A 967448-nucleotide genomic window follows, 5' to 3' on the forward strand; every position below is an offset into this window, starting at 1 on the left:
CATAGTGATGTCATCAGTGATGTCATTTGAGATGTCATCAGTGATGTCATCAGTGATGTCACTGACCATGTCATGAATGATGTAATATGTGACATGATCAGCAGTGGATTGCGGGTGCGCGATATATAGTTAGTACAACTAACTATATATGGAATTTCAATGGTTTTGTGTGAGTAAAGTAAGTTTTTTTAAATGCTAATTCCTAACTATATATGGTTTATAACCTATGGTTTTTTCCGTGAATTTTCAAGGTTTTGTAAATGCTAATTCCTAACTATATATGGTCTATAACCTATGGTTTTTTCAGTGAATATATATATATATATATATATATATATATATATATATATATATATATATATATATATATAACATTTCTATGGCAAAATGAAAGCCCTTATTTTGTTCCTTTTCAAATTAAATGTATTAAGTGTTACCACTTTATTCCAATCAAGATGACTTCAGGTGTGCCATACTTTTGTCATAAGTAAGACTGTTAGCGTTCTAGTTGTTCTTTAAAACACTCTGGGACATTCTGTCACTGGGCTATAGTTGGGCTACATCTGGCTGATATTTGGGCTACATTTGTTTTTTTTGTCTCTGGCGGCCATCTTTGGGCTACATTGGGCTTCATTGGGCTACATTGGGCTACATTTGGGCTCCAACATATATATAGCCCAATGTAGCCCAATATATATTTTTCAAAGTTAATTTTCGTAAAAACCACTGGAGCATATATCTTGAGACATAGCAAAGGCACATCGGGCTACCAGTCCCTACAATTTTGCCAAGTTTCGTGGAAATCCATTCAGCCGTTCGAGCTAAAAGTGAGTCCAACCGCCCTATGGAAAACTCAATGTTAAAAACACGTTTTGGGACCCCCCTTTTTTCTCGGCCCCCGCTCGACGAAACCCCCCCAAATTTTCAGGGGCTGCTCAGAAACAAAATGTTCCATTTTCCACAAAATTTCAGCCAATTCCGTCCTCAAACGCCAAAGTTATTCAACATAGAATTTTCAAAAATCCCATAGGAAAAAAATCCTAACTATATATACCTACTGGCGACCGCCAGTAGGTAATATATATATATCCTACTGGCGGTCACCATTACGTCGTTGTATATCCTACTGGTGGTCACCAGTATGCAGTGATATATCCTACTGGCAATCACCAGTATGTAGTTATATTCACTCCACAGCAGGTGACTGGCAAAATCATTTATTTCAACAAGAACTTGTGTTTTATTCCAAATCAATGTCTCCATTCCCCGACGCGTTTTGGAGCCTCGCACTCTTTCTTCATAGGCATTCAGAATTCACAGGCAAATGCCGACTGACCACAATCCATTGCGTTGCTAATCATTTATTAGGCCTCCATTGTGCCTCCCCAATGGGTTAATGTTGCAATGCACGTTGGGATCTGTAGTCCGTTTCACACCCTATTGCTCCCTCCAGTGGGTCTATGTGAATTCTGATAATTTAAAAGGATACGTAATGTACAAGCCCTCCAGTGAGCCTTAGAATAAAAATCAAGTTCCTCAATAGTTTGCCTAGAGGGCCGCTAACGGAATTCGAACAGTTCATAATCCAGCAGCCCCATCTAAGTTCTCCGGGCGGTGCAGTCCTCCACAGCCAAGACCGCAGTGAGTTATATTTTGCAAGTTTGCCCTGTAATTGAAGACGCACTCCACAGCAGGTGACTGGCAAAATCATTTATTTCAACAAAAACGTGTGTTTTATTCAAAATCAATGTCTCTTTTTGCCAACGCGTTTCGGAGCCTCGCGCTCCTTCTTCATAAGCATTCAGAATTCACAGGCAAATGCTGGCTGACCAATAGTTTGCCTACTGTCAAATGTGACCAAAGTTGCTGGGCAGTCGAAACACGTTGTGTTATTAAAAGGTCATGGCCATGATCGACGTGGTCTCCTTGTACACCTCAATAATTCATGGGGATGGCGTAAAAGCGTGTGAATACTTTATCAGATCACGGTCCCTCAACCTATTGAGTTATACCAAAATGCTCCTCGAAATGATGTCCTTTTGCCTCACTAACAATATCTTCATCTTCGATGGCAAGTTCTACAGGCAGAATCAAGGTACTGCCATGGGGACATCATTCGCTCAAACATACGCAAATCTAACAATGGTCTTTTGGGAGGCAGAATGCTTGTGGTCAGAAAGGAACAACATCAACTTGGAGAGTGTGGTGCTATGGGTCCGTTATATTGACGACCTCTTCCTTATATGGGAGGGAGAGGAGGATGATTTGAAGGATTTTCTATCATCACTTTACAACAATGCCCTTACCCTACAGTTTATGTAAACATACAGTAGGAACTCCCATACGGATCTACATTGAGGATGAGAGAATATGTAACACCCTTGTGATGTCATCAGTGATGTCACTGACTATGTCATGAGTGATGTAATATGTGACATCATCAGCAGTGCATTGCAGGCGCGCAAGTTATAGCTAGCTCAACTAACTATAACTGATGAATTTCTCTGGTTTTATATGAGTCAAATGTTCAACTAACTATAATGTCCCTGAAACCTATGGTTTTTTCAGTAAATTTCTAACGTTTTTTAAATGCTAATTCCTAACTATAACGTCTGTAAAACCCATGTTGTTTTATGTAAATTTCAAAGGTTTTTTAAATGTTAATTACATATTTCAATATTTATAAAACCTATATTTTTTCTAATTATTATTATTTTGCAACTCTATTATCCTTTTTTTAACTTTAAAAATATGTAATGTTTATATCTTCCCCCAAAAATATGTATATCATTTTTTTTTTAGAAAACTACAGTCCCGTACCAAGCTTGATCAGCACGCAAATCCTATCCACCACATTTAAATGATGTACATTTCGTATCCGACCGGTTTGTGGCACCGCATCCCGTGTAACAACATATACATACGAGGTAGTGCCAGCTGCTTCTTTGGTATGCGACAGGTACGCACTACCAAGCCGTGCGTTACGCCATATGCGTATGGAGTCACGCCCACTGCGCTTTGCGTATGGGACAAGTGCACGCTGACACGCCCTGTGTTACATCATAAACGTCTGTTGTCTCACCGCGTACACCATTGCTTCATTTTTTTTGTCTCAAAACTATATCTAAATAACTTTAAAGTGTATATGAGAGCAAGCCATAATTAAAAATATTTTAAACATTTATATATTACTAAATGTAATTAACTTATATTATAGTAAATATATTTTCTCAAAATCACATTGTGTGCGGTCTCCTTGCATGCTGAGTGCGCGATTGCCATGTGACCATAAAAAAAGCATTTCATTAGTTCATAACATTTCCCATTGTAACAGTTGGAAAACGCCACCCACTTTAGTCAATCTCTGTACTTCATTTGATGAGACACACCTCTGCTGCATAGAGAGCTTTTTTCTAAACTTTTTGCAATGTACGCATATCGTATGAGTGGTGCAGACAGAGCGCACTGCAGCAATGTTTTTCCCTACAGAACTGCATCATCTATAATACAGACTCAATCTCAAATGTGAACACTGCTGTCTGCAGTGTAGGCCAGAGAGAGCGTTCAGCAAGGGCCCACAGCCATGTGGCATTGACTTGAGCTCCACAGTTTGCAGTACGCGAAGCAACAAAAAAGCATGTGCGGAGCCAGCCATGATGCATATGAGTGGTGCAGACAGACTGCACAGTAGCAATGTCTTTTCCTACAGGACTACCTCATCTACAAGACCGACTCGATCTGAATTGTGAACATTGCTGTCTGCAGTGTAAATTGAAGGCAGTACTCACAAAGACATCCATGAATACTTTTTCTCACTTCCTCTTCACAAAATACAACAACATAAATTACAGAAAACTCTGCAATAAATAAATCAAAACAATTTGAATTCCGATTTCTGCTGTCCACAGTGTTTGCACTTGCAGGATACATTTTGTCATTGTACTAAACCTATAAGTCATCTAAAAAAATGTCTTCAAGCAAGTATACTAAAAGGATAATGTGTACATTTCAATAGACATTGTAGTTACTTGACTACTGGATTCTGTAATTAAACAATCACCACTCGATCTCAATTGTGAACACTTCTGTCTGCAGTGTAGGCAAGAGAGAGAGGTCAGCAAGGACCCACAGCTATGTAACGTGGACTTGCTCTCCCCAGTTTGTCATAAGCAAAGCAACAAAAAGCGTGTGCAGAGCCTGTAATGATACGTATGCATGATGCAGACCTAGTGCACTGGAGCAATGTATTTTCCTACAGGACTGCGTCATATACAATAGCGACTCGATCTGAATCTGTAACACTGATGTCTGCAGTGTTAATTGAAGGCAGTACTCACACAGACAACCATGAATACTTTTTCTTTTTCTCACTTCCTCTTCACAAAATACAACAACATAAATTACAGTGAACTCTACAATAAATAAATCAAAACAATTCGAATAGCTATTTCTGCTGTCCACAGTGTAGACTAGTCAGTGTTCCTTTGGACTTGCAAGATGAATTTCGTCATTGTAGTAAACCTAGTATACTAAAATAATATTGTGTATATTTCAATAGATGTTCTAGTTATTTGACCACTGGTATTCTGTAATAAAACAATCATCAGTCGATCTAAATTGTGAGCCCTGCTGACCACAGTGTAGGCTAGAGGCACTATTCATTAATACCTCACAGCCACGTACCGTTGAATTTGAAAGCATGGAGTTGGTTGCACCAGATCGGAGGGGTACACAGAAATGATCATGGACTTGAACTTCTGACATCCTCAATCATAGAATCAAGACCCTGTTTCACTGTTCAGACCTGCTGTACCGCGGAGTACTCCACCGACTGGTGTCAACCAAGCACAATAATCATGTGCAACAGTTAGCTACGCAACCACAGAGTCTGATGCACCTCAACAAAGGCAGTTCTATGAAAATGAAGCAAGAAGTAATATTGGACATCTTCCATTGTGGGATCAAGACATCGTTCCACTGTTGGGACCTAGAGTAGGTTGCACCTGGTCGAAGGGAGTACCTTCATCTCCACGCTCAGGTGCAGTTGTAACATCGTCCATTGTGGGATCAAGACACCATTCCACTGTTGGGACCTATAGTTGGTTACACCTGGTCAGAGGGGGTACACAGAAATTATCACAGACTTTAACTTCTGGCATCCTCAATCAATCTGTTTCACTGTTCATCACTGATGACATCTCAAATGACATCACTGATGACATCACTGATGACATCTCATTTGACATTACTGATCACATCACTGATGACATCATTCATGTGATAATACGATGAACCTCTTCAGACTCTAATATAACCTTAGGTACACTCAGTGTAAACACAGACTCACAGATTGTCACTCATTCATGAAGTTACACACACACCTAGTCAGTCATGCAAACAATCAATCACACCTCCATTTCCTTAACTATACAGTTAAACACACCTTACTTATTCAAACATATACTAAAACATATTTACTCACTTATACAATCCTGGATACAAGTTCACAATGATCCATACAGCCACTCACACATTCACTGGCTCTTATGCACAGTTATTTATATATGTCAACTCTCACATGTACTGTATTTTACATATGTACTTACTTTGACATGTAGCACTGAGATATCTATTCACTCACCAATACAGTCATGCACACAGTCAACAGCCCATACAGCTGTTTCCACATGCACTTTTGAACCCATACATCTATGCAGAGAGTCATACACCTCCCAGCCACCCATACACACTCTCAGTCTCCCATACAAATACTTGGGCAACCAATCAATAACCCATATAGTTAATCATATAGCTACTGATCAACACATGCAGCAGATTACAGAACAACAGACATAATGATGCACAAATTAAGACAGTTTAGTCACTAACCCATGCACTCAGTGAGACACATTTAATCACTCACTCATACAGTCAGTCATGCACCTACTAAATCCTTTGTTCAGACACTTCTACATCCACTCATTCTTCAATATGTAAGACATATTTTAACTTTACAGAAACATACAGTCACTGGATGTTGTCATCAGTGATGTCATCAGTGATGTCATTTGAGATGTCATAGTGATGTCATCAGTGATGTCATTTGAGATGTCATCAGTGATGTCATCAGTGATGTCACTGACCATGTCATGAATGATGTAATATGTGACATGATCAGCAGTGGATTGCGGGTGCGCGATATATAGTTAGTACAACTAACTATATATGGAATTTCAATGGTTTTGTGTGAGTAAAGTAAGTTTTTTTAAATGCTAATTCCTAACTATATATGGTTTATAACCTATGGTTTTTTCCGTGAATTTTCAAGGTTTTGTAAATGCTAATTCCTAACTATATATGGTCTATAACCTATGGTTTTTTCAGTGAATATATATATATATATATATATATTATATATATATATATATATATATATATATATATATATATATATAACATTTCTATGGCAAAATGAAAGCCCTTATTTTGTTCCTTTTCAAATTAAATGTATTAAGTGTTACCACTTTATTCCAATCAAGATGACTTCAGGTGTGCCATACTTTTGTCATAAGTAAGACTGTTAGCGTTCTAGTTGTTCTTTAAAACACTCTGGGACATTCTGTCACTGGGCTATAGTTGGGCTACATCTGGCTGATATTTGGGCTACATTTGTTTTTTTTGTCTCTGGCGGCCATCTTTGGGCTACATTGGGCTTCATTGGGCTACATTGGGCTACATTTGGGCTCCAACATATATATAGCCCAATGTAGCCCAATATATATTTTTCAAAGTTAATTTTCGTAAAAACCACTGGAGCATATATCTTGAGACATAGCAAAGGCACATCGGGCTACCAGTCCCTACAATTTTGCCAAGTTTCGTGGAAATCCATTCAGCCGTTCGAGCTAAAAGTGAGTCCAACCGCCCTATGGAAAACTCAATGTTAAAAACACGTTTTGGGACCCCCCTTTTTTCTCGGCCCCCGCTCGACGAAACCCCCCCAAATTTTCAGGGGCTGCTCAGAAACAAAATGTTCCATTTTCCACAAAATTTCAGCCAATTCCGTCCTCAAACGCCAAAGTTATTCAACATAGAATTTTCAAAAATCCCATAGGAAAAAAATCCTAACTATATATACCTACTGGCGACCGCCAGTAGGTAATATATATATATCCTACTGGCGGTCACCATTACGTCGTTGTATATCCTACTGGTGGTCACCAGTATGCAGTGATATATCCTACTGGCAATCACCAGTATGTAGTTATATTCACTCCACAGCAGGTGACTGGCAAAATCATTTATTTCAACAAGAACTTGTGTTTTATTCCAAATCAATGTCTCCATTCCCCGACGCGTTTTGGAGCCTCGCACTCTTTCTTCATAGGCATTCAGAATTCACAGGCAAATGCCGACTGACCACAATCCATTGCGTTGCTAATCATTTATTAGGCCTCCATTGTGCCTCCCCAATGGGTTAATGTTGCAATGCACGTTGGGATCTGTAGTCCGTTTCACACCCTATTGCTCCCTCCAGTGGGTCTATGTGAATTCTGATAATTTAAAAGGATACGTAATGTACAAGCCCTCCAGTGAGCCTTAGAATAAAAATCAAGTTCCTCAATAGTTTGCCTAGAGGGCCGCTAACGGAATTCGAACAGTTCATAATCCAGCAGCCCCATCTAAGTTCTCCGGGCGGTGCAGTCCTCCACAGCCAAGACCGCAGTGAGTTATATTTTGCAAGTTTGCCCTGTAATTGAAGACGCACTCCACAGCAGGTGACTGGCAAAATCATTTATTTCAACAAAAACGTGTGTTTTATTCAAAATCAATGTCTCTTTTTGCCAACGCGTTTCGGAGCCTCGCGCTCCTTCTTCATAAGCATTCAGAATTCACAGGCAAATGCTGGCTGACCAATAGTTTGCCTACTGTCAAATGTGACCAAAGTTGCTGGGCAGTCGAAACACGTTGTGTTATTAAAAGGTCATGGCCATGATCGACGTGGTCTCCTTGTACACCTCAATAATTCATGGGGATGGCGTAAAAGCGTGTGAATACTTTATCAGATCACGGTCCCTCAACCTATTGAGTTATACCAAAATGCTCCTCGAAATGATGTCCTTTTGCCTCACTAACAATATCTTCATCTTCGATGGCAAGTTCTACAGGCAGAATCAAGGTACTGCCATGGGGACATCATTCGCTCAAACATACGCAAATCTAACAATGGTCTTTTGCGAGGCAGAATGCTTGTGGTCAGAAAGGAACAACATCAACTTGGAGAGTGTGGTGCTATGGGTCCGTTATATTGACGACCTCTTCCTTATATGGGAGGGAGAGGAGGATGATTTGAAGGATTTTCTATCATCACTTTACAACAATGCCCTTACCCTACAGTTTATGTAAACATACAGTAGGAACTCCCATACGGATCTACATTGAGGATGAGAGAATATGTAACACCCTTGTGATGTCATCAGTGATGTCACTGACTATGTCATGAGTGATGTAATATGTGACATCATCAGCAGTGCATTGCAGGCGCGCAAGTTATAGCTAGCTCAACTAACTATAACTGATGAATTTCTCTGGTTTTATATGAGTCAAATGTTCAACTAACTATAATGTCCCTGAAACCTATGGTTTTTTCAGTAAATTTCTAACGTTTTTTAAATGCTAATTCCTAACTATAACGTCTGTAAAACCCATGTTGTTTTATGTAAATTTCAAAGGTTTTTTAAATGTTAATTACATATTTCAATATTTATAAAACCTATATTTTTTCTAATTATTATTATTTTGCAACTCTATTATCCTTTTTTTAACTTTAAAAATATGTAATGTTTATATCTTCCCCCAAAAATATGTATATCATTTTTTTTTTAGAAAACTACAGTCCCGTACCAAGCTTGATCAGCACGCAAATCCTATCCACCACATTTAAATGATGTACATTTCGTATCCGACCGGTTTGTGGCACCGCATCCCGTGTAACAACATATACATACGAGGTAGTGCCAGCTGCTTCTTTGGTATGCGACAGGTACGCACTACCAAGCCGTGCGTTACGCCATATGCGTATGGAGTCACGCCCACTGCGCTTTGCGTATGGGACAAGTGCACGCTGACACGCCCTGTGTTACATCATAAACGTCTGTTGTCTCACCGCGTACACCATTGCTTCATTTTTTTTGTCTCAAAACTATATCTAAATAACTTTAAAGTGTATATGAGAGCAAGCCATAATTAAAAATATTTTAAACATTTATATATTACTAAATGTAATTAACTTATATTATAGTAAATATATTTTCTCAAAATCACATTGTGTGCGGTCTCCTTGCATGCTGAGTGCGCGATTGCCATGTGACCATAAAAAAAGCATTTCATTAGTTCATAACATTTCCCATTGTAACAGTTGGAAAACGCCACCCACTTTAGTCAATCTCTGTACTTCATTTGATGAGACACACCTCTGCTGCATAGAGAGCTTTTTTCTAAACTTTTTGCAATGTACGCATATCGTATGAGTGGTGCAGACAGAGCGCACTGCAGCAATGTTTTTCCCTACAGAACTGCATCATCTATAATACAGACTCAATCTCAAATGTGAACACTGCTGTCTGCAGTGTAGGCCAGAGAGAGCGTTCAGCAAGGGCCCACAGCCATGTGGCATTGACTTGAGCTCCACAGTTTGCAGTACGCGAAGCAACAAAAAAGCATGTGCGGAGCCAGCCATGATGCATATGAGTGGTGCAGACAGACTGCACAGTAGCAATGTCTTTTCCTACAGGACTACCTCATCTACAAGACCGACTCGATCTGAATTGTGAACATTGCTGTCTGCAGTGTAAATTGAAGGCAGTACTCACAAAGACATCCATGAATACTTTTTCTCACTTCCTCTTCACAAAATACAACAACATAAATTACAGAAAACTCTGCAATAAATAAATCAAAACAATTTGAATTCCGATTTCTGCTGTCCACAGTGTTTGCACTTGCAGGATACATTTTGTCATTGTACTAAACCTATAAGTCATCTAAAAAAATGTCTTCAAGCAAGTATACTAAAAGGATAATGTGTACATTTCAATAGACATTGTAGTTACTTGACTACTGGATTCTGTAATTAAACAATCACCACTCGATCTCAATTGTGAACACTTCTGTCTGCAGTGTAGGCAAGAGAGAGAGGTCAGCAAGGACCCACAGCTATGTAACGTGGACTTGCTCTCCCCAGTTTGTCATAAGCAAAGCAACAAAAAGCGTGTGCAGAGCCTGTAATGATACGTATGCATGATGCAGACCTAGTGCACTGGAGCAATGTATTTTCCTACAGGACTGCGTCATATACAATAGCGACTCGATCTGAATCTGTAACACTGATGTCTGCAGTGTTAATTGAAGGCAGTACTCACACAGACAACCATGAATACTTTTTCTTTTTCTCACTTCCTCTTCACAAAATACAACAACATAAATTACAGTGAACTCTACAATAAATAAATCAAAACAATTCGAATAGCTATTTCTGCTGTCCACAGTGTAGACTAGTCAGTGTTCCTTTGGACTTGCAAGATGAATTTCGTCATTGTAGTAAACCTAGTATACTAAAATAATATTGTGTATATTTCAATAGATGTTCTAGTTATTTGACCACTGGTATTCTGTAATAAAACAATCATCAGTCGATCTAAATTGTGAGCCCTGCTGACCACAGTGTAGGCTAGAGGCACTATTCATTAATACCTCACAGCCACGTACCGTTGAATTTGAAAGCATGGAGTTGGTTGCACCAGATCGGAGGGGTACACAGAAATGATCATGGACTTGAACTTCTGACATCCTCAATCATAGAATCAAGACCCTGTTTCACTGTTCAGACCTGCTGTACCGCGGAGTACTCCACCGACTGGTGTCAACCAAGCACAATAATCATGTGCAACAGTTAGCTACGCAACCACAGAGTCTGATGCACCTCAACAAAGGCAGTTCTATGAAAATGAAGCAAGAAGTAATATTGGACATCTTCCATTGTGGGATCAAGACATCGTTCCACTGTTGGGACCTAGAGTAGGTTGCACCTGGTCGAAGGGAGTACCTTCATCTCCACGCTCAGGTGCAGTTGTAACATCGTCCATTGTGGGATCAAGACACCATTCCACTGTTGGGACCTATAGTTGGTTACACCTGGTCAGAGGGGGTACACAGAAATTATCACAGACTTTAACTTCTGGCATCCTCAATCAATCTGTTTCACTGTTCGGACCTGCTGTACCGCGGTGTAGTCCAGCGACTGCCATCAGCCAAGCCCAATAATCATGTGCAGCAGTTAACTACGGAAGCACAGAGTGTGATGCACCTTAATGGAGGGAGTTCTGTGAAAAGCAAGCAGCAGGTAATATCGGACATCGTCTATTGTGGGATCAAGACACAGTTCCACTGTTGGGACCTAGAGTTGGTTGCACCTGGTCAAAGGAAGTACCTTCATCTCAACTCTCAGATGCAGTTCTAACATCGTCCATTGTGGGATCAAGACTAGGGCTGGGCGGAATTTGCGTAATCGTGTTATGCAAACTCCGCGAATCGGTAAAAAATCTCCGCGAACACGCAGAAATTCCGCGAACACGCGGAATTGCTTGTTCGCGATGCTTTTTTACTGTTTGCAATCGCTGTTTGCGTGCTCGGGGAGAAATATCTTGGGAACACGCATTTGAGAACGCGACCAAGCAAAAAATTTCGCGAAGTCGCGAAATGCAGAATTTTGGCCAATTTTGCATTCTCTGCAGAACGCGAAATTACCCAAATTCTGCAAATTCCGCAAGCGGAACGGAATTTACCGCCCAGGCCTAATCAAGACACCGTTCCACTGTCAGGACCTAGAGTTGGTTGCATCTGGTCGAAGGGAGTACCTTCATCTCTACTCTCAGATGCAGTTCTAACATCGTCCATTATGCGATCAAGACACAGTTCCACTGTTGGTACCTGTTGGACTACTGTGTTAGTAGTATACAGAGCACTCCACGTGCTGGGCCTCAGGCTGGACACTGTGTGCCAGTGTCGCGGTAGCCAGCGTTGATCTCAGGAACTTTCCGACCTCACAGACCTCAGCCCAGGACCTTCCGCCGGCACGTGGTTGGCCCTCTTTCACATAATACAGTAGCGAAAGGTGAACTGTGGGGCATATGTGCGTTGCAGCGGCCATGATGGTTTCTGGATACCAGCAGGATGAGAGCATCATTCACGCAGCCATCTTGGCTCACGGGGTCAACCTCATGGCAGTGTAAGCTGCGCAGACCTGGCAGACACGTTCGCCATTCCTGAGCAAAACCACACCCACAGAAACGTGCCGTTTATTCATAGCCCTACGCTAGACTTGTGTACGCCGAGCCAGCCCACTACGCTAAAATCTGGGGGGGAAGGGGCACGTACACGCTATCTTTTCATAATCTTCTCTACTGACTATACTATCATGGTTGTGCCCACGGTCTACTTCATTCAATAGACCATAAGTGTATGTTCACATGTACATGTCTGTGCCCTGCATACTCAAGTCTGTCTGGCACATCCCCTCAACACTTTACATTGTATACTTTTATAATCGAGAATCACTTCCTACCTTTGCACATACTTTTCTCCCGCATTCTGCATTGTGTGGCAGAGGTGCCATGCAATGTTTGGTTTGTATACATGACTAGCCACGGTTCCCACAGTACGTAGTGTCGTTGTGTCTTCTAGGTGTACATGTTGTTTGTCATGTTGTAGGTGATTATATAAGGTAGCACCTTTATTCACGAGCAGTGGTTTCTCCCATTTACATATCGGTGTCCTAAAGAGGATACAGAACTTTTTCTCACAGGTGAAAAGTGCGACCACAATGGCACTCATTCATTACTATCCAAGAATGCCCAACTGCACGACGCTTCTAAGCTTACAGACCCCAATCTTGCGCGCTTTCTTAAAACCACGCCAGCTCCCACAATCAGCCCAACATTCACACAGCTTTCTAACAGTACGTATCTGCTTCTCAATAACATGCACTCCAACGGAATAAGCGCTGGCATACCATCTGTCCTTACTGTTTCAAACTGAGTAACTTCCTGTGGCAATGTCTATTCCCACCCACACAAAACAACTCCCAAACTTCAACTTGACCTTCAAAACCTACTTTGAAAACAGATTTCATTAAACTAACCAAACTGAAACAGCTTTTGTTCAGAATAGAAGTGTCCCTCACTTCTGCAAAAGAAATGTATTGACTGCAGAAAACACAAACTTCAAGTAAAATACAGTCCCTTTTAAATACGAACCTCCCATTACACTTTGTGAATTGTTACACAATTTTCAACACATCTCACACTCAAGGTCTGGCACACTTTTTTAACACGGTCTTCTCCGGCCTTCTCACACTCTTTCAAACTGTTTTTGGTATAATACCAAACTTCATTTATTCGATCTTCTATGGAATAACAGCAACATTCCCCTTAATTCTCGCTCTCTTTGTGGCTATCCTACTACTGTTTTTGCTTGTAAAAAATGGCTCTGCTCCCTGTGCTAACAACCATGCCTGACAGAATATGCCTCTACACGAAGCTACATCAATAATGTTAAAAAATGGAACAACTTTTCGGCTGCCTGCCTCTATCTATTATCAGAGCCAGCTACAACATAACATTTATTTACACATATGTAATCTGCGTACAACCATCTTTTTATTGCAAAACTTGTCCATTAGACTGGCGGATGGATCTATGCCTTGCCAACATCCCAACAATCGCTCCCGATATCCAGCAGGTAATGGAGTATCTTGAAAACCATGAACTTGATTGTTCAGGCAGTGGAGAAATGGCGGATGCAACGCAAAAAGGTATTGTGTGGGAATCGGATTTCTGCGCAGCCGTGAAAGATCTCCTGCAACGTGCGACCTTTGACAACATCGCAGATTGCCTGCTAATTCAAATTGCCACTCCAACATTTGAGGAACATTACTGTCCCTTCGAGGATATTAATTGGATCGCTTTGATTTTCTCATACAATGGCAACAATGACCTCTTGGAACATTAAGCATCTCAAGCCGCTGAAGAACTTCTGGACTGCAATCTCCAAGACTTGTAAGAAATTCATGTTATTCTTGGATTGATTTTTTCCAACTTTTTTTACTTTTTCCTTTACATTTTTTTAATACACTTAAATTGAATTATTTTCATAAAATAACTTTGCTCAATCATTTGAACTCTGTTTTCATTATTGCCCCTTACGTCTGCACTCTAACCAGGGATCGGTGATGTATGGCCTATGCAAATACACTATTTACTTGCTAAAATAGCCTAAACCCGACATCCATTTTGAAACCATGTCTATTCTTTGTGTATACGTCTCTCTGCCTGCCTGTTATCCACAAAGCCCTTTCACACAAATGTACTCTTCTTCAGCCTGTGCTCACATGCTGGCAATCAAGTTAAAAAAAAACGACATTGTTTAGGAACTGGTTGGCACAGTATGGTAATCATATCCTACCTTTATTTTGATTATACAATTTAATCATTCATGTCTAATAGCTATTGTTCATGTCAGATGGAACTGTAGCTTGTAATGTGGAATTCACTGATGCAGGAGCTTCGGTTTGAATACTGCACTGTTTCTGGGGGATAACGCCGGCCGGGCTTTGCTCCGCTGAGGCGTTAGGATCCTGTCTTGTTCTCCCGTGCGGCGGACAGGGCTCTGCACCGCAAAAACTACAATTCCCAGCAGCCCCAACCAGGAAGACGCCGCCACCATCGTCAGCCGGCGCCAGGAGGCGCTTAAAGGCCAGCGAGTTACCTCGTCCCGCGAGGACGCGCGCGGGATGCGCCGGACGAAGCCCGGACTAAGGGAGGACAGTCTGTGACAGGTCGTGTCAGGGCTGGGCTGGGTCACGGTATCTGGCCTTGGACTTCCTGTACGCTTGATTCTATTGTGGAGTGTTATTTTAATGTTTTGTAGTTTGGCTTTATTTTAGGACATCTAATTTTATCTTGTTTGGTGATGCTTACCTGGGCATAGCAAGGCATACATTGGGGAACGGTCTCCCCGTTATCCAGATAGCCTCGCTAAAGTTTAGCCCGGTATTGGGCACTAACTGTTTTATTCTTAATTTAGGAAGGGGGCAGACTCTGAGTAGCACCCACTATGTCATTATCCAAATCAGATTAGAAGGTGCCAGTTTTAGCCACTCTGGATAATTATCTGTTAAAAAAGGTCGACCAAATTAATAAAGAGCGGCGTCGGTCCATAGGCAAGGGAAATCCTACCATCATAACAACTACTACTGTTTCACCTACACTGCCCAGTTCACCTATCTCTTTGACTACCTTCTCACTGAACGATAGTTGTATCCCCGCAGTATTAGACCCTGAAACTGTAGAGAATATTGCTGAGATTAGTAGTGAGGACCCCCCGGACTCGGTTATTGATGTAACTGCCCTGGATTTGACAAATGACCCCCCTGTTTTAAACCACTCGGTATTACCTACTCAGAGAGTATTAAGATCAAGTAGGAATTCTAGCAGGTTGTTACCAGCTAAGAGGGGGGTAATAGCAATAGTTATAGAAATAAAAAACGAGTAGACCTGACAACCTAAAAAATTGGTTGATGATCGGGCCGTGACTGCCTATAACACCATGGTCAAGCTTGATCCAGAGCAGTTAGATCAACTAATTAGCATCATTGATACCAAGATTGAGAAGATAGTGAAACCCTTACTGGATAAGTTGGATACAATAACCGCTGAAATGGTTAAATTAGGGGGGGTCTTGGACACACTCATTGACCAAAGGGGTTGCACACAAGTAATTGATAGGGAGTTGGGATCCATCACTGATACTCCAAAGGACCCTAATGTTGAACCTGGGCCAGAAGTTGTATCCTCAACGGTATCTATCCAGCCAAAGAGCAGTAAATTAGTTGCTGGCCCTACAACTGACTCAACAACTGTTCTAAAGAAAGGGGGAAAGTCCGGCCTAAATAAAGGGCCGATTAATTCCCAAGCCGATTTACCCCCCGATTGTGCGCCGTATGTTGCGGTCTTAACTAACGTCCCCCCCATTGGTACAACTGGGCATCCAAATAATTTTGAGACTCATGCTTCCCTAAAAAATAAAAACGTTTCATGGCTTAATCGGGAGTGTGGATTCCCAGTAGAACTATCAGGGCAGATTATCACTACTAGAAGAACAAACTGGATAGGCAGTACTTTGAAAAATGGCGATTGTATTATAGTGAATTTCCGCCACCCCCACCTTGCAACCACCGCCCTACTTAGAGCTTCTTCCCTCCCCTACCATAATCAGGGAATCACATTAAAACCCCTTGGTTATTTTTATAAGCATCTCAAGGACGAGAATGCTTATGCTCGCCACAGGAATAGAGACAGGGGTTATAGCACTATCAAAGTAAAGTATTTTTTATTGCTCAGTTAATTAAAACCATTGCAAATATTAGTACATGGGAAAAATAAAATTATAAAAAGTATAAAATGACTATAGGTTCATGATGTTAATAGTCATTGCTACAGAAATTTATACAAATTTTCCACTAAAACGTGAGTTAAAATCCGTGAGTCCCTTGGAGGAAGCGAGTACACGATGACAATAGTTTCGTGCGGTAGAAAGTCCTTGCTACTAAAATGTATACTGCTTTCACACCGTGTAACCCTTACGGTAGCATTGGTCCCTTGTATTCCTGCGATGACAGTGTAAAAGGCGATGACAGTGTAAAAGGCATTGCCCCTGGGTTTTAAGCATCGTTGTAACGTGCGACTTGGCTCACTGTTCAGTGCCCCTTTAATTTGCTTCTTGATTTTTACTGCAGCTGGTGTCTGCTGTCTGGCTTTCCTGTTTCTTTTGTACTTTCTCTAGAAATTTTACAAAATGGCATGCTAATTGGATGTGTTTTCCATCGAAGCAAGCCATGACCGCTTGCCGGCATGTTCTTATGCCCAGTTTGTTAAAGGGGACTTTTAAGTGTAATCTGCGCTCTGTGACCAGGCCTTTGCAGGTGCAAATTAGATGTTGAATGTCTTCTTTTGCGTTCCCGCATATTCTGCAGTTGATTATTGCTTTGGGCCTTTTCCATGGAGGGATGTGTTTTTGTGATGGGAGTAGGCCCAGCCGTAGATGTAAGAACTTCTCTTTGATGCTCCTAGTGAACCCAGCTCCTAGGTAGCTTTGGTTGAGGCTGCTTGTATAGCTTTTAATGACCATCCAGCCGTGCGCGCGATTGGCTAGGCTTGCTTTGTCCTCTGTAAATGAGATAGCTCTGACAGATTTGTTAACTAGCTGTTTGAAGATGTTATGGGACCCGCTGCACTTTCAGGCTTCTTGTAGGCACAAGGTGTTTATTGATTGGTTTAAATATTTTGCGGCCGCACTGTTGCTCTTTATTTCTATCTCTTTCCATAGGTAGAAGTTGAGACTAGCAGCTTCTCCTCTCTGAATTGTGTGCCATTTTTTAGCATAGGCACCCATTCGCTCCAGGGTTTGATTTCTTAGGCCAAATTCCAGCCTTATTTGTGCCGGCGAGGTGTAAGTGGGCAGACTGAATATCATTCTGATCGCCTTCACTATTGTGCTATTCAATTGCTGAGCGTCTCTCCCTCGTAGGCATTCGCTTCCATACGTTATGGCGGGTGTCAATTTTGCCTGAAGTAGGGGAGTGAAGCTTCGGCCAGCTGCTTTCGTTTTTAGGCCCCTTAGTGCTATCGCTATGCTGATACCCCTCCGTTTGATTGCTTCCTTTTGCTGTTGAAATGAGCCCTTGCTGTCCACAATTACGCCGAGGTACTTGTATTCCTCCGCTTTTTCAAGTGTGTGCCCTCCCATGTGCCAGCAGTGCCCTGCAGAAGATCTTTTGGCATTTATCCTCATTGTTTTGGTCTTTGTAAGGTTGATACTTAGGCTGTTCTCTGTTGCGTAATTAAAGGTTGTGCTGATTAGATGTTGTAGCCCTATCGGTGTTCTACTAATTAGGACAATGTCGTCAGCGTACATTAAATTTGAGAGAGTGAAGCCACCTATGCTTGGAGCATGAGAGTTGCTTTCATCCAGCTGCTGTGCAAGGTCAGACATAAAGATGTTAAATAATGTTGGCGCCAGCACGCATCCTTGTTTTAGGCCTTTTGTGGTTTGTATTTTCCTTGATAGGAGGTCTCCTGTTCCTAACTTGACTTGGACCCAAGTGCTCGTGTGTAATAAGATCAGCTGTGTTAGTAGCCCCGATGGAATGTTCCTGTCTTCCAGCTTTGACCATAGTAAATTCCTGTTGATGTTGTCAAACGCTGCGGCGAAGTCAATAAAACATAAGTACAAGGGCAGATTGGCTGTCTTCGAGGCGTCGATGAGGAGTGAGAGGGCCAGAATGTTTGTTGATGTGCCCAGTTCTTTTCGGAATCCTGTCTGGGTAATGGGAATTACTGCATTTGCTTCCGACCATTCCGTGAGCTCTTCTAGTAGAAGACCGGCATAGTATTTGGCCTCGTTATCAATTAAGGCTATTAGTCTGTAATTTTTGGGGTCCTTTACGTTGCCTTTTTTATGAATTGGTGCACTATCAAGTCCTGGGGTGTCTACCTTTAATCGCTTCCAACCGCTGAGTGGTCTTGAATCTAATGATTGACTGACATCTAGTTCAACTAACTCCTTTTTGGAGTCGCCAGCCTCCCCCAATTGTGATAAGGAGAGGAAAGATTGTGTGGAGGGGAAGTGTATACAAGCTAAGGATAGGGACATCCCTGTCCCCGGGGTCTTAATTGGAGAGAATATTTTTGGTCCAGCTAATGTGGAAGGGACGAAGGTACGCCTAGACATCATTGATGAAATGCCCAGTAATAGTAGTGTCAGGCCATTAACTGCCCTGGATGATGGCTCCAGCCAACAGGCCTGTCTAATTGGCAGTTGGAACATAGCGGGTATTGTGTCCAAAATGGAGTGCCAAAGTTGGCTAGAGTTTGTAAATAGTTTCGATATACTATGTTTCCAGGAAACTTGGTCTAATGAACACATTAACCTTAACGGATATGTTTCTTACTCTCTACCCGCTCTGGCATCTCCGTCAGGAAGAGCGAAGGGAGGGCTTTTGATCTTGATATCTGTGAAACTCCCTATTATGGTGAAAAAACATGTGCTAGTAGGCGCCCACTCACAGATGTTATGGTTGAAACAGGATAATGGCAGAAATGTTCTCTTAATTAACTTTTATAACAACGTCTTTGACAGTTCACGGCATCTGGTGGTAGCTGCTTTAGAGAGTGCCCTGGAAGTCATTATTATGGGTTCTAATATTGTTTTTGAAATAGTATGGGTAGGCGACTTCAATGTGGTGGTCTGCCCCCTTTCTGATCGTAGGGTATGTGGGATTGTTGACATGAATGGGGATGCTGATCTTCATTTCCCACATAACCAATATGGGGATTCACTGAACAACTTGTTAGCTGTCTATGATATGGAAATTTTGCCATCTGCTAAAGATAACTCTGGTGTCAGTATTCCTACCTTTACAGGACGGAACTCGAGTTCCATAATCGATTATATCTGTATGTCCTCTAATCTCATCTCTTGGTGTAGGGCGCCTAGGGTTTTGGATTCTTCCCTATATAGCGATCACAATTGTGTTGCCATAGAGGTGACCTTCTGGAAGGTAAATTCTGCCACTAATAATGGTGTTATTGTTAATATTGAACCCCATAGAACAAATGGGTTTAGAATTAGATGGAAGGGGGACAAAGCAGAAACGATGTCTGCTGCCATTGTCAGGAACTGTCTTTTGGATATCACTGCCATCCTGGATAGTGATGTGGACAGCAGAGAGATTGTAGCTAATTTTATTAAAATGAATGCTCTTACGGAGAAATTGATGACCAAAACTGGAAAGGGGAAACCGGACCAACAAAGGGCATGGTTTGATCATGCCTGTACCCTCGCACTAAAAAAGCTGAAGGAGGCACTGATTGCTAAACCGAGAGTAACGAGTGTGGTAAGACAGCTAAGATATATCTATCAGGAGGAAATCAAGCGTAGAAAGAAGGAACTGCAGCTGGAAGCCTGGGATAACTTGGCTCTGGCAGCGGAAACTTCAAACAATACGTTATTCTGGGCTACAGTGAATAGTCCGTTCTTAAAGGACGACAAAGTCCCCGAATTGACATCTAATGTTGATTCTGATTCCTGGGTCACTCACTTCTCTGGAATTTTTGACTCAGAGGGTTGGGCTAGGGATCGTGATGGTTCGTGGCCTGTTGCTCCACTAAACATTACTCTAACGGAAGTTAAGGTTAGCATTAGTGCCAGTAAAGGGGGTAAAGCCCAGGGCCCTGACAGGGTACCTATTGATGTATATAAATTTACCCCTGAGCTCTGGGGTCCGCTGTTAACCAAAGTTTTTAATGCTGCTGTCTGCTATGGGGTTCCTCCTTCGTGGGAGGAATCCATCAAAGTTCCAATTTATAAGAAAGGTGATAGGGGGAGGTGAAGAATTACCGCCCCATTTCATTACTAGACTCCTCTGTAAAAATCCTGAGCAGGGTGTTACTTACAAGATTGGAAGAGTGGGCCTCCTCTAATAGCATCCTTGTAGACTGTCAATATGGTTTCAGGAAGGGGAGGGGAACCACCGAACAATGCCTTAACCTCGAACTTTTAATAGGGAAGTATACTCAGGCAAAGTCAGGCTCTCTCTATCTCTGCTTTGCAGATTTGAGTAGCGCCTTTGACTTGGTGGACCATGGTATCCTCTGGGCCAAATTGTTAGAACTGGGAGCGCCCGAGGGCATTGTCTATTTTCTTGCACGTATTTATGCCAAACTATGTACGAGCGTCCGCTATGGCCCAAGTGGGGAATGTACACCCCAGTTCAGGATAGGGCAGGGTATTAGGCAGTGGTGCGTTCTCGCCCCCCTCCTTTTTACTCTTTTCATTAATGAAGTTGATCCAGTTCTTAAAACTATTGCGGCAGACGCCCCTAAAGTTAAAAATCTTGACGTCCCGGTATTATTATACGCGGATGACGCAGTGCTGCTGTCAAGGACACCCTTGGGTCTGCAACGTCTTATGGACAGGTTTTCTCTTTTTATTGGTGAACGTAAATTGGTCATTAACAAATCCAAAACTTATGTTATGGAATGTGGAAAAGGCAGGGGGAAACATCACCCTTTTTTTATTGATGGCCAGAAGGTCCAACTAGTGGACAACTTTTGCTACCTGGGCATAACGTTTTCTAAAAATAGGGGCTGGGGTTGTGAGCTTAATAACGTTCGGGCCAAAATGGCGAAAAGCGGACATGGGGTATGCAAATTTGCCACTAAACTGGGTGATAGACGGATTGCAGACATGCTTAAGATCTATGAGGCAAGATCCCTATCAATTGCAATCTATGGAGCAGGGGTATGGGGATGTGTATCTGTAGGTGGTCTCCAGGTGGAGGAAAACTGTTTCCTTAAAAGACTTTTGTGTTTACCAAAATCATCTTCTAATGAGTTAGTCCACAAGGAATTAGGAATCCCCCACCTGTCTGATGTAATTGCTTTAAGACCTCTAATGTTATGGCGTGCTGTGTGGGCAAAGGAAGAAACGTCATTAAATAGAGCCATTATAGGGGACTGTCTCTCCCTAGATAATTATCAAAAGATCCCCATGATTAAATACGTAATTAATACCTTTAAGGAGATCTTTGGAGTTGACGTCAAGGGGGACAGCCTAGCAGCCTCTGACTTGTCTAAAACTGAATTGAATAATGTCTTCTTAATGTACAAGTCTGAGCAGCGGCGATGTAATGGAGTTAATTTATCCACTAGTTCCTTCTATGCCAAATATAATGAAAGTGCGGGCTTCCAACTTTATTTAAAGCATGTTAACAGAGCGTCCCATCGATTTGTCTTGACTCAGATGAGGATGGGGATTGTGCACCAACTGGTGGCTTTCCCTTCCCTCAACAAGCATCCAGAGGGATAATGTTCATGTGACAACAGCTCCGCACAAAGCACTCTGCACTTTGTTTTGATGTGTAAGCTATACGAAAACCTTCGTATTGTCTTTTTAAAACCTATTTTTGTTAAGTTTGGCGTTAAGACAGTTCACGACGCCTTGAAACTGCATTTTAACTTAAATCATGTTGATATTTGCTTTTTTACTGCTTCTTTCCTCTTGAAAGCGATTAGGGCCAGGAAAAGTATGATCTTTTAATTATTTATTGTGATGTATTTTATATCATGTTTTTTACTGATGAATGTACCCTGCTTGTGTTTGCTGTGCTTTTATGGACATTGTTCTAATGTTCCGAAATAAAGCCTTATGAACTGAATACAGCCTCAGCTCGATGCCTTAGCTCTCTGCACAAGATTTTTTTTTTTGAAAGAGCTGAAGACAATAATGTATGGTTTGACCAAAAGGGTACCGAATGTGCTTCTCAGAAGCGCAATGTTTGTAAGCGTCCTCAAAGTTCCAATGTGGATAGAACTATTACCAATTCTGACACGCACAAGATAGAATCTACTGTACAACAGATTCCTGACTGTCTACTGTTGATCATTTTGTGTTACAAAAAAGCAGTACCAGGGTACCTAAAAAGTGTGGTGATTACATTTTGCAAAATCTTTTTTTTCTTTGTTTTCTTAAAGGATACATGTGGTAATCGTATCCTACCTTTATTTTCCCTATAGAATTTAGAGTCATTCAACTCTAATAGGTATTGTTGATGTCACATGGAACTGTAACACGTAATGTGGAATTCACTGATACAATAGCTTACGTTTGAATCCAGCAGAACAGCTTAGAGTTTGCCTCAGCTGGATGCCTTAGCTATTGCACCCTTGGGTCCATTTATGGCACTTAAATAAAGACACTTTTTATATAACTTTCAAACTCCATCACTTTATTACACACTGCCACTTTCTTACACACACCTGATTCCACCATTTGTCTTCTGTGGCATTGCAGCATTCTGCATTACATTCATCACAAAGTTAGCAGGGTATGCCCAGACATGGGTCCCTTGCTCACTTTGGCACTGGATTCAAGGTAGCCTGGCTGATGATGGATGATTAGCCAGAAACCGGTCCCAGGATGCTTGTTTCTGGTCCAGGGAAGACATGGCCTGGCAGTTCGGGCTGGACTGTTCCCATGAGTCACAGGGTCAGACTGATTTGCATATGGCCATGTCTGAACTAGGGTGGCGGAGTGAGCTAAAGAATGATGATGGATTAAACCCAGATCAGTTGACTGGGGATGAGTGCTTGCAATGTTCAACACTACGTCCATCATCCCCTTTGGTTATGATTGATTACCATCACTTCTACTGGCAGTCAAAAGTTTGAGGGGTTATACTTGGCATTGTGTTGTAAGGCATAGAAGGATGAACCATGGAACACTAGATTCAAACAACCCCAGATTCCACTGCTGAAGCCCACTAGGTCATCCATGCAGTTTGGACCCCCAAATCTCTTAAGTTCATTCAGTATCAATAGAACACTCAATATTTTTTAGGTATATGACTTGAAATTAAAATCAGGCCTCTCAATTTCATTAGTAGCAGGACAAGAAAACTTAGTGATGAACTGTCTGTCATTTAAATAAACATCAATAAAAAGCTATTGTTCAATAGCCTACGTTAGCAGTTTATATAGTAGCAACTATGATTTAAAAAGGTAATTTTTTTTAAAATATATTTTGTTCAGGGTGATGCAGCAAATCCACTCTGCCTGAAGAGACAGGCCATCAAGTTTGTCGGCCAGCACCCTAGGCTTCTTCCTCTCCGACTCCCTAAAAACACAAAATCAAGAATGTTAGAACTGGGGGTCTCTAGTTGGCAGAGGTAAGTACCACTGTCCAAATAGGGACCCTTGCTTCTAGTCAGGGTAAGGAGGAAACCCTCTGAGATAACCCCTGCTCATCCTCTAGGTAGCTTGGCACGAGCAGTCTAGGCTAACCAGAGGCAATGTGTAAAGTATTTGTACCAACACTCACAGTAACACAGTGAAAACACCACCAACTGACTCCACAACAGTTTAGAAAAATAAAGGTATTTAATCTAAACTACACAAGACCAAAACGACAAAAATCCAAACTACACAGTTCAAGAATATGGTTTCAAAAGAGTTCTTAAGGTTGCGTTAAAATTCTATACGTTGCGATAGTATAATCCACAGATGCGTGAAAAGTTCACAGTTGCGTCACGTTTACTCACAGTACATTTTAGTTGCAACAAAGTTCCAAAAGCAGAAGCTGGTGCGGTGGAAAACAAGCGATGCGTTGCTCCTGAGACCCCGGGGAGGCGATGCGACAGTCCCGCTGCAGCAGCGGACGTGTTGCGATGAATCCGGTCTGTATGGGGAGGAAGGCCACTTGTATGGATTCCGGTGCGTAGGTTCCGTAGGAAGTTTGTTCTCGCAAAGGCACGATGCAACGATCTCGTAGGGGCTGCGACGATCTCCGGGGCGACGATGCGCTGTCCAGCGGTGATCCTCTCTCTCGCAGCTCCTCGATGCGATGGTTCTGCGATGATGCTCGCAGCGACGTGATGCGGTCCGCAAGCAAGCTGTGCGGCGATCTCACTCAGCGACGACAGGCTCTGCGACGACACTCGCAGCTATGTCCGACTTTCCCGCACCGGTCTGGTGCGTCCCGCAAACGAAGGATGCGACGATCTCGGCCTTAGCAGTGGCGGGAATCTTCTCGCACTGTCGGGGATGCGCTCCGCAAGCGAGCGATGCGACACTTTTCAAATGCAAAAGTCTCTCAAGCTTAGTTTCAAGCTTCCCAGCACAGGTGCAACTTCCAGAGGCCCCACAACTGGATCAAGCACTCTAGGAAGGACAGAACTCTCTCAGCAGAGTTCAGGGAAGCTGGGGGTGAAGTCCTTTTGTTCCTGGGACTTCAGAACAGGGAGCCAGCTCTTCTCAGGCCCTTGGAGATTCCTTCAAGACATGGGACACAGCACACTAGGAAAGTCTTTCCCCTCTCCTTGGTAGCAAAGCAACAGCAGGTCAGTCCAGCAGAGCAACAGCAGGACAGTCTTCCTTCTTCAGAATTAGCTTTCTCCTTGGCAGAGGTTCCTTCTTGATTCCAGGATGATCTAATTTTCTGTTGTCAGGGGTCCTGTACTTATACCCCTAAAAGTCTTTGTTCTCTTTGTGCAAGTGGGCCCTGAGCCCGGTCTGAACCAGTTCTGGGTGTCTCCTGAGTACTTTGTTTTCCTGGCTTCTCCTTTCCTTTCAGAGTGAGGGGCAGGGTCGTCAGCCGCCCAGCAGGAGGTGGAGCCAGCATTGTGGAAGGCAGGCACAGCCCTATTCAGGCCCAGGTGCTAACTCCTCCCACCACTCCAGTTGCAAATGCAGTCATTCAGTCTAGGGCTGACTCAGCAGCCTCCTGGGGCATCCCCAGCCCCTGTCACTCTCAAACCAGACAGTCAATCCACAAACAGGCCAAGGCACACAGAAAGGTCAGACAAGAGATCAGCAACTTTCTAAAAGTGCTGTTCTCAAACACAGGATTTAAAAACAACCTTTCCTAAAAGATGTGTTATTAAATTCTGAGTTCAGGAATACTAGATACTTATGCCCTATCTTGTTCCTATGCGACGAAATGCTGGAAGTCACTGTAGCCAGCATCCCCCATGTTAATCTATGGAGCAAGATAGCCTTACAATAGTGAAAAACGAAAATGGCTGCCATTCACTACCAGAGCATGTCACCTGCACCAGTACATGCTCTACCTTTCACATACACTGCACCCTGCCCAGGGGGGTACCTTGGGCCTTCCATAGGGGTGAGTGATGTGCACAAAAAGGGAAGGGTTAGGCCTGGTCAGTGGGGACACTGACCAGGAGGACATGGCAGTTTCTAAACTGCACACAGGCACTGCAGTGGCAGGCCTTAGACACCATTTTAGAGCTACTCCTGTGGGTGGCACAATCAGTGCTGCAGGCCCACTAGTAGCATTTGTCATCACCAGCCCTGGCACACCCAGTGCACATTACTAGGGACTTCATGGTGATACAAATATGCCAATCAGGTATATCCAATCACAATATCAATTTACCTAGGCAGCACTTACACTCTGGCACTGATCAGCAGTGGCAGAGTGTCCAAAGCATCTAAACCAGCAAAAACGAAATCCAGCACAGCATCAAAAATACAGGAGGTAGAGGCAAAAAGATAGCGGAAAACCACCCCAAAGATGCCAGGTCTAACAAAGAACATTTGTCAGAGTTTTTTCCTCATTACCAACATGTGTGTCCTCACAAGCTCCATGTGGCCCCATAACCCCAACAACTGTGGCCACCCCTGTCCCCGCTTTTGTGACAACCAGAGCCATAACATCTGTTGTGTAGCTAGGACACACTACACCTGTGGCAACCCAGTTAAGCTCACAAGGCAGATTGCACAGGGCTGGGGCAGGAAATGCTGGGAGGGTGGAGGCACAGGGTAAGAGTATAAACAGATCCCAGTAATACCCTGTCAAAAAAGATCCTGATGCAAAAAAGATGCAAATTCTTTTTAATTCTATTTTTATGTTTCCCATATGCTGTCAATTTTACTGCTACCCATCTACGTTGGGGGTAACTTGGGGGTAACTATATCGCTTTTCACCCATGATAATGACCTTGTTTTATTTGCTCAAACCCCTATCGGTCTCCAGATGCTGCGATCCACAATAAATAAATATAATAAGTTGCATTTATTACCAATGAATATAGAGAAGTATATAAGGTGAAATATCAATGAATCGCCATATTGGGTAAGTAAAGAAACACGGTTCCTACTCTGCTCCACCATCTGTGACAATGAATCCATTCATAAATAAGGTCTGTTGGAGTGTTAACCGCTTTGCAGACTGATGAATCCTCGAGCTAGGTCTGCCCAATACCTGCTGTTGACAGAGCAAGATAGAGTTGCAATAAAGACATTTGTCAATGAAGCAAAGCATATATACATCACCTGTGAGCAATAGACGTAAATGCACTAGTAGCAGCAATTTGAGTAGTATTTTAGAACATTTCCAAACCTTTTGCCGCAGGTTTGAAAATGCTTTATCCAATTTGACATTTTGGAAGCCAAGCAAAACACATTTTTAGAGAACATTTAGGGAAAAACCAAGCATTATAGCTTTGTGGAAGACCTAAAAAAATATGTCTAAACTAAACAATGGAATTATTCTCTTCTCTCATTATATGACATTAATGCTGCTGCTTTTCCTTTGTCTGGGATCTGCAGAGTGTAGGCTTCCTATCAATTCAACTTAATCCTTTAGGAATAACAAGAAACGTTCTGAATGTATCCTTCTTCACTAACAAAAATGCTACCTTTATAACCCTGAAGAAGGAGACATTCCTTGTATATTAACTTTATGACCTGGTCTTCCTTACCTTGGCTCTTGATATTCAAGGGAGTTATTAACTGAGCACAGTGCTAAATCAGTGGATTAAGCGGTCCATATGATTTAACGGTGAAACCAATAAAAGTTTTACAATTGTTATAACGTTTCTCTACAGTGGCTACATTTAAAAAAAATGCAAACTAAATGTTAACTTTTTTTATTCTGCAATGAATGCCCACTGTGACATAGTTACAGGTGTGTAAATATATTGTTATAAGAGCCTTGGTAAGAGTTGAGAAGTGACACAAATCACAGCTTTTATAATCCAATGCCCTGAGGATGAGAATTTCAAAGGTGCAATAAATATTGCCTATTACAAGCCGTGACCTTTAAAATGGGCATTACAAATGGACTTTGGTGCTAGTGCACCAAAATTCTCATATAGCTGTATTTAACAATAATTTTCTGCTAGTAAATTTGGCAGGTTTATTCTGCAGAAATTTGCCTGGGGAAATTGCAGGGATGTGGTAATTACTACAAAGCTGGTATTAAGCTCTAATTAAATGTATCAAAGTGAGTGGAGATAGGCACGAGTGAAATTAAGCTTCTAAGATACTGGGTCGGTACTTCGATGGTTGTGCTACCAGGGATGGAGTTCATGTCCCATAAGCGCCTCTCCACCACGTCGTGATCCATAGGCAACCAGATCTTACTGAATCTGACTTGTACTCGTTGATTGGGAATAATTGTGTCTATATGTAGCAGTTAGGTAGTGTTAAGCCGCCATTCGCTTTTGTCTGCTGTAGCAAGTGTAAGGGCACTCTTCTTTGCGCTGTTTTTTGTTTACAAACGGTTGAAAAAAGGGTTTTTCAACTTTAATGGAAAGAGCTTGGAATAAATAAAACTCTATCGGGATAACGTGCTTTTATTAGTGTTATTGTAACTAGTCGAGGACATTATAAGTGAGGTCCATTAGGACAGTATAAGTGAGGCCCATTTATTTAAGTCACTTTTCGTCTTCTTTAGTAAGGAGTTGCATCTTTTGGATTTAGCTTCATCTCAAGATATTTAATTCATTTTAGTGACGACTTTTCTTTAAGTTTTTGTATGGTTTGTGATGTGAGGGTTCAATGTAATATCTCAGATTTGTCTCTGTTTATCTGGAAGCAAGATGCTGCTTCAAATCAATCAAAGGAAGTTATTAAGGGTTGTGCATGCAGGATACTCCATCAAAATATACAGAAATCCTGACTGCCAGATTACAAGTGTCAGAAGTCATAATGAACTTACAAAGTGGCAGACAGGACATCCACTATATTTGTGATGGCATAGCCCATCTGCCAAACTCTAAATAAGGGCTTTATGGTTGTAGGGACCACTGTAGCCTTTATTCTAGTTAAATTCTCTAGGTCCTTATTGACTCAATGGTTTTCCCCTTGTACTTGATTACTATTTACAAAGACCTTTTTTTGTGCAGTATTCCCCTCATATTTTTGGCTTCTTTAGCCCAACCCGCTTTTGTTGGCCATTGGACTCTGCAAACTTTGCTCCTGCTAACCAGTTGTAAAGTGCTTGTGCTCTCCCTTTTTAACTTGATGCAATTGGCATATACCTAATAGACATATGTAATTTACTTATAAATCCTCAGTAAATGGCACTACAAATATCCAGGGTCTGTAAATTAAATGCTACTAGTAGGCAGCAGCAATCATTCTGCCACCCACTAAAGTGGCCCACACAGTAAAATATGTCTAGAGGCACACAAAGGCAATCTGGGTGTGCACTATTAAATTGCCATTTTGACTTGGCAAAATAAACCTTTTCATTAGAGATATGTGCAATTTATAACATAGATCACCAAGGGAGCAAGTGGAACTTTTTAGCATGATATTGGCACGTGGGGCTTGCACACATCACAACTCATAAACACCATTATGTGAGGTCTTTTTAGTTGCACGATAGCGGTAGTGAAGAACAATTGACAAAGATGCACGAGCACAACTAATAGTTTGGTGTATATTCAAGATATTTTCTGGCCTAGACAGAAGTGAACACAGACTTCCCCACCTTTGACTATAACTTTCCGGGTTTTCTATTTCTTAATATTTATTGCTTCTAAAATATCATGTTCCTGAGGGGCACTACAGAGCTGATTGTACATTTTCTTTACGGTTCCCTTGACGAAGGGTAGTTTAAACCTGAAATGCATTGGGAAGACAAAAGAAGAAACTTGCATTTATAAAATATGGATTGTATGAAAAGCAATGTGATGTAACATTGTTGAAAAAATGCAAATAATTTCATAAATATAGATGTGATGAAGGGTAAACAGCCATTAGTACGCGGATGTTAGTCCGTGTACCATTACTTCGCAAGCGTTACAACACCAGCGATGTTACAACGCGTAGCCTTTACTACGCAGATTGTAACATCGCATGCGTTGTAACGCTTGCGAAGCAAAGGCTATCAACATCGTTGAATGGAAAAGGACACGCTTATGTTTCCTCACATCGACGTGCACTACTGACGCTGGAAGCCCGTAGAGGAGGAAACACAGCTGAAGGAGAAGAGGAACCGAGGAGAGAGGTAAGAAGGGCTGTGTGGTATTTAAGGGTTACGGGTAGGATCGTGCAGGGGGTAGTCTTTTTGGTTTTAGGGTAGTGTAGTTGTGTTTTTGTGGTGTAGAGTAGTGTATTTTGGTTTAGGGTAGTGTTGGGGAGGTTGTGCAGGGTAGTGTTTGGGAGTAAGGACAGGACTGGGGTAGGGTCAGTGTTGTTCTGTGGGTAGTGTTTTAAGGTAGTGTAGTTGTGTTTTTGTAGTGTAGAGTAGTGTATTTTGGTTTAGGGTAGTGTCGGGGAGGTTGTGCAGGGTAGTGTTTGGGAGTAAGGACAGGACTGGTGGTAGGGGCAGTGTTGTGCTGTTGGTAGTGTTTTAGGGTAGTGTAGGTGTGTTTTTGTAGTGTAGAGTAGTGTATTTTGGTTTAGGGTAGTGTCGGGGGTTGTGCAGGGTAGTGTTTGGGAGTAGGGACAGGACTGGGGGTAAGGGCAGTGTCGTGCTGGGGCTAGTGTTTTAGGGTTTAGGGTAGTGTTGCAGTGTTTGTGTAGTGTAGGGTAGGGTTTTAGAGTTTAGGGTAGTGTCATGGGGGTCATGCAGGTTAGTCTTGCGGGTAGGGGCAGGGTTGTGTTGGGGGAGGGTGTTAGGTTTTAGGGTAGTGATGTGGTGTTAGTGTAGTGTAGGGTATTGTTTTAGGGTTTAGGATAGTGTTGTGGTGTTTGTGTAGTGTAGGGTAGTGTTTTAGTGTGTGGACCAGCTTGGGGGTAGGGGCAGGGTCGTGCAGGGGGGTATTTTAGGGTTTAGTGTAGTGGTGTGGTGTTGTGTAGTGTAGGGTAGTGTTTTAGGGTTTAGGGTAGTGTTGGGGGGTCGTGAAGTGTAGTGTTAGAGTGTAGGGTCCAGGCAGGGGGAAGGTCATGTAGGGGGTAGTGTATTAGGGTTTAGGGTAGTGTAGTGGTGTTTAAGTAGTGTAAGGTAGTGTAAGGTAGTGTAGTGTAAGCATGATTTTATTGCAATGTTTTTAATTAGCATAAACCATAGTACATGTACCACCATATGCGTTATAAATGCATGCGCAGTTAAATTTTGCAAAGTAATGGTTTATGCTAAGTAAAAACATTGCACTAAAAGCATGCGAAGTAATGGTATGTGAAGTATCGACGTACATTTGTGATGGAACACACAGATTGGATTTGATTATATTTTGACTTTATTTTTATTGAACCTGAACTGTTAAACACAGTAAAATAAAAGGTCAACTACTTTCTTTTTTACCGAGAGTTTAATCATTGTCAGAACCTTCAAGGTCTAAGAGTAGTGCGCCCTGTATGTTATGTACATGTTTGTACTCTAACTAAGCATTGTTATTGAGGGGCTCAAGCAGGTTCTAATACAAGGCTGCACACATGTGAGGAATGGAGTAAATGTTATTTAATACTGTTATGAAAATGTTATGCCAATTAGAGTTCATATTGTAAAATAAACCTTTTTCCAGGCCTAGACCTTTCTTTTTAATGTGTATAAGCAGTCCCTAGGTTAGTCCCTGAAAGACCATAGGGCAGGGTGCACGGTATTTAAAAAGTAGGGCATGTATATTTGTTATTTCACATTCCATGACAGTGAATAACCATCAGAGTCATGTGGCAACGCTAGCTCTTCTATAGGAAAGTTACACTACATCAACTTTTAGTGCCTATTTTCAGTTTGGAAGCAACTAGAAAAATTATCAAAGTACTCGAATCATCATCATCAAAATCTTTATTTGAATAATATATTGGTCATGAAAGCACATAAAAAATACAGAGATCAGTATTAATAAACATAAAACAATGCAGCGAATACAATCAATAAAATGTTTGGAAAATCTAACATTACAGCAAAAAGTATTTTACATTGCATAACATTGCCTAAGTTTCACAGCTTCAATGGTGTAACTAAGTACAGCTTTTCAAATTTCTAGGGTAGCTAAAGATTGTATGTATCCCAGACCCTCTTTGTATGAAGTAGAATTCTTATGCAAAGGAATTGGACTTAAAACCTATGTCCTCAATGAACGGTATAAAGTGCAAAACAGCATAAAATGCACAGTAGATTGGGTAGAGACCGGATCACACTGAAATTTGGAAAAGGAAGCAACGCCAGAACTGGCCAGGGGAAAGCAGACTAAACAATCGATTGTATCTAATCTTAACCTTGTCAGATAAAATCTCTGCTGCAGATTTACAAACCACGTTAGACAGGATTCAGTGCCAGGAACATTAAACATTTGCATATAGTTAATAATTGTACATGAGTTAAGAGACTTTTCAATCCTAGACTTTTCTCACTGTGGGGCAAAGATCTTTTGAACTCTTTCCTTAGTCTGAACACCTATATCTTCAGGGGAGTTAAAAAGCACACTCAACCCAAGAGAATACAATCCTTTATGACATGTACCAGCCAAGGTATAGTGTTCATGTTGTGAAGATTTAAACAGTCTTTCAAAACTTCCCTGAAGAAACCAGCCCTGAGTGTGCGTCATAGTTTTACCCATAATAACAAGGGAGCTTTATTAATAAAAACTTGCAGAAATCCTACCCCCCCCCCTTCCGTATGTGTAATAAAACTTGGGGTAGATTTGGGTAAAGATCAAAATCTGCATAGAATCTTATTTTAAGAGATTTGCTCAGTAGTATTAGGTCTACTCTAGAATATGTGTGGTGAACATGGGAGATATAGGTATAATCCTTATCTGTAGAATTTCAGTTATCACTAGTTGTGTTTGAGGCTCAACTCTTTTTGAGGCGATTTGTGCCTTTTAGAGAAGGCACTCTTGTCCACCGCCCACTTCGCAGATCTGTTCTTATAGCAAATCACAAACCAAGTTGAAATCCACTGTCGTTAATATTTCCCTCCTCACTGAGTCTCCTAATGTAGAATATTTGCTGAAATCACTCTTGTGCAGAGCTAAGTGCATGTAACATTCCTACAATTAGCAGATGGCCCTCCATTAAGGGACAGTGGATCACATATCTTCAATCCAAGGCTGCTTTCGTGTCTGTCACTGTCAGTGAGATGCTTCTGCACATTTATTACAATACAACTTTGATTTAACAGGTGATTTTAAAAAATATATATTTTTATAGTTTTTTTCTACACAAGACAGGCACATTTCGTTATCAATTGGCAGTTGTACAGTCAGCAACATGGTAATAAGATAAATCGCTTTCAGTAGAACATCTCCTACATCCAATTATACAGTAGAAGGACTAAAATACAGTCCATAATAGTCGTTACACTTAAAACGTCATAGCATCAGCCCAATTCTCTGGAGATATTCATCAACGCCATTGCCGTACAACTGCAACTAATTACTCATCATTAAACAAATGGCACGAAATGCAATCCCTGTTCCTCCCACTTATCCCTCCCCCCTCCCTAATGGCATAACAAATATTTGTAGTTAACAATAATAATAAATCATAGCTGTGTCAGGAGTGGTGTGGCTCACTGGTTTGAGGCGGCAGACCCGGAAGCAGAGGACGGCCCAGGACCAGGGTTCTATCCCCGACGCGGCAGGGTCGTGGACCAGGGTCAGCGGACTCGATAATTCTCGCCTCGGTGCCTACTCTAACCAGGGATCACACTCGGCAACTCTGGGCATTGGCTTGCCTCATCTCCACAACGGCCCCCCACATACGCCGGGGATGCCTGGTTTCACCTTGGAGATACCCAGTAGGAACCATCTCACAGGGAAAGCCAGGACGGGTTCCCCAGCGGTCTACAGCGCAGAGATACTCCTTCGGGAGTCGATTCTAGCGCTTTAGAAACCCACAATTATTTTATTTTTTTAATTAACAGTAGCTGTGCATAACACAGTGGAACAGAAAGCAGCATTGTGGTGTCAGATGTGGTGTCATGAATGAAATCAAGAAGGAATGTCCCCACGAAGAATGGACAATATAAAAGTGTCCAACTTCAATGTGTATTTCCTAGAAAAAACCTATTATTTAACAGACAGCACGCCACCAATTGGGCGGGAAAGGCAAAGGTACAAGGTTTGGCGTTATACTTCTCCAATTCGCATTCGAGCTACAAGGTTTTATCACTGACACTAATATTTGAAGGAGACCAAAGTACAAAACATCAATCATAAAATACAATGAATAAAAGAAGATAGATGATTCCCACACTATGCGTTTTATAAAACTCTGTTACAATTTATTTTGATACAAAAACAATTTTACATCATCACAATATTTAAAAACATGTCATACAATTTTTAAAAAAATTTCATGTTACATTAAAAACACAAAAGAATCAAAAAAGTCGACGCGGCGTTTCGGTATTCTGGTAGTAGACCTTCTTCAGGACTGATTCTTATTCCAGTAGGATTTCTTATGACTACTGGGCACTGCTTTATGCTTTGCAAAAGGAATCCTGAAGTCTTCGGAACAATAGACCTGCCCCCGGTTTCTCTACACACTTCTTAATTTGTGGTGTCACTTATTTAAAGACGAAATATTCGCAACCCTTTCAGTTGTTGTTTATATTATTCCATCTTCTGCTGAGCAAGTATCTCTCTGCTCTGTCTTGGGTTATACATGTTTCAGGGTATTTGACCACCAGGAGGAGCCACCGTTCTATTGGTCGTGGTTGCCGTGTTATTGGCTATTCGATTTGGGAGACGGCTATCTCTTCATTAAGCCCCATTAATTCACGGTCGGTCCGTTTTCAATTCGGTCCGTTCCGCGATCATTAAGTCGGCCTCCCCGCTCCTCGGTTCCTGGCAGTCCGTCCTTGCTCCTTACGTCCGGGATCTTCCGAAACGTTTCTCGATCTCGTTATCTAGCACTTGGAGATCTGCCGCCTCCAGAAACTCCTGAATGACCTCTGTGCGAGGAGCCACTTTACTTTGATACAAATCATTATAATAAGCAAAGAACAGGTCATTAATCCCCTGCTGTGTGTAGTGGGCCTCCCCATCCAGGGCACAGAGTTCCAAGATGACCGTCCCCCTTCGGGATGCGTTAGCCAACCATGCCAATAGCGCCCCAGATTTATCACGCTGTGCATGTGCTCGCATAGCGTATTTTTTATAGTTGAAGCAACGTAATCACTCCACCTGTACCGCAACCTCTTCCCTTGCTAATAATAGGTCCTGCTGGTGGTCTGGACGCTCAAGCCTCTCCCTTTAAGTGTTCTGGATTTGTTGATCTACTCTCTCTAAATCTTGCAATAGCACTTTACGCACTCCCAGCATATAAGCTATGCAACGTCCCGATATTACACTCTTAAAGACGTCGTGTTCCACCATCAGCGATGAGGCAGTACCAGTGTTATTCTTAAAATAATCTATAATGCCAGTCTCTACCTACCCGCGGAATGCCCGGTACTCCAACAATTCTGGGTTTAAACGCCAAGTTGGAATTTTAGGGCGAGTAGGCAATAAATTCACACGTAGTAATAAAGGGTTATGGTCAGATAACGTTCTAGTGAGGTATTCGCTGTACTGTACTACCGCATGTATGTCAGGAGAGCAAAGCATCGCATCTAGCCGAACATGGAGGTCATGCAAGGCAGAAAAGAATTAATAATCCCGGGAGGTTGGGTGATGCGCCCTCCAGGTGTCTATCAGTCCCCAACTATGCTGCCATTCCCGCCTAATCTTGGAAAGAGCATGAGCGGGGGGATCCGGGAGGGAAGGATGCAGTCTATCCAGCAAGACATCCATAACATCATTTAAATCCCCCCAACTGCACTGACCCAGCCAAGAATGGAGCAAATTTCCCAGACAATTGCACAAAAAAGGCCGATTGTTCTGTATTTGGTGCGTATATGCTGCCCAATACTACGTCCCTACCATTTAACCGCCCTGAAACCAATATATAACGGCCCTCGGGATCTTTCAGTTGGCAAGTGGGTTGAAAAGGAACACCCACCCTAACCCATACCAGGACCGCTCGCGCAAAGGCTGAGTATGTTGTATAAAACATCTAGCCTCTCCATCTACGCTGCAGTGCCATATCTTCTTTCAGTGCAATGTGTGTTTCATGAAGAAAAGCCAGTTGGACCCCCCTACAGACTAAATAAGCATGTATTTTATGCCTCTGTGTCATTGTGTGCATATCCCTGACATTCCAAGATAAGCATTTCAAATCAGATAACGAACCCATTGCAGCAATCGCAGTGACTCCACACAGCTAATTCTAAAAGGTTCCGACATAGACCCTGTAACATCCCCTTACTGAAAAAGAAACAACCCCAACAACCCCGCCCCAGGACAGGCACCAAATAAACTAGCCCCCATCCAAACCACTCAAGACAGACTTCCCTCAAGTGACTACAGAGGAACAGTGGGGAAGAGTGGCTGTAGTCCATCAATAATGAAAGTGCAAAAAAAGACCACACCTATGCCCTACAATGTGCAATGCGCTCTCATCCCCGGAAGGTGTCACATCAACAATAGCACCCAACCCCCACCTAATCACAGCCCACACGCAGAGTCATAATAGAGCCCAAAGACATAAATCAATGACAAAAGGCACATGGCTCATCCAACAGCCCACAAGGAATATAAAGCAATGAGATAGGAATATTATTATTAAACAATATCATCATCAGATCTTGGTGTGACATGTGGCAATTGCAGTTCACTAGCTTGGGTCTCGTCCGTATCAGTGCCTGGAGCTGAACCATCCATTTCTGTGCTAGTTCCCGATCCCTTTGCAGGCTCCCGGAGCAATTCCGACACCGCGTGTAGCACTTCATTTCTCTCCCTCTCCATCTGGGAAGAGCTAGGCGTCTTTGAGGTGGGAGGACGCCATCGTGGCCCCGGCGACGCGGCACCAAACTCCTTGGGGGTATACTAGTCCTTGTGGCCCCAGCCGGTTTCTTGCCTGTCTTATAGGTTTCCAGCCAGTCCCACGCCTCCGACGGATCCACACAAAAGTGCATCGTACCATCCAGGATAATCCTCAGTTGAGCCAGAAACATCAGCGAATACTGATGTCTCTCATCACGAAGAGCCCTTTTGACAGTCAGGAAAGACGCCCGGCGACGTTGTACCTCCACCGTATAATCCAGAAAGATGGAGACCCTGCTGTTGTCCACCGTATATGGCCCAGCTGTGTGCGCTAGCTGCAAAAGATGGTCCCTATTATTATAATGAAGAAGCCTGGCCACCACTGGGCGCGGAGGACAACCCGGAGCCAACGGGCGAGCCGGAACTCGATGAACCCTTTCCAGCATGTAAAACTGCGTCAGCCCCTCCGGCACTACCGTGTCGCGGAGCTAGTCCTCCAGATACTGGACCATGTTGGACCCCTCAATTCCTTCTGGAAGGCCCAAAACTCGGATGTTGTTCCTCCTATTTCTCCCTTAGGCGTCTTCAGCCCTTTTCTCCAGTGCCAAAAACCTGTGGGAGACGTCCCCCACCTGGTCAGCGATGGTCTTCTGTGCCGGCTCCAGAGTCGCCAGGGAGGATTCGGCCTGTTACACTCTGTCCGCCAGCTTGGCATGCTCGGCCCGCAGCAGCCCCAATCCCACCGACACTGTTGCAATGTCCTGGTGTAGAGCCTCTCTTGTATCGGTAATAGCCTGGAGTATTCTGGACAGTTGTTCTTGTACCCCCGCATCCCCTGGATCCGCAGGTGAAGTCCGCAGTTCCTCATCTTGACCCGTGCCCTCCTGATCTGGTGGGCCGTCTCAAGCTTACCCCTGGGTTTCCCCATATTACAGCCGTGAAACAGAAATTCTATTGCAGACGGGGCGTTCTTCATTTGCAGTATTACCCTCTTCCCTGCAAGCACACACCAGTGCTCTGTCGACACCCAACAAGGCGGTATTGGGCTCACATCCAGCAGTTTGTCAGGCTCACCAGGTCACTCACCCCCCCAGTGCAATCCAAGCGAACCAACTAGGCAATGATCTAGTATTAAGTCCAGATGTCCTTATGGGCCGTCAGCTCTCCCGATGTGCTGTCGAGTAGGCCAGATCACACACGCAAGGAGCCAGTTTGGGTTCTTGAATTGCTCAGGCTTTTGTCTGTAACAAGACAGACCTGGGGGTAGCAGTATTGTACTTTGCAAGGGTCAGTGCACAGGGTGAGGAAGCACTCGTGGGCCAGCACTCACCCATGTGCACCCACGATGGTAGTAGGTCGCAATTGGGGGCCATGTGCACAACCAGGGGGCCACCCCAGTGCGCTCCCAGATCGACACCCTTCAGGTCATTCACCGCCGCCCTGCACAACCGGCCACACAGCCACAATGAAGAGCAGCGAAGCAGGCTCCCAGGTCGTCACCAGTCTCTGCACTTCCACTGCTATGGCATAATCAGGTGCTCACTGTTCAGCTGCTATCCCCCCATATACTCAGTACATCACTGACCAGGGCCGCGGTCCTCACTGCAGGCCGGGCAGTTTCTCCCACACGTTCCACAGCAGCCCATCCACCGCAGGTCCTGGCTGCTCGGAGCCGCCACCGCTGACACTCACTGCAAGTCAGCTGCTCAGGCCACCGCAACACCGTCTCCAAAGCGCCGCAGCACTGACGGAATAATCCGCAATACCCAGCACCACCGGGTTCAATGCGGCCCCCCCATGTAGCAAGTGGGACGGCAAACTCCAGGCTACAAATTCCGCCGCACCACGGCCACGATCTCACCACTCAGTTCATGAGCCGCCGCCACTCTCAGCCGACAGTATCAGGGCTCACCACGGGTAGCAATAGTTCTATATGCAGATCTACTCCAATCGCGCCACCATTGCCGCCACAGCAGGCACCGGCACTCTTCTCCAGGTCACCAGATTTCAGGTGTCCCAAGCCGGAAGCACAGGACAGCCCCTATGCAGTCTCCGGACAGGCCAGCGACATCTTGCTGCTCTCGGCCTGCAGTTCTTCACGGCCGCTGCCGCAGCCACACATCTCCAGGCGGGTGGAAAAAGGGCCGCAATCAGCCCACAGAGTCTCACACTGCCGTGGGGATGCTCCACGACTACCTCCTGGGGAAAGGGCGGTCGGTAAGCCAGATAATTTAATTTAACGGGTGAGTGATGAGTGGTAGGTCAAAAGATAACTCATACGCTTCATTGTGTCCTGAACCTTTCTGGTAAGACAAGTCTCTTGAAAACCCATTATATTAGACTTTAGGGGACTAATTGCTCTCCATATGTCCTTTCATATTTTCACCATTGTCTCCTTATTTTCATGCTAACAGATTCAGTGTAGTGAGGGCATCTTTGGATGCTTCATACTTGAAAGACATCACCAGTCTGAACTGCATTCCACCTAAACTTATCTTTGCTCCCCCTTGTAATAAGTATCTGTAGATAATTGCTCCCTCGCCCCTCCCCCTTTTTCTTCTTAAAATCAATTTACTGGTAGGAGACAGCCTATTGTAGACCAGACCTAGACTGTCACCCCCCAATACCCAACCAAACCAGTTAACAATTGTCACTCTCCTTCCCTGGTTGCACCACCTTAAGATGACATCAGCCTGGCATGGACCATCCTAGCCCAGCTGTTTTACAAACGTCAAGCTCTTAAGACTGCTGCTGGGACATTACCACTTTGAAGCATGTAGGTACCCATTCAAAGCACTTCAAATTCACCATATCCCCCCCACCTGTTGCTACTGATAATATCCAGCCTAAATAAACCCAAAGAGAGCAAAGTGTATGTCAGGTGGTGGGTTTGAACCAGTAATACATTCTATCCAGTTCTCAAAAACTTGAACATTTTCCTATAATGTCTCAGGATAAACTGACTCATCCTTCTGTTTCCACAGGTGCTTCTACATATTCCTTCAGTCATGCCTGCCTCCTCTCGGTTTCTCTCTTCGCCATCATGAAGTCACAGAAGTGGTCAAGAGTCTCCAGCTCAACTTTCTGTATTATCATTGTCTTCCGCATTATCTGAGTCCAACTGCAAGATTTTGGGCACATCCCTGAAGTTTGTGATATGGTGAGATATTTATCCATATACAAAGAAGCTCCTGAATGTAGTGGATTTTCCCATCCCTTATCAGCTGTGTAATGGGACAGAAAGTGGAACGTCTCTGTAGTGTGGCCTGGGAGGTCTTGGTTGAGTATACATGTATTTCCTTAAAACCTGATTTCTCCAAGGCTAAGTACTGGAAAGACATTCATCCTAATATTCTCCAGCTCTTCAGGTTTTAGCACCTTTGTTTTCACGGTTCTCCTCCACCAGTTCTGGTCGTTGCTCAGTGGCTATCTTTGATGCTTATATTAAGTCTGGGCTGCTTTCAACTTCCACTATTCTAGAACCATCCACATCTACATCTCTGTGTAAGTAATTCCCAGCCCAGCGTTGATTCAATTTCTTTCTTAAGATCTTTCTTTAAGTCATGTCCCTGAAGTCATGGCTCAAGATCTTCCCTTCATCATGACTGCAGGGTGTTTTGAAGTTCGTCTTTCAAAATCATCATCTCGCCTGAGATTCTCTGGCCCTGATTTTCTTTGCTCAGTGTTCCCTTTGATATGCTTTTAGTGTGGTGTTTAAAACCTGAAGGGGTCTTTCATTTTTTAAGTTTAAAAGCTTTATTAACAAATAAAATATGATAAACAAAATTACAAGAATAAAGTTTCTCAGTATATAAAGTTCATAGATAACATGCCAATAGTGATTGGAACTAAATGTAAAGAAAATACATAGTGATTTAAATTCATCAAGTACATTAAAAGCTTTGAATTACTTTTTCTTTTATGGGAAACGGGGAGACAAACACAGTTGGTGAATGGAGAACATCGTGAAAACTTAAACAACAATCAATTAGAGCATAAAATGCATCATTGAGTTAACAAAGACCTTGAATACCGGGCCAGAGTTTAGCCTGATTATAAATAGCAGTACATACCAATAAGATTAAAGTAGTAAAGAAAACAAAAGACAAATGAAGAAAGACATTTCCTTGTTCAATACAGCTAAAACTTTTTTGATAACATAACATGTGTTCTAAAGAATTCTTAGAAATAATTATTAAGACAGTTTGGTAATGTCAACCAAAATACATCTCTATTTACAGCAAGAGCAGGGTAGCCCATATATGCTCTATCCAGTACGTGGTAATAACAAATCACATACCACCAAGCTTTAAAAGAAATATTTGAGGAACATAAGCTATAGCCAACAAAACGTCCAACAATTTATTATTAGGTAGGTCTGTGTTACTAGCATCGATCATACTTCAAAAAAAAGGTTGGCAATATTACAAGGGCACACGGTTTGGCATATTACTTTGATTTGTTTCCAAACTTTATGCCAAAAGGATAAAGTATATGGGCACCAAAATACCATATATCTCACACCACCATTGAGTTGATCACACAACCTAAAATTTTACTACTTATATTTCAAGATAATGTAGCAGATAGGTATGAATGGTAAATAAAAAACAGCATCTCAGTTGTATTGCCCATTCTGGAGATTTTATAAACTTTAAACCAACTTTTATTCCAAAGTCGTATAGGCCAGGTAGTGTCTAAGGGCCTTATTATGAGATTTGAGGTCCATAGGACAACCAAACCCATGATGGCGCGATGGCTACCGCTGCACCACGGTCTGACCTCCCTATTGTGAGTTTGGTGGTCGGACCATCACAGGCCCCCTGAAACCGCCGGGGAACTGTTGTTCCCTGGCAGTGTTGCAGCAGTGTGAGGCAGTATTATGCAGGCAGCTGTGGCACCACCGAGCATATTACAAGTTTCCTCACTGCCAGTTTTTAGTGGCTGTGATCCCACCATGAAAAGGCTGGGGGTTAGGTAACTAAGGGGGCCTACATGGACCCCTGGTGCTTCAAAGCCATGAGAAGCATGTATGGTGTGCCCCCATCTGCATGTAACTCCTTTCCTGCACGGCATGGACTTTACAGTCCATACCATGCAGGAATGGGCTTTGATGTTCCAATTGTGGTGCCTTTTTAATAGGCACCGCCATGGGAACACCAAAGGATCACCCCCCAGACCAGGAGAAAACTCCGAATCTGGTGGGAGATCTGACAATGGGTTTGGTGGTCCTAGAGAGTGGTGCTGGCGTGGCAACTTACTCTAGTACTGCCAAACTCATAATCAGGCCCTAAGTCCTTTTTCCAATAGTAACTCTACTTTGAATTTGGGTCATAAAGAATTTGAAGTTGGAAGTTATTCATAAATGACAGATACTTTAGGATTAAAAGTCAAAATCTGAGGTAGGTCAAGGTACTAGAGGTTATCGCTGGACTACCATCCACTGAATAAACTGAAATGAATTCGAACAACTTAACCGCAACTGAAATTGAGGGAAATAAATAGGATCATCACCCTTAAATAAATGTATTACCCAGATGATACCCCTTTATCTCCATGTCTTCCAATGACTGGGTCTATTATATAGAAAATGGTGTGAGGAAGGTTTCTTCGGTATTGAGTAATAATGGTGAAAAGGGGGAACTCTTTTCCATTCAAAAGAAGCCTGTCATAAACAGACAGCTCTGTGGTATTGACAAAAATGCAGAAAATAGTTTTTTTAGGTTTAGCCAAATAAATTCTAGATTTCTTTTCCCCCATAATAAGTATGAATAAAGTTTTTTAAAGTGAGAACAAGAAATACTCACAGGGATTGTGGAACTAATAAAGTTTTGCATTTACACCTAACTTATTTAGGTGATGAATAAATAATAATTGGGATAAGAGACAACCTTGACGAACAACTCTTTGGAGAGAAAAATAAAGGGAATCTCTTCTGTTAACCATGACAGAGGCTTTGGAGAAGTTATAGAATATGGAAGTTAAAGAAATTATTTTAGATCCAAGACTGTGTCACTTTAGGTATTGGAGCATAAAATTAAAGTCTATTCTATCAAAAGTGTATTCAGTGTCCATTATTATTGCTGCCAAATGGTAATTAAAGAAGGAGGCTTTGCTTAAAACATTAAAAAGTAATGCCAATCTTCTTTTTATAAAACCTAATTGTTCCTACCAACTAATTTGGGCAAAAAGGAATTTATGCGCAAAGCCTATATTTTGGTATAGATGCTATTTTAAATATTAACAAGAGATATGTTAGACCTGTCATCCTTGGAGTGGTCTTCCCCCAAACTTTTTGCCTACTAACCTATAACTTTTGCTGAAATGTGTTTTTGTTTATGTGCACTTTCCTGCTGCTAACCAGTGCTAAAGTGCTTATGCTCTCTCCCCTAAACATGGTTTAATTGGCATATACCTCATTGACATAGTCAATGTACTTATTAGTTCCTTGTAGAATATTATACCATATACCCAGGGCCTGTAATTTAAATGCTACCAGTGGGCTTCAAGCACTAATTGTGCTATCCTCTTAAGTAGCACTTTAAAACATTTCGCAGACCAGCCATTGTAGACTGAACACAGTTTTAAACTGCCATGTCGACTTGACATTAAAACCTCTTTCCCAAGCCTTAAACTCCACTTTTATTACATATATGTCACCCCTAAGGTAGGTCCTAGGTATCCCATGGGGCAGGGTGCTGTGTAATTAAAAGGTTGGGCATATACTTTTAAGTTGTACATGTCCTGGTAGTGAAAACACCCAAATTCGTTTTTTCACAACTCTGAGGCCCCTCCCATGGGATAACATTGGAGAATCCTTATTACATTTAATAAGCTGTAATTCCTAATCGGTAGCAGGTAGCTATATCATGTTTGGTACCTTTGAAATTGTAATGATAAACTTGGATTTTTCATTACAATTCTTAAAATGTCACTTTTAGAAAGTTGGTATTTTCCTGCTCTTAGGCTTTTGTGGCTACAACCTGCCTTGGGTCACATGACTGAGTGTAGCTGACAGTTAGATTTTGTGAATTCCTCCTAGATCAGTCACACAATAGAGGGATTCGGTGTGGCTCAATGGGCCATATGGGGCATGGGGCAGAGCTGGGCACAGCCCCACTTCCACCTGACTAGTCTGTGTCTGCTTTCACACAATGGGCCTAATGGCCCAGCATTGCCACTGCAGCCAGCTTGAAGCCTGGGCAGGGGAGTCAGTAAATTCCATGCACTTCAAAGAACCTTTCCAGAACCTTCTCCCACGTGCTCGAAGAAGGGCACCGGGATACCAAAATAGGACCATCAGACCCACTCTTCAGTTTACCAATGGACCTGCGGAAGGCCTCTCACAGGAATGCCTGCTGCTGTGACCTGCTGTGCACTCTGCCAGACTGTTGCTGCACATGGAAGGACTGCTTTGCTGCCTGTAGCCAGTAGCCTGCATTGAACCCTTAGAGACCAGGCTTGAAGGTTGAGCCCTGCATCTTCACCTGATCACTGACATAATATAGAGACAACAAATATCGACATACAGAAATAGCAAACTTTAATATCACTAAGAAAAATATTGAGACCCTATACTTAATTTAAAACGTCACTAATATCGTATAAATAAATATTGATGTAAAAAAAAATCTAATCTAACATATATTGAAAACAAAATGTGAAAAACAACAAAATCAACAATATTTATTACATAAATATCATTAAAAACACAATATTTAAACAACAAAAAAGTAAAAATATATCCCTATAATAGCTACAATATATAAATAAAACATAATATTTTACTTAATCAAAATGATTCATTTAACATATCTTAAAGAACACCAATAGACTACTAATTTTACGTAGTCACAGAACCGCTTAATAAAAGGGAAAAAAAGACTATCTCGCTATAGGAATCAATTGGAAAAATAGCACAACTATTATAAAAATGTTAATAAAGTGTTCAAAAATGTTACAAAATCTAAAAATATGTGCAACAATTCTCTAAAAATGAATACAAAAATTGTAAAGTGTATATTAAATAAAGTTATAACATAAAATAATGTAATATATATTAAAAATACTTACGTTAAATAACAGTATGAAAATGTATTTAAAATATATTTGTGAAAAATATTTTAAAATGTACAATGTTTAAAAAAATATGAAAAGGAATATTTTTGAAAATGTATTCAGAAACTGTATTTGTATAAAAATCCTTTCTAATAAATATGTATCAAACGTGTTTTTTTCTTCAAAAAAAAAATATGGGCATTATTTCGAGTATAGCAGTCCTGGGACTGCCGTACTCGATGTGTTAGTCTGATCACCACCACCCCAGCGGTCCGACCGACGTATTAAGATGGTTGTACTGGGACCGTCAGCAGCTTGACATATGACCGCCGCCACTGCCAGGATTCTGGATCCCAATGGGGTGGCAGCGGGGAAGGCAGCAGTCTGTCGCAGAGGGGCTGATCCTCGGACCGCCTTGCAGATCACGACTTTCCCTTCCTCCAAGCATTTCATGGCTGTAGCCCAGCATGAAATTCTTTGCGCAAAGGCACATAAAGGGGCCCCCCAACAGGACCCCTGGCTGAATCTCCCGATGGGAGTGCATGGGGGGCATATGATGTAACCCCAAAAGTACATGATTGTGCATGCACTGTGTGGCATGCACAGCATGGTGCATTCCACACCGTGCATGGATAACCTGGAGGCACTGTCACAGCTGTGGTATGCTTGTACGGCTCTCCTATGGCCCAAACATACTGCTGCTCTGACACCACCACCATTGCACCGCCAGCCCTGGATTACACTAATATTCTGGTGGGTGAGGGACTGTGGGCTTGTTGGTCTTCCTGGGACAGCCATGTCGGTGTTTCAACTGGATGACCGACAAACTCATAATCATCCCTTTATGTGTACTGTGTTCTTCTAATACTTATTAATGTTAAAATAATACTCAATGGCAAACACCACCCTTTTTTATTATACCAAAGCAAAGACTACTTTTACAAATTATTTAATGCTACAAACATAACACATAATAGTCCCACTTCACTGTAAACAAAGAAAACACGTTCACTAGTCCCATTGCAATATAAATTACATCAAAGAAGGCTTAGGACTCTAGGAAGATTAAATATACTATTCACACTACAAAATAAAATAAGTCAGGGAAGGGCTTGGACTCTATTCAATTCGATTTTATTGTATGGTTAATTAAAACCTTTACAAAAGTGAAAAATGTACAGTGACCAATAATAAAACCGTATAATAAAAAATAATCGCTTAATATAAGCAGGGAGAGTTCAGCTGAACCATTAAAATAACAGGTTTGGATGCAGTCGTGGCATGTAACTAAGCAGGCTTTTGCACATAAGGGTTAGAGACACTGTGCAAAGATACGCAAAACACAAACCAGTTGTAAAAAAGACAGATCTGCACAATACAAACAGAAGGAATTCAGATGAGCCACATATTAAGGGGTAATGTAGGTAATAGATAACATTTTTGTTAACATGAGTTATAAACAGTGTACAAAGTACGCAAAACACAGACCAGTTGTGAAACGACAGATCTATAACAGTACTAACCAAATACATTAACAAGTCAAATGCAACCACTCCCACTGCCATAAAACTTATCTGAGGGCAGGTTTTGGACAATAAGGGGGTTATTAGTATGGCGATCCGCACACCATTTTCTACCGCCCGTCTACCATTTCCCCCGCCATATTACGATGGCAGAGGGGACCCCGGCAGACAGAAAGATCATCTGCCGGTTTTCCGGTGGTCGGATATGTGATCGGGCGGAAAAGGGCTACAAAATGGTGGCAGTGTCTGCAAGACACCGCCATCCATATTAGGATGCCCAGCGGTGCAGGGCTTTCCATGGCAGAGACACCACCATGGAAAGTCAGGCGGAATGTACTTTTGGGGATCCTTTGCTGGACCCCAGGGGTTGGGGTTTTAGGGGGTGAACTTCAGGGTTCGCATGGTACCCCCCTCCATTTGCATGAACAAGATGGCAGGCACCACGTGGTGCCTGCCACTTTGTGCATGCAAATGTACAACATGCATATTGTGCATTGCGGCAGGTGCTGTTGACAGCACCGCCCGCCACAATGCATTATATGCAGGATGCGACCGCCAGGTTGGCGGTCTCATCTGAATTTGCACGGGGGGACCGCCGCATCCGTGGCAGGCAGTCCCGGATGCCATTACGGTGGCAGGCGAACCTTCATAATGACACCCTAAAAGTGTTCAAAATCCTTTTACCACTTCAACATAAATAAAGTCAGAGAAGGTATAGGACAGTGAAGGGACAACATTTACTATTCCCACTCAAATCTAACTTTACTCAGCGTAGGTGTTGGACCCTGTAGAGGCAACATTGGCCATTCTCACTACAATAAAACCTATCTGAGGGAAGATTTTGGACACTAAGGGGGTCATTACGATGATGGTGAGCATGTCCCTGATAGGCTGTTGGTTGTGGTCTCACCGCCATCATAAGGTCATTCCCGAACCCGCCACATTACGATGTCTGGTGTTCCATGGCGGCTGGAAATTCTGACCGGCACACATCCGACGGGCTTCTTGAGCCCGTTTGTGCAGTGGAGGGCCTTCCAATCCCTGTATTTGTGGCAGTGCCTACCAGGCACTACTGTATGGATTAGGATGTCCCTACCCACCACCCTTGCCATGGGGGTTCACCTAAGAAAAGGCTGGCGGGGATGGACTGTAATGTAGTTTCTATATCCCTGATAGGCTCTGCGCATTGGAATAATAAACACTATAGTTTTGACATAGGTCAGTATGTCTCTATCGAGTACATTAAACTTAATTGTGTGTGTGCCCGCTAACTCAGAGGTCACTAGAAACTTTCTCGAATGAACTAGAAGAGATTAGTTTCTGACAACCGCATAAACATGACAACTTTGTTTCCCTTAGAGTCAGAACAATATCTTCAAAGTCGTGGAAACAATAGTAACCGTTTCACTCAGTCAATCGTGCATGCTTGGTTTCTACAGAGTTGCACAGAAATAGATGGACGGGCGTTTCAAACAAAAGGGTTTATTGAACAGTCTTATTTCTCATGCAAGAGATATGAACTGCTACAATCGTAAGACAGAATGGGAAGTATAAAATCTACAGCGTTAGCAGTAAGATGAAATAAAACTGTAATAGCATGTCTGGTAGATATGACATATATTCATTAAAATACATAAATAAATCACACAGGCTAAAATACTCATCTGGTGCTTCTAAAATAATCCTACCCCAGTGTACCTAACCTAAGTTTAGTTCGAGGGAAGAAGTAGGTGCTGCCTTTAGTCTGGTTTAGTTATGCCTAGAGCTGCCAAAAGTTTCTCTAGGATCTAATCAGCTCCATACCTTAGAATGAGAGAGGTTGGAATCTCTTTCCTGGGACTCGATCTCTAACACCCCGCAAGGGGAATCAGAAACACTGGAGCTGGATTCTCAGTGAGGAGGATGACAGCGTATGGTCAGTGTGTCAGTTGGGTACTTGACTTCCTTCTGGACTTGCTGTGGCGAGCGGCGTCATGCAAGTAGGCAGCCGCACCGCACCGTGCCTTGCCATAGCAAGTGAAGGTATATTTATACCGTGAAGGTGTTTAGGAATGCCAGTATTGGCGTAAAAGTCGGGCATAAGAACGTCATGAATGAACCCCTGAGGAATAGATGTTCATGAATAAGAAATGAGTTCTTGGAGAAATCAATATCCAGGCAAGGGGAAGTCGTAAAGGCTTCAGAGTCTGGTTTTCCAAGAACTCGTTGTGACGTAGACTAACGGATGTAAGTAGCCATGCCTGCATTTGGTTAGCATGGACAATGCCTAAATAAAGGCTGGATTTCTATGCCTAAATAAGGGCAATGTGAATTGTACCTATATAAGAGCATGGATCGGGAAGTTCATACGGAATTTAAATCGATACACAACACCCACTCCACTTTCGTATGTACGACGTTACTAAATCCTAAACATGTAATACATATCTAAAATATATCTACACACGAAGTGCTAAAACTATGTACAAAATATATTTGTAAAATGCATTAGAAGTGATTGTAAGTATAGAAAATGCATTGGTGCTGTACATATTAAGGCAATGTTTCATTCTAAATGCAAATTGAATGAATCATGAAAAACATACATTTATGAAATGGCTCGTAAATACAGAAGAAAAAAAGGGCTGAAAACATTTCATGTTAGATTACATAAAACTGTTTGTTTATGGACAAGGTCATATATTGTCTCTGGATGTATTCAAAGAATTATTGCTCTCTATGAATAGTTCTACTATAAGCAGTTTACTTGTGCCAAAAATGAAAAATACGAATTTGGAGAAAAAAAAATAATCGTAGGAAATAGTTCCAAAGTTATTACGTTGTTTTAAAAAATGAAGGTCAAATTCATAGTTTCTCAGAACACTGTGTGCCAAAATCAAAAGTCAGTATTAGGGCTTGGAGAAAACGTGAAATCTTCTATGTCTGTAGACAAAAAGCCATCTATCATTGTAGGTGACAGTTGGATTACCTCGTTTAGAAGATTAACTGCACATAGATGAGAAGCATCACCTTCAGCATTGGTCGCATCAGCAATTTTCGTATCGGATGTTACTTGCGCGCCTGTTGTTTCCTCTCGTACCTCAGCAGCAGCATTTTGCGTCTGTGAGATCTCAATGAATGCCGTCATCAGGCTTGGTAGACGCTGGGGACAACACAGAGCATGGGCTGTTACTTGGTCCAGCAGAGTATCGATATCATAGGCATGACTGATGGGAGTGTTAGACAGATGTCTAGCACTCATTCTTCACCGCAAAGTAGGCAGCGTAGAATAGGTAAGATGCATTCTTGCCAGATTGTTCTGAATGACAGAAACCATGTGGTATTTAATTCTCGTAGACGAGGTAAACCCAGAATTTGAATTATGCTCTCACAACACTTAATCTCCAATAGAGCTCTCTCTATGGTGCTTGGAGTATCGATGGTGATTTGGCTTGCCACATCGTAGCAGTAGGAGTAGGAATAGGAATCCTGCAACAAGTCCAAAAAGCAGTGGCAATTCACCAAACACAGAGTGCACGAAGTTTGAAGTATTCCGAGGACTGCTTGAAAAGGTGCTAACAGTCCTGAACATACGGTCTTAAATAGAAGTACAATACCGGTCGTTTCAGACATGTTTAATATACGTTCCAACATTTCTGAGAAATGTTTAGGGCAGTTTGTATTAAAAAAGGCATGTATCTCGGCAGAAGTCCTTGCGACTTGTAGATCATAGGTTTCTTTGCCCGATGTCACTGGTACAGTTTTTTCTAAAAGAATGGCTTTCATTCTGCTGAGAGTATCAATTCGTACAGAAGAGATGTTCAGGGAAGGCCATAAAGGCGACTCCCTGACTGTTTTGGTTTGTGGAAACAATACTTGCATATTCAGGTCCTTGATCTTGGCTAACCCAAGGCACGGCTTTTGTTGGACGGTGTCATTCAAAAACATAATTGGCTCAGGGATGATACAAGCTGTAAACAAAGCTTCTACCCCTGCACATGCCAATCTTTGGTTCCCCAGACAGTTTTTGTCTCAATGTTGTCTTGCCAAAAGTCGAAACCCTGTCTAGACAGTTGGGCAATAAAGGCTGCAGGATACATCTGTTTTGTATTGGTTAACATATTTTTTGTTCCTGTCTTGTTCACATTTTTAAAGTAAAATGATTCAGCATTTGATAAATTGAACCCTGAAAAATATGGAAATGTTACTGCAAATGTTTTTGAGCTACCCTTTGGAGGTGTAGGACAATGTTCCCATTGGTTATACATATATACATTTCTAGGCATTGCAGATTTGTGCAAGAAATGATGACCATAATGGTTATAACAATACATTTGTTCATAGTCTGATGAACCCTCTAAATATTCATGACTTGTGAATACTACAGGCATTTCTAGATCTGACATCATGTTATGGACAGTCTCGAAGTCCCAATAATCAGTAAAGGTACCGGAGGTGATAAAATCACTTTATGAAATCTTGAATAAGTGTGGAATCTTCAACAGCTCAGACGGGCCAAAAATGTCATATTCAGTTCTGTCCCAAACTATACCATCCGGTATAGGAACGGCTGTGATGTTCACTGCTGACAAGTCTCTTTGTTCACGATGGGATGATTTGTGTGGCTGGAGAAGTAAGTTCACTCTTTTACTCGCTGTATCCATTCACATATATCTTCCATTTATCAGCATGCCCAGAGTTATTACCAGAGCTAACAAAAGAAAAAAGACGAATATTCCCAAGACAAACCATAGTACATTCCATAGTGAAACCAGATAAGTTTTCTTCAGGAAATGAAAAAAGTCAGTCATTTGTTCTTTGAAAGTTCTTTTTGCTGGCGTCGTTTCAGGTTCGCTCGGATCCTCAGAAAATGTATCATAGTTAATAAAATAGTCAGAGGAAGTTCTGTCAATGGTTAGAATTGCATCCGGATTTGTTGAAATTGCTGGAACCATTTGATCACTTGTTACTTCGTTGTAGACGGGTGAATCAGGACAAACTGTTATTTGGGTCTCAATAGGAACAAGTTCCATAGCATTGTTGCTTAGTCCTTCATTTCTTACTGTAGAATCTTCAAAGATGATGAGTCTCTCAGTTTCAACCTCTTGGATTGTAGCTAGAGGAGTGCGTCTGCTACATTGCCGGAGTCCACTTGGCCTACTGCTTAGTATCAGCCACACAGTGTGGCTTGATCAGGCCGATAGACACAAATCTTCTCTCCTTTTTACCAGCAAGGGGTGGCAGTAGTACTGTTCTTGATCCGTGGTTTGCTAGGACATGTACTGGTTGTCTGTAAGAAGGCCCAAATTCCTTCTTTTCTGCGATCTTTTCTCTGACTAGATCACCAAGCTTTGGGATCCAGACAGGCCTTGCTGGGACGGTTGGTTTTTCCCCAGTGGTGGTTGGCTTCAGCAACACGTTTCTTTGTTTCGATCTTAGTTCATTTAAGTCCTGTAAAACAGCCAAATGATCTTTGATATCAAATTTCTTATTTTCCACCACTCTTCCATGACAATCAAGGTCCGTAACCAACATTCGTGTCCCAAAAAGGACCTCATATGGAGTGATACCCCCTAGAGAACTTCTTGGCAAATTGTTAAGACTACATTGGACCCCATAAAGATGTTTGACCCACCCATCACCCTAACTTAATACCCTAGCTGTTATAGACTGCTTTATGTCCTGGTTTTTTCTTTCCACAACCGAATTTCCCTCAGGATTGAATGGAGAAGAATACAGCAATTCAACGCCCAAACTGGGCATGTCTTCTTTGTAAGCTCGAGAGCTATACGCAGGGCCCTGGTCAGAGTGTAGTGTACCTATTGTATATGTGCCGATAAAGACTCGCAAATCTTTTATAACAGTTTGAGCGTCAGCCGAGCGCTGAGGCCACATCCAAAGGAACCTTGATTTAGTGTTTGTGGGACTACATTCGTCCAGAGGGAGGCCTGCACGTAGATAGTCTAATGCTGTCTAACAATGGTGTTTGTACTGGGCTGGCTATGCTGTAGTCAGGTATCTGGTGGCATTCTGTGCTGCAATCTCTGTTGCAGTCTATGCAATTAATCACAAAGATGTGAATATGTGCATTCATCCCTGGCCACCAGTACACCTTCTTTAAAGTTAGTATTGTTTTAAAGATCCCCTGAGGTATCAGACCCTCTCTCAGATGTGCTTCGTACATCAAAGTTGTCCTACGTACCATGTTTGGAATTTCCCTATCCCCCACTCCTGGGATTTGGGCCAACAGAACAATGTTCGCATCAATTATATATAAGTATTTGAGTGGAAATAATTGACAGCCAGTATTATTTCACTGTCTATTTTTGATTTTGAATGAGTGATTGCAGCTCGGAAGCCATTTGCACAGCCCCTTTTGCTGCTTCATCAGCCAATAAATTCCCTTCAACGTGAACGACATCACGTTGATGACTCAGCGTGTATATCACATGAGTGTTTTGTAGTCCGTTTCGCAATTGAACTACTTGTTCCCAAAGCGTTTTCTGCTTAATTGTGCCACCTTTTGCATCTATGAAACCATTTTGAAGCCAATTCTATAAATATTCATTGTAAGATGGAACACAGTAAAAAGAATCGCACACTATGAGTGTGGGGAATTCGCGATCCGTATTTTCAAGTGCCATTATGAATACCTGTAGTTCAGCTCGCTGAGCTGTAGTATCCCCTAGAGATTGCATTTTCGTGACCATAGGTCTGAATTTTCCATCGCGCATACGGCCTTTAACAATCGGTGATGCATCACTATAAGCTTGTTTACCCCCCGTAGCGGGTTGTACTGATCCGTCAGTATAAATTATACATTCATACTAGTCTAGAGGTAGAATTTCATCAGGCAGAGGACATTCATGTTCGTATTGCAGGAATGCTTGTGTTTTCAAACAAGGATCAAAAACGTATTCAACATCAGTTGCAGCAAGAGAATTACACCATTGTATCCATCTCAGATGTAAAGCTTTTGCATTTGGAATGCTAGCTTTTGTAACTGCCTCTAAGTCTCGTACAGGAGTTACGACCATAATGCTTTTCCCCTATGCTAGGGCTCTTTGTTTTGCTACAGCGGTCTGAACTGCTGTCAGAATTTTTTCTGTCGAAGTGAATTTAATTTCTGCTTGTGTGTAGAAATGTGATTTGTACGCAATTGGTATTTTTTCACCTTCGTTAAAAGTTAAGTAGGTGAATCCGCATTGACTCGGAATGATTCGGCTCACTAAGTTGTGTACGTTTACGCGTGTTTGTAAATGTTTGGTTGCTAACATATCTGTTTGAAGTGAACGTAAAATTTCTGTGTGTTCTTTTGTCTAATGTATGATTTTAAAAGCAGGTTTGATTAATTCGCAGAGAGGTTTAACCCTTTCAGTGTAGTTTAGAATGTAAGTTCTTCCAAAATTCAGGAAACCTAGAATCAACTGTAAGTTTTTCAGCGTTTTTGGAGGTTGGAGCAGCGCATACTTTTCTAAAAAGTTGACTGCCAGGCTTTTGCCTTCACTTGAAAGTTCATATCCTAGAAAAAGGACGCTGAGATGGGCAATTCTTGATTCATAAAAATTGAATTTATACCCTTCAGGGGCGAAGCCCAGTATAATGGTGTTCACCCTGTTCAAGTGCCTGTTCAGGTCATTGTCTGTCAGAAAGATATCATCGACATTTGACAATGCCTCGTCATCATAAGTTTGTAGTAACTCTGTTACCCTTGCTGAGAATAACCCCAGACTATTCTTTAATCTTTGAGGGAGACGACAGAAGTGACGCTTGGTCCCCATTATTGAGAAAGCAGTCTAATGCCTACTTTCAGGTGCAATGTTTTGACAAAAGTAAACCATTAGAAATATCTAATTTGGTGTTATATTTTTTCGGCACAATGTTATTCATTAATGCCGTACTGTGTGCATTTTGCACTGCACATGTTTTACAACAAGAGTTTAGGTGTCTGTAATCCAAAACTAGACGATATGTGATGTCTGGTTTGGAAACAGGAAACAAAGGAATGTTCATTGATGAGGTGCATGTTTCAATCACCCCTTGGTATTCAAGTTGATCTAAGACCTCCCCAACCTGTTTATTAGGGTCTTGCTTAATTAGGTACTGCCTTTGTGCATTTGGTTGATTTTTTAACTGGATCTTATGATGAGGTTAGTCCTCATCCCATCGTACATGATTTTTATATAACGCTGGGGCTTGGGCAACTGCCAATTTACTGGCATAAGTATATTTTAAATGTACTGGAATATGGTTGGAGACGGCTGGCATAATGATGTCTTTGCCATGTGGGCACTCCCTGACAAATTCTGGTGGCCAGTCTTGTTCTGCTAGAAGTATATCATAACCCTTTCAAAGTTGCTCCCAAAAGAGTGCTTTCACTTTTCTTGGTATGTCTCCCTCCATCCAGAGTGTCATTTCATATAACCTATGTGGAGAGCTAACCCTGATATCTGCAGTTTCAACTTCAATGTCTTCATTCAAGTCCACTGTCTCCAGAAGTCCCTTGAGGTTCTGGCGAGTTATTGATACTTCTGCTGTGCTATCCAACATTGTCTAAGCGCATTCTCCATTCTTGAGTTGTGTCTTCAAGATCCTCGGCATGTCTGATTTTTAGATCTGCTACATTCTTTTTGGTGAATTGAAGATTTGGTTTGCTTTTCTGAACGTGTTGATCGTCTTTGGACTTCACACGTTCTTCTTTTTGTTCTGACCGTCCTCTTCTTTTGGATGTCTGTGATGATATCTGAAAGGTACGAGAGGAACGTGTATTAGTATCTTGATACCTATCAGGTTTTCTCAAATTATCCCTATTCCTGAGGTTATACCTCCTTTCAGAGGGCTCCTTTTGAGGAGACTTACCTCAGGATTGAGAATCTTTCTCTTTTGAATGTTGTTTATTATTTTCCCACTTCTTTTTAGAAGAGGTAGGAGTGTTTTTAGTAAAGGCCTTTTCAGGACTTTCAGACAGTTGTGGTTTAACTGGTTTTCCACCCAAACTGTCTCTGCCTAATTCTTCATAGGATTTTCAATTATTCTGGCTAATTCTTGTGGTTGTTCTGTTAGATCAAATGCCCTTCATTTATGGTGGATTGCCACTGATGCTGCTTCTCCTTTAATATTAGATAATATTATTGTTGAGACCTGGGTAAAATTTTTCAGTAACTTCATACCTAAATTCAGAGCAGGCTCTACCCCATTTTCGTATTGAATCTGTTTCAGAACGTCAGGTATTACCACCATAGATGGAACACCATGTGTTTTAGTGTAGATAGCAGTGAAGAATGTGCCCCAAGTGGTGCAGTCTTCCGGATGTGGTGTTATCCCCAATGGTAAACAGATAGTTAGAATTCTATGTTTGACATAGGGACTGGTATTGGGAAATACCACTTCGATTTGAGTAATTGTTTGAGCTATACAGAACTGAATTTGTTCACGCTTTGCGGGTAGTTTACCCATGACTGCATGTAAAGTCTGTGGTGTAATTTTTAGTATATTCCCCTGGTGAGAGATTTGTTGCAGAATAACTAATGGAGGTTGGACTGTGAAAGTCCGCATGACATATTGGACCAATTGTCTGTAGATTTTGATCAACTCTTTGAGTTGAGTAAGTAATTCTACATCTGTCATTGTCTTCGATTTCAGGATGAGGTGTGTGTAGCCTGCTAAAACCGGCAATATTGCTCCTGGTCTACCTAGTGGACCGAGCCTGGTAATGTGATTTAAATGATTTGGGTAAATAAATTGGGAAGCCCAATAAACCCTTGGAGGCTTGAGCAATACAATAAAAAGTAATGTTTGCCTACAAGGGAATTTATTTGCAAAAGACTTAATTGAATATGGAATTACTTATAGGATTAGTACATGTGGAGCAAACCCTCATGTGCCATTAGACAACTTCCCTCAATGAAACTGATCAGCACAAAAAACACGGGAAATCCTAGACTTTTGAAGGTAAACATTTGTTAATATAAAGCAATAGTTAGAAAGGAGTACAAACACATGAATAAAGTTAGGAAAAGATCATGAAAAGGAAGTAAAAATAAATTATCCTAACAACTATTCCACAACAATATATAACATGACAAATCTCATAATGAAAATATATGTCGCAAGAGATTTGACACAGTTTCTCCGGAATAGAAGATGAGGTTGACGTTTTGGTCTTATGGCTTCAGTCCTTCAGACCATCTTCAGGTCAATAGTGTTTGCTAGAGCAAAACTTGTGTAAAATAGTAAGATGCAGCCAAAAACCATGAAACAGATCAATGGTCGTAAACGCCAATCTTAGTACTGCCATCTGTAGTGCGCACATATACTTTTAAGGTCAGCAGAATCATTCGTTTTGGGCAGAAGAACAATCTTCCATGCATAGTGTTTCTTTATTTTCTTCAGTTTCAACGGCATGGCGTGATGACCAGCGTGCGTCCGGCAATAAGGGCAGCAATTCCATATTCAATTAAGTCTTTTGCAAATAAATTCTCTTGAAGGCACCCATTACTTTTTATTAAATCTTTTAGGGCGCCTTTAAACCAGAGCTCATGCTCCTGGTATGTGAGTGGAATTTCAATATCCTTGAAAGGAATATATTCCTCGGGTGGATCATCTTCTTTGTAGAAGTGAAACAAATGTGTTAATGGATTTGATTCTGGGAATACTATCCATGAAAAGAATACCTCTGTCTGGTGATGTTCATGTGCCTCTATCATAAAAACTGCTCTACCACCTCTCGATGTTAGGCCATGTTTTATACGTTTTAGTGATGGCTCTCCTTAAATTTGGAGGAATGCTTATAGCATTCACATCGGTTTCAGTAAAACCTATTAAGTTAAAAGCTGGTACTGCGGCGTCACCTGTAGGTCCACCGGTTTCGGTGTTGTTGACGTTTTCATCGGCCATTGTTTAATGAAAATTGCCGCGCAAGCTTCAAGGGAACAAAGATAAGGTGCACAATATTTTGGAACACTGTATCTTCAATGTTGAAGAAACCAAAGAGCTAATACGTAGGATTTTTTGTCCTACTCAGCTATGGCGGATATTATCTCTACCCACTCCAGACGTCTTATGGAGTATTATGAGTAGAGGGTCTCTAAGAAAAACACGACTAAGTTACTTCAGTATCTAGCGTTAAATTAGTGCCTTACCAAACGTTTGGGAGCCATGTAGTGTAGTTCCTATATCCCTTATAGGCTCTGCGTATTGTAATAATGTACAATATAGTTTTGACATAGGACTGAGGTCAGTATGTATCTATCGAGTACATTAAACTTAATTGTGTGTGTGCCAGCTAACTCAGAGGTCACTAGAAACTGTCTCGAATGAACAAGAAGGGATTAGTTTCTGACTACTGCATAAACATGACAACTTTGTTTCCCTTAGAGTCGGAACAATATCTTCAGAGTCGGGGAAACAATAGATAACTGTTTCACTCAGTCAATCGTGCATGCTTCATTTCTACAGAGTTGCACAGAAATAGATGGACGGGCGTTTCAATAAAAAGGGTTTATTGAACAGTCTTATTTCTCATGCAAGAGATATGAACTGCTACAATTGTAAGACAGAATGCGATGTATAAAATGTACAGCATTAGCAGTAAGATAAAATAAAACTGTAATAGCATGTCTGGTAGCTATGACATATATTCATAAAATACATACATAAATAACACAGGCTAAAATACTCATCTGGTGCTTTTAAAATGATCCTACCCCAGTGTACCTAACCTAAGTCTAGTACGAGGGAAGCAGTAGGTGCTGTCTTTAGTCTGGTTTAGTTATGCCAAGAGTTGCCAAAATTTGCTCTCGGTTCTAATCAGCTCCATACCTTAGAATGAGAGAGGTTGGAATCTCTTTCCCGGGACTCGATCTCTAACACCCCGTAAGGGGAGTCAGAAACACTGGAGCTGGATTCTCAGCAAGGAGGATGACAGCGTCTGGTCAGTGTGTCAGTTGGGGACTTGACTTCCTTTGGGACTTGCTGTGGTGAGCCCCGTCGTGCAAGTAGGTATCCGAACCGCACTTTGCCTTGCCATTGCAAGTGAAGGTATTTTTATACCTTGAAGGTGTTTAGGAATGCCAGTATTGACGTAAAAGTCTGGCATAAGAATGTCACGAATGAACCCCTGAGGAATAGATGTTCATGAATAAGGAATGAGTTCTTGGAGAAATCAATATCCAGGCAAGGGGAAGTGTTAAAGGCTTAAGATTCTGGTTTTCCAAGAACTCGTCATGATGTAGAAGAACAGATGTAAGTAGCCATGCCTGTATTTGGTTAGCATGGACAATGCCTAAATAAGGGCAGGATTTCTATGCCTAAATAAGGGCAATGTGAATTGTACATATATGAGGGAATAAATCTGGAAATTCATACGGAATCTAAATCGATACACAACAGGACAATGGGGGCCCGTAACGTACCCTCCTTTCCCCCTGGCATATTTATTTGGGTGTTGTGGGGCACCTATGGTGGACGGACTGCAAATGTAATGACCCCCTAATTGGGTTAAATGTACTATTCTCAAACCAAGATCAATTTAGTCAGGCAACTTGATGGGGGGGGGGTCATATTTATTTTTCTCGACCTATCTGCCACATTTGATATGGTTGATCACCATATCCTTATTCAGCGTCTGGCTGAAGTAGGAATTGTTAACAAAGCCTCAGATATTTTTTGTTCATACCTAACTGGAAGAGAGCAATCCATCATGATGGAAGAACATAGATCGCATTTCTATGCCTAGCCTTGTGGGGTGCCTCAGGGATCGTCACTCTCTCCTACCTTGTCCAACGTTTACGTGACCCCACTGACTAAACTCATAAGTTCCCACGGTTTTAATGTTGTATGTTATGCATACTACATGCAAATAGTTATTCCTTGACATCCAAATCTGAGGAAGTGGCACTCAAATTTAATAACTGTATGAGTCACAATATTACATGGATGCTGGATAACTGTTTGAAATTAAATACCAGAAAAACTGGAATGGTTATGTTTGGAAGAGATACATCCATTTGGAACTCTACTTGGTGGCCGGAAGCAGCAGGTCCCTGCCCTCAGCCTGTCAAACAAGTAAAATATCTCTGAATCAAGATAGATGATCAGCTTACTCTATCTGACCAAGTAAATAACATCACCTCCTCATGCTTTTTTACATTGAAAGTTCCTTGAAAGATTTTACCTTTTATCCCCATGACCCTTAGAAAAACAGTCATTACGATGTCAGCACTTTCCAAAGTTGATTATTGCAATGCTCTCTACTTGGGAGCAAAGAGGAGTGTAATTTGTAAACTGCAGACTTTATAGAACGCTGCAGCCCTTTTACTCCTTAAAATTCCAAAATTCAGGCTCATAAGTCAAGCCGTTCGCGACCTGCACTGGTTACCAGTCCAGGCAAGGACTAATTTTAAATGCATGTGCATTTTGCACAAGACCCTGATTGGAGCCAGGTCAGCTTACCTCAATCAACATGTCAGGCACTACATACCACAGCGAGAGCTTAGATCAGGATCAGCCTCCCTGCTGGTTGTCCCGAGGATAAAGATTTTAAAGTGGGGTGGCAGAAGTTTTCTACATCTAGCCCCGAAACTATGGAACACAATGCCTATTAGTCTCAGAAAGCAAACTAATTTGCTGCTTTTTAGGAAAGCATTGAAAACATGGTTATTCACTCCTTAATCTTAGCCGATCCCTATGTTCCCTGCATAGATCAACGACAGCTAGCGCTAAGATGCCACGGCAAACACGCACTCTGCAAAACCCCTCATTTCATTTCATTTCAAGATGTTGGATACTAAAGGGGCATCATTTACTATTCCCACTCCAATCTAACTTAACTCAGGAAATGTGCTGGATACTATGGAGGCAACATTGTCCATTCCCACTGCAATACAACTATTGTTAGAGAAGGTTATCAACACTCAAATTGTTAAATATAATATTCCCACTCCCAAAATAAAATAAGACTGGGATGGTGCTGGACACTAACGGGGCAACAATTGTTATCCCTACTCCAAGCCAGCTTAACTCAGGGAAGGTGCTGTACACTAAAGAGGCAACATTCACCATTCCCACTACAATAAAACGTATCTCAGAGAAGATTTCCAGCACTAAAAGAATTAAACATACTATTCCAATTTCATAATAGAATAGGTCAAGGAATTGTGTTGGACACGAAAGGGCAACAATTACTATTCGCACTTAAAATGTAACTTACCTCACGGAAGGTGCTAGACACTGCAACATTGACCTTTCCCACTACAATAAAACTTATTGGCGGGAAGGTTTTAGACACAAGAAGGGTTAAATATAATATTCCCACTTCATGATAAAAATAAGCCAGGGAAGGAGTTGGACAGTGAAGGGGCAACATTTACTATTCCCACTCCAATCTAACTGAACTCAGGGAAGGTGCTGGACACTAAAGAGGCAACATTCACCAATCCCACACCAATGTAACATAACAATAACAATGTTGAACACTAAATAGACAAAAATTATAATACCCCCACTACTACAATAAAGGAAACCCAAAATATACCACACTGTAAGGTTAACATTTACTATTACCACCACAATATCAAGAAGCTGAACAAACATCTATGTAAGCATGCAATAAAAAACATATGTATTCCTAAATAAATCAAACCACATAATTTTTGATATTTATTATCAAAATATTTTTTTTAATATATTTCAGACAAAATTTGATGAAATATTTAATGCAGTCCACTATTCAAAAACATATTCTATATTTAATTAAAATTATATTCATAATTATCAATAATATAGTTAAAAAACCTTTTTGGAAATATATAACACATTATTTGTTTAACAATCATGGCAATGCCTTAATATTTTTTAATATGCTTCCTATTTATAAAATAATTTATCTAAATATTTGATACATTTTTTACACCTCACTAAAAAAAATCAAATTTAGTATCTAACAAGTTTACAATATTTTTTCCCATTTTTACAACATGCAAAAACACTTTTATTATATTTATTTACATAATACTATTCATTTAAAATATTTTTATAATTAACAATACAATAAATTATCATTTTTTGAGTTTTGTTTTAAAATTAATTTGTTTTATAAATAATTAAAAAAATAAAAATTCTAAAATAATTTATTTGAATTACAATTACTTTAATTATTTACAAAATAAATCCAAAGCCTTATCCACTATTAATCCAAGACCACACTACAAAGAACATTCACATTTGTAATGATTTAATTTAATAAATACACATCCAAAAAGAAACACTAATATGTTTTTTTTAAAATAGTCCCCACCTTTATTCCCAATAAACCCAACATCCCACAACTAAAATGTTAACAAAAATTCTACATTTTTGATTAAAATTAACATTTAAAAAATCTGCAATAATGCTTCATTTTATACAATACTTCCCACCCTTATCGCATATAAACCCAACATCCTGCTCCAATTTTTTTTAGATTTAAATATAAACATTAAAATATATACACTAATGCATTATTTTTAAAATACATCCCACCCTTATCCCCTATAAACCCACCATCTAGCTCCTAAAAAATATAGTTATACTAAATAAAATAATAAAACAAAGTAAATTACAAAAAACCTTATCAACTAATTACTAAAAAAGTTAAAACAATCACTTTAAATAAAAAACATATAAAACCAAAAGTACAATACATTACACACTATTTATCACTAACAAATGATATTACAAATAGAAATATTACCTGCATAGATTTCAAACACATTGATCTGAAATACAACACCTAAAATGATATTTTTGACAATGATATTAAAGACAACAATATTTATGTGTCATGATATGTTTGACACAATATTTATGTTACACAATATTTTTAATTTGATATTTTTTGAATACCTCTTCACCTGCACCCAAGTATCCCAGACTTGACTCCAAGTGCTAGTTGGCTGGCCTCCTGTTCAGAATCACAGGAACAGGCTCCCACCATCTTGAACCTGCACATGGGCCAAGCGTGAGGGAGTCCTAAGCACCAAAGGGGTGTCCCACCAGCCCTGCACCCTTGGCCATGGTGCTAAAGGTGCCCACATTGCCAATTTCCAAAACTGAGAACTTAGACAAAATTTGGTCCAAATGTGCTCTGAGAACCAGGAGGAGACTGGGACCAACCTGCTCGCCTATCCACCCGAGGTGCCGTGCATTAGAGCTTCTCATGCTACGTTCTTCTCCGCAGCTGGTAATCCTTTTCAGTGGTCCTTCGCCAAAGGGATAGCAAACCTTGTGGAACTGTCTTTGGCTACAGCCCTCTGCTTTGTCCTACTGGAGTTATTTGACTTCCATTTTGGCAACGAACTCCAAACGTAGAACTTTTGCCTGAAGCTTCTACCCAAGGCCATCCGAAGATGACGTTTCCTCTTCAGACAACTGGTGCAGCCTTGCTGCACTGTACTTTACCTGCTCAGAACTTTTTCTGCATGAATCTAAGTCCAGAGCTAAGCGCTGACCGGGCTCAATCCACTTCTTGTATCCAAACCACGCTCAATCACAGTCAGTCAAAACTTTCAACTTTGACCCGGTCTCACTTTACTAAATGTCTGCTGTTAGTGCATTGATCATTTAGGCACTAGTTTTCACTAAAACCTTTAATAATTCATAACTTTGATTCTACTGATTGGATTTTTATTGTTTTGGGATCAAATACTTTATTAAAATGTACTATAGATTATTTTGGGACTTTTCTTGTGTTGTGTTTTCATGTTATTACTGTTGGTGTGCGGAATAAATAGTTAACACTTTGCCTGTAAGTTAAGCCTGGCTGCTTTTTGTGCCAAGCTACCCAGAATTATTTTAGAGACTTTCAGTGACTTTCTGTGAACCACCCTGCAAGAGATTGTGGCTGTTGCTTGACCAGGGCTCACACCCCAGTTAATCAACAACCCAATTTCTCAGAAGATATCACCTATAACTTTTACACTAGGTAGGATCTTTGCCATCTTTGTGCATCAAACAGATTGTAGCTTCTTGGTGTATGTCATTAGTAGATTTTTAAGACGAGAAAACATGAAATAATTGTAATAATATTGGTATTAATTTTTTTGACATATTAAGATAAAACTTGATTGCGAACTCATCTGGGCCAGGTGTGTTGCCTTTCACAAGCAAAGTAACTCCATTCAGAATCTCTTGCAGATATATCCCTTTCTAGAGAAGAAAATCAATGTCACTAATAACGCCTTTTTCTTTTTTAAAGGACTTTAAATAGGAGTTAATGTGTGTTTGTTCTGACATGACTTCTGGAGTATACAGTTTTATTGAAATGTTTCAAATTCATGTAATATATCATTGTCTTTGATTATCTGAACACCTTGAGGACTCTGCATTGATACGTTGCTTCTTGATTTTGAGATAATTGGCTAACAATTTTTCCACTTTGTTACGTGCTCCATAATACCAAGCACAATTTTTTCATAGAAATGTAATTGAAGTACATCTTAGCTTTAATGAGATCTTTCAGTGCAACATCTGGTTTGGAGGAGTAAAATTGATGCTCTAAGTTTTTAATAGTAGCAAGCAATGTTTTATGCTCTTTGGCGAACGTTTCCCTCTTTCTAGACACATTCTGAATTATAGAACTGCAAGTGGTTGAATTTAATGTATCCCATATCAATTAAGTTGACATATTCGGATTGGTATGTATTTAAAAAAATCAGAAGCAAAGGATATAACAGTCGAGGAAACCTCAACATCCTTTAACAAGGAATTATTTAATTTTCATCCGTCCAAGTTATTCTACACAGGTACTAAGTGCAAATCATCGATAACGAAAGCAGGATCAGAAATCAGGATGGATCTTAGTTTCAACAATGTTTTGGGGCAATTGCTACATAAAATAATATTTTTTATTTATTTATTTTATTTGACAAGTTTTATATAGATCTAGCTAGACCCGGAGGTATCAGATCGCTTTACATGAAGATCGTTGCGTTACAATTTACAAATTACATCTGTTACAAGACCATATTAAAACACAGGAAAAATAACAATGTTACAGAAGTTCATTGGAAGGAGGGGGAGGAAGGAAAAATAAGCGGGGAGACAAGGGGAACTGTGCCGGTTGGGTAGGTGACGGCCGAGGGGGTGAACCAGGGCCGATCTCCTCCATAGCTGTCTAGCAGCTCCACCGGGCATCAGCCATGTTACTCAGGTTTCCAAGGTCAGGAATAACAAGACTACCAGTTTTGCATGGTTACATTAGTTACAGTTGCTTAATCAAACCTAGGAGAACAAGTTCCCAGTAGAGAATGGAGGGAATAAGTTAGGGGCGTAAAAACAGGGGTCTGGGAAGCAGATCAGTTCTGGTAGAAAGGCAGTGGAAGAAAAGTACTTCATGGGGCCCCAAAAAGTTAGAGTAAGCGGGACCACAACCCAGGTGTCGCCACCTAGTCACTTGGTCCATTGCCAATTTCAAACACCACGCTGCGTCATCTCGGCATCTAATTTGAAATTGTTTGAAATGGGTCCCGAGGGGAAATCCTTAAGATGTGGAGGCCAGGCGACATACTTTAGGGAGATTGGGGATAGAGTGTGGCCACTTATGAGTCTTACAGCAGCTGCAGTGCTGATTACGGATGATCACATCATTAATCAAATACTCCAAGTTTCAAAACACAGGCACCATCCTATGGTCAGGCTCAGCACTCATGAGAAATGTGGTTTTAGGTTAGAACTGCTCAGCAATAGACCACGCCCTACAAACAGGCACTGCAACTGAAACACTTGCCCAGGACTATAGGGTTCCAATGCGCAGTCCAGCAGGGGAAGGACAAGCACTCCCAGCACTTCTCAAATGATCGCCAACTTAGGGTCACGCCGTTCAAGCAATGATCGCCGGAACGTCAAGAACATACTGTATGTCTGCTGCGGAAAACTATACCTTAGCGAAGAAAAGTGAGCTCGCCATGAACCTCCAGTGACGGGCACTCGGAATGGAAATCAGGCCCTTGCTGTTTCCTCGGTAATGCCGCAATCACTGATGTTCTTTGCCAGCCATGTTAATACCATCACATTTTTTAGCAGTCGCCATCTTAGGGAAAGGCAGAGTTGAGAAGAGAACTGGGACGTGCTTCTGCACATACAGGGCTCAAAGAGACCAAAATTGTAGAGTGCCTTGTATGATGCATGCCCAGTTGAGTCTTGTGTTGAACTCTGTCAGAGAGCTATGCATGAAGAGGGAAACCGGAGTTCCGTTATGCAGCAAGCGCCGCCGATGAGCACTCCGCCATCTTGTGCTCAGCAAGAGGGCATCCGACCCGGGTAATTTAAGGCTGCTCCACTAGATCACTGCTTTGCACAACCGAAAATGCCCCACAGCATGCGGATACCGAAACTAATTCCAGGTCTTGTCAGATTCATTGATGTGCAGCGAAGGCTACATTGTTGTCGCCGTGTCAGGCAGAGAGACGCAACTAGGCAGCCGTCTGCTCTGCCATCAAAGCCACGCTCCACCGGTCATCAGCCATGGCCAGATTGGTGAATCGGAAGGACCGCGTTCCAAGGAATCTGATCTAATCTAGTCAATAAACTATGAGCATGAGAATGAAAAATAGTCTCTTAATGAAACAGTACAGGGCTTCAAATGATCAATCAGAGTGCTTTGAGAAATAGTGGAGAAGAATTGCTTGTTCATTTTATTAGTGATGAATTTGACAGAAAACTGCTGAACAAGATGGTCCACAAGCTGATTACAATCAACCTGTAATATGATGTAATTAAAACCTTTAATGTTCCATGGAAGGACTATGAATTATATTCAGATTAATCAAGATATAACCAATATGGTCTTCAATAATCAAAGAATATAACAGCAAAATAGATCGGAAACATTCAAAGCAAAATCTCACAAAAGGGGAAAGATATATGAAGAAAGAAGGAATAGGAAAGTTAGATCAGAAATTCTGTTAAAAAAATAAAAAATAAAAGGAACAAAATGTATTGGAAAAAAGACAGTATAATTCAAACAGATGATGACTATCTTTTTGGGATGAACAAGAGGTGGGAGTGGTGACAAAACAAAATGAAGATGACACATCTAGGGAGCAAGACGCACCAATGAGTGTATTGACACATAAATGAAAGAAACAAAGATGATACAAATTGTAAAAACCTGAAATAAGGAAAGGAGAGATTTAGCCGGCCACTTATCAAATCTAGCAGAGTGTGTGCTGCTACCACAGTCATAGCACTTTAAATTAGGGTTCTTTGTAGGGTCGATACGATCAGATTTGTTTTCATCCTTCTTCGAGTTCTGCTGTCCTGGATGCTGCACATATTTAGATTTAACATCAGATATTTTGTTTACTGTATCGCCACTTTTTTCATCTCCTGCGCTAGGGTAACTTTTGCATGCTGTTCAGATAACTCTGCTTTTTTTTTAAGAATTGCCATGATGTCCCTGGGATTAGAGTTTCCTTCGGGCCATAACCTTTTCTGTATATTTTGTTCTGTGCATAAATGACAATTTGCTTCCTCGCCAATTCATAGTGCAAGTTCCCAAACTAACAATGGTTTTTGAGAAGGTTGTTACATAAAATAATAATCTGATCTAATCTAGTTAATGAACCATGGACAGGAGAATAAAAAATAATCTCTTAATGAAATGGTACAGGGCTGATTACAATCAACCTGTAATATGATGCAATTAAAACCTTTAATGTTCCATGGAAGGACTTATCTTAAACTTTCAAGCTGTACCAGCCGAAAGAAATTTAAGAACTTTCACTTTCCCAAAATATTTACTTACTGATGAGCTGTAGGTGGAGACTATTAACAGGCAGCTTAAACTCTTTTTTCAAGAAAATAAAGATTCATCTACCCCTATAATCATCTGGGATACTTGGAAAGCGGTGGTGCGTGGTTTGACACTACAGTTCATATTACAACAAAATAAAAAGAAGCAAGATCAAAAACAATAAAATATATCGCTATTATTACAAGCTGAAGCGGCCCATATAACTGCAGTCCAATCGGGTTTATCCAACCATGAGGAGCTCTTGCAAAATCTAATTGATCAAAGGGTATCTGTTAAAAAAATACTTAGGGAAAGTATGGTTAATAGATTTAACAAATATTGGGCTACACAATATGAATTTGGAGAACATATGGGAAAGGTCCTCGCTCACAAGGTAGCGGATGATCAGGCCAAAACTTATATCAAAGCAATTAAATCATAAAATGGGATTTTATTTACAGAACCAAAGGGAATCTTAGGACAGTTTTTGACTTACTATAAGAAACTATATACTCCTGAGATTATAGTTAATGACCAAGACATACAACATTATCTCTCTAATACGAATTTGACAAAATTAAAAGAAGATATAACTACTATGGGTAAGGACATCAGCTGTGAGGAAATAATACTGGCAATATCTGCGTTACTCACGGGAAAAGCTACTGGGGAGGACAAGATTCCCTTGGAATTTTATAAAGTTTTCAAGGAACATTTAATCGAACCTTTTAGGGGCTTGATACAAGATATTGGCCAAAATGGAATAGTACCGGAATCCTGGAATTTGACTAGAATAGTGTTTTTTTCTAAAAAAGGATAAATCTCCAACTGAGTGCGGGTCTTATAGACCTATATCTCTTATCAATTCGGACGCCAAAATCTTTTCAAAAATTTTAGCATCAGCAATGATCGAACTCGTATCATGCCACCAACATGGTTTTATCCAAGGCAGAGAGACCACGTCGCACATAAACATGGCGATCTCCGCTTTTGATTTAGTGGAAAAAAAAGGGAGTCATCTGGGTATGTTGCTTTTAGATGCGCAAAAGGCTTTTGATCGGGTGGATTGGAAGTTTTTATTGGGGGTGCTGCAGAGGATAGGCTTAGGGGGGCGATTCAAACAATGGGTTCAAGCTTTATACTGTAACCCTTGTGCTAAACTAATGTACCTTGGCACATAATCGGAAATATTCTCCATATACAGGGGTACTCGCCAAGGTTGCCCACTCTCTCCTCTTTTATTTGCACTTTATATTGAACCTTTTATTTTTTCTTTCCAAGCCAACCCTCAAATTATTCCATTAAAGCAAGGCACAAGCACATTAAAGGTAACAGCCTATGCAGATGACTTAGCCATATTTTAACCTGAACCAGCAAGAGCAATGATTGAAATAGAAAAAGAAGGCAGACAGATTTGGTAAACTATCTGGATATAGGCTAAATGCACACAAAACACAGGTGGTGGTTAATTTTAATACAGGGGATAGTTTAATTGGGGTTAGCACGGTAGCTGTTTATTTAGGGGTTAGAATAACTTCGCGGGTTAGCCAAATAATCTCACTAAATTATGAGCTATTGTTTAAAGAAACAGCTTCCCTTTTAAAAAAATGGCACAAACTCCCGATTGGCATTATGGGTCGTGCAAATATAATCAAAATGAAGATATTGCCAAGATTCCTATATCTTTTCAGATCTATTCCCTTACGTATTCCCAATAGTTTTTTTAAAAGGTTGGATGGTCTTTTTAGTAGTTTCCTCTGGGGTTACAAGACTGCACGAAGAGCTATGTCTCTACTGAAGTGCCCTTTTGAACAAGGGTTGAAAAAATAAAGGGAACCCAGTCTTTTTTTTAATTTTTGCTGCTTCTTTTATTTAATGCAGATGCCACCCAACTTTTTTTGAATTCGTGGGTGTTGTGATATATTTATTTATAATCACATTTACAAGTTGCTTCACTTGAATCAATTTGAATAATAGTCCAAGGATTTTTTTGTCAACCACCTGAGGCTAGTATTGATGTACAATTTTTACAACACATATTCAAACAAACATTAAGACTACAAAACTATACATTACTATACATATTGATGTATATTTACATATAATACACAGCAGATTGTTGTAGAACCCTACTAACAATTTTTACCACCAGGCCCTTACTATATGACTTCGATGTAGTTGGGGAGTGGTTGCACTAGGGCATGCCTTTTTCTAGCACTTTTGTATACGAATTCACAAAATTCAACTAGTAGCCCTTAGCGCATTAAATGTTCGTGAATAAATCAGGTACAAGTAGGCCAAGTAAGCCAAGTAAGCCGACGCGTTTCCAAGCCTGTGTCTTGATCGCCAGGCTTTTCTTCAGGGCTTTTGTTAGATGGGGACCTAAACAAATCAAGGGAAATCTTATTTAAAAAGGGGACCTTTACATTTGCATCAGTATTGTGCTTTTACACCGTTTCCATTATGTATTACCTTTACAGATTGTAGGTCGATTCTATCATGGTGGGAACTCCTGGGCTTTCAATCATTCTGCAGGGGTAAGCGGAGCTTGTTATATCACTGCTCTATGTTTTTGCAACCAGCTGTCAAGAAGATTAAAAACACGATGCGACTTACATTTATGAAGCCTCGTAGTTGTATTATGAGGGGGAGTCTGGCGTTTGATTCGAATCCGTCCAGGCTGCTGCAGAGGGTTCTATTTTATGTAAGACATGGAAGGAACCTTCAGTCAACTAGCTTTGACTTGTTTACTTGGCGTTCGCAGTAATTAAAAAACGTAATCCGACTTACTTTTGTGACGCCTTGTAGCTGTGTTATAAGGGGAAGTCTGGTTTTAAGCTCGTTTCCATCAAGCCTGCTGCGGCGGGTTCTGTGTTACATGAAACATGGAGGAGACCCTCAGTCAACTATTCAGATGTTTGCAACTTTAACAAAGTGACAACCTTTAACTTGGACTTGCTTACTTGGCGGTTTAATCCGCAGTGCAGCCGCCGCTTTTTTTCAGTGCGCGAATCCGCCTCTGGCTTTCTTTTCATTAGTCTCGCGTGTAGCTGCAAAAGTGAGATTAAAGGGTTTTATTTAAAAATTGTACCGCATTTGCGCCTCGTTTACCCCGCGGTTAGCGGCCCTTACCTATTCATCTCCTGGACGCTCATAGTTTTCTCCCTTCTTTCGTGACAAGCTGGTGTGCAATGGTGAAGGATCACCTGACCGTTTGTATTTAATCCTGTCATGTGATCAAGGAATTGTGGGAAATGTAGTCCCGGGTAAAAATTTGTAAATCCGCGTCTTTACAGAGATCATCAGTGTACGATTCAGATTTCAAATTGTTCATTCAATCCTGTAATCACGCAGTTGAACTTAGCAATTAAGTATGCTTCTCTTTTTAGTAACAGAGTTTCAACATTTCCTCCTCTCGGGGGAGTTTTGAACAAGGGGGCATACATTTTCCAGACTTCAAAATGTATTTTTGGTCTTCTTTTACAGCACGTCTTCAGAGCTTATTAATTCCCTCATGTTCGACTTTTTTTATCAACTGTTATTAGGAGAAATTACCAATATGCATATTTATAAAACTACTGACCCTAACTATTTCAAGCGGGTTAGATTTAAGACGATACGGGACACTATCTTTATATGGAGAAATATTTTTAATAGCTGTAGCCAGTCTTACTATCATAATAAACTACCGTCGTGGTGCAATCCAATGCTCCCGGAGATCTTTCATGATAATATATTACGACAGTGGGCGTCGTTAGAGATTCGGGCATTAGGGGACTTATATGATCACGCAGGGCTTGCTACATTTGAGAAACTACAAAATCTGTTTAAACTACCAGCCCATATGTTTTATAAATATTTGCAAATTAAGAGTTTTCTCTGGACGCATTTGAAACTGACTAGGATCATGGAGTCAGATATATGGGACTTTCTATATCAGGACAGAGCTAAATGCAGGATCAGTTGCATGAATAAAATCCTTACTAGTAATTGAAAAGGGGATAGTAATAAATTAGCTTGTAAATGGAGTATGATACTGGGCGAAGAAGTTTCGGAAAAGGACATAGAGCAAAGTTTAAATATCGTGCGGAAGTCTGTTCATGCTACTAACCTACAAATGCAGCAATATCGTACTATTTGCAATCTGTATTATACACCAGAAAGAATAACTAAATGGGTTAATACCAGCCAAACTAGCACACGCACGAAGTGTCCTAAATGTGATCTCCAGACTGCAAGTTTGATACACATGCTTTTAGAATGCCCTAAATTGAAAGATTTTTGGCAACAACTGGCTGAAATCTGCTCTGAAAAGTTAGGAATTGAACTTATTATAAATACAAGGCATATCATGTTAGGACCTCGTATGTATAGTTACCAACAAAACCGGCTATTATTGATATTGTTTGTGATGGGTAGACTGGTCATCGCTAGAGCTTGGATTGATATACATCCTCCTAATATTAGGGATTGGTGGGCTCTGCTGAAGGAGACATATTCAATGGAACATATATTAGCAAAGTCTAGGGGCTTACAGGCCCAGAATAAACTTAACTCTGTTTGGGGACTCATTTCGGAATGTTTTTGATTTGATTTAGAATTATTGCGATACATATGATCTCTCTCGTATTATTATAACTCTTATACTATTTGAATATGTTTTCTCTATAAATATTTCTGCTTATTATTATTGTATAAAACTTTTGAATAACTGAAATACTGTTTATATTATCTGCTGACTTGTTGAATAATAAAGATATTTAAAAAAAAAAAGGAAGGACTATGAATTGTGTTCAGATTAATAATCATATAACCAATATGATCTTCAATAATCAAATAATATAACAGCAAAATAGACAGGAAACAGTCAAAGCAAAAACTCACAAAATGTGAAAGATACATGAAGAAAGAAGAAATAGGAAAGTTAGATCAGAAATTCTGTTAAAAAAGAAAAAATAAAGGGTACAAAATATAAGAAAAAAGACAGCAGATTTCAAACAGATGATGACTATCTTTTTGGGATGAATAAGAGGCGGGTATGGTGACATAACAAAATGAAGATGACACATCTAGGGAGCAAGACACACCAAATGACGTAGTGTATTGACACATAAATGAAATAAACAAAGACAATACAAATTGTAAAAACCTGAAATGAGAAAAGGAGAGATTAAAATACAAGTTAAACAGCCATATTGATGGTAAACACAGATACATGCAACAAACAATTGACAAGCAAAATATGACAACCATGAATATGAAATAAGACATAATTTTAGGACCAGCTATGCCCATGGCATCACTAATATTCACTCAAGCTACTTTACAATTACATGTTTTTTCTCTTTACATTTGCACACCCTTGCAAAATGGCCCCTCTAAACCACACAAAAAACATTTGTCTCATTTAGCCAGGCACTTATCAAATCTAGCAGAGTGTGTGCTGCTAACACAGCACTTTAAATTAGGGTTCTTCGTAGGGGCGATATGATCAGATTTGCGTTTATCCTTCTTCGAGTACTGCTGTCCTGTATGCTGCCCATATTTAGATTTACCATCTGATATTTTGTTTACTGTATCACCACTTTCTTCTTCTGCGCTATGGTAACTTGTGCATGCTGTTCAGATATCTCTGCTTTTTTTACAATTGCCATGATGTCCCTGAGATTAGACTTTCCTTTGACCCATAACCTTTTCTGTTTGTTTTGTTCTGTGCATACATGACAATTTGTTCCCTCAACAATTCATTGTGCAAGTTCCCAAACCAACATGTAATTGCTAGTTTTTTTAAAGCGGGGACATAATGTTCATATAGACTCATGCTTTTCTTGTTTTCTCAGGAAAAAAACATTCCTCATGACAGGTACACAAACAATGGGTGAAAAATTCTCATCAAAATTCAAAACGGCCAATATCAACATGTCCAAATCTCCAGCACTCCTCCCCTTTTTTTGAAGTTCGTTATATATTCGCAAACCTTGTGGACCTAAACAACCCATCAAAATCCTTTTCTTACTTTCCGGTTAAAAAATTCCATTTATGTTTTCTAAATTGCCTTTGTAGTTAAGAAAGTACTCTTTCCACTCACTCCATTGTATGACAGGCTCACCAAGGGTTGCTAAAATTCTTTGAGTGAGATCAGGTGCAATGCTGAATTAACAACTGATGGGATAGCTTCACTTCTAGACATATTTATAAATGACCTTTTACATCAATTATTATTTTAGGTTTATAATGTGAGAATAAAGATAGATAAATAGTTTGAGGCAAAACCATCAGAAGAAAAAACCAAACAACAGCATTAACCGGTGTTTGGTTATGGTGGAGCACTTACTTGTTCTCTCCAAGAGAAATATTAAATAAACACTAAGGGGGCCATTAAGATAGTATGGCGGTGGCGATCCGCCCGCCAAAATCCACTGCCCGCATGTAAATTTCCCCCTGCCACATTACCATGGCGGGGGGACCCCGGCAAATGGAAAGACCGTCTGCCGGTTTTCTGCTCGGTCGAAGAGTCGACGGGCGGAAAAGCTGTTAACATGGTGGCGGTGTCTGGGAGACACCGCCATCCATATTAGCATACATGCGGGGACATGCCTTTCCGTGGCGGCGTTGGGCATGCGGTTCCCAGCATTGGGGGCCTGTAGCGGGCCCCCAGGGATTCTGGGGGGTGGAGAGTGCACATGGCTGCATTTGACAGTACAACGTGGCAGGCATCGCACGGTGCCTGTCACATTGTACTGTCAAATGCACAACTTGTATTTCTGGCATTATGGCAGGCGGTGCTTTTAGCACCGCCCGCCGCAATGTCAGAAATGCGGGATGCACCCTCCAGTATGGCAGGCGCATTCTAATTTCCCGGGGGTATGGCAGGCGGACAAAGTCCGCCCGCCATACTAATGAGCCCCTAAATATGCCTTTTTGCCATACATTGGAGTGCTGAGTATACATTTTCTTTGAGCGGTTCCACTCCACTCAGTTCCGTTCATTGCCAATCGAATTGACCGATGAATGCATCTTAAGGTTCTCCTCTACACCGCTTGCCTCATAAAAAATATGGCTGCACACTATGGTCAAGATGCTGCGTGATGATGTGTAGGTAGGTGTCCATTCCTCTACATGGGCACTTGCAGACGTGCAGTAGGTGGTTGTTCTATTCCTCACGTCCTTTGATGATGTGGTCAACATTCTCCCATCTTGAGTGCAGCTCTGCTTCTGCACACCGTGTCTTTTGAATGCGTACCACAGATCTTGAGTCAGGCACGCTCGTCTTCGCGGTTCTGTATGTCTTCTGCAGATCTAGAGTGGGGCCTGCTCTTTTTCACGAGGTTCCCACCACGACATCTTATATCTGCTGAGTGTCGCTCTGCGCCTCAACCACTACTCACACTGGCTTCCAAGCAGGGCCCAAAATCACCAAATTAGAGGTAGATAATAGCCTTACCACGATGTTGGCTGTAGCGTATGATGTGTGCTGTAGCGTCGTGCAGAGACACCTCCAGAAAGGAATTTCAAGGCAAAATAAAGGTTCACCAGCAGTTCAGAAAGCAATTTTGCAAACAGCAAGCAATGTGTACTTCATAATCCGAGGGGTTCCCAAGGTTGCTCAGCTCATCGCCAATTTCTGTAGTAACCATGTACCCAGGTAAACTGTCTAAATTCTTCTTCATTGAGCACGCTCATAGGACACAGGTGAATCAGTGCAAATAGCAGTACTGTGCAGTTCCCTCTGTCCCAGTATTTCACACATCTACTTAAGTACCTAGAACATACTAAAAATTCTAATTCTAAATTCTGAATGACACAAATACATTTAGCGTGCCACAATTTCATTATCTTAATTCTACTCATTACTACAGTGACTGAGCAGGCAAACACAATGCTGGCTTCTACCCTTCTCTACCATCCAAAGAGCATGTCTCCCTCTGGTCTGACCTTCCTAACATTAAGGCCAGACCTCATGGCCCCAACGGTTGGAAGGCTCAACATAAGGCTGGTGTAAGTCATTGGCAGACAGATAATCGAACACCCTTCTCTCTCCTACCCATCACTACAGTATATGGGGAGGGCTGAAGACAATAAGAGACCAATGCCTGGGAGAGACAGACCATTGGTGGAAGCCCACTCCATCAATCTGGATGGGAGAGTGGTGGTGCCCCAATCACCACCAGCAAAGAGTGCAAGAGTTATACCTTACCTATGTTGCCGCAGGAGCATGAAGATGTGGACGTTGTCTGCCACTGGCATGCCGCATCAGGAATGCCTCTGTACTGCTGTGGGAGTTGGATTTTGGGGCCCAAATAAAGAGAGGACACTTGAGAAAGCATTGTGTGACATGCTGCTTGTTGAGCGGTGATGAATTGGCACGTTCGCGCCTTGGTCCTACACGAGAAACACCTGTTTAGCGAAGCTTTCCTGATCAATAGCTTATTAGCGCCTAAGTGCCAGTCCTGGTTTTAAGTTGAGGTACTTGGTTTTTAACCTATTTTTTTGTGGACACTTATGCCTGGGATCTGCTCTCCCAGAATGCAGCTCTGCCTCAGCCCTGATAGCTAGTTCCCCTGCCTTTTATGCAGCAGAGCATGGTTCAAGTCCCCTGGACTCTCCTTTCTGCCTTTTGGCTCCTCGCCCCGTTTTTGCCTTCCTCCATTTCTCTTCCTATTGTGCTTTTTCCTTCTCTCCTTTTTAGGTCTCGCCTGAGCGAGCGTATATGCTGTCTGGCGAGACATTTAGTGAGTGGGCTTTAAAAAGCCAACCACAGCCTTTTGTGTGGCATAGCGTGCGGTTCCGCGTACCGTGACGAGCCGTCATGGCTCATTAAGTGCATCGCTCGCGGGCACCGTTACAGCCCGCGATAACGATCACTTTCACGCGGCCAATGCTTGTTCTTTGCAGGTGCCTCCTCCATTCCCTACGTGTCCCTTTATCCTTTCATCTTTAACTTTCACCTTTACGCCACACAGGGTCATCGTCTTTTCTCTCACGTTTCTTGCTCTCCTCCTATCTGGACTTTACTTATTTTAGCCATGTGTTTAATTTCTTTCCCTTCTCTTCAACCCAACTCCGTAGGTTCGCTCTCTTCTTTTTACAGCATTGGCTCTCTAGGCGTCTTTTTCTGATCTTCCACTCTCTAGTGCAATATTCTTTCAATTTCTTTGCACTATGTTTACACAGTTTACCTGTTATTCACTTTCCAATTGGTATTCTATATTTTAGATCTAAGTTTTGATTTCCTCTTTACCCATTCACCATTGTCTGGGTTTATATGGTATTGTTGCCCTCTGTTCTCCAGCTCTCTTTATCTCCAGTTTCCTAACCCCTCCCCCTTTACCTAAGCCTCTCCTCCCCACATCCGCTGAGTGTTTCATGAGCCTGCATGGACGTGAACGCGCACTCCTCTTGTAGGGAAATCTGTGACGATAACACACGTAAAAGCGCAGGGGGGTGTCTGCTCCACTTCGAGTGCCGGATGGAACCCCGCTTCTCCCTTCCCCACTAGGGACCGGCAGTAAAAATAGTGTTGTACTCGTACTCCACACCCGCCCCCCCCAGCACCACTGCGAAGGACACCCTAACCCGAGTCAGCACGGCTTCATGACATTTGATGAACCTCTGTACTCCACACCCAAAACACGCATGACCAAAGATCTAACAACCGGAGGGTGGTTAGACACATTACAAATTGTCAGCTGCCAAGTTCGACACCATAAGTCAACCCCGACTTTTCACCACAACGTTTTGCATTATCGGACTTGTCGTTTCAGTTTAGAGTGCTGTGGGTTGAAAAGCCCTTATTGTCTCGCGGTGTTTACAGCTATCTTCCATTCCACCACAGGTAAGGTACCGTTTACAGTTTGCATTAAGCATTTTAAAATGTTGTTTTTTTCCACCTGTCTCATAAAGCGCACACATCTTCCTGAAAAGTTGTTTGAATGTCTTGGAAATAGTAGAGAATTGTATTTGATACATCTGTGGATGGGGTGCTCATGGCGAGGTTCCAGCATATACAGCAGCAGGTGCAACAGCACCACAGTTTTTGGGCCCATGAAACCCAGCTGGGATTTTACTATCCAACCAGTGGATAGACGGACGGGCTGCGGACAGGGGGGTAGTCATTATTGTATATACACGAGGGCCCAAGGTATCTATGGTGCGCTTAAGTGCCGCAGTAGCCCTAATTGGACTTTCGTATAACTTTGTGGCAGTCACAGTAGTTACGCTCCCACGTGTTTCTTTTGCTTCTCAGGAGTGTCTGCACCTATTGGCCTTCTATGTCTCTCTTTCTATTGATTTCCTCTTGATTTCCCTCACCTTTCCCATTATTTTATTTCTTTCTCTCTACAATGCTCTCTCTACCTCTTCCATTCCATCTATCAGCTTTCATCTCTCTTTCTATCTCCTTCACTGTTTCCATTCACTCTCTCTGTTTCCAATGTCTCGCTCATTTAATACATCTGTCTTACATCTGTCTCTCTCTCCCTATTTCACCATTCTCTACTTCTCCCTCGCCCTTTCTCTGTATTAGCCTCATCTCTCTACCTCATCTGCACCTCTTTTCTCTCTGCTTCTCATATCTTTCTTTTTTTCATCCCACCAGCTCTACCTGCCTCTCTGCCTCGCTACTTTGTTTACCTGACCTGTCATTCTGTGCTTCACCTTTTTATTTGTGATATTTCATTATAACTCACCTCTCTTCCAATCTTATTTCTCTCTAGACCTTGCCCCTCAGGTTGGCACCTTTCTTACCAGCCTACATTTAAAACTGCATTGGCATAACCAAAAGGTCTCGCCTTTTGGACCTTATAAGTTTTTAGCCATGCAACAGTTGATGTTATTGCACCAAGTATATTGTGCTGTATAACTAAATACTTATAAGGTCCCAAAAGCAAGACCTATTGGCTATGCCAATGCTTGTTTCATTTTTTTGTGCGTTTGTCTTCTTTTCTGCCTTAGTTTATTTGAGCTGCGTTTTTACCTTCTTTTCTTGTTATTCTTTTCTATTTCATCCATTGCCTTTTCTGTGCCCATTTTCCTGCTTTTTTCCTGCTTTCTCGCTGCTGTTGCCCCCGCGGTAACTCCTGCTCCTGCCTCCCTGCTGTTCCCACCCTACCCGGACTTAATGGTGGCTTCTACGTGCTGAGGACAAGCAAGACCCCCTGGGATCTGCTCTCCCAGCATGCAGCTCCGCCTCAGCCCTGATCGCTAGTGCCCCTGCCACTCAAGCAGCAGAGCATGGTTTGAATCCCCCGGACTCTCCTTTCAGCCTTTTGGCTTCTCGCCCCATTTTTGCCTTCCTTCACTTTTCTTTCCATTGTGCTTTTGTCTTCTCTCCTTTTTTTCATGTTATTTGTGCTTTTGCCTTCTTTTCTGCCCTAGTTTTTTTTAACTGTGTTTTTGTCTTCTTTTCTTGTTATTCTTTTCTATTTCATTAATTTCCTTTTCAGTGCATTGTTTCCCACTTTCTCACCACTGCTGCCCCCGCGGCCCATCCCTGCTGTTCCTGCCCTCCCCATACCTCTACATTATGGCAGCCGCACCGCTGGTGCTCCGAAGGCACAGCAAAGGCAAACCCGTCTCCGCCCCACCAGTGCTACAACTAAGCAACTCTCCATGCATTCAACCTCGGAAGAAACAACAACTGCCACCTGTCAAAACCGAACACCACACAAGGCCAGTTCTCCTGCCGACACTGCTACGGCACCTTCTCCCACCTCCAGACGCCCACCACCCACACAACACCAGCGCACACAAACCCCTGAGCTGCATCCTCCTCAATGTTCGCTCCCTGCACAGACATGCAGTAGAAATCTGGGACCTCCTCAGCACCCACTCTCCCGATGTTGCCTTCCTTACAGAAACCTGGACCAACGCCAGCTCCGCACCCGGCATAGCAACCACCGTCCCCCATGTATACTCAATCCAGAGGAAGGACCGCCCCAACCACCTGGAGGCGGACTCACCATCGTACACAGAAACTCCCTCTGACTCACCACCTCCAGCAATAATGACTCCAAGTCCCCCATGGAACACCAACATTTCCAGATCCAGATCAACCCCAGAACTACTCTACGCGGCACCCTCACCTACAGACCTCCCGGACCGCACACCACATTCACCACTACCATTGCAGACCTCATCGCACCCTACTCCATCACATCCACGGACTACATATTCCTCGGAGACCTGAATTTCCACCTCGACAACCCCATTGACCCCCAACACCACCTCCCTCCTGGCCAACCGTGCCAACATCAGACTGAGTCAGCTTGTCACCTCCCCTACCCACAAGGCTGGGCACACCCTCATCCCCATCTTCACTGGAAGGCACAACATTAGATTCAGCCACACTATGCAACCCTACTGGACAGACCATCACTGCATCCATTTCTCCTTCTCCAAGCCCACCACTCACAGGCCCACACCGTGCCCCCCTCACAGGAACTGGAGCAAGATCACCAAGAGCTCCTCAACTTCGTCCTCAACCGCGCTCCTCCCCCCACCACTACTGATGCCAACGCAGTGGCCAACGCACTCCACAGATGGATCACCACTTGTGCATACACTCACTCCCCTCCAGAACTCTGACAGACAACGCACCACGAAAGCTGCCTGGTTCACCACAGACCCCTGAGAATCCCAAAGAATCAGACTGCCACCCTACCTCTCTGAACCCACAGAGATCAGCTGCGAAGTACCCCAGGTATCCTCACTCAGCCCCACACTCTTCAACATCTACATGGCCACTCCCGCCAACATTGTCAGAAAACATGGACTCAGCATAGTGTCCTATGGCGACAACACCCAGCTCATCCTCTCCCTCACCAACAAACCCGACAGCACCAGACACAGCTTCCAGGAAGGTATGAAAGATGTTGCCTCCTGGGTGAGTGACAGCTGCCTAATGCTCAACACAGAGAAGACGGAAGTACTCGTCCTCGGATCCAAACCCTCAGCTTGGGACAACACCTGGTGGCCATCCACCCTCAGTGACCCTCCCACACCCACAGACCACACGTGCAACCTCAGCATCATACTGTACTCCTCCCTCACCATGCACTGACAGATCAACACCGTAGCCTCCACAAGCCACAACACCCTCTGTATCCTCCACAAGACCTTCAGATGAATCCCCCTCGAATCCAGAAGGATTGTCACCCACGCACTCATAACAAGGCCTCTCAGACCTCGCAGCGCATTTTGAGTATCCTGCGCCTGGGGCGAGTTCTGTGTGCAACTGTGTACATTTTAAATACCTATTTTGTCTAAATTTTCTTTTTTCTTTTTCGTTGTTAACCCCTGGTTTTAATCCCATATTGTAGCGCATTCTTGCACTTTAATTGGCATAATCACCGCTGCTTTAGCGGGTCTGTAGCCGGCATTTACATCCTTCGCAGCCATCTTGGGGGTACTTTTGGGATGTTTCGCGGCACCATCTTGTGAGCACTCTAGTGCTCAGGCGTGATCGCGATTCCCCTGCAAAAGACGGGGGTTGAGGCAGGTTCGGCCTTGACAAGGCCTCTCAGATCTCGCAGCGCATTTTGAGTATCCTGCGCCTGGGGCGAGTTCTGTGTGCAACTGTGTAAATTTTAAATACCTATTTTGTCTACATTTTATTTTTTATTTTTCGTTGTTAACCCCTGGTTTTAATCCCATATTGTAGCGCATTCTTGCACTTTAAAGGGCATATTCACCGCTGCTTTAGCGGGTTTGTAGCCGGCATTTACATCCTTCGCAGCCATCTTGGGGGTACTTTTGGGACGTTTCGCGGCGCCATCTTGTGAGCACTCTAGTGCTCAGGCGTGATCGCGAGTCCCCTACAAAAGACGGGAGTTGAGTCAGGTTCGGCCTTGACAAGGCCTCTCAGACCTCGCAGCGCATTTTGAGTATCCTGCGCCTGGGGCGAGTTCTGTGTGCAACTGTGTACATTTTAAATACCTATTTTGTCTACATTTTATTTTTTATTTTTCGTTGTTAACCCCTGGTTTTAATCCCATATTGTAGCGCATTCTTGCACTTTAATGGGCATAATCACCGCTGCTTTAGCGGGTTTGTAGCCGGCATTTACATCCTTCTCAGCCATCTTGGGGGTACTTTTGGGACGTTTCGCGGCGCCATCTTGTGAGCACTCTAGTGCTCAGGCGTGATCGCGAGTCCCCTACAAAAGACGGGAGTTGAGGCAGGTTCGGCCTTGACAAGGCCTCTCAGACCTCGCAGCGCATTTTGAGTATCCTGCGCCTGGGGCGAGTTCTGTGTGCAACTGTGTAAATTTTAAATACCTATTTTGTCTAAATTTTCTTTTTTCTTTTTCGTTGTTAACCCCTGGTTTTAATCCCATATTGTAGCGCATTCTTGCACTTTAATTGGCATAATCACCGCTGCTTTAGCGGGTCTGTAGCCGGCATTTACATCCTTCGCAGCCATCTTGGGGGTACTTTTGGGACGTTTCGCGCGCCATCTTGTGAGCACTCTAGTGCTCAGGCGTGATCGCGAGTCCCCTACAAAAACCTGTCATGAAGATGCGCAGCGGTGACGCGCAGAGGGCGTGCCGCCTTCGCGCCGGAGTCGAGCCAGAGTCTTGCCCGTCTGTGCCCGTTCGCGCACGATCGGGCCAGTACCCGTGGCGGGCGGCTGACATATTCATCTAGAGAGCTACAGCTATTAGACTCAGGTAGGCAGACTCTAAATTCAACTATTCTGACTAAATTAAAGGAGAGGAACATCCTACGACCCCTAGTTGCAGGTCCATTACTCACCCGCCCTCTCTGAAGTTTACTAGCCTGAATACAAGGTCGCTTCAAAAACATCACATTGAAATTTTTACTCTTCTTCAGGATGAGGATATAGACGTCCTAACCCTTACAGAGACGTGGCTAGGCGATAATTCATTACCCGATATTATAGCAGCCCTCCCAAATGGATACGACGTAGTTTGGCACAATCGTGCTGATAATGCTCGGGGGGAGGGGGGTAGCTATTCTGTTTAAAAAACATTTAACAGTCATTAAATTAATGGCTGAAACAGTAGATTCAGCGGATATACTTGGAGTGAAGATCACCTTGAATAATACCTGCCTTATTGTTCTCACTGTCTATCGTACGCCAAAATGTACGTCAGTGTTCAATGATTTATTTGCCCCTATCATCTCAGATATCTGTACTCGATAGAAAAAAGTCTTGGTAACTGGAGATTTTAATGTCCACTGGGATAGTTTCCGTAAAGATTTGACAACTCGACAGTTGGAGACCTTTATGACTTCACTGGGCCTAGGACAGCTTGTAGAAGCTCCAACGCATATTAAGGGTCACACCCTTGACCTAATTTGGACCTCTGATCCAGAAGTGGTCCTTATGAATATTCTACCCCGCATTTGGTCTGACCACCATCTACTCTATTGTGGCATCCCTATTGACAGTTACTTGTTCCAACTACCCCTGAAAACTGAAAAAGGGGGCGTGGCCAAGATGGCGGAGTGAGCGGACGTGTCTCGCCACAGCTCCTGCCAATGGCCTGATCTTAGCACCGGTTCCGGCGCCTTTTCCGACCGAAGTCGGTGCCCAAGGCTGTCGGAACTGTCCCAGCAACAGAGCGGACCCAGTGGGGGCGTTCGATGGCGCCGCGAACGGCGGCGGCAGCCTGCAGCGGCCCGGAGGCGCGAGGTGCCCATCCCCCCTCCTGCCTGGAAGCAAGGCCGGCGTGGTGTAGCGGACACGGCCGAGCAGAGCGGCCCTGACGCGGCGCCTCTGCGTGGCCTGAGGCGGGACTCGCCCGCGAACGCCTGGAGGCTGCCCCGAGACCCGCGACGCCTGCGGGAGGCGCCTGGAGTCCGGCGGAGGAAGATAGCCAGTCCGACGGGCGGAGGGGACACACGAAGGCACCGCGAGGCGCGGATGACAACGGAGGCTGCCTTCGGAGAGAAAGGAGGTGAGGGCGGCTCCTGGGCGCCGCGGGCGGCACTGTGACTGGTCCTAGGCTGCATTAGGGCGACTGAGGCGGCGGACCCCTCGGCGGGCACACCGGCCCGGGGTCAGTCGCACCCTGCATGCCTGCCTCTCTTCGGATTGCCTAAGCCCGCACCCGAGGCCTAGCAGGAAGGTGTCCCCACCCCCCACCAGCAGAGACTGTAGCCAAAGAGGCCTGCTGGCGAGCGGCTAGCTTGGCCGCGATCCCTAGGTCGATCAGGCCCGCCTCCCTCCCTGCGAAGTAAGTGACATCCGCCGAGGGACAGCGTTGGGGGGCCCTCTCAGACACAGGGGGTGTCCACGTCCAAGGCCGCCGTGCCCTTCCTGGTCCCGGGGTGCTGAAGACGGCGTCGTAGGGGCCGTAGAACCTGACCGCGCTACGCGGTATCCAACCCACGTGGCCTACAATCCCGGTGTGCAGTGACAGTGATTGTTGCCCCTCACAGGCACGGATATTTCCATACCCCGAAGCCCCCGACTCCCGCAGCTTGGACATTGCGAAAGGCGTAATACTACCCGTTGGGCGAAGGGTCAGAGGGGCGCGCTGCGACACAAGTCCAGGAGCCACAGTGGGGCACTCGTGCAGGGGAGGCCTGGAGCGTGCATTGGCCGCGGGGGGGCCCTTCGCCCGTTGGCAAGCTCACTGAGACGCACGACCGGTCACCCGGAAGGAGGTCACGGGAGTAGGAGTGATCGGCCCGCCGGGGAAGAGGGATGTCCACGGGCAGGCCGCCCCGAGGCAAAACGGTGAAGGAGATGTTTGCAAGTCGCACTCCGCTCCGCAGAAGGACGCCATGGCCCCGGCGCCGAAAAAAGCGGACCTGCCCCCGGACGTGGGCACGGAGCCCATAACAGAGGCCTTCTTAGAGTCCCTGTTTGCCTCCCTGCGTGATGATATCCAGACCTTCAAGACTGAGTTCACCAGTGAGATCCGTGAGATGCGGCGCGAGATGGATGGCATAGGTGAACGGGTGGCGGACCTGGAGGCCAAGGGCGACGAACGGGAGACGGAACTCTCAGCTCAGCAACAGGAGATTCTACGACTGCACGACCAACAGGTGGATCTGCAACTCCATCTGAAAGACCTAGAAAATCGCTCCAGGCGACATAACATCCGCATTCGCAATGTTGCCACGTCTGATGCCATTCAGGATGTATTTCGCTATGCCAGGGAGCTCTTCAACCACATGCTGGGGAGGCCGCTGGACTCTTCCCTGCAGCTTGATAGGGCCCACAGGACCGGTCCGCCCTGCGCGGCAACGGCGCCCCCGCCCGACATCTTAGTGTGCGTTCAAGACTACCGCACCAAGGAGGAAATATTACAGAGAGCACGCCAGAAGCACCCGATAACGTTTCAGGGCACCTCACCGCTGCTGTTTCAGGACCTGGCGTACACAAGCACCGGCTCTTCAAGCCGGTCACCTCCTTCCTACAACAGAAGGGCATTCCGTACAGTTGGGGCCACCCCTTTCGCCTCGTCTTCAGACTAGAGAATAAGCAGTACCAGCTGCGATCGGTCACTGAAGCTTGCTCTCTGCTTGGTATAGAGGCGCCGAAAGAGGATGCGGAGGCCCAGGGGTCGGCGCCAGAGACCGAGGGGAGGAGGCCGCAATGGAGCCAACAGCGGCGGCGGAAGCGAGTCAAGAAGCCACCGGCGACGGAGATCGCAGCAGGACAACGCACCGCGGTGGATGCAGTGGCCACGGACAGCGGCACCGGCCCCACGGGATGAAAGTTTCGAGACATCGATTGATTTGAACATCCGCTCTGGCCACCAGGCCGTTGGCGGGAGGAAGACTCCCGGACAGACTAGTAAGACTACCTTACTTTACCCCTTTTCTTTCTTTTTCGTCCTTGGATGAGAGACAATGACACTTTCTGGGGTAAACATTGACAGTTTGCAGTTGGGGGGGAGGGGGAGGGGAGTTGGGGTTGGGGTGAGTTCTGGGGGGTTGGGCAGTGGGGGGGAGGGGGGCGAGGGATTGTGGTCCATGGTCAGCGGGCAGTGTGGAGTGTCGGCCCCTCCGGGGGAGGGATGGCGGCAATGTGGGGAGGTGGGTGAGTCTGCCGGACGGGGCGCTGGGCACAGCACTAATGGCTATTTGTCAGACTCTTTCTCCCTGGATGGCTCCGGATGACTTTGTAATTCTCACTCTGAATGTGAGAGGGCTGAACAACCCGGTGAAACGCGAAGCAGTCCTCTTGCTCCTAGAGCAATCTAAGGCAGACATCTGCCTATTGCAAGAGACACACCTCCTAGCTAGGGACTGCCACCGCCTCCACTCTAGCAAGTTCCCGCTGCAATTTTTTTCCTCCTGTACGGAGAAAAAAGCCGGGGTGTCAATCCTGGTAGCACACACATTCAAGGGTAAGGTAATGGGTAAGATGGCAGAAATTAAGGGACGTTTGCTGGTTTACAGATTCACCCTGGGAGACCTGAACTACACGATTGGCTCGATCTACGGGCCCAATGAAGGCCAGAAGTTCCTACACACTGCACTTACAGAAGTGACTGACACAATAGACCGTCACATTCTGCTTGGGGGTGATTTGAATTTAGTCCTAGATAATTCAGTGGACCGCTCCTGCCAGCGCGCTAGCCAGGTGGGTTTTTTGTCAGCGTCGGGATTGGCCCGCTTGAAAGACCTTGGGCTTGTGGATACTTGGCGCGAGCTTCACCCAGGTGAAATGGACTACACACACTTCTCAGCAGCGCGTAGAACATATGCACGCTTAGATTACCTGCTTGTCTCCACAGCGGCGCATTCGCTTGTCACCAGTGCAGAAATCGGTACAGCATCCCTATCTGACCACGCCCCAGTCACGGTCACTCTGGCAGGGCCGAAGGAACGCGTGTGGGCAGGGTATGGCGGCTCCGGGACTCGTTGCTCTACAAGAAAGACGCGGTCGCCAGAATTCAGGGAGCCATAAAAGACTATCTGTCCCATAACAGTAACGGGGACACCGCACTGGCTATTCAATGGGCTGCACTCAAAGCTGTGCTACGGGGTGAATTTATATCGATTTCCTCCGCAGAGAACATAGAGCGCCAAGCCAAGAGGGACGAGCTCACCCAAAAGACCAGGGAGCTAGAGCAAATTCACAGGAGGACGGGAGCCCCGAGGATTTGGCGTCAATTAAGAGCTGCCCGTCAACAGTTGGCAGCATTGGACATTGACAGGGCGGAGTATGCAGCATTACGGCTGAAGCACGCATACTACACCGGGGGGGATAGATGCGGGCGTCTACTGGCACATAAATTGCGAACGGTTGCTCAGAAACGTGAGGTTAAAGAACTGAAAAGAAACGATGGTACAAGTATCACCGGAGATCGAGCAATAGCGGGGGCCTTTAGCGACTTCTATGCTACTCTATACGGAGCAGCCCCACCTGACTCGGAAGCGGAAACGGCCTTTCTCGAGGGGATCCCGTTACCAGCCCTAACCCAGGAGCAAATAGATGGCCTGGAGAAAGACGTCTGCCCGGAGGAGGTCATCTCGGAAATTTCCCGGCTCAAACTCGGTAAGGCGCCGGGGCCGGACGGCTTCCCGGCGTGCTTCTACAAAACCTTTTGTGTTCAGCTCGCACCGCTGCTGGCCAGACTCTTCACCTCGTTCGCGGAAGACGGGGCGATCTCCCGGGAGCTACTTGAAGCATCCATTGCAGTTATACCCAAGCCGGACAAAGACCACACTGACTGTGGGGCGTACAGGCCCATCTCCCTTTTAAATGTCGACCTTAAACTCTATACAGGGATCCTTGCCTCCAGACTGGGCCCCTGTATGGGAGGTCTCATTCAGCCGGACCAGTCGGGCTTCATCCCGGAGCGCCAGACCTCCTATAACACCAAACGGGCCCTCCATCTCATTGAGAAAGCATCCCGCACACAGGGCGAATACATGATGCTGGCCATCGATGCAGAGAAGGCCTTTGACAGGGTGCACTGGCCCTATCTTGAGAAGGTGCTGCTGAAGGCGGGAATGGGGCCCAAGTTCCGTACCAGAGTACTGAACTGCTATAAATTTCCCTCTGCCACGGTCAGGGTTAATGGCTTGTCTTCCCCATGCTTCCAGATTGAGAGAGGCACCAGGCAGGGGTGCCCACTATCCCCTCTCTTATTTGCCCTCTACATGGAGCCGATGGCACAACTACTCCGAACTGACCCGGAAGTTAAAGGCATTAAATTTGGGGTGGACGTCCATGTTATAAGTCTCTACGTGGACGACGTTTTGTTGTCACTCGCAGAGCCCCGGAGCTCTCTCCCTGCCTGCATGGCCGACCTAGACAGGTTTGGCAGTGTGTCGGGCTTTAAGGTCAATATGACGAAGTCGGTGGCCCTCGATCTATCCCTGACCATGAACATGCGCGCCGCGTTGCAGGTCCAATTTCCTCTGCAGTGGGCTACGGAAGCGGTTCCATATCTGGGCATCAAACTGGCGGCCTCCCTTCAGACCACGGTAGACGCCAACTACACCCACCTACGACAGAAGGTTAGACAGGAGCTAGGACAATGGAAACACTACCCGCTGTCCTGGTTAGGCAGGGTGGCGGCGATCAAGATGACGATTCTTCCCCAGATTCTTTACATTTTTCGCACTATACCTCTCGTTTCTCCTAGAGGTTGGATTAAATTGATGCAGTCGGAGCTCTCTCAATTTATCTGGAACGGGAGGAAGCCGCGTCTGAAAGCTCAGATAGCGATGCTTGCCCCGAAACAGGGAGGGATCGGGATTCCAAATCTAGCCTCCTACTTCCAAGCGCCGCAATTACGCTTCATGGCGGAATGGGTCCAATGGGAGTCCGGGAAGCGTTGGTTATTCCAGGACCAAGCGGTGGCAGGGCGCACACTGCAAGAGATCCCGTTTATGCGCAAGATACACAGGACCCACAACCTGTACGCGTCACACATTACGCGAGTCCCACTGGAGATTTGGGATCAGGTTGGAGTGGAGCTTGGTCTCACCACCACCCCTTCACCTCTCACCCCCCTCCTTGATAACCCCGACTTCCAGCCGGGGCTAGATGGGAAGGCCTTCGAACGATGGTGGTCTGCTGGTTGTCGCTCCCTTTGCCAGGTGTATGGTCCCGAAGGGATAGTCCCCTTTCCACAACTACACCAGGACTTCGGCCTCCCGGAGTCCGAGCGACTCCGCTACTTCCAAATCAGGCACTGGGCCCTTAGCAAGACAGTGAGGGCGGAAGCGGATGGGCGACTGACGGATTTCGAATAATGGCTGATCACACGCAAGTCAGACAAGCAGCTAATCTCGGACCTATACAAAATGCTCACACACAAGTACACCTACAGCGCGAGTAGGGCTCGATGGGAGAGAGAGATGGGGAGGTCCTTTACACATAAGGAGTGGGAAGGAATATATTATAGAGCACGACACTCGGCGTACCATATGGGGCTCACTGACACTCTCACAAAGGTGGTGACCTACTGGTACTACACCCCAGAACGGCTATATGAAATGGACAGTAGCAAAGACCCCTTGTGCTGGCGGGGCTGTGGACAACTGGGTACTCTCAAGCACACACTATGGGAATGTAGCCTTCTGCAGGACTACTGGTGTCAAGTTCTGGACGACGTAGATAAACATTTCGACACCGAAATCCCACGCTTCCCTTCCTATGTCATTCTGGGGCTCCCGAATGCACTGACCTATCCATTACGATCACGAAGGGGACGCCTGATAGCTATAGCTCTGGGTTCGGCGCTACGAAACATCGTAGCACACTGGCGCACAACCCTTATCCCCACGTATCAGGGTTGGCTCCATCGACTGTGGATGGTCCTGGGTATGGAAAGACTTTCTTTGTATAAGGCGGGAGAGGGGGCAAAGTATGCTGAGCTTTGGCAGCCGTTTCTGGCCCTCCTGTCCTCGGAGTTCATAGAGGTCACCTGCCCGAGGTATCTTAGATTGTTGAGGCTGATAGAGACTGCCCTGGAGGAGAAGGGCACCAAACCCGCCCTCAGGTCGGGAGAGTGATGATGTACCACCAGCTGGAATGAGACTGTGGACCGCGGGGGGGGGGGGTGAAGGGGTATGGGGGTTGGGACTGTTGGGGTTGGGCAATGGGGCGGTGGGGTGTTGGGCACGGGGAGGGATAGGTTGGTTAAGGCAGGGGGGCTTGGGGATGATTGTTCAAGAGTGTGTTGACGAACTGCACTACCAGGCAACAGGGGCGGGCTATATTACACGCCAGCGACAGTGGGTGAGGGTTGGCGGAAGTAGCTAAAGCGGCCCTGAATAGCACTGCAATGTTTGAAACGCGGCCGGCCCGTGTTGGGTTGTAGGCGGCTTGCTGTGTATCATCACGATCTTCTACATACTGCATAGTCCTGATCCCTCTGATGTAAACGAGTCCCAGCTCCTATTGAAACGATTGGCAAGCGCTCTTGATTGTTGATGCCTGTACTGATTTGACTTACTCAATAAAAATATTTAATCCTAAAAACTAAAAAAGTACGTCAATGGAAAAAAGTTGACTCTAAAGCCTTAACTGATGTCCTTCCTAAATATATGCAACCACTGGCCTCTTATGGTGATCTAGACCAGGATTATAAGGTTATAACGCGGAATCTTAGCCAGGCCATTGACTAGATAGCACCTGAAAGGGTACAGAAAATAAAGGGTGTTGGGAAAGGGGCCCCATGGTTTACCCCTCCTTTGAGGGAACACAAAAGAAAGCTTCGCCATCTTGAGAGATGCTGGAGGAAAACAAAAGACTGCATAGATCGGGAACAGTATAAAATATCTCTGAATTTATATAAGAAGCTCATTTTGTTAGCAAAAGGTGAATATTATGAAACCCCTATAAATAATGCAGACAATATTCAGAAAGAAACTTTAAAAATTCTAAAAGAACTGAGCAAGAAAGAAGAAAAATCAGAAATAATGATAGATTGTAATACCTTTCAACGTTACTTTCTTGAGAAAGTGGTAACCATTCTTTCTGATATTAAGAACAGTACCTCCAGTGGTCCCTCTTCATTACAGGTCTCTCAAGCTTCCCCGAAATTCACCATCTCTAGTTTTCCAGGTATAGATTCTATAACCCTTGGGCAGCTTATGAGTAGAACCAAGTCAGGTTCCCCTGCGGACCCATGCCCCCCCGGTGTCTTTTGTCTGGCGCTCCCTGTTCTAGAGGACCACATTATCTCCCTTCTTAACAATTCGTTAGATACCGGCCTTCTACCAGCTAGCTTTAAAGAAGCACGAGTCAAGCCCTTGATAAAAAAGCCGGGGGCTGACCCGGCTATTCTAAAAAACTATAGGCCAATATCCCAGCTGCCTTTTTTGTCCAAGATTCTGGAACAACATGTGCTGAAGTCCCTGTCTTCATTCCTGGAATTACACCATCTACTCCATGAGCGTCAAGCAGGGTTCCGTGCACATCATAGCACCGTGTTGGTGATGCTTTCGGTGCTGGGTGAGCTCAGAGGCATGGCTGACAGTAAGAAACCAAGTGCCCTGATACTTTTAGATCTATCAGCGGCATTTGATACTGTCAGCCATGCCCTGCTTCTGGACAGACTGGCCGCGTTTGGGATAAAGGACCTAGCCCATCAGTGGCTAAAACCCTTTCTTTTGGGGAGGACTCAGAGGATTCAATTGGTGGATTGTATATCTGAGGTGGGTACTCTTGAGTGCGGAGTCCCACAGGGCTCTGCATTGTCCCCACTTTTGTTCAATCTTTACCTGCAACCACTGATAGATTCTTTGGCAAGCATGGGCTGCAGAATTTTTAATTATGCCGACGATACTCAGTTGTTACTGAGTATTGACAGTACGGCATCTGCACAGACCCAGGCCCAGAATATACTTAGATATACGGTCAGTTGGATGACGGCAAACTTGCTGAAGATAAATCCGGAAAAAACTGAGGTTTTGGTGGTATCAACTGCTGCCTCGCCCTGGAGCGATTTGTTCTGGCCCCAGGAACGTGGCCCCACCCCGAAACCGTGTCCCAATGTAAAAAGCCTTGGTATTAAGATCGACCATGAGCTGACAATGGCTAGCCAGATATCTTCTGTTGTTGGGACCTGTACTAACTTAATTAGGCAGCTACGCAAGCTAGTCCCCCTACTTTCTTTAACCATTCTCCGTACTATTGTCTCAGCCCCAATAATTTCAAGGATAGATTATGGGAACGCGCTCTATTTAGGTCTGCCAAAAATCCTGACTAATCGCTTGCAGGTAACTTTGAATGATGCAGCACGATTCATTTTCAGACTACCTAGACAGACCCATGCCTCCCCATTATTGCGCAGGCTACATTGGCTCACCATAAAGCAAAGGGTGGAGTTTAAGAGTTTATGTACTGCCCATAAGGCAATCTATGGGCAAGCGCCTGCCTATATTAAAGAACGTCTCTGGGTCTATAATCCCAAACGAACGCTTAGGTCCTCTAACTCCCAATTGTTGTCCTGTCCTCGATTCAAACTGGCAACCAAGGGAGGGAGATCTTTCTCTGTTCTGGTCCCACAGATGTGGAACAAACTACCGGAGTCTCTCCGTAGAGAAGTAAATCTTCTGCACTTTAGGAAGTCGTTGAAAACACTCCTGTTCAGGGAAGTTTTCGGCCCTATTTAAATAATGCTGTCACATATGTACTTTCTGTTCATTTACTCAGTTGTTGTTAGTGTCATCTGTCATGAGTGCCTAGAGACCTGACGGTGCTTTGGCGCTATATAAACCCCAGTTAACAATAACAATAACAATAACAATAACCAGTAGGCTGGACTACAGAAACGCCCTCTACACTGGAATAAACAAATCTCTACTCCGTAAACTCCAGACTATACAGAACACTGCAGCTAGACTTGTCCTTGGCATCCCACGAGAGCACCACATCACCCAACACCTAAGAGAACTCCACTGGCTCCCTGTCAAAAACAGAGTTACTTTCAAGCTCCTCACTCATGATTAAAAATACTTCATAACATAGGACCCCAATACCTCAATAAAAGACGCTCCTTCTACACACCCAACAGAAGCCTCCGATCCGCCGACCTTGCCCTAGCCGTAATCCCACGCATCCGCAGAGCGGGAGGGCGATCCTTCTCCTACATTGCTGCCAAGACCTGGAACAAACTCCCTCTCAGCATCAGACAAACCCCCACACTGCAATCTTTCGGGAAAACACCTCAAGACCTGGCTCTTCGGGTGAGACGAAGCTACACAAAACCCCCCCACATCCCCCAGCGCCTTGAGACCCTCGCGGGTGAGTAGTGTGCTTCACAAACCCCTGAGTGATTGATTGATATATATGCCCAATCCAAGATGGCTGACAAATACCTCATCACCATTACATCACTTCCTAGTAATCTTGGCTACACTGGATACTGTTCAGTGCATCTTTATTTTGCTACATTGCTGCTGGCTCTGGATGGTTCACTTGAGGCTAAAGCTTCAACCCTATCTTTGTTCCTGTTTCCCTAATTGGTCGCCTGCCTGATGCCAGAGGTTTTTTTTTTTTAAATCTGCTACGCTGGAACTGATGCCCCCAGTTGTTCAGTTGTCTGTTCTGGCTCTACCGTCAATTCAAATGACCGCCGAATCCGGTGAAACTTAGCCCCGGGCCTTACCTTGGAACCAGGCAAAGAAGAGCTATTTTTTCTAAACCAAGACCGGTTATGACAAATATGCATACAAGGAATGTGGGACGTATCACGGTCTGCTGCCAGGTCAGGAAGGAAATACACAAAGGAATGTTTATTTTCCTTTGAATGAAAGGGCCATGTTTTATGTGATTTACTATTTGGATGGGCATGATGGGCCACGTGTATGAAGCCTTTTTGAGGTCGCAAACTGGCCCATTCACAGAATTGGGCCGTTTACGACCGGAAAAAAGGCTTTTCCAATGTACCAAACCCTATTGCAAAATGGGTTAGCGATTCGCTATTAGGAAGGGGCGTGTTTAGGGCATCCCTTCCTAATACCAATTTGCATTCGTATGTAGGAATGTTTTGTGCTGAAATGCGGTCGCAAATCATTCATATTTTACCACCTACCTCAAGTAGGTGGTAAGCCAGTTGCAAATAGGAGGGGGTCCCCAAGGGACCCCTTACCCTTTGTAAATGTATGCAAAAACTTTTTTATGAGCAGGCAGTGGTTCCACAGACCACTGCCTACTGTAAAAAAAGAAAAAAGAAAATGTCATTTTTTTTTTCTAAATACAACCCATTTTCCTTTAAGGAAAAGGGCTGCTTTTTTTCAAAAAAGATTGCTTTATTCAAAAGCAATTACGGACATGGTGGTCTGCTGACCCCAGCAGGCCACCATCCCCGTGATTTCAACAATTCCTAGGGGGTCGCAAATTACGACCTACCTCATTAATATTAATGAGGTAGGTCAATGTGTGACCCCCTATGAATCGCTATATGAAACTCTTGGAGTTGCACACATTTGTAATAGCGATTACCTAATTGCAATTTGCAGACAATTGCAATTAGGTAAATTCTAATACAAATGTTGATACATGTGGCCCGACGTCTTTTGAGATTATTACTGCATTAATACCCTGTGCCGTTAGTCTGGATTTAGTCCCCATTCTAGCAGAGCTTAATGCACTGAGTAAATTCAGCATTCCACCCAACAGTGTATGAGTATTTATTTGCTGGGGCGTGTTATAGCCAGCCTTTGGCATTTGAACCAGTGCTCGACTTTGGGCAGGTCTTGTGTTTGTGGATTCCATAATAAAAAGATAAAACACTTTTTTTGCCATATATCATTGCATTTGGCAATGAGTCATGTGGAAGCTGATAATCTGGATGCCTTCCCTGAAACTACTGGTGGGTTCTCCTGCCCCAGCTGTGTGGGAAAGGCTGAAGAGCAGGTTTTGCTGGTGTGGTGTGGTTCTCGTCTGCCCAAGGGGATTGTAGTCCTTATGAAGCATATTATTATACCATCTTTCCGTGACAATACATGTTTTGGGTAAAATACCTTACTAATTAGCCATTCCATCATCTTCTTAGGATATAAGCCTACAGGGGGTAATGACATCGGGTTGTGTGCATATTATTATATTGATAGGATGATGCTAACAGTATCTTCTTACAAAGAAAGGCATATGCGACTTGGGACTGCACATAATAATGTGAGCAATTCACTAACTGCTTGTACTCTGGGTTGCCATCCAAACTTTCTATATGTTTATTGCCACATTTATTTGCCATGTAGCAGGTTATTGAGTGCTCTTACCCAGCAATAGTTTTCCAAACACCCACACTCAGCAATTTATTTCCATGCATTCTCACCAGGTAATCTCCTTCTCCAGGCACAAAATCGTAGAACCCTGTCTCTCCTAATGAGCAAGTGATGGATTGTCTACATGCCTTGGGGCCATGTCAGTTCCCAAGGAAATTTCTACTGATATGCCAACAGTTGTAACAAGTTATGCAAGGTGATTTTACATTGCTGAGCCGATCAAAGTTCAAATGTAAGCTAGTATACCTTTGCTTATTGTGTTCATTCTTGTTAGTGTTTGTAATAATTATCATGACTATTGCAATCCATAAATTCCACAAAAGGTTAGTGTATAATGTATCCTAATTAACAACATTACATCTTGCATGTACTGATTTAGTGGTGTGGGGGTCTGAAATAGTCTAGGGTCTTGTTACTTTACCAAGGAATCTTGATCACACTCTGTAGATTTTCCTTGTCTACCAGGTAGTGAGAGAATACTAGCCTTTTGGAGGAAGCATAGTAAACGTACCTATGTGACACAGGATCCATTTAGTGGCTGCAGACAATCCTGTCATAGACTAACAGGTATTGATGTGTTTCCCTCAGCCTTTCCCCAAATATTACACCTGCTGTCGAAACAGCACATAAAAAAGTCATCTTTTGTTATGTGAATTTGTAGAGCATGGCTAATCACCTGTGAGGGTATCAAGGCGTTGAGCAGGGCAGGCCTGACGAGGGAAGAGGAAATCATGCTTGTTTAGTCCAGAAGAGCCATGTCTTGAGGGAGGGGAAGTTTCTGGGGTGTTTCAAGAGATCGTTACAGGTATTGGCTGCGAGGTATGAGTAGGAGTGCCTTCTACTTCTGGTCTTCTTGATGCAAGGGAGGTTTGCTCTTGCCTGGAAAACACATCAAAGTTATATGGTGGCTTGGTAGAAGTTGAGACAGTGGTTGAGGTAAGCTGGACCAGTGTTGTGGAGAGCTTTGTAGGTGTAGGTGAGTAGTTTGAACTTACATATTTCCTGGACTAGAATGCGCAGGTGTGGAGGGATGCAGTTATTTTGTGGGATGTTCTGTATGAGTCCGACGGAGGTGTTCTGGGCAGTTGGGAGTCACTGGGATTCTGATGTAGATGGTGTTTCCTTAATCAAGTCTACTTGTGATAAGTGCCTTGGTGAATGTTCGTCTGGTGTTCAGTGGGATCCACTTGAAAATATTGCATAGCGTTCGCAGAATGTGGAAGGATGATGAGGAGACAGCGTTGATCTGTCTGCTCACGGAGAGGTTGGTGTCCAGGATGATCCTGAGGGAGAGGCAACCTAGGGGGATTGATTGTTGCCAAAGATTAGGACTTTTGTTTTGTCTGTGTTGAGCTGGAGGCTGTTGTTTTTCATCCAAACAGCGATGTTGCTCATCCAGTTGGGGATGTTTGCTTTGGCGGTGCTGGTTGAGTCAGTAGGGGAGAGGATGAGCTAAGTGTCATCAGCGTAGGAAACTATGTTGTTGCCGTGGGATCTGACCATGTCTGCGAGGGATGTCATGTAGATGTTGAAGAGTGTTAGGCTGAGCGACAATCCTTCAGGGACTCTGCAAATGTGTTTCTTGGGTTCTGAATTGTAGAAGGAAGTCTAACTCATTGAGCTCTGTCAGTGAGGAAGGTGTATATTTACTTGGGGGTTGGTCCACAGATACCTAAGTGCTGAATCTTTCTGATAAGTGTTTTGTTGGAGACCGTATCCAAAGCTGAACAGAGATTGAGGAGGATGAGTGTGCCCGTTTCTCCTCGGAAAAGGATGCTTTGATATCACAGGTTTCCCTCAAAGAGGGCTGTATCTGTGCTGTGGTAGGTGTGAAAGCCTGATTGAGAGCTGTCTAGGAGTTGATGGAATTCTAGGAGATGTGTGAATTGGGTATTGATGGCTTTCTTCATGACTTTGGCAGGAAAAAGCAGTAGACGGAAAGGTGATGGTGGTTATGGAGTTGTTGATGATAACGGTGAGTGCGGGTAGATGATGGTTCTTCCAATGTTGTAGATGAAGTGGGTGTGTGGGTCTGAGGGGGCTCCTGAGTGGACGGTATTCATCAGGCCTGTGGTTTCTTCATTCAAGAAGGCCTTCCAGTTGCTTAGCTGCTGTCTGGCGATAAGGGAGGTGTGAGTTCAAATCAGTATGTTGTGGGTCAAATGGTTTTTAGATCTTGGCAATCTTCTGTTTGAAGAAGTTTGAGAGGCTGTTGCAGACTGCTTAGGATGGAATGATTTTGCAGTTGGCAGCTGCAGGACTGTAAAACTCCTTGATATATACTATATGAAGTAAGCTAACATGACGTTAGTTGATATTTCTTCTTCCTAACAAAACATAGTATTAATATTCAGCAATTAAAGATAGTATGAAATACAAACCTACTACTCATTTGAGACTTATCTGATCAGTGCCGGTCATCTAATTATTTTTCTCCCCTGCTTTAGTCAGCCTTGAATGCAGACTAGCCTGCCCATAAGAAATTCCCTCTTTCAGCTCTAAAGCATGTAGGTGAACGTTGTAAGGAAGGGGTGGGGTCATTGTCAGCTTCAGGACCCTGATTGCCTGGAGTCGGGTTAAAGGGTCTTGCTACCAGAGTCATCTTAATAATTTTTCAGGCCCTTGGCAAGACATTTTTAGGAGGGCCCTGTTTTGCAACTACTGGATTTTATTGCACATTTTCTGCTAATTCAAGCACTCACAATGTCATAATATTGAGTCATATGTTTCATTTTCAGACAAGGGATCACTCAAAAACTGCCAAAATATGTCTTGGATGGCATCTCAAAATCCTTAAACTTATAGTGGATATTGTGAAACAGAGTCTGAGGTAGAGGTAGGCAGAGAGAGAGAAAGAAGTTGACATGTAGAAATAGAGGTGACACAGAGAGACAAGCCTCGGCAATGCTAAAAGGCCTCACCTATGCAAGAGCTATTGGCTTTACCAATATATTTTAGCCTGGTTGTATACCAGCCTGGCTGCTGTTCAGCATGACTAAAAGTTAGTGGCGAAGAGGAGAGTAGCGTGGAGTGTTGTAGAGTGGAGTGGCAGAAAGTGTTGCATATTGGAGAGGCAGTGTGGAGTGGCGCAGAGTGGCATACATTGGAGTGGCATAGAGTACAGTGGACTGGTAGGGAGGTCCCCACGTAGAGTGTTGCAGAGTATAGTGGCGTACAGTGCAGTGATATTGAATTCAACTGTGTACAGTGCAGTGTCGAAGAATGCTGTGACATAGATTAGAGTGCATAGTAGAGTGCAATGATGCAGTGGCGCAGAGTGGAAGAGCACAGATTTGAGTGGCGCGCAGTGGAGTAGATTAGAGTGGTGTAGAGTTCAGTGTTATATAGTTCAGTGGCTTAGAGTACAGTGGCATAGAGTACAATGGTATAGATTGGAGAGGCATAGAGTGCAGTGCTTTAGAGTGGTGAAAACTTAAGGGGTGTACAGGGCAGTGGTGCAGAGTAAAGTCAAGCAGCATAGAGTGTGGTGATGTAAAGTGCAGAGTACAATCGAGTAGCACAGAGTGCAGTGGCGTAGAGTGGTGTAGGGAGGAGAAGCAAAGAGTGGTGCAGAGTAGATTATAGTGCCGTGGAATGCAGTGGCATAGTGTGCAGTGGCATAGACTGGAGTAGAGTAGAGTGGAGTAGTGCAAAGTAGAGTGGCGTACAGTTCAGTGGCAGAGATTACAATGTTGCAGAATAGAGTGTCAAAGTGCAGTGGTGTAGAGTGGATTAGAGTGGCGAAGAAAGGAGTGGTGTAGAGTACAGTGATACAGAGTAGAGTGCAGTAGTGTGGAGTGCAGTGACATAGTGTAGTTATTTAGAGTGCAATGGCATAGAGTGAAGTGGTTAAGAGTAGAGGGGCTTAGAGTGCAGTGACATAGAGTGGAGTTCTGCAGAGTAGAGTAGAGTGGTGAGGAGTAGATTGTGTCAGAGTAGAATAAAGTGACGTAGAGTTAAGTGGTGCAGGGTAAAGTGCAGTTGCGCAGTGTGGCATAGAGTGTAGTGGCATAGAGTAAAGTAGTGTAGAGTGATGTGGCGCAGAGTATATTAGAGTGGTGTGCAGTGGATTGGAGTAGAGTGCAGGGGCATAAAGTTGAGAGTTACAGAATAAAGTACATTGGCGTAGAATGTAGTGGCATAGATTGCAGTGGCGTAGAGTGCAGTATTGCAGAGTGGTGTACAGTGGAGTTCTGCAGAGTAGATTGTGTGGCTTAGACTGGCATGATGTAGAGTGCAGTGATGAAGAGTGAAGATGTGTAGAGCAGAGTGGCAAAGAGTGTACTGGCATAGTGTAGAGTGGTACAGGATAGAGTATAGAGGTGTAGAGTGCTGTGGTATAGAGTGCAGTGGCCTAGAATGGAGTGGTGCAGAGTGCAGTGGTGTGGGGTGGTTTAAAGTGGAGTTGTGTAGAGTGGAGTGATGTAGAATGGAGGATTCATGGTGTGGTAGCACACCACCATTAAGAAAATACATATTCAATTGAAATGAACATTGCATATGCACAGACATACAGTTGTACTAATAAAACTATACAGTGCACAGAGAAAAATGTGTGGAAATTGCATCGTCTGGTGTAATGATATTTTTTATCGTTTTGAAGTATTGGTTTGCAACACACTTAAGAAATAATAGAAAATGTGCTTTATTTGTGTTCCTAATTCTGATATATTCTGAACTACTTACACACTTCATTTAAATGTTCTCATGAGCAACCCCCAGTATCGAGCCAGATTGTCATATAAATCCTCTCACTTTAAAGTCAGAGAATGAAAAGTAATGTGTCTTTGTGTAACTTAACTGGTGCTCATGTAAAGCCCTCCAATACCTTCGGGTCGAGTATGCACTATATAAATCTGTACAGAAAAAAACAAAGAAGACAGCTCCTGACATTTGACTTCAGTCTTAGAATGCTCAGCAAATTTGACGAGATAAGAACAAGATTTACAGGCCTGTTTACAGAAAGGGAGCACTCAGAAGGATACTGTAAATAAGGCTTTGGCAATAGAATTGGAACACGAGCTGGACAGCCTAAAACAAATAAAGCCAGCAAATGGAAAGCAAGAAAACTTGAGTTACACACCACAAAACCAATGGCAAACAACGAACAGAATGCATTCCTAGGTCAATTTTGTGAATGCACCCAAGATGTCTTTAGCAAGCCAGACAGGCTGCAACCTAAACAAGCATTGGCATAGCCAATAGGTCTTGCCTTTGTGACCTTATAAGTATTTAATTATGCAACACAATATCCTTGGTGCAACATAAAATGTTGCTTGGCTAAACACTTATAATGTCCCAAAGGTGAGACCTATTGGCTACGCTTGTATTAACTATACATTTCAAATTTTGGCTTCATCACCCATTTAACGGAGTTATGACGCAAATCTGCAATTTTTAATAACTTTACACTGATTTTGTGTGTAGCCCAAAATAGTAAAGTTACTCAAAAATGTAAGAATAAATGTACTATTAGTAAATCTACACATCTAGATTTACCGTTGTAAATAGGCCCCTGTGTCTCGATACAGGACAAGTTGGGATTGGAGTACACAGCAAAGTCATGGTTAGCACCCAGTTTGTCAAGTTCTCAGACTTGAAGATAGATATCATCTAGTTAATTTACTATTCTTATATTCTCTCTTGGATTCGGTGCTTGAGGTCATGATAATTTGGTTGCTTGCTAGGGAGGCAATGTTAAAAAAAATATTTGGAACCTCTTGCTTCTTTCCTGCCCAAAGCAAATTATGGAGTATTTGGCGAGGTTCCATCAATATAAACTACCAGTCATATAAAAGGCACGATATATTAAAAGACCTTATCTCTTTCCACCAGTTTCTCATTAAAATCCACTCTGTCTTCAAGACAGCCTATGTGGCATACACAGTTATCCTCCATAATACCCCAAACTACTTTGCAAATAAATCTTTAAAATCAGACCACACACTACACAGACATGATCAAAGATTCGGAAAAGAGAAAAAAATACAAATAACTTGTAATCCGGCTGTATCCCTAAACCTTACAATCATTCAGGTTGCCTCATGACTATCCCCTGCTTTTCACCAGGCCCACTGGAATTCCACGATTGTGGAGGGCAGAATTATGTGACAATGATGACTAAACTATACAACAAGAAAAATCAAATTGTGCAACACAATGCAATACATTTTGTCATCGTTTTACAATATGATTATGCTTTAAAAAAAAAAATTAAACACACTTAACACTGTCTGGGCTAAGGTTCCACCTCATTAGTAACAGTTTAATGCTCCTTTACAGCAATAGCCATGTGAAAGGTGACCAGTCAATGTTTGCAAAGGTTCTTCCACTGCACAGCAACACATGTAGCCGCATTTTTAGTAACTTTTGATTCGTTTGAGGAAAAAAGAATGGAAAAAAATAATGTTTTTGGGTCACATATGCAAATTATGCAGTAGGTGATAGATTAGGTGGCAAATACAAAACTATGCAGAAAAAAGCGAGGGCTGCAGAATTGCTGATTCCGGGGGCTCTGCTTTATACTAACTAGGTAGTACATTAAGCAAACCTGATGACCCCTTCGGCCTCAGATTGGAACTGCTGCTCCAAAATACATATTAATTCAACACCTTACTGTTAATTCTCTGAAATCTCTACCACACAAGACCCTCCATGTTCTCAGAAGTGTAAACCTATTATATGCACTGACTCACTAGTTGAATAGGATATTACCCAAGATAATTAAGCATGTTTTCCACAAAAACTGACCCGACATGGCAACCGACAACCGGACATCAAGCGGAGACTCCCGCCAACCGCAGCACAGATTAAAGCTGTGTATCAGGCGCAAAGTGAGCTGTGGGAGCACGGGAGGAACCGACAGTACAGAGCCTGGGTGACAACGTTTGCTGGGACAGACAATGATCAGTGGAGAGAATAAAGGAGATCCGGTGGAGGCCCTCGAAGAGGAACGGAGGGTGAGGCGCCGACGCCAGAGATGTGAAACTGGTAGGGAAGTGACATCCTCACCAGTACTCCCTGCCCGCTGGACTCAGTGCAGAGATTGCACACTCCCCAACGAGCATCGAGAAGGGAGCTGCGGCAGAGACCTGCTGCTTGACTCACCCTTCCAGCCTGCACCAGTCCTGGTTGCTCAACAGCTGCGACACGGACAGAGCCTCTGTGTGCCGCGGTTGTGGGCCCAGACCGAGAAGCTCAGACTCAGATGCGGTCAGGAGAAGCATCAACACTGCCATAAATTGAACTAACACGGAAGGGGCGATCATGCAAAGAGGAAAACAACCCTCATCTATCGGCATCTTGACTGCATGTTGAATACTCGCAGCAGCCATCTCCGAGCATCCGCTGGGATAATGGTATGAAACTGAAACGAACGTGAAACAAGCACGCGCGCCTCGCGCTCACTAATTGGGGGAGTGCGGCCCAGAGCAGGGAAGGGCAGCGTTTCCCTTGCAGAGCGAGCGCGATAATTACTACCAGAGGGCGCCGCTCGCTCCCGCAAGGGAATAGCCAAACGTGCAGGCGTTGCATTCAAATCAATGCAACGTGTGCACGTTTTTGCAGGCAATAGTGTTGCGATGGCTATAGGTCTTTTTCCTATGTAGCGCATGTGCGCTGCGTAGGCAAGACCTAAAAATCCCTTTTGCAGTGAGCTGCTTTGAAAATGGAGACCCGGGGAAATTGCCCACTTCGCCCATGCTTTAAAACGTCTCTGCTTGACACACTGGAGTGGCACAAATATTTACATACCAACCTGCTGCAACTTTGTGACTTTTATGATCAGTGCACATGTCAATGCGTTTCTTTTTCTGGCCTGCTGTGGTCAACCTTGAACTGCAAACTAGCCTGCCCCCTGAGAAGCAGGTCCCACTGCTTGCAGGGCAACGTGTCGACAAAGATCATGGTGGAGAAGGGTCGGAGTCGCAGTCAGCTTCTTGACTAATTGGCAGGTGTCAGAGTAAAGTCGCTTTTTCACACGGAGTGGCCCAAGGTTTGTGCGCTAAGTGCCTCGCCGTTTTGACAGCTGTCCAGGAGGCCAGTAGGGAGGGAAATCTACCAGATCAAACAAGGAGCACCGCACCTATTTTCTTAGGTAACCGGGTTTTCATGTGGAAACATTATGGAAAGCACACTTGGCTCCTAATATGCTTGCTAGAGTTTCACGTCTAAAAAAATCCGTAGGATCAAAGTATAAAAAGGCAATAAGTAGATATATATTTTTTTTTAAATAGGAAGAGTCATTTAGATGTTAACTCTATAAACTAGGGGGCAGATTTACAAGCCCCTTGCGCCACTTTTGTGCCATTTTTAACATTGGAAAAGTGACGCAAAAGTGGCGCAAGGGGCTTGTAAATATGCCCCTAGCTATTTTGCTTACATGCAGACTACTTCTATATTAATGAGTTGCTCTCACAATGATACGGAAAAGGATACTTTCATTAAAAAACTATTTTAATTGTTATTGCTTTTCTTCAAGGAATGTATGACTTTCCTTATGTAGATGAGAGAGTAATTTGTACAACCAACGGATACTATGGTCGATGGTCACCATGCTGGTTGTGCAGATGCGGTTAACAAAGAAGAGGTTTTAGGAATAACAGTCAAACTCATTCTGCTTCTCAGTAATCATCTAGCCACTATTAAGGGTCTTCTTTAACACGGCAGGATGCAATGTACAGTCAGGGAAAGTGGAATTTAACAGGAGAAAGTGCAGGCTCATAATCCTAATTCTAACTCCCTCTGGTTACCCGAGTGTCAATGTCAAAAAACTGAATGCCACAGTGAATGTTCCTTGTCTGCAGTCGCTGAAACTGGAGCCACGATCAGCTGTTACCTTCACTAATCCCATATGTGGGTGTCACTGATGCTTAACTGGGCTGTTTAAACATTTTGATCGAGGTGGCAAAGCGATCGTTTATATTCCACAGTACTTAACAAGCTTTCAACCTTACCGAAGATGCACAATTTATTAATTTTTAGAATCAAGAAATGTGTGGAGCCGGAATAACTGTGAGCTCGATTGCAAAGCAGTGATACAGTCTGCATCAAAAATCCAGACTTGAGGTCTCCTTAGTTACTGAACCCAGAGAAGAGAACTTGGACAACACAAGGGAGAACAGTCAAATAACTTAGCGTGCAGAGGGGTGAGTCTTCTTACCTCCCCCCTCCGCCGCCCTGTTTTTTGCTCATCTTCTTAACCCCTACATTCGATTGACGCTCCTACAGGGACACTGTCAATTACTTTATTAAAAAATCCGTACAAAGTTTCATTTCCGGCTTTAAGAGCATATGGGACTATCACAGCCCCCTCTACCACTGGCTCATACATAGGCCAGAAGAAACGGATGTGGTGAAAATAAGTAAGTCTTCCTCACTACTTCATTCTCGAGGTGTTTATGCTTTACCAAATCTCTTCCAAATGTTGGTCTGTACTCCTACTCAGCTCCATACACTTTTTTTCTTAGTCCTTCTAGCTACACTTTCCGGTCCGTGTACTAAAGGGCATGTTTCTACAATTGGCCTACTCTATCCTTCGTCGTAATGCTCTTTTTCTTTGAAGAGTCTTACCAGCTTTTCCCACTCTTTTAACCTATATTCCCTGCAAGTAACAGTTCGCTTATACTATATTTATGCTCACAAGATCCTCGAGCATCATAAGCCACATATCATAGGAACGCCTCACCCTTACTTCTTTCGTTTATACTTTTTCCATAGTATTTCTCGAAAACTTTCCAGCATGCTTCAACAATTTTTACCTATTGTATGTTTCTTTTTTTCAATTTTCTCTTCTCTTTTTCTATTGTGCACTTTTTAGTGGTGTTACTTTCTTATAAATGTATTCATATTTTTCACTGTTGTCTACGGGTTTAGATATTTTTGGAAAATTATTTTCTGACATACAGAACAATCTACCACACCTTTTCCATGGGAAGGAGGTATTGGTCTTGGTTTCCTTTTATTTCTACTGTACACAGCCCATTTGGCATGGGTATGTGTGTTGTTACTGGTTAATACCTTGACATTTTCAAATTGCTGAATTTCAGATGTCTGTAATACACTTGTTCATTGTTGAACACAAAATTTGATTTTGGAGTTTTAAATGTGGCCAATGGTGCATATATTTTTGCTTATTTGCTGATTTATTATGATTCTGTGTCTCACTTTTGTAATTTTGATTCCTTACATCACTCTCCTACAGCCTTGAGAAAGTCCAGTAGGACGAAACAAGTGTTGGCTATATATGGACAATTTATTTACTCTATTTGGCTTTCTTGTACCAAATATGCACCTGTCTTAAACCAAGAAACTGTTGAACTTTGACTTTATTGTAAATCAGTATAAGTGTGGTCTGCTGCCATTTTTGCTTGTATTTTTGTTAAGGGGTCACTGTGGCCATCGGTATGGATGACGCCCGTGGGTAGCAAGGGATCCCTTGAGGCAACGTAGTAGCCCCATTTTTCACTCAAATTATACTGGCACTATTAATCCTCAACCATACTGAGACATTTGGATGTGCAAAAGCTCATTGCACTGCTACCACAATTTTGCATTATACATACCCACGCTTGTTAACTTTGCTAAAAATAAGGACAGAAGAGGAGCACAATTTATAGATGCAGTGCATGATTTAGGTGTACGCTCACTAAACGTTGGCTTTTTAACTGATTTGCCTGCACACCTCACTTATTACGCAAACTGCAGAAGTGTTGCACTGGATCATACTTTCATATCTGCCTCTTTTTTCCACAATTTTTAAATATTTTTTAACATTAGTGCGCTCTCAAAGCGCCCAATACCGAAAGTCTCGTCCTGCACTTCCCATCGCTCTCTCCCAAATGAAATACGGAAAGTTAGTAGTAGTATGGCAGGTATTAAAAATTAAAAAAGAATTACATTGTCACCATAAACCAAAGTCCGATTTCATAAGTGAGTACATACTTCCCTTATTCAGCCATTCCATTAAAAATGTTCTCCTCAACCCTTTAGTTAGCGAGCAAAACACGACAATCAAGGACCTTGGCAGCCAGCTGATCGCTGATAACCTATCTTGTGTACACAGTAGAAGCAAGAATCCCAAAGAGGGAAAAAAAGGTATATAGAAAACCTAGTCATAAGAACGTGTCGAATCTAGTTGAGAAGATTAAAAATGTTAAAACTCAGTATAATAAGGCCATTTGTGCAGCAAATGTTGAGCTAAGGAGAAAAATGGATCAGTCTTTTCACTCTATGGAGGGACAATAACCCCTGTACATTTTTGGAAATAAGTGATTGGTTAGACAAGAAAGCAGGTCCTTATGTTTATGTTTTAGACTGAGTAACTCATTATACGCCATCTGCATATATGTATGTTTGGCAAACAACTTCCTAATAGTCTCCTTAATGGTAACAAAGTAATATTACAAGGGTCATCTCGCTCAAATACGGATATTGACCAAGTTGCAGGTTTTCCCCTAAATATAACAATATAGGGGGCACTTGGATAAGTCGTTGGGAATGCTGCTTGTCGACAAGAATTATAAGTGACATTGGGTCATGAATTCAGCAAACCTCGTACTACCACCTCAGATGCGCTGGGGGGGGCTAAAGAGTGACCACTGTCTGAATCAAAGGCTGGATTTATGCAGAGATTGAAGTAGCAAGACTGGGCTGAGGGTTCGGTGTCGAGAGGCAAGCTGGTTCTGGTGGCAAAGAGGGGAAAAACTGGTTAGGGGTATGAGACAAGGCACACAAAAGACATCATCGAGTTGATGTCATAAAGCACGTCTATGTTACAAATGGAAAAAGAACAATTGGCTAGCTTGACTCCAGTGGCATGGAGAGCATGGGACCCACTTCTGGGCATAACCTTCCCCCTCAGAGGGACAAATGCAAAAATAACTTTTGATGGACAGAATACTGAACAATGTCATACATTCACCCCAGTACAGACATCTGGGCCTAAATCCATTGTTCTTTTGCTCCCTGTGCCATTCCAGTTTAGACCCAGCCATATGCAAATCAGTCTTGACCCTGTTCCCAATGGGAAGAGTGCAGCCCGACCTGCCAAGCCAGGTCCTCCCTGGAATGGAAACATGCATCCTAGAACTAGTTTTGGGGTTTCACACCTCATTAGCCAGACTAGCTTGACTCCAGTGGCATGGAGAGCAAGGGACCCACGTCTAGCCATACCCTTACCATTTTGAGTGAAAAATGCAAAAAGAACAATTGATGGCCAGGATGCTGAGCAATGTCATACATTCACTGCAGAACAGACATCTGTGCCTAAATCTATTGTTTATTTGCTCCCAATGCCATTGCAGTTTAGACCCAGCCATATGCAAATCAGTCTTGACCCTGTTCCCCATGGGAACAGTCCATCCCCAAATGGCAAGTTTGCATATCGCTTTTTGCACTAAGTGGGACGGGTATGCCAAGCCGTGGGTCCCTTGTTCACTGTCCCACTGGATTCATGCTAGCCTTTCTAATAAGGGGTAATACTCCGAAACCAATCTCAGGATACTTTTTTCTGGACCTGACTTGGCAGTTCAGGCTGGACTGTTCCCATGAGGAACAGGGTCAAGACTGATTTGCATATGGCTGGGTCCAAACTGGGGTGGCGTAGTGAGCAGAAGAACAATAAATTTAACCCAGATCTCTTTACTGGGGGTGAACATATGATTTATACAGCATTCTGTCTATCATTTGTTTGCGTATCACTTTACGCCTTAAGGGGGATGGGTATGCCCAGATATTGGTCCCCTGCTCACAGTGCCACTGGATTCAAGCTAGCTTGGCTGATATGGGGTAATACCTCGAAACAGATCCCAGAATGCTTGTTTCCGTTCCAGAGAGGACCTGACTTGACAGTTCGGCCTGGACTCTTCCCATGAGGAACAGGGTTAAGACTGATTTGCATATGGCTGGGTCCAAACTGGGGTCCCTAGGGGCAGAAGAACAATGGATATAACCAAGATCTATTGACTGGGGGTGACTGTATGATTTATTCAGCATTCTTTCAATCATTTGTTTGCTTATCACTTTTCGCCCTAAGTGGGCCCAGACGTGGGTCCCTTGCTCACTGTGCCACTGGATTCAAGCTAGCCTGGCTAATGAGAAGTAATACCCCAAAACCATTTACAGCATGCTTGTTTACGGTCCAGGGAGGACCTGGAGTCGCAGTTTGGGCTGGAATGTTCTCACGAGGAACAGGGTCAGTACTAATTTACATGTGGCTGGGTCCAAACTGGGGTTGGCGTAGTGAGCAGAAGATTGGGGAATTTAACCCTGATCTCTTGAGTCGGGGTGAATGTATGGTTTATTCAGCATTCTGTGTATCATTTGTTTGTGTATCACTTTTTGTCCTTTTCGTGGTTCTGCACAGACTTGGGTCTCTTGCTCACTGTGCCACTGGATTCAAGCTAGCCTGGCTGATGAGGGGTAATACATCAAAACCGGTCCCAGGATGCTTGTTTCCGGTCCAGGGAGGACCTGGCTTGGCAGTTCTGGCTGGAATGTTCCCATGAGGAACAGGGTCATGACTGATTTACATATGGCTGGGTCCAAACTGGGGTCACATAATGAGCAGAAGAACAATGGATTTCACCCAGATCTCTTGACTGGGGGTGAATGTATGATTTATTCAGCATTCTCTCCATTATTTGTGTGTGGATTACTTTTCTCCCTAAGTGGGATGGGTATGCCCAGACCTGGGTCCCTTGCTCATTGTTCCCCTGGATTCAAGCTAGCCTGGCTGATGAGAGGTAATACCCCGGAGCCAGTCCCAGGGTGCTTTTTTCCAGTCCAGGGAGGAACTGGCTTGGCAGTTCGGACTAGACTGTGCCCATGAGCAACAGGGTCAGGACTGATTGCATATGCTGGGTTCAAAGTGGGGTGGCGTAGTGAGCAGGAAATGGATGATTTTAACCCAGATCTCTTGACTCTGGGTGAATGTATGATTTATTCAGCATTCTGTCTATCATTTGTTTGTGTATCACCTTTCACACTAAGTGGGATGGTTATGCCCAGACGTTGGTCCCTTGCTTACTGTGCCACTGGACTCAAGCTTGCCTGGCTGATGAGGGGTAATACCGCAAAACCAGTCTCAGGATGCTTTTTTCTGGTACAGGGAGAACCTGGCTTTGCAGTTCAGTATGGACTGTGCCCCTGAAGAACAGGGCCATGACTGATTGCATATGGCTGGGTCCAAACTGGGGTCACGTAGTAAGCAGAAGACCAATGAATTTAACCCAGATCTCTTGACTGGGAGTGAATGTATGATTTATTCAGGATTCCGTCTATAATTTGTTTGCGTATGACTGATCGCCCTAAGTGGAATGGTTATGCCCAGACGTTGGGCCCTTGCTCACTGTGGACTCAAGTTAGCCTGGCTGATGAGGCGTAATACCCCGAAACCATTACCGGGATGCTTGGTTTTGTTCCAGGGAGGACCTGGCTTGGCAGTTGAGGATGGACTGTTTCCATGACGAACAGGGTCAAGACTGATTTGCACATGGCTGGGTCGAAACTGGGGTGACGCAGTGAGCAGAAGAACAATGGATTTAACCCATATATCTTGACTGGGGGTGAATGTATGATTTATTCAGCATTCCATCCACCATTTGTTTGCGCATCACTTTTCATCCTAAGTGGCATGGGTATGCCCAGACGGGGGTCATTTGCTCACTCTGCCACTGGATTCAAGCTAGTCTGGCTGATGCAGGGTAATACCCCAAAACCAGTCCCAGTATGTTTTTTTCCGGTCCAAAGGAGGAACTGGCATGGCAGTTTGGGTTGGACTATGCCCATAAGGAACAGGGTCAAGACTGATTGTAAACGGCTGGGTCCAAACTGGGGTGGCATAGTGAGCATAAGACCAGTGAATTTAACCCAGCCGGTCCATAAATACCCCCAAATACTTGGAGAGTCTCTCACCCTGATGTGTTAGAATTTACTTTTTTTCCCCAGTCCACAAATCTCATTCCCGTATTGACTATATTTTTCTCACCCAACACGCTTTGCAGTTTATGACCAATTCATAAATAGGTTCCATTCTTATTTCAGATCACGCCCCAGTTATCCTGGATATGGATTTCCTGTCTCCTTCTCCCACCTCTCGTCGCTGGCACTTTAATAACGCTCTCCTCTTAGATCCACAATTTGTTGATCAATTTACACTTTTTATAGATGAGTTCTTTCTTAACAACCTTTCTTCTACTCCTCAATTTTATCTTATTTGGGATGCTTTCAAAGCCGCTGCTAGAGGTTTTATCATTGATTTTGTAGCTCGGAAAAAGAAGAAAGCCCTTTCTGATTCTTCTCTCATCCTTAAACAAATTAAAATACTGGAACATCAATATTTCACCACTAATTCTGCAGACACTCTTTCTTCCCTCATCAAAGCCAAAATGCAATTCAATAAACACTCCTGGGATTCCACTTGTAACCAGCTCCTTAAATTTAACGCAGAAATGTATGGCGGACGAAACAAAGCGGGCAAATCCCTGGCCAATTACCTTAAAATTAAGAAACAGAAATCTAAAATTTTTACTATTACTGACAATTCCGGTGTTCACCATACTACTAATGCAAAAATACTTGAATGCTTTGTCCAGTATTATACCTCCCTTTACACCCCTGATTCTACTCCTACCTCCGCTTAAATCGATTCCTTTTTCCAATCCATTCCTAATTCCTCGACAGATCTTACTTCATTGGACATTCCTATTACAGAAACAGAAATTATTAATGCAATCAATCTTCTACCCAAGGACAATACTCGTGGTCCGGATGGCTTCGCGGTTTGATTTTATATCCATTAAAAAAAATCTTTAATACCACATTTGTTTTAATTGATTAATCATTTTATTCACGAAGGAGAGTCAAAAGGATCCTTTACCCAAGCAATGTTATGTCTCATTCCTAAAAAGGATAAAGATCCTTCCCTTTGTAAAAATCATTGACCCATTTCTTTGAGAAACACTGATTGTACATTTTTTGCCAAAATACTAGCCATTCGTATTAATAATGTGATTCCTGATCTTATTAACATCTATCAATCTGGTTTCGTCAAAGGGAGATCTATAACCGACAATTCAAGAACACTCCTTAACATCATCCATCTTGCATCTAAATTGGATTCACCTGTTGCAGTCATCACTTTGGATGCTGAAAAAGCATTTGATAGGGTGAGCTGGGATTTTATGTTTGGAGCGTTAAGATGGCACGGTTTTAGTCCCCCTTTTATCAGATTTGTTCAATAACTTTATTCCAACCCCTCTACGTCTATTTGGGCTAACGGTTGTCAATCTCAATATTTGTCTTTACGAAGAGGTACTAGACAAGGGTGCCCCCCGTCCCCAATTCTCTTTATTCTTGCCTTAGAATCTTTTCTTGAAAAAATCAGGTGCTCTCCTTTATACACTGGCTTGCAATTTAAAGATATTGATATTAAGTTCACTGCCTATGCAGATGATATTTTGCTTTACATCTCTAACCCTTCCACTTCTGTGCCGACTCTTTTTTCTTTATTACAAGAATATTCCTCAGTCTCAGACTATAACTGAATGTTGATAAGTCTGAAGTTTTACCTTTAAATAAATATTGTCTTCACATATGTTTCATTGCTCCGGCTTTGAATGGAATCCTAAGAGCATCAAGTGTTTAGGTGTTCTTTATACAAATACTATTAAGGAAACCATCCAAATAAATCACACAGAAATACTTTAAAAACTCTCTGCTCTTGTTGAGAGTCAGTCCCCACTTTTCCTATCTTGGTGGGGCAGACTCTCCACTATCAAAATGATGCTCCTCCCATTGTTAATTTCTACCTTCCTATGCTCCCAGTTTCTCTTCGCTTTATTTTTTTAGTACCATTAATCGTTCCTTAACTAAATTTTGATGGAACAAACGCAAAGCTAGTATTTCTCTCTCCCGTCTTCAACAACCTAAAGATTTAGGCGGAGGTAATTTCCTCAACATTAGTCGGTACCACTCTGCTTTCACATTAAAACAAATCTGGCCTTTTTTAACGGGCTCCCCCGCCCCTCCCTTGACGGCTTGGAGTTCTCTAGAACTTGCTCGCCTCCAACCCTTTTAATTTCTTACGGCTACCCGTATATCTCAACCTACGAAACGTTTTATTACTCCCATAATTAAACATTCCAAAGCTCTTTCTCTTTCTTTATTTCGTTCTCATCTCTCTCCTGAAGAATTTCTGTCCCATACCCCGATTTGGTACAATAAATGTTTAAAGATCAACAATAGAGCACTCTTTTGGAAGGAATGGATTGATAAAGGTATTATCAATCTTGATCATTTAATGAAATATAATTTACCAAAAGAGTTTTCAGATTTTCGTGAGTCGTTCAATATCTCTAATACTCACTCTCTTCAGTATCCCCTCTTGAAAACCTCTCTCCTCCAAATCTTTTCACAGGATCACACTTCAGCCAATCCTGCTCAAGTACCCCCCTGTGCACTTGACTTTTCTACCCCACTTAAAACCTCTGCTATCTATAAACTACTCTCCCGTCCTTTAACAGACAGATCTAAGTCACCAACAGAATTACTTTGGGAGACAGATTTAGGCCAAGACCTCTCTCCTCAGCTCTGGGACTCTGATTGGTCCAAAATTCATACTTCATCCCGTTCTGCAAGCACTACGCAGACTTTAATTTGTTTTCTATAATAGACTTTTCCTTACCCCCTCTGATTTGTTCACATTTAAATTAGTAGAATCCAGGAAATGTTGGTCATGTCCAAGTGAGAACAGTGATTTTCTTCACATGTTTTTTCACTGTCCATTAGTTAAATCTCTATGGTCCCAGATTTGGTCCAAATTAAATATTATCCTATCCACCAATTTCCCTTTTGAGATTATACACATATTTTTAGGGGGCTCTTCACCAACATGGAATGATCACTGTAATGTACGAAAATGTATAGATGTATTTATTGCCATTTCTCTCCAAATTATTACAACCAATTGGAAAGACACCTCCAAAATTTCTTATCTTGCTTGGTGGAATTTGTTATGTCACCATCACAGATTAGAAGGCTCATTTGCTACTTCCATATCCTTATCAATTAAAATAGACTTATTATGGTCACCTCTCACAGCATATCTCTCCACTCATGCTCCTTAAAGGCCTTACCTACTTACATACACAGCGTTCTTTATAATTTGTATTTTTCTATTACCTATTTTAATAAGGATGCTGGTATTAAATCCCTTTCTCTTTTTTTTCTCTTTCTTTCTCTTTTCTCTTTTCTCTTCTTTTTCTCATTTTCTTTTTTCCTTCCCTTTTTTAATAACATTTTAAAAGCCTTTTTTTCTCTATGTATAGGTTTATTTCCCTTTTTTGGACTGCCCTTACAAATGTTATGTTCTAATATCACTTTATATTTATTGTAACTTATTTGCTCTTGTACTGATGTTTTACTATGTTTTCAATAAAGCTTCTAAACATAAAAGAAAAGCGCCGGGGAGGTGGTGGTCCCCCAGGGCTCATAAGAGCCTTAGGAGCATGGCCCCATGTGCTCCCTTCTTAATTATTTTTAATCTATGTGTATGCCCCTGGGGCACTCAGGGGATGTGCTTTTAAAAAAACAAATTCCCACCAATTCATGGACCCACTGCAAATGCGTGGCAACAATAAAACAAAAATACTTTTTGCCATGGCAGGGTCTCAGGCCAGGGGGTTCAGGGTATGTCTACCCTGCCCCTTTTCTTTTCTTTTGCAAGGCTGTGAGTGGCGTGGTGTGGTGTTAACTGTTTAATGGGGTGTTGACCGCAGGCCTGGCATCAGACTAGACCCTGCAGGAACCCTGCCACACATGCCTGAAGGTTGTGTGTGGCGTGTGGTTGGGTGTTTAGATGGTGGGCCACAGGGCCTGGCTCTGCGGCCAACCCCCGCCGAGCACAGCCAAATGATGTATGTGGTGTGGGGTTAGGTGCATATAGGCATTAGTCCACAGGCCCTGGCCACAACCCTTCTAGCAATGTACGGCACAGGGTTCAGTGCATATAGGGGTTGACCGCAGGAGGAGGGCTGTGTGCCCCTTCCCTTTAAACATAATTCAGGCCCTGGGGAGCCCAGCCCAGGGCAAAACATGACCTGGGGAGGTGGGCTGTGCACCACTCTCCCTTTAAAAATACTTCAGGCACTGAGGAATGGGTCCTCAGGCTGAAAATGGCCTGAGGAGGGTGGGACTCGTGGTCCCTCCTCTTACAAAATAATTCAGACCCCAGGGGATGGGGTCCCCTGGACTACAAATGGCCTGGGAAGTTGGCCACGTGCCCAACTCCCCAATAAAAATAAATATGGGTTGTTCCCCGGTAGCAGGGAGGAGTGTGCAGCAACTGTCCATTATTAAAGGGCACTCACCCAACTGCTACTACTGTGTGTTAAAACTGCTACTCTTGAGTATAAATGTTGCTAGATTATATTTACAGCTTAATAACAGTATCTATCATTCATTTTTTGCCGTGCAACATTCAACCAACCAGCATTCTTCCTGCAAACATGAGGTGAAGCCATTATGAAATGGGTCACATGGTATGGTCTAGTTAATATTTACCTTATAGCCCCAGTTGGCAAAAATTGGACCCAGATTGCAAAACAAAAGCCCTGTTGTTAAATCTTATTTGCATTGACAAGCAAAAACGGTAGTCATGGTAAAATAATCTCTAGAGAGATTAATTTAATATTATGATGGAATGTCTCAAGTTTTATATTTGCTATCAATTTTCCCACGAGCCAAGCTACACATATATATTTGGGCACTGAGGGTACTTGCAACTAGCTATGAGTTTGGTGACATTACATAACACTACCTCAGAGACAAAGTGAGTTAGAGATGTACCAATAAAAAATTACACAATATTGCCAAAAGTATTCAGAGCAACCTAATTTCAGTAAGGATGTGTAGTAAAGGGTTACAGTGTAAGTCAGCAGTTTGTTAATAGTAGCGAATGCAGGGTAAACAAGCTCTGAAAGGAATAAAGAGGAAGTTGCTCTAAGAGCTGGATGGTATGTTAGAGGTTTTCCATGTGGTTCAATCTACTTGGCCAAATAATAAGTTGTGCCCAGCTATTAAGAAGGAATGCTTCATTTGTATTGAAGCAGGACATTTTGCAAACGTGTATACTAAGGGGATCAAGAAGGTTACTGTAGTTCATGAAAACATCAATTCACTTAGTAGATATGGATATTCTTGTGTTATGTGTTGAACTTCAAATAATGGCTTTCGATGCTTTGGATGAGGAACTCTACAATTCACCAGGGTGTGAAGTTGTAACTCATGGGCTAGGATTAGAAGTCTTAGCAGGCACATGGTCTCCTTATACATAATATCTTATGTTTACAAGAAGTGGGGTAAGGGACGATAAGAAACCACTGGTGAAAAACCTACTGCATATTTTGGGTGTACCGTGTATGTATATGCCAGGGCATTTCATGTGCACTATCCAGTTAAAGGATACAAATTAAAGGGAAGATTTTTTGTGGACAGAAAGGGTTAGCATGTTTTGATTTAAGGCACTAAGGTAAATTAAGAATCTACTTGGAACATGCTGCAGAAACCCCTGTCTTGTGTGAGTATGAGTGTTACTTAGAATTGTCAAATTAAAATGGAGCTTTTTCATAAAGACCTTGACAAATTAAAAGGATTTTTGCATAAGATTAAACTTAAGAACAGCACCATTACTTGATCACTGTGTGACTTACCATCAGGTTGCGCTAACATTAAACTGTAGACATCTCACCACTTTTGTAACACCAGACCATTCCCTCTATATGTAAGGCGACCAAATGCTTTTGGCATCAGCTGCCCTTACGTTCCAGAAACTGATCTATGTGCTGTTCAAGGACATAGGGGAATGACATTACAACTTGACAAATGTAAGTTCATGGCAAAGCAAATGGAATAAGTAGGTCTCAATTTAACTAATATAGTGATAAAACATAAAGACTGTGTGATTACGGCTGATTGCATTTCTAGGAACATTTTACTACTATGCATATTCCTTTCAAAGTTTAAGGCTGTTTTTCAATTTTATTTTAAATGCATACACATATCTGACGATTAAATCTTTGAGGAGTACATAAAAACAGGCAAAACAATACAAAAACAAACTATTTAGAATAATAAATAATTGAGATCAACAATATAGGGCCATATGTAGGTAATCTCTATTTACCTATTCTTAAATACCGAATTTTACTGATTCGGTATTTAAAAATAGGTAAATGGGATGTAGATAATTATTCGGTAAATGTTACCGAATCGGTAGGATTCGGTAATTAAGAATCAGTATTTACCGATTCGGTAATTCCCATTCATTCATATGGACCTGGAGGCCCATAGGTATGAATGGGAAGCCATTCATTATTACCGATTCAGTAAATGCCGAATCGGTAATAGGGGGCACATACACCCTGTTGCACCCCTGAATCGTGCATGTGTGCACATGTGGCACACATACATGCCCTAAGGGCATGTATGTCTGCCACATGGCACTGTTGTAAAAGAAAAACATTTGCTTTTTCTAAGGTTTTCGATATTTACCACCAACTTGTAGTTGGTGGTAAATAACAAATCCTTAACTCAGAAAAGCACTAATTTGAGTGCTCCCTACATTACGGATTCGGTAATTTACCGAATCGGTATGTTAAGAATTCGATAATTTACCGATTTCTTAAGTTACGGATTCGGTAAAATACCAAATCCTACAATCATGACACCTACATTCCAAATGCCAAATACCAGTCGGTAACGGCCGAAATTCGGTAATTTCGGCCGTTACCGACTGGTATTGAGCGACCTATATCTGGCCCATAATTCCCAATAGTAGTCCATTACATTTGAGAAAAGTCAGCCAAGCAAATAGCCATGGATTGTCCTTCAATTTAGATTTGAAGAAGTTGAAGACAGTAATGTGATGTAGAATTGGCGACAGTGCATTCTAAAACTTAAATCCGGAGACAATAAGAAGTTTACCGCCAAATTTAGCACTCTCAACTTTGAGAGGTCAGTTTCAGGTAAAGTAGTTCCTATACACAGTTCTTGAGTTAGGGGGCAATCCTTGGAACGGTCTTCAATGTTCTGTTATGTTAAAAACATTTATAAAGCGCACATACACCAACCTGTTTCATAGCGCTGATTGAAGAACATACCTTGAAGCTCATAAACTTATTTATATGCTTGAGTAAACAACCATCTTTTTATGAGTTGTCTAAATCCGGAGTAACAGGCCATTGTTTCTGATATTAGATGGAAGGCAGTTCCAGAATCCAGGGGCTAGTACAGAGAACTTCGCTCCTCCTAGCCTCTTCTTCTTAAAAGAGGGGAATGACCAGAAGGTTGAAATGTGAGGACCTCAAATTATGAGGAGGACCATACCTATGAATGTGTGAGGAGATGAACTCAGGGCAGTTGCCATGCAGGGATTTAAAAATAGTACGGCAGATCTTAACACCTTGGCTGCTAGGGAGATTTTCCTGCTGTGCTGCATGACCTACATTTCCCTTTGTTCATGACGAGCTCAGCTCGTCATGAGCACACGATCAGTGTACTGCATGACGAGCTGAGCTCGTCATGAGCAGCGAAGGGGTTAAAGCAGGACGCTGTTTCACCAGTAGCCAGTGGAGCTTCCTCATCAAAGGGGTGATATGACACCTCCAGGGTTGTCAGTAAACCAGTCTGGCTACCTAGTTTTGTACCAGTTGTAGTCTCTTTATCAGGTATTCGGGGAGACCAAAATAAAACAAATTCGCATATTTGATGTGTGCAATTGCTAATGCGAGAGCAACCTGGACAAGGGTTCCAAGGTAAGAAATCTTCCAACTTTTCCGATCATCCGGAGCTGAAAAAAATAGAAGGAAACTACAGACCCTACCTGCGGCTTCATAGAAAGATTGTTACCAATAAGAACTCCTAGGCTCTTTTCTGAGGTTTTAGGCTGGGGGGAAATGCCCATTTTGACAGTCCCAAAATTGGAGTCCTACGGATTTTGAGAGCCTTCAACCAAAACAAGCCCCATCTTGGCAACGTTTAGCTTAAGTTGGTTGCTATTCATCCAGTCACAGATAAATAGCATGGCATTTTAAAAGATCAGGTTTGAATCCTAGGTGTTATTGATTGCTGAAAGAAGTTGCATTTCATCAGCATAGTTGAAAATGTGCACATTAATTTTCCTTAAAGAATGTACCAAAGGGTAGATGTATAAGTTAAAAATATGAGGGTACAGGGCCGTTCCCTGAGGTACACCACAGGTCAGTTTGACCTTAGGAGAGCCAAGACGGGACAGTCAAACCGACTGGGAACAATCTTTAAAAAAAGCCACAAACCAGTTGAGCACCATTCCCTGGATGCCCGCGTCCTCAACACAGTCCACCAGAAGTCCATGGTTGAGCGCATCAAAGGCCGCAGTTAGGTCAAGGAGCACAAGCTCCTGTGTAGTGCCCCTGTCTGCCTCTTCCCCCATTTCATACAGCATGGTCAGAATTACGGCCTCAGCTGAAATGGGCAGAAGCCCGCCTGATGGGGATCGAGAAAATGGGATTGCTCAAGGAAAGAGCAAAGACAGTTGGCAACGTGTGCTTCTAACACTTTATCCAGAAAAGGAAGCAATGAAATGGGGCAATAGTTAGTCAAAATGAGTGGGTCTGTACCAGTTTGTTTTCTTTAACAGTGGGACCCCAGTTGCTTCCTTAAAGGCACTGAGAACTAGGCCCTGAGTTAGAAAGTCATTAAGTAATGATAAATCGAGGTCAGGGAAAACCAAGAATACTTCCTTTAGAATTTGAGTGGGGCAGCTGTCACAAGAAGAGCCATATTATACCTCAATCAGTTAGTCAGAAAAGTGTTAATTTAGCCGAAAAATGGGAGTTCCTAACCGTGGCTGGTGAGTTCCTAGAGGAGGAGCTTAAGGTGATGCTATACTTGATAGCATTAATTTTTATCAATAAAAAGGAGTTAAGTGCTTCACAGAACAATTGAGTAGGTGGTATTTTTGCCGTCACGAAAATATATCTTTGGATTTGAAATCTTTCAGAAAAAACTGGTGGCTTTAGCTGGAAGAATTTCTGTATTGTTTAAGCTGAGCCTTTTATCTGGAGAGTAGTTCCTTTGCCTATTGTGATCAGTGCGATGGAGAGCAAATTTTGGTCAATTTAAGATTGTTGAAAACCACATCAGAGCATCATGGCGCCAGCCAGCTTACATTTCTAAGCGGAGCATAATTATTTCTGGTATCTACTGACCATGCAGTGATATTTTCCTCAAATTGGTCTATATTAGTGTGTTTAGTAGGCAGGGATATAGCTGATTTGAATTACAGAAGGCATTGATTATAGAAGGCATTGATATTGATATGAGACCAATTCCTGGCTAATGGCCCAGTACTGGCTGGAAAATTGAATTGGGACAAATTGCTAAGAGTGAACTTAATTAGAAAATGGTCAGACCAAACACAAGGAGCGATTGTTAAGTAGTCAAAGTGAGGTGGGTATGTCCTTTTATGTGAGCAGGGACATCATATGCTGTTCGAAATTCAAGCAATTTAGTAGTTCAGTTAATTCCAGTGATCCTGGATCATCAGTCACTTCATTAGCCCAATTACCAGAGGTTTAGTGGGGTCAATCACCAAATGGGTGATATAATCTGCCATTCAAAATTAAGGCCATTTTTTTTAAATTGAATCTATTGCTTAATAGGATTAAGACACTACATTATTCTGAAGAGGGTTGCATTTTCTTTATCTAAACACAATCCTACTTGTGAGGATTTGTACTGCTTGTGGGTTACATACATTGTATTGCACTGCATTCAAATATATAGCAGAGCAGTAAAAAAATCTTGATAAAACACTGCGCCAATCATTGGAACTAGATGGGAAGTCATTTGAAAGAATAAAAATTTTAGACAAACGAAAAACATGGAAATTCGCTACTTTAGTGACCTTGGCACTCAGCAATCAAAAGAAATGGATGGATCAATTAAAACACCAAGATTTCTTAATGAGTGCAGAAACTTCGGGCATCATCCTGTTCACAAGACCAGAAATCTGGGGCACGTTCAAAATGTCTTGCAAGCACATCATCAGTTTTGCTAACATTGAAACATAAGTGGTTGATGGTCATCCACTCTCTTTTGGGCAAAGATGTAACATAAATGACAGAGGCAGAGTTTTCATACAAATCACCAACAATCTGAGTATCATTCACTTACATCTATCTGAAACTTCTGACCATGGGCTGCAATCAGTAAAGAAGGGACTAATATAGATGTTAAGCAGTAGAGGTGAGAGAGAAGAGTCCTGGGGCACACTGGAACATAATGAACGGTAAACAGATCTAAGCTGGACAAACTGGGCACACTGGACTGGAGACTTTAAGATCAACAGATACAGTCATGTGCTCTACCTTCCATTATCATTTTAACCTCCAATCTGTTCAACGGTGCAATATACAATGATCTAACAGATAATAGAATAAATGTTGCAGAGTGACCATAGTGTTGTAACAATAGACCCTTTTCTTGTGTTTCCAGAATACTTGTTTCTGTACATCAGTGAAGTAAAAACACCACAAACATCAAGTAATTCTTACCATAGTACAGCATCTGGCTTGTCATTATCGTTTGTACTATTTTTGCTAACAATACCTATCAGATCAACTTCAGTTTACTGGCAACTTGGGATGAAGTATTTCTTTACTTAGTTGTGTCTAACAATAAAAAATAATTACATTAAAAGTACTATCATAGAAAATCTGATTGTATTATTGACCAGGGGTGTCAAGTATAACTCAAAGGAACAACCCAGTGTAGTTATGTCAAACCTAAACAAGCTATTGATGGGGCGCCTGCACTCAAAACGTTTTGTCTAATGTGGTATGCATTTTGACTCTGGACAATAGAGGTGTGGGTATTAGGACTGTGTTATCGCAGATACTTAAAGGGGAAACAAACACTGGTTTTGCGTCTTGGGACTTCTGACTCACAGAAAGATGAACTGGTCTGCTCTTTGTCAATTAAGCATTTCAAGACATTACTTTTGGGTAGGGCATTTGTGAACCACACTTAGGGCCCGATTCATGTCTTGTTAGGAAAGCATACCGAACAACTTGGTTCCGGAATGGTTTCCTGTACGACTCGGATCAGGGGAGTCTGACTGAACGAGTATGATGCATTTGTATGCATCCGGATACGATTCATTAGGGCTCCCATTGACTTCAATTGGAGCCTGTGTTCCGAACAAGAACACAGACTCCCATTGAAAACAGTGGTGGCTGGGGAAAACCTTGCACCCTGTGAAGGGCACCCCATGGTGCCTGCCACATTGTGCATGGTTGGAAAGAAGGGTTCCTTGGGTACCCCCTTGGGCCAGATCCAGAGGTCCCTGGTTGAAGGGGGCATGCTATGGGCCCCTAAAACTGATTCCGGCAGTCTTTTCTTTCTGGGAAAGCCAAATTGGAAAGGCTGTCCGAATCGTTCATCATACTTGCTCGCTTGGAAACCAAGACCATAGAGGTGTACCCATTGGCTCTGTAAAGGCTCGATCTCTCCGAATGCCTTTCAGACCCGATTTGGTCACTGTTAATGGTTTCCAGGCATTGTACTAGGTCGTTCGGAACTGGGAACGATTTGCTCAGAAACAAGGGCTCCTGATAGGTTTAGGCAAAGCCAAATCCGATTTGGAGCCCTTCCGACCGAGATCGGAATTGACCCCTTCGTTTTGTATCCATTACTCAAAATGTGTGCGTAATGAAGTGGGAAGTGCCAACACCACATAGCACCAAGTTAGGGAAGGGAAGTGGGCTAAAAGGAAGACACCAAGGAATGGGTGAAGTATGGTAAATATTGCCATGGAGTGGTGTGAGTGCAGGCACTATAACAAAGGTAGATCCCAAGACGGGCAATTTAATGCCAGGGGGGTAACACGAGTCAAGGGGCCGATAATGAGACCCTTTCTCCCTGGCAGTAGTGCTGTCAAAATAAAAGCATTCCATTTTGTTTTTGAAAATGCCAGCTGGTGATTGGTCAGGAGAAGTTGAACTGGCTAGGATGTCATTGCTGACTGACCAATAGCAAAAACCTCTGCATGAAGTTTGATGGAAAGTGGGAACGTTTTTCTTTTTTCCCTTTCTTTGATTGCCTTCACCTGCATAAAGGGCGTTTAGAAGGCCATGTTCATTCAGTTATCACAAGGCAATCTACCTTCGTGGTGGCTCTGTTTGACAGGTTATACTATATGGGAGATTTTCAAGTATTAATGATGGATTACTCATTACCAGAAATAAAGACCCCCCAGTAGCAATTCGGAAAAACATAAGCATAGCATATTACCTCTATTGGAATTCATAGTGTAGTGCCTTTTTCTATATTAATTATATCAAATACCAAATCATCTCCCAATATGCTTGCTTCTCCTCACCTCTGACAAGTATGGTATTGATGTTATAGAGAAATGTGTTTGTACACTAAAACCATTTTTTATTATTTTATAGAAAAATAGTACAAAGATACAAGAGGATGAATACAATAAGTAATAGATATCCACCATACATTGATTAGTCCTCTTATCATATATAGCAGTGGAGCATATGGAAAAGCCTTAAAAATGTTATAAGCGCAATCCGCTCCAGGTTCAGGCAAGTGCAGCTTAAAATCCTTCACCGTACCTACTACCCTCGCACACACCTCTATGCACGGGGAAGGTGCCAGTAGGCATCCTGCGTAAGGGGCTGTCAACAGGAGGTCAGCTTCTTTCATATCCTGTGGTAGTGTCCAGAGATCATTCCCTTCTGGACGAAGGTCACAGACATCATGTCCAAGGTAGTGGGGGCGACGGCCCCAATGGAGCCGCAGTGGCTTTTACTGCTGATTAGGGGGGACGCTGACGCTCCCGCACCCGCACTGGGAGCAATGGCAGCGCAATCTTGACTGGTGCCAAAGAGCTGAAGAAACTGTATACAAAAGAAGGGGGTGCGCTAAGAAATGGAAGAAAGTGTGGGCGCCCTGGCCCAAGTACAGGGGAACGGGCGCACTCTTAGAGAGATTGTAATATTGCAAAGGATGGATTGCCCCTGTGGTTCTCTGATCTGCACGTTATACTTACAGTGGTATTGATTCCTAATGTGATATGTAGACACTGCTTTGTATTGTATGGTCTCATGAGCATTATTAATAAAAAGAGTTAAAAAAAAAATAAAAGGAATGTTATAAGCATGGTATATACAAATACAAATGCTTTTAAGTTATATTTTATTGAATGTAAAGTCACACTGACCTCACTAATCCTTCTAAAAATAGGGGTCTATATTTATCTCAGTTGTTTTCTATCGGGGTTATTATTAATAATAGACATATCTAGTCTAAACCACAAAGATAAAAATTGTAACCACCAACAAAAATCATTCAGCGGATCTGAGTCTAGTCACGACCTAGCAATACAAAGCCTGGTAGTTGGGATCATAATTAGGCTATATCGGCATAGTGTGAAGATAGTTTCTCGGAAAAAATCAAAGATAATTGGTTCAGAAATCGGAGCAATTAGGACCCCAGTTAATGTAAAAATGTCATGAAATACCTGTTCCTAATAACTAAGCATTATTGGCAAAGATATGAATTTTGTCAGCTGACAGAAAGCGACATTGAAAGCAAGCTAAATTTTCATGCAGACCTACTCACAAAGTATTTTAGATGCATAATAAATGTCTTGAATTACTTTACAATCATGTGTTGTGACATTCAGATATTTTAACATTGATTACTAAGTTTGAGAGTGTATTTTATCGTGTCTGTGTTAATATCCTTACCAATCTTGTTTGACCATTAAGAGCTAAGGTTGAGAGATTGCTAGGGTGACCCAGCAACAGCAATTTACATAAATCTCCAATCAATCATTTATTTTTTTGCAGGGTGCCAGAGTAATTCAGTTGCTGGTATACAATACATATTAAAATTATTTGCAGATTCTCTGTAAACTGTTGTCACATTTGAACGTTTAAAAAATGCCTGTTTGGGGAATAGAATATCTGGATAAGACCTAGAGCAAGTGCATTCGATCTGCCACAAATAATTGACCCCTCACCTGCAGTCTAGAGTTAGCCCAGTGTGTTGTGGGCTATTAAACAGAAAGGCTATTGGTAATGTGAGTTCAAATAGTTGCAAAGACCAACAGTGTTTTAAAACATATGCATCAAAACTTCGGTCGCAGACTAGCCTCTGCATCAATGTAAGTGTATTCCCCAAAAATCCCCTAGACAAAGACACGGACTGACATTTTATTTTATTTGATGTATTGGTCAACTTTTGATGTTTTTTTCTGTAGGAAATTCAATTAAAGACAAGCAGGGATCAGCTTATCTTGCAGTATAAAACAAGGTAAGCAGGCTCAGAGAGGGAGTGCGTAGGAGGTGGCGGAGAAATAGGAGTCGCAGTGTATATTCTGTGCATGTTGGGACAAATGAAACAAATATGGAAGGCTGGTCCCCGTCAGTAATGGCAGCCTGCAGGGAGGGCATAGGAGTTATAGCCCTGCTAATTATGTAGTGTAGGCACAGGCACTTCACACCACAATTGTAAGGGTACTTTTCAGGACATACTTGTTATTACAAGCACCTGCCATGAGCAGTCCAGAAAATCACTAAACATATCCCTTTCAGTGCAAAATAACTTAAACATACCTCAGTGGAAGCAAACCAGAGTTTAATCATCTCTAGCATCTGTGCCACATCCTGAGATCGCAGTTCTGGTAGGGTGTCATCTACAAGGATAGTCAAGCAATTGTTGGTACAGATTTTTTGCTGAGTGCTGTTTGGATTTTTTCCTCAAACTTCTTGATGATTTTTAGAACCGCAGCATTAAATATGTTGTTTCTTACTCAGGGCCCGGGTGGCCCGGACCTGGGGGCTATTGGTGGTTCTGAGATTCACAGAAGTGCCCCGGGGAGCCGAAAGGGTGGACACGTGATCAGGAAATGTGAGAGACCTGCTGCAAGTGGTAGACCGAGTCAATTCCACCCGCCGACACCCGAGTGAAGAATGAACACAACTACAGGAAAGCTGGTTTCTCCTTCATTTTGCATTGGCCTATATGGTAGCCCCAGCTCCCTTCTGGCTTGTCTCGTCTCTACGCCCTCCCCACCACCTTCTTTGTTAACCTCTATCCTCGTAGCCTATGTATCTATTCTAAAATGGTTTGCCCAATCTTTGAGACCTGAGCAACATGGCTAATGCCCGATTGAGTTGCTAGACAACTAATGAGGAGATTGGCATTGGTTTCCCCCTCGACCGTTACCTACCCAGCCGGACATTGGACACAGTTCTTCCTCATCTCCCTGCTATGGCTTCTTCCTCCCCTCCTTTCCTATAAATTCTTTAAACCTCGTTGTTTGTTTACTATACCTTACTATGCTATTGTAACTGATGTAATTTGAACGCAATGCGCCTCTGTTACAGTGCTCTGATACCGACGGGTAAAGCCAGCACTTTATAATCCTCTTGATGTACCTTCTAATGCAACGTTCCCCTGGTTTTGCGCTCTGATACCTCCGGGTCTAGATAACGCTATATAACCTTCGCAAATCAAATACACTTAAAACTGTTTTTTCCTGATCGCAGAGACCTGAGCAACATGGCAGATGACCGGTGGAGCTGCTTGACAGCTAATGAGGAGATTGGCCCTGGTTTCCCCTTGACCGTCACCTACCCAGCCGGACATTGGGCATTGTTCCTCCTCGCCTCCATGCTATTACTCCTTCCTCCCCTCCCTCCTTCGAATTATTGTAACATTGTTTGTGTTTACTGTACCCAACTATGCTCTTGTATCTGATAGCACTTGTAATGCAACAATTCTAAACATAAAGCGCTCTGATACACTCTTGGGTCAAGTTCGCGCTATATAAAACTTTAGAAATATATATATATATTTCTTTAAATTAAGTTGGATACCAGTAAGACATACATGTCCTCATAGCCTTTTTGGTCCTGAGGAGAACCCCAAAGCAGCAAATTCGGGGTTCGAAACGCGTCGACCATCCTTTTTTAGCTAAACAAGTGTTAAAATCAGTCCTTCGATGGTGCACCTCTAATTGGTGTCGTTTAGAGATTAATTGTATATTTTGTTAAGGTTGCACTTGGAAGTACATCATAAATATTTTCCTGTTTGGCTTTTGTTGTAATTGTATGGCGCAAATAAGTGTAAAACATTGAGAAGTGTTTGTTTGTTGGCATTTCAGAGTGTTAGTGGTTTGGATGAATGGTAGATGTGACACGTTTGAATGGGATTGAAAGAGAGGTTGAAAGAGAGGTTGAAGTCTGGGTGTAAATAAGTTGTAAATATGAAGTGTATTGCTGGTATGAAAAATAGGTTTTTCATTGTTTGTCTTTTTGCTTAAAAATTTTAAATTGATCAAATACTTCTCACTTGATTAAAATATGTGAAAATTTGAATTAATTTGGATTAAAGTCTATTGGAATTAACTGCCCAGGCTGACATTGATTCAATTCTATGCTCCAGTTGAAAAAGTTAAATAAGCATCAGTATTGGCATTGTGATTTGTTTGTTTGATACTAGGTTCAGCCTTACTGATTGGAGACAAAACCCTTCATTGTTTTTTGACAGTAAGAGGACAAAAGCTACCCAAAAATAAAATCAAAGAATCAGAAGCGGCAATTTACCTATCCGCCCTTGTGGATCCTGTAGAAACAAATTACTCAGTGTGGGCATTTAAATTGCCAAATAAACGTGTTTTATATACATTCAGCTCTGTTGGAAAAAATGTAGGGTAAGTATAAAGTATTGCTTTAAAAGGGGCAATATGATCATTTTGGTCAAATCACATTGCCCTGTGGGGCCTATTGGTAGCCTGTTTCTCATGTGTCCAAATTATTAGTCTCATAATTCACTGTGATTAACAAATATATCCTAGAGGATATTTGAATGTCCAAGTACAGAGCTGAATCACTGTGTGTTTTGTCCTCAGATGGTAAAGGGCCATTGAATTTTATCTGAATCTAGGCTATGTTAAACTTATATCCGATCCTGAAATAAAGCCAGATTGCTGTGCCTCATCCTCTATCACTCTAATAGTTTGCTGTGGACCAAGGAGAAAATAGGTGCATCGTCCACATAGGCTGCAACAATAATGACAGCTGAGTTCCAAGTCAATAGTAAAAGTGAAGGTGACAGCTTGCAATGTCTCAAACAGGGTTCTAAATATAGGGAGAATAACTGGGGAGACCCCTGGCAAGTTCCCCTGGTAATTGGGACTACTTCAGATGTGTCCCCAATATACACCATTGTAGCAGATAAGCCTTCATAGAGTGGTTTGTATGTGTTGGTCTAAGCCCTCTCTGCAGGGTCGCCCCTAAACATTTTGCCTTCCCTCTTCCTGTTTTCTGAATTTGTTTTTGTTTGCATTATGACTCTGTGCTTTTTACCACTGCTAACCAAAGCTATTGTTCTCTCTCCATAAAACATAGTAAAATTGGCTTACACCTGATTTGCACATATAATTTACTTATAAGTATATGGTAGTACAGATAACCAGGGGCTGTAAATTAAATGCTACTAGTGGACCTGCAGCACTGATTGTGCAACCCACTAGAGAAGCCCTTTAAAACGAATCTATGACATAATATCGACATACAAAATTATCGACACAAAAATATCGACATCAAAAATATCGGAGTTATATCTTCATAAAGGTAAGTACAAAAATATCGGGGGGAAAATATCGTAGTACAAAAATATCGAAATTAAAAATATCATTTTTTAAATGTATTAATAATAATGAAAAAATAATTTAAAAATACATATAATTTTACAAATATTAAATAAAAACATTAAAACATATTTAAAAAATAATAACTAATACATATACATTTAAAATAAATTAACTCTACATATAAATTAATATATATACTTACTCCACATATTGCAACAGTAGGAAAAGCGTTGGATAGCGTAGGGCTAAAAATTACTATTCCCACTCCAGAGGGTGCAACAGTAGGGAAAGCGTTGGATAGAGTAGGGGTAAAAATTGCTATTCCCACTCCAGAGAGTGCAACAGTAGGGAAAGCGTTGGATAGCGTAGGGTTAAAAATTACTATTCCCACTCCAGAGGGTGCTACAGTAGGGAAAGCGTTGGATAGCGTATGGGTAAAAATGACTATTCCCACTCCAGAGGGTGCAACAGTAGGGAAAGTGTTGGATAGCGTAGCGGTAAAAATTACTATTCCCACTCCAGAGGGTGCAACAGTAGGGAAAGTGTTGGATAGCGTAGGGGTAAAAATTACTATTCCCACTCCAGAGAGTGCAACAGTAGGGAAAGCGTTGGATAGCGTAGGGGTAAAAATTACTATTCCCACTCCAGAGGGTGCAACAGTAGGGAAAGCGTTGGATAGAATGGGCATAAAAATTACTTCCCACACTACTCCCCCTTTAACACACAACACTCTACACATACAAAAAAGCACAATTAATATAAATATCAATTAATCAATTAATAACAATTAATATTATTAAATTGATGTAATTATAAATGAACTAATTAACACATATTAATTACCAATTAATTAACAATAAATACCAATAAATAAATACAATCTCTTTAATTAATGAAATTTAATTATGTCACACCCTATTCCCCTATAAACACACAACCCACTACACATAAATAAATCACATAATTTAATCACTTAATAATAATTAATTACCAATTAATTATTAATTAACAATAACAAAAAATTAAATATATTAGAACATTAATTCTAATTAATTTAATTAACGAATTAATAATAATTAATTACCAATTACTTATTAATTAACAATAACAAAAAATAGTAAATACTACTGCATTAACTCTAATTAATTGAATTAACTAATTAATAATAGTTAATTAGCAATTAATTATTAATAAAAAATATTTAAAAAATATTAATTAATTAATTGTTATAAAATTACTTCCCACCCTATTCCCCTATAAACCCACAACCCGCTCTGATACTAAAACGCAAAATGTAAACAAAATTACTAATTTTCAAACATACATTAAAAAACATATTTAACAAACATATAAACAACATAATAAAATACATAACACTAAACAAAATTTCGATATTAGTAACATACATACCTTAAAAACGATATTCTGTCTATCGATATTTTGCACATCGATATTCTATACCATCGAAATTAAAACATCGATATTATTGTATGTCGATATTTTAATTTCGATATTTTGTCTCTCTACCCTTTAAAACATGTCTCAGGTCTTTCATTGCTGCCTGCATGCAGGTTTAAACTGCCAATTCACCTGGCAAATAAAACTTGTGCAATGTCTAAAACTCCTTTTTTTAATAAACATACGTCAACCCTGTGGCAGCCCTAAACAGCCAATAGGGCAGTGTGTGGTGTATTTAAAAAGTCTGATATGGGGATGTGGCCAGCAGCCAAAGGCAATGGCCGCTCACTAGTGCGGCTCCATAACCCTCACCTGTAATCCTGCCAAAATCCGTCAAAACTCTTGTTCCAAACCCAAAGTAATTGACAGCATAAGCCCTGTGTGCCACAGGCTGCACCATCAGTGATTCAACTCAGCAGAAGCACCGAATAACAACATCTAAATTTGAACGATAATGGTGTGAAGCGGCAAAGAAAATTGCAGTCTATAGCCTCGATCACCTGCCTGTGCGGGCGAACGTGAAACAACAGCGACTCCTGCATCAGGTACGGTCGGCGGCCTCGCCGATTGCAGCTGGGGAGTGTGGGAAGCACAACCCTGAGGCCCAAAGCAACATCAAAACACTGAGGTGATTGAGCCGGCGCTGATTGCCTGGGCTGCTGTACGCACCGGGCAGCCGATGTCTAGCCGCCCAAGTGAGTGATGAGTGACTGACTCAGAACGACGTGATAAAGTTTGAACCGCCCAGCGAGTTCAATTCAAAATTTGCTGAAGCCAAGGCTGCCGGCATACTTTGCCCTCACCAAACACACCACTAACTGCCACTCAGCAGGCGAAGATTGAGTCACAAATAAAGGTAACACAATGGGAGTCCGCGGACTCGCCTACTTGGGGAGCCGGGGTCCTAGTGCTACAGTGGCAGCATCCACAAAGTAAAGTTGCCTGCCTAGGGGTCAGCGACAGCCGGTGAGAGCAGAAAAGCTCTGGAGCACAAAGTGGTTGGGAAGCGGCACCTTGACCAGAACTGAGCCTACGACAACGCGCATCGCTGCAGCAATAAATACCTCAAGGGAGTGCGAAGGTCCGAGAGGCGCAATTTGGGTGGTCGCGTTGTGACGAAGAATTTTGATCGCGCTGACGAAGATCGGTGAGTGCAAACAAATGGGGGCATCATGGAGCCTGTGTAGATTAGACGGCGCCGGAAGTTGAAGCCTGCAAGGGTGGTTAAGCTTTGGGCTAGGCGCCACCAGAAACAAACACGAGGAGATCGGCTCAACATTGGGTTGGGGAAGGCAAACCGCTCTGCACACTGAGACCGGTCTCCAGGGACGCCATATCGATACTTGGTAGTGCTGGAGCGTGCGGGGCTTGGATCACTTTGCCTTCACAGTGAAGGCCGACAGACCCCCCTGATGAGAAGGGAGAGAAAAACGGCCAGTGTAAAGCAGATTGAAGAGGGGTCTGAGGATTGCTTCAAACAACAGTATCAATAAACACCACTTAGAGAAGTGTCCACCCACCTTCATCACTGTAAAAAGACCACATCATATTGGACCGCAAGAGTACACTGGGGCCCGGAATATACTGCCTAGTCTATAAAACAGAGTGCAGACACATGCTGAAGTGCTAACAAGAAAATACCTAAAACAAGAGAGAACGCGGCTTGTCCATGATCACTGCTTAGGGTGTGCGCCCAGCAGGGCACAGAAACAAGGACCTGATCTAGAGGCAAAAGTTCCTTGCCAGGAAACAAATATCAGGAGGGACTGCTGGGGGGAATGTAGACATCATCCCACAACCTGACCACCGGATGAATGGAGAAATATACAGTCATGAACAAAAAGTGGCAAACTGAAAGGGAGCAATCACATATCACTCGACCTCAAAGAGCTAGGTCAATTGATAAACAAGACATGCGCAACACTATATACCATGAAACTGGGAACCTCAGGCGAGCTGGTCAAATCCCAGTAGCCCCCCGCACAGCAATACCACATGGGGGTGGTTCAGCTGTTAATACTCATCTCTACTCTATTTGGATCGGCATCTCCCCCTTCACAGAAATGCAAACAACAGCAGATATCCACCAATATAGGCAAAAAGGAGACAGCACACTGGAAAAATAAACGAAAAGTAAACAAAAAAGAAAGACTGATTACTGCCAAACCAACACCAGACAACCTCACACGTAATATTACCAACTGGACAGTAGTGCTTAACAAATGTAGAGAACCCCAACAGGCCACGAAGGGCGCAATGCCGCCAGGCCGGCGGCGTGGAGTACTGCGCAACACTCACGATCAAAATCCACAGTACACGAATCACACAAGTCAAAATGGCTGTTGGTAAGGGCGGAAAGACAGCATTGCAAACAAAACTGGATAAATATGCCTGGACTTAAGGCGGAGATGAACAAGAAACCGCAAGTGCACATGAACAGGCCTGCTCTCCAACCGGAGAGCCCAAACTTACTCTACAAGACATTATGACTGCCATTAATAATGTCTGCACCTCCCTAGAACCAAGACTAGACGCAGTAAATATAGAAATCTCTCATGTTAGAGCTAATCTCTGAAACATGGACACCAGGGTCAAGAAATTAGAGAAAACATTATCCAACAATACAGTCAGCCTTGCACAACAAATTCAAACCAAGCAAGACAGGATGGAGGCCCTGCTGGACGACTATGAAGGAAGGGCACGCCAAAATAATATATGCATCCTAGGGGTGCCAGAACATGCAGAAGGGCCAGCAACAGATCTATTTGTCCAAGACCTATTCACCAAACACTTGCATTCAGCGTGGCTGTCCAATTATTTCTTGATTGAAAGAGCTCATCGAGCCACAGGTGGAAGGCCAAGACCTGGGCCCCCTCCAAGACCAATAAATGCAAGAGTTTTTAACTTTCGAGACCGGGGTGCCATTTTGCAAACCGCACGCATCGCCCTACCCAAGAAATTTGAAAACAGCACAATCACCTTCTTCCAAGACTTCACGATCAAAGTGCAAAAACTACGCCGAAACTTCCTGGAAGTCAAAAAAGAACTAAGAGATAAGGGCACCAAATATGCAATGCTATTCCAGGTGAAACTAAGGATTGAAACAGATGGGAAAAATTGGTTCCTCTCCACTCTGGAAGAGGCTTGGGACTGGCTCGATGGCTGTCTACAAGTCGGGACCTCAGACAAAGATGGACACTCAAGGCAAAAATGGAATCAGACCAAGTAACCCCGACATATTGGTAACGACACATATAAGGGCCTGACAGAATCAGAAGTGAAAGAATAAAGCAACTTTCTGGCCGTGAAATCATCTAACACCACTTAGTCACTGAGTAAAATGACTCTGGAGCACCTACCGGCACTGAACTATCACACTCTACTGTGTTGCAGGTAGGATGGGTCCAGACACTGCTTCTCCCGGCGTGCTGAGCCACGATGGGAAGAAGCTTACCAGCTGGATCCCACTGAAGGAAGATCAATGTGAAGCTGAAGAACAGAACTTGTCAGTAGTACTGCACTGAGTAGGGTTGAGTGGGATTGGGGAGGCACGGCCTGGTCACGGACCTCATCTCATATTTCTGCGGGGGCGACAGGTACTCTGCAAATTTGGGCAGCAGGGAGGGGAGATTGTTGGGGAGGGTTAGTTTTAAGTCTCAAGACACTTACAATCACACGCACCTACGTCGCTAATGCAGGTCTTCTCAAAGACATACTCACAGGCAGCATGCGGAACAATATACAGACCCTCACCCCAAAAGATACCCGACACGGCAGATAACAGTCACTGCCTGAAACCCCAGCTAAACTAATGTCAACAGGACTCAAGGAAACCACTCTCATAATCCTTACATGGAATGTCAATGGACACGAAGTTAGGCTGAAAAGAGGAATAGTACTACAATATCTTAAGAGACTAGTCCCAGACATAGAAACCCACTTAGTCAGCAATAACTATAAGGCATTGAATAGATGGGGATATAAGTTAGAGGTACATGCCGGCTTTACATCTGGCTCTAGAGGGATAGGTATACTAATCAGAATAGACTATATCCTGACACACACTGCAGACATAGGTAAATATAGAGAAGCCTGATGCCATACACAAGGCATGTCAGATCACTCGCCTGTCCAAGTCACTCCCTTGTTTGACAATCACCAACAAAGAAACACCATAACACTAAATCCATGGCTCCTCGAGATCCCAAATATAAAAGATACCCTGAAACAACAAACAGACCTCTATTTTAGAGAAAACATGGGCTTGGTGAAATCACCACAAATAATATGGGAGGCCTTCAACACAGTGTTAAAGGGCCAAGCCTTAGCATGCCAAGTGGGGCACAACAGGGAAAGGAGAAGTAAAAAGAGCAACTTGAACTCGAAATACTAGACAGTGAGACAGAATACATTCAAACCCCCAAAGAAACGAACAAACATAAATTAAACATCAAACAACTTGAATACAAAGCTCTGGCAATAGAGGCCACTAAAGCCAAAAATATGGCAACCCAACACAAAATATTCAAACTAGGAGGTAGAGCGGGTAAATTGCTTGCTTGGCTAGGAAAACGGGAACAAGTGGAGTGCTGAGTTCCATCTTCCAAATTAACAACATATCATCAGATATCCACAAGAGATAGCAGAAGCTTTTGCCGATCATTACGAAAGGCTCTGTACCCCTGTCGTTGAAGCCACCGCAAAAGACTTGCAGCAACTGCGCACAGATATTCCCCTGCTGACCGTGTTGACCCTGTCTCCCGAGTATAGGGACTCGTTGGAAGGAGATCTTACAGAGGAAGAAATCGGTTCAGCAATTAGCAACATACAAGCAGGGAAGGCGATGCCGCATCCCAGACCACACCAAATTTGTGTGAAATGTTCCGAGAAAGTAACGAGGGAGCTCTACCCGAATACCTAAGACTGGCTTGTATAGTGGTCATACACAAAAAGGGACCAATCTCCTTAATAAATGTAGAGGCCAAAATCCTCGCTAAGAAAATGGCCTACTGACTTGCTCCCATCAAGATAGTACATGCGGACCAATCTGGCTTAATGCCCGCCCGCAACACTGTCTTACATATCCGTCAACTACATAACGTCCTAGGTCGGAAAAATACAATAGCGGAAGACAGAATTTCTACTGTTGGTGACCTGGAGAAAAGAGGGACAATTCTCAGTTTCCCACACCTACAAGAGATAGGATCTAGCCCAACAGGAATTATTTCGATATATGCAAATCCGACAAGCACTTATCGCAAATATCCCTGCACAGGGGGAGGCACCGGAAAGTGTCCCCACTAGAAGATAGGCTCTTGTCCGAACACATGACCAAGAAAGCAATATCCCTGACATTCCAAAAACTGTGTAATAACCTACCCGACCCACTCACACGACTCAGTAATCACTGGCAGGAAGCCATTGGGCCGCTTGAAGATGACGAGTAGCAAGCAGAATTGATGTCTCCCGTGAGGCAGCCATACCACTCAGACTCCGTCTTATCCAGCTCAAAATTTTACATAGAAGATACCTAACTGGGGCCACGCTAACTAAACTAGGGCACAGGGAAAACACATGTTGTCTCCGACACTGCACAGAGGAAGCAAAATCCCATCATGTGCTAGGGAGCTGTCCCACTATATCATCATTCTGGGGAAAGATCACATGACAAATGCAAAATGCAATGGGGAAAGAATTCACACTAACACCCAAATTGGGATTCCTCAATGTATGGGATGCTACAGATTTCACCAGTATAGAACAACAATGGGCCACACTGGGATTCACATTGGCAAAATGTAATATAGGTATGCGATGGGGGACAGAGAACCCACTAACATGAAAGGCTGAACGAACGACATGGACAAAGGCATGATTGCAGAGAAAGAGGTTTTCAAAAGTAGAGGCTGCCCCAAAAAGTGTGACAAAAAGTGTGGGAAATGGAACACATACAGATCTGTATCTCCCCATCTATTGAACTGGCAGGAGGGAACAAGAATAGGAACCAACTTACAAGAATCTGTATCCCATAATGCCGCTGTCACGGGTGTCTTTGCTGTGTTGTGAACTGACCTTTGCTTAAATTAAAAATTACTATGACCTGTACTGTATTATCAATTAAAAGATGAGTATTGGCCGGAAGTAGGGATGGGCAAGCGCAAAACTATGGTGGGTGGATCAAAGGAAACTTCCTCAAAAAAGCAAAAAAGAAGCAAAAGTCATTAAGCCCAGCAGCCGGGGGTGGTACTTGATCGCATTGACAAACTCCTAAAAGAATGTGAGGTCCTTCTCGACCCTCCCAGCACTGCTTCCTTGCCTAAATCCACCCATGCACAATCCCCTTCAAGTCTCACATCCCCGGGTCATATACCAGCTATGTTAAAAAAAAGCTGTAGATAAGAACAAAGTACTTGACAGATCCACTCTGCATCACAATAGGCTTGACTGTGGGGATGGTAATGTTTCAGCGACCATGGTAGATTTGTCTTCCTTCTCCTGCAGTAATAGCTTTTCACCGCTGCTAGAGTACGCAGATTCAGAGGACTCGCCTGTCACCTCAGCTAGTGTAGTGCAAATAAAGAGGCCACAGATTGACACATGTCCAAATGTGGATGCCATAGTATCCGATAGGCCAGCTACGAATCCAACTAGTGCTGTTGCCAACTGCAGGTCAGTCCACCAAGTCACTCACCTATCTATGCCCATGAAGCATCCACACAAAGATCGTTAGTATCACAAATAACGGAAATCAGAGCACTCAAAGCAGTTGTAGGTAGCCTCACAGTCTCCCTGAGTAAGGCACACACAGACATCCAGAGTATCAAGAACCAATTGCAATCACAAGCAGCTACCCAGGAAAACATTCAAGGGGGCGCATGTAGTACGAGGCAGCCGGAAGGGGATTACACCAGACACAACCCAGGAAGGCTAAGCAGTGAACACATAGCTCAGGGCCCTACAGCTGATCCTCCCACTATTAGTCAGTCTAGTCATCATAGAGGGGTAGGCCAACTTAAGGCTGACAGAGCACAACTTAGTAATTTTAGTAAGGTGGAAAGCCCTCTGAAAGGGCCTACATGCCACCTGACAAATTGCACACAAGCGCCACATAGTGTAATTAAGAGCCCAGACATAGGAAAGACAGTTTATTTAGTTATTTTCCCAAAGAACCAATCCAAGCTACAAAAAGAGGATGAGTGCTCTCTAATTAACAGATGCATCCATTGGATACGGAGAGTGAGAGGATGTCGAACCATCATAAGGAAAGATATTACTGGGGTCAAAAGGCAACCCAGTTTGGGGGACCTGTTGATGCTCATGAGGTGATTGCACTCACCCTCATGCACCATGATCTGGTGGAAGATGTTGTGGCTTTCGACTTACGCACCAAACACTTGGCCAAAACTAAAATAAGTTTCAACTATAACCGTCCTGAAATGGCAGTAGAAACAAATCGATCACCCCATGTATCCCTCCAAATCAATGGGTTGCCACTGAAAGAGATTGATTGAAGGTTTACCCCATCTCCAGCAGCCCCTTGCATTCAGGTCAATATTCCAGTATGTGTCACTAATTATCCTCTGCCGTACCCTGATGAAAACTCTCCAGCAGAGAAGACCTGTGCTGATAACGTAGCAAATGAGACAGATTGCATCCCACAGACCACTACCCCAGTGGTCGGGTCTTTTCCACTCTACAAACGAACACCACGAAGGTTAGTAATATCCTCATGGAACATTTCTGAGCCTCAGTTATTGTTATTGTTATCTGGAATTTGTATAGCGCCAACTCCCCGACAGGTATCTAGGCCCTTCTGACAGATGTAGTAACAACAATTAAGTGGATGAGCAAAGGTACAGATGTAACAACCTTGCTCAAATGGAACAGAAAGCTTCCTTAAACAAGAGCGTTTTTATGACTTCCTGAAGTGGAGAAGATTCATTTCTTTGCGGAGGGGCTCTGGTAGTTTGTTCCACATCTGTGGGACTTGGACCGAAAAGGATCTCCCTCCCCTAGTTGCCATTTTGAAACGCGGACAGGACAACAGTTGGGAGTTGGAAGACCTCAACGCTCGATTGGGGTTATAGACCTCAAGCCATTTTTTTATATAGGCAGGCGCATGTCCATAGATTGCCTTATGGGCGATGCATAAGCTTTTAAATTCCACCCTTTGCTTTATGGGGAGCCAATGTAGCTTGTGCAGTAATGGGGAGGCATTGGTCTGTCTGGGTGATCTAAAAATTAATTGTGCTGCATCGTTCAAAGTAACCTGCAGGCGGTTGATCAAATTTTTTGGCAAGCCTAGATAGAGTGCGTTCCCATAATCAATCCTTGGGATTATTGTTGCCGAAACAATAGTTCGGAGCATATTTAGGAAGAGTAGGGGAACTAGCTTGCGCAGCTGCCTGATTAAATTGGTACAGGTTCCAACAACAGAAGATACTTGGCTAGCCATTGTCAGCTCATGGTCGATCTTAATACCAAGGCTTTTTACGGTAGAGCATGGTTTCGGGGTAGGGCCAAGCTCTTGGGGCCAGAACAAATCGCCCCAGGGCGAGGCAGCAGTTGAAACCACGAGGACCTCCGTTTTTTCAGGATTTATTTTCGGCAAATTTGCCGTCATCCAGTTCACCGTAAACCTAAGTATATTCTGGGCCTGGGTCTGAGCCGATGTCGTGTTGGCAATACTCAGCAACAGCTGAGTGTCATCGGCATAGTTAAAAAATCTACAGCCCATGCTTACCAGGGAGTCTATCAGTGGCTGTAAAAAGAGGTTAAATAAGAGTGGTGACAGTGCAGAGCCCTGCGGGACTCCACACTCAAGAACACCCACCTCGGATATACAATCCGCTAATTGAATCCTCTGGGTCCTCCCTAACAAAAAGGATTTTAACCATTGAAGTGCTAGATCCTTTATCCCGAACGCGGCCAGTCTGTCCAGGAGCAGGGCATGGCTGACAGTATCAAACGCCGCTGAAAGATCTAAAAGTATCAGGGCACTTGGTTTTTTACTGTCAGCCATGCATCTGAGCTCATCCAGTACCGAGAGCATTACTAACTCGGTGCTGTGATGTGCACGAAAACCCGCTTGATGCTCCTGGAGTAGATGATGTGACTCCAGGAACGAAGACAGGGATTTTAGCACATGTTGTTCCAAGTTCTTGGACAGAAAAGGCAGCTGTGATATTGGCCTATAGTTTTTCAAATTAGCCGGGTCCGCCCCCGGCTTTTTTATCAGGGGCTTGACGCGTGCTTCTTTAAAGCTAGCTGGTAAAAGGCCGGTGTCTAGCGAGTTGTTTAAGAGGGAGAAGATATAATCCTCTAGAATAGGGAGCGCCAGACAAAAAATTCCAGGAGGGCAAGGATCTGCAGGGGAGCCTGACTTGGTTGTATTCATAAGCTGCCCAATGCTTATAGAATCCATATCTGGAAACCTAGTCATGGTGAATCTCGGAGGGACTTGGGGAGCCTGTAATGCGGAGGGGATATTAGGAGTAGCCTTCTTAATATCTGACAAAATGGTTGCCACTTTCTCAAGAAAGTAACATTGAAAGGTATTACAATCTATCGTTATTTCAACCTTTTCATCTTTTTTACTCAGTTCTTTTAACATTTTAAAAGTTTCTTTCTGTACATTAGCTGCGTTGTTTATACGAGTTTCGTAGTAGTCCCCTTTAGCTGACACAATACGTTTTTGTATAAATTCAAAGATGTTTTATACCGGACTCGATCTGTACAATCTTTTGTCTTCCTCCAACATCTCTCAAGATGGCGAAGCTTTCTTTTATGATCCCTCAGGAGCGGGGTAAACCAAGGGGCCGACTCTTGGCGTCAATGCTCAGCCGAGAGCGGTCCGCGGGCGGAGGGAGTGGGAAAAGAAATAGGGGACACAAAGGGTGCAGCAGGATATCTCCAGGCGTCTCCAATCAAGCCGAGAGCTCTAATTTTAAAAACGTGCAGGTACAATTAAAAAGAATGCCAGAGATCGGCAATAGAGACCTCCCGGCTTCCGCCTCATGAGGGGAAATGCATCTGTCAGTAAGCACTCGCGCCGGCGAACAGGCTCCTTATGAGCGGTACTAGAGCGCGTCACCCGCCCGGCCCACACTCAATATGGCCACCAGAACCCGGGAGACCGACTCTCGGCGTCAATGCTCAGCCGAGAGCGGTCCGCGGGCGGAGGGAGTGGAGAAAGAAATAGGGGACACAAAGGGTGCAGCAGGATATCTCCAGGCTTCTCCAATCAAGCCGAGAGCTCTAATTTTAAAAATGTGCAGGTACAATTAAAAAGAATGCCAGAGATCGGCAATAGAGACCTCCCGGCTTCCGCCTCAGGAGGGGAAATGCATCTGGCAGTCCACGTGAGTGTCCCCTGAATGGAACTCCTTTCTTGAGGAATGCAACATATGTATCTTTCAAGAAACCTGGCTAGTTGAACTACAGTATCATCTGCGCTACCTATACTAATTTAAACCAGCCATTCGAGGCAACAAAGGTCGCCCGTCGGGGGCTTTCAATCTGGGTTAGGCAGAATATTGGCCTTACCATACATGTACTGCAAATGGAGAGCAACAACATTTTGGGGTAGCACATATGGCAATATTGATATTTATAATATCTATGATAGAGGGCATAGCGGGGGAAGAAGGTTGGGAACAATTTCTGGTTTAGATGAGCTCTTACATAACATCTCCTGGTCGCCTCAGTAGTTTTAGGGGGGACTTTAATTTAACTTTTGAGCCCCTCGATAACGGGGAATTTGATCCAGTGGGAGAGGAGGATGAGCAGTGGGGCATTACTTGTCTGGAAATACCCCCAATAGAAAGATGGACAGAGGCAGCATTACAGATAAAGGCCCTAAGCCTAGAGCATGGCTGCAGGGCAGTTAATGGAAGAACAAGATCTGACACGCTAGGGGCACACATGTTTAGCAATGGTCATCACACAAGCCGTATTGATTACATGTTAATCAGTTTAAAAATTTGGCATCATAATCACAAAAAGAGACCAGGGAATGAGCCTTTTCTGACTCCCCTTTCGATATCTGAAACTCACAAAAGAGAGAAGAACAGTAAAAAACAGGGCCAGGAAAGAAAACCTGAGTTAAGTTGTAAGATTCCTGTCCCCTGTGCTACCTAATAGTTATTACTAAACGAGAAACATGCGAGAGAAGGAAAGTAGAAAAATGTCTTAATACTGCCCTCACCCATTATGCAGTGGCATGCTTCATCATATGGCCTCTGCAAACGTCCAGGTGCAGACCAACACACAGGACGGACTGCTGTTTTTTTGTATATATACAGTCGTGAGGGAGGTGAATAGAAGGTAGAAAAAGGAATTTAGTGATAGGGAAGAATATCCCCTTGAAAAGGGATCTCAAGGGCAGAAAAAATATTAATTTAAACTGTCTAAGGAGATACCTATCTATTACCTGTATTCTTGGATCCCCTTGGTAAGATTAAAAAATGAAGTGATTTGGGTATATACAGGAAGGGTAACAGCCCCTAGATCCCCACTGCAAGTTCCAATATGTTTCGGCCTTCCTATTTAGCCCCCTTGGGTCAACGAGGCCTTCTTCAGGGTGTGGATACCTTGGTGCTAATGGTCTTGGTCCCCAATGTGGTCTTATTGGCAATCAGAATTTTATCCATAAAAAAATAAATCCTGATACACCTTTGTGGGCGTGGGAGGGGAGGTGGACATGGGCTCGGAAACAGTAAGAGGCTGAGGACCCGAGTATCTCTTTAAACTGGGTTTTATTTTCAGGGTGCGCCGGGTTCGAAAGGTGAGTCTCTCTCGTGCAAACTCCAGGTTGTCCGTGGTGGCGGAGTCTTCTGGGTAAGGTATCTCCTGTCGGATGACTGCTACTTCTACTCCGGTACGCCGTCTCCGGACCCCAGGGAAAAAGAGACCAACACAGCGAAGCCGTTAGTTTATGGCTTGATACTGGCGTACCCGAATTGGGACCGAGTGGTTGTGAGGGAGCACACGTGCTTTGTACAGAATGTCCGTGCTTGTGCTCAGGGAGGAAGAGAGTGAGGAATGCGGGAGGGGTAAGGAGGGGTGAAGGGTATGGGAACAGACACGGGAAAGGCACACACTGGGATATCTACAATATTTACAAAGGGGCGTTCTTTTTCCCCACCCAGGCTGCCCAACGCCGCCGTACCTGAGAAAGCCACACTCCTCCCTCGGGAGTGTGGCACGGCGGAACACGGGGTCGTTGGCCTCCTGGCTCTCCTTCTCTCTCGTTTCTCTCATCCTCTCCGTTCTCTCCTTTCTTCGTCTCCGGTCCCGCTTCTCCGCTTCCTTCTCCGACCTCCGGGGTGATGACACACCTCCCATACAGGACTTCCTGCCCTTTGACCAGTCTGGATCCTCCGACGTCAAGAGGGGGCGGAGTCTTATCCCGATCGTCATATGCCCAGTTAAAGGCGCCGGGGTCATTTTCACCGTCTCGTTCCGATAGGCTGTCCCATTCTGCCCTTGGAGTGTCAGTCTGCGGGGAAGGAGGGGAGTTAGGGACAGGGTTCCACCAGTTTGCAAGGCCTCCCACCCCGACCCGGTTACAACCTTCTACTTTTCCAGTAGGATGTACATTTTCTGTAAGGGAAACAACACATACATATTATCTTTTGCTCCACCTCAGAAAGCTCTCTTTCTACCATTATAAAATAATCCTCGCTAGTACACCTCTGTGTTGTGGTTTGTTTTTCGACTATTCGGTTGATCCACCACAGTTAAAAGCATGCTCATGCGGTTAAAATTACACAGGCACCCGTGTGATTGTGTGGGCACATCAACTGCCAAGCTCTTAAAAAAGAAAGAGGGATTCTCCCGTTCCTGAACCCATTGGATAAAGCACAGAAAAGAGGAATACCCCAATCCTTTGGTTAGAAGTGTGTCTTACCCAAGTTTACAAATAATTTTCTAGACCCGAGACCGTCGTGGGAACGCTTTTGGCATTCTTTATAAGATATGGTTGTGAAAGACGGAACTGAGAGCGACCAAAATCCACTATGCACCACATTCACATTTAATGATTTACAAGAGAAATCACAAATTTCCAACGTATTACTTACAGGTGAACTGTCACTGACCAATGATATGCAACACCTTAAATGGCCAATGGTAATCGAACGACCAGAAATAATATCAGCCATCAATTCTGACTTGGAACACACTCTAACTGAGATGGTGTCCTCTCATTGTGATCCCTGCCTACCAAAAGAAATAACACTATTACACAATACTCCATCCGAAAGAATACATTTATATTTCCAAAATCCCTGCCAGCCTAAGGCGAAGGGAAACCAACAATAGCAACATTGGTATAACAAGGAGTTCAAACAACTTAGGACTGTTGTCCCCTGTTTTTAATCATACCGACTGGGGGTCAGAATAAAAGAAGCATCACCCACTAGCCACACCTTTCTTCACCTCACTCCTCCCTAGCAGAATTACCTGCCTCACATAGTCATAACATTCAGTGCTCCTGCGTAATTCGTCTGCTCGCAGCACACCCCGTTCCGTAGCGGAAAGGAAGGACCCCATGATGAAGCATGCCACCAAGGGGTAACCCTGATGGGTGAGGGTTTTACGGAAAACTGTATGTTTTCCCCCAAAGTGAAGTAACATGGAAACTAATAACTCCACACAGCAAGAGGCTGGGTTCTTTGTATAGTTTTTAATAAGATCTAAACTGCTTCCATCAAATCACTGAAGGAAGGTCTTCTCCATTAATGATAATGAATCATGGTTCAGTCCTGTTGGGACTTTTTAAACTGTCAATTATTTATTTGTCCTAACTTACAAAAATAAAACTGTGTACATGTTTCTTAACTTATTTCTAAATCTCTTCTCTATTTTAATATATATTTAGCTGTAACGATTGTATCCATCTATTTGGTTCTATTAGCCATTGTTTCAACTGTGAAATGTTACTTTTTATGTACCCAGCTTTTATCACATTTACTGTTGAATAAAGCTTACGTTGACTTGAATAAAAAGAATGTTTTTTTTTTAAAAAAAGGCTGATGTGTGCTTTTAGGTATCATATGCACTGGTAGTGATAAACCCCAAAATGTGTTTTTCACTTTTGTGAGGCCTACCATTCCCATAGGATAACATTGGGTTCCCTTATTACATTTAGTAAGTGATAACTTTGGATTGGGAACAAGTAGAAATGTCATGTTTGGTCTAACAAAAATGTAATTTAAAATGTTCTTTAATGGTAAAGTCTAATTTTAATTCACAATTCTGAAAATGCCACTTTTAGAAAGTTATCATGTTCTTGTCCTTACCATTTGGTTCCAGAAGCATGTGATTAGCTGGCATCTGGCCTTTGTGTATTTCTCCCAGACATTGAGACACAGGGGGACTAGATTTTAGCAGGATGGCATCCTGCTAGAATCGCTGGGGCAGAGCTGTTCCCTGCTCACTTATACTTCAAAGGGCTGGAACTTGACACTAGGTTTTTGTCACTCATGACCACTTGGAGCCTCTACAGGGGAAGGAAAGAAGTTTCCACAGCCAGATGTGGGAGTGGCCTAGAAGCTTCTCCCACTTCAAAGGCTGGCACCATGTATAAATGTTGGACCCTCAGACCAACACTTCAGGTCCTGCGGAGAATACTCAAAATGACTGCCTTGTATTCCAGAGAACTGCCCTACGGCTTTAGGCCTGCTTTGTACCCCAGAGGACTGCTATACTGCTACCAGAGTACTAACCTACTGCTATCAGAGGACTGTACTGCTGCTTGAAGTTGCCATGTACCCTCAGAGGACTGCTCTAGTGATTGACCCCTCTTTTGCTGCTTTAACCCAGGACTACCAGACTGTCTCCAAGTGCTAGTTGGCTGAGCCTCCTTTTCTGAGGTACAGGGACACAACAAGCTCCAACAATCTTGAACCCTGCACCTGGACATTGCTGAAAGTGAGGCCTGCCCTCCAAGTCATGCCCAACCAGTCCTGGACCCTTGGAAATGGTGTAAAGATTCCCAAACAACAAAAACCTGAAACTTGGGACTTGGAACATTTTTAACCAAAATATTGGCCTGAGAACTAACAGGAGTCTTTGGGTTAAGGAATTAAGCACAGGTTAATTTAATGACTTTTATGATTCAACCTGACAGGGATTGTGATTTGTACTTAAGAAGGATCATCGCAATCCTCAGTAAAAATCTAAATTTCCTACAGTATGCATGAGAATACATGAGCCGTAAGCCATACCAGTTAGTGTTGCCCATACAAATTGTTAGGAGACACTGTCAAATGTATTCTCTGCATTCAATAGGATCCTCCCATCTGGCACTGCCAACGGCTAGGCTTTTTGAACTGCTGATATTGTGTGGGTGGTAGTGTCGCAGAGGGAGACAATATCATGCTGCATCTGATATACACAATTATCAAGTCTTGATCCTTCTCGATTGGAAAAAACTTTAAAATACGTTTTAGAGACAACATTAATAAGTGATATGGGTTGAAAGAAAGAATCGAGGCTTGAATTTATGCCTTTTTTCAGAAACACTGCAAAAAATGTTTCACACCACGTCAACTGTGCCGACCAACCTGCTTCAAGGAACTGAAGCAGATGTAACAAATATGGTGACTGAACCTTAATTAACACTTTATGAAACTCAGCGGGAATAGAGACAAGTCCAGCCACCTTTCCATTCGACATAGAAAGAATTGATTTTCTGACCTCTTCTAAGGTTAATAAGGACTCTAAAGTATTACTCACAGTTTCCATGATTACATTTGTATTCACTGGTTCAAAATTCTTATTAGTACCTGATAGGGAGGCAGACATATCATCCTTATATAAATCCATATAATGTTAAAAAAAACTATTTGGGGTACCAGAAATCGTCTATGCCTAAGAATCTATTATAATTTTCATATGTCTGCTATTATCCTGATCCTTCACCTGCAGTGGCAATATGCATTTCATATTATTTGCTAATCTCAAAATGCTTAAAGCCAGTGTCTCTTGCCAATCTAACTGCTTTGTTCCAAGTTGACTTCTGAAGTTCAGTTTTAGTCAAGCAAATGAAAAGTCTCAAGCTTGTAAAGGCCCAGAATGGGGCTTTAAATAAAGAGGAGCAATTTGCCTACCCACTCTTCTGGCATTTTGAATTACTGAATTTATGAGTAAATTACAAAGTGTATTAACATTATGTTTGATTTCTCTATTCTTATATACAGTAAAGTTGAGAATTGTATCTCTAACTAATGCTTTCTTATTATGTCACACCATAGCGGGAGTAGAAGACCAATTGTTTACAGAAAAGAAATAGCACACATTTTGGACATATATTCTTCCTACTAAAAAGGGTGGGAACATACTGCCTCACATGTGAGGCAGTGTGCTCCCACCTTCTTTTTGTTTGAAAAGGGACTCTTGAGCTAATGAGATGACGTGCTCTGTTTGATCACCTGCGCCCAGTGATTGGTGCAGAGATCTGAAAAGAGTTTGGGCAGAATTTCCAATAGCCCCAAAACAATGTGTTGTTCTTTACTGAACAAGGACAAGTATTCTGAAACAAGCATCTAGAGATTCACATTACTGGCTGCACCAACAAGGGTGAACAACTAAAGACTGTCATTGTAAGTAAGTGTTATCATGCACTGCATTTACCAACCTGCCCTGGGGCAAACAGACAGCTGTTGAGCATATGCGTCTCAACTGGCCCCGAGATTACTGGAAGTCTTCGCAGAGGCTTATGACACCGATCAATTGCCTCCGTCCCTTTGAGAGGCATTAATAGTGATGCTCCTGAAACCCGATAAGTCCCCGAAAACATGTGAATCATACCGGCCGCTTTCCATAATAAATATAGACGCAAAAATACTGGTCAAAATGATTGCAACTAGATTGCAACCCTTGGTCCCCTTGCTGGTCCTCCCGGATCAGTCTGTTTTTGTTACGGCACGCTCCACGACACATAATCTTCCCACTGTTTTTTCGACATTACATTATTTCTCTCCAGACTTTCAAGCGGTTGCTGTACTTTTAGATGCAGCAAAAGCTTTTGATTCCTTACAATGGTCATACATGTTTACGGTATTACTGCGGATGGGTTTCCCCCCCCCCTTTTTTTTTGCAATGGATCAGGGTACTATATGACGACCCTGTTGCTAGGGTGCGTGTAAATGGGTGGGTCTCCTCACAGATTCCAATCAGGAGTCTCACCCGCCAAGGTTGCCCGCTGTCCCCCATTCTTTTTTCGCTTGCCCTTGAAGCTCTTGTCTGTAGGCTTCGGCAATTACATGGTGAGGCCGCGTTGCGCTTCCGTCAGCGTCCGCTGGTGGTGTCACTTTACGCGGACGATATGCTGCTTTATGTGCGAGATCCCGAGGTACATCTGTCCGCACTGCTCCGGGAATATGTCAAATTTGAGCGCTTTTCTGGCTTGGGGATCAATTGGTCGAAATCAATGGTCTTCCCACTCACTGAGCACACGAAAGAGATTACGCTGGACTTCCCGTTGACTTGGACATCAGACCCTGTAAAATATCTGGGAGTCTGGATCCATAGGGAACCGGCGGTGGTGATTTCGGAAACCTATGGGCGGGCAATCGCGAATATTACAGACAGAGCCTAAAGATGGGCGCACTTACCCCTTTCGTTGGCGGATCGGTTAGCAGTCGTCAAGATTACTTTCCTCCCCAAATTATTGTATTTCTTTATCAACGTCCCTATAAAACTGAATATGGCATTTTTTTAAACTTTACAATCAGTGCTTTTGACATTCGTCTGGAGGGGGGAAAAAGTCGAGATTTGGGTGGGATCTTTTGGTGAGACCATTTTAACAGGGGGGCTTTGAGGCACCAGATTTCAGACTCTATTATTTGTGTGCTCAGGCGCAATTCGCCCATTATTGGCACTACCCGCAACGCTTCCAGCCTCACGTGGCCATAGAGGCGGATACGGTACTTCCTATGGCGGTCCAGGCGGCGACACTTTCCGGTGGCACTGGTGGTCCTAGGACCGAGATTAGTCCTGTGCATTGTACAGCCTGGGCCTGACGTCAACTTGCAGACAGAGCTAAATTATCCTATTTATATGCCCCGTTATTGCCACTAGCGTCTCATCCGGATATCTCGGCTGCAAGCTAGCAGCGGGCTCTTAGTGAGTTGGCCAAGGCGGGGGTTGTGAGACTTGGAGATCTTTACGACAATGGTCGCTTCAAATCATTGCATGAGGTGCGCACGGGAATGGATGGTGGTTTCATGTTGGGGTTCATGTTTGTGAGAGTGAGGCAAGTCATCCAGGCAGCATATCCGGAGTTCCCAGCAGAGCCTACCACACTGCGGGCCTTGCAGACAATGTTAGCAAGTACTGAACGCCAGGGCCTAATCACCAGACTCTATAATGCCTCGCTACACGAATGTGAGCAGCAAGAGAGTCCCTCGTTTGTGAAGTGGCAGAGGGTGATGGGAGACGCTTTCACTCTGGAAATGTGGGTGATATGCTGCAAGCTTACTGGCCCCCTGACAGCGAATTGTAATTTGTGAATTATACATTTTAAGTTTTTGCACCAACTATATTACACCCCGGTAAGACTCTTTAAATATGGTTTGAGAGAAACTGCCAATTGTGTGCGGTGTGGAGGAGCAGATGCAGATTTTGTGCATGTGGCATGGCGCTGTGGGCGTGTGTTTGCATTTTGAGAGGAAGTGACGAAGATGCTAGCAGATATCACGCAGGAGCTGGTACGTTGCACCCCTGAACTATGTCTACTAGGGTATGTCCAATGCTTTAAGCCCTGTAATAGGCGACTCATCGCTATATCCACCCTGTTTGCAAAACGAGCTGTGGCACAATGCTGGGGCGCAAAGGCGGCTCCGACCAAGAAAAGATGGCTCCGTGACCTGTTATATTGTAAGGCACAACTGCACACATATGATGAAGAGCTTCCTGAGGCGTCCCGCCCAAAGGACTTTTTGGCTCCATTGACAGCTTACTTACTCACTTCTCCAGACCCTGAGTAATTCCTTGTACAGTAGCCTGTGTTGACTTTCTGATCGGACTTCGTTTGGTTCCGAATCATGCGCCATAGGGGAAACACTACTGGGGCTCTTTGTTGTACATAGACTTTGATTCCCGACTGTGATATATTTCGCTCCAGGTCTCTTTACGTGACCGTTTCAACTACATTGTATATATATAGTTACATGTGTGCTTGTGCTATTTTGACTCTTTGTGGGTCCCAGCCAGGGTTGGGTGGGAAAGGCGCGGGTGGGGGGTTTATTTCACATTGTTCTGTTATTGGTAAAGCTGATGATGTGATGCCAGTACTATGTGCAGATGCATATCTTTTTTGTTGGATTGTTGCGTTGCTTTCCAGCTCCCAGCAGCAGAAAAAACCTCCAGGGGCCCCATACAGTCACAGGCACTCCTGGCAGGTCAGAACTCCCAGAAAGGAAGTTCAGGGTAGCTGGGGGTGAAGTCTTTGTGTTCCTGATACTTCAAAGCAGGAGGCAATCTCTACTCAAGCCCTTGGAGACTATTCTAAAGCAGGGGACAGAGCACACAGCAAAATCCTTCTCCTTTCCTTGGCAGAAACAGCAACTGCAGGCCAACCCCAGACACACAGTGAGGGCAGTACTTCTCCTCAGTTTCTCCAGCTCTTCTGCTTGGCAAAGGTTCCTCTTGATTCCAGAAGTAGTCTAAAGTTATGGGGTTTTAGGTCAATCAATCAATCAATTAGTACTTTATTTGGCATTTAAAATCAAATGCATAAAAAGTTCAGATAAAAATATAACAACGTGCCAGTAAGTTATCATAAAAAGCTTATGTTAAAAACATTTCCATAAAATCCTTAAAAGCAGCATACATCAACTCACTAGTTCATCTGTGTCTTGATGCACTTGAATTTGATTGTTCTCAGCTTATAATGCAAGGTTTCGAATTTGAACACCTGTTTGCTAATCTATGATTTTTTAGGGCTGCACATAAACAAGAAGCCACCACCAAACATACATAAGGTGTCTCTAGTTGTAAAATAACAAACAGTGCAGTGATGCAATTACGCAAACAAAATATCTTCAAGAGTGGAATAATACATCTTTTCCTCTCTGTTTCGTAATAATGGCAAAAATATAATATGTGTACAATTGATTGTGGTGAGCGGGAGTCACACGGGCAAAGACCCAGTTGGTTTTTCAGAAAACAGATTTGCTGGATAGCCCAGCATTAAGGTTACATAACCCAGACGGAACGTTATTAGAATAAAGCGATGGCGATTATTGGTCACACAAACAAGATATGACGATGGGCCATGCAAAAAAGTGGGTCTCTTATTATATCTAAATACTGTGGCTTTATTTTTATTTCTATTCTCTCATTCTTGTGCACATTTCTCTAGAAAATAATTTATTAATTTCACGTTTGAAAGGGTTTCACACTGCACGGGGTCCTCATAAAGGGCCCCTAACCCCAGAAATTCCAAAGTACGCCTTATGAAGTTTAGCCATGGAATTTTAGACCCATAAGACAATTTTATAATATCAATTATAACGCGTTGATTTATCTGTACTGCCTTCCGTTTCCGAATTGACAACCGAAGTAACAGAGGGGCCAATTTAATTGTGTCGGAAATATAGGATAAGCCTAATTCTTTATGTGTAATTACATTTGTACACGCCTTTGGATCGGACAGTAACCTCTTAATAAATCCATCCTCTATTTTATGGAGGCTGTCCACATTGGCTGTGCCCCAGATTGCTGCTCCATACGTGGCCACAGATACAGTTTTTGCCATATAAATTTTGACCATCTCTGGTATTGGTTTGTTACCCAAATTCATTGCCAACCTGAAGATTGCGGCTATGCTTTCATTTATCTATGTTGCTCTTGATGACACCATCATTTTCCAGTTTAAGTTAATATCAAAAATAATGCCTAAATATGAGAAATTAGCTACAATATCAACTTTTCTATCTTCACCAGCATCATTTACTTTCTTTTTGCCCTTTCCAACACACATAATAAAAGACTTAGCATTAACATGTAGATCAAGATTGTTCATGAAAGATACATAATTGATAATAAAATGTTCGTGCCAAAAGTACCGCATCATCTGCGTACAGCAGGATGGGGAATCGGATTGCACTTGCAATCGGGGTATCTATTACCTTTTGAACCAGATGCTCATTTAACTTGTTGGTGTACAATGAGAACAGGAAGGGCACGAGTACACAACACTGCCTTACCCCATTTATAATAATAAAGGATCTGGTGCATTCGCCCAGGCTACCCTGTTAAACCTTCCCTGTGGCTCCTGTACAATGGTCAAGTAAAAAAGATTATTGCTGCCTCCACCCCCATTTGCTCCATGACGTGCCACAACTTGTTATGATTAACGCAGTCAAACGCGGCAGAGAGATACATGAATGCCATATGGAGATTCTCTTGCTTGACCTGTGTGTATTTTCCTGCTTAAAGTGGCAAGTTCAGACTTAGGTCCACAGTCGCTCTGCCTTTCCTGAATCCATATTGTACGTCCACTAGGATCCCCTTCTCAAGTGCCAAATCTTCCATTCTGTTTAATAATAGACGGCCCATTACCTTTGCCTTACTCAAAATTAATGCAATTGGCCGATAATTTGCAGGATCGGAGCCATCACCTTTTTTGTATATCGGTACAATAATAGACTGTTTAGGACGGAAGAGGGTCCATGATGCCAATAGCATTGAACACTACAGTGAGTAGGGGGATCCAGAAGGTTCTGTTATTCAGGAATACATCAAGAGGTACCCCATCTGGTCCTGCTGACTTTAACGACAATACTTGTGCCAGTGCACACTCTGGCTCATCCATGTTAAAAATTAGGGGGGGGAGTATTTCTTTCCCTGTCTGGCCCTTCTACAATACTACTTGTGTTGGGCCTTTGAAAGACTTTTTGAAAGTGATCTATCCATTAATTGTCATCTATTAATATATCTGTGGATGGGCCACCTGCCTCTTGTAAAAATGGGGCATTGACCACTTCCCAAAAAGATTAAGGCCCTTGTGGGCTAGTGGGCTGGGCGGACCGGAATGACAGGCGGGGAGGCCGAATATAGTGAGCTATGTTCAGTGGATTTATTGTTGAACAGAGTACAAAGTTAATCTCCACAGGGTGGTATGAGGGAGTCTCGGCGGGAAGCGTAGGGCTGAGATGGTCCATAGGTAGGGAAGGCTCCGCAGGGAATAGTCCTCGGCTGGGCTGAGGTCGTCGTGGGATGTGCCGGACACTGGTACTCCTCGGAGGTATACAAGGGAGAGAGAATACAGGGGTTAGTCCAGTTCAGCAAGGACTGTCGAGTACTTCCACCTGCACCGGGGAGTGAGGGAACCGGAAAGCGAGTGTGGGGAAAGGCGGTTGGGGTAAGAGGGGACAGGACCAGTAGGAGGCAGGGATGGGAAGAGGGTGTTGACTGTGTCAGGGATCAGTGCGCAGGAGTATATACAGTGCCCGTGATACTTCTCTATCGCTATAGCTAGTGTGGGGTGCTCGTGAGGGCCTTCTTTTATACAATAATTACAATTATATACAAGGGAACACGGAGAAAGGATAGTGGTCACTCACGTGCCCCGCCGCAACTCTCGTCCGAGTTGCGGCCGCTCTCCAGCCACCTCCGGAGGCCGCCACCAGTCCTCCGACCAAACGTCTTCTTCCTCGTCCTCCTCTCCGCACTCCTTCTCCGCTCCGCTCTCCGTCAGGGGTTCCACGCCTACCGCTGTCTCCTGCCACGGGTCCGCTGGTGTGAACGCCTCTCCTTCCTTCCCCACGGCTTTTCTCTGTTCCGGGTCGTTTTCAGTGGAAGAGCTTCCGGGTCCAATGATGGTGGTTTCCGGGTCATCGACTGATGCCTCACTTCCGGGGTCATGTGGGATCGCTTCCGGTTCTTTGGTCGGGGTGATTGTTGTCGGCTCCTGGGGGCAGACAGACATAGAGAGGAAGTCCGATGGGTAAGTGATGCAGTACGCCCCGTTGTACAGGGGGGGGGACCCCTGTCTGGAACGCCGCCCCGGCGGGGTAGGGACGATTGCTTCTCCACAGCCCTCATTTATGAAAAGTGACGCATCGCTGCAAGAAAACAGCGATGCGTCACTTTTCATTGCGCCCTCTTTGCGACACCAATGATGCGTCACATTTGCAGTATGACACATCATGTTGCAAGGAGTTACAGATACGTCAGTATTTCTGACTTATCTGAAGGTGCAAAAATGACGCATTGCTGGAGTGTGTCACAAAAGTGACCAAACTCCAGCAATGGGTCATTCAACATGGGCAAGTCCCATGTTAAATATGTCTGCGTCAGTCTTACGCCTGCCATGAGGCAGGCGTAAGATATTAACGCATTTGCCTCCTTGAAGTGGCGCAGTGAAATCTTATAGATTTCACTGTGTCACTTCTACAACCCTTTTTTGCGTCGGAACGCCCTCCTGCATTCATTATACCTGGCGCAGGTATAATGTGGCGAGAGGTTTAAAAAGTGACGCATTTACCTAGATGCGTCACTTTGTAAATATGGCGCAACAAGGCGCGTTTCTTACACTCTTGGTGCGTCACAAAAAGTGACGCACCGGCAGTGCTAAAGTGACGCACGGGCTCATAAATAAGCCCCTTAGTATCATTGTCAGTAGCCGCTATCCTTAATTTCCCCCATGCTTCAGATCTTGATTATTTTTTTCGCTCTTCTATCGATCTTTTATAAATCTCCCTCAGTTTTTTAATTTGTAGTTTATCCCTTGGTTTAACTTTTAAAGCATGGCGAAGGTTAACAGAAGCTTTTTAGCAAGTTTTATCAAACCAGCAATTTTGTAGCTGATTACTTGCACCCGATGGGCGAGTTAGTTGTTGCTTAATGCCCTCTCAGATCTTCGTAAATGCTGTAATTACTTGAGGTTTGTTTGTTAAGTGATTTAAACAAGACATGGCCTATTTATAATTCATCTGTATCAATTGGGCGAAGAGGAGCCCTTCATCATTCTTGCTCCACCTTAAGGAATAGCCATTGTGTCTGGCTAGGACAGGTTTAGGAATTATGGTGGTCTTTTTAGTTGTACATTGATCTTTCAAAGGCAGCATTAGGGAGATATTAGCATGGTCATTAAATCTCGTCATCCTTGTATTTACCTCCGCTGCATTATTCTCACAGCTACTAGATGTTATTATATGATCTATCACTGAAGTGACTTCCCCCCTGTAAAAAATCAGGATTATTTGACCAATATTCGGGGTTCGCTGTGTCCTGATCTCCAACTGCCATACCATTAGAAGGTTATTCAGAGCATTTCCATAGATGGTGAGCGAAAATATCGTTTATACCCTCGTTTTGTGAGATTTGTTGGCAGATATGGTATTCTCTATTCGTGCATTTTGCTATAGTAAAGTTGCCCGCCCATATACAATAGAGTGGTTTTACTTGTGTAAATATTATGTCCTCTAATGTTTCTTCGAGGTCCTTTACCACCTCTTGTGGGTTCACAAAATTGTTATTATAATAGTTTATTATCAACCATTTAAACTATGGGTGCTATCTAACTTAATTATGTGAAAGAACTGCGACTTATTAGCAGAGCATACCACTTTGTTATGTTATGTTATGTTACTAAGTTTTATTGAGCGCGAACAGCTGCCCCAGCAACGAGGCGTCCCGGCGCTGACCCATAACAATAACCAGAGGGAGGGAGGGAGAGAGAGGACAGAAAGAGATTAGGATGGGGAGAAAAGAATGGTTTTAATCGCCTTGCGGAAGGCCAATAAATTGGTCATGGAGCGGATATGGGGTGGCAGGGAGTTCCAGAGCCTTGCCCCCAAGACTCTGAAAGAGCGGCCGCCTATTCTGCTTAGCCTTATACGTGGGGTAACAACCAAATTTTGCCCCGAGGAGCGTAGGGCACGCTGAGGGGTGTAAGGCTCTAGGAGAGGGCGCAAGAGACCAGGGCAGTCAGTCTTGAGAATTTTAAAGACAGTAGTGAGAGCTTTGAACTGAACTCGGGCTTCCATACGCAGCCAGTGTAGTCTCTGGATGGTATTTCTAGCAGAGCACCTGCGAGGGAGGCCTACAACTGCCCTGGCAGCAGAGTTTTGTATGCGTTGTAGCCGCGCCATCTCAGCTTTGTTAAGGCCAAGGAAAAGGACATTGGCGTAGTCCAGTCGAGACAGAATGGTAGACTGGACAATCAGCTGGCGCGTATGATGGTCAAAAAAGCCAAGAATTGGATGAAGGCTCCTCAACAGGCCCACACAGGTGGCAGCAAGTTTCTTAGTGTGGGTCTGGAAGTTAAGAGCTGCGTCCACCCAGACGCCAAGGTTTTTTACCACGGTTTTGGGGGGAGGGATGGGGCCCAGTGCAGATGGCCACCAGTGATCAGTCCAGTAGTCGGGATTTTTACCTAGGAGCAGCACCTCCGTTTTGCCAGCATTCAACTGGAGGCAGTTGTGTGACATCCAGCGTGCGACTTCCTGTAATCCGTTCTTGAATCTTGCTGCTGAGATCGAGGGGCCTTCGGACAGGGAGATGACCAGCTGGGTGTCGTCGGCGTACGACACCAGCGTCAGGTCATTAAATCTCGTCATCCTTGTATTTACCTCCGCTGCATTATTCTCACAGCTACTAGATGTTATTATATGATCTATCACTGAAGTGACTTCCCCCCTGTAAAAAATCAGGATTATTTGACCAATATTCGGGGTTCGCTGTGTCCTGATCTCCAACTGCCATACCATTAGAAAGTTATTCAGAGCATTTCCATAGATGGTGAGCGAAAATATCGTTTATACCCTCGTTTTGTGAGATTTGTTGGCAGATATGGTATTCTCTATTCGTGCATTTTGCTATAGTAAAGTTGCCCGCCCATATACAATAGAGTGGTTTTACTTGTGTAAATATTATGTCCTCTAATGTTTCTTCGAGGTCCTTTACCACCTCTTGTGGGTTCACAAAATTGTTATTATAATAGTTTATTATCAACCATTTAAACTATGGGTGCTATCTAACTTAATTATGTGAAAGAACTGCGACTTATTAGCAGAGCATACCACTTTGTTATGTTATGTTATGTTACTAAGTTTTATTGAGCGCGAACAGCTGCCCCAGCAACGAGGCGTCCCGGCGCTGACCCATAACAATAACCAGAGGGAGGGAGGGAGAGAGAGGACAGAAAGGGATTAGGATGGGGAGAAAAGAATGGTTTTAATCGCCTTGCGGAAGGCCAATAAATTGGTCATGGAGCGGATATGGGGTGGCAGGGAGTTCCAGAGCCTTGCCCCCAAGACTCTGAAAGAGCGGCCGCCTATTCTGCTTAGCCTTATACGTGGGGTAACAACCAAATTTTGCCCCGAGGAGCGTAGGGCACGCTGAGGGGTGTAAGGCTCTAGGAGAGGGCGCAAGAGACCAGGGCAGTCAGTCTTGAGAATTTTAAAGACAGTAGTGAGAGCTTTGAACTGAACTCGGGCTTCCATACGCAGCCAGTGTAGTCTCTGGATGGTATTTCTAGCAGAGCACCTGCGAGGGAGGCCTACAACTGCCCTGGCAGCAGAGTTTTGTATGCGTAGTAGCCGCGCCATCTCAGCTTTGTTAAGGCCAAGGAAAAGGACATTGGCGTAGTCCAGTCGAGACAGAATGGTAGACTGGACAATCAGCTGGCGCGTATGATGGTCAAAAAAGCCAAGAATTGGATGAAGGCTCCTCAACAGGCCCACACAGGTGGCAGCAAGTTTCTTAGTGTGGGTCTGGAAGTTAAGAGCTGCGTCCACCCAGACGCCAAGGTTTTTTACCACGGTTTTGGGGGGAGGGATGGGGCCCAGTGGAGATGGCCACCAGTGATCAGTCCAGTAGTCGGGATTTTTACCTAGGAGCAGCACCTCCGTTTTGCCAGCATTCAACTGGAGGCAGTTGTGTGACATCCAGCGTGCGACTTCCTGTAATCCGTTCTTGAATCTTGCTGCTGAGATCGAGGGGCCTTCGGACAGGGAGATGACCAGCTGGGTGTCGTCGGCGTACGACACCAGCGTCAGGTCCCATTCTTTTGCTATTTCGGCGAGAGGCTGGACATAAAGATTGAATAGGGACGGGCTGAGCGCCGATCCCTGGGGGACGCCTTGCTCTATGGGGTGAGGCTGGGAGGTGAATGGAGGGGCCGAGACCCGAAAAGATCTGTCCGTCAGGAACGATCGGAACCACTCTAAGGCAAGGTCTTTAATTCCTATGTCCTCAAGGCGTTTAAGTAGGATAGAGTGGGAGACCGTATCAAAGGCTGCGCTGAGGTCGAGTAAAATCAGCGCAGCACTTTGGCCGGCATCCAGGATATCCCGAAGATGTTCAACGGTGGTCAGCAGGGCGGATTCGGTGCTGAATCCTGGCCTGAAGCCATTCTCTGTGATGGATCTAAGATTCGATGTTGCGTCATATAGTTGGCAAGAACCTTGTTCACATGGGCTTCTGCCAATTTTGAGGCCCATGGAAGCAGTGAAATTGGTCTAAAATTTTCTGGTTTGGATGGGTCTAGGGTAGGTTTTTTTAAGATTGGAGAGACCCATGCCTGCTTCCAGCAAGTGGGAACCACCGCTGAGGTGAATGAAAAGTTAAGTAGGGTATTCAGAGGAGGGAGGAAAAAATCCAGAGATTCTAGGAATTTGTCGGTTCTCATGGCGTCTGTGGGAGAGCCAGATTTAACTTTGGAGCACAGTTTAGCAAGTTCGTCATGTGTTACACTGGGGATGAGGGACAGACTGGGAGTGTCAGGCAAAGGCTCACGAGGTTTGGAGGTGTCCGGAGGGTTCTGAGGAAAGATGGTATAGATTTTCTTTACCTTTTCGGTAAAGAAGGTGGCAAGTTCATCGCATTGTTGTGCGGAGGTAATACATGGGGCTGGGATGGAAATATCTCTAAGTTCTTGAACAATTTTAAAGATAGTCTTTGAGGGATTTGAACTGGAGCTGATTGCTACCGCATAAAAGGAAGCACGGGTGGTGCGAACCGCCTTGTGATACAACCTAAGTTTTAGTAGGTAGGCGGCTTTTTCCGTCTCCTTATATTCTTTCCTCCACTGGCGTTCGGCTCTTTTGCAGACTTTACGCATGGTTAAAAGATTCTCGTTGTACCATGGGTTAGAATGAGTGTTACGAGTCTTGGTCCACTTTGCAGGGATTAAGGAATCAAGTCCTGAGTTTATCCATTTTTGAAAGGCCGTATAGGCTGAATTAATGTCTCCGTCAGAGGGGTTGAGGCGGAAATTGCCTAGTTTATTGGTAAGATCGCTAGGTTTCAGTTTATGCCAGGGTCTCTTGTATCGGGAGCTAGTTGGGTTTTTCATAGTCGAGTCTCTGATCTTGAAGAAGAATTTGAAAGAGAGTGGTCAGTCCACCCCATGGGTTTAGGGGGGTCAGCCAAGGCGTCTGAAAAGTTGGAAAAAACAAGGTCCAGTAGGTGTCCGGCGGAGTGAGTGGAGGTTAAGATGAGTGGGCTTAGCTGAAGGGCGGTGAGATCAGCATGGAGGTTCTTAATAGTAGAATCGGTCAGGGAGTCGAAGGGCAGATTGAGGTCTCCCAGGATGGTAAAATTGGGGGAGGATATCACCAGAGTGTGCGCCACATCTAGGAGTTCCTCAATGAACCTGGCAGTAGGGCCGGGGGGTCAGTAAATATAGAGTCCGGATAGAGTGAAATGGGGACTAGTAGAGATTTTGAATCGTGCGCTTTCACAGCCCCAGATAGATTCCTTTTCAAAGGTACAGTTGTATGCCGATCTGAATATCACAGCTATCCCCCCACCCCTGGATTTAAATGAAATGGTGTTAGATATACAATTCAACAATTCCCCATTAGCTCTTCCTTTGGTCGATAGGATGGCTGGGGTATTAAAACATCGATACCAATTAACACAAATGGGGTCCACTTCTCAAATCTCGTGGAGGCATAGGATTTGATGGGTTACGACTACATTATACCACTCCTTATTGTCTTTTTTATTTTTAGAGCCTGCTATGTTCCAAGAAAGCAAGGTATGACAGATGTTAATTTTTGGAATATCTCTTGTAAACTCAGGACTAGATGTCAAATCCTGGGGCTAGAGTGTATTGCTAGCAAGGATGAATTAGCAGGAGTAGATGATTGGGCAATCACATCAACCCTTAACCTAGCTTCAAATGGGGTTACCATTGCCAGGCTTTGTAAAGGGGCTTCAGGCCTTTTGCATTCTTCCTCATTGTAGCCAATTTCGGGTATCACAATTAAGGGTAGTCAGTCGCAGCTATTTAGGTCTGTTAAAGCTGTACATCTATTGGAAGTGAATAAAAAGCAGTTGTACCCCCTTAATGGACAATTCATTCCATTATTCTCCTATGGTGAGGCCCTGAGCATGAGGGATCTATGTGTATACAATGGCTTGTAAAAGAAGCCCAATGTGATGGCATAAATCTGTGAGTTAGATGTTCCTACTGTGGGGAGTAGGATTAATATTTCCCCTACTACAAGTGTGTTATCAAAATTCAGTACCACGCAGTCTCCCTCGATTGATTTTTTAGAAGTGCCTACCCAAGAAATTCTTCTTGCCAGGATTGGATGTCCATATACAAATGGTGGAAGTCTTACAGTCTTGGTTAGCTAATGCCTGGATTTGTCCATCAATTGGGTGGTTGTTTCTTGTTGGTCTGATGTAAGAGTCGGGACATTTACCAGTATTATCACATATGGACATGCAGCGGGTGGTAAACTTAGGACTCCTAAACTAGCATGCCCCCTTATTCAAATTCCTTATTTTATGTCTTTTGTCGGAGCTGTTAAGCTCAACTGGGGATTGCAGCCTCTCCCTCAAAGGGCCCCTTATACAGGTGTTATCTACCGCCTAGTTATCAAATTCCCTCATCTCTACCCTCACTTCACCCCCTCTATGGAAGTCGTGCACTGTCTTGAACTTGGCCCATTAGTATCCTAATTTCCTCAGTAGGTTTAGTTATCACACCTATATTAGGTTTGCCTATAGGGTGCTGAGTATTAGGGTACTCATTACTAGATGATTGCACAAGGATTTCATCTCTGTTTATAAACACCCCATCATTCGCTGTTTTGTCCGTCATCAAGGTTTACAGCAATCTTTCCAATGCAGTTAAACGTAACAATATGGGCTGTAGCAGGGCTGTTATTTTCTCCCCCATAGTCTCCTAAAGGGATTGTTGTGTCATTGCAACTGGTGCGGTTGGCTGTGGTGTGTACTCTGTGATAATTAGGCTTGGGTCGAGTTCCTTGTTTTTTTAGCATTTTCAGATGTGCTGAGCTTTTGAGGCTCTTTTTCCTCTTTGATAGTGATTTTCCCTTTGCTATAACAGGGGGTATAGGACTAGGGCATAGAGCTGGCAAAGACGTTACTAATAGTTCCAAGTGGTCTGAACCACAACCCATGCCCGTACGTCAATGTTTTTCAGTACCTCATTTTGACCAGCCATATACTCTGTTGAGTTACACCCTACCCCCCCCCAGTGACAGTCTCTTTTCAGTGCAATTTGATTGGCAATGGCTGTGGTGGTTTTTAGCAAAAGGAATCCAGTGTAGAGATATACCCTCTCTCAGTTGTTGCTGTAATGACCTTTTTCTTCCCCATGTTGTCTTCCAAAGATTTCTTGTTTCACGAGTTATAGGGGGGCCCAGCCCAGCCTCTGCCAGGCTTTGCCCGGGCGCTGCTCATGCGCGTCCCGTGCTGTGGGAATGTAGCGGCGCTTATATGCACGTGTCTGCAGCTCCTCCTTTGCAGCAGTGAAGGTTTGTGAGACTAGGAGTCCCTGCTGGTCCTGGTCCTGGCACAACAAGATTCTCTCGCGCTACGGGAGTGCAGCGGCGCTTTTATGCATGTGTCTGCAGCCCCTCCTTCTTTGGTTTAAGGTCTAATACTTATACCTCGAAATGTCTATGTTCTCTTTGTGCAGCGAAGCCCTGAGCCCAGTCAAAACCAGTTCTGTCCTCTCTGGAGCCGCTTCCTGGCAGGAGGTGGAGACAGCATTGTGGAAAGCAGACCAGACCCATTCAGGTGAAAGGAAATCTCCTCCCCCTACTCTAAATGTAGCCCAGGTCTATTCAGCCCATCCCTAATTCATCAGGCTCTCAGGAGCCACTGCTCCTCCTCAGCCTCTGACACTCCAAACCCAGACAGTCAATCCACATCCTAACAGAGGCACAGTGGATGACTAAACAAGAAAATATCTACTTTCTAAAAGTGGTATTTTCAAACACAGAATGTAAAAATCACCCTCACTGAAAAATACATTTTAATGTTCTGAGTTCAGGCATACTAAACTTTATTTTTCTACCTTGTTCCCAAGGGCAGTTATGTTTAAAAGATGTTATAAACAAACTCCCAATTCTATCCTACGGGAGCAGGGAGACTTGCAATAGGGAAAAACAAAGTTGGCAGTAATTCACTATCAGGACATGCCACACACATACTAGGACATTTCCTACCTTTCACATACACTGCACCCTGCCCACAGGGGTACGTCTGGCCTACCTGACATGTAAGAAAAGGGAAGGTTAGGGCCTGGCAAGGTGCACTTGCCAAGTCAACATGGCAATTAACAACTGTGCACAGACACTGCAGTGGCAGGGCTGAGTTACAGTTTCAGAACTACTAGTGTGGGTGACATAATCAGTGCTGCAGGCCCACTAGTAGTATTTAATTTACCAGTCCTGACACACTCAGTACACTTTACTAGGGACTGACCAGTGAATCAAGTATGCCAACCAGGGAGAACCAATCATAATAACAATTTACACAGGGAACACTTGCACTTTGACACAGATCAGCAGTGGCAAAGTGCCCAAAGCACCTACGCCAGCAAAAACGAAATCCAGCACAGCATCAAAAATACAGGAGATAGAGGCAAAAAGTCAGGAGAAACCACGCCAAAGATGCCAGTCTAACAGACATCTTTTTGGAGCACAGGTTTTTCAAGTACATGCACGTGTAAGTTCTGTGGGTAGAGGGTTTAGAAATTTCATAGGTTTTAGCACCCCACCAATATCTTCCCAACCAAATGCACATGGATCTTTCTGCATGATCCGAAACATTTGCACATCTTCTGATCAAATACAATGCTCTTTTAATGTATCCACATACAGAACACAGCAAACACAAGGAAATGATGGACAGAGTGCTGCAACTTTTCAGACACTCACCTCCAGTCACAGATCTGGGTTGAATCCATCGTCATTCTTTAGCTCTCTTCGCCACCCCAGTTTAGACCCAGTCATATGAACATCAGCCTTGACCCTGTGCCTCATAGGAACAGTCCAGCCCAAACTGCCAAGGCAGGTCCTACCTAGACCGGAAACAAGCATCCTGGGACCGGATTCGGGGTAGCACCCCTCATCAGCCAATCTAGCTTAAATCCAGTGGCAAAGTGAGCAAAGGACCCACGTCTGGGCATACCCTGCCAACTTAGGGCGAACAAAGCAAACACAAGGGGATGATGGATGGAGTGCTGAAACTTTTCAAACACTCACCTCCAGTCACAGATCTGGGTTGAATCCATCGTCATTCTTTAGCTCACTTCGCCGCCCCAGTTTGGATCCAGCCATATGCAAATCAGTGTTGACCCTGTGCCTCGTGGGAACAGTCCAGCCCAAACTGCCAGGCCAGGTCCTCCCTGGACTGGAAACAAGAATCCTAGGACCGGTTTCAGGGTAACACCCCTCATCAGCCAGGCTAGCCTGAATCCAGTCTATAGACTGGGGGAGAATGTTTGAATTGCTCTGCATTCCGTCCATCATCTGTGTGTCTTTTGCTTTCTCACCCTAAGTGCACCAGGTATGCCCAGACATCGGTCCCGGGCTCACTGTGCCACTGGATTCAATCAAGCCTGGCTGATGAGGGGTGATACCCCGAAACCGGTCACAGGATACGTGTTTTCTGTCCAGGGAGGACCTGGCTTTGGAGTTTGGTCTGGAGTGTTCCCATGAGGCACAGGGTCAAGACTGATTTGCATATGGCTGGGTCTAAACTGGTGTGGCATGGCGAGCAAAAGAACAATGGATTTAACCCTGATCTATTGACTGGGGGAGAATGTTCAATTTGCTCTGCATTCCATTCATCATCTGTGTTTGTTTTGCTTTCTGGCTCTAAGTGCGCCGTGTATGCCCAGACGTGGGTTACGGGCTCACTGTGCCACTGGATTCAAGCTAACCTGGCTGATGAGGGGTGATTCCCCGAAACCGGTCCAAGGATGCGTGTTTCCAGTCCATAGAGGGCTTGGCTTAGCAGTTTGGTCTGGACTGTTCCCAGGGTCAAGACTGACAACAAGGGTATTAGGTTCAGGTCATATTTGGGTCCATCATCGGTATGGATTCCAGAGAGCTTTAAATAATCTGCTGAGAAGGTCCCTGATTGGTCGGACTCCTTCTGAGGACCTTTTTGGGGTTCAGATGTATGTCCCAGATCTGAAATTTGGGGACAGATGTATGACCATTTCATTTTGGAACTCTCTAATTGCGATTTTTGCCACTCGCAATAAGGGACTCGAAAAATGTGATGTACTAATGTGTATCACATTTAGTGATTACCAATTGGGTTGCAAATGAAAGACCTGTAATCACAAAGCTGGTGGCCCCAATATATTTTGTTAAATATCAACCTTTTACCTTAAAGGACAGTGTGACCACTGCCTGCTTTTAAAATATGTTGGCGCCCACATACACAAAAAGGAAGGGGTCCCTTGGGGAACCTTTACGTTTGCAAATGGGTTACCACTTCCTGTAATTATGAATGTTTTGCAACCACATTTTGGGCGCAAAACATTCATATATGCCCCTGTGACTTGCTATTAGGATGGAACCCCTTCTTAATACCAGCATGCAAACCCTATTTTGCTAGTTGGTAATAGGTTACTCTTAAGGGGTCGCAAACGGCTTGATTCTCCATTTGCGACTGCTAAAACGGGTCATAAATCTGGCCCATAGTTTCATCTGCAGTCCATATTATACAAAATTACATGTCTCTCTTACAGCATGGTCAGAGTCAGCTCAGATCGATTATGCTATTGAGTTGGACACTGCAGGTTTTAAAATCAAACAGCTTGCCATGGAAACTCCTGATTGCAACAGACTTGTTTTTGCCATTTAATTTAATACATACACTGAAACTGATGGTGAAAAAAGATGCCAGAATCACAATGCTGAATATTGAGCATTTAAAGACATTGCCTTTCACAGGAGCTGAGACGCCATCTGAAGTCCGGCTCATTCACAGAGTTATTACACTATCTATATCCACATTTCAGTTTGTCTGGAACACTTTCAAGTAGGAAGATATGAACCTTTTGGGGAACGTTTTATTCATAAACATGGGTATTACCTTTCAATTACAAATGTCTGAGTGGAGAAACTGAGGTTTTCGTCAGCAGAAACAAATGTAAAACTTTGTTCGGCCAATCATTACTTTGTAAAGAGGGAACGCTTCATTGTGCATGTAATGCTTCCACGGCCAACCTAGCGTGTTATCTGAATTTCTTAGATTCAACATGTTTTTAAGTTACTTTCTAATGAAAATTACTTAATCCTAAAGACCAAGGTTAAAACCAGGAGTACTATACTAGTTGATGATTTCCAGGGTTGTTACATGCTGCTACAAAGCACCAATCTCTCCAAAACACAACATTAGAGAAGTTACAGTATGGCCTTCTATTCTGATTTTTAATGTTAACTTTAATAAGTTGAGTAGATTAAAAGCCTTTTTGTTTCGACAGGATGTTGCCTTAACATCTGGTAGAGAAACATTTGATCTCCAAGAAGCAAGGTCTTCTTCTGAAGTACAATCACTCCTGCACACAAACCTGCCTCAGTATTTTTTACATCACATATTTAATGCTTCAAAAACCCAGCGGGTGTGGCACACTTTTTTAAAGCGATTGGGTCTGTCTTTGTTAGCCCCTTCCAGACTACAATTGAAGTGATTCCGTCCTTTTCACACTTGTTGGTTTCAAGTGTATTTACAGGGCTACCGCTGGCTTTCTTCATGCTCTTTGAAGTTTTGTTTTTATTTTTACTGCCTGGAATGTTCCACCTCTAGGACAAATGGTGATAGAATTGCCACATGTCCTGCAGTGTCGTGAAAGTATGATACAGTAGTCTATAGTGTACTTGCTCCAGGAACTAAACAGCAACTGGTCTTTGTCCTTTCAACCTGCATGGTTATGCTGCGTGCAACCTGTGTTCCTCTGTATATTTCAAGTGCTCACTGGATCACTGTCTTGCTCTGCCATTGGATCGATCGATGGACATGGAACTGCAGATGCGTCCATTGAGGGTTCACCTTCAGTGCTGTCTTATGAGACTTCTTTTGTTGCAAGATGCCTACAAGATGCATTTGGTGGTTGTAGAAGGGCACATTTCTCTAAGAACTGTCGGACAAGGCTTTTGCCTTCATTGGAAAGTTTGTATACCAAAAATAGAACACTAAGACAAGCTATTTTCCTGAAAATTAAGAGCCTGATATAGATCTGGGCTGATCTGGTCCCACCATCCCTTTTCCACTGCTTTCTCCACCCACCTACTAGGTGGTCCGCCTGCTCAATGTAGATGCTGATGGGTGTACGGGCGATAGTCTAGCCCAGTGCCGCCGACTCCGTCAGAATTTTCCTCCCCCGTTAACAGTGCCATAGGCAAAAGCAGCTGTCAGAGGAAGACCACCAAGATTTCCATGGGACCAATCACGGTGTGCCTTCCCGCCGATTTTACTGTGGCAGGTAAACCTCCACACCTGAGGTGGCGGCATCAGAGGTACCAACAGTAGAAACCTACCTTTTCTTTCTTTTCCACTTCCATTTCCGACATGAAACCGATCGTCCAAGCCCTTCCTTTGCTGATGCTACTTGATCATAAAGCAAATCAACCCTGTCTTGGTCAGAATCGAAGGTAAGCTTATGTTTTACTTGTTTCCATTTGCATTAGCTTTGTACTCATGCAGTTTGAAATCTCTATTCCAAGCAATAATTTTCCGACATGTAATGCATATGTGTGTAATGTTGTCATTTAAGAAATTTTAAGAAAGACACCTGTTTTAAATTATTTTTAGTTATTTTCAAATTTGGTGCATGCGTCCTTCATGTTAATGGACACTTACACAAAAGATGACATTAAACAAAATGTATAATGTCTTCATACAGGTGTGTTTCCTTATTGTTAGTCAACTATCAAATTCTAAACATATGCATTACACATTTTTTTGAATTATTAGAATTTTATATAATTTCACTAGACAAGGTAAAACCTTTTTTTTTAAATATACGTAAAATCAATGTTAGTCATAAACTGAAATCTGTTTATTTATGTATGTAACATATCTCCCTGTCAAGTGCAGTTTCTGTATTTTATTCAATTGTAATTATTTAATTTTTTGTATGTGTTATGCATATGTGTTTATTTATTCACTTATTAAGTTTAAATAAACACACCTGTATTAAATTGTTTTTTAAATGCACATTTTTGGGGGTATCATGATGAATGCTTGCACCAAAGTTTTTATGTCCATCACAATAATTTTTTACTAGTGCATGGACTTTATAAATAAGACATTTTAAAAACGGTTGTATTTCCTGTCATAATAGTAAGACTTTCGCAGACCCAAACCAAAACTCTGCCTAGTACCATACCTCCCTATACTGACCACACGAAGGCCTCTCAATACATACTTCCACTAGGGTCCTCAAACTCCATATCATTGATAGATCCCGGACCGTTTTCACTCTATGACTCCCTGAGACCAGTGGTTGTCCTGCAATGCAAGCTTCCACTGGAATCCTTCACCCCCATACCACACGTAGCTTCTTGGCCACTCTTAAATCTTGATTCTCTAAAAACCATTCTACCCAAAATCAAATCTGGCTCACCCAAGGACCCTCTCCCAATTTCCATATTGAAGCAACTAGACACCTCCCATCTTCAGGTGATTCTAAATGTCCTAAGCACTTCACAGCTAGAGTCCAAGGTGCTGGCACTCTGGAAACATGCCATGGTGACTCCCCTCTTGAAGAAACCCCCTGCTGTTCCGGATATTTCTGGCAACTATAGACCAATTTCACTTCTTCCAGCCTTTTAAAAAATTCTTGAAAGGCATATTAATTTCCACCTCTCTCAATTTACCGAAACAAATAATATTCTCCACCCCTCTCAATCCAGCTTTCAAACTGGTTTCTCCACAGAGACAGTACTGTTAGGAGTCACTGAAAGACTACGGCAGCTTATGGATGCCGGTCAGATAGTAGCATTAATATTGTTAGACCTCAGTGCGGCGTTCGACACCATCTTCCACTTGCTCTTAATCCACACATTGAAATCTTTTGGTATATGTGGTCCAGCTCTTGACTGGATTACCTCCTTTCTTAACAACCGTACTTTTCAAATTTCTTCTGCTTCAGCCTGCTCCAAGGTTCACATATCCCCTTATGGAGTTCCCCAAGGTTCGATCCTGAGCCCACTGCTTTTTAATCTGTAAATCAGACCGTTTGCAGACATCGCAGATCAAGCCGGTCTAACGCTCTTCAACTATGCTGACGATTCACAGATAATTGTTTCCCTCTCTAACTATGACCCTTCTGCTCCCTCTCTTCTCCAACAGGGTCTTAGTAAAATCTCTACCTGGATGAGTCAAAATCTCCTCAAATTAAACGGAGAAAAAACCGAAATAATAATTCTAGGAAAAAATAAAGACCTTTGGAGTCAAATGCACTGGCCAGCTGAGATGGGTAATCTCCAAAAGCCCTCCAGCCACGTCCGAAATTTGAGCATCATAATTGACGATGCACTGACCATGCAACAGCAAACAGTGAAAACCACTGCACTTTGCTTTACCATCTTAAAATGGCTCAGGATAATTATTTGGATGTTACCGGCCGCCACCCTAAAAAACCGTGATACACGCCCTCATCACCTCACGACTTGATTACGGGAACATACTGTACCTGGGATCTAACAAGGCAGTTACCCGTAGACTGCAGCTGGTTCAAAACTCTGCGGCTAGGCTCCTCTGCAGGGCACCCAAAGCCTCCTCTATATCGGAACATCTGCGTGATCTACATTGGCTCAGGGTGGAGAACCGTACTAAGTTCAAAGCCCTGAGCTATATGTTCAAAATGAAAACTGGTACTGCACCTCAGTATCTTCAGTCACTTGTTCTCCCCTGTGTTCCCACCCGCCGTCTGAGGTCTGAATCCAATTGTACTTTTGTGGTGCCTAGAATCAAACTGGCCAGGATGACGGGAAGATCGTTTTCCTATTTGGGTCCGTCCCTTTGGAATACTCTCCCCCTGGGTTTACGTAAGGAAACTGTCTACACTACGTTTCGTCGAGCCTTAAAGACTTGGTTATTCAATCAATAACTCTTATCTGTTTGCTCTGCCTTCTCTCAACACAAAGTCGGTCTGACGCCGGGAAACCCTTTTTGGGTAGCTGTTGCACCCTACAAATTCAAATAATAAATAAATGAATAAATTGTAAGTACATTTTCATCATTCATATTATGACTAACTTTGTCAAATTAAAATCTTTTTATTTTTAAATGTGATACTTCTCTCATAAATATGTTATTTAAGTCAAAACATAAAAGGAGTACAAAAGGCTTTCCCATGACAAAAGGCTGTGGTTGTGTTGCCCATTACTTGCCTCCTACACATACTGCCAAAGGGTAACTCCCTCAGGAAGGGGCATCTACTGGACACAGGGCAGGCACCTCAAGGATCTTTCTTGGGAGCGGTGGGTTTAAGTTTGACAGTGGTTAAGGACAAGTAAGATGTGAATTTGGGACGATTACTTATAGGAGGGGTGGGAGAGGATTGGGTTTTGGAGGTAGAGGGAGCTGGAGTGGGTGATGAAAGTGTGTCTGTATGTTTGGCAGTTGCATGTGGGTCAAATGTATGTTGTATATGTTTGCATGTGTATTTTTGGCAGGTGTTTGGTATTCGGTGAGTGAGTACATTTGCTTTTAGTTGGTGTTGTTTGTGTGTTGGTGTACTTTTGTGTGAGTGTGTTTGTTAGCTTATGTGTGCTGTTGAGGTGGTTGGTGTGGTTGTGGTGCATGTGTCTGTATGTTTGGCCGATGCATGTGGCTCTGGTGTATGTTGTGTATGTTTGGATGTATGTGGTTTGGCTGGTGTTTGGTATTCTGGTGAATTTGTGTTTTGTTTTGGTTGGTGTCATTATGTGTGTATGTGTGCTTTTGTGTGTGTTTGTTGGATGAGTGTGCTGTTGAAGAGGTTGGTGTGATTGTGGTGCTTGTTGGTGTGGTTGTGGGTGTGGGTATGGTAGTGGTTGTGGTGCTTGTGGGTGTGCTTGTGGTTGTGGTAGTACTTGTGGGTGTTCTGGTGGTTGGTATGCTGGTGGTTGTGGGTATGGTGGTGGTTGTGGGTTTGGTGGTGGTGATTGTGGTTGTGGGTGTGGTGGTGGTTGTGGTGCCTGTGGGTACAGTGTCAATACTGTGTGTATGTGTTTGTGTTCCTTTGTGTGTTTGTGTTTGTGTGTGTGTGTGTGTGTGTGTGTGTGTGTGTGTGTGTGTGCGTGTGTGTGTGTGTGTGTGTGTGTGTGTGTGTGTGAGATTGTGCTGCTTGTGTCTGTTGTAGTGGGTGCCTGCAAGAGAGTGAGTGTGCTTGGGCCAGGATCTGGAATTTAGGTTGAGGAAGGGACCTGAGTTGGTGCAGAAGGTAGGGCTGGTTGGGAGTCTTGGAGGCTGGGGTGAGTTAGGAGGCTATTTTTTTAAAAGTGGTCTCTGAATGCCAGACATTGAAACATGAATGGCATCCATCAATGCATTTGTTGCATTTGGCAGCTAAGGCCCTGGATGCCATTCACTATCGCAGTCTGGCCTACAGAGATGCTGCAGAAGAGGCCAATAGCCTCCTCACTCAGCACACCCAAGCTAACAGGGGCAGGGGGTGATGTGCCTGTGGGGAAGGAGACCCCAACCCTGGTATGGGGCCAGGTTTGGCCAACTGGGGGGGAGCAAGAGGGAGGGTGGAGATGGGTCTCCGGGTGGTGGACAGGTATTAGGTTGGTACAGTTCCTGTAGGGTCCACCACCACAGGGGACTTGTCACTTGTGGAGGCCTCCAAATAGGATTGCGAGGTGGTAGTCTCCGTTCCAGTCCCATCACCCTACACGCCACTGTGTCCATCTCTGTCAGATGTTTTGCCACTTGAAACACAGTGGCCAGCTGCTTCCCCACCTTCTTGGTCAAAGTCCCCTTCACCTGCTCCTAAAGATGCTGTAAAGACATATACAATAGTTTTATTATATTTGTTTAAATATAACTGATCATTATTTTTTTCTAAAACATTTTAGAAATTGTCATATTTCACCTGCATCAAGGCTTTTAAACTTTGGTTTATTGTTATCATTATCTCATGCATGGAGGGAACATCTTCAGAAACCATTTGTTCACATCTTTGTAGTTTCCTATTATTGCTCATATACTATTTTTTATCATTTCTCTTAACCCTTTTCAATTCTCTCCAGGAACTGTTTAACACATCAGAATGGTATTGGTTTGTTGTTTTGAATAGTGAACTTATATGACCCAAAAAAGTAATATAAAGCAAAAATCCCTTTGTGCATTGTGTGTATAAGGTAAAAAAAGCTGTTCTTTTTTATTTTTACAAATAGAAATATGAATGAATGTGTGTCAATATTTACTGCAATGCTGTACCAATATTTATATGAACTGAAAGCCTGTTTCATTTGTTTGAGCATTTCGCAATGGTAAAACTTACTTCAAGTAACTTGAGGATTTTTCAAATGTTGAAATTATTTTTATGGATGCGGTACTTAAGTTGCTTATTAATGGGGGCACCAACCTTTGTGCAGTTCTGTCGGCTGGGGACAAGTATCTGCCAATTATCCATGTAATAGTCTTTCTTTCGCACTTTGGATTAGGGAAGGACGTGTGTAAAGCTGCTGGCCTGCAGTTTGTACTTAAATTAGCACCGGAGGAAATTGCCCGACCTGTGAACACGACCAACCACAAAGAAGCAGCAAGAGCCTTGTGCAAGATGGCGATGCGGTTTTTATGAGGAATGGTGAGCAATACTGCTGGGCTGAAAAACGAGCCCCTAACTTCTTTGCGCAGCCTCGTGGCGCTATCTTCTTGTCAGCTGGCATCGGGCGTTGGGGCATTGCAAGTCACATAGAGAGTGCAGCTGTGGGACCCTGTAGTGTGCCGTGAGTAAAGGATGGATGGCCTGCTGCGTGCCGTGAGACTCGGTGTGCCCAATCCGCCCTGGAATACCCGGGCCCTCCAGAGGGCGCAGAACTCACCTTGCAGGTGAAGAGAAAGGGGCAGCTCCTGGGTGCAGAGAGGCAGTGCTTACAACTAGAACACTGGGACTTGCTGCGCACTGGCTTGGAGAGGAGGCCTGGGCAAAGTGCTGTGAGTGCAGAGTGGCAGTGAAAGAATAATACTGATTCCTAGTGGTGCAGAGGTCTTTGAAGCGGCCGAGTGCTGTGAGGGCTGTCCAACGGGGGCCACCAGACTGTGAGAGGGGAGGCGTGACCGAGCACTGCTGTGACCTGGTGGGGTGCCAGGGGACTGTAGCATCGTGCTACAAGTAAACACAGACACTTCTGGTTGTATGACTGGAGCTTTATTCTATACATCCAGTACCTTCCCTGTCCCTACTCTAACTGACCCTCATCCTGTCCTGACCCCTCCTCTTCCCCTCAGCCCACCTAGCTCCGCCCCCTAACTACTAGACTGTTAACTTCATTACAGGGACACACATTGATCTACATTAGTCCGTTGCTCACCTGTAGTGGGCCAGATGACATAGGTTACTTGTGTGGTACACGAGGCTGCTTGCATGTACCAGAGAGTGGCCTGGGGCTCATGGGGATCCGATTAGAAAACAGGCTCACAAAGCAGCTCACAGATCAGCCCCACAGCTTGGTGTGAGTCTCGCTGAGCAGGGTAGAGCTCTGATCTACACACGACTCCCCGACAGTGGCACTAAATGATATTGTGCTCGAGGAGGTCAACTCTCTGTTGTCCTGCAGTAGTGGTCTAGTGGCGATTGCTGAGGAGGCCCTGGGCTCCCTAGTTTAAGGAAGATACTGCAATGAGCGCAGAGTACTTACAGTGCAATAGTGAAGCAACTTGGCTAGTTCTCGGCAAAGCTTGAGTTGCACTGAGCTTGGTTTCCTTAGCAACCTACCTCACCTGACAGCAAGTGGAAACATGGAGAGACCTTCCTCTCTGAACTCCTGTGGGGGAGATTTGTTTATTTTAGGACTCTGTTGCATTCCTACCCCCCCTAAGCATATAACAGTGACACCAGTACTGAACAGAATGGGGAAGACAGATAAAAAACAGTCCCCCTCACATTCGAGCCTAGACGAGCAACTAGGCCCCAGCATCACGCGCTCTCAGACTCTGAGCAGGAGTCACACCCGCAGGATGCCACACCTCTCAAGACTACATTATTAGCCATGCAGAAGAGCCTGCAATTGATTGACGCCAAGATAGACACACTGGCTTTAAGGATGGATAATATGGTCGCAAAACCTGATAAACAAGCGACACAAATTGCTGAAGCAGAGCAACGCATACCAACTGTGGAAGATTAATCTTGTACGGTCGCCACTAAATGTTTGAATATGGAGAAAGTGCTGGAACTGATCTAGCCAAAAAATGAAGATTTAGAAGCATGCTCACGGAGGAATACCCTTCAGAATATAGGTGTTTCTGAGCCCACCAATACCGGCCACCTTGAAAACTATGTAGAGAATCTGGTGAAAGTCATTTTTGGGCCAGAGCAGCCGTTGGCAGTCTTGATAGAGAAGAGGGCACACAGGTCACTAACAGCGTGCCCGCCTCCTGGAACCTCCCCAAGGCCCATCATAGCTAAGCTGCTAAAATACTGAGATCCTGACGTTGTCCAGGGAAAAGCAGAACATTAAATACCAAGGGTTTGACGTGGCCTTATTTTCAGACTTCACTGTTGTGGTGCAAGCTTTGCGCAGGTGAAGAAAAAACTGCAGGCTACTTATATTCTACGCTATGCTGGTTCCGGCTCGCCTCCAGATAGAGCACGGCGGGCACCAGAAGATCTTCACCTCACCGAAGGTGATATCTCAAATCTGTCCAATGTTTTTAAAAAAGCCCACCTCGTTCTCCTTCCTTGACCCCAGATGCTTAGCGACCGGGGAATACTAAGCGAAGTGAACTGTAAGTAAGAAGAATTGTATGGAACAAGTGTATATGAGCTTGTGCAGGAGAGCTGTAGTGGCTTTGTCGGGCGCTTGACCACTTCTGTGCCTTGGATTACGTCCTCTACCATGGCGATCCTGTGTCGAGGACATAACCATTACGTTTAGACACCTACCCATTGGGGAAGTGCTGGTGCACCCCCTATGGGGCACCCACCCACAAACCCCCACTGAGGATAGCAGTAGAAGAGCTTCCACTGCCACCCCTGATCACTCCCCTTGGCGATCTGATGACGTCAGCATGCTCACAGCGCACAAATGTCATCAAGTGTTGCACTGGAAAAGCCATTTACATCCAGGGAGAGGACGTTATTTGGTAAATCTTTCTGGGGGGGGGGGGTTCCAGGACTTTCCACCTGCGTCCATAGAGAGTGGCGTTCTGCTCCGTGATCGCAGGTGGGGCATGTTGTATATGTAAAATTTATTTTCAATAAAATATTTTGAACAAAAAAAAAAGAAATCCACATGGCTAGACACCAGGGATATTAGTGGTATTTGGGGAAGCGACCCCGAAGGCAAGGGTTGCTCCTCGGGGCATATTTGATCCGTGTTTCACCCCCTGGGAGCTGAGTCTGACGTTTTTTTCAGCAGATCTGCCCCAGGGATTTATTTTACATATATTTATAAGGGAGCGACCACTTGGGCCAGCCCCTGGACCACCATGGATTATTTTTATCTGACGCATAATGTTTTGGTGAGCGACACCTTGGGCAAGGGTTGCTCCGTTTTTGGGGTCTAATATTTTTGCTGAGTTTGCCTCTCTTGAGGGCAGAACGGCCGTATATTTTTAGGCCCATCTAGGGGGTAAGAAGTCACTAGATCATCAGGGATTTCATTAAATATGGTGCATAATGTGTTGAGGAGTGACTCTTGGCCAAGGGAATTGACCTTGTATTTTTAGGCCCATCTGTCCCCAATGGGAGCAGAAGCTACTAGATCACCAGGGATTTTATTATATTTGGCGGATAATATTTTGGAGAGCGGCCCCATGGCCAAGGGTCACTCCCCTTTTTTGGGTGAATATTTTAGCTGTGTTCTGCTCCCCCGGGGGCGGATCAACCATATTTGTAGGCCCATTTGCCCCCAAGTAGAGCAAAAGCCGCTAGACCACCAGCGAGAAAAAAAGTTTGGCTGATGGTGTGAGTGTTTTGGCGTTTGGATAGCTGTGTGTGGACTGCCGTTTGGCTGGCAGTGTGTATGGCTGGTATTTGAATCGTGATGGGCAGACGTCATAGTGTTTAATAATATTAACTGTTATTTGTTGTCATTATTTATGATCGTAATGTTTTATTTCTCCGTTTTATTCTAGTACAAAGCTTTTGTTTTCCATTTGGTTGCAGTTTCGGCACTGGTTGATCTACAGCAGTTTGTGTAGTTGTAAGTATTTGGTAAGAAAAGGTTTGTTTACTCCAAATGAGTATCAATGACCTACATGAATGTGTGTTTTTGGAAATGCTGTAATAATAGCAGCCTGTTTAACTTCTGTTTGAATATGTGTGAAAGTTTCCTTCTATTTGTGCACAATGTGTATTGTGCTTCCTTGGTGTAATTTTCTTCTGTTTTTCTTTTCTAGTAGGATATCGTTGACGCTTGCTGTGTCTGTGCAGAGTAGGTGCTGGTGAGTCTAGCTGTCTTTAGCAAGTGAGTGGTATTGTTTTACAGTATTAAGGTCTTTGTGTGCTTTGTACTGATTGACTTTACCTTGCAATTTCTATATGTATGTAGACTTGCTTTTTGTTTTATAAATCCACACTTTGCTTATTACTTATTTTTCACAATGTTGAGTATTGTTAACTTGTTCATCATATTACTTTTCTTGGTAAGGATTATGGCTGTCCACAGGATGACCGCTCAGCAGGTTGTTGGTATTCTTTTTGAGTCTTCTTCTGACCATGAGTATGAGACTGACTCTTCATCTAAGGCAGAGTAGGAAGGCCAGGAATCTAGCAGTGAATTTTCTGTCCGAGAGGAATCATCTGATGATAAAGCCACTCTCAGTGAGGATGAAGTGCCGCTTTTATTGGGAGACACTGGTGCGCCTATAGTGCAGCAAGAGGCATCTGGATTGCAGCCTGGGGCTGCAAGACTACTCATTGGAAGTGCTGGACTTTGGGTTGACCCAAGCATAGTGCAGTCGATGTTGCCTGCCTTTAGTGGTGTTGGAGGGTGTTGGAGGGTGTAAAGTAAATTGTGAGAACTTTTTGCCTATACATTTTTTTCAGTTGTTTATGGATGATGTATTTTTGGATTAGATTGTAGAGCAGACTAATTTGTATTCTGAACAGTAATTGAGGGACAACACTGACAGATTTAAGCCCCAGTCTAGAGCTACCTGTTGGACTCCCACAAATCTAGATGAGTTGAAGAATTCTTGGGTTTAACTTTTTTGATAGGCCTGATAAGGCAGCCATTACGGTCTTCATATTGGTCTACTAATCCCTTGATGACAACGGCTATATTTCCCGCAACCATGAGTCGTAATCAGTATTTGCTTCTTTTTCGGATATTGCATTTTTGTGATAATGCTGTGGCATTGCCACAAGATTACCTTCATTTATTTATTTTAAAGGTTTTATATAGCGCTGGCTAGACCCGGAGGTATCAGAGTGCTTTACATGAGTATCAGACAATAATTTCAGGTTACATCTTTACAAAGGTTACACAGGTATTAGAGCATGGCAACATAGTGACAAGTAAGGTTGAGATGAACAAAAAGGAACATATAGGTAAGGGAAAAAGAAAGCAAGGGGAGATATTCTGGGGAGGGGGGTAGGAGCAGGGGAAGTAGACAGAGAATGGAGGAGGGAACGAGGAGGGGAGGGTTAGAGAAACAGCATGGCAAGAGGAGGGGGAGGGTGATGAAGACACAAACCAGTAGACGAGTCAAAGCTGCGTCCAAAGTCCAGTAAGCTGTGATCCCAGGAGAAGTGGTATCATTTCCCCATTCTGTTGCGAGAGGCTCCCTTTACGCAGTGGACTCTCTCAGAGGGATCTCTGAGACTCCAAGGCCTACATAATGGATCCTTCCCCAAAAAGGGAAGAGGGAGTGCCTTGGCAAGGGGTGCCATACCATACCTCAACTGTGAGTAGCTCCCTAGGTGCTGTGGACTCTCTCAGTGGGTTCGTTGAGACTCCAGTGTATATATCTTTGACCTTTCCCCAACAAGGGGAGAAGGAGTGCTTAGTCAAAGGGCACAAAAGGACAGGGGGCTAGGCAGTGTAGCACGAGCAAGGGGAAGTTTCAGGTGAGAGGGGATAGGAGCAAAGGAAGTAGACAAAGAACGAAAGAATGCTGAATGGGAACAGATAGATAGGAGGCAAGGAAAAAGAAGAGTAACAGAAATATGATGAGGGGGTGGGCGAGACAGGGAGATGGGGAGTTAAACTGTACCCAAAGTCCGGCTGGGTAGGTGACGGTCAGGGGATGAACCAAGGCCGATCTCCTCAATAGCTGAACAGAGCAGCTCCACCGGGCGTCGGACATAGTGTTCTTGAAATTCATCTCCCCTGCCCCCATACTCTGGCATCCCCACTAACCCACAAGTCTATAGACTCTATTGTTTGCCCCTTGCCCTGTGATCCTCCCCTGATCCCATCTCCTCCTTCTACCACTTCTTATGACCCTTCCTTAACTCCACAAGCCTCCCAAACTTACCCTCCCGCATTATCACCTGCTAACTATCGACAAGCCACCCTACCCCTCTCCCCTCCTTGTTTCTGCACTAAATTGCCCCCAACTGCACATAACCCACTACCTTCTCTTGTAACTCCCACACTCACCCCCTTATGGCTCACCATACCTCCCCTTTCCCTCCCCAGCCAACTCCATCACACACCCCCATCACTCCCCTGATTCCCATTATACCGTCCTACAAGATCACTCTTCCTCATGCCCTAACCAACACTAACAATAACCTGAGAATCCCAACTTCTCTCCCCGCTCTCCGACTAATCTCCCCCTCTGTAACTCCCCTCCCACCCCCCAGGTTCCCCCCTTCTGTTAATCACCCTCTCCCAATAAAATTGGACACCTCCTGAACCCAATTGACCACCTACATTCCTCACTCCTTACTCAATCACTCCTTAATATTGAACTACACCTCTCAACCCTTGTCTTAGAACTCGCCTCCCTCAGAAATGATGTCTCTCTATTCTCCAGGAACTACTCTCTGGATCTCACCCACCCACTGTCCCCTCACATAATTTCAAAACGCCAGATTTCATAGTGTCTCTCACTTCCCCCTCAATCACCTCTCCTTCTGTTGTTCCTAACACTAATTTTCCGCCCAGCCCACCCCTCCATCAGAACAACCAGCCCTCACCAGACCCCCTAAAACTCACCAATGTCTTCCCCCCATACACCACTACATCAACCTCCCCCTCTCATCTTACGTCCTGCCCAGTGTCCTATTATCCTGACCACGACCCCCCCTGTTTCTCCCTTGATTGACGATCTCAGCACACTTGGCCCTCCACCCTCCCATATCCATCCATCCCCACTTGACCCCCATGACCCCTCTGATGACTTTAATACCCCACCTCCCCCTACCTCTTTGGTGATCCCCCCCCACTCTGCCATCCCAGTTCTTCTGGGAGTGAACAGATACCCCCTATTCCCTTCATCACCTAGGCTCCCTCAACAACTAACATCTATCCCCCTATGTCCCTCCAATTTACACACCGACATCTTACCCCTCAGCTGCATGCTGATAAACTGCAGATCTGCCTCATATCACGCCACGGAAATAGCGGAAACCATTCTCAGCTATAGTATCAACATAGCTTTCTTAACAGAAACATGGCTCAACCCCCACTCCACCTCTATCCTTGATATGCTCACCCCTCCTGGTTATTCCATCCTTAAGAAAGATAGAATTGATCAAGTTGGTGGTGGCCTTGCCATAATCTTTAAAGACGAACTAAAACTTGCGCAGGTTCATCTCCAAGACCCAGCTTCCTTCGAATACATCTACGCTAATCTTACCACTCCTGGTTCCCCTACTATCCGCCTACATACCATCTACCACCCCCCCGGTAATCCTATTCCCTTCGCCGAGGAGCTATCTGACCTCATTATCCAAGCATCGCTCTCCAACTCCAGGAATCTCTTCCTTGGGGACTTTAATATTTACTGGAATAAAACCAAAGACCCTGCTACTAACCTCCTTAAAGAGACCATGGACATTAATGACCTGACTCAACTCTGCCAATCTCCTACTCACTCTAAGGGTGCCACCCTTGATGCCATTATCTCTAGGAAAGATCTGGCCTCCCTCTCCAAGATCATCCCCGTAGACTGGTCTGACCATCACCTTATCCTCTTCACCATGAACAGCTCTACTACTTGTCCAACCCCTTGCTGAAGTTTACAAATGAAACAAACACATAATCTTCACCTCATCTCTCCCATAGCACCACTGATCTAACTGATCATTACAACAATTCCATCCTCGAAACCCTTGACCAAATTGCCCCATCTAAACTTAAACCACTAAAAAACATCCCACCCAAATCCTGGTTCAACTCTGACCTAAATAACGAAAGACGTGCCCTCAGGCAGTCTGAACGTACCTGGAGGAATCAACCTTCTTCTTCCAACTTGATACTCCTCAGAAATGCCAGAGCCAACTACAAAAAGCACCTCTTCAATGAGAAAGCCTCCTTCCTTCGTTCCCAACCTGACAAGGCTAGAAACCGCTCCAGAGAACTGTTTAACATTGTCAAAAAACAAACCTCCTCTGGCCCTCCAAAACTATTAGCTACCGTCGAGAGATGTGAAGAGATTGCTAGCTTCTTCTCAAATAAAGTCAACCAGATCGACCTATCCTTCTCCACCCCCCACCACTTCCCCAACACCACCCTCATACCTCACCTCCCCTCAGCCAACACACCCCCCCAGCACTCCTACGATACCTCTGCCCACTTTCCTCCCCTCAATCCTCCCTCTCTCTCCCCCAACTTGACACCAATTCCATTATCCTCCTACCTAAAAACAATGCCTCTTGGAGTGAATTTTGCCCTATTTCTGAATACGATGTTCTCAACATCATTTCCAAACTCAAACCCTCCTCTTATACCAAAGATCCTCTTCCCGCTCACTTGGTTCAGGAACTTAAGCACATCATTGCCCCTATATGGACCAACATGATCAACTCCTCCCTAGTTAATGGCAGTGTTCCTGCTTCCCTCCAACTTGAGCAAATCACCCCTATCCTCAAAAACACAACAGTGGACCCTAATAACTTAAACAATTTACGCCCGATCTCAAATCTTCCCTTCCTTTCTAAAGCCCTTGAAAAATGTGTCCTGTCACAATTGGATAATCACATTGACACTTTCAATCTCCTTGACGATTTCCAATCTGGTTTTAGAAAGGGATGCAGCACGGAAACTGCGATGCTCAACATTACTGATGACATTCACCGCTCCCTGGATAGAGGCAAATCCTCCCTCCTCATCCTCCTTGACCTCACCGTGGCCTTTGATACTGTTAATCATTTCATCCTTCTGAAAACTCTCAAAGACCGCTTCGGTTTAAATGGCACTGTCCTCAAATGGTTCACCTCCTATCTCCACAATAGAAGCCAACAAATTAAACTGAATAGTTGCCTCTCCAAACCACAACCTGTCTCTCTGGGCGTCCTAGAAGGCTTTATCCTCTCTCCTACTCTTTTTAACCTCTTCATGGAACCCCTCGCTACTATTCTCAAACAAGCCAAAATCAGCTACCACCTCTATGCGATGACACGCAATTATACTACAAAATCAAATCACACAACGACATCTTACATCTTAATGATGCCTTGACCAAAATTCAAACCTGGTTCCATCTTAACCACCTCAAACCTAATCCCCAAAAAACTGAAATCATCCTTTTTGCTCCCAAAAACAACCCTCTGCCTATCCAACACTGGATTGCCGATATCAAAGCACTTAATTGCCCTCTCACTACTTCCAACTCTGTCAAATCCCTTGGCATCAGCATCGACCAGAATCTCAATCTTATCCCACATATTAAAAACGCTGCCAAAGGTGCCCTTTTCACTCTACATCACCTTAAAAAAATCAAACCCTTTATTCCAATGGACGCCTTTAAAACCATTGTACAATCACTTGTCCTTTCCAGAATCGACTATGGCAACGCCACCCTTGCTGGCACCCCCAAAGTCCATCTTGCCCCGATTAAATCTGTCCTCAACCTGGCGGCCAGACTTATCTGTGACAGTAAGCGTTATGATCACATCTCCCCGGTCCTCAAAAATCTCAATTGTCTCCCAATCGAAGGCAGATCCACCTACAAGATTGCGTGTATCACTCACAAAGCCCTTCACCAAAACACCCCCTCGTACCTTTCTGACAAACTCCAAAAAGCAGGATGTACTAGATCTTTGAGGAGCACCAACGCCCTTGTCCTAATCCCCCCTCAGAACTAAAAGAAAAAGACTCAATCATGTTCTTTCTCGGGTAATGCCCCATCTATTTGGAATTCTCTTCCCAAAGACCTTCGCTGCAACCCTTCATACCCCCTTTTCAAGAAAAACCTCAAGTTGCTGCTTCTCAACAAATATTGGGGTCCTTAATTCTTATTGAACTATCGGTCCATTTACTCTTTGCTGTCCTATCCACTCTCCCTTACACTACCTTTCCTACTCTCGCTTCTCAAGAAAAACCTCTAGCTGCTGCTTCATAACAAATATTGGGGTCCCTAATTTCTATTGAACTATCTGTCCATTTACTCGTGGCTTTCCTTCTACAATCTCTCTTCCTACTACTTTTCCTACTCTCGCTCTCCTTCTTTCTCCCTCTAACTAAATACTTAACCCCCCTATTTTACTCTTTCAACAGCTCTCTTCTCCTTTACTTGTTCTATAAATTTACTCCTTCTTTTCCTTTTACACTTGGAGGACTTTATCACCTAGTCTATGTTAAAAATGTGACGTTTATTGATTTTCTTTTTCATGATGTGTTAAGTACCCTGTAAAGCGCTCTGATACTCTTGTGTCCAGTAGCGCTATATAAAACCTTTTAAATAAATAAATTAAATAAATAAATAAATAGGATCAGGAGTATGCTCAGAGATTGTTATTGTGCATTGTTTAGGTGGTGGTCGCTTCCACCCCTCGTTCACCTCTGCTCCATTGCTGCCTCTTTGGTCTGTTTGCTCTGCCCCAGGGTCCCAACAGGCGCTCCAATCCCAGGCACATTCTCTACCTAGTGACGGTAGCAGCAAAGAATTGCAAGACCTTGTTATTTGAGGCTCTTTTGGGTGGCATAAGGTGAGAGGTTTAACTCCCTTCTCAATTACGCTTTATAATCCCTTAGGGATGACATAAGATCTTCCTTGGCGAGAACCATGGTGGTCGTCCCTTCGCCGCGGTCTAGAGGCCGGAGTTTTTCTGCTGGCGGGAAAAAGCTTGAGACCTTATTTGATGCTCTAGTTACCATCTTCATCGGTGGCATAGAGGCTGACCTAGCCCGCTCTCCACTGTTTTATCACTGGGAAGCTTGAGCGGGGGTACCGGGTCTTAATGTATCCCTTGGTTGTTGGCCGTCGAAGGAACTTGGCAATTGCGGGTTATCCGGGTCCTTGCTAGATCAGTCCTTACGAAGCGACGACTTCCCAGTGGATTAGTAGGAGGCGTGGAGCGAGATATATGTGTTAGGCCCCACTGAGTATTCAGGACTTTCAGAGGCTGCGCGCACTGGAGATCGGAACGGCCCGAATGGCCTGCCCGGTTGCTCCACTGGTGGGGCTAGCTAAAGCTCTGCAGCGCTCAGTGCACAATCAGACCTGCGACATGTTGAGATCACATCAGACAGGTGACAGGCGAGAGGTGACAGGCAAAGCAGTAGCGAAGATGTGCAGTGTTCCCAGTGATAGCTAGAGCCTCCCCTATACCGCAAGGCGCCACCTCTGTTGTCCGCAAACACACCTCAGGCAGCTACTGGGAATCAATATTAAGTCCTGCTCATTACAGAATCATTGGGGTAAGCGCTGCCGGCAGGGAGTAGTCGGCGGGAGAAGTAGGAGATGGAATGGTGCCCGTTACGAGTCTAGCCGCCATCTTAGGGACAGGCGTGTCTCTCTAATATGTCAGGAGGAAGAGCAGAGAACGCTTCGCCCGTCAGATGGGACACATTTGGGGTTTGCTGCCGTATTCCATGCGTGTGCCTTTTTAGAGGGTTCTCCGGTCGTCCGCTCCGCCCCGCCTGCACAGTTTCTCCCGGAACAGGGGCCGTCGTATTGTCGCACCACCTGACGACCTCAATGGCATAACCGTCACCTCAGGTGTTGCGGTATCGCAGCGGGTGTCTGGGCCCATCTACGGCTGCCAGCGGTGAGGTCTCAACACCGGATTTTCCCTGCGTCATTCGGAAGAGTGGCGGCAGCCATTTTGGACAGCTCAAGCATCTCCCCAGTAGAATTACCGCACGGCTCACAGGGGCGATCTCGGATGGATGGGGTTATTGGCGCACTTACCCCACTCTCTCAACCTGTGGAGTGCCACCAGTTTCTCAATCTGCCACGTTGTCATAACAGGCACTGCCCCACCGCTGCAAGATGTCAAAATGGCGGCCGCCTGATTTTGAGACACTTCACAAAGCTGCACTTTCAAAAAAGGCTTTGAAACTCTGTTGGTATTCTGCAGCACTCAGCATGTAGACCACTGAAATTATTGCCACCACGGCGGGCCCAGCCCTCAGGAGTTTGCCGCTGTTCCCTTGTCACAGGTTTTACACAAATGGCTGCTGCAATCAGGGTGCGGCACTGCACCTTGATTGTGATTTTAAGGTTCTGCCTGTCCTTGATTTCTTTGTAGATCAATTTTCAGAGATTTATTTGCCAAGGAAAGAAATAGCTGTGGATGAGTCTTTGGTCCTGTTCATAGGCTGATTGTTTTTTGGCAATACATTCTGAGCAAGAGGGAAAGATATGGAATTAAGATGTATATGCTGTCTGAGAATAGTGCTGGATATATCTAAAATGTCATGGTCTACAATAGGGATTCCACTATTGACCACCCTGGTTGTCATTCCACTTTTGGAGTTACAGAGAAAATTGTGTGGGAACTTGGTGGAGGGTTTTTTAACAAAGGTCACCATTTATACGTAGATAACTTTTACACTGGTTTGCCATTACTCAGGGAATTTTTCAAAGTGGACACTGTTACTTGTGGCACAATCCGTTCTCACCGTAAATGTTACTCAAAAAAGCTGATTTGTAAAAAATTGAGAAGGGACAGTGCAGTGTCTCACGTAGTGATGAATTTCTAGCTCTGAAGTTTTCTGACAGGAGGGATGTCTATATGCTGACTACCATCCATGATGAAAGTACTTCACCTGTGACTGTTTGGGATCAGGTTGCTTAAGTGCACAAACCTGTGTGCAATTTAAACTACAAAAAGCACATTGGTGGTGTATATCGAGTAGATCAGAGGTTGGAACTTTACACTGATGTTCGCAAAACGTACGTTTGGTATATGAAGTTGGATTGTTCTCCAGAATCAAAGATTACTTTTGTTCAGTTTCAGCAGTCTCTGATAGGCAGCCTTGTTGTAGTGGAACAGGGAAGAGTTCCAAGAGAAGCAGTAGTGGAGGATGTGGCTAGATTGAAATATCACATTTGTATTTTCAGCAGTCTCTGATAGGCAGCCTTGTTGTAGTGGAACAGGGAAGAGTTCCAAGAGAAGCAGTAGTGGAGGATTTGGCTAGCTTGAAAGATCGCCACTTTCCTGATCACATTCCTCCCATGGTCAATCAAAAACGTTCCCACTATGAAATATGGAGTATGTTACTGAAGAGGTATTCGGAAGGAGAGTCATATGTACTACCTCTATTGTGGTTCTAAGTCTGGGGAGTGTGTGGCCACATGCTTTAAATTGTACCACACGCAACAGAGTTTTTGGTTGTAACCGTGAGCATAAAGTAAACTGACTGCTCTGTATGGTTTTATATTTTTTGTTCAGATTTCATAGTTGCCATTAGTGTGATGTATTAGTTAGAGCTGTTGTGTTTGTATTTATAGTTTCGTATATATTGCCTATTGATTTGTGTTTTCTTTTTTGTATACAAATTGTGATGGCGGTGTGCATGGACTGGCGCTTGGCTTGTGGAATGCGTGGATTGGTGCTTGGCTGGCGGTGTGCTTGGACTTGCCTTTGGCTTGTGGTGTGCGTGGGCTAGAGCTTGGCTGGGGATGTGTGTGGACTGGTGCTTGGCTGACAGTGTGCGTGGACTGGCAAATTGGCTGGCAGTGCATGTAGACTGGCGCTTGGCTGGCATTGTGTGTTGACTGGTGCTTGGCTGGCAATATGTGTGGACTGGGGCTTGGCAGGTGGTGTGCGTGCTCTGGTATTTGGCTGGCGATGTGTGAGCATTGACTTGCTTCTGGTCACTACACACCCTGCTAGCTAAACGCCAGTGCACACACTCCTTCAACCACCAGCCGGTATGATTGCTGTGTCAGTTATGTCGGCGTATGAAAGTGATTGGCCCTTGAATAGCGCTGTCTGTTGATGTGAGTGTTGTAATGTGCTAAACCAGCGGCTTGCAGAGTGAATGCTCTTGTCTGTGTCACGTTTGAAAGGTGTGTGAACGGCCTGTAAAGAGATTGGTGCCTTGCCGCTGCTTTACGGCTCATGAGCAGGGAGTCTTTGGTACAGGTTTTCAACCTTTCAGTTATTAACAGTGCATTTGATTTTTGTGAAGTCTCTTGTTAATACAATTTTACACTCTGAACCTTCACTCACCCAATTCCAACCAGTATGTGTGTGTACTTGAGGAGTGTGAAGTAACATTTGTGTTTTCTGTATTACACTGCCAAGGTGTACATTGTCTCAAGGGAAAATCTACCAATCCTAGTTACTTTTGTAAACTAAAAACCCAGGGGAGTACAGGGTGATGTGCCTCTCGTGTATTACAACACGTTTTCTTATATACAATGCCCTGCAAACCTCAAACAGTGACTAAAGTCACACATTTTCCTTGCATTACTGTGCTATATTCTTCCAGAATCAGAAAGAAACCACAGATGTCCTACCACCCAGTGTTTCTCCAGGTCTCACGATAAAAATGATACCTCATTTGTGTTTGGTTGGCCAAGTGCCTTTGACAGAGAAGGGCTTAAAACGTACTGTGGAGATATCTAAATGATCTCTCACAAAACAACCTGGTTTTGCAAGGAGGGCACCTGGGTTTTGGTCCCAAACTCACTGGCCATTTAGGAAAATGTACCAAACTCAGTCATTTCTGAAAACTAGACACCTTGGGGAGTCCAAGGATGTGTAGCTTGTGTGGATCCCCCAAAGTTTTCTTACCCAGAATCCTCTGCAAACTTCAAATGTAGCTAACAAAATTACATTTTCTCACATTTCTGTGTGGGATCACCGCGCCGGCACAAATTACCTACCACCCAGCTTTCCTCTAGGTCTCCCAAGTGAAATTATACCTCACTTGTGTGGGTGGGCCAAGGGCCTGTGACTGGGAAGGGCCACAAACGTAGAGATTAACCACTTGGATGCTAAGGCTATTTTGGATCTTCAATGTAATTTCCATTGAAATCAATGGAAACTCCATGACGAGCTGGGCTCGTCATGAGCGTCGAAGGAGTTAAGGGGATAGCACAGGTAGCTCTAAGCACTATATTTTTTTATATAGGTTTTAGGCTGACTCTGCATTAGACACCCACACAAGTGAGGTATCGTTTTTATAGGGAGACCAGGGGGAACGGTGGGTGGTAGGAAATTTGTGCTGTCGTTGTGATCCCAGACAGAAATGGAAGGAAAATGTGATTTTTGTAGCTAAAATTTGAGGTTTGCAGGGTATTTGGGGTAGGAAAAATGTTGGGGGCTCCATGCAAGCCACCCATTCCTGGAATCCCCCGGGTATCTAGTTTTCAGAAATATCTGGGTTCGGTCGGTCTCCCTGGATGGCTGCCAAGCTCCTGAACAAAAATGCAGGGCTCTCCCTTTCAAAACCAGGTTGTTTTGTGATAGAAAATGTTGATATCTCCACAATACATTTTGGGCTCTTCCATGTCGCAGGTACATGGCCCACCCACACAAGTGAGGTCCCATTTTTAAATGGAGGCCTGAGGGAATGCTGGGTGTTAGGAAATGTATGTCCGTCTGGTGATCTCACAACTTTCCCAAACAGAAAAATGAGGAACATGTGGTTTTTTAACTTAATTTAAGGTTTCCAGGGGATTCCTGGCAGGAAAACATTGGGGGATCCACACAAGCCACACCTCCCTGGACTACCCCAGGAGTCTAGTTTATAGAAATGTCTGGGTTTGGTAGGTTACCCTAGATGCCCGCAGGGCCTGGGACCAAAAACGCAGATGACTCTTTTGCCAAACCAGGTCTTTTGTGATCAATAATTTTGATGTCTTCATAGTACAGTTTGGGCCATTTCCAGCCGCCGTCATTAGGCCTACCCACACAAGTAAGGTACCATTGTTATCAAGAGACTTAGGGGAATGCTGTATGGGTATATGTTTGTGGCTCCCCGCACATTCCAGAACTTTACATCATAGAAATATGAAGAAAATATGTTTTTATTTACAAAGGTTGAGGTTTACAAGGGATTCTGGGTAACAGAATCTAGCGAGAACCACACAAGTCCCCCCATCCTGAATTCCCCTGCATGTCTAGTTTAAAAAAATGTACAGGTTTGCTAGTTTTCCCATGGTGCTGACCGAACTAAGGTCGAAAATACACAGCTAGGCACATTGAAAAAAGGGTCAAAATTCTGTGAAAAAATGTGGTGTCCATGTTGCATTTTGGGCCGTTTCTTTCTGCGGGAACTAGGCCTACCCACACAAGTGTGGTACCATTTTTATCGGGAGACTTGGGAGGATGTTAGGTGGGTAGAAGTTTGTGGCTCTCCACAGATTCCAGATTTTCCATCACAGAAATGTGAGGAAAATGTGTTTTCTTTTACAAAATTTGAGGTTTGCAAAGGATTCAGGGTAACAGAACCTGGTGAGAGCCACACAAGTGACCCTATCCTTGATTTCCCTGGGTGTCTAGTTTTCAATAATGTACAGGTTGGCTAGGTTTCCCTAGTTACCGACTGAGCTAAGGCCCTAAATCCACAGCTAGGCACATTGCAAAAAAAGGGTCTGTTTTTGTGGCAAAATGTGATGTGTCCACTGTTTCCTTTTGGTCCATTTCCAGTCATGGGCACTAGGCCTATCCACACAAGTGAGGTACCATTTTTATTAGGAGACTTGGGGAAATGCTGGGTGGGTGGAGGTTTGTGACTCCCTGCACATTCCAGAACTTTCCATCACAGAAATGTAAGGAAAATATGTTTTCTTTTTACAAAGTTTTACAAGGGATTCTGAGAAACAGAACCTGGTGAGAGACACATAAGTCACACTATCCTGGATTTCCCTGTGTCTCTAGTTTTCAGAATATACAGGTTTTCTAGAATTCCCTAGCTGCCACCTGAGCTAGGGCCCAAAATCCACAGCTAGGCAAATTGCAAAAAAAGGGTCAGTTTTCACTGGAAAAATCTGTTGTGTCTATGTTGTAATTGGGTCGTATCCTGTCGCGGACACTAGGCCTACCCACACAAGTGAGGTACCATTTTTATCTGGAGACTTAGGGGAACACAGAATCATAGAACAAGTGAAATTACCATTTGTTTTTTTCTGCCACTACCCCATCTTGTTCATCGGAGGGGAGTGCCCGCTGGCCCCGACCTACACTGCTCGCAAGTGGGCTGTCCCTACCACCAAGGATCAGTCTTGGCAGGAAAGGCGTATGGATATTGGGAGGAAGCCCCCTGGCGAGGACACTATACACACACCGAAAAGCTTGAGACATTACCGGATACCCCCCTCTTGCCAGAACTAGGGCAATGTGGCTGAAGAGCACCCTGCATCCAAAGAAGGCCATCTCATACTGCTGAATATCGTGGATATCTGGCCACCCTGAGTCCTCCACAGTGGACCATACTACCCCTTACTCCTACCTAGGGCCTCAGGGGACGTATTAGCCCAGCCACCCGGGTGGCGTTCACATCCACCCTAACATGAACGCTCACCCGCTGTCTGCCAGCTGAGGGACACAATCGGAGAAGCTTGCCCACACGTGTGGAGACCCTGATGGGCAACTCGGGATGCCTTCAGGCAAGATGATGAGCAACCAGTGAGACATCTCTTCTTCACAGAAGAAGTAAAGAAGAGCCGCTCTGCTCCCGGTGCCCAGAATAACACTCCTCCGTCATTGAGCACCCCTCAACCTGCCATGGCTTCTGCCTTGGACTCCACCATGGAACGGATTCTTCATGAAATCTCATCTGTGGGCCAATGGCTAGAAGGAATGAAGACGTCCATGGCCGCCCTTGCAGCAGAAACCAAGTCTATCTGCTCAGACAGAGGAGGATTCCAGAACCGTATGGACAGTCTGGCTCAGCGTGTTTCTACAATGGAGGCCCGTATTAACACTATCCCAAACTGAGACCAACAACTCCTCTACCTCCGTAGCAAGGTTACGGACCTGGAAGATAGAAGCCGACAGGACAAAGTTAGGTTTTTGGATTTCTGGAAAACATGGAGGGCCCGATGCATACCCTTCCTTGGACCCATCCTGCCAAAGCTCACCCGCTGTTATATGGGCCCTTAGGGACATTGTGGACATTGCTAAGTTAGCATGAGCTTTGCTGCCATGTTGCTGCTTTTGCGCACGTTACTACATGACTTTGTTTTTGCAAGACTCTGTTTGTGCCTTTCACATGAGAACGGGAGGCTTTCGTGTTCCCTGCCTTTCCTGGAGTTTAGTCTGAACACGATGTGCAGGGTCCATCAACAATGCCCCTTGTTATTCCGTTTCATGTCATATCCTAGCACCTAGACATAACTTGTTACACACAGCTTCAGTACTGAAGACCCGCACTTTGATGATACGTTGTTGCATGTTGTTTTTAACACACTTGGAGAAAGTTGTTCCATGCAGAAGAGCTCTGCTTTTCCTATGATGTAAACCTTACACTCAGGCTTTAAGGTATAGGGTCTGCTGTCAAAGCCCAGAGATTGTCCTTTTTATAAAATAAACTTCTTCTTACCAAGGGGAGGGTGGTCAGGCCTAAAAGCCCTTATTTCCACAATCTTTAAAAAATTACTTCTCCCTTTGTATTCTATGGAATTGTATCAATGCTAACTGTGCTGAGTTTATGCATTTTGCTGCTAGTAGCGGCACATATACTGTACTGTAGAGCACGATAGTTTAAATAAACATTTTGAACTATTTCAGTGACTCTGCCTATTCTCATTGTGGACAAGTACGAGTGAGAGAGCGAAAGAGTAGGCCTTGCTCCTGCGATTTCTGAGAGAGTCAGGAGTGTTGTGTTCTGGGTTGTCTAATCATTTGTAGCTCCATGATATTTGCAGGAGAACGAATGAGACACTATAGCTAGTCGGTTTGGGATTTTGGGTACTGATGTGGTAGGATGGTACACCCCTAATCATTGAGGTCCTGTTTTCTTGCCCATAGTTCTGTGTATGTGCAGAATCCCTGCAACACCCCCTAAGCTTTGATCTGCCACTAGAGATGCAGAGGGGTGGGGCCGCCTAGCGGAGGTACCCCTCTATGCCCGCGACCGCTCATTGCTTGTTTTTTGCACCATAACCTATCCCGCCAATTGATCGATGCACGTAAAAACTCTAAACAGCTCCACAGAGTCACAAGAAGTCTGTAGGAGAGACAGACCGCTATGATGAAGGCCGGTCCAACGCCGGGTCGGTAAAGCCGCCGAGCAGTAGAAGGGCGGTGTCAAGAAATACAGTCACATGGACACTCATCTGTCTATCTGCGGACTGCAGAGCGCAGGGATACAGGCCGGTCGTGTGCCGGATCAGCTGGGCCCAGCTACTGCTCAGCGGCTTTACCGACCCGGCATTGGACCGGCCTTCATCATATCGGTCTGTCCCTCCTACAGATTTCCCGTGACTCTGTGGAGCTGTTTAGAGTTTTTACGTGCATCATATTCATTTCCTCAGTATCACTGTGTTTATTACTATCTCCTGTCCTTCTTTACCAAACAAAAATTACCTGCACCGTGCAGTCCCTGTCTGGATCTCTTTTCTCATTTGGAAAGTTGTTTGACTGTGGATGATCGAATACGTGGAGTTATCATTCAAAGAACATGGACATTTGGAATTTGCTTTTAAAAGAACTGATTTTTAAATATGTTTTTTGGGATTGACTGAAAAAGAAGAAGGATACAGGATTTCTATTTCAAATTATTGGAGATGTTTTTTTTATGGCTTTGGATTTAGTTTTTGGATAAAGAAGATTTTTGAGAAAAAAAATTGGAAGAAGACTTTTTTAAGAAAAAAATGGTATTCGATCTTGGATGACTGTTTTTTACACCAATGGACTGCATTTTTAAATTATAAAGAATGGTTTTTAAAAAAAAGGTTTTTTTAATTGTTGAACATTTAAAAAAAAAAGAAGAATGCAAAACTATTTTTCAATCCTTGGTTTGGATTTGATGTTGGATTTTACTTCCAAATGGATTTATTTTGGGATTAAAGATGAAGAAAAAGAAAGAAGACTACTAAAGGTAAGGTGACCCGACGTTAATTCAAAAATAAATTTAGTAAAATGAAAATGCCAATTGAGTTGAAATGTAATTTTAATTTAGGGCAAAGCAGGAAAGAATGTGTGCATTTAAATAAAAAATGTAGTATGTTAGCAACATTATCAATGTAGTCTAAAGCCACACACAACGAAAACTGTTGTAAAATAGCCAATAGTCTCTCGGACATTTGTTTAGATTTTTGTGAGATGCGTGGGTTTAGACTACCTGTTAATGTTTGAGCGATTCTCATTTCTTGGAAACTTTGCTCCTTCTTCAAAGTTTCCAAAAAATGATTAAAGTTGGGGTGAGGTTTTCCAATTGTATGGTTGAAGGTGTTATGCCATCCCTCTATGGCATTGTTTGTTTTTGTTTCTCCCTCTAAGCAGCTCGTGTGGCAGTTCCACCACTCCACATGGAAACGTGGTGTCCTCCTGCGACCCGGCCTGCTTAGACGTCCAATCCATGTGTCCTCAAAATAATTTAGTAAGGGTGCCAATTTGTCTTCGTTTTCGTGAATAAAATCTGATTCTGTAATTGCAGTGTAGTACTCGTCTACACTTTCAGGAGGAACAAAGCAAAGAGCTGTTAGTTTTTTAAGTTCAAACTGTAGTTTGCTATCTGATGAATAATCTGCAACGAGGGATGTTTTTTGAAGTTTACGCCAAAATGCCTGGGAAAAATGAAAAAAACATCCCTGAATTTGTGTATCCGTGTACGTTTTGGTGATCACATTAATCATTGCAAATTCAAAATCAACAGTTATTTTCCTAGGACTTTTGTTTGATGTTTTGCTTTTAATCACTGATAAAAGTTCAGTGTAGGTTGCAGATTGTTTATCAGGTAGCAAACTATATACTAAGGGAATAACATTGTGATTAATCTTTGCATGAATGGTGTAAATTTGAGTGAAAGGATGGGGTGTACTTTTAAACGTCCCATCCATCTCTAATTTAACAAGGTTGCGGGGTGTACTAAAGATAAGAATACGTTTTAGAGGGTTTTGGTTGTCATGCAGGAGGAAAGGTTCTTTGGTAAAAGAAACAGAGAGTTCAGGAGGAATTTGAATGTCAGAAAAGGTATGAGGAGTTGTAGTATGTGTCTTACTTGCCTGCTTTTGTCTTTGGATAATCCTTCTCAAATTGGGAATTATAGGCATACTGCTAGCTACATGACTGGGGACATGCTGTGCAACCTCTCTTAAAATAGAACCTGAAGTGTCATTGGAGGTGCATGCAATTTCTTTCATTTCATTGATTGTTTCTTGCACCTCAATCTCCATTGCAGAGGCAGAGTGGTTATGGTCAGTTGTTTTAATGATGGTCTCTCCAAGAGTAACAGCTCTGCCACTGCAATGGGATGAGTAATATTGCACACACCTCCAATGTCTTTGTGGTTCACTTATCCTCTCTTTACAATATATATATCCAGCATGTTTTAGTAAGCGGTTTCCTTTCTTGGATTTGATGTATGATGCAGTCTGTTCAGTAGACATAATGGGGCACATTAGGATGGCGGGCGGACTTTGTCCGCCCGCCACCCTAACAGAGAACGGGACTGCCCCCCATAAGGGCGGGGGTCCCGTAGGGGGAATTAGGATGTGCCCGCCACAGTGGCGGGCACATCCTACATGTTTATCTTTGTGGCGGTGCGGTGCACTCAGCACCGCCTGCCACAATGATAAACATTTCAGCACGCATTTGCATATGGAAAGCGGCAGGCACCACAGGCCCCTAAATTTAGCCATCGTAATATGGCTGGCGGTGTCCATTGGACACTGCCACCATATTATTCCATTACCGCCACGGTCGCAAGGCGACCGCGGCGGTAAAGCGGCGGACGGTCTTTCCGTCTGCCGCTGTCCCCCCCGCCATCCTAATATGGCGGGGGGGATCCAGGCATTGGTGTTGGTCGGATTGCCTCCGCCAGGCCGGCGGTGGCCACTGCCAGCCTGGCGGAGGCAATCCGCCCGACATCATAATGGGCCCCTATCTGTTAAGAAAAAGAAAATAATTTGCAATTGATTATTTTTGTATTACAGTTAAGTTTATTTAAACAAATTTGAATATCTGTACTCTATGCTTCACTTTGCCTACTGCTACACCTTCCAGAAATTAGAATAGTCAATTATAACCCTACACTATCCATCACTTTCCCTACTGCTGCACCTTCCTGGAGTTAGAATAGTAAACTATACCCCTACATCATCCATCACTTCCCCTACTGTTGTACATTCCTGGAGTTAGAATAGTAAATTATAACCCTACACCATCCTTCACTTTCCTTACTGTTGCACCTTCCTGCAGTTAGAATAGTAAATTATACCCCTACACTATCTATCACTTTCCATACTGCTCCACCTTCCTGGAGTTAGAATAGTAAATTATACCCCTACACTATTCATTAATTTCCCTACTGCAACACCTTGCTGGAGTTATAATAGTAAATTATACTCCTACACTATCCATCACTTTACAAACTGTTGCAACTTCCTGGAGTTAGAATAGTAATTTATACACCTACACTATCCATCACTTTCTCTACTGCAACACCATCCTGGAGTTAGAATGGTAAAGTATACCCCTACACTATCCATCACTTTCCCTACTGCAACACCTTCCTGCTGTTAAAATAGTAAATGATACCCATACACTATCCATTACTTTCCATACTGCTGCACCTTCCTGGAGTTAGAATAGTAAATTATACCCCTACACCATCCATCACTTCCCCTACTGTTGTACATTCCTGGAGTTAGAATAGTAAATTATAACCCTACACCATCCTTCACTTTCCTTACTGTTGCACCTTCCTGCAGTTAGAATAGTAAATTATACCCCTACACTATCCATCACTTTCCATACTGCTGCACCTTCCTGGAGTTAGAATAGTAACTTATACCCCTACACTATCCATTAATTTCCCTACTGCAACACCTTGCTGGAGTTATAATAGTAAATTATACCCCTACACTATCCATCACTTTACAAACTGTTGCACCTTCCTGGAGTTAGAATAGTAATTTATACACCTACAGTATCCATCACTTTCCCTACTGCAACACCATCCTGGAGTTAGAATGGTAAAGTATACCCCTACACTATCCATCACTTTCCCTACTGCAACACCTTCCTGCTGTTAAAATAGTAAATTATACCCTTACACTATCCATTACTTTCCGTACTGCAGTACCTTTCTGGAGTTAGAATAGTAAATTATACACCTACACTATCCATCACTTTCCCTACTGCAGCACCTTCCTGCTGTTAAAATAGTAAATTATACCCATACACTATCCATCACTTTCCCTACTGCAACACCTTCCTGGAGTTAGAATAGTAAATTACACCCCTACACCATCCATCACTTCCCCTACTCTTGTACATTCCTGGAGTTAGAATAGTAAATTATAACCCTACACCATCCTTCACTTTCCTTACTGTTGCACCTTCCTGCAATTAGAATAGTAAATTATACCCCTACACTATCCATCACTTTCCATACTGCTGCACCTTCCTGGAGTTAGAATAGTAAATTATACCCCTACACTATCCATTAATGTCCCTACTGCAACATCTTGCTGGAGTTATAATAGTAAATTATACCCCTACACTATCCATCACTTTACAAACTGTTGCAACTTCCTGGAGTTAGAATAGTAATTTATACACCTACACTATCCATCACTTTCCCTACTGCAACACCATCCTGGAGTTAGAATGGTAAAGTATACCCCTACACTATCCATCACTTTCCCTACTGCAACACCTTCCTGCTGTTAAAATAGTAAATTATACCCATACACTATCCATTACTTTCCGTACTGCAGTACCTTTCTGGAGTTAGAATAGTAAATTATACACCTACACTATCCATCACTTTCCCTACTGCAGCACCTTTCTGGAGTTAGAATAGTAAATTATACACCTACACTATCCATCACTTTCCTAACTGCTGCACCTTCCTGGAGTTAGAATAGTATTTTATACCCCTACACTATCCATCACTTTCCCTACTGATGCACCTTCATGGAGGTACAATAGTAATTTATACCCCTACACTATTCATCACTTTCCCTACTGCAGCACCTTCCTGGAGTTAGAATAGTAAATTATACCCCTACACTATCTATCATTTTCCCTACTAATACACATTCCTGGAGTTAGAATAGTAACTTATACCCCTACACTATCCATCACTTTTCCTACTGCTGCACCTTCCTGGAGTTAGAACAGTAACTTATACCCGTACACTATCCATCACTTTTCCTATTGCTGCACCTTCCTGGAGTTAGAACAGTAATGTATACCCGTACACTATCCATCACTTTCCCTACTGCTGCACCTTCATGGAGTTAGAATAGTAATTTATACCCCTACACTATCCATCACTTTCCCTACTGCAACACCTTCTTGGAGTTAGAATGGTAAATTATACCCCTACACTATCCATCACTTTCCCTACTAAAACACATTCCTGGTGTTAGAATATTAAATTATACCCCTACACTATCCATCACTTTCCCTACTGCTGCACCTTCCTGGAGTTATAATAGTAAATTATACCGCTACACTATCCATCACTTTCCTTAATGCAACATCTTCCTGGAGTTTGAATAGTAAATGATACACCTACACTATTCATCACTTTCCCTACTGCTGCACCTTCCTGTAGTTAGAATAGTAATTGAAACATTTACAGTATCTATTAAGTTTACTACTGGTTCAGTTTTGTGGGTTTTACCTTTTTAGTTTGATCAAGTAGAGTCTTTCAAGATGTCTTTTCAATTGCTCTTCTTTGATGAGTTTTATTAATAAGAGGTTTGTGTGTTTAGAATGAAAAGATAGACCATTCATTAGCGTTTTGACCATTTTAAATAATGCATTTTATGACTTTGTTTCAATTGAAGTTTATTTTAACTTTATTGTTCTGCTTATTGATTAAGATATTATTCAAGGTTGTGAAAATGCATTTTAATTAGAAACAATGTGAAACCAGTTTGCATAAAAACATTTTTGCATTGCTTACATTTTGAATTCAGTTTTATGGACATGTTTAATGAAGAAAATGTTTATTTGTGATTTTAAACATGTCTTACCTTTTGTTCTTTACTTCGGCGTTGTTGTCTGTTTGATTTGGTTGGAATTTCAGGTCGAATTGTAGAGTCGATTGGGTTGAATCTGGTAGAAAGATACAATTTGAGGATTTTTATTACAGATTGTTTAATAGTGCTATGTTTTGTTTTGGTGGGAAAAAATGGTTCGTTAATAACATGTCATAGGTGTTTTCAGGGACTTTATTAGTATTATTTACCTTTTTTTGTTTTTTTCTTTATTGATATGTTGGCTCTGATGTTCAAGTTTTTGAATTTCGTGATCACTGTAAATGGTTAGACAAAATAATACATGTTATTTTAAATATTTAAAACCCTAGGTTTTAAAAGGAAAAAACAACATGTTGATTATATTAAATTTTTACTCATTTCACATTAATCTATTTCAGTCAGATCATTGTTTATAAAAACTTATTTCACATTTAAAACTCTTAATATTTTTTTTGCAGGTAACTAACTGCATCCCTGTAAAAAAATAAATATTATTGAAATAATTTTTAATAAATTACCTTTTTAAAAGGTCAATTATGGCATTTTTTTCTAATTTGCAAACGATTTGTGGATGTCGTTTTTGAGTCCTTCACATGTAATGATTTCTCTGTTAAAATATGAAAAGTTTAAATCTTTAATTTTTGACACATTTTAAATCTGAAATGTTACAATATGATTAAGCTGTAAAAAAATTCTTAATTATTTTACGAATATTTTTTAAAAATTATAACTGTGATATTTTGCCCTGTGAAAAATAATAAAATTATAGTTAAAAATGGGTTTAAAAAACACTGTTACATTTGAAAGATTATTTTGCCAATGAACGACATTAGAACATTTTCATTTAACCCAACAACTGTATATTATTGAAAATTAATTAATTTAAAAAAAATATACTTACTTCTGTGAAAAATTAATTGAAATGTCGATACGATTGAATGTAGTGATGGTACAGTTTTTGAAAATCTGAAATTTAAAAATGTTTAACATTTTTTATTAATATTTCGATATTTTAAAAAAATGCGATGTTTACTTGTGTTTTACTGCACACTTACTAGGTTTTATTTATGGATTTATTTTCTGTTGAGTCGAGGTCATCACTGTGGCAAAAAGGTCAGAGGGTCAGTTTCTAGCGACTGTTCTCTCTGGGAGTTGAATAACAACTGTTATCAAAATGGTGGCTTACTTGTATTTATAGGTTTTTGTGAGTGTCTTCTTAATTTTTGAGAAAACCATCTTTTAAATCTGTTTTTTTTTACATTCAATTGATGTGAAAACGTGTAATTTAAAATATCTATTTTAAAGTGTGTGTTTTACTTTGACATAGCGTTTTGTCCTCCATTTTGTTTAGAGTCTCGTGCTGTTGTTTTTATGAAAAGAGTTGTAGGACTCTCGTTATGACTTCTTTTCTAAAATGGCGGGTATGTGTCTGTTGTTCTGTTTATATTCTTCATAGTTACGGTTTTTAATATAATTTTTATTTATTTTTAAAAAAAATATTTGGTAATACATTTCTTATGCATTTTTGTATAATGAAAAAATAAATTTATTAAATAGCAAGTACTTTTTTTAATACTCGAGTATTAATTTTTTAAAAACCTGTGCTATTTTTAAGAATTACCGTTTAGTTTTTTACTACATTTTAATACACTTCCCCACCCAAAACCCCTATTTTCCCTGCATCCCGTGCCAGGAGTTATTTTACAAAATGTAAAATAATATATTCAATTTATAATATATACGTTTTGGTGGTATGCGTTATATTTGTTTGCGTTGTAATGGTACTTTTTCATTAGTATTATTATTTCGCGTTGTAATGGGATGCGTTGTAAAAACATGCGTTGTAAAGGTACTTGCGTTGTAAAAAATGCTTTGTAAAAGTATGTGTTGTAACATCATACATCCGTTCTGTGTCCCTGCCGCTGGATATGAGTTGGCGGCTTTCTCAGTTAGACATTTCATAGAAGCATGTCAGGGCCTGCAGATTTCCATAGTTAACACCCCTCATGCATAAGCTGCCCTTGTCCATAAGGCAAGATTAACCTTCAGTATGCCAGACCAGCACCAAACTTGCACTCATAACAAGCTTACACACACATTTTCACTATATCTTTTGCACTCTTTCTTACCTTTGTACTCTGTCACACACACACACACTGACACTCACACTTCAATTAGTAAACTTGCTATTTGCTATTATTGAGTCAGAATAGCTTGCCCTGATGCTTTACCTGCCTTGCCTTTTAGTGAAACTTAATAAAAACAGATTCTCTATGTTTTTCAAAATAATATTATATTGCCTTGTCAATGTTTGTTACAAGTATGATGTGAATGAAAAATGCACTTCCTTAAAATAGCTGTGTGGGGCTTTTATTTGGGTTCATGTGTGGATCAAGCAGTTACAGTATTGGAAGTGAACTAATACACATTCTAACATGTAGCATTACAGCATCCAACTGACCCGATGAAATGCTTGACTTCTTCTGCAACCATGGATTTCATCCAGTAACACATTACATTTTGGTGTTTTTGAGAGTCAACTTGCAATGTAAAAGAAAACTACATGTCTCGCGATGAAGCATTGTGGTGAATGGAAAGCCAGGAATGGCTGAATCTGACACACGTTCCTAAATCCACCACCATACCCCAAAGCCTCCGCCCTAGTCTCCCTCTTCGCGCCATCCCACATTCTCAGTCCACTCTCCCTTCTTGCATCAGCCCCGTTGTTGCAGATGGAATTAAGTATGATTCTAGTATCACAGAAAGAACAGGTATTTTTATGGGTGCCTTTGTAGAAATGTGTAGATTCATGAGAGTTGAGCAATTTTTATATGTGCACAGTAATAGGTGTGCTCATGTAAGTGCTGGATGATGGTGAATAGAGTGAGGGACTGCAGCATGAGTTATGCGAGTGTAGGGTGTAAAATGTGCTAATGTGAGTGTCGGGTGAGCTGCATGAATGCGACGTAAACAGAGGGCCCTTGTGAGTGCAAAGTGAGAGGAGTGCATGCAGAGTGGGGAGCAAGTGCAAGGTGGTGTGAGCTGAGTAAATGCAGGATGCGTTATGTGCTTGTGTGTGGTGCATGGTGAATGGCAAGAATGAAGGGTGATCTGTGAGAGTGACTGGTGAGAGGAGTTAGTGGCGTGTTCCTAAGAGTTTCGACAGACTGTTGTCCCTATGTGCAGGTAGGATGAACATGGTGTCTGTATGAATGCAGGCTGAAGAGTTTGTCCATGTGAGTACAAGGTTAAAGGAGGAAGTGAAGAGTAAATGGTGTGAGTTCAGGGTGAGTGCTGTGCTTGTTTGTGTGATAGGAGTGCAGGGTGAGTGTTGTGCCCATGTGAGTGAAGATGCGTGTGAAGATGTGAGTCAAGTGTGAGCTGTGTGAGTGTCAGGAGTGCCTATATGAATACACCGTGAGCAATGTGATAGTGGGAGAGTAGGGTGAGAGCAGTGACTGTAGGGTTAGTGATGTGACATGAGTTTGGGTGTGCATGAAAGTGCAGAGTGAGAGAAATGAATGCATGGTGAGAAATGTGCTTGCTTGAGTGAGAGTGCAAAGTGACAGGTGAATAAAGAGGCACATCAGTGCAGGGTGAGTAGTGAGCTTGTGTAAGTGCAGGGTGAAAAGCGCGAGTGTATGGTGAGTGGTGTGAGTGCAGTGTGATCACTGTGAGTTCAGGGTGAGCAGTGTGCTGATGTGACTAAAGGGTAAATAGAGAGAGAACGGCGTGAGTTCATGGCGAGGGACGAGTGCATTGTGGTTGCTGTAAGTTCAAGGTGAGCTGTGTGCTTATGTGAGCGCAGGGTAAAAGGAGGAAGAACGGTGTGAGTGTGCCAGCTCCAGACCCTGTAGCCCCTGTACTAGACAACTGCAAAGCTGAACAGGCGTTCAAGCATCAATTGCAAGATGGTCACCACTGTTGTAAACTACAAAAACATGGATTCAGGTTCACATCGGCCCAGATGCAGCCTAGGAAAATGTTGGTCTATAAAGTTTTCTACTTTGAATTTACAAATTGCAAGCCTTGCTGGCAACAGACTTTAGCAACATAAAACGTGCTGCACATAACTGAACGTAATCAAACTCGTTTCAATGAAGAATGTACCATATGTTAGTCTATACCTGCTGCACAAAATGTTTGCTGGTTTTGTGGAATTTTTTAACAGTGCTCACACATGCTTGTTGCCACGTCTGAGCAATTACCAACAACAAAGTGTGACTGAAGCTTCAAATATAACTAAGCTCATATAATTACAGAAGCTGTCAAGTTTCTCCCCCCACCTAGATTTCAAACTTTGAGACCAATGAGTTATCCTACAGCATTTCAAATTATTGGGGTATTAACAGAGGCCATTGGCCAGGGTATGAACTCTGAGCTGTAAATCCCGCAGAGAATGCCCCACCATCCTTAAACTGGATTGTCTATAAGGCACTGAACATCAACATAAATGGGTCCATTACGATGTCGGGCGGTTTGCCTCCGCCAGGCTGGCGGTGGCTACCGCCGGCCTGGCAGAGGCAAACCGCCCGACATCGCTTGCCCAAATCCCCTCCGCCATATTAGGATGGTGGAGGGGAAGGTGGCGGTGAAAAACACCGCCCGCCTGTTTACCGCCCCGGTCGCCTTGCGGCCGGGGCGGAAAACGAGAAACATGGAGGCGGTGTCTGTTAGACACCGCCCGCCATATTACTATGGGCTTTTCTCAATGGCTTTCCGTGGCGGCAATGCCGCCACGGAAAGGCATGTGGTGTTCACTCTGGGGGGCCCCTGTGGGCCCCCAGAGGAAGGCCAAAGCGGGGTGGCACATGGGGGGGTACCAGTGGTACCCCCCTGCCTTTGCATAATCGAAGAGGCAGGCACCACGCGGTGCCTGCCTCTTCGATTGTGCAAAGGCGTGCTTTTGTTTTATAACATTGTGGCCGGCGGTGCAGTGAGCACCGCCCGCCACAATGTTAAATTGAGGAATGCGCCCGCCACTGTGGCGGGGGCATCCTAATGGCAATTTCGGGACCCCCGCCCTTTAGGCGGGCGGTCCCGATTTCCGCTAGGGTGGCGGGCAGGCAAAGCCCGCCCACCATCCTAATGTGCCCCAAAGTGTGGCAGCAGTTTGCATGTGGAAGTACAGGCGCTTCAACAGCTGAGCACTGATTTTGAGGCTACGCAATAATGGTCACAGTGTTCAAGAGCAACAAAAGCTTGTACATTTCTAAAACAATTAAAATTGCATTCAACGCCTAAAAATTAATGCCCTCATAGAAAAATAGTTGTTCAGGTTTAAAAGATTACAACAAAGCAGTATGTCATAACTCTGGAAAACCAACATTAACGGCTAAATTACAACAAAAATGAAAATTAAGTAACAATATATTCTTAACAAAATGTTCTCCTGCAGACTCTGTGAACATGGGGAAATGTGTAGACCCTACTTGTGAGATGCCTTTTCACTACATGCATTCCCCCACTGAGGCAGTAAAAATAAAATAAAAAGTGAGAACTTTCGAATAGGCAGAGTGGGGACACATGGGATGCTGGAATTAGTCAACAAAACAACAAACCCTCCTTAGCCAGTTCCACAGGAATGTAAATGCGCTTTTGAAGACCTGTGAAAAACGTGTGTGTGTTAAGAGGCCAGAAACAGCAGCTCGAGCTGCAACAGCAGCCCGGGCTCAGACACAGGACGGGGGAAGGAGGAGGGATGGGAGGGGCAGGGGTGTTAAATTCCTTTTAGGCCCGTCAAGCGTGCAGCCTTATCACAGGTATCTAGAGGCAAGTCCCAGGGTCATCATTATGCATAGAGCTTTCGCGCCCTAATGGCCCTGTTAATCACAGAGGGGAATTTCCTTTGTCCCCTCGTCCCCCCCACTCTTGTCCCCCATGTCCCCCACACTCCAAACTCTGGGGGGGATATATCCCCCTTGTCCCCCACACTTCCTACGCCCATGTGTATTTGGGCTCAATTTAAATAGTGACTCACCCATGCCAAAGCCTGTACTGAAGTCTTTTTTAAAGAGGTCTGTAAGCACGATTAGTACAGCAAGAGATATAGCTTTAAGTCATCCTAAAGTTCGTAACAAGGTGATCCGTGTGAGTGCGACGGGGAGCAGACCCCAGCCCTATCTCTCATGGAATGTTCCACATGGCATCAGAAGGTTAATACTTCTTTTAAGAATTAACCTGTTGCCCTTGAGAGACGTAACGGACATTTGGGAAAAAACTCCTAGAGAGGAGAGAATTTGTGAACTGTGCCGCTCCCAAATACAGGATCTCAATCATGTGCTATTTGTGTGTCCAGAACTTTTAAGGGCAAGGCGTATGTTTTTGAGACCCTCTTTTATTAAATTTAATATTCGTTCCGCTGATGAGGCCTGATCTTTTGTGTTTTCCCCTCCTAATGAAATGATCTGCATTGAATATTTCAATTTTTTTAAACATTTCTGGCTATTTATTAGAATTTCTGAATTTTAGTTCAGTTGGTATGTGTAATGTTTTGCTGATTGCTTAAGGTAGATTTTTGCATTTGTTATAAAGCATGTTTCTTTTATTGTATTGGTGTATTTTTGTGGACCTCCGTTGGAGTTCCGTAACAAATAAACTAATTGACTTGACTTGACTCCCATGTGTACCACCGCCAACCGCAGATAGTGCAAGAGATGCACCTCATGCGCTCTGCCGACTTGCGTGTGCGGCTAGATGGGTTACAGTCCGCGTGGCCTTATCTTAATCGTCATACTCCAGGGGGGTCCTAATTTTAACAAACAAGGACCTTCAGTTCACATTCACGTACTCTAAAACAAACAATCAGGGACGCTAACTAATAATACAAGGCAGTTTGTGTAGCAGCGCAGTAACTATCATCAATACATACGGGCCTAATATAGATGGCTCTGAATTTTATAATCAATTAGGAGGGCCGGCTCTCTGACCTGAAACACACAGCAATCATCTTGGGAGGGAACCTCAACACGTATATAGACCCTACATGGGACCGCTCTGGCTCGACAGATTGGCAGGTAAGCACTCAACCCGAGTTATCCGTGACACTATGGAGGAACACAAGCTTATAGACGTTTGGAGGGAGAGACACCCACTTGCTAATGAAGGAACATCCACCTCTTCTGGTCACATAATATGGCCAAGACTGGAGAATTGGCTGGTGTCGAGGGAGGTGTGCATATGGACAACAACAGCCATACTCCATTTACCCAGAACACTTTCAGACCATTCACCTGTCGTGCTAGAAATAGCAATCCCACGCATAGATGTACACAAATTACATGTAGGCTGCAGGCCCCATTCTTACTGGATCTGTACTTCCGTGAGAGGTAATTGTCCATTATTTCAAGGAGAACAAGAGCTCTGTGAATAGAGCGGACACGCTGGGGAGGCGTTTAAAACCACAATTGTGGGGTTGCATTGGACTCTAGGCATGAGAGCTGCAAGCCCTCCGCTTCCGGATGCAGTCTATAGAGAATAGTTTGAAAACCCTGGAAAGGCAGTACGAGGCGTGCCCTTCACCAAGCACTCTAGAAGATATGAGAGAGCACCTGACTGAATACAATGATACAGCCACACAAGACATGAGACATATGTCCAGACAGTAGGTGGGGACATCCTACAGTGAGGGTAGTCGACCAGGCTAAAAAAATAAAAGCACAATCGGCGCATGCTTACATCGCGGGAATTGAGTCCAAGGATGGACTGGTGTACCATGACACCCCAGCTATTATGGCGCTATTCATGGAATTCTACTCCTGTTTATATGGGCCATGAGTTGCTGTAATAGTAACTGAGATGATCTCATAGTTGGATGAGGTAAATCTAGTGTGGCTCTCCCCGGGGCAGAGGGGATTCCTCATACAGCCAATACGCTTGTTACCGAATGGAAAAACGTCATGTTTTGATGGGATCCCTATCTAATTCTATAAGGAATTCACAGATTTGCTGGCACCAAACCTGCACACGATGTATACCAAGGCCTAAGAGAAACGAATATTACAGACAACACTACGAGAAGCTCGTAATAACCCTTTTAAGGTCTGGCAAGAACCCAGAACGTTGCAAATCATATAGACTGCTATCCCCACTCAACATTGATACTAAAATACTTGTGAAAATTAAGGCTGCTAGGCTCCAGCCACTACTTACTGCCAGATCAGTAAGGATTTATTCCTGATCTATCCACTTCACATAACCTTCGCCCACTGTTTGCAGTTATGCATCAATTGGCCCCTTCACTCAAAGTGGCGGCCATACTTTCAGATGCCGCAAAGGCATTTGACTCTATACAGTGGGATGTCATGTTCAATCAATCAATCAATCAGGGGGTTTTGCGTACATTACTCACCCATGATGGTCTCAAGGTGCTGGTGGGGGGGGGTGCACGAGCAGCTCTGTTGGTGACTCGAAGAGCCAGGTCTTGAGGTTCTTTTTGAATTGATACAGTGTCGGGCTTCATTGGATGTGGTGCGGGAGTTCGTTCCAGGTCTTGGCCGCGAGGTAGGAGAAGGATCTGCCCCCTGCTCTGGCCCTGTGGATGCAAGGGACCGTGGCTAGGGCGAGGTCAGCAGAGCTGAGGTTTCTGTTGGGGGCGTGGAAGAGATTCGTTAGTTGATGTATTGGGGTCCGGTGCTATGGAGTGCTTTGTAGGCGTGTGTGAGCAGTTTGAAGGTTATTCTTCTTTCGATGGGGAACCAGTGGAGGTCACGGAGGTGTTGGGTGATGTGGTCATGTGGTAGAATGTCGAGGATAAGTTTGGCTGCGGCATTCTGGATGATATGGAGTTTTCAGGGGAGTTTTTTGATGATTCCTGCATTGAGAGTATTTCCATAGTCCAGTCTGCTGGTGATGAGTGATGGTCTTCCTGGTGTCTGGGGGATCCATTTGAAGGTCTTGCGAAGTATGCAGAGGGTTCTGAAGCAAGTGGAGGACATGGCGTTGATCTAGCGGTTCATGGTGAGTGAAGAGTTGAGTATGATGCCGAGCTTGCGTGTCTGGTCCATTGGGGTGGGTGGGTTTCCGATGGCGGGAGGCCACCAGGTGTTGTTCATTGCAGAGGAGGTGGAGCCAAGAATGAGGACTTCTGTTTTCTCTAAGTTGAGCTTCAGGCAGCTGTTGCTCATCCAGGTTATGATGTCTTTCATCTCTTCTCGGAAATTGAGCCTGGTGATGTCGGGTTCCTTGGTGAGGGAAAGGATGAGCTGGATGTCGTCAACGTATGAGACTTAGTTGAGTCCGTGTTTTCTGATGATGGTTGCGAAGGGGGCCATGTAGACGTTGAAGAGCATGAGTCTGAGGGAGGATCCTTGGGGAACTCCGCATCTGATCTCAGTTGGTTTGGAGAGGAAGGGCGGGAGACTTATTCTTTGTGTTCTGCCTGAGAGGAAAGATTGAATCCAGTCTAAGGCTGTTCTCTGGATGCCGGCGTCATGGAGCTTGAAGGCTATTGTGTGATGGCAGATGTTGTTGAAGGCTGCTGAAAGGTACAGGAGGATGAGGGCTGCTGTGAGGCCTTGGTCAAGGAGGGCACGATTGTCATCGGTGGCGGCTATGTGGGCGGTCTCGGTGCTGTGGTTGCTGCAGAATCCAGAAGCAGAGGTTCACTGTGCCGCATTGTATAGGTATGCCTCAAGTGTTTTTTGCAGTGTATACGCCTATTATATACAGAACCAGTAGAAAGGTTGCACACCAATGGCAATATATATTGAACTTAATAAAGATATGCAGGGGAACCTGGCAGGGATGCCCATTGGTGCTGATATTATTTGCAATTGTGCTAGAACCCTAGCGTGTAGTATACAGAAAAGACATGCAGAAGCCGCACTGAGATTTCGCCTCTGCCCCCTCACCATCTCCTTTTACATGGACACCACGGTGCTGTACATCAGAAGCCCAGATACACAACTAGCACCCCTTATACGTGAATATATTCAATAGAAGAGATATGGGTATGAGTATAAATTTGGATAAATCAACCATACTCTCTTTGACGCAGTGCACCTAACCTCACACTTTAGACTTCCCCCTTGAGTAGTGTTTTGAACCGGTCAAATACTTTGGAATGTGGATATTTAAGGACCCTGAAATCATCATCAGACAGAACTAAGGACTATGGACAGGTGATCTGGTCCATTCCTATGAACAAGGTGGCCCACTGGATGAGACTCCCTCTGTCATTAGCTGACAGAGTTGCAGTCATGAAATTGGTCATCCAGCCCTGATTCCTATATCTCTTCCTTAATATCCCTATCTTTTTAACAAATGCATTTTTCAGCACTCTTGGATCCTGTCTGATACGATAGCCTGGGCAGGGATGCAGTGCAGATGTAGCTGGAAAAGACTCACTAGGGGATGTATGACAGTACAACGCAGTATAAAACACCGCAGACCATCACAACGCAGGTTTTACAACTCAAGTCGTTACCACGACTTGCGCTGTAGGGTGCTGGATTTTGGAATAGTAAGATTTACTATTTCAACACCAGCCTACGTACAGTAGGGAAGGTGCTGGAATAGTAAATTTACTATTCCTTAGCCTAGAGCGCCCTCCAGCGCAAGTCGTGGTAACGACTTGCGTTGTGAAACCCGCGTTGTATACTGCGTTGTAAAGAATGTTCCCCCTCACTAGGCCTTATGGGCAGGGATGATTTGGAAATCCATATATGTACTTATACTACCTAAGTGCACAGGCATAGTTTGCACACTATTGGTACTTCTCTATTACATACTTACCACACCTAGCAATAGAAAGCAACACTGCACACCCTATATCACTTAAATCCATTTTATCGCATGTATGGGCGGCTGTTTCTAGCCTGGAAATCAACACAATTCATAGCACACAAAAGCCTTGTGGGAGTCGAGCGCAAGGGCGGGAAAATCTCTGCTGTATGCACCAGCAGTGCCATTATTACACCACTCTGCCATATTAGTCACTCAGGAACCTAGAGCGCTTGCTATGTTGTCAGAGGCAGGGCTTAGGCAATTGGGGACATCTACCCAGAGGGGAGGTCTTATTTTACTGGATGCACTTGCACTAACACAACGTAACACTCCATTGTTGGCGCTCATCTATCCCCAACTCCGGGAAGCTTTGAAAGCTTCATATCCACAATTGCACCGCCCATATTGGGGATGTTGCAGATGATGCTCATGTGCGGCTCACGTAAAAGACTAATACCACTGTTGTACAATGTTGCAGAAAAGAATGTACCTGATGGCCAGGTCAAACCATTAGATGAGTGCAATGTTGAGTTAGAGACACCAATGTCCCAGGAAGACTGGGAGTTTTGTTGTGCACTGGCAGGCCGACTCACAGCTAATTGCAATTTAGGAATTATACGCTTTAAATACCTACAGCAAATCTATCACTCTCCACTTTAATTTACAGTTATGGGGCCATATGTATGAAGCTGTTTTGCGATCGCAAACACTGCGCATCGCAAAAAACAGTGTTTGCGATCACAAAACAGAGTGTTTCTATTTATGAAAGGGACCCGCCGTGCAAAAATGTTATTCGCAAGTTTTGCGATTAGCAATTTTGCGAGTCACAGAATCTGCAAAAAAAACTGTGAATTCGCTATATGCGACACGTTATTTGCGATATTCACTAATAACCTGATCGCAAATAGCGAATTTGCAAAGAGATGTAGGTAAAAATCACAAATTGCGATTATGCAAATTTCGCAATTTTGCACATTAAAATTACCACCAACTCTGAGCAGGTGGTAACCAGGTGCAATCTATTTAAACAGGACCACAATGCTACAGTGGGTTTCACAATGGCTACGCTGTATGTGATAGCCAGGAGGCTGCGAATCAGAGCTGCTGCACAGAGAAGGAGACGCCAGGAAAGGATCTTCAGAGCGCCATCACCCTGTTCCAGCAGACCGAGGAGGAGATCCTTGTGAAGTATAGGCTGGACACAGCCAGCACAATGGACTTAACAGAGGAGCTCAAACCCATATTACAACACCCCACATGCAGGGCACGCATCATGCCCACCCATGTACAGGTCCTGTGCTCACTACACTTACTGGCATCAGGGAGTTTTCAGGGGGTGATAGCTGCAGCAGGAGGGGTCTCCCAGAGTTCACTGTTGCGCTTCTTTCACGCTGTCCTGGATGGAATGATACAGAGGCTGCATCACCACATCCAATTCCCCAGCACACAACAGGCACTAGATCAGACTAAGCAGGATTTCTACCAGATAGCCCAATTCCCCCACGTAATTGGCTCCATGGATGGGACCCATGTTGCACTCTCACCCCAATCACAGAATGAGTATGTGTTCAGGAACCGCAAGTGCTATCATTCCTTGAACATATAGGTAGAGTGCAATGCCAAACATGTCATCACTGATATTGTTGCTAAATAGGCGGGCAGCACACACAACTCATTCATGTTTCGCCACAGTGGAATATACCGACGACTCATAGATGATGAGTTTGGTGAGGGCTACCTGCTAGGTAAATGCATGGCTTTCATTCACACAATCAGTAAAGGTCTGAGGTGGTAGGACAGTGTTTAACCTTATTCTTGTCACCCTGCAGGTGACATTGTGTATGCTGTACGTGACTTCATCCCGACTCCGTACCTGAATCCAGACACTGCAGGGGAGCGGAGGTATAACAGCACTCACAGAGCCACACGCTGTGCCATGAGAGAATATTCGGAATCCTGAAGAGCCGTTTCCGCTGCCTCCATAAGAATGGAGGAGCACCACAGTACAGCCCGAGACGTGCTGCAAAATCGTGGCCACATGTGCCATGCTACACAACAGCGCCAACAAGAAAGGCACCCAAGTGGAGCTCACAGATTCTGAGTCATCAAATGAGGAGGGCGCAACTCCACGGTGCAGACCAGCAGGTGGTGTTGGGCAGCTGCTGGGTGCCAGAGACGAGACGAGATGACACAGAACTATTTCTAGGTGACTAATGATGGCACGATGACACAGATTGGTGCACAACTGTATTTTTTATTTCTTTGGGTGCAGGAACATATCTGTCACACAGCCTGACGTACACCTAATGCGTGTCACAATTACTTGCACATGTTATACCCACAGTGCAAGGATGTCGCACAAACATAAGTCTACATGAAATGCGTTGCCTCACTCATTGTCATGTTCCACTGATGCCACTTCATCTCCTGCGGGCACAGCCTGTAGCCCCTCGCTCAGGGTGCTCACTGCTCTCCCTTGAGTTATCGTTTCTACTCCCCTGCCACACACCGCCATCTGTTCTGGGGAATTGGTGGAGTGATGTTGCTCATGCACGACTGATCCTCTCTCTCCCATGAGCTCAGGGGTCCTGTGCCACCTGTGGCAGCTGCCCGCAGCTGGTCCACGGCATGCATCACCTGCACCAGGCCCTTGGCCACATCCTGGCAGCAGTGAGCCATTTCCACCTGCATGCTTATACAGCAACATGCCAGCAGGGACGTGGCAGTACACAGGCGGTTGACAGCCTTGCTGTACATGTCCAGCCAGCTGTGGAGACGTTGTCTCTCCCTGCACCTGGCTGCCCGGTCTCTCCTCATCTCGGCACACAATCCTTATAGTGCACCTGTTCTGTCACTGAAGCCATCCCTCATCTCGCTCATGTTATGGTTGTGTGAGGCAAACTGACGCTGTATTGACAGCAATGCTTTTGCTTGCAGGCGCTGGAGTTTCACCACGGTGCCTTCAAGCCCGCCAAACACAGTGTGTTCATCTACGGCAGCAGCGCTGGTGGACGGCTGTGCCCTGCGTCTGAACCCACTTCCTTCACCATGGTGGTCAGGGGACTGTGCTCTGTGCTGTACTGGGCGCTGGCCCTGGACTGGCTGGGCTTCTCCACTTGTGTCCTGTGCCTCCAGCAGTGGGAGTGGTGGCACTAGCGTTGTCTCCGTGGCACAGGGATTGTTGGTGTGTTTTCCTCCTGCTCCTCGTGCCCTGCCTGGTCCTCATTATTGGCTGGCTCCTCACCTCCTGCACTGTCTTTCTGTGTTTCAGGTGGTTCTGTGAATGTAAATGCACACATTAATTTAGTGTCCTGCCTCGCATTGGTCAAGCAATACTGTTTTGGGAATTTGAGTTGCATGAGTACTATCTGTCTGGTGTTTTTGCCTTTCCTGACTTACTCATCATGATTCTACCTTGCTGTGTCTCACTGCTCCACTGTTTGGTGCATGTGACTACATCTCCCATAATGCATTGATGGGTGTGCTTGTTAACATGTACTGGAGTAGCATTTCTGAATTTCTGTTTAGTTTTTGGGGGTTCCCTGAGTGTGTGAGTGAGGTGGTATCAGGGGAGTAATGGCATGCATCTTACCTTGTGTGGTGTTTGGAGGGTCAGAGCTGTCTAGGTCAGCCACGCCACTGACACTCTCTGGCTGAAGGGTGGCCTCCACCAACTCCTCAAGGAGCGTGGACTCTGTTGCAGTGGCAGTTCCCCCATCAGACTTCTTTGCCTCGACCAACCTTGTTGCCACCTTTTCCTTCGATCTGTGGCGCATGTCATACCACCTCTTGCACAGGTCCTCCACGGTGCGGTGGGTCACGCCGATGGCATTTACTTTCTCCCGGCTATCCTGCCATATTTTCCTTTTACATGCCTCTGGTACACGTAGGAATTTCTTCCCAAAGAGGAGCTTATGGCTGACTACCATTTCCTCAATCATCACCTTCTGCTCCCTCTCACTAAACTTCTGCTTGTTTTTTCTTCCAGCTTCCTTTACAACATCTCTCCTGGACAACAACTGCTGCAGACTAGCTGATGATAACAGTCATTTTGTGTTGGAACTTTAAAAATGGCTTTTTGCCAAATGTACTGTGCCAGAGCATATGAGAAGGATATCAAAAGTAAATGTTGTGATGTCACACCCTGTGTATATACTTATGCTGTTGAAGAAATTCTAAAAAACTATTTTGGGAAGTTTCAAATTACTTCTACAGCATAAGAAAATTAATAGGGCAATATACATTTCTAATCTACTTTAGAATAGAAGTAAAAAAAATAACAATTTGACTCCAAAATATCTTAAGTTATTTTTAGTTTCTTTTAGCATTGTGAAATGATTTAATAAAATATTCTGGCTTTCAGTTTAGTCAAATATTGGTACATCACAGTAAATTTGAAAAACGGTGAATCATATATATTTTCAAAAATATAAAAAATGCACATTCCAATATGAAAAAGATTAAACCTTGATGCATTTCTAAAATGTCCTAATGAGTCATTTGTTGTGCTTGATATTGAGTTTTCCAGATGGGATACTCTAACATATATGTGATGGAACATTCCATCTATAAAAGTCAGTTTAAGTAATCTATTTTTGTTCATTATTGATTTATCATCTAGACACAACAAAGGGTACACAAATAATGTTTTGGGGTATTTGTTACTCTGTCACCAATGAATTCACATTCCTGTTCATTTTTTGAAAAAATGTATGCCTATCAAATTCATTTTTCATAAAACAGACTGGCTTACATGCATATATGTGAAGGAGTAAGACATTGTGCAAATCTGTCACTTTTACCATAAATGAAATTAAAAATGTATTTTTAATATGTTGTTAAATAATAATGTAGTGATTTATTGTTGTGTTTCCAGTCATTTCGGGTCAAATACTCACTCTTGTTTGTTTCTAATACTAACACACAATTGTGACATTTGAAACCTCCATTGTATCATAAGTGCATTTTATACCATGTCACCTGTAATAGGGCTAATGAAGCACCCTTCACAATTATGACAGAGCATCACACCTGACAATTAAAAATGTTGACCTGTTTGGTACAACAGTCCCTCATCACGTAAAATGAACTCATGTATAATTCTTTTTAGGCAGGCATGTGTCTGCTCAAATCAGTTCTACCGTAGTGATCAGAAATATATTGATATCATTTTCCACAAAATAACCCTTTCGGGGGTCGTCCGACATCACGGTGGCCATGTGCAGAGGACTGCCGGGGGCCATCCGAACCACACTCACCCATTATTTCACCCGCATGGCGGCGGTATTCGCGCTGCGGTCAACTGGCTAATATACAAAATACATCATCATACACCTTGTACAAAACTTACACCTTCAAGAACTCTTCTTGTGCGCTGGATATATGTTGACCTTAATGCTGATGCCATAATTTGTTGCTGCAACAAAAAATTGTAATTAAAAATGAAAAACTAAAAAAAAACGTACTCCTTTGATGCTGCTGTCAGGCTCTTGACTGTCCATCAAGCTGGGGATAGGCCACTGCAAGTATGAGGGCCATTAGGGGGCAGGGTGTGGCCCACATCTTTGGCATGTTGGTAGAACTGCCCAAGTTGGACTTTTGCTGACTTCTTGGTCCAGCGTCATAGGTCCTCTTGTCGCTTCCTGCAGTGAATGTTGAGCCGCCTGTAGATCTCCAGGCACCTGAACCTTCTTGGCGATGGCCTTCCAGATCTCCCTCTTCTGATGGGAGTTGACCTGTAGGGATACAAAAATTGAAAACACAAAAAACATTTTTGCTGCTTTTTGTTTGTTTGTATTGATGCAACACAATTTTGCCAAATCAATCACAAGCATTTTCAAAAAGTTACAACAGCATTTTTTATTTCTTTTTTTAATAACATTTAAAACAAAACAGTTTTAGTAACCTGTTGACTAACCTTATCCCTTTCTATGTCCTTAATTTTGCTAATCCAGGGCAGTGATATAATTTAGACTGAGTTATTTGGGGGATAATACAAACAGCAAAGATCAATTTTATTTGTTTTTGTTTTTGGTTGTGCTGGCAATAAAGGATTCTCCTCTATCTCCCCTTGGTGGCCTCTATTTCTCGCCCTTGGAGAAACCCTCTGACATTTCACGAGAGTGACAGCCAGTAGCGTGCTGCCGGAGGCCCCTGCATCATAAGTTGGCCCTGGTCACGCTGGCTTCTCTACTTTGGTGGAAATTACTGTATCCAGGTGACTGGAAGGACTGGGGCTCGCCTTCGGAGTCGGCAAGCGAAGAAAGCAGTGTTGGAGTCATTGCACCTCACGACGGGCAGGCTGGATTCCTGGTTCCACCCCTGCTAATGAACTTGCCGAGTATCCAAGGTTGGTGCAGTTTAGGGGAGACGAGGAGGCACCGGCCGTGCAACATTTCAGTGACTTTGGACCGCAACATTCCATCCACCCCCGTTGCTGGGACATGCAGTCCTGACGCATTGGGCGTCCTGCATGTGCTCAAGTGTACAGGAAGTTGGACCGACGCTGTTCAGGGGGGCAGAGCCTGCTGTCACCTGGCAGGAGGGGCTTTGATATTTAAATCAGTGATAAACGCCCGCATCCTGTCACAACCATCTGGTGCTGAAGAGGCTACACATCAAGCCGAAATGCATCCGCCCTGTTTTTGGTTGTGCTGGCAATAAAGGATTTTCTCGCCCTTGGAGAAACCCTCTGATATATATATATATATATATATATATATATATATATATATATATATATATATATATATATATATATATATATATATATATATATATATATATATATATATATATATATATATATATATATATATTACCTACTGGCGGTCGCCAGTAGGTAGTTATAGTTAGGACCTAGTTTCCATAGGAAATCCGCAACATTCTATTGGTAATAACTTTGGCGTTGATGGACGGAATTGGCTGAATTTTTTCCAAGAAAATGGCCAGCTCTGCTCCGCTCCTTCCCTGAAAGTTTGGGGGGGATTTGTCAAGCGGGGGCCGAGATAAAAGGGGGGTCGCAAAACGTGTTTTCCCGATGTTAATTTCCATAGGGCGGTTGGACTCACTTTTAGCCCGAACGGCTGAATGGATTTCCACCAAACTTGGCAAAATTGTAGGGACTGGTAGCCCGATGTGCCTTTGCTATGTCTCAAGATATGTGCTCCAGTGGATTTTGAGTAATTTAGGTTAAAAAAAAATATATATATCTATATGCACGCCCCGGTACGCGCACCGGGGCGTGCACCAGCGCGCTACGCGAGTTCGCGAGCGGAAAGCTGATTGGCTCTCGGGTGTCTGTCAACATTCCAAACAGTCCGGAGCGGCCGCCATCTTGTGTCTCGGTAGGATCGAGACACAAGAGGTGGCAAAAACAAAGGGGGAAATGACCAAAAGGGGGCAGGGTAGACCCCCCCGACCCCCTAGGTTTGATGTGGGGGACATAAAAGGGCCCCGCGGGGCAAAAAAATTAATTCTTTTTTTCGATTTTCGCGGGGGGAGCGCCCGGTACGCGCACCGGGGAGCATACCGGGGAGCGTACCATGGGGAAAACCCAGTGAAACAGTAAAATAATAAATTAAAGTGCTTAGAGGTAGGGTAGCTCTGAATAGAGTTGTTGTGTTTTGTGGGTGATTTAAGTACCAACATGTAGGTACCAATGCAGAGTCTTAAATTCAATGTACACCGTCTCCTCTGTAGATATCTTGCATGTTGTTACAGAAGTTATTGTGGTATTTGGAATCCATACCATAGTCTGTCAGGAAAGCAGAAACAGATCCTTTAAGCACTCCCTGAGAAGCCTTGGGGATCATGGGTAGTCTACCCTGCTCCCTTATGATGTTTTCAAGTATTACATTTTACTCTCTTCTGAATCTACACAAAATTGGCGGTGATATGGTGCATTAGAGACAGACAGTGAGAGAAAGGAGGCAGGAGATGAAAAAGAGATGTCAAATACACATTGGAGATAATATAGTGGGAGAAAGGAAGTAACTATGAGTAAACTTACCAAGTAACACAAAAAAGTTGCACAGTATACTGTAAGTCTCACTTTATATTATAATCATTTTGGTACTACTTCATGAATTACATATAAAAATGAATAATGTCTCAAACAATTTTTAATTATTAAATATAAATGTATTGTTCAGAATTTTCATAATTTAATAAAACTTCCAACATCTGATTATCTGGAATCTCCTCAAAATTTTTATTGCATGATTCAATGGTTTCTAAACAGTCAATTAATTCTTGGTCCAGAGACTCATCCATGAAATCCAAGTCAAGAAAATCTTCTTCAAGAATGTCCTCATCCTTAATTTCAAAAGAAATATTAATGGTCTCTTCTTTACCTTCCATTTTCTTGCTGTAAATTGCATAAAAAATAACTATATCAGTAGAGTTAGGGCACTGTTGGGTTTAAGTTCAGAGAGGTACTTCTAAGTTTTTAACAGTGAAGTTATCTTTGGGCAGTGTATGGTATCAGGCAGGAAGTAGAAATATAAAAAAGTGCATGTGATGAAGCCTAAGTAAATTCATAATTATACCAGAGAAGCCTAACTCAATCCATAACTATAACAGAGAAGCCTATCTCAATCTATAACTATAACAGAGGGACAGTAAATAACTAACAGAAAACGTTTTTCAAAATTAACTTAAAGTGCACAACATAGTTCTCCTTACAAATTAACAACTTACCTTTCAGAAAGCAGTTGAAGTTTTGAGAGAAAATCCTTTATAAATGTACCTCAGGTAGTACTAGTCAAAATGGCCATGTTTCCCTCTCATTTTTCATATGTATTCATGTACATAACCAATCAAATGTCAGCACATAAAAATACAAAACGAAAGTAACATTTTAATTGGTTGTAAATTCTAACACTTTCATATGTGTTTTTGTCATGTAATTTACCTCAGGATATTTAGACAGGGCTACAGCCCAAATGGCTCAATGGAATTCCACCAAATTTGGGAAAATGGTAGGGACTGGTATGAAGTAGGGCCTATTCTATATTTGGTGAAAGTCTCTCCAGTGGTTTTTATGTAAATTAACTTCCAAATTTTTTGGGGAGCGCTTACCGGTGCGCGCCCCGGTACCCGCACCGGCAGCGCAACGGGAGTCCTCCATCTTGTGTTTCGGTACAATTGAGACACAAGATGGAGGACAAACCACGTTGGGAATGGGTAAAAGGGGGCACGGTAGAGACCCCCTGACCCCCTAGGTTTTCTGAGGGGGGCTTAGGAGGCCCATATAGGCCAACATTTTTTTTATTTTATTTTTATTTTCGCGGGGGAGCGCCCGGTACGCGCACCGGGGAGCGTAACGGGGAGCGTACCGGGGAGCGTACTTTGGTGAAAATTAGTGAAAAAAGTTAGAGTAAAATATTCATTTTGAGTGATCAGAGGAAGGGTAGCCCTGAAAAGAGCTTTTGGGTTCTGTGGCTGATTTAGGTACCTACAAGTAGGTTCCAATGCACAGTCTTAAATTCAGGAGGAATATTCTATTCCCCTCATCTGAGAAGTGCACACCATCTCCTCTGTAGATATCTTGCATGTTGTAACGCAAGTTATTGTTGTATATTGAACCCATTCCATAGTCTCTCATGTAAGCAGAAACAGATTTATTCACATGTTTCCGTGCTTTCTCAAATTGTGGACACAATTGGTTGGACCACTTCCATTTCTGTCTTTGGCATATATTGGAATATACCAAGGCAGTTTGGGGAAAAAGTGCCATCAATTGCTCAAAGGTGTCCTTTAAAAGCATTTCCAGACCTACCCCAGTCAAAGTGCCTAGGTCATTTCCACCACAGTGCAGAATTATGAGGTGAGGGTGTGGCAGATGCAAAAAGGTTTTCACCAGTGGTATCAATTGGTGACATCTCAATCCTCTCTGGCCAATCCACTTGATGTCCACATTTGGTAAATCAAGGTTGTGAACATTTCTGATAGCTGCGTACCTTTGAGCCCAGTGGATGTAGCTATGTCCAATAATCCAGACAGAATACATGGTGAGAGGAGGTTTTGGGGCAGTCAGATGAAGTGTGGAAATGAAATGGCAGTTGGAACAGTAGGAGTTTGCAAAAAAAAACTGTGGAGTTTCAGTGCTCTTGAATCACAAGCAATGATTGGTGGATTCAGATAGTTGAAAACTGAAAGTTAGGGTGCATGGTTCTGTTATTATTATTATTATTAGGGAGTTTTGTAAAGCGCCTGGTGTACGCCTACAGGCGTGTCCCCGCGCTATAAGTAGTGAGGCAAGCAGTGAGACAGTCAGCACCACCGTCTATCGTCTGAATAAGTAAGTTTTAAGTTTTGTTCTAAACAAAAGTTCAGATGACTCCAAGCGTAACTCTGACGGAAGGCCGTTCCATTGCTTCGCTACCAAAAATCTGAACGACCTTCCCCCCATACGCACTTTCCTAATTTTAGGAATTTTCAGAAGACCCATGCGACCTTGTAGGCTCATATCTGGTCACCAGGCTCTGTAACGGGACAGGGGCTTTGCCACCCAAGATGCGATGACACGTGGCCAGGGCTCTGAAATCCACTCTGCTCCTAACAGGAAGCCAGTGCAAGGCCTGGAGTGCTGCCTTAGAGGAGGATCTTCTAGGAAGCCTTAGGATAAGGCGAGCAGCAGCATTCTGCAGCACCTGTAGACGCTTGAGAGCCTTTCCCATGGCCCCCAGATACAGCAGATTGCCGTAATCCATACGAGCGGTAACTAAGGCATGCACCAGCGTCCGACGAGCAGAAATGGGCAGGAAGTCCAAAACCTTTCTCAGAGTTTTTAGGACTCCAAAACAAGTCCCCACCACACGTCCAATCTGGGGCCAAATGCAAGGTCAGCATCCAGCCACACCCCAAGGTTCCTAACTTCCTGGCAGGGGACAGGCGTCTCTCCCAGGCAGGGCGGCCACCACGCCGACGTCCACACCGATGGGCATCCCCCCACCACAAGCACCTCGGTCTTGCTGCCATTAAGATTCAGGCAGTTGGCGGACATCCAGGTTGCCAGTTCTTGCATGCACACTCTGAAATCGTCCGCCCTCAGACCGGGTGCGCGCGAAAGGGAGATGACCAGCTGAGTGTCGTCGGCGTAGGACCCCAGACGAAAGCCATAGCTTTCCACTATGGTCGCCAGCGGGGAGACATACAGATTGAACAGGGTCGGGCTCAGGGACGAGCCTTGCGGCACGCCCTGGCCCAATCCAATCTCCCTGGAGTAGCACTCTCCCTGGCGAACCTGGAAGCATCTGCCTGTCAGGAAGGATCGGATCCACCCAAGCGCAGCCCCTGAAACTCCTCCCTTATTCAGACACTGTAGCAAGGTGGAATGAGCTACAGTGTCGAATGCTGCGCTTAGGTCGAGAAGGATCAGGGCCATCATCTGGCCCTCGTCCACTCCCTGCCGTAAGGATTCTACTGCCATTAAAAGTGCTGACTCAGTCGAATGCCACGGACGGAATCCGAACTGCGAGTCATGAAGCAAGGAGGCTTCCTCAACAAAGCCCATGAGCTGAAGGTTTGCAATTTTTTCAGCAACCTTTGCCATATAAGGCAGAAGAGAAATAGGGCAAAGATTATCCAGCCTATCATAACTAATATTGGGCTTCTTTTGCAGCGGAAGGACTACCGCCCACTTCCAGGCCTCAGGGACAGAGTGAGTCCCAAAAGAGATGTTCAAAAGATGGCGGATGTATGGCTCCACGTGGGCAAACTGCCCACCAAGCGCCTAGGGGTGGTAGGATCTTTTGGGAGCCTGATTTTATCGAGCCACAGATCTGAATGAGATTTTCAGTGGGCGGGGTGACAAATGCAGTTAGCATCTGATGTCCCCCCTAACCCCACGATTCTCTACAATCTCAGAGGCTATGGTTGCTTGACTAGGGAAGGCCGTGCAGATAGTTGCCACTTTATTAGCAAAAAACTCGGTTGCAGCTATCCACCGTACAGAATTCCTCTGGGACTGCTGCTGGCTTCCCAACCGAGAGAGATTTATACATTGAAAACAGTTCCTTCGAGGAATTCTCTGCCTCCTTGATCCTTGTATCAAAATGTTGTTTTTTTGCCTTTCTAATTAATCTGTGATAGTTGCGCCTGCTTACAAGATAATCCATCCTGGTTTGAGCAGCATAGTCTAATCTCCACCGTCTTTCTGCGCATTTACATGCACTCTTTGCCGTTCGCACCTCAGCAGTATACCAAGATGCCGATTTCAGGGCACGTCCCTCAGATCTAATCGGGGCGAGCGGGGCAACCAAGTCTAGCGCAGCCAAGATGCACATATTCAGGTTCTTTTTAGCTGTCTCCACGTCCTCACCCCCGGGACACCCCCCATCATGAGTGCCTCACTAAATCTGTCTTGGGAGAAGTTGACCCATCTTCTCCTTTGGTGATGTAGTGCTACCTGTTCCGGTGTTCTCGTTCCAGGAATGTAGATCGAGAAGGGCACCAAGTAGTGATCTGACCAGGGCATAGGTACGGGAGTAGCAACCTTCACTTGTTCCCAGTTGGCAAAAATTGGGTCTAGCAGGTGGCCCCGTAAGTAGGTGGGAAGTTTGCCTAACAACTCAAGTTGAAGCGCACTCATTGCTTTACAAAGATCCCCGGCCATCTTATCCCCAGGACCGTCCAGGTGTAGGTTAAGGTCACCCAACACCAGGAACTTATCCGTGCACAGGGCAACCTCTTTAGCGCCTTCGACCAAGCTATCAACAAATTCTGCAGCTGGGCCAGGAGGCCTGTATATCAGGAGGCCCTTCACACTATACCTCCCGTTAACCTGAATGGAGAATTCTCCCGCCTCACTATTCTTAATATCCATCGGCTCAAAATGGCAGCGTAAGCCCTGTCGGGCAACAATGGCTATCCCTCCACCTCTCCCTTTCGGTCTGTCTTGCCTGATCAGGGTATAGCCCTCTGGAATGGCTTCAAGGGCCTCTGGTGAAGAATCACAGTCCAGCCATGTCTCCATAAGGAAGACTAGATCCCATCGTCTTTCACTAAGGAGATCATGGATGTCCAGTCTGTGCCCACGCAACGACCGGACATTTAACAGGCCACAAACCAGCTTATGATGTTCTTTCTTGGGCGGCTTAGGCCGATCGAAAGAGAACCGACAATGCTTACAACCCGAACTCTCCTCAACCGATACGCTATGCAGACAAGATCTGCTAGTGCATGAATTGTGGAGGGACAGCAGGTCGTCTCCGCTCCAACATAAATGACCCTTCTTTGGAGCAGGGGGCATGGCCCTGGGCCGCAGTCGGCCGCGGACGGGTGCAGACGGGCTCGAATTAAGCGCGACTTCGGCGTGCCTTCGTTGTGCCCGCTGCGCGTTCGTGGTTGTATCCGCCTTTTATCTCTACAGCGTGAGTGCCTCAGGATCACTAGACCGCTGACCGGCCCCCTGCGCACCGGAAGTGGCAGTCTCGACCTTCCTCGCCCTCCGCGCAACGGTGCTAGCCACCGCGTCGGACCAGGGCGGGAAGGAGGGAAGAGATCAGCCCTCGGCGTCGGAGTCTATCAGGTAAGCCTGCAATTCAATCCTGCAGAGCGCGTTTCCCAGGGAAGCCTTAATCGCTGTCCCGTGAAGCCTCTGTGCCAAGTAATCGCAGCAGCTAGTTTTAAAAGTAACAGTGCATTTACTTAAAACAAATTAAAAATTGCCTCAGCGCCGAGCACAGTGGCTGTAGACACTGCCACTGCCTACTCACCACAGCGCGGCCGGCTCCTTCGGTGCCTTTTATCCCTACAGCGTGAGTGCCTCAGGATCACTAGACCGCTGACCGGCCCCGCCGCGCACCGGAAGTGGCAGTCTCGACCTTCCTCGCGCTCCGCGCAACGGTGCTAGCCACCGCGTCGGACCAGGGCGGGAAGGAGGGAAGAGATCAGCCCTTGGCGTCGGAGTCTATCAGGTAAGCCTGCAATTCAATCCTGCAGAGCGCGTTTCCCAGGGAAGCCTTAATCGCTGTCCCGTGAAGCCTCTGTGCCAAGTAATCGCAGCAGCGAGTTTTAAAAGTAACAGTGCATTTGCTTAAAACAAATTAAAAATTGCCTCAGCGCCGAGCACAGTGGCTGTAGACACTGCCACTGCCTACTCACCACAGCGCGGCCGGCTCCTTCGATGCCTTTTATCCCTACAGCGTGAGTGCCTCAGGATCACTAGACCGCTGACCGGCCCCCCCGTGCACCGGAAGTGGCAGTCTCGGCCTTCCTCGCCCTCCGCACAACGGTGCTAGCCACCGCGTCGGACCAGGGCGGGAAGGAGGGAAGAGATCAGCCCTCGGCGTCGGAGTCTATCAGGTAAGCCTGCAATTCAATCCTGCAGAGCGCGTTTCCCAGGGAAGCCTTAATCGCTGTCCCGTGAAGCCTCTGTGCCAAGCAATCGCAGCAGCGAGTTTTAAAAGTAACAGTGCATTTGCTTAAAACAAATTAAAAATTGCCTCAGCGCCGAGCACAGTGGCTGTAGACACTGCCACTGCCTACTCACCACTGTTCTGTGAAAGAAGTAATTTGAATGGTTAAGAAAAAGTCATTTAAAGAAACATTGCACTGGATAAGCCGGTGTATTGAGAGGTCAAACATCCTTGCTGAGTTCATTTGCAACATTGTAGAATAAACTTTTAAACCTGAGAGCTCAGTGAGGAGCAGGCAGAAAGGGCTGAGGGGAGAAGGGTATTGGTTTTGAAATAGTGAGGGAAGAGTTTTAATTGGTTAACATGAGGAATATGTATGTAGAATTAGAGGTTTTCTGTGCCATTCATGGTTGCAGTGTCTGGAGTGCATACCTTTTGCTCTGCTAAAGAAATATTGGTGTGTGGTTCTGACATTGTTCTCAATCTCCCAAAGCATTTGTAAAGGTGAGTAATGATTCATTTAATATAGATAGAGACTTGTATGCTCTATGGAGAAGATTTGGAAGCACATTGTGGTTTTTTAATGTTGCTTTGTGTCATGTTTTTTGATAATGCTTGGTAAAAAGATTTTGCTGTATAGAGAAATTGTATTTTGTAAAATTGTGAAGTTTCAATAGTGACATGGAATGCTTGTACATAGGACCTGTGCTGTGTTTCTTAAATGTGATGTGAAAAACGATTTGGGCGGAAATGAATGGCTTTTACATTTTTGAGAAGGAATAAATAGTGTCTGCATGATTAAAGAAATAAATTTGAACCTTTCACAATGATGTCACCTGTGTTAACTCAGATTAGGAAGCAGATTGAGCTTCTTTCTTGTTGGTTTGTGTCATGTTTTTTGATAATGCTTGGTATTAACATTTACAAGATAGAGGAATAGTATTTTGTGAAATAGTGAGGTTTCAGTAGTGAAATTGAATGCTTGTACATAGGACCTGCGCTCTGTTTCTAAAATGTTATTTAAAAAACGATTTTGGGTCAAATGAATGGCTTTTACATTTTTGAGAAGGAATAAAGAGTGTCTGCCTGATTAAATAAATATATTTGAACTTTTCACAATGATGTCACCTGTGTTACCTCGGATTAGGAAGCAGATTGAGATTCTTTCTTGTTGGTTTGTGTCATGTTTTTTGATAATGCTTGGTATCAACATTTGCAAGATAGAGGAATTGTATTTTGTAAAATAGTGATGTTTCAGTAGTGAAATTGAATGCTTGTACATAGGACCTGCGCACTGTTTCTTAAATGTTAGTTAAAAAACGATTTTGGGGCAAATGAATGGCTTTTACATTTTTGAGAAGGAATAAATAGTGTCTGCATGATTAAATAAATATATTTGCACATTTCACAATCATGTCACTTGTGTTACCCTAGATTAGGAAGCAGATTGTGCTTTTTTCTTGTTGGTTTTTGTTATGTTTAATGATAATGTTTGGTATCAACATTTGCTAGGTAGAGGAATTGTATTTTGTAAAATAGTGAGGTTTCAGTAGTGAAATGGAATGCTTGTACATAGGACGAGCACTCTGTTTCTTAAATGTTATTGGAAAAACGATTTTGGAGCAAACGAATAGCTTTTACATTTTTGAGAAGGAATAAATAGTGTCTGCAAGATTAAATAAATATATTTGAACCTTTCACAATCATGTCACCTGTGTTTCCTCAGATTAGGAAGTAGAGTGTGCAGATGAGGTGAGGCATGTCCAGGGGTGCAGAGGAGGTGAGGCCTGTGCCCAAGAGTGCAGTGGAGAGGACTCACCTCCTCTGACCCTTGGACAAGCCTCACCTCCTCCGTGCCCCCTGGACAGGCCTCAATGTATTGGGTATAATTGATGGTAACAGGGTGCAGATGAGGTGAGGCCTGTCCAGGGGTGTAGATGAGGTGAGGCCTGTCCAGGGGTTCAGATGAGGTGAGGCCTGTTCAGGGTTGCAGATGAGGTGAGGCTTGTCCAGGGGTGCAGTGGAGATGAGGCCTGTGTTCAAGAGTGTACTGGGAGAGAGGCCTGTCCAGGGGTGCAAAGGAGGTGATGCCTGTGTCTAAGAGTGCAGTGGGGGAGAGGCTTCATGAAGTCCAGTCCACTGCCCTCTTAGACACAGGCCTCACCACCTCTGCTCCCCAGGACAGGCCTCACCTCTTCTGCACTCCTGGTCAGGTCTGACCTCATCTGCATCCTATTACCATCTATTATACCCAATAGATTGAGGCCTGTCCAGGGGGCTCGGAGGAGGTGAGGCTTGTCTAGGGGTCAGAGGAGGTGAGTCCTGTCCACAACACTCTTGGACACTGGACTTACCTCCTCTGCACCCCTGGACAGGCCTCACCTCATCTGCACAATCTGCTTACTAATCTGAGGAAACACAGGTGACATAATTGTGAAATGTGCTAATATATTTTTTTAATCATGCAGATACTATCTAATCCTTGTCAATAATGTAAAACCAATTCATGTGCCCGAAATCTTTTTTAAATAACATTTACAAAACAGAGCACAGGTCATATGTATAAGCATTTCATTACACTACTGAAACCTCACTCATTTACAAAATACAATTCCTTTATGCACCAACATTTCTTTACCAAGCATTATCAAGAATGTATTAGTCTCTATTATATTCTCTTCCTGACTTACTCTATTTTTCCACCTGTCCCCTTCTAACACCCTCTCTCTGACTTATTCCTTTTTACATCCTGACTCTGTGTTACACTCTCTTACACTCTCTCTTTGACTTACTTTCTCTTACACCCTGTCTCTAATGTATTCCCTCTCTCTCTTTTTTACAGTGGTTTGTTAGTCATACTCTCTCTTACATCCTCTTCCTGATTTACTCCGTCTTACAACCTTTCTCTTTGTAACATTCTCTCCCTGACTTACTCCCTATTACACCTTTTGTCTGTTTTACACCCTCTCTCCCTCTTTCTGACTTTTTTATTCTCTTATTCTCTTCCTGTTACACCCTCTGTCTGACTTAGTCCTTGTTACATCCTCTCTCTGATTTACTTCCTCTTACACCCTCTCTCAAACTTACTCTCTCTCTCTCCCTTTTACAGCCTCTCTCTGTTTTAGTCTCTTTTACATCCTCTGCCCTTCTAACACCCTCTCTCTGTCTTACATCCTCTTACACCCTCTCTCTGTCTTCCACCCTGTTACACCCTTTTTCTGACTTACTCCCTTTCTCCCTTTCTTTGACTTACTCCCTCTCCCTATTACATCCTTTCTCTGTCTTACAACATATTATACACTCTCTCTGTCTTACTCCTTCTCTATGTTTTACTCCCTCTATCTGTTTCTTTGTCTAACTCTCTCTGTCTCTTTGTGTTACTCCATCTAGCTCTTTTTCTCTGTCTTACTCCTAGTTACATAGTTGCTGTGGTATAAACTTAGATATGTTGTAAACTAGTGTTTACATCATTTGCTTATTGTCATTGCTTTGTTGTTTGGTAATATTGGTCTATAATGTGTTATTTTTTTTCTTTACCACAGATTGAAATCAAGATTTCAATAGTAAGGAAATATGCCCTCGAGGCAGAGGAGAAGGAAAGATGCCAATCGGAAAAAATCAAAAACAGCAACGGAATTAAAGCACTCCCCTACAACAAATACTTCAAAAAACACAAAAAAAGCTCCTGGTAAGACAACTAAGTCTTTTTTTTGGAACATATGTAGATAAAAACAAAATGTTAATGGAAATGTGAATATACAGAAGGAGAGAGCAAATTTGAAAAGGAAGGAGAGGCCCCCCAAAAATGTTACTACTGGAGCAGGAGAGAACAGTATGTATAGGAATAGAAGGCAAAACCAATTTAGGGACATTCGTAGATGAATGTTTCGCAATAGGGTAGTTTTAAATTTGTTAAGAAAGGTAAACAGAGAGCTGCTTTTTACAAGAAAAAGAAAAGTGCAGAGAAGATTGTTGATCAGGCTTTTGAAGTTAAGAAAAAATTATTTATTTTAGTAATCAATAGAATTAGGATACAAGGCAATTGATGTTTTCAAATCAAACAGTAGATGCAAAAGAATAATTAATCGGACTAATTTTTGTGAAGTTTTTTCTGGAGAATGGATGCATAGTTCAAGTTGTGAGCCATTTTTTAATGAGGAGAGTTACTTCCAGGAGAATGTTTTGGTGCATGCAGTTGACACCAGTGGTCGAGCATGTGAGGTGAAAGACGGTTGTCCGATTGAAAAAGAGAAACTTGTGTTAGAGATGCAGAAGAGGTGTTAGCTGATGAAGTTTTAGGGAGACGTACTAAGGGTCCAGTGTACACTTGGAAGTGTAGTAGTATTTGTAGTGTGCGACAGGATTCAATCGATGTGCTTCGTAATTTCTTACGTACATATAGTAAGAAAAGTCTAAAACAGAAAATGAAGATGTTGCAAGACTTAGATCCTTGCAGAGTGAGAGAAAACACAGGTTTGCATGGGCATTCACTGGCTTGTCTTTCTAGAAAAGTATGTCAGAGTGTTTTTCATCATTTTAGGATGTTAGCAGTGCATCATAATAAAATGAGGAGATTAGTGAGAAGGTTGTATTATGCAAAAAGTCCAGCACTTAAGCTTAAACAGTTAAACATTGCTCTTTTGCATGGATCTGAATTAGATGTGAAGAACATTTGTGAAGAAATTGAGTTTTGTTATTTTGGTGAAAAAGAGGACAGTGTAGAAATTGACACAGTAATAGAAGGTAATGTGGAAGACAATGTACAGATTTCAAGTACAGAAAAGTTTGACCAGGAAATTTCCAAGTTTAAGGCGAAATCAAGTGAAAGGCCAAATTTTAGTTGTGTGTGTTGTCGACGAACTCATTATAAGCATCAGACTAGATTAGTTGATTTATATGTAAAAAGCGAAAAGGTAAATAATAACGAGTGGAAGGATTTTGCAACTTATTTGTTGGTAGAAAATTGTTTTGATTTGGGTTCCGATCAACGTATTTGTAAATATTGTTATAATAAATTAAATGAAAACAGAATGTCTGCTAAAGCTGTTCATAATAATATGGAGTTGGTAGACATTCCTTCTGAATTGATGGATTTAAATACCTATGAGTCTATTCTGATTCAATGTGTGCATCCTTTTCAGGCTATTGTTCGCATGGAGCCTAAGATAGGGAAATTGCCTCCTTCAGATTTACAGAGAGGATTAAAGGGAAGAGTTGTTTATTTGCCTCTAGATTTCAAGAAAAATATTGATACAATTGGTGTACAAAAAGTGGAAGAGGAACCTCTGGTTATTCTAGTTAATGGGGTTCCGACAAAGAGTAAGAAAATCTAGCAAGATTTAGTGGATGTTAAGAAAGTCAAAAAGGCAACGTTGTATTTGGTCAAAAACAATGAGTACTACAAACATGTATGTGTTGGAGCAGAGGAAACAGTTGCAGAAGAAGACAGTGATTGTTCAGCCGGCCAAATTGAAAAATTTGATGTGTCTAGAAGTGAAGAAATATATGAACATTCATCCTTTGCATTCCAAAGAAGTAATGGGGAATGCAATTGACTTGTTTCAAATGAAAGCAGCAAAAGGAAGTCCCATTAGTGTATGGGAAGAAAGTTTGGAAGCTCGTTGTTTTCCACAGTTATTTCCAGCAGGTCAAGGTGGACGATATGACGATCGACGAGTTCAAATTCCTGCATCTGAATACCGGACTTTAAGATTATATGCTGAAGATCCAAGGTTTCGTCAATGCATTCCGTATTTGTTTCATCTACTGTATGAAAGTGACTTGTCTGGGCTTTCTTATGCAGTGAACCATATACTGAAAAGTGGACCACATCTGCAAAAATTTTCGGCGAGGGACTTTATGGAGAAAGTCAATCTGCAAGACAGTATTTTGGAATCTCAGCTAATCAATCTCATGGCATGTCAGCGTGGTACAAACGAGTATTGGTTCCGTCATCATGGGGAATTGAAATGTATGCTAAGAAACTTAGGAACTCCTACATGGTTCCTCACTCTTAGCTGTGCTGAGTATGCATGCGACGACTTACTTCAATTTCTACAAGAGGCAAATGCAAACATACAAAATATAGAATTCAAAACACCTGGAGAACTGTGTTCTTTGGATCCAGTGAATGTATGCAGATTTTTCAATCATAGATTTGAAGCTATGATGTCTTTTATTACCAACAAAAAAAATGCTCCCCTTGGAGAGGTTTTGGATTTCTTTTGGAGTAAGGAGTATCAAGCGAGAGGTGCTCCTCACATACATATGTTGTTATGGATTAAAGATGCACCCAAATTTGGAACAGATTCTGATGACACAGTGATGAGTTTCATTGAAGAGTATTCAACATGTGCTGTTCCGAAAACTACCGAAGAAAACAGTTTAAGGCAACAAGTTTTACGCTTTCAATCCCATCGTTGTGGAAAGTACTGTCGTCGAAAATTCAGAAACAAGGACACGTTCTACACAAAATGTCGTTTCGGGTTTCCACGACCAGTGATTTCTAAAGGAAGAGTAAATAATTTGATGTCTTCTCTGCGACATACTGTGACGAGGAAATCACCAAAAAATACATAAAATTTAAAAAGAAACGAATGATTCAAGTACATCAACGACTACAACCCAGTGATTTTATCCATGTGGAATGCTAACATGGATATTCAGTTCGTTGCTGACAACTCTATTGCTGTGGCTCGATATGTGACGTCTTACATCACAAAAAAAGAAAAGACAGAACTGAAGGAAATGTGGGAGGACATTTCACATGAAAAGAGTATAAGTAAACAATTATACAGTTTCAGTCTGAAGATGTTGTTGCATCGAGAAATTGGAGCATATAAATGTTCTGATCGGTTATCATCAGCAAGTCTCTATGCCAAATCTAGAACAATCATTTGGGCGAGTCAAGGTCTTGCTGCAACACGAAACCGAGTTTTGAAATCTGTACAAGAAATTGAGTATTTGGCGGAGAAAGAACCAAACAGTACAGATATTTTGAAGACAAACATGTTGGATACATACTATCCAAATAGAAGTAGTCATCTTGAGAACAGTTGTTTGTATGAAGTTCTGCAAAACTATAGTTATAAGAGGAACATCACAGAAGATATCTATAATGGAATATATGCTGTCATTGGGTGTGAAGGATGTCTAGTGAAGCAGAGAAAAGGCCATTTGATTAATCATCGAAAATTGAGTTGCGAATCTCCAGACAAAAGGGAATTTTACTATTTAGCTCTTTTGCAACTCTTTAAGCCATGGCGTACAGAAGAGGAACTACTTGGAGATTTTCTCTGTTATGAAGATTCTTTTAATGCAACCAAGGATACCATAGAATGTCCTGTTTTTCCAAATTATCTGCAAATGTTGAACGAAGAAATGGAGCAAGAAGCCACAATTGCTGTAAAGATTGCTAGAGACAGTTCTCAAGACAGTCAGAGTTCTACTTCATTGAGTCAGGATCCACTAGGAGGACCAATTATCCAAAATGAAGCTGCCACTGCCATGGATGAGGTGGAAAGAGCTATGGAACAAGCTCAAGAGGATGTAGTTAACTTAGAAGATTTGGTGAAAAAACTAAACGTTGAGCAGAAACAGATATATGACGAAGTCACAGAACAGATTGAACATGGATTCAGTCATGAGAAAAAAGAGTGCTCATGTACATCATTTAAGCCTGTCCGACTGTACGTGAGTGGAGAAGCGGGAACTGGAAAAAGTTTTCTGATTAAAGCAATTGCAACTTATCTGCAGAAAAGGACTGAATCACCGCTGTCTTGTGTTGTTACCGCTCCAACTCGGCTGGCAGCACATAACATTAAAGGGATTGATTACTTTACATCGTTTACTGATGCTACCAGTTGAGCATGATAATAAATTGCAATACCACAAGCTATCTGGAGATGCGTGTTCTGAAGTTTCCAGAGTCCTGAAGAAAATGAAACTTCTTATCATTGATGAAGTAAGCATGGTCTCAAATCTAATGCTTGCTTTTGTGCATTTGAGAATGCAAGAAATTCTTAGAACAGAGTATGATGTGTTATTTCGAGGGAAACACATTATTGTTTTTGGAGATCTACTGCAGTTGACTCCAGTGAAAGGACAACCAGTGTTTAAAATGCTCACGCATGAAGATACCAGGAAGTGCCTAGGAAGCATTGGAAACGTTAAAATATGGGTAAATTTCAAATATACAGAGCTGCTTCAAAATATGCGACAGGCAAAGGATGAAGATTATAAAAATATTCTACAAGATGTAAGAATCTGAAAAGTAAGTGAGCATGGGAAAGAAGCTTTACATGTACGATTAATTTCAAATTTGTATCCAAATGAAAACATTCTTCCAGAGAATATTTTTAAGAAAATTACTGAGAACAAATCTGGAATATGTTTGATGCCAACTCTGCAAGAATGTTCCATCTTCAACAACAAAATATCTTCAACAACAAAATGTTAAAGTTAGAAAATGAAGAGATTGTGCAACTGGAAGCTATAGATAAAATAGAGCATATGGGAGCAACAATTATTTTGTCAGAAAATTTGAAATCAAAATTGGATTCATTAGAGAAGAGTATATGTAAAACTGCTGGTTTTGAAAAGACTCTGAATGTGTGTTTAAATTGTCGTATCATTTTGAGAAGGAATTTAAATGTTGAAAGAGGTCTGGTAAATGGAGCAATGGGTCATGTTGTTGAATTTCTGAATTACAGAAATAGAGATGGAATTGAATTTTTAAAAATTAAATTTGATGGCATTAAGCAAGTACAACAAATCAGTCGTTATTCTGCTAGATTTTTGCTTGTAAAAGACGTACATGTTCGCCGAAAACAGTTTCCTGTTTGTTTGGCATATGCGGTGACAATTCATAAATCTCAAGGTTTAAGTGTAGATAGTGCTTTGGTGAACTTTGGAAGTTCTGTGTTTAAAGAGTGTATGGCATATGTGGCATTATCACGAGTCAGAAATTTATCAGGATTGTACTTGATTGAGTGTGATGAGACAAAGATTTGTGCAGATATAGATTGTGTTAAAGAATACAATAGGTTAAGAAGAGAGTATGCTCCACATTTGGCTCAATATCCTCTGTTTGAAAAACGTGTGGTAGGCCGAAAAAGAAGAAATGAGAATAATTGCAGTGAGGTAGTAGCAAAAAGACAAAAAGTAGATGAAACTGTAATTTTAAGCAGAAAGAAAAAGGATTCTGTTGAAGATGTTGTTGGATTTCAGGTTGAAAACAGTTCTGGTGTCAACTGCTATGCTAATGTAGTGGTTAATGTTGGTTTTTTTCTTCAAACTTTACAAGAACAGATTGTTGAAAATCGGGATCAAAGATTTTGCTGTTTATTGAATTCTGTGTTTGAGAAATGTAGCAGTGATAGAGCAAAAATAGAAAGTGTTTCAGAAATTCGAAATCTTTTAGACATATGTTCTGGTCAAAATCAATTTTCACAGAATATTCAGCAGGATTGTCAGGAATTTTTAATGTATATGTTTGGTGTATTGGAAGATGAAGGTGTAGATGTAGAAAATCTTTTTGGCCTTTCTTATCAATGGCAGCATGACTGCGACAATTGTAGTTTATCAAGTAGTACTAAAATAGACACTGAAAGATTTATATATTTGACTTTACCAGACTGCAAATCAGTGTCTTTTAATAATCTAGTTAAAGCAGCTGATCACAATATGGTGTGTACCCAATGTAAGTGTGCAATGCTGTCAGAATCTCTGACAGAATATCGAGGCTGAAAATATCGACAGACAAAATATCGACGTTGGAATATCGAAGGCAAGTATATCGACACCCTATCTACAACATGGTAAGTACAAAAATATCGAAACAAAAATATCGATGTTAAAAATATCGTAATTAAAAATATCGTTTTTTTAAAACAAAAGTAAAATTAAGCAAATAGTACTTATATATTTTAAACTTATGTTAAAATGTGTTATAATGTTTAAAATGAATAAATAATACATATTTACTATTAAACATTTAATTAAAATTAATAATTAAATATATAATATATACTTAAATAATTATAATATATACATTATTTCTTAAATAATTATAAAATATTAACAAATACTACAATTTAAAAATACATCAACACTCATAAAATAATAACATAAATAATAATAAATAATTATATTTATTAAATAACAACAATTAAATATACTTTCTATATTTTTAAAATTAATTAAATACAACATTATGTAACATCTTAAATACATAAATAAATATAAATAATATTGAATAGCATAAGTGTAAAAATTACTATTCAAACTCCAGAGGGTGCAACAGTAGATAAAGCGTTGGATAGCGTAAGTGTAAAAATTACTATTCCCACTCCAATGAGTACAACATTAGTGAAAGCGTTGAATAGCGTAAGAGTAAAAATAACTATTCCAACTCCAGTGAGTGGAACAGTAGAGAAAGCATTGGATAGCGGGAGTGTAAAAATGACTATTCCCACTCCAATGAGTGCAACATTAGGGAAAGCGTTGGATAGCGTAAGAGTAAAAATTACTATTCCCACTCCAGAGAGTGCAACAGTGGGGAAAATGTTGGATAGCGGTTGGGTAAAAATTACTATTCCAACTCCAGTGAGTGGAACAGTAGGGAAAGCGTTGGATAGCGGGTATGTACAAATGACTATTCCCACTCCAATGAGTGCAACATTAGGGAAAACGTTGGATAGCGTAAGAGTAAAAATTACTATGCCAACTCCAAAGGGTGCAACAGTATGGAAAGCGTTGGATAGCGTAGATTGGCTAATTACTATTCCAACTCCAGAGGGTGCAACAGTAGGGAAAGTGTTGGATAGCGTAGGGAGAAAAATTACTATCCCCACTCCAATGAGTGCAACATTAGGGAAAGTGTTGGATAGCGTAAGGGTAAAAATTACTATTCCAACTCCAGTGAGTGGAACAGTAGGGAAAGCATTGGATAGCGTATGGGTAAAAAATAATATTCCAACTCCAAAGGGTGCAACAGTATTGAAAGCGTTGGATAGCATAGGTGGGAAAATTACTATTCCAACTCCAGAGGGTGCAACAGTAGGGAAAACATTGGATAGCGTAGGGGGAAAAAATACTATTCCCACTCCAGAGAGTGCAACATTAGGGAAAGCGTTGGATAGCGTAAGGGTAAAAATTACTATTCCAACTCCAGTGAGTGGAAAAGTAGGGAAAGCATTGGATAGCGTATGGGTAAAAAATGATATTCCAACTCCAAAGGGTGCAACAGTATTGAAAGCGTTGGATACCGTAGGTGGGAAAATTACTATTCCAACTCCAGAGGGTGCAACAGTAGGGAAAAAATTGGATAGCGCAGGGGGAAAAATTACTATTCCCACTCCAGAGAGTGCAACATTAGGGAAAGCGTTGGATAGCGTAAGGGTAAAAAATAATATTCCAACTCCAAAGGGTGCAACAGTATTAAAAGCGCTGGATAGCGTAGGTGGGAAAATTACTATTCCAACTCCAAAGGGTGCAACAGTAGGGAAAACATTGGATAGCGTAGGGGAAAAAATTACTATTCCCACTCCTGAGAGTGCAACATTAGGGAAAGCGTTGGATAGCGTAAAAGTAAAAATGACTATTCCGACTCCAGAGAGTGCAACAGTAGAGAAAACGTTGGATAGCGGGTGGGTAAAAATTACTATTCCAACTCCAGTGAGTGGAACAGTAGGGAAAGCGTTGGATAGCGGGTATGTAAAAATGACTATTCCCACTCCTAATGAGTGCAACATTAGGGAAAACATTGGATAGCGTAAGAGTAACAATTACTATTCCCACTCCAGAGAGTGCAACAGTAGGGAAAACGTTGGATAACGGGTGGGTAAAAATTACTATTCCCACTCCAGTTAGTGGAACAGTAGGGAAAGCGTTGGATAGCGTTATGGGTAAAAATTACTATTCCAACTCCAGTGAGTGGAACAGTAGGGAAAGCGTTGGATAGCATATGGGTAAAAATTACTATTCCAACTCCAGAGGGTGCAACAGTAGGGAAAGCATTGGATAGCGTAGGGGGAAAAATTACTATTCCAACTCCAAAGTGTTCAACAGTTCGGAATGCCAAATAATAAATATTTACAAAATATATTACACATAAAAAATTGTAATTTTTTACAATTAAATTACTTCCCACACTATTCCCCTATAAACCCACAACCCGCTCTGGTACTAAAACATAACATTTAATAAAAATTAACATTAATTGCCAATTAAATAATTAATTTATCAAATAAAATAATTAATTGCCAATTAATAATTACTATTAAATTACTTCCCACCCTATTCCCCTATAAGCCCACAACCCACTCTTGTTCTAAAACATAGCATTTAATAATAATTAACATTAATTACCAATTAAATAATTAATTTATCAATTAAAATAATTAATTGCCAATTAATAATTAAATAAAACATTTAATTAATTACAATTAAATTACTTACCACCCTATTCCCCTATAAACCCACAACCCGCTCTGGTACAGAAACATAACATTTAATAAAAATTAACATTAATTACCAATTAAATAATTAATTTATCAAATAAAATATTGAATTGCCAATTAATAATTACAATTAAATTACTTCCCACCCTATTCCCCTATAAACCCACAACCCACTCTGGTACTAAAACATAACATTTATTAAAAATTAACATTAATTACCAATTAAATAATTAATTTATCAATAAAAATAATTAATTACCAATTAATTATTACAATTAAATTACTTCCCACCCTATTCCCCTATAAACCCACAACCCGCTCCAGTACTAAAACATATAATTTACTTAAAAATAAATGTATTAATATATAAAAATAATACACATATAATATAAATTAATTTAAATACTTTACAAAAACATATAACACATACATAATAAAAATCTAAAAAATAATACAAATATCGATATTAAGAACATCGAAATTAGTTACATCGATATATATGCTATCGATATTACTAACTTCGATATTACTTACATCGATATAAATTAATTCGATATTACTTACCTCAGGGTCGATATTCTGTCCTACGATATTCTTGACATCGATATTCTGTACCTTCGAAATTTTAAACACGATATTTTGGTAGGTCGAAATTTTCAACTCGATATTTTGACTGTGTACCATGCTGTCCACATTATTTATACAAACTTATGGTCAGTATGTCATTTTAATGTTCCAACGATGTAGACCTGATGGAACTAAATTGACAACTTCTATTAAAAATTTCGTGGCTTCTCAGTTATCAATTTCAGGAAGAACCTTTGCAACTGTAGCTATTATTTATCATGACGGTCCTTCGACAACATCAGGGCATTACACATGTTATTTAAAATGTCAAAAAGGGTGGAAGCTCTGTAATGATACTCATTTGACTTTCAAACAACGTTTGCCTTTTGACTTAAAAAATTCAGACCTAGTGTTTTTAGAACCAAATTTTAAGTAAAGGTAATTGGCCTATGAAGACGGGAGCAGTTAATAAAAGTTAGTTTGCTGTTTAAAATTATATTGTGAGTAAAAGTGATCAAGATAATATAAAAATTCTAGTTGTCATATAGGTACTGTAAGTGGATCTCATAGTAAGTGATATCAGAATTATAGGAAATGTTGAATATGAGTGAGCCAGAGATGGAAATATGAATATTTAAACATTGTAAAAATGTTGTATGAGCTTTTCTTTCAGAACGGTAATTTCAGAGTTTGTTTTGAGTAATTTGAAAACATACTGATACATCTGACACTATTTGGCCTTAAGGAAAAGTGAAGGAATGAGCAAAGCGTCATGACTGAACACAAGGAGGAAATGAAAACATTGAAAAAAAATTCAGATGTTCTTGGAGCTTTTCTTATAGAAAGTCGATGAAATGGAAGTTTTAGAGAACAGCAGAGTATTTTCCAACAAAAACGACCTTCATGATGTACTATTTGGCTTAAAGGAAAAGTAAGTGAATCAAAGATTAGTGTACATATGTGATTTTTAAGTTGATATGTTTTTTTAAACACATTCTTTTAGATTGTGTTTTTTTTCCCGCTGTCATATGATGAGTAGTTTGAACTCACTGTTTTTAGTGAAATTCAATATATTCTGAGAACAGCAAAAATAAACTATCTAACATGTTGTACAAGTTATTCTATAGTTTGTAGTGTGTAATTTAAATTGTATTCCCATTGTCTCACACTCACTTTCCTTTTTCCACCCTCTTTCAGCTCTCTTTACTCACTCACACTGCCTTTCTCTCACTCTGTTTCACCCCCCGTTCCTTTACTCCACTTCTTTCACAACCCCTCATTCCCATTTCAACTGTCTGCATCCCCTCTCTCCCTTGCACCACTTTTCAGCTTTCAGTCTCTCTGCTTTACTTCCCTTTTCCGTCTTTTCCTTCTTTGCTCTTTTAGTAATTCCTCTTTACTCACTCACCTCTTTTGTCGCACTCTGTCACTATAACTCACCCACTCTCCCTCACTTATCTTTCTTTGCTCCTTTCTTTTGTCCTCTTCTCTCTGTTTTTCGTTCACTACCTCTATGTCCTCAGTCCCTCACTCTCCTTGTGTTATGCTCACTTGTGTTTATCTACCTTCTATCATTTCTCTTACAACAACTTCACTGCTCCTCCCTCATCGTTCTTCATCCCATTTCTTTTACTCCGGTTCCATTACTACACCTCATTTCCTATCTTTCAGTGTCCTTCTCTTTACTTTCATCAGCGAATCACATTCTCTCAGTACCACTGCTTTAGTCCTCTTCCCCTCTCTTTCCTTCTTTTGCTCCCTTACTCATTTTCCTTTCCTCGCTCATTGTACTCCACTTCACTCAGTCCTTCCCTTAGTCCCTCTGTCTACTAACTTCCTCACTCCTTTTCCCTCAATCCTTCTATATTATCCTCACTCCCTTCATCCCTTCACTCTGTGACTCCCCTTCACTCACTCTCAGTCATCTTCCATTCCTCATTCTTGTAAATGCATCCTCAATCAGACTCCTTTCCATCTCAGTCATTCCCCTTTTACTTACTCCTCTTTCCTGATTTAGTTTTGCTAACTCATATTCTTTTAGTATCTTTCTTACCTTCAGTTCATTTCTCTCTCCTTCTCTTCCTCTCTGTCACTGAATGTATCTGCCTTACTCTTAGTAATTTGCTCTCCTTCTATTTCTTTTTCCTTCTTTTTGTCCTTCTACATTACTTTATTTCCCTTTCTGTGTCCTTCACTCTTACTTTATTTCTTAGTGCACTTATGATTTTTAACCTCTTGACCTGTCTCTTCTATTTTAAAATATATATTTTACTAATTATAACTTATTTTTTCTTCTCTCTTTCACAGATACAAAGTGTAGTAAACACATGTAATTAAGTGTCCATTAATTATATGGTAAGTGTGACTAAAAAAATGTAGTTTGTCATCACCCTTTGTTTTAACCTCACTACTATTCTCTCACCCTACCTCACTCCTGTTTCCTTACTCTGCTTCCCTCACTTATTCTTATCCTCCATGTTTACTCCTCTTTTCCTTACTCTCCTACCACATACAACTTCTTTCAGTCCCCCTGCTTTACTTCCCTTACCCTCTGTTCCCTTCCTGCGCTCCCTCACTCATTCCCTTTCCCTTACTCACTTACTCCACTCCTCTCACTCCTTCTCTCAGTCACTCTGTCCTCATAGTTCCTCACTCCCGTTCCCTCACTCTGTCTCTCTTACCCTCACTGTCTCTGTCCCCTCACTCTGTCACTACTCTTTCGTCATGCTCACTCCCTATACCTCACCCACACTCCCTCACTTACCTTTCTTTGCTGCTTCACTCAGTCCCTTTCAGTCACTCCTTCCTTTACTCTCTCTGTCCTTTCTCTCTGTCACTCCCCATGTCTTACCCTTATTCACTTTTATCCACCCTCTTTCACCCCTCTTTACTTACACTCACTGCTCTTTTCTCACCCTCCCTCACCGCTGTTCCTTTACTCCGGTTCTGTCACTACCCCTCATTCCCCATCCTTTACTGTCCTTCCCTTTACTTTCAACACCCACTCACATCCTCCCAGTACCTCTGTTTTAGTCTTCTTCCTCTCTCTTCCCTTCTTTCGCTCCCTTATTCATTTTCCTTTTCTCACTTACACCCTATTACACCGGCTCTCTGTCTTACTATCTATTACACAGTCCCTCTGTGTTGCTCCCTCTAGCTCTCTTTCTCTTAACATCACTCTCTCTGTCCCCTTTCCTCATGCTCACTCCTTCATTATTTTTTTTTATTTTTTTTGGGGTGCGCGCCCTGGTGCGCGTACCGGTACGCGTAACCTGGAGAAAAAAGAATGACAGTTTTTAAAAAATGTAGCATTTTTTTTTATAAATTGGAGGTAGTTCTAAAAAGAACTGGTTTTTTAATTCTTTTTGTTGTTTTATATTTTTTTAATGTTTTTTGTGAACATTTTTTACTTTTTTTGGCTTTTATGAACAATTTTATATTTTGTTTGTAATTTTTATGGGGACAAACAAAAAACAGGGAATTGTAAACGGCTCAACTGGAGCAAAAAAAATCAGGAAAAAATTAAGGTTTCTTTCTGCAGTTGTGGTTGTCTCCAGCACGGTTGATGAGTTTAATACTTTGCTCTCCATAGGAAATTGTAGTCCCGCAAAATTTACAAACTATTTTAAAATCTCCAAACTGGGGTTGGATATTTGGGACCATCTCCCTTGTCTCTGGACCCGATGTAGTGGGTTGTTTGTTTTTGGAGGTGCTGGGAGAAGATTGGGGAGGGTTTCTTGTTAGCTCTTTGACCTCTGCCGCAGCATAGTTGTTTGGGTGCCTGCGTTGCATATGGCGCATCATTGTATGGTCGCCAAATGAATACTTTTTTGCAGGGTTCCCCCTGGAAAGTACAGTGCCACAGATGAGACATGTCTCTTTTGCAGCATTTACTTTCTTTTCTCCCCTTGGGATTTTAAAAAACTCCCACACAAAGTGCTCCTTAGGTTTATAGGGGGTATTATCTTCAGGCAGGAACTGCCTCTCCTCCTCCTCCTCCTCCTCTTCTTCTTCTTCACCACCACTGTGGTGTTGTGGTGGTCCTTGTGGTGGTGGTGGTGGTGGTTGAGATGCTCCTGCTGCTGCTGCTACTGTAGCCATTTCTCAGGTCTGCAAACAGGTCTTCCTCAGTCAAAGTACAAAGTGAGAATGAGGAAAAAAGGTGGGGGTTTCATCATTTGGAAAAAAAAACTGCTCTGAACCAATGAAAAGTGTTATTTTCAGGTCACATGACCCGACGCGCTTACGCTACGGCCCGGGGCGCACCCGGGGGCGCTTACGTAGCATGATCGTATGCGCTCGGGCGCTTCCGGGTGCGCTTACGCGGCTACGCGATACGTCACGATGATGTTTTCGTTCGCGGCAATAGCGCAAACGGGACGCTCACCGGTACGCGCACCGGGGCGCACCGCAAGACTGCGCTTACCGGTGCGCTTACCGGTGCGCTCACCGGTACGCGCACCGGGAGCGCTCCAGGGCATAAAAAATAAATAAATAAATAAACATGAACAATATACATAAAAAAATAGTATTACATAAATATACAATAAAGGATTCATTATAAAAAACATTACATATCGTAGCTATAGAAATTTGCTATTAAAAAACCTTTGATATTCACTGAAAAAAACATAGGTTTGAGGACCTATATATAGTTGGGAATTAGCATTTACAAAACCTATGAAATTCACTGAAAAAAACATAGGTTTCACACCAGTTATAGTTAGGAATTAGCATTTAAAAAACCTATTAAATTCACTGAAAAAACCATAGGTTTGACACCAGTTATAGTTAGCCTGCGAGCCCCCAGAGTGAAGGCCAAAGGGGGGTGGCACACGGGGGGTACCTGTGGTACCCCCCTGCCTTTGCATAATCAAAGAGGCAGGCACCCCGCGGTGCCTGCCGCTTCGATTGTGCAAAGGCTGCTTTTGTTTTGTGACATTGTGGCAGGCGGTGCAGTGAGCACCGCCCGCCACCATGTTAAATTGAGGAATGCGCCCGCCACTGTGGCGGGCGCATCCTAATGGCACTGTCGGGACCCTGCCCTTTAGGCGGGCGGTCCCGATTTCCACTAGGGTGCCCGCCCGCCATCCTAATGTGCCCCGTAGTTTCTATTTTTGAGTGTGTGTATCAAAGGTTATATTAGGGTGAGAGGAGGTCTGCCACTCTATCACAAGGATGATGTCATTTGTGATGTCATCAGTGATGTCATTTGAGATGTCATGAGTGATGTCATGAGTGATGTCACTGACCATGTCATGAGTGATGTAATGTGTGATGTCATCAGCAGTGCATGTGGGCGCGCGAATTATAGTTAGCTGAACTAACTATGACTGTGGAATTTCAATGGTTTTTCCAGTGAATTTCTAAGGTTTTTTAAAAGATAATTCCTTAGTGTAACCTGCCTGAAACCTATGTTTTTTTTCAGTGATTTTGAAAGATTTTTTCAAAGACAATTTTTAAATGTATTAATTGTTATATTTATTTCTTTGATACTGATTTACTACATTTTTTAATCTATTTATTTTTAGATATCTTATTTTTTAGATTATATTGCACATTTTTTGTAATATTTTTTTTAAATATAATATATATATATTTATATTTTTTTAAATATTTTTATAATATATGTTTTATTCTTTTTTTTCAAATTTGTTGAAGAGTCACGCATGCAAAACGCCCTTTTCTCAAATACTGCGCGGAACGTAGCCGCCATGTTACCATTGCTCTGCAGGATCCGCGTAGGGTGTACGATAGGTGCGTATTTTCATGCGCAATCACTATGCGACCCAAGCGCATATGCAACATATACGTATCACACTACACCATGCGCACGCGTTTCCGCATGACGTCACCTACGTGTTCAACGTGGTGGGTGCGTGACTTTCACGAAAATTTTGGGATATACAAAAAGATATATATATATGTATTTAATCAAACATATTAAGGCAAAAAAAATAATATTCTTTTAGTTTTCATAAACTTATATTACTTTTAAATGCACTTTCGCGAAGTCGCACTTGGTGCGTGCTGCGTGTACGCACCCAACACATATCCCATGTGACAAAAAAAGAGATTTGATTGGTTAATAACACTTACTGTTGTAACTATTGAACAACCCTCCCCATTTTAATTACTCTTCTTAGACCTTCCTTAGGAGAAGACCTGTCCTGAAAAGAGCATCACTTTTCTTCATTGTAAACCTGAATTCCTTTTTTTGAGACAAAAATGGCTACACCACTGCAAGAATCATCTGATTCTGATGATTTTGTTGCTGAACAATTTCTACCAGAACCTCCCCCTCCCGAAGGATACAACATATGGAAATGTTTTACTTATCCAGAGGGGCAAAAGAAATGTAATTCCACCAAAGTAACATGCAAGATTTGCCAGGCAGTACTGTCCAGAGGCGATCCAAACAAGAAATACTGCTGTGGCATTGCTAGTATGCGCAAGCACCTCCAATCCATGCATCCTGTGAACTATGAACTGTGAACTATGCTCATGAAGAGTGTACAAGACTGCGCCAAAATGCACCTCCACCAAGGGCAATACCGCGTACCTCTGGGGCATCACCTTCAACATCACCACCAGACATACGTCCCCAATAATCAGTAGACCTAGTTTGCAGAGCTTCAATGCTAGTTTTTTTTTGTATTCCCTCAATGTTTGTGGTTTTGTTCGTCCTGTTAACTTTTTTTTCTTTTAAAAAAAACGAAAAAAACATTCAACAAATCAAAAAACTATATAAAAGTACAAACAACAAAAAAAAGTTATTTTCAGAACTAACTACTCTGGTTAAAGAAAGAGCTATATTTATATGCTTGTGTGTGAAAGTTTACATAAATGTATATGTACTGTATAATTGATTAAAGAATGCATTTGTGGTATATGGTAAATGTATAAGTGCAGAACTATAAGGAAGTGCGGTAGCATGACACTGTAAGCTCTTTAGCTACAGCGTGCTGAGCTACTTCCGAAGCACCAGGATGCAACATATGTACATAAATATGTTGGAAGTCTGTGCTTCCCTCTGCACTGCTGCTTAAACTGCAGACATGTGGTGTTTGTGTAGCGTAGGGTGTCGTGTTGGGAGTAGGGTTTTAGGGTTTAGGGTAGTGTAGTGGTATTTGTGAAGTGTAGGGGTTGTGCTGCGGTTATGTATTAACATTACACTATGACCACCTTAAGCACAATTATCAGTAGTAATCACCAAAAAATTCCAGGTGAAGTTATCAGCAGAATGCTAGGAAAATGTTTACCAATATTAAATGCTTGTAATCAAGTAAAATTCAAATCATCACATTCAGTGTGCCACAAACGAAACTACCACAGCAGTAAGTCTCCCCAACTCAGATTTAAAGTTGATAAACATGTTTCATGTGACACACCCACAGGCCAACGCTGCAGCTTCCACATGTTTCAACACCCTCCACATACTCAGCAAGACCTTCAAATGGACCCACCCCCCGAATCAAAGAAGACCGTCACCCATGCACTCATCACCAGCAGGCTGGACTACGGGAACGCCCTCTATGCTGGAATCAACAAATCTCTACTCCACTTCAGACTGTCCAGAACGCCACAGCCAGACTCATCCTCAGCATCCAACGACAAGACCACATTACCCAGCATAAACGAGCACTCCACTTGCTCCCCGTCGAAAAAAATAACCTTCAAGCTGCTCACATACACCTATAAAGCCCTCCACAACACCAAACTCCAATACCTCAATCTCCTTCTACACCCCAAAAGAAACCTCCACTCCGCTGACCAGGCCTTGGCCACAATCCTCTGCATCCACAGAACAAGAAAGGAGGCACACCCTTCACCTACATCATGGCCAAGACCTGAAATGAACTCCCCCTCAACATCAGATGAAGCCCCACACTGAAAGCATTCAGGAAGAGCCATAAGACCTGGCTTTTCGAATGACCAAACCTGCACAAATCCCCCCACACACTCCCCCAGCGCGTGGAGACCATCACAGGTGAGTAGTGCGCACTATACATCCCTGATTGATTGATTGATACGCCACCACAGTGTGTGCTTGAGTGTTATCAACAGGCCCTGCCATTGGTTTAGCTGTCCATAACTCTTAAGGGTAGTGAAATGAGCAGTGATGCCTTCTTTAACATACACAGAATGTCTGAAATTGGCTTGGTTTGGCTTCACCTCTGAGAGCTACTTTCAGGGTGCTGGTGAGCTACCAGTAGCTCACGAGCTACTGGTTGGAGACCTCTGGTATGCATAGTGAGTGGGGAATTGTAGTCCTGAAGCACAAATGTGAAGGTCATTACACCACAACATGCATAATGCATAGCACTTTGAAGCACTCCATTCCCTAAAGCCTGGCTCACTGCATGAGTACATGCTTACTGACTGAATGATTGCAGTGATATAAGGAAAGACACCGGGTGAATTCTTAATTGGTTGACTTTTACTTTAGTGAATGAATTACTTCATGGTACTGAAAGAGTCACTATGGGATTGCAACAGTAGTCATACTGTGTTTGCTGGAGGATATGGATAGTGACTGGGGAATTGTAGGCCTGAAGCACAAATGTGTAAGTGGTTACACCACTACATACATAATGCATAGGAGTTTGAAGCACTGCATGCCCTAAAGCCTGGCTTACTGCACGAGTACATATACTTATGTAACTGCAAACACATCAACCAACCAAATCATTCTCTCTCAATTTTCCCAGATGAACACTGACTCACAGTGTGATTCTAGATAAATAACAGTATCCCTTGGACTTCACTTAAAGGATTACTATATGCTACTGAAAGAGTCACTATGGGATTGTAAAAGCAGTCACAGAGTGTTTGCTGGAGTGTAAGGATTCTAACTGGGGAATTGTAGGCCTGAAACACAAGTGTGAAGTGCGTTAGACTACTTCATGCATAGTACATAGGGGTTTCAAGCACTACATGCCCTAAAGCCTAACTCACTACAACAGTACATGTACTTATGAGTCTGCAAACACATCAACCAACCAACCACATCAACTTTCCCAAATGGACATTGATTCACAGTGTGATTATGGACAAATAACAGTGTCCCTTGCAGTGAATAAAGGAAGATTAAAAATATTAGATAATTAAATGTATTAAAACTCGGAGTAATGGAATTAAATAAATCAATACTCGGATATAAATTAGAATAGTCGCAGTTTAACAGAGAGTATCTCTGGCACGGCATGCAGGGAAAATAGGGGTTTGGGGTAATGAAGAATAATAAAAAAAAGGTTAAAAAAAAGTGAAGTTACTAGAATAATAAGTTAAAAAAAAGGGGAATGAATGTTAATACTCGTATTAAAAAAAAAGTAACCTATAAAAATGCTTTAATAAGAAAAACGAGTTTAAATAAAGCATTTTAGAAATTATACGAAAGTTAAAATGTGTGGAAATAAACACGTGACGTACTAAAACAGTGGAAATGAGAACACCTGTCAACTGAAAAACGTGAGTTAAAAGTGGGAGGAGCAATAAATTGATCTCATAGACTGTTAAACAACCGAAAATTATATAAACCACACCCGTGGGATGATTAGTTTCATTTCAGAGAATCAATACAGGCGAAGAAACTACAAGCAAGGTAATGATTCGGGGCTGCAGAAGCATCTTGAGAATATCTTTCATTTCCTCAGAGGGAACATATTGTTAATGTATATTTAAAAATACATAAAACATTATGTCCCCTCCAGAGGAGTTGGATGACTTTCAATGGAGGAAGGAAAGAATATCGAAGAGAGGTAAATTATGTAAATGGGTATATGTTTGATATTTTTAAAAAAGAAAGCAAAAATATTTAAATGAATATAATATGTACTATGTTTAAGTTGAAATGGAATATAATAACGAGTTGACAAATGAACCATTACAAGAAATATAGGTTAATTAAGGAATTACTACGTGCAAGGTAATGATTAGGAACGATGGTATCATCTTGAGTTTATCTTTCATTTCCACAGAGGGATCATATTGTTAATGTATATTTTAATTTACATTCAACTGTAGATACTTCAAGTGGAGTTGGATGACTTTCAACAGAGGATTTGAAAGAATAATAAATAATATTTATTTTAGTATGCAAGTATTTCTTAATGATTAAAAAATGTACTATAAAAACACTATCGATTCAAAAAGGAAATACTTTGCAATAAAGGAAAATACTCTTTAGCTTCTACAGTGAAAATGGGATAAAAGTATTTACATTGAGTAGTGCTTTTACCACTCGTGAAGAACAGGAGGAGTATCATCGTTGGCACTTTTTTTGAAAAAAATAATATAATTATGTCTTCAAATATTAATTATTAATGCTTTACATTTTTAAATATGATTGTAAAATTTAATAATGACATGAAGTGTACATAAAAAAAAAATATGAAGTAGTGAGGGAGTGTTTGTCACAGCACTTCTATTCTACTTTATCTGAAAGTAAAAAAAGCCAAAACATTTAAATAAAGATGATGGGGCAACACTTATATAATGTAAATGTAAGGAATGAGTGCTTATGATAAAATAAAAAAAATGTGGTTTGCATTTCCCCATGTGATGAATATAAAAGACTCAATAAAAATATTTTGAAAACTTGTGCATTTTTCTTTCAAGGATGGTTTGAAGAATTATACATTTAATGAAAGGACAAAGTACTCCACACTAAAGGAGAAAAGTCAGCACAATTATGATAGAATAGAAAATAGATTCATATTTTTAAATACATTTACAGTCATCAAAGTCGTGAGCAGAGTACACAGCTTAAGTTAAAAACACCCTACCATAACTAGTTTTTGAAACGCATTGTAAAATAAAGTGCGTCACAAAATGGGCTACATACTTGGTGAGGGTATTGTAACGTCACATAGAAAAAGCCAATCAACATTAGGATCAGGAAGGTAGAGTTAACCAAACAACAGCCAATCAAATGTTTTTGAAAATCTGCGCAAGGAAAGGGATTGGTCGTTATTACGTCTTCTTACAATGCCTCACAACCAATGAAAAAGAGGTGTAGAAAGTTTCTGTTTTTAACATACGAGCAAATCAGATGACCTTACAAGTACAAGCAGGGGGAGGCAATTGTTGCTTACAATAAATAATAACAATAAAAAAGGGTAGTTTAAAAGAACACTTTAGAATAAAACACACGTGTGTTAGATTAAATAAAGTTTACGAGGTGAAGTATAATCAACAATCTTTAAAAAATGAACGGGAAAATTATCAGTCATGGCGTTAACATTACCGCTGCATTAGCGATCAATCACATCACTTACGTTTCACCACTGTCTGCCGCTCCTTCACTTGCAAAGTTAAAAAGAACATGTGTGACATTTGCATAACAAATGTAGTGCGATGCGAATTATTGAGGATCACTTGCTTTCACAAGACCCCGAAAGGCTTCTTGAAGAATAAGTACGCACTTATCTGGCAACCCCATTTAATGATTAACCAGGCTCCTAAGGCTAAACACGTCGGAAATCATCTCTCGTCACTTTCTGTTCGTCCAGGTTGACCGTGAAAGTGCGTGCCTCCTTCTCCTTTAACTCCTTTCTTTTTCTTAGTAATTGTTACTCATACACTATCCAGCAAATACCCCACAGATGCAAACCCCTGGATTTGCAATAGTAATTGTTACTCATACACTTTCCAGCACATACCCTACAGATGCACCACCTTGGGGTTGGAATATTTTTTTTTACTGATACACTACCCTGCACATACCGTACAGATGCACCCCCTTGGAGTTAGAATAGTAATTGTTACCCCTACACTAACCTGCACTTACCCTACAGATGCACCCCCATGGAGTTAGAATACTAATTGTTACCCCTAAACTAACCTGCACTTACCCTACAGATGCACCCTGCTCTCTCTTACAAAATCCAAACCAGATTTACAACACCCTTGCACAACTTTCCAATAGAAGCCCAAGTTCACACCAGAACATGGGTTTCTATTGGAATTCACAAGACCATGTTATCAAGCCCATTAAAACGGCGATAATTTTTGTCACCCTGCTTGATAATATGCCCCTTAGTTTGGATTTTGAAAAACAGAGCAGTGAAATCTGTTCTCACTTTCAAAATCCAAACCAGATTGCTTTTCCACATGCAAGTTAACATCTCCCCATGTGGAAAAGCAATGCCGGCTCCCGAAGGACGCGGGGAGCCGGCGGGACCGTGGGGGCATTGTGGCTCCCCCACAGTCCCCAACATTTTTTATAAGACCCGGGGATAGGGTCCCCATGGATATTAGAAATTACTGTAAAATTAGAAGTCGCGCACCCTGCGCAGCGCTCAGTGCGGGCCCCTGTTGTGCATACGCTGGATGCACGGCTCATAATCTGTAGGGTGCGCGACTCCAGCGCCTTTGGTGCATAACTTCTACGCGTTTGGGAGCTGGCATTGCTTTTCCACAAGGGGAGCTACTAACATGCAGCTACCCATGTGGAAAAGCAACCTGATTTAGATTTTGAAAAAGAGAACAGATTTTCTTGCTATGGGAGGGCGGGATGGACACCCAGGGACACTGCAGGAGCCGACCCTCAAACAATACATAAAGCCCCTGGGAGTGGTGGTACCAGGGCCTTTTTTTTTGTAGCCCCGGGGGGTAACGGGGCCCTTGAGTGCTCCAGGAGGGGGGCCATGCCGTCCCCCTCCCACAATACATAAAGCCCTGGGGGGGTGGTCCCCGCAGCTTTGGGACCTTGGACCCCTCTCCCCACCATTTTTTTTTTTGCCCCGGGGGTGACAATCCCCGGGGCTGGGGGCCCCTCTGGGCACCCCATAAAATGTAATAATTTTGCCCCCGGAATTTAGCCCGTTTTATTTTATTTTATTTTTTTACGGCAGAATCCGCGCACCCTACACGCACCTGCCGGGTCTTTTAAAAAAAAAAAAATTGTGGGCCCTGGGGGTCCTTCTGGGACCCCCTAAGCAGGTCTAGAGGGTAAAAGTATTTCTACCCTGCCCCCTTTCTACGTTTTGCACACATATTCCACTGACTTCTTCAGCCTCGCTTCTACCGAGGCACAAAATGGGTGGCAACAGTTCCTGGTTTCAAATGTTGACAACCACTTGACAGCCAATTAGCATTCAGCTTGTGATCGGAAGGGTGCGCTTATGGTGTGCTCATGGTGCGCTCATGGTGCGCTCAGGGTGCGCAGATCCACCGCGGCCATAGATATATAAATGCCTTTAACTGTAATTTTCTCAGGAACTAATGAGCAGATTGACACCATTTAAGCAAAGGGCACAAGTCTGAACTGAGGATTACATCTTTGCCAAATTTGGTGTAATTCCATTCTGCAGTTTGGGCTGTAGCTTGACGAATCATCCCGAAACTTTCGGGATAGGAGCAGACCAGAGCTGGCCTGAAGTTTGGAAAATTTCGCAAAGATTTATCGATCGGCGCCAAAGTTATTGGGAATAGAATGTTGCAGATTTCCTATGGATAATAGGTCCTAACTATAACTACCTACTGGCGACCGCCAGTAGGTAATATATATATATATATATATATATATATATATATATATATATATTCACTGAAAAAACCACAGGTTTGACACCAGTTATAGTTAGCTGGAAATTTTACTGATATAAAACCAATGAAATTCCACGTTATAGTTAGTTGGACTCACTATAACTTGCGCGTGTAATGCACTGCTGATGACGTCACATATTACATCACTCATGACATCACTGATGACACCATCCAGTGAATGTGTGTCTTTCTGAAAAATAAATATGTGTTATATATGTATATATTATTGAATATCTTAGTGAATACATATATTACTGAGTAATGCTTAAATATTTCAATATATGTATTAGTGTTTCACTTTGTGTATAAGTGCCTGCATGGGTTGGTGAGTTGCTACATGTGTATGTATATAGGTTATTAGATGTTTTTCTTAGTATCAGTATGAGTGTTTGCATGGTTTGGTGGGGGTATTACTTACTACATAGATGCAAGAATGGCTGAGTCTCTGTTTGAATGTGTTTTGAAGACAGCATATGTGCAGGACTGTATGGGTGGATTAGTGTGCATATGTCTGTGTTAGTGAGTGAACGACTGTCTTATTAGTGTCTTTATCAGTAACTACATATGTTTTAATGTAGTATATGTGAATATTGATGTATATAAATGAGTATATGTGAGAGTGAGGGATTGTAAGAGTTCCTGTTTAAATTAGTATGTGTTTCTATAAGTGATTTTTTAAGAGAGTAAGTATGTGTAAGTTTCCTTAGAAGTAAAGTGGTAGTGTGTGTATAGCTGTTTATGCAAATAAATGGATGTTCAATAGTTTATTTGCATGTGTGAGTATGTGTGTGAATAACTTTTGGATGACTGTCGGTGTGTAACAGGATGTGTAGGTGTATCACTACATATGATTAGTGAATATATGTATGAGTGAATATATAGAACTGTTGGTGAATTAGTGCATGTGTATATAGATGGTGGAATTATTGAATTGGTTGTTGTAACTGGTATGGGTATCTCCATTTTTTTAAAAATTTTAGTTTCTATTTTTGAATATGTGTTTCAAGGGTTAGATTACAGTGAAAGGAGGTCTGTCACTGTGTCACAAGGATGGTGTCATCAGTGATGTCATGAGTGATGTAATATGTGACGTCATCAGCAGTGCATTACACGCGCAAGTTATAGTGAGTCCAACTAACTATAACGTGGAATTTCATTGGTTTTATATCAGTAAAATTTCCAGCTAACTATAACTGGTGTCAAACCTATGGTTTTTTCAGTGAATTTCATAGGTTTTGTAAATGCTAGTTCCTAACTATAACGTGTGTAAAACCTATGGTTGTTTCAGTGAATTTCATTGGTTTTTAAAATGCTAATTCAGAAATATCTCGTGTATGCAACCTATACTTTTGTCAATAAAGTTCTGGCAATATTTTTTTCGGAAAAAATCAATTTTCTTCACTGTTCAAGTTGCATAGAGACTCCTTGTAAAGCGATACAGAATTAGAAAGTCTGTACCTTGCCTTTTTTTCAACGCATTAAAATTTGTCTATAAATAAAAATAGCCTTTCTAAACTTTCGTGCACGACCCGGTGTGCGCACTCTCGGCAACAGTTCTCAATAAAATGGATAGCGCATTTCCAAGCTTTCGTGCGCGACCGACTGCGCGCAGCCGCCTATATATTTCGTGAAAACTTTGCAATCTGAACTTATTGAATTTCTTCATAGACCCATCAAAGAACTTATAATACGTCAAAGAGACTAAACCTAGGCTTCTTTTTTAATATTATGAAAATTTTCATTAAATGGAGCCGAATGTCTTTTTAAACTTTCGTGTGTTACCGAATGTACACACCTTGGTATTTAAAAAAAATATATAAAAGGTTTTATACTTTAACAATTGTATGCTTGAATCGAGCTCAAAAGATATATTAAATCCGAATATGTTTGAATTTACTTCTTTTCACGTTTTGAAACTTCGCTGAATTAGACCGCTACTTCCAAATGACGTACGTGACTAGATACTATCACCGCGTACACGTCCTGAGACGCGCATGTGAAGTCATGTGACTTGAAAACAACACTTCCAATTGGTTCTTAGTAGTTTCTATTCTGCAATTTACACGGAGGACTCCACCCACTTCCCTCACTATCTTTTGTACTCTCAAAAGAGAACAACGTTCAACATCCTTCGGAAGACTTTGCTGAAATGGCTGCCGCCCCGCATTCATCTTCCGAATCTGAAGGAAATGAGCGACTACCTTTAAAAAGAAAAAAGGAATCTTTTATTTGGCAATTTTTCACTTATCCTGAAGAACAAAAGAAAGTTAATGCGCCAAAAGTTACCTGCACGATATGCAATAAGGTTCTCTCAAGAGGAAATCCAAGAAAAAAATATTCCTTTTCCATACATACCATGGTGCGGCATGTCAAACAAGTGCACCCTGTTGAATTTGCAAAGGCATCGACAAGAGCCCTGGCCACGCTATTACCATCAGAGGTGGCCAGCACATCTTCTGGTGGACGACCTGTATCTCCATCGAGTGCTGTGATGGACTTGAGACCATATCTTGCAAAGGTGCACATGAAATGCAACGAGTGTGGAGAAATTCTTCTGTACGGAGAGCAGAGCCTCATTCTTACTAAACTAAAAATTGAGAGTCATAAATGCCCCGAGAAAAGATAAATTTCTTCATTTCATTTTGATCCTGTGTCACACTTGAAAATGTTGTTGCACGTTTAAAAAATAAAAAACAACATAACAGTTGTTTTAAAAAAAATAAAAAAAAAGTTATTTGCAGAACTAACTCATTGTACCAAAAACAGCTCCAGGAGCATATTATAAAGGGCGTTTATCTCCCCTTTTTTGGCTTTCGATCGTGCGCTACCGTGTGCGCGCACCCGCCTATATATTTCGGGAAAACTTCGCGATTGCAACTTATTAGATTTCTTCATAGACCCATCATAGAACTTATACTACTCAGAAGATATATTAAATCCGGATATGTTTCGATTTACTCCTTTTCACGTTTTGAAACTTCGCTGAATTAGACCGCTACTTCCAAATGGCGTACGTGACCAGATACTATCACCGCGTACACGTCCTAAGACGCGCATGTGAAGTCATGTGACTTCAAAACAACACTTCCAATTGGTTCTGAGTAGTTTCTATTCTGCAATTTACACGAAGCACTCCACCCACTTCTCTCACATCTCTACCGTGTTATCTGCAATTGTGAACATCAAAAGGAGCTGCGCTACGCCCCTGTAAGAGGCCTCACTCCCACTGCTGCAACGGCTTAGCAGTCCTCCAGATGCACAAGAACAGCCCCTCCGATCCATTGAAGTTCTATGTCGGTCTCAATACCACTTACGAAATGAAAATAAGCACTGAAGAATATTTATGCTGTAGCAGGAGGAGTACTACATGCTTGCAGATGCATTCTATTACCTATAAAAAAGTGAAACACCCACGCTTCAATCATATAGAATACTTCCTCTAAAGAAACCTATGAATAACTTTCGAACATCAGGTTAACCTTTTTTTACTCTCTCATCATTGTTAAAGATAAGTATTTACAATGCTATATTAAACAATGCCATGGTTTTTCCTTTTTAATTTTAAAAATCTTGCAATCTTTCACAAACCCAATACTCATGGCTTATTTTTCGTGACAAAAATCTTGCAATATTACATACCTACATAGAATAACAGAAAAAACATAAAACTACAAAGGCCAAACAGTCTACTGAACGCGGATTTGTAACCTATGGGGCAGATTTATGTTAACTACTTCATACCCAGATATGCACCAGTTAATGTGCACCACAGTATGCTAGTGCTCCGTTACCCATGGTGTGCCACATTTGAAATGTGGCGCACCATGGTACAAAAACACCATACATGCGTAACACATCTGTGCTGAAAAAGTAATACATTACTAGAGTTGCATCGCAAGTGTGATGCAGCTCCAGCAAGGCTCACCAATGCACTATATTCACAATACTGAGTCAATACCTACGCCTGCTACAAGCACATGCACAGTTTTGAAACAGCAGTGGTCTGAAAGTCACTGAGTGAAATATCAAGCATTACAGTCAGCCACTTTCAAGACGCATTCCTTTAGAGGAACACTTCCTTATGGTGCAGGGCTTTAGAATGTGACATATCTCCTAGATCCATAACATTGTAAATATGGTACATTATTTCCACTGTCATTGTATTAAATAAACTGACGAAATTGTGGCGCAAAGAGACGCAACGTCAACATAAAGCTGCCACAATGTGTTTTAAAGTGCCCTTTAAATTACAACCAACACTCTCTTTGAAGAGACTCCTCAGGTTTTTTTAACACCTGTTAAGTCCTTCCATGCTCATGACAGAGCCGCTCCATCACGAGCATTGCTTCAGCTGTCCTCAGGATAGACCAGTTTTGTCATGGGCTTGCCGCTGTGCTTGCACAACACTAATATTGCGCCTCCATGACACGTTCTATTGACTAAGCAGAGCCATGACAGAACCACTGTATCATGAACAAATCTCAACCGTGGCTCATGAAGGAGTAGCTCTATCATGAGCATAGAAGTACCACTCAGCCCCCTAATGCTGTGGCAGAATTCCCACTGCAGCAAATAACTTGAACTCCTGGAAAGAACAACATGTAACATTTAATATCATTTCCCACCAATGTTTTCATATATCAGTGTTGTTGAACTCACTCAGTGAAATGTCGCTCATTTCATTAAATCACTTTTAAAGCATGCCTTATAACAATGCACCCAATCCTATGTGGAAGTGCTTATATTAAACATGACATTGCTTTAAACAGGATAGACAAAGAAATGACACAGTGATGTAAAAGTTTCTTTATTTTTTATACTTACCTAAAAAATAATAGAAAAGTAAAATACATTTCTTTTAAAAACGTAGTACCTGTGGAAGAAAAGTAAAAATAAGATTATAATGTACATTTCATAAAATAAAAAAAAGTAGGAGTCAATAAGAGAGAGGCAGAGAAAACTCTCGGATGTTATTAGTTGTACTTACCTTATAAATATAATATCTGTGGAAGACAGTAAAAAAATATGTTTTAATACATATTTCTGAATTCAATGTAACAAAATAACTCAAACAACATATTAAATGGTTTATTTTTGCTGTCCTCAGAATACATTGATTTTCACTATAAACAGTGATTTTAATATTAATCATCATATAACAGCGGGGAAAAAAAACACAATCAAAATGATTGTGTTTAAAAAACCCACCCAAAATCTCCATACATATTATAAATACCTGAAAAAAACATATCTTAAATGTTTTTCTCAAATTCGCAATTTCTTGAGTAAGCACACTACATCTTCCACAGTTACAAACTAATTAAACTATACGACCTATTTTTAAATATATCTCAAAAAAACACTGTGCAAGTATCTCCTATAAAAATCTATCTTAAGTATACATTTTCTTCTCTCATACCTTTCCGCATGGCCAAATTGTATAAGTTAACTCATTACCTTTTAAATACCTCTCCCAAAAACTTGAGTCCATATATGTTCTAAAATAATTATCTAAAGTACTCATTTTCTTCTCTCATATTTTTCCACATGGCCAAATACTATGAGTTAAGTAGTTTTTTTCTGAAATTTCTTAATCTTAATCTTATCTTTTCTTTTGTGAACCTTTACAGTAAAAATGTGTAACATGTTTTATACCATCAAACATTAACTAAATTTCTACCTGATGTTATCACTATACCAAACACAAATTTCATTTATAGATTTGTAGACCCTCAGTCACATGATATTTGTAAACAAGAAAGTTTCATATCTTTACAGTATTAATCTTCCTACAGCAAGTGATTCTACTGAAATTTGGGTTCCAAAAATAGCAGATAGGAGTTAGTTAAGGCAAAAGGCAAACGTTTCTTAAAAGTCAATTGGGTATCATTGCAAAGCGTCCAGCCACTTCCACACTTCAAATAAGCTGTATAATGTCCTGATGATGTGGAAGGCCCTTCATGAAAAATAATGGCTACAGTTACAAATGTTCTTCTAGAAATAGATACTTGAGTAGCCACAAAATTTTTAATTAAAGTTGACAATTTACTACCATCAGCTCTGCATCGTTGAAACATTAATATTACATATTGTCCATATCTATGGATAAATAAAGTTGATAACATTTCAGACTTACATTGAGAACAGACCATGTTCTGATGCGCATCTTTAACTAGTTTATTAAAAGACACTTCTTTACAGTCAGGTAATGTTAAATATATAAATCTTTCACTGTGTATATCAGTACTACTTGAAAATGAGCAATTATCACACTTATGTTCCCATTTATAAGAAAGGCCAAAAAGATTATCAATATCTACACTTTCATCTTCCAAAACTGTAAACATATACATAATAAATTCCTGACAATCTTGCTGAATATTCTGTGAAAATTGATTTACTCCTGCACATATGTCTAAAACATTCCTTAGTTCTGAAACACTTCCTACTTCACTTTCACCACTACTGCATTTTTCAAATATAGAATTTAAGGAATAGCAAAATGTTTGCTCCTGATTTTCTACAATCTGTTCCCTTACATTTTTTAGAAAAAAAACAACATTAACTACTACATTTGCATAACAGTTGACACCAGACCTGTTTTCAAACTTAAATCCAACAATCTCTTCAATACTAACCGTTTTCTTATGCCTACCAACAACAGCTACATCTTTTTTTCGTCGTTTCTCAACTACTTCAGCACATTTCTCCTCATTTTTCCTTTTCTGACCAACCATACGCCTTTCAATTAAAGGATATTGAGGTAAACTTGGAGCATATTCTCTTCTTAACCTATTATACTCCTTCACACAATTTAAATCTGCACTAATCTTTGTCTCATCATAATCAATTAAATAAAGTCCACATAAAGTTCTAACTCGCGATAAAGCAACATATGCCATACCCTCTTTGAATACAGTGCTTCCAATATTTACCAAAGCACAATCTACACTTAAACCTTGAGATTTATGAATAGTCACTGCATATGCCAAACAAATTGGAAATTGCTTCCGGCGGACATATAAGTCTTTCACAAGCAAAAAACGATTTGAACAGCGACTAATTTGCTGAACTTCCTCAATTCCATCAAATTTTATTCTTAAAAATTCAATCTCATCTCTATTTGTATAATTAACAAAACCAACAACATTACCCATTGCTCCATTTACCAATCCTCTTTCTACATGTAAATTTCTCCTTAAAATTATCCGACAATTTAAACATACATACAGATTTTTCTCTAAACCAGCAGTTTTAGATATACTTTTTTGAAGAGAATCCAATTTTAACTTCAACTTTTCAGACAAAACAAAAGTACTACCTTCATGCTCTATTCTATCTTTAGCTTCCAGTTTCCTAATTTCTTGATTTTCTAAATTGAACATTTTCTCATTAAAAACTGAACATTCTTTCACAGTTGGCATCAAGCATATCACTGATTTATCTGCTACCTCTATACTATATATTTTCTCAGGTACATTATCTTCATTAGGAAACAGCTTTGAAAGTAATCGTGTTCGTAGAGTGTGTTTCGCATCTTCAGTTAGTTTTCCAATCCTGATATCTTGAAGAATATTTCCATATTTAGTATCCTTTGCCTGTCGCATATTTTGAATCAGTTCAGTATATTTGAAATGTGACCATATATTAACATTTCCAATACTGCCCAGGCACTTTCTAGTCTCTTCATGCGTAACAGTTTCAAATACAGGTTGTCCTTTCACTGGAGTTAGTTGGAGTAGATCTCCAAAAACTATGACATGTTTACCTCCAAATAACACATCATACTCTGTCTTAAGTATCTGTTGCATTCTTAAATGCACAAAAGCAAGCATTAAATTAGATACCATGCTTACTTCATCAATAATAAGAAGTTTCATTTTTTTAAGCACTCTAGAAACTTCAAAACAAGCTTCTCCAGATAGCTTGTGATATTGTAATTTATTTTCATGTTCAACTGGCAGCATCAGTAAACGATGTAAAGTAATACCTTTAATATTATGTGCTGCCAATCCAGTTGGAGCAGTAACAACACACGACAGTGTTGACTGAGTTCTCTGCAGTAAATATGTAGTAATTCCTTTAATTAGGAAACTTTTACCAGTTCCAGCTTCTCCACTTACATATAATCGAATAGGTTCAAATGACATACATGAGCAATCTTTTCTCTCATGACGAAAGCCATGCTCAATGTGCTCTGTCACTTCATCATATATCTGTCTTTGCTCAATATTAAATTGCTTCTTTAATTCTTCTAAGTTGATTACTTCCTCTTGACCTTGCTGCATTGCTCTTTCTACCTCATCCATGGCGGTGGCTGCTTCATTTTGGATAATTGGTTGTCCCAGTGGATCTTGACTTAAAGAAGCCGAACTTTGACTATCTTGTGAACTATCTCTAGCAATCTCCGCTGCAATTGTCGCTTCTTGCTCTATTTCATCCTTCAACATTTGCAGATAATTACTAAAAACAGGACATTCAATACTACTTTTAGATGCGTTGAATGAATCTTCATAACTATCAAAGTTCCCAAGTAGTTCCTCTTCTCTACGCCATGGTTTAAAGAGTTGCAAAAGAGCAAAAAAGTAAAATTCTCTTTTGTCAGGTGTTTCGCAACTCAGTTTCCGATGATTAATCAAGTGTCCTTTTCTTTGCTTCACCAGACATCCTTCTTGTCCCATTACAGCATATACACCTTTATCAATGTTCTCTGTAACATTCCTTTTAAAAGTGTAGTTTTGAAGTATTTCATACAGACAAATGTTTTCTAGAAGAGTACTTCTATTTGGATAGTATGTATCCAACATATTTGTTTTCAGAATGTCTGTACTGTTTGGTTCTTTCTGGGCTAAATATTCAATTTCTTGCACAGGTTTTAGAACACGGTTTCGTGTTTCTGCAAGACCCAAACTCACCCAGAGAATAGTCCTTGATTTAGCATAAAGATTAGGTGATGACAATCGGTCACAGCATTCATATGCTCCAATTTCTCGATGAGACAACATCTTCAAACTGTACGTATACAATTTCTTGCTTAGGCTCTTTTCATGAGAAATGTCTTCCCACATCTCCTTCAGTTCCGTCTTTTCAGATTTTGTGATGTAAGACGTTACATATCGAGCCACAGCAATAGAGTTGTCTGCAACATATTGTATGTCCATGTTAGCATTCCACATGGACAAAATGACTGGGTTATAGTCATTTATATATTTGGATTCTTCACCTCTTCTTAAATTGTACGTATTTTTAGGTGACCTTCTTCTGATGTTATGTCGCAAAGATGACATCAAATTGTTGACTCTTCCTTTTGAAAGTACCGGTCGTGCAAATCCAAAACGACATTTGGTGTAGAATTTACTCTTTGATTTGAACTTTCGCCGACAATATCTTCCACAACGATGATTTTGAAAGCGTAACACTTTTCCTCTTAAATCCCTATCAGTTGTACTATTAGGTATGTCACAAGTGACATACTGTTCAATAAAAGACAGTACAGTCTCATCCGAGTCTCTTCCAAATTTAGGAGCATCCTTGATCCATAACAGCATATGAATATGAGGAGCACCTCTTGCTTGGTATTCTTTTCTCCAAAAGAAATCCAGTACTTCACCAAGAGGCTGATTTTTCTTGTTTGTAAGAAAATACATCATAGCTTCAAATCTATGATTAAAATATCTGCAAACATTAACCGGATCTAATGAACACAGTTCTCCGGGTGTCTTGTAGTTTATATTTTCTATGTTTGCATTCGCCTCCTGAAGAAATTCAAGTAAATCTTCCCAAGCATACTCTGCACAGCTTAGAGTTAAAAACCATGTTGGTGCTCCTAAGTTTCTAAGCATGCACTTCAAATCTCCATGACGACGGTACCAATACTTATTAGTACCACGCTGACAAGCCATTAAATTAATTAGATGTGAATCCAAAACACTATCTTTCTGTTGCACTTTATCCATAAATTCCTTTGCTGAAATATTATGCAGATGAACTCCACTTTTTAAGATATGATTTACTGCATAAGAGAGACCAGATAAGTCACTCTCAAACAGAAGATGAAACAAATATGGAATGCATTGGCGAAACCTCGGATCTTCTGCATATAATCTTGTTGTCCGGTATTCAGATGCAGGAATCTGCATAGGTCGATCATCATATCGTGTACCTTCACCTGTAGGGAATAACTGTGGGAAACAACGACCTTCCAAACTTTCTTCCCACACACTAATAGGATTTCCTTTCGCCTTTTTCATCTGAAATAATTCAATAGCATTCCCTATTGCTTCTTTGGAATGCAGTGGATGAACACTGTAATGTTCATAAATTTCTTCACTTCTGGATAGGCCAACTTTTTCAATTTGTCCAATAGACAAATCACTCTCCTCTTCTTCACTTACATCTTCTTCTTCTACGTATACATCTTTATAGTACTTATTGTTTTGAACTAAATACAACGTTGCCTTTTTGACTTTTCTAACATCCACTAAATCTTGCCAGATTTTCTTACTCTTTGTAGGTACACCATTAACTAAAATAACTACAGGTTCCTCTTCTACATTTTCAACACCAATTGTTTCCATATTTTTTTTAAATCAAGTGGCAAATATACAACTCTACCCTTTAATCCTCTTTGTAAATCTGAAGGATTTAATTTACCAGTCTTAGGCTCCATACGAACAATAGCCTGAAAAAGATGTACACATTGGATCAGAATAGTCTTTAAATTCATCAATTCTGATGGAATATTTATCAACTCTAGATTATTATGAACAGCTCTAGCAGGCATTTTATTTTCATTTAATTTATTATAACAATATTTACAAATACGTTGCTCAAAACCCAAATCAAAATAGTTTTCCACCAACAAATAAGTTGCAAAATCTTTCCATTGAACATTACTTTCATCTTCACTTTTTAAATATAAATCAACTAACCTAGTTTGACTTTTGTAATGAATGCGTCGACAACAGACACAAGAAAAATTTGGTTTCTCACCTGCAATTACCTTAAACTTTATTATTTCCTGTTCAAAATTTTCAATATTAACATGTCCAACATTTTCTAACACATTTCCTTCTATAATTATATCAGTCTCTGCATTATCTTCCTCTGGACCAAAATAACTTACCTCAATTTCTGCACAAATCTTCTTAACATCTAATTCACATCCATGCAAAAGAGCACTATTTAACTGTTTAAGTTTAAGTGCTGGACTTTTTGCATAATACAACTTTCTCATCAATTTTCTCATTTTAGTATGATGCACTGCTAACATCCTGAAGTGATGAAACACACTCTGGCATATTTTTTTAGAAAGACAAGCCAGAGAATGACCTTGCAGACCTATTTTTTCTCGCACTCTGCAATGATCTAATTCTTGCAACATAAAAATTTTTTTTTTTAGACTTTCTTTAGTGTACTTACGTAAGATATTGCGAAAGAAATCAATTGAATCCTGTCGTACACTACAAATGCTACTACAATTCCAACTGTAAACAGGAACATTAGTACGTCCCCCTGAAGCTTCTCCAGCCATCACCTCTTCTGCATTTCTAACCACAATTTTCTCTTTCTCAATTACACATCCCTCCTTCACCTCGTATCCTCGACCACTGGTGTCAACTGCATGCAACAAATCGTTACTTTGAAAGTAACTCTCTTCATTAAAAAATGGTTCAGACGTTGAAGTATGCATCCACTTCCCAGAAAACACTTTACAAAAATTACTCCTATTTATGTGTCTCTTCCATTTACTTTTAGCTTTTAAAACTCGTATTGCCTTATTTAGCGTATTTATTCTATTAAGTACTAAAATAAATAATTTTCTTTTTGTCTCAAATGCGCGCTCAACAATACCCTCTATATATTGTTTCTTCTTAAGAAAAGCAGATCTTCTTTTAGAAACGTTCTCCTTTTGTAATAAATTTGAAACTACTCTGTTGTAAAACATACGCTTCCTGATTTGGCTAAATTGATTCATCCGAGTTTTACTGTACAGATTTTCCTGGCTCCTGATTCCAGAAACATTTTTATCTTTGGTTCCATGTCTCCTTCTCGATACTGGTATACTTTTTTCCTTGTGCACTTCAATACTAAGATTTTTCCTTCCACATATTGCTCTCAAAAACTTTTTGGTTTGCTTACCAGGAGCACTCTTCTTTTTATCCGTCCTATGTTCTTTTGATACTTCTTCAATTCCTTTCTTCTTCAAATTGTAAGTCCGTTTATAGAGCTTTCTTTTTTCAGTTCTGGTCGGCATCTTAATTTAAGATTTTGATGAAATTCTCAATCTGTAAAACACAAACATAACAAATAATATAGTTGACTACTAGCATATAACGTACAAATTTAAACCACAGATTCATTTTCTAAGTAGAATAAAGAAAATAACAGAAAGTCTCTGAACAGAGTAGGAAATCCTGTAGTGAATGTTGGTTCTTAATTTTATCACACTCCATATCTGTTTTAACATTATAGACAGTTTTTAATTCTAATTTTTAAAGCATACAAACAGTACACTTTTTTCAAGAACTATGGGTCATCATAGATGTTTTAATCTTTTTTACTACAAACTCTTTTACACTTCATCAGAACATGTCTTATCACTCTCCTAAAGCACATCAACGACGAATAGGACAAGAAAACTCTCTTCAAGAATGCTTTACTATCAAAAAAAAATTTATTTATTGAAATCTTCATAATTTTCTAGAACTTCCACCATTATATCATCAGGGACTTCTTCAAGTCCAAAGTCCTCATCTCCTTCTACCATCTCTAAGTAAGCGGAGTCTAAAGACATGTCCATAAAATCATTTTTTTCATCTATTTCCTCTTGAAAGACTGCGTCTAAAATATCCTCCATCACTTCATTAACGATTTCAAAATGAATTTGTTTCTCTTCTGAGGAATTCTCCATAACTAGACTCAGTTTATTATTCCGTATCCTTTTAAAAAAATATAGAGACTAAATTATATCTTTTTTCATAAATGTGTAACTTAAAAGTACCTTTACTAATTTTTAAACTACATATATTTTTATAATTTCTAACTTATTAACTCTATATATTTTAAGATACCACGTTCCTCTTGTTTTGAAAAGAAATTGGCAATATAACCCTAAACATTAACAGTAATCTTTTTTTCCATTAAATAATTACTGTTGTTAAAAGACATTTTACTGTAAAATTTCTTTTTAGATTTTCTAGATATCACAAATATTTATAATCTGTAGAATTAATTTTTAGAGATCCATTTTTTCAGTTCACCAGTACAAAGAGTTATGTAAACTATATGCACTCTGAAGAGAAGGCTCACACTATACAAACCATAGTATTCACTTAACAGATTACTACTTCCCACAGAGACAGTTACTTTTATGTTTCAACAGCATACTCACCATGTAAAAGTCATAGCATATACAAAATGTCATACTAAGCATGAAGAACAACCTCATAATAAACCTCTGCATGAATATGTAAAACAATGCCTATACATAGTATAATCACAGATATGCAGGAAAGATACCCATCACACCTAGAACCATATCATAATACCGCTCTGTAAATAAAGGAGAAAAACTGCCAAACATAATGCAACAAGATTTCAAAAATCATGAGCACTTCACAAGATTTAAGTAATGGAAACATGAAAGAATTATAACCCAATGATCCGTAAATCTGAACTCCATCAAAAACAACACATGCACCAAGCCCATTAAAAGATAATTTCGACTGTCAGTGGAGAATATCTCAAAATACATATCTAGTATAAACAGATACAACCCATGTCAATAATTCAAGATAAAATCATATTCCAAAATGAAATTTTACAAACATTTAAAAAAATCTTCTTCATTATTTTCATATGCACCCAAAAAAATTGCCTATGCAAAAATACCAACTCACCTGAAAAAAAGAATATAATTCCTCAAATTGTATAATTCAGAAGGCAGGTTGTTGCTTTTCAGCACCAAACACTGTAAAAAAGAAAATAATAAAATTTAATTAACTTAATACAGACTTATTTCTTACACAACATAGAGCCATTATAGCAAAGAACAAGCATAACAGATAAATTCCCCAAGATTCTCTATCATTACAATAAGATACAAAATGTCTCATTTATGAAACCATTGTGCCACAGATATATCACTTTTTCCCATGTTAAAACTCATGCACCAGCAACACAAGGCCTTCATAACTAAAAGCCCATGTGACGGAGAACAAGTGCATAGACAGAAAATACAGGGCCAACCATGGGCATATGCAAGCAGTACACCTGCACAGGACCACCAAACCCCAGGAGCCACCATATTAATATATATTCTTAATATAATAATCCTCTAAGGATGCATACATATTTGCGTGGCGGACCATGGCATGAATTTGGCGTGCTCTGCCTCTGTTCCACTTCCAAACACCTTGATCCACCCCCCCCCTCTTCAGTGGGCTGCACGCTCCACCCCGCCCAAATCCCCTGTTACAGAGCCCCCTACCTACGCTCCCTGCCCAGGGCTGCCATGAACCTATACCCGCCCCTGGAAAATGTATAAGACACAGCAACAGTAAAAATCAAAGAATAGGCAACATGCACAAAAACTGCACAGTAGATAAAGAAACGAGGGGCATATTATCAAGGGGGTTTATCTCCACTTGTTTGGCTTTAAAAGCCAAGAAAGCGGAGATAAAATTATCTACCTATTACGTAGCTGTCACTAACACCAGTTAGCGACAGCTAGTAGGAGATACCGACCATCTTGGGCCCCACTTTGCATGTCAGTGATATTTATCACTAATGACATGCAAAGTGGGCGAACAGTTGGAAACATTTAATTTAATTTAATTTAGTTGGAAACAGTCGCTAACATCGCTATCTCCTATTATCAACTTATGGAGATATTCGTGCTAGGCGCGAATATCTCCAAAAACTAACACCTGCCCTGAGCAGTTCTTAGCCATGTTATCCAATGGGAGGTGGATGACATGGCTAAGAGCATTAGCTCGGTAATCCATAAATATCGCTGACTTTTCAGCGATATTCATGCATTGCGGCCGTTTTTTATCGCATTTGCGATAAACCTTAGTAATACCAAGGTTTATCTGCGATAAAAATTGCCGCAGCGCAGCGGTACATTTTTGTCTCTAACCAAGCAATAGCCATAATTATCGCTATTGCTTGGTAATATCCCCCATATGTTTAAGATAACCCCATTGAAAAACATGTAGTAATTTTTTTAATCTGCCATTCATCTAGCCCTCCACGACCGCTTTGCAAACTCCTGCTTTAAACCTTTACATTTCATTTTTAAACCATACGCACGTTTTTTTTCAAAGCTGCATATTAAACGCCTAAACATGTATTTAGTCGTCCACATGCAGGCACTTTCAATTACATGACTTATTTAAGTGGAATCCCTGTAATGTTGCATATCTTTCCAAAAATACACCAGTGCCTATTATTATAACGATTTTTTTCATTCTTCATCAGTGATATTATTTTTTACATATAATGAAAATCACTATGACTTTTTAAACGACAAAGCTTACGCGGTAAAAATCACTCTGCATTTGCTTCCCTTTAAGAATGTACTTTATCTACCCCACGCATGTGAACCTTAATGTTTTCATCTGGCAGCGAATTCCGGCCTTGAATTACAAGACATGAACAACAGCCTTATTGTCACAAAAAGAAGTTAGCGTAGCATCTGTTCGAACATATCTTTCACTTAGCTAATATTCACAGACAACACCATTCCTTATAAAAGAGTGGCCTTCCTTTACAATTTTCTGAGGTGACTCCCTTAATATTAAACGCATCCTCCACTTCAAGACAGGCTATTTTTTTTATACCTACTAAGCAATGATTTAGTGACCGGACTGCCAAAAATTATATCAAGTCATTCTGCTACTCTTCACTCCATGCTCTGCGACCTATTTCTGTGGACTTCCTGTTGAACTGCCAGTGCTGCGACGTTTGTGTTCCCATCTCGTTTATTTCAAAATAGATGTCCCTCCTGTCTTCGCAAACAAGCCGGAACACTTAGAACCAAGGGGCATATTATCAAGGGGGTTTATCTCCGCTCTTTTGGTTTTAAAAGCCAAGAAAGCGGAGATAAAATTATCTCCCTATTACCTAGCTGTCGCTAACACCAGTTAGCGACAGCTAGTAGGAGATAGCGACCATCTTGGGCCCCGCTTTGCATGTCAGTGTCAAATGTCAAATGTGTACAACTCGACAGGCTATACGTTCCACACGTTGACTCGATAAGAGAGATGTTTTTGTACGACTTGAGTTATGATCGATCGACCGATGGAATGAGGAAAGAGGGGGTCTGAACATGGGGGCATATTACCAAGCAATAGCGATAATTATCGCTATTGCTTGGTTAGAGAGAAAAATTTACCGCAGAGCTGCGGCGATTTTTATCGCAGATAAGCCTTGCTATTACCAAGGTTTATCGCAAATGCGATAAAAAACGGCCGCAATGCATGAATATCGCTGAAAAGTCCGCGATATTCATGCATTACCGAGCTAATGCTCTTAGCCATGTTATCCACCTCCCATTGGATAACATGGCTAAGAACTGCTCAGGGGCAGGTGTTAGCTTTTGGAGATATTCGCGCTTAGCGCGAATATCTCCAAAAGTTGGTAATAGGAGATAGCGATGTTAGCGACTGTTTCCAGTCGCTAACATCTTGGCACGCCCACTTTGCATGTCATTAGTGATAAATATCACTGACATGCAAAGTGGGGCCCAAGATGGTCGCTATCTCCTACTAGCTGTCGCTAACTGGTGTTAGCGACAGCTAGGTAATAGGGAGATAATTTTATCTCCGCTTTCTTGGCTTTTAAAGCCAAAAGAGCGGAGATAAACCCCCTTGATAATATGCTCCTTGGTGCCTCTTTGTTTACGACGAACAAGCATAGATATAACACTCCCTTACTTAGAAACGACTCACTTTCTGAACCCAACACTGATTTGCGAACGATCCAACACATTACATACATGCACCTCTCGCCATTTTGTCGGTTTTGGCGCGCTTTTTTTCCCTTACACAATAGCATAACAGAAACGTGATAGTGCTTCGCATGCAGAGAGCTCATTGATAAAGACATAGGGGCAGATTTATGAAGGCCTTGCGCCGCCGGTGCGTCACTTTTTCCCATGTTAAAAATGACGCACCGGCGACGCAAGGCCTTCATAAATCTGCCCCATATTGTCTAACCACTAGCACCGTCGCAGTTCCGCTTCACTCAGTGTTAATGACTGCTCCCACGCTTCTACAGACCAGACGCTATGTCGTATTTCACTCTTTATCACGCTTTAATCTCCACAATAACAAACACTTCTCCGCCAGCCACCAGACAACACAGTGCAGATGCAGAGGCACTAAGTAGTGAAATACAACATACCCTCTGCTCTATGGAAGCAACCGAGCGGTAATTCTGAAAGAAAACATTCACTAGCGCTTCAAAAAAGCATTTCAATTATATAAATAGTTTTTTAAAAACGTTCCAACTACTTAGATGCGACTATCTGTGTGTGCCTCCACAGCAAAGTTCCTCAACCCGGACTGAAGGCAGACACAGACAGACACACACACAATAAGATAACACAGGGCAACGGAGACGGAAAACAGAAGGCAGATGAAAATGCAGTCAAACAGCAGGAGTGACAGAGATATTTTTATATTCAGTTTGATACCTCAAATTACGAACACATTTACTGCACAAATCTGTGTACAACCTCATGGTCAGAACTTTTCATTTTATTTTACTCGACCACCTCCCCCTCTCACCCCACCAGTACAAGCCGCGGCCACAAACTACAATGTAATTTTGTCCTCTGTCAGAAAGTTTAAGAATTCATTAAGCATTACCACTTTTTCAAGACGGTATCACATGTAATATACCAACTTTTGATTTTATTTCACTCAACCACCTGCCCCTCTCACCCTACACCCACCAATGCAGGCCGCGTCCTGAAACCGCACTCTAATTTTCTCGTGTGACAGAAAGTTTAACATTTTTTCACGACGGTCTCACATGTAATTTACCATTTCTCTCTCTATCTGCATTATCTGTCTCTCTACTAATATCATTTTTTCACTTCATAAACAACTTCTCTCATTATATATTAAAGCTTCAAAATCACACAAATAATTACTCTTTATATTACACATATTTTATACTTCATATTTCACATTTAAATTAAAAATAGTTTTAGAAATACAACACATTATGACAGCCAAAAATGAGTTTAGTTTCAAACTATGAAGAAAATCAATCATTGTTTGTGAGTAAACCATATTTTACTGTACATGACAAAACAAACAGTTACAGACTTACCTTTACCAATGCTTTGTACGATGTACAACAGTGACAGTCACAAAATAGATATTCGTTTGACGGAAGTCTCAATTATGCTGCTATCACTGCAACCAAAATTCAATGGCACAGATATACAGTCAATACAGACTCTTATATGTCTCTTCAGCCAATCATATTTCCTCCCGCAAAATTTTGTATTCAAATTTACATTTCAGTTGGTTGTCCCTCACAATATTTTCAATGTCACATAAAAGTCACCCATGACCCACTGCCATCTCTGGCTGTTTCCATGGTAACACCTCATTCTGCACCTGGCTGAAGGCACAGGTCAAAAGTTCATATCTCAACGTTCTACAGCAAACTAACAACACTGTTTTCCCTCCAAAAACACCTGCCTATCCACAGCTCTGTTACATGTCATGTCAAACAGAATCTTCCTCTGCAACATCAGACTCTGCATCGGTACTTACTTAAGTAAGTAAGTAAATCGTTTATTGTGATGATTATTTAAAATCTTACAATATTACACATCTCAGACAGTACTTACTTATAAATGCAGAAAAAACTCAATTAACACAAGGGCTCTTTTCAGAGCCACCTTATATCAAACCACTCAAACTTCTGATTTACCTCCATTTTCACACTCTTGTAAATAGGTGTGCGCGTCCGAGTGCGCGCACCCCGCAACTTTATAAAAAAATATATATATATATTTTTGCGTCTAAGGGCCTTACTGCACACCCTGAGAGAACCTACGCAGCAAAACAATCTCTACCTTCTTCCCTTTCCATGTTCCAACGCTTTGAAACGAGAATATATTTACTCGCGCGCACCCCGCAACTTTTAAAAAAAAATATATATATATATATATTTTCTCGTTTAAGGGCCTTACTGCACACCCTGAGAGAACCTACGCAGCAAAACAATCTCTACCTTCTCCCCTTTCCATGTTCTAACGCTTTGAAACGAGAATATATTTACTCGCGCGCACCCCGCAACTTTTTTTAAAAAAATATATATATATATTTTCGTGTTTAAGGGCCTTACTGCACACCCTGAGAAAACCTATGCAGCAAAACAATCTCTACCTTCTCCCCTTTCCATGTTCTAACGCTTTGAAATGAGAATATATTTACTCGCGCACACCCCGCCACTTTTTTCCGGAAAAAAAAATATATATATTTTCGCGTTTAAGGGCCTTACTGCACACCCTGAGAAAAACCTACGCAGCAAAACAATCTCTACCTTCTCCCCTTTCCATGTTCCAACGCTTTGAAATGACAATATATTTACTCGCAGTGACAAAATGGCGGTCAACACTTCCTGATTTCCTTTGAATCGAACGTTAACAGACGTCACGCAGCAAAAAAAAATTCCGCTCGAGTGCGCGCACCCGTCCGCGCTTATAGATATATAATTGACTTTAACTTTAATTTTCTCAGCAACTACTGAACGGATTTACACCATTCCACAAAAAGCGTCATCTGCGAGCCGGACTCTACAGTTTTGCCAAATTTCTTATAAATCCATTCAGCCGTTCGACCTGTAGCCATGTCTAAACGTCCTATGGAAAATAACATGGAGAAAACACGTTTTGGGACCCCCCTTTTATCTCAGCCCCCACTTCACCAATCCCCCCCAAATTTTCAGGGAAGGAGCGCAGCGGACCGAGCCATCTTCTTTGAGAAATTCGCAAAGATTCATCCACCAGGGCCAAAGTTAATCCCAATAGAATGTTGACGATTTCCTATGGAAACTAGGTCCTAACTATAACTACCTACTGGCGACCGCCAGTAGGTAATATATATATATATGGCCCCACCCATGGATCCGGCAATGAAAACGGCAGTGCTGAGAGCCACTGTGCCCCACGTTGGGTGAGCTCAATTGCCAGTCTTACCCCTGCCTAAGAAACTGCCGGGACTTTGTGGTTTGTGCAGTACGGGGAGCGGAGGAGATGACAGCCACAAACTTCACAGGTGAAAATGGCCCGCTTAATTTCATCCACCCCCATCTGATTGTGAGACCAGCCCACAGCATTCTGGACATTGTAGTATTGACGCACTAAGGCGTCCTACAGGGAGAACTAACAAGCAATTAACAGCACATGCTGCTTGGGGGGCGGAGCTACCTTTTCACCAGACAGGAGGGGGAGAGGTATTTAAACCGATCAGATTGCCTGCCTCCTGAAAAACCATCTGGCGCTGACGAAGGCAAACCCATGCCGAAATGCATTCGCCCTGATATTTGGTTTTAACTTTGGCATTAAAAGAACTCCCTCCGCAGACTCCCCTGTGTGGTCTCTCCCTTTTTGCTTCAGAAAGGACTTTGTTCACATATTTGGCGCGAGCTCCAGTAACGCGCTTGAGGGACCCCTGCATTACAAGTGGACCGGACCGAGCTGGCTTTCCGCTTCTGTGGAAACATTTCGTTCCCAGGCTACTGGGATGGTCTGGCCCCACCCATGGATCCGGCAATGAAAACGGCAGTGCTGAGAGCCACTGTGCCCCACGTTGGGTGAGCTGAATTGCCAGTCTTACCCCTGCCTAAGAAACTGCCGGGACTTTGTGGTTTGTGCAGTACGGGGAGCGGAGGAGATGACAGCCACGAACTTCACAGGTGAAAATGGCCCGCTTAATTTCATCCACCCCCATCTGATTGTGAGACCAGCCCACAGCATTCTGGACATTGTAGTATTGACGCACTAAGGCGTCCTACAGGGAGAACTAACCAGCAATTAACAGCACATGCTGCTTGGGGGGCGGAGCTACCTTTTCACCAGACAGGAGGGGGAGAGGTATTTAAACCGATCAGATTGCCTGCCTCCTGAAAAACCATCTGGCGCTGACGAAGGCAAACCCATGCCGAAATGCATTCGCCCTGATATTTGGTTTTAACTTTGGCATTAAAAGAACTCCCTCCGCAGACTCCCCTGTGTGGTCTCTCCCTTTTTGCTTCAGAAAGGACTTTGTTCACATATTTGGCGCGAGCTCCAGTAACGCGCTTGAGGGACCCCTGCATTACAAGTGGACCAGACCGAGCTGGCTTTCCGCTTCTGTGGAAACATTTCGTTCCCAGGCTACTGGGATGGTCTGGCCCCACCCATGGATCCGGCAATGAAAACGGCAGTGCTGAGAGCCACTGTGCCCCACGTTGGGTGAGCTGAATTGCCAGTCTTACCCCTGCCTAAGAAACTGCCGGGACTTTGTGGTTTGTGCAGTACGGGGAGCGGAGGAGATGACAGCCACGAACTTCACAGGTGAAAATGGCCCGCTTAATTTCATCCACCCCCATCTGATTGTGAGACCAGCCCACAGCATTCTGGACATTGTAGTATTGACGCACTAAGGCGTCCTACAGGGAGAACTAACCAGCAATTAACAGCACATGCTGCTTGGGGGGCGGAGCTACCTTTTCACCAGACAGGAGGGGGAGAGGTATTTAAACCGATCAGATTGCCTGCCTCCTGAAAAAGCATCTGGCGCTGATGAAGGCAAACCCATGCCGAAATGCATTCGCCCTGATATTTGGTTTTAACTTTGGCATTAAAAGAACTCCCTCCGCAGACTCCCCTGTGTGGTCTCTGCCTTTTTGCTTCAGAAAGGACTTTGTTCACATATATATATATATATATATATATATATATATATTATATATATATATATATATATATATATATATATATATTACCTACTGGCGGTCGCCAGTAGGTAGTTATAGTTAGGACCTAGTTTCCATAGGAAATCTGCAACATTCTATTGGGAATAACTTTGGACCTGGTGGATGAATATTTGCGAATTTCTCAAAGAAGATGGCTCGGTCCGCTCCGCTCATTCTGTGAAAGTTTTGGGGGGATTGGTGAAGTGGGGGCTGAGATAAAAGGGGGGTCCCAAAACGTGTTTTTCCCATGTTATTTTCCATAGGACGTTTAGACATGGCTACAGCTCGAACGGCTGAATGGATTTATAAGAAATTTGGTAGAAAGGTAGAGTGTGGGTCGCAGATCACGCTTTTGTTTAAATGGTGTAAATCCGTTCAGTAGTTGCTGAGAAAATTAAAGTTGAAATCAGTTATATATCTGTAAGCGCGCACGGGTGCGCGCACTTATGCGGGTGTGCGCGAGCGGCATTCTGATTTGCTGTTTAACATCTGTCAACATTCGATTCGGAGGAAATCAGGAAGTGTTGTCCGCCATTTTGTTAGTGCGAGTGAATATATAATACAGAACAAAGGGTTAGTACATGGAAAGGCGAGAAGGTAGAGATTGTCTCGCCGGGTAGGTTTTCTAAGGGGGTGCAGTATGGACCCTGAACGTGAAAAGACCATTCTTTTGGGGGAGAAAACATTTGCGGGGTGCATGCATTCGGTCGCACACCCCTATTTACAAGACTGTGAAAAACTATAGTGGTGAGAATGGAAAGGGAGCAGGGTGGAGAGTGTTTGATTTGGTAGGTTTCTTGAGGGGTTTATTAAGGATGAGGAAAGTTTAAAAGTAGCTTTTTATCGTAAATAAGTTACGAGGTGCGCGCACTCGGTCGCGCACGTCGATGAAAAAACATAAAGAAAGATGGAGATAAATTACAAGTTTGAGTGTTTAGATGTAAGGTGGCTCTTAAAAGAGCCCTTGTGTTAATTGAGTTTTTGTAGAACTTATAAGTATGTTCCGATGCAGAGTCTCATGTTACAGAGGAAAATTCTATTTCCCTCATCCGTGAAATGAACACCATCTCTCCGATAGATGCCTTCCATGTTGAAACGTAGGTTGTTGTTGTACATAGAACCCATGTTATATTCTCTCAGGAAAGCAGAAACAGATTTATTTACATGTTTCCTTGCTTTCTCAATCTGTGGACAACATTCATTGGACCAATTCTATTTTTGTCTTTGGCATATATTTGAATACACCAAGACAGTTCGAGGAAAAAGTGACATCAATTGAAGAAAGGTGTCTTTTAGAAGCATTTCTAGACCTACACCTGTTAATGTGCCTAGATCATTCCCACCACAGTGCACAATTATCAGGTTAGGTTCAGGGAGATGCATAAAAGTTTTCACCAATGGTATCAATTGGTGACATTTTAATCCTCTTTGCCCAATCCACGTAATCTGCGCATTTGGTAAGTCAAGGTTAGAAATTCGTTTGTTTGCAGCATATTTTTCACTCCAGTGAATATAACTGTGTCCTACAAGCCAAACCTTCATTTTCAAGGTAGATGCAGTAGTACTCCGATGGGTTCTGGAAGTGGAATGGCAAGTAGATGGTGAAAGTCACGATAAAAAAGTGTGTGAGGTTTGGTGTTAATGAAAAACTGAACATGATTGGTTAATTGATATACATCAAGATTGAAGACTACGCTGTATGTTACAGTTTTTTTTACAAACAAATCTTCTATTGGTCGTGGAAAAAAAAGAAATGTAAAATAAGAGTGGATAGGCAGGTGTGTTTGGAGGGAAATTACCGTTTTTGCTTGGATTTAGAACGTTGAGATATGAACTTTTGACCTGTGCCTTCAGCCAGGTGCAGAATGAGCTGTTACCATGGTAACAGCCAGAGAAGGCAGAGGGTGAAGGGTGACCGTTATGTGACTTTGAAAATATTGAAACGATAACCAACTGAAATGTTAATTTGAATATGAAATTGTGCGGGCACAAATATGATTGGTTGAAGAGACATATATGAGTGTGTATTGACAGAAAACCTATGCCATTATTCTTTGGTTGCAGTGATAGAAGTATTATTGAGAGCTCCGTCAAACGACTATCGTATTACAACTATCATTGTTCTACATCTGATAAAGCATTGGTAAAGGTGAGTGTATAACTGATTGTTTCATGATGTACCGTTAAATGTGGTTTGATCACTATATTTGATTTTTTGAGTTTGTGTGTGTGTAAGGAAGCACATTTTTGAGTTACATACAGCTTGAGATAATTTCAACTAATGTTCCATTTTATAATATCAATGTTTTGGAACATTGTATCTTTGTAATTATTACATAAAAATTACGATTAATTAATTTGATTAAGGATAGTGCAGTTCAGTCATGTTTTTAAGTTATGAGGTACTGTTAGGTCTATGAATTAAATGACACTTAGAGACTGATCTGCAACGAAATTAGGGGGGGAGGGAAGGACGTAAAAAAATAATTTTTTGTAGGGGAACATGAACGTGTAATCAGTAGGTAGAGTAAAGGTGGAGGGGGTCAAATAATGGGTAAAAGAAGTGCAAGGCCAAATTAATATTGGAATAGTTCTTTATAGAGGTGTGAAACGCTCAGGTGCGGCTCTGTGTGTATCTGGGATGTGTGTTATTTTGGGTTTCCACAGCAGACTTGAGGTGGGGGGAGGGGTTGAAGTTCTGTAAAGTTAATGGAGGTTGTGCGCCGTTTCTTCACTTTCTTTTAAGTCTGAATTATAGTTTAGGATGTATTTGTGGTAAACTAAATAAAAAGAATATAAAATGTAATGAAATAGACAGAAATTAATAAACATTTGGGAGCGTTTAGACATAATTTGTAAAGTTGGTTACCGTTAAAAAAAAAGGAATTGGTAGAGCATTGATAATGCATGTAGAGAGACACAATTGTTGATTAAATGTTATATTGTTGAAAAAAAAGTGGTAAAGCTTTAGGTATTTTAAAATTTAAGTTTGATGAAAAAAATTACAGTATGGCTTAGAGCCGAGGGATGCAGTGGTGGGGGTGGGGTGAGAAGGAAAGGTGTCCCAGTATAATCAAATGAAAAATTGTGACCATGAGGTTGTACAGAGGTTCGTGGAGTATATGCTTTTAATAAATTGAAGTAGAAGACCAAATATATATAGAGGTTTCTGTGTACCACAATGTGAGAGACCATTTTTATCTGACTCTTGATTTCCATATCAGTTGCTTTGTGTTATCTTAGTGTGTGTATGTGTGTGTGTGTGTGTGTGCGTGCGTTCAGTCTGAGCTGAGGAAGTTTGTTCTGCAGGCAGAGACAGTTGTTACAGTGGAGATGAAAGGGTGATACGTACTGAAATAGGATATAGCGTGTGCTCTGTGGATGCGGGGGATCTGTGATTAATACACTGAGTGAACCATAACTGCGGCCAAGTTTTGTTACAGTAATAAATAATTTTTTTGTCAGAGGTACGATTGATGCTATGGTTCACAACTCGTAAAGAAAGGCTTGAGTGACCGTCGCAGGCCAGCGGGTTAAAGTATGAGAAATTCAGGTTGACAAAAGAAAACATGATTTGAGTGCAGTTGAGATTACGTGAAACACATGAATACAGTTTTAGAATATATTATTGCAGTTGTAAATATGAGTTAAAAGAGGGAACGTATATTTTTCAAATTTTTATTCAATAATGCAGTGTTTTGATACGAAGATTTTTATTTAATACAAGTAAACATAATATAAAGAAAATAGTGGGAAAAGTTAGTAGTTCATAGAACACAAATGATGGAAATGTAGTATGAAGCAAAATGAATAACGTATAAAAAAAAAATGAAAAAGCCTCGCAATGAAATATATTTAATTATATTGCATGCAAGAAGGTGTGCTTTGATTTTAAATTCTGTAATCATATACTCGAGCAGTCCTGTGGCAGAGGACTTGCTCGCGGGTGGCATTTGACTTTTGATTTTAAAAATACCTTTGTCTTTCCATCGCTGACTACAAGCAGCCCAGCCCAGCCTCGCCGTCCTGCTGATTACGAGCGCTGGACGCTACTCTCTTTTTAAAAACCCCTCCCAACCTGCCCTGCTGACTCCGCCCACCCTGGTCATCAGCCTATTTAGGCTCCGCCCCTTTTTCGCCACTGTACTCGAGCAGTCCTGTGGCAGAGGACTTGCTCGCGGGTGGCATTTGACTTTTGATTTTAAAAATACCTTTGTCTTTCCATCGCTGACTACAAGCAGCCCAGCCCAGCCTCGCCGTCCTGCTGATTACGAGCGCTGGACGCTACTCTCTTTTTAAAAACCCCTCCCAACCTGCCCTGCTGACTCCGCCCACCCTGGTCATCAGCCTATTTAGGCTCCGCCCCTTTTTCGCCACTGTACTCGAGCAGTCCTGTGGCAGAGGACTTGCTCGCGGGTGGCATTTGACTTTTGATTTTAAAAATACCTTTGTCTTTCCATCGCTGACTACAAGCAGCCCAGCCCAGCCTCGCCGTCCTGCTGATTACGAGCGCTGGACGCTACTCTCTTTTTAAAAACCCCTCCCAACCTGCCCTGCTGACTCCGCCCACCCTGGTCATCAGCCTATTTAGGCTCCGCCCCTTTTTCGCCACTGTACTCGAGCAGTCCTGTGGCAGAGGACTTGCTCGCGGGTGGCATTTGACTTTTGATTTTAAAAATACCTTTGTCTTTCCATCGCTGACTACAAGCAGCCCAGCCCAGCCTCGCCGTCCTGCTGATTACGAGCGCTGGACGCTACTCTCTTTTTAAAAACCCCTCCCAACCTGCCCTGCTGACTCCGCCCACCCTGGTCATCAGCCTATTTAGGCTCCGCCCCTTTTTCGCCACTGTACTCGAGCAGTCCTGTGGCAGAGGACTTGCTCGCGGGTGGCATTTGACTTTTGATTTTAAAAATACCTTTGTCTTTCCATCGCTGACTACAAGCAGCCCAGCCCAGCCTCGCCGTCCTGCTGATTACGAGCGCTGGACGCTACTCTCTTTTTAAAAACCCCTCCCAACCTGCCCTGCTGACTCCGCCCACCCTGGTCATCAGCCTATTTAGGCTCCGCCCCTTTTTCGCCACTGTACTCGAGCAGTCCTGTGGCAGAGGACTTGCTCGCGGGTGGCATTTGACTTTTGATTTTAAAAATACCTTTGTCTTTCCATCGCTGACTACAAGCAGCCCAGCCCAGCCTCGCCGTCCTGCTGATTACGAGCGCTGGACGCTACTCTCTTTTTAAAAACCCCTCCCAACCTGCCCTGCTGACTCCGCCCACCCTGGTCATCAGCCTATTTAGGCTCCGCCCCTTTTTCGCCACTGTACTCGAGCAGTCCTGTGGCAGAGGACTTGCTCGCGGGTGGCATTTGACTTTTGATTTTAAAAATACCTTTGTCTTTCCATCGCTGACTACAAGCAGCCCAGCCCAGCCTCGCCGTCCTGCTGATTACGAGCGCTGGACGCTACTCTCTTTTTAAAAACCCCTCCCAACCTGCCCTGCTGACTCCGCCCACCCTGGTCATCAGCCTATTTAAACATCTCCCCATGCGTCAGAGCAGCGGACGAGCGCAGCGGGCGCGTCGGTGGCGCGCCGGAGTCGCGCCAGAGTTAAGCCCGTCTGCGCCCGTCCGCGGCCGACTGCGGCCTAGGGCTACTACCCCTGGTCGAAAGATCTACTGGACTAGGGAACAACTACTTGGTTTCCGCCCCCACACTGCCTCCTCCTGTATGCACGGGATGATGAGCAGCGACAGGGTATGCCCTCATTGCAGCTTTCGCATGACTACTATGCCGCGGGACACTACGGAGCAGGCACTGTCCTGCGGCCTCCTGAATGTCAGGTCGTTACGTAAACACAGGCTCGATGTGTTCGAGCTGATTACGGAAAAAAAACTTGATTTACTGTTTCTAACTGAAACGTGGTTAGATCAGTTTTCCGACTCTGACATTATTGAAGCTACACCGGAGAATTACTCCTGGGTCAGGCAAGATAGGCCTGAGGGGGTGGGAGGGGGGATTGCGATTATCTTTAAGGACACTTTGGGTTGCTGCTTAGAACGCACGCCGATCATGGAGAGTGAGGCGGGTCTCTTCTCGATTAAAATTAATGGGGCCATGACGCTTAATGGATGTCTGGTATATCGGCCCCCAGGGGCCTGCACTAAGTTTAGGGAGAGCCTGTTAGAAAGCCTCATGGAGGCGACCCTGCGCAGGGATAAATTTCTCCTTTTAGGAGATCTCAACCTGCACCTCAACTGCCCTGAGGCTATCGGGGTTGAGGATTTTGGTCGGGACATGCTTGCCCTGCAACTGGACCTGAAACTTAAGTCGCCTACGCATCGACTGGGACACCTCCTGGACCCGGTCTATGCTAATTGGGAAGGTGTGGAAGTGTCAGGTGTTGAACCCTTTCCCTGGACCGACCACTTCCTGGTGGCATTCTCCATACAGAGTAGAAACTCCAACAAAACCAGCCAGGTACCCGCTAACTATCTTAGGAGGAAGTGGGCCAAATTCTCGGTGGCAGCTTTTAACCAAGCCCTAACTAGGGACGGTTTGCCAGGGGGTGAGGACATAGAAACAGCTGTCCTCAATCTGAATCAGCGCATTACGGCAGCGCTTGACCAGACAGCCCCACTCTGCCGCCCTACTACTACAGGCGCCCGGAAAGATCGCTCAGCTCCTTGGTTCAGTGCTGAGTTGAGACTGACAAAGGCAGACTGTAGGCGGGCAGAAAAAGTCTGGAGGGTGTCTTATGACAACCAGGCCAGGGATCTATTTCTGGAAAAAAGGCGCATTCACCACAGGCTGATAAAAAAGTCTAAGGCAGCCTATTTTGCGGAACAAATTCAGGGGGCGGAAAACTCTGCCAAGGAACTTTTTGGCATCTATAAATCCTTGACGTCGGTGCAGGCATCTACAGAGCCGGAGAGCTGCTCTACGGAGTCTTGTGACCGAATTGCAAACTACTTCTCCGCTAAAGTAGAGAAGATTTATTCAACTTTCCCTATTCGGCCTATAGGGCTGGACCTAGAGGAAGCAATAGGGCACACAGAGACGGCAGGGCATATTACACGCTTTTGCACCCCTCCTCCTGAGGAATTATTAGTGGTGTGCCGCTCTGTAAAAACAGGTTCCCCGTGGGACCCGGTGTCGCCTAAACGCTTGGCAGACAGTCTGGTAGTCCTGGAGCCTTATATAAGGCATATCCTCGGTGTATCTTTCGGGTCAGGGAAGCTGCCGGTCGGATGGAAACAGGCGGTGGTGCTCCCGCTCAGGAAGAAACCACATTTAGGCTTCGAGGTATTAGAAAATCTGAGGCCCATCTCCCTCCTGCCTTTTCTGTCAAAAGTGGCGGAAAAGGTGGTTAATATCCAAATTATGAAGCACGTAGAGGAAAGGGGACTGCTCCATGCGACGCAGTTTGGTTTCAGGCCACGTCATTCCACTGAGTCCGCCCTCCTCATGGCAACGGAACATCTGAGAGAGGGCGTGGATGCAGGCCAAACTATGGCTCTGATCTTGTTGGACCTCAGCGCGGCGTTCGACACTGTAGCACACAACATCTTGCTACAGTGTCTGAACAGAGGTGGCATCTCTGGCACCGCGCTGAGATGGATCCAAGACTTCCTCAATGAGAGAAGTTTTCAAGTCAGGCAGGGAGACTGCTATTCTAGGGGGGTGCCTTTGGGCCAAGGCGTGCCGCAGGGCTCGTCCTTGAGCCCTACCCTTTTTAATTTGTACGTCGCGCCTGTTGCATCGATCGTGGAGAGTCATGGCCTCCAACTAGTCTCTTATGCCGACGACACGCAGCTGGTAATCTCCCTGTCGCAGGCGCCCTGTCTTGCTGCCGATGGCTTCCGTTCGTGTATGAAAGATCTTGCCGAATGGATGGCCAACAATTGCTTGAAGCTGAACGGCAGCAAGACAGAGGTGCTGGTGGTAGGGAGAGCCCAGTCTGCCTGGTCGCCGGCATGGTGGCCCTCCTGCCTTGGCCCCACCCCTACCCCGTGCCTAGAGGCGCGCAATTTGGGGGTATGGTTTGACGTAGGGCTCCCCTTTGGCCCCCAGATTAATCGGGTGGTGGGAGTCTGCTTCGGGATTCTGAAGAAGCTGAGAAAGGTCCTGGACTTACTCCCGCTGGAAGCACGTCAAACCCTGGTTCATGCCCTGGTAACAGCTCGGGCGGACTATGGGAACCTGCTGTACCTGGGAGCGCCAGAAAAAAGCATGGCCCGGCTGCAAGTGCTGCAGAATGCGGCTGCACGGCTGATACTCAGACTGCCAAAAAGGGCGCACTCTAAGGCGGCCCTCCAGCAGCTACACTGGCTCCCTGTAAGGAGAAGAGTGGAGTATAAAGCCCTATGTACCTGTCACCGTATTTTGAATGGCAGGGCACCCGTCCCCCTGACGAATTTGATCGAAGCCTACATACCAACACGGGCACTTAGATCAACAGGGGGTGGCTTACTGAGGACCCCAAGAATTAAGAAGGCCCGCATGGGAGGCAGGTCTTTCAGATATTTGGCGGCAACTTACTGGAACAAACTGCCAACGGACCTGCGTCTGGAACTAGATGAGGCCAGATTCCGGGCAAAATTAAAAACCTATCTTTATAGCAAATAAGGGCCCGTGATGTCTTTGCTCCCTGTCATCTGTCTACTCCCACTCTCAGCGCGTGGACACGCCGGTGTGCGTAAGCGCAGCGCTCAATAAATGTCCCAATAATAATAATATGAAAATATAATTGGTTAAATATCACTTCATTAACAGTTAATTTTCAATATACGAAGCAGTAATAAGCTTGTAGTATGGTATTGTCAAAGGAAATGAAAAACGCGCCAAAAGGTAGATTTTGACTTGAGGTGCATGTATGTTATCTGTAGGAACGTTCGAAAATCAGGACTCAGAATAACTATTGTTTTGATATAATTTTTTGAAAGGTTTCAGTACACAATGTGTGATACAGGTTGATAAGCAAGGGTAATATCAGGGTAATTATAAACTTTTCAATTGTGAATGAAAAATCTTTCAATAGCCATCAATTAAAAGCAGCACATGTGTGTGAGGCGGAAATAAGGAGTAGAAAGGGAGAATGGTGATAAACCATATACAATCATATAAAAAGTCATTGTAACTATAGACATTTGTGAAGGCACATTTAATGATATTTTACGCAGCCTTGGTACGACAACATTTTAAATCAGATAAGATAACATAAGGTAGTGATTTGTTGTAATTAGAGCATCATGAAATGTTTTGAATAAAATCAAGGAGGTGTGGAAAGAAAATTAAGTCCACATAATTAAAAAAATTCACACCAGCCGGAAATTGCAATGTCCAATGTTAGTAAAGTCAATAGGTCATCTTTTATATAACATATAAGAATAAAAAAAATAAGTAAAATTAGGAAGGTAAAAAAAAGTCAAGACGTCAATGGTTTGCAGAACAGCTATACTTCCATTGAATAGGCAAAGTAAGTGGCAACTGCTTCTAATAGAAAGTCATTGTTATCATCCGAAAACAAGTCAGCCATCCAATTTAAAAGAGGAAATGAACAAACATGGTGTCACGAAGGCCTGAAGTTCTCTCACAGGAGCAGTCCAGAAGCTGTACCCAATCACCCCTCCACCAGTGACTCCGCCTAATAGGCAAAGTAACCAGCAGAAGGGAAAAGGGGAAGTGGATAAGAAAAGAGACAACTTGAAATCTTCTGTCACCCCCTTCAGACTGCGTTATGTAGGAAGTCTTGCTGTCTGTGTTACACGGGTGCCTAATACACAAAATGGGAGAGAACATAAACAACAACCCACCTTATGACGGTACACTCTTATAGTAATAACCAAACTTGTCCTACCAGAATTTCCCAAGTTATTGCCCCTCTTCTGTGGAGATTAGATAGACTGCAGGATTTTCTTATCTGAAAGAATAGGACTCAACATTACTATTGCTCTACCTTATGACAACCTCCTCCCCACTAATGGAGTTTCTGTTACCTTGAGAATATCCTGCAAGTCTTTTATAGGGATTCTGTATGTAGTTGCTGGTAAAGAACCTTGTCTTTGCAGCAGACTGAATTTCAATCCGGAGCGCGCAAAAAGGTACCAGGTAGGGAAAAGGGGGGGAAAGGAGAAATTAGGGAAAGCGCAATGAGGGATTGCTTAGTCTTACTTGCAGCAAGAAGGTAGTACATTCAGTTTTTAGTTTTGCTTACTACTTTCTTCGTGATGCAACTCTTGGTAATATTCGAACTCTCTATCCTGCTGGTGCTCTCCGTCGTGGCTGATACCCTGAGGTGCTTGACTCTCCGTCGTGCTTGATTCTTCTTATGAACTCCGGCTTCACCTCAGAATCTTTAACTAGGATTGACTGGAAATGCTGAATCTCCGTAGCGGTCAGGATATCCGCCCTTAACTGTGGGAGCGAACGTAATTCTCGCTACGGACCTGACTTCTTATATGCTAGACCTTAGACTACACTAGAACTTACTTAAATAGATAACCGCTTTTCTACTTCCTAAACTCCTGTCACGAATACAGACACGGAGCAAGGAATTTAGCGGCCGCCTCAGGAAACAAACAGTTGAAGTGCGCAGATTCAAAGCTGCGCGCGGGGCTCACTGACTAGACCTGACGCTGCCTTGAGTTTAACTCTATGTCCACAGCAGCAGCCATCTTAGGAAGGGACTTTACTTACAATGTGAAAACTATGTACAACCTTAACTGTGCGTCTCTCCTAACGATAAGGGTGCCAGACATTCACCCAATGATGTCTGGAAACAGTCTTTACCCTCCTTACTGATTTGACACCTGATAAGGCAGCAATTCGCAAAACCCTGACACATGGTCATTAATTAGTGGAGCCTCTAGTTGCATCAGAGGGCAAGTCGGTGAATTTTCAATGTAGCTGTGTGCCAAGAAATCTTGCGCCGTTGCGAATATATTCCAATGACCCAGAACTCCATGTATCGCTGCAAAGGCCATAATCCCTCTGTCGGAACAAAGCTGTTCATGATCAAGTAATGGATTCATGAGATGATTGTAATTCACTTCAGGAGACACCGAGTTGCAGAGACATAAGTCCAGGGCCCACATGAAATCACAGCTCAGGCAATGAAATACAGGTTGCACACAGGTGAAATAGGAAAATCGAAATGATAATCCATATGATGCACTCAAAGTTGCGAGTGGTAGGATGCCATAGTATTCAAGCATACAAGTATACCTCCCCCCTCTGTCCTAGTGACCTCTCTATTGTCTCTCCTGATGCCTCTGACACAGTCCTCGCTGTCTTACTTGTTACTATCTGCTTCCCTCTCTGGTTTGTCTCACTTCCCTGCCCTTCTCTGTCCCTCCCTTTGGTGCTGTGAATGTATATCCAGTCATATCCCCTCCCTATGTATATAGAGATAACTCTAATCACTAGTATATGCAGTAGACCGTTGTGCTCTCTTCGATTTCTATGTGACTCTTAGAGTATATCCATGTGTATCCCCTCCCTATGTATATAGAGATAACTCTAATCACTAGTATATGCAGTAGACCGTTGTGTTCTCTTCCATTGCTAGGTGACTCTTAGAGTATATCCAGGTGTATCCCTCCCTATGTATATAGAGATAACTCTAATCACTAGTATATGCAGTAGACCATTGTGCTCTCTTCCATTCCTATGTGACTCTTAAAGTATATCCAGTCTTACCCCTTCCCTATGTATATAGAGATAACTCTAATCACTAGTTTATGCAGGAGTCCGCTCTGCTCTCTACCATTCCTATGTGACTCTTAGAGTATATCCATGTGTATCCCCTCCCTAAGTAGATAGTGATTTCACTAGTATATGCCTAGAGTTTATCGATTTGTATCTCCTCCTTGTGTGACTTTATCTCTTGTACATTTGCAATTTTTTTCTATTTGTACCTTTTTATAACGCATGTAATCCTAAGTCCGTATGTTTTCAACTGGTTCTTATGTAAGTCAAAAATGTGCAAATTCTTTTTGTACCGTCAGTCCTTATGTTTGAAACTGGGTCCTATGTAAAGCGCTCTGACATCTTCGGGTAAAGTTCGCGCTATATAAAATCGCATAAATAAATAAAAAAAAAGCATCTTGTGGTGAAATAGTTCTAAGTGTTCCAGCTCGTTTCCAAAGGCGGGACGGACCTCCATTTTGTAATAACGAAAATAGGAATAGAAAGGTTGCAGCTGCTGGTAATAGATGAGGATGTCCAGAAACATAGATCAGAGAGTATGGAGTGAGAGTAGCAGAATGTCTTTAAATAATTTGGTGGAAAAAAAGCACAAAACCATTGGTTAGTAGTTGTAAAAAAATTAGTGCAGCTGGGAAGTGGAGGAGCGTTAAAGATTATGAGAGTCACCTTAGAAAATTGTAAAGGAAGGTCACTATTTAATAAGATATGCAGTTTTCTACGAGTGTTAGCTAAGTGAATGAGATATGTTTGTGAACAGATGCTCGGGTAGCTTGATTTTGGGACAATAAGGCTGTTGTTCAAGTTTTGGGATGGAACTTTGAGTTCAAGGTCGTTTTTTGCGCCCAGATGCACACATGAAGGTTCTCATGCGTGGGTGGGTGAAGTTAATTTTTAGAGAGAAACATATGCAGAGTGACTACTTCAGACTAAAGCTTGTCGTTTAAAAAGTCAAACTAATTAACATTGCTTGAAAATAAATAGTTACTGTTTAGTGTTATGGTAAAATTAAGCATTATAGGGGATACCGGTGTACCTTTGAAAACACATGCAATATTACAGCGCTTTATGTTAAACAAGTTATGCAATTGGTAGTGCTTGGATGTGTACGATTATGTGCGACATTGATATTTTTGACAGTGTGGGCCTCATTTATGAACATTTTGCACTATAGATGCGTTTCTTTTTCTCATGTTAAAAGTGACACACCGGTGGCGCAAGGGCCTCATAAATAAGGCTCTGTGGGGCAGATTTATGAAGGCCATGCGCCGCCGGTGCGTCACTTTTTCCCATGTTAAAAGTGACGCACCGGCGGCGCAAGGCCTTCATAAATCTGCCCCTGTGTACTTATGACAAATGGAGAAATGACGTAATGAAATGATGTTAGGTGAGTGTAGTGTAATTACGGGACGAAAAACATTTAAAGAGAATTACATTTAGTGTGGAATAATTTTAAATTTTTTCCACAAACTAAGGTATAAAAATATAGTAACTGTGTTAGCGGAACTGTAAGTTGAAGTTTGATAAAGATTAATGAAATAAGTAAATTTTGGGGAATTTAATATGTGCAGATAATCTTTGAGAAAAGGTAATAGTCTACAAACTTGAAAATAGAGGTACGGAATCCAATGCGCGCACCAAGTAACTTTTTATGGAGAAAAAAAAAGTTTCCGTCAAAATCAGGGTCTATACTGGACTACCTGATAAAACTTACTCGGTTACATAATCTGTACCTTCTGTCCTTTCCATGTTCTAACCCTTTGATCAGTACAATACATTCACTCGCAGTTACAAAATGGCGGCGAACACTTTCGGATTTCCACTGATTCTAATGTTGACAGACGTTGAGCAGCTAATTATAATAAATGCTATAAAAAACGGTTGCAATGCATGTATATTGTTAAAAAGTCAGCGATATTCATGCAATACCGAGCTAATGCTCCTAGCCATGTTATCTAGGTCCCATTGGATAAAATGACTTGATCAGTACAATATATTCACTCGCAGTTACAAAATGGCGGCGAACACTTTCGGATTTCCACTGATTCTAATGTTGACAGATGTTAAACAGCAAATGAGAATTTTTTAAACTGTACATTTTTGTAAATTTATAAATTAGGCAAAATAAGTAAAGTTAAAGATCTGAAACGATCTTTAAGTGTCGTCTGTCTTTGCACCATTAAATTTAACTTATAAAGCATGTGAATCATAGACTTGTAAATAGGGTTGCGCGATCGAGTGCGCGCACCACGTAACTTTTTACTGAAAAAAAAAATGTTATTTTGGCGTTTAGGGTCTATAGTGCATTCCCTGAGAAAACATACTCGCTTAGATAATGTGTACTTTTTTCTCTTTCCATGTTCTCACCGTTTGTTCGGTAGAATATATGCAGTCGCATTAAGAAAATGGCGGCAACACTTCTTTATTTCTTCCGATTGGAATGTTGACAGACGTTGAGCAGCTAATTATAATAAATGCTATAAAAAAGGGTTGCAATGCATGTATATTGTTAAAAAGTCAGCGATATTCATGCAATACCGAGCTAAAAATTTTAGCCATGTTATCTAGGTCCCATTGGATAAAATGACTTGATCAGTACAATACATTCACTCGCAGTTACAAAATGACGGCGAACACTTTCGGATTTCCACTGATTCTAATGTTGACAGATGTTAAACAGCAAATGAGAATTTTTTAAACTGTATAGTGTAATTACGGGACGAAAAACATTTAAGGAGAATTACATTTAGTATGGAATAATTTTAAATTTTTTCCACAAACTAAGGCATAAAAATATAGTAACTGTGATAGCGGAACGGTAAGTTGAAGTTTGATAAAGATTAATGAAATAAGTAAATTTTGGGGAATTTAATATGTGCAGATAATCTTTGAGAAAAGGTAATAGTCTACAAACTTGAAAATAGAGGTACAGAATCCAATGCGCGCACCAAGTAACTTTTTATGGAGAAAAAAAAAGTTTCGTTCAAAATCAGGGTCTATACTGGACTACCTGATAAAACTTACTCGGTTACATAATCTGTACCTTCTGTCCTTTCCATGTTCTAACCCTTTGATCAGTACAATACATTCACTCGCAGTTACAAAATGGCGGCGAACACTTTCGGATTTCCGCTGATTCTAATGTTGGCAGATGTTAAACAGCAAATGAGAATTTTTTAAACTGTACATTTTTGTAATTTTAAAAAATAGGCAAAATAAGTAAAGTTAAAGATCTGAAACGATCTTTAAGTGTCGTCTGCCTTTGCATCATTAAATTTTACTTATAAAGCATGTGAATCACAGTCTTGTAAATAGGGTTGCGCGATCGAGTGCGCGCACGACGTAACTTTTTACTGAAAAAAAAAATGTTGTTTTGGCGTTCAGGGTCTATAGTGCATTCCCTGAGAAAAAATAGTCGCTTAGATAATGTGTACTTTTTTCTCTTTCCATGTTTTCACCGTTTGTTCGGTAGAATATATGCAGTCGCATTAAGAAAATGGCGGCAACACTTCTTTATTTCTTCCGATTGGAATGTTGACAGACGTTGAGCAGCTAATTATAATAAATGCTATAAAAAACGGTTGCAATGCATGTATATTGTTAAAAAGTCAGCGATATTCATGCAATACCGAGCTAATACTTTTAGCCATGTTATCTAGGTCCCATTGGATAAAATGACTTGATCAGTACAATACATTCACTCGCAGTTACAAAATGGCGGCGAACACTTTCGGATTTCCACTGATTTTAATGTTGACAGATGTTAAACAGCAAATGAGAATTTTTTAAACTGTATATTTTTGTACATTTAAAAAATAGGCAAAATAAGTAAACTGAAAGATCTGAAACGATCTTTAAGTGTCGTCTGCCTTTGCACCATTAAATTTTACTTATAAAGCATGTGAATCACAGTCTTGTAAATAGGGTTGCGCGATCGAGTGCTCGCACCACGTAACTTTTTACTGGAAAAAAAAAATTTGTTTTGGCGTTCAGGGTCTATAGTGCACTCCCTGAGAAAACGTACTCGCTTAGATAATGTGTACTTTTTTCTCTTTCCATGTTCTCACCGTTTGTTCGGTAGAATATATGCAGTTGCATTAAGAAAATGGCGGCAACACTTCTTTATTTCTTCCGATTGGAATGTTGACAGACGTTGAGCAGCTAATTATAAAAAATGCTAGAAAAAACGGCTGCAATGCATGCATATTGTTAAAAAGTCCGCGATATTCATGCAATACCGAGCTAATGCTCTTAGCCATGTTATCTAGGTCCCATTGGATAACATGACTAAAAACTGCTCAGGGCAGATGTTTGCTTTTGGAGATATTCATGCTTAGCGCAAATATCTGCAAACTTCGTAATAGGCGATAGTAATGTTAGCGCCTGTTTCCAGTTGCTATCATCTTGCCACGTTCACTTTAGGATATCATTAGTGATAATTATTACTGAGAAGCAAAGTGGCGCACAAGATGGTTGCTATCTGCTAATAGGTGTTGCAAACTGGTGTTAGCGACAGCTACGTAATAGGGAGATAATTTTATCTTCGCTTTGTTGGCTATTGAAGGCAAAAAAGTGGAGATAAACTCCCTTGATAATATGCCCTATTTGGGGGAATTCAGAAAGTGTGAAGCGTTATTATGTTAAAAAATTCCCTGCACATAATGTATATGTATTTACATAATAAATATAGAGAGTAAGTTTGTGTTGTAGTGCTTATCAAAAATATTGCATGTAGTTTCTTGGTAATGTTTGTTAAATTATATTGTATATAGTGATTGATTTAAAAAAAATGTAGGGGGGAAAATTTGATAAAAAAATGTGGTTCACAAAGATATCTTGGGCTTTATTTATGAAGGTGTTGCGCCGCCCGTGCGTTATTTTTAACATGGAAAACAGTGACGCACCGGTGGCGCAAAGATTACATAAATAAGGCTTCTTAAACATAGACTTTATGATATATATTGGATAGAAAAATAAGGAATGTATATGATAGGTATGATATTTGGTAAAATGGGTGTATGTTGTGAAATATATATGTGTGTATTATGTTAACTAAAATTCAGTTGTGTATTTTTTTAGAGAGTGTTTGGTGCTGAAAAGCAATATCCTGACGTTGAACGTGACAGTATAGAAACAGAAAATCTTTTTTTACAGGTGAGTTGGTAAAATTAAAATGATAAGTTATTTGTGAGAAGATTATCATAATATGCATGTTTTAAAAAAAAATTAACACTGCTTCTGTTATACATAACGGTTTTAATTTGTACTTTAAACATATCTAAACATGCTTGTAGTACATATGTATTTTGAAATACAATTTTATACTCAATTGTTACCATCTTTTGATTGGCCAGGTTCATGTGTTATTTTATATACAGTTTGGGTTTATCTATTCTTTGACTGTAAGAGTTTGCTGTTTACCTTGGTTAATTTTTGCTAAGTCATCATTAACTCTCAACTTTATGCTGTATCATTTGTGTACAGTAATGATTGAGTAATTATAGAGGTATATTATGATATGGCTGTTGGCGTGATGGACAATTTGGATGCATTTTTGTGACTGTACTATCTATTTGCATTCTATTATATGCATTTGCAGAAGTGTATTATGATGAGGTCAGTCGGACGCCATCGAGGGAGTAATGGTAGGGCCTGGGAGCGAGGGAGGGGGAGGTGTAGGGTACAGAGATCTAAAATATGATACATAGATAAATGTAGGAAAGTATATATTTTAATTAATAAAATAATTTTTCCAGTGTACACAGCATCGCAATTTGGAATGTAGTGCACACTGCAAAATTTATTTAAATAATTAAATTATGTATTTACTACATATTATCTATATCCTGGTTTTTAGGTCCCTCCAGCAAAGATATTTCTCTCTTTGTCTCCCTGACGCACCATAATTGCCTCCACGAGTTGCGACTCATTGTGGTTTCATATGATTATGATGAAATGTTTTACATTAGATTAAATTTACATGACGAGTATGTTGTTAAAGGTAAAAGCAACTGCCTCTGTGGGAAGTAGCAATCGGTTTAGTGATTGTTTAATTGGTATACTGTGAGTTATTCTTTCACTTTGAATACAGTTTGAATGACAGTTTATAGTGGTAAAGTTAAAAATAGATCTGTACAATAAAATTAGAAAGTGTTTAAATAGTTCTACAGCCTGAAATGCAGAAAGCAAATTTCACAGTGAAATATATTTCTGTAGCACAATTGTAATTTACAAAATTAAATAGAAACCTGTTAATCTCTAGGATAAAAGTATCTGTTTCTTAATAAAATAAAGATAAAGGTATTATAATAATCAATGTAGTTAATGACTTTAAAAGTATGAAAGGGTATGTAGTGAAAAGATTACTCAAGGTAATCATTGGTTAACTAATTATAAAAAAATATAATCTAGTCTTTATATTTTTTTAAAAGGAGACAGAAGATAGAAAATTAATAAAAACATGGAAGATTTGAATGAAAATGAGAATATCAATTTTGAAATGGCACAAGAAGTCCTAGAAGAAATACTTGAAGGAGTATTTGAGGATGAGATTTCATCTAAAAATGAGGACTTTTTGGACAGCACATTTGACAGTGCATACTTAGAGATGGTGGAAGAAGAGAATGTGGAAGAGGAAAATAACAATGAAATATCAGATGAAATAATGCTAAATGTGATTCTAGAATATGAATTATTAAATGGATAAAATTATTTATGATTAAATAAAAAAAATTAAAAAATATTATTGTTGTACTCTTAATAATTATTCTCTTTTTTAGGAATGACAGTAAAAGTTGTGCAAAGGTGGATAAAAGATTAAAGTTATAAAAATTAAAAGTATTAGCATTATCGACAATGCTTGAAAGTCAGAATAGTACTTATATGTCTCAAGAAAAATAAATAAAACAAAACATGTGTAAGGATAACATAGATATGGAGTGTCACAAATTTAGAAACAATATTCAATTTAGGATTTGCTTCTCTGACCAGAGACTGTTTCTTTGTCTTTATTCAAGTTATAAAATCAAGTATTGCTTATAATTTGTATGGTATATGGAAGTAGGGGTCTATAATATTTTTTAACTTTTTTCAAAACAGGTTATCATTGACATCAGAAACATCAATCAGTATGCCGACGAGAAATGAGAAAAGAAAGCTGTATAAAAAGACATACCATTTGAAGAGAAAAGAGGGACAAGATTTACGTACACAACAAAGGACGGACAAAAACAAGAGTGCTCCTGGTAAGAGCAGTAAGGAATTTTCAAAAAAATTGTGTCAGAGAAAAAGTCAATTGGATAATATTGCTAAGGAAAAACAGTTTTCAGGATCTACAAGGAGAAATGGACAAAAAAAGAAAACTGTGTTGGAAAAGAGTGGTGAAGAAAATATGTACAGTAAAAGACGTACAAATCAATTTGCGGAAATAAGGAAACGTATGTTTCGTAAGAGAGTTGTTATGAATTTATTACAAAAGGAAAAAGTTTCTAAAAGGAAATCTGCTTTTTATAAGAAAAAAATATATAGAGGACGTTGTGGATGATGCGTTCGAGACGAAAAAAAAATTGTTTATTTTAGTGCTGAAAAGAATAAATACAATAAATAAGGCAATTAGAGTTTTAAAAGCTAAGAGTAAATGGAAGAGACACATAAATAGAAGTAATTTTTGTAAAATCTTTTCTGGTAAATGGATGCATACTTCAAACTCTGAGCCATTTTTTAATGAAGAGAGTTACTTTCAAAGTAATGAGTTGTTGCATGCAGTTGACACCAGTGGTCGAGCGTATGAAGTAAAGGATGGCTGTCCTATTGAGAAAGAGAAAATTGAGGTCAGAAATACAGAACGGGAAATAGGTGGAGAAGTTTTACAGGGATCTGTTCATGCTCCTGTTTATAGTTGGAATTGTAGCAGTATTTGCAGTGTGCGACAGGATTCAATTGATTTCTTTCGCAATTTCTTACGTAAGTACACTAAGGAAAGTTTAAAGAAAAAAATTGTACTGTTGCAAGAATTAGATCGGTGCAGAGTGAGAGAAAAAATAGGTTTGCAAGGACATTCTTTGGCTTCTCTTTCAAAAAAAATATGCCAGAGTGTTTTTCACCATTTTAGGATGTTAGCAGTGCATCATACCAAAATGAGAAAATTAGTCAGAAATATGTATTATGCAAAAAGTCCAGCACTTAAATTGAAAGAGTTAAATAGTGCTCTTTTACATGGATGTGTATTAGATGTGAAGCATATTTTTGCAGAGATTGAGGTAAGTTATTTTGGTCGAGGTGAAGAGAATGTACAAACTGATGTAGTTATAGAAGGAAATGTGTTAGAAAATGTTGGACATTTTAATACTGAAGAATTTGAACAGGAAATAACAAAATTTAAGGTCATTGCAGGTGAAAAACCAAATTTCACTTGTGTGTGTTGTCGACGCATTCATTACAAAAGTCAAACTAGGTTAGTTGATTTATATTTAAAAAGTGAAGATGAAGATAATACTCAGTGGAGAGAGTTTGCAACTTATTTGCTGGTAGAAAACTATTTTGATTTGGGTTTTGAACAACGTATTTGTAAATATTGTTATAATAAATTAAATGAAAATAAAATGCCTGCTAGAGGTGTTCATAATAATCTTGAGTTGATAAATATTCCATCGGAACTGAAGGATTTAAATACTTATGAGACTATTTTGATTCAATGTGTACATCCCTTTTCAGGCTATTGTTCGTATGGAGCCTAAGACTGGGAAATTAAATCCTACAGATTTACAAAGAGGATTAAAGGGTAGAGTTGTATATTTGCCACTTGATTTAAAGAAAAATATAGAGACAATTGGTATTGAGAATGTAGAAGAGGATCCTCTTGTTATTCTAGTTAATGGTGTACCTACAAAGAGTAAGAAAATCTGGCAAGATTTAGTGGATGTTAGGAAAGTGAAGAAGGCAACGTTGTATTTAGTTAAAAACAATAAATACTATAAAAATATGTATGTAGAACAAGAAGATGTAAGTGATGAAGAGAATAATGATTTCTCTACTGGACAAATTGAAAAAGTCGACATGTCCAGAAGTGAAGAAATTTATGAACATTACAGTGTTCATCCACTGCATTCCAAAGAAGCATTGGGGAATGCAATTGAGTTATTTCAGATGAAAAAAGCAGAAGGAAGTCCTATTAGTGTGTGGGAAAAAAGTTTGGAAGGTCGTTGTTTCCCACACTTATTCCCAACAGGTGAAGGTGCGCGATATGATGATCGTGCTATGCAGATTCCTGCATCTGAGTACCGGACAATAAGGTTATATGCAGAAGATCCCAGATTTCGTCAATGTATTCCATATTTGTTTCATCTTCTCTTTGAGAGTGACTTATCTGGTCTTTCTTATGCAGTAAACCATGTCTTAAAAAGTGGAGTGCATCTACATAATGTTTCAGCTAAGGATTTCATGGATAAAGTGCATCAGAAAGATAGTGTTTTGGATGCTCATCTAATTAACTTAATGGCATGTCAGCGTGGTACTAATGAATATTGGTACCGTCGTCATGGAGATTTAAAATGCATGCTACGAAACTTGGGAGCACCAACATGGTTTGTAACTCTAAGCTGTGCAGAGTACGCCTGGGAAGATTTACTTGAATATCTTCGAGAGGCGAATGTAAATATTGAAAATATAAACTACAAGACACCAGGAGAATTGTGTTCGTTGGATCCAGTTAATGTTTGCCGATATTTTAATCATCGATTTGAAGCAATGATGTCGTTTCTTACAAACAAGAAGAATCCACCGCTTGGTGAAGTTTTGGATTTCTTCTGGAGAAAAGAGTATCAAGCTAGAGGTGCTCCACATATTCATATGTTACTATGGATCAAGGATGCTCCCAAATTTGGAAAAGACTCAGATGAAACTGTACTGTCTTTTATTGAGGAATATGCCACTTGTGACATACCTAACAGTACAAGTGATAAAGACTTAAGAGGAAAAGTGTTACGGTTTCAAAGACATCGTTGTGGAAAGTATTGTCTGCGCAAATTCAAAACAAAGGATAAGTTCTATACAAAATGTCATTTTGGATTTGCATGACCAGTACTTTCAAAAGGAAGAGTGAATAATTTGATGTCATCTTTGCAACATAACATCACTAGAAGATCACCCAAAAATACTTATAATTTAAGAAGAGGAGAAGAGTCCAAATATATAAATGACTACAACCCTGTCATTTTGTCCATGTGGAATGCCAACATGGATATACAATATGTTGCGGACAACTCTATTTGCTGTGGCTCGATATGTAACGTCTTACATCACAAAATCTGAAAAGACGGAATTGAAGGAGATGTGGGAAGATATTTCTCATGAAAAGAGCCTAAGCAAGAAATTGTATACATACAGTTTAAAGATGTTATCACATTGAGAAATTGGAGCATATGAATGCTGTGATCGATTGTCATCAGCAAGTCTTTATGCGAAATCTCGAAGTATCCTGTGGGTGAGTTTAGGTCTAGCAGGAACACGAAACCGTGTATTGAAAACTGTGCAAGAAATTGAATATTTAGCACAGAAAGAACCCAATAGTACAGACATTTTGAAAACAAATATGTTGGATACATACTATCCAAATAGAAGTACTCTGCTAGAAAATATTTGTCTGTATGAAGTTCTTGAAAAATACACATTTAAAAGGAATATTAGAGAAAATGTTGAAAAAGGTATCTACGCTGTAATTGGACAAGAAGGATGTCTGGTGAAACAAACAAAAGGACATTTGATTAATCACCGAAAACTGAGTTGCGAAAATCCAGACAAAAGAGAATTTTACTATTTAGCTCTTTTGCAACTCTTTAAACCATGGCGTACCGAAGAGGAACTACTTGGAGAGTTTATAAGTTATGAAGATTCTTTTAATGAATCTAAAAGTAGTATAGAATGTTCTGCTTTTAGTAATTATCTGAAAATGTTGAACAACGAAATAGAGCAAGAAGCAACAATTGCAGCGGAGATGGCTAGAGAAAGTTCACAAGAAACACAAAGTTCAGCATCGTTGAGTCAGGATCCACTGGGAGAACCAATTATCCGAAATGAAGCAGCCACTGCCATGGATGAGGTGGAAAGAGCAATGGAGCAAGCTCAAGAGGATGTAATAAACTTAGAAGATTTGGAGAAGGAATTTAATCTTGAGCAAAGACAAATATATGTGGAAGTGACAGAGCACATTGAGCATGGTTTTCGTCATGAGAAAAAAGAATGCTCATGTATGTCATTTCAACCTATTCGACTATATGTAAGTGGAGAAGCTGGTACAGGGAAAAGTTTTCTTATAAAAGGAATTACTGCATATCTACAGCAAAAAACTCAGTCATCATTATCTTGTGTGGTGACAGCTCCAACAGGATTGGCAGCACATAATATTAAAGGTATTACTTTACATCGTTTATTGATGCTGCCAGTTGAACATGAAAACAAATTACAATATCACAAGCTATCTGGAGATGCTTGTTATGAAGTTTCAAGAGTTCTTAAAGAAATGAAACTTCTTATTATTGATGAGGTAAGCATGGTATCTAATTTAATGCTTGCTTTTGTACATTTAAGAATGCAGCAGATACTTAAAACTGACTATGATGTTTTATTTGGAGGGAAACATGTCATAGTTTTTGGAGACCTACTGCAACTAACTCCTGTAAAAGGACAATCTGTATTTGAAACTGTGACACATGAAGACACCAGAAAGTGCCTTGGCAGTATTGGAAATGTAAATATATGGTCACATTTCAAATATACTGAACTGATTCAAAATATGCGACAAGCAAAGGATACTAAATATGGAGATATTCTTCAAGTTTTAAGGATTGGAAGACTAACTGAAGATGCAAAAGAAACTCTACAAACTCGATTAATATGTAAGTTGTTTCCCAATGAAGAAAATGTACCAGAAAAAATATATAGTAAAGAGGTAAAAGATAAGTCAGTTATATGCTTGATGCCAACTCTAAAAGAATGCTCAGTTTTCAATGAGAAAATGTTGAAGTTGGAAAATCAAGAAATTAAGAAACTGGAAGCAAAAGATAAAATAGAGTATGAAGGAAGTACTATTGTTTTGTCTGATAATTTAAAGTTAAAATTGGATAGTCTACAGACATCTATATCTAAAACTGCTGGTTTAGAGAAGAATCTGTATGTATGTTTAAATTGTCGGATTATTTTACGGAGAAATTTACTTGTAGAAAGAGGTCTGGTGAATGGAGCAATGGGTAATGTTGTTAGTTTTGTAAATTACCCAAATAGAGATGAGATTGAATTTTTACGAATAAAATTTGATGAAATTGAGGAAGTTCAACTAATCAGTCGCTGCTCAAGTCGTTTTTTACTTGTAAAAGACTTGTATGTCCGTCGGAAACAATTTCCAGTTTGTTTGGCATATGCAGTGACTATTCACAAATCGCAAGGTTTAAGTGTAGATTGTGCTTTGGTAAATATTGGAAATAGTGTATTCAAAGAGGGTATGTGTTGGACTTTGGCCCTTAGGGCAGGTTCGTACTCCTGTATTAGCTCAGACCCCTAGGTTCCCTGTGTGATCTTGTCTCCAGAACGTCTGCCAGAATGGAGCTGGTTTTTGATTTCAATGATCTAGCCACATACGGTGTGTGGGAGTTGAGAAAGTTCTGTGAAGAGAGAGGCATAGGGGCGGATCAGTCAGGCTGGTATGCACTTAGGAGATGCATGGTCAAATGGCAAGAGGATCAATGGGATCTTGAGCGCAGTGAGGAAAGGGCCCGGGCCTCACACCAGGAGGGTGGTTGGTCTGTGGGGAGCCCTGAAGATTCAGAAGAGGAAGAAGAAGATGACAGCACCTGGATGCCAGTAGAGAGTGAGGACCCCATAGATAGGGAGTCCCTTGCTGGGTCCAGCGTAGGAGGCAGCGCCTCATCCCTTTCCCTGTCCCCAGAGGAGCTGGAAGATAGGAGGAGAGAAAGGGAGCACCAGCTGGCTTTAGAAAAGCTCAGGTTGGAGCATGCCCAAGCTATGGCGCAGCTGGAGCTTAGGAAGCAACAGCTAGAGACCGAGAGGGTCTTAGCGCAGGAAAGGATAGAGGAGGCTGAGAGGGCCTCCACCAGAGGCAAAGTAGCTCTGGAGGATAGACTATCCCCTGCGCGCAGTTTTAATTTTCTGGATTCCCCAGGGAGGGCTGAGTCCAGTGGTGGCAGCTATCTAGATTTCAGCGTAGGAATTCCCAGTACCCAGAGCATGGTACCTAGTTCCCAAGAGGAGGAGAACAGATTGAAGTTCAGGAACCTTAGGAAACCTCCTCACCAGCAGTGGAAGTATTTTGTGGACGACTGTTGGGAGGCAATGTGGGAGTGGCTGGCGGCTAACCAGGACGATGAGGAGGACGGAGTGGTGACTATGTTTCTCAAAGAGCAGTTGCTCAGTGTTTGTTGTCCAGAGTTGCGCCAGCACCTGTTGAAGTCTGAATACTTTAGTCCTTGGGCGCTTGCTGAGGAAGCAGAGCGCTGGGAGAGTGCTAGAGGTTCTCTAGAGTCATTGGTGAGTGACTCCAAAAGTAGTGGTTCAGGTATCTTCCAGCCCAGCGTGGTGGAAGAGGCTCAGTGTAGCCCAGCTAGGTCCCAGGATAGCGAGGAGGGTGTAGGGGCTCACTGCCTGGCTCAGTGGAGCAGGAGTGAGGGGGAGACCGAGGTTCCCCAGACGCCCGAAGCCCTGCCTCAGGACTTGGATGGTTTCTGTAGGGAACACCAGGTTGGGGACCTAGGCTGTCCTGTTAGTCCACTTGAGGAAGATCTCTTAGTGAGTAGAGGACCTGGAGTGTCTGTAACCAGAGCTCCTGTGGTTCTAGAGGCTGGCAGTACCGCTCCGGTAGGGAGGATACAGGAGTCCAGCGTGAGGAGTGATTGGGGGATGAGTTCCCCAGTGGATGCACCAGTGGACCAGGGACTAGCCAGTTGGGCTAGATCTTCTTGGGGGGACCCGGGTGGCGCCACTTCTGGTCTGGGGGATCGTCCCGCACTGTCAGGTGGACAGGGGATGGGAGATCTGCGCCAGACAGACAGCCACACAGCATATGTCTCATTTGTTAGCCTCAGGGGGATGGAGTGTAAGTCCCCAGAAGTCCTGGAGTGTTTTCCCCACACAATGCTGGCTCCGCCCCCCTGTGGAGAGTCTAATGACCCAAGCCCTGCCAGTGAATAGAGAGGGTGGTTGAGGTAAACAGAGTACTCAAGAACCAGCTGCGACTGGTTCCGCCCCCACTCTGCACCCTTGAACAAAGGAATACACTGTATAAAAATGGGGCTGTGTCCCCACAGAAGTTGTTCTCTTCTAGGATCCTGAGGGGGCTGTTGCTGCTGCTGCTGGGCCAGAGGACCGCCACTTGGGGTGTCTCCCTGCCTGGAGACCCAGTGTGCTGGCTCTGGGCCCAGCCTTGCCCCCCTGGAAGGACTTTTGCTGGACTTTGTGGTCCTATAGCGCCTGGGGGTGCTGCATTAGATTGATAGCGCTGGGAGCGCTTTTCTTTCCCCTTCTAGCGCTTGAGAGCGCTTTATTTTGCATTTAGCGCAGGGAGCGCTCTAAATTGCCTTTCAGCGCTAGGAGCGCTTTACTTGTGGAAGCCGGAGCCCACCCGGCGTTTTGCCCCGCTCCGTGCCGATTTTAAAGTCCTCTGGCAGGTGCCCACCCTGCCAGGGACATTGCCGCCGATAGCGAGAGCCCACCTCGTCTTATATTTAAATTAGAGGGTCACCGCCGCAGCCCGGAGTGTTTTGAAAACGTTGCCGGGCCGCTGCCAAGTGCGACCCGGAAGTCCCGCCTCCACACCTCCAGGGCCGCGCTGCCATTGGCGGCCCCCGAGGTCTGACCCGGAAGTCAGGCAAGCTGCTGCGGGACAACAGGAAGCGGACGGGAGTCCACCCCGCGCTCCTGCAGCAGAAGAGAGAAGCCGGCGTCTTCCCTTTCCCCCCCGGGCTGCCTAAGCGAGGGAGAGCCCAGGGAGAAGTGTCCAGAGAGCCCCGAGGAGCGGGAGCTCTCGTGGAGCAGCCGCCCGCCGCACGAGACAGCCGGTGAGTGCCTGGAAAGGGAGAGGGGCGTCGGGACACATTGTCGGTGTCCGCCCCTCCCCCGTAGCGCGACCTCGCGCTTTGTGATTTAGAGCCCAGAGAGGCTCGTAAAGGCGGGGGCATTTACTGTATGTGAGCCCGAGAGGCTCAGGGGGCATATCGTGTGTTCGAGCCCCGAGGGCATAATTTGTTAGTTGAGCCCGAGAGGCTCCAAAGTGCCCACTATTATTTTAAGAGCCCCAGAGAGGCTCTAGGTGCCCCAATTTTGCTTCGAGTCCCCAGGAGGGGGACTCCAACGGCGGCCATTATTGATTTCGAGCCTAGAGAGGCTCAGGGGGCCATTCTGTTTGTTTAGAGCCACGAGGCTCTTGGGGGACACAAGTGCTTTGTCCAGAGCCTGAGAGGCTCCAACGTTGTCCCCACCAGCATTGCACCAGTTGCCCAGCACTTTGTGGGCAACTGCCACGTTTAGGCCCCCTGACATTGGGACAGTTCTGGTGTTCCTGCCTATGGACAGTCACAGGTGGTGACTTGTGAGTTTGGCGCCATTGTTATTGTTATGCACCTCTGAATGTATTGTTGATGCATCATGTGTTTTCCTCCCTTACACCTCTGAATGAATGTTATGCATTGCATCATGTGTTTTGTTCTTACACCCCTACAGGTATTGTGATACATAGGTGGTTGTTTTCTCCCTAGTACAGGTGGTGCTAGTGAGGTCCTGTTACCAGTAGTTACTGGTTGTGTGCTATTTTGTGCTAAAGTACATTTATATTTTACCTTCTAAGTGCTATTTCTGAAAGTGCTACTTCTGATTCCTGACAGTGGTCCAGGTGGCCCTGTCTTGTAAATATCCCCTTGTAAATTCTGCCCGTGCCTCTGGCACATTGTAAAGTGTGTGTTTTATCTAATGTGTTTTCGTGTAATACAAAGGCTATTTTTATATAACCTTGTGTGGAGTTTCCTTTGTGGTGGGCCTTTGGTTGTTGTTGCTGGGGTGCGTGCGCAAATACTTAGCCTACATCGCCTCCAAGTTTAGCCTTGCTGCTCGCGCCACGTTACCTAGAGGGTGAGTAGGGGTTATCTTGGCGTGTAACTCCCTTGCCCTGACTTGGGAGTGGTGGTCTCTGACTGACTTTGGCGAAAGCCCTGGCCAGCCGGGGATCCCATTTCCAACAGTATGGGATATGTTGCTTTATCACGAGTTAGAACTTTATCTGGGCTTTATCTAATTGATTTTGATGAGACAAAGATCAGTGCAGATTTAAAATGTGTACAGGAGTATAATAGGTTAAGAAGAGAATATGCTCCACATTTACCTCAATATCCTTTAATTAAAAAGCGTATAGTTGGTCAGAAAAGGAGAAATGAGAAACAATGTAGTGAAGTTTTAGAGAAAAGAAGAAAAAAAGATGAGACTGCCATTGATAAGAGTAAGAAAAACATAAGTTCTACAGAGATTGTTGGATTTAAATTTGAAAATAGGTCTGGTGTCAACTGCTATGCAAATGTAGTGGTTAATGTGGGGTTTTTTCTAAAAAGGTTACAGGAACAGATTAGAGAAAATCAGGAGCAGACATTTTGTTGTTCTTTAAATTCTGTGCTTGAAAAATGTACTAGTGGTAATAGTGAAGTAGCAAGTGTTTCAGAAGTAAGGAATGTTTTAGACATATGTGCAGAACTAAATCAATTTTCTCAGAATATTCAGCAAGATTGTCAGGAATTCATTATGTATATGCTTACAGTTTTGGAAGAAGAAGGTGTAGGTATTGATAGTCTATTCGGCCTTTCTTATAAATGGGAACATATTTGTGATAATTGCTCATTTACGAGTAGTACTGACATACACACAGAAAGATTTATATATTTAACATTACCAGATTGTAAAACAGTGTCCTTTAATAAATTAGTTAAAGATGCATATCAGAACATGCTCTGTTCTCAATGTAATTCAGAAATGTTATCTACGTTATTTATTCATAGAATGGACAATATCTTATTTTAATGCTTCAACGATGCAGAGCTGACGGAACTAAATTGTCAACTTTAATTCAAAATTTTGTGGCTTCTCAAATATCTATTTCTAGAAGAACATTTGTAACTGTAGCAATTATTTTTCATGAAGGGGCATCTATATCATCAGGACATTACATAGCTTATTTGAAGAGTGCAACTGGTTGGACGCTGTGCAATGATAGTCAATTAAGTTTTAAGAAACGTTTGCCTTCTGAGTTAAGAAATTCTTATCTGATATTTTTGCAACCAAAATTTCAGTGAAATTAGTTGGACGACTCAGAGTAATACTGTAAAGATATGAAAATGTGTCCTTTAGAAATATGATGTGATTAAGGGTGTTCAAATATGGAAATGAAACTATTATGTGACAAAGTGATAGCATCAGGTAAGGTTTCATTAATGTTTCTGGAAGACGAGACGTTGGAATTAACTTATACTATTTTGCAATACGGAAAACAATGAGATATGGAAATGTTGACTTAAGATAAATGTTTTTAGAGTATACTTACTTGGAAGTTTGTGGAGATGTACTCAAAAAAAATGATTTAACTCATACCATTTGGCCTTGCGGAAATGTATGAGATATATTAATGTGGAATACAGATAAATGTTTCTAGAACATACTTACTCGCGAGTTTGTTGAGAGGTACTCAAAAAAAAAAAGGACTTATCTGATAGTATTTGGACATGTGGAAAATAATGAGTAATCAAAATGTTGACTTCAGATAAATGTTTTAAGAACATAGATGCACGGTTATTTGTGGAGTGGCATTTTAAAGTAACTGCTATACTTTAGTTAGTTTATAATTGTGAAATATGTGGTGTACTTACTCAAGAAATTGCGAATTTTTTCTAGGTATTTATAGTATGTATAGAGATCTTTTATGGGTTTTTTAAATACAATCATTTTGATTGTGTTTTTTTTCCCCGCTGTTACATGATGATTACTATTGAAATCACTGTTTATAGTGAAAATCAATTTATCTGAAGACAGCAAAAATAAACCAGTAAATATGTTATTTAAGATATTTTGTTACATTTGATTTAGAAGTATGTATTATAACAGATTTCTTTATTGTCTTCCACAGAAATTACATTTTTAAGGTAAGCACAACTAATCATATCTGAAAGTTTTGGGTATCTATCTCTTACTCTAATTTTCTTCATCCTCTTCCTTTGATAATGGTGTTTAGATATGGTTATTTTCTTTAACTCATGCTTTTAGTTTTACATCTTTTTTGTTAGCATTCTATTCAGTCTTTCTATGTCTTCAGTTTCTAACTTACGTTGCTTTACAGAGAGTCACCTTCATTGATCTTTTATTGGCTTTCTTTCCTGAATCTTAATTTCTTTCTCTTACTATATCTTACAATTTTTTCCCTTACTCTGCTATCTTTATTTATGAATAATTTCCAATCTAAAATCTATAGTTTAGTTTTCTCACCCTACTTTATTTTTGTTTATATGTCTCTGTTATACTACATGTTTGTTTGTATTTTATTCATCTTCTGTTACTCTACCTTTTGACTCTTTTTCTCTTAGTGTTGATTCTTTATTTTATCTTTCTCTTTAAGATATTTAGGTACTCTTACTCTGTTTATTTCAGAGATTGTTTGGTTTGTGCATTATCACTAATCATACTCTCATTTTGGCTATCAGTTTACTTTGCTTCAGACTGTGATTCTTTGAGTGCTTTTATTTCTTTCAAAATATTCTGTCTCGGTCTCTTTCTGTCCTTCTGTTTTTTGTTTTTTCACTTTTTGGTTAAATCAATTCTACTTAGCTTTGTTTAACCGCATGCGTGCGGGCGGAATTCCGCTCGCACGCTGAGATATGCGAAAGCGCATGTTACGTGACGAGCTGGGCTCGTCATCAGCGTAGCAGGAGGCTACCTCATGACGAGCCCAGCTCATCATCAGCGTCGAAGGGGTTAATGAAATAACACAATAACCATATTTTTACTTTTCTTTCACAGATACCATGTTTTTCAAATATTTAAAAAATTTCATTTATTACTATTTCTTAGGTAAGTATAAATAATAAAAATTCTTTTTAAACCCTGTGTTATTTCTTTGAGTATCCTGGTCATACTAGTGTTGTGTTTTATGTAAGCATTTCCATGGAGGATCAGCTGCACAGTTACAAGGAGTGTCTAAACAAATTACTGTAAGAAATGAGCAACATTTCAGTCACTCAGTTTACTAATGTTGATGTGTAAAAAAATTGCTGGTAAATGTAATGTATTACAGAACTTTTTAGGAAATTATCAAGGGAGTTTTATTCTGTATTTTTAATTTTAAAAGGCAAGATAGTGCAAATAAAATTGTCTCAGTAGTATGTAGCTGATGCTAACACCAGTTAGTGACAATTAATTATAGATAATAACTATATTGGGATTTGCTTTGTTTGTCTGTGAAATTTAATATATTGACATATAAAGATAACATTGCAAAATGTGAATGTAAGTGTTGTTGTTTTCATGGCTTTACGTAGGGTCGGATTGGGATTTCATATCTTCCCGGGCAGTGACAAAAAAAGTGGGCTAAATTCATGAGACGTGGTCCATATTTAATGGGTGTGGTCCACATTCAAGGGGCGTGCCCTTTTATGAAACACCATTTGCATATACAAGGCATGAAAGTGGGAGGAAACTGTTGTTCCATAGGACACAAGACCAAGGTGACAATGGTAACATGGTGAGCAACTAAAACAAATAGCAAGGCCCTTTACTGTCACAAAATTATTTCAGCCCTTTAACACAGAAGCATTTGAAAAGCAAAGAAGCCGGCGCTATTACTAACCGACTTAGGGGCATATTACCAAGCAATAGCGATAATTATCGCTATTGCTTGGTTAGAGACAAAGATTTACCGCTGAGCTGCGGCGATTTTTATGGCAGATAAACCTTGGTATTACCAAGGTTTATCGCAAATGCGATAAAAAACTGCCGCAATGCATGAATATCGCTGAAAAGTCAGCGATATTCATGCATTACCGAGCTAATGCTCTTAGCCATGTTATCCACCTCCCATTGGATAACATGGCTAAGAACTGCTCAGGGCAGGTGTTAGCTTTTGGAGATATTCGCGCTTAGCACTGACCATGTCCTGAGTGATGTAATATGTGACGTCATCAGCAGTGCATTGCACGCGCAAGTTATAGTGAGTCCAACTAACTATAACGTGGGAATTTCAATGGTTTTATGTGGGTAAAACTTTCAGCTAACTATAACTGGTATAAAACCTAAGGTTTTTTCAGTGAATTTCATAGGTTTTTAAATGCTACTTCCTAACTATAACGTGTGTAAAACCTATGGTTTTTTCAGTGAATATATATATATATATATATATATATATATATATATATATATATATATATATATATATATATATATATTATATATCACGCTCAATTCCCTCGGTGATTCTTTTCGAAAATCAGCACTCGTAGACAAAAGGGTAATGCCTTTCCTGGGTTTTATTTTTACAGTGTCAACAGACGCGTTTCAGCTACAAGCCTTCGTCAGTGTTGTCTACGCGCGCCTGGCAACCAAAACATTTAAAGGGATGTCATGTGATCAGATTCACATTTAGAAGAAGGACTGATGTGCTAGGGGTCGCGCCATATTGGATTGTGCAAATGCTGTAATAGCATATGTACAATTCCATGCTCTACAAAGCATAAAGCCGTGTATCGGCCAGTCATCCTAATGTTGGGGTTTACATATTGATCATTGCCTATGTTATTTTACATCCATATTATTCTATATTAAAAATTGACATTTAACGATGAAAACATTCGTTGGTCTCAATGTTGCCGTGTATCGGCAGGTCACCCCATAATGGGGATTCTTATGGATGACTGGCAAGCCCCTGTACCTAGGATGAGAAAGAAGGGCACAGCTCCCCTTGGGCTCAGTCTCAAAATATTTCACTTTCTACCGCACTTAAGCACATAAAGTTATGCAATCCAAAGTAACTAACTACTGTTATTATTCTGATGCATTACCCACAATTCGACACCAAGGTTTAGATGAAAAGTGATTAGACTAAATTCGAAGTCATATAGATCATCATCAAGGTGGAAAAAGAGTTCATGCATGCTCTTCTTTGCTTCCAGCCATATCTCAAGATCTCCAGCAAGATTACATTTCAGTCATAGATCATATTTAGAGATATTCATCATCCTCTGTCACTCAGTTGTCAATTAGATCCCTGGTATGTTGCTAGTATCCATCTAGCACAATTCAGTTCATCCAGTCAATGACGTTACTTGCCCAGGTGTACTGCGAGCTCTTCCCCGCTGTTCAGCCCCAGCGGTGTCTTGGTCATCATGTCAATTATGTACCTCGATTCAAGGCGTCTGAGCTGTTTCAGCCTATCTCCTCCCCTGATGTTTGCTGGAATGTAGTCAAGGCCAAAATATTGGAGTTTATTCCTGTCCTTGTTGTGTTTTTCACAAAAGTGTCTTGCAACCGGATAGGCTGGGTCAACTCTCTCAATGGCCCGCTGGTGCTCAAGTATCCTGATCTTTAAGGGATGAATCGTGCTGCCCACATATCGAAGGCCGCATGGACAGACAAGGCAGTATACCGCAAAAGGTGTGCTACATGTGAGAAATTTCTTGATGGGTCTACTAATCTCAGCTCCTGCCACCCAGTATGATAGAATCCTTCTACTCCCTGCGCAGGCTTTACATTTGCCGCATGGAAAGAAGCCCTTCATTTCCGCCAATCCGCCGGCCTTAGGTTTCTTTTTTTCATAGTGGCTTTTCACCAAGTTGTCTTTAAGGGACCTTGCTTTGCGGAAAGTTATTAAGGGTTTCGGAGGAATATCCTCTTTGATGACTGGATCCGTCAGGAGCACGTGCCAGTTCTTTGAAAAAATTCTTCTCAGGCTCTGTGACTCAGTACAGTAAGGTGTGATCATCCTGAATTTTCCACCTGTATCTGTCTCCTTGTTCGGTTTAGGCTGTAGCAGGCTTGCTCTTGGCATTTTTCTTACTCTTGTTAAGGTTTTGGTGAGTACCTGAGTGTCATACCCTCTTGCAGTGAATCTTTCGATACAGTTTTTTGCTGCCACTTCAAAGTCCTCATTCCTGCTACTATTTCTTTTCAGTCTCAGTAGCTCCCCATAAGGGATACTTTGGATGAGTTTCATTGGATGGTTGCTATTCGCCATCAGCGTGGAGTTTCCGGCCGTAGGCTTGCGGTATAGCGAGGTGTGCAATTTGCCTTCACTCACAAACACTCTAAGGTCGAGATAGTCCGCTGCCACCGGACTTACTGTCCCAGAGAAGTGTAAGTTACAGGTGTTATTGTTCAGGACCTCGGTATATTGATGAGCCGTCTCCACCGTCCCTTGCCACACGATGAAGAGGTCATCAATATACCGGTACCACCTCACTACTCTACCTGCCACCTGTTCGTCCTTCTCAAGTGCCATGGGCACCCGCTCCTCCCACCAGCCAACGAATAAATTCGCGTAGCTGGGAGCAAAGCAAGTGCCCATCGCAGTCCCAGACACTTGAGTGTACAGTTGGTCATCGAACAGGAAGATGTTCTTGGCGAGGCAGAATTCCACAAACTCCAATAGCATACAATTATGCAGTGCATATCTTGCCGGTCTCTTGTTCAGAAAGTGTTCAATCGCGGTTAACCCCAGTTCGTGCTTGATGTTGGTGTACAAACTGGTAATATCCAATACCATTATTAGATATGTTGGGTCCCACACAAGATCCTCTATTTTGACTAGAAAATCCTTTGTGTCTTTCACATGAGACTTCAGTTGTGTCACCAGGGGATAAAGGTAACTATCGATAAATTTCGACATGTTTTCTGTTAGGCCATTGATTGAAGATACGATTGGCCTCCCTGGTGGTTCAGTGGCATTCTTATGCAACTTTGGTAAGTGATAAAAGGTGGGTATTGTTGGGTTATTGCTCCGTAGAAAGATGTTTTCTTCACTCCCCAACATTGTTCTCTTGTACCATTTATTCACTAGTTCTTCGTATTGCAAAATGCTCTCCTTGTATCTCTCCATCTCAATTTTGTGGTAGTAGTTTGTATCTGAAAGTTGTCTGACTGCTTCCTTATGATAGTATTCTCGTGTTAATAGCACAACGTTACCTCCCTTGTCTGAGGGCTTTATAATTATATCCTCCTCTTCCTGCAAGGATTTAAGTGCATTTCTTTCTTGTGTTGTTAGATTGTCCTTCCAATTCGATTTGCGGGTTCTTTGATTCCCCCTCATATCCACCAGATCTTTCAGTACTGTTTCCGAGAATGCATCAATTACGTCCCACGGCATTACTGGACAGAAGGTTGAGGCAGTTTTGAAGATGCTCTCCTCCCTTTCTTGTTCGATGTTATGTTGTCTAGCTTTATCAATTATAGTTTCATTCTGTGTAAGTTGCTCAAGTCTCAGATTCTCCAGAGTGTCAATGACCAACGAATGTTTTCATCGTTAAATGTCAATTTTTAATATAGAATAATATGGATGTAAAATAACATAGGCAATGATCAATATGTAAACCCCAACATTAGGATGACTGGCCGATACACGGCTTTATGCTTTGTAGAGCATGGAATTGTACATATGCTATTACAGCATTTGCACACTCCAATATGGCGCGACCCTAGCACATCAGTCCTTCTTCTAAATGTGAATCTGATCACATGACATCCCTTTAAATGTTTTGGTTGCCAGGCGCGCGTAGACAACACTGACGAAGGCTTGTAGCTGAAACGCGTCTGTTGACACTGTAAAAATAAAACCCAGGAAAGGCATTACCCTTTTGTCTACGAGTGCTGATTTTCGAAAAGAATCACCGAGGGAATTGAGCGTGATGTGAGCGCGGGGCCCCGCCGCCGCAGACTGCACCCACTCGCGAGTGACCCGTCTCTTCGGCAGGGAACAGAGCTTTGAATATTACAGGACGGGCACCGCCGCACCCGCTGCAGCGTGACCACGTGAATTCGAGGAAGACGGGGGTCGAAGCAAGGACCTTAGCGGCATGTGACACATGCGATTGGAAATCTTCCACAAAAGCATTCAGGTGAGCGCATTTGAACTTTCACATTAGCGGGACATAAGCGGCAGAGTGACAGTAGACAAGGTTTGGGTAAATGCCTGCCTGGAGCACAGTGTCTGAAAAAATCACAGCTATCACAGGATATGTACTGTGAAGACGCGCGCAGAGATGCAGCGAAGGGGATGTTCAAAAAGCAAGACACTGTAACCGCAAACACCAGCACGCATCCGCCGCTACCAAAGGCAAGAACCAAACTGGATGAACTCCTCACGAAGTTAGAAAGACTATACGAGCGCGAAGTGCGCAAATGGTGGGAGGCAACGAGCCTACAAAGCTATATTGACGACAAGCGGGTTCCCAGAGGATTAAGGGTTTATACCATCCCGTCATACGAAAACCCTGACCCCCAACTACTAACCGACTGGGCGGAACACACTGCCAACTACTGCGAAGGTACACTGCATATATTGGTTAAGTATGCTTGGAGCGATCGACAAAAAGCACTAGCGGAGATCGCACTAACAGAGGACGAAATCCAGAAAGAAGGAGATGCAGATACAATAGCGGCATTGAGGGAACAGATGAAAAGTAGACTGACTAAGTACGAGGAAAAGATCAAAACCAGAAAGCAAGAGAAATATGCCAGAGATGAGAGCGACTACCTGCAGGGGAGAGTGCTAACCTTTGCAAGGAAATATGACGCACCTAGAAAGGAGGTAATACGGAAACAGGCCTTGGGAACAGTCTCACCAGAGGTTACATCAGAATCGGATGTAACAGACAACGAAACTGTGGAGAGTCATCTAAGAAGACCAGCATCAGGAAAGGCAAAAGGCGGCCAACCCCCCTCGCCTCCCCTTTTTCACCGCGAATGCGATGTGATACGCCAGGCTTGGCTACGTGGAGGCAAGGTGAAACCACCAGACAAGTTAAACGAAGGACCCGCAGGGCCGAAGGCGGCCGGAAGAGGAAAAGGGCAAACGTGGAAAGGCAAGAAAAAGACCCACAAACGCTAGGTTTAAAAGACTGCCTCACGGTAGTAAACCTCACTCCAAGACACTTAACAAAATCGGAAGAACAACTTCTAAGTTTGGGTCTGAGCTTCTGCCCCAGTAATAAGAGCGAGTACACCCAAACCAGGATCGATTTATACAGTTTCATCAGAAAACTGAAGTTGCATAAGTATCACAAACTCAGAGCAGCAACCAAAGGTCCTATACTAACAACAAAAAGAATGACGGCCACGGATATATTATCATGTGATGATATAAAGGTCATTGACACTCTGGAGAATCTGAGACTTGAGCAACTTACACAGAATGAAACTATAATTGATAAAGCTAGACAACATAACATCGAACAAGAAAGGGAGGAGAGCATCTTCAAAACTGCCTCAACCTTCTGTCCAGTAATGCCGTGGGACGCAATTGATGCATTCTCGGAAACAGTACTGAAAGATCTGGTGGATATGAGGGGGAATCAAAGAACCCGCAAATCGAATTGGAAGGACAATCTAACAACACAAGAAAGAAATGCACTTAAATCCTTGCAGGAAGAGGAGGATATAATTATAAAGCCCTCAGACAAGGGAGGTAACGTTGTGCTATTAACACGAGAATACTATCATAAGGAAGCAGTCAGACAACTTTCAGATACAAACTACTACCACAAAATTGAGATGGAGAGATACAAGGAGAGCATTTTGCAATACGAAGAACTAGTGAATAAATGGTACAAGAGAACAATGTTGGGGAGTGAAGAAAACATCTTTCTACGGAGCAATAACCCAACAATACCCACCTTTTATCACTTACCAAAGTTGCATAAGAATGCCACTGAACCACCAGGGAGGCCAATCGTATCTTCAATCAATGGCCTAACAGAAAACATGTCGAAATTTATCGATAGTTACCTTTATCCCCTGGTGACACAACTGAAGTCTCATGTGAAAGACACAAATGATTTTCTAGTCAAAATAGAGGATCTTGTGTGGGACCCAACATATCTAATAATGGTATTGGATATTACCAGTTTGTACACCAACATCAAGCACGAACTGGGGTTAACCGCGATTGAACACTTTCTGAACAAGAGACCGGCAAGATATGCACTGCATAATTGTATGCTATTGGAGTTTGTGGAATTCTGCCTCGCCAAGAACATCTTCCTGTTCGATGACCAACTGTACACTCAAGTGTCTGGGACTGCGATGGGCACTTGCTTTGCTCCCAGCTACGCGAATGTATTCGTTGGCTGGTGGGAGGAGCGGGTGCCCATGGCACTTGAGAAGGACGAACAGGTGGCAGGTAGAGTAGTGAGGTGGTACCGGTATATTGATGACCTCTTCATCGTGTGGCAAGGGACGGTGGAGACGGCTCATCAATATACCGAGGTCCTGAACAATAACACCTGTAACTTACACTTCTCTGGGACAGTAAGTCCGGTGGCAGCGGACTATCTCGACCTTAGAGTGTTTGTGAGTGAAGGCAAATTGCACACCTCGCTATACCGCAAGCCTACGGCCGGAAACTCCACGCTGATGGCGAATAGCAACCATCCAATGAAACTCATCCAAAGTATCCCTTATGGGGAGCTACTGAGACTGAAAAGAAATAGTAGCAGGAATGAGGACTTTGAAGTGGCAGCAAAAAACTGTATCGAAAGATTCACTGCAAGAGGGTATGACACTCAGGTACTCACCAAAACCTTAACAAGAGTAAGAAAAATGCCAAGAGCAAGCCTGCTACAGCCTAAACCGAACAAGGAGACAGATACAGGTGGAAAATTCAGGATGATCACACCTTACTGTACTGAGTCACAGAGCCTGAGAAGAATTTTTTCAAAGAACTGGCACGTGCTCCTGACGGATCCAGTCATCAAAGAGGATATTCCTCCGAAACCCTTAATAACTTTCCGCAAAGCAAGGTCCCTTAAAGACAACTTGGTGAAAAGCCACTATGAAAAAAAGAAACCTAAGGCCGGCGGATTGGCGGAAATGAAGGGCTTCTTTCCATGCGGCAAATGTAAAGCCTGCGCAGGGAGTAGAAGGATTCTATCATACTGGGTGGCAGGAGCTGAGATTAGTAGACCCATCAAGAAATTTCTCACATGTAGCACACCTTTTGCGGTATACTGCCTTGTCTGTCCATGCGGCCTTCGATATGTGGGCAGCACGATTCATCCCTTAAAGATCAGGATACTTGAGCACCAGCGGGCCATTGAGAGAGTTGACCCAGCCTATCCGGTTGCAAGACACTTTTGTGAAAAACACAACAAGGACAGGAATAAACTCCAATATTTTGGCCTTGACTACATTCCAGCAAACATCAGGGGAGGAGATAGGCTGAAACAGCTCAGACGCCTTGAATCGAGGTACATAATTGACATGATGACCAAGACACCGCTGGGGCTGAACAGCGGGGAAGAGCTCGCAGTACACCTGGGCAAGTAACGTCATTGACTGGATGAACTGAATTGTGCTAGATGGATACTAGCAACATACCAGGGATCTAATTGACAACTGAGTGACAGAGGATGATGAATATCTCTAAATATGATCTATGACTGAAATGTAATCTTGCTGGAGATCTTGAGATATGGCTGGAAGCAAAGAAGAGCATGCATGAACTCTTTTTCCACCTTGATGATGATCTATATGACTTCGAATTTAGTCTAATCACTTTTCATCTAAACCTTGGTGTCGAATTGTGGGTAATGCATCAGAATAATAACAGTAGTTAGTTACTTTGGATTGCATAACTTTATGTGCTTAAGTGCGGTAGAAAGTGAAATATTTTGAGACTGAGGCCAAGGGGAGCTGTGCCCTTCTTTCTCATCCTAGGTACAGGGGCTTGCCAGTCATCCATAAGAATCCCCATTATGGGGTGACCTGCCGATACACGGCAACATTGAGACCAACGAATGTTTTCATCGTTAAATGTCAATTTTTAATATAGAATAATATGGATGTAAAATAACATAGGCAATGATCAATATGTAAACCCCAACATTAGGATGACTGGCCGATACACGGCTTTATGCTTTGTAGAGCATGGAATTGTACATATGCTATTACAGCATTTGCACACTCCAATATGGCGCGACCCCTAGCACATCAGTCCTTCTTCTAAATGTGAATCTGATCACATGACATCCCTTTAAATGTTTTGGTTGCCAGGCGCGCGTAGACAACACTGATGAAGGCTTGTAGCTGAAACGCGTCTGTTGACACTGTAAAAATAAAACCCAGGAAAGGCATTACCCTTTTGTCTACGAGTGCTGATTTTCGAAAAGAATCACCGAGGGAATTGAGAGTGATGTGAGCGCGGGGCCCCGCCGCCGCAGACTGCACCCACTCGCGAGTGACCCGTCTCTTCGGCAGGGAACAGAGCTTTGAATATATATATATATATATAAATATATATATATAAAAATCAGCTCCTTGCAGTATCGCTTTTACGCAGCCACATCAGCATGCCAGCAACGAAGAAGACGGACCAGCCAGGTACAGCAAGATGTTAAATTTATTTTTCACAGAGAAACAGCTACGCGTTTCAGGCCAACTTGCCCTTGTTCACACTGTAATTATACTGAAAAACAATTGCGTTTTTTATATGCTTTAAAAAGTGAACACACCTCTAGTGATGACGTCATAAGTCACATGATCATAGACATAGACAAAAGGATAAATATCTACTCTTTCCATTCGTTGGTATGCAGTTAAATATTGCAGTAAAAGGGATAAATCCCAAATAACTTCAAAATTCAATAGAATTGATATTTGAAAACCAAATATTTCTGTATAAATACATATATATTATTTAGTGCAAAAACTGATAGTCAACGAAATTGTTCCATTATTATGTCCATAAAGTGACTGGTGCAATATTTGAGAAAGCAGCAATTGAGATAAAGTGCATGTGGGAATATGCAAAAGATTGTGCAAAGAAAGCAAAAAGTGCATACTGCATAGTCAAGAAGTCATTCAATATATACAACGCAATATTCCCAGGTCCCTGAGTCGGTTGCATTAAAATTTACTAAAACGTTCCTAAAAAGCAGTAGAAATATATACAAGTATATGTAAACCATGAATCTCAACAAAATATGCATCGAATCATGTGTAGACATAAATAACAAAAGAGAATAGAAGAATCATCATACATTTATAAATAAGTACACATATCTAAAAGTGCATAAATAGAGCAAGTAGAAAAAGTAGTGGAAATTTTCAATTTGAATGAAGATGTCATTATCTGAAAATAGAGAAGAAAAATACAAATTGATGATGTAGAAGTTAAAAAAAGCTGAATCAGTATATATAAATAGATAAATAGATAAATATATCCATATCAAAAAGTATTTACAATCTTTCTCTCTATATACATCATTGTTTAAATAACATATAGCAAACTTAATCAGAAAAAATAGGGAGCAACCCCTGTAGTATCTAAAGAATACGTTGACATGACAAATGTATCGCAGATGGTTATAATGTCACACTCAGTAATAGGGATCCTAACTACTGAGTGTGAAGTAGCTATACACATAGTGGATAACATGGAAGAGAGCAAAGAACCTAATAATATATATATATACAGTACGTTTATATATAATGATGCATCTCTTCCGTGGTATTTAATCCATTGGGCCATCTACTGTTGAATTCTAGGATCATTTTACTTTCCAACTGTCTGAGCATAAGATCTCGATCCCCTCCTCTTCTTAATAGAGGAATAGCTCCCACCACGAAGTACTTGAGACATGACACGTCTTTATTGTGAACAGTCTTGAAGTGGCGGGCAACCGGGTAAGCAGGATCACTATGGATAATGGCTCTCAAATGCTGCAATATCCTGACATGCACCTGCAGCCTGGTACTACCAATGTAGTTTAAGCCGCAGGTGCAAGTCAGGACATATACAGCATGGTCCGATTTACAAGTGTAGCTGCCATTAATGGTCCTGCCTTCAGGACAAAAAGGGGTCGAGTAGCGAGAGGTATTTATTCCAAATTTACAGGCTCGACAGCTAGAGCATTTACGAAAACCTCCAGCTGGCTGAAGCCATATTTTCTTCTGCTTTAGCTCAGGTGCTGCCTTGTCCAAGGATGAACCCATATTTTGAGCTCCTCTGAAAGTGATTACAGGGGACTGGGGAAGCGTAGGCCCTAAGATGTTATCACTTAATATTATGGGCCAATTCTTTTTCATAATCGCTTTAAGGTGTCTATCCTCTTTACTAAAGGTTGTTATCAAGCGTGGACATTTGGGTTTAGAATTATATTTGACAGAGATAGCTTGAGTATCACTTTCTTGTTCATTTTGTTTAAATAAACTTTCTCTAGTTCTAAGTTTAGACTTATCAATGGCCACTTTGAGCATGTTATCAGTGTATCCTCGAGCTTTAAAACGGACAATCATTTCATCTAGACAAGATTCAAAATTAGTATTGGTGCTGCATATGCTTTTTAGTCTTAAGATTTCCCTGTAGGGGATACTGGAAATGGTGTGTCTAGGATGCATGCTACTCGCGTGTAAAGTAGTGTTTCCAGTGGTAGATTTTCTGTGTAGTGTAGTATGAATAGATGAATTGAATACATACATCTCTACATCCAAAAATTGCATTTTTGTAGCATGAATATGAGCAGTAAAGTTCAAATTTAAAGAGTTAGTGTTTATCTCTCTAATAAAATCATTAGCTAGCTCAACACTTCCTTCCCATAAAATATATATATATGAATTCCCTCACCCCATACTGCATGACAGGTAATACAGTGACTTATTGCAGCTCGCCCTCCTCCTTACTCTCCTTTATTACCTCCCTTCCTCCTTCCACCCCCCCTTCATTGTTAAGTACAGTTAAATTTAATGGTGTATGCAATTTAACGTCAGGGAACTTGACGAGAAGACTGAAAACTACTGCCCCAATGGATGCATATAATGTACTCTTGGAAAGTGCAGGGAAAGATTTATTGGGAATTTAGCTACCGCAATATAACATACTCCAAAATGTAACTTAGTGTGACATAAACAGACAACAAGGTATTGAATGGAGCCGCATAACAGTTAGGAGACAATTAAAGGTGTTATAATTTCTTGCTGTAAAGAGGATAATAATGTATAGAATGTGTGTATATGATAAATGACAAAATACCAATGTTTTTGAAAGATGCATTAAAACACCAATAAAAAGATGTTTAATAAATACTTAGATATGTGAATTTGTATTATAAATATAATAAATATTCAAAAATAAAGTATTGTTAATTTTGAAGATTGCACATGAAAATAATAAAAATATACATATATGTGTATATGCACATCAAAAATGAAACATGGCATCAAACAAACACACAACGTATACTAAAATTGTGGCGTGGTGTCATTATAATGTGTCTAAAAATACACACTATAATTATTCTATGTAATTTCAAAAGAACAAACACTTCACTTCAATCACTACACTTCACTCAGGAACTAAAAGGGACAATATAGCCTGTGTATAAAAAAACACAGGCTTAGTCAGAATGACATTTTCATTTTAAATATGTACCATTTCCTCTGGTGAGCCATATAAGTGGCAGTAAAGGGACAGGACCTTCGCAGCCAGCATCCCCAGCTCCTCTGGCGAGATATTTGGGGCCCTGTCTCCTGCTTTTCCTGGCATTGTGGTACCCAGACGTCATAAACAGCAGCAAAATTAGAAGAGGTGTTGTTGGTTGCACTGTTAGGAGGCAAGTGAGCCTTTCTTTAAATGCAGCATACATCTAAACAGTGTGTAAGATCATCACAGAGACGGACGCATCCATTGGCTTTTTTTACATTCCTTTCACATACTTTAGCCTAAGTCTGTGTCTGTTGTGGAGTTTCACACTATCTCCACAGTTAATTTCCACCAACTTATGTCTTATTGGATATGTTCTGATGGCGAGATCACCCGTCTGCCATTTTAGATTGTTAAATAGTGTGTTTGTTCATTTTAAAATCCGTCATCACCACTCAAAATGGTGGCTAATTTGTTTACATATAGAAAAGGCTAATGCAATTTATTTGTTAAGACAAAAAGCGTATAATGTAGTGGTTATTGTAGTTAAATGCGATAGTTGTGTGGTTTTGTATACACTTCTATAGACAGAATTTTTTGGGGAAAAAAGAATGTGTAAAGAAAACATTTAAAATGTATTATGTATGGGGGTGTGGCCAAGGCGGCAAGCATGGCGGACGCAGCCTAAACGAGCTCCGTCCCGCCGGCGAAATATCCTGGTAATTATCCTGCGTTGCCCCGACCCAAAGACGCCCAGGCTGGGTGGTTGACTGTCGGAGGCGGGGGGGATCCCCGGTGGGGATTTGGGCGACCTCAGAGCGCTAATCCTGACGACCTGAGCCCTGTGACGGTGCGGCCTGCGCCACACACTGAATCCAGGACCTCGAGTTTGGTGGAGTCCGGCCGGAAGTGCGGCGCCCCTGGGGTCGGCGGAGTGAGGTGTGCCCGCTTCCATTTTCTGCCACAGACAACTTGGAGCCGAGGACCCCGACCGAGGACCGACACACAGCAAGGGACTGCGGAAGGGTCCCGGCGCCGCCCTGGGTTTGGGGCACCAGCGGATGCGGGGTAAGCTGCCATAGCTTGGCGAGCGGCTTTGGGGGGAGGGGACACTCCCTCTGAAGCGGGCCGTCTCCAATCGGCGGTAGAGTCGGACCGCAGGAGCCCAGTAGCCCGGGGGTCTTGGGGGGCTCCTGCCTTCTTTCCGCCCCCCCCCGGCGGGGGTCTGAACACCGAGGCGAGGTGTGTTGCGGCTGCAGGTGGCGGCTTGGTGTGGGCCCGGTTCGGTCGGTGGACCGCTGCAATACTCATACGGGTGCCTTCGTTCAGCGGCTAAGTCGGGCCGTGGGGTAGGACCTCTTCTCCTTCAGGACTGAGAAGTGAATAGCCGTCTGCTGGGCTTGGACCGTGGTCTGGACGACAACGCTAGGAACGATAGAGGGGAGGTCGGATTGTCTCCTGCTGGCCCTGAGGTGGGCGGTGTGGAACCCCGACGGGGGGCGCACAACACTTTGAACGGCTATTAGCTCTTGGCCAGAGGCTGGGTGTGTGTCCGACGCTGGGGGACACGGTGTTAGTAAAGGCGCCAATAGTTGGGGGTGTCGCCGTGGCGGAGTGAGATGGTGAACCACTGCGAAAGACACTCCGGCCCCCTAGGTAGCTAGAACGTGACCCCCCACAGAACTCGAGGGAGCGGAGGAGATCCTATCGGTGGTCCCCGGCCGGGGCGGGGGGGCACCTGCCTGGCACCCCCACGGCCTGCTTGAACTCTACACTCGTGCCCGAGGCTCACCATGACGAGGGGCGGCAACAGTGGCGGCACCACGAAACAGGGCCCTATTGACAAATTCACAGGGCCGAACGGTGGAGCGGGGGCCTACGGAGGTCAACAGGGACCGGGACCGGATAATGCGGCCCTTATGGCAGCTATAACGCTATCTAGAGACATGCTGGACGCAAAAAATGGGGCGGTTGGGGCCGATGTCACCTTGCTCCGACAGGATTTGCGTAATGCTGTTGCCCGTATCACTGAAACTGAAACCAGAATCACGGGGGTGGAAGATGATGTGGCGATTCTCAAGAAGAAGGTGGCCACCATGGAAGGGATTCAGAAGGGACTTGCGCTCCGGGCTGAGGATGTGGAAGGGCGGGCCCGGAGGAACAACCTGCGGTTCGTGGGATTTCCGGAGGACAGTGAGAATGGCAACATGGAGGCATTCCTGACCCAGTGGCTGGAGGGGTGGCTCCCCCCGGAGTCCCTCTCGCACTGCTTTGTCATCGAGCGAGCGCATCGAGCACTTCTCCTGAAGCCGCCGGTGGGTGCTCGCCCTCGACCAGTGATTGCCAAACTGCTCAATTATCACGACCGAAACACTATCCCGCGACAAGCTCGCGCAAAGGAGCCCCTAATGTACGAGAACCAGAAAATACTGATATTCCCAGAATATACTAAGCTGGTGCAGCAGCAGCGACAGTCCTTTACTGCAGCTAAGGCGCGACTACGAGATCTTAAAATCCAGTATGCCCTGCTCTATCCGGCCCGCCTACGAGTGGTATTCCAGTCCCGGACCCAGTTCTTTATTTCTCCAGAGGAGGTCTTTGCATGGACAGATGAGACGGAGCAACTGGAGATCGCGTTCCCAGAAGCGCCCACCTCCCGTGAGGTGACGACGGAGGACAATAACGCTGCTGACACTCAAATTCTGAAGCCCTGAGGCCCTGTGCTACTCTGTGACTTTCTGGCGCAAGGCCCTGAATGGCTGTTGACAGACCGTGATGGTACCGGGGGCGAGGATAATTCTTGAGACTCACCACCAGAACCCTTGCTTAACAGTGAAAGTATAGAGGTGGGGCATGGGTCGGGAGACACCTGAGAGAGGGCAGACATACCCCCGAGGTTAGCAAAGTTAGTTGGGTAAGGGGTAGGCTAGGATTGGGTGGGTAGTTGGTGGGGATCCATTGGCGTAGTGGGTCTCTAGCCTCCCGTTGGAGGGTGGGGATAATCTCCACCGCGACAGGTACTTCAATGTTGATGAGGTATGGGGAGGGGGGATGGTGGGGGAGTTGTGGGCATGGTTTGGGGCGAGGGACGGGTAGGGGGGCTGTTGGGGGGGAACAAGAGGGGGAGGGTGTTGGAGTAGGAGTTGGTGGGGTTGGGGTAGCTGCATTGGCACAGTGTCCATTCGAGTCCGGTTTAAATTTTATGTCTGTGTGTGGCCTCTGACACCTAGGGCCCTGAACCACCTGCCCATCGATGGCGGTTGACATTCACGAGACAGGCCTTCCACGGGCATCACTGCGTGTTGTGAGTTGGAATGTGCGGGGGATGCTTGATAAAATAAAGAGAGGTGCAGTCTTGCAGCTAGGGAAGAGGGAAAAGGCGGATGTGCTACTCTTACAAGAGACGCACCTCCTGGGAACCAAAACCCTTAGCCTACAACGGTATGGTTACCAGCAGGTATTTCATGCTGGCTTTGTGAGGGGGTGCCGGGGGTCGCAGTTCTGATACATTGCAGGTTGTCCTATGTACATAAGACGCAATGGACAGATACCCATGGCAGATTTGTGTTCATTAAGGGAATGGTGGGGGATGAACCCATGGTATTCGGTAGTGTGTATGCCCCGCCCCCGCTGCAAGAGGCCCTTATAGAAAAGCTGTTCGATATTTGGGCTAAAATCCCAAATGTGTTGGCAATAGTGGGCGGTGACTGGAATGATGTAATGAATGGGCGGATGGATCGTTGTAGACCCGGAGGGGGTCTGATAACGGATACTCCCACTAAATTGAGCAGCATGGTGCAGGGAATGGGTTGGATAGATACATGGCGATACCAACACGCTCATAGCCGCGAATACACCTATGTCTCTGCAGTCCATAAATCCTTTTCCAGAATAGACTACCTGTTTATTCCCCAACCCTGGATAGGGAGGGTGAATTCTACATCCATACTCCCGCGCGGCCTGTCGGAGCACTCCCCAATAACGATGGACTTGCTTCTAGATAGGAGGCGGCAGCCTTTTAGATGGCGCCTATCCACGTGGCATTTGCAACAAGACAGTTATCAGTCGCATATGAGGGAGGCCATAGCTCAGAATTGGGACAACAACGATAGGCCCGAAACTGATGACATAACCTTATGGGAAGCTCTGAAACCCGTGCTCCGTGGCGTGGATATTGCTTGGTGTGCTGCAGACCGTAAGACCCGTAGGGGGGTTATAGAGGAGGCAGCGAATCGGGTCCGAGACCTAGAGGAGGAGTGCAACACAGGGGCGGATGTGGATGCTGTAGGGCAACTGCTACAGTTGCAGCAATCATATACCTCTCTACTGCTGGATGAGGCTCGTCAACTGTGGTTGGCTACACAAAGTAGAATATACCAATGGGGAGATAAATCCAGCACGATGCTTTATAGGCTCTGTCAGGGTACCTTCCAGGCACAGTCCCTGCCGGGACTTCGGGATGAGGCTGGGGATCCGGTGACGGCCCCAGAAGATCTGGCCACTAGCTTTGCGCATTATTATGCGGCCCAATACACCCCCCGGGAGTCTCTTCCAGAGGCGGATGTCGATAAATTCCTTGCGGACCTTCCGCCCCGGGCGCTGTCAGATGAAGGACGTGCTCGGCTTGAACTCCCGCTGTCGGCTGAGGAGCTGGGCGCGGCGCTAGGAGAACTGAACACTGGTAAGGCCCCTGGGCCCAATGGCTTCCCATGTGAATTCATGAAAACATTTCATCTCCAGTTGGGGAGTCGCTACAGAAGGGCACTAGAGGCGGCCAGAGAGTGATGTCGCCTTCCGGCGGACTGGCGACACGCTGAGGTCGTGGTCGTTTTGTAAACCTGGGAGGCCTCCTGAACGACATGAATCATATAGGCCGATATCGCTCCTAAATGTTGAGGCGAAAATACTGGCGAAAGCCCTAGCCAATCGTCTCCTCCCGTATATTTCTGACTTAGTTCACCCAGACCAGGCCGGGTTTATGCCCCACAGGGCAACGAGACACAATATCAGACGCGCGCAGATGGTGGTGGAGGCGGCGTGGGCTGCCAAGATTCCGGCGGCACTCCTCCCGGCCGATATTGATAGAGCTTTCGACTCGCTGGGTTGGGTCTATCTCCGTGCGCTCCTGTCTCGCCTGAACCTTGGACCCCCATTTCCTTTCGTACCTACAGCTGCTGTATACGGATCTGACGGCATCTGTGAGAGTGGCGGGAGCAGTCTCCAGCCCCTTCCCTATAGGTCGGGGCACCCGGCAGGGCTGCCCCCTTTCACCCTATTTATTTGCCCTGGCCATGGAGCCGTTGGCGGCGTGGGTGCGGATGGACGCGCAGATGCGAGATGTTGAGTGGGAGGCGGGGCCGTCCGATAGAATCGCGCTCTACGCCGATGACGTCCTTTTCTTCCTCACAGACTTAAGTAGATCGGGGCCCAGGGTCCTCGAAATAATGCGAATATTCGGCGAGGTGTCTGGTCTTCACTTAAACGTATGGAAATCTACGCTGTGGGTGCTAGGAGAGCATGGGGGCCTAGGATCCTGGGCGTCAGCATTGCAAGAGGCGGCTGGAGGCATTAAATACCTGGGCGAATTCCTGACAGATGTCCCTGGAGTCTCTTGGGCACGCAATGTGTTGCCTGTTTGGGACCGCGTACGTTCAGATATGAAAACATGGTCCAGGATGCCCCTGAATATCTATGGCCGCTCGGCCATATTCAAGATGGTGGCTCTACCGCGTCTCCTCTACCAACTGCAAAATCATCCATATCCTATTTCGCCACGGTGGTTTAGACAGCTGAACTCGGCGTTGAGCCAGTTCCTTTGGGCTGGTGGGGTGGCGAGGGTGGCACTCCGCACTTGCTTCCTCTCCACTTATTGTGGGGGCTTAGCCACATCAGACGTTCTGTCTTACTACCAAGCGTCTCATCTCTTAGTACTAAATGAATGGTGGTATGGGGACCGGGGCGACCCGGCCTATGCCCTTGAGAGATACATGATGGACCCGGACACGATGCATACCATTCTGTACTCGGCAGCCATAAGAAAGAGGCTCCCGGTGGTTACCCAGGTGGTCTTCCGGGTGTGGCGTGGAGCTCTACGCCGAATTGGGTGGTGGAACACATTGACGAGGGAAACCCCGTTGTGGCACAATGGGAGGCTTCCGGCACTGGCGTCCTTACGGGGATTCCGCGGCTGGGACGCGATTGGAATATCGGCATTGGGCCACGTCATGAAAGGCACGACCCTTAAATCGTTCCAAGCATTGAGAGGGGAATATAATATGCCCCGAACTCAGTTCTTTAAATACCTGCAGTTCCGACGCGCCTTGTCCCCCGCCTTAGTCGGCTTGGAATCCTTGCCCGAGTTTAGCCCCCCTGGAAGCAAAGGTGTTCATGGGGGAATTGGAAAATAAGAAAATATCTAATATATATCAGACACTAGTTACGCACTGTTCCTCTCCCCTAGACAGGTTGCGGTCCGTATGGGAGGGAGATATAGGTGACTTGGAGGAGGAGGACTGGAGAGAAGCCCTCGAGGACCCGAGGGGGGCGGCTGTTGCTGTGCGCCTGCGCTTTATCCAATTCAAGTACTTACATAGGGCCTATTATACTAGGGACCGATTGTGGCGGGCTGGTCTGATTGCCTCCCCTGATTGCCTGCGGTGTGGTCGTGCGGTGGGCACCTTCATGCACACGGTGTGGGCGTGTGATAGATTGATGAGGTTCTGGACCGGTGTGTGGGATTGCCTGTCTGAGGTGTTGGGCTGGGACCTCCCCCGCTCACCGAAGCTGGGCCTTCTTCATCTTATGGAACAAGTGGGAGGGAATATCTATAAACGTCATCTGCTGCTCCTGGGCCTTACAGCGGCTAAAAGAGATATAGCTCGGGCCTGGAAGGACCCCAGGGCTCCCTTGGTAGGGGTGTGGAAGAGGGGTTTGGACTTTTATATGGGGCTGGAGCGCCCCGTTTTTGAGGCCAGGGGTTGCCCCCGAAAACATTTTAAAATATGGAAGAGATGGGCGGACTATAGAGGACTGTGGCTGGAACCGCCAGCGCAACGGGATGCTGATGCAGAACAATTGCTTGTTGACCCTGGGTGAATCGGTACACACATCGATTGTGTTTTAACTATGCTCTTTACTTTTGGACCACGTAGACACTGTGCGGGGATGGGGGTGGGTTCCGGGCGGGGGGATATAGGGGAGGGAGTTGGGGGAAGGGAGTTCGGGGGAGGTCATTTACATCAAAATGTTGATTGAATTACTGGTATGTGATGGATATTTATCTGCACACTGCTCCTCTGGCTCCTGGAGAGCAGTGCCCACTTTGTAATCCTTCAACAACAAGAAAATCCTATAACATTGTGTTCTGGAAAAAAAAATGTATTATGTACACTTTTATTTTTTACAAAAAATAGACATGCAAAAAAAATAATTTTAAAATAAATAAAATAATGAATGTCTTAAATTATGTAAACAAAATCAAAAACGATTTGAAATGTGTTTTATTTGAAAATTATGTTTGCAAAAATGTATAACAATTTTTTTACTTTTAAATGAAGACAAATATGAACCCAGAGAGAGTGAGGAGACAACATCCTCAAGTTCTGAGCCCATTTCCAGACCTTGTCACCATGGACGAACAGGATATATTCAAAATATTCCGATTAAATAAGCAAACTTTTCTTGATTTATGTAGTCTGGCGAGGGCCAGATCTTCTGCCTCACAGTAGCCACAGCAATAACACAAATAGTGAAAGTAATGGCAGTAATCCATTTTGTGACCACAGGATCATTCCAATACACTGTTGCAAGATCTTGGAAAGTCACAACCAACTTTAAGTGCTGTGCAACAAGAAGTTCTGTATTCAATGTTAAGACGCATTAACAGCTTCCATGAACTGAGGATTTTGCCAACGTGAAGGAAGATTTTTATGTTTTGGGTCACCTACCATATGTGGTTGGAGCAATTCATGGTACACATATTGCTTTGGTGCCACCACACACCAGAAAACAGGTCTACAGCAATCGGAAAAACTTCCATTTAATCAATATGGAAGTAGTGTGCTTATCATGTTTGGAAAATCAACACATGATTTCTTTGTACTACAGAACAGGACCATACCCCTGCAAATGTCACAACTTGAACCTGGGAGGACCTGGCTTGTTGGTGAGTATAATCTGTCTATACATTGAATTGTTAATTTCAAGTTTAATAATCCAAAATAGTATATACATTTTTGGATTTTTTTCTGTTTCTTATAGGAGACTCAGCTTATCCTAACTGACCATGGTTGTTAACACTCCTGAGAAATCCGACAACGCCAGGGGAAGTCTACTTCAATGAGGCCCATGGAAGAACATGAAGTTCAGTAGAGCGGGCTCCTAAAGGCCAGATTAAAACTGGTAGAACCCTCCTCTACTCACCCAATAAAATGTGTAAAATCACCATGGCATGCTGCATGTTACACAACATAGCCCTGCGATGGAACATCCCGTACATTGCAGAGGAAGTAAACAATGATGAGCCACCTGGTGTCAGGATTCCTGCCACAGTTCACCTTTCTTGACTATCACAATATTCCGGCATGACTCATATCATTCCTCCCAACACTTATAAATGAACAAACGTCCTGTACCCAGACTTTTGGCCATATTACATGCTGTTGGTAGTAGCTAGCTGCAGCTGGTGTTTCCCGGTTTGCTCGAAAAGGCTTAACAAATGTTTTACCATACATATGCAAGGTCGGGTTTCAGGTGTCATGGAAACATCCAGAAAATCCACCAAAATAAGCATCAAACAACCGGCACAGATGACCTCAACTTGAACCTTCTGAAAGACAGCCCTCATAAAATTAATATCCTGCATATGTTCCTTGCTATAAGCTATTAGAATGCAACCTTTGTGAATATTCTAAAACACTTTCTAGAAGACAGCCTCATCAAATTAATCATCTGCACCTGTTCCTTGCTATAAGCAATTAGAACACAACCTTTGTGAACATTCTGAAGCACCTTCTAGAAGAAAACCTCATCAAGTTAATTATCTGCACCTGTACCTTGTTACAAACAATTCGAATGTGACCTTTATGAACATTCTAAAGCAGTCTTATTTATAGACCGTCCACATTTTTCCCCTTCGCTTAGCCTCTTCCCCTGCCACATACCTATTTTCCAGATTCCAGGACCCTGTCTTGCCGGCTCCCTTGATCCTCCATCTTCGACCTCACTTCAAAGAAAGTTCTGCATTAGTCTTGCACCGGGATGGAAAAAAGAAGAAGAAAAGGAAAGATGCATTAACAGACTTGGTTTTACCCTGCGCTGAGTTTAGTTGCAACATTGTGCTGCGAACAAAGGCAACCAGTGTTTTGTTCAACTTGCACATACTGTTGGCAGGGCTCTAAGGTGGACTTGGGTGTAGATAACCCCATCCAAATTTGCTTGTGGGTTTGATGACAAAATCATACTCACTACTATTTCGAAAATGTTGATAAAGGAGCCTCTACAAACAATCTAAATGAAAACAAAACAACAACAAAACTAAAGGTTGGTGGGGATTTGAATAGCTTTCGTGAGGTGAGACCTTAAGACATAGAGTTAATATTAGACTAAATCCTTATTATTTGTTTGTTTATTGGTACCATATCTGCCGGTACCATTAATCTGACTAGTGTGAATACCTTCTGCAGTCTTTCTCTTGCGGAGTTGAGCCACAGCATCTTTGACTCTACACACTCTCTCCATCCCAACCCACTTACCCTTGGATTTGTCACCGGACCTGTGACTCCTCCTGTAAAGGGAGGGAAAGTCTCGGGAGGATTTGAGAACTAGTTTTGCAGCCCCATTTGAATCATCTGTGATCCGGGGACGTGGCTTATGACACCTATGTGAGGATGTTGATATGCCACATGAAGAGGAAGGAATAGACTTAAGTCAAAATGTTATTGACAACTTCTTCACATGCATGTAAGTATATATTCACATACTATTATATTACATTTAAAACCAACTTTTAATCTAATGAGAATAAAAGTCTGTGCTAGACATTTTTCAGAAAAGGAGTAAATCCACGGCAAAGATGTGTGTTGATCTCAGTTTTGACACATTGACTACTGTGTTTATTTACATTGTTTACCTATGATTGTTTTTAGGTAATGTGTCCTCAAAATGTTACATATGTAATGTGTCTATTTTGTTATGTCATACAAATAAATTATTTTGTTTTAATCTGTTTTAGGTTCCTTCACCAAGTTATCTTCATTTGGACATTTCAAAGTTGTGACATTTGCTGTTATATGCTACTGCTGCGAAGTAGAAAGGGAACATGGGTAATCCTATGAAAGACACACACATTTGAGTGTACATATCTTGTTCAAGGACAACTTTCACAGTGATTGAATTATATTTCTTAACATTGCATTAGACTTGTTTTCTGTTGATGGTTGCCATAAAGGCAATATGTGCTGGTTAAATTGTTCTAAACACAAGTGATAGGCCACCCAAAGCATACAACTGTCCCTACACAGAGACAAAATTGCGATTCTCCTATTAACATGACCAGAGAATCTGGATTTCATTAAAGACACGGAGGCTGACATTATGCATTTATCCTTTAATAGCATTTATCCTTTAATAGCAACTCACACAGCCGCACTACATCACAAAGGATAAAGTTCTAGAGTCATAACAAAGGATGTATCTAGGAGATGATCTGCCTCTTTTAAAAGAATCGCAGCAGGAAGAACTTCAAAAGGAACTGAGAGATCCGGGTAACGGGAAACAACTTCATGGGATGAAACATCAAGGAAGAAACTTCAGCAAGTCAAAGGCCAGCCGGTTAAACGGAGTTGCCTGAAAGAAAGAAATGAGTAAGAACCAAGAGCCTGAAGAGCAAACTCATCACATGGGCATAGCAAAGATTAAAACCAATTGAAGCAATTCATAAAATCATGCACAAATACAATATATCAAAGATGTAGATGTAATAAGCTCAAAGACACCCCTCAAGTTGTAAAAGGGAGGAGGGAGGGATAATGTCAGCCTCCGTGTCTTTAATTAAATCCAGATTCTATGGTCATGTTAATAGGAGAATCGCAATTTCATTACAAGACCGGAGGCTACATTATGCATGTTCGTAGCCCCGAAGGACCACCTCAGACATATGCTCGATAGGCTTACAGTAATGATGAGCAAAGGTATTAGCATTTGACCAGTCAGCAGCTTTCAGAATATCATCCAACTTACCACCTGACCAGAAGGACTTACTGGCCATAGCTCCTCTGACAGAATGTGCTTGGAACTTAGAGAGGTCAACACCAGCAAGCTTCATGGTAGATTTAACCCATCTAGCAATGGAGGTGGAAGAAACAGGTTTGAAAGGTTTCACAAAGGAAACTAAGAGTTGATTTGCGTCATTGGGGCGCAGGAGAGACATCCTTGCGTCATATTCTTTCATGCAAGCAACCACACAAAGTTTAGGTAAGGTGTCAAAACGAGGATAGAAGATAAAATCTGACATCGTTTTGGTTCTTCTAAGTAATTCGAACTTGACACCAAACATATCATAACATCTATTTGAAATGTCTAAGCTTCTGATGTCAGATACCCTCCTACAGGAAATTAAGCACAAGAGTGTAGCAAGCTTAAAGGAGAGAAACTTTCTATTAAGGGAAGAATTATCTGGCCAGGAACAAAAAAGGTCTAAAATGCACTTGACATCCCAAAGGGTCTGGTATTTAGGTCTAGGGGGTCTCCTTAGTCTTATACTCTTGAGGACCCTACAAATGATAGGATTTTTACCTACCGATTTACCGTTGATAGGAGCGTGACCAGCAGAGATTGCGGATCTAAAGCAGTTAATAGAGCGATAGGAAAGGCCTCTGTCAAATTGTTCGACCAGGAAATTAACGATATTCACGACAGGAGTCTCCACGGGATCCAGACTCCTTTCCAGGCACCAATGAAACCCTTTCTTCCAAATGCTGTTGTATCTAAGGTGTGTCCCAGGTGCCCAAGATTCTCCGAGAAGAGAGAGAGCTGTCGACGAAAGTCCAGACAGCTCGTTGGATTGCCTGACACTTTCCAGGCAAGAAGGTTCAAATTCCCCTCGAGAATAAGACGGTGATCTTCCCCGTCTGCGTTCGAGACCAGGCCTGGAGAGGCTGGGATCAGAAAGGGAATGTCGCATGCTAGTTCCAGGGCTGTCGGGAACCAGGCTTGGGACGGCCAAAAGGGAGTTATTAGGATCAGGGGGCATTGATCCGATCTGACCTTCTGAAGGACTCTCTGAATCATGGCGAAAGGAGGAAAGGCATAACCCAGGAAGTGGGACCAGGGTTGGAGAAACGCGTTCACAGCAAGAGCGCCCGGGTCTGGCATCCAACTGAAGTAGTTGGGAAGTTGGAAGGTAAGCCTGCTGGCGAATAGATCCACGTCTAAGGGACCCCAAAAGTGGGAGAGGGAATTGAAGACGTTCACGTCGAGTTTCCAGTCCGAGAAGTCTATAAGGATTCTCGAATTCCAGTCTGCTGAAATGTTCGATTTCCCGGGGAGATATTCCGCCCTGAGGGAGATTTTGTGTTCCAGACAGAACATCCACAGTCTCCTGGCAAGGTTGGAGAGATCCGCAGATCTCGTCCCTCCAAGGCGATTGATATAGGCCACAGCGGAAACGTTGTCCATCTTCAGAACAACGGACCTCCCTTGGATGGAGTGTTTGAAGCTCATAAGAGCGTATAAGCCAGCCGTCAATTCCAGAAAATGTATGTGTTGGGAGGATTCCGATAGGGTCCAAACCCCACCGGTGTCCTGGTCCCCCAAACGAGCACCCCAGCCATGAAGGCTGGCGTCTGATTCTAGGACAAAATCCGGGGATGAGCCGAAGATAGCTTTGCCGTTCCAGGCGTCTAAGTTCTCCAGCCACCAAAAAAGCTCTGTTCTCGCATCCGGATCCAGAGAGACAAGGTCCCCATACCACAGACCTGAATTGAGGGCTTTCCTTTTTATTCTCTGAAGTGCGCGGTAGTTCAGAGGGCCGGGAAAAATAGCCTGGATGGAAGAAGAAAGGAGCCCAAGAAGTCTGGCTAGTTCGCGGAGAGTTAAAGACTCTTGTTTCAGAACAGACCTGATCTCCTTCCGGATCTTGGCAATCTTCTTGGCCGGAAGAAGGAGAAGACATTTTGTGGTGTCTAGAGTGAAGCCGAGGAATTCTATAGTTCTGCAGGGAGAGAGCATGGATTTGTCTCTGTTGATGATGAACCCTAGGCTCTCTATCAGGTTCATGGAGGTTTCTAGATCTCTTAGGAGGTCTGAATGGGATTGGGACATGATAAGAATATCGTCCAAGTAAATGATGAGGCGGATACCTCTCTCTCTTAGAATTGTAACAACACACTTCATGATCTTGGTAAAGCACCAAGGGGCAGAAGAGAGGCCGAAGGGAAGAGCTTGGAACTGGTAGAGATGTTCCTTCCAAGCAAATTGAAGGAAGGGTTGATGTTCCTTGTACATGGGAATCGTGAAGTAAGCGTCCTTCAGGTCTAACTTGGCCATCCAGTCCCCTTCCAGAAGGAGATCCCTCAGGAGGTGGATACCCTCCATTTTGAAATGGCGATAAACTAGGAATTTGTTGACTTCTCGAAGGTTTATTACGGGTCTCCAACCCTTGTCCTTTTTCTGAACGAGAAACAGTCTGCTTATGAATCTTGCATCGGACCAGGGAACCTCCACTATTGCGTCTTTTTTGAGCATGGAAGCGATTTCTTCCTCCACGATCTTTTCTTGATCTTCTGAGAGGACGAAGGGGTGGGGTAAGTGTGACTGGAGGGGAATCTGTAAGAAGTCTATCTTGAAATCCATGACGGTTTCTAAAACCCATGGGTCTTGGGTAATTGAATCCCAAACATGATAAAACTGTTTTAGCCTGCCCCCTACTATGGGAGGGATAGAAGAAGGAGGAGTAGTACTTACTTGTAGAGTTGGAGGTGTTGGGAGCGCCTCGACCTCTTGAACCACGGTTTCTCGGGCCTCTTCCTCTTTGGGGGAAGAAGGGTTGTCTAGGGGGGTAGAAGCCCCTTCCTGTTCCTCTGAAGGATGAGTAGGGTCGTTGGTTGCCTCGGCCAGAAGAGCGACCCCTTCTACCGGCCTGGCCAAAAAGGTTGGTGTTGAATACCCGTCTCAGGTTGTTCTGGGCTCTATCAAGGGCAGTAAAGGTGGATACGTATTTGCCAATCTCTTTGATTATGTCCTCTCCGAAAAGAAGGCCTTTGGGGTTCTGGGAGGGTTCCTTCTCCGCCATGTCACCTAATTTGGGGTTGACTTTGTTCAGAATAGATCTCCTCCTCTCAATGTTCAAACTAGAATTGGCGTTGCCAAGGAGAACGATGGCCCTTTGGCTCCAACCTCGAATGAGGTCAACGTTCAAGGGGGTAGAGGAGAGGTGGGATTGTTCAGCCATATCTAGGATTCTAACCAAGGGTCCTAGGACGTCTAAAAGTCGGTCTTGGCAGCCCTTGAGGGCCCTCTCCAATCCTTTTCTAGGGTCACGTCCTAATTTAAATAGGAATTTAATGAGGCTAGGGTCTAGGTTTGGAGTTTGGCAGACTCTGTCATCAATGGTAGGTCTGGGGGATTCAGACCTCATTGTGTTTCTGGTGTTTCTATCCAGAAGGTTTCTCAACCAGCGTGTAACAAATTTGGAAACATGATCCTGCGGGAACCATTTTGAGCTGTTGGGGTGAGAGATGTTTAGGGGGGAAAACATCTCCTCTCCAATAGGGTTTAAAATAATATTTTTTGGGGTAGGTTCCGGATCGAATTGGGAGTTAAGACCATGTTGGACCTCATCCAGGTCAAAGACGAACTCGTCTGAAGGGTCTTTGGAGGAGTTGTCATCCAAGGAGGAGGGAGAGGAGTCAAGACCAACATTTCTATTTGTTTGGTTAGCACTATTCCAAAGTGTGCCGCGAGGGGCACCATACATATTTGTGCCGCCATGGGCACCGGTCAAGGGAGTGTCCCGAGGGACATCAGGTTCAAGTGGGGCGCGGTGGCCTCCCATCCAAAGTGAGGTGCTAGGACCTCCTGTGCTTTGAAAGGCGCTAGGGCCTGTAGTGCTTTCGCAATGTTTGGTCTTTTTGGGTCTCTTACCGTGTAAGGGGAGATCCTGGGGGTCGCACGGTCTTTTAGAGAGCATGACTTCTCTGAGGGAGGACATCATGCAAGACTTAATTTCTTGTTGCAGAAATTTTTTAAGCGAATCGTCAATGGGGGCAGGTGAGCTAGCAGTGGCGTCATCAGAATCCATGTCAGACATGGTGTGGTGATGAAAGATTATTAACAGGTAAGATAATAATCAAATCCCCTTTTTCTCCTCCTTTTTTTTTTTTTTTTGAGGTTAAGTCTCAAGCTACTCCCCTTTTTTTTTTATTTTTTTATATATAGGTAATTATCCCAGGCTGAAAGGGTAAAGGGGTATAATTATGGTGAGTAATTATGTAGGTAATTATCCTAACCCCAAAGGGTAAAGGGGGGTATAATTAATATGATAAGTAATGGGTAAAGTTAAGGCTCATAAAGTCCTCAGCAAAGTATTGATAAAACAAAGGGACGCTTATTATGAAAAAAGCGTGTTTAGAAATATTCCTAAATAAATCTGGGAAGTGAGCGCAGTGGTCGTATGTCTCCGGCGGCTGAAGCAGAGCAACTGACAAGCTAAATCAGTCGTGCTCGAGCTCAGCCGCCGGAGGAAAGGAAAGTGGCTTGGAAGGGGAAGCACGCAACGCGGGTGTTGCGAGCGTGCTTTCCTCTAAGCCAAAAAAACAGGAAGTGGAGCGAAATCGTAGGCGCACCTCCGCTGAGTGAAACGGAGATCCGACGCGCGTTTCAAGCGGCGAAAGGCGAGAGGGAAGTCGGAAAGACGGTATGAAGGGGAGCGCGGTCGCGCGTTTTACATGGGAAAAGGGGGGTGGACAACCATAAATTGGAAGTCCATTGGGAGGGAGGGTGGTATGGGAGGGGGGGAGCCTGCGCCACCCACCACCATTAAAATCTGTGCTGAGACACGGAGTTAGGGGAAAACCATCGCAAGGTTACTAGAAAACGCTGCATATAGGTCTCAAATAAGCACAAAAGTACTTGGCTTAAAAGGGCAGTACAATACAATAAAATCAAAGCGACATAGAGATATAGAATTTAACAAAATACAAGTCTAAGCTTAAAATCAAGGAGCAAGTAATAGTAGTGACTTATCTGCTGGCGAGCCGCTTTTAAAAGAGGCAGATCATCTCCTAGATACATCCTTTGTTATGACTCTAGAACTTTATCCTTTGTGATGTAGTGCGGCTGTGTGAGTTGCTATTAAAGGATAAATGCTATTAAAGGATAAATGCATAATGTAGCCTCCGGTCTTGTAATGAAATCCACATTTTGTGTTAACTGCATGAAGCTTTTGATATGTCTTATCATTGAAGAAAATAACTTCTTGCAGCACACTACTTAAAGTTGGTGGTCACGTCCCACCAGATACTGCAACAGTGTATTGGAATAATCCTGTGGCCACAAAAGGGAGTACTGCCATTATTTACTATTGGTGTTATTTGTGTGTGATTCCTATTGTGAGGCAGAAGATCTGACTACAGCTGATAACTTAAATCAATAAGAGTTTGACAATTTAATCTGATTTTTGTGATCATATCTTGTTCTTCTATAGTGTCAAGGTCTGGAACAATAAATGTAAATATTGCAAGACATTTTGCATTATGCATGGATTCTAATGTATTAGAAAAATATAAAGAACAAATCTTTATTCAAATTTGCACAAATACTAGTGTTTGATTTGTGTTTTTTTTATTTTTTTGTAAATTAATAAAAATTGTGAAAAACATTACCTACATGGAATTTATTTATGAATAAACAATCTTTAAATTTAAACTTTGTATAATGTATGATGGAACAAAAAAAGTGAACTAATAGAAATAAGAAATACAACACCAGTCTTTGAATTATTTTTGTGAGATTTGATTCAACAAAACCAAATAAACTAAAACAGGATGGGAACAAAAAATAAGCAGAAAAATTAAAAAGTCAATCATTGTGAATTAAACTATTACTGAAGATCCCACGTTGTTTGAAAGCCAATGTACAATGTACAACTGGCATCAAAAAGGTAAGTGTCCCGAACAAAGTTCACAGAGTGAATGGTAGTCACGTACTGGGAGACATTAGTTTCTGCATCTCTTGCTGGTGGAGGTCCTGCCATACTCTCCTGGTGCTCTTGAGGAAAGTCCCATCCTGAGCGGGACTGCTGGATCCATAGTTGTAGGTACTGAGCTGGGTGCAGGAATTTCCTGTTGTGGTAGAGCCTCACTTTCTGTGGCTGAGGCAGATGTAGTAAGCCCAGATATTGCTTGACCACAGAAAGGGGAAAATGTTGCTCGAAAAGCCTTGCACATAAGGGTAAAACAATCCTGCAGGACCTCAGTCGGGAGCCCAAATTTGAGTTTAGATTTTCCATCTGAACATTGTGCTCCCTCTGCAATTGCTTGATCTCTTGGAGCTCTGGGCAAGTTAAGTGATCCAAAATCTTGGTTGGTTGATGGTGGTGTGGGTGACAATGAACCCAGTAGCCTAAACTTTACTGGCCCACAGATTCCCTCCCAAAACCCCTACCCCCACTACCCTGTGCCCTTGACCCAGCATGCCCATCTCACTGGTTCCTGGCAGAACTGGAGATGGTGTTGGTGGTGCTGGGTCAACAGCAGCAAGGACTGGGGAACACACGATTGGGGTGATGTTCCTTTTAGACACAGGAAGTAGAGGTAAGCAGATGCTGAGCTGTGGTAAGAGATGGGTTGGCAGGTGAAGTTGTGGGCCGAGTGAGACTCACTGTAGCTGTCTGCCCAGGCAGACCAGATGGACCAGCCTGATCCTCATCATCCAGAATTACAGAAGTGGATTCCTCATTGAAGGCTTATTCCTAGTCTGGAGTGGAGGTATCTTCAGTAGCAGTGGCAGATGGTTGTCCACGTATTCTGGGTGTTGGACCTATTATAAATAACAGTAACCAATATGTTAAAAATCAGGATTATACATTAAATTATGTAGAAGCAAAACATGAAGCAACCTGAAAGGAAAAAGTGAATTAAAATAATGAATATACCTTTCAGTAGTATTGTAATACATTACAAAAACTGTTTAAATTACATAAAACACTACTTCTAAATAGCAGGTAAAATGATGTCCTGAAATCGAAACAAATTAAGAAGCTTACATACATTTTGCACACATTCAACACAACACAGTAAAGAGGTAAAATGAGAAATAAACCATTCCAAGGCCAAGCAGGGTAGACAATTAAATATTAAATCACTTAGAAGGATAAATAACTTTTGTCATCATATAAACATTGCAAAGTACATTAATATGAAAACAACTTATACACAGTATACAACCATACATACATTTAAATGGGCTCAGTGCAATCCTGTCACCCTGACGGCAATGGAGTAATGTTAACCAGCAGAGCAGTCCCCCGCGTTGACAGCGGTGAGCTACTTCCATGATTAAAAACCCTCTGTCAACATGGACATGGATCAGCCAGCCCACGTCTGAATACATTCTTGCATAGAAAAAGTGTGCTGCGATTATTAGGCAGAAGAAACAAAGTATTGTGATCGACATTACAAGAATGATGAAAAAGATGAACAGTTCAGCCATTATAGAGTTACTATGTTTACAGCATGCTGTACTCTTATCTAGAGCTCCCTACATTAACATGGGCATAGTGGGAGTACCCTTCTGCCAGATCCCGGATATCCTAACCCCCATTCCTGAGTGTGATGAATCTGGAATCCACCCTGAATAGAACAGGCTATTGTCCGTAGCTGGGTATTGATAAGAGTCAGGACTGCATCTCAGTCACAGCACGTTCGGTCCACGACAATCTAAGCCAAAGTGCTCCTCTGCCAATTGTCCCGCAGAGTGAGTTTATATAATCAAAGCCCTGTTCAAATCGCACTGTGTCAGGAGTGCAGTGCTGGTGCTATGATTAGTCTAGAGCTGAAGAGCTGTCTACATGTAGACAAGAGTATCTTGCTCCATGTGCTTCTATCCTTGAACAGAGGGCCTCATTACGATGGCGGTCAGAAACCAAACTACCCGGCTCCTTGTAGGATTCAGTTCCAACCGACTTGTGGTCGGCGATTCTGCCCGGCCGATTATGATGCTTCCGAACCCCGTTCAGAAGGACTCATTGACTTCAGTGGGAGCCTGTGGGAGCCTGTGTTCCAACCGACAACACAGGCTCCTATGGGGAAAATGATTGCCTGTGGAAAACCTTGCACCCCATAGTACCTGCCACACTGTGCATGGTTTTACAGGGGGGTCCCTTGAGTACTCCCCCAACCCCAAACCAGAGGACTCAGGATGAAGGGGGGCCTGCTAGGGGCCCCCAAAGTCAGTTTCCAACAGCCTTTTTTGTGTCGGACAGACCAAGTCGGAAAGGCAATCAGAATCCGACATCTTAATCAGTGGGTAAGAAACGCCATCCGTGGAGCTGTACGCATCGCCTCCGACCGGCACAGGTTCTCTGATTGCCGATCGGAACCGATACGGAATGACTGGACGGTTCCCCTTCCAACCGCGCGCATTGTAATCGGCCGATCGGCATTGTTTCCAACCAAGTCGAGTTGTGCATATGGGTTCCGATGCGGTCTAGGGGAATCTGACTGTCGGTCGGAGGCTTTCGGAACGACATCGTAATGAGGCCAGAGTGTACAAATAAACATGATAATAGTGCTTGCTAAGAAATGAACAATGTGTAAAATGATTTTTCAGTATAAGCATAAAGCATGTTAAAAGACACAAACACAAAAACAATCTCAAGCTAAAAGGAATTGAGGTAAAATGGAAACTGGCCATGGGCTCTGTCATGCCTCACAACAGTAGTTTATACCATCTCATTCTGTTTTCTAGATCGTCCATCTTCCAAGCAAAATCCTTAGTTGTTTTGTCCTGTCGTCTAACTTCGATGTTCATTGAACTAATTCTGAGGTCCTGTAGATTAGCATGTGAACCTATCTAGCCATTTTACAGATAGCAATTTCGGTCTTAAGGTGTAATGTTTTTAACATGGCACATTCCTTTCTATATTCTTAACTATTTCACAGAGAAGATTGTAGCTGGATAGCGTGGGGTGAGAGTGTGAGACTTGAGTACTTGATTTGTAATTATTCAGTGGAACACTTGAGCAAAGAGATTTGAAGTTGTTGCAGGAAAACGTCTTCTTCACTAACTTAGACCTTTTGGTTCTTAGGCTCTTTCCCCATTGTGTCTATTTTATTCATTGTGCCACCAATCAGTTTCTACAACATCAGAATCTGAGATATTGCCAAAGTCAGCGTCTGAAAAATTGGACAATAAGAAGAAAGTCTCCGGCTTTTCCAAACTCACTGCACCGAAGTTGGCAGTATTACTGAAGTTCAAAATCCCTTCACTCCCTTCGGCCATGTCCTTATCTTGGTTAATCATAGGCCTAGACCCTAGTGTAGATATTTTAGTACTGGTAGCACTGGTTGTTGTGGATATTATAGCAGATTATTAGGCAGAAGAAACAAAGTATTGTGATCGACATTACAAGAATGATGAAAAAGATGAACAGTTCAGCCATTATAGAGTTACTATGTTTACAGCATGCTGTACTCTTATCTAGAGCTCCCTACATTAACATGGGCATAGTGGGAGTACCCTTCTGCCAGATCCCGGATATCCTAACCCCCATTCCTAATATTGCTGGTATCTATATCAGTGGTAATGGGAGTGTCAGTATGTGCAGCTGTGCTACTCCAGGTGCTGTGCTTGTAGAGGCAAATAGTTAATTTCAATTTTCTTGACCTCAGTAGATCCCTTTTCTATTACTGCATTGGTTCAAGGAGTCTCATGTCTAGAGATTGAGACCTGCATATCTGTACAAGTCACAATCAGAGTAGAAAAAACGTTAGTTACCTTCATTTTGCTTATGATTTGAATATCCAGAGAATCCACATAATTCCCACTTTCAGCTGGCAGAAGGGGGCCAGAAGCAGTAACCCCAGAATGCTCTCAGGAGTCAGCTTTCTGATGCAGCTGTTCTTCATTTGCAATATCCTGTGAGGTCCTGTGGTGGTATGTGCTTCCCAACTGCTCCGGCCAAGAGTGGCATCACTGCGGATTGCAGTGGCTACCCATAATCCCGTGAAGGAGCCGCCAAACAGTTCTGTGATTTTCCCATGAGCTGGTTGGCTCACTTGACCCGCTCTTGTGTTTTAGGGCCCTGGCATTGTTTTACCAGCATGTCCACATGCATTAAGAGCCATCATAGTGAGAACAGTCTTCTGCTGATCTGAATATAATGAAGCTCCAGGAAACATTAAGCTGCTGTTCGAGCTCCAGAGTGGCACAGTAGATCCTCCATCAGGCTGTGTTCTAAATCCATAAATACTGCCATCAACACCACAATGAGGACCATCACGAATTACCAGGGAAGTAGGTGGGACAAACAGAAATCAGTACATGCATCTCACAGGGATATAGCACAGCTTTGTGTTGCATGCACTGTCCTGTCCAAGAGTGTCTTGTCAGCCAGACACCAACCCTAACAATAATACTTCTATCAAGGAATTGCCAATATTTGTTATCCACAGTATGTGATTGGAGGCCCAATGTTGCATTATTTCCTGTTTGGCTAAGATCAAGATCACGAACAGAGTGCAGATAGCATTCCTCTTCAGCACTTTTTCCCCGGGCAAATTAGTGTGAAGATAGGGGATCATTCTTTGTATAAGATGGTATTAATTATTTTTTTAACAATAAGTCTGCAATTTACAACAGTTAGTAAGAAATGCATTAACCGCATGCGTGCGGGCGGAATTCCGCCCGTACGCTGGGTTTTGCGAAAGCGCACTTTACGTGACGAGCTGGGCTCGTCATGAGCGTGCGAGGAGGCTACGCCATGACGAGCCCAGCTCGTCATGAGCGTCGAAGGGGTTAAGCTGACTTTTCCCGTAGTACAGTTATCACCTTCCACAGGTATCACCTTTTCTTCAAATGCCTACTCTATGTTTCTTCAGTTTAACTGGGGTAGCAGGTTTGAGGTAAAATACAACTTATATTGCATTTTAGAAGTTTTTATTGCCATACATTGCAATCCTAACACATGCCAAAGAATCATGCATGATGATAACAAAATGGGATAGATTGTGTATTTTAGCTTAACTTAGAGTTGTGGGTGCTACATATGCCCCCAACGAGTTGCCCAATTTCTATTAAGAAATCTGGCACTCTCTGCTGATGGAGTTATTGTAACAGTTTAACATTTCCGGGATCTAAAGTACATGGCTCAGCAACTGAACAACTGCCCCAGTATTACTTACGAAACAGACAGGACAATAAAAATAACCCAGCTACTCCACTACGCCAGGGTAGAGATCTACAAACTCTCTGTTGGCACAGGTGACAAAACAGTTTAATGCATTGTGGCTGGGGTGTTAGAGAAACCCTTTAATGAGCAGCTCAGCCCCAATTATGAAAGGTTCATCCTGTGCCAATCACAACAGGAAGATGGTAGATGCATGAACAGATTCTCTATATGCCCCTAAACACTGGCTAGCCAACACATAGAGGATGCAACAATAAAATACACATATACAAAAATAATTCAAAGGTGCTGATTGTCTATACTGTGCAGTATAAAACTTTAATAATAATATTAACATTACAAATTAAATCTGATTTGAAGAAGGCAAAACCAACTTCCATGACCTGAGGATACAGACGGTGCTGGCTCCTCGCTGCCAATTAATCCCTGGCCACACCCAACTGCTGCCTGCACCCTGATCCTGGTGTGAAGAGGTCCCTGGGTGGTGGTGCTCCTATGGGAGCCCCCAGACGTCGCCCGGAGCGCTGTGGATTGAACCTTGACCAGAGAAGGAGGACAGCGCCAGAGGACATGGACCCAAGATGGGGGCCATGCTTTGTTCGCGGGAGCTGCACTGAAGTCTGCTTCATCGTGGGTGCCCCTGACCACCTCCAGCAACCACAGAGGAACCCTCAGGTAGTCGCAGCCCCAGTGGACTCCAGAGGTGCCCCAGGTAGTCGCAGCTCCATTTGGGAGCCCTTCAGCTTGCTTTTGTGGGTCGGCATGAGGGGGTGGAAGATCACGGCTGGAACTCGGCTCCCCTCATTATAACCATCCAGCTGTGTTTGCAGTGGCTGTGCTGAAACTTGTTTCCACCACCCTGGTGAAACCCCCCTGGGAGACCTTAAGTTTCCTTCACAAGTTCTGGTGAGAGAAGGACAAAGATCATGGCCAGATCCCAGCAAACTTCAAGATGGCAGCCCCGCTTTGTTAGAGGTGGCTGCAATGTTACCTTGCATCTGATGGATCGCTCCCAGCCCCCTCTCTGAGATTGGGGCGCACTGAGTGAGGGGTCACTGAGTCCCAGCAATATTGTGTGGATATTTGAGGGACAGACTGCTCCTTTAACCTGAACATTTGTATCAAGATCTCACCATCCTCCTCTTTGGCCGGGCTGTTATTATATAGGCCTCCAGACTGCCCAGTAAGCTGTTTGCCAGTTCTTTGCGATATTATTGCTCATCTATTTGACAGTTCTAGGAGATTTTAATCTACACACTGATTACCACAGCTGCTCCCAGGCTACCCAGCTTCTGGAAATATTGAATGGCCTTAATCTCAAGCAACTGGTTACCTCACCTACCCATAGAGCGTGCCACATGTTGGACTTGATTTTTTCAAATAACCCTATTCTTAGAGGAGGGGTTCCTTTGCATCAGACTTAGACGAACCACTTCTTGGTATCTTTTATTTTTAGCTCAGAGTCTAGGCCTCCAATATACAGGATTAATACAGCATCTTGGTGAAACCGGAGGAAAGTCACCAAAGTAGGACATGGGCCTGTATTTCAAGAATCTGTGCCACAGTTGACAGGGAATCCTGATAGCGATTCATCCTGCTTTAATGTTTGGGTTACGACACAGTTGCCCCGCTAAAGCCAGCAACATCCAGTAGACTTAAACCTTTAGCCCCTTGGTTCTCTACTGAACTAAGAATGTAGAAGAGCCTCTGTAAAAAGCTTGATAGGGTCTGTAGAAAAGCCTACAATCCTGTAGCAATAGGCATCTATAAAGAGGCTCTGAAAAAATATAACAGACTAAACAGAGTAAGATGAGGGAATACTTTGCAAATCGCATTAAGAATTCAGATAACCCTGCCAAAGAAATCTTTAAGATTGTAAAAACCTTCACGAATCCAATAGCTATTGATAGCACGTTTCTCTCCTCTCTTGCTCTTTGCTCTAGCCTGTCGGATTTTTTTGAGGAAAAGATCCATAATATCTTTTCCACTTTTCCCATGGATAGGAAACCTACTGTTCACTGGCAAACTCCGACCTCCGATTCCCGCATTTCCGTTTCAGAATTCCTCCCTATTTCAACCAAGGAGTCATTGAGGGAGCTATCAAAGTGCAAGTCTGGCTCTCCTGGTGATCCTTGCCCTGACCGTTTTTTTAGTATGCTAGCCCCTTGGCTAAATCCCATATTAAATCAGATTTGGAACTCCTCCCTAAAATCAGGCATCTACCCTGCCACATGGAAACAGACGTTCCTGTTGCCATTACAAAAAAAAACTGAGGCTGACCCTGGGGTGCTCAGTATCTTTAGACCTATTTCTCTGCTGCCAGCTACTGCTAAAAGTTTAGAGAGGGTGGTTCAGAAACAATTAGCAGGTGTATTAGAAGCTAACTGCCTTCTACATGATTCTCAAGTGGGTTTCCGAGCTGGGTTCAGCACGAAGACCGCTCTGTTGGAAGTCTCCAAATCAGTGAGAGAGTCTGTGGACTGGGGTCATCTGATATGCTAGTACTGTTATACCTGTTGGTAGCGTTTGATATTGTGGCACACCCGATCTTGCTTAGGAGACTGAGCCAATTGGGTATGCATGGGATGGTATTGTCGTGGCTGCGGTGGTTCCTAGAGAATGGGTCCCAAAATGTGTTTCTTCATCCTTCTTTATCTTCACAGAAACCTCTGGTGTGAGGGGTGCCTCATGGTTCGGCTCTGAGCACGCTGCTGTTCAATATTGACCTCGCTCCACTGGCCACCCTTATTGAATCTTGGGGTGTGAAGGTAGTCTCCTATGTGGTATTCTCTTTTAAAGAACATTATTAGGCAGCATTTCATAACTTCAAGAATTGCCTGAAAACCAACTCAGACTGGATGAATGAGAACTGCCTGAAATCTAATGCAGACGAGACTGAGGTCTTGTTCTTCAGTCAGACATCACCCCCTCCACCTAATCTCTAGTGTCCCAAGGAGCTGAATACGCCCCCAATTCAGGCAGATACTGCTAGAAACCTGGGAATCAGGCTGGATAAGGATTTATCATTTACGACTCAGGTGCATCACATCTCCTCTACTTGCTTCTGGAAGCTGAGATCCATTAGAAAATGTTTACGCTTCCTACAGGAGGAGTGGCGTAAGATTACGGTTCATGCTCTGGTGACATCACAGCTGGACTATGCCAACTGCCTAGATATAGGGCTACCTGCCTATTTGCCTTGTAGGCTACAAATAATTCAGAATTCCGCGGCAAGGCTGATTCGGGGGGTACCCCTCCGGCAACATATCTCCCCTTACCTAAGACAATTGCACTGGCTCCTGGTAACCAGGAGGATAGAGTTCAAGTCACTGGCCCTGGCCTTTAGAGCCACTTGGGACATAGGCCCTAGGTATCTCTGGCAGAGGCTGCATTTCAATCACCAGGAACGGGTCCTGAAATCCAACCACCTGTGGCTCCTTCGGGTTCCACGCTTTTCTAAAGCCCGACAAGGTGGCAGGTCTTTTTTGGTAAAAATAGCAAAACTCTGGAACTCAATGCTGGTGCACCTACGCCTGATGGAAACTGAATTAGAGTTCAGGAGGGCTTTAAAAACCTGGCTTTTTATTCAGACATAACCCCCTGGTCGACCCTTTAGTTAGTCTGCTGTTAGCGCCAGGTTACCTCTTCTGAGGTAGTTGTGTGCTTTAGAAATGTTTATTACATTACATTAACCACCGGCTGACCCTGGTGATTTGTGGTGCTTACACCAGTGAGGTTGGCAGCACTGCTTGTAGTGCAGGGTCCGTGTAATCATAGTCTGTCAGATGGAGCATCCTTTTGGGTGCTGGAGTACCAAGATGAGAGGGCCTTTGGCTCATTCTGACCAGTGCAGGGGCCTTCGGGGTGACCTAGCTTTTTCTTCCCCACACAGCGCAGGCTCAGGGTCATGGCCCTGCTGTTTCCCCCAGCACTGGGGGATAATGTGGTGGGCTGGACGTGACTGACCACACCTGGTGGGAGGACGACCTCTGGTGTGGACCTAGGGTAGAGAGCTTGCCGTGGCCCACTAGGGTGCTGAGTACCCCCCTTTTTTCTGCAGAATGGTTGTTAACATTGCTCTATTGAAATACCCCCTGTAGGAAGGTAGGATCCTTCTGCATGGTTACCCCCACTTTTTGCCTTGTGCTAAGTTGTTTTTGACTAGTCTGACTGGGATCCTGCTAATCAGGACCCCAGTCTGTCTGCTTTCTCCCTTAAATGGTTATGCTCAATACTCAGGTACATCCCAAACTGGATACTGGGGTACCCTTATCAGTCCCTAGGATATGGCACTAAGGTACCCAGGGCATAGGTACCCCAGAGGCCTCCCATAGGCTGAAGCATACATTATGCCACCCATTGGAGACCATTCAAAATGGAACTACTGGCCTGCCATTGCAGCCTGTGTAAGTTGGTGCTAGCACCACTTACCAAAGATATAGGTTTCCTATATCTAGGATCACTGCACTTAAACCCTATAAGTCATCTTGATAGCAGGCCTTATCAATCCTTTAGGCAGGGTGCTTGGTTCTAAGTGTGAGGGTGCCCCTGCATCAGCAGAACACCCTTACAGCTTTCTGAGTCCATTCTCCCGGGTTGTAAATGAAGCTGCCATATACTATATAGAGGGGCATTGCGTAATTATGTGATGACCTTCTCGACACTGGCTGCAACAAATCCTATCATGTTTGGTATCAAACATGTTGGAATCTGTCACCTTTTTCTTTGCGTATCCCCGTCTGGGGGTTTAATAAAACAGATGTTGAAAAGAAAAAAAAGAAAAAACATGTTGTAATCATATCCCCAGACCGTAAATGGTGTAGGAGGTAGGATTCCAAGCACTGGCCGAGCCATCCGTTAGGCTCTCAGTGTTCCCGGTGCTACCCTTCTAGACCCGGACAGCACAAAATGGTTGCTGCCGACTAGAGACGTGATTCTGCCCTCCTGCTGCTGAGCCAAGTTGAGCAGGGGAAGGAAGACCAATAGGCATCCTGTCACAGGGAGGTGTGACCACCTCCCAGACAGGATTTAGTGTATTGGGGCCGGGTGGGGCGCTTTCCTGCACCACTCAGTCTGCATGAGGGGCACACTTGATGTCCCCATGCATAGTCCAGTTCAAAACGGCTCCGGGAGCCATTGGCTTCCTCCCTGGCGCAAAACTGAACAAAGGACATGGGAGTAACCTCCCCCTGTCCAGGCCCTCACCAGGGAGGGTCCCCTGAATCATCCTAACCCTTTCCTAAGAGTATTTAAGGGTTTACCTGAGGCTGGGTCCCTAGATTCGTTGTGGGACAAGATTTAGATCAGACACCACTTCTTCTTCTACCATCTGAGCACTCTGGACTTCACTGGGCTTCGTTTGGGGTCGACTTCATCTCCCTTCCAGTCTGCTGCATCATCTGTGCCTGTACACCATACAGGAACCTTCCAGGGACTGTGGCATCAAAGACACCTGAAGGAATCTCCCTCGAGGTGAAGGAGTCACTTCCCTGCATTCGCAGGCACCGCAACTAAGTTGACCGGTCTGCTGATCCTGAGCTCCTCCAGACCCAGTAAGGTTCTGCAACACAGGTGGTGGTTCTCCACAGCTCTCAAGGCCTGCCCTGCCCTCTCACCAAGTTTGAGGCCAGTATCCCTCAGGGGCTGCAATAACAAACCCCCTGTGCACTGCATCAACTTGCAGTTGCAAAGGCTTGTTGGCTTCCTTCCAATAAGATCTCCAGTGACCAGAAACTACAGCCATACTGCATCGTTTTGCATCGTGGCCTGCATCTTTTGGTGAGCTGCTTGAGGTCCTCTCGCGACTCCAGTGCCTCCGGCCTGTGGGCAATTTGAGGTTAACCTTTGTTTCTTTTGGACTCCTCTGATTGTTCAGTGCCTGCCTGACTTCCCTGCTTGTGGTGAGTCCCCTGGACCTTGCTGGTACCCGACATTGCATCTTCTTTGACGTCTGCTTTGGTTGCATTTACCAAGGCTTGTTGGTGCTCCCGCCAGACGCCGACCCGTCAGCACTTGAAATCTGACGTGAAACAGCTCTTGTACCACTCCTGGTCTTCCTCAGCATTGCCTGGTCCTCACAACTGTAGAGTCAAGGTCATCGTCATCTCTCATGCAACACCAAATATCGGAGGGCATTCGTCTTCCAAGTCTCCTGGTCACTCCTGAGTGACATAGACTCTGTCCCCTCTGCTTGTATGTACCTCTCAGCTAGAATCCACCTTCGGGCGTGGCCAAGCAGCATGGCCGACAGGACGTGAGCTCCCGGCCGTCGGACCCCGAAATCCTGTCTGAAAATCCTGATCGGGCTCCTAGCACGTTAAATCGGGGGTGGATAGCACCCCAGAAGCGGTTTGTCCCTTCGTGGAGCGGAAAGACCCACGCACACGCAAGTACAGCCATAGAAACTGCCGGCGCTGAGGTGCCCTGGGCCTCTATCCACGCGAGGCCGGGGTCTGAGGCCTGTTCCGAAGAGGAGACGGGGCGGCGGAGTTGAGCGTCACCAGCTGCTCGCGGCGCCCGCGGCGCCATTCACCGGACGACGGAGCCCGCTGCCATCTGGGGCTCCGTATTGGGGGAATCTGGGAGGGGCCCTGCCGGAGCTAATTGCACCCGGTGCCGCCTGTCGCCGACTCTGGGGCCGCGGTGGCGGTAGCGGAGACCGGCCCTGATTCCTTGTGCCTCTCCCCCCGCTTTGAGGAGGAACTGGGTCGCTCCAGGAGACGCTGCTTGGAGGGAGAGGCCCCCGCCGGCTCAGAGGCCCCCGTGGACTGTCACTGAGTCTGCAGCAGAGAGATTGAAGGCAGCCATTTTCCGGGATGGGCCCTGTTCTGCGGCTGCGTACCTGCGGAGGAGGCGCCCTGACTCCAGAGGGTGCGGACCTTCAGACCGGCGGAGAGCCTCCCCTGACCTGTTGGGGGGCCCGCAGCCCTTGGGTGCCCCATCGCGGCTCGCCCACAATACCTGTGGTGCCCCCGGCTGGAGGAGGAACTGGCCTGCTGGAAGGGCACGGGCGCAAGCCGGCGCAGAAGGTAGGAGAGGGCTCGGGTTGCCCAACTGGGCCTGAGAGCCTGGAACAACCGGGGACCCACATCCTGAAGGGTTTCTGCCAACGCTGGCCTCGGCGGAGCCCGTCCAAATCCCCGCACCCTTGCCGACATCACCACCAAAAGAGATCCCTGCCTACAACACTCCCTGAACGGATTGGATGACACGGGTGACGGGGCCCTCTCCCGGGGTCCTCCTGCAGCGCAAGCCCTAGGTACTGGCCAAGGCGGGATGGATCCACCTTCGCGAAGATACCGAGTGTGTCCTGACCACCTCGAGGCCCTCCTGAGTCGCTACCCTGCAGTTTTACCCCCTTCAATGGCCGTGCTGGAGCCGCGGTGAGGAGAGAAGGGTGGGACCTGTGCCCCAGCTGGGGTCACGTTCCCTAGAGAGAAGTACTACATTATGGCAGGCATCTTCTGGCCAGTGGCAGATAACTAGCGGAGGAAGGGGGACCGGCTGAGTGAGGCTGCGAACTGTATCTGGGATCTGGAAAGGCGAGCTGCGCCACATAACAGCGGGTGTTCAAGGGTACAGCCCTTGTAATCCCTCCGGAGTGCTGGTCACGACGCTTGGTGCTTTGGCAATGAGCTAGGAGAGGATGTCTCGCTCCACGCAGCCCAACACGATAACGCAGTATACCACCCAGTGGCTACCATCACAGCGGATTATGCGGCAGTCGGGGCAAGACGAGGGAGCTGAGGCCCCTGGCGAGTTGCTAAAAGCGATCCAGGGGTCCCACACTGCACTGGAGCGGCAAATAGAAACGGTGTCCATCGACGTCAACCTGTTGAGGACGGACCTCCGAAAAGTTGTGGACAAAGTCTCCGACGCCGAGGGAAACATAGAACAGCTACAAGGTGAGGTGGCCTCACTCAGGAAGACGGTCTCCCAGCTGACGGCCACGACGGGAGCCCTGGAGCGGAGAGCGGAGGATGCAGAAGGAAGGGCGCGCCGCAGCAACATCATGGTTCTTGGGGTGCCAGAACGGGCAGAGGCGTCCAACGCTGAGCGTTTCCTAGAGAACTGAATTCGCACTCAGTTGTGCCCCCCTCTCAGAGGTCTTTGTCATTGAGAGAGCTCACCGGTCTCTAGTCCCCCTGCCGCGGCCGGGCGCCCCACCGCGGGCTCTCATTGCCAAGATTCTGAACTATCGAGACAGGGACTGTATTTTACGAGCGGCAAGGAAAACAGCGAATCTCACCTTTGAAAATAGTAGAATCTCCATTTACCCGGATTACACCCAGCAAGTCCAAGAGCAGCGGAAGTCCTTCCTGGGAGTCAAGAAAAAGCTCCGGGAGATGCACCTACAATACATGCTGCTATACCCCGCCAATCTCAAGGTGCTGTCCCAGGGAAAGGCGCACTTCTTCGCCTCTCCGGAGGAGGTCTGGGAGTGGCTGGAGATCAGGGGAGACGACCTCCCACCAGGTGAACATGGGGGGCCACGCGAGAAATGGGGAACTCGCCCCCCACGGAAACGCCCCAGCAGGCGGAGACGCCGCTCCGAGGCCTCAGAAAGTGAAGGGAGCCACATGGTCACTGTAGGGGATAATGGGGCACTGCACCTGTCCTGGTCGGACGCCGAAGACGAATCAGGGGCCCTGAGGCCACAGGAGCCCAAAGATATACTGGTCCCGGAAACACTACAGGTCACGGCGGAGAGCACGGGGCTCACGGCTCCGTCGGTCCCAGAAACTGGGTGGACCGGGACTCCTGAGGCTGCAGGTCCTTCTTGAAGAGACCTATGGACTGAGGGTGCTACATTCCTGACTAATGGCAGGCCCTCGAGCAGCGTTGGGCCCCCTTCGTAAAGTGGTGCCCGTGTCACATATCCTTTTGTAGGAGGGCCTCTCCGTTGGATATTCTATATGTATGATTGAAGGCGGGGGGGGAGTATGAACAGGGAGTTGAATGAGTTTGGAACTGTACTGACTAGTTGAGCCCGGTGTGTAAGTTTTGTATTAGCTTTGGGTCTGGCAGGGAGCTGGGAGGGAGGGGGGTTTCTCCTTTGTTTTTTCTTTTTTCTTTTTTCCTTGATTGTGTCTGAGTTTATTTGCCTCGTTAGGCGAATGGGGAGGCCGTGCACGTCCTGGCACCAGCAGGGGAAGGGCATATTGGCGTATATGGTTGTTGCTGATATCTTGCTCATGGGTGGGGGGGGTTATTTAAAGGGGATGTTGGGGGGGACAGTTTTAGGCATTATTGGTTTCACAGATCGGGCACTAGTGGGGACACACTCTATGAACTGCCTGACTCAGCAGGGTGGATTCTTCTGGAAATCATGGGGTATAAGTTTATGAGCTGGAATGTGAGGGGGTTAGGCACATGCACTAAATGATATAGAGTCCTCTCCTTCCTTCGCAGACAGAAAGTATCCATAGCTTGCTTGCAGGAGACCCACCTGGGGGAAGACGGGGCACAGAAACTGGGGAAAAAATGGCGTGGTCAACTATTTCATGCGTCCTTCTCTACATATGCTAGGGGGGTCCTGGTCTGGGTGGCGCCCGGGGTACCGTTCGCAATCCAGTATATGGAAGCTGACATTCAGGGTCGCTACCTGCTTCTTAGGGCCAAGCTGGATGGCAGGGACCTGGTGATCTTGAACTCTTATGCACCCAATATTGACGACCCGGCGTTCTACGGGTCTTTGCAAAACGCTCTGATTCACGACCTGGGCACCCCGTTACTTTGGTTTGGAGACTTCAATTGCATCCTTGACCCCGAGCCTGATAGATTCCCACACCGAGCAGGTACGAAGCCCCGCATGACTACACAACTTAAAGAGGTGATGGAAAATGTGGGGGCAGTGGATGTCTGGCGTCTCAGACACCCGGCACAGAAAGTGTACACATGCTTCTCCCTCACACATAATACACACAGCCACCTGGACAGAGTATTGATAGCAAATGCCGAAACCACCATGACAATAGATATAACACATCAAACCCGTTTCCTGTCGGACCACTCCCCGGTGGCTTGCTTGGTGAAATGGGAGTCTCAGGTTGTCCGCCTCCCGGTAGATATCCTCCAGGACTAGGTGGGAAAAGATCACGTGGGTAAAGCCATCGCAGATTATATTGACCTTAACTGGGGACAGGGCAGCGTGTCCTAGGCCACCAAGTGGGAAGCCCTGAAGGCGGTAGTGAGGGGCGCCTGTATGGAACTCACCTATGGAGTCCGGAAGCAGCTACTCCAGGATCTCCAAAAAGCGGAAGGTGCCCTCTTGAGCGCCCAACAGGTGGTGGACCCTGACGAACCACAGAGGCGGGAAGAGCGGACCACCTGGACGCAGCTCCACGACACCCTAGATAGGCTTGACAAATACACCCTAGGACACTATCGGCAGCGCCTCCACAGAGAGGGTGATAAGTCAGGGAGGATCTTGGCCTGGATTCTGAGACGGGAACAGACCCCCGAGCGTATTGTTGCCCTTAGGGACAGTGACGGCGAGTTGGTCCACTCTGAGCAGGCCCTCCTGAAGGTTCTCCATTCCCACCTACAGCAGGTGTCCTCCGCGGATCCGAACATTTCTAGGGCCTCTTGTCTCCCCTACCTACAGGGGCTACCTTTCTCGAGACTCTCGGACTCAGACTGGGAGGAACTGGATGCATGCATTACGTTGCCTGAGGTTCATGGGGCATTAGCCCACCTACCACGTGCCAAATCTCCGGGAAGCGACGGGTTTCCTTTGGAATTTTATCACGAATTCAGGGATACCTTGGCCCCACTCCTTTTTGCAGGTCTACCTGGAGGCGTTCGAAAGGGAAGAACTCCCACAGAGTTTGGCCCAAGGGGAAATCTGTATGATCCTCAAACCAGGAGGAGACAAGCATGACCCCTCCTCCTATAGGCCGATCACTATGATAAACTCGGATATCAAAATTCTCTCGAAACTATTGGCCAATAGGCTGGCGCCCGACATGGCATACCTAGTACACCAAGACCAATGCGGCTTTATCCCCTGGCGCAACACGGCAATGAACCTTAGACGGTTGGCCCACATCCAACATGAGGTGCAGAACAGGGAGGAGCAGATGGTCTTGGTCTCCGTAGACCTTGCCAAGGCCTTCGATACCATCGACTGGGGATACTTGCAAGAGGTCCTCCAGACGTTGGGCTTCGGGCCCAACTTCGCACGCTGGATTAGAATCCTCTATGGTTTCCCTGGAGCGCGGGTGCGCCTGGGGGGTGCTAGGTCGGAGGAGTGGCGGCTGGGTCGGGGCACGAGACAGGGGTGCCCCCTCTCGCCACTACTCTTCGCTCTGGCTATGGAGCCGTTTGCTGTTAAGGCCCGTACAGAGCTGCAGCAGTGGGGTATTCAGGTGAGAGACACCTGCAATGTCCTGTCGTTATACGCGGATGATGCTTTGTTTTACTTGAGGGCCCCCCAGTGAGGCGCTCCCGAGGCTGTTGCGCCTCCTGGATCAGATAGGTGACGTGTCGGGCCTGCGCCTCAATCGTGATAAGTCCCTTATCTTCCCTTTATCCGGCTTTGACGCGGTGCCCCTAGAGGACTTACCGGAGCTTGGGCTAAAATGGGAACAAACCAGTTTCAGGTATCTGGGAATACATGTGACCTCAACTGAGGAGCAGTCCCTCGTCCGTAACGCGGATAGGGTGCTTACGTCCCTACGGCAATCCATATAATTTTGGAACACCTTACCCCTGTCCCTAATGGGGCAGTTGGCAATCTTCAAAATGGTGATGTTGCCTAGGATGCTGTATGTCCTTCAAAACTCCTTGTGTCCCCTTCCTCCTAGGGTTTTCCGGACCCTAAATACATTGCTTACGTCGCTGCTCTGGGTGGGGCGGCGCAGCAGAGCGGCCCTAAGCACCGTTGTGCGCTTCTTTGAGGAGGGAGGGTTGGAAGCTCCGCGCTTCGATCTCTATTATTATGCGGCGCAGCTCCTCCCGGCAGCCAGGTGGTTTTTGGATACAGACGTGTGGGAGACACGACTGTTAGCGGGTAGGGCTTCGGTACAGGAGCTCTGGGTGGCGTTGATGCGAGGGTCCGGAGCGAACGCTGCACTCCCTTATGTGGTAAGGCACACGGCTGCAGTTTGGCAACGCTTTGTTGAAAGGGTTCTGCGTACGGCCCCATTCCACAGGGAATTGCCGATTTGGATTTTGGCACCTATGATGCGGCATATGTCCTTTCAGGCATGGAAGGACGGGGATGTGAGGTCCTCGCTGATTTGTACCCCTCGGAGAGCTTTTTATCCTACGAACAAGCGGAGGAGTCGTTCGGCCTTGGGAGGGGTCAATATCTACATTATCAGGAACTGCGCTCAATAGTTATCCTGTGGCAAAGGACGTAGATTGATTACCTAACTCTATGCAGCTATGAGACGCGATTCCGCCCCCCCAGTGCCGCCTACGTGTGCGGCTTGGGAGGCGGACTTAGGGGCCCCCCTAGACCAGGGACAGCGCAAGCGCATAGGGCTTTTGACACGGCGGGTGTCCTGTAACGCGCGCTTCAAGCTTATTCACTTCAACTTCATGCACCGCACCTATCTCACTCCGAAGTCGGTGAGTCGTTACGCAGAAGACAGGAGGGAAGTGCCCCAGGTGTGGTGCGGGAGGTGCGGGATTCCTACACCTGGCATGGGAATGTCCGCTGGTGGGAAGTTTCTGGATAGGGGTAGTCGGACGTATAACGGCTACTACAGGTCTCCAAGTTGAACTATCCCCCCTGCACTGTCTGTTGGGATTAGTACCCAAACCTAGAAAAAAGAAACTTCCATTTAAACTGTTGCATTTAATGTTGGTGCTGGCTAGGCGTAGAGTAGCCATTACTTGGATGGGACAGAGGGCCCCTGGGGTGGACATTTGGCTTAAGGACGTGAGGGAATGGACCCTCGCAGAGGAAACACACATGCAAGCCACCCGGAAAGATGAGAAATTACAAGATGATTTGCTAGCATGGCGTACAATGTGTATGGCGGCTCTCACTACTGACGAACAATCATCACACAACGACTCAGAAGGGACCAGTGGTGAACTTTTTTCGGCACCAGGATCAGAGTCTGAGAGGGAGGGTGGGGGGGAACATTGAGGGGTCATTTGCGATAGGTGCAGTATGGGGCCTGACCGATCTCCTTCACGATGTCCACAATGCATTGATTCATACTAAAAGTACCACATGAACTCTGTAAAAACTCTTTTCTCTGTTTCAGATGTTGTCCTAACCTGCAATGTGCCATAATGAGTCTGTCGATGTTTTTAATGATGCCTGGAGGGGGGAGGGAGGGGGAGTTCCTGTTTTGTATCTGTAAAATTGAAAATAAAGTTAAAAAAAAATAAATTAGAATCCACCTTCAGATTCTACCGGACACGTTCTCCTTCTTCAGCAGCAGCACTTTCCTGAAGTCCTCCATTGGGTTCAACAGCGGTTTCCAGCATCACCTCACACCTACCCACCCGGCTTACCTGGTGTAGGTACCGTGGATACTAGGGTATCCACGGGTGGGGTGGCTCTCCAACCTTCTGTCTTCCACATGGTTTATTCAGGGTCCACTGGGAAGGGTCCTTAATCTTTAAAATTCCAACCGCAACTAACACGTAGAGTTGTACGGAGCACATGTTGTGTTCCCACACTGCACATGCTCTCTGTGGGGTCCCTATCTTCTCCCCTTGGGTCGTTCCTTGGGTCCCCAGCACTTCTACATCCTCTCAACCTTGTCTTGACCCGAGTCACGGGTCTTATACCACTTTTTTAGTATATAGTTTGGTCCCCCTGGGGCCCACTGTGTATTCTGTGCTAATTACTGTATTTCTATGCAAAGTATTGTGTGCATTGTGTTTATCTCCATGAAGGAGATCTCAAACATGTTAGAGAGCATTATATAATAAATACATATTTTTATAAATACATTGTGTGATTCTTTTTCACTTAATCTATACTATAGGATTGCATTCTGGTAAAACAAGCTGCTTAACACTTCTTCAGGACTAAGCCTGAAGACTGCTCTCCACAGCTACCACTTAGAGAGCTGTCTAAGGTTGTCTTAGACATCTTAAATCACCATAAGAGTTGTCTGGAGTGGTGCAGGGTGCCCATTTACATTAGTGGACATCATATACCAGGCAAGCTTCTCAACCCCCCTTTTACTGCCGCACTACCAGGTGGATGGCTGCCTGTTTCCTGTGCTGTCCACGATCCAGAGGTTTACGGCATTGCCCTTCTGCATCATTTTGGGGCTGGCTCAACTTTGTGAGAAGCCTGTTGACATGGATCATGCTACCCTTCATGGCTATCATAACTGCCAACCTCCTTCCAGCCTGCTCTCTGCTGCAGAGCATGGATGGCGGAGATGGAGGGAATGTTGTTGCTGGAACATCACTTGGGATCCTTACCAATGGCTTGTGTTACTCCTATTTAGGTCCTTATTAGCCTGTTGGTGGGCTAGTGGTGGGCCCACCGCAGTGCGATCGTGGCTGGGTGGTAGTACTCCATTCAGTTTTTCTTTTGTACTCCCTCCTTCTTTACTGTGGTAATCATGGGGTGCACATAGAAAACCAAAGATGATGCACCCTTGGGGGCCTCCAAGAGGGGATCAAGCAGGACGCTGGCAGTTGTGACTTGCCATATATAGACAGTTCATTTGAGAAACTTCTGGCAGCAATGCATGCTTCCGTGGAATGCTTAGGGGATAAAATAAACTCCATCTCAGTTTAACTTTGTCTCATTCGAGAGAACTCCCTTAAGATTTCTGAAAAGCTCACTACTCTGAAGGACACTGCTAATTCTCTGACCCCTGCTGTCAATCTGTGGACCTATGTATCTCAGTCCTGGAAGCCCAGAAGCTGTGCCTGGCTGCTCTCCTTGACAATCTGGAGGGGCATGCCCACCGGAGCAATGGCTGCATCATGAATTTGCCAGAGCAAATTGAGGGTCAATCTCTGCTGGTTTATTTGGAAGACTAGCTGCAAGAGGTGGTGGCCACAGAAGGCCTCTCCAAATTCTATGCCTTAGAGTGGGTGCATAGAGTCCCGGTGCAGCCAACTCGGCCAGAGGTCCTGCCTCGCCTGGTGGTTGCCTGCCTCCTGCACTTTAGGGACAGGAATTATCTCCTGCAGCAAGCTCGGGCACACAGGCCCTTTGTAGTGGACAATATAAAGGTGTCCTTATTATACGACTTTACCCTTCATGTCCAGACGCAGACGGCATCATTCTTGGTGGTGAAGCGGAAACTATGTGATCTACGGCTTGCTGTTCTCTGCTCGACTCAGAGTTTTGGCTGAGGACACGCTCCATTTCTTCAAGGAACCCTCTGTGGCATGGGATTGGATTGAGCTCAATCACAGAGGTTCTGTGCAGCCCGATATGCAGGAGCTGCAGTGGTCCCTGTTCCCGCAAAGGCAGAGATCTTGGCACAGGGGGACACCTCATCCTTCTAAATCTCAGGTGGCAGTAAAACTATCAAAAGCAGTGGAAATTGCTGCCACCTTGGGAGCCAGTGAGGCCTCTTCTTGACGTCCCCAGATCTCTATTGCTCTACTTGCTTTGGGGAATTCAGTTTGGCCGGGGCTGGAGAATATACTACTGGGGGTCACCACGGGCACAGTTGATGACCTTGTATGGCACTGGATTGAATGGGGATGTAGAGTAACTTCACATTAGTCCTGTTTGCACAATGTTAGCTGCATGGTTGTTTTCTCCTGTCTTGTTACTCTTTTTTTTATTTTGACACTAGTGAACCTGGGGGAGTCAGGCGGGGAGACTTGTGAGATGTGTCTTCTGGCATTTGGTTGACTGAGTGTCCTTCCCCCTTATATCCTTCCGCTATGGATTTAATTGGGTCTTCAGGCCTGTACTGGGCATGTGTGCCCTGCGTGGTGTGCTGTTTGGACAGGATGTCTCAGTCCTTGGGAGGTGTTAGGGCTCTTCTTCATTGGTTGTGTTCCCTGTTCTTCAACCTTATCTTTGTGCAGTGGCAGTTGCACGGATGTGGTACCTGCATATTGGGACTGTTGGGTTGGGTTCGGCTCAATTGAGGGGGGCATCGTGAACCCTCTTGCTTCCTTTTTTCTGGTCCATTACCAATGGCGGCTCAGATTAGATTGATCATATGGAACGTGCAGCGCCTTTCCTCACCCTCTAAAAACCATAACGTGCTATCTTATTTGAACCGTAGGGGAGCGCATATTGCAGTCCTGCAGGAAACACACTTCGCTGAATCTGAGGGGCGGACTGTCCATCCGGGGGCGTTGGTGGGGGCAGCTCTATGAGACCGCTTACTCTGCTTTTTCAAGGGTGCTCTTACCTGCGTAAGACCTGGGGTCTCTTTCACTTGCACAGGGCTGTTTTCGGCCATGATGGCCATTATGTCTTGGCAATGGGTCACCTGGATGGTAGGGATGGGGCTATACTGAATATCTATGCCCCAAATGCTGACCAGGCTTTGTTTCTGATTGCCTGACTTCTCTCCTGTCGTTGATGGTTGCCTATTTGGGAATAGTGGGTGATGATTTTAAGTGCATAGTGGATCTTGGATTGGATAGATTACTCCCACCCCTGCGTGCTGCATCGGCGGGTAGGCTGGAGGAGGTGGCTCACTCTTGGGCGGCGCAGCGGGACCTTGTTGACTGCTGGAGAGTACTGAACCCGATGTACCTAGTATATTCATACCACTCTTGATTGCACAATCTTGAGGTTCAACCCAACAGACTTTATACCTGCCAGGTGATGTGTAGTAGGGTGGCAGGAGTGGATTGTCTGGCAAAATTGTATTCTGATCACTCCTCTGTGTTATGCATCCTCCAGTGCTCCACACTTCGACCCAATGTCCTAATAAGGCAATTGGGCCTCGTGATGCCTCAGGATCCGGCTTTTCGGGCATTGTTGGGTTAACATATTGAGGCAATAGGGTTCAAGGTTTATTCATTTATTTGCATGGTTAATTAAAACCTTTGCATCATTAAACAGCAACATCACACCGACATATAAAACAATTCCGCAGTTCAATGACCAAGGGATCAAATTTAAGAATCATTACAAATAGATTTTTAAAAGTATTCTTATGTGCAGAATAATGACAGATCTACATGGCAGTGATCCAAACATACATAAACTGACAATGACATGCAGGTTCCACATCCCTACATCCACCACTGCAAAAAGATAAGGATGTAGAACAGAGAAAACAACCAATGAAGAAGATTCCCCAACACCGCCCAAGGACTAAGACATGCAACATCCTGTCCAAGCAGCACACCACGCAGGGCACACCAAGGAGCCAAGTAAAGACCCGAAGGCCCAATTAAATTCATAATGGATTACAGAATAGATTTAAATTACTTATGTGCAAAATTGTCAATTTTTCCGAAAGAAACAATGGATCAAGGGGATGGCTCGAAACTTAAGATGACTTATGTGCAGTATAATTAGTTATTGAGCAAGGCTTTTTTTTCCAGATCTTTGTATGCAGGCTATTCCTTATCTTGAGTCTTATTTATATGTAGGTTGTGGGGTTTTAGCTTTAAACCTATAATAACTGATAAAACCCCACAGAAAGAGAAATGGCCCTCATCAGTGAAATCATATAAACACTGAAAAAACACCTGTACAACCACAAACTAAATGCCATTCAAAGAAAGGAAAAAGAGAGGGACATGTCATTTTTTTTCTTCCTGAACTGTAACTTTGTTATACAAGCTAGCAGTAAGAAAGACTGGGCTAGCATTATTCTGCTTGAGTTTTGATGTTTAGGGATGCCACTAAAATATTGTTTCTTCTTCCTTTTGCTTTTTTCAGTTTTGTGGTCTTTGGTCTAAAGATGCAGGGTTTAGAAGCATGTTTTAGGTCTTGTTTAATTATTTTATAAACTGTAGAGAATCAGGAAATATCAAAATCATATTTGATATTTTGGCTGTGTTTGATTCTTTCACTGATAGGTAAATGGCTGGTTTCATAAGAATTTTTCCTAATATATGTCATCACATTTACCCACAGAGAATGGGTAAACACCCTTAATACATCAGCCTCCAGTTTCTAGTGGGTCAGTATTGATAGTAGGTGAATTGCCAACACCTCAGGCTTTAAACATTCAATGCAAGGTATAGTGACAAGTATATGTAAAAAGAGCGCTGTCACCAAGCATCTGGGATAGTGGTGAAAACATGACACCAGACTTTTGGAAAACATGGAACGCAGTGTCACTTGTAATGCTCTGAAAAAAGGTTATTTCCAAATTCAACAAGGATTGGAGTGATATCGTTTGTATTTGCAGTGATTCCGCTACGTATATGAAAAGGTTGTGTGATGACCTGTCAAAATTGATACCTGAACCGAAGTGATTCACTGTAAGAGATCCTTACCACTTGTTAGATGGTTTGCTGAAAGCATCTTTACAATAATCAGAGTTAATGAGGGATGCTATTGACATTTTAGTCCATTCTGGTGCACTGTTTTCTTATGCACAGGAACTAAAATGCAAATATTTATAATTTCGTGCTTTGTGTGGCATCAAAGAAAGAGTCATCCCAACTGTGTTCCTTAGCTGATGGTACTCAGTCCAAGGGGCTATGAATGCTATATTATCCATGTGGCAACCAATTACCGAATTTTTGCTGAGTGATGATGCCAAAGGCAAGAAATGTGAGGATCTTTGGTTGCATATTGATAGTGATGTGAAAAAAGTACATTCTACTGCATTCTTAGATTTTTACAGGAATACATAACTGCTGTAGTGGACATTATAAAAATATTAGAGTCTGAAAAAACCCTTGTCTGCCAAGTGTTCAGCATAATTGGTGTAGATGGGAAACATCTCCTTGAGAGTAGGCTGGGCAACACCTTTAGTGACTTTGGCACTGCAACATGTTCCATGTTAGGGTGCTTGCCACTTGGTAAGCAAAGCAATGTTGAAGAGCAATTCAGGAACGTTTATTTTACAATGTATGAGAAATGGCTTGCAATTATGCATAGAAATGTCCCTTTGTCACCACCGGCATTTGAAGTCACAGGAACCTCACTGTGGTACAAGTTCTATATTCCTTAAGTAAAGGGGAATTTCCTCAGTAGTTTCAAAAGTGCTGCTTCATTTTTGACCGCCTCAAAAACTCTGAGGGCATGAGCGCCCAGCTCAACTCAAATGTTGCAGAACCTGCCCTGAGAATTGCAATCTTCAAGTGCACCAGTATTGTCATGGAAAGAAATGTCAGTGGTCAGAGTTAACAAATTGTGTACTGGCTGTTTTGGTGTTTCCCGTACCAGATGCCAATGTTGATATGGCCTTTTCACAGAAGTTTACATGGGAAAGAAAGAGCGAGCGCACATGAACAAAGACTCACTGAAGAAGTATTGTATGGGGTACTTCAATAAATGTAATTTGCAAAAATCTATTTGGACCTCATATACACTATACATACACTGTCTATATACCATGTGCTATCAGTGCAGAAAGAAACAACAACAATAGCAAAATGTTCCATAAACACCGGAAAAACACTTTACTGTTGTTTTTAGTGGCACGAAAATGTGTAACCACTGATAACAACAGTTTTTTTAAGGTATTGAAATCACGTGAAAATACTGACAAAACCCCACCAGAATTTACCAAAAATAGAAACTGAAAACAGGAAAGCCTATTTATACGGGTAGCAACAATTTCCTCCTTGTACTAGTGTATAGCTGACAATTGTTGCCATTAGTTTCTTTTCTGCCTTGATGAGAAATCTCACGAAACGACAGTTCAACTGTAAATCTGCTGGGGAAAAGCAGGACAATACTGGATGCCTGCATTATCTGCTTCCCTTTTGGTAGAAAAGTTGGTGTGACATTACTTTTCTCTCTGCCAATAATTTCTAACAAGTGCATAAGTGCACCAGATCTTCTTTCCCCAATGGTAGAATATCCATTCGATATCTCAGGAATTTTTCTTTTATTAAATTAGAACAACCTCTATGGAAGTAGGGTTAGAATATGGCTGTGTCATAGCTATGCAGCACAAGCCAACCATGGGCTCTGCCCGCCACTGCTGACTTGTCCTCGATTAGCGAAGTTTGATGGTTTTGTTTATCACCTTTTTGAAGCTGGGGTGGGTTGCAGATGCGGCCAAGAAATCAAGAGAGGCCAAGATGAGGTATATATTCATTGAGGTAGTCCTGGGCGGGTAAACTGCTTCTGGTTGTCAGTTCCAGCCATAAGTGCAAGTTTAGTGTTTTTGGTTCGGTGTTCTTAATTTAGTGCCAGCCGTTAATATCATGGCTAGAGCATTGCCCGTCCTTTTCAAGGCATCATTCTGCAGTTTGAATTATCCCTCTTTTACAATAATGATTCCTAAATATTTATATTCAAACACATACCCTAAACATTGAGAGGCGATGTACCAGCTTGATAGTTTTCATTTTTTGCTGTTCATAGACATTACTTTTGTTTTATTGAAGTTGATTTTAAAGCCTTTTTCAATTGAATAGGCAAGGGTGGCATCAAGGAGATGTTGCAGTCGACCGGGGTGTGACTTACTAGCACCAGGTTGTCTGCATTGAGGAGATTGGAGGGGGCTATTCCACCCATCTGTGGGGCATGCGAATTGCAGCAGTCCAATTGTGTTGTTAAGTTGGTTAGAAAGAGGTCAACCTACTTTGTATCAATCACCAAGCAATACATGGAATGGGACCACTCCTCATCAGGAATAAAAACACATTCAACAAAGAACCACCGCTCTAAAGAGGCATCTCGCCTTAAAATCCCAAGATACAAGAAAAAAACCATGGGTGGCACATCCTTCTCTGTTCAAGCAGCCAAACTATGGAACTCTTTACCTCCCAACATAAGATCCACAGACAACCACCTTATCTTCAGAAAACTCCCCAAGAATGGACTCTTCCCCACATAAGCACCATACGCAAACAGAAATTTACAGCATATCCCTCTGTATATACACATTTATTTTCACTATAGATATGTACCTATCTTTGTGTATTGCTTTGTATACACATGTAGAATAATTATGTTGTTTTAAAAAAATAATCATCTTTGGTCTACATGTACTTGCTTCCATTGTGCATCTATGTACCTCCATGTACTTGGATCTGTGTGTCGGTAACTTTACTCCTGAAAAAGCATATCCAATGATCTACCCTATTTCTCATCCTGTACCTCTATCAATATCTTTAATCTACATATACTTATCTCCTTTATGCATCTATATACTTTCAATGTACTTATAGATCTATATATTGATGACTTTCTTCTAATTTAGCATTTCCAATGTTCTGCCCTATTTCTCAGCCTATACTTCTTTCAATATATCTTCTAGCCCAACTTTTTGACTCATCTCAAACTTCTTTCTACTACACTTTCCGATGCACTACCCTATCTCTCACCCTATACATCTATCAATATATCCTCTACATCCACTCTCTCATTTATCCCAAACCCCATACCACTACTCTGACGAGGGATACTGGCCTCAATCTTGGTGAGAGGACAGGGCAGGCCTTGAAAGATGCAAAGAACCACCACCTGTGTTGCTGAGTCTTTCAGAGGAAAGGAAGCCCACGATCAGCAGTCTGGTCAGATTAGTTGCAGTGCCTGCAGATGCAGGGACGTGACTCCTTCACTTCAAGGGAGATTCCTTCAGGTGTCTTGGATGCCCACAGGACTTGGTTCCTGGTTGGTGCATAGGCACGGACCTTGTAAATGTAAATGTAAAATGTACAGGAATTTATATAGCGCAAATCACCAAGCGGTTTCTAAGCGCTTGCTTAGGGAACCCGTCCTGGTATTCCCCTGTGAGATAACCCCGGCAGGGTATCCGCAAGGTGAAAGCCAGGCATCCCGCCGCGAGGGGCCGTTGTGGAGATTAAGCAAGCTATTGCCCAGAGTCGCAGAGTGTGAACCCGTGAATCGAGTAGGCACCGGAGCGAGAATTGTCGAGTCCATGGACATTTTAGGACTCAAGACCCCGCCGAGCCGGGAATTGAACCCTGGTCCCGGGCTGACCTCTGCTTCCAGGTCTGCCTCCTCTAACCAGTGAGCCACACTTCTCCACAGACCTTGCAGCAGACGAGCAGGGCTACAAGATCAGGAGCAGCGACTCTATTCCCTGTTGCAGCCTTGATGCCCAAAGCAAAGTCCAGAGTGCCTAGATGGTAGAAGAAGAAGTGGCGTCTGAATGAATCTTGTCCCATGATGAATCTAGGGACCCACCCTCAGGTAAGCCCTTACGTAACTGTCATATGGCCGATAGGGACATTGTCGACATTGCTAAGTTAGCATGAGCTCTGATGCCTCTTTTGCGCACATTACTACATGACTTTATTTTCCAAGACTGTGTTTATCCCTTTTACATGAGACTCAGACTCGACAGACTCGACATCCAGGTAACAGAGACCTAGATTGCCGCATTGCTGGAGCGTGCGGCAAAAGGCTCCTTTGATTTTATCCACTTCTGCACAGCAGACCCTGCGCTCATTCACTTTTGCACCAGCTAAAAACTGCTTTTTAAATCTCACAAGCACTCACCTTGCTAATCTCCCCCTTCCCCGGACCACCACTGACGTTGTCAGATTGCTGTGGAGGGAAGGCGGGACCGGAAGTGATTACTACTTCCCCTCGCTTACGACGCAGGTCAGCAGGCTAGTTGTTCTGCCCACCCTGAATATAAAAACAAAGCTCTCACTCGCACTGGCAGACTCGACATCCAGGTAGCAGAGACCTAGATTGCTGCATTGCTGGAGCGTGCGGCAAAGGGCTCCTTTGATTTTAACCACTTCTGCTCAGCAGACCCTGCGCTCATTCACTTTTGCACCAGCTAAAAACTGCTTTTTAAATCTCACAAGCACTCACCTTGCTAATCTCCCCCTTCCCCGTTCCACCACTAACGTTGTCAGATTGCTGTGGAGGGAAGGCGGGACTTGAAGTGATTACTACGTCCCCTCGCTTGCGGCGCAGGTCAGCAGGCTAGTTGTTCTACCCTGTTCTACCATAAGAGCACGATGCCACTCTGTTCGCGCAGCGGGCGCGCTAGCGGCGTGCCAAAGGCAAGCCCATCTGCGCCCGTCCGCGCCAGACCGGGCCCAGGGACAGGAATCGTTGCCCCCTCTCCCTCAGCCCCTAGAATGTACACTCGGGAGGCACTACTACAACTCAGACAAACCCCAAATTCTCCCTGCCTCAATACTATCTCCCTGGAGGAAAGACAAAGCAATTGCACTCACTGCTCCTACACCCTTCCCCAAAAGACAGGTCTATCCCCCAGCGAGCACTCAATTAGCATGGCCCTGCTAAACTGCCGGTCCTTACCCAAACATTCCGTGGAAATCAATCTGCTTCTCCACGACACAGAACTTGATGTTCTGTTTCTGATAGAAACATGGCTATCCCCTAGCTCAGAGCCAGACATCGTTCAAGCCCTTCCCCCAGGATACCTCATCCAACGCCTTGACAGAGCCAGCAGGAAAGGCGTTGGGGTCGCAATCATTGACAAAAATCACTTGTCCTGCCGCATACTAGACAGCCCGATTCTTGATTGCGAAAACGCTCTTTTTTCCATTCAACTCTCCCCTTTAAAAGTACTGTCGGGCATCCTTCTGTACCACCCACCAGGAGCACACAAGCAGTTTTACAACTCTCTGATGGAAGCCACCATCACAAGAGCCTGCTACTCCCCCAACTTTACAATACTGGGAGATATAAACCTCCACTTTGATGACCCTTCGGACAAAATGGCAGGAGACGTACACTTGACCTGGCTTCCTACCACCTTGCTAATCTCCCCCTTCCCCGGACCACCACTGACGTTGTCAGATTGCTGTGGAGGGAAGGCGGGACCGGAAGTGATTACTACTTCCCCTCGCTTACGAGGCAGGTCAGCAGGTTAGTTGTTCTGCCCACCCTGAATATAAAAACAAAGCTCTCACTCGCACTGGCAGACTCGACATCCAGGTAGCAGAGACCTAGATTGCTGCATTGCTGGAGCGTGCGGCAAAGGGCTCCTTTGATTTTAACCACTTCTGCTCAGCAGACCCTGCGCTCATTCACTTTTGCACCAGCTAAAAACTGCTTTTTAAATCTCACAAGCACTCACCTTGCTAATCTCCCCCTTCGCCGTTCCACCACTAACCTTGTCAGATTGCTGTGGAGGGTAGGCGGGACTTGAAGTGATTACTACGTCCCCTCGCTTGCGGCGCAGGTCAGCAGGCTAGTTGTTCTACCCTGTTCTACCATAAGAGCACGATGCCACTCTGTTCGCGCAGCGGGCGCGCCAGCGGCGTGCCAAAGGCAAGCCCATCTGCGCCCGTCCGCGCCAGACCGGGCCCAGGGACAGGAATCGTTGCCCCCTCTCCCTCAGCCCCTAGAATGTACACTCGGGAAGCACTACTACAACTCAGACAAACCCCAAATTCTCCCTGCCTCAACACTATCTCCCTGGAGGAAAGACAAAGCAATTGCACTCACTGCTCCTACACCCTTCCCCAAAAGACAGGTCTATCCCCCAGCGAGCACTCAATTAGCATGGCCCTGCTAAACTGCCGGTCCTTACCCAAACATTCCGTGGAAATCAATCTGCTTCTCCACGACACAGAACTTGATGTTCTGTTTCTGATAGAAACATGGCTATCCCCTAGCTCAGAGCCAGACATCGTTCAAGCCCTTCCCCCAGGATACCTCATCCAACGCCTTGACAGAGCCAGCAGGAAAGGCGTTGGGGTCGCAAACATTGACAAAAATCACTTGTCCTGCCGCATACTAGACAGCCCGATTCTTGATTGCGAAAACGCTCTTTTTTCCATTCAACTCTCCCCTTTAAAAGTACTGTCGGGCATCCTTCTGTACCACCCACCAGGAGCACACGAGCAGTTTTACAACTCTCTGATGGAAGCCACCATCACAAGAGCCTGCTACTCCCCCAACTTTACAATACTGGGAGATATAAACCTCCACTTTGATGACCCTTCGGACAAAATGGCAGGAGACCTTACACTTGACCTGGCTTCCTACCACCTCCTCTTGAAAAAACAGTTAGCCACACACGTAAAAGGCCATTTACTAGATCCCATTTTTTCAAACATCACCGAGCTAAAAACAAGTAAGCCCCTCCCCATCCCTTGGTCATATCACTTCCTAGTACCATTTCACTGGCAAACCACCACTGAACCCCCTCGCAGGCCTCCACCTCGCCACCCAGAACGCCCATGGTCAAAACTTGTACCGGAGGACTGGAGACGCAAACTCGAAACCACCACCCCCTCACTTGAAACTGACCCAATCTTAGCAGACGAGCAATTCACTGCATGGATTGAACACTCACTAGATCAAGTTCTACCAAGAAAAATCCCAACTAAAAAAAAGGGAACCTTTAAATCCCCTTGGTTCACCCCAGAACTCCAAGATCACAAAAAACAATGCAAAAAACTCGAACGCTCATGGAGGAAAGACTGGGCCCACAACAAACAAATGGAATACAAAGCAGCCATCAGAACCTACATAACTAACCTAAAAACAACCCAGGCGGCCTTCTTTGATGAAAGAATCCAAGCCTCGGCCAATTCCTCTAGAGAAACCTTCCGTATTGTCAAAAAGCTTCTGAAAATCTCAGACCCACCACCCGTCACCGACCCCTCAGCTTGCAGATGCAATGAACTAGCAGAGTTCATCTCCACTAAAATTCGAAATATTCTAAAAACACTCCCCGCCCGACACTCTACCAGATCACCCCCCGCAGCCCCCGTAACCAATGCCCCCCCTCTTGGACTCCTTCTCCCCCACAACTAGGGAAAAGCTCCCACACATCTTAAACTCAATCAAAAGCGGCTCCCCACTCGACCCCGCACCTTTCAACATCTTGAAACTTGCGATACCCACTATCACCCCCGTTATCATTAACTTGATCAACTCCTCCCTAGAACTAGGCACCGTCCTCCCAATTGGAAAAGGGCCACAGTTAGAGCACTGTTGAAGAAAACCCATCTGGACCCCTTAGAGCTGGGCAACTACCGGCCCATATCATTACTACCTGGAATTAGCAAGGTGGCCGAGAAATTCGTTAACCAACAGCTCTCCGCCTTCCTTGAATGCAACACACTCCTTCACCGCTTACAGACAGGCTTCCAGCCTGGCCAGAGCACAGACACCGCCCTGATGGCAGCGGTTGAAGAGGCACAAACGATTCTGGACGCAGGAGGATCTGCAGCGGTGATCCTCCTGGACCTAAGCGCGGCCTTCGACACGGTGGACCACTCCATCCTCGTCCATCGTCTTAACTAAATAGGAGTCACTGGCTGAGCCCTATCCTGGGTCAAATCTTTCCTAGAACACAGAACCTTTCAGGTAGCAGAAGGCAACATCCTATCCAAAGCTACGCCACTCCAATGTGGGGGGGCCCCAGGGCTCCTCCCTGAGCCCTACACTCTCAACGTATACATGTCCCCCCTTGAGGAAAGGGTAGCCCCCTTCGGCATTACCCTAGTCACATACGCCGACGACACCCAACTCGTAGTCTCCCTTAATCAGACGGACCACTGCCAGGAGAATCTTTGTTAGTACCTTAAAGAAATTTCCGGATGAATGAGCAAATCTCTCCTCCAACTGAACAGAGACAAATCAGAGATCCTAGTGCTAGGCAACCAATCTAAGCTTCTGTGGCCATCGTGCATGGGACCAGCCCCCGCCCCAAAAAAAGAAATAAAAAGCCTGGGTGTCTGGCTCGATCAAGACCTCAACTTTCAAACTCAAGCCAGGAAAACTGCGGGAACCTGCTTTGGTCTCCTACATACCAAACATAAAATTCTTCCCCTTCTACCCCCCCACTCGAGAAAACTGCTCATTCAGGGTCTCATCCTGTCTAGACTGGATTACGGAAACGCCCATTACCTTGGCGCTCCGAAATCGGCCATAAATAAACTTCAACTTGTCCAGAACTCGGCAGCTAGGCTGCTAACAGGCACAACAAAACTTTGCTCTGCTAAACCGGCCCTAAGCTCCCTACACTGGCTCCCAATCCCTGAGAGAATCAATTTAGAGTCCCTCTGCATCATTCACAAAATCCTACAGGACAAGGGCCCCCCAATCTTGAGATCCCTGATCACACCATACAAAGCCAACAGGACACTTAGATCCGACCACCTCCTCCTGGCAAACGTACCCAGAATCAGGAAGGCCCGGGCAGGCGGTCGCCTGTTTTCATACAATGCCTCCAAGCTCTGGAACTCCCTGCCACTCAACATCCACAGTGAAACCAACCTACTTAAATTCCGCAAACTCCTGAAAACATGGCGGTTCCCTTAGGTCTCCTCTGTTCCCTAGCCAATTCCTCGAGTCCAGCGCTGGGACGCCCCCGGGTAGCCAAGCGCTTTACAAATACAATTCCAATTCCAATCCAACTGTCTGCTTTGTGCGTTCTCTATCTGTTCCTGGAGTTTAGTCTGAACACGGTGAGCAAGGTCGATAAACAATGTCCCTTGTTATCCTGTTCTGGTCAGACCCTAGCATCTAGACAAAACATGCTAGCACAGTTGCAGCTGCTGAAGACTCGTGCTTTGATATTATGGGAATGCATGTTTGATTAACACACACTTGGAGAGGGACCTTTCTGGGGAGAAGAGCCATGCTGTTCCTATGATGTAGATATACCATCTAGGCACTAAGGTATGGGGTCTGCTGACAAAGCCCAGAGATTTTCTATTATTATATATATTTATTTATTTATTATTTATTATGCATCTTGTACCGCGCAAACTAAACCCGAAGGTGTCAAGGCGCCTACCAAAAAAGATCAGAAAGCAGGGCGCAACTACTCATACGCTTGTACAAAGAGGCGTGTTTTGAGGGCAGCTCTAAAGGTCTGAAGGGAGGGAAGGGACCTTAGCTCCAATGGAAGATCGTTCCACCATTTTGGAGCCAAATAAGAAAAAGCCCTGCCGCCCCATCTGGTTTTCTGAATGCGGGGAATGCGGAGAAGAAGATGATTGGAGGAGCGGAGGTTCCTGCCAGGATTGTAGTAAGACAGGATGGATCCAATGCCTGTAGGGCTACTTTTCGCCAGAGCCTTATAGACCATACACATGGACTTAAAGACTACCCGCTCCTTTATCGGAAGCCAGTGAAGCTGCTTCCTGGCCAGCGTGGCCGAAGAGCGTCGGGGAAGATCGAGGACAAATCTGGCTGCCGCATTCTGGACTACCTGCAAGCGCTGCAGCTGACTCTTATTCAGTCCAGCATACAGCGCATTCCAGTAGTCCAGACGAGAACCCAAAAGGGCGACAGCAAGTTGTCTTCTTGCCTGCAAAGAAAGGTAGTTCCTAATCTTCCTGAGGATGTGGATTATATATACTTCTTCTTACCAAGGGGAGGGTGGTTAGGCCTTATAGCCCTTTATCCACTGTCTTTATAGGATGACATCTTCCTTTATGATATATGGACTTGCTACAATGCTAACTGTGTTGAGTACATGCATGTTGCTGTTGGAAGTGGCTCGTATACTGGGCTATATAGCACAAAACTTAAAGTAAACATTTTAAACTATACTCGTGTCTCAGCCAATTTTTATTGTGGACAAGTACAAGTGAGTGAGCGAACGGGTATGTCTTGTTACCGCGATTTCTGAGAGAGTCGGGAGTGTTGTGTTCTAGGGTGTCTAATCATTTGCATCTTCAAGATTGCATAGGAGAGCGAGGGAGACACCATAGCTAGCCAGTCATAGGATTGTGGGTAATGAGGCAGTAGGAAGGCTTAGCCCCTATACACCAAGGGGCCGTATTCCTGCGCATAGTTCTGTGTATGTGCAGAATCCCTGCAACATAGCGCCACCAACGTTTGGTCTGGTATTTAGCTGCGAGACTCCTGAGTAGTGCTTGTGCATGTCCACAATACCCTCACTTCTGTTTCGAGAGACCGTTGTGACAGCGTAGCCTCCTATATTTGAGATCTTATAGGTTTTTCAAGCTTGAATTTTAAAAGGTCGTTCTTTCCGTATTACCTGTTGTTGCGCTGCCATTCATAGGTTCCTGGTACTGCTCTTCATTTTGTTGTTGAAGCGGATGCAGCACATCGCTTTGAAGTCTTCTATTCTTTTTTTTATAATTCTTTTTATTAAACATCATCGACAAATATGGTGACTTTTATATACAATTAGGAGACAGCATACATAGCAAGCATCCCAACTAATACACAGAATTTCTATCACACAGCAGAATGTGGACAACACTTAGGGGGGGCGTAAGGTGTCTGTCCTATTCTAGTGGCAGCGGGGGAGTGCATATGTCTCCCCTGTATGAATTCCACGAACCCCAGACATTGTTCCATTTCCCAGGGCAACCTCTAGCCACATAGACCGACTTTTCACGGAACATGCACCAGTCCAAGTCCTCCCTCCACTTTGTTCTGAGCAACATTCCTTTTGGCTATCATTAATGCTAACGCTACCCTTTGCTTGCTGCATGCATTGAGGTCAGTTGGCTCCCGAATGTTCAAGAGGCATCTTCGAGCCACTGGGCACAGTTCTGTCCTTAGTACCTCGTTAAGTGTGCGATGGACGCCCAATAAGTCTGTGCCAGTTCACACTCCCATAAGATATGGAAAAAAGGTGCCTACCTCACCACACTCAACTCCCCATTTGTTGCTCTAACCATACGCACCAGTCTGGGACCATCTACAGAAGTCTTCTATTCTTGGGTCACATTTCCGGCAGTGGATGGAATCAATAATTTGTTTCATGAATATACTGCCACTGCGCTTCCGCTGGATTATCAACCTTATAGATCTCTTGAAGTTCCTTTGACAGCTACGCAGCATACCATATGGTTTAAAAGCCCTTCCTCACCCTTTAACAGCGGTCCCTTATCGATTCATGGGGACACGTGGCACATTTTGGCTGGGTATACACCACATCCAAATTACCTTAAAGTTACTGTCGCAGAGCTACGCGTATTATATACGTAGTTGATACGTGTACATAGGGGTGTTATACAGTTCATGACGTGCAACATACAGGTGGTACAGCCTGGAGTTGCTGCACAACCGCCGGGACATGGTGGTCTGGTTAAAAATGTAAAATCAAAAAAGGTAGGGTGCGCACACCAAGTGTTTGTGACAGCTCTAAGGAAGTTGGCGCGTGCTCATGGGATATCACCCCCTGACTGGGGTGTCCAAGTAACAACAAGAAGTGGCAGCCAGTCCTAGGATTGTGGGTAATGAGGCAGTAGGCATGATTAGCCCCTATACACCAAGGGGCCGTATTCCTGCACATAGTTCTGTGTATGTGCAGAATCCCTGCAACATAGGGCCACCAACGTTTGGTCTGGTATTTATCTGCGAGACTCCTGAGTAGTGCTTGTGCATGTCCACAATACCCTCACTTCTGTTTCCAGAGACGGTTGTGACAGCGTAGCCTCCTATATTTGAGATCTTATAGGTTTTTCAAGCTTGAATCTTAAAAGGTCGTTCTTTCCGTATTACCTGTTATTGCGCTGCCATTCATAGGTTCCTGGCACTGCTCTTCATTTTGTTGTTGAAGCGGATGCAGCACACCGCTTTGAAGTCTTCTATTCTTTTTTTTATAATTCTTTTTATTAAACATCATCGACAAATATGGTGACTTTTATATACAATTAGGAGACAGCATACATAGCAAGCATTCCAACTAATACACAGAATTTCTATCACACAGCAGAATGTGGACAACACTTAGGGGGGCGTAAGGTGGTTGTCCTATTCTAGTGGCAGCGGTCGAGTGCATATGTCTCCCCTGTATGAATTCCACGAACCCCAAACCCTGTTCCATTTCCCAGGGCAACCTCTAGCCACCTAGACCGACTTTTCATGGAACATGCACCAGTCCAAGTCCTCCCTCCACTTTCCCATCGTAGGTGCTTGACGAGCTCCCCTGTTCTGAGCAACATTTCTTTTGGCTATCATCAATGCTAACGCTACCCTTTGCTTGCTGCATTCATTGAGGTCAGTTGGCTCCCGAATGTTCAAGAGGTATCTTTGAGCCTCTGGGCGCAGTTCTGTCCTTAGTACCTCGCTAAGTGTGCGATGGACGCCCAATAAGTCTGTGCCAGTTCACACTCCCATAAGATATGGAAAAAGGTGACTACTGGTGTTACTGTGAAGATGTTATGAAGATGACCTAACTTTCATCCTGAAGGATTATTTTTTCATCATGATATTTGAAGAGAATTAATAAATTTCTTTTTAACGATTTCAAACATTGAATATTGGAACTTTCAGATTTTTGGTTTACATTAATAACACACATCATTGTGTTCAGACACGCTGTGCCCAGGGGGCTGTCGCTGAAACCAGTGCCGCACTTCTTGCTGGTTAAAAATGTCCCATTGTGATTAACTCAGCCATGGGCAAACGTCCTCAGGACAAACTGCCTAATTGGGTAGCTGAAAAGTTTGAACAACTTGAAGCTGTTTTTCCAAATACCTTGCCTGTTAAAAAACACAGGATTTTGACCATAGTCTAAAGGACTTATTCCCGAGTTAGCTGATTGTAACACTTGGGTAAAAGTGTTTGCAGCAGTATATTCACAGTGTTTTGGCATTCCCTCCATGACCGTTCTCCCTTCAGTGATTAAACGTGTTCAAAATGAGCATGGAGCCGAAGCGACCCTGGAGTTGGGAATGAGACTGGTAGGGGTGTTCGATATTGTTTGCGATATGATCCTTGCTAATGTAAAGTGTGAATCTGTAAGCTTGCAGGTGGCTCAGTGTTTGTAGAATGTTGCTGACATAGTCAAACAGCCTGAATTACCAAAGATTATTGCTAAAGCTTATTAAACCTTAGGGCGCAATAGTCTGCGAGTTAAGCCTTTTACTCAAACTCAACCAAAAGCCCAACCTGAGAAAGATGAGCACCTGTTCTTTCCTAAAGAGAACTGGAATAAAAATCACTGGCAGCAGCAACAGAAGCAGGGTTCGAGTGATGATTCACTAACACCTGAAGCTTCTGAGCGTAAATATGATGTGTGTGACCGTGCTAAAATTAAATCTCCAGAGAGATTTCAAGTCCATGATCAGCGCGCTCCTTGTTCTTTACAGGACCCATCGGATTCTCAAGTCGGTGGTGGAGAGTGCCAGGATCACAGCAAAGGCGCAACCGCTCAGCAGAGACGTGATCTGCCACGCCAGTTTGACGTAAAAGCCAAACCAGTGGGATTGCCTCTTTTTAGACCCCTGTATCAGAAGAAAAAATTGCTGCTTTAACAGTGAAGTATGCCTCAGACAGTGAGAACCCTACTCCTATATTGGACATGGGCAGCGATACTCCACGACAGCGCGGAGGAGGTTACCATAGTGCGGGAGGCACTGTGCCATTGTCTGGTTGCAGGAGCAACTTATACATTCATTACAGTGGAAACAGCAGATACACGAGTTGCACCACCTGATAGACTATATGAAATAGTCCTCCAGATTGAAGTTGATATAAAGAATACAATTACTGAGGTTTTCTGGGAAAATCTCACCTCCTCGTATGACATTTTGTTGGCGGAGGCGGAGTGGCCTCCACCATTTGTTCTGATTTCTTCTCAAGGGGAGGAGGTGAAACTTCCGAGTTTTTCATGTTACGTCCCTGAGGAAGCTAAACAGGCTTATGCAACTGCAGGAGGACATACATTCCTGATTATGCCCAGCGTATCAAACCGCTTTATGTATTATTACAACCTTCGTATTCTGCTGCCAGCTGGCTTCTAGAAAAGAACTGTATTCTTCAATCTTTGCAATCAGATCTACTTGTGACCAACTTCTTGTTAACCCGTGATAATTTTATGAACGTGGTCATACGGATTGTGCCAGGGACAGTAGGTTTCAAACACAACATTTAATGAAGGTGAGACAGTACCAATTGCATACAAATCACATTTGTACACAGTAGCAGAAATGTGGTTTTCCAATGTTGAAATTTTTTGACTGCGGTCCAAATGGTGATTCTGAAAGATTCTGTAAGAACGATCTCTGGCGCAGGGGAAACGCATTCTTATGGTTTTGCCTACGTTAATGTTAATGTTAACTGCTGCTTCTCTAGCGCATATTCACCATCAGGTCTCTTAGCGCTTTGAGAGAGGGATCTAATACCCAAAACCCACTGCAGTCTCCAGGAGCATGCCTGACAGATGATTAGATGGAATCTAACGCCTCCCTGAACAGAAGCGTTTTGAGGCGTTTCTTGAAAGGGAGGAGAGTGCATTCCTTACAGAGGTTATCAGGTAGTGTGTTCCAGAGTTGCGGGAGCAGGACAGAGAGGGCTCTGCCTCCTTTGGATTTTGGAATAAACCGGGGAACTGCAAGCAGGCAGATCTCGGCGGACCTGAGTTTACGGCCTGGCACATAGTTTTGGAGACGCTCTTCAATGTAGGTCGGCCTGGACGTAGATTGCTTTGTGGGCAATACAAAGGCTCTTGAATTTGGCCCTCTGCTTGATGGGGAGCCAATGAAGCTTGCGCAAGAGAGGGGTCACACGTAACCTTCTGGGGAGCCTGAAGATCAGCCTAGCTGCATTATTCATGGTAACCTGTAATTTGTTGGTTAGTTTTTCCGGTAGGCCGATGTAGAGGGCGTTCCCGTAATCTAATCTGGACAGGATGGTGGCTGATACTATCATCTGTAGAGCTGCCGTTGAGAGGAGGGGGGCGAGTCTCCGCATCTGTCTCAGCAGGCCAATGCATGTACCAGTCTTTGACGCAACTTGGTTGGACATTGAGAGAACCGCGTCTATCTTGATGCTCAATCTTTTTACAGTTGTGACCAGCATAAGGGTTGTGCCCAGCTCTTGAGGCCAGAAGCGGTCACTCCAGGGGGTTCCTTCCCGGGGATAACCAGGACCTCAGTTTTGTCTGGGTGACCTTCAGAGAGTTTGTCGTCATCCAGTTCACGGTGTATTTGAGAATATTTTGAACCAATGAAGGGGTCTTCTGGGAGGTGTCGATCTGGAGGATGAGCTGCATGTCATCCGCATAGTTAAAGACTAGGCATCCATGCGCACCAGGGCTGCTATCAGAGGCTGGAGGTAAATGTTAAAGAGGAGTGGGGACAGTGCTGAACCCTGGGGGACGCCACACGTCAGGGCCCCCCTTTCAGACACCTGATCCCCAAGCTGGACGCGCTGCAACCGCCTTGAGAGGAAGAATTCGAGTCACTGGTATGCCACCCCGCAGATGCCCAGCTCGGCAATGCTGGCTAGAAGCTGCGCGAGATTGAACATATCGAATGCTGCTGACAAGTCTAACAGCACCAGTGTGCACGGTTTCATTTTGTCGGCCATGATTCTAAGCTTGTCAAGCACTTATAGCATTACCAGCTCTGTGCTGTGGTGGGCCTGAAGCCGGCCTGCCGCCCTTGGAGTAATAGGTGTTCCTCAAGGAAGACCGCAAGTGTTTTTAGGATGTACTGTTCTAAAACTTTCGCCAGGAAGGGAAGCTAGGAAATTGGTCCGTAGTTTATAAGAGTGGCACCCTTGGCCCCGGGTTTTTTCAATAGGGAAATGACCCAGGCGTCCTTCAGGCCAGAGGGAAGGTAGCCTGTCTCCAGGGAGCGATTAAGTAGGGTGAGGATCTGTCTTTCAAGACCTGGGAGGGCCATGTGAAAGACCCTTGGAGGACAGGGATCTGCATGTGAGCCTGAATTAATATGGCTTATCAGGCCTGAGAGAGAGGCTGGGTCTAAGTTGGGGAAAGAGGTGAGCTGGTTAGTCGGAGTGAGAGGCATGGGGTGCTGTTGTAGTGGGGCCTGATGGGTCGGGTGCTCTCAATCTCAGCTAGGATGTCCATGACCTTATGAAAAAAATAGGTCTGGAAGGCGTTGCAGTCTACTGGTGAGGCCGGGGATCCTAGTGTTGACTTCTGGCTGAGTTCTTTTAATATTTTAAAGGTCTCTTTCTGTTTATTTGAAGCAAACGTGATTCTTGCCTCGTAGTATTCAGCCTTCCTAGTCATAATGGCCTTTTTATATGAGGTAAGCAAGAGTTTGTGGGCAGCAAGATCCGCTTGACTATCTGATTTACGCCACCTCCTCTCAGCTTGCAGGAGGGTTTGCTTCCTGCCCCTCAGTTCTTCATTGAACCAGGAGGCGGTCCCTTGACTTCTGATACTACATATAAATACATTTTTGTTGCAGTGGATTTGTGCACTAGATTCCTATGGGGTTGACCACAACGCAGTGCTGATGCTCGAAATGTCATTAGAGATTTGCGTGTCTTTGTCGGGACGTTTGCCTGTGGCACCTTCCATTATGACCAAGGTCCGACATTCACCTCTAAGGCATACAAGGAAGCAATGAGGTCTTTGAGGGTGCTGTTGCAGTTTTCGTCTCCATACAGGTTTGAGAGCAATTCCATAGTGGAGCGAATGAACTGTGACTTAAAGCAATCTTTGACAGCTAGAGTCTTAGGTACTGGCAGGACTGGCTGACTCATTTGTATGGGGTTCAACCGGCACTTAATAATCTCCCAAGAAGATCTCTGGGTGGGAGGACCCCATACGAAATGCTCTTTGGCATTAAAATGTTGTGCCACACCTTGATGGTCTAGACGTTGTGGCAGCTGCAGCAACATTTGACGTAGATAACCATTCTACTATGGTACAGGACCTACAAAAGACCCGTGACAGCTTCACCACAGAACAGTCACCCTTTTCCACTGACCGGCCGGTTGGCTTCCTAAGATTGGGGATCTGGTATGAGAAAAACACGCGAATAAGAAAGAATTTGGTCCCTCTTATCGTGCACCGATCCCAGTTCTTGATTGAAGGGTACTTGTACAATGATTTTACCTCCTTTGTCTGTTCGCAAAGAAAATAGATACATTTCAATTGACAATGTCAAACTACACCATATGGATGATTCTGAATCGTCTGACTCCCAGTATTTCAATCAACACTATTTCTCTGAATCTGATGGCTACAGCTTCTTTGACTAGTGCTCACGTTGTGATGGGAGAGATGGAAACTAGTATTTACTTTCTGCCTGTTGTACCCTCATCTTCCTCCAATGCGGACGTAGAGTATACTTAGCCTGCAGATGAGTCCCATGTTGAAGTACCTGACAGTCCTTTAGATCATCCATATGAATCTGCACAGCCTCCTTTAATGAGCTTGGGAGCAAGTGGCTATTATGCATACCATATGAGCTTCTCTTATGATTCTTCTTCTTCGTCCTTATCAGCAACCACTTCGCCGACGCGTACCAGTCTTTTCATCTCCTGGTTCAAAAAGACTTACCTGGTCCCGCCTTGAACATACATGTGGCTGGTACTCATACTCATTTTCCTTTTCATGTGAATTGGATTTGTGACAGTATTTTTCTTGCTAATGAGTGGTGACTATTTACCAGAACGCTCTGCTGTGAAGTTGGTGGATGGAATTCTGGCTCCCTATACATCGCCCCATATCATGAAACGTGATCAAGCCCTTGTGAACATTTCCGCCTTCCCTTTTGCTGATGTCATCGTTTGGGATAAAGTTGCTTTTGAGATCCATGGCCCGACTAAGGTCCTCAAGATACAATACGTGTTTCACGTTTCACTAGGAGATGTGGTGACACAGGACATACATTCAGATGATTGGGATATACAAGCAGTACATTCATTGATTTCTGATTAAAAGTATTATGCTGCATTTGATGCTGAGGATTTGTAATTGAATTCGGCCAACTATGCAGATTTATTCTGTTATCAACATTATGGCCATCATTTTTTGCATAAATCAAATACGGTAAGACCTGTTTTTAATTTTACCCAGTGGTAATATTGTCCAACTCCCTTAAAGGGAAGTTCTCAAACACTCCGGGGTAAGTTCACCTACTTTACTGATTACAATCCGTCCAATCCTAAATCCGAATTTTTATAAATTAAAATTGCCAGCTCAATCTAAATTTATGTTGTCTCACACAAAATGTATTTATTCTAATTCATTTAGGTCTGATGTGGCCTTACATGGTTACGAATACTGGAAAGTCACCATTGATTTAAAATCAATTTGGAGCACTAAACCTTAGCAGGTCCGGGGAACTGAGGCTTTGCATTGTGCATGTCTCAATCCAACTCAAATATTGTTTTTGAATGACACGATACAACAAACTACTTGTTTTGGCTTGGCTACAGCCAAAATCTTGAATAATCCGTTCATTCCGTTATTGGATGAGTATAATACTTGCACTAAGCACACCAATCATACACTGGATATCATACAAGCCCTGTTTGGAAATGGCAGTTTACATTTCTCTGACATTGACCCCCTCAGATGGTTGTTGTGGCAAACCAATTCCAATGCATGTCAACTGAGTTTTCATATTGCAACAACAGGTTTCACACAGACTAGACCTGATCCGCGTTTCCCGCATTGTCATTTGGTCACCACGTATTCAGTGGGGAAATTGTGTCAACAATGGTTGGGACACCCCACACTGTCGTCAGTAAAACAACACCTGTCACTCTTGTCAAGCGTCATCAATTTGGCTGATTTTATACTGGGTCCTAAATCACCTAGATCAAAATGCTATGAGGCTTATAATGAATTATGGAAACTATTACAGATGGAAGCAGCGTTCTGTCTGCGTGAAACTGACAAAGCTTATTTGGAAAAAGTTCTTGCAGTTGTCGACAATAGCATAAACACATTCTCGTCCCGTATTTATACTCTTGATAATATTGTTTCATCTGTTATTGAGGCCCAGAGTGAAGTATCTGTATTGTACCATGGTCAAAATCAAGTGCGATCTGTAATGCAGTTTGCATGGACATTGCAAACTCACAAAATGGGAAAAGTACCATGGGATTATTTGAATACTTCTGCTCTGTTTTTGCCGTTTAATTTAACTAATAAACAAAGGTGTGTGTCTATGAAAGACGCAACATACACCCTCTTACACATAGAACAATTAGAACATTTACCATTTTCAGTAGCAGAGACTGATTCAGCTGTGTGGTTAATTCATGGCGTTATTTCTCTGCCATTTTTGGTTTCAGTTCAAATCTTGCATGAAACACTTCCCGATAGGCCGCTTTGAACCCTGGGAAGTATATTTATTCATAAATTGTGGTCCTTGCCTTTCACCTACGGATGTCTGTGGGAGGATAAGGACGTTTTCCTAACAGGGGAGCAGTGTGATTCCACAGTAGGACATTCCCTAGTTTACAAACAAGTTAAATTGCACGGCGCTTGTAACGTTTCAGCCCCTAATCTGGCTTGTTTTTTAAAAGGTATGCCCGTCCCAGCAATTATTCCAGCACTCACATTGCTTTCAAATGGTAGTTATCTTATTTTGAATAACCACGACGGCTGTGGCTTAAGGGACGGCATCCCGTATATTGTAAAAATTTTGCAACGTATTACTTCTTGCAGCAATGTCCTTTTTCCACCCCTGCATGGGATTGTAAATAGTTCACTCTGGCCTTCCATTACGACTTTGAAAACAGATTTTAATAAACTAAGCAGACTCAATGCACTATTGTTTCAACAAGAAGTGGCGCTCACATCAACGTGAGAGACCTTTGAATTGCAGGTGGCGAGAACCGCAAATGAGATACACTCACTGCTGAATACCAATCTCCCACTTATTTTGGGGAAATAATACACCAAATATTTAATGCGTCTGATAATGAAAGCCTTGCATATTTTTTTTTAATTTGTGGGATCGGCCTTGCGACCTCTTTTCAGACAATTTTCGGAGTAATACCGGCCTTTATCCATTCTATTTTTTCCAGCGCCTTCGGAGGTTTACCCTTAATGCTACCCCAGGTGGGTGGCGTGCTGGTACTTCGGCTCCTGTTACGCAATGGCTGCCTATCTTGTGGTACTGTACAGACTCGGCCAATTGCAACTGTACCGTGACCTAATGCAACAACTTTTTGGATGCTTGCCATTGGCGATGCTTGGCGTAAGTTATGGACTAACTTTTCGCTTCACAAACTTTACTTGCGTGCAACCTGTGTTCTACTGCCGGAGGTGCCCTTTCTATTGGGCATTGGCTTTATGCCTCTCCAATGCGTCTGACACAGACCCGAATTATGATCTGATGGTGGGTCCATTACTGGCCCATGACCAGGCTTGTTCTGGGGATGGCCGTTTGATGTTTGTGGATGCACTTGGAGTATTGGCTGAATGGAATACCTGTGCGGCTGTTCAGCGCCTCTTACAAAGGAGTTTTATTGAATATCACACAAGTTGCCCAGATATGCTCTTGGAAGCATCGGATTACAACTAACATGTGTGTTTCTTCGAACTGCTTAACTGGATGGCATCCCTTTTGCTACGAACGATAGGGATGCCCTTTTAGAACAAATTGCATTCCTAAATTGACGTCATTTGATGGATTATCCAAATTCACCTTGAATCACATTTTAAACTAAAAGTTTTTTTTAATTTACTTGCAGATTTTTCAATTTACAAGCATTTTCTGACTCTGCTTATCTTTTATCTATATGCTATAAGCAGACTGAGTGGCGCTGTCAAGTGCTCCCACCCGGCCCCAATACACTGAACCCTGTCTTGGAGGTGGTCACAACTCCCTGTGACTGGATACCTATTGGTCTGCCTTCCCCTGCTCAAGCTTGGCTCAGCAGCAGGAGGGCAGAGTCGTGTCTCTAATTGGCAGCAGCCATGTTGTGCTGTCCAGGTCTAGAAGACTGGTACCCGGAGCACTGAGGGCCTAATAGAGGGCCTCTACAGTGCTTGGAATTATACCCCTACACCGTTTACGACATGGGGGTATGATTCCAACATGTTTCCCTTCCCTATATATAAAGAGATAACTCTAATCACTAGTATGTGCAGTAGACATTTGTGCTCTCTACCATTCCTATGTGACTCTTAGAGTATATCCATCCGTTTCCCTTTCCTATGTATATAGAGATAACTCTAATCACTAGTATATGCAGTGGACCTTTGTACTCTCTACCATTCCTATGTGACTCTTAGAGTATATCCAGTTGTAGCCCTTCCCTATGTATATAGGGAACTCTAATCACCAGTCTCTTCTTTGTGTGACTTTATATCATGTACATTTGCAATTTTTTCTGTTTGTATCTTTTATGTAACGCATGTAATCCTTAGTCCTTATGTTATGAAACGGGTTCTTATGTAAAGCGCTCTGACACCTTCGGGTAAAGTTTGCGCTATATAAAATCACATTAAATTAAATACCAAACATGGCAGGGTTCGTTACAGACAGTTTTGAGTTGGTCATCGCGTAATGACACGGTGCCCCTCTATATGTTATATGGTTGTCTCACTTGCAACCAGGTAGAATGGACTCCGAAGGTGTAGGGGTGTCCTGCTCATGCAGGGGCACCCTCATACTTAAAACCGAGCACCCTGCCTTCAGGATTGAAAAGGCCTGCTGTAGGGGTGACTTATAGGTTTTAAGTGCAGTGACCCTAGATATAGGGAACCTATATGTTTTGTAAGTGGGGTTAGCCCCAGCTTACACAGGTAGCAATGGCAGGCCTATAGTGACAGTTTGAATGGTCTCCCATGGGTGGCATAATACATGCTTCAGCCTATGGGGGACCCTTGGGGTACGTATGCCCTGGGTACCGTAGTACCATATACTAGGGACTTATAAGGGTACCCCAGCATCTGATTAGCAGGGTCCCAGTCAGACTAGTCAGAAACAGCATAGCACCAGGCAAAAAGTGGGGGTAACCATAAAAGTATAAAAGTAGCTCCTACTTTCCTACACTGTTGATTAGCGATACAAGCCGATCGTTTTTTGCGCTTCTTATATCACCGTGTATATGAATCTGTGAAATAATGGACCCTCTTCATGGGACTGGGATTACTGCATTCTCTGAAATCTGCTAGAAAAATGGATCCAGTTTCGCTGATCATTTACTGGCATCCTCCTTTAAGAGTGCGGGTGGTAGCTCATTGGGGCCCGGGAGCCCCCTCTGGTCTCTTATCTGTTTCTTTATTAACTGTGTAGTTACTATCGCGGAAACCGTGGCCGAATACTAGAATGGCCATTGACGACCCGCTGGCCTTTCCTTTTCCTGTTTTTAGAAGAGTCAGGTGAGATTTTCTCTAGTGCAACATCATGACTTTGTCCCTCCTTGAAAAGATTGAAGTGTTCATACAGGAACTTTACCCGGGCTTCTTCGGTCAGATGAGAGCGGATCCCTTGATGGGTGGGACGTTGTAACATTTTTACTTTATACTAGAACCATGCTTGGTCACTGCCTTTTATGCCAAAAGGAGAATTGCCCAGAGTGTATCTTCTCCTTCCCTTTTAATAGAAATTTTTCTATCCAAACTTGGTGGTTCACGATTGTGTACGGCGACCTCGAGTCAGCAACGATAGAAATATCTACACCGCCTATACACATTTCGCAAACTGTTTTTTTACTGCCTGTGCCCTGCTTGTTATCATCAATGTCAAAGATGAAATCATCATCGATATTTAATACAAACATGTTCATGTCATCCTCATCGGAGAAATTAGAATCTTCCCCATCATCATTTTCAACTTACTTAACTGATTTAGCAGACTTTTTGTGGCACACTTTTTGGAAATGAGCCATAACTCCACAAAAGGAACATTTATACTTCTTGGCTGGGCAATTTTTATCATTGGTTAAGTGGTTCAAGCTGTCACACCTATAACAACGTCTCTTTGTAGTGCTGGATTTGTCAAGGTTCCTATTGTGGTTTGGTTTGTTGACGTTACTAAATCTATCTTGTTTGGGCATCATGTCACCCACCTTGGCCACAATGGTGTCCTCTTTTCTTTCCTTACTTTCTGCAATGACAGCCTTAGCACATCTACCAGTGGTTAAGGTTAAAAAAAAATCTTTATTTAGATATAAACATATATCTTTAAAAGAAGTTACATAGTTCACAATGTACAGCGACTGTTAAAAACAAGAAGAAAGCATATAGCAGTTAATATACGACAGTATAAAATAAGAGGTAATCCAATCTTGGGCCTCCTTAATTCAGAACTGTTTAAAAGAAATATAAATACACAAGGCGAAAATGCTTTTCCCGTCAACCCTTTTATAAAATACCCGTTGCCCATGATGCCGTGCATGCAGAACCGTCATCAGTCCTATTTCAATGATAGGATTACATTTTATCCCCCCTCAAGGTTAAAAGCTATTGTTAAGAATATCAGGATTAAAAAATAGCGTTAGCTGGACCCGATTTGGTTAAGGTTGCGGTAGGCCAGCTGAATGAATTTTGTGAGTTTTATGTTTAAAGAGGTATTTTCGGGGTTCAAGGCCACTATGGTCGCTTGCCTGCAGGATCGGACGACCAGGTTGTTCCAATCGGCTTTAAGTTTGGACCTGCGCTCGGAGTTAAAGGCTGGGCAGAGGCAGACCACGTGCATCAGAGTTTCAGCTACTTTGCCACATCCTCTGCAAGTTACAACCTCTGACGTGCGTCGCCATGCAGGTAAGTCTTGCAGGAATCGTCAATTACCCATTCTAATAGCGGTAAAACTGCGTTTAAGATATAACGAGTATGTGCAGGCCAAGTAAGAGGCAGAGACTAACCGGCTGTATGAGTTTAACAGGGCCCAAGCGTGGCTACGTTTTGAAAAATGTGCTTTATCCATACTAAGAGATTTCATTTTCACACATTTTTTAATACCCGTTTTAAAAGCTGTCTGACCGGGGTTAAGCGCCCATAGTTCACTCGCTGAAAATTGCTGAATTGCGTCTTTGAAGAGGCGACCGAACGTTCCACCTGAGTTATTCCGGGAGATTTCTAACCAGACTAAGGATTCCAGTGTGCCTGGATCTGCCTGTCTCAGTTTATGGCAGAGGTTCAGGTATACCCCAGTGTCTGAGGCATCGAAATTTAGTAGACCCAACTCTAGTCTTATCTGAGCGGCAGAAGCGGACCTTGGCAACTGGAGGACCTTTTTATAAATGTTGGTCGTGTGGCTGTTCAAGGCGGTGTTCAGTTTACCCCTGAATGTTTCCATGCCGTATGATAAGGTGGGGCCGATTTTAGCTCTCATTACTTCTAACAAGGGCATTAGAGTTGGACCTGAGAGTTTTTTAGAGAGCTTGCCCAGTGACACTGCTAAGGACGTGGCTTTGACTAAGATCTCTCGACGCTGCTTTAAGAGATTGCGTCTGGAGTCCAGATGGACACCTAGATATTTGTACGATTGGCCGATGACAAGGGGTACGTTGTTAAATGACCACCCGCCGCCGGTGTAACGTTTTTTGCCAAAGGGGACAACTTGCGTCTTCTTTAAATGTACCTCTAGCTGGTTCGTTTTCGTATAACTGAGCAGTTTGTCCAGGAGCCTTTGTAACCCAACCCTCGTAAGGCTGAGGAGAACCAAGTCGTCCGCATACAGTAGGTTGCTTAGCGATTGGCCTCCCACCTTTGGGGGGTGGCTATTTGTCTCGTCCAAGGTTGTCGGGAGGTCAGCTATAAACAGGTTGAAGAGAAGGGGGGCCAGAACACATCCCTGCTTCACGCCCCTAGTAGTCATTATTTTCCGCGAGAGATGTGTGCCGGACCCCAACTTCACCCGAACCCAGGTACGGGAGTGTAATTGGATAATGGCCTCTAACAAAGGCTCTGGAATCTGCCACTTCCTCAATTTTACCCATAAGGCAGCCCTGGGGACACTATCAAATGCTGCTTTGAAGTCGACAAAGCAGCTAAACACTGACCTGGATGTTAAAAAAGCTTTGTCGACAATGGTTGATAGTACTAGCAGATTCGTCCTAGTCCCTGAGTTGGCAGTGAACCCTGTTTGGGTCATCGGCATTAGGTTCTGGTCTTTTACCCATAGTCTCAAGTGTTCCAAGAGTAGGCCTGCGTAATGCTTTGCCTCATTATCCAAAAGGGCGATGAGTCTATAGTTGTTGGGTGAGGCACGTGCTCCTGATTTATAAATTGGGTGGATAATGGCGCCCCGCCATGAATCAGGAATTGTGGATGTTCGCAGAGCGTAGTTGAAGAGGTTTGTTAGGGTACTTGACCAGAAGGGAATGTCCGATTTGAACAGGCTCTGTGGCAGTCCATTTGGGCCTGGCGCACCATCGGCTCTTGCTTTTGTTATTGCTTTGGCAACCCCTTCTTGTTTCGCTTCTGGGTCCTCGTAAGCGGGGTGAGTGGACTTGGTTAGTTTACTCCGCTTAGTACAAGGGCCCGTATCAATATCGTGTGGGATGTTACTACCAATGAACCCAGGATGTACAGGAGACTTAAAGTGGTCCGTTAGAAATAAGACCCAATCTGATTCCTGGATGTTTGCAGATCCCAACATGGATGTACTGCCATTAGACCGATTGATTAGGGCCCAGAATTTTCTGGAGTTTCTGCTCTTACTCTCCCATACCAACGTACACCAGAATTGGTTGTCGTGTAATCGCTTATCTTTTCTTATAGCCGATTTGAACGATTTTTGGGCCATTTGACAGAGCATTAAACCGTCACTATTCCCCGGGGATTTTGCCAATGCACGTAGGGCATTATTTCTGTGCTTCTTGAGTGACTTGGTTAGAGGTGAAATTGAAAACTGACGGGCATGGGTTGCCCTTTGAGGATGTGATTTTGACGGAAAGAGGTTGGTCAAGTGCGAGCAGAGCGTCGACCATGTTGCGGTAGGAGAAGCCTCTTGCTTGATTCCTTCACTTATAATGCCCATGCTTACGTGGAGGATGTCCGGGCTGATGGCTTCGCTCCACTTGAGGCGCTTTAGATTTTCCATGTGTATACCCCGGCAGGTTGGGGGAGCAGGTTTATGAGTAGCTGGCTTTATATTAAGGGATATGACCTGGGGCCTATGGTCCCTTTCAGTTCGTGGACTAATGTGAAAATTGGCTAACATTTAAGCAGAGTGGCGTTGCAGATGGAATAGTCCAAATAAGATTGTTTTCTACCATTTGTCCAGGTCCAGTTTGGTGGAGTGTCATCTGCCGACCTACCATTAATAACAAGAAATCCTGCGCTGTAGAATCTCATCGCACAGAGTTCGCCCAGCCCACATTGGACTTGGTTGGGTGGAACGGTTTGAGTCCTGAACTCAGTAATAGGAAATAAGAAAGGCCCATCTAGTTCTGCTGGGTCCCCTTGGAATAGGTTGGTGTTAAAATCCCCCGTGACGATACAATCTGAGTTAGGATAATTCACAACTAACTCGTTCATGATTTCCATTAGACGTGCCAAGTGGGCTTTTTTTGTGCGTGTACTAGGATTAATGTACACGTTTAGAATAAGAAGTGGGCGGTTTTTCCGACATGTGTTGATTTTTACCCCAAGTAGCCAGTCCTCCTCGATGGGTATACGTGTATTTGAACCTTTTATAGAGTCTGATATGTAAATTGACAGCCCGCCTTTAGAGTGACCAAAGCGGCTGTCCCTAAGAGCTGGTTTCCATAGCTCTAAAAAGCCGGTGACTGGGCTTCCCTGTGTGGCCCAAGTTTCCTGCAAGACTATTACTGCATGGTCACACAAGAAGGCTAAGGTGTCCGGGTTGGTAATTTTTTGGTGGAGGCCGCTGATATTCCATGAACAGATTTGAAAAGTGGAATCCACTGGTGGGTTGGGTACAGTTGTTAGTGCAGCTGCTGGAAGGATCGGCTTGGTCGGGTGTTTGTTGTTGTCACCCGTTGTTAATGATACAAGAGGTAATTCCTTTATGTTTGTTGACAGGATGGATGGAAGCCATTCCCATGATTGGCATACGTCTTTATTTGGGGCCGTTTTTAGCGAGGTTTTATGGTCTTCTTCCGGTCCCAACGCATTTTTTAATATCGAATATGGTTTCAGGTGGTCTTTCCGTCTTACAGATCCAGCTTTTTGGGGTGTTGTTGGCTGGTATAGTAATGCGGTTGGGTAGCCTGGCGTGGAGTATTGGGACGTTCGAATGCCCCATTCCCTCAATGTGGCCTTGTGTTCCAAAAACACACCTACCCAGCTGGGCGACTTGAGGGTCACCAGGGTTACCTCCGACGGTTGGGCACCTCTTGGAGGAAGGAATTCGATAGATTCTATGTCATCTGAGGTCAAACCTGCGAACCCCGGAATGCCATCTACTAGTTTTAATATATTTGCTCTGTTGAGTATGTCCTGGCGACCCTTCGATGTGTATTCAGGTGCCAGTAAAATGCGAAAGGATGATGGTGCCTTAGTGGTCTCCATGTGTTTTCGACTTGGAGCCCTCTCGTTCAATTTGCTATTTAGAGGACCGCCCTCCCATACCTGCTTCACTTGTGTCTGACATTGACGGGCTTCCCCCAAACACAGGGGCCAGTGAGTTCTGCTCTTCTGGCAATGTCGATAACAGTTTGCAAGGGACTCTCTCCTTTAGCCCACAAATTGTCTTGAATAGCGGTATTTGACCCTTGCATCCCTATTTGATATCGTACAAATTCATCATGAAGACCACCGAAGCGACATGTGATGGCTAGGTTTTTTAACACTGCCACATAGTCATCGATGGATTAGTCATGCCCTTGTTATGTTATGTTATGCGAATTTATTAAGCGCACAGATGCTCCAGCGAAGGAGCGTCCTGGCGCTCGACAAGGTAGCAGCATAACACAACTAGACAGCACAAAACAAAAGAAAGGGCACTAGGGAAACAGAAACGTTTTAACCGCACGGCGGAAAGAAAACAGATCCCCAAGGGCGCGGATCGCCGGGGGCAAAGAGTTCCAGAGCAGAGCAGCACGGACTTGAAAAGACCGTCCGCCAGCCCTGCACAGCCTAAAGCGGGGAACAATCACAAGTTCAAGGTCAGAAGATCTTAAAGCCCGAGTGGGGACGTAGTGAGACATAAGTTTAGACAAGATTGCGGCCGGGGATCCCTTAAGAATTTTATAAGCGACACAGAGGACTTTAAAACGAATTCTCTGTGCCATCGGGAGCCAATGCAACGAACGGAAAACATTAGTGGTGGGACAGAATCTTGGTAATCCCACGACCGCTCGTGCTGCCGCATTCTGAACCCGCTGAAGGCGACTGATTTCCGCTTGGTTCAGGCCCACTAAGAGGGAACTAGCGTAATCCAGCCTTGAGATCACTGTGGCTTGGATCACGAGTTGTCTCGTGGTGGCATCGAAGAACTTAAGCACGGGACGAAGTCCCCGCAGGATGCCAAAACAGCAGGCCGCCGTACGTTTGGTATGACAAACGAAGGAAAGAGTGGGATCCAGCCAAACCCCAAGATTTTTAAGCTCGACAACCGGGGTTGGTGTAGGGCCGAGATCTGATGGCCACCACCTGTCCCCCCAGAGTTCCGTTCGCTTGCCAAAAATCATCACCTCGGTTTTACTAGCGTTTAGCTGGAGACAGTTGTCCATCATCCAGCCGGCGACCGCCCGAAGTCCTTGTTGGAATCTGGGGGCATCCACTTCCGCATCCCCGCTGATCGTAACCGCTAGCTGGGTGTCATCGGCGTATGACACCATGGTCATACCCCACTGCCTGACTACCTCAGCTAGCGGTCTTACGTAAAGATTGAATAACGTGGGACTCAGCGAGGAGCCTTGAGGAACCCCCAGATCCAAAGGATGGAATTTGGACTGGTAGGGCGGTACAGCCACACTAAAGGAGCGATTGGCAAGAAACGAACGGAACCACTGGAGGGCAGGGCCAACAATACCCACTTCCTCTAGACGACGCAGAAGGATGGGGTGGGACACGGTGTCAAAGGCGGCGCTCAGGTCTAACAACACCAGCGCCGCCGTTTGACCCGCGTCAAGCACGGAACGCAGGTGTTCTACCATATACAGTAGTGCCGTTTCCGTGCTGTGCCCAGCTCGAAAACCATTCTGCGTCATGTCTAGGATGTTGGCCTGAAGTAGATGACCCGAGAGGACAGAGTTGACATGCGCCTCTGCTACTTTAGCAGGCCACGGCAGAAGTGATATTGGTCGATAGTTCTCAGGTTTGCTTCCATCCAAAGTTGGCTTTTTGAGAATAGGCATAACAACTGCCTGTTTCCACTTCAGTGGAACTACGCCAGATGTAAATGACGTATTAATCAGCGAGCAAACCGATGAGGTATCATGCAAGACTAGGTCTTTAAACAGAGCTGGGCACAGCGGATCAGCCGGGGACCCAGACTTCACCTGTTGAGCCAGTTTACTAAGACTTTCTGAGGTTAGGCTCAGGATAGAGTATAAGGTGTCAGATACCAACGACTTAAGTGGTCCCTCAACAGACGGGGCCGCCGATGGAAAAGCTCTATAGATGGAACGAACCTTTTCCAAAAAGAAATCCGCCAGAGTTTCGCAGTGAGCAGTTGAGCTCTGGTAGGTCGTAATCACCTTTTTGGTAGTGAGATCTTTCAACACCTTAAAAATAGTTTTGGAGGGGTTATCACTGGTACTGAATTGCAGGGCATAATACGCCGCTCGGGTTCTGCACACTGTCCGATGGTACAATTTCACAGTGGCCATATACAAAACTTTCTTATCGCTGTTATAAGTTTTGCGCCATTCCCGCTCTGCGCGCCTACAGGTCTTTTTAAGTGCCCGCAGCGAATCGTCGTACCACGGGCTGGAATTCCTTGCCCCAAATTTACACAAAACTATTGGAACAAGGGCGTCAAGCGCCCTAGTTACCCACTCACAAAAATGGTCATAACCCTAATCTGCTAACTCAGTTACCCCAAGCGGGTCGGAGGACAGCAGATGGAAAAAGTCGTCAAATTTCAATTTGTTCCAACACCGTCTAGGGCTAGAGAATACCAATGGTACGGGTGGCGGAAGAGGCAGAGGGCACTAGATACATACCAAATAATGGTCGGTCCAGGTCATAGGTATAGGAGTGGAGGTGCTGACTTCCGTTAAGTTGGTAAAAAAAGGGTCAAGGGTGTGGCCACCTACATGGGTGGACTGCGACACCCGCTGAACCAACTGAAGCGCCTCAAGATCTGCCACAAAGCTGGACACGGCAGGGCTAGATAGATTATCCAGATGTAAATTCAGGTCGCCATGGATCGAAAAATTAGAGCAACCTGCAGCCAATGCACTGATGGCATCAGGGAGAGCCGACCTAAAAGCCACTTCACTCCCTGGTGGGCGATAAATCAAAAGGCCCGAGAGAGCAAAGTTAGATGTGATAGCAATCTTAAACAGCGCGCTTTCGCAGCCCGAGATGTTTTGCCCTTGCCAAACACAAGAAAAGCAAGACTTGACTGCAAGGGCTATCCCCCCACCTCTGGAACCTCGGTTGGTGGTGTATACCGAGTATTCAGGCGGGAAGGCCAAATTCAGGACGGCCGTATCAACATCCTGCAACCAAGTCTCCGTCAAACAAACAATGTCCGGCAGTTCCTTACCTACGAGGTCAAAAACATCTTGCTGATGTTTGACCAGCGACCGGACGTTGAGACTTCACAGGGAAATAGATGGATTAGGGCTGACCGTCCTGGCAGTAATCTCATTGCAACACCTTTCCAGGGGAGCGGGGAGTTTAAACTTCCCGCAAGTGCATGAGAACGGGCCACACAAAGGACCAACCCGTGATACCCCACAGGAGCCATGCAACTTGTCAATAGACAACAGCTTGTCTCTGCTGTAACACAACATTGTGGGTCTCAGAACGTCCGACACTTAGGGACAGGGTCCTGCCACGTCCAGCGCATCCTGACGCGGACGGGCGCAGACGGGCAGGACTCTGGCACGACTCCGGCCACGCGAAGGCGCGCCCGCTCCGCGAACCCGCTCCGCTAGGGGAGGAGCGTTAAGTAGGCGTTCCCTCAGAAACTCATGCGCAGTAAAGCGCAGGCGAAAACTAGCGCCTCTACCCCACTCTAAGATGGCGCCCAGAGACAACCCACCCCAGGCACCGGACCCGCCAAAACGGCGGTGCAATGACAATTACCGTGCAGGTGAGGGGGACACAATCCTTGCTTACTATGGAAGAACTTATACCTGTCCACCCCCACGCAAACAGTAGGGTTGTAATAATTGATAAGGTCATCAACAGCATTTTAATATGTCTCCACCATCTTCTCCTCTTATTTGCTTATTAATTCTTTTGTACATTTTTATGCCCCCTGCACTCAAAAAATGCATTAGAATGTTGTACTTTCTTTCCTCAGTGAGTTCCTACTCATCATCTAGAGTGGAAATGAAATGTAAAAAATGTTCTCTCCACTCTTCCCACTTGATGGGTGGTTCAACTGCCCCAGCTTGAAACGATGGAGGGGGTGTCAAATTTAACAGGTGTCCTGTAGCCATTTTGGAGTTGGAAGGAGGCAGCAGTTAATGTCTAGAGAGTGGGAGAGTTACAGGGTGGGGTGGTAAGGGTGGACCCTTTCTTGACAATGCCATTAAGAGTACAAGGACTGTGGATATGCTTACAAATTGAATGTACCTGATTACTGCCACACTGTGCCTATCAGCGAAGAGAGGCACCCACACAATGGTGTACTTTAAAACATACTTCCACTTTGCCTTTGATGTCCTCAATGAGTCGAGTGAAACTCAGTGGTGCTAAAGGTGCTGCGTAGATACACAGAGGTTTTGTGAGGGAAAGCGGCTGAAGGAAACAACAAAATGGCGTCACTTGTGTCGTATGTGTAACAACATCAAAGATGATGGAAGGAGTGGTGCGGCATTGTAACAATAATTTTTCTTCATTAAAGATGGCCGCCAAATAAGTAGCGTTGCACGTCACGGTTGCTGAGTGATGGTTGGATATAGTTGGAGTGAAGCAGTTGGCTGACAGATTACTGTTGAGACAGGAGAATGTGACAGGAGGCTGTCTGCGTGGTAATATCAAAGCAAATTCTAAATTCAGCAATTCCTTTCTTACTTAAAATTTCAGTTCATACGATCGAGTAGCGGATGACACGCTGCAGTTGGCAAATGACAGTTTATACAGTCAGTGCTTTGAGAAGAGTAGAAATATGCATCCAGCTTTAAATGTCGTGAAACATCATTGTAGCCAAATAAAAATGTTCTTGACCCCGCAGTAAATTTCACACAACAGGTTCATTTAGCGTGCAAAACTCTGTTGTAAAATTGAGCCCTGAAATGGGATACCAATCATTTCAGAAAATTCTGTTTTTTAAATGCCTCCCTTATTCTTAGTGAAGCTGCGCTTAATCCTGTTAATCACTCACCTTGCGAAGTGTAGGTGGCACCAAAAGGTGGTGAGGAGTGTAATCCTCACTTCAGAAGAATTCGTTAATTTTTAAAGATGGTGGTGTCCATGTCGCACGCAGGCTCGGCTGTGTTCGAAGATCTCGTTGCCAATTTGTACAGATGACAACTCAGGTAAGAGTGAAACTGTAATTTATTAGCAACTTCCAACACAGAGTAAAGTGGGCCAGTGAGGACGACCTGGAGAAGCGTCCGGTTGCGGTGATAATCAGCTGTCGTCTGGTCAACATTCCAGAATGCTCAGCTGATGACAGGGAGGAGGGAGAGGATGGGTGGTGAGAGCGGACAAAAGGGAGAGGGTAAACCCAACACTATCGATCTTAAGCTTCATTACTTGGTAGCGCAGCTGCAGTGGGTGGCTCATTGGAGGTCTTATCTCTGGAATGGCATGGCACGGGTACACGTAAGAGGGATCGCCATCCAAAGACCTGTTTGACTAATGTTTTATGAGGCTGGTACCTGCTACTAGGGTGTGGAATATGAATGTTTTGATAAGAACTACATGTTTTGTTTGGGCTAGGACACTTAATAGGATGCACACGGCTACTTCATGCACATGTGAGTTTCCACTGCTGGGTGCCCGGCGCTGTGAGCGACCAAGGGGGCTGATCGGGGCTCCGCAGGTGGATGGAGGCTGGGGTCACGGTACTAGGCGATTTCTTTGTGGGGCCTGAATTATGTTCCTTCTCGGAACTCCAGAAGACTTATGACCTCCCAGTGGGGCAATTTTTATGCCACAAGGTAAAAGTACATATAATACATGAGTGGTGGGGATGCAGAGTTGCAGGACCACCAGATCATGACTGTTTGCGTCTTTGTTTCCTCATTCCAGGGTGCATTAAGGCACTCTTGCTACTCTATAGGGCTCTCCTGAAGGGAGTGCAGCCGGACCAGGCACAAATTCACTCTCACTGGGAGGAGGACATGGGGACACCCTTATGTAATTTGGCTTGTTTGAGGGTGCTGGAGACTACCCCTAGGGTGTCTAGAAATGCTTGCTTCAAGCTCATCCAGTTTTAATACTTACACCGGGCTTACCTTACCCTCGGCGAATATATACTATGTTGCCAGCTGCAAGGTTGGCTTGCCCTAGATACTCTGCAGAGAATGCAGACTTTTTCTATATGGTATCGGACTGCCCACTGTTGTTGCCAATATTCCACCACTTGTCCTCCAGCTGGTCAATGGAAAAGTAAAAAATTACTTGCATAAAGAGCTTTTTCAAACATTTCTTTCATTTCATGGACCTAACAACGTTGTTCTACTAGCAATGAAGTGTCACTCAAAGTGTCGCACATATGGCATTGAAATGCCACACATACATACACAGAAAACATGAACATTTCTCTCATAAGCAAACTAAAAACTTGAAGCTACGCGCAAGTCTTTATCACGGAGGTAGATGACTCTGTCCACACAGTTGAAGCGTTCCTCCATCCCTCTTCCCGCCCCAGTAACATTATCGCAAATAGTACTGGTTTACAGTTACTCCCTCACCTGAAACCAGTCTGACCTTACTCCTAACATTATGTTATTCCATAACTGAATGAACGACCGTGATTTATAGATATTAACACAGCACAGTGGGGATATCGGGTTGTTGGCAAGTTATCAGACAGTGCAGAGTGTGCTAATAACATCTAAATTTGGCTGAGGGGGTCGCTAGTCAAGTTATCAGACAGTGCAGAGTGTGCTTGTCATTGTACACAAAGAGTATATATATATTACCAACTGCTGCGAACCTTTTCCCTCCTGAGGCGGAAGCCGGGAGGTCTCCCTTCTTTTCTTTGCCACCTTTTTAGCTGTGTGTATTTTACTTTGTGTTTCAGTGATTTTAATACTGTGTGCATTTTTAGGAGCGCGCCTGATGTACTAGCGTGCTGCTCCTTTGAGTGAGACTTCCTAGCGCTTTTAAGCGCTTCGCCTGCTCCCTTCTTCTTACCTGGGTTTTCAGACCGCCCTCGGCCGAGTATTGACGCCGAGGGCTGGGATCTGTTTCGGGCCGCCATCTTGGGGGTAGGACTCTCCGCCCTCGCGCTCTAGTAGCGCTACATAAAGCTCCTCCTTCCCTCCGCGCAGCAGACGCGTACTGCGGACGCGCCGGATCTGCGCCGGAGTCGCGCCAGAGTCCTGCCCGTCTGCGCCCATCAGCGTCCCGGAGGCGTGTGGCGTGGCAGGATCTCTTGGTCGCTACTTCTCTTCTCCCTGCATCAATATGCTGTCGTATACATCCAAGGAGCTCCACTTCTTGCGCTCTGTGGAGGTCTCCTGCCACTCTGTTTTTCCTGGCCGTTACAGGGGCAAATATAAATGCCCAGGCTGTAATTGGCATCTGACCAGTGTTCTCCCTACCACTTCCCACACGAAGGAGTGTAGCATCAAACATTCTTGTTTACTCCTTAATACTAGGTCGCTGCATAGACATACTCAGGAGATTTTTGATCTCCTTTCTACAAACAACCCCACTTGTCTTATGCTCACTGAGACTTGGCTTAATGAATCATCGCACCCGGACATAGCGGCAGCCATTCCATCTGAGTACATTATGTATAGACAAGATAGAGCTAAGGGAAGAGGGGGAGGAGTCGCCCTTGTTGTAAAAAAATCTTTCACGTGTGCAGTTGTGCCCACGCAGACCATCACGGGTGCCGCATCCCTTGCCTTCACCCTGTCCCTATCACCTCAACAAACTGTGAAGGGTCTCTTAGTATATAGGCCCCCTGGTCCTGTGGGGTCTTTCTTTGAGGATCTCCAGCAGGTCTTGTCTATACTAGTCCTTAGATCGGAACAGTGCTTACTGCCGGGAGATTTTAACCTCCACATGGAAGATCAGCAGGCTCAGGATGTCGTTAAGTTGCTAGATATTACATCTGCTCTGGGCCTGCTCCCTTATCTCTCCGGCCCGACCCATGATAAAGGTCACACATTAGATCAGGTCTTCTCCACCTCACCAATTGTGGTTACTGCACTCTTGCCGGTACTGTGGTCCGATCACCATCTAGCTCATTTTCAAATATTTGGCACTGAGAAACCATCTATCAGGGCCTCCCGACAACTGGGAAGTAATTATAGGGCGTATCATCGGGTATCTCCCGACATGTTAGCTCAGGCCCTGGTGAACCATCCTCCTTTCGTCACGGGTGATCTGGAGCTTGACCTAGACACCCTGCAGTCCTGGCTCTTAGCTAGATTGAATGAGCTAGCCCCTCTACAGCCACCTAGATCTGACACCAAGCGGTCCTCGGCTCCCTGGTTTACGGCAGAGGTCGCCTATTCCCGCAGACAATGTAAAGTCGCTGAACGCGCATGGAGGGCTCAATATGACGCCGAGGCAAAACGGACCTACAAATCCATGATGAAATCTTATCATACTTTAATTGTACAGGCTAAGAAGTGCTACTTTGCCAAAAAAATTGAGGAAGCAGCTAACTCCTGTAAGGAAATCTTTTTGATCGTACGAGAATTTACCACCTCGCGTTCGATCTCAGATCAGGAGGCGCCTGATGAGAACTGGGCAGACACTATTGCCAATTTTTTCACGACCAAAATTAGACAGATTCAGGATTCCTTTTCACCGAGACCGACAGCTGATCCTTCGATTCTGTCTAATGAGATAGCTCACCAGCCTATCTCTGGTCCGGCTCTGTTGGACTTCCCGCCTCTTACAATTGCTTCATCTTTAGCCTTGATGAGGAACCTTAAATCTGGCTCACCATGTGATCCCTGCCCGGCAAAATTTTTAGCCAGAATGGCAGATGTTGTCAACCCATTAGCCAATCCTATTCTCAACCTTTCACTGAGTCAGGGAGTTCTGCCACTTTCCTGGAAACAGGCTATGGTGATTCCTCTCCTCAAAAAGCCTAACCTTGCCCCAGAAGTCCCGTCCAACTATCAACCAATTTCGCTCCTTCCAGCACTGACTAAAATCCTGGAGAAGCACGTCCATAGCGTGCTTTCCAACTTCCTGGAGTCAAATGAGCTTCTCCACGCGTCTCAATCGGGCTTTCGATCCAACTTAAGTACCGAGACGGCGCTTTTGGAAGTCTCAGAGATTGTAAAGGAGGTGCTGGATGACGGAGGCAGGGTGATGTTGGTCATGTTAGACCTGTCGGCGGCTTTTGACACCGTCCCCCATGAGGATCTCCTCATAAGACTTCATGACATCGGTCTAGGGGGGACGGTGCTCAATTGGTTTTGCTCCTTCTTAGCCAACTGCCGACAAACGGTCTGGGCCCCTCCTGGATCTGCCGAAATGCCGCCATTGGGAGTCGGAGTTCCTCAGGGCTCAGTATTGAGCCCGACTTTAATTAACATCCTTATGACCCCTCTGGCGACTTTGGTGGAGTCCTACGGGGCCCAGATCGTCTCATATGCCGACGACACCCAGCTTCTCTTCACCTGCCGTAAGAGCGAAGAATTCGATGGGGAAAGTATCCGTGAGTGCCTTGGGGCTGTTTTTCATTGGTTCCATCTAAACAGCCTCAAGTGCAACTCGGATAAATCAGAGATACTTTTCTTTGGATGTCCCTTGGAACCAGACTGGCATGGTTGGTGGCCTGCCGACAAGTTCCCTCCAGCTCAGGCTTCCAATTGGGCCAAGAACCTGGGAATCAAAATCGACAATGGGCTTACGCTCAATTCCCAGGTGGCTACCCTTACAGGAACTTGTTTCGGCATCCTCCGGATGCTTCGAAAGTTTTTCCCTCTGTTGTCTCAGGAACACCGGAGAATAATTGTACAGGCCCTCATTGGATCCAGATTGGATTATGCTAATATTTTGTATCTGGGTCTCCCAGAATACCTTTTACAGCGTATGCAGGGGACCCAGAATGCTGCAGCACAAGCTATTTTCGGCCTGCATCGTCGAGCCAGTGCCTCTAACCTGCTGCAATCCCTCCATTGGCTTCCCATACGGAAGAGGATAATGTTCAAGGCCTTGACATTAGCCCACAAAGCACTGCATGCCACGGGTGCAAAATACCTACAGAAGAGGCTGGCTTTTTACCGGCCGACGCGATCTTTAAGATCGGAGTCCCTAGCACTGGCTGCAGTTCCACGTATAAAGAGGGCACGCCTGGGAGGGCGGTCCTTTAGATTCCTGGCCCCTCAGTTGTGGAATTCCTTACCCTTGTCCTTACGGTCCACATCCAATCTGCTGGCCTTTAGGAAGGGTCTTAAGACTTGGTTATTCTCTGATTAGAGCTCTGCTTTCCTCATCCTATGTTTTAGCTTTCTGTGTTGTTATGTCTTTTAGTCTCTTTTCTGGGTCTGGAGCACAAAAGCGCCGGGACACTCCTTTGGAGTAGCCGTTGCGCTATACAAGACCCATAAATAACATAACATAACATAACATACATACATATATATATATATATATATGTATATATATATATATATCATCACACACAAGAGTTGCCCCCTCGGAGAAGCCACACAAAGGTAGGTATTCTTTACGTTTTATTTTCGGAAGTTACAGCTCAGCTGGTATGACATTCTGCATTAAAAAATAATCCAAATCGCCAACGCGTTTCGTGCTTCCTAGCACTTTTTCATAGGCAAGTCATTATTCAAACAGCGCAAAGCAGGGTGTGCACTTTTTATTTCAACTTCTGATTACCGCCCCATTGGGCGTCGCCTCCTCGCAGAGCCTCATGGTATCAGTAGTGCACATTAGTCCTCCTCTAGTGAGTTGCAAATTGCGTTGTCACCATTAAGAACTGATGAAGCCCCAGTGGGTATGCAGAGTGTCCCACTCACACTGCGCTGTATGTAAACACCTTCCAAAACGACCTCCTTTCCCAACGCGGTGATTTTCTGTAAATGACACCACAGGACCGCTTTCATGCAGCGGAGCTTCTCCACGGCCGGACCAGCCGTAAACATTTCATCACACACAAGAGTTGCCCCCTCGGAGAAGCCACACAAAGGTAGGTATTCTTTACGTTTTATTTTCGGAAGTTACAGCTCAGCTGGTATGACATTCTGCATTAAAAAATAATCCAAATCGCCAACGCGTTTCGTGCTTCCTAGCACTTTTTCATAGGCAAGTCATTATTCAAACAGCGCAAAGCAGGGTGTGCACTTTTTATTTCAACTTCTGATTACCGCCCCATTGGGCGTCGCCTCCTCGCAGAGCCTCATGGTATCAGTAGTGCACATTAGTCCTCCTCTAGTGAGTTGCAAATTGCGTTGTCACCATTAGGAACTGATGAAGCCCCAGTGGGTATGCAGAGTGTCCCACTCACACTGCGCTGTATGTAAACACCTTCCAAAACGACCTCCTTTCCCAACGCGGTGATTTTCTGTAAATGACACCACAGGACCGCTTTCATGCAGCGGAGCTTCTCCACGGCCGGACCAGCCGTAAACATTTCATCACACACAAGAGTTGCCCCCTCGGAGAAGCCACACAAAGGTAGGTATTCTTTACGTTTTATTTTCGGAAGTTACAGCTCAGCTGGTATGACATTCTGCATTAAAAAATAATCCAAATCGCCAACGCGTTTCGTGCTTCCTAGCACTTTTTCATAGGCAAGTCATTATTCAAACAGCGCAAAGCAGGGTGTGCACTTTTTATTTCAACTTCTGATTACCGCCCCATTGGGCGTCGCCTCCTCGCAGAGCCTCATGGTATCAGTAGTGCACATTAGTCCTCCTCTAGTGAGTTGCAAATTGCGTTGTCACCATTAAGAACTGATGAAGCCCCAGTGGGTATGCAGAGTGTCCCACTCACACTGCGCTGTATGTAAACACCTTCCAAAACGACCTCCTTTCCCAACGCGGTGATTTTATATATATACTCTTCGTGTACAATGACAAGCACACTCTGCACTGTCTGATAACTTGACTAGCGACCCCTCAGCCAACAGTAGATGTTATTAGCACACTCTGCACTGTCTGATAACTTGCCAATATAAAAAAAAAAAATATATATATATATATATATACACCGCAATAGATCACAAGGGCAGCGGATATGCCAAACTGCGCTGAGGCTGTAAAGGAGGAGGGCGGTATTATAACTGTGCAACAATGAAACGTGTAAAGAAATCACACCTTAAAAACTAGACCGCATCACTTCATATTCTGACGCTTCATGCTGTCAAGTTGACGGCCACGTTAAGTGTATGTTTACTGTACCTAACGGTCGGAAGGGCGGGGCTTAAGAGAAAAGGGCGAACCCTGAGCCTCTGTTCAATTCTTCCATTGGACGTAGATAGTTTACCTACACCACAACATGGCCGCCTCCTAAGCCGCATGAGAGCCCGCCCACATAGCAAGGCATTTTATTTAGATGCTGTCAATGGTCAGCTGTTCATGAAGACTGTAGGAGGATGGCTGATGTAGGCCCTCACCAGTGACGTCACCACTCACGACAGGTGTCAATCACCAGACGTGCTCCTCCCGCCGCCGTATGTAAATGAGGGCTAGTGACGTCACACGCAGATGGAAAAGGGAAGAGGCAGAATGGCTGCCCAGTGCCGGAGCCCTCGGTGCTCGGCGGAGAGGAAGGGGTTCCGGCGGGAGCTCGACTCCTGGCGGCACAGACTTATCCACTGTGTAGGTAAGAGAAAAACGCCCACAGCTGCCTTCGCAGTTTCTCCTGAGGTCCGAGATGCAGCGTTGCTTTCCACGGAAGTGAGCATGTAGGATGCCAAAGCAAGAGGTGGCCAACGGGAGTTGGGGGCGGGGGGGAGTTGGGTTAAGCCGTCGCCCCTGACCCACTCCATCATAACTCCCCTGTTATCTGGTGAGGATGACAGTTTTCGATAAACCTAACTGGGCCGCCTGAAGGCATTTCCACGCCGGCTTCTTTGCCCCTCTGCATCCGCCTGTCATGGGGTTTGGAGGCTGCCGTTGTTTACATGCCCCGTACCCGGAAGAGGGGTGGTAGAATAGATGAGGACAGGGGAATCTTAAACTGAAAAAGGCCTACCTGTATCCGTCTCGCGGCCTTTGACGGTTGGACAACGTGAACTTTTATTTTTCCATGAAAGTCCTGCCTCCAGGGAATGAAGGATAGGGGTGCGACTGTCAATGTGATACTAGCTCCCCCTTTCGTCGCTGGGCTTGACAGTGTATTTGCTTTCCGAGCTGTAGTTCTGTTCAAACTTTGTACTGTAACTAGCGCGAGCGCCGACGCACTCTAGGAATAGGACTGCCGCAATCCTCAAACCGTTGCTGTGTATAAGCCCCCCAATCCGCCGTTTGACACTCAGATTTATTTATTTTTCTCTGATGAACCATACGAGGACCTCCGTTAATCTTATGTTCGAAACACTATCTAATAAAGAGCTGGCTGCTTTGTTTTTTGCCTCCTTCAGTCCCCTCCTTTCGGTAATCGGCTGCACACTGCCCAGTGATAATGGCAAGGGAGGCCATGGAAGCTAACACACCCCTCTCCCGCCTTTGAACCCGGGCTCCGATCCTTCAAACTTCGCACTGAGCGCTCCCCCGCCCTCTGCTGCTTGCTGCTTTCTAGGAAGCAGCAGCAGCAGCTCATCGACGGCAGGAGGCGGAGTGCGCGCTGTTCTCTGGCCAAGTGAAGCCTCTTTTTGTTTTTTTTCTTTCATCAGATCCACAATCTCCATTGTTTTTTCCCCTTTTCAGTTTACCACACAAACTGGCCGCAAAATCCCTCCTCCCTTCGCTTATTTTGCTGCATGCACCTGATCTCGTCCCCTCCCTCCCCCAACTGGTGGTGATCTGCAGCGGTGCATGTTCATCATTTTATATATTCGAAAGCGGAGCGATATCTGCATCCTGTTGCCAGTACCATTATGGTTTCAGCCATTGCCACGCTGTTGTCAGAGGGTCAGGCCCTTTAATTGCCACCCCCTCACAAAATAATTTGGCCGTGAAGTGGTGGAGAAATGTTGTTTAAAGTCAAATGTTCATGGTGTTGACTTTAAGTTAATCGGGACGGGACTGTTCATGTTAAACCGCAATCGGCACGAATAGGTTCGTCGTGTATTCTGGCAAATTGACCGTAGAGCCAAGTGAAAAACGATGTTTTGGGATTTCCGGAAACCTCTGCTGAAAACAAAGAGAAACTGGCTACTCTAGGTATGTCACTACTTTATTTTAAAATTAAGTTAGACTCTTAAACGCAGAGATTTTAAAATGTGTAATCTTTTTGCTGTCACGGTAAGGGCCTTTTGCAACACCCAAAACTCATATAGTTTAGTGACATGTGTATTTGTATACCGCAGAATTCATTCGGGAAGGTAGCCTGCCGTAGCCAGGATTCCCGATTTCCCTCGATTCTATAATAATATTCTGTCAATGTTAACCGCAAAATATAGCAATCTCTATCAGTCTTGGTGGTTGGTCGGCGTTGGTCGAAGCTCGTGATAGTTAAAAATCTCAAGAGCACCAGTGTTTTGACGTCTGTAGATAGCCTTTGTTAGAGAATTTGAGCTTCGCACCACTAATAAATGCGCGTTTGTAGTTGACATTTTGCATCTACAGAATATATTTCCCCAGTTTCAGGGCAATGTTGTTGATGTTCTGTAAGTAAGACTTCAGTGTGCCTCAACTCTTCCGTGGAGTTTATTGGAACCAGCCCATGGTAACTTTGTGTCAGAATAGGAGGGGCTGTCTGTATTATTGAGATTATATGAATGTGCTGGTATTTTGGGAATGCTGTAAAGAGGTCCGTACAAATTATTTTATATCACATTGGTCAAACTGGATTCCCGACAAGCGAATATTTTTGAAGCTTTTTCAATCAGTCTATGTAGTTACATTTTACTTGTTTTAATCTACTGTTTATATTACACTGAACCAGGCCCTTTGCATGCCTCTTAATAATCTAAAAAGTAAATGCATTTCCTTAAAAAAAAATATGATCATTGTTGAATGTCTCATGACTTTTAGAGTTCTGTATAAACCTAATAGTGTTCTGCGTATTGTATGGGAATGGTCCCAATCAATGCTTTTTACTGGCCTGTTGCAGTATGAAGAGATGTTTTTGTTCCTCCAGTATCTTAAACTTGCTGTTTGGTCCTGAGTTATTGTGGGAGATTTTCACCACTTTAATGTTTACAGCAATCTACAGTTGATGTTTGTCACAGTTATTTAATTTCTATTTCTCTCTTTTATCCAACCAGCAGTCGATTGATATATCTGGAAGACTTTGGATTTCAGCATGTTGAAGTTTCAGACGGACCTGATTTTTATTAGTTTAAAATATTTTGTGTATTATAGTCACATTTTCATTGCACTTAAAACGTACAATTTTTTCATGCATTTCTCAAATATAACGTTCATGGATTCTGTACAATCCCATTTTTTTTTTTTCCAAGACCTAATTCCATAACATTTCTATAACAATAAAACAGAACTGTGAATAAAATAACGTCATGGTTCAACTGTAAACATTGTGCCTTTTCATACATACTAACAGCTCTGTTGCGCGCACAATTGATTTTTAGTCCTATATAATCATCTAACTTTTACTAAAAACAACGAAATGGGGAAATAAGCACCATTTGCTTTCATGTTATCTTAATACAAACTTCCCTTTGTCTTCTAAATAATGTGACGCCACATTTGCCAGTTAGGATTTACCCAACTGGCACTTGTACTGAATCTTGCATTTCCTCCTTTTGAAAGGTTGCTTCCATTTGATAATATTGAAGCATCCCAGAAAGAGTTCCTTAACAACCTGCCTCTTCACCCGTAACAACATACTGTTCGTCAATCGAGCATGTATCCATCTTTTTGGACACCCACTAGTCGTACCCAACATTTACGATTTGCAGGAAGCTGTTTGACATCTTGTTGCTATTGTCGCATCGATAGGCTTCTGATCTGATTCCTTACTTATTTTATCATTTCACTTTTTGGAATTATTTACTTTATAATGGTGATGTATTTGGTTGCACATCTCACTATATATCTTTTAGTTCCATTATATCCAAAGAGTTACCATTTAAGCCTCGCATACATACAACATTGCTCTTGATGTCTTGCCATGTCCAAGTAATGCTTAAACAGGTAACCTGCAAAAATAAATTAATACACTAGCTTCTTTCTTCCTCTGCTTCTATTGGGTATTAAATAAGTTTGTTAAAAAAAACACCTTCTTTGCTGGTTGTATTCTGCTATGTGTGCTACGCAATTAATCTTTTCTGGCAGTGCAGTAAAGTCCGATATCCACGAGAACTTATGATTGCAGTCCGTATTTTTTTTTATATAAAGTGGAAATATATGCCGTAACCTGTGTAAAAGGCTACTGCACTAAACCAAAATATCTCACCTGTCCATGAGGGCGCGCTGTTTCTTGAACATGTGTTGAAAGCAAATACTTCTTTAAGCGTACAGTAGCGTGGCAGTTAAGTGAGTCACTCCAAATGTCATTTGGCAAGTTCAAGACGAATTTGCCTGTACAGGGACCAACGGATGCAAGCCTAGGAGCGTGTCTCCATGTGTATACATTTTTCTCCCTGGCGAGAACCACAATGAAGTAACATTAAGCTAAGTTTCATTTTATTAAATGTTTTCCATACTTTAAAAGCAACACGCAGCATTGCCAACAATTATGCTTTGTTTTGCCACTTTGTAAAGGGCACCACGATTGGGCATTCATCTCAAAGTAGCAGTACATTGTGAGTTTCCGGAAACGCTGACCACCTGTGTTAAAATCTTTATTAGTTTCCTGAAGATTAGAGTCTGCATTTTTGATTATTCATAGTTATCTGTCTCTATTAAGAGGGTTGCCGGTCACCATATTGTCTTTTTAATATTGAAGATTATTGAAGTTTGGGTTGATTTCATTTTAATTACTTGTGACCCTCACATTCTTTGCATATTTTTCTTCCAGCTCACTTAGAATCATGTTGAGGGAAACTGTCAATTGAGATAGCAAAAAGGAAGTGAGGCCTCTTATATTCACCCTTGGTGGACAAATGCTCAGTACATTTGCAAAAATATTTCTTGAAAAATTGTTGCTGCCGTGTTTCTTCGTAACATTTTTTGTACAAGTTTATTTTTTCCTCATCCAGGCATAAGATGTTACCTGGAATTGGTGGGGAATGCTTTGGTAAATACTGAAGCCCAGATTTTAGGATGGGTACGTTGTGCTGCTTTGAGAAGTTTATTATGGCCTGTTGTATTCGTAGGTGTATTAATCTCTAGTGGTTGTGTCCTTTAGTGTATCTGTTAGAGGTTGCTATTTCTAGTGAAAACAAGACTACGTGTCGTACTATGCCATTTTATTGCATCCCTAATAGAGCAGTCATCCCGTCAATCTTAACACCGGCAGCTTTGATATTCATTTTTTTAATTTTTATTATCACTCTTGTGGGGGGGGGAAACACGCTTGCATTTAAGCAACTAACAACCATGTAGATGCTCTCCAAATCAACCCACTACATAGTTTCTCATAATTTATGTTTTAAACTTGCATCATCTGTTGCTTTGGGGGCGGAAGAGGCTGGTGAACACAAGGCAGACAGTTCTGGCTGAAACCATTTTACTTTCAGTGCATACCCCTTCTCAGCACTCACAACTGTAGTGTGCCAACCGACACAAGAATGCCCATCTCCCCCTCACTCCAAAGCCTTCTATTTCACCCATAGGCCTCAGATCTTCGGGTGCAACCCATGCTTCCTTAAACACACTTTTGCACTGATCTGCGCACCTCTGCCAATTTTTGGGGATGGACGCTAAGCCTCATTTGTGAGCTGAACCCCTTTTGGCAACCATTAGACCAAGGTAGCAGAGGGGGTACTTTTATTTGTCTGCATCTATGGGATGCACTCTTGCAATGTTGGCTGCAACCGTTCAGACTGTGTATATAATTCTGCAGCTCTACAAGTGTGTAGGAAGTTGATTTCCTTCCTTGGTCTTTCTGTGCAGCGACCAAAGTCTTGAAAAAAGTCCCCTTCGGGTAAATGTCATACACAATACAACAATTTGCCTCATACACCCTTTACGCACCAGTCAGATGAAAATGAACAGAGAGGAAATGTAATCAAACATATAAAAACATAAGTTAAAAAAGTGAAAATGTATGCAGAAAATCATTAAAACAAACGGAAGCACAGTGTATTCTATCTAATTCTTGTACTCCTTCCCTGACATATGCAATAATATTAAAAACAATGGCAGTTATTACCAGACAGTCACATTACATATAATTCAAAAAGAAAAAACAAAATTGGGAATACAAAAAGGAAAAAATAATTCTTATTTTTAGGGAAACACTACATCAGTCAGGCATAGATCAATTGTGATTATTGAGGTTATTCCAACTATTTCATTCAGTACAATTGTCTCCTCAGACATAACGTAGTTTACTCTTTTAGAAGCATCAAATTCTGTGCAGCGACCAGTGATTGCTTGCCCCATTTTGTACGACCTGCTAATTATAGTGATCTTAGCCTGGATAAGACTGGGACTTGCTTTTATAGTCCTCTCTCCGCGGTGCCCCAAGCCTGTCTACCAGTGAGCCCTACATTCTTCTCTCATTTACCCCCAAGGTCACCCAGAAAATCAATTATTATGCATTAGTCGTGATTTTTTTTTATTTCATCCCTTGTCATCCTTTCTCCCAGGACTCTATCTGTGTGAGTGGCATCAAGTAGCTATCTTCTTCCATTCATTTGTGCATGAAGAAAGAGCAAGTTGAGCCTGTGTATGGTAACTTTTGCAATCTTGGCAACTAATTTTTCTCCCCGAATAACCTCTTGATTTCCCCCCCCAATATCTACTAAGCCAATAAGGTCGCGCCATGGAAACACTCTAGTTTCACGTTCTTTTTGCACTGTTACTTTCACTTGCAGAGTTTCTTTTAAGACATTTTAGTTGGGTTTGATAGTATATGTAGTGAGCGTTGATTGACCAGCGTCTTTCAGCTACTGGCTTGAAGCCTTGTCACTCGTTTCTTTTCTCAGCACTGTGGGATACTCCTGTCACCCAAGGCTTTTGGATATACTTACACCTCCACTTGAGTACTTAATTCGAACTGCATGAGGGACTCTGACAACTTTACAATTGTAGCCTTCGCTGTACACTTTTGCTGGCTCGCTATTGTTTGTCTAGCTCTTTTGTGCTCTGCTTTGCGTTACCAAATAAAACCAACTTGCTGGCTTTCCCAGTGCTTGTTTTACCCTATTCTGTGGTGGCTATTTTCCATGTTTTAAGCAGTGCCCACAATTGTGGCTGTCAGCAAGGCTATCTCACCTCTGTCAAATACAATGTAAATAGGACCTAACTCAAAGACCAGTCTAGCCTATTACTCTGCATTATGTGTTGTGCTTATTCGTTTTGTATATAGTTGAGAGGTCCAATAATACTGCCATACATTTGGCCACCCATTACCACAATTTTAAGCTGGCCGATAGATCATGTTCAACTCAGTACGTGGATCGCCTCTGTCCTACTGCAAGTTTCTGCATTCCCCTTAACAGTAGCTTAAATTGGGTGTCCCAGACTGCATAGCTGGTGTTTTTCGGGATCTCTATATTTTTGAGCTCAGCTGTAATTTTGAAAACAGCTGCCTTACCCAATAGGGAGAGGGGCAGGGTTCTCCATAGACTTACCTCCATCCTGAAAATCAGTCATGATTGCATGTAGGTTATGTTAAAGGTCTTTTGCCCTTGTGTAAACTCTGTTCCCAAATATTTAATGTTCACCCAACTTGTATGGTTGCCTCTCTGCGTCAGTTATTTTGTCTCCCAGTCTTTAATTATTAGTGCGGAGCACTTGCACCATTTAGGTCTTGTTTAGTGAAATGCTTGCAGAATCATGAGCATGGTCTTCTCCGTGTCTACTGCATAAGGGAGGTTGTAATCTGAGTACAAAGCCTGTCCTTGGCCTCTGCTGCTGTAAAAACCTGGGTGCCACTGTTACCCAGTTAAGTTGCCTTTGTGAATAAGAGCAGTGCAAGAGTACAACCCTTCCTCCTACCTGTATTAAGTCCTGACCGTTTGCATAGCACCCCATTGTCCCTTCCTGCCAATGTTTTTGTGTAGATCAGCCAAACCCAGCAGCAGTGGTTTCTGTATTTTCTAAATGCTCATCGCTTATTCTCTGCTCTGTAGGGTTTAAATCCATCACATTTCCTGATTAGTTTTTTTGTGTGTAACTTGGATAATTGTTTATGTTGTAGGGGATTCGTTGTTCTTAACCACCCTAGTTCTCATGCACTAGTTGCTGAGACAACGAATCTCATTATCAAACAACTGGAGTGGTTTCTTACATTTAGCCAGCAGTACCAGAGTGCCTTTGCCAAACAAATTGGACCTTATAGTGGTAATGTTTTTCGAGTATCACTTATCTATTACCTTATCCCTATTTCCCCTTATTCTTCAACATTTTTTATGGCTTCATTCCTCATTGCCCCCAAACTTCTCCGAGGTTCCTATGTTTCGCTTTTAACTTTTAGTGGTTGGAATAAATTAAGAACAGAACTATAAGAACCTGATTGTTGTGAGTTCGTATCTTTGGAAATTTGGTCAGGAGAATACAATCTATTAGTTTGTTGCCAGAGAAAAGTTTAACTTTGCCTCAAGCTACTTTTTGGAGCTTCTGATATTCATAATGACGAGGTATTAGAGTGCTGCATGCATGACATTTTTGTAAAGTTTTTCCCTCTCTGGAGTCTTGTACAGCAATTCTTTTTAAAATGTGTTGTACATTAAGAACTATTTGAAAATGGGGGGGAGGGTGGAGCGGCTCAAACGAGTCTCTCACCTTATGAACCACTGCTATAGTAGATATTTTATAACTGTGCAAAAGGGCAGGGTAGAAGTATTTTTGTGCCCCATCTGTTTGTATGTAGGACCTTCAGAGCTTTCTTGTTTAAGACTTCCTTTGGTGTATACTGGCAATATTATGCAAGCAGTAGTTCTATGAGAACCTATTCAGCCAGGTTTTGAGAGCCTTATGAAATTTACAATGGTCGTTCTCCATACGTAGAGGGAGTGAGTTCCATAGGGTGGGGGCAAGATGTGAAAAGGATCTTCCGCCATTTCTGCCGGTGCAGATCTTGAAAGGGGTGAGAAGATATTGTTGGTGGATCGGAGAGTTCTGGAGCAGTTATACCTGATCAGTTTATTTGCAAGATAATGTGGATCATGTCCACTGATGGTTTTGTGGACCAGACAATTAACCTTAAATGTTATGCGTTTTCTCATTGGAAGCCAGTGGACAGCTCTCAGACTTAGTATCGAGGGAGATCGGGACGGTAGATTTAATACCAGTCTGGCAGCAATGTTTTGAGGGACCTGTAGTTTGGTAAGGAGCTCTTCGTTGATGTAGGGCGTTTCCATAGTCTAGCCGACTGATGATTAATCCTTGAACCAGCGTTATTCGAGATGACAATGGAACCCATTTGAAGTTCTTACGAAGGCTGCACATTAGTATGTAACAGATGCTGGCCACATGATTGACAATCACCTCTCCATGACTGATCATGTCAATCAGTACTCCTAGGTTACGAACTACCGACTTGGGTGAAGGACATATGCCGAGATTGGGAGGCCACCAGTTGCTCAACCACAAAGTTTATGCTTTGCCGTAGAGTATGATTTTGGTCTTACTGGCATTAAGTTGCAGATGATTGTTTAGCTTCCAGATGTGTACATCGGACATACCAAACTTCGATTCAGGAAGTGTCAGTCAGGTCTGGTCCTAACATGATTAGCAGCTGAGTATAGTCAGCTTATGATGCTGTGTGCTTTTAATCACACTGGCTAGGGGTGCCACATACACTGGCTAGGGGTTCCACATACAGATTGAAGAGTGTAGGGCTCAAAATAGAGCCATGGGGGGGACACCTGGTCTATGGGCTGGTTGCTTGAGACTAAGGTACCCACATGCACTTTCGAGCTTTGGTCTGTCAGATAGCTCCTGAGCCAGTTCTGTGAGGTGCCCCTGACACCCATCTCCACCTATGTACAAATAATTAAACAAAGTGGTAACCTGATGACTGCTTCCATTTGAATGTGATCTGTTACAATATGTGCGGTTCAAAAAAAGTGTGCTCCTGCAGAGACAAGAACTTTATTATGTTTTGGTTGGCATTCAAGATCAATGATCTGCTTCCTCAGCCCAAGTACTGGAGAAATGGACCTTTACAAGTGCTTAAGTTGTAAATAACTGCATATCTGATTTTTGTTTTTTGTTGTTTTTTTTTGTTATTTATTTTGCTAACCCCTCCAACCCACAACCACTTATACTCGTGCTTGACTACCTTTCATTTGTCTGCTCTACAACCAGGCTGACTGGACGTTGGCTTACACAGCAACTGGGAATATTTGCAACTGTCCTTTTTGTTTCCATGTGTTTTGTGGAAATAAGAAAGGCTGCCAATACACTGAATGGTGATCCTTAGCCGTTGTCTTTGTTTCCATGTCCTTAGTGTAAATAAAGAGGTACTGATCTTTTGTCTCCTGCAAGTCAAGAGAGCAGCTGACTAGGAAAGTGAGGTATATGGCAGAGCTCTGGTCTCCCGTAATAAGTGCTGGTGGTAGTTACCAATGAAAGCCGCTGTACCTGATGTACTTTTAAAAGCTGATGATGAAAAATTAGTTGAACTCAAAAGTATGTTTGAGAATGCTGCATGATTTCATCCTGTTTTTGGGTCCACTGCAGTGGTTTTGTAGCTCATTTGGGAAGCCAAAATAAATAACTTTTTTACACTCTACCTGTGACCACAACTGAATGCAGACCAGGTCTTCTTTGTGTTTGAAACTATGCAATTGAAAACATTTGAGGATGCAGTTTTGAGGTGAATGCTTTAGTGACTGTTCACTTGTAGGAGAGCCATGGTTAAACTAACTAACATTCCCACCTTTCTTGTCATGAGGCGGGGTGGGGTAGTGTGTTTTCATAAAATGAGTATTGGAATAATGGGTTGTCCGACTAATCTTAGGGTCCTGGGTTCTGTCTAATTCATTCTTTAGTGGAGGTGAGTGAAGGAGGACTGAAATGTGTAGTAGACCTTTTTCCAGCTCTAGGTGTAATGAGTGTGACCTTAGGTTGACGCACATTTCATTGTAGAACAATGACCGTGGTGTGAACAAAAGAACGCCCCAGATTCTATGGTTTTACATCAGATGTATCTGATCTTCAACTACTCTCCATTGTCCTAAAATGCTTAAATCTAACAGTGATAACACAAATTACGCTGTCCTCTTTAGCAATCTGCATTTAAAAGCTGTGTGTGGGGGGGGGGCTCACCTTTGCTTCTGTACTAATTAAGAATGTATTTAGATTAACGGACTGCTCAACACATTTTGCCTAGTTAAAAAATCTATCTATGATTGTCTTGAAGTTGATGATGATCAACAATATGGGAAGGGTTCTAAAGCCATTTTCGCACCAATATTAAGTCCATTATTCCAGTGATAAAGATTACTTGCAGTGAGAATTCGAGATGATTGCAAATTACCTGAGAAGTTGGTGTTAAAAAAAATGGCCCCAAAATCAGATTGTATGATTTATTTTATTTTTTCTGATTGTATGATTTATTTTATTTTTTCTCCCCAGACGATCACTATGTCCCATGCTACTTCAAGGGATCTATGTGTATTTGTGAATTGTTAAAGACCAAAGAAGTACAGTGTCTGAAGGATAGCAAGGTGAATTAACACCTTTCTCCAAATAGAACATTGCTGCATTACGTAGGTTTGCAGAACGATACAGCAGTGAACCACAGGTGTACTTTAACAAAACCTTTGACACATGAGACCCCATACATTTGTTTGAGTATAATATTTAGTGAAAACGAAACTAATTTTTACCACCAGACCATCATACAACTAACCAGATTAGTGTTGGAAGAGGGTTTCTGGCCATAGTTTGCCAACCTACGATCTAGAGTCCTTACAATCATTGAAGTAGCAATTAATTCCTCTTGATGCTAGCACATTCTAGAGGATAATGAGTAAAAAAACAACATAGCCGAAAACACACCAGTAAATCTGCGACTTATTGGCTTAAAAGAAAATGAGGGTTTTCTAATGGAGTCCTAGTTAAGAATTGGCAGACGTAGAATTGTCTATAAACAAACCAGTTTGTAAAGAGGTGTTGGTTAGAATACCTCCTAGTGAAGTGTTGCTCAGATATGGGTTTCCCTTAAAAATGAAGGCCTTTATCAACAGTCTGTTTAATTGAACGCAGCTGCGGAGAGAGTATAGACTGTCGCGTCTGAAGACTCCATGTACAGAAGTTTTGGCCGATCATATACAGTTTGTGGTACAATAAACCGATTTCACATTCTTAGAGCATGTGGGTCCGGGCATAGTGATTAAATCATGAATACAATCGTCTGATAAAGGAGATGGATGGCTCTCGACCTTGAGGAGAGCTAGTGTGAGCCAGTGTGTGTTTCCAGATGTCTGGCATGGGGCTTTGCGTGATCACTGTGGTGTGCAGACTGTCCTAATTGGCTGAGTGTTCCTGACTACATGTGGTGTCTAATATTGTGATATTTTGGAAATGTGCCTCTGGCCAAATGTGTTTATTAAGGCCAGTTTCCTTGATCATCCTATTTGCGTGATCGATCAGGGATTTCCCTGTTTTGTCTTTGGGCTTAGTGTAACCCCACCTGTGACTTTGCAATCGGTACACCTGGGTTTGGGTCACGGGGCCCGTCTGACCACGTTTCTCTGATTCGTGGTTGATGGGGAGGTCCTCTTCGGTGAATTCGACAGCAGTGATATGAGTTTGTTATGGCTAGCACATGGAACATGGCAGTCATTGATATATTTGCGGACATTCTTATTAGTATGGGTACAGTTGGCATAATGTATATTGACATTACTTTTAATGGCATTGATATTGGTATGTGTGCATAGTTTATGGCGTACATCGAAATTGCATTTATTGGTATTGCCACTGTTGTGCATGCAACTTTCATGGTGTGCATTCACAGATTAACGAGAGGACTTGTTGACTTAATTATTATTGCTGCTAAAGGGTATTCCATGTGTTTGTGAATCACCACTGAGTTTACTAATGACAGTGATATTGGTGTTCTTTCTCAGAGAAAGATTTGCCTGCCGTTAAGACTACATAAGTCAGTTATGTCTTATTATGTGACATCATAAAGTCCTATGACTGTGTTCTTTTTGCATAACTTACTACTCCTCAAGTATTGACATTCTACATATTCTTGTATATGGTACAACGACCCCCCCCCCCCCACCACCACCACTGTTTGTCTTTTTTGTGTTCTTAGTAACGCCATGCCTCTTGTCACTCATCTTTATGTAAATGCTTAAAACAAATTTGCTGAGAAGCGGAGTTAATTCTAACCTAGGTTATCTTCCCTATCCCCAAAAAATGTAAGGATGCAGTATGTTTATAGAAAGTCCCTCTCCATGCCTTTTTTTTTAGATACTTCCCTTTATTCACCGAATAGTTTAATGCTGTGAGTCCTTGGCTATTACAAGGATAACGTGTCTCAGAACTAGTGCTACCACATCTTGAGGGGCTTCTAGCTTGATTCTAGTCCACAGTTGTTGGTAGCAGTCCCTGGAAGCTGCCAAGGAGGCTTGGTGCAATCATTTTGTTTTCTCATGTTGCTGCCTGAGTGCACTCCAAAGTAGATTGGCAGACTGGTGCTTTAAAGCAGCTGTGCCCTGCTTGAGCTGTTGCTCAGTTATGAAGCAGGAATGGGCCTGCTTGGGCCAGTAAAGGTACTAGTACAGTTGCCGCCTCAACTCGGCTGATGCATCCCTAACTGGGCCAATAGTCATTGCAGTTGCAACGCCAACTGTGCTAGTGTGCTCACATAGGCTTTATGCAGTTCCCACCAGGTACCTTCTGAGTGGCTGGTGGACCCTCTGCAGCACGGTGGCTCCTTGCTTTGTTATTAGTCCTACTTTTTCTCAGTGTGTGTGATTCTCCTTGAGTCTCCTCCTGCAGACACAGGTAAACTACCCTCCCAACAGGCAGCCTTCTTGGCACTTGACATGCTCCTCCAGGAGAGAGAGAGAGAGAGAGAGATATGAGTTTTCTTCACCTTGGCGCTCTGAAGCAGTAATCTGGGATAGACAAAAGAGTGGTACCACCCTAGAAAGTTCTGCATCTTGAACAGAACCTGCCTTGAACCAAACCTTGCCAGCAACCACATGGCAGCGTTCAGCAAGAACTAATCAGCAGCCCCTTCGTAACAAAGGTACTCCATTTCTAAAAGTAGTCTTGCCGCCGTCGTCCTCACTAGTGTCTACATTTGCACCTTCAATTCCCAGGACTGTAAGCTGTAAACTTCCACTGTCTGGGGAAGCTGAACTCCATTTTCTTGTGCCGTGCCAAGCCACGGTCATGTAAAATGGGTTCTACTGGCTTCAGTATGAACTCACATGGTCTTACCAATGCACATGTACTACATACAGTACAGTACTCGACATACACACAATGTCAGCACAAAGTTCTGGGCATTCATAGACCTGCTTTACAGAAAAGGAGCCTGTAGGTCACATTTGATGACCAGATAAAAATTTCTGCCTATTATCAATCTTAAACAACTATTGGTAACGCTAATAGGACTCACTTATGTGAGAGCTATTGGCTTTGCCAATGTCTTTTAGATATGTTGTACTCCTTCGTGGCTGCTGTTCAGCATTGCTAAAAGTTAATGTCCTGGGGTGGCATAGGGGTAGAGTGGCTTTCAATGGAATGGCGTAGAGCAGGGTTTTCCAAAGTCTGTCCTAGAGGGCCGGCACCTATGCCAGATTTTTTTTTTTTTGCATATCCCCATTTAGATAAATGCAGTTATCTTAAAAATTTGGCATGGATCTGGCCCGCCAGGACCGACTTTGGAGAATCCTGGCATAGAGTAGTACAGTTGTGGGTTTCAATAACTAAAGCAGCAATGGAGGTGGTAGAAAGGGTGAAGGCAACATAAATAAGAAGCCGAATACCTGTGTCTAAAGTAGAAAAGCATGTTCAGGAAAAAATACCAAAAAGCATATACAATTTAAAAAATAAACATACTTTCAGAAGAACAAAGGCATGGAAGAACACATGTACTTAATCCATACTCCAGGGAGTATTTAACACAAGACCCAAAGGGCAACCTGCTGTAGCTAAGCAATCGTAAAATTGCAAATGAGTGACAATGAAAACTAATGGTATGCTCTGGGTACATTGGAAGCCTACTGAATTGTAAACCATACATCTTGCAGCACATATGCTGTGGAGGCGAGATCTTAACATGGTATATGCCACCACTGCTTTGTGTACTGTACCCAGGACAGAGACAGCAGTCAGTTATCCATTATTGGGGAAAGGGTTAGTTTGCCTTTCTTGCTCACATCGCAGTACCATGATCTAGGATAGTCAGACAGGCCTACGCCCGTCTAGTCTTGCTAGGGCCAAATATAAGTCCACTGTACAGATAGGTGAGGGAGGGGCTTTGCTGCCTGTGCGCCTTCTGGGTGCCCTCAACAAACACCATGTAAGGGTGCTGCCTGATGGCAACCCCCACCCCACCCCATTATTATTTTAATAGTACATGATGGTATCCAGTTTGGTGGAGAGCAAAAACATTGTGGCACATGTCATTGTGTTTGCATAGCAGTCAATTTATGGAGTCATATTGTATTCCTTTAGATAGGTGCCCAAAGCGGAGAATCAATCTTCAGAAACAAGATCACTAATAATGCCAACGTGCCAGAAATGCTCTTCTAGTGCATGGCTGTCATTTCAGGACTCTTCCTGTTTGCAGGAACCGTTATCCTGCATAAAGTTGGCATCCACTCCGAACCCATTGCCTCTGGTGGTGGGTCTGCTGAAAGGGTATCCTTGCATTCAAAATGAGTACTAGAACCGAGGGGAAGGTGGCTATGACAACCAGAGTATTTAACTGATGTACTGTTAGTTTTTGCCTACAAATCGTCTCTACTCATTCTTTTCAATTCACTTTTGGGTCTGTGTTACAAGAGACGTTTTGATTTTGTTTCAGTTACTTATAAAATATGCTTACAGGGCCTTTCAGCAAGCCTTTGTTATCCAATGGGCTGTAATTTTCTGAAAAATGTCAGTGCTCTGTCCATCTCCTTGTGTTTACTTTGTTCGCCCTAAGTTGGCAAGGTGTGCACAGACGTGGGTCCCTGTCTCACTTTGCCACTGGAATAACGATAGCCTTTCTGATGAGGGTTGTTACCCAAAACCGGTTCCAGGATACTTGTTTACGGTCTAGGGAAGACCTGGCTTGGCTGTTCGTGCTGGACTGTTCCTATGAGGCACAGGGTCAAGACAGATTTGCATGTAGCTGGGTCTGAACTGGGGTGGCGAAGTGAGCTAAAGAATGATGGATTCAACCCAGATCTGTGACTGGGGGTGAGTGTCAGAAAAGTTTCAGCGCTCCGTCCGTCATCGCATTGTTTTGCTCTGTTGACACCGTAATGTTTTTTTTTTTTTGGGGGGTGGGGGGGGGGGGTTCTCTGCCTCCTACTGCATACAGAATGGGGCAGTGGGTCAGCCTACTTAAGCCGTTCTCTAACGTTGGTGTGAGTGGAGGAGTTCTGCTCTTTCACTGGGAGTACATTGAAACACAAAGTAGCTGTTCCCTCCAGTTTCTAGTGACTAATATGTCAATGTATGCTTTTTGAGATAAAAAAATATTCTTGCATTTTTATTTTTTATTTTTTATTGACATGGGACAAGTAGTTCCACAGTAATAAAGTTCTGCAAACACCATGACAGAACAAGCACCTTCACAAAGCTAAGAAGCTGGCAGCCAAAAACAGGCTTATTGACTTTGCCAGTGTAGATTTCTTTCTCCCCTTTTTCTAATCTAAGGAGGAAACCGGACCAGGTCCCTATCCTGTGTTGCTCTTTAGAAGAGGACTTTCAGATAATGCGAACTGTTGCCCGTTCTTGCCCCTCTTATTTTTGACAAACTACTGCTATGGGTGTTTATTTTGCAGTTTAGGTGATAAGTGTTAAACTTTAGTTCCCAGTGCATATCCTTCTTTCAAACACTTTTCTTTTCTGATGCTCTTGTTATTGTGTTGCTTTATTTCCATCTTTATTTGTATCTGAAAGATTTTTTTCACTTTTGCTGCAAACTTAGTCTAATCACCTGTAGTTACTTTGAGTACTTACGTGTCGATCAGTAAACAAACCTCATTTATTTTTTGGTGGTGTGCTTCGGGGTAGATGCATATGGGGGTTGGTCTAGCTTTTTGCGATTTCAATGTTTTTAACAGCTTTAAGATCAATGAACAAGTGATATCCATCTGGAGTTTATTTCTTAGGCAACCAGATTATGCTGTATTTAACATAGAAATAGAGTTTTCAGGCAGTTTTCCGGCTATTGACTAGTAATTGCTGTAAGTAAGCAATCTGATTTGTAGAGCACTGAATCAACTGGATTCTTCAATTAAAATGCAGTTTCTTCTGTCTTTTCAGGTTTCGAAAGTATTTTAGAAGGGCTTTATGGACCAGGACTTCGTAGAGACCTCAGTTTATTTGACGGTATTTGAATTTTAATTGTATAAGGATACCATACGGGGAGTTTAAGTTGTTCTCTCTTACCCACAAACCTTGTCATGCTTCTGCATTGCACATAGTATATTAATTTTTTCTTTGCCCTCTATCAATGCACTATCAAGCTATTATTAACTATCAATGTATTCTTTCAGATTCCGACGTTTCTCCTAGTTTCTTAAATCACAACTGGTGATTTAGTGGTGCAAAGAGCTTAGGAAATGGTCCGTGACACTCCATCAGACAAATTATTTAGTGGGCTAGTCTGAATTGGACAATGGTGCAACGCAATCCTTGGGGGAGGGGGGGTGTAGTGTCGATCCATATGGGTGAAATAAAGTTTACATTTTCAACAAAAAGGTACTTTTACTTCTATAGGCATTGCTTCACTAAATGCACTTTCATTATTGTCAACATTTAAGTGTAACCTGGAACTTAACTGAGGCCACAGGAGAGTTTCCTTTTTGTTTTTAATGCTAGTCTTTTAAGTAAAGGTGATTTTGGAGTGTAAGTATTACATTAAAGCTTACCAAGCGCAGCTTCATCTACTTCAGCCCCTATATCATTGCTGTAGTCCATTGAATTTGCCCATCTATGGTCAGTTTATGATAGGGCAGTAGCCTGTGTTTTTTTGTTTTTTTTTTAAATGGAGTTTAGTAAACCTTTCTGAGAAACTGCCCTCTTTAGGTACCATATATGTTTCTGGACCCCTAGGTCGAGAGCCTGCTGCTCTCGGGAGACTGAAACCATGCACATCCTGGAACGAGGTGCCATGCCTCTTCCCCCATGATGGGCAGGGTCTGCGAAGAGGAAGCTTCAAAGGCTTGCTGCCTTTGAGAGCTTCCCCAGGCCTTTTGCTGCTTCGGGCAACTGGTCACCACCACTTATGATCCCCGCATTGGGCAAGAGAACCAACGGGAAAAACTAGTCGCGAAGGGAGGTGTGCCATCCCCTGCCAACCCCACTTCTCAGGTGGGGGAGGCAAAGTGAATCACAACGCTCAGTCCCCTCAGTCTTGCAGATGGGAGGGGGGGGGACCCAGCGAGCCAGGGTGATGCTTATTCCCCCCTCCCAGTGGAGGGTGGCATAATAGGGGGTGTACCCACCCCAGGGACGGGACCCAGTGGTCCCAACCTTTTACCTACCTGTAACGTCCCTAAATCTAGTGTTTAGGGGCACCCCTGAACCCTGCTTCCTCAAACAAGAAACCGCAAGAAAAGAAGGACCCAATAGCCGTGTTGAGGCAAAGAAGGGAAGGAAGCTCTCTACCGTTGCCCAATCCCTACCGGCCTCTCCCCACCTCGAACCTGCAGAAGTGAAACTACAGTGTCCTGCAGCCTCAAGAACCCAGAGGACATGCCCTGCCTTCAAAAGAAAGGACTGTCTCCTGTGAACAACTGATTTAGTCACCAACAGACTCCAGCTCTGACGAGATCCGCAAGTCTGCACTCGACGCCCGTGTTCAAGTGGCCCAACGCCAGGAGGAGGTCTCCCTGGCGATTCTGACCCAAGATCTGGTGATCCCTGACCTGCCTCAAGCCGACACCTGCAGCCTCAATCCGGAAGCCTGCCCCCCAACTGCGACCAGGAGCTGGTAAGAAGATCCAACCCATAAAGATACCCTGCACCCCAACGCCCCACGGCCTTGGGTGGCCAAACTGATTGTCTAACCAACCCCCAGCATCCCAACTTACCTCAAGTGGTGGTCTCACCCAGAAGACCTTCATCCTGAGTCTGCAGTCGGTTCGCAAACCGGAGACCCCATTGAAAGCTACAGGGCACCCCACGCCAAAACAGCACTCTGCACCTGGCTGCCCCAGTGCTTCTTAGGGTGCACCTTTTTGTGCTGGCTTGAGGTCGGAGGGTTACTCCTGTGCCTGTGCTACTTAACCATGTCTCAGGGGGGCTCTTGATGCTGTTGATTAAGATAAAGTGTCTTCTAGTGACCCACCCCGTGGCTGTGTTTGTTGTCCTAGTGTGACATCTTTATTATTATTTGGAGTTTTATATAGCGCGCGGTTACCCTCTGGCATCCCAGCACTTGTCCAAGGCTCCGGAGGCTCATAATAGAAAGAAAAACATTAAGCGGGGAACAGGTGGGTCTTGAGTAGTTTCCGGAACCGCATAGTACAGGTCTCAGAACGTAGATTCAAAGGAAGCGCATTCCACAAATTGGCCGCGTTCACTGAGAATCTTCTGCCACCCGTCCGGGCTCTTTTCACTCTGAAAGTTTGCAACAGATATTTATGATCCGAGCGCAAGGCTCTGGTAGCCTTATAGGGGAGCACCATACTCCCCAAAATGGGAGGTCCCTTCACCTGAAGGATTTTGTGAGCCGTACAGAGGGATTTAAATTTTACCCTCTCCCGCACCGGAAGCCAGTGCAGTGCTCTTAATGCTGGTTTAGCTGACTGCCTCCTAGGGATGTTCATCAGCAGCCTTGCTGCTGCGTTTTGCACCTGCTGGAGTTTATTGAGCGGTGCTTCCGGAGCGCCCCAAAAAATCGCATTACTATAATCCAGCCTCGATACAATTAGTCCCATGATGAGTAATTTCCTGGAAACCGGTGGAAGAAGAGGCAGGACCTTACGGGCTGACCGGAGAAGGCCGAAACAGACTCCTGCGTTTTTTTTTTTGGTATGTGTCTTAAAAGATAAGTCCTGTTCCAGCCACACCCCCAAGCTCTTGATCTCCTTTTTGGGGCTTGGGGGATCGCCAAGACAACTAGGCCAGCTGCTTGGCGGCAATGAGAGCACCGAATGGCCCAACAGCATCATCTGTTTTGGAGCCATTCAGTTTTAATGCTGAGTTGCACATCCATGTGTGCACCTTGGACAAGCATGAGTGAAGTAGGTCAGGTTGATTCACCAGCTGGGAAAGAGCCACCACCAGCTGGGTGTCGTCAGCATAACTGATAGTTTTAATACCGAATGGCGCCACCACGCCCTCCAGCGGGGCCGATATAGACATTAAACAATGTAGGGCTCAAGGAGGAGCCCTGAGGCACACCACACTGGAGGGGGATCGATGCTGACTGTTCACTACCTTCCCAGACTTGATAAGTCCGGTCGCTCAGGAAAGACGCGAGCCACTTCAGGGCAATCCCTGTAATGCCTACATCTGACAGCCGCTGGAGCAGCACCTGATGGTTCACGGTGTCAAAAGCCGCGCTGAGGTCCAGGAGGATCACTGCCATTGATCCTCCTGAATCCAAAATGCTCCTGGCTTCTTCCACGACTGCCAGAAGGGCGGTGTCCGTGCCGTGGCCTGGCCTGAATCCCGTTTGGGAGTCCCGCAACCGTGCCGTGGCCTGGCCTGAATCCCGTTTGGGAGTCCCGCAACAAGCCATTAGACTCCAGGAAATATGACAGTCGACGGTTCACCAGTCTCTCCGCGATCTTACCGAGCCCGGGAAGCAAGGAAATCGGTCTGAAATTTGCTAGGTCAGATGGATCCAGACCAGGCTTTTTCAGGAGGGCCTTTACTACTGCTTTTTTCCAACTGGGTGGCACCACCCCCTGCATAAAAGATGAATTGATGAGATCAGTTACTGGGGCGGCGATGGTAGTTGCTACCTGTCTCAAAAATCTCATCCGAACAGGATCCCTAGGCGAGCCACTCTTCATGACCCCTAGCACCTTAAGAACTTCGTCGGTGGTCACTGGTCCAAAGGCTTCAAGCTCAATTTCCACAGCACCCAGCTGGTTAACTATATCTAATTCCTGGGCCTGTCGAGGTAGGGAGCTTAAGATATTTTCTACTTTCATGTGGAAATAGTTGGCCAGTTCCTTACATTTCTCTCGGGGACTATCATGGTTAACCGGAGGTTCGGGGATTTTCAGGAGATCTCTGAAAACTTCAAAGGACTCTCTAGAGGAGTTAGCAGAATTGCCAATTCTCTCCTCAAAGAGCTTCGCTTTGGCGTCCCGAAGAGCGGCTTTATATCCTCTAATTGCCGCGCGATACTCTTTCCGGCTGACCCCCCCCCCCAAATCCTTTCTCCAAATCGGCTCCAACCTCTTGCAGCCTTTCCTAAGAGTTCTCAATTCCTGGGTGTACCAAGGGGCTGAGCCCACTCTCTTCTCCCTCTTCAGCATTCTCTTTTAGGGAGAATGGCGTCCAGGGAGCTGGTCAGCCAATTTTCCAGGTTCACATCTGCAATTATTGGATCCAACACTGGGCAGGGGCACGTAGCTTCAAGGATAGCGGTCCAGCTCTCTACTGGCAGCTGTCACTTCTGTGAACTAGAATACTTTGGTTGTGTCATGGCTACCCTGTAGACAGCGGCTGCCATCTTCGGATTGAATCCCTGAAAATGTGTGATGGTCATGCGCCTGAACTCTGTGGGAATCTCATTTAACACCCAGTTGAGGCAGACTATTGTATGCTGTTTGTATTGTGCTTGATTGGAGCATATAGGTGTGCTCTTGTTTACAAGTGGTGGTGTAGAACAAGCTACATATAGAGATGAATAGCATCTATGCTCAAAGTGACTCTGTATACACAAAGTGTCTGTTGGCCTTACGTTTGTCTAGTTTGAACAGGTTTTATGCACACTTAGGATGCTTCTTTCTGACATCACTCTGAACTGGTGTGTAAAATGGCTTATGATATTACTCAGTTGGTGTTTTGGAGTCTGCCAACATTCAACATGGCAACTCCTAGGCGGTTAACCAAGGATGAGAGCGAGAGGGAGGTTCAGATTCAACAACTACCTCCGGGCCCCATATAAAGGGAAGAAGTTGTGCATGTATTTCTTAAAATAATGGGCAATCGTAATGAGACTCTGTTGTCGGTCTTACTATTGACATCAAGACCATTACTAGACTTTGGAAACAACTAAACCTATGGTTCATCCCCTCCCCCAAGATTTGTACAGATTACAAGACTTATGCCGTGGACTAGCCCTGACAACACTGTTTTTCAAAATTAATCACTGGTTCCTAATGAACGAGTGATTGGAGGAATGCTTTAGGTAATCTCCATTACAGATTTACTTAGAGCTGTATTCCTGTGCCAATACAGATGAGATGCAACCGCACATATCAGTCTTTGTCCTTTTCCAGCAGTACAGATCCAACTTGAACTGCCATGCTAGATCTCCTCTAGACTAGTAGCACAACCCTAGTGGAGCCTGACTGCGAGGGGCAGCTTTGAGCCTTTGATGGAGCAAGAAGAGGATAATCAACATAGTGGCCCAGTCAGACTTTTAGAAGTTTATCGGATATTAGGGTATAAAAAAATAAAATGATGATGTGGAATATTTTTCATCCTTTTGCAAAATTCCTCCCTAAAATACTCAAGCCAGGACAGAAACCAAAATAACTTCCACATTGTTAGAATGTCCCTGAACAAAATTGCAAACCAGTAATCTCTGAAAGGTTTGGAAAAGAACTGGTGCGCAGGTCCCCTCATCTACTGATGTAGGCTAATGTTCCCTAGCATTGGTCCAAGACCAGTAGACCAGACCTAAAGATGGTAAATAAACAGTTTTCAGTACATGTGTCCTGGAAGGCATGTGTAGAAGAATCTATCTGGGAGGAAGAAGTCCTACATTTTAAGATTCCATAATATGACCGATCCAGGTTCGTGAAGTGGAACAGTTGTGCTTACAAATGAAACCGTAGATTTACTTTGTTTGGACATTTGTGCCCAGTAGTGGTATGTGAACGCAAAACAAAATGTGTATATAGAAGTTTGCAAAGATACAAAACCAAATCTTGTTGGGACTCTTCCATTTAATGTGTTTGTAAAAAGGAGGAAAGTGTCCAATAACTTACCTGGAACAGTTCTACAGGATCATCTAATAAAAGACTGTTGTGTGAGAAGATGACCACATTCTTGATAGCTGTTTACTTCATATATGCTGTGAAGTGCCTGGCTGTGGTGCATGGGTTGGGTTGTATTGTCACTGCCAGATCAAAAAGACCTCCTACAATCCGGCAGCACTGTGCCTATAGTGGATGATTTCTTTATTGTCCAAGGAAAATTCAAAGGGACTTAAAACATTGCACATAAATAAGGCCATCCTTCATGTAGCTCAGTGTCACTCCATTTTCAAACCAGTCACTCTCCAAACAAATTAAGTCTATCTGAGAGTGGCAGTACCAAATCTGCAAAATCAGAATGTTTAGACGTGTGTAGCGAACACAACAGTGGTACGAGATACTTATAGCGACACACATTGGTGATGTGATTGTCTAGTATTTTCAAAAATAGACCTGTACGGGGTTGTCACATCGTTAGAACTGTACTTTAAGTCAAGGTACATTGCTGTTGCTGTTAAAATATAAATTAAACTTTGGCATCTGAGATTCTCCCTAGCATTCATGAACTGAATAGCTGTGGAATATTAAAGATCTTAAAATGCCTTTCAATTTGTGTTTTTTTTATTAAAAAAATTTGTTTAAAGCGTTGCCTATGTTTCATATTTGAAAACATTGACTCAGCAGCCTCACTATTTCAGCTTATTTGTTAAACGGAAAAAGGCAGTAAAAAAACATAGCTTAGTTAAAAAAAAAAAAAAACTGGACTGTGCTTTCAGGAGCCCAGAATGTCAATTGCTGTGTAGTGTCCCTGAACACTAGGCCTTCTAATTTTGGCTTAAATTGTACTACCTTTTGGTAAGATTTCAGAAATAAAACTCTTGCACCTTTTGCTGTTTCTTTGCGCTCCGATTTATTTTTGCCATGTATTTTATTTGCATGTGACATGCCATTCATTTGCCAATCTAAAGTCCTGTACATTTTATTCCCACCTAACCATACTAACAGCAGTGTTCCATGTACGATGCCCATGATGATATGAAGTGTTTACTAAGGATTTTTTTTTCTACGAGGAAAGCAACATATGTGCACTTCATAACCAGTCCAAATTTATGGATCTAAGTCCAGGGTAAAACCTGTATTAACTCCTGTGTCCATTCAAATGCTGTCAGAGATCACCTTACACTCTCATGGAAAGATCCAAAAAGGGCAAACTATGTTTTCCAGTATCAAAGCATTCAATGACCAAATCAGCCGCTAAGATGTAGGCACAAACTCATTTTGCATGGAGGAATCTTCCATCAAGGGACATAGCAGCAGTCTCCGATGCCTCAGGACATGCCTTTGAGTGGTCCTTTATTCCTAGTCACATACAAAGTATGAGTTGTTTCTGCAGCGTCTGCTGTTCATTGAGTAATTCCGTGCTGTCTCCGCGGAACCTGGAACACTTTCAATGCATTCAGAGAATCCAGGAAAAAGATCGTCTAGTGTCCATCATGGAGTTATTTTCCATTCATTTATAGTGTAAACTGTCAGCATTTTATTTTCCTGAATCATGCTGATAAGAACTGCAAGGGGCATGAACTGCAAAGTTTACAACACTTTGTATTCAACATCTCCAGGCTCAGACCCCTTTTCCTATGACAAATGAAAAGACAGCCTGATAGGCTAACACTAGAAAGCACAAAATGGGATCTGTCCCGTTAAAAATTCCAGAGGGCCCCTAACCCACAATGCACTGCAGTGGCAGTTTGCCTGTGAGATTTTTTTTTTTATATCTCCCTCTGAGAGAATCTCAGAACACCTGGGGTGTTTAAAAAAATTAATAATAATAATTTTACAATTTGTTTCTGAAGAAAGTTCTGTCAGTGCCTGCGCTCTTCACAAAGTGTCCTTCTGTGGCAGAAAGAAAACTTCATCTGACCACAAGGTTTGTGTGGAGTTTATCACCTCAACACCACACAAAAGGATGTGACCTTTGCAGTAAAATGTCAAAAAGGACACTTAAGACAAAGAAGGCATCAAATTCGTGGATGGATGGAAAATTTGAAGGCAGACAAAGTTTGGAGTAGTCCCACTCTTGTCGCTGTTCTGAGAAATGGCACAAAACTGATAGACTCCCTTAAGAGATCTGTCTGAAAAATCTTGTTCTGCGCACCATCCTCGTATAATGTCAAAGCCTTAGTCTGTCTACTTCTTTCCTTCGATAGAAGGCTATACGTTGAGAGGTCTACACCATTGACAGCAAAACCTTCCTCAACGTCAAAAATGGGTCTGACACCGCCATCACGCTCTTTTTGCGTCCACCTCATTTGATAGAAAGACCGTATCTATATATGTCAAGATCTCACCTTTCGGCTTCAGGTTATGTCCTTCGCCATCACGTCCTTGAACGTCCGAATCACGACGGACTTTGGTGTCAACGCTCAATTTCAAAGACCTGTCTCTCCACCAGGATCTCTAGTTTGTTTAAGACTGTGTACACCGTCAAATACCCCTCGCTCTACGTCTAATATCGTTCAGCTGGAGATCTCTTCACATTGTTCTTGTTCATTCCAGTGTATGGATCCTTAATCACCCGAACAAGAGGCAAGTCTTCTGCCAATTCGTACCATTATACCACCTTCTGATCCTCCTCCGGTTCCTTTACAACCTTTAAATATTTCTCCTGTGCAAAGGTGCTTGAGCAACCTATGTCACCAATTCTCAAATGAAAAGCTCTATCACATACAAAAACTCCCACAAGCTCTCAGTATCCCAGTCGTTCATTATTCACGAACACAAACAGGATCTCCATATTCCTCCAGTTGATGATATCACAACATTTCAAGACGCTTTAGTCAGGGGAGCAGCTAAACTCCACATCCAAGTTGATACTCCTCAGCCATCTGTTTTTTTAATAATGGAAACTTTGCAACCTAGAGCTATATAGAGGCCTCTTACCTCTTCTTCCAGGCTTTTTTGGCATTGTTAAAGACATTTGACTCCAGCTATTGTAAAATCTACAAATCAGAGGCTGTTGAAGAAATAGAAACCTCCGCCTCTAGATCCAGACTTACTCAAAACTGATCCTCAACCAGATTCCATAATTGTCACAGCAGTGCCCAGAAAATACGCTTCTTCCCTGGAGACCACGGCACCACCTGGAAGAACAGATGGATGCTATCCAAAAGAATGTGTGGTACAGCATTGTCACAATGCCAATTCATTAGCATTGTTGGGTTTATCTTATTGGGTGATTTGGGAAGGAAATCTTTCAAATCTGATCTACCATATCACAGGCAACAAGATTTTATAGAGAGCTGATTGGGGGACTTTCTCATCTTAAATCAAACCAATGCCGCGTTCGACTCAGTTGGGCTTTCCTCTACTGCTTTTTCCCAAGGCTTTTCCTCAAGACTTGTGATTGGTTAAGGCTTTTATCTTTAAAACCAAACACTCAACTAAGGATTTCTAATCTCTCTTCGGCAGAGGAAATGCTGCACATTAAAAGCTAGTGAAAACACTCAAGCAGTGGGTTTAGAAGAGCAAAGTTTTTCAAGCAGTTTAAACGTAAGCAAAACGTTTTCTACCATTGGGTTCAAACCTCTAGGTGGCTCCACCAATATAAAACCCTCAAAGGTCTTTTCAAAACAGATACCAAATAAGTTCTTCTCCACACAAGCCCTCGCAGAACAAGGGAAAAAGTTCTCAATCGAAGCAATGAGGATTACATATCCCCTCAAGTTGGGTGGAGTGGTACAGTTATTTGGAAGGAGTGGACAAACATTACAACAAACAAATGGGTTCTAAATATTCAGAAGGATTGTGCTCTTTGCGTCACCACCAGCCCCTCCAACAAACCATGATGGCCTTAAGCAGGAAACCACTGTCCTACTACACAAAGCCATAGAAGTAGTCTCCATGAAAGGCACGAGTTTATTCCAGATATTTCCTGGTCAAAAAGATAAGTCACCTATACCCTTTTCAGCCAATTCTGGATCTCTGGTTTCTCAACAACTTTATAAATAGACAAATTCAGAATGCTTTCACTGTACCAAATGTTTCCGCACTTGAGCTCTGTGCAGTAGATATACAGGAAACGTATTTTCACATCCCCATAGTAACACGTCACAGATAATTTCTCAGGCTTGTAGTGGGTTCACACCGCTATCACTGCAGTACTCCCCTTTCGTCTGAAATCCGCTCTACAAACTTTTCAAGTGTATGACGGTGGTTGCGGCTCAACAAAAAGTTATTTTCGTATATCCATGCCTGGACGACTGGCTCATCAGTGCAGTCTTTTCACAAAGCAAAGGAAGATTATGCCACCACATCTTCTCTCTTGGCAAAACTAGGTCTCTAGGTCATTGCAGTCCATTGAAATGCTGGTTTGGTAGCTCCCTTTTCTAGGACCTACTCGACACTCAGTGTGTCTCCGGAGAAGTTTTCTTTTTTCTTCAATTCAAACAATGTTCCCAATTCCTACAGCAGACCAGGCCAACGGTTCGCAAGGTAGCATCTCTCCTTGGATCAATGGTGTCCTGCATCAATAGAGTACTGAAAGCACACTTCTATAGGAGACCTGTACAAACTTGTCTGGAAGATCATTGGCCTCCTAGAACATGCCTTTGAGAAGATCGGATTCTCCTAACAACGAATGCACATCAATCCCCGCATGGTGGACCAACTAGCACAATTTGAGGGGATCCATTTCAGAAAACACTATCTCGGACTATAATCACAGGTGAATCACTAACCGGATGGGGTGCTCACATAAATGATCTAACCATCCAAGGTCTGGGGTCCTAAAAGAAATATCACATAAATCTGCAAGAACTAAAAGCAGTTCTACTGGCTCTCAAAGCTTTTCTTCCATCTCAAAGGACCTGATGATTCAAACTGGCGACGCCCCTATGATGCTTTACATCAACAAACAGGGTGGAAGAAGGTCCATATAGCCATCTTGCCAAGCTCAAACACTGTGGCATTGGTCTCCAGCGAGAGGGCTCTCTATCGGAGCATTCCACATCCCAGGAGTTCTAAACGTGGAAACAGATTTCCTCCGCCATTTCATCAAAGAAAACCATGAGCAGGCCTCCACTAAGTTGTGAAATCCATCTTTCAACAATGAGGCACTCCACCTTTGGATCTGTTTGCTACTGCCCAATACCCAAAATGCTGAGACTGTATCCAGGGCTCTCGAACCTGAGTCTCTGGGTAATGCCTTTTTGATAGACTGGTAGAACCCATTTGTGTACACCTTTCCAATAATTCTAAGTGTGATCCAAAAGCTACTGAGATTATGCATCACAATGATTCTCATGGCTCCGCATTGGCTGAGACATTGGTGTTACACTAAATTTCTCCACTTGTCCATAACCTACAGCAAGCGTCTCCAGCTTAGACAAGACCTTTCTAAACATCAAGGCAAAAATCTTTACCCCTCAATCCAATCATTGAATTTGGCAGCATAGCTCCTGAGGTCACACAGTATGGACAACCAAATCTTCCAGAAGATTTCATGAACGTTTTTAAAGCTGCGTCCTTCAATGGATTTCGATGCTTTTAAGGGGAAACGCTTCTGCATATGGTGTTATACACAGAACTATGATCCCATCACAGTACAGGAAGATAGCATTCTACCGTATTTACTACATCTAGCCAAATCAGGCCTACAGCTGTCCTTCAGGAGCCTATATAACCTGACGGCTTTCACTGAATATCATAAATCTTGAACGTAAGTCTTTTTTTTTTTCTTCTTCAAGATTCCAATTGGTAAAGACTTTATAGTGGGTGTCAAAGGCTTTTCCTCATGCAGAAATCCTTCTACTCCTTGTTTAGTATAGTGCTGTCTAAATTAATGTGTCCGCCCTTCGATCCGTAGAGCATTGCTACTACACTTTTATCAGGAAAAACTGCCTTTTTACTTGCAATTACCTCGACTTGTGGAGTCCGTGAATTGCATGTCTGTCTTCTGTGGAACACTTCAGTCTTCCATCACAATAGGGTAGTTTTATTTACACACCCCTCTGTTGCCCAAGGTAGTTTCAGAAGTCCACCTCAATCAGTCACTCTTACTACCTTTTTTTTTTTTTCCGAATCCTACCCATTACATTCTCTCAGTCTTAAGTCCTTCTTTTCTACTTACTTTAAAATCTATTAGTCTTCCCAACAGTTCCTAAATTATGGGGCTATGAGATGAGGTTTAGCAACCTGTAAACAATCCGTAGATAAGTGGATAGTTGCATGCATTGCCCTATGTTGCCAGATTGCCAACAAGTTTTTACCAAGTAAACCTAGAGCTCACTCAAGAGGAAAAGCTGCTACAACAGTTTGGGTATTTAAAGTCCCTATGACCAAGTTTTGTAAGCTTTGCAGTTCATGCCTCCTGCAGTCCTATCCGCATGCTCCAAGAAAATACAACGCTGATAGTCTACTCTATAAATGAATTCATGTATTGATTTGGTGTTCTGGGGTGAGCGCAGGCAGCATGAAATTATTCAAGATTTATGACTTCATGAAAATAACTATAATGCTGAACTGTACCTATAGATATGTAACTTCCTTCTGCTTAATTGTTTTTAAGAAATTCTGGTGAAAACCTGTTACTACTCCCATGGCAGAAAAACTTCTCCCTGAGAAGTGGACTTGCACTATACGAACGAAACCATGAATTGGAGACACGTTCTCGCACCTTCACCACTGGACACGACTGAGGAAAGACCGATCTGTTCATAAAGATTTCTGTTCTTTGCTCGAAGCTGTTTCTAACCAATGCTTTCTCGCAGCATCTCTAATATCCCATTCCTATCATCTGTGAAGGAAATTCGAAGCAGGACTGCAGATTTAGAAATCCTCTTCACGGTGATTCCTGTACTGTAGTACTTGCTCTTTAGCTAGCTAACATGAGCTACTCAGCCAGCCCCTCAGTTATCTCATGCCATGCTCCAATCAATCATGTAAAAAAAAATTATGGTAGAAACTTGGCCGGCAAGCTGGATAAAAAAATGCTTGCACTGGGCCCATTCTTCCAACTTTACAGAAACCGCACAAAATGGCTTTACCTTTCCTCGCTGAGGGGATAGCTCCAAGTAGGATTGGTGCCCCGCTGCTTCCCTGCCCTGTTACGAATTCCTGGCTGAATTTAATGATTTCTTTGCCACTTGCAGGTCACTAGTTCTGAGAGTAGGTTGGCCAAGCCTTTAATCAGTGTAACAAATGAACAATGTTATGCCTAGGAAAGTCGAAACCTTGTTTTCCATGTACTGGTGACCTAGATGTATACATTAAGGAGAATCTTTGTCAAGCTTGGGGTTATCTTAGTTGTAGAATTCTTTATTCTGAAGACTTCTTTTAATCCATGAATAGTTTACCTTTTATGTTCGTTGCAACTTCTTTCACCTGTGACCTGTGTTCCCTATAGGATGCGTTATTGGGCACCCATTGAGCCTTTGTGCCTTAGAGAGAAGCAGAGGGCGCACAGACGGGAAAACAAAAATAGCAAATATGCCATCCAGTTTGTCACATTTCTTGGGAAGTGTGGCCTTTTACATTCTGCCTTAGGACCCTACCTCAAAAGCCTTAGAACTCTGTTGCCTTGGTCTGTTCACTGCATGAGGTAACATTTCTTCTATTTGCACAAAAGTGAAGCTTGCTCCTGTTTCAAAATTTTGACTTTGTGCTGGTTGCCTTCCTCCCATGTAAACAAATTCTGGCTACTGAAAACCCTGCTGCACCTGCCCTTTAATTTTGTTGGACTTCTGGAGTGCTGTATGGTCGAGAAGATTAGTGTGCTTAATGGGTAAGCTAATGCAAGATGCTTCCTTTGATCTTTTGCTCGGGGCCTCGTGTCCAGCAATATGAGCAGATATTTCTAGCCTGCCTGAGTCCGATACCATGTCGGTTACAGGAAAGTATAACCTGTTTCCGTTCTACAAAATTGTTACATGAGCTTGAGGGGTCGTTTTAAACGTAATTTTTACAACTCATAAATCTGTAAATTCAGCTCTTGGGCAATCAAATACATGAAACGTTTTGTTTCATTTCATTGTGCAAATGAGTTTCCGTGCAGCCTCAGAAGCGCATTCTGAAGAAGCAATGATCTGCAGGTCACACTCATAAGTAAAGTGTGGTTCTAAAGGCACTGCCATTCGATAATACTTGAACGTTCATTGCATTCTACATTGCCCACTGCACAGGCTCTTGGAACCTGCGTCTGTATGATATCATTCATTGTATGTACACAGTAATGTTTACGTTTAAACCTTCTGATGTCATGACTCTTATTGCAGCTAAAGAGGTGAGGCAGCAAATACTAGGAAATGCACATGGCTGCAGCGTGGGGCTGTGATATTCAGACTGCACAGGTGATAGTGTGTACACAATACACAAGTACAAGTAAAACGTGGGCTTGTTAAGAAATGTAAATTCTTACAAATCTGATACAAATTGCATTACAAGATATAAATACCTGGATTGTAAAATCCTGGCCATGATATACTCCTTACAACCCTGCTCACACATTTCCGCTGCAACCTACAGATTATTGACCATATCTAACAAAGATGTTGCTGGTAACATGCGATTTGTTTTTTAAAGACACATATTCAACAGTAGGTCAGTAAATTGAGTAATAATGACACTTGTTATTTACAGCTCTTCAAACAGCATAAGTATGGTATAAAGTCTATACAAAAATTAGGTATTTAAAAAAATATGTATTTTTATCATCCGTTAATGCCTTATTGGTCCCTGCAGCATTTTGCTCTACATTCCTATGGCTGCTTGACTTTTCAGAAACCTTTATTAAGTGTGACCAGCACAACAGTTGTTTTCCTACCCTTTGTGTCGCCAAGATAACTTGCTATGATAGAAATGAAACTTCAAACCTCCCAGTTTAGTCTGTTCTGCTATGAAGTCGGTACGGGCTGTAGGTGTCCCTCTCAATTAGAGCTGCTTCGCAGCTATTCAAGACATGAGCTTTTCTCCTTTATAATGAGCTTTTCTCCTTTATAATGAGGAAATAAATTCTACTGAACGCAAACTCGCATAGGGCAAGTGAGCTTCAACATGTACTGGTACATAGTGATACAATATATTTGTAGATCCTATTTATAACAAAAAAAAATGGAAAGTTTTTTAAATCAGTTACTATTTATTTAAACCTATTCGGCTTTAGTGTTCGCGTTAGAGGACCTTTGAGCTAGTTTTCACTAAGAAAAATACCTCTAGAAGAGTATAGTACATTTCATATTTATTTATTTATTCAAAGTTTTATATAGCGCGAACAAGATCCTTACAGATATCAGAGAGCTTCACAATGACAGGGTTGGGGCAGTAGGAATGAACAGAGATAGTGGAAGCAGAATAATAGTCACTGACATGGTAGGATAATAACATACATAAAACATATCAATATACAAACAGGTAAACAAGTAATATGAGACGGCACCAGTCATTGATCCCACTACATCGGTGTTCAGGTACACCTTGGGTGTGTGGATGGCTTATACCAATGACTTAGTGTAGAGAGAACACTGAGTGGGGGCATCGGGAGAGCGAATCAGTAACCCAAAGTGTATCATATATTGGTCGGTATTAAGAGTAGCGTAATAATGTCCCCCATCAAGTAGAAGTATAGTGCCAAAGGACAAGGTGAACAGAGATACAGAGCAATGCAGAGTCTCTGATCCAGCACCTATAAGGTTCAGGAGATCTTGGCCAGAAGGATGGTTTTCACCTCTTTCTTGAAGAGTACAGTGGAGGAGATAAGCCTGGTTTCAGGAGGGAGGGCATTCCAGATCCTGGGTGCCATTCCTGAGAAGGAGTGCTTGTATGTTTTCTCTTTCCGGAATCTACGAGGTTTCAGGAGTAGATTTTTTGTACTCCTATTGATCTCGAACCTCCTGATATAGACAACTTTTGAGCGAGGTAGTTGGGTGCATTGTGGTGCACGGCCGCGTGTGTCATAACTGCAATTTTTAGCTGTATTCTAGCTTCAAAAGGCAGCCATTTTAGAGACTTTAAGTCTGGGGATATATGCGAGTGTTTTCTTGAGCCAGTAATGAGTCTCGCGGCAGCGTTCAGGGAGGCTCTTAAGGGTGCTGTTGTGGATAGCGGGAGTCCGCTGAGGGCCACAATTCCGTAGTCTATTCGAGGGATGACTAGAGCTTGTACAGCAGTTTGGAAGTCTTCGGCAGGGAGGAAAGGTTTAATTTTCCTCAGTGTGTTGATTTGGAAATTAGCTCCTTTTGTGGCTTTGCTAACGTGCTGCTGCATGTTGAGCTTGGCTTCGAGTGTGATGCCTAGGGATTTCGCCGAATCCACGATGGTAGGTTGGACATTGAGTGCTGTTAGATTATTGAGCCAGGTTTGGGTGGTGGAAATTTTCGCCGGGGGTGAGATGAGTAGGAACTCAGTTTTCAGAGCATTTAGTTTGAGGTGATTATCGGCCAGCCAAGATTGAGTGTTAATAAGTGTGGAGTTCAGATGTTTTATATCTTCCGGGGATTGTAGCTTTAGGTAAAGTTGTGTGTCATCGGCGTACATATGGAATTGGACATTGGAAGCTTGGAGCAAGGTGGCGAGCGGTTCCATGACGAGGTTGAACAGTGTGGGGGAGAGGGAGGATCCTTGTGGGACACCTAGATCTGCATGCACAGGTGTAGATAGCACATTGTCGATCTTAAACTTCTGAGACCGGTTGTGAAGGAAGGACGAAAACCATTTGAGAACAGTTCCCAATAGACCCATTCTAGTGCTTAGCAGCTCCAGCAAGTTCTCATGTTTGACCGTGTCAAATGCTGAAGAGAGGTCAAGAAGGATGAGGAGGCAGGACTCATTGCGATCAAGAATTTGGAGGGCGTCATAAATTATGTGTGTCATAGCTGTTTCCGTGCTATGTTTCGCTCGGAAGCCTGATTGATGAGGGTTGAGGAGGTCAAATTGATCAATGTGTTTTGTTAGTTGGAGTTGGACACATTTCTCCAGCAGTTTGGCCAGGGTGGGGATGTTGGTGATGGGTCGGTAATTGTTTAGGTCAGACGGATCAGCTGTAGGTTTCTTGAGTATAGGCGTGTCTTGCCCCACCTTGAGGGAGTCTGGAATTAGGCCTTGTTGTAAGGAGCTATTGATGATTTTGGTCCAGAGAGGGAGGAGCAAGGGGATGAAGTCTTTTACAGCATTAGCAGGTAGGGGGTCAGTGAGGTGATTAGAGGGCTTCAAGGTGCAGAGCAGTTTGTGTATTGCTTCTTCCGAGTAGGTATCGAAGTACAGCCAGGATGCCTTGTTTTTAGGTTGATTGTTAGACATTCTGGTGTGGTTGGGGAATCGGCTTACATCCATGAGGAGGTCATTTCTTATGTTGTCAGTCTTTAGCTTAAAGAAAGCAGAGAAGGCTTCACAGTGTGGGGTGTCGCTTGTTGTGCTGTTTGATTGTAAGGGTTGTGTCTTTGTTTGGGTCTTGATTAATTCGAACAGCTTTCTTGGCCTGTTTTTTGCTTGGTCTAACTGGCGGCTAAAGAAGTCCGACTTTGTGCGCTTTATTTTCCTGAAGTAGGCATTTCTCTTGTTCTTAAGCCTTTTGAGGTGCAGTGCTGAAGGGTCCGATCTCCAGGTGCGCTCTGCCATTCGCATAGTACGCCTGTCGTCATTGAGTCTATCGTCATACCAGGGGTTAGAAATTTTGGTGGAGACTCTTCAGTTGCAGTGGGGCTACTTCATTGACTATTGTATTCATAGAGTCAAGGTAGTGGTCGGTCAGTGATTGAACATCCGAGGCACCTGAGGGGGGAAGGAGGAGATTGCTGATGCGTGGAGGCAGGGTAGAGGGGTTAAGATTCTTCATGTCCCTTTTCCATGTTTTGGATTTGATTGGTTGAGCCGGGTTAGGTTTAACTTTTTCATTGATAAAGAAGGTGATAATGTGGTGATCTGACCAGTCGCAGGGTTGGATCGCCTCCAGTTGTGTAGAGTTCTCTTTGGCGATGATGAGATCGAGTATCGAGCCTTTGTCGTGTGTTGGTCTATCGCATATTTGGGTGAGGTCAAGCGCATTAAGGAAAGTTTTGAGACTATTCACCACTGTGTCTTTCTGATCGTTCCAGTGGAGATTGAAGTCGCCCAGGTAGACTTGGGTGGTCTGCCGACCGGCATTGGAAGTGATCATGTCCATGAGTTGTTGGGTGAAAATGAGATTGTCACCAGGCGGGTGATAGATGAGATGTAAAGCACAAACTTGTTTGCCCTCGCTGGTGATGTCGAGGCAGAGGAGTTCACAGGAGGAAAGGGAGGGGGAGTTGACTTTAGTAACGGAGATGTTGCTCCTAAAAATGCATGCAATTCCCCCGCTCGTCTTGCCAGGGGACCTGTCCAGCCTAATGATGTGATAATTGGGGGGGACTAGTATGTCCATAATCGGGGTAGAGGCTTCAGTAAGCCACGTTTCCGTTAGAATGGCTAGGTCCAGATCCATAGCTGAGACGAGATCAGCGATGTTGGAGGAGTGTCTCTGGGCCGATCTGCAATTGAGTAGGATGCATTTGAGTTTGGGAGAGAGAAGGGTGGTCGAGCTTTCTAGAGTGAGTGGAACTTTTCTGAGGTTGTTAGGGACGGAACCTCTGAGTATTGGGAGCCTCAGAGGGTTTGTAAGAATTGTGGGTATGGGGATGTGTGTGTTGGATATGTGTTTTACCGGACCTGGGCCATAAGAGCGTAGGAGAGGGCATAGGTCGCGGTCCGACAGTGGGTTGAGGACGCGACGGGGGCGCTGGGAGTTATTGCGAACGGGGATAGTCGGCCAGCGCGGGTGTCGTTGGAGGCGAGGGTATGTAGGGAGGGTGCGTCGTTTGTAGGGTAGAGGGATGGTGGGAGGTAGACTGGGCTGTGAGGAGAGAAGGTCTTTGATTGCGTGGACATCTTTTTTGATTTGTAGAATATCCTCTTTGACTTGTTGGAGGGTGGATAAAGTCAGGTCAGGAGGTGGATTGGGGATGGTGTTGGTGGTGAGAGCCATTGGTGACTGGTTGAGTAGTGAGCTGGAAAGCGGGCATGGTATCGAGGGGGGGGGGATATACTAGCGTTGTTGGAAGGTTCTGCGGTGCTAATGAGTGGGATGGCATTCAAAGTGTGGGCGTGTTTGTGGGCGAGGGGTGTGGGTGACGTAGGCGGTGAAGGCGGTGGGTGGGAGGCATAGGTAGCGCCGTCAGTGAGAGACGGTGCTGGTGAGTAGAAGAGTGAGTGAAGGCTGAAGACAGTGGGGGAGACAGGAGGGTAGTGAGGGCTGAGAATAGGAGGTGGGAGAGAGGGGGATGCTAAGGTAGGGGAGGCGGTATGTTCTGTATGTTTTGTTGGGAGGGTGAGTGTCGTGGGTGTGGGGAGGGAGCTGGGGAGGGGGGGGTGGATAAGCTCCGAGCGGTGGTGTGTTCAGATGGTGGCGTGTTGTGGGTGGGGGTTATGTCAGGTGTGAGTGTCGTGGGTGAGAGTGGGGAGGGAGCTGGGGAGGGAGAGGGGTCTGCCGTGGGGGGGGATGGGAGGGGGGGGTGGATAAACTCCGAGCGGTGGTGTGTTCAGATGGTGGCGTGTTGTGGGTGGGGGTTATGTCAGGGGGGAGAGGGATGGGGGGTATGAGTGGGGGTAAAAGGGGTCATGTTAGAGGGGCGGCTAGTATAGGAGGTGGAGACATTTGTGACTGTCCTTGGGGAGTGTGGGGCGTTAACAGCAGGTGGGCCATTTACTGGGGTGCTGGGGGTAGAGGTGTTGTAGGTGGGGGCTGCAACGTCAGGGGTGATAGTGCTGGTGGAGTTCTGGGTGGGGGTCCGCAGCTTGGAGAGGTGCTCTTTGACCTTGGGGAACAGGTTGTCTAGTAGTTCCAGGTTCTTGTCCGTGGATTGAATTAGGACAATCCTGTTATTGTAGATAGTAATGGTAGCCCTGCCAGGGAAGAGGTGGGAAGGTGTGATAGAGAGAGTTGGGCCATGAGCTGTTTTCCTGGTGGTGGAGACGGTGAGTAGGGTTAGGAACGCTTTTCTCCATTGGGCTCTGCGTGAGGTGTGGAAGATGATATCAGTATTCAGGGCTCCATTGCCCGGTGAGAAGTAGGTGTCGGCAAAGGGTGTTTCGGGGTGCGACCTCAAGAAGTTATGTTTAAAACGTTTAGTGGCTTTTTTGGTGAGGGTGGAAGGGTAGTTAATTCTAAAAGTGTGCTTGCCGTTGAGCTCCATTTTAGAAAGGCTGTGATGTTGGGTGTAGGAGATAGGACGACAATAACAATTGTCAGCCGTTGGCAAAGGAGTGACACTAGTGAGTGACCAAAAGTATAAGAGGTAGAAGTCAGTGCATCCAGGAACAAAACAGTGCGAAGGTGCAACTTACATAATGTATCCTATATGCGAGGTAGCAGTCATCTTACACCATGTACAAAATATGAGAGGTAGAACAGGTTAGGTGGAATCAAATCAAATTTACCCATCAGAATGTAGGAGGTAGCAGCGGCGTAGTCTAGGTGTAGAAAGTGGCTGGGTGCAGCTTACACGAATAAACGAAGTGAATGAGGTAGAAATAATCAGTGCAACATAGTGAAGTAGCTGACATCGAAGAACCAAATAAATGAGGTAGCGAACCGTGAATGATGGGGATAAAGGTGAGATAGGTGCAGGTGCAGCATGAGGTAGCGATTGGTGCAGAACCGGGGAGGGAAAAGTGAAATGGGTGCAGTTTACGCAGAGTGTATAGAATACTCGTAGAGGTATAAAACTGCAAAATAGGGCGGTCACTTAATCACACGAAGATACATATACAATACAGGTACAAATACTAATATAATACTAACAGAGTACTATATGTACTATAAAGGTCTCACCAAGAGGAACTTTCGGGCTTAAGATCTCACACCTGGCAAAGTAGATGCACCAAGTTTGGGATTCTCGTAATGAGCCATAAAATAGCCTTTCCCCGTTTCACCTGCTCTGTACGAAGTATTACAACAAGAGTGCAGCTATTTAGCAGTAAGTGAATACGTGCATCACTTAATGTGTGTGAACTTTTAATGAAAATTCTCCTTTTACTTAATTTTTTTCCTCTGTATATTTATTCCTTAATGGTGAGAAATACCGCCCAAGACCAACTCCATTTTATATAGAGCCCTTTCTGCTCAGTTACACTTAATTGAGCTGGACACAGCGTGGAAAAGAATGAAGTCTTTGAGGGTAAGATCATTTTGCCTATATTTGGCTTCCAAATATGTGACTGACGCAATTTAACAAGCATTGGCATAGCCAATAGGTCTCTCTTATGTTTAGCCAGAACTTTTGGCTATGTTGTAGAGCTTTGTGGCGGCCCTGCATTATGTTGAAAACTTTTGATAAAGTTTTGAGCATTTTTGTTACCTTTATACAAACTAAGACTACATTATATACAACTGAAGAACCTGATTAAAAATGTTTAACATAAAAAATGTCTTCTACTTATTTTGTACTTTAACTGCCGCCAACTTCTTCCTGCCTGTTCTAATGCTTGTTTGTTACAGAAAAAAAAATTCTGGAGAGCGGGACAATAATGGGGGAGTGGATGTTGGAAAACAGTAATTTAATTAGAACACGATCAGTGGACAGACACCATCTGAGAATCGACAGGTTCCAGATTCCAAGGGCAGACTGACGTGATGCTTAGGTGGTGCGCTGATGCAAAATGGTGGTGCTGGTGAATGATGTTTGGTGCCCAGGTGGTGACGCTATATTTTGTGGATTGATGGTTCATTGTGGAGTTGAAATATGTTTGGTGTGTAATTATGCGGTGTGTATTGGAAATGTGTGGAGGTGAATTGTGTGGTGTTGAGTGAAATTATGCTTAGTGAAATTGTCATGGTGTGGAGTGCATTTTGCATTGAGTGTAGTGTAATTATGTAGCAAATTATGTGGCGTTGAATGGTCTTTGGAGTGTATGTTGCAGTGTAAATATGTAGCATATAATTATGTGGCACTGAGTGGTATTTTGTGGAGTGTATGATAGAGAAAGCCAGAGACTGGGATCATGGGAGGGTGCAACTGTTAGTTGCTGGTAGGCTGAGGGGGTTGATTGGGAAAGGGATAGATACGGATGTGCGGGATGAGCGGGGGGAGAGACACCATGGGAGGGCGTGGGTACCAGACACTGGTAGGGTGAAAGAGGTAGTTTGGAATAGGGATAAATATTGATGGCCAGAGGTAGGCAGGAGGGGGGGGGGGGGGCTTCGGAGGCCGGGAGTACCTATGCTGGGTGCGCACACGCAGGGCCGCAGTTCACTGCGTACCTGTACCATTTTCCAAAATAAAAGCAAACGGCCATTAATCCAAATGTCACCCGTGATCTTGGTAAGATGTTATTGTGCGGAAGGAAATAGCCCCATCACTTTCTCCCATACGCACAGACTAACAAGTTACTTACCTTCGGTAACGCTTTTTCTGGTAGATACAGTATCTGCCTGTGGCTTTCTCACCTTGTGAATATCCCCTTGCGTCAGCAACATTCGAAAATTCTTTTGTAGCTTCGCGACGACGTCACAGGATCGCGCGTGACTCCGATGACGTCACCGACACCATAAGAGGCCCACGCTGGCGTGATGTCAGTTCCGCCCTTTTTTCCGTGCCGTCGAGGCACCCAGACAGACCGACAATAATGTTAATAGATATGTACACAGTATACAATAGTCAATATAACACACACAGTGTAAGGACAATTATTGTAATTCAAGAATAACATGTATACATTAAAACATTGCCATTATCTAAGGTATAGAAGAGTGGACAACGGGGAGGCGGGTGGGCTTGTGAGGAATCCACAGGCAGATACTGTATCTACCAGAAAAAGCGTTACCGAAGGTAAGTAACTTGTTCTTCTGATGGATTCATCTGCCAGTGGATTCCTCACCTTGTGAATAGAGTACCACAGCAGTCCCCACTCCTGGAGGAGGGTGTCCACTCTACTATACCAGAAAATCTTGAAGGACAGAGCGCGCAAATGGCCGTCCCTCATCTCACTATCCAAGCAGTAATGCTTTGCAAAAGTGTGGAGGGAGGCCCAACTCTCTGCTCTACAAATGTCCTCTACAGGGACACCTCTAGACAAAGCAGATGTTGACTACTTTGCACTAGTAGAATGAGCCCTTATACCCTCTGGAGGTTCCCTACCAGCCAGGGCGTAGCAGATCTTTATGCATAGTATGATCCATCTTGAGAGTGTGCGCTTGTGCACAGCCTGTCCTTTCTTGCAGCCAGCAAATCCAACAAACAGCTGGTCATCCAACCTGAACTCTCTTGTCCTGTCCAGGTAAAAGCTCACCACCCTCTTAGGGTCCAAGCGGTGAACTCTCTCCTCCTCCTTAGAAGGGTGAGGGGGAGGATAGAAGGTAGGGAGGGTAATGGACTGTCTTAAATGGAAAGGAGTAACCACCTTAGGCAGAAAAGCAGCCCTAGTCCTAAGAACCATTCGTTCAGCATGAATGGTTAAGAATGGGGGCTTTGAACTAAGAGCTTGAAGCTCACTTACCCTCCTTGCCGAGGTAATTGCAACAAGAAAAAGACAAAAGTCTCAAAGGACACCTGTGTAGAGGTTCAAACTGAGAACCCATTAAATATGTAAGAACCAGATTCAAGTCCCATTGAGGCACAATAAAAGGAGTAGGAGGAAACTTATTTGTTAAACCCTTTAAAAATCTCAATACAACAGAGATTTAAACCAAGATGGTTGATCCGGTAAACGGATAAAAGCCGATAAAGTTGATGGATATCCCTTTACCGTAGCAACAGCAAAACCTTGCTGCGCCATTGAAAGCGCAAACTGAAGTATTTCTGACAACCGAGCTCTCAAAGGATCAACGGAATTATCTCCACACCAGGATACAAATTTAGACCACCTATACGAAAAGATGGACTTGGGTGGAGTCACGCCTAGCTGATAAAATGACATCCACCACATCAGGTGGGAGAGAAAAGGAATTCAGGTTGCCCCGTTCAATCTCCAGGCATGAAGGTGTAAGGTCTGGAGGTGGGAGTGTAGAACCTGCCCCTCCATCTGAGAGGTCTGCCCTGAAAGGGAGATGGAGCGGTGGGCACGAGGAGAGGTGGAGAAGATCTGTGTACCACACTTCTTGGCCAATCCGGGGCGATCAATATTACTTGGGCCCGGTCTTGGCGAACCTATCTCAGAACCCGGACGAATCCAGGGTATGGAGGAAACGCGTAAAGGAGTTGCGAGTCCCAACTCAACTGAAACACGGCTCCCTGCATCGGAAACTGGAGGCTGCAGAATGACGGGCAGTAAGCATTCTCGTGAGTGGCGAACAGATCCACCTGAGGAGTCCCCCACGTCCGAAAGACCTGGCGAACTACCTCTGGATGAAGCCTCCACTCGTGGTCGGCTGAGAACTGACGACTGAGACTGTCTGCACGCACGTTCAGAACTCCGGCCAGATTAGCCATCAGACCAATCTGATGATCCTGAACCCAGGACCAGAGACGCAGAGCCTTTCTGCAGAGACACTGCAAACCTACTCCTCCCTGCTTGTTGACTTACCACATCGCTGTGGTGTTGTCCGTCAGGACCTGAACCGACCGCGAAGGGAAGGGAGGAAGGCTTTGAGCGCCAGACGTATTTCCCGCAATTCCAGAAGGTTGATGTGAAGCAACCTTTCCTCTGGAGATCAAAGACCCTTGATCTCCAGATCCCCCAGATGAGCACCCCACCCTAGAGTGGACGCATTTATTTATTTTATTTATTTTCAAGATTTGTATTGCGCGACAAATACCCGGAGGTGTCTCGGCGCATATAAATACTTTATGGGACAAAGGCCAGCTGGTGGAGTCATTGATCAAATAGCCAGGTTTTCAAGGATCTGCGAAAAGCCATGAGCGTGGGACACGTTTTAATAGCTATAGGAAGAGAGTTCCAGAGTCTAGGGGTTGCCACCAGGAAGCGTCTGTCTCTCCAGGTAGAAGTTCTAGTACGGGGGACAGGTAATGCGAAGGTGGAGGCTGGTCGCAGCGATCTTTTGGGGGCATAGATCCTAAAGGCGTCTCTGAGGAAGCGAGGCCCATTCTCATGTATGGCCTTGTAAGCGATACAGAGTGCCTTGAATTTAATTCTGCTCCTGACTCGTAGCCAGTGCAGATGTCATATGGCCAATGAGGTTGCATGATGTTTAGGAATACCAAGAAGGACCCTTGTTGCCGCATTTTGAACCGACTGCAGTTTATTTAGGATTTGTTCTTGTTAGTTAAGAAAGAGGGCATTGCTGTAATCCATTTTGGAGAAGACCAAGGTGGTAACCAATCTTTTCCCTGCTGAGGCCGGGAGGTATGGGAGTAGTTTTTTAATTTTCCTCAGCATGAAAAAAGCAGATGAGACCACCGAGTTAACAATATGTTTAAAAGATAACTTCTTGTCGAAAATAACTCCCAGGTTTCTGACCTTGGCAACCGGGACTGGGGGAGGACCCATTTGCTTAGGCCACCAAATGGGAGACCGGTCCGGAGAAAGGTTGCCAAAAGTCATCACCTCTGTCTTATCCGAATTAAGTTTCAAGCAGTTCCCCGACATCCAGGAGCAGATGGCAGGCATCCCCTCCTGGAATCTCGAGGCAACTGCTGGGCCATTCTTATGTACAGCCAGCACCAACTGCGTGTTGTCTGCATAGGTGGTTAGAGACAACCCGTGTGCCTTTATGACCCTCGCCAAATCCGCTATATATATATTAAATGTAGGGCTTAGCGAGGAGCCTTGGGGCACACCGCAGGGTAAGGTGAAGAAGGGTGAGTAAAACTCCCCCAATCTGACCGCCTGCGTGCGGTTGGCCAGGAAAGATGTGAGAAGATTTTTGGCCAGATGGTTAACCCCCAAAGATGCGACACGGTCGATCAGTATAGAATGATCGACCGTGTCGAAGGCGGCAGACAGATCCAAAAGTATAAGGACTGCCGCCCCCTGCCTTGGTCTAAAATGGCCCTAATTTCATCAGAGGCCTTTATCAGGGCGGTTTCAGTGCCGTGGCCCTTCCTGAAACCAAATTGCGTGTCATCCAGGAGTTGATGTCTATCGATGAACTCTGAGAGCTGCTGATTCATCAAAGATTCAAAGATTTTGGCAGGAAAGGGGAGACAGGCAATAGGTCTATAGTTGGCTGATTCTCCCGGGTCAAGAGGTTTTTTTAACAGTGGTCTTATGACTGCTCTTTTCCATGTATCTGGGTAAATCCCGGTCTGGAAAATGTAATTGCATATATCCGTCAGAGGAGGCGTGATAACCTCTGATATAGAGTTGGATATTGAAGGTGGGCAGGGGTCCACGGGGGAGCCTGACCTGATAACGGTGGTAAGTTTGCTAATTTCTTGAGCCGAAACTGCTTGAAAGACGGAGAAGGTTGGTTTTGAGGAAGGAAGCAAGGGATGGGCAATGGAGATTTCAGGACATTTAGGGGGGGGGAGAAGGTAGAGTATATATTAGTAACCTTGGATGCAAAGAAGGTGGCTACAGAATTACAAAGATCTTGTGTGGCCTTAATGGAGGGGCCTGTGGGGGGATTGGAAAGGGAATTAACAACTTGGAACAGCTTCCTGGCTGAGTTCTGAGCAGACTCAATTAGCGATGAAAAGTAGGCGCTCTTGTGTGAGGCAATAGATCTTTTATATATTGCCAAAGCGTTTTTGTAGGTGAGCTTCGCTGTGGGGCAATAGTGTTTTTGCCAGTGTCTCTCGAGGTTCCTACAGTACTGTCTATGAAGTCTGAGGTCCTCCGTGAACCATGCTGCAGAAGGCACTGCGCGATTGGGGGAAACACGTTTGGTCGGGACTAACTGATTGGCCGCCTCCAGGATCCATTCTTGATACCGTGTGGACCCTAAGCATGGGTCTGGAAAGGCCTTATATAGGGCATTATTAAGGGTGGCAGAGAAAAGTGGAATGTCAAGGTTTTTCCAAACTCTGGTAATTTTGGGGACGTGTGTTTTAAGCTGAGGAGGGTTAGGATTATGAACTCGTAAGGTAAAGACCACTGCAAAGGTGGTCTGACCACACTAGCGGAAGAACCGTGAGCAAGGAGATATCCTGGTTGTTAGTGAATACTCCAAGAATGTGTCCTGCTTGGTGGGTGGGGCAACTGACTAATTGTCGGAGTCCCGCTAACTGGAGATCGGCAATTAAGTGGGTAGTGTCTTTATCCCCTGTGGCTTCAAAATGAACGTTAAAATCACCAAGAATGGAAAAGTCACTGGTTTATAGAGATAGCTCTGTAAAATGGTCTAGAGACGCAAGAAAGTGTGTGCGAGGACCGGGGGGGGGGGGGCGATATAGCAAAATGCCTTTAAAGGCTTGATTATGGTTGAGTGATATAGAATAGGCCAGAGCCTCGCAGTCAGCGTGCCGGATAGGTTCTGTAGTAACGGAATATGAGGCTTTATAGATAATGGCTAAGCCGCCTCCCCTGCCTACCGGTCTGTCAAGTCTTGTCACACAGAAACCATGGGGCGTGGCCGTGCAAAAATCTGGACCAGAGGCCGCGTCCCCCCATGAAGAGAATATCTAGTTCCTGGTCCGTAATGCACTCCCTGATTTCCAGATGGTGTTTAGGAAGGGAGCGGGCATTGATCAAAGCCATGCAGTAAGGTGGTTTATGCTCCTGGGTTTTAAAAGGATGACTGGTGGATGAGAGGGGAGGGTGGATTGTAAAGCCACAGCCTGGGCAGAATTTGGGGGCTGACTTGGGGAGTGGTATTATTTTGCATCGTTGAGAGCTCTTACCGGTGTTAAGATCCCTTAAATGTTTCGAGGAGTAACGCAGGCGCGTACCAGTAGTGTGGGTAGTCCCTGGACCAGGGGGTATGGCCCTAGGCCCGGTACAGGCGCGGATGGGCGCAGACAGGCTTGCCTTAGGCGCGCCTGCTGCGCGTCCTAGGGGGCATCCGGTTTTTATGCCGGTGGTGGTGAGCAGCTAGACTGCTAACCTCGGCGCAAACCGGAAGTGTAGTTTTCACACTTCCTGTGAGGCGATCAATCCCTCCACACAATCTGAATGCTCAGTGGTGGACCGGGGAACACGCCTATCAGAGCACAAAGTAAGTTCTCAAATCAAAATACTTTAAGAATGTGACATTGTTAAAAACCGCTAGGGCGTTTTAGTACAAGTCCGTCGGCGATTTAAAAACAAATATAACACAAGTGAATAGAACTTCAAAGTAATGCTAAATAGCTGGGCATTGCAGGCAACGCTCCGTTCAGCGTGGTGGTGTCTCAAAAAGAATCCACGAGCTGAGTGAGTCAGTGGTTTTTATGCCGGTGGTGGTGAGCAGCTAGACTGCTAACCTCGGGGCATCCGTTATCACTGTGGCCACCGCTGGAGGCAGTTGAAAGGGCTTCCCTTGAGACAGGTTGCCTTCCGCTCCCCACAAAGTTAGATCCGCTGCAACATCTCTGGAGATCCTCACAGACTCCCTGAGATCTCCATTGTGTTGATACCACTGCCTGCAGAGGCACCACTGAAGCGCCCTCATGTGCCAGCGTGCATGGTTGACAATCAGAATGCAGAAAGCCATCAGACCGAGCAGGCAAAGGACCTTCAGGACTGGAACGACCGCTCCATTGAAAAATAAAGGTATCAACTCCTGTATGTCGCGAATCCTTTGAGAGAAGGGAATGCACGACAAACAGTTGTGTCCAGTTGTCTCTTGCAGATGATGGAGCACTATCTCTGGAGACTCTGCTTTGATCGGCCAGTTGTCCAGATAAGGGAATACCGGAATCCCTGACCTTCTGAGATGTACAGCCACCACAGCCATCACCTTGGTGAAGACTCGAGACGCAGTAGTAAGACCAAACGGAAGGACCGCAAACTGGTAGTGTTGCGACCCCACCGTAAAACGGAGATAACTTCCTGTGCGACTTCAGGATTGGGATGTGAAAATACGCATCCTGCAAGTCGATTGACACCATCCAGTCTTCTTCCAGCAGCGCTTGAAGAACCTGCGCAAGGGTGAGCATCTTGAACTTCTCCTGTTTTAGGTAAAGGTTCAAGATCCTGAGATCCAGGATTGAACGAAGCCTGCCATCCTTCTTGGGGATCAGGAAATACCGGGAGTAGCACCCCTGACCCCTTTCCTGCTCTGGAACCACCTCTATTGCACCCTTTTTGAACAGTACCTGTAGCTCTTCCTGAAGGAGCAACAGATGGTCCCTGGCAAGGAGGGTAATTGGGAGGTAATTCCCGAAATGGAAGAGCATGCCCATTCTCTACGAGATTAAGAACCCAAAGATCTGATGTAACCGGTTCCCAATCCCGTAGAAAATAAGTAAGCCGACCCACATGATCCGGAATGGCGGATCTAGGGCTGCTTTGCTGTTGTAGATGGGGGGTGGGTATTAGAGGAGGAAGTAGAGGAGGAGGAGACTTGACGTCCACATGGACGACCCCTTTGCCTACCCCTGTAGGATTTGTACAAAGGATTTTGTAGTTGCTGCTGTTGGTTCGGTTTATAGGAACGAAAAGTAGACCTTCCAAAACCCTTGTACTTCTTGGTAAAAGAGCCCTTAGTCTGCAGACCCAAAGATCTTGCTGTCGCCCTGCTATCTTTAAACCTTTCCAAGGCAGCATCAGCTTTTTTCCCCGAAAAGGCGTGTGCCATCAAAGGGCAAATCCATCAGAACAGCCTGAACATCAGTTGAAAACTCGGAAGTCTTTAACCAAGCAGCTCTTCTAGTGGCAATCAAAGACCCCATGATCCTAGCCACTGAGTCCGCCGTGTCCATACCACTTTGTATGACCTGACGAGCTGCAGCCTGTGTCGGATACCACTTCACTAAAGTTCTTCCTATCCTCCTCAGGAAGCTTAGATGTTAACTGCTTCACTGTGTCCATCAAAGCATGAACATACCTGCCTAGCAGACAAGTAGCATTTGTGGATTTAAGGGCCATACTACTTGACGAACACCTTTTTCGCATTTTGATCTTGCTTTTCTTTATCTCAGGGAACCTGGGGAAAAGCACCTGCCGATTTATTTGAACAAGCAGCCTGGACCACCAAACTCTCTGGCATGGGACGAATAGACAAGAATTCAGGATCTCCAGGTGCAACCCTATAGCGTCTTTCAGATGATTTTGACACCGCAGGAGCAGTAAGAGGCCTCTTCCAGACTTCCAGTATAGGTTCAGTTAGAGCCTCAGTAAATGGTAGAGTTGGCTCAACCACAGAAGACTGAGAATGGAGAACCTCCGTAAGGATGTTAGACTTGTACTCCACAGATGGTAAAGTCAAATTTAAGAGTTCTGCAGCTTTCTTAATCACCACATGGTAAGGAGCCACATCCTTAGATGGAGTACCAGATACAGAGGGCAACTGCCATTCCAGTGAAAAGTTCCAAACCACTTGCATCCTGCAACTCTTCAAAATAATCCTCCTGATCCTGAAGTTCACCTTCTTAAACCTCAGGTTCCTCATAATTCCCCTCCTCCGTAAGGCGCTGCGCTATATGCCTCGACCACTCTATCCAAATCGACGTCGTCAGATCCGGTAAAGACTGACTGAGTCGGAGCCGGTGTCGAATGAGGAGCTGGAGCCGCCTTTGAAAGAGAAGCTGGAACCGGCGTCGAACGTCGATTTTTGATCCAGAGGTCGCTCGAAGCCGGCGACGCTGTGTGCGGAGTCGATGACCTCGGTGGAGCCGACCTATGCCACGGTGGAATTGGCACCAGCATAAACGACAAGAAAGGCGCCGGAGCATAAGCTTGAGGCACGCTCAGATTAAATGACAATGGACCCATGCGACCAGCCGGTGCACCTGAGGGGTACATTGCTCTAGCATAAACACCATACATGGCGTTTAGAAAATGCGAAGGGTCCTGACCTGGACCAGGAAACTGAGGGTACGAACCCACTGGTTGCCCCTGAAGAGGCTGTACCGGATTCGCCTCCTCCTGTTCCACTTGTTCCTCGGGTTAGTGTACCAGAGTCGGTGAATCCTGAGGGGCCACAACTTCCTCTTCGTCATGTACCGAAGACTGGTACGACTCCGGAGACTGATTCGGTGTAGGAACCCGAGACTGCAAAGGCGAGGCCTCACCTTCAGGCTTACGAGCCGGAGAGGGAGAAGTCATACCCTTATGATGTCTTTGAGATGACTTCTTTTTCGAGTCCGAGTCCGACTCCCTGCCGGAATGGTGTCTCGAACTGTGCTTCTTCCTCTTATGCTTATTCTTCGAGGAACCCGAAGCTGACCTCAAAGCCGACTCCGACTGCGACCTCGTCTTCGACTTTGACCTCGAAGTCCTCTTGGTATCCTTAGCCTTAATTTTGGCAAGAAGGAGTTTAGCCTCTCGTTCTCGAAAAACCGTTAGGTTCATCTTCGAACAGGAACGACAGCCCTTGACGTGTGATCCGAGCCCAGACACCACAAACAGTCACCATGAGGATCAGTAATGGACATCATCCTGGCACACAAGTCGCATTGCTTAGATCCTGTCTTCTTCAATGACATCTTCGACGGTAGACAGCACTCCAAACAGATACAGAACAAAAGTTCACAATAATAACCAAGTTACTATCCGCACAGTAGACGAAACAGTTAGCGTCGACGCGGAAAAAAGGAACTGACGTCATCTCGCTGGCCTATTATGGTGTCGGTATCGTCATCTGAGTCGCGCGTGATGCCGTGCCTCTGTGGCGGCGGCGCAAAGCTACAAAAGAATTTCCGAATGTTGCTGACGCAAGGGGAGATTCACAAGGTGAGGAATCCACTGGCAGATGTATCTATCAGAACAGTGTTTTCAAAGCCTGAGATAGCTCAGTGGTTTGAGCACCTGCTAGATACCCTAGTGTAACTTGCAAGTCACTGGTGTGGGTTTTATCAGGGCCAATTGTGGCAGTCAGACTTCCAACGTCAGTTAAATACTTTTGTATTGGTAATAATAGCAGCAGATGCTAAGTGCTAAAGTGTGGTTCAGTTTGTATAAAGCGTTTTGTAGGGGGTCAGGGTTTTCATGCACTTTGACTAGAAGCTGAAATGACTTCCCTCTGGTTCTACTGGCATTTAATTCTTATCTAGCTGTGGTTGGGATTTTGAGCTGTGTCCACCACTGCTTTTGATCTGACCGTTTAATGCATTATTGCTGCAAGTTCACAAAAAATTGTCTTTGCGCCCTGTCCGCATATCCGCTGGAGGCCCGCCCCAAACAAACCAATTTAATTTGCTTCGTAGAGACTTCAGAAATGTTATGAATTTAAAGAAATTGGTTCTGTGGGTTAGCCTGGTGTTACTCATGTCAACCTCTCTTCCCAAGCCACCCCACAGCCGCATGAATAAGATACAAATGAGCGTGTCGGGTTCTGAGGTACCACAGCTGGGTGGCAGCAGGCTTGGCTGCTAATCCTGACCTGACCCCTGGTTTCCTCTTGAGCAACCGGTTGATCTTCGACAAATCGTGTTGTTGCCATGGGCTTAAGTTTCAAAATCAAAGGCTGAAAAACAAAATTATCGAAGACACTTATGTTTTCTGATGGACGGGGCTTGAATTGACATAGCAGACTGTCACCTGAGAATACTCTAATGCAGTGTGAAATGATGACTCCATGCCGCAGGACTTTCTAAAAGATCGGCAGGTTGCAAGTTTGTCAATAGAAGGTAGCTCGGTGGGTTAGTGTTCTCATCACTGCAACTTCAATAAAGTGAGAACAATTGGGTCGGGGAATAGAAACTTCAGCTTGTGTGCAATAGGAGCCATCTCAGTGTGCAAGGCATACTATCACCCTGAAAGGGCTGACGCAGCATTTCATGATTTGGAGGTCGACATCTTGTGTCAATCGAGTAGGGTGAACAGATGTAAGTCTGTAGCATGCGCTATGTATAATATGATTGTCATCCTAGTCATCAACTTTAGTGATTATGATGACGGCCAGTGCAGGTACGCAGGGAGTTACAACCCATGACCCCGTGTCACGGTAATGAAAGCTACTCTGCTCTCAAAGGCCAGCACCCGGGCTCCCATCACCACCCTCCAGCAAAGAATGAAGGACCGGAGAGCTGCAAAAGCGGCTTGACGCGGACCACTCAGACGTTTGGCGCTATACAAGGCGAGCTACTCATTGGATGGCAATATGTCTGAAGAGCGCTCGATTTTGTTTTATTGCTTTTTTTTTTTTTGTCCCACACACTACGTTTGTCACCCTGGGTTATTTGGGTGCTTTCTGTACTACCTCCCTACAGCCTGGCAGTCATGTTGTGCCACGGGCTGGCATTTGCCTTGCATGTACAGGTCGCCCACCATGGCAGGGCGCTATCATCAGCCTGGCCATTTGGCATGTAGTGCACCTCACCACAAAAGCAGGAGAAGGAGAGCACGTGAGCCAGTGACTAAAGTCTCGGCTGGAGAACTGGACCCTGAGTCTTACTGCGTGATCTTGGTCCGCTCCGTTTCTTCTGCATGCTTGATTCCTTCATTCCTCAAAGCTGGAGTTTACAAACTGGCATTGTTTGATTTAAAGTGGTCTATAAAAGCTCCATATATACGTATTTTAGAGGGACACGCCTCTTTACATAGAGCGAACAAGCCCAGGAGTTGTGCGCGCTAAAAGGGGGGAAAAAAAGCCCTAAGACCTTAGCCCGAGGCAGTGTTTATAGCTACCAAGAGGTTTTTTCTTAAGAAGAAAAAACAAGCGAGCAGTATCTGTTTCCAACTACCGCAAACGCGATAATTGGGAACCAATGGGATTAAAGCTCGCTCCGGACCCTAGGCCATGGAACAAACAAGGTGGGACAATCATGCACCTTTTGCGTGCTGTGTTTTTAAAAAGACACATGCACAGGCCAATTTAAAAAAAAAAAAAGCACACTCGATCAGAGCGCAAAAGCCCTAACTTAATGCAGCGCATGTGCGTTGGCTCAGGCGAAACCTAAAAAGGACTCCCTTCCTTTTTGCTATCTGATTATGATCATAATCTTGGCTAGACTTTTCTTATCTCTGATACGATCCACATCCAAGCCAATTGCCCTAAATATTTGCAATTGTCTATTGATAGTGGATCTTCAATACTTTCAGTAAGGCACACAGTTCAGAGAAGTCTGACCGTAAACCTGTTTCTGCAACTAAAGAAAAATAATTAGAAGGAACATTTCCCATCCTATCCTTTTTGCCTGTGTTTGAAATTTTACCACTTGTCAGATTAAAACAAATGGCATTGTCTTAAGAAGTTGGATGAAGTATAGTAGTATTTGGAACCGCTTATGCAACACGTTAACCATTCTTAGAAAAATGCAGGTGTGATTTTTCTCTTGGAAGAGAACGTTTGGTGAGATTCTCCAGAAGATTAGTTGCAGATGAAGTGACTGTACACTGATCAAGGTTAAAAATGAAGAATATAATGAAAAGAAATAAGCGGATCTCACTGAAGGGGTGACCGCGAAGAGTATTAGATCATGCAGAACTGTTTTCATATTTTGGGTACATCGTGCTACTGTAACAGTGCCTCCTGCTTTTATAATGAAAACATTTTTGACAGTTCTGAACCTGAATAATTTAAGTCGGCTGACCGCTTTTATTGTCGTCCTATCTCCTACACCCAACATCACAGCCTTTCTAAAATGGAGCGCAACGGCAAGCACACTTTTAGAATTAACTACCTTTCCACTCTCACCAAAAAAGCCACTAAACGTTTTAAACACAACTTCTTGAGGTCGCACCCTGAAACACCCTTTGCCGACACCTACTTCTCACCAGGCAATGGAGCCCTGAATACTGATCATCTTCCACACCTCACGCAGAGCCCAATGGAGAAAGGCGTTCCTATCCCTACTCACCGTCTCCACCACCAGGAAAACAACTCATGGCCTAACTCTCTCTATCACACCTTCCCACCTCTTCCCTGGCAGGTCTACCATTACTATCTACAATAACGGGATTGTCCTAATTCAATCCTCTGACAAGAACTTGGAACTACTAGACAACCTGTTCCCCAAGTTCAAAGAGCACCGTTCCAAGCTGCAGACCCCCACCCAGAACTCCACCAGCACTATCACCCCTGACCTCGCAGCCCCCACCTACAACACCTCTACCCCCAGCACCCCAGTAAATGGCCCACCTGCTGTTAACACCCCCCCACTCCCCAAGGACAGTCACAAATATCTCCACCTCGTATACTAGCCGCCCCTCCAACATGACCCCTCTTATCCCCACACATATCCCTCTCCCCCCTGACACAACAACTCCCACCCACAACACGCCACCATCTGAACACGCCACCGCCCGGAGTTTATCCACCCCCCCCTCCCATCCCCCCCCACGGCAGACCCCTCTCCCTCCCCAGCCCCCTCCCCACTCCCACCCACGAGTCTCTCACACCTGACACAACAACTCTCACCCACAACACGCCACCATCTGCACACACCACCATTCGGAGTTTATCCCCCCCTCCCATCCCCCCCACGGCAGACACCTCTCCCTCCCCAACTCCCTCCCCACTCCCACCCACGACACTATCGCCCTCCCAACAAAAGATACAGAACATACCGCCTCCCTTACCTTAGCATCCCCCTCTCTCTCACCTCCTATTCTCTGCCCTCACTACCCTCCTGTCTCCCCCACTGTCTTCAGCCTTCACTCACTCTTCTACTCACCGGCACCGTCTCCCACTGACGTCACTACCTATGCTTCCCACCCACCGCCTACCTCACCTACTTCACCCACACCCCTTGCCCACAAACACGCCCACACTTTGAATGCCATCCCACTCATAAGCACCGCAGAACCTTCTAACAACGCTAGTATACCCCCCCTCGATACCCTGCCCGCTTTCCAGCTCACTACTCAACCATTCACCAATGGTTCTCACCACCAACCCCACCCCCAATGCACCTCCTGACCTGACTTTATCCACCCTCCAACAAGTCAAAGAGGATATTCTACAAATCAAAAAAGATATCCACGCAATCAAAGACCTTCTCTCCTCACAGCCCAGAGTACCTCCCACCATCCCACTACCCTACAAACGGCGCACCCTCCCTACATACCCTCGCCTCCGCCGACACCCGCGCTGGCCGACTATCCCCGTTCGCAATAACTCCCACCGCCCCCGTCGTGTCCTCAACCCATTGTCGGACCGCGACCTATGCTCTCTCCTACGCTCTTATGGCCCAGGTCCGGTAAAACGCATATTCAACACACACATCCCCATACCCACAATTCTTACAAACCCTCTGAGGCTCCCAACACTCAACAACAGAGGTTCTGTCCCTAACAACCTTAGAAAAGTTCCCCTCACACTAGAAAGCTCGACCACCCTTCTCTCTCCCAAACTCAAATGCATCCTACTAAACTGCAGATCGGCCCAGAGACACTCCTCCGACATCGCTGATCTCGTCTCAGCTATAGATCTGGACCTAGCCTTTCTAACGGAAACGTGGCTCACTGAAGCCTCTACCCCGATTATGGACATACTAGTCCCCCCCCAATTATCACATCATTAGGCTGGACCGGTCTCCTCGCAAGACGGGCGGGGGAATTGCATGCATTTTTAGGAGCAACCTCTCCGTTACTAAAGTCACCTCCCCCTCCCTTTCCTCCTGTGAACTCCTCTGCCTCGACATCACCAGCGAGCGCAAACAAGTTTGTACTTTACATCTCATCTATCACCCGCCTGGTGACAATCTCATTTTCACCCAACAACTCATGGACATGATCACTTCCAATGCCGGTCGGCAGACCACCCAAGTCTACCTGGGTGACTTCAATCTCCACTGGAACGATCAGAAAGACACAGTGGTGAATAGTCTCAAAACTTTCCTTAATGCGCTTGACCTCACCCAAATATGCGATAGACCAACACACGACAAAGGCTCGATACTCGATCTCATCATCGCCAAAGAGAACTCTACACAACTGGAGGCGATTCTACCCTGCGATTGGTCTGATCACCACATTATCACCTTCTTTATCAATGAAAAAGTTAAACCTAACCTGGCTCAACCAATCAAATCCAAAACATGGAAAAGGGACATGAAGAATCTTAACCCCTCTACCCTGCCTCCCCACATCGGCAATCTCCTCCTTCCCCCTTCAGGTGCCTCGGATGGTCAATCACTGATTGACCACTACCGTGACTCTATGAACACAATAGTCAATGAAGTTGCCCCTCTGCAACTGAAGAGAGTCTCCACCAAAATTTCTAACCCCTGGTATGATGATAGACTCAATGACGACAGGCGTACTATGCGAATGGCAGAGCGCACCTGGAGATCGGACCCTTCAGCACTGCACCTCAAAAGGCTTAAGAACAAGAGAAATGCCTACTTCAGGAAAATAAAGCGCACAAAGTCGGACTTCTTTAGCCGCCAGTTGGACCAAGCTAAAAACAGGCCAAGAAAACTGTTCGAACTAATCAAGACCCAAACAAAGGCACAACCCTTACAATCAAACAGCACAACAAGCGACACCCCACACTGTGAAGCCTTCTCTGCTTTCTTTAAGCTAAAGACTGACAACATAAGAAATGACCTCCTCATGGATGTAAGCCGATTCCCCAACCACACCAGAACGGCTAACACTCAACCTAAAAACAAGGCATCTTGGCGGTACTTCGATACCTATTCGGAAGAAGCAATACACAAACTGCTCTGCACCTTGAAGCCCTCTAATCACCTCACTGACCCCCTACCTGCTAATGCTGTAAAATACTTCATCCCCTTGCTCCTCCCTCTCTGGACCAAAATCATCAACAGCTCCTTGCAACAAGGCCTCATTCCAGACTCCCTCAAGGTGGGGCAAGTGACGCCTATACTCAAGAAACCTACAGCTGATCCGTCTGACCTAAACAATTACCGACCCATCACCAACATCCCCACCCTGGCCAAACTGCTGGAGAAATGTGTCCAACTCCAACTAACAAAACACATTGACCAATTTGACCTCCTCAACCCTCATCAATCAGGCTTCCGAGCGAAACATAGCACGGAAACAGCTATGACACACATAATTGACGCCCTCCAAATTCTTGATAGCAATGAGTCCTGCCTCCTCATCCTTCTCGACCTCTCGTCAGCATTTGACATGGTCAAACATGAGAACTTGCTGGAGCTGCTGAGCACTAGAATGGGTCTATCGGGAACTGTTCTCAAATGGTTTTCGTCCTTCCTTCACAACCGGTCTCAGATGTTCAAGATTGATAATGTGCTATCTACACCTGTGCCTGCAGATCTAGGCGTTCCACAAGGATCCTCCCTCTCCCCCACACTGTTCAACCTCGTCATGGAACCGCTTGCCACCTTGCTCCAAGCTTCCAATGTCCAATTCCATATGTACGCCGACGACACACAACTTTACCTAAAGCTACAATCCCCGGATGATATCAAACATCTGAATTCCACGCTTATGAACACTCAATCTTGGCTGGCCGATAATCACCTCAAACTAAATGCTCTGAAAACTGAGTTCCTACTCATCTCACCCCCGGCGAAAATTTCCACCACCCAAACCTGGCTCAACAACCTAACAGCACTCAATGTCCAACCTACCATAGTGGACTCGGCGAAATCCCTAGGCATCACACTCAACGCCAACCTCAACATGCAGCAGCACGTTAGCAAAGCCACAAAAGCAGCTAATTTCCAAATCGACACACTGAGGAAAATTAAACCCTTCCTCCCTGCCGAAGACTTCCAAACTGCTGTACAAGCTTTAGTCATCCCTCGAATAGACTACGGAATTGTGGCCCTCAGCGGACTCCCGCTATCCACAACAGCACCCTTAAGAGCCTCCCTGAACGCTGCCGCGAGACTCATTACTGGCTCAAGAAAGCATTCGCATATATCCCCAGACTTAAAGTCTCTAAAATGGCTGCCTTTTGAAGCCAGAATACAGCTAAAAATTGCAGTTATGACACACGCGGCCGTGCACCACAATGCACCCAACTACCTCGCTCAAAAGTTGTCTATATCAGGAGGTTCGAGATCAATAGGAGTACAAAAAATCTACTCCTGAAACCTCGTAGATTCCGGAAAGAGAAAACATACAAGCGCTCCTTCTCAGGAATGGCACCCAGGATCTGGAATGCGCTCCCTCCTGAAACCAGGCTTATCTCCTCCACTGCACTCTTCAAGAAAGAGGTGAAAACCATCCTTCTGGCCAAGATCTCCTGAACCTTATAGGTGCTGGATCAGAGACTCTACATTGCTCTGTATCACTGTTCACCTTGTCCTTTGGCATTATACTTCTACTGGATGGGGGCACTACTACGACACTCTCTTACCTCTGACCAATATATGTTACACGTTGGTTTACTGATCCACTCTCCCGATGCCCTCACTCATTGTTCTCTCTATACTAAAACATTGGTATAAGCCATCCACACACCCAAGGTGTACCTGAACACCTCTGTAGTGGGATAAATGACTTGTGCTGTCTTACATTACTTCTTTACCTGATTGTATATTGATTTGTTTTATGTATGTTATTTATTTATTTTTGGGTTTTATAGAGCGCACGGCTACCCCCGAGGGGGTGTCCCGGCGCTAACAACTAATGAGCCCAGTAAGGGAGGTATAAAGACAGAGATTTAAGAGGAAAACAACCAAGTCTTAAGTTTGCGGCGAAAGATGGATTCAGTGGGGACAAATCTTAGCTCCAAGGGGAGATTGTTCCACAGTCTGGCTGCTGATACTCCAAATGCTCTACCGCCTACTCTAGAGAGGCGGAAGCGTGGGACAACCAGGAGACGTAGACTATTAGATCGTAAGGATCTAACGGATTGTGATAGAACAAGCCGTTTTTTCAAATAGCCTGGGCCGAGGTTGTTCAGAGCTCGAAAGGCAAGTATCAGAATCTTAAAATGAATTCGTTTTGCGATAGGAAGCCAGTGCAATTTTGTGCGATAGGACGCTACAGATTGTCGATAAGGAATATTTCAAATCAGTCTTGCCGCGGCATTCTGCACGATTTGTAAACGTTCAATCTGATACAAAGGGGCACCTGCGTAGAGACTGTTGGCATAGTCTAAGTGAGACGTGATTAATGACTGGACCACAGTTCTACGAGCATTTAGTGGAAGGTATGGAAGAATCTTTTTGATCATACACAATTTCGCAAAACAAGCAGAGGCTGTTTTGTTAATTTGAGGAGTGCAGGAGAGGGTGTTATCAAACTGGAAACCCAGATTGCGAACTGTGAGAGCTGGCATAGGGGGAGGGTCAAGAACCGTTGGCCACCACAGGCTAGAGGGAATAGTCGTTTTCTGATTAAAAAACATTACCTCCGTTTTATCAGTATTAAGCCTGAGGTGGTTGGTGGTCATCCAGTTACAAATGTTATTCAAGCACTGGCGAAAGTTGGCAAAGGAGGTGTCAGAGTGATCCCTAAAAGAAAACACCAGCTGAGTATCATCAGCATAGGAGATCACTCTGACTCCCCAAGATTATTATTATCCTTGTTATTACCATGTTATTGACTATTATCCTGCTCCCATTATCTCTGTTGATTCCTACTGCCCCTACCCTGTCTTTGTGAAGCGCTCTGATATCTGTAAGGATCCTGTTCGCGCTATATAAAACTTTGAATAAATAAATAAGTCTGTGTAGGATTCCAGAGTGCTTTTAAAATAGATGTTTCTATATCATTTAGAAGCCTTAGTTTAAAAAAGAATAGCCAGTCAATTTAAGATTACCTCTGCTATCAAATATTTATCATCCTTACTTCCTTTTTTAAACCTGGTCTTCCTAAGCTATGGTCTTGTAAGATTGAATTTGAGATGATGTATACAATGCAATGTTTATCGGATTACCTAATCTCCAATTCAGATTGCTTTCTAAGTTACTTTGAAAAAGATTTTGTTTAGGATTTCAGTAAAGGTTCCCATGGTGTAGGAAATTGTTTACAAGCAACGGTTTGGTTTAATTTTTAGGTTGAGCCTCGAATCAGCGCACATGCACTGCTCTGTGAGGCATGCTGTAACCCCTCTTTGTAGTTTGAACGCACCCATCACACACCCACTGATTTTCATTGGTTGCTTGGTCTGTCTTTATAAATTCCATAGTTTTCGCTCGTAAATATAGTACATTTGTCCCGCATTTTTTGTGTTTGTTTCCGCCCTGCGGACTACCCCTTCTTAATGGATCCTTTCGCGATGGGCCATATGTTTTGGTACGTGCACTACTTTTTTTTTTTTTTTTGCTTTGGCTGGTTTTGTAACTTTACTGTTTGTTTCACTTTGCTCCAGCCCCACCTCCAGCCATACTTTGTGTTGCCTTTCTTAAGCCTCTCCCTCCCCAGAAATAACTGCCTGGGGAAGATGTGTGTCAACTGTTTTAATGGTCACCGCATGCTAGTATTCAAAACCGAAGTAAAGCCATAGACTGGTGGACGTGAACTGAAACGGAAAAAGCTCTACACTAAACGCATGTCATCAAACACACACTGTGAGCATCTGAATTGGCGGGAGAGACTAAACACTCTGTTTTGGGTCAATGATGGTGTTTTAAGGCGGCAGATAGTTTACTGCCTTTTGCTGTGTGCTTTTTAGGTCTTGCTACGAACGCAGCGCATTCACTGCGTCGCTAGCGAGACTATTGCTGCGCTTTGGTGCTGGAAGGGGGACAGGGGTTCACGCGCGGACAGGAGATGTGTACTCCGTACATGTGCACATCTTTTGTCCGCGCGTGCCTACTCCCCTCAGCTGAGAAACCGGCGGCACAGTGCACGCATCGCGCACCTTTCACTTTCCCTCCCTTTACTATAAGAACCTGGATATTCCACGGCCACGGCTTGCCTTTTCTCCTACGTCAATCGCCGAACATTTGAGCAGGGGGAGAGCTGCTTTGTGAAAGTTGAAGCAGTTTCCCTTGTTATTGCCAACCGCGGCCTTCATCACCAGTAGGGTTGACTCTGAGAAGAAGGCCTACGTGCAAGGCTTCTGCAAGCTTATCGGCCTGAAACCGAGACTCTGCTGCGGGGTGCTAAGGATGAACGAGCTGACATCATATTTGTAGCAGAAAAGGCATATTTTATACATGGCACCTGGCTGACACCTCAAAGCCATGTCTACATTTTGTTCTTTAAAGATGGCTTCTAATATGGTCTGACACAACACTACATGAACGGTAGTGGGTGATGGTGTAAGCCAGTGCATAGGGCAACAGGGCAGCTTTAAAAAGCACTGACTAGCAGGCCTAAATGCACGTGTCAAGTGCGTGTACACAGTGATGTTTAGCGATTGTCTCATGTTTGAGGGGTGTATGGGTAGGAGTTTGGAGTGACAGGGACCGTCCTATTAGTCAAAGGGTTTGATTGCTAGCTGTCAGTATTTTTCATTAAGGGGGGTGTGGTGTAACGACCAGAGCTGCCGACTTTGGGGCTGGGGAACCAGGTTCGAGTTTCGGCATGGCTCAACATCTTGTCATTCTGGGCAAATCACTTCATCTCCCCGTGCCTACCATAAAATGAATGTGCCCTTGTGTAAGGTAACTGGTGCTCATGTAAAATGCTCAGATACCTTCGGTCGAGTTCGTGCTATACAAAACTGCAAAAAAAGAGTAGGGTGAAAAGTGATGGTTTTAACCCTGGTTCTCAACACGCACTCATTTGGGACACATCACTGTCCTAGTTTTCAAAGTGTGGCAAGATAGGTGGAGTAAGACAATAGCACAGGCAGGTGCTAGCCATTTTGGGCTAGTTTAAGTGATGCAGCCCCTTTCCCAGCAACCTGTGCGGTCGGCAGCCAATGAGAGAGCATTTTACTCATGCTTGTGCTGCCCGGTAGTTAGGCAGCTGCAGCACGGGTGGACATCTGGGAATGTGAGATGCAGAAACCGAGAGCCTGTCACTGTCTCGTTACCTCGTGGACAGCTATAATTACATGCTGACCGAAAGAAAGTGCTTGTGTCGACTCCTCCGTTTTCAGCACATCTGTTTTAACCAAAGGAGTAGAGGGCACTTACAATGTGCAATATTTGTCACAAATATTTTTATCATCCAGGTAAGTAAGATGAGGAAAAGTGATATAAGGAAAGGTTCGCATAATTTCCCATCTTTGCTGCAATGACTTCTTTAGCATAAGACACCGAGGCACTAAGATGATGCGATCTGAAGATGAAGTTGGGAATAGTATCAAAGTAACTGCTCGGAACATGATCTACCCCATGTTCTTCTAAGCACCTACAACATTCAGTTAGGATCTGCAAATTTGCTCCAATTTATCATGAAGCCAGCAGTGTTGTTTTTCAGAATCAAAAATGAACTTTTGAACTACTCTCTAGAGCCAACATTAACTTTTGCAAAAACAACATAACCATCCACAACACAAACGGAGCAACATGACACAACCTTACAATATAGAACTTAATTTCAAGTTCTATCCATTGTGGTGGTTTACGTAATCTGGCACCTGGTTTCTGGTGTCAGATATAACAAGCATTTGCAATGCAATCGGTCTCACAGTTACGAGTGTCAGCTATTGGCATTGTAAATTACAGCCTTTTTTTTGATGTTTTAAAAAACAAATAAAAGGCATTATTATTTGCTATGTCAATAGCTCAAACTCGCCTAAATGCGAGACCTATTGCATCGCAAATGCTTAACTCTTCCATCAGAATCTGCTCCGCATGACGTCCATGATACTGTAGGTGCATTCCTCAGAGCAGCTGTTTTAGGTTTCTTTACATCTGCGGCTGTGTATAAGGAAGAGTATCTCATTCTTGGGTTCCTTTGAAAAATGCTGTCTGACTCCGCTTCTCTGCTTTCACTGTGCCATTCTCACTGTTTGCTTATCTGTGTCTTGAGTTTGCAAATTGCCCCAGACCAATACCTCCTCTGGCCTTGACCTGGAAGTATTCTCCTAACTGGAGAGACTGTAACCTCGTAATCTACCTTTCTGATGGACACATCTGCCTGTGAATTCCTCACCTTATGAATATCCCCTGCGCCAGCATTCCACGGAAATTTTTCCTAGCTCTCCACACCGACTAGGTTGTCACAATGCCATGGCTCCACACGCGGCTCCGCATGACGTCACTGGAGCCATAAGAGGAACACATTGGCGTGATGACATCAGTTCCCTTTTTTCCGCGCTGATGAGTTTTTTCTGGGACTCTCCATACTTTCGACTCGAATCTTTATTTCGATTGTATGTTTCTCTTTTGGTATGTCTTCCCTGAGGAAGTCTGGCTTTAAGCCCCGTAAAGAATGCGGAGGTCATGTCGATCACGGACACGCTCAAAGACTCTTGTGTTTGTCGTCTGACCATGACTTCAAGGGCTGTTCTTCCTGCAGAAAGATGAACTTGAAGGAACTGGAGGCCACGCTGTATATGGCCAGTCAGTAAAAGATAAAAAGGGGTCGAAAAAGGTCTAAGTCCAGGTCATCGACTTTACACGACTCTAAGAGAAGATATAAGAAGAGGCGTGCTTCTCGGCACTGGACGTCGAGAAAAGGACTTTGTCTCTCCTTCTCTCTCAGGTGACTGGTTCATTCTCCATCATAAAAGGGGACTCCGGAGCAGTCATCGACGCCAAGATTTTCACCGACTCCAGAGAGTGTATCTAATCCGACTGATGCTGAGGTTCCTGCAGCTCCACCTGTGGCTCTAGCGGCTCCAACTCCAGAGGTGCCTCAATTCCCTCAGTTTCCGACGCCAGGATCGGATCCATCGCATTTTCTGAATGCGATGTATGTCTTGTTCACCAGGGCCTCTTACCCTCTGGTGCACCTTCACGTCCCATGGGTCCTTTGGCATTTAATTTGGGTGTGCCTCACCAGTATCCACAGGCCCCCTTTGTGTCTTTCATGCCAGCAATGCTGTCCTGGCATTTTCCGGCTCCGAGGATGTCTATGCTGTATGGGCAGTCCCCGGCTCCATCCTGTGAAGCTTCTCGGATTCGATCGGCGCTGGCTACTACAGTGGATCCTCCAATGCGGAGTGTGGTGCCGCTGATGCCGCAACCGAAGATGCGCTCAAGGAGAGAGGCGCAGAGGTTGCTGTGGGAGGAGCAGTAAGTACCAGTTTGAAGAGAGGGAGGAAGGTGAAGTGTATGAACCAGAAGATGTGTTTGAGGACTTGTGTGAGGCAAGTGGACTTGACACTGCTCTAGAGTGGGACTTTGCTTCTCAGAAGGCTTCCCCCTCGTAGGAGGTTGCTCCCTATCATTCTGGTATTAGAAAGGGTGCAGAACATTTGGATTTGCAGCTCCCTATGGATGAGTATAAGCCTAATCTGCTCACAAAGGTGCTTCATTCTCCATCCTCGGGGTTGAACCACTTTTACCATGTATTGATGCACTGACTGAGCCAATCCTCGATGTGTGGTGCAAATCTTTATCTGCTCCTGCGGTTTCAAGATCAGTGTCCAGAAGATATAGACCTGCTCCTGGGGATCCAGTGTTCCTTTCATCTCGCCCCTCTCCTGAGAGCTTTGTGGTGCAGGCTTCTTCAAAGCAGTCTACAGGGGCTTTTCCGCAGGCTCCAGCTGACAGGGATTCCCAAGAAGCTTGAACAGTCTGCGAAGGTCTTTTCTTCAGCTAGCATGGCACTGAAATCTACCAACACCACTTGTCTCTTGGTTAGATGTATCCATGCCCTTATGGATTCTGCCAAACCGCTTCTTCCGAAGTTGTCTGAGGAAGACAGGGGAATTCTGAGTTAGCTGTTGGCGAACTTTCAGGCTGCAGCTTGTCAAGTCATCCAGTCTGGTCTGGATACCGCAGATTTTGTTGCCAGGGTGATGTGTTCATCCATTGCAACAAGACATGCGTGGCTGAGATCTTCTGGTTTCTCTCCCGATGTTCAGGCTGCTCTTCTTGATCTGCCTTTTCATGGGGCTAAACATTTTGGAGAAAAAGCGGATTGTGCCCTGCAAAGGTTTAAGGACAGTAAGGCTACTGCAAAGTCTTTGGGTCTGGAATCTCAAGCGAGGTGTTACGGTTATATACTAGAAGTTACAATCAGCCTCGGCTGCAACAAAACCCCTTGTATAAATCCTATAGAGGTAAAGGCAGAGGTAATCTACGTGGAACCGGACATCAGCTGCCTTCCTTCCTCCATCCCTCCTCCCGTAATGCTGGGAAGCAGCACTAGATCTGCCATCCTGAATCATGCAGGTCCTGTGGGAGGTCTGCTTACCCATTTTCTACAGGAGTGGAAATTGATCACTTTGGACTTTTGGGTTTTAGATCTGGTCGAAAATGGGCACGCCCTTCCCTTCAGGGAATGTCCCCCTCCTTATCCTCCTTGCCAAGGGTTCGGCACAGGATCATTTACTTCTCCTTCAGAAGGAGGTTTTTGCACTGTTACAAAAGGGTGCAATAGAGGTGGTTCTGGAGCAGGAAAGGGGTCAGGGATGCCACTCCCGGTATTTTCTGATTCCCAAGAAGAATGGCCGGTTGCGTCCTATCCTGGACATCAGACTTTTGAATCTGTTTCTCTACCAGGAGTGATTCAAGACGCTCACCCTAGGGCAGGTTCTTCAAGTGCTGCAGCAAGAGGACTGGCTGGTGTCCATCGACTTGCAGGATGTGTATTTTCACATCCCAATCCTGAAGTCGCACAGGAAGTATCTCAGATTTTACAGTTGGGTCACAACACTACCAGTTTGCAGTTCTTCCGTTTGGTCTTACTACTGCACCTCGAGTCTTCACCAAGGTGATGGCAGTGGTGGCTGCCCAATTTAGGAGGTCGGGATTCCGGGTTTCCCCTACCTGGATGACAGGCTTCTGAAGGCAGTCGCCAGAGATGGTGCGTCATCCTCTGCAGGTAACTCACCTGTTGAACAAATTGAGTTTTTCAATAAATTTACCCAAGTCTCACCTAGTGCCCTCACAGCACAACCTGCTTATAGGGGCAGTACTGGATACCACTGTGTCGAGCTTACCCGCCTCCGCAAAGTATTCTCAATATTCAGGAAATGATTCCCTTGTTTTACAATGGAGCGGTTGTTCCAGTTCTGAAGGTCCTTCGCCTGCTCAGTCTGTTTGCTTCCTGCATTCTGTTGGTCAACCATGTACGCTGGCACATAAGGGCATTTGTGCCTTTGCAGGCAGTGGTATCAGCACAACTGAGATCTCGGAGTCAGTCAGGATCGTATGAGAAGCTGCAGCAGATCTGTCTCGGAGCGTGGAGGGCAATCTGTCTCAGGGAAAGCCCTTCCACCTTCCTCCATTGGTGGCCACAGTGATATCGGATGCTTCTACCCTACGGTGGGGTGCTCATCTGGGGGATCTGGATATCCAGGGTCTTTGATGTGAAGCTATCTCTCCTCCGGAGACACATCTTCTGGAATTGTGGATGATACTTTTGGTGCTGAAGGCCTTTCTCCCTTCCATTCGCGGTCAGTCGGTTTAAGTTCTGACAGACATCACTGCCGCTATGTGGTACGTCAACAAGCGGGGAGGAGTAGGGTCGTACCATCTTTGCAGAGAAGGGTTGCGACTCTGGTCCTGGGCTCAGGACCATCAGATTTACTTGATGGCAAATCTGCCCGGAGTGATCAACGTGCGTGCGGACAGTCAACAGTTTTCTGCCGACCACGAGTGAAGGCTTCATCCGGAGGTAGTTAGACACGTCTTCCAGATGTCGGGAAGTCCTCAGGTGGACCTGTTTGACGCTCTCGAACGCGCACTGCCTGTCATTCTGCAGTCTCCAGTTTCCGAGGCAGGGAGCGTTGTGGGACGTGTTTCAGTTGAGTTGGAGCTCACAACTCCTTTATGCTTTTCCTTCCTTACCCATCATTCCTCTGGTTCTGAGGAAGCTTCGCCAAGCCCGGGCCCAAGTTATATTGATCGCCCCGGATTGGCCAAGAAGGGTGTGGTACGCAGACCTCTTCACCTTTCGTCGCACCCTCCACTCAGTCTCCCTCTCAGGGCAGACCTCCTCTTGCAGTCGGAGGGGCAGATCCCACACCATCTCCACATCCTGCACCTTCATGCCTGGAGATTGAACGGGGCAACCTGAATTATTGAGCTCTCCCACCTGACGTGGTGGGTGTTATATTATCGGCCAGGCAACACTCCACCAAGTCTGACTATTCCTATAGGTGGTCTAAATGTGTTAATTGGTGTAGAGAGAAGTATATTGATCCCTTAAAAGCTCATCTTTCTGATGTACCTTGTTTTTCGTTATATTTAGCCAAGCAGGGATGTGCTGTGGCCACTGTGAAATATTTGTCGGCTTTATCGGCATTTCTTTGTTTACTTGATCACCCGTCTCTTTTTAAATCTCCAATATGTTTAAGGTTCATTAAGGGGCTTTCTAACATGTTTCCGCCCACGCCTTTTATTATGCCTCAGTGGGAATTGAATCTAGTGTTAATTTTTTTTAATGGGTTCTACTTTTGACCCTATGTATAGTTGTGCATTGAAACTGCTGACATTTAAAACTGTCTTCCTCGTGGCGGTCACCTCGGCAAGGAGGGTGAGTGAGCTTGAGGCTTTGATTTCAAAGCCTCCTTTTCTGACCATACCTGCTGAAAGGATGGCCCTCAGGACCAGGGCTGCTTTTCTGCCTAAGGTGGTAACTCCCTTCCATCTAGGGCAGTCCATTACCTTTCTTACTTTTCATCCTCCCACTCACCCTTCCAAGGAGGAGGAGCGGCTTCACCGTCTGGACCCTAAGAGAGTGATTAGTCGTATGAAGGGCAAGGTGGTGCACATGCACACTTTATCAAGGTTGATTATCTTGTGAATCAAGATTTGCAACACTGGCTGGTAAGGAGCCTCTTGAAGGCATTCAAGCTCATTTTACCAGGGCTAAATAGTCTACTTCTGCCTCGTCCAGAGGTGTTCCTGTGTTGGACATCTGTAAGGCCGCAAATTGGGCCTCCCTTCACACTTTTGCGAAGCATTCCTGCTTGGATTCCGAAGTGAGAAGAGATGGCCATTTTGCGTCCTCTGTTTTGCAATACTTTTGGTATAGAAGGGTGGATGCCCTACTCTGAGATAGGGACTGCTGTGGGATTCTATTCATAAGGTGAGGAATCCATAGGCAGATGTATCCATCCGAAGAACAAGTTAGTTACCTCCGGTAACGCATTTTCTGGTGGATACAGTATCTGCCTGTGGATTCCTCACTGACCCACCCCCATCCCCGTTGTCCACCCTTTTATACCTTAAAAGAGGTATTGGTTAATATGTTGTCTCATATTGTTGTTTTGTGTTGCCTCTATCTGCCTTTGTGTAGGTTTGTAGGAAATGTTTGCTTTCCTTTTTCACTTGACACTGAGTAATCGTGTGAATACAGTGTATGCATTGTCTCTATGCTCTGTCCACCCGTTTACCTCGGTGGCATGGAAAAAATGGGTGGAACTGATGTCATCACGACGACGTGGTTCTCTTATGGCTCCAGTGACGTCATGCGGAACCACGTGCGGAGCCATGGCATTGTGACTATTTCGTCGGCGTGGAGAGCTAGGAAAAATGTCCGCAGAACGCTGGCACAGGGGCTATTCATAAGGTGAGGGATCCACAGGCAGATATTGTATCCACCAGAAAAAGCGTTACCGACGGTAAGTAACTTGTTCTTTGGAAACTTGTATAATTAACTCTTCCAACTCCGACAATAACTGGCGGAGAGGTTGGTCCAAAAGTCATATGACATTGCAAGGGACTATACCATGACACAGGGTCTTGGGCCGGGGCTAGTACAGTGAAATCAGCGCATAAATGTTTCATATGAAAGCCATCCCAATAGGTTTTCCCAATAGGTTTTCCCAATGCTTTGGCAGGAAAAGGAAAAAAATAAATGTGGGGAGTGCTCCGTGTGGAAGGTGACTTGGTATATGCTGTCCACTAATTAAAGTGGGCACCTTGAACCAGTCCACACGACCCTTATGATGCATGAGGTCAAAGTTAACCTTATTGAAAGCTATCCTAGTGGTACCTATGGAGAGCAACCTTCAGGCCTAATCTTGAAAGGATTGTAAAGCAGCTTGTTTTACCAGAATATCACCTCCTAAATGACTAAACGAAAGGAGAACCACAGTGTTTAAATAATGTGTGTATTAGTATAACACTCTACTAGTCTCTGTGAGACTAGGGCACAAAGCACACAATACTGAATCAATAGAACATTCATAAGTAGCACAATCCACAGGGGCCTCCACGGGCAGACCGGACCATATACTAACCAAGTGGTTAAACAGCAATGACTTGATTAGAGACACTGCCTAGAGCACACAGAATTGCTGGGACCCCAAGGAACCACCCAGAGGAGTGACACGGAGGACCGGTGCAGTGAGGAAACTCAACTGCGTGCTCCGTACAACTCTATGGGAAAGTCTCGGTTGCAAATTTAAAGTTTTAAGGACACTTCTGCAAGGACTTCGAGCAAACCCTTTGGAACATAGGAGGTTCTAAGGCCAACCCACCAGTGAGTACCGAGGTACCTTGTTATCGATCACTGAGGAGCCGGGTGCATAGGGTTCAAGTGGTGTTGGAAACCTTTGTCGGTTTCATTGGAGAGCTGCTAAGAAGTACTGCTGCCAGGAAGGCGAAGTGTCCAGTGGAATCCAAGCCTGGATTCAAGATGAGAGGAACCGGAAAGCAGAGGGGACAGTCTGGGTTACTTCAGGTGACATGGGGCTCGGTAGTCTAATGCCCACTGATGTCTGGTGCTTCAGGGTGCGAGGAATGGTCGCTTGACTCTGCAGCTACGGGGACCAGGAGACGTCGGACGATCAGAATCCGGAGGTGAGCTGTCCCACAAAGGATTTCGAGTGCCGAGGGGTTGATGTCTGGTGGGAGCACCCAACCAGCCATGGCAAATGCAACATACGCATTCAGAGGAAACAGGTTATGGAGTGGACCAGCAAGGTCCAGGGGACTCCAAGCAACGGAGAGTCAGGGCATGTCTGGAGCAACCAGGTAAGCCCTAGAACAAACCAGGTGACCCTCACCAGGACCCACAGACCAGTACACACCAATATCGTCGTGTGGGGGAAAAGTGCATGCACTTTAACACTAGTTAGCAGTGTAAAGTGCTCAGAGTCCGAAGGTCAACAAACTGTTCAGCTCAAGGTTTTGGGTGACATTTCAGAGGGCTGTTATCCAATATTTGTTCACCAGTTTCTCCACTTTATTTCATCTTGAACGGTGTTGGGGCCCCCTCACATTTGTCATATGTTGTGATTCCTGGATATTAGATATGCCTTTTTTTTTTTTTTTTTTTTTTGTTTTAAAAATTTTTTTTTATATTGGGACCCCCTCCAATATAGGACGTTTTGCCTGCAGTTTATAGTGTTTATGGGTCCAGGCCCAGTCTTGGATTTCTTTTTTTCTTTTTTTCGTAGTTCTTGCAAAATATTGCCATATTATCTATTAACAGCTGCAAGGTGTTCCCACGTTTTGCCAATAGAAATTACTCATGAGCATTCAGTAGTACTTTAATTTGGATGCCATTCATTTTGAGAATGTACTATTTTGTCGCAATAGCTCCAGGAGGTTGACATGCATGTCTATTAGTACTGGTACTTTCAAGCATTCTTGATTTGCTCCAGTGTTTGAAATCTCCTGAACAGTTATCTTTATTTGTCATATTGAATGTAAGCTGAGGGGGTGTGGTACTGAAATTAAATTGACAAGTTAAGTATTCATGACCAAGTTTCTTAGCTCTTCCCAGAGAAATATCTTTCAGACAAATCGTACGCTTGCGAAAAGGCAGCATAAAATATCCTTCTCACTGGCAGCATATTTGTCTGTGCTTGGGCCACAGTAAAGAGGCCTGCCCTAAATCTAACTTCTGGGGAGAGCATGGTTTCCTCCACTGACCATATGTTGACTTCGAGTGCTTCTTGTGACCACACGTGCAGACTGAGATCAGAAGGAAATATGTCTGTGCGCGGAGGTGGTGGCCTTATAGTGGCCCTGAAGTTACATCCGTAAGCGACTGAACTGATGCAGTGCCCCATGCTGCCACCTGTCCGTGTGAGAAGAGCTTTAAGCTCACCAGATCCAGTCAGACACCTGCTGGAAAATTTCAAGGTGAGGAACCTGCAGTTAGTCCCTACCAGAAAAGATTTTAACTATGGTAAGTAACTTGTTTTGTTTGTCGCATCTGGTATATTGAAAGCCGCCACCCGTAAAAACGTCGTATCCTTCTCTGTAACAGCATTTACTTTACGAAAGCTTTTTTTTCTTCTCATGAGCTGTTTAATATAGCTGCATGTTTCTTCTACTTTTGGCACAGTTGAGTTTGTAAGAACTCTTTACTTGTGGCACATTCTCAAGCTAGAAGATTGAGGGCTGCCTCTCCATTCTTTAAGAGCTGGGAGAATCTTTGGGTCTCTGCTGCCTGGCTGTCCACGGTCTGCACTCTTGGACAAAAGGAACAAGTTACTTACCTTCGGTAACGATATATCTGTAAGAAACATTAGTTAGTTGTAGATTACTTACCTTAGAATTACCCCTAGGTGTCAGACTGGATCCGTAAAGTTTTTTCGACAGCAGTACCTCTGCGCGTCGGAAGGTGGCATATGTTGGCTCCGCGTTAGTCATTGGCGTCGTGTTGCCGGGATGACGTTGTGGCAGCTACTTAGATGAAGCCATCGCGCGCTGACATCCGTTCTATACACTACTTTCTGCACCAGAAACTCAGAGCCATTTAAGACACTGACCACTTGTGAACAAAACTAGGGCCCTGAAAGGATAACCTTAACACTAGAAATCAGTTCGCAGAACGGGGAGGATGGGTGGGGCGGTAAGGAATCTATAACTAACTCTTGTCTTACAGATATATCGTTACTGACAGTAAGTAACTTTCATCTGAAAAACACGTTTGTTATAGATTCCTTACCTTAGAATGGATACCCAGGCAATACCAACCCCGGAGGTGGGTCTGTGAGCCAAGTTCACACCAGAAAATCCTAGAGAACAAAATGGCCAAAGAAGCAGTCTCTCTGGACTGGACTGTCCAGGCATTAGTGCTTGGTGAACGTGTAACGATGCCCACATAGCCGCCTGACCGATGTCATTCAGAGGAATGCCTTGTCCCAGAGCAGTAGTTGCCCCGGTGGAGTGGGCGTTCAGCCTCACTGGAGGCAAGAGAATAGCATGTTTTGATACACAAGATGACCAATCAGTAGATAGTCCGCTTGTGTACAGCCCGACCTTTCTTGGTACCTACGTACCCAACAAAGAGCTGGTCATCCACACTAACTGTTTGGTGTGATCCAGATAAAAGGAAAGCGCCCATTTTGGGTCTAGACGGTGGAGCCTCTCTTCCTCTTCCGAATGAGGCGGAAAGAAGGTGGGCAAAGTGATGGTCTGCCCGATGTGAAAGGCACTGACTTCCTTGGACAAGAGGGATGGAGGAGTTCGGCGGCCAATTTTGTCCGGATGCACAGACAGAAAAGGAAGCCTAGAAGAAAGCGCCTGGAGCTCATTCACTCATCTGGCAGAGCCACCAGAATGCAGTTTTAAGAGTTAAGTATCAAAGGACAGTTGTGAAGCGGCTCAAAGGGAGCGCACATCAGATAAGTTAAAACCAGATTAAAGTCCCACTGAGGCATAACTAAGGGAATAGGAGGAAAGATGTTATGCCTTTCAAGAAACTATTTACAACTGGGGACTTAAAAAGCGAAGTCTGATCTGGAAGACAAAGGTAGGCAGAGATGGTCGAGAGATAGCCCTTGATAGTACCCAGAGCAGAGCCCTTCTGGGCCAAAGAAAGGAGGAACAGAACCTCAGAGGGACAGAGCGGGGATCCACAGCCTTTGCTGTGCACCGTGCCACAAATTTGTTCCACCGGCAGGCGTATACCGTCTTAGTGGATGGACGCCTGGCTGCCAGAATTACATCGCAGACTTCAGGAGGCAAGTCAAATGACGTCCACTCCCGCTGCTCCATCTCCACGCAAGGAGGTGGAGGCTGGACCAGTTCGGTTCAGGATGCTGCGACAGATCCTCTCGAAGAGGCAAACTGGTCGGAGCATCGATAGCCATGTTGAGCAGCTCAGGATACCAGATTCTTCGTGCCCAATCCGGAGCCACAAGAATGACTTGGGCCCGGTCGTGCCTGACCCCCCCCCACTGTCCAAAGAGACCTTGCACCACATCCAAGTGAAGACTCCATTCGTGTTCCATCATGCACCTGCGCCTGAGAGTCTGCCCTGGCGTTCAGTGAACCTGCCAGGTGTTGAACCACCAGGGATATGCCCTAATGTTCCAGAAATGTCCAGAGGCAATAGGGTCCACAACCCCACCCTGCCCTGTTTGTTGCAGTACCACATGGCGGTGGTGTCAGTGAACACCTACACTAATCTTCCCTGAACAGAGTGAAGGAATGCCTTGAGTGCAAGATGGATCGCCTGGAGCTCCAGAAGGTTGATGTGGAGCTCTGACTCTGGCGAAGACCAGAGGCCTCTGATCTCTGGGGGTCGTGGTCGCACTCCAGGCAAAAGATTCACACACAGTGCGGAATCAGTCACCAACATCAGTCAGTTACAGGAACCACATGCCTTGAAGCTGGGCATCCCTCGTGCACCAGGAGTTGATGGACTCAAAAAAAGAAGTCCACAGAAGTAGAGAAAAAAATCTGTCAAAGTGACTGGAAGTACCGCTCTTCCCGGATCTGCGCTGGCTGCCACAGAAAAAGAGCACTGACGTCCGCTCACGAGGGCGGTGTCTACGTAGCTGCCGCAATGTCATCTCGGTGACACCACGCCAACGATTAACGTGAAGCCGACCAGTGCCCCCTTCTGACGCACAGAGGTACTGCTGACAAACTTTCCAGATCCAGTCTGACAACAGGGGGTAATTATAAGTAAAGGAATCTAAAACTAACTTGTTTCTTTCAGATTAGCATAGTCCTCTCAGGGGGTATTGGAATGTAATGAAATATCTACTTGTCCATGGGGCAGGTTGCTTCATAAATCTACTTGTCTTGTAACAAAATCCACTTGTCCCTTTGTCATGTAGTGCGGCGACAAATTATGGCAGTAATCATTATTTAAGAGCTCGGATATATCCTCTCCTTCCTATCATAGTAGTGTTTGAATACTTGCAATCCCCTTATTTTGGCACGTTTCTGCAGATCTCCCCTCTCTCCCCTCTGAGTGACAGCATTCTGCACTTTCACAGGGAGCATATTGGCACCCAGTCGTTTTATACAGTGCCACTAACTACTATGACATTGTGTGCTTTTTGAGCCCAAAACATTTTTTTGCTTTTGCCTATGTATGTTATAATGGTGAGGCACCGACAGCTTCCACACCAATAAAGTTTTACAAAAACCATGCCAAAATATGTCACACATTGACTAAACTAAAAAGCTGACCACCAATTTCAGACCTACTGGCTTTGTCAATTTTTTTTTTGTTTTCCATAATTTTATTGAAACTGGTTACACTGACTTTTCCATTATGAATATTTTTGGGAAATACTAGCATGCATCAACACATGTTACTAAATGATGCTGCAAAGAAAGGGTATCTGAAATTTTACACTAGTTAGCTAAATGTTTTTTTCCTGCTTTCCTTTTTTATGAACATTTTATTTTGAAAGCAAAGAATAGTCAATCTTGCTTTTCAAGCTTCTGCAAATATTTGCATCAAATCGGAGCATTCTGGGAGCATTATACATAGCCTCATATTGCTAAACTTTGAAAACGTGTGTACACATTTTTATACTGGAGCCACTGTCAATAGTGCAGTCGGAGGATACAACATTTACTTATAGCGCTCACCCTAATAATAAAGGCTTTCAATTAATGAACCATCAATACAAGTTTGAACAGCATTAACTTATGGACAAAAATATAACCTTTACTGCATACAGTGCCCTTCCCTGATCCATACTGTGGTAATGCAAACTGGTAGCCAAAGGGGTTGCGCTGCAGGGGGTTGAGCCTACTTGTCCCAAGGACAAACTACACATGAACACTTGCTGCCCTTGACCCCAAACAATATGTCCTGGGTGTCGGGCTATAGGATTTCCACACCCCTGTCCTCTGGAGAATATCAGTTGCCTGTTGTCTTCTGTGAGATGCCATGGATTAAAAGTGATCTTTTCTTTCATGCTGGCAATATTCTTTTCTTTACATCATGTACTCCTCCTTGTCTTAGAATAGTTAATTTACCACAAATCACCATTGTTTTTTGTGATCTATTCCGCCTGAAGGAATTAAGGTGACGCACAAGTTTCACGTCTTGTCAATTGTTCTCTGCCTCATTTTTTAGTTTAGATTGATGGCATGAGGTGTGAGAAAATATCTGAATTTAACTAAGATTCTCAGTGCCTTCCTCCGAGCCAGAGATGCAGCTTGTCAGTTTTGGTTTTGCAGAATGTCATACTTCCACTTTATCTTCTTTCCAGTCTATGTAACTGTGTTGCTCCCTACTGTTTTTACAGAATGTAGATGTTGCTGAAACTCTGTCCCACCTATGAAACCAGTGATGGTCCTTTTGCATAATTGCAAGCAGGAAAAATATTTACAATTTTGTGCCTTAGCATCACGTCTTCTCCCCTTGAACAATTCAAGTTTTTGCTGACCGAAAATAATTATAATTTCCTCTTCTTGCACTGTGCAACAATTTATAGGTTATGCTCTTTCATGATCTATTTAAGTGCTTCACTGAATGTGTTTGCCATTTGTTAGGGCACCTCTTCATTCTGACATTTACTAATTTCATTGCATTGCTGATTTGTTACCTGTGAAACGTGCTACTTCCATCCCTTGCTGGAAAGGACCTGCATGTCCTAACCTATCCTCAAAGCGTACAACCGTTTTTTCTGTATCTCTAAGCGTCCCCATGGCATTCCTAAAGTCTAACAGTTCTTTCCAGCACCACCTCCTAATCCCAGCAGAGTTCACCAACGACTTGGAAGATGGGTTATCAGTATTGGACAAGAAAAATGACCCAAAGTAATAAGATAATAACTTACAATGGACAAAAAAGTGCAAACTTACATAATTAACTCTTAGATGCATAGATCCGGTATTCAAATTCCAAGAATTGAGAGGTTTAGTTTTTGAGAACTGGTCCAGGTACCATATCTGACAATGTTGTGCAAATGTTTGCCTGTTGAACTTAATAACCTTCTTTTTTTTCTTTTAGACTGTGAACCAGACGAGTTGACTGACTGGTGTATGGATGACAGATGTTCATTTTGTTGCTTACAGAAGGAAACTGTCAGTGTAAGTATCCTTGAAGATGCCTTTTTTTTTTTTCGTGAAAGTATGTATTAGTTTTCAGAGAAGTAACTTGGAATATAAAAATAGATGGTGGGAAGTGTGAGCTTCAAATGTACCGCCATAAATTATTAAACTCCTTTAATATTCTGTTTTTCGCCTTTTTGCTTTCAAAATGATTGAATTTAATGTGCTGTGGATTCGGCAAATTAAACTCATCCCTCATGGTAAGACATTCGGCAGCTTTAAGTAAAATTGTGCCTCTGCAATGAGCTTTTAGTGGCTGAAAACGTCTGTAAAAAAGGCATTATGCTGCTTGTTTTTGTAGGACTTGTTTCTTTAGGGCTCGCACTGCGACGCAATCACGAAGCGATTGTCGCTGTGGAGCCCTATTGTGATCAGTTTAGCTTTCAAGGGGAGACAAGAGACTGTCACTCGCAGCCTGCCGGAATCTGATCAGGTCGCGTGCATAAACGCGCGCTCCGATTCCGGCAGGCTGATCCCCGTCACACGCACATAGACACACACGCAGGCACACAGACACACGAGCACACACACGCCGCCCCCCTCCCCCCTTGCGGGCAGACACACGAGCACACACACACGCCGCCCCCCCCCTTGCGGGCACACACTGACACACGAGCACCCACACGCCGCCCCCCCCTTCCCCCACGAGCACACAGAGTGCCGATCTTACCTTGCGCATCACCTGTCACTTGCAAAAACCCATATCCCTCTGTCTCGAGCGCTGTCATTTGCAGCCTATTGTACCCGGGAAATAGGCATGGCCCGAGCAAAGAAAATGCACCACTAATCCCCTGCCAAACCAAGTTAACCTGTCATTGCGCATGCGCAGTACAGACCCGGCGCAGGCGCACTCCTGCCAATTGCTGTTCGATGGGCAAACTAAGAGTCTGGCCCGGCAGGGAACAGGTAAGAAGCAGCCAGAAGGAGGGGAAACACCGGGGTGGCTCAGGGCAGGGGCAGCGCATTAGAGGGAGGGCAGTTAACGCTCGTGGCTGGCCGTGCACGGGCAACGCTTGTTTCTTTTGCTATAGCAGCAAGCGCGTGACGAGTGGATGCGTGTGTACGTGCACCGGTATATTACTGAAACTGCAGGAGTCACCACCAGCAGCCCCTCACTTGTTTATTAAAATTGGACTTTTTCTGTCCCTTGCCAGTGCTCGTCATTTTCAGCACACTTTCCGTTTTGTTTTTTCATTGTTTACAATAGTGGCAGTGGGAGCCACACACACCACTCGCAGGATGCTGCCCTTGACTGCGTGCCATGCGTGCGTTCCCTTCTATTTTTTTGTCACAAGGCTCTTCTCCTGTTCATTTTATTTCCCTTTCATTTTTTTGTCAGAATGGCAGTGGTGGCCGCCACACACATCACTAACAGGAGGCTAATAAAATCATACATGCCAACATTTCAGAAGAGCAAAGTGGGAGATTTAAAAATAAAAATCTGGAGAATGGGGCCTTGAATTGGGTTACTGACATATATGGCCTTTGGAAGTGTGCTGCTGCAGGATTGGACATTTGAAACGCAAATGCACGTTTTTTTTCTTACCTTTCAGAAGCATGGAGGAGCCCAATGGCAGGCAGAGAGAGGGTAATGCAAGTGTTGTGCACTGGCCTGGCAGTGCAGGCCCCCCGGCCCCCGTGTGGCAGCCTGGGCTGAAACAACTTCCCAGGCACACCCACAGCCCTCCCTCCCCCCATAGTACTTCACAGGTCTTTTAAAGACAATTCCCTTGTTAATAGCGCTTTGTTGGTTTTCACCCCTTCTAGAACACTTGCACGTTACACACTAAATACAAGGCCCTGTCAGTTGAAACCAATCGGGGTTTTGCTTGCAGAAATCGGGAGGCGAGAGACTAGCCTTGAAATCGGTAGTCTCACGCCTGAATCGGGAGGGTTGGCATGTCTGATAAAATGTCCATTGACGTCTGCACTGCAGTCGGTGTGTCAGCTGGATGTCTGGGCATACAAGGTGCTTCTTGTGTTAATTTTCTGCACAACAGAGACGCTGCCCTTGACTGCGCGCTATGAGCTTAGACTCCCCATGACTAAAAAAGAAGGTGCCAGTCTGAAATGCAACTGGTGATTATGTAAAGAGCTCCGATATAAGAGTTCGCACTACATGAGGACCTTGTTTGTTTCTTCATTGAATGACTGAGCAAAGCAGAGAGGATGTGGCATAACTGCCAGCGCAGCCAACTTTGCAGCCAGGGAAGCAGGTTTGGCTCTTGGTGTCGGCTCAAACATCCGGTGATTCCGGGCAAATCACTTAGACTCCCCGTGAATAAAAAAGGTGCCGGTCTGAAATGCAACTGGTGATCATATAAAGTGCTCTGATATACTTGTGGTCGAGTTTGCATTACATAAAACTGCAAATAAATATAAGAGGATGATACAAAAGGAGAAAATGTATATATGTGAAACTACCCTCTTTTTAGGGATCGAATATCCTTTCATTAGAAAAAATTCAATCTTTTCTATCAGAAAAGCCCTTTACAGCAGTTCAGTTTAATCGTAAATCAGAAAGTTTCACTTGTCATGCACCCAAATCTTCTACTTTATGATTTCAAATGATATGCGATAGGCAATTTTTTTCAAGAAATAAACACCATTCAGCGTGCCCAAAAATTGAGTAGACACAATATCAACAATGGTTCTGTTGGGCAAAAGATTTCTTCTAGTTTTCATGTATCATTTCATTGGTTTCTTAATCAGCAGTATCAACTTGCTTTCAATTTATCGAAATATGAATACGCAAACCCAAAACAACCAAAGGGAACTGACTGGTTTCACAAGCAGAGAGCTGAATGACTGACGCATCGCGCTGCAAGCAAGAAGGAAACTGGACGCTGCAACGCTAGTTGGACCGAGTACATCGTGAAAGAAGACATACGCATGAAGAGTCTGCGTCATCGAATTACGAACTAGGATGACCACTGGAACCAGAGTACACTGCCATTGAACCCGTGGAGGTCTGGGTCTGTCCCCATATCACAGACGGGCACCCCAGAGGTGACATCAGTCTTATTCAACCACAATCCCCCAGTCCTGACGAAGATCTGTTGTGACCCACGAATCGGGCGTCATCAGGCGTCATTAGGGTCGAAACGTCGACGGTTAAAGAAGTCTGTGGACCAACACGGAATATTCCACAAGCAATTGCCAACTGTAGTGGCACATAGGAATATTTCCAATTGAATACTGCTTTGGCCGCTTTTTAAACCCCAACTGTTCCTTCACTTGTACATATTTCACTGTTTACAATTTCACTGCACGACAAATCACTGCACTAATATGTCACTATCAATTTTCTCTGATGCGCCGTTGTAGAATTTATAAATGTATATATTGATTTTGTTGTTGTGCCAGACTTTGGAAATGAGTTCACTCATGGGGGCAGAACCTATGTGTGCAGGGGAGTGTGCCATAGTCAGTATGGGGATCAAGTATGAGTCAGGCAGCAACCACTTGTTTGTGTCTTTTGTCCGCCAGCAGCCTTCGTCGTCCTTTAAACCCACCCGTGCCCACTCAGTCAGTTCGTGAGGTGTGCTGGCCGACTGGATGTCCCTAATCGTTTCCCTAGCGTCAGTCCATTTTTCTGCTTGTGACCTGGTCACATACATATGTGTCGTCGTCCTATTCTCAGCTGTGGTTCGGGCAGTGATGTCGGCCAGTGCGTTTCCCTGTCCAACTAAGTCCGTCACCTTCTTGTGTGCCTGGCATTTGATCACTGCTAATCGTTCGGGGAGGAGAACTGCTTCAATTAGGGCGGAGACTAGATCTCCGTGGAGAATGGGTGTGCCGTGGGACGTCAGGAATCCCCTTTCCCTCCACAAGAGCCCAAAATGATGAACCACCCCGAAGGCATACTGGCTATCCGTGTAAATGTTCGCTGTGGTTCCTGCTGCTATGATACATGCTCGTGTGAGAGCAATTAGTTCTGCCGCCTGTGCGGATCGTTGCGTGATACGGGCTGTTTCAACTACTGTTCGGGCTGTCGTTACCGCATAGGCAGCTGAGGTGGTGCCGTCTGGGAGTTTGATACAAGAACAGTCTACCCATAGTTCTCCATCAGGGTCTGTAAAAGCAATGTCTCTGAGGTCAATTCTACTCCTGGTCTGTTTGTCCGTGAGGGTCACACAGTCGTGTATAGGGGGCACATCGGGGTCATTTTCAGGCAAGGGCAACAGTGTAGCAGGATTCAAAGTCGTGCATCTCTTAAGAGTGATATGGGGTGCAAGTAGTCAATTCGTATCCCGTCAGTCGTGCACTAGTCAGGTGTTGAGTCTTGGTCTGGTTCAAAAGGGTGTCAACTGCGTGGGGTACTAACACTGAGTTTGAAAGTACAATTCCCTCACTCTGACGGATAGAGACAGCAGCGGCGGCTACTGCTCGAAGGCAGGCAGGTAAAGCTCTGGCGACTGGGTCAAGAGTGGCAGAGAAGTAGGCACAAGGGTGTTGTTTGGAGCCGATGGGCTGAGTTAGAACAGACAATGCGCATCCCTCCCTTTCGTGAGTGAAGAGAGAGAAGGGCTTGGAGTAATCTGGCGTTCCTAGGACGGGTGCCGAGCAAAGGGCGTCTCGCAACTCCTTAAAGGACGCTTGGCATACGGGGGTCCAAGGGAGTGGGAAGGGAACATCTTTGGCCAACAGGGAAAGTAGGGGTTTTATGACGAGACTGAAATTTGGTAACCATTGTCGGCAAAAAGAGGTAAGGCCCACCAATGAACGGACTTGCTTCTGTGTTTTTGGGATGGGGGTGTCTAGGATGGTTTGGATTCGGTCGGGTGTAAGTTTCCTCCCTTCTTTGGACAGGAGATGGCCTAGGTATGTCACTTGAGGTTGACAGAACTGCAGTTTCTTTTTGGAGACTTTGTGGCCATTCTCTGCAAGAAAGTGCAAGAGCTGGATAGTGGCCGTGATTGCAAGTGGAGTGGTGTCGGCCGCCAAAAGGATATCATCGACATATTGGATCAACGCCACTCCATCTGGTAGCTGGACGGCGTCCAGCTGTCTTTTGAGGGCCTGGCTGTAGATGCTGGGACTTTCAGTGTAGCCCTGAGGAGCTCTACAAAATCGGTACGAACTGTTTTTTAAGGTGAAGCCGAAGAGATAACGGCTGTCTGGATGGATGGGGATAGAGAAAAATGCATTCTTGAGATCAATAACTGTGAAGGTGGTGGCAGTGGACGGGATGAGGGTCAGAATGGTGGTGATGTCTGAGACTACGGGCACTACCACTTTGTTGACTTCTCGCAGGTCGATGATGAAGCGGTACGCTTTCTCATCTCCCTCACCTTGCTTCTTAACAATGGGTAGGATAGGGCTGTTGCAAACATTACTAACCACTTCCTCTACCACTCCTGCATCTACCAGGGACTGAATAATCGCTACCAATGCCTTCTCGCCTTCGGGCTATATCCGGTACTGTGGGAGTTTCGGGAGTATGGCGTCTGATCGAACAGTTATGTGCACAGGATCGATCATCATTCGTCCTACATCCGAGTCGTTTCTGGCCCACAGGTACAGGGGTAGGGTGTCGAGCAAGGTAAGATCAGTGATAGAGTACATATGTCGTGCGGGGCAGGATCTGGACATGCTCGGGTTGTCGTACAGGATGACTCGGACTCCATCTGGGGAACACCTAATAGTAGCTCGGAAATGTTCAATACCCATAATGGCGTCAGGGGAGTTGGGAGGAGAGCAGAAATGTTGTGTCCGTGGGGTTGTTTCCTAGGTCAAAGGAGATAGGTACAGACAGGGGATTAGTGGAGGGCGTTCCATCGAAACCTATCGATGTAATGTGTGAGCCAGACAAGGGTGCCCTTGGAATCAGTCGCTTTGATAATACACTACGTGTCGCTCCAGTGTCTACCAAAAATGGAGACTTTGTACCCAGGACCTTAGCGGTGACGTAAGGACCTTGCTGGTCAACACAGAGCTCGACTGGATCCCTCCCTCGCCCTTGGCAGTCCTATGCAAAGTCGTGAGCATTGTCGCAGCCGGACTGTTGGCACTGATTCTGTCGGGGGCGGTCAAATGTGTTCGGTCTGCCAGGTCGGTTACTGTTGGTGTCGTGGGTGTGCCCTCGTCCCTGCCCTCTTGTCCTGGGGCCATTTGCCATGTCCCTTGTCTCGTTATTCTTAATCGTTTCTCGGAGGACCGGGCATTGAGACTTCCAGTGGCCAAATCCTTTGCAAAACGCACACTGGTTCTCATCGAGGTCTGTTCGTGGAGCGCCGGGTGTGGGTGTGCGGTCTCTAGGGGGTGGATTTCTAGGGGCATTCGACTGGTAGTTTCCCCTATACTGTTCCCTTCCTCTAGGCACTCCCTGTAATTGAGCAATCATCACTCGTTCTTTTAAGTCCTTTTTCTTTCTCTCAGTCGCCCTCTCGTTCTCGTTCTTTTGGTGTTCGTAATACTGAGCCATCTGAAGGATAGCTGCAGGTTTGGAGGCCCCCCAACTACTCTCGCTTGTCTGTAACTTCTGGGAGACCTCTTGTAATAGCCCCTTTACGTAGTTTTGCACGAATAGGTGTTGTCCGGTTGCGGTGGTCATGTCTTGGCCACTGTAGTTGGAGAACACTGTCTCAAATCGGGAGAAATATTCTGATACGTCTTCCTGGGGTTTCTGACGGCAAGCCGTGACTATCGACCAGTCTACCTTTTTCTCTGGGATCAATGTCTTTAGCTTCTGCACTATTTTGTCCGGGAGTTCCAGTATGTCTTTTACAGGTTTCTTACCGGGCTCTCGCTGCCTATCTAGTTCACCGAGTTGATTCCAGGTATGTCCGAACAGATCTGTGTGGTTGGCCTTCCGGATTCGCTTCCACACGTCAGCCGGCAGACATAACCCAAAAAACAAATCAATGTCCGCTAGAGTCATTATGGTTGAGCCCAAGGCTGTACTTAGTTCGGTATAAAATGCTGTCGGGTTCTTTCTTAAATCGGGCAGGGTTTGCCTAAAGGTTAAAATATCTTGTCGATCCCATGGTTGATAAACCCAGTTGTACACAACCCTCCCTTTTGCATCTGCGTGGTTAATATCGTCGTTTGTTCCCTGACCTCTTGGGGGAACCCAGTAGGGGGCGGCTTCTCTGATAGGCATCATAGTGTTGGCTACTTCTAATGGGGGCTCAGCCGTTTCAGAGACTGTGATCTTGACCTCTGGTTTCTGTTCAGTGAGGTGGCAGAAGACCTCAAGCGTTTGCATGAAGAGGTCCGTCACATCATGCTCAGTCCCATCTCCTACATCGACCTTTCTATATAGAGCCGTCAGTTTAGCAGGACCCTTAGTTTGATACCTATCCTCGTATGCGTTCAGGGTGTGGAAGCTGAACCGTAAAATGAAATGCCGTCTGTGGCTACCGGCATGTGAATTGTACATATCCATCGCATATTCTTCGCTCTCCTTCCGTTCTACCAGTGTCTCTGCTATCTTATCAATCCCATCCCGCTCGTCTTTGCTCAGCCTATTTGGTCTGGCTGTTGGCTGCTTGCCAGTCTCGAGTTCATCTGATGTTGTTACCAATGTGGCCGGTGCGAAGGCCGTAAGGGCCGGGGCACTAGCGCTAGGGTCACCCTCGCCCGCACTCAGGACTGGTAGGTGCTGTGCCAGTGGCTGGCAGGGGGCATAAGGAGGGGGCATGTAGATGATCGGAGGACCTAGCAGTAACTCGTCGTTTGCCCGTTGTTTGGAGGGCATCTCTGGGTAGAGCGTAGAGGGGGTCCTAACAGGGCATTGGCCTGTCGACCCTGATTCTTGCGTTTGTGTAACTTCCTCTCTCCTTATCTCTTCATCTAGTTCCTTCGCTGCCAGGTGGGCTGCCTTTCGTAATTCTTTCCCTATTTTTGTTTCTTCTCTTTTCCTTCGTTGCTCTGCTTCTTTGCGCCATATGCCGATACTATTGAGCATAGTGGGTGTTGCCTTATTTATTCTAACAGCTGCTTATAGCGCCTTTATTTTATGATCATCAAAGGAACCTATCAGTGGCCACTGACTTTCGGGGTCCTTTTTCGTATATTTATGCCATAACTTACTATAAGCTATAGCGACTAGTCCTTGTTTAGTGAACATTCCTTATTAGGGGTGCCTTCCAATGGGGCTGGATGGTTCATCTCTAATAAGCGGTCCGGGCTGAACCAACTACTGACCAATGGGGAAAAGATAGGCATGACGGGTTACAACGGGGACAAAAGTCTGCACTACCTATCCTTCACTACTTCGCGAAGACTAGACAGAATATTTCTATTCTACAGTATTCGCAAATAGGGAATACCCAAAGAGAGAACCAATATCGAACAATTAATGTTTGTTCAATCAAACAATCAGTGGCGAGAAAGAAATAGGCACGACGGGTTACAACGGGGGCAAAAGCCTGCGTTACCTATTCCTCACTATCTGCAAAGGAGTACAGAATACTTTTTACCCTTCCCCGTTTGTAGACAGAGAATTCTCGAGAAAAACAATCCTCGAACAAACAATGTTCGGGCAAACAATCAATCAGTGGGGGAGAAAAGATAGGCACGACGGATTACAACGGGGGCAAAAACCTGCGTTACCTACCCTTCGCTGCATGCAAAGGAAGAGAGAATACTTTTATCCCTCTCAGTTTGCAGACAGAGAATCTCCAAGAGAACCAACAATTCGGAGAGTAATACTAGTATTTTCTAATCAAACAATCAAATATTTCTTAGTTTGTCGTGTTACACGACCTTACCCGGACCGTATGGACAGTTTCTCGTCTTCCGCTTCCAGCGCCCGATCGTCCTCCACTCTCTGTTACTACCGCGGCACTCCTGATGGTTCCCAGTCAGGACCGTAGATCACTCTGGGAGAGGTCTGCTCGGAACCAGTGAAGTTCAGATGATCGGCTGTCAGACGAGGGTCTATCGGACAGGAGCTCTTCCGATCGTTGCAGTCGTTCACTCTGTCGTTGGGACCTCTCCCACCGGATCCACGTGTCGCTGATGGGCCCCACGTTGGGGACGCCAATTGAAGATCAGTACTGTGGTCAGGCGATTTAGTCGATGTCTCTTAAGTAATTTTGCCCGGCGTTAAACGCCTCTAATACCTTATGAAGATTATCAAATAAAGAGGCAGGCGCTGGAGACAGGAAGACAGGAAACACGTTTTATTCCGACGGAGCAGAACACATCAGATCAGACAACAAGGTATCGTCTCGAGGTGCTCTGACAGCCTTTCTGAGGCCTGGCCTTTTATACACTGGTTTATGACATGTGACCACTCTTTATTACAATAAAGACATTGTGAAGTAGTGAAAAATGACAAAAAACAACAAGTGATGGACTGAATGTGGATCAATGTCACACACTCCCCCAGTCAAAAGATCTGGGCCCAAATCCATTGTTTTTTTGCACTCCACACCACCCTGGGTCAGATAATGGCTTTATGCAAATCAGCTCTGACCCTGTTGCCCCATGGGAACAGTCCAGTCCGAACTACAACAGCCATATCTTTCCCAGACCGGAATCAAGCATCCGAGGACCGGACCGGTTTCGAGGTAACACCTCTCTTCAGCCCGGATAGCTTGACTCCAAGTGGTGTGGAGTGCCTGGGACCCACGTCTGGGCATCCCCAGCGCACGTAGGGCGGCAATTGCAAAAAACAACAAGTGATGGACTGAATGTGGATCAATGTCACACACTCCCCCCAGTCAAAAGATCTGGGCCCAAATCCATCGTTTTTTTGCACTCCACACCACCCTGGGTCAGATAATGGCTTTATGCAAATCAGCTCTGACCCTGTTGCCCCATGGGAACAGTCCAGTCCGAACTGCAACAGCCATATCTTTCCCAGACCGGAATCAAGCATCCGAGGACCGGACCGGACTTGGATTCAAGCAAGCCGGGCCGAAGACGGCTGTAATGCCAGAAACCGGTCCCTGGAGGCTTGTTTCCTTTCCAGTGAAGAATTGGCTTGGTAGTTTGGTCTGCCCTGTTCCCATGATGCACTGGGCCAGGGACAGACTAATTTGCATGTAGCCAGGTTCTGAACTGGGATGGTGCAGTGAGCTAAAAAACGGAGATGGATCAAGCCCTGATCTGTTGACTGGGTAGGAGTGTTCTGATTAACTCAGATACTCTGTCCATCACCACCCCCTTTTTGAAATTATTTTGGCCACCATAAGTGTGGAAGGGTATGCTCAGACGTGAGTCCCTTGCTCACTGCACCATCAGGATTCAAGCAAGCCGGGCCGAAGACGGCTGTAATGCCAGAAACCGGTCCCTGGAGGCTTGTTTCCTTTCCAGTGAAGAATTGGCTTGGTAGTTTGGTCTGCCCTGTTCCCATGATGCACTGGGCCAGGGACAGACTAATTTGCATGTAGCCAGGTTCTGAACTGGGATGGTGCAGTGAGCTAAAAAACGGAGATGGATCAAGCCCTGATCTGTTGACTGGGTAGGAGTGTTCTGATTAACTCAGATACTCTGTCCATCACCACCCCCTTTTTGAAATTGTAGTGAAAAATGACATCCTCGGTACCCCCCCCGGTTCCGGCTCATTCCAACACGTGGCTACAGTAGAGGTCCTCACCCCCCATACAACAGGAGGGGGCTATCACGCAGCTGAGTGTTTCGCCGATTCCTTTGGAATGTGTGCGCCTGATCGAATCTCAAGGGGTGGGGAGGTCATGATTAATAGTAGCTCATTTGAAAAGGGCCGAGTGCATACAGTAGTGGGCAATAAACTGTATCCTCAGGCCAAGGGATGACCAGCGGTTCGTACAGACAATCGGACTCAGAGGAAGGGGTCATCAAAGGAGAGGTATTCATGGAAGGAAAGGAGGTGTTGGTCAGGCTCGGGGTGTGATTCCTAGAGACAGTCATGTGGAAGAGGAGGGTTCATGACTTGCGCATGTGGGTGCGGGGTCAGCCAGAGTGCATGGGGGAGGCTTGCAGGGTCAGGGGAGTGCGCTGATGATCGATCGGGAACAGGGAGACCATGGTACCTAAAATGGTTATCGTGTATGTTCATACGTGGGTCTGAGGAATGGACAAGATGGCGCAGATGTTCAGTTCACGAACTAAAATTCCACAAGTGTGGTGTAATTTAGTTGCGCTGTATGGCCTGGTGGGGGGTAGTTCTATAGATTCAACCTGTTGGTGGTTCAACAGTTTCTTGAGTTTTAGTTGTGCAATTTACAACAGTGCAAATGGCTGTTAACTTGATGGCCCTGGCGTCTAGCATCCTGGGGGACACAGGGTGGGGAGGGTGGCGGGGGGCGGGGAGTTTAAGACTCAACCCTGCAGTGAATATGGTGAACAGAGTTCGTATTTTTACATGGAATGTCCAAGGGCTCTGAGATTACACTAAGCGCTAAAGGGTCCATTTCTTTCTAAGACGTCATAAGATTCAAATTGCCTGCTTGCAGGAGACGCACCTTGAGGGTTTTGGAAGTTCAAAAATTGCAGGAAAAGTGGAGAGTTAAAGTACTCTCTTCCTCTTATTCTGCCTATGCTCTTTGAGAGTTTGCAGGAGGTGCATCCTATGCACAGGTGACTTTAACAGTGTTTTAGATGGTGGGAGGTACTGCTTCCCTCCTCGGTATCGTACCAAACAATTGATGGGAACCCTAGAGAGGGCAATGCAGAATCTAGGCCTTTTGGATTGGTGACGCATGTTGCACCCGGATAAAGAATACGTGCTTCTCGGACCCATACTACCTACAGTCAGTTGGACTGTTTTTTGGTGGGTGGGCTGGAGCACTCGCATAACCGTGGTGTCACATATGGCTAGGTTTTTGCATGCAACGTATGCCCTCTGACCTACTCGGACATCACATGCCAAGGGGCCTTACGGGCCTCCATAGATATGTATACTACTCTCAATTGGGGTAATATGGATACCAGAGCAGTTTAATGGGTTGCATTGAGAACAGGATGCAGCCTTACTGCTACAGTGTTACATATAACAGGGTTGAACCCATAAAGTCAAAGGGAACTGGGTAGATATTTGTTATGGACAGAGGGGTCCCAGACTTGAGAAAGCAATTAGTATACAGCATACATTTAGAAATACTCAATATAGATGAAAGAGAAAAAAAGAACAAATCACCAGTACGATGTTTTTTTATTCACAACGCACTCATATCAACCTTTTTATGGTTAAACGATCAAAAAAAACTTTGTTTTATCAGATAATTTTGTGCCCACATAGGAAAAGGGGGAGGGGAGTGCTGTGAGGGGATTAGGTGAGACAGTTAGGACTCAGTGTTCATTGATATGTGACATAAACAGCATAAGTCAAAGTTCATGTATATTTCTTGGGATGGTCCCCATAAATCGGGGCCACACAGAACATGCATATATCAATACATTATATACAATCAAGCTCCTAAATCGCTGTATATATCCTGCTGATGGTAGGAGTTGATAGGGTAGGCAACAGTAGTTTACGTTTCGACCCTAAAGATATGTAGGGCTGATTGCCCTTACAACGTGAGTCTTCATCAGGACAAGCGGGGGAACGGGGGGTAGGAGATGGGGCCGGTGGGCTGACCTCCTCGCCAATGTCACAGGCAGGATGGCGTCCGGCGTGTCAGAAATGACTCCGTGAACAATCTTATTTTCGGGAAATTTCAGCTTGGATAGATCAGTTCAGCTGCCCGTATCGATTTGATCAAAGTTCTAGGGCATGTACGTGGTCTCGAGGCTGTGGCTCATCGCGTCTCCGTAACCTGGTTACGGGAGACGCAATGAGCCACAGCCTGGAGAACTTTGACTTATGCTGTTTGTCACATCAATGAACACTGAGTCCTAACTGTCTCACCTAATCCCCTCACAGCACTCCCCTCCCCCTTTTCCTATGTGGGCACAAAATTATCTGATAAAACAAAGTTTTTTTTGATCGTTTAACCATAAAAAGGTTGATATGAGTGCGTTGTGAATAAAAAAACATCGTACTGGTGATTTGTTTGGTTTTTTTGTTTTTTTTTCTCTCCTCTTACTGCTACAGTGGCCGACCTCTAAGTTGGGGAACCAGGTTTGAGTCTCTGCAACGAGGCTCAACATCCTGCGATTATTGGCAAATCACTGAATATCCCCATGCTTAACAAAAATGAATGTGTCCATCTGTAACAATTGGTGCTCATGTAAAGCGCTCTGATACCTGATATTCTCTGGTCTAGTTCATGCTATATAAAACTAAAAAATAAATAAATAATAAAGTGGTGCCGTGAATGCATTCGTATTCTGTGTGGTATGTTGAAGGTTAATAGTGGATTTGAAAACCCAGGAGGACTGCCTGGTAGAGTTACAGAAGTGGGAGGTTTGCACAGCATGGACATGTATAGAAACCATGGAGGCTCATAGGGAGGCTTGCTCCCTGTTGGGTTATGCTAGATAAAACAGGCCTTAAAATCCACCTGCAGTTGTTAAACGGGGAGGGCGACAAATCTGGTAAAATCCAGGCATGGATTCTTCGGCGTGAAACGGAGATTTGCCCTATTGTAGTGATGCGCAAGGGCATTTACAGAGTTGACGCCAGGTTATTCTGACAACCTTATTGAACTATTTTAAATTGATATACCGGGCTGGCCTGCTGTAAGCCAAGGGTAGAATTGATGGGTTCCTGGCTGGGGTGAGACTGCCCAGGTTGCGAAGGAAGGCTGTGTTAGAATTGGTGGAGGAACTCACTGTGGTTGAGTTGTGTGTGTGGCCATTAAGGCATTGAACCGATCCAAAGCCCCTGGAGGAGACTGAATTCCTTGGGGGAATCAATCATGCGTATTCCTCGGTCTTCAAAGAAAAACTGTTAAATGTTTATCTGGAAACCAGGAAGAAGGGATGTTTGGGATGTAAGAGCCGGATTAGGCCATATAGTCTACCTGGTATGCCAAAAGCAGTTTGTGTCAAACATATACCCCAGTATACTGTGTCCAAACCTTTCTCAGTCCAGCACCACGCACTCCATCACTCTGTGCCGCCGGTGAATGTTTAAGACGGTGGATCTCTCGGGCACAAAACCATTCTGGTCTGGATGTACCATTCTGAGAATGTGTTTATATAGTTTGCACACTTATAATCTTATAATCCAATCACTGTATTGTTAATGGTCGATAAGAGATCAGCACTAATGGCTCCTTGTCTGGTTTTGGTAGGGATACGATCAAGGAGCCAATCTTCTGGTCGTCTTGGTGTAGTTCTAGCAGTTTAGGAGCAATGTGGTGTTCGTACACCTTATTAAGTTTATTCGGGAGCCCTTAGTGTCTGGTTTTGTTGGTCGCTGTGCCCCTAATGGCTGCCTTAACTTCCTTTAAAGTAAGGGGACAATTGAGCTCATCAGACTATAGACCACTCTGAAGGTCACGGAGCCAAAGGAGTGCATGGCATTGTGACAGTCCACAAGCAGAGGGTCCTAGAGGGCTTGATTATGCTTGGTGAATGCCTCATCGATCCTTGGCCAGAGTTCCCTGTGGAGTCACGACCAAGGTGACCGGTATAGTCTGATTAGCACTGCGCAATAACCAGGCCAATAGGCAGCCAGATTTGTCACTGTCTGCATGCGTCTTGGCCTGATATGCACGGAAATTGAGAGGGTGTCCTTATCCCTGTAATACAGGACCCGGTATAGAATTGGTCTGGGGGGAGCCACCGCTGGGACACAGTGGGCATGGTCAGTCAAAGTGGGCGGTTAGTTGGTCCGGAGCGACCGCCTGTGAAAGCCAGGTCTCAACACTTCACCGGATCACCTTCTGCCCTTTGAGGAAAGACCACTATGTGAGCATTATTCCGGCACGAACGACCTTCGGAATCCTCCGCATGTGCTTCCAGCGCCTTAATCCTGGTTAGAGAGCAGCCCTTTTCTATCGAATTCATTCATGGACTGGTGGATTTCTCTAATCTTGTGTTCAGTATTAGCAACCCATTCTGTCAGTTTCCACTGGTCCTTGCATAGGAGCACCAGCTCAATCACCACTGCTTATTTCTAGGGCGAGGGCCCCAGCGGTGAAATGGATAGTGGCAATTGGGGGGGGGGGGAAGAGTTGTAATCTTCCCGCCATAAGTACAGTCACTGCGGCAGTCAGGGAAGAGCTGCAGCCTCACCAGCTGGCCACTGAAGTGAGAATTTGTGGTCTGCCAAGAAGGTAGAAAGCAGACGAGGGCCTGAGGAAAGCGGGCCACCATCCACTCTACAGCCCTTGCGTTCCGGACAGTATATCCAAGTCTTTGCAGCAGGTGCTGCACGCCGTTCCAGCCTCTGTGCAGTTTGAGTCCTCCGTGGGGCTAGGCCGCACTGACTGATGCAGGCACCCCTCTGTCGGCAGCGTCCCCAGACCTAGGGAGGCCATGAAAAAGGCCCTGTCAGCCTCCAAAGCCTGAGACTGCTATATTCAGTCACCCAGATGTGGATGGTGGCAAGGTTATGTGGATCACATGTCTCCCGTCAGCACTACCTTGAAACCCATCCGCCATCTTGGCTAGCCACACTGCCATGAGACTTCCTTTGTAGTATTGCGTTGTGATTTAAAATCTGGCATAGCTCATAGGTCCCACAGACTTGTTGACTTTTTTTGAATGATTGAAAGTAACTGTGCTTGCTTTTTAAATAATTCCCAAAGTTAAGATATAGTTAAAGATGAATGAGTAGTTCAGTATATGTATAGAGGAAACTCTTTTCTAGAGAACCAATATTGCTTGTTTGTTTGAAAATGTATCTTTATTTTGGAGAAGTCACTATATAACCAAATGGACCTCAAAATGACAATGTGTATCTTGCCTGTACAAATAGTGTTTTGAGTAGTAGTGGAATACTATTGGTTTCATTGCCTCTATGTGGGTTTTTACTTTTCTTAGGAATGTACCCCCACGGTTTATTCTTCACAGTCCACTCCTACTGAGGAACGGTTATCTCAGGTTCAGTACAATGCTGACAAGATTGAATGCCAAGCAGAGAATTACCTAAATGCACTCTTTCGAAAGAAAGGTAAGAAATGCCTAAATGCACAGCTCAACAATAATACAAATGTTTGATTGAATGTTCTAGATTTTAACATTCAAATAAGGATTTGCCATCATGGATTTTCATTGATAGTCAAAGCTTTTAATACCCTCGCCAGTGTACAGGATTCTGCAACATTTGCGTTTTTCTTGTGTGTGTATAAAACAGATTGTGCTAGCATTCCAAGCAGTGCTGAATGTTCCTCAGTGTTTTTTATCAGTATGCTATTGGTAATTCCCTATAGCATTGTGGTATATGCAGTCATTGCATCCTCCAATCCCTTTTTTAAATCTTAATCTCTCCAGTATTGGATCCTTCATAGATTCCCATACTTAAATCCTCTCCACCATGGAACTGGGAGTCCCTCTGACATAGTGAGCCTTACAATGTTAAACCTACACAGAAAATCTTTTGTGTTCGAGGCATATGGGCTGCAGACCACACACTATAGAATTAGATCACCATCTGGTGGTGGGCCCGGATGATTACACTTTGTTGTCTTGGAAGAGTCTTTGGGCCAGATGTAGGTAAATTCATTTTACCGATTCTAAAATACCGAATTTTACCGATTCGGTATTTCAGAATCGGCAAATGAAATGTAGGAAAAAAATCTGTAATTTTTACCGATTCTGTAAAATTCGGTATCGGAGACTCTGTATTTACCGACTCTGTATTTACCGACTCTGTATTCCCCATACATTCCTATGGGCCTTATTGGCCATAGGATTGCATGGGACATACCGAATCGGGACATACCGAATCGGAAAACGAAAAAAACAAAAGTGAAATCAATGAAGGCAGCCAATCGGGTGCGAACACACTCCCCCTCCCTACCAGGAAGTGGCTACCCAGGCAGCTCCAACTAATGAGAAGGTTCTGGAGAGGCAGTCAGAGCTGAGCAGAGTCACAGAGCAGCAGGGAGAGTTATTTGAAACTTTACCAACTGAAAAATGGCAAGCAGCAGTGAAAGCCAAAAGGCAGAAAGAAAGAGGAAAATCAAGTTCAGCAGCATGGAGCTGCAGGTACTTGTGGAGGAGGTAGTGAGGGTGCACAACAAACTTTTTGGCAGGCACTCCCTCACTGTTCCCGAGTCTGCCAAAAGAAAAATCTGGCTGGCAATTGTTGAAAAAGTGAATGCTGTGGGAGTCACAACCAGGAACACGGAGGACCTTAAAAAAGATTCTATGACCTCAGGAGCCTCACCAAGAAGAAAATGGCTGAAATCCACAAGCAGGCAGGCCTATCCGGTGGAGGCAGGAACACAGCCCCCCCCTGACTGACCTGGAGGAGTTGGTGACCTCAACCATTGAGGCAGACAGTGTCAGCGGACTGGGAGATGTGGACAGCTCAGCCAGAGCTGCAACAAAAAAAGGTAAGACGCATGCGCAGCATTACACCCCATACTAACCTTCTTCCCTTTACCCTTTGTGGACAAGCAAACCCCAGTCCAGTACTGCTAGCACTATACAGGAGCAATGCATTATGGGAAATGTAGTCAGCAAATGTAAGACCATGTGCAACAGCGCAGACATCAGCAAGTTAGTGAAATGATTGCAGAAAAATGAAAGTGAAATGTGTAAAGCATTTATTGTAGTGACTGTGACACAGTAGCACTCAGTTGATACCCGCTTATTTATACCTAGGGGCCAAATCAGGCAGTCGACCCGCTGACACAGAAGGGACTGCACCAGAGAGGGAGGAGACTGAGGAAGCAGGTCCAAGCCAAGTGCAAGCCTCGCAGGACGAAGGTGACACAACTGGCATGTCCGTGGAAGATGACACTGTATGCACCCCTGAGCTGTTGCACTCCCCCACAGCTTTCCCAATCCCCTCACTTGCAATTCTCACCAGAAATGTTACCATCACTGCTCCAGTCCACTCCTGTAACCCCACCAGCCAGGAGGCGTGTCGTGGGCCCACTACCATCAATGGAGGCAGCAGAGGGTGAGGGGGAGGCTCAAGTCACCGTGGATGTGAGTTCAGCAGCACTGCAGTCCACAAATGACAGTCACTTCTCGCAGAAGACAGCGCAGACCCAGCAGTGCAGGTGGACGTGGTGAGGGCACTGTGTTCCGTGGGCTGGAGGGGAGCATGGTGCGCATTCGAAGGATGCAGGGCAAATCAATCCAAGCCTGCCAACGCCAACTCAGAGCCCTGAATGTGCAAATAGGAGACATGGGGAAGGGCATGAGACATAGTGGAGGCGAATAAAGAAGTTGCCAAAACAAATAGGGACATTGCAGCAGGGATGCAGCAGATGAGCAACTCAGTTACGCAGCTATGCTCCAAACTTGATAGTGTCACACACAAGGCACAGGGATGCCCGTGCCCACAACACGGCCATCAATCGCTTGGCCACTGCCACATCCCTGCTATGCAGGAGAGGCATAAATATGCAGGAGGCATTGACTCCGAATACAACTGAGGTCACCAGGGGCATGGCCAGAATGAAGAGTGCTCTAGAGGCAATGTTGATTTCCCACACAGCACAGAATCCTGCCCTGGATGTGGCAGAGGGTGATGACACTAGCAGCCGGAGCAGCATAGCAAGCACTAATGTGGAGACACGGAGGAGTACCAGGCGCCAAGCTGATGCTGCAGGGCATGCTGAACAAAGCAACAACATCCAAGTGGCTCAGGGAAGCGCGGGCGCAAGTGACATTACCGTTCATGGGTGAAGTAACCCGGGACATACAGTCCCCACGTGTATAATGTTTTTTGTTGCACTTAAGTGCTTGAACGTTGTGGCACCATTAAAATACGTTGGTCCCATACACAACCTGTCTGTGTCTCATTACTTACTCAGAAATAGTTGCGTGTAATCTCCTCACGTCTGTATCTGCCATCACTTGGTGTTGACACTCCAGCAGGTTGTGTTTCAGGCACAGCAACCTTATCGTCATGATCCTTAAAGTCTGACAACTCCACCTCAGTGCTCTTCTTCACAGCAAGGTTGTGCAACATAGCACAGGCAGCAATGATTTTACAGCAGGTGATGGGGGTATACTGCCGGGCACCTCCACTCTTATGCAGGCACCTGAACCTGCTCTTCCATATACCAAAGGTACGCTCCACAATATTTCTTGTGCTTTTGTGGACCCTGTTATATCTCCTTTGGCTGGGTGTTGAGGGGTTGAGGTAGGGGGTGAGTATGAAGGAGCGGAGGGCATATGCACTGTCTCCTAAAAGGAAATGGGAATACATTACTCACATGCATACATGTACTTCTTACTGCAATAGGTGTTAATGGGGTCGCACACTGTGTCTTACCTAGAAGGTATCCTTCACCAAATTCCCCTGCTGTCAGCCGTGCATAGATACCGCTGTTTTGAAATATGAAGGAGTCGTGGGTACTCCCAGGAAATTTTACCACAAGGTCAGTGATGGCGCACTTGGCATTGCAGATCACCTGCACATTGATGGTGTGGGTGGACTTTCTATTCCTATATATGTATTCGGTGGTAGCAGGGGGACAAATGGGAATGTGGGTGCCATCAATGCAGCCAATAATATTGGGGAAACGCGCCATCAGATAAAAATCAGTTTTTGTTTGGAGCAGCTCTGCATGGCTTAAAGGGAATGTTATATACTGGTCCATCCTCTGTACCATGGCGTCAAGGAATATGTGGAAGAAGCGTGACAGGCTGCTCTGGGCCACCCCACCTACCGCTGCAACCACACTCTGGTAACTCCCAGACGCAAGCAGGTGTAGGTTGCACAGCTCCTGCACGTGGGGTGGAATGGCGTGCGCCCTTGGGGTAGTGTGCTCCAACAGTGGGTGGAGGTCCCTGATGAGGTCCAAGATGGTGTCTGGGTCCAACCTGTACCTCTGGAGAATCTCTGGCTCTGAGCATGAACAAGGTGATCCTCTGTCTAAAGATCTGCTCCTGTCTCTGCTATTCCCTCTCTCCTTCCTCCTAAAGCCGTAGCCGCCTCGCAGTGACATAGAATGCCACCATTGTGTAGAAAGTATTGCATTTTGGGTCCTTTTTTATAGGCTCCACCTGATTTCAATCCATGGTAAATACAGACTCTTAAATACCGAATTTCAAGCAAATTCGGTATTTAAGAGCTTACCTACATCTCAATGTTCAATTTGACCACTTCTTATTTACCGATTTGGTATATTTACCGATTTGGTATATTTACCGATTTGGTAAATTTACCGATTTGGTAAATTTACCGACTCGGGCGATTTTCAGTCCCCTACATCCCAAAAGCACAATACCAGTCGGAAACTGCCGAAAATACCGATTTTCGGCCGTTTCTGACCGGTATTGGGCTACCTACATCTGGCCCTTTGTCTGCTGTGTGACTCTTCCCTTGGATCGTAGTGCGCATGGGCATAGACTCCATCCTCAGATTGTTTTGGTTTTTTTTGCCATCGGGCTCTGATGTGTTCATTGTTCGGTCCCGTTACTGATCTCTTTTCAAACCCATAAATTCATCTACAACATCGATATCGTCTTCGACACTGATTCCGGTTACCCGCGTCAAAGAAAGGATACACTTCTCGATTCCAGCGTCCGTCGGGCCCAACTGCGCCATTGGGCCTTTGGCTCAAGGAAAGAACACCCTTCAAGTAGTGCCCTCAGTGTGGACACAAATTTCCCCACACTGACCTTCATGAGGTTTGCAACCTGTGCTTGTCTCCAGAGCACGAGAGTCAAGACTGTGAGGCCTGCGCTTCATTCCGGTCCAAGAAAACCATCAGGGACCGTCTAGCTCTAAGACCTATGGAGCAGTCATCGTCGTCGACACCAGACTTCATTATCGACGAGGCGCCGATCAAGGTAGATGCCGAACAGCAAGAAGACTTCTCTTCCGAAGCTGAGGATTCAGCTTCCGGAGACTAGGATCGATCCGAAGATGACTATCTTCTTCCAGCTGGTCAATAGGTCATGGGTAAGAGCGTCGACCCTGTTCACCCCACCATATCTGGACAGGCTTCGGTTTTTGCGCTCTCTACAGTCTCTGCTGGCTGCAGTCAAAATCCTTTACCTATCCTGACTCCTTTGTCGCATCATCCTAATCTCTCCCATACCTACTACATCTGAAATTGGTCAACACTGGTTCGGCTCAGCTAGGACCCGGTCCGTGGTGGCAGAGCATCACTGCTTAACCGAGCCCGGCCGCTGGGGGACGGGCCCGGTGTGCTGCGAGAGACTCTCCATAGAGAGTGCGGCACTGTCTCTCCGCCGCAAGTGGTGGTGCGGGCCTGCCCGGCCTCCTCTGGGGGGGGGTCATTCCAACAGACCCTGGCTCCGACACATGCAGGACTGCTCACTGATTGGAGTGTGGGAGATATCCGACACTGACTTCTTTTAACCTGCTGCTCCTCACGACATTGAGCCCAAGTCTTTGCCACAACCAATCAGCTCTCTGCACCCTCTAGAACCCTCTCTGCAGAGCCAGTTCTCCTCAGATTTTCACGGCACGTCGTGTGGAAGGGAGTCTCCCTGAGTGCCTAATCAGTTTTTCCTTCAGGATGTCAGGAAGGCCTTGTTCAGGCCTTGCAGGACATGCGATAAAGAGTCCATGTTTATGATCAACACAAGGACTGTATTTATTGCCTCTATCCTACTCATGAGGCACGGAATTGTAAGATTTGCCGAACCTTCCCTTCTAAAACCCTAAGGGATAGGGAGTCTAGAGTCCTGTTATGGCTCAAATCTTCTAAAGCTGATGATGATGATACAGCTTCAACATCAAGCAAGAGAGCAAGATCTCAGGAGAGTTCATCAACTAAGGGGAGAAAACCATTAAAAACCTCCAACTCCACTCCTGGTCATTCTCAAAGATCTCCTTCAGCTTCTTCAGGACCTTCTACTCTAAAGGACTCTAAAACATAAAACCGTGAGTAAAAGCTGCTCTGTCTCTTCAGCTTTCTCTGTATCTACCATAACATCTTCAGCGCCGTCGTCGACGGCTACTGTTTCTACTACTGCCATCACCTCACCAATCCTGTCAACTAGGATTTCCATCGTGACTAAAAAGAAAATAGTCGACGAGAACCCAGTCGACGGCATTTTCGTCGTCGACTAAGTCGTCGTCCATGCCGTCGACGACTGCCCCGTCGATGAAGAAGTCCAGCCCGTCGACGGGATAGTCATCGACGGGCTGGACTTCTTAGTCGACGTCGAACCCTCCGTCAACTACGAGTCCGACATCGAGTCCTCCGTCGACATCTAGTCCTCCGTCAACATTGAGTCCGTCAACGATGCCCCCGTCGACGACGAAAGAAAAGAGCCCATTGACAGCTGTACCATCCACAGCACTGGCAACAACTTCAAATAAATCTACCAGCGATGCAGATATTTTCAACGCCTGTTGCATCCAAGAGTTTCCAGCTCAGATCTTACCAGAGACAGGAATACTCCTATATCTCGCCACTTACGCCTTCTCATCTCTTGGACACTTGCACGCAGTATGATGAAGGAGAGTATGATGATGACGAGAATGACGGAGCCTTTGGAGTAGCTCGCCATCCTTCTGACCTAGTTATAAAATGTCAAGACGACGATGAGGATTACATTGCGCACTATTATCAGGAGGACATTGTGGTTCCTCATCACGCAAGTTATCCACGGACTGCAGATACCAGCCATCTGCCTCCTAACCTCATTCAGGACCTGCAGGCCATGTTGGCTGACTACAGGCAGCGATTTCCACTGCAGCAGGTCATTTCACTGCCTACGTCTGCGGCAGGACCAGACCCGATACCTCCGCCTCAAACTCCAGCGCCCATGTCTCTGGTCAAAGACACACACCAGCCTGCTCAGCCTCCCCGTATGCCTGATACGTCCTTGGACGGAGAGGTAGAAGGAGAACTTCCTGAGAATCCTCCCTTGTATCCGTGGGATTCATACGTTCTCCCCATGCCATCTCCGTCAACTCCGCAGCCTCTGACTCACCACCTGAGGACATAGGTGGATTCCACAATCTCATTCAAAGAGCTTCGAGCAGGTTCAAGCTTCCAGTTACAGTAGAACAATCTGATTGCTTTCGACATGATTTTAAAGAGTACACTAGAAAAATGTCCAGAGCAATTCCATTAATTGATTACATCTGGAAAGAAGGCATCAAAATAATGAAGAATCCTGCTTCCGTGCCAGCTGTGCTACCACGGATTGATAAAGTATCTCGCTACGTTCGACAGTCCATCTTGCCTCGTGGACCACCCAAGACCAGACTGTTATTTCTCAGGCTGCACAACAAAGGTAAAAAAATCCAGCAACGCCCATCACTACTCCTCCGGATAAGGACTGACTCCCAAAATTTAATCTTGGCTACTAGACGCGACCCAGTGCCAAGAACAGGCTTCATATTAGGAGCAGATGACACCCAGCATCCTGACCCAAAGACCTCTTGGATCACTCCTACTGTACTTTCGCGCACACAATCCTATCCCTAGACAGTCAAATATAACGAATTCCCCCATACATGCCCTGACCTCAAAGCCTGGACCCCCCAGAGCTTCTATAAACACGCCCAGGTTGAATTAGGAGAAGTGCCTTTTCCCAAATACAAGTGTGTATATTTGTCCCAGTGCTTATCATTCGGACTCCGTTTGTCTTCAAGTACATATGATTGTCATAGTCTTATTTTTGATTTTGCTGCACAGCCTGGTTGGTTACTTTCAGTACTTGTGTATTTAGTTCTGCAATTCTTCCCCTTGCTCTTTCTTTCTCCCTCTTCTCACCTCCTTTATTATATATCTGATAATTGCAAGGTATACGGCATGTATGGTATCACGATCTTCTGTACATCCAGTCTCTGTTTTGCTTTGCTTCTTGTTGCAAATGCCAATAAAGACAACTTAAAACAAATGTTGAACCCCGATAAAATAGCAAAAAGGAGATTGAAGAGGGAAGGTTGTTACCTGCTGCCGCAATAAGAGGGAAGAGGAGAGTTACTTTGGAATTATATAACCCGTTATTCATATGCTTACCTGTTTGGAACTACATTTTCTCCCTAGGTTTTGTGGGAATGTTTTTTTTCTTTTTTAAATCTGTTTTGTTATTTTGTGGGTGAATACACTGTTATAAGCACAAGTAATGAGCACTCCATTGCAATACAGATTGACCTACAGTACACAGCATTTCCTGTACAAAATAGTTTACATTCCAATGTCCATCCTAGTTGCACAGGTATTGGGCGTGAGGGCAGGTATATGAGGCTTGCTACGCTTGGATGTGTGAACCAGCACTTGTCAATGGGAGTGGAGGAAGTAATTCTGTGTGATAAATGTGGCATATCTGTTCCGTCTGCTCCTGTAGGTAGTTGGAGGCAGTTGAGTAAGGATTAGGGGCAAGCAGTTTGCCCCATCTGTGGTGTGACCACCTCTGCTATGCAAGGGTGGATCTGGGTCTCATGGCTTACGAATCCACTGGTGAAGTAATGGCAGGAGTATGTATATCTTATGATTGTTTGCCCTGAAGGTCGTGTAAAATAGTGGCCCAAATCGCAGTGATGGGCATTTTGCGGAGGCCTAGAGTTTTCAGTGTGCAGTGCCATGCCTTGCGGCCTTGTCGACACCAATAGTGAGCGTCTCCAGGCTATGGAGGTGTGGGCTGTCAGGCGATTTCCACCTTCTTGTAATCTGGTGTTTGGCTACTAGCCTGCCCAAAAGTGGGAGGTGAGGTTTCTAGCTTTTGCCTCTGGGTTAGAGATGTAATAGACACACCTCCCAAGTGTGATAGGCTGCGACTGGTGCAGGCAGTCAAAGAAGTGTCTGCCATCTTGGACTGCTAGCACACTCCCCCCACCCCCCTCCGTGTGGCTTTTTTCTTGTTGAATCATATGGCTCCTGTGAATAACGTGAAGATTGAAGGTGTAATCCTCAAAACTAAGCCACATGTCAAATTGATAGATGGTCAGGAACTAGGGGAACATACCGCTATATGCCCCCACATCCCACCCCAATGCAAGCGTAGACCCTGGATCAAGAGCACTGTTCTGTGTAATGCAAGTGGGGTTGGGAGGCTACAGACTTCACCATTTATGGCCCTTTAGGCAGTAACCTTTCGTAAGTTGAGATTTTGTTTAAGCAATGCTTGAAATGTAAAAAGACAGTCCACAAATCCATTAGGCTGTTCACTAAAATGCTAACATTAGCTTAAGATGTCCCACCGGATATTGGGCCATTTTACTATTTTGCCTGCACTGCAGCTTCAGATCTCTGCATTCGGCTGTATAATTGCAGCAACCTCTCATTACAGCACTGGCAACAAAGAACGCACACCTAAAATAAGCCAGACATGGTTTTCCAAATTCTTGTTTGAAATATTTTGCAGAAGTTCAAAAATAAAACTATCCTTTTCAAGTCTACTTTCCCAAACTGTTCCTGGGGTCACTAATTTGAGACTGTGGATGTTCCCATTTTTGTTATTTACTGCCTTTCGTATTTGTGATCTCTTACATAGGTTTATGCAGGTGGCATTTGAATTTGATGCATTCTGCAAGCAATTCATAGATGAAACTTTAAGCAGCAGTAACATCTGTTTTGTATTCAGCATGAGAGTTCAAATACATTTTGCATTTCACATCAACACATACCAGTTACCTAATTTTCTTTTGCCATTCAACATATTCCCTAACTTATGGTGACCGACACTATAATTAACTTTCTATAAACTGTTCTCCCTCATACATCCTAAAACTGTGACCCTTTCCTCTATCTAACAAAACAAAAATATGTCTCCACAAGCACCCTTTGTCTTTTAGTGACTTGTAATAACGTTTGAGTAACTCTGCAAATTCAAACATTAGTTCAAGTGATCTTAATCTGCATGTTTTATGGTTAATAATGTAAACCTGCTGTTTTTAATGTTTATTTTATGTATTCCTTTAGATCTTCCTCAGAACTGTGATCCGAACATTCCCTTAGTTGCTCAGGAATTAATGAAAAAGATGATACGTCAGTTTGCAATTGAATATGTTTCAAAAAGCCGAAAAATCCAGGAGAGCAGAAATGGATCTTTTATCTCAAATCATACATGTAATGGTGTCAAAATGAACCAAACTCTTGTTCAGGAAGAACAGGACGGGCCCTTGGACCTTACTGTTTCACGAACTGGGGAACAGAATATGAAGCAAGGTAAGGTCTTAAGGGCTTTTGGTGTGCTAAAAAAAAGTAAGTGGGCCATATTTGTTCTTGTGTACTATTCAGTTTGTTGTCTCTGTGAAATCTTCCCCTCAGAATGTATTTTCATGTCCATTCTCTTTCATTGCATTAGCAAAATGAGCTCCAAAGTTGGATTTCTGATAGATACATCTGCCGTGTGGATTCCTCACCTTGTGAATATCCCCTTGCATCAGCAACATTCGGAAATTCTTTTCGTAGCCTCGCCCCGACGTGGACTTGGACGTCATAGAGACACGGCATCGCTCGCGACTCCGTTGACGTCACCGACACCTATAATAGGCCCACGCCGGCGTGATGACATCAGTTCCCTTTTTTCCACGTCGTCGACGCTAACGGTTTCGGGAATCTCAGTAGCCAACTGCTACTTTGTTGCCTTTTTGTTACCACTTTCTGCTTCTTTGTTTCTTGTCTCTTCGACGATGTCGACCAAGAAGACCGGCTTCAAGCCCTGCAGGGAGTGCGGAAAAATGATGTCCATTACTGACCCGCACCAGGACTGCATTTGGTGTTTGAGCTCTGACCGCGATGTGGATGGATGTTCGTCTTGTCTGAAGATGAACCCGAAGGCCCTGAGGGAAAGAGACCAAGCTCCTGGTAGCGAAGCTGAAGGCTGGAAAAGGAAAATCGTCGAGTTCTCGTTCTCGAAAGGCGAGGTCGAAGTCCAGATCTGGATCTCGAGAGGAGTCGTCTTCGAGGTCCGCTTCAGACCATGCTTCGAAGTGGAAGCATAAGAAGAGGAGGCATGAGTCCCGATGTCGTTCCGGTAAGGAGTCGGGGTCGAGGTCACCGAAGAAGGTACGTTCTAAGGTGGTTATGCTGGATGTCTCAGAGCCTGAAGGTGAGGCCTCACCTTCGGAGTCGCGTGTGCAGTCGCCGACTCTGGCTTCGAATCCATCTCCGGCGCCGGCCCAGGAAGAGGAAGAGGTTCAGGTGGATGTGGATTCCGCGCCTGCTGAAGAGCCGAATCCGATCCCTCCTCAAGACCAGCCTGAGGGTTTACAACCACCCTTTCCAGCCCCAGGCCAGGACCCATCAGCGTTTCTGAACGCTATGTATGGCGTCTTTTCAAGGGCGTGGTACCCCTCTGGCGAACCTTCGGGTCCCATGGGTCCTCTGGCTTTCAATCTAGGAGTCCCTCACTCCTATCCTCCTGCTCCATTCATGCCCTATGTGCCGGCTCCGACGCCGCCATGGCAATTTCTGGCTCCGCCGAAGCAGTCTACGCCGGTTTCTCCTGCTCCAGAACGGCCTCGAGAGCATCCCACTGGGCCATCGGATTCGATACTGACGTCTATCCCGACTCCGGCGGTGCCGTTGGTGGATCCGGCTGCGAGGCGTGTGAAGGCGAGTTCCAGAAGGGAGTCTCAACGCCTTTTGGAAGAGCAAAGGTATATGGAGTCACATCCTGATATGGAGGACTGTTTTGAGGAACTGGCTGACGCTGGTAGCCTGGATTTCTCTCCGGAGTGGGAGTTGCCTTCAGGCTCTGATACACCTTCTAAGGATGTCCAGCATTATCATATGGTGATGAGGAAGGCTGCAGAACTTCTGCAATTAACTTTGCCAATGGTGGAATTTAAATCCAATCTTCTCACTGAGGTTTTACATTCGCCTAGTTCTGTGGTAGAGCCATTGCTTCCGTTTAATAACGCCTTAACGGAGCCCATTTTGGAGGTGTGGAAGAAACCACTGTCAGCTCCTGCAGTATCTAAGAGTGTGGCAAGAAGGTACAGGGTTGCACCTGAAGACCCTGCTTTTTTGACGTCTCATCCTTCACCAGAGAGTGTAGTCATTCAAGTAGCCTGCTCCAAAAAGAATGTGAGTGCCTTTCCCCAGGTACCCTGTGAAAAAGAGGCAAAGAAACAAGATCAGGTTGCTAAAAAGACCTTCTCCTCTGCAAGCATGGCGTTGAAGTCGACTAATGCCACTTGTCTGGGGAGGTATGTGCATGCCCTTATGGATTCTTTGCGTATTCTAGCTCCTAAAATTCCTGATGCCAACAGGAAGGATTTTGAGGAGGTAATTTCGGATGCACAGGCAGCGGCTCGCCAAGTGATACAGAGTGGTCTGGACACTGCGGACTCGGTGGCGCGTATCATGGGCACTGCTGTCGCCACTAGAAGATCAGCTTGGCTGAAATCCTCAGACTTTTCGGCGGATGTTCAGGCGACTTTGCTGGATCTTCTGTTTGATGGATCTAGTCCCTTTGGGAAGAAAGCTGATACGGCCCTGGAGAGATTTAAAGACAGGGCGACTGCTAAATCTTTAGGTCTCCAGATCAGAGGCTCTTCGACCATCAGGAGATTCGGGGGTTTCAGTCGCTCTTCCTTTCGGAATTACCGACAAGGTCAGCAGCAGCAACAGCAGCAAAATTCCATGTACAGGTCTTACAGGGGAAAGCAAAGAGCGCGTCCTCGTGGACATCAAGTCTCTTCCTCCTCCACGTCCTCCAACCCTCCAGCCTCAGAAAAGCAGTCCTAGATCCGCCATTCAGGATCATGTGGGTCCGGTGGGGGGTCGGCTTACCCATTTTCCACAGGATTGTAGAAAATGGGTATGCCCTTCACTTTCGGGAATTCCCTCCCAATTACCCTCCTTGCCAAGGTTATTGCACGGAGGAACATCTGTTGCTTCTACAGGAGGAAGTGCTGACTCTGTCTGTTAAAGGGTGCGATAGAGGTAATCCCAGAGCAGGAAAGGGGTCAGGGGTGCTACTCCCGGATTTCCTGATTCCCAAGAAGGATGGCAGACTTCGTCCAATCCTGGATCTCAGGATCTTGAATTTCTATCTGAAACAAGAGAAATTCAAGGTGCTCACCCTTGCTCAGGTTCTTCAAGCGCTGCTAGAAGAAGACTGGATGGTGTTGCTCGACTTGCAAGATGCGTACTTTCACATCCCAATCCTGAAGTCGCACAGGAAGTACCTCCGTTTTACGGTGGGATCGCAACACTATCAGTTTGCGGTCCTTCCATTTGGACTTACTACTGCGCCTCGAGTCTTCACCAAGGTGATGGCAGCGCATCTCAGAAGGTCGGAGATTCCAGTATTTCCCTATTTGGACGACTGGCTGTTCAAAGCAGAGTCGTCAGAGTGCTCCATCATCTGCAAGAGACAACCCAGTTGTTGTACAGGTTGGGTTTTTCGATAAATGTACCCAAGTCTCACCTGGTGCCCTCCCAGCGCAACCTGTTCATAGGTGCTGTACTGGACACAACTGTATGTCGCGCATTCCCTCCTCCTCAAAGGATTCGCGACATACAGGTAATGATTCCTTTATTTTACAATGGAGCGGTCGTTCCAGTCCTGAAGGTCCTTCGTCTGCTCGGTCTGATGGCTTCCTGCATTCTGATTGTCAACCATGCACGCTGGCACATGAGGGCGCTCCAGTGGTGCCTCCGCAGGAAGTGGTATCAACACAACGGAGATCTCATGGAGTCAGTGAGGATCTCCAGAGAAGCTGCGGCGGATCTGTCTTGGTGGGGCGTGGAAGGCAACCTGTCTCAGGGGAAGCCTTTTCAGCTGCCTCCTCCGGTGGCCACAGTAATAACGGATGCATCCACTCTAGGGTGGGGTGCTCATCTGGGGGATCTGGAGGTCAAGGGTCTTTGGTCTCCAGAGGAAAGGTTGCTTCATATCAACCTTCTAGAATTGTGGGCGATACGTTTGGCGCTCAAGGCCTTCCTCCCTTCGCGGTCGGTCGGTCCAGGTCCTAACAGACAACACGACCGCGATGTGGTACATCAACAATCAGGGAGGAGTGGGGTCGCAGTGTCTCTGCAGAGAGGCTCTGCGTCTCTGGTCCTGGGTTCAGGACCATCTGATTTGTCTGATGGCGATTCTTCTGGCCGAAGTTCTCAACGTGCGTGCAGACAGTCGCAGTCGGCAGTTCTCGGCCGACCACGAGTGGAGGCTTCACCCGGAGGTGGTTCGTCACGTCTTTCGGACGTGGGGGGACTGCTCAGGTGGACCTGTTCGCCACTCGCGGGAATGCTCACTGCCTGTCATTCTGCAGTCTCCAGTATCTGATGCAAGGAGCCTTGGGGGACGTGTTTCAGTTGAGTTGGGGAAGACCACTCCTTTACGCGTTTCCTCCCATACCTTTGATTCCTCGGGTTCTGAGGAAGATTCGCCAAGACCGGGCCTAAGTCATATTGGTCGCCCCGGACTGGCCAATAAGGGTGTGGTATACAGATCTTCTCCACCTCTCCTCTCTCCCGCCGCTCCGTCTCCCTCTCAGGGCAGACCTCCTCTCTCAGATGGAGGGGCAGGTTCTACACCCCCCACCTCCAGACATTGCACCTTCATGCCTGGAGATTGAACGGGGCAACCTGAATTCCTTTTCTCTCCCGCCTGACGTGGTGGATGTCATCTTGTCAGCCAGGCGTGACTCCACGAAGTCCATTTATTCATATAGATGGTCAAAATTTGTCATGTGGTGTGTGGAGAAATCTACTGACCCTTTGAGAGCCCATTTGTCTGATGTTCTCCAGTTTGCCCTCTCTCTGGCGCAGCAAGGGCTTGCTGTTGCCACAGTTAAGGGCTATCTTTCTGCGCTGTCGGCATTTCTCTGCTTGCCTGACCAGCCATCTTTTTTTTTTTTTTTTTATCTCCTGTAGTTTTAAGGTTTTTGAAGGGCCTCACAAATAAGTTCCCTCCTACTCCTTTTATTGTGCCTCAGTGGGACTTAAATCTTGTCTTGACCTTTTTAATGGGTGCTCCCTTTGAGCCTCTTCACAAATGTCCTATGAGGCTTTTGACTCTTAAGACAGTCTTCCTCGTTGCAATAACCTCAGCAAGGAGGGTAAGTGAGCTTCAAGCTCTTAGTTCCAAGCCCCCATTCTTGACCATTCATGCTGATCGAATGGTTCTTAGGACCAGGGCTGCTTTTCTCCCTTTCCACCGTGGTCAATCCATTACCCTCCCTACCTTTATCCTCCCCCACACCCTTCCAAGGAGGAGGAGAGATTACACTGTCTGGACCCCAAGAGGGCGGTGTCCTTTTACTTGGACAGATCTAAAGACTGTTGTTTGGATGACCAGCTCTTCATTGGGTTTGCTGGCTGCAAAAGAGGAAGAGCGGTCCATAAAAGAACATTGTCAAGATGGATCGTCCTCTGTATAAAGATCTGCTACTCTTTGGCCAGTAAGGAACCACCAGAGGGCATAAGGGCTCATTCTACAAGGGCTAAATCTTCAACCTCGGCATTGGCTAGAGGTGTTCCAGTAGAGGACATTTGTAGGGCGGCAACTTGGTCTTCCCTCCACACTTTCGCGAAGCATTACTGCTTGGATTCCGAGGTGAGGAGGGACGGCCACTTTGCGTGTTCTGTCCTTCAGGATTTCCTGATTTAGCAGAGTGGACACCCTCCTCCGGGAGTGGGGACTGCTTTGGGACTCTATTTACAAGGTGAGGAATCCACACGGCAGATGTATCTATCAGAAGAACAAGTTACTTACCTTCGGTAATGCTTTTTCTGGTAGATACAATATCTGCCTGTGGATTCCTCACTGACCCACCCGCCTCCCCGTTGTCCACTCTTCTATACCAGTATATCTGTATTGTATTTATTTTATGGTCAAGAATATGTGTTATTTCGAATGTTTGCTTCACACTGTGTTATTTTGACTATCGTGTACTGTGTATGCTATGTACACTTCTACTGTCATTGGTCCGTCCGTGTGCCTCGAAGGCACGGAAAAAAGGGCGGAACTGATGTCATCACGCCGGCGTGGGCCTATTATCGGCGTCGGTGACGTCAGCGGAGTCTCGAGCGATGCTGTGTCTCTGACGTCCATGTCCACGTCGGCGCGAGGCTACAAAAAGAATTTCCGAATGTTGCTGACGCAAGGGAATATTCACAAAGTGAGGAATCCACAGGCAGATATTGTATCTACCAGAAAAAGCGTTACAGAAGGTAAGTAACTTGTTCTTTGGGATCATACATGCCCAGTTGTATGTGAACAGTTGTTAGGCCTTTAACTCCCTAGAGAATTTTCATATGTTCACAGGAATTGAATGTGCACGACTGGCTTTCTAAAATTCTTTGGGTTGCAGGTCTTGTTCTGGGTCTCTGCAAATAAAAAATAAATATAAGCAAATTCCCAATGAGCGGAAATATTTATGGCACACAGTAGTTAGTTGAGATATGGTGTTGGGGTAGGAAGGGAGTGATGGAGTGCAAAACATTTGCATATGGTATCTGCACTCTACATTTCGATTCCTGTCCGATCCGTCTCTTTTCATTGTAGAGTCACATTGGCGTCACTGGTGAAGTCCATTTAACAGCTGCTCCAGTGAATGATTCGATTATGCTACATAGCCCTAACCATCAACGAAAGGGGAGGATTGGGATGGGTATGTTGACTGGGTGAAATGGCCACTTTAAGACCTCCACCTTTCCACTTACAACTCTTATTCCTTGCCTTTATTGCTGGTATCTCCATTTATCCAGTATTGGGGTATTTTTCATAGATTCATATTCCTGAATCATTCGCCGAGGTGGAAGTCCCACGGTAAATAAAATAGCAGTTCCAAAGGTAAATAACAGTAGTAGGCCCTAAGGAAAAGGCCAGAGGCCCAAATCCTAGTAGCCTATCTACATCATTATGCTAAAAAGACCAAAGTCTTTGTCCCAACCAATCAGCTAGCAGCACCTTCTAGAACGCTCTCTGAAGAGCCAGTTCTCCTCAGATTTTCACTGCACGTCGTGTGGAAGGGAGTGCCCCAGAGTGCTACTCAGTTTTTTTCTTCATGTCTGACAAGAAGGCCTTATTCAAACTTTGCAGGACATGCGACAGTCTATGTTGATGATCAACATAAGGACTGTATCTATTGCCTCTACCCCAAGCATGAGGCTAAAGATTGTAAGATATGCCGAACCTTCCCTTCAATAACTCTAAGGGGTAGGGAGGCTAGAGTCTTACTGTGGCTCAAGTCTTCAACTGAAGAGGATGATAGAGCTTATCCAGTGTTGGGGTATCTTTCATAGATTCACATGCCTGAATCCTTCCCCGTCGCCGAGGCGGGAGTCCCACGATATATAAAATAGCAGTGCCAAAAGTAAATTACAGTAGTAGGCCCTATGAGAGGCCTGAGGCCTAGATTGTAGTAGCCCATCTACCTCATTATGCTAAAAAGACCAAAGTCTTTGTTCCAACCAATGAGCTTACAGCACCCTCTAGAACCCTCTCTGCAGAGCCAGTTCTCCTCAGATTTTCACCGCATGTCGCGTGGAAGGGAGTCTCCCTGAGTCTTTACTCAGTTTTTTTCTCTACTTCAGGATGTCTGACAAAAAGGCCTTATTTAAACCTTGCAGAACATGTCAGAAAAATTGGTCCATGTTGATGACCAACATCAGGACTGCATTTATTGCCTTTATCCAAAACATGAGGCAAAAAAATGTAAGATCTGCCGCACCTTCCCTTCCAAGACCTTAAGGGATAGGGAGGCCAGAGTCCTTTTATGGCTCAAATCCTCTTCTACTGATGATGAAGACAGAGCTTCGACCTCAAGTAAGAGAGCAAGATCGCAAGAGGATTATCCAAGTGAGGGGAGAAAACATGTTAAAACCTCCCACTCCACTTCAGGCTCTTCACAGAGATCTCCATCATCTCTCCCTGAAGCCCCAGCTCTCAAGAAATCTAAAAAGAAAACCGAGTAAGACCTCTTCTGTCTCCTAACCTGTGACTACCATCTCATCTTCTGCTCCTTCGTCGACTGCTATGATTTCCACCACAGCCATCACCTCTCCTGTTCTGTCTACTAAGATCTCCATTGTGACTAAAAGAACCCTCGTCAACTATCTGTTGACGACTGTCTCGTCGTCAAAGAAGCACTCGTCGACGAAGACACCATCAAAGCCCCCGTCGACTAAGTCATCTACAGTACCGTCGACTAGTGTCTCGTCGACAAAGTAGGAAGGCCTGTCGACGATAAGCCCGTCTATGGTCGAGTCCGTGGACGGTGGTCCCGTCGACGGTCGAGTCCGAGGACGGTGGTCCCGTCGAGTCCGTGGAGTCCCGTGGACGGTGGTCCCGTCGAGTCCGTGGACGGTGGAGTCCCGTGGACGGTGGTCCCGTCGAGTCCGTGGACGGTGGAGTCCCGTGGACGGTGGTCCCGTGGACGGTGGAGTCCCGTGGACGGTGGTCCCGTGGAGTCCCGTGGACGGGCGAGTGCATCCGTCGACGTCTGCCTCGTCGACTATGATCCTGTCGACGACTAAGATGAAAAGTCCATCGATGGTGAATGTATCTTCCTTACCCTCATCATTGACCATACCATCTACAGGAGTAGAACCCGTTTCTAAGTCTTTAGTGCCGGTGCACACTTTCTCAACGCATATCTCTTCGAAAGATTTCCAACTTAAATCTTTCCAGAGACCAGACTGTTCGTATATCTCACCACTTACTCCATCTCACCTCCTCGACACATATGTCCAAGAGGACGATGACTATGAAGGACCTTTTGGAATAGTTCATCATCCTTCAGATCTGAACATTAAATGTCATGAAGATGAGGAACATGACGACTACACGGAACACTACTATCAGGAGGATATTGTTGTACCCTGTGTCAAAAGGGCAAGAGACTGAAAGATTGCCCTTCGACAGGAGTTGTCCATGACTTGGTAAAACTGATTTTTCTACCTCTCCCCAGATTGAAAGAGGACCCCTCTATAGGTTACGAGCCTTCATGAACTAATGACCGATGGACCCCCCCCTCCATTGCGAAAGTGGTACACTCTCCATGATTTCGGCATTATTGGCATCACCTCACGCCATTTCAGCCCCATGTGGCAATAGAAATGGAGAGGGTCACACCTCTACCACTGAAAACGGCCATATACGCCCCATACAAACGACCCCATGAAGAAATAGATACAGTGGAGACAATGAGATGGTCGTGGAGAGGTATAGCTAAAAGAGCGCATCAAGACTTACTATACGCACCGTCTGTGCCCATAGGAGATAACCCATTGATAGGTCTTTTAATGGATAAGCCATCAGGTTGAGAGCACAAGCACACAAACTAGAGAAAGGGGGTAATCTTCACCCGAACGGAGAGTTCCTATCTGTCACATGTGTGGAGTGCAGGCGCCCACTGCCTCGGTTATGCTTCTATACTATCAGCTCAGAGCGGCATGCAAAGCAAAATTTGCTGGGTTTCCTGCTGAACCCCCCGCCTTGTCAGCATTCGAGAATGTCTTCGATAACCCATCTAACCCCAAATTAATTACACCCATATATAGCACGACACCAAGAGATCACACTGTAACGAAAACGTCTAGAGAGGATTGGGAAAGGGAGGCTGATTTAACTATAACAGAGGAACAATGGCAATTTTGCTGTTCTCAGATGGAACAACTTTCACCGAACTATAGACTACGCTTGATTCACTTCAATTTTCTACATAGACTGCACCGCACACCGACACAGCTACACCGCATGGGGCTAATTGCTGGAGATTTGGAGCGCAGGACTCCACATTTGTTCACCTCGCATTGGGCCTGTGGGCCTATAGCAGCCTACTGGACTGACATAGTTAAGCACGTAGGGTATATTATACAAGTAGTTATACCAGAAACGCCATTGGTGGCGCTGCTAGGATATGTGAAGGACGTCCCGAAGGGAAATCATAAGCTTGAGGCCATGTTGCTGTTAATGGCAAAACGCCAGATAGCCATACATTGGAAAAAACCAGCGCCTCCCACGATTGCTGGGTGGATAAAAGCAGTCACTTATTGTAGAGATCAATTTTCCACCTTTTGAGAAATTATGCTGAGTAGATCTTGTCCAGCTGACATTTGGGAACCCTTTGCGAGGTGGGTGGGATCAGGGGGAGGAGACTTATAATTGGAAAACACACGTGGGGTGAGACATGGAACAATCACAGGGGGAATGGCTGATATTGAGGAACAGAGTCAAAGCGCAAATGGTATAGGACGGGTCTGATACCGAAATATGCTGGCTGCTCGTAGTCTACTGAGGAAGGTCAGAATAGTGCATTAGTAGATGCTGCCTAGGAAGGATTGAACATAGCTTAATGGGGGTTGGGGTGGGGGGAAGGTTTGTTTCATTTTTGATTATTATAAAATTTGAGATGACATTACTTATATTGCTGGGATATATGCTGACAGGAATGGTACATTTGTATGATAGCGCTGCCTGCCCTCTGGGTTCTTGGCAAATATAGCTATGTGAAGTGCACGATGCCACATAGGCCGCCGGCCTCAGGGATGTGGCAAAAACAGGGCTGTGTACGATCCAGTATATGCAATAAAGCTCGTTTAAAAAAAAACTATTAAACTTTTCTTACTTGTATATCGACATGACCACATGGGTCTCAGATGTAATGGTATATGGCTTTTAAAAATCGACCGATGGGTCTTTACCTAAATGGAGGCAGATCACGGAGAATAAGACATTGGAGATCTGTCAGTAAAGGACCTTTCGAAGGTGGAGGTACATTAATAGTACCCATGTGATTGTGGACCATACTGCAGCTGGTACCACCTTGATCGATGCCATTACAAATATGTATGGTATTTCTCACATTTTTACATTATAATTTTTGCAGAGAAATAGCAGGGTGACGATAAGTAGGTCCTTAAGAATGCCATGAACCATCAGGTTGTACAGACAAACATGTTGACCTTACTTTAATAGGGAATATCTATACCCCTATTTTTCACTTGGCTGTTTTAGCTCTAACCATTGGGTATACTGATTAAAGTAGATTTTGTATCCCTTGAATTAATTTGAACACACTTTTTTCACTTTATTTGCACTCTGCCCCTCACTCTGACTTCCATTGGATGATTTAAAAACAAAACACTTCACACTCCTCTCCTAATAGGAAAGTTGAAGCCCACACTGTGAACCTTGCGGTCAAAGTGTGTAAGAGGGAACCCAATGATGAAGCATGCTTTGGGTGAGTGAGGGTTCTCTTCTTTATAAGACTAATGCCCTACGTTTTCCTTACTCCGACACCGTGATACTTTACACATTGCCTCTAAAGTTAAGACTGACTGCTCTTTGTCAAGATACCAGAGGGTGAGCACAGGTTAATTTACGGTGTGTATCTGACTCACCCTCACTAGGCTGGTGGTACCTACACGGACAGGGTGCAAACCTCTGCCAACTGTTCATAAGGGTGGGCATAAGTTATTCATAACAGTGGACATAACTCGCAAAATTCAGTGTTGCATTATCATGTGGAATTATCTATGAATTCTTTGAGATTATGCATATTTACGGGAGAAGAGTAATTCTCCATTCAGTGCTGTTTCTTAATGAAAGAGTGCCCACTCACATACAAAATGGGCACTAAAATGCATTTTGTGCTAAGGAGTAGTTCTAAATGCTACAGAACATGAATAGCAAGCACATGCACGCTAAATGTGCTTTTGGGTTAGGATTTTCTCCTGACTTAGTCCCAGCATTTACTGCTATTTTCTAAATGCAAAATGCACCCTTGTATACAAAATGGATGTGACGTATCCCATGTGCCCATAACTCTAATGCGTTCAAGTTTACGAAAGCCACGCCTAGAGTGAGTTTAAGTGAGAGAACCTGAAAGTGCATGTCAAAAAAAGTCCTGACACAATATTAAAAAAATGTGATGGCCATCTTAAAATATATTTTGCTTAAAATCCTGAATAGTTAGGAGCAACTCGAGATGTATGTATGTATGGCGCAACATAATGGAAAGTGTGGTTGTATACCGCTTGAAATTCTGAGCAGATAAAGTTATTTCTAGATAGATAGATATATATATATATATATCTATCAATCCATACATGTATAAAGAGCTGCAAACAAATTAAATCACCGGATAGATGGCATTGTCCAGGAAATGTAGTCCATAAGAACCCAATATGGGAAACTTTTATTGACAGGCAAAAGTGGTGGACATCTTGAAATGTATAATGTATCCACAGGTAGTTATACAAGACACTGTATACTTTGTGCTTCATGTTATTATCCAAATTCAGGTCCATACCCTTCAGGGATGTTCCCACATAACCACATAGCAAAATCTCAGGAAAAAACAGCTACTGTATGATAGAGATGGTATGACCCTCTCTGGAATTGTAAGGAGTACTTCAAACCCATGCACTCCATTACCCAAGCTTCAGAACACCTCATCCTGTCCAAAATCCTAACCAGAATGGCGACACCAACAAGACACCCAAGACTCCAATCTAACCAGGTACAAATAAAGTCATGCCTGCCATATAGCTCAAACTTTAAATTTCACATGGCGTGGAGGTGACCCACTAGGAGTTTCTGCTTGTTATGTTTATCCATGCGTTCCTTCCACCAATTTATATCCATCTATACAGTCAATCATGAACAAGCGAAATGTACATTGATACTCCAGCTACAAGAAAACGAGAGAACCTAGATTGGAGCAAAAAAATATTTCAAAACCATTCAGTTTCAGTCTTCATCCATCTACAAAAGGGTGGGGTGGAAACCGTATCCAAATGTGATCAGTTTTGGACTCTTGTACTGAGAAATCTTTATACTGAGATCTTTAGAAAGTGTCCTAATCCAGCAAATACATTTAGCCTCCATTTGCCTCAAAAGTAGATCACCCCATCCCCTCCACTGGTACCTGCAACAATATGATCAATTACAAGGAACCAGACACCATGATCATCTAGGTGGGCCACTCTGTAGTGTTCAGACATGGGATATCTTGTGTCCCCATTTGTAGCTCTACGGTATTCCTGTATGCGTAGCTTGAGGCAACGGTATGTAGTACCCGCATAGATCATGCTGCATTTGCAACCAATCACGTACACACCAAAGGTTGTGTTACATTTAATGAAGTGTCTAATGCTGTATTGCTGGCAAGTATTAAAACTAAAAAGCTTGTTTTTGTTCTTTCCATATGAGCAAACGTTACAGGAATTGCATACAAAGAACCCCCTATATCCCCCCCCCCTCGCTCTAGGAGGTAGCCAGGTACCCTTCTTTTGTATGGTTGTAAAATAACTGACCGAGGTATCCCTTAATGCAGAGCCCCTCCTGTAAGTTATAGAAGGGCATTTGCCAATGAGGTCTGTAAACCAGGAATATCAATTAACTGGTGTCGGCTCCTCTTTAAAACTTTAGAGACCTTATCACTATACTATAAACATCAATATCCTATTTTGGGCCTCACTGTTTGTCCACTGACTAGTCTATGAATGTTCTCGCGAGGTATTCTCTGTGGCCCACTTTAGCATGAGCGTCAGGGGTGCATAATATTGCGTCTAACCGCACATGCAATTCGTGTAAAGCGGAAAAATATGAATAGTCCCGCTCCCCCATATGGTGCTTGCGCCATGCGTCCACTAACCCCCATCTATCCTGCCATTGGCGCCTTGCCTTGGAGAGCCTGTGTATAGGGGCTTTGGTCAATGGAGGGTGGGACCTATCCATTTCGATATCTGCTATAGTGTTGAAGTCACTCCGCCCCACCCACTCACCCCTCCCCAGCACTGAGCCATTCAGGTAAGGCGCTAATCTCCCAAACAGATAATTAAAAAAGGATATCTGATCAATATTAGGGGCATATATACTTCTCCAGTATTAGGGGTGTCTTTCATAGATTCACATGCTTGAATATTCCCCGTCGTCGAAGTGGGAGTCCCACGGTACATAAAAATAGCAATAATGCTAATATATATATATATATATATATATATGTAATAACATAATACATGATAACCTAGAGATAATATACACTGAAAAACCTCTACAAAGGTTCTTCCATAGGAATACATTATAAGAGAAACTCATTTGTAACATATCAGAGTCATTATGTTAGTCCAAACTGCAGCCAATCAGGCTCAAGCACCCTCTAGAACCTTCTCCTCAGAAGCTCAAGCCCTCAGATTTTCTACCGCACGTCGTGTGAAGGAGTCTCCCTGAGCTCTGCTCAGTTTTCTTCAAGTTTATCACTTCATTGTTCTTTCTACAAGATGTCAAGTAAGAAGTCTTTGTTTAGACCTTGCTCTTCCTGTGGCAAGCTACGTTTGTTTGAAAAGGACCCCCACCAAAAGTGTATTTACTGCTTATATCCAGAACACAAGGTGGCTGACTGTAAATTCTGTAGAGCTTTTCCAGCCAAGACTCTCAGAGACAGGGAAGGTCGTCTTCTTCTGTGGTTGAAGCGCCTTCAGGACAAAGAGGATGTCTTATCAGACGCAGAAAGTTTTCAGTCAGGCTGTTCTGTCGCTTCCAAGCGTGGCAGTGTTCAGGAGTTACCTTCTCCTTTTATGAAGAAAAAGCTGGCTTTGACAGTGGCACAAGTACCATCTGTGGCGACGCCCACGAGACCTGGCTCTCAGGCGGCATTTCCAGCCTCTATAAGTGTTGTTACACTTATAACACCGCGGTCGTCGACGACCATTCCATCGAAGTTGGCTGCGGTGTCTTCGTCGACGACTTCAGTGACGACTTCGTCTGCTTCCTCGTCGTCGACGATTGTTTCGTCGGCGTCTTGCACGTCAACGAGAGCTTCTGCCTCGTCGACGATCCCAATTGTCTCGTCGGCGAAGAAACTACCGGCGACGAAGAAATCATCGTCGACGGTGAAGGTTCTGACGTCGAGTTCTGCGTCGACGAAGGTCCCGTCAACGCTGACAGTTCCGTCGACCAGCTCGTCGACGACTTCCGTACCGTCGACGAAGGCTTCGTCGACGAAGAAGATGACATCCAAGGATTCGTCGACGACGATTCCATCGACGAAGAGTCCGTCGACGAAGATTCCGTCGACGACGGCACAGTCGACGGCTGAGCCAAAACGCTCGTCGACTATTTTGAAGAAGGCATCGTCTCTGACTGCTCCATCGTCGACGACCGCTGTCGACACAACTGGCTCGTCGAGACGTCTACGTCAACACCAGTTTTACCTTTATCTTCAGGATCACGCCCAGAACGTGCAGCATCCACGTCAGTGATGGGTTCTTTCGCCACTATGCCCCTAGTGCCTTTGCCTTCTACGACCAGTTGCAAGGAGTCTACTCTCCAATTGCCATTCTACTCTCCAGCCACCCTCACCAATGATGGCTACTGACCACGAAACAGAATCCATTGGGGATGATGATGATGTCCTTGGCGATGCACATAGTCCATCGGACTTAATCATTAAATGTCAGGACTCAAGTTCTGAGAATGATGAGGAGGACGTTGACCAGCAAGATGAACAATATGTTCAGGTTCCTATGGCACATTTTCCGGTGTCTTTGTTTTCCAACCTCCAGCACATGCTGGACGACTACAATAGAAGATTTCCTCCGACACCTCTGGGTACACCAGCCCATGCAACATCAGAGACGCCTGGCCCTACTCACCCTCAGCACTACAGAGCCAGAACGACCCCGTCCTGCTGTTCCCACAATTTCGCATCATGTTGCTGCGGATGAGGCGGAGTCGGATAGAGAGGAAGGGGAAGTACCCCAGGATACTGATAAGGACCAGGACCCAAATATGGCGGACTGGTGATTCACCTCCGGTTGACATCGCTAGCTTTCATGTTTTGATGAATAAAGCGGCGGACCGCTTTAAACTTCCGAGAGCACAGCGACAGGAAGACTGTTTTCTCTATGATTTCAAAAACCAACCTTACAAACAAATCCACACCACACCATACCTATTATCGAATTTGTATGGAAAGAGGGTATAAAGATCATGCACGCTCCTAATTTCTTGCCTGCTCAACTCCCTCGTCTGGAGAAGAAATGCAAAGCTCCAGTTGGATCCCCCGCTTGTTTGCTTTCGCATCCTAAGCCAGATTCCGTGGTAACACAGGCGGCGCAACGACGATCACGTAACCCTGCGACTCCTATCACCACTCCACCTGATAGAGGGTCGGCGTTTGGATGCAATTGGGAAAGAATTTTCATCCATGGCGTCTACGTCAGTCTGTGCCGCAAATGCTTTGGCCATTTTGGGTCGTTTCGACCGGCAAATGTGGTCGGATTTTTCTGCCCTGGTATCCCTAATTCCAGAGGCGTCCAGAGCGGAGGCGCAACAGATCCTTCAAGATGGCATGAGGGCATCAGAAGAGATGATCGACTGTGCGATTGATGTGGCAAGTACTGGTTTCCGTATCCTTGCCAGTGCTGCGGCGCTCCGCCGTCAGGGTTGGCTTAAATCCACATCATTTAGACAGGAGGTACGGTCGAAGATACTCGACATGCCATTTGACGGTGAGTCTCTTCGGCTCTCACATTGATGAGGCACTTGAATCAATAAAGAAAGACACCGATACGGCAAAGTCGCTGGGATCCTTGCAATTCAAGAAGCAGCCCTTTCGTGGTGCGCGTGGACGAGGCTCGTCTTCAACCACTTTTCGAGGAGGACATTCTCAGTACGGCCAGTACAATCAAGGAAATCAGCGTTACTCCAACCAGCAGTCTAATCGACAGCCTCAGTCTAAACCCTATAGAGGAAAATCAAATTATAGGGGTTCCACCAACAAACGCCAATGACTTTCAGGTTGCACACGGAGTTGGAGGGAGAATCTCGCAGTTTTATTCCCAATGGTCTCTGATAACATCGGACCAGTGGGTATTAGACATTGTACGCAAGGGTCACGCCTTGGAGTTCACAGATTTTCCTCCAAATTCTCCTCCATCAGGTCCGCCACCTCCCCATTTCGAGGAATTGCAACATCAAGTTCGTCTTCTAATAGAGAAGGGTGCAGTCGAAGTGGTTCCTATATCTCAGCGAGGGACAGGTTTCTACTCACGGTTTTTCCTCATTGTCAAGAAGACTGGGGAGTGGCGGCCCATTCTGGATTTAAGAGCACTCAATTTCTTTCTAAAACAACAATCTTTCCGCATGCTGACATTATCGGAAGTCTTGCGACTTCTCTGCAGCGGAGATTTCCTAACAACAATAGAACTGCAAGACGCCTATTTTCATGTGCTAATTCTCCAACAGCATCGCCAATTTCTGAGGTTCAAAGTGGGGCACATGCACTACCAGTTCAAGGTGCTACCTTTTGGCCTACGATCGGCACCTCGTGTCTTCACGAAAGTTTTGGCCCCTGTCATGGCTCATCTGCGTCTTCAGGGAGTGCAAATCTTTCCTTATCTGGACGATTGCCTTCTGAAATCCCCATCCCCTCAACAGCTGGCTCACAACACAGATCTCTGCCTGCAGACGTTCGAGTCACTGGGTTTGACCATCAACATGGACAAGTCACACCTTGCTCCGTTGCAAAGAAGAAACTTCCTGGGAGCGATTCTAGACACGGACCTGTCAAAAGCCTTCATCCCTCAAGAACGACAGCAAAAGATAGTCCGTCTGGTCACCCTCATCCGTTCAAAGCAGTCAGTTTCTGTGCGGACGTTGAAGTAGTTTCTGGGGATGGCATCGTCCTCTATCGGCCTGATCCCAAATTGCAGGTTACGCACTCGCCCTATACAGGAGGAATTGGACCTGCAATGGCGCCAAGTGTCAGGGTCTTTCAACGACCTAGTGCGAGTCACATCCCGCATGAGGGACAGTCTGCTTTGGTGGAAACAACCATCCAATCTAGACAAAGGAACTTCATTTCTAGTCCACTCCCCGGATCTAACGCTGACCACAGATGCATCCATGGAAGGTTGGGGCGCTCATCTCCTAGACCTTTCAATCAAGGGCAAGTGGACGACGGCACAGCGAACCTGGCATATCAACAGGCTGGAGTTGATGGCGATCTTCCTAGCGCTCCGATCCTTTTTGCCCGTAGTGCAGGGAGGGTCTGTGCTGGTGCAAACGGACAACACCACCAGCATGCACTACATGAACAAACAGGGCGGCACAAGATCTCAGCCACTGTCTCGACTAGCTCAAAGGATCTGGGATTGGGCTCTTCATTATCAAATTTCTTTAACGGGGGTCCATCTGCCGGGGGTATCAAACATCCTTGCGGATTCTCTGAGCAGGTCCACGTCATCCACTCACGAGTGGGAATTACATCGACCTACTCTGGACATGGTCTTCCGCTGTTGGGGTCATCCCATGATAGACCTTTTTGCAACCCCACTAAATCGGAAGTGCCCCGCCTTTGCGAGCTGGCATCCCCATCCAGAGTCCAGCGGAAATGCCCTTCTCATGGATTGGAGCGGCCTTTTTGCTTATGCATTTCCTCCAATCCCGTTGGTGCCGAGAACGTTGTGGAAGATGCGCAGGCAATCCTGCCACTTGATCCTGATCGCCCCTCGTTGGCCCAGACAGGTTTGGTTCTCAGAACTTCTTCTGTTATCCCTATGCGCTCCCATTCGTCTGCTTCCACGTCCAGACCTCCTGACGATGGACGAAGGTCAAATTTGCCATCCAGACCCAACCACGCTTCAGTTATGGGCATGGAACCTGAATACATCGAATTCGTAAATTTAGATATGCCCCAGGAATGCAGAGACATTTTAGCTTCTGCTAGAGCTCCATCAACCATTAAAGCTTACAAGCTAAAGTGGAAGCGTTTTTGTCATTGGTGTACTGCATCCGGTGTCCATCCAGTCAACTCCACTCCGGAGCAACTTTTGCCTTTCTTTTTGAGCCTCGCTCAGTCTGGTCTCTCTCATGCCACCTTGAGAGTCTTCTGGCAGCTATTTCGCGTTTTCGACACGATGGTTCATCGTCTCTCTGCTCCTCCAGAATAATCAGACAGTTCTTCAAAGGTCTCTTCAGGAAGTTTCCTCCTATTAGGCTCCCTCCTCCGGCATGGCACCTCAATGTGGTCTTGTCACAGCTTATGAAGCCTCCTTTTGAGCCAATTCACAGGATAGACATCAAGTTTCTTACCTGGAAGGTTGCATTGCTTTTGGCCTTAACATCTTCTCGTCGTGTAAGCGATCTTCACGCTTTCACGATCAAGCCTCCGTATTTACAAATCTGAAAGAAACAGGTTAGTATTAGATTCCTTACCTTAGAATATCCCCAGGCGTCAGTCTGGATCCGGAAACTTTTGCGTAGCAGTACCCCTGCGCGTCGGTAGGCGTCGTCTGCAGGCGTCCCCTGCGGCTCCGCGTCGTCGGCGTCGTGCGCCGCGATGACGTCGCTGGAGTATATAGACGCCGCCTCCGCGCGCTGACGTCAGTTCTTCTTTTTTCCGCGCCAGTTAGCGCAGATCCGAAGAGCAGTACTCCGGTCTTTTGACCAAGTTTTTTGTTGATTGATCTTTACGGTGCCGGTAGGATGCCCGGTTTCAAGAGTTGTGACGAGTGCGACCGCATGATGTCGGTCACCGACCACCATCGACTCTGCCTCCGGTGTCTGGGCGCGGACCACGACGTGGAGTCCTGCGTCGACTGTCGGGCCTTGACTGGAAAAGCTAGGCGGGAGCGGTCCCGCAAGCTTCTCGAACTCCGGTTGTCGGCCCCGCGTCGAGAGCGGTCCCGGTCCGGTCGGAGGTCGAGGGAGCGGTCGAGGGAGCGGTCGCGGAGCCGCCATGGGCGCTCCGGGAGTCGCCACCATTCCTCCGGCTCGTCAGGTAAGCACAAGAAGTCGGGGCGTCGCCATCGCACCCCCGACTCCCCCCGACGCCCGCGTGCTGCGGCCGGGGGCTCGGGTGACCCCACCCCCGCGGTCCCGCATGGGTCGCCGACGCCGTCTGCCCCACACCTGTCGGTCCCTGGGGAAGGCGCGTCGCGTGAGGAGATCGAGGCCTTCCTCATTGCTATGAGGGCGAGGTCTTCTCCGGCGGGGCCTTCGGCGCCTACGGGCCCGTCGGTCCCGTCTGGGGGCCCGAGCGGTTCGGGTGCTCCTGCCCCGGCGCCGCCGGTGGCTCCGGCCCCGGCGCCGCTGGTTCCCTCTGGTTCGTCGCCGGCTGGTCTCCCGGCCTCTCCGGCGTCGGTTCCTGTGGGCCAGCCCATGGTACCGCCCCCGCGTGGTGCAGCGACTCCGCCGTCGGCTCCGGCCGGCGTCGGGTCCCCGGCACCGACGCCGCGCGGCGCCACCCCCCTTTCCTCCCCGACTCCGGACTCGGAGCCGGACCGGCGTCGGCCGACGCCGGACCCGACGCCGATGGGGCCTGTTGACCCCGATGTCTATATCGTCGACCCAGAATATGGGTATGACGAGGAGGAGTATGGAGAGGGTTGGGAGGGGTCTGAGGACCCTCTATCCCGTGCCTGCCAGTACGATGTGGACTGGGTAGGTGATCTGGGTGATGCCAGTGGCCTGGACGAGTCGCCCAACCCTGGGTTTGTCTCTCCGTCCCCTGTGGCGTCCGAGGCGGGTGCTGCCTATTCGGTGGTCCTGATGAGGGCTGCCAAGGCCTTACACCTTGAGCTCCCCGTCGCGAAGGTCAAACCGAATATCCTGACGGAAGTTTTTAAACCGCAGTCATGCCCCCAGGAGCCTCTGCTGCCGTTTAATGAGGCCCTGACGGATGTCCTTCTGGGCACCTGGTCCAGGCCCGCCTCTGGTGCGCCGGTTGACCGGAACGTTGCCAGGCGTCACCGTCCCTGCGCGGACGACCCTGCCTTCCTGTCCACCCATCCCTCCCCGGAGAGTCTGGTGATCCAGGCCTCCACTTCGCAGTCCGCATTTCCGTCGGCTCCGCCCGACCGGGAATCAAAGAGGTACGACCAATTCGGAAAGAAAGTGTTTTCCTCTTTGAGTGCTGGGCTGCGGTCTTGTAACACCGCGTGCCTCTTGGGCCGCTACACCCACTCCCTGTGGGATACGGTCGAGGAGTGTTTGCCGCAATGCCCCCAGGAAGTGCGGGACAAGCTCACCCGGGCCTTTGTTGAAGGCCGGGATGCGGCGCGGTACTCGATCCGTTGTGGTCTGGACACCACGGACTCACTGGGACGGGCCATGTCCACTACGGTGGCGATTCGTCGCCATGCCTGGCTGAGATCTGCCAACTTCTCACCAGACGTCCAAAATACGCTTATGGACATGCCATTTGATGGCAGTCGCCTATTTGGTGACAAAGCGGACCACGCGCTGGAGCGCTTCAAGGACTCCAGGGTCACGGCCAAGTCCTTGGGTCTCTCGACCCAGACCCAGCGCCAGCAGACGGGTTCGTTTCGGCCCTTTCGTGGCCAAGGGAGAGGAGGTCCCACACGTGCTGCCAGCCACGCGGCGCAGAGCGCTCCCCAGCGCGGTGGCGCCCGTGGTTTCCGCCGTGGTGGCGGTAGAGGCCAGCGTCGTGGTCAGTCCACGCCTCCCTCCGCTGCGGCATCCAAGCCTTCCTAGTCCGAGCTTTCGGGCTCACGTGACGCCAGTGGGTGGCAGGGTTCGCCATCACCACTCCCGCTGGCGCGCGATAACATCGGACAGGTGGGTGCTGCAGCTTGTCCGAAGGGGCTATGCCCTCCCCTTCGAGTCCACTCCTCCAGCCATGCCACCGCAGAACCTCCGTGTGTCGGGGGACCACTTGTCACTTCTGCAGGAGGAAGTTACGGCCCTCTTGGCCAAGGGGGCCATCGAGCGCGTTCCTGGGCCAGAAGTAGGGTGTGGTTGCTACTCCCACTACTTTCTGGTACCCAAGAAGGACAAGGGAGGCCTGCGTCCTATCTTGGATCTACGGAACGTCAACGGCTTCCTCCGGAAGGAGAAGTTCAAGATGTTGACTTTGGCTCAGGTCTTGGCTGCTCTAGACCCACAAGACTGGATGGTAGCGTTGGACTTGCAGGATGCGTACTTTCACATCCCCGTCCTGCCGGCCCACCGGCGTTACCTGCGGTTCACGGTAGGCCACGAGCATTTTCAGTTTATCGTGCTCCCATTCGGCCTTACCAGCGCCCCACGGGTGTTCACGAAAGTGATGGCGGTGGTCGCAGCTCATCTGCGCCGGTTAGGGGTTTCAGTCTTCCCCTACCTCGACGACTGGCTGTTGAAGGCGGGCTCGCCCCAGACAGTCGTCCACCACCTTCAGATGACGGCAGACCTCCTGCACGAGTTGGGGTTTTCCATCAATGTGCCGAAATCACACCTGTGTCCCTCTCAAAAGCTCCTTTTCATCGGAGCGGTTCTCGACTCGGCGCAGTTTCGGGTTTATCCCCCGGAACGGCGGGTCCGGGATATTCAGGCTCTGATTCCCATCTTTCAGCCGTTATCCCGGGTTTCGGTCAGGTTGACGCTGCGGCTTCTGGGGCTGATGGCCTCCTGCATCCTTCTGGTGCATCACGCCAGATGGCGGATGCGGGCTCTGCAGTGGGACCTGAAGTTTCAGTGGGCCCAGCATCAGGGCAACCTATCCGACCATGTCCTGATCTCGGAGGGCACTGCGAGACAGTTGCAGTGGTGGCTTACAGACCGCGATTGGGTCAGGGGCAGATCCCTCTCCCTTCCCCAGCCGGAGCACGTGGTTGTGACGGACGCGTCCCTCCAAGGCTGGGGTGGCCACTTGGGAGAGGCGGAGATCAGAGGCCTCTGGTCTCCGGCGGAGTCCCGGCTCCATATCAACATGTTGGAGCTGCGGGCGATTCGCCTGGCACTGAAGGCATTCCTCCCCTTTGTCAACGGGAGTGTAGTGCAGGTGTTCACGGACAACACCACCGCCATGTGGTACTGCAACAAACAGGGCGGTGTGGGGTCGTGGACCCTTTGCCAAGAGGCTCTGCGCCTCTGGCAATGGCTGGAACGTCAGGGCGTGACTCTGACGGTTCAACACCTGGCAGGTTCTCTGAACGCCAGGGCGGACGAACTCAGCCGTCGGTGCTCGGTGGATCACGAATGGCGTCTGAACTCGGATGTGGCGAGAGGCCTCTTTCAGCAATGGGGAGAGCCTTGGTTAGATCTATTCGCCACAGAAGAGAACGCGCAATGTCATCAGTTCTGCGCGTTGGAGTTTCCAAGACGGCACTCGCTCGGCGACGCCTTTCGGCGCGAGTGGAGTTGCGGTCTGTTGTACGCCTTTCCGCCTATACCACTTCTGCCCAGAGTGCTGAAGAAGATCAGGCGCGACCGGGCCCAAGTTATCCTTGTGGCTCCGGACTGGGCTCGAAGGTACTGGTATCCCGAGCTACTCAGCATGACAGTCGGTCCCTCGATCCGCCTGCCCCTTCAGGAGGACCTTCTGTCGCAGCAGCAGGGGACGGTCCTCCACCCGAACCTGTCCAGTCTCCACCTCCATGCGTGGAGATTGAGCGGCGACAGTTGAGGCCATTTGACTTGCCTCCTGAAGTCTGTGATGTCATTCTGGCAGCCAGGCGTCCCTCCACAAAGTCGGTATACGCCTGCCGGTGGAACAGATTTGTGGCATGGTGCACAGCAAAGGCTGTGGATCCCCTTTCTGCCCCTCTATCTGAGGTTCTCCTCTTCCTCCTTTCCCTTGCCCAGCAGGGCTCTGCTCTGGGCACTATCAAGGGCTATCTTTCTGCCCTTTCCGCCTTCTTGAGGCTACCTGATCAGCCATCTTTGTTCAAGTCCCCTATTGTGTTAAGATTCTTAAAGGGCATCACGCACATGTATCCTCCAGCTCCGTTCGTGATGCCTCGGTGGGACTTGAACCTGGTTTTGACTTTCCTGATGTGCGCTCCCTTTGAGCCCCTTCATTCCTGTCCTCTCCGTCTTCTCACCTTAAAGACGGCCTTCCTGGTAGCCATCTCCTCTGCCAGGAGAGTGAGTGAGCTCCAGGCTCTTTCTGTTCAACCTCCTTTCTTGTCTGTTCATCCTGATAAGGTGGTTCTTCGGACCAGACCTTCTTTCCTGCCCAAGGTAGTCTCTGCTTTTCACATTGGGCAGTCCATCACCTTGCCCTCCTTCTTCCCGCCTCCGCATCCTTCAAAGGATGAAGAGCGGCTCCATCGTCTGGACCCAAAACGTGCGCTTTCATTCTATATGGATCGCACACGCCAGTTCCGGGTGGATGACCAACTGTTTGTTGGCTACGTGGGTGAGAAGAAGGGGAGGGCGGTACAGAAACGGACCATCTCTCGGTGGGTCGTCCTGTGCATCAAAGCATGCTACTCTTTGGCTCGGAAGGAGCCTCCTGTTGGGCTGAGGGCCCATTCCACTCGGGCCACGGCGGCTACTACTGCCCTGGGCCGGGGAGTCCCTTTGCAGGACATTTGCCAGGCGGCCACGTGGGCCTCGCTGCACACCTTTGCGAGGCACTACTGCCTGGACAGTCAAGTCCGGAGGGATGGCTTCTTTGGCCGTTCGGTCCTCCAGGACTTTCTGGTGTAGGTTGTATTGGTTCGCAGACCCACCACCGGGGTTGGTATTGCTGGGGTATCTATTCTAAGGTAAGGAATCTAATACTAACCTGTTTCTTTCAGATGAACAAGTTACTTACCTTCGGTAACGATATATCTGTAAGAAACAGTAGTTAGTATTAGATTCCTTACCGCCCCGCCCATCCTCCCCGTTCTGCGAACTGATACCTAGGGTTAGGGACATCCCTTTCAGGGCCCTAGTTTCAAATGGCACCAGTGTTGGTTCTCACATGGCTCTGCGTGTTCTGGCGCGGAAAAGCTGTGTGCAAAGAACTGACGTCAGCGCGCGGAGGCGGCGTCTATATACTCCAGCGACGTCATCGCGGCGCACGACGCCGACGACGCGGAGCCGCAGGGGACGCCTGCAGACGACGCCTACCGACGCGCAGGGGTACTGCTACGCAAAAGTTTCCGGATCCAGACTGACGCCTGGGGATATTCTAAGGTAAGGAATCTAATACTAACTACTGTTTCTTACAGATATATCGTTACCGAAGGTAAGTAACTTGTTCTTTAAACCCGATGGAGTGTCTCTTCGTACCAATCCCTCGTTTTTGCCAAAAGTACCTACTGATTTCCATTTGAACGAACCTGTCTTCTTGAAAACTTTTTTCCCGGATCCAAGATCACCGGCAGAACAACGACTACATTCCTTAGACATCAAACGTTGTCTAAAGTTTTACATTTCCAGGACTGCCCCTTTCCGCAAATCCGATCAACTATTTGTAGCATATGGAAGAATGCGGAGGGGACACTCAGTGACAAAACAAACAATTGCAAGATGGCTCTCAGCAGCCATATCCTTCTGTCACCAGCAAGCTGGCAAGCCTTTACAGTGTTCAGTGAAGGCACATTCGACGAGAGCGATGGCGTCATCCACCGCTTTGTTTGCTGGGGTGCCTCTACACCAGATTTGCCGGGCGGCGACATGGTCAAGCAGGCACACTTTTACCAGACATTACTGTTTGGATTCCATCAATGAAGCGGATACCGCAGTGGGGCAAGCAGTGCTTCGTCATCTTTTTAAATAAGGTGAGCCCTCCATTTCTTTCTGTGATTGCTATATGCTTTTAAGCTGTATTTTCTTGTCTTCCAGTTTGGAGAATGTGTTAGCAGTAACCTCCTGAACTGGGATTGCTATCTATTCTATTCAAGCATGTGAATCTATGAAAGACACCCCTAATACTGTAGAAGAACAATTGTTACTTGCCTGTAAACAGGTGGTTCTCCAGTATTGGTGTCTTTCATAGATTCACATGCGACCCACCCTTCCTCCCCTCAGAGGCTCTCTTCTCCTCATACGCTATTATTACTAGTGCTACGAAAATCTGAAGGCTTGAGCTTCTGAGGAGAAGGTTCTAGAGGGTGCTTGAGCCTGATTGGCTGCAGTTTGGACTAACATAATGACTCTGATATGTTACAAATGAATTTTTTCTCTTATAATGTATTCCTATGGAAGAACCTTTGTAGAGGTTTTTCAGTGTATATTATCTCTAGGTTATCATGTATTATGTTATTACATATATATATTAGCATTATTGCTATTTTTATGTACCGTGGGACTCCCACTTAGACGACGGGGAATATTCAAGCATGTGAATCTATGAAAGACACCAATACTGGAGAACCACCTGTTTACAGGTAAGTAACAATTGTTCTATGTCACATCTAGGCGACCTGCCACTACCCCAAACCTCCCTTCCGGATCCACCAAATATTGTCTGCTGGAATGGGACTCCCGCTCTAACCCATATCAGGGCTCCCCTCGCAAAAGCTGAATGTCTTATAAAAAAGTTGCCCCCTCAATCTACTCTTCAATGCCAGCCCTACAGCCTGGTTGATATGAGTCTCCTGCAGAAAGGCTATGTGAGCACCCCTGCACACCAAATAAGCATGCACTTCTCATCATCGTTTGCATCCCCCGCACATTCCAGGTAATGCATTTGAAGTCAAATAATGTCCCCATGCTGGAATCTAAGTACCACAATCAACCTTTCCTGTCATACGTACACACTGGTGACCCGAACTGCCCTACAAAGATACCCCAATTTTCTCCAACAATCCTTCTGCAGAACAGGCCCTACCAACTTAGTACCCATCCAAACTGACACATTAATTCCTCCTCCTGGTAGCTACTGAGGAACCACAAACAAAAATATGGAGGCGGCCTAGAGCCATAGAGGTTCGACCTACTATAATACCTTTATTCTGCGCGGTATCCCCATTAATAATTAAGCCCCGACATTCCTTGAGGCAATGTGATGTAAGGGAACCATGCAATTCAAACACCTTTCCACCCCTGTCATCCCCTCCATCTTTTGCCCAATAATCGTCCACAGGGGGGTGATTAACTAGCAAAGGACAAAGCAAATACTCCGCCCCCCCTTCATAAGCACTCATAGTGGTTCTGCAATATTAGGCATTAACCATCTCGTCCGCTGTCCCAGGGGGTCACTTGATGTAAATCAACACTTCCCGTGTCCGATGCATCAGATTCCAATCCATGGATTCTTTTTCCGATTAAGTCGCTTCCAGTGGCGTTGCTTCTTTCCCTTGAGATATTGCTGTGACTGCCAGTGATGCGGCGAGCGTTCTGTCTCAGTTTGAGTCTCCGTGGGTTTTTGAGCTCGAGGGCGCCGTCCTCTCGCTCAAAAAATGCGCTGCGACTGGCGCGGCCCCTCTGCTGGTGCACCCATACCGCGTCCTGCTCCACCCGTGACCGCTCTGTAAGCTTCCAGGCATCGTCAGGGTTGTTGTGAAAATGTTTTACCGTCCATGGCCACCCTTAGGCGCGCAGGCAACATCAAGTACCGGAGGCCCTCTACTTGAAGCGCCTTCTTGACCTCCAGGAACGAAGCATGGAGAGGCTGTATTTCAACCGTGTAATCCGGAAACAGCGCCACGTTACAGTTGTTTACTTTGTAGGGGGCCGATGCCCGGGCCTTGTTCAGTAGGAGGTTCCTATCCCTATAATGGAGTAGCCTTGCCACCAACGGCCTGGGTGGCCTGCCAGGCTCTAGTGGCTGTGCTGCACTCTGGGCCATTTCTAGGGTATAGAAAGACGTTCGGCCTTCAGGGACAACCTCAGTCCTCAGCCAATTTGCTAAGTAATCCACCATATTGCCCCCTTCCGGCAGCCCCACCACGCATACATTATTTCTTCGGTTCCGCCCTTCACCAGTGCGGTCTCACAATTAACCTCTTGTGCTAGGCGTGCTGTTATCGGGTGCCAAGCCAGCGCCTTTGCCAGGGAAGTCTCTCCACCACCCCGCAGCAAGTCTCACAGTGCAGGGGTGCTCTGATATCTAGGGCCTCTCCCAGCCAATACCTGGTTACCAGTCTCTACCACAGTTTCTCTTCATTTTCGGGGGCCCAGGCCTGGTAAATTTCTTCCATCGGCTCACTCCACTGCATTCAGAGGTTGGGGCTACGTCTCAAGCTCCGCACCCAGCTGGGTCACCTCGCTACAGGCCCCTCCTCTTCAGCCAGTGTGCCAGTGCGCCTTCTTCCCCTTGTTAGTGCAGCCACCGGTGGTTTACCCCAAGACTTAGTGTGCTAGGGGCTATGCTCTCTACTCAACCCCACGGCAACAGTCCTTACCTGCGGAATGGCTGAGGTGGTAATCTAGTCCGGTATCACCTGCTCCAGCGAGGCCTAAAGCTCAGACTCTTCATGGAGAGCTGCCATTGGGTTATCTGCCGGCCTCTTCTTCCCGGCTCTGTCACTACCCGCACCACTGCCCGGCCTCCTTCTCACCAATTTGTTATCCAGGGGCCACTCCTCTGTGAGGTCTCCATCTGCCAGTAATGCCCCTCAGTTACTGCCGCTATAGCCAGAATCTTCGGTGGTATCCGCTACAGTCTACGGGCGCCCAGTCAGCTGGCTACAATTCTCATAATTGAGCACAGCAGCGCCCGCCGGGACATCCCTCACCATCGGGCTCACTGTCCGTCTGTATTTAAAAAATGGCGTACCGCGCTCTGAGAGGGCAAATTCGCCACACATCCACTTTCCCCGGACGTGCCGCAATGTAGTGTCCGGGGGGAGAAGCGCCACCCGCTCCGCCGTGCGTCACTGCTCTACCGGTTGAGGACTGTGCTCTGTTGTGTCCTCCCAGCAAGCCTCCACTCCGTTGGGCCCCTTCGCATCTGCACATTGGCGTCAGCAGCAGGATCTGAGTTCCCAGTTCCTCGGTACAGGTACAGTAGTGGCCCCGACTGCATTAGGAGCAGGCAGCACTCACCGCACTCCACTACGCCCTCGCAATCTTCTGTTCACCTCCGTTAGCTCTGCCACCAGTTTCACGAAGTTGTCATTAGCGCATCTTGGCTGATCTGAGTGACTGCGTCTCCTCATCAGGCTGCTGGTCCGGGGGGGGGGGGAGAGAAAGGCGTTCTACCTCCCAAAGCAAACGTTCTTGACGCCCACAAACACCATCACAGGTCCTCCCGGGGTCTATTTCAGTTCCCTAAACAGGATAAAGAGTGGGGTCGGCATGAAGCTCCGAGCTCACATGACCGTTCTCATCAGCTCCTTCGCCACGCCCCGTCAGAACTATACTGATTGCAACAGTTGCCGATGCAGTGGTGTTACACCATTCTCCTTCATACGGTGAAAACACTTCAACCAAAGTTGCCTTTCAATCCAGTCTGCAAGCGTAGATTTACAACCCCAGCCTAGCCTCCTTTAACTTGCAGCATGGCTCCTGAATACATTTTAATAGAGCCTCTTAAATTTTATGATGGTCTGTATGGATATTCAGAAAGAATTAAAACTGCAATCAACTCCTTCAGCCTATGCATTCAGCTTGAAGTTATTCTCCATCTTGTGTATTCCTGAAGATTTCAATCCAATGTGTCAGGAGGCATGTTAGCTTTTCAAATGCATCGTTCTACGTTGGTTGCAAGGTCCATCTATTAAAGGTCTGCCTTGGAGCCACTACCACTTACAGAAAAACTGTATCCATTTTCATTGCCCCTGTAATATAGGTTTGCTTAGAGGGCCTGAAGATAATCACTAACGTGTTCGAGACATATGAGCTGTAGATCACATACAATGCATAGATCGCCATCTAATGTTGGGTCTGGATGTTTGCACTTTATTTTTCTTCGAAGAAGTCTTCCTCGTCACGAGGTAGGTGACTTTTCCTTTAAGTGATAGTTAAAGGGAGTTTGGCCTTGCCCCCGGTTCAACTTGCAGTCGATGGAACAGCCGGCCTACCACGAGCTCTCTGATCGAAATAGGGTTTTTGTCAATAAACACGATACGCAAAGAATGGAATACGCGATCGGGAACAATACCATCGAGGGTGAGTGGTCTACACACCGAGGGAAACCGAAGGATCGGCGTCTAACCTGAGCGCAGCTAGTAACATCTGAACCCGATGGCGGAAAACAGCAATCTGAAGATGGAGTTGATGACCATGCGCAGTATCACCTAAAGGAGAAGTCGCCTACCTCATGATTAGGAAGACTTCTTTGAAGAAAAACGTTGTGCTTAATTGGACACAAAGGACTATGAGAAACTGTCTAATAGAAATAAGCTAATATGAGATTGTGCATGTGAAATGGTGCTGCGGCAGTAGGAGCAGCTAACTACTGTCGCTCTGATGACGATTGCGTGCTGATGTTTATATTGCATCCTTCACTGTCTTTGCTTTGTCATGTATCGTAAGGAAATGGAATAACATGAAGACCAATAAAGAGGTTTAAAAAAAATAAAAAAGTTGCAGCTAGTCACGTCTGGAAAAGTCTCCTTCAGCATTTGATATCCCTGTAGCCTCACAAGCGGTCATCCAACTAAACATTGGAGTTCACTTTGGTGCTGTTTACAACTGGGAGCAAGTTCAGCCCTTCGGTCTCCACACATTGCACAGGCAGTAAATCCATGCCTTTTCTTGCACAGGTCCAGATGTGTTTTTATAAGCTGGGGGTAAGGTGCCACTTCTTTTGTAGGAAGCATTAGCCAACCGGTGACTGACTCCTGGGCAATCCCCAACTATTGGGCACAAAATTCCCAGGGTCAACCCACCCTCTTCTGCGGCACATATTGTAGAGGGCTTTGCCTGGTTGCGCACATTGCTATGTTAGCATAGGCTTTTCTGATAGATACATCTGCCAGTGGATTCCTTACCTTGTGAATATCCCCCTTGCGTCAGCAATGTTCGGAAAATTCTTTGTAGCACGCCGGTGTGGACGATGTCATAGGAATGCGGCATCGCACGCGACTCCGTCTGACGTCACCGACTCCTTATTAGGCCTACGCCGGCGTGATGACATCAGTTCCCTTTTTTCCGCGTCGGTTTCTGGGATCTTCTGTTACAGATAGAGACTTTGTAGCTATTTGTGTATTACTGTTTCTGTTCTTCGTTGAGGATGTCGTCGAAGAAGACGGGATTCAAGCAGTGCGGCTCGTGTGCCAGGATGATGTCGATTACCGATCCACACGATGAACGCTTGTGGTGTCTGGGTTCAGATCATGACGTCAAGGGCTGTCGATCCTGCTCTAAGATGAATCCTAAGGCTCTGCGAGAACGGGAGGCTAAACTTCTAGTAGCCAAGATTAAAGGTAAAGAAGCCAAGATCTTCGAGATCAAGATCTAGACGCTCGAGGTCGCGATCGAGATTGAGGTCGCGGGCCAGATCGGAGTCGGCGTCTGACTCGAAGAGGAAGTCTTCCCGAAGACATCACAAGGACTTTGTGTCTCCTTCTCCTGTTGGTGAGCCTGAAGGTGGAGCCTCGCCTGTACGGTCTCTAGAGCGTTCTCCAAATCCTGAGTTGGAACCGAATCCGGCTTCGGGTCCGTCTTCGGAGCATGAAGAGGTCGTGGAATTTCCTCAGACACCGACTCCGGAGGATGACCTGGAAGGTCAAAAGGGTCAGGAGGAGCCGAATCCGGAGCAGCCTCCTGCGGAGCCGCCAATGGGTTCATACCCTCCCTTTCCTGGTCAGGACCCTTCGCTGTTCCTAAATGCCATGTTTGGTGTTTATGCGAGGGCAATGTACCCCACTGGAGCACCTGCGGGCCCCATGGGTCCTTTGTCTTTTAACTTGTTCCCCAAGCTTATGCACCGGCGCCTTTTCTACCATTTATGCCGACGCCATATCCTTCTTGGCTCTTTACGGCGCTGCCGAGGTAATCGACTCCTTTCACGGCTTTGCCGGCTCCGGAGCGACCTCTGGATTTGGATCGGAGCTCGACGCCGGTTCCGGTTTCTCAACTTCCTGTTGTTCCTGCTTCTCGTTCGACTCCGAATCCGGAGTCGTTACCGGATCCGATGACTTCGATTCGTCTGGAGTGGTCGAGGCGTAGAGCCCAGCGTCTCTTGGAGAAGTATGGGGAACCTGAAGTGGAGGAAGGCGAGCTTCAGGGGCATGAGGATTGCTTTGAGGATCTGCATAGTGCAAGCAATCTTGAACTTTCTCCAGAATGGTGGTTGCCTGTGGTTTCAGATGCACCCTCTAGGGATGTGGTGCCATACCATATGGTAATCAAAAAGGCTGCTGAATTGCTGAATTTGACTTTGCCTACAGTGGAGTTCAAATCTAATATCCTCACGGAGGTCTTACATTCGCCTTCTTCAGTTGTTGAGCCGACTCTGCCATTCACTGAGGCTCTGACTGAACCGATTTTGGAGGTCTGGAAAAAGCCTTTGTCTGCACCTGTGGTGTCCAGATCAGTGGCGAGGCGTTATAGGGTGGCTCCTGGAGACCCTGAGTTCTTGTCTTCTCACCCTTCGCCGGAAAGTATTGTGGTGCAGGCCACTTGTTCGAACAGGTCAGCAGGCTCTTTTCCCCAGGTTACTGGAGATAAAGACTCCAAAAAAATTAGATCAAGCTGCTAAAAAGGTTTTCTCCTCAGGTAGCATGGCTTTAAAATCAACTAATGCTACTTGCCTGCTAGGAAGGTATGTGCATGCCTTAATGGATTCGGTTAAGCAGTTGTCAGCTAAGCTTCCGGAGGAAGACAGGAAAAACTTCAATGAGGTTGTCTTGGACACTCAGGTGGCAGCCCGCCAGGTTATTCAGAGTGGCATGGACACGGCGGACTCTGTGGATAGAGTGATGGGTTCTTCAGTGGCCACCAGAAGAGCCGCTTGGCTAAAGTCTTCAGAGTTTTCCGCTGACGTTCAGGCTACTCTTATGGATTTGCCTTTTGACGGAGTGGGCCTCTTTGGGGAAGAAGGCGGATACGGCTTTGGAGAGGTTCAAAGATAGCCGGGCGACGGCTAGATCTTTGGGCCTGCAAGCGAAAGGCTCTACCACCAGGAAGTTCAGGGGCTTTGGCAGGTCCTCCTTTCGTCCCTTCAAACAAAGCCAGCAGCAGCACCAACAACAAAACCCTCTGTACAAGTCATACAGAGGGGTCGTGGACGTCGGGCCTCTTTCTCCTCTAATACCCACCCCCCACCTACAACAGCAAAGCAGCCCTAGATCTGCCATTTCTGATCATGCGAGTCTGGTAGGGGGTCGGCTTACTCATTTTCTACGGGATTGGGAATCGGTTACATCAGATCTTTGGGTTCTCAATCTCGCGGAAAATGGGTATGCACTTCCTTTTCAGGAGTTCCCTCCCAATTATCCTCCTTGCCAAGGTTGTTCGGAGGACCACCTGCTTCTCCTGCAGGAAGAAGTCCTGGCACTGTTCAGAAAGGGTGTGATAGAGGTGGTTCCGGAGCAGGAGAGGGGTCAGGGGTGCTACTCCCGGTATTTCCTGATCCCCAAAAAGGATGGCAGACTTCAACCAATCCTGGATCTCAGGATCTTGAACTTGTATCTGAAGCAGGAAAAGTTCAAGATGCTCACTCTTGCGCAGGTTCTTCAAGCGCTGTTGGAAGAAGACTGGATGGTGTTGATCGACTTGCAGGATGCTTATTTCCACATTCCCATCCTGAAGTCGCACCGGAAGTATCTCCGTTTTACGGTAGGGTCGCAACACTACCAGTTTGCGGTCCTTCCGTTTGGACTTACTACTGCGCCTCGAGTTTTCACCAAGGTGATGGCAGTGGTGGCTGCGCATCTCAGAAGGTCGGGGATTCCTGTGTTCCCCTATCTGGACGACTTGCTGATCAAAGCAGAGTCGCCGGAGAAGGTGCTCCATCATCTGCAAGACACAACTCAGTTGTTGTATAGGTTGGGTTTTTCGATAAATGTACCCAAGTCTCACCTGGTGCCCTCCCAGCGCAACCTGTTCATAGGTGCGGTACTGACGACAACTGAGTCGTGCATTCCCTCCTCAAAGGATTCGCGACATACAGGAAATTATACCTTTATTTCACAATGGAGCGGTCGTTCCAGTCCTGAAGGTCCTTCGTCTGCTCGGTCTTATGGCTTCTTGCATTCTGTTGGTCGTCCATGCACGCTGGCACATGAGGGCACTCCAGTGGTGCCTCCGCAGGCAGTGGTATCAGCACAATGGAGATCTCGGGGAGTCAGTGAGGATCTCCAGGGAAACTGCGGCGGACATGTCTTGGTGGGGCGTGGAAGGCAATCTGTCTCAAGGAAAGCCTTTTCAACTGCCTCCATCTGTGGCCACAGTGATCACGGATGCATCCACTCTAGGGTGGGGTGCTCATCTGGGGGATCTGGAGGTCAAGGGTCTTTGGTCTCGGGAGGAAAGGTTGTTTCACATCAACCTTCTGGAATTGCGGGCCATACGTTTGGCACTCAAGGCCTTCCTCCCTTCCCTTCGCGAGCGGGCGGTTCAGGTCCTGACCGACAACACCACCACGATGTGGTATGTCAACAAGTAGGGAGGAGTAGGGTCACGGTGTCTCTGCAGAGAGGCTCTGGGTTCAGGACCATCAGATTTGTCTAATAGCAAATCATCTGGCCGGGGTTCTGAACGTACGTGCAAACAATCTGTCAGCAGTTCTCGGCCGACCACGAGTGGAGGCTTCACCCAGATGTGGTTCGTCACGTCTTCCGGACGTGGGGAACTCCTCAGGTGGACCTGTTTGCCACTCAAGAGAATGCTCACTGCCAGTCATTCTGCAGCCTTCAGTTTCCGATGCAAAGAGCACTGGGGGACGCGTTTCAGTTGAGTTGGGACTCGCAACTCCTTTACGCGTTTCCTCCCATACCCTTAATTCCTCGGGTACTGAGGAAGATTCGCCAAGACCGGGCCCAAGTTATATTGATTGCCCCGGATTCTCCCAGAAGGGTGTGGTATACAGATCTTCTCCACCTCTCCTCGGGCCCGCCGCTCCGTCTCCCTCACAGGGCAGATCTCCTCTCCCAGATGGAGGGGCAGGTTCTACACCCCCACCTCCGGACCTTACACCTTCATACCTGGAGATTGAACGGGGCAACCGGAGTTCCTTTTCTCTCCCGCACGATGTGGTGGATGTCATCTCACCCAGGCGTGACTCCTCCAAGTCCATTTATTCTTATAGATGGTCGAAATTTGTTGCTTGGTGCGGGGAGAAGTCCGTTGACCCTTTAAGGGCTCGTTTGTCCAATATTCTACAATTTGCACTTTCCTTGGCCCAGCAAGGTTTTGCGGAGGCAACTATCAAAGGTTATTTGTCTGCCTTATCGGCTTTCCTTTGTTTGCCAGACCAGCACTCTTTATTTAAATCTCCTATTGTTTTACGTTTCATTAAGGGCCTTACCAATAAATTTCCTCCTACACCTTTTTATTGTATCTCAATGGGACTTGAACCTTGTTCTTACGTTCTTGATGGGTTTGCCTTTTGAACCTTTACACACATGTCCCTTGAGACTTTTGTCTTTTAAAACGGTCTTCCTGGTCGCAATTACCTCGGCAAGGAGGGTAAGTGAGCTTCAAGCTCTTAGTTCAAAGCCCCCATTCTTGACCATTCATGCTGAAAGAATGGTTCTCAGGACAAGGGCTGCTTTTCCGCCTAAGGTGGTTACTCCATTCCATTTAGGACAGTCAGTTACCCTCCCTACCTTTTATCCTCCCCCCTCACCCTTCCAAGGAGAAGGAGAGGCTTCATCGCTTGGACCCTAAGACGGCGGTGAGCTTTTACCTGGAAAGGACGAGGGAGTTCAGGTTGGATGACCAGCTGTTCGTTGGATTTGCTGGCTGCAGGAAAGGAAGATCTGTGCACAAGCGCACTCTTTCAAGATGGATAATATTATGCATCAAGATCTGCTACTCCCTGGCAGGTAAGGACCCTCCTGAGGGTGTAAGAGCTCACTCTACTAGAGCAAAGTCTGCTACTTCTGCTTTATCTAGAGGTGTACCTGTTGAGGATATTTGCAGAGCTGCGACTTGGGCCTCCCTCCACACTATCGCAAAGCATTACTGCTTGGATGCCGAGGTGAGGAGGGACGATCACTTTGCGCGCTCTGTTCTCCAGGATTTTCTGGTATAGGAGAGTGGACACCCTCCTCCGGGAGTGGGGACTGCTGTGGGACTCTATTCACAAGGTGAGGAATCCACTGGCAGATGTATCTATCAGAAGAACAAGTTGCTTACCTTCGGTAATGCTTTTTCTGGTAGATACAGTATCCGCCTGTGGATTCCTCACTGACCCACCCGCCTCCCTGTTGTCCACTCTGCTATACCTGAGTTTATGTATTTTTATATATATATATATATATATATATATATATATATATATATATATATATATATATATATATATATATATATATATATATATATATATATATATATATTGGGTTTTTCATACCTTTGCTACGCATTGTGTGCAGTTTTGAATTTTATGTACTATGTACACTGTATAATTGTATATCTACTGTCATTGGTCTGTCCAGGTGCCTCGAAGGCACGGAAAAAAGGGCGGAACTGATGTCATCACGCCGACGTAGGCCTTATAAGGAGTCGGTGATGTCAGCCAGAGTCACGCGTGATGCCATGCTCCTGTGACGTCGTCCACGCCGGCGTGCTACAAAAGTTTTCCGAATGTTGCTGATGCTGGGGGATATTCACAAGGTGAGGAATCCACAGGCAGATACTGTATCTACCAGAAAAAGCGTTACCGAAGGTAAGTAACTTGTTCTTCAGGCACTTGGAAGAATTCCGTTTCCAGAGAAAGAGCTTCGGCAGATCCTGATGCTATTCATTCCTGCTGATCTTAGAGGTCTGGGGGTCCCCCACACAAGCCTAAGAGACCTTCTATATTTTATAAAACATAGTTCCTAGCAAGGGAGGGTGACTTACTGGGCGCTATAATACCTGCTTTCACCATCATTGTAATATGATTTCTCCTTTTGTGTTTTATGGAGTTGTAACAATACTGATCATATGATTTCTAATCATATGTCTGCTTATGTCAGCAAAAGTACTGCATCTTGGAGCACGTCGTTAAAATAAATATTTTAACCTTTCCCGTGTTTTTTTTTTATTTTTTTACTCCTGTTGTGGAGAGTATAACGAAAGAGTGTACTTGCTTCCCACCATTCCTGAGTATAACCTAAGTCATGTTTTGGGTTGTCTAATCATTGGTTCCTTTGCTATAGGACGAAGAGCTAATGTAACACTGATGCCAGCTGGTTAGGGTTTCTAGGTACTGGGGTGAGTTTATTTCGTCCACCACAATTAACTGAGGCCCTAGGTCACTGCACGGTTCTGTGTAGGAGCAGAATCTCTGCAACAATATTGTCAGTCTTTCTGCAACTTGTCCCACTGTAGTAATCTTTAGTGAAATGTAACCAAGCAGAACCTTTGTTGTCTGAGAAGGCTAGCTGCCCAGCTATGGGTGTCTAGGGAAATCAGAAGTGCAAAACTCCTCCACTATATCATATTTTTTTGGAGCCAGCTCCCCTTTCAAGTGTGATGGACCATGGCTGGCTACAGGTGACCCTGGATGAAAGGAGAATTCTGCCCCAGGTCTCACTGTCAGCTTAAGTATGAATGGGCAGGCTTCACTCTGGCCTCCCAAGATAGTGGTGTTCCCAATCCCTCCTCAGTTGCTTTCACAGAGAGTTTGAGAGGCATACATCATATCTAGGCCTTCATGCCAAAACAACCAAACTGTTGTTTCTGACCCTAGGTGCATTTTTCACATCTCCTCAAGGGGAAGCACTGACAGGACAGTAGTTTAATAGATCATGTAGCTTATTCCAAACCAAGGTTACCAAAAATAGTATTTTAATTGTACTTTAGTTTTTCTGATCATAATAGCTACAGCCTTATGCAGTGAAAATAGCTTTTCATTGTTTAGTCCCTAAAAAAACTGATTGCAGAATAATGGTTTTATTAGGTCACACCACGGTTTGGCACATGCCAATATATCTGGTATTTACAGAGTAATCTGATTGTGGTGCTAAGAAGTGTAGAGATGCACCACACTACCCAATATGCATCAAATACATTGGTGAAACACCTCCTTTCTCATAAGAACTAATGTACCGAAGCACTACAGACTGGGTTTTGATTTTGAGACATGGAATATACGAATATTTAGGTTACTGTTTTGACTTTACTACTGTAGGAAGAAATTACAGTTTGTTTCATCTTCTAGGAGTTACGACTTCTTGACCAGACACTAGATTTGTAATGGGTTTTTTCCACTCACTCACGTATATGTATATATATATATATATATATATATATATATATATATATATATATATATATATATATATATATATATAATTTCTTTTTGTATACTCTTTAATATAGGAGGCTTATCAAAACACTCCTCGACAAGACCACTTTGAGATATATATATATATATCAGATACTCTGCTGTCTCAGCTGGGCGAACTCTAGTGTCATAAATAAATAATTATGGTGATGACTCCAGCTGACACCGCTTCTTTAACTCCTATTAGGGCTGAACTGGTCGTTCTTTAGAACGAATTAGTTCTTGTTCTCTCATTTGCGTAATGGTGGAAACTTTTGAAGAAGCTTAGCTAGCAAATCTACATGGACAACATTGAATTTACTCAGCACTTTTGTTGTAAGTTGTCAACTTTAATAGGACAGGCTCACAACTGTAGGGATCTGTCTTGAACTCGTTCTTGAATTTACCATTATCCAATATGTTCTTTTAGACAACATGTCCAATGTACTGATCAGCTGAAAGCTAATTCTACGGTGTGGAACAGTGGAATAAGTTTTGAAGACCTGGGATGTCATTGCCGTTCTACGCTCTGAGTGCAAGTTAAACACCAGCTTTACAACTGATCTATAATTCTAAATCTTCGATTAATAAACAATGGTGGGATTTTAACTTTTGAAAATATTAGGTTTTTTTCTCTGACCAGTTCAGGAATATCTTTCTTAACCAGGCCTGTTGACCCATGGTATCGTCACAAGTTTTATTCCATTCTGGTTAACTCCCCTTTATACGATTGACCTTTATCTTAAGGCAATCCCTTTTAGCTACAGAGTTTATCACCTGTTCACATTCTTAATTTCTATATTATTCCTCACTAATCATTGGAGCAAAAACACTGCTTTAAACCTTTTTCTATAAACATTCACCAGGGAAAAATGTTCTCTTGCTTGGATGTTCTTTTAGCGCTTGTTCGCATTGAAGAGACTCTATTTTCACGTGGTAACTTTATTCATGGTTCCCAACAACTGTTTTTCTGGAGTAGACTCAAATCACGGTTTATAAAATAATCACACAGTGTATGTATTTATACACCGAATGTTTCAATTACACAAATATTTACTTGTATACATATGTAATTACAGCCTTGAAGTCACATGTGTGACGAAATACTTGTTGGCTGTATATTGGACTACAATACAAGTTTCTACAACAAATCTGACTCCCGTTCTCTTATTTTGGGGCTTGTAAGAATTTCATGTTGGCAAGCTCAATATTGTCCATGTGTCACTTTTAAAAACCAGGCATCCTACCTTGTGGGCTACAAGGCCTACTTGGGTGACTTGCTCTTTAAAAGTTGAGTTCCTTCCTCTCATTGTTTTGATGGGTCCACCAGTAGATTTAAAGGTTGCAGCAGTCCGACTACACATGTTGGCATAGCTTCTTTTTTTTATTTTTTGGGTCAGCCTAGCAGGGTAGCACAATATGTTCTGCAGTTCACAGGTGGCATTTAACCTTCAATGCTTTGTATTTTTGTACACTGTATACTATGGCCATACTGGAAACTTAACTTGGGGAGTAGCCTCTTTTACCTTATGAAAGGGGTTGGGGCATATACACAGGGGTTGGGGGCATATGCACAAGAGACTATCAGAAGTACCCCAGTGTACAGAGATTTTTTTTTAAAGTAAGACGTTTTAGTGGGAACTAGTTCAGAATACCTCATTATAGTATCTGTCATGGATAGCGGTATCGATTGCCCATTATTTAGGCTGATCTGGTTAGTAAAAGTGAACTTTACATTACCTAGAATGCACTGGTTTGTTTCATTTTATCATAGTCACTAGAACTTACCCATCTTTTCTTCTGAAATTTGTTTAGGCTTTTCATATGAACCAGAATATTTCTTTGCCTCTCAAAGAAAAATATTAAGTCCTTTATCTGCTAAAACTACCTCACATAGCCAGATATCAAGAGATGGCACAGCTTTTATCTTGACAAAACAATGATTTTGAAAATGTACTGTAAACTACAGTCGTATTAGGGCTATTGTGTCTACAAAATGGTGAATTCTTGGTGAGATCTATGTTCTCATGCACATCCTTATATTGTTAAAAAAAGCTGTTATATTCCTTCAAGGTAAACCAGAAGGCTTGTTCTACATGTTTGAAAGGAGCCTCTTCTGCTTTAGTAAGAATCTTTCTGTTGCTGACACTTGCAAAGTGGTTAATTGGGGAACTGTTTTTACATTTACCGAGTCTACTCCTTGGTCTGAGGGTCCAGAGCTGATACCAAATATATATATATTTTTTTATTACCATGTTTTATAATCTTATAGCTTGAGAGCTGACCGGATATTTTTGCTGTTTGCTGAATATCTTCACTGATTTCAATGATAATCCTGTAATGGAGAAGGAAATATGACTTTCTTGTAAAGAGTTGGCATTGGGTGATTTATTGAAGTCCTAAACAACCTAAGCACCTTCATGTCAAATGTTTTTGTGTGATCAACAAAGCATTGGGATTACGTAGACTTAGTCACAAAGTGGTGCAGCTTCCACTATAAGGCATCATTGGATTTGAAAGCTTTTGGTATGCTTAAAGGAGCAGTTTCAAAACATTTTGCAGTTGCCGCCTATTTGGCTCACTTTTTCTAATTGTCTTCGGTTTTTCGTTCTGATTGAATCAGCAAAGTTAATGTTTCAGCTTTTCGGTTTACTATTACTACTTGCATTTTATCTGAAATGGTTTTTAAACCACAAAATTCAGACATTTTAATCTCACTAATGCTCCTGTATTTATCTGCTTTTAAAAATCAAAAGCCTTGTTTTAAAAAAAATATATATAGAATTGGAATATTTATATTACGATTTTTCATCCGCACATGGGGGGCAAGAGGGGTGACTGTTATTTTGTTCAGAACTTCAGTTAAGAGTTCTACCAAGAAGGCGTAGGATTAAAAGTAAATATCTTTTCCTTTCTCGCCTTAAGAATAATTCAGTTTATAATACTATCTGTCAGAATAATGGAATCATTTGGTTTGGATTCTTTTTTTTTTTTTCCTGTAATAGGAGATGGTGTGCTAGATCTTTCTACTAAAAAAGCAAGCTTGTGTTCAGAAAAAATGACTACATTGGATTCCTCATATGAATCTCCATTGTCGCGGTAAGAAGCGTTTTGTTTTTTAATGCTGAAGTACTTTTGTATATAGATGTTTTTAATAAAGATCTTTTGTTGTCTCAGATTGAAAAAAGGGGATGATTTGTGATTCTTGTAGTGAAGGATTGGCAATACCGAAATGAGTTTGTACTATTGCATTTCATGTGCTTCTTTTTCTGTTGAGTATTTTCCTCTTTTTCTTTATTTAAAAATGTTTACAATCAAACTCATTTGAACTTCTAAGTATTCAAAAAGATAAGTTTAGTCTTCAACAGGCAGCTAATAAAGTATAGACACAGAATTTGGGAAATTAATTGGTCATAAAATACTCAAGGATGAGACCTGAAAACCCTTTAAGTTTCTGTTGCTTTGGAAGTGGGATATATTTACAATTAATTTTAGAGTCTTTATTCTCTCAAAGTATTCTACAGCACAGGGAAAGGTTTGCTTATTAATGTAAAAGGCGATAAAGCATGGTTTTATTTATCTTTTAAAACAGACTATAAAGTTATATGGTTATCTGTGTTTTGTAATTCAGTATAACAAGATGAATATAAAATGCTGTGTTGTGCGCATGCGTGTGCTTACATTTCTGTTGCACAAAATTTAAGGGGGTTGACTCTTTTATTACTTGTTTAGCGGTAACGTCACGTTTCTACTAACCAAAAAACTTTAGGATTTGGAAACTTAGTAATGGATTGCTAATTGCATCACCATATTTATAACGGTTTTGCTCTGCAAGCTACTGTCAGAGGAATAGAAAGCACACATGAATAATATGCATATACTGAGCTATGACTTTAAGATCTTGGAAGGGCTGCTGTAGAAGCTTGTTTGATTTACTCACTGACCTAGCAGGATTGTAGCTTTTGCTATGATAACCAATAACTGCTACATCTCAAAGACATAATGACAGAAGCAGTGATGTTACCTAAGCAAGACGTTTAATAAAGGAGTGGACTGTCCCCTACAATAGCTCTTTACAAGTCTCTCATGCATCAGTTTACCATCGTTTCATTCCATCCATCCAGGAGACGACATAGAGACCGAGAGGACTATTTGGAAAGAAGTGCTGAGTTTGCAGATGGTTTACTTTCAAAAGCTATGAAAGACATTCAGTCAGGAGCATTGGACATGAATAAAGCAGCCATACTTTATGGCATACCTCAGAAAACTTTATTTATCCACTTCAAAGCCTTAACAGCAGGAAAACCTGCATATTTTAAAAACAAAACTCGAAGTTTTAATGATAGTTATTTGTATAAAAACAATAAAGAAACCTGTGAAGTGCTGCAAAAAGTAGCCTTGTGGGCAAAAGCTCAAGCAGAGCGCACAGAGAAAAATAAGCTTAACTTACTTGAAACCTCAGAATTGAAATTCCCCACAGCTTCCAGTTACCTCCACCAGTTAACTCTTCAGAGAATGGTTACTCAGTTCAAAGAAAAACATGAAGGACTAAATTGTGAAACGTCAAGTCCTATTGTACAGTTGAAAATTCCTCAGGTACGAGTTAGTTCTGTGCCCAAGCCACAACCTGACACGTCTGGTCTTCTTGACGTCATGTATCACGTTTCAAAAACTTCATCAGTTCTGGATGCATCAGCTCTTCAAAAACTGAAAAATATTTTACCTAAACAGAGCAAAAATGAATGTTCTGTGCCTGTAACTCGTTCAAGTGTTGATCCCTACATTATTCATGGAGACCTCTCGCCTCTATGTCTTCATGCAAAGAATGGAACAATTGATGCTTCTTCTGATCATGCAGATGATCTGTGCAAAGATAATAAACAGCCAAGGAAAAAACGTGGACGCTATCGACAATATGACCATGAAATAATGGAAGAAGCAATTGCTATGGTAATGAGTGGCAAAATGAGTGTTTCGAAAGCACAAGGGATTTATGGGGTACCTCACAGCACTTTAGAATACAAAGTTAAAGAAAGGTCTGGAACATTGAAGACTCCACCGAAGAAGAAATTCCGTTTACCAGATACTGGTTTATTTAATGTGACAAGTTCAGGGACTGGCAGCTCTAAAAACAGCAGCAATCCTGTATAAAATAAATGTTAAATTATTTTGTATATGTAATGTGCACATGTGTACATATACAACTGTGTATGAGAGACATTCCCACTCTGACAGGAGATATGAAATTATACAGTTCAGAAACCACATACCACATACATGCCTTTAAAATTGTTTATTCAGGGTTTTCACTGTGTTCAGAATTATATAGTTGCACACTTAATTTTGATAGTTTGTATTTAATAAATTGTTGTACAAATAGGTGAAAATATTCAGGTTTCTTTCATAGTCCAGCATAAGTTTGGAAACACTTGTCACGTGAAGCATTAACGTTAAATGGTGAAAATCTTTCTTCTCCCCAATCATTCTGTACTCCCATCGCTATACGGGATTTTAATACTGTGATTACTGGTTTGTAACTTTTATAATAACTAGGCACTCCAATAAGTAGAATCATGAGAAGGTGTTATTCTTTTTTTAAAGAATACAAATCGAATTCCATACCAGTGAAACAGGTTTGTGCAGTATTAATAATATACATTTCTAGCAGTCAACAGTTAGTTCACCTTCCACAGTAAATAAAATTCTATTTTAATTTTAAATTGTTTTGTAGGTGAAATATAAATGTATATTTTAGGCCAAATTCTTTTGGCGAGTAGAAAATAATTGGGGCACATGAATTACACCTTGTTGTAATGTATACATTTGTTTAACTGACAATTATAGTTACAGACCCAGTAGCTGTAGAATTTTTTGAATGACTATTGGAAGATGTAACTATAATGGGACGCCTCTGAGGATTATTTATTAAAAAAACTTTCTTAGTGGGCGAGGAGAGAATTTCGCATTGTTTAAAAAGTAAGTAGGGATGCAACTTGAAGCTTGTTCATAATGCATAGAGCATACATCGAACAGTTACGATTTCAACGTGCTGTTTAGGTGATGTTATGACTACTGAACATTTATTTTAGTTATTGACTGTCACTCTTGCTACTGATTGACACACTCTTGCTACTGAACCTCACTGTAACTAATTCAATTGCTGCTGTGACTTCAGAAATTATTTCTGTTGGACAAAGTATATATATCAGGGTCTTATTTTGGTGGGCCAATACATGTATCATTTTGCTAATAACCAAATTTACAGTTTGTTCAGGGTCTTGATAGATTTACCTACATTTAAAAAGCTTTTGAACTTGCAGTTGCTTAGTGTGAAACTGAGCAGTTCATTTTAACTTAGTTTGAAAGATTTCATCTTAAGGTTGCATTTATATAAATATTTGAAATATTTATATTTGTTTGTATGAAATGCATATTTCTGGTGGTTTAATGTCAAAGTACTTATGTGAAATTATAAATCATACTTTAGTCATTATCTTCTGTTAAATGGCTTGTTTGAGTTGTCCTCATTAACCACAGTAATTCATGCAAACCACTAAAATAACAATTTTGGGGGTTTCCTTACACATTTTGCACAGCCTGTGTTTTGTACCCAATTCTGTGTATGCATTTTTATTTATTGTATGTAATTTATTCAAGAATGGACTGATCTAAACTCCTATTTTCTACTAGTGTCCTATATTACAATGTCGAATGTGGGCTTAAACCGCTTACATTTCCCTTTAATATTCTAGCACTCCACTAAGAGTTTAAAAATATCATCACTTGTTCAACCTAAATACAAGTCTGTTATAGGACATAAATATGTTAAATTACTTTTAGTTGACTAAAAAAATAAGTTGGCACATAGCAGAGAAACCAGGGAGTGATTGACTGTTTGCCAACCTAAGCTGTGTTTTGAGAGCGAAATCATAATGGTAGGGTCATGACTTTTACTTTTAACAGCAAAGCCATATTTGATCCAAGACATTTGGAAAAGTATTGTCACTGGTGCAATATCCCCCAGCAGATTTTTTCTTTAGTCTGGAGCATAATGGGGTCAAGTTAGAAATGTGTATTCAATTTGCCTAAATTGTTCGGTGAACTGATTGAACTTACCCGAACTTTTTATCAGACATTATCAGAAATATAAACTGTTAAAGCATACTTTGCAAGCAACCTTAGATTTTGTTTGATTTATTTGAAAGATGACCTGACAAAGTAACAGGAATCACAGAATCAGGGATATTTTACTACTAATGGAAGTCTTCAGTTGTAGTTTTTTAAAGTCTAATTTACAGATCTCTATTGCTTGTATTAATGTTATGGTCCTATTAAAATATTTTTAGATACATTTGTGTTAATGTTTGCTGCTTTTAAAAAAAAATCCATGCTCTGAATTATCTGGCTGCACGTACATGCCACAGGTAAACAGAGCAAGGGCTGTTTCCCTCAGCGCATTCTAATGCAAGTAGTTTAAATTTTAAATGTCAATATTTATACATACTGATTGAGACTCTGTTGAAGATTTCTGAAACTACAGGTGTCTGCCGACTTTTGAAAAGGTAAAAGCCAACCACATACATGCTTTTGTCTTATTTGAATGTTTTAGAACTATTTTATATTAAAATAAAAAAAACAGTGCCTCTGGTTTTTAAAGTCGTTGGTTAAACCATTGTAGTAGGTAAAAACTATTTTATTTAACGGTTATTTAATTTTAGCAACATTTGTTTGCATTTTAGTTTGCGTTTCAGATTTTTGTTTTTTAATAAGTTTCCATTGTCTCAGTAATCTAGTTCACTGCGGCTACTTTGATTCTTAACAATTTTTAAAACTGATTTTAGGCAGTTATATTTATGCATAAATCAATTGCACTATAAGTCATGCATTATTTATTTGAATTTCTTCTAATGAATTCTGTGTTGTGTTGTCATTGTACTGTAAATGTTTGTTATAAAAATGATTGTATGCTTTTAATAGTTAATTTAACATGTTATAGGCTGTAATTTGTAGTGAAACATTTCAATGCTTTTGCATATAAAATTTCAAACCACATTGTGTTGAATTGCTCATTTTGGTTAAATAGTGAATGGCTTGTTTAGCTTACTCTTAATCTGTCGAATCATTTTGGGTGCTGTGAATGGATATAGTGGCACAGCTGGTCTTTCTCCAATTTGATGAACAAATGTGCTGTGGAAAAAAACATGCTTGATCTTTATATTTAAATTGGTCATCTCACCAGTGACCTATTGAACCTGCAGATTTTATTTGAAATGTATATATCTTTATTCGATTTTTTTTTTTTTAATGGATACATCTGCCTGTGGATTCCTCACCTTATGAATATCCCCTGCGCCGGAATTCTGCGAAAAACTTTCCTAGCTCTCCGCACCGACTAGGTCGTCAATGCCATTGGTCTGCACCCAGCTCCGCATGACGTCACGAACCATTAGAGGACCACGTCGGCGTGATGACGTCTGTCTTCTTTTTTTTTTTTTTTTTTTTTCTGCGCTGTTGACGCGAACTGTTTTTTCTGGGACTCATTCTTTCGTCTGGATAATTTGTTTTTTCAATTGTATCTTTCTCTTTTGACGTGTCTTCCCTGAAGAAGTCTGGCTTTAAGCCCTGTAAGGAATGCGGAGGACATATGTCTATTACTGACCTGCATGAAGGCTGCCTTTTGTGTTTGTCTGACCATGACGTCGAGGGCTGTTCTTCCTGCAGGAATATGATCCCGAAGGCTCTGTAGGAACGGGAGGCCAAGCTGTATATGGCCAAGGAAGGGAAAAAAGGGACGAAAAAGGTCTAAGTCATCAACTTTGCATGACTCCAAGAGAAGACTTAAGAAGAAGAAACCTGCTTCTCGGTGCTGATTGTCAAAGGCTGTGGAGTCTAGGTCGCCTTCTCCAGCTCCTCGACGTAGAGGACTTCATCTCTCCTTCAGTGTCTCCGGTCCATTCCCCATCACACAAAGGGACACCGGAGCGTTCACTGGCGCAGAGGTTCTCGCCGGGAGTGTCGAATCCGGCTGATGCTGAGGTTCCTTCAGCTCCTATGGATCCACCTGCAGCTCCAGCGGCGGTTTCCGGAGGTGCCTCATTTGGATCTCTAACCGGCTCATCTTCCACAGTTTCCAGCTCCAGGTTCAGATACATCGCATTTTCTTAATGCAATGTATGGCGTTTTCGCCAGGGCCTCGGACCCCTATGGTGCACCTGCGGGTCCCATGGGTCCTTTGGCGTACAATTTGGGTGTGCCTTAACAGTATCCACAGGCCCCCTTTGTGCCCTTTATGCCAACGATGGCGTTCTGGCACGTTCCGGCTCCGATGATGTCGACGCCGTATGGGCAATCCCCGGCTCTCCCCCGAAAAGCTTCTCTGATTCAATCGACGCCGGTCACCACAGTGGATCCTTCTATGACTCTGCTCACGGAGCAGTCGACGCCGACAGTGTAGCGCCACCGACACCACAGCCGAAGATGCACTCTAGGTGAGAGGCGCAGAGGTTGTTGGAGGAGGAGCAGTACCCGGATGCGAGGGAGGCAGGAGAGGTGTATGACAGAGGATGTGTTTGAAGACTTGTGTGTGGCAAGTGGACTTTACGTTTCTCCTGAGTGGGACTTTGTTTCTCAGAAGGCTTCCCCCTCGAAGGAGGTTGCGCCGTACCATTCTGTGATCAGGAAAACTGCAGATCTTTTGGATTTGCAGCTTCCTATGGCTCAGTATATGCCTAATCTTCTTAGAGTTGCTCCATTCTCCTTATTCGGTGGTTGAACCACTCTTACCATTTAATGATGCTCTGACTGAACCAATACTTGAGGTTTGGAGCAACCCTCTGTCTGCTCCTGCAGTTTCAAGATCATTGTCCAGAGGGTATAGGCCTGCTCCTGGGGATCCAGTGTTTCTTCTTACCCCTCTCCTGAGAGCTTGGTGGTACAGGCTTCTTGTTCAAAGCAGTCTACAGGGGCTTTTCTGCAAGCTCCCGCCAACAGGTATTCAAAGAAGCTGGCACAGTCTGTGAAAAATCTTTTCTTCAGCTAGCATGGCTCTGAAATTTACCAACGAAACTTGTCTCTTGGGTAGATATATTCATGCCTAAATGGACTCTGCCAAACAGCTTCTTCCGGAGTTGTCTGAGGAAGACCAGGAAAATCTAAGCGAGGTGTTGGCGGACTCTCAGGTTGCTGCTCGTCAAGTCATCCAGTTTGGCTTGGACACAGCAGATTCTGTTGCCAGAGTGATGCCAGACGTCCATTGCAACAAGGAGAACTGTGGTTGAGGTCTTCTGGATGCTCTCACGATGTACAGGCTGCCCTTCTTGATCTGCCTTGTGATGAATCTAGACTTTTCGGTGAAAAGGCTCATTCTGTCTTGCAAAGATTTAAGGACAGTAAGGCAATGGCTGAATCTTTAGTCTGCAATCACAATCGAGAGGGCAGGACGGTGTCAATCGACTTGCAGAAAGCGTATTTTCACATCCCAATCCTGAAGTCTCACAGGAAGTAACTCCGATTTATGGCTGGGTCGCAGCATTACCAGTTTGCGGTTCTTCCGTTTGGTCTTACTACTGCAACTCGAGTCTTCACCAAGGTGATGGCAGTGGTGGCTGCCCATCTCAGGAGGTCAGGGATTAAAGTTTTTCCCTACCTGGACGACTGGTTGCTCAAAGCGAGTCCCCAGAGATGGTGCTTGATCTGCGGGTAACAGCTCAACTGTTCCACTTGGGTTTATCAATCAATGTGCCCAAATCTCACCTGGTGCCCTCCCAGCGCAATCTGTTCATAGGGGTGGTACTGGACACTGTGTGTCAAGCATTTCCTCCACCACAAAGGATTCTCGACATTCAGGAGATGATCCCTTTATTCCCCAATGGAGCGGTTGTTCCAGTTCTGAAGGTCCTTCGTCTGCTCAGTCTGTCGCCTCCTGCATTCTGGCACTAGGGCACTCCAGTGGTGCCGCCGCAGGCAGTGGTATCAGCACAACTGAGATCTCAGGGAGTCAGTCAGGATCTCCAGAGAATCTGCAGCAGATCTATCTTGGTGGAGTGTGGAGGGCAATCTGTCTCAAGGGAAGCCCTTCCACTTTCCATCGGTGGCCACAGTGATAACGGATGACTCTACCCTAGGGTGGGGAGCTCGTCTGAGGGACCTGGAGATCAAGGTTTGTGGTCTCCAGAGGAAGAGTTGTCTCATATCAACCTTCTGGAATTGCGAGCGATTAGTTTAGCGCTCAAGGCCTTTCTCCCTTCCCGTCATGGTCAGTCGGTTCAAGTCCTGACGGACAACACTGCCGCAATGTGGTATGTGAACAAGCTGGGAGGAGTAGGGTTGTACAGTCTCTGCAGGAAGGCTTTATGACTTTGGTCCTGGGCTCAGGACCGTCCAATTTGCTTGATGGCAAATCTGGATGGGGTCCTAAATGTGCGTGCAGACATTCTCAGTCGGCAGTTCTCCGCCGACCACGAGTGGAGGCTTCATCCGGAGGTAGTTAAACACATCTTTCGGACTAGGGGAACTCCTCGGGTAGACCTGTTTGCTACTTTCGAGAATGCGCACTGCCGTCATTCTGCAGTCTCTGCTTCCGCTGCAGGGTGTGTAGGGGGACACGTTTCAGTTTAGTTGGAGCTCACAACTCCTTTGTTTCCTCCCATATCCTTAATTCCTTGGGTTCTGAGGAAGATTCACCAAGACCAAGCTAAAGTCATATTGATTGCCCCGGATTGGCCAAGAAGGGTGTGGTACACAGACCTTCACCTCTCGTCGCACCCTCCTCTCAGTCTCCCTCTCAGGGTAGACCTCCTCTTGCAGTCAGAGGGCCAGGTTCTTTACACCCCACCTCCAGAGCCTGCACCTTCATGCCTGGAGATTGAACGGGGCAACCTGAATTATTTTCCTCTCCTGTCTGACGTGGTGGACGTTATTTTATCGGCCAGGCAACACTTCACCAAGACAATCTACTCCTATAGATGGTCAAAATTTGTTAAATGGTGTGGATAGAAGACTTGATCCCTTGAAAGCACATCTTTCTGATATTCTTTGTATTTTGCTTCATTTACCCAGCAGGGTTGTGCTGTAGCCACCGTTAAAGGATACTTGTGTGCTTTGTCTGCTTTTCTTTCTTTGCCTGATCAGCGGTCTCTTTTTAAGTCTCCTATAGCCTTAAGGTTCAAAAAGGGACTGACAAACCTGTTTCCTCCCACTCCTTTTATTATGCCCCAGTGGGATTTAAATCTAGTGTTAACTTTTTTTTAATGTGTTCCTCGTTTGAACCTATGCACAGTTGTCCTTTGAGACTGCTATAATTCAAAACTGTCTTCCTTGTGGCGATCACCTCGGCCAGGAGGGTGATTGAGCTTCAGGCTTTTGAGTTCAAAGCCTCATTTTCTGACCATACATGCTGAAAGGATGGTCCTCAAGACCAGGGCTGCTTTTCTGCCTAAGGTGGTAACTCCCTTCCATCTAGGGCAGTACTTTTCCCTCCCTACTTTCTATCCTCCCCCTCGCCCTTCCAAAGAGGGGGAGAGGCTTCATCGCTTGGATTCAAAGAGGGCGATTAGTTTCTATTTGGATAGAACAAAGGACTTCCGTCAGGATGATCAGCTCTTTGTGGGGTATGCTGGACGTATGAAGAGCAAAGCGGTGCACAAGCGCACTTTATCCAGGTAGATCATCATGTGCATCACAATCTACTACGCTCTGGCTGGTAAGCAGCCTCCTGAAGGCATTGGAGATTATTCCACCAGCACTAAATCATCTACTGCTGCCTTGTCCAGAGGTGTTCCTGTGTTGGACATCTCTAAGGCCGCAACTTGGACCTCCCTCCACACTTTTGCGAAGCATTACTGCTTAGACTCCGAGGTGAGGAGGAACGGCCATTTTGCGCGCTCTTTTACAAGACTCTCTGGTATAGAAGGGTGGACACCCTCCTCCGGGGGTTGGACTGCTGTGGGATTAAGGTGAGGAATCCACAGGTAGATGTATCCATCAGAAGAACAAGTTACTTACCTTCATAGTGCTTTTTCTGGTGGATACAGTATCTGCCTGTGGATTCCTCACTGACCCACCCGCATCCCCGTTGTCCACTCTTTTATACCTTAAAAGGAGGTGTTGGTTAATTTGGTGATTTCATGTTGTCATTATGTAATACCTCTATTTGCCTTTATGTGGGCTTATTTGAAATGTGAGCTTTCTTTGCTTTCTTATTTCGATGTGCACTGGGTGTATTTGTGTGAATTCGGTGTACTATGTATGCATTGTCTCTATGGTCGGTCCGCCCGTTTTACCTCTGTGGCACGGAAAAAATGGGTGGAACTGATGTCACGCTGATGTGAACCTCTTATGGCTCCAGTGACGTCATGCGGACGCGTGTGCGGAGTCATGGCATTGTGACTACCTCATCGGCGCGTAGAGTTAGGAAAAATGTCTGCGGAATGCTGGCGCAGGGGATATTCATAAGGTGAGGAATCCACAGGCAGATACTGTATCCACCAGAAAAAGCGTTACTGTGAAGACAGGCTATTTATGATGCTGTTGCACAACTGTACTCTGCTCCCTTTCTAATGGTACAGTTAAATTAACACAATTTAAAGATTGTTTTTCTTTCTCAAAATGAACAGAAGTTGTTCTGATTAATCTTCTATTACAGGGTATTCGTTTTTTATGCAGCGAGAGTTGGCTAGAAACATCCTTTAGGCACTCAGACCAAAGCTTTTAACCAACAGTTTGACATCAGTCTGGATAACTGATAAGAATCAATTCCAGAAAGCGGGGTACTCATTCAGCATTTTTAGCAGTGGTGTCTTGGCCTATGTTTTCAACATTAGAAAGCGCCACCACAGTGACCAGCCTTTCTTATATTTTAGCACCACAGTTTGGCAAAGATTGGCTGATCATGAGTTTCTTAGAGTTAGGAGAGGCTGAAGTCTTTTGTAAGAGAGGGACTCGAAGGTGACTTAGCCACATCCTCAAACACATCAACAATCTGGTCTGTGCCAATGCAGGTCTGCAAATATTTGATTAGAACTTTTTGCTGAACAAAGTCGAAAGCTGTAAACGGATGTAAAAAGTCAGCTACAAAATTGTTCTCAAATTTCATTCTAAAGTCAACTAGATGTTCAGTAACACCTGCTTTGCTTCTTGGTGCAGTCAGCTGGGTTGAGCAGAGTAGTGCTTTCATAAGACTGCAGCTATTTAATTCGGTCTTGTTCCAGAATTCACTGGATACTGCACTTTGGAAATTATGTATGTTGGGTGATTTTACTGAAGGTTTCTTTAAACAAGGCATAACAAAGAATATTTTCAACAAAATTTAGGACTATGGGCCATTTCATCGAGAGGTAAGTGTATTCCGAGTGGCGACCATCTCTTGAAGCATTGCCAATGCGCTAAGGATATGAGCCGGGCTTTTATGGTCTGGAAACCCCAGAATATTTGCTCTTGGGGATTAAGATATTAAATTTATCTTGGATGTCTGGTTTAAAGTGATGAGGTTTCGTATTATAACTTTTCTGAGTGTCATTGTTTACAATTTATTCTCTTATTAGAAAGCTTACATTGAATATTCAGAATATTCTGTATATTTCTGGAAATTGAGTTATATGAATTAAGTTATTGGTATATTGAGACTTGAAAGTTGCCTCCCAGATCCATCATTAGGTCTGTCACGTAACTGAAGTTTAATTCTGTAGTGCAGTATTTTTATTTTTCCAGTAGAAGTTTGTGGTAGTGCTGGATCTCAAAAAGGTTGCTTTATCAGCTTGTTCATGTTTGTCTAACAACCATATGATTTTCTTTGTTTTTACTTATTCTTTGTGGAAATAAGAAATGGTTTATCACAGTGGAATTTGGTTGTCTAATGTCACGAAAATCTAGCTACATCTGTGGTTGTAATTACTTAGTATGCAGTCGAGTGAGAATAGAATGCTGAGATCCTATTAAAAAAGAAATCCATCTAGATTATTCCATGGCCTCGTTTTTGTTTTATCGTACATCTTTAGGAAATTGGTATGTCCAAATTTATGTAGTTGAAGATTAGGTATTCTGAGTGCCTCTGTCCAATCACTGGTTGTTACTTAGTGCATCAAATTTAATGTTGTCCCAAAAACATTTGGGCTACACATCCCTATCACCCCACTCAGATGTTGAAATCTCTTTAACACCAAGTGTTTTCTTCTGTGGAAAAAACGTAGCTACTAGGCCTATAAAGACATTATTGAATTGGGTATAGAGGTATTGCACGAGGTTTTGCTAGAAGTACATTAAGCAGCAACATGTCAGAAAATCATGAAGTCCCCTTCAGTGAATTTCCTGACTGATCACCACTGCAACTAAGCATTTGAATACTTGAGGGAAAGGCAGTGAACTTTTGATGAATTGATGAGGCTCATTTCTAGAAGCTTATTCCCCTGACCACAGCATTGCCCTTCAAGCTGACTTTAGGCTTAGAAGAATGATCCCAGTCTCCCGCAAGTGCTGTAATCCATGGTGGTTAATTACCTTGTGTAACCTGTAAGAACAACAACGCATGGAATAAATGTGGAGACAAAATGTATTTCAAACCGCATAGAGCAAGATCATCAACCATGACCTACAGTCACTGATCTTGGCAGTCTTGCTCCAGAATTCCTGCAGTATAGGCATTTGAATATACCAAAAAATATCAACAAGAGCGAGGGCATGAGTGGACACTCCTATACCCAATGATGAAGCATGTCACCAACTAGTGGTGAGTGAGGGTCCTTTTACAAAGAGACTTGTCTTTCTCTTTTCCTTTAAACACACAAGGGCAAAGGTTACCCATTGTGGGTGTTTCCTTAAGCTGGTTCACCTTTTTATGGTGAGGGGTAAAATAGATTAACATATATTTTCTTTCTCACTGAGTCACTCCTAAGTTGTTTATGATATTTGAATATACCACCCAAGCAATATAGGTGTGCTGAGCAGACTTATTGCAGGTATACTATCAATCGTGGATTTGTAAAGCGTTGCAAATCACCTGTGGTGGTCTCAAGGCGCTGGAGTTGTTGCTTGCTTCATGGTGCTAAATGTATTCGTACAACCAGGTCTTGAGTCCTTTCATGACTTGCTGGAGCAGTGGGGTGGTCCTGGGATGCAGGAGAAGGTCGTTTCAAGCTTGGGCTGCCAGGTGTGAGAAGTAGCGTCCTCCAATTTTGCCTTTGCAGACCTGCGGGGTGTCCGCAAGGAAGAGGGAGGCATATTGTAGGTGTCTGGTTGGTTGGTCGAAGGTCAAGCGTTTAATGTAGGCATGTCCTTTGTTGTTCAGGGCTTTGTATGCGTGGGTCAACATCTTGAACTGGCATCTCTTCTGGATCGGGAGCCAGTGTAGCTATTTCAGGTGTGGGTTAGCAGTCATCCATATTTGGACAACAGTGGGGATGATTGAGCTGAGTGCCCACTGTATGATGAGGATACCTGATATGTGGTTCTGAGAGATGCCTGTGGACTTGCTCCCTCTCCAGATACTGGGTTGCCCCAGTCATTTGGCGAGCTGCTGAAATCCTTGACAATCCCCTCCCCACAATGGAACCTTCTGTCTTTCAATGATGCACTTGTACTGTCATGCTCTGGCACTGCAGCCAGTTGCAAAGATGCACACCGCCATAGACATGTTCAGGTAAGCTTGATTTATTTTTCATTTTCTTTTTTTTTTTTTTAACTCTACATCCAACATTTGGTTGTGCAGGCATCCACCAACAAAGTGAACAACGCCTTTCCAGCTACTCCTCCAGAGAGAGAGAGACCAAATGTATGGAAACACTTAAGCGGTTATTTTAATCGCCAGCCTTGAGGTCACTCAACACCTTCTGCATCCTCGGAGATTACTCCCCTGTACTCTGGGACCTTGTTAATGAGATCTTACCAGCCGTCCCAGAAGACTTACAGGCTTCCTTGATGGAAATTGTTCTGGATGGCTGGGATGCGGCTATGTTTATCTGGTCAGACCTACACCACTGATTGTTAATGGTGGGCTATTGGGAAATGTGTGGTGCTTCAAGGACACGAGTGGAGGAGATCCACAGACCTCTCTGGGGACCTCCAGGCATCCCTTATGGACTTTGACGGATTCTTACTGTTTGGCTCTGGAGCATTTTAAAGATCAAAGTCACGTGTGCTCCTTGGGTCTTTCAGCTGAAGTTTGGTGGTGCAGAGCTGCTCTCTGAGGCAGGGTTCACCACTTCCTCCAGGGGCGGCGGAGCATCACATCCAACGGGTGTGTCCCATCAAATCATCCAGTGTTGCGCTCTCCCATTCCTTTTTGACCTGCCACACCACCCACCTGCATCAGAACACCTTTCAGAGTACCATCGGTTCATTGTGCTTCAAGAAATGCATGCATTTTTTTTGGCCAAATGAGCCAATATCTGAGTACTGGACTCAAATGTGGGGAGTGTTACTACCACTTCCTCATGTCAAAGTAGGACTAAGATATAAGTCTTTTTTTGGATCTGTGACCTCAATGCAAGGGCAAATTCAACATGATCACGCTGGCCCAAGTTCTATCTGTCCTATATCCAGGAGATTTGATGTTGGCATTGGACCTGCAGGAAGCCTATTTTCATATTCCTTGCTTGCATACCCACAGACTATCTGCAGCTCAAGGTGGGCAACAAACATTTTCAGTTTGACGTGCTCCGTATCAACTTCACCTGTTCCTTCGGAGGTTCAGAGGGGATGGCTGTAATTGATGCTTATCTTCGGAGATCGGGTGCCAGTCTTCACCTAGCTCAGCAACTGGCTGCTAATCGCAGGCTTGCCAAAGTCAGTTGTTGACCACTTCCAGATGACTGCGAACCTTCTAACATAATTGGGGCTCGCAATCAGCCTGCCGCAGTAACAGCCAACTCCTTCACAGAGGCTTCTGTTTATTGGACCCATTCTAGATACAGTCCGCTACTCTGGATCTGCTAGTCCAGGACATTTGTGCTACGCTCCCTATGGTTCAGCCTCTGTTCTGGTCTCCTCAAAGAGGATGACTATCAGGCTTCTTGGCCCACTGGCATCCTGCATCTTACTCACCGACTATTCCAGATGACACATGCAATTTCTTCAGTGGAATCTTTTGGCCTCCATCCAGGTTTTGGAGGAGACTTCAAAAGATCTGTAGTGGTGACTCCTCAGCTGCAGTTGGACTGGCAGTAGACCAATTTCACTACCCCACCCAAAGTTGATGGTGGTGACTAACGCCTCGCTGCTGGGATGGGGTAGTCATCTGAGAAAGATGGAGATCTGGGTTTTCTGGTCTGTGCCAAAGACCACCTCCACATTAGTTTGCTGGCACTGCGAGAAATCCGCTTGGTGCTGAAAGCCTTCCTGCCAACCATAAAGTGGAGGCAGGTACAGGTTCTCTTCGACAATACCACCGGCATGTGGTACTGCATCCAGCAGGGCTGAGTGGGGTCCTGTGCCAGGAGGCTTTGTACCTCTGTAACTGGTTGGGTATCTGGACAACTCCCTAGTTGTAAACCACATGCAAGGATATTTTAATTCCAGGACAGGCAAACTCACCCGGTGACTCCTAGTTGATCAAGAATTGCAGCTACACCCAGAGCTGCATATGGCATTTTTTTGACCATGGGGAGAACCCGAACTCTGTGCATTCTCGACAGTGGTGAATAGACCATGTCTACACTTTTCTGCATTGGTGTTCCTAGAAGACTCTCCCTCAGACTCATTCAGACTAGAATGGAGCACGGCACTCCTTTTATGCCTTCCCTCCACTACCTCTCCTGCACAGAGTTCTAAAGCAGATCAGGAACAAGTGGGTCAAGTCATCTTAGTTGCTCCGGATTGGGCCAGGATACTTGGAACTTCTGGGCATGTGCATCTGTCCTCCGATCAGGCTGCCTTTTCTGTAGGACTTTGTCGTTGCAGCATGGCTGGGTCTTTCCCCTAGGACTGCGCAATCTGCACTTGCATGCTTGGAGATTAAGTGGCAGCAATTTGCTTCTTTTGAGGATTTTTTTATTTTTAAATAATTTTCTTTTCTTCTGAATTCAAGATGTGATCTTGGTAGCCACGTGCCCCTCCACAAAATAGATGTATACCGGGCACTGGGATAAGTTTGTGGCTTGGTGCTACACCTGCCAGACAAATTGCAAGGCAAGCTGGTGGATGTCTTGTTTGTATTATATTTGGCCCAGCAAGGATGGTTAAAGCTTACTTGTGGACCCATTCAGCCTTATTTACGATTTCCGGACCAGCCTGTCTTGGTCAAGACACCTGTAGTGATGAGATTTCTTAAGTTTACAATGCATATTTCTGCCAAAAGACCTTTGTCACAGTGGAATTTAAATTTGGTTGTCAATTTCCTAGAGTGGATCTCTTTCGAGCCGATGAACAACAGTCTATTGAGCCTCTTGACCTAGAAAGCAACATCAGCACGTTGCGAAAGTGAGCTTCAGGCCCTATTGTTCAAGCTTTCTGATGCCACCTTTTTTCCAGACAAACTGGTGTTCAGAACTAGAGCTGCATACCTTCCAAAGGTAATCTAGCCTCTTCATGTCCGGCATTTCTTGTTGCACCTCATCCCTCGAGTGTGTAAACGAGGCTCCATCGCTTGGACCCCAAGTAACTCCTATACCCTGGGAACCATCCCCTAACTTCAAGTGGTGCAGCCATGCACCAGTTAAGTTACCCAAAACCCTCTCCTCTGATGCTTGCAATCCAAGAAGAAATAATGCCCTCCTCTCTGATAACCATCTCCCTGAGGTTAACTTCCAAAACTGATGGGAAATTAAGCATGTTATTCCTCATTATTCAAAGTTCTGAAAATCTCACTTGTACCGTGGCACCCAATCGCTTCAGCTCATTCATACATTTTTCCCTTCTATGGACCTACATGTCTGACATTACAGAATATGCAAAAGCCTGCACAGACAACTTTGCCCTGCAATTCTACCTTCAAGATTTAATGTCTTTGTACTTAACAGAATGAAACCCTCCTATTAATTACATTGCTGTCATGCCACTAAAAATATAATTAAGCTTATTTGAATGTACTTGTGTCATTAGTGGTTTCTGCTATTCAGTATCACTGGGTAACATTACATACATTTTTGTGGATTTCGCAAAAACATTGAATAGGTTTTTGGTACTCTGTTTAATCTCTGCAGATGGTACATTCAAATATGACCTGTTTAGAATACTGCTAAGATTTAAAATGTCCACACTTGCTGATTTACATATACAACCTGCTTGAGTTCAAATTGGATTACCGAATTTCATAGTCTACCAGTTTTCCATCTGTTCCTCTTTTGTCTCATTTTAAGGAGGTCTATTCTTTATTTTCAGCCAGTTTTAGGAATATTGTGAACCACACTGGCACTCTCGCCACCCCCATTTCTTTTAGATTTATGCTATACTGGGATTGCTGTATTCTCCACATGACCCATTTGGTCAGTTCTTCATTTCATTAGGTTAAATGTGGATTGTTCGGTCAGAGTCCACTATGGGGTATTTTGTGTAAGCAGCTCAGAACGAGGTTAGTATGGTGAAATATGTTGCATTGAATGCATTAAAGCCTAGCATTCCAGAGACGCGGATACCTCGGGCAATTCTTCTCGCAGAACTTGCTGCAGGCTCTTGAATGTTTTTTTAGTGTCACCGTCACATTTTTGTGATACCCACATTTGTCCATATCATGGTCTTATAATGTGGCTATTTATCAATGCAGCTAGTATTACGCAATATTCACCTGCATGCGTGGAGACTAAGGGGCAACGATTGCCCCTCCCCATCCCCATCCAAATCCCAATGCAAGATGTGATCCACAACGATACGAGCACGGAGGAGCAGGGAGGCCAAAACTATTTATACAGGCTCATTTGAAAAAGGAGTGGGATAACCCCCCCTCGGAGTGGATGAAAAAAACTACCTCCATCATTCAAGTGCAAAGTGTTTGTGTAATTGTGATTCCGAATTGAAGAAGGAATCTGCTAACCGCATAGGAAGGTGGCCGAATAAATGAAATACGGTGGCTCCTCCGTGACAATTTAGCAGCACCCATGCCCCCATCAAGGCTCGTCATGTTAAGAGACGAAAGATAATAGATATTCGCACGGTATTTCCAAACCGACTCTGAAGTCCGTTGAAACAAGGCTTCTTTTTAAGATTGCAAGTCATTAATGTCAAATGTCCTGATGAAGGTGCAACCATTTTAATTACACCGAAACGCCGCGTCGACTGTTCTTTTGACTGTTTTTCATTATTGTTCACATATATCATATGATCAGAAAATATATTTTTTCTAACAAGGTTTTTTAAAAGTTTTTTTTAATTTTAGAGTGTAACCCTAAAGGGAGGTACCACAATAAATTGTGTTAATTGCTTTTAAGATTTTTGTTGTATATGTTTATTATTCAATGTGTTTTAAAGAAAGTGATGCAACTCCATAATATTATCCTGTCAGCCTACCCGATTAGACATTAGGGACTCTCCTTAAGCTAGTTCTCCCTCATATCTTATTCCAAATCAGCATTCTGAAAAAAAATTCTGACCATCACAGGGTCTGATTTTCTGTACGGTCTATTCCCCTCCCTGTGAAAGTTACCAGGGGAACCTTCCGCAATACTTTCGTGAGTTATGTGATCTTGGCTACTACACGCCCTTCCGCAAAATGGATCTTATGCTGGGCACTGGGATACGTTTGTTATGTGGTGCTACTTTTCTCAGACAGACCAATTGCAAGTTTAACTGTTGAATGTCTTGTTTTATATTTGACCCGGCAAGGACGGGTAATTGTTGCATATCGGCCCTTTCAGCCTTATTTCCATTTGCCAGACGAACCGTCCTTGTTAAAATAATCTGTTGTGATGAGCTTTCTTAAACATTTAAAATGCATATTTCTGATAAAATACTTTGTCGCAGTGAGACTTGCATTTGGTTGTCATGTTCCTAGTGTATCGATTTCGAGTCGATGCGTAATAGTCTATTGCGCCACTTGACTAGGTAAGCACCATACTAGCATCCCTGGTGCACATGCCTTTTTTGAGTCTGTAAAAAACAAGACTTCACTCCAGAATTGGCTAGCTGAATTCGTTGATTTATAGAGGTTGTGGCCTTTGCCCTCCTTTGCAAACAGTTGCATTTAATGTAATTACCCGCTGTCATTGCCCTCATGTACAGAGTCTGAGAAACCCATGCAAACGACTTGATTGTCCACTACCGCTGTGCAGTTAAATAGTACAGTTTGAAGTCTCAAGTTCTCCCTGCACCCTGTCACCAGTAATTGCAATTTACAGAGTTAAGCCCATATCCTTTGCATGTATCTAATGTAACCTATGGATGCAGGCTGATTTTTGTGGAATACTGGAAGAAAAAAAACTACTGGGACACAATATCGGCGATCATGCTGAAAAGCTGTATTAACTATAATTTGCCAACCTCGCTACTGGACCAATTAAGTAGCGTTAGAAGAAAACTAATTTTAAGAATGTAGCCACTTGTGTTGGGGTAAGGAGTAGATCTGTATAGATTACGTTTTTGTTGTCCAGGAGATGTTTCCGTACTAGTTATTTTCTGTATTGCCGCTGCTAGAGGTTACAGTGCCACTAAAAATAATAGCAGAGCATCAATTTCTGGTTTATATTTCGAAGCGCTGACTCCTCACTTGTCCCGAAGGTGCCAGTCTGGATCTGTAGAATTTTTGACCAGATTTCCAGCCCACCTCTTTGCTGACTTCATATCGCCTTGAAAGTGAAAGCACATATAAGTGACGCACCTGTGTCCCTTAATTTGCTTCTTCTTCTGACTAGTATATTGAGCTCAGATCCTAACTTTGTCGGTCTTCCACAACTCCAAGAACTTTTCACTGTGCTAGGAAATGATGTCCCCACAAAAACAACTGAATTCAGACTGCCACAAATGAAGGAAGCAGATAACCATCACACAACTGCACGTCTGCTTTTGTTACCTGGACTCCAGGCATAGCGCAGTCGTGTGATAAATGCACCGGAAGGCGATTTAAGACTGGAAGGTGAAGTTGTATGTTGCAGAAAACAAGAAGTTGCTGTGGTCTTCATGTTGGTCTCGCTCCGAGTTGCGGGCTGTTCTCGTAAGTGCTCTTCTTCCAGCTAGAAACCCTCAGGTAATTCTTAGTGAAAGCATAGCGTAACTCAATCTTTCCCATCATTCACACTCCAAAGTCAAGGTGCATGAGAGGGGTAAAGATTTAAATCACGGGCCATTGATTTCTCCTCCTACCAGTGGTCAAAGTGGGCGGGATCGGTAGGGCACGGCGTGCGCCTACTTCTCAAATTTCAGAGTCCGTTCCCTTACTTCCTTATTTTAAATATCCCTCCCGGACGGCATTAATCCCAAGGCCGATACTTAAGGCTCCGCTTTTGGGGAGGGGCAGGACGGGCAGAGAAGGAAAATGAATCTCTTTTCCTTCGTGCCCAGAGAAGACAAGGACAGTGTCCAGTTCTCCAGCCGTTGGCAGCTGCCCCCTCCCCCTCCTCTTTCTGTCTCCCTCCTTCTCATTTAGTGAAAACAGACTTCAAGAAGCAGGTATTACCTTCTATTTATCCAGTATTAGGGTATCTTTCATAGATTCACATGCCTGAATCATTCCCCGTCGTCGAGGCGGGAGTCCCACGGTAAATAAAATATATAATAGCAGTGCCTAAAATTTCTTGTAGTAGGCTAGAAAAGCCTAAAGGCCTAACTAGGCCTCAAAACTTAGCAGCCTATCTACATCATTATGTAAAAAGACCTGAAATATTAGCCTCAGCCAATCAGCTGTCCTCACCCTCTAGAACCTTCCCAGCTCAGGCAGTTCTCCTCAGATTTTCACCGCACTTCGTGTGTAAGGGAGTCTCCCTGAGTGCCTACTCAGTTTTTTGGATTTTCAAGCTTAAAATGTCTGAAAGGAAAGCTCTTTTCAAACCTTGTGGAACCTGCTTCAAGAAGAGAGTCCATGTGGATGACAAGCACTCTGATTGTATTTATTGCCTACACCCTTCACATGTGGTGAAGGACTGTAGAATTTGCCGTACCTTCCCTCAGAAAACCATCAGGGATAGGGAGGCAAGGGTTCTTTTGTGGCTAAAGTCTTCATCCACTGATGAGGAGGACAAAGCCTCAACTTCTAGCAAGAGAGCTAGATCCACGGACAATGCTTCTCCTGAGAGAGAGAAAATGTTGAAATCCTCTCAGAAAGCTTCAGAACCCTCTGAGTGCATCGGCTTCTTCACATGTGAGTACTACCCAGACCAAAACTTTCTCTGGTGTCTGTACCTACTACTACTTGGACTTCTACCTCCTCTTCTACTTCTGTGGTTACCACTTCAGCTATCACGTCACCTTTGATGTCTGTACCACCTTTGATATCAAAAACCAAGTCAGTCTTTGAAATCCTTCTCTACGAAGGCTCCATCGACTAAATCGTCTGCTCCGTCGACGACCGCAAGGCCGTCGACGAAGACATTGTCTCCAAAAGATTCGTCGTCAAAGACATCATCGACGACCTCGTCGACGAAGATTTCGTCGACGAAGACGCCAACATCGGACACGTCGACGAAGGCGTCGTCGACGAAAGCACCATCGACTACCCCGACGACGAAGGGCTCGTCGACGAAGACACCATCGACGGTCCCGTCGACGAGAGACTCGTCGACGAAGACACCATCGACGGTCCCGTCGACGAGGGACTCGTCGACGAGGGACTCGTCGACGAAGACACCATCGACGGTCCCGTCGACGAGGGACTCGTCGACGAAGACACCATCGACTGTCCCGTCGACGAAGGACTCGTCGACGAAGACGCCGGCGACGGTCCCGTCGACGAAGGGCCCGCCGAGGACGGCCTCGTCGACGACTGCGTTATCGACAATCTCAACATCGAAGGACTCGTCAATCACAATACCTTTGACGACCTCGTCGACGGCAAAATCTTTAGCATTGGCAGCGCCGTCGACGGAGAATCCGTTTACTGGGACTTCTGCTCATCGGCTGCACGGTTCCCCGCCAGCAAAGATACAATTCACTCATTTTCAAATGAAAACTTACAAAAGGCAGGATTATTCACATATTTCTCCGCTTTTGCCATCGCACATTTTGGAGACATACATGCAAGGAGAGTCAGATGAAGGGAAAGAGGATGATGACCCCTTTGGGATTGCCTGTCACCCTTCTCAATTGCATATTAAACTTCAAGAGGATGATGAAGAGGAGGTTCAGGAGCAATATACGCATGACGTCTATTCCACTCCATATCAGTCACCTCATTCTAGACTTCCTCAGTCTGAAGACACAACACATTTGCCAACTTCCTTAATACGGGATTTGCAAGCTATGTTGGCAGATTATCGCCAGAGATTTCCACCCAATGAGGGTGCGCCCGCTGGGTCATCTGCTCCGGCTCCTGTGCCACGACCTCCGTCGCCAAGAGCTCCTTTGTCTCCACAACCACGTACTTCACCAATTCCTCAGGTTGTGGACAGTTCGTCCTCTGATGGTGACGAAAGTAGAGAGGAGGGAGAATTACCGGATAACACTCCAGTGGACCCTTGGGAGGATTATGTCATCCCTACACCTTCTCCGCCTCCTCCCCGTCCTTCAGACTCTCCGCCTGAAGATATTGGGGGTTTTCACAATATTATGCAGAGAGCTGCTAATAGATTTGAATTGGTTGTCACAGTTGAGCAGTCGGACTGCTTTTTACATGACTTTCTGGACGAACTGTTTTCACGTTGGGGGGGCCCCATCCATCGATCTGTTTGCGACTCCTCAGAACGCCAAATGCCAGTCCTACGCAAGCAGGGATCACCATCGGGGATCCTTGGGAATGCGCTTTTGATTGCCTGGTGCGGCGCATTTGTTTACACCTTTCCACCTATTACGCTGATCCCGAGACTGATCCGCAAGCTCAAGGCGGAGCCGTGCAGAATAATTCGGATTGCACCAGCATGGCCCAGGCAGTTTTGGTACACAGAGCTTCTTCTCTCCCAAGATCAACTGATTCTCCTGCGGCCTGTTCCATGGCAATTAACAATGGCTCACGGGCAGGTTCTGCATCCAGACCTGAGGTCACTACAATTGACAGCGTGGCTCGAGAGTTCCAGGGTTTGAATCTTTCAGGAGAATGTAAAGACATTTTAGCCCAGGCCCGAGCGCCTAGTACGAATAAAACCTATCGGACGAAGTGGAAGAGATTCTGCCTTTGGTGTCGGAGACAAGGTCTACATCCATATACTTCTGCACCGCACCAACTCTTGCCTTACATCCTTTCTCTTGCTCATTCTACGAGGTCAATGGCTTCATCGGTGGCTCTATTCTCAGGTGTCCCGATCAAGGACATATGTAGAGCGGCGACATGGAGCAGTGTCCACACCTTCACTAGCCACTACTGCTTGGATTCTTCTGTGAAAGAGGATGCGGCAGTGGGCCAAGCGGTCTTGAGGAACCTTTATTAATAAGTCTGTGCTTTCCTTTCTATCCCGCCTTAATGTATTGCATATTTTGTATTACTTGTTGTTGTTCTGCTTTGTGATGCCAATGTGTATCTGTTTTCTTATCAGGATTATGTATGACATTTACAGGTACACAAATGACAAAATATGCTTTTCTCTTTACTGCTAGCTATTCTGATACAAAGCATGGGAATCTATGAAAGTTCCAATACTGGGGCAAGAAAACAAGTTACTTACCTGTAACTTTGGTTCCCCAGTATTGGTAACTTTCATAGATTCCCATGCGCCCACCCTCCTCCCCTGGGAAAGCTCAGCCTTATTGTCCAATGATGTTGCTGTTCACAACGGCTACGAAATCTGAGGCTCTCAGGAAGGTTCTATGGGGCGAGGCTGCTCTGATTGGCTATTGCAAGAATGTGGTCTCTTTGTGCTTACTACGATGGTATTTTTTATTTACCGGGGCTCCCATTCCGACGACGGGGAATGATACAAAGCATGGGAATCTATGAAAGTTACCAATACTGGGGAACCAAAGTTACAGGTAAGTAACTTGTTTTCTTATCTAGGCGTTCAGGTCACTTCAGATTTAGGTCAAGTCATACAATTGAATTATGATCCTTTGTTGAAACTTATGATTTCTAAGATGAAGAACTGGCATAAACTTTCCATTTGCATATTGGTACGCTGTAATGTCATTAAAATGATTCTTACCCAAATTTCTAAATCTATCGCAATACCATTGCGAGTCCTGTTTTTTTTTTTTTTTAACTTGAGGGGCTATTGGTAGTTTTATTTGGGGCTATAAACAATCATGACGTGCTATAAGATACCCAAAACTCTCCTATAAAAATGGAGGATTCCAATTACCGGATTTTAAAACTTATTTTGGGCCTCCTATGCACAACGTTTGCATGATCTTCTCTCCCCTTGGTAATGATACAAGTATGTTTTTATATAGGATTAATAATCCAAATTATTTCAAGATTATGGTGTAAGACTCTCGGATACAGTATATATTTGGCGTGATATTACTACTAAATGTTCTTTGCCACTGATGCATTTTAGTTTCGCATTGTGCATTAACCCCCTGTTACCGGAAATATTCCACGATACTCATGCTAAATTATGGGCAGGATATGGCATTAGTCCACTTGGACATCTGTTTAATACTAACGGGTTTCATACGTTTGAAGATTTACAAATGTTATCTGGCATTCCCAAGAATATGTGTTATAAATACTTACAAATAGGAGATTGTTTATGGGGAAGAAGAGATGCACGACAACCCAGCCGATCTCATATATTGGCCTATTTGCACTCTGATGCAAAATTGGCAATTAGTAAGACCTATCGGTTATTCTCTCAATTTTGGGAGAATGAAGGTTCAAAGCTGGGAGTTAAACGGAGTGAGCAATTGGTTCAAGATATTAGCCCTGGGGATATTGAAGATGCGCTTGAGACTTTAGGCGATTCGGTACACTCAACTAATTTAAAGCTGCAACAGTTTAAAACTGTATATATGCTATGCCATGCTATACTCCAAAACAAATTTCTAGCTGGGCATCTGCTAATGGGACAAACTTGAGTGATAAGGGCAAGTGCGCCAAGTGTGGATTGATTGCTGCAGATAGCCTACATATGTTTGTTACCTGTCCTGATTTGACAGCTTTTCAGAAAGATGTTATGTATATAACAGGAGACTGCATAAAGATAAATATACTATTTACAGAAAGAGTGTATGCTTCGCTATAAGACAGTTAGATTTTGGATTAAGATCTCTTATATCGGTCCTTATAGTGACAGCGCGATTATGCATCGCTCAGACTTGGATTTCCAGAACACCGCCTAGGGCTCTAGAATGGTGGGGAATGTTAAGAGAAATATTGGGAAGAGAAATGGCTATAGCGAAGACCAGGGGTATTCGCTCTGGGATGAAGTTTTATCGAAATTGGGGACCCATGCTAAATCCAGGGCTATAAAATATAAAATGTCCGGTATTAATGAGCTATTCTGTTTTTAATTCTTCAGTATTGTTTTGAATGTATGGACTCTTTCCACTGATCTATTCTTTGAACAGTATTGTTATTGATTTGTGGTTCAGGTTTTCTCCGGGAGATAAAATAAAAATGATTAAAAATAATAAAAGGATATTGAAGATCCAGTGTGGCCAAATTTGAATTGACCGTGGCATAGGTATGAAGTGTTAGGCAGAGCCAACTTAGCAGTGAAGGCTCTGCAAAGAATAGTTGTTGGGGTAGCAATGCTGAAACCATCCAGCAGATGGTGTCATTACGTATTTCACAGCAGTTGTCAGAATCAGTGCAGTTGTGTGCCAGAGAATCATAAAATGACATATTAGTTCATAATTCCCATGCAAAACATATGAGGGTTCTCATTAATTATTCTCCATCCATTCACAAATGAGATGCTGGCTACCATAAGTTTACAGATACTGAGGGCCTTGCATGAAAGGACGCCCCAGTAGGTTTTTTGGGGTAGGCTGGCCATGAACTGACCATCTCCTGTTCACAAACAAGTGGTGTGTAGTTGTGCTGTATTTTCTCGGGTTGGTGAGGTGAGCCATGTACCACCCTCGGGTTCATTGGAAATCTTGGTCTGGTGCCAGAAATAACTTCTCAATTGTGGTGTTAGGTGTATCTTTTTCACAGATCTGATGCGCAGTGGTCCAAATAGCAGTGAAGGGGTGGGTCAGCAATTTTCAGTGATGGACTGTAGACTGAGGACACAATTGCACAGCCTTGCAGTTGTCGACGTTGGTCTCCCTTTCTCTGTTTCTTGTGTGGATCACTTTCAAAGTGCTTGGATGTTCAGTGCATCCCTTGCTTATTAAGGAGTCCACGTCGTCTACTCTACCTTCATGTGAATCACTTTAGCCAATCACAGAAACTGAGATGTGGTATGAGCGCTCCAACAGAGACCAGCCTCCAGGCATGCAGTCAAGCCCCATCTCAAGTTTCTTAGATTGTCCCTCTAATACTTGCAAGAAAATTGAGTATTGCCTACCTCCTCCACTACTTCTTGATCAAAACCACATACTAGCAACTCAATAACTTGTCAAGCAAGAACTCTGGATTTAATTTGGAATTTATTTTATTAACCTCTGGGCTTTAGAACTTGTTGCACCAAACAAGACCTGAACTACTTTAGCTGGATCAATTAAATTATTTTACAAACACAATTTGCAGGTATTGCCACAATACCTCATTGATCGTCAAGTGTGTCTGATGGCAATGTAGTTTCCTCCTCAAAGCCTGAGAGAGGGATGGTGAAATTATGGACAGGTGTCTGACTTTGCTGATATGTTCACAAATAATATTTAATTATTTTTAAATATTGCTGAACATACTGGCCCCGAATGTGGGAGTACTGCTGTTCCAACCGACAGGCAGAGCGCGACCGTAGTAGTGCCTCAGTTCAAGTGTTTCCCCCTCCTTAACTGCCTCTTCATTTTTTGGGGATTGGGGTAATACTGTAGCACTATGTCAACGCCCACTCTAGAGAAAATTGAGACTGTAGCCCTTACCTCTTTTCTTTTTTAATTTTGCGAAATCTCCGCATGGTCAAATAACTGGTGCACCACTTGCAGTGAAGCAGACATCAGTTGAAAATTCTTGCATTCAGATTTGTGGTGCTAAATCTTCTAAACCCAATGACATTCCCTGCAGTGGCATTAGTCTAAACTACTGTCCTGTTAGTTTTCTTAAGGTATGATTTTAATTTGAATACATTTTCATTTACTAATTTTAACATGGATTGTAACACTAGCCTTAAATCAAATTGCACTTAACCTTGATGTAACACGAATGCCAATCCTAACTCTAATTATTTTACATTTTATTACAATAAGAAATTAATAATTTTATTAACACCATTTTACATTTGTTAACTGAAAATATTCTTCTAAACCCTGCCATAATACGAACCTTAACCTTTAAATATTTAGAGCACTTGATTATTTTATTCATAACAATACGATCCCTGACATTTAATAAAGTAATGTAATTTGAAATGTAATAGTAACACTTGCTGCTCTTTATTTTATAAACTATTTTGTATCAACCCACATACTTAATAAAATTAAATACGATTTATTGAAAATGAATGTAGTAGAAGAGTTGATGTACTAATAATCTCAGTGGCAATCGCTATAGCTCTGTTGATGTAGTGCCTCTTTGCTTTTCTTTGCAGCCCTTGGCACAACATCGAAGTATCAATCTCCCATTCCTTTGCATAACATCCACTCAAATGAACCTTTTCTATTTCCACCTTATTTTGGTGTCTTGGAAAGTAATCTGAATAAGTAACAAAGCACCAAAACACTGAAGATGTGATTCTATGTCTGGACCGGAGGCCACGGATTATGCTGTACTTTCTCCACTTCATTTTTATAGTACCCTTTTTTTTGTTTAAGTATTAACCACATTTCCCAGAAACCACAGATATTGGCAAAAACAAAGAACAGACTACGCAGTCCAGTGAGTCCCATCCACCAGTCAGAAACCGGGATCGTCCATATAGTTCCTTGTCTCTGTCCTGGGAATCTTTTCTTCCGTGATCGCAGCCAAGCTCAGTACTAGTTTTCCTTACTCTTACGCTATTGCAATGGTGTTATTGATTTAGGCACTGTTTGGGTGTATGAGTGGTGCGTCATGGGACCGATTTTCGCTCTAAACATTCAAATCCTTGTGTTGCATGGTGTGGTCATTTGACCACTAGGTGGCAGTGTTGTAGCACGATTTTTCTATGGTTTGTGATGCGCAATTTTGGAATTCCTTTCAGGACCCAGAATCGTGCGCTGCTTGCCGGTGCCTCTGCCTGCCCCTGAGTGACGCACTCGATTTGTGAGGGTCTATTCAGGCTGTGAGGCCTGAATTTACATTTTGACACCCTGTGCAAATCCATGGTAGGTTTGTTTTTCTACGCTCCTTTGGGGGTTTGTATGGTATCGGCTGGTTTAACTGCATTGATGAGGACATGCTCCCACGTGGCGTACCTTTAAGGAGTTTGTATTGTCCAGGGAGGGTAGTGTTCCCCGGGGCTTGGAAACTCATTAGAATGTGGCTTTGCCCAATATTTAATTACTGGTCCCCAGCACTTGAATCCGCAGTGCCCTAACTCTGTTTGGAGGCTGTACACCCTTGTTCTTGCCTAAGCTCTGATTATTGTGCTGTAACTTCTGCTCTCTACTGTTTCTGCCGGGGAGTGTTGTAAATTATTCCCCCTAGTGCTAGGAACATTTCAGATAAAGTGGATATGCAGTGGGATGAGGATCCCCTAGCCTAGTTTACCCTGGGATGATTAATTTTGACGCAGTGGATGCGTCCATTTACAGAGCAGTGGAAGCGGCAGTGGCCCCCTGGGGCAACAGATTGCGCAGGTATGCGACTAGTGGGCTCAGAGCCTGGCTGTCGCGCATCCAACACCCGGCTACAACGCAGATACCAGTTCAGCTTGCGCCAGACAAAAGTCTGCGGGTAGATCATGACACCTTTGCACACTTACGTGAAGTGTTTCTGGGCCAGAAACATCCCCCAACTGCACCTTACAACACTGCCCCTGCCCATGGTCTCCCCCCATCTTCTGTCCAGATCAATCAGCCCGGGAATGATGCCCAAGGGGACATGCATGAGGAGCTCTGCTCCTCCGGGGCCTTGGAGCCCTTCCCCTAAGCCCTTGTCTACTGAGCCCCAGATCGTGGAGGAAGGATCGATTATGCTGGACCCAGAACAGATCCTCCACCCTAAGTCGTCCAAATGGACCCCTTCCAATCCTGTAGCCGTCAGAGAACGGAATGTCCTCGTCCCTTTCTAGACAGCAAGGTAGCTCAAACCTCGTAATTTTACCCCAGGGTGGGCCAACTTTTTAGCTAAATGTATTAAGGATCCATATAAGTGAATAGGTAGATTCTGAGGGCAGGAATAGATAGATTCTGAGGGTGTGCCAGTGTAAACTCTTGCACGCCCTCTGCCCCATAACTATGAACCTAAATATGGCAGGAGATGCCAGAGCTTCAGGTGCCCTCATTTACTCAGTCTCTCTAGTTGGGCTCAACGTGCAGTGGTCTCCTTGGGCAATGCTTTTTCAAAAATGATTTGATCAGCACACATGAAAGGTAAGAAATCCGTTCCACCATGTGAAACTGTTACATATTCCTTTATTCTTTTAATTCTTTTCTTTGCAGGTAGCCAATACGTTTCGTCATATTTAAGGACTACAGGGCTCATCAATTGTCTGTTTTATTGCATGAATAATCCCTCTACTCAGATTGGGTAAACCTTGCAATACTCCTATCTGTGTCCCTATGGAATAGGAATCCTTGATCAAAGTAGCCCTTGTCACTTTATATTATTTTAGGATTTTTCAAAATAAACGGCAGCCTCAGTAGCTGTCCTTATTTCATTGTGTTCTTAGTGATGTAGATGTAAAGGAATGTATCTGCTTATCGTTCCATCAATATCTTCTCTTCTGGTCAGCAATCTCAGTGGGGCATGTGCCAGTGGATAGTTTTCCAGTTAGGGAACACCTTTTTGTGTGCCGCTAGCTTCGAGGTATCGGGTTATCCATTCTGCCAGAGCCGCGATACACGGAGCATTGGGATGTTAATAGGGTGATTAACCTTTTCTTGTCATGGCAACCGAATAGGTTCTTGTCGCAAATTTCAGAAAAGCTAGCAATGCTTCTATGTTATATATCGTGCATAAGTGTTTCTTATTATTAGATCCCTGGACATCACAGAGCGTGGATTTTTCTCCTATGTGGTATCTTAACATTTGTAGACGTACTCTGGTTATTGAATATCCGGCATTTCCGCAGTCTCCCAAGTGCTGTGTGGTGCAGTGTTTGAAAGTCTGCGAGGAGAGGTCGGTGGAATTTAGGCCTCCAGGTTAGAGGCAGCTCCTTATTGGTCTCTGAAACCTCACAAGGCGGTTTTAGCACTCACCATCACGCTGGGTGCGATGGGTCATGCAGGAGATGGGCATAGACCTTAAGAAGTTTGAGGCCCATTCCGCTAGAGGGGCGATGGCCTACAAGGGTTTTAGTCTAGGTGCACGACTAGAGAACATTATGCATGCTGCTGATTGGTCTTCTGAATCGACCTTCAAGCCTATTATAGATATGGCTCATTTGGTAGTAAGTAAACTTTAAACTAGCATAATCCGAGCGTCCGTCCTGACAAAGAATGAAACATTTCCTAGTTATCATAACAGAGTGTCCGTTCTAATAAGGGCTCGGAGGCGAGGATTATACCACCCGAGGATGTGAGATCCGGGCCCCCAACGGACTAGTAAAAAGTTTTGGTTTGTTTTATGCAATGTGTTCATTATAACATGACATTGATTGTTGAATGTCTTCTCTTTGCATGTAGAGGTCTCTGGCCTCGTTGGCAGTTGCTCACTACTTTGTGTCCAATTCCAGTATTGATTCAGTTTCTTTTGTCCCAGGCATGGATACTGGAAAACAATGTGGAGGAAAATACTAATGACGTGACTTGTGCGATGAAAGAGGATTCCCAGGACAGACAAGGGACTGTATGGAGGATCCTGGCTCCTGACTGGTAGATGGGACTCACTGGACTGTTATCCTTAGTTTTTCCCAAATTCCCTGTGGTTTCTGGGAAATGTGGTTTGTTAATGGCTGCTATAAAAATAAGTGGCAAAAGTGTAGCATAATGCTCGCCTCAGAGGTCTTAATAGAATTGAAAGTTTGTCACAATAGCTTAAAAAAAGTCATTATACAAAACCAGAAACGATCATCATTTGGTTTTAGCAAAATCAAGAATGCCCCCTTGGTAAGTGATTTGCTTTAGTGACTTCTATGGCCACATAGGAGTGAATTGTAGACCTATCTTTATTGGGCTTCATCTCCCTCCTGGCTAATAGGTGACAAAGGGGGGGCACGGTACAAAAGACCATCCAAATCGCTGCAATAGAAAGTTTGAGTGCACATTGCTCAGCCTGAATGTCATTTCTTTGGTACAGCATTCTGAACAGTTGGAGATTTTACAAATGATGCAATTGGCAGGCTTCTTTATCTGCATTATTTGCCAACACACTGGGTCTTATTCAACAAGAAAAGTTTACGTGAGGAGATCTCTGCGCACATTGTTTTCCGCCTCGACTGAGAATTCTGCCTGGATGCGGTTTACCAGTTCAGGGCGAAAATCTCCACCCAGTCGTAGGATTTGAGTCTCTACCATTTACACTACGGGATGGAAACTCTTACCACTGAAATTATGACTATAGTTATTACAAATAACTTTACAACCAGATTTCTAATTTACACCTGTAGGGGAATACCTCCAACGTTTATGGAAAACTCCAGTTGAAAAGTATAGGTATATAGCTTTAACTTGCCCACAATCCTGCACAACTGACTATCATTAACACCGCAAAGACTTAAATTCAGCCTACACCCTGGACTCTGCTTCTTCCTCTGAGACTGCTTTAACCTGCGGACACCTGAAACCAGATTCAGCCTGATAGACTACCATACTCAATAGGAACTTCACTGAACAAACCGCCTTTACGGTAGAACATTCCAGTGAGATACATTCTGTCACCATAGAGCCTCATTGGACACAAGAAGGTGATGTAGCAGGATTTGGCAGACTCTGTCAATGCATTGGGGGTGGAGGAACACAACAGGAAGGGTGTTGAAAAATAGCGGGACAAGAGAATGGGAGTGCAAGGTAAGTTTACAAGAATGTAGGTAGCAAAAGGCCTGGATCCCATCTCGCACTCCTTGAAGAGCGTATTCTCTTTACAATGCTCCTTGATCAGTTATATCGCTTGCCTACCTGTTCCAAGAAATCCCAATGTAAAGCTATGTAAGAATACCCCCTTCAATTTTAATTTTATTTCCTAAGTGTCCCATTCTTCCCCCACTTTTACACAGATAGGTAGACATTTTGCTTGTAAACACGGAGTTTTTCCACCCAAGAATTCTAAACTTATTTAAGAATAGGCTAATTTAGTATGCATTGTTAGAATCTGCTAGAGCAGACCTTCCTTAACGAGAGATTTTTTTGGAGAGCAAATATGCCACCGTTTATGTAGGGTACTGGGATTTTATTACGGTTTTTAGTGATAGGAAACTGTATCACCAATTTAGGGTGGGTACTCTCCCAGTTAACTCATTTACAGGTAAACGGTGCTCTAAGATTAGTACGAAATGTCAATTTTGCCCGACTCAGATGAATCTATAGCGCATATTCTATTCATCTGTCCAGTGTATAAAAAAACCGAGGCACATATGGTTGAAACCCATTTGCATGTTTAAAGGCATTAATACTGATAATGAAGCACTTATGATTCTAAAAACGGACAGCACGGAATCAATTGTAATTGCGGTTGCCAAATTTCTACACTGGATGTGAGCAATTCGTGCTCAAAAGTTGAGCCAGAGTTAAACTGTCTTTTATTGTTATTTGCTGGTCTTTTACATTTTTTAACTTAGTCACTATCAGCCTGTGGTATCCACTGTATTTTGGCTTGGGATTTTACTGACACTTTTATTATATTTTAGCTTTATTTATGTATAACATTTGTATATAGGGATGGGATAACTTGTGGATTTATAATTCTGTTATGTCAGTTTTCTACTACTACGGGAATAGAATGTTTAATATTTTAAATGTAAATGTCTTTTATGATTATGTAAATTGAAATAGACTTATCGAATCGTATCTTTGCCCACAAGGCTAAATATTCCAAATGCCTGTCCGTCAAACTGTAAGAAACTGGTTAGTACGACCACTGTCTTATCATCCACTTAAGGTACAGCAGACCAGCAATAAGCCCTTAGAAATCTTTTGCACTTGGAAGAGCTTTAGCAGCCTTCATTGCTGTCAATGCTGGCATTCCATCAAAATTATGAGGACATTCTAATTTCTTTTCTGACAAAGCAGATGCATTAAGGCAATCTCTTGTTCAAAATAGTTTTGGAGTCTTTTGAGACTCAATGCTCTGTTTTTCAGACCCCCCCCCCCCCTCTAGAATTTCCACTACTTGGGGTTAATTTTGTCAAAGGAAAAGTTTTATCCATTGTCTGGTTCCTCCTACTGCGGTATGTCCAGAGAAATTCTCTAGGTTTCTTGCAACCGGTATGGTACCAGTCTTAACCAGATTCAGCAATAGCTCTTTGAGTTTGAGAGCTATGCCATACACATGGAAGGTCTGGGTTGTCTCGTTAAACCAAATTTATGCCAATTCACAGGGTTTGGTTAACTACCGTCCAATCTTTAACAGTACCTACCATTATTTTGGTTGCTCAATTTTATTAAAAGCGTTCCTGTGTTTTGGAGCACCCTCGGAGGGTTCTATTTTCAATGTCTTACATTTGGGCTGTGGAATAAGCTCCCTTTCTCACTTCCTATTTGATTTTCAGGAAACATCTTAAAGCCAATTTATTTTCTCTGTCTGATCTGGTTCACCTAAAAAAAATATTCTCAGCTCAGTGCCAGGACACTAATGTGAGGTAGCAGCGCACTCTTGAAAATAAGAATCAGTCAACCAATGTGTCTAGGTGTGGATTAGTCCAGTATAACAAATGGATGACCAAGAAAGGTAAGTTGTTAGCAGTATTATTTGTAATATGTATAACCATCGTTCTTTGTCTTGTTTTTACATTTTTATTAGTTTACATAATTAGGTCATTGACCTGGATCGAGTTTTATTTATATATATATATATATATATATATTTTTGGAGGTATAAGATTTTACTTTTAATACTTTTTGTATTTTCCCCCGATACAACATACTGTTTTTCAGTTGCATTAATAAATATGTATGCTTTCAATATTAACCTTTTTGTCATCTGTTTCTGTCACTTATGTTTATTATTTTTAATATATATTTCATAGTTCCTTGGTAATTCTCGTGTCCTGTCAGTTTGTCCACTGTCTTTTATCTTGCAGATCTGTATAATCCTATTTATGCCATATCTACGACACATTTTTTTATTATGCAATGTATGAAATATGTAAAGGAATTTTATTTATTTTATCTACACAGCTTCATTTATCTAGTGGGATTTGGCGTTAATGCTTGATGGACGGTACGTAGTAAGACATATCTTGGTAACAGCAGTTCATCCCTCTATCGGGTAAGACTACAATACTATCTAATTGTTACCCATTGACTTCTCTTACATGTATCTGTAGGCTGATTAATTTGCCTTTCTGAATACAGATATAATATATAATATGTGTGTGTTCGTTATGGTGTAAGTGATTGCATCCACCAGTGTTGAGGGTAGTAGCAGTGGATGCAGAAATGCAAAATATAAATCCTCTTTTACTTTTAGCTCATGTGGACCAAGAGCCTGACAATGATGATTTACCAACCACAAGCAGAGGGTGGCCTGCAGTACTGGGAGGAAACTCCATTCTTCTCCAAGCCACCACATCTGCAGCTCCACAGGTGTTGCCAAGGGCGTTGTCAAGATTTGCGTCTTGGATGAGATGAAAACATCCACCCAAAACATGGGAAAGTTACAGCAGGAACATCTTTGTCGAGGTAGGAAGATGCAAGGCGACATACCTTGGCCACGCTGATGAGACAGGCCCTATTCTAAAGGTACCTGCGTCAATTAGTGCATGTGCCGCAGTCATCCAGAACTCATCAACTTGTATGGCTCACCATCTCGCATATTAGACCCAAAAACCCACCTGCACCACACACAAACCCACTTCATCCCAATCCACAACCTCACCCTCCAGTGTACATATGCAGTACACTGGTGACATCAGCCACCAGACTATTTTCTCACAAACCCTCACTTATCTGCTTTCATATCCTACCATCACAAATCTTTAGATGTATATTTGTTTTGTTTTTTTAACCTTTGTAAATAAATTCCAATTTTTGCCTACCATTTGTTGGTGTAACTTTAGATGTGTTCATTTTCCTATACACTAGTTGCAAGAGAAATTGTATTGTGCTACGTATTCTGTAACGTTTGACATTTTCCTCTAATGCAAAGAAATTACAACCTTCAACAGGCATGACCACATTCAGGAAAAAGTAGCAATAAAGTTGGAGGTTAAAAGATATTTAAGTATTTTTGTTTTAAATAATTTTGTTTTGGTTTTTATATTAAACTAGCTTGCGCGTTGCTGCGATCTCAGAAGAAAGGAAATTCAAGGAAACTCGTTATACCATTCAATTTACATTGTTTCATTTTTATTGAACCTTATTAATTTTAATATGGAAAACATTTCAAAGTGTCATTTTAATTCTATTTATTTATTCGAGTGCTTGTGGATACACGATTTTTTCTTTTTCCGTCTGGTGCGTACATCAGTATTTAAAAGATTATGAGGGCCCTGAGGGGCCGATATTTAAAAGAAATTTATGCCAGAAACCTTCGCGGGAGTGTACTCAACAACTTCCCAAAGTTTCCTGGCGATCGGATGAATGCTGTTTTAATTCTATTTATTTATTTATTCAAGTGCTCGTGGATACACGATTTTTTGTTTTTCCGTCTTGTGCGTACATTAGTATTTGAAAGATTATGAGGGCCCTGAGGGGCTGATATTTAAAAAAACATTATGCCAGAAACCTTCGCGGGAGTGTACTCAATAACAAAGTTTCATGGCGATCGGATGAATGGTGTAGTAATGCATAAAGGACAGACAGACATACATTTAACACGTTTTTATTTATATATATATATATTACCTACTGGCGATAGCCAGTAGGTATATATAGTTAGGATTTTTTCTCTATGGGATTTCTGAAAATTCTATGTCTAATAACTTTGGCGTTTGTCGACGGAATTGGCTGAAATTTTCAGGAAAATGGCACATTTTGTTTCTGAGCAGCCCCCGAAAATTTGAGGGGGTTTCGTCAAGCGGGGGCCGAGAAAAAAGGGGGGTCCCAAAACGTGTTTTTAACATTGAGTTTTCCATAGGGCGGTTGGACTCACTTTTAGCTCGAACGGCTGAATGGATTTCCACAAAACTTGGCAAAATTGTAGGGACTGGTAGCCCGATGTGCCTTTGCTATGTCTCAAGATATATGCTCCAGTGGTTTTTACGAAAATTAACTTTGAAAAATATATATTGGGCTACATTGGGCTATATATATATGTTGGAGCCCAATGTAGCCCTAAGTAGCCCAATGTAGCCCAATGTAGCCCAAAGATGGCCACCAGAGACAAAAGAGCCCAAATGTAGCCCAAATATCAGCCAGATGTAGCCCAACTATAGCCCAGTGACAGAATGTCCCAGAGTGTTCTAAAGAACTAGAGCGCTAACAGTCTTACTTATGACAAAAGTATGGCACACCTGAAGTCATCTTGATTGGAATAAAGTGTTAACACTTAAAACATTTAATTTGCAAAGGAACAAAATGAGGGGTTTCATTTTGCCATAGAAATGTTATATATATTACCTACTGGCGATAGCCAGTAGGTATATATAGTTAGGATTTTTTCTCTATGGGATTTCTGAAAATTCTATGTCTAATAACTTTGGCGTTTGTCGATGGAATTGGCTGCAATTTTCAGGAAAATGGCACATTTTGTTTCTGAGCAGCCCCTGAAAATTTGGGGGGGTTTCGTCAAGCGGGGGCCGAGAAAACAGGGGGGGTCCCAAAATGTGTTTTTAACATTGAGTTTTCCATAGGGCGGTTGGACTCACTTTTAGCTCGAACGGCTGAATGGATTTCCACAAAACTTGGCAAAATTGTAGGGACTGGTAGCCCGATGTGCCTTTGCTATGTCTCAAGATATATGCTCCAGTGGTTTTTACGAAAATTAACTTTGAAAAATATATATTGGGCTACATTGGGCTATATATATGTTGGAGCCCAATGTAGCCCAATGTAGCCCAAAGATGGCCACCAGAGACAAAAGAGCCCAAATGTAGCCCAAATATCAGCCAGATGTAGCCCAACTATAGCCCAGTGACAGAATGTCCCAGAGTGTTCTAAAGAACAACTAGAGCGCTAACAGTCTTACTTATGACAAAAGTATGGCACACCTGAAGTCATCTTGATTGGAATAAAGTGTTAACACTTAAAACATTTAATTTGCAAAGGAACAAAATGAGGGGTTTCATTTTGCCATAGAGATGTTATATATATATATATATATATATTTTTGGACAAATGGAGCAGCACATCCAGGATTTTTTAAAGCTACTTTATTGAAGCTTTCACCCCACCAACGCGTTTCAGCCTCAACAGGCTTTGTTCACGGTCAGTAAGTCCTTCAACTCTTTTCACATTTATACTAGCCCATTTTAGCCATTATGAGGCATTATGGGATACGTAGTTTCACATATTTTCAAAAAGGTTAATTAACAAAAAGAAAGACTGGTGTTATTCACATTTAAACTTTCTTAGGTGCATATTCAATTCATATGGGCATTTTAAACAGTTCATGAGGGATTAGTTCCCAGTCAGTTTTTGATGGTGATTGGGTATAGTACCCTGTAGAGTTCAGATATACTCAGCTGGTGTCTCTTAACAGTCACTCCAAATGTATGTGGAGGTCTTCCCCAAAGTTCATTCCTCTTGGCATTTTGGTACGAAAACGGATGATTAGCCGCGACTCCATCTGTCTCAGTTTTCTAACTGTGTCACCGCCTCTTTCCGTTTTCGTGAGCATTTTGAGTCCATAAAATCTCATGGTTTTCCAATCACCGTTCTGGCAAGCATTGATGTGTTTTGCTGTAGCGTAGAGCATGTTTTTGTTTTTCACTGCTCTAATATGTTCCAACATTCGTTTCTTCAACATGCAGGTCGTGCTGCCTATGTACTTGCTACCACATTTACACTCGATCACATACACCACATTTTTGGATGTGCATGTGATGTGTTGGTCAATCTGCATCATCTTGCCATTGGGTTCTTCAACTGATTTCTTACTCATGCCGATCTTACAGGCCTTACAACTGGAGCAAGGCTTGAATCCTTTCCGTTGATGTGTTAGCCAGTCAGTTTGTAACTTGGCTTGGAAGTGGCTTTTCACCAGACAATCCTGAAGAGATCTGTTTTTTTTGTAGGTTATTTGTGGTTGTTTGCCTACTAGCTCTCCTATATCTGGATCCCCAGACACAAGATGCCAATATTTCTTCATTTTGTTGGCGATCATTCCACTTTCCTTATTGTATGTGGTTACAAATCTCGGCGGGTCATTTTCCACTGCTTTCTTCGGTTTTTCCACAAGTAGTTCCGTTCTTGTTTTTTGGTCAACCTTCTTTTTACAGTTTTGTAGGACTCGATCGTGATATCCTCGTGACTTGAATCTCATCATGCTTTCATTGATTTTTGTTTCAGCATCGTCCAGCATAGAGCAATTTCTTTTCAGTCTGATATATTCCCCATACGGGATGCTCTTTATCAGTGCTTGTGGGTGAAAGCTTGTGCCATGTAGCACACTGTTGGTTGCTGTCTTCTTACGGAACAAGGTGGACTCTAATTTGCCATCTGAAATATAAATTTCAGTGTCCAAAAACGCAATTTTCTTTGTGCTTGTTGTGCACGTGAATTGTAGGCCCACTGTATTTTGATTCAGTTTGGAAAAGTAAATGCGAAAATCAGAGTCCGATCCATGCCAAATTATAAATAAATCATCTATGTACCGGACCCACAATATGATCCGATCCAGATCTGATTGATTGACTGTGTTCCAAGCAGCGGTTTTCTCCCACCAGCCCATGGTGATATTGGCATAGTTGGGAGAAAATGAAATGCCCATGGCAGTCCCACACTCTTGTTTGTAAAGCTCTTGGTTGAATATGAAAACATTATTTGATAAGCAGATCTTGATCATTTTCAAGAGCATATTGGTGTGCTCTAAGGTTGAGATGCTTCTCTGTTTCAAAAAATATTGGCATGCTTCCATACCTACATCATGTCTAATTGAAGTATAGAGAGAAACAACATCTATTGTTACTAATAGATATTCTTCATTCCAACTTATATCCTGAATTATTCTTAGAAATTGTCCAGTGTCCTTGATGTAGGAAGGCATGCTTTGAGCGATTGGTGCCAGAAATTTGTCCACATACCTTGATAGGTTTTCGTAGATGGAGCTGCAGGAGGACACGATTGGTCTGCCGGGAGGGTCTATTAATGTTTTATGTATTTTCGGCAGAAAATATATACAAGGCATTGTTGGAAAGTCTATGTTTAGAAATTTTTTCTCATCATCATTTAATAATCCCTTTTGATGCCATGCATCCAGATGTTCTTTTAGTTCCTTTAGCATCTTGGCGCTTGGATTATTGGAGAGTTTTGAGTAGTTTTCTTGTTGATTTAGTTGTCTCATGGCTTCTTTCTTATAATCGCTGGTATTCATTATTACTAGGTTGCCCCCTTTATCAGCGGGTTTAATAGTAATTGAGTCATTGTCCATGAGTGATTTTAGTGCTTTCCTTTCCTCAGTTGTTAGGTTTTCCTTGCTGTTGTTTCTTGTCTTTTGTAATTTATCCAGCTCCTCATTGACAGCATCCGAAAATAGATCAATTTTGTTTCCTGGTGACAGAACAGGATAAAATCGGGACTTCCTTCTTAACCCCGTTTCGGGTCTCTCATTTGTTCTTATTTCCATTTGCTCTAACAATTGGGTGTCTGAAATTTCTTGATTCTCTTGATTGAACATCCTTGCAAAGGTTTCTCTGATGTCAGGTAGTTGTTCAATTGTGGTTATTGTTTCTGTTTCCTGATTGCTCTCATCTGGATTTTCACCATTTAGAATAGGAGATTTGTTCACATGTATTTTTGCTAATTTTAATTTTCGGACAAATTTGTAGAGGTCAATTTTAGTTTGAGTGTAATCGAAGTGAGATTCAGGGCAGAATGACAAGCCTTTGTTTAGCACTTTTGTTTCCTTATCGGATAGTTGGTGATTTGATAGATTGACAATTAAGTTCACTACTTCCGATTGCGTAGGGGATATTGCCTTCTTGCGTTTGGATCTACGGGTTTTTCTGGCGCGGGTGCGGGTGGTTGTTGTGTTGGTACTGCTCTTCCCCGGCCTCTTCTTTGGAATGGTCTTCTTCCCCTTCCTCCGCCACGTGAAATATTCTTTTCCAGATTCACTAGCGTTACTTCTTCTAAAACAGACAAGTTTTTTGTCTGGGGTGTCTGACGTGTGGTTCCATCTTCACTTACGTCAGATTCACTTGCACTTGAAGGTATTTTGTATGCTGGGTAGTTCTTTTTTAAGTTGTCATATCGACGTGCAAATGTCAGAATTCTGCCACATAAATAATCCTGTTCATCCCGTTTGAACTTTCGTTCTTTTCTTTCCTCTACCTCTTTTTCATATAAGTCCAGCTTTTTCTCCATTTCTTGTCTCAGTTTAGTCAGTTCATCCTGATTAGTTTCACTTTGTAATTTGTCCTCAGTCTCTTTAATCTTTGTCGTTAGTTCATCAAGGTCTATTTTTGCGTGTTTAATTAGAATTCTCATCATGTTCAGTGAGCAGATGGTGTTGTTTTCTATCCATTCTAGTATCAGTATTCTGCACGTCGATATGACAACTTAAAAAAGAACTACCCAGCATACAAAATACCTTCAAGTGCAAGTGAATCTGACGTAAGTGAAGATGGAACCACACGTCAGACACCCCAGACAAAAAACTTGTCTGTTTTAGAAGAAGTAACGCTAGTGAATCTGGAAAAGAATATTTCACGTGGCGGAGGAAGGGGAAGAAGACCATTCCAAAGAAGAGGCCGGGGAAGAGCAGTACCAACACAACAACCACCCGCACCCGCGCCAGAAAAACCCGTAGATCCAAACGCAAGAAGGCAATATCCCCTACGCAATCGGAAGTAGTGAACTTAATTGTCAATCTATCAAATCACCAACTATCCGATAAGGAAACAAAAGTGCTAAACAAAGGCTTGTCATTCTGCCCTGAATCTCACTTCGATTACACTCAAACTAAAATTGACCTCTACAAATTTGTCCGAAAATTAAAATTAGCAAAAATACATGTGAACAAATCTCCTATTCTAAATGGTGAAAATCCAGATGAGAGCAATCAGGAAACAGAAACAATAACCACAATTGAACAACTACCTGACATCAGAGAAACCTTTGCAAGGATGTTCAATCAAGAGAATCAAGAAATTTCAGACACCCAATTGTTAGAGCAAATGGAAATAAGAACAAATGAGAGACCCGAAACGGGGTTAAGAAGGAAGTCCCGATTTTATCCTGTTCTGTCACCAGGAAACAAAATTGATCTATTTTCGGATGCTGTCAATGAGGAGCTGGATAAATTACAAAAGACAAGAAACAACAGCAAGGAAAACCTAACAACTGAGGAAAGGAAAGCACTAAAATCACTCATGGACAATGACTCAATTACTATTAAACCCGCTGATAAAGGGGGCAACCTAGTAATAATGAATACCAGCGATTATAAGAAAGAAGCCATGAGACAACTAAATCAACAAGAAAACTACTCAAAACTCTCCAATAATCCAAGCGCCAAGATGCTAAAGGAACTAAAAGAACATCTGGATGCATGGCATCAAAAGGGATTATTAAATGATGATGAGAAAAAATTTCTAAACATAGACTTTCCAACAATGCCTTGTATATATTTTCTGCCGAAAATACATAAAACATTAATAGACCCTCCCGGCAGACCAATCGTGTCCTCCTGCAGCTCCATCTACGAAAACCTATCAAGGTATGTGGACAAATTTCTGGCACCAATCGCTCAAAGCATGCCTTCCTACATCAAGGACACTGGACAATTTCTAAGAATAATTCAGGATATAAGTTGGAATGAAGAATATCTATTAGTAACAATAGATGTTGTTTCTCTCTATACTTCAATTAGACATGATGTAGGTATGGAAGCATGCCAATATTTTTTGAAACAGAGAAGCATCTCAACCTTAGAGCACACCAATATGCTCTTGAAAATGATCAAGATCTGCTTATCAAATAATGTTTTCATATTCAACCAAGAGCTTTACAAACAAGAGTGTGGGACTGCCATGGGCATTTCATTTTCTCCCAACTATGCCAATATCACCATGGGCTGGTGGGAGAAAACCGCTGCTTGGAACACAGTCAATCAATCAGATCTGGATCGGATCATATTGTGGGTCCGGTACATAGATGATTTATTTATAATTTGGCATGGATCGGACTCTGATTTTCGCATTTACTTTTCCAAACTGAATCAAAATACAGTGGGCCTACAATTCACGTGCACAACAAGCACAAAGAAAATTGCGTTTTTGGACACTGAAATTTATATTTCAGATGGCAAATTAGAGTCCACCTTGTTCCGTAAGAAGACAGCAACCAACAGTGTGCTACATGGCACAAGCTTTCACCCACAAGCACTGATAAAGAGCATCCCGTATGGGGAATATATCAGACTGAAAAGAAATTGCTCTATGCTGGACGATGCTGAAACAAAAATCAATGAAAGCATGATGAGATTCAAGTCACGAGGATATCACGATCGAGTCCTACAAAACTGTAAAAAGAAGGTTGACCAAAAAACAAGAACGGAACTACTTGTGGAAAAACCGAAGAAAGCAGTGGAAAATGACCCGCCGAGATTTGTAACCACATACAATAAGGAAAGTGGAATGATCGCCAACAAAATGAAGAAATATTGGCATCTTGTGTCTGGGGATCCAGATATAGGAGAGCTAGTAGGCAAACAACCACAAATAACCTACAAAAAAAACAGATCTCTTCAGGATTGTCTGGTGAAAAGCCACTTCCAAGCCAAGTTACAAACTGACTGGCTAACACATCAACGGAAAGGATTCAAGCCTTGCTCCAGTTGTAAGGCCTGTAAGATCGGCATGAGTAAGAAATCAGTTGAAGAACCCAATGGCAAGATGATGCAGATTGACCAACACATCACATGCACATCCAAAAATGTGGTGTATGTGATCGAGTGTAAATGTGGTAGCAAGTACATAGGCAGCACGACCTGCATGTTGAAGAAACGAATGTTGGAACATATTAGAGCAGTGAAAAACAAAAACATGCTCTACGCTACAGCAAAACACATCAATGCTTGCCAGAACGGTGATTGGAAAACCATGAGATTTTATGGACTCAAAATGCTCACGAAAACGGAAAGAGGCGGTGACACAGTTAGAAAACTGAGACAGATGGAGTCGCGGCTAATCATCCGTTTTCGTACCAAAATGCCAAGAGGAATGAACTTTGGGGAAGACCTCCACATACATTTGGAGTGACTGTTAAGAGACACCAGCTGAGTATATCTGAACTCTACAGGGTACTATACCAAATCACCATCAAAAACTGACTGGGAACTAATCCCTCATGAACTGTTTAAAATGCCCATATGAATTGAATATGCACCTAAGAAAGTTTAAATGTGAATAACACCAGTCTTTCTTTTTGTTAATTAACCTTTTTGAAAATATGTGAAACTACGTATCCCATAATGCCTCATAATGGCTAAAATGGGCTAGTATAAATGTGAAAAGAGTTGAAGGACTTACTGACCGTGAACAAAGCCTGTTGAGGCTGAAACGCGTTGGTGGGGTGAAAGCTTCAATAAAGTAGCTTTAAAAAATCCTGGATGTGCTGCTCCATTTGTCCAAAAATAATAATTGGGTCTGGATCCGACCCCTGAGCAAGCACACGCTGTGGAGCGCTCTCTAACTCCTGCTGGATCACATTGTTTTTGGATATATATATATATATTCACTGAAAAAACCATAGGTTAGAGACCATATATAGTTAGGAATTAGCATTTAAAAAACCTCAAATTCACTGAAAAAACCATAGGTTATAGACCATATATAGTTAGGAATTAGCATTTAAAAAACCTTATTTTACTCACACAAAACCATTGAAATTCCATATATAGTTAGTTGCACTAACTATATATCGCGCACCCGCAATCCACTGCTGATGATGTCACATATTACATCATTCATGACATGGTCAGTGACATCACTGATGACATCACTGATGACATCTCAAATGACATCACTGATGACATCTCAAATGACATCACTGATGACATCTCAAATGACATCACTGATGACATCACTGATGACATCTCAAATGACATCACTGATGACATCACTGATGACATCTCAAATGACATCACTGATGACATCACTGATGACATCATCCAGTGACTGTGTTTCTGTAAAGTTTAAATATGTTTGATATATTGAAGAATGAGTGGATGTATAAGTGTCTGGATGAAGGATTTAGTAGGTGCGTGACTGACTGTATGAGTGAGTGAATAAATGTGTCGTACTAAATGCATGGGTTAGTGACTAAACTGTCTGAATGTGTGCATCAGTATGTCTGTTGTGATGTAAACTGCTGCATGTGTTGATCATTAGCTATACGAGAGGTTATATGTGTTATTGATTGGTTGCCCAAGTATTTGTATGGGAGATTGAGTTTGTGTGGGGGTGGCTGGGAGGTGTGTGACTCTGTGCATAGATGTGTGAGCAGTTGATTCACTAGGTGTATGAGTTCAAGAGTGCATGTGGAAACAGCTACATGGGCGGTTGACTGTGTGCATGAGTGTATTGATGAGTGAATGGATATCTCAATGCTACATGTCATAGTAAGTACATATGTAAAACACAGTACATGTGAGAGTTGGCATATATAAATAACTGTGCATGAGAGCCACTGAATGTGTGAGTGGCTGTATGGATCATTGTGAACTTGTATCAGGGATTGTATAAGAGAGTAAATATGTGTTAGTATATGTTTGAATAAGTAAGGTGTGTATAACTGTATAGTTGAGGAAATGGAGGTGAGATTGTTTCTTTGCATGACTGACTAGGTGTGTGAGTAACTCCATGGATGAGTGACAGTGTGTGAGTGTATGTATACACTGAGTGTATCTAAGGTTATATTAGAGTCTGAAGAGGTTTATCGTATTAGCACAAGAATGATGTCATCAGTGATGTCATTTGAGATGTCATCAGTGATGTCACTGACCATGTCATGAATGATGTAATATGTGACATCATCAGCAGTGGATTGCGGGTGCGCGATATATAGTTAGTGCAACTAACTATATATGGAATTTCAATGGTTTTGTGTGAGTAAAATAAGGTTTTTTAAATGCTAATTCCTAACTATATATGGTCTATAACCTATGGTTTTTTCAGTGAATATATATATATATATATATATATATATATATATATATATATATATATATATATATATATATATATATATATATATATATATATATATATATAGATGAGGCGGTTCTTGCCAATTGGCAAAAGGAAAAAAATTGTAACTTGCCTCAAGGAGGGAAAGCGAGGATGGAGAGAGAGGGCAATGGAGAGAACGCATTTCAGAAATGTCAGTTAACAAGTCTATTTACAAAGACCAAGGGTGTACATAGAATGAAAGTTCAAAATGTCCAACACCGATATTCCAAATAATTACAGACCAAGTTCTAACACAAATTCAGTTTTAAAATAAAGTCCAACAGAAATCTAGTCAGTTGCCCAACAATGGTGTGTCAAAGAAGTTGCTCTGGGTTGGGGGTAAACAGTGTTAAACTGTCCTATGGCTTCTTTTACACCACAAAAACAAATCCCCCCCCTCAGACACAAACAGCTAGCCTTAATAGACAGGACCCGCAAGCCACTGAAGTAATTAACCCACTGGGGTAGGTGTGGTAACAGAGGAGAAATAATTATAGACTTTACTACAGTCACTGCAAAAAACTGGAACGCTCCTGGAGTTTCCTATGATCACGTGGCAAAGATGGCATATAAAAAAGCCTTAAATTTTTAATAAATTCAAGCGCTCCTCTGAGAACTATTTCTCCAATAAGATCCAACTAGCGGGGTATTCAGCTAAAACTCTCTTTAAAATTGTTCAAGAGGTTACTAAACCTCCCCCCCCCCCCCACTACCAGCACAGTGCTCTATACTGCTGCTCTGTGCGCAGGACAGTCTGACTTTTTCAGAATAAAATCCACACTATATATACACCTCCTTTCCTCTCCCACAGTCCACCTCAAAGCCTGCGGCTGTATTGGTCAGCAATGATGTAATGAGCACTTTCCGCGACCTCTCTGCATGCTTCACTGCGAAAACTCTTAACTTGTGAATCAGGTTCAACCGGCGATCCATGCCGAGCTCAGTTTTTTAAACGCCTGGCACCCAGTATTAATACCCCACTAAATCAGATTTGGAATTCCTCGTTTACCTCAGGGATTTTCCCGGCAGTATGAAAACAGGCTTACCTTCTGGCGATACTAAAAAAAAAACAGATGCTGATCCTGCTGCTTTTAAAATTTTTAGACCCATTTCCCTGCTACGAGTACCTGCAAAAATTCTCGAACAAATAGTCCAAGAGCAACTCTCCTACCATCTGGAATCTAGTAAGCATTTCCATGACTCCCAATCAGGGCTGGCTACAGCACCGAGACTGCCCACCTTGAAGTATCCAAGAGTACTTGCGAGAGCAGAGATTTGGACAAAGCAGCAATGCTTGTGCTACTCTCTGTCCGCGGCCTTTGACATGGTTGCCCACCCCATTCTTTTGAATAGGTTTTTAAGGCATGGTTATTCAGGGCACGGTTTTGTCCAGGATCCGGTCCTTTCTGGGGGAACCGGTCTCAAGTCTTTCTCCGTTCTTTCACCTCTGACGAGAAGCCCTTGCTCTGCGGTGTTCCTAAGGGCTCTGCCTTGAGCCCTCTCCTCTTCAATGCCTACCTTTCACCTCTTGCAGTGCTGGTGGAATAGTGCGGGGTGAGAGTGGTCTCCTACGCTGATGACCCCCCCAAACTGGTGTTCTCCTTCGAGGCACACTCGGAAGCTGCCTTCTCCAACTACAGGAATTGTATGAGTAACATCTCTGCATCGATGTATTTGAATTGTCTCTTAACTCTGACAAAACTAAGATACTTTTATTTAACCAAAAATCTAGCTTTCTCTTCTCGTCTGTCTGCTTCAGTCTGCCTCAGCGCCGAGCTACCCCCATTGGGGGTAGCTGTGCGTTCAACAAATTCCTTAATTAATAAATAATACAGTGAGTGGAGAAGGGTGGATTTGAAGACGAGACTTCGAAGAGTCGGTGCGCTGGTATTTTGCGTGACACCGTTGGTTCCATCGACTGCAGGTTGACGCGGGTAGGCTAGACTGCCTTCCATAAACTTTCCATTTCATAAGATTATTTTAAGTAATTCCGATGCGCATTAGAAAGGGAGACTCTATCTAACAATACAGTCAAGGTTGAGTATCTTGCGTGCAGAGGGGAACCGAAGGAACTGTGTAGAACCGGCTTGCAACGATAGACGTCCGAACCAAATGGCGGAAAAAAAACAATCCAACAATGGAGTCGATGCCCATGCGCACTATCACCGAAAGGAGGATTCACCTACCTTGTGACTGGAAAGACTTCTTCGAAGAAAAACAGCGTGCAAACATCCGGACCCAACACTAGATGGCGATCTATGCACAGCATATGACTCTACAGCTCTATGCCAAGAACAGATGCATACTGGGTAAGTAGCATTTTCCTTTTGTGGGAAACTGGAGCTGGCGGTGACTCCGGTCCACTTGGATCCAGAGAAAATGTGTAGAAATCGATGAAATAGTCAGATGCAGTTCGATCTGTTTTTGGTACCTCCGCAAGTTTTGTTGAACTTGCGCATGTCTCTTGTAGAGGCATGTTGATGTTGTTGGTGGTAGATCAAATTGATATCTGTTTCATTTGTGTTGTGATGTTCAATTTCAATAGGAACGAGTCATTTCATTGTTGGTAACGCATTACCAATTATAGTAGACTCTTCAAATGTTATCAGTCTTTCTGTCTGAACCTCCTGTATGGTAGCAAGGGAAGATCGGCATCTACTCAGGAGCCCATGCAGGCAACTATTCAGAATCAGCCACATAGAAAAATATTAGTCTTCACTTATCTGATCATACCACACTGTCTTGCTGGCAAGAGGCGGAGGAAGCACTGTTCTTGTTCCTTCGACAGCCAGGACAGGTACAGGCCCAAATTCTTTTTTGTCCACTATCTTTTCTCTGACCAGATGCCTGACCTTTGGGATCCAGGCAGGTCTTGCAGTGACTTATTTTACTTCCCTAGTGGCGGTGCGTTTTACTTGGACGTTGCTTTGTAGTGCCTGGAATTCATTGAGTTCCTGTATAACAGCCTAACGTTTATTGATGTCAAATGGATTTTCATCTGCCACTGTGCTGCCACAATCTAGGTCAGGTACCCACATTCTCGTCCCAAATAGGACTTCGTAAGGGGTGAGACCTCCTAGAGAACTTTTTGGCATGTTAAGTGCCCTCTGGACCCCATATAGGTGATTGACCCAACTACTACCTGAACCGAATACCCTTGCTGTTAAAGATTGCTTTAAGTCCTAGTTTTTCTTCTCCACCGTCGAATTTCCCAATTGAAGGTATTGAGTGGAATACTGCAATGCAACGGCTAAACATCCCATGCCTTGTAAGCCCTAGAGCTAAACGCAGGGCCATATTTAGAATGTAGTGTGCCAACTGCGTATATATCCCTATGAAGAGCAAATCTTTCATAACCGTTTGAGCGTCAGCTTAGTACCGAGGCCAAACCCACAGGAATCTAGAGCATGAATTTACCGCCACCAAGATGTACTTGTAAGCCCCATCAGGTTGTAAGGGGCTGCAGTGATCCAAATTGACACAAGCGAGACTGTCTGATATTAGTAATGGTGTTTGTGCTGGACGTGCTACAATGGAACCCTTCATCTGCTGACAGATGCCGCACTTAAGGACAAATGCTTTTGGGGGCATGGCCGAGCTGCAAAGTGGCTGTTTGGTAAAGAGGCTCTGCCGGCCAAGCATTATCTGTCATTTATCTGGCAATCTACCACCGATTCCAGCCTAAAACGAGAGAGATTGTGTGCGTTTTTAACTGTGGCACACATTGGTGCGTTTGAAGCAGCGGAGCGCTGAAGATTGCCGCAGTAACCTTACCTCGTGGTCCCACAGCCCATCCCCGGCCCGGGGAGCGCTCTACAGTGAGGTATTAATAGCGCATCTGAAACTGTGGCTAACCGGAGAATACTGGTGGGCTGCACTGGAGTAGTTTAAATCTGCTGGGAACCTGCACAGTGACTTTGGGGGTGGCTGCAGTCTACACAGACGTGATCCTGAAGTGCTAGGGGGAGTGTTCGAGGAGCCGCAACAGTCTGGAGGACCCTGCCGGCAAGCGGTCTGGTGAGTGGCATGCCTGTGGCTGAATCTGCCTTTACTCCTGGGCGGAGGCGGCCGCCGAAAGAGCGTGCGGCACTGCGAGGTGCGGGTGCAGCCTTTGATGCAACCCCCGGCACAGGTGTAACTGGTGTGCAAGGCGACCCTCAAAGTGGAGTACCTGCTGAGATTACCCCGTGGCTTTCAAGGGGACCGTGACCTTGCTGCAGCAACGTCCTGTGCTGGACTAGGTCCTGGGGCCAGACACTATATAGTAGGCAGCACAGTATCTTTTGACTGGGTGAGTGTTTGATTGGTTCAGATGCTCCGTCCATCACCACCCCCTTTTGTACCGCTGCCTAAAAACAGCTGCGTGGCAAAAGGCCGCCCTGCAGGGACTTGGCATACAAGTGACAATCCAACATACTCCAACCACGAACCGGATGGACATTTTGTAACTGGGCCCGTAGCTACGCCGGCTTGTGAAGCGCACAACCAGAGGGGGGCCAACAATGGGGAAAACCGACAACAAACAGGCCAAGCTGTGCATTGATAAATGCCTCTCTAGACAACAGGACACTAAACCGGTGCCACCAGCAATAGTGCCAGAAACGCAGATGGACTCTGACCAAAAAGATATCAGTTCCATGCTGCGTGATGCTAAGGTCTGTGTGCGTGTGATAGACTCAAAACTGGCCTTGCTCGCTGCTCGAATGGATCACTTATCACAAAAGGTGGAGAAGCACTTAAACGGAATCGACGCTCTTGAAATCAGTGTTGGATTCTGTAAACTGTCGAGCAGAGGCACGGGAACAACTTCTTCGCATGGACAAGGTACTCAATGTTATAAGGGCAAAGAACGAAGACCTCAAAGCAAGATCGCGGAGAAATAACATCTGCATAAAGGGAATTCCAGAAACCATGAATATAACTTCAATGGTAAAATACATAGAAGGGCTCTTAAAAGACCTATTTGGGTCTAACCTGTCCGCAATGTTCCTGGTGGAGCGGGCCCTATCACACGCTGGGCCCGAAGCCTCTTTCTGAGGCCACCCAGAGGCTCTAAGTACATCACAGCGCTTGCTACTCTGGACCACAGTGTGATGCTTCCTCCACCAGCCTTTCTAGACACAATGAGAAATGTTTACATGCAGTTATATACATCCCAGTCCAACCCACCTGACTCTGTTCTGCAAGACTATTTTGACTCCATAGAACCCCTGTGGCTCAGCAGAGCACATCGCAAGTATTTAGATGATCCATTCACAGTTGAGGATGTGCGTAGGGTCAAAAATAGCCTGCCGGCGGACAATGCCCCAGCGGCGGACGGTCTTGCGGCTAAATTTTATAAGGAATAGTCTGTTATTTGCCCCCCTCCTCCTAGTAGTCTACCAAGAGGCCTCATTGGTGGGAGCCCTGCCCAGGTCCATGCGCGAGGCCATCATCACACTGCTAAAGCCTGACAAAGATCCCTCGAAGTGTTATTCGTATTGTCTGCTCCCACTGATTAACTTAGATGCTAAGATTTTCGTCAAACTACTGGCCCATAAACTTCAGCCGTTGCTCCTGTTAATTGTGGTACTATTATTAAGTTTAGACACGCATTTGGCTCTCTGTATGTCTTTTCTCCTTTTATTTTTCAGTATTAAGTCACGTTGAATATTTCATAAATAATGAGCATTCCATTTAAATGTGTTGAGTAAATTATGTCCAGGACCATTCTGTGTGCTATATTATCTTATACCCAGGTCCTTTGACTTTCTCTGGGTCATACCCCATTTTCATAAATGGCCTGTTAATTGTCAGGCCGGACCAATCTGGATTTTGTGCAGGGAAGGTCTTCCTCACATAATCTTAGAACGTTATTTGCGTTACTACACTATCTCACCCCTCACTTCCCGGCGATTGCGGCACTCTTAGACATCACAAAGGCTTTTGATTCTTTGGAGTGGGGGTTCTTGTTTCCGTTTCTACACAGGTTGGGTTTGAGTCCTCTATTCATACAGCAGATCAGACTTTATACACAGCCCATAGCGCGACTTAAGGTCAGCGGCTTGATATCTGAACCCATAACCATCACCAGAGGACCTAGGCAGGGCTGCCCTCTGTCGCCTTTATTGTTTGTGATAGCGACAGAGCCAGTGGCAGCCATAATAAGGCAACACCATGCAAATCGGGGATTGGGTTTACCACGAGAAGGATCACGGTGTCGATGTACGCAGACAATATTACTTTATATATGACAAACACCCAGGGACAACTTTGCACCTATGAAAAGGGAGCTGGTGCGATAATGGGGCATGTCTGGGGTGGTGCTTACTTGGAGTAAATCCATCATTATCCTGCTGACAACAGAGACTTAGGCCTTTGACACTGAATACCTGATAGCTTGGGTGGATGGCCCGATGTGGTACTTGGGCGTCTGGATCAGTAGCAACCTGCAGGAAATCTGGATGGCCAACTACGGTAGGGCGGTGGACTGGATGGAGAGGAATGAGTGAGGAGGTGAAGGCACTCTCCCTTTCTCTGGCCGGCTGCATTGCTGTAACGAAAATGATCATCTCGCCCAAATTACTGTATTTATTTATTCATGCATATTCGCGTTCCAATTACGGTACAGTTTTTCAAACGCCTTAGGTCACTCATGATCGAGCTGTTATGAGCGAGGGGACATCGTAGGACATCCTGAGAGATACGGACTCTGCTGCTGGCACAGGGGGGGGGGGCTGGGAGTTCTGGACTTCGCTCTCTATGCCTACAGTGCCCAGGCACAATTTTTACGCTTTTGGGTACACCCCATACCATTTCTGCCACATGTGGCAATTGAGATAGACAGGCTAGCACCACTCCCCTTACGTACAGCACTCTACCATACATATAAATGCCTGTAGATACCACAGAAACCTTGCTTTGGGCATTTGGAGGTCTCTGTCAAAGTGCAAACACTGACACATTATATGCTCCCTAAATGCCATTGGCAAATAACACACTGTTCCCACCACTCATGGATGGCAGGGCGCAGGCTCGCGTGCACTTACACAATATTCAGACAGGCTAGGACCTATACCCAGGGGATCGTTTCTTAACGCTACAACAAATGTGTGGCTCCGCACCTCATTCAGCGCTGGACATGCTGCTATATTATCAATTACGTGCCTTGTGTCGGGGCTGATTCCGCACATTTCCAAATCCACTTTCGACGCTGCCGGCACTCAAAAAATTGAATTGGGCCACAAACTAGTATCTCGCATTTACACCAAAACGGAGAGATTTTCCCATAGTTGTGCCAACATCGCGTAGAGCACAGGACGAGAACCTGGGGTGGACATCACAGACGAGCTGTGGGACTTCTGCTTTAGACAGTTGGAGCAATTGTCTCCCAACTACCGCCTAAGGCTCATCCACTTAAAATATATTCACCGCCTGTACCGCACTCCTACACAGCTCCATCGGATGGGGCTGCGGCCAGATAACTGCTGGTGGTGCGGGCCTTCCCAAACGACCTTCCTCCACCTAGCTTGGCAGTGTAGGTCTATAGCCAACTTTTGGCTGAAAATACTGTATCCTAGCAAGGACATAACTGGGCAGGCGCTGCCTAGCACACCACTGGTGGCGCTGCTGGGGGTTGTTCAAATTATCCCACCGCAGTTGAGACGGCTCATAGCAATGCTACTGCTGCTGGCAAAGAGACAAGTGGCCTTGCACTGGGGCACCGCTTCCCGCCCCCCACCCCCGACCACAAGAGAATGGGTCAAAGATGTCACATACTGTAGGGACCAATTGTATTGCTATTGGGAATTATTACCGACACAATCACACCCCAAGGACGTCGGGCCCATTTACAAGTTGGATGGGTTACGCTGTGGCGGATGACCCCTGACTCAACAGGCACTGGAGAATGGACCTCAGTCCGCACTGGGTAAAAGTATGTTGACACTGTTGGGGCCGAAATGTGATAATGATCTGACCTGCATGTCAAGGTGTAGAGGAGCGAACCACTGGACTGTATTCTACCTTTTGCACTGTGGATGCATACCAATGTTATATTGTGTGTTTTGTCTCCCTGGCCGGTCGGTTGTCCTGATAGCTAAGTAATGTACTGCAATATTGTGTTATTGTTTAATGTCTTATACGAAATGCCAATAAAAACAATTCCAAAAAAAGGGCCAGTACATTTGTCTGTCTTGTCAAACCTGGCCACCAATAGCATTTTTTCAGTAGAGAAACTGTTGCGGTAATCCACATTTGTATATTTTGTATAGCGCACAATCACCCGTTAGGGTCTCTAGGCGCTGGGGGCCGTCGGGAAGATTAAGCAAGCTATTGCCCAGAGTCACATGGTGCTGGGCTAATCTGCCGCCGGAGCCGGGGATCGAACCCTGATCCCCAGATTCCAGCGTCAGTCGCCCTGGCCGCGGCGCCACACCTCTTCCACAATCCTAATCCCTGCGTGTGCAGAACCCAGACTCTCGTGTGCAGCTGGAATTAAACCTAATCTGTGACCCATATTTGGTATAACTCCATCCTCCACTCCTGGAAGTTGAACATTCAGAATATTTTTTTCTTCTAACTTGTAGAAGTACTTGAGTGGAAAGCTTTTTGGCAAGGCTTTACTGTTTTTGCGTGAAGCAACGACCGCTATCATTGTGCTTTCGTCTATTCTTGTGCTAGAATGAGCGGCTTCATTAGCCAATGAATTCCCTTCAACTTGAATGCCATCTCGTTGATGTCTCAGCATGTGTATCACGTGAGCTCTTGGCAAGTATGTTTTTTAGCTCTGCTACTTGTTTCCAAAGCAATTTGTGCCTTGTTGTGCAACCTTTTGAGTTTTTAAACCCATTTTGACCCCAGTAGTGATGATATTCCTTGTAAGAAGACTGGACACAGTAAAATGAATTGCACACTGTAAGTGTTGGGAATTCCTGATCTGTTTGTATTGGTGCCAGTAATAGGGCTTTGAATTCTGCCAGCTGGGCCGGGCAGTCTCCTAGAGACTGCGTCTTCGTACTGCTAGGATGGAACTTGCCTTCCTGCACACATGCTTTTAGAATCGCGCAAGCTGCGCTGTATTGCTGTTTACTTCCTATGGCAGACTGAGCAGAACCTTTGATGTAAATGTATTCATACTGATCCAGAGGCATTATTTCATTCAGGAGAGGTTATTCTTGTTTGTACTGCAGAAATGCTTGACTTTTTAGTGTAGAATCAAATTAGTAGTCTGCATCTATTGCAGTGAGAGAATTAGCCCATTGTATCCATCGTGGATGTAGCGCTTTTGCATTTGGAACTCTAGCTTTTGTAAGAGCCTCCAAGGCTGGTACTGGAGTCACAACGATTTGTTTCCCCTGTGCTAGTGCTATTCCTCTTACTACTGCAGTCTGTACTTCTGACAGAATTGTTTATGTAGGTCAGAAGCAAAGTGCATTTCAGCGTTTATGTATGAGTGTGATTTGTATGCTATGGGTACTGTTTCACCTTCATTGAAGGTTAGGTAAGTTTACCCTGATTGACCCGGGATTACATGGATCACCAGATTTGTGGTATTTACACGTGTGTAGGTGTTTGGAAGCTATCATGGCAGCCTGTAAGAAACAAAGGATATCCGTGTATTCCTGTGTTCAATGTCGATTGAAATATCAGGTCTTACTAAATCATAGAAAGGTTTGACTTTTTCTGCGTAATCCAAAGTGTATGTTCTTCCAAAATTTAGTAAACTTTTCAGTTTTTTTGAGGTTGGAGCAGCGCACACTTTTCTAAAAGGTTGGCTTCTAGGCTTTTTCCTTCACTTGAGAACTTGCATCCCAAAAATAGGACATTGAGGTGGGCTATATTTTACTTTTTAAAGTTGAATTTGTAGCCCTCTGAGACGAATCCCAAAATTTATGTTCACCCTGGTCAAGTGATCCAATAAATCCTAATCCGTTAGATCAATATCATCTACATAGGACAATGCCTCCTCATCAAAATTTTGAAGTAACTGTTACCCTAGCTGAGAACAACACAGGGCTATTCTTATACCCTTGGGGCAGTCGACCAAATTGACACAGAGCCTAGGGCTGAGAATGCTGTCAAATATCTGATTTCAGGCGCTATATTTTGGCAGAAAAATCCGTTTGAGATATCTAGTGTTTTGTATTTTTCTGCACAGTGTTTATTATTGCGGCACATTGTGCATTCTGTACTGCAAAAATCTTTGTGCATGTGTTCAGATGTCTGTAGTCTAAAACTAGACAGTATGAATTGTTAGGCTTCATTACGGGAACCAAAGGATTATTTGTAGAAGAGGTGCAATTCTCTATTACACCTTGGTATTCAAGTTAATCTAAGATCTCCACGGCTTGTTTTTTCGCTTTTTGTTTTATTGGATACTTTCTTTTTGGAGTTAAGTTGTTTTAACTGGGATTAAATGGTGAGATGACTAGCCCACCCTACATGGTTGCAATATGTTCGAACAAGCGCTACCGCCCACTCTTGCACGTGTGAATGTTTTAGTGATAATGGAACATGGTCGGAAAAAGCAGGTACAATTACTGTTTCTCCCTTAGGGCACTTCATAACAATCTCAGGCGGCCAATCTTTTTCAGCCAAAAGGATGCGATAGCCATAAGTCAGGTTCTTCCAAAAGAGACCTTTAATTTTTCTGGGTTTGTCCCTGTGCATTTGGAGTGTAACCGATGTAGGACACTTACCCTAGGATAAGGTGTCTCCACTGTGATATGTTCATTCAACGCCGCTGTCACCAGAAATTCCATCAGGTTCTGGCAAGCTATTGTTACTTCTGCTGCGCTGTCTACCATCATCAGAGCCCATTCCCCGTTAAGAAGTTGAGTCATCAGTATCCTTGGCATTTCTTATTTTAAGGCAAGCTACCTTATTCTTTTTAAATTGAGGTTTTGATTATCTTCTTTCTTGATTTTATAGTCCAAAGTACGGTGTGTATCTCTAGACTTTGTTAGTTTTTCCTGTCTGTGTTCTGACCGTCCTTCCCGCTGAGTTTTTTGATGAACCCTGAAAGGAACAAGAACAGTATACTGATACCTGTCAGGTTTTTTAATGTTATCACGATTTCTAAGGTTGTATCTCCTTTCGGAGGGCTCCTGTTGATGTTGAGGAGACCAACCCCTTGATTGTGATCTATTCTCTATTCTTTTGTTTTTTTATTGTCCCATTTCTTCTTGGAAGGATCAGGCGCTTTCTTAGTGTTATCCTTTTCAGGACCACCCATGAGTTGAGGTTTTGTTCTAGCTCTCTACCTAATTCGGCATATGTACCTTCGATAATTTTAGGTAAATCACGCTCCTGTTGTATAGGAGTGAAATCCCTCAAGCGTTGTCTTATCGCCACTGCTGCTGGCGCCTCCCCTTTTATGTTAGCCAACATAATAGTTGAGACCTGGGCAAAATTTCCTACATTTCATCCCTAAGTTCGGAGCAGGTTCTGCTCCGTACTCAATCTTTATCTATAACCATACATCTGGTATTACTGCTAATGATGGGATACCATGAGCTCTGGTATAGATGCCAGCGAAAACTGTACCACAAGAAGTACAATCCTCTATCTGGTGAGCTATCCCCGTTGGAAAGCAGATTTGTTAGCATTCTGTTTTTCTTGAGGGCTTATGTGTGGAAACACTGCCTCTAATTGTGCTATTTTCTGAGATATCCTGAATGGCATTTGCTCACGTTTAGTGGGCATTTTACCCATAACTGCGTTTAGCTTTTGTGGAGTTATTTTAGTTGCAGACCCCTGAATTTGTCCTGCTGGTCCTGCTGGTGTAGCCCTTGTTGGCTGAAGTGAATGTTCTCGTTACTGTCTCAAATTTCTGTAAAGTTTTATTATTTCTTTGTGTAGTGGACGGAAGTCTGCTATGGACTGTCAATGTCTGGATGCAGTGTGTAAGCTGATGGGACCTACCAGGTGGCTCCGTCTCTGCCGAGCGGATCGAGTCTCTCTTTATCTGTTGTGTGTGGGAGGCGCCTTTAAACCAGTTTATGTGCTACTGGTACTTAAGCGGAACTTCAATGTCCTCATATGGAAAGTATTCCTCTGGTATTTCATCTTCAGTGTGTGAATGAAATGTATTTGTGCATCTCTGTCCTGTATGACTCGTGTGCCTCAATCACGAACGTTCCTGTCCCACCCCTTGCTGTGACTCCATAGTCTGCTAATTTCAAAGTACGGGCAGGACTAACATTTTCTGAAATGTTAATATCACTTTCCTGCTCACCTTCCCCTACTGCATTCTCATGTAGCGTCCGTGTTGTCTTCAGTCATTGTTGAAAATGTTTCAAGGAAACTGAGGTTTATTCACAATAGAAACTATTTGTCCTTCAAGCTTGAATAAACCTACAGCCAAAACATAGGATATGCCTACTCAGCTGGGGCAGGTTTTTCCTTCCCACTCCAGACGTCTCTGGGTAGGAAATGTGAGTTGGGGTCTCTGAGAAAAGCACTGCTGAGCTACTCCGATTTTACCGTTCAATAAGAACCAAACCAACGTTGGCAGCGCCATGTTGTGTAGTTCCTATAAATCTATATAGGATCTGCACGTTTAGACCACAAACTGGGGGATTGGTGTTCAGACTGAATCCTGACACCCTTACTGGGTATGTTCGCCTGCATACCAGCTAACTCACCGTACCACTGTAAACTCCTCTTACCAAGGAGGGAATAGTTCCTGGCAACTATCGAACATGACAACCTTGTCCCATTGGGGAAACAGTACAGAACTTTTCCTTCAGTCTTTGAGGTGTGTTGCATGTTGCTCCATCAGTAATTGGCCATGTGAGGTACTTCACTTACTTTTGAGGCTTAGCTGGTGTAGATTTGCTCCTGTTTTGTCAGTAGAAGTGGGTATAACTTTTGTGAATATCCATTGTCTTTCTCTTTTGTGAGTATCTGCATGTGCCTCCCCAAGCCCTTTCTTAAATTTACCTTAACCCTAATCCGTAGTAGATAGAAATCCTACATTTTCCAACCACTCTTCCTTGTCCATCTCCACTCCAAATTTTCTGCTAAGAAATAGTGCAAGTGTAGGCAGAGATCTCCACCTGCATATTAGTGAAAAACATTTGGGTTTTTAGGAATTATTTTTATTGATGTACAATTTTAGCAAAGCTATAGACCTTCCCATTACCCCCCCCCCCCCCCCAAAAAAAATTTCATGTGGATACTTAGGAAAGCTTCATCTATCTTGCAGTCAGTCACACAGTGCCACAAATGTATAGAGCCAAGTATTGTGGCCAAAAAGTGTTGTGTAATTCCTATAAATCTATATAGGATCTGCCAGTTTAGACAACATTAACTGTGGGATTGGTAGCCAGACTGTTCCATACACCCGCTCTGGGTATGTTCGCCTGTATACCAGCTAGCCCACAGTGCCTCTGTAAACTCCTCTTACCAAAACGAGAATAGTACCTGGCAACTATTGAACATGACAACCCTGTCCCATCAGAGATCGTGGAAACGGTACAGTACTTTTCACTCAGTCACTTGTGCTCACTTTGTCTCAGAGATACACAGAATAAACAGTGAGGACGTTTTTCAATAAGCATTTATTGAATCCGTGTCATTCTAGTGTAAAATAGGTGTGCTGAAACAACCATAAGACAGAAACCGATATAAAAGATTATAAGCACTAAACGAGTAAATGGATGGTAGATTTCTACCATAGTGCTAAAACAATGAATACAGTCAGGTATATAAATACATGACAATAATATTGCATACTCCTATGATGCAACCCTAACTAGATGTACCCAAGTGTACCTAGCATGTATATGTAAAGCCAAGAAGCCCCCTAGCATGAAGCCAACCACATTACCTGGTGTGAGAGAATGAAGGACCCCATCTTGGTCTCGAGAAGGACACCCCGCGAGGCATGTCAGAACACTGCGTGCTGGAGTGTTTGCCTGCAGAAACCTCAGCGCCTTGCGTCAGTGTTAGCATGCAAGTCTTTCTCCTCTGCCTGCCCCAGCAAAGATATGGTGTATAAATACCCAAAAGGTACCCTCTGGGTTCTAACTTAGTGTCCTGTCGGTTGAGGATGACTGAAGGGATGAACCTTATACATAGTTATAATGCAGAAGATGGTAGTCCTGCTGCAATTCTGAGAATCCTCATGCATAATAAATGAGGCTAATTTTCTTGGAAAACCACACAAAATGGATGCAGCACCTATCTAGGCAAAAGGTCAATACCAAAACCCGTTCTATAGTAAAATGGCAGCGAAATGTAGGTGGAAGGTTAGGTGACTACCCGTGCCTATATTGGTGTACATTAAAAAACATAAGTGTGAGTTCATGGGTCCAATGGGAGATGGGGAACCTCAGTTGGTGGCTGCTAACGAGCAGGCCACAAGGTTGCAGGAGCAACCTCCTGGTGTTAGGCTCAGGGCAAGCAGGGCTCAGATTTAGCAGCCAAGGTGCACCCGCAGCTGCACAGGGGTGGCAGGGTGCTGTTTTGGCATCTGGTGCCCTGTTGGTTTTAATGGGGATTTGCTGGTTGCAACAAACACTGCAGACTCTGGGACGAAGATCTTCTGGAGGTGACCCCCTGTTGGAGAAGTAAGTTGGGATGTCTGGAGATGCTGGGACACCGTCGGTTGGGCCACATAAGGCAGTGGGATGTCGGTGCATGGGTGTCTTAAGGTGTCAGTTTTTCTTACCAGCTCTGGTCGCGGTCCAGGGGGGATCCTCCTGAAAGGGGCTCCAGGTGTCTATTGGAGATTTGAAGCTGTTCAGAGATCACCAGATCTCAGGTCAGGATCGTCGGGAAATCCTCCTTGTGGTGTTCGGCCACTCGAGCTGTGGGCGTCTGGTGCAGATTTGCAGATTTTGCCAGAGTTTATGGGCGAGCAAATCCAGGGCTCATGGGAGACAAACTCTTGGTCTGAAAAGGCAGGGCAGGTCCTCCGTGTTATTTGATGCTGGCTGCAGGACACACCGGGATTTCTCTGGAGCAGGTTCGAGTTGGGGATAGGCCGGTAGGGCTGGGGCCAAGTCAGCGGACGTCCCCCTCCTCTAAGTTCAGCATGGCTTCTTCGGTCCTCTGGTCATTTCTTGTCTGAGAATGCAAGGTTTGGGGTTGCCCCTAAATACCAGATTTAGGGGTGTTATAGGTAAGTAAAGGTCAGGACCAATGGGTACCTTCCTTGGGGTGGGTACACCCCCTATTATGCCACCCTCCAGTGGGAGGCAGGGCATATGCCTCTCTGGTTGGCTGGGTTCCCGCATCTGCAAGATGGAGGGGACTGAGAGTTGCTTAATCCCACTTCCCCCACATGAGGGGTGGGGTTGGCAAAGGTGGGCACACCCCACTTGGTTTTCCTGCCGATTCTCCTGCCCAAAGTGGGGGTCAGAACCAGTGGGGTCCGTTGCTGGAAGCAGCAAATAGCAGGTGTAGCTCACAAAGGCAGTAAGCCTTTGAAGCGTCTCCTTTGTGGGGGAGGAGGCTTGGCACCTCGTCCCAGGATGTGCATTTATTTATTTTATTTTGAAAGTTTTATATAGCGCGAACAAGATCTTTGCAGATAACAGAGTGCTTTAAATAAACTGGTGGAAGGGTAGGGGAACAAGGGGGCATAGTAGGTAGGTAGATCAAGTTCATGTACATAGCAAAAATATTACGTATAGTACAGGGATGAGGTAGCAAGGCTAATATACTAAAATATATAGACTAATATAAGTCAAAACACATGTGCAAAGGAATATATAGGCTATATCATAATAAAATACTGGAATACTGTTCGCAATGTAAGTCAAACGCATTGTTCAAGTGTATTTAGCCATAAGGATACTTTTGACTTCTTTCTTAAAAAGAAGGGAGGAGGAGATGAGCCTCGTTTCAGGAGGAAGTGCGTTCCAGATCCTGGGCGCCATTCCAGAGAAGGAGCGTTTGTAAGTTTTTTCCTTCCGGAATCTTCGCGGTTTCAGCAGAAGATTGTTTGTGCTCCTGGTAGTTCTGGACCCGCCGGAAATTGTCAACTTATGAGTGAGGTAGCTGGGTGATTTCAGGTGAATAGCCTTGTGCGTCATGCAGGCAATTTTCAGCTGTATTCTGGCTTCAAGAGGCAGCCAGTTCAAGGATTTGAAGTCAGGGGAGATATGCGAGTTTTTTTGATCCAGTGATGAGTCTCGCTGCCGCATTTAGTGACGCTCTGAGGGGTGCAGTTGTCGTTAGGGGGAGGCCGCAGAGGGCCACGCTGCCGTAGTCTATGCGAGGGATGACTAGAGCTTGTACTGCTGTTTGGAAGTCTTTTGCTGGAAGGAAGGGTTTCAGTTTCCTCAAGGTATTTATTTGGAAGTTCGCCCCCTTAGTAGCCTTGCTGATATGCTGCTGCATGTTGAGGTTGGTGTCAAGTGTTATGCCTAAGGATTTTGCTGAGTCCACGATGGTCGGTTGGACATTGAGTGCTGTTAGGTGCTTAAGCCATGTTTGTGCGGAGGATATTTTCGAGGGAGGTGAGATTAGGAGGAACTCAGTCTTCATAGCATTGAGTTTGAGGTGGTTATCGGCCAGCCAGGATTGGGTGATTCTGATCGTTGAATTCAGGATGTCTTTGGGGGAATGGACATTGAGATATATTGGAGTGTCATCAGCGTACATGTGAAAGTGTACATTGGATGCTTGTAGCAGGGTGGTGAGAGGCTCCATAACTAGGTTGAACAAAGTAGGGGATAGGCAGGATCCTTGAGGGACACCTAAAGATACCGGTACTGGGGAAGACATCAAGTTTTTGCTCTTGAATTTTTGAGACCTGTTGTGTAGGAAGGAAGTGAACCAACGAAGCACAGTCCCAGAGAAGCCCATTCTTGTCTTTAGGAGATCGAGTAAGTTCTCATGTTTCACTGTGTCGAATGCTGAAGAGAGATCAAGAAGGATGAGGAGGCAGGTATTATTTTGATCTAAGATTTGGATGGCGTCGTCAAATATGTGAGTCATAGCGGTTTCAGTGCTGTGCCCTGCTCGGAAGCCTGTTTGGTGTGGGTTGAGGAGATCAAACTGTTCTATGTGCTTTGTCAATTGTAGTTGGACGCATTTTTCTAAAAGCTTGGCGAGAGTGGGAATGTTGGTAATCGGACGGTAGTTGTTTAGATCAGTGGGGTCGGCTGTTGGTTTCTTTAGTAAAGGTGTAACTTGTCCAACTTTGAGGGAGTCCGGGATGGTTCCTTGTTGTAGTGAGCTATTGATAATTTTAGTCCAGGGTGGGAGTAGCAAAGGGATGAAGTCTTTTACGGCGTTAGCAGGAAGAGGGTCAGTGAGGTGATTGGATGGTTTTAGGGTGCTGAGTATTCTGTCAATTTCTTCTTCAGAGTAGGTGTCAAAGGATGACCAAGTCGCATTGTTTTTTAGTTTATTGGGAGTTATGCAGTTGGGTATTGAGTAAAGGCTTGCGTCATTGAGGAGGTCGCTCCTTATATTGTCAGTTTTTTTGTTAAAGAAAGCTGAGAAATCTTCACAGGAAGGAGTAGTGCTCACAGTGTTGACAGCTGGGGGTAGTTCCTTAGATTGAGATCGGATTAGCTCGAACAGTTTACTTGGACGGTTTTTTGCTTGGTCTAGCTGGAGTCTGAAGAACTCTGATTTTGTTCGTTTTATTTTCCTGAAATATGCATTTCTCTTTTTCCTCAGAGTTTTAAGATGCAGTGCCGAGGGAACTGATCTCCAGGTGCGCTCTGCCATTCGCACAGCCCGTCTCTCTTCATTGAGACTCCCGTTGTACCAGGGGTTGGATATCTTAGTGGATACTCTTTTCAGTTGCATTGGAGCGGCCTCATTGATTATTGAGGCCATGGAGTTGAGATAGTGGTCTGTTAGGTCCTGGACGTCAGTAACAACGGTAGGGGGGAGTAGGAGATTGCAGCTGTTAGGGGTAGAGAGTTTGGATTGAGTTTCCTCATGTCTCTTTTCCAAACTTTGGGCATGGCGTATTGTACCGGGATGAGTTTTACTTTTTCCTTGATGAGGAATGTGATAATATGGTGGTCTGACTAGTCACAAGGTTGTATTGAGTCAAGTTGAGTGGTGCCTTCTTTGGAGATGACCAGGTCGAGGGTAGAGCCTTTGTCATGTGTTGGGGTGTTGCAAATTTGAGTGAGGTCAGAAGCGATAAGGACATTTTTGAGGCTATTAACTACTGCGTCACTGCTATCATTCCAGTGGAGATTGTAGTCACCAAGGTTGATTTGTGTGTTTTGCTGTCCTGCGTTGATTGACATTGTGTCCATGAGTTGTTGGGAGAAGAGGAGGTTGTCCCCCGGGGGGTGGTACATGATGTGTAGTGAGCATACAGGTTTGTTCTCACTGATGACATCAAGGCAGAAGTATTCACAGGAGGTAAGAGAAGGGGCGGTGACTTTATTAATAGAGAGGTTGCTCTTGTAAATGCAGGCGATTCCACCGCCTGTTTTGTTGGACCTGTCAAGTCTAGTGATGCAGTAGTTGGGGGGGGGGGGGGGGGGGGGAACTAGGATATCCATGATAGGATTGGAGGATTCAGTTAACCATGTTTCAGTTAGTATGGCCAAGTCAAGGTTCCTAGACAGGATGACGTCAGCGACCTCCGTCGAGTGTTTTTGGGCTGATCTACAGTTGAGAAGTGTGCATTTGAGTCTGGGGGTGCAAGGGGAGGTGGAGGGGTCCATAGTGAGAGGGACTTTAGTGAGGTTGTCGGGGACAGAGCCTCTGTTGCTATGCGTGGGGTGCCTAATAGGGTTGGAGACAATCGTAGGGATGGATATGTGCGTGGTGGCTAAGCTGTTTTGGGTTGCCGGGACATTTGTGCTGAGTAGGGTGTGTATATCGCGGTCCGAGAGAGTCTTGATTGCGCGCTGGGTGCGGTTGGTGGTATTGCGAGAGGGGATGGAGGTCCAATGTAAGGAGCGATTAGGATGTGTCTTGATGGTGCGCTTAGGCCTGTTGGAGGTTTTGCGAGAGGGAATAGAGGTCCCAAGTATGGGGTGCCTAGGATGTGGGGGGGAGTTGATGATTCGTTGAGAAGTGGTGGAGAGGGGGGGGTGCTCTGTGTGCGTGAGGAGTAACTCTTTGAGCGTGTGGAGATCTTCTTTCACTTGGAGGAGGGTGGTCATGATTGCGTCCAGCGTGCCGTTGGGTATGGGGTTAGAGTTATTGGAAGGGTAATCAGTAACAGGAGGGGAGAGGCAAATGCGAGACGTGAGGCGACTGGTCAATGCGGGGGGCAAGTGTAGTAATGGGGGGTGAGAGTGGGGGGGGATATGTTGAGGGGGGAGTGGGGACCAGGAGTGGAGGGGGAGCTAAGGGTGGGGAGTGAACTGTTGAGGGACGAGTGGGGGTTAGGAGTGACGGGGGTGCATGGGGTGGGCGGGGAGATGTTGAGGGTTGGGTGTAGGTCTGGAATGGGTTGAGTGCCGAGAATGGGGGGGCGCTGTTGGGGGAGGAGTGAAGGCTAGGAGTGGCGGGAGTGCAGGGAGTGGGGGGGAGATGTTGAGGGAGGGAGGGGTGTATGTCAGGAGTTGTTTGAGTGCAGAGTAGGGGGGGAGATGTTGAGGGAGGAGTGGGGGCCCGGAGGGGGGAGCAGGGAGTGGGGGAGAGAGGGCACTGTTGGAGGGGGAGCTAGGTGCGGCGGGAGTGTAGGGAGTGGCGGGGGTGGCGATATTGAGGGGGGATTTGGGATGGCATAGTCGGGTTATGAGGGTCAGAGGCGGTGGGTCGTTCTGAGACGTTAGTTGGAAGTGAGGAGTTCTGGTTCAGTTGGATTGGGGTATGTGTGGAGGGCCGATGATTGGGGAGGTGCTCTTTGAAAGTGGGGAACAGGTTGTCGAGTAGTTCCAGGTTTCTGTCTGGATTGAATTAGAACAATCCCGTTATTGTAAATAGTAATGGCTGTACTGCCTGGGAAGAGTTTAGATGGTGCGATGGAGAGAGTTAGTCCATGAGCGGATTTCCTGGTGGTGGAGACGTTGAGTAGGGTAAGGAGCGCTTTTTTCCATTGAGCTCTGCGTGCGGTGTGGAAGATATCAGTGTTCAGGGATCCATTCACCGGAGAGAAGTAGGTGTCGGCAAAGGGTGTTTCAGGGTGGGACCTCAGGAAGTTGTGTTTAAAGCGTTTAGCGGCTTTTTTTGTGAGTGCGGGTGGGTAAATTATTTTATACGTGTGCTTGCCGCAGTGCTCCATGTTAGGATGGCGTCAAGGCGGGTGTGGGGGAGTGAACAGAGTAGATATACAAGAGCACAGGTAAATGCAGACAGTAAATTACAAATAAATGCCGATAATATGTCACATGGGTCATAAGGGATAAATGCAAACACTATGTTCCATGGATCAAAAGAGGCACTAGCGAAAAAGCAAAATATATGTTAGCAGCATACACAATTATATAATAATCAGATATGCGTATAATACAGATGAACTAATGCAGCAAAATACATACATATGCCCACAGCAAGTTAAGGCGTCAAGTGAACTAATGAGCAGCCAGAAGTGTAAGAGGTAGCGATCGGTGCAAAGTAAATTAGGTGTAGGTAAATATATCCAAGACACAGTAGAAGTATAATACTGCAGTAAAGGCATACACTAAATGCCGATAATATGTTACATGGGTCAAAAGGGGAAAATGCAAACACTATGTTCCATGGATCAAAAGAGGCACTAGTGACAAATCAAAATATATGTGTTAGCACCAAGATACAAGTAGAAGTATAATACTACAATAAAGGCGTACAATAAATGCCAATAATCTGCTGCATGGGTCAAAAAGGGATAAATGCAAACACTATGTTACATGGATCCAAAGAGGCACTAGTGAAAAATCAAAATATATGTGTTGGCAACATACACATTTCACACACAAATTCTATTGCTCAGCAAACTGTTCAAGATGGCTGCCAAAATAGTGAATAAGGCAGCAGTGTTAGTCCTTTGTCTGTTATCTGTATTCAGAGAGATCAGTTTCCCTTTCTACTGAGGGCGAGTTAGTCCTATTTCTATGTATATGCTTCCTAGTTGCTGCTTGGTGGGGAAGAACAAGACTTATCTCAGCTTAGGTGACCCTTGATCTAGTTGGAATGCATCCTCACGGTCAACTCGGTGCGTGGTGGTGCAGGAGGGGATTTATTTCTACAGTTTTATGGCCCCAGCCATTTTGAACAAAGGAAATTTGTACCGGCGAACGAGGTAGATAAATACCTTCTTGTAGATCTCTATGTTGTTACCAGCAAGTGTTGCAAAGTGATGCACACAAGGAACACAGCTACAGCGCGCAGCGCCCACTGGCAGGATTACGTGCGTGCAGCCCCTTCCGACTTCGATAGGCGTTGTTTTAAGACGCCCTATTGCCTGTTCCCTCTCCTGTGGTTCTCCTGGACAGCGCCGTGTTGCCATGTGCACTCCCGTCCGCCTCGGTCTCAGAACTCAGGCATCTCCGCTGGTCGGCGGTGCAACCTCCGTACACCTCAGTTCCCAGCGTGCACGTTGTAGGCTCCAGTCTTCCGTTGTCAGTTATCCACCCCGGGGCCCGCCCGCCTCAGTGCTCCATTCCCGCCGCTCCTTGGGCGGCGGTGCCCCTCCTCTGATCGTCTCCGGCTCCCGACACAGGCGGGGACGGTTCGACGTTCCTCCGGGCAGTCCCGTCCTCCCCAGGGCTCCGCTCCGTCAGCCGCTGCTCCTGTGGCGGCGAAATACACCTCTGCTCGCCTCCCGCTGAGTGGAGTAGACCGGAGCGCTGCTCAAAACACAGATGGGGCACACCGGAGCCGCTTTAGATACCCATTGCTCCGTTCTCGTCGCTCCACAGCCTCCCGTCGGAACGCTGCCCTAAACACTCAGACAGGGCACACCGGAGCCGTTCTAGGTGCCGATTGCACCTTTCTCGTAGGTCCACTGGGATGGGGGGGGGAAGCCTCCCGTCGGCTCTCCCTCTATCACCCGCGCCGGATCTGTCAGCGCCAACTCCCGTCCGCTTGTCACCCGCCCCGGCGGCTCCAGTGACACTGATCACTTGCCGGCGGTGATTGCGGGCAAGCAGGGTAACTCCACACTCGAGGGCACTGGGATGCAGTCGTCTGTCAGGAACCTCCCAGGCTTCCTCAGCATGGTTCCGGTCTCAAGTTCATACCCACCAGTACCGGTGCAAACGAGGTGATCTTCAGGCGGGTCGGGTTCTCAACTCTGCTCCCGTCCAGCCGTCCTGGGTTCCGCCGAGGCTGCAGGGGTCCCAGCCGTCACTGCTGCAGGTACGTGTTTTACGGCGATCTTCCAGTTACTTTTAGAACCAGTTACTTGAGTTCAATCCAGTTACTTGTTACGATCCAGTTGCTCGTTTTTCTTGCCGACGGTGGTGCGTGCTATCGGGGATAATTCCAGGAAAGGGACCCCCAGCACTAGGAGCTCCGGATCAGAGCTCCTACCAGGCGGCCATCTTTGCGCTATTTGTTTCAGACCCCCACTTGCGCTATTTGTTTCAGACCCCCACAGATTTGCGCTATTGTTTCAGACCCCCACTCAAACCCCAAACACTTAGACACTGTAGGGGTACAGGGGTCATGTACCTGTACCCTCACCACTGGTATAGTGCACCCAGCTAGAGGTGAGGCTGACCTATACCAGGGCAGTGGGTTGTAGGCATGGCACACAGGGATGTGCCATGTAGACTCTTCACTTTGTGCTGCGCCAAAACACACAGCCTGCAAGGGTAGTGTGTTTGTAATGCTACAGTGCCTCTAAGGGTCGCACAACTAGTGCTTCAACCCTTAGGGGACTTCCCTGGCCACCTTGCCACCTACGGTACCATTTACAAGGGACTGACATGTGGCCAAAGAGTGCCAATTGGGTTTGGTATTAATGCAGTTTTAGGGAAAGAAAATAGGCCCTGGTTACATAGCTGGCCGGAACCCAGGGCACGCTCAGTCAAAGTACATCAACAGTTTGGCAAAAAGTGGGGGCAACTATTACAATAAGAGGGCTCTTTCTTACTACCTGTGCCTAAAAATTTGGAATGTTCTTTGTGTAATCCATCTCGATGTACATGATCTTCTAGATTGTGTCCAAATACCCTATGTAATGCACAGCACTTCGTTGCGTCATAGTTAGGTTTGTGCTCTGTAGATACCAATGCATTTATACACAGTCATCTATTTCCAGAAGATTTCATCCTTCATGGGTTGTTCCTTCAAAAGACTGGCAATGTGAGTGTTACTTGGTAACTGTAGGAATACTGGCCTTGCTTGATTGTTTTAATTAAGGTTATTAGGGCTGGTCCAGTAATTGCACTATCGTACATTTACTCAATATTTTTCCAGCCACAAGTTGAGAGCTATAGAGTTTTGCAAATTCACCAAATGTCTTCAGAGGCATTTGATAATCCCAATTGTATGCCGTTTCCAGTCAAGATACTAGAGGGGAAATATCTCAAGCAGGAATTGGGTGAAAGTGGGGGAAAGGTTAATACACAAGAGAAACTGGTTAGGTATAGTGATCACATCCAGACCATAATGGAACCATTGCTTAGCAATATGGGACAAAAAGACCACAACCATACACTTCACATGCAAAATGTACAGTTGTAGAACTTGAAGACCGGTAGCTCACGTCATGTGATATCACCCTTCAATTGGCTCAGGATGTCTATGATCAGCTATGAATTTGACCAAGAACCAGTTTCGAAGCCCCTGAATTCAGATGCGAAGTATCCAGACTGAGCCAGACATTCTAAAGTAATGGTGGAAACATGGTAAAGAAGTTCAGCATGAAGGCCTCTCAGAGAGGCCAAGCAAGCAATAGCAGGGAGAGGAAAGCGGCGTACCCACAAAAGTGCAGGGACGTGAGGTCAGGTAGTGAACTGATGGCAGCGTGAAGCCGAAGCATGCGACATAGCCAGGCCCCATGCTTTCCTCTGTGCCCTGTAAGCCCCGCCCCATTTCCCGAAGTGCCTTCTCTATAACTCTTATTCTGTGATGAGTGGCATACCGCCATAGTCCTGTTTTCCATAGCTCGTTTCCTGACCTCTCAGTACTCTGAAGAATGCCTTTAAGTCTGGTTGGTGGTGGAGCACCTTCCTTGTCTCATTCAGTGTCTTCTTGTCTTCAGTCCCTTCATGTAACTCCTAACAAGAACTTTTATTTTTAGCAAAGTGGACAGTAACAGCACAACCTTAAGTTTCACCACCGCATTATATCAGACTACAGGATAGGATCTTTGGTCTAGAGAAGACCCTCCTCTGTTTTGCATATCGGATTGACATAAAGCATTGGCAATGCTAATAAGTGTGGCTTATGAATTGAAGTGCCTTTTGTGTCCTTGATGAATTTAGGCGCTCAATAAGACCCCATTCACTCGGTCAATCATCTTTGCGCTCATCCGTCCATCCATAGACTCCTTGAATTCACTTTCAGTGCAATAAAACACACGCACACTCAACATTGATTGGTATGGAGGGCTCGAAGAGATCCTGACACTATGGCAGGAAGACCTCAACAGTGTCATGTACACCATGAGTTAGGTTGTTACAACCATGACCAACACTGGTAAGACATCAGTGGCATTATCCTACTTCTACATTACTGGAATTTGACTGACACTTGGTCCATTAATCATAGGCCATCGCATATCACTCTTCCAAGGTGGCACACTTGCATTTGGGAATTCAGATGGCTGCATCCCCACTTGGAGGTTGCAGGCAATTTCATTGCCAGACACTGCCTCTGAGATGCCATCAAAGGTCAAGGCCTTCCTGCTATCCACTAGTGCTGAGCAACCACATAATTTAGTTCAAATTCCAGTGCACCCAGCCCTCCCTCCATGGGCAAGTGTAATTTGCATGGTAAAGTTCTCTGTCTATGCCCACCCTATTGAAAGTGTGACCGCATCCTATTGATGTCACGAACCAAGTTCATGGTAATCCTACTAGGATGATTGAAGAAATACAGGAGTTATTGCTTTTCTGCCCGTAACCCACCCCAATAACGTCAACTTCACATTGGCTGCAGTACTCTTTTCAATCCCCGGGTCTACCTGAACAAGCTCATCAGTGCATTGAATGTTGAAATTTGCTACGATGGAATGGGAAATGCCTGTCAAACTCTGAAAGGTGTGCACTTATTCTCCAACTACAAAGTCACCTAAAGTCTCATTGCCCGCCCGTGCCCGGATTTCTAGGTCTACTGGTCTGACAAGACTTATAAGTCGATAGTGTCCACAAAGGTAGGTGTGGTGTGTAAACCACCTTTGTGTTTGTACGACTTCAGTGTCTGTTCCAGAAATATCTGTCCAGATTCATTCATTTAGGATAATTTACAAGTCTGTTTTTAAGATCGAAAAATTGAGTTGAGCAAATTTTGTTTTTGGTGCTTTGTGACACTCCAGTAATCTTTGGATTCTGCAGCATTCCAGGCTTTGACCTATCCTGCAGCTAATACAAATATGAAGCCACATTTAGTAGTTTATCTCTGACAGCTGTGTTGGCCACCGTTACTTTGGCTCAAGCAACCATGGGGGTTTTCTGGGAACAGTTGGCGACTAGGCCCTGTTTAGTTATGCTCCTGACCCAAGCTAACAGTCACCCGTTTAACAAGGAAAGACTTCAAGGCCTATGATTTTTCAGTGGCCAAAGTACCCTTCGTATATGCATGCAAGCAATGGACTGGTCCGGGAAGCACCAGTGTTCCTCACTCTCCAGTTTATGCCAATCCACCATGTATAGGAGTTGTGCATTGTTGTAGCAAGAGGTGATACTTTGGACACTAGGTCCTCCCTCTTCAAAGGGGCAGAACATTAGCTTCACTGTGGTTCTGGGACATTGCTGAGTCCAGATAAACTTGGTAAAGAGCTGCTGAATGAGACTTAATATGCCTCTAGGGGAGAGCAGCAACCTTGTGCCCCAGGAAGGACAGACTGGTGCCATGCCGCACTAGGAAATCTGATTTCAGCTGGAAGACCAGGTTGCTACAGTTGTCCTTTACCGTTTTAGTAGTTGTAGGAGTTATGTTCAGTCGGTAATACCTTTTACCCACCGGAGCGAGAATTAGAACTATAGTTGAGATTTCTCCTCAGAAGGCAGAGCCAGGCTCAGGAGCTTAGATTTGTGTATATTGACCTAAAACCCTGAAGCCTTCACGAATCGCTGAAGCTCCGACAACCCCACTGAAATGGATGTCTCAGGGTTGACCAGGGACTAAATAACATAATACGAATACATACACAGTTTATGTTCTGTTTGGCTGACTGTTACCCTACTTAGTATGCTTTCTAATAGCTTTGGCAAGAGGTTCCGAATACAGAGTGAAAGGAGAGGAAAAATCGGGCAACCGTGCCTCCTCTCCCTCCCATATTCATTCTGAGGACATCAGCAAGCCATTCATCCTGATCTCTGCTTAGCGAGTCATGATAGCTACTCAATACCCATGAAATAGTTTTAGGGTTTACTCCCATATGAGTAATGACTGCTCTAAAGAATGTCCAGTGGACTCTGTCAAGTGACACCACCCAGGACAGCCCTCCCACCCCGCCATACTTTATTTATCCACTGGTATCTGAGCAGTTGCGGCCCAGGATAAAGCCATCCTGGTCCAGTTTCACCAAGGAGGTCATGCAACTACCTAGGCTGTGTGCTAAGGTGTCCGTCCGCAGTTTAGCATTTATGTTGAGCAGTGAGATTGTGCAATAAGAGAAGAGCTGGGGGTCCTTAACTGGTTTATGTATGACTGTGGTAACTGTTTCTATTATGCTAGTTATAGATCGTGTTCTCTCATTTGACTGGTGTGTGGGTGCATGTGGGGTTCAAAGGGTAATCCAAATTGATGCGTGTTCTGACTGTGGCAGCCACCCTATCTTGGCTGTCCCTACCTAACCCAAGACTGTCAGGGAACCCAGGAAGTGATCCAGTGTAGCTTAGGTTTTATAGGCAGCTGAGCAATGTGTCTTTGTCTAATTTCTGTGTAAAACATGCCACGTGTCACTCAGCCCCACCTCTTGTAATCGTACCATCCTCTCTAGAGACACTGCCCTTTGTTGTCTCTTTCTGAGCCGTTCTTCCCTTCTCATTGTTCATGACCGGGTTAAAATCACCTCCTAAAAGCGCATCTTTCTGAGGGACTTTAGTATATGTGTAGCCACTGTCCTGAGGAACTTCCCTTTGCCTGTGTTTGGGGCATGCTCTGATGCAGCCATAAATATGTAGTCTCCAAGGGATAAACGGAGTGCCAGTCACTTTAACATCCTCAATTATCCCGGTCACACACACCCCCATCCCTTATCTGACAAAACTGAACGTATTCTGAATCTGTCTTTTTTTTTGAGCCGATGGGTCTCTTGAAATAAGGGGATTGGACTACCTGTGTCTCTAAGAAAGGACAGTTGCACCCCCCATTTGGCTCGAGCATTGAGACTTCTGACATTGAGGCTCAATATTTTAAGGCTGGCCCTCCACAAATACTCTGGGCACATTCATCACTCACCTGCACCTCCAATCTGGTCCCCGTGATGCATAGTCAGCCGCTTGTGCTAGTGGTTACAGGACACCTCTCCCCGCCTCCACCGTGCCTCGAAGAACAGTCACAAAACATGAACAAATTGCATAAATCCAATTCATATTTTACCTCTGGCTCAGACAAATTGAGGCATTCGGTGTCTGTCGCTTGATGTGGTTCCTCGTCACCAGTTCCGGTTATGTAAGGCCCCCATCTCCACCGGGTCATCAGGATTGCGTTGCAAGTCTGTTCTCCAGCACTTCCCCATTTCCCATCTTCTTAGCTAGCAGTTGCTTAACCCCTTCCGCGCTCAAGACGAGCTCAGCTCGTCATGAGCGACGACGCTCCTACGCTGATGACGAGCTGAGCTCGTCATGTAACGTGCTTTTTTTAAAAACGCAGCGCGAAACGGGAAAACCGCTAGCGCGCATGCGGTTAATTACTGCCTGCCTCTCCACTGCCGCTATGTCCTCTGATGGCTTTCTTGTCATTCATGAACAGAGCTTTAATCAGTTTCTAAGACCTCCCAGTGCATGGTTTATCCCTGGGATTAGCTTCAGTTGCAGGCGGTTCTGGTTGTTTGCCAAAACCTGAAGTGTCTGACACCATACGTCCTCTGAGTTAGACCCTATGTGAGCCCCGCACCCATTGTAGAGAATTGTTCCTGGACACTTTATTTTCTCCTGCTAAACTTACACCACCCAGACCTTAGCCAGAAGCTTTCACATAGGCAAGCCAAAAATCTTCTTTAAGTTTCTTTGCCTCAAAGTTTGGTATTACCTGTAGGTCCTGTTCATTCCAGGGCTTGTGCTGAGAGTGCAATGATTGACCACTTAAATAAGCGATACAGATTAGGGAATACGCTCCAAACCCAAAAAAATTCAGCTAGTTATTGCAAAGTCCGGAGAAAATCTAGGATAAAAATCGTTAGCACACCTTTTCTCACAGGCTTAGTTTCCAAAGTCCTCATGGTATAAGACTGCCCGGAGTTTCCAGGACACTTCAAGTTTTTCATTGTCTGTTGTTTTCTAAATTAAATGTTCTTGTTTTGGAGAGAGGGTTGGTTGAATGCTCTCATAAGTTAAAACGTAGTGCATGCTAACATTTACGTTGTCTTTCACTCCTTATATCCCCTGCGGTACAGAGTTAATTGTTTCGAATATCCCCCTGTTGTGCTACAGAAACAGTCATATTGCATTGCAGGTTGTGTGAAGGGATAGGGAAGAGACAATCTGCCTAGGACCAGGCTTCTCTGCCTTCCTTTATGTACAGCACAATAAAGGGAGGTACAAGGATTAATGAAAATATTATTTTGCACTATTTTCATTTAAAATTAGTGATTATTTGGTACAACGTTTGTGCTAAATCAAGCTTCAAAAAGGTTTTATTTTTAGTTTCATATTGTAGCAAAGGCAAATAATTCTGGTTTAAAAGTCCATATCGAATGCTCCACCATTTCCCCTCTGCCTCACTTTTATATTTGTATTTTTGACCCATGTGCATCTATCCAGACCTAGTTTTATAATTTGCATCCTGGTACTTTTAGTTCTGCATCTTTACAAATGCAAGACACGTCACAGAATGTAAAGAAATCCAGATCGAATGTGACAGTTTGAGATCATTGCAATGTTTCCTTCTGCTAGCCAAAACTTTCTGAAATGGGGCACCTGCCACAATCTCTGAAGCAATGTCTGTCTTGTATATAGTCTCTCTCGCCTGTTGAAGATGCCCATTTATTCATTCTGTTGGTTCGTGCCTTCATTACAGGGCTTTTGTATCTGTGATCAGTGCCAATATTTAGTCCTAAAGTTCTCTTGCTTGTGCTGGTTTTTGATTTTGAAAATGCAATCACCCTTGTCTAGTAGTACCAGGTCCAAAGTTTGGCCCACCATGCCGATGTATGGTGTCGGATTGGGATTACAAGTTTATCCTAGCAAACAAAGGTTAGTTGCAGTTGACTTCTTTCATATAGATCCGAATTTATTATTGAGAGGATATTTAGGCCTCATCTGAAGAAGACTAAACGAACGTTAGTTACAATCCACTTCTTTCATGTAGTTCAAAATTGACCATTGAGAGGATTTATGATACACATTTTTGATTTATGATTCTTATAAAGGTTAGTTGCTATTCACTTCTTTCATGTACTTCAAAATTAACTATTGAGGATATTGAGATCTCATCTATAGAGGACTATAAAATGCTGTATTTTGATTGTTACACCAGTAAGAGGGAGGACAAAAAACTCAATTTGGGAGATGCACTTCTCAATGGTAGACAAAGTTGTTGAATGTGATGGATAATTTCTTTGAGTTGGTTCTTTTTCTTGCTCAGTTTCGAGAGTATGTCAACAAGTATGAATCAATCTGGACTGCCCCAATGCTGCTCCGGTTTAGGAAAAAGTTAACGATGCCGATCTTTAAACCACACTATGTTGCAGGCCTGGTACAGTACATTTCTGCTCCCAGAATCCAGCTACCTCTCCTAACACTCTTTGACTATTTTTGCCTTTGATCCTGGACGTGCTCCACTGCCTTTTGGCAAGGTTTGTGTTATATAAATACCACATACATATAATCTAACCCGTGGGAACTACAGGCTAAGGGTCTTTAATCAAGACTGTCCGATCTTGCATTGAGAAGTTTGCATCGATGGGATAATTACACATCCGGGAGAATGGCTGGAGATGGTCCAATGAGGTCATGTCTTTCCACATTCTTATGTTTTATTTTTTAGGGAGGGGCGCGGGAGGTAGGACTTTTATTGTTGGGGCGTAGGGAACACTAAACTCAGGAATCTGATAGATCAGCTTTTGATCAGTGATTTCCAAAATCACTGTGCAACAGGGTGATTGTATAAGGTATGAATGTGCTCTTACACAGACGGATACAGATTGGAATACAAACCATAAAGTATTGGGTGCTGTATCTAAGAACGAATGAATGAATGGAGCAACATTTATGGAGCGCATGGCTACCCTGGGGCATCCCAGCGCTAACAGGAGCAGAGAGGGACAGCACAGCACACTTAAGGGAAGAGCCAGGTCTTCAATGATTTCCGGAAGACGAAATGGCTAGTTTCTCTCCGTAGGCAGACGGGAAGAGTATTCCACATTTTATCAGCGTTGTAGGCGAATAGGCGGCCGCCACTTCTGGCCCTCTTAATCTTGGGAACAGCTGCCATATGTAAATCGTCTGAGCGCAGCCGTCTATTTGTCACAAGGCTGGACCGTGGAGTGGTTGATCATGGGGCCTTTCCCGGTTAGCGTCTTATGGGCAATGCACATAGCTTTAAAGCTGAATCTCTCCCGAACAGGAATCCAGTCGAGCAACTTCAAGGTGGGTTTTGCGGATTGCCGGTTCGAGATCCCCATAAGCATCCTTGCAGCCCAGTTTTGCACCTTTTGGAGCTTTGTGAGGGTAGAGCCTGGAGCTCCGAGGTAAAGGGAATTCCCGTAGTCCAGGCGGGAAATAATAAGTGCCTTTACCATAAGCCTTTCCCGAAAAGGGAGAAGAGGGAGCACTTTACTGAGCTAAGATCCTGCTCCAGCCAGAAGCCTAGACTCTTCATCTGGGTCTTAGGGACCGGGCCCTTACAGTTTGGCCAAGTATTATCTACCCTGAAGAGGGATGGATTTATTTTATTTATTTATTTTATAAACTTGTAAGGCGCAACAGCTACCCAAAAAGGGTTTCCCGGCGCCAAAAATACACAGCACAGAAAGTGGGGAACCATCACCTAGGTCTTTCAGGATTATTGATCGAACAACCAGGTTTTTATTTTTTTCCTTAACTTGGAGTCGCTCTCCTCTTTGCGTATATGGAGGGGTAGTGTGTTCCATATGGATGGACCCTGATGGGCAAAGGATCTCCCTCCCATTCTGGAGAGCTTGAATCTGGGCACACAATACGTTGCTGCTGAGTGACCGCAAGTTTCTTTTTGGGATGTAAGGATGGACTAATGCCTGAAGGTATTTTGGTGCAGTGCCTGCTTTTATTTTAAACATATAGTTTAAGGCCTTGAATCTAATGCGGTTTTCCACTCTGAGCCAGTGAAGTTTACGCAAGTAAGGGGACACGTGGGTATTTCTAGGTATTTGACGAATACGGGCAGCCGCATTTTGTATCATCTGAAGTCTCATTATTATTCCTTTATTGGCACCTAGATACAAGATGTTCCCGTAGTCAAGCCGGGATGTAACTAAGGCGTTGACTACTGTTTTCTGCATAGTGATGGGCAGCATCCATTTTTTTTTTGTAAATATTTTTTTATTGCAGCAAGAGCATATAATCAAACAGCATGTTCCATCGCCTCTCCTTGGTTCGCCTGAGGTGTGTCGCCCCTCCCCCCAGTATTACACAGCCATTCAGCTCACAACCCAGAGGTCGAGCGGCAATAACACGTTGGGAAGAAAAATTTAACAGGGGCGTTCAGTACATGCCCGCAGCCACCAATCGGAGGAGGAATAACATGGCCGCTTTTGGTCCTAACATTCTCTACTCCCTGTCCCAAAGCCAGGTGAACCAAGAGCCTCTTGTCACCCAACCTGAACAAACCCCCTCCCCTCGCCCACAACACCCTCAACCCCAACTACCCCTCCACCCTCACCCAGGACCACCCCTAATAGCCCTCCCACCCCTAGCCAGACCCCCCTCCCCCCCAGGCGTGCCAGAGTATCGTCCAATCAGAATCTTAATCCCAATCACAGGACCAGATCCGGAACTTATTACCAGGAGTTATCAGCTATCATTCGTAAGTCCTCACAGTGGAACTCAAAGGTAGGGAAGCAGCAAATCAGGTCTAGACCGTCCCCCCGTCTGACGGGCGCTCCGCCGGAGCCAGACTATGTCCCGGGGAGTCCTCCTCCTCCATGTCCACGAGAGTGAGTCCCAGGACCATCCCCTCCCACGCCCTGGCCCTCTCCAGTGCTGTGTCGTTGCCTGCCCTGAGCGCGGCTCGCAGGCGAACCTCACCCTCACATCTAGCCCACTTATGCAGTTCAGACCTCCAGCGCCCTATCACAGGGCCCCGGGACGCCTTCCATTGGGACGTGATGGCTCGCTTCGCCAGGAGAAGCCCCAAGTCCAGAAACTTGCTAGTGACTTTATTTTTTGAAGTGTGTGGGAACCAGTGTAGTATGCAATGCGCCATGGTGAGTTGCAGGTCCCTTTCCGTCACCTCCCTTAGAACCTCCACTACTTCCTCCCAAAAGGGCCCCAGCTCGGGACACGACCAGAACATGTGTTGGAAGTCGGCGGGATCTGCCGGGCAACGTGGGCAGGATGCCGGGTGGGCCGGGAAGTATGTATGCAATTTATCAGGGGTCAGGTAGGCCCTATGCAGGACATAAAAGTGCACCATCTGGAACCTTGCGTTGCGTGTGCTATTTCGGGCCCCCTCCAGTATTCCCTTCCATGCCTCCTCGGGGATCTCAATCGCCAAATCAGCCTCCCATTTCGCCTTCAAGGCCAGCAGTGGAGCGACAGATTCCGAGACCATGCGACGAGACAGGCACGCGACAGCCTTGACCGTCCCTGTCATCATCACGATGTACTGGCAGCCCAGAGACAATGGTGGCTCCGACATGCCCGTTCTCCAGTGTCTGTGGATCGCCGCCGTTAGGGCCGCATGAAGGAGGAAGTCCCCGCCTGCCAACCCAAAGCGGTCCTGGAGGAGATCAAAGGGTAACATCGCCCCGTTTTTGTACAGGTCACCCATGGATGACAGCCCCTGCTGGTCCCATCCTTCTAGCCCGCGCCACGAGCCCCCATGCGGAAGTGCCCCGCAGAGCCCAAGAGGGATCTCAGGTGCGTACGGAATCGCAATACCACACCTCCGGTGATATCTGTTCCAGCATTTCCGGGCCGTCGCAAACTCCTGTGTGAGGTGGAAATCCCCCATCGGTAGACCCAGTACGATCCGCGACAGCACCTGGACTGGACCCGCCGGTTCTCCCGATCCGTCTGTCCCTCTCCTGGCCCGTGCTACCCATTGCGTCAGCCACTGCAGCTGTGCCGCCAAGTAGTAGAGCTCGTAGTCCGGCAGTGCCAGCCCGCCATCCGCTCTAGGGCGGAGAAGTGTGGCGTGAGCCACCCTGCGCCTGCCTGCCCCCCACAAAAAGCCGATGACCATCGATCGCAGTCGCCGAAAGTAGCTCGCCGGGATCCAGATCGGGAGGGTCCCGAAGAAGTAAAGCAATCGTGGTAAGGTCACCATCTTGAGCAGCGCCACCCTCCCATGAGTGATAGCGGGAGCGTGCCCCAAAAGTCGAAGTTCCCTTTAGCATGCCTGATCGCCGACCCGATATTCCCCTCAAGGATATCGGCCCTGTCGTGGAAGATCGTGGTGCCAAGGTATCGTAGGCCTCTCTCCACCCAAGTCACGCCCTCCGTTTCCTGCGGGCACTCTCCCCGCGGGCGGGTCGGAAATAGGTGGGATTTCGCCCAGTTCACACGAAGACCGGAGACACTGCTCAGCGACTGCAGGAGAGTCTTAGCACCACGCAGAGAGTTCGCCGAGTCCGCCAGGAACATCAGCAGATCATCTGCGTATAACGCTATGTGGTGTACTTGGCCATAGACGTCCAGTCCCTGATACGCCCGGCCCAGCCGGGCTCGTGCCGCAAGGGGTTCGACAGCCAAGGCAAATAGTAAGGGGGAAAGAGGGCATCCCTGACGGGTGCCCCTGCCCACCCTGCACATCTCAGAGATAACCCTCCCTGTCCTGACTCTCGCCGTCGCTTCTTGGTAGAGCAGTCTCGTCCAACCTACGAAGCCTTCCCCAAGGCCCAACGCTCGTAATACATGGAATAAGTAAGGCCATTCCAAGCTGTCAAACGCCTTCTCCATATCGACAGCGAACACCACCGCCTCGTCACCATCATAAGTGTCGGCCTCCAGTATATGTAAGAGTCGCACATTAAGCGCCGTATTGCGGGCCGGGATGAAACCCGACTGGTCCGCATGCACCAGTTTGGACATGTGAGGGAGCAAACGCGCCGCCAAAATCTTGCTCAGGATCTTGTAATCCAGGTTAAGCATGGACAGTGGGCGGTATGCCGATCTGTCCCATGGTTCCTTGCCCGGCTTCAGAAGGGGGACAATCAACGCCTCCCTCGTGGTCTCGGGTAGACAGCCCAATCGCCTCGACTCATTGTACAGCCACGTCAGTCGGGGCGCAAGGAGGTCCACGTAGGTGAGATAGAATTCCGCAGGGAATCCATCCGTGCCCGGCGTCTTATTCCTTGCCATACTCTTAATGGCAACCCGTACCTCTCTCTCCACGATCTTGTCCCCGATCCGTTGCGCATCCTCCTCACCGAGGACCGGCAGGTCCAGATCCTCCATAAAGGTCTGGAACTCCACCAACGAAGGGAGGACCCGGCTGCGGTATAGTTCAGTATAGTAGTCGTAGAACGCGTTGATCCCCTGCTGATCGAATCTCGCCGCTCCCGTGTGGTCTCGGAGCTCAAGGATGACCGAGCCCCGGCGGGCCGGGTTGGCCAGCCAGGCCAGGAGGTCCCCCGATTTGTCGCGTTCCGAGTGCGCTCGTGTGAGGTAGGCTTTGTAGTCAAAGCACCGGAGGCGCTCCACCGATGCCGCCACCGCCTCTCGCGCCCCCAGCAGGTCTCCGTGAGTGTCTGGCCGCTCAGGTCTTTCCCTCTCCAGCCTCCGCAGGGTCTCGTCCTCCTTCCCAATTTCGTCCAGAAGCGTTTTCCGCACTCCTGATGCCGTTGCTATGCATTGGCCTCGCAACACCGATTTGAACGCGTCCCATTCCGTTACAGCTGAACCCGCCGTGCCCGCATTCACCTGAAAATAGCCCTCTATGCCTGACGCAATTGTGGTCCGGAAGAGCTGGTCATCCAGACCCCACTGTCGTTGCCAGGCGGAGCGCGCAAGTGCAAGTCTGCCAGCTGGTGCAATCTGTAGGGGGGGGGTGGGACCTGTCCAGGGTAACGTCGGCCACGCTGTTAAAATCGCCGCCCAGGAGCAAGGGCTCCATTAAGAACTGAGCCAGTTTGTGGGACAAAAGGGAGAGGAAAGCAGGTTGGTCTACATTCGGGGCGTACAAACAACCCAGGTTAAGGCCCCTCCCGTCCAGCTTGCCCCGCACCATTACGTATCTCCCTTCCGGGTCAATTACCTGTTGTGTGCACAGGAAGGGTACCCCCGCCCGTACCCAAATGGCCACCCCCCGAGCATAGGCAGAGTAACCAGTGTGAAAGACCTGTCCCCTCCAACGCCGCTGCAGAGCCCTCCCCTCCTTATCCAGCAGATGTGTTTCTTGAAGGAAGGCGATGTGAATGCCCCGCCTGACCAGATAGGAGTGAATTTTATGACGCCTATGCATCGAGTGCATCCCTCTGACGTTCCATGTGAGACATTTGTAGCCTAAGTCGGATCCCATGGCAGAGACCACCATGTCCCCATCCCCCTCTCAGCCACCCCTCCAGCACGCCTAGGCCCCCCCCTTGTCCCCCCCCCCCCAACTTGTACTATCAACCTACCCCAACTCCCACTCCCCCGGACAGATAACCAACATGGAAACCCCATCCAAACATAGTTAGCAAAAAAGCGTATCATTACAAAATAGGGCTGGAGTGGCGGCAATGCCGGCTCCAGACAGGCCCGAAGACCCCCGCCCCCGCCCCACTACCCCCAGCAACCAACAGGAGATGTCCCCCGACTCTCCCCGTCCCCAAGGTCTCAGTAAGAAGTCCCAGTGGGCAGCCGCACCCCACAGCATAGCGTCCTGAAGCGGCCCTCCTCCGCCCACACATCCCGGTACCTTACTCATGTGATCGATGTCCCGCGAACCATCTCAGTCCAGGATACCATCCGCAGTCTGGGGAGTCACAACCGGCAGGTCTGTCTCGGACAACTCATGCCCACTGCTGGAGCCAGGGCTGGGAGCACTGGCCTTCGACTGCTCCGAAGCACTACTGGAAGGGCTGGCGTCCCCCTGGCTAATGGTCGCCACTGCCTGCACCGCCTTGGCGCGTTCCTGTTGCCAGTCCGATGGGGAGCCAGGTCGTCCCGCCGGCGGCGTCTCCGACGCGTGTCTCCTGGGGGGGGTCCTCGTAGCGCGGTCCTCTGCCGACGCCCCTCTCGAATCCAGCCAGCTCCAAGCCTCCTGTGGTGTCAGGAAAAAGTGGGTGCGCTCTCCTGCGACCACCCGCAGCCGCGCCGGGAACAGCATAGCGTAGGGCAGCTGTAACGACCTCCGTTTCCTCTTGACCGCCAGGAAGGAGGCCCGCTGCTTTTGCACCTCTCTGGTGAAGTCCGGAAAGATCATGATCCGACTGTTGTCGATGCTCAGGTCCGGGATGTCTCTCACTCTCCGCAGGATATGGTCTGTCCCTGAAGTGCAGAAGACGCAGTACGATCAGTCGCGGAGGCGCACCCGGTTTGGGAGGATGCGCAGGGACTCTATGAGCCCGTTCAATGGCAAAGAACGACGAAAGTCCCTCCGGGGCCACCTCTGAGCGTAGCCAGCCCTCCAGGTAGGTGACCGCGTCTCGCCCCTCGGCTTTTTCGGGGACCCCCACAAGGCGAAGATTATTGCGCCGAGAGCGCCCTTCACTGTCCTCAGCTCGGAGCTCCAGCACTCGTACCTTCTGCGCCATTTCTGCCAGGGTCGTCTTTAGCTCCGCCACGTCTCCTGGCAAACTTTTCAGGGTACCCTCGGTCGTCGCTACCCGCTCCTTCAGCTTTTTGTGGTCGTCCCTTAGCAGAGACAGGTCCGACCCAATGGTGTCCATGCGTTTCTCAAGGGCCTCCCGCGACGCCACTATCGCCTGCATTATGTCCCCCCAGGGAGGGGTCCCGCGGGCGGGATGGACTCCCGGCCCCCGGCGGGACTTCGTCCTCTGGGTGCCCTGGGTCGTCCAGCTTCAGTGCCTCGAAGCCCTTCTTCCTGCTGCCGCGTGTCATCCTGGCGGGCAGTTAGCGTCGCGTGCCCCTTCCAGACCCTGGTCCGCCCCACGACCTTCACCCACTCCGATCTCTGGGCCCTCGCCCCGTGGGGACCAGTCCGTGCAGTAACCCAAGTGCTGGGGCTCGCTCCACCAGGGTTGTGGGGCACAATAGTCCCGGGTCAGGGCACCTGACGAGGTTCCCGCGTCGAGATTGCTCAGGCCGGATGTGCACCTACGGGCCCCAGTGCTAATGCGGCGCACTGGTCTCGGGCGCCCCCGGGCAGGTAGACGCTCTCTCCCGCCAATGCGTCGCAGGGGCGGGCAGCCAGCCTCTCACCCCCTGCACTCTTTTCTGTCGACACTCTTGTGCTGTACACCCCCCCTGCGGTGTGGGTCCCTCAGGAGTCCCCTCAGTAGGGCGGACCAGGTGCTCTGCGCCGACCCAGAGTCCCTCACAGACCCAGAGACTCCGCAGTCAGTTCTTCAAGCCGGTCTTCGTGTCCCGGCCGGCGCCATCTTAGGGTCAGGCAGTGAGGTCGTCCTCTGCCCCGCAGCTCCGTGCGCGAGGATGTCCGCCAGCTCTCCTCACCTCCGTTTGCGTTCCGGAGGCAACTTCGATAGACCCCAGCCACCACAGCATTAGGGGAGCTCTCCCCCGCCTCGTAGGCTCCGGCGCCAGGCGCGTCGTTACAGGACGGCGGCCGCCATCTTAGGCGCTCTCATCGCCGGGTGCCGCGCTCACCGCTCTGAGTGCGGCGGGGGTAGTTGCAGAGGCCCCCAGACCCCCAAAGTCTCACTGCGCGTCCCTGAAGCTCTCTTGAGCACTCGTGGGGGGACGGAGCGCGAGTCGGGGCTCAGGATATGTGGCGGTGTGAGGCGGGCACGGAGGAGCTCCGGAGTCCCGCTTCCACCTACATCGGCGCCTAAACCACGCCCCCCCGTGATGGGCAGCATCCATAGTAACTTTTTGAGCCATCTTAGGATGGTGAAGCAGAGTCCAACCACTTTGCTGGCCTGTTGCTTCATGAACAACGCGTTGTCCAGGATTACCCCCAGGTTCCTAGCATGGGAGACTGGTGTCGGAAGATTTCCCATCTGGGAAGGCCAGTGTAAGGCATTCCATAAATCGGGCTGTTTACCCATCAAGAGGATCTCCGTCTTGTCTCCGTTTAATTTCAGCTGGTTCAGTCATCCAGTTGAAGATATTCTGGAGACCTTGTTTGAGCAGAAATATTTACAACAAGGGGTGGTGAGGGACAGAGTCTCTGAATTAAGCAGAATACTCTCACCCAGTCAAGAGATCAGGGCTAGATCCAACACCGTTTTTTAGCTCACTGCACCATCCCAGTTTCAGAACCTGGCTGTATGCAAATTAGTCTGTTCCTGTTCCAGTGCATGATGGGAACAGGGCAAACCAAACTACAAAAGCCAATTCTTACACTGGGAAGGAAACAAGCTTCCGGGGACCGGTTTCTGGCATTACAGCCGTCTTCGGCCCGGCTTGCTTGAATCCTGATGGTGCAATGAGCAAGGGACTCATGTCTGAGTATACCCTTCCACGCTTAGGGTGGACAAACATATTTACAACAAGGGGTGGTGAGGGACAGAGTCTCTGAATTAAGCAGAATACTCTCACCCAGTCAAGAGATCAGGGCTAGATCCAACACCGTTTTTTAGCTCACTGCACCATCCCAGTTTCAGGATCTAGCCCTGATCTCTTGACTGGATTCAAGCAAGCCGGGCCGAAGACGGCTGAAATGCCAGAAACCGGTCCCCGGAAGCTTGTTTCCTTCCCAGTGTAAGAATTGGCTTTTGTAGTCTGGTCTGCCCTGTTCCCATGATGCACTGGGCCAGGGACAGACTAATTTGCATACAGCCAGGTTCTGAAACTGGGATGGTGCAATGAGCTAAACGGTGTTGGATCTAGCCCTGATCTCTTGACTGGGTTAGAGTACTCTGCTTAATTCAGAGACTCTGTCCATCACCACCCCTTGTTGTAAATATTTTTGTCCACCCTAAGCGTGGAAGGGTATACTCAGATGTGAGTCCCTTGCTCATTGCACCATCAGGATTCAAGCAAGCCGGGCCGAAGACGGCTGAAATGCCAGAAACCGGTCCCCGGAAGCTTGTTTCCTTCCCAGTGTAAGAATTGGCTTTTGTAGTCTGGTCTGCCCTGTTCCCATGATGCACTGGGCCAGGGACAGACTAATTTGCATACAGCCAGGTTCTGAAACTGGGATGGTGCAATGAGCTAAAAAACGGTGTTGGATCTAGCCCTGATCTCTTGACTGGGTTAGAGTACTCTGCTTAATTCAGAGACTCTGTCCATCACCACCCCTTGTTGTAAATATACTTGTTTGAGCAGAGACGGAGATGATGGGTGGGATTCTGACAGTCTGAAGATCTGAGAATCATCTGCATACGTCATGAATGTTAGTCCAGATTTTTCCACTAAGTCCGCCAGGGGTCTTAGGTAAAGGTTAATTAATCCCTGCGGTACTCCATGGGGGGAATTGACAGATCCAGAGCATGCAGTAGATGATGCAATCTGGAAGGTCCGTTGGTCCAAGAAGGATTTGATCCATTTTAAGGCATTGCCTCGAACTCCGTTTTTTTTCTAGCGTGATAAGTAGGTTTTTGTGCGACACAGTATCAAAGGCTGCGCTTAAGTAGAGTAGAATAAGCGCAACCGTTTGACCGTCGTCTGTTTCCGGATGGTTTCTGAAACTCCCAGCAGGGCGGTCTCCGTAGAGAAACCCGCACGGAATCCTGATTGGGTTGGATGGAGAAGGGAATTTTCTTCCGCAAATATGGTAAGGGCAGAATGCACATGTCTCTCCAGACATTTAGAGAAAGCTGGGAGAAGGGAAATGGGTCTATAATTAGTTAATATTTATGGGTCTGCTGTCGGTTTTTTCAGGAGTGGGGTTACTATGGCATGTTTCCAGAGGCTGGGTACTTCCACGAGCTCCAATGATGAATTTAAGGTATCAACAATAATTTCAAGGGAGGGGGAGTCTAGCACTTTCATGATGTTTATAGGGATAGGGTCCTGCGGAGAGCCTGATTTGATAGTCTTCATGATGGATTGAAGGGTATCAATTGTAATGGGCGGCCAGTGTTGTAAAGTCTGGTTAACAGTGGAGGTATACTCCAACTCTTGTTTTGTGATGGTATCAACGTTGTTCCTGTCTATTTCAATGAGTAGTTTCTCTATTTTGTCCGAAAAGAATTGTGCGAGGTCCTGACATTGCCTATCATTCAATGGGCGGGCCGGGGCTGTGGTTTGAGCTCCAGCTAAATCTTTAACCGTGTTGAATAATGTTTTGGGTTTATTCACAGCTACAGTGATGGTATTAGACACATATACGGCGCGTGCATTCTTACATGCAGTATGGTATAGGTTCCTGGCAATTTGGTACCTTTTTTTCTTGTCGGGAGCAAAGTCTTTCCGCCACAATCTTTCAAGTACCTTAAATTTTTTTTTTCCTCTTTAAGTGAGTCATTAAACCAGGGGACAGGGGGGCGGTGACTGTTTCTCTTAGTGTTTAGGGTGGGCAGGCAGGTCTCAGCCGCTTTGCTGAGCCATTGTTGCGTGGCAGTTGCAATGCCTTCCATATCTTGGATATTATTTGGTACATTTGTGCTGAGTGCCGTGTTAAGTTTAGAAATGTCTAGGGTTTTCCAATTTTTTCTAAATGAAATCTGGGGTACAGGTTGAGAGGGAAGTGGCAGGTGGTTTCAGATTAAATTTAATTAAATGGTGGTCAGACCAACATACCGGGGTTGTGTCCTGCCAGATAAGTTCTGAGAGATTAGAAAGTATTGGGTCAAGCAGATGACCAGCCTTGTGGGTGGGTCCAGAGTTAAGGATATTAATACCCAACGCTGACAGATCTTCTAGCAAGTTCATACTGGCCGTATTAGACTGGTCCTCTAAGTGTAGATTGAGATCTCCAATAAGAAGTTTTTAGAGGCCAAGAAAAAAGGGGTGATGTGGTCCGCTAATTCGGACGCCCATTTAGTACCATTCCCAGGAGGCCGGTAAATTAAGGAGCCTGAGAACGTAAAATTGGGATTCAAGCAGATTTTAAAAAGTGTAGATTCACAGTCTGAGATCTGTAGCGTCTCAATTGTACATGTGAGTGTTTTATCATAAATAACAGCAAGCCCACCCCCCGTTTTCAGGGGTCTGTCCTACCCGAGAATCGCATATGTTGCAGGAAGAGCAATGGCCACGTCCGGACCAGAACCCTCGTGTAGCCAGGTTTCAGTGAGGAACAATGCACTGGGTTAGTCCTCTAGCAGCAGGTTAAGAATGTCCAGCTTGTGTTTGGGTAAGGAGCGGCAGTTTATATAGTAAAAAGTAAAAACTTCATCAGTGGGACGGATCTGTTTATGACACTTCCTAAGTCTTGATCTACGCGGAGGGTAGGGTTGAAAGGAAGATATTGTAAGACTGCAATTAGGGCAGACTGCCTTACCAGTGTGTGGGATTTCTAGTAGGGTACAGTCGGCATGTTTCCTAGGTCGCAGTGCTTTCAGCTGATCGGATGTCAAACTCCGTGGAGATCTTGCATATAAGACATAGCCCTCTGTCCCGTCCTGACACGGACGGGCACAGACGGGCTAGTCTTTGGCGAGTCTTCGGCGCGTGGACGGCGCTGATGCTGCGCATCATCGCTGCACGTATTAGATGACATCAGTATTTTGTAGAGGCCGTGCTATCAATCAGCACCGCCTCCCCACACTCTCGACCAATCGCTGCCCGGCACCGGGAGGGAACCCGGAAGAAAGGTAGCACCCTGCACCCTCCACAACAATCAAGCCTAGCGCTTGCGGTGGACCGGGGTAGCAGGGGCGGCAAGGATCGCCACAGAGAGGTCTACGAGTGGAGTTAAGTACAGTTTTAAAAACTAAAGTGCATCCGTGCAGTTAAAATACACAAATACACACACAATGAATTAAAATATCGTGGTCGCGCTCTCAGTGCAAATCGTCAATCAAATACACAAAAGCGTTAGGTTTCATCCAATTTCGCGCAGCCCTCGCCAAGGAGCATCAACTCTGTCCTATCACCATTTAGCTTTAGGTATGATTGAGGCATCAATTTGACTACTTCTTCTAGGCAGAGACAGAGTCCGAAAGAGGTCTTGTCAGCGTGGTTTAGTGCTACGACCAGTTGGGTGTTGTGAGCAAAAGTTACTATATGAACCCCAAATGTGAGCACAATCTCTGCAAGTGGAGTCATATAGACATTAAAAAGATGACTCAAGGACGACCCCTACGGGACTCCACATTGGAGAGGCAGAGGTTTTGAGGAGACATTACCCTCAAAGACCTGGAAGGCTCTCTCGTCCAGGAATGATTGCAACCATGTTAGCGCTACCCCAGTCACCCCCAAACCTCGATGTCGAGTCGATGGATCAGAATTTGGTGGTTGACTGTGTCAAAGGCAGCGCTAAGGTTCAAGAGGATAAATGCTGTTGATCCTTCAGCGTTGGGAATCTTTTTAGATTCTTCGACAACTGCCAATAACGCAGTTACAGTTCCTTGGCATGGGCGAAAGCCCGTTTGAGAGGGATGAAGGAGATTGTCGAGAGTTCTGCATTAACCTATTTCTTGCGAATTTATTAATCCCTGGGAGGGGAGAGATGGGGCAAACGTTACCCAGCATATCCGGATCAAGGCTAGGCTTTTTCGGGGTAGGCTTTACCATCGCTCTTTTTCCAAAGGGGTGGGACCGCTCCTGAGGAAAGAGGCATTGATAAGGTCAAGAATGACCGGAGAGATTATTTCGGACACTTGACACAATATATTGGGTGGTGCTGGGTCTGTAGGCAACCCGCTCTTTACAAATGCCGAGATGGTATGCAAGGAATCACAGTCCATCAGGGAGAAAGCCTCAAGGAGGTGGTCTCTTTTCTGTAGATCCTTATCCTCGGAGTGGAAATTGTTTAGACTGTCCACCGGGGAGAATGATGCATAGCTTGTTTGGATCTCATTATGAAATTAGTTTGTGAGCTCATTACAACGTTGGTTTATCCGGGAGTGAGGTGGCTTTAAGTAATGGTTAGCTGACCAGGAGATTTTCCTCATAAGAGACCTGGGCAAGTTTGATTTCGGCTTTGTATGCTCTTATGGCTTCCTTATATACAGTTTTTTTGATTGACGAGAAGTCCTTTCTCCAGGCTTTTTCAGATTTCGTGCACAACTGTTAAAGTGACTGGAGCTTTAAGGAATACCAAGGTGTCCTGTTGGGTTCCACTTTAAGTCTATGGTGTCTTTTTATGAATGGAACTAAAGTTTCTGTAGAACTTCATGGTTGCATAGTTTAAAAAGCTAAGACTTGCTCACACCTGAGGCACTATTGCTTCAATGTTGAGTTTTCTTGCCGCCATGGGTATCCCTTCATTGAAGGTTGTTCTGCCTGGTGACGTTCTAGATTGGAAAGAATCCATAGATGTTGGACAATACAGGGTTAGTACTTTGGACTCTGATGGGATCTTCATCAATCCACATGGTGATGTCAGAATGCCTCTTGCATCTTCTGGAATGAGATTTCCCTCTGGGTTTTTGGTTCTCTGGTCTAGAACAAGGGTGTTCCTGTCCTTGACTAGAAGGACTAAATGACCTTAACTTGTGTATGAGGTCGCTGGTTCTTTTTAACCTCCAGTGGTTGTCACATCTCGTCTTCAGATCATTATTTAGAAGAAAGTGCCTGTAACTGTGAGAGCAGATTTTGCTCTATGCCTCAACTTCAAGGGCATCGTTAGTAATGGGCATCTTTGTTGCTAGTGCGACTTGCAGCACTGATTAAGAGTGATAGTACCTTACTGCGGTCGGTGATCCCAGACCTTGTACATCTGGACCAAACGGGTTTTTTGCCGGACAGAGCGACTAGACTGAACCTTAGACGCACCCACAATTGGCTGCAGGAAGTGCGGGGAAGTGAAGAACCACACTGGTTTCTCTCCCTTGATGCTGAGAAAGCCTTTGACGCGGTTCACTGGCCGTTTCTAAGGGCTGTTTTGCAAAAGTTTGGTTTTGGCCCTAGGTTCCAGAGGTGGGTCCAGCTCCTCTACACTGCACCAAGAGCCAGGGTGAGGGTAAATGGGAGGCTGTCGCGTGAATTCCAGATCCAGAGAGGGACCCATCACGGCTGCCCTTTGTCCTCCCTCCTCTTTGCACTCACTATTGAGATACTTGCAGCCAAGATCCGACAAAATGCGGGCATCTCCGGCTTTAGGAGAACTGACACGGACCCCGCACAAGAAAAGATATCCCTATATGCGGATGATATACTCTTGTATATTACAAACCCAGAGACCTCTGTCCCGGAGCTATTCCGGGAATTAGAGCAATATGGTGGGCAAGCGGGATACACAATAAATTGGCACAAATCGATCTTGTATGACCCGAGGGGACGAGGCTGCTGGGGGATGCTGCCGGGGCAACTACTGACAACGGTGGAGGGCTTCCAGTATCTTGGAATATACATCACCCTTGATAAGACACTATCATTCCAAAAAAACTTGGAGCGGATCATACTGAACTCCATGGCGGATATGGACCGCTGGAGGCAGCTCCCACTTACACTCCTAGGTCGAGCGGCCATGTATAAGATGATTATCCTACCCAAGTATCTATATGCCCTACAGAATGAATACTATCCGCTTCCAGCAACGTTGATAGCTAAAATTCACTCGGATCTGAGAGCTTTTCTCTGGCTGGGTAAGCAACCTACAGTGGCCCTGACTCCAGAGACACCAATACAGTGGGGTGGGGGGGGGGTGGGGGAGGGGGGGGATCTCACTCCCTAACCTGGAGGCCTACTACTGGGCGGAACACATGGTACCGATTAACGATTGGCTACATGCCCCGGCAGAACATCCCACTTATGCCCTAGAAAGGCTTAAAATGTCATCACAGAACTTATTATATTATCTTTATGGGGGCACCAGACTGGAACCGTTCCCCTCAGCGACGGTTATTATGCTACTTGCATGGACTAAGGCCACAAAACGCATGGGATGGGAGAAGAAGCCCACCCGGCAAACACCGATATGGCACTGTCAGTGGTTAACAGAGCTAAATAAACTAGGAGGCTTCCGAAGATGGGATGACATAGGTATTTCCACCATAGGAGACGTGATCGCCAAGGGGGAACTGAAATCCTTTTTGGTCCTAAAGTCGGAATTTGGGCTTCATCACTCACAGCTCTTTAAATATACGCAGCTGCGACATGCTTGGAAGGCCCAGAATATCTAACTAAGCGACATCCCGGAATATGCACCTCCGGAGGGATGGCTCCTCCAAGAACGAATCCAGGGGAAGGCTGTCTCTCTCACATATAAAACCTCAACTAACAATATGCTAGGTGATCTGGCGAAGCTTAGACAGACATGGGAAACGGAGGTGGGAGGCATGGATGACCTAGACTGGGACATAGTACTAATGCGTCCCCGGGAGGTGGCAATTAAGTCGAGACTACGCCTTATTCAATTTAATGTGCTTCACAGAACCTATTACGATAGGGTGCGACTCCATAGAATGGGGAAAATAGAAGACACAAAATGTCTTAGATGCCGCCAAGATGACGGAGACTTTTATCACACCGTATGGACATGCGACATGATACAAAACTACTGGACACACATCTTCACAGAACTGGGGGAGGTTCTGGGGGTCCCGCTCCAATAGGAACCCAAGCTGGCATTACTGGGTATGACCAATGACGTGGACCTACCGTGTCCACTCCTCACCTTCCTGGTACTAGCATTAGTGGTAGCGAAAAGAGATATAGCAAAGTACTGGGGGTCGCCGGAGTCGCCAGGATTAGAGGAATGGTGAAGAGGGTTGGACCTTTACATGGCAGCCGAGAGAGTGACTTATAAAGCAAGGGGGTGCCCGAAGAAATTCCATAGGGTCTGGTCCAAGTGGCGGCACTATCATGGATTGGACGGGGGGGGGGGTTATGAGGGAGGGGACTTAAATACCTGGCAGTTCGGTCACGAGAGCACCTCCAGGAAGACTCCGGGTGGGACACAAAGAGATGATTGTACTTTGAATCTGTAGACGTTGAACCAGTGTGTTACTTATTGTGACAGAGATTTATAACTTTGGGGTGGGTGGGTGTGGGAGTAGAGGTATATGTACTGCTGATTACATGACTGAAATGTTGAGTTATGATAAAATGCAAATAAAAATATTTTTAGAAAAAAAAGTGATCGGGCCTCGACTTTGAGACTACTGGAGGTATTTGAGTAGGTCTCAAATTCACAATCAGTTTTGTGGTAGGTTCACTGTATTGTGCAGGCTGCTAAACATCCTTCTCATAACTGGCATTTATATGCCGCTAATCCTCCCAAGAGATCTGGTGATAAACATTACAATCTCAGTGGCTTGGTGTCCCAAAAAGTAAATACTAAACATTTGCGTACCATTGCATGACTTTTTGCTACTGCAGGGGGCATATATGAAACTAGATGGATTAAGGACAGAGCATAGTTGAGTAAAACTACTATGGTTAAAAGTACAATAAATGCATCTGAGTAAAGTAAAATACCAATGTAAAGATGACCAACGAATCAAAAAGTCAAGGGAGGCCAAGCTTTAAAAAAAAAAAGCTTTTAAAGAAAGCCTAGGTAAAGGGCACAGTTGGTGTTCAGTGATGCATTTTTTTTTTGTAGAATGGTGTTCTGAAATAAGTGAGATAGAATGACAATGTTGAAATGCTTTTGAGTTAGGTTATAATTTGTTTTTAAATATCTCTATATTGTTTTGGGTCAATACTCAGCAGATGTATTTGTAACAAAATATTGCCGCGAAAAATGCCTTCTGAGTCCCTCCACATAGGCAGAGATAGTCCATATAGATTAGTATTAGAACTATCTGTTACTCCTGAGCCTCCCTACCAAGTGACCAGCAAACTGTTGGTTCCAATCTGAGCAGGAAATGGTATGAATTCTATAGGTAGTCCGTGTTCTTCTTGTCATGCAGAACATACCAGGAAATCGTTTAGTTTTATGTAGCTTGAAACCACCAAGTTGTATTAGCAAGTTTACATCCTAACATAGTAAAAAAAAGTATGAAAAGAAGAACATGGCAATAACAGGTAAGAAGTGCAGTAGTCTGAGGGTAGAAATATGAGAAGGGCAAAATTAATCCTGACTAAGTGGAAAAAGCAAACCATCGAAGTAAAATGAGCAATTATAGGGGTGCAGGAGGAAATGGCATGTGCGGGGTATAAGTTGTAGAAAGAATTATTCGCCAACAGTTTAAGGAGAATAATTTAGTTCCAATACAGTATGAATAAGTGAGTTTTTAGCTTTTTTGAAAGAGTAGCATTTGTTGGTGTGAGAAATAAGAGATGGGGGGGGCATAATACTCAAACGTTACTAGGGCCCAACTGTTATAGCTGGGGTCTTTTCCTTTTGGTATCCTGGGTCCCCATACTGCAGACCCGTTAAACTGGCAATCCAGTTCCCCTTTTACTTGACTCTAAGGATAATGAGGCAGAGCAGTCTCTCACTCAGGCAGGTAGCTGCTGTGGGCTACAGGCTCAGAACTCAGTAATGCAAAATAAATAACACTTAATAAAATCAGTGCCCAGCCAGTGCTTTAATACATTAAAAAGTAAATACTATGTACACAATTACAAATATCTGGAAGGTGGAAAAACTAACTGCAAAAGGGCCTCACAAATTACAAGAGCACATTACTAAGAAAGTTAGCAAAGGTCAAATGGTCTGCCCCTAAATCCCAATTAGATTGCTTATGCCAGAGACACCTATAATAGTTTGTGTCGGCAGATCAGTGTTGCTCCAAAATATTCCAAAAGCAAATGTGATTGACATAAATTCCATAGTAGGCAATACAAAACATTGTTTGAACCATTAAACAAGGTTGTCCTTTTGTACTTGCACAAAGGTATAACGCTACTCTCAGTGCTACAAAAGCCATGCATTTCATGGGTTTGATTTTTCTAATCTGCCTTCTCCCTGTTGACTAATCCAAAGAGCTTTAGAGTAGTAAACCTCCAAAATGCTGTTGGGTGCTTTTGGGAGCAGCGGGGGGGGCTTATCACCCGCAGCCTGTACCCTAAGAAAGTATAGGTAGAGGATTCGTCTTTTAATGGCAGCAACATTTTAAAAATAATATGCAATGGCGCTTCTGCTCCAGTGGTCCCAGGGCGACCCTACAGCTCACGGGTTCCATTTGGGATAACTGTAAAATCACTTGCCGAAGTAGTGGTTTTCTGGTCCGACTTTCCTCAGCCCTGAGGGGAACAGTCCAGTCAATGAGAAATGCTACACTTTAGTGACCTGTTGGAATTGAACTATCTCTAGCCACAATGACATGATTTTAATGGCATTGATATTTTTGTTCCCTTGGAAGTGCACTCTAGCCATCAGTAATGTTCTTTGGGCCCTCTTTGCCTCTAAATTGCGCATCCCTTTTCTTGATGGTTTTAATGATGCCTTTTACAGCCTCTTCGAATTCTGCTGCTTCTTCATGGGCCCCCAACCCCCTCTGTCCCAGACGTTGGTGATCTCCTGACTGTGGTCTTCCTGCAGTAGCACCCCTTGGTCCTCACTACAGCACTCCCAAGCACCCATTCTTTAGCCACTTGCAGATTGCCCATGTTTCCATCACTACTGGATGGTCAAAGAATCCCCTTTCCTTTAGGGCTCCCAGTGAGTCCACACTGTAGTGCACCCTTGTGAGAGGTAGGGACTAGTGACCATAGCAAGGAGACTGATTACAAGGATACAAAACATTGGGTGGATCCAGTGCTTAATTTGTAAAATATGAAGTGCAGGTGCTCAAATGTTTGGAGGCCACACTTACTTTTCTTGGGCTCCACCCACTCTATTAGCGCCATTCACATCCTCAAGTGGCTCTGCTGACAGACCTACTCCTGTCAGTTGTTGCTTTTGCACATAAAATGTAAAACATATTAAGGCATGGCGCAATTACATTACAAATTTACCAACGCAAACCATGGACCGCCGCTTAAAGAGCCTCTAAGACTATGAGCTCATAGATGTGCAACTTCTTAGGAAAAAAGGCAAACAGTTAATTTAACATCCCGCTTTTCATTATATCTCGGAAACTGGAGCTAAAAGTCTTCCAAGGCCATGCAAGCAGGAACCTCAATCTGTTGCTCTATAGGCCTCTCACTGATCTTTGAATTCAAGAACCAAAATATGTGGATTTATACTAAAACTCACAACTGCTCAAATGTCAGGCAATGGAGCCAAGGCCGTCAGGCGTCACCCACAGTCAGTGGTTCTAAATTCCTGCCTGTGCCAGCCCTGAGAGCGGGCATTCCAGGACTGCCACAGCAGCGAGACAGGTTGATGGCAGAAACTCCCCAGGATGCCCGCTTCTGTGAACTTATGATGTGGGGGGAAACAACATTCTGGAAAGTAAATCAGACTGATACAAATAATATATTAATTTCCTTCCCTTCCCAAACCTCTACCTGCCCCACTTAGATCTCTCGTGACACCAGAACTGCGGTCTGTGGGCGAGTAGTGAGTCAATCAATCATAGCTTTTGTATAGCGCGCTACTCACCCGGAGGGGTCTCAAGGCTCGGGGTGGGGGGGGGGGGGGTCTGCTACTACTCGAAGAGCCAGGTCTAGAGTGACTTCCTGAAGGAAAGGTGGTCCTGGGTCAGTCGGAGGTGGATGGGGAGGGAGTTTCATGTCTTGGCTGCCAGGTAGGAGAAGGATCTTCCTCCAGTGGTGGCTCTGCAGATGCGTGGAACGGCGGCGAGGGCAAGGCTGGTGGATCGTAGCTGGCGGGTGGGAGTGTAGAAGGTCAGGCGGTTGTTGAGGTACCTGGGGCCCAGGTCGTGGAGAGCCTTGTGTGCGTGGGTGGGTGAGGAGTCTGAACGTGATCCTCTTGCTGACGGGGATGTCCAGGATGAGTCGTGCAGAGTGAGCATGGACTGGATACTATGGCATGCAGCTTGTCAATAGAGGCTATGAGCTCCAACGCAAAGACACGTAGCCACGGTGTGTTATTCTCCTGTACTCATGGATCTTCATAGTTACTTAAAGAAACCCAAATGAACAACAACGAGTTACTGTTGCTGCAATGCATATATCCCATTCATCCATGCTCAGTCAGCAGCATGCTTGCAAACTTTTTGTAAGAAGTGGTTCGAGGCATATGGGCTGCTGAATTCATATCTGTGCTTAAATCGCCGCCTAGTGTTGGGTCCGGATCATTGCACTTTGTTGTCTTGGAAGAGTCTTCGAAGTATCACGAGATAGGTGACTCCTCCCTTGGACTACAGTGCGCATGAGCATCTTCTCCATCCTCAGATTGTTTTTTTCCGCCATTGAGTTCGGATGCTAACTCCTATTCTCCAACTTCGGAATCGAAAACAAAACTTTCTAAGGCCAAAAGGCCTTCCACTTCGACGGTATTGTTCTTGCTCGGTACCTCTTCACTTGATCCACCTTTCCATCTCGACTCGGTCGTCGAGGCGGGTCGTTGGGTCTTTTCGACGCAGCGTGAGCCTACCGTCGATGGAAATAAACCCGTTTAAAAGGTGCCCACAATGCCACTCCAAGTTCCCACATACTGACACTCAGTATGCAACGAGTGCCTTTCCCCAGACCATAGGGAAGAAACCTGCCCAGCCTGTGCCCAGTTCCGATCGAAGAAAACAATACGGATCCGACGGGCCGCTAGGCAAGAAATGCAGCGACAGGCACCGGAACCGGACAACATCTTCGATGATGACCAGGAACTACCGGACGCTCCAGACTCGGACCTAGAGATAGTCACTGTCCAGGACTACTCGGACTCCGATGACGAGATCCCACCGGGGCAAATCGTGAGTACACTGCCCCCTACACCAATCAGCCCGTTACCAAAGGCTCCGGTCGAGGCATCGCCAAAAGGCCTTAGCCAAGATCCTAAAAATTGTGCCAGCCCCGCCATCCGGCTCGGCACCGAAACCTTCTAAGACCCCCGGGCCAAGTACCATCACCCCAATGAAGGTTCCAGAGCCAAAACAGGTCGTCGACCCGAAGGGTGTCAAACCGAAAAAGGCCGTACAGCCCAAGAGCGTCGAGCCAAAGAAGACTATCGACCACAAGAAGGCCGCTCAGCCAAAAACTGTCGACCCCAAGAAGGTAGTCGAACCGAACAAGGGCACGCAGCCAAAGGGCGCCGAACCAAAGAAGGTCGCCGACCCGAACAAGCCTACTGCTCCTAAGACCGTCGACCCGGCAAAGGTCACCGACAAAAAGGGTGCCGTACCAAAGCCCGTAACAAGGCCAGAAAAACCTGCCGACCCAAAGGCAAGTGCTCCGAAGACACCAGTCGATCCGAAAAAGAACATCGACTCTGAAAAGGACAGTCAACCCAAAAAACCTACGGAGCACAAAAAACTTGTCGTTCCGGTCGACCCAAACTCCCTCGTCGACCCGAAAAAAAGGGCACGAGCCGAAGAAAACACCAAAAGTCGTCAACAAACAAGGTGTTACCGACCCAAAAAGGTCTAACACGCAACCTAGAACTGTAGAGGAAGAACTCTTCCACCCAGATCCATCAGACGACCAAGCAAAAATATGTAGAAATCCAGACACTGGGAAAGTTACTATCCTGCACAGGAAGAAGAGACCACTGGACACTGGCTCTCATTCCCCTATTCCATTAAAGAAAAAGGACTTTGGGACTTCTCCCACTAGACCCTTCATCCCTTTTCAGCCTATCATGCCTACTACACCTTTTGTTCCTTACTCTCCTTCTCACCATGGGGACAATGAGGGTGACATGGGGGACGAGCCACAGCCTCAATATGACTTCCCACAAGATCCTCAACCACAAGAGGAACCATGGGAGGAGCCAACAGATCCTTACAACACCCAACCAATCCCTGATGTGCCCTCTTACCCAACTAACCCGTCACCTACTGATGACACCATAGTCTTCAACTCCTAGACAGGGCAGCACAATACCATAATGTAGACATGCATAATGACCCTGTCGAAGAAGACTTCTTATTTGACACCTTCCCTACTTCAGAAAAAGTGTCAGAACACTCCCCATGTTAAAGGGAGTTCTAAAACATGCACCTGACATATTCAAAGATACAGCCAGGTCACGGGTAATCAATCCCAGAATAGAGAAAAAGTATAGGGCAGCTCCTCCAGACCCTACTTACATCAGAGGGCAGTTACCACTAGAGTCACTGGTAGTGGCTAATGCATGTAAAAGGGCCAACTCCCAAACCGGGGAAGCGCCTCCCCCTGATAAGGAATCAAAAATACTAGAGCCATCAGGCAAAAGGGTTGCAGAACAAGCCTCCAACTCTTGGAGGATTGCTAATACACAAGCCCTACAGGCTCGTTACGACAGGGCGCATTATGATCAACTAGAAAGCCTAATGCAACTCCTACCTGAGCCTTTTAAAGCACAAGCTGAGGACCTCATACAAGAGGGAAAATTCATAACAAACGCCTCCATCAAATGCGTGCTTGACGCAGCAGACCCCGTAGCTAGATCAATTAACACTAGCGTCTTACTACGCAGACATGCATGGCTGCGTAGCTCAGGTTTTAAGAATGAGGTGCAGTCCACCATTCTTAACCAATCAGTCAATCAGGACTTTCTATTTGGGCCTGCTGTCGACACCATTTTGGATAAAATGAAAAAAGACACCGAAACCGCAAAATCAATGGGGGCATTGCAATTTCAACAACACAGAGGCTCCTTTTGACGATCCTCATACAGAGCAACTACACGAGGAAATACCTCGCAAACATCTGCCTCATACAAAAGTAACACACAGGGTTCCTTCAACAAGAATACAAACAGAGGAGGCTATAGGGGCAACAATAATAAGGGAGGAGGACGTGGAGGCAATAACACCAGAGCCTCCACTGCCACAAAACAGTGACTTCATCACGCTACCTCCAGACCACCTAACACCGGTCGGAGGCAGACTCCAACAGTTCCTACCTGTCTGGCACGCAATTACCACGGACAGGTAAGTGAGAGAAATTATCCAGTTTGGTTATTGCCTAGAACTGACTTCTACACCACCAAACATACCACCCAGACATCGTCCTATGTCCACGAAACACATCACCCTGCTCCAACAAGAGCTGAAATGCATGCTGGAAAAGGGGGCCATAGAGCCAGTCCCTTTCCACCAGCTAGGGACAGGAGTATACTCCCTATACTTCTTTATTCCCAAGGACGGTTCTCTCAGATCAATATTAGACCTCAGACCCCTAAATCAATATATTCTATCGGAGCACTTCCATATGATTACACTACAGCAAGTGCTCCCGTTGCTACAACAAGGAGATTTCCTAGCAACACTAGACCTCAAAGATGCGCACTTTCACATACCCATCCATCCAGCCCACAGAAAATATCTCAGGTTCACAATAGAAGGTCAACACTACCAATTCAAGGTTTTGACCTTCGGGGTTACCACGGCTCCAAGAGTGTTTACAAAATGCTTAGCGACAGTTGCGGCACATCTCAGAAGGCAACACATCCATGTGTACCCTTAACTGGACGATTGGCTATTACAAGCAAAATCGTACCAACAATGTGCAAAACACACGTCACAAACGCTTCAGTTGCTGCACGACCTAGGGTTCTCAATCAACTACCCAAAATCGCATCTGCAACCATCCCACACACAGCAATACCTGGGATCCACTATAAATGCCTCAGTGGCAAAGGCATATCCAAACTCAGCAAAGATAGCCAGCATGCAGATACTCATTCGCAAATTCCTGCCACAACACTCTGCCAGCTCGAGTCTTCATGCAGCTCATAGGCATGATGGCCTCCTGCATATTCATTGTCCCCCATACCAGACTCCAAATGTGCCCATTACAAGAATGCCTAGCACGGCAATGGAACCAGGCTGGACAACTAAAGGACCTAGTGTTGGTAAACAGTCGCGCTCACAACTCTCTGCAGTGGTGGAACCCACAAAACCTTTCCAAGGGGCGACTGTTCCAAGAACCGGTTCCACAACTAGTACTAACAGCGGACGCATCACTGACAGGCTCTGGAGCCCATCTCCTTCAATACACAGTACAAGGGCTCTGGACAAACAAACAGAAAAAGCTGCATATCAACCAACTAGAGTGGATCGCATGTATTTCAATGTTTGCGTCTAGCATCTAAAATTGCTTACATAATAAATACCGCTGCACTGTATAACAGGAAGTCCGTCATTTATACAAAGTGCTTGTTAGAGGAATTTGCATCGAAACCAACAAAGGAACTAGTATATAAGCAGCCTAATGCCACGTTTACAAGAGTTTATTTTCCCCTTATGTTCTGTGCATTTTTCCCCTGCCATTATGTATTTGCAGGTCCATGAAAACAATTCCAGTCAATGATAGATGGCCTTTGAACTTTGAAACCAGTCCTATGGATCTTGCCACATTTGAATATTACATTAGAGAAACTAAAATCCACACTGGCACCCGTAGCAGGATGCCGCCAACTTAGCATTTGGGTGAATGAGCGGCAGGCAGGCACTACTGACTGTCAGTGAATCTGAATGAATCACTGATGGATGATGATCAATCATAAACCGATCCAGTTTGTTAATCGAATCTAATCGTCAATGTGGAGCCAAGCCGACGGAGGCTAGCTCCTAGCTGCCCCGCCGCTCGCACTGGGCCCTCCCTCCCCTACCACCACGGTGATCTGACGACCACCCGCTCTAAAATAAAAAGCGACGTTGTTTATTTGGCAAGGCAATATTGGCATTGGTCGCTAGATGGTTAGAACAGCTACTAGTAGTACAGTACTACTAAGTAAGTTAGTCAGTACTAACTTAACTTACACTGCATTACCTGTGTGGTGGGCCCGGCCGGTCGTCGGGGACTAGGCGGGCCGTGCCGCGGGGGACACACTGGGTGCACGCACGGGCTTGCCTTTCTTAATAACTGATATTAGGCCTTGAGCTGCAGCTGCTACTGCTACCAGACATAGTACTGCTACTTACTGGCTGATGATCGATGCCCGGTCTCAACGCAACTCCACGGTCGTCAGGCCGACTTGAACCCGATGACTTAGTGAGCTGAGCTGCGGTGGTTATGCTGGGGCGTGGCATTGTGAAAAAAATCTGCGCACATTGCCGCGCGCACAGCCCCTACCCCAGTATACCCAAAATAAATCTAGAACAATTCAGTGTCCTCCTGCCTGCGGCCCGCCCACAGGCAAGTGGCTAAAACCGCTGAGGCTCGCAGTGCGGTGCCGCCATCAAAACAGTTATGTATTTCAAAATGTATTTATGAATAATGGATTTCCTCAGGGTAGCAGGCTAAGTGTCCAAGTCCCACAGCAGCACTTTTAACCGCCGGCGCTGTGACTCACGCAGGACAGGAGATGTGAACAACATGCAGCGGCTGCACAAGAGTACAGTAGTAAGTTAAAATTGAAAAATAAATATGACTTGCGCAGCAGATGCATGCTGTAGACTGTAGACCTGGTCCTGTCAAATAAGTGCCGGTGCTAAGCACCGGCACAAATTAAGCCCTGGGTGGATGCCTTTACACCAGACCAGTGTTAATCCACCCATTGTGTCTGTCACCGTCCTGTGGTTCCTCTTTTCTCAGTCTCTGCCCTTGTGCAAGGTTTTTAAATGGAAGTTGAGAATTCTAGAAGGTTGAAGTCCCTACCCAATCCAGAAATGCTACATCACCCCTCAGTTGACATTTCCTAGGAGTAGCACCTAGGCTGTCCAACTGTCCTGCACTTCACTGGGATTTTTCAAAATGGTGGGCTGAAGCAGGTTGAGAGACCTTTCCTTTGAATCCAACTCTTCCAATTCAGAATTGGTTACTCCCTCTAGAACTTCAAAGTAAAGTCGTCAGGTGAATGGTGCCAGTCTTACTGTCCTCTCTTTTTCTACTGTTTGAGCATCTTGCTTAGATCGCACAGAAAGATTTGTCTCCCACTTCCCTTTCATCTACTGTGGGAAAGCTAATCACTCAGAATGAGTCTATTCAGGGGGAGGGTTTGATTTGTCAGTTAGTCAGCAGAGTAATTCACTTGGCTCAGAAGGCTAGTTCAAAACTTAAACCGCTTTCAGGCCGGCTCATGGGAATTTGTAGGATTATAAATTACATAAACTACACCTATATGAAAAGCTGTCAAAGGATATGCTTTTCGGAATTAGAAGATGTAAGAAAAGCCCATTTAATAGCTTTTCTACGTCATGTCAATCAGAAGTTACATTTCAGCTATATTTTGCCCAGTGTAAAAATAGTTACAAAACTACACATTCTGCATTTCAGCCATAAAGAAAGGGGATATTTCCTTTTGGACCAGAAATTGAAGTGTACAACTTCAGCAGGGCATACCCAATTTAATTTGGGTCCTGTCTACAACAGTGCTACCTTTGTATAAATACCAGGCAGAGTTAGACACGCATATACTTTCTCTGCCTTTACACATGCTCAGACATGACACCTGTATCACATACAACCATGCTATGAGACTGTTTCAAGGCTTGTGATGGTCTCAGTTAGGGGTTTTCCATCTGCAGAGTCCTCACTTGATAAAGCTTGTTTGCCACTGGATATTGTCAGTAAATTGGACAGATAAGGTGATTTGTTCAGTTTGAGGGTTTTGTAACATATTCCTGACCTTCAATTTGATTCAAGCTTCTAAGTGTGACCTGTGAAGTTTACCCAAGTATTGGGGAAATGTGGCAACATTTCTTTTTATTTGATGGTAATATTGCTTTAGATCATTACCTTAAGAAAGTAAGAAATGCTTTGCATTTCCCTGCAATCTAGCCATGAAATGCATAGGGCATGAGCTGTGAATTTTCTACTGACTTTGTGATGAAAGGTGTGGTTTTATTTGGGGGGTGGGTGAGCATTAACTAGAGATTTGCTGATTGAACCAACTTGTTTACTTATGGTACTAGTGAAATAATGTTGTCCAATATGAATCCTAGTGATTTTACTACAGATATGGATGGGGAGAAACTGTCTACTCCGAGTTATTTCAGGGTCAATGTTGTCTTTGGATTTGTGAAAGATGAGAAAGTATTCAGTCTATATAAATGGAGCTCATGAAACATAACGATGTCATTTTTTGTATTGCTAAATCGATAGTCATGTCTTGATGCAATGTTTACTTCAGTTATAGTTGTATATCTTCCACATATTAATGAATTTAGATTAATGCATCAGAGGCGTTCATGAGCCCTAGATCTTAGCCACACAACGTTTTAATCTGCCTATAATTGATTGATATCTGGGTCCACATTTAGCTTCTATAGGATTGGTGACATTTGTCCTGTTCTCATACAGCTCAGAAACCTTCTTTGATAGTGAGGCATTAATATTAGTAGATCATGCTGTTTTTTTAGGTGATAGTTTGATTTGATAATATTTTCTCAAATTCTTTGTAGTAATATGTTGGCCGTTGCTGTTTCTCCATTTAGTGGAGATATTCTGGAGATGTTGGCAAAAAGGTTTCCCCATATCCTCCAATGCCTAAGATAACTTTCTTTCATGGTAGTTTTACACTAAGATTTTTAAATGTGTTCAGCAACCCTACACAAAAATAAATTGGCTTTTGAAGAGGGCAAGACCGCCTCCATTTTGCCCTCAATATTCTACTCATCCAGTGAATGTAAATTGCTGATGTAAAATATCAATGATGTTGAATCAAGTTATTTGATTGAAGTTTCCATAGCGACATAGTTTGTACGGTGACATTTTGAGCTGTGAAAATTAGAATCAATTCTACAGGAGACCACACTGAATCCTAGATGGGAAGATCCACATGAAGATATTTATTTAAACAGATTGTGTACCTCAACAAGACAGTAGGGTTCTACATGCCTTCCCATCTGATATTTTTATGAGACATTTAGCGGTTAAGCTGAAATGTCATATGCATGCCCTTTTCTCCTTGACTCCATTGTAAATAGTTTATTCTGAAAATGCGTCCTGCCCATTTTATTCCATGTAAAGCCCTATAACAACCTTCTGAATTTTCTGCACTATAGAAAATGTATGTGGTCCAGACGTTCAGAGACCGACCTGATTCATACTGATCATACATGCGAATCCAATGGCCCTTAGCATCTTGGATCCTCAGAACATACCTCATTATCCTCAATGACGGTTCCAGTGCCCCAGTCTAATGGAGAAGGTACTTCATTTGCATTTTCTACATCTGACCATATGATGTCTTTTAGAAGAAAGACTAGTTCCACACAATTTAGAACGGTCAGCCAGCACGGCACCCTTCCTCAAACCTTCAGGTTATGGAGACCCTATCCCCATAGATAAATTAATAATTTGGGGAGGGGGTCACACAACCCTCATCTGAGTCTTGTTGTCACATGTATAAATGGAGAGGAGCTTGTGGCCCTCCTCACTGAGCCTCTATATACCTTGCCGGGTACCAGCCCCCCGCAACCCTTCCCCCCCCCAACCCCCCTTAAAAAGTTAGGGAGGGCCATACACATTCCTCCCCATTCCAGTATTGGCCCTGGTGACCCATTCCCTGAGGCCCGATACTGAACAGTGTCCTTGGTGAGTCCGCTCCCTGGATACTGTGGTACCATGCCCCGAAAGCAGGCACCCTGCCTGCACTCTCCCAGGCACGGAACTCAACTTTACTCCCGCCTGGCAGGAGCAGTTACAAAATGTTGCTCCAGCCCGGGTGGGAGCAAATAGAAAATGCCGGCTCGCGCCACCATCCAGTATGATGCTCCCATGCAGCCCCAATGACACCCTGCATTCTGAATTCCCTGAGCAGGCACTTGGGCACCCAGCTACAATATAGAAAGTGGCTGGCTTGTGCAAGTGGAGCTTCCCCCTTCAGCCCCAAGCGACCCGTGCATTAGAGGTACCCCTGTACCCCTGGTGGGCACCCACTTAACAGACTTGCCAGCTCATGCCAGTACCCACTACTGGTGCTGGCTGGGGGCGCTGGCCTCTGAGACCCTGCCCCCCCACTCCTCAGCCCTCAAAGAAAATGTATAATGTGGGTGTCCCATGTCAACAATCGGACACTGCACAACATTTTTTTTTTTTTTTTAAAGTGAATAATAACTGAGCGGCAGAAGTTGCTACTTTATAATGCACTGCTGCGTGAAGGATCGCCCAGTAATACCCGCGAGTGCTATTTATATTTTAAGTCTCGCTTTAGCAGCAGCGTGCAAGCGCTGCTCATTCTGAGAGGCATGCAATAGTAGGGTATGGGAAGCAAGCTTCCTTCACTCTGCGCCCATATATTTCATTGGCTTTTGTCTTTGTCCTTCATAAATGATGTCTTCTTATTGATTATGATGCTTGTTAGTCCTGCCTTATTATGCCATGTCTCATTTGTACCCTCTCAAGGCTATTTGTCCCTTTACTTGGAGTGTCACACTGTATGGTTTATGTTATTTATAAGCACTATTTTTTCCTGCTCACTCACCGCACTTCTGTTGTCCTTCCCTTCTTGCACTCCCGCTGTCCGTGCCTACTCTCCCCATCCGCAATTCAGTAGGTCTTGCGTAAATGCATGTCCTATTGCATTGCAAATGCTTGTTGTTTTTTACTGTAAACCTTGTTTTAATATTTGATGTGTTTCCTTTGTTGTGTTTAGAAGAGCTTTTTTTAGTTCTGATCTCAGAACAATTGGATAACTTAATAGCTGTAAAAAGCCAGGGACGAGACTGAGGCTCCGCAGTCCCCCGGATGTCAGTGAGCAACAGTGTTGTATCTGCGCATTACTGCCCCCACCCTCCTGGAACTACTCCGATAACAGCACGTTTTACAAATACCTGATGATGTGGGACTATACCGCAGACCTATCAGTTTCCTTCTGGTCCCGTTGTGTCTGTCAGTGCATTGTTTCTCTTCCAGTTCCTGCTGCTGCTACAATTGTACGTCTCCCAGGAACTCACAAACCCACAGCTTCTCTACACCTGCTGTGTCTCCGCTTTGAAAAGTGACACCACCACATGATGAGTCCCTTTTGCATTTTTTTTTGTAGTGCTCAAAAATTTTACTGAGACGGTCAGTCTCGTAGACCGCCCTGGTTGTGGGCCTTTGGGTAGCACAAAACCGCATTAAGTTTATAGCCCTGGGCAACATGTGTCGCAACCAGTGGTTGAAGTGGGGGGAAAAAGTAGGGGAACTGTGGGCAGAGAATTAGAGGGCGGGAATGAACTGTGGATTGGGTCAGTGGGCGGAGTCAGAGGTGTGGCAGAAATAGCAAAATATCTTAATTTTTTGTATTTGTTTCCCATTCCCATTTTTTAGGTCTCGCCTGAGCCAGCGCATGCGCGGCTGTGGTGAGACATTTAGTGAGTGGGGCTTTAAACAGCCGACCACAGCTTTTTGGGTGGCACAGGCACGAGCAGAGGCACCACCACAGCGTCACTCAGCACGACCACAGCATCACTCGGCACCACCACAGCGTGACTCAGCACCACCACAGCATCACTCTGTAACACCACAGGATCATGTTAAAGCGCAACAGCATCAATCGGCACAACCACAGCATCAGCCGGGGCCGCAACAGCATCAGCCGGGGCCGCCACAGCATCACTCGGGACTCACTATATGCTACCTCAGCATCACTATATGCTACCACAGCATCACTATATGCTACCACAGCATCACTATATGCTACCACAGGCAGCATCACTCAAGGCCAGCACAGCATAAATCAGGGCCAGCACAGCATCACTCAACGACCCCACAGCATCACTCAGTGCTTCTTACACTGTTTTATTACAACTTACAAGCATGCTGCACAGCAGCCCCACTTCTCTACTGCACAGCTTAGAAACCTTGGCAAAGTCAATAGCTCTATCTAAACACTCATAAGGCCCCCCAATGCATAGCGATAGTTCTCGCCTTTAGGACATTTATAAATGTTTAGTTATCCAGCACAATATCCTTGATTAAAAAACATCAAGTGTTGCATAGCTAAACACTTATAAGGTCCCAAAAGCGAGATCTATTGGCTGTGCCAATGCTTGTTGTATTTGTTTCCCATTCCCAGTTAAAGCTTATTACGTTATTCAGTTTAACCTATTGGATACACATTTTTATTTAAGTTTTAATATGAGTTATTGATGTTAAAATACATTCACAAATTGGAATACATTTCCAATCACAATGTCCCAAATATCCTTAAAAGTGGCATCGCAAGCCATTTGTCTCCCAGCCGTGGAGTTTATCAGCACTTCTCCTCCCTCTTTACACAAGAGCAGTTCAAACATGTATGGCAAACCATCCAAGTTTGCAAATGTTTTCCTCATAATTATGGCTCTGCCATATTTGACACATAATACATTGTCTACTGCATAATTTGACGATTTTAACTAGTAAATTGTTTATATCTCAAACCGATCAATAGTTCCTAAAAAATGTGACTTGTGCTGCTGTGAAGTGGCGTGCCCTTTGCAAAGGTTGAGTGGTCACAGTTCTCACTTCTGCAGTTGTATGTTCCACTGGTACTAATAAGGACAAATCTTTGCAAATGACAGTTGGCATGTGTAAAAATGTCAAAATAATAAAGTATCAGAAAATTTACAGCACCACTAATACCAGTGTAGGATGTCAGAGCACTTTACATCACACAGACAATCAATCATACGTGTGTAAATCACTGTATAGAAAATTTGACATATGATAAAGGACTACAAGATTTAGGAGTCGCATGACATTCATACTAGTAGGCAGAATAGTTTAATAGTGATTGGTCTGGAGAAACACAAACTTAGAATTTAAACGTAATACCATGGTTGAGGGTTCTCTTTAATAATCAGAATTGAATTCTACCCAAATGAACCCTTTTTTGCAACATTACGATAATCAAAGACTGGGGAAAAAACCATAACGCTGTAATTTATACCTAGCAGTTTGACTGCAGCTCTTACATGACCGTTAATAGCTCACTGTTCTAGGTTAGGATTTCAAATTATTAACTGTAAGTAAAAAATAGGGTCTCTCTGACAAAAGCAGTGACCCACTGACCTATTTATATTGTGTGCACTTTGTGAACTGCATGGTACATGTTCTTAGCAGCCGGCCCATTAAGCCTCTGCGCTTCCTTTCCATGAGTTAAAACTTCCACTAGACAAAACACCATCTCTCTCTACTAAGAACATTGATCACTGGAGTTATCATGACATTTTTGTTGTTGCTGAAAATTGTTGGAGGGCAGGAAGGAGGCAGCAAGTGCTTTTAAAACCATATACATGCAAACACGACGCCCCCACCTGAAGTTAGCACCAGCTGCGGTCCGTGCAGGTAACAGCGGTGGGGTAAGGGTAAGGGAGGAATTCGAGGGACGATGCAGAGGGGAAATTAATTATTAATTTAATTTTCCCTTGTCATAGTCTCTTGAAATCCCCCCTTACTCTGCCTCACTGATGTTACCTGCACCGACCGTGGCTGGTCAGCCCCGCGGTCGCACTGCCCTAGAGCCACCCTGCTCAAGGGTCCTGTTACCACAGTAACCGTCACAGTCACTCTATGGTGTGCTGCTTCATACGCCTGCCTGCAAGACTGGAAGTGACCTTCAGAATGAATTGTGGCGGACAGGCCTTCAAGGTTAACCCGCAATTGCCACTGATGGGGTCCTCCTGCTGGTGCCGAAGACACCAGGGCTTTTAAGACCTTGCGGGCCTTCTAAGGTTCAGCATGGTAATGTGCTCCCTCCGGGGTAGTGGACTGGTCATGAAGGCTGAGCCTGGTTCCCCAGTTCCAAATTCTGCAGCTCTGACCATAGTTCCACATCCTCTCCCCCACTGAACACCGTAATGCCCCACTGAGAGAAACATGCACTTCACTGACCCGCTATAAACACCTAGATATGACTCATTGCAAATGATGCACTAGACCAGAACAATATGCTGCCTAAAAAAAAAATTAACAACATCCTAGAAAAGGCAAAGACTCATAGGGAATGCAAGAGTAAGTATGTGAAATGTAAGCAGGAACAACATCGTTACCTTTTTCTTTTTACACTCATTATATAGAAATTAGTGAGTGCTTTTGCCTGGAAAGTTAAGGCCATGACAGGGCCCAGAAGGTACCGGTTTCAATACCCATTGGTTATATCCTTACAAAACATAAGCAGGAAGGTTTAAAAAGACCACGTCACTGAACACAGAGCCGCGGTACACATATTGTTTACCAATAGTCATTTTTCATATTTTGAATTATATTTTTCTCCACCCTGAAACTGCACCTAGAAATAGAAAAATGTCAGAAAAAGATTTCCAGCACAGGTTTTTTTCTTTTTTGTATCCTTTTTATGGGGGAGAAAATAAACGAAAGGAGGAAAGAGAAGGTAATACCTGCTTCTGTTTTCACTAAATGAGGAGGAGGGAGACGGAAAGAGATAGGCAGCTGGCTGGAGAACTGGACACTGTCCTTGTCTTCTCTGGGCACAAAGGAAAAGACCGATTCCTTTTCTTTCTCTGCCCGTTCCGTCCCTCCCCAAAAGCGGAGCCTTAAGTATTGTTGCAGGGTTTCTGTACTCACACAGAACTGTGCACAGAGGAGTGGAACCTCGGCAAATTAGGGTGTCCCAAAACTTACCTTAGCAACCAACTCACCCCTTACCGAGCTAGCTACAGTGTCTCATTGGACATATCAAACTTCCAATGTTTAGACAAACCAGAACATGAACTTACAGTACCTCAGGGTACGTGGGACTCATGAACACTCTTTCGTTATATTATCATTACAAACCAGAACATGGAGTAAAGAAGACACATGTGCATTTGAAATGTTTATTTACTAATGCCGTCTTCTCAGGCGCAGTATCTTAGATAATACAAGTATACTTATTATCAGTAGCAAAATTATCAGCATAGTTACTAAGACATAAAAAGCAAATGGTGACAGCATGTTAACATGCTGTAATGAATAAGAGTTAACAACACTTATATCTCACCCTCCCTAACACATATATTATATTATTAGCTAAGAAGGTCTCTTTGGGTTGTTTTAGGGCGGGCCCATACCTTAGTGTCCTAGCATGAAGGAATCACATCAGCATACACCAGCTCTCTCTGCATGTGCACCGCATCAAGTGTGTTAACTATTCTCGTGCAAAGCAATATCAATCCCGCCTCAAGCCCAAGTTGGCAAAGGCTGCACTTGTGTTATGACTATGAAGGCGTGGAGATCAGACCTCATAACAATTCCATATCGTGTTGCTCCTGAAACTTCAGCACTCTCCGTGCAGACATGGTTTATGAAACAAAACTGATATCAGAGCAATAACATATTATTCTCACATACACCACGGCAAACCACTAGGTTGAAAGCTAAGTCAACAATTAAGGGTCGTGTGCAGAAGTTGCAAGAAAGGAAAAATGGCGTTTAAATCTCAAATGTACCTATGCTAACTTAACACGATATAAGGATATATAGGAGCTATATAACACCCCCCCATGATCCGAGAACGGACTAAATAAGATAACAGAAGTGCCATCACATGAGAGCAGAATCCAACAATAAACGAGCATGAATAAAAATTCAATTATAAAAACTAATGCTAAAAAATAGCCCACAAGTATAATGTGGCTCAAGCCAATAGGCAAGCAAAAAATAAAATGTCTTGACCAAAAGTCAATAAAAGCAAGGAAATGCTATTAATCAGCATGTCAATTCGAGGCAGTGTTTATGATAAGACTGTATATGAAAAGTAAGCTGCAACAGCCTCCAGGAGGAAGTCACTGTCCTCATCCGAAAACAGTTCAGCCATCCAATTTAAAAGATGAAAGGAACATACGTGATCTCCCAGCACCGGATCCTCTATAACCATCAGAGGACAGCTCGGTGGGTTTTCAAGAAAACTTCGTTCCAAGAAATTTTGCGCTGCCGACAACACATCCCAGGGACCCATTAGTCCATGTGCCACCGCCAAGGCCATAATCCTTTCGTCAGAACAAACCAACTCGTGAGCAATGATAGGACTCATCAGTTGATCAAAATCGACGTCAGAAGATATCGGTCCGCAGAGACACAAATCAATGGCCCAAAGGAAATCACAGGTCAGGCAGCGAAATACAGGCTGGACACAGGTGAAATAGGAGAACCGAAAAGATAATCCAAACGCCGTGCTTAGAGTCGCCAACGGCAGTGTGCCATAATAATCAAGCATGCGGTTGCGAAACCGCGTCAGTAGCAGTTGAGCGTGGTCTTGCACAGGAAGGGCATCCATATTTAAAAAGGCAGAAAACCACCAAAGCGCCAGCCGCTAATGCAAGTAAAAACGGGAACCCTCCAAATAAGGATGAAAAAATAGAGTGGAAGAAGGCAGGGATGACTCCAAAAATCTTCTCAAAGGAAGTCACGAGACCACCGCTAACAACCTTAAAAAAATGTGCTAGGCCCGTTGTGGAGGATGCGTTAAAGATAGAACGAACCATGGCTCCGAAATGCAAAGGCAAATCAGTATTTAAAAGAGCCTGAACCTCCGTACGGGTGTTAGCAATGTGAAGCACGAAAGTTTCACGGGCCGAGCTCAAGGCCACCTCTTTCTGGGACAAAAGAGCTCTTATTCTAGCCATGCCGCTGAATTCTGCTCCCAAGGTCGGTATCTGTGGCCAAATGGAAGACTCCCTATGTTCACGTGTGGGAGGATAAAGAACATTTCTGCAGCAAATAACTCGCTCACTTACTGTTACTATGAAAGCTATACCTTTATTTAACCCACAACAGTTTTCATTATTGAGCATTAAATAACTACCATTCTCTAACAATTTAAACGTGGGGATGATAGCAGGAACTGGCGTGCCCTGTAAAACGCAAGCCATATTCGGTCGGTCCTTGTTACATGAACCGTGTAACTGTATGTGTCTGCACATTAAAGAATGATCTGGCGTCTCAGTACACTCATCCCCTGTTAGATAAACCTCCTGTTCATCCTTGAAACATCTGTATGTGTATGGGAGTGACCAGACCTCATGAAGAAAACCGCTACCTAAGGGTTCAAAACGACCTATTGGCACATATTTCATACAATTTGAAAACTTATATAATGCAAAAGGCAGTGTTATTAAACCGTGGATAAGCCACGTAGCAGCAGTGGCTTCTGCCACAGAAAAAGGTAAAGATTCCAACCTTTCAATATGTAGCATAGAAAAGGAAGCATCACGCATTGAAAGCAAGCGTTGTTTGTCTGTCAAATTAAACGGTGCAAATAAAGAGGAAACGTTCATGTATCCCCAGGGAACTTTACCCATTTTCAGAGTCTGAAGTGTCCATGCAAACTGCATGATTGACCGTAATTGATTTTGACCATGGTATAATACTGACACTTCATCATGCACAATATCAACAACAGACGACACAATATTATCTAATGTGTAAATTCTAGAGGAAAGCACATTAATGCTATTGTCAACCACTGCAAGCACTTTCTCAAGATTCGCCTGATCAAAAGCCCTAAGGCGTGAAGCAGCCTCAATCTGTGAGAGTTTCCAAATTTCATTGTAAACCCCATATAACCACCTTTTCGACCTGCCACTAGCTGGGCCTTTAATGAAATCATTCAAATCCACGTCTGCATTCAGTTTGGAAAGGTGATACTTAACCGCAGGTAAAGTTGAATGTTTCAGCCAAGCTTGACACAGCTTGCCCACAGAGTAAGAGGTGACAGTATGACTCAAATCAAACCGGGGATCAGATCTAACCGTCTTAAAACCGTCAGTTATATTTAAAAATCTTTTTTGGCAAGAATCAGCACTACGGTGCCAAAGCAGCCAACCCTTGGGATTCATACTGGAAATGTTAAAGGAGGAATTAAGAAGCAGAGCCTGTATGTCTTTAATGGACAATTGAGTAAAATTACTCCAATCCTCATATTCCTCCAACTCCGGGAAAGACGGGGTGTTTAACCTTTTAGATGTAGCCAATCCAAAGCATGTGGTCTGGGAAATGGTTTCATTTAAAAACAACATATGATTCGGGATGAGACATGCACGGTGCAAAGCCTCAGTGCCTCGTACCTGCCAGGCCCTTGAACCCCAAACCGATTTAAGGTCTATTGTTTCCTTCCATAACTCATAGCCCCCAGTAACTAATTGATCTAGGAAGGCCGTCGAATACAACAATTTTGTATCGGTAAGTCTAACCTTGGACAGTGGCTGTTTTTGAAATTTAAAATAAAAGGACTCGGGATTGGACTGATTAAAGTCAGTGAAATAAGTATACTTTTTAAGAAACGTTTCTGAACTCCCTTGTGTAGGTGATGGGCAATGCTCCCACTGAGTAAAATTAACAGCATCCCTTCGGGAAGATGTCTTGTGTAAGAAGTGATTGCCATAATGTAGGTAACAGAACAATTCACCATAATTAGCAGATTCTAAATATAAATCCTCAGCATCAAAAGCAGCATAGTATTTCAAATCAGAAAACAAACTTTCCACAGCATTAACATCCCAATCATCAGAACGAATGTTTTGTTTCACCACATCCCCCATATTCACTCTTAGTACATTAGGAACATTAACGACTTCCGTTGGGCCATGAATTTGAAACCGAACTGCATCCCACGCGATTCCATCCAGAACAGGCCATGCTGTGATGTTAACCAAAGTCAAGTCTCTTTTTAATCTGTGTGTAGAACGTGAAGAGGAAAGTGGGGCCAAAGTTCCATTTAAATGAGTAATGCAAGTTCTCTCCTCGACATAGTGTCCATTCATAATTCGAAAAAAATAAAACACAAAACCAATTGACATAAAAAGGTAAACCGAAAAAAGGACCAGCCAAATGTATATCCAAGGAGGTATCAAAAAATGTTTTTTAAACAGGCTAGCATATACTGCAATTTGAGAGGGTTTTTTCGAGGCAAGGGAAGCAGAGTCAAATGAAAATCTGGATTCCGTGGCTAAACGAGCTTGCAGGTCAGGCATGGACAAATCAGTGGGGTATGTATAGTCCAATTCATCAACGTTAGTTCCGGGTAAATTATTTAATAATGGACTGGAAACAGCAGGTAATTCGATGGCCACTTCAGGTTCAATATTAGAAGCAGTGGGCATAATTGAATTTCTCACAATGGAAGGACAGGAAACAGCTGGTGTCATGCTAAGAAGAATCGGCCACTCTGTGTATCTTGACATTGTCAATAGAAATAAACCTGTTTTCCTTACGACCTGGAAGTGGTGGTAAAAGTTCTTGTGCCCTTCACTCCAAGCACTGGGACTGGAGCTCGATAGGAGGGACCAAACTCTTTCTTATTGTCGATCTTCTCTCGAACCAGTTCTCCAACTTGGGGTAGCCAGCCAACTACCGGGATCTGCAACGCATCATCCGCTGTGGAGGGCAAATGTTCCTTTGCAAGACTGTCTCTGGTCTTTTGTAGTTTCTGTAAAACATTGCAATGTTCATCTGCGTCAAAGGAAGTGGCGCGAACCACAGAGTCTAGACCGTCAAGGTCAGGGACGTACATCTTGATGCCAAAGAGCATTTCGTATGGGGTCCGCCCACCCAGAGACCTTCTAGGGAGATTATTAAGAGCACGCTGCACGCCATAGAGGTGAGCCAGCCAGTTTCTGCCAGTGCCTATAACTCGGGCTGTCAAAGATTGCTTTAAATCACGGTTCATTCGTTCAACTACACTATTACCCTCAGGTCTGTAGGGTGACGAAAACTTGACTTGGACCCCCATCGAAGTCATGGCATCCTTATACGCCTTAGAGGCGAAAGCCGGACCCTGATCCGAATGGAAGGTACCACAGGCAAAAATCCCTATAAAGATACGCAAATCTCTAATGACAGTCCGCGAATCAGCGCTGCGATGTGGCCATACCCACACAAAGCGTGTGCATGAGTCAACTGCTACTAAGATGTACTTATATGCAGTATCAGATGAAAAAGGACCGCAGTGATCTAAATAAACACAGCCTAGCGGTTTATTAGAAATGTACAACTGAGTCTGTGGCGGACGCGTAGCAGTTGAAGGTTTAATCTGCTGGCATATGTCACAAAGAAGGACATAATCACGCGTCTGTTTGTACAGTCCCCGCCACCAGAAACGTAGTTGTAATTGAGTTACAGTGGCCGAGACGCCCGCATGCGCAGACGCCACACCTTCATGAGCCGCTGTAATCAAGTCTGCTCTGCGATCCGAGTTGGGAATCAGCCGTTCCCCAACATCAGGAATTGTCACAAAAGGAACCTTTTCGGGACTTAAGTGGTATTTATACTTCGAAGGGAACCCCGCAGGATGTTTACTTCCCTTCTCAGAGGCAGCAATCGCTGCCAAGATGTCGCTATCAATCTTGGTTTTAGACCTAGTAACTGCTGCAACTAAGTATGTAGATACTGCTGATTTCGCTGCTTCATCAGCAAGCGAGTTGCCAACAGCGTGAACTCCTACGCGCTGATGACCGAGAGTATGAATCACATAAACGAGTGGCAACATAGCCTTAAGCTCTGCCACTCGAACCCAGATCATTTTATGTTTTATTGTGCTACCCTTGGAATCATGAAAATCATTTTGAATCCAAAAGAACAAGTTTTCATTGTAAGATTGGACACAGTAGTAAGAATCACTTACAATTAGAGTAGTAACACTTGGATCTGCGTACTCCAAAGCTAGTAAGAGAGCACGAAGCTCCGCCAATTGTGCGGTGCAATCGCCCAGGGGCAACGTGTGCACTTCCCTGGAAATGAACTCATCATTCAACATAGCACCGACCACAATGGCGCATGCGGAAACGTAGGCATGTTTAGAGCCATGCGCAACCTGCGCCGACCCATCAGTGTAAATGATGCAATGGAAGTCCTCCAAAGGTCGCATAGCCAGAGGAGCAGGATGAACGAATTCATACTGCAAGTACTCTTGCGACCGTAAGGAGGCGTCAAAAATAAACATGACATCCGTGGATGACAATGACGCAGCCCACTGAATCCACCGAGGGTGCAAAGCTTTCGAATTCGGTACACTGGCTTTCGTGACTGCCTCCAAGTGAGGACAGGGTGTTACCACTAGCATGCGTTTCCCCTGAGACAGTGCTCGTTCTTTTAGAATTGCCATCTGTACAGCAGTTAAAACCTTTTCCACTGTGGGAAACCGCATCTCAGCCGAAGTGTACAAGTGTGACTTGTAAGCAATAGGTACTGTCACCTTCATTAAAAGTGAGGTATGTGAAACCCACCGTCCCAGGAATTATTCTTATTACCAGGTTGGTGTGGTTATCACGAGTCAGTAAATATTTAGAAGCGAGCAGATCAGCCTGCAAGGATTGCAAAATGGCTGAATGCTCAGGCAGCCAGCATGATTTTGAGAAAGTTGGTTGTATCAAAGCATACAAAGGCTTGATACGCTGGGCATATTCCGGAATGTAAGTTCTGCCGAAATTCAAAAAGCCCAGTAAAGTAAAACGGATGTGAAGGGGTTAAGGCATGAACGATAAACTACTCGAGTGTCATGATATAAGACCACCGAAACCGTTGGGCGCCATGTTGCAGGGTTTCTGTACTCACACAGAACTGTGCACAGAGGAGTGGAACCTCGGCAAATTAGGGTGTCCCAAAACTTACCTTAGCAACCAACTCACCCCTTACCGAGCTAGCTACAGTGTCTCATTGGACATATCAAACTTCCAATGTTTAGACAAACCAGAACATGAACTTACAGTACCTCAGGGTACGTGGGACTCATGAACACTCTTTCGTTATATTATCATTACAAACCAGAACATGGAGTAAAGAAGACACATGTGCATTTGAAATGTTTATTTACTAATGCCGTCTTCTCAGGCGCAGTATCTTAGATAATACAAGTATACTTATTATCAGTAGCAAAATTATCAGCATAGTTACTAAGACATAAAAAGCAAATGGTGACAGCATGTTAACATGCTGTAATGAATAAGAGTTAACAACACTTATATCTCACCCTCCCTAACACATATATTATATTATTAGCTAAGAAGGTCTCTTTGGGTTGTTTTAGGGCGGGCCCATACCTTAGTGTCCTAGCATGAAGGAATCACATCAGCATACACCAGCTCTCTCTGCATGTGCACCGCATCAAGTGTGTTAACTATTCTCGTGCAAAGCAATATCAATCCCGCCTCAAGCCCAAGTTGGCAAAGGCTGCACTTGTGTTATGACTATGAAGGCGTGGAGATCAGACCTCATAACAATTCCATATCGTGTTGCTCCTGAAACTTCAGCACTCTCCGTGCAGACATGGTTTATTAAACAAAACTGATATCAGAGCAATAACATATTATTCTCACATACACCACGGCAAACCACTAGGTTGAAAGCTAAGTCAACAATTAAGGGTCGTGTGCAGAAGTTGCAAGAAAGGAAAAATGGCGTTTAAATCTCAAATGTACCTATGCTAACTTAACACGATATAAGGATATATAGGAGCTATATAACAGTATCGGCCTTGGGATTAATGCCGTCCGGGAGGGATGTTTAAAATAAGAAAGTAAGGGAACGGACTCTTTGAAATTTAAGTAGGGGCACACCGTGCCCTACCGATCCCGCCCACTTCGACCACTGGCCGCACCACCACAAGATAAAGCTGGCCAGTTAGGCTGCACAAAGTCTCTGTCCTGGGACAGCGAGGTGCTTCCTGTCCACTCTCTGGAATCGCAGCATGGGTCGTTCCAGGCATGGGCAGAACTGGACTTTGTAATTGGTGTTTTTGAAAATGAATGCTTTGCATGTTGGAACGGTGGCCATGCAGCTCACGTCTGAATCTCGGTTTACCCAAACAGGTGATCACGTCCCACGTTACCTGCCTGGGAATATGGATTGTGGGAGTGAAAAATAAAATTAGATGTAAAAACATTGTAACTCAGCCACCAAGTAAGGATCTCCGGGTGGGAGTGAGGCGACAGGTAGGTCGAGGAAGATGAGTGTGAGGTGGGAATTGGTAGGGCACAGGCACTGTAAGTACAAGAAGCAGGTGTCAGCAGTAAGGAGGATTTACAGGGCTGGTAGGGCAGGGTGACGATGGGCTCAGGAGGCAGATGAGCCAGTAAACCCCAGAGGGTTGCCCATTCAGGTGTAGTTGGGGTGATGCTGTGATAGCATGGGATAGTCTCTACGGCAGCAGAATCATGTGCTTCAAATAGTGTAATTTGTACACTTGTTTCGTTAAAGCAGACTTTCCCACAGTAGTCTGTGTTTGTCACTCTCGCTTAAGGTCAAACCATGTTTTTCAGTACTACTATGTACAGGAGGTATCACTGTGCCTGTCTGGCTGACTTCCGCCTGAGCTGGTGAAATTCTTGGGAGTGAGCTCTGTCTACAGCTCGGTTGCTCGGCGCAGCGGCCTCCCAGGCTGCCAATGGACAGAGTGACCTGGGAGAGACTAACTAGATGGTGCCATTAAAAGCAGGAACCTCTGAGGAGACAGAGCGGCAGGGACAGCCCTGTCTGATGTATAGTAGACCGCCAATATCACAGGAAGGTAACTAACTCTACCTCGGTGTCCTAAATTATTCCTACACAGAAATAGTTATTTCCAGGAGGCATTGTGAGTATACCGCGACCACGATGAATGACTCAAGAGTCAAACGCTCTCTGCTGACATCTCCTGTGACCTGTAGGTCACCAGTTTGAATCCCCCGATAAGCCAGGAAGGCTTTCATCAATCAGAAGCTGATGACTGGAGTACCATTAAAGTGTTGGATAATATGTAAGTGTGCGAAATCAGTATCCATAGAGTAATACACATCAATAACTTTAATCAGAAGTTGAACTCTAGGCCTAGCCACAATTTTAATTATGCGGCCAAATTCTGGAGTTTCGCCAGTGTGAATTTCTCGAACATTTGTGCTTCACAAATTCTCATTACTTTCTGTAAGTGAGCGTGAGCATGCGTTCACGAAAAAAAGCCTTGCAAGATATGAGTGGGATTCGTTCAGACAAAAGATGTGGTGCTGAGGTATATTTTCCACTCTTATCCTTCTTTTTCTGCTAGACATTTTCTCAGGCGTTTTATTTTTTGCAGTTTTATATAGCGCGAACTCGAGCCGAAAGCATTGGACCTTTACTTGAGCACCAGTTACGTTAAACAATGACACATTCATTTTTTGGTAGGCACGGGTAGATTGTGATTTGTCCAGAATCCGTCCCTGCCGAGACTCCAACCTGGTTCCACAGTTCCGAAATCGGCAGCTCTGACCGTTACCCCACAGTTAAAACATCCAGGCATGGTAGTAGCTTAACCAAGAACTATACAACATCTCACACCCCTGTTCAACACAACATGTTTCTCATTTTCAATATTTTATCTATTTCGGTCATACGTGCCCTTCTTATTCAGTGATGGTGCTTTCAAGATAAGGAATGCAGCCGCCTTAGGAGCACTTTCTGCCAGTGGCAAATTACTGCAAAAGGCACGACCAATTCCCTGTTTTCAGTGTGTGGAAGAAGCTGTTAAAATACTCTTTTGCCTGTAACGCTTTGATAGTTGAGGAGATTTAAGGTCACAATAAGGTCTGGGCGGCGAATTCCGCTCCGTTCGCGGAGTTTGCAGATTTTTCCGCACGGCGGAGCGGAGATTTCCCCTCGTTTGAGCTCACCAATGGTAAATTGGCGAGCGTGAGCTATTTAAATCCAACCCTAGACTGCTCCAAGAGATTTTTAAACACTGGCGGCTGTGGATGTTCACTCACCCATCAGGTATGCACAGTACTTCTCCCTCACTCTCTATTCGCTCTTTGCACTGTTCTTATTCTTCATCCACCCACTATTGTTATATTTGTACATTGATCTTTTTCACTGGACAAATTCGCAAGTCAGCCCACATATCTCCCAAACCTGGCACTTCGCTCTTGTGGGGACCTTTTGCCCCATCAGAAGATTGTTATTTCATGGCAGTGATTAGGAGTTGCAGGACGCATATTTAAGGTTTTAAGGTCCTTACTGGTAGAAATCTGGCTGCAACTCCAGACTGAATGTAAAATATTTATTCCAAGAAGTTACGGAGCAGATCACCACCAGTTATACAGTAGGGTGAATTCCACTAAAAAAGTATAGATATTTATTTTTCAGCCACAATTGTGAATTCATCCCGTTTCGTGATGGCGGGCACTTGCCAAGAAATTATGACCCCTCCATCCACAGTCTCCGGTTAATGAAAGACTGGGTGCATGTTTTATTTAGGTTTTGGACCTTTAATGCAAATTGGTCCCTTTATTCCACATTGGTCCCTTTATTCCACCATAGTGTTAATGGAACTAGAACTTGAAGTTTAGTGATAATGTTATGAGGGAATTATTTACATGTGATTTGACCAAACCAGTCCATGGTTATTCCCTTTGCTGGGGTTTATGCTGTAACCGAATAAACTTACTTTTGGATACTAATCTGTGTACAGCTATACTATAGTGCAGCTATCAATAGTGTAGCAGGTGCAGTGGGGCCAGGGCTGTGAGGGGCCGAGTGAACCCTAATTATGGCTGAATTTTGCTCCCACACCGGGATTAAGGAGGCTGATTTTCCTTGCATCAAGGCCCGTGCCACCCTCGCTATGCCACTGTATAGCACTTTATTTAGTCTAATGAGCCGTTTTTGCTTTGGAGTTCTCTAAAAATAAAGATTTTTGGTCATTTTAGACTTTAAACATATCCCAGAGCGTGGAAAATAGATGCCTGAGATTCCAGTTGTGTTTAACCTTTTAGACTGTAATGGCAAGAAATCAGTAGGTGAACATGCGTTCTAGAAAAGCGATTAACATAAATGTAAACTTGGTTAAATAGTTTATTTCTTTAAAAGTGTGAGTGATGCTAAAACAGCAGTATGCAGGCTATCGTTAGTTCTGCAACTCCTACCTCACATTTAAACACGTACTGGCCCCTGAGTGTCCACTCCACTTTCATCAGTTCTAAACCTATGGTACTCCTAATGCAGGGTCAAGATGCAAAATTTCAAGCGGCTCATTTTCGGGGCCCTGAAGAATATACCTATTAAACTAAAATGAACGCCTTTTGATGTTCCCGGTTACATTGTTCGGGCATGGAAAGGAGAAAAGCATATGTATATTTTCACCATATTTTGTAAGGTTTTGTTTAAGTATGGGCGAAATTTGCGAAATCGAATTTGCAATCCACGAATTTGTGCAAATTTGCGGATTTTTGTTTTTTTGCGTGGGTGGCGGAGCTGTGGCGCACAATAACTGGCTCATCCCTGGGGATGCGCCAGTTATTGTAAATCTGCCCCTATACATTTAGCCAACGAGGGAGCACTTACTGATTAGACAGTAGAAAGTACTCCAGTTGAGTAGAGGTATTGCACAAAAAGGTGGCATCTTCGTGGAAAAACACGCAGGGCGGGATTCATTCTGCCCCCTGTTGGACTCGTTTTTTGTGCCCTTCTGCCCTCTGTTAGACTCGTTTTTCCCTTGTTTTTCTGCCCTTCTGCCCTTTGTTAGACTGCTTTTTGTGCCTTTCTGCCCTCTGCATCACCACATCACTCAGCGCTACCCCAGCATCACTCAGCACCACCACATTATCACTCAGCAGCACCACTACATTATCACTCGGCACCACCACATTATCACTCAGCACCACCACAGCATCACTCAGCACCACTCAGTGCCACCACAGCATCACTCAGCACCACCACAGCATCACTCAGCACCACCACATTATCACTCAGCAGCATCACCACAGCATCACTCAGCACCACCACAGCATCACTCAGCACCACCACAGCATCACTCGGCACCACCACAGCATCACTCGGCACCACCACAGCATCACTCGGCGCCACCACAGCATCACTCGGCGCCACCACAGCATCACTCGGCACCACCACAGCATCACTCGGCGCCACCCCAGCATCACTCGGCACCACTCTGCGCCACCCCAGCACCACTCTGCGCCACCCCAGCACCACTCTGCGCCACCCCAGCACCACTCTGCGCCACCCCAGCACCACTCTGCGCCACCCCAGCACCACTCTGCGCCACCCCAGCACCACTCTGCGCCACCCCAGCACCACTCTGCGCCACCCCAGCACCACTCTGCGCCACCCCAGCACCACTCTGCGCCACCCCAGCACCACTCTGCGCCACCCCAGCACCACTCTGCGCCACCCCAGCACCACTCTGCGCCACCCCAGCACCACTCTGCGCCACCCCAGCACCACTCTGCGCCACCCCAGCACCACTCTGCGCCACCCCAGCACCACTCTGCGCCACCCCAGCACCACTCTGCGCCACCCCAGCACCACTCTGCGCCACCCCAGCACCACTCTGCGCCACCCCAGCACCACTCTGCGCCACCCCAGCACCACTCTGCGCCACCCCAGCACCACTCTGCGCCACCCCAGCACCACTCTGCGCCACCCCAGCACCACTCTGCGCCACCCCAGCACCACTCTGCGCCACCCCAGCACCACTCTGCGCCACCCCAGCACCACTCTGCGCCACCCCAGCACCACTCTGCGCCACCCCAGCACCACTCTGCGCCACCCCAGCACCACTCTGCGCCACCCCAGCACCACTCGGCGCCACCCCAGCACCACTCGGCGCCACCTCAGCATCAATCTGCGCCACCATTCAACAACTGGTTCAAATATGTTCTCTCAATGTTTCAAACTTTATTACAAATGTCACAAAAAGATGTTAATAATCCACTTCTGTTCTTGGATTTTCGTCACAATAAAATACACTGAACATAATCTTCACAAAAGTTATTTACAAAAGTTTAAGCTATTGCCATTATAAATTACAATCACTTTTATTTAAGTATTAATTATTTTAAAAAATTAAAAGCCTTTGTAATATCAATACAGCTAAGTCACGTAAATACAAAACATGTTGCATTACAAATGCTATAGGTGTCATTTGCGAAAGTTATAACTATTGGCATTGTAAATGACAAAGCTATTAATCTATTTTCAAAACCAACACATACATAAAAAAAATTGTAATTTACAAGACCAATAGCTCAAACTTTCCTATGCGAGACCTATTGCATTGCAAATGCTTGTTTTTATTTCTGTCAGTGCTTCCTGTTGAGGTTTAATTTTCGTGACAGGCGCCTCATTGCCTACTTGTAACTATTCTCTGACCCTGCATCAAGGGTCAGAGCAGGGTCAGAGAATAGTTGCAAGTAGGCAACGAGGTGCCAGGAAGCACTTACAGGCTTACAGCAGCAGGTGCCCAAGTTGAAGTTAATTTCTTTGTAACCCTTTTATAAAAGGTTACAAAAAATTAGCTTTAACTTTTGCACCTGCTGCTGTAACCCTGTAAGTGCTTGGCTGAAAATTCGTCCCCACTGATTCGCGGATTTTACCGCGATTTTGCGAGATTCGCGGATCGCTAAATCACGGAAAATCCGCAAATTCCGCGAGCGGAACGAATTTTCAGCCCATGCTTAGTTTTGTTTGCAGGTTGTATCTCCCCCCCCATCCCGCTCCTCCCCAAAATCATATCTTTACATCTTCAATGATTTTTCTGTAGATTTGAATTCGTGCTTGGAAGAGTTATGTTTAAATTGTGACCGTGCAGAAGCTCAAATGTGGTTGTTGATTTTTAGATGTTGTTACAATGGTTGTTTGGTAGCCAGCCATAATGGGCGCTATTTCGATGAGGGCTTTATTTCAAAGGGTCAGCTTGTAAGACCTCTGTTGTAACCTTCATGGAAACTTCAGGTCCCTCTACACGGTTGGTTTCAAATATTATGCCATCAGTCTTCAGAAAAGTACTGAGCATCACTTCTCCAGAGCCTTCAACTTAACTGATCTACTGTAATTCTCCCCCTCATCCCAAGGCCAATGTCTGGAAGTGAGAGACACTCATTACCAATTAGTGTGGGTTGATGTGAGAAAGGGATACTTCAACCCCCCTGCGCGCAGGTAATTTCAATATTAGTGACAAACTGGAGTCCACAATCACAAGTTTAGCTATTGCTGGCGTTTGCCTTAACTTGGTATCCTCATCATGATATCCTTTTTAGGTCCCGCCTCGGCAGCAATTGCGCTGTCTCTTCAAGACGTGTTGTTTTCACAATATGGGCTTTAAGCTCAGCCCACATTTGTCTTTAGTAGTCCCTCTTTTTCTACTATTGTAATCTCCCATGAGGACTGCCCCTGTTACATGTGACTTTACTCAGTACGTTTTATTTTCAGTTTCTGAGCACTCTTTTCTTAATGACTTGTTTATCGTAGCTGGAGTTAGACACATAAGCTACGCACCTTCAACACACTTTCTTCAGGCTGCAGCTGCCTTCTTCTCCTTCTTCCTGCTTGTTATTATTTATCTTCGGTGGCCGCCCACTTTCTTTTCAATTGATTTACTTTTGTAGCATTCGCACACACCGGGCTTTAGCTTCACACACTGAAAACTTAAGTGCAATGTACCGCAAATGCTCCAAAATTGATTACATTGAAAAGAAAGCCTGGTGGCCGTGCCTATCTTTTCTATTTATTTACTTTTGTAGCATTCACGCCACGCTTTAACTTCCTAGGATTAAGCTAAAGCACTGAGTGCCACTGATGCTACAAAAGTAAATAAATAGAAAAGAAAAATGGACGGCCGCCATGTTGCATGGTGCATTTAATTTGCTTTGCCAAAGCCCACTCAGATGACATGCACTTTCAAGGCCCCAGCTTCATCCAACTTGTGCTACTTTTAATACCAGCTGATGCACACTCAATAGGTTATAGCTTCACAACCCTGCCGACTATAATGCATTTTTTTAAACTTACAGGTGAACTTCGATCGGACGCTGGGTACACTGTGACATGCTTTTATGCTTACCCGACTGAAATTTATTTTCAAGCGCTTCACTTTATACTTTTTCAAACTTCAACCGTAATGCATTTTAATTTGTATTGCTGATATTTTGGATAAAGAAAATAGATGTTTTTTTATATATATATAATCGTGAACAAGGCAGCAGTGACTGCTGAAACCGTAGATGTAATCCTCGTTAAAATAAAAAGCACAAAAGTGTCTAACTTTACCTGGAGTGCTGGTTGATTATTTCAGACCCACAAGTAATCGTATAGCTGATATATATATATATATATATATATATATATATATATATATATATATATATATATCAGAACAAAATACCAAGGTTTGGCCACGACGGCGCAACACACTGGCACAGACTCCAGTGAAGATGAAATAGAAGATACGTTTATTGCAACATCGGGTCCAAATGATGTGTTTCGGCTGCCGGACTGTGGCCTTGATCACATGGCGCACTGCATGTGATAAGTGAACTATATAGGCACAGTAGTGTTTTTACTATGTTCACACATAATATACAGTGAGTATGAGTTTTACACCATCTTTCTGACATGAACATCGTAATTTGAAATCCTGCTTACAGTAAGTCAAATGCAAATGGCTGAACTGCTGACACGTAACAGCAAAACAAATGACATGAATAACAGACTCCAAATCTTCTCGTCATATCAATACAGACTAATATAAGTGCATCTGTGCAAGACGCAAACCAAGACTTTTTAGTAACAATGAATGGTTTTTTCCAAGTAGACCAGCCAAATATAAAGATTAATAGTAAACACTTTTATCACAGGAAGACTCAATGACCACAAAAGTAAAAAGACTTTGGTCACCATTCCCGAACTGGGGAGGCAGGTGTCTCATGTTGCTAATGTTAATGTGGCTAGTGGGACGAGCGATTGTATCCAGGATCAAAGTGAGGAATTAATAATTAGCTCACAGAGAACTGCGAATGAAATGGAGTCGCAATGCGTTTCAAAGCAAGTACAAAAATCTGGGTGCACAAATGCATAATGTACGTGTCGGCATGCAAGCAAAAATGTATCCTGAGTAGGGACTGCCTGGAAAGAGCCATGGTTGGTATGTTTTAAAACGCGTTGGTGCCAACGTGCAATGGATAAACATCAGTGACAATAAGAACAGCAGGAAAGTGCTTGAGTGCTGATAAAGTGCATTAAAACAGTGTTGATATAAAGATTTGTACTAGAGTAAAGACTGCTATTTAGTGCTCAGTTATGCTTGATATGATGGTGGTTTAAAATCAACTGTAACTACCAAACAGGCTTGGCGTGGTAAGTCCAGATCAAAAAGGATTATGACGAGGACATAACTGTGTCACAGTTACAGCCGGAACGTGTATGACACAGGAGTAAATGATACTCAAGGATAACAAAGTTAAAACACACACTGTAGAACAGAGGAAAAAGTGGGAGAAGTGAATGGACCATGACCATAGAAACAAGAAGCCTAAATGCATATTGGATCTAACACATGTCCAGGGCGTGCAGAGCGACATAGTCACAGGCACAAATCCTAGTACACCGCAATACTCTAAATAAACTGGGGCAAACTCCGTGATATCAATACATAGAAATAAGCACAGTGCAAAAATAAATTGGAGACAACAGAGAGATAACCTCAAGACAGTGCATGATATAATGGCTAGGAGCTGAATAGCCACTAGTCTAAGGGTTCTATAGAAAGTTATGTAGATCCTTGCTAGTGTTGAGGGCCGTGGGTGCTTTGGTGAAGCCTTCAAGGATGTAACCGGTTTCTAGCTGTCGGAGGTGTTTCTCACAGTTACCTCCACGTCTTGGTGGGGGTACATAATCTATAGCAAAATATTTCAATTGGTCATGGTTGTTGTTGTGCACATCCTTGAAATGCCTGGCTACTGGGTAAGTGGGATCACTATTAACAATCGCCCTATGATGTTGGAGGATGCGGAGGTGAACCTGTAGTTTGGTACTACCAACGTACCTTAAGCCACATTTGCACTAAAGTACGTATACCGCATATTCTGTTCTACAAGTGAGTCTGTTTTTGATGGTCAGTGGTTCCTTCCTAAAGGTGGCATCAATCTGGGTGATGTTGCTTCCAAATGTACAAGCTCTGCAGCTACAGCATTTGTAGAAACCCTTAGTGTCAGGCAGCCAATTACATTTGGTAATGACTTCAGGGCTGCTTCTGGCCAATGCATCATGCATAGAAAATGTGATGTCCGGACGTTGAGTTACAAAAGGCCCCAGAATTGGGTCAGGTTTAATAATCTTCCAGTGCTTGTTGATAATACATCTAATGGCACGTTCCTCTGTGTTGTATGTGATGATGAGACAGGTGTGAACAGTGCCTGGACTATCTTTCTCATCCAAATTGTCAGTGGATTAGTAATGGATTTCCCAATCACAAGTTCCTCTCTGGGTATAGAGTTGGCCCTGTTGGTAGCCGTGATTATGCGGAGTTTAGATAAAACCCGGGCCCTGAATCTCTGCTGTGCCTCACTCTGACATAATGCAAGATTGTTGGTGGAGATGCAGATTCTGCGTAAGCAAAGCATTTCACCATAAGGAATGCTTGCAATCAGAAGTCTAGGGTGAAAGCTAAAGGCATGCACGGTAGAATTGCCTGCAGTGGGTTTTCTGTGAAGGTTGGAGGGCATTGTGCCGTTGGAAACCTATAACATGACATCAAGGAACACTACAGAGACGGTACTTATGTTAGCATTACACTCAAGGTTTAGATCATTAGCATTCATTTCCGATATGAAAGACATAGCGCTTCTAGTATCACCTCTTCAGATAACAAAAACATCATCGATGTATCTCAGCCAAGTTACAATGTGATTATTCCATGCATCAGAGTGTCTTGCCATGAGAACCTGCTCCTCCCACCAACCCACATGAAGGCATGCGTAGCTGGGCGAAAAACAGGCTCCCATGGTAAAACCCCTGAGCTGTTGGTAAACTTCCAACTGTAATGTTTTTTGAAGCACTTCAGTTTAAACGTTTTCCACATGTCAACGAACGTTATGCAATACGTAATAAATTAAGCTCATGCAGAAGGGACACGTAGTGGTAAAGGGTCTCCCTAGCAGCTTGCAGAAGCGACAACTAGTGGTCGATTGGTGCTGTTGCAGCCTCTTTAAAGGGACATCTTAGTACACTGAGCATGGTTCAGATTCAGTATGTTAAGCAATACTCCGTCTGTAGTGCACCTCCTGATTTGTGGGTGCGTGCAAAAAGTATGGCTAACATGCTACACGGCTAAACACGTATAAGATCTCAAAGGCAAACACATAGATAAAAGACATTATCATTTACAAAGCCATTAGCTCTAATTCTACCAAAGTCGAGACCTATTGCATTGCAAATGCTTGTTTTGAGCTTGGTGATGTCCCTAGAAGGGGCAGGGGTACAACTAAGCACTTAAAAAAAAAAATAATAATCTTTTGGTAGAGCTGCAGGGAGTGTAGCAGCCCCCTAGCATCCCGTATCCCGGGTCATTGTATCCGTGACCCCAGGTGAACATACAATATGTTTTTTTTAAAGCACTCCTGGCTGGAGCTCTGTGCTGTTTTGCCGGAGTGCAAGGCCCTCTTATGCTTTTTTTATGATTGCATTTGGTGGGCTGAAAATTTTAAAGAGACTCGGACAAGTTGTTTTAATCTAGTTATCGATACATTTTGTGGGCTGAAAAATGTTAAAACTCGCAATTTTTTTAAAAACAAAATAGAAGCGACTCGGAGATGTTGATTTTTTATTTAAAACATTATTAACAATTTTTATAATAATCACTATTTAACATTGCACTGTGTGATTAACAATATTGCTGATTTTTGGATAAAGAATATAGATGTTTTTTATTTATATATATATATATATATATATATATATATATATATATATATAATCAAGGTGGCTGTGTCCACTGAAACGTGTAATTCTATCCAATTATTATTAAATTTATAATGCGCAACAGCTACCCAAAAAGGGTTTCCCGGCACCGACAAAGACTAGAAGAAGTATCAGCTTAACTTGTCTACTGACTAAAAAAACCAGATCTTGAGAGATTTACGAAATTGCTTATAAACAGTTTCACTCCAGATGGTTAAGGGAAGTGCGTTCCATAATAAGGGACCAAGATATTCAAATGATCTGCCGCCCATCCGAGACAGTTTAGTTCTCGGCACAATACATTTCTCTTGGGTAGATGAACGAAGACACCGGGAGGGCACATATGGGCTGACCAAAGACTGCAGATATAAAGGAGCAGTTCCCACTTTGATTTTAAATATATGGCTTGGGGCTTTTAACTTAATTCTGTTCTCAACACTGAGCCAATGGAGATCCCGCAGATGACTGGAAACAGAGGAAAATCTGGGGACCCTGCACAGTAATCTTGTCGCAGCGTTCTGTACCGTCTGCAGTCTACAAGTCACTACCTTGTTAGAACCAAGGTAGAGAATGTTTCCCTAGTCCAGCTTTAAAGTAATCAGAGCCTGGACTACTGTTTTTTGAGTTAGCTGGGGCAACATCCATAAAATCTTTCTTAGCCACTTCAAGATGGTAAAACATGTGGAGGACACTTTGATTGCTTGATGGTGCATCGAAAGCGAGTCGTTAATAATAACGCCTAAGTTGCGGACTTGGCTGAAGGGCTGAGGAAGTGCTCCCATTTCACTAGGCCAATGTTGTGGGCCCCAGAGATCTTTATTACCCAGAATCAGGACCTCCGTCGTCTCTCTATTGAGTTTTAGGTAGTTGTTTTGCATCCATGATGCAATTTTACCTAGGCCAAGCTGAAGGAGGGAGGGCCCGGCTTCGCTTTCCATGGAGAGAGAAAAATGATTTGGGAGTTGTCAGCATAAGAAAACAAGGACAGTCCAGCCTCTTCAGTGACGTCAGCCAAAGGTCACACATACAGGTTAAAAAGCACGGGGAGAAGTGTAGAGCCCTGTGGCAAGAAGTGATAATCAGAGCAAGATGTTGAAGAAAACGTTTGAAAACTGTGATTAGTTAAAAAAGATATTCGCGGGGGCGTGGCTTGGACAGCCGGCATGGCGGACGCAGCTTAGTTGAGCTCCGTCCCCGCCTGCCAGAAATCTGATGACTAATCCTGCCTTCCCCACCCTAGAGCGACCCGGAGGGTGGTATCCTGCATCGGAGGCGTGTGGCTCCCCCGCCAGCAGGATTCCGGCGGTCTTGGAGGGTCGGGGGCCCAGCAGCGGCAGACTAGAGCGGTGCGGCCTGTGCGACCTACTGCGGTCGGGGACTCGAGTTTCGCGAGTCCCGGCAGGGGCCCCGGGGACGCAGATTGTGAGCAGCGGCCCGCGTTGGCAGGGGTCCGCTGTTGGCCAATTGATCCTGGTGGTGGTACCGAGGGCCCCCGCAGGCTGCAGCTGTCTCTGGGGACGAGAGGGCCCTCGACTCTGACTAGAAGAGAGGGCAGCGGAGTGCTCAGAGCTGGGGCGCCCTCCCTGTGTGATCTCGGGCCCCCGACTTTGAGGTGAACCCCCCCCCCCCCCGGACGGCGCGGGCCGATTGCAGGTGGGGCCCCCGTCGCCTTGGTGCTCCGGGGGCTGGATAGAGGCGACAGTGGAGAGTGTGGCCTGCGCCGCAGGCTGATGCCGGGGACCTCGATTTTCGAGAGGCCTGGCGGTGAAGGCGCCGGAGGCTTGGCCCTAGTGGGGTGAGCCCAACTTTATTGGGGCCGACGCCGGATCCGAGCGGCTCCCACTGCAACATCTGAGGGCCCCACAGTTGGAGAGGTTTCCAGGGGAGACCGGTGAGCCCCGGGCCCAGGAGAGAGCAGGGCAGCTTGGCCTGGATAGAGAGGTGGAGCCTGAACTTGGAGAGCCCTGGTGCGGTATCCGACTGTGGATTTGGTGTTGGACTTTCCCAGATGGCATCGGCTGGACAGCCCAGACAGTACGAAGGTGTGCGGCGCCTCCCCACCCCTCCCGGGTGTGGAAGTGGGACAGTCCTGGGCACGGCAGTCCTGGTGGGGGCCTGGGTTCAATCGAGTGGAGGGCCGCGGAGTGCGAGTTGACTGTGTTCCCGGATCGGCGGTTCGGCGGCCGGGCTGGGCCGCGGTGGGTCCCTGAGTGGAATTGCTGGCTACCCACCCAGGAGATTTGGCAGTAGGACTTTGTGTTATACCGCCTGCGTGGCCATGCCACGTGGCGCGGGTGGCGGGGGGCCCCCCCCAAGCATGGCCCGATTGACAAGTTTACGGGGCCCAGTGGAGGCGCGGGGGCCTCGGGTGGACATCATGATGCCGGGCCAGACAATGCGGCGCTTATGGCGGCCATCACTCCTCAGTCCCGGGACGCGCTGGAGGCTAAGATTGGAGCAGTGGGTTACGATGTCATGCTTCTGCGCCAGGATCTTAGGAACGCGGTCTCCCGCATTACGGAGGCCGAGACCCGCATCGCTGGGGCGGAGGACGACATTGTGACCCTCAAGCGTAAAGTGGCCAGCATGGAGCCCTGTCAGAAGGGCCTGACGCTCCGTGTGGAGGATGCGGAGGGGCGCGCCAGGTGCAATAACCTACGCTTTGTTGGCCTACCGGAGGGTTGCGAAAAGGGCAACATGGAGGGCTTCTTGACGCAATGGCTTGAGAGCTGGCTTCCACCAGATACTTTGTCTCGATGCTTTGTAATTGAGCGGGCACATCGGGCCCTTGTGCAGAAACTGCCGGTGGGGGTCAAGGCCGCGGCCTGTGATCGCTAGGATATTGAACTATCACGATAGGGACATGATCCTTAAACAGGCCAGAGCGAAGGAACCATTGATGTTTGAAAATCAACGTGTTCTGATATTCCCAGACTACACCCGTATGGTGCAACAACAATGACAGTCTTTCACGGCGGCCAAGGCTTGGTTGTGGGATCTGAAAATACCATATTCCTTACTGTATCCAGCCCACCTACGGGTTGTATTTCAGTCACACACGCATTTCTTTGAGTCCCCGGAGGAGGTTTTTTCTTGGACAGATGAAACGGTGCGGGTGCGAGCACACACCCCTCCGGGTCTGGACTCTGACTCCTCTCGTGGTGAGTCGCAGGCGTGGCCCCACCGAGAGGCGAGAAGGAAGGACAACTGGCGGTCCAGGTCCAGCCAGCGGTCTTCGCCGGGCCGTGCTTCTGGGAAGGAGAAAAGAGCAGCTGGGAATCAGATGTAGGACAATTGACCGATTCGAGGGACATACTGTTGATTACTTGCATTTGCCATACACACTTGCGGGTCGCGCCCTTGGGGGATTTTGGCCCTAACACCGTGGGGGTGACACATGCCTGGATAGCTTGGATTCTTCAGCAGATTACCCAAGGGTGGTCGGGGTGGAGGGAGGGTTCTTTGCGGGCGGGGGGGGGGGGGGTCCCCTAGTTGTGGGTAGGTAGTTGTAGGGGGGTGGGGCTATTTGGAGGGTAGGGTAGTTCATGAGAATCCATTGAGGTGGAGGGTCATCGACCTCATGTTGGGGGTGGGGACCTTGCTACACCGCGACAGGTACTTCATTGTTTCTTGAGGTATGGGGTGGGGACGGGGGGGGCTGTTTGATGTTGCATTGGGGGGGGGGAGGGGGTTGCACGGTTCGGGCAAAGGTGGTTGAGAATGCACTTTCATGGCGTGTGTTGTGGCTATTTGATCCACGGGGCCCTGATGTCTTGCCCAGATGGTAGGGTCAGTGGGCCCGGGGGCTCGATTCGTGTCCTCAGTTGGAATGTGAGAGGAGTGCTGGATAAGATAAAACGAGGGGCAGTCCTGAAGCAGGCCAAGAGAGTGAGGGCAGATATAGTGATGTTGCAGGAAACTCACCTCTTAGGCAATGAGGCACTCTGCCTTAAAAGGTTTGGCTATTATCAATTCTTCCACGCCGGCTTTACCAAGGGATCCAGAGGGGTGGCCATCCTATTGCACCGCAGGGTCCTATATGCCCACTCCACTCACTGGGTGGATACACAGGGCCGCCATATCTTTGTTCAGGGTACTCTAGGGGAGGAGCCCATTGTGATCAGTTGTGTATACGCCCCGCCCCCTTTACAGTGGTCTCTAGTGGAAAAGATCTTTGAAGTGTGGGCAGGCATTCCGGATGTCCTAGCAGTGGTGGGTGGAGATTGGAACGACGTCTTAGACGGTGCACGGGACAGGCACCGGCCCGGGGGAGGGAGTGTGGCAGTCGGCTCTACCAAGTTGAGTGATATGATCAGGAACCTAAATTGGGTGGACACCTGGAGGCACATACATGGAGCGCAGCGAGATTATACCTTCGTATCCGCAGTTCATAAATCCTTTTCCAGGCTGTATTACATATTTGTCCCCAGGGCGGTCATAGGTAGAGTGGAGGCAGCAGACATACTGCCACGTGGATTGTCCGATCACTCCCCCACTACTGTGGTTATTTGTCTAGATAGGCTGAGACAGCCATTTCGCTGGCGTTTATCCGTCTGGCATCTGCAACTGGTAGATTATCAAAAGCATATGAGGGAGGCCATAGCTCACTACTGGTCTCACAACTGGGGGACTGTGGCGGATGCGACGACACTGTGGGAGGCGATGAAGCCCACACTGCGGGACGTAGATATTGCTTGGTGTGCCGCGGCTCGGAGGAGGCATAGGGAGGTCCTGGACCATGCGGAGGCGGAGATCAGGGAACTGGAGCAATCGTAGTGGCAATGAGGGAGAGGACCAGACAGTTGAGCAGTTATTGCTGGCACAGCAGTCATATGCCTCGCTTTTGTTGGATGCGGCGCGGCAGATGTGGCTGGCGACCCGAAGTAGAGTGTACCAATGGGGGACAAATCAGGGACGGTACTCCATAGACTGTGTCAGGGCTTCTTTCAAGCTCAGACCCTCCCGAGGATTCAGGATGACACGGGGATATCACGGATCCCCAGACGCTAGCTAAGGGTTTCGCGGCCTTCTACGCGGACTTATATGCCCCACAGGAATGCGTTTCCGCAGAGTTGGTTGACAAATTTATAGCGGATTTACCGCCGCGAGCAGTTTCGCATGCAGCCTGGGACCGGTGGCGACGGTTCGCTCTGCAGGGCTCCAGGCGGCGCTTTTCCTGGCCGACATGGACAGGGCGTTTGATTCGCTCAGCTGGACATATTTGTTCTCGCTTCTGCCCCGACTAAGCTGGACATATTTGTTCTCGCTTCTGCCCCGACTAAATTTTGGACCCAACTTCATGTCTTATTTGAGGTTGCTGTACACTGGCTTGACGGCCTCGGTCAGGATAGCGGGGGTCCAGTCCTCGAGTTTTGTCATCAGGAGGGGCACCAGGCAGGGCTGCCCCCTCCCGCCCTACCTGTTCGACTTGGCTATGGAGCCATTGGCTGCATGGGTCCGAATAGATGCGCAGATAAAGGGGTTTGAGTGGGACCGTGGCTTGTCGGACAGGATCACTTTGTATTCGGACTATGTCCTGTTCTTCTTAACAGACCTCAATAGGTCGGGCCCCCGTCTCCTGCGCATCCTGCAAATCTTTGGCGAGACCTCCGGATTGTTGCAAAATTATCCATATCCTATTACACCTCCCTGGTTCAAACAAGTAGACTGCGTCCTCTGGCAGTTTCTTTGGGTGGGCGGCCCGGTCCAGGTGGCGCTGCGCACATGCTTTCGGTCAACGTATTGTGGGGGCTTGGCGACCTCCGATGTCCTCTCCTATTACCAAGCTTCGCATCTCCTAGTATTGAATGAATGGTGGTATGGAGACAGGGGGGATCCGGCATATGCCCGGGAACGGCTCCTGGTGGAACCCCATACATCCATTACAACGCATTCCATTACAACGCATGCCATTACAACAAATTTTTTAAAACTACCTTTACAACGCATTCCCTTACAACGCATACTACCTTTACAACGCATACCATTACAACGCATAACATTACATTGCATGTATGGTAAGTGTTGGATAGTGTAGGGGTAAAAATTACTATTCTAACTCCAGGGGGTGCAACAGTAGGGTAAGTGTTGGATAGTGTAAGGGTACTATGCGTTGTAATGGTATGCGTTGTAATGACATGCGTTGTAGTGGTATGCGTTGTAGTGTCATGTGTTGTAATGGTTGTGTTGTAATGGCATGCGATGTAATGGATGTTGCGTTGTAAAAGTTTCGTTGTAATGGTAGTGCGTTGTAAAAGTTGCGTTGTAAAGGTTGTTTCCCGAATCGGCCATCCTCTCAGATATTTTCACTACTCCCTACGGAGTACCACCGGCTTCAGTACTCAGCCCGACCCTGTTCAACAATTATCTGAGTCCCCTAGCATACATTGTACAGGAGTTTGGCTTGTCAGTTGTTTCCTATGCAGATGACACTCAGTTGGTGGTCTCTGTGTCAGAGGAGATGAATTCGAACCATCTCTAGCTTGTACCATGCATAGAAAAAATCGGAAAATGAATGGCTAGCTGTAGCCTAAAATTGAATGGCGACAAAATGGAGTTGATGTTCCTGGGCAATGGCCTAGGTCTGCAGGACGGGATCAGTTGGCCTGGAAGTTAGGGTCCTTCCTCCCCGCTCCTAAAAGATCCATAAAAAATCTGGAGTTGTGGCTAGACCAAAATCTCTCCATGGAAACACAAGCCAAAACATTATCGGCAACCTGTTTCGGTATACTACGGATGATCCGTAAGATCATGGACCTAATCCCAGAAAATGCTCGGAAGACGGTGGTCCAGACAATGGAGGTGTCGCGGCTGGACTACGGCAACTCCCTTTATCTGGGTTCTCCTAAATATGTGACAGACAGGCTTCAGGTGGTCCAAAATGCTGCAGCCAGAATGCTCCTGAAGATCCCTAGACACGAATCAGTGAGATCCTCTCTGAAAAAGCTGCATTGGCTACCCATTCGATCCAGGGTTAAGTGGAAGGCCCTCTGCTAAGCAACGCAGGGAAGAGATACAATCCCTCATCTCCTCGTATGTCCCTAATAGGTCCCTCAGGTCGTCATTCGATTTCCTGATGAAAATACCAAAGATAAACAGATAAAAATGGGATTCAAGATCCTTTTCACACCAGGTCCCAAAACTACGAAGGTAGTATTGAATCACCCTAACTTCTTCATGAAATACTGCCCAACAGTCAGGGGTGTAGCTCCAGGGTGGCAGGCGGTTGGGTTGTGGCACACCCCCTAATATATTGATTCTGGTTTGATGTTGGGTTCAGGGGCCTCCAGTCGATCTAGCTGTGTCTGTGGCCGGGTTACCAGTTGGATTAGCAGCCCTCATGGCGCGCAACACTTCCATGAAACTTTGCAGAGTTTTATAAACTCACCACTCCTTTTCCTTCTCACACGAAACAGTCCAAGGATAAACAAACACAAGCTTTTATGTGGTACAGAAACTCTTTTAAATATAAGACTATTTTCAGATATTTTTCCATTACAATGGCAGTGATGGGTGCGAAATCTCTGCTTCACACCTCCCGAATCTAATTGACTAAGCTACACCCCTGCAATCAGTATATCCTAAGCCCCAGGTTCCCCCTCTGTAGTGGAGAGCTAGGACCCACTTAAATCAGGGCAAATGTTGACCATTCGATTTGGAGAGTACAGTTTGTGTTTACGAACAGGCATATCATCGGACAGTACCTCTGGGTCCATTACTGATTGTCATTCCTTGGCTATGCGAGCTATATTTACATTTCTTGTTAACGGTGCTATTTACACTTCCTAAATGGAATTTTTTTTAAATCCTTAATTTCTCTGCCTAACAACAGTTTGAATGTAGTATAAGTAAGGCTGAAGTCTACAGCATTATGGATAGAAAACCCAGTAGAAAACAGGGTTTGATACATTTCAACAATGTTCACATTTGATTCCAGTGATTTGGGCATTAGGCACAAATAAGTTGGAATATTGTGTACTGATGAATAATTCCCATGTAGCCAGTGCCAGGCAGATCATTATCTCCATTAGCAGTATCTTACTAGCAAATATAGACCTAGTTCTCGAAGTGTATTTGAATGTCTCCTTCTCTTGAGTTTTAATAAAGCTCCTCCACCTTGGTAAAGTATGAAAGAATGGCATATTAACTGCTCATGGCAATCCTTGCTGGCTAGGTTTGTAGCATACATGATGATTAGCATAACATTGTAAGTCCCAGCAGGTCCTTGTACTCCTGGGTACCTGCCATCAGTGTCTGCAGTCGCCTAAGGCATATTGAGGATTTGAGCAAACTAGAGAATGCTAGTGAGTTCATTTCTGCACCTTTCCCTGGTGTCCTTACTCCTTCTGGGTCTCGTTTCTCTGTGCATACCAGGCATTTCCTTTCTGCAGCTCTTGCTACTCTCTGATTATTTCTTTTTAGCGCATGGTTGCTACTTCAATGTATGCCCAAGGGTTACTTTCAGCTGTTCTTGTTTTGTTGAGCTCCCCTTACGGGCTTGCTTATTCTTGGCTGTAGGCATAACCTTCAGTGTTTCCAGCTGCCAATTTGCTTGCAGTACCATCCCAATGGCCCATTGCAAGTCGACACTTTTTCAACCCCTGGCTCGGGATGTCCCTGTGAAGCCCCTTCTCCATGTTTCCTTCCTATAGTACTAAAAATTACTTTTGAGCAAGAGGGCTACATTCTTTCTTTTTTCTTGCTCGTGTTCAAATTCAGGAGAATTCCTCTTTTTTTCGTTGCAAGTTGCGTCAATCATGAAATGTGACATCCACTTCAAATGCTAGCCAAGTTGGGAAACACCAGACATGCCAACGAAAATGAATCATGCATATGGAAGACTTAGCAACTTTCAATACCTTTCTCTGTTGGTTTGGTGGTGATTTTGACCATTCCCAGTGTTCTATATTCACCAGCCTCACAGCAGGTAGTAGTGTGTGCTGTGTTACAACTTGATTAGTTTTTGATGGCCTTCTTAAAAAGGCTGCCTTTTTTAGTGTTTCAAGGGTACGTGCTTTAAGATGATGAGGTGAACAGTTGAGTGTGATTGGCTATCTTCATATAGACCATGCCAGTTCAAACATAATTGAAACAACCAATAGCGCGACTCCTGGCTTCTTCATCCTAGAGCGACATTTTAGGACGACTTGGGAAAGATGAGGAAACATTGTCGTCGTCTGAAGATCCCACTGGATATGCAAGGCTCTGACAGATTTATTTTCTTTTAGGCAGGCTGGATAAACAAACCCACAAGCCATCCTGTTCAAAGCCCCTCTCTCCATAACATGGTATAGCAGGTATGTGGGAGGAGGCTGCCAACATTTTCCTTTTGTTACTGTCACCGGTTCACGTTTGCCCCTCTAAAGCAAAACTGGCCTGCAGGTCTCCTGTTAGCCTCAAGTTCACCCCTGTAAAGCAACTTTGGCCTACACAGCGCTGTTTGACTTGCATTGTACTGAAGAACCATAACAATTTACAGCTCATCCTACCTGTAACTGCTTTCTGAGGAAGCCTAGGAAAAACGGCCAATACTGGGCATAAGCTCTTCTTCAGGATAGGAGGGGTGTTAGACCCGAAAACAGCAGCTTTTTGATTGCCTCTGGTTTCCTGCCACGGCTTGAACGAGTAAGTTGTACTTGTTTGTATCCGTCTTCAGAGATGTAGTTTGAGTACTCTGAGATGCAGCCTGTTTTCTCAAAGCTTTTGACTTAGTCTATTTTGACAACCTTTTTTTGTGTCTGATAATGTTTTGGTCGCAATTGTCTAAGCTGCTTTGGATACCGAAGTTGCACACCCTTGTTATTGGACCCATGTTGAGGTCCCGCCTACAGACTGATGCTTTTAGCATCATCCTGAGCTCTGTACGCATTTTTCTTCTTGCCGCACTCCTCCTACACCCATCCGCTGCAGGATCCTACAGCATTTGAGTCGAATACGATGTTGCATTGTCTGGCCTCTAGTAGAACATTACCAACAAATAGGACATTCAGGATGCCAAATCAAATGACAAGTCATTGGTAAGTTCAGAGGTCAGAAAGAGTGACAAACCTTTCCCAAACCTTGACTTTGTTGGAATGTTGGTGGATTGGTTGATGGAACTCTACTAGCACAAGCGTGAACATAACCGGGAGACAATACAGGGACTTGCAATGGCAAAAATTCACTGTGATAGATTTGATTATCCTTCTATGAGAGAACAATAAAGTGTTTTCAGTTTACCCCCAGTTCTTTGGGTGATGGTCTCCTCCTTTCTCTTACTACATCTAGACTTATTGGTTGGGTATGTATTTTTCTTTGGTGCTTTTTCCTTTTTCTATATTGTTTGTGAGATTTTGAGTACATATGCATCGATTGGTAGTTATGAGACTTTTTCTGTGAGCTGCTTTGTTCAATGTTCTAACCTTGGTCTAAGGGCAGTTTGTATGCTCCACTTGGTTTTTATCCATGCGTAGATTAAGTCCTCTATCACTCTCTACCTGTAATTTCTGCTAAGCAGATATGGAATGTTGCTCATCGTTAAGGTATCGTGGGTGGAATTTAGGCTACTCGTTTCAAAGGTTTTCTGTCCCTGTATGCTTTCTGGAGCACTGTTCATCTTGAGTGGTGTTGCCTTCTAACCGGTTTGATGTACATTGTTCGCTTGGAGGCTTCGGTTCGGGCTGGGCTGCTCCTTAAATTGCCCACGGAGATTGGTTTGAATGCCCCACTACGTACACTTGTTTGATTAAGTTGGGCTGTCGTCTGTTTTTTGAATGGTTCTATTTGTAGCAATTGGACTGGGCCGCTCCTTTAAATTGCCAGAAATTGCAGGTTAAAATATCCCACTACGCGCACACTATCAATTAGGTTGGATTGCCATGCTTCTTTAAATGATTGGTGCTATAGCTTTTTATTGCTTTTCTTTGCTAGTCATAGCCTTATTTGCACTACATATCCCAGAATTCCTTATAGCATCCGCTGTGATTGGGTGAATCCGGTCATCGATTCGCTGCCTGTCTAAACAGATTGTTCGCCTACAAATACCGTTTAGATTGATGGGCGATGTGCGTCCGCTTTTATTGGATCACTTCCTTGCGCTTTCTTAAGCAGCGGATAAACATGAAGTACTCACTTTTGGTAAACTCTTGCGCCTTGCAGGGGCATAACTAGACCCAGACTTCGGGGGAGGGGAGGAGTGTTAAGACTCCCAGCCAGGGCTGGTCCTAGCACTCGTCACGCACAGTGCAGCATTCTTTTTTGGTGACCCGCCCCATTTCCTCCTTGTCCATGAATTCCCTCACAACCACTCGACAACCATGCCCCTCATCTCTCTTTAGCCCCTTTCTGACAAGTATATATATATTTTTTTAGAAAGCTACTCGTAGTTTACTCTCACTCAGTTTTGTGGTCTGCATTGTTCACATTCTTTATAGCAGACACATTAACCCTCTGCACTGTGTGGGTGACAGGAGTACCCATGTGAGTGCACAGTGAGCGATGCAACAGTGTGAGTAGGGTGAGAGGAGTGACTGCAGGGTAAGTGAGGTGACCATATGAATTTGGGTGCGGATGTAAATGCAGAGTGGGACGAATGAATGGTTAGTGAAAGGCTTGCTTGAGTGAGATTGCAGAGTGAGCAGTAAGAGGGGACTGGTGAGTGAAGTGTCGGAGTGCAGGGTGAGTAGTGTGCTTGTGTGACTGCAGGGTGAGGTACATGGTGAACAGCGCCAGTGCGTTGTGAGATTGCAGGGTGATCACGGTGAGTGCAAAGTGAGCGGTGTGCTCATGTGACTGCAGGCTAAGTGGAGGGAGACCGGTGTGAGCTCATGGCGAGTTGCATAAGTGCAGGGTGATCATTGTGAATGCAGGGTGATCATTGTGAATGCAGGGTGATCATTGTGAATGCAGGGTGGTCATTGTGAGTGCAGGGTGGTCATTGTGAGTGCAGGGTGAATGGTGTGAGTGCATGGTGATCAGTGTGAGTGCTTTGTGATCGCTGTGAGTGCAGAGTGAGTGTGGAAGTGGAATCTGATAATGAGGAGTGAGTTGTATGAATACAGGGTGCATTCCTACACAGTTGAAGTAACTCAGCATGTTATAGAGGGCTGGCGGTGGGTTTCAGATGAAAGTTAAACTATTGCTATTATGGCATTATTCAGGGACAGGGCCGGACTGCCCATAGCATACACTCTGCGTTTTCTTGGTGGGGCGGAAGCGTGGTGGCTGGTTTTGCACCGGTGGGGCCGCGTTTGGTACAGGGGGCTGGTTTTGGAGCAGTGCTGCAATATCGGCCTTCTGTACCAAAAGCAGGTGCAGTATTTTCCCTGGGGACCACCAGCCCCCAACCCTGCCCGCAGCCGACCTGACTCAGTTGCCAAGGCCAGTTTGCGTTCCCAGTCCAGCCCTGTTCAGGGATCGAGGGTGGAGGAAATAAATATTGTGCTCATCCTGCAACAGACTTCCAGTCTTGTGATTAGGGTTGCCAGTTCATTATATTGATGTCCCAGACGGTACAAAAATAAGCAGTTGCCTAAAGCCTAATTTTCAGCACTTATCTGTGCCTACTTGGAACATCAAATATAAAGAGAAAGCATTTTTAGTTGTGTTCTAGGGCTGCATGAATGATCCATGCCTGCTAATTAAAGGGAACAAAGACTGAAAAGTCACATTACAAATGAATACATACAATTTTATTTATAACCAGTGCTTTAAATGGGCCGGTACTAAGTAACGGTACTTCCGAATTATTTTCCCATCCGTACCAGCACTTCTCTGTAGCCAGGGAGAGTACCTGTACACTGATCAATGGCACAGCAGGCTCAGGTTAGGTTTCTCCTCCAGTGCACAGGCCGCTCTGCTTAAGAGTAGCTTGTAATTAACCGAGCTGTGAAGTAGCCTTTTGCAGAGGTGCTGCTGACGATTCCAGCAGCACCCATTTGAATGTTCCTAAATTGCAGTGGTTTGAATGGGCTTGTCACGCTGTGATTAACAGGACCTCTAGACAGACCCTGCCATGTCAATCAGGTGCGCAGCAACCATTCGGGTGAAAGTGCTTTAGCCCACCCCCCTCCTCCCCTCTGTGAGGTATGTGAAATGAGCTGGGGCCTCCAGTCAGTAATCTAGTCTCATTTAGGCTATGGCAGCACAAAACAGTGCCCCACCTTCGTCGAAGCCCGTTTTCTTTTCATGATTTTGTTCAGCACAGGAGCTGCTTCACTTTGTGTGCTCCTCCAACACTAATCGCTGTATTAACATAACATCGACTGCCCTGGGTAATGGCTTCATGGGTGTGACGGTAGCCCTGCCCTTAGGGCAATGAATAGCAGGGAACCTGCAGCACTCCAGGAATGAGCGCCCATGACAATTGGTGATGTATTTGGTTGGGGGAAAGACAAGATGAACATAGAAGGAAGTGGGGATGTAAAGAAGTGAGGTGACAGGTGAAGTTAGGAGTCCCATTTTTCAGATAAAAATGCCAGATATTTGAGTTCTGAAATCATATGGGCTTAGAAATTGTATTTTAACACAAATTGTGTAAAGTCAAAACTCTGGTACATTTCTTGTTAACTTTAATATATTTTTCTTGTGATCAAGGGCCTTCGGGCCTCAAAAGCTTAATGGCTGCCGTGCATTTTTTGTCGGTTTAAATGAAATGAACATTGAGATCGCTGATACTGTGGTCCGCGCTCCATTTGTTCCAGGAGAAAAAAAAGAAAATTGTGGAGTCCGAGTGAGATCTATATAATCTCCACAAAGTGATCCTGATTTCCGGGACACTTCTCACAGCGGGTGCTCTGCATAAGGGCCGGATCCTGGCCCCGAAATTCCACTATTACAAAACCATTGATGCGGCACTCAGAGATTTTCAAATTGTGTTTATATGCACAACTCAAGTTGAGTTGTGCAAATAAACGCAATTTGAAACTCTCTTCACAAGAGCCGCTTCAGTGGTTTTGTAATATATAAACACCCTGCTCCAGGAGGAAAAGAGCACGCACATGAAGGATACTATGCTCAAAGGCATTTTATTCCTTAGGGCCTCCTCCGACCCGTCAACACAGAGAGGCGTTTTCGGCTGACAAAGCAGCCTTCCTCAATCTGGTGAGCATCATCTTTCTAAAACATTTATAGATGATCACAATCATCCTTTACTTCCTATATTAACAAGATACAAACAATGCATACGTTCACGCAGGTACATTCTCATAAAATGCATTTGATAGCGGAGGTGGTCACAATAATAATTATAAAAATGATTTATAATCCTAGTAGTCCAAATGCATAGTGCCCAGTGCAATATTATACACTCTTAGCCCGCATAGTGCATCATTGGACCCCCACCTTCTACCTGCAATATGAACATTTAACCATTGCACCAACGATGTATCTTTGGCAATGAATTAGAACTGCTCATCTTGTCAAGTAATAATATAAAATATCGCACACATTTCACTTGTGATACTCTAAAACACTGTAATCTACTGCATGAATGTGATGTATTAGGGAGCTAAAATGACATGCAACTGACCCTTTGATTAGCGTGGAGAGCACTTGAAGCTATGCCGATAGATCCCACTCGTAATTAAAATAAGATAAGAGGACTAGCTAAAACATATCGAGTTACATATCAATAAAGCAACTGCCTTGCTGATAAAATATACCACACAGTGTGTGTTGAGGAGCTCTAATGTACCCCATACTTAGTCGGTAACAGTCAACGGGACTTCCAGTCACATAATGCCCGTTCTCGCTCACATCAAAATGGACATCAACCATTCCGTAGGCTTCGAAAGTAAATATAACGTCCTAATAGACAGTTCAAACCTGGCCTGCACAATTAGGCAGGAAAGATACTAATACAACCACGGCTTCACCAATGTCCTCCAAAATCTGCCTATATATATATATATATATATATATATATTCAAAACTGAATCCTGACCGCCAAACGTGGCGGAAACAGCAGGCGCGGACCTCTTCAGCAATCAGCAGTGCTTAAGCATGAACAGGAGCCACAGCGCGAAAATGCGTTTTCAAAAATCCATATTTATTTTGCAAAGAATGTAAGAGCCAGTGCCCTCCCTGACGCGTTTCGCTCCGCGAACGGAGCTTGATCACATGACGCGTCAGGAGTAGGACGTGCATTAAATTCACATTAAAAGCCCAAGCGCCTAAAGAAACAGGACGCAGGGGTGGCAAGAAAGCAAATGAACGTGTAAATCAACATTCAAAACATTATTGCACTCAAAATTGATTATTTACATAAATAAAGACTGGGGGGTACAGAATCACTGCATAGTGCACAGAAAATTGTACCTTGAGTTGGTATATAACAATATAGCATTGATAATAAAGCCTCAAAACCAATTAAGAACTCGACGCTTTAACCTAGGGACCATAGCGATTAAAAAACCAAACAGACCATATATATCACAAGAATAGCATCAAAAATGATAGAAAATCAATAATGATAAACAACTCAATATGTGAAAACAGTCCATTGCTAGTGCATTCATAATGTATATGTATATGTATATATAATATATATCCTACTGGCGATAGCCAGTAGGTATATATAGTTAGGACCTAGCTACCATAGGAAATCTGCAACATTCTATTGGGAATAACTTTGGCGTCGGTTGAGGAATTTGCGTGTAATTTTCCAAAATGTTGGCCAGCTCCGCTGCGCTCCTTCCCTGAAAGTTTCGGGGAGATTCGTTAAGTGGGGGCTGAGAAAAAAGGGGGGGGGTCCCAAAACGTGCCTTCCCCATGTTAATTTCCATAGGACGTTCTGACAAGGCTACAGCCCGAACCGCTGAACGGAATTACACCAAACTTGGCAAAATTGTAGGGACTGGTACGCAGAAGTGCCTTTGCTATATTTGGTGAAAATTGCTCAAGTGGTTTTTATGAAAGTTAACTTCAAAACCACATATATATCTGGGCGGAGCCTAACCACACCTCATCGTGAGATCTGATTGGCTGTCAGCACTTCATCCAAGAAGTGTTGGCAGCCATCTTGGGACCAATATACATGATAGCACCTCATTAAAAAGCAGTGCAGTTAATAGGTTTTAGGTCTTTAGTTACATTATAAATCATTTGTTGATGGTACCATACTCATTTTAGGAATTGTGGTGTGTTCTAAGGTGATTTTACCATGTGAAAAAGCCTTCTGCTGGGATATCATGAATCCTGTTTGAAAGAAAACTATTATCTCATGCTTTTCCCACAGTGGTTTGGAAGGGGATCTATAAGCTAAACTGAAAGCATATTTTCTGTAAATTCACATTATCTTTCTCAGTCATGTGAGAATGAAGTCTGACATTCTCAGTAAAACATGTACATCCAACAAGGACAGACTGTCAGTTGATTCCTTTGTGTTTTACTTGCAGCCTCCTAGAGTGTTCTAAAGAACAATTAGAGCGCTAACAGTCCTACTTATTACAAAGGTATGGCACACCTGAAGCCATCTTGATTGGAATAAAGTGGTAACTCTTAAAACATTTAATTTAAAAAGGAACAAAATGAGGGGGTATATTTTGCCATAGAAAGTATGATTAGTGCTGCAGAAAGAAAAATTAGGGCACATTTTGAGTGACTTCCCAAATCCTCTTCTATTTCATAAAAAAATTCTGACATGCAGTCTCCCAAGATGGCCACCAGAGACAAAAGAGCCCAAATGTAGCCCAAATATCACCCAGATGTAGCCCAAGAATACTCCAATGACAATGTCCCACAGTGTTCTAAAGAACAACTAGAGCGCTAACTGTCTTACTTATGACAAAAGTATGGCACACCAGAAGCCATCTTGATTGGAATGAGGTGGTAAGTCTGAAAACATTTAATTTAAAAAGGAACAAAATGAGGGCGTTCATTTTGCCATAGAAAGTATGATTAGCAGCAGACTTCCCTGGTGAGCAGTAGCTTTACTACAGTGATCTAATGAGCAACTAGAGTGCCAACATTCAGAATTTATGGCAAATGTGTGACACATCTGAATGCCTTCTTGATGGAACCAAAGTAAACAAGCATTGAAAATGCAATAGATCTCGCCCTCGTTTAAAGTTAAAGCCATTCTGTTTGTAATGAGGTGGCTTTTTAGCTTTGCTTTTATTAGTGTTTTTAAAACTTTCATGTAAATAACATGCATATGTATGTATATATATATATATATATATATATATATATATATATATACATGCATTTATATTTGTATTTATATAGATATGCAGATTATATATGTTTATATATGTATGTGTGTATATATATATATATGCGTATGTGTGCGTGTAGAGAGGTAGAGACTAGTAGAGAAAGGTAGAGAGGTAGAGAGAAGAGAGTGAGTAATAGAGTAGAGAGAGAGAGTAGTAGTGAGTAGTAGAGAGTGAGTAGCAGAGAGAGAGTAGTAGAGACTGAGTAGTAGAGAGTAGTAGAGAGTGAGTAGTAGAGAGTAGTAGATAGTGAGTAGTAGAGAGTACTAGAGAATGAGTAGTAGAGAGTGAGTATTAGAGAGTAGTGGAGAGTATTCCAAAGTTTGGCACAACACTTGCACAATAAGTCCAATCAAATCATATCACTTAGTCCTTATTGAAGCGCTGAATCTTGGTGTATATTCAAATGCTTTTATTTTCCTTAAGTTTATGTACCACAGCCAGCTAACGCGTTTCGTTCTGTACAACAGAACTTCTTCAGGGCGTTCTTATTTCCTTCAAGTTATGTCGGTATCCTGTTGTCATATAACTAGATATTTCTTCCAAATGTTAGACGAGGCGTAAGTACATTCTTATTCAAAATGACTAGGTATCAATTTTACCCACATAATTCGGGCAGACTTGAGTAATTTATAGCATCCTCAAAGTCAGTCTTTCAAAAATTCCAAAGTATAGGACATGATAATCCAAATCCAAATGTTTCTCAAGAAAAGTCATTTTCAATCGTTCGGATTTCGACCTTTGGGCAGATATGACCCAGGGACCCCAGAATGCAAGGGGAATTAGTCCCCCCTCTGCAAATGCGCCAGTGGCCTGCGTTGCAGAGAGGTGTAAAGAGGCATAGCCTCATTACACCTCTGTGCAATGCAGCCCCCTGGCGCATACTGGAGGTTCCAGGTGGGCTAGTTGGCCCCCAGGAACCCCCAGTATGCAAGGGGAATTAGTTCCCCCTCTTCAAACATGCACAGGGGCTGCGTTACAGTGAGGTGTAAAAAAGGGTGTGGCCTCATTACACCTCTTTGCAATGCATCCCCCTGGCGCATACTGGAGGCTCCTGGTGGGCTAGTTTGCCCCCAGGGACCCTCAGTATGCAAGAGGAATTAGTTCCCCCTCTGCAAACGCGCCAGGGGGCTGCGTTGCAGAGAGGTGTAACAAGGGGCATAGCCTCATTACACCTCTGCAATGCAGCCCCCTGGCGCATACTGGAGGTTCAAGGTGGGCTAGTTGGCCCCCAGAGACCCCCAGTATGCAAGGGGAATTAGTTCCCCCTCTTCAAACATGTACGGGGGCTGCGTTGCAGAGAGGTGTAAAAAGGGGCGTGGCTTCATTACACCTCTCTGCAATGCAGTCCCCTGGCGCATTCTGGAGATTCCTGGTGGGCTTTCAGGTCTTATATAGTTAGGAATTAGCATTAAAAAACTTTGAAATTCACTGAAAAAAACTTAGGTTTCAGGCCTTATATAGTTAGGAATTAGCATTTAAAAAAACTTGCAAATTCACTGAAAAAACCATAGGTTTCAGGCCTTATATAGTTAGGAATAAGCAATTAAAAAACCTTTGAAATTCACTGAAAAAACCATAAGTTTCAGGCCTTATATAGTTAGGAATTAGCATTTAAAAAACCTTTAAAATTCACTCAAAAAACTATAGGTTTATGGGGTGTTATAGTTAGCTGGACATTTCACTCATACAAAACCATTGAAATTGCTCCTATATAGTTAGTTGTACTAACTATATTTCGCGCACCCGCAATCCACTGCTGATGATGTCACATATTACATCATTCATGACATGGTCAGTGACATCACTGATGACATCTCAAATGACATTACTGATGACATCATCCACGTGACAATCACATACACCTTTTCATACACTAGTAAAATCTTTCATCACTCTTTGTAAAATACAGAGTATCATATTTGAATCCATTGTTACAGCAATACAAGTATTTAAAACCCACTCAGTGATTCATAGATGTATACACGCATCTAATCACTTACCTATGGATTCACTCATACATGCTGTCAATGAACAATAGAACACTATCAAAAATACTTATACATCTATATCGACATTAAACAACAGCACGCATCCTATTCACATATGAAGTCATCCTACTCACTTATGCAAACAATGGATCATACTTACATATTTACTTAGCAAAACACTTATACAAACACCACTTCTTCTATTCATTTAGATAGTAAGTCATACTTAGTGAATTATAAAATCATTATTACAAGTATAAAGTTATCCATACAGTCACTCACACAATCATTGAGTCTTATGTATACTTATTAATATACAACAACTGACACATACACTGCCTTTTATTTTTCTAGTTTGTTGGACATGTACCATTGAGAAATATATTTGCTCATCACCACACCCATAAAGATATTCACTCACCCAAACAACTGTTGGAACATGTAATTTTAACTTCATATATCTAGTGAATCAACTATTCACACATCTTTGGGCAGTCACCCCCCCCCCCCCCCCCCACCGAACCACACACACATTCACTCTCCCATACAAATACTCAGTTAACTAATCAATAACTAATACAGACTTTCACATAGCTAGTAACCAACTGGAGAACCAGTTTACACAACAACTGACAAAGTGGTACAGATATTCAGACAGTTTAGTCACTATCCACTATATTTAGTGAGACCGTATAAATTGGTCAAGTAAACAGTCAATTACACTGCTACTAAATCCTCCATCCAAAAATTTATTTTTATATATCCACTCATTCTTCAATGCAAATTGCTATATATATATATATATATATATATATATATATATATATATATATATATATAATGCATATTTAAATAACGAAGCAAACCACATTCACTGGATGTCATCAGTGATGTCATTTGAGATGTCATCAGTGATGTCACTGACCATGTCATGAATGATGTAATATGTGACATCATCAGCAGTGGATTGCGGGTGCGCGAAATATAGTTAGTACAACTAACTATGTAGGAGCAATTTCAATGGTTTTGTATTAGTGAAATGTCCAGCTAACTAGAACACCCCTAAAACTTATAGTTTTTTGAGTGAATTTTAAAGGTTTTTTTAAATGCTAATTCCTAACTATAGAAGGCCTGAAACCTATGGTTTTTTCAGTGAATATATATATATATATATATATATATATATATATGCAAAAAAGGAGAGAACTCTGGGTAGTTCTCAGTTTAGGTGGAAATCAGCTCCTGTTAGAGCACTCAACACCAGCGACACTCTAGATCTGCTCACCTCAAATGTCAGTTTTTCTATCAAAGTTTTTAAGCATAGGATTAACAAAGTGCCATCCACGCCGAGATAGAAAAGGACAAAGTCTTTTGCCATTTCTACAGCAAAGTCTTTAAGTCTAGGACTAGCACAATGCTGTCCTTGCCGAGCTGTAAAATGGCAAAAGCCATTTATCACTACAGGCACAGTATTACAGGTCTGAATTGGTAAAATACCAACTCAAGCCAACCTGAAATGAGTAAAAGCAACCCCTGACAGTGTTTCGCTCTAATTAGAGCTCTTCAGAGAGGTATAGCTTTGTCCAGACACAATGGAGCTCCCAGTATAAGTCAAAACAAAACCCTTTCAGGCATAGAGACACATAAATTATGCAAAAAAGGAGGAGAGAACTCTTGGTAGTTCAGTTTCGGTGGAAAGCAGCTCCTGTTAGAGAACTCTCCACCAGCGACACTCTAGATCTGCTCACCTCAAATGTCTGTTTTTCTATCAAAGTTTTTAAGCATAGGATTAGCAAAGTGCCATCCACTGATGGATATATATATCCTTCAGCGGTATCATTAGTAAATACAGCAAAGACTCACTCAAGTGTCACTTCCAGCAAAGTTCTGTATTGTGCGGTCCCCCGCACTGATAGACATGTTTCGGCGTAAAAAGCCTTTCTCAATGTCAGTGAAACAAAGTTCAAATTGAACTTAAATACAACCTCATGGGTGCATGTGATCAAAACATTCCAAAGAGAAATGCTAAACCTAAAAGAGGTAACAACAGCGAGGAATCTGTGGCGGCCATCTTTGAAAGTGCAAAAGGTGCAAAAGTGAATAAAATTAACAGTGAAAACGAACCAAAGTATTTACAACCAGCAGCATTGCAGTCAATGGGTCATTCGAACTAAATAGTTCCACATGGTTAAAAAATTACTAATGTAAACATTTCATGAAAATGGACAAATAACCATGTGTAGCAATGTTTTGAGCCCATTTGCAGCCTTCATAATTGTGCCCTGAATGGGCAATGATCCAGCTTAATGTTGCAGTGTGGCAGAATTCATATCATATCACTAATCGCTAGTCCCTATCAATATATTTTCTCATTCATTCCTTAATAGATTAAAGAGTCCTCGGTTAGATCAAATGATCATTACATTAATACAGGTCCATGGACTCTATATCATATATGAACAGCAAAAAGTTAATGATTTTGTACAATTGCTATGATCTAATTTACCACTAAGCGACCTAGACACCGTAAAGATTTCTTTAAAAGAATTGCAGCAAACCTATCTCAATCCCTACCTAAATCAGGAGGTGAGAAAGGTGGAGTCTAGAGTAATGATAGGAGGGGAGTATGGCGGTGAAGACCCCTTGGTGTCATGGATTGAAGGTTGATGATGTACTTAGATTCTAGTACCCGCAATTGTCTCATTCTGTCCCCTCCCCTTTTATTTTTAGGTACCTGGTCCAGGCAGAAAAAGCTCAATAGGTCCCTATTGCTTTTATAGAATTCCTTGTAGTGACGGGCGATAGGATAGTTTGTATCCTTATTGTTAATCGCCCGCATATCTTCGAGGATTCGCTTTTTCACGGGTGTTTGGTGCTACCAATATAACGTTTATTACAAGGACAAACCAAGCAATAAACTTTGTACTCTGAGTTGCAATTGAGTAGCAAATTGATCTTCCAGAGACTCTTGGGGTCATTGACATTAGTTCTGTAACTAGAAACTTTCTTACTAAACTTGCATACTTTGCAGCGCATGCGAGGATAGAAACCATGAACAAAATCCTTCTTAGGTGGTACTATCTGAAAGTGACTATGCACTAGATGATTGCCCATAGATTTCCCACTTCTATAGGTGATCATAGGTCTCATAGGTAAATTACTTCGCAGTACCTGATCTGTCTGTAAGATTTTCCAATTTTTTTCTGAAAATTTGCATGATTTGGGTAGGTTTACAATTAAACTGAGTGATCATCCTCGCTGGTTCTTTCTTCGTATGTTATGTTATGTTATTTATATTTTTAAAGCGCACTGATACCCCAGCAAAGGGGCGTCCAGGCGCTCAGACAGGTACTGTAACATAACAGGCAGAATAAAAGAGGGCTATTCAGAAGTAGAGAACAAGAGCGTTTTAATAGTACGCCTAAAAATGAACATATCATTCAGAGCACGGGTGTGTGCTGGAAGCGAGTTCCATAGTCCTGCAGCAAGCACCCGGAAAGAGCGTCCACCCATTCTGCTGAGTTTAAATCGAGGGCAGATCGCCAAATGCAAGGCCTCCGATCTAAGATCTCCGAGGGATATAAGGGGTCAATAAATTGACCAGAGCTGGTGGGGAGGAAAGTTTCAAAATTGTGAACGCCAGGCAGAGTGCTTTAAATTTAATCCTCTGCCTGACCGGCAGCCAATGAAGAGAAGAAATAGTGCCGAAGACAGAGCAATGCCTGGGGAGACCAACAATGGCCCGTGCCGCAGCATTTTGCACCCTCTGAAGTCTGGCTACCTCAGCCTGGTTAGCCCCAAGCATCAGCGCACTTCCGTAGTCCAGCCGAGATAGTATAGAGGCTTGGACTACGAGCTGCCGGGTTGGAGGATCGAAGTATTTAAGGACCGGCCTTATGCCTCGCAATATGCCGTAACATGTACCTGCAACCCTCTTCGAATGCCCAATGAAGGTGAGCGCAGGATCCAACCAGATCCCTAGATTTTTCACCTCTGAGACCGGTATGGGAGTGACACCCAGTTCTGGAGGCCACCACTGATCACCCCAAAGCTCAACATGTTTTCCAAAGACCATCACTTCAGTCTTAGTGGCATTCAGTTGTAGGCAGTTGGTACAAAGCCAATTGGCTACCGCTACAAGTCCAGCTCGGAATCTGGGAGCCTCTACCTCAGGGTCTCCACTCAGTGTCACCGCTAGCTGTGTGTCGTCAGCATATGAGGCCATTGTCAGACCCCACTGTTTGACGACTCCCGCTAGCGGTTTCACATACAAGTTGAACAGAGTGGGACTCAACGAGGAGCCCTGTGGGACTCCCAGATCCAAGGGATGGATAATGGACTGGCCAGGTGGTATAGCCACTTTAAAGGTTCGATCAGATAGAAAAGATCGAAACCACTGAAGAGCGATTCCCGTGACTCCGGCTTCCACTAGGCGTTGAATCAAAATGCTGTGGGACACAGTATCGAAGGCAGCGCTCAGATCTAGTAAAAGGAGCGCTGCCGTACGCCCGGAATCAAGCACCAGGCGTAGATGCTCGATAATGTGGAGTAGGGCGGTCTCTGTGCTGTGTCCAGAGCGAAAGCCATTTTGACTGGAGTCCAGAATCTGATGACGGGCCAGATGGTCAGATAAAATGGAATTGACATGTGCCTCGGTCACTTTAGCGGTCCAGGGCAAGAGAGATATGGGGCGATAGTTCTCGGGCAAGAGTGGATCTAAAGTAGCCTTTTTCAGAACTGGGGTGACTACCGCCTGCTTCCAGAGGGAGGGGACTACTCCGGTTGTCAAAGACAAATTGATAAGGGTCAATATCGGACCACGGCACAGCGGAGAGAGCATACTAATGAGGGCTGGCTTCAGCGGATCCAGAGGAGAACCTGACTTGATCTTAAGGCTAAGTTTGTTAAAACCCTCCAGAGACAAGTCTGGTAGGGAAGCCAGAGTCTCGTGATCCACGAAAATAGGGTCAGCTAACACTGGGTCCGGCCGACCCACATCAAAACCCCTGTATATGTTCTGCACTTTCTCAAGAAAAAATACTGCCAGTTTCTCGCAGTGTGAGTCAGTGCAGATCTCTGCCGAAGTAGCTCTCTTGTTTGTGAGGTCTTTTAAGACCTTGAATATTAGCTTGGAGGGGTTGGTGCTGGCTTGAAATTCCCGAGCATAATAATCAGCCCGAGTTCTGCATATAGCTCTGTGATAAGCTCTAAGTTGGACAAAATATGCAGTTTTCAAGGCTGGATCATAAGCTCTCCTCCAGTTCCTCTCCGCCCTCCGGCAAGATTTTTTTTGCCCGGCAAGGGACTAGTTATACCATGGGCTAGGTGTTTTAACAAAGCCTTTCGACCAGCGCAAGGGTATGAGGAAGTCTAGAGCAGCAGTAATCCAAGAGGAAAACATCTGATAGCCCTGCTCCACACTCAAGAGGGCTCAAGGGGTTCTGCTCTAGTAGTCTATAAAAATCCTCCAACTGAAGCTTGTGCCAGTGCCTTTTAAGAACAAGCCTATCCACCGGTTTAAATGGCTTATCGTGGATAGGACAAGACACCTCCACAAGCAAATGGTCAGTCCATCCCACCGATATCGGGTCAGACACCTTCATCCTCTCGATCGTAGTAAAAAAAGGGTCTAGGATATGTCCTGCAATGTGAGTGGCAGATGACACACGCTGAATCAATTGAAGAGCCTCCAAATCCGCGAGTAAGGTGTTAATAGCTCCGGATGACCTATTATCAAAGTGAATATTTAAGTCACCTATGATGTTGAAATTGGCACATCCGGGCGCCAAGAGGCTGACAATATCAGCGAAAGCAGCTCTAAAAGCTGTGTCATTGCCAGGTGGGCGGTAAATGAGAATGCCACTAAAGGTAAAATGATGGCTAAAAGCTATTTTAAAAAGGGCACTCTCACAGGCAGGTAATTTAAGTGCCTTCCACTCAGCCGGGAAGCAAGATTTTACCGCCATGGCGATACCGCCGCCTCTCGTTGTCCGATTCAGAGTAAAGATCATGTATTCTGAAGGAAAAGAGAGGTTCAAGATGGCAACATCAGAGTCCTGGAGCCACGTCTCAGTCAGGAAAATAAGATCGGTGTCTTCTTTTTCGATAAGGTCATATATATACTGGTGATGTTTAACCAGCGACCTGACGTCCAAACTCCAGATCCGGAGCCCACACTCTGGAATACGCTTGCGTATAACCGGAGTGATAGCTTCCAGAGATCGGATTGAAGTCGGTCTAGCTACTGACCAGCCATTGCAAGCACAGGTGCAGGGACCACATAGAGGGTGCACCCGGTCGCTATGGCAGACCTTAGCCCTGTCCCTTATGGCGAACAACTCAGCCCGATTGTACTGGAACCTTAATGGAGTCTGCATGGTGGTATAGCAGCTAGTGCTCAGAGCCCTACCACGTCTCGCGCTTCCTCGTCGCTGACGGGCGCAGACGGGCAGGACTCTGGCACGACTCCGGCTAAGCGAGGGCGACCCACCTGCGCGTCCCGCTGCGCGGTAGAGGAGAGCATTAAATAGGCACTCCAGGCCCAGCGCGAGCGCGATGACGCTCCAAAATGGCGCCCGTCAAAGTTGAGAGGAGCCCAATCCAAGATGGCACCTATGCAGGGCAACCCCCGGGACCCGGACTCGCCAAAACGGCGATGTAAATTCCGTTAAATGCGGTAAGAGGGAGGAGGGGCGTGGATCCCAGCCTAATCCCGCTAAAAGCAAGGAAAAACGAACACAAAATAAGTGAAGCAAATGTCCAAACAGGACGAATTAAAATATGAAAGCGCCAGCAGCAGCGCATGCGCAGTAGAGGCAGTACCTGTCAAGGCAGATATGGTGGTGAAACCGCCTTAAATAGGCACTCCAGTCCCAGCGCGAGCGCGATGACGCTCCAAAATGGCGCCCGTCAAAGTTGAGAGGAGCCCAATCCAAGATGGCACCTATGCAGGGCAACCCCCGGGACCCGGACTCGCCAAAACGCTGATGTAAATTCCGTTAAATGCGGTAAGAGGGAGGGGGGGTGTGGATCCCAGCCTAATCCCGCTAAAAGCAAGGAAAAACGAACACAAAATAAGTGAAGCAAATGTCCAAACAGGACGAGTTAAAATATGAAAGCGCCAGCAGCAGCGCATGCGCAGTAGAGGCAGTACCTGTCGTACTGCCTGTTTCCTCACCAGTAGTTTCCCTAGGTTTCTTAGTCACTAGCAAATCCTTCCTCTGGATCTTCTCCACTTTGCTTTCCACAGTTCTAAGGATATTCAAATAGTAGCCCCTAGCTGTGAAGCGTCTGAATGCACCCCTTTTGGCAAGATGATATTCCCTGTCCATGGTGCAAATGCGTTTCATACGCAGTAACTCTCCATACGGTATATTGGAGATCAAACTTTTAGGGTGGTGACTCTCAGCATGGAGAGTCGTATTCCCTGAGGTTGGTTTACGACAGAGTTTTGTGAGCAGTCTGCCATTGTCGACATATACAGTCAGATCTAGGTAGCAGACAGTCTCACTACTGATGCTGGCAGTAAAAAATAGATTGAGTTCATTGTCATTCAGGGATTTGACATACTCCTCAGCCGAGGAGCGGTCGCCTCGTCAGATGACAGAGGTCATCTATATACCTCGCCCAAAGTATAATACTATCGACCCATTGTTTGTTGGTCCCTGCCCAGGCCACGTGCTTCTCCCACTAGCCAATGAAAAGATTCCCTTAGCTGGGGGCGAAGCACGTGCCCATCGCAGTCCCCCTTTGCTGCTTGTACAATTGTCCTGCAAAGATAAAGATATTATGTTCCAAGCAGAATCTCGTCATACTGACAAGCATTTGATTGTGTTGTCTAAATTTGAGAGGTCTTTTCCCTATGAACCATTCAATGGCATGTAGCCCTTGGGTGTGGTGGATGGACGTATAAAGACTTGTGATGTCCAAGGTCATCAGCATCGTCAGGCTCCATAGTGATACCCTCTTATGAGCCGTATAAAATCTTGCGAGTCTTGTACATATGATGCTAAGTCCCTCACCACAGGAGATAGAAATAAATCTATATAAATGAAGCAATTTTCTTAGAGACTTTGCATAGATGCCACTTTAGGCCTGACTAGGTCTTTATGCACTTTCGGTAAGTGATAAAAGGTGGGGAGGACAGGATTTTCACAATACAAAAAGAGGAATTCTTCATGATCAATCATACTCGGTTTCCCATTCTGTGAGATATGAGTGAAAAGTTTGAATAGAATTAAGATATTCTGTTTTAGAAATGGTTATATAGCAGTCCTGACCCTGTAGTAGTCTTTGGGCTTCTCTCAAATATAGTTCTTTCTCTAAAATGACAATATTCCCTCCTTTGTCGGACGGCTTGAAAATTAAGTTTTCGTCATTCTTAAGATCTTGTAACAAGTCCCACTCCTTTTTGGTGAGATTGTATTGATTCTTCATTGGTGTCTTACCCGTCATAAGTTTCTTGAGATCAGAAATAATGGCTTCATTGAAGACATCTATAGCGTCATGCTGGGTCTTAGGTATAGTCCTAGATTTGGGCTTGAGATGGCTTTTGCCTCCGCTCTGTGTGATGTCCATCTCTCTTACATGTTCTTCCATAGTGGCTTGCTTATTCATTCCTGTCGTTCCCCCATCATCTTGTAGACTTAAAAGTACTCCCAGAGTATTGAGATCATTACTTGTGATGGCATTGGTGTCATCCATCATCGACCCCTTGGTTGCTGATGTTATTAGGATGAAGCAGGTGTATTTTTTGTAGCTTCAATTTCCGGATATATTTAAATAGATCAATTCTGATCTGGGTGTATTCTGGTTCCATAGTTGGACAAAATGTTAAACCATATTGAAGTACTCGGACTTCCTCTGTACTTAAAGGTCTTTTGGAGTGGTTGATGATTGTCATGGTATTTTTGTCTGTTACCACTTCCCTCTCCGTCCCCGGCTCCGTGTTACTCACTGGTAAGTTTCTTCGCCCCCTCCGTTTTTGTCCCCTCCTTGTTTTGCTTTTTTTCCTTGATATTGTTGCGGGGGATGTGTTCTCGTTGCCGGCTTCTGATTGGTTTCGCGCATCAATTTGTATTCCCGAAAATAACTCTGAAGATACAGATGGAGCATCAGGAAGAAATGAACAGATTGTTCACTCTCAGAGTTCTCCACTTCCGATTCCGATGTGTCTCTGGACGTGGGGGTTATCTACCCCCGCTCCCCCCCCCTTGGAGTGTCATCATCTTTCTTGGTACATCATACTTGCGCGCGAAGGTCAGTATTTTTCCAGGGAGATGGTCTTGTTCAGCCCTCTTAAATTGTGACTGCTTCCTTTTCCTGATTACTGCCTCAAAATCTTTAAGATGTTTTGTCATGTTAGATCTCAGATCTTCACTTTGTTTTTTATCCTTTTCTTTAGCAATCTGTTCTTAGATTTTCTTAATTTCAAGGAGCAGTTTCTCTCGATCACTCCAGGCGTACTTACTCAGGATTTTCACCATCCCTATTGCTGAGTTGGTAGTGTATTCTACCCAGTCCTGAAGCAATTCTGGGTCCAGGTTCTCATATGATGGAACTGTGAAAATCCTGAGCCCCCGGGGGATGCGTTCCACATCTGGGTATTTCTGAAGGGAGGTGGCCTCCCACCATTTCTTTATTTCTTTTTCTTGCGTTTTTTCCAAAGTCTGATACAGTATTTTCAGGTTACTGCTAGGAGTAGTGGTTGAATTCTTACTCGTTGTGGCTCTTGCTCCACCCGCATATGGTTTAAAAATGTTTGTTGCTGCCTCTTCACGTTCTGCCATACTCGACATAGCTGTAGAACCTAGTGTTCTAATTGCACATAGAGACAAGGTAAAAGGGAGCAGGGGGAGAGCTCCCAAGTAGATGTTATCGTGTAGCCAAGACCCTCAGGACTGCTGCGAGTGTAACTGTATGTCTCGTAAATACACACGGAGACGTCGTCACTCACCGCTTTCTTGGCATGTCCCAGTCCATCGCATCACCTCCAACTCCTGCTCCGACTTGAACGAAGGTAATTGCCGCTACTCCCAAGCAAGTCGGCTGCATCTCCCGATGTTGGCACTTTAGCGCGACTGCTGACTAGTTACAGTTGCGTATTCCTTCAATCCGGCAATGAGCCTGGCGGCCATATTTCTTTGAAGCACAGGAGTCACCGCCGCTGCACCACTCGTCCTGGGTGCTGTCGTCGTGGTGGTGAGCAGCGATATCTTTATCCACAGCGGTATTAGTAAATACAGCAAAGACGCACTCACAGGTCAATTCTGGCAAAGTTCTATATTGTTCCCCCCCCCTAACCCCCCCGCCACAGTGACAGACGCGTTTCGTCGTAAAATGCCTTTCTCAATGTCAGTGAAACAAAGTTCAAATTGAACTTAAATACAACCTCAAAGGTGCATTTGATCAAAACATTCCAAAGCAAAATGCTAAACATCAAAGAGGTGACAACAGCTAGGAATCTGTGGTGGCCATCTTTGAAAGTGCAAAAGGTGCAAACGTGAATACAATTAACAGTGAAAACGAACCAAAGTATTTACAACCTGCAGCATTGCAGTCAATGGGTCATTCGAACTAAATAGTTCCACATGCTTAAAAAACATTACTAATAGTGTAAACATTTCATGAAAATGGACAAATAACCACGCCTAGCCCATTTGCACCCTTATGTCCGTGTGGGGGGACCGCACAATAAAGAACTTTGCCGGAAATGACCCGTGAGTGCGTCTTTGCTGTATTTACTAATACCGCTGTGGATAAAGATATCGCCGCTCACCACCGCGACGACAGCACCCAGGACGAGTGGTGTGGCAGCACCTACCGACCGGTGGTCGCCAGTAGGTAGTTATAGTTAGGACCATGTTTCCATAGGAAGAGTATTTTTCGTTTTGCTTATAACTTTTGCGTCGTTTGATGAATCTTCATGAAATTTTACAAACTAATTCTTTGTTCATATCAGCTCCTCTGTTGAAAGTTTGGGGGTGATTAGTCAAGGGGAGGTGGGGGGGCACGAAAAAAGGGGGCATCCCAAAACGTGTTTTCTCCATGCAATTTCCATAGGTAACTTTAGACACGGCTACAGGTTGAACGGTATTACCCCAAATTTGGCAGGGAGAAGGGTTGCGGTCTAGAAAGCACGCTTTTGTTTATTTGGTGTAAATCCGTTCAGTAGTTTTAGAGAAATATCGAACTTTACGGATCTTGATATTTGGGAATTTTGCCATCTGATTGGCTGAGGCGTTACAAGCACGAGCTTGCTGCTTATTGGCAGCGAGCTCTTGCAACTAGGAAGTGTTGGCAGCCATTTTGTGATTCTGTTGAAACGAGTAAGGGGGAAAAAGGGCGAAAAGAGTAAGAAACAGGAGGATAGGAGCACTGTAACCTCTGTGGGGGAGTGCCAAGCGAAGTAGTCACTCCTACTGGTCTGAAGGTGTGGTGTTGCTCATAGTGACATGGTGCTGAGATGAGTTGCTGCTACACTCTGGTATGAAACCGAGAGCTCATTGCTGTAAAGTGATGTGCTCTGGTCTTTGTAGCATATGTGTGCAAGTAGTGTTAGTAAATGTTTATACCATACAGGGAGAGGGAAGCGAACCCTACCGTGCGTTTATACAATACCGGAAGTGAGCAGCGAAGTACTTAAGCCTACCGGTGTAAAGACTCTGAGATCAAACCGAGCTGATTGCTGTAAAGTGATGGGCTCTGGGCGGTGTAGCATACTGGCCGCTGTAGTATAACTGTGTAAGTAGTGTTAGTATGCGTTTATACTGTAGAGGGAGTGGGAAGCAAACTACTCACCCCTACTGGTCTGAAGACTCCGGGATTAAACCGTGAGCTCATTGCTGTACAGTTGTGCGCTCTGGGCGCTGTAGCATACCTGTGGAAATAGTGTTTTCGTTTATACAATACAGAGAGTGGGAAGCAAACTACTCACCCCTACTGGTCTTAAGACTCGTGGATGAAACCATGAGCTCATTGCCGTAAAGTCATGTGCTCCGTGTAGTATTCCAATGTAAGTCATAGAAGAATGTTAGTATGTAATGCTACTAGAATGTAAGTATGTAATGTTAGAATGTAGGGCTGTCATGAGGGGAATCTTAGGAAGTTTGTACACGGTGCTGGAGAAAACGGTTGACTTGCTGTCTGGTCCTGTTGGTGGCTGTTTAAGTTGTCTTGTTTTCCTGCAATAAATCTACTTATTGGATCCACGACTGTCTGCCTCTTCACTACATAAATTTGGCGATGAGCGGGAGAAGGTAAAAAAGAAGGCAGCACTCACCAATGTTTCGAGCTTCCTTGCGTTCTGCTGAAGACTCGTTTTCTTCTTGAAGCTGTTTCTACTCATCACAGGGTAGTCGGCTCATCAAACTATGTCATCCGACCTCTGGTAGGATTTATATTTTTTGCCTCTTCACTACACTCTGGTTGCTGTACTACACGTGTGCAGGTAGTGATAGTATGCGTTTATACTAATTCTGTAGTTATGCAGTAACCAATGCATCATGGCCCTATGGAGCGCCACCTCCCAGGCGCTGCTCATACAATGTCCTGGGGTGTGCATCCGTGGGACATTTATGTTTGCTATTACAGGGTGGGAGCATGGCTCCACCCTGGGATAGCAAATCCTTGTTTGCCTTGTTGAATCAAGAGGAGGAAAACCGTGTATCGCTTAAATAAAGCTGCTACGGATGGTAAAAATGGAAGAAAAAAAATGAAGCAGGGTCTCAACGGTACATTTAAATGAGCCCCCTGGTGCTTAATGTTCCTGGGCCAATCCTATTATTATATTGCGGGGTCTGTACAGCACTCTGGACCTTAATCTCACATGTAAATTAGGTGCGGGAGGGCACAGACGTTTCGCAGCCTAGGGGATCGCCACGTCCCCGGGTATTGTTACTAATTGTTCGGGGGGCTTCGAGGCCAACTCAAGTTCGGGAATCGCCACCCTCCGGGGCTTTATTCAAATATGCAGGGTGAGCCTCGCCAGTCCCTGAAGCCTTGGTGGCCCTAGGCAGTGCCTTATTGGTTCTTTAATCACACGGGCAGTACTCATGGTGTTATAAAGTGATACACTCATAGAACCCTTGCAGTTGTAGAATTACCCAGGCTTCATTTATGTAATAGTCTAATAGTCTGTTGTTTTTATATTTGGTAGGTGCACCGCAAAATTACAAATGTTTTCCCTCATAACCTCCTGTTAACCGTTGATTTTCACAATAAACTACAGACGAGTGTTGTCAGAAAAAGAAGACCCATACATCCCTTATTTATTGGTAAAAAAATAACCTTTATTAAAAGAAAACAATTAATGGAAACGCAACTTTATTTGAACATTATAACATGAAATAAATGGGTGGGACTCCTCCAGAAGCAGCGTACAAAACCTACAAGACAAAAAAGAACCTAAAGTATGTGTGCCAAGTCCAAGAGAAAAAGGAAGGTAGTCCGAATGAAAGGAAGAAAGTGAGAATGGGACCGAGAGCGAGTGGGTGGAAGGAAGAAGTGGAAGGAGAGTCAAAAGAACAGAGGGAGGAGGAGACAGAGCGTTGGCCTACTGCACCCAGTCCTTACTGTTCACCTCCCGCCACCCGTGTGTCTGGGACACTGGGGTCCGCGAGAGAGTGCGGTCCTGCAAGTACTTCAAATGAAACAAATATGACAATGAGGCCAGAGATTACATTATTATCTACTGCAACAGCGCTCGCCTGCATCTGTGTACCCAGGCTGTTGCACCCCAGCCCCTTCCCCCGCGCTGTGCTCAATTGCAGCTCCTAAGCACCGAGGCTTGACTGCTCACCTGCCACCACCAGTGTGTCCAACGACGTGCCGGTGCGAGCTCTGACTCCAGGGTGCCTCTCTCAGGGTGGCACAGCAGGTCTCTGGTTGGGGTCGGTGTCTTGATACCACAATGGAAGGCGTCAGAATGTCCAGGGCATCATCATGGGCTCTGCCCATTTTGGTGCAACCAACTCAGTGTCTGAAAAGGGAGAAATAATATAATGCGGGAAACGTCTTGAGGTAAATGAAGGTTTATTTCAAGCTTAATAGAGAACACCAGTTGAGTGCATCCTTCCTTCTTGAAGTACGATCTACCAACTGTTAGTGGTAATCGTGCTTCAAAGAGGAGTTTGAGTGCACTAGTATACACAAGGTTAAATAATGTTATGCCAACATTCACATACAAAGGAACAAAGCGCATGCTAGAAGCGTAATGTGCGCGTGTAATGAGGTGGCGCAAGCCTGTGTGCACGTACACTTAGGAATCGGCTCACTACAGTGCCCCAAAAGCCAACGTCGGCTCACCACAGTGCCCCAAAAGCCAACGCCACCTGTCTATCGGGCAGCGCTGCCCACTGGCTCAGGCCTACAGTATGGTCCAGCACTGCCTTAAAATGACTGACATGTGACTGAATGAGGTCCGATATCACATCGTTACGCACGGCAACATCGCTTGTTCGCACCTGCGCACCCAGGCTGATGCACCCCACCCCTCCCACTGCACCGCGCTCAATTGCACCCCCTATGCACCAAAGCCCCACTGCTCACCTGCTGTCATTGTTGTGTGTCCAAACACGACAGCCAGCAGGGTTCACAATTCAAATCGAGTTTTGATTAACAGTATGGTGTTCACCTCATGGATCCCTTTTTTTATTGCTCATTGTGATATGTGAGGTGTGTGTGGCCAGATCATCTGAGGCAGTGTGGAAGAACTGGGACATGTGGCGTGGTCATTCTCCTATTTATACGTACGCAAAGTGGGCTGGGCTTGGGTACGACAGGCCAGTGTAGGGGTGTCAATAATTATTCCTGGGACCTGGGCATTGTTCAGTTCCTGCCTGGCCAGAAGGTGTACTTATGTGTGTGTCCCTGTTGCAGTTTTGACGTCGCACAATCCCCAATTTACATAAATGTAGCGTGTACTGGAAGGGCGGCAACTGTCGCAAATGAGATGCTGTCTGAAAACATTGAATGGCCAACATCACATGTCGTCACGCTAGTGGATATGCGCAGACACGCATGTCAGTGGTGTGCGGTATTATTGAAAGTGTTGCTATCACGAAGAACAACCGTGTGAATGTGCTCGGATGGACGGAGGATCAGCAGTCAGGCTGCGTCATACACAGTGATAACGCTCCTAACAGTCAAGCAATGCATGTCAAACATGAATCTGAAAGTCTCATATGACACACTACTATACTGGTTAAGCCTGACAACAGAACATACTGCAACACAAATCTACACATTACTCTTTACTGTTTCACATGTAATCTAGGATGTGCACTCTGCCCATAGCTGATGATACCCTTTTGAGCCACCAATACCCAGACCGATAGGCAGCACAATAATGCACACACACACAAACACACACACACACACACACACACCAGGGGCATCGTGTAACACACTTGTTTTTTGATGTAACATTTCAAATGCATGGCCATCACACGTGGAAGACTACTGTACAGCCCATGAATATTGATCAAGATGATTGTTGTGTGTAGTATAAGGTATGTGTACACAGCAAAAAACATTTGAAAAAAGCTCTCTAAGCAGAAGAGGTGTCCTCAAACGCTGTAGAGAGAATGACTAAAATGGGTGGGGTCCTCCAACTGTTACAATGGGAAATGTTATGAACCAATCAAATGCCTTTTTTTAAGGTCACATGGCAATCGCGCACTGAGCGCACAAGGAGGCCGTACTCGACGCGATTTTGAGAAAATATATTTACCGTAATAGAAGTTTATTACAGTTCAAAATATTTTAAACATTTATATATTTCTATTATCGTTTGCTCTCATATACACTTTAAACTTATTTAGATATAGTTTTGAGACATAAAAAGAAAAACAGGGATGGTGTACCCGGCGCGACACCATAGGTCTATGACATAAATCGGGGCCTGGCACCGTGTACTCGTCGCAACGCAACGCGCAGTGGGCGCGACCCCATACGTACATGACGTAACGCGCTGCTTGATACTGCGTACCTGTCGCATACCAAAGTAGCAGCTGGCACAACCTCATACGCATATTATGTTACGCGGGACGTGGTGCCACGAACCTGTCGGATACGATATGCGCATCATTTACGAGTTTAGCAATATGGCGGATAGGATTTGCATGCTGATTGAGCTTGGTACACTACCGGTACAGGACTCCATTTTTCTCAAAAAAATAAAAAAGATATAATTTTTTTTGAAGATATGAATCATTATATCATTTTTAAAGTTAAAAAAAGGAATCTGAGACACAGGTTACTATACTGGTAAAGCCTGACAACAGAACATACTGCAACACAAATCTACACATTACTCTTTACTGTTCGTGACATGTGATCTAGGATGTGCACTCTGCCCATGGCTGATGATACCCTTTCGAGCCACCAATACCCAGACCGAAAGGCAACACAATAATGCACACACACACACCCACCAGGGGCATCGTGTAACACACATTTGTTTTTTGATGGAACATTTCAAATGTATGGCCATCACACGTGGAAGGCTACTGTGCAGACCAGGAATATCGATCAAGATGATCGTTGCATGTTGTGTTTAGTATAAGGTATGTGTACACAGCAAAAAACATTTAAAAAAAGACACGCATGTCAGTGGTGTGCGGTATTATTAAAAGTGTTGCTATCACGAAGCACAACCATGTGAATGTGCTCGGATGGACGGAGGATCAGCAGTGAGGCTGCGTCATACACAGTGATAACGCTCCTAACAGTCAAGCAATGCATGTCAAACATGAATCTGAAAGTCTCATATATGACACACTACTATACTGGTAAAGCCTGACAACAGAACATACTGCAACACAAATCTACACATTACTCTTTACTGTTTGTCACATGTGATCTAGGATGTGCACTCTGCCCATGGCTGATGATACCCTTTCGAGACACCAGTACCCAGACCGAAATGCAGCACAATAATGCACACACACACATACACACACCAAAGGGCATCGTGTAACACACATTTATTTTTTGATGTAACATTTCAAATGCATGGCCATCACACGTGGAATGCTACTGTATAGAACATGAATATAGAGTATTGGATTCCTTACCTTAGAATATCCCCAGGCGTCAGACTGGATCCGGAAACTATTGCATAGCAGTACCCTTGCGTGTTGGTATGCGTCGTCTGCGGCTCTGCGTCCGGCGCCGGGATGGCGTCGCCGGAGTACTTAGACGCCGCCCTCGCGCGCTGACATCAGTTCTTTTTTTTTTTTTTTGCGCCAGCAAGGGCCGATCCGGAAAAAGTTGTACCATTGTAAATTTTTGACTAACTTTTTCAATCCTTTTTGAACATCTTTCAAAGTCTCTCGACTCAGACAATGCCGGTAGGGATGCCCGGGTTCAAACCCTGCGTCGATTGCAGCCGACTGATGTCGTTTCCCAACCACCATCGCTGGTGCCTTCATTGTCTGGGCCCCGACCACGACGACAAGTCCTGCTCCGACTGCCGGGCCCTGACGTCCACAGCTAGACGGGAGCGGTCCCGCAAGCGACTCGAGCTCCGGCAAGCAGCCCCGCGCCGCTCGAGGTCCTGGTCCGGAAGGAGGTCGAGGGACCGGTCGCGGGTCCGGATTCACCACAGTTCCGGGTGCCATCGCTCTTCTGACACCCCCCGACGCTCACACGACACGGCCATGGGTTCGGGCGACACCGCCCCCGCTGCTCCGCCGGAGCCGCAGGCATCATGGCCTGCTACATACCCGCCAGTCCCTGGGCAGAATGCGACGCCGGGGGAGATAGAGTCCTTCCTCATGGCCATGAGGTCGCTCGCTCCTCCGTCTGGTTCCGCGGCACCTTCGCGCCAAGCGGCCCCGACTGGGTCCCCACGCGGGCCGGGTGACTTTGGTCCTGACGCCGCAGGGCCCCGCCGGATCCGGCTCCGTACCTGGGTTGTCGCAGGTCGACCTCGCCGGCCCCTAGGGTGTCGCCCCCGGCGCCGTCCCAGGATGACGCCATCCCCGGTCCTACCCTCGACTCTGGTGCGGCCGGAGGCTTTTACTCTACGACCCGGCCCCTTCTGTAGTAGGGGATCTCTGTGTATAGTCATAATCTAGTGAATAGTCCCGCCCATGTGCGTGGACCCCGGAGCAATCAAAAATAATCTCTTACAGTGTCAAAAAATGCAGAAAATGCATAGACACTTAAGAGAGAATTTAAAGACAGATAATGCAGCCAAAAGGCTACACTGTCCAGTACTTCAACTAGAAATTTCCACCATAAAATCCACAAAACAGCAAAGCCTGTACAGATTTCCCTTGCTTAACAGCAAAATCCCTCAGGAATGATAGAGAGAAGAACCTGGACAGACAAGCCCCATAGGCTGCCATTATGTGGCTTAATTAGGATACTGTGCCTTTAAGAGAACCTTCCAGAACCTTCTCTCAGTATCCCAGAATGCATAGCAGGTCCAACTTAGCCTCAGTTCTTTTTTCCGGCTCCTGCAAGCAGGACCCTGGAGCATTGAGCTCTCCCTTTCAAGGGTTTTTGTTAGTGTTTTACACTGATTTCGATTTTTGGTACTTTTAAAGTACTCTGGTGACTTTCTTTCTGTGTTTCTGCACTCTTTTTTGTCCAATAATGCCTGCATTATTCGACAAATGCCCTGAGTGCTCAAGAAAGAAGGCCAAGACAGACTCCCATGAGGTCTGTATTCTCTGCCTTCCCTCTTCCCACATCCCTGAGGAGTGTAGGATCTGCAGAAGCTTCTCTGGAAGGACCCTGAAGGAGAGGAAGAAGATCAGGCTTCAGGGCCTTGAGGAGAGAAAGCTGAAGGCACGAGGTGGGTCAGGAGGGGCTCCTTCTACCCATGCTGAGGCCTCTGGGGGGCTCCCCAGGGGCAGGAAGACCAGCCCGCGCCCAAGGTCTCCGTCTGGGTCAGTTGCGCTGACCACGACGTCGAGGGGACGGTCAACGGCCAGTTCCAGGTCTCCCCAGGGCTCTGGGTCGAGAAAACGTCGCCCGTCGACGTCGAGGAACGTGTTCCGGCCGCCGTCGAAGCCGGTGTCGATATCCTCGTCGTCGCTGTCGGCGTCGAGTGATCGACATCGGAGGGCCCGGCGTCGGCGCTCGCCGTCGAGGCGACACCGCCGTTCGCCGTCGAGGACATCGTCGTCGAGGGGATCCTCGTCGTCAAGGTCGCCGTCGAGACGTAAGGCATCTCCGGCGCCGAAGAGATCGACGTCGAAGCATTCCAAAAGGCCGACGTCGAGACGGTCGAGGAGAACGACGTCAAGAAGGTCCAAAGGGTCGCCGTCGAAGCGATCCAGGAAGTCGACGTCGAGACCGGCGAAGAGGTCGAGGTCGCCGTCGAGGCACCATCGCCCGTCGTCGAGGTTTCGTGGCTCGTCGATCTGGTCAGGGTCGACGTCGAGACGGAGACACGGTTCGACGTCGAGGAGTGTGATTCGGTCGACGCCGAAGGACCGTTCGACGTCGAGGGGACATCGGTCGTCGTCTGGACGCCGGTCTTCAGCGTCTGGAGGTCCTAAGGACAGGCCCAGGACTGTGGGGGGCTCCCCACTCTCTGGTAGAGGTGATGGCTCGCCGGGACCGGCGCATTCCGGGGTGGATACTCCAATGAAGCCGTCTACGCCTCCTCCGCGGCCGGCTGTGCCGAAGGGTCCTCCTCCGAAGGCCCCTACCCCGCCTCCGAAGCCGGCTCCGCGGGACCCGCGTCCGGTTGCTCCTCCACCCCCGATCCCACCGAGGGAGGTGTCGATGCCTAAGTTCCCGACGCCTCCGAAGAAGACTCCTAAGAAGCCTGGAGCTCCTGACCCTGGGAGGCCGAAGGAGCGTCCGAGGCCCAAGAGGTCGAGGTCTCGCTCGGGGAGACGGGACAAATCGAGGAGTGGCCGCGGATCTTCATCACGATCCAGGCATCATCACAAGAGACGTCGGTCCAGGTCACGTTCTCCTTCTGGGACCCGTTCCTACTCGCCCACGCTGTCCGATTCGCCGGAGACTAGGGTGTCTCCGATAGACGATATTAGCACATTTCAGGAGGTTCTCCTGCGTGGTGCGGCGAAGTTGGGCATTGAGGTTGAAGCGCCTACGGCTTCTACCTCGGTAATCTTTGAGACTTTACACAAGAGGCACTTGTCTCGCCCCCTGTTACCTCTGGTGCCGGGGCTCCTTGAGCCCGCCGAACAGCTATTCCTGACGCCGGCAACGGTGAAATCTGTCCCTTCCAGGATACTGAAAAAGTACAGGGCTCCGGACTCAGACCCAGCCTTCTTGAGGAAGGACCCGGTACCGGATTCAGTCATCGTGACTGCTGCTCGGAAGCTTCATGCCACCTCCCCTGCGTCCACGGTGCCTCCGGACAAGGAGAGCCGGTGGATCGATTCTGCTGGTCGCAAGGCGTGTGGGACATCCGCCTCGTCCATGAAGGCAGCCAGTGACTCGGCTTTGCTGGGACGTTACGACCGGTCCCTTTGGGACTCGATGGAGCAGTTCGCAGATCTCGTCCCTCGAGACCGCAAGGAGGACTTTGTGGAGATCGTCAAGGAGGGGATGTTGGTCTCTAATCAGGCCATCGGCGCCGCAGCAGACATATCGTTGCTGTCCGCGCACGGATATTGCCACGGGATTCACCAGAGACGCCATGCTTGGCTCAGGTTGACATCGTTGAAACCGGAGGCACAGCAACGCGTGGCGAATCTCCCGTTTTCCGGAGATACCCTCTTCGGGAAGCACGCGGATGATGAGATGGCCAGGATGAAGGCCGAAGCGGAGACCCTGACGGCAGTGGGCCTGGAAAAGCCCAAGGAAAAGAAACCCTTCCGACAGTACCAGCGTCGGTTTGGGGCGCAGGGTCGTGGAAGGGGGCAGTCTGCTGGTCAACATCAACAGCGGCAGCAGCAGCAGCAGTACAGGCAGCCCTTCCAGAAGCGGCAGGGTGGTAGAGGTCGTCAACAGTCCTCTACCGCGACCAAGGGCCCGGCGGGGTCCCGTCCCTGAGCTGTTACTTCCCCCTCGTCCGTTACCCGCTCCGGTGGGGGGAAGCGTTCAATTTTTTCTGGCAGAGTGGAGAAAAATTACTCAGGACAAGTGGGTGCTGAATATTGTTTGCAATGGATACAGTCTACGTTTCACCAGCCCTCCTCCATCGATTCCTCCCGTCAGCTCGCAGTATCAACTGCGCGAGCTTCAGACGGAGGCGGACGTTCTGCTAAGGAAAAGGGCGATCGAAGACGTACCTCTGTCTCAAAGAGGAAGAGGTCTGTACTCTCGGTTCTTTCTTGTCCGCAAGAAGGACAAAAACGAGTTCAGGCCCATTCTGGATTTGCGGCAGGCAAACGAGTGGATTCGCAGAGAAAAGTTTCGCATGCTGTCGTTGCATCAGATCTACCCTCAGCTGCAACGGGGAGACTGGATGTGTGCCATAGATCTACAGGACGCATACTTCCACGTGCCCATTGCATGCAAACACAGAAAATTTCTGCGCTTTCAAGTCGGCACCAATCACTATCAGTACACGGTGCTACCCTTCGGACTGAAGTCTGCACCCAGGACATTCTCAAAATGTATGGCAGTGGTAGCGGCACACCTGAGGAAGAACAAGGTGTTTGTCTACCCGTACCTGGACGATTGGTTGATCAAAGCCTCCTCCTTCTCGGAAGCCCGAGCACACTTCCAGAAGACGTGCGTTCTCTTGAACAAGCTGGGGTTGCACATCAACATGTCCAAGTCGGTCCCGATTCCGGTGCAGTGCATCCAGTACTTGGGGGCCTCCATCAATACGCTGTCAGCAAGCGTGTCTCCTTCGGAAGAGCGACGTTTATCACTCGTTGGGAAGGCTCAGGCTCTCATGAAAACTCCGTCTACGACTGTGAGGACCATGTCTTCTCTACTGGGATCGATGGCCTCTTGCATCTTTCTCACTCCTCACGCACGGCTACAGATGCGTCCTCTGCAGGAGTGCTTGGAGGATCAGTGGGACCAGAGGAGAGGTTCTTGGGTCGACAGGATACGACTGTCTCTACATGCTCTTCAGTCTCTGAAGTGGTGGTGCTCGAAGGAGAATCTCCTCAGAGGCGTTCCCTTCCACAAGGACATTCCCACACAGACCATCGTGACGGATGCGTCTCTCCAAGGTTGGGGGGCGCATTCCGGAGATCTGCAAATTCAAGGGACGTGGTCCCCGACGGAGTCCACGTACCACATCAATTTCCTGGAACTGAGAGCTGTTCACTTGGCACTGAAGGCCTTTCATCCGTCCTTTCAGACCAACTCTCTGCTTGTTCAGACGGACAACACGACTACGATGTATTACCTCAACAAGCAGGGGGGCTCGAGATCGCGCACTCTGTCGCAGGAGGCGCAGGCGATCTGGCACTGGCTTCTGGCTCGAGGACTGTCGATAACGGCCACCCATCTGCCAGGTGTGCAGAATGTTCAGGCAGACGAACTGAGCAGAATCGTGCTGGAAAACCACGAATGGGTCATAAACGACGAAGTACTAGGAGAAGTCTTCGCAAGGTGGGGAACTCCAGACGTAGATCTGTTTGCCACCGCCGAAAACAGCAAATGCCGAGGCTTCGCCTCCAGGTACTACCAGCCAGGGACGCTGGGGAACGCGTTATGGATCAACTGGTCGAACAGCTTTCTGTACGCTTTTCCACCAATTCCCCTGATTCCGGCGGTTCTCATCAAGCTGTCTCAATCCAGGGCGAGAATGATTCTGATTGCCCCGGAATGGCCCAGACAGTGGTGGTTCACGGACCTGCTTCACCGATCTCTCCTTCCTCACATGAAGCTGCCGTGCAGGCCGGACCTTCTCACGAAGTTCGGGGGGCGGATGGTGCACCCCAACCTCTCGTCTTTGAGTTTGGCGGCATGGCTCCTGAAATAGTGCAATATGGCCATCTGAATCTCCCAGAGGATTGTATGGGCATACTGAAGGAGGCTAAGCGACCTTCCACTAGGACTTCCTATGCTTACAAGTGGAAGAGGTTTTGCATCTGGTGCAAGTCTAAGAACTATGACCCTACGTCATGCAAGGAAGATGTCATCCTTCCATATCTGCTTCATCTGGCGCTGTCGGGCCTTAATGTCCATTCCATTAAGGTTCATCTGGCTGCTTTGACTGCCTACAGGAAAGGCCCTTCACAGACTTCCTTTTTCCAGATCCCTGTGATCAAAGATTTTTTGGAAGGCTTGAAGAAAGTGTTCCCTCCTGTCAGGCTTCCTTCGCCTTCATGGGACTTGAATGTGGTGCTGTCCAGATTGATGAAGGAGCCTTTTGAACCCATTCATAAGGCTTCGTTGCAGCACCTGTCCTGGAAGGCGGCGTTCCTCGTGGCCATTACATCGGCCCGCAGGGTGAGTGAGATTCAGGCATTGTGTTGCCAAGAACCTTATACTGTATTTCATAATGCTAAAGTTGTTATGCGTGCTCACCCTAAGTTTCTTCCCAAGGTTGTTTCTGATTTTCATATCAATCAGACTATCACTTTGCCTACGTTCTTTCAGAATCCTTCATCTCCGGCGGAAAGGTCTTTACATTCCCTGGATGTGCGGAGGGTGCTGAAGTTTTATCTTGATAAGACTAAAGATATTCGTAGGTCAGACCAATTGTTCGTCAATTATGGCTCAGTCAGGACAGGTCTTGCTACCTCTAAACAGTCCATCTCGAGGTGGATTGTGTCCTGCATACAGTTGTGTTACTACAAAGCTAATAAGACCTTAGGAGGTAAGCCTAAGGCTCATTCCACCAGGGGCAAAGCTGCTACGACAGCTATGCTCCGTAATGTTCCCATTGCAGAGATCTGCAAGGCGGCCACTTGGAAGTCGGTCCATACCTTTGCTAAGCATTACTGCCTGGACACTGATGCCAGGGCAGACGCTCAGGTTGGGCAGGCTTCGCTGCGGAATCTGTTCGCACAGTAGTGGCGTTATTTTATTCTCCACCGCCGCTTGGTGTGGGGATGGGCTTGCCATTCTATTCACTAGATTATGACTATACACAGAGATCCCCTACTACAGAAGGAGTAGTTTCTGTCCTGTAACTCCAGTTCTGTAGTAGGGGTATCTCTGTTATAGTCATAAGCGCCCTCCCGCCTCCCCGGTGGAGTGTTGTTCATGATCATAATGCTACAGGTCTGGCGTTTCCTACGCCCTCGAAAAGAACTGAGGCTAAGTTGGACCTGCTATGCATTCTGGGATACTGAGAGAAGGTTCTGGAAGGTTCTCTTAAAGGCACAGTATCCTAATTAAGCCACATAATGGCAGCCTATGGGGCTTGTCTGTCCAGGTTCTTCTCTCTATCATTCCTGAGGGATTTTGCTGTTAAGCAAGGGAAATCTGTACAGGCTTTGCTGTTTTGTGGATTTTATGGTGGAAATTTCTAGTTGAAGTACTGGACAGTGTAGCCTTTTGGCTGCATTATCTGTCTTTAAATTCTCTCTTAAGTGTCTATGCATTTTCTGCATTTTTTGACACTGTAAGAGATTATTTTTGATTGCTCCGGGGTCCACGCACATGGGCGGGACTATTCACTAGATTATGACTATAACAGAGATACCCCTACTACAGAACTGGAGTTACAGGACAGAAACTACTCCATCCTTTGAACCTGAATACCAGGTGATGGGTGACGAGGAGGATTGGGAGGGGTCCGAGGACCCTCTGACACGTGAGTGTCAGTCTTCTCAGGACTTGACAGGTGAGCTTGGGGAGGCCAGTGGTCTGGACACGTCGCCCAACACTGGTTTTGTCTCCCCTCCTACCGTGGCTACAGAGGGGGCTGCCTATAGTGTGGTGCTGACACGGGCTGCCAAGGCCTTGGGCCTTGAGCTCCCCGTCGCGGCCGTGAGGACTAACCTCCTCACTGAGGTCCTTAAACCACAGGCAAGCTCGGCCGAGCCACTGCTGCCTTTTAATGAGGCCTAGTCAGACGTTCTTCTGGGCACTTGATCCAAGCCTGCTACAGGTCCGCCTGTAGATAGGAACGTGGCCAGACGCCACCGCCCGGCTCCGGGCGACCCTTGGTTCCTGTCCACCCACCCCACCCCCGAGAGCCTGGTCATCCAGGCCTCTAACTCCCAGACCACATTCCTGACGGCTCCCCCGATCGGGAATCCAAGAGGTGTGAGCAATACGGGAAAAAGGTATTCTCCTCCCTGAGTTTGGGGTTGCGGTCAGTCAACACCGCATGCCTCGTGGTCCTTTAAACCCACTCTCTGTGGGACACTGTCGCGGACGTGCTGCCACAATGTCCGGAGGAGGCCCGGACTAAACTCGCTCGAACCCTTGCGGAGGGTCGAGATGCGGCACGGTATTCCATCCGGTGTGGGCTGGATACCACGGACTCACTGGGCAGAGCGATGGCAACGACGGTGGCGATTCGTCTCCACACCTGGTTGAGGTCTGCCAACTTTTCGGCTGATGTCCAAAACACCCTTATGGACATGCTGTTTGATGGCCGTCGCCTCTTTGGCGACAAGGCAGACCATGCGCTTGAGCGCTTTAAGGGCTACGGCCAAGTCCTTGGGCCTCTGCGGAACGTCAATGGCTTCCTCCGGAAGGAGAAGTTCAAGATGCTGACACTGGCTCAGGTCTTAGTTGCCCTGGACCCGGGAGACTGGATGGTAGCGTTGGACTTGCGGGGCGCTTATTTTCACATCCCCATCCTGCCGGCCCACCGGCGTTACCTGCGGTTCACGGTAGGCCACGAGCACTTTCAGTTTACCATGCTCCCCTTCGGCCTAACCAACGGCCCACGGGTGTTCATGAAAGTGATGGCGGTGATCGCAGCTCATCTGCGCAGGTTAGGGGTTTCAGTCTTCCCCTACCTCGACGACTGGTTGTTGAAGGCGGGCTCGCCCCAGACAGTCGTCAGTCACCTCCAGACTACGGCCGACCTCCTGCACCTGCTGGGGTTCTCCAACAATGTGCCGAAGTCACACCTGTGTCCCTCTCAGAAGCTCCTCTTCATCGGAGCGGTTCTAGACTCGGCGCAGTTTCGGGTTTATCCTCCCGAACCGCGGGTTCGGGATATTCAGGCTCTGATTCCGATCGTTCAGCCGTTATCCCGAGTCTCGGTCGGTTGACGCTGCAGCTTCTGGGGCTGATGGCCTCCTGCATCCTTCTGGTGCATCACGCCAGCTGGCGGATGCGGGCTCTGCAGTGGGACCTGGTTTTTCAGTGGGCCATGCATCCGGGCAACTTGTCCGACCATGTCTTGATCTCGGAGGACACTGCAAGACAGTTGCAGTGGTGGCTCACGGACCGCGATTGGGTCAGCGACAGATACCTCTCAATACCCCAACCGAAGCACGTAGTTGTGATGGACGCGTCCCTCCAGGGCTGGGGAGGCCACATGGGAGAGGCGGAGATCAGAGGCCTCTGGTCTCCGGTGAAGTCCCAGCTCCATATCAACCTTCTGGAGCTGCCGGTGATCCGGCTTGCACTGAAGGCATTCCTCCCCTCTGTCCGGGGGAGTGTAGTGCAGGTGTTCACAGACAACACCACTGCCATGTGGTACTGCAACAAACAGGGCGGGGTGGGGTCGTGGACCCTATGCCAGGAGGCTCTGCGCCTCTGGCAGTGGCTGGAACATCAGGGCGTGACCCTGGTGGTTCAACACCTGGCAGGTTCACTGAACGCCATGGCGGACAAACTCAGCCCTCGGTGCGGTGAATGATGGATCATGAATGGCATCTGAACTCGAAAGTGGCGCAAGGCCTCTTTCGGCAGTGGGGAGAGCCTTGGTTAAATCTATTCGCCACAGAAGAGAACGCGCAATGTCATCCGTTCTGCGCATTGGAATTTCCAAGGCGGCACTCGCTCGGAGACGCTTTTCGTCGTGAGTGGAGCTGCGGTCTGTTGTACGCCTTTCCGCCTATACCACTTCTGCCCAGAGTGCTGAAGAAGATCAGGCGCGACCGGGCCCAAGTTATCCTTGTGGGTCCAGACTGAGCACGAAGATATTGGTATCCAGAGCTACTCCGCATGTCTGTCGATCCCTCGATTCGTCTGCCTCTTCAGGAGGACCTTCTGTCGCAGCAGCAGCGGACGGTCCTCCACCCTAACCTGTCCAGTCTCCACCTCCATGCTTGGAGATTGAGCGGCGACAGTTGAGGTTATTTGACTTGCCTCCTGAAGTTTGTAATGTGATTCTGGCAGCTAGGCGTCCCTCCACAAAGTCGTTTTACGCCTGCAGGTGGAACAGATTTGTGGCATGGTGCACAGCAAAGGCTGTGAATCCACTCTCTGCCCCCCTTTCTGAGGTTCTCCTCTTCCTTCTTTCTCTTGTCCAGCAGGGCTCTTCTCTGGGCACTATCAAGGGCTACCTTTCTGCCCTTTCCGCCTTCTGGAGACTACCTGATCAGCCTTCTTTGTTCAAGTCCATGATTGTTAACAGATTCTTGAAGGGCATCACTCATATGTTTCCCCCTGTTCCTTTTGTGATGCCCCAGTGGGACTTGAACCTGGTTCTTACTTACCTGATGTGTGCTCCTTTTGAGCCGCTTCATAACTGTCCTCTCCGTCTTCTTACACTTAAGACTGCTTTCCTGGTTGCCATCACCTCTGCCATAAGAGTGAGTGAGCTCCAGGCTCTTTCCTCTAAACCTCCTTTCCTTTCTGTCCATCCGGACAAGGTTGTGTTGCGGACAAGACCCTCTTTCCTGCCCAAGGTAGTCATAGCCTTCCACATCGAGCAGTCCATCACCTTGCCCACCTTCTTTCCGCCTCCGCATCCCTCTAAAGAGGAAGAGCGGCTCCACCGTCTGGACCCAAAACGTGCACTGTCATACTATCTGGATCGCACACGCAAGTTCTGGGTGGATGACCAACTCTTTGTTGGTTACGTGGGCACTAAGAACGGACGGGCGGTGCACAAACGGACCATCTCTCGGTGGGTTGTGTTGTGCATCAAGGCATTCTACTCTTTGGCTAAGAAGGAGCCTCCTGTTGGGCTGAGGGTCCATTCCACTCGGGCCACGGCGGCTACTACTGCCCTGGGATGGGGAGTCCCCTTGCAGAACATCCGTCAGGCAGCTACGTGGGCCTCGCTGCACACGTTCGCAAGACATTACTGCCTGGACAGCCAAGTCCGGAGGGATGGCTTCTTTGGCCATTCCGACCTCCAGGACGTTTTGGTGTGATTATTGGTTCGCAGACCCGCCACCGGGGTTGGCATTGCTGGGGTATCTATTCTAAGGTAAGGAATCTAATACTAACTTGTTTCTTTCAGATGCACAAGTTACTTACCTTCGGTAACGATATATCTGTAAGAAACAGTAGTTGGTATTAGATTCCTTACCGCCCCACCCATCCGCCCCGTTCTGCGAACCGATATCTAGGGTTAAGGTCATCCCCTTTCAGGGCCCTAGTTTCATGGCACCAGTGTTGGTTTTTATCATGGCTCTGCGTTTCTGGCGCAGAAAAGCTGTGTATAAGAACTGACGTCCGCGTGCGAGGGTGGCGTCTAAGTACTCTGGCAACGTCATCCCAACGACGGACGCGGAGCCGCTGACGACTCCTACCGATGCGCAAGGGTATTGCTACGCAAAAGTTTCCGGATCCAGTCTGACGCCTGGGGATATTCTAAGGTAAGGAATCTAATACTAACTACTGTTTCTTACAGATATATTGTTACCGAAGGTAAGTAACTTGTGCTAATGGAGTTCTGTAGTAGGAGATCTCTGTGTATAGTCATAATCTAGTGAATAGTCCCGCCCATGTGCGTGGACCCCGGAGCAATCAAAAATAATCTCTTAAGTTGTCTTATTTGCAACCCTGCATAGACACTCAAGAGAAAATTAAAGACCATAATGCAGCCTGTACCTACAAGGCTACACTGTCCAGTACTTCAACTAGAAATGCCAAGGATATTTTACCAACATCACATTTACCATAATGTGTCAAGTTCCATCCATAGAGAAACTTCCCTTCACAAAAACCTTGGAATGATAGAGGGGAACGGATGGACAGACAAGCCTCCATAGGCTGCCATTATGTGTCTGAAAAAGGGATACCGTGCATTTAAGGAACCCTCCGTATCCCAGCATGCACAGCCAAGTCCTTATACTTTCAGTTCTTTTTTCCGGCTCCTGCTAGCAGGACCCTGAAGCATTGAGCTCTCCCTTTTTGGGTTTAATTCTAATTTTTTTCCACTTTTTAAGTGTTTAGAGTGTTGGACTCGACGTCTACCTACTCCTTCCATTTGCTGGGGTTTTTGCCAGTTTTTGCCACTCTTTCTGTCGAAAATGCCTGCATTGTTCAACAGATGCCCTGAGAGTGCCAGGAAGAAGGCCAAATCGGACGGCCACAGAGTGTGTATCCTCTGTCTCCCTTCATCCCATGTCCCTGAAGATTGTGAAATCTGTCAGTCCTTTTCCAAGAGGACCAGGAGAGAGAGGGAGAAGATCTGACGCCAAGGCCTGGAGCTAAGGAAACTTCAGGATCAAGGTGGGTCTGGGCATGGGAGGGCTGGATCGGAGTCCTCTGACCATGCTGAGGCCTCTGGGGGGGCTCCCCAGTCAAGAGAAGGCCAGGAAACGGCACATTTCTCCATCGACGTCGATGGCCTCAACGTCGGCGTCGAGAGGGTTGACCACAGTGTGCTCCCCGTCGACCCAGGGCTCTGGGTCGAAGCGGCTTCGACGTCGAGGGGGCTGACGTCGAGACCTCGGACGAGGTAGACGTCTGGAACTACATCAACGTCGAGGAGTCATCGACTTCGTGATGTTTCCAGGCACCGGCGCTCGCCGTCAAGGCGACACCGCCGCTCACTGTCGAGGTCTACTCGGCGTTCGACGACAAGGAGCAGGCACTCTGTCGAGGAAGAGGTCGACGTCTAGAAAGGAGAAGTCCACCTCCAGGAGGCGTTTCAGGGCAAGGACTGTGTCACCGGGCTCGGTGGTCAGTCTGTCCTCTGCTTCCACGAGCCCCCGGTCGCGCCGGCGCTCGTCTAGTAGAAGATCTGCTTCTAGGACTTCGTCGCGAAGGCCGGCAAAGAAGAAGAAAGGTGTTAGATCTTCCGACTCGGAGTACTCTCAAATCTACTCCCCTTCTCGGCCAATGTCGCTTACGCCTCCTACGTTGCCGCAGAAGAGTCTCACTCCTCCACCGCTTCCGCCACTTCCGAGGACTCCTCCTCTTCCGAAGACTCCTCCGCCTCCTCCTCATCGCCCTCCGCCTCTTCCACCACCGCCTCCTCCAAGGTCCGTCTCGCTGCCGCGCTTCCCTTCACCACCTAAGGGGACGCCACAGCCGAAGACTCCGGCTCTACCTCCGCAGTGTCCACCCCCGACCAGGCGGGTGGATCCTCCACGATCTTGGAGGTCCAGATCACAATCCAGGTCGCGATCCAGGCAAAGACGCCGTTCTAGGAGTGACCGTCGTTCATCTACAAGGTCCCGGCGGCGTCACAGACAAGATCGGTCGAGATCCAGTCATACGGATTCGTCCAGTGCTCGGGGGTATTCGCCCACTCTGTCAGATTCACCCCACACGAGTGTCACCAGTGGACGACATTGTGTCGTTTCAAGAGGTGTTATTGCGAGGGGCGGTGAAGCTGGGTATTAGCCTGACGGTGCCCACACCTTCTACGTTGGTGATCTTCAAGACCCTCCATAAGCGGCAGCTGTCACGACCACTGTTGCCCTTAGTGCCGGGGCTGGAAGAACCGGTGATGGAACTTTTCCTGACGCCGGCGTCAACAAGATCCGCCCCCTCCAGGCTGCAGAAGAAATACAGGCCTCCAGACTCCGATCCAGTGTTCCTCAGATCGGACCCAGTCCCAGATTCGGTGATCGTTACGGCCGCCAGGAAACAACACTCTACTGCTCCATCATCCACGGTACCCCCTGATAAAGAGTAAGCAGATGGATTCTGCGGGTCGTAAGGTCTGCGGTACGGCTGCTACATCTATGAAAGCCGCTAGTGCCACGGCTCTCCTGGGGCGATACGACCGATCGTTGTGGGATTCCCTACAGCAGTTTCTGGAGCATCTCCGTAGGGACAAGAGGGAGGATTTTCAAGAGATCCTCGAGGGCATGATGGTGTCCAATCAAGTGATCAGTGCGGCGGCGGATTCCTCGCTCTTGGCTGCCCTTGACTACTGCCACGGAATAAATTTGAGACCTCATGCCTGGTTACGCCTGACGTCGCTGAAACCAGAGGCCCAGCAGAGGGTCGCCAACCTGCCGTTCTCTGGAGCGACATTGTTTGGAAAACACGCTGATGAGGAGATGGCCCGCATGAAGGCGGAGGCTGAAGCCCTGACGGCAGTCGGGTTAGAGAAGCCGAAGGAGCAGAAGTCTTTCCACCCCTTCCAGAGGTGTTTTGGTGCCCAGGGCAGGAGGCAAGGTCGTCAAACTGACCAGCAGCAGCAGTACCAGAGGCGACCTTTCCAAAAGCGGCAGAGGGGCAGAGGCGGCCAGCAGTCCTCCTCGACGCCCAAAGGCCCGGCCGGGTCTAGGCCCTGAGGTGCTACTTCCCCCTCGTCCGTTACCCGCTCCGGTGGGGGGAAGCATCCAACATTACTTGGCAGAGTGGAGAAAAATTACTCCGGACAAGTGGGTGCTGAATATTGTTTGCAATGGATACCGTCTTCGTTTCACCAGCCCGCCTCCAGCAATTCCACCGGTTTGCTCGCAGTTCCGAATGCGCGAGCTCCAGGCGGAGGCCGATACCCTGTTAAGAAAAAGGGCGATAGAAGATGTCCCTCTGTCTCAAAGGGGAAAGGGCCTGTACGCACGTTTATTCCTGGTACAGAAGAAGGACAAGGACGAGTTCAGGCTCATGCTGGATTTGCAACAAGCAAACAAATGGATTCGCAGGGAAATGTTTTGCATGCTGTCTTTGCACCAGATCTATCCTCAGCTGCAAAGGGGAGACTGGCTCTGCGCAATAGATCTGCAAGATGCGTACTTCCATGTGCCCATTGCACGGAAACACCAGAATTTCCTGCGATTTCTAGTTGGCACCAATCACTATCAGTACACCATACTACCGTTTGGACTGAAGTCTGCACTCCGGACGTTTTCCAAATGCATGGCCGTGGTGGCAGCGCACCTGAGAAAGAACAAGGTGTTTGTCTACCCGTACCTGGACAACTGGGTGGTCAAAGCCTCCACCTTCCAGGAAGCGCAACTGCACTTCAACAAGACGGATGTTCTGTTGAGCAAGCTGGGGTTGCACATAAACATGTCCAAGTCTGTCCCGATTCCTGTCCAGTGCCTGCAGTACTAGGGAGCCTCCATCAATACGCTGTCAGCATGCGTGTCTCCTTCGGAGGAGAGATGCTTATCGATCCTTCGGAAGGCTCAGGCTCTCATAGCTGCTCCATCTACAACAGTGAGGACGGTGTCTTCTCTACTGGGGTCGATGGCCTCTTGTATCTTCCTCACACCACATGCGCGCCTCCACATGAGACCGCTTCAGGAATGCTAGGAGGATCAGTGGGACCAGAGGAAAGGATGCTGGGACGACAGGATCCAGTTGTCTCGTCACGCCCACCAGTTCTGAGATGGTGGTGCTCAGCAGAGAATCTTCTCAGAGGGCTTCCTATCCACAAGGGCATCCCCACTCAAACTATTGTGATGGATGCGTCTCTCCAGGGCTGGGGAGCGCATTCAGACCATCTACAGATCCAGGGAACGTGGTCTCCGGCGGAGTCCACGTATCACATCAATTTCCTGGAACTCAGAGCTGTTCACTTGGCACTGAAGGCCTTTCATCCGTCCCTCCAGACCAACTCCTTACTTGTGCAGATGGACAATACGACCACAATGTATTATCTCAACAAGCAGGGGGGCTTAAGATCGCGCACACTGTCACAGGAAGCGCAGGTGATCTAGCCAGAGGACTGACGATAACGGCGACTCATCTGCCAGGTGTGCAGAATGTTCAAGCGGACACCCTCAGGTTGATCCAAGAAAACCACGAGTGGGTCATAAATGACGAGGTGCTCGACGACATCTTCACCATGTGGGGCACTCCAGACGTAGATCTGTTTGCCATTGCTAAAAACAGAAAATGCACCGACTTCGCCTCGAGGTATTACCAGCCGGGAACTCAGGGGAACGAGTTATGGATCAGCTGGTCGAACAGCTTTCTGTACGCTTTTCCACCAATTCCCCTGATTCCGGTGGTGCTCATCAAGCTCTCCCAGTCCAGGGCGCGGATGATCCTCATCGCTCCGGAATGGCCCAGACAGTGGTGGTTCACGGACCTGCTTCACGGTCGCTCCTACCTCACTGGCGGCTGCCGTGTCGGCCGGACCTCCTCACGAAGTTCGGGGGCAGATGGTGCACCCCAACCTCTCATCTTTGAGTTTGGCGGCATGGCTCCTGAGAGAGTGCAATATGGCCACTTGAATCTTCCTGAGGATTGCATGGACATATTGAAGGAGGTTAAGAGGCCTTCCACTAGGACTTCTTATGATTACAAGTGGAAGAGATTCTGCATCTGGTGGACGTCTAAGAACTATGATCCGACGACCTACAAGGAAGATGTTATCCTTCCATACCTTCTGCATTTAGCTCAGTCTGGACTTAATTTTTCTTCCATTAAGGTTCACCTCGCAGCATTGACTGCATACAGGAAATGTCCTTCGCAGACGTCCTTCTTCCAGATTCCTGTGATAAAGGATTTTTTGGAAGGATTGAAGGTGTTCCCTCCTTTTCGGCTTCCTTCGCCTTTGTGGGAGCTGAACGTGGTGCTGTCCAGGTTGATGAAGGAACCTTTCGAGCCTATTCACAAGGCTTCACTGCAGCACCTGTCGTGGAAGGCGGCGTTCCTCGTGGCCATTACATCGGCCCGCAGGGTGAGTGAAATTCAGGCATTGTGTTGCCAGGAACCATATACTTGTTTCATGCTGCTAAGGTTGTCATGCATACTCACCCTAAGTTCCTGCCTAAAGTGATTTTCAAGTTAATCAGACTATAACTTTACCAACGTTTTTTCAGAACCCTTCCACTCCAGCGGAGCGTGCTCTCCATTCCCTGGATGTCAGGAGGGTGTTGAAATTCTATCTGGATAAGACCAAGGATATTCGTAGGTCCGACCAATTGTTGATAAACAATGGGTCTGGCTACCTCTAAACAGTCCATCTCCAGGTGGATTGTGTCATGTATCCAGCTTTGTTATCAGAAAGCGGACAAGACCTTAGGGGGTAAGCCTAAGGCTCATTCTACCAGGGGCAAAGCAGCTACAACAGCTTTGCTCCGCATTGTTCCCATTGCAGAGATCTGCAGGGCGGCCACTTGGAAGTCGGTCCACACCTTTGCTAAGCATTACTGTCTGGACTTTGATGCCAGGGCAGATGCTCAGGTTGGGCAGGCTTCGTTGCGAAATCTGTTTGCACAGTAGTGGTGTTGTCTGTCTTTTCTCCACCGCAGGGTTGGTTTTTGGGATGGGCTTGCCATTCTATTCACTAGATTATGACTATACACAGAGATTCCCTACTACCGAAGGAGTAGTTTCTTACCTGTAACTCCAGTTCTGCAGTAGGGGTATCTCTGTTATAGTCATAAGTGCCCACCCTCCTCCCCGGTGGAGAAAATGGTACTGTAATGTTTGCTACAGGCCTTGCTTTATGCACCTTCAAAAAGAACTGAAAGTAAAAGGACTTGGCTATACATGCTGGGATACCGAGGGTCTCTGGAGAGTTCCTTAAAGGCACGGTATCCCTTTTTCAGACGCATAATGGCAGCCTATGGAGGCTTGTCTGTCCACCCCTTCCTCTCTATCATCCCAATGATTTGGTGAAGGGAGGAGAGTTTCTCTGTGGGTGGAACTTGCCAGATTGTGTTAAATGTGTTATTGGTGTAATATCCTTGGCATTTCTAGTTGAAGTACTGGACAGTGTAGCCTTGTAGGTGCAGGCTGCATTATTGTCTTGAATTTTCTCTTAAGTGCCTATGCAGGACTGCAATGAAGACAGCTTAAGAGATTATTTTTGATTGCTCCGGGGTCCACGCACATGGGCGGGACTATTCACTAGATTATGACTATAACAGATACCCCTACTACAGAACTGGAGTTACAGGTAAGAAACTACTCCTTCCAAAATATTACAAAAACAATAGAAAAAATATAGGTTTTATAAATATTAAAATATGAAATGAACATTTAAAAAACTTTCGAAATTCACTGGAAAAAAAACATAGGTTTTACAGACGTTATAGTTAGGAATTAGCAATTAAAAAACATTTGAAATTCACTAAAAAAGCATAGGTTTCAGGGACGTTCTAGTTAGTTGGACATTTGACTCGTATAAAACCAGAGAAATTCGCCCGTTCTACTTAGTTGAGCTAACTATAACTCTTGCTCCCGCAAAAAAACAAGCCGTGTTAAGCAGTTTACCTAGATATGTACATATGCAATTAGTCTTTCAAAGACCTGTGAAAAACTCGACACGACGGGTGGGGGCAATCGCTGAAGCCCTTTTAACCCTATGGGCGTTACGCTTCTGGCGCCTGCCACTTGAATCAGTCCTTGTTTTGTATACACATTTTGTTAATAGGATTGACAAGCGTGTATTCTCCTCGTGAGTTGGTGCTTTGTGTCACCACTTTGAAAATTGTTTGCTTTTTTACGCAGGCGATGTGAACTCATGAAGCAAGTCGCTGGTTTCTTAAAAGTGATGTGAATGTCTTTTTTGTACATCGATAGTGAATTCTGACTTGTATCCTTTTGTGTATAAACCCTTTGGGCATTTGCAACCTTTGTTTACATAGTAGCCCTCACAGCCAAGGTAAATAACTATCCTGAATTATAGTTATGGTTTCTATTTTTGTTTATAGGTGCGACGAGGTTGGATTTCCCTTGTGAGTGAGCTGAAGACTTTTCATGTCAGCATTTTGGAATTTGTATCCCTGTGTTTGATGCACGCCATGTGAACCCTTAAGTAAGTCGCAGGCTTTCCTCTGAGGCAGGCAAATGCAACCCCATGTATCCATATAATTAAAATACTAAGGGCCCGATTTCGATCTCGCTTGTAAAGCTCTCCGTATGACTCGGATCCGTAGGGCTTTGAGCGAATCATGCTTTTTGAGTCCGAGTGAGTATGATGCATTCACATGCGTACGGACTTGGTTCGCTCGGGCTCCCATTGAACTCTGTGGGAGCCTGTATACTGAACGCGTAAACAGACTCCCATAGCAAAAAGGGGTAGGTGGGGCAAAGCGTACACTCTGTGGCAGGCACCCTATGGTGCCCGCCACACTGTACATGCATGGGAAGGGAGGACCCATGGCCACCCACACGAGTCCGAATCGGAGGGCTCCAGGTAATAGGGGGCCTCCTACGGGCCCCAAAAGAACTATTCTGGCAGCTTTTTCGATCCAGCCATGGAAGGCTGTCCGAATCGTGCATTGTACTTGCTTACTCAGAAACCGAGTCCATAGAGCTGTACAAAGCCTCTGCTTAAGAGTCGAATGGACTTGATTGGGTTGGGAGATGTTTCGCTCGACGCGTACGCAAACTTCGCATCGTACTTGATCATTTGGACCAGGGTACGAATCGGTCGGGGAAAAAAAAGCTACAAATCTGATCCGTTAAAGCCAAATCCGATTCGTAGGCCTTCCGAGCAAGATCGGGATCGACCCCTAAATGTTTTTTCTTGCAATTTTAAGGCATTTGAAATGTGGGCTGATTTCTTAGCCCTTCTGAACGCGGTGTTTCACCTTGGCGACGCATGCTCTCTTTAGCAATTGAACAGCCTGCTTCTTCCTCTCAGATCCACTTGTACGTGGCTAATGTGGAAGGATTGATGATGGATAACCAGTCTATCCCTAGATTTAAGAATAACATTTCGTTACATCATTTTAGGTACGTAGGCTTTTGCCGGTTTATCCGATCTGAATCTACTGTGTCCCACTCAGATTGGGGCAATATCTTGAAGGGTGTTATTACCTCTCGTACTCTTGAAAGTAAGGTTCACTTCTATACTTTTTGGTGGATTAGGTATTAGGCTGAATTTGCTTAAAACTGTGGCTAGAGTACATGTTGTCTTGGGATCTATTTGGCCTGGTATCTTTTATTTGTTTTTATTAGGTTTCTGTAAAGTCTACACATTGGGATCTTGCCTTCTCATCTTTATCTGGGCACAGTCACTCTGGTGTGTGTATATGAGTCTCTGAATGTATATATTTGCATAGTATGTTAAAATGTTGATATTTTTTTCCCTTGTCCTTTAGGTTACTTTGTTATACTGATAATTTGTTGATTGTATCTTTTTGCCACACTTCTGCCTTGATGATGGCCCTGGTCTATTCTACCACGGTTATATGTCTGCCTTCAGGTTATATGTACTGCCAAAAGTGTTCTCTTTTATTGATGTGTTAATTAATATATATATATATATATATATATATATATATATATATATATATATTTTTATATATATATATATTTTTATATATATTTATAAGAAGATTGTTGCGAAACACCTCCTGTTGACGCCGGTGCCAGCAGCAGTCACAACTCCGCTAATTATATTTCCCAACAGGAAGGAATCCAGGAACTCCCAAATAATATCCAGCGGCACACCAAGGACAGGCACAATAAGGAATTTTATTGTCACAAAAACAGAACAACCTGTTTTGGCGAAGCCTTTGTCAAGTTGACGACCTGCGCCCAACTTTACATAGAAATACAGGTCCGTGTTCATAGAAAGTGAAGAAACATTGCAAATAATAGTAATTTGTAGATTTCATACATTTTGTGCCAATAGTAGCGACAATATCCAGCAACATATATACATTCAATAATTTAGATCAATTGCACTGTGCTTTCAAAATGAATCGTGGATTTAAAATAAATAAATCCAACACCGGAGCACGTGATTTGAGCCAACTCATGAGCACGTGATTAGAGCAGAAAGTAATTTTCAAATCATCATTAAAATTCACAAATTAACAATCAATGCTCGTACATGTTTTTCGACAAGTGCCCAATATCATAAGGCAATTAATTGCATAAAAAGTCAACTTCACAACATTTTTCATCGATACAATCTCACCCCAACTTCAAATAGGTTGAAACATGATATTCTTTTCATGCCGCTATTGTGGTCCAATACTAGGATCAATTCTTTTACACAGGTTCATGGCAAGTGCCCAATATCCTATGCAAATAATATAAGACAATTCACTTAACCTTCAGTAATAAATATAAACGTAGATTGTCAATTATTATACCAGAAGGCTAATTCATGTGCCAATAGTGTCCTGGGATGAAACCCAATTACAATTGGTCCCGTAAGTTAGTAGGCTAGCATGCTTAATATAATATATATATTCTGTTGCAGTGTTTTTTATTACTCAGTACTTTAGTGGGCATAGATCAATAGCTCTTTGTGATGAAGTGAATAAAATAAATACAAGAGAAGAAAAGAAAGAAGAGATGGAATAATGAGGATAACGCTTGGACCCATATCTTGGACGAGCCACTCCACTATGCTAAGTCTAGCCATGTGGAGGGAACCTCGACCAAGCAATAAAATAGATAATCTGTGCACCGACAGAATCAGTCCTATGTGGGAAGTTTTCAGCCTCCTCGTCCCATTATCTAAAAAAGTGAATGATTTAAAATAATATGCTAATCCACATCCAAATACAGAAGACTATCGAAATGTAGTTGCCCCTACCATTTCATTTATAGCCTATATGGGTGGCGAGTTCTTAGCCATAATTCACCCCATGTGGGATTTTTGTGCTGAGCTCAATGATATACTTTGATTCAGTAACTCGTAGGAGTTTCTCCCGGTCCCCTCCCCTGGGATGTGGCAAAATTGTGTCAATTCCGAAAAATGTAATAAAATTGGCATTGCTATGATGTTTTTCTTGGTAATGCCTAGCCACTGGGTAGTTGAGATCTACATTGGTCACTGCCCTCGTGTTGTAGTATGCGAGTCTTAAGCTGTAACTTGTTACTGCCCACGTAGTTTAACCCACATGGGCATTCCAGGACATAGATGGGATAGTCACTGGTACAACATCTGAGTTTATTGATTGCCTTTTTCATCTTTTTATTCCGTCCCACATAGTAACTATCACTATTGTTACTATACCTGCACGCTTTGCGGGAGCTGCATTTCCTGAATCCCTTGGCAGTTCCTAACCATGTTGTGTTGGTAGGAGTATTTTCATAGCTGCGCAAAAAGGTGATCCTTCAGGGACTTTGATTTTCTATAGGTTATTGATGGTATTTTACCTATGTCTGGTCCAATTATGGGGTCCGTTTCTAGCAATCCCCAATGCTTTTTCATGGTCTATCTAAGGTTATTCGACCTACTGTTGTAAGTGGTAATAAGTCTAGGCACCCCCTTATTTTTCTTCTTAATTTTACTCCTTGATATGAAAACCGCTTCACTGCGTGGAATGCTTTTGGCTTTCTCACTAGCTGTGGAAATCACCTTTTGTGTGTAGTCTCATTGTTTAAATCTCGCCTCCATAATTTGTTTCTCTCTGGCAAAACCACCATCTGTGCTACAATTCCTTCGCGCCTGAAGGAATTACCCAAACGGGATACTGTTCCGTAGTGGGGCGGGGTGGATGATATTTGCGTGGAGTTAAGTATTCCCGGCAGTCTCCTTCCTGAAAAGACTTTTCACTATTTGATTATTTTCTATGTTGATGGCTATATCCAGGAATTCGCAATGTAAGGAACTGATGGAGTGTGTGAAGGTCAAGTTAAGATCATTGTTTCCTAATTCACTCAAATTCTTGTGCTAGATCCACAGGCCCAACCCATATCAGGAACAGGTAATCGATGTACCTGAGCCAGATGAGGATGTGTTCCGTGAATCTTTCATTTGCCTCTACCCACACAATCTGTTCCTCCCACCAGCCCAAGAATAGATTGGCCAGGCTGGGGGCAAAACATGTGCCCATAGCTGTCCCGGATTTTTGACGATACAGGATTTTATCATCTTTTCCATCATTTGAGTGTGTTCCCAAAGCGATGTCTCTCCCTCAACGTACATGCAGGCCTCAACACCCTTCTGTTGATCAATACTGGTATACAGGGAGCACACGTCTAGATCAATACTGGTATACAGGGAGCACACGTCTAGTGCTATCATTTGATAGCTGTCTTCGCAAGTGATGTGATGTATGCGACGTAAAAAATCTGTACTGTCCCTTCAATAAGATCTTAATTTAGTAACAAAAGGTGAGAGGAACAAGTCTAGAAAAATCGAAGTGTTCTATAACAGTACTCCATTGTGTAAAATAATTGATCTTAGTATTGGACCACAATAGCGGCATGAAAAGAATATCATGTTTTAACCTGTTTGAAGTTAGGGCGAGATTGTATTGATGCAAAATGTCGTGAAGTTGACTTTCTATGCAATGAATTGCCTTGTGATATTGGGCACTTGTCGAAAAACATGTACGACCATTGATTGTTAAATTATGGTACATTACCTTTAACTGTCATTACATGAAAGAATTTTAATGATTTGAAAAATACTTTCTGCTCGAATCACGTGCTCATGAGTTGACTCTAATCACATGCTCAGGTATGGATTTATTTAGTTTAAATCCACGATTAATTTTGAAAGCACAGTGCAATTGATCCAAATTATTGAATGTATATAGGTTGCTATATATTGTTGCTACTATTGGCACAAAGTGTATGAAATCTTCCAATTACTATTATAGGCAATGTTTCTTCACTTTCTATGAACACTGACCTGTATTTCTATGGAAAGTTGGGCGCAGGTCGTCAACTTGACAAAGGCTTCGTCGAAACGCGTTCTGTTTTTGTGACACAATTAAGTTTCTTATTGTGCCTGTCCTTAGTGTGCCGCTGGATATTATTTGGGAGTTCCCAGATTCCTTCCTGTTGGGGGAGAAAAAAAAAGTGTGTGTGTGTGTGTGTGTGTGTGTGTGTGTGTGTGTGTGTTCGTTCCACATGAAAAACACACTTGCTGGTTCTGCGGCGTGAAAACGAGCCTCACCAAACCAGTTAGCAGAAAATTGGTTTATTGTTGCACAGAGGAGCTCAGCAGGACGCATATGCAAAACAGATGTTATTAGTTGGTTGTGTGCCTTTTGACCAATTAGAATGCATGGTGATGGAAAACAGACTTTAGATTTTATCAGTCACATCAAAATACCGCCTGAAGTTCGTGTACAGTATTGCCTAATTTCTGATCCAATTGTGTCAGAAATATCCCCTACATAATAACGGTAATTGCCACGAAAAACTTAACATGATTATTTCTTTTGAGGATTTCATGAACTTCCATACCCATAATGCTTGGCATTGTTTACTCTTTACTCTGCTTTGACAGCCACATATAGGCCATGTTTGCCACTTGCTCATCAGGGGGTACTCCTGCAGTTCCTGACTGCTGGGACCAAGGATGCATCTTGAATTTGCACCCAGAGACAACAGAAGGACCTGCTGTCACCTGTGGCTCATCATTTGCAACTACAAGGAGCTCAACAAATATATCGTTAGAGTCACTATTGTGTAGGAAGTTCTGCACAACATCAAGACTGTCTACTAGGGCGCTCTGTCAAAAATAGTCCTGCAGGCACTGTGTATCTTTCCATGATCTTGGATTACATTATAATCATTGTAAAGTCCATAATTATGCAAGTGCCCCTGTCATAATGAAACTTTAAAGTATCATCACTTTTCTAAATTCAGTATCTGCACTAGTTAGCCTTCTAAAGAATACATTTAGTTCTCGGTAATAGTATTCCATTCACCTTTAGAATTAAGGAGTTCAACTGATTTACAACATTGGCTCGCTCTTCTTTCTTCACACAAGCTTATTTTTGGTTTTGGGGTCAACAAATCTTCTCTTTGGTAACACTATGCCCTCTTCATTGATTGCTTTACTAGTTTAAGAGTTTAACGTCTAATGTGTAGACATGTTGCAAGGTTCCATGCTTCACTAAAATATTCCTGCTTTATTTTCAGTTACAATTATAAACAGACAGTGGTCCTAGATCTATAGATTATAGTGTTAGATCAAATCCAAAATAAATAAATATTCAAATCAAAAAGCAACAATAATCAGTGTGCTATCTGTAACTCAAAGACTATATTATCTTTGAAAGGAACCTTACACCACGGTTAAAGAAAAATATATTCCTGTTTAATATTTCTCTGTATTCATTTTTTACATTATTTTTATCGATAAAAACGTAGGTTGCCCCAAGACAGGAGCGTGCAAAAGAAAAGATGTGATCCAGAAAGTGAAAACAAGTGAAGAGGAGAAAGGAATTACACAGTAGTGATTAAGAAATGGTTTGCATAATTTTACAATCAATACTGGATACAAAGTTCACCGTATTGAACACCTGGCCAACAACGTAATTCATATAATTGTGATCAGCACCATTTGTAGTACATAAACATAGATGTTCTCAGTCTTGCACTGTCTACAATATAGACAGGTCCAAATCACCGGTTGGGAATAAGTCGAGTCGAAACGTCGACATTTTCAATATATACACCTAGGACCATTCATTTGCCAATATTGTAGACAGTGCAAGACTGAGAACATCTATGTTTATTTACTACAAATGGTGCTGATCACAATTATATGAATTACGTTGTTGGCCAGGTGTTCAATACGGTGAACTTTGTATCCAGTATTGATTGTAAAATTATGCAAACCATTTCTTAATCACTACTGTGTAATTCCTTTCTCCTCTTCACTTGTTTTCACTTTCTGGATCACATCTTTTCTTTTGCACGCTCCTGTCTTGGGGCAACCTACGTTTTTATCGATAAAAATAATGTAAAAAATGAATACAGAGAAATATTAAACAGGAATATATTTTTCTTTAACCGTGGTGTAAGGTTCCTTTCAAAGATAATCTAGTCTTTGAGTTACAGATAGCAGACTGATTATTGTTGCTTTTTGATTTGAATATTGATTTGATCTAACACTATAATCTATAGGTCTAGGACCACTGTCTGTTTATAATTACAATTGTCCAGGTCCATACCTTATGGGCCACCCCATTCATGTAATGGTTATTTTCAGTTACAGCGCATTAATGGACACTGCCCAAAAGGTAAAGCCTGTTTGAGGTCACTAAGATATTCACTCTGATACTTGAGTAGTATATTTTTCTCTAAGTTTTCTGAACTTAATTTAAAGGCTGGCGACATCACGATGGATGTTGAGATCAATGTACAAAACCATTCTATTACTGGTAAATGTGAATCGGAGATCCGACCGGATAGTGCTCAGAAAGTTCTCAAATTCTGAAAGCAATTCAGCAGAATTTGTCCAAATCAAAAAATATGCCATCTGTATACCTTTTCCCAAAATAACTGTTTTCTGTAGGGATTGTTGATGGAAAATATATATTTATATTCGGTGTTGCCCGCAAAAAGATTTAAAAGTTAGAAGTTAAAATTGCTCTCATTGAATTCCCTTTATGGTTACAGTAGTAGTTGCCACCAAACCGAAAATAATTTTGTGATGGCAATGTTCAGAAGTAATATTATAAATTCAGTCTGTACTTGGACAAGGGCAGGTCTACCTTTGAGTATTTATTCTGTCACCTTAAGGCCCTGTGTTTGGAGTACATTAGTATATAAAGACTCGACGTCCATAGTTACGAATAATTCAGAATTTATTTTTAAAAGTAGATCATTAATCAGACTAATCATTTAAACACTATTTCTCACATAGGCTGCATTGAATACACATTCTTATGTATAAATAGCACCTGCAATCACATCTGTTATTACCTTGCTTCGAAGTCCGCGGTGGGAGCAATCTTCAGTTGTTTCATTTTACAGAGTGGAATTTCAGTCCATTCTGGTATTAGTGACCCTTGACATAGGACTTGTCTAACCTGTATCAAAAAGATGGCGGATGAGTACCTTAAAATATAAGCTCACTTCTGAGAATTCTGCTTTGAGAGGATAGCTTCACGACTTACTTGACATGAATAAGAACTCAGATTCTTGATCACAAGCTCTTTGGGCGTCAGGGAAGAGTGCCCTGAGTGGGGAAATAATGCATTTGTTGATATTGTATATACATTAACTTGAGAAGATCAAGTTGCCCTGGAAAAGGAAATTAGTGACCTGAATAGCGCCCATTCTGCTTGCCCAGCTCCAGAATTAAAGACGAATCTTGAAGGAAAGATATTTGATCTTATTATGCTGTTCACAAATGAGGTGGAATGTGCTTTATCCATGTGCTATAGGCAGCTCCATTAATAAGACGAGAAGGCATAGGAAGCTATTAGAATCTCAAACTTTTATCCCTGCCACACAATGACTCCAACTCACTTTTCACATCCTGTGGAAATGACTAAGGAATTTGCAGACTTTTTTTATGCCTGTGCCGCTCTAAATGCCCTAATACATCCAGAATTAAAACACGCCTCCTGTCAGGCATTCATCTCCCACTACTGTCTAATACTGGTTGAGCATTACTAGAGGGAGATATTATGGTCAAGGAAGTTGAGAAACTGATCTCTGGCGTGCCTTGTTGCAGAGACCGGTATCAGGTAAAGCTTACAAGACAAAATAAGACTCAGACTTCCCTTGTTCATTGTGAGGTATTTAAGAAGGCTGAGTTGACAGGAAGACTTTGAAGGGAATTTACTAATGTGATCATCAGATAATATCCAGGCCAAGCAGAGATTCCCCCCCAATCCCCCCTCCCCCTCCATAGCGTCCTATTTATGGCCCATTTCTTTGATAAAAACTGCTTTTAAGATTGTGGCCAAGGTTCTACTGAATCGTGTACAGGCATTTATTCTCAGTCTACTTCAAAACTTGCAGGTGGATTTCGTGCCTGACTGTGCCTCCAGGAATCACTTGCATTTACGACCTGACACCTAGCAAGTGAAGGATGATCTGGACACCTGGAGGCCTTGATGCAGGAAAAGTGTGTAAGGATGCTGAATGGAGATTCCTTTTAGGGTGCTAGATGGGCCAGAATTAGCACATTTTCGGGCCAAAGTGCGATAGTTGTACGATGAGCCCCAACTGGGCTGTGTAGACTTCATCTGACATGTTTCCTGTACTCGGAGGTGCAAAGCTCAGTTGTCTGCTCTCATCCATTCCTTTTCTACTTGCATTGAAACGCTTAACAGCAGCAATCAAGCATTTGCTCTCTATTAGAGATGAATTCAATTTAAAATCATTGTCCACCCTGATGTTGTATTTCTCACTCTGAAAAAAGCCGATGTCACTATCCCCCTCCCCCAACCCCCAATCACTCATTTTGTGTATTTCTCATTTCACAAGATCAACTGGGATAAGAGGGAGATCCTCCCACCGACTAGAAGCACTACTACTGCCATTGTAAATGGTTTCGAATGCATGCCTTCCTGTTTAAAATACGTGGGTGTTCTCGTCAGCAGAGGCCTTGAAAATATGGGTCTATGCAACTTATAACCATTGATCGCCAAAATTACTTTTTGCTGTGTTCATCACTGTAATTATGCTTTAAGGGGACAGAGCAGAATACTTACCTAGTAGTCATCCTGGGAATCAATTATCTACTAGTAATGATACCCCTCCCGAACTCCCAAAAGGTGCTGTGGTCCATGATGGACAGTATTAGTACCTTTGTTTGGGCTTTGGAAAACCGAGATCGAGGCATTTAAAGCCACATCCAGCCACAACTTCTCAAAGCCTAGAGCTCACTGAAATGTGTTTCTATTGGAGAGGATGTAGCCTTATAGCTAGAGCAGTCGACCTCGAAGCTGGGGAACAGGGTTTGAATCTCCGCAACGACGCTCAACATCCTGTGATTCTGGGCAAATCACTTCATCTCCATGTGCCTAACAAAAATGAATGTGTCCTTGTGTAACAAAACTGGTGCTATGCAAAGCACTCTGATACCCGATATCTTCGGGTCTAGTTCGCGATATATAAAACACTTTAAAAAAAAGAAAGAAAAAAAAAAGGTTAAAAAAAAACTCTTGCAACTCCTATATGGATCAGGATTGTGAAAATCTACCCACTTAGGCAACAATTGACTGAACTATTTTGACAGTGCAAAGTCTTGCATCACTCCTATAGGAGAAAGCAACAGTCCCATCATCTACACCAACATATTTATTGTGTGGCAGCAATTTGGCACAATTCTGGGATGGTGATTGAGGGAAACAATAGCTAGTGATCCATAATAATTCTGTCAAAAGTTTTGAATCCATCTCTCTGCAGTATACCCTACATTCCTTCCAAAGCAGACAGTATTGCAATCTTATGCATTGCTTAAGGAGGACATATGTGGTTAACTGGAGCAAGTTCAGGGGAGCGGTTTCAGATTAATATGATGTACTGATCGCGAAAATAACTCCACTGCAGTAGAGCGTAAGACCAGACTCCAATGGCCGACTCTTTTGCATACAGACTACTCAATTGAATACTGATCCTCCATTCTTAGCACGCATGAAAAGTAAGTGTATAAAATACACCTCTTACACGACTTGTACTGGTCTGTGGTCAAGCTATGTTAAGCAAAACTGTACCCATATGATCTTTGTTGATCCCTGGGGTGTGATCTTTACATCTCTTCTGTTCCTGTCCTCCACTATTGCTGGCCTTTTGGCAGAAGGTCTATCATGTCCTACATGCTCAGTGATTGTCGCTTTCAGTCTTCAGCCAAATAAACCATTCTTCAAGACACTTCTGACTCTCCCACCACTGACACGGTTGGATGGCCAGGTTACTTTCTATCCCCAAAATCTGTATTTTTAGGCATTGCAGATTGACCAACATACTCAGGCATGAATGACTGACTGAACTCGCAGTGTATAAATGCACCATATACAGGCTACACGACCAGACAAATCTTTTAATTGCATTTGGGGTCTCTGTCTAGATTACCTTTATGGACAACACCCAATTAATTAAAGCACTTTAAGTTTCAAGTTTGATTGCATGATTATGCCATGTTCATTTCTCACCTGTATATCGCGAGTGGTTAGGGGAATGAAACTGCATTTCCTAGTTAGTCTGCTCAGAACTACTTGGGCGTTTCTTTGTCTTGCCTTGGGTAACCTATACCTATGTGTGATTACAACATATATCTATGCGTGGTTGCTGTTGCACGGTGATGGGAGGTATTGCGTTTGAATACCTGTGTCCAATATGCAAATGGAGAATGCTCCCAAGCTATTAACCTGATGCCTGTTCTTACACGTCATTGTCCACGTCACCTTCACAACGTATCTCGAAGACTCCCATATCAGTCTGCCACATATGCACTCTTACTTTTGACATTTTATTTACCTGTAAGGGCCTGATTGCTTCTAGCTTACACCACTAGAAGCGTTGTCTCTGTACCAGTGCTTCTTGTTCATGAACTCTTCTGCGTTCTTGCAAATTGTTTAGAGTACTGTGTGTTGGTTGTTCATTTCATGGCCTGATTGTGATCTTGATCAAAAAGTTGTGCAACCTACACATTCATGTTTGGAACTGTAATAAATATATAATAAAGATATACTTCAGAAAAAATAAATGTCATCAAGTCTCTTAAAATAAAGCAAACTGAGGCAAAAGCTGTCCTAGAATAGAGTGATGTGAAAATGTATATATTTTAAAACTTTTTATTTAGATTTGGAATGCAGGACATTGTATAAAAACTGCACATCATTGACGCTGTAGAAAGGAAATCATGCAGTGTAACCACAGGTTTGCATGGTGGGTGAAACAGTCTTAGAGTCTAGAAATGAATGGAACAGATTTGTTAAAGGTTCTAATAGCAGTTCACAGTATGCCTTATCGAATGAAACGGAAATCAGTCTGGACCTGGGTTTTTATTGACCTTCAAATTATGGATAGCGGTTCGTTCTTCATCTGATATAGGATTTTCAAGTTCATTTTCAATACATCAGGTGGCAACTGATTGTGCTGGGTAAGGTAAAAAGACTCTTGAGTGTGATCCAAGATAATTTGTTTGTCCTCATTGATGCGGAGGATGAGTCTGAACAAGGCTTGCACATATTTTTCCAGATCCACATTGGTCACCACTGCAGTATCATCCCTCACTCCCACATTGTTTCTATTGGAACGGTTTTCATACTCTTCAAGGGCCTCTACCCATTCTCCGAGCTCATCATGATCATGACTGCTGCACAGCATTAATTTGTATGGAGTCTAAACGTGCTTCATCTTTCTGCACAATGTGGTCTGTGTCAGATAGGGCTCACACAAAGTCTCTGCGAAGCACAGAAATGTCTTTCTTAAACTCTTGTAAAAGGAGTTTTATGTCACCTTTCATGGCTGGGGAGGTTAGACCTGTGGAATCTCCTAGGACGTGGCTTTTGATGGATGTGCCATGAATGCTGATTTTAGCCTCTTTTCCAGAGGAGACCATATGCTTAATAGAGGCTGTTTATGGTGCTTTGTGGCACAAAGAAGCTATGTCACATGAAAGAATGTCAGCCACTTTAGGCCTGCAGTGTGTGCAAGTCTGCTAGCGTGAAAGTCGCTTGCCCCTCTATATAAAGATTTCTGTTGATTGTCACGAAGTAGTGGAGTATGCTAGTTTACACCTCCCCATCTACCCTGTTCTTGCTTTATTGTAGGGAGCCATGCCCAGAAGTGCTATGTGTATTTGGGGGTTTTGCTCTCTCTCCTACCTGTGGAGGAGAGGGCGAATCAACCTGCACATGTGCAGTACACTGCTTCAGCCTCGTGCGCTGTCAGAGCCTGGTGGAAAGCTCCATGGCGATAGTCCTTGCGCTCTGGGAACCATTGTGACTCTGCACCCGACCAGCGATTGCCTGACAGCCAAATGAAGATGTTTCTTGCGTTCGTGTGGCTTCTAATAAGCGCCGGACACTCTAATAATTCTTCTCACCATGCTGCATCCTCTCAAAGAGTGTCCTTGTTAGATTTATTTTAATTATTCGGTGCTTTTTTAAATGTCTTGGAACTCGCATGAGAAAAATGAAAAGAGAAATTGGATCAATAACTCTCGGAGCTGGTTTTCCACGCTGTGCCACTGCATTGGTGTTTTTGGGACTAAACGCTGTGAAGGAGCATATATATTCTCAGAAAAAAACAAAGGTTAAGGGACATTATAGGTAGATGAAATTGTCAGTTAAAAACGACTGTTTTAAACAACAAAACCACTGAAATTCACCTGGTATAGTTATGTCAAGTAACTATAACTCGCACCCCCGCCATGCACAGTGTTATCAGTGACATCATTTCAGATGGTTCATTGATTTTATCAATGATGTTACAGAACATGTCATGTGTGATGTAATAGGTGAGGTCATAAGCAGTGCATATCGAAGGTGCGAGCTATATGTACTTTAGGGCATGAGTTATGGTTACTGACATTTTTCTGTACTCCTGTAATTAGAACGTACCAGTAGCCTTTCTTTTTTTGTCAGTGAATTTCTAAGTTTTTTTTAATGCAAAATAAGATATTATTACTATATCTCACTGTCATGTTAACCTAAGGTTTTGTTAGTGATTTCTTTTATTTTTTTATGTAAAACTATATTTTATTACCATATTTTACACCAACCAGTTTGCTTTCAGTGCTCTTGTACATTGTTCTATTTGTAAACCAGTTTAGTCTGTATGTACTACTTGAATGGCTTTCTAGTGTGCTGTCAGTGCTCTTGTTTGTACTAATTATATAGACATTTGCCGATCATATTACTAATTCTAACACTGCCACTGATTCCTTTTTCTTGTCTTATGTATCTTTGCAACTCTGCCTGTCCGTCTGCCTTTGCAGCCCTATCTGTCAATCTATCTTTACAATTCTCTGTCTTTCTGGCAAGCCTCTCTCTGTCTGCCTAAGTCAGTCTCTCTCTCTCTCTCTCTCTCTCTCTCTCTCTCTCTCTCTCTCTCTCTCTCTCTCTCTCTCTCTCTCTCTCTCTCTCTCTCTCTCTCTCTCTCTCTCTCTCTCTCTCTCTCTCTCTCTCTCTCTCTCTCTCTCTCTCTCTCTTCTCTCTCCTCTCTCTCTCTCTCTCTCTCTTTCTCTTTCTCTTTCTCTCTCTCTCTCTCTCTCTCTCTCTCTCTCTCTTTTCTCTTTCTCTCTCTCTTTCTCTCTCTCTCTTTCTCTCTCTCTTTCTCTCTCTCTTTCTCTCTCTCTTTCTCTCTCTCTTCTCTCTCTCTCTCTCTCTCTCTCTCTCTCTCTCTCTTCTCTCTCTCTTTCTCTCTCTTTCTCTCTCTCTCTCTCTCTCTTTCTCTCTCTCTCTCTCTCTCTCTCTCTTTTCCCTGTGCAAGCCTCGGTCTGTTTGTTACGTCTGTCTGTTTGCACACGCCTCTCTGTCTGTTTGTTAGAAAGTTTACAAAAATATTATTCAAAAGCATTAGCAAAGACAAAGAGGCTGGCAGCCAATGGCAAACCAAATTTGGTTTTTGTAGGTCTGGTGTTCGCCTAGACCTTTTGATTTGTCCTCAGTTATGTGTATAACATAGTTACTAATAGACGTTTTCAGCCACGGCAGCATGCATTATAGGGCAGTGGGTTAGCACACTAAAGCCAATGTCTAATTTCACTTCGAGTTACAGAATGCTGCCCTTTCACAAGAAAGCATACAAATAGTGATGGATGAAATGCTTAAATTAATATCAGCCACTGGTAATTTGCCCACAACCCAGTCCCTCATTCTTCTGCACATCATGCCACCTCAGTCCAGGCTCAGCCATATGCAAGTCAGACTTGACTGTGCTCCAGTGGGAATTTGCCAGTCCGAACTGCCAGGCCATGTCCTCTCTGAAACGCAACACAAGCAACCAAGGACCAGTTTTGCCCTGAATAGGGCTCCTCAGCTATGTATAACTTTCACAAGGAGCACATCCACCCACAAAGTCGTCCGTCCTCTTTGGCTTCAGGGATTGCTATGGTAATGTGTGCATGTTTGAAACCCCTCCCCCCCCCCCCCCACAAGGTTTTGGCTGTAACTAATGACTGTGTTAAGATTGATGGCTTGGCTGCGTCCCCGGCAATAAGGATTTGCACAAACTATGACCGAACAAATAAGAATTGCCAAAGCCAAAAGGCTGGTGGCGAACACCAGACCTGTCCGCATCCGCATCCATGTTTGTAAAGCACAAACATATCGCCCCTTAAGTTTTCAAGGCTCTGGGGGACATCGGGTAGATTAAGGGAGCTATTACCCAGAGTCACATGGTGCTGATCTGAGCTGCCGCCTGCGCAGGGGGACAAAATGTGAGCCCTGCGCTCTGGAGTAAGCCGCTCTGGCTGCTGCGCCACACCTCTTCTGTCTCTGCCAGTGCTTGTTTGACAAGTGTTCTGGCTTTGGGAGCGGTCTTCAGATAAACCTTGTTTTAATATGACAGTGGAATGATAGTTAATACAATTGGGAAAATGGCTGCCTGTATTGTCATTGGATTTTTTAAGCTTATTGTTAGAAATAGGATTTATGGTTGTCTAAGGCTTGCGCCAAAGCCAGGCAGAAACCACCACTCTAATCAGGGCAAGGGAGTTACACTCCAAGATAACCCCTGCTCACCCCCGTGGTAGCTTGGCACGAGCAGTAAGGCTTATCCTGGATGCAATGTGTAAAGAGTTTGCGCAACACACACACACAGCAGCAAAACAATAGGCACACCACAAAAAGGAACTCCACACAATGTTATATATAAAAATAGCCTTTGTATTACCACAAACACATTAGATCATAATCACACATATAACCTGTGCCAACTGGCATTGGGCAGTATCTACATGGGATTATTTGCACATGACTGGGCCACTGTCAGAATCAGCACTTAGTAGAAATAGCACTTTGTAGAAATAGTAGATGTAGCACATAGAATAACTGTAGCACCAAATAACAATTGTAGAACACAACCAGTAACCACTGGTAAAAGGTAGGTACACACTACGCAATACTAATCCCCTTAGGCATAGATCACGCATGGACACAAACTGACTAGCATAAACTATACTAGGCAAAACAACCTCCTAATCATAAGGTATCGCAGGCATAAAGGCATTGCACATTACGCATAAATCACATAGGCAATTATCATTATAAACACAGTAGGCAATCACCTTGTGCAAGAATCACGAGCATAAATTCATTCGGCAATACCTGCAAGCATGAGCACCAGTAGATATAGGACATATAATCAAATGTGGAACACCACCAGTGACTACTGGGAACCACTGTACTCAGTAGTAGAACCCGCAACATAAAACATATTATGCCCTCGGCATCATATCAGGTGCAAGCCCTCTTGTGCGCCAACTTAGAACACTGCGCCCTATGTCCAGTAAAGTCAGGGCGGGCTGCGTAGGCAGCAACCGCAATAGATCAGGCCAAAACGTGGCATCTGCCCACTAATTGCTGGGCAGCTGTGTAACCACCCAGAGGGGAACGGGCATTCACAGAGCGCTCTGTAGAAGCATTGCGCAACGGGGCAGCTGGGGAATTGGCCAAACAAGCTCTGGCAAAACAGTGCCACTGGGCCTCGCTGGGGCTTTTTGCCAACAAACCAGCACTGGCACTACCGTGCCTCTGGGCTCTGTTCTGGGGCTCTTTGAACAATATGGCCTCTGTTGGAGCCACTCTGGGCTCTCAGCACAATCAGCCACACGTGGGAGCTGCTCACTGCCCAAACAGGGCAGCTGGAGAAGAATGGGTGGGCACACCTGGGGGGGGCGGGCACCAACAATGTGCCCCGACACACCCCCAACCCAAAAGTAGAATACTGGGCCCTACTTACCGGGACTCCTGTACTCTCTCCGGTCTCCTGCGGGGGACTCCTCCGGACTTCACTGCTGGGTAGGCTCCCGCCTTGACCCAGGCTCCTGTGGTGTTTGCTGCGGCGTCTCGCTCTCTCTTGCTCTGCCCGGGACCTCTCTATGGGCACAGGCCTTCCCGGTGGAGCCCTCGAGGCTCTGGACGGTCTTGTCTGCCCGGGGCTCCAACGCGGCAGCAATTCTCATGTGGCAGGGGCAGGTGCCGACAATGCGCCTCGCGCCCCCTCTGCCTTACTCCCAGGCAGCTAATAGGTGTTTGCTGGGCTCTCCTACCCCTACGGCAGCCCTGCCACAATAGTGCGCCCGGTCCCCCTACTTGGGACCGGGAAACCCTGGAGGCACTGCACGGCTTCTCAGGAAGCTGAAGTCGAGCTGACTAGGCCCGCCCAGAGTCGGGCACTGGCTCCTGCCTGTCTTCCACGTCGCGATTGGCAGCGGCCCGGCAACTACTCTTCTGCGGGCAATACGGGGTAAGCACTTGCGGGGTGGGCACCCGCGTTCTCCCTATTAAATAACCAAAGTGGAAAGAATAACAGGAGAGCGGGGGGGCACCGGCTCTCTTAATGCAAGCAAAGACGCGGGGTTGGCACCCGCGCATTCATTAATATTAAAAGCGAGAACGGAGGCTGGGCACCTGCGAGGCATGAACAGAATGTGGGGTAGGCACCCACTAGGGAATAATAAAATGCAGCGAATGCGGGGGAATCCCAATGAGGGGATTCCCTCCAGGGGGATCGTTGTGCTCCTCCAAATCTGCAGAAAAGCGCTCCCAAGCGCTAGGTTCCACAAAGTCCGGGGAAAGTCTTTTGGAAGGAAAGGGGAGGCAAAGGCTGGGCCCAGGGGCCAGCTCGCAGGGGCCTCCAGCAGGGAGGCAGTCCCTAGTGGCAGTTCCTCCTGGCGCCCAGCAGCAGACCCCCCCTCAAATCAGGATCTGAGAAACTTTTTCATGGGGTCACAGCCCCTTCTCATTCACAAGTTCCCTTTGTCTCAAGGGTGCAGGGCAGGGGAAAACCAGATGCAACTGGTTCTGTAGCACTTTGTTGTGCTCAGCTCCTCTCCCTATTCACAGAACAGGCTAGGGACATCAGACGCACCACAGGGGGCGGAGCCAGCATTGGGGAGGGAAGGCACAGTCCTATTCAGGTCCCAGGTGCAACTCTTCCCTCCTATCTCCATTCGTATCTCCCCATTCACCACCGGGCAGACTCATCCTGACTCCTGGAGCCAGGCACACCAGCCAGCTCCTGTCTATCACAAGCCAGACAGTCCATTCACATTCACTGCACACAGACATGCCAACTTCTAGAAGTGGCACTTCTCCACTAGACACAATAAATCTGCGCCCACCATTGCGCAGCATTTATTTTCAGAAGTTCGCACATACCAAACTCGCCCCTGCACTCCTCTCACATCAGGAACTACCATGGACACTCATCTACCCCATGCATTCCTATGGGAGGGCAGTCCAATCTCACCACATGCACTCGGACTGCGCATGCAGTTTACACTGGGACACAGTGCTAAAGTGCGCAGAAGCCCAAAACAACTAACATTAGGTCACATTCAAAAGCAAAAAGTTTAGGGGTGAACCTGCCAAAAGGGCCAAGTCCAACACTTATTAAATGATATGCACACTTTGTTTATTCCATGAGAAATTTGTCAGAAGGCTATCAATTGCTTTGAAGATTCTTTGAGGAAGTGCAATTAGTAGCATCATTTTAATAGTGTCAAGCCTACACCAGCAAGATCAAAAGAGGTGTGGCCACTTATCAGCTAATCATATTTTTGATCTCTTCTAGGTGAACCAAAATTGTATCCCTAATTGAACTGGAATAAGATACCTTGACATTGGATTTTCATATAAACCTTAATTCCTTAACCCCTCCCATGCTCGTGACGGAACCGTTCCGTCACGAGCCTCGGGTGGGCTGTTCTGGTGACGGAACGGTTCCGTCACGGCCCCCTCGCCGCGCCTGCGTGGTGCGAATTCCGCGCCTGCGCTGACGTTCTAATGGGCGGGCGGGGCCGTGACGGAATCGTTCCGTCACAAGCACAGCTCACCCGCGGGCCGTGACGGAGCGGTTCCGTCACGAGCACGGGACCGCCGCGCGGCCCCGCCTCCCCCATAGCGCTGCGGCGGAATAGCCGCCGCAGCAAAAGGGTTAAACAATATCCTTGATGTAATGCTTATTAAGCCGCCTGATCTCTGGTTAAACAATATTTAATTCATATCCATAGACAGTGAATAAGATGACAAAATCTCGAAATACTGGAATAGAAGTGTTTAGGTTAGACATTTTTATATATATATATATATATATATATATATATATATATATATATATATATATCCTATTTTTATGCTGTAAATTTTCCATCCTTCTCTCTATAACCAGTAAATATGTTGGATCAGTAGATTGTCGCCAGAATAGGCTAACGGGATAACATAAAAAGTAATGGGAACAGGGGATACCCTGTCTGCTCCCCGGCTTAAGGAAAAACATAGGGAGATTGCAGGCCATTAACAAAAACGGAAGTTTTAGGAGCAGTGTAAAAAGTGCTAGCATAATGTAAGGTTTTAGGTTAAAACTGTTCCACAAGGCCCTCGGCATAAAATCCCAGATGACATGATTAAAAGCATGCTCTGCAACAAGCGTTACTGAAGCCAAGGGATTCATATATTTTGAGGCACCATGAATGATATGTAAAAAGGTCCCAGAGTTATCTGTAATGTATCTACCTTTGGCAAACCCAGATTGTTCTAACCACTACATCCAGAAGGTAAATATTATTCATAAAGCTAAGATTTTTGCAAAAAGTTAGCAAATCTGTATTGTTAAGGGAAATTGGGCCAGACCTTTTGCAGGCTGAGAGATTTTATTGGGGTATGGGTATTAAGCTTTTATTGGGGTATGGATATTAAGCTTAGCATCGCCGCTAAATATCCACATACACCTCCCCTCAAATAGTAGATAAAGAAACAGTGCATGACTCAATTTTCTAAATAAGAACGCTGATAAGAATGTTGCATTTTCATTTTTGTGGGTAGAATTTTATAATTACCTGTGACGTTTGAAATTTGGATTTTCTGCTTTCCGACCAATCAGTTAGCAATTGATAGTGTGTGCCAAAATATCCTCGTTCTTTACGACAGGACCTCAAAAGATCAGAAGTACGGCACAGCCAGGAACAAAACTGCCAAGCTTTAATGCCCAATGATAAACACCTCACAGTACATGACACCCATCCTCCCTCAAGGTAGCTAGATATAGCCCCCACCTCTTGTTAGGCTAAGTACGATATTGAAACATGGATTTAGCTTGTGACTTGCTGCTGTATTGGTCGAAAATTCAGTGAGAGCAATGCTGGTGATTCAACCTTTGGGGTGAAATGCTAAAACAACTAGGTGATTGATGGAATACTTGAATTTATTTCAGCCACTGGCAATCGCTCTGGGCCGCATCCCAATCCATTGTTTTTTGTCCACTATGCCACCTCAGTTTGTACCTAGCCATATACAAATCAGTCTTGACCCTGCTCCTCATGGGAACAGTCCAGCCTGAACTGCCAGGTCAACCCTGAACCGGAACACAAGCAAGCTAGGACCAGTTTCGCCCTAGTTATCCATGTATAGCTTTTTTCATTGGCACAGTAAGCCCAGCGCCCACGTCTGGGCATGTCCGATGCAACTTTGAGAGGCTTACCAGTGTAATTGTAACATATGTGGGACCGCAGCACATTGGAACCGGAATTTTACTTTAGCGCTGCTTTTCAGATGAATGTTCCTTTCTGAATCTAAGAAGAACTTGTCTTTGCAACTTCACAGACTAGCTAAAACATGAGTGATTGAAGCTGCAGTGTTATACAGGTTGCACTGATTAAATGTCTTATTAAATCAAGAGAAGTATTTGCCTTTCTCTAAGCATTGTTTCACCTTGGCGTCACAAGGCCAGATGAGACCCAGACAAGGCCTACTTTTTATGCTGGCTCTAAGGAATGCCCCATTCAGCTTCTATAGGGTGTATTAAGGTGTGTAACTTCGGCAGAGGCCTGCAGCTTCAGCAAAATATGTACAACATGACAGTTTCAGAGAACAAATACCCTCTGTGGTTTATTCCGAAGTAGAAAATAGACCATGGCCATGTAGTGCTGATAAGTACATGTTCTATCATGCTATTAATTACTTGATTCAGACTCTTTTCTACTTAACATTTGAAATATATAAGTCCTGCACCATATCTACATGTGCTGAATAGTTCATTACCATCATGAATAACGCAGAATTGTGAGGTATCAGAACATCATTTAATCCGGTCTTAAAACTTTGTTGTACATTGTCCCAACTCATTATGATAAAATCATAGCTCATAAAGTTTGCTGTGTGAATTGTTCTGACATGTAGCAGTGCATAAAGGACTATTTTACATCTGCAGTAGGCTTTTTACAGTAGATTTGCTAGCATTTGAGTGCAAGCCATTACTACTACTACCACCACCACCATTACTTCCAGCGTAACAACCACCATTATTACTACTGGAACATGTGTGAAAGCCTGTGTTTGCATGCTTTATCACATGAAAGCCAGGCCTTTTGACTTTGCTAATGGCTGTTTCAAATTGCCAACACCCAATGACATACTCCTCTCTCTCAGCCATCTACCTCTACAAAAGTAGGTGAATTATGTTGGACCTACAGTTTCCAAATATAACACCATTAGGTTATGATATCAGTATTTATTTGTAAAGCGTTTTGCTAAAAGTTATCTAGTCTTCAAGTTTTCTTGGTTAGCCCACCATTTATTTACATTTTCTGAGATTCCTCAGTGACCGGCCATTATGGTGGTCTGATGTTGCGTCGATCTGTGGAGTGAATCGCTTATCACTGCTTCATATTGGTTAACGGGAAGTATGAAATATGTTCCGTCTTTGCCATGTTTTCCATTACTCAAGTGTAAGCATTTGTACATTGTCCGAGAAGATAGTGAAGTATGCTCATTCTGCTGTGCTGCCATAGAATCCTTTGCTTGCATCTCATAGAGTTCTGAGTTCTACTGAAAATGTCTGGTAATCAATATGGTTATTCAATGGAAACATATACTGTCCTTACTGCAGTTTTTTTTCCTGATTAACTTTTGAGTATAATTAAAAATTAAATTTGGTGTTAAAAAAAGTTATAATTTATATATGGTGTTTTCAACAATGCAGATGTCAATAAAGGTATTTTATTAGTCTGTTATGTGTAGGAGCATAATTTCCTTTTCTCCATAGTCTGTGCTTGAATGGCAGACTGTGAAAATATTCTGTTGTTCAGGAGTTTTCCTCCTCACACCACCAACAGTGTGATCAATGTTATCTGTGATGTTATCAATTATGTGATAGAACATGTCATGAGTATTGTAATATGTGAGATAAGCAGTGCATGGCGAGGCACAAGTTATTGTTCTTGAAATAACTAACTGGGGAATTTCATTTAGTTTAAAATGTTAGGTTTAAACTGACATTTTCACCTAACTATAACAGTTTTCATTTAATGCAGAGTAAGATATTATTACCATACCTAACTATAACACCACTTTAACCTTTGATTTTGTTTTCAGTTAGACAGGAGATGTGAAAAGAGGTCCTCTCGGCCAATGATATTGCTCTATTATTTAAAGTTACGCGCTTGCTGGCCTCCCGCAAGAGTCCAGCAAGCTCAAGCGGTCATATATACATATGTTTTTAACCTAATTCCTCAAACTACTGAACAGATTTACAATAAATCACAAAAAGCACACTTTCTGGGTAAAGATCTAGCTTTCTGCCAAATTTGGTTTTTCTGTTTACTTGTTTGGGCTGTAGCGCTGGTCAAAAATTTAATGCCTTGGGGAAATTGGCTTATGTGGCCCTCTATTTTCCTGACCACTGCTTGATGGATCACCCCAAAACCTTTTAAGAAGGAGCTGGGGTGGATGGAAGTTTTTTTTCCAGCACCAAAGTTATTAGTGAACCAAAAAAATTATTTTCCTATCGTAACTAGGACCTAACTATACACAGTGGCAAACACTATTGTGTAACATATGTATGTGTGTGTGTGTGTTGCCCAGTTGAAGGCATGTACCTGAAACTCTTCGGCCATATTCATTTTGATTTGTTTTAACTTTTGGTGAATATTGGCATTCACTTAATACATTATAATTGACTTGCATTACCAACTTGGCTGTGGATGATTCTGTGCCGCTCTGTCAGCAGTCTATAAGAAGGACCCTGTGTGGAGAAATATATTTTTGGGGACTTCTGTGAGCTCTCTTTTTTGAGTGGAGATCATTCAAAAAGAAAAGATTAGACCAATGAGATGGAACTCGGTGATTTTACATGATATTCATCCTTTCTTCTGGGTTGCTTCTTCATTGAAGCATCTAATATTTTGTCTTGGCTTTTTGTACGTACCATGGCACTACTCTTCTTTGAATGGAAAATATATAAATAATATTTAGCTAGCATAAAGTTGTGCTTCCTTGATGGCTCAACTTTTTTTTATTGATTTACTGTGTGACTTTTTCAGATTTTTGGGTTATTTGTTTTTTCAGTGCCTATGTTACAAACTCGTATAGTATTGGATAGTTTTTAGGTTTCATCTGAGACATTACATGTTCTGTTGCTTGGAAGATCTTTTGTTAATTATTTTAAACTGATAGGGGGGCTTAGAGTCCTCCAAATACTTACCATTGGTTGGCTTCAGTCGCTCTCATTTCCTTGTTTCTCTTTAGTAAGCTCGTGCCAGTTTCACTCTCTTTTTCTTGTTTATCCCTTTTATGGAGCATGCACTAGGTACTGATTAATTGCATGATTAGTGTTCTTTCACACCCTCACTCTGGTTCAGGTACTTTGTTTTGCTGCTTCCCTCGTCATCATTTCTTGCCCATTGTTGCTTGCACTCACCCCCTCCCATTGTTGTTTGCACTCTCTCCCATAGTCACCGTCAACTCCCCTCCTATCGTTGCTTGTTACATAATGGAGCTATTTTTGGGGGTGAAGCACGTTCAAAATCCTAATATTTTTTTGATAACCTGCCAGGGGACGCACATTTGTCATTTACATATCAATTTCAAGAAACATGAATAATGTCATGTAATTGCCTAGCATTCAGAAGCCCCTCATTTCAGGGTGCTCTCCTGGGATGTAGGAATATGGCACGCAACATTTAATGTAAATATAGGTTGACTCTACATCCAGATTAGTTATGCTGTCATAGTTTCCATTCATATTCAGGACTAATTATAATTTTCAAGTATTTCATCCACCCCATTGGGCAAATAACACCGTTTTTGTTGTGGTCACAGCACCAGGAAAGTATATCCTTTCCACTCTGGCACTATCTCATACGGGCTTCTTGCATTTGCCACTTGTGAAAGTGCATTATTGTACTGTAAATGCATAATCAAAAACCTTATCTTCGATGTGTGTTGTCTAGTTTTGCACAATGATGGATGTCCGGATCATATGGGTGGTCCTGGAATCCTAACATGATATTGTATTTTCTTCAGTTGTGTTCCCTGTTGAAGCTGTATCAGTTGTCTTTCCCCCACAATGGCTGAAAAATACAGATCTAATCTCCACAGAGTGGAGCAACATTTTGATTTTTACAGTTATTTGAAGTGCAAGATCCTTGTTATTCTGCAAAACCTTTTTCAAATATCAAATCTCTCTCTATATATATACATACACACACACACGTGTAGTTTTTGCTGGTTCTTGTATCCCTTCACTCATTTATCCTATCATGCTTTGTGCTCTTTTGGCTAACACTTTTTAAGCAATGAGAAAATTTGTATGTCATGTCCATATATCTGGAGTACACCGTGATAGCAGCTAGGGCTCTTTAACCAGTGTTATCGTCTGCACCTGTCGATGGACCAGTGGTAGCTGAAATGCGTTGGGCTAAAATTTAGTATAACTCATTAGCTGGCATTGTAATTATGGCATCGCCCACTAGTAAAGTGTCTGCCTGTGGACTCCTCAATGTTTAAACCTATACTGAAGAATTATTTGATTGGAATGGGGGCAAAAAGTTTGCTGTCTTCGTGCTGTTCTCCTTTTTCCTGGTGACTAACCACCGTTGGCCCTGCCACCTATTTGCGCGGCATGGTGAAACTCAGTGGTGACCTCACATGGAAGCAGTGTCGTCTGTACATCACTTTGACTGGCTCACCTTTGCAAAGTACACTTTAACTGCGCAGGTGCTTTTCATGTCCTCATTGTTGCCAGGCTTGGTTCAGTATCTGGCAAGCTTGCCCATCTTCCTGCAAAGTACAAGCTGGCCGGACCCTCTGAGCAGGTATCAGCCTGACTGCAGTGCTCAGACTATGTACACTCTCTAGAGCACTGACCGTCATGACCGAAGATCATGAAGACAAAATTGACTGCCCACTAAGTGAAGCAGGTTACATGGGCGAGTGGGTGAGGGAAGATAAACCCAGATCTGGCTCAGGATAGAATTGAGTTGAAAAGAGTGGAGTCCAATGGTCACATAGATATTTATGGTGTCCTTCCTGATTTATGTTTGCAACTCAGCTATTTCGTGTGTGTGTGTGTGTTTTTGTGTGTGTTTTTGTGTGTGTGTGTGTTTTTGTGTTTTTTTGAGTCCCTAAGTTCATTTTCTAACCAGTGCAGCCTGTTCACGGTGGACACCACGAGCCCTGTTTTAAATCTTTTTGCTGGCTTTGTCTTTTGCTTGCGAGACTTTTAGTAAGGGGCTTCAGAAAGCTCACCACACTCTTGTGCGTGTGCTTTTGTTTTTCTCACTGGCTATTGGGCTTTGCATGCGTCTTTCTAAGAAAGACAGCACGCAATTGGGCAAAGAAGGGTGCATGTCCGGACCTTTGCTCCGCCCATGGCCTATTGTTTGCTGTTACCCGCATGGTCGACATCTGTTTGCAATTATCGTGTACAGACGTGTGCGCGATAATAGAAAACGGATGTCTCGCTGTGGCGCACGCGCACCACTCACCTGCTTATTTCTTTCCTCCTGTTGGCTCGGCTGTGATTGGGGTGGGAGGGGGAGGATCTGGTGTTTCTGGCTCCATGGTATATCACACGCCTATGTGAGATCCCACTGGCCCTTTGTCACTCTCCAGCAGCCCTCCTCAGGAAGCAGCCGTAACACCCTGTTAGTGCACACTCGGCTTTACCATACCCGAGCCCACTTAAATCCCCACTACCCCGCAGATCTCGCATTCCTTTGCATGGTATGCTTCTGCCATCGCTCCATATACCCTCCCATCACTCTGCTTCCCTTGCATACCTTAAGGTACAGATTCCTGTTCTCTTCCCACAAGTTTGTGGACTCACTTCTTCTTAGCCAGTATCATTGGTAACCCCTGCAAGACCACAACGTCCCTGTTACCTGCTCCATTACCGTCACCTGGTCTTTCTCCCCTACGCCTATCCGTTCACCTGCCCTTAGAGCGCACCATGGTATTCACCAGCACCCACGTGCCTGCACTAGTGGCCCAAACCTGCCCACATCCCTTGTTTCTTTTATTACCAGCCCAGTCTCTGAGCTAGTGCCTGCACCCCGCCCGCCAATATTGTGCACCCCTCCGGTGCCTGACGTGTTGGTACTGTGGAGGCCACCAGGCCTGGACTCGGGCTGTGCAGTCTGGGGCCTGTGACTCGCATGTGCTGGCCCCGGGTCAGTAACACGTCCTCAGAAGCTGCTGTTCTGCTGACTCCAGAAGGCTGGCGAGTGCCACCGCTTCACTTCTTTTAACCGTGATTCTTGATAAAGGCACGTCTAACTTTGTAAAGTAACTAACTGGTCACTAGGTCTTCTTATTTGCAGTTGCCGATTTATAATACGGAAAATAGAACGTCAACCATATTATGGTAAATGCATAATAAAAGCGCATCTGTAACGGAACAGCCTTAACTATCCTTGCAATGTGTAACATCGCAGCAAATTCTCCCAAAGAAGCTTGTGTCCTCCTAGGAATACCCTAGTATTTCATCTGTTTTTAATGTGAATGTGCATTTTTGACACAGCACCTGAATTAATTTTGTTGTCTTGTAGTGGTTAAATTGGTGCTCTTTCGCCGCCATGGTTGGCACAGGCAGTATTTTTATCTTCAATTTTAGTTGGTGGGGGGTAGAAAAATAATTTTAGACATTGAAAAAAACATAATGGGAAACGCGTCTGTTAAAGTAGTCTTGCACCGTTTGCCCGACGGTCGTTTTAAATAGTCACAGAGATAAATGTAAGCCCAATTGAAGCCTCAGAGGTTAAGCGACCCTCTCGGACCATCAATCGAAGTTTTTCTTTTTTTGTCCTCTGAATTCACTTTCTAGAAAACTGAGTGCAGGGGGAATTCCTTGACCCTCTTCTGGTATCCAATTGTTGATCCAGTCCGCGTTTTGCAGTTCGTCGTCGGTGCGGAGCAGAGTAGTGAGAGACAAGGCGTTGTGGCGTGGCGACGAAGGAGCGGCTGCGGAAAAAATTGCGGCCACAGCACTCTACAGTACCCCTTACCTCCTGCTCAACTGCTTTGCTGCTTTGTCCTGTGTTTCCGCGGCCCTGCGGTCGAGGCAGGCGGCCCATCTCGGCGGTCCGATTCCCCGCTCTGCCCCTCCGCGCTGTGGCCGCTCGGCAGGGGAGTTGGAGTTCGGGCCGGAGTCGGGGTTCGGCGGCGGGCCTCTCAGCAGTGGTGGCGGAGAGCTGGGTGCGGCGTGAGGGCAAGTTGAGCGGGGGTCGAGCCGTGGGTCCTGCTCTTCAGCGCTCCCGCTCCTCTGCTTCTATCCGGCTTCTACGTTCAGCCGCGTCCGGACGTCTGTCGCTGCCTCTGTCTCCGGGGGGGGAGGAGAGCCAGGGAGTCGTGCAGCGGAAGCTAGTCCAGAAGGTGAGAGGCGCCCCTTCTGTCCCTCTGCCCTGGGGAAGAAGCTTCTCGAGCTCACAATGGATCAACAAAAGGCAGTGTAAGAGGGGGAGTCCATCAACGGGGTCCAGGCCAAGGGGGTCGGGGAGTGCAGTTCCCCCCCCCCCCATATCTATCCACCAACCCCGTCCTGCCCCAACTTTTACCTTGCAGGAGGGGGGAAATCTTCAGTCTGGGCCATATCAAAATACAAGCAAAGTATTCCAGCGAAAACTGTACAATTTCAACACCCGAACAGCAGCTAACTGAATAATACAGTTCAAAATCTACAATCATACAGGAACAAAAGTAATAATCAGCCGCCTTTACCCACAACATCAGAATTAATAATCAAATTAGGAAAGAAGGAGAACTAATAATTCAGATAAATTAAATAACTAAATTACTAAGATACAACCAAGGAACAACCAAAGATACCCTATGATACCCTATGTTAAAACACAATAGTTGAAAAGGATACAAAAGGAAAAAACAAGGAAAAAAACAGGAAATATAATCCACAACGTCTGTTTGGGCTTCTAGAAAAGCGGATACCCAAGAATCTTCCCGGTATTGGTAAACCTTTTCAAATATTTAATAAATTTCAACATAAAAAAACAACAACAAAAAAAGGCTCACATCAATTTAATTCGTTGCCCCAATTCATTAACCCGGACCACTTTTCAAAATATCTAATAGGAATTTTTTCGGATCAATCGGAAAGCCTTGTGGCACCCGGGATGAAGTCAGGACGAACAAGGACAGCCCCACCAAAACCTCCCAAAAAAGGTGTAAAGAAGATGGACCTCTGTGATCCTCTGGCTGAACCCCCGGTGGTACCCCTGCCTCTTCAAACACCAGTAAACCAAAGGACAGTGTCCGATCCAGGGTCAGAATACCCCTATTCAACTGTCGAGGAACAACTGTCCGGCCCCAAAGATCAATTCAAATCAACAAACATTAAACCCACTCTAAGGGATTACTTTAGGGTCACAGTCCCAGCCACAGCAAGAAAGAACCACACAAGCACTCAGGATAAACAACGGGCACATGCCCCCGCAGCCCCTGAGCTACGGCCATATCAAACTACGGTTCGGCCAATGATTCACAGTGTTGATGGAGGGCACTTCGACCTAGGGCAACCTAACACTATATCATCAGTAACAGAATCCCCCTGCAAAAGCGGCCGAGAAGTCCTTGTCCTCAGTCCATCTCAAGAGCCCCTTCTTCAACCATCAGCCCATGATTTAATTCCGTTAGAACAAGCCTCATCCAATGTAACGTTGCACAGCAATATTGATCCGCCAACTTTCCAACCATTACTAAATTTAAGCCTGTTTTCTCCGCCCGTATTTTACCCCCCAACCGTTCCTAAATCGTACAAGCCTCAAAAGAGCCCAAAAGCCTCATTTGTACAGGCCGGGGCCCAACCTCAACGAGATCCAGATCACTCTCTGGATAAGGAAAATCAAGGCGAAGAAGCGGGTCAAAAGGCCACGCGCGAGGGGTCAAATATTAATATAATCAATACCTCTCTGGACTTATCGTTTTTTAATACTGAACCAAAAGAGCCCGAAAGGCAGGACAGTTACCCTTCGGCTAACTTCAACAATCTATGGACCCAATTACTGCAAACCTTCCAAACAACGTCAGCGGCACTAACATATCACTCCGATAAGATGGACATGCAGGTGCACCTATTAAACACACTTGTGGTGTACACTGCCGGGATTGATAAAAAATTGGAGGCTCTTAACGCCCTTATCATAAAAGCTCAAGCCCAAACTCAACTGGTGCAATCAGTGTGCTGTTGCTCCCCCATAATTGACTCCCTCTCATCTTTGCCCCAATTTCTTTCAGCCGTCCTAACGGAAATAAAGAAACCCTTGGAGTCCAAGTCGTTAGCCTCTTCAACCGAGGCGCCAAGCCAGGCACATGAGTCACCCTGCCAGAAAGCCCACTCCAGTCTATCCTCACCAAACACCGAAGAATCAGTTGTAGCCAATCTACCGACCATCTAACTATCTAGAAATCATAATCTACATCGGATGTCGAAAAGGGAAAAGAAAAGACAACGAAAAAGCCGGAACAAATTAAAATTTGACATAACAAGCTCAAACATAAGCAACTCTCCTAGAAGCGACGCAGTACGTTCAGGAAACGTTCCACCGGCCGCACTGGCACTATATTTGAAAGGAGATCTGACAAGTCCCCAACAATCACTGAACTTGCAGTCCCCTCAGACAGATCCCTCAAATAGGACCATCCAGCTGTCAGTGCCACCTCGAGTTCCTGGGAACCCTCTCTTGCCGCCCATACAAGTAAATTCTAGCTCTATACAACCATTTTTTGAGCACCCAGTATCGGAAGCAGAGCAACACAGTCTCGCAACTATTCACATGCCATCTCAGGAAATCACCTTCCCTCATCTTCCTATCGTTAAGGAGAACAACTTATGCATGCAGAGCACAGCCACAGAATCTGGTCGCAAGCACGTCGGCAATCCAGCAAACTGTCGTAAGTTGGTGCCCCCAAACAAAAGCCAAGCCCCACATTCCTCAAACACCAACTATAAGGAATTCCCCCTTTTATCATTCACCATATCCACAGATTCAAGAAAGCACTCGGGGGGGGGGGGGGGGGGCAAACTAAAGCAAAAACAGTCAGTAACTGTTAATGAATCCAGCAAGTCCCAAAGCAGGAATGAGAACACCGAATTGTTGTTTATCCCAGAATTTACTTAAAGGGGCCCCCATGACCTCCTTAACCGAGGGAATATATTAAAACTTTTTAAAACCCTACCAGATTTGAATCACCTGCAATCGAGAGATATAATAATAATTATTATTATTATTAAAAAAGTTTATAGAGCGCGTAGTCCCCCTGAGGTATCCCAGCGCTGAAAATCCCTACATCTGTGGTTCCGGGGGTGAAAAAAAAGGGGGGGGGGACAGCAGATTCAGGAAGAACGAAGGTAGCGTTTAAGGGAACAGGTGAGCTTTCAACCGTTTCCTAAAGCGTAAATAGCTGGGTTCTGTTCTCAAGTCTCGGGGGAGAGCATTCCAGAGGCGAGCGGTGTGGACCGAGAAGCGTCTTCCACCTGAGCGAGCTTTCTTGAATCTAGGAAGGGTGATAAAGGACTCCTTATCCGATCGAAGAGATCTTGGGGCTTTTTTATGGTCTTATAAATTTCCTCAGAATCGGGGGGCCTAGATTCTGCAATAGTTTATGCGCCAGGCATAAAGCTTTGAATATTACTCGTTCCCTCACTGGCAGCCAGTGAAGGAGCTTCAGTGCAGGTTTGGCTGAGGCTCTAGCAGGGGTGTTAGTAAGGATTCGGGCGGCTGCATTTTGGATTCTCTGTAATTTATTCAGAGTTGCTTCGGGGGCGCCCAGGTAGATAGCGTTGCTATAGTTGAGCCTGGAAAGTATAAGGCCTTGGATGAGAAGTCTCTGCGAAGTACGGAGAAGTAGGTGCAGGATCTTTCTCATTGATTTCAGTAGCCCGAAACAAGTACCGGCTACTTTTTTTGCTTGGGTAGTGAGTGAGAGGTCGGTTTCGATCCATACACCCAGGCTTTTTACTTCCTGTTTTGGGTCAGGGGGGGGACCCAGACAGGGTGGCCAGATGTTCTGAGGGAGGGTGAGTCCTTTCTGACCCAGCAGGAGAATATCCGTCTTTGAACCATTCAGTTTTAAGGCTGAGCTATTCATCCACCCTTGTATCTGCGTCAAGCAGTTGAATAAGTCCGCAGGTTGTTGGCTAGGGTGGGAAAGGGAGACCACTAGTTGAGTGTCATCCGCATAACTGACGATGCTCACTCCGAACGGGGTCACAACCTCCTCCAGTGGGGACATGTAGATGTTAAGGGAGGAGCCCTGAGGCACCCCACATTGGAGGGGTGTTTCGGAGGAGCAGGTGTTGTTCTCCCAAACCTGAAAGGATCGTTGGGCCAGAAAGGAGGAGAGCCAAGATAGAGCCGTGCCCTCCACTCCTACCCTCTTGAGCCGTTTGATCAGAAGGTGGTGGTTGACGGTGTCGAAGGCCGCACTCAGGTCGAGGAGGATCACTGCCACTGATCCCCCTTCGTCTAAGAGTGCTCTGGCCTCCTCCACCGCCGCCAGGAGGGCGATGTCGGTGCCCTGCCCTGGGCGAAACCCTGTCTGCGAGTTTTTTAACAGGTTATTAGATTCAAGAAACTGGGAGAGTTTCTTGTTCACCAGTTTCTCTGCAATCTTGCTGGTCCCGGGGAGAAGGGATATTGGTCGATAGTTGGCCAATTCCGCCGGGTCCAAGGAAGGTTTCTTTAAAAGCGCTTTAACAACTGCCACTTTCCAACTAAGGGGAACGACTCCTTGTTGTAGTGACGCATTTATCAGGTGGGTGAGGGGGGGATGATGATGGAGGCTACTTCCTTGAGGGTTCGTAGCGGGGTCCCTAGGAGATCCGCTTTTGATGACTTTTAGCGTATCCTCAACTTCTTTGATGGTTATTTGCCCCCAGGAGGATAGGCGAGGGGAGATCGGAGTGTCGGGGGGGGTCTTCGCTCTCTCCCAGGTTGGTAGAAGGGATGGAGTCGAGGATTTTTTGAATCTTTGTTTGGAAAAAGCTGGCTAGCTGATGACATTTTTCCTGGTCTGCTTTGGGGTCGGGGGGGGGTTTTCGGGCCGGGATCAGGGACCTTAAGAAGATCTTTCAGGATGGTGAAAGTTTCTTTGCTAGAGCAAGCGGCCCTTTCAATTCTTTCCTGAAAGAATAGGCTTTTTGCCTTGCCAATGGAGGATTTGTATCTTGCTAGGGAGATCAGGTAAGCATCCTTGTTGGAATTGGACTTTTCCTTCCTCCAGGAACGTTCAGCTCTTTTACAGTCCTGCCGTAGCGACTTGAGCTCAGGTGTATACCACGGGGCTGGAGGTATCCGTGTGGTATGTTTAAGGATGGCGGTTTTAGGAAGAAGTGTATCCAGAGAGGATGTGATCCAGGAGTTATATTGTTTATCGGCCGTCGTAGGGTCAGGGGAGAACGTAGGGATCGAGTTAGCGAGGACGGTGGCCCATTCAGATGGAAGGAGTTTGTGCCAACGTCTATCAGTGACTTTAATTTTCGCAGATTGGTGTATAACAGTAGGAGACTCCCATGAGATGGGGATTAAAAAGTGATCGGTCCATGGCAGTGGCAAAGGAGGCTTGGTGGTAATGTCGACGACATTGGTGAGGACGGGATCTAATAGGTGTCCCTTCTCGTGGGTGGGCTCCTTATTAACCAATCGCATGTTAAGTGACAGGAGGTCAAGAAGCAGGTCGGAGGCATTCGGGTCGGTGGGATCTGTAAAATGGAGGTTAAGATCACCAACGACAAGAAAGTTGGACACAGAGGAGGCTATTTGAGAAACCATTTCGGTGACCGCATTGGGGAATTTCCCAAGGGGGCCCGGAGGGCGATAGATTAGTAATCCCGAAAGGGAGTGCGCCGGGGAGGTTTGGAGGGAAAAATGGCAGCTTTCAGCGTCTGCAATGTTGGCGTCATTAGTTCTACAAGTGAGATGTTGCCGGTAGATTATAGCCAGCCCTCCTCCTCTTCCTCTGGGTCTGTGAAGAGTAAGGATAAGGTAGCCTGGGGGAAGGGCGGTGACTATGTCCGAATCCGTACTGTCGGAGAGCCATGTTTCTGTGAGAAACAATACGTCTATGCCTTGATCTTGGATCAGCACATTGATTTCTAGTGCGTGCTTGGGGAGGGAGCGGCAGTTGAGGAGACCCAGCTGCAATTGCGAGTTGGCTGCAGTCTGACTGGGTTACAGCGCTTGCAGTTAGAGAAGTGTTTACCTTCTTCGTGAATGTAACAACATACTTGTTTTTTTTCCGGTCGGAGATTCAGGAGCGCATCTGCTGAGTACGAGAAACGGATGAGGGGTGAATCCGGCAGAGTCCCAGGGCCAGGGTCCGTCCGGGCCCGGACGGGCCCAGACGGGCTTGCCGTAGGCGCGCCCGCTGCGCGTACGTGAGATACACATAATTAAAAAGGCGAAGGGGGCGTGGCCTCGAGCGAGTGGGCGTGGCCACAGGACCGGCTCACTCGCTGCTGGCGGCAAATCTGGGCGTTCCCTGTGCAGCAATTAGCTCTGCTGCGTGGGTCCAAAGAGGCAGTTCAGCCCAACAACGATCGATCAAGTGAGGGAAGGGAGGGTAAGTGACACAGTATAAAACACACACGTTTGTAAATCAGCAAGTTTTCAGGTTTTTAAAAAAGCGCTCCCGGCTGTGCCTCAGGAGTAGAGATCTAACCAGAGCTCGTGAGCTGCTCTGCTTATGAAGGCGAAGGGGGCCTGGCCTCGAGCGAGTGGGCGTGGCCACAGGACCGGCTCACTCGCTGCTGGCGGCAAATCTGGGCGTTCCCTGTGCAGCAATTAGCTCTGCTGCGTGGGTCCAAAGAGAGGCAGTTCAGCCCAACAACGATCGATCAAGTGAGGGAAGGGAGGGTAAGTGACACAGTATAAAACACACAAGTTTGTAAATCAACAAGTTTTCAGGTTTTTAAAAAAGCGCTCCCGGCTGTGCCTCAGGTGTAGAGATTGCTAACAAATTTGTTCCATTCATCGGTCCAACATGGGCGAAGCTACACTAGTAACACTGGCATCACCGGCAACTCTGGATTTGGTTCTGACGAAAATCGACCAATTTAAAGCATGGGGTATAATAATAACAATACCAAGTGCCCCTCGTTACCCCTCAATACTGGAAAATAACCAGGCAGATACTCCTAGTTCCTCCTCAATCCCTTATTCTGTATTGAGGTCCGCAAGAGGCACCTCTCAAACGGGAACCACCGACCGAGCAATTAAACCATCGAAATCCTGGTGAAGCAGACTGGTTATGGCTGCCGGGGATTCTATCTAGAAACCAGTGCGATTGAACCACCACTAACCATAGTCTGACGATATGGGCCTGGAACATTAACGTGTTTGGTCGGGAAAAAAAATCTCCCGCCATCTTAGGTTTTTTAAAAGAATATGACATCCTCCTTTTGCAGGAGACATGGGCAGGAGAAAGTATCCCAATAGCGGGCTATCTGGAGTTTATGACCCCTGCCACCAGGCAGTCCAAGTTCGGTAGACCAAGCGGCGGTCTCTCGATCTATGTTTCGACAAAAATAGCCCAATGTATCGAACAGATTAAATTTGAAGAGGATTGGCTCTCTGGAATAATCCTAGGAAGTTCACCCACTGACCCCGAGCTGCTCATTCTCAATGTTTATATATCCCCCTGCACCAATAAGAAAAAATTCAAAATGGATACCCTGATCAATTCCATCTGTGATCTAATTGGCAAGTATGGCAGTATACCAGGCATAATATCAGGTGATTTCAACACTAATCTTTATTGCAACCTTGCCGACGACCCAGGATCAGACCCTCCCAGTATTCCCCTACATTTTGCACCCCCGTCAATTCCGGTTGGAAATAAATCATCAAAATTGGGTGAATACGTGGCAATGCAGTTTAACAGCCTAGGATTTACCATACTGAATGGGCGCCTCTCATCTGACATCCCTCACGCATGGACCCGGTCAGACGGCAGATCCCTTTCTTTTTTGGACTTTACCCTAGGGAGCAGAGAAATACTGGCCAGGATTAAGAACTATCAAATTGCTCCACAAGGAGAGAGCGAACATCGGGCACAAATAATAACACTCTCTACCAGTAACTCATATCACCAAGAACTGTCCCACTCCCATTCAGTGAGTCACACACAGGATTTAAAGCGGATAAAGTGGTCACATTCCTCGGCTCTATCCCTGACGGAAAAAAGCAGAGCCCTACTACAAAATTCTTTAGCGCTAAATACCGATGTTGTCAGTGGCTGGACCTCTCTCACAAACCTCCTTCTCCAGGAACTTCCAATAAAGAGGGGCCAAAGAAACCAAATCTCACAATTCCACATCTCAAAAGCCACAAGAAAATTAAGAATCGAAAGGAATCGAGCACTCCGTCAATCAAGAAAGTCCCCCAGCAGCAAAACCTATTTTAATAACTATAAGCAAGCTCAAGCCGCCTTCTGAATCGCCACACAAAAGGAAAAACGAGTGGCATCGGATCAATTCTGGATGAAGCTTATCCACGAAAGTAAAAATCCTAACCCAAAGCAATTCTGGTCTCTCGTAAATAGGAGTAATCTAAGTGCAAGTGGATATGGCAGCGCAAACATCAGCGAAGCAGTTTGGTGCAAGTTTTTATCTTTGCACTTCAGAGTCACCAACACAAACGAAGCTTGCACCGACTCTGCCGGCCCCGTCAGCTCCACGAGATTTCTTCTGGGACTGGAGAGTTTGAGGCGGGCTTCCCCTGCAGCAATTCCATCTGAAGATCTGACACACAAGGAACCATCGAGTGACACTGCACTGGAGTCCACGGTGTCGCTGGTCGCCTTAAAAAATAAGATCTCAAGCTGCATAAGGAAAGCCAGAGCCGATGGAGCCCCAGGCCCAAATGGTCTCCCCCAAGCTATGTTTAAATCCGACATCATCCTATGGTCAGAATACTTGACCCCTTTATTTCTCTACTGCAGTTTAAACAACACGGTCCCAGAATCCTGGCGTGGCACAGTTATCCATCCAATCCACAAAGGCGGGAAGAGAAATGAGCCAAAAAATTACCTAATGGTAGCGCTTCTCGATGCGGAGTCCAAGTACTACGCAAATATTCTACTGGAGGAGCTACAGGCTTGGACTGAATCAACTGCACTCCTTCCTTTCAATCAGACGGCCTTTGTGGCTAATACCGGTACCACAATCAATTTGCTAGCGCTAACCGTCTTGCTGGATAAAGCGACCTGCCAACATATCCCGCTGCACTGCTGCTTTGTAGACTTCAAAGCAGCCTTTGATCGTGTGACTAGGGGCCTGTTATGGCAGAAACTACAATCGTGGGGCATCCCGCAGTCTCTCCTTCAGGCGATAATTCAACTCCACACTGAAACGTGGATAAGAATTAAGCTAGGCGAAGGCAACCATGTCTCCAGGAAGATACAAACCGAAACCGGCGTCAAACAAGGGTGCGTATTGGCCCCACTTCTCTTTAACTTGTTTATCTGCTCTTTCTCCAGTTCTCGACAGTGTAAACTGCCACCCTCCTCAACTCGATGGGACTCGCATCACTAACTTGCTTTATGCCGACGATCTGGTGCTTTTAAGCCACACAAAAGTGGGTCTCCAGAGATTGCTGGATGAATTGCTTCCCTATACGACAAGTAATCATCTAGAGCTCAACTTGTCAAAAACCAAAAGCATCTCTTTTGGGAAGCAAAAAAGGTCAACGGAAAGGTGGTATTTTAGCAAAACAAAGTTAGACTCAACTCACAGCTACAAATACCTGGGCATCTATCTGGATAGAAGAGGCTCCTTTATCAAGCACAAAGAAGCCTTAAAAATGAAAGCTCTGTCGCTAGAGGTGGTTGCTGCAAAGCTGGCAAAACAGCTACTAGGTCCCAGCTTAATACCTATGCTGAAAGTAATGAAAACCAAAGTAATCAACTCCCTGACCTATGGCCACGAAATCACCAAAGGCGCAACCAGTACTTTATTAAACAAGTTAATAACAAAAATCTTCAAAAGAGCCTTTGGGTTGCCAAAATCTGCCTCGCCAGCTCAAGTGAGACTTGAATTGGGTCTCCAAGACCAGCATGGAGTGGAGGCAGGTGCATTCATCAAACTGTGCCACAGTCTGCGCCATGCCGAGGTGGGTTCCTTGAAGGCCCGACTCTGGCAGGAAATACAGCATAAACAGACCAGCTACAAGCATCGGCAACTCCTGGACCACAGCCTACAGCTATTAGGCGCAAAAGATCTCTGGGACATAAATCCATATGTCCCGGTGCTAAAGTCTGCTATCAAAAAATCTGTTAGATTGTGGTCCTTCCACTCGGACAGGGCGATCCTTTCAAAGAGGAGACATGCCTGGGCTGTAATCGCCAATCTTAAAGTGGGTGTTCCGCCGCTCTACTTGTCAAGCACATACGCACTTTATTGGAAACGCAAGTTTTTAGCCCTGAGGATGGGAGAATGGCCCTTTCTGAAGAACCTCCCGGAATGGCGGCGGCCGAGTAGTTGCACGAAATGCAGATTGTGCGGCTACCATTCAGAATCAATTGAACATATCGTCTGTGCATGCCCTGCACTGCTCACAGCCAGACGGTCACTGTTGCGAGGCCAATGTATCCAGTTGGAAATTCGATCTTGCCGCCAGGCAATAATGGCCGCTCTCGACCCTGACAACGTCAAGCTAAACATTGGGCTTTCAAAATTTGTCCATATAGCGATAAAATCCCTCGAAGCCACTCTCCAACCCAAAGTCTCCTCATTATAGCAGACGGTGGTGTTAACAGACACAATATCAGAACCAGTCTACAAATAATCCAGATTTAAGTACTGTACCGGAACATTACAAGAACTCATTGGCCCCCTGAATCCCAAGTTATTTTAAATTAACTGTTTTAAACTCATTTTATCAGATTCATTCTTATAATTTTTTTTTGTCATGTTGCAATTGTAAATGGTTTTTTGAACCAATCAATAAAGAAAGACTATGGAGTGCAGGGGAGGTGTGGTTTTGTGGCTGAATAACTGTCTTCGGAACTTGGCGATCAAGCTGCAATTTCGGGGCCTACACTTGAACCACAGTCATGTGTGATTCTGGTTAAGTAATTGTATCTCCCTATACACTGAATGAAAACAAACTCAGGAAGTAATGTAAAGCGGGCGTTCTGTGCCAAACTCCTTTGTGAATAGATCAAAGTCTTCATAACAGTGGATTGCGAGTTGCTTTTTGCTTCACCTGGCATACAATTAAGAAAATAACCAATACAAGTACAGCTATCAGGCTGATGTTAAAATATATGTTTACTTATAAACTCTCACGTGGTCAGGTCCCTGGTGCATGTGATCATAATACCCTTTAGCATCAACCTGGGACATTGTTAAAGCTATTTTTCCTTTGCTCAGACAGTGCATGTGAAGGAAGAGTTCAGTTGGTTTACTCTCCGGTTAAATAAGACGTTTGAGATATTTCTTAGTAGCTGAACGAATGCCCTAATCTAGTGGCTGATGTGCGTTCTTCTCTCTTCTTTCTCTCACTTCTCGCGCGTTATTGCTTTGTCTGTCTTTATTTGTGTTTCTTACTTTCCCTCATTCTCTCGCCTCCCTTAACCCCCTCTCTCTTTCTTCGTCTCTCACCCTTTTCTCCCTCAGCCTCCTCCCTTTCTTTCTCTGGTCTCGCTCATTCCCTCTCTTTGATTCCTCCTCTTTCTCCCCCCCTTCATCTCCCTCTCTCGTTCATACATCTTCTCACTTACTTTTCCAGCCATCAGCACCACTGCCCTCTGTACACCGACAAATAATCGGTGCACACTGAAGAGACAACATGATTGCATAGCCAATAGGTCTCGCATTTGGGACCTTATAAGTGTTTAGCCATTCAACAGTTGATGTTGTTGCACCAAGGATATTGTACTGCATAACTAAATACTTCTAAGGTTCCAAAGGCGAGACCTATTGGCTATGCCAATGCTTTTTTATAAATGTTTTCACAAAATTTCACAAACATTTCTCTGAGTGTGGGATGCTATACTCGATGTATTTGTGTGCCTTTTCCTCCTTTTTGTTCAGAAGATGAAAGGGCATCAACTTCAGAGTTCAGCTCTTGTGCTTTCTCTCTCACCTGATCACTTTGTCTTGTTGCCTCTCTCTCCCTGTCTTGCTCCCTTCTCTTTCTTTCCATCTCTCGCTCTTTTCACAATTTTTTCTATTTCTATTGCCCTTTTTCTCTTTCTTTCTGTCCTACCTCCCACTCTGTAGTCTCTATCTTCTTTATCTCTCACTGTATCACTGTCTTGTGCTCCTGTTCTAACCCAAGCCCTCTATTTATCTTTTTCTCACTTGCTCTCATGCTCTTTTTCTTTGTGCTTGTCAAACTTTCTTTTTTCTGTCTCCACCTTGTCTACTTCTTACTTGCCTTCTCTCTCTGCTCTATCTCTATATCTCCCCAAGCTCCTACTGGTGCTTCTCCCCCTTCCCACTATGCCCACAGTGTTCAGGCTACTGCAGGTCTTGTATGTGTCTTGTACCATAAAGTGCTTCTTGGTGGGAGTCAAAGGACACTAAAGCCCAGCACTTCTCCATGCCTGCAAATCAGTGAAAGGTGCAATGAACAAAAATGTGAGTGTAAAATTCCAAGGGTGTCGCAGGTGGTAAATGAGATGTGGAGCAAGAAAATTATTACTAGTGCAAAGGATAAAGACACCAGCTGGCCACGGAAATTTTATGGGGCCCTACACTGATTTTGTTTGTCTAAAGTAAGCACTGGTGGCACCAGAATGCATAGTGGCTTCTGGCAGTAAAATTTAAAGACTTCCTACGTGAGGGGAGAGAAGCATATTTTATAGATAACTTAAAGTTGGTACAGTCCAAGTCTACACTATGGGAAGCCTTCAAAGCAAAATGTTGTGTAAGTGCTATGTCTGTCTTAACAGGAATTGTCCCTTGAGAAACTGATATTTGAACTAGAAAGTAAACTGACGGGAGATCATGATGACTAAATCTACCGAAAACTCAAACTAGCTGGTCAAAGTCCTGAATACAGCAAAAGTGGCCCCGGATGTCTTGTCTATACAAAATTCATAAGGCTGGAGATAAAGCAGCAAAAAGTGCTATACTGATTAGCCAAGACATAGACATTCCCTAGACATAGCAAACTACTTTTCATCCTGCTATAGGTGAGTGTGCAGAAAATAACACTTGTCCATTCTAGAGGGGAAAAAACATTAAACAAGCTGCTTGTGAGCATCCTGCTAACAGTGGCGCGAGAAGCTATAAACACCCCCCATTACACCTGAGGCTATAGAGGACCCATATAGTATATATGTGCGTAAATGGTGTTTCTATAGCATGAACCTAGCCAAAAGACAGCAGAGATCTGTATATAGTCAAAGACTCGCATAAAGTCAACAAGTAATAGAAGAAGCTGGGTTGTGGACATTTAATGCATTGTGATGTATTCCGTAAAGAGATGGGTCTGCAACTCTTTCCCAACTGGAGCAGCATTTGGGCATTCCTGATGGATATAGGGATGCTATTCCAGGTCCTAGATACATAGATGGAAAGGCCTGTTGACTATTTGTTTCCTTCTTTTTTTTTTTACACCTCTTAGTCTGCAGTCTAATGGTGTCTTAGTGCCCAACAGTATGGGGGAGGTGTGATTATATTTCTTCAGGCCCTGAATGAGACATGCAGCAGCTTTTAGGATGCCCTCCAAGCTCTGCCAGTGTGGCGTCTGAGGCCATGGAGTAGGTCATTACTACCACTAAGATGCAAGAGTACTAGGGCTTGAACAATAGTTTAAGTTGGTTTCTGGAAGCATCGTTTGACTTTCTTTAAAGGAGAGCTGGTACCAGGCCTAGTTTGGTTATTGGCAATGTGTTCCTTGAGGGTGAGGTTGGTGTCGAGGGTGTATCAGAGAAACCTGTAATTTGTTGAAAGTTTAGGTTCAAAGCTGTCAAAGTTCATGTCATTAAGCAAGGTGTGTACTACATCTTGTTTGTTCTTAGCACATAACAGTAATTCTATCTTGGTTGGATTGAGCTTCATGTAGGCGCTGGACTTCCAGGTCTGGATGATGTGCAAGCAGTGTTTAAGGCATTGAATATCTGAAGCAGAGGATGCTTTTAAGTAGAGTTGTATATCATGGCCATATTTGTGATTCCTAATGCTGTGATCTGTAAGTAGAGCATCAAAAAGCATCATGTAAAGGTTGAAAATGACAGGAGACAGTCTGGAGCCCCGGGGACCTTCACAGATAATATGGATCTTTTGTGACCTAGAGGTGGAGAATGTGATCTAACTGGTGTTGGTTCAGAAGGTTGGAGGAGAACCAGTGAAGGACGCTGCCGGAGAATTCTATTCAAGGCTTTGCTGTATGTATGCAGGTGGGAGGGTCATCTGCCAAGGCCAGCTGAGAGGTTCAGCAATATCAGGAGGTAGGGGGTCCCCTTTTTCTGTGGTCAAGAGGGCATCCTCTGCGAAGCGTAGGGTAGCAATCTTCGTGCTGCAATATGATCTCCAGCCAGACTGGTATTTGCACAGAAGATTGTTAGAATTGAAGCTTCTGTTGGTGGCTTCATTGATGGTGTTAGTATAGTATTTTGCTTTCGCTGATGTGATGATCTCTCTGCTTATTCTGCGGAGGGACTTAAGCATCAAGAGCTCCTCTTTTTCTGTGTTTTTTCTTTCCTGTCTGCAGATGGATTGTTTGTCTGCAAGGTCTTTGAGTACCAGGCTGCAGAAGTTCTTTGGCTGGCTCCTGGAGTTGTAGCTGGGGCGTGGATGTTCACATATCTTTTCAAAAAAAGTGTAGAAGTTATTTAAAAGAGTGTTAGCATTGGATGCAAAGTTGATAGGGAGAGAGATGAGTTCAGGCATTAGGTTGACTGTGAAAAAGTCTTTCAAGGATCTAAAGGTTTGGTCTCCTCTTTTAGGATGACCTTGGTTTGTTGGTAGGACACCAAGAATAGGGGTGGCAAAGTGGTTGGTTGAGTCCAAGGATATGGGTGGTTTGCATTGGATTGTTGGTAATGTTGAAAAGACAAAGTCGAGGATATGGCTTTTACAGTGTATTGGGTCTGTGTCCTGCTGACCCATGTTGGTTATTTAGATGAGGTGGTGTCTCTTGTGTTTTTGTTGCGCTTGTATAGTCTGGAAGGTTAAAATCACCCAGGAATGTGGTGTGGGTATGTTGGATGGAAAGGGTGGAGAGGAGTTCTGACAATTCATCAATGAATTCCTTGTTTTGCCTGGGAGGTCTTTTCGTGAGCTGAAAGGTGGTTGGTGGTCTGAGTTGCAGAGAGTAGGAAATGACATGTTAGTTGCTCTTGCGTACAGTGCAACTCCAGGAGGATTTATTGATGACAGCAAGACCGCCTCCTTTCTTACTTGTGTGGTCTATAAGATGAATGCTATAGCCTGTGGAAAGAAGAATGTGTGACGATATCGGCGTGAACTATGCTTGTGCAATAAAGAGTTTGTCCCTTGTGCTGGATAATGAGATATTTGATGTCTGGTGCATGGTGCATGGTGCATAACATAGCGAGCATGAGTATAAATGTGTGTTCTGTAGGTTGAGGGTGTATGGGAGTGGAAAGTGTACGAGGTAGGGTCTATGTATTGTGCAAATGATGCATTAGTGTCTGGGTTTTGTGGGTATAGGTGTGATTGCAGGGACTGCTGGCAGTATGGGGATATGTTTCTGGCTCAAATGGTTCAAACACCCTTGCTAAAGGTTCAATGGTCATCATTCAGTTACTTATTGCTGCTGTATTTGGGTGTTCAGTTGGAACGAATATGGTGAAATCTTTTCACAAATAGTGGTACATGTGTAAAAATTACAAAATAATGAGCTAACACTAGCAGAATGTGCGCATTGTGCGACATAATTTGCCTTTACCTGGCAAATCATTTAGTGAACCCGGTCACATAGTTTGGTCCTTCTCTGTGGCAGAATTCCAGTGGCCCGGTCTACAACATGTTTTATAATACCACAGACAACTCTTCACAAACACATAGCTTTGATTATGGCCCAAAGAGTAGCTCGCAAAAGACACTCTGTGCCAAGGTTATCCACTTCATATCAGTGTATCCAAGAAAATGAAATTGTCTTGCTATTTCATAGGAAGATTTTTTTCTTCCCATCCATGGATTCTGTAAGAATGCGAGAATTGTGATCAGAAAGAATTGCGGCTATGCCTGTCATAGTTTTGGTTCTCAGTCCACCTGTATCAGATATTTGCCTAGATAGAACATGGCTTTTCCCGAGTTTAAGCATGTTTCAATCAGTTTGAGCTTACCCCCTCTTCTCTTCAGGGAACTCCCACATGATTAGCTTAGAATTTTACATGTAATGACTCCTTGATTACCAATCTGTGAAGGTTCGAAATACCACAGTAGCCTGATGAGCTACTTAAATTGGCAACTAATGCAAAAGTCCATTGGTGGTATAAAACACATACTGCTTAAAATAGCTTGTTAAAGAAGTCTTTAGGGGGCATAGATTGTGCAAGGCAGGAGTCAGCTGGACTTTCCTTGAGATTGATGGGGCCCTCTCCAAATGGATTAGCAGCTGCTTCTAATATGGATGGTAGAGAGCATAAATGATAAAACATAAGTTAGCCCCCTTAAACATGCAACTCAGACTTGATAGTACACTCATTCACTTAATGAGCTAACAGTAAGGCCTGAAGGCCAACATGGAGAAATGAAGGGACAGCAGAGAGACCAAGACTAACAAACATTGTTCTAATTATCCTAAAAACTGATGCCCAAATCTTCCTGCCTACACAATCCCTGGTGTGCACAACCGTGCGGAGCGCCAGCCCTTCTGATCCTGCAGAGTTAAGCTAAAACTCTACAGCTCTAGTCAACTAGTCTTTGGCATCAGCACCTTCAAAAGTACCCTGGCAGGCTCTGCCGTAGTCAACCAATTTTTTCCCCAATAAGGCAACCTTGGTCTAATTCGTAAGCCCACATATGCAGTTTGCCCTTTTGCCACCATCTTCCTCTACAGAACAAGTAATTCTCTTTTCTGCGTTAGATAATGTGAATAGAGAAGAAGCTGCTTTTTGTTAATCACCCTTCTCACAGATTGCCACCTGCAGAATCTTACCCCTCTGCACAGTTGAGTGCAGATCTACCATGAATGTCCCACCCACTGTGTCTAATGCTTTCATTGTTTCTTTGGGCTCCCCATGAAAGCTTACAAGCCAGATTCATTAACTAGTGTGTTCAAAATCTACAGTGAGCTCATCCACAGGAATGGGTGGTGGCACTCGAACACACAGTTGGCCCCCTCTCCTCAAATGAAAGTCGATCTATTCCCATATCCAACATTATAATAGGTTTGACTATGCAGATTTTATAAATAGTCACTTCCTCTGTACTGGAATCGATCCCATTCATGTGGTTCTCTAGAATGTGGATCCTGTGACCTCTTAAGATGTTTCCCCAATGGTTCGCACCCTAATCCTTTAATTTTTGTTCTACAGCCTGCACCAACATCTCAATACTCGCAATTTGGTTGGCCATGTTAGAATTCGTTTTATAGAATGCACCAGAATCTCCTAGCTTTTGGTGAGTTACACCTCCTCAGTGCATCTGATACAGCATCCTTTAAATATTTTTTATGAGATGTGCTAAGCATGTTAAAATTTCCTCTTTCAGATTTTTCTTTTTCTGCCAGGTTAGCTACTGAGTCAGAGTTGCAGCACCATTCTGATGGATACTTCAAACTACTTTAGAATCCATTTTTTTTTTTTGTAACAATTTTTATTGCAGCAGTAATACGTGCACACTCATGTCGTCAACAATGTCAGGAGCTTGCATTCGTGGTATAAAAGTTCTGAATTGGAATACTTAGTCTAACATGGCCATTTAGCTCACACCCCGGAGGTCGAGCGGCAGTAGGCAGGAGAGTATCATTCGCTAAGAGCTACCAGAGTATTCGCATATAACCGTTTCTCAGGTAGTGCATACGCTGCGTTTCTAACCAACAGGTACTCCCCGCACCTGGTCCAGTAATCACTGAGCAAAAACAAACCACTTTCCTCCCCACTCCCAACGTCCCCCCTATCCCCCTCCATCCCGTAACCCCTCTCCCCCCTATCCCACCCCCCTACACCCATCCCTCCCCCCAGGCGTGTCAGAGGTCCACAAGAGCAAGTCTGATTCCCTTGCGGGCACAGCAGGCCCGAGACCGACAATCAGGATTAACCAGTAGGAAAGTGCAGTCAACACATGGGGCGCGGGGCAATCCCAGGCAAGAAATGGGTCTAGCACCTACCTAAGCCAGGGCGCTTAAGGACCAGGACTAATTGCGGGGGAGCCCTCACTGTCAGAGGGCGACAACATGAGTTCTAGTACCAGCCGCTCCCGGGCCCGTTCCAGAGCAGTATCAGTGCCTGCCCTAAGTACTAGTTGCAGGCGTACCTCCCCCTCACAGCTGGTCCATTTAGTGAGCTCTGCCCACCATCTCTCCACTGTGGGTCCCCTATTTGCTTTCCATTGGGACGTTATGGACTACTTTACAATCCATGCACTAGATTTCATCTGGAAGCTTTTCTTTAGCATGCTCCTGCATGCTGCCTGACACCGTGCAGCTTCATATCACCCTGGGACCTTATAAGTGTTTAGTTATCCGCACACAATATCCTTGGTGCAACGACATCAACTGTTGCGAGATCTATTAGCTATGCCAATGCTCGTTTACATAGACATACACCCTCTTGTCTCTGTTTTAAGTTTTAAAAAAGTATTATTTTACACAATATTGAATTTTGCGTACCCCTCAGAATCCGCACTCTTCTCCTTTCTTGCCCCTCTCCAGCCGTGCTTCTCAAATAATGTATTTTTGGAAATTTGAAGCCACCATGAGAGCAATGCCGTGTACGCCTCTTCCGTGAGACGGTCGTGGATACCGCCTCCCTCAGTGTCCAGACCAGGCTGAAGACTGCTGCTGGGGTTTTAAGGATTACATGACATGGCCGTGTGCACTGGCAGTTCCTTTAATCCAGCTCCTTTTTGTTGCACACACCAGCTGGAGGCTCCCATGCAACATCCAGTCCCATCATTCCATCGTACAGAACACTGCACACCACACGTTGAGGAACAAACGGGCAGGAAGATCTACCGAAAGGACACACAGCATCGGCACAATAACACCAGCATTCCTCCTCCATTCCACAAGCACAGGATGCAAAAAAAAGACAAGTACAAACAGCAAGGCAGACTCCAATCAACACAACTAACAAGGAGAGCTGAGAAAGTACACAACCGAGAAATCAAGCACCTGTGACATGCCCTTGCTCTGAGTTACCATTTGGAGTTGGGGACAACTAAAATGTGCTGCTTTTAAATCCTTTAAGAAGTAAAACAAAAGTCAACTAACTTTTGCACCTCCAGCTACGCTCCATCTACTGGGAGACGATGAATTGATGAAGCTCACTGAGCTGGAACTGGTGCGTCAGGGACAGGCCAGAGACCTCCTGGTGAGGCGGAGACAGGCCAGAGAACTCCCGGTGAGGAAGAGACAGGTCAGAGAGCCCTCAGTGAGGCGGGGACAGGCCAGAGAACTCCCGGTGAGGAAAGGACAGGTCAGAGAGCCCTCGGTGAGGTGGGGAAAAGCCAGAGAGGCACCCGGTGAGGTGAGAACATGCCAAATAGCTCCCAGTAAGTCGGGGAAAGGCCAGAGAGCTCCTGGTGAGACCAGGACAGGCTGGAAAGCTCTGGCTGCATTGGGCTGTCCTCTCTCTCCAACTCTTCCAGCGGCGCCCAGTGTCTTCTGTGGGCACAACGTCACACCCGCCAGTACACTTCACCTCAAATGTCAGTCTTGTGGCCTCTTTGGCCTTTAGGTACTTGTGGTCATCATGTAGTTTTGCAGTAAGGGAGGTTCAGCGGGTGGCAATGATGAGGAGGAGAGTGGCACTGGTTGTAGCGCCAAGAAAGGTCACAGATAACATGTGAAACGCTAGGATTGCGCTTTTCTTCGCTTTCTGTTCTGTGCTGTGAAGAGAACTACATGGCAGTTAGAGTGTAGTGCAACGGAACAAAACAGATCACTGAGGAAGATAAGGAATCAAGGAAAATGTGGCTAGCCCTCCATCAAGGCATTGAAAGAAGGGGGCTGTCTGAAACTAACCAATGTGTCTGAAGGGCGGCTGACCCAAAGCACTCTGTATATGTTTGTTTGGGTTGTTCACGTGTTATCTGCAGACAGGTAACGCTGTCTGCGTCCAACCGAAAATGGGTTTAGGGAGACTGCTGGGGAAGTCCGAAATAAAGAAGTGAATAGAGTGAAAAGTGGACGGTCAGAAACGCCATAATGAAGCATCGAGGAAGGAGAGAGGATCATTCTAGAAATAATGACGAAGAGAGGTTAACTGTAACATAAATGTGAATATCCCGTTTTTATGTAGCGTTTAATGTTGGAGAATACCCTTGTATGGGAGTATTATTGCGAATTTGAACAGCAAAGAGAACTATGGGACCGTGGACAACCAGGAAGTAAAAAGCGATAACAAGCACAGCCGTGAAAGTGAAAGGCCACGCTAATTAAAAGTGCAGTGCTTGAAAAGTGAAGACCGATGGCTAAAGGCCCTCCTAGAGCATCGCATGCGCGCTGCGTAGGCCGGACCTAAAAAGTGCAGTAGGACTCAACCCCATCCCGCCACTCTGACTCTAAAGAGAAGACGAAAGGGCATCACAATGTCATGTTCACCTTGGAGGTCTACAGAGACAATTCCTGAACTCATCCCGTTTCGCCCCGAGTTTCTTGTACTATTGCGATGCCACAGCAAATTGAAGCCTTAAAGTCATGCTGCAGATTTTAGGTGCATTTCTGGTTTCCTCTGGTGTGCCTTTGGACCCCAAGGAACTGCAGGAGTCCCCCCGTTACTGCCAGCAAATCCATCCTAAGTGCCATGAGACTCCTTGGGACCTGTTACAGGCCCCTTACCAACACATATAGACTTTTGTTCTGACTGCAAGACCTACCGTGGTCCCCTTCACGTTGACAGCAGTACTGTTGTCACGAACGCCAGAAGAAGATCTGGTGCTGATACCGAAGTCTGACACCAAACCTGCTTCAGCTCAAACTCGACCTATGTTGTGCTACAAAAACCCTGCAACTGGTCGTCATGCACCCTACCCTGTCTTTGCCACAGTGCCTTTACCAGGGCATACACACCATTATCCCTTTGGCTATAGCCCAGAGATAGGTACACCCCAGGTGTGGTGATGATGGGGGGACAGGGATTGTTCTCTGGTCTCAGAACTACACAGATGTTGTCTTCTACATGGATTTGCAAGAGGCCAGTGAGTCTGATGCATCTCCTGGGGTAGGTCTTGACTCACCACTTGCACAGCCAACCACAGAAATTGCCTTCTTTGTAGTGGTAGTCAATGAGGGGAGCTGATGTTCTGGAATAACGACTGTCTTCACTTGAAAACGTAACCAACATTATGATGGAAATTGTGCATCCAGGCTTGCTATTTCTGATGCTGTATGTCTTAATACCAAAGCCCTCTCCTTGATGGCCACTTGATTGAACCCTTGTTCTTGCCCATGTATAAATAGGCAGGTAGCCAAGCATCACAGACCGCCTCTTGACGATTCTCATTTTCTTACCAAACACCCTACTCCAGAAAGCCTTGTGATTCTGGCTTTAAACAGTACAGTGGGGGTCCATGGCCAGACCGAGCCGCTAGAGGGCCGCTCGGTGAATGCTGATCCGATAAGAATCCTGCGCCACATGTAGCTGCAAATCAACACTGTTGGCAAGGTCTGACTCGCGAATGCGCTGTGTGCCCGGTGGCCCAAATAAATTAGACCGGGACATCACAAGAGCGCGACCTGGAGTGTCTTCGTCTGCGGAGGGGTGGGCCTAGTGTGTAAGCCTTACCCCCTCTGCTTGTGTGATTTGAATGCCGGAAGAGCGCCAATGATGACAGCCAGTGAGGAGGCCCGATGGATTACTGGTGCCCTTCGGCGAAATTTCATCAACACATAGGGCGGAGGTGGAGCAAAGCGCTGCGGAGCCCTGCCCCCCCCCCCGATGACAACCAACGCGTGCCAATGAAGCGGGACACCTGTGTCGAAGAAACACACCAAACTCCGTCGGCAGCGCCATCGTGGCGGTGTGGCGGCACGCTGCGACTCTAGACCCAAACTGCAGTGAGAAACTGTATACACGTGGGTGATCATTGGCGGGCCGCTAATACTGCCGAGGACATAATTACAGATAGCAGTGGACCAGCGTAAGTACTACGCGGCACAGACGGCGGTAAGTGGATATCGGACTGCCTGCTAAATATCGCATTTCCTGCCTTGCCCCCACAAGTCTTGAATGCCTGCTATCTCCACCGGCATGCAGCGCTGTGGCATGATATTCATGCACTGGCAGTGTTCAGTAATTGGATTAAATGGGGAGGTGCCACCGAAGCAAGAAGGCACGCTGGGTCTTCACATCGGCCCCTTAATTACCTGCAGCACGGAAATCGGGGGTTGGGGATGTCGTGTTCTTAGCATCTGCTCCACAGTCACCACTGCTCTTCTTATTTCTTTGAATGCCTTGTTGCATTCCTGAGACCAAATACATTTCTGTCATTGTTTTGTTAGTACTCTTAGTGGTGTGCTCGCTGTGGCGAAGTCTTGTATGTATCGCGCACAATAGCTGGCGAGGCCTAGAAATGATCGTACTTCTCCAACGTCCGTCGGCGCATTTGCGTTCTTCAGTGTTTCAACTTTGCTGGGGTCTTGCCTCTTCCCTTGCTTGGAGAAGATATGACCCAAGAACACTAGTTCCCCTCTTCCCAGCTCACATTTCTCTTCATTTAGAGTTAGGCCTGCTCGCTCCAGTTATGTGCACACTTGAAGTAGAGCTGCATCATATTCGTTGTCTGTTCTTCCAAATACCAAAATATCATCACTGTAGTTCAGGCTGTTCCATATTGGTCTTATCACTTGTCTTATTGTCTCCTGGAATATCTCCGCTGCCGAAGAGATTCCAAAACTTAATCGCTTGTATCTGAACAGGCCCAGATGCGTGGAAAACGTCGTGATATATCTGGATTGGTGGTCCAGTTCTAGTTGATGATACCCTTTGCACAGGTCCAGCTTCGAGAACCGGCAGGCCTCAGTGAGGCAGGTGATCATGTCGTTTAAGTGGGGCCCCGGGTGTCGTTCCCTTGCAACTGCGGTATTTGGGATCCTCATGTCCACACAAATGCGGATCTTTGAGGTGTTCTTCTTAGGGACTGCCTCAATCGGAGACACCCAAGGGCTTGGTCCTTCAGCAGGTTCAGTTATATCTTGTGCTAGCAGATTTGTTATTTCTTCCTCAACTTGTGACTATAGGTGAATTGGTACTCTTCTATGATGCTGGGCCACCGGTTTGACCGCTTCATTGATATGTAACGTTATCTGTTTTCCTTTTAGCTTCCCAAGACCCTTCAATATTGCTGGGTACTCTTGTTGGATGTTTTCAGCTTCCGACATGTGATATATCTTGGCCAGTAGCCCCATTACCTGGGCTGTCACGTTGCTGAGCAGGCATGGTGCTGGGATGTCCCCCTTAAGCACATGTATTTCGTCTTGGTATACTTTGCCTTTGTACGTTGGAGGTTCCTTGAACTTCCCCATGTTTTCTACCGGCCGTCGGGAGCCCCACGTGAACACATCAACGGTCGACGGTGATAGCGGAGGTTTCACTCATTTTTTGGTATCCTGATATGCACATGATGTTGCAGGTTGCTCCACTGTCAAGCACAAACTTTGCTTGGTGGTTTTCTACCCCAATGTCTACAGTGGCTGTTTTCTTTATTTGTCGCTTTTCCACAAGATGAAAGTGCTCTGTGGCTTTGTCTTCTCTTTGTGCGTCTCACATCAGATACAGTCTCTCCTCCCTCACAGGTGCTGTTGTTTCCTCTGACTCCTCTGAGGAGCTACGATTGGCAGTTTCCATGTGTCATGCGTACCTGTTACTTGTCATCTGTGGTATCATCGTTCTGCCTCTTTAATTTCTGAATTGTCTGGTCATGCGCATGCTCGGAAAATGATTCTCTGTTACACTTCCTGCACTTTTGACCCCTTGCGGGGCAAGCACCGACGTGCGGGAATTCAAGGTCACATCGATAGCATGTTTGTTCGCCTTTCTTTGGTAGGACCGGCACCTGGGATTCTTTCTTCTTGAAGTTCCCAGTGACGCGATGTGCTACCTCCACTTTCTTCTCTTTTCCCCTCTCCATCTGCTTTGCTTGTTCCATGGCCCATGTTTCTGTGCGAGCTATCGTCAATATCTTCTCCAGCGTCGTTTGTTCCTTCAGAACACATGCTCGGAACTCCACTGATTTACAACCTTCAATGATGTGCTGTCTTATTGCTTGCTCATTGTCGAATTTGTCAAACTCACAGTATCTGACCAGCTTCCTTAGTCTTGTTGCAAAGTCGTCCAGGCTCTCTTCTCCTTGCTGGCATGCCGTGTTGAATGTGTATCTGTCAAAATCGACGTTGCGTTGTGAGTCAAACTTTTGTGTCAGACACTGCATCACTCCCTTGTAATCTGCGGTCTGGTCGGCAGAGAATGTTAATCAAAGATCTTCTATTTCATCCCATGCAAGATTTAGTAGTAGGTGCAGTTGCTTGTTGTCCGGGACGTCCGTGGCGATCATGTAGCGCTCAAACTTTCCTGACCCAATTTTCCCACCTGATGCCTGCTTGCGACGTCTGAACGGTAATGGCCTGCGGAAGATGGCTTTCGTGCTATGTTTCTCCTCATTGTCACTCATCTTCTTCCTTAGCTCTCTTCTGCTCTTCTTCCTCTTCTTATTTTCTTTATTTCCTGATTTGTTCCTATGTTTCCCTTTTTAATGTGCTTAATTTCACTTTATTTCCTTTGTTTTCCTCTTCTTTTGCCTCTTTTTGCACTTGTTTTTCCTATGTTTTTCACTGTCCGCCTGACTTTAAAATGTCCGCCGCTTGTTTCTGCCTTCTTATTGGCTCAATTGCCTTACTCCAAAAGAGCCGCCGTAGTCTTGCGAGGTTTCTTTATCTCCCTCGCCTTGCCTGACCTCTTAAAATGCCCGCCGACGTTCCCGACTTCTGATTGGCCCGGTCCGCCTGACTTTAAATTGGCCGCCTTGATCTTGCGATGCTTCGTTTTAACTAACGCGCGCTTTCTTCTTCTCGCTTTTGACTCCGACAAGCGCTCTTGGGTACTGGACTTCTTGGCTTTTCTGCTCACCGGCAGATGCTCTCTATATTTGTTATGTTCGGCGCTCCCATTTCTTTTTTCTCCACGCTCTTACCGATTGGTCATCAGTCTGTGTGGGCTCCCGCGTCGCGCTGCACTGCTCGGACCAAGGTGGGCTCCTGGCTCCCCTTCGCTTCTCACCGTAACGCCACTCCACACGGTGTTCTTCGAGTTGGCCAGCGGACCAGGGTAGGCTCCTAGTTCCGTCGCGCTTCTTCTTGGGACACAGTCTGATCCACCTCTACCCTATAGATCCCGCCTCGTCGCCAGTTGTCGTGTTCTTTGGTCACAGACTCACAGGACACAGGTAAGGGTTGCACTTCTTTATTCTATTACAGGATCTTGTTCCCATGCCTTTGCATGTCTGTCCACTGCGATATCCCCTTCGTGAATGCCCCCTTCCACACCCTTGACCGGATGTGGTGTCCGGTTCCCTCAGTGTCCACTTCGTGTCCTGCAGGGTCCTAGTGCCCTGCCATCAGGACACTACTGGGGACTGGTGCCTTACCCCCCACCCTCCCAACTAGATAGATTTATGTATTGAGCGGTGAGAGCAGCAGTTACCACAGATATTGACCATTTAGTCTGCGCAGATATTGGGAACAGTAAGGTTGTGATGGCTGGAGGTGCGCTGGATCTGGTGCCATTCTCTTGGATCTAACTGTTGTACTGGGCTGGCTTAAACTAGGCACTAGCACTGTTTGCATCATAATGTTTTGACTCAGTGGGGAGAGCGCCAAGATATCATACTAGCCGGGAGTAGACACTGTGGGCTCCTGGTGTTAGCACACATCAGCTGCAGCAACAACTTTGGTCCTGGTCCTGGTTCTGGGAGAGCACAGATTGTAGCATGAGACAAGACTGACGTATCACTGTCGTCACCTCACTATAACTCTGCATAGACTATGCCATACTCACAAGGAGCTTAGACGCAGGTACTGCGGCTGGAATATACGGTGAGTGGGTTTACCAGGAACTATTTGGCATCACTAGAACAGAATTATCAGGAGCAAACAATGGGAAAAACAGACACATAACAACCAAAACTCACGTTTGAAAATAAAAGAACAAGGCTAGGGGATTTCGATCCAGAGACGGCACATGGCACATTGGACAGTACGGAGGGCGATGGGTCAGTTCTTCGTAGCCTCTTACTTGAAATGAAATCTAGCCTCAAAACTATTGTTTCCAAATTAGATGGTCTAAATGCTAGACTAGACCAAGTTAACACGCAAGTTGACGGTCACGAAGTGCGACTGTACCAGCTTGAGAATAGTCATACCGAGGCCCACGAGTTTCAGGTAGAAACTAAAGAACAACCGTTGAACATGGAACGGGTCCTCACGGTCATACGGGCCAAAAATGGCGATTTGGAGGCCCACTCTCGGAGGAATAATATCCGCCGTATAGGAATTCCGGAGACCACAGCTACTGGTATAATGGAACATTTTCTGGAGGATCTACTTAAGGATATTTTTGGGTCAGAACTTTCTCCAGTGTTCATAGTGGAACGGGCCCACCGTGAGTTTGGTCCCAAGCCTCCAGTAGGCGGAACTCCCAGACCAAGCCTTGCTAAAATATTACACTATACTCAGGAGAGCGTGGTCAAGTTGTCTACAAAGGGAACAATACTTCATTTTACCCTGATTTTACTCCTGCGTTACAAGCCAAAAAGATCCCCCAGCAGGCTGGGGTGTCTTATGCGCTGCTCTACCCTGCTAAACTAGAGGTCACGCACGAAAATGACACATACTTTTTTAGACTCGAAGTCCGTGTTAAAATTTGCTAAGCAAATTGGTGGGTCAAAGAAACGTAAGGCTAGCACAGACAGAAAACGACATGCAGACCTGAACCTAAGTGATAATGATTAGTAGAAATATGCATGTGCACACCTTTAGTTTCCAAAGTTATTATTGAGCACTAACGCACAAAACATGCTTAGTGGTATGGTATTGCTTTAGTTAATTCTCTGCATGTGCGGTGTAGATAGATCATACTTTCGGCCACCCAGTTCTAGTGCTGGGGTATACACGCCCCCAAGGGAGTACTCCCGTATATTGACTTGTTTTTTGGGTGATCAGTTCTTTTTGTTTTTTTCAGTTAAGCTCACTTAGTGGGTGGAATATGTTGGCTCAACCGTTTTGGGGGTTGGAGTGGGTTGGGGTGGTTCATTAAGGGGGGTATTGGGAGTTTCAAATTTAAATAGCAACCATGTGTGTAGGAAGGTGGATATCTGACTATGGTTACCCCCAACTTTTTGCCTAGTGTTGGTTTTTGACTTAGTTGGCCTGGGATCCTGCTATTCAGGACCCCAGGCTTCCTGCTCTCTCTGTTAAAATGGATTCCATGTACCTTAGGTACATATCTAATTGGTACTGGGCCACCTTATCAGTCCCTGTACAGAGTACCTTGGGTATCCAGGGCATAGGTGTACCCAGGGCCTACCCGGGGCTGAAGCATGTATTATGCCACCCCTGGCTGGCCATCTAAAACTGACACAACTGGCTGCACGACAGCTGGGGCAAGGTGGTGTAATCACCCTTTGCTATAGATATAGTATACCTATATCTAACCCTAAAATGGACACATACATTCCTATCAGTCACTCCTATGGCAGGCCTTATCAATCCTGAAGGCAGAGTGCTTGGAATTATGTGAGATGGTGCTCTGGCATGAGCTGAGCCCGTTTGCAGCTTGCGGAACCAAGTCCTAATAGCTGTTCCATGATAACGCTATACCATATACTCTTAAGTGCATTATCAACCTCGCGGTTAAATGCTAACTCTGGTATAACATTATCAAAACATATCGAGTAAGGTGTCATACGATTTGGAATACTACCCCCTCGCCAATTCTGGCGACGGGGGTAGCATTCCACCCTTCTAGAGGGACACGGCATGTATGTAAAAGTTAACTCGAGCCTCAGCATCACAAAATGGATGCTGCCACCACAGACACAAGTCTGACCTCCTGCTGCTGGGAGTCCTTCCAGCGAGGGGGGCTTGGACAAAGGGTTTCCTGCCTTGGGAGGTGCTAGCACCACCCCAGACAGGATTTTGTGTATTGAGGTAGGGAGGCCTGAAAGGAATGAGACATGCCTGAGGCACACAAGGTGTCATGTGCATACACCGGTTCAAACCAGTTGCTGGGGCCTCCCTGCCCCAGCTCTGGCGCGAAACCGGACAAAGGATAGGGGGTGTAGCCACCCCCCTTCCTGGTCCCACCCAGGGGAGGGACCTAGTCAGTAGTGCAGCCCCCTTTAGGAGAATAAAGGTGGGAGCTAGTCCCATTCCAAGTTAGATTATCCTGAACTATTCAACAAGAAGAAACTCTGGCCTTCGACGTTCTGCTCCAAAGAAGACTGAAGAATCTCACATGTGGACAAGGAGTGTCCACCCTGCAACTGCAGGCACCATCAAGCGTCCAGCGGCTTCACTTTGTCGTCTTCCCTCGAGGATCCAGACTTCAGAGCCCGACGAGACCCGGATTCCCAGACCTCTCCAACCTCAACTCACATCTGCAGCAAAGCTGAGACCCGTGGGTGCGACGAGACACGTGGGACCGGCCATCTTGAACGAACCTGCACTTCGCTTCCAGCACGACTCCCGAGGTAAACTCGACCAAGTGCTTTGGGGACTGAGAAGCCCCAACCCCGAGCAGCTCCTGCACCGAAGATCAGCCCTCCAGCTTCCACGAGATCTGCGTGGGGCCCTTCTGCTTGTTTGCTGCTCGACTCGTTGTCTGGTCACTTGCCGGCTGGCTAGTGGCCTCCCAGACGACGAACCTTTGAATCTTTGCTGCTGGTCTGGTTGCTCCAGACTGGCCCTTGCTCCCTTCCAAAAGAGGGGCACCCCGGACTCTCCTAGTCCGCACCAGACGTCTTTTCCACTCACCGCGTGGGTTGCCTTTGCCAAGGCCTGTTGAGTCCAATCCCGGATCCGACACCGCCGACAGCGAGAGCCTGCGTGGGACAGCTCGTGCCTCCATCCTGGTCGTCGAAGACACCTCCTGGTCCACGTGGCTGCAGAGTCAAGCGTCCACCCTTCACCTGATCGCGACGACAGCACCTGGTTCCTTCCTGGTTCCACACCGGTCACTGGCTAGTGACTTTGAACACTGTCCCCTCTGCTTTCAGGTCCTCTCTTTCACCGATCCACCCTTGGATCGCACCGGACATCTTCCTCCTGGTCGCCTGCAGCATCTTTTCTTTCAGGCTCCATTGACTTCAACGCGAGAACCCAACACACTTTGGCACCTATGCTCCCGCAGCCCGTGGGTGAGGTAACAAGAGCATTTCGGTGCTCAAGGGTAGTCTAACTGTCTTAGTGTCCAATTCCACAGTCGTTGTTGTCCTAACTAGTCAGGATTGTCCGTACTCACCTTTTACTTGAACTGTACTGTCCATAGACGTTGTTACGCATCTCGCGTGTGAGTTCACACTCTGCACACGCATTCTGTGGGCCTCCTATTACTTACCTGAAGTTAGTATAGCGTGGTCCCATCAATCCTACAGCCTCTGGACAGCTCCATTCCTTTTATCGACTTTCACATTCCACTTACTTAGTATATGGTTTGTCGTGCCCCTAGGGCACCATTGTAATTTCGTGCAACTTGTAGTGTTTTTCGTAAGAGATTGTCATGTGCTTAGCCCTCTGACCTCATAAAGAGTTCAGAGGTGTTATTAATAAATAGACTGTTTATTTTCATAACAACCTGTGTGGTGTCTTTTCATCTGGTATTCAAGGGGTTATATTGTGGTAAAACAGCTGGCTTCAACATGCCAAAAGAGTTTAGCCTAAGACTGCTTTGTCCATGCTACCATTAGGATGGCTGGTCTATAAGGTTGACTTGCAACCAATCACCATAAGGGTTGTTTGGACTGATACAAGGTGATCACTTGAACTAGTGAGCATCATATATCAGGGCAACTTCTCACAATGTGCATTAACAAATGTTGACCTGTATGTTGGTATGTATATCTGGGGTGGGGACTATAATGCCGTCCTCGATGACTCTAGGGACCATAAGGGAACGTCGTGCACATTGCATCCCAATACTGGTGCTACACTGAATGCTACGTTGAAAGAAGGAGGCCTGTTGGATATATGGAGAGACCTGCAGCAATCTGAATGACTTCTGTAGACAATCATTGGATTTAACCACCAGACTCAAACATTGGGGCTATCCAGATAGTCTTAAACAAAGGCTATAAAAGGGCACAGAACCAACCAAGGGAGGTACTACTTGTGGAGAATCCTAAGGAGATAGGAGAAATCCCCTTGACTTGTGTCACGACTTACAGCAGCACATCCAACACTGAAGAAAGCTTTTAATAAACATTGAAGAATACTCACTAGTAACAACAGACAATGGGAGAAACCCTTGTTTTCTTTCAAGAAAGGACGTAGTCTCAGAGACACTTTAGTCCATACTCGTCCTAGGGATAAGCCCACGATGGACCTGCCATCGATAACTGAGGCTTGGGGCCTTCCTAAGGTGACGGGATACCTTCCGTGCGCAACTTGTAGTATTTGCCATCTCACAACACACACAAAAGCCCTGGACCTTGAAAAGGGGAAAACGTGGACACAGCGTGCCCACACCAATTGTAACTCCGCCAACGTGGTCTATTTGATCAGTTGTCCATATGGGTTGCGCTATGTGGGCATGACCACACGCAAAGTGAAACTGCGTATATGTGAGCATCGGAGTAATGTAAGATGACGGCGTGCCACCACTAAACTTAGCGAACACTTCCTACAGCAAAACCACACGACCAATGACCCCAGATAGACAATCATTGAGCAAGCGCAAAGAAACATACAATGAATCCTCTATGAGAAAGAGCAGAGATGGGTGTACCGTTTGGGGACGTACAGGCATGGATTGAATGATATTCCGTGGGGTACAGTCTTACAGTGTTAACTCCCGGATTGTTCACGGTCAACCCCTATAGACATACATAACCTTATGTTGATATAAGACACACTCAACGGCTCCGGCTGGATCATCTTTTTTAATCCCCACTGATTTCCCCTAATGATATGCATCTTTCAGAGGATCAGTCCGTGACCAAGATGTTATGTTGGTATTAGACACTCAGTGGTCCCTGCGGGATCATTTTTAGGTCTTGTGTGGCATACTGCGCACATGTGCAGTCAAGCTCGCGAGATTTTATGTTTTAGGGTGAGTTTCTCTGGGGAGGGTTAAGCCCGGCCCCTCTTCTCCATTGGCTGGCCTCCTAAACGGTGGCCAGCCATTGGAGAAGAGCTCGCCATGACCTATTTCTTTCTCTTTAAGCCCCGTCCTTTTCAGACTGAGTTCCTTGCCTTACGTTTGTGGTAAAAGCTTTCTTATCTTCTTATAAGAAACCTTTTAAGTCAGCAGGAAGTCTGGGAGCCCAGTCTGAAAAGGACGGGGCTTAGAGACAAAAGGCTCATGGCGAGCGCTTGTCTCTCCAGTCTGTTGCTTCTCTTTTCGCCCCTCACCCACCCCCTGCCCTTTCTGTAATTTCCCTTGTTCGGAGGACGGCCTCCCCTCCCCCTCCGTCTGTACAGTCAGAGTTTCCATCTCTCCCCGTGTAGAAAGAGAATATTAATCGCCGAGTTGAGATGGAATAGCTAATGCACGGGTTGCTGTGGAGACGCAGAGAGCTGCTGAATTTACAGTAATGGCTTTTGCTTCGGCGCTTTCTCCTGTCCGCCCCTCCCTCCCCCGGGCCGAATTCCACCTGACACCTCCCGTTTCTTCCCACGTCATATGCAGGGGTTATTCTCATCCATCACCTGAAGAACGACCCCCCCCCCCCCCCGAACTGTAAGCCGGGCAGGGGTCATATGCTTCGAGGACATCCTATTAATACTCAGCCTTCATTCCAGTACTGCGCGCTGAGGGGCTTCGGAGGCCGCCCGAGTCTGCCAGGGAGACTGAGGGACAGCACGGGGAAATGCGTGCCCGGGTGTCTGAACCCACTGCGCGGCAGTGGGGGTGCCATGCCCGGCCTGGGCAATGAATGAGCGAGGTTTAACACTATCAATGCTACAGCAATTAATCCTCTGTGCTGCAGATCCTTGTTTCCCATTGTTCATGACGAGCTCAGCTCGTCATGAGCACACAAGCAGTGTACTGCATGACGAGCTGAGCTCGTCATGAGCATGGAAGGGGTTAAGCAGTGGGGGTGCCATGCCCGTCCTCCTTAGGTTTCAGGATTCACGCTCAGCACACTGAAGCCTAAATTTATTGATGGTTTTGCAGCCGCATTTTGTGTTGCACCAAAATTCCTGTTTAATGGTAAGTAAATTGATGCAATGTTTTGCATCACTTTGCTCCTTGTGAGCGCTCGTGTGAAACGTTGGTAAATAATCCTCTGAGATTGTAGACATAAGCTCTCTAGACAAAGGCACAAAGAGGGAGACTGCAGGACTCGGAGGCTCTATCTGACTCCCTTTACCAGAGTCCCTGTCTCTGCTAGACGTTGTGCTTGTGCAAGCACGTTCATTTGTACAGGTCTGTGGGTGTTTATGCATGTTGATCTGCCAGGAGGAAGTTGAAAGTGTTTTTGTGGCTATGACAGTGCAGTTGTTTTTCACGGGTCTTGTATGGATGAGTACCTTGAGTCAACCATGTTTTTTACTTCGTTTTGCAAGTCCTGGTTTTATAAAGGGCTAAACAGGACTTCTGGTCACAAAATGCAAAGCAAAGACTCTGGTCTGCAGGAGTTACTTACCCCCTCCTGCACCCGGGAAACTTGAGAGTTCTGCTGTTTGTATGTTTCTGTGTGTATGTGGCTTCTAATTCCCGGATTATATATGACTCTTGCTTGCTTGGTGTTTGCACTGGTATCAGTGTTTTTGGCCCACTCCCAGATCACGCTGTGTTTGTGTATATGAACAGGCCTATTTTTCTTTTGTATGTTTACGCCTTTCTCTCACTCTCCAGCCCTGCTTCTGTGTCTGACCAGTGTTTGTATAGCTGCATTTTGCGTGTGTGCGTGTGGAGTTGAAGATCTATCTGATAAACCAACCTAGTGTGAAATTCAATTTGTTTGCAGCCTGCCACATCCCTCCCTCCCCCCCCACCAACCACCAGTTCCCATGAAGTACCAAACATGGACAGCCTTGCTATGTAAAAGGTAGGCATGCGCAAACAGATTTCCTATGTCGGCCATGCAAAGCAGCGCCTCGGTAGCACCATGACCGCAGCCACCGGCGCTCAGAGAGTTCACCCACAGCATCGCCGGAGGGTTTGTTTACAGGCCTCGGAGGACGCGTATGCGCGATAGTTGTCGCAAACGGGTATAACCTGCTATTCCTGAGGTCTGTGCCTCAAGCAGGTAAACAGGGCTTGTGAGGTGAGGGGCCGCGGAACTCCGTGCCATATATATATATATATCTCTCTCTCGCTCTCGCTCGCTCTCGCTCGCTCTCGCTCTCGCTCTCGCTCTCGCTCTCGCTCTCTCTCGCTCTCTCTCGCTCTCTCTCGCTCTCTCTCGCTCGCTCTCGCTCTCGCTCTCGCTCTCGCTCTCTCTTTCCCCCCCCCCCCCTCAGAGCAGGGAGAGAGAAAAGAAAGTTGGGTGCTGCGGGAGGAGGAAGTGCTGCATGGCAGCCACAGAAAGAGCCCCCGCTCCCCGAAAACAGCCCCACATACCCCCCTGTCCCTCCCGAAAATCACCCATCTGCAACACCAAAAGCACCCCAAAGGACATTCTCACCAAAAACCCCGGTCATAGCGTGGAAAAATACAACCCCGACACACTGATTCCATCAAGCTCAGAGAGGGGAAAAAAACATGTTTTGGAGATTTTCTTGCTCACCTAGTTTTCTTCGCAAACTTGCCACAAAGTAAACAACACCTGGGGGAAGAATACCGAGAGCGGGGTGATAATTGCCAACGCAAATAGGACACACCAAGAGCCGCGTGGTCTGTGGCTCTCTGTGTGTGTGGCTCTCTGTGTGTGTGTGGCTCTCTGTGTGTGTGTGTGGCTCTCTGTGTGTGTGTGGCTCTCTGTGTGTGTGTGGCTCTCTGTGTGTGTGGCTCTCTGTGTGGCTCTCTGTGTGTGTGGCTATGTGTGTTTGTGTGTGTGGCTGTGTGTGTGTGTGGCTATCTGTGTGTGTGTGGCTATGTGTGTGTGTGGCTCTGTGTGTGCAAATGCAATAGGTCTCGCATTTACGAGAGATTAAGCTATTGGCATTGTAAATGACAATGCCTTTTATTTCTCTGTTTTCAAAACCATCACATAAATAAAAAGTTTGTCATTTACAATGCCAATAGGTCTAACTTTTGCTAAGGCGAGACCGTTGCATTGTAAATGCTTGTTTATTTTTATTTCTACATCCCCACTGCTTTCCCCTAATGATATACGTCTTTTAGGGGATCAGTCCCAGACCTCTCAGATTTATGAGGTTATTTACGCTTATTGGTAGTTTGTCCGTTTTCAATATTCCTTTCAAATTTCTGTGTTGATTTGACACTCTATATCCGGACCCTGCCGGGTCTATTCCCCTTTTTTTTTAAAAGCACATTTGCAGCTTGCATTGCCAGCACTTCCACTTTCTTGAATGGCCTCCGTGATGGTAAAGGTAAAGGTTTCAGTAAAGGTTTCTTCTTGTAGTCCAAAGTGATCTAATTTCATGGGAGCAGGGTCCCAATATTTATACCCCAAAATCCTTTGTCCTCTGTGGGCAGAGGGGCCTTTGCCTAGTCCAAACCAGTTCTGAAGCACTCTGTTTATCAGACTTCTCCTTTCCTTTCACAGTGCAGGGCAGAAACATCAGACGCCCCACCGGAGGTAGAGCCAGCATTGTGGAAGGCAAGTACGGTCCAGGAGCACTTTGTTTACAGAATTCCTTCTCTTCTTTCAGTGTGCAGGGCAGAGACATCAGCTGCTCTCCAAGGGGTGGAGCCAGCATTGTGGAAGGCAGGCACAGCCCTATTCAAGGTTCAGGTGCAACTCCTCCCTCCCATCTAGATCTCTCTATTCACCACCGGGTGACTCAGCCTGTCTCCTGGAATTCCCCAGCCCTGTCGCTCACAAAACCAGACATATGAATACACAATCTAGCAGAGGCTAGTTTGAATGTTTAGACAAGCAAATACCCACTTTCTAAAAGTGGTATTTGCAAACACAGAATATTAAAATTTACTAAAAGATGTATTTTATTATTCTGAGTTCAGGCATACTAAACTTGAATTCCTACCATGTTCTCTGAGACAGTTAGGATTATAAAATGTAATAACTCTTAACAGCCCATTCTGGCCTATGGAGAACAGGTAGCCTTGCAATAGTGAAAAAACGAAAATGGCTGCTGTAATTCACTATTAGGACATGCCACACACACACACCAGAGCTTGCCCTACCTTATTCTTACAATGCACCCTGCCCTTGGGCCTACCATAGAGGTGACTGATATGAAGAAAAGGGAAGGTTTAGGGACTGGGAAGTGGGTGCACCTGCCCAGTCAGCATGACAGTACCAGACTGCACGCAGGCTCTGCAATGGCAGACCTTAGACACATTTTACAAGGCTACTTCTGTGGGTGGCACAATCAGTGCTGCAGGCACACCAGCAGCATTTGGATTTACACGCCCTGGGAACACTCCGTGCACTAGACTAGGGTCTGACAAGTAAACCAAATAGCCAAACATGGAATCACTGATTAATACATCAATTTACAATAAGTAGCACTTGCACTGTGGCACCGAATAGCAATGGCACAGTGCCCAAAGCATCTAATAACAGCAAAAATACATGAGGCAACAGTAAAAATGGAAGGGAGACCCACGCCAATGGTGCCAGGTCTAACACATACGTAGATTATAACCCATACTTATATGGTAATATGAGAAATGCAAGTCCCAAAATGTAATGTATGGTTGAACGTGTGACACATTCACTCAGCTATTCAGCTGCATAGAGTAGATACAGTTAGTAATTATTCAACGCTACCAGTGGTCATTATGTAGCACAACCATCTCAGAAGTGGGTGAGTGCAGCAACACCCCAGGTCACACATGACCATTTACAGTTGGGTGAGAGAGATTATCAGGGGTTGTCAGAATTCTGCCACCTTGCCATTAAGGCACTGTGGTGCTCTGCCTTCTCACCATTTCATGCCAAGACACTCCAACACATTGCACATCTTACTCCACATCACACTGCAGTCCTGGTTTCCGCATCAGCATCCTAATGCTCTATGTGGTTCCTTCTATTGCCAAACCTTGCCTAGATAACATCCTGGAAGGAGGTGCGCTGTTATAATATCACGGTTACTGATGCATACATATATTCTGAACCATGCATACATGCCTTTTGGACTTTTCTTTTTTCTCAGCTCTAATCAATTTTCCCTTACTGTTTTCCCTGTTTCCCTTCTTGTGTCTGCTAGCTTTCCCAGTCTTTCACTCTCCAAGCACCTAGTATTACCTTATTCCAAACACCTAGCTAATTTATTGCACCTGGCTCTCTCTCTGCACTCCTCCACTGAGCATCCACCTTTTTCTTTTATGTGAGCTCACTGGTTGCTGTTTTCACAACTATCTTTACTGCTGAGACTCTGTGTGAACTGGTGCAGCTTTGCTTTATGGTGTGCTCCTAGTTGTGTGTGCTTTGGGCATTCTTTATTACTTGGTTTCCTTAACCTCCACCTGATGAATTTTTACTACAACAATTTTGTCAGCACACCCAATCCAAAGGTTTTAGAATTGTCAAACTACCATACCAAGTTATCTGATAAGGTTGTCACCCAAGCTCGCTTACTGAACTTGTGCCCTGCAGGCGATTTTAATGTTCGCCTCCCTCAATGCTGAAATACTCTACCCCCCTCTGTGGGCAGGCTGGATTAAAAAACCTGGAGTTGGGGAAGATATTGACATCTTTTGACTTTGTGGTTGCAATGGAAACTGCCCCACCAACATATAAAGGTAGAGGGGCACCCTCTACGATAGATTATATTTTTGTCACATGGAGGAGGTTCTTATGTATGGATCTGTTGTTCCATCTCCCTTTAGTGACCTTAATCCTGTTGAGGTCGCCCTCTCATTGGTTCCCAGGAAGTTGCATAAGAGAGAGATTGGGGCTAGTAACCTTCAACCTTTCACGGACAATCTAAAGTTGATATGGAGAATGTGCGATCCTGCCCGAACCCTAGAAGTAGTACTAAAAGAGAATATGAGACTGGTGGAAGTTTGTTTGGCGGAAGAGGACACTGCGCACCACATCGTGAGTGCATTTAGCGCCCTCTGTTTTAGTGTCAAAAGAACCCTTCCCAAACTTGTGCATCACTCTAACAAGTTGCAGGGCTGGTTCAATCACGATTGCACCGTGTCTAATCTGGATCCAGGAATAGCACTTGGGAAAAAGCCCAGATATCAAGCCTTAATTGCTACTGTAAGGAAGCAATATAAGGCTGTCACGGCTAAACAATGGCAGGTAGTTATAAGTGATCAGTGGGATTCACTTGAACAGGCAGCCCGCATGAAAGATAAGACATTTTTCCTCCACCATCTTGGACATGAGACGTAAAAACCAGTTAGTATCTCAAGTTTCCTGTCATGTTATTAGTCAAGTACATTTCAGAAAGGTTTATGCTGCCCCCACAGTTGAGGATATTTTTTAATATTGATAGCGGGAACCTGCCGGATGTCAAGATAACTGTGGTTGAGTTGGAAGAGGCCATCTCACAAAGTGTAAAAGGGAAGCTCCTCAGCTGGACGGTATTCTGATTGATATATTTGAACACAACACTGACTTTTGTCCCCTCTTTACACAAACGTGTTTAGTAGCCTTGCACATTCAGACGTGCCCGCTTCCTACCGTACTTTAACTTTTGTCCCTATATTTAAGAAGGGCAACAGAGATGATCCCACTTGCTACAGGCCAATCTCGCTGATTGATACCACAGTTAACATTTAAGTTTGTGTTCTATATAATAGAATTCAGGAGTGGCCCAAGCCGAGTCCATCTTGCATCTTTATCAACATGGGTTCCGAAATGAAATTGGGACAATCGAGCAACGTGTAAATCTGAATTTGGTAATAGTCAAATACACTGTTGCAAAGCCAATGCTCCTGTATCTGGCTTTCATGGACTTAACTGCCTCTTTCGATTGTGTCATCTCACCCAAATTATGGCAAATGATGTTATTGCGGGGCTTGGATGCTTTCCTTGTTCAGTTTCTTGCATATTTGCACAAGGACATGAAAGCTATGGTCAGAATTAGTGACAATGAAGATGTGACCAATGATATAGAGATCAGCAGAGGGTCAGACAAGGGTGTGTGCTGCCCCCCTTGATATTAATGATCTGCACCCATTTTTGTCAAGTGCCACCAGTGATGTTCCGGTAATCAAGGCAGGGATGTGGAATTCCTATAGCCCGACGCCCAGGACATATTGTTTGGGGTCAAGGGCAACCAGTTTTAATGTGCATTTTGTCCTTGGGACAAGGAGCCCCAACCCCCTGCAGCACAAACCCTTTGGCTGCCAGTTTGCAGTACCACATTAAGGATCAGGGAAGGGCACTGCCTGCAGTTAAGTTAATATTTGTGTGCATATATTAATGCTGTTTAAACTTGTATTTATGGTTAATTAATTGAGAGCCTTTGTTATTAGGCTCAGCTCTCTCGGTAAATGTAAGTTCTGTCTGCACTACTGACAGTGGTTCCAGTATAAAAATGTGGACACACGATTTCAAAGTTTAGCAATATGAGGCTATGCATAATGCTCCCAAAATGCTCTCTGATTAGATGCAAATATTTTTAGAAGCTTGAAAGCAAGATTAATAATCCTTTGCTTTCTATATAGAATGTTCCCCAAAAAATGAAAGTAGAAAAACATTTTTTTTGCTAAACTACAGTAAAATTTCAGGTACCATTTCTTTGCAGCATCATTTAGTAACATGTGTTGATGCGTGCTAGTATTTCCCCAAAATATTCATATTAAATAATCAGTGTAACCAGTTTCAATAAGATTTTGGGAAACATACAAATAAACAAGCATTGGCAAAGCCAGTAGGTCTGAAATGGTGGTCTGCTTTTTAGTTTTGGGAATGCGTGACTTGTTTTGGCATGGTTTTTGTAAAACCTTATTAATCTGACACCTGCCGGACCCTCACCATTATGATAAACCTTGGCAAAAGCAAAAATTGTTTTTCGCTTCCAAAATGCACACACTGCCACAATAATTACTGTCTCTGAACAAAACTACTTTGTGTGCCGATATGCTCCTTGTGAAAGAGCAGAATGATGTCACTCACCATGAAGCCAGAGAGAGAATTTTAATAAACACAAAAGGTCATGGTTAACGCCAGACTAAATTAGGAGGCCAATTATTAAAGAAAGTCTCAAACGTGCCCCCTTGGTATATGTCCTTGCATTAAGGGCAGCTATATGGCTTTCGTGAATTCACAAGAATTTACAGCAGTAAGGCAAGAAATAGTACTCCTAGAAAATATTTGTGAACTGCATTTTAGCATGAGCAAATTTGCATATGTAGATTTGCTCATGCGAAAACCTGAGTGTTTGCAAGTTTATTTTCCGTCCAACCACTTTTTTCCTAACTCTGGAAGAAGGTTTACGTCTGCCATTGTCAGGAGTAAATTTCCAACATTTCTCAGTATTGGAAAATGTTAGAGAAAAGTAATTGAAAACCCTTAAAACATGCAAGTTAGTAGGTGTGCAGAGACTCAAAAGGACATTCCAACCCTGGAACTATTGTTTACCACTACCTTCATTCCCAGCATGTAGATCTGCGGAAACGTAGCAACATAAAGGGATTGCTAGTATTCAAACACTACTATGGTATGATCCCTGGCATAATCAGAGAGGCTATATAAGAGCTCTTATATGAGATTGCTGCCATAATTTGTCGCCGCACAACATTGCACCAAAGGGACAAGTGTATTTTTGTCACAGGACAAGTAGATTTAGGAATCAACCTGCCCCATGGACAAGCAGATATTTTAATAAATTCCACACCCCTGTCAAGGGGGGGTTGCCAATCTTCACTCATATGCGGATGATGCTGTGCTTACGGCACTCATGCCTACAGCACTGCGTCTCTTAGTATTTGCCTTTGTTGAATTTATGGCCAACTAAGTCTCATATTATGGCATGTGGCCCACGATGTATCCAGCGCTCCTCTTTGAAAGTGGGCAAAAATCAGTTGACCAGTGTTAATAGCTTCCTATATCTGGGAGTTATGTTTCCTGCTTTTGGTGCTTAGACCCGTGGTACTGTACATCACCGAATGCCCTTTTCTAAGGCAATCGGCTCTCTTCTCTGTCTCCCTCAACCTCGGGGAGGGGGACAATTGGCTTCTGGGTTCCAGGTTTATAAATCTCAATGTGTCCCTATTACCACTTACAAATCCAAACTGTGGTGGTTTGAAAACTGCAAAGCCTTACAATTTGAAGAAAATAGACTTTGCAGGCACATTCTTAGAGTACCAATTTCTACTCCTCACCATCAGTCACGAACTCAATTTACAATATATAATTGATTACATTAGGGTCAGACCTTTAATATTCTGGTTGTCAATCTGGAGTAATGAGAAGGCATTGCTGACTAGAGAGATACTATTCGACTGCCTCTCCTGTGACAGCAGCCTCCGAATCCCCTAGTTGGCTTATGTTGAATCATCAATGGGTAGAATTGGTATGCAGAGGGCTTTTGAGCCAGATTCATGTTCAAGTTTTAATGAAAGAAACTAGTATCATTTTTTTTATAAATCTGTGAAGGAAAGGCGATTTAGAAGTATAGAAGGATAAACTCAGATTATGGCATATTTATCTTTGAGAATCCCAGATGCTCCCCCTGTCCATTTGTGGCAGCCACGAGGGTGATGGGAGCGCTCTTTGTTATTTGGGTTCAGAGCCGATACTGTTAAATATTTCTTGAGTTTTCTGCTTCCTGTGTGATGGCAAAACTGGCCAACCGATGATACATTTTTTTGCTGTTTTGCATATTTTATACCAGGCTGCTTTTAATTCGTTTGCTTAAAAAGAAGTATTATAATGTTAGGCAGTGCAGAACCATATTCTTACTGGTTCTGCAATTATCTGATGCGGAAATCTGTTTACATGTAAGTTCATTTTTAACTGAAACTGTAAGGGCACGTGGCACGTGATTGCTCTAAACTTTGCTGCTATTATCTGTTATCACAATCATATTTATTGTCCTTGATATGTGCTCTTTTAACTTCTAAAATTGTTTTTATTCGCTGCATCTGTTACTTTTATGGGCGGAAATTTCGTCCGAATAAAGTGTTTTGAATTTGAATACTTGGTTTCCCATTACGTTAGTTTTTTCTTCCTGTTTCTTGTTGTGAAAGCCGTCAGTTCCTGTTTGGTTCCAGTATTCCTAATTCAGTCTGCATATTTTCTATTCTGCCCTTGCTTATATGCAGATTCCTAATCATGTGTACCAGTGTTCCTGGTTCTGTCTGCGAAGTAGTAGTCGCGTACTAATGGCTGTTTACCTTCCTTCCTATGTTTGATCACAGATTTCTACTGTTCTTAGTTCTTCATGCATCATCTTAGTTCTTTCCTTGTTTCGGTGCAGACAACATGTCTATTTCAGTGTTTTATGGTCTGCATACTTCCTGCCCAGTCCTTACTTATTTCTTAGATTTTGGTCATGCTTTTCCCTGACCGCTGTTACTACATTCAGTCCCTCTTGGTCTGTTGCCTTTATCCTTGCATGTGTTACCAGAGGATGCCACTGAATTCCAAGCCTTGGTGCCTCTTGCACAGAGACTCCGTCAGAACTGTTCTTCCATAAGAGCTGCTGTGTATCTTTGAAGATGATGTAAGATTAACTGCACCTTGCCTTATTATTGGATCATTTTCCAGAAACATACAGATTATCACCTATGATAGGCTGTCTATTGTTCTTCTGCTTTGTATTCTCTTAATGTCTTCCTATTGTTTGTTGTACTGTATATGCTTTGTCTTTATAGTTCTGTTTTTGCAGGATTTTCCCAGTTATGGTCTAGTGTCACAATCACAGCCCCTTCCAACCTGCTCCAGCTACTGTTCTGTCCTTCTCATTCCAAGTTTCCAGGTACTCACTTGTAAGCAAGAGAATCAGTAAGCAAGGCATGTGCATAAGTCAGGTGAATTTGAGTGTATTCTGTTTCTTCGAAATTGTTTGCCCTAGTTGCTCCTCAGGGATGCGTCACATCACATCCGATCTTGTATTTCAGTTTCTCTCCAACCCAGCCTGCAAGATGGCACATTTTAGATAAATGTTTGTGTTATGCTACCTGTTATGAGCATGCATATCCTTCACAACCCTGCAGTATGCCATGTTCCAATGCTCTTGTGAGTTGTAATATTGTTTCCTTTCTTTTTATATTGAAAAACTAAATACAGTTTAAATCCTTGGCTAAGTGCTACATGGAAACAGTATACCAGATGCTAGTTTTGTTCAAACATCCCCTTGGGAAGTCGTCTTTTTACCCGTTAGCCTTGCCAACTGCAGGTATCACTCTAATTTATTTTCAGTGGCAAAGGTACTATAAAATATTCATTTGGTAGGGGAGCATTGCCAATGCTCATATTATATGCTTAGTCCAGCAGTTTGTTCAGCAGACTCCAGCATAAACAAACCATAGTCTAACATCATCACTACATGCCAAGCACAAGACAGCCTCCTATAGTGATGTGAGGTTTTGAGGCATCTGTAAGTCACTTAGCAATACAATCAAGAAATAACTCAAAGGTGTAAGTCAGAGTGTTTTCTACAAAGAATTAAAATATATTAACACGGTACCACTAAAATAAGAAAAGTGAGATGCAGAGTAAGCAAGCACTGGCAAATCCCATAGGTCTGTCCTAGGCAAGTCTGCATTGTTATTTTTTTGTGCAAAATATAAGTAATAAAATGTAAAATTGCTCCTGTCTAAGAGTGGCATGCACAGGTTTCAAAAAAAGAAAAAACGACACACAAAAATAGATGAACAAAAATATGAAATTAAAGCAGAGAGAGGCCTACCAGCTCTGGGACTGAAACTTTCTAGGTGGAGATGCACATGTTCAAGAGCAAATTACAGGCACTCACACCGAAGAGAGCCAATGGCTGAAAAGGGCCGAGCCTGCACCATGATGTATCCTGTGGTGGGCGGAATCAGAATATGAATGATACTCAAACCAATGAGAGAAAGATAGCGAGAGAGAGAGCAAGAAAGATTTTTTTAAACAAATACAAAATTCCCTCTTAGGTGCTTTCATCTAAACCTATGACCCAGGTAAATTTGAGCTCAAAATGAATGTGAGAGGGATGTTCTGGCTGATCAAGAATGTAATTTTGTCTGTAGTATGTAGCAAAAAACAGCTAGTTACAATACTGCAGGAACGTCTAACTAAGGTTTCCCCGCTCAGTTAGTGTTTGTAGGAAAACATAGTGAAAACTTAAACACATGCAGGCAAGAGCAGAAACCAATTCTATAGCCGATGCAAAGATGAGCTGCAAACTTCTTTTGACTAGTTATTCTTTTGTGACCACCCTGCAGCATGAAAAGACTCAGTGGACACTACCAATGGGTTGAAGCTGAATGGGGTTGCTCAGGTTTAGAATGTGGTTTTGAGGGATTGCACTGAAATGTCTGAACATTTGGATTTTCTGTGCACCAGAATAGGATCTTCTTAAAACTGATGACTTTATATATTTTTCTCACAGGTGCTGTGATGTTTTATAGAACGTAGGCAATGCTTTTCTCAAAATGCTAGCGGTGCTTTGGGAATATAATTTGGGAAAATACGTTTTAAGAGATCTTCACAGCAGAGTTTTGCAAACCCAACAGCTTCTAAACCAGGACTCCCGTATTTACAAACCAGTTCCAAGCTCCTCCTAACTGAGCTTCAGTGTAATAAAACATTTTGGTCACAGGCCTCTTGCAGGTTTTTGGTTCCTCAACTTCGAGGACTTCATTGCTACTAGGAAAGCTTTACAGAGCGGACTAAGGAAGCCACTGGTTCTGTAAGCCAGTTATTGTACTGGCTTCTTTGTTCATAGTATCAAGTTTTTATTCCAAAATAGACCAAAAATGGGGCTAAACTGCTTTTTCTATTTTTTTTCAGCAGACATCCGGGTGTGTTCCTTCCAAAACGTTTATAAAATAAGTGGGTTCAGCTTGGCTTTAAATAGTGAAAAATCTCTTCAACCGTTCTATCCCAAATGATTCTAATCTTAAACCTAATGTTCACTAACTGTAAACCTACCATAAAAGAAGCTGCAATAACGTTTGCGCTGTCTCTCGATCTGTTGTATACAGTTTGTGGGCTAACAGCCCGCCCATTGTTTTTTTTATTAGTTAATATGCTTGTCCCTTAAAAAGCCATGTCTGCATAGGGTGGGGACTGAACCACAGTCTGCAGGTATTAAGGGAGATGCTCATTAACTTGGTACAATAGTGGTACTGATCTCAGAAATGTGTCACCTAACTGTATCGCATGTTCTTTTGAAATTTGTCATCACTGCCTAAAGTTCACTGAATAAAAAGTTTTTTTTTTTAAAAAGCCTAGTCTGCAATTGGTTAATGTCCCTTCTTCCTCCCTTCTTAACGTCCTTTGTTTCCTCCCACAGAGCAGTGCCTAACTTCAGCTATCATTCCGCTTTTGGTTTGATCTGTTCGTTTTCAGGGACTTTATTTGTTATTTTTCTTGTTCACAATCCTCGTTTCTTTTGAGGATGCGTTATTTTTTATTTAATGGAACTTAGACCTGCATCCTAATCCCCTGTGTGCCTGACGAGGTACTTAATCTCCCCGTCTCAATCCCATTCTCCCTTGTGTCGATCGATCCCCTCTTCCCCCTGACCCAGTTTCACCTATTTTCTTAACAAGCGCTCGTGTTTGGCTGCGCCTTTAAATCCTGTGGCTTCAGAGCTCCACTCGTTTAACATGCAGTCCCTTTAATTAAAAGGCAAGTGATCCGACCAGAGCTGCGCTGATGGGGGATGTTTCTTGTAGTGTTTTCTTCGCCCTCCTCCCCCGCCGTGCCTGCAGAGGTACTTAATCTCCAGGTGGCAATCTGTAAGGGCAAGGGCAACAGTCGGTAGGGAGTTACTTCTGTAGCATATAGTGCTTCTGGTCGGCTAGCTTCTGTCTTCTGTCAGACCATATCTTCGTAGCTCGCGTCCACAAGATACTAGCCATCTGCTTCTTTATTTCTGAAGATGAAGCAATTATTTTCACATATTTAAAAAAAAAGATACCTTGAGTAATTGGAGAAGATGTCAGTTGCAATGTGTTTCATAGTAGTCTTGTTCAAGTTGTCGGGGTGTACCTGTGTGTACTAGCAGCAACGACCACAGCCGCAGTTGAGAGCTAATCCATTAGAGGAGAACAACCCACTCTGAATGGCTCGGTTTTTACGATCTGTTAAACAGAGTTTTAAGGATAGATTACAGTAAGAGGGCGGGGCAATGGGTTGGCCAGACGGGATTTAAACTAATTTTACACTGTAACCGTTTTATGTGTTTTTAGAATGTTTTATGGACAATTGTCCAAATAAACTTATTTTCTACCGACCTACCTGAAGTCTGTCTGGGTTAGATTCACTTTAGTTTCCCTGTTGACCTTTTCACCGATTTACTCCCTCAAAATCCTTTTTCTACTTTGTTTCTCACTTGTTTTAACATATTCTAAGCCTATGGAAAATAGTACTTTTAAAGTAAACCCACCCAAATCATGTATGCTTCTTCCACCCTAGGCATAATAAAGTATTTGCTATTGTGTGCTTTTTAAATTGCGGAAATCGTTATTTTGCTTGCAAATTGTTAAATCTTTTACCGGCCCCTTCCAAACACCAGTGTTGCCATGTAGTATTAGAACAGCCCCAACGCTTCAATTTCAGTCAAAGTTTTTAAAAAGCTACTCTCAACGTGAAGTGAATAGTGATTGTGCATGACGTGCAACCTATACCTAATTCAAAGGTTCACATTCTTGTTTAAGAGGGCCTTTAATCTGTGGCCGATACGGTTGGCTCTTGCACTTCTTCGGAGTTGACCCTCTTGTAGAGCTGAACACTAAGTAAATCGCATTATATGAGATGTGAGTTGCGCTTCCAACCAAGCGTTAAGGCTGCAGAAGTCCTTAAACACAATTTGGCTTTGAGCTTTCTACTCTGATATAAAAGCCAAAAAGGGCGTAGGGGGCAGTGGTTATTTGGAATTTATATAGTGCTGCATTTTACCCTGATCAGTCAAGAGCACCAGAATATGGAAAGATATGGAATAATTTAAACAAGGCTGAGGGGTTAAAGGTACTTCTATTAAATCAATGTTCTTTGGTCGGTCGCGTTGATTGCATGCATGGTGCTGTAGACTGAGAACAGCGTAATTTGTTTTAAAATATTGTACAGGGCCGGCCTTTAGCATGGGCGAGTTGGGCCCAGGGTGCCAGTATTCTGAGGGACCGTGTGCATTATGCATTATGGTAATGCTAACAGCAGCACCCCTGTCGTCTTGCTCCAGCCTTGTCTGTGTGCCCGTTTCTGTCTAATTTGCCAGTAAGTAGTTTCAATCCTCATTATCATACCAAAGGCAATGTTTTTAACAACCCATTGCCCCCTTCCTTTTCCCCCCTCACTGTCTCATCCCTGCAGACACACTCCAACAAAATCATAATCAGCGTGAGGCAGCTAAGCTGTGGGTGATTTAGGTGAGCTGGGGAGGGTCCAAAGACGTTTGTGATCAGTGGCCAGTCACTGTTCAGCCAGGGACTGACCAGTGAGCTCAAGTGTCCCCCTCCTGCCTCATTTTCTTATCATCAGCAAGGTCATCAAATTTCGGTCCGCCCAGGGCGCTATCTTAAAGGTCATCTCGGAATATTACAAGTTCGTCTGTTTTATCACTCTGTACACGTTTCTTTTAAGTTACTGCCCGGCGAGTGATGAGAAATGACGAGCTCCTCCAACTCTAAGCTTTGGTACCCATGGGTAAAGGGCTTTGTGATTGAAACGCTGTATTTATTCCCAGAGGCATTTTCTAACCTTTACTGTTAAAGGTTTCGATTGCTTTTTATGAATTGGATGATGTTTTGCTTTAATAAAAAGGAAACTGCTTACCTGCGAAGTATAAATATCTGGTATTCTATTTTTATATGATGTTCTGCGAGTAAACGCCTTTTTTAGGTCCTCGTGCCAGCTCCCCCTGTGACAGGTCTACTGTCCAACTTGCCCGCAGTTGTCTACTCTCTTGCTGCTTTGTCACCTACTCCCCTCAGTGCCCTTTCTGCTAATTTCTTGCCCTTTGTCTATGCATTCTCTGTTTGTTTCTTGCCCTTTATTTTGCCTTCTTTCTGCTCATTTCTTTCCTTCCTGTTTTTAGGTCGATCCTTCGGTGTGTGTGGCCGTTTACCAATGGCATGTGAAGTAACAGTAGATGTTGTAGCACCAAGGATAATGTGCTGCATGACTAAATACTTATGAAATCCCAAAAACAAGACCTATTAGCTATTCCAATGCTTGTTACAATGTGTCATTACCAAAGTTCATTCCAGATAGGGCTAGTATAACTGGCTATTTAATTTTGATTCTTAAAAAGTTAAAATAATTTGCTTAGAAACAGACATTCTACATTCCTATATTCTCCCTTGTCCTGCCCTTCATTGTGCAATGCACTTGTGAATCAGAAAAGAGAGAGGGGTGGGGGTCTCCTGCTAGGCTTGGGCCCAGTAATAGTGTGGTAAATAAAATAATTACCCTGGCATAATTTCTAGGCATTAACAATTAGCATGTATCAAATGAGAGGCAGAGAGTCCGTGGTGTCCAAGTTAAAAGGGCTTTATTCCAATAACTCGAGTTAAGGGAGAATCTGTTCCATCACCACTGAGGTTCAGGAAGGGTCTTCTAACATTTAATAACAATGAACAACATATATACATTTTGTCTTGTACATAGGGCGTAGGAAGGAACGCAGAGCAGAGAAAGAAACAGATAAGAGCATGTGGGCGTACATGTGGGTGTACACTTTATGAGTCATAGGTAGGTGATAGGTAGGTGTCATAGGTGGGTGGTACACAGAGAAGGAGTTTGCATGACAGGCTGGAACTTTGCCCTACTTGTGCACGCAATTTGAGCATGACGTGTAATTGACGTGTAACTGGGAGGAGAGCTGACTTTAAGTCTAGTAGAGAAACCTTCAGTGTCAGGGCGACCAGCACGTCTTGTACTATCTGATATCTTAGAGATATCTAGAGTCGGGGATGTATTATCTGAAGTAAAGGTTGCTCGTCACTAGGAATCAGAAAAAGCATATATTTCTTCGTTCATTGCATGGGGGCTGTGAGCTTTCTATGGATGCAAGCACTGTAATTTCATCTAAACGGAGACAGGAAAGCTAGGCCCTATCTTTACAGACGGGTTCTGTTTACCTTTTTCACCGGGCATGCAGATAACTGTTAAGCAAAATATACTGTCTTGGCAGCCCTTGCTGGATGTCTTTCGGCTGAGCTAGAAGCATGCGAGGTCAGAGATACGTAATTGCAGCTTTCAGTGTGTCAGGAGTCATGAAAAACCCTTATTTCAGAAAGTGGCTCAGCTGAACCACAAAAAAGGTTTCATCGTGATTTATTTAAAAGTGCACAATGTAAATACATGGGCCTTCATGTTAGCTTAATATTTCTTGCATGGGAGACTTAATTACTGGCATCCTAAAGCAGGACGTAAATGCAGAGGCCTCTTTGTTCAGGCCACTTAAGGGAAAATATGCATGGGTGACATGCACATATATGTACCACACATGTAACATAGGGTACACGCAGGGGACATCTTGGTCAGGCAAAATTTCATTTTCCTCATTCCCTCCTTGTCCCCTACGTAACCCTTCAGGATACATCTATATTCATGAGACCGTATAGTTGATCATACAGCATCATTTGTTCGTCCTTAACCCTTTGTATACTTGGATGTGGAATACAGGCAGTTGCACACAGGCCGCAAATGGCCGGGCCACACTGCAGACAGAGACAGCAACCAAATATCAGGAGTAGGATCATTCCTAGGAAGGACAACACTTTCCATCCCCAAGCAGATATCACACCCCAGAGCCAACTGGACCAAGTCCATGTGCCTGGGTCTTGATGTATGCCATGAGCAATCTTGTGGAGCCTTGTTATCGCTGCATACACAGATGGCGCGTTATTTGGGATGAAAACGCAACAACTAGATCGGATCACGCTACAAGCTCCGCCCCTATCCGCCAAGATGACGTCTAGAACGAGGCGATTTTGAAGAACGACAAGTCTAATGGCAGACTGCTCCTGGGTCAAGTTCGCCAGGGCAGATGCAGTCACATTCACTACTGCTTCAAGAGTCCTTGTTAACTTGCGTATCAGTTTACTGTTTTGGACGGGACCTATGAAAAAGAAGAATCCTTTGTTGAAATCTGTATATTGCTCCCAAGCTGTTTCAGTCTGATCAATCCCTGAGGCATCTGTCTCTCTCTTTACTCTAACATGTTCTAGTCGTGAATCTCTATGATAATGGGATGGGGCCAAGAATACAGGTGGCAATAAGAATGCTATATAACAAGTCCCACCCCAGTCTAAGGGCAGATGTACATAGGCTGTCTGACCGCAAATGAAATAGGTATGGCGTGATTTTTTGAAAGAAGATGTAGTGTAGTTCCTATCTTCCCAATAGGCTCTGCGCATTGGAATAGTACCTACAGCAGTAAAGGCCTAGACCAGACGTTAACTAGGTCTACTACTGTCGATACTAGACTTAATTTTTGGGTTTGCCAGCTAAGCTCAGAGTTCGCTAGAAACTTTCTCGAATGTTCAAGGAAGGATTAACTTCCCTGATTAGACAAGAAGGGATTTAGTTTCTGACAACCATAGAACATGACAACTTTGCTCTCCCCTAATCAAGAGTCAATCTCAAGAGTCGTGTGAGCACAAGGCAATTATTTTACTCAGTCAGTACGTGCATTCTTAGTCTCATCAGAATGTAGAGAAAAGGAAGAGACGGGCGTGTTCAATAAAAAGGTGTTATTTATTGATCAGTCTCTTTTCTCGTACAAGAGAAATGGATCGATATTATTGCAATACTTATAGTTAAGTAAAGTGCATACATTAAAAGCAATAGTATAAAATAATACTGTAAAAACATTGATATGGTTTCTGAGCCATATGATGTTTAAAATGATTAAAATATATTTACATACACATATACATTTGACTAAACGTACTCAACTGGTGTTTCTAAATACGCCTACCCCGTGTACCTGACCTAAGTCTAATGCGTGGGCGGGAATAGAAAGTTACAGTTTAAGTTAAGTTTGTTTTTGCCAAGTGAATAACTAAAGAATTCTCTGTGAGGGGTTATTCAGTTCTGTACCTGGAAGTTAGGATGAATGAGGAATGGTATCTCTTTCTCTGCTCTCGATATTCCAGGCTGCCTGCGAGGGCTGCCCAGAAGCGCCGGTGCTGGGTCTCTCGGCTTGAGATAGCAGCGCGTCTCTCAGCGCGTCAGGAAGGCGGGGCTGCTGCCAGCGGGGTCTGCTTCTGCTCTCGGCTTCGGCAAGTATGGCTGCTCCGTCTTGTCACCACGCGTGTGTTTGCATAGGGCAAGGTCGGCAATATTTATACCTTAAAGGTGCCGAGATTGACGTAAGGATGGACATAGGTACGTCAAAGATGTCATACGACTTGCTCGTTAGCACATTCTTTTGCAAAAGTTCTCTGTGAAATCAAAACAATGGCCGCACGGATTTTCCAGGTTGTCATAGGTTTGATTTGTTATGAGAACGTCGTATGCCTTATCAGGGGCTGGAGGAATGTCGCTTGTCTAATTAGATCTCAAGCGTTATGACCTAATCAGATAACACGTTCCTGTGCCGTAGTGTGACTGCGTCAGATAACGGTATCTGCATCATGGGGGTTTTCTTGCCTCATGGGCTGACTGTTAGTTAACTTGATAGTTAGTTTAACCAGAATAGGGTCAGGAATAGGGGGACTGATTCAGAACCTATAGAAATACACGACACCCACTCCACGCTAACTATGGTCATATCTACTAATCTATGCATAGTATAACATAGTACAACATACTATAGAGTATAGTGTATACCTTACCACCCCAAAATACATAAATGCATTTCGAAATTTTCAAATATACTGAAAAATTGCAGTCATATATATTGTATGCACTTAAGCTATGAATTAAATGCAAAAGTAAACACGCATTGTTATGCATTATTGCTTTCTGGTATATGAGAAATACACATGAAATGGCTCTTAATATGGCTATACAGAAAGGAAGTCCGAGACCATTTCATCACATAATAAAATATTTGTGAACCTACCAGCGGGCAGCTAAAGTCTATATAAAGTATCTAAAAATAGAAATCTTAGTTCTCTAGGAATAGTTTCTTACTTTAAGCAGAAGATCAGTGTCCCGGGAAAAAATATATGTAGAAAAATATTTTAAGGGGCATGCTGAAAAAATTGCTGTCCGTGAACTGGAGTGAAATTGTTCATGTGACTTTATTTTTAAAGTTGAAGGCCGAATTCAGGGAACGCCGTGTGCGAGTTTACTCAAAAGTCTCTATTTCTGTTCTGGAGAGAACATCATATCATTCAGGCTTTCGAAAAAACTGTCAACAGCTTCATGGGAAAGTTCCACTAAGTCGGAAATAGGGGTAACCATGCATTCGTGCGCATGATTGTCTCCATTGACATTCTGATTTGCATTGCTGACAGAAGGTCGTACCTGTTCGATGTTGCTTTCATCTTGAACTTCACTACTCTTCAATCGTAGTGGTGAAGATTCCAGGAATGCCGTCATCAGGATTGGCAGCCTTTGAGGGCAGCACAAAGCGTCAACCTTGGTAGGAACCAACAGTGTATCTGCATCCACCGGCGCATCCGATTGTAGCGTCAGACAGGTGTCTAACACGCATTCTTCTCCGCATAGCAGACACCTTAGTACAGGTAAAACACACCTTTGCCACATTGGTCGAAATGATAGAAACCAAGTCATGTTTAGGTCTCTAAGCCGGGAGAGTCCCAGGATTTTTGATATGCGGTCCCGGTATCCAATGGCTAGGATCGTATCTTCCATTGTCGCGAGAGTTTGATCTGTGACATGGGTTGCCATAACGAAAAATAAGGACTAGGAATAGGATTCCTGCAATTAGTCCCAGGATCAGGGGAAGTCCGCCAAAAATCGAATGGACGAAATCTGGAAAAATACCCAGTATGGCTTTGAATGGTGTTAATGCCATCGAAAATACTGTCTTAAATACCTTTGAGACCCCAGTGGTATCAGAAATATTTAAGATTTCGCTCAGGATTTCCGCGAAATGTACGGGGGAATTAGTTGATAATAATGTATGTATCTCTGCAGTCGTCCTTGCGACTTGTAGATCATACGTTTCTTTTGATGACGTGAGCCTTGTAGGCGTCTGAAGAAGCACTGTTTTCATTCTGCTTAAAGTGTCTATTCGAATAGAAGTAATTTTCAAACTGGGCCATGCCCTTGCCTCCCTGTCTGGAAAGGAGCTGGGGAATAAAGAACGTCCACAGCACTTGACCTTCGCTGTTGTAGTTACTAGATAAGGAGTCCCGGGCATAAGACTGCAACATCTGCGGTCTACAATAAGAATGTAACTCCCATTATAGAGTCTTTGAAAGAATGGTTCTATTTCAGTTGCAGGTGCGCCTTGCTGGTGACATGAAAGGTTGTATGAATTCCCTTCACAGGCTCCATGCAAACTAATGCCGTTACACAGAAGCGTGCCGCTTAGTGACATAGCACAATTGTTGCCACTTAGAAACACTTTCTGTCCTTTATTACTGACACATGCATGTGAATAGGGCAGGTTCCAAGTTGTTTTAAGGTACCCCTTTCCCAATTTCTCGTACATGCCAGCCTGTATATATTTTTGGCAGTATTGAAACCTGAAGGTTGAGATTGGAATATTTATGATTCCGTGGATTATCCATTCACTGACAGGTCGTTCTGACATTGTCATTGGTAATCTTTCTAGTTTTTCAATGCTCAAGATTGTATAATCAGCACCCTTCTGCGCCATACCGATTTGTCTATCAGTAAGGTTAAAGATTTGGAATAGTGACGTTGTGTTGATTAAACGCCAAGGCACATAGCCTGAACGCAGATTTTGTAACGTCCAGCCAAGCTGTACAATGGAACGCAATTGTGACTGACCATGTTGTAATAACAGTAAGTCTTGCGATAATATATCGATTGCTGAAGACACAATGCTGTCCAATGAAAAAATTCTGGAGGACAGAGTCATTAACCCATTGTCCACTACAGAAAGTGATTTTTCCAAATTGATACGGTCAATTTCCCGTATTCTTTCTGCTGTCTCAATTTGAGTAACCTTCCAGGCCTCATTGTATGCTGCATATACAGAGGCTGCTATGAAACGCTTTTGACGCTGTTTGCGTGGTCCCAATATGAAATCACGCAAGTCAGCACCATCAGTAAGTAAAGTTAGGTGTTGCTTAATTTCAGGCAGTGTGGAAGTCTGTAGCCATTGAAGGCATAATTTGCCCACACTGTAGGTTGTTATTATCCCTGGGTGATGTCTTTGGGGATATCTAGGGTCTGGCCTGGTCATTTTGAAACCCTGTGTTTTATTCAGGAATCTATCTTGACAGTTATTTGTATCTGTGGGCCAGATCAACCATTGTTTCCAATCAGGATGTGTTCTGTTTTGGTTAAGTATATGGTTTACGTCTATCTCTTCATCTGTATCAGAGCTATTGCTAAACATTGTTGGCTTTGGAATAGACGGGTTATTTAAATCTTTGATTTTGGCTAAGCCAAGACAGGTGGTTTGTTGAACAGTGTCATTTAAAAATATCATTTGTTCTGGGATCATGCAGGCTCTAAACAAAGCTTCTAAACCCTGTACTTGCCATTCTTTTGTACCCCAAACACTTTTCAAATGAACCTTTTTTGTCCCAATAATCAAATCCAAAAGTATTCATTTTTTCAAAGAATGAATCTGAATATATCAATTTTGTGTTGGTTATCATGGTTTTCATCCCTGTCTTGTTTGACAATTTAAAATAAAATGTTTCAGCATTACTTGTGTTAAAACCTGAAAAATATGAATATTTGTCGTAAACGGTTCTAGAGCTTCCTTTTGGAGGCGTAGCACAATGTTCCCATTGATTATAATTTAAAACATTTCTAGGTTGTGCAGATTTATGCAAAAAATGGTTACCATAATGGTTATAGCAATACATACTATCATAATTTGTAGAACCTTGCAAATAATCATGTTTTGTAAATTTAGCAGACATTACTAAATCAGACATCATATTGTTAATACTTTCGAAGTCCCAATCATCAGCAAATGAGTTTGGTTTTGCAAAGTCACTCAAAGAGATCTTGATTTGGTGTGGATATTTCAGGATCTCGACCGGACCATAAATTTCATAGTCAGTGTTGTCCCAGGCTACCCCACCAGGTATCGTATTGGCTGTGAAGTTGGCTGAAGAAAGTTCTGGAGAAAGTTCTCTTTTCTCGACGTGTGAAGATGTGTGTGGTTTGAGGATCAAGTTGATGTTCTGACTTGCTGTGTCCATTTTAGCATATTTTCCCTCAATGAAGCGTCCCAAAGTAAATACCATGATGAGCCAAAGTATGAGGATAAATGCGCCAAAACCCACCCAAAATTCAATCCATGGAGAAACCAGATATGTTTCTTTCAGTTGTTTCAAAAGTTCCTTAGCTTTGTCTTTAAAGGATTTTGATGATGGCTGTGTCTTTGATTCACTGAAGCCGTCAGAGGAATCATCGAAGTTGATGAAGTAACCGGATGCAGTTCTGTCAATTGTTCCAATTGGTTCAGGATTTTTGTTCCTTGCATTTTCACTTGGTACTTCAGTATAGATTGGTGTGTCTCTGCTAAATGTCTTTATTTGGGTTTTCAGAGGTCTGAGTTCTATTGCATTGTTGCATAGTCCTTCTTGTTCTTCTGTAGGCGTTTCGAATGTGATGAGCCTTTTTGTTAGGACCTCTGTGCTGGTAGCAAACCTTGGTGTTCTGCTACTTATTGGGAGTCCACTTGGCCTACTGTTTGTTATTGGCCACATGTTGTGGTTTTACCAGGTCGATGGATACAACTCGGTTCTCCTTTTTACCAGCAAGTGGCGGTAGTACAACTGATCTTGTCCCGTTGACAGACAAGACAGGAACTGCTTTTCTGTAAGAAGGCCCAAATTCCTTCTTTACCGCGATCTTCTCCCTGATTAGATCCCCGACTTTTGGAATCCAGACAGGTCTTGCTGGGACAGGTGGTGATTCTTCAGTGGTCGTTGGCTGTTGTTTCAACTGTATGTTGCTCAGGTCTTTTCTTGTTTTGTTTAAGTCCTGTAAAATAGCCAAACGGTCTTTGACATCAAAGGTTTTTTCTATTACCACTGAAGTCTGACTATCAAGGTCAGAGATCAACATCCTAGTTCCGAATAATAATTCGTACGGACTGAATCCCTTCAGGGAATTTCTTGGCAAGTTATTTAGACTACGTTGGACACTTATTAGATGTTTGACCCACCCAGCTCCCGAACCTAATATCCTTTCTATTATAGATTGCTTTCTGCCTTGGTTTTTTCTTTACACCATCCCGTACCCTCAGGAAGGAAGTGAGAAGATTCCCGCTGGGCTGTGCTCATTTGGCCATGTTTCCCCCCCAGGCTGGATTGCCTGAGTGAAAACAATGGTCGAACGTAGCATGCTCTTAGCGTATATGCCATTTAGACTCGCAAATCTTGTATAACAGTCCGGACGTCAGCCGAGTGCTGGTGATCTACATTATAAGTGGAAACTAGCCTGTATATGTTAATCGCAAGCCATTCTTTTTGCTGGTAGTATTATCTGCCTTGATACGACGAGGTATTAAACTGCTTCTCTCCCCACTGCGATCTCTGTTGCAGTTTGGGCAGTTTTTTACAAACATGGTGTAGTGCAGGCTAATGCCTGGCCACCAGTACCGTGATTGTAATTCTTCCAGAGAATCTTTTAATTTAAGGTGTCTGTGACCCTCGCCCATGTGTGCGTCTGCGATTAACAAGCTTCTCCTGTCCATGTTTGGAATCACTCTATCCCCCACTCCAGGGATTCGAGCAAAAGGGACGGAGTTTGCATCGATTATGTATGTATAATTGAGTGGATAGTTGATCGGTAACGCTGAGCAGTCGCCTTTTGATGACGTTTTCACCGCCAGCATTGTTTCACCGTCAATGTATTTTAATGTACGCTTTTTTCGATCTACGGGAGCCGATTTAGTGGCTGCCGCTGCGGCTGTTTCAGCCAATGAATTACCTACAACGTGAACGCCATCACGTTGATGACTCAGTGAGTGAGTCACGTGAGTCTTTGGTAGTTCTTTTTTCAAAAGAGCTACTTGTTCCCAGAGCAGTCTCTGCTTTATTGGTGCATCTGTGTCATCTTTGTAACCGTTCTGAATCCATGTCTGCAAATCCTTGTTATATGCTTTGACGCAGTAATATGAATCTGACACTATAAGTGTCGGGAATTCGCGATCCGCATTATCTAGCGCCATTTTCAAAGCTATTATTTCAGTTTGTAGTTCTGAATTAGTTTCTACTGAGTGTGATTTTGTTAATAGAGGTCTTAGTTTACCTCCGCGCCACACTTCTTTTGTAATCTCACATGTGGGATTGTATGCATGTTCTCCCCAAACGGAGGGTTGAGCATGTCCGTCTGTATAGATTACACAGGCGTAATGTCGTAGAGGCAGAATGTCGATTGGCAGAGGATACGTCTTTTCATATTTTAGATTTTTTAATTCTTCTAGTTCTGGATCAAAGTAGTAGTAGACTTTGTCCGTTGTGATTGAATTCACCCATTGTATCCATTCCGGATTCAATGTTGTTGTTGGTAAATTACACGGTGCTGTTAGTGCCTCAAAGGCTGATTCTGCTGTTCTGACTGTGATATGTCTACCGTCAGCTATGTCTTTTTCTCTAGCTATTGCGGTTTGAACTGCACGAATTATTTTTTCTGTATTACTGAATTTCTGTTCAGCTTCTGTGTACATGTGATTTGAATGCAATTGGTACCTTATCTCCCTCATTAGAGGTTAGGTATGTGAATCCGCATCTCCCTGGGATGACTCGGATCACAAGATTGCGTGTGTTATCACGTGTTTCTAATTTTGTTTTAATTAGCATGTCTGTTTGTAAGGATCTCAAAATTTCTGTGTGTGTTTGAGTCCAACTGGATTTTTTAAAGTCTGGTTTAATTAGATCATAAAGGGGTTTGACCCTTTCTGCGTAATTTGCAATGTATGTTCTTCCGAAATTTAGGAAGCCTAGAATTGACTGTAGGTTTTTTAGTGTTTTAGGAGCTTGGATTACGGCACATTTCTCTAGGAAATTGTCTGCCAGGCTTTTACCTTCACTTGATAACTCATATCCTAAGAATAGGACCTTCAGATGGGCAATTCTGGACTTTTTGAAGTTGAATTTGTAACCCTCTGCAGCGAACCCAAGTATTATGGTGTTCACTCTTTTCAAGTGAGTCTCCAAGTCATCATCTGTTAAGTAAATGTCATCGACATAGGATAACGCTTCATCATCATATAGTTGTAGTAATTCTGTTACTCTCGCTGAGAATACCCCCGGGCTGTTCTTGTACCCCTGGGCTAACCGACAGAATTGCTTTTGAGTGCCATTTACTGAGAATGCAGTTAAATATCTGCTCTCTGGTGCTATATTTTGACAAAAGAATCCATTGGAGATGTCCAAGGTAGTTTTGTATTTTTTGCACACTATGTTATTCATTAGTGCAGCACTGTGTGAGTTTTGCACTGCAAAGGTTTTGCAACATGTGTTAAGGTGTCGGTAATCCAAAACTAGACGGTACGAATTGTCTGGTTTGGAGACCGGAAACAAAGGATTGTTCATTTGTGAGGTGCAAGTTTCAATCACCCCCTGGTATTCTAGCTGATCTAGTATTTCATTTACTTGTTTTTTAGCTTCTTGCTTAATTGGGTACTGCCTTTGTGCAGTTGGTTGTGATTTTAACTGGATTTTGTGAGGAGGGGAATCCTCATCCCATCCTACATGATTTTTATATAAAGCAGGTGCTAAGGCCACTGCCCACTTTCTAGCAAGTGTGTATTTTTTATGAATCGGTATTTGATTCGAGAAGGCAGGCATAATTACTTCTTCGCCATGAGGGCACTCCCTGACAAACTCTGGTGGCCAGTCTTTTTCAGCTAGAAGGATGTCATAGCCTTTGGAGAGGTTATCCCAAAATAGTCCCCTTATTTTCCTAGTCTTATCTCCCTCTATACGTAATGTTATCTCGTATATCTTGTGGGGCTTGCTAACTCTGGTGTCTGCAGTTTCCACTTGAAGGTATTCATTCGTGTCCACTGTCTCCAGATGATTCATAAGGACTTTGCGAGCTATGCTCACCTCTGCTGCGCTGTCTAGCATTGTCTGAGCCCACTCTCCGTTTTTCAGTTGTGTCCTCAGTATTCTCGGCATTTTTAACTACCTTGATACTGGCTACCTTCTTTTTTGGAAATTGTAATTTCTTTTTTAGTTGAGCAGGTTCCTTGTCTTTGGACTTGGCGTGCTCTTCTGATCGTCCTCTTCTTTCCGATTTCTGCGAGGAAGTCTGAAAAGATTGAGAGGGACGTGTATCAATGTCTTGATATCTATCAGGTTTTTTAATATTATCCCTATTTCTAAGGTTATATCTATTCCCAGAGGGGTCACTCTGCGGTGACCTCTGTCTTTGGTTTGGAGATTTCTCTCTTCGCCTAGGAGACCTTCCTCTGGACTGGAATTTCTTTTCTTTAGGATTGGATTGTTTATTTCCATCCCAGTTCTTTTTTGGTGAATTATTATTATTAAAAAATATTTTTTCTAGACTTGTAGTCAGTTGCGGTTTTACTGGTATTCCACCTAGACTATCTCTGCCTAGTTCTTCATAGGATTTTTCTATGATTCTGGCAATTTCAGCTGGTTGGTCTGCTATATCTGTCTCTTTTAACCTCTGGCGGATCGCCACGTTTGCTGCTTCACCTTTTATGTTGGCTAGTAATATAGCCGAGACCTGCTTGAAGTCTTTCAGTAATTTCATACCAAGAGTTAAAGCAGGTTCTGGACCGTATTCATCTTGAATTTGTTTTAGCACATCTGGTATTACCGAAATGGATGGAACACCGTGCGTTTTTGTGTAGATGGAAGCAAAGACTGTACCCCAAGTGTCACAGTCCTCAATGTGTGGTGCGATTCCCATTGGGAGACATATAGTCAGAATCCTGTGTTTTTCCAGCGGGGTGGTGTCAGGAAACACCGCCTCTATTTGGGTGATTTTCTGTGCCAACCAGAATGGTATTTGTTCCCGTTTAGCTGGAACTTTACCTAGGCAGGATTGGATGTTCTGTGGTGTAATTTTATTTGTGTTCCCCTGGTGAGGGGTCAGCTGTGGAAGTTTAATCGCTGGCTGAATTGTTGAAGTCCGCATTACATACTGAACTAATTGTCTATGAATTTTTAGTAGTTGTTTTAGCTGTATTAACAGCTCTGCTGCAGGCATTCTATCGATGTCTGGATGTGGTGTGTATCCGGCTAAGACCGGCCACGTTGCTCCTGGTCTTCCTAAAGGACCGAGCCTTGTAATGTGATTGTTATGTTTTAGGGCGCCATCAAATAAGAGCAAATGCTCTTGGAATTTGAGTGGTACTTCCACCTCCTCGAAAGGAGTGTACGTTTCAGGAGGTTCCTCTACTTTGTAATAGTGGAAGTACTTTGTTACAGCATTTGCTGCTGGAAAATGTATCCATGAATAGTATACCTCTGTCTGCCGATATTCGTGTGCCTCAATTACGAATATGACTGTGCCACCTCTAGGTGTCAGTCCATTTTCTATAAGTTTTAAGGTTATAGATCTCCTTTTGGCGACCTGGATGAGTATTATATCCGGGTCTACTTCGAGTGCTGTAGTATCAGCTGCTGCTATTTCAGCTGCTAATCTAACTGCTTCTCTTTCTTCATCACTGTCTCCCATTTTACTGACAGGATGATATTATGTTTATTTGCAGATCAGGTTTCTTATGGAACAAAGATAAGATGCACAATATTTCGGAACTGTTTTATCCTTCAACGTTGACTATACCAAGAACCATACATAGGAGTTCCCTCCTGCGAGGTTTTGGAGGATATAACCTTTCACCCACTCCAGACGTCTTTGGAGTATTCGGGAAAAGGGGTCTGAGTGAGAAAGCACGACTGAGTTACTCTAAATGTCTTACGTTAGTTTTATCGCCCTTTCCAAACGCGTTGGGCGCCATGTAGTGTAGTTCCTATCTTCCCAATAGGCTCTGCGCATTGGAATAGTACCTACAGCAGTAAAGGCCTAGACCAGACGTTAACTAGGTCTACTACTGTCGATACTAGACTTAATTTTTGGGTTTGCCAGCTAAGCTCAGAGTTCGCTAGAAACTTTCTCGAATGTTCAAGGAAGGATTAACTTCCCTGATTAGACAAGAAGGGATTTAGTTTCTGACAACCATAGAACATGACAACTTTGCTCTCCCCTAATCAAGAGTCAATCTCAAGAGTCGTGTGAGCACAAGGCAATTATTTTACTCAGTCAGTACGTGCATTCTTAGTCTCATCAGAATGTAGAGAAAAGGAAGAGACGGGCGTGTTCAATAAAAAGGTGTTATTTATTGATCAGTCTCTTTTCTCGTACAAGAGAAATGGATCGATATTATTGCAATACTTATAGTTAAGTAAAGTGCATACATTAAAAGCAATAGTATAAAATAATACTGTAAAAACATTGATATGGTTTCTGAGCCATATGATGTTTAAAATGATTAAAATATATTTACATACACATATACATTTGACTAAACGTACTCAACTGGTGTTTCTAAATACGCCTACCCCGTGTACCTGACCTAAGTCTAATGCGTGGGCGGGAATAGAAAGTTACAGTTTAAGTTAAGTTTGTTTTTGCCAAGTGAATAACTAAAGAATTCTCTGTGAGGGGTTATTCAGTTCTGTACCTGGAAGTTAGGATGAATGAGGAATGGTATCTCTTTCTCTGCTCTCGATATTCCAGGCTGCCTGCGAGGGCTGCCCAGAAGCGCCGGTGCTGGGTCTCTCGGCTTGAGATAGCAGCGCGTCTCTCAGCGCGTCAGGAAGGCGGGGCTGCTGCCAGCGGGGTCTGCTTCTGCTCTCGGCTTCGGCAAGTATGGCTGCTCCGTCTTGTCACCACGCGTGTGTTTGCATAGGGCAAGGTCGGCAATATTTATACCTTAAAGGTGCCGAGATTGACGTAAGGATGGACATAGGTACGTCAATAAAGATGTCATACGACTTGCTCGTTAGCACATTCTTTTGCAAAAGTTCTCTGTGAAATCAAAACAATGGCCGCACGGATTTTCCAGGTTGTCATAGGTTTGATTTGTTATGAGAACGTCGTATGCCTTATCAGGGGCTGGAGGAATGTCGCTTGTCTAATTAGATCTCAAGCGTTATGACCTAATCAGATAACACGTTCCTGTGCCGTAGTGTGACTGCGTTAGATAACGGTATCTGCATCATGGGGGTTTTCTTGCCTCATGGGCTGACTGTTAGTTAACTTGATAGTTAGTTAAACCAGAATAGGGTCAGGAATAGGGGGACTGATTCAGAACCTATAGAAATACACGACAAAGAAAGTCCTTCATCATTAAACTCCACTACAACTTTACACTCGCTGTGTCCCATATGTACTGAGCCTTTCTTATTAACACATAAATCACCTTTTGCTGGTAGAACTGAAATAAACGGTGGACCTGTATTTTGCTTGGGCTGAACATTTAACATTATAAAATTAACGGATGCATTTCCCTGCTCGTACTCTTCATTCTCTAGACCGGTTCCCTTCCTTTGAGGAAATCCGTCTTTGTCTGGAAAACATGCTTCATTCATTACTTTATTCAGGTTTCCATATATCCAGCCACCTGGATAAGCTATGTACTTTCTATCTATTGAGGTCATTAAGGCAAACCATGCTCCACATGAACCATTGTGTGAGAACGGCAGAGGATAGAAGGGCAGAACTCCCTTCGCCTTTTGATAAGGTGGCAGTTGGCCACATACCCAGCAATTAGTCGCATTGCTGGTCTGATGAGAATGGTGTAACATTTGAATAAAAGTATTGTTACGCAATGCAAGTCGATATGACAGTTCATGAGGTGGCAGGTCACTGAATGTATGCTCTACAGTATTGTTAAGGGATGAGTGCATATGTGAGGCAAGAGGAAAAAAAACATGTAGTAATAAACTGACACAGATTATAACAATGCACAGAATAAAAAGAATGATCAAAGTAACTATACATCTACTGCGTAATAACTTGCAGTACTTTTCTCTCATTTTTCTCTTCTTACTATTCTCGTATGTGATCTTATACATGTCAGAAATCTTAGTCTAACCGATTCACCACCGAGTGGACTTAGACAATTAAACTACGTCTGACTTACTAGATCTTAACTTAGATTTATACTCCTGCTGTGGAGTCTTTTTTAGTATTGGCGGCGCAAGCGGTGCAAAGTCTGTATTGTTTGTAATGTTTTTTGTATCTGTATTAGATTGTCCAAAGTGTCTTTTATAGTGTTGAGCGTGAAGTTTCCCTTGCGTCCTTCGACTTTCAGCGCGGTCCTCGTGGTCAGTAGCACCAACTTCGGCGTCTTCCAACGTGGCTCAAGGGGGCTTGATCGATCAAAGTTCCGGACACAAAAAATGAAGTCCCCAGGGACTATGGCGTGTTCCTTGACCTGGGTGTTGTCAGGGAAGGCGGCAGCAACCTGTGAATGACAAGAGAGTAGTGCAGACATCAAGGAAGCCAGGTAATCTGTCAGCATGTTACTGTCAACATCAGTTATATTTTTTGGCATAGGCGTACCCCACAAATCTTTGCTAGTTTCGTCTTGATTATCTGATTATGTCTTTCTACAAGGCCTGCTGCTTCAGGGTGTCGTACACAATGGAACTTCCAATTATATCCTAACAGAAGAGACACTTGTTTCATTAATTCAGAGAAAAATGGCTGACCATTGTCAGAATAGACGACCCGAGGTAATCCATACCTGGGGAAGTACTCGCGCACTAATTGCCTGAATGCCTTTACCTAGATTGAACTGGCAACAGATCATACTTGTCTATCATTGCCTTTTCTCCCAAGTGTGCTGGACTATGTGCTGTGTATATGATTACTTGTACCATAGAATCTGGAAGAAACCATGTACCTTTTCCCTTAGTCATCCAACCTTGTTCAGTCTGGAGCCCTCCTTGTTCAGTCCATTTCTTTATCTCATCTGCAGTGGCATGTGTCTGTATGTCGAGTACATCTTGAGTGGGATCCCTGACTGTCATACATGTTGTCAGTAATGGTACCTCTGTCCTTGTCGTGTCTGTTGGTGTCTGGGCTGTAAGTTTAGCAGTTCGGTCTGCCAGGTCATTACCCTGGGAAATGGTGTCTGTAACTTTGGTGTGAGCTTTGCACTTCAGGATAGAAATGGCTGTAGGTAAATGTATTGCTTCTAACAAGGCTTGAATAAGCGGGCCGTGCTGAATCTTGTTCCCATGGGAGGTCAAGAAACCTCTTTCCCTCCAAAGTACCCCGAAATCATGAACTATGCCAAAGGCATATTGTGAATCGGTATAAATGTTTACTTTCAAGTGCTTAGCTCTTATGCAGGCTTGTGTCAGAGCGATGAGCTCTGCTGCTTGTGCTGATAGTGTGTCTATTTTCTGTGTCTCTTATGATTTTAGTAGCAGTGGTCACAGCATAAGCTGCTACTAATTCTCCTGCACTTGTTCTCATGCATGATCCGTCTACATAGAGCGTTAAGTCTGGGTCTGGAAGTGCAATATCTGTCAGGTCTTGTCTTGGTTTTGTCACTATATTCATTACTTCCACACAGTCATGTGGTGGTGCATTTACTGTACTTGAGGGCAAAAGTGTTGCAGGATTCAGAATATTACAACGTCTGATCTCTGTGTGGTTGAAATAATGTCAGTTCATATCCTGTCAGTCTTGCTATAGTCAAATGTTGTGTCTGTGTCCTGTTTAAGAGAACTTCCACTGCATGTGGCACACTAAAACTCAAACTGGCGCTTGACATAATGCTCTTTTTAATTCCTCAAATGCCAAGGTATGTTCTTGTGTCCTGTGTTGTCAATTGTATGAGTGGTTTGGCTAGATAGGCATACTGGGGAATCCATTGCCTATAGTATGAAGTGAGGCCAATGAAGGCCCGTACTTCTTTCTGTGTCTTGGGCTGTGAAAGGCTAGAAATTAACTGAATGAAAGGCTTGTTAGCTGTATACCCTCCTTGGAAAGTAAGTGTCCAAGGTACTCCACTTGCTTTTCACAGAATTGCAACTTGGAAGGGGACACCTTGTGCCCCTTGTCAGCCAGAAAATGTAAGACTGTCAGTGATGCATTTGCGCATTCTGGTTCTGAACGTGCTGTAATTAGGATGTCATCTACGTACAAGTAGGGCAGTGTTGGGAGGCATATAAATACTGTCTGCGTAATGAGACTGAGCGTGTGTGAGACCGCACTACAGGACGCACGGCTCTAACTGAGTGAGCTGCAGAGCGGGGGGGGCGGCGAGACTGATACACCTCACACAGGGCTCTAACTGAGACTGAGCTCCAGGGCTGAAGGGTGTGTGAGACTGGGCTGCAGGGCCCTGGCTGTCTTTTTAATGCCTGACTGTAAATACTAGGGCTCATTGCAAGAGCGAAAACTCCTGCCAATTATTCTGTTTACACTACGAGGGAAAAACTATTCATTGCAAGGATGCCTTATCTGAAGCCAATGAAGCTTTCAGTGCTGGTTGTAAGGAAGAGCAACTTGACCCCCACCTTTTATAAACAATTTCTCTGCGGCTCATCAAGTTATATCTTTTTATATTGTTTTTTTTTCTACACTGGCTTCCCCTTTATCGTGATGTCACCCACAGGGCGGTCCCTCCACCCTTTCAAAACTCGGAGAGCTAAGAACAGCTGCCAAGTGTCCGCGAAAAAGAATTGGAGTATGGCCAATGAAAACAAGACAGGCACTGCTCGGTGCTCCAAGAGGGAAAAGCCCTCCCTTCACAAAATATCTTTCCCTGCGAGTCAGGCAACTTCAAGGTCGAAAAACACATTCTCTGTAATTCAAAACATATCTGTACCCTCGGCTCCTAAAATCAGTAATTAATAAGGACATTTTATTTCTGTAACCTAGACACATGCTAGCATTTGAAAATAATTATATCATAAAATATTGTTACTAGCTGCAAAGGAAAAAAAAGGAAACAGAACATGACATGGAAACACATCACATTTTACTTTTTGAAAATAACATGTGAAAACTCCATAATTTTGCATTGCAGAACCAAGATTTTCATAATTAAGTGTGCAAGCTCTTCTATTCTACCTATTAAAAGGGCCAGATTCATTATTTTTCAAAGATCCATGTTTTCTAATTGAGGTTAAAAAAAACATGTTGTCTAATTGAGTGGATTAACTGTCACACGCTATACTAAAGGGCAGCTTGCATTGTAAAAAAATAATAATGTATATTTTGTAGAACAAATTTTAATTTAAAAAAAACACACGGTTGCATTACACTAATTAAAAGCACATTCTAAGATGGGTCTGTTTTATATTTCCTCCTCAACCGTGAAAACATTAAAGCACCCTCCGCAAACCCTTATCTCTATCTGACTGGTTTATTTACATTATAAAACACATTAATCAAGTGTTCCAAGGCAAACCTACACAAATACACGGACGCATTTGAAATAGAATGTTAAATGACTACTTTACCCTCCATGCAAGATGTTACCATTTAGTCAGCAAACTGACAAAGCACATAGGCAGACCCAGCAACTAATGAAAAAGTAAAAAATCAAACCATCAATCAACTAAATACTCACTTACTGACATTTAGTGTCAGCTCACATAACCATGCATGTTAAACAGCCATGAAATCGTGCCAAAACGCACTTCCAAACTACGCCAAAAAGACACCTTCCCCTCCACCAATTTCCTTCAAACTACTTTGCCGCAAAACTAGACACTCCCAAGTTTCAGCCGATCCCGCAGACTCAGTTAAGAACTACTCAGCACACCACGAAATCTCGGCCTAAAAGCACGCACAAATCAAAACAGCTCCATTTTCCAAAAAATACACATTAGCCAAACACACCCTTCCGCCCAAGCCAAAAATCCCCAAAATTCAGCACATCTGGCCATCCACCTCCTCTACCGCTGATCCAACCCCCGGGCCCCTAGCGCACCTGGAACACCCCCAAAATAATTTCTCAATTTTCAGAAATACGCCCATTGGATAACATGGCAAATCGCACCTCTGCACAAAACATGCTTTTTCCACCACTTCCACAGCTCAGATCCTTTTCAAATTTGGCATCACAGTAGTCCAAGCGATTCCCTAAATCCTCACCAAAAAGCAACCAAATCCATCCACTGGAACGGGTACGAATTTCCGCTCAAAAACACGCCCCCCGCAAACACCAAAAAACGCCAAAATCCCTCAACACCTTGTTAAACAGCATGTTAAAACAAATACTGCCTTCTCAATACAACACACCAACTCTTTGGCAGCTGAACGTAGACACTGAAGGCTGAAGCACAATCATTCCCCAATGACTGCAGTACATGGGAAAGTCATGAACTCATCTCTCCACGTTATCACATAACACGTACGCACATCTACAAAACGTTTTCTCCAAGCACTTGAAAGAGATCCAGCTCTCTCCTGCCTAACGTAATGATAACAAGCTCTGCACAAACCATAACCACATGGCGCTATTCACAAGCCATATTCACAAGAAACTCAACAAGTTATAATAATGACATGCTCTTCATAAACCATATTTACAAGGAGCTATTTACAAGGAACTCTGATGCTGTCAGCTTCTTTCTACATACTCTAAAGGGTACAGGTGGTGGCGTTCGCGACCTACTGGGTGTTTCTGAGGAAGTCACTCTAGCTAGTTCTTTTTCTTTCGCTTTTTCCGCTGCTTGTTTAGTTCTCTCTACTTTATTAAATTCTTTCTCTATTCTCCTATGTGACTCTTTGCGCCACAATTCAATGGCATCTTTCTGAGAGGGTCTTGATTTCTTTTTCCATAGCGATTCCTCTACTCTCATAATGCATTCAGGATCCCATGTTCCTGACATAGGCCATCTATACTTTTCCTCCAGGTCTTTTGTATAGTCTACCCATAAATCTAAAAACAAGATGGCGTCTAATCCATGCTTATTATACATATAATGACCAGGTGTGTCCCTAGGCGGGATGTTAACTGACTCTTCTAGTATACCTTTTCTGGTCCCTATCTGACGCAATTTTGAAAACAGTGGCATGTTGAAACCAATATTCACAAGATAGACTGAAACAATCAACAATCATTCACACACAAACAAATATTAAACACTAAAACAGTTACAACCTAAACTGATACAGAGAGCTAAACATGTACTTGAAAAACTATATGCACTGGAATACAGTACAACCATACCGGTCTCAAAAATGAGACACGTCTTGACCGTTTTCACGAATAACGTGAACCCGTCTTTACCGTTTCCACGTTTAACCGTGGATCCGTCTTGACCGTTTCCACGAATAACGTGGACCCGTCTTGACCGTTTTCATATAAAATTAACCCGTCTTGAAACTTTATGCATTCCCCATAGTGGTACTCACCGGGAAGCAGGACTTAAAGGCCTCGGAAACTTGATACTGGATACTTCTACTTCTACGCATGCGCCTTGGAACAGGTGGACCTCTGGAGACCTCGGACCTTGCTCTCTCACAGGTTGGGCTCTGGTTGGGATGATCGGCGATCCTCACCACCTCGTGTGGACGCCTGGTCGCAGTCCGTCTCCTCCGTGGGCCTGAGGGAGTAAGCAGGAAATCCCGCTGCGTGCACTTCGGAGTCCGTCACGGCTGTAGAAGGGGGCAAAGCTGGACCTACGTCGCCGGCGCGTGGGGAAAGGGATAGTCCTGGTCGGGCGCCAAATTAATGTGGTAAATAAAATAATTACCCTGGCATAATTTCTAGGCATTAACAATTAGCATGTATCAAATGAGAGGCAGAGAGTCCGTGGTGTCCAAGTTAAAAGGGCTTTATTCCAATAACTCGAGTTAAGGGAGAATCTGTTCCATCACCACTGAGGTTCAGGAAGGGTCTTCTAACATTTAATAACAATGAACAACATATATACATTTTGTCTTGTACATAGGGCGTAGGAAGGAACGCAGAGCAGAGAAAGAAACAGATAAGAGCATGTGGGCGTACATGTGGGTGTACACTTTATGAGTCATAGGTAGGTGATAGGTAGGTGTCATAGGTGGGTGGTACACAGAGGAGGAGTTTGCATGACAGGCTGGAACTTTGCCCTACTTGTGCACGCAATTTGAGCATGACGTGCAATTGACGTGTAACTGGGAGGAGAGCTGACTTTAAGTCTAGTAGAGAAACATTCAGTGTCAGGGCGACCAGCACGTCTTGTACTATCTGATATCTTAGAGATATCTAGAGTCGGGGATGTATTATCTGAAGTAAAGGTTGCTCGTCACTAGGAATCAGAAAAAGCATATATTTCTTCGTTCATTGCATGGGGGCTGTGAGCTTTCTATGGATGCAAGCACTGTAATTTCATCTAAACGGAGACAGGAAAGCTAGGCCCTATCTTTACAGACGGGTTCTGTTTACCTTTTTCACCGGGCATGCAGATAACTGTTAAGCAAAATATACTGTCTTGGCAGCCCTTGCTGGATGTCTTTCGGCTGAGCTAGAAGCATGCGAGGTCAGAGATACGTAATTGCAGCTTTCAGTGTGTCAGGAGTCATGAAAAACCCTTATTTCAGAAAGTGGCTCAGCTGAACCACAAAAAAGGTTTCATCGTGATTTATTTAAAAGTGCACAATGTAAATACATGGGCCTTCATGTTAGCTTAATATTTCTTGCATGGGAGACTTAATTACTGGCATCCTAAAGCAGGACGTAAATGCAGAGGCCTCTTTGTTCAGGCCACTTAAGGGAAAATATGCATGGGTGACATGCACATATATGTACCACACATGTAACATAGGGTACACGCAGGGGACATCTTGGTCAGGCAAAATTTCATTTTCCTCAATAGTTTTACCAGTTGGTTAATTAAAATAATGGCCACATTACAGATTACTCGAAGGCCTGCTCAGGAGGTCCATTAAGAAATGCAGCTCCTTTAAAATTAAACCTTGGCATGGATTCATGTATATAATATGACTGGACTGAAGTAGTGGCTTTATCAGATATAGAAGCTTCGTCATAACTTTGGTTTTGTTTAAATAGTTCTGCTAAGTGGGCTTAAAACCATTCATGTTATTGTATACAGAGCATTATTATACACCTGGCCTGCAGGCATCAAAGGGCAAAGCCTAGTATACTGACAAACAAGCTAAGCAGTGAGATAGCTGGCAGACTCATTGAGTCAAAAATTCAATTAAAATGGGGTTGTCTGTGTGCAGGCCATTAGGCATGACTGCACTCGTATTACCAGTTTGTTTGTTCTTTTGTTTATTGAGTTGTATATAACGCTGGCTTGACCCGGAGGTATCAGAGCGCTTTACATAAGGAACAACAGCGAGTTACAGGTACAATAATTTAAACGTTTTTTTCCACAGAAATTACAAAGTAAATGACAAATCATAAGAGGCAGAGAAGGAAAGGGGGGGCAAGTATATGAGTATAAGAATAGGTGGCGGGGGGAAAGGAGCCTGAGGGGGGATGAAGTAAAGGCAGTCCAGAAAAAAAGAGAAAAACGTTTGACACAAAAGTCAAGGTATCAGAGCGCTCAACATAAGGAACAGAAATAGCGGGTTATAATGTACAATAGTTTAAAAACAGTTGCACGGTTTTTACAAAGTGAGTGGAAAAATCATAGGGGAGGAGAAGGTAAAGGGGGACAAGAGTAGTGTTTGTAGAAGGGTGAAAGCTGTTTCAATTACAGAAGAATACATGGACTAACATGACTTAAAAATATAGGTCTCAGTCACCAGTGGAAGTAAAACAATGATTGTACCAAAATGTTGTGTTTCCCATTCAGGTCTGTGGTGTAGCCAGTGTGTCAGTGGCCATATTGGCCCCCTGGCCGCTGTTTGCATTGTGAAATACAGCAGTAATAAGAGTTCAGTGGGCTCCTCAAGCCTCTGATCCCCGAAGCCATTGCACCTGCTGAACCAAAGTAAGATCAAAAGTTTGTATATATCACCGGCTATTAAATGATGTACATTCTGTCCAACTTCTTGACATCTTTCTACATTAAGGGGGAAATACCTGGGACTTCTGATACATTGTCCCATCTATCCCATCATTAATACGTAAGAGTTAGACCCCACCAGGATCCAAAACTATTTTCTAACCACGTAATCTATTTATAATTAGTGTAAGACTAACCTGATTTTAAAGAGAAAGTATTACAGTGCTTTATTACATATTGTAAGAAATGGGGTTACTCTTGATTGGGGTGTGAGCAGTGGTCAAGCAGCAATTGCAATCCTTATCAGCGTGAAGCCCAAGCCAATTCTAAATTAACCTGTTCTCAACCTCTGGTAGCTTGTGCACAGAGCAATCAGGCTTAACTTAGAGGCAATGTGTAAAGTATTTGTGCAACACTTCAACGGTAACACAGTGAAAACACACCATAAAATGGATGCCACACCAAGTTAGAAAAATACCTTCGGTTTTTTTTGTAAATAAAAGAAGATCAAAACAACAAAAATCCAATCAGTCAATCCGGAGAGATGCAATTTTAAAGGTTTTGGAGAAAGTAGTGCCAAAAAGCACAAAGTGCCAACTGTGGGTATCTGGTTTTGCCGGACCGGGACAAAGTCACAAGTTCAGGCCAACCGTGATGGAGCATGAGCTGGCTACTGTGACCCAGTTAGGCTCCAACACAAAGTACCTTAAATTCTGATTTGTGGAGCGGTGCAAGGATCCATGTCTAAGTTGCGTCACCCAGCTGAGGCAGTGTCGCTTCCGAGGTGCACAGAGACTGTGAGGCATGTGAGGGCCTGTGCTGTAGGTGCGTCACACAGCTGATGTTTTGAAGGGGTGAGGAAGGCGATGCAGGCTTAGTAGCAACTGGTCCGACCCGCGCATCAGCGGTGATGCCGGTTCTGCTCAGGTCACGCCATGCAGCAGAGGAGAAGCATCAGTTCAGCTGGGTCCACAGAAGCTGGCGCACTTCAGGTCCAGGACTGAGGTGACACCATTTAGCAGGGTAGACTCACAAATGGCAGAGTCCAGGTACTGGGTTCATGGTGTTGGAGCCTTTTTTCCTTGGGGCCCAAGTCAGGAGGCCAGCCAACAAGCCCATGGAGTCACTCTGGGTTCAACAGATGCATGTCCAGGCCTTTTAACCCAGGCAAGAAGGCAGAAGGTCAGCACAGCAGGTTAGCAGTCCATCAGAGAAGAAGTCCAGCAGAGCAGCAGTCATTTCAGCAGCACAGCAGTCCTCCTTCCTTGCAGAGTATCCACAGGTCCACAAGAGCACTGAAAAGGTGGTGTCTGAGATCTAATATTCATACCTGGGAGGAGAAGCATCCTTGTGATGTCCCCAGGCATCCTGCATTCCCAGTCCTTACGCAAGATTAACTACAGGGGATATGCAGCCCTTTGTGTGGACGTAAAGAACAATGGTCCCAAGACTATAGACATCACATTCAATGTACACATACCCCAAATGATCAATTTATTCAATGGTATATAAAAAAACATTTAAAACAATGTGACGGCACAGTGGGGGTGTGGTGAGAAACGTGCTCAGTACTCACATTCAAGTGATACACATGTGGCAAGACGGGATCAAGAGTGTGTATCAAGTAAGAACAACATGGCACATTTTTGTCTAATCAAATTGACTCCGTAGAACTAGTTGGTGACCTATCGATCCTTTAGACGGATAGAAAGATCATCATCAGGACTCTAAGAATACATAAGTCTGAGAAAAATAGAGGATGGGCACTAATCGAACATTGCTGAAGGCACCAAAGGGCTCAATTCAACTCCACCTGTGCAAGGATTGTATAGACTCCCAAAGTCATAAGAAAATTGCCAGTGTAGTTCGGGTGGGGTTCTGGGGATCCGGTAATTTGAGCGGTGCTGAGTGGGCCACTTATATAATGTAAAAGAACCACCAGAAGAATACCGCAAGATCTTCCAGGACAGCAGACAGTACTACTTTAAAGGAATGCTGAATGATATTGGAGGGTTGTGCTCCAAAAGATGCCTGCTTCTCCTGGGTTCTTTGTGTGGAGGCAGGACACAGCCTATTCAACTGTGAGTAGGGCTGTGCGTAGCTCCAACCTCCAATTCTGCTAGTATTGGCCCATCCAGGCCCATCTAAGGTCCCTATAGTGTGTAGCTATCTAGAAGGAATACACAAAGCGCAACCGTCCGCTGCACCTACTCATGTAACCCAGAGACAGGCTACAGGCACTAAATGTTTAAGGTAGGAAAATGGCAACATTCTAAAAGTCACATTTTCAAAATTGTAATTAAAATCCAACTTTACCATAAGTTAGGATGTTTCATTACAAATCCAAAAGCACCAACCATGAATTTATTACCTGCTCCCATTTGGAACTTAAACCTTATTAAATGTAATAAGTTAAGTCCAAAGTTATCCTATGGGAGCGGTACGCCTTGCAATAGTGAAAAACGATTTTTAGAGTTTTTCACAAACTAAAAAGTTTAACTAAAAAGTAAAATTAAAAAGTATTGTTGCAGGGATTCTGCACAAACACAGAACTATGCGCAGAATTACGGGACCTTGGTGTAAGGGACTGGGTCTTCCTACCACCTTAGTACCCACAAACCCAGGACCAAATAGCTATAGAGTCTCACTTGCTCTCCTACTCACTTCTAGAGAAACAAATCATTAGACATCCCAGAACACAACACTCCAAGATCTCAGGAGTCGCGGAAACAAGAAACACACCATTTCGCTCGCACTCTGGTACTTGTCCACAATAAGTACTGACAGTGACACAAAACAGTTTAAAATGTTTATTTTAACTAACGTGCCCTAACATGCAGTATCCGAGCCACGAAAAGCAGAAAAATGCATAGTACAAATACAGGCAGCATAGCAGCTAGTCCATATATCATGAAGGGAGATGTCATCATAGAAAGACAATGTAGAAAAGCCTATAGTGCCTAACTTCCCTCCCCTTGCTAAGGAGAAATGTTATTTTATAATAAAAGATCTCTGCGTTTTGTCAGCAGACCCCATACCTTAGCCTATAGATGGTAGATCTACATCATAGGTGCTGTCTCGCTCTTCTCTCTGGAAAGGTCCCTCTCCAAGTGTGTCACCTATTCGTGTACCCCTCTAAAAACCCAAGTACACTGTCCAAATAACCGCTGCATCTGTATGTTTTGCCTAAGGGCTAAGGTCTGGCAAAAACAAAATAACAAGGGGTATTGTTGTTCGACCTTGCACATAATGTTCCATCAAAATCCCAGGAACCTGCAGAGAGCAAACACAGCGATGAGTTCTCATGTGAAAATAGCCATTGTAATGATTGCAACAAATAAAGATGTGTAGCAAAGCAGTAGGCAAGCTGCAATGTGCTCATGCTAAGTTAGTGAAAAAATGACAATGTCCCCATGGGCTACGTGACACCCTCCCCTTGGCCAGGGCGTTTGCGCTATGCAAAAAACAAAAATCAGAGGTAAGCAGAGGCAAAGCATCTTAGGCGTAATCCAATTGGTGTAATTTTGAAGCCCCCCCCAATATTTTTTTTTATGTATTGCAAGGGTATAATTTTCTCAAAAACTGTTGCCAATTGGGCACTCAGAAATGCTTTCCATTCATGCTTAGTCGTCAGACAAAAATGTTGCAAAAAAGCGGAATGCCATGAACTCCAGAATGTTGTCTGTCCCTTCAATTGTAAAAAGGTATGCCATCCAGTTGAGTAGGTTGAACAATCACACATGCTCCTCATATCCAGAAGCTGTCAGGAGCATCTCAGGGCAACCTGCGTTAACCTCGATGAAACTGCGGTCTATTAGGCGCTGCGCATGAGAATGGGTACTGAAGTCTGCCTTTGGCTCAAGGAGAGGATCGGACACCAAACGCCTACCCATGGCACATACCTGGTTATGGGCCTTCAACAGATCCATTAATAGATCGTGTTCCAGGGCAGTTTGTGTGGTATTGGACAGGCAGACATAATTAGACCATTGAAAAGGGCATCGGAGGCAGTGGAACACAGGTCGCACATGGTGAAGTAGGCATAACGGAAGGTCAGCCAGTCGTTGATGGCAAAAGATTCCACTGGGATAGAACCAAATAGCTACTGCGCTCGATCACGGTACAGTTGCAAATGGACCGGGTTTGGCAGCGCCTCAGATCGAGCATCCATTGCGAAGCAATAATAGGAGAACCAGCAGGCCACAAATCAACAGGAGTAGCAGGCGAAACCCTCCGAAGGTGCTGGAGAAAATAGAATGAATAAAGGCTGGAATTATTCCCAAAATAGTTTGAAAGGAAGAAACTAGGCCGGATCCCACAAGTTTAAAAAAGTGAGCAAGGCCCTCCGTATCAGATGCATTAAATATTTGATGTAATAATTCTCCAAACTGGAGTGTATCTCGCTTGCGGTTCTTGCCACCTGCAATTCGAAGGTCTCGAGCTGATGTGAGAGCGACTTCTTGTTGAAACAATAGCGCTTTGAGTCTGCTTAGCTTGTTGAAATCTGTTTTCAAAGTTGGCATGGAAGGCCAAAGCAAACTATTTACATCCCCATGCGGGGGTGGAAAGAGGACATTGCTGCAACATGTAACCCATTGAGAAACTGTTACTATATACGGCATGCAGTGGCGGCTGGTGGCATTTGAAAGTGGTGAGGTGTAAAATGTGTGTTGGAGTGCACAGCAGCAAGCAAGCGTAGCGAGCGAGCCTGATTGGCATAAGGAGGGTTCGGGGGTGCCCCCCCCGTGTAAATTTTGGAAAAGAGAGGGTAAATGGTGCATTTTCAAGCAAATTTGAGAAAGCAAGAAGGTTAAAAAAGCAATTGTGAAAGTACAGGTATTACATTGATAAAGAGATGTCATGTCATATAATAACATAGGTAGTTGCTTATTTAGTATAATCACAGAACTTCATAACAGACTTCGGGAGAACAATGCTGAGTACCATTCATACATAGCACATTTGCCATCAAAATGCTCTTTTTTTTTTTTAGTTAGCTCCTAGTGAGCCCAACCGATATAGGTCAAGATCAGGGGGAGGGGGTTCTTCCTCTGAGAAGTTTTTGAAAGAAAAAAAAAGGCAAATAGTGTATTTTAAGCTAATTTTGACCAGAAAAACATGAAAAAGCAATAAGAATCTAGACCACATGTAGGGTGCACGACAACTGAGTTGCCTCTTTGTTAATGGCATTATTGTAAGGAGGGAGGCTGAACACTTCTAATAATGTACACCTGCACCCCAGTAAGCAGTCTAGGGACATAGTGTTGACTAAACCTGACTTGAATTTTATTCGTCACAAATCTAACATAAAATAAAAACATAAGTGGGCAGTGTGCGGGCACAATACCCACCATGAAAGCTTTAATGTGAAAACACACTTCCTTCTGTAACAACTAAGACATACACAGGGACAGTCCTATCCTGCCTCGCATTGTAGCTTTAATTGAAAAAAGGACACTGGACGGAATACATAATCTCCCAAATACATTCCAGAACTATTTCTCACAACGAAACATCGATCACATGCATCAATGTACAATATTGTTGCTCTATAAAATATAAAGCCAACAGTTGAAAAAGTGCTGAAAAAAATGTTTAAAAATCATAACAAAAGAGGAGGAGCCAAGATGGCCACCGGAGCGGACGTGTAGGCTCCCGGCTCCGCGAGTTCTCGAGCCCCGCTATGAAATCCTGATTATCATCCTGAGGTCGCGCTGCAGCGGGGTGTTGGTGATTGCGCGCTGTCCTCATTCGTGTTCTCCTGGGGTTTCTACCTGCCTGGTAACTGGAGTTATTCGGGAAGTTGTCTGGTGGCCTCCGCAGCCCTGAAGCCGGGACCTACGCAGCTGAATGCCGCCGGGTTCTAATTTCTCAACACCGGCCAGCCGGGCCTGTTCGGAGCTGACCCTTTAGGACGCATTGACTGCCGACGGGGAGCAGGAACAGAATTTCGCTGCTGGGGCGCAGCTCCTCGCACCACGCGACTGGGGTGCATTTGCGAGATGGGGACTCGCTGGGCATACTTCTTCTTTGTGTAAAGCTGGAGGTGAGCAGTATCAACCCCATTTTCGAACTTGCCCGGTCTTTGTGGACCACCCCCGAATTTGCCCCAGCCTTGAATTGATGAGGGGATGGCTGTTACCGAGGATCGCTCCTTAGAGGTCTGCCTTGTTGGCATCGGTACCTTGGACTGCTGCCTGCCGGTGCCGTCCTCGCCCCCATCTTATTGTCATTCTCCCTCCACGGTGGAACCGTTTGCTGGCTCCCTGCACGAGATAGGCTGCAGTACCCTGCCTATCGCTGTGATGTGTGATGGGGTGTGCGGGTCATCTCGTAACGCGGTGATGTGGGGGTCCCCAACCTGAGCTATCCTGTGGCACCATTCTCGCTGCTCTTGGGGACCTACGATCTGCGTGGAGGGATGGTTACCGAGAGCTGGGTGAGAAGCTTGATGGCGTTGCGTGCACTCTGAAGCGAATATGGCTGGACTGCTCCCAGTGGGATGGCGATTTGCCTTCTCCAGTTCCTGAGGTGGCTACCATGTTTCCCCGCGAGTGCGGAGGGGAGCGGATTATCCCTGATAGTGTTGTTGCCTGCGGACGGCCGTCTGCCAGCTCCTGTGGCGCTGCAGTGTATCTCTCCCGCCTGGGGGCTGGGACTTCGTTCACGGTATCGTCGCTATTGCCCCGAACAATGCTTTTGCGGCTGTTAGCCCCTTTGACTGCATCCTCCCTCCAAGCCCCACGATCCTTGCTGTGGACTGTGTGTCATCGGACGAACCTGGGGATGATGTTTGTCGGTGAAGATGGACCTATTGGTAACGGGCGGCGTCCATTTTGTGTTCACAGACCTCTCTTCTGCCATGCGTGGACATTTTGTTTCTTTGTGTTGGGTGGGACGGGCTTCTCACAGGGGCCATGTTTAGGGGGGCTCGCACGAACGGGCCAGGGCTAAGTGCTCCCTTTCATAGTTGATGGCTGCTTGGCTGGCGGAGGATCGGATTGATATGTCCCAATGTAACATTCAGCTGCGCTGTGTTTGATGACTCTCCCCATTCATTACTGTAACTGTTGCTTATTATTGTTGCCATTTACTCTTGGGGTGGAGAATGAACTTGTGGCTTGGGAGACAGGGAGCTCATATGTATGACCCTCCTCCGATTTATAGGGTTTCTTCTTCTTTTCTTTCTTCCTGTTCTGTGTCTATATTTCGGGTATTCTTTATTGGGCGACAGACACACTGCTAGGGGGGGGTAGGCCGTAGCCTCTGCATGTGTGTAGGGTGGGGGGTGAGGAGGGGGGGCTTTTATTTTGTCCGTTTTCAGTTCCTATGGGCCTTATTTTTTCTCTTCCTTTTTTAACTCCTTTTCTCTTCTTCTTTTCTTCGGGTCAGTAGGGTGGCTTGGTGTGGGGTGGGTACGGACTGGCGCGAAATATTTTGGTGGTAGTTTATCCTTCCATTGCTATTTATGTGCCGATACTTTGCTTATGTTTCTCTGTTCGTTAGATATCCTTTGGTAGGCGTTGCCCACTCTTACTCTCGCTGGACTGTATGGTTACTGATCCTTCTCTGTTTCTATCCTTTTACGTATATTGTTAAAATTTTAAAATGAACCTTAATTCTCCTGTTTCTCGGCAGTCTGATGTTTTCCAGTGTAATTCTGAATGCTTGCTACTTTGTATTGATGTACTGCTGAGTCACCGTATGACTTATGAAAGTGCTTAGACAGACGTCGAGGCCGGCCGGGTGGTTGTAGGCCCGTAAATGTTTGATGATACTGCACAATAAAGGTTTAAAAAAAAAACAAAAAAAAAAAAAAATCATAACAAAGCACAATAGTGCATCACTGCTGCATAATCGGTAGAATTGCCTGTAAATTGGACAGTCACCCGAGGTCAGCTCTGTACCCTTAGAAACATGAAAGTCCAAGATCGTATAGGTGTATTGCAAGGTATGGGAGATTGCATACACTTTACCTGCTGCAGACAATGTTTGTGGTAATACCAGAGAAATAAACAGTAAAAGCAGCCTTCCAGACCATAAAACAGGAGCACAAACATAAAAAAAACCTGCCTACTCTTTCCGTTACTAAACTTTACCTCACTGTTAGTGATGACTTCACTCTGCCTCAGGAGTCTGCTGAGAGAAGGGTTCCCACTTCACCTCTACTCTCGCCTTCTGTCAGCAGAATCTGTTGCGCAAATTGCACTGCATTTTACACTACTAAGTTAAAGGCATCAAATGGTGTGCCAGCCACCTAGCTTAGCCGGCAAGGAGCCTTTGATGCGGTTTCTAACACTTTCAATAATGTGAATCTAAGTAGGTATTCTGGGTTTGCAGACCTCTTTACAGCACTAAAGTGAAATAACGTGCTCTCTCTGACGTACTTTGGGTGCTCTCGGACACCAATCTATAAATAGGAGCAGATCGGCTTAGTTTGGCACACTTGTATCTATGTCAGAAAGTTGTGGCGGAACCTGCCATTGAGCAGCACTGATACTTGGTCCTGAATCCGAAAGTGGACCCAGCTTTAATTTTAAGAACCCCGAGTGAAAGTGCACCCTGATTTAATTTGAAGAACCTGAGTGCCTTCTGCCCTCTTACTCTCCCTGCTCTGCCAGTGGTTCTCTAATTACCCATCTGCCTCCTTCTACCCCTCTCTGACTCTGCCCTTCTGCCCTCTTACTCTCCCCTCTCTGCCTGCGGATCTCTTACTACCTCTCCTTCTCTGCTCTCCTACTCTCCCCGCTCTGACTGCCCCTCTGTCACTGCCCTCTTACAGTCAGAGCTCTGTCTCTGGCCCAACTGCCTCTCTCCTACCTCCCGCCACTCTCTGTCTCTGCTCCACTGTTCTCTCTGCCTCCCAGGCTCTCCCTCCTCGTACTCCCCCCCCCCCCCCCCTCTCTGCCTGCGGTTCACTTACAATCTCTCTTTTTCTGCCATCCTACTATCCCCGCTCTGCCTGTCCTCAGACTGCCACTCCCTCCTCCTGCCACTCTCTGCCCCACTGCTCCCTCTGTTTGCGGTTCTCTTACTGCCTCTCTTTCTCTGCCCTCCTACTCTCCCCGCTCTGCCTGTCCTCTTACTGCCCTTCTGTCTCTGCCCTGCTCCTCTATCCCTGCCCTGTCCCATGCTCTTTCTCTCGCCGCTCTGTCTCTGCCCTTCTCTGCCCTCTTACACCCAGAGCTCTGTCTCTGGCCTGACTGCCCCTCTCCCTCCTCCTGCCACTCTCTGCCCCACTGCTCTCTCTGCCTCCCGGGCTCCCCCCTCTTACTCTCCCCTCTCTGCCTGCGGTTCTCTTACTTCATCTTTCTCTGCCCTTCTACTCTCCCCATTCTGCCTGTCCTCTGACTGCCCCTCTCTCTGCCCTGCTTCTCTGTTCCTGCCCTGCTCTATGCTCTTTCTCACGCCGCTCTGACTGCCCCTCAAAAACCCCAAACACAAAGAAGCAACCAACAGAAACCAAGCCTGGCGAGAAAAACACACAGGCAGTCGGTAAAGCACCAAGCAACAAAATGTGGCAAACTAAGTCACTTTACAATTAAAGGGTGTCAAGTTTTAAATTAAAATATACAAATCGGCAGATAGCAGTACAACGACTGCATCAGTTGTGCAACTATGTGTAAAATCACACACACAGTTGCTAATTAAAACTGTGAAGTAAAATACAAAAGCACACACACTTGCCACTTGCTGATCTAATCGGTTTCAGGGACAGTCAGATGGAGCCATAAAATACAAATCCGTTATCTTGTGAGACAGGGTGCAACATCTGGACTCTGCAAGCAGTGAGGCAGCCACGAGTCCCAGACAACTGCATTGGACACCTGCGCAACCTTGCCACCACCGGGTCCAGGGGTCTGCTGCTGGCTGCCAAACAATCCATCACTGTGTAGTGCAGCACACGTGTGATGCACCTACAATTTAGCACCGGAAACAGAAAACTCGACTCTGCGCAGTGTCTCTTCATGAATCCTATGGACAAACTGCACAGATTCAATTTCTCAGCTTCCCGCCTGCCTGGAGCCTCTACCCCACCCCTTGCCACTCGTCACAGGGTGGGACCCAGTAACGAGTTGGAAATGGGTGGGATAACCATGCTCTTCACTCCTGATTGACATGAAGCCCCGGGCACTACAGGGCTTAAGCCTGAAGCGCCCAGGGCTAACTTTACCCCCACGTCATCAGGGGGAGACTCATTCTTTGGGCTTTGTGTTTTCCGAGCTGATGCCCTCACAGGCCTCAGGTCGGTCAGCTCTTCAGCCCTCAAATAGTTTGCCCAGCGTCACTGAGCATTACTTATGGCCCCAACACAGAAAACAAGGATGCATGTATACGACCGAATTTAGGTGAGTGCAGCAGCCTGCATTTTTAATAACATAAACAGCAAACACTGTTTTTATTGTGGAGAATGTGAAACTGCAATCACTGTTTTTATTGCGGAGAATGTGATAGGGTGAAGAACGTGATAGGGACAAAAGTAAAGGGGGCGGAGCCCCGCGCCCTGTACGAGAAACCGCCACTGACGGGATGCCAGCTCTCAAGCCGCAGCAGTCGTAGTTATTCAAAAAAAGAGAACTACCGTTAGAAAGTAAAGTTAATACGGGAATAATAGCCGGTATAGGGATACCTCTCGAATAACAAGCCAGATTAGGGGCTGAAACCTTACGGGCTCCGTGAAGCTTAACTTGTTTACAGACTAGGGAATGTCCTACTGTGGAATCGCAGTCCTCCCCGGTAAGGAAAACTTCCTTATCTGCTCTCTGACATCTGTAGGTGAAAGGTAACAACCATAATTTGTGAATAAAATTATTGCAGAGGGGCTCATATCTCCCAATGGGATGATGTTTTATGCATGCTGTGAACTGAAAAAGTGAGATAGACAGTGAAATAACCCCATGTATCAACCACACAGCAAATTTAGTCTCGGCCACCGAAAACGGTAACTGTTCTAATAGTTCAATATGCAACAATAGGTATGTGGCATCTTTCATAGACATTAATTTCTGTTTCTCAGTCAAATTAAATGGCAAAAACAGTGCAAAAGCATTCAAATAATCCCATTGCACTTTTCAATTTTTTAGTGTTTGCAATGTCCAAGTAAACTGCATTACAGAACGTAACTGATTTGACCATGATACAAAACAGACACTTCATGTTGAACAATGTCAATGACTGAAGATACAATATTATCCAAAGTATATATACAGGAAGACAGTGTATTAATGCTGCTATCACCCCTGCAAGGACTATTTCAAAATTTTCTAAATGTGCCTGGTCAATTTGGTGGCAACACACTGCAGCTACAATCTGTGACAATTTTCAAAATTCATTATATGTGGAATAAATAAAACATTTTGTTCGAGTGGATTTTGGACCTAAAAGAAAATCAGCCAAATCGAGGTCACCTGACAGAAGAGAAAGGCGTTGTTTCACAGATGAGTGTTGAATGTTCCAACCATTGCTTACATAATTTACCCACTGAATATGTAGTAACTTTATGCGAGAGTGGGAAGCGTGGATCAGGTCTACTATGTGTAAAACCTTTTGTAGTATTCAAAAAACGTAAGTGACATGCATTCGAAGTTGTCGGCCTCACTAACCATCCCAGGGGGTCAATATTCGAAGAGTTAAGTGTACCATTTTGAAATAAGACGGCTAAGTCTTCCATTGCGTAGTTAGTGTGTATTTACCATGTATCATATGGAGCCAATAATGGAATGGAGGAAATATTTCGATTTTTGGCCCTGGCTAAACCAAAACCAGTAGTCTGTTTTACCATGTCATTTAAAAATAAGATTTGAGACGGCATCAGATATGCACATTGCAAAACTTCAGTGCCCTGCACTTGCCAATCTCTGGTACTCCAAATGGATTTTAAATCAATTGTGTCCTTCCAATGCTAATAACCCTTCATGGACAAATCATTCCTGAAGGACATGGAGTAAACCAATTTAGTGTGTGTTAACATGAATTTTGATTGGGGCGGCATCTTCAATTTATAAAAATAGGACTGTTGGTCAGACAGATTGTAACCAGAAAAATACACAAATTTACTTTGCTGGGTCTTCCAACTACCCTGTAACGGTGTTGGGCAGTGCTCCCATTGGGTATAATTAAAAAAGGGTCTTTGAGTTTTAGTCTTGTGAAAAAAATGATGGCCATAATGTTGAAAAAAAAGAAGAATTAACGGCATGAACATCCCAGTCATCTGAATGTTTATAGGGCAAAACCATATCTCCCAAGGAAACACGGAAGACGTATGTAATGTTAAAAATGTCGGTCGCACCATGGATATCGTATGATACTTTATCCCAGAAAATGCCATCAACAACAGGGAACGCTGATATATTGACAAAGGCCGGTCTCTTTTCATTATATGGGACCACGTGTGGGGAGCCAGAACTCCGTCAACAAAGTTCACAGCAGAGCGTTCAGGTAAATAATGGCCATTAACAAGTAGGAAAAATACAGTCACAAATCCTATCCACGTGTTCGGTGGTGTGGGAATGTTGTGTTCTGGTGTGTCTAATCATTTGTTTCTCTGGGAGTGAGTAGGAGAGCAAGTGAGACACTATAGCTAGTCAGTACTGGGTTTGTGGGTACTAAGGTGGTAGGAAGACCCAGTTCCTTTACACCAAGGTCCCATAATCTTGCGCATAGTTCTGTTTTTATGCAGAATCCCTGCAACATGGCGCCACCAACGTTTGGTCTGGTACTTATTCACGAGACCCCTGAGAAGTGCTTGTGCTTGTCCACAATCCCCTCATACCAGTTTCCAGAGACGACCGTGGTGTGAGGGATTAGCCTCCTATATTTGTGTTTTATAGGTTTTTCACATTTGAAGTTTAAAAGGTTTGGTTTCTCTTTCTGACCGGGTTTCGCACTACCATCCTACTGGTTTATATTTTTTTGTTTTTAATATGGCAGTCTGTGCTAAGGTTACAGCATTCTTGACTCAACGTGGAGTTCCTAATGCAGGGGCGTCCTTTATCTTTGTTGTCAAGGCCGACAAAGCTTACAGTTTCAAGGTTTTTTACTATTGGGTTACATTTCAGGCAGTGGATGGAAATGATAATTCGTTTCATGAATATATGGCAGCCCTTACCATATGGTTTAGTAGCGCCCCTACTCACCCTGTTTCAGTGCTCTGTTTAGGCTCCCTATTGGTCCACTGGGCCAATTGGTTGGTTTTACACCGCATCCAAATTATCTTAATGTTACACTCACAGAGCTACGTCAATTACATACAACCCTTATTCATATACACAGAAGTGTCACACAATTCATGTCACGTAATATACAAATGGCTCTGGCTGGAGCCGCTCCTCAGCCACCTTGACATGGTGGTGGTCTTGTCATTAGTCCCATTATGGTTAATTCAGTGATGGGCAAACGTCCTCAGAATAGAGATGATTGCCATATTGGTTGGCAGAAAAATTTGAGCAACTCAAGGCTGTATTTCCATATACTACTCCTGTTGAGAAACACAGAATGCGGACAATGAGTTTACCGATTGGTATTGTTCCTGCTTTGGCTGCTTGCACCACCTGGGGGACGGTGTTTGCTGCAGTGTACACACTGTGCTTTGGCACCCCCTCCATGAGCGTTCTGCAGAACTTTCTGAAAGGTTCAAAATGAACATGGGGCTGGCCAGCCCAGGAATTAGGGATGAGATTAGTGGGCATGTTCACTATTGTCTCTGATATGATTCTGGGCAATGTCGAAGCTGAGGCAATTAGCTTGCAAGTGCATCAACGCCTCTTGGCGGTGGCGGATGTTGACCGGCAGCAGCAGTAGCCGATTATTATTTCGGATGTGTATACATCATTTGGTCGCAATAGTTTGGGATTAAGACCTTTTACTCGGGGACAAATTAGATCTCCTGAAAAGGAGGGTCGTCCGGCCTTTACAGAAAAGGCTTGGAATAAAATTCAGAGGCAGCAACAATAGAAGCCTGACTCTCGTGCTGGTTCACCATCACTTGATGCTTCTGAACTTAGATATGATTCGCTGACCTCTCTAAAATTAAGACTCCTGAGAGGTTTCGGGTCCCTGATCCTTGTTATTCTCGTTCCTTTCAGGAATCATCGGATCAACAGCTCAGTGTGGGAGAGTGTCAGGATCGCAGACAAGGCAAGTTCACGCAGCTACGACGTGACCCGCAGTGCCAATTTGACATAAAAGCCAAACTGGTTTTATAAAATCAATAAAATTTGATTATCCAAAAAAAAGCGCCAAACCGGAGGGACCACCTCAATATCGTGCTCAGTTTCAGAAGAAAAAAGTTGCCACTTTGACGGCAAAGTATGCCTCAGATGGTGAGAACCCTGCTCCTCGACAGGAGTTGAGTGGTAACTCTCCTGGACAGTGTAGCGGAGGTTACCATAGTGCGGCAGATACTCCACCAGCATCTGGAGACAAAAGCAACAAACACTTTTATTATGGTAGAGACAGCTGATACTCGAGTTGCCCCTCCAATTAGACTTTATGAAGTAACCCTCCAAATTGAACGTGATATTCAATGCCAAATTAGGGCAGCATTTTGGGAAAATCTCACTTCTTCTTGTGGCGTTTTGTTGGCAGAGGTTGATTAGCCTCCCCCTTTTGTCCTGGCTTCCTCTAGAAGTGAAGATGTTATTTTACCAAGTTTTTCACAATATGTCCCTGATGATGATAAAATGGCCTATGTCTCCAAGTGGGCTTTAACCTTAGCACCAGTGTTATATCGCAATCAGGCTGGTTGAGACGAGGGTTCTCCAGTTCATGTGATTCCTTTGCCTCCCTAAGTGAAATCTTGACCCAATTGGAATACCAGGGTGTGATTGAACGCTGTGTTTCATCAATGAATAATCCTCTTTTTCCCATATTGAAACCGAATGGTTCATATCGTATTGCTTTGGATCTCAGACATTTAAACAGTAATGTTCGAACCTTTGCAGTTCAGAACACACATAGCTCTGCGTTAGTGAATAACATTGTTCGAAAAAAGTACAAAATCACTTTGGATATTTCAAATGGATTTTTCAGTCACTCTTTGGCTCCTGAGAGCCGCAATTTGACCGCAATTAGTACACTGGGAAATAAGCCTTGATATGCAAGATTGCCTATGGGTATAAGAACGAGTAACTAACCTTTGGTAATGATGTATCTGGTAGAGACATAGTCTAGCCGCAGATTCCTTAACTTAGAATATCGCCAGGCGTCAGACTAGATACGGAAAACTTTCCACAACAGCACCTTTGTGCGATGGGGGTGGCACTGCACAGCTCCGCCCTGACGCGACGTCAGCGGAGCCATATATTCCCCTACCGGTGCGCTGACGTCCGTTTTCTTCTTTTCATATAGTTTCCCTTTTGCATGAGATCGCCCCTGACGCCTTCTCGTACGTCGATGATATATACTCGACAGATGGTGAATTACACCTGCATCTTTTGTGTGTGGACCGCATAATCACTCATTTTGCACACATGGGTTACAAATTAAATTTTGCTAAGTCTCACATCGCCTTCTTGGCGTTTTTTTTTCTTGGTTACGAACTTAACAATGAAGGTCGGCGTTGGCCCCCACTTTCTGGAGAAATTAGCTCAATTGCAGCATCCATCCAATCTTACAAAATTGCAATCTTTGCTTGTTTTTTTTTTTATTTCGGGAGGACATACATTCCTGATTATGCCCAGCGTATCAAACCACTATACTCTTTGATACAACCTTCTTTTTCGGCTTCCTGTTGGGTTCCAGAACATACCGTAATTCTTCAGTCTCTGCAGTCTGTTCTGCTTGCGACCAACTTATTGTTAACACATGACAATTCTACAGATTTGGTCATAAGGATTGTACCAGGTGCGTTAAGTTTCACTTACTGGACGTTTAATGAGGGGGACATGGTCCCCATTGCTAATAAATCGCATTTTTACACTTCGGCAGAGATGCTTTTCTATTCTACAGAAAAAATTTTGACAGCTATCCAGATGGCGATTCTTAAAGAATACTCTCTGGCTCAAGGTAATCACATATTCATGGTTTCACCAGTACCTGCTTTTGAAGCAGATACATACGCTAGTGTCCCGATTTCTAAAGCCTTGCATCCACGTTGGATACCATGGGCTAGTTCTTTGACGTCGGCTGATGTCAACTTCATCTTTGACCCTTCTTTACAAACACAGGAGTTTTTACAAAACCGGTCCCAGGATGCTTGTTTCCGGTTCAGGGAAGACCTGACTTGGCATGTTCGAGCTGGACTGTTCCCATGAGGCACAGGGTCAAGACTGATTTGCGGGTCTGAACTGAGGTGGCAAAGTGAGCTAAAGCACGATGATGGATTCAACCCAGATCTGTGACTGGGGGCGAGTGTCTGAAAAGTTTCAGCGCTCAGTCCATCTCCTTGTGTTTGTTTTTACAATAGGAACATGTTCATCCTCTTCCTTTATCATTACTCCCTCTTGATCAGTACAAATGCATTATTTACTCTGATGGATCTGCGCAGCTGCCATTGGTTTTAAACATGCTTATTCAGCTACCTGCGCAATTGTGGCGGGGAAGATTGTTGATGGGGATTTTAAATTCTCCTTGGTGCACACACTGTCTCTTGGTGATTGTACAGCTCAATTGGCAGAGCTACATGCTTTGGTTTTAGCTCTCGAGATTGCTGACCCCGAGGCTCCAGTGTACAACCCTTCAATGACAATTTGTTCTTCTGGACACAAAATGATTTTCGCGATTCTAATGGTAGCGCAATTAAGAATAAAATGCTTTGGGTTAAAGTGGCCGCTCTTAAGGAGCATTTGCCTCTCACACGTGTTACACATTCTTTGGGCCATCAGCACATGGGAACACACGTTGTTGATAATTCACTAGCTGATGAGGCAGCCAAATCTGCAGTCACCACTTGTTCCATAGCAGCAGTCACTAGGTCTATGACTAAAATTGATGATGAGGAGGGAACCGAGTATCCCCAAGGTTTCCTTTACGTTACACATACCACTTATCGTCCGATGAAGTCGTTGGAGATCGGCTGATTCCTAATGTGGACTGCAGACTTTCTTTGATCTTTGCCGCTCATGAAGGCGTGACTTCCGCCCATGCTGGAGTAACAGCGACAATTTCACTTTCATAGCAACGTTTCTGGTGGCGTGGATTATATCAACAGGCACGTAAAATATGTTCTGTCTTGTGACATTTGTCAACAAATTAAGTCTTCTACAGTTGCACGTCCACCTCACACTCAACTTAACCTCTTTAATCAGCCGTTTGGCTGAATTTATCTTGATCAATGTATTCCTTTGACTTCTGACACTGCTTTTAAACATATCTTGGTTGCAGTGGATTCGTGCAATAGATTCCTTTGGGTTGGGCCGCAACGCAGTGCGGACGCTTGAACTGTCATTAAATTGCGTGTCTTTATCGGGACATTTGCCTGTGGCACCTTCCATTCTGACCTAAGGCTTACCGGGATGCAATGAACACTCTGGGGGTGCTGGTGCAATTTCCGCCTCCATATCGGCCGGAGGGCAATTCTGTTGTGGAAAGGATGAACCATGACTTAAAGCAATCTTTGAAAGCGAGAGTTTTAGGTACTGGCAGGGGCTGGCTGACTCATTTCTATTGAGTACAACGTGCACTAAATAATTTCCCAAGAAGATCTCTGGGTGGGCGGACCTCATACGAAATGCTCTTTGGCATTAAAATGTTTTTGGGCCAGACCTTGATGGTCTAGACATTGTGGCGGCTGCCTCAACCTTTGACGTAGATTTTCATTGTGCTATGTTACAGGATCTACCAAAAGTTCGTGACTCACAAGCAAGAGCCCAGTTGCCCTCTTCCGCGGATCGAGCGGTGCTGATTCCTCTTTCTGACTGGCTTCCTAAAGTTGGAGATCTGGTCCAAGAAAAGGTGGAGAACAAAAAAGAATTTGGTCCGTCCTACCGTGCACCGGTGAGAGTCCTTGGTATGAAAGACACCCGTACTGTGATCCTGCCTCCTTTGCCTGGACATAAGGAGAATCGTTACATTTCAATCGAACATGTCAAGCTACATCATATGGTCGATACTGAATCGTATGCCTCCAAGCATTCCACGTCAAGATCTTTCACTGAATCCGATGACTTCTGTTTCTTCGACTACTCCCCAGCAAACCAAAGGGGAAATGGAAATTTCAATTGATTTATTGCCTGTTTTTAGTTCTACATCCACATCTGTGGATACTGAGTATGCTTCTCCTCCAGTTGAAGTCATAATTGACATTCCTGAGAGTGCCGTTCCTGAAACATCCGATGCAGCACATCCCTGTTGTTTCAGCTGGGGTCCAGTGGTTATTATATGGACCATACTAGCATTTCCTCCGACACATCTTCCTCATCATCTTCTGTGCCAGAGACACCTACCCGTTCGTGTTTTCATCTCCTAGTTCAAAAAGACTTACTTGGCTCCGCTCTGGACATATGTCTGGATGGTGCTTATAATGATATTCCTCATCACATGGATAGGATTTTTTTAACTTTTTTTATTGACATTTAAAATCAACATAAGCATAATTGGCAAATTACAGTAAATTTGGGGGCAAAGAACGGTGATGGATCTAACCCTGATCTTTTGACTGGGTGTGAGTGTTTGATTGGTTCAGATGCTCCGTCCATCACCACCCCCTTTTGTACCACTTTTGGCAGCCATAAGTGTGGCAGGGTATGCTCAGATGTGAGTCCCTTGCTCACTTTGTCACTGGATTCAACCAAGCCGGGCTGAAGACTGCTGCAATGCCAGAAACCGGTCCTCGGAAGCTTGTTTCCGGTCCAGGGAAGGCATGGCTTGGCAGTTCGGGCTGGACTGTTCCCATGAGGCACAGGGCCAGACTGATTTGCATATGCATGTCTGAACTGGGGTGGCAGAGTGGGCTAAAGAACGGTGATGGATCTGACCCTGATCTTTTGACTGGGTGTGAGTGTTTGATTGGTTCAGATGCTCCGTCCATCACCACCCCCTTTTATACCGCTACTCATGATGTAAAACAACATAGAAAAAATAGTGCTGCCTATTTGCACTCCTGTGTGTGTGTGTGTGTGTGTGTGTATATATATATATATATATATATCACTCATTCTCTACTAGCACGCTATGTGATCAAGGCCGCATGTCTGGCGGCCGAAACACGTAATTTGGACTTTGATGTGTGAATAAAACCTATTTATATCTTTGCCTTTGGGGTCTGTGCCCTGGTGTCGCGCCGCTGTGGTTTGGATACTTTGGGATTTTCGTTTCGATATACATATATATATATATATATATATATATTCACTGAAAAAACCATAGGTTTCAGGCCTTACATAGTTAGGAATTAGCTTTTAAAAAACCTTTTGAAATTCACAAAAAAAACTAAGTTTTAGGGGTGTTATAGTTAGGTGGACATTTCACTCATACAAAACCATTGAAAACGCTCCTATATAGTTAGTTGTACTAACTATATTTCGCGCACCCGCAATCCACTGCTGATGATGTCACATATTAGATCATTCATGATATGGTCAGTGACATCACTGACATCTCAAATGACATCACTGATGACATCATCCAGGGAATGTGGTTTGCTTCGTTATTTAAATATGCATTATATATATAGCAATTTGCATTGAAGAATGAGTGGATATATATAAATAAATATTTGGATGGAGGATTTAGTAGCAGTGTAATTGACTGTTTACTTGACCAATTTATAATGCGGCCACACCCTTTTTTACACCTCTCTGCAGCGCAACCCCTGGCGTGTTTGCAGAATAGGAACTAATTCCCCTTGCACACTGGGGGTCCCTGGGGGACAAGTAGCCCACCAGGAGCCTCCAGTATGCGGCAAGGGGCTGCGTTACTTTGCCCCGGGGGCGGCGGTCCCTGGGGCAGTGTGGGGGGGATTGTGGACCCCCCACACTTCTTTCACTATGCCGCCGCGATTTGGTCACCGCGGGGGGTAATTTTTAAAAAAACAGACCAGGTTTTTTTTTTTTTAAATGTGGGCCTTTTTTGTCCTTGTGGGACCACCTGGGCAGGCCTAGGGGGTCAGGGTGTATCTACCCTGCCCCCTTTTTGTGTTCTTCACGTTTGTGTTTCTGCTTTCTTGTGCCTCGGTCTATCTACACGCACACATATACACATATATATATATATATGCGGTATGTGACGCCAACAGCCAATATCTGTAAAAGACGAGACGAGACCCAACGGTTGGTGTTTCCTCAAAGATTTATTTTGCCCAACACCAGTTTGCCACGACGCGTTTCGGCTCTCGTGGAGCCTTGATCACATGACGCAGTACACAGGCCAAATCACCATTTTTAAAGTGCACGAGTGCATAATAAACATAGAAAACATACTGTATGCGTGAATGCACAACTGATATTAACACAATTCAAGCATTTAGCAGCACTGTGACAAGAAAATAAATATAATAAATTCAATTCAATTCAGTACTCATGTTGTTAAAAAGTAGTTAACTTTGCAATTACTGTATGAATACATAACATAAAACACATTTCTTGCTATAGAGGAACCATTGGTGAAGTTGCTGGACACTAGAAAACGACTAGTCTGCATGTAGGGGGTCGCCATATACACAACCATGCTAATACCCCAGTTTTTGTTCATGCACCTATATCAATGACCAACTTAAACTCATTTTGCATAGAAGGGTATAACTTTTGCCAACTGTGGGCATACCTCACATTATTATCAACCGTTTGTTTAATATAAAACAACAATAAGATAATTTTAAAACACGTATAAAAATATATATATATATATATTCAATATGCTGTATATAAATAAGTTGGTTCAATATTTAAAAACAATATATAAATATATGGTTTTGGTTAATAATGCCCATGTGGGCAAGACCATCCTCTGTGCAAAGTAGCTAATGGTTTCAGTGCAAATTGGTTGATTGTGCATCTACACGCATTAAAGTGCAAATAACATAGATTAGCAAAAACAGTTGTGCCAAAGAAAAAAAGTGATTAAAAAATGTGATCATAATGATCTACCTGATGGAAAATGTGGAAGATAAGGGAATTAAGTTAATCTAATGGAAAAATAGATGGTAAGTATTTGTTCAGTATAGGACTCAGAGACAGGAACCCCATAAAGTGACACGGTTAGAGGTATGTGTGGCAGTCTTCACTCTTATTGAGCCCATTAGGCATCTTACTGTCCAGTAAGATGATGTAGCGGGTCTCAAGTTTACGAAGCAGGCCTTCCCTATCGCCTCCCCTGCGTTGTGGTGGCACCCAATCAATAACAAAATAAGTAAGGCCCTGTGGATTCTTATCGTGGACCAATTCGAAATGTCTTGCCACAGGATATGTGGGATCAGCATTGATGATGGCCCTCAGATGTTGCAATATTCTTTTGTGAACCTGGGGCCTGGTGCTGCCCACATACCTGAGCCCGCATGGACATTGCAAGACATAGACAGCAAATTCTGTTTTGCAGTTGAGCTTCTCTCTGATCTTAAGTGGGACTGGGGAGAAAGGTATTGTGTACTCAGATCTGCTGCTGCCATTTTTACAGGCCTTGCAAGTTGCACATTTTAAAAACCCTTTGCTTCCTGCAAGCCATGTGCCAGTGGGTACCTCGGGGCTGCTGGAGACCAAACTCGTCTCCATGGACCTAGCTTTTCTATAAGTAATGTTAGGCCTGACTGTCACCAAATTACCAATTACAGGGTCACTTCTGATGAGAAACCAATTGTTTTTTACTATATTGCGAATGGTTTTATGCTGGTTACTGAAAGTCATTATCAGTCTTGTTTCATTATTAGCCTCAGCGTGACTGATTTTGCCTTTGGCTTCCGTTGTAGGCAGCAAAAGCTCTCTCTCAACAGAGTTGGCCCTCTTTTGAGCAGAGTTGATGGTAAGCAGATCATAGCCTCTAGCCAGAAATCTAGATCTGCACTCATCTTGTGCTGTGAGACAGTCAAATTCATTGCTACATATCCGTCTGATGCGGAGCATCTCCCCATAGGGGATGCTCTTTATCAGGTGGAGAGGGTGGTGACTGTGGGCATGTAATAAGGTATTACCTGCTGTAGGCTTCCTATGTAATCTGGTGTGCATTTTGTCATGATCAATATAGACCTCCACATCCAGGAATACAATCAATTTTGAACTTATTGTACTGGTGAAATGCAAATTCAAGTTGTTTACATTCAACTGTTCAATAAATGCATCTGCTTCAGAACCATCCCAGATCATAAACAGATCATCAATGTAACGCCACCAACCTTTGACCTTGAGTTCCATGGTGGCTGAGAAATCCACCATGAGGACCTGCTCCTCCCAATAGCCCATATGCAAGCAGGCATAGCTCGGAGAGAAGCAGGCCCCCATTGCCACACCTCTAGTTTGTAAAAAATGTTGATTGGAAAACAAGAACACATTATTTTCTAAACACGATGAAATCATTTCTATCGACATATTGGAGTGTTCTGTACAATTACTCATTCTCTTAGCAAGGTAGTGTTTGACTGCTCTAATTCCATCCCTATGATGAATACTGGTATAGAGGGATGTGACGTCTAATGAGATCAGGAGGTAATTAGGTTGCCATACAAAGTTGGAAAGTTTGTTTATCAGGTCCCCTGTATCGAGAATGAAAGATGGAAGTGACTTAACATACTCTTGTAGAAAGAAGTCAATGTATTTGCTGGTATTCTCCAGGAGACTTCTCTTAGCCGAAATAATCGGCCTCCCTGGAGGTTGCTGTTGATTCTTGTGAATCTTGGGAATGAAATAGATCACAGGTGTGACAGGATGTTCATTTTTAAGGAATTTAAATTCATCCCAAGAGAGGAGACCCTTGCTCCTCCAGGCCATCAATTTAGTGTAGTAGTCATTCCTTGCTGCCTGTATTTCCTGTGCATTAGTTCTCCTGTAGCACTCCCTATCATTCAATTGTTTTAAAGCCTCTTCCATGTACATTGTTCTGGGCCAGAGGACAACGTTTCCGCCTTTGTCGGATTGTCTGATAATCAGTTGTTTTTGTCCTCGCAGTTTCTTAATCAGTCTGTGATATTGAATGTCACGATTGTTATACTTTTTCTTTTTTGTTGCTTTTGTATTTTTTATTCGTAATTCTTTCAATTCACTGGAGACTCTGTCATGAAAAATATCAAGATTGTCTTTCAGTAATAAAGGGCAAAATTTGGATTTCGGTTTAAATGCGGTCAGGAAGGAGGAATGCGCCACTTCGGGTTCACCTCCCAGAGATTGCTGAGAGATATCATCTTCCTCTTGTTGGATATCGAGGAACTCCTGAGTTAGAGAAACCCCAAATTGCGGTTGACTGGCAGACGGAGTTTGCTGAATGATTAGAGAGGTGACCGCGTTTGTTCTGCGGGCGCTGTAATACTTTTTCAGCTTCAGCTTGCGAACATATTTAAACAGATCAATCCGCGTGCTGGCATAATCAAAGTCACTTCTCGGACTGAAGGATAAACCCAGCGATAGTATGGCTGTTTCACTGTCGGTTAGTTTGGTGTTACTTAAGTTGACCACAGTTCTAGAGTCACTTAGTTGGTGGATTGATTTTGTTGCCACTTGGATCTCTGCCTCCTCTGTCGCCCTCCATTGCCTCTTCCTCTTTGAGCATTTCCTCCTTTCTGCACGTTTTGCATTGAGTTGTTTGCGCCTGCTGCTCGAGTACCTGAGCGAAGCGTTTGCCTGCGATTTTGTTGCACCGCTGCCATTTCCTCCGCAGGGGTAAACTTGCGAAACCCCACTCTTCTCACTCGTGTAGCCTCATTATCCGATTCGCTATCAACTTGTGAGCTGTTACCAGATACGGATGACATCTCCATCATACTACTAGTATTGGGCTGGCTTGAGGATGCTGTCGAGGTGTTCTCGGTGCCATTAGGTTGCTGTTGTAATTTCAGATTATCAAAGGCTCGAGAAAAGGTGAAAATCTGCCCGTGTTCATAGTCGAGCCTGTCTCGCTGAAATTTGTATGCTTTGCGCCGTTTGATAATTTCCTCTTCACGTTTTAAACGTGCTTCCATTTCTTCTCGGTATTTCGTGATTATTGGTGTGCCTGGGATTTTCGCTAACTCGGCTTCCAATTTCTCAATTTTAATCATTAGCTTATCCCTGTCACTTTCGGCATATTGCACCAAAATCTGCATCAAGCGTTTGGAAGAATCTAAATTACAAAGCGCCCAGTCCGTTAGCATTTGGGGATCCGGATCTTCATATGAAGGCGCTAGCATTAGTCGCAGTCCCCGAGGTACTCGTCCTACCTCCAAATAGCCAGAAAGGGAGCTGTGCTCCCACCACTTCGCCTGTTCATTTTTATAGCATTTTTCTAATGCCTTGAACAAATCTTTAACAGTTTGACCCGCTTCTGGTGTCGAAACTGTATTAACCACTAAAGCGGACCCCCCAGCCGAGGAGTCCGTAAACATTCCCTTAGAAGCCTCCACACGGCCTCGTACCGCGTCGGCAGACATGGTGTATAGAATACAGGGCAAAGTCAATTTGTTGCAAAAGGGGGTACAAAGCTCTCTGAATCCTACCCGTCAATACTGGGCAGTCGACCCCTTGCTCCACTCCACACAGGACTTGCTGGGGGACTCCGGCGATGGCGATAGTACTCCCGGTGCAGCTCCAGCTCTCAGTCGACCAACGCCGACCTCCGACCTGGATTCCGCTTCCGTTCTTCCCGTCGTCGTCACCGAACAGTCTCCGCCTCTCCTGGGGCTCCGGCGGCGTCTCCTACACGGAGTTGCAAAAGTGCTCCAAAACCAAATGGAGTCGTAGCTTCAAGCCGCTCTAGCCCAGACGTGGAGGGGTCTCGTCGGCTCCAGGGAAGCAAACCTGGATATACATGCGGTATGTGACGCCAACAGCCAATATCTGTAAAAGACGAGACGAGACCCAACGGTTGGTGTTTCCTCAAAGATTTATTTTGCCCAACACCAGTTTGCCACGACGCGTTTCGGCTCTCGTGGAGCCTTGATCACATGACGCAGTACACAGGCCAAATCACCATTTTTAAAGTGCACGAGTGCATAATAAACATAGAAAACATACTGTATGCGTGAATGCACAACTGATATTAACACAATTCAAGCATTTAGCAGCACTGTGACAAGAAAATAAATATAATAAATTCAATTCAATTCAGTACTCATGTTGTTAAAAAGTAGTTAACTTTGCAATTACTGTATGAATACATAACATAAAACACATTTCTTGCTATAGAGGAACCATTGGTGAAGTTGCTGGACACTAGAAAACGACTAGTCTGCATGTAGGGGGTCGCCATATACACAACCATGCTAATACCCCAGTTTTTGTTCATGCACATATATATGCATTTATATATATGTATGTGTGTATATATATACATACATATATAAACATATATAATCTGCATATCTATATAAATACAAATATAAATGCATGCATACATATACATATATGCATACATATGCATGTTATTTACATGAAAGTTTGAAAAACACTATTAAAAGCAAAGCTAAAAAGCCACCTCATTACAAACAGAATGGCTTTAAGTTCAAGGAGGGCGAGGTCTATTGCATTTTCAATGCTTGTTTACTTTGGTTCCATCAAGAAGGCATTCAGATGTGTCACACAGTTGCCATAAATTCTGAATGTTAGTCTAGTTGCTCATTAGATCACTGTAGTAAAGCTACTGCTCACCATGGAAGTCTGCTGCTGGTATTCAAAGTCCATGATTCAGTCTGCATGTCAGAATTTTTTTAATGAAATAAGAGGATTTGAGAAGTCACTCAAAATGTGCCCTAATTTTTCTTTCTGAAGCACTAATCATACTTTCTATGGCAAAATTAACCCCCTCATTTTGTTCCTTTGTAAATTAAATGTTTTCAGACTTACCACTTCATTCCAATCAAGATGGCTTCTGGTGTGCCATACTTTTGTCATAAGTAAGACTGTTAGCGCTCTAGTTGTTCTTTAGAACACTCTGGGACATTCTGTCATTGGGCTATACTTGGGCTACATCTGGGTGCTATTCGGGCAACATTTGGGCTCTTTTGTCTCTGGTGGCCATCTTGGGAGACTGCATGTCAGAATTTTTTAATGAAATAGAAGAGGATTTGAGAAGTCACTCAAAATGTGCCCTAATTTTTCTTTCTGCAGCACTAATCATACTTTCTATGGCAAAATATACCCCCTCATTTTGTTCCTTTTTAAATTAAATGTTTTAAGAGTTACCACTTTATTCTAATCAAGATGGATTCAGGTGTGCCATACCTTTGTAATAAGTATCACTGTTAGCGCTCTAGTTGTTCTTTAGAACACTCTGGGAAGCTGCAGTAGAACACAAAGGAATCAACTGACAGTCTCTGTCCTTGTTGGATGTACATGTTTTACTGAGAATGTCAGACTTCATTCTCACATGACTGAGAAAGATAATGTGAATTTACAGAAAATATGCTTTCAGTTTAGCTTATAGATCCCCTTCCAAACCACTGTGGGAAAAGCATGAGATAATAGTTTTCTATCAAACATGATTCATGATAATCCAGCAGAAGGCTTTTTCACATGGTAAAATCACCTTAGAACACACCACAATTCCTAAAATGAGTATGGTACCATCAACAAATGATTTATAATGTAACTAAAGACCTAAAACCTATTAACTGCACTGCTTTTTAATGAGGTGCTATCATGTATATTGGTCCCAAGATGGCTGCCAACACTTCTTGGATGAAGTGCTGACAGCCAATCAGATCTCACGATGAGATGTATGGTTAGGCTCCGCCCAGATATATACATTTTTTTTAAGTTAATTTTCGTAAAAACCACTGGAGCAATTTTTCACCAAATATAGAAAAGGCACTTCTGCGTAAGCATGGGCGGATTTTGCGGATTCGCAATCCGCGAATTTGCGGATTTGCGGATTGCGAAAATCCGCAAATTCCGTGAATTCTCGCGGATTTGCGTATTTTTTTGGGGGGGGTGTTCGCACGGGTTTCTGCAAGTTCGTGAGGGTTTTGTACAATTTCGCAAATTGCGAACTTACTTGTCGGGTCGCCAGTTTTGCGAACTTGTTGTTTCTACGTGCCCAGCCTGTTTGCAAGGCTTTCTTCATCACTGCCACCCTCTGTCACCACTGGCACTCTCTTTGGTCACCCATGCCACCCTCTGGCTCACCCATGTCACCCTCTGTGTCATCACAGCACCCTCTGGTTCACCAGTGTACATTATTGGGGCAAAGCAAAGCACTGCCATCCTCTGTCAACACTGGCACTCTGGTTCACCCATGCCACCCTCTGGCTGGCACACCCATGCCACCCTCGGTGTCATCACAACACCCTCTGATTGACCAGTGAGTGTACATTATTGAGGCAAAGCAAAGCACACCTGCTAAGTGCTTTAAGTTATGCAAACCGCAACACCTGCCCTGCCTCAACTGACATTAATGAAGGCTGGCACCTGCTTGTCTGCTCCCTTTCCTTTTTGTTGCATTGTAAATTTTTTTTAACAGGATGCAATGGCATACTTGTAACTATTCTGTGACTGTCAGAGCAGGGTCACACAATAGTTGCAAGTAGGCAACCGGATTCTGGAGGGCCCCTTCAGGGAGCACTACAGGGAAATGGTTACAAATGATGAGCTCGAACTTTTGCACCTGCTCGTTGGTTTTGCTTTTGCAAAACTCGTTTTTCGGTAATTTCGCCCTATTCGCGATGCGCGACGTCGTGCGAAATCGATCGTGTAAGCCGCAAACTCGTGCGAGTTACCCCAAGGTTGAGTACGGGCGCCGCCATTTTGTTTGCGTGACGTATTTCCGTTTCCGCCCGCTATGTGTAATCTCGCGCGATGAGCGCCTTGCGAATACAAGTTCGCACGAGTTCGCGAGAGAAATCGCGTGCGAACTTACTTACACGCACGTGTTCGGGCGGCCATCTTGTTTTTCATTCATTCCTATGTGTCTGGGCATGGTGTTTCTATCCTCTGTATATCTCTGCCATCCTTTGCTTGTTTTATTTTTTTTTTGATCTATTAAACTTTTTTTCTATCCCTCTTGTTTTCTAGGTCTATATTTTTGTTTTAGTCTACTTTTGTTTACTTTTCAACTACTTTTTTAAACTTTTATTTCCTTCTTCTCTACTCTTATTCTTTTTCATTTTATCTCCTTACCTGCCCAGAACATGGTGAAGACTAAGAGTAAGACAGCTGTCAAGCTGCCCAAGACGGGCACCGCAGCCCGTGCCCGTCTCCCGTGTGGCCGCTTGAGGGGGGAAATGGTGGTGCCCCGGGAGATCTTCAGCCCTGAGGAGGTGGGCTCACTGGTTTATTATGTGCAGCGCCGTCTCCCCAGGACCATCGCGGCAGGCGGCAGGATCGCTGCCGGTTACACCAACAGCCAGGAGCGTCGGAAGAGGTGGGGGCAGGTGTGCCGGGCCCTTTTTAACATCACGGGGGTCCAGCGCACCTATAATCAGGTGACCCACCGCTGGACCGATATCCTGGACCGGGAGCACGACCTGCTCGACCTGCTGGGAGTGGAGATCCCCGGGCTTGGTGAGTAGTAGTAGCAATTTTTTCATCACTTGTCACTACTCTGTTTTTTCTCCTGCTCTGTGTGTTATATAATATTGCAAATGTTTGCTTTAACTTTTTTACAAAGAGCAATAATGCTGCTGATTACATTGATAGGAGAGGTAAATTAATATTTCAACATCTTCTGTGCATTTCAGGTGCACTGCTCTCCTTCTCTGTGGCGGTGCCACTGCTTATTTGTTTTCTATTTTGTGTTCATTTATTTGGGCTGAGTAATGTATGAGTGTACTTTACAGAACTGCGTAATGCTAGACACAAAGGGGCAGATTTACAAGCCCCTTGCGGCACGTTTACGCTGCCTTACCTGACGCACAGCGACGTAAACGTGGCGCATCCCTGCGAGTCATGTACAACGTGATGCATCTAGGGAGATGCGCCACGTTAAGACCTGGGCCTGCGCCACAATGGGAGCGTTCCCACGCAGGGGGGGGGGGGGTGGCGGTCAGGCAGATGTGCGCCTCGCAAAAGTGCCTGCGTGAAATCTACAAGATTTAACGCAGGCACTTCCGCGACGCTGCTACGTCCATTCTTTATGCCTGCTTGCTTGAAGCAGGCGTAAGGACTGATGCGGTATGTTGAGTATTGGGCAGCCCTGAGCATTGCTAGAGTTGCATCGCGCCTGCGACGCGACTCTAGAGATGCACCCCTCTTTCGTCACGAGATGCGTCACGCATCTGCCTACCCTTGCGCCAGGGTTTGCCGCATTGTAATTGCGGCGCATCTGCCGTGACGCAAGGTTAGTTTTGTGTTACGCATTTGTTCTGGTGCACATCTGGAGGTGTCCAGCTCAGAACTCGTAAGTATGCCCCTAAGTGTCAGATTAGCAATTTCCTGCGCATCCCTGCAAAGTGTGAGGCACGCCAGCACCACCCATGGTGCGCCGTATTTTCAATGCGGCACGCCATGGTGCCAAAACGTCACCGAAGCGTTACGCATCGGTGCCGTAAAGGCGGCTCATTGATGGAGTTGCGTTGCAACGATGGCGCAGCTCCAGCAATGCTGCGTCAAGCCGTAAGTCTGCTTCATGCAGGCGCAGGGCTTCAGTGACGCATCATTGTCCTAAATGACTGATTGAAATTTTATCTATTCCCCATAGCCACTTTCAGCATGCGTTCCTGCGCAGGAACGCCCTCTCTTGCGCTGGAACGCTCCCTTATGGCGCAGGGCTTCAGAATGGGATGCATCTCCCATATGCGTCACTTTGTTAATATACGCCACACCATGGCGCCTCTCGTTGTGGCGCTGCGTCACAAGAGTGACGCAAGAACGGAGCAAAAGAGCTGCAAGGGGCTTGTAAATCTGCCCCTAGAGTAGAGGCTCAGGTGCAGTCCTTCCTTTGTAGCCCTCTTTTTGGCTGAAATAGTTGGTTCTTGTTCTTTCTAAATGTTTGATTTGGTTGACAAGGACATCGACAAGCAGCAATCATCAATTTTTTCTGTTCTTTCTTTCATGTTGTACGTCAGGTCCGCCCAGGGGCAAGCGGACAGAAACAGTGGATGCAGTGGCTCCAAAGGAGGAGGATGCAGGCCAGGGCGGCGAGTGCTCCTTTGCTGGCCCCAGTAAGTTTTCATTTAAATATAGAGGACCTATTGTTGTCCAAGCGTTACTAATTTAATTTTTTCGAAACAGTGTTTAGATAGGAGCAAAATCAATAATACTACTGTTGCAGGGACAATTCTCCACAAACCAAACTATGGACACCAAAGACCAGAGTCATAATATTTCAGAGTGGTGTGTTTGGCACACTGTATAAACCTGGTAGTGTCAGCGGCACGGACTCCTCCTTGCAAAAATTACAAAACCTTTCGCTCAGTCACTCTAGTCTGGAGGACCAAAAACCACAGAGTCTATTCAAGTTTAAAAGCTTTAGTAAAAGTAAAAGTAAACACATATATTAAAATAAAGTTAGCTGGAAAAGGAAAAGTGCTTGGTGCTGAGTTGATGAGTAATGGAACACATTTCTTGTGGTCGAGCCGAGCTTTCACCTGGTTTAGTTGATGTTGCTCTTGTCTGTAGAAGTCCAGCGTCTGTCTGTTCAGAGAAAAATGATAATTGTTAAAATTAAGCAAGCATTCATCAATTGTGACAAAAAAAAGCAGCAAGACAACAGCCTTCCCTGGAAGGAGGGACATTTTTACTTTAGACTAGAGTAGACAGTCAATTATTTTTTCTGTTGTTTTCAAATTTCTTCATTCCTAAACCAAATACTAGTGAGTGGTGTAATCTAACAGTCTTAAATATATTTTTTAGGTGGAACATCTGGTGGCGGGGCCAGCTCGGACGTGATCGTGATCGACTCCGAGTCTGAGGACGACTCTGTGGAGGATGCGGCGCCAGAGGACAATCAGACTGTGAGGAAGCAGGCAGTGGTGGTGGCGAGTACAGGTAAGCTGGATCATGGTACTATCTGACTCTTAGTTAGCATATGATGTGTATCCAGTGCTGGCCCAGTGACAAATTACAATATGGTAATTACAGCAGGCTGGGACCGACGGACAGATAGAGGCAGAGAGAGGAAGACAGAAGGAGAGAGAGAGAGAGGGAGGGAGCCAGAGGGAGGGTGAGGGAGGGAGACAGAGAGAGAGAGACAGCGAGGTAGAGGGAGACACAGGGAGACAGAAAGAGGGAGACAGAGAGAGAGAGAGAGAGAGAGGGAAACAGACATATCGCCTGGGCCTGGTGCAGATGATACGGTTGCTGGTGTGGTTAACAGCTCAGAGGAAAAGTCACTCACTTCTGCCAGATCTTTCATATGAAAGAGCACCAAACCATAAGCGCCCCACCTTGCCCCTCCATGCAGACGCCCATGATACTGGCCTGAATAGATTTGTACTGCGCTGGCTAGTTGCTAGTTGTACTGTGACACAACTTCCTGCTGAATCATTTTGTGTTAATCATATTTTTAAAGAGCATTGGTTACAGATTATGTCTTTCTTTCTTCATATAGTTGGTAATACTAAAACTGCAAAACCGAGCAGGAGTATGCTGGCTGTACTGGCCCGGCAACGGAGGCTGGATGCCACTGTTGCGCAATATCGCCGGCTGGTGGAAATGGAGGGGGACGACACGCACTCAAGTGCATCAAATGTAACATCTTCTGCATCCTCCTCCGTGACCCCACGTTCTGCCGCTAAGCGCAGTGCTCCAGCCAACCAGAGCCGTGCTGGAAGACGCCACCGCCGAGCAGCAAAGGCTGCACCTCCTCACAGTACTGTAAAGGCTCGTTTGCGCCGTGCACTCCGCAGAGTGTCCAACCTGGAGGCGGAGGTCAAGAAATGGCAAGAGTACCAAAAGGTGATGGAGGGCCTCCGTTTAGATCACGTCATGCTCCGGGAGGAGTACGATGCCCTGGCCCTAAGGCATGATGCCCTGGAGGCCAAAGTGAACAACCTGCATCCGTAGAGTGTCCCTTGCCCCTTTTTTAGAGACTTTTGGGGGGTGGGAATTGGGAGTTGGGTATTTTGGGGATTTTTGATGGACTATTTATTTGGGGTTAGGGAGGGTCTTGCGGGAGATTATTTTGTTAGGGATATAAATATACTTTTTCAAACTTTATCTGAGCATACCTGTTTTTTACTACTTTTGAGCCTGGTGGGTGGTGGTTTTGCAGTAAGTTCGTTTTACTGAACACTGTCATCGTGTTGGTTCACGTGTAATAGGCCAAATGTTTTCCAAAGTAAATGCCTGTCACAGAGTTTGTTAATTCAAGAGCCCTAGGACTTTACTGCTAGTACCACTGTCACACTCTCGCCTCTCCGAATACTCCATTATACTACGTCCCATCCAAACGCTTACCTTACCTGTAATTTGTGTTTGAGGGCTGGCTCCACCTGGAATTCACAGTGTCCTCCTAAGGCGTTCTGCAGCAGGGCCCCAACTGGAGTTTCCCGGCGTGGATTTTCTGCAAAACAAAAGCAATCAACATTAGAAATGTGGCAGCGGTGCTCACACAACCCAAAAACCTAGAAGCCCCACAGACAGCACCCCTGAGACAGGCAAACGAGCAATAATAACGCGTAAACGTTCACGTGTAATAGGCCAAATGTTTTCCAAAGTAAATGCCTGTCACAGAGTTTGTTAATTCAAGAGCCCTAGGACTTTACTGCTAGTACCACTGTCACTCTCTCGCCTCTCCGAATACTCCATTATACTACCTCCCATCCAAACGCTTACCTTACCTGTAATTTGTGTTTGAGGGCTGGCTCCACCTGGAATTCACAGTGTCCTCCTAAGGCGTTCTGCAGCAGGGCCCCAACTGGAGTTTCCCGGCGTGGATTTTCTGCAAAACAAAAGCAATCAACATTAGAAATGTGGCAGCGGTGCTCACACAACCCAAAAACCTAGAAGCCCCACAGACAGCACCCCTGAGACAGGCAAGCAAGCAATAATAACGCCTAAACGTTCACGTGTAATAGGCCAAATGTTTTCCAAAGTAAATGCCTGTCACAGAGTTTGTTAATTCAAGAGCCCTAGGACTTTACTGCTAGTACCACTGTCACTCTCTCGCCTCTCCGAATACTCCATTATACTACCTCCCATCCAAACGCTTACCTTACCTGTAATTTGTGTTTGAGGGCTGGCTCCACCTGGAATTCACAGTGTCCTCCTAAGGCGTTCTGCAGCAGGGCCCCAACTGGAGTTTCCCGGCGTGGATTTTCTGCAAAACAAAAGCAATCAACATTAGAAATGTGGCAGCGGTGCTCACACAACCCAAAAACCTAGAAGCCCCACAGACAGCACCCCTGAGACAGGCAAGCGAGCAATAATAACGCCTACACGTTCACGTGTAATAGGCCAAATGTTTTCCAAAGTAAATGCCTGTCACAGAGTTTGTTACTTCAAGAGCCCTAGGACTTTACTGCTAGTACCACTGTCACTCTCTCGCCTCTCCGAATACTCCATTATACTACCTCCCATCCAAACGCTTACCTTACCTGTAATTTGTGTTTGAGGGCTGGCTCCACCTGGAATTCACAGTGTCCTAAGGCGTTAGGGGACTCGTCAACGTAAGTTTCTTCATTGTGCAGAATCCAGGCATCAGCATTATGGGTAATGGATAGGGTGAGTCTGGAGGAGGAGGACTCAGGATAGACGACCAGGACTGAGTTCTTGTCAACTAACTGTTGTGAACCTGAGGAATGCTGCGGCATCAAAATCAAGACAGTTCTGTTGATGGGCTTGTTGTTTTATTGGTTGATTACAGTTTTGTTGGGAATGTGATGAAGCACTTGCTAAAGAAAGACAGACACACAGGAATAAAAGTGAATAAGGAGGACTAAATTTACAATTAATTAATGAATGATTGACTCATTTTCAGAACTCGCTGTCAGGGAAGCAGAACTCGTCCTCATACTCTGCTAAATCATCAGTCGGGGTTACTTCTGGTAACTGAGGAGAACTTTCCTCAGGTAGGTCGGTGTCCTCTTCTTCCTGCGTGGATACTCGTACTCTGTAATCTGGTGGTATGAAGTGCTGGTTCATCTTTATCAAGGTGAGCCGCTCCACATTTGCGGGCAAGAGGCGGGACCTTTTGGAAGTCACAATGCCACCAGCAGAACTAAAAACACGTTCTGAGGACACGCTGCGAGTGGGCAAGACAAGTAATTGATAGACAGGTTGGTGAGCTCTCGCCATATTTTTCTTTTCCCATGCCAATACGCCAATGGGTCCTCAGTAATATTGACCTCTGTTGAGTCATCCAGATAGGCCTGCACCATTGAAAGAATGTCCTCCCGCATTCCTGTACTTTGCACTTCTGTGTCCTTTCTGGGACAAGGAAACCCTAGCTCACTTAGCCAACCCGCTTCAGACATATCGCCTGGGCCTGGTGCAGATGATACGGTTGCTGGTGTGGTTAACGGCTCAGAGGAAAAGTCACTCACTTCTGCCAGAGGCACAGATGCAGAAGTGCTTTTTTGGGACGCCTGATGGCCTGCTGATTCACTAGTAGTACTGGCTTCTCCTACAGTTTCCTTCCGCTCTCTTTCAAAACGAATGGCTGACTGAGCTAGCCAACCTTTGTACTCTGTAACATCCGATGTTTCAAAAGGAATTATTACTTTGCCAAACAATGGCTTTTTGTAACGTGGATCCAGAATAGTAGCACAAATGTAGTGCTGTTGTTTCTTGATATTTACAAGCCGTTTATTGCTAACTAGGCGTTGTAATAATCTCTGCGCCAACTCATGTGCTTCGTTCTTTCCAACGTCCTTTAATTGTGAAGACACCACCTTGACTTGGTGCTCGAGCTTCAGCAACAATGGGATAGCTTTGCTCAAAGAACAGTCCTCCCTGCTGACGTCACGCGTGAAGACCTCAAAAGGACGAAGCATGTCTGTCAGGCTTTTAACTAGCTGCCATTGCTCCACCGCTAGCATCATTTCTGTCGTATCACCACCCAGGTTGTAGAAATACTCATTGACTACTGGAAACAGCTCATGCAGACGCTCAAGCATATAGAAGGTTGAGTTCCAACGTGTTGCCACCTCCTGGATAAGTGCTTTCACTGGCATTCTACGTTCATTTTGCTTGCGCCTCAGCTCCTTCCGGGCCTTAAAAGAATGGTTGAAATGTGTGCATATTCTTCTGCAGATGGTCAGTGTTTTGTCGACTGCAAGTTCTTTTTTAAAAAAATTTTGCACAACAAGGTTGATACAGTGCGCCAAACACGGCACTCTGAAATAGAAACCGTCCTCCATGGCCCTAACTACATTGCTGCCATTATCTGTAGAAACATAACCAACCTTGCATTTTCTTGGGGGCAGCCATTGCGAGACCTTTTTGTTAAAGTCAGCCAAAATGTTGACTGCAGTATGACTTTTCTCCATGCCAAACATGGCTAATGTTGCATGTTTACGAGCACCCTTAAAAATCTCGACCAAGTCACCACCTGCATTTATCTGTTTTATAACCCCTGAAAAAGAGACCCAGTGTGCAGTGATGCACATGTAATCAAGGGCTTGGCAACTGGTCCACATGTCTGTTTTCAGGTGTATAGTGTGAACAGCACTCTTCTTCAAAGCTGCCCCCACCAACTCAAGCACCTCTTTATGTAGTGCTGGAACAGCAACCCTGGCAAAATAGAACCGGCTAGGAACCTTCCATTTAGGGGCCAATGTTGCCACGAGTTCAAGGAAACCCACACCTTCGACAAACGAAAAAGGGAGAAGGTCCACCGCTAGCATTTTTGCCAGCTTAGTGTTATACAGGCGTACAGTTGGGTGGTTGCGTTGAAATTGCACATCTGAGGAGAACATGGCTGAAATGGTGTGCTGGACAAATTTACGGGATGATGCTGATGCCTTCTTCGACCCACTTCTGCTCAGTGTTGACATTTTCCGCATTGGTGTGTCTCCCAGACTCTCAGTGTGCCTCCTATGTGTTCCGGAGGGTGTGGTGCTGCCAGGGGTACTGGGTGCAACCGGACACATGTCTGACGCTTCTTCTACCTCCCCGTCATCTTCAGATGAAACACCTAGTATGGGTATATTTTGGCCACTTGCCCTTTGGGATCGCTTTCCCTTGACGTTTGCTAGATGCGGAAACCATTCGACAGCGTGCTTTCTTTCAAGATGACCTATCTGGCCTCCGGTTCCATAGTTGGTACCAGTCTTACCACGGCTAACGCTAGTCTTACAAATGCAACAAACGGCTATGTTATCATACTTTTCATGGACACTAAAAAAGTTCCAAACTGGGGACTGGAAACTTCTGGTTTTGCCGCACGAGGTGATACTGCTGCCAATGACAGATGAAGCAGTGGTGGATGAGCCTTGCAGACATCTACTGGGTTGTGCAATTATTGCAGCAACCTTACTTGAGGGAGTCGAGCTGGATGGAGTCCCCCTCTGGGGAGAAAATATGGGAGCTGTAGGTTTTGTTGAACTTGTTGTACTACTTGACTGCGTTGGTGGTGCTACCAGTGGCACGTCGCCAGGGTCACGCTCAGCATGACGTCGGGATAGGGTATAAATGTCTGTCTGCTGCATGGCCGGTGTGGCTGGACTGACATGTGTGATGACTAGGTCATTGCTGTCATCCTGTTCAACATCAGAATGCACCACTTCATCAAGTCCGACGTTCGGATCCATAAATATGAGCTTTCCGGGGCCCTTCCTTTTAACATTTGATACCTTTCGCAGCTCATGGTGTGCCTCCCTCTCAGACGTCAGAGATGGTTGCCAATCTAGATCCAGATCATCATCTGATGGAGCGGGGCTTGAAGAGGAACTTCTACACACCCTCCTTGATCTTTTCCTTGCTGGGGAGCTGGGAGAAAATGAATCATCAGGAGGAGTGGCTTCGTCTTCCTGACATGATACCCCGGCTCCAAAGTCAATTTCCTCCTGTGCCCCTACTTCTGGAAGAACAACCATTGTGGGCACTTGCACCGCTCCATGCGCCGCTACATGGGCATCTTCACTGACCTCTACTTGCAAGTCTCCATGGACCTCTCCTTCTCCTTCTCGGCCTTCTCCTTCTCGGCCTTCTCCTTCTCGGCCTTCTCCTTCTCGGCCTTCTCCTTCTCGGCCTTCTCCTTCTCCTTCTCGGCCTTCTCCTTCTCGGCCTTCTCCTTCTCGGCCAGCTCCTTCTCGGCCAGCTCCTTCTCGGACAGCTCCTTCTCGGACAGCTCCTTCTCGGACAGCTCCTTCACAGCCAGCTCCTTCTCGGACAGCTCCTTCTCGGACAGCTCCTTCTCGGACAGCTCCTTGCGCATGTACTTCTGCTTGTACTAGTAGCCCATGCAGTTGTTGTTGCGGCTTTGGTTGTTGAATAGTACTTGTGAGATGAGTTACAACCTGTGTTAATGGTGTGCTGCTACTTTCTTGCGATGAACCAACATCACTGGTCGTTGGTGATTCAACAACTAAACAGGCTACCTGTGCAGCACTCATGGTGGGCATTTGTTTTTTTTGTTGTTTTTCCCCCAAAAAATTATTGGTTGAGCCACCAGTCTCCTTGGTAAGTGGTGCCACTTGCTTCTTCTTCTCCTTAGTAGAGACATCTTTCTTGCAAGAGGACCTACGGGCACCTCTTTTTGGAGCCATCTTCTTCAGATGTCGGAACAGGCCGCAGCAGGACTTCTTCCTGGCACTGATGCTCAACGATGATGCGGAGTTTTGTGCACCTAAAAGCAAACGAAGACAGAGGAACATCAGTAAATATATGTTGCATATGTAGCGCTTCAATAAACAGTTTGCAAGTAGGCATTTATGAATACACACGTGCACACCACACAATATGGAAATCTCAAAATTAGGATTTGCTAAATTTTTGGGAAACAGGAATTTAACATTGATCCAAGAGAGCACACACAGAGAGGGTTGTACTTTCATGTACCCCTGACTCCGCCTGGGCACAATGGGTGAAAGCAAGGCACAATGGGTGCAGGCCTATGTCTCAAAGCTCACTGCCTGCCTTCAAAATGGCCGCTTGACCCCCATCCACATGGCCAGGACCATGCCTCAAAATGGCCACCACCAACATAGCCAGCCCCCAACCCCTACTCCAAAAAGTCAAAAAACACAACACAAATCAAATCACCACAATCCAATGCCATCCATCAAGTTTCAGAAGGCTTATGCTGCCTGCTGGTGGTTTTCCGGTGCAAAATTGCAATTTTTACAATTTCGCGAGTGCGAGATTGTTGCTTCACGGCGCGAACGTGGCGAAAAACCAGCAAAATCCGCGAACAGACCGATTCTGGGCCCCCTGGGCATAATGGATGACATCAGAGCACACTGGGTGCAGGCCTATGGCACAAAGCACACAAACTGGCTTAAAAATGGCCCCTAGACCCCCACCCACACGGGACCAGGCAATAAAATGGCCCCCACCCACATAGCAAGCCCCAAACACCACCCCAAAAAGTCGTAAAACACACAAAAATCACCACAATCCAATGCCATCCATGCCCTGGCCAGAATCATGTTAAAAAAAAAATTCAACAAAACAGTTGTATCATGCATGCACCCATAACTAAGCCTGGTGGTTTTCAATTCATGTGCAGATTTGTGATTTTTACAATTTCGCGAGTGCGAGATTGTTGCTGCGCGGGACACGAGCAGTGCGAACACAAGCAAAAACATCCTCAGCTCGCGAACTTGCAGATTTCCCCCCCAAAAAAGTCGAAAAAAAAGCAACACACACAAAAATCACCACAAACAAACAACATCAACTTACTTCTTTGTGAAATCAAATTTCGAATCCAAAAGTAATCCAAAAGGCCTCAAATCCAAATATCCAGCAGCAACCACAAAAAGTAATCCTTCCCAGTCAAGATCGAAATCAAAGTGGCCAGGAAATGGACTAAGCAATGGGAGGAGCTTGCTGGACAGGAACAGGAAGTTGGAGACTGGGGCACTTCCTTCACCCCACCCCTATGGGAGGAGCTTGCTGGACAGGAACAGGAAGTTGGAGACTGGGCCACTTCCTTTACCCCTCCCCTTGTAATTTTTGTACTTTCGCGAGTGCGAGATTGTTGCTGCCCGCGCCGCGAGCAGTGCGAACACAAGCAAAAAATCCGCTTCGCGCGGAAATGCGTATTCTCGCCACATCCGCGAGAGTTCGCGGATTGCGGATTTTCCGAAAATACGAAATATCCGCGAGCGTAACGGATTTTACACCCATGCTTACTTCTGCGTACCAGTCCCTAAAATTTTGCAAAGTTTGGTGTAATTCCATTCAGCGGTTCGGGCTGTAGCCTTGTCTATTCGTCCTATGGAAATTAACATGGGGAAAACACGTTTTGGGACCCCCCTTTTTTCTCGGCCCCCGCATGACGAATCCCCCCGAAACTTCCAGGGAAGAAGCGGAGCGGAGCTGGCCCAAATTTTGGAAAATTACACGCAATTCCTTCACCGGCGGCAAAGTTATTCCCAATAGAATGTTGCGAATTTCCTATGGTAGCTAGGTCCTAACTATATATACCTACTGGCTATCGCCAGTAGGTAATATAATATATATAGACATATATATATATTTTTTTTCTTGGTGCACTAAACCTGGAATCAACCTATGTAAGGAAAGTATAGAGGAGTATAGACAATTTGAACAGTATATAAGAGAAAAGAAAGGTCTACTAGATCGGCATTGAGCACATACCAAATGGTACACAAATTCAGCAAATATATACGTTAGATATGTTTGCTGGAAAGCTCTGCCTTATTATCCATCACCAAATCTAAAGTACTCCAAAATATTAATTATCCTATCATGTTTGTATATAGTGCTAAGACGATTGAAACAGCAATAAGAAAATCGAGGTTGAGGGCCAGGGAAGACCTTTTGGAGGTAGTTGGTTCTCCTATAAATGATCAACATGAATATACATCTAAAGATGAGGAAGGCCCAAGATTAATCCTTACATATAACCGTCAACACAAGTTGTTACCTAAGATTATTCAACGTAACTTGCACATTGTCAAGGACGATCCGGTAATTGGTGACTTACTTCCAGAATATCCTGCCATAACATCCAGGAAGTCCACATCCATGGCAGCCCTGAATGTAAAAACACAATGGAATGGCTAGCGGCCCGGAAGGGATTTTTTAAATGTTCTAGCTGTAAAGCATGCTCTTTTGGTATAAACAAAACATCATTCAATACCGCCTTTAGTCTGAAAACCAAAATGATTAAACAACACTTAACGTGTAAAAGCGAGTACGTAGTGTACATCCTGGAATGCAGTTGCAATCTGAAGTATATAGGAAGTATCAAGCTACCTGGGCACAAAAGGGTATTACAACACATTAGGGCGATCAACAACAGTGACCCCAGTTACCCTGTAGCCCGCCACTTCAAAGAAAGTCATGAGGGTAGAACTAAGGACCTAAAATACTACCTAACAGATACTGTCCCGATTCAGAGAAGAGGCGGGGATAGGGAGGGAATGCTACGTCGTTTGGAGACCCACTACTTATTGTTATTAGCCACTAAACAGCCAAACGGGCTCAATATGGGTGAGTACCTGTATACATACTTAGATTATCAATTCTCATCCACATCTGTAGGTTTATATATCTATTCGTATGTGTATATATATATATATATATATATATGACACAGCATAATGATGGTATAGTGTAAAAATTATATAAATTTGGAAAGCATGGAAATGGCATTGTACACATTAATGAAATAATTTGTCCGCATCTGTTATTCATCTTGGTGCACTATCAGTAAGAAATTATGAAATTCATTCACGAAATTAGGGTTCTGTAAATATTTGTGTAACATATATATTTTTGATGGAATAGATTTATTTATATATATTTATATATTTTTCTATATGGATTTTAAGAAAAAGGAAAAAAAAATCCTTAAGGAATGAATTGGCTTATGCAGGGTTTTGTTATATCATGCCTAGCTAATTGTGGGAATCATTCACTTAATTATATGAAATCCATCTGTATATCCATGTAGCCTGCCCCCGTGACAAAGAAATAAGCAAAATATGCTTAAAAGGCAACCTGGAGCAATATGCATAGATAGTGGTTATGCTGACATTTGGGAACAGATAGCATAAGCCAAGGAGTTGAAGGAGGTATGATAACTCGGTTGCCAAGAATCAAATGATGTGCTTAATCAAGTACAATGATTAAAGTAAACACAATTGGTGGGGCAATGTCTATCAATTTTTAGCACCTTTTTCTTTGCACACTAGGAGATATCACCATTAAGGTGATATAAGATGGGTTGAAAAGTGCCAGCAAGGGGGAGGCTATGAGGATATGGTGAGCCTTCTATATGACAAACCAACGGTCCGAGTCCGCACAGGCTCACTGCTCTCAGACGTCATCCGAGTGCGAAGGGGCACTAGGCAAGGTTGCCCCCTATCGCCCATACTGTTTGCATTGGCCATGGAGCCCCTGGCCACAATCCTCAGGACCCAGGGACCTGACTGGGGGATACCACTGGCGGATGGCCTGCATGCAGTGTCACTCTACGCCGACGACTTGTTGCTGTACGTTAGAGACATAACCGATATCCCCGCCTCCCTAACTGACATCTTCCGAATATTTGAGGAGATGTCAGGACTGCGCGTTAATTGGGCTAAATCGGGGGCATATCCCTTTAGCCCGGACACGCCAGAATGTGACATCCACCTGGGCGGAGGGAGCTTACAATGGTACCCCACCACGTTTCGATACCTAGGGATACTATTGCTCCCAATAGCTGCTCGCCCCTTAACCAGCATGCTCATAGCGCTGATCAACCCGTTTTGAGGAGACCACCAGGGGGCGAGCAGGTATTGGGAGCAATAATATGGCGAGTAAGTGTTTGGCTGCGCAGATGCAGAGGCGACTTTCCCCGAAGAAGGTCAAGGTTTTGACCGAAATGCATCGGAACACACAGCGCCGAACTGCAAACAGAAAATTAAATGTTTTAAAATTGCCAGCAAGAGTGCGACTCAACCTTGTCTCCGTGTGAGACATCCTGTGATTATGTATGGAGCTTGGTCCTGCTCCGAGTGAACGCACCGCCAGTCAAAGAGCGCCGGATACTGCCCGACTTTGGACTTCCTTTGTGTACAGCTTTAGCAAAGGACAGCCGGCTGCCACCAAAGACTGGACTTTGGTTAGGCGCCCATGTGCCCTAAAAATGGTAGCGTGGGTAATTCTGGACAATTTTAACAAGCAGAATAAAACCAGCATCATCCATTTTGGAACGCAGCCAACACTAGACTACGAGAACCAGCATGATCATAGCGCTGATCAACCCGTTTTGAGGAGACCACCAGGGGGCGAGCAGCTATTGGGAGCAAAAATATGGCGAGTAAGTGTTTGGCTGCGCAGATGCAGAGGCGACTTTCCCCGAAGAAGGTCAAGGTTTTGACAGAAATGCATCGGAACACACAGCGCCGAACTGTAAACAGAAAATTAAATGTTTTAAAATTGCCAGTAAGAGTGAGACTCATCCTTGTCTCCGTGTGAGACATCCTGTAATTATATATATATATATATATATATATATATATATATATATATATATATATATATATATGTGTGTGTGTGTATATGTATATATGTGTATGTATATGTGTGTGTATGTGTATATATATATATATATATATATGTCTATATAGACATATATATAGAAATATACATATATATATATACATACATATATATATTTTTTTCTTGGTGCACTAAACCTGGAATCAACCTATGTAAGGAAAGTATAGAGGAGTATAGACAATTTGAACAGTATATAAGAGAAAAGAAAGGTCTACTAGATAGGCATTGAGCACATACCACATGGTACGCAAATTCAGAAAATATATACGTTAGATATGTTTGCTGGAAAGCTCTGCCTTATTATCCATCACCAAATCTAAAGTACTCCAACATATTAATTATCCTATCATGTTTGTACATGAATTGTATTAAGTTAACTCTTGGCAGATCTTTGCCATTTGGAATTGGCAGACTCTGGCGATTCGCAATAAAATATCACTAAGCACATTTCCTGGATCTATGTTTGCCATTTTAAAAATGTGGTAAAACACTGTGAAATAATTTTTTTAACTGAATTAATCTTTGTCTTCTATTAACAACATTTAGTGAAAATGTAAGGACTGTACCAATTGTAAGCTCGCTTGGTGGTTAAAAAATCCAAATGTGTTGATTTCTGGTGAATGACGATGCAAGAAGGTTTCATGTATTTGAACAATATCTCAGCACATTTTTAGGGGACCCCTTCCTGTTTGCGAGTGGTTAGGCCACCTACTTGAAGTAGGAGGTAAACTGCAAGTGTTTTGCTACCGCAAATGCGGTTGCAAAATAATATACATGGCATTGAGGGACAACCCTTCCTAATAGCAAAAGTCGCAAACGCTATTTTGCGAGTCAGTGACTTGCAAAATAGCCTTTGTACATGCCTGCACCCTTTTTTCCGGTCGCAAACGGGCCGATCTCCCATTTGGGACCACAAAAAAGAGTTGCATCTGGCCCAATGCCTTTTATTGATCTGTTTTATAAAAAGCACATAAACAAAATGCATTGTCATTTACAATGCCAATAGCTCAAAGTCTCTTAAATTTGAGACCTATTAGATTGCGAATGCTTGTTTCAAAGGGATCTGGAACATGCCTGAGCACACCGTGTGTTACAGAGGATGTTAAGGGAACCCGGTATTGGCAATATCCCAAAGCTGAACTATATTTACTAATAGAGATCATACTTCAGAGAGGACTTGAAGATATGTGGTTCTCAATCATATGGTTTAGTGTGGGAAGAAGGTGAGCAGAAGAGGCAGACGACCATCCTGAGACGAGTAAATATATTTTAGATTGCCAAACATTCAGTTAGTTGATTCCAATACCATTGGCAGGGATCTGTGCCCCAATGCCCCATTTGCTGTTGTGTATAAAGTCATCCACAGGTCTCAGACCCTCTGCTGTCACGTGGCCCATAGGGACATTGTTGTTTTTCAGTAACTTAGCATGAGCACTCTGCAGCTTGCCTACTGCTTTGCACACGTTGCTACACGTCTTTATTTTTTAAAATATTTTCAAAGACTGCTTTCACATGAGAACTCATCGCTGTGTCCACTCTCTGAATGTTCCTGGAATTTTGACTGAACTTTATGTGCAAGGTCGAACATCAATACCCCTTGTTATTTTGTTCTGGCCTGTCCTTAGCCCTTAGACAAAACATACCGATGCAGCTGTTGTTTGGATAGTGTACTTGAATTTTTATTGGGGTACACAAATAGGTGCCACACACTTGCAGAGGGATCTTTCCAGGGAGAAGAGCACCTATGATGTAGATCTACCATCGATTGGCTAAGGTATGGGGTATGCTGACAAGCCTAGAGAAATTCTATTATATAATAATACCTCTTCTTAGCAAGGGGAGGAAGGTTAGGCATTATAGCCCTTTCTGCATTGTCTTTTTATGATGACATCTCCCTTCATGATATATGGACTCACTGCAATGCTGACAATATTTGTACTATGCATTTTCCTGCTTGTTGTGGCAAGTACACTGCATGTTTGGGCACGTTAGTTAAAATAAACATTTTGAACTGTTTCATGTCTCCGTCAGATCTTATTGTGTACAAGTACAAGAGAGCGAGCGAAAGGGTGTGTCTTGTTACCGTGATTCCTGAGAGATCTGGGAGTGTTATGTTCTGGGGTGTCTAATCATTTGTTTCTCTCTGAGTTGAGTAGGAGAGCAAGTGCGAAACTATAACTAGTCGGTTCTGGGTTTGTGGGTGCTAAGGTGGTAGGAAGACTCAGTATAGGGACTTGGTGTATAGCCAAGGTCCCATTTCCGGTGCATAGTTCTGTATTTGTGCAGAATCCCTGCAACACTGCCTTGAGCATTACAGTGAAACTAAAGCCTCGTTCCTATGCTTTTATCTCTGGGAGGCTGTAGGATTTTTGTTTTTCTTTTACAGGCCATTTAACTTTAACAAGATGAGCTTCCACCAGTCTACTAGAAAAAGCATAGAAGCAGGGGTGAAGTCAAAACTTACAGCACCTTCCCGTCCAGGAATTACATTACTTATTATTCGAAAGTATTAGTGAATGTAATCATTTTTAAAGAAGTCGTTTTTAGCCCTTCAGTATCCGAAAAGACACATATAGATGTTTTGGTGTTTTTATTATGGGTTAAACACACCTTTATCCCCAGTATTACCAAGGATGTTCAAATATAAAAGCAGGCGGAGGTGGTAACAGCTACTACTTTTCACCATATAAGGACACACTAGACCATAAATCATTTCTTCAATTGTGTCCATACTCCAAATATTTCAACTATTGAGTTATTTATTCAGAAATGTTATTGCCCAGGAGAGTAATAGCTCTTTTGTCAGTTGGTGTTTCGTTGGTATCTAACCCTTGACAAAATCACTGCTGACATCCTTTAAAAAAATAGTTTATAAGAAGGTGATGTGAGAGTCCAGCAGTGCATAACTCCGTCACGCAGAACAGATACAGTACATGCAGCCGTGCAAGTCTAATATGCTCACACACACATGAAAGTTCTCTTGTTCACACTGCGTCTGCTGTCTATTTACAGACACTCGTTCTTGCTCTCTTGCCGGCGGTGCTGTAGTGGCTTGGCACAAGGAATCACGCTGTACGGTTAACTTGCAGCATTCCTCCACATGTAAGGCCCTGGCTTGCTACCCTCCTCTTGCAGCCCCTGTGGGGTGCTTTAAGAATGCCTTAGCATGAACTTCAGTGATTCTGGCAGGGATTTGCCGGGACGAGGTCCTGCTAGGTGCGCGAATGCTACATTGGCCTGGCAAGCTCAAGCAGACAGGCAGCAGTGGCGCAGTCTGGACATGTTACTGGTGCACTTGTTTCTCTGTTGTGGTTGGGCAATAATTGGATTGTTCTCTGCCATAAAGCATGAAAGTATAGAACAAAGTTCCCACGTATTCCGACCCGCTGCACAAAGAGATAAAGAACAGCTCACCTTCCTACTTTCCCCATTTGCCTCAGTGAATATCTTCACATGCGTACCATTCTTTTGGTTGAAGACCCAGTGGGGACATGCTGAAAGTGCACTTACGAAAGTTTACCATTGGCTTTGTATTCTTTAGCTCACATATGCTCACTTTCTATTTACTGACTTAGTTTATTTTAGCCCATCCAATATGTCTTTGTCCCTTCCATGGAGCATAACCTGTATACCACCTCTTTGATTTACCCCTTCTCTTCTTTCTATCACTTGTGTGCTTCTCTTCACCTACCCAGAGTTTCACGTTGTTTTCTCTTGCTATTTCCTTTTCCCTTACTCGGTGATCCACGTTGCCCTCTCGCCTGTGTCCTGCTCTCCCACACTCCTCTTTCACCTGTACCCTTCTCCGCCTACCCGCCATCAATATTTTTTAACCAGTTCCTTGCTCGCGTTGCACTACCTCCCTGGTGCTGCGCACCACCGTTGGCCGACGCATCCCCGCCCGCACCGTGGCGGAATTTGCGCTGCGGTAAACAGGTTAATCTACTATCCTTGCCTGTCCCCAGTAACCTCCCCCATACTTTTTTAAGCCTTTTGTTAATAAAACATGTTTAAAATTCTTTTGCCACTCATTTTTATTTACCATGCCGTCTTGGATTGGTAATAAAAAAAAAATGCTCACCTCATTTTGTAGGCACCTGCTTACAAAATGACATAGCAGCGGAGTCATAGCCCTTTGTAGGTCTCGCCTACGCAGCGCGCAGGTGTTGCATAGGAGACCTTTAGCCGTCTTTCAGCTCTTTTTCGAAGCACATACTCGTGCTTGTGGCGGCATACACCTAGCGGGAGTGTTCAGGGCGCGCCACAAGCACGAGTGTGTGCTTCGAAAAAGAGCAGACTGCTCTCTCAAGCATGCGCACCTCGCTTCGCCTCTCCGTCTTGCTCGCGCTTCTTGTTTACACAGAGCTCTTACTCCACAGGAGCAGAAGATGCGAACTGTCCTGTGTGTGTTCTGTCTGTTCTCATTGGCCATGCATTGTATTTCTACAATATCTTTGTTGTAGGAAGCTCGCACTATGCTGTACCCGTTGTCTGCATCATGGACGTGTGTATTACGGCTGCTTGTACTTTGTGTGTCTATATATCCCGAAATTTGTTAATTAACCGCACTACTAGATACTCCCTTAAATGACTAGTTTTTCTTGCTTGCAATTCGTTGAGCTGTAACTTTGAAACATGCAGTCTTTTGTAGGTAGTTTGCATTTCATTAGATGCTTGTGCATACAAGTTGACGTTTTTCTTGAGGTTATGAAAAGCATGTTATAGATCACGTGACTAAGAACATGCAAAGTAGGACTCCCCTTTTGTAACGGTGGGCTTTGTGCCCTTCTCTGTAATAAAAGGCAAGCTCAGTTACTACCGAAGCTTCCCTCCAACAACAGGCACTTTTGTTCCCGCCACCACCCACAATTTTTCTCAATCTTTCAGAAACCCATGAAATCAGCGCGCAAACACCCAGCTGCCGTAGACACAGGCAACATCTCAGGTAACAAGTTTTAAAACAAAGTGTACGAGTCCACTTGAACACCCTTAATTTCTATTCCAAAAGTGCAACTAGCTAAACCACTCCCCTATTTAAATTAAATGAGCGACATGCAGAGCTATAGTTATGACGTACACGCAGGTATTTTCCTTTTTAGGTATTTTTTGGCTTCAGTCATTTTTCTCTGGATATATTTTTCCCGGGAATTTAGTGGTTTACTAATCTATCACAGATTGTGCTTCCTGTGCCATTAAATACAACACAAATGGTTGTCTCCAAATCAGACCTTGGTGCATGCACGTGAGAACTTGCGAATAATGCGCTGCAATACGACGTGTTCTGCAAGAGAATTCGAGCCAGTTACCTGTATTGGTCCAACTTTGCAAACTGCTTCCAGTCTTGTGGGTTGCACTCGTAAGATTCCATTATTGTCTGCACCTCTTCAATGTTGATTTTGTCGCTGGAAAATATCTTGTGCAGAATCTGAATCAGATCTTGTATAGTTTGCGGCTTTAACACTTCTGTCTGGTCCATCGTGCACGCCTATTGGGCAGTGGCCGATTCCTGAGCGCAATGACCGAGGCTCACACCCTTCGAGCAACAATTCTGCACAGCCCCAGCCAGCCTCACTACCTATCGTCCGAAAGTTACAGTGCGATGTACCAACTTCCCAGGGAGGGAGGATCCCGGCAGCTGACTGGGTTAATTCTGCAACCTAGGCACTCGACTTGAGGTGCACACAACATTTATACCAATGTTCCGCCCATTCTTCTAGCTCCTGATTGTCAAGCTACATGTGTTCCTGTTTGGCATCGGTTGCAACATCCTTTTTCTTAAGACATGCCCGATTAGATCCCCATTCCTTCAGTACCCGTGGTAGACCTCCATAGCCTGTAGCTTGGTGATGTGCTGGGTCTTGCAGTTAAGTTTTGTTTATGTGCTTGAAGAGACAGCCGAGTTCGCTACCGAAAAAGATCTCTGAAGCACACTGCGAAATAATATGCTTAGTAAAAGAGAGGGCGTTTTTAATTATTGTGTTACATGCGACTATTTTCAATAGTGTAGTTGTATCTCACGTGAAAATCCTTTTTTGGGGTAGTTATGGTCTGACTTTCTTTGTAAACCTGTGCAACGCAGCTCTCTTCTTTTTTTCTTTACCTGCATTAATTTTTTTCCACTGACTCTGCAGTTTGCGAACTCAGTTTGGGAGCCATTAGAGTGGGACGGATGAGACTGCATATAAAAAAGCACCAGTCACAAGTGTTAGCACAGAGGCCACTTCATTAAAAAACAATCATTGGCATAGCCAATAGGTCTCGCCTTTGGGACCTTATAAGTGCTTAGCCATGCAACAGTTGATGTTGTTGCACCAAGGATATTGTGCTGCATAACTAAATACTTATAAGGTCCCAAAAGCGAGAGCTATTGGCTATGCCAATGCTTGTTTAAACTGTTTAGCAATCGAGCTTGGATTGGTAAATAAAAAGACAAAAACGCCCACCTAATTTCGTAGGCACGCACCAACAAAATGACACCGCAGTTGCAACATAGAAGTTTTTTAAACAAAAGAAATATGTATTAGCCATGCTGCTGCAGGGCTAAATATCATTGACAATGCCAATAAGACTCCAATGCTTGTTTTCTGTCTGAAATCTGTTCTTTTTCCTATTTGCCTGTATCGCTCTATTTTTCTCCTGTCTCCCCTCCCATTTGCAATGTATGCAATTTCTATTCTTTACTCTTTTGAAATGCATGTCCTACTGCTTGCATAATGCATTGAATGAACAGACAGATAAGTACCTAGACACAGACATTTCATTCTGTGAGCCTCAAGTTAAGTTGTATAAATTACACTTGATTTTTCTTTAACAAAATATCAATAATGATTGATAAACATAGATGTAACCGAATGTGCTGGCAATATATTAAACAGTAGCTAATTACAAAAATCCATTCATTATAATGTATTGCTACACTCTTCAATTTTTTTTAAGTACAACATTCATTTAGGGTCCTTTTAGTCTTTCATGGCCATTCATTGCATTCTAATTATAAAACTCATTAACAGATGTTCCAGGATATGTATGTTAACATGGTTTTGCAATATTTCTGTTTTATAGGTTACGTTCACGCCTTGATCCCAATTTATCACAATCTCGGGAAGTCTTGGAACAGAAAAAAGGAACTGCGTTGAAGGAAGTTTTGAATTCGTTATGCAGATATCATCAGCAACAGATTTTGAAAATGTTGAAATTTTTACTTCATGGAAAAAATGTCTGCTCCTTGATATGCAATTGCACCAAATCGCACGTTAATCCACAAAATCAAAGCTCGGTCAGTCAAGTGGAAGGCCTCATATGTAGTTCGATTGAGCATAGGCATACAAGACGGTGTCGTTTAAAAAATATAAAACCAGCTTTGAAACCGCTCTCTATTTGTATAAAAAATTTACGTTTGTCTTGCAAAACTGTAAACTTAGGAAGCTTTAAGACATTTTTGAACCAGGGTTTATGTGATCGTTCTAATCTTCTGAATTGTTGTGAGCGATCCATGAAAAAAAGTTCACTTGCAAGAAAGGCTTTCCCTTCAGTAGCTTGTGATGTATCGAAAAACATTAAAAGATGCAACAGAACTACAAGTCCCTCACCACCAAAATTATCACCTGCAGAGATTGACCATTCTGAAAATGTGAAACAAATTGTGGAAGAGCCTTCAGCTTGTGAAACCAACAGACTTGAATCGAGCATCAGTCGGCCTCCACCTCTACTGCCAGTAGATGGCTACAGTGCATGTAACTTGTACAATAGTTATACATTTCCACACACAGATGTTCAAGGTAACAGACAATCTTTAAATAAGGAAACATTTGATAAAAGTGACAATGTTATTTTCCAGGATCTACTGGACCGATTTAATGAAAAACTTAACTCAATAGAAACACACCACTTGGAAATCCCCACTGACGTGTTGAAATACTCAAACTTTCAGAAGCCTGAACATCAGGGAAAACATGGAGAACACATTAAATGTTTTGTTCAGAATTCTAGAGCAAGTGATTATAATTTCATGAAATTACTGGGCCAAGAAGAGAAAAACATGGAAAGTGCATCTATCCGGACTAGATTTCGTAACCGTCAAAGAGCTCTCCTTTCAAAACCAAACTCTCCTCATTCATGTTTTTCTAAACGTCAGTCTTTGCAAACTAAGAGAGATTATGGTGAAAGCTGTGTGAGAAAAATATCAGTACTTGGGAAAACGGCTAAGATACCAAAAATGGCAGTCAAACTCACTAGAGGACAAAGATTTGAAGAAGTTTACTGGGGACTCGAAAACACTGGTCTGTCGAATCCCATGAATAATCTAAATTTACCTCCCAAGTCAAAATCTGTATGCTTGCAAAAGTGTGACACACAGATGTCCAAACTCTCTTGTCCTGGTTTTGAAGGCAGCTCTAAAAGTATACAGCACTTTGAAAATTCTTCTGCAGTAACCATTTATCAGGGAACTAGTAGCATCGCACACAAAAACAAGCGAAAAGCACAAAAATACTTGGAACATGCTGCAATAGAAAAGATAAATGCTTTTAAGGACAATGGCGGCAAGGTTTTTGGAAGAACCAAAAATAGTATGTTGGGTCCCATGGGGGATACTGAATATGTGCCTAACCATCAGTCTGTAAAGCAGCAAAAATATGTACACTTGGAAAACACCAAATTTGAAAACAGTCTAGAAGGTAAAAGATATATGAATATGGATTTAAACAAACTTGCTAAGATTACACATGTTCAGGTAGTTGTTGAGCGTTTAGAAGACACAGTGCACTTAGGGAATAAGAAGTTCACTGCACCTTCTTCTCTTGGAAAGTGTAAAATGTCAAAAAAACAGACAAAAGATACTCTTGGGGGTAACAAAAAATCATGCAGACGGCAATTTAATCATGGCACACGTGCAAGAGTAAATTTGATACAATATCCTTCAAGTGATGATGAAAGCACCATTAAAACTGTTTCGGGTAATACGCTAGCTACTAATCATATGATAATGGAAGAATCGCTACACTGTGGCTCTGGGGTATTGACTACTAATTGCGAAGGACGAAAGATGAGATCTAAAACTTGGGAACATCCAGCTTATGCCAGTCCTATAAAGCTTATGTTTGTATCACAAGTTGGTAGCAAAGAAGGTGCAAAATACATTTTAACTTCTTTTGATTTATCATCGACAAGAAATGTTAGCTTTTATCTTTTCAAAAGGTCTACAGAATTAGAAGCAATGAAAACACTAGGGAAGATGGCAAAAGAGAGAACAAATCCTTTGTGTACACAGGGCAGTACTGCTATGTTTAATGAACCCATTACTGAAGAATCAAGAATGTGTGATCGTGAAATGCCAATCACCGGTAAAACAGAAAACCAGGATTGCAATGAAAGCGAAGAATCAATGGATGCATCTAGCAGCATGGAAAAGTCTGATTTCAAAAGAAAACCTGGAAGACCTAAAAAAATAGGTCCACAAAATGTCAAGCATATTAAGAGACCGATTGGAAGGCCACCAAAACCTAAAATGGAGTTAACTGGAAGTGTTGATAGAAAAAATGAACCTCACAGTACTGACAACAATGGCAGATGTGATGTTACTGCTACTGAAAATATTAACAATGCAAATATTATAGTAACTGTAGTTTTTGGAAGATCAAGGAGAACCAGGAGACATGTTTTAGAAGATAAAATCAATTCAACAAGTACAGCAAAATTACATCATATTAGTTTTAACAGTCAAGACAAACATCTACCACACATTTCAGCAAAAGGAAACACATTACATGAAATATATGCAGCCCCAAGTCCAGATGCTGAAAATATATCAGAAAATTCCTATGATCATTTTGGTCCAATCAAAGAAAGACCAGGTTTGCATTACCCGATTAAAAACATAAACCACCCAAATGAAATGTCTGCCACTGTCATTAGAAAGCCTGGAAGACCACAAAAAGTCAAAATCTCTGGCATCTCAGTGACTGTAAATAGACTTTCCTCTCAGAAAAGAACAGTGAGTTTAAACAGCTCCATGTCTTCTCAGGATCAAAAGAATGTTGTAGAACATACTTTGTATAAGGAAAAGCCTCAAGTGTGCAAATCAGCAGACATAAAGGATTGTACCAAACGTTGCTCTCCCAGATTTGGATCACACGATGCAAACAATTTAATAAGCACAAAAGGAGGAATTAAGCTAAGACAATCTGTTAGAACAAAAATACCTTCAGCCATTTTTTTACATGCTGTAGCATCTTCTAGTGCTTTCTCTCCCAAACGTGCATTGCTACATAGATCATGCAAACATCAACTAAGTGAAAAAAAGACCTTCAATAATAAGAGTAATAAATCAATTGTGAATCAAGAATTCAAGCATACTCCAGAAATAATTGAGTCAACCAGTATACAAACTGGGGGTGCATTTAACACATTTGGTTCTGTATTTGAAGTGTCAGCTGATTCTATTTTTCAGCCTCACAATGCTCTTAAGTGGTGGACTGCTTCAGCTTCAAAAGATACTTTGCTCGAGGAGCTAAATAATAGATTTGAACAGATGGCAGAAACCTGGTTAGAGGTAGATGAAAACAAATCTAAAAAGCATATCTCAATAAAACGGGAGCCTACTGAACAAAAGAATGCATTGAAGGTATTGGGGCCAATGAGAAATTGTCTCTCAGAGACTGAACTATCGCCTGTGAAAATGCTTTTTAAAAAAAAATGTGACATGAAAGCAGTCTGTTCTTGGTTTATGCAAACAACAGAAACAAAGTCTATCATAATGGGAAGGAAAGAAAATACACATTGTTCTCTTGAGGTGATTAGTAACCGGAAGAGTAAAAAAGGGATCCAGAAAGCTGACTCCAGTTCTCAAATCTCTGTCAAACAGATGACATCTTTTGTGCTACCTTCAGAAATGTCAGGGAAATCACAATTGCAACCTAAGGAGGCCAGATACAAGGATGGGTGTAAGGGGAACAATAAAATTGCACTAGTCCAAATGAGAACAAAAATGTCTAATAGTTCAAGAAAAAGGCGATGGAAAAGCCAAAGTAAAACACATATTCAGCAATCTCTTGCTTGGAATTCTAAAATAAAAAACCCAACATATGTTTGCCAAAGTAAGAAAGAGGTGGCTGATAATGAAACCAATACATGGCTTCAGGAAAAAAACACACTAGAAGTTCAGGAGCCGCATTTGAATAATATAACTGAATGCTGTCTTGCATTGCTACCTCAAAAGATGCAGTTACAGAACTTGAATAATCTGGGTAACATATCAGATTTTTGTAAACCTGATAAAGATTGTCAAGTGAACAAACATTTTGACACTGCTGGTAAAGCATGCAAAGCAAATGAAGCCAGTCAAAGCATGTATCATCTTGAAAGTGTTCAAGATTGTAGGGTATTTTTGAAGAAAATCAGATCTTCTAAAGAGAGGGAATGCTATCAAACAAATAAAGTGTTTTCCTTGCCTAAACCTGTTAAATGTCTGAGCAATCAAAGGCGGCATAAAGGTGAGATAAAACGTTGGACATTACGATCTCATTCCAATCAGCATAATATGGAAAACAAATCTCCGAGATTTAAGAATTTAATTTCAAAATCATTAGGTAATCTTACCAAAATGTTCCATGAAAAAGTGTCTGCTGTGCCTAGAAGTTCCACAAACAGACTTGTGAATGACTCTGAAATACCTAAAGGAAATACCAAAGGAAAAAGATGTAGACAATCATCGGACATTGAGGATCTGAAATTGGCAAAGAGACAGAAGAAGCAGTCCTGCAAAAGCACTAGTCATTATTCAGATTTACAGCCAGGTGAGTTTACCTATTAAATCTATAGTTCCTTTAATTGTGAGTGAATATGGGAAGATGCACAACGGATGAAATAGTTATTTTGACATTTTGTCATAGAATATGATTATGAATGAACTCATGTTAACTTCTATTGCTAAGGAGCAAATTAAGAATGCGTTCTAAAAAGATCATGAAATATGTTTAGTCACTGGTAGCTGCTTGTGACATCATTTTGTTTTGAAAATTATAATCCAGTTGTATCAGAAGTTAAAAGTGTAACACTAGTTTAAAAGAATAGCTCCTGGTCGGGGAGTTAGTATGGTATTCTAACACAGCAGCCCATGGAGGCACGTCATTATTTGTTTTCACAAATCCCTATCCTCTTACATCACATTCACTGTAAAAGATTGAAGCATAAGTAAAATATTGATATTTCATGTAGGGAGCAATGATCTGCTTCGGATACACATTAGGTCCACAAGCAGAAAGCCTAACAAAACTAGGAGATTAATATGAGGTACCTTCTTAGAGCATTATCGCCTCAGGATTGACAAAACTTGGATGGTGTGCAATTACTATAAAAAATATTTTCAAATATTCCAATTTCAAATTAAATGAAACCGTTAAATCTGATCACTAGAAAGATTTTACCCAGCATTTCTGACCACTTCGAAGTCTTGTTCCTCATATCTTCCTACCTGTATTCTTCAAGATAAAGTACTGCATCAACACTGTGCCCCGCCCTCCTATCTCACACTTCAGAGAAAAAAACAATGCTGTCAGCTTCTTCAGTGAAAAAAATACAGCACATACTGTAAAAATACAACACCTATCCTGCTTCTCCTCTTCCACCTGCCTCTTGTCATTGTCTCCCACAAGGGTCATCCTTTAAAGTCCTGTTTCTCACAGATCTTGCTGATATACTCAACTCCCTCAAAGCAAGTCCCTGTGAGAATGATGTCTAGCTCTTGTCTATCATGAAAACTATCTCTGGGGAAGCTCTCACAGCCCTATTGTCAGTGCCTCCCTCACTCAATGGATCTTCCCAGAAGAGCTCAATCTAGGCCAGACCTTCCAACTCCTAAAGAAACCATCACTAGATCCTGTTGACGTCATCAACAACCAGGCCATCACTCATGTACACTCCATTGATAAGATCACGGGAAAGGCAGTCTCCGCTCAACTTCAAGATCACATCAGTGCTAGCCATCTCCTGCATGACTACCAATCTGGCTTCATATCACACTGCAGCATGGAGACCGCTACCTTTTTTAATAGATAATGCCGTCTTGACAACAGATGGAGTTGATCCCTGCATCCTGATATTGCTGGCCCTCTAACCTGACTTCTGCAGTCCACCTTTCCAGCATCACCCATACCTTAGAGTCTTGAATGGGATTCACTGGTAATGAAATTTACTGGTTCTCCTCCTACGTTTCCAATTGACACAGTGGCAGTGCACTTCTGTTCTAAGATTCCAGCTACGTCTCTCATTAACTGTAAGTTAGACCTGTCAGCTTTAGGGTGGTCTTCCCCCCAAACTTGTTTCCTTCCTCTTCCATTTTTGCTGATCTCGTTTAGCACTGGTTAGCAGAGTCCTAAGACCAGTAAAAAGTGCATGTACCCACTACATAAAACATGGTAACATTGGGTTATCCACAACTGGCATATTTAATTTACTTGTAAGTCCCTAGTAAAGCGGTGCCACATGTGCCCAGGGCCTGTAAATTATATGCTACTGGTGGGCCTGCAGCACTGATTGTGCAACCCACTTAAGTAGCTCCTTAAACCTGTCTCAGTCCTGCCTTTGCAGCCTATGTGTGGTTTTAAACTGCCATTTTGACCTGGCAAGATCAGCCTTTTGCCTGACCCAAACCTTTTTTTTAAATACATATAAGTAAGTTAACCCTACTGTAGGCACTTAACAACCACCTGGGAAAGGTGCAATGTATTTAAAAAGTGGAACGTGTGATTTTAAGTTTCATATGTCCTGGTAGTGAAAAAATCTTACATTCATTTTTCACTACTTCAGGGCCTACCTCTCCCATAGGATAACATTAGAGTTACCTTATTACATTTAGTAAGCTGTAATTCTCAAATGGAAGCAGGTAATCAGTTCATATTTGGTGTCTTAGGAACTGTAATGGAAAATCCTCTCTCATTGTAAAGTCCGATTTAAAATTTTGAAAATACCACTTTTAGAAAGTTGCCATTTTCCTGCCTTAGCCATTTGGGGCTAGATGTAGGTAAATCTTATTTACCGATTCATGAATACCGAATTTTACCGATTCGGTATTTATGAATCGGTAAATAAGATGTAGGTAAAAATTCGGTAATTTTAACCGAATCGGTAGGATTCGGTATTTACCGATTCGGTAATTCCCGAATCGGTATTTGCCATTGATTCCTATGTGCCTTGAAGCCCATAGGTAATTACCGAATCGGTAAAAATACCGAATTGCCAAAGGGGACAGGGTGTCACTTTGACACCCTGTTACCCTTAGGGCATGTATGTGTGCCACATGGCACAGGTGTGCATGCACAGGTGTGCATGTACACAGGAATTCGTTATTTACCACCCAATGGTATTAGGTGGTAAATAACGAATTCTAAAGGCCCTGTAGCACTGTTTAAAGTGCTACCTACATAAGAAATTACAGATTCGGTAATTTTACCGAATCTGTAAAATTACCGATTCGGTAAAATTACGGAATCTGTATGATTTTGCAACCCCTACATGCCAATGTCCAAATACCGGTCGGAAACGGCCGAAAATCTGTATTTTCGGCCGTTTACGACTGGTATTGGACACCTACATCTGGCCCTTGGTGCCTGTTGCCTGTCCCTGGGTCACCGGAGCGGGTGTAGCTGACAGTTGAGCTTTGTGTATTCCTCCTAGAGAGCCACACACAATAGAGTACAGACCTTGTTACTCCTGAGTAGGCCACATCCTGCCTCCATAAAAAAGGCTGCATACCCCCTGTAGATAGTCTGGAGCCAGGACAGGGAAGGCAGGATACCTGCTGTGCTGACCTCTTGCCTTGGTAAGAAGGACTGGACCTGCATCTGTTGAACTCAGTACTCCAAAATAACTCCAAGTTGGCTGGCCTCCTGATTAGAGTTTCAGGGACACAAAGCTAGCAGTATTGTTCTCTAATCACAGTTTCTTATAACTTCAGGCAAAATATAAATAGAATTCCAACAGCTAGGGAAATCTACATTGCAGTGCAGGACCCAGAACAAAGTATTTCCACAAAAGAAACCACATCCCCAATAGGATTTGAATTACTTCATTATGGACTCTGCTAATCATTCCTCCTAGAGAGCCACACACAATAGAGAGCTTAGGTGTGCCTGGATGGGCCATCACTGGCGGGATGGGAGGGTGGAGCTGAGTACAGACCTAGTTACTCCTGAGTAGGCCACATCCTGTCTCTATAAAAAGGGCTGCGTACCCCCTGTCGTTAGTCTGGAGCCAGGACAGGGAAGGCAGGATACCTGGGGACTTCTGAGGGAAACCTCTAGAAGCTTCTCCCATATCCAGAGGAAGGGCACCAGGTATGAATATTGGACCTCAACATCACCTCTTCAGTACGCTTCTGACCTGTGGATACTCTGCCAGGAAGGACTACCGTGCTGATGAAAGGACTGCCACTACTGCTAAGAATGAACTGATACTCTGCTGTGCTGACCTCTTGCCTGGGTAAGAAGGACTGGACCTGCATCTGTTGAACTCAGTACTCCAAAATGACTCCAAGTTGGCTGGCCTCCTGACTAGAGCCTCAGGGACACAAAGCTAGCAGTATTGTTCTCTAATCACTGTTTCTTATAACTTCAGGCAAAATATAAATAGAATTCCAACAGCTAAGGAAATCTACATTGCGTGCAGGACCCAGAACAAAGTATTTCCACTAAAGAAACCACATCCCCAATAGGATTTGAATTACTTCATTCTGTAGTAGGGGGATCTCTGTGTATAGTCATAATCTAGTGAATAGTCCCGCCCATGTGCGTGGACCCCGTAGCAATCAAAAATAATCTCTTATAGTGTCGAAAAATGCAGAAATGCACAGACACTTAAGAGAGAATTTAAAGACAGATAATGCAGCCTAAAAAAGGCTACACTGTCCAGTACTTCAACTAGAAATTCCACCAATAAAATCCACCAAACAGCAAAGCCTGTACAGATTTCCCTTGCTTGAACAGCAAAAACCCTCTGGAATGATAGAGAGGAGGACCTGGACAGACAAGCCCCATAGGCTGCCATTATGTGGCTCAGAACAGGATACTGTGCCTTTAAGAGAACTTTCCAGAACTTCACAGTATCCCAGAATGCACTGCAGGTCCCAGTTACTTTCAGTTCTTTTTTCCGGCTCCTGCAAGCAGGACCCTGGAGCATTGAGCTCTCCCTTTTCAAGGGTTTATTGGTGTTTTTTCATTGTTAATTCGATTTGAGTACTTTCTAAGTACTTTTAGGCTTTTCTTCTTGGTGTTTTGCACTCTTTGGTTGTCAAATATGCCTGCATTATTTGACAAATGCCCGGAGTGCTCCAGGAAGAAGGCAAAGTCAGACCCTAATGAGGTGTGTATCCTCTGCCTGCCCTCTTCCCATGTTCCAGAGGAGTGTGTGATCGGTCAAGGCTTCTCTGGCAGGACCCTGAAGGACAGAAGGAAGATCAGACTTCAGGGCCTTGAGGAAAGGAGGCTGAAGGCTCAAGGTGGGTCTGGAGGGGCTTCATCTGCCCATGCTGAGGCCTCTGGGGGGCTCCCCAGGGGCAGGAAGCCCAGCAAACGTCCCCATTCTCCGTCTGGGTTGGTAGCACTGACTACGACGTCGAGAGGGAGGTCCACGGCGAGCTCCCGGTCTCCCCAGGGCTCTGGGTCGAGAAAATGTCGCCCGTCGACGTCGAGGGACTTACACAGGCCGCCGTCGAACCCAGTGACGATTTCTTCGTCGTCGTCACTCGACGTCGACGGGCCCGGCGTCGGCGCTCGCCTTCGAGGCGACACCGCCGATCGCCGTCGACGAGCAGGACATCGTCGTCGTCGAGGGGATCCTCGTCGTCGAGACCGCCGTCGAAACGGAAGAGGTCGCCGTCGAGGCAGAAGAGATCTCCGGCGAGGAAGAAGTCGCCTTCAAGGCGGTCGAGGTCGCCGTCGAGGCGGACAAAGTCGCCGTCACGGCATTTGACGTCGACGTCTAAGAGATCGAGGTCGCCGTCGAGGCACAAGAGATCTCCGTCGAGACATAAGGGATCGTCGTCGAGATGGTCGGGCTCGACGTCGAGGCATGGAGGCCGTTCGACGCCGAAGCATAGAAGACGGTCGACGCCGAGGGGGCGCTCGACATCGAGGGACCTACGTTCGACGCCTGGGCACCGTTCTTCGGCATCGAGGGGTCGTGATGACAGGCCTAGGACTGTGGGGGGCTCCCCTCAGTCCGGGAAGGATGGCGGTTCACCGGAATCGGTGGGCTCGAAGGTGTATGCCCCGAAGAAGGCTGTTCCACCTCCTCCTCCGTTGCCAGGAGGTTTACCTCCAAGGGCTCCAACCCCTCCTCCGTTGTCTCCTCTGCCTCCGCTTCCAACAGGACCTAGGACCCCTGTACCAAGGTCGGTCTCGTTGCCCAGGCTTCCGACCCCTCCCAAGAAGACTCCTAAGTCTAAGGAACCTCTCATACCCAAGACGTCCGCCCCGGGGAAACCGGCAGAACGTCCCAGACCTAGGAGGTCGAGGTCGCGCTCCAGGCGGAGAGACAGGTCGAGGAGCAGACACAGGTCCTCCACCAGATCTGCGTTTGACACGGTTGACCATGCCATCCTTCTCGACCGTGTCAGCGCAGCCGGCATTAGGGGGGTAGCACTCTCCTGGCTGAAGTCCTTCCTTCAGGATAGGTCTCAGGCAGCTCAGTTTGCTGGCTTTTCCGCTCCTCCCCGTCCTCTTGTGTGTGGGGTTCCCCAAGGCTCCTCCCTTTCCCCTCTTCTCTTTAATCTTTATATCTACCCTCTTATTTTTTCCCTCCGTGAGCTGGGGGTCTCCGTGTACAATTACGCTGATGACCTCCAGCTCATTTTTGATCTCTCTACTCCTGACTCCTCTTCCTTTTTTAGTTCCACCTTAGTCTTTATTTCGGACTGGATGATCACGAACCACCTCAAATTAAACCCCGACAAGACGGAGCTTGTCCTCACTGGTGGTCCCTCTAATCCCTGGTCCCCTTCCTATTGGCCCCTTTCTCTTGGTACTCCCCCTCTTCCAGTCCCCTCTGTTCGCACTTTAGGCATTAAGGTCAGCAATGACCTCTCCATGCACTCCCAAGTCAGTGCTGTAATTTCATCTTGTTTTTTATCCCTCCGTCTCATTCGCAAAATTTCCCGTTTCTTTTCCACTGATGCCCTCAAATCCATCATTACAGCCCTTATCACTTCTCGTCTCGATTACGGGAACGCCCTCTATTCCGGCATCCCCGCCTTTGAAATGCGCCGGCTTCAGGCCATTCAAAATCAGGCCGCCCGGCTCATTTTCCACCTTCCCAAATTTTCCCACGTCACACCCGTTCTTAAGTCCCTTCACTGGCTCCCTGTACGCTTTCGCTCTTCCTTTAAATTAGCCTGTCTAGCCTTTTTAGCCTTCACCCATTCCGCCCCTCTCTTTATCGTTTCTTTGATCACTCCCTATACTCCTTCTCGCACCCTTCGCTCATCCTCTCAACTTCTTCTTCAAGTTCCCCGCTACCGTAAAGTCCGTATCGGTGGCACCCGTTTTTCGGTTTTGGCCCCCCAGTATTGGAATAGTCTTCCATTATCTATCCGATCGATCCCTACTTACCCAGCTTTCCGAAAGGCATTAAAAACTTTTCTTTTTCTTCAGGCCTTCCCCGGTTAGTCCCTCTGTTTGCAGTGTAGAATCCGTTTTTCCCCCCCCAGCGCCAGGAAGCCGCTTGGCCACAGTGCGCTTAATTAAGTTTCTTTTTCATTTCATTTCATTTCATTTCATCTAGACATCGCCACAGGAGGCATAAGTCCAGATCCCGTACAGCATCATCTAGGACCCGCTCCTATTCACCTACTCTATCGCACTCTCCGGAGACTAGGGTGTCCCCGGTCGACGACATTGGCACTTTCCGGGAGGTGCTCCTGAGGGGGGCTGCGAAGTTGGGTATCACGGTGACGGCTCCTACACCTACGACGTCCGTGATATTCGAGACGCTTCACAAGAAGCACCTGTCTCGCCCTCTTCTGCCGTTGGTCCCAGGATTGGTCGAACCGGCGGAAGTGCTGTTCCTTACACCGGCGGTGGTGAAGGCTGCTCCTTCAAGACTCCTGAAAAAGTACCGGGCTCCTGACTCGGACCCGGCCTTTCTCCGTGTGGACCCGGTGCCCGACTCGGTGATAGTGACGGCGGCCAGGAAGTGGCATTCTACCTCCCCGTCCTCCACAGTGCCACCGGATAAGGAGAGCCGCTGGATTGATTCGGCTGGAAGGAAAGCCTGTGGGACTTCTTCTACCACTATGAAAGCCTCCAGCGATTCCGCTTTGCTAGGGCGGTACAACCGTGCGCTGTGGGACTCCCTGGAACAGTTCGTGGATCTGATACCACGCGACAGGAGGGAGGACTTCATGGAAATTGTCTCGGAGGGGATGCTGGTTTCCAACCAGGCCATCAGTGCCGCTGCGGACATAGCGCTGTTAGCCGCACATGGCTACTGCCACGGAGTCAACCAGCGCCGCCATGCGTGGCTCAGGCTTACGTCGCTCAAGCCTGAGGCGCAACAGCGGGTGGCCAATATGCCGTTTTCCGGTAACACTCTTCGGGAAACATGCCGACGACAAAATGGCCCGGATGAAGGCCGAGGCTGAAACCCTGATGGCTGTGGGTCTGGAGAAACCCAAGGACAAAAAGCCTTACCGCCAGTTCCAACGGCGATTCGGCTCGCAGGGGAAAGGAAGAGGACAGTCTTCTGGACAACAGCAGCAGTTCCGAAGACCCTTCCAAAAACGCCAGAGGGGTAGAGGTGGACAGCAGTCCTCTACAGCGACCAAAGGCCCGGCCGGGTCTCGCCCCTGAGCGGTTACTTCCCCTTCGTCCGTTACCCGCTCCGGTGGGGGGAAGCGTTCAATTTTTTCTGGCAGAGTGGAGAAAAATTACTCAGGACAAGTGGGTGCTAAATATTGTTTGCAATGGATACAGTCTTCGATTCATCAGCCTTCCTCCATCGATCCCTCCGGTCAGCTCGCAGTATCAGCTGCGCGAGCTCCAGGCGGAGGCCGATATCCTGTTAAGGAAAAGGGCGATAGAAGATGTACCTCTGTCTCAAAGAGGAAGAGGTCTGTACTCCCGGTTCTTTCTGGTTCGCAAGAAGGACAAGAACGAGTTCAGGCCCATTCTGGACTTGTGGCAGGCAAACAAGTGGATTCGCAGAGAAAAGTTTTGCATGCTGTCGTTGCATCAGATTTATCCTCAGCTGCAACAGGGGGACTGGCTTTGCGCCATCGACCTACAGGATGCATACTTCCATGTGCCCATTGCACACAAACACAGGAAGTTCCTGCGATTTCAAGTCGGCACCAATCACTATCAGTACACGGTACTCCCGTTCGGGCTGAAGTCTGCGCCCAGGACATTCTCGAAGTGCATGGCAGTGGTAGCGGCACACCTACGGAAGAACAAGGTGTTTGTCTACCGTACCTGGACGATTGGTTGATCAAGGCCTCCTCCTTCTCGGAAGCTTTAGCACACTTCCAGAAGACGTGCGTTCTCTTGAACAAGCTGGGGTTGCACATCAACATGTCCAAGTCTGTCCCGACTCCGGTCCAGTGCATCCAGTACTTGGGAGCCTCCATCAATACGCTGTCGGCAAGCGTGTCTCCTTCGGAGGAGCGACGATTATCACTCTTCGGAAGGCTCAGGCTCTCATGTCCACTCCATCTACGACAGTGAGGACGGTGTCTTCTCTACTGGGATCGATGGCCTCTTGTATCTTCCTGACGCCACATGCGCGGCTGCACATGAGACCGCTGCAGGAGTGCTTGGAAGATCAGTGGAACCAGAGGAGAGGATCTTGGGACGACAAAATACGACTGTCTCTACATGCTCTTCAGTCTCTGAAGTGGTGGTGTTCAGCGGAGAATCTCCTCAGAGGGGTTCCCTTCCACAAGGACATTCCCACACAGACTATCGTGACGGATGCTTCTCTCCAGGGATGGGGAGCGCACTCCGGAGACCTACAGATTCAAGGGACGTGGTCCACGACGGAGTCCACGTACCACATCAATTTCCTGGAACTCAGAGCTGTTCACTTGGCACTGAAGGCTTTTCACCCGTCCTTCCAGACCAACTCTCTGCTTGTACAGACGGACAATACGACCACAATGTATTACCTCAACAAGCAGGGGGGCTCGAGATCGCGTACTCTGTCACAGGAGGCGCAGGCGATCTGGCACTGGCTTCTGGCTCGAGGACTGTCGATAACGGCCACTCATCTGCCGGGGGTGCAGAATGTTCAGGCAGACGAGCTGAGCAGACTGATTCAGGAAAACCACGAATGGGTCATAAACGACGAAGTACTAGGAGAAGTCTTCGCAAGGTGGGGAACTCCAGACGTAGATCTGTTCGCCACCGCCGAAAACAGCAAATGCCGAGACTTCGCCGAACACTAAGGTAATAAAGGCACTTAGCCATCAAGGAATGTTAAATAAATTTGACAGCCAAAACGCAAAGTTATGAAGTAAATAACAAGCATGAAACTGCAAGTCCCATAATGCACTAGCAAAATCATTAGTATATAAATAATTGAAAGTGAGATAGGACTGCTTTGTAATCCTGCCGTGAGAAGGAACCATTTGGTTCGAAACGCGTAGGCTACAACAGTGTGGTGAATAAATTTAATTTCATTCAACGAGCGGAGTGCTGATTTTCCTTTCTTGTTTGAAATATATATATATATATATATATATATATATATGTATGTATGTATGTATGTATGTATGTATGTATGTATGTATGTATGTATGTCTATCTATCTATCTATCTATCTAATCATTACCAGTATCAGGATAAATGGAGCGACCAGGTAATAAGACAGAGAGGGAAATATACACAGTGAAATGAAAGCTGTAGAGCCCTATGTGGTTTTTACAATACAGGGGATCGGCTAGCCAGTTTTTAAACGTGGGACAGACATAAGTGCAGTGAAAAGAAGCCAAAAACATAATCCATTTAATAAATAACGTTGGAGCATTAAAAGAAAAATCCCAGATTGTACCTCCAGAATCTGTGTTTTGCCTCAGCATCTCTTTAATTTACTAACACAGTAATTATTGAGATCCGAAAGGAATGGACGATATCTGTAAGTGGCCTCATATACAAATGTAAGTGTGTGGCTCTTGGGGACAAACCCTAAAGTACACATTTAATGGGAAATTATCTGACATAAAGCCGCTGTCAAAGACCTGGAAAGACCTGTCCTCAAGGAAGGACTTAAACTAGGAGAGGGCTAATCATGGTTTACAGTGGCAAATGCTGAGCTAAGATCGAGTAGGATGATGGCTGCTGAGCCTCCTCGATCTAGCAGCCCTTTGGCTTCCTCTCCCACCGCCAGAAGAGCTGTCTTTGTGCTGTGGTAGGGTTGGAATACGGTCTGGGTGGAGTGCAAAATATAATGATTTAAAAAAAATTCAGACAGGGTTAGATTAATATGTTTTCCAGTATTTTGCTTATACCAGGGAGAATAGAAATTGGTCTGTAATTTTCTGGGTGTAGAAGGTCCAGTTTAGACTTTTTTTTATAAATGCTGTAACCATGGCATGTTTCCACGCTACCAGAACTAATCTTGCAGTTAAAGAGCGGTTTACCATTTCTAGTAAGGTGGGGCGTATCTAATCTACTGCTTTGGTTAAAATACAAGGAGGGACCGGGTCAATAGGTGAACCTGACTTATCTTTACTAAGGATGTCTGCAAGACTATCTAGCCTCAAAGTAGGAAAATCAGTGAGTGTGGTTAGATTGGTGACTGGCCTATCTTCCTTAAAACTAGAGTTGAGAGCTTCGATAGGCTGGAAAAATTTTGCAAGGTTGTTACACCAAGAGGGCGAGGATTCAGGGTTGGGGCACCTGGGTTTTTGGCCCCGGGCTCAGCAGCCATCTAGGGAAACCTACCAAAACCCACACATTTCTGAAAACTAGACACCCTGGGGAGTCCAGTGAGGTATGGTTTGCATGAATCCCCCTCGCCACCGTCCCCCCGCATCCGAAGATCAACCTGCGACGGCAGATCGTTCTCCCACCTCGCCGCCAAGACCGGGAACACCCTCTCCATCCACCTACTGCAGGCCCAGGACCTGTTAACCTTCAGAAGACATGGGGCTACTGCCCACATCTGTTTCCTGGGGAGCAGAAAGACTGTGGCATTTTTTGGGGGGGCGGTGATGGGGGCATTGGCATGCCCATTCTGGGCAGCCCACAACCCTGAATAAAAAAATATATATATTCCCTGATGTCTTTTGGGCTTTCTGCCCACCCTCTCCCGCCGGGCAGATAAGCGGCTTTTGCCCCTATCTGCCTCCAGGGAGAGGGGGGGGGGGCAGAAAGGCTGTGGCACTTTTTTGGGGGTGGGGCATTGGCATGCCCATTCTGGGCAGCCCCCACCCCTACGTATATATAAAAACAAATTCCTGGTGCCTTGTGGGCTTTCTGCACCCCTGGGGGGCAGATCATGGGCTACTGCCCCCATCTGCCTTCTGGGGGGCAGAAAGACTATGGCTCTTTCTGGTGGGAGGCATTGGCATGCCAATTCTGGGCAGCCCCACCCCGAATTTTGGAAAAAGAAAAATCCCTGGTGTCTAGTGGGTTTTCTGCCTCCCAGGTGCGGCAGAAAGACGTTTTTTTTGGTGGGGGCATTAGCATGCCCATTCTTGGCAGCTCACACCCATGCATATAAAAATAAAAAAGCCCTGGTGCCTAGTGGGCTTCTTCCCCCGAGGGCAGTTCAGGGGCTATTGCCCCCATCTACCTTCTGGGGGGGCAGGAGGTCCTTTGATAGGTGGGGGCATTGGGATGCCCATTCTGTGCAGCCCCCACCATGCCTATAAATAAATCATACCTGGCGTCTAGGGTGCTTTCTGCCCCCCTGGGCAGCAGATTGGGGGATACTGCCCCCATCTGCTCTCCGGGGGAGGGGGTGGCAGAAAAACTATCTGTGGAAACATCGATGGGGGAGGAAAGGCCCTGCCCAAGGGGCCGCTCCCCCCTCCCTGGTGCTAGTGGGTGGATCCCTGCTTGGGGATCACCCTTTTAGGGTGATCCCCAAGCAGGGATCCACTAGGGAAGGGTACCATTGGAGATTCTCCCCTTTCCAACAATATCTCTCCCATGTGTTTCGTGCTAGGGGGGCTGAGATAGCCCACAAGCACCGAAACTGTGAAACTGAAACTACGTTTCAGTTTCGTTGTAATGGCGACAGTGCACCATGCGCACGATTGTCATTACAATGAAATCCACTAAGAGGCCTCAGGAGGTTGGGGAAACTCTTCCCCACCTCCCAAGGCAAAAAAATAATGGGAAATCTCTGCTGTTGCAGCAGAGGGATTTTCCGTGCCTGTACTCCTGACGGAACCATTACGTCATGAGCACCCAAAGGGTTAAGGAAAGTCAGGGGACCAAGGTTGTAATGAGAGCCAAATGTCCACATCACTGGCCCCAGACATGTTTGTTATTCAGTGTCTCTAAGCAGTAATCTGCACCAGTGACCCTGAAGAGCAAGTTACTGGTCTTCTGTAACACTTTTTCTGGTGGATACTAGGGGTGGGTGATAAATTCCACTTTGCCGGCTGAGTTTTGCCCTCGCCATGTTCTGGCAAAACTCCGCCAACCACAGCGTGGTGGTGTTTTTTCCTCATGCGCAGCTCACCAGCATTACGTTGGCAAGTGCAAGAGAGTTTGCGCCCCCTAGTGCATTTTTTGGGTGCTAGAATGTCTCCCGGAGAGATTGCTCAATTAGGGAGGACGCGCCAGGTAGTGAATGTAGTGAATGTTTGCGTTGAGAAAGCTGCCACATGAGTACAAAATTTACTGGAGTGGCAGAAAGAAGCAGGACCTGTTGTGTTGATTTTACAGTTCGGAACTAGCTCCTGGCGCTAAATATGAGTGCAAGCAGCACAACATGCTGTATCCGCCCACTCCTGGAACTCCGCAGAATCTCGCCTCGTGGATACTATATCGAACTGTAAAATCCTCCCCTTAGAATGCACCCCAAGTGCCTGACTGTGTAGGAAAATCTTTTCCATAGCAGTGCCCCAGTGCACAGCTCCACACTGCTCCAGAAGTGATGGAACCCAGTTGCATATAATTGCCACCCATGTGCGCTGACATCAGTTTTTTGTCTTTTCCCTTTCTGCACCCTATGACACAAAATGTGGAGTATTGTTGGTAACAGTGTGCTGTATACTAACTTGGGACTTTTTAAATGAGCAGTAAGGCAACTGAAGTTAGAGTATCCACCAGAAAGTGTCACTGAAGGTAAGTAACTTCTTATCAATACTTCTAACCACACATTCTTCACATAAGAATAGATATCAAAGCAGTTTCTTGCTAGGTGGAGGGTCTTTGGAGTGGATTCAGACCAAACATTTTTGCAGGACCAAGCGTGGGAAATGTCCTTCCCACTGGACCTTACTTTCTATGCAGTAGTGCTTTGTGAACATATGCACAGACACACGTTGCAAATGTCAAGGACAGGCACTCTGCACGCCAACGCAAAACTAGCACCAGTTAGCCCTAGTGGAATGGTCTCTCATACCTTCCGCAGGCTGATTCTTGGGCAGTGCATAGCAGATGATGATACCTACCCTATATTCACTCCAGAGAATTGCACAGAGAGTTGATTGTTTCTTCAACGACCCTGGGTATGGTCAATGTAGAAGCTCTAACCCCCTTTTATGGCCTAACCAATGGCACCTCTCCTCTTTCTAGGGCCGTGGGGGTGCAAAATATGCTGGTAAGGTGATGGAATGCCCAACGTGGAAGGGAGTTCAACTTTCTATCCTCAGTACCAACTTGTCCGGGCAAAAAGATGGTGTAAGGTGGTTGTACCGAAAGTGCCTGTAAGTCATTCATACAAGACCTGACATTATTGCAATTATACTCAGGAGATGCAGCGATCAGCTCAAAGGGCGTACACTTAAGAAATGCCAAGACTAAGTTAAGGTACCTTTGTGGCTGCCAAATTATTTCTGAGGGAACATGTGTGTCAAACCTTTAATAAATTTCATCACAGCAGGTGATTTAAACAAGTATGATTGGTTCTGAGAATGTAGAAAGGCCAAACGGACCGACAAATAGCCTCTAATAATGCCCTCTGCTGGGCCTTGCTGGGCCTAAGACAAAACAAGAAACAAAAATCCACAGCTTTGCCTGTAAGCAGTCAGCCTTGGGAACATCACACAAAGCCACAAATTTATCCCAGTGCCTAGAATAAGTGTATTTTGTGGAAGGCCGGTCAAGTTCATGCGTGTAGGTGTACATTTCCTAGAGTGGGGTGGGGAACCTTTCCCTTTTGCTGAAGCTGGAGGTTTTTGCGAAGTGACAGTCTGATCATAGAATAGAAACACATTCCCAGAAGCTCTGGCACCACACATACCATGCCCAACTCAAAGCAGAGAGGATGATTTGCGCCCAGGCATTCCTGACCTTTTTCAGAACTTAGGGTAGAAGTGACAGCGGCACAAAGGCGCATAGGAGTCCCCTGTTCCATTCTGCCAGAATGCATTTCCTAACGATTTTTACTGCAAAAATTCCAATATGCAAAAATGTCAACACTGCCCATCCTTGGCAGTGGTGAACAGTTCTAAGCAGGGTTCCCCCCACTATTGGCAGACGTCCTACACTACCTTGGGATGTAGATGCCACTTGGAATCCACCAGATGCCGCCTGCTCAGTTCGTCCACCCTGGCAACAGTGACCTAGTCGGTGGTTCCTGATCAGGAAAAATGTTAGATTTTCCAGCCACCTTCAGAAATGTAGAGCCTCCTAATACAGGACCCAGAACCCCATTTCTCTGTCCTTGTTGCAGCACTACAGGGCAGTGATATTGTTTGAGAACCTGCACCAGCCTCACCTTGATGGACACAACAAGGCTTTCAGAGCCCACAACTCCAGCTGATTAATCTGGAACCAGTCTTCTGCTGGAGACCAGAGTCCAAGGATCTCCACCTCCCCCAGATGACCTTTCCAGTCCAGTAAGGATGTGTCCGTCATCACTGTCAGCTCTAGGTGTTTAAGGGACTGGGGTCTGCCATTGGGCCAACTGCGTTTCAGAATCCACCACTGTAAATCTTGAGCTGTTTTCTCTGTGAGCTGGATGGCATTGGTCAGATTGCCTTGATTCTGGGCCCGTGGAACTTTAAATTCCATTGGAGAGCCCACATGGCAAAGGTGACCAGGAAGATGCAGCAGGCTAATAGGTCAAGAAGCCCTGAAGCTGCTCTCACCTTGTTCCAGGATTAAGCATGAAAAATCTGGATCATAGCCCGAATGTTTTTGCTTGTTATGGTGGAGGTAAATCCTTGAATTCCACTGTGTCCATGATTACTCCAATGAATGGAAGCCTCTGCAGGTCAGGTGGAACTTTGTCTTGTTTATAGTGAACCCCAATGAAGTCAAAAAGATCTGTCATCCGGAGGTGGTCCACAACTGAATGTGGTGATCCTGCTTTGAACAGCCAGTCATCGAGGTACAAGAATACTGGTATCCCCGACCTCTAAAGATTAACAGTGATCACGGACATCAAATTTGTGAACATCTGTGAGGGGGGTCTTGTGAGGCAGAAGGGGATCACAGCAAACTTGAAATGCTACTGGCCTCCTTGAACCGCAGATAACGTCTGTGGAACTGCAGGACAAGTATATGAAAATACACAACCTGCAATTGCAAGGAAACCATCCAGTAGCCCAGGTCCTGAGCAGACAGGATCTGGGCCAGCGTGAATATTTAGTATTTCTCCTTCCTCAGAGGCCAAAAGTCTAGAATAAGCCTGAGACCCGGGTCCTTCTTTAGAATAAGGAAATCGCGAGAGCAACAGTCTCCTCCTCCTTTCGAGTCTGACAAAGGACGACTCTAGTTCCGACTGCCCTCTCCTAGCAATCCATAGTATCCACACCTGCGTAGATAACATATTTGGCCATGTTGTGTTCCTCATGGTTGTCTGAGCCAAAAAACCTCTGTTGTCTTCTAGTACCACCAACAAGGTCTCACTGGCCATGTCCCAAATGGCATGTGTGTAAAGCCCATCAAACAACCTCATTTAGGAAGCACAGTGCTAAACTGGCAGAGACAAAATGTGCTTGCTAAAAGCATCACTCCTCTTGGATTCACTATCCTGAGGAGTGGTTGGAAATAAGGTAGGGTTCACCTGTAAGACTGGATAAATCACCAGGCACCTATCTGTGTTGCCAAGTCTCCTGTCCATTTAAAAGCAGGTAAGGACAAGGCTTCAACCAGGTGACTATCAAAGTATTTCTAGCAAGACCAAAAAAGAACAAGTGTAGGCAACTATTTTATTGAATACAGTCAGAAGCTTCCACACTAAAATTTCACAAATATTTAGTGACTATAATTAGTGACGTGACTCCATCACATTCCAGCACAACTGGAAACATGCCACCAACATTCCCTTGTTCAAGAAACTATCCACTGACCCAGCCATGTTTTTCAACTACTGACCCATTTCCCTCCTACCATACTCGGCAAAGGTCTTAGAGAAACTAATAACCGGTGCTTTAACGACCACCACAGCAACCACCAGTTCCCCGACACATGCAGTACAGATTCAGGTTCAACCACAGTACAGAAACAGCACTCATTGCCGCCACAGACGATAGCCACATGATCCTTGACAGAGGAGACACTGCTTCTCTCATTCTTCTGGACCTTTCACACGGTCCCACACCCTATCCTCATCAGGTGCCTGCACGAAATTGGCATGATCTTCCCTGGATCTGTCCACAAACTAATCTGCAGAGTGCCTCATGTTCATTGCTCAGACCTTCCCTCTTCAACACATACACGATCCCTCAGGCCAGCATTATTCACACACACATCAACATCCTCTCCAATGCTGACAACACATCCTTATTGGACAAGACTTTCAAAACAAGAAACAATTTCACAGCCTGCATTACCGAAGTCTCTAAATGGAAGCAAGCCAACTGCCTCAAGCGCAACACCGACAAGACAGAAATAGTGATCTTCGGCAAGAACACCTCACCGTGAGACTACAACTAGTGGATGGCTGTACTCGGACCCACATCCACACCCACACCCAGCACAAATGACAGGAACCTCTGAATAATCATCCACAAGAAACTGGACATGACCGCACAAGTCAACACCATCACTGCATCTTGCTTCCGCACCATGAAGATGCAGAGAAAGATCTTCAAATGGCTTTCAAGCAACACAAAAAAAACTGTCAACCACACCCTGGTCACTAGCAAGGCGGACTATGGTAGCACACTCTAAGCTGGAATAACCAAGCAATTCATTAAAAGACTACAAACCATCCCAAACTCGGCAGCCAGGTTATGCTCAACCTATCACACAGAACTCACATCACACCACACCTCAGGAAACTCCACTGGCTGGCGATACACAAACACCCTCAATTCAAGGCACTACACAACTCAGGCCCCACCTACCTGAACAGTTCCTTCCACCCAGACACCTGTGCCCCACATGACTCCTACTTGCTCATATCCTACGCATACAGAGAACCAGATCAGGACAATGGGTGTTCTCTTACATCTGTCATAAAGTGCGAAACATGCTCCTACTCCACATCAGAACCTCTTCCTTCTCTTTTCTTGAATTCCGCAAAAAGCTGAATACCTGCCCTTTCAATTGACCAATCTACCATAGGTAGGGCTAGGCGCACACACCTGCTGAGCTCCAGGCCCTGCAGGCGCATAAAACTGGCACTCTGATCTTGGCCAGCAAAGACCATCGTATTACGGCCCAGTAAATGTGCTGAAAGCAGTTTCTGTGCATGTAATGCAATTTGTATGTAGACTGAAGTAATAATTCCACATCAAGAAATGGAGTGCTATGAAATGCTACATGAATGCTACTTTGCAATGACGTGATACTTCTACTCTATACAGGATATCCATGCCTGCTCCAGAAACAAGCATTTGCAATGCAAACGGTCTCACATTTGTGAAAGTTAGAGCTATTGGCATTAAAATGACAATATTTTTTACTTTTTCTTTTTTATTTGCAATGGAGTGATTATACTTGCATAGCGATATTGCCATTCGTATGACCTTGCTGCACTGCAGAACAAGAAAATGGGAATTAGATTTTGAGGGAGAGGAGAAAAGAGTAATATGCTGCATGAAAAAAAAATTGACCACATCCTGGAAAAATCAAACACTCCTTGGGAATGCAGGGTTAAGCAAAGCATATAAAATGTAAGCAGGAACAACATAATTACCTTAACGCTTTTACACTTATTATTCAGAGATCAATAAATATTGGATTCACTAGTCGGGAGTGAGTGAATACTCTCTGGTAATCCGCCGGGCTTTCATTTGCTCTGGCGGTTTACCGGAGACAATTCACTCACTCCCGACTAGAGAATCCGATATGGAACCCAGAGAGATTGATCTATGCATCATTGCCTATTAAGAGCTGAATTGTGAGCTTCAATACTTTACACCCTTGATTGAATGTCTCCCGGGCTCCTAAGGCCAGAATAATAAAGACCATATTTTTACCTCTCGATACCACATAAATTGCCGGATTTAGACACCTACATTTGAGATCACCTCTCACCATAATCACAAGCTGTTTTCTGTGCTTAGTCCTGATGAAGACCCGCGGTGGTGTTTTTGAACTAAACACAGAAAGGGTCAAAACGTTGTCGTTAATTATTAGTGCGCCCTATTCCTATCAAGCCATTTTCGTTTCCAAGTTAAAAAGGACATTTGCCTGTGCAGCCATCTGTTTCCTTGGGACTCCTTAATGATTCATTTATGTAACCTTTGTATCATTGTATGTGTTTATTCTGTCTGGGTCCTAATTTTGTTTAATTTTTTGTATTTTCCATTATTGTACATGTTCCATAACAGTCATGTGTGTTTTCTATGAAATGTTTTACTTTTTACGTCACTTCACAATGCATGATTGCTAATATACTGTGTTTACAAAGTCTCTCTTTGGTGTGTTATAGTATTATTTTGTTCCCATCGGGGCGCAATTGATTTGCCACATCACTAAGAATGTTTGATACTAATGTTTTGTAGAAGAAATATATCCTCCCCCACAGAACCAATTGTTGTTGCATACTACTATATTTCACAGGTTCTGAGGGATACTGGGTCACCCCATTACTCTTAATAGTGTAAACATATCTGCCACAAAGATTCAAACTCACATGATTTTACTTAACCAAGTACCTCAGCAAACCAATGACATATATTTGTAATGTTGGATGCAAAAAGGCCTTTAGTATGGAAATAACTATACTGAAAAACTGGAGTCTAACCAGGAAAGTGCAGTGGAGAGGTGAACTGGTGGAGACTTACCTGGTGTGCTATAGCGGTAAGATTTTTCAGAACATGTAAACTTGGGTTCTTGGTAAATATTAAACTTCAAGAATATGTGCAAAATCCAACAAATACGATTTTTCTATAGTCAGCCACCAGGATCTATCTGTTTTTTTAAATATGTAATACATTTAATAATCACTAAAATGGTGGATTAAATGACCTTTTCAAATCATTATAAACGAAATACTAGACAATAGTTTCCTAACTGAGATTGTGTAATTTAGATTTTCTTCATTGGGTTAAGAATGCACTCTTGAATTTGCAGGGTACGGTCGAAATGTTAAAATATTGTATTTGTTCCTTAGGGCCTGTTATACCCGTGGGATTGCCTATGCTCAGAGGATTAAAAAGCAGGAATGTTGAATACTCCATGACCCCTTTCCGGATGCCATTTCATGGAGGCCCTCAGGTAGAGCTTTAATTATTACATGCTTTACATGCAGGTGTAGCTGATGTTTAACGTATGCACAATGAAAAGAATACTGCACTGAAGCTAGGAAACAGTACAGCACTACAAGTATAGCTTGAGAAATATATCTGCATTTCTGCCCTCATTGTAGTAGGTATATTGGTTATTCTTTTAAGATTTGTCAGTCAGGCCATGTGGTTATATTGCAACCAAATCAAATTGGAGAATTAGCTGGGGAGAGGTGAGATCGCACATCAGAGAATAACAGTTCTTAGGGTGAACCACAAAAGTCACTTATTAAACTTGTGCCTAACACTGGTAGCTTGGCACAAAAGCAGTTAGGCTTAACTCTTCGCCTCATCGGGGCAAGGGAGCAGGCGGTAGCTGGAGAGGGCTCCATGTCACTCACTAGCCACTGGAATGAAGTCTCGGTGAACTCATTGTCTTTTGATGGGAAAGCTACAAGCAGGAGAAATGTATATTCCACAGCCCGAGAAGGTTTATTGCCAGCCAGAATCTTTTCATGCCTTTGCAACGACGACAGGGTATATAAACCGCTAACATGAACGTCTGCCCGCCCGATTTGAATGCACACGGACATTCGGTGTAACTGCAGCTGTGACTGTTCCATCACTGCTATTGCCCCAAATCTCTCCGACAGTCCAATGGAGTTAGGGCCATTGTAGAAATGGCTTCACATTTGGCCACCCAATCAGGATGGGCAGACGTAGCTATTTTATTTTATTGTCCCTCATCGCAAGGAAGAGTAAAAAGCAAATAATGGTCCCCTTGCCATAGGATATAGCATCCAGGGAGAGAGTAGCATTACTTTTTTAATTTTCAAGAAGAAAATTCTGTTTCTGGATTTTCTTTTTGAAAATAGGAAAACTATTTGGTGCAGGGTTGTGTCATGCTGATGCAGCCCTGCACCAAACTGCAATATGCATTGACAGGAACTGTGATGACTGATCCTGCCAGTTCAGTGTAAGTGACTGCCTGCTTAGTGGTCATTTCTAAATTTGGCGGGTGGTCCCTCCACCATGGGGATGAAGTAATTTACACCATTCCCATGGCCGAACGGCTGCCTATCCGCCAAAAATTAAAACAGGACTGTAGTCACTTTTTTAAAGCTCAGATCCTTCCAGGGGGACATGGCTGCAAGCTGTAGCTGAAGAGGCCTCCACGAGCCCGGACATCTTCTCCGTCTAGTCAAACTGAATTCGATTTGCTGCTGCAGAGAAGAATGTAGCTGGCAACAACCTGAATCTTTGGCCCACTGGTGGTGTACTGTTGTTGGACTATCTTGGCAGGTTGATCATGGTTCCCCGTCGATTCTCCGAGCAAAAAGTTGCCAAAACATTTCTTGGTTTCAGGAAGCTTTGATAGGAGTGTACTAAAGACCAGGGTTCCAGAACCTGGTCGACAACACTTGGGTGTTAACACTCAAGCCAGCAGCAGCGCTCAGGACAGGTTCAGTTGGAACTGGTCAGCTGGTCAGTTGCTGGAAAAGTCATCTGAAAGCTTGTTGTGTTCATATACCTCAAACAGGAGGTCAGCCAACAGACCATTGAAGTCACTTCTGTGGTCCTCGGTTCAAGGAGAGCAGGTACAATCTTCCTTTTGAATCTTAGGACAGCAGGACAGTCCTACGTCTGGTCTTCCCAGGCCCAAGAGTGTTCTGAGGAGGATACAAGGAATGCCACATGTATGCCCATTGCCTGCCTGTAGGTCAGGGAAATTCTGTAGTAGGGGGTCTCTGTTTATAGTCATAATCTAGTGAATAGTCCCGCCCATGTGCGTGGACCCCGGAGCAATCAAAAATAATCTCTTACAGTGTCAAAAAATGCAGAAAGGCATAGACACTTAAGAGAGAATTTAAAGACAGATAATGCAGCCAAAAAGGCTACACTGTCCAGTACTTCAACTAGAATTTCCACCATAAAATCCACAAAAACAGCAAAAGCCTGTACAGATTTCCATTGCTTTAACAGCAAACTCCCTCAGGAATGATAGAGAGAAGAACCTGGACAGACAAGCCCCATAGGCTGCCATTATGTGGCTTAAATAGGATACTGTGCCTTTAAGGAACCTTCCAGAACCTTCTCCCAGTATCCCAGAATGCATAGCAGGTCCAACTTAGTTTCAGTTCTTTTTTCCGGCTCCTGCAAGCAGGACCCTGGAGCATTGAGCTCTCCCTTTTCAAGGGTTTTGTTGGTGTTTTTACACTAAATTCGATTTTTGGTGCTTTTAAAGTACTTTAGTGACTTTCTTCTTGGGTTCCTGCACTCTTTTATTGTCCATAATGCCAGCATTATTTGACAAATGCCCGGAGTGCTCCAGGAAGAAGGCCAAGTCAGACCCCCATGAGGGCTGTATCCTCTGCCTTCCCTCTTCCCACATCCCTGAGGACTGTGTGATCTGTAGAGGCTTCTCTGGAAGGACCCTGAAGGACAGGAGAAAAATCAGACTTCAGGGACTTGAAGAAAGAAGATTGAAGGCACGAGGTGGGTCAGGAGGGGCTCCTTCTGCCCATGCTGAGGCCTCTGGGGGGCTCCCCAGGGGCAGGAAGTCCAGCCCGCGCCCAAGATCTCCGTCTGGGTCAGTTGCGATGACCACGACGTCGAGAGGGAGGTCCACGGCCAGTTCCCGGTCTCCCCAGGGCTCTGGGTTGAGAAAACGTCGCCCGTCGACGTCGAGGGACGTGTTCCGGCCGCCGTCGAAGCCGGTGTCGATCTCCTCGGCGTCAAATGGTCGACATCGGAGGACCCGGCGTCGGCGCTCGCCGTCGAGGCGGCACCGCCGTTCGCCGTCAAGGACATCGTCATCGAGGGGATCCTCGTCGTCGAGACCGCCGTCGAGACGGGAGAAGTCTTCGGCGCCGAAGACGTCGACGTCGAAACATTCAAAGGGATCGACGTCGAGACGTTCAAAGAGATAGACGTCGAGACGATCCAAGAGGTCGCGTACGAAGAGGTCGAGGTCGCCGTCGAGGCACCATCGCTCGTCGTCGAGGTTTCGTGGTTCGTCCATCTGGTCGGGGTCGACGTCGAGACGTGGACACCGGTCGACGTCGAAGAGTGAGAAACGGTCGACGCCGAAGGGCCGCTCGACGTCTAAGGATCCACGGTCGTCGTCTGGGCACCGATCTTCAGCGTCTGGAGGCCGTAAGGACAGGCCTAGGACTGTGGGGGGCTCCCCACGGTCCGAACAGGATGATGGCTCGCCGGGAACGGCGTATTCCGAGGTTTATACCCCGAAGAAGCCTTCTGCACCTCCTTCGCTGCCTCCTTTACCGAAGGGTCCGCCTCCGAAGGCTCCGACCCCTCCGCCAGTGCCTCCTCTGCCGGCTCCGCAGGCCCCGCGTCCGGTTACTCCCCCGCCCCCAGTTCCGCCGAGGGCGGTGTCGATGCCCAAGTTTCCGACGCCACCGAAGAAGACTCCTAGGAAGCCTAAGGCTTCTGAACCAGGGAGGCCAACGGAACGTCCGAGACCCAAGAGATCGAGGTCTCGCTCGGGGAGAAGGGACAGATCTAGGAGTGGACGTGGTTCTTCATCGAGATCCAGGCATCGCCATAGGAGGCGTAGGTCCAGGTCACGTTCTGCATCTGGGAACCGTTCTTACTCTCCCACCCTGTCTGATTCGCCGGAGACTAGAGTGTCCCCGATAGACGATATAGGCACATTCCAGGAGGTTCTCCTGCGTGGAGCGGCGAAGTTGGGGATCAAGGTTGAAGCGCCTACACCTTCGACTTCGGTGATCTTTGAGACATTACATAAAAAACACATGTCTCGCCCCCTGCTGCCTCTGGTGCCGGGGCTCCTCGAGCCGGCTGAACAGCTCTTCCTGACACCGGCAGTGGTGAAGTCTGCGCCTTCCAGGCTCCTCAAAAAGTACAGAGCTCCGGACTCGGACCCAGCCTTCTTGAGAAAGGACCCGGTGCCGGATTCGGTAATTGTGACGGCGGCCCGGAAGCTTCATGCCACCTCCCCTGCATCCACGGTGCCTCCAGACAAGGAGAGCCGCTGGATCGACTCTGCTGGTCGGAAGGCGTGTGGTACGTCCTCCTCTTCGATGAAAGCTGCCAGTGACTCGGTGTTGTTGGGACGTTACGACCGTGCACTGTGGGACTCAATGGAGCAGTTTGCAGACCTCGTTCCTCGAGACCGCAAAGAGGACTTCATGGAGATCGTCCAGGAGGGGATGCTGGTCTCTAACCAGGCCATCAGCGCCGCGGCGGATATCTCCTTGCTGTCTGCGCACGGATACTGCCACGGGATTAACCAGAGACGCCATGCTTGGCTCAGGTTGACGTCGCTTAAACCGGAAGCACAACAACGTGTGGCGAATCTCCCGTTTTCCGGAGATACCCTCTTCGGATGACGAGATGGCCAGGATGAAGGCCGAGGTGGAGACCCTGACGGCGGTGGGCTTGGAGAAGCCCAAGGAGAAGAAACCCTACCGCCAGTTCCAACGGCGGTTCGGGTCGCAGGGTCGTGGAAGGGGGCAGTCTGCCGGACAACATCAGCAGCAGCAACAGCAGCAGCAGTACAGAAGGCCCTTCCAGAAACGCCAGGGGGATAGAGGTAGACAGCAGTCCTCTACCGCTTCCAAGGGCCCGGTCGGGTCTCGACCCTGAGCAGTTACTTCCCCCTCGTCCGTTACCCGCTCCGGTGGGGGGAAGCGTTCAATTTTTTCTGGCAGAGTGGAGAAAAATTACTCAGGACAAGTGGGTGCTGAATATTGTTTGCAATGGATACAGTCTGCGTTTCACCAGCCCTCCTCCATCGATTCCTCCCGTCAGCTCGCAGTATCAACTGCGCGAGCTTCAGGCGGAGGCAGACATTCTGCTAAGGAAAAGGGCGATAGAAGACGTACCTCTGTCTCAAAGAGGAAGAGGTCTTTACTCTCGGTTCTTTCTTGTCCGCAAGAAGGACAAAAACGAGTTCAGGCCCATTCTGGATTTGTGACAGGCAAACAAGTGGATTCGCAGAGAAAAGTTTCGCATGGTGTCGTTGCATCAGATCTACCCTCAGCTGCAACGAGGAGATTGGATGTGTGCCATAGATCTACAGGACGCATACTTCCACGTGCCCATTGCATGCACACACAGGAAGTTTCTGCGCTTTCAAGTCGGCACCAATCACTATCAGTACACGGTGCTGCCCTTCGGGCTGAAGTCTGCACCCAGGACATTCTCGAAAAGCATGGCAGTGGTAGCGGCACACCTGCGGAAGAACAAGGTGTTTGTCTACCCGTACCTGGACGATTGGTTGATCAAGGCCTCCTCCTTCTCGGAAGCTCAAGCACACTTCCAGAAGACGTGCGCTCTCTTGAACAAGCTGGGGTTGCACATCAACATGTCCAAGTCGGTCCCGATTCCGGTCCAGCGCATCCAGTACTTGGGAGCCTCCATCAATACGCTGTCAGCAAGCGTGTCTCCTTCGGAAGAGCGACGTTTATCACTCCTTCGGAAGGCTCAGGCTCTCATGTCTACTCCATCCACGACAGTGAGGACGGTGTCTTCTCTGCTGGGATCGATGGCCTCGTGTATCTTCCTGACGCCACATGCGCGGCTGCACATGAGACCGCTGCAGGAGTGCTTGGAGGATCAATGGGACCAGAGGAGAGGATCTTGGGACGACAAGATACGACTGTCTCTGCATGCTCTTCCGTCTCTGAAGTGGTGGTGCTCGAAGGAGAATCTCCTCAGAGGGGTTTCCTTCCACAAGGACATTCCCACACAGGCTATCGTGACGGATGCTTCTCTCCAGGGCTGGGGAGCGCACTCCGGAGACCTACAAATTCAAGGGACGTGGTCCCAGATGGAGTCCACGTACCACATCAATTTCCTGGAACTCAGGGCTGTGCACTTGGCACTGAAGGCTTTTCACCCGTCCTTTCAGACCAACTCTCTGCTTGTTCAGACAGACAACACGACAACGATGTATTACCTCAACAAGCAGGGGGGCTCGAGATCGCGCACTCTGTCGCAGGAGGCGCAGACGATCTGGCACTGGCTTTTGGCTCGAGGACTGTCGATAACGGCCACCCATCTGCCAGGTGTGCAGAATGTTCAGGCAGACGAACTAAGCAGACTCATTCAGGAAAACCACGAATGGGTCATAAACGACGAAGTACTAGGAGAAGTCTTCGCAAGGTGGGGAACTCCAGACGTGGATCTGTTCGCCACCGCCGAAAACAGCAAATGCCGAGGCTTCGCCTCCAGGTACTACCAGCCGGGGACGCTGGGGAACGCGTTATGGATCAACTGGTCGAACAGCTTTCTGTACGCTTTTCCACCAATTCCCCTGATTCCGGCGGTTCTCATCAAGCTGTCCCAGTCCAGGGCGCGGATGATCCTGATTGCCCCGGAATGGCCCAGACAGTGGTGGTTCACGGACCTGCTTCACCGCTCTCTCCTTCCTCACATGAAGCTGCCGTGCAGGCCGGACCTTCTCACGAAGTTCGGGGGGCGGATGGTTCACCCCAACCTCTCGTCTTTGAGTTTGGCGGCATGGCTCCTGAAATAGTGCAATATGGCCATCTGAGTCTCCCAGAGGATTGTATGGACATACTGAAGGAGGCTAAGCGACCTTCCACTAGGGCTTCTTATGCTTACAAGTGGAAGAGATTTTGCATCTGGTGCAAGTCTAAGAACTATGACCCTACGACATGCAAGGAAGATGTCATCCTTCCATATCTACTACATCTGGCGCAGTCGGGCCTTAATGTCCATTCCATTAAGGTTCATCTGGCTGCTTTGACTGCCTACAGGAAAGGCCCTTCACAGACTTCCTTCTTCCAGATCCCTGTGATCAAAGACTTTTTGGAAGGCTTGAAGAAAGTGTTCCCTCCTGTCAGGCTTCCTTCGCCTTCGTGGGACTTGAATGTGGTGCTGTCCAGATTGATGAAGGAGCCTTTTGAACCCATTCATAAGGCTTCGTTGCAGCACCTGTCCTGGAAGGCGGCGTTCCTCGTGGCCATTACATCGGCCCGCAGGGTGAGTGAGATTCAGGCGTTGTGTTGCCAAGAACCTTATACTGTGTTTCATGCTGCTAAGGTTGTTATGCGTACTCACCCTAAATTTCTTCCCAAGGTTGTTTCTGATTTTCATATCAATCAGACTATCACTTTGCCTACGTTCTTTCAGAATCCGTCATCTCCAGCGGAAAGGTCTTGACATTCCCTGGATGTGAGGAGGGTGCTGAAGTTTTATCTTGATAAGACTAAAGATATTCGTAGGTCTGACCAATTGTTCATTAATTATGGCTCAGTCAGGACAGGTCTTGCTACCTCTAAACAGTCCATTTCTAGGTGGATTGTGTCCTGTATACAATTGCGTTACTGCAAAGCTAATAAGACCTTAGGGGGTAAACCTAAGGCTCATTCCACCAGAGGCAAAGCTGCCACGACAGCTATGCTTCGCAATGTTCCCTGTGCAGAGATCTGCAAGGCGGCCACGTGGAAGTCAGTCCATACCTTTGCTAAGCATTACTGCCTGGACACTGATGCCAGGGCAGACGCTCAGGTTGGGCAGGCTTCGCTGCGGAATTTGTTCGCACAATAGTGGCGTAATTTTCATATTCTCCACCGCCGCTTGATGTGGGGATGGGCTTGCCATTCTATTCACTAGATTATGACTATACACAGAGATCCCCTACTACAGAAGGAGTAGTTTCTGTCCTGTAACTCCAGTTCTGTAGTAGGGGTATCTCTGTTATAGTCATAAGCGCCCGCCCTCCTCCCCGGTGGAGATTTGTTCAGATACATAATGCTACAGGTCTGGCGTTTTTACGCCTTCAAAAAGAACTGAAACTAAGTTGGACCTGCTATGCATTCTGGGATACTGGGAGAAGGTTCTGGAAGGTTCCTTAAAGGCACAGTATCCTATTTAAGCCACATAATGGCAGCCTATGGGGCTTGTCTGTCCAGGTTCTTCTCTCTATCATTCCTGAGGGAGTTTGCTGTTAAAGCAATGGAAATCTGTACAGGCTTTTGCTGTTTTTGTGGATTTTATGGTGGAAATTCTAGTTGAAGTACTGGACAGTGTAGCCTTTTTGGCTGCATTATCTGTCTTTAAATTCTCTCTTAAGTGTCCATGCATTTCTGCATTTTTTGACACTGTAAGAGATTATTTTTGATTGCTCCGGGGTCCACGCACATGGGCGGGACTATTCACTAGATTATGAGTATAACAGAGATACCCCTACTACAGAACTGGAGTTACAGGACAGAAACTACTCCTTCCTGGCCACTCACTAAGTAATGGGATAACAGATCCAAGGGGTTACACTACTCAGGTTCACAGCACATCGTGTGTGTTTTCCAGTAAACCATCCCACAGTGCTCTACCTAAATCCAACATGGCAAACCCCTTCTTCCCCTGTTCAGAGCTCCCTGTGCCCACCCAGAGGTATGTCTCTAGAAATGGGTAAGTCCTCCTATGTAGTCACTCCAGACCAGTTCTGGGGAAACCCCTCCACCCCCCAGATGGGTTTGGAGCCAAGATTACTAGGAAGATAAAGGGATGCAGACCTAGGGATTAGCTACGTCTGCCAGTAACAAACCGGGTCAGCACCCTTTAAAGCTCAGAAAGGGACTGGGCACAGCCGACAGGCCTTTCTGCTCAAGGAGGGAAAACACCTCTTCACACGCAACCCGTTTGTCCACTGTCTGGGAGCAATCCACAACTCACCACAGAGGAGCCATTCAGCAGTCATGTGACTCAGGACACTGTAAGAAAGGCACATTTGACTTAGAAAGGAAAATGAAAACTTTCTAAAAGTGTCATTTTCCAAATATTTATATAAAATGCAACTTTACCATTAAGTTGAACTTTAAGTTACTATTAAAATGAGTCCTTGAATCATTATGGTCTAGCTTGACAGAGCAGAAGTTGCCAGAAAGTTATGTGAGGAGAATCAGACGTTTGATTGGACAGAAGTTGTGTGCTTTCAAAAACAGGATTGCCCTCAACACAGCTGTGATAATTTTATTTGTCCAGCTTCCTGAGCTTGAGCTTTCAGGTGCACACACATGTAATTGTAATGCTATTAAAGTGTCTAAGATAACTAGATAATCTGTGGTGTTTTTCTCTGGCAGCAGAATAGAAGCAAGGAGGGAAGTCATTACCCTACATGAATTTTAAGGTCTAGCTTGACAGTTTGTCAACAGACCTGTTAACCTACACCAATACATTTCTACAGTACTTTGCTTCCACACAATAAATAACCATTCCAATATTATCTACTTGCAATGCTTCACATTACTATACAGACAATTACAAAGGATATGTTAAAAACATTATCAGCAAAGAAAAAGAAGACTCATTTTTTAATTGTAAATGTGCTCATGGCATTGTATTTATCCAAAACAGGAAAAGGACAGGTTACAGTTGTATCAGCACTGTAAACAATTCAGTTAAAAAAAACCTATTTGTACTTGGTGCTCAAGTGTGCAATGTGTCCCTCTTATATTCCAGAGTTGTGTTTTCCTGTTTCTTACTTTAAAGAAATGTGCCAAGCGTTTGAAAATTCTTACCACTACAGCTTTTATATATCCTCATTATTCTATTTTTTACAAAGTGATCAGCAAGAGACGGCGCATGGTGACTAGTGCAAGAATATATACAGTGATATGGTTCCAGCTGAATTGAGGTCTTTTTGGGTTCGCAGTAATCAAAAATAGAATGGACACTAGTTTCTACAAAACCATTGGTTTGTACTCGAAAACCCTCATAGACATCCTGATTTTAACGTTACGGTGTATCTTTTTTCCGCCCCACCAGGAGTCGTGGCGTATTCATAGGGTAGTCGATTAACGTGCTGGGTGCCAGCCTCACCCGAGGCTACCTCCGGTACAAGTAGAAGTGTCCAGAAATAGTAAGAAATGATGTAAAAAATAGTGTCTAGCCCAAGAAGTTTATTTATTGAAAAAGAAGTGGGGTCTAGGCACTATCAGTAAAAGAAATTACGATATGATGGCAATCATGTTACTGGATTACCGCATGTCTTTAAAAGATATGTCAACATGTTTCAGCTCTCTAAGCCCAGCCGGGTCAAAGGAGTTTTCATCAGGACAAAAACATATACAAAAAAAAAATTGGATAAAAATAACTCTCACAACTTGTGTGGTTTTTGTTGATAAGTGTCGTTGACTTATACTCCGATTTCCAATGCTGCGGAAACAAAAGCCAACAATATCCATTATATATGTGGCTACTAATCTAGGTTAGGCAAGCAAACATGTGAAAATTGCATGTGGGGCACAAAAAAACTCCTTACTGGGAGCAGCTACCATGTTAATGGTTTAAACGCCGTGTCGAGGAGGAAGAGGAATTTAAAACAACTATCTGAGTTGGGAGTTGCAGTCTAAGTTAGAATATAAGTGATAGCGTTTCTGCACGAGGCCTGATATCGAACACATTTCACTCTCTAATGGATATGGACAGATTTTAAAGCCCTTAAATAAGTGGTAGATTGGAACCATTCGCTATCTCAAAAACACTTCAAACGTTATAGTATAATTACCTGTATTAAGCTTGGTAATAGCTTCAACAGGGGTCAAAGAGTCGCTTTTGGTCTTTGCTGTTAGGGTTACAAACGGGTCCCACGCATTAATAAAAACGCTAAGTGGCTTACCAGATTATGGAGAACAGAATTTGCTGCCATTTTTACCCACGAGGATCGGTGTAGATTCCCCTGTGCTGACTCTGCCCCTGGCTATGGGCGTTTCTCTTTTTGGTCCGTCTTATAAAACAGGGTTTAGACATAAAAAACGGACTCCAGTTTCTACATAAGACTCCATGTAAGATGGATGCCTCTCAATGAAAACACAAGTGTTAATCACTCAAATAGAGACGTAATGTCAGGCACATACATAATTAATGTGCTCACCAATATTATAAAAATTCAAAATAGAAGTGTTATGATGACAGAGGGAATGCCTCCTCAACATTAGAGGTATATATACAAGAGGGCAGTATGTCACAAATTGAGTGAGTATGAATTATGACTGGTTAGAATAGTCTGGCCAAAAGAGTGGAACATCATTTGTCAAAATGATCACGATTCAAAATCAGTCTACATTATGTTCAATAGAACTGATGCCACGGGATATTGTCGTTCATCCCCACAATGTCCGTTCTAAGGCGGTCCACCCACCTTTGTTCCTTTTCAAAAAGGATCTGCTCAGCATTATTGTCTTTGTCTCTTAGCATTTCAAGGACCGTCCATCTCAGATCGTCACATGTGTGTCCAGCTTCCACGAAATGTGTACACAGTTTTGTGTTGTTCTTCTTGAGTCTTACATTACTCCTGTGTTCTCCTATGCGGAGTTTGACTTTACGACAAGTCATACCTACGTATTGTCGTAGGCAGGGGCAGGTCACCAAGTAAATTACATGGGTGGAATTGCAATTTGTATGTTGTTTCTGAGTCCACAACAAGGTGTCCGTCAATTGTAAAGTCTTGGTGGTATTAGTGAACTTGCAAATTCCACACGTGCCACATGGATAATGGCCTGTAACGGGGGCCATAGTTGTATCTCTTACTGCTGACTGCAATGATTTCCTTTTCGGCCTGGGGTGTACAAGGACATCTTTGATGTTCTTTGTTCTTCTGTTAGCAAATCTCGGTTTAGGCCAATTGAATTTGCCTGACGTAACTATCTGCCAATTCTTTCTAATTAGCTTCTGTACATCGTAAGTGGCAGGACAGTAGGTAGTAACGCATGTGACTAGATCCTTGATGGGTTCTTTATCATTATTCCGTAAGAGACATTCACGGGGTTGATGTTTTGCCCGTTTTTTGCATTTTGAGATTACAGCTGTAGTGTAATTTCTAGATTGTAACTTTTGACTAAGCTCCTGTGCCTGTTTCTTATAATCACTTTCCTTACTGCAGTTACGTTTGTGTCTTAAGAACTGACTGTAAGGCAGATTATCACGCAGGGGTCGTGGGTGGAAACTCTGGTAAGAAAGTAGACTATTCTTGGCTGTTGACTTGGTAAAGGTTTTGGTCTCCAATTTACCATTTTCAACGAAGATCGTTAGATCCAAGAAATCAATGTGATCATTGCTGGAAGTATGGGTGAATTTCAACCACCGATCTCTCCCATTCAGCCATTCCATAAAGAGAGAGAGATCTAATCTGATGTCCCAGATTAATAAAATGTCATCAATATAACGTTTCCAGTGTAGTACACTGGAAACGTAAGGGTTAGTATTATTGAGGACAAATGCTTGTTCAAACTGACTCACATAGAGTCCCGCTACTGACGGCGCAAAGGCACTGCCCATGGAAGTGCCATGGCACTGCAAGAAAAGTTGGCCGTTGTATTCTAAATAATTCTCTTGTAGGGCTAAACGGCAACACTCAAGAATAAAGTGTCGTGGAGTCTTGTGTGTCCAGTCTTGCATATAGAGAAGATCTTCCAACATCCTTAGAGTGTCTTCTTGGGGTAAGCTGGTATAAAGGGACTCAACGTCCAGCCCCACCAGTAGCATCGTGTCAGGATTGAATTCACGGTCCGCAACCTGGATCAAAAGGTCCCTAGTGTCTTTCAGATAGGTTGGAGTGATCTGTACTAATGGTTTCAGGTACTCATCAGCAAATTTTGACAGCGGTTCTAATAAAGATCCAATTCCCAAAACTATCGGGTGTCCTGGTGGGGGGGGGACTTATTTTTGTGTGTTTTTGGCAGTGAGTAGAAAAAAGGTACCTTCGGTCCTTTGGGTGTCAAAAAATCGGCCTCTTTTTTTGAGATCCAGCCATTGACCTCTGCTTCATGTATCATGATTGCGATGGTATTGGTTAACCTCTCAGTGGGGTCAATGTCTAGTTTTTTATAGAAGGTCTCATCTGACAATAGGGCTAGGCACTGCTGGTTATATCCTTCTTTGGTCAGGATTACTACCCCCCCCCGCCCTTGTCCGCTGGTTTAATGACTATATCGTCATTGTCCCTTAGTTCAGCTAGAGCTTGTTTCTCTTTGTTGTTCATATTTTGATATGTCTTCTTCCTGGTGTCCAGTTTGTCAACCCCTTTCATAACGGCCTGCTCAAAAGTTTGGATTTCAATAGGTACTGCATTAGTAGGTGGACAAAATTTGGATTTCCTTCTCAGGGTGGTGTCACCCTCTGCAGGTCGCGTGATGGAATCGTTAAAAAAGGCTTTGAGTTTGAGTTCTGCAAAACTCTGAAACTTCACATTTCAGTCTAAAGCGATCCAAGGGTGGAGTGGGTACAAAACCAAGTCCCTTGTTAAGGACAGTCAACGGCTCATCTGATAGAGTGATATCTGTTAGATTCACTACTAATGAGTCTTTTTGCTCGTGCTCGATTGGGCTGAAGCCATGCTCCGTGTCTGTACATTGGGTTGCTGATCTTGCCATCTGAGGTTTTTCTTTCTGCCCGAGATTGATTTTGGCCTCTTCCTAAAAAAGGCTGGGCTTGATGTTGGTTAATATAATCCATCATTGGCTGGTTACCCATTGGTTGTTGTTGATTCATGTCTGGATGGTAGTGGTTCATCCATCCCGCATATGGTGACATAAACGGTTGATAAAACGGCATTGGATTTCCATGAAAAAAGGGAGGTCGTTGCCATCTGTTGCCTCGTCGTGGGCGTCGGGATCTGAAACTGTTTTGTCCCCTTCTCAATGTTGATTCATCAGAGCTCCCTTCTGACCCCTCAGATGAGTTCCTTCCTGTAGAATCTCCATCCGAAAAATTGGAGGTTGCTGTAAAATCATCCTTCGAATAAGGATGCATCTTTTCTTGACTGAATTTTTTCAGTTCCTTACTCAGTTTCTGAAGTTTGTTCTGCATTAAGAACTCCTGCATTTCATCCATTTCTTTTGTTATTTCTTCCAATCGCTTCTTGTATATTAAGGGGTTTATGCTTTTTTTAAGTTCATTTTCACATTCCTGTATTTCCACCAATAAAGCATCCGATAATCTCTTAGCTGTTTTGACTAAGAGGACCAGATAGTCTAGGGTACATTTCCATGAAATTGATGACCAATCCCGTCGGAATACGAGATCATGCAAAAATATTCTGGGTGCATTGGTTACCCATAGGCCTCTAGGGGCTAGTTTAGATCTGAGGTATTCAGTCATAATAATACCATGAATGGCAGTTCGAATCTGTTCTCTTTTCTTATTGGTCAAGGCATCCCAGTCATCAGTTTGTGCAATAGCTTGAATAAGATCTGGATTCTGTAAAAGCGGTTGGGCCGCTAGAATCTCATCAATATCACTTCCTGTAAAGCTCAGACCATTGTTATTTTCCATTATTCCTTCCTCACGAAACACCCTACTCAACTAGAAGAATTCTAGCGAGGGTGTGTACTTCCCGCAGCTGTGCGCTGCTTAAAGATTTATATCAAAGTGGAGGGAAGAGGATTGTAGGTCCATTCAATTCCCCTGGACAGATACGCAGTAATCAAAAATAGAATGGACACTAGTTTCTACAAAACCATTGGTTTGTACTCGAAAACCCTCATAGACATCCTGATTTTAACGTTGCGGTGTATCTTTTTTCCGCCCCACCAGGAGTCGTGGCGTATTCATAGGGTAGTCGATTAACGTGCTGGGTGCCAGCCTCACCCGAGGCTACCTCCGGTACAAGTAGAAGTGTCCAGAAATAGTAAGAAAGGAGGTAAAAAATAGTGTCTAGCCCAAGAAGTTTATTTATTGAAAAAGAAGGGGGGTCTAGGCACTATCAGTAAAAGAAATTACGATATGATGGCAATCATGTTACTGGATTACCGCATGTCTTTAAAAGATATGTCAACATGTTTCAGCTCTCTAAGCCCAGCCGGGTCAACGGAGCTTTCGTCAGGACAAAAACATATACAAAAAAGAAATTGGATAAAAATAACTCTCACAACTTGTGTAGTTTTTGTTGATAAGTGTCGTTGACTTATACTCAGATTTCCAATGCTGCGGAAACAAAAGCCAACAATATCCATTATATATGTGGCTACTAATCTAGGTTAGGCAAGCAAACATGTGAAAATTGCATGTGGGGCACGAAAAAACTCCTTACTGGGAGCAGCTACCATGTTAATGGTTTAAACGCCGTGTCGAGGAGGAAGAGGAATTTAAAACAACTATCTGAGTTAGGAGTTACAGTCTAAGTTAGAATATAAGTGATAGCGTTTCTGCACGAGGCCTGATATCGAACACATTTCACTCTCTAATGGATATGGACAGATTTTAAAGCCCTTAAACAAGTGGTAGATTGGAACCATTCGCTATCTCAAAAACACTTCAAACGTTATAGTATAATTACCTGTATTAAGCTTGGTAATAGCTTCAACAGGGGTCCGTTTTTTATGTCTAAACCCTGTTTTATAAGACGGACCAAAAAGAGAAACGCCCATAGCCAGGGGCAGAGTCAGCACAGGGGAATCTACACCGATCCTCGTGGGTAAGAATGGCAGCAAATTCTGTTCTCCATAATCTGGTAAGCCACTTAGCGTTTTTATTAATGCGTGGGACCCGTTTGTAACCCTAACAGCAAAGACCAAAAGCGACTCTTTGACCCCTGTTGAAGCTATTGCCCCACATGCAATTTTCACATGTTTGCTTGCCTAACATAGATTAGTAGCCACATATATAATGGATATTGTTGGCTTTTGTTTCCGCAGCATTGGAAATCTGAGTATAAGTCAACGACACTTATCAACAACAACTACACAAGTTGTGAGTTATTTTTATCCAATTTCTTTTTTGTATATGTTTTTGTCCTGACGAAAGCTCCGTTGACCCGGCTGGGCTTAGAGAGCTGAAACATGTTGACATATCTTTTAAAGACATGCGGTAATCCAGTAACATGATTGCCATCATATCGTAATTTCTTTTACTGATAGTGCCTAGACCCCCCTTCTTTTTCAATAAATAAACTTCTTGGGCTAGACACTATTTTTTGCCTCCTTTCTTACTATTTCTGGACACTTCTACTTGTACCGGAGGTAGCCTCGGGTGAGGCTGGCACCCAGCACGTTAATCGACTACCCTATGAATACGCCACGACTCCTGGTGGGGCGGAAAAAAGATACACCGCAACGTTAAAATCAGGATGTCTATGAGGGTTTTCGAGTACAAACCAATGGTTTTGTAGAAACTAGTGTCCATTCTATTTTTGATTACTGCGTATCTGTCCAGGGGAATTGAATGGACCTACAATCCTCTTCCCTCCACTTTGATATAAATCTTTAAGCAGCGCACAGCTGCGGGAAGTACACACCCTCGCTAGAATTCTTCTAGTTGAGTAGGGTGTTTCGTGAGGAAGGAATAATGGAAAATAACAATGGTCTGAGCTTTACAGGAAGTGATATTGATGAGATTCTAGCGGCCCAACCGCTTTTACAGAATCCAGATCTTATTCAAGCTATTGCACAAACTGATGACTGGGATGCCTTGACCAATAAGAAAAGAGAACAGATTCGAACTGCCATTCATGGTATTATTATGACTGAATACCTCAGATCTAAACTAGCCCCTAGAGGTCTATGGGTAACCAATGCACCCAGAATATTTTTGCATGATCTCGTATTCCGACGGGATTGGTCATCAATTTCATGGAAATGTACCCTAGACTATCTGGTCCTCTTAGTCAAAACAGCTAAGAGATTATCGGATGCTTTATTGGTGGAAATACAGGAATGTGAAAATGAACTTAAAAAAAGCATAAACCCCTTAATATACAAGAAGCGATTGGAAGAAATAACAAAAGAAATGGATGAAATGCAGGAGTTCTTAATGCAGAACAAACTTCAGAAACTGAGTAAGGAACTGAAAAAATTCAGTCAAGAAAAGATGCATCCTTATTCGAAGGATGATTTTACAGCAACCTCCAATTTTTCGGATGGAGATTCTACAGGAAGGAACTCATCTGAGGGGTCAGAAGGGAGCTCTGATGAATCAACATTGAGAAGGGGACAAAACAGTTTCAGATCCCGACGCCCACGACGAGGCAACAGATGGCAACGACCTCCCTTTTTTCATGGAAATCCAATGCCGTTTTATCAACCGTTTGTCACCATATGCGGGATGGATGAACCACTACCATCCAGACATGAATCAACAACAACCAATGGGTAACCAGCCAATGATGGATTATATTAACCAACATCAAGCCCAGCCTTTTTTAGGAAGAGGCCAAAATCAATCTCGGGGCAGAAAGAAAAACCTCAGATGGCAAGATCAGCAACCCAATGTACAGACACGGAGCATGGCTTCAGCCCAATCGAGCACGAGCAAAAAGACTCATTAGTAGTGAATCTAACAGATATCACTCTATCAGATGAGCAGTTGACTGTCCTTAACAAGGGACTTGGTTTTGTACCCACTCCACCCTTGGATCGCTTTAGACTGAAATGTGAAGTTTCAGAGTTTTGCAGAACTCAAACTCAAAGCCTTTTTTAACGATTCCATCACGCGACCTGCAGAGGGTGACACCACCCTGAGAAGGAAATCCAAATTTTGTCCACCTACTAATGCAGTACCTATTTAAATCCAAACTTTTGAGCAGGCCGTTATGAAAGGGGTTGACAAACTGGACACCAGGAAGAAGACATATCAAAATATGAACAACAAAGAGAAACAAGCTCTAGCTGAACTAAGGGACAATGACGATATAGTCATTAAACCAGCGGACAAGGGCAGGGGGGTAGTAATCCTGACCAAAGAAGGATATAACCAGCAGTGCCTAGCCCTATTGTCAGATGAATCATGGTGACACTGACAACTTGGATTGAATCCGAATCAGACAAGCCAGCTTTACTCAGAGAGATCCTTTCTCCCACCGTCGATCACACCTGGATCGATGCCTCGCTCCCGCCGGATGGGATGACCCAAGATTTACCCTGAATGACGAGTTGGTTCAGAGCCACTCGACGGGACCCCAGATTGTTTTCCCCGACACGCCCGACCTTCATATTCCCTAACCATCGATCACGTCTGGATCGATATCTCACTCCCGCTGGACTAAACTGCCTTGAATTTTCCTGGGTGTCACCTTGATTCAGAGCCCAGCTCCTACCCGAAGGGACCTGTGTTTCCCTCTTCCTCCACGCAGCCTGTGCCATCAGATTCCCTCTCCCACCATCGATCACTATTGGATCGTTGCATCGCTCCCTCCCGACACCAGTCCCTTGAATCATCTTGCTTCAGAACCCAGCTCCTTTTCGAAGAGACCAGCTTCTCCCTCTTCTATCCCCACACACCGTGCCATCAGCACCGCTTATCACTCAACCCAGTCCTGAGGAAGATCCCAAATCAAGAGGATCGAAACGCCGTCGACCATTAGCGCAATCCAAGGCGCAACATACAATGTGGTTCATCTAAAACTACAGCCAGCCCAAAGTAGAACCCAAAAAGACCTCAATTCAGCTGGAACCATATTGTGTCTTCTATTCACTGTATATATTCGTGCACTAGTCACCTTGCGCCGTCTCTTGCGGATCACTTTGTCACTTGCGTCGGCACTGTGTACATCACTAGCACCACTTGAGCACCAAGTACAAATAGGGTTGTCTAAACTGAATTGTTTTCAGTGCTGATACAACTGTAACCTGTCCTGTTCCTGTTGTGGATAAATACGATGCCATGAGCACATTGACAATTAAAAATTAGTCTCCTTTTTCTTTGCTGATAATGTTTTTAACATATCCTTTGTAATTGTCTCTAAATAATACCAGTTGGGATATCATATTGTTTATACTCTATTATTCACCCGAATCCCAACGCGGTTGATGGGTTTTTGCTCCTGTGGTTTATACAAAATCACATTACTATACAACATCCATTTAAAGCCCAACATTTTGGTGTTGCCAATGCTTGTTTTGTAGCTGCTCCCAAACTGAAGTTGGGCATTATACATTGTTATAATGTAACCTAGTGTTTTCCTATGGGAGTGGCAGCCTTTCTACAGTGATAAACAACGTATAGAGGTGTTCTCTGCCAGTACTGAGAGTGGTAAAGTTTTATTTTGCCAGGTCAAAATGCTGTATAAAACTACATACCCAGGCTGCAAGGGCAGGCATGGCGACATGTTTTACAGTGCTACGTTAGTGGGTCACACAATGAGTGCCGCAGCCCACTTGTAGCATTTAATTTACAGGCCTTGGGTACACATAGTGCCATATAATAGGGACAGACTTATAAGTAAATTAAATGTGTCGATTCAGAGCATGCCAAGTTTACCATGTTTAAAAGGGAGGGCACAAGCACTTTACAACTGACCGCAGGAGTAAAATGTGAAGAGTCCTAGGGCCAATGAAAATGGGTTCAGTTAGAGAAGGCAAAAAAACCTGGGGGAATACCACACAAAAGATGGTAATTTTCGACATGTCCCCCTCCCTGCCTCTCCTCCCCCAACTGAAAGTCGTGTAAACTACCCACCCTCATGGCAGTTCTCATCGGTACGGTGGAATAACCTGGATGGACCATCAGCATTAGTGTGGGAAGTCCCAGGATGATGTTCCACCCTTTAGTCCATACCCTCTCCTGTAGGTAAATGAACAACCTAAACTGGTTTGGATTCTCATCCCGCGTTTACATCAGCCATCTGAGGGGTCTTTGGTCTGTCTGAACCCAAAGGTGACTTCCAAACAGGTATGGTTTAAACTTCTTAAGTGCCTAGACCACTTTAAATGATTTCTTCTCAATAGCACTCCACCTCTGTTCCCTGGGAAATAGCCTCCTACTGATGAAGGTTACAGGTTGGTCTAAGCCTTCATCATTCTGCTGTTAAAAGACATTCCCAATGCCATTCTCTGAAGCATGTATCTGCACTACAAATTCCTTGGAGAAGTCGGGGGGCCTTGAGCACTAGTGCTGTGCACATGGCCTTCTTCAGGGTATCAAACACCTTCTCGCACAACTTTGTCCAGATCACCTTCTTGGGCTGCTTTTTGAAGGTTAGTTCAGTTAAGGTGGCAAAAAATGGTGCCTTATCCCTTAACAACTCTTCTGTTGTATCCAGTGAAGCCTAATAAGGCTCTCGCCTTGGGCTGGGTCTTGGGAGGCTCCCAAGGCATACTGGTCTGTAACTTGGTTTGGAGAGGCTGAAATTTTCCTCTACTGATTTGGTGGTTTAAGTACACCACGGATTCCTGCCCTATTTTTCTTACTGGCCTTGAAAGCCAGGCCTGTTTTTATTCAGGGGCTGAATCCCCTCCTGGAGGTGGTGCAGTTGGTCATCCCAGCTGGAGCTGAAAACATCATTATCGAAGTAGGCTGCACTGATGTTTTGTAGCTCACCCAGAACACGGTTGACTAACTTCTGGAATTTGGGAGGGGCGTTCTTTAGTCCAAAAGGCATCGCTTTGAACTGAGAGCGTTCCTCTGGGATGGAGAATGCTGACCACCTTGACCCCCACAGTCAGAGAAAACTGCTTATACCCTGACCTCAAGTCAAAGGCACTGAGGAATTCAGCAGCCTTCAAGTGATCAATGAGCTCATCAGCTCTGGGGATGTGGTGTGCATCAGTCTTGGTGACTGATTTGAGGCCCCTGTATTCCAGACAGAACCTACAATCTGGGTTGGTGCCTGTTACCTAGAGCATGGTCACTTCAGAACTCTCAAAGTGGGGCTTGAGGTCATTCACATGTAGGACCCTGGATGTCTTGAGCTCCACCTCTTAAGTGACTTCTTCTTTCTGTTCCTTCCCCTCAGAGGGCACAGTCCATCTGTCCTTCAAGGCCTGGACCTCCGCAGGCTCCATCAGCCACACCATGCTGATACTCCACCAGAGTGAACTTCTGGTCATACCAGTGTTTCATGACTTCCTGACTGGACTCAGGGTGCTCAGTGGCCTCCTTTCAGAAGCAGTTCATCTCATACAAGAGGGCCAAATTGTAGCTCACTACATCTTGATGGGGTTCTCAGGAGCTTGCTCCCATCCAACCTTCACAAGATTGAGAGGTGGCCAAACAGAAGCTCAAATGGACTGTACCCTCCTCCCTCCTGAGGCACCTCCCTGTAAGCAAATAGTAGGCATGGCAAGAGGACATCCCACTGCGCATTAATGGCTCTGATAGGCCCATAATCAAGCCTATTAGGTTATTGTTGAATCTTTCAACAAGCCCATTGCCCTGACGGTGGTATGAAGTGGGGAACTTTTGGTTACCCCACTCCTCCCACACTGAGTTCATGTAAGCAGACATGAAGTTGGTGCCCCTGTCAGATGGAACCTCCTTTGGGAAGCCCACATAGGTAAATATCCCAATCATTACCCTGGCCACGATAGGTGCAGTCACGGACTTCATGGGGAATGGCCTCAGGTCCCTTCTGCATGTTCGACCAAGACCAGAAAAAACCTATTGCCCAAGGCTGTCTTGGTGTCCAGCATCCCAAGAATATCAATACCCACCCTTTCAAAAGGGGGTTCCCACCACAGGGAATGGACACAGGGGAGCCTTCTGCTTTATGCCTGACTTCCAACTGGCCTAGCAGGTTACGCAGGATCGGCAGAATGTATGTACCTGCATCTGCTGCTGGAGCCAATAAAAGTGGGTAACCAGTGTCTGCTCCAGATATCCTGACTGGGGAATATCATGAGCCAACTCCTGCAGGAAGTCCTGGTAGCATTAGGGGATCACCAACATATGGGTTGCCTCAGGCTGAGGGACTTCAGGTTCACTGTACAGGAAACCATTCTCCCAGTAAATGAGGTGATCACCAGATGTCTTGCCAGGTGCCTAGGCATCAGTATGCTGCCACAGACTCTCAAGAGTAAAATAATCCCTCTGCACTTTGCAGAACTATTCCTGGGACATTCCCCTTTTAGCTTGCCACCTGGCTATCTCTGGTAGATTTCCCAGGGCAGCAATATCTTTCCCTGTAGGTTTTGGGGCATCACCCTCAGGATCATCCTCACTAACAGTGGGAATTTCTGACTTCCCTGATAGACCTTGCGGTCAGGCACATACGCGGCAGGCAATCCCAACATCTCCAGGTGAGACATGAACTCCAGCTCTTTCTAGATGGTGTGTTTAAGATCATTTCTAACAAACAGTCAGGAGGCAGGGCTGGACTCACAACTACCATTAAGGAATCTGAGACCCCAACCATGTGTCCAAAGGAAACTAGATCCACTGGATAGTGGCTCACTTGGGTGTCTGCTCTCACAATCTGGTGGACTACATCATGGACTACCTGCGCTGAGAACACCTGATGAAACATAACAATAGTCTTACTGACTCCTGTGTCTCTCAGAGCCTCCAACCTCTGCCCATTGATGGTGGCCCACTGCCTACACATTCTGGTATTGTCAGGCATGTGAGCCATTGGCACCATCTTCTTGTCACTCAGTGATACTAGAGTAACAACTGCCCTCCCCCAAAACTAACTGGGGCAACCTTCTCCCTCAGCACTACAATAGCCATTCCCGGGTTAGGACCACAAGTGGAGGGTTGCTTCTTGTAGGGGCAAATGGCACCCCCTTAAAATGCCCATATTGATAACAATCATGGGACTTGGGTCAGAAGTAGACTGGGGACTTAAAACCACCATTATGTTGCTTAGGGTTGAAGTGGGACTCCTGCCCCTGAAAACTATTTTGGGGGGCTTTAGAAACTCATTATTCTTTATCCCCCATTCTTCTGGTAGGGATACTGCTCCCGCCCCCCATTCTGGTGCACCCCATCCACCCTCCTGTACCGCTTTTGACACCTTTGTACTAATCCAGAGTTCCGCTTCATTCTCTAACTCACTCAGCAAAGTGACTTTTGAATCAATCAGGTGTTTGTGCAGCTCTGCAAAGCAATTACTGAATGTCTGCTCTCTCAAAAATAGATCGAGAAATCCATTCAAGACTGGTGAGACAGTTTCTTACTATTTCTGAACTTTAAGCTATTCATTTTGGGGCTCCAACTATACTTAACAACAAGGGCTTTCTTCATGAGGGTATAATTCAACCTGTCACTCTTACCTTGGGCCAGTAGTATATCCTTTTCCGAAGTGGGCATATGCTTCCAGAGTCTCTTCCCCTCCCCCCACCTGCCCAAATTCTCCTCAGGGACTCTGTGCATTTTCAAGATCACCTCCTAGACTTCTAACCTCTTTTCATTATCACCCACCACAAAGCTAGGTACCAGGTCTTTAGGAATGTGGACCTCGTCTAGCAACCTCTATGTCTCTACCACCATCTTCACTGGACTCTGTGACCCTCTTACCTTTCAAGTCCAGTTCTTTCTGGCTCATCTCATGGCCCAGAAAAATATTCTCCTCCTCCAGACAGTCTCAGGTCCCTCTCAGCCTGCTGGTCTTATAAATCTGATTGGATTAGGCTGACAAAGGAAATATGGCTCCCAGCCACACATACTGCTGGTGACCTTGTCTGTGTGAACACCTCATCCTCAGGTTTTGGCTCTAATCCTGCAGCCAAGTATTTTCTTCTTCTTTCTCATCCTCCTCTGGGTTATCACTCTCCTGATCCTGTGATGCAGGATCTGTCTCCTCATAAGCTCTGAGGGCTATTTGAAAGTCCACCTTTGTATACCCCTCCAGGGTTAGCTCTCCTTGCACATCTTCTTCAATTCTGCCACCTTCAAGCTCTGTGTTGCTAAGATACAATTCCAGCCTTGCAAAATTCACAGATGCAAATATAAGATGCAGGAATTGAATTTAGGAAAATCTGAAAAAATGACCAATTAAAAATAAAGGGGAATTAAAAAAAAAAAGAATTGATGTCGGATTATAAAGGGATTTTTGGTTTTAGACAAATCACTGAGTAGCACTGCAAAAACACAAGTATTGAATCCCACCACTGAACAGCAATGTAATAAATTGGAATATTAGTTTAGGGGGTGTCAGCCCATCTCAAATAATATTCAAAATCCTTGTCTGGGTGTACTGTGAAAACCACTAAATAAACCTGTGATTAACCCTTTGGTAGCTTGCCTCTATGTTTAGCCTGACTGATTTTGTGCCAAAGTGTAAAGTATGTATACAGCACTCAACCAGTAATAAACTGAAAACACAATACAAGAAAAATCATAAAGCAATTTAAAACATTTAAATTAATACGAATATTAAATCCTCCTTGTCCAATCTTATTGTACCTTCCACGGAACCTTTAAGAGTAGCAGAAGGGGAATGCATAAAGCAGGCCATGCAACCACCTCCGTCAAAAGGTGTCCCCCATTGAACCACATGGTTGGTAGTGCAGGGCACAGAACAGAGGGCATTTGGTGTTTAAAGCTGTAGCAAAGAGAGCAATGCTGGAAGGCACAAGCTGAGAGATTATGTCCATCACATTGGGTGGAGCTGTCTTTCGTGATTGTCATGAGATGGTTGAATCAAGGCATTTGTCCACCAAATGAGCTGCCACTGGGAAACTTCCTCTTAGCTGGATCCACTGCCTCAAGCAAAAGGCCTCCCAACACACACAGGGCCCATGAACCTACTCTGCCCTGCTGGTTCATATAATAGACGTTGGTAGTGTTTTCCAAATGAATCTGCACGACATGGCCAAAGATGTAGAGGAGAAATACCATTGAGCCAAGCAACGGTCCCTTAACCACAACACATTGATGTACATAATTTTTTATGATGAGGCCAAAAGGCATTCCATCATTATTTCCCGAGATGAGTGCCCAAGCCCAATTAGGAACTGTTCTTTACAATGGTGGCCTGAGACTATGGAAGACTGAAGGAATGACCCACAGTGAGGATGGAAGGATGCATCCACCAATCAAGGTATGAAAGAAGAGACAATAAGACCTTCAAGTGAGTAGTGAGACTATCATGATGTTGAAACCACTCATCAGCCAACAGGCGTGTGGCACCATTAGGATACACAAGGCCATTAAGATTGATAGGTAAAAGACCTGCAGAACCAGGATCAGAGTCTGAAACTTTGAGATCATACCTCAAAGACTCAATATCTACTAAAGTTAAGTAAAAAGCTTCCTTGCAGCTTGCAACTGTGACCACTTCAATCCTTAAGTTGGGAATTCTGCTAGTTGATGGGGAAGCCCAGCAATGAAGTAGGATCAGGATGTTCTTCAGATGAACCAACACCAGTACCAAGAGGTAGTCCTGTGAATTGGTAATGCTGGGACCCACTGTGAAGCTCAGGTAAATGCTGTTTAGCAGATGGAAATCGGCACAATGGAGATCCAAAGACAATATCCAATCCTGTGCATTCAGGGCCAGGACGGTCTGACTCAGGGATGAATACGTCCTGACAAATAAAATAAAAATTCAGGAGCCTAATGACCACAACTGTCCTAAGGCCCCCATCCTTCTTGGGTACAAAGAAGTAGAGGGATCCGAAACCTGTACACCTCTTCTATGGACATTTTACAGCAAGGCAAGATCTCCTACATCCAAGATTGAGTTGTGGGCTGGGGTGCTCATGGCGGTGGATGATCTGGGTGATTGCATAGGAAGGGGAGTATATAACCCTTGCTTACTACCTGGAGCACCCTGCAATCCCTTGTGATGGATTCCCAGATGAATAGAAAATGAGACCTCCTCCTTGACCCGCAGTTGATTGAGGAGGCATGGTAAATCCAAACGGCCTTACATAGCAGAATTAGGAAAAGAATGGGGTGGAGGAACTGCAGCTGCTGCTGTTGTATCTGGCCTCCCTCACATTACCTCTCAGGTGAAAAGGACATAAGTGTTGCAGGGTATGAGCTGGTTGAGTGGATTCTTACTGACGAACTCCTGGAAAATCTGCAAAGGCACCATTGTGGATGATGGAACTGCTTGGAGGGCTCACACAGCAAATTAACATCTGTTTTTAAAACGCTTAAAAGAATTGTCTGCCTCATCAGAAATCATATCCATGTGGGTAGCATGAACAATCCTAGAAAATCCAGTGGAAACAATCCAATCAGTCCTGGATAGAGTAACAGCCATAGCAATAAAAAGGGCCAACTTGTGAGCCAAATCCAGACTACAATTCAGAATTTGTTGGGCTTTTCATATGTTCTGGGAGGCTCCTCGCAACCAGCTATGCCATTTCCTGCATCCTAGGAAGCTGTTGACAATAGCAAGTAGGGCCATGCTGCTGAAAGCAAAAACTGTGTGCCCTATTAAGCCATGTTGTTTGGATCACTAACTTGGTGAACTAGGCAAGTTTGACATCGGCACTGCTAAGGAGAGCGCCCTACCGAGATTAGCGCTGAACATCAGAAACGGTAGCAGTTTCTTTAAATGTACAGGACAGTTATACAGCAGTTTTATTGACTGCCCCAGACATTTTGGTTAACTGAGATGGTCTCTAAGATGGATCTACTCCCTTAACTAAATGACATCAAATGGGAATGGAAAGACTTTGACTTCGTTTTTTACCTAACTACCTACCCCCTACCCTCCCCGCTCTACTCCTCTCCTCTTTCCTGCTACTGACCTCCGCCCTCTCCTGTCCTTGCCCTAGTCCTCCCCCTGTTTACCTGCAAATTTCCAGCGTCATTTGAGAAGCTAGCTACTTTGCATGATTGCCGATGGAGCTACCTGGCTTAGTTATAGCGGAGATAGGTCTGGGATTCCCTCCTTAGACGTCACCTACCCAGTCTGTCTTTAGCCAGACTTCCTTTCATCTCTCCTGTCGTCTCTTCCCGCATCCTCCCTCTTTTTATGTCTCTCCTTATCTCCTCTCTCAATGTATTGAGACTGAACTTTACTGTCTGATGCCCGATGGAGCTACCTGATTTAGCTATTGGGGTGATGGGCCGTAGATTCCCTCCTTGGTCGTCACCTACCCAGTCAGCCTTTAGACAGATTTCATTTCATCGCTCCTTGTTGACTCTTCCCCTATCCTCCCTTTCTCACCTTCCCTGTCCCCCTCCCTCTACACTCCTTTTATTTTGCCCTCCATGTTATTTAACTGTTTCCCATTGAGACTTATCTATTTGGCCAAGGCCCGGTGGAGCTACCTGATAGCTATATAGGAGATGGGTTTTGGGACTTCCCCCTCAACCGTCACCTACCCAGACGGATTTTGGGCAGACCTTCCTTTGTCTCTCTGCCTTATCTCCTTCCCTCCCTGTTTTTTTCTGTGAACCTCTTTCCTCGACACTAGAGACCGAACTACTTTGTCTGATGCCCGATGGAGCTACCTGGTTTAGCTATAAGGGAGATTGGCCGTGGATTCCCTCCTGGTCGTCACCTACCCAGTCGGTCTTTAGTCAGACTTCCTTTCGTCTTTATGGTTGTCTCTTCCCTTATCCTCTCTTTCTCACCTACCCTACCCCCCACTTCTTTCTCTCTCCTTTCCCTCCTCTCCTAATGTATTGCTGATTGTTTGATGTAATGTGTAATTTGTTGATCTTTTTCAGTTATATTGTTGAACCACATTGTTTCACTTCCTTTCCTCCCGTCTGTCGTCTCCTCCCACATCCTCCCTCTATTTATATCTCTCCTTCCCTCCTCAATGTATTGAGACCAAACTTTCCTGTCTGACACCCGATGGGGCTACCTGGTTTAGCTATAGGAGAGATGGCCCGTGGATTCCCTCCTTGGTCATCACCTACCCAGTCAGTCCTTAGACAGACTTCTTTTCGTCTCTCTTTACTGTCTCTTCCCTTATCCTCCCTTTCTCTCCTCCCCTGCCCCCTCCACTGCTTTTCTCTATCCTTTCTCTCCTCTCCTAATCGTACTGCCTATTTTTTGGGGGATTTGTGTAATTGTTGAACTTTTTCTGTTGCATTGTTGATTCTCATGTAAAGCGCTCTGATACCTCCGGGTCTAGCCAGTGCTTTATAAAACTCTTTAAATAAAATAAAAATAAATAAAATAATATGCCCGGTCTGATGGTGCCCTAGGAAAAGCATTAGGGTTTCATTTTGCCAGGTATATTGAACCACCAAACTTTCTGGAGAAGAATGGGCAGACAAGAAATTTGGATTAGCGGGCTCAGGCCTTTGGCACCTATCAAGGTGCCTGTGGGCTTCTCTGAGGTAGCCTGAAACTGTTGTGGAATAGCTTTTTTTTAACGTAGAAGAGGCTATGGATCTATCCAAGAAGGCAACAGGGTATCTCTAAGGATGTTGGATTTTTGCTCTGAATGCAGACTGCAACTGCATTGCTTCTCTTCCAAACGCAAAACAGCTGTAAACATACAGACGTCCTCAGAAGGAGTACCCAAAGAATAAGGAATATCACCTTCTTTGGACTTATCAAGGCTTCTGGCATTTTGAAGATCTAAGTAGAACCTACCATCTGTAGGATAATGAGTGCACAATTAATCAGCCTTCAAATCCTCCTCCTCAGTGCACTTAAAATCCAGATTTAGCATGTCCAGTACCTCTGAATCTAAGCAGTAAAATTGTACCATGCATACAAACCTTTGGGCTCTTGAAAGATCAGCAGGAGGGCGGTCATCAAAATAAGCTTTAACCTTCTCTGAGACCACCCAAAGGATTTCATCCGACTTTGAGACCTGAGCCAGCACAGAACGCTGCTCTGAGAGTAGCATAAGCCAGGACTGGTTTCCTCAGAAGTGGGGCCAAAGCATTTGGAGGTGTGGCCACTGGGAGCACGGGCAGCCCTGAAAACTTCTATTGTTTGCTGATAGGTCTCAACTGGAGTTCAATTGGCAGATGGTGTCTGAAACGCTGGTTTAATCTTTTTAAGAACCAGGATCTGCTCTAAGGCAGAGGAAGAAGAATCCAGCATCGAGGGATGAACCCCCTCAACGGTTATGGTAACAGATGTAGTTTGGTTCTGAACTAGACATCGTATTGCAACAGTGCTAATAGGAGCTTAACCGTAGGAGGTGACATTTGACCTAGACCTCTGAGGAAGTAGCAATGATGAATTCAGTGAACATTGAAGTAGAGCTCTGGAACATTGAAGTAGAGCTCTGGTCCTGCGTTGGTAAGGCTTGGAACAGGAACTGATGCCAGTATGCCAGCGGGCGCTATGTATAGGTAGGTTTACACACTTCCTGGAAAGCCTGAGCAGCGAATGGAGTCATGAACCACCACCCGGTGATCTAGATAGCTATGACTTGAGGACATTTTTCCTGGTCCAGTCTGGCATCTAAGGCTATTTTTAATGTAAAGCATCTGCATGAAACATTACCTATTAGAAATGCCATGAGCTCTTACTCTCTTCAGCAGCTGTACTTTATCCTATCTGCTCCATTATCCAGTTATAATACTAATGAAATACTAGAAAAGAACTTGCATTTTCTCAGACCATGCACAATACCGCTCTCAATAGATACATAGTCCTATCCTACCAACCCTCACTGGATACAACCAACAATTTCAAGCATAACCCCATTCCTCGCCTGCTGAGTCCACATATACCCTTTCACGGTCACCCCCCAGCAATAAGTATTCTGTCTATTGTTAACTCCTCACCTACTACTGTTAACCATTACAAGCCATCAGGATACATCCTTTCTAGTATAGGCAGTAGCATCTTGCAGTTCGTCTAAAGCCTTTGGCCCTCATTTAAGGGATTTTAACCTAAAACAGCGCAGCAAGGCACCTTGGTGGACTGCCCTTCGTCAAAGTGAAAGGGTAGGAATGCACCAGGGCATTCCGATCTGTTCTTCCTGCCCTGGCGCAGTTTTGGCAGCCTAGCACCAACGTAGGAACCAAGGGTACCTCCGTTGCATGCAGACTCGTTTTTGTGCAGGAAGGGAGACCTTCCTGCACAAAAACAATACTAAGAGTTGTTTTTCTCATTCTATGTGCAGCACACATAAAAAGAGGAAACCATGAGGAGAAATATATAGATTTCTCCTCGTTCGGCCTCACCTCGGAAGGTGTACAGATTTGGCACTTCCCCAGGTGTACATGATTTTGTCAATCTGGGGCAGCATCAAAATTCCTTGGGTGTTGCGCTTGAAAACCTACTGCAACGACTATGGAATGCCTCCTGGGCACAGATTAAGATGATGCAGCAATTTTGCATGCGTTGCCTTACTCAAGATTTCTGAGGCTTCATAAATTCTATTGAGCCCTGCATCCCACATGTGCCACTTTACGTGGTTCCAAAGTGACGCAAGGCTCTCAGACCCCTTTGTGTCTTTAGAAATAAAAGATAGTAATGGTGGGGGGCAGGGGACGTGAGCCTCTCTTCACTCAAGCAAGTGAAATTCAAGCATGCTAGACTGTGTGCGTCTTCCATCTTAGAAACACCATGTAATACTGAAGATGTCAGATTCTAACGTATTTCTGGAAATGAATATCATTTCTAGAAATCATATTGATAGTTTTCTTTCGAAGTCATTAAATAGTGTGGCTCTTTTCTACGTGACCGAAAATTACTCAAGTACGAATTTGCCTAGGTGTATTTCTTACAAAATGTTCATTTGTGGGTTTATGAATCAATACTTTAACCCGTGTGTATTATCTTTTTTTCAGCAAGCACGACAGAATTCCTAGATATGCATAGCAACATCTACCAAAAAGCAAGAACAGAACAAGACGTCATATGCTCAAACAAAGCAGAGTGCCTTAAGTTGCGTCCAAAGCCTACACTGATAAGGATTTATACTTTTCAGTTGCTCTTGCACTATTAATTAGTACATTTAATTTAACAGACTATTAAGCACTTGTTACATCAATCCAAACATTTTATTTGGTCACTAGAAATACCAATTTTATAGACTATTTGTACGTGTAACTATGCACCTATGCAGAGATTATGCATTGAAATTGTAGCACTTCCTGTCGTTAGTATTTGTGACATTTGATTGTGTGCTGCGAATGATAGTTAGAAAAAAATGACTGGACAGGCCATTTTAATATGTGGATCCTGAAGATTAATTTAATTTTGTAGCATTTGGGGAGATACTACCTCACAACAACATTGCAGAATACTATGCGGTTCCCATATGTCAAGAAAAAGATAACAATGTAACTCATATAAAGGATAACTTTTGCTGTTCAGTAGATGCCCTAGGAATGTATTTTTTTTTATTATAAATCATGATTTATTTACTGTACGAATAAATAAATAAAAATTGCCATCAGACTCTGGAAACTATGTGTAAGTTTTTTCCTCTTAACATATCAATTTCAGTGCGGTACATGGACTACAAATAAGATGGTTTCAATGTTTTCCACATTTATTCACATTATTTCACATTTCAGTGTTTATTAATAATATCCTTCTGGAAAATAGGTAAACAAAAGTAGAATTTTAAGGCATCACTGACGAATGTCAACTCAACGCATGCATGTAACAGGTCATACTTTTTTCGGACTCTTTCGGAGTACTCTTGTAATCTCAACGAGGAAAGACGCAAAGTATGCAGAAATTGGTGTACCAAGTGATCGTTTCATATGTTATGCCTTATAATAATCAGAAACACGTGAAATGATGTAGTAAAAATCCTATGTTGTCAGTAATTCCAGGCAAACGTTTTACCCTTGACCAATTCACTGCAAGAATACCCTCCCTAAAGTCGACTGATCAGACCCAGGACGTTCTCTATTTTGACTTTTTCCTTAGCTGACTGAGCACCATGACTTGTAAACTTGTAATTAAGGCTCCCTGTTTTCCGTCTTTTTACAGATAAATACAGACAGAAAACAATGTGTTTTCTGTCTGCATTTATTTTTAAAAGTTTTGATAAATACAGAAAATTGTGCTTTTTTTTTTTAGTGACTCTCCGTGCTGTTTTCCATGAATTATCTGCCAGCAGCTGAGCAGATGGACAGCATGGGAAATTAAAAAACAGGTTGAAATTACTTTAAATAACAGGCATATGTCAACATACATTTAAGGTATAATGCTAGTATTTACCAGTGGATATATTGTGTAATATTTGACAAGCTGTAATCCAGGCTTTAGTTCTCACTCTAGTGTTCTTCAGGGCTGCAAGAGTAGCCAAGGCGGGAAGGGTGGAGGTGGGATGAAATGAGTACTTATGTGAAAAAACCTTGGCCTTTTCGAAAAAGAAAAGGGGTAAACCGTGGACTTGGGCAAGCTCAGTCTGAGACACTAGGACACACTCAAGTTTCATTTGTAAGCACATTTCGTCAGTAACACGGGTGAAAACTTTGTAGAATTTAAAGATCACCAAGAATGTTCCCTTCTAAAGATTTTCTCTGGAATTTAATGGCAATTGTTCACTTAATCGGTTGGGGATGTTCATTTTTAGTTTTCTGAAATGTATTTGGAAATGATGCATTTGTAAGCAAGCACATTGTTCTGACTGAAGGGTGCACAAAGCCATCAAGAATTTAAAATTCAAGAAGGCCCTAAAAACTTGTCTCTTCCAGCAGGCATATGGTATATAACTAGCTATCTTCCAAGGCTTCATCACTGTTACTTTAGCTATTCATCTGCTTAGGAGACCTTAAAGAAATTAATCCTGCGTTGGCCTTAGGGGATACTCCAAGCAGCTGCAGCACACATGTTTACAGTGGTGGCTGAAGTGGATTTTGGATAACAATTCCTGTGTAGCAGAGGTCATGGATGTTAAGACACATGAGATGTTCTCGCCCAAAAGACCTCCCTCGCACAAGCAGAAAACACACAAAGGCTCAGAGTACGCAAAGGTGCGAGGGCAGAGAACAATTGCCTCTTTCTGTAATTACAACTTTCCCTCCTCTTAATGGCATCAGAAAAATGAGTTCAAATGCTTGGTTGTAGACGTGGTTGTGTGGATGGATGAGTTTCTGAATGTGGGGTTTTGTGAGTGAAAGAGGATGATTCGTGGTGGATGACTGGGTAATTGCAGCGACTAAAGCTGAAAATAGCCTCCAACAAGATTGCAACCCTATGAGCGATGCATTATTTGACCATCGCATATGATTACAAGATGAAGGGATGTACATAGTACATACGATCAGAATGCTGCATGGACGGTAGGCATAAAGTGGCTACGAGGTCTGTGTATAATGATTGAGACAATAGAAAGTAAAACATATTTACATTACGCTGAGGGGAAAACGAGGGTTGAATGGAGATAACCGATGACTTTTGTCTCATTTGAGACTAGTATGACAACTGGGAGCTGGTTCCAGTAATGGGGTGCAAGCAGTTTACAAGATCAAAGCGGAGAGGTGGCACACGGGCTGAAGAGTGACAGTAACATTGAGGTTCATGTATCTGGTAATATTTGAAGTAGGTGGTTAAGAGAAGCTCTCTTTACTGTAGTAAAGATAAACCTGCATAGTATGCATATTAGGTTTTTTTTGTTGGCAACCATTCCACTTTGATGGCTGTAGTGACTGATTGAAGTGTGTGGTGAAGTGATATTGCCATTACAGCAGTTTAGTAATTTTCCTAACGGAGCAGAGGGGTTGGCCAACTAGTAAACTGTGCAGTAATCTAGTTTGGTAAAGACACACTATGCAGTGTTTTGGATGTGTGGAAGGGGTTGCAAGGATAGATTGTGTATATGTTAAGTAGTTGCAATTTAGGGGTCTTTGTATGGCGGTTATAAAGACTGCCATGTGTACGGTTGTGTCAAAGATTGATTTTACAAACCATTTGTCCAGCTAAGGGTATAAGAGGATCCACTGTCTCCTCAAGTATGCTGCTACTACCACCAATAATCACTTTGCAAAAACCTTGATGCAGACTTTATCCCAATGGGAAACACAGTGAACTGATAATTCACCTTGTCTATGACATACCTCAGGAACTTCTTGTGTCTGGCGTTCATCAGCACATGCAGATCGGTGTCTTTGAGGGAGACATGTGACAATGTAGTTCCCTTTCTGCAGCAGTAGGATGACCGGCAGTGCGGTAATTTGCTATTTTTGTTTTAATGAACTTGTTGAAGGCTTGTAGTCTAGGATTAGCCTGAGTGTTTTGTTTTGTTTTAGCACCAGGAAATAGACTGAATACACTCCCTGATGTATTTCTGTCCTTGGAGCCCTCTATTTCCTGCTTGTTTAGCAGGTCCCTTACTTTTTGTTGTAAGCAGAGTTGTTCCTCCATGTTGCAAGGTCTTGTCTTTGGACGGATGTTTGGAGGTCTTTCTATTAGTTATATGCAATATCCATGATTTAATATGCTTAATGTCTGTTGGGAGTAATTGCCATCCATTCCTGAAGGGATCCTATGATCCTGCCTCCTACTAGTGTTGTGAGTAAGGGCATGTTTTGCGACAAGGTTCCACCCCTTGCGCAGTGGTACCTGTTCCTTTGGCTCTTCCTCAAAAGCGAAGCACCTTGCTGGTATTAAGTATTACCATTGTGCCTGTGCTCCTTGAGTGCTCGTTTGTGGTGTAAAGGGGACATGCGGCTAACTGGCTGCGATCTTCAGCTTCTCTGCATTCTTCTTTTTGGAGTGAGGCATCCTCCGAATTTGTCTTATCTGTAGAGCGCCCATTGCTTTTGCAGTGTCATTATCTTTTTTTTTATTGTTTGCAGGGATTCATCTATTGCAGTTATGAAGAAGCTCCCACCATTGGAAATAATATTGGCCACTGCCTCCTGTACTTCCGGCTTGAACCCCTCAGCAAGGCAGGTCTCCTTAAGGTGACTCCTGAGCTAAGCTGTCTACTTGCTGTGTCCACTGCATCCAATGCAGACTTCCAGCAAGTAATGGCAATCGGTTTACCCTTTTGGATAATGTTCCTTGTGCTTTCCTTATACAGACGGGAAGGTTTTATAAAACATCAAGTTCCAGCTTTAGAACACTGGATAGCATTGATAGGACCTGGTTCCTCCTTTATAAGAGTAAAAGTGTCTTGAGTAGAAAGCATGACTGAGTCTGCTCTTCTTCCAGATGCATTCTATAGTTGTGCTCTGCTGTTTTGATTATGGCCTCATACACTGATTCCATCAGTGTCTAGGTCCTGCCATCTTTCATTTACCGTTTCGAGATACGACTTGCTCCTCCAACTTACCCGTTTAGTCGAAGAAGACCTCTTCTTCCTCTTGGGTCTCTGGCTTTAAAGGAGAGGGCTATTTCTGTGGATTTCTCTTCTTGAGATGTTTTTTCCCCAGAGTCTTTTTAGGAATACAGAGTTCCTTCAAGGAGTCTGTCCTTTTTTCTGCACTAATATAGCCTCCATTTTGACCAAGAGTCAACCTTTTTTGCTTTCGACATTGAGGGCTTTTTATTCTGCTTCAGTACATTCATCTTCGGCGACTTCTTGTCAGCCCTTGTCTCACCAGTGCTCTATCGCCATTTAGAGTCAAAGCTGGTTCAAATGTTTTACCACCAGTGGTGTATTTTGACTTCTACTCATGGGGTTCCTTATGCTGTCCCCCTCGACCGGCAGTGACTTCGGCATCTGGGTACTCTTCGAGGACCTCAAGTCCAAAGGTTTTAGGTCATACTTTCTGCACTAGTGAGGTGCTTTCTGACACTTTGTTGGCTTTCTGTATCTTCTCTGGTTCCAGCTAGTCATCGGAGCCTTCTCTCCTTGCTGACTCAGTATGATTGTGGTTTTTCTTTGTCACTGGATAACCACAGGTCCTTCAACAATGAGTGCTTGTACTGTGACCGTAAATTAGCATAAATGTGTTCACCTTAGCGCTTTTTTTGTTTTTAGGGTTGTCAGCTGAAACTCTGTGCACTCTTATGCACGTGTTGTACCTTGGCAGGTAAAGATTGCACACCACGCACCTGGTTGACTTTGTAAAGTAAAGCTTTTTTCAACCGATGTTTCGTTGAAAAACTTTTGTCATCTGCTTTAATGACTCTGGAGCTCTCTGTTATATTTCCAGACCCAGTGGTGGAAAATTGAAACTGAATTTGTCGAGCACGTGCTGGGGATTCCGGACCATATGTCTGACACTGAAAGACGGGAATAGCACCTAATGGTGGCCTAAAACACTCACCCGAAAAAAAACTAAAAACTTTCTGGGCCAACCACTAGTAATGCTCAGTATGTGAATCCTGAAATGATTCAAGCTGGGTGTTCTTGGCGTGAAAGCAGGTTTAAGGATAACATGCATTGAAGGCCAATCTAAGGTGTGTTAAAATAGGATGAGCTCCAGAACATTGTGTAATTGATAAAGGAATGCGGATAGGCTTCTAGCTTATTTCTTTTCACTTATATGGGATGGTATTTACAGGCATGTAGGGCAGGTGGTGACAGGGATGAGGAAAATATCACAATCCGGGGGAGATTAATGGATAGCAAGTGAAAGATTTGGAAATGAAAGCTAGGGCAAATAATTTCACGTTGATAAAGAACTGGCAGTTTAAAGTGACAGATTGTGTTCATATGGCACCTGTGTATGCAGAGTTTATTATTTTTGGATGCACAATTTGAAAATATAACATTTGGTTAGTTTTGATTAAGAAATGCAAATATAACAGTTTTCTTTATTTGTGGCAAGGAGCCAGATGGCGCTAATCTGCTTTAAACATACATTGCTAACTTTAACTTATGATAAGAACTATTTCACTTTTTGAAAATCACGCTGTGGTGACACAAGAAGAAGAAAGTGATACCTTTATCCCCTTACCATTCATTTTTGTGTTCTCTTCCTCGGTAAACCTACCACCAACTCCTTGACTAGTATTTATATGTTTAATTCAAAAAGCCATTTAACTACGGCTGTAATCCTATTTTTTTTTTTTAACTAAACTGCCTTTATTTATGCCTGCCCCAATTGTGTACAATTAAGTATTATTAGACCCCACACAAGATGTGGCAAGTAGGGGTGTTAATGTGTGGGTTGCTTTGAGAGTTTGTGAATGCCCACAACCATCTCTCAGACCTTTTAAAACAGTGGAAGTGGTAGAAGAGTCTCCATACAAGTACTATAGTAACTCACCAACCATGTAGAAATACAAACAGCCCCAAACTTGTGAGTGTGGAGAAGAATAGGTTCCTCCATGAGAATGTTTCCTTGTGAAAAAAATTGCATTTGCACAACAGGCTGCATTTGCCCAATACAAAGTTGTAACATTTGTACATCTTGTGATTGGGGTTCAATAGCAGGTGCAACATGACATTCATAGTAGGCACAACCTTCCAGACATACTGTTGTAAATGTTTGTGCATTCAAAACTTGTATATTTACATCCGTGTTTAGCAGCGTGTGTGTAAATGTACATTTTTAAAATGTGAAATGGATCCTGTGTCTGAAGGGATTTTTGAACACCATTTCACTCCAGGAGTGGTCTTTAATGAGCGCATCACCCAGCAAAATAATTTTGAGGTGATTCTCATCATGCAAGTGTCTCGGAACTAGCAGCTATTTGCATATATGAACAAGTTACTTACATTCGGTAACACCTTATTTGATAGAGACTATATAGCAGCAGATTCCTTCTTAGAATATTCACCAAGTGTCAGACTGGATCTGGAAACTTTTGATGAGCATTACCCCTGCACACCTGGAGGTGGCATTGTTCGGCTCTGCATGGCGTCATCCGAGCCAGAAATTACATGCTCTGTGCCTATAGGAGCACCCCAGCATGCGGATGTCAGTTTCTTTTTTGGGACTTTCCATACCAAAAGGGCAAAGCCACGATGTACACTGACCGTTGATGTGTAGAGCTAGGGCCCTTAAAGGGGTGAGCCCTGCACACTATAATCCGTTTGCAGGGCGGGGAGGATCAGTAAAGAATCTACAGCTACATAGTCTCCACTAGATAAGGCGTTAAAAAGGTAAGTAATTTGTCCATTGTTGGAAAGGGGAGTCTCTGGTTGGCGCAGTGCAGCACTGGCGACAAGCAGGGACCCTCTCTTCCACGTCAGGGCTAAGGGTTACCTTCAAGAACAACCTCTGCTTACCCTCTAGGTAGTGTGGCGCAAGCAGTCTAGGCTAGTCTCTGGGGCACATAGGGTTAAACATTTGCAATATCACACCATCACCACCAACCCACCACACAATGACACCAAACTGTATTTGTGAAAAATATATTCTCTTTATATATCGTTTAAAAGCAGGCTTGTAAATACAGTCTTTGATTACTTTGAAATGCAGGTTCGAGTTACTCTTAGCAAGGTCACAGTTCTTAAAAGGCAATACTTTTGGGCCTTCTGCCCAGGTTTGGGAAGGTTCAGTGCTTTATAGCGCCTCAATGCGCTTTCCGCTGTCTCCGCTCGCTTCCTCTGAGATAATCGGGCCCGGCCTGCCAAAGCTCACTCTTCCCGCGTGAGCCGCGAAAGGCACGGCCGGGTCCGCTCTGGTAGTGAGTCACCCTCCGGGGCTCGACTCGAGTGGAGGGGGCCGCGGGCCACAGGGAGCGTCAGGAGGGGCCTCGGGGGCCAGGAGCAGTGCGAGCCTCTGTCTCAGGGGCGGCTCGCGCTGCAAGGCAGCCAGCAGCTGCGAGGCTCCCGGGGTGCCCAAGTTCACACAGCGCGGTGCGAGCTCAGGATGCAAGACGCTCGCACCGCGAGGGGCAAAAACACAGTACCTTCTTGACTTCTTTGGGGATCCTGAAGCGGACAGCTACAAGGGGAGCTGTCCCACGTCGCGTTGTCTTCCTTGGGGGTGCGGCGGCCTGCGGATCTCAGCGGCAGGTCACCGAGCACCCGGGATGGCGGTGCGGTTACGGGGCAGGATTCTCCCGGCAAGGTTCGCTTCAGGCCCTGAAGGGGAGGGCTGCAGCAGGCGGGGCTGAGGGGGGTGCACTCCACGAGGCGCGGTGCACAGATCAGGCGAGGCCCTGCAGCGAGTCACTTCCCAGCTGCGGGGACAAGGGGGGTTCAGCGCCCAAGTCACGAGGGGCACAATCTTGGCAGTGCCTGTCGTTGCGGGGCGGCCTGTGCCTCGGGGGCCAAACAGGCGGCGATGCTAGGACCAGACAGGTCCTCCCTTTCCTTTGTGAGCGCGGCTCAGCGCGGACAATCACGGCGCTCGGACCAGCGTGGGGCTGGTCTTCACTTTGGAGCTGGCACACGATCAGGCCACAGTCACGGTGGTCGGGGGAGGGACACGGCTGCACGAATTGGTAGAAAGCGTGGCGGAGGGCACAGCGCTCTCAATTCTCCTCCACTCTGCGCTGTAGGTACACACAGCACACGCCAGCAGCAGCTTCCTTCAGAGGGGTAGCGCCCACTGTTCCTGGGGCGCTGGTCAGGGGGCAAGTTCCACAGCAAGCCCTTGGAGATCTTTTAGCAGAGTTTGGCACAAAGTTCAATAAAAGCAAAAGTCTCTTGTAGTCTCTTCTTTTCCTCTCCTTCTGCAGCAAGGCACCAGACACAGGCCAGAGAAAGCACTCCTCCTTGTAATCCTTCCAGGTCCTTCTCTTCGGGCAGAGTTTCTTCTGTAGCGCAAACAGGATCTAATTTACAAGGAGCAGGGCTCCTACTTTTATACCCAGTTTCTTTTGTTCTGGCAGGCCAGGGGGGCCTCTGCATAACTGCTCCAGTCTCTGAGCACTTGTTGTGGGTACTTCTGGCTTCTGCATTCAGTGTGAGGGCAGGCACATCAGCCGCTCCCCAGGGGGGCGGAGCCAGCATTGTGGTGGCAGAGCACAGCCTGATGCAACATTCAGGGGAAACTTCCACCTCCCACTAAGGTGTCATCCTGCTATTCACTACCTGTCAACTCCCAGCCCTGTCACTCACACACACCAGACAGTCAGATCCACATCCAAGCAGAGGCGGGCTGAAATGGTTAGGCCAGCAAATGCTAACTTTCTAAAAGTAGCATTTGCAAACACAGGATATTAAAATAAACTTTACTAAAAGAAGTATTTTATTATTCTGAGTTCAGGCATACTAAACATTAATTTCTACCATGTCCCCTGAGCCTGCTGGGATTATAGAGTGTAATAATTCCAGCAGCCCATCTGGCCTAAAGGGAACTGGTAGCCTTACAATAGTGAAAAACGAATTTGACAGTAATTCACTATTAGGACATGCCACACACATCAGAGCATGTCCTACCTTACACTTACAATGCACCCTGCCCTCAGGCCTACCATAGGGGTGACTAATATGAAGTTAAGGGAAGGTTTAGGGGCTGGCAAGTGTGTGCACTTGCCCAGCCAGCATGACAGTACCAGACTGCACGCAGGTTCTGCAATGGCAGACCCTAGACACATTTTAAGGCTGCTTCTGTGGGTGGCGCAACCAGCGCTGCAGGCCCACTAGCAGTATTGACATTTACAAGCCCTGGCACTCCTGGTGCACTTTACTGGGGACTAACAGTAAATCCAATGAACCAATCATGGACATCAATCACATGTACACTTTACAGTAGGGAGCACTTGCACTGCGGCACGGGTTGGCCGTGGCGCAGTGCCCTGAGTAGCGAACACCAGCACAACATTTGAGGCACAACAGCAAAAAGTGGAAGGGAAACTCACGCCAAGGTGCCAGGTCTAACATCCATCTAATAGAAACTTCTAGCTGCAGATTCCTTACCTTAGAATAGACACCCAAGCAATACCTTCTCAGAAGTGATGCGGATTAAGTCCTGTAGAACCAAACGGCAAAGTGACTGTCATGCTGGACTTGACTGTCCAGGCAGTAGTGCCTCCTAAACATATTCAAAGAATATTGATGCCTCATAGATATCCAGGACAGGAACTCAGCGAGCAGATGCAGGGCTGGCAGCCTTGGCTCTGGTAGAGTGAGCACACAAGCCCTCGGGAGGATGCTTTGTGGCCAATGCGTAGCACTTTCTTATGCATAGAATTATCCATTGCAAAATGGTCTGTTTCTGCAGTGCCTTCCCTTTCTTGGCCACGCAGAACTCTTTAGTGTGGTCAAGGTAAAGCAACCATGCTATTTTGGGTCTAGGTGGGGGGGGGGGGGGGGAGGAGAGTGGCGGGGGGGGAGAGTAGAGGGGGGGAAATCGCCTCTTCTTTGGAGGGATGAGGCAGAGTGTAGAAGGTAGGCAGAGTGATATAATGACCTACGTGGAAAGGAGTTACTACTTTTGGTGAAAAGGATGGTAGAGTTTGAAGGATCAGCTTGTTTGGATAGTTCATAAGTATCTGCAGACAGTACCTGTAATTCAATGACTCTCTGGGCAGATGTTATCACCACTAGAAAGGCTGTTTTGATGATTAAGAATCTGAGTGGGCAGTAATGGAGCGGCTGAAAGGGAGCGCACGTAGGGAACACAAGAACCAAATTCAAGTCCCGTCTGGGCTTAATAAGAGGCCCTGGTGGAAACATATGTTGGAGACCTTTAATACACCTATGTACAATAGGGGATTTAAAAAGGGATGGCTGGTCAGGCAACCACAGAAATGTTGAGATGGCAGAAAGATAGCCTTTCAGCATGGCCAAAGCAGAGCACTGCTGGGCCAAGGAAAGAATAACCAGTAGAAATTTGGAAAGGGGTGCAGAAGAGGATTAACACGTTGGTCTGAACACCATGCCACAAACTTGCGCCAATTGCAGGTGTATACCGTCTAAGTGTAGGGACGCCTGGCTGCCAAATAGCATTGCAGACTACAGATGGAAGGTTGAAAGCGGTCAACTGTAGGTGCTAAATCTCCAAGCATGACGTCAAAGCATTTGCCCTGCTAAGGAAGATCCTCCTGAAGAGGCCGCCTGATCAATGACCGATTGTCATGCTCAACAGTGAGGAATACCAGACTCTCCATGCCCAATCCAGAGCCACAAGAATGACTTGGGCCCTGTCGTTCCTGATCTTGTTGAGAACTCTGGGCTGGAGTGGCATTAGAAGAAAGACGTATAGGAGGCTGGAGCTCCACGCAAGACAAAAAGAGTCTCCGAGCAAGAGCTGCCTTGAAAACTCCTGTGCACAAAGCTGCTGATATTGCACATTCTCAGCCTTGGTGAACAGATCTAACCAAGGCTCTTCCTGCTCTTGAATGGATGGAGATGCCATTCGTGATCCGCTAGCCATTGACGGCTGAGTTCATCCACCCTGATGGTCAGAGGGCCCACCAGGTGTTGAACCACTAGGGATATGCCCTGGTGTTCTAGCCACGTCTAGAGGCATATGCCCAGATGCATCAAAGAAAATTGCATTCGCAAACGGTGCGAATCGTTAAAATCGGCCATTTGCGAATGCAATGCATGTGTTTGGAATGCATCATTTTTTTCCTGTATTCGCATATTTTGGAATCGCTATTTATTTTGCGATTCTCTAAAAAAGTCGCAAATATTGCGATTCCTTTTAAAAATTGCGAACAAATGCAATGCATCAAAATTAGCAAATAGCGAATTGGTCAAAATTCGCAATTTGGAATTCCTAAAATAAGACGAACTTGAACCTGGTGCTAATTTCAGTAAGTGGTATAACTGGATCTGTCAATCACCTGTACAGCATATAAGGACCTCTCAGACCTTGACCCAGTCTTTCAAGATGGCTGCACTTTACTTTTTGGCACGCAGGCAGAGGCTGAGAGTAGCTGCAGGTTGGAGGAGAAGGCTCATAGAGGAGAGAATCTTCAGAGTGCGCATAACCTTATTGGGGCAGACTGAGGCTGAGATTTATAAGAAATATAGGCTGGATGCCAATTTAATATTAGATTTAATCCAGGAATTGGACCCAATCCTGAAGAGGCAAACACGCAGGACACAAGCCATACCTACTCATGTGCAGGTATTGTGTTCATTGCACCTCCTTGCATCTGGGTCATTTCAGGGGGTAGTGGCCGTTGCTGGTGGTGTGTCCCAGAGTTCCCTTTCCAGATTTTGTAATGCATTTTTAAATGCCATGTTACATAGAATAAGGTTTCATATCCAATTTCCAAGCACACAACAGGATTTAATGAAGACCAAACAGGATTTCTACAACATGGCACAATTTCCTCATGTTATTGGCTGTGTAGATGGTACCCATGTCCCCATCTGTCCTCCTTCAGAAAATGAATATATTTATCGCAATAGGAAATGCTTCCATTCTCTTAATATTCAAGCTGTTTGTAATGCTAAAACCATAATTACAGACCTAGTTGCAAGTTACCCTGGAAGTGCCCATGACTCCTACATATTTAGACATAGTGGCATTCATGCTAGACTGCTAGCTGGTGAATTTGGAGATGGATACCTACTAGGTAAATGTTTCATTCCACTCAACAAACTTATAATTGAACTGCACACATGTATGCTTACATTACATTTACATTGCTTTCCATTGCAGGAGATAGTGCCTATGCAGTGAGGTCTTACATCTTAACTCCATACCTAAATCCAAGTACAAGGAAAGAGCAGCACTACAACCAGGCACACATATCAACAAGGAATGTCATAGAGCGGACCTTTGGAGTGATGAAATCACGCTTCAGGATTCTTCATAAAACTGGAGGAGCATTGCAGTACCAACCAGACATTTGTTGTAAAATTGTAGCAGCATGTGCAATGCTACATAATCTAGCAACTGAAAGAGGAATAGAACTTGATGAGGACGATGTGTTACCTCCAAATATGATTCAGCCTCCACAACCAAGAGCACAAGGTCCAGAGGCAGCAGAGGGCAGAAGGAGAAGGGCAGACATCACACAGCATTACTTCTAAATGAGGTAAGTTAAACTCTGAAAAAGTAATTTGTTTGCAAGCAATGTGAAATTTAATTGAATATGAAAAGAAATATCTATTTTTTTTGGAAATTACACAGTATGAAAAACGCAATTGAGGCCTTTCCAATCAGGCATGTGCAAATGAAAAGCAGTGAATTACAAACAAATTATAAACATGAATACCCTGCAAGATGCATTGAAATGTCATTGTTTGTGGCCACGCACTCCTAATGCCTTCCCAGGACTTTTTCCAGTGTGCATGTTGGCATTTGTGGCATCATTCTGCTTCCTAATACTTCTCCGTGTGCCACTCAAGCAATGCTCAGATGTGCCACTTTCAGCACTGTTGTGGAACTGCTCCTCTATTGGCATTAGCTTTTCAGGGGATGCCATGGACTGTGATTTATCAGACGGGTCTAAGGTAGACCTCACACCTTTTTGAATGTGTTTAAAAGTTTTCATCAGGAGTACCTGTGTTGACAGGGTTTGCTTGCAGAGGGCACGGGTACAATTTGTTAGGGAAGTCATCTCCCTGTTATGGGCCTGCATGTTGTTCTGGACTTTAACCTGCCTTTTAGCACTGATCTTTTGATGTTTCTGCATCAATGTGCACATTGTCTCCAACGAGTTTGCAATACGGTCAAGCTTCATTGCATTTGATTCATGGCCAGTTTTCATCACATTGATCATTGTATTCATACTGCTTGCCAAAGTACCCATTTGTTTGCTGATGTGCCCCATTTTGCCTTTTATAATCCTAATGTCTTTCCCTTGCAGACGCTGCACCTTCAAAATTTTGTCCTCTACTTGATTGCCAGTGAAGGTACCCTCTCCATCCTGACCACTTTCACGCACAGTAGTTCTACGCATACTAAACTGCTGCAGTCTCCTACGCCTACTCATCGTTGAATTAGTGACTGTAGGAGTGCTTTGAGGCTGGCTTGGAGTTACATTGACATTCTGCTCTGTTTCTGAATCTGTCTGGAGCAGTTGTCGCACCCTCTGTCTTTCACATGGCTGTGAATTGGCAGTAGAAGTACTTGGAACATTTTCCATTTCATTTTGAGATAAATCTTGGGTGTGCAAATCCCTTAAGTCCTGCTCAATTAAATCTTGGAGTTGCTCTATGATTAAAGAAAAATTAAAAATATTGTTACTTTTGGTTTGCACTACCCTTGCAATATGTATTAAAGTTTAAAAATGATTTGACTTGGAATGATAGTCTCATTTATTCTATTTACATGAAACAATTTGTTTTGGTATAATGCAAATGTTATCCTTTGTGTACTATGTCTAAAGAACTACAACTACCACAATGCACTGCTTTGAGTTCATTAACAGTACTAGGAGGATGAATGTGACTCTGTCACATCATTTCTTATCAAAGTTATTCAAAAGAATTTGGAACACACATCAGCACTTTCGAATTAATGGTCTCCATTCACACTTTTTGACCCACATACAATTCACTTACCTTCAGTAGGAGTTGGAATCTCAGATGTATCAATGTTTGTAACTCCAACTACAGCCTCAAACAAAAGTGTGCTTTCCACCATTTCTTCCAGGGGAGTGCTGGGTGTATCCCTGGGTGTTCCACCTCCAGTTAGCTTAGCAGACTTCATTCTCTTTGCAAGCTTCTCTTTTGCACGGCTGCGCAGGTCATACCACCTTTTCTGGAGATTATTAATATCGCGATGTGCTACTCCTACTGCATTGACTTTTGATTGTATGGCAATCCATAGGTTCCTTTTCACAGCCTCAGGGACCTTAAGAGACAGCTTACCAAAAAGCTGCTCCTGTCTTGCAGTCACCTCCTCAATGAGTATTTCCAATTCTTTATCTGAAAACTTAATTTTTCTTTTTCTACAGGGCCCCTCTTCAACTGCATTCTCATTTTCCATTTTCAAAGACTGAAGAAAGGCACAGACTGCAGCAGCAACCTTCAGGCAAGGCTCACACAGCAAACTGCCAGACCACACCTTCAAATTAGGGAGCAGCTGCGCCTGATTGCTGAACTGGCTTTCTGGCAGTTGAGTCAATGAGATGCATCATGTGTGTAAAATCGCAATTTGCGATATCGCAAATTGCGATTTCGCAATTAAAGAATCGCACATTTAATGCGAATCGGTAAAAATTGCGATTTTTACTGATTCGCAATAAATTTGCGAAAAAAATGATGCATAGCCATTTGCGATTCCTTTTTGCGATTCCTTATTTTTCGCAAATTAGAACGTTGATGCATCTGGGCAATAGTGCCTTATTGACAAAGAGTCCACCCTGCCCTGGTTGTTGCAATACCAGGGAGAGAGTAGCCCCTTTAGGCAAGCTGCCAAGTCCAACAGTCTGATGTTACTGACCTCTAGTGGTGCAGGTGATGGTGTATCCTGCCACCCCCCTCCCCCACCACTGGATGCCTATGATGGTCTGAGGGCAAACCGGGGGTCTTGGTGATGGCCTTGCTCGACTTCTAGCTACCTGTCCCATGTTTTAGGTGGGAATATTGGCCCCGAAAAGATTGGGAAATTTGCAGACTAGGAGGGTAGACGTAGTTCTAAGCCCCTTCCGTGGCCACAAAATGCATGGAAGGCAAACTGGGGTTGATGAGGGGACCATGGAAAGGCCCAAAGACCTGGCTGTAGCCCTGCTGTCCTTAAAGAACTCCGGCGCGAAGTCTGCCTTCTCTGTGAACAGACGGGAGCCATTAAAGAGGATGTCCATGAGTGAGGTCTGGTCCTCCCCCCGAAAAGCCAGTGGTTCTTAACCAATGCAAAAAGAACAATTGATAGACAGAATGCAGAACAAAGTAATACAGTAACCTCAGTATAGAGATCTGGGCCTAAATCCCTTGTTGTTTTGCTCACCATGCCATTCCAGTTTGGACCCAGCCATATGCAGATCAGTCTTAACCCTGCGCCCAATGGGAACAGTCCAGCCCAGGCCCTCCCTGGACTGGAATCAAGCATCCTAGGACCTTTTTTGGGCTTTCAGCCCTCATCAGCCAGGATAGCTTCTGCATTCTGTCCATCAATTGTTCTTTTTGCATTTGTCCCCCCGAGTGGGACGGGTATGCCCAGATGTGGGTCCCGTGCTCTCCATGCCACTGGAGTCAAGCTATCCAGGCTGATGAGGGCTGAAAGCCCAAAACTGGTCCTAGGATGCTTGTTTCCAGTCCAGGGAGGACCTCGCCTGGCAGTTCGGGCTGGACTGTTCCCATTGGGCGCAGGGGCCCAGATCGCTGTACTGGGGTGAATGTATGACATTGTTCTGCCTTCTGTTCATCAATTGCTCTTTGTGCAGTGGTTCTCAACCAGGCATTTCGCCTAAGGGCCACTGACAAAGAAAATGCTCTGTCCAGCACACATCGTATGGCGAACTAGGCTACATCTCTCCTGTTGTCAGTTGCTTGCTAGAGTTGGCCTCGGGATTCCTCTGAAACCATAGACAGCACTTACAGATCCAAGTCCCAGATCATATGGGAGCAGTTGCCCAAGAGGCACGCAGTGTTCACTGACCTGCCAGTCTAGCACTGTGATCAGTGAACACTGCGAAGAGAACATTCTCTTCCCAAAGATATCCAGCCTCTTGGATTCCCTATCCAGCGGAGTGGTAGGGAACAGACCTGGGTTGAATTTGGAGGTGGAAGCCTAGTCATCCAATCTCTCCGGGGTAGGGTGCTGAGTGAGGACCTGGGGTTGGGGTTGATGGTCAATTGGCCTGTGCTCAGGAGCTGCTTTCCAGGGGTTGGACCAAGTCCCAAGCAGAATGTCAGTGAGCATTTAATTGAACTGGAGAAGTGGTTCAGATGGGGGAACTGCCAGTTGAAGCACCTCCATAAATACATTAACCTTGACTGTCACTGATGGAAATTGAAGGTCCAAGGCCTCAGCTGCCCTCATCATCATAGCAAACAGGATACCCTCCTCTGTAGCCACAGTAGGGAGGGGGGGTGGGAAAGAGCCCAGGCCAGTGTCTGGTACGTGTCCAGTCCACTGGCATCTGCCAGGTTCTCATACCAGGTGTCCTCAGGATCGTCTAAGGACTAGTAACCATAGGGTTCCACAGTCCTCTCTCAATCATCACCAAATCCAGGTCTATTGTAGGAATAAGGCACTGGCTCCGACAGGGGGACTCTGCCCACGGTCAACACTACAACTGGCATCAGATGACGCCCATTTCAGCTATGTGTGGGAGTCTGGAATGATAATGGGTCAGCACCACCACTGGGTGCCCTGGAGGGGCAGCAGGGACGGTCGAGGTCACTCGACTTGTGCTGCTCGGATCAGTCACTGGATCTCTGGGGCTCGGCTGGCACAGAGAGCAAGCATTCCTGTGGAAAACCATTAGGGGCCCCTCCTGGGCCAGAGGGTGGGCCAGTGGGTGGTTCAGTGCAATCATGCTGCCAAAGATGAGGTGCATGACCTTAAACTTCTTTTAGTTGGGCAGAAGTCGCTCCTGCTCTGTAAACTAAGGAAGGCACAGAAATGGTCCAGGCTCCAACAGAGAGCCAGGCCTTTGAGTGCCGACAGCCATACAAGTCTTCGGATGGGTCATGGGGCTAAGTCAAAGACCTCTATGACTTGTTTTAATTATGGGACTTACTTGATTTTCCCAATGACTTGGAGTGGGACAACAGTCGCTGGGTGTGGTTCTGCTAATGATCACAAATCCTTCCTCTCAACAGAAATCTGGAACGTCGCGGGGTCCGTCGGCGAGGAGCTTGAGGGGCCGCTCCCTCAGCATCATTGAATGCATGGAAGTGTTCACACATCTTGGCGTCGTGCCTGCGCTCCAAGCACCAAAGGCAAATCAAAGGTGGGACTGGTACAGACATCTGGTGGACAGGCGCTGCATGGTTTAAAACCTGCCTTTTTGGTGGACATCTTCATACCAGGAGACCATCTCGAAAAAATATTCACCAAAAGGTTGAAAAAAAAGTCAGTCAGAAAGTAACTAGGTTAGCACTCTCGCTGGATCTGCGCTGACTAGCATGGAAAGAAAAGTACTGCCACCACCCTGGGGTGGCACCTGTATAGGCACCGTGCACACAATTTCCGCTGCCACCACATTGAGCCATACGATGCCACCTACTGACACAGGTCATCAAGTTTCTGGATCCAGTCTGACACCTGGGAAATATTCTAAGGTAAGGAATCTGCAGCTAGAAGTCTCTATCAGATATTGCACTTCAAGTGGTAACAACGAAAAAACGAGCTGATTTTTCCCACTTGTCAACTCGATCAATCCATCCACTAACTGGTTTAATTTTTGCTTTCCTTAGTGTGATGCCCGATATAAAAGAAGTAGGAGCAGGTGTACCTACAAAGCCTTGACGAAAGCCGTTGACCCTTAAAGGTTTGTGAGAAGTTTGAAACATAGTCTAAGCATAAGGGGATGGATGGTTCATTATATCTCATCTAACAATTACATGATAGACGTAATCATACCTGGGGTCCCCAACCAGTGAAGTGGAACATCCCATTGGAGTACACACCAAAATATTTTTAAGAATAATCTGGATCCCTACTAATATCCAGTTACATTTGTCCGAATTCCTGCACATTGCAAAGGTGATATTTACCTACCTTGGTGTGGATAGGTTACCAATGAGGAAGCATGCCACCATACTATGTGGGTGAACCTATCCATTTCTTTTGCAGACCTGTAGCTTGATTTAAAGGAATGGACTGATTGTTCATTGTATTGACCTAATGACTTGTTGCGTGCTGACTTCTTGTGAGGGAGGCCATGCTTAGGTTATTTTGCCTTTCTTAGGGAATACTCATGACTCTCAGGGAGATGTTTTGCGTCGGGGCTGCCGCTATATGGCTTTGTTGATTTCATCTGACACTACTTCCATCGTTGATGTGTAGCTGGCACCTCATACCGGCCATGTGAGAGCTTTATAGTTTCTGGATCCAGTCTGGCACTTGGGTTTATTCTACAGGGGAGGAATCTGCAGATAGAAGTAACCATCAGGTGCCTCACGACTGCACTAGGGAACTCTGGGAAAGGTGGAAATGAGAATATTCTGCTCTGTGCCAGAGACTTACCTCCACATCAATTCGCTTGACACAGAAGGTCTTCCTGCCCTCCATCAAGGAATGGCTGGTGCAGGCTATCTCAGACTATACCACTGCATTGTGGTACTGCAACAAGTGGGGAGGATGGGATCCTTTGCCAGGTAGAAGTACACCTCTAGAGTAGTCTGGAGTGTTGGAGCATATCCCTGAATCGTTTGTGGATTTCCCTGGTGGTACACCACCTGGTGGGTTCTTTCAACACTAGTGTAGGCAAACTCAGCTAGCAGCGCCGAGTGGATCACAAATGGCAATTACACCAAGAGGCGATACAGGGCATCTTCGGACAATGGTGAGAACCCTGCCTCGATTTTTCCTCCACTGTCAAGAATGCACAATTGTCAGCACTTTTGCACGCTGTTGTTTCCTAGAAGGCTCTCTTTAAGAAGACATATTTTGCCCAGTGGACAACTGAAGGTCGTCCTGAAGCCTAAATCATCCTATTGGCCCTGGGTTGGGCAAGAGTGTCTGGTCTTCTGTGCTTGAGCATTCATCCTCATCAGGCTTCAGGACGACCTTCAGTTGTCCACTGTGCCTATTCACTTTCAAAAACAGTCTTTCTGGTTGCAAGAACATCTGCATGCCAGGTGAGTGAATGTCAGGCCCTTTTGATACAGCTCCTCCCAGATCACCTTTCCCACCCGGACAAGCTGGTGTTATAGACTTGAGCATTGTTCTTCCCGAAGGTGGTGACACCTTTTCTTTTCGGACAAGCCATCACCCTTCCGAAAGAGTGAGAGAGACTCCATCATCTCGTCCCCTAGAGAATACTCCTCTTTCCCACTGATCGCACCAAGGAACACAGTGTGTTCAATCAGCTCTTTGTGGGGAGTTTCTAGGGGAAAGGACATTGCAGTGTTGAAACAGATCACCTCTCGTTGAATTGTCCTCTACATTAAAATCTACTATGCTGTGGCTAAGAAGCAGCCTCCAGAAGGTGTAATTGCCCTCTGCACCAGAGCCAAGGCTGCTACTACGGAGTTGTAACGTGGAGTGCCTGTCCTGAATATCAGGACTGGTAAATGTGCCTTCAAAGGATGTATTCTAATACTTAGTGGTCATTCATTTACACTCTTTACTCAATGCAAGTTTCTATCGTTTTCTTGCAGATTAATTCCTTTTCTATAGAAATGGGCAGTTCATATAAACACAGTTTATGAACAGTTCTAGTTTTTCAATGGAAATGTAAAAATATCAAATCCTGTCATAAAAAACTGTTTTACGACAAATTATATATCAGAACACAGGTGTATTTTAAAAAAGCAGATTTGTATCATAAACAAAGATAAAGAAAGGGCACTGGTTAATTTAACACAATGAAACAAGATATTGTAAAATACAAATGTTACGGTCTTCACAGTTTCAATTTTGTACACTTTTATCAAATACAAATCTGGTGAATCAACTGATTAGTACAGAAGGATTCAGCTCATGTTCTTATACAGAAAAAAAGTGAAACTGTCAACGTTTCAGTCTTTATGCTGTCGTCTGTAAGACCATCTTCAGGACTAAACAAATGAAAATGATTGACCCTCGAGAGTCAGTGAAGTCCCCACTGTCACTGTTCTATCCACAAACGTATATAGTGGACAGAAATTGCAGAAAAGCAATCCGTCCTTATCTGGAATTTATGCCAATCCTTTTTGACACAACTCTAAAGAAATCCTACATCAATTTATTAAAAAATAAAGTAGATTTTTAAATAAATTTAGACATCAAAACAAAGACAACGGATGAGGGCAACCGACCAAAGTAATGGATTTTTATAGGAAAAATAAATCAGTGCATTTCAATTTTGCAAAACTATAACATTGTGGTGAATAGGAAAATACACTTGTGACAATCGGTCACTTGCAGGTAGAGTTTAGTGGAAACCACTGAGGGGGTACGGTCAGGTGGGTTACAGGATCAGGCTCAGACAGTCAGTTGATTGTTACCTGGCTGGTAAGGCCTGGGTGCAGAGTAGTTCTAGATGTCCCTAGTGCTGAATAACAGGCCACAGTTGCTGGTTTTACAGCTTAGACATTCTGGTGAGGAAGGGGTGCAAAATATCTACAGCCGGGCCACAAAAGTGCCTGGTTGAAGATGCTGCAGGGTTCCCTCGAGACTCGGGGTCAAACAAAGGTAGTGGTAGCCGGACTGGCCACCAACAAGCCTTGGCAGCTACAAGCTCAGCCTTTGGTCACTTTGACTCCCTGGAGTTTGGGGGAATACAGTAGCTGCCTGAAACCTGCTGGAGGTCAGGACTAAGTTTGCCACAATCCATTTGCTTTTGGGCGATTCCCTCTGCGGCCCGATGGCCCGCAAGCAACTAGTACCTCTAGTCCAAGAGAGTTCTGGAGTTGCCTTTGACTTGCAGAGAGGTTCCTCTTTTCTTTGGAATACGCCTGGTCCAGGAACAGTCGTAGATGTGCAGTTGCAGGGTGGTTGTCACAGGTCCGCTCTTTGATGCCTTTTCTTTGAGCAGGTCCTGTAGTTGCAAACTCTGATCTCTTCTTTTTTCTTTGGTTGCAAGTCATCAGATATGAGGTTCTGGTGCCAGGGGAGCCCCTTAACTCCTTAATTTATGGGTATAAGAGGTGTGGGAGCTAGTAGCCAATGGGCTACTAGCCCCAGCGGCTAATCAGTCCCCAAGATGACCATATGGGGGTCTATCACCTTTCTTACCCAGTAGCCCCTTTTAAAAATGGCAGAATCCTTCTTCAGGTCTACAAAGCAGGTAGCCCACCCTTGGAGTCTGGATAGCCTTCTGGGGGTGTACGTTCCTGACCACCTAATTGTTCCACCTCCCTTGGTTGAAAATCTGCCTGGCTTTTACCTCCTCTGGGAGTAAACCTGGTTGCATACAAGAGGCAGGGGGCGCTTTGAAGCTCATCGCCTTGATGTGCCACATCATTAGCCATTCTGTCAGGGAGGGGACACCTCCCGCCCAGGCAGGCCATTGTTTGTGACTTCTAGGAGTGTTCACACCTCCTTGCAGGGGATCAGATTCCTGTCTTGGCAGTAGCTGCAGGCTGTCCAGTTAGGACACAGGAAAGACTGGGGCAGCCAGGTGGGAAACCTTTAAGGTAGGAACCTGCGTGCATGTTACATTCATTCTGACTTTGGGGTAAAAATTGGGTTTGATAAAGTAATTTGATACCAAACATGCCATCTTTCAGTGGGAGCATAATTGAGATGGCAAGCTTGTGATGCTCAGGTGCCAGCCCATGTTATCCGATGGCTCCCTGAACACACAGTGGAGACTATCATAGGGACATATAATCTTATATTTATATGTCCACACCTTTAATATAATGCATTCTGCAGCTTGGGCTCAGGAAGCCTACTTTAGGTGCAACGGACATAAAAAATAGTACTGTGACATTGCCACTCATGGTGACGGCAAAGTTGCGTGTGAGCAGTTGGCACTGCTCCTGCTGTCTACAATGACAGACCGTCTGCCATCGGTTTACTTGGGTCACTCAGCATGGCACAATCAGTTCTGCGGGCCCTGGTGACCTCTTTAACCTCTTGTATGCCCATGACGACCTGGACTCTTCTTGGGAAACAGTGCTCCTGTGCCCATGACTAGTCCAGCTCGTCATGGAACATCCCAGGGGAAATCCCTCTGGAGCGGGCACCAGAGGGATTCCCTTTTTACCAAAATTTCCTCGGGAGCTGGAGAAAGAGCTCCCCCAGCTCCCTAGCCCCCCCCCCCGGTTTCCCTGAAATGACGATCTGCGTGCACATCGCGCTGACGTCATTTCAGTGAAACCGAAACTGAAATGTTTCCCTTTCTACGTGCTTAGGGGGTTATCGCAGCCCTCTGAGCACGTAGAAAGATGGGAGAAGTATCGTTGGAAATGGTGGCCTCCCACACGAGTGAGGCACTGTTTTTAATTGGGAGACCCGGGGGAACGGTGGGTGGTAGGAAATGTGTGTCAGCCCAGTGATGCCACAACTTTACCACACAAAAATGTGAGAAAAGTGATTTTTTTCAGCTAAATTTGAGGTTTGCAGGGCATTCTGGGTAAGGAAACATTAGGGGATCCATGCAAGCCCATACCTCCCTGGAATCCCCTGGGTGTCTTCTTTTCAGAAATGTGTGTGTTTGGTAGGTTTCCCTAGGTGGCCACCGAGCACTGGGCCAAAAACCCTGGTGACCCCCCCTCTCCCCCCCCCTTGCAAAACCAGGTCGTTTTGAGGTAGGCAATTTTGATGTTACCGCAAATGTTTGGAGCCCTTGCCTGTCACGGGTACTTGGGCCTCCTACACGAGTGAGGCACCGTTTTTAATCGGGAGAGCCGGGGGAACGCTGGGTGGTAGGAAATTTGTGTCAGCCCGAGGATGCCACAACTTTCCCACACACAAATGTGTGAAAAAAGTTATATTTTCAGCTAAATTTGAGGTTTGCAGGGCATTCTGGGTAAGGAAAAATTAGGGGATCCACGCAAGCCATTCCTCCCTTGACTCCCCCGAGTGTTTAGTTTTTAGAAATGTGTGGGTTTGGTAGGTTTCCCGAGATGGCCGCCAAGCCTGGGGCCAAAAATCCATGGGGACCCCCCCTTGCAAAACCATGTTGTTTTGTGATAGGTAATTTTGATGTCTCCTCAATAGATTTTCTGCCCTTGCTTTGGACTTTGGGAAAGGAGGGGTGGGTGGAAATTTGTGGATCCACGCAGATTCCCAACATTTCCACCACAGAAATGTGGGGAAAATTAGTTTTTTTGGATAATATTTTCGGTTTGCAAGGGATTCTGGGTAACAGAACCTGGTGGGAGGCAGTCAAGTCTTCCGATCATGGATTCCCCAGGGTGTCTAGTTTTCAAAAATGTATAGGTTTGCTAGGTTTCCCTAGGTGCCGGCAGAGCTTTGGTTAAAAAACTAGAGCTAGGCACTTTGCCAAAAAAGAGTAATTTTTCACTACAAAATTGAGGTGTGTCCACGTTGCGTTTTGCACTGTTTCCTGTCGCGGGCACTAGGCCAACCCACACAAGTGAGGTACTATTTTTATCGGGAGACTTAGGGCAATTCAGATCTGTAAAGGAACTGTTATTACCTATTGACTTTCGATGTATTTCTGCCTTCCAAATGAAAGACATTATGTAAAAAAAGGTCATTTAAAAAAAATTACCTATAATTCTCATGCTAGTATGAGTATTACCAATTTCGGAAATGTGCAAATATCTACTATTTCTGTTACTCTATATTTTGTTCCCATTTCAGTAATACATAGGTGCCTTTCATACTGATTTTTCCAAGTACACATTTTTCCAGAATAATTACTATATACCCGGTACATAATAAAAAAACCATTGCAAGTTGCTGCTCAGTTTTTGGCTCTGGGTTCGTCGGGTTCTTGGTGAACCTACAAGTCCTATATATCCCCACAACCAGTAATGTCCAGCGGTCACACCCAATTCAGGAGGCCACCACAGGTCACACCATAGCTCCGCCTGCTTGCCGACCACCATAACCTCGGTCTTTTTGGCGTTTAACTGGAGACAGTTGGTATTCATCCAGTTAGCCACTGCCCGTAGTCCATCGCGGAACCTAGGAGCCTCCATGTCAGAGTCCCCACTCAACGTGACCGCCAGCTGCGTGTCGTCTGCGTATGAGACCATCGTCAAGCCCCACTGCTTGACTACCGCAGCCAGCGGCCTCACAGAGGTTGAATAGAGTGGGGCTTAACAAGGAGCCCTGCGGGACACCCAGTTCCAACGAATATGATTTAGACTGGCCAGGTGGGATCGCAACCTTGAAAGACCGTTCAGCAAGAAAGGAACGAAACCAGCAGAGGGCGGAGCCCGTGACACCTACTTCTTCAGGCGCTGGAGCAAAATCCTGTGCGAGATCGTGTCGAACGCGGCACTAAGATCTAATAGCAGTAGTGCCGCCGTCCGACCCGCATCAAGCACAGAATTGGGTGTGACCCCTACTCCAGCATCGGAGATAAAATAAATCAAGGGGTTTGGCTGGATGCGACCCTTAGCTTCATCTGCCACACTAAGAAGGTGGCGGCTACTTGTTACGGCATTATCCGAGGTCTAAGACCCATCCTGAAATTTTTCGACGCACCCACCAGGCAGCTAGTGCTTCAGGCGTCGGTGTTATCTCGGCTTGATTATGCTAGTTCGCTTTTGGTGGGGATCAATCAGTTGGAAGTCATCCGGCTGCAGCGAGTTCAAAATGCTGCAGCCAGAGTGGTGATTGGTCTGCCTAGGCAGTGCTCTGTTTCAGACACGCTGCGCTCTCTCCATTGGCTTCCTGTGAACCAGAGGATAAAATTCAAGGTACTATGCCTTGCCTTTAAAATCCTCAAGGGTTCATCTCCTCAAATACTGGAGAATCTACTGGTGCCATATGTACCCTCGCGAACCCTCAGATCCCTGGGTCAAAATCTGGCAGTTGTCCCGCGCTTTAGGTTGAGCAGAGTTGGTGGTCGCTCTTTTCGGGTGTTGGCGGCGAAGTTGTGGAACTCTCTCCCCCCTCACACCCGGGCCCTTGAAGACCTCTTGCTGTTCAGGCGCGCGATCAAGACTATCCTATCCGTTTAGCCTATCTTATTCTGCTTCACTGTTCTATTTCTTGGCCTTTTAACTGAGTTGTGTTTTTGTTGAAATTGGCAATGTATATACACATAAGCGACGTTCATTTGTGTTCACTGTACCCCTTGTTGTAAGCAGAACGGATATCGCTAAAACACTGACTGTGTTATCCCGCTAGCCTAGACCCATGCACACACATACACGACAGCCATTTTAGGTATCATGGTCTCCCAGTTTGCGATCGATCACCAGCGCCCCTTCCCTGACCCTGCAAGCTTCCCCCATGCACCCTGACCGCCCCCGCTCTCACATGCACAAGTCATGAGCCCTCCCCTCCCGTATGACTCTGTCTCTGAGAATCGCACCCCGCGCCTGACCAACACCTCCTGTCCCTCCATGAATACCCCTCCTGTGATGACCTCTTCCTCTGAACCTAATTGTTTGCACGGACCGCTGGTCATCCCTTAGCCTGAGGATACAGTTTATTGCCCACTACTGTATGCACTCGTCTCTCTTGAAAGAAGCCACTATTGATCATGACCACCCCACCCCCTGAGATTCGATCAGGCACACACATTCCAATGGAATCAGCAGAACTCTCAGCTGCGTGACAGCCCCCTCCTATTGTATGGAGGATAAGGGCCCCTACTGTAGCCACGTGTTGGAATATCTTCGTACTTTACAATGTCTTGATTGTAATGAAGGATGTGTGTGTGCCATAAACCTGTGTATAAAAGACGAAGCCTCAGAGAAACTTGTTAGAGCACCTCCCGAAGACACTATGCGAGTGTCCCAAATGACATGCTCTCCTCTGGAGTAATAAACTCTGTTCTTGTTTTCCTGCCTCCAGCGCCCGTCTCTTTATTTGGTAATTATTCAAGATGGAAACGAAGAGTCGCCCTGCACCAGCAGCCTGGGCATCGGGTGCGATATGGGCTGACTTTTCTACAATTGGCGTCCCAACGCGGGGCCCATCAGCGACATAGGGTCCGGTAAGAGAGGTCCAGACGATGGGGTGAACATCTAAATGATTGGAGTATACCTGCCTTGAGAGGGCCCTCGTCCGGCTGCCGATTGAATGAACTTCACCGATTCCGAACGGACCTCTCTCAAGTGACCTTTTGTCCTGACTGGAATCCCACAGGACTGCTGCGGTAAAAACATGGAGAAAAGAGAACGATCGGGCGCTGGAAAAGGAAGGCGAAGAACTGTCCACATGGTCCGGTCCGGGTAAGGTCGTGACACACGACAAATTGCGAAATTGATTGATTGATTGTTTGAAAATACTAGTATTACTTATTGATTGCTTCTGAGAGATTCTCTATTTGCAAACAAGCACAGAGTCGCCATACTCTGTTTAGTCTTTGCAGATAGTGAAGGATAGGTAATGCAGACTTTTTGTCCCCATTGTAATCCGTCATACCTATTTTTCTCCCCATTGATTGATTGATTGAATCGAGCATTGAATTGTTCGAAGTTGGTTCTCTTAAGGATCTTCTCTGCCTGCAAACGGGGAAGAATAGGAATATTCTCTCTCCCTTTGCCGATAGTGAAGGGTAGGTAACGCAAGCCTTTAACACGTCGTACCTATTTCATTCCTCATTGATTGATTGATTGATTGATTGTCCGAACATTGACTGTTTGGAATTGGTTCTTTTTGGAGGTATTCTCTATTTGCAAACAAGCACAGAGTCGCCATGCTCTGTCTAGTCTTTGCAAATAGTGAAGGGTAGGTAATGCGGACCTTTGTCCCCCGTTGTAATCTGTCATGCCTATCTACTCCCCACTGATTGATACGCCAGTCTCACCCGGACCATTTACTAGAGGAAGGTCATCTGGCCCGACCAGAGAGCACCCCTAGTGAAAAGGACATATACAATAATAACGAAGTGATCACTATATCCTGTTAACAGAAACTTTAGCATGAAACAACCTGGAAAGAAAGGAATAGGAAAACGAAAATCAGTAGGCCACTGATGAACTTTTTATTAAATAACGAACAAGGAAACTGTAACAATACTTAATGATAAAACCTATGACTGTCCTAGAAACAAGAAACGTTAGAAAAAGTCCGTAATAAGAAACCTGAAAACAGTAAGAGAAACCAAGCATGACATTGCAGCGATCACAAGGCAACGAGGCTTCACTGCCCCTCACTGCCCCAAACATGTCTGTCCCACCGCCTGCCACGCCCAAATAACGTCAAACTTGGGAAAGATACAAGTCAGCAGACATCCGCCCCCATTCTGGAAACTTCCAAAGTGCAACAGGTTTGCGGCTACGCCCAGCCGGAAACAACACATATAGGGCGGGTCCTGCTGCCAACAGTCGGCTGGAGATCATCACGTAGGGTGTAGCCGGAGAGGCCGAGGCCAAAGGGACCCGGCCAAGGGGATTGCTACGACCACCCTGGAGAGTTGCAGGGGAGGGAATGTTCGTGTCCTCGACTCTCCCCTCCCTCTCCCCAGTCCGGCCACCATCAACCAGAGGCCGAGGCCGACGGGATCCGGCCGCAGTGGCAGTAACACTGGAGAGTTGCAAGTTGTCCCTCTCTTTCTCCCAGTCATGGCAAGGAGCGTCCGGCCGCCATTAACCAGAGGCCCGGCCCAAAGACGGACGGGACATTTCTCTTCTCTTCCGTAATGGCCGCAACAACACTGGGGGGGGGGGGGAATGTCTTGCACATGCCTCCGACCCCCCCCCCTCGTCTTCATCGCCTGGTCCGGCCATAACAAATGTCAAGCGAGACGCCGTGGGGTGCGCTGGGAGGGAGAGACGGTGCGGACAAGCCTCTCCCGCCTCCCCAGGTGGAGGCTTCCCAGCTGCACCCTCAGCGCTCCAGGCGCCCGGAAAAGGGTTCTTCCACTGTGGCGATGCTGCAACGCCTCGCCCGGCAGGGTGGAGCCCGTCCGCTCATTTGACCCCGCGATCGCCGGTAGCTGCCGAACTTTCAAAATGGCGATCGACCTGGCAAGAGCGGGCCCAGCATGAAGGAATGGCCCGGTCACTCGTTGACTCCACCACCATAGTTCTCCACAACCTTGAAGATTCTAGAGGAGCCGCGGGAGTCCCCGACTCCCGCAAATACCCCCGATGGGGAATGACTGCCATGATTGCCCACGAAACGATGGAAATGTAGCCGCAGGACGTCGACGCTTCCATGCTGTCGACAGCCTCAGTTTGAATGACTAGAATCCTGCAGACCACAGTTCGGATCAGTTCCGGTGAAAGCACAGTATGACCCGGTAGGAACATTGTTGCCTCCCTCCCCTTTTGATTGATGGTTCAGACCACCGATCCCTTCTTTTACCCTTTAACGGAACTTTTGGGCTGCCAAAAGAAGCTCTGGGCCAACCACGAGTTAGTAGACATTTAGACTATGCCTGGTTCTGCCTGACTGCACCCAAAATGGCGCCGATGCAAATGAAACTTTCAACTCCTTGTTGTACCCCGATTGTTCAACCCTGGTGTCATGAGATATGTATGAAGGGTTTTTCTTAACCACATGAATTGATATAGGATGTGTACTGATTACATGTTCGGACAATTAATGCATTCAGGATGTGTACTGTCAGTTCGGGAAATGAATTGATATGGGATGGGTACGGGTTATAGGTTCGGACAATGAATTGATATTGGATGGGTACTGATTATGTGTTCAGACGGTAAATTGACATCAGATAGGTATTGATTGAACATTCGGACAATGAATTGTTGTTTAAGTTTTGCACATCATGATTATTGAAAGTTGGAAGCCCAACACTTATGACACTCGCTCACGCTGAAGTCTCGACATGATTTATTGCGCTTTTCGCACTTTTATTATGAAATAAACGACCACTGACTCCACTAAAGTTTTTTACTAATAGAGTATCCCCACATCTACAGTTCCAGCCTGCTCCGTGGCCGGCCCACGGGGTTGTAGGCCCATATTTATGCACCGACATTCTTATTAAAGATTTTTGGAAAAAGCAAACGTAGTTGTCACGTGTGAATTAGTAAGTTTCGAATAAATGACCACTGTTTTAGGATTAAAAAGTATAGTACGCAGAGATACTGCCAAAAATGAATGGTACAGGTTTTTGTTGTATGTACTTTGCACATTTTTGTACAGCCTAAAGCAACCGCTAAAAAGCCCTGGAATTTAGCCTATACTTTATATGCTACCTATATCAGGAAAATTGTGCTGAAAATGTCCCTAAGTCGCCCCGAAGGAGTGCCACCTGGCCTCCCTTCATATGGTCCATAATACCACACACTGGCTTCCGATAATCACCTCTCACACACTAAAAGGTTCATCTGGGCTTAAATGCCGAATTAGCAAGAACTGCGTTCTGGGGAGATAGACCGCGTATGTAGTAAGTAAAAGCCTTTTCGGGTTTGTGCACGCTGATGTGTTCTTAAAATGCTGCCCCCGCCCCCCTTCTTTCTACAGGTCACCTTGGAACATCGATTAAGAATACAAAGAAGGAAAATGGTGATCTAACGGATGAAGAAGACGGGAAAAAGGCGTTTGATTATGGTGCCCACGCATTCCGAATAATACCACCAAAAATAATGTGCACACATTATTAAGCACTCCACACTTAACTGAATAGGGAAAAGTTTAGGGTATATTTCGAGGTAAGGTTTACACAAGTATCCTCCGCCGAGAGGACTAGGAATATTGCAAATACATTCAAAATCTACTGCATCCTTTTTCGCATCCTCATAGACATGTAACTAAAAGCTGCCTCATTGTTCTCCAACTGACACCAACTGTTGTCTCAGCCTAGAAACGCACTTGCTAAAAATGACTCGAATAAACCACCGTGAGCATTGGCCCGACCAGGTTAGTTCATGACCAATTGCCCAAGGCATAAGTGTGTACAATCAAAGCCACCAGTAAGGGCAACCGACGGTTAAAAGAGAAGAAAAAGGTAAAAAGAGCTTAGGATGTTAAAAACGCGCAGCATGCAGGAAGGGATAATTTTGGCCAATATCTGTTTTATGTTTTGTCTTGGATTTTTGTATATAATACATGTACTGTCTTCCTGGTCTGAGTTTGTGTATACGTGATGCATGGATCTACGTCATCCCTCTGTTTGTGTTTCCGTATTACTTAACCCCAGCTGTTCTATGTTGTGTGCGCACTGAATGGACCATTATTGTACACGTCTCTCTCTCTCTCTCTTTCTCTCCACGACGTACGTGTACCGAATGGTTCGTTTAGAGTGCGAGCTTCTCTCTCTCTCTCCCTCTCTCTCTCCCTCTCTTTCTCTTTCTCTCTCTCCCTCTCTCTCAAGGTCCCCCTGTTCCCTCCTCCCTTCTGCAAGAACGTTGTGCCCCACCGGCACGAACCTAAATGGGACTCCTCGAACACAAAGGTGTTCAACAGGAAAATTGACCAGAACCAAAACGATTGTGACTTGCCATATTACTACCTCTCCTTTCCTGTAAAGCGATAGAACCCGAGTTGGTAATGAAGGAAAGGATAGGTAAGACGACGGATGTCCCCTAATCTGGCCTTCTATGGGGGGACTATAACGTCAATGGCCTTCTGTTTCTCAGTTCGCTAAAAATGCAATTCCCAATGCACAAATTACTTCGCTCCTCTGCCCTTGAGTACGAATGTCCAGAGTACCCCACTTCTCCCGATCGACCCCAGCTCCCTGTCCAAAGCGTCCCCGTTTCCCCCGATTAACCCCAGCTTCATGTCATCTACCCTCGAAAGCGAAATTGATGACCTTGATTAACGTTCACTCCCCAAGAAGAGCATGTTTTACGTCCACCCCCTCCCCCTTCTTCATGACGATAACGCCCCACTTACAAGAGTTAACCGACCCCAAAGGGAAATGTAAGATTGTCGATACTTGGGTTAAAGGGAAGGGCGAGTCTCTACATAAGGACTCGATTTTGTGTTTGATACAATACACTGCGTATAAAGGTCCAATTTCTCTCCACGTACGTCACGAATGAGCACCGAACAGAGTTATGAATTCCATAGCAATGCACTTCTACAGACTCCATAAATGACAACTTCTGACTGTGACCAATGAACTTATTCCCCACCTACATAGGATTTGGGACGGAATTGAGAGGTATAAATGTCTTCTCCTGCCAGTTTTTCTAAAACTTGTTTTCTACCCATTCAAAGATCCAATCACCGGAGGAGAGGAGCTGGACGTAACGCACAGCCTGGCCACAGATCATGGAACACGTGTGACGACCAAAGGTGGAGCCGCAGAGCAACGAGACGCGGGACGAGGCACCACTCTCAAACTCGGCAGATGAAAGAATGAAGGGCTACCTTGAAGCCCTCGACTTGCTGACCCACTCGTGCCTGAAGTCCCCGTCCCCTTTTGAGTCCGACTGTTGGGCTCGCCTGCTCGTCGTCCTTTGCTCCCTTGGTATGTTCAAAGATCTGGCCCCGCTCCGCCCTCTCTTCCCTCGATTATTCAGCAAAATCTTTCATATAAACTTTGACTATGGACTGGGATTTTGCCACGGAAAACGAAAGACACGCAGTTGCCCAGCATGAGGCACCCCTAAGAAAATAAGTTAGGAAACAGGACTGTGATCTGACAGCAGAGGACTGATCGCACCCTGCAACGCGTAAGGATGATTCCGAGCTGGACTTATAGCTCCACCGCCGGTGCTCAAAAGCGCCAACGAAAAGAAAAACGGACTAACAGAGTCTACCAGTGGTGGCTCGTCGTTGAAAAAGAAATTTTTACTAAGACCCCTTCCTGAACTTTCTCCCTAAATTCTTGTTGCTTTCAAAAATGTTTTCGGTCACTTAAGTCCAAAAGTCTCATATAGCACTTTTTACTATATGTTGATGTCATTGAAAAGAAAGTCAGAACTTGAAGTCCATAATATGTCGGAACGTTTTCCCGATTGCCCTCGACTACGTGTTATGCCGACCTCTAGATTTGTATGAATAACGCAACAAATGTAAATTCATATGTACCACATTCCGCCCATTGTATCGACTGCATATGGTTACACGCAATTTGCTAGCATTTGACGAACGTTATTTCATTGGCCACACATGACTATATGTACACTCCATCAGTTGGGGTAAACACAAATGTACTAGCTATGTTTAAAAGCGGCGACTGTTGAAATTGGCAATGTATATACACATAAGCGGCGTTCATTTGTGTTCACTGTACCCCTTGTTGTAAGCAGAACGGATATCGCTAAAACACTGACTGTGTTATCCCGCTAGCCTAGACCCATGCACACACATACACGACAGCCATTTTAGGTATCATGGTCTCCCAGTTTGCGATCGATCACCAGCGCCCCTTCCCTGACCCTGCAAGCTTCCCCCATGCACCCTGACCGCCCCCGCTCTCACATGCACAAGTCATGAGCCCTCCCCTCCCGTATGACTCTGTCTCTGAGAATCGCACCCCGCGCCTGACCAACACCTCCTGTCCCTCCATGAATACCCCTCCTGTGATGACCTCTTCCTCTGAACCTAATTGTTTGCACGGACCACTGGTCATCCCTTAGCCTGAGGATACAGTTTATTGCCCACTACTGTATGCACTCGTCTCTCTTGAAAGAAGCCACTATTGATCATGACCACCCCACCCCCTGAGATTCGATCAGGCACACACATTCCAATGGAATCAGCAGAACTCTCAGCTGCGTGACAGCCCCCTCCTATTGTATGGAGGATAAGGGCCCCTACTGTAGCCACGTGTTGGAATATCTTCGTACTTTACAATGTCTTGATTGTAATGAAGGATGTGTGTGTGCCATAAACCTGTGTATAAAAGACGAAGCCTCAGAGAAACTTGTTAGAGCACCTCCCGAAGACACTATGCGAGTGTCCCAAATGACATGCTCTCCTCTGGAGTAATAAACTCTGTTCTTGTTTTCCTGCCTCCAGCGCCCGTCTCTTTATTTGGTAATTATTCAAGATGGAAGTGAAGAGTCGCCCTGCACCAGCAGCCTGGGCATCGGGTGCGATATGGGCTGACTTTTCTACATTTTGTGTACCTTGCAGTGCGCCGGGACGCCCCTTTGCTGGGGCAGCTGAGCGCGGTATAAGTGCAGATAACATAACATGTAAAGGTATATTGCTTTCAAAGAGCTGTCCTGATTAGAAGAAGTTACAGGTGAAAACGTTGACACAAAAGGCTGTTTTTTTCAACTAATTTTCAATGTATCCTATATTTAACTGTTAATTTCTATAAAGAAACCTTGATGGATCTACACAAATGACCCCTTGATGAATTCAGAATTTTGTCTACTTCTCTAAAATGTATAGCTTTCCAGGATCCATTATTGCTTTTGTACCCATTTCTACCATTAACTGGAAGGTCAAAAGCACAAAAAATAGCAAAATTAGGCTATGTCCCAGAAAAATGCCAAAACTGTGTAAAAAATGTTGGGTTTCTGACAAAAGTCTGGTATCCCCTAAAAACTGGAAAATGGCGATTTGAGCCCCACAAACCCTTTTTGATAACATTTGAACATTTGAACATTTGCGGGGAAAAACCCAGACATTTCATTTGCAGCCCGTTTTTCCCATTTTTCACCAAAAAAATAAACTTTTGCTGCATTTTGGCTAAATTCTGTGACCCCTCTAGGGGAATCCACAAACCCTGAGTACCTTTAGAATCCCCATGATGTTGGAAGAAAAGGACGCAAATTTGGCGTGGATACCTTATGTGGTCAAAAAGTTACAGGGGCCTCAGCGCGCACTACCCCAAATAGCCAAAATAAAAGGCGTAGCACAGGAGGGGGGAAAAGGCTTGGCAGCCGAGGGAGTTTAATTTCCAGGCCCTTGGTACCAGTAGTACCATTTACCAGGGACTTCTAAGGGTTTTAAAGACTTTCCCAATTGGGTTACCACTTCATATGAATCATATTTTAGGGAGAGCGCACTGGCACTAGGGCCTGGTTAGCAGGCTCTACTACACATTCAGAGTCAAAACCATCAGCAGTGGAGAAAAATGTGTGGGGTTGACCATCAAAGAAGGGAACTTTCCTACAGCCATCTACCAGCACAACATGCAGAATCACTGATTTTGAGTTAACTAGATCCAGTCTGTTGCCTGGGTAAATTCACAAGGTGAGCAATATGTTCCTCAGTTCCTTAATTTTGAGACAGTCCATCCATAATAAAGAGTGTTACTGAAGGGAAGTAATGTGTTCTTTGAAACTTTGCCTCTATCTGTAATTTTAAAAATGAATGCTGTTGCTTTCATGCTCTCGTTTAAGTCAATTGTGTCATTAAAGAATGACTCATGGTGCCATTGGGTTGCAATTAAACGAGGGAACCTGAGAATACTGGATGCATATTTTCTTACTGAACGTGTATTATTGTTTTTTTTTATTTATAAATTCACAACAGCAGGAGTAGTCTAAAAATACAATATACATTTGTACTCAGAGAAATACATTCATAACAAGATACATTCCTTAAATAAATAAATCCATTGCTGACTCAATCTTCAAAATAATCCCTAAATGCACCCCAAATACTTAAGCCAATCTTACGTTTCTTTGCCCCTTTAACAGCAAACAAACCCCATTCTATTTTACAAAAATTATAAATTTTCGCACGCCACAGTTCAAACACAGGTGGATCTTTCTGAAGCCATTCGGTAGCAATACATAAGCGTGCAACAGTCCTGGAAAAGAAAATAAGTTGTCTGTGAACATAAAGTGGATTATCCCTGTTACTCTCCGGCCCCATCCCGATTACCATCCTCGCTGGTGTGATAGTCAGACTTACTTTCATAACCAGGGACAGACATTTTTCTATGTCAATTATAAATCTCAACAGTTTGTCACATTTAAAAAAGATATGTACACTATCCGCACTATCATCTCCACAGCGGAAACAGTTGCCATCAAACTTTGGCCCCCATTTAGCCATGCGTGCGGGGGTATAATATAAATCAAAAAGGGACTTGAAAAATTGGGCCCTCAAATTTGCTGACATTAACAACCTATACACCTCCACGGGTAACCTATCCGGTCCCGCCGCCTTTCTTAACGCTAAACTTTTTATGGCCCTTTCTAATTCGGTCATAGAGAGTCAAATTGCTCTGCCAAAAGGGGATCTAATTGTGCCACTTCTTCAAATCCAGGTACATCTATACCCCTGTTCAAATCTCCCTGATGAGTATAAAGAATAGAATAACACTCCTAAAAAATAGAAAGTATCTGTTGAGGGTCCGAGTGTAACACGCCATTCTGATCTTTCATTGCTTGAATAGTTCTAGCAGATCCCTTCATTCGGAGTCGCAGCGCCAATGCTCTACCAATAGTCTCGCCAAATTCATGAAGTTGTTGTTTCGAGATAAGATATTTCCTGGCATTTTCTTCGGTCCAAAAACCCAAGAACCATGCATGACATTTAGCCACTATATTCAGTAGCTCCGAGATATCCTACCATGATTCCTGTAGTTAGAGCACTTTCCGCCACTCTCAGCGACTCAAAATATCCAGCCAACTCCAGCTTTCGTTTTTTCTGCAGATTTAAACTAAAGCTAAGCACTTCCTCTCGAAAGCAGGCCTTAAAAGAATCCCAAATAATATTAATGGGTGCTGCCAAACTATTCTGAAAAAAAAAATCCTTGATCCAATAACCCATGTATTCCTTAAATTCATCATTTAAACAACGTTTCCTGTCAAATGAGAAAGAATTACAGGGCCTCCTAGCCCTAGAGGCCGTTAATTCTAAAACTACAGGGGCATGGTCAGAAGAGTTCCTTGGGAATACATGAATAAATGCACCACTTAACAAAGAAGATGCCAAAAAGTAATCCAACCTTACAATTTTTTTATGTGGATGTGAATAAAAGGTGAACCCCAAATCATGTCCTTTTATTTTACACCAAACATCCACCAAACCATGATCCCAGGTTAAATCATGAAGTGCTTTAAAAACTTTAGGTTTCCGCCCGACATATTTCTGAGGACCCTCTAGTAAGGCCTGATTCGACAAATTAATATTGATATACCCACATATTATCAAGGGGGATGTCCACGTGGCTAATTCTGTATTTAAATCATACAAAATCCCAGGATCATCCAAATTAGACCCATAAACAGTGCAAAGCATGAAATAATAGCCCTCAACCCCCCCACTCGACAATGGCTCACCGGCCAAACTTATCCGCCAGCAATTCACTGAACCACTAGTAGCTTCAATAGCTAGCCCCCCCCCCCCCCCCCGAGTCGTACCAAGCTGACCCGAAGCAGATAATAATGAAAGCCCCAAATCTTTCAATAACCCTCGATTAGGCTAGGATATATGCGTCTCCTGTATACAAAGTAGGTCAGGCAGAATTTGACAAATTTCCGCTGCCACTTTTTGTCGCTTTGCCCAATTATTAAGACCTGATACATTTAGCGTAAACATTTTTATTCCTTTACACAGCATTGTTAAGGTCATATGTTGATCCTCTCCCCACAAACATTACTAACATAAGACAGAGCGAAAAGAAAAACCAAAAAAAACTACCATCTGACACCTGCCTTTTATAACTTCTTGGATATAAATCTTGCAAATTATACCCTTTCTTGCCGCTGTGAACATTTTTTCCCCTTTTTACACCCCACCCAAGTGCAACCCACCCCCCCTTGACCCCTTGACCCCTTAACCACCTCCCTCCACCCACTCTCCACCCTCCCCCCTCATTAACGAGGCTTTAGGACTTATGGTCCTGTAGATGCGAGCTCACCCACAGCCCCCTGCCTTTGCCTGTGGGTCATAGTACAGTCCTTACATCAAATAAGCAAAGAAGAACTAACAGCAGAGAAACTTCTAACCCTAAAGTCTGCAAACACAAAATTCAATATTAACTAAATAACTTCACTAAATAGAGCCCAGAAATTCTTTAGCTGACTCAATGTTTGTAAAGAAACGTGTACGTTCTTTATATATCACTTTCATCTTAGCCGGAAACATTAAACATGCCTGGGCCCACTTAGAAATTCCGGAATCATCTGCCGATACTGCCAAAGTAGCTCTAATGATTGTTTACATAAATCAGGGCGTACAAAAAAATCAAAGTCACCTCCACTTCTTTTCTTAGAGCCTTCAAAAATACCTCCTCCCGGGCAAGAAAACTGTTAAAGGACACTAAAATAGCCCTAGGTTTTTGGTCTCGCTGATCAGAACTCGAAGATTTAATGGTAAATGGAAATCGGTGCACCCGCTCCACCTCCCTGTCCCAATCCCATTTCGTCACCACTGGTAAAGCTTTCTTAAACAAATAAATAATAAACCCTCGAGGATCTGACCCCTCCTTCCCTTCCGGTATCTGTAAGACCCTCAGATTGTTTCTGCAAGACCGATTTTCAATGTCCGCTAACTTCCAATTGATATCTTCCTTAGTAGCCATATGCATATCAATAGCAGTCCTATGTTGAGCTAGTTCACCCTCTAAACTGGATACACGTGCCTCCACTTCATTAAATCTTGATAAGAATTCAGCATGCGATTTTACCAAACGTCTAACCGAGTTCTGTAGCTTCCGCCAGGAGTTCTGAGCCCTTTGACTCTTAAGTCTCCTCCCGATGTTGCATAATCGATTGATAAATCAAAGCCAACGAGATTTCTTCCACCTCTGTCCCTGGATCAGCCGATCAATCCCCCTCCAACATAGAGTTTCCAGAGGCCCCCTCCTTCCCATTCGGATAGTTTTCTCACAGTTTGGGCGTCGCTCTTTACCTGATCTTCCAAATCCAGACTGCTATGCATACTTCCATCCCCCATACTCATATGAGTCGAATATTGAAAAGCAAGGTCCTCACAAGAGGACATCGACTGTTCTGAAAGGGAATAGAAATCCGCTGAATCAGTCTCTGGGGCATGCGTCTGCTTTTCCTGGCCCCCTTGATTGTCCACCCTTAAGCTGGGATCAAAACTCAACACCTCGCCAGTTTTATTTATTTCAGGGAGTCCACAGGCGGAATGAGCAGCAACTAACGCCTTACCACCTACAACACCGGCATCACTTGTCATTTCCTCCATCATTACTACTGTCTGAGAATTAGCCGTAGAATTAGCCAACACATTTCCCAGAGCCCCCTCAGCATCATCGCCAGGCTCACCTGCCACATCAGCCAAGGCTCCGGGGGACGTCCCTGATCCCAAATTTTTACTGCCCTGTTGCAGTCTGTCACTTTCTTTGTTCTTGGCTGCCAAAAACAGCTCCGGAATTTTTTTCCCTGTAATTAATGCCGCTTTAGCTCTGGTAGCAGTTGCAACGGAGCCAGAACCCGCTGTCTTATCCGCTTGCAATGTTCCTCTCACCTGAGCTGACCCGGTTACACCCTCCGCGCTGTCTGCAGCTTCTACGGCTTCCACTAGCTCTCCTTCCTGTCCTAGATTCCTTCCGCGGTTTCCTTTCGGCGGCATCTCTTTTCGTTGTTTTCGGTGCATGCAGCCCGCGGCTGAGTCGGGGAACACTGAACAGGTGAGCTGGTCCTCCAGCAACGCCCACCAAACTCGACTCCTCTGTAGCCACCACGATCTCGATGCCGAAAGCAGCCGCATCAGATCCGACCTCCAACAATCCAGTAATCCGCAGCAGGAACAACCGCACGCCAAAACTCCAGCAAAATCACCAGTAAGTTTAGCGTTTAAAGCCGGAACCCATCGCCTTCTCCTTTGCTCCTTTACTCTTCACTCGAATATGCCCAGCAGAAGCTGCTTGCTCACGCGTCCATCGTGGACGCCATCTTGCCTGTTCTCGGTCCTGAATGTGTATTATTGATAACACTTACGTACTTATTGTACATCTCACATATAATATTGGATGAGTATGAACATATACCAAATTCGGTATGATTAGTTTAGAAATTAGGGATCCTTAGTTTTTTTTTCTTCTTCTAACTTTTCAAAAACCTTTATTAAAGAATAAAGACACATCAGGCACAGTACACCGTGAAGCACCAACGCACATAACGACAGGATGCATTACAGAAAATGTGGTAGATTACAATTAGGTAACATTCACAGCATCATGGTAAATCCAGCATATAAAGACACAGCTAAACAGCCTCAGAGTCTCAGCCCCCGGAGGAGGAAGCACACATGAAAAAGTGTCATTAGTAGGGAATCTGAAGCAACAAGGGCGCGGGTGGAGAGGAAGGGGGTGAGGAGCAGTCACTGACCAGCACCGGCGGCTGCCGCGGACCCAGGGCCGGCGGGGAGTGCGGGAGAGAATGCGCCGCTGGGGTGGGAACGGGAGAGAAGCTAGGAGACAAATCGGGCCCAGATGTCAACTGGGCGGGATCTGGAGGGAATTAAGTCCCAGAACTCAGACAGGAGAGTCTGGCACCGAGAGGTATCCTCAAGCCAACTCTCAACCTTGGGAGCAGGTCGACGCCCCCAACACATGGCCACCCTACACCTGGCGAGCATCAATAGCATTGAGATGAAGCGGCGAGGCATCAGGGCAGAACTTGACATATCCCAGGAGGCACAGCGGGAGAATAGGTTGCACGACAAAGCCAGTAATGTCAGAGATGGTGGAGCACACCGCCAACCAGAACTCGGAAACCTTAGGACAGAGCCACGCCAAGTGGGCGAAGTCCGCAGCAAGTGCAGCACAGCGCAAACAGTTGTCTCCAGGGACAAGCCTAAGCCGATGGAGTTGCACGGGGGTGCGGTACAGCTTGTGCAAGTACTTGAAATGGATTAGGCGAAGCCGACAGTTTGGGGACAGCTTTTTGGTTTGATTACAACAGTAAAGCCAGTCGGCCTCCGATATTTCCACACCCAGGTCCGCACTCCATGCCTCCCGCCCCCGATCAGAGGATATGTGAGCAGATGCAAGAGAGAAAGCATAAAGCTTTGTAACTAACTTGTGCGGCGAGGAAGAGGAGTATATGAAGTCCAAAGCTGGAAGGGTAGGTGGAGGCCGGGGAAAGGTAGAGTGCAGTTTCCGGCAAGTGGCGCGCAGCTGATAAAATAGCAGTGTATCTTGCAGCCCCGGGTAATCGGGAAGAGAGTAAAAGTAGTTCTCCGGGTGCAGATATGCAACTGTCCTGAGGCCCAAGTGCGCCACATGACTGGACATGCTGGACGACTGAAGCGCAGGGAAATCGGGGTGATTAACAATTGGTATGGAATTAGCAGAGAGAAGGGAAAGGCCTGAATGCTGGCGCAGGCAAGACCAAGCCCATCGCAGCGTCTCAACCGTGTCAACCTCCGCCCGGGGACGTACCGCGGGCGCGAACAGTGCGGTTGAGAGGCGAGGGAGAAGCTAAGTCGGTCTCCACCACGACGTGAGGCTGATAGGGGGTGGGGTGGATCCAAAAATGTAAAAAAATGGCTTGGGCGCATAGGGCATGTTAGACCTGGCATCCTTGGCGTGGTTTCCCTCTATCTTTTTGCCTCTACTTCCTGTATTTTTGATGCTGTGCTGAATTTCGTTTTTGCTGGTTAGATGCTTTGGACGGTCTGCCACTGCTGATCAGTGTAAGTGCTCCCTGTGTAAATTGTTATTGTAATTGGATATACCTGATTGGCATATTTGTATCACCCAGAAGTCCCTAGTAAAGTGCATTGAGTGTGCCAGGGCTGGTGATGTCAAATGCTATTAGTGGGCCTGCAGCACTGATTAGGATACCCACATGAGTAGCCCTAAAATGGTGTCTCGGGCCTGCCACCGCAGTGCCTGTGTGCAGTCTGTGAACTGCCATGTCCTCCTGGTCAGTGTCCCCACTGACCAGGCCTAACCCTTCCCTTTCTGTGCACATTGGTCACCCCAATGGAAGGCCCAAGGTACTCCCCTGGGCAGGGTGCAGTGTATGTGAAAGGTGGAGATGTACTAGTGCAGGTGACATGCTCTGGTAGTGATTTACAGCCATTTTCGTTTTTCACTATTGTAAGGCTATCTTGCCCATAGGCTATCATGGGGAATGCTGGCTACAGTGGCTTCCAGCATATCTTCCAATAGGAGCAAGATAGGACATAAAAGTCTGGTATCCCTGAACTCAGAATTTAATAACACATCTTTTAGGAAAGGTTGTTTTTAAATCCTGTGTTTGAGAACAGCACTTTTAGAAAGTTGCTGTTCTCTTGTCTGACCTTTCTGTGTACCTTGGCCTGTTTGTAAATTGACTGTCTGGTTTAAGAGTGACAGAGGCTGGGGAGCCCCCAGGAGGCATGCTGAGTCAGCCCTAGCCTGAATGACTACATCGGCATCTTGAGTGGTGGGAGGGGATAGCACCTGGGCCTGAATAGGGCTGTGCCTCCCTTCCACAATGCTGGCTCCACCCCCTGCTGGGCGGCTGACTACCCTGCCCCGCTCCCTGAAAGGAAAGGAGGGTCCAGGAAAACAAAGTGCTCAAGGAACACCCAGAACTGGTTCAGACCGGGCTCAGAGCCCTCCTGCACAAAGGGAACAAAGACTTTTAGGGGTACAAGTACAGGACCCCTGACTACAGAAAATTAGATCATCCTGGAATCAAGAAGGAACCTCTGCCAAGGAGAAAGCTGAAACTGAAGAAGGAAGACTGTCCTGCTGTTGCTCTGCTGGACTGACCTGCTGTTGCTTTGCTGCCAAGGAAAGGGGAAGGACTTTGCTTTGTGCTGTGACCCCTTGCTTGAAGGAATCTCCAAGAGCCTGAGAAGAGCTGGCTCCCTGTTAAGCAGTCCAAGGAACAAAAGGAATTCATCCCCAGCTTCCCTGAACTCTGCTGAGAGAGTTCTGTCCTTTCTAGAGTGCTTGGGCCAGTTGTGGTGCCTCTGTAAGTTGTACCTGTGTTGGGAAGCTGGAAACCAAGCTTTTAAAGACTTTCTGCAAGTTTTGTCGCAACTCTCCCTTGCGGAGCGCATCCTCGACAGTGCAAGGAAATTCCCGCCACTACAAAGGTCGAGATCGTCGCAGCGCCTGTTGCCGCTGCCACAGCCGTCACATTCTTCGTTTGCGGGACGCACCAGACCGGTGCGGGAAGATTACCATCGCTGCGAGTGTCGTCGCTGGGTGAGATCGCCGCACCGCTTGCTTGCGGACCGCATCACGTCGCTGCGAACATCGTCGAGCTGCGAGAGAGAGATCACCGCTGGTCCGCGCATCGTCGCCCCGGAGATCGTCGCAACTCCAAAGATCATCTCATCTTGCCTTTGTGAGAGAAAACTTCATACGGAACCTACGCACCGGAATCCATACAAGTCCGCCTTCCTTCCCATACAGACTGGATTTGTCGCAACACGCCCGCTGCTGCAGCCGGGTTGTCGCATCGCCTCCCCAGGGTCTCAGGAGCAACGCATCGCTTGTTTTCCACCGCACCAGCTGTGAACTTTTCACGCAACTGTGGATTATTTTATCGCAACCTTAAGAACTCTTTTGCAACCATATTCTTGAACTGTGTATGTTGGATTTTTGTCGTTTTGGTCTTGTGTAGTTATGTTAGGTTATGTTAGTTGTGTTTGTATAGCGCATGGCTTCCCTCGCAACAGGGCGTCCCAGCGCTTGCAGACAAGTCAACCAGCAGGGTGTTATGGAGTATACAGTGATGTGGGCCAGATTGGCAAGCTGAGCTGGGTAGCTTGTGCTAAATGGAGGCGAACAACCAGGTTTTTATTTTTTTCCTGAAGAGCCAGTGATCTTGCGTGGCGCGTGCCTCAGGGGGATGGAGTTACAAAGGGCCGGAGCCAGGAATTGGAAGGATCGTCCGCCTGCTCTGCTCTTGCGTGCCCTAATGGTGCGAGCGAGAGGTGTAGGTCGGCAGAGCGAAGGGCACGTGTGGGGACATAGAAAGAGCAGAGACCCTGAAGTATTTGGGGGGCTTTGCCATGTAGGATCTTGTGAGTTAGACAGAGTGTTTTAAACTGGATTCTCTGTTTCACCGGCAACCAGTGTAGGTGGCGAAGAATGTGAGAAGTGTGGCAGCGTCTGGGGAGGGCAAGAAGAGTGCGAGCCGCAGCGTTTTGAGCCCTATGTAGTCTATTCATGGTAGTTAGGTTGGTACCATGAGATTAAATACCTTTATTTTTCTAAACTGTTGTGGAGTCAGTTTGTGGTGTTTTCACTGTGTTACTGTGAGTGTTGGTACAAATACTTTACACAATGCTTTTGGATAAGCCTGACTGCTTGTGCCAAGCTACTAAGGGGGTGAGCAGAGGTTATCTAAAGAGTGTTTCCTCCTTACCCTGACTAGAAGGAAGGGTCCCTATTTGGACAGTGGTACCTACCTTTGCTAACAAGAGACCCCCAGTTCTAACAGGGCATAGATACGGAAATCAGGCGCACCCATCCCTCCGCCAGACATCGGGAGAGTAAGGATATCGTATGCCACCCTGGGTTGTTTACCCGCCTTAACAAGCGAAATGATTATAGAGCGCAATTTTCGGAAAAAGTGAGAGGTATAGGTATATTCGAGAAGAGGAGAGGAATTTAGGAAGCACCTCCATTTTGGCAATGGCGGTCCGGCCAGCCAGGGACAGCGGTAGTCGGCTCCACGAGGGGATCCTGGATTCTAACCAGTCCACCACCTGCCCAAAGTTAGCCCTCCGCAGCTCATCCAGATCCCTGCTAAGCCAGATGCCCAGATAGTGTGTGGGGCCAGATGCCCACTCGAACGGGAAGTCAGGTGAGAAAGGGACAGAGGCGGTCAGGGGGAGCAGAACGGCCTTGCTCCAGGGAATGCATCCAACCTTGAATATAATGCAACAGAAACTACCTCTTATTAACTAGCAGAAGAGCAGCAACCCAACTACTGCTTCCCTGGCACCTTTAAGAAAAGCTAAACTCACATAATGCACAGTGACAAGACTGTACAGGTCTAGAAATCTGGTGGAGCAGTCAGTCATATCTCAGTTTAATGGCACTGGTTCAAAGTTCCCACAGCATACGCCAACAAGTCTATGGAATCCAGGCCAGAGCACAAGATCTACGTGGCTGCATCCTGATCATCTTGAACTGTCTGCACAAAGGTACTCCAGTTGGATCTCATATGCGTTTTCAAAGGATTTTGGTAACAGCAAGCCAGAAGACCTAGAAACATTTAAAGAGTACAACACTAACCTGCTCAATGAAAAGACTGTCTTGCCCATTGTACCAATGAATTTTGACTAGCTGTCGTCTAGAGGTTTGGAAAGGAATAGATTGGGTTAGCCTTGTGGTGCAGGCCTCCACTTGTAAAGTTATGACCCTGGGGACTGTGTCTGACCTTGGGATTTCCCAGGTGTTAGACTATTATTTCTAGCTTACTGCCAGGGCGCAAAAGGACATGGACTGGGCTGCCAAAATAGAGTAAAGCTAAACCTCTTTGAACAGTAAAAAGGGATCAGAAGTAGAGGGAACAGGCTGAAAGATTTGCATAAGCAAATTTGCTTTCGTTTCCTCAGTCAGAAAAGTTGTTCCAACACTTCTACAGCTCTCCTAATGACAACTGCAAATATAGCACTCTCCTCAGTAGAAGGGCGTTGTGTCAAATTAATGCAGAATTAGGTGACGTGCCAAGACCACTTGCTAAGTGTAGATCGAGGCCAGTTTCAGTATAACATCAAGGGAGAACATTGTTTTACTTTCATGGTGCGGAACCACACCAAGCATTTGAATGGCATGAAAATCCGTCAACAATAGCTTCATCCTCGGAAAAGGTTGGTGTTCCAGATGTATAGCCACAGGAGTTATCTTTGACACAGGTCGGCATGAGTGATTGTATAGCGCAACATTGGACTAACTCTTGCTGATGAAGGCTATGGATCCAGTATAGACATCCATGGAGCCCTTGCAGATAGAGCTACAGCCTGCAATGGAGTTCAATTGCAGAGCTGCATCAATCAGAACTTTAGTGGGGTCGGTCAGTCAGCACCAGATGAGAGCCCACTAATGAGGATGCAATTGGAGGTCCTGAATGCTCCGGGCGGCAAGAGATCTACCAGTAGAACTAGAGCATAGTTGAAGATCTGTGGCATGGCCTCCCCAAAGGCCACTACTTAACTCGGAGTAGAAAATGCCCAAAAAAACGCAGGAGCATCACCTGCAGCATTTCAATGGGCTCTGAAGAGAATAACACAACCTCCACAATGATTGGAGCATCTAAAATTTGGCAATATCTGTTTCCCATGAGGGTGACCAGGATTTACCGTTGTGGCCATATACATTTAGCATCCCACTTCTAATTGTCTGCAGGGGCAACAAGTAGCATTTGTCTTAGGATTTCTAGTTATGCATGGCCCCAAGACTACATCAACGCACATTTTTGAACCTTGTAGTCTTTGGTGGCAACCTGCCTGCTACACTGTCAGATTAATTCAGTACAAATTTAGATAAATATAAATTGACGCCAGCATCCAAAGGTGGGACTTATACAAGGCTCATTATCAAGTATAGGGCAGGACAATGGCGTGTAGGTGATTCCAAATCCAGTTCGGAGGAGGGAGGGAAGGGTTCACATAATGAAAAATCCGTGAGTAGAATTATCCATTAAAAACTAAAGGCCTCTGCCATTGGTGCAAGGGGCATAAAGAAAAGCGTGATGTCAGTGCCTTGCTCCATAGTCTGGGACTTTCCATGAGGCTGGATGTAGTGGAAGATACAAAAGTACCACAGAGAAAGTATATAATAGATAAACTAAAAAAGCAACTGAGGGCAAAAGATCTCAATTATATTTTAAGGAAATCAGCTTAAAACAAATACTGGAAATTGCACCTTTGCAAGGTTCGACTGCATCTGTTCAGGTGAGTTAAGGTACTATTAAAGATCTTTTTGTTCAGGTCGTAAACTTTTTTGTTAGTGATCGATCGAGTTTAGGGGCAGTGCAGATTTTGGGTTGCATTAAGCCCTGCACAGAAATATTACATGCCATTCCTGCAGATATAATTACAACCTAGTGAAGGGGCGGGTACGACAACACACCATTCAATAATGAATGAATGAATGAATGAATACCTTCTTCTATAGCGCGTGGCTACTCTTGAGCATCCCAGCGCTGTAAGACCAAGGGAACAGGAAGACACTATTGAAACAAGTGTGTCTTTAAACGCTTCCTGAAAGCGAGATGATTAGACTCATGCCTGATGTTATCTGGGAGTGCGTTCCATTCTTTAGCTGCATGCACAGAGAGCCGGCGGCCACCCATCCGCGCCAGCTTTATCCTGGGAACTACCAACAAGTTCCGCTGGTTGGATCTCAGAGATCTCACTGATCGATGGCGACAGAAGAGAGGATCCAGAATCTGCGGTCCAGCGCCATAGATGGACTTATGCGCCAAGCACAATGTTTTGAAAGTAATCCTTCCCTTGATGGGTAGCCAGTGGAGATGTTGAAGTGCGGCTTTCGCTGAGCATCTTTTGGGGACTTTCATGAGCAGCCGAGCGGCACAGTTCTGCACCGATTGCAGAATTTTTATGGTGCCGACTGGAGCTCCCATATAGACGGCGTTTGCATAATCCAGCCGCGACAAGATCAGCGACTGGACCAGCAATCGTCTGGCTTCGAATGGCAGGAGGTCTAGGACTTTTTTTAAGACTCAACAGCCCGTAGCAGGTTGCAGCTACCTTTTTAGCCTGATAGTGAAAACCAAGGGCGGAATCTAGCCAGATCCCCAGGCTTTTTATGTGAGTCTTGGGTGCTGGGGGGGGTCCCAGGCAGTGAGGCCACCAAGGGTCCAAATTAATTGGGGCTTTGTAGCCCAGAAGCATAATGTCAGTTTTAGTCCCATTTAGCTTCAAACAGGAGGAGGTCATCCATTCCAGAACCTTGGTGAGACACGGGGTCAGATTATTGATCCCCTGATTTAGGGCATCGTTCCTCACCAAGGATACAACCAGCTGCGTGTCATCGGCGTAGGTAACAAGTTGGATTATCATTACCTGTTAGTTATGGAGGTCTATGATTTTGCTTCGGTACTTTTAGTAAGTTTCGTAGTCAGAGCACTGAGGTCTGGCTGTTCTAAGCTTCTGGGACACAGACCCCAATGCCCAAGTTGAGCTTGCGTTTCTGCAGATGATCGGTCCAAGGGCACCTTTCAATGTGGCGTCGATTTAATTAGATATTTAAGCCCTCAATATAAAGATGCCGTAGTGTAAGGATACGTACATAGGATGAGATACAGCTGTTTGAGCACCTTATTAAGCATGCTAATAAATATGCTTTTGCAGTCAAGACACAAACCAACCATAGCCCACTCTGAACATACACCAAACAGCATAACATGCAATTAACAATAACAGTATCACTGGCAACAATAGCCACGCGTTGTGCCTGGTTGCAAGGCCAAGTTGTGGACTTGCAAGTGATACACAATTAAGTTATTGTTAGCAATGCCCGTTTGCGTCTGTTGAAACCCTCCCCAACCTATATCAGTGCTTCCCTTGTTTTTTTCCCGTTTCTCCTCTGAAATTTGGAGAGGCATTAAAGTGCTGCCAAGTATTTTAAAACTAGCTAATTTATTTTTACTTTAGTACTTTTAATAGATGTATAAAGTGCATTTATGATTGTCTTTCAATAGTTTATTTAAGAAGAGAAGGTAAAAGTGCAGACATGCCCAATTTGGTGCGAAATTCGTGCTATTTGCCCTCGAGTATTTCATCGAAATTTGGGTAAAATTACACAAAATGCAAATCTGATATTTGCATTAACTTTTATAGCGAAATCTGACACAAGGATGCATTTCGCACTAAACAAATTGTGCAAAAAACAACTGTCACAAACAGCAGCCGCTTTGTATTCTGTTTTTTTAAGTTGTTTCCGCGCTATCATTTTGCCGCGAATGGTAGTGCATTTTGAATAAGAATTTTTTAAATGAAAAA

General features: G+C 44.7%; 1 protein-coding gene across 6 annotated transcripts; it reads left to right on the forward strand.

Moving 5' to 3' along the window:
* The first annotated feature begins 392188 nt into the window (after positions 1 to 392188).
* On the forward strand, positions 392189 to 919773 carry LCORL (ligand dependent nuclear receptor corepressor like). 6 transcript variants are annotated; one of them, XM_078678413.1, is made up of 9 exons: positions 392189 to 392337; positions 409149 to 409214; positions 465995 to 466074; positions 481909 to 482038; positions 491907 to 492152; positions 532927 to 533020; positions 864086 to 868815; positions 888701 to 888804; positions 919152 to 919773. In XM_078678413.1, the coding sequence occupies exons 1-9, from the start codon at positions 392220 to 392222 to the stop codon at positions 919170 to 919172; spliced, it is 5589 nt and encodes a 1862-aa protein (XP_078534539.1). In that variant the 5' UTR covers positions 392189 to 392219; the 3' UTR covers positions 919173 to 919773. The 6 variants fall into 6 exon arrangements, with proteins under 6 accessions (XP_078534539.1, XP_078534545.1, XP_078534542.1 ...); XM_078678414.1 differs by lacking the exon at positions 392189 to 392337 and adding an exon at positions 393678 to 393839; XM_078678419.1 differs by lacking the exons at positions 864086 to 868815; positions 888701 to 888804; positions 919152 to 919773 and adding an exon at positions 567383 to 567468.
* Positions 919774 to 967448: the final 47675 nt, after the last annotated feature.

The sequence above is a fragment of the Lissotriton helveticus genome, chromosome 2_2, assembly GCF_964261635.1.
Source record: "Lissotriton helveticus chromosome 2_2, aLisHel1.1, whole genome shotgun sequence".
Taxonomy (NCBI): domain Eukaryota; kingdom Metazoa; phylum Chordata; class Amphibia; order Caudata; family Salamandridae; genus Lissotriton; species Lissotriton helveticus.

What these genes read in the sequence shown, in the direction of transcription:
- LCORL (XM_078678413.1), top strand. Translation starts at nt 392,220, where the DNA reads ATGGAAAAGGGAAGAGGCAGAATGGCTGCCCAGTGCCGGAGCCCTCGG. An exon ending in TGCACTCTTTCGAAAGAAAG is followed by an intron (nt 482,039 to 491,906) that starts GTAAGAAATGCC and finishes GTATTCCTTTAG; the next exon opens with ATCTTCCTCAGAACTGTGAT. An exon ending in GGAACAGAATATGAAGCAAG is followed by an intron (nt 492,153 to 532,926) that starts GTAAGGTCTTAA and finishes TTCCTGTAATAG; the next exon opens with GAGATGGTGTGCTAGATCTT.